Source organism: Gopherus evgoodei, chromosome 4 (assembly GCF_007399415.2).
Source record: "Gopherus evgoodei ecotype Sinaloan lineage chromosome 4, rGopEvg1_v1.p, whole genome shotgun sequence".
In the NCBI taxonomy this organism is placed as follows: Eukaryota; Metazoa; Chordata; order Testudines; family Testudinidae; genus Gopherus; species Gopherus evgoodei.
The window spans coordinates 83,433,052-84,472,648 of NC_044325.1; the positions used below are offsets into that span (position 1 = coordinate 83,433,052).

Genomic DNA, 1,039,597 nt, shown 5'->3' on the forward strand with positions numbered 1-1,039,597 from the left:
CAGCGGCAGGGGGCCCCTGCTACCGAATTGCCGCCGAAGACCCAGCACTTCGGCAGCAGGTCCCTGAGCAAAAGGATCCCCTGCTGCCGAATTGCTGCCAAAGATCCGGAGCGGAAGAAGCTTCAGGGGCCCAGGCCCTGCAAGAGTTTTTCGAGGCTCCCGGAGCGAGTGAAGGACCCCGATCCAGGGGCCCCAAAAAACTCTCGTGGGGGCCCCTGTGGGGCCTGGGTCCTAGGGCAAATTGCCCCACTTGCCCCCCTCTCTGGGTGGCCCTGACTATGGTATAGCTATGGGATAGCTACCCACAGCGCAACGCTCCTGAAGTCAATGCTAGCTTCGGTACTATGATGCACACTGCCAAATTAATGTGCTTACTGTGGACGCATGCACTCCACTTTATACAATCTGTTGCCAAAAATTGAATTCTGTAAAATCAGAGTAATTTCATAGTGTAGACATACCCTCAGCCAGTATTGTAAAAGCAGTAGGGTTTCTTAGATGTCTGGAACACGGCATAGAGAGTTCTTGGTTAGCACAGAGAAAAGGACGTTATAGCATGGTCCATTCTAGATACCCAGAGCCTCAGCCTTGGCTTCTGCTCTGCCCCTTTGTCCTCTTTTTCAAATTCCTGAGCTAGTCCCACCTAGCCCCTCCTCAGTCCTTTGTTGTCCAGCCGGTCAAACACGGCTGGCTTCCAGGAAAGATGGGCCATCCAGAATTGTTAGTTGTTAGGTAGTAAATGTCATGCTGATTGGATTTGCCATTGTCTTCATGGATCCTCCACTGACCTGGGCCACAAACCCCAGACAGCTAGACTCCACACCAACCCTGGTAAGATATGTACTAGGAACTATTTTCTGTACATTCTATGGCCTGTGTTATATAGGAAGTCAGATTAAATGATCACAATAGTCCCTTCTGGCCTGGGAATCTACAAATCCCTTCATTCCTTTTTACACAAATTAGGCCTAATTCCCAACATATCAGTTTTGGTCCATTAATTTCTGGTTCCATTCTCCTGTTATTCAGTAGTCAAGATCTCAACACAGTCCTTGGGATGGCATCTGTAGACCTTTTAGTTTGAACTAATCCAGTCTCTCTCTCTATTGTAATTTAGAGTGCAGGTATCTGCATAACATGTGGACGTGAATGGGATTTCTCATATGCCAAAAGTTGCACACATGCTTGGGCACCATGTTGAATTCAGATATAACTGCAGCTCTTTCAAGAGAGGGCAAACTGTGATAGTCAGTAAAATGTATTTTCCAGTTTAGAGCACAGAGACAGTGCATGTATGTCTTTGCATACTGACTCTGTATATTACCTTTGGGGAACTTTTTAGTGTTGTGCCAACAAAGGGAGGGATTCCTCCCCAGGGTGATTGTGGGGTTCAGGGTACTATGTGGAATGTCAGATGGAATTATTGCAATATTCTTTTCTGTGCACATTGAAGCTTTGGGACATGCATTCCTTATCACTTTCTTTCATGAGGAATACCTTCCCAGGTATCAGATCTACTGGTTTTTCAACAATTTCTAAGACATGGCTACTCTACTGACTACTGAATACTGACTATCAGTGAAATATGAGGTTCACTGCAAGATTCTGCAGATGTTATATAAGGCCATAGATAGATGGGCCCAGATTTGTTTGCAGGACATATAGCCCTTCAATCTCTTATGGCCTTTTCTTTATTCCTCACATGAAAATTTGATAGGTTAATCACACTATGTTCACCTGATATGACACCTCAAAACTTCTCCTTTCTGTAGTTCTTCTTGGAAGAGCTTATAAAGATTTACATCTAACCCCAACACCTGCTTGTCAAGTCAAACTTTTTAAAAATTCCCTGTTGCAAAGCATTTTGACATTGCTTGCTAGGAAGATTCTGTGGAGAGAGAAATGAAGAGAGGAAATAACCTGGTGATACACATTAGCAGCCATGAAATACAGCGTGAATTGACAGTGAATTGACTGCAGATTCTGGTGGCTCACTGTGAATTACAATAAAGTAGTTGCAGTATTATTATTGGGAAACAGTGGTAACTACATCATGGCTGTCCCACAGCATGGCAAATAACTTGTGCCTCACTATTTCTCAGATTATAATTGATCTAGGGTTTTTTTTTAGTTATTATTTTAAGGAAGGGAGGAAGTCAGCCTGCTAGGTGTGGACTTCAGTGGGAGTCGAGGTCACTCAGCATTTTAAAGAAGGCTCTCAGAGCCTTCATAGAGATTTTGAAGGGTTTTTGTATATCAAAGACTCCTCTGGATTTTTTTAGGTGATTTCCAAAATCAGATCAGTCAAGTAATAAGGGCCACACTGAGGCCCTTTAAGATATAAAGATATTCCTATTTTGATTTTATCCCTTCTTTTATGTGCCACTTGAAGCAGGAAAAGGGTCTTTCTTTTTGTTTATATAGGACCTGATCCTAATCAGGGTCTCTGGGTTCTACTTCAATATAAATACTCAGTATAATATTATGCTGAAAGGGGCTAATGGCCACCAGCAGGTGACTCTTGGATGCAAAGACCATCACAGATCTCATTAAAGCCAATGAGTGTGCCAAGTACAACTCTTTCAGGCTCTACAGGAACAATGAAGCCTCTTTATTTAGTAAAAACAGCTGGAGTTGATGGAGCAAGCAATTGCCCTCGGCATGATAGGTTAGAGCTAAGCCATGTGGACTAAGGAGTTTCCCTGGTTGCAAACACAGGGGCTAGGAGCCTGGGTGTAGGCTGTGTATGTTGGAGTCAGTGAAAGCCAGAAGAAACAGTTGTGAGTGTGACCCTGAGAAAAAGCTAAGGGACATGGATTATTTGGGCACAGAGCTCACTGAAGTAGCTGATTTGGGGATTTCTGAGCAAAGAACTATCTGTTGATGTTGGTTTCAACTGGCAGAGAAAAATGACTTTTTGTACCTTTTCAAAACAAATATGGTTACATTGTGAATATACCTGTCACTTCACCAATTTCTAATCCTAATAGAAACAATCCAGCAAGGCCTCAAATTTTGGTTAACTGCTTGGGCCAGAGGGGCAATAATCATAACAATAATAAGCATAAGCATAATGTAAGAAATTTGCTACCATGTTGTAAAAATAAGTTGAATTTCTCTAGTCAACTCTTCTTCTAAGGAATGGCCAGGAGCATTCTAAGCCATCTCTTTGCACTTCAGTATCTGCAGCAAAGTGTTCTTTTAAACAAAATGACTTTTATACTATTGCATTAGGCTCAGAAATGAAAGTGCAATATATTAAACTCAGATTTTAGAATGCACTGGGAATTCATAGATTCAGGCCTTTTATTGTCGTTAAACAGAGGCAATTTGTACAATTGCTCTGCTGAGCAGAGCTCCTGTGCTAGACAAGCACCTATATTTCAATATTAGATTTGGCATATGAAATATATCTGAGGGATTTCTTCCATTTTCCCTCTTGTCTTGTACACTATTGTTGTTGTTGTTTTTATTATTAGTTTGTTTCCATTAGAGAGTAGCACAGTAAATCTACAGACCTTACAAACCCTACAGTCCTTGAAGAGAACAACCAGGGGCCAAATACACAGCCTTGTGTTATGGAAACAACCGCGAGTCTGAAACAGCTGAGTCTCCAGGAGGAATTCTGGGATTGCAGCTGGTGGGAGGTATGGCTAAAACTAAAAGCTACCTTTCTTTCTCCCCCAGTCTTGATCTAGCCAGAAACCAAAATACTCACGGGTATAACAAAAAGCAGACTTAGGAATGCAGTTAGCTGCTGCTGCAACAGCTGAAGATCTGGTATATACCATTCACTCTGCCTTTCCCCAAAATACACTCCTACCCATGCCCAGTGCACTCTTACCCAGTGATCTGAGGGGAGGAACAGTCTGTGGTGTAAAGTTGACTACTTGTGGCTTTGTGCAACACCAGTGCTCGCTGGTGGGATTCTCTGCTGCCCCTTTCTGCCTGAATAGAGAGAATTTCTCCTGGGGAATGCGTGCAGCAGCTGTGCAGCCCATTAAATTGATCCAGTGTGTGTTGTGCAGCCCAGATGCAGAAGGGAACGAGGCATGGTCCCACCCTCGTTTTCTTCACTCCTCTGATAAGCTAGTGCCACTGCTGGGGCTAACATGGAGCAGCATCAGTGGTCCCCAGACACATTGTCCAGGAAAAAATAGAGGAGGAAGATTCCTGGGCCCTGAACTCTCAACCCTTTTCACACTGTGGAGGGCCAGCTACAATTTGGCCTGGTAAATTTAAAGAGGTTTGATAAACTGTTTGATCAGAGTGTCTTAATTCAGTTTTGCACTACCTAAATGCAAAGGGGTAAATCCACAGATGGTATGAACTGGCATAGCTCCATTGATTTCAAATGGATCTACCTCCAAGTGTTTATATTTTTCTATTCCACTACTGAGTTCTAAATATACTGTATACGGAGCACAATCTCTTGGATTAAGAAGATGTGATGAACCACAAATCACCATGGCCAACAGATGGGATTTAGACCTGAGCTTTTTTAACGTTTTAAGGATGTTTGGATCTGGGTTTTGGTTCAGGACCATCTCTAACTAAAATTTTTCTTGATTTTTTTAATCAAGTTTTTACCACTATTAAATGTTTCTCAGAAAGATGTACAGAACAAAGAACTAATTCTAATCTCACTCAGGTCAGTTTTTCACTAATGTAACTTTGTAGATACCAGTGGAGTTTCTCCTAATTTCCATCGTTACAACTGAGATCTGAATCTTGCTCCAACTCTGTGTGGACAGATACTGTACACAGCATGAGTTGCACTTGGAATAATCTAGAAGGAAAGTGTCACAGTATCTTAACACATATCCCTTATAAAAGATGTAAAATCACTGCAGTTCATACACAAGGTAATTCAGTCTGTTATCAAATTGCAGGTGTTACTCCTGCATGAAAGTTAGCGTTGCCGACATTTTTCCTAGTCAAGACAGCAGCAGATCTAACAGCTACCTACTCAATCACCTATTCAAATATAGTAAAGAGTTTTGAAGCTTCTCAAAAGCAAACCTTTTTTAAAATGCCTTTGGGAAATCTATGTCTTTTCTAAGTCATTGGGAAAAAAATGAACTAATAGGACATTTTGGAATCTGAGTTACGAATGCAGTCTCATGGGATTTTTTAAACATTCAGAGACTAGATAGAGAGAAGCACATTAAAGAATGATGAAATAAAGAATGATACTCACCTTTGTCTAACTGTCAGATCATACATTATCCAAAACTTGGGAGTGATGAACCTGTGAAGCACAGGAAGCAGTCAGAGAAATATGAGCTTCAAGGATCCATCTGAACATAAAGCTACATAAAGAACAGAGCAATGAAATAAAGAAGGCTACACACATTAACCTAGCAGAGTAATGGAGAAGAATTCACCCTCAAGGTAAAGGCCTTATCTACATTACAAACAAAACCATCCCAGGGAGTCATTTTGAAATGTAGTTGTCTCCTGAAACAGTTAAAACACTCATCCATTTTGCAGCCAGGATGGATCCTTCACGGTGTTAAAGCTTGGACTAGCTTGCAGTGGCAGAGCTAGATTTCCACGCTAATAGGTGCTTCCCAGCCTTCCTGTTGTTCAAGATGCTAAGGAAGGCTTAATTCAGTCCAGGGAGGTTCAGTGTACACTATCAAATGAACTGTGGATTAGCCATGTCAAGACCAGGTGCATTTTAATCAGATCCCCTAACTAGTTTGTATTTGAAATGAGCAAGGAGGAAGAATTTCATTTTGGATAACATTTCATGAAATGCTAAAAAATTCCTTCTGGGTTTTTTAACTCTCGTCCAAATTTCAGCTGCCTGAATTTCGGATATAGTCAATCTCAAGTTATTTAGCTGTCACCAAATGCAAGTTTTACAACTTGATAAGCAATTTTAATTCCTCTGCATCTTAACCCTGAACTTTGGGTAAGGAGGTTCACCTCCCCAGTTCCGTCACACTGCATCTGTATGAAGTCCTCAAGTCTTTGGGCTTGGGATGGTTTTGTTTGTAATGTAGATAAGGCCTTTACCTTGAGGGTGAATTCTTCTCCATTACTCTGGAGAGAAATGAGTACAAACAACCCTAACATTTCTTTCTGTTTTTTTCATTGATTTAAAAACTGTAGGACTAGTGCTTTTCAACATTTTCATAAATGATCTGGAAAAGGGGATAAACAGTGAGGTGACAAATTTGCAGATGAAACAGAATTACTTAAGATAATTGAGTCTGAAGCTGATTGCAAAGAGTTACAAAGGGATCTTACAAAACTGGGTGGCCGGGGCAACAAAATGGTAGATGAAATTCAATGTTGATAAGTGCAAAGTAATGCACATTGAAAAACATAATCCCCCCTACACATACAAAATGATGGAGTCTAAATTAGCTGTTACCGCTCAAAAAAGAGATCTACAAGTCATGATGTACAGTTCTCTGAAAACATCTGCTCAATGTGCAGTGGCAGTCAAAAAAGCAAACCATGTTAGGAACCATTAAGAAAGGGATAGATAATAAGACAGAAAATATCATAATGTCATTATATAAATCTATTGTGTGCCAACATCTTCAATACTGTGTGCAGTTCTGGTTGCCCCAGCTCAAAAAAGATATATTAGAATTGGAAAAAGTAGAGAAAGGCAACTCAAATGATTAGGTATATGGAACAACTTCCATATGAGGAGAGATTAAAATGACTGGGACTGTTCAACTTAAAAAAGAGATGACTAAGGCAGGATATGACAGAGATGTATAAAATCATGAATGATGTGGAGAAAATTAATAAGGAAGTGTTATTACCCCCTTCACTTAACACAAGAACCAGGGGTCACAAAACAAAATTAATAGGCAGCAAGTTCTAAACAAGTACTTCTTCACACAATGCAGTCAACTTGTGGAACTCATTGCCAGGGGATGATGTGAAGACCAAAAGTATGAAAGGGTTAAAAAAAGAATTAGATACGTTTCTGGAGGATAGGTACATCAATGGTTATTAGCCAAGATGGTCAGGAACAAAACTCCATGTTCCTGATGTTCCTAAACCTTGACTATCAGAAGCTGGGACTGGATGATAGGATGGATCACTCAATAATTGCTCTCTTCTGTTCATTCCCTCTAAAGCATCTGGCAACAGCTGCTGTCAGAAGACCTCCTTTGGCCATTCTTATGTTCGTATTAATTACTCTAAAAATAGTCCTGCAAAAGAACAATTTAAGAGGTACAAAGGAGAGGTGTGTTGACTTTGAGTAGACTTCTGTTTTGATCTTTTATTTAAAAAAAAAGTCTCTGTATAATAAATGTTACAGGAAGCTTTGCTATGAGATTCTTCAATATAATGTGGAATAAAATAAGCTTCACCTAGATAAAATCATTATAAGTTGTCATTACAGTCATGAAAATAGAAAGAGCAAGGGAAAGAAATACAAAAGGTTAACCAGGGGTCTGGGGGACAAAAGACTCAGTAATCTTAATACAGAGGCCAAAGACTGAATAAGTCTTAAGACAATTACAAATGATCTTTCAGATCAAGGACGAGGAGCAGCCAGGGATGGACTGCAATTGCATTATGTTCTGTTCTAGCCTGTCCCATAATGGAGACTCTCAGTTAGTATATAAGTTTTCATCACCACCCATTTAAATTTTAGATATCTGTGCTTTTTTAGCAGTATATTTAACAGTGTTTCTAAAAAAATGCCCAGGTTTATGGTAAATCATGTGTGTATTCTTTCCTACAGTTTTTAAATCAATTTGGTTAATTTAGCGTGGTGCTGATTAGATAACCACCTAATGCCCAAAATCCTCTATTTCTCCTTAGAAGCTTATTACCAAAAGCTTCAGATCATCATTTAAACTTTTGGCTGCTTGTTATAGCCCACATCTCTGAATCTTTTGAGGTTACTTCTTTCAACCTCAGTTGAATTTAAAATTGGGCTTCCAAAGGTTAAAGCCTACCCCAGTAACCACTGGACCAGCCAACAATATGTCGAGATCCAATTTTCGATAATCAAAGCTGGAAAGTTTTATGGGAAGACTTCAAAGGCACCGATGGGAGTTAAGTGCCCAGCATCCAGTGAAATACTTGATTAGACATAATTAGACTTTCAACCAAAGCTGATCATTTGTGCCTTTGAACCTCCCCCACTTAATATCTGATTTTAACTACCAATTTTGTTTGTTATTTGTAAGTTTGACCATCCCCACTTAAGTGCCATAGCAAGTGCTCTGAGTTACACTTACAGATGAAATATATGGGGGGTAATTCATCCTTGTGAGTGCAGGGAAGGGCAATTTGTACTCTTTGCACAGAAGGGAGCCGCAACACCTAAGCAGGATTCTACATAGTGTATAATACCCACCCTCACCTTCTACCAGCAGGGGGTAACTTTATATTCTGACTAAGGGTCCCTGACCCTCCAACAACAGAGGCTGCAGGAGAAATCTGCTGTATCAGCACATCTCTCATGTGCACTTACCAGCCTGCTCTGTGGGTTGTGCCAGTCAGATCCACTCTCCTCAACAGACTAGGGCTTACAGGTAACTTGGACCACTCTACCCCTGCTCCAAGTGGACTTCTTACCATCAGAAGCTTACAGTCTTCATCCTCCTAGCAGTAAACTAGTCCATCATTGTCTTGATGTTCTCTGGAGACATTCTAAGTGACTGGCTATGCGTTTTTGCTGTTTCTAATGTTATATGATCATCAAACAGAAGCACTGGCATCTGAAATGCACAGTAAATAATATATGATTCAGACAAGAATTACCTATGTTCACACTGCTATTTATAAAATACACTGACAATAAGATGAAGTAGTCAGCTTCCTATATGCTTCCACTGTCAGTGCATGTATAACCAAACCCAATAAGTACATACACTTGCAGCATTAAATAAATTTCCTTTTTTGTTCTATTACGCTATGCCCTAGAGTTCCAAAGCTGGGATGTATGAGTTTAGATACAAGTCAATTGGTAGCTGCCAGATAAATTGTGTCTAAATAAATAAAAGTTCTAGATAAAATTAAACAGCCTGTGGCAAGACACTTGTGGAAATAAACCCACTGATACTTTGTATATGATATATGAAAATTGTATTTGTCAGACCCAAAAGAATGAACACATATTGTGCATGTGAGCACAAAAAAGGCAACTCGTTTAGGACAAAATGATGTCGTTCAATAAAAAGATTTATTGTATGACTAAAATTAAAATTAAATTCCTGTTAAAATATTTATGTAGATGTGGCTGAAACGTTCTGCTTAAAGATAAATCAGAGAGGCCTTTGGCATTTCACAGGGATGTAATTCCACTATTCTTCTGCTGCAAATTTAGTGCTTACAAGATGTTAATGGCAGTTCAGTTTTCAGGACAGTCTCCAAAGACTATTTTTGTTCAGCAGGTGGTGAGGATTTGCATCCATATTTCAAATATACTTCTATCTCATTACTGGCTTCTTATTTCTTTGTGATTTATATCTCTATAAAATTCTGGCTTGCTCAATGGGGAATGGGATTTCAAAAAGGCAAATTCTGCATAATGTGGACATTTATCATTTTCCTTTTTTTTTCTTTAGACTTCACTTCTTGAGAGAGAGTGGGAGAATGACTTGCTACATTTAACCAAAAAAAAAAAAGGAAGGAAGAAAGAAAAAGAAAATAGACTTTTCTATCTAAAATTCAACCACTTTAAAAAAGCTTTAAAAATTGGGGTACTGTATACAGAAATGGTACTCCACAGTGAGTGGCAATATTATTTTGCTGTTACCTCTGTTAAACTGAACTGTAATATTTAAATAATATATGTACATTGGAAAGTGAATGCACTTGGATAACTGTTCATTTGTAAGAGTTGTAATCAGTATAAATTCAGTAAGTGCTTTTTGTAATAGGGCTGAACATAATGAATCGATTTGGTATTCATGCAGATGTCACAAGTAATTTCAGAGCTGTTACACTGTAATTTTGTAGCACTTAATAGAGATTATGGTGGTGGTAATTTTGTCACTGTAGATAAGGGGCTCTTAGTGTTTCCTTCATAAATTTTCAGCTCCTGCTTTTTATGATTTAGGCCAAAGTTGAAATCCTCTGCCCTAATAAAACCAGGGCATAATTGACCAAACCCAGAAGCAGAGATGGGCCAAGCAGCAAAATTCAGAGCAGATTTTTAAAACCACAAAGTTTGGGAAGAGAGTTCAGATCTGGAGCTTTGGTTCAACCCATTATACAATCAGATATTCAGAATCACATTATGATTTTGGAAACTTTGTATGCATTTCCTTGCAACTCACTACACAAAGTTTGGGGTGTTCAGATCTAGAGGTGAAAAGGTCCAGCTATTATATTTGAATTTGAATGTCAAATCCTTCCAACATCCCACTCTGGAAAAAAAAAATTCTCTCCCATCATACCTCTCTCTATTCCTTTACAGAAAGTAATGTTAGGGTTGTTTGTACTCATTTCTCTCCAGGAGGTAGATCATTTGGAGATGACAGGAAAAAGAAAGCAATTCTTCTTATACATGAAACAAATGAATGACTTTCTTTCAAGTACTTAGAGAGCAAAAAGAAAATAAATTCAAACTTGAGTATTTTCAGCATCTGACCTTTAAAAATAGCCAGGTTTGTGGAAAGGGATGCCTCTGCATTTCCCTCACCTCTGAATTTCCCTGGCCCTTAACATTACTTTCAGTGCATGTGGATTTCTTGTTTAGACTATGGAACTCTTCAGTACAGGGTTTGTGTTCTTCACACACTACCTATTGTTTGTGTCCCATGCAATTAAAGTGCTATAGACAAAATAATAATCAGTAAAAAGAGAATTTAGTGCTGTGGCAGCCCAAAGACAGGAATCCTTCATCCACAGAAAAACAGAAGAGATGCAAGGTTCACCACACCACCATTCTTTACACTTTGAGGTACAGTTCAGAGAATAATTTATTCTCCACATCTTTCTGCCCTCTCTGCTAGGCAGGAAAGTAAAATGCCAAGTGGTTCCAAATGTGATGGTCTTTTTGTGTTAGAGAGACTAGGAATGATTGTAGCCTACTAATGCATTTCATAACAAAGCAAACAGCAAAAAGAAGATAACTTTTGATCTGGCACAGATTAAGCTGAATGACCTAGAAATGAAAGTTTCCATACCCTGTTACCACTCACTGGAGTCAAATATGCTTTGGGGATTCATATATTTATATACATAAAGAACTAGAGATGTGTGGCAGAGCTGCTAATTTTGACACATAACAGTTTACAGTTTGAATATGATGCTCCACAAGGGTCAGGATTTCAGTTCTAGTTTGACAGCATCACATTCTTGTAATACAGTCTCACAAAATTCTGGCTACCTCCAAGTCACAAACCAATTATATCATCCTTTAGGGTTTAGATGTGACCCAGAACCAAACCTATTTGACAGATTTGGATCCCCTTAAACCTTGCAACCCTCAAATATAAAGGGATTTAGATTCAAGGTTGAAGTTTGGAACATCTCTCTAATAATATTGTAATTAAATGGCTACTGTGTATATGTCACCATTGCCCTGCCCTGCCCTGTGTGAAATTAAGCTGGTCAAATGTGACTCGAATGGCCTATGCTATTAACAGCTAATGGAAATTCACTTTCACATCAAGGGGTAAGAAAGAGCTATTATTTTTGAGGCAATGGAATTTGGACTGTCAGCCCTTTCCTTGTCGCAGTTGTGGAATTCCAAGTGACCATAGTGGGCACCATAGTGACAAGTCAATCATGAAGTACTTAGCTATATGTCTGCCACAGTTAGAGATGGATAACTGAATAAATTAGTAAATAAAATTATTGTCATGTTTTTACTGAAAATATTTGTCAATGGAAATTTTCCAGACAGTTGTAGAGTAGGTCAGATACCCTTCTAAAAATCACAAAAATATGTATGGCATCCGTTTCACATTTTGGGTTAAAAATCCTTACCGACAAAAAATTCAACAAGTTATAGATACAAGGGTAGCTTTCTGATGTATTTGGTTTGTGCATGCTTAGAGAACAGATAGCCTGGGGATGGTTTAGGATATGAGAACATAAATAGAACAAATTAGAAGAGAAGTAGATTATTTATATAATTGTCCTTTTAAAAGAAGTTGTATAGCTAGTGCAGTCATTTGCAATGTGTAATAACCCACAAAGAATATATGTTAAGCATTATATTTCCATGTAGTTATATTTTCCTTATAATGATACAACAGAATCAAGTCACTTGTCTAATTATTTTTTTGTTTCCCTTTAAAATATTATTTTGCCATCAGCTAATTTTCCATATTTAATTATACCAAAAATTTCTACGAACTTCCTTTACAAATGAGCCTGTCTTACTGCCATCCAGCAAAAGAGTCAGAAGGCGAGGATATGAGCCACTAAAATGAGAAGAAATGCTTTAATTTATTACTCACCAATCTCTGGGGCTTCTAAGCCACTCAGGCTTAACTTCTTTCCCATATTAATTATCTAACAATTTACTGTTCCACACTGGTAATGAAAACGACTTACATTTATATACCACCTTATTTCCAGAAGGAACTCAAACAGTGCGGGTGCTAGGCATAAGCAGACTAAGCAATTGCAGCTCAAGGTGACCCCTTATTCACTCTTTATTATTATCAAGGCTACAAATTGGGTCCTGGAGGTCACAGATTCCATGATTTTATGTGACCTACATGACTTCAACCCCGTAAGGCAGGGCTCAGGCTGTTGGTGTTGTAGGCGGCGTCCAAAAATATTCCTGCTTAGGGCTCTAATGGGCTAGCACTGCCTCTGATCTCAAAGCACTCTACATACTTGAGGCTTGAGCCAAAGCCTATTGAAGTCAATGGGAGTCTTACGATCAGACCCTTACAGATCATATTTTGTTCAGAAGAACAAACTCTCAGTATATTTGAGGAGAGAAATTGGCCATATGTATGGAACAACCCATCTATCACTGGCAAGCAGTCTCTGATGTGAAAGGCAACAGCACTTACACAGTGCACAGTGACACTACGCAACAGTTCAGGATCAGAAATGAAGATACCTGAAATGATCATTACAAGGACAAACAGAAGAGGCACTGTTCAGTAGAAGGTAAAATGATCTTTCCTTCAGTCATCAAACCTGCTTCCTGCACCCCGCCAAACCCCAAAGATTAATTTTCTGAAGAAAAATCTCAAAGCACTTAGAATCAAAATCTGATTTCAGTTACACAGGCGCATTTCTTTTGCCTTCTGCAAAACTACTTTGGATTTACACCAACATAGTGGAGATTTACACCAGATTTTGGCTCTTAAAGTTCTCAATTTTATGACAAGCTTGCACAACCTTGACTTTAATAAAATAGCCTTATATTATGCACTGTATTATGAACTCACCACTACAGAATATTTAATGAGACATATAGCTTAGGATCATCTTATTCAGGCTGCTACATATGGTGAGTCCCAGAAGACCAGATAAACTGCCTGTGGATTTACACCAACATAGTGGAGATTTACACCAGATTTTGGCTCTTAAAGTTCTCAATTTTATGACAAGCTTGCACAACCTTGACTTTAATAAAATAGCCTTATATTATGCACTGTATTATGAACTCACCACTACAGAATATTTAATGAGACATATAGCTTAGGATCATCTTATTCAGGCTGCTACATATGGTGAGTCCCAGAAGACCAGATAAACTGCCTGTGCAGTAGGCTGATCTTCTGAGGAAAAGATTGGCAGAACTCACAGGGACAAAAGCCCAACATCACCAGTGCACATAGATTGGTCGTAAAGAAACAGGGGGAGAGAATACATGCAAATAACTCTTCCCATGCCACCAGCCACCCTGCTTCTAATTCTCTGTTGCCTTCTCTCCATTCTGCTGGGGTCACTCAGTTTTTTAGTTGTTTTATGCAGCTGAGGTCTTACTTTATTCTCTGTTATTGATTAGCATATATTTTGGTAAGAATGTTTATTTAGAACATGTCAGTAAGGAAGCCAAAGAATTATGTATGGGAGACCAAATTGCTTCTGTATTTTATTTGCTCAGGGAACATGGAAAACCCTTTGTGGGAGCTAATAAAAACAAAGAGAAAATGCATTCGAGTTTGCAAAAACATTGGTCTGCATCTATCAAAAATTCCACTCACTAAACAATGCAATTCCCTGCCCTTCATGAATCAAATAAGTAAAAATTAGAAAACAATATACTGTTTATAAATTGTGTAGTCATGCTACTTCAAAATTTAGTAAGAACTCTTCCTGATTTCTAAGGTTTTGTCATATATGGAATAAAAATGCATAGGTATTTCCCCCCAGTAAATGTATTTCCTTCGGTGGAACTCCTACTGTGCAAAATATCTGCTGCTGTCTTCTCTGTATAAGGTCCTTCTGTTTTTAACACTGTCAGAGGGTTATGTCTGGAGCTGTAGTGAGCCACAAGATCAAGATTTAAAAAAAACAATAGTCTGCCTGCTTTTCGAAAGTGCTGAGCACCCAACAGCTGTTCAGAACATGCTGTTGATATATTGGATGTTCTACGCCATGACAAATTGGGCAGATACCTAAAATGTACACTCAGGAGCCTAACATTAGGCGGCTAGCATCAGAGGGGTAGCCGTGTTAGTCTGGATCTGCAAAAGCAGCAAAGAATCCTGTGGCACCTTATAGACTAACAGATGTTTTGGAGCATGAGCTTTCGTGGGTGAATACCCACTTCGTCAGATGCAAGTAGATGCATTAGGTGGCTGTTTTTCAAAATCTTTGTTCCAAAATGTTCAACAATATTTATAAGGAATATAAGAGTAAAGAGAATTTTTAAAGGGATTTTGTACTATAAGGCACTGTAAACCTCAAAAAGTCTTTTTGGTTTTGTTCTATACCATGCTGTGTGCCAGTGGGCAGAACCATCAACCAGAGAAGATGAATAACACTCTCACCAGCAGTAGAGTTACAATCCTTTTCCTCGGGTCCTTCTTTTATTGATTCCTAAACAAAGGATTCCAGATGAAAACAAACCGTTTAGAACAGTGGATCTCAGTTGCCACACACCTTTCCAGCTTGTTAGGTAGCTGGAAGGGGAAGAGCACTTGCCCTTTTCCCCCTAGGAAGCCATCACCAGTGCTCCATCCTTTCTATCTTTCTATTCCCATCCCCAATCACTTACATGACAGGAAGGGTTGGGAGTTATTTTCTCACCCACTGGGGCTTTGGAGCACCTTTCTACCATTTATCACATGTCTTGTACTCTCCTGTGAGACATCACAGTTATTTTCCATGAGAAGTATATTTACTGATATACTAGTAATGTTATCCCTTTAAGATTGAGTCTGAACTGCTATGTAGCCCTGTCTTTCCTTGGTGGGTAAAAGATCTATATGAATGCCTGAGAGGTGGAGCTGACTAAACCTGATGCTGGGAAGCAAATGCTGGAGGCTGCTTGGGGTATTCTTGAGTCTCAGACAACTACTTCTTAGTTCTCTCTACGGACTCACCATCTAAGTGCTGCCTTGTGGGAATTTGATGCTTGTATAGTGTGAGAAAAGTTGGTCTCTGCTGGAACTTGCTGTAAAGACCCTTCTTCTACAAATGGCAGGAGACTGGGTAGCTGGATACACTGAAGAATTGACACTCAACCCAGACAGCATCTTTTAGTCCAAACTGAAGAGTTTAGATTTGGATCTGACTCTGGATCCTAACGTCTAAAGGGAGGGGTTAGGTCAGGTGTTCTAGTATGTGTCCATCTCCAACATGTATTGCTCATACACTAGCATATATAACCTGCAGGGATCTAGCACTGGTTATTAACTGGATAGCTAGGTCAATGGAGATATAGAGGTGCCTTTCATCTTTAGAGGGCAGTTCTGAGTCCAGCCCACATTGGTAGTGACTAAAATATGACACCATTTGATGGCTCTTCAATGTTCTATGGATTATCTTAGTCCAGTCCCATCTTGCTAAAGGAGAGGTGTCCATGTCACAAAATCCACCTCTGCCAACACTAATCTAGTTTGCGATCTCTGCAGAGAAACCAGGGACTAAATGAGTCAGAAAAGTTGATGACCATCTTTCTCTTAGAGGCGGTCCCTCCAAAAAAGGGGGCAAGGCACATTTGCAGGCCCACGTATGGGGAACTGGCACTGGCCATGTTGTTCCTGGTCTAGAAATTCAGTCTGCATAGCTCTCTGTCCAGTACTGTAACTGGTCAGAAAATTCCAGTGAAAATGAAATTTTGACTGAAACCTGTTCAGAATCGAACTTTTGTGAAAATTACCGTGACTATATTTTTCTGTCTTCTGACCAACTCTGCCCAGACAATGTTGACAGTGGGACCACTGGAGAGTCAGCCACGTTTGCATTTACATTAATGGAGTTCATGCTATTAAATCCCTGTTCATCATCTAGACAGTTTAGCTTAACATATTGTGAATACCCTTCGGTGCATGTAAAATATAATGTAATTTATTTGTAAACAATAGGAAAGCAAGACAGTGTCATATTTTTTATTTCTTTTATCCATTGTTTTCTAGCTATTTTGCCTTTAGTGCATTCATCAGCACAACCTGTGTTAACAGGGGGCTGACAAAATCTATGTCAAGCAAAATTCAGAATATATTTTCCGTCCCTCCCTCATGTGGTGCCATCTTCTCCCCACAAGACCCACTGCCAGACAAAAGATCTGGGAGCCTGCAAGAAGGTTCACCAGCCAGAAAAGGTTGGGGAAAAAAAAAAAAGGAAGTTCCAAGGACAAGTCACAAAACTCTCTTTGTCATGATGCTTACAAAAAACTTGAGAACAGTTAGGCTGTGGGTGCACTAGAGCACTGTCTCTTACTGTTTATACTCACCTGTTTGTCTGTAACCATCAGTTGCCTACTTAGATTGTAAGCTTTTTGGGGCAGGGACTGTCTTTTTATTCTGTAAAACAACTAGGAGTCCTTGTGGCACCTTAGAGAATAAAATATTTATTTGGGCATAAGTTTCATGGGCTAGAACCCACTTCATCAGATGCATGGAGTGGAAAATACAGTAGCAGGTATATATATACATAGTACATGAAAAGATGGGAGTTGCCTCACCAAGTGGGGGGTCAGTCTAATGAAACAATTCAATTAACAGTAGAATACCAAGGGAGGAAAAATCACTTTCATAGTGGTAATGAGGGTGGCCCATTTCAAACAGTTGACAAGAAGGTGTGAGTAACTGTAGGGTGAAATTAGTAAGGTAAAATCAGTTCATTTATTCTTTTGCATAGAGACTGTCTGATTGGCCAATGTACATGGCAGAGGGGCATTACTGGCACATGAGGCATATATCACATTGGTAGATGTGCAGGTGAATGAGCCTACTATAAGACAGGCCCAAAATAGAAAGTAACAGAACATCTTTAGCCATCACCTACAGCCCCAACTAAAACCTCTCCAGTGCATCGTCAAGGATCTACAGCCTATCTTGAAGGACGATCCCTCACTCTCACAGACCTTGGGAGACAGGCCAGTCCTCGCTTATAGACAGCTCCCCAATCTGAAGCAAATACTCACCAGCAACTACACACCACACAACAAAAACACTAACCCAGGAACCAAACCCTCCAATAAATCCTGGTGCTAACTCCGTCTGCATATCTATTCAAGGGACACCATTGTAGGATCTAACCACATCAGCCACACCATCAGGGTCTCGTTTACCTGCACATCTACCAATATGATATATGACATCATGTTCCAGCAATGCCCCTCTGCCATGTACATTGGCCAAACCAGACAGTCTCTACGCAAAAGAATAAATGGACATAAATCTGACATCAGTAATTATAACTTTCAAAAACCAGTAGGAGAACACTTCAACCTCCCTGATGACTCAATAACAGACCTAAAAGTGGCAATTCTTCAACAAAAAAACTTCAAAAACAGACTCCAATGCGAAACTGCAGAACTGGAATTAATTTACAAACTGGACACCATCAAATTAAAGACTGGGAGTGGATGGGCCATTACAAAAACTGATTTTACCATACTAATTTCCTCTTTCTGTTACTCACACCTTCTTGTCAACTGTTTGAAATGGGCCACCCATTGGTATTCCTTCCTTGGTATTCTACTATGAATTGAATTGTCTCATTAGACTGACCCCCATCTTGGTAAGGCAACTCCCATCTTTTCATGTTCTATCTATATATATACCAGCTACTGTATTTTCCACTCTATGTATCTGATGAAGTGGGTTTTAGCCCACAAAAGCTTATGCCCAAATAAGTTTGTTAGTCTCTAAGGTGCCACAAGGACTCCTCATTGTTTTTGCTGATAGATTAACACGGTTACCACTCTGAAAACTTTTTATTCTCTGTTTGCATAGCACTTAACGCAATGGGATCCTGGTATGTTACTTGGGTTCCTAAGCACTATGGTAAATACAAATAATAAATATTAATAACAATTTCAAGTGCTTTTCCAATGGAATTATTGTCTGACCAAACAAAAGGACAGAACAAAGCAACTCAGAATATTCTCAACTGCCACTTAGGATCTTGTCCCAGCCCCCATCTCTCTCATACTTAGCTCAGGATATTCTTTACATAATTCCCAAATATGGTCATCGTCTTCCCTAGTCATGTGACTTCAAGACTCTCAGTCCCTCCTAGGAAACTACATTTCTCAGAGTGCCTGTTCTTAAAGGGCCCAAGGTCTGTAATAGGCATTCTGAAACCTGTCCATCACCCCAAGGCCCAGTGGAAAAAAACCTAAAAGCTTCTACAGTTCTATGACCCTTTTGAGGACTAGGACCCCTACATTTCTTAAAATATATTAGTTCTGTGTTTTTCCATCTCTGATTAGAACTGAGCAAAAAAGAAAATGTTAAAGTGCCACAGCAAACATTTCATCAGAAACATTCCACTACACCAGAACTCTTACATCAGGACAAAGCCTACTTGCCTTACTTATGCAGGAAATCCCAGTGAAGTCAGTACATCCCCAGATTCAGCACTGCACTTGAGCATATATTTGAGTCCATTTCTATTGAGTAAAGCACTTAAGTACATGCCTAACTTTGTCACTGATTTAACATCAGGGTCTTAAAGTTAAACAAGTACTTAAGGGCTTTGCTGAATCAGGCTCTAAAAGGATTGAAGCTCTGAACGGAATGAATAGTGCCATTGAACCCAGTGGAACCACTCTGAGTTAAGTCAGACAGGATGTTGCCTGTACATATAAGTATGTCTTTGAACCAGATTAATTTAGGAAATGGATAAACAAACATCCACTCTATTTAAGTAGCAAAACACATGGAAACCTGGTCATGTAAGGAACAATGAACTGTACACATTTATTTAAAAGCTTTGAAAGCAAATATTTATCTAATATTGTTTTCAAAGTTATCAAACAGTATTTTCTATCACATTGTTCACATTTACCACAGAGTAATAGTTCTTCTTCATATTTATTTATTATTTTCTGATTTCAAAAAACACAAAGTGAATAATTTAAGGGTAGAGTCCTTGACAGGCGAGTAGATGATTACAAGTCTACAAGGTAACAAAGGCAGACGAAAGGTTTGGAAGGAAACTACCATTTGCTGTACTACCTTCCAGCTCCCCTACTTGCTTCTCTTCAATTAAAAAGGCCCAGATGCTGAACTGCAGAACATATTGTGTCAAGCACAGTACCTAGCTCCCTTGTGGATGATGTTGAAAGTTGCCCTGGCAGCTTTGGAATTCATTCTTCAGACATTTCACACCCATGGGAAGGCCATAAAGCCTGCAACATGCTGCCACTACCTTCTGGACATATTTTGTCTCAATACATAGGAAATTGTTGTCTGGAAAATGTGGTTGCTCTTAACGATTTATACAGATGGTCATTGTATAGCAAACAGGAAAGGCAGGAAGCTTCAGAAAAGCCTCTTACTGCAGTCTTGTAGTTGCAACACTACAAATAAAGTTTTCTCAGAATGTTTATTATTATTTTACTACTATCTAATTGGCAACAATGTGCTCTAGAGACAAAATAAAGACAATCCCTGTCCCAAGAAGTTTATAATAAGAGCATAAGAGCGGCCATACTGGATCAGACCAAAGGTTCATCTAGCCCAATATCCTGTCTTCTGACAGTGGCCAGTGCCAGGTACCCCAGAGGGAATGAACAGAGCAGGTAGCCATCAAATGATTCATCCCTGTCGCCCATTCCAAGCTTCTGGCATACAGAGGCTAGGGACACCATCCCTGCCCATCCTGTCTAAGAGCCATTGAATTCTGTACAGAAACAAAGAAAACTTCAGCACATTATGAAACCAAAAGAAAAGAATAATTAAATTTTGTTGTTTAGCTTCTTGCATGCACCACAGAACTGAGGAGCAAGGAATGTAACTGCAGAAGATGTGTTGGCCTGGTGAATCAGTATATGGACTGCATATGCCATACATATGGGGAGGTGTGGGAGAGGGGTGAGGTACCCAGGGTTAGATCAGTGAAGTGGATGGTAACATAATTTAAGACAAGATTAAAGGTAGAGACTAGAGTGAACTCAGGTAGGACTATTAGTGTCTCATATATTGAGGCATCTAGAATTCTTTGACAAATATGTTCTTTTAGGTTGAGAAGTGACTAATAGAATCTTAACCAGGAAAGAGAGTGTTTCTACAAATTGGTACAATCAGTTGATTTATTTTTCTATTAAAGAAGAGTTATCCAATAGATTTTCATCTGTTAACTGCTAATGATAAGTAGTATGTTACTTATGGCAGATGAGATCCCAGTGAGAGAGAGAAAATTCATTCTCCTCATACATGTTTTCCACACAGGTACAGGCACATTAGAATCTGATCCAATCCTCCTTAACACGGCCAGATGCCTTGGAGATGTCAAGGGAGGAACTGAGTGAAATTCCATGGGGAAACTCAAATATGTCTTCTTCTAAATAAACAAACAAACCAAAAGAAAATTTCCAAACATAGGACTGTCACACAAACCATTAAAAGCAAGAAGCACAGCTAAGGAGCAAATATTCTGTACTGCAAGACAGAGATTATGATCTCAGTTACAGTAGCACAGATCTGGAATAACTCCATGAACATTCCATTGGAGTCAATCAGAATTTACACCAGCACATGTAAAATTGAGATCTGGCTCTGTTTGTCAGCTTCTACCCGCTAATACTGGAATCTGCCTTAGCTGTTTGACTTTCATTTTGTTTCTGAATATGGCAAAATGCCTCCATTTATGGAACATATCCCTCATAATTCTCCCTTGTTTTGCTTTTATTTGTTCAGATCACTATCTCAATATTCTTTTAATGATTTTTTTTTTGTGTTGTAATAAAAAAGAGCTTGAAAAAATTGTGTCAGGCTAAGGAAAAGTAAATCTAGTATTTTTTTTCTGTGTGTTCTTTCCTATTCCACCTCAAAAAATTCTTCAAAACTGAGGTATTGGACACAGAATGGAAGATTTCAGAGCAATAGCAAACATTTTGTGAAACATATGTGCCACCTAAAGCTTCATGGTTGTTCTTCTGGGCCTCATAGCCACTTGCAACCCCATGGTACTATAGCAATCAGCATGAAACCTAAATCTATCTGCTCCAAACATACAGGTCTTCAGCAGCTAAAAAAGAATCCCAGTTAATCACTAGCAGTCTAGGGGCAATGGCATACAGGTGAACAGTTCTCATTCCATCCAGCAGATGGCTATGGTTCACATACATAGTGCATCACATTCTATTGGATTCTTGTCTGTCCACATCTTTTGTAGCAGTGTTTTACATATATATTCTTTCATTTCTTCTGTGAGGCAACACTAAATTCACAGCCTCCTGATGAACTCACATTTTTTTGATATGCATACTCACAAGCTCTCTGTTGGAACAGGCCTTGAATTTCCCCAGCTAATCCAAATCATTTTAATAATTACATCTTGTCCAACTTTTCATTTTTAATTTATATTTTAGCCTCAACTCCATGTCACTCAAGTGATTCCTTCAAAGAGAAAATGACTTTGCTGGCAAGAGACTACTTTCTCCCCCTTCCTCAAGCTATAAGGCTCTTTAAGTATTTCCATAATCTGATATTCTGCAGCTAATGTTCATTTACATATCTGCAGAGATCTTGGTATGGAATTTAATAGAGCTTGCATTTAACAGAGTCATACATTTCCTTCAATCAAGGTGGAAGGGAAATTGATTGTGGGATAAGGTACATTGCTGAGCTGCAGGACTATGCCAAATGCATGTAGAAAGCAAATGGTTCCCTAACGGTGATGTATTCCCCCTCCTGTGAAATCTGATACTGTGCTCAAAGATCCCACGGAGCCTCGGAAGGTTAGAGGTTACCTGTAAAGGAAAGAGGTTTGTCATATAGCTATTTTATGATTTAAAGAAAAGCACAAAGGCTGAATCTTTTTCTAAGCATGGTGGGCCAAATACTTCCCTGATGTAACACCACTGTTATGTTTATTGTCAGCAGAGGATTTTTCATCTGCTGTCCACGGTGATAATCATAGGCAGTAAAAATTGGCTCTACTAATAAAGATGTTATAAGGGGAATGTATGCAACTTATTAGAAAACCATATTAAGAAGCAGCAAATATTATACTAATATATCTTCTTCTTGACCCCACAGTCTATTACCGTGTATGCAAAGAGATGATTATTTCCATGAGTTTTTCCTACAGGCTTTCATGACATCATGCCATTGATTTTAACATTAAATATGATTAGTTTGCTTTTTGCTTCTTTCCTATGGCTTACTGCCAAAAAGATCAATAGTGTTTTAATTTAGTATTTAAACTGAGGTAAATCAAGTCTCCGCTCCACACACACCTCAGAATCTCAGATTAGTACTAACTGCTTACTATGGGACTAAACAGGCCTTTCTTCTTCATATGAAATTATTCCAGCTTCTGAAATAAATGACTGTTGTAAACAAAATAAACTATATTATTTCTCCTACCCTGAAGTCAGGCCACCTCCAGCTGTGATTGGTTAAGATTTCTTAGGCCACTGTATTACCTGTTCATCTAGCTTGGTTAAGTCCCTCTGAAGTTCTTCACTGTCTTCTCTAGACTTGACTAATCTAAACTTTGTGCCATCTGTGAATTTTGCTACTTCACTGCTTACCCCCAGTTTCCAGATCATTGATAAATATATTAACCACAGGACCTCCTATAGAACCATGACACACCCAGCTGCTAACCATGATGAAAACTGACCCAGCAATGCAAAATGGGTTGTGCATGTTTGTGTATTTCACAGAGTGAGAATTTCTGTGGGTGTGTTATATGCATACCCATCACATTTGAAGAAATAATACTCTCTATTTCCTGTTTCTTAGCCAGTTTTGGATCCATGACAATACTTTGCTTCTCACCCCAAGACTAGGAGGGATCCTGTGGAAAAAGTAATAGGCCATCACATACTTAAAGACTGTATCATAATGCACAAAAAGGGCTGAAATAAAGTTGCTCACACAACCTTCCTTCTGGTATTTCCTAACTTTTTAGATCTTGACTTTGCAAACTTAATGCTTTTTTAACATAGTTTTTATGTTTTTTATAAAATTAAGTTTTTACTATTAATTCCAATAACTTCACCTCTAATATTCCCTGAAGCATGAGGACAGAAAACTCTTATATTTCAGCACAGATAATGTAATTTTTGGTACTGTTCTTATTCATATACATGATGATGTTTTCTTTTTAAAAAATGCATAGCAATTTTGCTTCAATAATATCCTGCTGTAATAAGTTCCAAAGGTTATTCTTGACCATTAGTCTAGAATAGCAGTGTTGATATAATCATAACCATGTTTATACATAAAAATGATTTTATTTTGTTTGTTTTGTAATTTAGCTATTTAGCATCCTTTACTCCTAAATCTATTCTGAATATTTGTAAAATGATTGTGTGTGTATATGCATGCTAATGTGTCCAGTAACCCTCAGATGACTCTCACTCGTTACCAGCCGGGCAGCCTTCCTTGAGAGTATTTTCTGGCTGCCATTTGTGTACTAACAGAATGACATTCAGTGGCTACTTTGGTTATTCACAAACATTCACTCTGTGTGATGAAAAACAAAGCCTTATCCTCTCCTCCCTGATAAATCTCATAAGTGGATAGAGTTGCTCTCTACATGTGCAATTTCTTTAAATCCAGAGACCAAATGAGATTACAGATTTTGGAACTAAGACTGGGAAAAGCAGCATTCAGACAAAAAATCTTCACTGATGGATTTTTATCATTAATTACTACTTGAAACAAAAATGAGCAAACCCCTCATTAGCTAGGGCTCTCATTTTGAGGTGATAGTTGAATTTGATACCTGAATCAACCTACCCAACCAATGTGATATATTCCTAATTTTGAAACTGGGATAATACAGCCTTCAGGAAGGATATTGAGATCTTTGATAATATATCTTTTTTCTTTGGCTTTTCTGTACAACTTAAGGTAACTGTAGGACAAACCAAGACAGGGAAATGATATTTGATGTGCGTGTACAAGTGCATGTAAGGAGGTTGGATGAGAGCTGGTTGGCTGAGTTTTCAATCCTATAAATTCTGTCCTAGATTTTGTCCTCCCTAATTAGTTGGTTTGTACTACTTAAGGGCCACAAGGTAGCTAGAACCTGTCAGTATCTGGTGGGACGGTGACGGATGTTAGATGATATACTGCGTGCCTACATCAACTATCCCCTTTTTTTAACTTGGCCCCATGTAGGGGATGTTGTGGGGGCAGCAGCAGAGTGCAGCTATGTTCTGCCATTCCTAGCTGACACATGTGGTCCCTTGGGACTGGTGCAAACTGGCCCTCAGGATCATGAAGATGTAATGGTGGCCCCCAAAATCCTACTCCCCTGTACTGACTGCATCTCAGCAAAGGTGAGAATCTGGCCATGTGTTGTTAGTGTTAGATGCAGTTGATTTTAACCAAGGCGAAAGGGATCACAAAAGAGAAAAATCTATCTGTGTGCATATACTACGCATACACACCACGAATAAAGAAGTAATATCCATGTATGGTAATTTTCAGAGCTGTGTAATACATTGCCTTTCTTGTGGATCTTTGACCACTTCTCCTGCCGTTTCAGATCCGACAGGACTATTTCCAATATTCTAGACTTTCAAGGACCTTCCAAGAACTCCCACCCTCCCTTCTTAAGATAAATATTTACTTTCCTCCTTCCCCCACATCTGGAATTTTCTCCTCTTCCCTCATGCTCCATTCAACCCCATTCCCCACCCATCTCCAAAAAAAATCATGGGTCTGAGAATAAGGACAGCCACTATTCAGTCCCTCACTACTGAGAGTTTTAAAGTCAGTATCTAGTAACATATTTGGACTAGAAATTGGGTGCCATAAAGCATCGTAAAGGATGGTTCCTAGCTTTACAGTGCAACACACAGCAGGAAGAACCTGAGATACCAAACCATATACAAAGTATTGTGGGTAAGATATTGTGGGGAAAGGTCTCTTTTTGAAGACTATACAGTGGGAATAAATGGTTTCAAAGCATCTTGCGGTACGGACAAAGGGACATAACATGTAAACTTAAGATCAATTAAACTCTAAAATATTTACATAAAAGGACTTTTCTGTAAAATATGTAGCTTAGTGAAGGCATAAGAAACATGACTGTGGTTCTAACATTCTAGCTGTGTGTAGGGCCAGATTTTCACTTTACGTGCCCCTAGGCACATCATTTTCAGCACCCCCATCTACAGCTGACCTTTGTCTTGCACAGTTTTAGAGAGAGGAGGCAACCCTAGGCACGTACTGTGTGTCACCATGGCAAGTCACTTAGGGTGAGCTTCACAAATGTATTTAGGCAACTTACTCACTGATTATAATGGGAGTTAGGTGCCTAAATATCTTCATGAATTCCACCCTTACAAAAACCCTGTACCTCAGTTTCTCCATTTCTAAAATGAGGAAGATGCTGCTTCCTTTCCCTTTGTGTGTTTTGTTTAGATTTTATGCTATTTGGGGCAGGACATAACTCTTAGCATGTGTTAGTATAGTGCCTAGAACAATGAGGACTTAATCTCTACCAAAGCCCATAGAAGCTACCATAATACAATTAAATAACGACAATAATGAGGTGTGATATAATGTCTTTATCAACACTTGTTTGGGCTCACCTGCATACCTCATTTGTGGCTTTGCTATTTGTAAATAATTCAGCTTATTCCAAACCCATCAATCTGATAACAACCATAATAGTGTGTCACCCCAATCTCATATGGATAAAACCTTTATACTGCAATACATGGGTATAGGTTATCATAACCTAGTCCCAGATTTGGACCTTAGCGTCCAAAATATGGGGGTTAGCATGAAAACCTCCAAGCTTAGTTACCAGCTTGGACCCGGTAAAGCTGCCACCACCCAAAAAATTAGAGTGTTTTTGGGGCACTCTGGTCCCCCCAAACCTTCCCTGGGGACCCCAAGACCCAAATCCCTTGAGTCTCACAACAAAGGGAAATAAACCTTTTCCCTTCCCCCCTCGAGGTGTTCCTGGAGAGATACACAGACACAAGCTCCGTGAATCTAAACAGAGGGACTCCACCCTCCCCGTTCCCAGTCCTGGAGAACAAAATTACCAAGAGCTAATCTCTCTTCCCCCCTCACCCAGAGGGAATGCAAAGTCAGGCTAGTAAATCTAACACGCACAGATTTCCCCCTGACTTCTTCCTCCCACCAATTCCCTGGTGAGTACAGACTCAATTCCCTGAAGTCCCCACTAAAGAAAACTCCAACAGGTCTTAAAAAGAAAGCTTTATATAAAAAGAAAGAAAAATACATAAAAATGGTCTCTCTGTAGCAAGGTCACACATACAAGGTCATTTGCTTAAAAGAAATATGAATAAACAGCCTTATTCAAAAAGAATACAATTCAAAGCACTCCAGCAACTATAGACATGTAAATACAAAAAAAAACCCATATAAATCCTATCTGATCTTTTGTACTTACAACTGGGAAACAGAAAATTAGAAAGCAGGAAACAGAAATCACTTCTCATAGCCGAGAGAGCATACAGGCAGAAGACCCAAGAACAAAAGACTCACACACAAACTTCCCTCCACCCAGAGTTGAAAAAATCCTGTTTCCTGATTGGTCCTCTGGTCAGGTGCTTCAGATACTTCTTTCCAGGTGAAAGAGATGTTAACCCTTAGCTATCTGTTTATGACACATCCCCCAAATTGCAGACAGTGGGGAAGCTCACTGGCGGCGATTTCCTTCTAGAACTTTAAAATAAACAGATTAATACAACACATGCACCTTTACATGTACCACTAAGTATATAACTAACAGACTTGTACAATTTAAGAACACTTTTTAACTACTGGATTCTGGGAAACTGTCACGGGAGAGTGCATCAGCTACTTTGTTAGAAGCTCCTGAGATGTGCTGAATTTCAAAATCAAAATCCTGGAGAGCTAAACTGCAACGAAGAAGTTTATTGTTGTTCCCCTTGGCAGTATGAAGCCACTTTAGTGCAGCATGGTCAGTTTGTAGCTGGAACCGCCGTCCCCAAACATATGGGCGTAGCTTTTGCAGGGTGTACACAATGGCGTAGCATTCCTTTTCGCTGACTGACCAGTGAGTTTCCCTCTCAGACAGTTTCTTGCTGAGAAACACGACAGGATGGAAGTTGTGATCTGTTGCTTCCTGCATGAGCACCGCTCCTATACCACACTCAGATGCATCCGTGGTTACTAGGAATGGCTTGTCAAAGTCCGGGGCCCTGAGTACAGGGTCAGACATGAGCGTTGCCTTAAGTTGGGTAAAGGCCTTTTGACAGTCGTCAGTCCACTTAAACTGCATTTGGCTGGGTCTTTTTGGTCAGGTCGGTCAGCGGGGCAGCAATTTGGCTGTAGTGTGGAACAAATCGCCTGTAGTATCCGGCCAAGCCTAAGAAGGATTGGACCTGTTTCTTTGACCTTGGGACAGGCCACTTTTGGATAGCATCAACCTTGGACTGTAGGGGGTTTATGGTTCCTCGACCCACCTGGTGCCCCAGGTAAGTCACTCTGTTTTGGCCTATTTGACACTTTTTGGCCTTAACAGTTAGTCCGGCCTGCCTGATGCACTCAAAGACCTTTTCCAGGTGTAGTAGGTGTTCGGGCAGGAGTCTGAAAAAATGGCCACATCATCGAGGTAGGCAACTGCATATTCTCCCAGTCCTGCTAGTAGACCATCTACCAGCCTCTGGAAGGTGGCGGGTGCATTTCGAAGGCTGAAAGGAAAGACATTAAATTCATACACCCCCGCATGGGTGACGAATGCTGACCTCTCCTTGGCAGGTTCATCTAGCGGTACATGCCAGTACCCCTTGGTTAAGTCTATTGTAGAGATGAACTGGGCCCATCCCAACTTCTCCAATAGCTCATCGGTGCGTGGCATTGGATAGTTGTCCGGACGAGTTACCGCATTTAGCTTATGGTAGTCCACGCAAAAGCGTATTTCCCCATCTGGTTTGGGTACCAGAACCACTAGAGATGCCCATGCACTGGTAGATGAGCGGATTATACCCATCTGTAGCATGTTTTGGATCTCCCGTTCTATAGCAGCTTGGGCATGAGGAGACACCCGGTAGGGTGGGGTTTTAATGGGGTGAGCATTACCTGTGTCAATGGAGTGGTATGCCTGTTCAGTCCGTCCTGGGGTGGCTGAGAACAATGGGGCGAAGCTAGTGCACAGCTCCTTGATTTGTCGCCACTGCAGACGTTCCAGGGTGGTTGAGAGGTTCACCTCTTCCACACCACTGTCTTTTTTCCCTTCGTAGTAGATACCGTCAGGCCACTCCACATTATTTCCCTGGACTGTAAACTGACAAACCTGTAATTCTCTGGAATAGAAAGGCTTGAGAGAATTAACATGGTACACTCTGGGCTTTAGTGAGGAATTGGGAAATGCTATGAGGTAGTTTACAGTTCCCAGGTGCTCTTGGACCATGAATGGCCCTTCCCATGAATCTTTCATCTTATGGGCCTGTTGCACCTTCAAGACCATAACCTGGTCTCCTACCTTAAAGGACCGTTCTCTGGTATGTTTGTCATACCAGGCCTTTTGCTCTTCCTGAGCATCCTTTAGGTTCTTTTTAGCAAGGGCTAAGGAGTGTTGGAGGGTGCTTTGTAGGTTGCTTACAAAGTCCAGAATGTTAGTTCCTGGAGAAGGCGTAAACCCCTCCCATTGCTGCTTTACCAACTGTAATGGCCCCTTAACCTTGTGACCATACACAAGTTTAAACGGTGAAAACCCTAAACTGGGATGTGGTACAGCCCTGTAGGCAAACAGCAACTGCTGCAACACTAGGTCCCAATTATTGGAGTGTTCGTTGACAAATTTACGTATCATGGCCCCCAAAGTTCCATTAAACCTTTTCACCAGGCCATTGGTTTGATGGTGGTACGGGGTGGCAACCAAGTGGTTCACCCCATGAGTTTCCCACAGTTTTTCCATGGTCCCTGCCAGGAAATTAGATCCTGAATCTGTAAGGATGTCGGAGGGCCAACCTACCCTGGCAAAAATGTCGGATAGGGCCAGGCACACAGTGTTAGCCTTGGTGTTGCCTAGAGCTACTGCTTCCGGCCATCGGGTAGCAAAGTCCACTAAAGTCAGTACGTACTGCTTTTCTCTGGGCGTCTTTTTTGGGAAAGGACCCAGAATATCCACAGCTACTCGCTGAAATGGGACCTCAATTATGGGGAGTGGCTGGAGAGGGGCTTTAACCTGGTCTTGGGGTTTTCCCACTCTTTGGCATACCTCACAAGACCGGACATACTTGGCAACGTCCTTGCCCATCCCCTCCCAGTGGAAGGACTTCCCCAACTGGTCCTTGGTTCTGTTTACCCCAGCATGGCCACTGGGATGATCATGGGCTAAGCTTAAGAGCTTCCCCCGGTACTTAGTTGGAACCACCAACTGTTTTTGCGGCTGCCATTCTTCCCGGTGTCCACCAGAAAGAATCTCCTTGTATAAAAGTCCTTGGTCTATAACAAAACTGGGATCGATTAGAAGAGCTGAGAGGCGGTGGGGTGCTTCGTGCTGCCGCCCAAGCTTTCTGAAGGCTGTCATCTGCTTCCTGCTCAGTCTGGAACTGTTCCCTTGAGGCTGGGGTCACCAGTACTTCCTCAGACTGTGGACTTGGGCTTGGTCCCTCTGGAAGCGATGTAGGTGATGGGGTTGTTTCCGTTGCTGGTGAACCGCTCTCCGCTGGTGCACCTGAGGGTATTTCAGGCTCAGGCTGAGCCTTTTGGGTATGGCTGTCTGTTGCTTCTGCCAGTTCTGGCTCTCTGGCGCCCTCTGGCTTTGAGTTTGAAGATGTGGTTGCAATTGCTGGTGCTGGTTGCTATTCCAGTTCCGGGCCTGGGACTGGAGGTGCTGTGGCTGTTTTAGTGGTAGGCATGGAATCCGGGTCCACTACCTCTGTCTGGGTCTCTGGTAACAGAGACGGGGCGTCTGTGGACGGCTCAGGAACAGGAATGGGTCTGGAAGCTTGCCTGGTTTGGCTACGTGTAACCATTCCCACTCGCTTGGCCCGCTTCACCTGGTTGGCCAAGTCTTCCCCCAGTAGCATGGGGATAGGATAATTGTCATAGACTGCAAAAGTCCACATTTCTGACCAGCCTTTGTACTGGACAGGCAGTTCAGCTGTAGGTAAGTCTACAGGTTGTGACATGAAGGGGTAAATTGTCACTTTGGCCTTTGGGTTGATGAATTTGGGGTTTACGAAGGATTGGTGGATAGCTGACACTTGTGCCCCCGTGTCTCTCCACGCAGTAACCTTCTTTCCGCCCACTCTCAAATTTTCCCTTCGCTCCAAGGGTATTTGAGAGGCCTCAGGGCCTGGGGATCTTTGGTGTGATGGTGGTGTAATGAACTGCACTCGGATGGCGTTCTTTGGACAGTTGGCCTTGATATGTCCCAGTTCATTACACTTAAAGCATTTTCCATCTGATGGGTCACTGGGACGAGGTGACGTACTGGAGACTGGTGAGGTGGAAGAATAGGGCGTCTGTGGCTTTACTTGGATGGTATGTGGGGTCTTTGGCTGTCCTCGGTTGTAGGGTTTATGGTCGGTGTGCCCCCTGGGGTATTCGTTCCCCTTGATGGTAGCTTTCTTGCTTTCTGCCACTTCCATCCATCTGGCTCCAATCTCCCCCGCCTCAGCGAGATTTTTGGGTTTTCCATCTTGTATGTAACGTGTTATGGCCTCAGGAACACCATCCAAGAACTGCTCCATTTGTATGAGGAGGTGCAGTTCTTCCAAGGATTTAACATTGTGTCCTGATATCCAGGCCTCATAATTTTTCCCAACGTAGTAGGCGTGTTTGGGAAATGACACATCTGGTTTCCATTTTGGGGTTCTGAAACATCGACGGGCATGATCCGGGGTTATCCCCATTCTGTATCTGGCCTTGGTTTGAAAAAGTTTATAGTCGTTCATGTTCTCCTTAGGCATTTCAGCTTCCACCTCTGCTAAAGGTCCACTGAGCTGTGGCCTCAATTCTACCATGTACTGGTCTTCAGAGATGCGGTACCCAAGACAGGCTCTTTCAAAATTTTCCAAGAAGGCCTCGGTGCCATCACCTGCCTTGTATGTGGGAAATTTCCTGTGCTGTGGAACCATAATTGGTGAAGGGTTGTTAGGATTGGCTGGTGCATGCAGCCCAGCTTGCGCTAAGTCCAGTTCATGTTTTCTCTGTTTTTCCTTCTCTTCACTTTCTTTTTGTTGTTTTTCCATTTCTCGGCGGTGGGCGATGTCTTCTTCTTCTTGTTTCCTTCTGTGGGCCACCTCTTCTTCTTCTTGTTTCCTTCTGTGGGCCACCTCTTCTTCTTCTAGTTTTCTTTTGTGGGCTGCCAGTTTGATGATTTCTTCCTTTTCTTTCAGCTCCACCTCTTTTTGTCTTTTTTCCAGTTCCTGTTTGTTTTTTTCCATCTCTCGCCTGTGCTCGGCGTCTTTGATTTGTCCTTCGGCCTCCATTTTTGCCTTAGAAGTCATGGTTCCTGTTTTCTTGTGTTGGGGTGCCTTCCAGTGTTTATCTTCTGAACTGCAGGTTCTGTTGCCTCCTGGGGTCTGCCTAGCAACAGTGCCTTTTTCCCTGTCTTCCTCTAGCTAATTTTTTCAATGTAAAGTAAACCAGAAAAACCACTTTATTTGCACGTATATAGTGCTGGTATTTGCCTCCTAATGGGAGTGCTATTGTGTGACAAAAGACCCGTAATAGTCTCTTAATGGTTGCTTGCTTAATATGCAAGCCACAACTGCCAGAGAGAGCAGAGAAAAAAATTCTCTCTGGTTCCTTTTAAAACCAAACCGTTCCTCTCTGCTTAAAAGCCTCTAGCAGAGAAAAGAAAAATATAATATTCCTACTGGCTTCTGGATTCTATCTTTCCCACAAACGCTGCCACTCATATCATAACCTAGTCCCAGATTTGGACCTTAGCGTCCAAAATATGGGGGTTAGCATGAAAACCTCCAAGCTTAGTTACCAGCTTGGACCCGGTAAAGCTGCCACCACCCAAAAAATTAGAGTGTTTTGGGGCACTCTGGTCCCCCCAAACCTTCCCTGGGGACCCCAAGATCCAAATCCCTTGAGTCTCACAACAAAGGGAAATAAACCTTTTCCCTTCCCCCCTCGAGGTGTTCCTGGAGAGATACACAGACACAAGCTCCGTGAATCTAAACAGAGGGACTCCACCCTCCCCGTTCCCAGTCCTGGAGAACAAAATTACCAAGAGCTAATCTCTCTTCCCCCCTCACCCAGAGGGAATGCAAAGTCAGGCTAGTAAATCTAACACACACAGATTTCCCCCTGACTTCTTCCTCCCACCAATTCCCTGGTGAGTACAGACTCAATTCCCTGGAGTTCCCCACTAAAGAAAACTCCAACAGGTCTTAAAAAGAAAGCTTTATATAAAAAGAAAGAAAAATACATAAAAATGGTCTCTCTGTAGTAAGGTGACACATACAGGGTCATTTGCTTAAAAGAAATATGAATAAACAGCCTTATTCAAAAAGAATACAATTCAAAGCACTCCAGCAACTATAGACATGTAAATACAAAAAAAAAACATATAAATCCTATCTGATCTTTTGTACTTACAACTGGGAAACAGAAGATTAGAAAGCAGGAAACAGAAATCACTTCTCATAGCCGAGAGAGCATACAGGCAGAAGACCCAAGAACAAAAGACTCACACACAAACTTCCCTCCACCCAGAGTTGAAAAAATCCTGTTTCCTGATTGGTCCTCTGGTCAGGTGCTTCAGATGCTTCTTTCCAGGTGAAAGAGACATTAACCCTTAGCTATCTGTTTATGACAAGGGTTCCTAGAAAGAGCAAAAATACCTTCGTTTTTCATTCATTTTTTTTCAAGAGTTTAGAGACTGAACTCCATAGTGGATGAAATCCTTCCTGGGAATGGGATGGTAAAAGGACTGGCAGCTGGCGTTTTACAGACTTAAAGGATTCAGAGTCTGAGTAAGCAGCATTAGAAAGAGCGATATGAAAAATGAGAGCTACTAGAATGGGCTGCTTCTCTTTGAAAATATTATGAATGGATAGAATTGCTCTCTCCTTGTGCAATTTCTTTAAATCCAGAGAGCAAATCAGATTAACAATGTTATAGTTCTTTCTGGAGAAAGCGGCATTTTGGCCATAAAATCCTGTGTGATTAATTTTGTTCCCTAAATATTGCTGTATAGCAACATTCAGCAGTTATCTTTTAGAGGTGCCTCGCTTGAAGAGTAAAGACCTCAGCAGATGCAAAATTAAAGGGGCTAGATTTATACAGCCCACCTAGAACCATTCAATTCTGCTTATAGCGATTTCTATGATAAAATAAAATGAAATAATAATCAACGATGGGGAGAACACATTAACTTCCAGGAATTAATCCACTAAATTGCTGGGAAAGCAAAGGAATACCTAAGATAGTCCTTTCAGTTCATCCCATTGAAGAGAATGAGACCTCATGCTGTGCTATCAGCGCAGTAAGTTGGAGAGCCAAATGAGTCTTTGAAATATAAGAAATGGACAACTTTCATCCACACACAGAACTTTGCTAAAGTACCATTACTTGGTGCTTTGCTGATTAATTGCAGCTAAAGTGATAAAAAGGACGTGTACGTGTTGTAGTCTGTTTACAAACTGGACAGACAACTATTTTATGCAAAAACACCCCTACACATCCATTTATTTGTTTCATCTACTTGTGCATCTTGCCTTTACCCAAGACTGCAAACTCTTTCTGGCAATGGATGTCTTCTACTATATATCTAAACAGCACCTATCACAATAGGGCTGTCCTCTCTTTGGGGTCTCTAAGCACTATGGTAAATCTTGACAATAATGTGAATATCCACACTTAATTACTTTGTGATTCCTTATTCTTCCTTCAGTTCATACATAAAGGTTTGAAAGTAGATTTTTATTGAATGGGGACAACTAAAATAAGAATAAACCTGAACCTACACCTAACCTCAGACTGAAACTTTCTTGGGTTCCTGAATGTTCTTTTTGTACTGACTGTGCTTGGAGTGGAAACAGGCTGAAATATCACAAGGGAAGATCTCAACATAGAATTTATGACCCTGTTATGGACTGGGCTATGGGTGGCCTTGCCTAATGAACAGGGTGGCAAGTTGTCCTAATGATTGGAACTGGAGTGATTGGGCCTAGTGGCCAGAACCCAAATCTGGAGTTGAATTACCAAGTCCAGGACACAAGCTAGAGTAGGGGACCAGGAACCAGCAGTCAAGGATCAGAGCTGGGATCAAAAGCCAAATATAATATCTAGGGAGTGAGCCGGGGCCAGGAGTAGGAGGTCAGAAACAGAGTATCTGCAAGGGCAGGAGCAAGAATCAAGAACCGATAGCAAGGATAAGGAGACCAGGAGTGGTAACAACAAGCTGGAGGAAGTAGCAAGGGCCAGAGTGAAGAGATTGTTGAGAACAGGAGCAAGAAACAGGAAATGGATCAGAAACGCACCTCTGGGCCTGGAATACTGTTGAGCAGCCAGGGACCTAGTGCTGCTGCAGGGTCTAAGATTGTACCTTCTGGACTCTTCAGTCAGTTCGGACCAGACTCATTAGCTGAATCAGGAGAAGGCAATGAGCTGAGTCTGGTTCAGCTGTGGGTCTTTGACAGGCCCAAACAGAAGTGGAAAGTCTCTCACATATCTCACGTGAGCCTTTTTACTGGAGATTTTCATCTCAGTTTTGCAGATTGCAGAGATTCAGATGCTTTGGAGAATAATCAGAGACATATTTAAACTTCTGGATGATATCATGAATATAAGCCACAAGCCTTTGAGGATCATTTGTCAGCAGATCTGGACAAAAAAAATTAATTGAAACATCTTTTAATGAAAAATGGTGGCTTTTTTTACTGATTTTTTTCCTTCAAATTTTAGTTTTGGAGCAAATTTTTCAGTTTCTTGATCAAAACAAGTGTTTTGGTTCAGTGGAAAAAATATGAGGGGAAAAACAAAACCTAATTTTCTTATTTAAGAAAGTTTAATCAGCCTAAATCTTTTGCAATATTTTAACAAAAGAAACATATTATATTTTGATTTTTAGCACAATTCTGACCAGTTTTACTTGCTGCAGTTAGCAGCAACCCAATCTCTTCCTTTATCACAAAATTTGTTTCTAAGGTGAAGTTTCACAATAGACACTAAGGTAGCAACAGCTACTAAATCACTGCAGATGTTCAGCGATGATCTATAGAAACTATTTAGCTGTGTGAGAATTGTCTGCTCATTTTTATACATGCGTACACACAAAAGAAATCCTTCTCCTCTTACTATGAGTTTCTGTTTCAAGCACAAGTCATTATGGACTTCTTCTTACTCACATTAGTGATCCTATTGATGTGAATAAAGGCTACAGGATTAAGGCCTGTATGAGAGAGAATAAAGTTTCCAATTGCCCACTTTGTGAGCAGATTCAACCCAACAGGTACTGGCCATCAAGAATGAGAGTAAGTCCCTGCTGTATACAGTGGTGCTATGTGATGTCCTCCTCTATGTTGTCCACAATCCTATTTCCCATTGTATTTGTATTTCAAGTGGTATGGTTCTTCATTTACTTTCATTTATCTTAAAAATTGACAATGATCTTTCTGGATTTACTAAGACATAAACTCCCTAGGTGACATGATGATGTGCCATGAGCATTTGATAATGATAGCTTGTTTTATTATTGCACATGTACAGATGAAATAGAAAAAGGAACTAGAAATGCACTAACCTGTCCTCAGCTGCCAAGCTTTCAACTACATTCATTGGACACTGAAACTTACTACACTGCTGGTGAACTGGTCATCTACTTTTTCTTAGTCAAAGAGAGATGCTATGAATAGCAAAAACATGCAGGGGGTTTTCCTTAGGGAAAATACGTATTATTAGTGAAGTGTTACTGGTGATAAGAATCTACCATAGCAGCTGTGCAGAGCACTTAATCTAAGACAGTGTGGCTACTGCTTAAAGCAGGGGACTAGCACTTGGAACTCCTGTGTTTATTCCTTGATCTGCCACTGACTCACCATTAGACCTTGAGCAAGTAACTTACACATTCTTCACCTCAGTTTCCCCATCTATAAAATAGGGGCAATACTGCTGACTGGCCTAGCCATGGGGGGTTGTAAGCTTACTTAATTATAATTTGTAAAGCACCTGGGATGCTTGCTAATAGAAGGCGACAAGTTTATAATTATTGTTTGTTTGTGTAAGCATATGAACTGTAAACAAATGTAAGATTCTGGGCTAAAAGAATGAGTGAAGGTCTCTGTTTACTCACAGAGTCAATATAAGCTTCAGACCTGACTTGGATGGACTCCCTGCAGTCATGAGATGATAGTTAATTTTATATGTACACTGAATCCATGGCATCTTCACTCTTTTATTCTTATTGTGAATCTGGCATATAGGGGGTAATGAATGAGTAATAGCCTCCCCAGGTCTTCTTTTTATCCAGTCTCCTTTAAGATGTTAGGACCAGTTGCACACAGTGTGGATAATTTGTTGGTTTTGACTTCCCTTAACTTATTCGGTATCTCTGCCTCACTAGCTCTGAAGTCATCCGTGGTAGTGGATACCACACACAGTTTCAGCTGGCACATCTTTTAGTGTTCTTGCCTGTAAAGTATTCATTTAATGCTTCAGCTCTTTTCACATCCTCAGTAACTTCATTTCCCATTCATTCCTGTACTGTTGCCACTTCCTCTCTGGCCACTGTCTCATTTCAAAAGAGCCACGAGAACCTAGTCAATCTTTTCAGTATTTCAGTCCATCACTCAAAGACTTTTTCAGCTTTGCCAACCTCCTCCTGCATTCTTGTTATTGTAATTACTCCTTTAGTACAAGACATTCTGAAAACAAAAGCCATACATTTCAGAATACGTACTCTGCAATTGAAAGCATTCTCCAGAATGACCCATTGTAATACTTTGTGTGAGTATGTATGTATGTATGTATATGTATGTATGTATTGAATATAAGATTACAATACAGGACATGAATTTAGGATTCCTGAATTCTGTCACTACATTGTGTCAAGTTGGACATATCTCTATCCCTTAGTTTACCAATAAACTGAATAATGTAGGTATACAAATGTTTAGTATTTCACAAGGATATTGTGATGTCTAAATAATGTTAGCAAAATACTTTGAAATCCTTAAATAAAAGGTGAAATATATTGTGCACCTGAAAATATGATTATTTCTAATATGATCTCTACATTTAAAATGTTCTGTACACCACAAATTCATTCCTGAGCCTCCATACAACCCCCTTGTGTTGCCATAACGCTAGTATAAACACCCTCCCTGGTGTGGAAGGGAATGTAAAGCTGATAAGGCTGCCCCTACACCAAGATTTCTCAAACAGAGGTCGCCACTTGTGTGGAGAAAGCCCCTGGCAGGCCATGCCAGTGTGTTTACCTGCCCCGTATGCAGGTCCGGCCGATCGCAGCTCCCACTGGCTGTGGATTGCTGGAAGCGGAGGCCAGTAAGTCCATCGGCCCGCGCCGCTTCCAGCAGCTCCCATTGGCCAGTAGCAGAGATCTGCAGCTAGTGGGAGCTGCGATCGGCCAGACCTGCGGACGGAGCAGGTAAGCACACTGGCCCGGCCTGCCAGGGACTTTCCCTATACAAGCAGCGACCCCTGTATGAGAAACCCTGCCCTATACCAACCCCTTCCCAAAGGGGCCCTGTTGAAGGTGTGGTATTGCTTAGAGCAGTTCTGCAGCAGCCCTGAACTAGCCCCCAAGATCAGGGACCTGCAACGGGTTCCTTTAGGGTTCTCCCACTTTTGCCACTCAACAGCAACTGGGTACAGTAGGTGAGTGAGTCCCTGTGGCTGGAGCTGAAAATGAACTTCTTTCCGCTTTAAACACAGGCGTTTTCTGCACAACCCAAGGACAAATAAAAACAAAGGCGCATACAAAAAAGAGACAAAATATTGTTCAGAATGAATGTGCCAAAGAAATGTGCAAAGCAAAAGTTCTGTGGCAACAGGATAAGAGATTAATATCTGTGACAGCAGTATAATTAGCACCCAAGCAACACTGGAGATAAATTAGTAACAGCAATTCCCCTGGGGGAATCTGGTTTTGTCATTACCACAGACTTGGTATAGACATGTAAGTCTTATGACATTGCAGTAGTTACCATTAAAAACACTGTACACAGTTGTTGGTCTTACTACTGCCATTCATGGCCCGCTCAGTACTCAAGACAAGACTCCTAGTGTTTGAGCTTTCACTTTGCCCCAGAGCTATTGCACTTGCTGCTGCTTCCCATGGCACTGCCAGCCACACCCAATGATGTTTGTGGTGAATAGATCCCATGGGTTGTATTTGGTGCTTGGATTCTCCTAGCCCAGTCTACCATTCATGAGGATTCTCCTGACATCCAGTGCCCCTGAGCTAAGTGTGTGTTCTCCTCACTTACCTTTGTGGGTTCTCCTCACATGCTTTTTTACTTGTTTCTGTTCTCTGAGGTGAAACGTTATATCTGACAAATGAATGATGCATGGGTGAGCTTGTAAGTGTATGTGCTTGTATTTGTATTTGATCAGTGGGTACATGTGTATGCGTGGGTAAAACACACAAATTTCCATTTTTGTCCCTCACCATGGCACTGTAAACAGCCCATCTTGTTCTTGACTTGTTTCCCCCATCTCCATCCTGGCCCCTGTCCCTGTCTCCCCCACCCATAAGAATAGCAGCTATTAGCTATGAAGTTTTGGTGCATGGGCAGTGATCTCTGAAGAGGGGAGCCATTCTCTATCTCTCATCTCACGGGATGGAGAAAGAGGACATCTCCCCCACGCCTGGCAATCCCCAACTGTTCAAATGATCCCAGAGTTCACTAGGCAGCTGATGTGAATAAAAACAGGTATCAGGCTGCTCTAATGTGTGCCAGCGACTGACCTAGAGCATGGACAGCCCGAGATCAGAGAAGCACAAAGTGCAGTGTTGGACCACTTTTTCAGCTGTATTAAGTGCCCCTTTGCTCCTTTTTTCATTCACAGTTGCCTTTTCACCAACAAAAGACAAACACCTCCACATCCTTCCTTTCTTTCTTCTCCAGGAAGCAAGGATACACTGTTTCTCTCTCTCTAGAAAACACCAGAATTTTTTTGTGGTGAATCCAAGAAGGCAGAGCTTTCATTGCTTAAAAATATCAAGTTATAACACTAGACTAATACATTAGAGATAGAAAAGATCTATTAGATCAGGTGCTCTTGTCCACCATCCCAGCGAACCCCCCCCCCCCCGCCCCCCAGGATTCTCCAGTGCTTGGTTCTGACAAGTTTTCAGTGATTTGTGGGTTTAGTTTTCCTGTTCTTTAATGGAAGGAATTTTTTAGAGGGCTTGTGAAATCTTTTTTTGTTCTAAGTATTGTATTTCTCTTGGGATGTCACCTAGCTAGTTATTTTAATTTTTGTCTCAGTAACCTGTTGCGCTGTAACACACATTTGTATTATTCTTTTTGTAAGAAAAACTGCTTCCGACAGTCTGTTCTGAATTCATTTGTCTTTCTGTTTCCATTTAGGGCGCTTTGTTCCACTATCCAATAGCGAGGCACAGTATGAGTAACCACAAAGGGCCTTGAGATTGCAATCTTTGGAGTGTAATGAGAGTGGGAGAAATTGATACCATTAGTCCTTTCTCATCTCTTATCCCAAGAATGGATTAATGCATGGGGGTCATTTTGTATTCCCCTTGCAATCTTTGTCATTAAATGAAACATTAGAATGTAAAAGCCTTTATACCTTGGGTGAAATATAGCAATGGGCTGTACTTCTCTGGCCTTTCGGTGTTTGATAGTTTAATTGATTGGCAATACCAACTCCATCCCTGCAGCTTCAGGGGTTTAAAAGAGGGAGACAAGAAGGATGGTCCAGCATTTAGGGTGCTTAGGCCCACATGTTTGAAGATATTTAGGCATTGTTCTGTTAAGCATTGCAATGCCTGACTGCCTTACAAGGCCAGTGCAAGGATGTTTCGCGCCCTAGGCGAAACTTCCACCTTGCGCCCTCTCTTGTCCCTGAGCCCCTGCCCTGAGGCGCCCTCCCTGCAGCAGCTCCGCATCCCCCACGATCAGCCATGAGGCACCCCAGCCTGCGCCCCAGCTCACCCCTGCTCCACGCACGAGCACCCTAAGCATGCCGTGGCTGCTTCCCTTCTCCTGCCTCCCAGGCTTGCGATGCCTAAGCTGATTGGCGCTGCAAGCCTGGGAGGTGGAAGAAGTGAAGCAGCCACGGTGTGCTTGGGGAGGAGGCAGGACAGGGGTGAGCTGGGGCGGGGAGTTCCCCTGTGTACCGCCCCCACCCTTACTTGCTGCAGGCAGCCCTCCCCTGCCAAAGAAATGGCACCCCCCAAATCCTAGTGCCCTAGGCGACCACCTAGGTCGCCTAAATGGTTGCACCGGCCCTGCTGTCTTAGTATCTTAAGGGCCACATTTTTAGGCCCCTTACTCCCATTGAAATCATGGTCAGTTAGGCACCTAAATGCCTTTAAAAATTTGGCATAAGTCTCATTGCCAAAATTGACTAAAGAATTTAGGAGCCTAATTCTGATTGAAAGTCAGCAGGACTTATCTAGCTCTATTGGCCATCGTGTCTGAACATCTCATAATTTTTAATGTACCAATTGTTGTGGAAAATCGACCACACAGTTGATTTTAGATCAGACAGCCCAAGGCTCTTTTATTTCATACAAGCATATATGCAGGGAGAGACAGCATAGACCCCACGCAAGGGGCTGGCTGCTCTACATATTACAAATTTTACCAAGCTTATAAAGGTTAAAACCTCAAAACGTAGCACTCTGGTTATACATGTTATTTGCCTTATTTGGAATATAATGTTGATGATGAGCAAGCTGACCAATTAATTCTCCATCTATGGCTTTTCCTGTTATTGTCTTTGCCAGTCAAGTCTGCGGTTTGACCGTTCTAGCACCTTTTCTGTAGTCCTGACAGCAGGCTCAGCTGTTGTAACTTAACAGATATTCTGGTTCCCCTTTATCCAATTCTAGTTCCTCTTTTTGGGGCCCTGACCACATTTTCTGCCTCAGCATGCCCTTTGTACAGAAAAACAAGTTTAGCAAAAGTTAAAACTCTTGCTCTTAGCTAAAGGCTTTTGGGCCTACTCTTACTCTACTCTCAGCAAAAAGCCTGGGGCCTTGGGTATGGTAGGGTCAAGGGGGGGGTTCCCTATCAACTCCCTCCTTTTGCCGCCCTCCTAAGGCCGCAAACTCCTAAATTTGAATATTCATTAGTGTCCCTGCCTGCAGGTATATGGGATCTTGGGGAGCAATTACCACACAGGTGGGGTGCAAAATAAACTTTATTAAGAAAATGCAAAAACAGGGAAAATTTAATAGTGAGGGGTATGGGGTTTGTTAAGGTAGGCAATTGGGGAGGGAGTTCTTTTAGTATAGTATAGGGGGTTTCAATAGTGGGGTACAATACAGTGGGGTACAATACAGTTGGTAACCAACTAACACTGAAGTATAAATGTAACAGGTAGCTAACAATTTCTAGGTAAAGGGTGTGTCACAGCAGCATATAACCAACTAACAGTTATGGGTAAAATGTGTTAAATAACCAACAACTCTAGGTAAAAATGTGTCACAGTGGTGTAAATATAAAATGTGAGGTGTGTGAGAGAGAAAAAGGGTAACCAATGGGGTTTTATGCTAGACTTCAGTAATACAATTGAGGTTTGGCAGCAGTAGGAGCGGGGTGAACACGTGGGGGAAGGGATTAAAAGAGAGAGAGAGAGAGAGAAAGGCAGTGGTAGAGGAATGAGGTTAGGGGATGGGGGAAGAGGAGCACGTGGTGGAGCAGAAACCAAAGATAGAGGCGCTACAGAGGGAGATTTAAACTCAGGGAGACACAGAGAGCAGACAGGCTGCAAGTTTAAACAGCAGAGAGACTGCAATGAGTGACTGGGGAGCTCGGGGGGGGGGGAGATTGGGGCAATGGGAAGACAAATTCAAATAGTAAAAACCTTATCTATCCCCTAACTTAATCAAACTTATATAAAATGACAAGCAGCTACAGAATACAACCAGGCAATGATTTTCTAAACTTATCTTAACCAACAATTAGGCAACACAACAAATATCACAGAAACTTACAAGCTCTACAATCTTAACAAACTATGACTTATTACATTAAAAAAAAAACAAGACCTATGGTGCACCTTTTGCTATGGGGAGGTTACAGAGGGCAGAGTGGTATGTATCCAGGACCCAGCTCCCAAGGAAGCCAAGGGATGGTGGCTACAGCGGTGGATACAGCTGAAAGCAGAGAGCCCCAAGGCAAAGCCCACAGGAGCAGAGCTTAGCAGTGGCAAAGAGCCCTGTAGTTTAAGAGAGGTTTTAAGACACAGACCAAGGTTTAGCTTGAGTCTGTGTGCTGGGGAAACAGAGCCAGCAGCTAAAATAATAAAATAAAAGTATAGAAAGTTTTACAGAGGGATTCTTACCAGTCCCCAAGGCAGCAGCAAAGGCAGAAGCAGCAGCAACATCAGAAGAGGCAAGGAGGGTTCGGTACAGTCTCAATAATTAGGAGATCTCTCAGGTAGCCATTCGTTCTTCGTGGGGGGGGTTTCAAAAACGGGGGTACGCTCAAAAATAAAACGAGAGCGGAGAAAGGACCCCCCAGAACCCCTGGCTGATCAGACCAGGCAGCAATGCAGGAACCTTTCTGAGGTGTGTTTCAAAAATGTCTGGTTTTAAAGGCAAACTTGGGCAGTTTCCCACCAGTAATCCTGATAGGCTCCCTCTGTCACAGGGGAGGGGGCACAGGGGAAAAACTGAAGGTAAGCCCAGAGACATGCCTGGACATAGTCCTGTGCAATAGGTGACTCAAGAGCACATGAGACTATGACTCATGCCCAGGATCTTAAAACCACAATAGGCCTTGCAGCTCTGGACATTGCCTACCCTACACCAAGCCCAGGTTCAACGAGGTGATAACAGGACTAACCCTTTGAAAAGGGCAGTGGTCCCACTTAGCATGCAGCACAAGTGGCCATCCCTTTGAGAAGGGCAATGGCTCTTGTTAAACAACTTAAGGGGCCCTCCCTTTGAGAAGGGCAGTGGCCCTGGTAAACAACTTAACAGCCAGGGAAGGGCGGCCACAGGAGAACAGAAAACAAAATGGAGTCTGGAGAAACAAAATGGAATAGGGGAATAGCTGTAACGGACAATTAGGTCTTGCATTTCTGAGTAGGGGTCTTCCTCCTCACTATGGGGAAACTCCAGGGAGGAATACAGTGGTTGGTCTGGGATATGGCCCATTTGTGGAGGGCCCGATTCTATTATAGGGACTAAAGCTATGGGTTGCGGTGGGGCAGGCGGGGTTGGTTTCGTGTAGGGGCAGCGCTGGCAACATGCTCGGCAGCAGCAATAACAGAAACAGAAATTTATTAGCAGTCCCCCTCCCAATAATACCCAGAGGTACCATGGATTCTGTGAGGGATGGAGGACTTTGGTGATCTGACATAGGACATCCTTTTCTACACAGAGAGAAGTGGCGATATGGGCAGTTTGGAAGGCATTCCGCTCGGTTTGATATATGTTTTCAAGGAGATGGAGTTGTTTTTGCAACAGAGAGATTTTCTGGACTTCTGGTAAGAGGGATAACAGAGAGTGAAAACGATAGGGTACTACAGAGGTCCAGTTAAAGGGAATTTGGAATTCCAGTGTAGCTCTGTATGATTTTTCTGAAGGCCAATATATAGCATGAGAACCGGAAGCTGTGATTAACTTAAAGGCTACATCTGATAGGACGGATGTGTTGAGATAGATACAGCTACTATTGACCTGCAGGAGGGTCTGGGAGCCAAGGGTTGTAATGTGTCCGTTGCCTTCCCAACACACATGCTGATGGACCGTGATGACTTCCTCAGGCTTGAGTTTTCCAATGCATTGAAGCAGGGGAGGTTCTAAAGGCCAGTAAGTCCATAGGTTTCCCACTCCTATTCAGAGGTCAGGTGTTATTTCTGGGGTGCCAATCAAGAAATGATTGGCCATCGGGTGGTCTTACTTCCCATATATCTTGGTGGATGACCCAGTCCCACATACAACCTCCCCAAGGATCTGGGAGGATTCGGTATGTGGGGGTTCACACTCCTTTCAATGGCCCATAGGCCTGGAAGGAGCACTGTGAGCACCAGCATTTCCATCCTTCAAGTGTGCCTTTAGGGCCACAAATCAGATGGTACACCTGAAGCATCCATAAGGGCGGTGGGCAAAGCCTGGTGTCCAAGATTACTCCGAATGGCCATTAGCTGGTCATGCAGAAAATCCTGTACTGAGAACAAGCCAGATCTCACCGCAATGCCTTCTCTGCTTCAGTGATGCTTAAAAGCATGTTTTCAGTAAATCACGGGCTAGAGAACTAAGAGTGGAACATGCTGTACTAACCCAAGGGCAACCCCTTAGGAGCAATAGGGCAGGTAGCAGTGCTCTAGAAGTGGGATAAAGGCAGGGAGACTTCACAGTTCCCAGGGCAGCATTTAATTAAATTTACCCTGCCTGGGATTAAGTATGGTCCATTTGATCCCCCTAGATTTGTCATACGGGAGAGAGAACACTATAACGGGGTACAGGCTATATTGTTGATTACTGGAATAGCCTTCAAGCAGAAAATATTCTCATGGCCAGATAAATCCTGTGGATATATACTTGGTTGTTTACTAGTGAGGCTACTGATTGGCTAAGATTTAGAAAAATATTACTTTCCCATCCCCACCCCAAGTCCATTTTTTTTCAGGTAGTTTTGGCTAGCCTCCGCAAGCTATTCTTCGAGATTTCGTAGTCTTAATTCACTTAGCTGTCCAGCAATGAAGCCGCAAGGGAGAGGTTACTAGCACAATTACCTTGCTTGCTTTGAGGCTTTATTATGTCCTCAAGTGGAGAGGTTGTTTTTTTTTAGAAAGGCACAGTGGGTTTGTCAGTAGACAAAGGAGAAGTTACCAGTTCTTTTACCTTGTCCTTCACGCCTGTTGTCCAGAAGGAGTAACAACACCAGAAGGAAAGATAGACCGATCATCAGTCGGAGAGCCATTACCATGAGAAACATGGGCAGATAGTCAATTTTGGCACTTCACAGCGGTGTTGGTAATTAACAATATTTGATGAGGGTCTTTCAGCATGGGGCCAGGACAGTTTCTCGCTGGTGGACCTTCGTGTAGACCCAGTCTTCTGGTTTCAGCGAACGGCCGAGCTACTATATATAAAAAGACCTAACAGATTTCATTAGTGCCTGGCAACAATTAAGCATTGTGTCATTTATTAAATGAATGTTCATCTGAGTCAACACCAGCAGGGCACTGTCGATAGTTGCACTGGATGCCCTGGTAGAAATTTTATGAAGGCTGAGTGCAGTTTTTTAATTGGAAGTGGCCTTCTAAGGGCATTTGGCCATACTGGATCTGTGAAGCTGCACATGACTTAGTTATAATTTGTCCAGTAAAATAGGTTCACATTCACTGTTGTTACTCACAAGTATGCCAAAGTTTTAAAACAGTTTTGGCATTTGCCTTTTACAAGGAAATACATTACTAAAACTAACGCATATTTATAAGAGCAGCATTTTGGCATGTTTATAAAGTTAATCTGAATATTTACAAAGGGTCCCCATAGAGTGGGGTGAGCTGCCGGTCTAGTCTGGACTGGCTTCCCACTGTTGTGTGCCAGACAAATAGGGCCAGAATTACAATATTGTTGAGCCATGATCGAAAACTTTGGGGCATACCAATGCCATACCACTGATGCAATCATCCCTCCTTTGCTCACACGGGCCAAACCATGGGCCACACGAGCAAGGTAGGGGAGCAAAGCCAGGGGCGCAACCAGACGACCATCTGGAGTGCACCACAAGATATCCTTAGGGTGTGGAGAACACCCATTCCATCTCCAACTGTCCTTCTCCTCCTCAGACACTGACTCTTGCAAAAGCGCCACGTCACGAGGGGGCGCAGCTGGAGAAAGAGCTTGCAGCATACAGAGACAAAATTTCAGAGGAAGCTAGAGACCCAGAAAGGGCTGCTTGCCTGGTAGCAGTGTCTGCTAGGACATTTCCGCGCATAATATCATCACAAGGCTTTTGATAGGCAGAACATTTAACAACAACAATTGCAGACCAAAGCTAAAGGGCAAATAAAAGGGTATTAACATAAGGGTCATGACCAATGGGTGCTCCTCCAGAGGTAAGAAATCATCTATATTTTCAGAGCTGCCCATAATCATGCACCAAGGGATGGGGTCTGTGACCTTGTCTAAGGTCAAGTCTTGCAATTACAACATTTAAACATTTGAATAAAATTAATTTGCTTAAAATATTTTTTCTTTACAAATATCCTTGCTGATTGCAGGCAAAACTGAGGAATTACTTAAATTACTCCCCATATTTTCCTGTATTTGTTTTATAGGCAGATTAAGTTTTAATGGTTTCTATCTTCTATCTTTGAACACATGTTGATTTAAAATGGAAGACACAATTTAATTTGGCTTCCCTTTGGCAACCTGACCGTTGATTACACAGAGCCACCTTAAGGGGTACTCGCTACAGTTTCTATCTGCTATTTGTTACTAGAACAGATTCAAAATCTTTTAGCATTCTCCTGGCCTTGACTGCCCTGTTGCAGCCACAGTTTTGGATTGTTTTTTTTTGTTTAGTTTTGTGTTCTGTTTTTACAACGCAAAACAACACCAATTATGAAATAAAAGAGCCTTGGGCTGTCTGATCTAAAATCAATGGTGTGGTCGATTTTCCACAACACTATCCTCACAATGCCATGGTTAGGTAGAGAAGTAGCATTATCCCTATTTACAGATGGGGAACTAAGCACAGACAGGCAAAGGCCCAGATGTTTAAAGGTATTTAGACTCAGTGTTGCAATGTCTAAATACTTTTATGAATCTGGGCCTTATGATTCTAAACCTCAGTTCCTGATCTGTAAACGGGGATCAGAGCATTTCCCTGCCTCCTGAGGGTGTTGTGAGCATACATAAATTAAAGATTATGAGGTGCTCAGATACTATGTAAATGGGGCAATATACATATCTAAACTAGATATCTAGATAGACAGGAGGGGGCAGTGAATGGCCAACCTATCATAAATGGTTGGAGAAGTCAATGTTCACAGCAGGGCCATGAAAATTCCCTGGGACATTAAAATGACATTCCAATCTCATAACAAGGCTTAATGAAAACAGAAAATGGCACAATGTTAATCCCGCCTTGAGACAATGAAAATAATGGGAACAGGAACTGGTTGAGATTTAACCCATTCTTGTTATGCTCTTAAAACTGTAATCTCATAATCCTCTTTAGAAGATGGACCTCATGAGGCTGGAAATAGTAATTTGTGATGACATTGTCTAAACCACTTAAGAATGTATGTACCTCAGTAGAATGCCACATGTCACTATCTTTTTCCAGGCTGCAAAGACTTTGGGATTATTTTTGTTTTCTCTGTTTTTTGTGCTCTCAGCCTTTTCATCCCCAGATCTAATCTGCTGCCTGTTTTCCAAATGTCTTTTTGTTCCAAAATGCTATCACATCAACAAGGACATTCTGAGTGCTGTTCTGTCTCCCCAAACACCAAGGATCTGATGTAATGTCCATAGAAGTCTATGGCAATCTTTCCATTGACTTTGCTGGCAATAGGATTGGGTCCAAATCATTACTACACTACCCCAGTAAAGTGACTGTGACAATATTAGTATTACTGACCTTCTTATTCATGAAGGTAGTGATGGAGTGCAATAGTTAGGGAAATATGAGAATCCAAAAAAAAAGAATAGAATTATTGTGAACCTTTGAGAACTTTTTTGAAGGCTCTGGGGTAGAAGATATAGCCAAAACTACTCTGAAAATGAGGTGCACAATTTATGCACAACTGATCCCTTCTCCAATATGTGTTCAAGCAGTGGGTGTCATGATCCCTGACCTGAAGAGTTTACAGTCTAACTAGGGTTGGGCATATCCATACTGGAGATTATGGAGGTACTTTAAAAAGGTCTCTTGGAACAGGAAGGTGCCTAGTTGAGTGGAATCCTTCATGGAGGTTTCATTGTATTACTTTCCTTAGCCCAGCTTTTTAAGGCTTGCACATCTTGCTTTCCCATCTGACTCAGCCCTGTTTGTAGTGCTCCTTTCACCCTTTGGTGCTTCCCTAGGCTAAGCACCTGCACAGAAGGAAGCTGATGTAATTAGCTACAAACTATTCTTCCATGGTATTTGCACAAATCTGGCACTTGTTTTTTCCCCACGAAGCCCTTAGTTAAATTATCATCAGACAAAAACTTCTGTCAAGTATAATTTATGGGTAAGGGAATAAAGGGCAAAGAAATAGCTTTGAAATAATAATAAAAAAGAATAAGAATAGTATTTTTTAAAAGTAACAATGCAGCTTCCAGCACAGAAGACCAGCTGTTAGTTGAAAATACAATTAGAAGGATTTTTCAATAGCTCTGAACAAACAAAAATAACACCTCGTGATGAAGATATTCAAGGAGAATCCAGCTTTATATCAGATGTCCAATATATTCAAGCTTATTAATGTGGATTGAAAACATGATCTGCTTAATTTTGGATTGTAGCATTGTTTGGACATGAGAAACAGGTCACTCTGAGATACTGTCTCTTTGTTATCGATGTATGTTGGAACTGGAGGGCTCCAGTCAATTTATGACAGGGACATGCACAGCCCACATGAAGGTCCACATTTTAATCCCAAACTTGGATTGCTCTTCTTGAACAATTAAGGCCTGCATTCCTGTGGAAATAGTGTACTTTTAGCTGGGGCAGAGAATGGAATTCTGACCTTATGTCCATCACCACACAGCAAAACAGTGCCACATAACCTCACGCTAGGATGTAAGCTGTCAAAAAAACTTCCAACCTTTAGGTTTAACCAAAATTCAAGATATAGTACCAGAGAAGGTGTATGAATCTCTACTGCTCTCTGTTGGAAGGAATTTGAGAGCTGCTTAAACCACAATTTGAGGTTGATAAAGTAGATTCTCCTTTAGCTGCTAAGTCTTAGAAACCTGCACTTGTGCAGAAGGAATATATCCCTATTGACGACTGTGAAATTCTGGATAGTCGCAGATTATTTTTTTTAATAACTCTGCCCATAGGGCCTGTTCCAAAGCCCATTGGTGGCAATAGAGAGATGCCTGTTGTCTTCAATGGACTTTAGATCAAGCTCATATTGCACATGACTATAGTACCAATCTCAAAATCCATGCTTCTGGTGAGCATATAAATTAGAAGGAATGACGTCATTCAAAATGGAGAAAGGTCAGACTGCATGTCCATAGGGAATTTTTCTGGCACTACTATCTAATATTAAGAGACAAAGTGACTAATTAATAAGACTGATGGATGATATTCTTACATAAAAGCTATTCACTCCCTACTACCTTTGTATCAGGAAAATTAAATGTAGATTATGAGAAGTACAGTTGTGATCTTCACATCTGGAACTTAATGGCATTCCTGTAAGCATGATGTTCCATTGGAATGTCATTCCCTAATGATGAGGTTCCTGGACAGCACTGGAGGTGTGTTTTGCCACATTTATAGGTGTGTTAGACATCATTAAGTGATTATTGTTGTTTTCATATTGCAGTAAAGGTGGAAAAACTGGCAGGGATAAAACAAAGACTGAACTTTTATGGGGTTCAATATTCAGTTATCTCTGTTTTCCATTACCTTACATTGTGTCTCATCATTACATTATATTGTTATTATTATTTATTATTTATTTTCTTTAGTTGGAATGTTAAGAGAAATGCCAAAGTACTCAAAGAAAATTTATCCTGTGAGAGTCAAATTTTGGTCCCACTGAAGTCAATGGAACCAGGATTTGACCCACCATTGCATTCTGACAAACTTCGGGGTGAAATAATTTTATCTAAATTGAATCCCATGACACCTTCACTCCGGCATGTCACTGAACTGCAATGGCTAGAAAATAATCCTGGCAATGATTTTTCACAAATTATTTACTAAATTATTTCTTTGTGAATATGTTGACTTAGACTGGAATTATGTTGCCAGATTCTCTGCTACTTGGGCCCATCTGATGTCACTAACTTCATAAAGGAAAGTAGTTTTTCGGGGAGAATGGAGATATATAAAGAGAAAAGAAAGCTTGCACTATGCAGATTACTTACTGGAATATTGTACAAGGAAAAACTAACACCTAACCATTTATAAATAAGGATTCTGCTAAATCTAGGTTATACTGGGGGGGGGCAAGTTGGCCTGTTTTAACTATCCCTAAAACATATATTCTCTGAAGGTGCCTAATATAGTTTATAAATAAACAATAGTTGCACTGTGTGCCAAATCTTTCAGGATTTAATGATCATCTGCTCACATCCGCTCCATATATCTCCATTGCCAAATGGAAGGAGTTTTAGTTTGGGGCAAAGGAAACCCATGAAGCCCTTCAGTTCACAGTAACATTAAAAAAATACTTAAAAAGAAATAGACTTATGGGAACATAGAAGTATGTCTGTCTTAAAACAATACAGTTGTAGCACAATATATTAGCTAATATCTGTAAAGCAGATATTAAAGCAAAACTAAGGCAATAAGCAAAGTGTATGTAGCTATACCACTTTGACAATTATGATGGAGGTCATGCAGATTCCCTCCCCAGCCCTCAATTTGCACCCATGTGCCCAAAAGACTAGCAGCACTTCTAGAAGGCAGTTGTTCACAGGGTACCCCACCAGGGAGTTCCAGCAAGACAGAGTGAGAAACTTTAAAAGTTGGCCAAGGCTCCATTGAAATCCCTCCAGCTGAATCTGCCTCGAAAAGGCACTGAATCAGTGTCTCTTCTAGCTAGGTTTTCCCTGCCCACTTTTACTGATGCACCATTTTTCAACCAGAACCTGGGATGTACTGACTTCACAAACCTGATGCTTTAGGGCAATGGCCTGCAGGGATTAGGAAGCCAGTTGTATTATGGGTTTGGTTTAGTGTTTGCCTTCCTCTGAACTGTAAGGTATTGGCAGCTGCTGGACTTGCTGAACTAGTGGTTGGTTATGGTATGGAAAATATTATATTGCTATATGTAGCAGAGAAATACAAACACCAAGTACTTCAAAGTGGAATTTAAAAAGCAGTTCTTGCCGAAACCACCTAGCAGTCTAAAAATGATAGCAGCATAATACAGCGTGTGACTCTGCAATTAAAGGCTCTCATAGCTCATGGTCCAATTACACCAAATCAGAAAATCTTTATGCAAACATTACATTACAAGAGAAATACTTAACAGAGAAAAAATGAAAAAGAATTATTCAGTGAAAATATTGCACCAAACGAGCAATTATTCCACTGAGACATTGCACAAAGCCATCAATTATTATTTCATAAGACATTATGCAGAATGTGAACCCTTCTTCAGAAATGCATCCCATGCTTTCAGTAAGAAAGTATGTCATTTACTGAGTAATAATGATACCCCAGGAAGGCTGGTCTTTGACTTGAACACTGGAAATAATTGTACAGATTAAGCAATAGCAAACACCCCCAAAATTCAGATTTGGAGGGTCTGTTACCAGCTCAGACAGGAGAAGGGTCAAATTAAAGTAGTATTATGGGAGTTGACTGGAAAAACACCTACCACACATTTGGGTATTATAGGCATTGTAAATAATAATGATTTACTATAATAGAATAGGTGGTGGAGTGAGGGCAGCAGCATAACAAAGGTAGGAGGGATGGGGATTTGGTTCTATTTTTTTTTTTAGTAGGTATGGAACTAGATACATGTGAATGACATTTGCCTGGGTCACATGAATGACAGCCTAACTCCAAGAACGTATTGTCTGGAATGCTTTCATGAGACTTGGAAACTTTCCCTGCATTCATTTTGGCACATGCTTTCCCAGATAGCAGCAGCTGAATGCAATAAGTTCCAACCGACATTTGGAAACTTTTGGCTAGGTGAATGGTGCTGAATATTTAGGACCTGATCCAAAGATCAGTGAAGTCAATGTGAGCCTCTCCAGTCAATGGGAGGCCTTAAGTTTTCCTGGCGTTAACAGTTCCTGTCAACCTCTGTGCACCCATGACTTTAAAAAAAAGGGATAAGTAGCAAGTGATCTGTACCAGCAAAACATTCCCTGAGTTACTTCTGCTATTCCTTTACATCTTCTGTGGAAAGGAATGAAACTCCACCTTTGAAAATTGTAATGAAATACTTTTACATTCCTCTAACAATTTATTTGAAATACCCTTTCCAAGAATCAATCCTCTCTCCCTGATTCTCCTCTCAGTTTACACTGTACAAATCAGAACTAAATCCACTGAAGTCAAGGGTGCCAAAAGAGTGAGAAGAGACTCAGGCTCTTTAACTTGCCCTTGTAAACATCCTACTAGTTAGTTTCCCTTAATATCAGATCATATTGTAACTAGGCACCGTGTTTCAAAATCTCTAAGCCAAACTGAACACGTGGACACAGTCACTAATCATCACTCTGCCAAAGAAAGGCATCCTGCAATTGTGTCAAAATTACCGGACCATAAGCTTAATTAGCCATCCCAGCAAAGTGATGTTGAAAGTCATATTGAACAGTTTGAAGCCACAAGTGGAGAATTTCATTGCTGAAGAACAGGCTGGCTTTCATGCTGGAAGAAGTACCACAGAACAGATTTTCAACCTTTGTGTTCTATGTGAGAAGTATTTACAACACTAGCAGAACATTTACCACATCTTTGTTGACTTCAAGAAGGCGTTTGACAGAGTATGGCATGAAGCTCTCTGGGCAACCATGAAGAAGTATGATGTTGGATGTAAGCTTATTCTTACCATTAAACAACTGTATGCCAAGGCCAGCAGTACAGTTCTCATCAATGGCACAATAGGATCATGGTTTTGCACCACTGCTGGAGTTGAGCAAGGCTGCCTTCTTTTGCCCACACTGTTCAACATCTACTTGGAGCACATAATGACTGATGCCCTGCAAGATCACAATCAGCATTGGGGGGTGAACAATCTCAAATCTTTGGTTTGTGATGACATTGACAGCGAAGATGAACTTGCCAACCTTGTGAAACAATTGGATGAAAACTTTGCAAAATATGGCATGGAAATCAGTACAGAGAAAAACAAGCTGATGACAAACCAACGTATCACTGTCAGTGGACAAGAGCTGAAGACAATGAAACAGTTCAAGTATTTGGGGGCAATCATCACTGACGAAGGATCAAAGGCAGAAATTCTGGCAAGAACTCCACAAACACCAGCAGCAGTGACAAAGCTAAAGCCAATTTGGAGGAATAAGAACATCTCTCTGGAATCCAAACTGAAACTGCTGCATGCATTGGTCATTTCCATTTTTGCGTGTGTGTGCAAGACATGGACCCTTATGGCAGAACCTGAATGGAAAACACAAGTAGTAGAGATGAGATACTTCTGTAAAATCCTGGACATCTTCCACTTCAAGCATGTCACTAATGAAGAGGTCTGCAACATCAATACCCAATACGCTGGGTCATATGAAAGTGTCCTGACGACCGTGAAGAAACGAAGCTGAAGTGGTACGGCCATGTAAATAAAATCTGGCCTATCAAGATCATTCTCCAAGGGACATTACAGAGGAAGAGAAGAAGAGGTAGGCAGAAGAAAAGATGGATTGACAACATAAAAGAGTGAACAGAAATGGACTTCGTGGAGACTCAAGCACTGACACTATCATCAGGGGTGGAGAAAATTGGTTGATTGCTCATTAATGATGGTGCCCCAATGACCAATGCGGTTATGGGAGTGGTGATGATGATGAGGAATTTGAATTGGCTCTTTGGAGATTACACTTGTTTGAAATCAGGTGCCAAAGGTGCAAGGGTAATATTCCAGATCTCCAAAAATGAACTTCTAGCCTAAAAAAGCAGTTTAAACTTCAAAGCTGTATGAATCATATTTCTACATATGGGTAAAAAATATTAGATATCCTACTTCCTTGTAATTACAAATAATGTTTATTTTTAAAAAGGCACTTCTAGACCAGCCGCAATAAAATGATAAGATGGTTTATTCTGTTAATGAACCACCATACTCCTACAGCCTTTATTCTTAACATATTCAACATATCCCTATACAACTAATTGGACCTTGGAAGTAATAGAATAATTGCTATTTTTAAATTTTGTTTTCTAGTAAAGGGGATGTAGTTCTATGTTCCACCTCACAAAGTTGTCATGAGAAGACATCCATAGATGGTGTGGGGACCTTCAGATACTATTGTGATGGAGACCATTAAATGTCTATGTAGACTTCAGAGCCCCAGTGTTCTAGGTAAAGGACAAGAGGGACTCTAAACTGGGATGAAATGGTTCATTAAAAAGAACTGGTGAAAAAGAACTGGTGAAATGTTTACTCAGAAAGTTGATTTGACTGTGAGTTTTTGACTTGCTGTATTACAAAGACTGAGGAACAACCACAACATTTAGATCTGGGAGCTCTGACATTTGGGGGAGTTTGAATCTGGGATTGTGTTGGGTCCCATCTTTACTTTCGAGTTAGAAAATGGTGAAAGGGTACAATTTAACACAGACAAAAGAAAATTAGTATAAAATACATTATAAGATTTTGCAACAAATTCTCCATACAAACCAAACTGCTCACTTAAGCTATATTTCAGGTAAAGGTGTTCTTTTTGTTTGTTTGTTTTTATTATGCTCTATGGAAATTATCCTATTCATTTTTCCTGTGGACATTACAGTTATATTTTTGCTCCAGTCTTGGGTTCAAAATGTGACAAACACTAACATGCTTCTCTGATAGCAGAGCAGATAAATCAAATGTAAGAATAAGCTGAATCAAAAGACTGACTGGCTGCTAGTTAATCACAAGAAATAGTACATCAATAGCCAGTCTGCAGAATTAAAATGGCGCAGCAAGTGTAGCAGTGAAAAGAGAGTTCTGAAAAGGATATTGTGAGAAGCTATACGAGATACTTCAGGGTATCTGAGACTTTACCTAAAGTAAGGCAATCATCTTCACAGTCAGGGAAGAACTTCTGATTTTGCAAGCCAAGATTAAAAAAGCTCCGACAAGGATAGATACCCAGCAGTGTTCCAGCTAAGCTCATAAAAGAGGCTCAAGATTGCACAGCCACATGAGCTCTGACTCTCTGGCTTAGAGCAGACAGTGAGTGCAGAGTGTGAAAATGAACATACTTCACTCTACCTTGCAGGGTGAAATGAGTTGAAACGTATTTTATGCACCTGCTGGGGCTGTGTCTGCACAGTGATACAAAAAATGCATTGGCAGTGCCTAGGCATCTCATGTTTTGAGATCATTCCTTCTAGAGCCGCGGTTTGGAGTTAGACAACTACAAAAAGCAGTACAGAGGTTTATTAGGAAGGCAAAAGACCATTGTGCTCTGAAGGATCTACTAGATCCATTCCTCTTTAAAACATATACCAATGAAGCCAAAGTTTTTCAGTTTTAACATAGCAATCAAATATGATCCCTATTGAAGGAGAGAAAAAAATAATTTCAATAAATACTAACCCTGAAAGTCCAATAGTCTAAAAGATTGAGTACATGTGAGAGTAGGATCTGATTTTCCACTGTCAGGCTTGTTGCTCTGTCATTTAAATGTGTGCAAAGTGAGTGTAAAACACAACCAATATTTAGCCTCTTATATTCACTTTGCTTAGCTGTAAATAACTTAAGAGGATCATTTTCAAAGGCACAAATGGCAATTAGATGTTGAACTCACATTGACTTACAGTGGAAGTGGAAGCTGGAGTTCGGGGCCTCACTGCCATTTGTGCCCTTGGAAATATTCCCAAAGGAGCAAGGCAGTTAACAATAAGTCTCACATTGTCAAAACAGAGGAGAGATGAATACCCACTTGTGACAAAGAGCCATGCAGTTAGCCAGTGTTCAGAAAGAAAGCATTTAAACTTTTCATGTTCCAGTTGTCTGTGATATTTCTAGAGTATCCATCACCAGATTCTAATACAGAAGTTTAGACTAATCTGGATGTCCATAGAGGTTTCTCTCCTTCTTTTCTTTTGCAGTAGGAAGACTTTGTTTGATTTCTTAATTATTATTTATTTGTGTGCATTTAACAAGTCCTATATTTGCATATGATGAGAAGGCTAGGGCCTAAAGATGGGTTTTACAGCAGGCAGAAAAGTGTTAATTTAATCAGTTCTCCACAGGTACTTGTTCAACACAGAATATGATGTGTGTTTCAGTAGTGTTGACTGAATCCTTTAGCATGTTTTCATCTCATCGTTCTTATGCTAGCAATAATGTGGGACTAAATTGAGTACTTTTCTACAGTAAGGAAAACAGCAGGAGTTGTGGAATTAGGGATATCCAGTCAAACTTGCACTACTGGTGAAGGGGGAAGGGAGGAGAAATAATCAGCTGTTTAACAGCTCTATGAAACTCTAAATGACAGTCTAGGACAGGAAGTAAATAACAGGCCAGGACATTAGAGCTAACACTTCTATATTTTTAATAGAATATCAGAGTTGGATGGGACCTCAGGAGGTCATTTAGTCCACCCCCCTGCTCAAAGCAGGACCAATCCTCTGATAGTTTTTTGCCCCAAATCCCTAAATGTCCCCCTGAAGGACTGAACTCACAACCCTGGGTTTAGCAGGCCAATACTGAAACCACTGAGCTATCCCTTGTGAAAACTGCCATCTGATTGTTAATGAGTGTAAGTGGTCTGAGCCTTTTTTACGTCTCATCCCAAAGATTGCCCCTGTCACAGCATAGTGCCTAGTATCACAATGCTTGGGCATTGATTTATAGCAATTTAGAGGGAAGAGAGCCACAAATTGAGGGTAATTCACCTTCCAAAAACACCCTCAATTTTCCTTTCATGTCTCCATGCTATTATTGGCCATGCCCAATTGTGAGATCTGAGCGTGATGTGGTTTCCCTTTGCACAAAGTTAAACCATTTGATTAAATGTAAGTTAATTTTTCCCAGTCTCCTCCCTTCAGGCTCTTGGGTTTACCGTGGAATTTAATCCAAGACCATCATAATTGCCAGTACCTTAGCAACAGTCATTACCTTCTCCTCTGTACACATGGTTGGGGGTGACCTGAGGGCCACATGATGGCACAGTTGTGTGCTTGGTTCTGAATCCACCTGTGAATCAGTCTATCTTTGGGCCTACTTATATTTTGTCTGTCAGTTTACAGTTTAATATGATGTCAAAATTGTCATCTCTATAAAAACATGTTTAACAGCCACATATCAATCAGTAGCAAATAAGGATGACATATTTACTAGTTATGACTTTTATTACAGCAAATAATATCCCAGAGGTCATTCAGCACTACAGGAGTGATGGTTTCACAGAACTCCAGCTCTGCCTCTTCAGAAAATGAGGCTGTAAAATGGAAAATTGATTAAAAATGTAAGATATACTGCTCTGGTTATATTTCTATTGAAAGTAATATAAAATACTGCAGCACATCTGTTTGTAACTGTTTCTGGTGTTATTTTTCATTCTTTGTTTCACTAGAATTATTTTTTGTTTTTTATTTTTGAAGGGGAAGACTCAAGGTTGTGTCAGCGTACAGAACATGATTTGTGATTATATTCTACCCTGCAAAGTCAAGGTGGAGTGGAAGACACAGTGCCTTCTCCTCCCCTCTCCTTCGTCAGCCTGATAGCAAATGATACCCCTGCCGCACTGAACATCAAATGCTTAAATTGCTCTTCTTCAAACAATAGCACAGCACAGTCATGGTCACTCACCCATTTGCTCACAGCTACATCAGAGATGCACCCAAGCTCCTGCAGTCACCTGTGAGCTAATATTCAATGCTCAAAGTGCCAGGCTCAATCACCTTTATTCCCAGCAAGAGTTGAGTACCAACACTTCTGAATTTAAGGAAAATAATCTGAAAGTTTTGCTTGAATAAGGAATGTAGCGTGCCAGGATTCTCAGAATGAAGTAGGAGATTAAAGGTTATAAAATATGAACGAGAAAAAGAGACAACAATTAATTTCTCCTCTGGTGCGCACACTCCTGTGCCATACCCCCAGATAGCTTGCTTTGTGGCTCAGAATTGTACTGCAGCATTGAAGTTTGCTTATTCCACCGACATTCTGCGCTCTGAAGTTTCTTTCAAACCTAAGCTGCTGCTCCCTTCATAAATTACTCCCTGTGATGGGTGAGGCCTTGCTGGTTGAGCTGGGGTGCCCCCATCAGTCCAGTATGGGGGTGGCCTGCTCTGCCTCTTGGTAGTGGGCTACCCCATTAAGCAGGTTAAGTACCAAGTGTGGCCCGGACCCCGGACGGGGTCACCTAAAGGGATAGTACATGGATTCTGAGCAGCAAAACAATCAAACAGTCAGGGGAATTGACCATGATTTGAGGACTTCAGTAACTCACACAGAGGTTAGGGGTTTGTTACAGGAGTGGGTGAGTGAGAGTCTGTGACTTGCATTGTGCAGGAGGTCAGACTAGGTGAACATAATGGTCCCTTCTGACCTTAAAGTTTATGGGTCTATGAGAATTAGCTCCCTGGTCAGGGTGAAACAGCAAGCAGACTGCAACCCTGGGGTGGGACAAGGCAAGCAAACAGTCTCTAGGTCTCATGCGTCTCAGGACTGGGGCATAGTTTAGGCAGCTTCCTCAATGGGTGGTGGCTCAGCTTCCATGGCGGCGTCTGTGGTTGGTGGGTCATCTGGCAAGTAGTCCAGGTTCTTGGGCTTTACCGCTCGCTGCATGTACCTCTGCAAGAGCCAGAAGTGTGCTCCCTTCCTCCTTTGTCCCTCTCCTCCCACCCCCTGGTGGCCTGGGTTGCCTCCTTTGATCTGAGCTCTCCACTTGGAACACGTGCAGCAGGGAAGAGAGGGTATGGCTTCCTGGGCCCACAATGATTGGTCTGCCCCTGACGGCCCAGTGTGGGGCTGTACACTCCGTCTCACACCCCTTCAATATGAGATCTATCGTGCAAAGTGCTGAACACCCACAACTCCTGTTGAGCTCCAAGGAAATCAAAGGGGTGCACAGCTCCTCTCAAGAGACATTCAGCATCTCCCAGCAGCCCCATTGTTACAATCAGGGCTGGCTTTATTAACTGTGGGGCCCGATTTGAATACCTGGTGGCAATCCGGGGCTTCGTCGGCACTTCAGCAGCAGGGGGTCCACTCTGGGTCTTCTGCCACACCAAAGGACCCCACCACCACCAAAATGATGCTGGAGACCCCCGGAGCAGACCCCCCACTGCCAAATTGCACGGACCCCCCGCCCCCACCAAAATGCCACCAAAGCCCTGGACCATCACCAGGTAAGTAAAAAAATAAAATTAAAAAGGTGCCTAAGGCATGGGCCCTGGCATAGGGCCCTTTTAGGCACAGGGCCTGATTCCACGGGAATCAGGTGAATCAACCTAAAGCCGACCCTGGTTACCACAAAACTTTGCAGTGCCATTGTAATCTTCATCCAATTAGACCAATACATTTACTTATGGGAACTTGCCTATAGCACTTACAGGAAGCCCTACCTAGACATCTAAAACAGTTTTGTGACTTTCCAACATTAAACTGATATTGCTTTACATTAGAATAAAGCCAAATTTTATAATGTTCCTGGCACAGACTACTCTGCACACAAACTATGCCAGATTTCATCCTGGATTTGGATTCCCCAATCTCTTTCCCATTTGCTTTTTATCAGCAAGGTTGGTCTTATTAGATTGAGGCCATAATGTTAGTCTAAAGAACTGTTACCACCTACCCTAAGTGATGTTTCTTTGGCCAAGGAGTCTATTGTAGCTGTGGTCATTATTTATAACTAATTCTCTAGTGCAATGTTCTTTATAAAGAATTCGAGAGAGAGGTCACTGACCCAAAGGCCTTAACATATAAGTCCCATGGAAGTTTCATGCTGTTAGTTATCCATTCCTGGAAATAACTTTGGCCCAACCATCAGCTGTCCACAGTCTGCGAAAACCCATGTTGTGAAGTCAATGGAGCTACATCGATTTACCAGCTGAGGATTGGCCCCATAACTAAATTTACTATCAGACCTTCTCAAACTAAAGGTATTATAACAATGGAGTTTTTGATCAAAATCATCCTCTCCCACAAGCTGCAGAACTGTTGGCACCTTTCACATAGTTATCTGAAATAATATTGACCCCTCATCCTTTTTCTTTGGCTTTCCATATTCTGAAGGTGCTTATTTTGGTGAGTTTGAATTCATTTGAAAGCTTTATCAGAGATTTCTGATAGATCTGCTGCACTTCCCCATGTTTCAAGGTGGACAGATATATAACGTAACATTCTCCTCTGGGTTTTTTCCCCCCTCTATTTTCATGGGAGGGAGGTTTTTTTCCCCTGAATTTCTAAACTAAAGTCTAGCAGCACAGTAATTCATGCTCAGTAACAGAACCTTGTAAACATGTAGTAAAATTAACTATCATGTGTTAGAGAGGAGCAATTTCATAATAATAGGCTGCATCCACAGTAGTGGTTTCTTTGACGTCACTTTGTGGGTCTCTTATTGGTAATAGATAGGAAATTCCCCAGTCTCTTCAATGGCACGCTGTAGTAGAGCACTGCACGGATGAAAATTTGTATCCACATCCAATCCATGATCCAAAAACATAGTCCACAGATATCCGCATCTGCCGATATAAAATGGTTAGCCACAGATTTCCAGGGCTCTACATATAAAATTTGGATCCGGATCCATATACGATCCACAAACATGGTCCAATATAAAGCAGATAGCCACAGATTTCCAGAGTCTACACTGTAATCTTCTTCACATTCTGTCCCAAATTGCCTTTTTTTCTTCTGTGTATTGATCTTAGCATGTTGTATTACACTTCAAAAGTTGAGTACAAAATATCCTTATATATAGTTCATTAAAGCATTTTGGAGGGGATCATTCAGAATGAAAGTACTAAATATTAGATACTGCATTACTATTATAACCTTGGGCAAAGAATTGGGCTTCCAGCATTTCAGAAGATTGCTATTACTTAGTAACTTTCACCCTACAGTGTTCATTTACCTTATACTCAATATTATGATCATACAGTTCCTTTTATGTGCATTGAAGAAAATCTACTCATCAAAAAGGGAGAAGAAAAGAAACATTATTTTAAGAGCAAAAATGTTGTGAATCATGTGTCAGAAGACTATTTTGCTATCACTTTTGTTGATAAACACTGTAAACAACCAGTATATATAGTCAGACTCCATAAAAGCTTAAGAATACCCAGGGGGGAAATAGTACCATAAAGCTATGAGGAACTGTAATTTACAAGAGAATTTCTATGGTATCTAGAACAACTTCTACAGTGAAATCTTTGAAAAGGGAAAAGGGTGCTATAAATTGTGACATTTTCGGGATCATCCAGACAGGTAAGAGGTTCTGTTACTTCTGTAATCTTCAGTGCCTTAATACTATGCTGCTAAGGCTCACAGCCCTGACACCAGTAGCCAGCCCACAAGCATAAAGGTCTCCCCCTGATTCCACCAGTCTAGTTAGTCCTTGCAGGGTGACTCCAACAACCCTTCCAGTCCTGAGTCTCCCCAAATCCGTCTACTCGAGTTCTTATTACACACTCTGGGCATGTCTACACTTACCTCCAGAGTGATCGATCCTGCGGGGGTCAATTTATAGCATCTAGTGAAGACACAATAAATTCACCACTGAGCACTTTCCCATCAACTCCAGTACTCTACCGGAGTGAGAAGCGTAGGCGGAGTCAACAGGGGAGCGTCAGCAGTCAACCTGCAGTAGACACTGCAGTAAGTAGATCTAAGTCGACTTCAGCTACATTATTCATGTAGCTGAAGTTGCGTAACTTAGATTGATTCCCCACCACCACTAGTGTAGACCAGGCCTCAGAATTTCCCCTCTGATTCATCATCCACAAAGGCGTGAAATGTGCCCCTCAGTTATCAGTTCACCTGATTATCAGTTTCTTTGACAGGATAACAAGCCTTGTGCATGGGAGAAAGTGGTAGATGTGATATATCGTGACTTTAGTAAGGCTGTTTGTTTATGAGAAGGTCACATGACCTTCTCATAAACAAACAAGAGAAATGCAACCTAGATGGTTGCAGACCAGGGCTTTATAAAGCTGCGCACAAGCGACCAGGGAGCTTAGCGAACAGGAGCTGCTAACAGGGAGTTTTGCAAGGGAGTTCTCCAGGTGAAGGAGGAGCACATACAGCATCTGTGGGGAAAGTGACTGTCTGCAGTGTTTGGGTTTGTGTGTGTGTTTGGGGGTTACTTGCTGTGTGCTGCGCTTGTGTTTGTCAGTCTGTTTGGTTGGTTTGTTTGAAGGACCATGTGCTGTAGCTGGCAGTTGGAGGTGGAGCTACTAGGAAGGTTTGAAAGATAGAAGCCTCTGGTAATTGGCTGAACCTTAACCAGTGGGCGGGGCATTCACTCAGGCCAGGGCTTTATAAAGCTGCGCACAAGTGACCAGGGAGCTTAGCGAACAGGAGCTGCTAGCAGGGAGTTTTGCAAGGGAGTTTGGAAGGGGGGGGGGGTCCCTTGTCAGTCTCATCTGTGACCCATTGGTCCCCTGAACCCATAACCTGAGCCACATCGAAAACCTTTCTGTTTACAGCAGAGAGGAGCGGATAGGGAGCTGTAGACAGGAATTTGAGAGCGTTTGACAGAGGGAGGCGTACAATGATGAGGAGGACCCGCAACACCTGTGCCAGCACTGCTTCTGTCTCCTCCACCTGCGCCTGTAGCCAGACAGAGCACCAAAGCATGGATGCTTTTACCCAGATTCTGGTGTGGGCTTGCAAAGACTGTAATTTGCAATTTCCACTTACTGATATCCAGGCTGGGGGTGGCATCCAATGTGAAAGGTGCCTACTGGTGGAATCTCTATGGCAGCAGGTGGGAGAGCTACAGGAGGAGGTGGCCAGGCTGAGGAACATCTATGTCCATGAGCAATTCCTGGACAGTATCCATGTGGAGACAGCTGACGTAGCTGTCCCAGTTGACAGGACTACTGACACTCCAGTGAAGGAGGAGGCTCAGGGTGGACACAGCCAGCTGGTTACTTCTAGCAGCAGGCAGTGCTCCACCGCTGCTGCGAACCCTCCTGTTGTGGTAAAGGATAACCATTATGCTCTTCTTGATACAGGAGAGAAGAAATCACCCCCAACAGTTAAGGGGGTGAAGCCTCGTACCCCTAAGGCTGGGAGGTCTGCTGCCACCACTGATAAGAAACGTAGGGTAGTGGTGGTTGGAGACTCTCTGCTGAGGGGGACGGAGACACCCATCTGTCGCCCTGACCGTTCATCCCGGGAGGTATGCTGACTGCCAGGGGCCCGTATCCGAGATGTTACAGAGGCTTTGTCGAGGATTATCCGGCCTTCTGACTACTATCCCATGCTACTCATCCATGTGGACACAAATGATACTGCGAGGTGTGACGCTGAGCAGATCAAGAGTGACTACAGGGCTCTGGGAGTACGGGTTAAGGAGTTTGGAGCGCAGGTGGTATTCTCTTCGATTCTTCCTGTTGAAGGTAGGGGTCCGGGCAGAAACAGATGCATCGTGGAGGTGAATGCCTGGCTGCGAAGATGGTGTCGCCAGGAGGGCTTTGGCTTCCTCGACCACGGGATGCTATTTGAGGAAGGACTGCTAGGAACAGATGGCGTTCACCTTTCGAAGCGGGGAAAGGCCTTATTTGCGCACAGACTGGCTAACCTAGTAAGGAGGGCTTTAAACTAGGTTCGACGGGGACAGGTGAGCAAAGCCCACAGGTAAGTGGGGAACAAGACCTGGGAGATGGGTTGGAAACAGGAGGGAGCACGGGCTATAATGGCAGAGAGGAAGGAGGGTCAGGGCAAAGCTGGGAGGCAAGATCAAACCAGTATCTTAGATGCCTTTATACAAATGCAAGAAGTATGGGTAATAAGCAGGAAGAACTGGAAGTGCTAAGAAATAAATACAACTATGACATTATTGGCATTACTGAAACTTGGTGGGATAATACACACGACTGGAATGTTGGTGTGGATGAGTATAGTTTGCTCAGGAAGGATAGACAGGGGAAAAAGGGAGGAGGTGTTGCCTTATATATTAAAAATGTACACACTTGGACTGAGGTGGAGATGGACATAGGAGACGGAAGGGTGGAGAGTCTTTGGGTTAGGCTAAAAGGGGTAAAAAACACAGGTGATGTCGTGCTGGGAGTCTACTACAGGCCACCTAATCAGGTGGAAGAGGTGGATGAGGCTTTTTTCAAACAATTAACAAAATCATCCAAAGCCCAAGATTTGGTGGTGATGGGGGACTTCAACTATCCAGATATATGTTGGGAAAATAACACCGCGGGGCACAGACTATCCAATAAGTTCCTGGACTGCATTGCAGACAACTTTTTATTTCAGAAAGTTGAAAAAGCTACGAGGGGGGAAGCTGTTCTAGACTTGATTTTAACCAATAGGGAGGAACTTGTTGAGAATTTAGAAGTAGAAGGAAGCTTGGGTGAAAGTGATCATGAAATCATAGAATTTGCAATTCTAAGGAAAGGTAGAAGGGAGTACAGCAGAATAGAGACAATGGATTTCAGGAAGGCGGATTTTGGTAAGCTCAGAGAGCTGATAGGCAAGGTCCCATGGGAATTAAGACTGAGGGGAAAAACAACTGAGGAAAGTTGGCAGTTTTTCAAAGGGACGCTATTAAGGGCCCAAAAGCAAGTTATTCCGATGGTTAGGAAAGATAGAAAATGTGGCAAAAGACCACCTGGCTTACCCTTGAGATCTTGCATGACCTACAAAATAAAAAGGCGGCATATAAAAAATGGAAACTAGGTCAGATCACGAAGGATGAATATAGGCAAATAACTCAGGAATGCAGAGGCAAGATTAGAAAAGCAAAGGCACAAAATGAACTCAAACTAGCTATGGGAATAAAGGGAAACAAGAAGACTTTTTATCAATACATTAGAAGCAAGAGGAAGACTAAGGACAGGATAGGCCCACTGCTCAATGAGGAGGGGGTAACAGTAACGGGAGACTTGGAAATGGCAGAGATGCTTAATGACTCCTTTGTTTTGGTCTTCACTGAGAAGTCTGAAGGAATGTCTAGTATAGTGAATGCTTACGGGAAGAGGGTAGGTTTAGAAGAGAAAATAAGGAAAGAGCAAGTAAAAAATCACTTAGAAAAGTTAGGTCTGATGAAATGCATCCTAGAATACTCAAGGAGTTAATGGAAGAGGTATCTGAGCCTCTAGCTATTATCTTTGGGAAATCATGGGAGACGGGAGAGATTCCAGAAGACTGGAAGGGGGCAAATATAGTGCCCATCTATAAAAAGGGAAATAAAAACAACCCAGGAAACTACAGACCAGTTAGTTTAACTTCTGTGCCAGGGAAGATAATGGAGCAGGTAATCAAAGAAATCATCTGCAAACACTTGGAAGGTGGTAAGGTGATAGGGAATAGCCAGCATGGATTTGTAAAGAACAAATCATGTCAAACTAATCTGATAGCGTTCTTTGATAGGATAACGAGCCTGGTGGATAAGGGAGAAGCGGTGGATGTGATATACCTAGACTTTAGTAAGGCATTTGATACAGTTTCGCATGATATTCTTATAGATAAGCTAGGAAAGTACAATTTAGATGGGGCTACTATAAGGTGGTTGCATAACTGGCTGGATAACCGTACTCAGAGAGTAGTTGTTAATGGCTCCCAATCCTGCTGGAAAGGTATAACAAGTGGGGTTCCGCAGGGGTCTGTTTTGGGACCGGTTCTGTTCAATATCTTCATCAACGATTTAGATGTTGGCATAGAAAGTACGCTTATTAAGTTTGCGGATGATACCAAACTGGGAGGGATTGCAACTGCTCTGGAGGACAGGGTCAAAATTCAAAATGATCTGGACAAATTGGAGAAATGGTCTGAGGTAAACAGGATGAAGTTCAATAAAGATAAATGCAAAGTGCTCCACTTAGGAAGGAACAATCAGTTTCACACATACAGAATGGGAAGAGACTGTCTAGGAAGGAGTATGGCAGAAAGAAATCTAGGGGTCATAGTGGACCACAAGCTTAATATGAGTCAACAGTGTGATACTGTTGCAAAAAAAGCAAACATGATTCTGGGATGCATTAACAGGTGTGTTGTAAACAAGACACGAGAAGTCATTCTTCCGCTCTACTCTGCACTGGTTAGGCCTCAACTGGAGTATTGTGTCCAGTTCTGGGCACCACATTTCAAGAAAGATGTGGAGAAATTGGAGAGGGTCCAGAGAAGAGCAACAAGAATGATTAAAGGTCTTGAGAACATGACCTATGAAGGAAGGCTGAAGGAATTGGGTTTGTTTAGTTTGGAAAAGAGAAGACTGAGAGGAGACATGATAGCAGTTTTCAGGTATCTAAAAGGGTGTCATCAGGAGGAGGGAGAAAACTTGTTCACCTTAGCCTCCAATGATAGAACAAGAAGCAATGGGCTTAAACTGCAGCAAGGGAGATTTAGGTTGGACATTAGGAAAAAGTTCCTAACTGTCAGGGTAGTTAAACACTGGAATCGATTGCCTAGGGAAGTTGTGGAATCTCCATCGCTGGAGATATTTAAGAGTAGGTTAGATAAATGTCTATCAGGGATGATCTAGACAGTATTTGGTCCTGCCATGAGGGCAGGGGACTGGACTCGATGACCTCTCGAGGTCCCTTCCAGTCCTAGAGTCTGAGTCTATGAGTCTATGGAGCTACTATAAGGTGGGTGCTTAACTGGTTGGAAAACAGTTCCCAGAGAATAATCATCTGTGGTTCCCAGTCAAGCTAGAAGGGTGTATTAAGTGGGGTCCCACAGGGATCAGTTGTGGGTCTGGTTCTCTTCAACATCTTCATCAGTGATATAGATAATGGCATAGAGAATACATTTATAAAGTTTGCAGATGATACCAAGCCGGGAGGGGTTGCTAGTGCTTTGCAGGATAGGATTAAAATTCCTATCTGGACAAATTAGAGAAATGATCTGAAGTTAATAGAATGAAATTTCATAAGGACAAATGCAAAGTACTCCATTTAGGAAGGAACAATCAGTTGCACACATACAAATTGGGAAATAACTACCTTGGGAGTAGTACTGTAGAAAGGGATCTGGGGGTCATAGTGGACCACAAACTAAATATGAGTCAACAGTGTAACACTGTTGCAAAAAAAAAGTAAGCAAGACACAAGAAGTAGTTCTTCCACTCTACTCTGTGCTGATTAGGCCTGGAGTATTGTGTCCAGTTCTGGGTCCCAAATTTCAGGAAAGATGTAGACAAATTGGAGAAAGTCCAGAGAACAGCAGCAAAAATAATTAAAGATTTAGAAAACATGATCTATGAGGGAAGTTTCAAAAAACTGGGTTTGTTTAGTCTGGAGAATAGAAAACTGAGGAAGGAACATAATTTTCAAATACGTAAAAAGTTGTTACAAGGAGGAGACTAAAAATTGTTCTGTTAACCTCTCAGGGTAGGACAAGAATCAACAGGCTTAAATTGCAGCAAGGGTCATTTAAGTCGGACATTAGGAAAAACTTCCTAACTGTCAGGGTGGTTAAGCACTGGAATAAATTGCCTAGGGAGGTTATGGAATCTCAGTCATTGGAGATTTTTAAGATCAGGTTAGACAAACATCTGTCAGGGAGGGTCTAGATAATACTTAGCCCTGCCATGAGTGCAGAAGACTGGACAAGATAACCTCTGAAAGTCTCTGCCAGTCTTATGAGTCTACGATTCTATTATTCTATTTTACAGCCCACACAATAGCATAACATTTGTCTATTTCAGAGTAGTTCTGTTCAGTGAGAGACATTTTTGCTAAAATTCAATGTGTGTTTATTGTTATAATTCCTGGTCTACATTCATACAGGTTTGAGACCTGTATTGGATGTATCAGTGCACAATTAAAACATCTTAAAATCTGGACGGGCCAAAATGGGTGTCTTTGATAAAATTTGTTCCACTGTAACAAAACCCTTTAGACTGGCATCTAACCAAACCACTTTTTCTGGTTTTGTTTTCTGATATAGGCTTGTTATATAAGTGACTGTCATTGAAACTTCCCAGAAATTTTCAATAATATTTAGCCAGACCTATAAAAGATTGACCTCTATTTAGTTTTGGGGATGGCCAATTCACAGTAGCTTCCACTTTCAGGGAATCTAGGTGGACTTTGCCTTGGCCTACCCTATGGCCCAGGTAAAGAATCTTTACTGTCCACACCATACACTTTGACACATTGACTGTGAGGCCTGCCTCCCTGAGGCTTTTCAATAGCTTCCTCACATGTGTTTAGTGTTCCTCCCAGATGTTGCTAAATATAGTAATGTCATTTATATACCTGAAACCAAAGTCCTGGAACTCTGTGAAATACCTGAGTAACCAGCTCTCAGGCTGTCTTGTGTGGCGTAAGAGCATGAGTACCTACCATAGGGCAGACTGTTAGGAAGTGGGGCACAACCCCCAAATTGGTTATCAGTTCTGTACTTCATCAACCAATTACCAAATATAAATGCCCCATGCACTGCAACAGCCTCAACATGGAGTCACAGGCAGTCCCCTTGGGTAAGTCTACCTTTGTAAAAGATGATCCCTTATATCAAGGCTCAGATCAATAGTTATGTTATTTCTATTCCAAAAGGATGAGTCACCTATCCCTAGTCAATTGCTCTTTATCTCTTATTCTAAAGATAAAGCAAGGTTAAAGCAGGTGAACATGCACACATAAATACATTTCAATAAAGTTTCATAAGCAAATAGAAACTTCTGTAATAAGCAAGCTCTATATGCCCTTTAGGGCTAACCCAGGCAAAGCACTCTTGCTTATGCCAAGAAAACATTGCCCCTCGGAGTTCAAGCAGCATAGAGATCCCATTCCTCCTTGTTAGAGGGTTTTATCTCCTTCTCCACTTCTCCTCTGAGCTGCAAGTGCAGCTGATGGGAGGAATTCACTTGCATCACTCATCTTCATGAGGAGGAAGGTAAACCTCTAATGTTTCACAGTCTGGTGTTCATGGGCCTTCTTTGTTGGGCAGGACATAGCACCTTCTGTTGGAGACCAGCATTTCACACGCGTTAATGTCTCCCTTCTTCTGGTGATTTACACAGAGGCTTACAATACAAATGGTTAAATATGACTTCACAATATGGGATACAGAAGTTATCAGTGAGATTAATGCATGCATCAATTCATAAGCATTCAATAGAGTCTAAACACATGCATATAATCCTAATGCCTATTTTAACAATAATAACACACAGGTGAGCTAGACTGATTCAAGCCATGCATTTGTCAGTGTTTAGCTGAGACATGGGGACCTTGGCATGAGCTGGAACTTGGTCTTCCAGCATCACATCAGCCTCTTAAATGTGACTCTTGCATTAATTAATCTGAAGGGCAGTACCTTAATATTAAAAAGTCCAAAATTACTAATAATTAGTAATAAATTAATAAAGTAATAAAAGTAGTAATAAATGCAGACTTTCCCTGTGACTCAGTTTCCAAGGGAATTTAGTTAAATCTAAAGTTGTTAAATATTTAGGTCCATCCACGTGAGTCATAGGGTAAGCCTCTGGGACCGTAACAGCATTAAGTTGTCCATAAACCACACACAAACTTACTGTCTGGTCTTTCTTTGGGACTAGACCAACTAGGGGAGCCCAGGGGTCTTCTAACACTGCTATGATTCCATGTCTAACATGCTTCTCCATAATATGTTCCCTCGTTGCCCTATAGTCCTGTAAGCATTACTAGTTACAGAGTGTGTCTAGCTGCTGTTAATGTGTTTTTTCAGGTGAGTCACACTAGGTTTGTTAGAAAATACCTCTTCTGGCTTTGAAACACAGCCATGACTTTTCTCCTTTCTATTGGGGTTAGCCTTCATTTAAATTAATGATTTCTAAAGGGATCTTTTCCTTACTCTAACACATTAAGTCTAGAAGAGACAAAACTTTGTGGTCCTCATCTGCATAGTACATCATGTTTTCTACAGTTGCCCTGGTATAGTAAGCTTTAATATATACATTTGGGATAAACCCAGACCATCCTCTGGTTTCTGTACATGGTAAGAGACTTCATTTAGTCTCTTTATCACCTCACAGGGACCCTCCTGTGAAAGCATAGCTTGTGAAGATAGTATTGCTTTGGTTCCATTGTTGCTCAGTTTGCCTTTTAAAAGTTATTTGATCTAATTTCCTTTATGCATTTAGATTAGGGTTTCCGCCTTTGACATGCAAGCCCCTGGCAACCTCAGTCCTCAACCACAGAGCAACTTCACAACCCTCCTCCTTCAACAGCCACTTATAGTATCGAGAGAGAACACATATATAGATAAGACTGATAAAATTCCAGCATCTCCCAACTCGTATGCAAACCCTATCTCACACACGCTTGTGGTACCCCTTGCATGTTGGTGGGCAGACAGTTGCTGTATTTTCAACAGTTTTGATCTGTTATTGCTTAAACTGCAGAAGTGGGAGCACTGCTACATCTTTAGCTGGACACAGAAACTTTTAACATTAGATATCCCAGTGCATTGTGATGATAAGGCAAATCTCTAGACCCACATAAAAAAAACCTGGTAGATTATTTTTCTGGCAACTGGCAAATGGGGTATGTAACACATATTGACCATTAGGTTATGCACTCATGCACAAATCAGCTCATTTCACACTACTCAAGTTTTGAGTGTTTCTCTGAGCTGGAAATTTGAACTTCCAACCATGACTATTTATAACAGTAACTCTACCAGAGTGAAAACTGGAGAATTCAGCATACAGTGAGGGAATTTTAGATGGGGACTGTTTTTTCCTCTCAGCTTTCAGACTGTATGTTCACCATTATTTTTTTCCATTTTATTTTTTAATTCTTTCTATGTCTGCCTTGGAAACACCTCCAGCCGCGGAACACCAGACTCGGTTGAACTCTTCTCCCTTTTAGCTAGAACCGTCTTTTCTTTGTTATCTAATTATTTTCCCTCTCTCTTTTTCCCAGGTACCATTTTCCACCTCTAACCCTCCATAAGTTTAATTTACCTTGATGCATTATTTTAGAGCAGTTTTTCACAAACTGGGGGTCCTGGCCCAAAAGGGTGTCATGAGACTATTGTGTGTGGGGGGAGGTGTCACAGTATTGCCACCCTTATTTCTATGCTGCCTTCAGAGCTGAATGGCCGGAGCATGGTGGCTGAGGCCAGGCACCCATGTCTGAAGGCAGCACCTCCGCTAGCAGCAGTGCAGAAGGAAGAGTGGCCTGGTATGGGGGCACATCACTTTTGGAGTGGGTGTCACAACCTGAAATAGTTTCAAAGGGGGGCCCAGAAAAAAAAAGTTCAAGAACCCCCATTTTAGAGCCTATGGATTCTTATGCCCCCAAGTTGTCCCTCGTCTAATTTTTTCCTCCTTTTTGGCATTGTCTTTCTAGGCTGTTAATGTTCTGTGTCAGTCTGTCCTGTTAACTTTGATCTCCACTTAATATCTCTTACCTCAGATGAAGGAGACAGAAAATCAAGCAAAGAATAAAAATATCTTACATTCTTATTCTCCAACTCATTGTCAAAAAAATAGTGCTAATGAAAGGTGTTGGATTTATAGCATTTTTCTTTATCCTCAGAACCAGTACAGCACTGGTAGTGGTAGTCAAGCTTCCATACTCTGTCCTATCAATATGTTTGAACCTAGGCATCCACTTTCCATTCCTCCACAGTCCTTGGCCTCTCTGCTAAAATTGCCAAGTAGTGCAAAGAGTTGTCATGGCTATAGCCATGGGGGATGGGGGAAGGAAGGCATGGTCTAGAGTGCACTAGGAAACACATTAAATTGTCAGCTCACAGGCCACTGAACTGTTATAAAATTGGTCCAACCTATGACCTAAAGGTTGAAGGCTGCATTTGCCATTACTAATCTCCAGACCACATGAATTTTCCACAGCAAATCTGCAGCTTTAAGTGATTCAGACACAATGGTTAGAACAAATTTCCAGTCACCTGGCACACTAGGGAACTTCTAGTATGTGCCAGCAGTGTCTGTACATGGTCCAGTTAGTGCGCACATCTTGGTTCATTGTAGAATTCATGCCCTACTAATGTGCATTGAGGAGATTGTGTGGATAAGTCCTTAGAATGTATGGTGCTTACCAATTTATCACAAATCTAAACCTATCCTGGTGAAAAATGTTGCTAAAAGTTCTGTGTATATGTCTAACAAAATTGGTCCCATTTTCAACTGGGAAAAAATGGGTTTCACATAGAAAATCCATGTTTTTGATGCCAAACAACAGTAATTTATTGAAAATTAAAAGTTAGTTGAAATCTAGGAGGTGGGAGGCAAAAATCAGAGCAGAAAAACTGCAAAAAGTTTTATATGATATTCCACATGTAAGCAGTGTCATTTTCATACCTCTTTTTCTGAGTTGTCCTCTCTAACTTTCTCCTAAAAGATGTTGGAAAACAAATACCTTATCGATGGATAAAGAGCTGCAAAGATGATCTGCAGACATGAACAAAGGTAACTTCTTAGTAGTCACTCAGTGCTCTCTTTGTAGCAGATTAATTTATTTCATGGTCAGAAGAGGGACCATAACCATCATTTGATCTTCTAGCTTCCTACATAGTACGGACCATAGAACTTCACTCCATAATTCAGTGGGATACTTGCAGATACTCCTGCTCAACAGGAGAAGGCTGGCAGAATCTGGTCCTCTCCAGTTAGACTAATCAAAGTTCATATTTGATCCTGCAGTACAGCTTTGCCTTTAAGAATAGAATGGTAGGTTAATCATTTTTATCCAGTACAACTCCATATAAGATATTTTTAATTAGCACACTTTCCCTTGGCTTTGTTTCTGCTTGAAACTTCTCAACATGTTCTTGACAGCACAATTGGTCTTTATTAATGTCTGACAGCTCAGAGCTGCAGTGAGCTGTTTGCCAGATGTTTGAACTCTGGTGAACTGCTGTTAGCTTGTCAGGCTGGCAATGAGGAGCCAGCAAATACTGCGCTACTCAGCATCTTCCCTCCTGAGCTGCCAGAGAATTTCAAACTGCTTCAAATGCTAGAGCCAAGGGATCTGCTGAGAAAGAATAAGGTATGTTCCTAATGAGATCAGTGAGCCATGACTTTACTTGGAAAGAAACCTCATTTTTTATTTTGTGCCCTGTGTGTATGAGAAAGAGAACAGAGGGTTTGGCATCAGAGGAACCAAGAGAGGAATAGGCAATAGAGACAGAGAGTGAAAGACAGAGAGAAAGAGGCCTCAACAGAGCAACTCTTTCATGGATTTTCTTTCTTCCTTTAGGCACTGATAAGCAGAGGAGGGAATGGGGTGGGTTTGGACTTCTGTAAAACATCTATAGGTGGGAAGATTTGATTTTGAAGATCAGAAGAGGGAGAGATTATGAGTGAAGCACACACATGAAAAACTTGTCTACTGACAGTGCTTGGGTTGGTGGAGGGTAGGGCTTGGGAGCCTTGGGGTTCCTTCCAGTTTAGGTCTTTTGTTGCTAAGAGCTCATACTTCAGGGCTTCAGCTATCACCTGCAGGGGTCAGAAGGGTATTCCCAACCCCCAATGTACTCTGGTTGGGTTCTTGTTGGTTGTTTGTTGTTGTTTTGTCTCCTTACTCTGAAACATCAGCAATGATCATGGCTGAAGATGGGATACTGGACAGAGCATTCTCTCTCTCTCTCTCGCTGCTTAGTGGCTGGTTCTTACTCAGGGTTTAACTGATTACCATATGTGGGGTCAGGAAGGGATTTCCCCCCAGGTCAGATTGACGGTGACCTTGGGAGCTTTCATCTTCGTCTGCAACATGGGTTGCAGGTCAATTGCTGGGATTATCTGGATATATCTCAATCAATTCCTGCCATTGAGGGGGCTTCAGGTATTGCTGCACTTTGGTCCCATCTATTATCTGCCTGTAGCACACAATTACTGTAACCTCCAGTGGGCTATAAAACTTTGGTCCAATTTCAGTTGTTGGGTTTTAATGTGCACGTGCTGAGTACTGTTGGTGGCCTGACATACAGGAGATCAAACTAGATGAGCTGGTGGTTCCTTCTGGCCATAAACTCTATGACAGAGAAATGGAATATTTCTTGGAAAGCTACTTTGAGTTGTCTTTGTTTTGAGATTTCTTCCTCAAATAGCTGGAAAAAGTTACTTGATTCATTAAAACATGGAGGGGCAACTTAACCATGGATCTCTAAAAAGATCATCAGTTATTTGAGTAAACCAGACATGCTAACGCTAAACTCACTGATCTCCATCCTTCTATGTTGTTTGGTATTAGTGTAATACATTGGTCTATGGCATGATACTGATTGCATTGACCCAATTCCTACTGTAGTCAGACTTCTTGAGCATATGTTCCTTTAGAGGCTGGTCTTAATGATTATATGTCTTACTACCATCCCACAGCTAAAAAAGCTCTCCTTTGGTACAGGTTTCAGTTTTGGTGTTGAAGTTCCTGTATAAATCATTGAAGATGAGCATGATATGAGGCGGTTGTTCTTTATATATAGCAAAGAGTTCTATGGTTTTGGTGCAACTGGGCCCCATTTTGCTTTAATCCAGTGCAGAAAGCAGAAAGCCATATTGCTTAATCCATGATTTTATAACAAGGGAGGATCTAGCTTTTTTGCTGCCCCAAGCACGGCAGGCAGGCTGCCTTCGGTGGCGTGCCTGCAGGAGCCTCCAGTCCCGTGGCTTCAGCGTACCCGCTGTCATATTGCTGCCAAATCCCTGGGACCGGCGGACTTCCCGCAGACAAGCTGCCGAAGGATGCCTGACTGCCGCCCTCGCAGGGACCGGCAGGGAGCCTCCCGTGGCTTGCCGCCCCAGGCACATGCTTGGAGCCCTGGAGCCACCGCTGTTTATGAAGCCTTGTCAGCTTTAAAAGGATTAAAGTTGTGACTCCTCAGAGTTACTACCATATGCTGAGTGTCTCACACTATATTGTTTGAACTGCACTGAAGGATACTCGAACAACATTATGGTTGTAGTCCCCTGGGATGCTCGTGGAAACAAAATGTGTATTTCCTGAGGCTACAGCAGTAAACACAAATTTAAAAAGTGTTCAGCATTGGTATAAACCCAAAGTAAGTAAAATAGGCTAATTATTTTACTGGGGATTTGTTTTTATTATGACTTCACTGAAGAATTCAGGCAGAAGAAGGATGACAGGTTGCAAAGTAATAAGCACTCTCTTGTCACAAATACCCAAAATAAAAGAAAATGATTGGCAAAGAGTGAGGGGTTTTGTTGTTGGCTGTGGTGGAGGGGTGTGTGTGTGTGTGTTTATGTATCTGTATCTCTGCTCTCCTTTCATGTTTATTCCAGTATGAGAGCCCCTATGTTTTGGATGCAAAGGCCCGTTTTTCTAGGCACATATCCTTTGTAACAAAGAGAGGAAAGACAGGGTGTAGGGGAAATTTTTAAATGTGATATTTTTCATTTCAAGATTTGTTTCTCTGTTGGACTTGCAGCAATGTTATGTATTATACATATCTAAGAAAATGGGAGCTACAGGAAGATTAGGGGGAATACAGCAATAATATGTACCGTTTTCAGACAGGAAGGAAGAGTGCTTTGTCTATCTGATAGCACAAGTAGAAGGAGATATTTTATTGGAATGTTCTTATCTAGATTGGATTTTACCCTGGCTGCCAGTGTTAATCCCCCCACTAGGCTGAACATTGCAATTGGCCTTGGTTGTACACCTCACTCTATTCTGTGCTGTGATCCCTGGTGGCATGGGGTGAAGGTGCAAAGTTGCTTCAAGGAGCTCCTCCCTGTTCTGAACTGTTCCAGTAACCAGTGCAGCCCCCAACCCACCTAAAATAGAGCACCCAGGAGCTTCTCTACATTGCCACATTACACCACCTACACCCAAGATGCCAATGGGCTGCTCTGCAGTGCAATGAAGAATCCCCATAGCCCCAAAGATTTCTCCACTGGGGCTTACAAGGGAACCTTTGTAGCGCATCCTACAGTTGTTTTACATGATGGCTGATCTGGGGGAGTGCTTCCACAGCATGCCACTACCACAGAAGCATATTGGAGAATCCCACACATAAATGTGAAGGAAATTTTGAAGCAGGTTTTAAGGTGCTTTGCAAGATGTGCTATGTTACTATGAGTTCACCTAGTCCAAACTCCATTGATTTTCATAATTATCTGACTGAGATCAGGAGAAATTGTAAATGGGACTAAGATTTCACCCAGCATCATTTCATCCAGGTCATGCTTGGGCCTAATAACTTTAGTTAATGGGGTAGCTAATTATATATAATCATATAATTATATAATCAATATATGGTTAATATATTAGGTTTGAGTTGTGGGTTAAAATGGTAAGGTAGAAATATGTATTACTGATCAATGTGTATTAGATATATAAGTAAGATAAGCTGTAATGCAAGGCCTGCAGTTTTTAGATTTATAAGATATGTAGCCTGGCCATAGAAAGCCTCTGGCCTGACATAGGCTGGGATGACTAACTGAGAGAGAACCCTGTATGGGTAAAGTGTGAGATTATATGTATCAGAGGGGTAGCCGTGTTAGTCTGGATCTTTAAAAGCAGCAAAGAGTCCTGTAGCACCTTATAGACTAACAGACGTTTTGGAGCATGAGCTTTCGTGGGTGAATACCCACTTCGTCAGATGCATGTAGTGGAAATTTCCAGGGGCAGGTATATATATGTAGGCAAGCTAGAGATAATGAGGTAGTTCAGTCAGGGAGGATGAGGCCCTGTTCTAGCAGTTGAGGTGTGAAAACCAGGGGAGGAGAAACTGGTTCTGTAATTGGCAAGCCATTCACAGTCTTTGTTTAATCCTGAGCTGATGGTATCAAATTTGCAGATGAACTGAAGCTCAGCAGTTTCTCTTTGAAGTCTGGTCCTGAAGTTTATAGCAAAAGATGTGTTAAGTGCTAATGTTCTAGAAACTGTGCAGCAAAAGATTGGAAAGTATGTCACAATGTATTAGTTAATATCGCAAAATGACTTTTAGTTACATCTTGGGGAATTTTAGCTTGACCACAGGTTGCCATGGAAACTATTTGAAGTAAAGGTTAATGAGCAAAAAGGGAACTAATGAAGTAACCTATGAAAAATCGGGCATTCCTAAATTAGTGGTGTGTGGAAGTATGGAAAAGGAAAAAGGGGCTGGAACCCTTATTCATATGTATGAGCCTTAGTAGGTATATATGTACCTCAGGATAAAACTTATTACCCGGCCTCTCTTCTTGGGCGAATGCATACCAGGATGACAACTCCAAATAATTGGAAGATAGCGATTGACACTATGGGGTCCTCCAGCAGCAGTTGGAAGATGGGAGTGAGGCCAGTCATAGGGCTAAACACTTTGCACTATCTCTCTACTATTACACTTTGGTGTTTGTGGGATTGTTTATCTGCTTAGAGGATTTGTTAATAAAGGCACTTGTGATAAATTGAAATTATTTCTCATGTGCTTCTAGGGTCTCTTATTCTAATGATACAGTGCTCATAATATTCCTGATGCTGTAGCCCTCAGGAGACCAAACCTTTATTGACCATTGCAGGCTAAGATATTAATCAATAATCAGTACCTCAACCAATCAAATAAGGCTACATTGTGTACAAAAACATATTTTCATAAGTACTCTCTGAGCTGAGATATTGTTTCCTTACTTACAGTTTACACGCACTCCTGAAGCATCAGCAATTCTTTGTTATAGTTTGCATTGCTCTGGGTCATTTCATTCACTTCCAGCTCTTCACGGACACTGTGTTTAAAAAAATATGCTCTTGAAGATGCTTTTTGACTTTCCTAAATTGAAGTGGTCATACAAGTAATCAAAATCTTCTTTAAAATCCTGTTTTCTTAGACTTTTAATTAGCCAGAGCCTGATTACCAACTATACATATCAGAGATGTGATGTATCAGAGTGAATAAATCACATCACAGTGTTTTCTTTTGTGTGTGCCTTGATTTTTATTCTATATCCTTAGGTGCTTAGCTTCAGTTGTAATGCATGGGGACCTTGTCAGCTGTGTTTTAATTGAAGATCCCTCCTACAGACAGCCACATCAAACCAGATGAAACTGTGTGTGGTAAATGAAGTAATTACGTTCTTGTTTAGTTGAGTCTTGTGTTTTGATAGAGTTTAAAGGAGTTCTAAGGCAATAAGATCTTCTCAAAGACTTCATCTGATCTAGAAGAAAAAATAATTAGCTTATATTATGTCTTTAATAGCCTCTATGCTTTGCAAAAGTCTGGCCATCAAGCTTGTTCTATTGTTGTTTGCATCAGAATTGTGTTGTATGCCAACCATATCAAGAATGGGTTCTTGCATGCTCTTCGGCACTTTTATATGCCAAGATTACTGGGAGCTCTCAGATTTCTTGTCTAGATTGGGAATTCTGATTTCTGAGAAATTAAAAGCATTTTGTTCTGAACAATAATAATCTACAGTAACTCCTCACTTAACGTTGTAGTTATGTTCCTGAAAATGTGACTTGAAGTGAAACAGCGTTAAGCGAATCCAATTTCCCCATAAGAATGAATGTAAATGGGGAGGTTAGGTTCCAGGGAAATTTTTTTTTGCCATACAGTACTGTACTATCGTTGGGAGGTGCCCCCACCTTACCCTACACAGGCACAGCCCACTGGCACTGGAGACAATGAGGCAGGCAAGTAGACTGAAGGTGCTGTAGGCTAGGACAAGCACATTGTGCACAGCAACGGCACCTTCCTCTACTCTGCAAGGTTCAAACTTTGGCCCGCCCAAGCCATCTCTTTCCCCAAGCCCCTACCCTTAACCCGCCTCTTCTTCCCCCTCCACCTCCCGCTTTACTCCGCACGCTGCATCCTCCCTCCTCCCTGCTCCCTCCTCTGCCTCCTGGCCACGGCAATCAGCCGGCTTGGAGTGTAGGGGGGGCAGGAGGAAGGGGTGAGGAGCGAGGACTCAGCGCACAGGCTCCCCTCTCAATCCCCTGCCTCCTGCTCATGGCAATCAGCTGGTTTGCAGCGTTCAGGAGGCAGGGGAGGGAGGGGCAGTCCTCGCTCCTCCCCCCTCCCTCTTGAACATCACAAGCCATCTGATTGCCTCTGGCAGGAGGCAAGGGGGGCGGGGGAAGGCGCTGATCCGATGGGTCTGTTGGTGGGCAGGAGGTACTGTGCGGGGGGTGTAGCGGAGCTGATGGGGGGCTTCCAACTGTGGACAAAGCTGGCAGCCAAATGACGTTATAGCGAACCATTGCACAGCTTTAAATGGAGCAAGTTCTGTAACTGAGCAGGAATGTAAGATCAAAACAACTTTAAGTGAGAGGATGTTAAGTGAGGAGTTACTGTACCATGATGCCATCAAAATTTGACAAAATTTATGAAGTTGGTGTGTTGCAACCTTCTTATATTGTTTATAATTATAACACTTGCACCATGTGGTTGCCTCCTCCCCTCATCTGTCTGTCTATCATATCTTCTGTGGTCTCTCATCTTAAAGTTTAGATTGTCAACTCTTTGAGGCAATGACTGTCTCTTTATCTAGTGCCCAGCTCCCACAATAAAAATAAATAAATAATAAATAAATACATAAATAACAGCCTACTCCAACCCTAGCTTTATCTCACACTCCTCGCATGCACATCAGCTTTAATGTTAGCCTGGACTTCTTGCCAACTCTACTGGTCACTCTCAGGTACAAAGGGAAGAGCATATCTGGCAGAATGAGAAGTTTTGTGAGTTAGTTTACCAGCAGAGCAGAGGATTTGCAGTTGTTCTAATTGAAAGGAGTATCTATGTTTGTTTTTTTCTCCTTCCCTACCTTCCCGTTAGTTTCCGTTAAGTTCTATTGTGCTCTTCCCAATGCAGTTATTATAATCTCAAGATATGCAATTTACATAATTGAGGCAGTCCAGCTAATTTTAGGAAAATTACCACTTTTTGTGGAAAAAATAACTTATATAATAATTACGGTGAAGATATTCTGCTTTGTGTCAGGCACAGTGAAATTAGTGGGTTTAAAAATTAAGAACAAGAGCCTCAAAGCTCTAAGTGGCATTTTTAAAATGAGACTGAATACTGTTAAGAAACAGCTTTGCATGTTAATCACAGTAGTTGGGAACATTTCATGTTAAGATATACGATTTTCAACATTGTTAAAAGAAATATTGAAAGAAGGAAATTGATTTTTTAACAGTAAAATTTACCTGTCATGTAGTAAGATAAAGTACCACTGTATATGTCCATTAAAGAAGATGATTATATGAAAAGTCGCATACCAAGGAGAAAGAAATGTTAAGTCCACGCTGACTTCATCCAGGATTTATACAATCTATTTCAATTCATGAAACCAAGGTTATAAGTGGTTTTCTTCTTATTAATATTCCATTCAAATATATATAGTATCCATGTCTCACAGAACAAAAGAAAATTATAGTACAGATTGGAAAATGTATCACTGAAAAAGAAAAGTTTTTGGAAACTTATGTCCAAAAAATTAAAAAAAAAAACCTAGAGATTGTGCAAGTCATAATGGACCATGCTGCATACTGGGAACAGGAAAGCACAGATAAAAGCTGTAGAGTATCAGAGGGGTAGCCGTATTAGTCTGGATCTGTAAAAGCAGCAAAGAGTCCTGTGGAACCTTATAGACTAACAGATGTATTGGAGCATGAGCTTTCCTGGTTGAATACCCACTTCATTGGATGCATCCGACGAAATGGGCATTCACCCAAGAAAGCTCATGCTCCAATACATCTGTTAGCCTATAAAGTGCCACAGGACTCTCTGCTGCTATAGAGTAGATACTAGAGTTGTGAGAACCAGTATGGGTAAAATAAAAACAGACCTGTGATGTATTTGGATCTTGGAGCTGTGCTGTGCCAAGCAATGCAGGGTCTGGGCTTTGAACAATGCTCAATTCTCAGGTGCTGTTTTCTCTTAGACTTAATATTTGTTATGTCTGTTACAGTAGCCTAGGGCTTAAATTCAGCCAGAGTTGTCCGGAGCAGAAATCTGATAAATACTTTCAAAACCACAGGACTGAAGCCCTGAGCCCCAGTGTGCCCCATGGGACTAAAGCCCTGAGACCCTACACCCTTGAAGCCTGGAGTCCCAAATGGGGGACAGGCGTAGGGGGGTCCAGGAAATACGCTATAAGAATTTAAGCCCTGCAGTAGCCGCATTGTGCTCGCCACGGTACAAACACATAGTAAGTTACAGTCCCTACCTGAAGCAGTTTACAATCTAAATAGATAAGACAGACAAAGGTGGGTAGGGGAAACAAGTAAAGTGATGTGCCCAAGGTAAAGCCAGGAATAGAACTCATGTTTTCTCAGTCCCAATCCAGGTTCCTACCCATACACTGTATCTCAGTACACTCTCTTTGTTGTAATAACACAGGTTGGACTGACTTTTTCCTCTTATTAAATTATGCTGCACACCAAATGTTAGCAAGGGACATAAAATTCAGAACTTTCTGAGCACACACCCAAAAGCACCCACCCAAACAGCTCAAGCTAATGGTGAATCTTAATTAACATCAGCTGTTAACATTATAAGGCCTACTGTACACAATGTAATGGTTCTGTTTATGTCCAGTAAAGGACAGTCACACAGCCAGTTCATTACAATGTGTTTTTTTTAACATCCCAGTTGTTGCTCTCATACAGACATGGCATAATTTCTGTGTATATATATATTAATTGTACTAATGAGAAGGGAAAGCCAGTTTCAAGTTCATTAGGATCATCTGTTCTTCCCCCTCTGTGGTTATCCAGAAAGCTTCACTGTTTTCTTCTTCAGAAAGAACACATACTATTCATAAGTTCATAGACTTTAGGACTGGAAAGGACCTCGAGAGGTCATTGAGTCCAGGCCCCTGCCCTCATTGCAGGACCAAATACTGTCTAGACCATCCCTGATAGACATTTATCTAACCTACTCTTAAATAGGTCCAGAGATGGAGATTCTACAACCTCCCTAGGCAATTTATTCCAGTGTTTAACCATCCTGACAGTTAGAAACTTTTTCCTAATGTCCAACCTAAACCTCCCTTGGTGCAGTTTAAGCCCATTGCTTCTTGTCCTATCCTTAGAGGCTCAGATGAACAAGTTTTCTCCCAGCTCCCTATGACACCCTTTTAGATACCTGAATACTGCTTTCATGTCCCCTCTCAGTCTTCTCTTTTCCAAACTAAACAAACCCAATTCTTTCAGCCTTCCTTCATAGGTCATGTTTTAGACCTTTAATCACTCTCAATGCTCTTCTCTGGAGCCTCTCCAATTTCTCCACATCTTTCTTGAAATGCAGTGCCCAGAACTGGACACAATACTCCAGCTGAGGCCTGAGCAGTGCAGAGTAGAGCAGAAGAATGACTTCTCATGTCTTGCTCACAACACACCTGTTAATGCATCCCAGAATCATGTTTGCTTTTTTTGCAACAGCATCACACTGTTGACTCATGTTTAGCTTGTGGTCCTGTATAATCCCTAGATCCCTTTCTGCCATACTCCTTCTTAGACAATCTCTTCCCATTCTGTATGTGTGAAACTGATTGTTCCTTCCTAAGTGGAGCACTTGTCCCCATTATCACTACACAACAAATTTCACATGCACTTGGCCTTTCCTGTTAGTAAAAGCTTGTGTTTTATGTATAGCCACCTATTTAGTCCTGGATTCCCATCGTGTGAGCAGCAGGCTGTCAAAGTATTGCCCATTTTCCAGTGAGAGAAATATATTTTTATTTCAGCATATTAAGATAAACAGAAAACCTTTTCCAGATTCTAGGCATTCCTGGCAGATAACTAAAAATACAACCCCTCTAGGACAAAACCCACAGCCAAGAATCAACTTTTTTCTACAAAAAGGAAGTCCACATGCCAAAATTTCCTTTCCTGAGCTCCAACAAAATCCTAATTCAAGCCCCATCTGAACCATCCAAACCTCAGGGCTTCCTAAGCACCTTCCGAAATAGATATACTTTGCAGCATATCTTTAACTGTTAAACTTTTGGCTATTTCCAACCAAGCCGGGGAGTGAATTCTAAGTCAAGCAACTCTTTTCAAAAATGCCCTGCTAGCAGTCGCCTCTCTTATATATCAAGAGAGCTTCACATTGATTGCCCCTGCTGATCACATGTAGGCAGGTTCAAGCCATTTAGAATTCTAAGGGTCAGAGTTAATTCTTTAAACTCCTTCCAGAAACTAACTGGCAGCTGATGCAGATTCTGGCAAGACACACTGTCTAACAAGCAGACTGCTGCCTTCTGCACAAGCTTCTTTTTCTACACTACAAGTTTAGATCGAATTTAGCAGCGTTGGGTCAATTTACCCCTGCACCCATCCACACGACCAAGCCTGTTTTGTGGACTTAAAGGGCTCTTAAAATCTATTTCTGTACTCCTCCCTAGTGAGGGGTTTAGAGATAAAATCAACCTCCCTGGGTCGAATTTGGGGTAGTCTGGATGCAATTTGACAGAATTGGCCTCCGGGAGCTATCCCAGAGTGCTCCATTGTGACCACTCTGGACAGCATTCTCAACTCAGATGCACTGGCCCGGTAGATAGGAAAAACCCTGGGAATTTTTGAATTTCATTTCCTGTTTGGCCAATGTGGCGAGCTGACCATGCAGTCCTACTGCACTGTCTGCTTCACCAGTGGAGAACTGCAATTACCATAAAGCTCCACTCACTCCATTCCACCAAGCTGTCAAAGTCCAGCAGCGGCAACAGCTTGCTCAGCCAGACAGTGAGTTGGGTGCCGCTCAGCCCCAGCACACTGCAATTGAGGAGCACACGGCCAGCCCAGGCCAGCACCACTCCCCCGACTCAGCCCTGCTCCTGCCCGTGTCATGTGGTCTCGGTCCTCTTTCCGCAACTCTCCCTGACGCACACCTTTTAGCCTCGCTCCCAGCCTCCTATCTCCCGCCAGCGCTCATCACTGCTCCACACCATGTCTGAGCAGCCCCTGGCTCGCCGGCCTCCCACAGTTACTCACACCAAGCCTCTTGCAGCAGCCCCCTTCCTGAGTGGCAGTGTTTTGTTGTGTTGAGGGGATTAGCTCTTTATTCCCTGCTCCCACTTTCCATTTTCATTCACATGTCCCCCCCCCGCCAGTGCTATCTCAGCCCTCCCCAACTTTTCCATCACAAATGTTTTCCCCACCTCCCTCCATACCACAACATGGCCACTTTTTAAATCTCATTCACAATCATCCTCTAGTGGAAGATTGCCTGTATCCCCCCTCTCCGAAACACACTTTCCACTTCATTCCCCTCCACTTCCAATACTGCATCCCTCACTCTTCAGCCCTTTCCTCAAAAATGTCTTTCTCCACATTGCAACACTCAGCTTCTCATTCTCACTGCATACCCCTCCACTGGACTGCTCTACTTATCGCCACATTTCCCTTCTTATCCCATTTCTCAATGCCTCCCTTTTGGTGTGAAAATGCCAACCTGATTATAAATCTTTTGCCTGATACAAGGCTGAGACTCCTTAACACATTTTCATAGCATGTGAATTGTTTGGAAATAGTGGGGTGGGTTGGCACGTGAAGAACGCAGTTTTTCCTGGATTTTCTACTGCTGATTTAAGCTTTCTGCATGGGTTTTTGGAGCCCTTAAGTCACTGAGTTGGTGGTTATCTACTGCATCTATTTACTTTAGCAGTGCAGCTTTTGGCTCAGGCAGCTCAGCTGGTAAATTTCATGTTCAAAACGCCTGACTTGACAGATACTCATATATTTGGTTGCTCTGCATTAGCAGTATAGTTATATATTCAGTACAAACACAATACAGACACAAAAGGTATCGGTTCATAAAGGTTTATTTTGTAATGACAGGAGTAACTTATCTTTAAAGGTGGAAAAACAGAAGTTACCTAAAGAAGACTGGACTAAAAAACAACTGAAGTTGTGACTCTTAGTTACCAACAGTGTTTTAACGGTCAGATAAAATATTAAGAAGTTCTGACAATAGAGTTGGTATTCTGTGAGATTTAATTCTTACTGTTTTAGCTTTTGGTATGTATCTATTTAAAAATATCATACCTCACAATGTCGAAGTGAAATATCAACTGTTTGAAACCCAAAACTCTAGACACACAACTGCATTGCTTTTCCTTGGAGCCTCTAAAAACAGCTGATACAAATGAATTGGGATTTTTAAGCAGCACCCAGGACAAAACAGCAGTGGCGACAGTGAGGTGAGCTGAGCTGAGTGGGCTCCATGCTTGCTGGTATGGCGTCTGCATGGAAGAAAGGTGCAAAACTATTGTCTGCCATTGCTTTCATGGAAGGAGAGGCAACTGATGACATGTACCCAAAACCACCCGCAACAATGTTTTTGCACCATCAGGCACTGGGAGCTCAACCCAGAATTCCAGTGGGCAGCAGAGACTGCAGGAACTGTGCGATAGCTAACCACAGTGCAACGCTCCAAAAGTCAATGCTAGCCATGGTACCGTGGACGCACTCCGCCGACTTAATGCGCTTAGTGAGGACACACACAATTGACTGTATAAAATCGCTTCCTAAAAATTGACATCTATAAATTCAACCTAATTTCTTAGTGTAGACATACCCTTAGTTGATTTTAAGGGGTAATACCATGTAGACTGCATTGCAATAGTGTGATCTTGAAGATGCTTATAGATAATGGTAGCAAGGTCCAGGCCAGAGAGAGACTACTGTTACATGCAGTGTACAAATTCTTTCCTGCAGACAAATCAGGAAGTAGTTACAGACTTCATGCATTATTTTATTAGTTATGCAATGCTACTGTTTCCATTGAAAAACCCACCTCTATTCACCTCTGAAAGCCAGCATGCTGAATAGTTTCGCTGTAAAATTTACTAGACAAAACAGTCATACAATTAATCCTCATTCAAATACATCATGAGACCGAAAACTCAAACCAAACCAAATTTCAAACAATTTTTTTCCAAGTCAACATTTTACAGTCTATACTTCTCTTTCTTTGGTTTTGTAATTAATAAATGTTAAATGTTATATTTTTTCTTGTGTAAACGCGAGGGAGTCTTCTGAATGGTGACTGTTCATGCTGAAAAGTATCATATTCTGTGGGTGACCATACTAAAGTCAATGGGACCACTGATGAAATAAGGTTATATCAGATAGGACTAAATGCATCAGAATCTGGTTTAAATGTAGCAGTACAATGCCTTTAATTCAACTGATTAATCTGATCTTTTATCTAATTTGATCCAATCATTCAAATGACAAATAACAAAATATCTACCTTTAAAGCAGTTGTTACTGTGTAATTTTGTTCACTGGCTAGAGAAAGTTGCTATATTTTAATAAGTTAAGAAGGGTCACCTATGTGGATGAAACAGGAGAAAAAGCTTTTGTGATTACCGTTGTGTTATTTAGATATTAGTAGTGACAAATTCCTAGACCTTATAAGATCTTGACCTTATAAGTAGTGGTGTGTAGTGTGCAAGCTGCAATATGCTCTTCAGTTAATCACATGAAGGTGATCACCCACTTATTTCAGCCAAAGTGACAGGAATGGATTAGATCCAAATAAGAGGAAGGCTGCTATGTATCTAAATGTTTCAATACTTACCAAATGGCTCACTTGAAGACAACATTCTAAAATGAAATTAGAATATAGAGGAGGATGTGAGAAAGGAAAAAATAGAAGAGGACTGCGACATCAAGGCAGGTTTAGCTCCTTTTCATTTATTATTGTTATTAGTTATAGTATATTATATGTGAAATTTACCCCATGCAGCAATGGTGTAAACTTATGGAATTACACCAGAGATGAATTTGGTCCTATATGCCATATATGGATAGGCAGTGAGCATACGTAGTTAGAGAAAATCCTAGAGAATACACTGAAGAGTCTTTGGCAGATACTACTTCCCATAACTAACTTGCTAAGACAAACACAGAGTAATTTGGTAGAAAAGCACCAATCAACATTTAGTATTCTAGTGTAAAATGTTGCAGAAAAGTTCACTATTGAAGAATAACAAATAGTGTTCTCAGCGCAGGGACTTTGGAAGAACTGAGTCAGGTAGCGGAATGAGATTGGATGAGGCTATAGAACTCCTTATAAGACTATAACATACAAGTGTTGGTATAGTTGTGTTGGTCCCAGGATATTAGAGAGACAAGGTGGGTGAGGTATTATCTTTTATTGGACCAACTTCTGTTAGTGAGAGAGACAAGCTTTCAATACACAGAGCTCTTCTTCATGTCTGGGAAAGGTACCCAGAGTGTCAAAGCTAAATACAAGATAGAAAAGATTCTTTAGCATAAGTAGTTATCACATATTTTAAGAGCTTGTCTATACCACACAGCTTTTAGCGACAAGGCTGTGTCAGCTTTGTCGCTAAAAGTCAGCATGTGTAAATTCTCTTTGTCGGTACTTTGTCGGCACTTTTGCAGACAAAATACTTCCAGCCTCACAAGTGGCATTAGCTTTGTTGGCAGGACAGCACTCCTGTCGACAAAGCTGCATTCACACTGCCACTTGTGTTGGCAAAACTTTTGTCTTTCCTGGGAGAGCTTTTTTAAGTACCTGTGAAAAAAAAGTTTTGTTGACAACTTCGCAGTCTAGATATACTCTAAGGGACCATTCAAGGTGAAGTGGCCCATTAACAACTCTGTAGTCGCAGGACAAAAAGGGGAATGGAGGCTGTGGGCTACAGAGTGTTGTAATAAACCATAAATCCAGTGTCTATATTAAGCCTATGACCACAACTTCAGCAACCACCACCCATCCATTAAACTCTCTCTAGAATACTCCCACACCAGCTTCAAATTCCTGGACACCACAATCAGCTTCAGCAATGGAACCCAACAGACAGCTATATAAGAGAAACCCATGGATCACCATACTTACCTTCACAGATGCAGTAACCACTGTAAACACATCAAGAAAACTGTTATCTACAGCCAGGAACTCAGATACCAGAGAATATGCTCCAAGGAGAAAGTCCAGGATACATACCTTAGTGCACTTAAAACTGCCTTCACAAACAAGGACACTCCATCAGATAAGTAGATTGCTTCTTGGAATGTGTCACCCAAATAATAGAAGAGAACATGATTCAGTACAGAAAACCCCCCACCTCCAATTGCACATGTCTTGTGGTCACCTACCACAGCACACTGGAACCCATACCAGCTATTATTAAGCAATTGCAGCCTATACTGGATGTGGACCACACTGTGAAAGAAATCTTTCCTGTACCACCTCTTCTGGTCTTCAAACAACCTCCCACCACCACTACCTGTCTAAGCTCATCATAAGAAGCAAGGTCCTCACAGACCAGGACTCACCAACTCAAAGTGGCACCAAACCCTGCCAGAACAACAGGTGCAATACCTGAAGACATATCTCCACTGCTACAATGATCAGTACTCCCCACAACATACCTTTCAAGATCTGTGGTCCTATACATGCCTATCACAACATGCTGCGTATCTCATCCAGTGCACTAAATGTCCCGATAACAACTATGTGGGTGAAACCAGATAATCACTACACTCTTGAATTAACTCACACAGAAAAATAATAGAAGACTATGGCTGAAAACTTTCCACAAAATGATCGCTGTATTTTGGATCTCTCAGTCCTCGTCATCAAAGGAAACCTACACAAAACCTTCAAAAGACAAGCTGGGAGCTTAAATGTATAGCTTTGCTAGATACTAAAAATCATGGTATTATTACAATAATCTGTAACCCACTAACCCCCATTTTTCATCCTATGACTGCAGAGTGTTAACAAGCCACTTCACCTTGAATGATCCCTTAACATATGTGGCAATTACTTATGCTAAACTATTTATCTGTGACTCTCTTTGAGTATCCTTCCCAGAGCTGAAGAAAAGCTCTGTGTAGCAGCTCACAAGTTGGTTCAGTAAAAGATATTACCTCACCCATCTTGCCTCTATAACATACCAAAGTAATCATCTCCAATCCTAACTGAATGATTGACAACTGCAGATAAAGCAGCAGTTAAAGTCAAGCCTTCTTGGTTATTGCTTCAGATTAGCCATCAAGAGGAAATAGCAGATCTTTTTCTGGCATTTACCTGTCTTACAACCGTGCCTACTTTGCCCATAAACCCTACTGAGCATTAGCTTTGTAATTCAGACTAATATTTACTTTAATCTTCTTTTCAAATGAGTTTTCCCACTTCTCCATACTTCACTCTCAAATGCAATCCGCTGATTATGTTTTGGATAAATCTACTGAACTCTTGTTCCTCATAGCAGGGAAGTATTTATTTTATGTACAGGTATTCTTTTTCTTGGTAATTCAATTAGCGAAATGCGAAAGCAGTATACATTATACATCAGTTTCCACCATTTGGAATTAGTGACAGATTATCGAGCCCTGTTTTGTAAAAATTCATTTCATGCAAGATGTTGCACACAGTGTCCTCCTACAAACTTCTATTATCGGTCTTAATGTATTTGATTTAAGTGAGTACAACCTTGTAACATATGGTTTAAGGCCTTTTTACATAACCTCCTTCTTGCTGATGCATTTTGAAAATAGCTTCAGGGGGACAATCTGGATAAGCTATGGCTAAGTGCTGCAGTTTGATACAAATCCTCGTGTTTACCCCGTAAGCACTGAACAGTTTGATTTCCTATCTAGTGTTGATTAGTGTTACAAATGGAATACAGTGATAACTCTATATTGCAGAGAATAACTTTTAGCCTAAAAGGGCTAGTTACCCAATTCTAGTCTTAGGGCTTTTTACATCAGAGATGTCTGCACCAACATAACTACTCTAAGGTACCTACACCAGTGCAAGTCCCCAAGGCAGAAGGGCTGCAATGGTGCAAAGAAGGGCTTCCCCTGATGCAATTTGCCACTTACAGTGGCAGCCTAGCTTAATTTGGGAAGAGGGGGGCAGAGGCAATTCTTCTATTACTAAGACATAGAGCAAGCTGCCAACTAATAAGAAAAAGCATGTCATTAAGTTTAGATATAGATTTAAATTTCAAAATTGGGTTCACTAAACTTGATGTGGTTTTGTGGATCCTGAGTATTGTAGCCCCAACTTTTTGGAGTAATTAGTTCTGTGGACATTTTTTTTAGTGGATCCTATCTTGTATGGAACCAAAACAAAACCAACTCCCACTGATTTGTAAAACCTCTGAAGGTTAGACATCCCTACTTTAACATTAACCCCTTTGCCAAGTAATGATGTATTTTGTGGCCTTGCAGATGAATTCTCTGTTTGGAGCAGAAATTGAGCATCAAGTATTTTCTTAGTTCCGTTTGTTTATTTTCAAACTATGCACTAGTCCTGTTTCCTTGATCAGTGGTGATAACAAATGGCACACAGGAAACTTGTTATTGCACAGGCCACAGGTTAGGTACCTCTGCTCTGTCCCAAGTAAACAACTGCCTTGTGTTGAAGGGTATGTCTATACAGCAAAGAGAAACCCATGGCTGACCTGTGCCAGCTACCTCGGGCTCAGGCTGTGGAGCTGTTTTATTGCTGTGTAGACTTTAGAGCCTTGGCGGGAGCCTGGGCTCTGGGATCCTCCCACCCCCAGGATCCTAGAGCTCAGGCTCCAGCCCAAGCCCAGAAGTCTACACGGCAATGAAACAGCCCCGCAGCCCAAGGCCTGCGAGTCCAAGTCAGCTGGCACAGGCCAGCCACAGGTTTTTCTCTGGGTTTGGCTACACTTGCAGCTGTACAGCGCTGGGAATTAAAGCTGTCTTCATACAGCTGTGTAGGGAAAGTGCTGCAGTGTGGCCACACTGACAGCTACCAGCACTGCAGTGTGGCCACATTTGCAGCATTTGCAGTGGTGTTGGAAGTGGTGCATTATGGGCAGCTATCCCAGCGTTCAAGTGGCTGCAACATGCTTTTCAAAAGAGGGGGATGGGGTGGAGTGTGACAGGGAGCGTGGGGGAAAGAGAGAGAGTGGATTTTTGGAGCCGACAATGTGTCAGCTCCCTGCCTTGCAAATTCCGACCACTTTCCCCACCCCTCTCTCATTCACTCTTAAATGCAAATAGCCTTCAGACCAGATAAGCAGCTGCTCTGACGGACTCCCCCCCACCGTCACCCGTCATGCTGTTTCTCTCCTCAAGCAAACACTAGCTGTGGACATTCCCTGCCTGCCTCTGCTCGAGCAAACAGTAGCTGTGTTTGTTTTTTAGATAAGCTGCGCCCCGAGTTCACAACAAAACAAAGAGAGGCATCATAACAAAACAAAGAGAGTTCTTTAGTTAAAAGCATTATGGGAAAATTCCGGAGGTCAGTTACAGCGTAATAAGATTAATTGCTGTTTACACTGGCACTCCAGCACTGCAGCACCAGCACTGTTCTCTTTATTTCTCTCGTCCATGTGGAGTACTACCAGCGCTGTAGCCAGGGAGATACAGCGCTGTATGTGCCTTGCCAGTGTGGACGGGGAGTAAGTTGCAGCGCTGTAAAGCTGCTACCAGAGCTGCAACTCTCCAGTGTACCCAAGGCCTTTGATGTGTAGATATACCCTTAGTATCTCTCTAGAATGGCATTTTTCATATGCATCCACTGTTGCCACATGCAGTCATCAGGGTCTTTTCTTGTGTCCACAGCCTCCTGGGCGGTGACTGGGACTGGAGGGAGGAGGAGGTGGCAAAGCAGTGGATCCTCCCCCAGGGCCACCAGCAGGGGTTGGGTCTTGTCCCACTTTGGAGCCACAAACACTGGAGGAACAGACAGCCAGTGAGTTCCGCACCTTCCCAGGGACAGTGAGGCAGGCTCTGGTCCTGTGGCTTCAGGCTCCAGCCATGGACCTTGGCCGCACAGCAGCAGGCACTAGCCCTCAGCTCACCACCACCACCACCACCACCTTACATTGCCCCTGGCCCCCGCTGCCTCCCTACTTACCTCCCCATCTAAGGCTTAATTTGTCCCCTGGTGTGTTAGGGTTGAGTAAATCTGCTGTGGAAATTGGTATATGTATGTTTGTTAATATCGCTTTTCACATCCTCCCAGATAGCTAGTAAGTCTGCTGTGAAAAGCGATATTAATAAACATACAAATATTACTTTTCACAGTAGCAGACTTGCTAGCTAGCAGGTCTTTAAAAAAATAAAGCAAAAAGCAAAAGAAACAACAACAAAAGACAAGAATGTGCAAAGCGCCTTGTGTTCCTATTCTGTGTAGGTCCAGTAAAGAATAGAGACAACTGTACATTACTTCTATTACTGAGTCTGCAAAAAATAAAAAACTCATCATAAAGAAATTACAACTATTTGGACATAGATATGTGCTTATTTATTTATTTTGCCTGAAGTTAATTAGATATTTTAGTAAAAATTATCAGAGCAGCCACCAACAAAAGTTGGTGACCACACTCTGAGGCTACCCAAAAATTTGTTATGAGAACCGCTGCTCTAGGGTCTCAAACCAATCTGAAAGATTTCAGAGTGCCAACTCTGTCCACATATCTTTTCAAGGGACACATCATAGGACCTAATCACATCAGACACACTATCAGATGCTCGTTCACCTGCACATCTACCAATGTGATATATGCCATCATGTGCCAGCAATGTCCCTCTGCCATGTACATTGGCCAAACCAGACAGTCTGTATGCAAAAGAATAAATAGACACAAATCAGACGTCAAGAATTATAATATTTAAAAACCAGTCGGAGAACACTTTAATCTCCCTGGTCACTCAATACAGACCTAAAAGTTGCAATACTCCACCAAAAAACTTCAAGAACAAACTCCAATGAGAAACTGCTGAATTGGAATTAATTTGCAAACTGGACACCATTAAATTAGGCTTGAATAAAGACTGGGAGTGGACGGGTCATTACACAAAGTAAAAACTATTTCCCCATGTTAATTTTTCCCCTATTGTTACTCACACCTTCTTTTCAACTGTTTGAATGGGCCATCCTGATTATTACTACAAAAGTTTTTTTTCTTCTGCTGATAATAGCCCACCTTAGTTGATTAGTCTCGTTAGAGTTGGTATGGCAACACCCATTTTTTCATGTTCTCTGTGTATATATACTTTCCTACTGAATTTTCCACTGCATGTATCTGATGAAGTGGGTTTTAGCCCATGAAAGCTTATGCCCAAATAAACTTGTTAGTCTCTAAGGTGCCACAAGTACTCCTAGTTCTTTTTTCAATCTGAAAGACTAACTCTTATCTTTCTGCCCCAGTCCCTGAGCTTTTCACCTTAGGGCTTGTGTTCACATGCAGCACTACAGCTACAACCACTGCAGCGCTTTAGCGAAGATGCTCCTATGCCTTGTCTTACTCATATCCTGGCACTGACATGGCTACAACAACACTGCAAACATAAATGCTAATTGTCATTTTCACGGCATGGGGTATTCAGGACATTATGAGACACCTGGTTTTTTAACTTAAAAGTTCCTGAGGTAAGGAAAATGGATTTACCTCTCCTTCAAGGAAGCCAACAGGGCTTTTGAATATTACAGCATTCGGAGACAGTTCACCCACAGCAGCAGCCAAATGTGAAGTGTTAAAAGGTTGCACTGGGGCCAATACAGAAGCAATTTGGTATACAGATTATTTACAGGGGCACTACAGTTCTTCATGTGTTTGATACATCGCTTTGGGATGCTAGGGTGAAAATTACACATCTTTTAAGTATTTTAAACTGACTTCTCTTGCATTCTAATTTTTAGTAGAATTCATTGCTGAAATACTAGGTATGATTGAAATTTCTTTATCTTGTGTGTGGGGGAGGGCGAGTTTCTTAGGATTTCAAATCTTTGTGACACCAATATCCTGTTATTACTGGAATCTAAATATTCATGTGATCAAATACAGTTAGTGTAATTATTAACAATCTGTGATCTTTATCATTGAGACTGCAGGTTTTGGAAGACATTTGGTTTTGATGTGAAATGCCACAAGCTGAACAAATGCTCCAGAGCAGAAAAATAAAGTAAGCTTTCTTCCTTTCTCATTGCTTGTCCCACTCTGCTCTGCTGGCAATGCTCACTTTTAAAAGAGTAATTAAGAGAGGTGTGGTTCATTATTTTTCACATATAACTATTACAAATATGAGTTTTGGTGTCAGATATATTCGAAATCAGGATTCATTTAAAAATAGGGGATAAAAGAATGTCTTTTAGTGGTCAATGCAGGGGACGGAGTCAGGTATCCTAGGTCTGGTCTACACCTAAAAGTTAAATGAACCTAGTTGTGTCAGTCAGGGATGTGAGAAAAATTCACACCTCTGAGACACATAGTTAAGCTGACTGAAACCCCCATGTAGACACCAGTTACACTGCTCTGTGGATGGAAGAATTCTTCCATTTATCTAGCTCCTAGCTCTTAAGAGGGTGGATTTAATTCAGCAATGGAAAAACTCTTTCCATCACTGTAGTCAGTGCCTACACTAGAGTACTATTGTGGGATAGCTGGCAGGCACATTGAGGCTGTGCTGCTGCAGAATGTGTAGTGTACATACCCCTAGTTTCTATTCTAGGCTTTGTCTTCACTGCTAAAAAACAGGTGTGTTTTTACCACCGGACAATTAGCAAGTGTTAGTTATCCCTCTGTAAAATCCCAGTGGAGACAAGGCCCTGTAGTTTTCCTGTGAGATAAACTAGGCAAGTCCGCCATCGGCAGTGTTACAATGCTGATCTGCCTACCTACTTGTGGTAACTACAGGATCCTGGTCTCCATTAGGATTTTACAGCAGGATAGTTAGTGCATGTCAGCTATTTCACTGTGAAAAAAACAAAACGCCTTTTAGGCTAGTGAAGATATAGCCCAAGCCTCTTAATTATCTGTGCCTCAATTTTCTTATATGTAAAATGAGAGTAAAAATACATATCTGCATCACAAGGGGCTGGTGAGTTAACGACTGCAAAATGGTTGGAGATTTCAAACTGATAGGTCTGTAGAAATGTAAATTAGCATTATTATTTACATAGCTCTAATACAAACATGCGTCTTTATGTCAAACACATCTGAAATCCCAGATAGGGAGGGAATCATAAATAGGAGACCCCAGGCCATTTGCCACATTCAGACTAAATGTAAAGTGCAATATTCCATACAGAAAACACCATATCTTGCATGATCCTGTTCTGCAAGCAAAAAAAGGCAATGCTACCATGATTTACAGTTTTCCTTTGACAGTTTCACAGAACAGGCCACTTCACCTTGAACGGTCCCTTAGAATGTGTGCTAACTACTTATGCTAAACTTATCTGTTTGACCTTGTATTTAGCTGTGACATTCTTCCTTTCCCAGATCTGAAGAAAAGCTCCATATAGCTCAAAAGCCTGCCTCTTTCACCAACAAAAGTTGGTAAATAAAAGATTCTACTTCACTCATCTTGTCTCTGTAGGTTTCACGAAAGGGCAGTTTTGAAGATGGATGAGATTTTAACTTGCCACCTACACTTTAAAACCCTCCTAAACTGTTCAAGCCCTCTTGTGCTTTGTCTTCACTGCAGAAAAGATGTGTTTTTAATATTGAGATAACTGTCTCAATATACAATCCTAGTGGAGGCAAGGCAGACATAGCTTTTACCTCAGAGTGGAACTATAACCCCCACCTGTGGTTATCTTGACTTGCTATATCAAGGTAAAAACCAGAGTGCTTGCCTCTGCTGGGATTTTACATTGATCTAGCTATTCTGGTATAAAAATGTACCTTTTTTTTTTACTTCACTTTTGATGGTTGATGTTATTATATGCCATGATGAGCAATACTTCACATCTCTCATGGATATTCCACAGGGATATCTTCATACTAGTATGCCTACTAAGGACAGCTATCAAAAGTAATGGTACTTCCTGAAGACACGAGAAGGTTTGCATTTTTCTAAACAATCTCTTATGGCTGTGACATAAACGTGAGCATATCACATTGCCATGTTAATTAACACAACACAAAATATTTTTTCTAGATTCTCCACTTCTATTTTTAAAAGAAAAAATTAATTAGAGGCAGAAATACATAGCTCAGAATCGAAGCTTTTTCAATTGAATAATGAAATACAGAAGAGAAGCAAATTGCCATTTTGATGTCTTAAATATAAAAAGTAGAGCAAAATAAAATATACAAATGATTTTGGTTCAAAATCCACCGTAGGCTATAGTGACAGAAGGTTATCATCTGATGGCTCTTCAGTGACCTACATGCGGCCTGGTAGTATTCAGTCCAGTTCCTTGGCCCTATATCACACTATCCACCACTATTATAATTAGCATTAATTGCTTGGTAGTATCATCATAAAGGCCAGGGAGATGGAAATGGAGATGGAGATTGAATTATCCTATTGTATCAGCCCTAAAAAGTGTCTTTCCAAGCACTCTGGTGCTTTACCTAAGTTATGATACTGTTACCTAAGCTTATGATTTCAGTTTTCAGGGTTGCCAGTCTAGTATCTTTCACCAACACAAAGTGTACTTTAAAGGGGGGAAAGAAAATTTTGGGGAAAAAATGTAAACATGGAGATTAACCAAAAATTCCATATTTGTCTTTACACTCCTGAACTCCAGAGAAATACTTTTAAAGTAACTAGTAAGACAGATGTTAGTTTCACTTCATCCAGAGCAAGAAGATAACCTTTCCTGCACCTGGAAGGGAGATCTAGACTAGAGCCCTTTGGAAAGAGAAGCCTAAAGAAATGGAAAAAGCCACAGAACTGGAGCTAACCATAGAGACTGCATAAGAAAGGAACCCAGCCCTGAAGGCACAGTTCCCTGAGAAGCTAGAGGTAAATGCTGCTCACAAAGTATAGGGGATTTGAGCCTTCATGAGACTACAGCAATGTAGCTTGTTGTCACAAGTTAATACCATACTGTGACGCTCATTGCAAACCAACTTTTAGTGCTACTGGGTCTGATTCTGATTCCATACCAATGCAAATTGGGAATAACTCGTTATAGTCAGTGGAGTTACTCCAAGATAAAACTAGCATGAGACCAGAATCAAGTCTATTAAATTGTAAAAAGGTTACACTACACTATCACTACAATTTTATGGATGAATATTTTACCATAGATTCAAGTAGGGCTAGTTTATTTGTTGCATGTAGAAATCATAATAGATACATTTAAAGCTTACAAAACCTGGGGATTATTGCAATAATTATTTTAATTCTCATTAGACTCCAGGAAATTTCAGATCAGGTGTTCTTATTACCCCTTTCTGGGGTAACAGGAAAGTGTAATTAACTATTGAAATTCTTATATTTAAATGTATGCGAAAGCTCAGAGCTAGTGTGTCAAACCCACTATGCATCTGCACATGTTGTGACCCTCTTTGCAGACAGTGTGTGTTTTATTATGTTATAGTCATGGAATCGATAACATAAAATGTGTCTCAGTATAATCCTACAGTGATTAGTGACCTTCTAGTGACTTATGAGAATTATGTTCTTTGTCATTAAGATCAGCTGGAATGCACTTGCTGTTGGTGCCTTGATGTTTCTGTGGGACCTATAGCAGCAGTGGGCTCTCCTTGCATGCCTTTGAGATCCAGTCTCCTTGGTGGATTGCAATATTCTGAGTCTGGAGGAGTTTCAGGGCACAACATAAGGATCATTTATTTTTATTCAACAGTCAGCTCATTGTAGAGCTGAGCTGAGAAGGCAGTGTTAAAATTTGGATCTAGATTAGATTTTGTGGTTGTCGATCAGGGCTGGGGCTCAGAACTGGATCCGACAGTGTCAAATCTCAATAGCTGTTGTTATGATATTTTAGTCCCAAATGGTGGAAATCGTACAAGATCACTGATCTCCCTAGCTTTCTACCAACTTGGGCAGAAACAGCTGTTCTCATAAAATGTTGGTTATATCTGAAACAGTACTGGAAAACTGACTCTCTTCTGGGTAGGAGCCAGCCAAAACCCAGAGGGCATGGATTTAGCTAGAGGGAGCTGAATCTAAAACCCTATGAAACCGAATGGATTTGAATGTACAGTGGGTTTTTTTTTTGTTGTTGGTGGTGGTGGTGCAAATTTCTCCTTGATGGTTTTCTTTGTCTTTTTCTGAGTCACATTCTACCTACTCCCTCGATCCTGGCCTGGCCAAATGCCAAAATTGCTCTAAGTTATGCTGACCTCATTCAGCCGCTATCAGCTGATGATGTGGAAGATTCAGCAAGAGTTCTAAATGATCTTTTTAGGGCCCATTTCTGGTTGTTTGCCTTGCCTAAAGACCCGGGAAGTGGGGTTTGAATCTTTATTATTTTGTTGATTGAGGTTTTGACTGTTCTTTTACAGTGTCTAGCACAATAGGCTCCTGGACTGTGGTATGCTATACTTCAAACAGGAATTAAGTCAGGGAAATCCTAAGGCCAAACTAGATCAGGGGTTCTCAACCGGGAATACATGGCCCCATATTGTAATTATGCAAAGTGTGGGCCATTAATGGTGGTTTGGAATCTTGATGGCTCCATCAACTACAATTGGTTGTAAAAGGCTCTGTTTACTTGCAAGCCACCCTGTGAGTCAGGCCAGGAAGAATGAAGGCTTGGGGTCTCACAGGACATGTGACATGGTACTGGATTCCATCTTAAAGCTGGTGCTTTTCCATTTAGAAGGAGGAGTGAGGACTCAGAGAGACAAAAGATCCCACCTTGTGCCAAAGCTATATAAGGGATTGGAACAGAACAAAGGAGGTTCCAGTCATGAGAAATCCCCTAGTTACCACCTGAGCTGGAGCTAACGAGAACTGTATCAGGGGAAAGTATTGGGCCCAGACTAGGAAGGAGTCCAGTCTGTGAAAGTCCAAGTCTTATTGGAACATCTCTGAGGGTGAGATTTTATCTGAAATCAGTTTCTTAATGTATTAGGCTTAGACTTTTGCTTTGTTTTGTTTTTGTTTTATTTTGCGTGGTTACTTACTTTGTTCTGTCTGTTATTACTTGGAACCCCTTAAATCCTACTTTTTATACTTTATATTTTTGCTATTAATTAACTCAGAGTAAGTAATTAATACCTGGGGGAGGAAACAGCTGTGCATATCTCTATCAGTGTTATAAAGGGCAGACAATTTTTGAGTTTACCTTGTATAAACTTTATACAGAGTAAAACAGATTTATTTGGGGTTTGGGTGTCTGGGTGCTAGAGACAGGAGCACTTGCTAAGCCATTTTCAGTTAAGTCTGCAGCTTTGGGGGATGTGGTTCAGACTTGGGTCTGTATTTGCAGCAGGCTAGCATGTCTGGCAGGGTTCTGAATTTCAAGCTGGCCAGGAAAATGGGCTCAGAGATAGTCTTAGCACATCAGGTGAAAGTCCCAAGGGGGTCTCTGTGACCCAACCCATCACAGGAGGGTGTTGCCTCCTCCCCCAAACTGCAACGCAAGAGCAGGGCAATCCCAACGGCAGCTCCACACGTCCCCTCTCCATTTCCTCTCCCTTCTCCCTGGCCAGGTCGGAGGTAGGAAGTCAGAGCTGGGCAGTGCAGAGCAGCTGCTGCTCTGGCTGGTGCCATGGAGCAGGCAGTCACAGTGTTCTGTCATCTCCTGCTGCTGCTGGTGCCCAGGGTTGAAGTTGCCCCTCAGCTCCCAGCCCCCTTTGCTCTTGCAGAGCCAGCCGGTAAGAGCCACCCGGGTTGGGCGACCTAGCTCCATGGCTGGCAGAGTCCTCTGGGAACAGGGACCACAGGGGAGCCCTCCCAGCACACAGCTTCTAGTACCCTTCTCCCTGCACCCTAAGATACTCCCCTGTCTGCACACAGCCTGAGCGCACCCCTTCCCCTCCTCCCCCGCTAGGCCTTGGAGTTTTTATAGCATATGCAAGGGGGGAGGCATTCAGAAAGAAAATGGTTGAGAATCCCTGAACTAGATGATCACAATTGTCTTTCTGACTTTATAATCTATGAATCCATGAATGACTGGGGTTCCCAGGTGCTATTGCAATACAGATAATAAATATTGTGCTGGAGGGTGTTGGTGGCTATCAGTAAGTAAGTATTTGATCTATGCTGATGGGCAATCACCTTCCACTCAGGCTAAAAGGAAAAAACAATTAAGCTCCTTTGTGGAGTAAGACAGTTGAAACAATAGAAGACATTGCCAAAGCCACAGGGCCAATTGGGAAGGCATGAGCAAGAACTAACAGAATAAGAAGGGTTTCCTTGGGACTGATTGAAACCTCAGGAGCTTGGGCATTGATTGGTAGAGCTGTGTGTGTCAAAAGCTGAAAACATCTAGACTGAAAGCCAACTGACAGTGAAAGAAACAGTCTGAGGGTATGTCCAGACTACCTGCCATATTTGTGGGTAGCGATCAATTTTTAGGGGATCAATATATCGCGTGTCATCTAGATGCTATATGTCAATCCTCGAGCGTGCTCCCGTCGACACCGGAACTCCACCGGAGTGAGCGGTGGTAGTGGAGTCGACACAGGGAGTTGCAGACGTCGATCCCGCTCCGTGAGGACCTGAGGTAAATCGATTTAAGGGTATGGCTACATTTGGAATTTCAAAGCGCTGCCCCGGCAGCGCTGCGGGAGCGCTGCCGCGGCAGCGCTTTGAAGTGTGAGTGTAGTCAGAGTGGCAGCGCTGGGAGAGAGCTCTCCCAGCGCTGCATGTAAACCACATCCCTTACGGGTGTAGCGTGCAGCGCTGGGAGCCGCGCTCCCAGCGCTGCTGCCCTGATTACACTGATGCTTTACAGCGCTGTATCTTGCAGCACTCAGGGGGGTGTTTTTTCACACCCCAGTTGCAGCGCTGTAAAGTGTGAGTGTAGCCAAGGCCTAAGATACTTTAACTTCAGCTACGCTATTCACATAGCTGAAATTGCGTATCTTAGATCGATAACCCCCCCCTCCCCAGTGTAGACCAGCCCTGAGTGTATCCATGGAGGAAAGGCAAGAAAAAGAGATTTTTTTAATGGCACAGAACTGGCTGGGAAGTAGGTTTGAACTTCTGAACAAGGAACCTGGCTGCTGATTTTGTTCCTGCTGTGTTCAGGGAAACAGGATATTATGTACATTCTCTGTAAATGTACAGGATTGCACCAAAGAAATACCTTCCCCTGAATATTGGCTAGCTACTCAAGTAGCCAAGCAGCATCACTACAAATGTTACTAATAAAAACGTGGTTTTCTATCTTGGGTAACATTTGACTTCCAAAAGTTTCCTGATGGCAGTTATGCTAGTGGCAGTTTTAGTTTTCATGCCATGCCCTGTCAATGTAAGGAGAGGGTGGCATACGTTACTTATGGTTTTATTCTATTTTAGTTGCTATATTGATGGGAGATGTACAAAAGTAAATAAATGCAAAATAATAAAAGAAGTGGGCCAAATTCTAAGCTCACTAAGTGTCTCTGAATCAGGAGTAATGCCAGTTAATTTAATAGATTTGCTTGCATAAAAGCAGTGTAAGTAAGGCCTTGTCTACACACATATACTGGTACTCTGTACTGGTATTATAGCTAGAGTGTACAACCACTCTAGTGTGAAGCCAGTTCTAACAGTATAAACCTGCTTGTACTGGTATGACTCATTCTCATATGCTTTATATAGTACTGGAGTTTATAGTGATGTAACTACATTAGGGGATGTATCAGTATAACTATTACACCTCTGAACAAAATAGTTATATGGGTACCAGGCATGAAAGAAGAACCATCTCTCTAATGTTTGTTGTTCTACCAATGAAACAAAAGTAATGTTAATCACATTACCCTAAGGTCTTGAACACAATTAGCAAGCATGCCGAAGTGAACAAGAATTCACTTTAGTGCCCCGGGAAGCCTTATTGCACTTAGTAAGTGATCATTTTCATAATAATATAATTGCCAGAATGGGAAATTACAGATAATTGCTGTTGTTGTGACCTTGCTCCTTCAGTAATGAAATTAATGTAATTGTTACTATTTCGATTCTTACTAATTCAGGGGCTGCTGCAAAGTTTTTTTCAGGGGAGCATAGAAGTATATTTTAATTATGTTTCTCCTTTTCCCAGCTGGATTAACAAATGGAATGAATCTTTCACACTTCTGACACAGGTTAATTTTGCTTCCTGTTCTTCACTGACTTACTGCCGCCTACTTAAAAGTATGGCGTCTATCTACTGGTCTTTGTGAGTGTCATGGCAACTAGAATTATTGAATCCATTTAGAACACCATGGAATTACAGAAATTAGAAATGGGGAAAATGCCTTTGATGTATTTCTGAGTGCTTTGTCTAATCCATTTCAAAATGACTCATAGAATGGGACTTCTGTTTCCTGAGGATACTATTTCATGCTCTAACAGATCTCACCATTACGAGCAGGGCCGGTGCAAGGAAGTTTCGCGCCCTAGGCGAAACTTCCATCTTGTGCCCCCCCAGCCCTGCAGCAGCTCCTCGCCCTGAAGTGTGCCCGCCGCCCCCGCTGCAGCTCCCCTCCTCCTGGCCCGAGGAGCCCTGCAGTACCTCCCCACCCCAGCTCACCTCTGCTCCGCGTCCTCCCCGAGCACGCTGTCCTGCTCTAATTCTCCTCCCAGGCTTGCTGCGCCAAACAGCTGATTGGCGCCACAAGCCTGGGAGGCGGGAGAAGTGAAGTACCAACTGCGCAGTGGAACCCCTGGGCTGCCGGTGGCATGCTGACCCAGGCATGGGTGGCAAGTTTGTAGAAATTTTGGTGGTGCCCAGAACCTGCCCCCCAAACTCTGCCCCCACTTGCCTAAGGCTCTGGGAGGGGTTTGGGGGGAGAGCTCTGGGGTACCGGCCCTGAGCTGGGGATTAAGGTGCAGGAGGGGTGCAGGCTTTGGGATGGAGTTTGGGTGCTGGGTGCAGGCTCCAGGCTGGGGCAGGAGGTGGGTGTGCAGGAGGGGGTGAGGGGTGCAGGCTTTGGGATGGAGTTTGGGTGCAGGCTGGGGGTGGGGGTGTAGGAAAGGGTGAGGGGTGCAGGCTCTGGGAGGGAGTTTGGGGGTGGGAAGGAGTGTGTGGGAAAGGGGAGGTGGTGCACGCTCTGGGAGGGAGTGCATGCTCTGGGAGGGAGTTTGGGGATAGGAGGGAGCGCAGGGGGATGAGGGTTGGGGCTGAGGGTGGGGGGTTCATGCTGCAGGGGGGGCTCAGGGTTGGGGAAGAGCATTAGGGTGCAGGAGGATGAGGGTTGGAGCTGAGGATGAGGGGTTCATGATGCGGGGGGGGCTGAGAGCTGGGGAAGAGGATTAGGGTGCAGGGGGATGAGGATTGGGGTTGAGGATGAGGGATTCATGATGTGGGGGGGCTCAGGGATGAGGCACAGGATTAGGGTGTGGGGGGGCTGAGGGGTTTGGGGTGTTGGAGAGACTCAGGGCGAGGACAGAAGCACAGGGTAAGGGCAGCCTGCTCTGCCAGTAGGAGATGGGGGGCACTAGGACCCTGGGACAGCAGACAGCAGTTCTGCTGGAAGCCGCTCTGCTCCAGCAACAGAAGCAGGCAGGGGAGAGGTGCTGCGCTGCTTTCTGTGAGGCAGGGACGCGGCGGGGGTGTGGGGGGAGACCCGCGGGGGTCGGGGCCGGGCCCGATCCAGGCAGGGCGGGGGAGAGACCGAGCTCCAAATAGTGCTGGAGCAGGGCCCCCAGCCCTGAATATTGCTGGTGCTCGAGCACCGCAAACATATAGAACCTGCCCCCTATAAACCCTGGGCTGCTGGCTGCCGCGGCGGCGCCCTGACCCAGGGGACACCCTGGGCTGCCAGCTACTGCCGGCCGGCAGCTCAGCAGCAGCGGGGCCGCTCAACACTGAAAAAAAATTTGGGGGCGCTTTTTGGCTCCCCCAAATCTTGGCACCCTAGGCAAACGCCTAGTCTGCCTAAATGGTTGCACCGGCCCTGATTACGAGTGTTTTCCTGATATTCAGCCTGTTTTAAATTTCCCTTCACTTATTTAATCCCTTCAATCATCCTAAACAATTCCTCTCTCTCCTTGATCTTTAACTTTTTCAAATATATGAAGACACCATAAGAATCAAATTTTGATCTCCATTAGACTGCTGTAAATCTGGAGTAACTAAAGTGAGTAACTCAAATAAGCTCAGACATTTATTTCAAGTTCTTTTTTATTTATTTTCCCCCAATTAATGTATTTATATTGCAGTTTCCCAAAAGGACTGGAATCCTAAAATAACACATTATTTTAACACTGATGATAAACCTATAAAATAAGTATGAACAAATCAATAAAAATGTGATTAAATAGCCAAAAAATCACACCAATTTGGTTTAATTGCTGGAAAATCCACTTTGCACTTCTTTAGATAAATATTATTATGCCCTTTTCAAGATGAGTAAATTGATATAATGAAAGGTTAATGATATATTCATGGTCACATATCAAAACTATGGCAGAACTAGATATTAAGATCCAGGAGTCCTGACAACTATCATGCTCAAACCAAAAGATCACACTCAGACCTGGACTCAAATGATCTGTTTCATCTTTAGTTTAAATCCTTTCTTTCTTATCTGGTGTTTCTGTTTGTTGTATGTTCTGTCTTTTTAGGTTAAGTTCTCTTTCTTCTTCCTGACATCCTCATCCACATCACTGTCATACCAATCAACAAGTAAGAGCCATGCTCTGAGCTGCTGGAACACTGATTCTTACAGATAGATACCAAAGCCTTAGCTCCCAAGTTTATGTGATTCTATCACTTCAGGAGAAAAACAATCCTGATCTAATTCCAACTCATTCATTCTTTGTCATTCCAGCTTCCTCCCCTTCCATGCCATTTTTTGGAATCGTGCCATAGAGGAACAAGTTTCTGGCATGGTGGTTCTATTTTTTAGCAAAATCCCATTATCGTCTGTACCCACTCAGATCAACCCAAACGCAGTTAGGCACAGACAGGACTGATTTAACAGTGTGGAGAAGTTAATGGAAGGAGCTAATGGCAAAAAGGCTGTGGGACAAAAAACAAAACAAAACAAAATCCACCTTGTAATGGAATTTAAAGGCCAAAATGTATCCTTAGAAATCTGTTGATGGCTGCCAAGGAATTCACCAGGAATTTCAGCTGAGAGAAAGATCATAGCCCCTTTTCCACCCACTTAGCACTGTTCTGGCAACAAAAAGCAGGCAGAAAACCCAGCTTAACCAGCTATCTGCTGCTCCCACCTTCCTGAAGGTATTCCCAGGAGCAAAGAGCCCGCATCATGGGGCATTCCAGCATTGATGGCATAATGAAGAAAAAGGAGGCATGGCCCAGGAACTACTACATTCAGCCAATCCTCTTCTACTATAGTATTCATTTGGGGCCATTGTAACCTAGAGCTGCCCCTAGTCCAGCAAAGCAACCTCAATATTGGGAAACCTTCTTTATGCCATTTCACTGTCCCCAGTTAGGAGCATCTTTTGTGTCAGATTTCCAGGCTCAGGGATTTGAGGCAAATTGTGAATAAGCATCTTTCTGTCTGTTTAGGTTATTATACCATATCCATCATGATAGTATATGATCTTGGTGTGGGATATGTACATGTGTTGCATGTGAGTGTATGTGTATATGATCATGGTCTGAGTGTATGATGCAAACCACAAACTGAACCAAACCTTGTAACCTCCTGTCATCTGCTCATTGCAGGGAATTGTCTGCTATTTTTCAGCTACTAGTAGAACTTGTTTGATAAACAGATGGAAAGCTCTGAAAATACACATAGTCCTGCTCGACTGTGCTTCACCTTCTGCACCAGCAACCTGGTCCCTTCACTGTCTTCCTCTTGGCTGACATATCAAGTCAAACTTCTCATCCTCACTTTCAAGGTTCTGTGCATCCCCTCTCTTGTCTACACTTCTCTTCTCCTCTTCTTAGCCACTATTTCATTCTCTTCCTCTCACCCAAGGCTTTTGTTCATTCATCCACTACTTCATTCTTCACTCCTTTGTCCAGCTCACCACTTAGGGCCTGAACTCACTGTGTTCCCTAGTGCACCAAGCCAGCCACCACTTTCTCTACATTCACATTCCAGTAAGTGAGATCAGTTGGTATTATAGCACTATACTGTATTTCTTAACAACAATAAATAGAGAGCCATAACTGGGTTTTCCTCTGTGTTTTATACAGCACCAAGTACACAGCTATATAGTAATGGGCCAATTACCCAGGGCTTACTCTGTTTTTAATCACCTGGAACTCCTTCTGAAATTCTGCTTCCATTTACACTTCTGTAAATCTGGAAACTTTACTAAAGTCAATAGTTATTCTGGATTTAGTCCAGTGTAAATGGAAGCAGAATTGAGCCCAATGAATTCAAGGCAAGTTTTGCATGAGTTTGGATTTGGCCCCATAAAATTAACATAGGAGATGAGGAATGAACTGGACCTCAGACTGAATAAGCAGCACAGAAGCTTTCCCTATCCCAATATAACTCAGAGATATAACTGAATTTTTCAAACATGCACAGCAGCAGCTAATGCTCCTATTTTGTGTGGGTTTATGATACCCTATTGAATAAGAGAGCAAATTTACTGATCAGAATTGATTTGGTGCTACTTTGTCACAGAAGAAAAATCTCAAATTTAATTCCCTTCTGAAAACAGCCACAGAAATAACTGCTGATTTTCAACCCATCCTTCACCTAATTGGTCAAAATGAACCAGGTGAATATTTTGGCTGCTACTTCTCTGAGTTATGTTCTAATTCCAGATGTACTTTTTATTTAGACATACAACATGCCTGAGATTAGAATGCATTAAAGTGTTGTGTGAGCCCAAACACTAGTGGTGGGGAGGAGGGTAAATATGGGCAGGTCCCAAAGCACTATTTTGTATTTGTGGTAAGGAATTTATACATATTTTGTGAGCATTGGCTGTCTGGAAACAAATGTAATATCGTCATTCTGAATTCATCTTAAAAGAGACTTCACCAGGGGCTAGGATACACTCGCAATGCCGCGGCAGTGCTTTAACGTGGCTTGTGTGGTTGCGGCACTCTAAAAAAACCCACCTATACGAGAGGCATGGCTCCCAGCTCTGGAGCACTGTGTACAGTGGCACTTTACAGTGCTGAAACTTGCTGTGCTCAGGGGGGTGTTTTTTCACCCCTTTCAAGTGGGATTTGTCTGGTAAACAGCTCCTGTCACACAGAATGTTCTTCCATAGTGAAAGCAGATTAAGGCCATGGCTACACTGGCACTTTACAGCGCTGCAACTTTCGCGCTCAGGGGGGTGAAAAAACACCCCCCTGAGCGCTGCAAGATACAGCGCTGTAAAGCGCCAGTGTAATCAGTGCTGCAGCGCTGGGAGCGCGGCTCCCAGTGCTGCAAGCTACACCCGTAAGGGATGTGGTTTACGTGCAGCGCTGGGAGAGCTTTCTCCCAGCACTGGCGCTCTCCCAGCCCCGGCAGCGCTTTGAAATTTCAAGTGTAGCCATACCCTATGTCAAGTATTACACTGTCAATTCTATGAGTTCTGAACACATCATTTGCTTGAGGTAGTTTTCTTTAGATCAGCAAAACAATACTAAACAATGGCTTAGAATGGATTGTGTAGCAAAGAGGAGGATTTAAGGTGGGCATATTTATGTTCTAAGACAACCAATAAGAGCTAGAAAGAGACTTGCAATTAATTCATACTGGAAAAGTTAGCCAAACAGCATACTTTCTAAAGAACCCTCAGATTATTCAGATACAATGTCTGGCTAAGATTTTGACTTCACAAGTGACTGTGTCTCAGGACTCGTGGGTTCTGGTCCTAGCACTGCTACTGACTTGCTATGTGACCTTGGGCAAGTCACTTAGACACATATTTTTAAATGTTTGCCCAGAAGTGAATGCACATTTTTGCACTCTATAAAATAACCTTTGGTATTTTGTCATCTTCTGTAACAATACCTAATAAATTCTGTCATGTTCCAGCCTCCAGGAAATTACCACCCATAAAGCCCTAAAAAGTAGAGGCGAAAGGCCATATCCTGTGCTCATAGTTTCATACGTGGATTGTTTGCCTCCAAGACTAATATTCAAGTCCAGATCCTGGAAGATATTTAGGCACCTAACTCCAATTGATTTCAGGGCCTGGGCTTCAGTGCCTATAGTTATTATTATTTATACTACAGTAACATCTAGAGGCCCCAGTCTCTTTGGGAGAGGTGCTGTACAGACATATGATAAAAGATAGTGCCCCAAAGAGCAAACAGTATAAGTTAAGATGAGAAATAACACACAGATACAACAAAGCAGTGAGAAGGGGGAATTGCCAGGTAAGAACAAGATACTTGTGATTTTGTGTGATAAGTGATAGTCACATAATATCAGCTGCCTAACTAGTGTCAAATTTGGAATGGTAACAAATGCCAACTGGCTACCCTAATGTTTGCTGTACAAATGGCGCCTCTATAAATGAGTGAGCATCTGTTCTCCCTCTATCTGAGTATAGCTGCAAAGTAAAGGAAAATTATATGAATGCACTGACAAAGTGAGAAGGTCAAAAGATTCAGTTTGATTAAGCACCCAACTGTTTGGATGCTTTAGCTCATTACACAGACCCTATGGCTCTGTAAAATTTTGATCTGAAGTCTAACTAAAATGCCTTTTCATATGGGATTTTGTCAGTTCATTCCTGGTTGCAGTCAGGATACTCAGAAATGCCCTGGGGAAAGTGAATTGAATTTTTCTGAGGTTCTAAAAATGTTCTCCTTGAGATCACAGCAAAGTTTCAGTTTCTTATCAATTGAAAACCAAAACCCCAATCCCCAATCACAGAGCGAATAAAGCCTAAAGAGATCAGAAAAAACGAAAAAAGAGCGACAGAGAAAAAACAAAAAGAGAGCGAAAGATTTAATTTGAATTCATTCAGTAATTCTTCATCTATATGCTTGGCTTCCACTTATGACAATGCAAAGATGTGCAGAAATATTGCTTAAGCATTGTACGTGTCATTTATACTAGTCAGAACAAAAGTTCACTTGAATACTAAAATATTTTCCTTTTCAAAAACAAAATACTAATAAAATTCTCCCACAAGCACATGAAAGTAAACATTTTTAATTTAATAAAAAGCAACAAAATTGGTTAAAAAGAACTCCAAAAATGAAAATGATAAAACAGAAGTTTTGCCTGCCACTAACCCTCACTTTCAGTTTGATTTAAATGACACCAATCTGCATTTTAATCCTTGTGCAAAAGTCTGCAGGCAGAATTAATAATTATGATCAAAAACCATGAAAGTCCATGCTAATGAAAAGATAAAGACCTTATTCCCACCACCTACCATGAGAAGCTAATCTTCCTCCATGTCCTAATCTACTGACATACAGGGTTTGATCTGAAATAAGCTTTTAATAATGAATAATCTGGCCATGAATATGATTCTGCCGAGCAGAAAATGGAGGATTAAAGAAGGAGCTCTAGAAGAATTAATTCTCACCTTTCTTCCAATTTTAAAGGGTTTTATTTCCCTTTAAATACTTTTTTGATTGTTGCTGCCACCTTAAGGATGCAAACTGTGGTGGCTATTCTGCTGATGCACTGAAAGTGTCTGATTTAAAAGTCGCTACTTTTCATTTATCAGGGGAAGGGAACAAAAACAGCAAACTGACACTTACTCAAGTGCACAGTCTCTTTAATTGAGGGATGTCTGGAGAGCCAAGTATATATATTTTAACACACAGTCAATGAGTTTGAATTAGGCACTTCTGAGAACAAGCTGCCTACCCATTATATATTAGAAAATCAATCTTGGTGTATATGTGTGTGTATTTTAAAAAGCCAGGTGAGATAAGACAAATCGCAACTCATATTTATTTCCTTATACATTGCAATGTAAAAGAAGATGTTTGTTTAGCAGATGTTTCATCATTGCCACAGACTTCCTGATTTCTTGCCGTGTAAGGCAGGCTGAATACACAACTGAGGACAATGAGTTTCAAAAAATGACAAGATTTTGGATGCCTCAGTTTTTGAATGGGAATCTTGAGACACCAGAATGGTGCCTGGTTTTCAGAAAATGTTGAGCACCCATACTTTAAAATCCAGGCCCCTTTAAGGTGCCTCAAACTGAGCACTCAAAAACTGAGGGAGCTGAAATGACTATTCACTTTTGAGACACCTGGTGAAAATTCTGCTCTCTGATTGGCATAGCAGATCTCAATTTCAACTATGTACTCTATGCTCAGAAATGCCATTTGCCAGGGACCATATTGTCCTGTAGCTAGAACAAAGGGCTGGACATTAGCTGTTCATGGGTTCCATTCTTGACTCTGCCCCTGCTGTGTGATCTCATCTCCCTGTGCCTCAAGTTTATCCATGTGTGAAATGGATACAATAATATTTACCAAACTCACAGGGATGTTTTGAACCCTAATTATAAAGCACTTTGAGATCCTCCAGTAACAAAGGGCTAAGAAATTGAAGAAAAAATATTAAACCAGAGAACACACTGCACTTTGCAGACGAAAAATAGGCAGTGCAGAGAGCAGAATTCTACCTATTTCTATGGCCGTCATAGTCCATGAATATGATTTTTAAAAATAAAATACCAAAGCAGAAAATCAAGGAAATATTTAGCTATATTACATTTGGCAAATATAGTAGAAGCCCTAATTTATCTGCAATCCAACCACAAAGGTTACAGCATCTCTCTACTCACAGTATATTCGCCCTTTGAGGTAATGTCATTAAAACCATTGGTTCCTTTCAAAGACTTTTTGACAAACTAAATTCCTAGAACACATGGCTCCATTAGATGTTTCAACAGTATTTGTTCCTCTCCAATATGGTAATTATTTAAGATATGATTTTTCCAATCATCAGCTGGCATGAGGGTCCTCAGCTTGTCTTGGTTTTTTATAAGCACTCTGTTCCCAATGTATATAAAAGAATAATACATAAGCTTTTGGATAATCTTGTGCTCCCAGGAGTTTGATTCCAAACATTTCAAGAAGGTTCATTTTAAAACCATCCAAACTCCCAGGAGTTTTATTCTAAAGATCCATTCAAACTGCCAGGAGTTTGATTCCAAAGATTTCAAGAATATTCATTTTAAAACCATCCAAACAATTCCATTGTTCATCAATGGAACTAAGAGAGAGGATTGCACCACCCCACCAAGCAAACATAGAACTAGGTCCTCAGGTGTGCAGAATTTACATCAGTGCATCTTGGATGGGGAAGAAGTAGCGCTGTCTCACCTTTCCATTTCTATAATCCTGGGTTGCCAAAATCACCTCAGAGAAGTCTAAGCTTTATGCTTTCCACCGCTACCCCAACACACCTTTTATGCCTGAGGGCAAGGCATAGGAGACAGAAACCCTATGCCAATTGAGGATTCAACCACACAGGGGTATGGCTACATTAAGGGCAATCGGGACCCTAGACACACCACAGCATAGAGCCCCACCCCTCATGGCCTCATCCCTGCAATGTGGCCCCATCCCCTACTTGGAGTGGCAGGGGCCCTTCTCCCTTAAAGCAAGAGCAGCAGCCATCCACACATCACTGCCACTACCGCCATTACTTAGATCAGCAACCAAGGTATGTGCACTAGAGTAAGACCTGGTCTACCCTTAAAATGTAGGTCAACATAGCCACATCACTCAGGGTGCGAAAATCCTACATCCATACTACAGGGATAGTAGTTGTCATAGCATAGTCCTCGTAGTGTAAAAATTACCTCAGTGAGCTGAGCCTTTTGCACTCTGCTTCTCCTGCAACACAGAATCCCTTGATAGGGTGGTGTTGAGCAGGCCGTGGGGTGGGGAGCGGGGGATCTCTCTGGGAAGTTAACACCTCATCAGATGCTTGGGGCATGTCACACATTCAGAACTATAGTCTCAGGCTCCCTGCTGACCCAGGCAGACATCTCCACATTGGTTTACACTCAGTTATGTTTTCAAGTTTTTCATCGCAATTATGAGAACTAAAGACATACTTTACAAAAAGAAAAGAGCAGCTGAAATTCTGATGTAATCATGTGATTCCAGGAGCTGGGGTCTAGGACCATCTCTATAATGCCTCTGTCTAAGGGCTTGGCTACACTTGCAAGTTAGAGTGCATTAAATCAGCCCTGTGCAACCTAACTCCTGAGGTGTCTACACAGGCAAGGGACCTAGACCACCAGAACTCTGCAGCTGGAGTGCTCCTGGTAATTCACCTCCACGAGAAGCACAGAGCTTGCTAAGCCCCGGCTGAAACGCCCAGGTGTCAGTGTGAACGACGTGTTGCATTACTGTGCTGTGATTGGCCTCCGGAAACATCCCATAATCCCCTGAAGTCAAGTGGCCACTCTTCTCATTGTTTTGAACTCAACTGCAGACATGCGGACATCCCCCCCTTTCAAAGCTCCATTTCTGACAGCCAGCATGCTCATTTGCTCCAGGACAAAGCAAACCATTAGTATGGAATGCTGCTGTTGTGAGTGCGTATGAGAGAGAGAGGCGGGAGGGGAGGAGGGTCTGCTGCTGTCTGAACTTACAAGACAGCATGTTGACACACTCTCTGCCCCCCAAAACACACTGTCTTTCTCCCCCACATACACACAACACACTCCCTGTCACACTCCACTCTGCTCCCATTTGAAAAGCACACTGCAGCCACTTGCACACTGGCATAGCTACCACAATGCACTTCTCTTTGGGGCTTTGCAAGAGCTGCTAATGTGGCCACAACAGTGTGCTTGCAGCTGTCAGAGTAAACACATGGCAGCTTTTTCCCTGCTGCCATCTGCGAAGGCTGGTCTAACTCCCAGCGCTCTACATCTGCAAGTGTAGCCAAGCCCTTAATTTGGCCCTTCCCATAGGGAAATCTCTCTTTTGGTTTTTGTTTTTTTGTTTGAAGCAGCTTTAAAAACGGACAGAACTGAATTTCTGACCCAAATATTTCAATTCTGCTTTCTTAATAATTATTTTATTTACAGAGCACATTTCACCCAGGCATACCAAAGTTGTTTACAAGCAGAATTAATTGAAATCTGCAACAATCTATGAAGTTAGATATTGTTAGATCTGTTTCACAGACGTGTAAAATGAAGCCAGGAGGGCAAGTGACTGCTCAAGGTCACAGAGTCAGTGATAGAGCTGGGAATGGAACCCAGGAGTCCTGTTTCCAATCCCCTGCTCTGTCCACCAACCACACCTGAGGACAATTTAACCTACATATCTGCAAATATTTTTCAAATATTAGCTAACAATGAGTGGTGATAGCCCACCCACTAATAAGATATTTCATATTGCCAAGCAACTGGAGGGCAGGCACATCACAAGAATTAAGAATGAAAGGGGCTCGGAAATGGAGTTAGCTTTCTTTCAAATGGTGGATCAGAAGGGAAATGATTCATCTGGGAGGTGAATTTCAAACAGGTGGATGAGGCAGAAGGAAAGCACCACCAGACACCGAACAGGCGAGCGGCGTCAGACAGCCGGGGAGTTAGGACACATAAGGGCAACACCAGTCAATCACGCAGCTGCACAGGGCACTGGGGAGAGCAGCATCAATCACTAAGGCTACGTCTTCACTACCCGCCGTATCGATGAGTAGCAATCGATTTTGCAGGGATTGATATATCGCGTCTCATCTAGACGCGATATATCGATCCCCGAACGAGCTCCTATTGATTCCAGAACTCCACCAACCCGAACGGCGTTAGCGGAGTCAACATGGGGAGCCGTGGACATCGATCCCGCGCCATGAGGACGGTAGGTAATTCGATCTTAGATACTTCAACTTCAGCTACGTTATTCATGTAGCTGAAGATGCGTATCTTAGATCGATTTTCCCCCGTAGTGTAGACCAGCCTTGAGAGAGGCAAATGATTATGAGGCAAGTGGCAAGTGAGTCAGCAGGAGAGCAAGGAAACAGAAGGGCAGAGCCACGTGCTGCTCCTTTCGATGTTAAATGCACCTGCTGGGATTCTGCAGACTTTTTTAAACCATTCAGCAATTAAACTAGTCAACGCCTCATGACACTTGCTTTTGCCCTTCTATGAATGTTAAAAATTTTGGGAGGAAAAATATAGACGCTTGATGGACAATGTTTCTTTTCATTCTATTTGAGCTGGTGCATTTTGCTAGCAATGAAAAAGCATCATAACAATATTAATGCCACACTGACACTATGGCACGTCCATTCTCTGCTGACTGAGTTGTGGGCATCTCTGCTATGAGCACTGGCCTTCAATATTCTCAACATAGACCACCAAACTAGGTCACACGCTATGACCAAAACCCGCATTCGTGCTCCACCATAATAGAACCAACTTCCATGACAACAGCCCCATACATTCTGCTGAAGTTTTAACCCTGTTTCCTCTCTCCTCCACTCCGACAACCTCTCCCATACAGGCACCACTATGGCTCGTAACTAAAAACACCCATTCATGTGAAATCAGGTGATAACCCTTTCTGAGTGATTATTTTTGTGGATATGTCTTTTGATGTTCTTTCCAGGCAGCTGACTCCACTCCCAGCTTCTCAGCTCCTGCAGTGTTCTCCAGGTGGTCCAGTTCAGAGCCTTCTTCCACCAGGTGTGCCTGGGAAGGAGGGAGCTCATAGCTAGCTAGATCAACTCAACCCCACAACTTCCTGTGCGCTGCCTGCTGTGGTGATCTACAGGAAACCAAGTTCACCCAAATATGCTTCTGATCCCCACACCCAGCCTTGGCACAAAAAAGGTCTCCCTCTCTGGTTCCCCAGCCTCCCAATGGCCTGGCTCTATGTAATTGCTGGGAGCATGCACTGTACACCAATTAGCTCCTCCTTGGGGAGAAAGCTATAGATAGGGCCCTACCAAATTCCCGGCCATGAAAAACGTGTCATGGACCGTGCAATAATATATGGAGATATATCTATCTCATAGAACTGGAAGGGACCCTGAAAGGTCACTAGCAGGACCAATCTGGTATCACCCGTGCAGTCAGGTCTGGTGTGTGTTTTACCCTATACTATACAGATTTCACAGGGGAGATCAGCGTTCCTCAGACTGGGGGTCCTGACCCAAAAGGGATTGCGGAGGGGTCACAAGGCTATTTTGGGGGGGGGTCTTCGCTGTGTGGTCACTCTTCCTTCTGTGCTGCCTTAAGAGCTGTGTGGCCAGAGAATGGCGGCTGTTGGCCAGGTGCCCAGATCTGAAGGCAGCCATACCATGCCACCCTTATTTCTGCACTGCTGACTTCCGAACGGGGCAGCCAAAGAGTGGTGGCTGCTGGACAAGGACCCAGCTCTGCAGGCAGCAGCACAGAAGTAAGGGTGGCAATACCATACCATGCCATCCTTACTTTTGCGCTGGTGGTGGTACTGCCTTCAGAGATGGGCTCCCAGCCAGTAGCCACCTCTCTTCATCCACTCAGACAGCCTAATGACTAATTATTATTAATATTATTAATTAATTAGATAAATAAAATTAAATAAGTATTAAATTAATATTATCAGTAGACCTTAAATCAGGCTACACTAGCAGAAAAAATTCTGAGCTTGGGGAAAATACCAAAGCTTGTGGCTGAAGAATGGTAGATTCCCCAGGATCCTAGTAGAGATAAATGGGGAGCTGTTGCTTCAGGCTCTCTGCAGACTCAGACAGGTTATCGCCATAGTGGTTACACTCAATTCACATTTTCATGGATGTCGCTGCAACCATAAGGGCTAAAAACTTTTTTTTTTTTAAGGAAAGCTGAGATTCTGAAGCTCCAATCTGCAGCAAGGGATGAATTCTGTGACCACAGCACTACATGGGGCCCTAGTCATAGCACCTCATTACTACAAGCAACGGTCTGCTGTGACAGTGACTTGGCATTGAAAGGGTCTGTGTCACATTACCTATCTCCTAAGAATGCCATCTACAACCCACTATTCTGACGATGCACTATACAGACTTTCAGGAACATTTACTGTTACAAAGATCCCACTGCCTGTGATTAGTACTTCCTTTCTTCAGCTTATTTTTTCAGACTTATTTGTGCCAGACAGTAATCTATTGAAAACAGCAGGGACCGGCTACAGTTATCACGACAGCAAGAAGCTGTAATGTTCCTACGCTGTTGCATCATTAGCATCCCCAAAGGTCAGAAAATGTAAAGGTTAGACAGGCTTTATTAGGTTTATGAGATCTAGAGATCATATGTGTGGAAAAAATGCCAATAAATGGGCTTTAAGTGCAACCTACACACACGGTGGAGAATTTAAGGATTTGAATTGTCAACAAACATTAAGCACAAGTTGACAATAGATCTTCTAGAAATTTTTAATCTCTCAAAATAAAATAACTCTCATTCCATATTATACATTTGTAATACTTGAGTACAATATGAAACACCATTTCCCTTCAAATGTTGCCTGTTTGGCCTTACTAGATCACAGAGAAGAGATTTCTTTTTCTATTTTCCCTACTTGGTTTTGTCATCTCTGATAAAAATATATCTTGATCACTGCTTTTGTCCTCCAAATGAGTGAATCTCATTGACCTTCCCTATCTCTTGCAGATCCTTGCCAGAAAGATATGAATGGTTATAGAGGCACTTTTGTTAGAGGAAGAAAAATTTCAAAGAGCTAGATCCACAGCTCATATAAAATGTATAGCTCCACTGACATCAATAATGTGCTGATTTTCACCAGCTGAAGATCTGGTTGAAGGCACAGAAGTTGACTGTCCTGTCCACTTCAAATGCATTTATCCTCAAAAGTATCTGCAGCTTAAACTGTTCAACTAAAATAGCTGAGTGAGAATCAGAAAACTGCAGGTGGAAAACAGCTAGAACTGAGTGAGTAGAACAAAGAAAGCATTCCCATATATATTTGTAAATAAAAATTATCAAACCACTTCACTAGTACCTGCAGTCCTTCAATGGTGTCAAACAGGAATGTGTTTTGGCACCAACACGCTTTGATGTATTCTTCTCTCTCCTGCTTTGTCATACTTTCTCATTTAGCGCCAAGAGAGAAGATTTCTGTACAAGATCATATGGAAAACTCTTCAATATTGCACGTCTAAGAGCTAAAAGCAAAATCAAACACCTGCTGATAAAATAACTTCTTTTCACTGATGACGCAGTGCAGAGGAGCTCCAGCAGCTTTGCAATAGTTTTGCGCTAGCTTGTGAGAAATTTGAACTAATCATGAATCCAAAGAAAACAATGATTATGGCGCAAATATAAGAATGGTCATACTAGGTCAGACCCCCAGTCCATCTAGCCCAATATCTTGACTTCAGATAAAAGCTAGTGTCAGATGTTTTAGAGGGAATGAACAGAACAGGGCAATGTATCAAGTAATCTGTTCCCTGTTGTCCAGTCCCAGCTTCTGGCAGTCAGAGGTCTATGGACACCCAGAGCATTGAGTGGTGTCCCTGACCATCTTGGCTAATAGCCACTGATGAACCTATCCTCCATACATTTATCTAATTCTTTTTTTAACTAGTTAACCTGTTTCAGAGTTGCTAACTATTGTGACTTTAGCATGAATGTCACAATATTAAGTGTTTTTCTTAAAAGCCTCAGCTCCTGAAATGAACTGATTACATGAAATGTCAGCTTTTGTTTTTTAAAAAAAGTACATTTTCAGCCCTGATGATTGCAGAGAAAATAATGACCCTTTAAAGCTCAAAACAACAATGCAAATAAAAAGAACTCCAAACTTTTTTGTTTGTTTGTTTAAATCTCATGATTTTTAAGTGCTTGGCAACACAAGCTTAGGTTAACCAGTAAGGAAACAGAAACAATACCAAGAAGATGAGTAATCACATAGAGTGAATAGCAAATACTCACAATGACCACTATTAAATTTAACTCAAGGAAACAACTAAATTCATTAAACAAACAGTTAACTGGAAATAGTCCACCCAGCTCTAGAAAAGACCTGGTGGCTCATCAAGTATATCTTCATCCCTCCTTGGCCTATACCGTTCTTTGTTCAGTCTAATTTAAACACCCTTGATATGGCAAAAGAGCCAAGCTTTGAGAACCAGATTCTGATCTCACTTGCACCAATATAAATCCAGAGTAATTTCAGTGAAGGAAATGAAGTTACACCCATGTAAAACTTGTATGAATAAGGTCAAATTCTGAACATCTGTCTGCTCTGCCCTTACAGAGTCATTTTGCTCTTTGGCAAAATCAAGCACAGTGTTATAGTATGATGAGTGGAAATAGAGAAAGAGGATCATGTTTCAGGTGGCCCTAAATTGTGAGGTACTGGGATTTAGGAACACAGGCTTGAGGCTGGCTGTGAAATGACAAATAGCAGATTCTCAGCCTGTAACACTGACCTCTCTGCATGGTTAATAAAGCTTCTGCTTCTTATAAATCTAGCTTATTGCTGCATCACCGAATGCTAATGAAAGTGTTAAAGCAATTGTGTCCTGAGACTAGAAAGAAGTTTTGCCCCTGGATTTTATCTTCCTAATATCACTAGTTGAAAGTAGGGGGTGGTGTGGGAAGTAAGTAACTGAGATGATTTTGTGATTCAAGGATTACTATTGATACCACTAGCTTAGAGGTATTGTGCATTTTAGGCTAACAGCTGACTTTACCTAGCAATTAGTTTTAAACTCTTATCATTTCATTATAGCTCAAAAGACACTGCAAATGAACAACATTGTTACTCCATTTTCTACTTTAATCAGATTAGTCCCCTGAGTTTCTGGGCATTTTTTCCCCCAATAACTAAATTATTTATCTTTTGTATTTGGATGCATAGATTCCTATCCCACTTTTTATGTTAGAAAATTAATGTGCTTTTGCAATATCATTCTGTTAGTGATGCATGAGCTGTTATACAACAAACACAGCTTCCTGTTGTCCTAAATAAATATTGCTACTTAAAGTAGTCATGTTAAGTTTTGAGATAATTGGATAAATATCACCTGCAAATGTTCCCTCCAAATATGAAATCAATTAAATTGGGTAAAATTAAATAGCTAACACTGTGTGCATGTAAAGTCAATAAATAAAGATGCCATTCCTGCTGTGTTCAAGTTTGCTTATCTTTTTGATCATTAACATGGCAATTCAAGCCAACTAAGATGCAGCACAATGCTTGCAGTGGTTGTCTATTGAGAACATTAAACACTAGATTTTCAAAAGAGCTCAACATTCAACAGCTCCCATTCAAGCCTCTTAATCACATCTCCGGAACTGTTATTTACAACCTCCTGAGGTCCCTTCCAACCCTGATAGTCTATGATTCTATGAAATATGGCTGTAGTGCACCTAACACAAAGGGGCCCAGACTTATTTGGCCCGCAGGCACTGCAGCAATATTAATCTAATAATAAATGATGAGGCCAGGTTTTCAGAAGTATTCAGCAGCACCCACCAGCTCCCATTATTCTGAATGTTTTCTTCTCAAACATGCTGTTTTTCAGTTTGACTCTGGGCTTGGTAATCAGCAGCTGAGTGGTGAATCATGGCCTTGGCTACACTCACACTTTACAGCGCTGCAACTGGGGTGTGAAAAAACACCCCCCTGAGCGCTGCAAGATACAGCGCTGTAAAGCGTCAGTGTAATCAGGGCAGCAGCGCTGGGAGCACGGCTCCCAGCGCTGCACACTACACCCGTAAGGGATGTGGTTTACATGCAGCGCTGGGAGAGCTCTCTCCCAGCACTGCCGCTCTGACTACACTCACACTTCAAAGCGCTGCCGGGGCAGCGCTTTGAAATTCCAAATGTAGCCATACCCATAGAGAGCACATGACAGAGATCTAGAGGGTTTTCACTACCACAAAGACAAGGGAGGACTCATCTGACCTTCCTCACCTCCGTACTCAAAACCCTTTAAAGTAAGATTCTGCTAGGAAAAGCAGCATTGCCCGGGTGCCACTGCACAGTCCTTTCCATATTTATTGTGCCTCAATTATTTCTATATCAAATCTGATGTTTTCATCTAAAAAGAAGGTTGGTCACTACCTCTGCCCCAAACTTAACTCTGAATCTGAAAATCAAGGTCTAAGTTCTTCCTATCTTAGCTTACAGTTCTGTTAATAGGTTTCAGAGTAGCAGCCGTGTTAGTCTGTATCCGCAAAAAGAACAGGAGTACTTGTGGCACCTGAGAGACTAACAAATTTATTTCAGCATGAGCTTACGTGAGCTAAGCTCACTTCTTCCGATGCACAGAATGGAACACACAGACAGGAGATATTTATACATACAGAGAACATGAAAAGGTGGAAGTATGCATACCAACAGGAAGAGTCTAATCAATTGAGACTGTGATGATGCACAAACCACAATAGACTCCAGTTAATGTTGTTGTTAACAAGTGTAAAAGAGAGAAAAACTGACTTTAGGCCTGATTCAGCAAAGTATTTAAGCATGTGCATAAATTTAAGTACAGCAATTATTCCAGTGACTGTAATGAAACTGCTCACACAGTTAAAATTAGGAACATGGGAGACCTATCCTGCAAAATGCTGTGCACCCGCTGAAGTCAGTGGGAGCCAGCTGCTTGGTGCTTCTCAGGATCAGGCCCACTTTTAATAAGTGCCTTGCTGAACTGGGGTTATAACCAGTAAAATAAACAGATATGACTCTAAATGCATATTGAAAGCAAATCTCTTTAATAAGAAGTTGCCATTTTTATAGTCACTTTTCAGAGTAGAACTATAATTTTAAAACAGCCAGTTCCCAGTTGGTATCTGCCTGGCCAGTGTCCAAAGGGTTAATATCTATGCAGAGAAAACTGGCTGTAGCCATGTGTAAAATACTATTTTCCCTTGAAGATTTCTGTTCAGTGCCATTTGAAGTTTTAGACTCTGAAGAGCTACAGATACATAATGTTTTCTATAAACGAGTTCAGATAATTTGTTTGAAATAACTTATGGCAATGGTTTAATGGAGGTAACAGCATGAAAACATATCACAGTTTGCATCATACTGTATTTGTATTATCTATCTTTTTACTTTTAGAACAAAAGGTCATGGCAATGTTTAACATACTGTATCTTAGTAAAAAAAGCATATGTTACTCTTAATTAGTTGTTGTCATTGCTGCTGTTAATAACATATCCTCCCACTTGCTTGCAAAATAAGTTTTTAAAATTCATACAGCAACTTGGTAATGTGTTTTAAAGAAAAACTGGCTCCAAAGTAGCTTTGTTTTTTATAGCCAACAGGAAGAGTATGAGCACTAATGAAGAGCAGTTTCAAAAAACACCTGCGCTTCCAATGGCTATTCCATTTGGACCTCAGAAAGTCTCCTCCAGCTCACTGATACCTCCGGAAAATTAGACAGATATATGAACCACAATTAAAGTTTATAGATGTAAAGTGCATGTATCCTACATGACAGACAATCAAAACTATTCATCGTCTATTCTGCACACATGTCCCATGCAGGCCACATATGTGCTTTTTCATAAGTATGTTTGTATTCACATTATTATCCCTAAACAGAAGCCATAAACCCTATATCAGTTAAAGCACATGATTTTTATTAGCTTTAGAATGGACCAAGGTACAGAACCCATAGAAGACAACATGAAAAAAAGGGCAGTTCTTTAAGATATGGAGAAGGCAGCAAGCTTCTGTAGCCATCTCCTAATCCTCTGTTACAAAAGGCACCACAAAAACAGATAGTTAGCAATTCCTCTGGGAAAGGGCCAAAGCTGAGCTGTTAGAGGAGTATGGAAAATCCTGTTATATAGGTTTCACAGGGCTGCAGGCTTCAATTCTTAATATATCCCAAGTTCCAGTTTTCACTTCCATAGCAAGATGTTTCAGTGTCTTTACTGATTAGAAATTTCTACCTTTTTCAAGAAGCACAGGGAGGTCTGGTCTCACATGATCATAACCAAACAAAATCACTCTCATAGCATATTTCAGGGCATCCTGAGCTGCAGTGGTTCTGCAAAAACCATGAGACTAGACCTGAAAACAATACCAGATAAGCAGTAGGAAGCTCAGATGTTCTCAATAATTTCTCTTTAAAAAAAAAGAAGTTAATGTCCTCATTAGACTATAGCCTCTTCCAGCTGTACAAAACATAAGACACTAGTAATCCCTCAAATTCTAGTAGGGTTGCATGTGTACGGAAGAGAGTGGGGAGAGTTTTTAAACACTCTTTTTACCATAAATCCTCTTTGATCAGATATGTTGGTCTTCTTTAAACATTCTCCATTGTGTCTATTTTTTTCTGGTATCAGAGAGGCTGGAACTGAACAGACATGACCAGATTCCCTGGCTCATTCAGCTCCCAAGTGGCATGAAGGGACAGGAATCTGCAGTCATCTCCTCTGCTAGGATAAAGAAGTTCCCAGTGGGCATAAAGCCAGCAGAACTACCCCCTACCCCACCATCTAGGCAGCTCCAGCATATAGAACGGGCATTCTGCACTCTGGTTATCCCCAGCTGACAGAAAGTCTTTTCAGGGCTGTTGTCAGCTGATGGAGCTTAGAACAGCTCCTAGCCTCCCTTGTGACCCTTTCTCTGTTGGATGCAGCAAGAAATTTAAGGCAATATTCTAAATGTGATCACACTACATTAGCCATATGGAAAGCAGCTGTGACCCCCACCTCTCTGGCATGTGTCCATTTTTGCTCAGGCACTAACTTTGTCTGCTGTAATCACATTGATTTTTTTCCCCATATTCTATATATATGCAAGCTTGGGTATAACTTTTTTTAAAATCTGGTTATTGAGGCTTATTGATAAAAATTATAGTAAGTCATGCTGATGTATCTCTAAAAGTATCCTCATTGATTTAATAATTTCCTAATCAGCTGCAATAAAACTTGGAGGACAGTGATCTAAGCTTTCCTAATGCTTATCTGAGCTAAATGACTATTCGCCAGCTGATCCCATGAGACTGGAAGGCAGCTGTCATGTAGTGATCCCTGGGGCTGGGCCACATTGAAGCAGGAATTTTTAGTGATTCAGTCAATATCAGTAAAGCTGGTTCCATTCTATGTGAGACATGCAAAGTAGGGGCTGGTCTTGAGGTTTGCTAATTGCACTCATTGAAGTCAGTGGGACTTGAGGGTATTCAACCAGAAGTTTTCACCATCTTGCTTCTAAGGGATGGATGACCACATTTGGATAAAATAAGAGCCAACTTTAATCTTAACCGTGAGAGAAACTTTTATGGGATTCATATTAGTATGGCTAACTTCTTTTCCTGTTATACATCATTTCTGTGTGAAACCTGCACCTCTGTATTCCAGCCACTATTGGGAAGTGATCATTTATACAATCCATCAAATTATTGTTATTATTTGTATTACAGAAATACCTTGAAATCAAGACCATATTGTGCTAAGTGCTGTACAAATACACTAAGCAATTGTCCCTGCCCCAAAAAGCTGACAATCTAAATAGACAGAAGACACATTATTATTCCCATTTCACAGGTGGAAAATCAAGGCACAGAGAGAAAAAATTACATGTTGTAGGCTACTCAAAAATCTGTGGCAGAGTCAGAAACTTAATCAAGGTTTCTTCAGTCCCAAACCAGTGCTTAGCCACAACACCATCTTTTATTAGTTACTCTTCTAAAATTACTTTACAGAGATCAGATGACTCAGGGAAAAAAAATGACAAGACAGTTAGCAATGTCTTTTCTTTAAGGGATAAGTACCACAAATGTGGCTGGTAAAAAGTGACCAAATGCACTCCTGTATTCACACCCTACAAACTACTGTAATAATCTTTGTACAAAATATGCCTTGTGAGGTATAATAATAACTGACTGGTCAATAACATCACAGTGAAATGTATGTAGCAAGCTTATGTGTAAAGTTATGAAATGCCCCCTTCCCTGTGAGATGCTAAAGGCATATGTTCAAACTCATGTAGTCACAATTAGGTAGAAATGGTCAAGCAGGCCTGTCTTAAACTAAGGGACATATGTTTACCCCAGTTTGCACGTAAGCTATAAACAGAGTCCTCAGACAGAGAAATGGGGAAGAAAAAAGACAAAGAAAATCTGCATTTCAGCACACACAGATGAAAACAAACAGCATGAAGTCTCCTTCCTCCATATCTCTTTGCTCTCAGCTGGAAAGAACTTTAACTAAGGGATCAGGCTCAGGACAATGCTTTTCAAAGGGTGACTGAACTATTAATTTGGGGTGTTTTTTGCTTCTCACTTTATTTCTCCCTGTCCATCTCTTTCTTTTCACATAAGAAGACAAAAGAAAGAGCTGTTAAACGTTGGGAGCAGATCTGGCCTGAAACGTGGCCAGCAGTGCTACTGAAAACCTGTGGTAAAAATTTCTCCCTGAACCAAGTCTAGTTTGTCAAGTTTAATACTAGGAAGCATTTTACCTTTATTTCTCTTGTAAACATTTCTGACTTTAATGCCTTATACTTGTACTCACCTAAAAGCCACCTCTTTGTATGTAAATAAACTTGTTTTATTCTTTAATCAAAACTAATCCAGTTTGGTGAACTGTTTGGGTAACTCCATTTAAGGTGACAAATTATTGTATCTTGATCCACCTTAGAGCTGTAATGAACCTAATATGTCTGGACTGTCCATGAGAGGGCTGGACAGTGCAGAACACACATTATGGAAGTGAAATCTGGGACTGGGAATGTGTTGGGGTCATCCTGCATGCAAGAATCCTGCATCATCTGTAACAATTTGTACTGTTGAGGTGCTGAAAGCCATTGAACCAAACTGTAAATCCAGTATATGATGGAAACCATTTGAAAGCAGCGGGTCATAGACCTAGTTCCAGCACCTATGCCGACTGTGGCTGGCATGTTTCTGACAGGCTGCTGGGGTTGGAGCTGCTGGACTAGGGCTGTGGCTATACACAGACACAAAGGGCCTGACCTGTCTGCTGTTTAGCTGTTTGTGAGGAGCCCAGGCTGGGACCCACAGCAGCAAAACATGGTGAGGTACCCCAGCTTGCAGGGCTGGCTGTGAAGCCCCTCAGTGGTCTGCATTGCACCCTGGAATGTCATAGCTACATTGAGAAGATGACTCAGCAGAAAAAAATAATGACACAGTTAGGAATGACTTTTCCTTAAGGGATAATATGTAAAACAAATACAGCTGGTACCAAAAAACGTCAACAACAAATTCATGAGAAATTTCTTCCCTTTTCAATGAAATTTCAAAGGTTCTGAAATGTTTCAATCTGCTTTAATAACAAAAATGCAAAATAAGTTAACATAAGCAAAAAAGGAAACAGGAAATGCCCCATCTTCGAGTTCAAGCCCTGGCTTCAAGTCCTATAACTTCTGGAGTACAGCTCATATTTCCTATGTGTTCTCTCCAGGCTCCCTCCCCTGCAGCAATTTACAGCCTCTCCTGAGTATCTATGCAAGCGGAGGGAGAAGCTCAGCCAGGGTTCACCACAGACAGCCTATCCTAGATACTCATGAGATACACATTCAATTGGAGTGTATTTGTGGCACCTTGTTCTCATTCATATCTGTTCCCTGTGTGACTTTCTAATCATATATGCTGTAGTGAGCTAACAAAATCAAGTTTTACTCCACTGCTGTAAGCTCTTCAGAGTCAACATCATTGCAGAAGAGCAAGTTGGATTTTCTTGTGTCTCAGGAATCACTACAGATGAAGTTTTGGTTCTAGACCCTGTTATGGTGGGTGATGGCTGGTGATGATGAAGAAAGAACACAGCTTGATTGGAAGCCTCCACCTGAATGAGCCAGCAGTGTTGACATTTCAGAAATGTTAATTTTGACCTGACGAGTTACCTAAAACACCACTATATTGTCTGGGAGAAGGGAGTTAACAGGATATTTTTTCTACCTTAAGCTGCCTTTCACAAACAGTGTGTCTGTTTATTTCATAATGAGATTTGTAAGCAGAATTCGTAGTGGTATACTCTTTGCACAATGTGAGGATGTCAACACTAGTTGCATCAATATGAATTATTGCATACAAAGAGCTCAATGGTGAACATTTAATAAGGGAATTTGTGACCTTCTGCACTGTTTCAAGCTCAGCCCAGTTTAGTCATGACTAAAGAAGAGTACCACCCTGATCTCCGCGTGGCTGTGTATCTGAAATATATGTTTGATGTGAACTATCTAGTGATAGTTTAAGTTTAGTTCCTAGCGGAAAGGTCAGCCAAACTACTATCAAAACTGGCACTGACTGGCATCTGGTTTATGCAGCGTTGTTGTAGCCATGTTGGACCCAGGATATTAGACACAAGGTGGGTGAGATAATATCTTTTATTAGACCTACTTCTGTTGGCAAGGTAGGCAAGCTTTGGCACCTGGTTTGACAGTCTTAGGAGAAAGGCCATGTGAATGGGCAAAGTCTGGACTAACTTCTCACTTCTAGAAATGTTCCCTGCAAGACCTTGCTGAGGCATTGAGTCACATTAACAAGGTAGAAGGGAAGCTTGTACTCTTCCATCCAGTGCTGTACCAGATCTATGGAAAAATAGAGGACTTCAGTCAACAGGGCCCCTTTCATTTCCAGGCTATATGGCTATGCTAACAATAGCAACCAATCACTCCATGCAACAATTTTCTGAATGTTCTGTGGAGTTCTTCTGCCATGCTCTATCCTGGTCTTTAGTGTAGAAATCATCCAAGAATATGATGGAAATACATATTTGTTGCATTTATATGATCTCTTTGGTATTTGCTGGGTAAAATAGTTTGTATCTGACTTCTGTAAATTGTTGCTATTATACTGCATATATTATGTCACTCTTTGGCTACAGAAGGTTCAGTAGCATTACAAGTTGCTGAAGAAAATATTTTATTTTCTTCTGCAATTATCAATACACACAATAAAACTTGTGATGGTAAAGGATGCTGAAAAAACAAAAACATATTTCCCCTTTCCACTGTGCTCAGGCACACACCATTAATTAAATGATTTCCCCACTGGAGATGCACAGTGCTGTAGTATAGATTGCACACACAGTACAGCAACAACACCTTGGCTCTTTCCATGCATGCAGAGAACGACCATGTTTATTTTACCCACACTGCTACAATCCAACAACACTGCTTTCATATCAGCCAGAGCTGTTAGAGTCCCAGATGGGAGGGCTGTAACTTTCAGCCTGCTCAGGCTCAAGAGTGATTAAAAACCCAGCCTGAAAAACACAAGTACAATAATAGTGCAGGAAGCTGAAAATGATACTAGGATTCATTATTTTAGCATAAGTAATGTTCTTTTACCTCAATGTCATGAGTCTTCATTCCAGAGGCAAATAACCACACAGTGAAAGACTCTGCTTACTTGCAGTCATGACTGATTTCAATGTACATGCACCCAAAACATTGGAGGGGTGCATTTTTGCAACTCTACATAAATAAAATAATGAAATCTTAGTCATAAGGAGACCTCAGTAGAGTGAGTCATCTAATAAATCTTCATAGAGAACTGGGGTCTGGGGATTTTTGTGATAGTTCTCGAAGAAGTGACATTAGCACTGAGGGTATATTAGACAACTTAGAACAGTGGGTCTGGAACAGTTATTAAATGTCACCCGCTTCTGGAAAAAGATTATTTTTAAGAGGAAGAGTGCAGAGAAGGAAGGATCAGGTGAAATCACCAAAAATATAAACCAGAAAGAAACATGAATCAGCTAATGGCTATTGTAATTTCCAATGAAGCAATACCCTTGGTCACTTTCCAGAGACGGCATATTTCTAGTGGTTAGCGCCAAATACTGTCAGTTAGGAGTTCTGGGTTCTATTTCTATCTCTACCAGTATCTCATTATTTGGCCTCAGACAAGTCACCCAACTGCTCTTTGCTGCAGTTTCCCCAACTGTAACATGGGAATAATAATACTTACTGCACTTACCTCTTAGGGATACTGTGAGACTTAGGCCTTGTCAACACTGGCAAGTTTCTGCACAGTAAAGCAGCTTTCTGAGGTGTAACTCCTGAAGTGTACGCACTGCCAAGCCACTTAGTGCGCAGAAACTGTGCAGTTTGGAGGTGTCCCACAATGCCTGTTCTTGCCTTGACGGTCATCGGTTTGAACTCTGCTGCCTTTCCTTCAGGTGACCACCTGTGAGCCCCACCCTTAAATTCCTTGGGAATTTTGAAAGTTCTCTTCCTGTTTGCTTGGTGACGCGTGCAGTGGTCTCAGCACATCTTTCCAGGTGACTATGCCTGATCCACGCACCAGGTGATTCCCTGCTTGGAGCAATTCCGAGCTGCTGGACCTCATCAGCATTTGAGGAGAGGAGGCTGGTGGCTTTGATTTTGGGAATTGCTGAAGCAAATTAATGTGGGCAGGAGAGCTGCACAAAGCAGGCTTGTGTCTGTATGATGCGCATACCACCACATCCTAGTCTGAGCAGCGGAACAGGGTGTTAATTGATTCCCTCACTTCACAGGCATCTGCCTCAGAGATCTCCAGGAAACTCTCATGGATATACTGGGCAATCCACTGCTGCAGGTTCTTTGACAGAGCTGCTTTGTTTCTTATCTATTAAGGGCAACTTTCCTGCTCCACTCTGTCGTCATGGGGAAAACCATTGCTGCACATAGGTGAGCCACATAAGGACCAAGGCAGAAGTCACAGTTTTGGAGAAGACCCTCCTTTGATTCCCCTGCTCACCCTCAGCAGTGAGATATCTTCCATAATGAACACAGCCAGTGGAAAATGTGGGGATAGTAATGATTATAAGCCCCCCCACCCCACAGACACAGTGCTGTCTCTCCCCAAGAGCCACATGCCCAGTGTACAGTACAGATCTGGAACACTGATTTTCCCTGCCCCTGCAGTTACTCACCATTTTGAGGGTGTTGTGGCTCATATATGCCTGGGGTCAACCAGTTAATGACAGGTATGTGAATAGCGGCTGTGTTTTAAATCACTGAAGCAGTAGTCTGTCTGTTGCAAACAATACTGCCTCTGTAAAATGTTGCATTTTGCCTTCACACATATGACCTTGGGAGCCCAGCCTCCCTCTTTGTTATCGCTAGCCGAATTGCTGCACAGAATTAGAAAGTGACCACGAAGAACTAAAGAGGACTTTCTGTGTGATGTTATGATGCACTCCGCAGCCGAAAAATAGGAATTGAAGGAGTGGCAGGACAGCAAGAAGAGGGACCATAAGAACCCAGCGCATCAGAACAAAGCCATGGAGCAGCTCTTAAAAATTGTGGACCACCAAGAGCTACTAGCACTATAAATTATGGACATACTCCATGCGCTACTAGCACTACAAACCAAGCAGCTCCGCGCTTGCCCTTCCCTGCAGCTGTGATCACAAAACTCTTTCCAATATGCTCCCCCAGACACTGCCAACACACTCTTATCAACCTCCTGGCTCCAGCCTGTACTCGCTGCATTCCACTGCTGCCCCATCACAGTCCAGCCCTACGCACTCCCAGTACGCACTGCACTCAACACCTGTCTCTCTGCAGTTTAGCCCTGCTGAAGTACAATACCTGCTGTACTGTTCTCCAAAGGACAAGGTTGCACATGATACCTGGACACACACAAATCTTTAACAATCCCAAGACCCCACGTCCTCCTGGGACCTCCCTTCCCCCAACCCCTACAGTGCTGATGTGTTTTTTGTTTGTCTGTCTTCTCTGGTTGTTGTTTTTTAACAGAAGAATTGTTTTGGTTTGAAAGCAATCTTTATTCCATTAATTGAAAGCAAACAGAGCCCCACTAAGCAGCAGGAAATTTTCTTAAACCTTCATATTGCATCGTCTGCACCAATCACAATCACTTCCTAGCATTACAAACACTGCACTCCCAAGCGTAGCAATAAATATTAGTAGCTTTCAGCTTCAAATTGCTGCCTCAAGGCATCCCTGATCCTTATGGCCCCGTGCTGTGCCCCTCTAATAGCCCTGGTCTCTGGCTGTTTAAATTCAGCCTCCAAGCATTGAGTCACAGTGGTCCAGCCCTGAGTGAAGCTTTCACCCTTCCCTTCACAAATTTTATGAAGCGTACAGCACGTGGCTATAAGCATAGAAATATTGTAATCAGCCAGGGCCAGCCTCCCATATAGGCAGTGACAGCGAGTCTTTAAATGGCCAAAAGCACACTCAGTCATTCTGCATTTGCTCAGCCTGTTGGTGAACTGCTCCCAGCTGCTGTCAAGGTGTTCTATATATGGCTTCCTAAGCCACAGCATTAAGGGGTAGGCAGAGTCTCCCAGGTGTGACAAAGTTCCTCCTCTACCTTGGTGGGTCCTGCACTTATTGGCAGATTTGCTCACCTCAGTGATCTTCCCTACAGTTTGGATCAACTCCTCCTGTGTCTGATCAGGAGTTGGGAGGCTTGGGGGGAACCCGGGCCCACCCTCTACTCCGGGTTCCAGCCCAGGGCCCTGTGGATTGCAGCTGTCTATAGTGTTTCTTGTAACAGCTGCATGACAGCTACAACTCCCTGGGCTACTTCCCCATGGCCTCCTCCAAACACCTCTTTATCCTCAGCATAGGACCTTTCTCCTGGTGTCTGATAATGCTTGTACTCCGTAGTCCTCCAGCAGCACACCCGCTAACTCTCAGCTCCTTGTGCCTCTTCCTCCCAGCTCCTCATATGCACTTTCTCTCCTCTAGCTCTTCCCTCTCTGACTGGAGTGAGCTCCTTTTTAAACCCAGGTGCCCTGATTAGCCTGCCTTGATTGGCTGCAGATGTTCTAATCAGCCTGTCTGCCTTAATTGGTTCTAGCAGGTTCCTGATTACTCCAGTGCAGCCCCTGCTCTAGTCACTCAGGGAACAGAAAACTACTCAGCCAGTGACTAATATATTTGCCCTCTACCAGACTCCTGTACCACACTGGCCTGGGTCTGTCACACAGGATCACAATGGACATTTCAACTTCCCCTACAAGTGATCTTCTGGTCTGGGAAGAAAATCTCTGCTTGCAGCTTCCTGAATAGGCCAGTTTTCTGAAAGATGCATGCATCACGCACCTTTCCAGCCCAGCTTGAGTTAGTGTCAATGAAACATCCTGGGTGATCCACAAGCACCTGGAGAACCATAGAGAAATACCCCTTCTGATTAATGTACTTAGTGGCTAGGTGGTCTGATACCAGACTTGGAATATACGTGCCATCTATTGCCCCTCCAGAGTTAGGGAAGCCCATTTGTGCAAAGCCATCCACAATGTCATGCGTGTTGCCCAGACTCATGGTCTTTCGGAGTAGGATGCGATTACTGGGCCTGAATATTTCCGTCAACACAACTCCAACAGTTGACTTTCCCACTCCTAACTGGTTAGCAACCGATCAGTAGCAGTCTGGAGTAGCCAGCTTCCATGGTGCAATCACCACGTGCTTCTCCAATGACAGGGCAGCTCTCATTCTCGTGTCCTTGCGCCACAGGGCTGGGGCAAGCTCATCACACAGTCTAATGAATCCGAAAGTTCTGCAGCCACTGCTCGTCATCCCAGACATGCATCACAATGTGATCCAACCACTCAGTGCTTGTTTCCTGAGCCCGAAAGCAGCGTTCCACGTTGGTAGGCACCTCCGTGAAAGCCACAAGTAATCTCATATCATAGCTACTACACATGGTGAGATCAATGTTAACTCCTCTTGCCTTTGTAGTTTAAGGAATAACTCCACTGCCACTCTCGATGTGTGAGTGAGAGCGAGCAACATATTGGTCAGCAGTGCAGGATCCACTCCTGCAGATTGAAAAGGCAGGGCGCGCAGTACACAAACAGTTGAAAGATGGCACCAAATGCGGATGGAAGCCCAGAGATTACTGGGATGCGAAGCAATGCACCACAGGGCATTGAAACAGGACCCAGAATGCCCCGCAACCCCCTCCACCTTCCCACAACTCTTAGCAGCAGAAGAGGAAGAGATGCTCTGTAGGATAGCTGCCCAGAGTGCACTGCTCTGAATACTGCTGCAAGCACCACAAGTGTGAACATGCTATTGCACAGGCAGATGACAGTGTGAACACACAACAGTAGTTTCCCTTCAGCACTCCCTGAGCAGCACTGTAACTGCCAGCGCTGTAACTCTGCCAGTGTAGTCATACCCTTATTTAATATTTGAGATTATTAGATAGAAGGTGTTAGAAAAGAGGGAAGGATTGTTTGTTCACGCCAATTCAGGATGAGAAACCAGATCTAGATAAAATAACAACCTTCATGAGCCTTCACCCAAAACATCTGAGGTTGGAAAAAGAACTCTTTTTTTTAACCCATTTATGTTTTCTTTCACTTCTCCCAGCCATTACTGCAGAGTCTCAGATAGAAGTGGAGGTGGCAAAACCAATCCAAACAAAATAAACACTAGAAATCTGATAAGAGAGAATCTTGTTCTCACAAGATTTGCAACTCAGTATCGCAGATACAAGGGAATCAGATCAGTTTTAGGACTTGTCCTCACTGCAGAGTTAGCTCAAGTGTTGCCCCTCACTTGAATCCTGTCCATACACAAAAGCCCTTTACTCAAGTGTGATAGTGTTTTTAACTCGAGTTTTCCGGCCCACCAGGCTAAAGCATGAGTTAACACAACTTGTCAGTTGCTAACACAAACACTCTAAACAGCCCAAGTGTTATTTCACAGTGTGGCTGCTCTCACTCAAACTAGGTTAATAAAAAGGTACTTAACTTGAGCTAGCTTTTCAGTGAAGACAAAGCCTCAGCAAAGTTTTTTCCAAATTGTGATTGCTGAATCTGGATCTTGGGAGGTTCACCTAATGCTGGCCTCAGTGATCTTTAGGATCAAATCTTGATTTAATTTATATTATTATACTGGTGTAAATCAAGAGTGTAAGTGAGATCAGAATTAGTCCCTTGATTTTAGGTAATTAAAGATAGATCCAACCTGGAATATAAGATTTAATCTCTGGAATATAAGATTTGAACTTTGGAGCTGTATCCAGACTTCTGAACCCAGGCCCATCTCTATAGCAAGTATATCAAGCAAAGGCAGGTTAAGGTTTCCCAGGGCCATGGGCCAGAACAAGTGGGAGAGCCCTCCTCACCCTTCCACCTCCAATCCTGTCCCCGTCCGCCCCTTCCACCAGTGGCCCTTCCCACAGCCCTACCCCTTTCTGCCCCTGGGACCGTGCCTCTGTTCCACCAAGGGTCCTCCACCCCACAACCAGTTTGCCCCTTTCTTCCCACCCTCCCCTCACTGCGGCTCCAAGACCAGAGAAGCTCTGTCCCCATGCCATGGCCCCGGACCCATGGAGTGAGAGCTCTTCCAGTCCCAGGGCCACAGCGGGGGTGGGTGCTGAGGCTTCCCCCACTACTCCACGCTTCTGCAGGGGACCAGGAACAGAGCTCTGGGGCTTCTCACACTCCACCTACCCAGAGCTTATGCCAGAGAGTGGGGTCGGGTATGGGGGCTTCCCTTGCCAGCCTGTGGCTTCTCCTGGGGATGCGGAAGAGGCACTGGGAGCTTCCTGTACTGGGGATGGGGTTGGGAGCATCTGGGAGGGCTTCCCCCACCTGGGGAGCTTCTGCCAGGAAGGCTTCCCCATCCCATGGCTTCTGCCAGGGTTGGAGGACCGCTGTGGGGATTTCCCCTGTCCCGTGGCTTCTTCTGGGGTCAGGGACCATTGGAGAGCTTCCCCCATCCTGCAGCTTCTGCTGGGGATGCGGTCAGGTGGCAGAATTGAGGGACCCCCCAGTTGGCAGAAACCCATGGGCCCATTGGCTAATCCGCCACTAGTGTTAAGATGCCTTAAGGTAACTTTCAAAGGCACTACAAATTTAAGGAGACTAATTCTACCTGATTTAAACCTCAGGCAATTATGTTAATGGAATTACTGAGGCTATGGCTACACTAGAGAGCTTACAGTGGCGCAGCTGAGTCGCCACTCTAAACCAACAGGAGAGAGCTCTCACATCAGCTTAATTGCTCCATTCCCCGTGAGTGGTCAAAGCTGTCAGCAGGCAAAGCTCTCCCGCCAACTTACTGCTGTCCACACTGGCACTTAAATAGGTATAAGTTATGTCACTCAGGGGGTGGCTAATTCAACTTAATCGGTAGTGTAGCCATAGCCTTAGGGTGTAAATCAGAGTATGATTGTACCAAGGCATCTTGACATGACCTTAATCATTCAGACTCAGGACTGAGCTGCAAAAATCATCTGAGCTAACTAACCAGCAGGAGGACTACTTCCCAAGGTTGAATTCATTTAGAAAGCAGTATAAGAATTCATCTTTGATGAAAACCATAATAATGAATCTTATTCTATTGTTCTAATGTTTTGAATCTTTACACAGAGAGCCCACCCTGTGGAGATATATATATATATATTTGTAAAGAATTTTAACTGTTTTTAGCTAATCTTTATCTTAAAAAAGAGTCCCTGCCTCTGTTCTGCTGAGAGTATTATATTTGATGAATGCTTTAGTAACTGCAAAGTGGAAAGTGGTCTCTTTTTTTTGTCATTTTATTATTGTAATCTGTTGCATTGTTAGAATCTAATACTTGAGAACAAAGTGTTGTAACTCTTTATATTTAAAGGGACACCACTGGGTTGTTGGTGTTTTTTCTTTTTAAAATTCATTTAGAGCTGGTGAAAGGTGTTAGACTGACAACCTCAAAGACTAGCACTGCAAGCTTCACCCACCCTGCCTCACAAATGTGCCTCAATCTTCACTTGTAAGAACCACCTGAAGAGCTGAGAGGAGAATGCAGAAGCAGATACTCAGCTGGTGTAAGCTGGCAAGCTCCACTGTCTTCTGTCTCCATTCCCATTGAAATAAAGGGGCTGCTGTCAAATATGGATCAGGCAAGTTTGTTTGCACATTCCTTTCTTGGGTTCACAAAACAATGTGGAGACTCTCATGCAATTTAAATCTGTTTTGAGTTTTGTCCAAGTATGATTCTATTGGGGAAAAAAAGAAAATTCATATCTTTCAAATTAAAGAGAACCATGCGCTAAGGGTAAAAGAACTTCTTAAAAACTATGTTGGTCCAAACATGTGGGGGGAGAGAGATGCAGTTGAGTTTAAGTACAACTTTTGAACCCATAACATTCCAATGAATTCAAAATGAGGCAAATGAGTTCAGACATTCCTAATTTCTAGACTGTTGTTATGTCTCCACCTTAGCCAAGCAACACGTAATCAGACCTTTACCTCGATATAACGCTAACCTAGGGAGCCAAAAAATCTTACCGCATTATAGGTGAAACCGTGTTAGATCGAACTTGCTTTGATCCACCAGAGTGCACAGCTCTGCACCCCTGAAGCACTGCTTTACCACTTTATATCCACATTCGTGTTATATCACATCGTGTTATATCGAGGTAGAGGTGTATCTCTTTTAAACTCTTCCAATCTTTCCTAATAAATTGATCCCCATATCCTCCTAACATTTTTTATTCTCCTGTCTGAATACCCTCTCATCTGTCCATAGCTGCCTGACTCCAATATGCCCAGAAATGAATGCAGCATTCCAGGTACAGTTGCACATCAGCTGTAGAGAGAATTCTTACATCCCTGCTCCATGACATGGTGCCTCTAGTTATGCAGACTAGAAGTGCTCATATCGCTCTAATTAGCTATTAAACAGTCCACTTCAGTTCTTTTTCTAGTTTTCTTGCTGTGTTCCTGCTGTTTCTTCTTCTCTCAGATTTCACAGAAAATGCTCTGTAATTCACTTATACTTAAAATACGGTATACAGACCTTTAAACAGATAGATATCATGCACTCAAATCCTATCCATGTGGCTCTGTTAGGTAATAAAGCAAGTCCTCACTCACCTCTCCAACACCCAAGCTCGTGCGGAGTTGGAATTTGGGCACACAATTCTGTCAGAGACCAGACACCAATGCGTTGATCAACGGGCTCACACTACCCCAAAAGCTTTAGAATAAGTGTGGCGCCTTTATTAGGGGTGAGCATCAATATTTATACACAGAAGTAAACAAAGTGATTAATAAAAGATAATGGTCATACATAATCAATCAAGATTTTACAGGAAGAGCAAGTTTAACAAGTAAATGCATAGAGATAAAGGCTAATGGCTACTTGAGGAAGGGGGTGTCATGAGTAGTTTGCAGGTCAGTGCTTTGTTCAAAAAAAGGTTCAGAAAGGATTATGCAGAGACGGCCAGTCTGGGTGTTTTTTGGCTCCAAAGTTCACCAAAAGTTTAGACCCAACATTCCTCCATTTGTAGCTTTGAGATAACTATTAATCAAAAAGCTACACCCTATTTCAAGATCTCAAGGGCCGCTTGGCAATTTCAGCCTGGGCCAATTCGAAGAGAGTAAGGCTTTTAGCTGAAGTGGGAAAAGAATAAACTGACTTACATGAGTTTATGAGGGAGGGGACACACTGAATACAGCAACACAGTATTATAAGGACTACCATGGCCCCAACAACACCCACCAAGAGGTTTTTAACCCACCCAAATCCGGGCAGCCAATTCCATAAGGCTCCCCACCAATCATAAGGTGGCTGGCCAGAGGAGTAGTTTTTAGCCATTTCCCTTAGGTGTTTGGTACGTTGAAAAGTGTCAGAGTAGGTGTCATTTACAAAAACACAGCATTCTTCATTTATGAGGGCACAAGTTCCTCCCTGGGCTGCTAACATCATATCTAAAGCCATTCTGTTTTGCAAAGCCAACTGGCGCAGCTGGGACATTTCCCCGGCCTGATTCTCAAATAGGGTTGCAGTTTCATTGGTCAAAGATTCTAATAGTCCCTGTAGACGGATGATGGCACCCTTCAAGCTAGTGTGACCAGCCCACCGCTGCCAGGACAAACCATCACGGAGATTAATATCTCTGTCAGTTTCACGGATGTTACGAACGTGGGGAAAATGAGGGGGAGTGAGGGAGATCCGAGAAGGCGGTGCTAGCCATGCCAAATAACATGACCCTGCCCAATCAGGGGAGAGAAAATAATAAGCCTTGGGCCCGCACACCCAGTATGTTCCATATAATGCGTTTTGGGTATTCCATTTCTCAAAGTAGGAGGTAACCCACCACCCGTTGTACCACTGTTCCCCTGGTAACGCAGAGGGGTCGTTGTGTGAACTGCAGAGGCACAATTTGGTAGTGTTGTCCTCAAAGGGCAGTGTAGTACTGCTTGAGCAGTTGTAGAAGGCAATTGTGTATCCTTTAACAATTAGTTGGACACCCTCGAGATCTGAGCAGGGCTTTTTAAAAACTGACTCTGAAAACCTGCCCCTCCATGAAAAAGTTGAAAAGGTTGGATTGGGGTGAGGGATCCACATATGGGATAAGTGGGATGCGCAAGGCTTGAAGCCAAGATTTTTACTAAAGGCGGTGCCATTAAAATATATGTTGCATTTACTTGTTCCCACAAAAGTTGACCCTTTTTCTTTAACAAAACACAGTGATCCTGTTTGATTGGTTACCCTGAGATATTTGTTAATTGGCACTTCTGTTTTGTCCCATGTAAGATTGGGTTGGACTGGATCTTTTATTCTAGTCGGTGGCATCCAAGTCATATTAGCAGTGGTTAGGGGAATGGGTGTGAAGGGGAGTCCCTGTGCTGCATTTACTGGAAATTGAGTACATACCCAGCAATCACTTCTATTTCCTAAAATACGAGTTTTAACCTCGTGGGAATATCTAATAAAAGCATTATCTTCATAAGCAGAAAATAAACTGAAAAAGCATAAAAAACATACAGTTGTCAGAATAAAGGGTCCTCTCATTTTTTCGAGTTAATTTAAGTCTAATGTCTGAGAGAGGTAAGCTGGTCCACTGGTCGAAGGCAGTGTCCTCAGTGGTGACAAGAGCTGCTGGTCCGTCACTGTGGTCCACTACGGCTGGCTTGACGTGGGAGTGGTGGATCCAAGATTTGCGTCCTTCCAGGAACACTGCAGTCTGGGTTGTCAAAAGAACCTGGTGGGGTCCAGTAAACCTTGGCTGGAGGGTGTCGTCACGAACGAACTTTTTGGCCCCGACGAAGTCCCCTGGTTGGAACGGGTGGATTTGTTCCTCCAGCGGCACGGTCTGGGAAAACTGCGAGGCTTTCCAAAGGGTACGGAGGCGAGCCTGTAAGGGAGAGAAACTGACACGCAGTCATATGATCCCCTCCCAATAGTGAAACATCAGCACGTGGTAGCGCCCCGCCTTTGAAAGGGGGGTGTCCATAGAGCAGTTCAAAGGGGGATAATCCCAATGCGCGGGTTGGGCGAGTACGAAGGTGAAACAGGACCAAGGGAAGTACCTGAGGCCACTTTAATCCTGTTTCCTGACAGTATTTAGCCAATGTAAACTTAAGTTCCCTATTCATACGCTCAACTTTCCCGCTAGACTGGGGGTGGTAGGGTGTATGAAAGGAGTGTGAAATGCCCAGTCCTTGTTCTAAATGGCCAAGGACATGACCAGTAAAGTGAGGTCCGCGATCTGAGTCGAGCACAAGAGGGATGCCAAAACGGGGTACAATATCTCTAAGGAGAATCTTCGCCACTGTGGCAGCAGTACAATTAGCAGTAGGAAAAGCTTCGACCCAGGAAGTCAGAGGGCAAACCAAAACAAGGAGGTGCTTTTTCCCAAAAGCCTTTGGCATATCTGCAAAATCAATTTGAAGATGTTGAAATGGAGCAGCAGGCGGAGGTCTTCCACCCTTAATTTTGTTAAGAGGTGGAGCAGGTCCATTACGCTGACATGTGCTGCATGCTTTCACTATTGATAGGCAATAGGGTTGAATGCCTGGAGCATACCAAAAGCGAGCGATAGTGTCCACGAGGGCGTGCGTGCCGTAGTGACCCCCTTTATCATGGTGCCAGCGAACTGCCACGGGGTATGTGGAGCGAGGGAGGCAGGCTCGGCCATCTGGCATAAGCCAGGTCCCTTTGACCAGAGTGGCCCCGAGGCTTTCCCATGATTTTAGTTCAGCAGCGGGTACTGGTACGGGGTGCGGTGGAGTAAAGGAGGAGGTTGCAATAGCCAATGTGGGCATGGCTAAAGGTAAGGTGGCAGCCTTCTTGGCGGAGGCGTCAGCCAGGGCATTCCCACGGGTAACGGGGCTGCTATCTTTAGTATGGGCCCGGCAGTGAACTACAGCCAGGACAGAGGGTTTTTGGAGGGCGTCCAAAAGCTTGTGGATGAGGGGGAGGTGCTGAATGGGTTTACCAGCAGCTGTCTGGAAACCTCGAAACTTCCAGAGGTGGATATGACAATGCACAACTCCAAAAGCATATTTGCTATCAGTAAAAATGGTAACGGTCTTACCAGCGGCCAACTGGCAAGCTCGGGCCAGGGCATAGAGTTCAGCGGCTTGGGCTCCCCAGTTGCCTGGCAGTGAGGCGGCCTCTTGAATGTCCCATTCAGAGGTGACAGCATAACCAGTGAAACGCTTGCCATCAACATAGAAGGAGCTTCCGTCCGAGAAGAGGATGCAATCGGGGTTGTCCAGTGGCACGTCAAACAGGTTGTCTCTTATCTGTAAGATGCTGTAAACTACTTCCACACAGTCGTGCTGGTCCTGGGGGACTGGCAGGTCAGGAAGCAAGGTAGCTGGATTAAGGGGTCCACACCTTTCAAAAATTAGGTTAGTGTCTTCTAAGAGTTCGGCCTCTAGCTGTTGCTGACGATGGGCCGAAAAGACTTGGGTTGTGCCCCTACGCAGAAGGGCTGACAAGGCATGAGAGGTCCAAACCGTGGTAAAATGACCCAGGGTTAGGCTCTTTGCCTTTGTGATCAGCAGGGCAGCTGCTGCCAGAGTCCGGGTGCAGGATGGGGTTCCCTGAGCGACAGGGTCGATTTGCTGAGAGTAAAAAGCAAGCGGGAAATGGTGGGCCCGCTCAGCTGGGTAAGGACACCACTAGCAATTCCGCCCCTCTCGTGGACAAAAAGGTGAAAGGGTTTGCTGTAATTGGGGGGGCGGAGAGACATGGAGGAGGCCACACTGTCCTTGAGTAACTGAAAGGCTTGAATAGTGTCCGGGGACCACTGCAAAGGGTCAGGAGCAAGGTTAGCAGTGAGTCGGTGGAGCGGTTTGCTTAACTCCCCGCAGGACGGCAACCAGGGGCGACAGAAGCCAATTAATCCTAAGAAACCTCTAAGTTGTTTCTTGGTGTTCGGTAGAGGGCAGTTTTGAATAGTCTTTATGCGGGCTGGGTCCATCTGTCTTCCTTCTGGGGTTAACAGGAAGCCCAGATATCGGACCTTCTGTGAGACCCACTGAATCTTTTTAGGGTCTACCTTGTGGCCTCTGGTGTGTAGGTATAATAAAAGTGCCTTACCATCGATGCGGAGGGCAGCTTCTTCGCGATTACCTAATAGGATGTCATCTACGTATAGGACCAATGTGGATCCCTGCGGACTGGTGAAACCTTCCAAGTCGTGGCGGAGGCACTGGCTGAAAATCGTGGGGCTGTCTCTGTAGCCTTGAGGAAGTCGTTGCCAGACATAACTTTGTCCCTCCCAGGTGAAACCAAAGAGATACTGAGAGTCTGGGTGCACAGGAATGCTGAAAAAAGCTGATTTTAAGTCAATAACAGTGAACCACTCAGCATCCCAGGGGATTTGGCTGATGATAGTAGCTGGGTCAGGAACTACTGCATGAAGAGGGACCACATACTGATTAACAACTCGTAGATCCTGTACAAAGCGCCAACGAACAGGGTCTCCGTCCTTTTTAGGAGGCTTTTTGACAGGCAGTATAGGGGTGTTACAGGGAGTGCGCTGAGGGCGGACTAGCTTTTGTGCAATGAATCCCTCAATAATGGGGCGGATGCCCTCCCGGGCTTCCAGAGACAGGGGGTATTGAGGGACTGACGGGGGGGTTAAGGAAGGCTTTACCTGAATCCTTACGGGCTCTGCCGAAAGGAGCAGGCCAACATCAGTGTCAGAAATTCCCCAGAGGGTTGAAGGCAAGTCAGTGAGGTCAGGGGAGAGAGAGGGGGGTGTTTCCCAATTACCCTGAGTAGGGGCCGAATCTCCTAACACAGTCATCAATAATCCTACCCCTTCAGGAGTGCAGGTTAAAGTAGCCTCAAGCTTACAGAGTAAATCCCGGCCCATCAAAGGGATCGGACAAGCTGGGGAAAAAAGAAAACGGTGAGAAAAACATTTATCAGCATAAATAACATTCAAAGGCAAAGTGAGTCCCAGAGACTGTGGGTTGCCCTCCACCCCAGTCGCAGTTTTAACCTCAGAGGATAGCCAGGGAGAGGGGGCATGATTTAAAAGAGAGAAAGTAGCCCCAGTATCAATGAGGAAAGAGACAGGCAGTCCCTGGACTGAAAGGGTTAAACGAGGCTCTTTGCTGGGAGGGGAGAAAGTGAGAAAGGAGCCGGCTAAAGACATTAAGGAAATAAGACCATCACATTGTTTGCCTTCGCCCCTGGGGTACCGTCATTGAGGAGGCTGAGTTTGCTGCGGCTGCTGCTGTTTCCCGTAGTTGATCCAGGCCTGGGGGATGGGCTGAGCTGGTGGTGCAGGGGTGTATTCCTCACTTGTATAAGCATCTGCGGATGCAACCAGACCCTCTGGGCGTCCCCAGGGGCATTCACGTTTAAAGTGACCAGGCTGTCCGCACTGAAAACAATTTCCTGATGGCTGGGGTCACCAGGACCCTCTTCCCCGGGCACCCTGGAATCCCCTGCCACGGCCACGGCCTTTGCCTCGAACACCACCGTGAAAAGCTAAAGCCATCAGCTTATATTCTTCCTTTTTCTCTTTCTTTTTACTACTTTCCCTTTCTTTCTCCCAGGCAAAATCAGCTACTTCCAACACTGAAGTGACTGACTCACCTCCCCAACCAGGGCGAAACTTTAAGAAGTAATCCCTTACAGGGGGCACCGACTGATTCACAAAAAATGAAATAAGAGTAAGGTGGTCTGCTTCTCTCTCAGGATCCATCTGAGTGAACATTCGGGCCCCCTCCAATAGCCTCAACCAGAACTTTCTGGGCGGCTCATCAGATTCCTGCCGAATCTGCATGAACTTAGCCTGATTAGGCGAGCGGCGAGCCATTTCCTTGAGTCTCTCTAACAATCGCTCTCTATCTGTTCGCAGCTGAGTCAGCCTTAGCTGAGTCCAGTCTAGGGGATTCCAGCCAGCGGCCAGATCCCGCCTATCCATCCAAGTAAGATTAGCTGCATTGCTGTCTCCCCATGTCCTTTCTGCCATCCACAATCTACTACGTTCTTCTCCGGTCAAAACTCTACTTAACAACTGATCCACATCCGTATAAGTAGGATTATAACTTAAAAACAATCTTTCTAGAAGTTCTATGATCTTTCGGGGATTTTCCCCAAAAGACCCTGACAACTGTCCCCACTCTTTCAAATCCCATTCTAGCCATCCTTTATATTCCACAATACTAGCATGTTGCAATCGTCCATCATTGCCCATATAAGGTTGATCGTGCACCTGTAAAGGCATCTCTCTAACTATACTTTTATTATTCGCAAGAGATTTGACGGAGACATCCTCTGGGCTATCCTCAGGGGGGGGGCATGCACCCTGCTGTACCTGCTTGGACCTAAGCCTAGTAACTACTCCTCCCGAGGTTTGCCCCTCCAATTCCTCCTCATCCTTCTGCACAAATTCCAATCTGGGATCCTGCAGATTCCCCTCTGCTACAAGGAGAGAGTCCCCCTGCGGAGGAATAGGGGCAGGTGCAGAGGGGACCAGCTGACGAGTCAAAACACGCCGTGGTCTACACCCTTCATCGAAATAACCTGGAGGGGGTTCACTCTCGGGAGAGTACCTGACTGCCATAATTTTTAAAGATTTCCACAGCTCTGCTGCTGTGTCCCAACAAAACCAGTAACATAACTGTCCCCGATGGTCTTTTTCGATCTGGCTCTTTACTCCTCTTAAGGCAGCCTGCTCGAAAGAGCCATACGAAGGCCACCTCATCTCCGAGTCGGCCAATACCGCGGTATACCCAGTCCAATTCCTTACACATAGTGTGTACAACTTCTTCCTAGACATTCCTGTCTGTACTGGGAGTTTCCCTTCGTTCCATAACTTATTTACAATCCCCAACGGACTCTCAAGAGGCACGCTAGTCCCTTGACCCATGGTGTCTGACAGGAGCCCTCCAACTGTCATGAGTAGTTTGCAGGTCAGTGCTTTGTTCAAAAAAAGGTTCAGAAAGGATTATGCAGAGACGGCCAGTCTGGGTGTTTTTTGGCTCCAAAGTTCACCAAAAGTTTAGACCCAACAGCTCAACAAAACTCTTTTATCACAAATATAACCTTAAACATTTATTTAAGGTTACATTTTCAACTAAACCCAAGCATAACTGTCTGAGGCATCATTTAATGTTATCCAAGGGTACATAATTAGAAACAAGCTTCCTAAGGTCACATGGCAATTCTTTAACTGATTCTGCTCCCATTAAAGTCAATGAAACGTTTAGCATTTTTTTCAATGGGAACAGGATCAGGCCTTTACATACAAGATTGTGCATGTACTTTGACACATTTGTCCCTCTGAGCAAACCTGCAGAGACTTTAATTTTGCCCCCTCAGAAAAATAAAGCTATAGTATATTGTAAATCTCAGAGGAAGCATCCCACAGGTTCTATTTCAACAATCCTCTTTAACAAAAGTTGGCAGTGAACATTAACTTTTTCTAATGGCTTAATTAAGGAGAAAGATTAGCAGAGCCTGTGGAATATGGTCATTTTCTCTGCCTTTTAGAAAGAGCAATAAAAGCTAGTGAAATCATGTATTTACTTAGTGCGTATAGGTGTTTAGAATCACACTACACAGAGCCCGGTGTTTGGAAGGTGGAGTGGTTGTGATAAAAGACTTTCCATGGAATGTCATTCAGTGATAAATATAACCAAATTCTCTAAGAATCTTTCCTTTCCTCCTTCAGAGATAACTGTTTGCCACAACCATTCAAATCAAGGAATTACACTCTAAACCAGCAAAGTGCTTGGCACTTAACTATCTTTAAAGACATGATTAGTGCCAATGACTTCAATGGGATTATTCATGCATAAAATTAAGCAAGTGCTTAAGTGCTTTGCTGGATCAGGGCGTTAAAGGGAGTGTGCTCCAATGCTCATTGTTTAATCCTCTCATGTTCAGTAAGATTATTTCAGCGCTCAGCATGCTCAGTTTCTTTCACCTCCCTGTAGGTAGCAGGTATGACGGCATTGTGTGCTTTCTGTGTAGCAGGATACTTGGATAGGGGGTCGTTTCTCATTTTCTTACGCTGTTTATTAAGAATAAAAATTTTGGAAGTGGCTAAGTCTCATTGATTTTCCGTGAGATTTAGGCTCTTTGGTATCTAACTCACTTTTGAAAATGGGACTTAGGCCTGGTCTACACTACGTGTTTATACCAATTTTAGCAGCGTTAAACCGATTTAACGCAGCACCCGTCCGCACTACGATGCCCTTTAAATCGATATAAAGGGCTCTTTAAATCGGTTTCTGTACTCCTCCTCAATGAGAGGAGTAGCACTAAAATTGGTATTATTATATTGGATTAAGGCTAGTGTGGCAGCAAATCGATGGTATTGGCCTCCGGGTCATATCCCACAGTGCACCACTGACTGCTCTGGACAGCTATCTGAACTCGGATGCACTGGCCAGACAGACAGGAAAAGCCTCGCGAACTTTTGAATTTCATTTCCTGTTTGGCCAGCGTGGAGCTCTGATCAGCACAGGTGACCACGCAGAGCTCATCAGCACAGGTAACAATGCAGTCTCCTGAGAGTAGAAAAAGAACTCCAGCATGGACCACATGGGAGGTACTGGATCTGATCGCTATATGGGGAGAGGTTCAGTGCTAACAGAACTCCGTTCAAAAAGACGAAATGAAAAAACTTTTGAAAAAATTTCCAAGACCATGAAGGAGAGAGGCCACACCACGGACTCAGTGCAGTGCAGAGTGAAAGTGAAGGAGCTCAGACAAGCCTACCAGAAAACCAAAGAGGCAAATGGAAGGTCTGGGGCAGGGCCAAAAACATGCCGCTTCTATGCTGAGCTGCATGCAATTTTAAGGGACTGCGCCACCACTACCCCTCCCCCCCCGTCCTTGGATTCCGTGGTGGAGGTTGTAATCTCAGCCATGCCTGAGGATTATGTGGACGGGGAAGGTGAGGAGGAGGAAGAGCAGGATGAGCTTGAAGAGAGCACACAGCACTCTGTTACCCCAACAGCCAGGAGCTTTTTCTGTTCTAGACGGAATTACCGTCCCAGCCCTCCCAAGCCACTAGCCCAGACAGTGAAGCCATGGAAGCGACCTCTGGTGAGTGTACCTTTGTAAATATAAAACATGGTTTAAAAGCAATTTTTTCTTAATGATTGATTTGCCCTGAGGGCTTGGGATGCATTCGCAGGCAGTAAAGTTACTGGAAAAGTTAGTTAACATGTCTGGGGATGGAGCGGAAATCCTCCAGGGACATCTCCATGAAGCGCTCCTGGAGGTACTCCAAAAGCCTTTGCAGAAGGTTTCTGGGCAAGGCAGCCTTGTTCTGTGCACCACGGTAGGACACTTTACCACGCCATGCATGTAGCAAGTAATTGGGTATCATTGCATGACAAAGCTTAGCTGCATATGGTCCCGGTGATTGCAGGCATTCAAGAAACATCCGTTCTTTATCTCGCTCTGTTATCCTCAGCAGAGTGATATCATTCATGTCAACCTGGTTGAAACTCAGGAATTTAATTAAGGGGACAGAGATGGCCTTTTTCCTACAGAGGTGTTTGCCTGTTGCTTACAAGAAATCCCTCCTTGCATGTAGCCAAGCAGGAGGAGGGGAGGAAGGATAGCGCTGAGCTTTCTCACGTTTGGCTAGCAGGAATCTTCCCAGCTACCAGCCACGCGGTGGGGGGAAAGGGGGGTGATTAGCAGTGATCTTCCATGATACCAGCCATGCGGTGGGGGGAGGGGGTAAAGCGATCATCCTAGAGAATTGGAGGGGGGGTGGGTGTGGCTTCTGTGAATGGAAGTGAAGGCTGCTGAAGCCGAAAGACAATGGCTTACCATGGCTGCATGCAAGCTGAATTCTGATGCCCGGACCTGCATCTGTGAGATCTGTAACACCAGAGCCCAGGCACTCAAAGTTAAGATGCAAAATGCGACCTTGTAGTGAAATCACATGTGCTGTGTAAGGTGAATAGTGTTGTTCACTGTGAAAGAGTATAACCATTGTTCTGTAAAATGTATCTTTTTAAATACTTATCTCCTTTTTTTCCCTCCCTCATGCAGCTGCACATTTTTCAAGCCTCCCTACTCCATCCCGAAGGCTAGCTCAGATAAGGCTGAGGAAGAAGAGGACGCGAGACGAAATGTTCTCTGAAATCATGGAAGTAACCCACAATGAAAGAGCTCATCTGAATCAGTGAAAGGACGTGGTATCAAATTACAGGAGAGATGCCAGTGAACATGAGGACAGGAGGGACCAACGTGAGGAGAGGAGAGACGCTTGAGATGAGAGGTGGCGGCAGGAAGATCAGAAGTGTAGGCAGGAAGATCAGCAGTGGAGGAATGAAACGCTGGGGCTGCTGCGTGATCAAACTGACATCCTCTGACGTCTGGTGGAGCTTCAGGAAGAGCAGCGAGGTCACAGAGTGCTGCTGCAGCCCCTGTGTCACCACCCTCACCCTCAGTACTCACCATGTTCCATATCTTCCTCACCCAGACGTGTAAGAACGCGTGGGGGAAGGCTTTGTGCACCCACCCACTCCACCCCCGTGGACAGCCCAACCAAAAGGCTGTCATTACATCGAAATGATTTTAGTGGCCTTTTCCTTCCCTCCTATCCTCCTCCCAAACTGCACCCGGGCTACCTTGCCAGTTCTCTCCCTCTTTTTATAATGAGCTTTTTAATAAAGAATACATGATTTTTAAACGATAGTGACTTTATTTCCTTAAGCAAGCTGTAATCGAAGGGGGAGGGTGGGTTGCTTACAGGGAATGAGTCAATCAAGAGGGTGGGGTTCATCAAGGGGAAACAAACACAGCAGTCACACTGTACCCTGACCCGTGATGAAACTCATTTTCAAAGCTTCTCTGATGCGCATCGCTTCCAAGTGTTCTCTTCTAATCGCCCTGGTATCTGGCTGCGCGTAATCAGTGGTCAGGTGATTTGCCTCAGCCTCCCACCCCGCCATAAAGGTCTCCCCCTTACTCTCACACAGATTGCAGAGCACACAGCAAGCAGCAATAACAAAGGGGACATTGGTTTGGCTGAGGTCTGAGCGAGTCAGTAATGTGCACCAGCGAGCCTTTAAACTGCCAAATGCACATTCTACCACCATTCTGCACTTGCTCAGCCTGTAGTTGAACAGCTCCTGACCACTGTCCAGGCTGCCTGTGTATAGCTTCATGAGCCATGGCATCAAGGGGTAGACTGGGTCCCCCAGGATAACTACAGGCATTTCAACATCCCCAACAGTTATTTTCTGGTCTGGGAAGTAAATTCCTTGCTGCAGCATTTTAAATAGAGCAGTGCTTCTGAAGATGCGAGCGTCATGAACCCTTTCTGGCCATCCCACGTGAATGTTGGTGAAACGTCCCTTGTGATCCACCATTCCTTGCAGCACCATTGAAAAGTACCCCTTGCGGTTTATGTACTGGGTGCCCTGGTGCGCCGGTGCCAAGATAGGGATATGGGTTCCATCTATCGCCTCCCCACAGTTAGGGAATCCCATTGCAGCAAACCCATCCACTATGGCCTACACATTTCCTAGAGTCACAACCTTTTGTAGCAGCAGCTTAGTGATTGCTTTGGCTACTTGCATCACAGCAGCACTCACAGTAGATTTTCCCATTCCAAATTGATTCCCGACTGACCGGTAGCTGTCTGGCTTTGCAAGCTTCCACAGGGCTATTGCCACTCGCTTCTCCACTGTGAGGGCTGCTCTCATCTTGGTATTATGGCGTTTCAGGGCAGGGGAAAGCAAGTCACAAAGTTCCATGAAAGTGCTCTTATGCATGTGAAAGTTTCGCAGCCACTGCGAATCGTCCCACACCTGCAAAACTATGCAGTCCCACCAGTCTGTGCTTGTTTCTCAGGCCCAAAATCGGTGTTCAGTGGGTAGAACCTGCCCCATTACCAGCATGATCTCCAAAGCACAGGGGCTCGCAGTTAAGGAGAATTCAGTTTCCATGTCCTCATCACTCTCGTCACCGCGCTGCCATAGCCGCCTCCTCCTCCTCACCTGGCTTTGCAGTTCATGGTTCAACATAGACTGCATGAGAATGAGTGAGGTGTTTACAACGTTCACGATCGCGGTTTTGATCTGAGTGGGGTCCATACTTGCAGTGCTATGGTGTCTTCACAGTTCATCCAGGAAAAAAGGCGCGAAACGGTTGTCTGCTGCTTTCAGGAAGGGAGGGGTGAGGCTGTACCCAGAACCACCCACGACAATGATTTTTGTCCATCAGGCACTGGGCTCTCAAACCAGAATTCCAAGGGGCGGGGGAGATTGTGGGAACTATGGGATAGCTATGGGATAGCTACCCACAGTGCAACGCTCCAGAAATCGACGCTAGCCTCGGACCATGGACGCACACCGCTGAATTAATGTACCTAGTGTGGCCGCGCAATCAACTTTATACGATCTGTTTTATAAAACCGGTTTATGTTAAATCATATTTATCCCGTAGTGTAGAGTACCCTTAGGTGCCTATATTATTTAGGTACTTCACATGTTTTACCCTGAAACTATGGGACATAAATGTGATCATGGGAAAAGATTAGCTGCATATTGAAGTTTAGTGAAATTTGCAAAGTAGGTAAGCCTAAACCAGGAAATCTGATTTCTTGCTAATTGGTCTATGGGCCAAATCTTGCAGTCTTTATTTAGGTATGTGATTGGAAGCTATGCCTCAGTAAGAAATGAGCAGGTGGTATTTTCTAGCTGAATGTGTATGTGTTATATAATAAGATACACCATTTCGCCTCTTCTTTCCAACATCTTTCAAACCAGTATGCAGAAGACACTATATTGGGTTTTTTTTTCCAAAAAGCACAGGAATAATCACTTTATGCCACACTAATTTATAATCCCTGATTCAAGATTTCTACAGAGGAACTAATTCTTTAACCTGACAAAGAAAATAAGTAAATAAGGCTGATATTTAATGAATGCTTGGCAGGTGGCTGGTAAAAGATGGTATATTAAAAAATAGCTATTTATTGATTTCCAGTTAAATGAAACAAAACAAGATGCTTTCTCATTCTAGCACATTCATAGGACCTTTTGCTGTCCAAAATACAAAATGTTTTTACAAAATAAATCATAAATCTTGCGCAGACTGAGCTTTCCAGCTTCCATAAAAAATACTTAAGCTGATTCTTTCTGCATAAATTATTGTTAAATAAAGAAAGGAAAGGACTCCTCAAACCTTGGTAGTTTTTTCTTGTAAAATAAATTCTGCACTTCAAATGTAAAAGGCTGTGCCAGATTCCCTAGCATCTATAGTGTCTTTAATACTTCATGTAAGTTTTTCAGTGCTTTCTCTAACTCTCACTTTCCCTATCAGGCTGTCTGTGATGATGACTGCGTAATCTTCTGTTTTGAAGCTGGCACCCACAATCAAGGCATTTACTGAACACCCAAGTCTTTGCAGAAATGAACTAAAATTGCAAGGCAACGTAAATGCCAAGTATGATGGGAGCAGTGAGCCTTTCCTTAGGTAGGAGATCTCACAGCTAGGCAAGGCAGTATCCTTTTAAATGTCCCTTGTCAATGAATGTGTCTGTGATGCTGATAAACCAGGTGCCAACTCTTACCAAGTCTTTAGGCCTCAGCCAAGCACTGGCAAATTCATTGCAGAAAACCAGTCCAGCTCATCTTTGTGTTGGTATGGGTAAGATGAGTATTAGACTTATAACAAGGTGTTTAGCTTTTAAAATTTGAAATGTTTCTAAGACGTGCATGCATTAATCTCATTTATAATATCTTTATCACATGCTATAAAGTAAAGTTTAAGTTTTTGCTATATGACAGTAAAATATGTTTGCCCTGAAACTGTCAGTCTGTCAGAAGGGATCATCTCCTGCTCATTAAGAAGGATATCAAAACTAAATGGACCATTGTGGGACATCACAATACAAAGAATTTGTTAATTGTCCCTTCATACTCATGAAGAGGCTATGTGCAAAAAGTCTCAACCCATCAGCTTGACTTCTGGAAGAAGGAAATAAAGATAGAGAACAAGAAAATTTTTCATCTCTTTTATTGTTTAGACTCTCACGGGCTGGAGCTATGAAACAGAAGCAGAGAGCCCTAGAGTCAACCTAGGTTAGCCCTAAAAGATATTCAGTGCTGACAGGTTGCTGCAACTCTGTTCCCTTTTGGAACCCCAGACTTCAGCTCATTTGTGTATATATGTTTGCCTGTTTTAACCTGTAAATAACTCTCTCATTTCTTTTCTTAATTAATAAATCCTTAGTTGATTTACTCTAGAAATGGCTACAAGCGCAATCTTTGGAATGAGATTTTAGGTAGAAATTGATCTGGGGTAACAAACTGATCTGGTCTCTTGGGACTGGAAGCAACCTGAATCTTTTGTGATCTTTAGTGTCTAGCAGCAACTATCACTAAATCCAGCTTGCACGAGTAGCAAGATAGACTGGAGTGCCCTAGGGGATTGTTGGTGACTCCGTAAGACTGTTCTAGTGCTTCAAGAGTTCACACTTGTTATTGGGTTGGTGAAATCTAATTATAGAACATACCACGAGTTTGGGGTATCTGCCCTGAGATTGGCTTTTAAAGTCATGAACCATTCCAGACAGCGTCATAGAATCACAGAATATCAGGGTTGGAAGGGACCTCAGGAGGTCATCTAGTCCAACCCCCTGCTCAAAGCAGGACCAATCCCCAGACAGATTTTTGCCCCAGATTCCTAACTAACAACCCTGGGTTTAGCAAACCACTGAGCTATCCTTCCCCCATTTGTTATACTGAGACTTTCATAATCTGGCATAAATCAGACACTCCTGAAACCCACTGAAGAAGCTAGTGAGCTGCTCATAGCCAAAAAGTTACAAAGTCAAATAATGAGTGTAATGAGCTAAAATTATAGATGCATGCTCTTCTTCATGCATTGTATGATATCACTGCACCAAGTTCAGTATTTGCTTGGGTCCAACAATACTTACTCAAATACACCAGAATCTCACTTGTCCACAAACCCTTCAATTTGAATTAATAATCAGCACAGGTAACACAACAGTTCCACTAGCTCCCACATTCACACTCTTGAGCTCAGGTCCAGAAGCATATGTTGGAGATTGAGAACTGCTGCTACACTACACTGCTCAAGTATTGGGGTTTTTTTTCATTAATTTTCAAAGAAAGTGCCCAGTACAGTTCCCTGTCAGCCACAGAAACATATTTTTATTTTAAATACAACAAAATTGGTCTTCCAGTGTTTAACATAAAATAGCAAAGAGTCCTGTGGCACCTTATAGACTAACAGACATTTTGGAGCATGAGCTTTCGTGGGTGAATACCCACTTCGTCGGATGCATGTACTGGAAATTTCCAGGGGCAGGTATATATATGCGAGCAAGAAGCAGGGTAGAAATAATGAGGTTAGTTCAATCAGGAAGGATGAGGACCTCTTTTAGCAGCTGAGGTGTGAAAATCAAGGGAGGAGAAACTGGTTTTGTAGATGGCAAGCCAGTCACAGTCTTTGTTTAATCCTGAGCTGATGGTGTCAAATTTGCAGATGAACTGAAGCTCAGCAATTTCTCTTTGAAGTCTGGTCCTGAAGTTTTTTTGCTGCAGGATGGCCACCTTAAGATCTGCTGTGGTGTGGCCAGGGAGGTTGAAGTGTTCTCCTACAGGTTTTTGTATATTGCCATTCCTAATATCTGATTTGTATCCATTTATCCTTTTCTGTAGAGACTGTCCAGTTTGGTCGATGTACATAGCAGAGGGGCATTGCTGGCATATGATGGCGTATATTACATTGGTGGACGTGCAGGTGAATGAACTGGTGATGGTGTGGCTGATCTGGTTAGGTCCTGGGATGGTGTCGCTGGTTTAGATATGTGGGCAGAGTTGACATAGAGGTTTGTTGCATGAGCTAGAGTTACTATGGTGTGGTGTGCAGTTACTGGTGAGAATATGCTTCAGGTTGGCAGGTTGTCTGTGGGCGAGGACTGGCCTGCCACCCAAGGCCTGTGAAAGTGTGGGATCATTGTCTAGGATGGGTTGCAGATCCCTGATGATGCATTGGAGGAGTTTTAGCTGGGGACTGTATGTGGTGCTACTTTTACAGATCCAGACTAACACGGCTACCCCTCTGATATTAACTAAAAATAGACTACTTTCTTCCTCCCAGAAACAAATCCCTATGCCCATTGTCCCCTACCACCAAACTTCCGGGGTCAAAGTTAATTATGGCTCTATATTCGGCTTGCTTTGTGTCATCCCTTAAGAAAGCACAGTTTTGCACTCTCTTCCCTTGTCTTGTATGGAGATGATTCATACCATAAGTCCACCCGCTCCCTGCCTCTGTTTTGGTGCCTTTTACCACAGGAGGTGATAGCAGGAAGCTGAACTTTTACACAGCAGAGCTCTTTGTGTCTCCTGCTTTGCACATCCATGCAAAAGTTAGCCACAGTCTGGCTCTGTAAATCAAATTACCTTGGTTTTCTTGTGCTTGCAGGAGAAGCAAATTCTAGACGAAAGGACCCTCTGCTGATTATAATCTGCCTCCAGGCACACAGCTCTGCGGACTGTCGTTTCAAGCATAACATCTTGTCACAATAGCCTTGGTGCTGCACAGAAAGAGAGGTGTCCACTGATCAAGAAGTCAGACATCCCAGTTCTGTCACCTGTACCTACAATGAATTGTGGGTAGAAAACTGGAGACTTGATTAAGATTACAAAATCAGGTCCATAATTTTTCAATGGCAGCATTTTTATTGATATGTATTAGATAGTATTTCTGGGCTTTGCAGAAGAAGTGGCTGTGACCAAAAGCACCCCTGTATTCACATCCTAGAGTATTGTAATAATCTTTGTACAGAACATGCCTTGTAAGGTATCATTTGAAAACTAACAACTCATAGATCAATAATATCATGTCAAAATGTATGTAACAACTTTATATGTAAAGTTATGAATGCCCCTTGGATGATGTTATTTTTTCAAAACCAGACAGCCCTGCCTATTAAAAAGTTATTAAGTGGACTATCCTAAACAAAGGAATGTGTGTTTACCTCAGTTTGCATATAAGTAATAAACAAGACCATCAAGAGTAGGAGGAGGAAATGGCAGGAAACAGTCCAATTTCCATTACAGCAAACACAAGTTGGGGGGGGAAAGAAGAACATGAAGCCTACTTCACCACCAGACTCCATGTAGCCTTCCTCACTGCTAGAATAAACTTTACTTTGAAGGATAACCTTCAGCAGAATCCATTTCAAAGGTTCATTGGAGTATAAAAGAAAGGGGCAGAAAACCCCCAAATATGTCTTTCACCAAAGAAGACAAAGGCAGCAGTAACTTTTGGCCTCTGGCAAACATCCTGTCCAAGAAGAGAGTCACTCTCCATCTTGCTGGAAGACTGTGGGTAAGAAAGGCCATCTTGAATTAAGCCTTTTGAACTGAAACTTGCTAGATTACATTTCAGACTTTTATATTTTGTTTTACTATTAATCTAAACTAACAGCACTGTGTTTGTACTAAAGTGAATGTTGGCTCCACTTAATGTAGCAAACTGGTGTGTTTTGTCTCCTTAAATGAACCACAGTATAGAGCAATTTTCAAAGGAAGATGACTACCAAGGACATTGCTGTCTATCTCCACATGAAATTTAAATAAAATTGAAATGTGTCTCTCAAGCAGTGCATCTACATATCTACAAACCATGTTATTCTTCCAACTATGCTAATTATCTGAGTGTCCACATACTGAAAGGCAGCAGAGCTACTGACACTGTTGAGGGAGTGGATGTCTTACAGGCAGGACCGGCGCTAGGGTTTCTCACGCCCTAGGCGCACGGCCATTTTGCTGCCCCCCGCGCTGATCCCGCGGCTCCAGTGGATCTGCCACAGTCATTCCTGCGGAGGGTCCGTTGGTCCCTGGCTCCAATGGAGCTGCCGCAGTCATGCCTGCAGGAGGTCCACCAGAGCTGCGCGAGCAGCCGACTGTCCGCAGGCACGACTGCAGCAGCTCCACTGGAGCTGTGGATCAACGGACCTTCCGCAGGCATGCCTGCGGCAGGTCAACCAGAACCGCCTGCTGCCCCCCCTGGCAAAATGCCACCCCCTTCGAATAATTCTGGTGCCCTAGGCGATTGCCTAGGCTGCCTAAATGGTAGTGCTGGCCCTGCTTACAGGATTAGTAAAGGGATAACACAGCCTATTAATTCTAGGCCTTTTTGACATTTAATCTAGGGCAAACTAATCGTGGCTGAAAACTATCTCCATCTAAGAATTGTTAAGGATGAGCTGTGGTCTCCCCTCTATACTGTGTCTGATGGCCAAGTGTCCACTGTCACAACTGGCAAAAAGGCCAAAGCTGTAACTGAGCCATGGAAACGGAAGTGATGTTTCCAGATCCGCAGTAGGACATGTATGGATGTTTTCACTTCCTGAATCCCCAATCTGGGTCTCAAATAGGTGTAATCGCAGCACTCTGTGCCAGTTTAACGGGAAATGGACAGAAAATGCTAGGATACATCACAGTATTGAAGAGAATAATCACATTTTATATGTACTCTCCATTAGCATGAAACTTCTCTAATGTCACACTGTCCCATTGCTCTGGAAGCTGCATGGACTCAGGGCACTGGTAATGGTATAAGGAGTCATAAATCTCCAGATCAGATAATTTTGGTTGTGGTGGTCATGGTGGTCAGAAACATTCAGAACTCTTATCTTCCTCCACCACTTTTCACCACACTTCTAGTTTCCAGCTAAACATGAAAGTGCTGAAGCAGTGAGAAACAGAATTGTTCCCATGGCATTTGGGGCTTGAGTGACAGCAGAAAGTAAATATAATCTCACAAGAAAGCCCAGTCCTTCATGAGTTTTCCTGTGCCATATAGCTGGCAGAAATTCAATAGTTCCAATAAGAATAGTCATTGCTATTTACATAGCATGGTGGGTTTTCAAAATGCTGCACAGCAGGTAAAGGGCACAAGTACAATCACAGATTCCCTGTCTGGAAGAGTTTACAGTCTGAAAACAATACAGTGCTGAAAGTCTTCATAGACCACTGAGATCCTCAGAAGACACTGGAAAAAGAAGAGGCAGGATGCTTGGAAGCTGTACCAAAACTAAGATTATGTCTAAAATGTAGTCTTAGCCCATGCTTCTAAAAGTTTTTCCCCTATACCCTGTACCATCCACACACCCTCAAGTATATAATTATTTGCTCTTGAACCCATGCATGCCTGCACAGCTGGGGTATTGATTAAAGCCTGAGTGTTAGCTCAGGTTGGAATCTACCTACTTTCTAGTGAAGATGCAGGCAAGATCACATGAAGGTTGATAGTCCTCCAGTGCCCTTCCCACAATTCCCCCAAAGGGACAGACAGGTTATCCCACACTTGGTACAATTGACTGGTAAAGAGAGCATCTCAGAACAAAGAACACACACACACACACACACACACACACACACACACACACACACACACACGTGAGTGCAGAAACAATGAAGGCACAGTGACACAAGTAGGACTTTGGGAACACTCATATTTAGGCTAGGCTAACCCCCAAGTGCCCAGATCTTGATTAAATGTGCTGTGCAGACATACCTAGGACATCATAAGTAAGAGATGCCAGAAGTGAGAGGAGGTGTTTGGGTGAAACTGTTATGCCAAAGTTCCTCCTTTCCTCCTTCAGCAAAGCAGGTCTGACTTGGAGAGGAGTGTACAGTGTGTATGTCAGAGGCCAACAGACTTGTGACTCACAGAGGTACTGTGTCTGCCTCAGACACACTGCCTCTGTCTAGGACCAGTTGCAGCTGAGTCAACCCCTCTTTATCCCACAGTGCAGGCACTGGCTTATAGCCACTATCCTTCCCTTTATTTTTAGCTGCATTTGCTCAAGGGTGTGTCACCTGTGTATGTATCTCATGGGAATATGAAAAAATCTTGCAGATGGACCAAGTGTACCATATTTTGTTCACTTTTTGGTTCATTCAGTCCTCTCATGCTCTAATGCTGTATCACATGTGATGTTAGTCCAGCTAGCTAGGTGCTAGGACTAAGCTCCAGTTTTTCTTTAAAAAATAAATAATATTGAGTTTTCATGTGAATGTACTGTGCAAAAAAATGGATGCAGCCTCCATTACTTTCCAGTTATCAGCCAGAAGGGGGCAGCCATGTATTGAAACAGGTGGGACTCCTTCCTCTGCTCTTCACGGCTTCCTACAGTCATGTGGACCCAGGAGACAGAATTTCAACCTCTGCTTTTCTGATGATTTGCAGATGGTGGGTTTCCTTTATCAGCACAATACAGTACCCTTTGTGTGACAGCTAGATAATCAGAACTAAAAGAGTCTGCATGCAAAAAGAAGGTGGGGAGAAGGCCATTGGTCTGTCTGGGGAAAATGCTGAAAACACAAATATGTAAGAAGGGCTCTGCTAAAAAAGTATGATAATGAACAGAGATGAATGCCTGGGTCTCACAAACGATGTAAGATTTCCCATCATAGCAAATGACTTTCAGAGTTGTTCAGCTACTAATGAAACCTTGTGGGAATGCATGAAGGTGACCCGCGATGGAAGAAAATATAAAACAAGATGTGTATAAACAACCATCCCCAAATCAGATCAAGTTTTCTATCTGACTGAAGTAAATGTTAACTCGCTAAACAGCACTCTATCAAGCATGGCTTGCATCCTGCTGCCTCGGGTTTAGCCAAGCAAACCATCAATACTACTGAGCTATCATTTTCCTAAAATGGATGGGGGACTGAATTACTCAAGGCAGTAGCGTAGCTGGTGGGATTCAGCAGAAGCAACTGCTTCCTTTCAGGCCGGCAGGCGCGGAAGCGGCGCTTGCCAGCCGCACAGCCAGAGGAGCTGCGGGGTGGCAGCAGCAGCCTGGCGAGGAAGCAGCGCCTGCCAGCTGCGCTGCCCGCTGCACAGCCGGAGGAACCGCAGAGCGGCAGGCCAGCTCAGAAGCAGCGTCTGCTGGCCCGCACTGCCTGCCACACGGCCGGAGGAGCCGCGGGGCGGCAGGCTGGTGCGAAAGCGCAGGAGGGAAGGTGAGCGAGGGGATCCAGTCTGGGGGAGTGGCCGGGGGGGGGAGCCAAGGGGCCATGGCCAGAGGGGGCCAAGGGGGGGGTGCCTTTTTTATGTTTTGTGCTCCCCCTAAGCTACGCCACTGACTCAAGGGCAAAGGGACACAGAACCTTTTGCCTCTAAATTGCTATTTCTAATCTAGCCCAATTCAGTAGAGTCTGAAAGCTAATCCCACCCACTTTCTGCTTAATGGCCAGTGTGAAATGGGTTTGGTGTTCTTGCTTCATTTCCTACTGAACAAGTATCCATGTTACAGAGCCATCATCACAGCTAGCAGCATCCTCACTTGGTCGGTCAGTCTATCTCTCTATGTAGTTTCTTGTTTTTGCCACCCATCTCCATAGTATTTGGCATCCTTTCTCTTGGGTGATATTCAAAAATATCTTTTTCTTACTTAACTCCCATAGGTATAGTCCCTTCAGTCAAGTGCCAGGCACACTGAGGGTCAAGGTGAGGAATGAAACTTGTAGTGTTGCTGCCCATGGTATGGATGAAGAAGACTTTAGTCTCCAGATCTGCCAATACAGCACCTTTAATCGTCATCAAATTATTAACTGCCCATACACGCTCACACACTCATTTGGCAGAATACTCTGGATAATATAATAAGAACTAAATTAGTAATGGAGAGGAAAGGAATTATCTTTGCTATGCTGCAAAAGGACAAATCCAATGCCTAATCTGACGCAAACTTAATTACTTTTTGTTAAACAAAAGGTAAGGACAAGCAGAAAAGTTGCTGTTTTGGGCACTTACTGCCTTCCTCAGAACCAAGCAATTACATTTGCTTCTGATACATTTTGACCACATATCTCATTTTCATGTGGACCAGAGATGACTCTTCGATTTCTGATGAGAAACTAAGCACCTCATGCTTAAAATAGCTCTCTGTGCCCGCCTGCTCTCCTAGCTTTTGCTTTTTCATGTTTGTTTCTGACTGTCTCTCTCGCTGTCTCCTGATTTTAGTTCACAGATCCTCATCCAGGACAATGCTTGTTAAATTCACCAGTTTCATGAGCTATCTGTCCTCTTAGCTGCTTTTGGCCAATTCAGCTTCACTAATACCCACTCTCATGTATATATAGCACCTAGCAGCCTGGAGACTCTTAAAAGTACTTTATGGGTAAAATTCTGGCTAATGCACACAGGTACATTGGACTGAGGGGAAGATCATGCTGCCAACCTCCCTCTACCTCACATGTGCACCTGCACAGGAACCCTGCCTTTGCCCTACCTAAACTATCTCTGTTCAGTCACTGTAGCTCCCCCTCCACTGTATTCCCAGGTTCCCTTCCAATAAAAGCCAAAGTTTGACTTTATAGATGCAAGAATGCTTGTATTGTCCACTTCTTGTGGTGTGAAAGGCAGCAACCAATCAGATAACAAACTATGCAACAGAACAGGGATACCATCTCAAACCCCTGCTTGTTATATGAAAAATGTTGTGAGATCTTTAAGACCCATATTTGAAAGAGTATCCCTTTTGTACATAGGAAAAAATTGCCAGTGCATCCGTATGCACATTCACATAGAGATTTGGCCATGGAAACTGGCCTCAGCAGTATCTAAATTCCCTGGAACTACCTGTCTGAATCCCAGCAGGCTCAACTTATCCCTTCACCCTTCTGCAATGGATGAGCTGAGATCCATACAGTCACTTTCAAAAGAGCCCTTACAAACTGAGATGCTTTCTGAGTCTGAAACCCATGGAGTTACAACAGGGCTGGATTTGGCCCATGGTCTTATGAGCACAACATGCACGTGCAGTGACATTACTGAGTCAAACAGAGCCTGACCAATCTGCTCATAGGGACTGTTACAAATCTGAACAAGAAATGTTAGAAATAAGGTTTCTGGTAACCTGTATAGCTGTCCTATAAACTATTTACAGAGTGGTGTCTTTCTATAGATCCCCGAATTTGTATAAATGGTGCCACAGCCTATTTTTACCTTTGATATGTACAGCCACACTGGCATTTGTGTAGAGATCTGGAAGGCTGCTGTCAAATCAGTGAATTAATAAGAAGAGCAGCTCTATCCTACGCTGTCAGCATTTATGGATGGTCTCCCTGACAGCCATCTGTCAGTTTTTGATATTGATACCAGAAAATGAGCCTTGGAATTACATAATAGTTGTAGCTCTTTAGAAGTGATCCATTGCATGTACAGTATGCCAGGGAGGGGAGGAAAAGCTGGGGTGAAGTGCTCTGCCAGTGAGAGCTCTACAGCTGGACTGGAAAGTGCAAAGCAGCTTAAATAATATCTGCAAGTAGTTTGAAAACATGGGAGACAGGGGAGATATATTCACTGTAGAGAGAAGAGCAATATTTGTAGAAGGGAAGAATAAGGCCCTCTTAGCGATCTCTGGTGGTATTTTTATGAGTCAGATTCCCTACCCATGGCAAAGTAGATTTGTAACAGGGGACTGGGACTTAGCTGCACGTGTACCATACTTAGCTCAGCTCTCCTGGTGGAGCGAATAAGTGAGAAAGGGTCAGGTGACTAAAAGCAGGTCTGCAAGGGAAGAAATAAGAGTAGTCTGTAGCCCAATAAGTGGTTGCTGAACAGAAAGGAGCGTAGTCCAGACAGATCAAACGATGAGTGCAGGGATGAGCCTAAGGAGTCAGCACTCTATAAAGAGTGGAAGGCAGCCAGGGGGCTGGGAGAATAGGAAGATGTCCTAGGAAGAAGAGGGCAGATGGAGGCTTTGGGGACATACAGTCCAGTTGTTTAGGGTTCCTGGGGCTGGGAACTATACCAGAGGGTGGAGGTAGATTTCCCCCAATCTGCCTGTGTCCCCTTGAGTTGCTCCACTTGTGTTTGTCAGCTGGGTTGGGGAGACATCCTGCAGTATGGCTGCTGAAACTGTGGGGAAATGCACATGATCTGTACTGAGAGCAGCAGCAGCAGCCTGAGATATGTTTCTCCTTTTGATGTGCAAGGTGCTCTCCAGGCAGAGAAGAAGCCACAGCCCCTGCCCAAGGAATTCTGGCTGCTTGTGCGCTGTGCTGGGATTAAGAATAGCACCCCTTCTAGCCAGCCAGTGGAGCTGTCTCACCAACAGCCTATTGCTCTGATACCCACTGTTGTCAAGTTTGCATTGGTCCCCTGAGTACTGCAAGTAAAAGTCATGGGCTAAATTCTGCTTTCAGAGTAACTCCACTGAAGTCAATACTATTACTCCTCCCTCACACTAGTGAAAATGAAAGCAGAATTTGATCCCTCCCTCTCTAGCTAAGGAAAATAAGAGGAATGGAAAGGCTCTTCCAGTGTGACAAGCAGCTTTAGTCTGAAATGGGCTGGTTTTCTGCCCATCAAGCAAGAGACTGGTAGTGTAGTTATAGTGCTGCAATGTTGCTCAACAGTGACCCCTTCAGATTAAGATGCAATGCTGTTAGGTAACAAAGTCCCCTCCAGTTTTCCTCAGTCAGAAAAACGGTGGTTATGATTTAGGGCCTTTAAGATGGCAGAGTGAAAAAAACATTGTAGAAGACTCCTCAGAGGTGAACTAGTGATGTAGGGGAAATACAGCTCTTTAAACCAACATTTCTTAAAAGTACAGTATGATGTACACAACAAAAATGACCTAAAGAAATATATGCCAGACACTCAGCTGGATATTAGTCCAGCTATGCTCATTCATACCAGTTGAGGATCTGGCCCTCATGAATACATGCCACCTTCTAAGTCTTCATTAAAAACCAGACCAGAATTGAACCACGAACATGAATTAACACCTATAGAACACCACCGGCTATCTTTGGTAATCTCACAATGACTTTTGAAAGCCTCACTGACTTAAATAATTCTATTACTACATATTACATATTATATTTAACCTGCCGAACCCTTATTTCATTTTGGTTTTCCCAGACTGACAAAATAGTGTGCTGTTAAATTTATATAAATGTTAAGCCCTGTGTATTTTTTTATGTAAGGAGAAAAAAATAATAGATGCTATACAATGGAAACAATTATTATAACAAAGCTTCAGCACTGTTACAGTATCTTTGTTGTTAAAGATGGAATAAAAGATTTGAAGAGAATACTCCTTGTGTTCATTAAATTATCATAGTGGGTACTTAATTTTCTTTTTAATTTCCCTTTCTGGTAGCTGCTGAGTTTTTACATTAAGAGCAGACATAATCAGAATCTGTTGAAGAGACTTGGAATAAAACAATTGCTGACATAGCAGCAGAAAACAAAAAACTTCAGTAAATCATATTACTTCTGCAACATATACTAATAACACTTGTAACTCTAAGTAAAATCAAATACTGTACCTAGCAATTGCCCTGCAAATAGGTCATGAGGAATCTTGGATGCCCTTTTGTAGACAGTACATGAATGCATGATTAAACCATCCGCAGATGAGATCTAGCACTCAGGATCATTTCCATTAACAAAAATATTGGGATTCTGTTCTGATTTATACGAGTGTACATCCATTTACCCCAGTGGATTTATAGCTGAGTCTAAGTGAGATTAGAACCAAGCCCTTAAATTCTACCACTAAGATTATAGGAGAAACTCTGTTGTCACTAGTATAAAGGTGTTTATCTTTTTGGGAGCCAACAACCAGAGAGTGGCATAGTCACAAACACTTCATCAGGTGGACCCTCCTGTGTGAGGACAGTGTTGCTCATCATTCACAGTCTTCCATTATATTACGGTACAATCTTCTTCTAGTATTGATATTGTACACAGAAATAGCCAATACCATGCAATTTCCATTCAGAGGATGGCTATGTACAGCTCACATGTGAGTTCATTTTGTGCTCATCATTGATTAAAACAAAGCATAACTTTCACTATCCACCATCAAGTATATGTGTGGGCAGCATGCCCGGAAACACAGACAGAGAATAAACTAAAAAATAACATTAGTGCAACATTAGGGTTGAAATCAAGCTCTCTAAAGTCAAGAAAGCTCATAAATTAGACTGGAAGTTCAATCATAACTCTAGTCTCTTCTTTAAAATATGGTCTCTTTATATTGTTAATTCAATATGACCCACAACAGAGTTTCTTATATCAGCACCAGAGACTGTATGAAAGCTTTCTTTAAGCACTGAAATAAATAAAAGTGGTAGGCTACAGCACAGTGTATACTGTCTTCAGACTTGACATGAAGTCCGGAAGAGAACGACTAAATAAACCAAGGTTTGAAGAAAATTGTATGTAGATGAAAACTAGATCCTTGCCCCCAGGACCATACATCCCCCGTCCTTGGCTCTTGTGTGGACTATACAACCTGGAAGGGTGAAGGTAGTCTCCTCCTGTACTCCCTTGCATACTTTGCATAAGCATCAAAGAAGATCAATCCCTCCCTGCTCTCTCAGTGTGCCCCTGAAGGTGCACACCAGCCCAGTGAGGCAGGAAAGAGTGCAGAAAGGATGAGAGCTATGGCCCTGACTCTTGCTCCCCACTGGCCCACAGACAGTGCTGCATACCTGAACATACGCCATGCACATAAGAGAGCTCAGGGAGTCAGTGGGCCTGCCTGAATCACAAAGCACCCTGACCTCCTCAAGGTCAAGTCCAGTGCAGAGCTGTGCCTTACAAACTCAAGCAGTGCCCAGCATGCATTGCCTGAAACAGAGATCAAGGAGCTTTCTCCTCTTCTCCATATATTCTCTGAGAGCTAATCAACAAAAGATAGGTAAACCCAGCCTCCACATTTCCAAGCCATTAAATCACTCTAAAATATTTCATTAAATTGGATTTGCATCTAAGTGCCATTGTTCCATATTGCACTGTGAAACACCTGATCATTTTTGGTAACCGGATTACAATAGATGCTTTGTGTTGCATCTCAGGGCTACATGTCCATTAAGAAAATCATGAAGGCCAGAATGCTTAACCACAATGCTCACTAATCCCTCTGAGTCTGACTGTGTGCAAGATGCCGTTGATTAAGGTGTAATTTTGTCACAGAAAACAATTTAGTGTTCTTTACTTTCCCTGCTTTCCAAACCTCCTAGAAGCAGAGTGACAGTGTTATGTCAATAAATCATCAATCACTTGTATGTGCTAATGAAAAAGAAACAATTATTGATAGGGAGAAAGCACAGTTAATCAGTAATAAGATTGGTTTGACAGGTCAGTCAAGGTTTGATTGACCAGCCCAGTTGTCTAAATATAAATAGTTTCTATTTATAATTTTTAATTTGAGAATATGCTTTACAGATATGCTAACAGAAAGAAAAACTCGCATTGCAGAGGATTAATTTAGATTTGTACAGTACTCTGACTACCATGGATGAAAAGTGATACCCAAATGTAGGAGAACCATACCGTTTGGGCTAACAGCAGGACTTCTAATCAGGATCTTCGGCATGAAAGCATGAGCCACTACTGCCTGGGCTAAAGCCTATATTTTTAAAGGTACTTAAGCATTACTGCACACAGTGTTGCTATACCTAGCTGATTTAGGAGTCTAAATCTCATTTTCAAAAGGGATTTAGGCATTTAGGAGTCTAAATTCCATCCCTACCACAAACCTTGCCCCTTTGTGTTCCAGGAGTCAGATACATTTCTTCAGTCTGGTCGTCACTAATACAAACTCTTAGCGCACCATACAACCAAAAAACCCACTCATGTAATTTTCCGTCCCGGGAGTGGAAGGAATGATTAAGAAAAAAAGAAGAAAGACACCACCCATGACTGATTCTAGTCATGTCACTTGCTGCGTTATTGAAAGGTGTCCAGCTACTATAACTATGGTCATCATGCATAAAAAACTGAATGGAGTAAAATAAAACTTAGCCATCTGATGGAGAAGATCCACTAATTTCTTAAGTGGAACAGCCACTAGTAGGGGATGAAGACTCACGTGCTGCTAAAGGAGGGTTATATACACTTCCGATGCCTGGGAATGATGCACTCATTCTGAGTGTCTACAGTCTTTGGGAGTTCAAGTTCCACGTTGGGTACCATGTATATAAGCAATCTGTCTTCGGCTGACAGCAGAGTTTGAACCCCAGACCTTCAATGCTAAAGATCAAGGGAGAAGACTAACAGCCAGATTTTTAAAGATATTTAGGTCCCTAGTCGGACTTTCAAAAGCATCTGGGTGCCTAACATCCATTGAACTCAATGAGTTTTAGGTGCCTAGGTGCTTTTGAAAACCCATGAGGCACCTAAATGCCTTTAAAAATCTGGCTTTAAGTCCCTTAGGAGTCAGATATAGCAGACTTATTACCCTCTTTTCGGACTACTCGCTCAAGGGGTACATTGTGTTTTGCTTAATAGGGATAAACTCAAATACACGATTAAATGATTAGCTGAATTGAGTCCTATGCGACTGATGACTGCTTTTAGTTCAAAACCCCCTGGACTAGCAAACAGCGTATCAAGTAAAGATTTCCTCAGTACCAGTTATTGGTGGGAAATATAATACATCAAACCACAGCAGAGATGCAATCATACAGTGAGCGATTTTGAAAACTTTAATGAACCATTTGAAATAAACTCATTGGAAGGTAATTTGACAACACCACTTTTACATTTAAATATACTGTTTTAGCATGCAAATGCAGCACATTAATTCCATGTCAGGATGGAAAATGAAGTGAAACTGAAGGGATTCTGATACATGAAAGTCTTCTCAGTAATTTCTCATCACTCCACGGTGCTCTTAAGCAGCGTAATGAAAGAATGAATTGATTTAAACAACATTTTGTTGGAGCAATGGGGTTTGAGAAATTAAATTAACTTGATGGTTTGTTGTAAGAGCCAAGCCTAGAATTGCATTATATTACTCCTGGATATTTTTTCCTCTCTAGTTTTTTTTTTTTTCTTTTGGGTTGATATTTTACTTTTGTTTATTTCCATAACATCAGTTAAAGGCTTCAGCTCTTGTCTTTCTGCATTCATCACTTCATTAAAATGAATAAAAAACTGCTTATTCAGATCCATGTCATATGGGTCCTGGAGAAGTGGGGGATCAGCAAGAAATTTCTATGACAATTTATTTAATAAAAATAATGGAACATTCCTTTTCTATTTTGCACTCTTGGTAAAATCCTTGTTTTCATTCCTCTTTTATTTAAGAAGCAAGGCTCAAGAAACAGAGGAATGTGGAGTTGACAAATGGGAGCAAAGAAATACTTATTACTTAGGGCTGGTCCAGACTAGAGGGGGGAATCGATCTTAGATACGCAACTTCAGCTACGTGAATAACGTAGCTGAAGTCGAATATCTAAGATTGGATTACTCACCCGTCCAGACGGCGTGGGATCAATGTTCGTGGCTCTCCGTGTTGATTCCGGAACTCCGTTGGGGTTGATGGAGTTCCGGAATCGATATAAGCGCGCTCGGGGATCGATATATCGTGTCTAGATTAGACGCGATATATCGATCCCCGAGCAATCGATTTTAACCCGCCGATACGGCGGGTAGTCTGGACATACCCACAGCTTTATCAAAGAAAATCTGATACAATTTTTTCTAATGAAGCAAAACACTGCATCTTTCAATAGATCCACTATAATATTCTGAGTTACCAATGTAAATACTGCAGTATTTTATAAGAGTATGTACTGTGCATTATAGGTAAGTATAGACATGATTTCAGTTTAATCTTCAATGGATTTTAGACTGAGACTCTGATGCTCAGCACCTCTGCAAATCAGGCCATAACTCTATTTCTGTTGGTTTTGTTCCATTGCTGGTACTTAGCTAATGCATCCTGTGATATTATACCCTGAATCATGTAATATCTTTTAGACTCCTATGTGAAACTTACATTGATATAAATGAGAGTTATATAGATGGAGCAAGGAATTTTTAATTCCTTTCCCTCCAGTCTTTATAACTTCAAAAATATATCTTTCCATTTGGGAGTGAGAAAGGGAAGACCAGCTCTCAGCCTGGGAAGAATTTACATTTGGTCAAACTGGAGAGAAATCAATCCATTTGAGGAGCTGGGTGTGTGTTTAAAAAGAGTAAAAGTAAACATTTATTCTTAGATGATAAGATTTCTTTCTTATTGCAAAAAGAAATTAAACAAAATAGTGGACTTTAACCAAAAAAAAGCCAGATTTGTGGCCTTAAATCTGGACTTGGTGACTTTTGAAAGAGAAAAAAATAATACTTGAGATATTAAAGTAGCTGATTCAATATGGTTTTGAACTTATTGAATTTACTGGAAAACCACTAAAAAGTCCAAGTTTCTTGCTGTGTTATAGATATAGGAACACAGAGTCTTTGTGATACTAGATCAGACCACTGGTTTATTTAATTATGTTAATACACTAATTTTTTAATCCCTACCCCCATCGCTGCAACTTGTTACCAATAAAAGTACACTATCAGGTCCCTGACTGAAAGCCAGTTGCATTCAGTGTAAATTCCTACTGACTTCAGTGGACTTTGGATCAATCCCAATGTGATGGGAAAGGATATTGGTTGGCCCCAAGTCATGGAAAGTCAGCCTTTTTCAGTATGCCAGTCTTCATCCATTCACAATCTGGTATCTGCTTCCTACTTGAATGAGTTTCTCTATTTGGTTAATCAGCTGCCAGCTGTTTCTAGTACAGTTACATTACATTAGCCAGAGCCCAAAAGAAAGGTGAAGCAGTTTGCCCCAGGCCCCGTAGCTGGACTCTTTGTGAGAGAGATGGCATTAGGATCCTGGAATGCCTATTTTATCTCCCAATCCTGTACTCAGACCACTTGAACATGCCTCTCTCAGCACATCATATCTCTCTGTGCTTCTTCCTGCTTTTATCAGCTTGCCCTTTATATGACTGGCATGCAGTATGTGTGCCTGGTCCTTACATATACGGTATGAAAATAAGATGAAATTCGGGGCACTTCTCAAGCACAAGCCAGGACTTTTTCATTTTGCTGGTGAGGAAATGATAAATTGCATCCTAATGTACCAATGTTCTTTTTGGGGCATGTAAAGGGAAGATTAAGCACTGGGAGGATTTGTGGGTAACAACTTCTCCCCCACCCTCTTTTCTCCTCCCATGTTCTGTATACTACCGGAGCTGGATGGAATCCATTTCAAAGCACTCCTCCATACTGATCAACTTTAGGCAACAATACCAGACAACCCAGTTCTTTTGTTGTTTTTGTAGGTCACCACATACCTTTTCTGGACTCTCTCCTGTTTCCATCTAAGAGGACAAGGGAATTGTCATTCTGCAGTACATGCTCAGTTTCTTCTCAGTCATACAAGCCTGCTCTCTCAAGCAACGATCTCAGGATTAGGTCTATATGAAAGTCTGAGAGGCTTATAACAAAGAACCAGATGTGGAAGCCTTGTAAATTACAAATGCCCCCTTCATAGCCAGCTGTGTCATATTAAAAATAAAAACTTTTATTTACATGCCCTTCTGGTAGTGTCGTATGGTTTTATCTTCTAGCCAGTCGTCTCTGCAACTCCCATTCATATATAATATAACATGATATATTATACATTATATTTGCATAAGTTATTTACAAAGGCACTTTCAATTCATGGTCAGTATTTGCTTTTTTCCTGGAAGTTCTGTCCTTAGTTTTTTAGTAGAATTTCATTGAAACACCAGAAAAGCCATTTCATATGTTAAGTCCACGCAAAGAATCAGTGTATTAGAACCCCAGACACTGCAGTTTTCACACTCCACAGATGATTATGAGTGTGTAAGTTAGAGTTACAATTTTGCAGCCATTGTCTGGTAACAGATGTGCATTTATGACACCTACAGGCTTCAGCGGGAGTTGAATTTATGTGGCCAAAGGCAGAATATTGCCCATGATTTGTAAGTATCATAATCAATAAACTCAATGGACCAAATTCTTTCATGGTTCAACTTCATTGACTTCAACACAGGTACACCAAAACTAAATTTGTCCCAGTGAAAGCATGTAATTTAGTTTAAGTATTTTGACACCTGCACCATAAACCAAACCAAACCAAAACAAAACAAAACAAGCAGGTTTTTCATACTGTCTCACATGACCTTCTCATTAACAAACTAGTGAAATACAACCTAGATGGAGATACTGTAAGGAGGGTGCATAACTGCTTGGAAAATTGTTTCCAAAGAGTAATTATTAGTGGTAAACTGGAAGGACATATCAAATGTGGTCCCACAGAAATCAGTTCAGAGTTCAGTTCTGTTCAATATCTTCATCAGTGATTTAGATAATGGCATAGAGAGTAAATTTACAAAATTTGCCAATGACACCAAGCTGGGAGGGATTGCAAATGCTTTGGAGGATAGGATTACAATTCAAAATGATCTGGACAAACTGAAGAAATGGTCTGAAGTAAATAGGATGAAATTCCATAAGGCCAAATACAAAGTGCTCCACTTTGGAGGAACAATCAGTTGCACACATACAAAATGGGAAACGACTCACCTAGGAAGGAGTGCTGCAGAAAGGGATCTGGGGGTCATAGTGGATCACAAGCTAAATATGAGTCAAAAGTGTAACACTGTTGCAAACAAAAGCAAAGATCATTCTGGGATGTATTAGCAGCAGTGTTGTAAGCAAGACACAAGAAGAAATTCTTCTACTCTGCTCCATACTGATTAGGCAGCAATTGGAGTACTGTATTGTGTCCAGTTCTGGGTGCCACATTTCAGGAAAGATGTGGACAAATTGGAGAAAGTCCAGAGAAGAGTAACCAAAATGATTAAAGGTCAGAAGTTGAGCCTGAGCAGGGGAGTAGCATGCTGCCACAGCCAGGCACTCTCCCAGGAAGCTGTTGCACTGCACCAGGCAGTGTACCAACATGACTGGAAGAGGCTCTGGCCCCACCCCAGCTGTTCTGGCTCTGGCCCCACCCCCTCTGCTCCCCACCCTGGGCGGCTACTGGGGGTGGCACTCGACTGTTCATGCCCTCCCTCTGACGAGTCACCTCTGGCAGACAGTAACATATTAGAGCCATATGTTAATCTATCCTACCTGTAAAGATTTTCTTTTGCACTGTAAGAACTAAAATTATAGCGATCTGAACTGCTATCCCTTCAGATAGTCTTGAAGGGACAGAAGGAGCTTGGAGAAAAAAATCCTGTACCAAAGGTTTGCTGCAGGTGCATACTACTTGGTATACTGAGTTTCTCCAGAGCACATTCGTAAGGGCAGGAGTTGAAACTTTTCTGTTGCTGTTATAGTTTGTGTTTGATATGGAGTTTGTATTTTGGGTGTTGAGAGGTGGGATACTGGGTGTTATTTTATTTTTCCAGGTAAATGTATTCAGGTAGCTGGATATGGTTAGTTAATCTTTAAGGTGTCCAGAGAAATCTGGCCACTTGCCTATTAAAAATAAAAATGCATTATTTTAATTATACACGTATAATTATTAAGTTACATTCTACAATTGGGTTTCCCATAAAAATGCAAAGAAGCATTTACACCTTATTTTTAATTAATTATTTTTTACTTTAAAAATAATTGTTTCCCCTGGTGACCATCTATCAGAATGTATTTATTTTACATGAGACTAACTGCTGAAATCAAGATTTTGCAATAATTGAAGGGACAGATCCTCTGCTTGTGTAAATTGCTGCAGGTCCATTGGCTTCAATGAAGCTACAGCAATTCATTTCAGCTGAGGACCTGGCTTACAGTTTTTAAATAGTTTCATTCTTTGGGCTGTATCATGCTGTTAGGTTTATTTATACAGGATTCCCCACATTGATTTAAATTGTTGGGATGTTCTGGACTTTTATTTTTGCACATAACACATCTGCTTCAGTGAGTGTTCTGCTTCTGCTAGGGTACAACACTCTTGTGAAGTAGATGCTTGGAGCAGTCAGCCTGGGACTGGACAGAAAAAAGTCTGATTGTGTGAAATTTATCCCATGGAGAGGGTCAACACAAGATTACTGCACCAGTTAAGTCCTACTTAGACCCTTAGGACAAAAATGGGATTTAAGTGGTGCATTGGATCCTGAACTAACCCTATCCAAAGAGCTGAATTTCACCCACTGTGAATCTTATCAAAATAACTCCATGCTATGTTATCTATAGATAAACACACATACCTACACATATAAAGATACACAATTTCTGCTGGGATTATGAGGGCCAAATCCAGACCTTGAACTTAATTCAGAAGATTTTGTTCAGTTAACATTGACACCGGTGAGAATTTTGCTAAATATGAACTTCATGATTGGACCGTAGAGGAATAAAGCTAGCTATACTGTATTGCTATGGCAGAAATCACTTTCTTATGACAATGTTTTAATTTTAAAGAGCTCTACCAGGTTCTCACCTGTAGTTGTCGAGGGGATTAAATTAAACCTTCAAGTATTAGGGAATGCAAGCTATTAAAAATAAATAGAAACACCTGGATTTTCCATACTGGAACAGACCACCGAACCATTCAGTTTCTTTTCGCATCTCCAGAAAAGGCCCGTTCCAAATGCTTTAAAGAAAACACACAACAGAGCCCATATACTGACAAAGCTGTGCCATTTCCTGCCACAGGAATCTTGAATGACTGTAGATAACACTACAAGAAAATTAAAATTTCACTTTGGAAAGTATGGTAGTTTACATTTTGTACTTCAAGAACTTTTCAGCCTACTTTTGAAGTCAGATGTGATGCAAAATTTGGGGACTGCCAAGTTTATTTGGATTTGAGAGGGATCATATATCACATATCAGACTGACAACACCTCAACAATAACAATTCCATTTTGTCTTGATTTTAATTCAAGAAGTGGATCTGGTAGTTTGATACAGAACAGTCACATATTATTTAAAGAAAAAAAGGAGTATTTATCCACTTTACTATTACTAAACAGACCAATCCATTCATAGACTTCAGTGGGCATAGGATAAGGTCCTTAAACTTTGAATAAAACAATATTCTTTTCAGTCAGTCAAAAAAAAAACAAAAACAACCACTGTGTGTTTGCAATGCTAGGATGCTTTTTTTAATCTGATGACAGATTTATGCTTTCAGCTGCCTCTGGTTCAACCAGACTTGCCTGAGCCTGTAATAAATCTTGTGAGAGGCCAAATCGGCCGAAACTATCAAGTCCTATACTGGAAAATTTAAACTCATTTAAAACATTACCTCCTCTTCATTTAATTTTTGATTGCTAAGGGTTTATAACTGATTTTACAGCCCTGTTGTGATTAATTTTAATGCAGTTCTTTCTTTGTTCTTTGATCAACTTTTCTCATTTTCAGTTCTGATTTAATTGTAGTTCTCTAAAATGATCTGTTGCCTTCTTTTTTGCATATTCATTTCGAAACGGTAAAATATTCTCAAGATACTGCCGTGTTGGCTTAAGTTTATTGGAAGGTGCCCCTGCAAACTGTTACTGAAAGTGCCTCTGAGCCCTTTTAATATCACCCAATCTGATCACGTGAACCCTTTATTCTAGATAAATCTCCAGCACCTTGCGTATGTGAGACTTCCTAGTAAGCCCTGATATTGTCACTGAACTGATTCATATGTTTCAACCTACCAGGACCCAAATTTGAGACACAATTCTCTGACCAAACCCCAGCACAATGAGAGGTGCAAAGGAAATTAGCAATGGAAGGTAAAGTTAATGTGGCTTTATTAGTGACAATAATATTTCCTATGATCTCAGCTCCATTTCTAAAGTGAAGACAGAGATAAGACAAGAGAGAACACCATAAAATCTGGTTTTAAAATGCAGTGTTTCCTTTACAGTGAGGGGACAGGTGACAGTGCCACAATAACTATATTTTCTAACAGTTCATAGACAAATGTCCCACTCTAGGAGCTTGTAGAAAAAAACTGAGACTTAGAGAACACCCCAATTGCTCTCAGAAATAGAGTACGTCATCTTACAGAATGCAGCTTACTACCATTAACCAAGCTATTCTGGGTAGCAAATAGGGGAGTAAAGCCAAGTCTGTGACCCACTCCCTGCAAATTTGCTTATAAAGGGGTATTACCAGCTTTGCCTGTTACTTTGAGGTACACACATTTATTACGGTTTCTCTTCTGGGGTGGGGGGTCCTGTACATCTATCCAGGGCCGCCCAGAGGATTCAGGGGGCCTGTGGTCTTCGGTGGTCCCAGGTGGTGGTGATAGCTGAGGGTCCAGAGTGCTGGAGTCAGGCAAAGCCCCCAGCATGATCAGTCAGGAGAAGATGAAGTCCCAATGGAACTGATGCAGATTCTGGATTCAGGCATCAGAACTTTAGCATATGTAAGGTTTTTTGTAGTGAAACAACAATGGTTCAAGGGAGAACACTAGATTTGTTTATGTGTAAACAAGGGAGCATACCAAAGTTGTTTTTTCAGGCTAGACCATGGGAGCTGATCATCCCTGGTTTTGGGCGGTGTTCCTTGGAAGGAGCTCACAATGCAATTAGGGAGCTTCACTATTTTGGATACCAATAACGGAGTTATTACTAGAATTGGTCTAACTACTGAGCTGGGCGTGTACAGGTGTGGGTTCATTAACATCTGGAGCAGAGATCCCCTTTCATGCACTGCTTCCTTGCTTTTCTGGTCCCAGAGTTCTGTGGAGTTCTTGCCTTGGAATCTCTGTTCTCCATTCTATATGCTAACGGAGATGCCTCCTTGTCCCATCTTCCTTATCCCAGGACTTAGGTCTGTCTCTCCCTGTCTTTTCATTGCTTTTTGTAAGTCTTCCTTCTGATCAGTTTTGGTTCAAGCAGAGGTGGGGGAAGGGAAAGAGAGAAGGTATTTTGTGAGTCAGACACATTGGGTACTGCACCCTGGTTCCCCAAGAACACAAAGCTGACAGGTAACAGGGGAGTATAAGAGAATCAGCCACTGTCTGCTCTCACCATCATGGCTAGAACCACAATACTTTGCTCAGGGGAGTAAATCGGGGAGACGAGAGGAGGACTTCTCCACTTTGTTCTCCCGTGCAGCCAAATAAAGGCTAAGAACGATATATTCTAATGTGTTTATTGAAATACAGATAACTAAGGTCAAAAGGTTTGAGATCCCATTGATCTCCTGATAGAATTGTTTTGAGAGGATACTGATAACAATAGGGTTTATTATTACTTATTTTATTATACTGCTAACAAAATGGATGAATAGCAAGCATCCACATACATATGTGAAAGGCATGCTCTTAATAACATAAAGATGACAAGCTGATGGTACATTTTTGCAGTAAAGCAATGATTATTGTGATGATGTCAATAAGAGGATTTCACAAATATAATTCCTCCTTTTAAAGATACTATTTGTGTTTCACGTTTTTCCTCTCAGCTTTTCCTTTGGAGGCTTAAAGCTGATTTATTTCTAATCCCAAGTGCTTTTTTACAGTAAACAGCTTCATTAAGAATATTTTCCTTTTTCTCTATGAAAGTTACAAAGTGAAAATGATTTCACTATAGAAATGAATGTCATGGCAAATGGATTAAGAAAACAGTCTTTTAAAAAATGGAGGAACTTAGTTTAGTTGTTGTTTTTTTAACCCCCATAATCATTACTAAAATGAATGTTATTAATTTTCCCATGGTACAAAAAGTGTTCCTTTGTGTGGATAGAATGATATTTAGTGGCACCTAGATATCACAGGGATGGACACACTAGGAGATCCAGTCTTGTCTAATCCTTATTCACTCCAGTTTTCCTCTTGCACATGAATGTGTGAAGTCAGTTAGGATCAGGGCCTTAGTGATAGATGGACAGATTCCAGAGAGGTGGTAAAGAAGATTAGGCCAGTGGTCCTCAAGCTTTGTCCATACTGGGCTCCCCTTGTCTATTGCAAGATCCTTTCTAGAGCTGCCCCCTATCTAACTGGAGAGACTCTCCTCCCATTCGCCAGTACGGGAACAGCACCATGGTTGTGACCTCTTGACACCTGTTTCGACTCACTTGGGGGTCTTTATAGTAAAGCAGCTTCCTTCCAGACTAAAAAGAGTTTGTTTTGTCATTAAATGATTTTCCTCTGTTGTTTTAGTAACAGCAAACATCAATCACATTGCAGGAGTACAACAGTTTTTAAGAAAATTTTTCTCTTTTATATTTGATTTAACAGTAATCGTGCTTTCCTAGTGAACAATGAACAGCCTTTTCTATTCTCTGTGTAATGGGCATGGATTTCATATGGGGAAAACTACTGAGTGGATTTAAAGAGGAAATAAGTTTAATATTTATACATACATACAAGAAGAAAATTTCATGTGAAATTGCTATCAATATACACCAGTACATCAGAATGAGGGTTTATTTTCCTTCTCCCTGTCAGGTACCCACTTATGAAAATATTGACCTAACTGTATAGTGTTTTAATTTAGGCATCTAAATCAAAATTTAAACACCTAAGTAAGTAACCTGGTTTTTAAAGTCACTTCAGTGAGAGTTGTGAATGCTCAACACCTCTGAAAATCAGTTCACTTATTTAGGTGTTTAAATATTAATGTAGGTGCCTAACTTTGGCCAGAATTTTGGGGATTTTCATCATCCTCTGAAAATCAAGACACAAGTTTGAAAATGTTGTTCTAGGTGCCTTATGGGACTGTTCAAACTATATCATCGTAGTCGAACTTCGAAGGACATTCAGACTTTCCCTTTGGTAAAATCCTGAATTTAGAAACTTGGATTTGACAGTTTATCAGAAAAGAATGGCAGAATTAATTCCAGAATATGTGGTCAGTTTAACCCTTCTTTGACCACCTTCTTTGTTATAATTCATGCATTGTAGCATCGTCTTCAGTTAAGTATACTATGTGAGCTATCTCACTGCAGGGACTCTAGACTGCATTTTGTGCAATCCTATGACCTTCAAGACAAGACAGATATTTTGTCTTTAGTCTTTCATCCCATATAGGATTAACTTCACTGGAACAAAATTACAAACTTTACATTTGATTTTTCTTTTGAAAAGCCACATAAATAAGTTTTTATTTTATAACCTCTGGAGAAACACTCCTAGATAATCAATTTGAATCCAGCCCATGATTGATTGACTAATTACCTGTATGGTTACCATCTGACCCTTTTCGGTATAGAGTAATGTTAACGTGATCATCACTTATTTGTACCATGGTGTCTCGGAAGTGGGCCTCCTGTGTAGATTGGTCCAGGCTGACGTTGATGGTAGGGTGGAAGCTGTTGAAATCATGGTGGAATTCTTCCAGAGTCTCTTTCCTATGGGTCCAGATGATGAAGATGTCATCAATGTAATGTAGGTAGAGAAGGGGCATGAGTGGATGAAAGCTGAGGAAGCGTTGTTCCAGGTCAGCCATAAAAATGTTGGCATATTGTAGGGCCATCCGGGTGCTCATAGCAGTGCTACTGGTCTGGAGGTATATATTGTCATCAAATTTGAAATGATTTTGCATGAGGATAAAGTCACAGAGCTCAGCAAACAGTTGTGCTGTGGCATCATCAGGGATACTGTTCCTGACAGCTTGTATTACATCTATGTGTGGGATGTTTGCATAGAGAGCCTCCACATCCATGGTGGCTAGGATGATGTTCTCTGGAAGATCATCAATGCATTGTAGTTTCCTCAGGAAATCAGTGGTGTCAAGGAGATAGCTGGGAGTGCTGATGGTGTAGGGTCTGAGTAAAGAGTCCGCATATCTGACAGTCCTTCAGTGAGAGTGCCAATTCCAGAGATGATGGGGTGTCCAAGATTTCCAGGTTTATGGATCTTGGGTAGTAGATAGAATAACCCCAGGGTATGTTGATTTGTTCCTGTGTTAGTGTAGAAAGTGTCCTGAGTAGATGGTGCAGTTTCTTAATATATTCTTCAGTGGGATCTGAGGAAAGTGGCCTGTAGAATTTGGTATTAGAGAGTTGTCTGGCAGCCTCCTTTTGGTAGTCAGACCTGTTCATGATGACAACAGCACCTCCTTTATCAGCCTCTTTGATTATAATGTCAGGGTTGTGCAGAGACACTCTGATGAATGTATTGCTCTGATGCACCAGGCTCTCTATTAGCTTCCCATTGAATTCCAGTTTCACTTTCGGGTGGTCCTAGATCTTTTCTATGAAACCTTCAATGAACCACAGATTGGTTCCTTAGAGGGCCATCTCTTTTTATGCAACTCACTAAGAATGCTTTTCTCCCTTGCTGAGCAGTAGCAGTTTTGGGGGCTTTTGGAATGGGTCATTTTCCTGTTGGGAAGGAAATTGGTGGCACAGAGAGTCAGGATATTTCCCATGGTCTGTTTTTGTTCAGAACATGTCCACCAGTCCTTTTGTCTTTGAAGAGAGATGGTAAATAAAAAAACAAACTGTACACTGGCAATTATAGAAACCCCATTTAAGACAGCCCCATGGCCAGGAAGGAGCTCCTTATCAGGAACTCTCAACACACTGCCAACCTCTTTCCCGCACTCAGTTGCGCGCCAACCCTTCCTATGGTTTGCCAGTTCTCAGCATTCTGACCTGGAAAATGCCTCAGTCTAAAACCACATGGATTTTGAACTGTTTGGAGCCCATTGTCTCAATGCTGTGCATGAGCTAATTCAGGTTCACCTTCTCAGCAAAGGAACTCTTCACACAAATTCAGCTACAACCAACATCCACTTGAAATGGCTTTTCTGTGTGTTTCCATTTGACAAAATAGAGGACTTAACCCACACAATACACTTTATGCCCATCTGGATGAAATTGCTGTCACTGGCCCTTCTGGGATCCATTGAGGAAAGCACTCTCTGGTTAACCTTTTTCATGGAGAGTTTAATAACAAATATTCATATATCAGAATTTCAGAGCATGAAACTGCCTTTGCCAAACAATGCATTTACAACAGATGGAAACCAAGGGAAACCTTTTGGGAGCTTGAGGAGGAGCATTTTTGGCAAAGGATCCTCCGCTGGGAAATACCATCATACTGGTGATCAGAACAAGCCCACGCTTCTCCTTTTTTAATTATAAAATCAATGTTATTCCCAACAAAGCGGGCTACATAAACACATGGAGCAGGCAAGATTTTCCCTTCTCCCAAATTCCTACTCCATATATGTCCCATAAGAAGTATTACTATGCATGCAAAGAGTGAAGAAATTGATCTGTTCATGACAAAATAATTCTTGCCATTGTTGCATTTGGCTCTTAGTTACCACGGTGCTGGATGCTTTACAAATGCCTCGGTAGTATAGATTGAAAGCTGCTGCCCTGCCAGTAGCTTCTTCCATTGCACTAGTTTATTGCAGAGGTCTCTGATCAGTGCACGGTTGTTTGCAGAGAACTGTACTGACATATATTTAATTATATCTGCTCTTCACAAGACCCACAAATTTGCATTTATTGGCTTTTTGTACCACAACTTTATGTAACTGAAGTGAATTTGTTTACATAGCTCATTGTCTTTTTTGTAAGATAAAGCCAATCAGCAAGCTGCTATTAACCCAATTCATTAACCAGAAGTGTTTTCCAAGCAAAGCAAAATTACAGCAATTGTTCATCATTAATTTTGTTAATAGATGTTTGTTCATTTGCATTACCTTGTAAACAAGGCATGCTGTATTATACAGTAGGCATACAGCTAAACTTCAGATGTTGTTTAATGTCCTCAATATTATTATGTATATTCACAACATTTCCAGGAACCCATGACTAATAACCTTGAGGCAGGATTCTTTGTGAATTTTGAAGAACCAAGAAGCTGAGATTTGGAACCAATCTTCAATATTACAAATCTTCACCTACATCAGCACCAGAGCAATGTAAAGTGAATTATTGAGGCAGCTAGCTTAGCAAGATTCAAAAAAAGGATTAGACATGTCTGAATGCCATGAGAAAAGCATCTGCAGTTACACTAGGTAGGATAAAATTACAAGGTCTATCAGTCCTCATGCTTCAAGGCATACGCCAATCACCAGCTTGAGTCAGGAAGAAATTTTTCTCCTTAGCAATTATTTTCCTTCATGTTGCAGTTATATGCATTATGAGAGGAGTTCAATTTTCAGTGAATCAGTCATTAACTACTGTTAGAGACAGGAACTAAAAGAGACAATTGATCTGTTCTGGTATGGAAATTCCTAAGCTAATAATATTATTAATAATACCTAGCTCTGACATAGGCTTCTTCATCATAGAACCAGAAGCACTTTATAAAGGGGATAAATATAATTATCCACATTTTACAGATGAACCTGAGGCATAGCAAGGTGAAGTGACTTCACAAAGTCACCCAGCAGACCAGAGCCAAGACCAAAACTCAGGTTTCCTGAGTCTGAGTCCTGTGCTCTATCAACCCGACTGGGGCCTGTTTTGATCTGTTTGGCTTTCTTTTCTCCACAGAATTTCCTGACAATAAATTCACCATGAATATGTTCAGCTAAGAACATGCGGGTAATTCAGCTTGTCAAGAATCTTCCACTAAATCATGTGAAGTCCTACTGCTTCATGTGTGGTGTTCAGTGCTCACAGAGAGCCAAGAAGGCTCACAGAGGTCTGTTGCATTCAGTGGCTGAGTTCTAACTGATCTGCATTGTGTAACATGAGCCTTTGCATAGCATAACAACTAGTTCCAACTAGCTTTTGCCAGGGCCTCTTAAAGGTACAGTTCCCCACATCTTTCTTTCTCAGCCAAGCAATAACCACTGACAATCAACATTATCATAACACAGAATATCAAATATTTATAACCAACCTACTAACTAAAGTAAATGATAATGTTCAGTTAGTCTCTGAGGTGCCCTGCACTGTCACAAAGACTTGTGAGTGTCTCCTGAAACATCAACACTATTGTTGTCATGCGGTGGGAGGAGGGCAGTAAATTCATTAGTTCCAGTTATGCCATGTCCTAGGATTCAGCTATCTCAACCTGCTGTGATCGTTGCCTGTGTGATACCTTCTAGGGCAACATGGCCAACTCAATGTCCCTGATCTACCTCCCTTCTGGGTTTGGAGACGGCATCACCTATTCCTGTATAGCATGTGTCTGTCAGCAGTGACAACCTCATACAACCACAGGATAGCCTCTTGTGACACCACTGCTGTTTGTGACCTTTGGTACCCATCATAGGTATACACTCTATAGAGTCATTCTCATGCTTATGGTCTCTCTCTCTCCCTCTTTTGGGTGAGAGAGAGAGAGAGAGAGAGAGCACAAGCATGAGAATGACTCTATAGGAGTGTATACCTCTGATGGGTACCAAGCATCACAAACAGCAGTGGTAATTCGAGCACTAGCCTGGGATATGGAAGACCCATTAGCCAACCCCCAGTTCCAATAACTATTTAATTATTTATCCAGAATGCAATAGCTCCAAACAGCAGAGACTGAGGCAATACCATATCAGAATTTCCCAGAGCCCAGAGTTTAGCACACTCTCCTGCTTGGTGGCAGATCCCTGTTCAAACCCCTTTTCCCACTCAGGCGGATGTGGGGCAGGAAGAACTTGAACTGGGAGGTCTCCTATAATCCAGGTGAGTATCCTAACTACTTGCCTAAAAGTTGTGAGGGCATGCCTCCTTCCCCCTCTCCCCCACACTTTTTTTCAAAAACTGCATAGACACCTAACTCCAAAGAGAATACCCAGTGATGGATCACTGACAGAGATATCTCTGTGAGTGGGGTGGGATTTAGCAAACACCACTCTTGTGGGCATCTCCTGCTGGCTAGCTTGGGAGAGTCCCTGTCTAGCAAGCTGTTTTTTGTTGATCTCTTACCCCATTCATTGTATAGTACCTTAGAGGTGCCTAACTTAGGTTTTGTGACTTCCAGTGATTGTCTACACCCCTACAAGTTAGGCTTTGTGATGCTTACTATCACAACTAATGCCGTAGTCCTTAGGCATTAGCTTACACCATCCTTCTAAAGCACCACAGCTGAAACAAGGGGCCTGCTTCTGCTCTAAGCTACCCCAGTGTAAATTTAGAATAACTTGACTAGAAATCAGGGGTGCTGGAACAATTTGTACAGTGGGGGTGCCGAGAGCCATTGAACTGAACAGTAAACCCTGTATAGAATGAAAACCACTGCAAGCCTGGGGGTGAGGCAGCATCCCCAGCACCTAGTTCCAGCACCTATGCTGTACATCCATGTGTAAGTGAGATCAGAATCAGGCAAAAAGTTGAATTTTTACCAAAACCTTGTATGAAAGGAGGTAAAACAACTGCCCCAAATTGTTATTTAGGGGTAATATCTGGCCTGATGCTCTCTCACATCTGGCCTGACGTGTCTGTTATGCTGCAATGTAGGTGACCTTTTATTTTTTTGAACATGTGTATGTTCTCATTTTGTCTGTCCTTGATACTGTTCTAACTGGCTGATATGTCCTTGTGATTCCTAAATCACTGCAGTGACATTTTGTCATAAGATTAAATATATTTCTTCTCAGCTGTCAAAAGGAAAAAAACTGACAGTATTACATTTTATTGGAACACAGATGTCAAATCAAATCAATTGTTTTGCCCAATGGTCACTAAATCTGTCTTTATGCATAAAAAAAAAAGTCCAAGCTAAATGAAATTGAATTAAATCATATGAATATTAAAGTTATGTAAGAGCTGATGAGAATAGACATTTGATATTATGGGATTTGTAAATCAATTTATGAACTGTGTGACATGTAGTATTGGAATGAACACAGGATAACCATTTTATGAAAAAATAAAATCATATAACTGACTGAAAATCTATCTTGGCATGCATGATGGACTATTGAAAGCGGAATAAATGAGGCTACTGAAGACCTTGCTGAGCAAAGTTAATGAATTTCTAATTTTACTATTAGTACCATCTTTTTAATGACAAAAAAGATCATTTATTCCTGCTTTCACAATATGGCTATTTATACAGAGCCTCTTAGGAGTTACTGAATCTCTCTGAAAACCAATAATCTAATAAAGATTTTTTTCATATATTTCAATATTTATTAAATTCGCTATCCCCTTTACTTTATGCTAGCCTGGTCCTAATGTCTTTGTGTTATCACCTTGTCTCTTGTCAGATAAAAATGGATTATACTGTGAGTTGATGCACCCTTTTGCAAAGAGCAATCTTGGAAATCCTGATCCGTAATACAGCAGCAGAATGGTTACAGTGTGTGTACATAAGAACAACACAGAGGATAAAATAGCTATCAAATTTAAAACCCTGGCAGAGAACATTCTCTGCAGTTTCATATTCCAGCGGTGTCAGGGGAAATGCTATTTACTACTCCTGACTATAGTTTTCTTTTCTTTTAGGTTTTTGGCAGTGTCAACATCTGTCAAAAGAACTGAAGATAACATAAATACTCGACAGACTATGATGAAACCCTGTTACATAAAACTATTATAAATAATGCATTTTCCCTTAAATCTTTTAATTTGATTAAGGAGATAAAACAGGCACATCATGCAAATGTTATTCAATAACTAGTTTATATCTGCCAGGAACTAGGAAAATCAAAGGGCTCCACTTTAAAGTATTTTTGCATCGTTAATGAGCATTTTTAACTTGCAGATTACAAGCTATTATATAAGCTTTGGCTGCTGTGCTAAGACATCAGATTAGAAATTCCTTTGCTAATTCAAAATGCACTTGTCAATACACAAGCTACAGTAGGACATGTGCACAGTTACTTCATTGTTCTCACTGACAATGCCCATTTCCTGTCAAACATCAATGTAAAGTACAATCATAAAATAAAACTCCAGTGGTTGAATTCATTCATGCAACTATTAACTACAGTTAGTGGTCACTGCCAGGCAACTGCTATAATGTTTTGCATTTCTATAAGCACCTTTCAACTGAAGATGTCACAGTGGTTTTTACAAACATGAATTAATTCAACCTCACAGCACAATCTCTCTCTGGTACTGTCAATATTAGTGGAGTCATTTTTTAGTAGGATAAAGTGAAGCACAGAGCAGCTAGGTGATTTGCATAAAGTCAACCCAATGATATAATTTGGGACCTGGAATAGAACCCCAGGATCCTGACTCACATCCTCTCTTCTAGTCAAGGCACTTTTCCAGATAAGAAGCTAAATGCTGATTTTTAGATCCCGTTTTATTTTGAGAAAAGAAATGTTGAATACAGGCACTCTCCTCTCCCTCTTTGAAAGTGTTTCATGGGTTCTTTAACTTCCACCTGATCAGATACCAAAGGCAGGCAGCAGTGACCTCAGTTTAATGTCTTATCTACTGATCTGAAGCCCTGAGATTGTGTGCATAACTTTTATGGTAATATTTTGTATTTCTCAGGTGTGTGTGACAAATTTCTGAATCAGATTTAATTTGCACACAAATCCAGTCTTGCCCAGGCAATCCAAAATTGTTAAAAACCTGACACACCCCAACTTCCAAAAAAAAATGGATACAGCATGTTCTCTGGCTGAATGCTCTGATTGCTGTGCGTTTGCGTAGATCCATTGTTTAAAATCAACCAACTTGGCTCACTGGATGTACAAAATGCATTTTAAATTTCTGCCCTCTTAGAAATTCCAGTTGACTGTTTTTGTTGGTTTCTACAGAACGAGGAGTCCCAGGAGCCAATTATAGCTAGGTGACCACATGCCACGATTTTATAGGGACAGTCCTGATTTTTGGTTCTTTTTCTTATATAGGCTCCTATTACCCCCAACCCCCATCCCGATTTTTCACATTTGCTGTCTGGTCACCCTAATTATAGCTAAGGTCTGTAGGGTAGAAATTCTAGAAGGAATGTTATGTATTATCTATTCTGCGTCTGCCAGGAGAAAGCAAAAAGAAATCAAACATCGAAAAGTCGGTGGATGCACCAGTGAATAGGTTAATAGAGAATACCATTGATAGAGCTGAAACTTTCTCCCAAGCACCAAGAATCCTGTTGAGAACCATGGAGGAGAGTACAGCTCAAAGAGAGCTATCAACATGGATCCTCCAAAAGGAAGATCCTATCAAGTTCATCACAAAAGAATGAAGTCATGCTGGAGTTCCCAGTGGCACTGTTGTACTCTTTCACTGTCTGACCTCCTCACCTTTGTTCTAGCACTGCTCACTTTGGGAATACCACAGATCAGCCATCTGCTCACTTGTAAACCTTTGCTTCCTGGTAAGTTGCATAAGCCCAAGGTATGGCCACAAGAGAGGTACCTTCTTATTTTATACTAAAAGATGGCTTGATCTAGCTAGCGTGAAGCTGTTACTGAGGTTTTTGGGGGCAGATTTCATGCCACAATCTGCTCCTTTTACAATGCTTAGGCAGCACAAAGTGAGGGAAAACCTTCCTGCAAATCCCTGTAGAGGATATTCCTGCCATAGAGGGATCCCTAGCAGGGGTAGAGCCAGTGGAGTTGGTTCCGACTCTTCCCACAGGACTTGGTTCAAGGGTGTGTTGGCAATGGGGAGGGACATGCTGAGGACAAGAAAGGATGAGGAGTAGGGACTAGTTGGCATATGCTGCACTCCAACTACCCCCAGCTGGCATACAATCCCTGTGAGACCATAACCTGGAAGATACTCTAACTTGTGAGGAAGTTGGGCAGAGAATCAGGGAGCCTTAGCCGTTTCTCTGCCATCTCCTCTCTCTGCCCTCCACAGCGCAAACTGAACATAGCACAGAACCTGTCTCATTAATAAGTATGGCACCATCTAAATTTAAATATCAACTTCCAACCCATTTCTCTCCATTTGAGAGACACCTTATTTAATATTTGTAAAATTACAAGGTAATCAGAGAACAAGATCCATCACTGCCCCGTTTACATTCTGAATTTGTTTAATAAAATAAAATTTGGGGCTTCTTGATCTTGAGATAGAATCATAGAATATCAGGGTTGGAAGGGACCTCAGAAGGTCATCTAGTCCAACCCCATGCTCAAAGCAGGACCAATTCCCAACTAAATCATCCCAGCCAGGGCTTTGTCAAGCCTGACCTTAAAAACCTCTAAGGAAGGAGATTCTACCACCTCCCTAGGTAACCCATACCAGTGCTTCACCATCCTCCTAGTGAAAAAGTTTTTCCTAATATCCAACCTAAACCTCTCCCACTGCAACTTGAGACCATTACAGATAGATTCTGTATAACCCAGTAAGGAGGAGAAAACTCTTCCTGTTCTATGGTGCTATTGGGTGTGTGTGCAGGTGTGTGGGGGTGTACATTCCTGTCGCATCATCCTGTAATACGATGTTTATAGCAACATGATTCCGAGCAAAATGAATAAAAGATAATTCAGTGCATATGTCACTTCTGTGTATGGAAAAGACTTGATTTGATATTTATTTGAAGAAGGCTCCTGGTGATTGTCTATTGTCATAGCATTAGATGAAAGGAGAGAGAGCGAGTGACTCTTTGAATGTGACTGCAGTGACAAGGAGAGCCTGCAGTCATGTCTTGTTAATTTACTGTGGAGGAGAATGTCACATTTACATTTCAAATTATTCCATTGCACTGCTCACTACTTGCTAGAATTATCTTGAGTTTTAAGCCATCAAGATTCAGGTTTCATTGTTTACCCACTACAGTAATCGTCCTCTTCTCCCCACCTCTCCCCCTCTCCCCCACACACATCAGAAAAGGAAAAGAAGCCATTCCTGAAAAATCTAACTCTAAAGAGAGTGATCATTGTCACTCAGGAAGTACAGGATGATTTTCTAAAAAAGGGTAAAATGTCATTTTTATTCTTTCTTTTCACCCCATCCTACTTGCAGTCAGGTGCCAGGAGTAAATTTTCATCATGATGGGCAGGGACTTAGCTGTGTGAATCTTATTACTGTTGTTAATGAGAATACATTAGCACAGCCAGATGAATGTATGCACCCTTTAATGTGTATCTGAATGCTCTCGGGCCCAGATCTTCAAAGATATTTAGACACCTAACTCTCATTGAAATCAATAGGAGTTAAGTGCCTAGATACTTCTGGGTATCTGGGCCACAATCTTCGTCTATATCCTGGGCCTGATTCTGATTTCATAGTGATTTTACACTGATGTAATATCAGTGATGTCAGTGGAGTTATCCCTGACTTTCACTGGCGTGGGATCAGACTTATACCCTCTTCCCATCTTCCACAGATGCAACATGTGCCAAATCCTTCAACTATCAGCCGCAATTGTCATGTTCATGCCCTAATGCCTTTTATTTAAAAGGGCACTGCCAAGGAACTAGGGCCCAACTGTTAAAACAATGAATGAGATATCTGCAGAATGTACTGTGAAAAGAAATGTTTTCATGGCTTGTTATATAATGCTGTAAAACAAGGGATTTGTTTTCTTTTATTAAAAAAACACTCTTCCAGTAAATGAAACTCAGATATGTTAATAAATAAAATAAATGTTTAGTGTGTGAAAAGGAGAATGTGACAGAAACTATAAAGTGAAACTGACCACTTTAGTGTCATTGTCCAAGCTGAATGAATTGCAAAAAGCAAATGAATGACACAGATGCAAGTGAAAAGGAAATCAGATTTGTAAAGTGCTTATAGTTATAATTTATGGCATTAGTAGTAAATAGCACAGGGAAAGATTTATTTGAACAGCTGATTTTTATGTTGACAATGTTCCTTTTAAATGCTTCTAGATCTAATGCATTGTACTCTTACTCTGAGGTTGAGAAATACAAATTGGCCTACTCTGCACCTGTTAGAGCCAATAAAAGCTTTACTATTGATTTCAGAAGACATAGAGTTAGGCCAATGCTGAGTGCTTTTGAAAACTCTGTTTATAGGCTTTCAATGGCAGTGGTTAATATAGATTGTAACAGGAGTGGGAGCTTACGTGACATCAGCCAAGGTAAGAGGGGGTGCTCTGACTGAGAATTGTGCTCCAAAGCCTGGCAGCTTTCCCCTATGCTTTCCCTTACTATAACACCTTATCAAAGGCCTCACATCACTCCTGAAAGTGCAGGAGGTAGCCTTATACCCATTCTGCAGATGAGTAAGACAAAGAGAAAGAAAGGTTATAAGAATCACAGAATGAGTCAGTGGCTGAGTCAGAATGAGATCCTGTGAGTTTAGACTCCCTACCCCCTTTTTTTAACTATTAGCTGTTATTGTTATTTACTATCTGAGCTGATAGAAATTTTCCAAATTTTGATTTTTCAGTGAAGAAAAAAAGAATGATTTTTCTTTTTTTGTGAATAATGTTTGTCATTTTTGATCAGCTCTATGTAATATTTATTTGCACTGTATTAGTGCTTATAAGTCCCAATCAAGTACTGTGCTATGTGCTGTACAAACATGTAACAAAAAGACAGTCTCTGCCCCAAGGAGCTTACAATCAAAGTATAAGACAAGAGAGAACAAGTAAGTATGACAAACAGATGGGTGAGGAGCACCAGATAACAGTAAGACCATTACGGTTAGTGTAATAAGCAGCCACTGTAGCATAATAGTTCTTAACCACCACACTGCTGCACATAGGCAATGTTAAAAAGTAGGTGGGAATGCAAGTACAAGTGAGACTAGATCCCAAGGTGCCCTAACTTTAGGCAAAAGCACTTAATTCAGGTAGATAGGAATAATACTTATCTTCAAAGTGCTAGTTAACTAATTAATTAGTCAATCACAAGATAACCCTCTAGCTGATACTTACAGAACTTTGCAAGGACCACAGAGGGTTGGTTTTCACTCAAATGAACTGTTATGAACGATTTCTGGAATTCATTATGGACAAGAAGGGTTTTCTTCCCTTGCCAAGAGTGCTTTCAGTTCCAACCCTTCTTTTGCAGGCACATTTGTCAAGGTATTTTTCCCACTTTGAACTTTAGAGTACAAATGTGGGGACCTGCATGTATCCTTCTAAGCTTAATTACTAGCTTAGATCTGATAGCACTGCCACCAACCAGAAATTCCAGTGTCTGGTACACTCCCTGTCTCCCAAAACCTTCCATGGGGAGCCCAAGACCCAAACTCCTTGGGTCTTAAAACAAGGAGAAATAAACCATTTCCCCTCCTTCCCTCTCCCAGACTTTCCCCTCCCTGGGTTACCCTGAGAGGCTACACTGATTCAAACTCCTTGATCTTAAAACAGAGAGGAATTAACCTTCCCCCCCACCTCCTTTCCCCCCACCAATCCCCTGGTGAGTTCAGACCCAATCCCCTTGGGTCTTAGACAAGGGGAAAAAAATCAATCAGGTTCTTAAAAAAGAAAGCTTTTAATTTAAGAAAGAAAAAGTAAAAAATTATCTCTGTAAAATTAGGATGGAAAATGTTTACAGGGTATTCAGCTCATATAGACTAGAGGGACTCCCTCCCTCCAGCCTGAAATTCAAAGTTACAGCAAACAGAGGTAAAACTCCTTCCAGCAAAATACACACTTGCAAGTTAAGAAAACAAACATAAGACTAATCCGCCTTTTCTAGCTAGTACTTACTATTTTGAACATGAGAGACTGTTTCAGAAAGATTGGAGAACCCTGGGTTGCACGTCTGGTCCCTCTTAGCCCCAAGAGTGAACAACAAAACAAAACAAACAGCACAAACAAAGACTTCTCTCCATCAAGATTTGAAAGAATCTTGTCCCCCAATTGGTCCTCTGGTCAGGTGTTAGCCAGCTTCTTAACCCTTTACAGGTAAAAGAGACATTAACTCTTAACTATCTGTTTATGACAACATTGTAAAAGGATATGCCATACACAGGGCCGTCCTTAGGCATAGGCAACATAGGCAGCTGCATAGGGCACCTGAAAATTTGGGGCACCACTGGGTCTTAGTGTCCACCCTCTTGTTTTCCTATCCCTGTTCTGACCCTTCCTGCAGGCTCCCACAGATGGCTGCTCTAGCCTGGTGAGTCTTCCTTGGGAGGGAATCTAGTAGTTAAAAGTGAAAAAACCTCCAGCCTGCCAGACCTATTAGCACAGCATTGAAACTGTTAAAGAGACATTCAAGGGGTAATAAAGCCATTTAACAGGCATTTGCTAACCCCAAGGTATATACTGACAGGTTTCAGAATGGTAGTCCTGTTAGTCTGTATCAGCAAAAACAAGGACGAGTCCTTGTGTCACCTCAAAGAGTAACAAATTATTTGGGCATAAGCTTTTGTGGACTAGAACCCATTTCATCAGATGTCCACGAAAGCTTATGCCCAAATAAATTTTTATACTGTCAGTTTCTGACTTTACTGACAAAAACAGTTGTGCATTAATGTAATATTTACACAGAACATGTCAGTCTACAGGACCTTAGTTTAAAATTTGTTTTAAAAATATTTCATTAGTGAGCTGGTGAAGATTATAAAATCGCATTTCTAAAAAATGCTTGCATAGAGTTTTAGATGCACAATCATCTTTAGCCTTAAATGTGTGGATCTTCACACATAGTTTTTTAAATAAATCCTTCAAAAAACCTCCCTTATCTAAAATACACATTTTAATTTCTATAGTTAAAAAAAAAGTGCTTCCAAGTCTTCCTGTCCTTTCTGTCCATCCCTTCTCCACCTCTCCCCCCACTCCCCACTGAAGAGAGCCCTTAAAGGGACAACAGTCCTTCCCTTCCAGATAGCTGGACAAAGAGTTCCCTTTCTTTACTTCTGACTATCCGACAAACTAGTTTTAAAAGAACCCTCCAGCAAAATCAGTACCTTAGTAAGACAAAATCCTTGTTATACCTAAAATCTTTGGAAACATATTTTTTTAAAGTTGGTGAAATTTCATAACCATGTCTCTTGTTATGGAGATCACACAAAGTAAATTACTGTTCCCCTTTTCTAAAAGCAATGAACATTGTTATGAACACACTAAACCTCTCTGATTAATTTAAAAGAATGTCTTTGTTTCAGTGAGTTAAATATGTAGTAATCTGGAATGCTGGCTTAAGATTTGAGTACATTTAAAATATAAATTCAACTTAGAAATACTGATGAAGAAAATGTAAAACAGAGAAGAGCTGCATCATGTATTCCATTATATGTAACGTTGTATTCAGCAGGACAGCTGACTCACCCTTACTATGAAGTTTTTGCAAATAAATCTCTGACAAACTTCAGGGCATATCAAAAAACCTGTGACTGATATTTTTTATTCCCAAATTTTAGTGCTTTTAATTAGGTACTTTCTTCATGTCCATTCTGCATGAGGGAGAGTGCATGGAAGTCTCTGCGGGGAACTGTGACTCTCCACCACCATGAGGCAGGCTGGACATCTCATTATCCTTTGCTGTCAAGTCCCTCCTCCCGCCCCCCACCAGGCTGTGAGCTTGGGCTGCCATCCGGCATAGGGGCACCAGTTTAAGAATACTGTGTAGGGCCCCATAAATCCTAAGGACTGCCCTGGCCATACAACGATGAAATGAAAAGTTCACTTTCCAATTGTGTTGCCCACATCCCTCGCCCATTACACAAAGGAACTCCTGGAGTATTCTCTGACACTGAGAACATCTGTTTTTTACATCCAACCTTCAGAAACCAACACTAAAACAGCAGTTGAGACCACTTAATTACCTTCTGCATTGGAGGGTCTCTTGCAAAGAGTAAAAATAGTGCATATATAATGGCTCAATTCTTACTTACCTTACTCACCTGAACATTTTCCATTGACTTCAATGAGACCACTCGTGTGAATAAGTTGGGCCCAGTCAACCAGAATACATGCCAGGAAAAGACAGACATATCGCAATATATTGCACTGTATATTTCAAGTATTTATTCTTCTCATTTAGAACAGAGAAAACAAAAATGACTAGTATATGTGTTTTCCTTGTTGTTGTAGTCATATTGGTCCCCAGATATAAGAGAGCCAAGATGGGTGAGGTAAAATCTTTTATTGGACTCAAGTCTGTTGGTTCTATTTATATGAAATGGACAGCCCAGTAGGTGGCCATGCCTTTGCAACTATGAGAGTATATATGTCAGATTAATAGGGTAGTCCAGCAATCTTCCGGTGTTCACAGATGCTAGCTCCCAAATTCCACTGTGCATCATAGGAAATGAGAAATGTTCTTTTCAAGACACTTAATTGTTTCTGCAAGCATGTTTGCCACAGAGGAGAAATTCATTAAAAAAGTACAATTTCTCTCCCCTTCCCCACCCCGTCCCCTGTTCTAGTTGACTGCTTATGAGATAAATAATCAGGAGACATTTATTGCTTAAGGGACCAATTTGCCAGAGATAGAACAGTTGATTGTATTATTCTAAAGAAATGATACATAGTAGCTCAAAATAATTCCAACTTGTTGCCCTCAACTCACTTAATGCATTAGACTAGCACGAATCTGACAGTCCATTTTTCATTGACACTTTTTTCATTTACTTCAGAAGAGGGGATTTTTTTAATTATTATTATTAAATAGGTTGATAGTTTTGTTTTCTTATACATCTTTTTTAAAATTAAATTCATTTCATTTACTCCTTTTTGTCTTATTAAATTTCAGCATCACATGAGTCATACTGAGCATTTCATTTTCCGAGGCTAGCCTATGCATAACACAGCAGCTTCTGTGTTATAGTAAAAGATGATAAGCTGCAGGTTTTTTTGGAGCTTGTCAGATTTAATCATACCTATTGATGTACTTATATGGAACCATGATTGCATGATTTGAATACCTCACAGGTTTTTATAGATTTGTTCTCCTAACACCCCGTGAGGTAGGGAAATATTATCTCCATCTTATATCTGAGGAAACAAAGGCATAGAGAGATGTAAGTGATTTATCCAAGGTCACAAAGGAAGTCTGGGGAAGGATCCCTGGAGTCACAGACTAGTGCCGTAACAAGGACATCCTTCCCCCACTTCATACCTTGCCAAATTCATTCATATCAGTGTAAAACCAAAGTAACTCTATTTACTTCAGGGAAGTTACTCAGATTCACATTAATGTAATTGAAAGCAAAATTACAGCCTTACTGAATCTGAGCTCTATGTGATCAGATTTATGAAACAACAAAGTCACAAGAGCACTAAGACATTAGACATTGGAGTGGGGGAGGCTGATATGTGAAGCGTGTTGACTCATTGTTTCCTTTAAGACTCTGTCCTATGTAGCAAGACTTGGATATCACAGAAAGTATCAACTGATAATATTATTATCTAGTATTAACACTATATTGTAAATTGTTGGACTAGATCTATTTTGACATTATAACGGCTTTAGCATGGAAAGGCAAATGCATGCAGAGTCAGGCAATGAAAATTAATTATGATCATGATGATGAACCTTATCCTCAAATACATTTCATATGGAGTTTGTCTTTTTGTTGTTGCTGTTGATTTGTTTTTTCCAAAACAGCATCTGCCCAAAGCAGTTTTTGGAAAAAAGTGAAATTTAAAATAACAGAAATCTGATCTGAAACTTTCATGGATTATAAGCACAGCCAGTTCCCAGAGGAAGCAGTTAATTCTAATAACCCTACACAGCTCATTTTGGATGATAGTTCAGTACTGACTTATTACATATATCTAAATGGTATTGTATTGCTTTCATGTTGTTAAGGCATTTGAACTCTTTTGTACCCTTAAACGTTATCCTTTGAAAAGAAAAAAATAAATAAACTTGTACTGATATGCCCCCTAGGTGCTTAAGGCCTCATCCTGTGAGGTGCGGAGCATTGTCAACCTCCTTGACTTTGCTAGGAGATAGCTCAGCACCTTCCAGATGACATTCAGCACCTTATAGAATCAGGGCTTTATTCCCTTGAAACATAATGTGTTTTCTCACATTATTACCAGTGATAGAAGCACTCACTGACTCCTGTCCAGCCCTGCCAACTCAGAAAAGATCCACCAATAACTTGAACACAAAATATCACTGACATTGTATGTGTGATACTAGGGTGTTGGAATGGAAGGATGAGACTTTCCATCCTTTTCTTATGGGGGCCCCTGCACCCAAAATCTCAGCCATCCTAAAGCACTTGTTAAAGTGCTGGATGAGAGAGAAAGCCCAAACAGCTTGACTGCTTTATGATCATTTGCAATCCCATGAAACTTTTTACAAGGGCTAAAGGTGTTAAGCCCAGGGACCTGAGCAAGCTCCATTGCTGCCAAAACTGAAGGGCAGGTCATTGAATTTCAAATGAGTTTCCAACAGTAAGAAAATTTTCTAGAAAAATCTCCTACCATTTCTAACACCAGTTCACCCCAAGGGTGTTAGCAATGCTGGCAGTCCTAATAAGGATGGGCCACCTGCTGTTGTCACCATTTTATGCTTCATGTAAACTAGACTTGTTTGGAGCAGAGTTAAATGATGTGGTGCTTAGATGATCAGTTCATTTCCATTGCTCTAAGCATGTCTAGGGGGCCTAGAGTAGTTAAGCCACCGGCTACCATCAGAGGCCTAAGCACAGTGTTGATTAAACAAAGTAAGGGCAGGTTTCTAGGGTATAATGGTAAAAATGCCTGAGTCCTGTCTACACTAGTGCTCCTATCATTGACTCCCTTTGCTAGACCAGTGGAACTGCTCAGGTGGTAGCACTGTTGTAGGAAATTTCCCCAAAATAACCACTGTATGCAAGGTCAGAAAGAATAATTGGAGTGGGAGAAAGCAGGATACAGAGACAGACAGCAGCTGCTACTGGCACACGGATGTATTTTCATTGAAATCCTGAGGGTGAATTGCTTATGTGACTGTTGATTGTTGCTTTTGCTATCTTTACACAAGGTGAATAAGTGACATAAATATTGTTTGTGAACTAGACTAGGAGGAATATCTTGAATCTCAGCATCATTTATTGCTTTTCCATGGACAAATCAACCCACTTCAGAAGTATCAGGGCCAGACCCTCATTTGGGGTAAATGCTCATAGCTCCATTGACTTCAGTGGAGCTATGACAATTTACACAAGCTGAGGATCTGCCTCCCTCCCCGGTTCCTCACCCCACCCCACCCCACGCTCTACTCTGACTGCTCAGGAAACGGGAAAGCATTAAGTTTTTTAACTCCTGCAAAATCTGTTGAGATGAAAGCTGCACAATATACATTGAAGATATTTAATTATATAAGTTTATAATATGAAGACTGTTCTGCTGGAAAATCTATTTATTTATCAACAGAGAAGAGAGAGATCATTTCTGTCCGCTTGTATGTGCATTTCAAACTCTGAGTGCCAGATCCTCATTTGATGTACATCAGAATAGCTCGAGTACCCTGAAAGTGGGAGTTGCTATGGCTGCCTTCAAATGAAGGCAGCAGCTTGGCAGTGGTGGGGGGAATGCACAGTTAAACATTTTGCTGTAATCCAGTATCAGCGCCACTCAGAATCTTTTAATAACCTTGTCAACTTGGACAAGCCAGTTTGCCCTACAGCAAGATTGCCTTCCCAGCCTTATTGCTCTCCCTGTTGTTCTTGCCGGGCTCAAGAGACTAAGAAGCAAAGTTGCTTATATTTTTTAATCTCACTGAAGCCAAGTGGGAATGTTTATTTTCTCACTTGCTTCAGCCATGTTCTCTGATGTGATTATATAGTTATTCGGTTTGTGAAGCAGACACTTCTCCAATTGCTGACAAGGGATACAGCACAGCTATTGCTTTCCTTCTTAGGCTTTTCACCATTCCTATTAGGTGCTCTCTCTCTCTCTCTCTCTCTCTCTCTCTGTGTGTATATGGGGTGAAAGGGAGCCGGTACAGGCCAGTACAGAGTACCAGTAAGAACCCGCACCAACCCATATCCAACCCACATTAAAGCACTGAGGCAGCAGTGCTTTAATGTCCCTTCCCCGTTTGCCTCCCCTGTCGATGGCCCTTCTGGTAGGGTCCCTATCGGCAGGGCCACCGACAGGGTGAAGGGGCAGCAACCTTAAAGTGCTGCTGCGGCAGCTCTTTAAGGATCCTCAGTGTACTGCTGCAGCAAAGGACCCTGCAGCGCTTTAATGTCCCTTTCCCTTAGTCCCCCCCCGCCCCACTGCAGATGCCAGTGGGTTGTGGGGGCAAAGGGAACAGTTGCCCTGGGGCCAGCGATTTAAAAGGGCCTGGGTCTCTATACTCTGCTGCCGCTAGCACAGCAGTGGCATCCAGAGCCCCAGGCCCTTTAAATCAACACAGGAACCCTGGGTGGGTGCAGGTCAATCAGCCTGGAAGGCCTGGTTGGGGGATGCTGATCCTCCAGCCTTGCCCCTTCCGCCTGAGGCACCATCCCTTCTGGGAACCAGAACCCCCCACTGACCCCATACCGGTAAGTGTCCTGACTTACTTTGACCCCTGGGGAATTTATATAGATTCCTGGCTTCATATATATATTGGTTTGAAGAAATTATTTAAAAGTGATTAAGTTCTAGGCCACTGTTCATCATTCATTGATTTTTTCCATTAGTAAAAAAAAAAAAAAAAAAGAGACGTGAACACTTATCCACTGCATAAATGAATTCATTTAGGGCTGACTAGTAGGATGATCTGTACTACACAGCCCCAGGGATAATACATGGCCTCTGGTGCCTCCATCTTCTGAGTCACCCAGGCTTTTCTGAACAAAGTTATTTAGGGCATCTCATTAATTAATGTCTGGATTTCAGATAGCTTATTGTAGGAACAATGTTTTATTAAAAATTCTTAATGCACAGAGTGAAGAGGTCTAATTAAGTGGCATATATGGGGATTTATAGGTTCACTGAGATGGATGCAAGTTTCATTACTACTCCACAGTTCACCAGGTACATAAGAATATAAGAATGCTACTGAGTCAGACCATCTAGCCCAGCATCATGTCTTCCAACAGTGGCCAACACCAGGTGCTACAAAGAGAATGAACAGAACAGGGCAATTGTCAAGTGACTCCTGTCATCCAATCCCAGCTTCTAGCAGTCAGAGGCTATGGGACAGCCAGAGCATGGGGTTGCATCCCTGATCATGTTGGCTAATAGCCATGAATGGACCTATTCTCTATGAATTTATCTAATTCTTTTTTTAACCCAAATATACTTTTGGCCTTTACACCATCCCATGGCAATGAGTTTGATAGGTTGACTATGCATTGTGTGAAGAAATACTTTCTTTTGTTTATTTAAATCTGCTGCCTATTAATTTCATCAGGAGACCACTGGTTAGTGTGTTACGTGAAGGGATACATAACACTTCCTTATTTGCTTTCTCCACACCATTCATGATTTTATAGACCTCTATCATATTCCCGCTTAGTCATCTCTTTTCCAAACTGCATACAGTATTCAAGGTGTGGATGTACCATGGATTTATATGGCAGCATTATGATATTTACTATCTTATTATCTATCCCTTTGCTAATGGTTCCTAACATTGTTAGCTTTTTTGACCGCCTCTGACATTGAGCAGATTGTTTCAGAGAACTATCCACAATGATTCAAAGATCTCTCTCTTAAGTGGTAACAGCTAATTTCGACCCCATCATTTTGTACGTATAGTTGGGATTACGTTTTCAAATATGCAGTATTGTGCATTTATTGACATTGAATTTCATCTGCCATTTTGTCGCCTAGTCACCCAGTTTTGTGAGACCCCTTCGTAACTCTTTGCAGTCAGTTTTGGAATAGTGGGCTGAGGAAGCAGCACATCTTTTGCCCTAGAGGGAGCAAGTGCCTTGCATCTTTGAATAGCTATCCATCTCGCTGCTTAAAGATCAAAATGGATAGGCTCCAGAGGTCCTCTCCAGAACTTCTGTCTTAGTAAAGTAGCACTCACGACACAGGATATTCAGAAAGGACATGGAGAATCCTTACGGAGATTAAGATTGGGAGACAGGTTGCAAATCTTAACAAGAAAATAATGTGCTGATAGATAATGGCAACATACATACCTTGTGGATTCTGTATTTCAGTGGAGCAATTTGCGATGTTCAAATTATTGATAATAACATAATTAATGGTATTGTTCTAATCCCTTCAGTAAAGCCATTGACCAAACACTTTACTGGGTTTTGTCCATGTAAATCATACCGTACCACTATGTATGATTTGTCCAATATTATAGAGCACTAAGAAAATCCATAATTATCTACAGAGCTATCATCAATTCAATTTAGCTTTTCAAAATCAGCTTCAGCTATTGGAGTAATTATTGACCCACAGTTGTCAAGTCTGTGGGCTACCAACTTGAGTGAACAGATCTTTTTTACAAACAGAAACCATTCATTTTTTAGGGATTGTCGGCTTAGTCCTTTCAAATGATTAATAATCCAGTTGTTATCTTCAGCATTTTAACACATCTGCAATAGCACAGGTTTAGCAAATATTTCCTTCTCTATCTCCCATGTTTAAACACAAGACAGAGAGAAAGAATTGAGGAAAGCTGACACACTGATAAAATTATACTGTGCTCTGAAGCCTAGTCCTCTGGGATATTATGTTATTTCATGAAAGAGGTGAAAAAATGGAAGATTTCCATCTTCATAACATTGCCAACTTATCCCAGAGAGTGTGAGACCTCATAAACAAATATTGCAACTACACAGGGAATTTCAGGTTTGGTTTGGCAGGTTACAAGTTCTTGTCCAATTAGAGTCGGACTGTATATTTTCCCCTTATTCTCTATTTTATACTACATTTTTAAAAGAGACAGTGGACCAAAATCACCCGTGGAATAATTCTACTTGAAGTTTGGCCCAAGCATCTTTCAGGCAATGAAGAAAATCACATGGCTATTAGCAGGCACTACTAACAAAAACACAGAGAGAAAACAAAACTTTGTAGTATATTTTAGAATATAAGCAGGTATGCTGTCTAGTGCCTACAAGAGAAGAAGACTGAGAGTTAGAACTCCTTATTCTATTCCAGGGTGTGCCACTGGCTCACTTAGTGACCATGAGCAAGTCATTTAACTTGTGTTTCCATTTCCCCACCTGTTAAATGTGTATAATGCACTCTGCTTGTTTTTCTCTACCTTTTGTTTCATGTCATGATTGTAAGCTTTTCAGGGCCGGGACTTTTTATGACTTTTTATGACACATGTGTGCAGTGCCCTGATCTCCAAACTGGGACTTCTCAGAGCTATTGCAATACAAAGAAATAGTTGTTATGAATGTAATAATTTGTTATCGTTATCTGAGTAACCAACAAAGCTGCACCCAGGAAGTGGATAAGTTTGGGATAAGTATATTGGGCCAGAGTTTCTTATGACATCTGATCCTCTTGTGCCATACGTCTGGTGTAAAGTGGCCAAACTCTAGCCACAAATCACTGGCAGAGAATTTCCCTTGTCGAAGGGGAACTCCTTGCTTATTTATCTGTGCTGGATTTGGGCTCTGCAACTCTATACACCTGCTTACAGAGTAGAGATCATATTGTGGGTGAAAGATTAGGGGAAGGAGGTGAGGCACTGCTATGCTATATCTATCCTCTATTGGCATAGGGTCTGACATATAAGTGAATTAACTTCGAGCTACTCTGCAGCAACTCCAAGCATTGTGGGAGCCTACACCTGAGAATCACAAAGATTTAACCAGCTCACCTATGTGCGTAGGCTTGAGCAGCATGGGAACTCCATCAGCAAAATGAATATAATTATATAATAATACTTAGACTTTATTAATTAATGCTGCAAAAAGGTTCTGAAATTCTTGAATGAAAGGCAGTGAATAATTGAAAAATATTATTACTAATCATACTAGTCAAATGAAATATTGTTATTATAAAAGCAAAATAAATTCTCATTGCTCTCTCATGAATAAGTGTAAAGAAGAATGTAAAGTGGTGCTCTATCTTGATCCAATGCTTGACAGGAGCATCATTCCTGTGAATAAGGGGGATTGCTATTCATTAATGGCCCAAATAATCTTATTTTGTGTAGGCACAAAGATTCCAAGATCCCAATGTGGATCTGAGTATGGCCTTAGGATGCTCTGACAGACAAAATGAGTGAGTAATGTCCTTTATTGGACCAACTTTCACCAGTGGAATTGCTTCCAATAAAAGATATGACCTCACCCACTGTCTTTCTTTAGTATCTTGGGACCAACATGGCTACAAAAACACTACAAACAATTTAGGATGCTCTGTCATTCCATTGTATTGACAAAGTTGATTGACAGAGTTCCTGGCAGTGAATTTAAGCATTTTCATGCATGATAATCTCAGTTTGGATTCTTTTTCAAAGCCAGGCATGTAATATACTCAATTAGCATTATACTGTAGCATTTCCATTTTGATGGGTATTAGAGACGAAGGTACTTCTAGGTATCCAGCATCCATCAGCTGTAATTACCCAGATTTTTTTGCTAGCACTACAGCCAAGTGTAATATTATACAATCATGCATTTCTGCATAAACACAGTAAGGAGAGAAAAGTTTATAAAATAGACTCTGTAATAACAACAACATCATGTTTAAATTATAGTGACATGAATTACTTTGTAATACTTTAGAACCCTAAAGCCAACAAGAGCTGAAAGGTCTATTATAGTTAATGAGGCTGGTAGATGTGTTATTATTACAGGAACAAATGAATAGATGTATGAATCACCAAAACAGAGTGCAATCTTAATAATTTTTTCTAATCTAAACCAAGCCATTAACTCTGTACTGAACATTTGTCTAAATGAAACATGAAGTGCTACTTTAGGTGTTAAATTATAGTGTTTAAGGACAAAAGTTGGACACAACAGCTATTGAAGGAAAGAATAAATAGATGGAATCCTCTGAGTGCAGTCTCAGACAGCTGCCACTCCTTGCAAAGATGCCAATAAAAGTGTTAATGATGACTTTCCTTCTGACTTCATTCTCACATGTGTCAGTTAAAAACCAACATCATTTCCACGATTCTTTGTTAGTTTGGTGGGAGAAATGCAGAAAACAAAGACCACTTCATGGCTGAAATGCATTTGACCCTACAGTTTTCACCTTACAATGCTCTGAAACCAGCTGTGCTGCACCCAGCACATCACCAAAGAAAATGTTCAATTTTGCCTTCACCTAGTAGAGATAATTTCATCCAGCCAGGGGCGGTTATCCCTCTTGTTCTCAAGGGAGTGTCATTCACCACCTAAAGCATGATTCTTCTCTTCCTCCCGTGATGGGCCCAGCCTACCCTGGAAAAGCAATCATGTTTGACACCTAAGCCAACAACACTTCCCGCTGCTCCTTTTGATCACTGGTGAACCAGACTATGCTAAGCAAATGATGCAATAACAAAGAAGTGATCAGCCCTATTGAATGAGAGGTCGTGCATGATTTTTTCAAAGAGCTATTTAATTATTTCATATTTCTTTTCTCTTTTGTAATATTAAGCCAAAAATGAAAACATTATATTATTCTCTTCTGCTTCCTTGTCCTCTTTAATTTGATGCTTGTGAAAGGTCTTGGAGACAAAGCACAGACAGCAGCAACATGAGCTTTCCTCATATTGGCCTGCTGTTGTGCACCAACCTTGCTATTTACAGTGGCAAGAGGATAGTTCAGTATTTATTATCCATTTTGTCTGCTGTTTGTCTTCTGAGATTGCCAGCAAGGGGGTGTGATGCTGTGCATAGGAAACATGACCATTTATATCATTAATATTACCCCAGTTATACTTTGTACAAGATTTGTTGCAACTGTATTTCATGTAAGGTGTCAATGGAAAAGTTACAATCTATCAAATATTATTATTCAGGTTAAATCCATGTATCATCTCTGTGACTAAAGTAATGAATATTGGTCATGGACTTGTATCCTATGTCTGTGGTATTCCTGGGTAACACGCACCAGATACGATTTACATCAAGGCTAGAGCAGCTGTGTGTTGATGGCCCATTAAGGATACTTCACTCTAACAGTGGACCATAGAAGAAACTCATCCCGCCCATTAAGACTCCTTGTAGATGCCTCAGCAGGGATATGGGCAAAGGCTACCCCCTGTGAGTCATCAAGCTATATAAGGACTTGTAATGTTCAAATGACCCTGGAAGCCATCTTGAGCTAGCAACTTTCCACAAATAGGTCTGTGAGCATGGTTTGAGACAATAAATGTCCAGGCACTTGGCAGAGGATATTAAAAAAAAACCACCCTGAGATATCTCCATTGTGCCTCTTTCCTGCTCTAATTCTCTGCACTATAGATTTACAACTAAAAGGAGCATTCTGAACAACGGACTGAGGACTTTCCAATCTTTTGAAAGTTACCAGAGAGACTTTATAAGCCAGCAATCTATTCCATTACTGCTACAAACCTGGTATAAGAACTTTGCAATTATTTGTATGTATATGATCTATTAACCATTATTTATTCTGTTCTTCTTTACTTCTATTATTCAACCTTTAGTTTTTAGTTACTAAATTATTGGTATCAGCATGATTATTGGGTAAGATCTGAGTTACATATTGATCTAAGTGGCTTATCTCTTGGGATTAGAAAGACCCTATATTTGGCCTATAATTGGTTTTCATTAATCACTCATCATAAAGTCTAGTGTTTGGGTGCTGAGATAAGGGCTGGAATGCCTAAGGAACCTGCATTTTTGGCTTCTTGTTACCCAATGTGGTGAGACGGAAGTTTACTGTTGTTACTCGCTTGGTATAACCTAATGAGAGAATAACCAGCAGCTTGGGGGTGAGTCTGCCCTAATTTTTAGCAGTCTGTCCTGAATTTGGCATTCTTGGCTGTGACCCACTGAGGCACAGTGACAGGGTGTCAATTAGTCCCAGATGGATTTGTGGTCTTTGAGATAAGGACCCTTCTCTGGAACTGGACTGAAGCCGCCAAATCCTTCCCTTTTATTTTCTAAACAAATGTTCATAGAATAACTTCCACCTTCCTATAGACTGGATCCAGCACAACAAGCAATGAGAGCATGCCTCTCCCCTGCTCTTTGTAAAATCAAGAAAAATAGGGCAGCAGATGGCACGTATTCACATATGCCTGGGAAGTTATATGCATCCTAACCTCCAACTTTAAAAAATGATATTGAAAAAACAGAGAAAATACAAAGAAGGGCACCAAGAGGTTACTATAGAAAGATTATAGGCTAAAAGCTAGGAGAGTAAGAGAAAGAGGAAACAAAATTAATTTGTGCTGTTAAAAAGGAAGACTCAGGGGGAACATGACCAAGGTCTATAAATATTTCCAAGAAGATAATATAAATTAAGGAAGGAGATTTCTAATGTTATCACAAGATGGTAGGATAAGGAGCAGTAGCCTAAAACTGAGAGAAAGGCAATAAATAAATAAATAACCATAAAAAGGGATAGGCAGACTTCATGAGTTTGCAAGCCATTCCAATGATACCTTGGGTTAATAGGGCTCATAAAACTAGTTTGAATTTATGAATATTTCCTCCTCTTCTCTGTAATTTAAGCCAATGCCTTTGCCAAAGGAGATCTAGCTTAACAATCGTTTCTCTAACTAAATGGAAGCCTCAGAGTTGATGCTCCAAGATTGCAGACTGAAGATTCCAAGTTGTCTAAGAGTAGAAAAATCCCCCAAGGCCTGACACAACGGGTCCCCAATAGCAGGACAAACCACTATAGTTAGGACAGCCTAAGTGATGGTGCTCCAAGACTGATCTTCTCCTGTTTCTCCTATGGATTTGGTAAGGTAGACAGGAAAGTAGCTCGCCTACTGCACTGCTTTTTGTCTAGTAGAACACAGTTCTGCTCAAAACATGCCAGACTGGAGCTGTTAGAGTTCCAGTAAACCAGTGGTTCCCAAATCATGTTCGGCAGACCACTGGTTGTAAGTGGAAAGCTGGCTGGTAACATGATGCTGAATCCTTTTCCTTACTTACAGATATTTCATCAGAACATTTTTCCCCATTTCTCAATCAGCTCAAATAGACATAAACCATATAAGAAGGGAAGAGAGAAACACAGCTTTTTTGAAGATGCTACACAGCATCTATTCCCAACTCCTTTAGAAGGGAGATTCTAGTCCTGGAATCTTTCTCTCCAAACTGTTTACAATGATCTTGTGACAATTTTGCACTTGCTATCCTGAAGCAGTCATCACTTCCTCCCAGGCTGACCAGTGAAACTGCCTATTAAGCATGCAGCATCAGTGTCATGACATTTAATTTTATAGCAGTACTTTTCTAGTCATTAAATAAGTCAATCAGAGCAGATCTAACTCTGTATTGAAATGAAAAGACTCCCACTGACTTCACTGGAAGTTTTAGTCAGTAAGCGGCCTTGATGCAGAGTCCAAGGGCTTTTATCTGCAGTCCTTAATGGGATCTAATGATAATTTCATATAAAGAATAGGGAAAAGTTGAAGGGATTGGGATTTCAATGCTTTGTGAAAGGAGTTAAATATGAGAGAGAAACACAAACACATTACAACTACAATGAAGTCAATTTTCAAGATATTGTATGGAATGACTTTTCAATTAGATCATTGATTTAAAGAGAACCTAAAAACTTTTCTTCCTGAAGAAAACTGTGTTTGGTGTGGTGCTTTTTGACACATTAAGATCTCTCAGGGAACTACTGGCTTTGGATATTTTCATTTATTCTTTAATATAGTAGCCAGAGAAGTTCTGGCTCCCCATATGTTGCTACCACTGGTGCAGGAAAATTGGAATTAAGTTCTGTAGTGTCTATTTTAGTCTAGTCTATATAACTTCTTATACTTAATATTGCCATTGTACCCAAGGAGTGGAATGATAGCCGTTTGCTTATTTATTCCTTAGCCTCACTGCTGAGATTTCCCTATTGTAATGATTTTCTCCTGTCCACTAGAAACTGACCAGATAGTAATAAATTTTGGCTCTTGCGGCCTTGTTTGATTGGAGCCAATGGACTGCAGTTTGAACTAGTTTTGACCAACTATCTCTGTAGCTTAGTCCCAATCCTTTGAGCCACCAAGTCCTCCCCTGAATACAGCATGATGAGTGGAACTGGAGAAAAGATCAGACTTAAGGATGGACTTACACTGGTGAAGAACCAGAGGCTCAGAAATGCAAGCCAAGGGCTGGCTGATATTGGGTAAACAACAGTACCTCAACATGTAGCATGTTTAATGAAGCTCTTTTTTTTATAACTCTGCTTCCTTGAATTATTATTTAGTACTGATTAAATAGAGAAGAGTCTCTTCCTTCAAGTCTTCTCTGTCAGCTATGTCTCACTTTCATATCACCCAGACATAGACTTTCTGCTGTGCTCAGTTAGACAGGGTCCTGCTACCACTGTAGTCCTTTGAAGGCAACATATCAGAACTTACTTTTTAGATTCACCATAGTTCTAAAAAAAAGTTAAATTCTCAAAAAATTGTACGTGACTATAACGCTCCCTCACTCACCCCAGAGGAGGGAGGTCCCTGGAGGGCTGCGATAGTCTGTCTCCAGGCCTGTCTCTGTTTATCTGAGTACTGGGCTTGCCAGGGCTCAGATGGCTAGCAAACAAAAAGTCCTACAGGTAGGCTGGGGCCTGGGCTTGCAGGGCTCAGGCAGTCAGCACCCAACACAGTCTTAAGGGGGCTGGCTATAGTGTGGGCAGGGCTCAGGCAGCTAGCAAAGAACAGTCTTACAGGTAGGCTGGGGCCATTTCTCTTCAGGATGAAAGCCCTTTGCAAAGGAACGAGGGTCAGCCACCCACGGGGATGGCCAGGGGGATGCTGACCCTCCCTACTCCACCGCGTCCTATCCCAGGGCCCTGGCAGGGGCACAGTCAGCTGCCCCAGGGTCAGCAGGGATCCAGCCGCAACATGCCAACACTGGGGGTCTGGGCTTTGCAGCCAGCCCTACAGCAGCTGCCCCTGTGTCACTTCCTGCTTCCCCTAGCATGGGTATCTCCTGCGTCCAGGCGTTGTCCTGCTCCTCCAGGTAAACTGCAGTGGGCACTCCAGGCCAGTTGTCATCTGCATCTGGGGTCTGGACCAGGCTAGGCGGGGAATCTGCCTCGAGCTGCTCCAGACCCAGCGGGATGTCCTTCCCCTCTGCAGGCTTCCTCCTGATTAGGCTGCGGGTCTGGTCTTTTATACTTCTGGCCCTGCCCTTTGCCTTCCAGCGAGGAGGGCAGGGAGGCTTAGGCCCCACCCTCCCAGGGCGGGTAATGCTCACTCACTCACCCTGGAGGAGGGAGGCCCATCCACCTCACTACAGTGACTTAGGAGGTCACATCCCATATTAAAAGTGACTTGGGCTTGTAAATGCCTAAGTCCCATTGACCTTCAGTAAGACTGTAGCTCTTGAATGTCTAACTCACTTTAGAAAAATGGAATTAAGCTTCTCTCTAAGGCTTTGTTTACACTGGCAGAGGTACAGCGCTGGCAGTTACAGTGCCCCTCAGAGAGCGCTGAAGGGAAACCGCTGTTGTGTGTTCACACTGTCAGCTGCCTGGGTAATAGCAAGTTCACACTTGCAGCATTTGCAGCAGTATTCGAAGCGGTGACTCTGGGCAGCTGTCCCACAGAGCATCTCTTCCTCTTCTGCCACTAAGAGTTATAGGAAGGCAGAGGGAGTTGCGGGGCATCCTGGATCCTGTTCCAATGTCCTGTGATGCATTGCTTCACATCCCAGCAATCCCTGTGCTTCCGTCTGCATTTGGTGCCATCTTTCAATGGTTTGTGTATTGCGCACTCTGCTCTGCCTCTTCATTCTGCAGGAATGGATCCCAATATGCTGCTCACTCTCACTAACACATCATGAGTGGCAGTGAAGTTATTCCTTAAACTACAAAGACAAAAGCAGTTTGACACTGATCTCGCCACACCACTTCTGGGCTCAGGAAACAAGCACTGAGTGATTGGATCACATAGTGATGCATGTCTGGGATGACGAGCAGCGGCTGCAGAACTTTTGGATGAAGAAAGCCACATTCATGGAGTGTGTGATGAGCTCACCCCAGCCCTGCAGCGCAAGAACACAAGAATGAGAGCTGCCCTGTCGTTGGAGAAGCGCATGGTGATTGCACTGTGGAAGCTGGCTACTCCAGACTGCTATCGATCGGACACTAACCAATTCAGAGTGAGAAAGTCAACAGTTGGACTCATGTTGATGGAAGTGTGCAGGACCATTAATCACATCCTGCTCCGAAATATCTTGACTCTGGGCAATGTGCGTGACATTGTGGATGTCTTTGCACAAATGCCAGAGGGGCGATAGATGGCATGCATATTCCAAATCTGGCACTAGACCACCTAGCCACCAAGTACATTAATTGTAACGGGTATTTATCAGTGGTTCTCCAAGCACTTATGGATCACTGTGTGCATTTCATGGACATTAACTCAGGCTGGTCCAGAAAGGTGCATGATGCACACATCTTTCAAAATACTGGCCTGTTCAGGAAGCTGCAGGCAGAGATTGTCTTCCCAGACCATAAGTTCACTGTAGGGGAAGTCGAAATGCCCATTGTGATTCTGGGAGACTGTGCCTACCCCTTAATGTCGTGGCTTATGAAGCCATACATGGGGCACCTTGACAGCAGCTGGGAGCAGTTCAACAACAAGCTGAGCAAGTGCAGTATGCCTGTGGAGTGTGATTTTGGCTGTTTAAAGGCCCACTGGCGCTGACTATATGGGAGGCTGGACCTGGCCGATGACAATATTCCTATGCTTATAGCCACTGCTGTACGCTCCATGATATTTGTGAAGGGAAGGGTGAAAGCTTTACTCAGGGCTGGACACTGAGGCTTAGCACCTGGAGGCTGAATTTGAACAGCCAGAAACCAAGGCTATTAGAGGGGTGCAGCGTGAGACCATAAGGATCAGGGATGCCTTGAGGGAGCAATTTGAAGCTGAAAGCCACTAATATTTGTTGCTATGCTCAGGAGTACAGTGCTTGTAATGCTAGGAGGTGATTGTGATTGGTGCAGACAATGCATTATGAAAGTTAAAGAAAATTGCCTGTTGCCCTGCAGGGCTCTGTTTTCTTTTGTTTAATGGAATAAAGATTGCTTTCAAACTGAACAAAATTCTTTTATTAAAAAACAACAACCAGAGGAGAGAAGGTCTTCTCCAAGACTGCGACTTCTGCCCTGGCCCTTGTACGGCTACCTGTGTGCAGCTATAGAGTCATCCTCCCCCTTCCCCACCCAAGATGGCAGAGTGGTGCAGGAAAGTTATCCTTAATGGGTAAGAAACAAAGCAGTGCCAAAGAACCTGCAGCAGCAAATGGCCCAGTGTCTGTATGAGTTTCCTGGAGATCTCTGAGGCAGATTCCTGTGAAGTGAGGGAGTCAATCAACACCCTGTTCCGCCGCTCAGACTAGGCATGTGGTGGTACGGACATCATACAGACACAAGCCTGTTTTCTGCAACCCTCCTGGCCCCAACAACTCACTTCAGTGATTCCGAAAATCAAAGCCACTTACCAGGGGCCTTCTCTCCTGTTTGCCCTTCACCAAGTTCCGACAACTGTGACTGGCTAGCCTCCTCCAGGGTAGAAAAGAACTCCTGGCTGCATGAAGCTATGACCTCTGAGTCATCCTCTGCCTTTGAGTCTCCCTCCCCCTCCACATCCTCGTCCAAGATTTCCTCCTCCTGGCTCAGTCCACTCTCGACTGGCATGCAAGCCACCGAAGTATCTACAGTAGCCTTCGCAATGGAAGTGGGGTCGCCATGAAGTATCACATCCAGCTCTTTGTAGAACTGGCAGCTTGTGGGCACAGCACCGAAGCAGCAGTTTGCCTCCAACACCTTGTGGTAGGTGTTCTGCAGCTCCTTCACTTTGACCCTGCACTGCATTGTGTCTCGGTCATGGCCCATTTCTGTCATGCATTGTGAAATCTGTCCGTAGGTATCATAATTCCTATGGCTGGAGTGCAGTTGAGACTGGACAACTTCCTCTCCCCAAATGCTGACGAGGTTCAGCATCTCGGAATTGCTCCAAGGAGGGGATCGCCTGGTGCATGGAGCAGGAATGGTCACCTGGAAAGATGCACTGAGAGCACTGCACGCGTCACCAAGCAAACAGGAAGGGGACTTTAAAAATTCCCAAGGAATTAAAGGGGTGGGGAGGACTATTGGTCACCTGAGGGCTGGGCAGTAGAGTTTAAATCAATGACCAGAGAGGTGAGAATAGTCATTGTGGGACTGTAAGCGACCACGGTGTCTACACTGGCACCAGGGCGCTGTATCCCCGGTGAAGAAAGCTGTACACCTCTCGTCGGGGTGTTTTTTCTTTACAGCGCTGCAACTGTGCAGTTTCTGCGCACTAAGTGGCTTGGCAGCATGTACCCCTCGGGAGTTACAACACAAGAAGCTGCTTTACTACACAGAAACTTGCCAGTATAGACATGGCCTGATGTACTCCAGAACTACAGGCTCAAAACTTTCAGCACAAAAGATTCAAAAAGGCTCAAACTGAAAAGCCATCATACAGTCTAAAGACATTTTAGCAACATCCAAAGAGAACTGTCTGTACCAGTTGCCTGGAGCACAATTGCATGCATCTCAGAATGTATGTTTTCATTGTTAATTGGTATTTTTATTCAATAGGTGTTCATCTTATAATAACAACAAAATGTTACAGCTATTTGAGAAGTGAAAGAAAAACCCCTCTGTATACACAGCAAGCCTGTGGTGCAGCACTTTCTGTACTAAGGAGGATTTCAAGTTGTCCATTGTGATTTTTCTATTTTTATAATCACTCTTGCTGTCAGAATAGCTAAATTGTCCCAGCTCAGGGACACATGTTTCTCCTCACAATAAAATGAGACATAAATATTACAAAGAGCAAAGAAGAAACTATTACAGAAGAAAGAGTTTATTCTTTTTTCTCCCCCCACCCCCCCATGCATTGGAAGCTTGGCCCCTGGAATTTTGTTGCTTTCTATCTATGATATGTCTTCACTGTTCTTTGGGGAATGAAAATACTCACAGTCTCTATTTTTTTAAATTAAATCTTTTAAAGAGTATCTTACATCCCCCTCACATACACAATAATAATAACATCTTCATCAGTAAGCATGTTGAGGGAGGAAAGGTTGCCAAAGGCAGAAGTTTAAAAATAGCAATATTATTGAGAGACATTTTTAAGTAGCATTCCTTGATCCCAAGTTACCATTTTTGCTTTCTGTCTATTTCACACCACTTACCTAAATAAACAAGTTGATGTTTTATTGCTAGGAAGCATGGCTCCTGTGAAAAAATGGATATTATTAATAGCATCAACTTATTGCATAACAAATGTATTAAAGATATGATTAAATAATAATACTTTAACTTAATGAAATACCTGTCATTCTGAAGATCCCAAAGCTCTGTATAAACCTATCTATCTGCTATATAGGGAACACATTATGGTGTGCTATGGTATGAAGGGTTTATTGGTATTTGTCTGAGATGGCTGTAATCCAAATGAGTTGCAATAAAACCATCATCCACCATCCATGACATGGGAGGGTCCCAGAGCTCAGGCTTCAGCGTGAGCCCAAATGTCTACACCACAATTAAACAGCCCTGAAGGCCTAGCCCCACGAGCCCCACAAGCCCAGCTGACATGGGCCAGCTGTGGATTTTTAATTGCCAGTGCAGATATACCCTTTGGGTCCAACTTCAGAGGGCTCAGCAGGAGTCATAAATTCCAAGGCCAGAAGGGATCATTGTGATCATCTGATCTACCTCCTGTATAGCACAGGCGACAGAACTTCTCCAAAATAATTCCTAGAGTATAGTTTTTAAGGGAGGAAAAATCCAATCTTGATTTAAATTGGATCCTTCTAAAATCTTTTTAAAATAACCAAATAGCATTCTAAGCATAGCAGTGCCATGACTTTAAATCTGTTATTTCAGGCTCTTCCAGGACTAGAAGCAAGGGCCAGAGAAGCTGGGAGTCTCCTCGTTCAAACTGAATAATGCTCCCTCTTCTAGCCATGCAGGGCTATGAGATAATGGGCTTCAGATTTTGCCATTTTTACATACAGGAAACACAGCAATGTCCCTTGGACGTATCTTGACCACCTCAGGGTAATATTGAGGGAAAATATCCCTTTGACTGAAGAAAAAGGGAACATTACTCCAGCCAATTGATTTCAAAAGAAATGTTGAGTGTTTGGAGTTGCTCAAGGGATTAGAATTGTTGCTTTATTCCCAGGATGGTGGGCTAGTGCACAGAGCATAAATGAGGCATAATAATGTACTCGAGCAAGGTAAACATACATAAAAGGAGCTATCACTTCACCCACCACTGAATTACAACCACATGATCCGAGGTGGATTTGCTAAATATTTAACACTGACAACAGTTTAGACAGAGCAAGAAGTGAAGAATGCTATATCCAACTGAAACTAGAGAGGGAGAATTTAGGCCCCCGTTCCGCAAAGCACTTAGCCTGTGCCTAATTTTAAGCACAGGCTAAGTCCCATTGACTTCAAGTAAAACTAAGCACATATTTTCATACTTTGCTGAATCAGGGATTTGCTTAGATAGAAAGTAATTGCCAAGTTAGATTTTGTTCAGGCCTTGGGGTTAACATCCCTATTCTTAGAAAAATGTCATGTGATCTGTAATGACTATTAGCACTCAGGGATTCCTTGTGACATTTGCTTGGAAATACAGTAGGGTATCTTCAGCAACAGCACACATCTGCTTCTATGATGTTTGAGCACTTAAATTCTCAAAGAGTATCTGCTACAGATTCACCTATACCACTTCCTGTAACAATTAAATGTTCAGAGGTGGGGACTCCCTTCCAATTACTGGCCCAACTGAACCCTTCTTAGACTCAGCATTATGCAACAGCTTTAGAACTGTCTGTTTACAATGAGATATTTAATATTCTGTCAGGGCTGTTTTGTGCATGTAATGCCCAGACAGTGCATGGTTTTCCTTCATTTCACGGATAATAATGTACTCTTCAGGCAGGGAATTTCTATGGTAGTTGATTACTGAGCACTTCAGATGAGTAGTAAAGGTTATCAGACTTCATTCATTTCCTGTATAGTACCACCCAAGGCGTGCAATAACCATTCAGAAACAGACTACTGCCGAGCCTTATTGCTTAATTAAGTATTCTTTGAGTGTTAAATATTAAACAGCTTGTAATATTGAAGAGTTTTATTCATGTTCTAATGCCCACCATGGATAAAAACACAGAAAGATAGCAATATACCAGCGCACAGGACAATGATCAGCCACTATCCAAAAAGCCATGTGGTGACTTGGAATTTCTCAAGTAAGAGACTTTGTAAAAGGGTGGCTTCTGCGAAAGAGTGATATCCAGGAGATGCCTGATTTCCAAACTCTGGGGGCATAAATTAAATATTGTGAGTTAATTAAGAAAAACACTTTTAGAAGTCCAATCAAAAGGCCTGTACAGCTATTAAAAACCTATACATTCCTTGATCAGTATTTAAAGCCCATTTCCATAGGCATATTTACACATAGCTTCCCACTGAAAGCTCCCAGTTGTGGCATTCTATAGCTGTAAGCTGTATTTATGTGCAGTTCTACTAATCCCTGGTCCCAGAGCTGCCTGCAGTCTGTAGAAACACTTTGTCTCTGTAGACAAGTCCTTGTAAATCTCTTCTTGTAGAAGGATTTAGTTCACTGATTGTCAGCCATGAGATACTTCATAAAACAACTCACAGAGGAATATAGCCTTCTGCTTTTGCCTTTTACTGGCTAGGTTGTTACACTAGATAACCTTTTAATGACTGTATTCCATTTTAACTTGACTCCAGAGAGAGAATAAAAAAAAAGGAAAGCTCCTTCCTTATTGCTATTCATTTTTCATATTGCATCTAGAGCAGTAGATTAGTAAAGATTGATTAGGGTGATTTTTTACTCTGAAATGCCAGTATCCTATATCATGGAAAGTGACATGGTACTCCCAGAAGGGTTTTGGGGGACTTGGAAATTGTCAGGCACATCGCTCTAGTAGTTAGCATTCTCTGTTTCTCCAAACACCTTCACTCCTGGGAAAAGAATGTGTGTCAGGAAAATTAAATTTCCAATGCCAAGACAGTAATTTAGCATTTTATTTAAAATAAATTAGAGATAGGCCTTGTAACATTAGCTATCAAAAGCATGCAGAGCAGCAGCATCAGCCAGGTTTCCCTTATATGGTGGGTGTCAATAAGGTGTGGCTCTCATCAGAACATCTTTGTACAGACAAACCTTCCCACAAGCTGTACCACCCATTGCTGAGCCCCTATTAAATCAATGACAGATCAACCCAGTCACCTTTGAGCTACACCTGCCTCAATTGCTCAGGATCCATCCTATTTTCCAGTTTCATTACTAAAACCATACACAGAAAACCCCTACCCTCATTTGGGATCAATCATCTCCTCCACCAGTTTGTGTGTGAGACCTTGAAGAGTACATCATCCATACTAGATTCCAAAATTAGGCATGGCAAAATCTGGTACCTAATAGACTTGGAAGGATACGGCCCAGAAAAGCATACTTGGGAGCTTTTAGAAAACGTTCACACCTCTGCTCTGCAGAAGGTGTTCCACAAAAGTACCCTGAGAAACTTGGTCTGGCACTGCCCCAAAGACACCCCAAGGGAAGGGAATACTTTCATGACACCACAGGTCTCAAATCTGAGTCCACAGGGTTCCCCGTTGTCTAATGCTTCCCTGCTCTCACCCAGTGACTCACTACCAAACAGCTGGGTGGAGAAGCCATAAAACCTGAAGCTACATCAGGGACGCTCCCTTTGGTCCTTGCGTGGAGGAACACAAGGGCCTATTTAAACCCAAAGAGAGGCACAGGAAGTTGTCCACACAACTGGGCACTGTCTGACTGCTGCTTGTACCCCTTCCCTGGCTGGCACTAGAGACTCTGACTTGCCTGTTTCCTGGTATCTTGACTTTGGCCTGAATCCTGGCGACCCAAATAGTGGCTGACCACAGCCAATTTAGTTTGACTGGCTCCTGTCTGATTTCAGTATCCGGACCTTAACTTGACTTCATAGAATCATAGGACTAATAGGGAGGTCATCTAATCCATACCACTGCACTCATGGCAGGACTAAGTATTATCTAGAACCCACTGACAGGTGTTTGTCTAACCTGCTCTTTAAAATCTCCAAAGATGGAGATTCCACAACCTCCCTAGGCAATTTATTCCAGGGCTTATCCACTTTGACAATTAGGAAGTTTTTCCTAATGTCCAACCTAAATCTCCCTTGCTGCAATTTAAGCCCATTGCTTCTTTTCCTATCCTCAGAGGTTAAGAACGATTTTTCTCCATCCTTTTTGTAAGGACCTTTTATGTACTTGAAAACTGTTACCATGTCCCCCTCTCAGTCTTTTCTTTTCCAGACTAAACAAACCCAGTTTTTTCAATCTTCCCTCATAGGCCATGTTTGCTAGACTTTTAATCATTAATGAGTGTGGTGGTCCAATAGCACCAAATCCCATCTGAATTAGTCTGACTGGCTCCTGCCTGATTCCCAGCAGCCTGAACATGACTTTTGAACTAGGTTGCTAACCACTCAAGCTGGCCACTTACATCCCAGCCCATACACTTGAGACCTGCTACACACCCTCACTGCAAACCATGGAGATGTACCCTTGGAAAACTCAAACACATTTCTGTGTCAATGGCTGTCCCTTGCGGTTAGCCATAAGAGCCAGAAGCTTAATATTCTTTTAAATAAAAGCTTCAAGTCTTCAGTAACTGGGGGAACTGGGTGGAGGGGTGTCATAAACAGATAGCTAAGGGTTAATGTCTCTTTCACCTGAAGCACCTGACCAGAGGACCAATCAGGAAACCGGATTTTTTTCAACTCTGGGTGGAGGGAAGTTTGTGTTTGAGTCCTTTGTCTGTCTGCCTGCTTTCTCTGAGCTTTGGAGAAGTAGTTTCTGCTTTCTAATCTTCTGTTTCTAAGTGTAAGGACAAAGAGATCAGATAGTAAGTTATATGGTTTCTTTTCTTTGGTATTTGCATAAAGATAAGTGCTGGAGTGCTTTGATTTGTATTATTTTTGAATAAGGCTGTTTATTCATATTTCTTTTAAGCAATTAACCCTGTATTTGTCACCTTAATACAGAGAGACCATTTGTATGTATTTTTCTTTCTTTTTTATATAAAGCTTTCTTTTTAAAACCTGTTGAAGTTTTTTTTTTTACTGGGAAATTTCAGGGAAATTGAGTCTGTACTCACCAGGGAACTGGTGGGAGGAAGAAATCAGGGGGAGATCTGTGTGTGTTGGATTTGCTAGCCTGATTTTGCATTCCCTCTGGGTGAAGAGGAAAATGCTTTTGTTTCCAGGACTGGGAACGGAGAGGGGGAGTCACTCTGTTTGGATTCACAGAGCTTGTGTCTGTGTATCTCTCCAGGAGCACCTGGAGGGGGGAAAGGAAAAAGGATTATTTCCCTTTGTTGTGAGACTCAAGGGATTTGGGTCTTGGGGTCCCCAGGGAAGGTTTTTCAGGGGGACCAGAGTGCCCCAAAACACTCTAATTTTTTGGGTGGTGGCAGCAAGTACCAGGTCCAAGCTGGTAACTAAGCTTGGAGGTTTTCATGCTAACCCCCATAATTTGGACGCTAAGGTCCAAATCTGGGACTAAAGTTATGACATGGTGTGCAGTGGTGAGATAGAATCCAGAAGCCAGTAGGAATATTATATTTTTCTTTTCTCTGCTAGGGACTTTTTAGCAGAGAGGGTTTGGTTTTCAGAGAAACCAGAGGGAATTTTTTTTTCTGCTCTCTCTGGCAGTTTGTGGCTTGCATCTTAAGCAAGAAACCATTAAGATGTTATTAAGAGTCTTTTGTCACACAATAGCACTCCCACTGAGAGTCATTACCAGCACTATATACATGCAAATAAAGTGGTTTTTCAGGTTTACTTAACATTGAAGATTAGCTAAAGGCTCTGTTGCTAGGCGGACTCCAGGAGGCAACAGAGCCTGCAGTTCAGAATATAACCACCGGAGGGCACCCCAACACAAGAAAACCGGAACCATGACTTCTAAGGAAAAAATTGAGGCCAAAGAACAAGTCAGAGAAGCTGAACACAGGCGACAACTGGAAATAAAACAAACAGAGATGGAAATAAGAGAGAGAGAAAGAGAGGCAGCCTACCAAAGAGAACAAGCAGCCAAAGAGGCGGACCACCACCGAGACATGGAAAAACAACAAAAAGAAATGGAAAAACAACAAAAAGAAAATGAAGAGAAGGAAAAACAGAGAAAACATGAACTGGACTTGGCAAAAGCTGGGCTGCATGTGCCAGCCAACCCTAACAACCCGGCGCCAATTATTGCTCCACTGAACAGGAAATTTCCAACCTACAAGGCAGGGGATGACACCGAGGCCTTCTTGGAAAATTTTGAAAGAGCCTGTCTTGGGTACAGCATCCCCGAAGACCAGTACATGGTAGAATTAAGGTCACAGCTCAGTGGACCTTTAGCAGAGGTGGCAGCTGAAATGCCTAAGCAGCAAATGAATGACTATAAACTTTTTCAAACCAAGGCCAGATACAGAATGGGGATAACCCCAGATCATGCCCGTCGGCGCTTCAGAACCCAAAAGTGGAAACCAGATGTGTCATTTCCCAAACACGCCTACTACGTTGCAAAAAACTATGAGGCCTGGATAACAGGACACAACGTTCAAACCTTGGAAGAACTGCACCTCCTCATACAAATGGAGCAGTTCTTGGATGGTGTTTCTGAAGACATCACACGGTACATACAAGATGGAAAACCCAAAGATCTCGCTGAGGCGGGGGAGATTGGAGCCAAATGGATGGAAGTGGCAGAAAGCAAGAAAGCTACTGTCAAGGGGAACGAATACCCCAGGGGGCACACCGACCATAAACCCTACAACCGAGGACAGCCAAAGACCCCATATACAACCCAAGTAAAGCCACAGACACCCTACTCTTCCACCTCACCAGTCTCCAGTAACGCACCTCGGCCCAGTGACCCATCAGATGGAAGATGCTTTAAGTGTAATGAACTGGGACATATCAAGGCCAACTGTCCAAAGAACACCATGCGAGAGCAATTCATTACACCACCATCACACCAAAGATCCCCAGGCCCGGATGCCTCTCAAATACCCTTGGAGCGAAGGGAAAATTTGAGAGTGCCGGAAAGAAGGTTACTGCGTGGAGAGACACGGGGGCACAAGTGTCAGCTATCCACCAATCCTTCGTTGACCCCAAATTCATCAACCCAAAGGCCAAAGTTACAATTTACCCCTTCATGTCACAAGCTGTAGACTTGCCTACAGCTGAACTGCCTGTCCAGTACAAAGGCTGGTCAGGAATGTGGACTTTTGCAGTATATGACAATTATCCTATCCCCATGCTACTGGGGGAAGACTTGGCCAACCAGGTGAGGCGGGCCAAGAGAGTGGGAATGGTTACACGTAGCCAAACCAGGCAAGCTTCCAGACCCATTCCTGTTCCTGAACCGTCCACAGACGCCCCGTCTGGGTTACCAGAGACCCACACAGAGGTAGTGGACCCGGATTCCATGCCAACCACTGAAACAGCCACAACACCTCCAGTCCCAGGCCCAGAACTGGAACAGCAACCAGCACCAGCAAGTGCAACCACATCTTCAAACTCAAAGCCAGAGGGCGCCAGCGAGCCAAAACTGGCAGAAGCAACAGACAGCCATACCCAAAAGGCTCAGCCAGAGCCTGAAATAACCTCAGGTGCACCAGCGGAGAGCGGTTCACCAGCACCGGAAACAACCCCATCACCTACATTGCTTCCAGAGGGACCAAGCCCAAGTCCACAGTCTGAGGAAGAACTGGTGACCCCAGCCTCAAGGGAACAGTTCCAGACTGAGCAGGAAGCAGATGACAGCCTTCAGAAAGCTTTGGCGGCGGCACGGAGCACCCCACCGCCTCTCAGCTCTTCTAATCGATCCCGGTTTGTTATAGACCAAGGACTTTTATACAAGGAAATTCTTTCTGGTGGACACCGGGAAGAATGGCAGCCGCAAAAACAGTTGGTGGTTCCAACTAAGTACCGGGGGAAGCTCTTAAGCTTAGCCCATGATCATCCCAGTGGCCATGCTGGGGTGAACAGAACCAAAGACAGGTTGGGGAAGTCCTTCCACTGGGAGGGGATGGGCAAGGATGTTGCCAAGTATGTCCGGTCTTGTGAGGTGTGCCAAAGAGTGGGAAAGCCTCAAGACCAGGTCAAGGCCCCTCTCCAGCCACTCCCCATAATTGAGGTCCCATTTCAGCGAGTAGCTGTGGATATTCTGGGCCCTTTCCCAAAAAAGATGCCCAAAGGAAAGCAGTACGTACTGACTTTAGTGGACTTTGCTACCCGATGGCCGGAAGCAGTAGCTCTAGGCATCCCCAGGGCTAACACTGTCTGCCTGGCCCTAACAGACATCTTTGCCAGGGTAGGTTGGCCCTCTGACATCCTTACAGATTCAGGGTCTAATTTCCTGGCAGGGACCATGGAAAAACTGTGGGAAACTCATGGGGTGAATCACTTGGTTGCCACCCCGTACCACCATCAAACCAATGGCCTGGTGGAAAGGTTCAACGGAACTTTGGGGGCCATGATACAAAAATTCATCAACGAATTCTCCAATAATTGGGACCTAGTGTTGCAGCAGTTGCTGTTTGCCTACAGGGCTGTACCACATCCCAGTTTAGGGTTTTCACCGTTTAAACTTGTGTATGGTCACAAGGTTAAGGGGCCATTACAGTTGGTAAAGCAGCAATGGGAGGGGTTTACGCCTTCTCCAGGAACTAACATTCTGGACTTTGTAAGCAACCTACAAAGCACCCTCCAACACTCCTTAGCCCTTGCTAAAAAGAACCTAAAGGATGCTCAGGAAGAGCAAAAGGCCTGGTATGACAAACATACCAGAGAACGGTCCTTTAAGGTAGGAGACCAGGTTATGGTCTTGAAGGTGCAACAGGCCCATAAGATGAAAGATTCATGGGAAGGGCCATTCATGGTCCAAGAGCACCTGGGAACTGTAAACTACCTCATAGCATTTCCCAATTCCTCACTAAAGCCCAGAGTTAATTCTCTCAAGCCTTTCTATTCCAGAGAATTACAGGTTTGTCAGTTTACAGTCCAGGGAGATGATGCTGAGTGGCCTGACGGTGTCTACTACGACGGGAAAAAAGACGATGGCGTGGAAGAGGTGAACCTCTCAACCACCCTGGAACGTCTGCAGCGGCGACAAATCAAGGAGCTGTGCACTAGCTTCGCCCCATTGTTCTCAGCCACCCCAGGACGGACTGAACGGGCATACCACTCCATTGACACAGGTAATGTTCATCCAATTAGAACCCCACCCTACCGGGTGTCTCCTCATGCCCAAGCCGCTATAGAATGGGAGATCCAGAACATGCTACAGATGGGTATAATCCGCCCATCCACCAGTGCATGAGCATCTCCAGTGGTTCTGGTACCCAAACCAGATGGGGAAATACGCTTTTGCTTGGACTACCATAAGCTAAATGCTGTAACTCGTCCGGACAACTATCCAATGCCACGTACCGATGAGCTATTGGAGAAGTTGGGACGTGCCCAGTTCATCTCTACAATAGACTTAACCAAGGGGTACTGGCAAGTACCGCTAGATAAACCTGCCAAGGAGAGGTCAGCATTCGTCACCCATGCGGGGGTGTATGAATTCAATGTCCTTCCTTTCGGCCTTCGAAATGCACCCGCCACCTTCCAGAGGCTGGTAGATGGTCTACTAGCTGGAATGGGAGAATTTGCAGTTGCCTACCTCGATGATGTGGCCATTTTTTCAGACTCCTGGCCCGAACACCTACTACACCTGGAAAAGGTCTTTGAGCGCATCAGGCAGGCCGGACTAACTGTTAAGGCCAAAAAGTGTCAAATAGGCCAAAACAGAGTGACTTACCTGGGGCACCAGGTGGGTCGAGGAACCATAAACCCCCTACAGGCCAAGGTGGATGCTATCCAAAAGTGGCCTGTCCCAAGGTCAAAGAAACAGGTCCAATCCTTCTTAGGCTTGGCCGGATACTACAGGCGATTTGTACCACACTACAGCCAAATCGCTGCCCCATTGACCGACCTGACCAAAAAGACCCAGCCAAATGCAGTTAAGTGGACTGATGAGTGTCAAAAAGCCTTTACCCAACTTAAGGCAACGCTCATGTCTGACCCTGTACTCAGGGCCCCGGATTTTGACAAACCATTCCTAGTAACCACGGATGCATCTGAGCGTGGTATAGGAGCAGTGCTCATGCAGGAAGCAACAGATCACAACTTCCATCCTGTCGTGTTTCTCAGCAAGAAACTGTCTGAGAGGGAAAGTCACTGGTCAGTCAGTGAAAAGGAATGCTATGCCATTGTGTACGCCCTGGAAAAGCTACGCCCATATGTTTGGGGACGGCGGTTCCAACTACAAACTGACCATGCTGCACTAAAGTGGCTTCATACTGCCAAGGGGAACAACAAGAAACTTCTTCGTTGGAGTTTAGCTCTCCAAGATTTTGATTTTTAAATTCAACACATCACAGGAGCTTCTAACAAAGTTGCTGATGCTCTCTCCCATGAGAGTTTCCCAGAATTCATTAGTTAAAAAGTGTTCTTAAAATGTAGAAGTCTGTTAGTTATATACTTAGTAGTATATGTAAAGGTGCTTGTGTTGTAGTAATCTGTTTATTTTAAAGTTCTAGAAGAAAATCGCCACCAGTGAGCTTCCCCACTGTCTGCAATTTGGGGGGCATGTCATAAACAGATAGCTAAGGGTTAATGTCTCTTTCACCTGAAGCACCTGACCAGAGGACCAATCAGGAAACTGGATTTTTTTCAACTCTGGGTGGAGGGAAGTTTGTGTTTGAGTCTTTTGTCTGTCTGCCTGCTTTCTCTGAGCTTTGGAGAAGTAGTTTCTGCTTTCTAATCTTCTGTTTCTAAGTGTAAGGACAAAGAGATCAGATAGTAAGTTATATGGTTTCTTTTCTTTGGTATTTGCATGAATATAAGTGCTGGAGTGCTTTGATTTGTATTCTTTTTGAATAAGGCTGTTTATTCATATTTCTTCTAAGCAATTGACCCTATATTTTGTCACCTTAATACAGAGAGACCATTTGTATGTATTTTCTTTCTTTTTATATAAAGCTTTCTTTTTGAGACCTGTTGGAGTTTTCTTTTCTGGGAAATTTCAGGGAAATTGAGTCTGTACTCACCAGGGAATTAGTGGGAGGAAGAAATCAGGGGGAGATCTGTGTGTGTTGGATTTGCTAGCCTGATTTTTCATTCCCTCTGGGTGAAGAGGAAAGTGCTTTTGTTTCCAGGACTGGGAACGGAGAGGGGGAGTCACTCTGTTTGGATTCACAGAGCTTGTGTCTGTGTATCTCTCCAGGAGCACCTGGAGGGGGGAAAGGAAAAAGGATTATTTCCCTTTGTTGTGAGACTCAAGGGATTTGGGTCTTGGGGTCCCCAGGGAAGGTTTTTCAGGGGGACCAGAGTGCCCCAAAACACTCTAATTTTTTGGGTGGTGGCAGCAAGTACCAGGTCCAAGCTGGTAACTAAGCTTGGAGGTTTTCATGCTAACCCCCATAATTTGGACGCTAAGGTCCAAATCTGGGACTAAAGTTATGACAAGGGGTCATCAAGAGGCTGCAGAAGCATATTGAGGTCCACAGGTGGCTGACAGGCCATGCGTTTAATAGAGTTAGACCAGGGGTCTCAAACTCAATTTACCTTAGGGCCAGTGCAAGTCCTCAGATCCTCCCAGCGGGCCAATAATGTCACTGAAGATGGTGTTCACACCACCTCCCAGCCCGTTTCTCACTCTTTTCCCTCACTCCCTTGGCCTCATGCCACCCCGGCTGACTCTGCCTGGCAACTAATGACGCTGCCTGCATGGCTGACTGCCTAGTAACTAGTGATGGTACCTCTGTCCCTCTCCCCAATCAATGGGAGCTGTGGGGGGTGGCGCCTGCAGCAGACAGCTGGCAGCGTGACTGCATGTGTCTCTCCTCCACCACAGCTCCACCAGCAACAGCAGGGATATGGAACTGCTTGCAAGGAACTGAGCTGCCCAAGGTGAATGACTCGTTGCCAAGTGCAACCCCTGGGAGGGTTCCAGGAGCAGTAGGATGGAGCAACGTTCTCCTGCCCGCTCCCATCCCGCCCCCTGCCCCGCAAACTCAGCTGGCAGCCATGAGGACCGGATGAAAAAATGTTTTAAAAAGTTTCTGCGAGCAGCAGTGAGTCGGTTCTTGGGCTGCAGATGGCCCACGGGCCGGGATTTTGAGACCCCTGAGTTAGACCTCATTCAGTGTCTGCTTTTGCATGTGTCTGGTGTCTTTTTGTATAGCAACTGCAAATGGGACTTGTAAAGAGTGATTTTTGTCCTACTCAACAACTGAAAATGGCATTATTAATGCAAAGATTCCATTATTATATTTTGTATAATGCTTCAGCTTTATTTGACTATTGATAATACATTCTGATGAGGGCAGAACTAACAACAGTGGAGTTAAAAGGATGCTGGGCTCAGCCAAATCATCTCAATTTATACTAGCCAGCAAATGTTTTGTACTTTATAAGTCACTAAAAAGGTGCATGAAAAAATGTTTATCTCTATAAATTTACCACTCATGGTTGGAAATAGGCTTTATAGTTGCTATGTGTATCTAATATTGTTGAGAGACAAGGTGAGTGAGGTAATATCTTTTATTGGATCAATTTCTGTTGGTGGAAGGGAGAAAATTCTAGCTAACACAGAGCTCTTCTTCAGGTCTGGAGAAGGTAAATACAAGTTGGAACAGGTTGCTAAGCATAAATAGTTAATACATGTGGTAGAAGACACCTTAAGATTAAATTGGCACTTAATACCTCTGCAGACATAGGTCAATGGAGAGTTAGTAGCAGCAGGGTTTGTTACAAATTGTTGTAGTGATTTATAAAACCACTCTAAGGGCAAGTCTATGCTACAAAATTAAGTTGACCTATGTTACATGGACATACAGCCACAGCAGTAATTAAATGGCTTTTGCATGTCCACACTACATTCCTTGTGTCAGTAGTGTGCATCCTCACCAGGGGCACTTGCACCAATTTAACTGTCAGTGTGGCATATTGTGGGATGGCTTCTGAAAGGCAGAAACAGTCAACGTAAGCAATGAAGTGTCTACACTGACACAGCATCGACCTAAGTGCTACACCTCTCACAGAGGTGGAGTTATTATGTTGGTATAGGGGGTCAGTTACATCAGTGAGAGCTACATTGTAGTGTAGACACTTACAGAATTAGGTCAACATAAGCAGCCTTATGTCAACCTAATTCTGTAGTATAGACCAGGCCTGAGCCCATGTTTTTTGGTGTCTAGCAGAGTTATGAATTTAAGTTCCCACACATGTCTTTTGCTTTGCATATTGTAATATATATGTATATATAATATTGACTATTCCTTATAATATTGTTATTTGTTTCCTCCTCAGAACATTAGCTAGGAGCACAGCAATTGTTCTCCATCAGAAAGAGAGCTGAGTAGACAGAATTAAAAAAGGATCTGTGACAATTTTTGTGTATAACATCCACTTAAGGATAGTTGAAGAAAGAGGTCATGAATATCACTAGAGCATTCAGGTAAGCAAGTTTTTGTATGCAAGAATGTTTGTGGATATTAATATCACAAGTACTAGTGTGTATAAAATATTCATCAGAGTATTTGCATTAGAAATGCTCTCTCAGCCACTTTGAATTCGTTTTATTATTCACACAATGGTTTTACTGAACAACTACAGATATTCAAGAGTAATTTGTGAGTAAAAAGAAAGGACTCCAGTTTATAAAGCTTATGTCATCCAATCAGGGAACAAAACAAATACCATGTGACTTAGATGACTGACCTGCTGGTGCAAATAACTAGGAGATGCTCATAGTGATGAAACAACTATCCTTTCACAAGAAACCAAAGAATACATTTGTTTTGTTGATTGATCTCTTGTTGTTTCCTGTCTCCATATAAAGATACTGATCAAACAACTGGGCAAAATTACAGGCTTGGATTGGTATATATGTGATTATCACAACTTTGATCAAATAAATAGAGTAAGTCTCTGGCTTTTTGTATTAGGTGTCTCGGGCAGGAGTGATAAAATCTTATATAATACAAAATCCTTATAATAACAAAAAAATATGTTTCTGCCTCGTAACGGCAGATTGTCAAGCAGAAGTTGTAATTGAACCAAGATGATTTACATATAGATTAATCCATATTAGACCACATGAATCATTCAGCTCAGTTAAGAGAATGATCACCATCCAATTACTTTGCTCGCTTAATCCAAGTGAGTTTATAACTTTAATTGTGGTGTATGTTCCATAAATATCCATCATGAGTAAATCAGGTTTGAAATAATTAGGTAGAAACTATGGTTACTGGATCTTGTGTTTTGATTTTGTTGCAGATGGGCGCACATAGCAAAGTCTAGATCTGCGGTTTAAATTCTCACCAAAGGTCATTGATGGAGAAAGTGATACTTGAATCTGGGATTTTGCCTGAGACCTGTAGTAGAGGTCTAACACACAGGAGTGATGGGGAAAGGCTGGACTTTGGTTGCTGGCTCCAGTTATAGAATATGGATCAAGGTGGCAAAGGTGAATACCCCAGGGCTGGCTGCAGGCACCAGCTTATCAAGCAGGTGCTTGGGGCGGCAACTCCGGAGCGGGGCGGCACTTTCAGGTATTCAGTGGAGGGTCTCTCACTCCCGCTCCGAGCAAAGGACCTCCCACTGAATTGCTGCAGATCATGAACACGATCGCGGATTTTGTTTTTGTTTTTTTTGTTTTGGGGGTTTTTTTTGGCTGCTTGGGGTGGCAAAACCCCTGGAGCTGGCCCTGCCCTTGTCACATAACTATAATCAGTCTCCACCAACTCCAGTGGCTACTGTTACAAGGCCTGTCTCTAATTTATACTAAAGAAACTGCTAAAATAGACCCGTAGATGATATAGGTGAACTAGGTTTATCTGCTTTGGTTCAATAGGCTGGTCATCCACCAATGGACCTGGACAGGGTCGTTGAGGGGACCCCTTTTTTTCCTCTCTCCATTTTCACAATCAGTCCCAGTTTGGACAGCAAGGTTAACAAAAGCATTTTGGCCTGCAGGATTCTCTGTCTGGGCTAACTTACCCTTAGCTTCCTCCCGCAGACCCCACTGGAACTGGTATCACTGCACTGCCTGACTCCATTCAGTGTCCATGACAAGCCAGTGGAAGTGCACTGCATAAGACGCAATGATGCCTGACCCTGCTGAAGCTTCTTTAAAGTGTTTTCTGCCAAGTGGGCACAATGAGGGTTATCATAAACTGATAGTATTTCCTGAAGAAAAGTGTCCCAGTTTGTCAATACTTGGCTATGGCCCTCCAGCAAGGGGAAAGGCTCAATCCAAAGCTTCCCCAGACAGTAAACTAGCTATCAGCCATACTTTGTCCTGTTCTAGAGGCATAGGTCTGGTGACAGTGTAAGAACTCGAGGTGGCACTGATTCATAAAATCCTGGAACCACTGACAATAAAAATCAAATTGTTCCAGCAGGAGTTTCGAGGTACTCTGCTCAGGGGCAGGTATCATGGGGCGGGTATCATGCCCACAGCGTTGTATTCTCATTGCAGAGTTGGCTTATCTGCTTTTGCAACAGTCTTAGCAGTCAATTGTAAACTCAAGCCTGTAGTGCTTGATTGTCTGCCTGAAGACAGACGAGCCCGGTTCTTCTTGAAGCTGAGGTTGACCATTTGACTCCATTCTCATTCTTTTGCTGGGCCTACTTCTTGTGGTTGCAATCCAAACAAATTGTCAGGATCAGGATGGAGGCAGCTGTGTCTAGTGGTCAGCGACCTAGTTCAGCAGAGTCATGTTCAGATTGCCAGTAAACTGGCAGGAGCCAGTCAAACTAATCCAGATAGGGATGGGTACTGGTTGGGTTACCAGAAGTCAGGTCAAGGTCAGGATGTTTGGAATCAGGCATGTCAAAGTCTGTATCGTCTGGTGAGGGACCTAAGCAGCAGCCAGGTAGTCCCTGTTCCTCTCTTTGGGTTTAAACACGAAGCCCTGACCAATCAGAAGCCCTAGTGTTCCTCCAATCCAGGCCCAAGGGAAGCCTTCCTGGTGTAGCTTCAGGTTTCATGGTCTCTCCACCCCCAGTTGCTTGATAGTGAGCTGCTGGGTGAGAGCACAATGACATTCGTTAACTTGGAACCCTCAGGTTCAAGACCCACAGAGTCATGACACTGAGTTTCAGTAGTCCTCCACACCCATTCCCACAATGCTCTAAACCCTTTCCTTCCTGATCTTCACACAGGCTAAGGTGGCTGGAATGAGGAAAGCACTACAGTTGTGTTTTACTGACTTTCAAAAAGCATTTGACAGAATCTACCACTACAAATTGCTCAACATATTAAGATCCATAGGGATTGATGGATATGAACTCTGAGTAATAAAACAATTATATTGGAATCAGCAGGTGATTATAATGGGAGTTGAAAATGAAAATCTAATAGAGATCAAGAGAGGAGTGAGACAAGGTTGTATAATGTCACCAACTTCATTCAACATTTATAGCAAGTGTCTGATTAAATTAATCAAAGAAAGAGAAGAAGATATTAAGATGAATGAAAAAAGGGTGAATAACATTTGCTATGCAGATGATAGTGCTGCTGGCTGATTCAGAATAAAGTCTAAAAAAGTTAGTGGAGATTATATATAAATGTGGCAAAGAATATGGTCTAGTGCTGAATGTGGAATAGACAAAAACTATGGTGGTATACGATAATGCTGGGAAAACATGCTAGATTCCAATGAATGATACAGCCATACAGCAAGTGAGAAATTATTGCTGCTTAGGAAGCATCATTACAGAAGATGGAAGATCAGATACTGAAGTCAGCACCAGAATAGCAAGAGAAAAAGAGACATTCTGAAAGAATAAACATCTGATTATAAAGAACATAAATCTGAAGACTTAATTCCAACCCTGAAAAACTTACATTTGGTCTGTGTTATATTATGGCTGTGATTCAAATAATCAATAAAAAAAGAAACTACAGTCCTTCAAATTATGGTGTTATAGGAGACTTCTGAAAATATCATAGATAGACTGCATAACCAGTCAAGAAGTATTGGGGATTGCTGAAACTCAGCAAATGCTAGTCAGAGATCTTACGAAAAGATCTTTTGATTTGCAGGACACATCTTAAGAGGCTTAACAGAATGCATGTTTATAGATACTGGAAGGGAAAGTTGATAGCTGAAGACCACAGGGCAAAAAAAGAAGATCTGGATGGACAACATGGTATCCTGTATGGATCAAAACAACTATTCATCCACAATGAAATTAGCAGACTATCAAACAGAATGGGCTAGCATGGTTGCAACCCTCAAGTAATAATAATAAGAAAGGTGCCTGTCCCCCTATATGAACCCCTAATGCATGCAAGAATGGTGGAAGCTCCCTAAAAATGGGGGAGCCACCAGCACCTGAACCATGGACGCACCCCCCATGCCATCCCTTTGCCCTGAGTCCCCCACCTCATGCTGCCCCTTCCCCCGAGATCCTACCCCCCACGTGCTCCTCTCCGCCTCCTCCCTCTCATTGCTTGCCCTTACAGCCAGTAAAAGTGATGGCGCCATGGCCCCTGTCCCCCGCCTCCTGTTCCAGCACCCCTGTATGCAGGTAGTATCATGCTGCACAGATCACATCAGAATAGCTTTCCACTGTGTTCTTTACAAATCACTACAGGTGACAATGGATCCAGCTCCAAAAGCAGCCACTTGGCCTGCAGAGGATACCCAAGTACTAATCACAGTCTGAGTGGAGTGAAGCACCCTCCATGATTCTGGCAAGAGTTGCAGAAACTTTAACCTGTAAAGGCAAATTTCATGGAGTCTGGGGTAGACTGGCATTCACAGGATTGCACAACACTTGTGTTTCCTATACAGGAAGGCCAAGGACTCAGACAGTTCCAGTGGGGCTTATTGTAGAAGATGTTGTCAAGGCCCCCAGTATTGATCCTAAAGTGGCTCATGATTCCGTCCTCAATCCAGCCAGCCTCATTATCTGACAAGACAGTGATGAGGGCCAGACTGAGGAGGCAGCAGGGACTGTGGAGGTCCCCCCCAAAAAACCTGGAGGGTGAGGAGGAGCTTATTCTGCATCTTTACCCAGTGCTTTACCTGAAGCCACTCCACTGTGACACCCCATACCCACACCAAACTCCTCCAACTTTCTTAGCCACTGCTCTGCTCCACCCCAAAATGGCCATCACCTGAGACAGAGGCTACATCTATATGGCAAAACAAACAAAAAACATGGCAGTAAGTTTCAGAGCCTGGGTCAACAGACTCAGGTTCATGTTACAGCTTGAAAAATAACAGTGTAGACATTCTGGCTCAGGCTGGAGCTGGTGCTCTGTAACTCATCATCTCCCTGGATTTCAGACCCCAGCCAGAATGTCTACACATCTACTTTTAGCACCATTGAGAAAGCCCAAATCAATAGATCCAGGCTCTGAGAATCCCTGTTGTGGGAGTTTTTTGGTTGGTTGGTTGCAGGGGATGATGGGTTCGGTGTAGACATAACCTGAGTTACAAAGCAATTATTTTATTTTATTTTTGGGAAACCACAGTTACAAAGTCTGTGCGTTGGATTCTTATGCATTTTTTTTAAAGTTTGCAAAGTAAAAATCAGTCTACCGCCATGTCTGTCTATTTCTCTGTCCCCTGTCAGGCAGTGATGGTCCTAAGGCCACACAACCTAGGGGGTGGGGGCAGAGAGTGGCTAAAAAGGCCATTCTTGTGAAAGCAGGAACACTTGTCAAGAGAATTTACAGTTTTCTCAGGAAAGGGTTGATACAAGGTTGATTTCTCCCTGTCCCTGTGAAGTTTGCAAAGTTAAAGTGTCTGTCACTGCTCTTTTCCCTCTCCCCACATAAGCCGGGCTGAGTAGGGGACATAAGTGTCTGGTCCAATGGTCATAGTAAAACCAATGTAGTTTCCTTTTCCCGTTGTCTGAGGTGGAGGCTTGCGGTGCTGAGATGAGTCCCTTCTGTCTGCACTCTCCCCACAAAGAGCCATGCTGCTTAAGCCAGGTTACACAGTGCGGGATAAGGGCCCAGTCAGGTAACCAAAGAAAAAGCAATTTAGTTTCCCTTTCTGGTTGTCTGAGGCAAAGACTTGTGCTGCTGACCTGGATTTTCAGGAAAATTAATAAAGATGTATTCTATGTCTCTCATTCCCTGTCCATTTCACCATTGTCATGTAGGCATAGGGGCATTATTTGTTTGCTGCAGCTGAGATGGAGGCGCAGTTTGTGGTTCAGAGCTACCTTTGCATGAAATCTTCATATTCTAGGTCAGAATGTAGTTGATTTCCATTCAGATTCTCTCCCCCTTCTGTAAGCATCTCTCAGCAACTTTCTCTTGCAGCAGAAACTCCAGCTCATTCTTGAGGTTCACCAGCAGTGCAAATCTGAGTTGACCAAAACATTCCATTCAGCAATTTATAGAGTGACCCATTAGCAGAAACATGTCTCTGGCATAGCCTGATGGAACCCTTCCACAGGATTGAAAAGCCACTTCTCTGTTCCATTGTGATACTTTGAATATTGCTATGTTATCCCAATGTTGGTCAGCCATAAAAGAAGAAATTGTAAACTGGCAACATAGATCCTGCAAGGACTTTTTCCACCTCCCCTCAATCTCTTGAGACAGTATGAACATTGTAAATTGTTAGAATCATACCTGAATGTTTCTCACCATTATGTCAAGTATCAGAGGGTAGCCATGTTAGTCTGGATCTGTAAAAGCAGCAAAGAATCCTTTGGCACCTTATAGACTAACAGACGTTTTGGAGCATGAGCTTTCGTGGGTGAATACCCACTTCGTCGGATGCATGTAGTGGAAATTTCCAGGGGCAGCTATATATATGCAAGCAAGCTAGAGATAACGAGGTCAGTTCAATCAGGGAGGATGAGGCCCTGTTCTAGCAGTTGAGGTGTGAAAACCAAGAGAGGAGAAACTGGTTCTGTAATTGGCAAGCCATTCACAGTCTTTGTTCAATCCTGAGCTGATGGTGATGGTGCAAATGGGTCCTTCACTTTTCCAAGCAGAAACTACTGTGTGAACTGGGTTAAGTGAAGCTCTTCATACAGCGGTACATGTAGTAAGGAAGAGGAGAAATTAAAAAAAAAGGTCATGTACAAATTGATGAAACAGTCACCATCATCAGACCTACCCCATTTGTTTTTTACAATGAATCACAAGAGAGGGATTGGCTTACTTTCAGGCATCAACAGTGAGAAGAACAAAGATATTGAACAGTGAGTGCATAACAACACAGTCACCATCCTCAACAGCAGAAACCCAGACCCAAGCTCTTAACCCAGTGTAAGTGCCCTGTAATAATTGGGTTTGTAAATGTTTGCAAAGTAACTTGCAGGAGTGGATAACAAACTTCAGCAACAGCACATAAAGTGGAAACAAAACCCTTAAAAAGCTATGTAATCCCATAAGAATATAGGTATGTTCACTGATGTAAAGCAGCTTCACAGAAAGATGAGAAGGTGTCCTTTGCCACAAGTACAAGGCAGATGTCATCCTCTGCCTCCCTGCTGTGCCAGGATGTGTGCACATATGGTGTCCTTAATTTCCCTTTCCCTCTGAGACCCAGAACCAATATGCATGTGTATGGGATCTGGCTGCCTGTACAGAGTTTGCATATTGAATGTGTTCTCAGCCCACTTGGGATGAAAATACACTCCCTTACGCTCTCAGATACTGTGTAGCACAGCAGCCAATGATCATACGAACCACGCTGGCATCCAGATGGATCTGTAAGCAGTGCCAATGAGCCTTGAGCCTATCAAGTGTACATTTCACAACCATTCTGCAGTTACTTAGCTTGAAATTGAATTCCTTTTTTCCTGGGCCATTTACATCAGGGTATGGTTTCATGACCCAAGGCAAGGAGCTGGTATGCAGGATCCCTCAAAATAACATTTGGCATAGATACACCATACAGACCAATCTCCATTCTGGGGAATAAAGTCCCTTCTTCCTGCATCAAGTAAAATCCTGATCTTCACAGTACTTGGGCATCATGAGCCTTTCTAGCATTCCCCACATTAGTATTCATGAGTCTGCCTCCATGTCCACTACACCTTGCAGAATGATGGAATAGTAACCATTTTTTTTACACTCACTAGCTTCCTGTGGTGGACAAACTATTGTGATATGAGTGTTTTTGATGGTCTGGCACAGTTTGGCAATTGCCTCCTCGGAAAACCAGCTATAATTTCTGGAATGTTTCTTATGGAAACCACTGTGGGTAAACCACAGTGTTAATTGCCTCACAAACCTGCACAACCATGACCCCAACAGTGACATTTCCAACTGCAAAGCTGTTTGCAAAGGCCGCATAGCTGGTCTGGGGTAACCAGCTTTCATAGACAATAGCAACCTATTTCTGAACTGACTGAGTGTTCCAGTGTCGGAGAGTTGGTTAAAACTCCTTACACAGCTCCTCACATGACTCCATGAAGGTCTGTGTCCTCATGCAGATGTTCTGCAGGCACTACTGGTCATCCTAGGTTTGTAAGACTATGTGATTCCACCACACCGTGAAGCAACAGTGAACCAAAAAGGATAGCATGGCAATAGCAGCAACAAATATATTGGTCATCCGTGACATAGCTGAATTTTCATTGACCCTCAAGACCTGACATCTATGAGTTAGAAATTGCTGCTGAAAAGGCATCTGGCATCTCCCAGAGCACATCCTACACTGCATAAAGATTTTTCCCACAATGAGGGAATAAGGGCAGAACATTGTCAACCAGTTGATCCATAAGTTCGATCTAGTTTTTCAGGGAAACAAGTGAGGGGCTACATGATCCAGAAGTGCCATTGACACATGTGTGAAGGCAGGGAAAGGTACTAAAAACACATGACAAAGCAGTTCCTAGAGTATCTTGCTGTAACAAAAAGGACCCTGGGATACAGCCTATGAAATGATAGCGGTAACCTCACATACTGGAGTGGCAATGTGGATTCAGGTTCACAGCATTATATCTGTGTCCAGCACAGCATATGTGAATTCTCAGGTATGGGTATGGGGAGCATGCACAACCATGGACATGATCCAGTACTCAGGTATGCACTCCAGTGTAGACATATCCTAAGAAAGCAATATCTCTCACAGGTCAATATTCAGTACCCAATGGCTTATTCTAGGTGCAATGGCCTTGCAGCTTACCATCCAAGAGAGAATAAGGACGGACTTGGGGTTAATGTTCTAAACTGTGTCTCAGGAAAAATGGGATCAACTCCTGACTCTGCCCTAGATTCCCTAGGTTACTTGATTTCTCTGTGCCTTACTCCCCCCTCTGTAAAATGGGATAATAAGACTTCCTTTCTCACACTCTGGCTTTTCTATTTACACTGTAAACTCTGTGGGGGCAAGAACTGCATTTTACTATGTGTTTACACGATGCACAGCACAATGAGGCCTTGATCTCATCTTGGCTGGAGCCTTTCCAAGTTATAATAATAATAATCATCCTGTAGTACCTGCTTTCTTTAATTTATATAAACTTATTGGATTGCGAATAGCAAAGCAGCACATTTAACAGCCTCACTGGTGTTTCAGCGCAGCTCTCTCCTATCCCTCATTCAAACCTCTACAGGATAGAACACTACCTGTGATGTCTTACTACCATCAAGTTTCAGTGCATCACTTTGCACTGCCCAAGATATATACCACTGGTCTGATCACTCTGACTACAACATTATATTCGTGCTGCAGTACACCTGTTCCAGAAGGTATCCACAGAGTCCATATTACTGGAGTTCAAAAGGAAAAAAATATGATATTTTCTTAGATGCCAAAGGTATCTCAGTACCCTTACTACTATTAGATACTTAACCCCAGAGGTTTTTATTCATGAGTTTGAGGATGAATTGATCACTCAACTTGGAGGAGTGAGAATTTTCCACAAAGACTCATTGACAGGGATCTTGGAGATTTTTCATCTCTCCCTTCAGCAATGAGCACAGAATAGCCATTTGGTTCAGATGGGTGTTAAGATACAATTCCTGTGATTAGAGGGGAAGGCACTGTGAGACGAGACCTCCAGTCATCTCAACTCTATGTCCCCACAGAGGTCACATTTTGAATCACCTTTGCTCATTCGCCTTATTGCTAACAGCAGGCAATAAAATAATTTGATTGAACATTTTTTAATGCAAGAAGTATAGAATAGATTCTTAAATGTCCCAACTCTTAGCAATAGGGCTAAGGCTTCAGAGTTTCCCAGTGCCTCATTACATACTCCCTTTTCCTTCTCTTAATAGGAAAGATGGAGACAGGTTTATTGACAAGTCAGAGTTCATGGGTTCAGTACTGGTGTTGGCTACAGTCAAACTAGCGGGTCTATGATGCCAATTTATACAAGTCTTAAGCAATGATAAAATGTTACTTGTGCCAAGAAATGTCCTATATTAAATTTGATTAGTTGCAAAGGTGCTCTGTGGATTAATTACTGGAATTTCTTGTGCAGAATCTGGCACATATCCAATGTCTGACTAGAATAGCCAAAAAGTCAATCTCATCAAATAGCTTAACATCTCAGAGCAATGCAATTTCTCCCCTCCCCCTTCTCAGTTACTTTCTGAAAGTTGTCAGCCTCATAAAATCATTCTTTGTATGTTACAGATGGCTGATCTTTGCTCTTGCCAAGCCAGTACATGAAGTCTAGAGGGGAAAGGAAGAAGTCGCTTTTATGTGTTTCAACTTCTGCTTTTTGCCCCTCTGTGAAATAAACCCCATGTGTTAATTAACAATTGTGGAATTAAATGTTTTGGTTCCAGTCCTGCAATCCATATTCAGGGAATATTCTCATGGAAGTCAGTGAGGTTAGTGCATGATGGAGGGCTACTCATATGACACTGTTAGCAAAACTAGGCCCTTTATATTTCTGCCTCTACACAGACTTTTCTCCTCTCCCTGTAAAACAGTCCATGCAAAAATAAACAGATCTTTCATGAAGCTTGCTACATGCCTATGTGATGCTGACATACTTGTATTACGTTGCCATCCATTCTTATTTTTCCCCTAACCAGCACATTTCTGTTTTTAAGCCCATGAAATGAGCTCTTGAATGAGTCTGCTGCAGTGCAGTTAATATTGCTCTTTTCTGACATTTAATTTAATGCTGCCAACTCCTTCCCATTTCCTCATATTCCCCACTCTCTCTCTTTGACATTGGTCTTTTATAGCTTTTGAAAAACACACCATCAAGTGGATAGTATTGTGGGATTTGCTCCTTGAAGTTTTTCCCTAAAGACTGGAAATTGAATTCTCCATTTTATGGCAACCGGAAGGTTTGGTGGAACTTCCAAATATTTCCTACCCTCAATTTTTTCCCCCTTAAAATCTCAGTACCATGTTTGGCTTGTCATTAGTCTCACCGAGAAATCAAGCCACAATATATTCAAAAGGCCTTACATTAAAGAATGAGACACAGTACATAAATAATGTAGGCTGTATGCAGCAGCTATAAAGACTGGCGACACTACTGTAAACTACATGCTATAACAGAAATGTCATAAAATGCAACAGAAGCAAAGAAAATTCTTCCATGCTTAGCATCTGATTAAACTGACTGATAACAAGAAAGACAAATACCAAAAATATAATAAAGCTATAATTTTGTTATACGGTGTGTCGAGAGAGCTGTGACACCTGCAAGTAATGCCAAAAGGCCTACATTTCCCAAAGTGACTAGACATTTTGGGTATTTCTGTTATTTGGTACCTATTTTGAGACATCTGAAAGAAATGTTTTCAAAGTGTTGCGCATCAACCCTCTGAAAGCCAGACTTTTTTAAGGGAATGAAAAAGGGAAGGCACCCAAAGTCAGTAGTCACTCTGGAAAATTTAGGCCAACATTTTCAAAAAGGCCCAATCATTTGGGATGCTTCATTTTTTGGAAACTCATTTAACACCTTGAGCCTGCTTTTCAGAAGTACTGAGCTCCTACAGCTTTTCAACAGCTGCTGTGGTGCTCAGCACTTCTGTCATAAACAGATAAGTAAGAGTTAATAGAACAGGAGTACTTCATGTCTCTTTTGCCTGTAAAGGGTTAACAAGTTCAGTGAGCCTGGCTGTCACCTGACCAGAGGACCAATCAGGGGACAGGATACTTTCAAACCTTGAGGGAGGGAAGTTTGTGTGTGTGCTGTTAGTTTTTGGTTGTTGTTCTCTCTGGGTTCTGAGAGCGACCAGACGTGCAACCAGGTTTCTCTCCAATCTCTCTGATACAGGCTCTTATATGTCCAGAATAGTAAGTACTAGTAGATAAGGCGAGTTAGGCTTATGTTTGTTTTCTTTATTTGCAAATGTGTATTTGGCTGGAAGGAGTTCAAATTTGTATTTTGCTGAAAGGATTTTAATTTGTACTTGTATACTTAGGCTGGGAGGGTATTCCCAGTGTCTATAGCTGAAAGACCCTGTAACATATTCCACCTTAAATTTACAAAGATAATTTTTACTGTTTTTTCTTTCTTTAATTAAAAGCTTTTCTTGTTTAAGAACCTGATTATTACCTTTTTAAGGACAGAATTGGATTTTTGTGTTTTAAGAGGTTTGTGCACATGTTGTTTAACTAGCTGCTGGCAACAGCTGATTTCCCCTTCTTTTTTTCTTTCTCAGCTGTTCCCTGAACGTGGGGGGTGAAAGGGCTTGAGGTTACCCCACAGGAAGGAATTTTCAAGTGTGCCTTCCTGGGCTCTCAAAGAGGTTCTGAACTAGGGTGGTGGCAGCATCTACCAATCCAAGATCAGAGAAAAACTGTAACCTTGGGAGTTTAATACAAGCCTGGAGTGGCCAGTATTAATTTTTAGAATCCTTGTAGCACCCCACCTTCTGCACTCCAAGTGCCAGAATGGGGAATTAGCCTAGACATGGTGGCAGAGCAGTGGGATCATTTTGAACCAGAGACACAGACCTCAGGATTTTAAAAGAACTGCAGTGTTGCCAACTCAAAGAATTACAAAATCATGAGTCAGGCCCCCCCAAAATCATGAAAGTGACATTAAAATCATGATTTGTTAAATAAATAAATTTTACTTCATTTAGGTTTTGGAGCTTCTCCAGGGTTAATGTTTTCAAGCTTTTCTTTGGGTTAGAGCATCATTTTTTTTAATAGAAAATGAAAGCTGATTTCTCATGTAATCACATGACTCCAGGAGTTGGCCTTTAAAAAACTTCTTTAATCATCACAAGATTTGTGATAAAATCATGCGTTGGCAATATTGGCAACTGATTGATCAGCTGTACTACTACAAACCAGAGCACAGTACCTCCCATCTAGGAGGATGCCAGGAGTCAGCATTGTGTATTCTAAGCAGCATATAGGGACATCTCGCAGGTGCTGTTAGCATGCACACTGAGGGGCAGTAGTAGCATCAGCAGTACTTATGGTTTGATCTGAAAGTGAATGGGAACTAAGGGCACTCAGTACTCTTACCCAACAGGATTGAGCCTATAATAAGCAGAGTCCTACCTGGAAGATTCCAGGATCAGAACTCTACACTCAACAACATGGATAAACTGAAATTAAATTATGCTTTAATAGTTTAAATGATATAGTCTAAGGGTTTTGCAAAAGCAGCCCAGGTATTTTTCATAGTCATCGACGCATGCACAATGTACCCAGCCATTTAATGGCCTCATCATCAGCCAGGCAGATAGCCGGTAGCCTGCTATTAGAATAAGTTAGTAGGCACTCAACAATGATATGCAACATTGTCTGAAGCTGACCACAGCTGCATTGCAGATCATTAGAAAAACACCATTTAAAGAGATTGGGCACACAGATGGTTGGGTCAGTGAGGAGAGAGTGATTAACAACTGAGGGCAATAGATCAGCATTCACGTCATGCTCCCCATCAGTACCCAGGCCGGGGAAGCTAATGATCCAACTAGAGAACCAAATTCGGTGACAAATCCTGGTCATGTGTCATCTGACTGCAACCCCCATGTACCACCACTCTTTGACTTTTTTCATTGTGTTTTTTTTTACTACATATATATATATATATTAATGAAACGTTAAAAAGTTGTCCAGATATAGATTTCCTGTACATGAGACAGTATCGCAGCTTCAAACCAAACTTACTTTTGTATTTTGTTTTTGTCTTCTCCAGGACTAAAGGTGCACAGCTCAATGTATACTGAAAGTCAATGCTGAGACTGTTTACTTTGGATGTGCTACTGTTCTACTACAATTTTGTCTTTGACCTCAGGTCTTGCAAAATCTCAGGAGTCTGTTCATCCCTTTGATCTGTGTCTTCAGCTCCAATTAGTCAAAAATAAATGAAATACGCATTCTGAAGGGACAATAGGCTTCTTATTTTGGAAGACTCTTGTCACACAAGCTCCCAGGTCACATGGTGTATATTATGACCCTTTGATGTCACAAGCTATGCAATTTTGTCAAATAAAGCATAACAATAATCTTAATTAACTTTATGAAGCCACAGGTAGCATTCATCTTTCAGCTTCATGGAAACAAACAGAAAAATAGAACAACCCTCTCTTATTAGCAAGCTGAGGAATAATTAAAAACTTGAGATTAAGAGGAAGGAGTAGGATGAACTAACACTGTCTCTTTAAGATTATCTGTGTGAGGAAGAAAAAGGCCTCAGTGTCAGTGGAAAGGTATGAAATACCACACTTTGTGTTTGCAGATGAAATGTTCCTGCTTGTAGACAGTAAATTTGATCTCTAAGAGCTTACAGAGGAGCTCCGCTCCAAAGTAAAACTGATGAAAGTGAACTTGTCATGGTAAAGATCAGGCTCAATAAACTGTATTGCTATTATTTGGGAAACAAATAGGCTAAGAAAGCATTATATGTCTCATCCCCAAATTGCTCCAACAATGTACTACAGTGCTGTACAGGGGTATCTTTCAGAGACTAGTTCGCAAGTCAAGTGCTTATTATGTAGCTATTCACAGTGCATAAACAACACCCTGATCTTTTCAGAGAAGTCTGCATTAAAGAGGCAATTCTAACTTCCAGTACAAATAACCCAAGCTCCCATTGATATGACCAGGACTGCATAGATTCTGTATCAAAGTCTGTTTTGCAGGCTGAATTGTTCTTAATTATTTTTTTAAACTTCAGACAGACTGGCCCCAACGCTGATCTCATTTACATTGGTCTAAATCAGCAGTTATGTCCATTTAAATGAGAATCAGGTCCAACTTCTTTCAACACCAGGCATTCAAATCTCCAATTCTTCTCTGTCAAAATTTGGTATAAAAAAAGTCAGCAGTAAAGCTAAGAAGAAAATGAGAGAAGTCCTCTTCTGGGTTCTTTACATCACTGTGTTGACCAACTTTTACTCCAAAAATCAAGCCAGAGCATTGGTTCTGTACCAGTTCAGGGTGCATCTACACTTGAGCTTGGAGGTGTGATTCCCAGTTTGCAATGCATGTACCCACACTAACTCTGCTCGAGCCAGCACCTACAAATACACTGCTACCTCAGTATAAAGCAGCCCAATATAACACAAATTTGGATATAATGCGGTAAAGCAGCGCTCCAGGGGTGAGGGGGTTGCGCACGTCCGTGCATCAAAGCAAGTTCAATATAACACAGTTTCACCTATAATGCGGTAAGATTTTTTGGCTCCCAAGGACAGTGTTATATCGAGGTAGAGGCGTACCAGTGTGTCTGCAGTGGTACAGGTGACCATTTGGGCTAGCTTCCCCAAGCACAGTCTGCCCAACCCTCTGGGTACATACTCAAGTGGCTAACCTGGAGACAAACTGATATTTATAAGCACTAGCTTGAGCAGAGCTGCGTGAGCTGGGAATCACGCCTCCCTGCTCAAATGTAGATGCACCCTCAGAGGGAAGAGTGGCACCTATACCTCACCAATGCCATTTCCTTAAGGTTACTGGAGAGCTCCCATCCAATCATTGACAAGGTGTGACCCCACTTAGTTTGTGGTTATTTGCTTATCATTAACTAGCTAATGTTTGTAGAGCAGTTGAGGACACAAAGCTCTATTTCATTACTATGCTTCTTTGTTGTTATGAGGATCTGTCAAGATCACCGCTTCATGACAAAGTTAGAGGTCCCCAAGTCCAGCTGAGCTGTGTTCCATGCAACACTTGAAGAAGGAAGAAAAAGTGAGTTGACATCACCTTTCTACCACTACCACACCATCCTCTTCTAAAGCTGACATGAGGCCAATCTGAACTCTGCTCTAACTGAGTTCATTGAAAATGTTCTGTCACATTTCCAACAGAAAATGGCTCATTTGTCATAATGGAAATTTTTGTGGGAAATGTCCATTTTCAAACAAAAGTTTTCAGATTTTTCTCAACAAAAAACCCCATCAAAAACTGAAAAAAAAATGGCAGAAAATTATAAAATATGGGCGTAGGGTTGATTTTTTCAACCAAGCCACCCAAAAAAAAATCTAAGAAAAATGTATTTTCTTTGAAAGTTTTTCATGGGGAAAAAAAATTTCAACAAGCTCTGGGCAGCAAATTGGGCTGCAATAGTTTCACTTGCTGGGAATGCCCCTTTTCACCCTCTCCTAATATGCCTCCTATGTCAGGTCGGAAGCGATAGTGTAGCGTTGAATTAAGCCATCTCTGTCAGAGGGATCTCCAGCTACTTCACTAGGTGTTTGACTGGCAGGGTTTCCCTCACATGCTCAGGGTCAATTGATCACCTTATGTGGGGTCAGGAAAGAATTTTCCATCAGGTCAGATTGGCAGTGACCTTGGGTTTTTTTTCCCCCTTCCTCTGTAGCTTGTGAGTGCCGACCTGTTACCAGGATTAACTGTGTATATCTCATTCAATCAGTTCCCTGCAATTGCAGAGGCTTCAGTCGCTGGTGCACCTCGGTCTCTGCTATTAGCAGACTTTGGCATATAATAGTCAAGTCTCCTGTGGGATGGTCTCATTTCTGTTGCTGGGTTTAGAGTGCAGGTGTTTCGTGGTATTGGTGGCCTGTGATATACAGGAGTCAGACTAAATGATCTAGTGGTCCCTTTTGGCTTCTTTGCATTGCCTGAGCAGTGCAAAGTAGCCAGATGGAGGATCATGGATCTGGCCCTAGATGTTAACAAGACAGTTCACAGAGCTGTTTCATAAACATGTGATTTGTTTATGCAGTATTGCAGAGCTCCTAGGAACTGAAGTTGCTCCTGTAAACACTGTATAAAAATTTGTTTTATCTGCTTAATAATGTATCTAGTTTTAACCTTTCCTTTGCAACAAATAAATTAAACAGAGTAAATCTGCCTTGGGCTATGAGCCTGTTATTAATATGGATCTGCTTACTGTATGCTATAATACTATTGCATTCCCTAACACGCTCAGTTCCATTTGCATTATGGAGAGTGAGTTCATCAAATTGGAAATAAAAATGCATGGCCTCCCGAAATGAATGTCCTGGATGAATGAATTCTGCTGATGCCACACACAGCCCCAATGTGTTACTTGTATGCTCTTGTTTTTCGCAAGGGTGAATAGTAGAAACAGTCCCATGTTCAGCAGCTTGTTTTGCATATAACTTACACACAGTAATAATCCAATTCCAAATTTATCTTTTTAAAGAATCCTTAAGCAGAAACCCAGTGTGTTATCTTTGCATTGCTCTCCTTCTCTTAAGATAGCATAAAGGGTTCTGTTTGTAACATACCATCATTGGTTTGCTACAAAATATGGCAGATCTCAGCCAACTTCTTTAAACATGATTGTCTATGCTTCACAAGCTATGCTTTCAATATACAGAATATTTTAAACTATTTCAACAGCTCTGTTCCAAGCTGTGATTATCCAGGAAACTAAAAATGAAGCACATTTACTGTCTTATGTTCACTGCATCTCATTTTTTCAGATTCACTGCTTCACTGCCTGTTAGGTTCTTATGTGTCTGCACGTGCCCTTGAGAGCCTATGAATGAATCCAAAACATTAACTCAGCAGGGTATATTGATGTGAAGGCTACAGAATATTAATGCCCTTGTAGGTGTAGCCATGTGAAAATTTCAAGCTGACCTAACCAACTCTTTTGAAATCTCCAAATAGTAGGCTATGAGGAGGATGAAAAAAAGACCAAGCATCTCTTTGGCTGATGCCTGGAAAGCGCACCTTCCCAATTAATGGCTCAGCTTGTTCCCTTTGCTCTTCTATCCTATCTCTGGCTGTTGTTTTCTTTTCTGTTTGCTCTTCCTAACAGCCCTTTTTAATTCAATTCCATTTTTTTCAGAATAATAGTATCAAGCAAGTAAACTGAGGCACATATAATATTTATCAAAAAAAGAGATATCTCTCACATTCTCCATACCTACCTCAAAAGGGATTCTTCTCTTATAAAGAACAGCCATGTTACTAGAGCCTGAGGTACCTTCTGATAACAATTGTGATGGAGTTTGTAACTGTACAGTTATATTACAAACATGGCTGGAAATGATTTCATGTCTTAGGGCCAAATATATCCCTGGAGTCACTTCACTGACTCCAGTCTCTACTGCTCTCAGTGCTCAGTCAGCTCATTACCATGTTTTAAAGGGTGTTTCCTTGGAGCTGAGAGCAATATGAAGCAGGGGAGGGAGGAGAGGAAGCAACTACTAGTCTCTATCCAGCCTCTTTCATCAATATCACCACTCAGCAGCACCACCACCTTGCTGCACCAGTATGACCCCCTCCACAAGCACCTTCTGACCTTTCCCAGCACCTGCTGTCATCCATTCACCATGCCCTCCCTCAGACTCTTCAGCACCTCCCCACCTAAGTACCAGTATACCCATGACCAGTACACTCCCAGTGTAACCCCCTCTGATGAAAGTGGATTCCATTTCAGCTGTCCAGACCATCCAAATATCTTATGTACCCATGTCATCCAAAACATCTGAGCTTCTGTTTTTGAAAGTGTGATCCTTCATTCTAGGCCATTAGAGATGGACAGAGTGGGGTAATAACTTGAATCATGGTTGACAGATCCTCCTATATTTTTACCCAAATTGTCTAGATTATAAAACAGTCCCAAAAGTACTGACAGAAAACTAGTATGGTTTCTAAACACCAGTATATTTGGTAATAGTCTGTTAGATCTACTGTATAATTTGGAAAATAAACCATTTCCAAACAATAAAATCCTGAGCTTCTATCCAACTTTAAGTAATAAATAAGACTGTATGTTGTCTATAGTTATTTTTCCAATCCCAAATGGTAAACTCCGACTTCATATTCATTTCCCATATGAAATGACACTTACCATGGATTATAAGTGGGTACTTAACATGCAGCTTTCAGTGTAGAACTCTACCACTTGAGCTAAAGGAATAAATCTATTAACTGGTAGCAATATTAAAATGTTATCCTCTATATATTGACCAGCCAATAGGGGAGGCCATAATCATACACACTTAACCATTATATTATAAATACAATTGAGGGCTTCCTTTCTGAGAATTCGGGCAAGATTACAAGGGCTGTGTATGGATATTCACAGGTCACCCGGTAATGTCGAACAAAAGTTCATATTAGAGATGGATCAATGAACCAGTAATCAGATCTGGATCCAGAGAGATCCATCGTAAATTTAGTCTAGGGTTGAGCCAGACATATCAGAAAGAGAAGGCAAAGAGAGAGACGAGAGAGAAAGAGAGAAAGTAAGAAATGTCTGGTCTAACTTGTAGGCTGTGTAAATACATAGCTTTAGTGATTCCCATCTCTGTTCATGATTTATACATCCACCCAGTGTACCAATTAGACCATCACACCACAGGTATGAAATGAGAAATGTTGAAAGTCATTGAATATAGTTATTTAGTGAGGGTGTTTCTGTAACTTTGATATACTGAGAAAAAACGACAGTGTTTAATGGCCATCACATAAAGACTTCTTTTGCACTCTAACATTAAAGTATACTAGACTGTAGTATACTGTAAAACACATAAGAATACCAGCTGGCCTGATACCTGCTTGGAACAAGGTTTGCTTTCTTTCTTTTTATTATTATATTTAACTGTCTCTCTTTTTTAAAAAAAAATTAAATATATTTGAGAGGCAAATATAATGAAGTGAAGATATAAACAAAACAGTGAAATCTATTTCACCCTTTCAACTGTGCCTGATCCTGTAATTGCTCTGCATGTGGAATTCTCATTGAAATCAACAGAGCCCTCCTCCATGCAGTCTTCTTTAGCCTACTTTCTATTTGCCCTTTCCGCAAGGTGGAGGACTGAGCTAGTGGCAGATCTGGGCTCACCTGTACCAGTGCCCTCCTGCACAGGGAACCATACAAGGGTACCATACAAGAGTTGTGTACCTATGTACCCCCATCTGCCCTTTTGTATAGTAGAACCACATTAGTTCCATCACCAGGAGAGACTCTGAGCTAAGGATTTTTCTCAGGTGTCCCAGGTTTTCATTCTGAAAGTGGAAGAGCTTGGGGAATGGGAAAGGGCTCCCATCTTCCTTTCTACTTCCCTACTCACCTCCATTATCTCCCACTAACACAGCCTCCCTTATCTCCAACTACAGTTTTTCTCTTTGAAACTAAGATCTACCTGCAGCAGAAGGAAGGATGTTAGAAGTGGAAGAGGGGAGCAGGCCACCTGCAGTGCCTTCATTTATTCTGAGTGCCATCCACCAGGGGTACGTCAGCTTTTGCCTTTTTTTGTTTGCTTGTTTTGTTTTGTTTTGTTTGTTTTTGCTGTTTGACTATATTGAGCAAGGGCCAGACAACAATGGACCTTTGGACCAACAGTGTTTGCCTGGGAGGTCTCTAGGGGGATGTGGATGCAAATTCCCCCTTCCAAAAGCAAAAGTCCAGTCTTTTGAAGCTATGCCCTGAGAAGGGGACCATTGTCTACTGATTATCTGTTCCCAGAATCTGAAGATCAAAGGCCTAAGCTGTATAAAGGAAAGATTAACCAAATGGATGTGCTTGTTCTGAGCAAAGGCTGTTATGAACTTGTAACCACAGAAAATAACCCTTTATGGGGTTGAAGGACTGCTCCTACCAGAGCCCCTGCTGGAGCTGAGGGTGCAATCTCTGGCAAGCTTATTAGCATGTGTGCAGATTCTTTAGTTATTTTTTATATATTTTCTCAATAATGCTTTCATTTTAAGAATAAATGTGCTTGCTTAGAAAGAACTATGTGGTAACTGATAATGGTCGCTAATTAGACTGTTTATAGCCTTAGGAGACAGAGCAAAGAGCATATGCTGGCCTGTTTAGTCAGTCTAGTTGGGAATAACACAGTGTAGGCAGGGAAATCTGCAGCCTGGAAAATCCCCATTCACGAGGGAGAAAGATGTGGGTCTCTGCCCAAGAGAGGTGGTGGCTGAGAAGACGGGAACCTGGAATGGGTGTCCTTGCTGGACTACATAGAGGGAATACAGGTACAATTGCCCTTAACTGTGACAAATATTAGAGAGAGAAAAAAATAAATGGGATAATAATAGGAAAAGTCTTACATAAAAATTCCCTTTTATGCAGATGATGATTTATAATCTATTTGAAACCTTCAAAACCAATTCCAGAACTATTCAGAACATTAAAGGAATATGACCTGATTTCTGGCTATAAGATAAATGACAAGAAAACAGCAGCTATGATGCTAAACAATAAGTAAACAGATAATACTGGTATTATGGATATTTTTAAATGGAACCAAAGAGGACTGCATAGGAAGCACAAATAAAGCTAGCTCTCATTGATTCATTTAAAGAACATTACAGTAAATTATTCCAAGGAATAAAGGATTATTTAAATAGATGGGATAGTCTGCCCTTATCTTTACTAGATCTAATAGAAATAATCAAAAGGCCTAGAAATATTGGGTTTCTTCCAATATTTTCTACTAACAATACCTCAGAGACAGACTTAATTGAGAAGCACATGTAAAGATTCATATGAACCAGAAATTATGAGATAGTATCTGGGTCAAATGTATGATTATGCTATTGCATATCTCACTTCAAGTTTATGGCAGACTCGGTCAAAGATGATGAGATCAAAATGGTTACCAGATTGGAAAAGATGAGACCTAATTAATAACATTGAAAGAGGTAGGTACTGGTCGACTAAATCAGAAACAAACACAAAATCTCAGGAAACAATTTGTGGGTTTCCATTGTGCAGACAATGTAAGAAAACACTGGTGCTTTTGATCACCTTTTATAATATCCCATATGATTGATACTTAATTTCACAAGAGATGTAAGGGAAAAATGGCCACAGAATGATTAGAATATACAAGACTCAGACCCTGCTACCCTTACCTAGGGACTGGTCCTTAGCCTATTGACATCAATGAAAAGACTGTCATCGATTTCATAGACTCATAGACTCTAGGACTGGAAGGGACCTCGAGAGGTCATTGAGTCCAGTCCCCTACCCTCATGGCAGGACCAAATACTGTCTAGACCATCCCTAATAGACATTTATCTAACCTACTCTTAAATATCTCCAGAGATGGAGATTCCACAACTTCCCTAGGCAATCTATTTCAGTGTTTAACTACCCTGACAGTTAGGAACTTTTTCCTAATGTCCAACCTAAATCTCCCTTGCTGCAGTTTAAGCCCATTGCTTCTTGTTCTGTCATTGGAGGCTAAGGTGAACAAGTTTTCTCCCTCCTCCTGATGACACCCTTTTAGATACCTGAAAACAGCTATCATGTCCCCTCTCAGTCTTCTCTTTTCCAAACTAAACAAACCCAATTCCTTCAGCCTTCCTTCATAGGTCATGTTCTCAAGACCTTTAATCATTCATGTTGCTCTTCTCTGGACCCTCTCCAATTTCTCCACATCTTTCTTGAAATGCAGTGCCCAGAACTGGACACAATACTCCAGTTGAGGCCTAACCAGCGCAGAGTAAAGGGGAAGAATGACTTCTCGTGTCTTGTTTACAACACACCTGTTAATGCATCCCAGAATCACGTTTGCTTTTTTTGCAACAGTATCACACTGTTGACTCATATTAAGCTTCAATGGACTTTGGATCAGATTCAATTTGTAGTACTTTACTCAGTGAGTAGATATATTGTACCAGATTCTCATTTACACTACGGGCCCTTTACACCAGTCTGGTAGTGTAAAGGGGTTTTATTGCAGGACTCAATTATGTTGCATGGGGAATACTAAGGGGGTTTAGTGTAAATGGCAATCTCTCCCAGTAAAACCAGTGGTTAACGGTGACAGAATCCAGCCCTAGGAAATGTTTTGACAAAACATAGAATGGCAAGAGAAATATGTTCCTAAAGCAGGACTTTTCCATCTTCTTACGATGAAGATATTAGGCCTGTTTCTCCCCACCCAAAAGTGTAAATGAGGAGTAATTCCACTGAAGCCAATGAACGTTTTCTGGGGTAAAATCAGAACCATACCCATTATTTACAAAATTGTAAGACCTGGAGACAGTTTGAATCAGATTTATCCTTAGTAGAGAGCTATGTGCAGAAATTAGAAGATAATAAGGTCTCTAGTGAAATATAAATTAAAAATAGGTACATTGTTTTCACATTTCTCTGCAGAATTATAAGGCCATATTGATATTGTGCAGCTAGGTTGGGGGAAGGAAATGAACCAACAAATCTCTCCGGAGTATTGGAAGAATATAATGCATAGCACTATGATCCCTCGTGAGGTGAATACCAGTAGAAAAATTTCATTAGATATTATTGCACATCAGTCTTACAAAAGAAAATAGACGTGAAATTCATAGCAAAACACTGGAAGGAACCTGATGGTGTGGGCAAGCCAATCCACATATTTCATAGCTACAGGCCAGAATGTGGATCTCACTGGATGCATAAGAGGTAGTCAGACTTTGGGTCCAGGTGTGCAGAGGTAACTGGGCTCTACGTACCCACTTTTCTCTGAGCAGGCAAGTGGGCAGTATGCAGAACCTGGGCTTTGCCCCTCCAACACACTAGCCAGTGCAACAGAGCCAGTACATGATGGGATAGTAATATACTGATGGTCCATTCCAGTAGCATTTTACTATCCCCTTGGAGCAAGGAGACAGCAGGGGAGGCACAGTTCTTTCCATATATTGCTTCTAAAGTAGAACACACCACCCTCTAATCATGGCTGGAAGCAAAGGGACAATCTTGCCCATTGGCTTCAAATAACTAATACCTACTATAGAAATGTGGTAGGCAAGAATAAAAGAATTAAACAAAATGGCTTCATTCTCTTCTTAATACTATTGGAGAAAAGAATGGCCCAAGACAGAAGAGTTGATTAAAAAATAAACCAATCACATTTTTTTTTTTGCTTGGCAAATACTAAATAATAATTAACAACTTTTCTAAAAAAAGGCATGCTTACTATAACCCATATATATTCAACTCTACAGTATGCCCTTACATCTACAACCACACATTGGCTACTTATTTAGAAAATAGCTTTTATTGTCAACAGTTCTGTTTTATCTTCCATACAAATTTGTTAACTAAAATAGACAGTATTTGGTTTCTTCAGTATCAATTTAAGAAATCACACGTATCAAAGTTTAAAACTGTGTTTTCAAGAAACATATGGGCAATTACTGTGTGCAATGTTTACTTAGTGATGTTTATATTTGAGTTAACAATACCTTAATATTACTATGGCAAAATTGGTAGTAGTCTTTCTACATAAAGGATCTTAGAAAAAAATATTATAAAAAAATGCAAGATATATGTAAATGGAGCAGGATGAGATTTTTCCTTAAATGGAAATCTGCAAATAAAATTGTAAACAGAGACAAAATGTCATGTGCGGAAAAGTTATGATGTCTGAGGAACATGAACCCATAGTTTCCAGTCTAACCCACTTAGAAGGAGAAGTGTTAGTCTAGCAAGAGTGTATGGGTTGTTTTTCCATGTCTCAAGTGGTAATTGCGTCTAGGTGATTTATTTTAGATTATGGTAACCAGCAAAACAAGAAAACATAAAAAGTCTTCATAACAAAGCACAGTGTATGTCTCTTTGTAACATGCCGCACCTATTCTACCTCACAAAATGGCAGCTGGTTCTGTACACAGCAGGATCCCGTAAATGTAAAGGAGCCATTGGCAGAAAACAGGATCATTACAGTTATTTAGCTAAATACATCAATGTGAGAATCTTGGGATGGTTTCTCTCCCGCATTATTTCCCCATGTGGGGTGGCACTTAGGCCAGGGATCCTCAGGAAATTGCTTTCCCTCTGACAACATGGCTAGCTCATGTGCCATGCTACATTAGGCTATCTTCACAGACAGTTAATACTGAAATGTGGAAGTTAATACATTTCTGGCCAATATTGTCATCCAGGGCAATTTACTATGAGCTTTAGAAAACCATGCCAGTTAGAGTGCTGCTCCCCAGCTTCTCCTCCCCTTTGAGGAGGAGAGCATCAGCCACAGTCATTGTTCCCATATAATCAGACATCCTCCAGTCCACCTTGAATGTCTTTTCTATACTGTCATAAGGAAAGGGGAGCACTGGGTCTATAGTTATGGTAAGACACTGAAGTGTAGTCTGGTCTCTCCTGTAGCACAATCCATCTGGAATACCTGAAATCAAAAAGTATTGGAGAAAATTAGGCTAACTGGCCTCACACCATAGAAAAAATATGTGGGATATTGAGTCGGGACTTTTTCCCTTGATGGTAGCATTCTCAGGTAGCTGTAGTCTTGAATAAGCCTAAGCATAACTATCTCCCTGTTACCAGAAAAGGTTACAATCACAGTGTGCTATTCCATGCCAAGTATAGGCACAAAATAACCCACACAAACCATCTTTCTGATATCAACAAAATAGTTCAGGAATTTTTGCATGGCAAATTCCACTAACGTAGAGAAAAGTGTCATGCAAATAACCTCAATGTGTAACCCACACACCTCCTGGATGTGGTGCTCTGTCTCATCTAGTGGCCCTGAGACCACTTACAGAGAGATTAATGAGTTTGCTCTAGAGCTTTACCTAAAAGGCATATGGCTTTTAGTTCATGTAGTAGAGGCTCATGCATTTAGCTCCAGAGGTCCAAGGTTCGATTCTGCCCACTGCCAACTGGGATCTGTCAGTGTTACACATGTGTTAAAGAGTAACCCAGACACCTGAAGACCTTGGAATTGGCTTCAATACTGACCTCAGTTGTGCAATCTACACCTGTCTGCAGGAGAAGATGAGCAGAACTTTCAGTATGAAGTAATTTACTAGAGATGTTCAGATCTGGAGACATTCAGCTGTGGCCCAGCCTTTTAACCTTTCCTGCATTGTAGAATGGAAGCTGGTGGCATGAGACATGGGTATTTGCTTGAAAATGTTGCGCAACAATGCATCAGTACCTGGAGATGTGATGTCATGTTGCCATGGCACAACCATTTAAAAGACCTAGCTCCAAACTTCCAGCATTAGAGTTGAGTTTGTCAGAGTCAGATGCAATTGGCTTATCCCAGACCATATGTCCTCTCCTGCTCGTTATACACGTCTGCATACTTGAGGTCACAGATGAGCTTCATACACATCCCCATGTTAGGTTATATATTCTACATAAAATATTCTGTCCCATAATGCTTTTTTGTCCCCCAATTGCTTTCATTTCCAGTTTTCATTAAGGTTGCTTTCCAGATAGTTGGTTAAGTTAATATATTTGCTCTTGGCTCATGCATTAATCTCTGCAAACTCTATGACATTTTTGCATACTGTACACCGATTCGCAAATTATTATTTAATTCACAATATGTTACGTATCACTCTGTAAGTCTAGCCATTCTAAATATAGGTAAAGCAAGACTTCAGCTACTAGCAACTTAAAATAAAGCCAGCTGAAGGCAGCTTTATTCACAAATAAAGAAGCAATGCAGGGTTGTTTTTTTTTAATTTTCAATCTAATGAGCATTAGAGAAAAAAATTTAAAGTTCAGCAAGTAGTTTTGAATTTTAATATACACATTTACTAACACAATTCTTGGATGTGGTCTAGAATTCTAATCATGGGAAAATGTCAGTGCACTGTGAAGTAAGGAGTCATTTAATCTCCTCTGTCTTATCCCTTTCTCTATTCAATTTTCTTTTATTAACAAGAGAACATCGTCAGGTTTCTTCAGACCCTGTCGTATTATTATTTGTTTCTCATCTCTAAAATGCAGCTCTGTAGTTAAAAAAAACAACAACTGGCTGGAGTTCACCAAAGTCCATCGTTCCAAAGTCCATTACTGGGTAGAATGGATTGAAGCAGGAGGAGGAGCTCTCACCACCACACCATGAAAGAGGAGTGCATGCTCTCCCTATGGATACGTCCACACTGCAGCTTGGAGGCTGCTTCCCAGAGTGGTAGATGGACATATACTATCTCTGCTTGAGCTCGCGTGCTAAAAATAGCAGCATAGCTGGGGTAGCGTGGGTGTGTCCTCAGGCTCGCCCAACCAGGTTTATGCTCAGGCAGCTAGCCCAACTTGCTGTCTACACTACCCATGGCTATACTGCTATTTTCAGCATAGTAGCTCAAACAGAGCTAGCACATGTCTATCTACCCACACTGAGAAACACGCTCACAACTGCAATGTAGATATGCCCTATGCCAGTGGAGGGCAACCTGTGGCCTGTGGGCCGCCCATAACCTGTCAGTGTAATCCACTGGCGGGCTGCTAGACAGTGTTTACATTGACCGTCCGCAGGCACGGCCACCCGCAGCTCCAGTGGCCGCAGTTTGCTGTTCCCAGCCAATGGGAACTGCGGGAAGCAGCAGGCAGCACATCCCTGGGAGCTGTGGGCCACTGGGAGCTGCGGGCAACCATGCCTGTGATGGTCAATGTAAACACTGTCTCATGGCCTGCTGGCAGATTACCCTGATGGGCAGCAAGTTGCCCACCACTGCCCCATACTCTAAGCAGAGAAGGAGATGTGCTGCCCCCACCCAAATCACACTTACTTGACTTCTACTCTGTATATATTCCGAAAACCTTACAACTCCTTCTCTTCTGTAGTGTGAATTTCATTGAATAACATTGAGTTCCTCTAAAAAAACATTTAAAAGACTTCGCAGGATTAATTTTAAGCTCTTTTGTTACTGAGCAATTAGAAAATCTACCCATTTCTACAGTGGCTGGGAAAAGTATACTGCATAGTAGTTGAAGAGTAGCAGGAGAAGATTTCTAGTTAGGACACTAGGGAAAACCTCTAGTCTTACAAAAACTGCCACAGGATCTTAAATATCCAAGCAGAGCAGAGTACTATTTTAAGGACTCACCCCCCTCCCCCCAAATACAACCTAGAGTAAACTGCACTTTATCTGCGTTAGAAGGTTTTGAAGTGTGATTCTAGGGATTTTAGGTGTCTCAGAGAAGATGTTTAAATGACTAAGCCATTAACATTTAACAGCTTATCTACTGCACTTATACTGTTGTCTGGGTGCTTGCTGATGCTGATATTTTCCACCATGCTGGATTCCCATGAATACAGCTTGTGCAAAATTCTGCAGCTGTTAAGCTCCCTTGCATTTGAATGGTTCTGAGCTATATTAACACTGGTGTAGATAGTGACTGACTAACCATATTTGTATCTTGAATTTTACTATTAATTAATGATAGTGACTCAGAGCACTGGTTAGAGCAAAGGCACAGCATGCAGCACCTACCTGTACAATTTCAGGCTCAAGTTGGCAATGTTGCACAGTCCTGACCTATGGCAACTACTCCTGGGCTTTTTCTGTACAAAGACTGGCAGCCACGCAGCAATGCAGGCATCTGCGAGATGAATTTATGAGGAAGATACATTTCCAGAGTGGAATGGACTGTTATCAGTAAGCTTACGTCCTGAGCAGCAAAAGGCTGGGGCAAATGACTTTTAAGAGTTATTCTGTGCTTCCTGAATACAACAGTCTTATTGCTTATTTTGACAACACTTCGCTATCCAGCCAGTTTCTGGATTTCATCGATGACTTGATCATTCTGTGTTTACTTACATTCTCCATACTGTTTAGTGATATTAGACCCCTCTGTTTCCCTGTTCAACAACTCAGGGTGCCATTTTTTGTCACTGATTGCCTTTATTCATGGTATTAGAGGCCTATTTCTTCCTTTTCCTACCTGAAATCTGGATAAAATCCAGGCTTTATTTTATTACAGGGCTTTTCCCATGTGAATTCTTTGATTTTTTAGAAGCTAATTACGCTAGTTAATCATAAAGCATCTGAGACTTCATGTGATATAAGTTGGGGGGCAATAAATAAATGTGAACTCTTGCTGCTGTAGGCTAGAAAGAAATGCTCCTTATGTAATGACGAGTTAGAAACTGAAAAGGACAGTATTTCTAGGCCAAAATTTACTAGCAACATTAGTGCCTTTATCCCTGAAATCCAGGCAGCAGAAAAACTGAAAACAGTGTAGTGATGTTTTGTTAATTTTTTTTCAAACATCCTCATTCACCCCAAGGGATAACATTTAAATGAAACAAAAGTTGGGCAAGAAGGGTTTTTTTTTTTCCCATTGGGGATAGTTTTTTCTTTCCATTTCTCTCCTACAAATGTCTAGAACAGCAAAAAATCCTTGGTAGCAATAACACCATGCACCCATCATAGAAAGGAAAATAACAGGCATTCCATCATGGGACCGGCATATCCCAGAATGTTCTCTGTTAAGTTGCCACATGACACATGAAAGGAGCAGGACAGGGTCGTAACCTGTAACCTGTGGTGTATTTCTGTTGCACTTGCTCTGTCAAACAAGACATTCAGTCATTTGGTCAAAAATCTCCATTTCATTTGGACAAATAGTTTAACCTTCAGGTACTTGGCCAAAAGGATGAAAGGAAACATTGGTGTTTTACCTAGTGTTGAAATCTGTCCATAGAATTATACAACCTAAGATATATGAGGGAAAGGCAGAAAGTATAGTTCTTATGATATGACAGCCCTGATCCCAGCACTGGACTCTGGTGTCATTGCAATGTAGCATATGCCCAGTCTTACCTTTAGGTACACATGTGCACCAGTGTTAGAGCATGGTCATCTTCACATGCCTCTTCTCCATATTATACCTGCTGGAAAGGCCAGGTTAACATGCAGTGCAGGTGGCAGAGCTTGCTGCAGTAGAGCCTTCCTTAGGGAGGTGGTGAATTTACTCCTAACATTGCTTCAAATGGGGCCATGACACCTGATTCAAGCAAAGGATCCCTTGTTTCTCCAGTTATACCCTATACCTCCCACTTGCTGCTTCTGAAACCACCTAATGACAGGAGATGGCTTTTCCCATCCTGGGAGGGTGAGGAGATGGGCTAACCAAAAGTGACTAAGACACAGTGTCCTGAAGGCAGGACACTGATCAACCAATGAGAATTGTTCTAGTGCTGCAATGCATCTATTATCACTTATTAACCTGTTCATCATTATGTTCTTTGTTCCCCTGCCCCAATATAGGACTCAGGAAATACCATGAGGTTCCCCTCACTGTATTTCCATCTGATCATTGCATCAGGAAGGGAAGCTTTCCCCCTGCAGAATGGGGGGAAGGGGAAATCTAACCATCCCAAAGGTGCAGGTCTATGGGAGGCCAGGGCTGTCCACACATCCCACTCCAGCCTTCTTCTGCTCCCTCTGAGCGTGATTCCCATGGACCCATGCTGACAGGGCTTCCAATGCAGATAGCTGCCTCCAGAACCCTCTTAGTGCAGGATGGAGGTGCACAAACATTAATACAGTCTCAACTGGTATTAACTTCAAAGTGGATGGCCTAGTGGTTCAAGGGCATTGAGGATAGGGGGATCAGAAGGATAATCCATATGGCACAGCCATATCTCCACCAGCTCTTTCCCTCCTGATCCCATCCCTTCCTAGTCTGGATCTACTTCCTGTATGGGAGCAAAGGGGATTATGTTGGTGCAGAGGTGGATGACTCTATTTCTTTGCCCCTCAACTGGGAATTTACTAGGTTTTCATTCCCTCTACCTGCTGAGAAGGAATTTGGCCCTATGCTTCAAAAACCATTTGTGGACTCCCTGGAAAATCAAGTTCTCAAACCGAAGCAATGCATCCCTGCACAGGCTTAGATAGTCTCTGCTTCCATAAAAACAAGATGATAGATCTGGAAGACTCTAGTAAGCTTCACGCTCTTTTCTGTGTATTAGTCTCAAAAAGAAAAATCACACAAAGCAAAGACATTTTTTTCAAACAACACCCAAGTGAAATAGTACCACTGTGGGAAGGGAGGTTACCTCAGATGTGAAATAATGGCCAGGACCAGACTCAATAATCTCAGTAATTTTCTGTCCCTCGGGCAATGCTTTTACAGAAGCTGCCCTCAAAGCTATCTGTAACTACTGTATTTCTCTACAGTATATATCACATCCTGAAGTATTTCCAGCTGCATAGTGGAAATAAATCTGCATGCTAAGGAATCCTTGCAAGGGATTCTAGGGACTTGTTGCCTAACATTACTCACACCATCCTTTAAGCAAGATGGGCAGAGACCACTGCAAAGGATCATCATGCCATTAATATAAAGCCCTGAGGGCGCAATCTGTTTTCTTAATCAATATCAAAGCTACTTTTCTTAGTGCTTGTTTGAGACTAGAGAACTACTATATTTTATCAGTGTGTATTGGTGGGGAGAGAGAGAGCTCAAAGCCTTTTTTTAAAAAGGAGGAGAAGAGAAGTGGAAGTGGTAAGGAAGGAATCTTAATGTCCCTTTTAAAAATAAAAATATTAGGCCTCACATCTTCTCTGTAGATCACAGGTAGTAATTTTTACAAAAGGGAAATTATTATTTTCTTAATAATGGGGATAAATGTGTTCTACTTCATTTTCAATTCAAGCTTACTTTATTTTTAAAAAGAAGAAGAAGAAGAAGAAGCATGTAAGTCAAATTGTTTGGAAATACAGAAGTTGTATATTTCCTTGCCTCATGCCTGTCCAGACTAGGATCAATAAGACATAATGAAAATCCTACTCATTTGTAATCCTCACAAGACCAAAAGAACAGTCTGAGAGGCAATAGATGTTGAAAATTGCACAGTATAGTGCAATTGAAAGGTAGTATTTAAGAAAATATAACCCAGATGGGAACTTGGAAGAGGTTGAATACAGGAAATAAAAGAAATATTACCTTTGAAATGTACCTTCTCAGCTCCTTCAAAAAAACAAACACTTCTTACAGTCCCTTAATCAAAGAACAAGATATCTGTTGGGATTAGTAGCTGGGTACAAAGATAATAACCAGTATCAATCAACCCTGGTAAATAGTGCCATCTAAAGGCTATTTGTTGGCCTATGTGAAATGAATGTGATGGTCTCTGTCCAATTTCTAGTCATACCTCTCAAGTAGAGTTCATTTCAAGGAATGTTACTCATTTTAGTCCCAAAGTTACCACCATTCCACACAAATTTGGCTTCTCACTTCTCTTGTTCAAAGTTATTGATGTCAGAAATAAAGAATCCTAAAACTCAGGTTACAAAGATTGGTATTTACACCCAAAGGAATGATATTTTAAGTTTCCTGCATGAAGAATATTTTTTGGCGTTGGCAAGTTCAGAGATATATTTCTAGTTTTCTTTCTCAGAACTGAGACCAGTGACTATAGATACTGAACTCCTGATTAGCAGTCAAAGTGGCCTTTCCATCTAAAATTTGAGGGAGTGAAAAATGAGGAACATATCCCTATTACTGCTAATGCTTTGCTTGTTCTGTAGCTAAAGAGATAATTTAAGAGTTGTAGGGTTACCAGTCTTCACCTTAAACAGGGCATAGGCAACGTACCTTTTACATTATTTTTATAAACCAATTGGTCCAAAGTCATCCCTGGTATAAGTCATCCCTGAATTCAGGATTTGAATTCACTTCTATAGAGGTGAAGGGCTATCGCAATAACCCGATGGTGACAGGTGGTAGCTCTCCCCTAGAGCCTAACAGCCTTAAAAAATGCCCCCTTAAAATGTTTAGTGGTGGTGGAAGATATCAGTTTATATGACATCTAAGCAGGGCATGGAGCTACAGTAAAAGCAATGTCCTCCTCTTTGCGAGAGGGGAGGGGCCACAAAGACATAGAGGTCAGCTAATATGGGAGACAACCAAACAAGGGACAGGCACAGGTGTAAAGTCAGAGGTACAATAACAGAGCAGGACATCATGAAGAGTGCTAGATTGACAGTCCTGGAGGCTGGAATCCTCTATACAGCACTGGCGATGGCAGTGTTAGCTTCTCCCATGCTGAGCAAGGTGGGGGGTGGCTCTGAGCCCCCAGAAGGGGGGCATGGCCTCAGAAGGAAGGGGCCGGGCTGCGGCCAGACTCCCCCAGCCAGTCCTTCAGTGCTGCCTGGTCTGCACCGCCCAGGGCTCCAGTGGCGACTTAAAAGGTCCAGGGCTCCAGTGCTGCCAGGAGCCCTGGGCCCTTTTAAATCCCTGGGCCCTGGGGCAGCTGCCCCTTTCCCCTCCATCCTCCCCTCCCCGTCAACAGGCCTGCTGGTATGGTGCTTAAAGTGCTGCCATGGCAGCGCTTTAATGTCAGCTGTGTACTGGCCCGTACCGGGGGCGACTTTCTTATCAGTAGGCTGTACCAGCCCATATTGGCTTACTTTCACCTCTGGCGTCAGCTTTGGATTTGAAGGAACTTTCTGCAGGGCTGAGACCGTAGTGAAGATCCTTGGCCCATCGACTTTTTGGCTGCTATGCTGAGTTTGTCAACAAGGAAGGTCAATTATAATACTACGGGTGGTAGGTTTAGTGATGTGGACACTTGTGTGCTGGCAATTGGACCAGCAAACTCCCTCTTGAAGATTTTCCTGTTGAGTTCTGTGAAACAGTTTACAGTGGCACCATTTTTTCAAACATGTTTTTGGGTATTCAAGTTAAGGGGGAAGTTTATATTTAGAATAGAGAGCTTTCTGACAGAGAGAGAAAGAAAAAAAGTTCATGGTAAGCACATCAGAGCAGTAAATCTTTCTTCTGAGAGGTAAAAGAATGCTGCCTTGTAACATTGGTGCGATGTGTCTGCTGGTTTCTTTGTGTGCTTGGTGGGTGGTTTGTTTTATTACATTAAATGTTCCTCTCAGGCAGATACTGTTGGTTTGATGGAATAAAATTAATTAGTCAGAACTTTTCTGCAAAACGGGGTATATTATTGCTCTGGAATTCAAGCTGTATCTGTGTTTATTATGCATTTGAATTATACAAGTGTTATAAAAAGACAAAAATGTATTTTTCCCATACCATACTCTATATTTTATTAGAAAACATAGTCAGTGCTACCAAGCACAAGTATAATGTTCCCTGGTTAAAGCACTACTGTACTGCATCTCCCTATTTATTGCTTAGTAAATTAATATTGGTTGGGTAACTACTGTGAACTACTATATAGTCAGAAATGATGCAACATTGCCACCATGTGTTCTCAAATGAGAATTTTTTTTGACATGACTTATTTTCCTGTTTTCCATCGTATGTAGTTTAAAAAAACTAAGTGCTTCCAAAGGATGTGTTTTTTCCATTACAATGTTATTATTTTGAACTCGGAAGCAGGAAATCAGTGCACAGAAATATCAAAGTAGTGTCCTAGAACTGCAAAATGATGCCAATCAAAAGATCCCAATATTAAATTTGTAATCAAGTTTTCCACACTCAAACTCACATTTTTGCTGTCATTCATTTAATCTTTCTTCCTCCACAGACAATAGCTTCCTAGTTAGTAGCCATTGTACTACCCTCTCCTAATCAACCTTCCCTGAAAGCCTGTCCATCATCCTTTAACCTGTTATGGAAGTTCAACAACACCAGAATCACACTTCATATTCTCTTTCTGGTTTCCTCTATTCTCAGGGCACAATTTGAGTTATTAATTAATGATCCCTGATCTGGGTGGGAAACTCATAAATCAAAATATACTACATCCTAAATTCCCAAAACAAACAAACAAATAAAAGGACACTGCCTTGAAGCGGCTCTGTGTTTTTTACCACCCCAAGTTCGGCAGTAAGGCGACCTTTGGCAGTATCCCTGCAGCAGTGTTTCTGCGGGTGATCTGCCGGTCCTACGTCTTCGGTGTACCCACTGCCAAATTGCCACTGAGGCTGTGGGACTGGCGGACCTCCCGCAGGCATGCCGCTGAATGCTGCCTGACTGCCGCCCTCACAGCGACCAGCAGGCCACCCCCCATGGTTTGCCGCCCTAGACACGCCTGGCGCTGCCCTCACACTGCCTAAAACTCTGACCCAAATTCATCCCTAGTGTAACTCTATTGAAATTACATTTGAGTTACATCAGGAATGAATTTGGCCCAGTGTGACTGTGTTAAGGACCAAAGGTTAGGCCTTTGCAGTCGTAGTTCTTTAGCTCTAGAGTTCATTCCTGCCAAAGATTCACCCTGAGAGCATGCTGCAAGAAACCGTTCTCTCTTCAGGATTTTTCCCTAGCTATGAATATTAGCTTCCCTTTCAACTCTCACTCTGGTTTGCTCATCTCTAAGAAAGCAGAAATGGTTGAGAATAGTGGGCTACAGTCAGAGTATTGTTCCCTAACTGTGAAGCTAGATTATATAAAGGTGTCTGCTCTGGGATATTAGACATGCTAAGATAATGAGTTCTCCTAGCTTTGACTTCTGCAGACAATTTCATAAAACAGAGAAATGTTCTCATGGGGAATCTGCCTCTCCAAACCTTTAATCCCGCTAGTTGGTTCTCAGAATATTTAATCCCACAGTACAGCAGGAAAGCCTCCACAACTGACTTTGAGATTGTGCAGATGATTATCGCACCAATTCTTAAGAACCAGAAAGTGAAACTGACCAGTCTGGTTTCACTGCCCTAACTGAACAAAATGTGAAAACAAACAGTGGGGACAAGTAAAGGAGATTCTTTACATTTTTTTTGTTTTAATAATCTGCTGTGATATTAATAACACAGGACATATTTTTGTAAATACAGCATTTTACTCTTGGCATTGTCTCTACGTATAAGTCACATTTTGAACATAAGGAATTGACAATATGTAAATCTTTCAAATTATTAACACCTTGGGTCAGGGACCATACTTTCTGCTGTGTTTGGAAAGTACCTACAATATTGTATATGCTACCAGAAACTAATAAAATAATAATAGTATTAATCATATTATTAAAAATAATTGTGCAATTTTGGGGGAATTTTTTTTCTTATGTAGTGACAGGACAAATTTAGAAACCAATTTGACTTCTCACTTGAACCATGTTCAGCCACTGATCAGTAGAAATAAGAATTTAGATCCAAACCTGAACGTTTCCAAAACTCTGGTGTGTCTGAATCTGAGGCTCTGGTTCAGCACATGCAGTGATACAAGCCAACTGTGAAGTTCAAATCAAAACTTCTCTAAAATTCAGAGGTGCTCTGAACCAGGGAGATTTGTTTCAATCTCATTTCAACTATGTAGGCAATTTGTTTACTACTTCTACCTTTCTGAATATAACAGTAATAATTTTTGTTTTAACATGCATGGTAATGAACAGCTAGTTGTGCCAACTCAGCAAAAAGTGAGACTGACTGAGTGAGCAATATTTATTTTCTACAGGAGACAAGTATCGGTGGAGGCTAATTTAATCGTTCCATGATACAATTTAGAACCACTATAGCATGTAGCAATTAATTAACAGGCTTCCCTTCCCATCAAAGGTATAATCAAGGCAATTTGCTTCCAAACATAATCAAGAAACTATGTAAGGTGAGCTTAGCCACCATAGGAGGCATTTTTTCATGTGGAAAGTTAATTGAATTTCTAACATTTTTTCCTGTGGCATTCAAATAAAGCTTTATAAAAGTTGTGGTGCTTTTATGTGTAATCAGTCCTCTTGAGCTCTTAGAGGTTATTTCAAATTAGACCATCAAGCTACTTTTTTCTTCCCATCTTGTGACAGATTGCATCAACCATCATAAAAAATGTGACTCAGAGGTCACTGAAATCTCGAGTGCATACAACAATTAATATTTAAAACAGAGAAACCTTAACACAAGGTAGCAGTCAGCACCCTCTTTTACTGAATTCTTCAGCAAACATTTTTCAGAGTGCTAATAAGATGGTGATGGTTTGAAAGACCCACAACTTTTTGTTTCTCCTGTGCTTGTGGGTTATGTAAATTCCATGTAGAAACAAAAGGTTGGGAAAGGTGATCTGCAAAGCAAAATTGAAAACTGAGTAAAAGCAGACGCATATGCTGAATGAGCTGTCTAAAGTATTTGGGATATGCCTCTTACAATAGCAATGGTGGACACCTTCTAATCATACTTTTCTTTGTAGAGGGTTGTAGACATGCAGACTCACCCCTGTGGTGCCTCCTGCTGGTTATTCTCGGGAATTAGCTCATTTTCCAGCCAGGAGTGCCCTCTGCAGGCCGGTGATCCACCAGTCCTCTTGGCCCCGTGTCTCTCCCGGGACCCCGGTGCTCTTTTAACTGGGGTGCTGCCCCCTGGCCTTACCCCACCAATCTGGATTTCCCCTCCCTGTGGAACCCCCAACCCACTCTCCCCACTTTGCCTCCATTTTGGCTACTGCCCAGTCTCCATCTAACCCCTGTTCACTGGGGCAGACTGCAGTATCAGCCACTCGTCACTGGCAAGGGTGGGTTTGGACCTGCTGCCTAACTTTGCTTAATTTCATCCATTACTTCTGTTCAAACCACCTGAAATTATTTAGGCTATGTGGCCATTTGATCTGATCCTTGTTGGACTACACCAAACATCTACTTATGAAAAAGTAATGGCCTGGTAGATATCTATCTTGCTGCTGTGGCTTAGGAGAAGGGATCATATGGAATGGGTTGCAAAGCACAATACTGACTGAGTTGCAAATATGATTTGCAGAAGTTTGATGTCCAGTTTTTGATCCTTTCAAACAGTGGTCCCCAACCTTTTTGTGGCCAGTAGCACATTCATGTTTTCAGAAGAGAGTGCCGGGTGCCAACAATTTTTCAAGGTTTATTTTGTATTTGTACACCATATTTAATATTCTTCCCACTCTGGGTTGAAATAATAGGTACGTTGTCTCTTATTTGAACCACTCATTTTGGAGCAAAATGTTAAAAAAATAATAAATTGCAAAGCACAAGAAAACAGCAGTATCAGTACAGGAAGAATACCCACATACAGGGCCAGCTCCAGGCACCAGTGGAGCAAGCAGGTGCCTGTGTCAGCATATGCTACAGGGCAGCATTTGGTCCATTCTGCAGAGGCAGAGCATTTTTTGGGGGGTGGTTGGCGGCAGTTCTGGGCAGTGCAGCGAGAAGCCTGAGAGAAGCTGCGCAGCCTACAACCCTGGAGTACTCTGTCCCCAGCAGGTGGGGGGCCCTGGCATCTCTCTCCTGCTGGGCACTAGGCGGGCCCTGCGCCTGCCAGGAACAGAGAACACTGGCGCCTGCAGCCCCAGAGTGCTCTGTGCCCGGCAGGAGTGGGTCCACGGCTTCTTTTCTTGAAGCCGGAGAGAAGCTGCGGCCCCGTGCCTGCCGAGGACAGAGAGCATTGGTGCCCGCAGCCCTGGAGTTCTCTGTCCCTGGCAGGTGCGGGGCTGCAGCTTCCTTCCCCTGCTGAGCAACAGGTGGGCGCACATAAATGCCCCGGCAGGCGCCATGGCACCCGTGGGCGCCCGTTGGGGACCATTGCTTTAAAATATCCGTATCAGAGTCCTGGGCGTCAATACAGCTGCATGAGTAATGAAAAACAGGTGACTGAATATCTTGTCAAGCAATTCAGTTTGCAGCTATTCATGAGGTCCTTCATTATGAGCCCCATTCTACAAGGCACTTTCATTAAAGACAATGGAAGGTGAGGGTATTCAACATCTTGTAGGATTAAGCCTTGTTTGTGAATACTAATATCATTGTACGTATTCATGGTGGTAACAGCAAAATTTCCACAAATTTGCACCAGAGATGCATTATTCACTATTCACATCTCATTTCCATTATTGTCTGCTCGTTATCTACTATCCCTCGTTCACATTCTCCTGATTAAAGAGTTTCAGTCTTCCAATGACTCAGAGAGCAAAAAATATGCCATGTGACAAATCACATGCCACAAACAGTAGAAGTAAATCTTTCTGCATCCAGTCCTTATACAAGCACAAGCCAGGAAATTATTCGTCCAGTCTATCTGATGAAAGCTTATGAGTGACAGACATCTGCAGAATTCAGGAACTGTTTGCAAGTGTTACATAAACAAAACAAAAAGGCCTTAAATTGGGCAAATTTTTGATTCAGTGAATATTATTCAGCTAGTGCTAGCTATCAGTGTTTTAACAGCTTGGATTTTGAACTAGACTAGTTAACAGAACTTTTGGTGGGCTGCGAAACTAAGTCTAAGCATCTAACTTAAACAAAGAACAATCCTGCATTACATTTTCATTCAATAAGCAGTCTGACCATAATTTGTGCTTTCCTGAGTCTTTGTTTTTGAAAGCTTTGTAAATAAGCTTATGCATAAAAATACTAACATAGAATCGATGATGCCAAGGAAAGACACTAGCCTTCCATCATCTTTTACTGTAAAAATGTATCCAGCAGGAAAATAGCTCATTGGACAAATGTATTGTCTTGTCATGTTTAGGGAAGCTAGTTGTAAATCTGACACAAACCAAAAAAATGCATCTCAGCTTCCATCTTTTAAAGAGTGAATGTGCAATTTGCAGTGAATCTAAATGGCAGCGTCAACACTTCTAAGTAATGGGTGGAATTTGTCCTCTAGCTGATTTATTCTGAGAAACAGGAGTAATATGATGGATGACACTTGCATCTTTCTGAAAGTTATGCATATTAGATATTCTAAGGTTTTATTCATAGGAACAGAATAGCAGATGTGTTCTACAATACCTATGAATCTTGAGGTTTATTTACTGCTAGGGCCTGTTTGCACGACAAAAACAACCAGGTCTGAAGGCCCGGTTACAACATAGTTCAAAAATGTTGTGCTGACGGGCTCTAACTCTGTTGTAATCATCGCATGCAACCAAGAAAAAGCCTTGGATTTTAGCATAGTTATGAAACACAATTAAGTTCTGCCTACAAATTTTAACCTTATTGTACTGGGGTCAAAGGACAACTGTGTTGTAATCATCTTCATGACAAAATCATAAACTTCCTATAGGTTTTTGAACCATTCTATAAAATTAACTAGAGAATTATATCTATGCTATAGAATTTTTATAGGCTGATTCAACTTACAGAAAAGATAATTTTCCATGTAATTTCTCTGTTTTTACAATAATTTCTATAGACCACTATTACATTTCTAGAGAACCCAATTGTTTTCATTATTATGAAATTCCATTGGACTTTTTCACACAGGCAGGTCCCCTTACTCTGTTATTTTTGTACTACAGATGGACCCTTAGAAACAGCATTAAGAAACATTTGGATACAGGTCCAAGTTTGAACTTCCCCAAGTTTGGGGTGTTCAGACCTGGGAGTGTGATTTGGCCCTTGATATAGTGAATGGGGTTAACCTCTGCAGCTCAGCTTGAAATCAGACTCGGGGTTTGGTTTACATCTATCCTTACATGCTATTTTGAAACATGAGTATGTGAATAGTTGCTCTGAAGAAGATACCCAATATGTTGTATAAGATCGCAATTGATTGCTCTGGGGAATTTTCATTGCCACTGTCTTTGTCAGAGATTCTGTAAATAAGACAACCATTTTGCTTTCTCAGAATTTATTACAATTGATTTCCATTTAGCTGTGAGTCCATGTGATCTCATATAAATTAGCTTGACTATAAAAATGACAGTACATCTTAACCCTTGCTTCTTGAAAATATTTCATAAACAAGTGGTAAAGCTAAAATATCTCCACTGTACTTCCTTAGTATCTGACAGTATCATAAACATGTGATAAGGCTGTACAATAGTCCTGCCAACACAGAACAAGATGTCTCCTCAAGCAGCTTTACCAAACTCATAATCATTTGAGGAGTTTAGAACTTAATTAAAGCCCTTTAAGAGAAAATGCCCTTTTTGTTTTCAGAAAGGACAGGCAGACATTTAACACCTGGTAGAATTTCAGATGCCAGGGATTGGCCAAAGCAACTAACCAATCCGTGAAAAGGATACATTCCCCTCAAGAGAACCCTCAAGGTACATGTGGCACCTCACGCCCACCTGTGCTAACTGCCAGTTCACCACAAGAAAGTTCATAGTGGTGGGAATGCCCTTACTTATCACAAGTGCTTATTGCTGTGGTGCAGGGAACTCATCTCGTGAGGCTGTCAAGAATCATTATCAAGGGTTTCCTCATCTTTCATGTGTCACTTGAACTATCGTGAGCTGAATTTTTGCGGTTTGTGAAGCCAACATTTTCAAGCCCTCTCAGCAGCAGTCAGCCTCAGTAAATGAACTATGTGCTGATGAGGTCTGCTGGGATCAGAGCAAATGAATCTTTGCCCAACCCTTTTCAGTTGCCACTCTGCATCCACTACTACAGCTTCAGGGCTCCAGTAGCAACCACAGCTGCTCCACCACAATTCTTTATGCAGGGAGTTTTGACCAGCAGATGTGCATACCTGCATGCAACTGAACTAGGGCTTAGGACCCTTCATGGAGCAGCCTGAAAGAGGCTGCAGGCCCCTGGTGAAGTGAAACTGAACAGGTTCTACTCTCTGCTTGGCCTTTCCTGCCCTCACTTGGACTGAAGAATCTGGGCCAAAGTGAAAATCAGGCTATCACTGAGTGCTACTGAAAATGAGTGGTAAAAACCATAGTGGGCATAGTTCATCCTGCTAGCCAAGTGGATATTTTGACATCCAAGCTGTTGGTTAGTCAAACTGTGCAACATATGGGGTTGTTGGATTTGTGCCATACATGGAATTTAGTTCCATGTTGATTTCTATACCACAAAGGTTTGGCTCTGAGCCCAATATCTGAACCTCTTCAACAACCTGTCACTATTTCTGAGAAATGTGGGGACTTCTAAAAACAATTCCAGAGTGTACATAAGGCCCAGTTTTGCCCTAGGTTTTCCCAATCCTCATATAGATAGGTTAGATTAAAAGACTTTAAAAGAAATGTGTGTGTGTCTGTCTATCTGTTTTAGCACCACTTGCCAGCAAGTTATCCTCTTAAAAAATTATTAATCCTTATTATAATTAACACTAACTTGTATTGGGAAAATAACTGCTCTAAACATGATTTGAAAATGTATTAGATTTTTTTTGTTAAATATAACAAATTTGGTGTTCTGAAGTGTCTGTAGGTAGAGAAGGAGTGCAAGAGGACTTTGTGTTGAAACTAACAAATGAACAATTTAAGCTCTGTTTTCTACATTCTCCCTCTAAAGTTTCTGCATTCTGATGAATCCTCCAAGATCCGTGAGATTTCCAGTTCAAAATCCTGGTCATTTTGGGAGGGGGGAAAACCCCACATTGAAGGAACAATCCAGAGAAAAACTCAAGGGGGAACCTTGAACTGTTTCTTGTCCCTTGTGTGGATTTTTGCCATGTACAGTAGAACTGATTCTGGAGGAGAGGAAAATTAATTTAGTACAATTGGCTGCAAATAAAAAGTTAGAGAGAGAGAGAGAGAAAGAGAGAGAGAGTGTGTGTGTGTGTGTTAGGTCATTCTCTCCCCCTCTTTCCCTTCTCTTTCCTCTCCCCTCCCCCTCCCCCAGCCAAATGCTAATTACTGGGTGGGGAGGAAAGAATCTACCAGTCAGGCCCCAAAGTCTTATTATGCAGACAATTAAACAATACCAGATATCTATCTATTTATATCTATCTAGGTATCAATATCAACTGAATAAAGACTTGATGAATAATTACAGGATAAGAAATATGATTTCCCAGCAGCAGATAAGCAATGAAACGGTACATTAACAACTCAATTACATCTAAGCAGGTTAATCAAATGAGCTGATCAGCAAGTCTAACTTACTGTACCTGCTCTCCATTATGATATTTATCTCTATAAGCAGAGGGAGAATGGATAACTCATCAGAGGCCTAAGTGAAGTATCCCACCTCTCTGCACAAGATGAATGGTGCACCAGAGTTTAACAATTGTTCAGCATTAACCAGTGAGGTGTATTTCTTTATCCCAAACTGAACTATGTAATGATCTGTCTGAATGACAGTGTATAGAACACAATATGGACCCTGAGAAGTAGGTAAGAGAAGTGCATCCATCTGAAAGAAAGGAAAGGGAGTGGCTAACTTCATCCCTAGGGTCGGGGACACAACTGTTACTGGAGTCAATAGTAGATGTGCTTACATTTACCAGGGCTAGATTTGGCCTACTGATACATTATGCAAGTTTGGCCAAGTTTTGTCACTGACCTCAGTGAAAGTAGAATTGACCCTTCGCTGTGCCTGAGTTTGCCCTTCTGAAAAATAGGGCAACAAATGCAGTGAAACACGGCTTAAACAAATCATCCCATGGACCTGCAAAACCCTGTTTCTGAACAGTGTTGGCTCTTCAGCTTGGGGTTGAACAAAGTCTGGAAACTATGGGGATGTTTCATAGTGGTCTCTTAAACAGAGGGTTGCCTACTAGAGGTAGTCCAGCTTCACTGAACTTACGTAACAGGGATGCAGTGAGCCATAGTTAATGTTTTTACGGGAGGCCTGGATGTCTTAATACACTGGATCTCAACCTTTTCTATAACAATGCCCTTCCAGGTCCCCCTTCTCATCCAGCTGAAATCTAGCTATGCACCCCTCCCCCTCATTTTATACACAGGGCTCTAGCAAAACACCTGGCAAAACAAAATGAATTAAGGACAGTGTTTTCAGTCCATTTTTACCACAGCTTTAGCATAGTTTTACAGACAATTTTAAAAAATGTTCTCATGTTCTCCCACCAGGTTGGTTCTATACTGTTTACCTTCTCTGCCTAGACTATCTTAGGGTTTTATATGACTGCCTATCTGCTTAGTATCTGGGCACTCTCTTCTTCCTTTCCCCTGTTTATTAACCTTACCTCAAATGATGTTGTCTAATCAATCAAAACAAAAAATATCCTGCTGTCAGTGGTGCCTATTTATAATTTGCCATATAATTGAAACAAATCATTTCCTTTGGAATGAGGATGCCCCTTTTTCACTCATGGAAACTGTTGGCTTTGGAGCAGCCATCCAGCCTTATGGATTTCATTCAAAGTATTTAAACTGCATGTTGTTCAATTCCAAAGCTATCTAACCAGGCATTCGTACCACACTCATCACTGTAATCTTCTATGGCAAAGGTAATGGTGTTATGCCAATGATGAATTGTTGGTCCATAAACTAAAATTAATGGAATTACACCAGTATGTATCTGACCCATTATGGACCAGGTGTTGGTACTTTTATTCATGCAATAGCCCCAGTGGCTCATGAAAAGTAAGAAGGACTGAGTCTTACATATCTCACGACTCTCTGTGTAAGAGTAAGCATCTTCCCCAGGGACTTTGGCCACATGGTCTCCTTTCCTCACATGCTATGCAGTATAATGTATGCACTTTTCACTCTCCACCCCAAGGTTGCTGCATTTCAGTGGTGCTGAATGTATGTCACGTGGTGAAAAACCTTGGGACCATTTCCTATATAAATGTATGAAATGTGTGTCTTTTCAGTTGAAATTTTGCTTGTCAAGTTAGGTAATGGGTTAAATCACTGCTATTCTGCTTCTCCTGACCAAAAAAAAGAAAAGACGTTACTGTGATTTTCAGGAATTATACACACTTAATTCAAACCCACATAAGGAAAAAACATTGAAAAAATAGGAATATTACTGGTCTGAAGAACTGAAATCACACAGAAGGTATCAAAATCCTTCCTGGGTTTGATCATTGGTCCACAGCTCTGTATCTTTTCACCTTATAATCCCGGAAAAAGAGACTAAAAGCTGAATGCTCAGTTGCCACAAGCTAATGTTTACACTCCTGAGGGAGCCAGGCAAAAACAGCCCTGAGACAACTCTGGGCTGGTTGGGAGTTGAAGTCAGCACAAAACGTAGTCTAATTTACACCGGTTTATACTGACCCCTAAGGAGTCATTATTCTAGCACTGCGCACATTGTATGCCACTCACAGATTTTTTCTTCAACACAGGAATTCCTAACTGCCTTTTTATGAACCATTCCTGTTGCTTCATGCTGCCAGAGAACAACAAAGCAACTGGAACTGGGGCTGAGAACCAGGGCTTAAGTCTTTCAAAACCCACTGATATATGTAGGAATTGTATGCATATAGTAATCAATCCAGACCCCAGCATCCAGTATGAGTACCTAGGCAAGTTGCTCTAGGGATATGTAAAGGGGGCAGAGAGAGAGGCGGTGGAGCTGCTATGTTTAGATTGTAAGCTCTTTGGAACAGGGACCACCTTTTGGTTCTGTGTTTGAAGAGCAGCTAGCACAATGGGGTCCTGATCTATGATTAGAGCTCCTAGGCACTACAGTAATACAAATAATATATACTACTACTACGCAGAGGCTACTTCAGCCCAGTGCTGCGCAGGGTTTATCAGGGGTTCTAAAACTGGGAGTCAGGACCCCTCAGGAGGTCGCAAGGTTATTACATGGGGGGTCATGAGCTGTCAGCCTCCACCCCAAACCCCACTTTGCCTCCAGCATTTATAATGGTGTTAAATATATGAAAAAGTGTTTTATGTATAAGAGGGGGTTGAACACAGAGGCTTGCTATGTGAAAGGGGTCACCAATACAAAATTTTGAGAGACACTGGAGTATATGAACATCCCACAGGTTCTATGACAGGCCCACGCTGGCTTCATTGCAAAAGAGCCCTCTACGATTGTAGAAGAGGGAGTTGGATTTTCCCCTTACAAATATTTTTCCAGCTGAATAACAGAGAATGTTCAGCAAGGTCCATCAGCTTCAGTCTTCAGACTTAAGGCCGATCCTTACTTTTTTATGTTCAGATAAGTTTATAATGGCCTTCATCTCAGACTCAGAGAACTTGGGGGTCAATGGCACACTGTCATAGTCAAATTCTTCATCAAGGGAGAACAGCTGAACTTCATCCCCACATAGCTGCAACAGGGAAAAATACAGCAATATAAATAAAACAGCAGCAAGTAATGATAAAGAAGCTCAAAACATAAACTCCTGATTAATATTTAATTAAACTACTTTTTAGACTCCAGCACTCTCAGCTGATTAAGCTGTTTTTAAGTAAAAGAATAAATTCAGTTATTCAATTTGACCTAATTTAAGCCATTTAATGTGCCCCATTTGTACCATACTGTATCGGAATGAATATCATTAACTAATTTTTGCTCAAGGCAAGGAATCAAAAAACCTCCCTTGCACACATCTATTACATTTCCACCACTTGTAGCAGCAGGGTTGTGAGGATACGGAAAAAATAGGTAGAGCTACATTAAGTTGCAAGGATAGGTCCCACAACTTTAAGATTTTGGCTAGTTTTAAGTGCTGTTTACTCAACTGATACTACATTTTGTAGCAACGGGAATGTCTATAAGGAGCAAAGAAGCATAATCAATTTTCAGTTATTCAATCACTGCAAGGTCTGTTTCCTTTAACCAAAGAAGTTGCTTGCAGAGGTGTGTGTGCAATGGATTATTTGGTCGATAGGAGGTACAGTATTGCAGATTAGTCAGTATTGGGTCAGCTGACACATGCTGCATTGAATATTTTTAATTATAAATGTGTTTGGAAAAGATTTCAGTTGGCACAATTTATAAATAAGATAAATAAGTAAATCATAATATTTTAAAGGCTGCATATTAATAAGGGCAAGCAGAGGGACCATAGCATAAAATGTTTTCAATAAGACACTAGATAATCCTAGAAATTACAGATGGGGACATCTTGTTAGCACACCTTTTACATCCTCCCTGCTATCCACCAGTACAGGATTGTTCCCTGCGCTTTGCTCAATTTAGCATAATACGTCTATGGGTAGGTCTACATTGCACTGTAAACCCGGGCGCGTGGCACCTAGGTTTGTTTGTGGACTTGTTGTTTCCAACCCCATGCCTGAGCATCCACACTGCTTTGTAAACCTGGGTTTATAGTTGCTGGACCTGGGTCTCACAGTTGGGCTAACATGTTCCACACTGTACTACACAGACCTTCTGACTCAAGACTGTGGTTCAAGCTGCATCCACACTGCTAAGGGCTTCGACCCAAGTCACAAGGAGACTCGGCTCTGATCCATCCAACAGGCAGGGCCCTAGTTCTCAGGACCTGAGTGCTTGCTGACCCAGATCAGACTGATTTGTGTGTGGACAGAAGTGGGGCTTGGACTCTAACCTGAGTCAGAACCGCGCCTCAGTGAACAGTGTAGACAACCCTATGGGGCTTCAATAATCATAGACAATTCATTATTAGTAAGATGTTTTTTTCTTGAGCATCAAGAAATCTATGCTACAAAGTGCTGAACACTCCTGCCCCACTCAAGCAAAGCATTTAAGCATTTAGGTGCTGTACTGGATCAGATCATTTTGCAAGATTGAGCCCCAAATGCTTTGCATGTGATGGAACACTTCAGAATTCACAAGTCAAAAATATCAAGAGTGTGGCACAAATCAGCATTTACACCAGCTTGAGTGCAAAACAGAAAAAAGATGTGTGCCTCAATCCCCTGAGCACCTTTGAAAATCTCAGTCTAGACTTGTTTTGCTCTGTTTTCTGTTTTCCACTTGAGTTTGTGTAACATGCAGCTTTCTGCCAGGTGCTCAACATCTTACTATATGCACACTGGGGTTGAGGTTTTTTCATCAACTGGTAACACCTTGGATTGTTCAAGGGAGGTGTGACAAGGGGCAATTGGGTAAAATTAATGGGAAAATGTGAGTGGAATATCAGGAACAATTTCCTGAGCATGAGCTTTATTACACTGCCAATCAGTCTCCCATGGGGACTGCCCCATCTCTTGAGTCAGTTTAAATAAGACCAGACAAAGCACAAGAGAACAATTTTGTACTGGCGAGAGGGTTGACCAGATGACCTCACAGTCATAGATCTTTCCTATTTCTAATTCCTGTGATGCTATTATTAACTTTTGTCACTCGCACTTTCATGACAGAAAATCTGGTATCAACAATGGCCTTGGCAGAAGCAGTAAAATGTAACGTGAAGCAGGCACACATAGTTTTCTACTATAATCCACCTATTTTTCCTCAAATAAGTTCATTAAATTGTAGTCTATAGAAGAAAATGTCTGGCCTTTACCTTAGATCTCTTACATTACAGAATCCTGGTGCGGAAAGTGTTAGCCCTACCTCTACCCCCGGTCCCCTGCCTCCATATTCCCTTGAAGTTCACAGGACCACCTAAATTGACAACCTTTTGCATCAGTTTTCTACCTTTTGGAATGAAAATTGATTTTGATTATCATGGTATTTAAAGATCTTACATCAATGGCTTTGCAGGATGAGCAGCTTTTCAGGCTGCTGAAGTGAAAGCAGGCATGGAAGCTGATGTGAGAAAACTGCTACAAATTCTATGTCATAGCATGAAATCCAATCTTAGCTCTTTTTTGTTTCTTGCATACAGATGAAAGCTGTAAAATCCTCAAGGTCTTATTAGGAATTGCCATCAAGTGGAAATTACTGTTCAGAATACTCCTGCTTCCTATTCATTCTAGTTGGCAACAAAGTTTTGAAACACAGTAACAGGTCTACTGGACTACTAGTTTCAGTGCAAACTTGTAATTTACCTGAAATCAACAGAGTCCAGCAGAATTCAATAAAGACCTATTGAAGGGTTCTAATGGAGCTAACTGGAATTTCCAATTAGGACTGTACAATGTAACAGGCTTGTACATCAAGGGAAAGTGACATTTAAATCATAGCATAAAGACAAAGTAGTGCGTCATCCTGTTGCGTCAAAACGTCACTGGGTCATAGTTCAACAATATTTACGAGTCTCTGAAATTTATTTTGAGACTCACAAACATCCATCAGTGAGCTAGGATTAAAAACATAGGATCACTTTGGGGATAATCCTGGAAAATGAGACTTCCTCAAAAGAAGAGGAAATCACTCTAGCCCATATTTAAAATTCACACTTGTGTTCATTAGCTACTCAATTTAGGAGTCACATTATCCCATGGGATTTCTGCTGAGATTATGCAAGAGGTCACACTGCCACAATGAATCTCACATAATAAATCATAGCCAGTAGAGTTAGATATAGAAAAGATCTGTAAAATCACCAGATCCACCTCCTGCAAGAGTAGGTTTTGATCATACAGTAGATATTAAACTGATCATACTCTACACTTGATTTTAGTCACAAGGCTAAGAAGCACTCATGATCATTTTAATGAGGTTTTTTTGATGGTGCAGAGCTAATAATGCAGTACTGAGTGTACCCTCATTATGTTGAAGCATGACTCTTGTTTTGTTTTGTTTTAGTGGCAGGAGGAGGGGATGGCTTACAATCAAAAATATTTACACTCCAGTTTGCAAAATCTGCTGGAAAAAAACCCAAAGGAAATGCACAACATTAAATATGTGGGAGTAGAATCTTCCAGGTCTCAATGAGTCTGACTAGCATTAACTTAGCTTTAAGTCTCTTTGGAAGAATTAGAATGCTTTCCCTTCACTTTTTGGATGCACTTTCGGAAGTTCAATTTCTATATTTCTGTTCTATGCAAATGACTTAAATTTCATCACCCTTCTTGTGCTGAACAGACTTACAATTAGGAAATAAGAGTCTGATCCTGCACGTGAGTCGTCCCACTGACTTCAGTAAGGAATGGATCAGATTCCGGATCTGCAGAAGGTCAGTAACTGTGGCTCCATTGCCAGGATTAGTGTTGCTGCCAAAAACCTTGTTTTCTGCAAAAGCTAAAACTACTGACTCTAGAACTGAACAGACAGCACGGATGGTATTTATGTGTCTTGATTTGTTTAATATCCTTTCATCAGCTGTACCTGTCTAACTCCTGAAAGTCTTTCTATTGATTTAAGTGTGCTTTGGGTCAAATCTTAGGTGCAGAATGTTTTTTTATAAACAATATTCAAATAAAGCTCAATTCAATAAAGAGTCAATATCCACATACAGGTTCTCTTGACCCACCAAAACTAAAGTCCTACTCCCTCAACTCACTCAGTACCCATTCCACTAATTCTCCCAGGAGAAGCCTGTTAAAATACGATGCCATGGATGATGCCCTTAAGATCTAACAGTGATCTAACTTAATTGTCTAAGTGTTCACTTGAAAGAAAAATCCAAAAACAAACCCTATAAAGTATTATTTAATCTCAAAATGTTTTTCCATTTGCTCTAGCTGTAATAGTGTCTGATACCATGATTACAGGTAATTAAATTAAGAAAACTTCAGATTGCCATAAACCTTTGTAGCAGTTCTACAAAATCAAATCTGTCACCTCTGCACCAAAGCTATTACGGTATTGAGAATACACATTCAGCACTATGACCTTGTCTTGATTTGCATTTAACTAAACCACTTCATGAACATGCAGATGTGTAATGGAAAAGGGTTTGTAAAAAAGAAAAATGTACATGTAATTCCAAATGAAATTGGATATAAGCGTAGACCACACCAGACTTCACTCTGTTATCTCCTCATTGCAAGTTTCAAAAAGTCTAGTTCAGTTGTATGTCTATTTGTGTGCTTCATCTCATCTTCATCAGCGTTGAAAGCAGTGGGTTTGGTTGTTTTTTATCTTCTCCCAAGTATTAGTTCATTTCAGCCTCGTATAAAGGAAATCAGTCCAAAGGCCTTTAGATTGCAAACTGAAATTCTGATTTATTTAAAAAGGAAAAAATTCTGCTACGGACCACTGAATCCCTCTCAGCTGAACAAAAACAAGAGTCAATCAAGTTATTATCTTGTTATTTTTGCCTAAGGAGCTGAGAGAAATATGTGTATGTCTTATTTAACATCTAATTGAAATCTTTTCTGGAAGATCTCTGGGAATAGAATTTATGCTCTATCAGAGAACTGCCAGTTTTCTTAAGATAGCCCACATGATTTACTCAAATGGAGACACCGCTGAAGGAAGAATCATTTTCATTCACAGCTACCACAAGTCCAAATTAAAGAGGAAAGAATGTAATGTTCAGATTAATAACTGGAGCATTGTGCTGGAGGCCACTTTGCAAAGTAATGTTGTAAATAAAACACCCTAAAATTGAGAGTTTCAAAAGTCTATTAATAGTTGGCAATTCAGTGTCTTTTTATTTAATCTCTGTGCAGATACATTGAACTAAAAGCCTTGATTCTGTCCTTCCTAACCTCTATTTCTTCATAACTCGGGGCAATCTACAGTTCTCTTGTTTAAATTATGTAAAGGGTTTTCCCCACAGATAAACACTGCTGAATATATTGCACGTTCAAGGGAAAACTGATCAGCTCAATACCCAGGTGGAAAAGATAGAAAAAATGTGTGTAGGCAGAGTACACATGAACGTAATGATGAGCTAAGATACTTGGAGAAAGAAAGGATTGTCTGGATGTAAAGGCACTGAGGTGGGAATCAGAAAACCTAGCTTCAATTCACACCTTTCCCATAGATTTCCTGTGTGACACTGGACAAGTCACTTAACCTATAGGTACGTCTACACTGGAAAAAAAACCTCAAACCTGTGGCAACGATTCTCAGAGCCCAGCTTAACGGATCCGGGCTCATGCAGCTCACACTAAGGGGCTAAACATAGCAGTGTAGATATTCCCACTCTGGAACCCTGGCTCTGAAACCCAGAGAGAAGGGTGGATCTCAGAAGCCAAGCTCCAATTCGAGAGGGAACATCTGCAATGCTATTTTTAGCACTGTAGCAAGAGCCACGCGACCTTGAGTCAGGTGACCTCGGCTATCAGACTTGCTGCCGCAGGGGGGGTTTGCAGCATAGACACAGGGCATTTTCTTTCTCTCACCCTTTGTCTGTCTTGTCTTGAGACTAGAGGTTCTTTGAGGCAAGCTCTTGCTTTTACTATGGGTATGTACAGCACTTAACACGATGGGACCCTGATCTTGGTACAATACTATGGGTAAAATTGTGAACCTATTGAAATCAGTGGGAGTTTTGCTCCTGACTTCAGTGAGGACAGGATTTTATCTTGCAGGTGCTACCATAATACAAATAATAATAACAATTAATAATGACACAGTGATTGGCACTATATAAATACTTTAACTGGAGAGATAGGTGATGAGGGAAGAAAGGATATATGTATCATGGAATGGAAAGTTTATGTTCATCTAGAGAACACTGGGGGGAAGAGAGCAAGAAAGGAGGGAACTGGGGAAGCAGAAATGAATACACGGGGTGGAGAAAAAGGATGGCGGAGTTGAAGGAAAGACATGAGTTAGGTGTCGAGAAAGGGATGGCTGTCTGGGCTAGGGATATGAGTATTCTAGGGTAATGGACTCAAATCCTGCAGTAACACTGTCACAAGCTGCAGTTTGTGACAGCATTCATACAGCACATGGTACTTTTACTATAAGGAGAAGCACACATGCCTAAAACCACTAGAGAAAGTAGAAGCTAAGTTGCTAGCCAAAATGAACAAGATACTGAATCGCTCATCCTTGTTCTCATTGCATCCGAGAGAGGGATAATTTTCAGGAAGATGAGCATCTCTTTAACAATTAGGCACACTTGCATGTAATTTCCCCTCAGTAAACACATTAACTATGGCCATTTGATGAAAACTACACGTTCTCCCAAATCCCTCACACAGTATGTCAGGGACATGAACTCTCCTTCAGCATCCTGTAGCATACTAGTGGTTTGGAGTATTTTTAGGGGGTGGGGCATAGAAAAGCCGAATCCCAGTAACACAGCATAGATGGCCATTATTTTATTGCCCTCCTCCAACAGCTGTTTTGATTGGCTGGGACATGTTTGGGTTGAAAGAAGGGATGGAGATGATTTTGTGCTCTTTTGAGCCTCTGGAAATAATCTTCTCCCATGTCCCATGGCAGGTTCCCTGCCCTGAAGAGCTTAGGACTTGTTTATCAAGGTATTGAGCACTCACATCACCCATTGACTTCAATTGGAATTGTGGGAGCTCAGCAACTCTGAAAATTAGCCCCTAACTATATTGTCTAAGTGGATGGCCATAAACACTTGTATAATTTAAGGTAGGAACTAGCTTCATTTTGTATCTGGAAAACCATTGAGCATGTTGGCACACCTTCACACCCTTCCATTGTCCCCTATAACACTCCGTTTATTTTATGGATAGTAAAACCTCAGAGTTAGAACACATCAGGAATGAAGGTTGTTTGTAACTCTGAAATGTTCGTAACTCTGAATAAAATGTTATAGTTCTTTCAAAGTTTACAACTGAACATTGCCTTAATACAGCTTTGAAATTTTACTATGCAGAAGAAAAATGTTGCTTTTTCTTTTTTTAAAATAGTTTACTTTTAACACGGCACTGTACTGTATTTGTTTGGGGGGGGCGGCAGCGGTCTCTGCTGCTGCCTGATTGTGTACTTCTGGTTCCGAATGAGGTGTGTCAGTTCATAACTCTGGTGTTCATAACTCCAAGGTTCTACTGTATGATCAAACTGCTCCTCTCATAGAAATAAATGCTGCAGTGAATGGGATTTTCATCCACTTCTCACAAGTTGTAGCTTCCAGTATCATGAGCACTCATTTGTTAACACGTGAGATTTTTGCAACCCCCTTCTTCTTTATGTCCCCATACATTAATCTCCTGGGATATGCGTTTCAATATGTCATAGTATTTTTGTGTAAAAAAAGTATATTTCTAAATGTATAAAGATGGAGGTTAACTACCATGTTATATGTCATTCAGAGGTTTTTGTTTTAATCACAGAACCATATGCGTTAGAACTGGAAAAGACCTATTAGAGCATCTAGTCCATCTCCCTGCAGAATTGTTAATGGTGTATTTTCTAGTATTGATTGCAAAGAATCAAATACATTTGAGCTCAGCAGGCAAAACTGCATATGCAATGCAGGAGCAACAATCCTGCATTAGTCAAACATCTTTATCATCTTGATTTAAGCCTCATAGGATATCAATAACCAAATGAAACTAGCAAAGCTGCCTGATTTTAGCCAGAAGCAATCTTAACATTTCAGCGTCTATTATAATGATTAACCAAAAAAAACCCCAAAACAAAACAAAACAAAAACACACCACCACCAAACCACCTCTGCAACAGAAAAATTCCTTATTCTAAAGTTAATGTTCACACTGGCTGATTTGTCAGGAGGTTTAAAGACTTAAAATAAGCCTGCAAGCATTCTAGACCTACATTTCTGATTTGAGTGGGGCTGAAATTCTGAGAGAAAGGGGCAATTTAAATTAAAACATATACTGATTGCTGTCATGCCATGGTCCAGTTCTCTGCACTTCACCTGGTAGACAGTGCTAATACTGACTTGCATCTAAGTGACAATAATTTCCAAAAGATAAACTCTGTGATCAAGGTATGTTCTAGGGATTCTTTTTTGTTTTGTTTTTTTCTATTTTGTTTTATTTTTATTTTAATGTGGCATTAAAGGAATTGTTCGCTAGCTGCAATTTGGGACATGGATTTCTGCACTCACCCTAGCAAGAATTTGTATAGTGTAACACAGTCAAAGCCAACAGGAAATTACATGTTCCCTCATTTTATGTAACTTAATGTTTTGTTAAAAGGTCAGGAGCTACAAAGGTTTGCTTGAATAGCATGTAAGCTTTGCCAATTGTAAAAAAATGTATTGGCTAAAATTACAGGTAAGCAAAAAAGTGATGTATTTCACCAGCTCATTTATTATACAACAGCAGAGTGCATCACAAATCAGGAGCTGTTCCATCAAAGAGCATAATTACTTTAACTTGTTAATTTTTTTTTAATATATTTAAAAATAAATTGCTAACTCAGTTCAAGGATCACAAAGCTCCCTCTACATCCCTCTGTTCCTGCATAGAAACAGCATTAAAATCCACTCAGGAAAAAGAAAACTATGTTTAAATAAATCTGACCTCATACCTCTTGTGTTCTGCTGATTGATGGTTGTGTAATTGACAAGGTTCCAAACTCCAGATTAGTAGGCTGATCAAAGGAAGGTGTATAGCAAGTTGCTGTCTGCTCCACCTCTCCTGGAAGCACTAATGACCCTGCTGAATACAAAATACTTGACTCAATCCTTCCACTCAATGTATAATTTAGCAAAATCATACTCTAAAATCTCGCAGAGCTCAGAAACTTGGTAGCACTTGTATTATACTTTTCTCGTTGTACAAAATATAATACAGGTACTTATCTTTAGAGCAGATGCAGTCCTGAACCAAAAGCCAGATCAAAAAAATGCCTGTACTTTGGGGAAGTCAAATTGGATTTGAACTTGATGACTGGCCCCAATTTCTCAAATAAGCTAAATAAAAACCACAGATCATGGAGACCCCCAAACTCTTGGGAAGTTTAGGTCTGGATGTCCCTCTATTCAAAAGAGGAGGCAAGAGCCAGTGCAGAGGTCAGTGGACTGGGAGACAGGAAACATGGGGTCTATCCCCAACTCTGACCTGCTGGGTAACCTTTGGCAAATCACTTCACTTCAGTTTCTTCATCTGTAAACTAGATAGGACGGAGCCTGTCCCTGGAGACAGAGACTTCTTGGGGTGACTTGTGGGTGTGGTGGGGCACTTGGGAAGTTCACAAGAGAACAATGATCCAGCCACATCTCTTCATTTTCCAGTTTTGCTGACAGGAGATGAATTTATATAGTCCCATTGCTCTATTTAGGTTATGGATGTCCCAGGGAGGCCTAGCTTCATCTAGCTTCTCCTCTGAAGATTGTTTATTGCATCAAAGTCAGCAAAATTATACATAGTGGCTTTGTAAAAGGGACTCTTCTTTATTAAAGAGCTGAAGCTCATCCCCCCTAGGATCTCAAATTAGGTTCAAATCATGAGCCAGAAGATGAAAGTTGAGGAATTAAAGTTTTCACCTTTCAGCCTAACTTCTTTGTATTTTGCTCCATAAATCTTTGTATCTTAGGGGTTTGTATTGGCTCTCATTTCCATAATATTTGAACATCCTCCAGGTCAATTAGATAGGCAAAGTCTTTTGAAAGGTAGAAAGAACCTGGGTAAGGTTGCTAATAGGTGTGTGCTAAGCCTTGACATGTTCAACCACTCATAGACTTTAAGGCCACGAAACTATCATGATGATCTAGTCTGACCTCCGGCACATTGCCACAGAACCACACCCACTCACTCCTGTCATAGACCGCAACCTCTGGCTGAGTTACTGAAGTCCTCAAATCATGATTCAAAGATTTTAAGTTACAGAGACTCCACCATTTACACTAGTTTAAACCTTCAAGTGACCCATGCCTCATGCTGCAAAGGAAGCTCCTTCCATTATTCATCAATTACAAGGCCAGAAGGGATCACTGTGATCATCTAGTCTACCCTCCCACATCACACAGGCCATGGAACTTCCCAGAACATATAGTTCAGGAAAAGAGCCAACCTTAACTTTAAAATGGTGAGTGATGGAGAATGTACTATGACCCTTAGTAAATGGTTTCAGTGGTTAATTACTGTCACTATTAAAAAAGTATGCCTTATTCCCATTTGAATTTACCTAACTTCAACTTTGAGCTATTGGATCAAGTTTTACCTTTGTCTGCTACATTGAAGACCGATTATTAAATGTTTGTTCCCATGTAGGTGTACTAGATATGGCAATTTTCTGTGGGATCTTTGGGAGATCTTACTATATTAAGTATATGTATCATTTTGGGCCAGGGATTGTATATAATTCCATGAAGGAGGGTGACCACAGTCTTCCAGGAATTAAGAACAGCGGGGAGGAGAGTGGGCTGGTTAGACCAATTTATTCATGTTGTAACACCTGCAGAGAGGTACTACCATCTGGAGTGGCAGACAAAGAAAGGACTTTTGGATAAATAGCCGGAGTTTACTGTATCTCAGGGTCTTCTTCCTGATCCAGCAAACAGACAGAACCTTCTCCCCAGGGGGCAGGGAGCAAGTTTTAGGGAAGGGTTGAAAGGACTGACACCTGCCACAGCCCTTACTAGAATTGGGGATGATCTCTGGTAAACTTATTAGCATGCATGTAGGTATTTTTGTGGTTTGTATTATTTTCTCTGCAATGCTTTTATATTAAGAATAACTGTGTTTGCTTGTGTGCTCTCTGAAGACAAAGCAAAGTGCAGCGCTGGTCAGTCTAGGCAGTCTGGCTTGCTGGAGAATTCACAACGAAGGCAGGGAACCAAGCAGCCTAGAAAAACTCTGGTCAGGAGGGAGACAGACATGGTCTCCACCCAAGAGACATGATACCTGTGAGCTGGAAACCTAAAAGTTGGTGCCCTTGCTGGATTATGGAGGGGAGATACAGTTGAATTTGTCCTGAACTGTGACAATAGGTACTTATAGACAGTAATCAAGTCAACCTTTGACCTTTTCCTTGTTAAATAGACTAAGCTCCTTGAGTCTATCACTGTAAATCTTGTTTTCTAATTCTTTAATCATTCTCATGATCCTTCTCTGAAATCTCGCCAATTTAGCAACATCCTTGAATTGTGGACACCGCAACTGGACATAGTATTCAGTAGCAAATACCGTGGTACTAGTAACCGTTAATGCCAAATACAGTGGTAAAATAACCTCTCTATTCCTACTTGAGCTTCCCCTGTTTATGCATCCAAGGATCACATTAGCCCTTTTGGCCACAGCATCACACTGGGAGCTTGTGTTCAGCTGATTGAGGGGCCTGATGGCTAAATCTTTTTCAGAGTCACTGCTTCCCAAGATGCAATCCCCCCACCCCATTCTGTAAGAATGGCCTATATTCTTTGTTCCTAGATGTATACACTTACATTTAGCTATATTTTTGTGTAGGACCAAGAACCATTCCCTGCCGGACCTCACTAGAACACACCCATTCATTTATGACTCATAGGGATCAAAATTATTCCTTTGCTACAGAAGGAAGAAGTGGGCCAACATCTAAATATAGTGGAATCTCTCCCAACTTGTTTCAAATTCACTTGCTCAATGTACTTATTGCAGGAGGTTTGCCTGAGCATTCCCTCCTGATGTAAATCGTTGATCATTTCTGTATAAAGAACAAATATGTCACTGTTTATTCCCAATAGACCAATTTGTGGAGGGGAGGGGTACCCCCATAATGAAACCATCTGGCAAAATCTCCAAAAGACAACACTTAAAAATTAGGACAACAGAAGGAAATGTATTTTTGCTTTTAGCAAGAAGTGCTTTGTCATACTCAGGATGTCAGTCCTAATTTTTTAAAGCTTGTTAGCAATGCAAACAATGTTTCAGATTTCTTTCAATCCATAAGAATGTGGTAATCAACCTTTGTTTGCCAGCAGACATATCAGAAATGAGCATTTTCTCTGTACCCTGGCTGTGTGACAGCAAATGAGAGCCTAATCAGTAAATGCTGCTTTCCTTGGTAAAGTTTCATCAAGAAACTCCTTTGGAGATTAAAATTAGGGAGTCTTGACAGCCTTCCTTCTCAGTGGGAGGTTCCACAGGAACTGTACAGTTCTGTAAGATCTAGCCAGTACCTTACAGCTGGCTTAGCCCAATGCTATAGCACTAGTGGAAGATGATGATCCTAATTAAGCTGCTAATTACATTGTCACTGGTGGTGATTAATTAGCAACAGGATTGCCTTGGACGCTGCCGATGACATCATATAGATAGAGATAATTGAGAAGGAACTGATATCAGAAAAGCAAGATGGATTTGGAATGCACCTTTCTTAATACTATGGAGAATCACCTTCCTGGATGAGGTGGTTGCGAAATCCTGGGATTCTAGTAACATACAACACAGCATAGCAGGGCAGATTCAGAAACTGAGCAATTCTCTTATCTTTAGTCTTTGGTGTTATGATGGATCAGCAGCAAGTGGTTGCTAAATCAGTGAACACTGTTAAATAAGCCAATTTCTTAGGTAGTTATGTAGCACTGACATATTAATTAAACTTAAAAAAAAACTAATGCTAATGTTATGGATCTGGTTTGAACTCACAAGTGTGAAGAAATTCCAAGTCTTGACTGTATATCTTCATTACAACCCACCATGTCTAACTATAGTGGGCCCAAGTAGGTTACCACTTTCAGAACTCATCTGACAAAAAAAATTTGCTAGGGGGTGTCAGGAGGTTTGGTAAATAAATAGAAAGCTTAAAAGCTCATTTTTCCTATCTCCTCTGATTCTCAAGCGTCAGGTTGTCAGCCCTAAAGAGCTACCTCATGTGAAACAGTCTTGAAGTGGTGCTAAAACTAGCAGAGGCTGGGAACAACAAGCTATTCATGGATTTTTTTCCAAGTTTTAAAAAAACCTCACAGTACTTACTCTGAATCGGGTTCCCCACGCTGTTTTATTGCATGTAAATATAGGTTCAAAATGTAAACAAGAAAGCATGGATTATGCAAAATAATGGGTAATGATCCTTTTCACCCACAGAAAAACATATTAAAGTGGTTGTTAACTGATAATAGCTGGCCTGATTTTTAGAGGTACTGAGCACCCACTGCCCTCATTCGTCTTCATCTGGAGTTGTGGGTATTCAGCACCTCTGAATATCAGATCCATAGTGTCCTGTGGTCCTAAACCAGCTTAGTGCTAGGTTGTAATACCTTTACACATGTGGAATAGTTTGTTACTCTTCAATTACATTGATTCCAATGGGACTATTTGCAGAGGAAGGTACTACTCAATATGAATGTATCAAAATTAGACCATTTGGCCCCACTCGTAAAATGCTTACATCCATCCCTATTCAGCAAATTCCTTACTTAAGCACATACTTAGGTGATTTGCTGATTAGGGATGGTGCTCTGAACTGGGGCCTCAGAAAATTACTCCCTTCTGCATTTACCCTGCAGTTTCAACAGGATACTGTATTATTCTTTGCTGCTGGCCCTAAGGCCCAATACTGCAAACCCTTACTCACACAAGCAGCCCCATTGACAGGCCTCTCGTACTGGTATCATTGTATTTAAGGTCTGATCCTGCTCTCACTTAAGTCAATGATAAAACGCCCAGTTACTTAAATGGGGTAAGATCAGGCTCTAGATGAGTCAGACACTAGGTTCCCTATCCCAGTACAGTACGTGGAACATTCCCCCAGTAAATCAAAATGGTTCCTCAGAACCATTATAATTTGCACTGCCAAGAATTATTTGAAGCAGTGGCAGCTCATGCCTCATGACCTGAGAATGGCTCTTAGCAATGAAAAAATAATATTTCCATATATGTGCCCTGAATCACTTATTACAAGGAAATGTTTGTCCTAGTCACTAATTTTCCATAGAGATTTTAAAAGACAGTGAGTCCTGGGGAGTGGGACATCACAACGTGCAATAAAATTTCTTTAAATCCAAATATTATCTATTATAGCTCTTTTATTATTTCTTGGGATTATTTAAATATGTCTCTGTGTGTAGGCACCATTTTACTTTAGTTCTCTTGCACATCACCTTTAAAAGAGGTTTTGGAAGTGACAGTGACTGTCTTTTACAGAATGCTAAGTCCCAATGAGCTCATACGTGGAGGGCATTTTTACCATGAAGTCATGAACCCCTAAAAATCAGAAGGTTATATATTGAAAGCTTAAGCTTAACTTGGAGATGGTAGGTCTATGAAAAGGCCCTAAAACTGGAAGTCAGGAGGGTTCTGTTTGAAACTCTGCTAGTGACTTTGGACAAATCTCTCAAGCCCCTCTTTGTGCTTCCATTTCCCCATCAGTGAAATGGGGGAAATGAGTAAGCATTTGAGATCTACATATAAAAAGTGCAAAATAAGTGCTAAGTGGTATTATTTCTGATGCTCTTCCCCTCACCCAGCACTCAGAATCATTTTGAATTTATATTTACTTGTGTCCTTAACACATTTTGAGATTTTTATAGATGTTATGCATATAGGATTTTTTTATTTTATTTTACATTTCACTTCGAGAAGACCCAGTAATTGAGTCATTCTTGGAGCAGTGCAGAAAATGATTTGTCAACACTCTTGAAAAAGGTTAGATGTAAAATTAATCATACTGCCACAGTGTGGAAACCAAGTATTTCTCCATGTCCCATGAGAATTTATGATCCTTTGTATAGTTGCCTTAAGCTACTTACAGTCAGAGATTAAATTTAATGAGAAAGAGAGAGATTAAATGGTGTGCACCATGCACGTGCTGTCTGTATACTGTGGGTTAAAGCTCTGGTTTGGGGAATCAGATTTGCAAGGCTAACTAGTTATTATGCCAAATTCCCACAATTCAAAGACTAGTTCCAGCTTTTAGTTGCAAGACTGCTGTCTAACTAAAATAACTACAATTTATTTGTATATTGGCGATCTGATTTATAGAGACCATAGTATTTCTATGAATTCTTTTGTTCATAAGCAGCAGCTACAACCAGCCCTGAAAGGACAGGTTAGTTGGACACAGAATTTTAAAAAGGAAAGAAAAGAGTGTGATTTCCTCCAAGACACACCTGAAAAAAGCATTAGTTCACCTGGGACATTTTAACATCTGCGATCAATTATGCTTGTGTTCATTAATGTTTAAGATTTACACTTTTTACAGGTGTGTACTCTACAGTATAGAGGACAGTACCTTCATTCTCATTAGGCTTATTAGGATGGTTTTAACATACAAGATACAAACCAGTCAGTGAAGTCTAGTACTCAGAGCACTGGACCAGGAGCCCAGAAGTCCTGAATTCTATCTCAGCTTTACAACTGTCTCTACTGTTGCCACAGGCAATATACAGCTAACTTCTGTGCCTCAGTTTCCCCATCTGTAACTCTGGATGCTATTTGCCTTATTCACAGGAGATTATGAGGAATTAGTTCACATCTGTGCAGCGCTTTCAAGGCTATACTACACTGTATAAACCCTGAGTGTTGTTATGTACACTGAAGATTGCTGAGAGTTGATACGGATTACTCCTGCATTAAGGGGCAATGAAGGTTTTCTCATGGGAAAAGCCGAGGAGAGCAGCTATTGCAAACTAAATCAAGTGTCACATAAAAGGATAGTAGTTAGCTCAGTCTTAATCTGCAGTAGTGAAGGTAGACCATTACGATTATTTTATAATCACCCATAAAAACAGCAATTGCTAGATTAACTCAATATGGTTTGCATTCCTACCATAAATCTGTATTTAGGCAGGGAAAGCAGATGAGAATTTTTGGAGTTTTCAACCTTTTTAAATGCAATCTGTTTAACTTGGTGTTTTTAAATGTATGTGATTAATGCTCACAAAAATGACTGATAGTGCATCATATAGCTAGGCAAGAGTGGGAAGCTTCAGTGTAAGCTATTATACACCTTTGCCAGCGCTCTTCACTACTGACCATCATCTGTGCTATTCTAGGGCCGGACCTGCCATGAGTGAGAACTGCCAATGAGGCTGTCAGGTGATTAAAATAATTAATCATGATTAATCGTGCGATTAATCATGCTGTTAAGCAATAATGGAGTACCATTTATTTAAATATTTTTGGATGTTTTCTACATTTTCAAATGTACTGATTTCAATTACAACACAGAATACAAAGTGTTCAGTGCTCACTTTATATTTTATTTTTTATTACAAATATTTGACGGTAAAAAACAAAAGAAATAGAATTTTTCAATTCACCTAATACAAGTACTGTAGTGCAATCTCTTTACCATGAAAGTTGAACTTACAAAAGTAGAATTATGTACAAAATAAAACTGCATTCAAAAATAAAATAATGTAAAACTTTAGAGCCTACAAGTCCACCTATTCCTACTTCAGCCAATCACTCAGACAAAGTTTGGTTAAAATTTGCAGGAGACAAAGCTGCCCGCTTCTTGTTTACAATATCACCTGAAAGTGAGAAGAGGCATTCAGATGGCACTATTGTAGCCAGAGTTGCATGGTATTTACATGCCAGATGCACTAAAGATTCATATGTCCCCTCATGCTTTAACCACCATTCCAGAGGACACGTGTCCATGCTGATGATGGGTTTTCTTGATAACGATCCAAAGTAGAGCAGACCGACATATGGTCATTTTCATCACCTGAGTCAGATGCCCCCAGCAGAAGGCTGATTTTCTTTTTGGTGGTTTGAGTTCTGTAGTTTCCACATCTGACAGTTGCTATTTTAAGACTTTTGAAAGCATACTTCACATCTCGTCCCTCTCAGATTTTGGACGGCACTTCAGATTCTTAAACCTTGAGTCGAGTGCTGTAGCTATTTTTAGAAATCTCACACTGGTACCTTCTTTGCGTTTTGTCAAATCCGCAGTGGAAGTGTTTTTAAAATGAACATGTGCTGGGTCATCATCCGAGACTCCTATAACATGAAATATATGGCAGAATGCAGGTAAAACAGAACAGGAGACATACAATCCTCCCCTAAGGAGTTCAGTCACAAATTTAATTAACACATTAACACATTATTTTTTTAACAAGCATCATCAGCATGGAAGCATGTCCTCTGGAATGGTGGATGAAACATGGAAGAGGCATACGAATGTTTAGTATATCTAGCATGTAAATACCTTGCAACGACGACAAAAGTTCCATGCGAAAGCCTGTTCTCACTTTCAGATGACATATAAATAAGACGCAGGCAGCAGTAACTCCCATAAATGTAAATAAAAACGTTTGTCTTAGCGATTGGCAGAACAAGAAGTAGGACTGAGTGGATTTGTAGACTCTAAAATTTTACATTGTTTTATTTTTGAATGCAGTTATGTAACAAAAAAACTCTATATTTGTAAATTACACTTTCGCGATAAAGAGATTGCACTATAGTACTTGCATGAGATTAATTGAAAAATACAATTTTTTTATCATATTTACAGTGCAAATATTTGTAATAAAAAATAATAATATAAAGTTAACACTGTACACTTTGTATTCTGTGTTGTAATAGAAATCAATATATTTGAAAATGTAAAAAAAATCCCAAAATATTTAATAAATTTCAATTAGTATTCTAATGTTTACAAGTGCGATTAATTTTTTTTTTGAGTTAACTGTGTGAGTTAACTGCGATTAATCGACAGCCCTACTGCCAATTATTTCAGACCTATCACCTTGTCACCTGTTCTGAAATAGGAACAGGTGTTCACTATGGATTAGATTAAGATCACTTAATTCATTTCACTAGTGTTATAAACCAGATCTGAATTCAGGTTTCCAGTCAAAAAGCAGCCTAGAGAGTAAACTCACTGCACCTATGGAACCTTTAATCCTTTAACAGATATACTTAGAATTTGAGAGGTGTACTCAGACCTGAGTCCCGGAAATCTATAAAAAGAAAAATGATGGAACTAAGGATCATCACACTGAATAGAAACCTTTGCTGTCCGGGCCTAATATAGGAGAGCAATCTCATAGCCTGTGTTCTGAAATGCCAGGGGTGAAGAACAAAACATTAACTCTCTATTTTCTTTCTTCTGCGAATTAAAGCCAGACTTTGACTATTTTCCTGCAGGCTCTCTGGCTTCAATGGAAGCTCTGTACCCACAGGGACGTGAAGGGTAGTCAAGCAGTCAGAGCACTCACTGTGGACTCAGAGCCCTCCATTCAAGTCCATACTTTGCCACAGATTCTTTGCGTGATCTTAGGCAAGACACTTAAGGTATCCCTACGCTGGAATAAAAGAGCCGTTGGACAGACACAGCTGGCTTGGGGTCATTTGACTCAGGCTCACAGGACTCAGGCTGCAGGGCTAAACAATTTTTGATGTTCAGGCTTGGGATGGAGCCTGGGCTTTGCGACCCTCCTCCCTCTTGTGGCCCCAGAACTCAGGTTCCAGCCCAAACCTTAATGTCTATACACAGCAATTTTACAGCCACACGAGTCTGAGTCAGCTGGCCTGGGCCAGCCACAAGTGTTTAATTGCTGTGTGGTCAATCTGTGCCTCAGTTTCCCATCTGCACTTTCCTATTTCACAGGTGTGTTGTGAGGATAAATCTCTTAAAGACTGTGCAAGGTGCTCTGAAGCACAGTGGTAATGGTGGGTGGTAGGCGACACAAAAGTATCTAGAATATACTCTGGCAGAATTTCACCTGTAGGATTTTTTTTGAGGGGAGGAGGTTAAAATTATTATAAGTGCATGAAATATCTGCAATGAAATATTTGCAATTTTGTGGGACATGTCTCTACAAATTCAAAATGGGTCCAACTTTGTGAAATGTTAACACTATGATGAAATATTTATAGTGAACATGGGTCCACATTTGAGTGAAATTGTTTTTCCACAGTAAAAACAGACAGAACTTCAGGATTCTGCATCTCTTGGTAGCCTTGTTGAAAAATTTTGCAAGAATAAGAATGATTAAAATAAAAATGTGGACAAAAATTCAGGAACAGTTATCAAAAAATACCATTCACCAGGAGCCAGAATAATAAATCTTAGGCTGTTACTTGTACTGAACTGCTCACAACCTTGGATAAAGAAATTATTTCAATATTCTCTTCCAGAGTGAAGGCATGAGTTATTTTTTCCTAACCACAGCCTGATTCAGAATCTAAAGAGGAAGGAAAATGCATACATTTTGAGTTAGAGACAGAGAGCAAGCACAAGAGTGAAAGAAAAGAAACATACCACTATATGTCCCTTGACCGAATTCATCATCTGTGTCAAAATCTTCCAACTCCAAGTAATTGTCCACCTGTAAAAAGACCCAAAACCAAAAGATTGAACAAATAAAATTAAATCTATTCTTTCCATTGTTCTCACTACAACTTGGAGCAAAGCAAAAATTATGACTGTTAACATCAGTTTCTCGGTTCCCTTTGTAGCTTTTACAGGAGTTTGAAAGTTTATTAAAATTATTATTATTATTATTATTATTATTATTATTATTAGAAAGAAAGAAATGTTTGGTATACTTCCTGTATTTTTAAAAGTAGTTAAAGAAACATTGACAAACAGTTTTGTATCAACTTTAGGTTTTGGGGAGGAGAAAAATAGATTTCATAAATTCTACTATGCCTAATTTGAATAGCAATGTTTTCATAACTTACAATAATGTAAAAACATTTTTCTTTGTAAATGGAATAAGAGACAAATGTTACTCTGCAGTCTTGGGAATCCACTGCCTGAGACCCAGAAAGTGAAACTGACTCTAAACAAAAGAGAAACTGACCATTATAGTTTCATTTTTCAAGTGGTTTAAGTGAAAAAAGCAAAGAAACAACTTACTTGAATTTTTTTCAGACTTAAATCAGGAGGGTTTTTGTTATTTTTTTTAGCCTTAACAATGGTAGTTTAAAAATGTCTTAGGCGTATTTAAAGTGTTTTGTAAGAATATTGCTTTATCATTAAAATTCTCCACGGGTGCATAGTGGGAGAGGGCACAAAGATTCTCCCCACAAGCGTTGCCTACATAAGGCTTGACAAAATTTCACTCACTAAGTTCACCCTCTGTGCTGATGGGTGTAGAGGGCCAGAAAAAGTCCTCTGTCCCAATGAGACCTTCTTAACAATTCAAAATAGAATTCCCTCCTAAGTGCCTATAAATGATAAAATGAGTTCATTGATTAAATACATAACATATACAAGAGAAATGACAAGAAACTTTTCCTCCTTGGGCTTGGAACTTGCTTTTCTTAGAGTAAAGATGTAGAAAACTATGCTAATAAACAACGTGCCTATCTGCAACTCTGAACATATGAACAGTCTAGTCTCTACACACACATTACAAAAAAATCTCAAAGTGACTCAACCTCATGCTAAAAAACTGAGACCTTCCCCACCCATTCCACTCAACCAAGCCCTTTTAGAAAAAGCCTGGAAAAATGGATTGCCCTGGCAACATGGGATGAATGTCAATGAATCTGAGCTCAGTAGGAGCAAAGTGGGGAGTAACTTTCACAGTCGAAACCATACATTGGGAATGCCTTTCCCCCAACTCGCAGACAAACATATTCAGGGATTGTCAGGTAGAGCATCTCAACTGACCTCAGGTCTTAGGTTAAAAGAAGGGAGGAGACGCAATCCCGAATGGGATTTGTAGGTCAAAATGAGCATCTTGAACTACAACTGGAAGTGAACTGGTAACCAGAGTAAACACCGGAGCACAGCTGTACTATTCTCCTTTGAAGTAGCATTGCTGAGTTGGAGAGTTGCCACATATTGCACTGAGTTTACAGCACAGAACCACAGAGAAATTAGAGATGCAAAAGGTTAAATTATCTCATCCAGTTCAAGACCGATCCCTCCAACCAGCCCCTTGCAATTTAAGCCCTTACAAAGAGGACACTTTTACATCATATTAAAGGTACAAACTTATTAACAGAAAAAAACTGGTCAGATGGTGCTGCTAGAGTTCTTCCTTCCCTCAGAATGATCGTGGAAGCAAACATTGTATTTCCAGACACTTTTCCCATCCCAAGTAAAATAATTTGTAAATCAGTGCATGAGACAGAGATTAGATGTGTTCTGCTTATAATTCCTACCCTGAAGAGCACTGAAGCAAATCTTACCTTCACTCTTCTTGCCAGACTGAGGTCACCTTGGTTAGAGCAGCCAATTTTCCAGCTTTCACCCATCATTATCTGCAGACATATTTACGTGCATTAAAATGAAGCAAGAATACAGATCACATTCAAAGGTCCCACTGATTTACATTTGCAAAAGGGCTGCATGTTTGGGTCCTTTAAAATGTATGTGGAATAAAAAAAAAAAAGAGTGAATGAAATGGTTTCTGAACAGAGGTTAGGGAATAGCATCATAAATATATCCAAACTAGGTCCAATGGAGAAACACAATGAGCAATCAAAATAAGCACAACACCAGTGTTTAGAACAGAAGCAATATTTTCAATGGCAGTTGTTCTCTCTGTTCTTTTCCCAAAGGCAGGTGTAAAGGTTACAGCAGCCATTTCATTGCATTATGAATGCTTTTTGCTATTACTGGAGCAATGTTCCCAGTGCATCCAGTTATTACTGGATTTGTTTTTTAAACTACTACTATGATAAAAATGTGCAATCGTGCCTGAAACTTTTGTTCTATAGCAACAACGATAAATATTAGGCTATTCTATTAACTAAGAAATAGCGGAGGTCTCATCATGCTTTACAAGGCACAAAGCCAGTTCCCAAGTGGCTAAGACAAGAGACCGAAAGGCAGTTTAGGCAAAGATGGAACCATATTCTTGATGAGAGAAACAGCACAAAGTTTCTGTTATCAGTAGTATTATACAAGGGTCTGAAAGGCTGTGATTCTTTTAAAACTCCTATCTGAGTTTCATTCACACAGGACTATGATCCCTGCAGAAGCCTGACCATCCCTGTATATTACAGCTGCTCTACAGGTAGAGCAAATGGCTGGCGTGTTCCCCTCAAGTGCCTCATGTTCCCTGCCTCCCACACCTTATATAGGATTCTACAGAATCTGCTTCAGATCAGATATTGCCTTCAGTCACTACCACTCAGCCAGTGCATCTCCTCTACTTCACCCTCTAAGGGCATTTAGAGCCAGAAGAGAGCCTCTTCCTCTCCATGCATGAATATTTTTGCCTGTCTTCTCTTTAATTTAATGTTTGCCTCTGTGGACTGATGCCAGTCTCGTTACCTGGTCTTCATCCACAGTCTGTGATGAGAGAGACACTGATGGCTCTTTGTTTCTTACAGGAGAGACATTCTGTTTATTTCTGTTTGACAACTCAAGCATTGAAAATGTATTTTCTATGGAATTCATTTCAGATACTCGGCTTTTCATTTTCACCTCTTCTGCAGGGAGAAATCATAGTGCATTAGAAAACATAATACACCCTCCAAGAAAAAAGAAAGATGCATAACAAATGCACATTGTATCTTGTTGGAACAAGCGTTATTACTATAACTGCTTCTTTTGTCTATTCAATGTCATTTTCCATTCATACTCGGAGCTTAAGATACATGCATTTTGTGGCATGTATTGCATGGTCTTTTTCATAAAATTGAATAAACATTTTGTATATGTAAAACACAGTAAGTTCCTTTTGCCCTTGTTCTTCAAGTACTCACTGCTATCATGCAGTCTCATATGTTGTACAGAAAACTAGATAAAAATAACACAATGAATGAAAAACAGAAAGACAAAAGCCCAGTTCCTAATGAAGGTTGCTACTCTGTTCTTCATTTAAACACTTTGGGGTACTTATTCACAGGTTGGCCACCATGTATATGCTGTGCAAAATGGCATGCACTTGTGCACGTGCCCTCACTTGACAAGTAAACACCAGTGCAGATAGAACCAGAATCTTCTGTGATACCAGTGAAATCTGGAGTAACTGCATTTAACAGAGTTATGTCAGATTTACATCAATATAACTCCGACCAGAATGTGACTCCTGCTCCTCAACACCAGAACACAGTCCAGCAACTATATGTCTACTTTCAATAATCTAACACATTTACATGCACAACTGTGGAAGCTGTATTCACAAAATTCCACTGGCCATTTCTCATGCTGCTCCCTGCACCCAGAAAGCTATCTCCCACACAATATACTAAGTCTGTGGTTCTCAAACTAGGGCTCCATTGGCCTGGAGCAGCAAACCGCAGCCAGTGGGAGCCGCGATCAGCCAAACCTGAGGACGCGGCAGGTAAACAAACCGATCCAGCCCGCCAGAGGCTTTCCCTGAACAAACAGCGATCCTAGTTTGAGAACCACTGTACTAAGTAACTTCCCTCTCCTCCTTCATATTCCTATACTGTGGGAGCATCTTCTTGCCATACAAGATAGGAGTAATTCTCGTACCTCCTACCTCCTATCTCCTCCTCTAGCATGAAGGCCAGGTCAAGCTTCTACCCTAATGTATGTGTCTGGAAGAATCCCATGGTGGCTAGAGAAGAAATATGGCACTGAGATTTCTTCGTCAGTGTCATTGCTACTGTGGGTGTTTGAAGTCTCCCAGGACAACAGGATTGGGGAACTTAAGCACTTTTATGGACAATGTTTCTGCTAGCTCTGCTTGTCTAGGTCCTAGGACATACAGACAAGAGATTCTGGGGTGGGCTTGTAGCCTACTGTAACCCACACTGCAGCAGCTGGCAGGAAGGAGGCAGGAGGCAAATGCTATAACTGGATAATTGGGGTACAATGTGGAGGGGCCCCAGTGACATATCTCAGGGACTGAGATCTGGCCACAGCAATCTACAAGCCCTCTCATAAAAGAACAGACTAGAAGAGACACCATAGGTATTATGTGAACCCCATGGGACAAGGTTAGCATTCTACTCTGTATTGGACACCCATCTAAAGGCTAAATTGGGAATTACTATATTCATTCCTGTCTGTATGCAACTAAGCTGTTGTACTAGTTTATCTGCATCCTTTCCTTCTTGGTAGCCCTAGTAAGGAATCCTCTCATTTGAGACATGCATGAGTGCTTATTGGGATCCCTCCAAGATAGCTTACAGGGCAGAGTGCAGATCACCCTCTGCACTGTCATGTTCCTGTTTTGGTTTTCCAAAGCATTCCTGAAAACCCACTGGATGGGGGCAATTACACTAGGAAACACTTGCTGTTTGTCAGACAACTGTCAGTAGGATGCCAGTATTGGTCTTGTTCCTGAGTGCAAAGATTAAGTGGATGCATTCAAACAAGGTTAGTTCTCTTGGAGGACTTCTCTGGCACTGAAGGTTAGATTAGAATAGTACGGCTACTCTGACGTCTAGGATGAATTTTCAAAAGTACTCAGTACTGGCCTCACTCTGAACCCACTGAAGTTTTACCCCAATGGGGAAGATTTTCAAAGACACAAATAACTTTCATTAGTAGATGGGTGACACCTAACAGCCCTTTGTGTCTTTGAAAATCTCCCCAACTTCAATAGAAGCAGAGTTAGGACAACTGTGAGTGCTTCTGAAAATACCAGTATCTGTGGTGCACCTGCTGAGATAGGACTTAGATAGAAGTGCCACCTAACCAGATTTCAGCAATGTAAGCTCAATCTAGGCATTCCTGACCGATCAGGACATGTTTAATAACTGGCTTATTGATTACTGACCGAGCATTGAACAATAGGAGGGTTTTCTCCCTGCAGCACTATAAAAAATATTTTGTTGGATGCCAAGAGGAAAATAGTAAAGTGTGACTTTGCCTTTTTCTATAAAAAAAAATTACATTGTGAATTATTAAATGGCTTTAGAACAACAGGCACAAATGAATGTCTTACTTCATGCCAAGAGCAAACCTATGCTCATAATGCATAATAAATGCACAAGTCTATCTGCCTTATTTTTAATTTGAAAATTACATTTTCTAATAACAAGACACAATCTGCAATGCATTTCTAAGGCATGATTACATGTCTCATGCATTTAAAGTCACTCATGCATTATAACACCGCTCAATGTACAATGTGGATGGAGCATTTTCCAAGAATTTAATGACAGTCTCAGGATTAGTATACTCAGAAATCAACTTTCCCAGTTAATTATTAATCCCCAGGGTCACCTCTGTGCTCCAGTCATTATTGTATACAAATCATGACAATACTATGGCCACAGCCCTGCAGTCCTCACTCACATAAGTAAAGGCTGCAGTAGTAGGCCTATATTACTAGGAATTAATGAAGTAAGATGCACTTTACAGGTCAGAGTAAAATAACAGAAAGGTTTCTCTCTCCGCTAATATATGGCTCAAGATTCTCTGAGCCTTTCCTATCTCCTAGATATCCCACTTGAACACTGGACTTTGCACTGCTTTTTTACAACTCCACAAGCTTCTTTTTTAAAAGAAGACAAATGAAAATGACACAAGGGCATTCACCACTTATTCCCCTCACCACCATCCCTTTTTTCAAGCCAACGAAACAACTTTGTATCTCACTAGAAGCAGTACCAGCTCCAGGGTTTTTGCTGCCCCAAGCAGCAAAAAGAAAAAACAAAAAAAGCCGTGATCGCGATCTGCAGTTCTACCGCTGCTGCTTCAGTCTTTGGTAGCAATTCAGTGGCAGGTCCTTCACCCCAAGGGGGAGTGAGGGACCCGCCGCCGAACTGCCGCCAAAGACCTGGACGTGCTGCCCTTCACAGTTGGCCACCTCAAGCAACTGCTTGCTCGGCTGGTGCCTGGAGCTAGCCCTGACTAGAAGACCTCTCCTAAATACCCTACAGATGAGATGGTTGGTTTCTGTCTGAAGGTGTCATAAACAGATAGCTAAGGGTTAATGTTCTTTTACCTGGAAAGGAGTAACCTGAAACACCTGACCAGAGGACCAATCAGGAAACAAGACTTTTTCAAATCTGGGGGTAGGGAAGTTTGTGTGTGAGTCCTTTGTTCTTGGTCTTCTGCCTGTACTCTCTCGGCTATGAGAGGATTTTTCTGCCTCCTGCTTTTCTAATCTTCTGTTTCCCAGTTGTAAGTACAAAAGATAAGATAGTGATTTATAGGGTTTTTATTTTGTATTTACATGTGTGTACTTGCTGGAGTGTTTTGAAGTGTGTTCTTTTTGAATAAGGCTGTTTATTCATATTTCTTTTAAGCAATTGACCCTGTATTTGTCACCTTAATACAGAGAGACCATTTTTATGTATTTTTTCTTTCTTTTTATATAAAGCTTTCTTTTTAAGACCTGTTGGAGTTTTTCTTTAGTGGGGGACTCCAGGGAATTCAGTCTGTAGCTCACCAGGGAATTGGCGGGAGGAAGAAGTCAGGGGGAAAAGAAAATCTCTGTGTGTTAGATTTACTAGCCTGACTTTGCATTCCCTCTGGAAGAAGGGGGGGTTGGGGAGAGATTGGCTCTCGGTACTTGTGTTTCCAGGACTGGAAATAGGGAAGGTGGAATCCCTCTGTTTAGATTCACGGAGCTTACTTCTGTGTATCTCTCCAGGAACCCAGGGAGGGAACACCTGGAAGGAGGAGGGGGAAGGGAAATGGTTTATTCCCCTTTGTTGTGAGACTCAAGGAATTTGGGTCTTGGGGTCCCCAGGGAAGGTTTTTCAGGGGGACCAGAGTGCCCCAAAACACTCTAATTTTTTGGGTGGTGGCGGCTTTACCAGGTCCAAGCTGGTAACTAAGCTTGGAGGTTTTCATGCTAACACCCATATTTTGGACGCTAAGGTCCAAATCTGGGAATATGTTATGACAGAAGGCATCCTTCTTTTCCCCCAAAATAACAGAAACCATAAACTGAGTCATTGGAAAAGCTTGAATTTTTTTTTAAAAGATCAAAAGTTAAGCAGCCTGCTTTAAGGACTGAAAGAGAAAAGGTCGTTTTCAGAGCTATCAAGTCACAAAAGGATGTTTGTGAGCCCCAGAACAGAGTTTGGCCTGAAGCTCTGATTACTTTGTTAGCCAGATGCTTCCCATGTCTATGCATTTGGCAACATAAATTTGATACATAAATGTCTGTCTCATCTCATTTTCGTTTCTATTTTTCATTAGAACTTTGTGCCACTCTTTCATCCCACCCCTAATATTTCTTGCTTTGCAATAAGTGTCAGACATATGTTTTACAAAATCTAACCGTGTTTCATGGAACAACAAGGCTCCACCACCTGAAAGAGAGCTTTCTTTTGGCATTTTTTAAGTCACAATTTTAATACACATGAAACAAAAGTTTTTCCAAAGGTTTTTTTAATGTTTCATTACTCTGCAGGAATGGTATCTCAATTTATTTTGATACCAGGCAAACTTCCAGCTGATCGCCTTTACGAGGCCACCAGGCAACTGGTATCTTGTTTCAGAAATGCAACAAATGTAACACTGGAAAAGTAGGGGTTCAATCCAATTCTCAGTGAAGTCAATGAAGAAGAATCTCACTGACTTCAATGGAAGAAGAATCAAGCCCATACTATGTAAAGCTGACATTCTGTGATCCTCCTGGTACAAATCTGTATCATCGTACAAAACTGCACAGTGGCCTAGTGCATAGAGCACTGTGCTGTAACTCAGGAGACCTGGATTCTATTCCTGGCTCTGTCACTGGCCTCTTAGATGACCCTGGGCAAGTCACTTCATCATTCTGTGCCTCTGTTTCCCCATCTGTAAAATGGGGATAATAATACTGACCTCTGTTTGTAAAGCACTTTAAGATGTGCTGATTAAAAGCACTATATGAGTAATAAAAGGTATTATTACTATACTGTAGAGCAGGGATTGGCAACCTTTGGCATGCGGCCCAACAGGGAAATCCACTGGTGGGCCAGGATGGTTTGTTTACCTGCAGCATCCGCAGGTTCAGCCGATCGCAGCATCCACTTGCCGCGGTTGCCGTTCCAGGCCAATGTGGGCTGCAGGAAGCAGCAGTCAGCACATCCCTTGGCCCGCACCATTTCCTGCAGCCGCCATTGGACTGGAAAGGTGAACCACGGGCAGTGGGAACTGCGATTTCCCTCACAGGCCGCGTGCCAAAGGTTGCTAATCCCTGCTGTAGAGCATAGCCATTCAGAACTTCATGGCAGCAATGAAGATAGAACCCATTCTTCAGCTCCAAAACCTCAGCTAATGAAATGTCTTCATTAGCTTTATAGGGCCTATGATACATAGAAGAGCAGTTCCAATTCAACACAGCCACAAAACACAAACACAAGCTCATTATACTGTGTTGATTATATATTTTCTGGGGGCACAGTTATTTCCTTGATTTCAAAAGGAAAAGCTATTCAGATCAAATGGACAAATAAGCAATCAAGTGTCATTTCAACAGACACAGGCCTTTCATATCCACAGGTAGTATTCCCAACCCCCAAAAACCAACCAATAGAACTCTCCCTATCCCCAAGCCAAAGGTGAGGCACTTGGGTCAGACTTGAAGTACTGTCAGAAACGTTTTTGTTGCCAAGACCCTTCCAGGGCTGTTGGGTTATATAATACTAAGCATTTCATTTGATGAAATGTTCACAGAAGCAATGAGATTCACGACTGGAAAGGAAGCAAAAGTTACAGGGAAGAAAAAAATCCAAGCAACCCAGGGCAGTTGAAAATGCATGCTGCAGCGGAATACAAGCTATGCTATCATGTCTGTAATGAGGCTACATCATATAAATTGGAGATTGATTTAAACATTACAGTGGTAGCCTGGGGCACAGTCCCTCTGGGCTAGTGAGATTTACTCTTGATTTGTACATTCTAGCTAAAGCAATCCATAGCTTCCTTACCAAGTGGATCTTAGTAACTGGCCTCCCCTGAAGCGGTTGCAGTAGAGATTATAAATAAATAATTTAAAAACACTCCATCATAAACTGGTCTAAACCTAAAGAAACTACAATCTGTAGACAAATGTTTTGGCTAAATTCCTTTCTCAGTGGTCTGAAAGCTAACCATTTGCTTGTCCTTTCTTGTGAAGGACACGGAGGAAGAAGGAGGGACCACATTCCAGCCAGTGGGAGGATCAGTCTGCCTTCCCCCTAGCTAAGCAATAATTGACTCATTATTCACAGACATATTTCTCTACCTGCCAAGACCCAAATATGCCACACTGGCCTTTATAACGTGTCACAAAGGCCTAAAATAAAGAACACAAACACAATAAAAAGTAGCAGAGCAGGACGCCTAAAATAACACAGGGATTCATTTATTTGCCTTGCAGAAAGTCTTCCAAAGGGTTTTACTTTTTATAATTTCCACTGCCAATATCTTAAAGCAATGAAGAAACAAACAGGTATGGGTGAGTGAGAAAGCAAAATATGAACCTTTAAGGAAGTCTTGATAAAGTCTACGGGGGGAAGGTATGATGAGGTTCCCTACAATAGCATATGGCCCATCTACAACTGCTACTAGCAAATATCTCCAACAGCCGGAGACAGGACACTAGTTGAGGAGGGCTCTGAGCTACTACAGAGAATTCTTTCCCAGGTGTCTGGCTGTTGGGTCTTGCCCACATATGGCTGTATTTGGGGTTGGGGCGGAATTTCCCCCAGGTCAGATTGGCAGAGACCCTAGGGGATTTTGTCTTTCTCTGCAGAGTGGGGCACGGGTCACTTTCCAGTCTAACACAGAGTAAAAGGTGGAGTCTCTATAATAATCAAGATTTGGGGACTTGAGTAACTCAGCCAGATGTTATGGGTCTAATACAGGCATGTGGGTGGGTGAGGTTCTGTGACCTGCAATGGTCAGGAGTCTGACTAGATTATCATGATGATCCCTTCTGGCCTTATGGTCTATGAGTCTGTGAGGTACATACATTATAATAAGGTGTCTCTGAGAAGTAGGTGCCAGGCTTTATAAACACATAGAGAACTGTATCTAACTTGATGTGTTCTCTCTGTCCATCTATCCAACCTTTATATTGTTTAAAATAGTTCTTGTCATCCCATTTGGACTGGCTTCTCTTAGAGATGCCCACTGGTCACCCATCTATTTCAAAAAACAGTGAAATCAGTTATCACAAAGTCAGAGAAGAGTGGTATCAGGATTATCTGATAATTTCCCGACAGTAAAATCTATTCAATGAAACAGTAGCCAAAGAAGAATGACAAAAGCCCTATAGCTTGAAATATTTTAAAACAAGGCTAGAGCCAACAAGCAATATAATACTGCAGGGAATCTTTCCTGGGATCTTTCCCGACTATTCCCCTCTGTATCATATTATATCTCCTCCTTCCATAACGAAGACATTTATGGGGCTGATTCTTCTCTTGCTGATACCTGTTTTAAGACAGTGTACCTCTGCTCACTTCAATGGAGTTATTCCCAGTTTATATTGGTGTAAGTCAGAGGAGAATCAGGCCCTTCTAGATCTCTCCCTCATACTCCTTTGGTCTTACCCAGACCAGGCCTAGGTAAACTGCAAAGATTGCTTAGCTATAAATTTTCATTAAAAGTTCTACTACAACCAACAAGGGTCTGATTCTCCTTTCACTTATGCCAGTTTTATTCTGGTGTAACTCCACTGTCTCAGACCCTTAGCTGGTGTAAATCAGTGCTCCATGAATCTGGCCAATTGATTGCATTGGAATTACTTCTGATTACACTGTTGTGAATAAAGAATCAAATCCTAAGTATTAGATTTTGACTGTTATGTCCAAGAGCTTTATGTTTAGTCCTTTCCTTTTGAGGTTCTTTGTCTTGTTTGTTTATCATCCTGCAATAACAAACTGATTGCAGCTGGCAGGTACAAATCAACAATTCAACTACTACTGACATATCTACCTTATTTTGGTGTACCACACTACTTCCCTGTAACAAATGCAGCTCTAAATTTGCAGAAGCCTAACTATTCTCTTACTGTATCAATGTTTCTCCTTTTTCCTTACGTAACCTAAATATAATATTTAAAAAATAATTCCTTGTCTATGCTTTGCTTTACATGTTATCAATGTTTGGACTTTGAAGAGGAAACATTTCCTGTCTGTGCCACTTTTTTGCCCATCTGACCATTTTTAAAAAAAATATATTTTTCTTCCACGGTTCAGCAGTGATGTTGCTAAAAACTTTCCATATTAGAATATGCACCCACTCAGTTGAATCACAAGGCACATGTTCACCTGACCATTTCAGCTTCCTAAATGGGTAAGATCCTACCTTTTCCAACACAGAAACAGACGTCTGTGCCACAACAATGGCCAAAAATAATTCTGTAAAGGTCCAAAACATCCAAGACAAAAATATAATGTCAGAACCTCAGCTGATGTATATTGGTGTAGCTCCTCTATTAATGGAGTTACATCAATTTACATCAGCTGAGGATCTGGCCCAGACAGGGTAAAAACAGTAGATCATATACGTAACTCTGGCTAAAAAAAATCAAGTGAATGGTGAGTAACTATGTGAAAAAAAACAGGAGCAACTTCTTAGAGGTATATATTGTACAATTTGCATTTGACTTGAGAGTTTATATGCACATGTGGTTGGGATACAGACTCTCTCCAGAAATTGGTTGGGAAAAACTCGCCTGCTCCGTCTGTCTACAGGGTGATCTTGCTGTTGCTTGACCTGACCACAGGTGTGCCAGATGTGCGGAAATAATTAATTCCTTCCAAAAAAACAGACAATAAGAGGGGCATTCTTTAGGGAAAACTGGACACCAGTCTGTCAGGGAGCATCAAGAAGAAGGCTCTCAGAAGAAGATGAAGGACACCTAGGGGTAATTACCACTTTTTCTCTTGAACTTGACTGATAGAGCCACAGTTTAGACCTTTACTTTCACCTTGACTGAGAGAAGCCTGGTGTATTTGTGTTTGGTTTTTAAAGGCATTCATTACATTAACTTTTCTGTTTTATAACAAAGCCTACCACAAGCTTTTAAGCTCTACTCAGGAAGTTAGAATCCTTTCTTGCTTCCCCACCACAATTCCTAGCTGCTAAATATGTACATACACTGGGAACTGCCAAGGAGAGAGAGACAGTAGAACGGTCGAGTGATACACTAACAATATTCAAAGAAGGACCGAGACAGACTTGAAAAGTTGTATGTAGATTTCATAAAGGTGGAATTCAATAAACTGGTTTATATCTCAGCTGGTTTCATTAAGCATTGCATGTACTGTCAAAATTGGATGCAATTTAAATGGTCCAATCCCCTGACACTAATAGTTTCGTACAATTTCTTTCTCCCATACCAATTACTATCATAGAACATATGAGACAAACAGGGAACAGGATAAAAAGAAGAAACAGACAAGATTTTTAAAAGTGATTAGTGATTTGGAGTTCATCAATTTTGAGGTGCCTAATTTGAGACACTGATATATTTTGGGAAACCCTCGCCAGTGTGTCTAGTGTCTACTGCATAAGACTGGGATGTAGACCTCTTGGATTATGCTCCTGGCTTTCCCACAGATCCACTATATGACTTTGGGAAATTCTGTTTACCTTGTGCCTTTATTTGCCCATGTGTAAAAGGGAATATAGTATTTCCCTACCTCACCTGGGTGCTGTGAGGCTTAGCTAACTGATATGTACAAAGCATTTTGGTATCATTGGTGGAAGAGTGCTCTGGCAAACCAAACTATTGTTACATACTGTGTATTACGGTTTCATAAATAAGCATACTACACAATCATGCAATGTATAAAACAGTAGAAAGAGATTTATAGCAAAATATCCAAACCAGAAATGACTTAATCTGCTTTAAATCTTTCTTTCTGGAAACAGAAAAAAACCAATTATGCAACCAAACTAGTGATGTTTTATCTTTTACAATTTAAAATAAAATAATAACTTTTTTTTAAAATTGTTTGATTATAATACGTAAAAATCCCACACAACAGCAAGAAACAATTGCTGACATGCACTTTTGAGAGGCAGTGTCATTCAATGGCTATTAGCAGCTGCCACACTAAATTTGCCCTGACCCACTTTGCAAACTTCGGCTGATAACTTCCCTGCTCTTGGCCTCAGTTTCCCGGTCTGTAAAATGGAGATAATGCTATTTACCTCCCTTGATAAATATTTTGAGATCTATGGATGAAAATCATTCAGAGGGCAGATAAGCTATTATTATTGCAATACAAATCTGTTACAGTCCATTGTATCCACATAGCTGTTTTTTAACTTCAAGGTTCTGTATGATATTTGCTTTTACACCATGATAAAAGAGATTACATAGAGATGGGCAGTGAATTTACGATCAATAGAAAATTGCAAACCTTTTTTTCTCCCCACCAATTATTTTCCAATGATCTGGCAAAACACATCAATAAAAAGCTCTGAATTGAGGCTGTTTCCCTATTTCATGCCCTGCTTAAGTTCCCTGGGGATGACAGATTAATTTAATTAGTTTTATTGAACTGCCTAGTTGCTTTTATTGGCAAATCCACTCATACGAGGCCTACTACAAATTTCTCTTGGGTTTAATGCCATCCTATTGGCCCATTTTTTAAATTAAAGTAAATTTATTGCCGTCCCTTGTGTTATTTTCAGCCGTGCTTCATGCTGTGAAACTCACATGTGTAAAGGGCCTTCATAGCCACTTATGCTGAAATTTAAACTTGTTGTTTTTTTTAAACGTGGTTAACGAAAAAAAGGAAGCAGACAGATATTGCTAAATGGAGTGTGAACTAACTACACCACTCAAAATTCACTGGGGAATTAAATTAACCTGATCACAACAGCACAGAAAATGCCTCTTAAATGCCACCTGGAAGCACAAAAGTGGCCAGTCAGTTTCCAACTTCCTCTGCTAGCCAGCCTGCTGCTGGGTGCAAAATATCAAAACAACAGCGTTGAAGGTCAAGGTGGGTGCGGTAATATGTATTATTGGACCAACTTCTGTTGATGAGAAGAGAGACAAACCTCACTCACCTTGTCTCTCTAATACCTTGGGACCAATCCGGCTACAACAGCACTGCATACAAAAAGGACTTCGTTTTCTTAATGTGTCTGATCAAAAAGCCAAACTAAATCCCTATATTTGAGATGTGAACTATAGAACATATAATAACTATAATGGACTGAACTTAAATTAGAGTGACCAGATGTCCCGATTTTATAGGGACAGTCCTTATTATTTGGGGCTTTTTTTTATTTGGGCTCCTATTACACCCCACCCTCTGTCCCATTTTTTCACACTTGCTATCTGGCCACATTAACTTAAACACAGTACCCAAACACTCTCAAACTCAAATTCAGATCAGAATTTAACTACTGATAGCCTCTGTCTATATAACAGGCTAATGCAGGTGCTGGATCAAAACATCTCCAGATTTTCAGAAGGGCGATTTAAAATCCAGATGCAAATTTTGCAGCTTGGTCCATTTCTAATTTTTCTCTGTGTTTCTGTGGAAGAGAGGAAGAAGATACTTTATGCTCTAGTGAACTTCCCATTCCACTCTGAAGTTAGAAAAACAAGCAGATGCTGTCTTATTATTTTGTACCAGCTGATTTCAAAACATGTTTTTAAAGCTGGAAAAGGCAGTTAAAATATATGATTTTTTGCTCAAATCAAAGAGATGTGGGGCATAAATCAGCTCTACTGAATGGTCAGTATTGAAAATATCACTCATCTGCCAACCTAAATAAAGCCGTGTCATCAGTTCTATTGTAAACCCACTTTTCCCAGGCTTCTAACTCAGGCCTTGATCCTGCAACTGGATCTCTGTATCCATGCAGAGCTCCACTGACATCGAGGGGATTTCGCCAAGTCACGAAAGTCCATCCAAATGGGTCCAATTGCACAATCAGACTATTCTTGTTAATATTTGCTCTGCACTGAAACTTCCCAGAGCCTGGAACTAAATGTTATTTATTTATTTCTATTTCATCATTTTTATATGAAAAACGTAAAGGTGCAAACAAACCAAAAAGAAATGCATATACTAGCATGAGCACAACAGGTTACAATGAAACTGGGAAAAATATAAATGAATATGTTGAAAGAAATATGATCTATAAAAGAATGCTGCTTTCCACTGCCTTTATGGATTTACCCAAATCTCATTATATAAGCAGGCAGTTGTATTCTGCCCATGCTGAAGCTTCTGAGAGCCCTTCAAGGAGATGCAGGAGTTTATTTCTACCAGAAAAAAACTGTACCACTAAACTATATTGCCTGTCTGAAGGTCCATCAATACCCTAAACACTACATGCCCCTTGTTAATGCTATCCTAAGGATGAAGGAAATACCTGGGACAGTATTCACAGGAAAACCACAGGATTTACTGGAGCTGCAATTTAGCCTTCAAGTGTCTACCCACTATAGGGTCAATAAAACTGATTACAATCTCTGCCAACTATGCCTGGAGTGCTGCCGTGTACTGTCAGTTTTTTAAAAGATGATATATTAAAAAAATCTGGGTCATCTTTTGTAGGAGTGCTGACCTTTAAAATGCTGTGTTCACTCTTTTCTAAATGACATTTAACCATCTGCCATAGTTATCAGATCTGGTAGAAGTGAGGTATAAATACTTCGTTTCTTGAACCCTCATACTGCCACTGGTAGTATGTATGCAGTAATAGTGACTCAAGCTAGCTCCGCTTAGGAATCCCAAAATCAAAAAATTTTAATTTCTTGTACTAAACACCCGGCTTTTTTCCCCACCCAAGTTACCATGGCTCTATGGGCTACTTATAACAGACACAGTTACTATTAGATAAATCACACAAAACTGGGGAAACAGGCCGACAAACCTAGCCTTCTACTCCAAAACCATACACCTGGACCACTTGAGCTAAAGGAGAATTTCCTTAACTAGGAGTAGTAATAGATCCTCTACCTTTCCTGTTGAGCAGCCGATAGAGAGAAACATCACATATTCATATATAGACAGTATTATAAAAATTAGTTTTGTTTTATTGGGATCATAGCCTTTATCATAGCCATAGAAAATAGAAAGTACCAAGATCCATTAATACTCAGCTTTCTACAATTCCAAGACACAGGTTTTGGAATACAAAACCAAGAGATGAGCCCTACATGCACATAATGGGAAACTCCTGGGTGACGTACTTGTACTGCCAAAAGGCCCCTTCCTCTGGATCTCCTGTTGTATTTTGTCTTGCCTGTCTGTTTAGATCATGAGTTCCCTGGGACAGAGACCATCTATTCTTCTGTGTTTTGTTGGAGCTATTGATGCTTAGCAAATAAGGATAAAATAATGTATTAATAACAGGCAGACAGGGCCTTACAGGATGCTTGAGTGATAAAAAAATAACCTCTAGGGAAAATTTCCTCTGACCCCAAATCAGGAAGGCAGTTTGACCCCATGCACATGAACAAGAATCACCATGCGTAAGAATCTAAACACACAGACACCTGAGATACAAATGGGATCCAAGTAACTCCGTGATTTTTTCTCCTAATTTCCCAGCAGTTTGATCACCAAAGAGCCATTAGATGAGGATCACTTGCAAGAAAAATTGTTTTTAAAAAGATGCTCATAGTCCACATGTTAAAAATGTGTGTATACCTAAATATCTCAATTTTCACACACAAGGGCATATGCACACTGGATACTTGAGGATGCAAATAGGTACTTAGAGGTCTAAAAATGTATATGTGAAATTACTGAGACTGCAGACACAAACTAGGCATTTTCACATGTATATACCTGGTTTGTAAAAGTATAATTATGTTTACAGTGCATGCAAATTTAATCATGCAAATAAATGGGCAAAACATCAGCAGTCTTTTATTTTTACGTCTGGCCATACAAGGGACTTGAACTGGTGCTTACCTAGAAGTGAAAAGCTATGAGCTTCATTATCAGATATACCCTGAGCTACCCCAGTTGCCCTTTTAAATTATTTTCATTAAAATCCAAATGGCTCTTCTTCATGATATTTGAGTACCAAAGAAATAAAATAGGAGTCCAATAGTTTAAAATGCATTTTGCACTGTTCCAGGGTATATTCCAGGGTAGGAATTAATGGTAAATTCTCAGAATGAAGAGGGGTAACTAGTGGTGTTCCCCAAGGGTCAGTCCTAGGACCAATCCTATTCAATTTATTCATAAATGATCTGGAGAAAGGGGTAAACAGTGAGGTGGCAAAGTTTGCAGATGATACTAAACTGCTCAAGATAGTTAAGACCAAAGCAGATTGTGAAGAACTTCAAAAAGATCTCACAAAACTAAGTGATTGGGCAACAAAATGGCAAATGAAATTTAATGTGGATAAATGTAAAGTAATGCACATTGGAAAAAATAACCCCAACTATACATGCAATATGATGGGGGCTAATTTAGCTACAACGAGTCAGGAAAAAGATCTTGGAGTCATCATGGATGGTTCTCTGAAGATGTCCACGCAGTGCGCAGAAGCGGTCAAAAAAGCAAACAGGATGTTAGGAATCATTAAAAAGGGGACTGAGAATAAGACTGAGAATGTATTATTGCCCTTATATAAATCCATGGTACGCCCACATCTCGAATACTGTGTACAGATGTGGTCTCCTCACCTCAAAAAAGATATTCTAGCACTAGAAAAGGTTCAGAAAAGGGCAACTAAAATGATTAGGGGTTTGGAGAGGGTCCCATATGAGGAAAGATTAAAGAGGCTAGGCCTCTTCAGCTTAGAAAAGAGGAGACTAAGGGAGGATATGATAGAGGTATATAAAATCATGAGTGATGTAGAGAAAGTGGATAAGGAAAAGTTATTTACTTATTCCCATAATACAAGAACTAAGGGTCACCAAATGAAATTAATAGGTACAGGTTTAAAACAAATAAAAGAAAGTTCTTCTTCACACAGCGCACAGTCAACTTGTGGAACTCCTTACCTGACGAGGTTGTGAAGGCCAGGACTATAACAATATTTAAAAGGGAACTGGATAAATTCATGGTGGCTAAGTCCATGAATGGCTATTAGCCAGGAAGGGTAAAGAATGGTGTCTCTAGCCTCTGTTCATCAGATGATGGAGATGGATGGCAGGAGAGAGATCACTTGATCATTGCCTGTTAGGTTCACTCCCTCTGGGGCACCTGGCATTGGCCACTGTCGGTAGACAGATACTGGGCTAGATGGACCTTTGGTCTGACCCGGTACGGCGGTTTTTATGTTCTTATGTTCTTATGTTCCAGCTCTTAAGGCTTTGTGCTTTAAGTGGAATTTTTGCAGGTCATTAGTTTATAATGTGAACCGATGTATTTGGGTATTCTGAAAGGGGGAAAAAAAGCAACCCAAGTTATTTTGTTTAGAAATGCAGTTTCCTGGCCTGGTACAATCATTTATTTCAGCTAGAACTTCAGATACGTTTTATACACACATTTAGAGCCAGATGCTGTGTTGAGAACCAAGGTGAATGAAGTACATGCTGTGGCTTTCTGCAAGCTGCATAGCGAGATGCACTCTGTGTCTTGGATCTGAGTTCTCCTCAGTGTAGCAGCTGTACATAAAGAAGCCTGTTGCAGATCAGACCCTAGTATTAACCCTCTTATCTGATCCCCTCAGTGTCTCACCTTCTCTCTGGTTTTCTGGGAGAGGGAAGACTGGCATGGGAGCACTGCTGAGATCGTTTCCACTCCCCCGACTGCTTTTTCTACTCTAGTGCCTGTGCATGACAAGGCTCTAGTGCCTGAGAGACAAGAACAGAGCAGGGTTCTGAGTGCCAATCAATGGAGCATGCCGCATGGTGTAATTGGAAAATACTCTGCTTCTGGAATAAGATGAAGATATCACTCTTAATAGAAAGCTGTGTCCAAAAGCGATGTAATTGTGGAATATTAAATTGACATACTCATTTTGTAAGGCTGATTTAAAGAACTCAGGGGTGCAGTTTTTACCAGTGATGAGCCTGAGCTGTAGACTTTGAAACCAGATCTGAACTTTGCTAGAGTTTGTGGATGTTTGGATCTCGGAGACTGTTTCAGCTCCACCTGTTATGCTTAATTCATTCAGAAAGCATGGCTGTCGGAAAGAAATATTTTAGTCTTCCATTCACTACAGGGTCTTCCTTCACTTTAAATCCTTTCTTATCAATTGTCAATCTAAGTAATCCATATGACCAGCTCAGTGCATAGCAGAGATTGCAGAACATGTGTAATCAGCGCTTATAATGCCAATCAGGGTGCCTGAATAACACAACCATGAGTAAGGAAATTTTTAGTAAATTTCACATCAGAGAAGCAGGGGGAAAAAAACAGTAAGCCCCAGAAAGGTCACCAAATAATACAGTTTTTTCTACATCGTACACAGGAATAAAGTGGACGTGCTGAAAGATGAAACCTGGACGGTAAGGGGTTGGAGAGAGAGCTCACCACACATTCACAGCTTGTACCACAGCGCTGGGCCTTGTGACTTGTCTTACTGGGTCACAGCGCCACTCATGTTTGGCCCCACCCTCACCCCTCCATATATGGAGATGGAGTGGCAGACAGGCTGAACCTGAGTCCCTGCGCACCAGTTCGCAATGACATTTGGTTTGGGGGCCTAATCAAATGTGGGTTTAGCAGCCATTTTCAAGATTTCACAAACTTTACAGCAGCCATGGAAAGCATGAATCTGAATAATCTCCATGTTAAAATAACAGCCCTAACCATGAGCCACAAGGCATCTTTTATTATTGTGTATCTTCCTTGGGCTCTTTATCTTTCTTGCATTCAAATTTTTGGTTCCCTCCTTATTAGCAATAAACTCAAGACAGGTATTGAATCACCCCATAAAATCTAACTAATGTGGTCAAAACTGATCAAAATAAAGGAACAAAGTTTTGCTATTTTTATTAACATTGTTCCCCGGAGGGTCTTGATCAAATCAATCAGAAAGTCAAATCAACTGGCAACTGAATTCAGTGAAAAACATTTTCAAACATGGGGAAAGCAAATCCATATTCAGGCACCCACGTAACAATTATCTGATTTCAGAAGTGCTGAACACCCACAGCTTCCACTGACATCACCCAGGATTGGAAATTCTAGCCTGCACTCTTCCAAGCAGCCTACAATCTTCCACCTTCCTACACTCACTGAACTGCATGCCCTACAAAGATTCAGAACTTCTTATACAATACACATCTAGCATTATGTCAAGACCAACAGCCTATAAACCAGGTGAAGTAAAGTTGTGGATAGCAGTGTGGTTGTGAATTCCATTCGTACTGTATCTTAAAAACACAATAAACCTGGCCAACCTATTATTATTCCACTAGTACCTGGAGACCCCAATTAACACTGAGACGTTATTGTGGTAGGCACTGTACATACAAAGAGAGAGAGAGACAGAGTCCCTGTCCCCAAAATATTATAATTTAAATAGACATGGCAAACAAAAGGTGGCAGGGGAAATTAAGGCACAGAGAGTTAAAGTGACTTGCCCAAGGTCACACAGTAGGTCAATGGCAAAACCAGGAAAGAACCCAGGCGTTCTGACTCCCAGTAGAGCGCCCTGTCCAGTAGACAACACTGCCTCTCTTTATGATTACACTCTTTCTTTCTCAATGTAATTTGCTATGGGAAACTCTTGAAGCTGACATACCTTTCCAAAGATAAGTGAACGTGCGGAGAAATTCTTCATATGTCTGCTCCTGGCTATTAATAAACTGATCGAGGATACTGTTGTTTGACGGTTGCTTTTCCATCATCCACGACCATGGCAGTCAAACAGGCATACCTATGCTAAGAGGATTCCTGTATAATGAAAAAAGGGAGAACCATATACAATAACAAAGCCTTATTTATTCTTCAGGCAGAAAATAAATCAGAGTCTTTTAACTTCAGAGGGAGTTTCTCTAGCTAGCATAGTGTAGGTTAGCACTGGAATTCAGAGAATCAGCTATTTCTCTCCTTCTGTAGGCCGTGATTCCTTCATTGGGGTTCTTGGAAGGCACAGGGGAAGCGATTTGTAGGATTAGTGCCATAGTTATTTCCGGTGCATTTAGGTGACAAAATAAGTGGTTTATTTGAATGCTGGGAGAAAGAAGGTGTCTATCCATAGAACAGGTACTGTGTAGGCAGCGCAATAGTGCTTGTGTCTCCCAGAACGTCCTACCAACATGCTTCCACCCTGTTCAGGAGGGACCATGTCTAAGTAATTCAGTAACACTGCCTGTCCAACCCCTGCTTTCTTTGCTGAGAGGGTGCCACTTAGCACTTGTTGTGGTGTTGGATTTTATGATAGGGACACCTGTACATAGGGAACTTGGACTGAATCCACCAGCTCATTTCACAGGTGCATCTTGTACTATATTCTTAAAGCCACTAAACACAAGCTTTGGAAGAATGTGATATTACATTATTATTTATTTGTATTGAGGTAGAACACAAAGGCCCCAGTTAGCACAAGGGACATAGTGTGGAAGGCAAAGAACAAATGCCAAGAACTACGGGACCTCCACTGACAATTCTCTGCCTGTCTCCAGGAATTTAACACTCTGGCTAGACAGCTGCCGCATCCAACTGATCTTAACTCTTTCAATAGGGCATAACGAAAGTGATGGCCCCTGAGACAGTTGCATTTCAACTACATCGTTAATGTTGTTGTACAGTGCTTCAAAGTACTATGTATTATTATTATGGAAATTCAGTACATACAGGACCAGATTACCTAAAGGAGAGAATCCAGGCTAGCGTGCACACATGCATAATTTCTACACATTACTGCAGTCTCACACTCAAGTGGCCATGTGGGAGCCTAGCTGTGCATGTGTAACTACCCAGTTTGTATACACAATTTTTATAGATGTGTATGCATATTAAGCGTGCAATTACACACAAATGTTTTCACATTGCCCAGGGCTTCTTGCCTTTTGGAAATACAGTCTTTAATTTACAGGAGCACTAAGAAATAATTTTAGAGGTGAAAACTTGCTCCACTGAAGTCAATGGCAATATTACCGTTGATTTCAATGGAGCTACGTTTATTTATCCTTTTATTTTGGATGTGCAGTTAAAGCAGAATGAATCCGGAACATCCAAACCACAGCATCAAAATAAACCATGAATTCTAACTCTGTCATGATGTTGACTGTCACAGGAGGTGATTGTTCTGAAGTTTAAAATAAACCAAAACACATAGAGTCCAAAACACAGAACTTTAAGTTTCACTAAAAACAAGCTAATATTAACCACTCTAGGCACTGACCGAGCTGAAAATCATTTACCAGACTAACAATGTGGTTTATGCAAATTCTAGTGGTTTTTAAGAGGAAGCAATGCTTTGTTTTATATTTTCATCACTGTTCAGTTATTAGTGTCACTACTCCAAGTAAATTTCACTGTGCAAAAGGCTAAGACTTGTAAGAATTTATGAAAGAACCTCATTTGTTAATCTAAGATCTAAATACTAATGACAATGCTTTGCCCTTCTGCAGCACGTGCTAGCTAAGGATTTCTAAGAACTTTACAACATGAATTAATTCAACTCACAACCCTCCTGGGTGATAAGTGCCAAGAAATATTATCCCCCTTTTACAAACGGTGAAACTGAGGCACAGAGAGTTAAAGTGATTTGCCAGTGAGCTAGCGGTAAAGTTGGGAATACAGCCAAGATCTCCTAATGATCGTTTACTCTATTATGTGCTAGTACAGAGATCGGCAACCTTTGGCATGCAGCCCGTCAGGAAAATCCGCTGGCGGGCTGGGATGGTTTGTTTACCTGCAGTGTCTGCAGGTTCAGCCAATCGCAGCTCCCACTGGCCGCGGTTCGCTGTTCCAGGCCAATGGGGGCTGTGGGAAGCAGTGCGGGCTGAGGGATGGAACGGCAAACCGCGGCCAGTGGGAGCTGCGATCGGCAGAACCTGCAGACACTGCAGGTAAACAAACCATCCTGGCCCGCCAGCGGATTTCCCTGATGAGCTGCATGCCAGAGATTGTTGATCCCTGTGCTAATAACTTAGACCAGTGGTTCCCAACTTTTGGGGGGGGAAACTGTAACTCTTTACCAAACTAAGACTCCAGCTGTGCTCATCGGTGACTTCCCCATCCAGCAGGCTCTGCAACCACCCTTCCTTAATGCTCAGCTTGAGGCTCTTCATGCTGGCTCTTAGACCAAGGCCCCTGCCCATCTCTCACTCACTTGTGTACTTGCTAACTTGTAGCAGAACTTGAGAGGTTCTAAATGCTGGAACTGGAGCAGGCTAAGCTCAGTTGTAGGTGCGAACATCCCCTGCTGAATAACAGGCAGGGCAGCAATGGCACACCAGGATTCGACACAAAAAGCTGGGCCTTGGTTTTATAATTAAGGTTGGAGAGAAGATGCAATGTTGACCTCCAGGTGAGGATGTCCAGTCAAATACCAGGGGTAAAGTCTGGAACCCTAATCTCTTCAAGAGCCAGTCCTGGATACTGGCATTTATACATACACTATAGGGAGAAAACCCACTGATTCTACTGCTGCTTCTTAAAGACATGAGAGAAAATTTCCCAGTGGTTTTCCAGGCTTGGCAAATGGTCACTTTTTCAAGTTTTGAAAAGTCTCTGCAAAAGAATGGACCAGATTCTGTGGAGTCAGTGGAGTTACTCCAGTTGCTTCAGTAAATGACACCAGTGTCTGGCCTAAGCTATGCTGAAGAGTGCAATATAGTTCATCTTGGTTAAGGAAATAAAATAAGTACTGTAACCTGTATAATTCATAGGGTGAATTTCCTTTTATATTTTTTGAAAACCACAAAAGCGCATTACAGGACAAAATAATTAGTTATACGTTTGATAAATCCTGAGATGGGAGATAAAAAACTCACCTCCATTTCATTTATTGTCACCCACATGTATATTTTACCCCTGCTGATGTGTATTAGGGTTTTGCTATTTTATTTTAAAAAACAAGAGCAAGAAATCCAACAATGAAAACTAAAGATAGGCCCAAAATGTAGTGTTTCAATCTGAATACAAACTTTCCCCAAATTTCCAGGGGTCTATTTCAGGCCTAATAACATTAGGAGATGGTGACTAGGAAGAATCAGGTGGCTTCTTTATAGAAGCATAAGGTTCTATCAATCATAAAAACTCCAGTTTTTCACACCATGAAATATGCAGATAGCTTTGTATGCGGATTCTACACCCAAATGGTCTATTCATTCTAATTCTAGTCACTCTGGAGAAGTTTTGGGTTCTATGTTGCATAGGTCTGGATGATAAGGGTTGAGACTTGGTGGATTATTAGCATTCTTGAAATTGACAAGTTGTACATGGCAGGAAATGTGTTAGGAAAACTGTCCCAACACTATCTACCTACGTTCTTATACTGACACATTTTTACTCCATTGTGGCTTCCTGCTGCATCACTTTTACACCAGTCCCGTGTCTCTCTTAAATAAAGACCAGCAGTTGTTTCAGACTGTCAGCCCTGTGCAGAAGTTTTGTGGTGCAAACAAGGGAAACCAGGCTGACCAGCAAACTCTCATTTTCGATTTGAACTAACTCATATCTGAATCCTGCTCTCCAAAAGCAAAACATTCATGCAATTCACAATATACAAGAGGCACCCTAGCTGAACTCATATCAACAAAGCAACTGAGTTTCTCTTAGCTTAGCATTCTGGATCTCCTAATGCTTGAGAATCCTTCAGGATTTCTACGTTTGATGTGGCCATATTTCTCAGAATGCGACTTTTTAAGGATTCGTTACACTGTGCTACCTCCTCCCAAATCTAGAGGAAAAGAGACAATATAGAACCAGAAAGTTGGCAGGGACTGAAGTCAATTTTTTGTCTTGCAGAGGAGAGAATCACACTGAAGGAAGACTAGGGGCATACAGAGCCTTTCAAAGGAGGATGGCTTAGTAGCAAGGTGCTCAATGACAGTCCTGAAAGACCTGGCTTTGAGTCTTGATCAATCTCACAGCGAAAGGCCACCTCCAGTTTACTCAGCTGTAAAACAGATACCTGATCTATTGAGCTAAGGCAGTCAAAGTCAAAGTTGGACGTGATGCTGGCTACATCATTCCCTTGTGTACTATTAGCTATGACTTGGAGGTGCCTGATCTGCATCAGCCTTGGCTTGGGGAAACTTTGACAGCTAGGTCACCAGTTCAAATCTAGCTCAGATTGATATCAGCCAAAAGACACTGTCACATGACTGCTGTTTTGCTGCCTATGTAAAATATGTTGGTGAATTAGTCCACTTCCTAGTGGATCTGATGTCTGCTGTTTCTAACAGTCTCAATAATGAGAACAAGGCTTGAATAGACCGTGATGACTGATATTATCCTTTTTCCCCCAGAGGAGGTCCCTCCAATACATCAAAGGAGTTATGAAGTTTCTCCTTGGGGAAGAAGATGTCAAAGACTCCTGAATCATTTCCACTTGTTAGAAGCACTGGAGGGAAAGTACAACTGGGTTCAAAAAATAATTAGGTAAGTTCATGGAGAATAGGTCCCTCAATGGCTATTAACTAAGATGATCAGGCATGCAACCCCATGCTCTGGTTTCCCTAAACTTCCAATTGCCAGAGGCTGTGACCAGATGACAGGGGATGGATCAGTTAATAATTGCCCTGTGCTGTTCATTCCCTCTGAAATATCTATACTGGCTACTGTCTGAAGACAGGATACTGAGCTAGCTGGGCCATTGGCCCAGTATGGTTGTTTTTACATTCTTATGAATAGTAACAGAATAAGAGTTTCTGAAAATGATGTGTTTAAGCAGAAACCAAATTTTTTTCTTTCAGAAAAATTTGCATTCCTCTCCTGCTCATCCATCCAAGTTACAGTAATGAGGTTACTTCAGGCTATCATTCATTAAGGCTTGCTGATCATTAGCAGATTGTGCAGAATCAATTTTATTTCCCAAAATGTAGTCTTCCTCTCAGCTGTTTAAACCAAACCAGAGATGTCTGCAGTGTATCCCAGAGGCAAGTTGGCTGAGTATTAGCATGATTTCAATTACACAGTTATTAATTCCATTAAACAATGAAAAATGTAGTAGCTATGAAACATGGACTTCTTGCTTTATACAGCATTTTTGAGCACTTCATTATTATTTTTTTAAAGTCATTATATTTTTTAAACCAGTGAAAGCAAAATGAACTTACAAACTTATAAACTGAGAAAGCAGCAGTGCCTAACCGCACATAGAAAAATCCTACATAATTCTACTGTTCAGAAATAAATATTCCACTACTGCATTATGTGGTATAGTCTTTTTAATTATCATACAAAGGGGAAAGTCACATTCCAATGCTGGGAATTTGGATCTGTCAACAATCATCCTCAATAAAAACAGATAATTCATTAGTATATTTATTCATAGAGCCATATTTAGATGCATGTAGAGATACAGGAAGACAGAGTCACTGTCCTGAAGAGTTTATAATCTAAATCTGAATGTCTCAGGCTCCACAACTGTATTAGTTTAACGTTAGATGCTCTGTTTTCATTGTATAATGCCTGATTCATTCCCCTATACAGTCACTCCACTACCTATATTGGACTCAAATCATTGTTTTCCAAATCTCCTTGAGATACCCAGATTATAAAACCAAAATCTGTTCTCTTCCAGCCTAGATGACAGTGATAGACCACATACATTTCTGTAGCACCTTTCATCAGTAAAACGTACTAACTCTGCTCTTGCACCAGCAAAACCTCCATGCAAAGAACTTCCTTTGGGCTGAATTGTGGCCTGGCTAGGGTGGCAGCATAGGGGCTAAAGGAGAGCCAGGCATGCAGCAGTGTAGGTGGGGAAGCAAGCCAGGAAAGTCTGTTACCTCCATTCCTCATGCAGTTGGGCGGGGCAGGGTGGGAAATAGATAAAGCCTTGGCTACATAGTTATACTGGCAAATTGGGAAGCATACACTATAGCAGGTATAGACCCAATACTCCCTCCCCAGAGCAGCAGGCTGACCAGAAGGGAGATTGTACCTCCCTGAGTAACACTGTCCCTCCCAGGCTCCTCCAGTGGCAGTTCAACAATATGCTGTCCCTTACACAGGGCAGACTGTAATGTCACAATTTACCCCTTTGACATCAATACCATAGAAATCCCATAGATTATTAGATAGAGAGATAAATGGGTATAGATATTGTAATGACCTCATTAATGAGGCTAATGTACTACTATCCTCTATTGCATAGAATTAGGACAGCTGAACTGTGTCTCATAGACCCTATACTGCTAACACCTACAGACATTTCTCACTTAACCTTAGTAGTAGGGATCTATGCTTCTGAAACAAGAGGGTCTGAATTCTGTCCTGTCCCCACTGTCACACTGGTGATCAGCATGAAGGTCACCATGAAGTCTTAGGTGGCTATGGATTTGCTACAATATTATTATTAATGCAATAAACAATGAGTTAGCATCAGGTCTCTGTAGGGCAGAAGTAAATGTGAGTCTAAATTAAGCAAGTGTGCTTCGTAACATGTTGCAATTGACAGATGGGTCATAAGTACCCTACATTTCACAGTCCTATCCCCTGCCTACTGGACAGCTCAAAAACCTCAGTGACAAACTCCTCAGAAAGCTGTGGTCCATCCACCTTGGCCAGAATGGCAGTCCCTGTAATATGTTTACTCACAGTATATCATTCAGCCTCTAGATGGTCCTGTGTGCTGTATAGTTCCAAACAGGGTGTAGTCCCTCGTAAACAATAGAGACAAAGGTGGAACTCAAGCTGAATGGAAGCTTGTTTTGTCTGTAGTTGTAGCTTTTTTCGTCCTGTTGACGAAGAGCTTAAATTGATTCCATATATCAGAAAAGTCACTCTAACATGGTACCTCAAGAGAACAGAGAATAAAAGAGATATAAGAGGGGTGATGCTTGGGGATCCCTAATTTTCTGCAGACAGGAGCACCAACTTTTTAAAAACTACATTCCTCTATAGCAGTTTGTCATGTTGGTTGGATTACAGCACTGCACTTGTACAGAAAAACTCCCTCTCCCCCTTGTGTTACAGTCCTGCCCTACCTACCTCCTCCCCTAACCCCCAGCCACCTGCAGCTAGACAGCAGCTCCTGGAATGAACTTTAAAGAAGACCCTAAGCCTCTAGTTATGAGCAGGTGCAGATCAACTGAACTAGATGAACGAACTCAAAGCATGGATGTTTCAGTTATGAAGGAGAAAAACTTTCAAATGATTCTTGGATGCTTCTTGTTTTAATTCAAACTGTTTTCAAGAGCTAGGGGCCTGATCCCACTGAAGTCACTGGAAGTTTCCCACTGATTTTAGTGGGAGAAGGAGCAGGCCTTTAGAAGCACATGTGTGCACCACCGATTTACTTGACTGGGATTTGCTTGTGCTTTTATAATACTTGGCCCTAAATCTCATCTTTGCAGATGCCCTGCTATCTAAGAACTTTAACTGCAAGCAACCATATTGTTCTCATTTGATTGTGGAAATATTACCTTAGTTTAGTGCCTAATTAGTTGTTGTTCATTGCAAATGGCTCTGACAGCGCTGCCTACTTAAAAGATTATTTAGGAAAAGAAAATTGGACTGGCTACAAGGGTAAATTTCTTTTTCTAAAACCAGCAGCCACAGTCCCATGAGGTATGACCTTTTCAGATCTCAGAGACTAAATGCTGGTGGGTTTCATCAGTTCTTGTATGGGAGGCCTCCAAAGAAACCTCATTTGCTTCAAAAGGTGATGTTGGGAATGCAGTTGGCCACTTTTAACATTAGGTACATCTACACAGTGAGCAATGGTAGAGCAGTGAATTTAGAGCCCGGGTCAACAGACATGGGCTCATGGGGCTCACACTACAGAGCAAAAAATAGCTATGCAGACATTGTCTTGGCCTGGAGCTTGGCCAACCCCCCTCCCTTGGCTTCAGAACCTGAGCCCAAATGTCTACACTGCTAATTTTAGTGCTATAGCACAGGCGTCGCGAGCCCAAGTCTGTCTCTGAGACTCGCTGCTGCAGGCAGTATAGACATAACCCATGTCAGTGCTGAATGCCCAGCAGGGCTGTCCCTAGTAGGGGTGAGGGGCCTGAGGCGGAAGTGACAAATCCGTTACTTCCAGGATCGACCCATCACTTCCAGGACCGACCCTACCCAGCGCCAATCAATCACACCAGCGGCCCGTGGGGCCCCCCAAAGGGCGGGGCCCAGAGCACTTGCCCCAATTCACCATACCCGAGGGATGGCTCTGATGCCCAGTAAGGTATAGTGTTAAAGGGAACCGTTCTGAGGTCATTAAGGACCCCATGGTACTTTTCACCAGAACCAGTGTCAGCTCTACAGCCCTCTTGCAATTGAATAAGACATCTCCATAGCAAATTGCAGTGCATGGTTAGCCAACTGATGAGGTCCACCTGAGAGGCGACTGCATGTTTTCTGAAATTTGTAAAGCAATTTGGGATCATTTGGAATGAAGGATCCTGTATTAAATGTAAGAGATATATTTCAAATGAATTCCCATAGAAGAAATAAACCAATTGAAACAATATGCCCAGGACAGCAAGTGACTAGTTAAAGGCCTGCTACCTAAATTCATTTTATTAAAACATTATTTTTAAAGGAATGAGTCTGCTAAATGGATATAGTTTTTGTATAGTGCGATGCCTTTAACTGCCAAACAAATTCAGGAGGAGAATCCAACATTTTCATGTTAGGAATTTGAGTGTTCTGAGCACACATAATTGTGTACAGGATTCTTCTGATTTCCCTTGTGAACAGGTGACTCCAAAACCACCTACTGCAGGATTTCATGCCCCTTCCTTTGAAGGAGCTGATCACTGTTGGAGAAAGGTAACTGGACTAAAAAGACCATTGTTCTCATCCAGTAGGGCATTACTTGTGATTAGCATTTTGTTGCAGGCAAAGTTTAACCTCCCTTTCCTCTGAGCCAAATTAGTTATGTCAGAAAGACAAGCGTTTTCTAAGGACAAGACACACTAAGTGACACAGGGAGAGTAAAATGAAACTAAAATACAAGGTGAGGCACTAGAAAAAAATTTGTCAATTTTCTTTAGAAATCTGTGCGGCACTTCTGCAGTGAGACCAACTTTTCCTCTGATCATACAAACTAAAGAGAGTCAGGCTGTGTCAATACTTGGATGGGAAACTGAAAAATATCATCTAGGTGCTACTGGAAATAGAAATGAACCTGATCTGAACAGCCCAGAATTATTTGGGGAAGTTAATTCTGGATCTGAACATTGTGGTTCAAGTCCATCTTTATTAATGTGACAGTCTCCAAGTGTCAGCACTGAAGCAATGTACCAACACGGGTGTTAGAGGACGTTGTGCTGCTGGAGACTCCATATTTCAGATGAGACATAAAGCCACCCTTATGTCTGCATTACACTCATTAAAGATCTCCTGGCACTTTTCACCCTGATGTCCTGGCCAAATTCCATTTCAAGCTCTTTCCATTGAGGGCTTGGCTACACTTGCAGATATAGAGCACTGTGAGTTAAACCAGCCCTCGGAGACCGCATCAGGGAAAGCGCTGCAGTGTGTTCACACTGTCAGCTGCAAGCCACTGGCATGGCCACATTTGCAGCACTTGCAGTGGCATTGGGAGTGGTGCATTATGGGCAGCTATCCCACAGAGCACCTCTTTCCATTCTGGCGCTGTGGCTTCTGCGAAGGGGACAGGGAGGTGTGGGTCATTCTGGGTCCTGTCCCATTGTCCCATGATGCATCGCTTCGCATCCCAACAATCCCTGTGCTTCCGTCCACATTTGGCACCATCTTTCAACGTTTTTTGTACTGTGCACTCTGTCTTCCCTTTCGGTCTGAGGGAATGGATCCCGAACTGCTGAAGAATATGCTAATGGGTTTCGCCAGCACGTCACAAATTGCAGTCAAGTTACAGCTTAAGCTACAAACTGACAGTGAGGACTCCAACAATGACGTCGACTTGCATAACATATACAACACGAGATTGCTTGTGGCATTCACGGACATGCTCATGACAGTGGAATACCGCTTTTGGGCTTGGGAAACAAGCACTGAGTGGTGGGATCACATCGTTATGCAAGTCTGGGATGATGAGCAGTGGCTGCAGAACTTTTGATGAGAAAAGCCACTTTTCTCATGCGACTGTGTACTGAGCTCACCCCCAGCCTACAGCGCAAGGACACAAGATTGAGAGCTGCCCTGCCAGTGGAGATGCAGGTGGCTATTGCAATCTGGAAGCTGGCAACTCCAGACAGCTACCGATCGGTCGCTAACCAGTTTGGAGTGGGAAAATCGACCATTGGAATCACGCTGATGCAAGTTTACAGGGCCATTAACTGCATCCTGCTCAGAAGAACCGTGACTTTGGGTAACGTGTATGACATTGTGGCTGGCTTTGCACAAATGGGTTTCCCTAACTGCGGGGAGGCGATAGATGGGACACATATTCCAATTCTGACAACAGCCCACCTAGCCTCTGAGTACATAAATCGGAAGGGGTATTTCTCTATGGTTCTCTGGACACTTGTGGATCACCGTAGGCGTTTCATTGACATTAACACAGGTTGGTCACAGAACACAGAACACAGGCCTGTTCAGGAAACTGCAAGCAGGGACATTCTTCCCAGACCAGAAGATCACCATAGGGGAAGTCGAAATGCCCATTGGGATCCTTGGAGACCCTGCTTACCCTTTAATGTTCTGGCGCATGAAACCCTACACAGGGAGCCTTGACTTTACAACACAGTAGTATCCAAAAGCCACAGCAAAAATCGGACCCCACTGGGTCGGTCACTGTACAAATATCAAATAAAAAAATAGCATCTACCCCCAATGAATTTGCAATCTAAATGACAGATGTCTACTGTCACTCTGAGCTGGCTAGGCATGAACAGGTTAAACTTTTAAAGGTGCAAGATGGATTTCTTTTTGCACCATCTGAAGAAAAAAAAACGGTCACAGACAGTTAGCCACATTAGAGGAGTACTAAGGAGCACATCTGCAAGCTAAGCATACATATCTTCTGCCTGCCTGCTTGTCCATGCCACAGCCCCTCTTTGTGCAGTCACAGAAGATTCCACAAGTGCTGACTTTGGAATCCCTGTTACAAACAAAGGTTTCAGGAGGAAGCAAAAACCCTCCATCAGCCAGGTAGGTCTAATATGTTTATTGTTTTACCCAAACAAACCCTGGATGCCAAAGTTAGAGAAAGCTTTGAGAAATGTTATCTACATGTTTCAGTAGTTGGTTGATTTAGACTGAGCTGTCTTGGAGGGGTCCAGATGGGAATCTGATCCTAAAGAATTTAGAAGCCACATTTGCTTCTCAGTTTACAAGTCTTGGGTATGTGCTGTGGGGAGTTAGCTCCAGCTCCTTCAGAAGCCCCTGGGTTAATCTTTTTGAAGAAAATGCTGCAATGGCAGAATCATCCGAGAGGAAAATAAATGTAATCTTGCAAAGTAGCTTTTAATCCCTGCACAAAGCACAAGTGTTCCTGCCAAGATACCAGTGATTGCAGACTGATGGGAGAATTCGAGAAACAGCAGAGGGAGCATTTACCAATTAAGACTCAATGTTACCCTGGGATCTGATCTCTTAGAGTGTCAGCAGTCTAACATTCTAATAAAAGCTATTCAAATAGCAAATAAAGTGCTTTGTGAATCTGTTTGTGACCAGAAGCTTAGTTGGTTCACTAGATTAATGGGGTCATATCATTCATTACTTGCAATTTACTATCCAGACACCTACCAGGTATTTGTGAAAACAGCTGAGGGTACTAAACATTTTATGAATTTTAGCCAAATGATATTTGAAATTTCATATTAAATAGCAATGTTTGTTATTCATTATCCTCCTGTTTAAATTGCTTCAGTCATCCAATTGGAGAGCAGAAACATTATCATGTGACTTAGATGACCAATCAAACAGCATATAGTCAAAGAGGACACAGTTAAGGGAAAAAAACAGTTATCTGAAAACTATATATCCCAAGCTTTTCAATGGCTATTTCTGAAAAAACAAAGACATTTTTGCTGGACATCTTGGTAACACAGGCTCTCCCCTAGGTTCTAACACAATCCCCACAATACAATTTTAAAGGTGCAGATCTGTATCCAGTAGGCACGACGGGATACAGATCCTCTAGGACTTCATAACACCCACATGGTGACATTAAATCTGACATGAATTTGGCCGATACATTTAAATAATTTCTACAGTATTTTTATAGTGAATTCTCAAATTTCTCAATGTTCAACTGGATTTTCACTGAGAAATATTACAGTACATCAGGTCTTGTGTCTGTATGGAGAAGAGAGTAATTTTTGGACTGCCTGGTCTTAAATGTTTCCTCACTCGCAGACTCCATATTATTGAACAGGGTGTGTGGATTACAATTCACTGCCCAACCATTGTATTTATTCTGCCACAAGTATCTTTCTGATGCCTGGATGGGTCAGTATCATGTTTATGCCAAGCTCAGTCCATATTCTAAACAATATGACTAGGGGGAAGAAGGAAAAACATATAAAACTGGATTTTCCTACCAGCATATTAGTCTTTAAATGTTTGTAACCCAGACCAGGCATTCTCAACCTTTTCCTTTCTGGGCCCCCTCTTTGAGCCCCCTCCCTCAACATGCTATAAGAACTCCATGGCCACAACAACTATTTTTCTGCATATAAAAACCAGTACCAGCATTAGGGGATAGCAAGCAGGGCAGTTGCCCAGGACCCTGCAAAGCTAAGCTGCTCAGGCTTTGGCTTAAGCCCCAGGTGGCAGGGTGAGGGTTAAGGGCTTCAGCCCCACGTGGCTGGACATTGGCTTTCTGCCCTGGGCCCTAGTAAGTCTAACACTGGCTCTGGTTGGCAGACCTCCTGAAACCTGCCTGTGCCCCCCACCCCGGGGTGCCCCAGACGCTGGTTGAGAACTGCTGACCCAGACTACATGGAGGTTCCCTGTTCTCTGCCCCCTTCCCTCACAGCCTGTGCACTGGGCAAAATAGGGCAAGGAAAATAAACCAGTCTCTGTGGCATCCAGAGTATACTAGGAGCTACTAGGAGAGAAATGGAGGGGAGATACCCGCTCCCCCTGGCCAGGAGTGCAGCCTGCAGTGCGATATCTTCACGTACGCTACCCTGGGGAAACTAAGGCAGCAAAGTGACTTGCCCCCAGTCACAGAATAGGTCAGTGTCAGAGCCAGACGCAGAGCCCAGGGCAGACAGAACCTCCCTGCCTCCGGGACGCTGCGATCTGGCGGCCCAGCGGCCACCCCTGCCCCTGACATGATGTTGACAAACACATGGAGGGATCCTCCCCCATTTACCCACCCCCAGGCCCTGGCGCGTCTCCCGCGCCCAGATCGGTCTGCAGCCTCCCCCGTCTCCCATCTCACGGCTTTCACCAGACCTGTGCTCGCACCTAACGAGCCTGCAGCTTAACCCTTCACCCCAGCGCAGACAATTCCCCTACCTGAAACCCCCTCTGCGGAGGTCACGGCAAATCGGCAACGTACTCTGACTCAGGCAGCTGCTGGGAAATGTAGTTCTCTCCGCTGGGAAGTTCCCTATTGGGAGATTTACGCTAACGAGAGAAAAAACTCCAGTTCCCAGAAGGGGAGTGATACCAAGTGTCTCTTTAAAAGCAATCCCGGGTGGCAGGCAGTGTAGGTGCAGAATGGTTCTGATATGGGTGTACAGGGGTTGGGGATGTGAACAGGTAGGGGAAAACGTCCCTCTTTATTAACATTTAAATACCAGCAATAATTAAATACAACAAAATCTGACCTCAGCAACCAACCAAGCAACAGGCTGAGATTAGTTACTTAGTGTAGATGCTGTCCATTTAAAGTTCAAACTAAACTCAGAGAAGGCCTGGTTCTCCCACCTTTACTCACAAAAGTCGTATTTGCTCAACTGAGTAGTGCCAAGCAATGGAGTATATGTTACTCAACATATGCAAAAGTTATGGAGTCCAATCCAGAGTTACTATCCAAACACCAAATTCAACCTATGAATACATTTTAAGGAAATATTTTATTTATGCTCAGCCTTGTCAAATTATAGAATAACTTGAACCTACATCTCGAAGAAGCTGATGTAGTGAACCATAATACGGTAGTTAGCACTAGGTACAAAAAAAACAGGACACCTGGGATGATCCTGAGCCCATAAAACTGGACAGTTGGCAGTGTGTACTGAGCACCCTTTCAGATTTCCCAGGGCTGCTATGTTAAAGAAAGGGTGATCCTGGGAAAACCTGGACAGGTGGCAACCCTTGATAGAGTCCAGCAAATAAATTCATAACAAATGTATTTTGCAGGAGATTCAGGGGGAGAGGGGAGATTTCTGTAGATTGTGATTTACTCAGCTAATTTGTTTTTTAAAATGCACCAAATAATTTCTGTGACTAATTCTTGGTCTATAGCTCACCGATAAGTAGTGTTGATATTCAAAATGCAAACTTTTAATTGAACACATAGGTCACATGGTATGTTTCTGTTCTCTGACTGGGCACAACTCTGAGAATCAGATTTCTGGTTCAGATCGTCATGATTAGTAATTCAGAATTTGCCTTTCTTGAACATTCGGCATTATTCACCCTTTCAGTGAACATTCTCCCCCCATTCCCTCCGTTACACTTTTTACCTAGTAAGTTCACAGAAAAAGGGTCACAAATGCAGTCAAATATTCAAAGGGGTATTTTTTTTACAATATTCACCCAGTTCTGGCATAATTCCTTATTTAGACCTTAATAGCTCTTATATTGTGCTTTTCATTTGTAGATCTCAAAGCATTTTACAAGGCTGAATAAATATCATTATTCCATTTTATAGGTGAGGAAACTGAGGTACAGAATTGATATGGCTTGTCCAAGGTCACACAGTCAGTCAGTTGCCTAGCTGATCACCTTGACATTGTTTAAAGCGTGCCTGATATGGTTTTCTGTATCTTTTTTTTTACAGATACTGACAGTACCATGACGCAATCACCAGACATAATGTCCCTGCAGATGATATCAGCTATTAATAATTCATCCTTGATTCAGCCAGGCTTTTCTCTGCTGAATTTTGATGGGCAGGTTTTCTTTTTTGGACAGAAAGGCTGGCCAAAGAGATCTTGCCCCACTGGAGTTTTTCTCCTTGACTTAAAAAAAAATGAGCTCAAATTGAAGCCTGCATTTTTCTCTAAGGATTCCTGCTATCTTCCCCCTCTCCGTTACCCTGCTATCTGTGCTCTCAGGGGCAGAATAGAGCCTGAGAAATGCCAGTATGTCATCCATGGTGGGAAAACACCAAACAATGAACTATCTGATAAGATTTATGTTATGGCTATAGTATGCAAGTCTAGCAAAAAAGTCACCTTTAAATGCACTGAGAAAGAGTTAGTTGGGGATGTTCCTGAAGCAAGATATGGCCATACCATTAATGTAGTTCATAGCCGAGGTAAAAGCATGAGTGTTATATTTGGGGGAAGGTCATATATCCCTCTTGGACAAAGAACCACAGAAAAATGGAATAGTGTAGTAGACTGTATGCCCCATGTGTTTTTGGTTGATTTTGAGTTTGGGTGCTGTACCTCATACATCCTTCCAGAGCTTCAGGATGGAGTTTCTTTCCACGTCTCCATTGCCAGAAATGATACCATCTACATCCTAGGGGGTCATTCTCTTGAAAATAACATCAGACCCCCCAACCTATACAGGCTAAAAATTGACCTGCCACTAGGCAGCCCAGCTGTGAGCTGCACCATCTTGCCTGGGGGGATCTCTGTCTCCAGTGCTCTTGTGACTCAGACTGGTGATAAAGAGTTTGTCATGGTTGGAGGCTACCAGTGTGACAACCAGAAGAGGATGTTTTGTAATACAATCACTTTAGAAGATAACAACATAGAGATTGGGGAAAGGGAGACCCCAGATTGGACACCAGATATTAAACACTGCAAGATATGGTTTGGTAGTGATATGGGTAACGGGGCCATATTGCTTGGTATACCAGGGGACAACAGGCAACTAATTTCAGATGCAAACTATTTTTACATTTTGAGATGTAGAGGAACAAGAGAAGATGAGGAGGAGATGGCACAGACTTGCAGTCAGACATCTACAGAAGACCCAGGGGACTCCACACCATTTGAAGATTCAGAGGAGTTCTGTTTTAGTGCTGAAGCCAATAGTTTTGACGATGATGATATTGACACCTATAATGAAGATGATGAAGAAGATGAATCAGAAACAGGCTACTGGATCACCTGCTCTGCCAACTGTGACATTGACATCAACACTTGGGTCCCTTTCTATTCGACTGAACTGAACAAGCCAGCTATGATCTACTGTTCCAATGGAAATGGCCACTGGGTCCATGCTCAGTGTATGGACCTATCTGAGCGCATGCTCATACATCTTTCAGAGGCAAATGTCAAGTACTTCTGCAATGAGCATGTTGATCTTGCTAGAGGGCTGCAAACACCAAAGAAGGTTCTGCCTGTGAAAAAACAACCTATGAAACCACTGCGCAGAAAAACATCCATGAAGATAGCAACTCCAGTGAAAAAATCTTTTCTTCGGAGGTTATTTGAGTAGATTTGAGCTAATGATTAAGGTTCTGCTAGAATTAAATGAAGAAATCACAAACCAAGGATAGTTAATGATGGTTGCAACCGAATTTAATATTAGAGCTCCTAGTGGTGTTTTATTTTATTAATTTTAATTATTAGATTATTTCAGTTTAATGTAGCTCACAAATCAATGTTTATTATGTGTATTGTAGTAGCTGTCAGTGGTCCCAATCAAGATTAGTGCCCCATTGTGCTGGGAACTATACAAACACATAGAATCATATTTAGATCGCATTTCTCAAATAGAATAGTACAATTACTTCATAAATATCCCCCATTGACTTTACAGAAACTGTTTGAAGAGTGAGGCACTACCCTGTGTGAATAATGATGTAGACTCTGGTCCATAGGAAGCACAGTGGTACCCATTTTGCTTTTGCAAATCAATCTATTCAATCAGTAGAACTAGAAATATCAGATCTAATTCATGATTGCATTGCTCCAGGTTTATGCTGCTCTAATGAATTAAAATCAGATGACTTAAGTTGATGTTAAATTGGAGTAAAGCCGTGTTCAGGCCCATTGTATCAAAAATATGAAGACAGTTTTCAAATGGAATCTCTAATTTGGGAAGCCTCTATTTTGGGGTGACTAATTTTGGACCTAATTTTGATTTTGAGAGGTGCTGGGCAGCCACAGATCAGCACCAGCTGGAGTTGTGGAAGCTCAGCTCATCAAAAAATCAGGCTACTTATTTAGGTGCCGAAATACTTGTTTTGTTTTCATTTTTCAAGGTGGGTCTCACGGACAGGCCTCCTCATGTAAGAACAATCACTTTGTTCAGCCTGCCATTTGTGTTTGTATTTTAAAAAGTATAATGAACTAATAAAGTTTGTAATAAAAATGGTCTTTACGTTTGTTTCCACCTATTACGTGGGTAGCTAAGTACTGTGAATCTCAGGTTGGAAATAGCTCTGTCTTCATTTGCAAACAATGACTATAATTGGTATAGGTTATATGTCTGAGATGCCTATGTGAAGTCTGATAAAGAGCCTGATTCTGCAGCTGCTCCATGCCCAGAATTCCCATTGACTTCAAAAGGAGTTCCTCACATTGAACAGGACTTATATCATTTCCCTTGGGTCCGCTGCTACCCTGCTATTTCTTTACCCGGCCCCCCACCCCAGGGTGACTCTGCAGTCTGTGAAAATATTGAAATGTAGATGGTAGCTCATAGTGGTTCATTTTGCCAATGGGCCATTGTGACGGGTGGAAACTAATACCGTTGTGTGCTCAAAGCAGAATGGGCAGATTGAATTCAGATTGCAAAAGTCACTGTCAGGGTTGACTGGCCCAATTTTATTAACTTTTTGTTGTGTCTTGGATTTCCTGTTTGTAAAGTCCCAGTAAGTCTTTAATTTATTTTATTTTATTTTTGTTAGAATTACTGTTCCAATTCACTTTAAAAAAATATCAATATAATCAGATCAACACTTGTGAGACTATGATACTAGAGCAGCGTGTTCATAGTCCAACTCACATGTCTGGCCCTTGGATAAAAAAGAAAAACAACATGAGCAGACCAGTACTCCTGAGCACCCTGTGCAGCTCTGGCCACCCTTACAAATCAGTATATGTAGTCAAACATTCCTGAGCAACCCTATCGTCACCAAGGAATGCTCACAGCACCACACTCATGTCCAATCCTACAATAACATTCAGTATGCACATATATAAGCAATAGAGGAAAACAAAGATCTACAATAAACAAATGTCTGTTTCCAGCTTCTAAGTGTGTTGAGGGCTGCAGTGCAGAAAGGGTCGTAACTCAGAAGTGAGTCAAACTGATTCTCTGCTCACACTAATTTTACACTAGTGTAAGTCCATTGGCTTCAATGATGTTACTCCTTTTTCATGCCATCATAAATGAGAGCAGAATCAAGCTCAATATGTTCTTCCAAATAACATGAAAAATATCCCTTAAAATTGGTAGAAATTTGGCTGCCAAAATCCATATTCTGTGGGGCAGATTCTACTCTGCTAAGGCCACACTGTTCTGGAGACATAAAGGGCCAGAAACAATTTCCAGGGACTAACTCTAGCACAGAGGTGGCATAGGTGACTTGTGCCACACTGCCACCATCACATCCTGCAGCATGCGATCAATCAGAGGAATGATTAATGGTAGGAGGTGTCATGTCCAAAGTTCTCTATGCTCAGGCTATTCTGAACTACATAGCAGCCCATTGATAGACATGAAGAGGCTTCAATATTTTAGCATAGCCCCTGAGGTTGCTGGAATTTGCACTGGGGTCTACATCAGCTTCCAGAGCACTATATAATATGGAAGACTAGAATCTACTAGGTGCAAAAAATGGCTTACAGCCACCTTTTGTCTAGTCACTACTCTGTGCCCCTCCACTCCTGGGATGTGCCTTCTGAGAAAAATAGCACAGAAGCTGGCCTTATCTCTTGTCCAGCCAGGGTCCCAGTCCATTGTACTAATACAGTGTATATTTGTGCTGCCTTTTTAAAATATGCATTTATTTCATATAGAGAAGAAAATTTCTAAGTGAAACCATGAGTCCAGCTTTGATGTGAGAGGCCGCTTAACAGGTATCAAATCACAAATCAGAAAATACAGTTACTGCAGGAAAAGGAAGGCATTAGCAGTATAAAATATAATATCCCAGATGGACTGAAATAAGAGATCAGTGGTCATTAGTCATTATTGTGAAGATGCTTAACATAGCATTCAAGATTAGAGAATATACTGTATATACTTGGTCATAAGCCAAATATTTTTGGTAAAAAAAAGTGACGCATCAAAGAGCGGGGGTCGGCTTATAAATGGGTCTACACCAAAATTTGATGATTTTAAACTCTATGGAATCATTGAATTGAATATCTAATATATTGTTGTTTTGTTTACCTGGAGTATCTGCAGGCATGGAGACTTTCAGCTCCCATTGGCTGGGAACGGCGAACCGCAGCCACAGAGAGCTGAGGGGCTCCATGCCTGCAGATGCTCCAAGTAAACAAAATGTCCTGACCCACCGCGGCTTACCCTGATGGACCGGGAGCCAACATTTTCCAACCCCTAAAATATAAGTTTGGCTTATGAAAGGGTCAACAGTTTTTGCTATTTTTACCTATCCATTTTGGGGGGTCAGCTTATAAACAAACAGTCTAATGAACAAGTATATACGGTAGTTGATTTTGTGGTGTCTCCAATGCCACTGGAAACCAGATGTGTGTTGTGGAAAAGTGCTGATTGGTTCCAAAAGATGTATAATCAATAGAAAATATTCTTTCTTCACAGAGGGTTGGTTAAGAAGATAAAATATAGCAGATATTAATGTTTAGGTAAGTAAACCTCTTTCACATCTGCATCTATTTGACTTTTGTGTTTTGTAACAAGTATGGGCAATATCTTGATTTCCAATCTCCTTTTAGGGACATGATTTTGCTATTGGCTTTCAAAAGACTCATTCGTGGATTTTAATGATTAAGAAAGGGACCTGGAGTCTGACATGTCTTCTATCTATAGAACAGGTACAGCATAAATAGTAGTAGTGCAGGCTTCCAAGGCACATCTCTCTGCCTTAAATCTTCTGTAAAGAATTCATGTTACAGACAAAACAATCAGGCGTAGTTTAAAAAAAAATGACTAGTGATTAAGGGGGGAGGGGATAGTTCAGTGGTTTGAGCATTGGCTTGCTAAACCCAGCATTTGTGAGCTCAATCCTTGAGGGGACCACCTAGGGATCTGGGTAAAAAATTGGTCCTGCTAGTGAAGGCAAGGTCCCTTCCAGTTCTAGGAGATTGGTATATCTCCAGTTATTTATTTACCTCCACTACTGGGTATCTAACTTGAGACATATAAGAAAGATGTGGACAAATTGGAGAGGGGCCAGAGGGGAGCAACAAAAATGATAAAAGGTTTAGAAAACTTGATCTATGGGGAAAGATTAAAAACACTGGGCATGTTTAGTCTCAAGAAAAGAAGACTGAGGGGAGACCTGATAACAGTCTTCAAATATGTTAAGGGCTGTTATAAAGAGGATGATGATCAATTGTTCTCTGTGTCCACTGAAGGTAGGACAAGAAGTAATGGGCTTAATCTGCAGCAAAGGAGATTTAGGTTAGATTTTAGGAAAAACTTTCCAACTATAATGATATTTAAACTCTGGAATAGGCTTCTAAGGGAGGTTGCGGAATCCCTGTCATTAGAGGCTTTTAAGAACAGGTTGGACAAACACCTCTCAAGGATGGTTTGGGTTTACTTGGTCCTGCCTCAGCACGGGGGGGGCTGGACTAGATTGCCTCTCAAAGTTCCTTCCAGCCCTACATTTCTATGATTCTATTACTTTTTAAAAGGAACTGACTTCTGAGAAATTGCTAAGCACCAGCCCTCTGAAAATCAGGCCCCATTGCCATTAAGGTATCTCAGTTTGGGCCTCAAAAATTGAGGCTCCCAAACTCATGAATCACTTTTTGATAAATATAGGCCCCAATTAGTTCATAAACCTCCATCTCTGACACACACATATATCTGTTGGGTGGGGTGGGGAAGCAGACACACAGAACTCCATACCATGTGAGCCAATAAACTTCTTTACCTCATAGCAGTAGTAGGTACCTTAGCCTCTTTGTGGTGTTCTCATAAACACAAAGCTAGCATGCTATACTGTCACAATGATTCCCTTTTGGGATGAAAAGGTAGTTCAAACTCCAAGCATCTTCATATCTTGGTCTCACTCCTGAGACTGCCGAGGGAGGCAATTACTGCTTTCTGAATGTTGTAGTTTTAAGATGTTGATATTTGTATGATGTAAACAAAACTAAGAACAATTTGGCCTGATTTCAATGGTAATAAGCACCAGAGTTGTTGGGAGGTGCTGGTGCTCAAAACCTTTGCAAATCAGGTCAAATTTAATCAGGCCACCAAATATCAAGTGGTGGATTTGAACCAGTGCCCTTGAGATGAAAGGGACGCTACCTCCATTCAAGTGCTCTTTATCCTCCAGTTCTCTTATGATTCTGATGCTATATGTAGAAAGTGAAACCCAGCCAAGGAATTAAGCTAATCCAAAATCTCAGGAGACTCACTGGGCTATGTTTTTTAACATGGTCTCAATTTTTCTACCCACCATTTTGTGTCAAATGTCAATTGAAAGTATAACATTGGAGGTGCAAAGTACAGCATTTAGATGTCTAATTACCTGATTGTACAAGACAAGCAGATAGCGAAAAGACTAAACATTGTCATTTGTGCTCACAAAACTGTCAGATGTTTCACATACATTTTTGAGCTATCACTGTGAGGGGCACAAAGAGAGAGAGAGAGAAAGAGAGACAGAGATTGTGTATCTTGGGTGGAGTGGAGGCAAAGAAAGGAGACAAGAACTAAGAGGTAGGTGAGTTATTTTTGCAGTCGACTGTAAAGCCAAGGATGGCAAGCTAGAATTTGATGCAAAGGATGTGAGGAAGCCAGTGGAGAGACTTGAAGAAGGGCTAGAAGTGGTCAGAGCAAGGTAGATGAATTTAAACAGAGACCAGATGTCATTTCTAAATGAAGCAGTAGGAGATTCCAAGAAAAGAAAAAGAGTTTTTAACTATGCTATAGTGCATGTAATGTCCTATGGAGTGAAGGGCTGGAGTGGGCTTTTGGGGAATCTTCATATGTGTTTGTGTAACGGCTACCACAGCGGGGCCCCAGATCCTGCTTGGGGCCTTTGACTTTACTACAATGTAAATGTTGACAAATACTCATAATTTGAATGAATGGTACTGAATAAATGCAAAATGATTATCATTAAATTGCACAGCTAAAAAACTGTCCAAGACAAACAAATACAAAGTCTATTTATAAGAACTTTATTTAAAACCAATTTTAAAAATAAAGAAACTGGGAAACAATAAGTAACAATAAAAACCTTAGACAAATGCTGTGTTACAATGCACTGATAACATCTTATTCAAATTAGAAATTATGGTGTTGCAAATATCTAGGGTCTGGTTCTAAACTCCTTTATTCCAGCATAAATCAGGCCTGATTCCATTAAAATCAACGGAGATATCCTTATGAAAAAAAATGGTATGAGACCAGAATCAGGACCCTAGCTTGCTACACAATATTTCACAGCACAATAATTGAATATGCCTTTAATAAGTTCTTACAGAAACTTTAAACAAAGAAAGATAGAGTATGATTATATAAAAACATCAAGAATTCAATACAATTTTCACAACAAGAAAACCATTGCCCACAAAGTAATCATCTGAGGTATTTATACTAATTATTAGAGTAGGAAAAAATGTGATTTTTGAAAGCATAAAATGAATACAAGTGTCTCCACTTATTTGAAGCCACTTCAAAATCAAACAGCTTAATGATAGATCATATCTCAAATATGGAAGGAAAACACAGTGCACCTTTTAGCAATCAAGAATCACTTGAATTCAGATGCATGCCGGTGCATCTGTAGTATTGTTTTTCTAGTCTCTGTGTACAAAAGCTTCACTTGCAGCAGGTGTTTAGCATTTGAATTGTTTGGTTTAATGAGTTCAAAACTTTCAAGCAGATTTAAATAATATGACAACAACGGAAAAAAGAGATGAAACTAAATTCAAGTTTGTTAAAAAAAATAAAAATAACAATTGCCTTTCTGATGAATGCCAGCCAAACTGTACATAGTTGCTAGTACTTGTAATATGTTTTGCTGGCTTAATAGTGTAACTTCCACACTGTTATTTCACAAAAGAATATGTTTAAATTCTATTGCACTCCTAAGTTCCAGTCCATGTACTGTTCAGTGTACTGAACTTCCCCAGAGTATGTGCCTAGTCTTGTAAATCCTTAAGTGCATGAGTAATTCTTACTTAGTCCTGTTGAAGTCAGTGAGTCAAAACTCACTTGCTTTTACATAAGCAGTTTGTTGAAGTCATTTTTTGATTTGAGAATTTCAGTAAAAGTACTTAGATAATTTGCGCAAAAGGAGCAGATTTTAACTTGGATGGAACTACATGTGTGAAAAGGACTACTTGTCGGTGAAATTCACTCCTGTCCAGAGGGCTAGCATACACTACTTAAATCCCATTTGAACCCTACTTTAAAGACTAGTCTTAAATGTTGCATTTGCCTTATGCTGACCCTCAGCACAGGGATGAATTTCACCATGAATGAGAGTTGCTAGATTGGGTGCTGTGGTATTGAAATGGATTCAAGTATAAAAAACATGGTACATTACAATCACAGCACATAAACATGCAAAAAAAAAAACGGATACAACATATTTTCATGAGGAAATATTTCCAAACCAACCCAAAAATATTGTTTGAGTTGGTTTCTGAATTTATTAGAAAAGTTAGCTACATTATGTAAAACTGACATTTACACATTATTGAAAATATCTGTTATAGTCTATAAAGAGTTAAAAAAATTGATCTGGGAAGAAAAAGAATTAAAATGATCAAAATCAGCACTATGCTATAAATGGAAAATTATGCTGAAAAATATATAAAAGGCGCTATTTTTGCAGTGCTTCTGAAAAATGATTTGAAAGCATGTAAGTTCCAAAAAACCTTTTATTAAATATTGGCAATCCTGATGTAATGCTTAAAGTTTGGAAATGATATAAAGTGTGAAATCTAAATTATAAAACTCTTTTATGAGAAGTAGATATTGCATCCAATAAAATCAAAATAATCAGTCAGAATAACACTAAAATATATTTAGGAATTACTAGCACTTAATTCTCCCTATAAATTGTCTATAAATGGTAAATACCAAATTCTAAAAGATACAGTATATAATCACAACTAAAAACTACTACAGAAGATAAAAACAATTAGCTCTTTACAGTTTAATTGCCAATGAGCCAAATGCAATATCAAAACAGAAAATAAAAGCAGAATTGAATTGCTTTAAAAAAAAACACATGTGCAGTAGTTATTTGTGCATTTAATCCTGTGTCACGTATAATTCTCCAAATATCAAAATACCTCAGCTAATCATTGTGGAATTTTCAAAATTGCATAAGTGTTTAGAGCATAACTCCCAGTCATTTAGGTACTTTTGAATTATATTTCCTGAAAAAAAATTTGTATTAATTTTGTAATTTAAATTTGAACCCCAACCAGCAAGGCACTTAAGCATGGGCTTAACTTTAAGCATCTGAGTAGTCATACTGAATGTAATGGGACAATTCACATGCTTAAAATTAAACATGTGCTTAAGTGCTTTGCTGCATCAGGGTCATAAAACTATGCTACTAATTCAATTAGTATGTTCAGGAATAATTTGGTTGCCAAATTTCACAACATTTTTTAATAAATATTCAACGAATATGTTAAAATCATTTACCCATGGTCGGTATTAAAGACTGGATGTTTATCACCTGTAAGAGTCAAGTTTGCAGTGCTAAATTATGTATTTCTATTATGTATATAAGGCATCTATCAATATCATTGTACAAGAAAATTGCTACCATTTTAATGATGCCCCTAGTACAATGTCAACTGTTCTTATGAGCTTTCTAAATATTGAAGTAATAATGCTTAGCATTTAAATAGCTATTTCATTTTCAAAGCAGTTCACCATTATTGACTAAATAATTCTCACAACATACCTGTGAGATAGGTAAAAACTATTTCCATTTTATAGGCATGGAAACTGAGGCAGAGAAATTAAATGACATGCTCCAGACAGCAATGTCAATATTAGAGCCAGGACTGGAACTCAATAAAAGGTTCCCTTAGTCTGTGAAATATACCCTATAGAAGAGCATAGTAGCAATATACAGAACTGAGGAATCTCTACAGGCCAGATCCTTGGCTGCTGTATATGTGTTGCTTCATTAAGGTCAATAGGGGAAATTCTGCATCTGGAAGTCAATATGAATTGTGACATTGTCTTCACTGGATTTCACCCAATGGAGCTAAGATCATATACACCATTTGGGATCTAATCTTGGAAGTACAGATTGCCTATTGAACAAAATTCCTTGTAGGTGCCAGCTGTTAGCAAGGTTTGTAGCAAAGCTTGAAAGTATACAATGTACAAAGACAAAAAATATTTCATTTTAAGGTCTGATTTCAAAGCTTATGCACAAGCTTGCATTATAGAACTATTTGACTAGGTTATAATTATTATTTTAAAATGCTGACTAATTTTTCTCTGTGCTTGTACAGTACCTAGCACAATGAGCCCCAAGCCTGATTGGTCTCTAGGCACTACCACAATATAAATGTTAAATAAAATAATAATATTTTAACTGTTGGTGAGGTCAACCTTTGAACCAATGTGTTATACAATGTGTTGTACAAAAAATACTGACTCTGTACTTCAGAATGGTTGTCTAAATGTCTCCATGTTTTAAGAAATGAGAGACCATCAATTTAAAAAAAGAAAAACTATTCTTAAATAGTAAATAAAATGCAATGATGCAAACAGAAAAAAAAACATCCTCACTTTCTTTGCAACTGTCATAAATCTTCTGAATCCTCTTCATTTCACACACATCACATGGTATAAAAACTTAAGGTCACTTTGGCTATTTATTAAACAATAATCTGAGACCAAAGTAAATTGACCACCTTTCTTTCCACTTTTACCTCACAAAATGGCTGGAAAATGACACCAACCAGTTACTCTGTATTACCATTTCCTGGAAACTACCATCCAGATGTTTGCCAAACTCCTCTGAGCAGGGACAGATTCCCTTTAACACTCAGTGTAAAAGTGATATTTGTGGGCCTTACTGCACCCCATCTAGGAAGACTTAATTGCAAACCCAATTCAAATGATCATTATGTTTAGAATTCCATAGAATCAGTCATTTCTAAAGTGTCTTCCAATGCCAGAGAGTCTTCTAAACTCTGCCCTGGATCGATTGTGAAGCCCTGGCTTTTCAATGTATTATGGGCATTCATGAACTTCTGCAGGTACTTAGAGGTATACAGCCAGTGGTGCTTCAAGACATCCTCCATTTCATAGCATTTTGACTGCCTGGCATTCATTTTTCGGAAACGCCTAAATAATTTGTTCCCAGACTCATTCCCTTCACTTGCCCAGGCGCCAATGGAGCCATCTCTTTCAATGATTTCAGGAACGTGAGCAAGAGTTTTGTGAAAGTAATTCGTAATCTTGCCCTCATATCTGTACTTGAACTTTGTGGACAGGAGCTCAGCAAAACGTTGTGAGTTGAAGCTATACTGACACAGCAATTCTGGGCACTCTTTGGCTGGGCATGAAGACCTCCACACAGGTTTCATCTTAAGGTAAAGATCCATCAGTTCTCTTAGGGCTTCGTGCCTTTCCTCACACTTAATTAATTCACATACTGCTTCCACTGTCTCTTTGGTCATAAGCTTTCTAGCAAAGTTTCCATTCATCCTCATTATGGGCTTCAGGTTCATCTTCTTCCTAAGGTGCTTGTCAAGAGTCGACTGCCACCTTTTCCTCTCTTCTTTAGATATGTCAGGGTTCTTGTACACCTCACCTATCTCAAACTGGAATATCTTGTAGAACTCTGCCGCATTGCCAATGTCACAATGCAGTGCATCTATGGAAGGAACAGTCTCAATGAAAGGTTTGGCAGAAACACCCTTCACTCTGTCACGTAACTCATCAACAGATTCATTATATGGGTTGGACCTCCATACCTCATACCGCTCCAGGTTTTCAGCATGACTTCTTGTTATGGAGTGGAGGACCAAGTTCTGAGAGGCTTCCAGGCGAGTTGCATCACAAAGAGTGCAGATGTAAGTAGAGCCTGAGGCTTCAAGACCTTCCACTTCACGGACAAGTTTCTCATCATAACCTGTACCCCTAAAGATGAATTTGAATGTTCTGAGGATACCTCCCATTTCAAGAAGCAAAATGCTGCTTTTCATAGTCTCTCTTTCTGCTATGAGAGGGCTCAGGATGGCTGTCAGAGTCTCATGGTCTGATTCATCGGCCAGCATAAGGCACAAGGGCTTGCAACACAGCTCTGAATTGGGCTTGACTTCTTCAAAGATCCTTATATTTTCATTACCATGAGCTATACTGATGTTCATGAGGGTGAAAGAAAATCGAACTGCCTTCTCAGGGACAGCTGGTCCACTTCCATGCTTCTCACTGACATCTCCCATCCCATCACAAGACTCCTTCACCACCACAGTGAAGGGGCCATTCAAATAGTCATCCAGGTCTTGTGCTTTCATGCCTTCCAAAATGTCTTCCTCCAGGTCCATTAAGGCAGAAACCAAGGCTGCATCATATCGAAACCTCTTGGCAATTGTGTCTACTGGATAGTCATCAACTGAGTGTGGCAGCCCTGACAGCCCATCTATAATTCCCACTTCTGTATTAGTGGACACATTTTTCAAAGGGGGTTTCCACTCAAATGGATGATAACCTGGCAAGAGTGCCTTCTCAGCAGTGCGGAGAGCATGCAATGGCTGGAATATCTGCCTCCCAGTTATAGCTTTTACAGTTCTGTACATTTTATGGTACTGGCTACAGCTGAGAAAGGTGTTGACTCGGATTGCCAGGCAAACAGCTGGGTGAAGCCCTGATCCCTTCCCTTGCATTATAGCTTCCAACTCATCTGCTTGTCTGTGTTCATTTCTTGCTCTCAGAGCCAGCAGGAACAAAGTTAGGCACACAGCCTTTATATCACCTCCTTCTTCTTTCTCAGCAAAAGCTTTGACTTGAAGCTTGAGTTCTCTCAGACGATGCTTTTGTGCTCTCCTGGTCAATGAGAGTAAGTGTTGCCTCGGTCGGCCACCTTTATTTACGTGTGTGTAAATCTCTTTCCTTTTCACTTCTTTGTGACTGGACAGATGATGGCAGTATTTGCCCAGCAAAACCTCCTCATCACATTCTTTCACTGGGCATCGCACAGCCAGGGAATTGAGGATGTTCAGAAAGGATTTCACTGGACTCACCAGGTCAGTAGGGAAGCAAGGGTATCGGCAGGAGGGACAATAGCTGCCCATAACTTTGAGGCACTTAAGGATGCAGGTTCTGCAGAATAAGTGGCTACATGTTGTTTCCACTGGGTCTGCCAGAATATGCTCACAGACCTGGCAAGAGATGGACTTAACGAAATCTGCAGGGTAGTCAACTGCAAGAAGTTTGGTGCTAAGATGTATCTTCTTGCAGTTGGCAATCTTTTTCATAAGATTTTTGTTGTTCACCTGTACTTGTTTTTTTACACTTTTAGTTTTTCTGGCACATTCTGCAATAATCTTTAGCCTTTTGCCCAGCTGTAAATTGGATGGCTGGTTCTTTCTCTTAACCCCACGACGAGCAGTATAACAAACAGTGCAGTTTGGGGAGTGGGACTTCCAATCCATGGTGCTGTTCCTCGGGAAATACACTTCACATGGGGCGTTGCTGAACTTTCTGTGGATGATGCTCCAGCAGTTGTGACAAAACCTAGTGGGGTGGATTGTGTCGATATCTCCTCGCACGTCAATCTTAAAAACTTTGGCAATAAGATCTGGCCAAGATGTTGCTCTTTTCTCTTTCTTTCTCAGAAGTCCCTGAGTTTCACTGTCCACTGGTCCATGCACAGGATGACTTCTTTTGTAGCGATCAGTTTTAAATGAAACTCCACAGATGCGGCAGAGCTGCTGCAAGTTTGCTTGATGAGCTGCATTCTCTTGTATTTTCAGGTTGTCAGCATCTTTTTCGAGAGCCTGCTTATTGTGATTTAAGTCTGTATCTGCCAGAAGTGGCTTTTCTGCCACTGGAACTGCCGCATCCATCTGCACTATAGTGCCTTTGTCCAAAGAGGCCACCTTCTCTGCTTTCTCTTTATTTGCCACTTGGTTGTCTCCAGAAGGTGCCTTTTCAAATGATCTCACTTTAAAAAGCTTGAACTTCCATTCAGAAAATTTAGTATATGGGTGCTGGATTTCTTCCGGCATGGTGTGCAGGCCCATGCTTGGTGATGTCAGCACATCCATTCTGGTGGGAACTGGATCACCTGAGGGGGAGAAAGAGAGCACTGTAGGTAAGTGAAATACTCCAAAATGAACAATAGTGCAAATGTATGAAGCATGTGGATTTTAAGACGCATAAGTCTACAGGCATTAATGACTGGTAGATGCTTTGACAATAAGTTTTACCCAAAGTTTGAAATACCATTGTAGGTATAAATTATGTCACGCCAATAAGATATCTGGACAATCACAAACAGTAAGATTCACCCTTGTGCAGAGGGTCAACAAAAGATCTATGCACCACTTCACATCCATTTAAACCCTCAAATCAGGGTTTAAGTGAGGCTTATGTGCTACCTAGGCTTTGTGCTGCCACTCTACTCAGGACTCAGAAGTAAATTTCACCCATATTGCAAAATAAGCAAATGTTTCCATGAAAGAAATTCCATGATTGAATTAAACAGACACAGGCTACAGCATAGTACCATCTTAAATTGGGAGTAATAATAGTGTAATGAAATGGCTAATGTATGTGCCATTGCCCTCTATTGGACAGAATTGGAACAGATCTAGTGTGTGTCATAGGCTCTATACTGCTAACAACTAAAGGGGAGTTTCCTTTAGTTCAAGAGGTAGGAGCCTAGACTTTTGGATGAAAAAGATTTGATTCTCTTGCCACATTTACTTTAAAGATCTGAGTGGCCCTGGTGTGTGACAATTGTTAATCCTTAGAGAGCCACATATTTGGTACTACTAAAGATGCTGGGAGAGATGTTAAAGTATGGATGGGACTGTGTGCAAATGCAATAGATTTTCACCAGTTTTCAAGTACCTCTGGTTACAAGTAAAATCAATTTGGTGACCTCAGTGTAAACTGAGGATATTTACCCACACTGCAAAGTTGCCGTACAACACTACACAATTGGTAACCTTTGCCCAGGCTGGAGATGGAATCAGGAGAGAAGAGTACTGAGAAGTAAGTACGCTGGCAGGCCTGTGTAAAGGATGCTTGCATATGAAGAGCAGCTGCACTGTGCTTTCTGCACTCCCCTGACCCCAAACACTCCTTTGCCTGTATGTTGCCTATTGAGATTATAAACTCTTTTGAGTAGGGGTCTATCTACTTATATGTCAGCAAAGCACCTTACACATTTTGGGTGTAATAAGAATACACAGTAATACTGATTAATATGCATACTCTGATTTTATCCAGAAGGGGATGGGACTAAACTATTGAGTGTGCATGAAAGGTACTAGATTGAGATCCCTGAAAATGGCAGTCCATCTGTTTATCTACAGGACAGAAGCAGCATAGGTAGGGGCACTGTACACTTCCCCACACAGCCCTACCTATGTGCCTCAGCCCTGATCCTGATGTGGACAAGTGGCCATAAAAACTGCACTGAGACCACTAACTCACTTCACACACCGTAGGACAGTGAACAACTAACAGATAGCAGCATCCAATCCTCCAACCTTAACTGCTCACACCTATATCCATGTTCACACAGGTAGTCCTACTGAAGTCAGTGGAACTACTTCAGTGAGTAAGGACTATGATATCTGCTGACTTATGATCACTGCTTATATGAAATTGAGTTAAACTGGAGGCTGAAAAGTGGAAATATACTACTCTCATACATGTTTTTAAGTCATCAACACCACTAGCACCACTTCACCTTTTAGGCTCTGATCCTGAAGTGGGATCATTAGTGTGTGGTTACTTCAAAGGCATTCCATGCTAGCCAATCCCAGTGCAGAATCGTGACCTCATTTAGGGACCCAGTTCAGAAGGCACTTAACCACATACTGACTTAAATGCAATGGAACAGACCCTCAGCTGACGTCAATGGAGCCACGACAATTTACTGCCCCAAAGGGACAACTCACATGCTTAAAGACAGGCATGTGCTTGAATACCTTGCTGAGCTGCAACCTTATTTGGAAGAGTTACATGGTTTGGACAATTGAAAATGTCTGGTCAAATTTTAGATTCTGTAAAAACGATCTATTATCAAATACACCACTGATGTTGTTGCTGTGGAAACATGACATTTTATACAAATAAATATTCCTCTGAGGCGTTTACAATTCAAACATTGCAACTTTGTGCTAGTGGATGAGAGACTGAAAATGAAATTGGCTAGTAATGAAAATGAAATTGAAAATGAAATTGATTAGCAACAGAAACAAAGTAAAATGCATTTTAAGAATATATTATTTTAACGTATCAGTATTTGTTTCAAATAAAGGCTCTATCTTCACTTAGCTATAATGCTGTCTAAAACTCTAGACCACCGTATCTATTCTGAGGATGCCTGCGTTGCTTTCAGTGTCTGAAATTTTGATTTGTCTTTCCTGCATTATGTTTCTGAGATTATCTCTTTTAAAAAAATATAACCTTTCAATAGAGCAATATTTCAATACAATCTTCCAAAGTCCAGCTGGAAAGGATTACTGGCTCTGATTAAGTTCCAAATCCAGAGTGACATGTCAACCAGCTCAGCTCTTGCTTTAAGATTTTAACTTCAAAATCCTTCAAGTGGACCTTGGCAAAAAAATTAAGGGTTTGTTTTCTTTCCAGCTTCTCTTAATTCCATCTCCCTGAGAACAAGTTGCTTGCATTGCTATATCCATCTGCCTGCACTGCTATGGCCCGCTACCTACAATGCTGAATATGAGCACCTGCACTGCCATCCCCCGCTGTCCCTTTGGGCTATAGCCTGCTGTCCTGCTTGTTTGTACCCTGCTTTCTATAAAACCGTAACCTACTATCCGGTGCAGATGTATGGCGGCTGTATCCATTGTCTTGCTTGACTGGACCCTGCTGCGGACCCTGCTGACCTAGTTGTCAAAATCTCTTACCAGCAGAGCAGTGTCCTGCTTGCCCCACAAAAGTCCTATTTACCTATTGAGCTATACTCTGCTGCCTGCAGGGGGACTGAATGATTTGTTGTCCTTCACTGTTTTACCCTGTTCTCCTACAGTCCTTTGAGCTGCTCTATTGCCTTGCTAGAATTCAAATGAGAGGAGAAGAAGTGAGATCAGCAGGACAAAAATAAATATTACAAAATATCTTTTCCTTAGGTGATTGTCAGTCCAGAGATAATACCTGCCTGTCTCACATTAGAGTACTTCGCAGTGCACTAAATATCATAGAGTTACTCGTGTGGTACCTCCAAAGGTTTTACTTGGGAATACTGAACTACCTCGTTTGATAAGGTCAAATGCAGAAGTTGGGAGTTTTGCCTGAGTAAGGATTTAGGATTTGGCCAGCTAAACTGTGAATTATTTGGTATCTGAACTGTGCTATAAAATTATAGTTGTAGCCATGCTGATCCCAGGATATGAGAGAGACAAGGTGGGTGAGGTAACAGCTTTTATTGGACTAATTTTTGTTGGTGGGAGAGACAAGCTTTTGGGTGACACTGAGCTCTTATTCAGGAGCTCTATGTGGCTGGAAAGCTTTTCTCTCTCTCACCAGCAGAAGTTGGTCCAATAAAAGCTATTACCTCACCCACCTTGTCTGTGTTATAAAAGACCGACATAATCATGTAGTGAATTTGTAACCACATAGTACTTTCCTGTTTAATTATCCTGCTACTGCATAGTATTTATTCATCAGTTAAATGGTCAATATTTATTCTGCAAGTAACATATAAAGCTGTTGCTTTCCTATAGTCTTTTCCAAAATATTTGTCAGAGGAATATCTGAGCACTTTATACACATTAGTCAGTTTATCTTTTCAGCATACCTGTGACATAGGGAAGTATTATTATTCCCATTTTACTGATTACACACACACTCAAAATGATCCTGGATCTTGTGATTTTGCAGCCAAAGCAGAAACCTGTTTGCAGGGACTTTCATTGAGATTCCCAGTGTCTCTAACTGCATCATCAGCACCTCTACAGCTTTGGAGAGCAGCCAACAAGCTATGCCCCCTAAGGTTTCCTCAGGGGTATCATCTGCTTGGGGGCCACGAGGGGCAGTTGCCTCCCCTGACCTTAGTTTGCCCCTAAAAAACTTGTCAGGGGTCTATATGCTCCATTATGTTTTCCACTTTTTGCCCCCCCCCAGACTTTGCAGGATATAATATAATCACACCTAATGTTCTGTATGCTGATACAACTTTGGCCTTCCCACCATCATATTTTTTCTGAAATGACACCCCTGAGTTTGCTCACTAGTTATTGTGATGAACCAGCCAGCAATAGGTGTGTTCCAAATCCAGTGCAAAGTAGCTAATACCTTCTTTCCTTGTCCCACCCTTGTATGGTGTGTCATCTTAGTACCACACCGGATTCCAAGCCCATGGCCTTGCTGTCAAACTGCAGCTCAAATATAGCAGATGGCTCTTACCCCCTGCTGAGAAAAAGTTCAAAAATTCATTTGTTTCCTTTCAGCAAATATGTCTTAAAGAGATGAGAGACAAAGAAGCCCTATTAGGTCACCTGATCATCCATTCTGCCAGTCCAGGATTGTTCCCTACAGTCTATTCATCAAATACTTTATCTAGTCTAATTCTCCAGCTCCTAAGCAATGGAGCTTCCACCTGTTCCCTTGGAAGACTACTCCATAGACCTGAGTGCTGGGAACATTTTGCTGACATTCACTAGAAATTTGCTTTTGCTGTGTTGTTCTAATTGGGCTGTGCTGAATAATCTTCCATCATGAACCCCACGCCCCAACCATTAAATACACTCGTAATTTAACTGGGTCTGACAGCTGTGTTTAATGTTACCTCTTTTTAGCTTGGAAAGAAAAAGAAAATTCCTTTTCTGGTCACCTCAGAATATCTCAGGTCCTTCTAAAACAGAGTCAGATTGTCATGCTCATACTCACACTGAGTAATATCTTACTCTTTGAGTAGCCTCACTGAAATGAGGGGGACTGTTTGTGGAGTGAGGTGCTACTTGTTGGGAGAAAGTGTTTATAAAATCAGATTAATGACATGTACATTAATACAGGGAAATAGTTAAATCAAGTCTTGTATGTCTCACAAGCAGCTAGGTTATTGCAGTTAAGACTGTTAGCCTACCTTTCTCTCACTTCCAGTTTGTAGAGTCGTTTGTACGTCTGCTCAGTTGGTTCCAAACGTCAAGATCTCTCTCGATCTCTGTCTCTCCCCCTCTCCCCTCTGATTTTTAAAGCTCACTGCAGTGCTGTTTGTCTCACCCTATCCCAGTCCCTCCCATCTCCCAGTACCGCTCTGATGCTAACCACAAGGCTATCATCAACCACAACACAACACAGAAGTCTCTACTCCAGCTGGCACCTGGTAACTTATGAGGCTTAACTATGAAGTTAATAAAAACAAGGTCCTCCTTTGAGAGACCCCTGGCCTCTAAGATGAGTTTTAATTCCATGCAGAGCCATTCCAGGAGAGTGCCTGCACCTTTACGTGACTAAACTTTTGTATTTGCTTTTTTATGTCTATAGCTCCAGACCTAATTTCTGCACTTGGTTACACATTGAGGAGAAGAATGTGGGACCCAGTCATGCCACCCTTTTCCACAGGATTAATCCCTTTTAAGGACCCTGACATTTAAGCCTTTATTATCAATCCAGACATAACCACGCTTCCATTTTTGTTTCTGGAATTTTGTGCTGACAATATGAATCATATTGTTGCCCTTTCTTCTGACACCACTGTAATGTCCCATTCTAACAATAGTGTTACCCCTCTGATTAATGCAGATGGCCAGGGTCTTGAAGGTCAGCTACCCACTGGAAGATAAATCAGTGATGTAGATTCTAGGTATATTCTCTGTGTAACTTGTTTCACTTGTTCACATGGTCTGAATTCAACAAGCTGAATTTTAATAAAGGCAGGTGCAAAGTACTTCAATTGGGAAGGAAAAATCAAATGCACAGCTGCAAAATGGGGAATAATTGATGAGGTGATAGTACTGCTGAAAAGGATCTGGGGGTTATAGTGGACCATAAACTGAAATGTGAGTCAGCAATGTAAGCCAGCTGCAAAAATGGCTAACATGATTCTGGGGTATATTAGCTGAAGTGTTGTATGTAAGACATGGGAGGTAGTTGTCTCACTCTACTCAACATTGGTGAGGCCCCAGCTGAGGTATTGTGTCCAGTTCTGGGTACCACAAATTTAGGAAGGATGTGGACAAATCGGAAAGAATCCAGAGGGGAACAAGAAAATGATAAAAGGTTTAGAACAGAGGTTCTCAAACTATGGGTTGGGTCCTCAAAGTGGGTCACAGTCCAATTCTAATGGGGTCACCAGGGCTGGCTTAGACTTGCTAGGGTCAGGGGCTGAGCCCCACTGTCTGGGGCCGAAGCCTGAGGGTGTCAACCTTGGGCAGTAAGGCTCAGATTGCAGGCCCCCCTGCCTGGGGCTGAAGCCATTGGGCTTCAGCATTCCCCTTGCCCCAGGGCAGTTGGGCTTTGGCTTTGACCCCCACTTACCTGGGGTGGCGGGGCTTGGGCAGGCTCAGGCTTTGGTACCCGCTCCTGGGATCGTGTAGCAATTTTTGTTGTCAGAAGGGGGTCGCGGTGCAATGATGTTAGAGAACACCTGGTTTAAAAAATCTGATCTATGAGGAAAGGTTGAAAAAACTGGGCATGTTAAGTCTTAAGAAAAGAGGACTGAGGCAGGGGCCTGATAGTCTTCCAGTATGTTAAGGGCTGTTATAAAGAGGTTGGGGATCGATTGTTCTCCATGTCTCCTGAAGGTAGGACAAGAAGTGAGGGGCTTAATCTGCAACAAGGGAGATTTAGGTTATATATTAGGAAAAAAACTTTCTAACTAGAAGGGTAGTTAAACTTTGGAATAGGCTTCCAAGGAAGGTTATGGAGTCCACATAGTTGGAAGCTTTTAAAAACAAGTTGAACAAACACCTATTAGGGCATGGCTACATTTGCAGATGCCGGGAGTTAAACCAGCCCTCAGAGACCGCAGCAAGGAAAACGCTGCCATGTGTTCACACTGTCAGCTGCAAGCTCAGTGGTGTGGCCACATTAGCTCTTGCAATGCCACAGAGAGAAGTGCAGTGTGGTAGCTATCCCAGTGTGCAAGTGGCTGCAGCGTGCTTTTCAAATGGGGGAGAGGGGGAGTGTGACAGGGAGTGTGTTGTGTGTATGTACAGGGAGAGACAGTGTGTTTTGGGGGAAAGAGTGTGTCAGCATGCTGCCTTGTAAGTTCAGACAGCTGCAGGGGGAAGGGGGAAACCCCGACATCAGCCCCCACCCCTGCCTCTCTCTCTCTCTCTCTCTCTCTCTCTCTGTCTCACATACACACGGGCACACACATGCACAAATGCCTGCCTCTGCAGCAGGGGCATTCCACAGTAATGGCTTGCTTTGTCCCGGAGCAGATAAGCATGTCGGCTGTCAGAAACGGAGCTTTGAAAGGGGATATCTGCTTGCCTGCAGCTGAGTTCAAAACAATGACCAGAGTGGCCACTTGACTTCAAGGGATTATGGGACATTTCTGGAGGCCAATCACAGCACAGTAATGCAACATGTGGTCCACACTGACATCCTGGAGTTTCAGCAAGGGCGCAGCAAGCTCTGTGCTTCTTGTGGAGGTGGATTACCAGGGGCCTGCCAGCTGCAGAGTCCAGGCATTCTAAGTGCCTTGTCAGTGTGGACATCTCAGGAGTTAGGGCACTAGGGGCTGATTTAATGCACTCTAACTTGCAAGTGTAGCCAAGGCCTTAGGAATGGTTTAGGTTTACTTGTTCCTGCCACAGCACAGGGGGCTGGATTGGATGACTTCTCAAGATCCCTTCCAGCCCTACTATATGATTCTCTGATATACACCAGGTCTGGAACAGAGGTGGTCACAAAAAGCATGCAGACAATCCCCGTTTTTAGGAATCTCATCCCCCAAACCATAACCAGTTCCCAGGAAGAATCTTTGCCTCAAGAATTGACTCTGATCAAAGAGCAAAGAGGAGATCAAACTCCCCTATTGCTCACACAGCAAGCTCTTCAAGGACCAGTCCCCTACACAGAAACTTGCATAACAAAATCTAACCACCCAGTTAGTCTTCCCAGTACCGAACTTTTGCTCACGTGCTAAAAACAGGATGCTAACAGACTAAGACTATATCTACACTTGGAGCTGGTGTTTGATTCCCACCTTATGCAGACATACCCATGCTAGCTCTGCTCAATCTAGCATGCTAAAAATTGTACTGTAGCTGTTAAAGCATGGGCAGTGGCAAGCGACAACACAAGCTAGCCATCCTGAGCGCAACATCCCCCAACCACCACCACCACACACACACTCACCACTGGCCATGCTACTTCTGCTACATTGCTATTTTTAGTGTGCTACCTTGAGCAGATCTAGTGCATGTATATCTGCGCAAGCTGAGAATGACACCCCCAGCTCCAAGCGTAGACATAGCTTCAGTGTAACACACTACCTTGTGATTCCTGCCATAACTACATAAACACCTACATCCCTGACTGCACATGCAAATTGCTCTTCTTTCATAGAGTGCTCTCACTGTGTTTCCAGCTTGTCTTCCTTCTCCCACTCCCTGCACATATCCTTATTCAACAGGAATATGGGACAGTTTGAGGGTTAGTAAGGAAACATGGGCTATCATGCTTTCATTATGCTGAAGACGAACAGCCCCATGTCTCCATATCTACGATTCCCAGTTAATGCAATCAAGTGCTTTATATGGTGTCTGGGGCAGGGATGAGGACTAGCTGGCTGAGGCTGAATCAAGATAAGATTGCAGTAATGCTGACAGACTGAGGAAAGAAATCAGAAGATGTGGCAAAAGTTATATCTACTCCCAAAATCCCATATTTTGTTCACATATGCCTTGATTAAATGATATATCCAAACAAGGGATTCAGACATCTTGCTTAGGCACACACTTTCGGGAATTGGGCCCTTAAAAAAGTATTCTAGATCAAATAGTGAGAAAGTGTCACAACTGCCATTAGGTCCCAAGAGTCTAACACCCCCACCTCCTTCTCTAGCTATAAATACCTAGCTTTTCTATAGCACTTGTCATCCAGAGATCTAAAAGCATTTTATAAATGAGAGTAAATATCACCGTTTTCACTTTACAGATGGGAAAAATGAGGCACTTAGAGGTAAAGTGACTTGCCCAGATCACAGAGCAGACAGAGCCAGGGAGACAGCTATGTTTCCTGATTCACAGTCAGGTGCCCTTTCCTCTGGATCACTTTGCCTCTCTCTGATTAGACTGTGCTTGCTAAGATGTTATTTATCTTAATCTTCTCATACAAGACACAGTAGCACCTTTCTTGCTACTGGGGAAAGAGGTGGGAGGGTTCCCTATTTCCCAACTCCAGTGCCCTTAAGAAAAGAGTACTTGCTTCAAAAGTGATGAGGCCTATAGAAGTGCAGCTACTCCTGAGTCAGTGGTTCAGCTTGCATCATGTACCATAATGGATTCTAACCGTGCCCCAGTAAATGCATTTAATGAGCCGCTGCAGAGCAAATTGTTCACAGTGATCCAAACTAAATGCAGAGCCAGAGCCTGACAACCTGACTCAAATTTGGACTCGGGCAAAATTCTCACTGAAATGAGTGGAAGTTTGGGGGAGCAAGGACATCACTGAGATTTCTGCTTGAGTAACAAATTAGCAGGGATTTCAGGATTGGGTCCATAGTGAAAAAGAAAACACAGATCTTATTCCCAGACTAAGATAGTCCCTGCCAAGTGTCAGCAGGAAAGGGGAAATCTCACAACTGAACTGTTAATTTCTGTAAATGTTGGAGCCTTAACTAGAGTGCCTCTGGTGGGCCCTGCTGCCTCTCCAATCCCTCTTCTGCTGGGACTTCCTTGTAACCCAGCTGAGTGGAACTATTCGCCCACTAGCTCTTGGAGAAAACATTTCAAAAGCCTTCCAAGTGAGGCTGCAATAGCAAATATAAGTCAGAATCTCTCTTCACTGACACAGGCTATGCTTTCCTTCCCTACATGAAGCAGAACAGATGCAGTTCACTAACAACGGAGATTGTTGGAGGGGCTGTTTGGTAAGTTAGCAAATCTTTAGCAAAGATTAGCAAATCCGACTCTGAGGTGTTTACTCAGAACATCACCTAGATGGCTGGATGCCTGCTCTGTCTCCCTGCAGGGATTTTAGCACAGACTATCAGGTACTCTAGGAAATAGCTCAATTATCGCAGTAACCATTTGAGTTCTTATGCATGAAGTTTAATTCTTTGCTTCTCAAGAAGTCAGCTTGTAAATGTTTTAATTCATCCTGAATTGCAGTAGCCTAAGCATCGGCTGTGGTTAATTCCCAGCCAAAGCCTAATTGCTTCAGTAGTGTGTGCAGTATTAAGCCAAATGGGTATTTGCTTTCCCCATGCCGCTGGCACCACCAAGTGGTGAACAGTGTTTCAGCGTCACTTTATGTCACAAGGTGGACATCTGGCAGCAATAGGTATGTCTACAATTGAGCAGGAGATGAAATTTCCTCTCGAGGAGACATGTCTGCCCTCTGATCAAGCTAGCATGCTAAAAATAGAGTGTACCTGCTGGGGAAGATCGCCTTCCCTAGTACATACCTATCCAAGGCGCTAAGCACATTTTTAAGATGGCTAACCCATCCTGCCAGGACTATATTCTATTTTTAGTGGGCAAGCTCAATCAAAGCTAGCAGGGCTATGTTCCTTGAAATGCAATTTACACCTCCACCTCCAAGTGTAGACACAACCTATAGGGATGTCTATAAATTATCTAATGCAGAGGGGATGGGTAGATCCTTAATTTTGCCAGTTTTGTTTTGGTGTTACAACGGTTGGGTCACAACAAAAATCACCAAAAGGATGTTATGTAATTTATGGACAGCCCCTATGGGCCATAGTGCCTCATAAATCATTAGACATTGGAGGTTGCACTGAATATGGTCATTTAAACTAAATTTGAAATAAAGTGTCAGAATAAACTCTGACTGGGATTTCAGAATCCTGGATATTCCCATTCCTAGGATGAGAACCTGCACTAGTATTATTTTGTGGGTTACAGGAACAGCAAGAGTACTTTGCAAATATGTAGCATTTTTCATCCGAAGCTTTCAAAGTGCTTTACAAAGGTATCATTATTCTCATTTTACAGATAGGGAGACTAAGGCACAAAAAGCTAAATGACTTACTCAAGGTCACACTGAGGCACGTTGGGTCTTTTTCTCTTTACACAACAAGTATAATATGAAAGAACCCCATGGCCACGTTGATGTCCAAATCACAGTGTTTATTAAAACTATATTACTCACAAGACCTAGCCATTTTCAGGAGTAAGGCCCTGCAGCTGCACCTGCTCAGTACTCCTGACACCCTGCCTGATTGGCAGAAGGTAGCAGGCCAGTTCTTAAGCTTAGCAGCAGCAGTAGCTTGCAGGGTGCTCAACATATATGTCCACAGACTCTCTTCCTTCCTGTGCTGATCTCTCATCAAGCCCCTGCTTTGCTCCTCCACAGCTCTAGCTCAAATCTTGCGGGCCTTCACCCAGCCTTGTTCCTGTCTCAGAACCAACCCTGATCCTGCCTTCTCTGACTCCTGGTAATCTTTTCTGATGCTTGGTGCTTATTCCTAACTCCAATTCTGTCTTGATAGCTATTAGCCAGGCTGGGCAGGGATGGTGTCCCTAGCCTCTATTTGCCAGAAGCTGGGAATGGGCGACAGGGGATGGATCACTTGATGATTGCCTGTTCTGTTCATTTCCTCTGGAGCACCTGGGATTGGCCACTGTTGGAAGACAGGATACTGGGCTAGTTGGACCTTTGGTCTGATCGAGTATGGCTGGTCTTATGTTGTTATATTGACCCTCAGTGCTGGCATTTGGACTCTGACCACAAGGTCTGACCACCTACAAGCTGGTCTCCTGACAGCTACCTATATGTATTGCTGCTCTTGCAGGGTTCTGGTGCCTTCTGAAATATAGTAGACAGAAAGGGTCATTAGAGGACTCACAAACTATTTAAAGAGACCCAACAGAAAGACAGCCCAATTCTCCTGCTCCAACTACTGACCAATGGTGCCTCCCAAAGAGAATTATTTTGTGTGTCAATGGCTTTTTTTTTTTGACACAGGGTGTTCTCTCACTCATCTTTGTGTCTGGGAAGGAATGTGGTGTGTTTCTCCTCCCTTCCTTCCTGGCTGGCTGAGATAGATGCTGGCAGATCCAGTATGTTTGCTCAGTGCTCCCTGTAGCGCCTTGTGTGCATCAGATATCAGGGAAGAGTATTCCAGTAATCCGCATTCTGTTTGGTCTGCCTGAAATATGACTCCAGTATGGGTTCCTAGAAGAACATCTTCAATGTCCTGACAAGTCTCACCAGCTCTGGAACCACAAGCTGAAAATTAATGAGGTAAGGCCATTGCTTTGCATTCCTCCACTCTTGGAATGGAAATGACTATCCCATTAACAGAGAGATAAACCACTTGTTAATCTCCCCTGCATAACAGCTTTGTACAGGGGCAGCTCCCATTGCAATATAGACATGTCTTAGGGACTTTTGGTGATTCTGGGCAACAGAAGCTATGTTTGGGAACTAGAGAGCCAGGGAGAACCACAAATTCTGTCTATATCCAAAAGCTTCAATAAAGAATTTGTTCATTATAGCTGAGTCCTGTCATTACTCTATCATAACATAACCACTGAGAGATTTGTATCTGGGCTTGGATTCTTGAATCCCTCAGAATGTGTGCATTTTCAAATCTGGACTGTTGTGTTGGTTCAGAGCCATCTCTGCTTGGAATCAGACAAGGTGAATTAGCTTACACCATAAACATCCATAGGGCAAATGTCACGTGTCCCTTCCAAACTGTACTGTGGCCTTGTCCCTATTGCATATTGTGATCTCAAGCCTCACAAAGAGCTCCCTTTGACATCAGTACACATGCTTATTTGAGCCACATGTGAATCCTGTTTTGTTTTTTTTAATTTAATGCAGATCTGGTAGAAAATTTTCAGAGTATTTTTCACTGAAAAATTGCCTTGTTCTCTTAAAAAACTCAACCCCACATTTTCCAAAAGAATGTTGATTATTTTTAAAACAAACATATGCTTTTCAAAACATTCCTCCAACATTTTTAATTGAGATGTTTATCAAAAACATGATTGAAGTAGTAATCAAAATGCTGCATATACTGAAACACAGGTTTGGTATTTTAAAAAATCAATAACCATTTCAATAACTTTCATAATATTTCCACTAAAAATCTCAATAAAAAGTCACTAACATTTTTGAAAAAATAGTTCTGTATTGAGCACTGCAAACTAAAATCAACTTTGACATTTTAAAAATGTTCATGATGTAGACTTCTTAAAATTTCAAGCAGCTCCAAAGTTTGGATTTTCCAAAGTTTGAGCCAGAAACAGAAAGAAGCATTGGCTACTCATAGCTCTAGGTCCAGAAGCTGGGCATAGAAGCTGCCCTATGTATTTTTAAATTCCTCTGACCCCTAACAGTGGAAGGATTGAGAGAAAATCAATCTGACTGAATTACATAATTGTAAAAGTATCTATGAATTGGTTGCAGATTTTTGAAATTCAAAATTTCAATGCAAGATGTAAGTGAAATTTTCAAATTTTAACAAAAAACACAAAGTTTTGGATGGAAATTTGTATTAAAACTACATTTTAATACCAATTTTGATCACCTTTACTCTGTGGACCCAACTCCCTTCCTCAAGGGCCAGATTCCTTGTTAAGGCAAAGCTGCTAATTCAGGGGCTACCAGAAATCTATAGCAGCTCATCAGTTATTTTTGCAAATCTTGTCCTGTTTGAAAGAGAAGGTTAAGAATTTTCAGTCCTCATTTTTACCAACTACCCCTAAGGGGGCAGACACATGCAGAGACCTTATGTGTCCCTTGGGTGCATGTGCTAATGACAAAGTCTAAATCTTGACCATCCCGTGAAACTGAAAGGCTGATAACTCTTTGGATGTGAAGTTCCTATTTAATAAATACTGATGGCTACTCTTTGGCATTTGATCAAAGAGAGAGAAAGTGGAGAGCTCCCATCCCTATTAATTCCATTCTGGTTCCCTAAATGCCCCTGCTGTTTCAACGGGACACTCCTATTCTTCTGTACTTCTTGTCCTCTGCTGTGTTCCATTGCAGAGCTGGCTACCTTTCAGTGGTGGGTTAAATGTTTTGGCATCCTTTGGGCAAAAAAATCACAGCAGAAATAAAAAATATTATTTTTCTTTTTTTCCGTTCAATGGGATCCTCAGCACCCCTAAAAACTCTTCCTTCAGCCCTTACCCTCACAATAGCTTTCCCTTGGACAGAGCCAAACACCGCTCTCTTTATTCCATCCATGAGTTGATTAGAGGAAGTCACTGTATTCTCAGTCCTGGTCCTTGTAGATGCAGGATTCCTCTTTTCTGCCATCTGGATCAGCCTGCATGCCTCTCTTCTCAAATTGCTCTTTCCCTGTGTTGTGATTTATTGTTTAGCATGTGCCAGTGCTATTTATCTAAATGCTGTGGGGTACAGTTTGAAAGGATATATATAAAATATACATATGATATGAATTCCAAAGCAAAGGAGGAGGTTAATGAAAAATAACAGCTTCTAAAAAGAACATCTGAGCATGGAAAAGTGAATATACTGCTCTGTTTTTGAAAACATAAAAGACAATATAGGGTTTCCTAAGTAGAGCTCATTTTCATTCCCCCAGCCTGAAGTAACAAGGCAATTTTATAAGTCTACCACAGGATGGCACTGTTGACATACAAAAGAGGTGCAGATGTAGTTCTCCTAATAACATTTTCATTCAATCTATCAGCAACCCTTAAACAATGGGCGGCTCCAGGCCCCAGCCCGCCAAGCGCGTGCTTGGAGGGGCAAGCCGCGGGGGGCGCTCTTCCGGCCGCGGGCATGCCTGTGGAGGGTCTGCTGGTTCCGCGGCTCGGAGGTCCATCGGAGCCATGGGACCGGCTACCGGCAGAGCGACCCCCGCGGTATGATGCCGTGCTTGAGGCAGCGAAATGTCTAGAGCTGCCCCTGCCCTTAAACAAGGTTAGATGGTACTGTGGCAGACCAGCCTGTCCCTTGTCTATGGTATTTTTCTCCCCATTGCTAGTACCAGTGGAGCTGAGCCAGTGGTAGTGCAAAATACAGAAATCACAGTGACAAAAAAATTCCCAGTTGTCCACCCAAAAAGCTGCAGTTGCAAAAGCACTTTCAAGGACAAGTGCTTACAAGTTTTCAAGATAATTGCTAGGTCAACATTTTGATCTGTGGTGCAGTAGAGTTGTGGGTACCTAATACGCAGTGCGGTTAATCGCAAGGGTATGTTAGCTATGTGGCTGGATGAGTATAGAAGCACTGGCCACTTTAACCCACAGCATTACATGGTGTATTTCGTACAAGGTCTCAAAACAGTTTACACCATTACTATAAAAAGGAGGACCACTTTTCCATTCACCATCAGCGTGCACAATAATGGTCATTATGCACAAAAAGGCCCCCATCCTATGAACAATTATTTGGAAACCAGTGAGACTACGTACAGGGCCGGCTTTAGGAAGTGCAGGGCCCAATTCGAACATTTTCGGCGGGGCCCTAGCAGGGATGACTTTAAAAAAAAAAAGTGGAAAAAAAAGCCTTTCATTTCTTTCATGTATTATTTACTTTCCATAACTATATAAATAATAAAAGTATATATTATGTACATTGCATCATATATGCTGTTGATTGGTTATTAATGACTGCTGTTTGACATGTGTGGGTCCCAGCTGCTCCCTGCCCCCCTCATTGAAGCAGGTGAGCAGGGTTACTGCCCTGGGAACTACAGGGCACAAGTGGACATGGGGATGGCTGGAGGCAGGGCAGGAGCTGATTAGAGGTAGGGTCCGGTTGCAGGCAGGGCAAGGGGTGTGGGGCTGGTTGGAGATAGGGGGTGTGTGGGGCGGGCTGGCTTCAGGCAGGGCCGAGGGGGGATGCAGCAGGGGTTGGCAGGGCTGGAGACAGAGGAGTGTGAGACTGTCTGGCTTCAGGCAGGGGGGTCCAGCAGGAGTTGTGTGGCAGGGGTTGACTGGAGACACGGCAGGGGGTTTGACAGGGACTGGCTGTGGGCACGGGGTGCAGAGCTGGCTGCAGGCAGGTGGAGCGGGGCTGTTGTGGGCAGGGCAGGGGGTGCAGCAGAGGCAGCTATCCCAGGGCTTTGGGGGCTATTTAAAGGGCCCGGGGCTCCCCAGCTTCTACCTCGCTCTGGACCTTTTAAATAGCCGTGGGAGCCCTGGGGAATGCATGGGGGTGGCAGGGCTCTGGCGGCTATTTAAAGGACCGGGATGGCAGAGGCAGGCAGCTGGAGCCCTGACCCTTTAAATAGCCCCCGGAGCCCCTCACTACGCCAGGGCTCTGGAGGCTATTTAAAGGCCCGGAGCTCTGGCTGGGAGAGCAAGGCCACGGGGCTTGCAGCGCTCTGGCTGGAGCTCCAGCCAGGAGAGCGGGGCTTGCCGTGCTCCGGCCGGGGCTCCAGCCGGGAGAGTGGGGTCTCAGGGCTTGCTGCGCTCCGGCCGGAGCGCCAGCCGGGAGAGCGGGGCTTGCCGTGCTCCGGCCGGGGCTCCAGCCGGGAGAGCGGGGCCTCAGGGCTTGCCGCGCTCCAGCTGGAGCTCCAGCCGGGAGAGCAGGGCTTGCCGCACTTCAGCCAGGGCTCCAGCCGGGAGAGCAGGGCCTCAGGGCTTGCCGTGCTCCGGCCAGAGCTCCGGCCGGGACTCCAGCCAGGGCCGCGGGGCTTGCCGCTCTCCGGCCCGGGCTCCAACCAGGAGAGCGGGGCCTCGGGGCTTGACGCGCTCCGGCCTGCGCTTCGCTCAAGGGAGCGGGACCACGGAAGACCCCTGAGCAGATCGCAGCCAGGGACCCGGGGTAAGTTTAAAAAAAAAAAGTGTCTAAGGCGCGGGGCCCGATTCCTGGGAATCGGGCGAATCGGCCTAAAGCCGGCCCTGACTATGTACCTACTTAAAATAAAGCATATATGTGTTTGCAGGAATGGGGGCAAAAATAATCATTTGCTTGTACAAGTGCCTATTTTGCAACCTGCAGTTGTGTTACTCCATGTAGAAGTGTAAGTATGGTGTTTCATGTGTATTTTTGTATGAACAAATGGGCCTTTTAAAAAGACTTTTTTTGAACTAATTAATTAAGCCTTCTGTGAGTGGAAAAGTTTTCTTATCTTCATTTTATAGATAGAGAAAAGAAGGCACAGAGTGGGAAAGGCCCAGATGCCCAAAGGGACTTAAGTGTTATTCAACTCAGGGTTGAAACACCTACCCCCAGGTGCCCTTCCAGCTACGGGAATTCTCAGCCCCAAGCTAGGCACCCAGGTTCACCACAACGCATGGAGAGAGTTAGGCACCTAAGAAAGAGATTCGCAAAAGCTGAGCGGGAAGCTACCTACATTAGCTACTAGGAAATGCCAAAGAAAGGGGCAGGGAGCAGAGAGGGGACTTAGACACGTAAGTAGCTGACTGGGTGCACCTGGCTGCAGGAGCGGCGCCAGGGTTTTTGGCGTCCTAGGCGAGGGTCCTTCTGCGCTCCCAGTCGGCAGCGGCAATTCTGCGGCGGGAGGGTCCTTCCGCGCTCCTGGTTCTCGTCGGCAATTCTGCGGCGGGGGGGGGTCCTTCCGCACTCCCAGTCTCCAAAGCACTTCAGCGGCGAGTCCCAGAGCAAGTGAAGGACCCGCCACTGAATTGCCACCGAAGACCCGGAGCGCGGAAGGACCCCCCGCCACAAATTGCCGCCGAGAGCAACAAAATGCCACCCTCCCAAATCCTGGCACCCTAAGCGACCTCCTAGGTCACCTAAATGGAAGCGCCAACCCTGCCTGGTTGATGACCTGGCTCCTTCTGCTCAGAGTCTCCAACTTCAAAACCTATGCTTGTGTGAGGCACCTAAGCCTCATCAGCTGTTTAGGTAGCCCGTGCAATCCCCATTTGCTTTTTATTTGCCTGTTTTAGTATTATGGGAGGGGGACCCAAAAATATGCTGCTTAGGGCCCCCAATGGGCTAGCACCGGCTCTAAGTCCTGACTTGCCCTCGGCTGACCCCAATGCTGGAGCTCTGCGGGGGGTGGGCTGCAAGGAGAGGCTCAGCCAGAGCAGGGATCCACGCAGTGATTTCCCTACATCCCCCCTGAATTTCCCCAACACCTCCCCTAGTTCTGTGAGCTAGTTACATACCAATTCAGTGGCTGTTTGGAAATCTGAATTTAATACACACTTTAAAAGCTTATACAGTGTATGATAAAATGTGTATCTGAAAAAGTATAATAGATTTGAAAAGTATGAACATAGACTAGCTTCCTTGCTTCCTTATACAGCTGTTTTTTATGATGCCAGTGCATTCATTTCGGTGATGTTGGCCAACCTAATAATTTCAAATGATGATTTGTAAGCAAAGTCTAAATGAGCTCTCCCTGACAGTTAGTGATGAGCTGGGGCTGCAGGGAAAGGCTTCAGGGCCAGATTATATTTACATTCACACCTAATCTACCTAGGTATCCAGCAAACAGAGCTATGTTGTCCAAGTGATAGATTTTGGCTGGGGTTGGGTAACAAACCACTTGAATATGGGGGATGAAATGTTTTTATTGTATGAGTAAAGGGCAGTAAAACTGTAGCCTGTGATGATTTGAAGACATCAAGAGAGAGGGTGGGGACCTGTCCCTCTCCACTGTTTAAAGACAGAGCTGATTAGGCTCCATAGATAGTCTTTTGTTCTGTTAAGTGACCACTGCAGCTGAAATCACTGACAGTCAGGTCTAAGTGATTAGTCTTGTTGTGGGGACAGTGTTCCTGTGGGGACAGTGTTTTTGTGTAAGAGACAACCCAGACTGCACTAGCAGCGAGCGAGGTTCCTGCACTGAGAGCTCAGCTGAAATCACTGAGAGCTGGTGGAACCTCAAGAGACCAACTCGCAGAGGTCACAGTGGCAGGTGGCAGCCAAAGGTGACTGTGCAGGGCCATTGGCAACAGAGTGATGGAGTGAACGGTGGCACAATGAACAGATGTGGCCAGAGCGAACAGTGAGCAGCTGGAGGAACAAGCAAAGTGCCTTCTTGTCCCCCACCTGGAAGGTGTACTCACGTGAAAGCACCTTTGAACTCTGAGTCTCCACTGACCAAGGACAACACCGGTGAGTGGAGTGCAGTGGAGGGAAAAGTGAGGGGCATGTTAAATAAACATTTGTTTGTTGGACTATATTTTAGTCACTTTGCTCCAGAATGCTAGATTTGTGACTGGGAATGGAAACTTATATAAATATGTTTCCTAGTAGGCCAAGATTTTTAAAATGCATTATTTGCCAAGGTTGTCATCTCACATTGTTGCTATCTTGGGAGTTTCTTTACTAAACATTTTTATTATTATAATTAATTTTTACATAAGAATGGTCATACTGGGTCAGACCAATGGTCCATATAGCCCAGTACCCTGTTTTACAACAGTGGTCAAGGCCAGGTGCTTCAGAGAGAATGAACAGAACAGGTAATCTTCAAGTGACCATTGCCTGTTGCCCATTCCCAGCTTCTGGCAAACAGACTAGGGACACTCAGAGCATGGTATTGCATCCTTCCCCATCCTGGCTTATTAGCCACAGATCGACCTGTTCTCCAGGAATTTATCTAATTCTTTTTTTAATCCTGTTATAGTTTTGGTCTTCACAGCATCCCTGGCAAAGAGTTCCCTGGGTTGACTTTATATTGTGTGAAGAAGTACTTCCTTTTGTTTTTTTTAAAACCTGCTGCCTATTAATTTCATTGGGTGAGTGCTAGTTCTTGTGTTATGTGAAGGATTAAATAAAATTTCCTTATTCACTTTCTTCGCAACAGGCAAGATCTTGTAGACCTCTATCATATCCCCATTAGTCATCTCTTTTCTAAGCTGAAAATTCCCAGTCATTTTAATCTCTCCTCCTGTTTCATACCCCTGATCATTTCAGTTGCCCATCTCTGTACCTTTTCCAATTCCAATATATACTTTTTTAGGATGGGTGACCAGATCTGAACACAGTGTTCAAGGTGTGGGCGTACCATGGATTTATATAGAGGCAATGTGATATTTTCTGTCTTATTATCTATCCCTTTCTTAATGATTCCCAACATTGTTTGCTTTTGTGACTGCTGCTGCACATTGAGTGGATGTTTTCAGAGAACTATCCACAATGACTCAAAGATCTCTTTCATGAGTGTTAACAGCTAATTCAGATGCCATCATTTTGTATGTATAGTTCAGATTGCTTTCTCATGTGCATTACTTTGCATTTATCAACATTGAATTTAATCTGCCATTTTGTTGCCCTGTCACCCAGTTCTGTGAGATCCCTTTGTAGCTCTTCACAGTCTGCCTGGGACTTAATTATCTTGAATAGTTTTGTATCATCTGCAAATTTTGCCACCTCACTGTTTACCCATTTTTTCCAGATGAATATGTTGAACAGTACTGGTCCCAGTACTGATCCCTCAAGGATACCACTATTCATCTCTCTCCATTCTGAAAACTGATAATTTATTCCTACCCTTTGTTTCCCATCTTTTAACCAGTTACTGATTCACGAGAGGACTGCCCTCTTATCCCATGATGGCTTACTCTTCAAAAGTCAATTTAATTTAAATACATTTTTTTAATTTTTTTTTTTTTTTAGAAATCTAGATCTGTTATGTTTTGGTGTAACTTGCATTTTCCTTATGTTAAATTCCCATGATCCTAACAAAACATTTACTTTATTCATATCTCTTTTATATATCTCATTGATCCTGACACCCCCCCGCCCCCCCATTTCAATTCCTGGGGAAACCACTGGATCCGTGCAGGGGGCCGCTAAGGGCGGAGTCAGACACCAGCCTCCTGCGCAGAGAGGCTCCGGCTGGTAACTCTGCGGGGGTGGGAGCACAAACGCTGCGCCCCGCCCTGTGCTGCGCAGGGCCGACACCCATCCTGGGCGGTGCCACAGCCCATCCTGGGCGGTGCGGGTTAAGTCACCGCGGGAGCGTCCCTGCCGGGCGGACCGGCTGCAGGGGGCGCTGTGCCGCGCTGGCCGCCTGCCTTCCTTCCTCTGGGCCGCGGCGCCGGCCCGCCCGCCCTTCTCCGGAGCCGGAAGTAGTGACCTGGCTGGGGCCAGAGAGCCAAGGCGGCGGCGGCGGCAGTTCGGCCGGCGGTGAGTGTCCGGGCGGGGATCGCTGGGCCCCACCGGCCCCTCCCCTCTCGCCGCAGCCCAGACGCGGGTCGGGGCAGCTGGGTTCTGTTCCCAGCTCCCTGCCCGAGCTCCGGGGCATGGGGCGATCTCTCGGCCTGGGAGAGGGGCCCGCGGCGTCCCCCTGCCGCCCGGGGGCACCCACCGGGAGCGGGACACCAGGGCTGGCGGAAAGGCGGGGCGAGCTCGGAGGCGCTTCGGGCTGAGCAGGGCCCAGGCAGTTGGGTTTCAGAGCGGCCGCGGGTTGGGGGTGAAAAGGCAAAATCCTGGACGTTGAGAATCGCCAGAGGGGTCAGAGACGAGCAGCGAGAACGAGCGCAGAAGGAGAGAACCTGCCTCAGGGTGACAGGCGAGCTCCTGGGGGCTACTCGGCTTAACAAGGAGAAGGCTAAGGGGTGACTTGGTCACAGTCTGTAGGTATCTGTATAGGGAGCAAATGTTTGATAAGGGGCTTCAGTCTGGCAGAGAAGGGTAAAACCCATCCCAGTGGTTCCTGGAAGTTGACACTAGCCTTATTTCCTGTCTGAATTTGTCATATCTTTGACAGGGGAGTTAACCTCTGGAACAAATTACCAAGGGTGGGTGGGGATTCTCCATCACTTAAACTAAAATTAGATGTTTTTAAAGCTATGCTCTTATCATAAACAGATAGCTAAGTGTTAATGTCTCTTTCACCTGGAAAGGAGTAACTTGAAACACCTGACCAGAGGACCAATCAGGAAACAAGACTTTTTCAAATCTGGGTGGAGGGAAGTTTTGGGTGTGAGTTCTTTGTCTTGGGTCTGACCCTCTCGGCTATGAGAGTGATTTTTTCTATCTTCTGTTTCCAAGACTGGAAATAGGGAAGGTGGAGTCCCTCTGTTTAGATTCACGGAGCTTGCTTCTGTGTATCTCTCCAGGAACCCAGGGAGGGAAAACCTGGAAGGGAGAAAGGGGGGGGAAGGGTTTATTCCCCTTTGTTGTAAGACTCAAGGAATTTGGGTCTTGGGGTCCCCAGGGAAGGTTGTAGGGGGGACCAGAGTGCCCCAAAACACTCTAATTTTTTGGGTGGTGGCAGCTTTACCAGGTCTAAGCTGGTAACTAAGCTTGGAGGTTTTCATGGTAACACCCATATTTTGGACGCTAAGGTCCAAATCTGGGAATCTGTTATGACCCTCCCTATTTCCAGTCCTGGAAAACAGAAGTACCGAGAGAGAGCCAAGCTCCCCTCCCACCCCCCTCCTTCATCCAGAGAGAATGCAAAAGTCAGGCTTAGTAAATCTAACACAAAGAGATTTTTCCCCCTGACTTCTTCCTCCCACCAATTCCCTGGTGAGTTGCAGACTTAATTCCCTGGAATTCCCACTAAAGAAAGCTTTATAAGAAGAATGGTCTCTCTGTATTAAAGGTGACACATACAGGGTCAATTGCTTAAAAGAAATATGAATAAACAGCCTTATTCAAAAAAACACAATTCAAAACACTCCAGCAACTACACACATGTAAATACAAAAGAAAACAATATAAACCTTATCGCCTTACTATATTTGTACTTACAACTTGGAAACAGAAGATAGAAAAAATCACTCTCATAGCTGAGAGGGTCAGACCCAAGACAAAGAACTCACACCCAAAACTTCCCTCCACCCAGATTTAAAAAAGTCTTGTTTCCTGATTGGTCCTCTGGTCAGGTGTTTCAGGTTACTCCTTTCCAGGTGAAAGAGACATTAACCCTTAGCTATCTGTTTGTGACAGCTCTGGGAATTATTTGGGGGAAGTTCTATGTCCTGTGTTACACAGAAGGTCAGACTAGAGCAGTGGTGGGCAACCTGTAGCCTGTGAGGGTAATTTGCTGGCGGCCGTGAGACACTTTTGTCTACATGGACCGTCCACAGGCATGGCAGCCCCCAGTGGCCATTGTTTGCCGTTTCATGGGAGCTGTGGGAAGCAGCAGCCAGCCCGTGCCACTTCCTGCTGCTCCCATTGGCTGGGAACAGCGAACCACAGCCACTGGGGGCTGCGGGTGGGCTGCCGCACCTGTGGGCGGTCAGTGTAAACAAACTGTCTTGCGGCCCGCCAGCGAATTACCCTGACGGCCACATTCAGCCCGTGGGCCACAGGTTGCCTGTCACTGGACTAGAGGATTCCATTGGTCCTTTTCAGGCCTTGGAATCTCTAAAGCAGCATGATTTTTTTTCTTAAATGGAAACTATGATTCAGTCTGGGCTGTGTTGGTAGATATTGTGAGCCAGATTCTTCTCTCACTCTTTATAGCAAGAACCAGTTCCATTGAGATTAGGTTTGTATTGGTTTATATGAGGGAATATTTGGCCACTGATTAATTGATCCTACGTCATGATATCCAGATGGACTTCTTTTTGTGTGATCTAGTGGCTTGCATCCTGAGTTCTACCCAAACTCTGTCAGAGCCCTTGTACAGTCTTGGACAAATCACTTCATTTCCATCTCTCTCTCCATTTTCCTGTCTGTAAAATGGGGATAATATCTACTTTAAGTGCTTTCGGAATTAGTTAATTGATTTCTAAGTTATTTAAAAATGAGATCTGAGAGAGCATACAATTTGCTTGCAAGGATGATAGGTGCTCTCTGGTACAGACAGGCAGTATGTGATATTCATAACAAATAATTTAAGTACTTCCCTTGCCAAGTATAATAACTTGAACAGTTTTTATTTGGAGTAAATTTTTGGGGTAGATACTGTGTGTTTTCTCACTTGATCCTGATCCCTGTTGCTTTCTATTAGTTTTCTAATGCCAATGCTGGCTTTAAAAAATGATCATCCTATATTTGTTTGTTCAGTTCTTTGGGCCTAAAAACTGGTGGTAGATTCTCTTTTGAACTTTTTCTGACTTTTCATCTGTTAAACTATGGCCTCGTTAATGGAGTTTCGGTATTTTTCTGACATTCATAGGATGAAACACAAATAATGGTATTCAAAAAGAGAGACTGACTTAGTTGTATACATGTGGGTGTGTTAGATGTGAAGATTATTCTTGGTGGTGTGGGGAGAGGAAGAGAAACCAAGCCTAGTATAACTTGCCTTACCTGGTATCCCTCACCATCTGTGCAATTACAGTGGTTTCATTTAATACATTTTGCCTCAAACAAGGTAACCTCATGCCTCTTTAGATCTGAGGCAAGAGAGTTGCAAAACTGATCAGATTGTCAGACCAGTTTGGATTGCATCCATTGTTTAAGATGACGGGAAACCTTCCTCCTATTAAGTGATAGTCTGTAATCATAGAGAATTCGTGTGGTCATAATATTAAAAATGATTAAGAATGGAACCACCTTGTCAGAGACAAAGTATGCCTCTGACAAATGTGTAGCACTGCACAGCCAACAGCTATTCACGAGCAATGTGGATTCTGTTTTGTCTCATATCAACAGAATAGTTAAGTTCTGAATGCCATCTTCAGTGATGGAAAAGATTAAAAATAATATAGTTTGAGAATCAGCGCTTGTCATTAAAGAGTCACCTTTTGATTTAAAAGTTCTAAACATGGAACCCTTTTAAGTCATTTTTCTGCTTATAATTTCATTGATGCTATAGCATCTTGTTTCCATACACTTCTATAAGCTACAGGCGATGAGAAGAGTGCTAGCAAACTGAGTTTTTTCTACAGATCCCGTGAAGAAATTTAATATCAAGAGCCATAGTTATCTAGTCCATGACTTTATTATATTCATGTTATTTCACTTTTGCTGTAGCATGAAAGGACCACAAAATTAGTCTCAGTACCATGCAGAGAACTTATTCACATACTAAGTACACTTGATTAAAAAAATAGAACTGTTTTGGTGATGGCCAGCAAATGGATCTCTTGCCCACACTACATACACACTGGTCTGCTGCTCATTCCATGTTCCTCTCCAGTTTTTCCTTACAGTTAAGCTTTTTTTGGAGTTTCACCAGGTACTAGTGAATGAGAAGGGAAACACCATGTAGGTCTCAGGTTTTAATATTGTAAACTAATGTGCTGTGCTGTTTGTTTTTTAAATCATACTGCAAATAGTTTTGCTACTAAAAATCCATTCCATGGAAAATCTTTGGAGATGAAGTGTACATGTTTTCAGTTCAGTGAATTTAATTAATCAAGCACCTCCAGAAAAATAACTTTTTATTTGTATCACAATAGTGCCCAGAAGCCAAGTTAATTTCAGAGCTCAATTGTGTTAGTGGCTCTACAAACACATAATGCAACACAAATGATTTCTTGCTTTCACCTGCCAAAGGGGAAATAAAAGTAAATATAAGAGTAAAAAGAGGAGAGATATTTCAGTTGTTTAATAGTATGGTTGTGTAGGACCATCTTATCCAAAAGTTTCACAGCATTTCTACAAACACTAACTAATCTTCATGACCATCTCATGAGGTTAGAAGACACCTTAAAATAAGGCACTGAGGCTTGACATGGGTCACTCTGCAGATCAGTGGCAGAGCCAAAAATAGAACTTAGGAGTCCTGTTTGGCCCTGATTTTGAAAGTAGGTGTATTTTGAACTTTAAGTACATGGCTGCTCCCATTGAAGTCTATAGGACTAGTTATATAAATAAACCTAATCATGCACAAAGTGTTTTCAGGATCAGAAGAGTGTCTGCTGCTTAAAGCAGACAATCTTAGGGACTTGTATCATCCCCTTTACCACCATATCTGAGCACCTCCTAATCCAGGGATCGGCAACGTTTGGTCCTGGTGGGCCCGGCCGGTTTGTTTACTTGCCGTGTCTGTGGGTTCGGCCGATCACAGCTCGTTGGCGGCGATTCACCGCTGCAGGCCAATTGGGGCTGCGGGAATCGGCGCAGGACGAGGGATGTGCTGGCCGCGGCTTCCTGCAGCCCCTATTGGCCTGCAGTGGCGAACCAGAGCCAGTGGGAGCTGCGTTTGGCCGAACCTGCGGATGCGACAGGTAAACAAACCGGCCCAGCCCTCCAGGGGGCTTACTCTGGGGGGCCATGTGCCCAACGTTGCCAATCCCTGTCCTAATCTTTAATATAAATCTTCACGGCACCTCTGAGTATGGGGGAACTGTGGCATAGAGAGAAATGCAAATCTGTAGAAGATCAGGAAATTAAACCTGGTTTTCTTCATCCCAAGCTGGCATCCTAATCAGTGAACCATCTTTTATGTGTCATAAATGATACTTTCTCTGTATTCATTTAGATCAATACAATCTCTCTAAAGTATTATTTTGAGAAACTGAATATAGCTGAGAAATATTTCAATCAAATTAAAAAATAGTGTCAACAGATGTACTGGCTCTTTAAATTATTTAATAATCTTTTTTAAATGACTCATTCGCTGTTTATTTGCCATCTAATGTTCAAGGACAGTCCCACCTGGGGCCATTTAAAACAAACTCAATAGAAATGAGATCCTTTTCTTAGTGTTCTACCTTGGACTGAGAATGCATTTTTGTTTATCATAATTTGCCTCCTGTTCAAGAAATCTTATTAAAGTAAGAAAGGCCAAAAAAAAAAAAAAAGCTGTTTTGATTAACCAGGACATGCACCCTCTAGGGAGAGACTACATGCATAACTGAGTAGCTCCCATCTAATCTCCTAAGTAACACTAAGTATGCAATTACTTAATCATAGAATATTGCCAACATTCTCTCCAAGCAAAGAGAAACTAGCTAAAAAGCTTCAGAAATTCCCAGGGACCTAAAGAAAGAGTAATTATATCCAGCACCAATGACTGGAACTGAAATGAAGTCTTACAGACTTCAGTTATTGCTGTGGGTTTTTTTGTTTGTTTTTCTGCTTTGAACAAGAACATTTTCTCCCTTTTATAGTCTTAGGTTGACAGTTAAATAATATTTAATCACAGTTGTTATTGGCCAAGCGATTAGGGAGTTTTAACTGTGACTAGTAAAGAACTTCTATGCCTCAAGGAAAAATTTGGAATGAAAATCAACTATTACTAAAGGCATTAGCAAGAAAACAGAATTTCTGTTTTTTGCATTTGCTCTGTTTGAATGTGTTACATTTTGCTTCTCTAGAACCTTCCAGTGTAAGGATCTCAGTGCTCATTACAGATATTACTGTAAACTTGCAACACTCTTTGCATTGTTATCCCCAAATGAGATGAAAGTGAGTGAGTCACAGAGACTAAAGACTTGATCCTGAACTCTTATCTGGTTATAGTGTGCATTAAAGTAGTGAGTAGTCCCATTGACTAATATGCCTTGTAGTAGTGTTTATGGGATTGGGCACCTTAGTTAGAGCTCAAAGTCACATGGCAAATTTGTGGCAGAGATTGGAATTAGAATGGCAATCTCTTGACTTCCAAACCTGCATCTGCATGAAGATCATCTCCTTCCTTGCACTGAAGTAATTGCCTCTGCTGGCAACATTGTATAGACTGGAGGGCTGAAACAACAGGGTTAGATTTTTGTTTAGTAACTTCAGGTAAGGAATATGGTATTGGAAGAATATTGTTCCATAACTATTCCGGTCTGTTTTCATTTTATTGATTTTCCTTATATCATGATTAGTCAATATATATTTTTCTTTTTGTCAGCCCTGTACATGAGGCAGAAAAATAATAGTAAAAATTTATAGAAAATTCCCAGTGTCTAGTATACATGACTTCAGATTGTTATAACAACGTGGAGTCCTTGTGGCACCTTAGAGACTAACAGATGTATTTTGGCATAGGCTTTCATGGGCTAGAACCCACTTCATCAGATGCATGGAGTGGAAAATACAGTGGCTGGTATATATACGTAGTACGTGAAAAGATGGGAGTTGCCTTACAAATGGGGGAAGGGGTGTGTCACTCGAACGAGACAATTTAATTAACAGTGGAATACCAAGGGAGGAAAAATCACTTTTATAGTGGTAATGAGGACAGCCCATTTCAAACAGTTGACAAGAAGGTGTGAGTAACAGTAGGGGAAAATTAGTGTGGGGAAATTTAGTTTTTGTAATGACCCATCCACTCCCAGTCTTTATTCAGGCCTAATTTGATGGTATCCAGTTTCCAAATTAATTCCAGTTTTGCAGTTTCACATTGGAGTCTGTTTCTGAAGGTTTTTTTGTTGAAGAATTGCCGCTCTTAAGTCTGTTATTGAGTGATCAGGGAGACTGAAGTGTTTTCCTATTGGTTTTTGAATGTTCTAATTCCTGATGTAAGATTTGTGTCCGGTTTGGCCAATGTACATGGCAGAGGGGCATTGCTGGCACATGATGGCATATATCACATTGGTAGATGTGCAGGTGAACGAGCCCCTGATGGTGTGGCTGATGTGGTTAGGTCCTATGATGGTGTCCCTTGAATAGATATGCAGACAGAGTTGGCACCGGGGTTTGTTGCAGGGTTTGGTTCCTGGGTTAGTGTTTTTGTTGTGGTGTGTAATTGCTGGTGAGTATTTGCTTCAGTTTGGGGGGCTGTCTGTAAGCGAGGACTGGCCTGTCTCCCAAGATCTGTGAGAGTGAGGGATTGTCCTTCAGTATAAGCTGTAGATCCTTGACGATGCACTGAAGAGATTTTAGTTGGGGGCTATAGGTGTTGGCTAGTGGCGTTCGGTTACTTTCTATGTTGGACCTGTCTTGTAGTAAGTGACTTCTGGGTACCCTTCTGGCTCTGTCAATCTGTTTCTTCACTTCAGCAGATGGGTATTGTAGTTTTAAGAACGCTTGATAAATCCTGTAGGTGTTTGTCTCTGCCTGAGGTATTGGAGCAAATGCAGAAGAAAGAGCTTTGCTGTAGTAGACAATGGATCGTGTGATGTGGCCTGGATGAAAGCCGGAGGCATGTAGGGTAAGTATAGCGGTCAGTAGGTTTCCGATATAGGGTGGTGTTTGTGATCATTGCCTCCTTCCCATGGGTACAGATAATGAAGATGTCTTCAGTGTAGCACAAGTAGAGTAGGGGCATTGGGGGATGAGAGCTGAGGAAGCGTTGTTCTAAGTCAACCGTAAAAATGTTGGCATACTGTGGGGCCATGCGGGTATCCATAGCAGTCGCAGGCACAGATTGTTATAGTGACTAATACATCTCTTATATTGATTCTAGAAAACCTAGCAAAGAACATACCAAATATGTAGAATATAAGTTCTACACAATGTGTGGAGAGAGAGCAATAGAATTTACCTACTTACATCTTTTTTCTCTCTCGCTAGTCACTCTAAGTCTATCCATTTACTGTGTGATTCTGCCTTTCTTGTACATCCAAAATGCTTGCTGACTTCAACAGGAGTCTTGAGTGCAAATGAGATTTAGGACTGGTTGTGTGACTTGTAGATTGGGCATTTAAATTATTTTACCTAAACGTGGAATTGTTGTTGTTTTACTTAAAACATCTTTGCTGTGTTACAAAAATTAAGTTTGAATGTAGACTCTTGTCTTGCAAGTATAGTCTAAAGAAATGGCTATTGGTATTTTGAGCCTTTTGTCCGGCGGAGGCTAAATCATGTGATGTGTTCATGTCTGAGCCAGCTCTTCTGGTCTGACTGAGATAACCCATTTAGTCTCATTGCTTCATAGTTCAGGAGTGCAAGTAGCTTCACAGCATCAAGTTACCTGCCGGTTAAAAGTTCAGTTGCAGTTTGATCTTAAAGCACAAGAGGCAATACTGAGGGGCCTCTGGAGTCCTAAAATGTAGCCTGGGCCTGCTCTCTGTACCTAGCGATGTGACTGACAGAGACATGTTCAGCATTACCTTCTCCATTTTTATCAGAGTAGCTTTCCCTGTTGGTAGCAGTCTGAGTAAATTCGATGTAAATTGTGACAACCAGCACCAGCCATCAGTAGCTATCAGGAAAAGCCATGCCTGACTACCCAACTCAGAAAGCATTTCTTCAGCTCCTTCCCCCTTAGAGGCGAAGTCTTCAGGCTCCTATCAAATAGTCATCTGTAGGACAAATCTGAGTGCATCTTACAGCAACTCCTCACTTAGGGCTTGGCCACACTCGAAACTCCAAAGCACTGCCATGGGAGCCCTCCCATGGCAGCCCTTCGAAGTGCAAGCATGGTCGCAGCGCCAGTGCTGGGAGAGCTCTCCCAGCGCTGCAGGTACTCCACCTCCCCGTGGGGATTAGCTTGCAGCGCTGGGAGCCACGCTCCCAGTGCTGGGCCATTGTTTACACTGGCACTTTGCAGCGCTGTAACTTCCTGCGCTCAGGGGTGTGTGTTTTTCACATCCCTGAGCGAAAAGTTGCAGCGCTGTAAAGCGCCGGTGTAGCCAAGGTCTTAATGTCATCCTGGTTAATGTTGTTTCTTTGTTAGATCGCTGATCAATTAGAGAACGTGCTTGTTTGAAGTTTCACAATGCTCCCTTATAACATTGTTTGGCAGCTACCTGCTTTGTCCACTGCTTGCAGAAAGAGCAGCCCATTGGAGCTAGCTGGCTGGGACTTGGAACCAGGGTAGACCGGCAGCCCCCCATCAGCTCCCCTAAGTTTCCTGTGCAGCAGCTGCCCAGCAGGCTATCCCTGGGCAGTTCAGCTGTCCCTTCCCGCTCTGCCATGCGCTGTTCCTGCCCTCTGCCTGGGAGCTGCTCCCGGGAGCCTCCTGCTTTCTGTGCAGGGAATGGGAGGGGAAGAGGAGTGCTGATGTCAGGGTGTCCCCTTCCCACCCCCCCGCTCCTGTACCCCATCTCCACAGATCATGGTGGGAACAGGACAGGGCTCAGGATGGAGCGAGCTTGCTGGCAGCAGCTGCTGTCTCAACTTGCTGATCTACTTAAAAAGGCAGTGTACTTAGAGTGGGGTTAGCATACTTAAAGGAGCAATGCGCGTCTCTGTCTCTCTCACATGGGGTGTTTGTGTGTCTGTCTCACACACATGCACACCTCCCCCCCACCCCCTCCAGCACTTTGGAAAGTTGAAGGAGTGGTGCGCTCCAGTGGGATAGCGTGGGTTTATCATCACATTCAGTTTCCACAGGGAATGTTTGCAACCACTTTTGTCTATCAAAAAAAAATTCCCTGTAACCTAACCCCCCCTTTACATTAATTCTTATGGGGAAATTGGATTAACTTAAGGTAGCATTTTTCAGGAACATAACTACAATGTTAAGCGAGGAGTTACTGTATTTTACAGGCTAAAAACTCTACACAGACAGTAAACTACACAGTTCATTAAAAAGAGAAGCATTAGTGAATTTAATTCTCAGTTTGTTCCCTTTTTGTTTTTTGTGAAATAGTTACTGTGTGGATTTGTAGACATACATATGCGCTCAAATTTAGTTTCAGATGTTCAATTAATTGAATAAAATATAATCTGAACTACTTAGTTTGGTATTGCCTTTAGCTACCAAGGATAAATGGCCGACATTTAGGCCACAGTGTGTGTATAAAGCATTCCACATAACTTGTCCAGGCTTCTGAATTGCAGACAAATTCTGGTGCCTCTGGTCTATGGAAATATTTATTGAGTAGGTAAACTTGAAGAGAACAGTTCTTCAATTCTATGCTGTTGTCACAGGGGAGGTGGTACCACCCCCTTTCACAGTTATTCTGATGACAATAGCTGTGTGGTGCTGGGCTAAAGAAATATCATGGCTGACAAAGCATCATTTTTCCAGACTAATCTGAATATATGAGTGCTAATATGTGACCAGAGAAGTATTGTTCAGGAGGGAAGAGGATAAAAATTTGAGCTGAATATCAGGGAAGGATTCCTGGGACTTCTAGCCTGGAGAATAAATTCCAAGTGAAGTGGTGAAGAAAGGGTTAAATTTGACATGGTGTTGGGAATAACCTGCATTTTCAAATCTGTCCTCTTCACCTGAACTACAAGCAATTTAAAATTTCCCTTGCAGGGAAATTCCCCAGAAAGAATCATGCTAGTGCACATGCACTGCTTCCATAACTAAGTCACTGTTGGTTCATTTCATTGTCCTCCCCAGCTCAACCAAGGGAGAAGAGTCTGATCCTGCAATGAAATAGATTAGGTTTATGTCGGTCTCCCTCTGGTATGCTACTCCAGTACTGCTATTGTGCAGGACTACAGGTGCAGTATTGGAGGATGAGGAAACATGCAAACACAAAGAATTAAAGTTCTCAATTTTTTTTAAAATGCGCATGAAGAAATTGTTTAAAATTAGGGTTAAGTAATTGTTAGATTTTCAGTTGTTCGTCTACACCTACACTGTAAACTTCAAGATTTAGAAACATTCTCTCCCTTTTTTGTAAGAACATGTGGGGAGGGACTTCACTTTAAGACAAAATAAAACTAAGGCCTCGTCTACACTGGCACTTTACAGAGCTGCAACTTTCTCACTCAGGGGTGTGAAAAAACACCCCCCCTGAGGGCTGCGAGTTTCAGCGCTGTAAAGTGGCAGTGTAGACAGTGAACCAGTGCTGGGAGCTACTCCCCTCATAGTTTTAACATTGCTAGTGAAGACATGCCCTGAGTCACTAGGTGTTGGAAGGAACCACCATAACTCACTTAAAATTGGCTTGATTAATTTGTTTAAAGTATTGTCTCTCTGTGCCTGAAGTTTCCCCATAAAACAGAGATAAAACAGATGGCCACCTTTTATAAACCTCTTCAAGGTGTGCAGATGGAAAGCTCCATATAAGAAAGGAGTATTAGTTTATAATTAGGGATTTTTCTGTGCAATAATTGGATGCTGATTGGTTTCACTGACTCATCCATTAAGATGACTCTGATGTTTTTCCCCATAGATTGAATTGTTCATAGCTACTCTGGTTACAGGAAAGTAATTCAAATTGGAGAGGAGTAAGTGTAATGCTTCAAACTCCTGTAGAAACTGTAAAGTGCTGTAAATGATGCATTGTTAGGATTATACTGGATAAAATCCTACTGTCTGGAGTACTACTTTAGTAGGATTTTCCAGCAGGATAAAATGATGATTACAAGGAAGAGATGTATCTTTAACAGATGCTGCTCTATAAACTAGATGGAATGCTCATACTTGTGATGAAAGCACAAGGCCTACTCTATTTCTTTTCTTCCTTTCAGCTTGACTTCTTGAATACCTCTGTCACGGTTACAGGATTAGCTGCATCCCTGTCTGTTTCCTCATCTCTTCTGAGACCTGGTCTACACTACGCGTTTAAACCGAATTTAGCAGTGTTAAACCGATTTAACCCTGCACCCGTCCATATAACGAGGCCCTTTATATCGATATAAAGGGCTCTTTAAACCGGTTTCTGTACTCCTCCCCAACGAGAGGAGTAGCGCTGAAATCGGTATTGCCATGTTGGATTAGGGTTAGTGTGGCTGCAAATCGACGGTATTGGCCTCCGGGCGGTATCCCACAGGGCACCATTGTGACCGCTCTGGAAAGCAATCTGAACTCGGATGCACTGGCCAGGTAGACAGGAAAAGCCCCACGAACTTTTGAATTTCATTTCCTGTTTGCCCAGCATGGAGCGCTGATCAGCACAGGTGGCGATGCAGTCCCAAATCCAAAAAGAGCTCCAGCATGGATTGTACGGGAGATACTGGATCTGATCGCTGTGTGGGGAGACAAATCTGTTCTATCAGAGCTCTGTTACAGAAGACGAAATGCTAAAGCATTTGAAAAAAATCATCAGGCTATGTTAGACAGAGTCTACAGCATAGTCCTGTGTGACAAGCATAATGGAAGGCCAAAGAATCAAATGGATGCTCATGGAGGGAGGGAGTACTGAGAACTCCAGCTATCCCACAGTCCCCGCAGTCTCCGAAAAGCATTTGCATTCTTGGCTGAGCTCCCAATGCCTGAAGGGTCAAAAACATTTTCCTGGGTGTTTCAGGGTATATGTCGTCAATTTACACCCTTCCCCCCCCCTCGAAAGAAAAGGGGGAAAACCATTTATCGCCTTTTTTCAATGTCACTGTATGTCTGCTGCATGCTGCTGGTAGACGGGGTGCTGCAGCACTGAACACCAGCATCCCCTTCCCGGTGGATAGCAGTTATATTGTACCGTGTGCCGCCGCCATCATCATCATCAGCCTGTGAGTGCTCCTGGCTGGCCTCGGGGCGCCTGGGTAAAAATGGGAATGACTCCTGGTCATTCCCAGCAGATGGTACAGAACGGCTGGTAACCATCCTCATCATAGCAATTGGAGGCTGAGCTCTATCAGCCCCCGCCTTTCATGTCTAAAGAAAAGTTCTAGCAGTACAGAATCTATCATAGCAACTGGAGGCTGCCTCCCCCTCATTTTATCTCACTAAAAAGTCAGTTTTTCTTATTCCTGCATTCTTTATTACTTCATCACACAAATGGGGGGACACTGCCACAGTAGCCAGGAGAGTTGGGGGAGGAGGGAAACAACGGGTGGGGTTGTTGCAGGGGTACCCCCTAGAATGGTATGCAGCTCATCATTTCTGCAGGATCTTTGGGGCTCTGACACGGAGCAGCTGTGCTCTCTGGTTCTCTAATACACTTGCCCCATATTCTAGGCAGGACTGACTCTATTTTTAGACAAAACATAAAGAAGGAAATGACTTGGGTAGTCATTCCCATTTTTGTCCATGCCCCCCCGGCCAACCTCAGCGAGGCCAGCCAGGAGCACCCATGACAGCAGCAGACAGTACAGAACGACTGATAACCGTCATCTCATCGCCAATTTACAATGGCATGGCAGATGATACAATAGGGATGGTAACCGTCTGCTACCTTGCAAAGGCAAATGAATGCTGCTGTGTAGCACTGAATTACTGCGTCTGTCAGCAGCACCCAGTACACATACGGTGACAGTGACAAAAGGCAAAACGGGCTCCATGGTTGCCTTGCTATGGCGTCTGCCAGGGCAATCCAGGGAAAAAGGGCGCGAAATGATTGTCTGCCGTTGCTTTCACAGAGAAAGGAATGAGTGACGACATTTACCCAGAATCACTCGCAACTCTGTTTTTGCACTGGGATCTCAACCCAGAATTCCAATGGGTGGGGGAGACTGCGGGAACTATGGGATAGCTACCCACAGTGCAGCGCTCCAGAAATCAACGCTAACCTCGGTACATGGACGCACACTGCTGAATTAATGTGCTTAGTATGGCCTCATGCACTAGACTTTATACAATCTGTTTTACAAAACCGGTTTATGTAAAATCGGAATAATCCCGTAGTGTAGACATACCCTGAGTGCACTCCCTTAGGTCTCATGCCTTTCCTTTTCCTGGGGTGGAATCCTGTTGTTCTCTCAAATTAGGCACCAATCTACAGTACAAGTTCTTACCCTGAAGGTTTGATTGGGTTTGGGCAGCTGTGGTTTTTCCCTTCAGGAGCTGTGACCAGTGAATTAATAACCCCAAACAGCCGCCTTAAAACAAAAGTATTTTTTATTTAACCATAGGAACAAAGTATTTCAGAGAAAAGGATCTTAAAATAACAAAAGGTTTACATGCATATCTAGCTTACCTAGAGTCTAAACACCCTTCTGAGAGGATGCCAGGAGTCTAATTCCTGAAGGCCCCACACAGCAAACTGATTTCTCAGTCTGTATGGCAGAGGTGGGCAGTCTATGGCCCGCGGGACCATCCTGCCTGGCCCTTAAGCTCCTGGCCAGGGAGGTTAGCCCCTAGCCCCTCCCCCCGCTGGTCTCCCTCCCCCACAGCCTCAGCTCACCATGCTGCCAGTGCTCTGGGTGGTGGGGCTGCAAGCTTCTGCCGGGCAGTGCGTCAGCATGGCTGGCTCCGGCCGGGTGGCACGGCTGCCAGCCTTGCTGCTTTGAGCAGCATGGTAAGGGGTGGAGAGCAGTGGTGGTGGATGGGTCAAGCGTTCTGAGGGGGGCAGTCAGGATGGGAAGTGGGAGGGTCGGATAGGGGGCGGGGACCAGGCTGTTTGAGGAGGCACAGCCTTTCCTACCCGGCCCTCCATACAGTTTTGGAACCCCGATGTGGCCCTCAGGCCAAAAAGTTTGCGCACCCCTGCTATATGGCCTCACTAGAGAGTTTACAGCCACTGTAAACTCTAGTGACAGGTGAGTGTCCCAGTGATGGTGGCTTTCCCACAGACATAGCACTATCCATACCAGTGCTTAAATCAGCATAAATTATGTCACTCGGGGGGAGGGGCAGCAATTCACACCACTGAGTGACATAACTTATGTCAACTTAAGCTGTCATGTAGCCGTAAGATCATTCTCAAAAACCTGTGTCCCCGTGAGTGTGATTCTTTAAGCTCTCTTGAGTCTTATTTTTCTCCCTTCCCCCTTCACAGGTACTGATTTGTACCTGGAAAAACCTGTCTGACCAGTCCACCAGGGGGTCTCACTGAAGGATCAAGGTGAATGACTCCTACATTGTGCTTCAAGTGTATACTGAGAAGCCTATGTATGGATCCGCCCTTCCCCTTCCTTAGTGCATTTCCTGACAATTCCACAGCAGTATTCACTCGTATATGCATACAGTAAATATCACAATAACCAGGTCAATTTAACATGTTTATAAATTATTACAGAAAACTCCAGATCCATCACATTGTTGATCTGATCTGTATCTTAAGTGGTTTGGTACTATTCCCTTTTAGACACATTACTTATTATTCAGAATCTGCCTATCAGCACCTCAGCATGCCTGTACAGAATATAAAAGCACACGAGATGGTCTCAGACTTGAGAACTACACATCCCATCCTGCCAGCTTGGCCTTGCCTAGCTTTTGAGGCAACCGACTGAATGGCTAGATTAGACTTTGCCTTTGACTTCAGCAAACTCAAACTGTCAGTGATGGAGAATTCCAGAGATGAGAGCCTACTGAGAACCCGCAGTCCTAGTTCTATGAATCCAGTGGCTCTTAACTTGAGCATCCCAGGAGATCTCAGTTGCCAGGTTGAACTGTGTGCCTGTAGGGTTGCGGTTTTCTAGTAGCCTGAACCGAAATCATAGAATAGTTTATAAATTAAACTAGCACCTTGAATTAAACCTGTAAACAACTTACTGTACTATAATATTCCAAGTAGTCTATCCTAACTGACATATCTCAGAACTAAATGATATGAAGTTACTAAAATTCCACTACTCAGACTACACCAAAAAAAGTGGATATTCCTTTTCAGTCCTTCTGACAACTGAAAATAGAATGCCTAGAAATTAGCACGTGGGAACAGAAAGCCCAATGACATTTTTCTATACCATTCCCTACACCAGTGGTTGACTGTTCGATAAAGTATATCCCACAGTATATCCCATGAGGCCATTTCCAGTCTAGTTCTAAGTGACCCAAACATGAGAACTTAATGACTATTCCAGAATCTAATAGATTTGACTATTAGAAACTGTTTTGTTTTGTGATTTGGCCAAAATTGTACTACTTATCCCATTATTATAGGTGGTGTTGGTAACGCCACCAATGCCTATATTTTAGCTCGCCTAACGCTTTCCATTAGTAGACTCTATTTTTGGTAGCATTTCTGTAGTGTTTTGTGTTCAAAGCACAGCTTCAATCTGCTTCAGTTGCATCTGGGAGCCCGCTCCTCTTCTGCAAATCTGACCCCCCCAAGTTTGGCCACTTTGAAAATGAGGAACACACAATCAGTGGCCACCTGTTAACATTTTGGTTTAAGAGGCAGGGATGTCATCCAGTTATTCAGGATGGCATTCAACTTCCTTAACCATAAAACCATTCTGTCTCTTCCTGCAATCCCATGCTTCATTCATCGTTAACCTTCTAGCTTCTGTAGTAAGTGAGACTGGGGTCATACAGGCAACAGCCTCACTCTGTACAGCAGCTCTGATTAACCTCCAGAGCACATCCATCTTTTGTGCTGACTGAGGTAGGGGTCCAGTAAAATAAATACATAAAAAAGTAGAAAGAACAGGAGTACTTGTGGCACCTTAAAGACTAACAAATTTATTTCAGCTCACGAAAGCTCATGCTGAAATAAATGTGTTAGTCTCTAAGGTGCCACAAGTACTCCAGTTCTTTTTGCGGATACAGACTAGCACGGCTGCTACTCTGAAACCTGTCATAAAAACGTTGGTAACTGAAGCTGAATTAAAATTACACAAGCAACATTAATGTTGACATTCCTTAACATTTGAGCGCTTGACTTTTCAACCTTAACATTCTCTTCTTTTTTCATGTAATATCTAGCTATGCTCCTTTGTGCCATGCTTCTGTGGACTTCATGTTTTTTGGAGAAGTGATAATACAAAAACTAGGGGGGACCCAACCATCGTCATTACACATACAAGAAGAAAACCAATCTTTGTGAAATAATAAATGACAAAATTGGTGCAAAGAGACTTTTTCAGGCTTGTAAAAGTATTGTTAAAAAGAACAGGAGGGCTTTAAAGAAATAGACTTAAGCGATGATTATCAGAGAAGAGTTGGCAATGTCCCTAAAGCTTTGAATGCTAGGAACTTTATCAGCTTTATTGCTATATGAATTCAACATGTTTGAGAGCAGCATTTGAAAAACTAACTTTGCTAACAATATTCTCCTTCTGCAGTTAAATAGGATTCATTTCCTGTTTTGATGCTGTCTTTCCAGCTATATTGGAGGAGGTACAGAAGAGCAGAGAAGCATTTGAGAATACTATTAGCCTGTATCTAGCCTTTCCAGATCGTACTGCAGAAATTTGACCCTTATCTCATGTTTTGTAGATTCTGAGTAAATTGAAAATCTTGTTGCTGATATAAAAATCTTATCAGTGTTGCAATATTGTTTGACTTGCATTTGCAGCTGAGCATCTACTTTTTCTTGTACTATTTTGTTCACTGATGTACATCCAGAATACTCATATCAAATAATTTGAAACCTAAACCAAGAATCCTACTTTCCTGAAAATGTCAAAGATGACTTACAGTGGCACAGAATGTGAAGCTGAGATTGCTTCATATAATAAAATGGTTTTGTACAGCATTTTTCATACAAACTATCTCAGAACACTTTATGGGGGTAAATAATATTAGAGAGAGACCCTACTAATAGGGAGAAAAGATGTTTTCTTTTGAGATTGATATAACATGGCAAATCAAAGATGGAGCAGACTGCAAGAGTGGTTAAAAAAAAGTTTTAAGGCTGCTTCTCCCCTACAGGCGGTAAGATTGTGAGGTGAGATAAAAGGGAAGTTTGGGCCAAAAAAAGTAGTCCATGAGCTGAAACGATGCGGCTGAAGGTTTTACATATCGGGACCCAGTGACCCCCTTTTTATGTCCAAGATGAGGGCTGAGTGCGGGAGAGAAAATGGTCCTGGAAATGCGGCTTTTAGAATACTTGATTTAACATAACTTTGTTCTTTCAGATCGTCTCCTCGGGACTCAGCTAGTTACTATGAGCTTGATACAGAGTGACAACAGCTATAGAGCCAGAGATCTGGAGACTGGCTGCTGTGCAGCCATGGCCAGTGCGTGCAGTGCTGGATCTAAAGAAGACAGCATAGGTGTCTCAGTCAGCAGTGGGACTGGAAACCTTCCAAACTCCTTCACCGAGGAGACTCAAGGATATGATGTGGAGTTTGATCCCCCCCTGGAAAGTAAATATGAATGTCCAATCTGTTTGATGGCTCTCCGGGAAGCAGTGCAGACCCCATGCGGACACCGGTTTTGCAAAGGCTGCATTGTCAAATCAATAAGGTAAAGGAGTGCTCATAGGAATTGAATTTAGGAAGAATGTTGACTTGAGTGTAGCAGCTCTGTGGCAACATAAGTAAGTGCAACTTGTGAGGACAAATTATATATGTCTTATTGTTGCTATATTTTCAATGTGTTATGACTGAGCATGTCTTTAAAGATGCTGTATTATGGGTGGCACAGTTAACAATGCCTGTAGTTAATGTTGCCCCATTATAAGACCCTATTTTTAATTGCTTATATCTTTGCCAGACTTTACCTGTTCAGGCTGAAATTTTCCATATTTGGTGTCTGCCTCAGAATTAAGTTTTCTGAAACTTTCAGTAAAAACAATTCAGCTGTTTCTCAGAACTAGTTTGTTTGGAGTTTTGGGGGGGGGAAGAGGGAAACAGATGTTTAGGCCATGAGTGTCAGAATTTGTTGAGAAGCTCTAGAGCCTCCTTGCCTTGGAGCAAGCACTTGAAATTTGGCACAGAGGTCACCCTGGAGTCAGGGGTGCATCTTTTGCCATCTCGGTGAACATTTGCCCATCTTTGACCAAGTTATGAGCCTCTGAAAATCTGTTTGTACAAGCTCAATAAAAACTTTTTTGGCAAGTAAATTATCTGATTTCGTCTGCATTAGGCATGCTGTGAGGCTGAGTAGGATTTTCGGTTCCTTCCTATAGCCAGGGACCACTGTAACACCAGATACAGGAATTGAGCAGGAAGATTACTTTGCTTTCAGTGCCCAATCCCTCCCACTCCACAGTGGTACCCAGGCAGTGAGGAGAAGGTTGCTGCCTGCCTGGAATGCAGAGGGATAAGTGGGGGAAGTGGTGAGAAAACAAGCTGGGACAAAGCCATTGGGGGACTTAGATGACGAGCTAGGGGGTGGAAAGAACTAGAACAAAAGCAGGCTGGGGCTTGCGGGGCAGGGAGTAGGGCAGAAGAGTCTATCTCTGTTAGAATACACTTGCCTCAGAACCTGAAATAGAACCCAGAATTCCTGGGTCTCAATATTCCTCTGTCAACAAGTAACTGTGGAACTGTCATCTTCCGGGGTATAGTCCAGACCAGTGAGACATTGTCACTGCCTACCCTGCAACCTTGGGTGCCTCACAATGCTTTGCTGGGCTGCTCAGAAACAGCCTGCCAGCATGCAGGTCACACTGCGTGTCTGTGTATAGGTACAGCTCTGACTGCAGCAGCCTGTCAGCAACACACCAGCCACACTCTGGCTTCCAGAAGCCTTGGTTACTACTTGCTGGGTCAGCCCAACACACTCCCAGTCCAAAATTTCCCCCCAAAACCCGTGTTCTGCACTGTACAGCCCTCTCCTGGGCAGTTCAGATATTAGAGGTTCATTGCCCTTGTGATGGGTCAATGGTCAACAGTTTGATAACTCCAGTTAAAGTAGCAAACAGCTCAGTTGTAACACAACATTGAATTAGTTTAGATTGTAGCTAAATGAACTTCTTTTATTTTTAAAGAGATGTTTTAGGTGAGTACAAATATGAGGTATAAAAGTCAGAAATGATTCCAAGAGAAATAAAGATAAAATGCTTTCTGGTAGCTAAAACTTAACAAGCTAGACTTGGTTCAAGGTAAAATCTTCAGTGTATGTTCCCAACAACATTGCTCAGGTCAGGATCTCCCCCAAAGTCCAGGGGCTGGTTCCTTTGTCATCTTAGGTAAAAGAGAGAGATAGGAAGAGATGTCTTGGGGTGTTTTTGACCTTCGGTTTTGTAGTCCAGCCACCTTTTTTAATCGGATTTTTCTGAGGATTACCCATCAAAGCAAAGTTTATTCAAACTGTAAAGAAGGCGACATGGAAGCTGATGGTGAGGGTGGCAGCATGCTCTTTCTTCTCCCCTGTGTATGCTTGTTTCCTGCCATTTCACCCTCTAGCTGGCTCAAGGGCCCTGTTTACTACTTGAATGTATATTTACCTGAATTTACATATCTTTGTTTAGGATGACCTGTTTAACGACTTTTGCATGAGTTTGAAGATGTGTTAACACCATCACACAGGAGGAACTCGTAACTTTACATACAATGTTGCTGCATACATTTCACAAGCATTTAAAATTTCATATTGAGCCGCAAGTTATTAGTTTTCAAAGATACCTTACAAGGCGTATTTTGTACCACGATTATTACAGTAGTATGTAGGGTGTGAACACAGGGGTGCTTTTGGTCACAGGAACCCATTAGTAAAATGTGCCTATCCTACAGAGAGGATGACAAACTACTACTGCGCTCTGCCGCTGAGCAAAGTGAGTGAGTAGCTGAGATCTGTGCTGTGGATCAGCAGGGTTAGTACCTTTTAGGTGACCTATGTAAAAAATCAATGGGTTTCTACCTGATAGAACTTGGGGTGGGGGGGGGTTAGTTTGCTTTTTAAAAAACCTGGGAAATAACATCCATAAAAACTACATCAAAATGTTAAGGCTGCAAAGTCAAGCACTCAGAAGTTAGTAAATGCCAGAATTAAAATTGCTTATGCCACCTTAATTTGTCACCCTTGTATGTGCCCATTATAGAATATCAGGGTTGGAAGGGACCTCAGGAGGTCATCTAGTCCAACCCCCTGCTCAAAGCAGGACCAATCCCCAACTAAATCATCCCAGCCAATGCTTTGTCAACCCTGACCTTAGAAACCTCTAAGGAAAGAGATTCCACCACCTCCCTAGGTAACACATTCCAGTTCTTCACCCCTTAATTATGATACAGTCTTTAACTACATGATCACATACTGTCTTTCCTGCAGGTTTCCTGCCCCATTCTGTGCATGGGATGGACAATGCTCGTGGTATTAATCATTTGTGTTGTGATATGAGGCTGTTGTCTGGCCTCACTCCTTATAGAAGTTGGAAGGTGTGTAGTGAATGAGATGTGGTATTACAGGGAGAGAAAAGATGGTCTCGTGGCTTAGGCAGTTGAATGCTGCCCTAGAGACTTGGATTCTATCCCTATCTCTGCCGGAGTTCCTATGTGACGCTGGGCAAGTTACTGACTGTTCCTCATTTTCTGGATACCTGACTTGAGACCCTGGGATCTGATTTGCAAGAATGTTGAATGCTCACAGCTGCAGCTGAAGTCAGTGGGAGCTGTTTTAGAATGTGTGAAGTGCCAAGTACTCTGAAAAAATCAGGTCCTAGTTACTTTTCAAACTTGACACCCAAAATTAGTGGATACTTTTGACTTGTTATGAAGATAGATGCATTAATGCAGGCGTTCACAACATGCGGCCCGCAGAGGCTCACTGTGCGGCCCGCGGCGGGGATTCAAATGGCACTGAGCTGCCCGCAGCTTGGGGAGCCCAGAGCCCTTTAAATCCCAGCCGTGGCCGGGATTCAAAAGGCTCTGAGCTGCCCGCAGCGCCAGGGAGCCCTGAGCCCTTTAAATCTCAGCCGCAGCCAGGAATCTGAGGGCTCTGGGCTGCCCACAGAGATTCCCGGTCACAGTTGAGATTTAAAGGGCTCAGGGCTCCCCGTGGCTGCAGGCAGCGGTTCCAGCGGATGGGCTGGGGCTGGGATTTAAAGGGCTCGAGCTTCCCTCAGCGGCAGGAGCTCTGGGCCCTTTAAATCCCTGCCCCAGTCCCGCAAAGCTCCAGGTTCCCCCAGTCGCCGGAGCCCCGGGCCTTTTAATTTGCCCCTGGCAGCTCCCAGCCACCTCTTCAGCTGGGAGTCCCTGGTTGATTTAAAATCAAGTATCGCCTCCCCACCCCCAACCTTCCTTTTTGGCCCACAGCTGTTTTGGTGGGGCGGCGCTGGGGAAGGAGAGTTTGTTTCTGAAGGGCTGGGCGGTGCTGGGGCGGGGTGTTTCTATGGGCCGGGAGGTCCTTCAGGGAGGTGTTTCCACGGGGCCGGGGGGTTTCAGCCCTCAGCTGTTTTCTTTGGAGTAATTTGGCCCTCGCCGCTTTACGAGTTGTGCAGACCTGCGTTAATGTTTGTAAAGCATTCGTACTATAGTGATGATAGCCACAGAAAAGCCATGAAGAATTTAATTCTGTATTCATAACAGAACTTGAATGGTGAGCAGTAAACAAGTATAAAATGAAATATTAAATAGCTGCTAATTAAATGAGCACAGTCAGTCCTGTGCACTGAATAAGACAGGGACTTATAGATGTGCAGGAGCGGGGAGTATATGACCATGTAATTAAAGACTGTTTTATAAAGCAGAGTTGCATAGGTAACCTTAATTCTAACACTTGCTTTTTTTTCATAGATCCCAAGGCCAGAAGGGACCATTGTGATTATCTAGTCTGACTTCCTGCATAATACAGGCCATAGAACTTTCCCCAAAATAATTTCTAGAGCATAGCTTTTAGAAAAACATCCAGTCTTGATTTTAGAAATGCCAGTGATGGATGGAAAATCCACCGTACCTTTGGTTAATTACCTTCACTGTCAATAATGGACACCTTACTTCTTTTGCTTTTGGGTGCATGACTTTGCAATCTTAATTTTCTTAATATAGTTCTTGTGTGCAATTTATATATAGTATACTTTTCTCACTAGAACTGAGTTTGTTATCCAATATATACCTGGATAACTTACAAGTCTTTGATACCAGGCTTTTAAGTATTTTTATATGAAGTTAGGCCAGGCCACTGGGAATCAGGACTCCAGGATTTATTTCTGCCTGACTTCTTGTGTGCAGTAGCCCCAGCATATATCCTCTGCTTAAACTAATCTTAGGATTTTATGACTAAGTTTGCACCAGGAATCAAAACACTTAAAGGGGATGTAGTATCTTTTGATCTTGCAAGCAGATCACTTAGATACTTAGGTGAATATGGAGCTATAGAAATGCCTTAGTCTCCCAACCACTTCAAGGAAAAACAGCTTCACTGATTAAAAAGGCAGATTTTTTTAATTAAAATTTTCTGTCAGAGTTCTGTCATGGATATACAAGAGCTCTGCTATGTCCCAGCTTTTAAACAGGACCCTTGGAGGAACCACTCTTTGTCAGACCCTCAAGAGGTCCCACTCTTCCTTGAGGGTAGGCCACATGGACTCAGAACCTATAAGACTGAACATCTGGGCTCCAGCGCTGCTGTTTCGCACTGTGAGCTCTGCTCAGTGAATCCAACAGAGATAGACTTCTCGTCAGAATTTTACACTCTTAAGGGACCAATGCACCTCAGCAAGTATTTGCAGTGACATCTGGCAGCCTTCAATACAGAGTCGGATTTATTAGTCAGCTGGAACACAGCATGAGAAAGTCCTTAGGTTAGCACCATAAATAAAGGTTAAATCATAGGCCATTGTGAGCAAGTCAGCTTTCCATGTGGCCAAGCTACTATGGAATCTGCTTCTGGCTCTGGGTAGCTCTGTCTCATGGTCATTCCCAGGTGAGAGCTGCTGAACCCATCCTAAAAGCCAACTCTTACGCAGAGCTTGTTGGCCCATGTTGAGTTTACATGCTCTGCCTGCCAGAGATTTCCCATAAGTGCCAGTTGCTTAGTCCTTGAGGCTTCCATTGTGTTTCCATTCTCCACTGATATAAGTTGGTTTCAGCCAGTCCTTTAATAACCCATTCATTCCACCCCATGCTTAGGTGACCCAACACCGCATGTGTTTAACCCTTTTGTACGCCCAGATAGCGAGGCATACTGAAACTGAGGCGTGCATAGGAATCATAAAAATATTACAGAAAATTCTCACTTGGTGAGAGCTTCCTCATGTTCACTTTACTTTAGGATCCTTGCATACCTAAAACTGTGTTGTTTTTCCAATCCTTCTGCTCTTGAGATACTTTTATAGTCTGCCATTTAATGACTGCACCCCAGATTCTGTTTCTTAATAGGTGCTTGCCATCATATTGCTTAATGTGGAACATGGAGAAATAAGGTGTTCAAAAGAAAACACATTTACTTGCAGGTGGAGAAACTTCCATTCTAAACCTCAGTGCATGGGAATTGGTTTCTCTTCCTTATTACTACAGTGCAGTTGCTCAGTCTAAAGTGACATCTATTTGACCTGTAAGAGGGTACTAATAACAGAAGGCTTTTATTTCACAGAAAAGGAACTTTCTCCTTTCATTTCAGCACTGACTATTTTGGTGAATACCAAACAGAGGTGCTACATCTTTTAGATCTGGGAAACTGCGTATCATCCCCATGATATTTTGAGTGGTGTTAGTAATTCCCTCTCTGGTTCATTGCTATTGAAGTTCGTCTCTGCAGTGTGGTTTGAGTGAGAACTAGTGATAGTGAAAATAGGGGATTTGCAGTGCAAGTGTCAAACATTTGGAGGACAGGGCTGAATTCCATGCTTAATTGTGGCCCATCAGTCAGGTTATTAATTCAGGGTGCATACTTTTCACAGCACACTACTGATATCAACAGGAGGCTTCCACAGAGATCAAGGGGAGAACTGACTTTTATATAGTAACTGTTTAGTTATTTGTTCAGTATGTGATTGTCACAGTCAGAGGGAAAATCTGTTCCCCTTTAAACCATCTCTACTTCTGTCTTTTCTTGTCCTTCTCCATCTCTATTTTCCCCTTTTCCATGCCTCCGAGTTAATTTTGATACTGAAGTGCCATCACTGGGCTTTAGAATTAATACTCTAATCCAGTTAGTAAGAGGCAGAGTCGTTCAGACCTCAGTGCATTGTTTCAAGCTTTCTGCAGACTTGGGAAGATGTTACTGCATTGGTTACATTTAGTTCACATTTGAAAAATTATCTTTGCATCCAGGGTTAGAAATTTTTAAAAATAAACTTTAGATTACATCATGTAGGCTACAAATACATCATGTGGATTGGATCTCAGTAAATTACATTTCTTCTCAGAAAGTGTTGGATTTTTTGTAAGTAAAGCATTAGAAAATATTTTTAGGTACTATTAAGGGATGGATTATTTGACCTACAGTAGCAAAGAAAATGACTTCAGTAGCAAAGGAAATGAAAAGGTGACTGTTAGTGTGTTTCCACACTAGAGGTATTGGCTTTTATTTTTACTTCTAAAATTTGCTAACCAAAAAACAATCTGTAAGCACCAATATAATACTTAAAAAATAAAATGTGACTCCAGTTTTCTGTCCCCTATAATCTCATTGGGCCAAAACTTATGTAGCACTTGAGGAGTTTTCTGACATTTGAGATATGATACATCTGATGGACCAACAGAAATGAGTGGCTTGAGTTCTAAAGTCAAATGCCCCTTACTGGAAAAACACTGTGCCTCCACTTTCCCTCCCATTTCAGTTTGGGGGGCCATAAGCAGAAGCACTTCAGCTGATTATATGTGCTGTGATACTATAGGAAAAGAGAGGCTATCTCTGAAACAGCCACTACAGCTGGTTGTAAACTTGCAGAAAAATCAGCAAGTAACTTGACTAATTTCCAACAATCTGTAGAGCTGCACAGTAGGAAAAAAGATATCTGCAAATAATGCATTCAACAGCTGAAAGGAAAAACTAGTCAAATGACTTGCAAATCGGAGCTAGAGGTCATGCCATATAGTTTTTATTTATAGGGCAAAACAACAAAGGGGATTCAGCAAACCAAGGCTGCCAAGCCTATAGCTGTTCCAGTGCAGCATCATTGCTCACGTTGTCTAAGAGCCCATCCACAAAACATCTAGAACATAGGATTTAAATGTTCTTGCACATCATTAATATGGGACTGTACTTCAAGGACTTGCCTACCTTGGTCAGTGCATCCATCCATATTATCCAATCTGAAGCTATAGTAGCAATAGTCATAAAACCCCTTTAGAAAATAATCTAAAACTCCTCAAGGAATCTGAATGTGCAATGCACACTATGCTTGTGCTTTTTACTAGTAACATTTAAAACACTGAAGAGTTTTTTAAAAATGTTTTTAACTCAGTAACTTCACTGAAAATCCTAACGTTTTAATTACTACTGTAGGTGAGGGGCTTGCCTGCCTGTGGTGTTAGGCGAACTGTTGCCAAGGAAGTCTTTGACCTAACCAGAATGTGACTGGGGCTTAAAAAAATCTAAAACAGGCTACTCTGTTAAATATCAGGCTGAGGATGAAGTAAATCTTACCTTTTTCTCTCTTTCAGGTTTCTCCAATTAACTTTTGCCATTGAGTGTCTTACTGAGCTATCTCTAGTAGCAGTGGCTACTTATAGCCTGACTAGGCTAGTTCACTTTCTATCTTTTTTTTTTAAGCTTCCTGCCTCTTTCCCAATCTGAATATTCATTGATAGGCATATGTAAAATATAATCACAATAAAGCAGTCATGTACAGAGGCACCATTACATTTCTCAGTTAAGCTGCTCAGACATGCAAAGGTTTGTTGAGCAGTTTTTAGAGGCTGGATGGTGCTTTGGCTTTGAATTCAGATCACAGTGTACTTACTAGTAGATTCTTGGCCATGTCACAAGAACTACTCATCGTGGCACAACTTACCCTGATTTTCAGTCATTGTTCAGGAAAGCATAGACACTGATGCTGTGGGTGCTCCGGGGCTGGAGCACCCATAGAAAAATAATAGCGGGTGCTGAGCACCCGCTGGCAGCTCCTCCCTGCCCCCCCAGCACCTCCCACCCACTGGTGGGCCCCAGCTTCTCTGCCACTATCCCATCATCTCCCGCCTGCCAGCAGGCCCCCAGCTCCTCCCCCTCCCTTCCAGTGCCTCCCACCCACTGCGAGCAGCTGTTCAGCAGTGTGCAGGAGGCATTGAGGGGGAGGCAAAGGCAGGGTGGAGGCTTGGGGGAAGGATTGAGCACCCCCAGAGAACTCAAAAAGTCGGTGCCGCTGCAGGAAAGCCCCCAATCTTGAATAACAAGCAGTGCAAATTGGTACTGGGGTGCATATATTGACCTGTGTATGGGAACTGTGTATAGCATCTTTCCACACTAAGCCCGGCTCTAACCAGTCTTAATGTCACATTTGCAAACACTTAAGTGCATCAAATTCCCAAATACATTACTTAAAATATTTGTTGTAAATAATTGGCATTTATATACTACTCTGCAGTCATTGATTAGCTAATCCTTATCCCATCTCTGTAAAGGGGCGGATGTGTGTTATCCCCGTTTTAGAGCTGAGGCAATTCCCATTTCCTTGGCCATGAAAAATTGCTGATTTTTATTTAATGTGGTCCAGTTGCTAACTATAAACTTAATTATAAGCAGGAAGTTTGTAATGCGTTACACCACATTGTACCTGTAACAACCAGCCTCCGGTTGTAGGTGTAAGTAGAATGAATGTTTGTGTATTGTGACACTGAGATCAGTGTTTGGACTGGGGAGCTATGAGATCTGAAACTGCAGACCGCTGCTTTGTTTTTTCCGTTTGTTTAGGAGAGTGAGATTCTTGTGGCAAACCATCTCCTGAAAGCAAAACCATAAAAAGGAAGGTCATGGCCTCTTTCTAAAGTCTAAACTTACCTCCCTTTTCTGTAGCAGTAATCTAACGGAGTAGGTGCTGGCCAATGATTTTCTTATCAAGTGAACAACACTATTTATCTACCTCTCCCCACTTCCGAATCCAATTATCTTTGAACCTCAAAGGCCCTCTGACTCACAATGCACTCAGAGTAATGTTTAATCCATGTTTTTTCACGCTAGCAGTATTGTCCATTAGTACCACAATTCAGAATTCTTCTGTTTAACTATATTACTTAACTTTGTACATTCCCATATGCATGTGTTGGTTCACAGCTGAAGGCAGGTACCAGGTAATCTCCACTGTTCCAGACAAAAATTGAGGAGTTGGGGACAGTATGGGTGAATTGCTATTTGAATTGCATTACATAGCAGCTCTTTTTTTAAATGTGACCTGTGCATATATGAGTGTAAAACGAGGAAAATGATACATTAAACTTTTAAGGGGCACCACTTGAAATCTAGTCAATTTCTTTTCTTAAAGTGGCTTGAGATACACCTGCCCCAAATCCCTTGTCATTTTTATGTCTTGAGTGTTACTTTAAGACATCTTACCTGTGGCTTTTCTCATTCCTGTTGCTGTGTGAAAGACACAAAATAAAGGAGTCTAACTGATTATACAGAGGTAATGGGGAAACTGACTAGACAAAAGTGCTGTCAAATATGAAGTAAACAAACTGGAAAAAATAGAAATACTTGCTTCTCAACTTCTAATTATGGTAATCGTAGGTGTTACTTGTAACAATGGTATGTTTTCACATTTTAAAAAAAAGTGAGAGGAGAAGGGACAAAAGGTGCAGAACTCTTTAAATGTCTGATTCCAAATCCTTTTTGTGCGTGGAACAAACACCCATTGATTTCAATAGGAATTGTTCATGAAATGGCTGCAGAAATGAGAACCTAAATTATTAGCCTTTGTGCATCCTCCTTGCAGGTTTATTCCCAGAATGCTTACCAGTGCAATCATCCAGCTGGGTCTGAGCAAACTTAATACTATTCTAACCCAAGGGAATGCTACTACAAATGGAATTCTTTTGAAACCTACGTACAGGTAGTATTCTGGTAACATTAGTTATCAGGATATTTTATGGTATAATTCTTGCTAGTTGCTGTGTAATTGCCATTATTTCCAACGCCTGCCTTAACGTTTTATTATGACAATATGAAATTTTGATTAGTGTAAGAGAAGACTTTAAAGTAAGGGTAGGGAAAAGTCTGAAATGTGCTAGATTTTTTTTTCTTATGCATACATATCACCTCATCCTCTTCTTTTTATGGTAGAGATGCAGGTCACAAATGTCCAGTAGATAATGAAATTCTACTCGAAAACCAACTCTTCCCTGACAACTTTGCCAAACGGGAAATCCTCTCACTGAAGGTGAGATGTCCTAACAAGGGCTGTCTTCTGAAGATGGAGCTGAGACATCTAGAGGTAAGAATCATTTGAAAAAAATGGAAAATAGGTTCCCATTTTGAAATTTAAAAAAAAATCTCTAAAATGACTCTGTGTAGATGGTCTTCATCTTATTGGTGGTTGTGGTTTCAAATCCGCTGTTTGTTTGATCAAGGGTGGTTCTGTTTCTCTAATTGAAAGAAATAAGTGGCTGATCTTAGTTACCTTACTGCAAGCCATATGTCACAGCTTGCATACAGGAAAAGATAGTGCCTATAATGTTAATAATAGTGGTATTAGTTTCATCATATTAGTCTCCCTTTGGCCTATCTTTGTCACCAACCATATGCTTTCTATAGCCAGTGTCCAAAATGCCAGTTAATACCTGCTCAAAGCAATCTGAATAAAATATAAACAATTTTTAAATATTCCTGGAAATTGTCCAATTAAACAATGTGTTAAACTGTAAAAAGTAGCCATATGATGACTCTTCAGTATTAATGTTTGTGCAGAGCTTTGAATTTATAGTCCTGTTCAATCCTTGGCTCTGCTGTGGAGCTCTTACATATGGACTGCAATAAAAGTCATTGAGGTTCTGGGTTTAAGGGCTAATGTGGGCAAATCCTTTTGCAGGATTGGGGTCTGAAAGAATATTAAAGGTGCCAGTTGTATTCCTCTTGGAGCCATTTTGCTCCATCTTGGATATGTATGAGTAGCTGGTACCTGGAGCACTTTTGGGGGTTTCTAATACCACATCGTCTTGTTGCTCCTTATGCAGGAGCATCAGTTGAATTGTGATTTCTGCTCTGTGGAATGCCTACAATGCCAGAGTTCCTTCCCGAAGAACCAGCTGCAAAACCACATGACACTGGAATGCCCACGGCGGCAGGTCTGCTGTCCAAACTGTGCTACATCTATGGCTTATGAAGATAAAGAGGCACGTGTTGAAACATATTGGAGTGGATGAAAAATACTGTAACATTTGTCCTCGATTGTTAATGCAGTATCAATAGAGGGTGTTCATCAGGATAGTAAATTGATCCAGAAACAGCTTTGCGTCCTGCTTTGCTGGACATTAGGAGGATGTGACCTCCGGATTGTCCTCTCTTGGGCAGGTGAAGACTAGCGCCCCCCTCCCCCCTTTTGTGTGTGTGTGTGTGGTGTCACGGTGGGGTCATACTTGGTTAAACCTTTTTTGGAGACCCAATGGTGCATGGGGAGGTAAAAGAGTTTGAATAAGAGGGCACCTTTAATTTTGACCTCACAAAGAGAGCTGGCAGCATTAGCATCCCACAATGACCTTAAAAAGAAAAGGGGGAGAGGCCAGAATAACAGGATAGGACAAAAATACTGGTGTTTGGTGGGCTTTTTTGCTCTGCACACAAACATATTACCTGCTGGAAAGATTGTACTCCAATGCCTAAATCTCTGCTTAGAACAAGAGAGTTGGAGCAAAACTTCTGGATTGTGTTCTTAGCTATGATTCTGACTCCTGGGTGACATTGAGCATCTGGCTTCCATGTTTTGAGCTTTCGTTTCCTTATCTCTTTATAGAAATAATCTGTCTCGGGGTATATTAGGTTTATCTGAAAAGCACTTCAAAATCTGCCATTGAAAATTCCCACATTAATGCACATCATGTTTGTGACCCTTTGACCCTTTTTTGTCAAATGTTAAGACTTCTTAATATATTCATATCAATTACACAAGAAAATTATTTAAAATGTTTACATCCTTAATACAGTTAATTAAACCCAAACTTCACAAATGTCAAATGAATCAGAATTTTGTAGAATCAGAAATAGGACTTATCACTATGAATTTCTGATAAGACAAGAATAAAATTCCAGAAAGTGAAAAGACTCATTCAGGAATCTGAAAGGGGGTACTTTCCTATTTCCTAATTAAATCCAGAAAGATACAAAGCTTGAGACTTAAAAAATAAATGATCAAGAATTTTACATAGACATCTAGAACACAGGGTAATCAATGCTCCCTTCTCTTTTAATGATCATTTAATTGTTACTAATACTTCTCGTTTTCTCTCTCACCTTTTCAAAAAATGAAGCTTCATGACCAGAACTGTCCACTTGCAAATGTGTTTTGTGAATATTGCAATACAATGCTGATCAGAGAACAGGTAAGATCCTATCTTTTTGCCATATATCTGTCTGTCAGGTTGGAGTGCATCCTAAATAATATTTAACCTATCTAGCTGCAAACAATTTAAGATTTTATGGTAACCCATGTAAGTATCTGATTCCTCACATGTCAAACTTCCTCTAAATCCGGGGTTCTCAACCTTTTTCGTTGACTTCCCTCCAGCATGCTATAAAAACTCCACGGCCCACTGGTGCCACAACAGCTGTTTTTCCCCGTATAAAAGCCATGGCTGGCATTAATGGGTAGAAAGCAGGTCAATTGCCTGGGGCCCCACACCACTAGGGGCACCGCGAAGCTAAGTGGCTCAGGCTTCAGCCCTGGATACTGGAGCTCAGGGTCCTGGGCCACAATCCTAGGCACCGGAGCTTCAGCTTTCTTCCCTGAGCCCTAGTGAATCTTAATGCCAGCCATGCTTGGCAGACCTCCTGAAACCTGATCGCCCCCTATCCTCTGGGATCCCTGATCGAGAACCACTGCTCTAAATGGTGTTCCAGTCTGCAGTTGCAGTTCAGGTGAACTTTAAACACATAGTTTGCTGTCAACAATCCATGTTATGCAGAAATCTGGACTGGAACCATGGAGTACATGGCAAAGTGCCTGGCTATTGTGGTGATCGTACATGGAGTCAAACAGGACTTCAGGCAACTGCTTCTACTTATGGCTGATCCTGGAAGGCTAATTTGTTCAGGGTTCTAATCACTTCTAAAGTCAACTGTACACACATTGTGTAAGAATGTGCACTGAGATGACTGTCATTGGAGACGCCCTGTCACCCTCTAGGTCAACATAACTAATCCCTTTCCTGGAGTCTGAAATTTACAGAGAATAACAGTTATCAAGGAATATTACGCTGGGGTGACTTGCAGTGATGTTGCTGCATTACTTTGCAATAATTTACTAAATGCCTTTAACACTTAGTGTTTACTGAAGTGCAAATTAGTGGTGTGTGGTTGGTCATTATTCCATTAAAATGTTGAAATCTGTTGTATTTAAGGATAGCCACGTATTTCAGCTGGATCCTGAGAGTTGGAACGTTGCTGTGCTCTTAACATACACAGTCACCAATTCTTTCGTCGTGTTCTGTGATTGAATGGCATAATTTCTTTTCTGAAACAAGAAGACTTTGATCTGAAGAAGACAATGTAAACTATTAATCATAAAAAAAAATTAACCTTTAACTCTCATTTTGGTTTTAGATGCCTAATCATTATGATAATGACTGCCCTACTGCCCCAGTACCATGTACATACAGTGCCTTTGGATGTCCTGAAAAGGTAAATCTTTCTTTTATGCACATCAATGCAAAGAGTTCCTCAGTACCTCTCATCCAGTCTGTGTCACAAATTTTCCTGGCTTGATTTTTACAGTTTGACTTTCAAAAGCTGTCTATTGACCTGACTCAGCTTCTGTTGAAGGCAATGAGAGCTTGATTAGATAAGTGCCCGGATGCTTTAGCAAAGTCTGCCCTAAATCTAATAATTTTCTGGGGTGGTTTTAATTTGGTGTTCTAACCTGTGTTGATTTCAGAGTATATTTTAAGCTTAAATACCAATTGTCTTCTGTAACTTTGTCTTATGAAAGTTTTTAAATGCCAGGTATGTAACTCTTGTAGTTTAGGGAAAGCAAGTGGCGAATACTTCAAATCCGCATGATCCTCAAACTTATGATTTTTGGTGAAACAGTGCTAATTGTGGGGAAAGTTCCAAGTTTTCCAATTACAGTACTTCCTTTTAACGGTGCATTTCTCTCATCTTCAACTGAGTGCTCTCCTTGCCTTTCCTGAATACACTGTCATATTCAGGGCTCTGGTGCCACTACTGCAGTGCAATGTAGGGAATACATTGCTGATTGCTAACAGGATAGTCGCAGTATTAAATTTATGCAAAGTAGTGGAAGAATTCTATTACCTTTTACATCATGATTTTAACAGATCATTTTGACTTAAACGCTATTTTTCTCTACAGGCACATGGACTGGTTATTTTTCTGACCTGTCTGATCTTAAGGCTGGTTCAAAACAAAATTCTCTCAGTTGGACTTGACTTGACTTTGTCACATCATTTGTTTTGTCTTAGTTCTTGTTCCAGCTGATCTGTGTTAGCTAAAGCCATTTCTATTATGCACTGCAGTTTATCTTTGAAGCCCAGTATTTTGTGGCTTAGTTGCAGGAAATGTTTTTGCTGCTCAAGAGTTTATGATGTCATGTCTCTTTAAATTCTAGATGCAGAGGAATGATTTGGCCCGTCATATGCAAGAGTACACTCAGGTTCACATGAGAATGATGGCTCAGACTCTCCGGAGTATTAGTGTTACTACCACAACTCCCATGTCCTACCTCAGTGGCCTATCCTTTGAGCCGTCTGTCTTCTCACATGTCCCACCTGCCACATATGATTGCAACCCAGAAGTTGAGAACTTCAAGGAAACCATTCAGCAGTTGGAAGGTCGCCTGGTAAGACAAGATCACCAGATCAGAGAGCTTATTGCTAAAATGGAGACTCAGAGCGCTCATGTAGGAGACCTCAAACGTAATATCCAAAATCTAGAGGAAAAAATTGCCGAAATGGAGGCACAACAATGTAACGGCATTTACATCTGGAAAATTGAGAACTTCAGTGCACATCTGAGAGCCCAAGAGGAAGAGAGACCTGTTGTGATCCACAGCCCTGGCTTCTACACTGGGAAACCAGGCTACAAACTGTGTTTGCGCCTGCATATCCAGTTACCAAATTCTCAGCGGTGTGCTAACTTTATATCCCTCTTTGTCCATACTATGCAAGGAGAATATGACAGTCATCTGCCTTGGCCATTTCAGGGCACCATACGACTTTCTATTTTGGATCAATCAGAGGGACTTGCAAGGCAGAATCACGAAGAAGTAATGGAAGCCAAACCTGAGCTTCTAGCCTTCCAGAGACCTACAATCCACCGCAACCCAAAAGGTTTTGGTTATGTGACATTCATGCACCTGCAAGCTTTGAAGCAAAGAACCTATGTAAAAGATGATACTCTTCTGGTGCGCTGTGAGGTTGTAACGCGTTTAGACTTGAACAGTGTACGGAAAGAGGGCTTTCAACCTCGCAGTACTGATGGGGCTGTATAGTCTGTTGCGCCCTAACTAAGGGAACCCCATACTGCTGTTCTTCCACAACAGATTGGAAGGACAAGAGCATGAACGAAGGGATTTTCCAGAGGGGAAAAGCTTCACGATAAGAGCAGTTATCTGGGTTGAACAATGCCATTCTGCTTGCTAATGCAGCTAATTTAACAGAATAGAATTTGCTGCCTTTGGTAATACAAGCTTTTTCCTCTGTGGGTCATGTATTAAATATTTCTTCTTCTCTGTTAATGTATTAAGCTAAGTGAGGGAAGTATTGCTGTGTTATCAAAGGTGAAATTCTTCAGTAAGAATTTATTCCTACACTGGGGGAATTTGGGTCAAATTCCACTTCTAGTGAGTAAGTGAAGCATTGAAGCTGAATGCCCCAGATGTCCTAAATATGGAAGTATTGAAAAGCTACTGAAAGGGGCAGAAAGCAGGGGATGGGGAAGCAGCTGGGAGGAGTGGAGGTCATGTGGGGGTGGTAGAGGATAAAGCAGGAGGATTACTTGGGCCTCAGGCTAGCAGTGCCTAGCATAAGGGGACTAAGGGCCAGGGGACAGGCAGGCTGAGAGGGGTACAACTAGTTCATGCTGGTCCAGGTCACATCTCCCTGGGGAGTTAACACAGCAGGACTAGGAATCCCAGGGAAGTTTCTCCTGTATGCACCTGGGAAATGGCACCTCCAGCTTCTGGCTCCAATTTCAGCTAGTGCTCTGAGATCATCCCCCTCCATGCTCTTCCTTGAGGGCTAAATAGCAGCTGCCCCCACTGACTACTTTGTCTGCCCCTCTGTCCTGTGGGATCCTTTCTGTGCTTGTGCACCTGCCTAAGTGTTCCTGTCCTGATTGACCTCTTGTGCTCCTACCCCATAGACCTTCCCCCCGTTTGTCCTGCTCTCTGCCCATCTGCTCTTCAGTCTCAGCTGGTTTGTCCTTTTGTCTGTCAATCTCCCTCTCACCTATCTCAGCCAGAGGCACGAAGCACGAGGGCCAAAACTCTGCTGCTGCTGGTGAGGGCTCCCGACCAGACACAGCAGCCTCTTGTCCCTGGGAGCATCTGAGCTGCCGTGCACCCACTGCCACCATCTTAGAATCATAGAATATCAGGGTTGGAAGGGACCTCAGGAGGTCATCTAGTCCAACCCCCTGCTCAAAGCAAGACCAAAACAGGTCACTGCTGAGCATCTGCTTTAACTAAAATAGATATGAAGCCGCCAGGAGGCTGTTGGTGGTGCCAGTGCTGGGACAGGCACCAAGTGGAAGCAGTGTGCAAAGTTGTGACCAGCTGCTGCCAGCAGCAGAAACACTGAGAGAAGCAGCAGCATGGCAGGGAGCAGGGGCTGAGCTGGGCAGGGTAGGTGAGTAGAGTGGCCCCCACTATGGGTCGGTGTCATGGGGCTGCTCAAAGGGAGACAGTTCAGAGTGACGGTTTCCCCTGCTATCTAGAGAGGTGGATTGACTTCATTGCCGCAGCTGCTGCTTAATAGTACCAGAATGGTGTTCTGGCGTGACTACATCACTGCCCGGGAGGATGCAACGCACGTACTGTAGCGGAAGTGAACTAGCTGAACTATGAAAGATGGTCTCTTGCTACAGATTCAGGAGATATTCACCTTGGAATACAGACCAGTCTAAATGGACTTAAATCCAAATGGCAAGAATAGAGGAAGGAAACAAAAGTACAGACTGTTTAAGTGCCTTTATAGCTTAGCCAGGGAATGCACAGCAAGGGAAACTCCAACACTTTGAATTTACCATGTTCATTTTGGAATATGAAGTAAGATTAGGTCTCAGTCCACGGTCCCTAGACATCTGTCGGTCTCTCTCTATCTTCCTCCTCCCAGGGAATTATGTTCAGAAACATTCAAACAGGAACCCGCATGATGGTGTTGAATCAATCTTGGACTTCTGAAAAGCTTTCTACAAAATCCATGCAATACAGCCCCAGAAAAGGCTAAACAAACGTTTCTGCTGAATGTGCTGAGATCACTGAGGAAATGCTGATAGAAACTATGGCTTTTAGACCTCCCTGTAACTTATTTATTCTTTTCCCCCCGCTCCCATAATGTGTATGTTCACCTTGTTTGCAATTGTGTAAAAACATGGCTGACACTCTTCCACTATAACTAAGGTGGTGCTGGATGGGTTAAAGTTCTGCATTGGTAGGGATGCTTTTTGTGGTGGTAGGTCATATTGGTGTGAGAATTGTTCGACAGAGAGGAAGAGGATATATACTAGGTGGCTCAGGGATCATGGAAACTTTTACCTCTTGGTCACACCTGACATGCCAAACTTACCAGAGATCTAAAAGCATTCCTATCAAATGGCACTCAAGTGGCCTGTGTGAAATGTGGTGGAGGGTCTGTCTCTAGTTCTCAGCAAACAATTGTCCACATAGTGCCAAAAGTAGTGATGGCTTGTTGAACTAGAGAGCTTCAGGGCATAGTAGGTTATCCACCCTCACCACCTAGAAAAGAACAGGATGGTAGCCCGCTATTAGGGCAGTATTGGTGAACTTGCATTGCTATGTGTTCTTATAATAAACAAGCACATTCTAGTTTCTGTAGTGGCATCTTTCACAAACACTACATTTACTTAAAAAAAACCCAGAACACCTAGGAGATTCCTATGCCTATTTCTTGGCTTTCTAGACTGATTGTCTGCATCCCATGTTAATGTAGTCTTGTTCATTTGAAGCTGGTTAGTCCAAACTCTCTGCTGCTAATAGGAAAATAATGGATTTTAATGTATAGAATTTTTTCAACTCTACACTATGTTCAGATTTGTATATAGACACAGAGATTACTTTTTTAAAACACAAAAAAAAACCTTATTTGTCCTGTGGTAGGCGTACAGACAATCTGATACAGAAAATACGGAACCAGGCCGTGCATAAATGTATGAATATCTCCCAGTCAGCATGGAATATTTTTCTGATTTGAGGAAGCTGGCAAGTGGGGTTTGCCTCACGTCTATTGTGTAAATATTACTACAGGGCAGCCCAATAAGGACCAACCACAGGGAAGGAGGAGAGTTAACGCACAAAGGTCCAGTCTGTTACAAACTTCATTGTCAGAGCACCATGTTTATAACAGGTGGTTTTATGTGTGTGCGCTTTGGGTTGTTTGTTTTTTTTTCCCCTCCCACCTGCATGGGATCAGAAATGTACTATGCCCTGGAAGACCACTGTTTTCATGGCATCCCAGCCTACTAAAATATGTAATGTGAATGGAGTGTGGGAGGGAATGTTATTTTCCAGGCTGAGTGGCTATACTCTGCACATATAGACCACCTTCTCCAGGGAAAATACTGACAAACGTGAGGACAGACTTGTTGAATTGAGTGTCTGCATGTATGGGTTTGCTGCTTAAGGGACAAAATTTGTTCTTGCCCAAGATGTTACCAAACAGTTTAGCTGGAACCATATTTAGACAAAGTTGAAGCATTCTTAATGCTAGGCTTTGATTGTGCTTAACAGTGCCTATGTGATATACACGTGTAAGACATTTGTGTTGCATCATCATGTACACATATACCAATTCTCCGCTTCCTTTTCAGACAGCCATTCTTTTCTAAGGACAGACTTGCTTCTCATATTCCTCCTCTCTTTATTGCGTAGGAAATAAAATCAGATTCTCTTTCTGGGGACAGAGGAAGAAAGGAGGAGTAACTTCTAACTTATTCAAGTACTTCTTATTTCCTCTGGCTCCCTCTTCTTATAAATTGTATAGTGCATCATTTAAAAAAACCTGTCCCCTATGAACGGGTCTTTGAAGTGCCAACTTAACACCTCTAGGAGTTCCATTTTAATTACCCTTTCAAAATAGTTAAGATGTGTTTTTACAAAAGACCGTCAATTCCCAGGCACAACTATCTGCTTTTTAAAAATCTCAGTGTAGTCTACTTTTGACTTGAAATGAAATTCAACATGTTGGCAGCTCTGTAGTATATGTAAGATTTAATTATTTCAGTTGGATAATGTAAAATAGCACAGCCAAGTAGGAAATAGAAAAGTTGGTACATGGTACACTGGCAGAAAAAAATATGTAACATTAACTGTTTTAGCTGCTGCTGATATTGTATCTATTGCGTACTTATTAAAGGTTGCACTATGGAATTCTAACCCAATGCCAAGCTGATTTAACCACAAGGCTTACATGGGAGACTTTCTGAGCTGATATGTTAAATATCAGCCAAATATATTCTCTCTTACTAACCGTATGTACTTATCTATGCACACCTCTCAACTACTTAATTTGAAAAAAAAATTATCTTTGCTACAGTGCAGTTCCAGAATTGTCTGTCACATCACACATGGGAATGTAATTTCAGCTGGTGGAAAGAAATTTGTAGAACTTAAATGCTGGATTGAGTTTCCATCCAGATCTGTACAATCTCAGTTGTTAAAGTTATTTTATTTCATCTCTTTTTGAGCTGGCATTGTTTGAGAGTTCAACTTCCATGATAAAATACAGCTTTGTAGTGTATTTGCTTCACCTTTTCCACTAGAGGTCTGTTTTCTTCTCTTTTAAGAAATCATTATGCTATGACGGTTGAAGAATGATCTTGAAAAATACTTAAAAGGAGAATGGATTTTGGATCACAACTGCCACAGATTTAAGAAAATTTCTGAAATAAAGCAATCTAAAACAAATGTGGAGTTACAATGATTAGCCTAGTTTTCAATTGTTAACTTTTTAAGGGAAATGCTGAATTTAGGCTTTGTGTATAGTTCTTTCTCTGTAACTCTTGGTGCTTTTGCAGTGTGTGTGTGTGGTGTGTGTGTGTAGAGATATAGATATACACACACACACAATCTTATGTTTAGAAGCTGGATTACTTTCCCCTTCTATTTTTTAAATCAAATTTCTGTTACGTGTGTCCAACAATCTTAGAATAATAGAATTGTAGGCCTGAAAGGAACCTCAGAAGATCTTTTAGTCCAGTCCCCAGTTTTTCCCCTTAGACTTGCTTCCTATGGGATCTTACCTACCAACTCCCTGAGTTTGCTAAAACCTGCCTTCTTAAAATCCATTATCTTTATTGTGCTGTTTTTCGTCCTACCATTCTTTAGAATCATGAACTCTACCATTGTGTGATCACTTTCACCCAAGCTGCCTTCCACTTTCAGATTTTCAACCAGTTCCTCCATATTTGTCTAAATCAAGTCTAGAACAGCATCTCCCCTAGTAGTTTTCTCTACCTTCTGAAATAAAAAAATCTCTAATACATTCCAAGAACATGTTGGATAATCTGTGCCTTGTTGTGTTATATTCCCAACAGATGTTTGGGTGGTGATGGGGGACTTCCCTACCAAGTCCTGTGTTTTGCATGATTTTGTTTAATTTAAAAAAAAAAGTCTTATCTACCTCTTCTTCCTGAGTAGGTGGTCTGTAGTAAATCCTTGCCATGACATCTCCTTTGCTTTTTATCCCTTTTATCCTTACCAGAGACTTTCAACAAATCTGTCTCCTATTTCCAAGTGTATACATTTAATTAATATATACACAAAGCAACATCTCCCGTTTTTTCCCTGCCTGTCCTTCCTGAGCAACCTGTACCCTTCTATACCAATATACTAGTCATATATTATCCCACCAAGTCTATGAGGCCAACTATGTCATAGCGTTTTCAATAACTAGCATTTCTAGTTCTTCTTGCTATACTTCCTACATTAGTGTACAGACATCTAAGATACTTATTTGATTGCCCCCTCCTTTTTCCCATGTTCTCTTTTGTGTCTCCCTTATTCCTGCTATGTATTCTTTATGTATGGGTGTACTTGCAAGGTTGCTGCTCTCAGAATTCTCTGGGTGTCATATTGCATATGAGACTCCTTTTTAGCTCAGTGTCCCCCTGCAGGGCAGGGGGAGTAATTCTTTAAAAATTATCAGCACATTATTATACACAGACAATTATATTTGTGAGATGGAAAAACTCATTCTGTGGGCTGGCTATGTAGCAAGTGGTCCTGCCTATTGAATTATTTAAATCTGGTAGTAAACAAAATGGATGGCCTTTGTTTGCCTTACTAGAAGACATTCTTTTTCTCATCAAATGTGCACTAATGCTTTGGTGCAAACAAGTACTCTCATCAGTGTTGTTGAAGAAACGCTCTGATCTGCATTTGAACACAATGCACACTCTGCTGGTTTCACTGAAGTATCTCTCAATAGATTAATATATTTTGTAACTAAAGCACAAGCTTATTTCATTCAAACAACTTTTTAGAAATAAACTTTTCCAGTACTAATTGTGTATTTTTCTCATGCCTTGGACATCCTTTGTCTGATGTGGGTTGAGCTATGCAAAAAGTTATGGTCAGCCCTACTTTAGGCAATGAACCTTTTAACCTATAGGCAAAACATTTTGGGCTGAAATGAAAGTGAGCCTGCTTTAGGTTTCGTGATAAGCTTAATGATAAGCACTTCAACTGCAGAGGCCCAGCTCTGAGAGATCATGGAGGTTGGTTCATTGACTCCAAACTTCCCAGTGGACCTTGGTTGCTTTATGCTTTGCTCAGACCAGTGCTCCTAATCTCTGCGTGAATGCTAAATTTCCTCGGCTTTGTTTCAAGATGGGTGGGGGAAGAGTATTGTGCTTCCAACATTTTTAAATACTAAAACCATTCTAAAGTTTCTGTCCTCTTTGGAAGAATGTGTCTGTCTTTAAGAGTCATAGAAACTGTTAGCAAGCAACATGATCCTGATTACTATGAATGTAGTAGTATTTAATGTGATCTCTATGTAATTGTAAATGTCATACACCTAAAAAGCCAGTCATCGTCAAACTAATAAAAGGGAGAGGTCAAATTTGCTTATTACAGAAATGGGTTTCCAGACACCTTCATCTGTTGCATTATTTCCTTTGCCAATATTTCAAAGTGTGTAATCATGTACCTTTGGATAGATGGAAGAAAAATATGATCACTTTTTGCAGTAAAATATGACATACGCACTTGTGTCTAACCATTTTTCAGGTAAAGAGACAGGCAGTTACAAGGTATCTCGCTTAACTGTGCGTATTCCCCAGTCTGAGTGCAAATGTGGGTGCATAAACATTATTGTGTATATTAAGAGCTCTGCCCTCAGTCTTTGCCCCACAGGTGCTTTCTAAAGCTAAAACCTTGAATTATGTCATCCCAAGCTCAGTTTCCTATTCTTGCTAATCCAATAAAACATGCAGCTGTCTGAGCTGTAGGGGGCAGTATATGGTGATTTCAGCTCAGCTGTTGAAGAGGCTGGAGCTGTTGCCTACTTGCTTTCTGTCAAAATAAGGTCTTCAACTGATGCCTCAGAGCTAGCTGCTTTTTGGTGTGGCTTTACCTAGTTACTAAGTTACCACATTCCAAGGAGTTTGATGCTGTGCGGGCTTCAGCTCTTGTTCTGTGACCCACTTTGTCATGTAACTGTCAAATGAGTTGGATGAAAGGAACTATATAATTGCTATAGTGATTATTTAGCCTGTTGTTGAACCTGTGAACAGTGTACAGAAGGAAGTGAGGGATAGCTCAGTGGTTTGAGCATTGGCCTGCTAAACCCAGAGTTTGGGAGTTCAATCCTTGAGGGGACTAGTTAGGGATCTGGGGCAAAAATCTGTCTGGGGATTGGTCTTGCTTTGAGCAAGGGGTTGGACTAGATGACCTCCTCAGGTCCCTTCCAATCCTTATATTCTATGATACTTGTCTGTCTTGCACAGTATCAGTTCTCCTGCAGAACTTCTAGTCATCATAACACTCACACCAGAGACCCTACAGGTTCTACCTTAGATTGTTGTTGCTTTTATAGGCTCACAGTTTGTAGGCTTTGCAGAAGAAGTGCATTGGAAGGATGAATAGTAATAAGCCTGTGTGGGAGGATAGGAGTTTCCACCACATCTGAATGAACATCTTCAGCAAAGTGCCACCTAACATAATACTGCACCATCCAATTCAATCCTTTATGCACTTATGTACACCTACTGCTTTGACCTCTGTTCCTGTATGTTTTTAAGTTAATCTTGTGAGTTTCTCATCTGAGTATTAGCCAGTTTCATCCTGCTTAAATTGAGACCTGGCTAGGTTATAGCCTGTGGTGATATGGATGTAGGATCTACTTAAACATTCTTTGGTAGTTTTCCATGATAGTCCATTCTCCCTTGAAAGCTTGGAGCAGTAATATGCATAAATACTCTTGTAATTCATCAGTTACAGGGTGTTCACAGCTGCAGACAATCCATTAAATTCCTCCGCTTCCTGCTAACTCAAAAATGAGTAAAGCCCTGCTATGAGAATACACTAGCTCTGAAAAATGTGGCTCTCCAGTGCCTACCACTGCTGCTGTTCTGCCTTCCCCAGCGTAGTGAAACTGCCTTCCATTTTAATTTCTTTGTTACCCATCTGTTGCAGTGGTTTCAACCTCTGGTCTGTGGACTTAGTCTAAGGGGTCTGCAAAAAACTTATGACTAAAAACTGACTGATCATCAGTCAACTATATGAACAGACAATAGATTCCCAAAGGGGTCCACACCTCCATTTGAAATTTTTTAGGGGTCAGCAAATGAAAAAATGGTTAAGACCCAATGATCTATTGCTTTCTCAATAGATGAAAAGAAAGAGACAAGAATCTTAACTTCATTGGCTGCTGCTCGGAGATGCCATTAGCTGAAGCACTGGAGTTGTCTGAAGACTCAGAAAGTTCTGACACTGCAGCAGGACTGTGTTTGGTAGCTTTTCTTTCTACCATGAGAACTAGATGCTCTTTGTGGATGCTAGCAAAGTATGGAGAAAGAAGGAGTTATGTGTTTTTTGTTTTTTTTATAAATGTTCTTTTGCCCACAGATTATCTGCTAACTGCCTGGCTGCCAGCGTTCAGTCAATAGCGAAGGGGAAAGCAAATAGAAAACCAAACAATGGCAAAGATAAGGCACCTGGCATGAACAGCTACAAAGGAGTTAAGGTAGCAAAGGCTGGGCCATTGATTGGGAACAAACAACCTGCTTGGCTCATAGTTTACTCTTCCAAAACTTGACAGTGTAGGATTAAATGGAATTATAAACCTTTAAAGATTGCAAGAAGACAGAGCATGCTGTGAGGAGGACAGTCTGTTTCTGCCAGCCAGTGATGGGTTTACGTGAGCTATGACGAGAGAAGTTAATCTTAGTAAAGAAATGTGTATAGGACTCTGTGTTAACCCATTTTCCTAAATGCTGTGTTTCCTTGAGCAGTTAAATACTACTAAGTTTTGATGATGCTGTTTTTGAGTCACTTTAATCAGCTGCTGTTACAGGTGCCCAACAGAGTCAGGCCTGTTGGAATAACATGGTTGTGTAAACAAGGGGCTGCAGCCCAGAGACCAGTCTGAATGGTTGGGGTAGGTGGTTCCACCCAGAGTGAGGCACACGATGATGCACTCAAGTGACCACAAGAGCTCTATGGCACAGCTCACCTGGTAACCATGACACACATTCTCCAGAAATGTATGCTTTCAGCTACTAGAGTGCCTCAGATAAATCCCATTCCTCAATCTCAAGTAGAAGAGTAGATTCTTTCAAACCCTGGGATAGTATGTGCGGGCTCAACACTTTTATTTTTGGCTGTTTTCTTTCCTGCTTGCTAGTGTTTGTTTCCCACACAACAGGTTTGTTTCTATTACATCCTTCTACAAAAGAGAAATAGTTCAGGCTGGCAGCTGCTCTTTAATTCTCCTTAAAACAAGATCAGCACTCCTAGGATTTATGACATCACATTGAAAATGTGGATGTTACATATGGGTTTCTTATGGTTTTAGTTTCTTAATGTAATTTGTAACCTTAAGCAATCAATATGATTCACTCAGCAAAAGTATCCAATCTGAACTAGCTTTGAATTCTGTTATTCAAAGCTCTGGTTTTCTGTTTCTCCTTCAATTTTCTAGAAAAGAAAGTGAATTAAGTGTCGCTTTTTAAATGTCGAAGAGTCCTGTGGCACCTTATAGACTAACAGACAGGATAAGGTAACAGATAAGGTACCATGGGACTCTTTGTTCCTTTTTGCAGATCCAGACTAACACGGCTACCCCTCTGATAGTAGACATTTAAAGTTACAGACCCAGACCTCCGCACATTTTCCTGTGTTCCATTAACCTACTGCTTCTAACCTTTGAATTCTATGCATTGTCCCTAAACCCATTGACCCTGCTTTTGGATCCCCTTAAGGAATAAAAACCCTATGTCTAATAATACTTATGCTCCACATTCTATCCAAGGATCTCAGTGCTTTGCATAGGAGGGTAACATCCAGGGCTGGCTCTAGCAATTTCGCCGCCCCAAGAACGGCGGCACGCCGCAGGGGGCGCTCTGCCTCTCACCGGTCCCACTGCTCTGGTGGACCTCCCACAGGCGTCCCTGCGGATGCTCCGCCGGAGCCACAGGACCAGCGGACCCTCCGCAGGCATGCCTGTGGGAGGTCCACCGGAGCCCCCTGCCGCCCTCTCGGCAACCGGCAAAGCGCCCCCAGCAGCATGCCGCCCCAAGAATGTGTTTGGCACGCTGTGGCCTGGAACCGGCCCTGGTTACATCATTGTATGTAGTTTACTGACTGCAAAATGGAGACATAAAGAGGAGACGTGACTTGCCCAAGATCACAAACCAAGCCAACGGCTGAAGCAGAGCTAGCATGCGTCTCTGTGCCTGTATCAGGAAACATCCTCCCCGTTGCTGTGTTCACTCTCTCTGTATATACTCACTCCCCTTCTACAGGAAAAGGTAGGGCAGGCTCAACCCACTCTTCTTGCTGTTTATGGACAGACCTTAGTGGTGTCTCTGCTGCCCCATAGCTCTCCTTTATTAGTATTAATATGTTAACTACTAAAGTAACTAACATTTTATTTAGCCTGTTGGCAACATAAATAATATTTCAAAAATCTGAAGATTCTTGTACTGACGCATCAACTGCCTGGCTGAGGCAAAATTTCCTGTCTTTGTGTCCTGCCCTCACTATGTGGTGGCAGTGCCCCTGAATGATGGGCATTCTAAATGCCTTTTTTGCCTTGGAGATGGCCACATTTCCGATGAGTGCTCCAGCTGTAGATCTTTCGCCACATGGACCCAGAAAGCCCATGATACTAACCTGAGTGATCAATGAAGGGCACTTCTGACTCAGAGAATCCTGAGTTGAAAGATTGTTCATCTTCTCATAAACAGCATTTAGTCAGTGCTCCAGTAAGCCGGGATGCTACCCCTAGTACCCACATCTCTGCAGCTACCAAAAGGCCTCAGACGTCATCTAGAGGTAGAGAACAATCAGTACAACATCCATGAGTCAGTCAGTCTCCTTTTGCTGATTGTGGCAGAAGGGAACACCGTTCTAAGACACAAACATGGCACTGATCATCTTTTCTGCTATCATCAAAGAGAAAGCTGAAGAGTTCTGATTTCGTCTTGGTGCCTTCTTCGAAGCCTGACCCACACCGCAAATCAGCTATACCACCTGATACACACTCTATGGTTGGGTGACCAGATAGCAACTGTGGAGAAAAAACGTGATGGGGTGGGAGGTAATAGGCACCGATATAAGAAAAAGTCCCAAAAAATGAAACTGTCCCTTTAAAAATGGAACATCTGGTCACCCTACTCTGTGGTACCATGCCAATTGAGGTTGGTTGCCAACCTTTCTATATCAGCACCAGCTACATTGGTACTGTCATCACTAGATAGAGCTTGCACCTTTAGCCATACCTCAATGACTGACTGATTTGGATGCCGTATGAATGGTTCTCCACCTCTTCTCACAAGGACTCAAGATCTATCAAGCGACATCCACTCACACTCCAACAAAAGCATTCATAGAAGCAATTTTCTGTTTGAGCTTACTGAGAACTTATTTCCAGGGGGACTGACTTTCCATCATGATGCACCCCATTTGAAATCTATGCCATCATCGGGATACCTCAGCAAAGGGGAATATCAGATTGTTGAGACACGGGCATTTTCATCAGGCCTGATGCCAGACATGGCCTTCAGGTCTTCAAGCATGGTTAAAATCAGTTTATCAACCTGGCAGGAACAGCACAAATATGCAGGGTTTAGCTCCCCTAACACGTTTTATCCTTGCTACTCTGGTGGAAGGTCTCACAAAAAGTCTGCCAAGGTGTCCCATTTGCCTTGCCATCCACACTCTGCTTCCAAACAGGACTAGTGAGCACACCTAGACCATCTTCACACTCAAGGCTGGTGGTTCATAACAGATTCTTATCTGCAGATAAATCTGTTAGAACTCAGAGCCATGTTCAGCATGCAGAGCTTTCCTGCCCCTCCTCAAAGAGATCACCATTCAAGTCCTGACATACAATACTACAGTGATGCACTGCCTCAACAAACAAGGTGTAGTAAGCTCATCCCTTTCTGTCAGGATTGATGCGTATAAAACCAGGACAATCTCATAGTCCTACGCTAACAAGATCTTCCGAACAACCTGGCAGTCCAACTCAGCTGGTAATGCTTCATTTAGTCATGAATGGACCCTCAAAGACTCTGTTCTCAGTCAAATCTTCCTCAGATGGGGTCTTTGCCCCACAGACCTCTCTCCCACCAATCTGAACATGAAGTGCCTGTCATTTTGCTCCTGAAGAGGCATGAGCCCTTGTCAAAGCCATTCCAAATCCAGTGGAAAAGAGAACTGATGTATCCCTGGAGTCCTCACAAAAGTAAGACTGGACAAACTGTGCTACGATGGATAGCACCAGCATGGCATTCAGAACTGAAACCAATATCAGCTCGGCCTCCCATGTCTCTTCCAGCTGTCCCAGATGTTGTTTTACAGAATCAGGGCTTTATCCTATAATCAGACTCTTTATCTTTACATCTGACAACATAGGTGCTAGCCGATTAAGTACTCTAGGTCGGAGCTGCTTCACTGAGGTACAAGACATTCTGATTCCAAAGAAGACTAATGTATAGAACTCAATGGAAATGATTTTCTCCCGGGGCTGTTCAGGGTGACCGTCAACTCTGAGACATCATTCTGGAGTATTATCAGAGGGGTAGCTGTGGACTATTGTATTTGAAACATTCAAGATTCTTAATCAACTTGATTAGGGTTCATTGAGCTGCAATATCTGCCTGTCACCCTCCAATTCAAGGTCAAACTATATTCTCACATCATAGCTACATTCCTGAAAGATCTAATTCAGGGATTTCCTTCAGTGAGGGATTTTTCCCTTCCTAAGGATCTGCAGTTTGACCTTCAGGTCCTAATGGATCCCTTTTTGAGTCTTGAGCATCATGCTCCTTCATCTCCATCAAGACAGCATATTTGGTGGCTGCTACCTCTGCATTAAGGGTGAGAGATCCGGGCATTAATGGCAGGACCTCACAAAGACAAGGTGATCCTCAGTCCTCACCCTAAGTTCTTACCCAGAGTGGTCTCAGACTTTCATTTGAATCAATGTGTGAGTTTTCTAGGGTTTTTCCTCAAACCGCATTTGACTCTTGGAGAAGCAAGACTTCAAATACTCAATGTCTTGAGGGCACTCTCCTGCTACCTCCATAGAACAAAGCCCTTGTACAAGTCACTCACATTCTTTGTAGTATTTAGCAACAAAGCAATCTTGACGCAGAGATGCTCAACACATATAAGAGTGCATTAAGATCTCCTGTGAACTAAATAAATTAGCTCCACACTCATATGTTAAGCACACTCTACTATGGTCCACATAACCTCTCTGGCATACTTGAAGAATGTCCCTGTATCAGAAATTTGCAGGGCAGCCACTTAGAGTATACTTCTATTCAGTACCATGTGCTAATTGCAGCTACTAGATCTGCTGTCTTGTTTGATAGGACAGTCCTGCAGTCTTTATTTCAGTAGAACTCATAACAGTTACCTCCTTAGGGAGACAATTGCTAGCCAGACACCTAGAATGGGAGCCTTGTGTACAATTACTCTAAAAACAACAGTTATCTACCTTACAGCAACTGGTTCTTCAAGACATGTTGTCAATTTAGATCCTAGAAGCTACTCTCCTTCTCTGCCACTACTGCAAAGTCCCTTAACTCTGGGATTCTGTACTGGAAAAGGAACTGAGAGGCAGCTGGGCCCACTCTATCTCTTATAAGCTTGAGGGAGTGAGGGGCATGCAAGGACATGAAGGTCACAGTTGTGGACACTGCTGGCCCAAACAATCCAATCTTGCATGCGTGGGGCACATGTGTTGGCCACTTGGATTTAACTCTAGATGCACATCTCTAACGACCACAGTTGTTATAGGGTAAGTAACCATTCTTCCTGCAAGATAAATTCTGCACCTAGTTACACCTTTTGTAACCCCTTGTTTTCAGTTGGTTTATGAATGCCTGTGCCTGTGGTTGCAAGAGTGAACTATAATTTTTGAGCACCTCAGTTGTTGAGTATCCTTATTTAGATATTTAGTTCCGATATTTAGCAAGTGCTGAGCATTCAACTTTCCCTGCAGCTAAAGTGAACCACGTGTGCAGAGCTCCATTTCGGCTGTGCGAGTGTCACTAAGGCAGAAGTGGGCCCTCCAATTTGAGCTATGTTACTTTTATTGATGTTGCTTTAACATGAATGGAATCGTAAGACTACTCCCACTGTTGAGGCAGTGAATTGGGAAGGGCTGCGCTTTTGTGTGTGTGTGTGTCTTACAGAGGTCAGGGAGTGGACAGAGGAATGGATTTAGATTGGGGGGATGTCAATTTCGACAGATGGAGTGTTATTTTTCTAGAGAAAATGGTTGTTTTGTTCCCTTAGCTCCTGTCTCAGTGGTGGTGTATTTGTAATCTATGTGAGAGACAGAGAGAATTCTCTATAATACTTTTATGAATCCGATGTGTGCCTCAGTTTCTCCTATATTTCTCATGGGAACTTCAGTGGGGGGAGAAAGGACTGTTTGCTCTCGGAGCAGACTCAGGCTATGTCTATGCCAGAGAGCTTACAGCTGTACCGCTGCAGCTGCGTTGCTGTAAGATCTCGTGTAGCCATGCTATGCTGCTGGAGAGAGCTCTCCTGTCAACATAATTAAATGACCTCCATCAAGTGGTAGTAGCTATGTCAGCAATAGAAGGTCTCCTGCTGCCATAGCGCCATGCACACTACCACTTCTTTGAGCATAATTTGTTGCTTGGGGGATGGAACATTCACACCCTTGAGGGACATAAGTGGTAATGTAGACATAGCCTAAAAGACAGAGGAATAAATGTCACCTAGCTGTCTGAGCCTAAACTAGTCATTAAAATAGGACTGGCTCAGACTGACCCCCTATCAGTGGAGAATCTGAGAAGACATTGGTAAATCGTCAGCAAGACATTGACACTAGCACCCAATGGCCCAGAGGGAGATGGATTTCTCCACCTCTCAGCAGGGAAGCTGTTTTACAAAGATGCCAGCTCCAGAACAAACCACTAGAGAGGTGTGAGGTAGGGGACAAGAGTTGGCTGCTGGAAGCTGGGGTGTCACCCGAAAAGTGACTAAGGAGGTCAGATTGAGAGACAGAGCTTGACCATGGGGGTTCTCCGAAGTGTGTCTGGGCTAACCAGAATGGACAACGCTTTAACCTTCAGTTCTCAGTGCTAACCTAAGGACTTTGTATGTTGTGTTCCAGGTGACTAATAAACCCTACTGTTTTGACAATGCTTGTTGAGTCTTACTGCAAATGCTGTGTTAGGTGCATTAATCCCTGAACCATGTTCAAGTCTCTACAAACTGAGGTAGCTCACAGGGTGAAGCAGGGGTCCTATGTAAGGAGGCGATGAAGCCATATGGACTACACAGGAAGAGTGAGAGCCCTTGGGGTCTGGCCTACAGATTCCTCCTGAAGACTTTTCCAAAGGTGATGGCGTAATACCAATCCTGTGGATATGTGAGAGTGTACAACAGGCAGTCTGCCATTTGGTGACATACAGTAGGGGATAATCTTCCTTCAGCAGAGGAGCAATTAGATAACCTGAGAGCTCTTCAACCGCTGTCATTTTTTAATACCAGAATACTAAGGATGAGCCATTAAACCATTTTAATTAGGGTTAAAACTACAGGCTCCAAGTAAAGCAGCAGGAACAGCTGTTGGATCTGTACTCACTGTGCATTGCAGTCACCCAGTGAGGCAAGGTTATAGTAAAAAAACTGAAGGCTTATTCTGCGCAGGAAACATCTGCCTGCAGGGGGCAGCATCACTCCAGCCCTCAAATGACGTCTACTTAGGCTGTCGCACACAAACCCCTTCACGTTCTACAGAGGTTTGAACAGCTTTTACTTCAGCAGCTTGAATTTTCATTCTGTTATCTGCAGTTCGTTAATGCAAATACATGTTCACAGTAAGCCATGAAATGCATCTGCCAAAGGGCAATAGTATCGGTTTGTTTAATCATACAGGTGCTGGATTTAGTTCTAAGCAGGGGGCCCTCTGGGTGGTGGTAGGAATCTTGTCAGTTCATACAAACTTAAGCTTTCATTTTACAAAAGTAATAATGCTGTAATGCTTATGGGTATGGAAGAGAACTGCTGTGGGTTACAATTTTAAAAGCAACAAGTACCGTTGTCATCCCACTGTCTAGACAGGTTACTGCTTTTCAGCCTCTACCACTTACTGGAGGACGGAGACTAAGCCCATTGAGCTACAGTGGGAATTAACTCTGAAATCTACTGACTAGAGCTACACCAGGAAACCCTCTGATTGTTAAAGCCAAATCCTATAGCTCTTCTACAAGAGTTGGGGAAGAGACACATCACTCCACCTTCCATCAGAAAGCATTCAAGCTACTATTTTAGCTGGGTTTTTCTTTCCCTTTAATGTAGGGATTGTGGGCTGAGACCAGTTCAACAGCTGTAACTGAGCTCTAATTAACCCTCTTCCTCCTCCTCTATCATTATTGGATGAAAGAGCATACAGCTGCTCAGCTGACTCAGTATGTGTATCACCCCCCACATAGGCAGATTGCCCAGGCCAACTTGAAATTTTTATGGAAGGCCAGTAACTCTCCGTATCATGATAGTAATTTTCAAATCTCCTAATATTACTCAGCTTTGCAATGCTGGGATTGGCTTAGGCCTCAGAGTACCAGCCAAGCACCATAGTACAACCAAAGCTGCCACTGCTTTGGGGCTAAGTGAGGTCAAGTTGGACAGGCTAAGTGAGTTAATCAGGACCCTCCTGAGGGAAGGAGTTACAAGCAGGGCAGCATGCCCTCAAAACACCATCCCATTTATTATAGCGTATATAAGTGATATAGGTGGAAGGGGAGGAAGCCACACACTGCAGTGGTACCAACAAAGGGTAGATGCTGACCCTTTATGGGGGAAGAGGGGACACAACTCAGGCTCATGAACCCACTAAAGATAGGTGCCATGGATATGTGATGGCTGAGGAGTCTACACCCAACTGAACCCTCCCTTTAACAGGGGGATGCAGCCAGCTCTAGGGTGGAAGCTAGCAGTTGCTTTACAAAGGGCATTTAGAACATAAAATAATATAGGGCACCAGTTTTCAAACTGCGACTGTCAGATTGCTGGTGGGCCTCCCCCTCAGCTCCATGTGCCAAACCCTAGTAATTATTTTCTCAGCTAGTTATTGGCTATCATCAATCCAAGGTTATGACTGCAGAGGAGGAGGGCAGGTGCTCTGTGAAATGCATTTGGAGGGACAGTGGGAGGTTCCAGTTCCATGCAACCATCACGCTTTCAAAGCATGGCCCACATAACAGTTCGACAGACCCTGCCTTCTCCAAATGAAGGCAAAGAATCTGATTATCCATACTGGGCTGAGGACAGCCCAGGAGGCCCAGCAGGGTGAGCTCTTCAAAAGCATTCAGCATTGCCTTCATTTTGCTCCTCTTGAATTAACAGTCAAAATTCCATTGACTTCATGGGCTACAGGCACGCTGCCCTCTAGAAAAGTCCCAGAATATAGTGGTGGCTGGTTGCTTGCAAGTGGCAGTGTGTCTCTGCGGGTGCCTTTGAGTTAAATTACAATGGAAGTGTCAGACTTGGGCAGCTAACAACACCTCCAGGTCCTTCCTGACACATTTTGTATTAGAAAAGGGCTTGTTTTCCACTCTCTTATCACGAGTTTCCTCAACTCTGCTGACAGGTTGTTTTTCACAGGAAGTAGCAATTACCAAAATGGCTCAAGCTTCAAACAAACATACACTGACCGAGTCAACAACACTGGGCAGCAGCAACAGCTGGAGCTCAACTCCAAAATACGGAGGCTGCACTTCCTCATACTGCTCTGAGACAGCTGCAATGAGGATGTAAAGCTAAAAATTTACTAGTGAGCCCCGGACAGTTGCATCTAAGCAGCAGGAGGGGAGCAATGTAGATGCTTATCACCACCAGGGAGACACACCCATCCTCCCTCACTTCCTAGGCTCCAGCCTGCACAGCCAGCTGGCCCTCCTTATGAAGGCTACCCAAAGGGGCTTTGCAACTGTGACAGCGAAGGGCTGCTGACAAGGCCCATGGAGCCCTCCCAAAGGAGTGCAGGAAGAGCTGGCATTTGCGAGGCAGAAACTATGTAACTATACCAGGTGATGAAAGAATCTATGGGGAAAAAAAGTGCATTTCTTTGCTCCTGGCTACTACATCAAGCCCAGGCACAGCTGCTGAAAGGATCATTGTTGCCCTACTTCCTTCTCCAAATCACCTTCCCCACCATTTACAGTCCTCACCCTCCAATCCAACTCCACTTTGGCCTTCAGCCGAATTGTTGTGTCAGCTGATATCCCCTTCACTCCAAGCACACTACCAGCCCAAAGCCCACCTCCCATCCCTCCCTGCATGGACCCACTAGATGTTCCCAAAGTGGAGAGAGGGAGGGTGACTGACAAACGCTAACCCTAGCCCCAGAGATGTTATCCTCCCCTTGAAGGAATGTACAGATGGCAACTGGATGAAAAAGGCTTCAGCTCCTGTGAGTCAGGCTAGCACTCTTTTCAACAGCACTATGGTGATTTACACCAGCTGATCTTCTTTGGCTCTTCCAATGCATCTTGCATCAGAGGGGCTGAGTGTCTTGTACAGCACCAGCCCATAAACAATGAGCACTTTAGGCATTCTTCCTACCAGAAAGGCCAATTTGTGTTTGTTGCAGGTCAGCTTTAGGTGGTCCAGAGCAGGGCCATTATAACAGCCCACTGCACTAGGGTAATTTGTTCTAAACCCAGAGGGTGAACGCCTCATTCCACTGAGGTCAATGGCTGCAATAGAGTCAGGACTACACCCGACGGGTTGAAAAGATAACTCAGGCTGGCAGGCAGTGGCGCTGGAAGTACAAGTTCCCTTAGGGCTGCAGTAGAACTGCATGGTTCAAAACCAATTCCGTATAAAAATTTAAGAGCAAAAGTAGACACACATGGCTAGTGTAAAACAATGTGTAGTGAGTAAGAAGGATGTCAATGCACAATCAAAGCAATCCATAAAATGAGAGTTTTCAGACTACAGCAGTGGATTTAACTTTTTTCCATTGCAGGCCCCTAAAAAATTTCAAATGGAGGTGCAGACCCCTTTGGAAATCTTAGCCATAGTATGTGGACCAAAACCACTGTTCTGCAGCTTCAACATAGAGTTGCCGGCTTCAACAATTTTACTCCTCAGGGAACCCCAGCAATAAGGTTGGGGAGGGTGGGAACCTAAAGAAAAAGTACTACACAAAGTTCCTTCCAAACCCAGCTGCAATTCGTGTGCTGTCAGGGTCAACCAAGCTTTAATAGCAACAGGATTTACTGCCTGTGTTTGGACTGAGAATTAAAATATAAAAGCATGTGGCTGCCCATCCCAGTAGTGGACTGGAGGAGATTAAACTTGCTAGGGATAAAACCATACCATTTGACCCATGAGGGCGGTAGAAAAATGAGAAGTTTTACTAAAATTTAGGTTTCAATCTGGACCCTTAAGTAAATCTGCATCACAGACTACAGCAAAACTATAGATACATGGAGGTGATAAACACTTGTCCATGTGGTCTTGAATCTGGTAAGAGTAAGACAGAGCAACTGAGGTGAGAAGTGGGTTACTCTCTCTGTTAATTCAATAAGGAGGTACTGTACAACCTTGGGGGATAGGAGGGGAATCATTTCATCACTCGTTGGCAGCTTATAGAGGTTTGCATCAAATGGCAGGATACAGGGGAGTTGAACCCCTCCCAGCTCCCTTCCCTATTGTCCATAGCAATGCAAGAAGGCACGTAGATAGGAGGTCTAGGACCTGCCTTGGACCAATATCAAAGCAGCCCTGTCTGGCTGTTTGAATCAAGATAGATCACTGCATGCTAGAAACCTTCCACAGGTCATATTTTCTATTGAGCAGCAGGGATCACTGTTGTCATTGGCTCCTTTTATTCCTAGAGCTCCTAGCCTGTTGCCATCCACTGGGCAAATATGATGCAACCATGCCCTAGCACTCAGCAGTGTCCTGACATTCAATGCAACCCCTTCCTCTTGCCTATCATGAAAGTCACAGCAGGAAGGCTACTCACCTTCTACAACACTAGTTTGCATTGTCTGCTCACAGGAGACCTAGCCTCTTTGTGCTTCCAAAAGCTTGTGCACCTTACACGTTCATTTGGTGGCCCAGTAAGCATCACCTTTCCCACCTCATTTCTAAACACCCTCGCTCCTTCCTTGAGCCTCGCACGTTGTTTACAAAATGTAACCACCAGCTTTACCTTCCCCTCCCCTGCCAAAATCAAACGTGGGACATGCCCAAATCAGACTGTCTTGGTACAAATTTTTGCAAAGTAGCAAACCCACACAAATGTTAAAATGTCAAACAAGTGGATAGAGCTAGATAAAAAAGAAATTCAAGTTAAAACCAGGCACGAAGTCCCATACTCCTCCGAGACTCCCCTCCCCAGAGAGGGAAATGGATGATGATCCCAGAGTACGTCAGGAAATGAACAGCCATTTCTCATTGTTTAGTCATAAAAAGAAGCTCAAACACGCTATTGAAAAACATTCCTGATATTTACTAAATGGGGGGAAGAGGTTGAACTGAAATGCTATGGAGAGATTATCTTCCCCGCACCACATCCCGTCACTGGTATCCAATAGAGCCATAAAAGTACCACAAGTGGCCAGAGAAGAATTATCTTGGTGCAGGGGCGGTGTAGGGTCAACATAATGAGCCCAATCCTGCACCCCACCTTCAAAGCCTTAATGTAGGGGGCGTGCCAAGTAACGGCCAGGAGGGGAAGTCTTTGTAACACACGCCATTGGCTATATCTGGGCTCTGACACAGTCCTTAGGCAACCTGGGTAAGCTGTCGTAAATTAGAACAGCCACCAAGCCACCATTTACACTGGGTGGCACAGCACAGGCCCACAATCCAGTAGAGCAGAAGTGGCTTAAAGCTACTTTTGCCCCTCCTCCTGCTGGGCTGCACATTCTGTGCTGCTCCTCCTTGGGAGGCTTGAACATAAGGGCAGACCAGGGTTTTAAAGTCCAAACAGCTGGTTGCATTCCCAGATCAGTGTACTTCTGCTAAAGCCAACAGCAAAACTCCAGTCAGCTTGGCCAGGGGCAGGAGCAGGCCCTTGTCAAATGCATTTGTAGACCGACACTTACCAACCACAGGAGCTGCAAAGAGCTCCAGAGCTCAGGGCTCCTCCCTGGTATTTCTGATGCTAACGCTAACAGAAGTTTCGGAAGACTCTCTACTCCTGACATTGCTTGGGCGATGAGGCCCAATCCTGAGAGATGCCCAGCAACCTCCACCTTCATTGAAGTCAATGGGAATGGAGCTGTGCTCACTGCCTTGCAAAAGCCAACCTTACACAAAGTCATTACCTATAGTATGAGAATTCAGGTTCTGGCAGGTAGAGAAAACCTTTTCACTTACGGATTTATTTGTCATCCACATGTGCATGTTGATGACCATGGGGACATCAATGGGGATGCACATCAGGGCTGAACATGGGCAGGCAACACTCAGAGATGATGGGGAGGTGTCTCCTTTTTAAATGGAGTCTGAAATTCAAAGCAGCTTATAGTTACACTTACAATTCTGTTTAGCAAGACATCAGCAAATATTTAGGGGGATTTGTGGAGCAGGTTGACTCCATTCTTACAGGAGCAACCTCTAGAGTACCTACCGGTCCCTCTGTAGCAGACAGAGTGGAATTCACTGTATGCCACTGTCAGACAGACACTAACATTGCTTAAGAACTGGACAAGTTGTAGCTTTCCAAATAAAACAAAAAAAACCCCCAAACCTAGTTGCAAACAGAATTAGAGTTCCTGTCTCTACACCCAGATGGTTATCTTTGATTTCATAAATTCTGTAAGAGCTAGAAGTTCAGGCATCAATTGAAAAGCTGATTTCCCCCATGTTAGCTCCAGGGTTGGACCCATGCATGCCTGAGCTCAAAAAGCCACTTTCAAGTCACCTTTCGAATGCAGGAGCACACCTCAGTTACCGTATTGCCCCTTTTCTCTTGGAAGCCACCTGTTTAGGTTTTTCCTAATGGTGGAATTCTAACAATCTTAACATTTTTGACAGCATGCCTGATGCCAAAGTCCAAATAGGGCATGTGGGACCAAATCCTGCCCCAAATTTATTCCCCATAAGACTCCACTGACCTCAAATTGGGGTGCACACTGGGCCTGAACATGGACAGGCAATACTCTCAGAGGAAAAACCATTCAGAGCTTTTTAGCTCACTTTGATTTGGGCTTCTCGCTAAATCAGGTGAAGTCTCTCCCCTGTATGCAGTGGGAGCAAAGAAGAAAGGAAATCCCTCCTCCACCCTCAGAAACCATAAAGCATCTGGGGCAGAGTTCTCCACAAGACTCACAAAGTTTAATCCCTGAGTACAATACATTTAAAATAAAAACCCAACCTCAGGCATCACCATCCTAGCAACAGAGGCCAAGGACCAAGTGAGCTTTTAGCACAGTCTCTCCAACTGCTGCTGGGAGTTGGAGGAGGGCTCCATTTAATGAGACCAAGGAGTTCAGCATAAGATTGAAAAATGTTCAGATTAATTTCTTTCACTTAAAATAAAAGGGAGGCTACAGCAGTGGAACTTGGATGTTGAACAGCTCAAGAAGAAACTCTACAGAACACAGAGACAGTGGCATTTCACACTGAAACTCTTGCAGTCCTGAATGCTCTCCTGGGAGCAGCCTGGTACCTCCACCGACAATGATCCTAGAAAGTCAGAGACAAAAATCTAAGGTGCCTTTCCCAAGAGACATGAGAACATAGACCGTTCCTGCAACATGAGCAAATACATCCCCAAGGCTCATGTTCTCCACCGTTCCCAGCAGGAACATCCTTTGGTTCAGTGCACATGGTTCTCTCTCCTGGAGGGGACATCCCTTCTAGCTGACTGAGGTGCAGTTCAGTTCCGTAGGTTCCTGCCTGCCCGTTGCTACCAGTCCCTCTGGCCCATCAGCGATACTGGGCTCACTGGAGCATTGCCTGTGGCTGAAGCTGGGCTGCAGGAGGAGGCATTTGTCACTGTTGTCTGGCTCTTCTATCACGATCCCAGTGTGCATCATGGAGGCCATGGCCAGGAGCTGGATATCCGAGTGAGCATTGGCAACAGTGTGGCGACGGATGCTGCCACATTTCTCCAAGTAAGCCTCGCCCTCCTGCTCCGTCAGTGGCGTCAGGGCCGTCTCGCTGGGCTGCCGAGCTGTCACGCTATGGGAAGAGTAGCTCAGCAGGTTTGCCTTGGGACGAGATCTGGAATACCGTCTCTCTGGAAAATAAAAATGAAGCAGGAGAGATCAGCAGGGCATAGATAAATCCAATAGCATCCTGCTGAACTGAAGAGCTTGCCTTAGGGTATTCTGAAAGTGCATGCAGCAGAGGCAATGCCACCTGCTGGGAAAGTGGGACAAAAACTGACAGGAAGTTTGCAACTCAAGACACTTCTTCAGTGTCTGAATCTGACTCTCCTCTTACTTATGACAGTGGGAATCAGGTGAAGCTGCACTGAAGCCAGTGAGTTAACTTGGGATAAATACGAGTGGTAAACAGGCTCTCTAGGGGAGACTGTCAAGACACAAATGGCACCTGGGGGCCCAACGTCCACTGAAAGTCAATGGGAGTTGGGTGCCTAACTCCCCTCCTCAACTGTCTCCAAAGAAAGCCCCAGAGAGGATTTGGGGAGCCATTCTTTTGGCCTAACAAATGTATTGCAAGAAAATGCTTTGCCATCAGCTAAAGTCAATATGAAACATACTACACTAGTGCAGTCCACTCTTTGGGGCAGGGCACAGGTTGTTTTGTCACAGCTGTACACACCTGTGGTGCCAGCACTATCCTTGTGCACTATACAGATTACATGTGCAACGAGCATGTCACTCGCTGCTGCAATGTGGCCACTTCTGGGGTGGGACACAAAGTGTCATAGAATTTGAGGCCAGAAGGGACCACTAGATCATCTAGTCTGACCTCCTGTGTTTCCCAGGCCACCACCAACACCCACACATTAAACCCAACAACTGAAATGAGGCCAACATTAGGGTGAACATATTTCCCAAAGGGAAAATAGGACCCCATGAGGGGCTGGCCCGAGCTAGTCACCCGAGTGCCCCAACCCCACCTGAGCCTCCTCCCACCCCCATGTGGGGCTGGCCAGAGCCACTTACCCAAGCCAAGCCCCTCTCCCCTCGCAGGGGGCAGGCAAAACTTGGGTGAGCAGCGATGCACATACTGGATAGGGTTAGCATACTTCCCAAAGGCTGGGGCTGGTGTCGCTGCTCACCTGAGCCCTGCCTGCACTCCACCAGGCATTGCCACATGTCCCCCCCCCTCCATGTTTCTCCGCTCCTAAGTTCCCCCTAAACTGCACGGCCGTGCAGCTGCCTATGAAGTGCCACACAGGCACTCAGGGCTGCGCAGAAGGAGAGATGCCTTCCCAGAAGCCCTGGACCTACCATGGTGCCCCTCCCCTGGCCCCAACCAAGCCCAGCGTGGAACCTGCCATGGCTGGTGGACTCGTGCCCCTTCCCAGGCCCCGACCCAGCCTGGCCCAGAGCTGCTGCAGCCGAGGGACAGGAACCCCTCCCCCGGCCCCGACCTAATGCAGCCTGGACCTGCCGCAGCGGGGAGAGGCGCCTCCCCCTCCCCACAGCCCAGGTGCTGCAGGGAGAGAGAGCTGGGGGAGGAGTCCTCTCTCCCTATCGTTGCCCAGCTGCTCATCCCCAGCTCCACTCCAGAGCCTGCACCCCCAGCCAGAGCCCTCACCCCTTTGCACCCCAACCCTCTGCCCCAGCCCTGAGCCGCTCATCCCTGACCCCACCCCAGAGCCTGCACCCTAGTTGGAGCTCTCATCCCCCTGCATCCCAACCTTCTGCCCCAGCCCTGAGCCCCGTTCCACACTCCGAACCCAACAGCCTCACCCCGCCACATGAATTTTGTTAGGAGCACCAGGCATAGTGGAGCTGCCGCCGATCATGATCACAGCTTTTTCTTTTTTTTTCCCCCTCTAGCCACTTGGGGAGGCAAAAACCCTGGAGCCAGCCCTGTATCCAAGGAAACTAGACTGTTATGCACCACAGGCAAAGAATAGGAGGAACTGAGGTGGAGCAGTGCCCAAGGCCCCCACAATTGCAGGTAAATGGTTAAATGAGAGATACCCAGATAATCCTAGCAAGTGACCCACACACTGCAGTGGAAGATGGACTGCTCCTCCCCCAAGGTCACTCCCAATCTGACTTGGGGGGAAATTCCTCCCTGACCCCACATATGGTGATCAGTAAAACCCTAAGCATGTGAGCAAGAACCAGCGAGCCAAGCAACTGAGACAGAGACTGTTTGGTGCCACCTCAGAGTCCTGGCCCACTCTGCCTAGTGTCCCATCTCCAGCCAAGGCCAACAGTTTAGGACAGGAAGTGAAGCACTCAGCGTTCAGTTAGAACTGCTGGGGGAAATTTAGTATGCAGAATGGAATGACCAGAACAGCCAGGATTTGAGGCCTACCACCTTCTCTGCAAAACATTCAAGAAGGCTGAAAAGAGTTCCTTAATTTTAAACTCAACATCTAAGATGTGACCTCCTGCACCACAGTGCATCCGACCAGCGTTCTGAGGCACTGATTCAATACAGACTTTGGTATTTTTAGGAAGAGATGGAGTTTTAACTCCTGTGTCCCGGCTAATTGCCATTCAGGTAATTCCAATCTTCATAACTAAATTCCCCCAGCAGTTCTAACTGAACACAGCATTCTTTCTCATCTCCTGCTCTAAACCAGGGGTCTCAAACATGTGGCCCATGGGCTGCATGCAGCCCTCAAAGTTATTTTCTGCGGCCCGTGAGCTCCTCGCGCCCCCCGCCACTCCCCGCCATCCTCCAGCATTTACCTAGAGTGGCTCCGGCTCGGCACACACCGGGGCAGGGCAGGCTCCCTGCCTGCCTGCCCTGCCCCAGCACTGCTCCGGGAAGCGGAAAGAATGTGGGGAAGAGAGGCGCAGCAGCTCTCACTGGCCGTGGTTCCCCATTCCCAGCCAATGGGAGATGCTGGGCCCCTCCTGCACCCCAACCCACTGTCCTGAGCCCCTTGCTGCACCCCGACCCCCTGCTGTATCCTGCACCCTGACACCCTGCCCTGAGCCGCCTGCCACAACCTGCACCCGACCCCCTACCCTGAACCCCCTGCTGCACCCCGCACTCCTCCTGCACTCCAGTCCCCTTCCCTGAGCCGCCTGCCGCGCCCTGCCCCCCCGCCACACCCCACACCTATCCTGCACCCCAACCCACTGCCACACCCCTCATCCCTCCTGCACCTCACACCCCAACTCTCTGCCCTGAGCCCCTGCCACACCCCACACCCCTCCTGCACCCCCTAGGGCAGGGAGGGGTCGGAGTTGGGGTGGGGATTTCAGGGAAGGGGTTGGAATGGGGGCAGGGAAGGGGTGGGAAGAGGCGGGGCAGGGGCGAGGCCTCATAGAAGGGGTGGAGTGGGGGCGGGACCGAGGGCGGCAGGGGGAGGTGTCAGTAATGCGGCCCTCAGACCAATGTACTAGTCCTCATGTGGAACCTCATGGTCATTTGAGTTTGAGACCCCCTGCTCTAAACCATTGTGCAGAGTTGCTATGCATTGTTAAATAGATGGTGTGCGCTACCACAGAAATGGCTGTTTTCCAATAGCAGATAAAGTGGATCCTGCATCTCTCCTACCTATGATCTAAGACAGTGTCAAGGAACAATTAATTCTTAGGCAGCACTTTTGAGATCCTATAAAATGCGTCCAGCCAAAAAGTGAAAAGCATGAGACACAGAATAACAAACTGCAAAGCACTAGTCGTTGAAGGTTACGAAACATTTTTGGAAGCTTGCATCAGTAAGAAAGGCATGAAACAAACTCTATATTGTGACAGGGAGGGATGAGAGACCAGCCAAAACTCCACCACTGGCAGCAGCCAGGCTATGACACAACTTCACCCTGATGCTGCCAGTAATGCACTCATTCAAAAAGGTTATTTCAGGCTTAAGAGAATGGTGGAATCAGTTTTAGGCATGTTACAGGCACAGTAAATGCATTATTTCCGACCCAACTCCAACTAGCCCCTCTGCGAGCTGGACTGGGTATATGGGAGAGTTATTGGGGGTGTCCACATTAGCCCTTTTCTCCTAAAATGTCTCACCATTGCCCACATGTGCACCTTCAATGATAGTAACAATGGGCAACACTATTGTAGACTGGCCAACAGCATTTCAACCACTGGGTCACAGGCACCAACTCCATGGGTGCTCCAGTTATGGAGCAAAAAAAATAGTGGGTACTCAGCACCCTCTAGCCACAGTTGTTCAGTGGCAATTGCCAATCAGATGTTCAGGCAGCTGCTGCCAATCAGTTGTTTGGTGGCTGCGAGCAGAGCTTGGGGGAGGGTGGAGAGCAGGGAGCAGTGGGTGGACTGGGCCTTGGGGGAAGGCTTGGAGCGGGGCAGAAAGAAGCAGGCTGAGGGCGAGGCCTTGGAGGAGGGAAGAAGCGGAGCAAGGGTGAAGCCTCAGGGGGAGGTGGAGCGAGGGAAGGGGGGCAGGACCTCAGGGGAGGAGGCGGAGCAGGGGTGGATACCCTCAGGGAAAAAGAAAACTCAGTGACTATGCCCTGGGTCATCTAAGCATGCTAGTGTGCTGCTGGCTGTGAGTGGCTGGTTTACCCTAGTGCTCCCAAAGGGAGGAGTGGTCACTGAGCGACATTTTAATTTGTAGGAAAATTAGTCTAGCATAGACAAGACCTAAATTACACAGTGGCAGTTGCTGTCTCTCCATCCTTCCTGGTGAAACATAGGACTGGAAGGGACCTCCCTGTTCATAGAGTCCAGTCCCCTGCTATCGCAGGTAACCACGTCATATCAGCCTGTTCATAAATGAATCAAGTCCCATCATAAAACTAGTTAGGTTGTTTGCCCCCAATACCCCTACCGAGAGACTGTTCCAGGACTTCACTCCTCCGATGGTTAGAAACCTAATTTCCAGCCTAAGTTTGCGCATAGCCATTCATTCTTGTGCCAACATTGTCCTTAACCTTAAATAGATTTTCTCCCTCTCTGGTGTTTACCCCTAGTGTATTTATAGAGAGCAATCATATGATAGCTTCTGCTTTTCTGACTGAAGTAAACAAACCTAAAGGTTGACACAGTGAGAGACAGAAGCCAGGGCAACAGTTACTTAGCTCAGTAACTTCAATCCCACTAGACTTTAACCCTCTCAGGCTTGACAAACCCCAAGGGCCAGGAGGCAAAGTGGCTCAATTGCTTTGGGGGGGGGGTTCATCTCAATCCCCAGGGTTTACTGCATTAGTACGCAGTCTCCAGGAGATCAAACTGAACTAAACTATGGAAAATGCTGCCCACTTCCCTGATTGTTTTGTTGCAGGTTCTGCCTCAGAAGATGGAATTTTGGTTCTTTTCTGTTTCTAAACACTCCATTTTTAAAAACGGTTATATCCTTCATCATAGCAGGGCAGATCTGAGGACTACCCAAACCCAAGACTGTCCACCTGGCAAATTCACAGCCAGAACAAACAGGGAACTCAACACACGGAGAAAAATCACAAGCAAATAGGCCTCTTGCATTCACTTCAAAAATTACTTCTCTAGGAATAAAGCTCCATTGGGTTTTGAGTGCGTGTAAATGTTCGTTCTGTTGAAAGAGGCAAGTCTGACAACCCTGCGGATTAAAGTCCTTCCAGAGCAAGTACAGCAGTGCAAGCCTCCCCACAAACCATGCTCCCACTATGCCTGAGACCAACTTCAGGTCTCAAAAGAGAGCGCATTTGCTTTTCACTCCTTGGCCTCTCTGTTGGCAATTTCTGTGATGTGGACAGACAGCCAGTCCCCACCCACATCCGCTCTCACATGCTAAATAGAGTCAAGCCTGGTCAGAATTTGGATTGGGAGATTTTAAATAAAGAGTTGCAACAAGTGGTGATAGTGATTCAATGGGTGGTGCTCTTAGCCCTAAATCAGTGCCCAGCCATAGCTATAGGGTGCTTTGCTGCTGTCCTTTGTGTGAGGATTAAAGCTGAGGTGCTAGTCAGCCTTCCCAAGACATCTTTTGCAAGAACATAGGTAGCCAAATTTTAGTAACTTATTGCCAGTGTCTGAACTCCTTCTCCTGTGTTTTCAGCTGGAGAAGTTAAATCCTAACTCTCTTTGCTGAAAATTGTTCTGTACAGCTGCTGATGCAGACAGACTGCTGCATTCCATCCCACAGATTGCTGCATTTCACCGATTTCTTCCTGCAGTCTAAAATGCTTTGGGATGAAAAGTGCTGCTCAAGTTGGCATTATGAGCCAGTTGCAGTGCAATAGTACATAATGGGAAGCATATGACAACAGACTTGATAACCAAGCATAGTGGACTTTAATAGAAAGGGACAGCTTCAAAAATTACAGGGATAAGATATCCTATGCTGCTGGAATTTGCTAGGACTGAGGCTATTTAAACTGTAGGTCAGAGGTCAGCAACCTTTCAGAAGTGGTGTGCCGAGTCTTCCTTTATTCACTCTAATTTAGGGTTTCCCGTGCCGGTAATACATTTTAAAGTTTTTAGAAGATCTCTATAACTATTGTTGTATGTAAAGTAAATAATGTTTTAAAAATCTTTAAGAAGCTTCATTTAAAATTAATTTAAAATGCAGAGCCCCCCGGACTGGTGGCCAGGACCCAGGCAGTGTGAGTGCCACTGAAAATCAGCTCGCGTGCTGCCTTCGGCATGTGTGCCATAGGTTGCCTACTCCTGCTGTAGGTTATTTATTGCAGTTAGCTGGGGTAAGGAGAAAGCTGAATGACAGCATTCTACTGGGCGAGCATATGACCCCACTTTTCTAAATTAGATTTTGCAGTGGCTTCACATGTCTCTCATTTGTTTAGAACTCTGGATTCCATACCTTCAATTATCCTTTCCAGCTGCCAGCTTGGAATGAAAGCAACAAAGGCAACTAGAAAACCTCTGTGAAGCTGGCAAGTAAGGCCTGAGGAGATCTCTCCAACCCAAATGCAACAGAGCAGATAGCTACACCAACTGGAGCCAGATGAAGGGGCAAGAGCCCATTCAGAAGAAATATAGAGGCAATGAAGATCTTAGCTGAGTTTAAGAGAGGAAAGATGGTCCAGTAGTTAGGGCCCTAGCCTAGGACTTGGAAGACCCAGGTTCAGTTCCATGTGATCTTGGGCCAGTCAGTTAGACCCAGATCTGCAAAGGTATTTAGGCTCCTAACTTTCACTGAAAGATGATCATTGATTTCAATGGATGTGAAGAGCCTAAAGTCTCTCAGGACAGATCCTGAAAGGTTACTTTGGCATTACAACCCCTAATGGCTATCTGGCCTGCTGCTTTGTGGAATCCTCAGCAGGCACTTAGCCCAACTCTTCCCCCTGTATTTAGTGCACCTAAGTCCTGCTAGAGAAAGGGCTCCTCAGAAGCCAGCAAACTGAATAGGGAGCCACAAACTCATACAGCAGGGAAATCCTGGGGAGAAGGCAGAGTTTAGACAACTAAGTGTTTGTCCTGATGTGCCAGGTCAAAAAAGAGGGGCCTCTCTCTGTGCAGGATCCTCAGCTGTGAACTGTCTCCTGGGAGGAGGCACCCAAGGCAGCTTAGAACCTGAGCAACTGAAACCCTCTCTCTCCTGCTCATGCTTGATACCTCTTGTGACACTCACAGCGCACCCCCTGTATTCATGATTAGTATATCATTGTGATATTGCATATAAAGTATGCCTTGTAAAGTATCATGGGAAACGTTTTGATCTGCTAAAACTCACTGTTCCAGCTAAATATGTATATCATCAGTGCATATGAACTTATGAGACTGTTTTGTATGGTTGTCACTAAAATATGCAGTGGGTTTGGGAAGCACCCAGATTCTAGCTCCTCAAAGACAATAACCAGGGGCATAACCAACACCCGGGCAGATGTCAAACAACTATCAACAGCCATTGTCCAGCAAGGGAGCTACAATGCAAATGACACACTTGCACAAGGCACACTAGGGGAATTGCTTAACCTTGCCTGGTGAATCAGCAATACCTACCAGACATGCCTGGACTTATGCTCTCCAAGCACATGGACTAAGGCCACGTCCAGACTAGGGTATTAAAATCGATTTTAGATACGCAACTTCAGCTACGTGAATAACGTAGCTGAAGTCGAATTTCTAAAATCGAGGTACTCACCCATCCAGACGGCGCGGCATCGATGTCCGCGGCTCTCCAGGTCGATTCCGGAACTCCGTTCGGGTTGATGGAGTTCCGGAATCGATGTAAGCACGCTCGGGGATCGATACATCGCGTCCAGACTAGACGCGATATATCGATCCCCGAGCAATCGATTTTAACCCGCCGATGCCGCGGGTTAGTCTGGACGTGGGCTAAGGGTATAAAACAGAACAGCGTGGCCCCAGGCTTTGCCTTTCCTCCTCCCGACATCCATGCTGCAAGCAACAAGGACACTCAGAAGACTGAAGCCTCCAACAGAGGAGACTGGCCCAGGTTTCAAGGGTGAAACCTAGGTATTATGAACGGTAACATCCAGTGGAGTGAGAAAACTGCTTGATCTAAATACTGCTTAGTGTCTTACAGGTTTAAAATTTAGATTGTGCGCATATTTTGTTTTCATATTTTGTTTTCTTTGGTAACTAATTCTGACTTTTTGCCTCTCACTTATAATCACTTTAAATCTACATTTTGTAGCCAATAAACTTGTTTTACTATTTATCTTTACCAGTGAGTTTGCCTGAAGTGTGTGGTAAATCTGCTCAGGTTTACAAAGGCTGGTGTATATCTACTTTCCATTGATGAAGTGGTGAACTAATTAATAAACTTGCATTGCTCATCGTGAGCAGTGCACAATGGTCCTGAGGTACAAGGCTGGGAGCTAGGGGGATTTGGCTGGCGCCTTTCTCTGTGTGATTAATGAGCAGCTCTGGAAGCATTCATGCAATCTAGCTGGACGGGGGGCTCCACATGCAGTTGTGCTGAGCGATAACAGTGCCTGGAGGGGCTTGCTGCTTGTCACTAGCAAAGCATTGTGAGAGACAGCCCAGAGTGGAGACTTAAAAGGGGGCACAGTGACCCCACAATCCCAGGCTGCACCCTGGAGCTCCCGGCACACTTCTCTTACATTTACCTTAGGTCTCCCTGTGCCCTTAGCTGTCTTTTCTGACAGTATCATGCTTCAGCCCATCTACCAGGAATCAGGTCTGTGCTCAGATCAGGCCTCTCTGGTGAGACAGGTATTCTCCTGCCTAGTTTGAGAATCCTGCTTTGGGGCACCCGGGGCTCTGAGCAGCTTGTTAGCTGTGGCGTGGAACTGGGAGTGCCAAGTGACAGAAATGTAGGCACCTACAGGGTCAGGCAGCAGGGTTAAGGTGGAAGTTTTGAAAATGTCAATGGCACCTAAAGGAGGATCTAGGCCTCAGTTCCCTGTCTGTGAAATGAGGGATAACAGCTCTTCTCTACGACACAGGGGTGTTGTGAGATAAATAAATATATTAAAGATTGTGGTGGGCTTAGATACTAATGTAATGGGGAACACATATATACTCCAGAAGGGATCACACCATAACACGTAGTGGAAAGGAACTGACTCTGCACTACTATGAAAGAAGCTAGAATAGTTCTTTGCCCCGTCTATACCTGGAAATGGGTAGCCTCAAATTACAGCTATCAGAAGAAGAGAGATCAATGGATTCACCTGGGCAGATGATGTGTGGCGAGGTGCTAAAAATAGACAGAGGTAGGGAGTTAGTGGCCCTCAGTTGAACCAAGGCTCATCTCCTCTTGGCCAGACTGAGCAATTAGCATGGCTGGCACCAGAATTTGTTAAACCTGATTAGACCAAGAGTCTAACAAGTCTAATGTTGCCACCAACGGTGGCAAACGTGCTTCAGCCCATTTTGCTTTGTTCTCTCCTAAGCCTTGCGCATTGCTCACTATGCAGCATGCCATCGCATCAAATCCATAACAACCAGCCAATCCCAGTTGCAATGTACCTAGACAGTTGTGTATGGCTGTCATGCTGAGGTGTAGCAGAGAAGAAAATTCCTTCCTGACCCCTCGAAGAGAGTACCAGAAGGTGCTCTGGAGTGCGAAGCAGAGTTCTGACACATGCAACACCAGAGACCTCACTCTGTTCCTTTCTGATCTTCAAAACTTTCCTGCAGGGCAGGACTCTGGAGAAAAAGGTGTTCTGGTTTTCCATTTCCAAAACTCGGTCACCCTAGCTTAGAGTCAAGGGTTGAAAGTCAGGATGAGTTTGGGCTCAATCCCAGTGCAGCTAACTCACCGTGCAGAAGGTGAAGGGAGCGCTGGCTGTGGGTATGGTCAGCATTACTCATGGGTTTATACGCGACGATTCAAACCAGAAATAAGGCCTTATCTCACATCCTTCCAGAAGCCACACAAGATTCTGCTCTGAGGAAATTCTCATGAATAGCTGAGCTGGGATTTTAGTTCACATTTGATTTGTTAAGAGTGAAATAGGAACTTGAATGAGAGGTTTTTGGAGGGAATCTGTGGATACATACCCAGATGAGCACTGACATTCCGGCCAAACAACCTCTACATGTTGGGTCAATCACGCAGTTCCACCTGGGGGAGGGCTTGTCTTCTTCCCCATTTATAATGCAAACACTTGTTTTCTGGGGCAGCTGTGGTTAAGTTATATGGGACAAACAGGAAGGGGGTAAGGCAAGAGCAGCGAAAGAGAACTTGAAAGAATAGGGGAGGCTAATCTCTAACACAGTGTCACGTTGCCAAGATCCAACCTCATTCACAGTGACAGGCTGCTTGTATGACAGGACAGAAGTAAAATGAGTTCTCAAGGGCTGAATCCAGCCTCCCTATGCTCAGGCTCTCAGATCCTGCCTTCCCTGCCAGTGCCACATTTTATCTTTGTAAATTGCTGCTTTTGGTGCTACTCCTACTAATATCCCCAGTTTCCATCATCCCCTTTCATTTTGGTTCCAGCTGCATTCTCTGCCCACTTTAAAATCAAGTTTAATGTGAATTGAAGGTAGGCAGATTGACAACCCTGGAGGCTGAAGTTTTTTCTTTACCTACAACAGGGGCCTGGCCAGTGCAAACTTCCTTATCTCAAAAAATCAAACCAAACCAACCCAACCCAAGTTTTATTCTCTAATCCTGACCTGAAGGATCCAGCTCTAGGGAGGAGAGGTTAATTCAGGCTCAACAGCCCTTTTATTCAGTCCTCAGCTTCTGTTGAGAATGCAAATATACCCAGAGTCCAACTAATCATTCTGCAGAGGCTACTACAGTGCTATGCAATCACATGGACTCCTCTGGATTTCACAGCTGTTATGCTGCACATTGAGATCCCAGTTTGCTACCTCTTGGCTCTTTCAGAACCAGAGAGAGAGGAGCCTGCAGACTAGGGAGAAGGTTTTGCAAAATGTGTGTGTGCTTTTGAAATGCCAAGATTATCTGGGGAAGAGTTCTGCTTTGCTGTCAAGACTGCGTAATGCAAACACAAGTTTTCCCTCCTTCTTTTTCCCTGCCAGTTTAGAAAAGGAAGGGGCTGGAGCAAAAGACCATCTGGGGAAAAACACACACACAAATGAACAGCAACTAAATCAAAGTAAACCCAATGATTTTAAGTGCACAAACTTTACAAGGCCAGATTAGATTTAACTAGTTTTTATGACACTAGCTCCTTCTTTATTTGGCAGGAAACAAGATGGCTAGAAACTTTCACAGGGGTCAGGTGGCTACACTTCAAACTATTCCAGCAGGATGCAAATCCCCTTAAGTGACCAGACACATAGACCCATCGGGTCAACACTCAGTTGCCCTGTGTGGGATAAGGGTTAATCATCTAGGACAAGCAGTCTGTACAGTGATCGGGTTTGCATGTGGAAGTGCAGGTGGCCTAACCACTTCTAGCTTCATGAATGGATGTAACAATGATGGCAACTTAGCACTGCTACAGCATATATTGAATATTTGCTAATTTGTCCAACATCCCCATTTTACTGAGCAAGGGAGGAACAAAAGGCCCACAGAAATCACTCACCTGAAGGTCACACAGTGAGTCTTTGATAGAGCCAGGATGGAGGCCAAGTCCCAGTCAGGTGCCATAGCCACAAGGCTATCTTTTCTCCCCTGCTCTACAGACTGAGGGGGAGGGGCTATGTGTCTCCAGCTATCATACTGAGATTCCTGTGACAGATATGGAAATTTCCTGCAATATCCTTAAATGGCCTTACTCTATTAAATGTATGTATTATCATAGGCCAGGGTTGTGTGTAACTTCTCATACATATATAACAGATGTGACAGATATAAGACCTGGGAGTTCAAAGCACTACACTGAAAATGTGTCAGACAAGTATGGACTTTTGGAACAATAAATGTTAAGTAGATTTCCTGGGGAAGTCCTACAGAGAAGTTAATGCAAATTCCCCAACTCCACTTATGCAAATACCCAGCCTTTTGAAGCTATGCCATGAGGAAAGGGTCATTGTCTCCGGATTACTTATTACAGAAGGCCAGGATCAAAGGCCCAAGCTGCATAAAGAAATGGCTGATGTGCCCAGCCTTTGTTCTGGTTCTGGATCTAAGAGGTATATGAACTTGTAACCATAGGGAAAACCCAGCTGTGAGTTTGAACCTACCCAACCCTGAGGTTGGAGTTAGGGATGACCTCTGGTTAGCTAGCATGCATGTAGGAATTCTTATTGTTTTTATAGGTTTTCTTTGTAGTGCTTTCACCTTAAGAATAAATGTGCTTGCCTAGAGGAGCTGTGTGGTAACATAACTGAGGGCAACACACCAATCTTAGCCCTCAGGCAGAAGCAAAGTACAGACGCTGGGATTTTCAGACAATATGGTTTACTGCGGATATCACAGTGTAATATAAGGAGCAGAGTTGCGCAGCCCTAAAATTCCAAGAGAGTCAGACACAGGTCTCCAACCAAAAGAGATGATGGCCAGGAGCTGGAAGCCTAAATTGGGTGCTGTTGAGGAACCAGAGAGTGGGAATATAGGTGTAGTTACCCTGAAACTGTGACCCCTTTCTAAAATGAGGCCAATTGTCTATGAAATGCTACAAACTGAATGGGGGACGCTTTTTTATACCATCCCTTTGGTCGCAGAGTCAGATTGTGATCTTTCATTCCAGGTAATTCTGCCTTCTCCCGAAAGCCATTCCAAAGCTGGACTTCTGGAGCATGGTAACCCATTGGAGAGATTCCTTTTGTAGAGGAACGTCTCCTGGAGTCACAGCATACCCTCACTCAGAGTGTAGTGTTCCAGACAGCCACCTAGGTAGTCTAGACCTAAACCACCCCTTTTTATTCACAATCTTTGGAGTAGCTTTTCTTGCCCAGAAACCCCAGGCGGTGAACACCAAAAGACAGTAGAAAATCTCTGTAAGAGAAACTTAACCATTGAGAACCAATACCTGGAAACTCATTGCCTTAGCAATCTGGCAGATGTATCAGCTACTCCAGAAACTGAGGGGGAGAGGAGAACACCGGCAACTGGAAGTGGTGGAATGAGGTGATCAGATAGAAGAGGGAGGAGGTGAGTATTGAAGGAGGAGGGATCAGATCTCGTGCTGGCTGAGGGGGTGAGCAATGTAAAAGCCAAGATGCTGGAAATAAGCAGAGTGCAGTGACAGCTTTTAATCATTCCACCCACAGGGGCAACCTGAGAGTGGGGAGTGTTGTGGGGTTTCATTACAGCTCATTGTGGCATGAGAAAAGATTAAAGCCTTTCACATGTGCATAAATTACATCCAGGGCTGTATTGATTGGAATTGGGGACATTTTAACCTTTGATTCTCTCTCTCTCACGGAGCTGTGCATCTGTCAGTTCCCATCTCTTTGTCTGGCACAGCTGCCCATTTCCTTACATTAACCTGTGGAGGTGCCTTAATAAGAGAACTTAGAACAGCTTCAGTGTGGCATGTCTTACCGAGTGCACAGGTGCCGCCAGGGAAGCTGTGATCCTCACACAAGCCCAGGTATGGAGAGACCACCTGTTTGACCAGCTCTTCCAGCAGTATGTAGCCCTTGCTGGGACCTGTAGGTTCATGGACACCCTGCAATTCAAGCATCAAAGCAAATGTGTCATCACACAACTACACAGCTTCCAGTCACATATTCTGGGAGCCAGAATGCCTGGGGTCTACTTCCAGTTCTAAAGGAGTAGAAGCGTAGGGATATTTATGGCAGAATTATACCACTGAAGTTATACCAGTATAACTCCACATGTAAACATCTTATTCTGGAACAAGAATTTTATGACACTTTATGACACTTAGCAACATAATCTAAACCAGAAAAAGGCACTCTTCATGTGTGGACACATTTATTCTGCAAGAAGAATGCCTTTTCTGGTTTAGCTTATGTTGCAAAGCATCATAAAGACCCTAGTCTTCCAGAATAAGAGTATCAGTATAACTGTACTAATATAATTATACTGGTAAAGTTCTGCCAGTAAATTTCCCTATAAAGATAAGTCCCTACATTGACTTGGGCAAATCACTGCCCCTCCTTGAACAGGAACTGTGAGTCACCACCCCTCTTATCTCCTTCTTTTACCTGTAAAGCTAACCTGTCTAACCCAGGTGTTTGATGCTAGAAACTCATTATAGGTTTCTATAGTTTTCTTGCAAAGACTAGCTAAGAATTTCTCCTTTTAGTGATAAATTCCTCACTCTGGCAATTGCCCCTCAACACTCTCAACCTTCTTTTCCTAAAATCTTTAAAAGAGAAATTCAACCTTCACTCGGATAGCTCCTGTTAGCACCACTTGGGTTACAATAATTATGGCTGGAAAACTAAAAGTTCTTAGGTAAACACAAGCTTAGCCACTTTCCGCACTGATTGTGCTTCAGAAACTTTAATTGCTCTTGGTTTCTCTCTCTCTTTTCCTTTTAAAGGAAAAAAAAAACAACCATGGAAACTGTATGGAAGTAAAACCCAGAGGAGCCTACATAAAGGTCTGGAATCTGGATATTTTCCATGGTTTCCACATCAGGCTGTATATGATGACACAACTGGTACACTTGGATGTGCAGATCATATGTGGAAGATTCTGTTCCTGTTCCCTTGAGGTTTGGATGGGTAGACTGGTTCCCTTAGAACATTTGTGTTGCTTGAGAGGGGTCCTTGGAAGATCTATAGCGCATTGCCTGCTGCCAAGAGTACTCCTTCCATCAATGCTCTTCCCCTCACAGGCAAAGCTGGACCCCAGCTCAACCCCCTCCCTAGCTGAGAAAGCCTGTATTAGAAGTGACTGGCCAGTGCTCATCAGATTCCATTGTTTCTTGTGAGTGAGAGAGAGCACTTCCCTGTCAGTGTAAAGCTGTTGAACTAGAAGAACTTGTATATGGGGGTCACAACTATGAGAACTGTAATCAGAATTGAAAGGCATTTGGAGATGCTCTAAGATCTGTGTGTAAGTGAAGCAAGAGCACTGGGACTTCTCAGTCACCAAGGGAAAAGCCCCAAGACCCCAGAGTTTGGTTCATTTCCTTCCCACTGGGACAGCTTGAACCTCTTCCCCCCGTCTGCTCAGGAACCTCAAGCCACAATGGTTAATGTTCAGTTTAGTTCATTTTCATGTCCAGCTTCCCCACATGAACACACACAACTCTTTCCCCAGCCTCATCATGCCAACTGGTTTTCCTCTTTCCAGGGGCAATATGAATTGGTAGCTGTAAGATGTGTATGCATGGATGAGAGACAGACAGAAGGAGAAAAAAGAAAGGAAATTCCCTACCTGTAGAACCAGCAGCATCTGGACAATGGAAGCTGGGAGCTTTGTTTGGACTAGAGGAAGAATCTCGTCCAACTTCACCTTTAATAAGACCAAGTCTCTGAAGCCGAGCAGGGCAATCTGGCGGATAGTCAATTCCTGACCCTGAAAAAATACAGTTTGGAAATGTGTGTGTGCATAATGCGCGCACACATACACGTGTGCACACACACACACACACCCAAAGCCTGTCTTGCAAATTATTGTTGTGTGTGCTGTTATGGTAGAGCACCCATCAGCTGCTCAGCCTCATGATTCCTTGTACTGTTGAGCAGTCTATCTAGAGAGCACCTTTCCTGACCCATTTCTAATCTATGAGTGACAAACCCCTGAAGCCCATGACCGGTGACAGTCATGCAAAAAATAAGCCATGATCTCAGCAGAAAATGACCCTTATTCACAAAACCCAAACCACTATTTTGGTTGTTATTAGGATTAGCAGTCTGAAACCCAGGACTGGTACAGCCACTGTTGTGTTGCTGGTCAGACTTCAGGCATATTGGCTATGCTGGGAGGGGATGAATTTGTATAGCATGCACCTGAACTATGACTGCTTATAGTCTGTGTCAGACCCCATGCTGAACACCAACATTTAGCGTTGGAAATTGCAAATGAAAATACAATTTAATTAATTATTAGGTTTACTATTCACTTTGGGCCAGAGCCAAACCCTGTCCCATTCTTTCCACTGAAGGCAAAGGAAGCAACAGCTTTGGCTTTCCAATGTGACTAGGTTAAAAGAGAGTTTTGTTTTCATTTTCAACATTAATGATAGGACACCTATACAGGTTTAACAGATGAAGATGTTGAAATATTTCACAGCATATTTAAACACAATTGAGCTCAGTCCAACATTCCAGCATCACAGTAACCCAGTGCCATGCCTAATACGCACAACACAGTCTACTATACCATTAAACCAGTGGTTCCCAAACTGGAGTTCGTGAACCCCTGGGGGTTTGCAAAGCGTTACAGGGGGTTCTCAGGAAAAAATTCCCTAATTGCGGACAGAGCTGTCCCTAGGGACCCTGGGCAGCATGGAGCCAGCAGCACAGAGCCCTGGACTTCCAAGAGCTAAGCAGATCAAAGCAAGCATATCTATCACACTGAGGAGATTAAAACTTCAAGACTCCTTATAAGCAATGGAAAGGGAGGTGGATATGTTTTGGTGTTTTTAAAATTAAATAGGCAGCTAGTGTTGTTTTTAAAATGATTATGAAGAACAAGTTTAAGCTATGTTTTAATATGCATTGTTTGCCTGGACTGCTCAAGACCTGAACACTTGTGTAGGAGGAACTCTGAGTTGGCTTCTTAAATATCTTCATGCTGTTTCACATCTGATACTCCTTGATGAAACATAGGAGCCTTGTCTTATAACAGGCTTATTCAAAGTGATGCAAGATATGAAAGTGAGATCTTGGAAGAGTGTTAGCATTTTCATAATGTAATAAAAATACTGTAATGATAAATTTTATATTTCCAAGATCACTGCTTTTATAATTTATACTCAGATAAACAAGAAAATCCCTGGAAATATTCATTTTTAGGAGGGGGTTCGCGAGACTTAACATTTTAGTGAAAGAGGTTCACAGGTTGTTAAAGTTTGGGAACCACTGCATTAAACCAACTGCAGCTAAGATTTCACTGCTCAAACTTTCTTCCCATCCCTCCCCAATGCTTTCCAGTGTGGAGTCTCTCCCCTTCTTTCTTGAGGGAATTAAACTCTGCCCCATATTCTGCTTCGGGATCCATAACACACACACACACACACACACACGCACACACACGCACACACACACACACACAGTGAAGCAAATCTCTGATTGGAGGGAATTAACGCCAGTTAACCATAAATTTAAAATAGGGTTAATGTTGCAATTAACAGCTACATCAATATGCAAATAACTTAAGACCTATAGCCAAGACTGGCCTGGCCATTACATGAGTGTTCTGGTCTTCTAAGACATCACAATGCTTGTCTGAGAATGCCAGGTATAAAAAGGAGCTGCACAAAGCTGAGAAATGTATCTCAGCAATAACATGACACACTTTTTCCATTTATTCCTATTGTCCAATTTAATCCAACTAATTTACTATCTCAGTTAAAAGCGACATCCTATAGAAAACAGAAAGATTTGATCCCATTTTTCTTCCCAAGCCCAGCAGAGCAGTCACTCAGTAATTCAGTGAGAGCGGTGTGACTTGTATAAACAGTTTGCATGTAGCTGGCAATTTAGGGGACTGGATGTCTTAGGATCATACCTAGGTCAAAGGTTCAAACCTAGCTGAAGCTGTTAGTAACCAGAAGTCACTTTCATATGATGGAGGTTCAGTAGCTTATCGTTGAAGGGCTCGGTTACATTCCAAGTGGACACTTGTCCCCATCCAAAAGCTATTACTATACCCTTAATTGCATTTGCAGTAAAAAAGTCACAGACTGAATGGATCTGAAGACTGACAGGACCCTCTCACCCTAAGATATGATTCCTCCAGAACAGTGCCACATGTATGGATCAATACAGTTCCTTTCTGCAGGGAGAGGAGGCTGTTCTTGTTATTAAGGCACTGGACTTCAGAGTCCAGTGATCTGGATTCAGTCCCCAGATCCACTACTCCCCTGTGTGATTGTGGCAAGTCACTTAGACACTCTGCGCCTCAGTTCTTCATCTGTAAAATGAGAATAGTGCTTCCCTAACTCAAAAGGGAGTGGCAAGGATATGTTTATGCGGTTCTCCAATACTACTGGGATGTATGCCTTAGGAAGATGTAAAAATAAACAAAATACAAAGGATCTCGATTTCCTTCATATTATTTACTTTAAAATTCACAAGTTCTACAGCAACTTTTGTTCAGTTTCTCATTATTGAGACACCATATAGCAGCGAAGAGATTTTCCCTGGAGCCATTAGTGGAAATGGTGTCACCACTGAGCAACACGGTATCACTTTTTCTGTAGCCAGGAGAGCTGTTAAAATACAAGGAGAGCAGAAGCAACTCCCAATGAAATGGAAAGAAAGATTCTTCTCCTCAAGGAATTTAGTACATTAAAAACCAGGTTTCGGCATCTCACTCTGCTAGATTAGGTCCCTCCATGTTTCCAGAGTATGTGCGCACATGAACATTTGCGCACACACACGCAGCACAAAAAGAGTAAAAAGACTTCTCAGTTGCACAATTTCACCTGTATCCCACCCCCACACATACCTTCTAGCATCTGCAGCAAGTACAGACAGGAGAGAGTAAAAACAAATATATTGGACAGTTAGCAATCATCTTTAGATAAGTTCTCTTGGCCACTTTTAGGAAATGGCAACTTTAATCATTACGAAAGGGCAACCTTCAAATTTCAACTGCTGACTTTCAAGTGATAAAAGGAAAAATCAAATGTATCTAGAGTCTGGTTCTCCAGGAGCAGAGACAGGCCAAAAGGGAAGGCCTAACATTTCTAAGAATTTCATTCTACATAGATGATGTGTTTTTGGTGCCTTTTCAGACCCCTCCCTCGTGACTGGTGAGAACCTATAAACATGCTCATTTGTCAATAGCTCCTCAACAATTAGGATTGCTGGTGCTGGAAATCCTGACCAAAACTATTATTATTTGTATTATCGTAGCACCCAGGAGCCCTAAGTCATGAGCCAGGACCCCACAGCGCTACGCACTGTACAAAGAGAACAAAAAGACAGTCCCTGCCCCCAAAAAGTTTACAGTCTAAGCAAATTAAAGAAGTAAAATATAGGTTTAAAATCAAAACTCCTTCAGGAATGTGACACTCGGCTGCTTAGCCTTGTAAACAGGACATAGAGAGAAACCAGAGTGATGTCACTTTGCAGGTACTGCACATATATGGCCACTCATCACAAAAGCATCCGAGACCCAAGGGAGACATTTTCAAAGGCACAAATGACAGCTAGGTGCCTAACTTCAGATTCAAGTCAATGGGAGTTAGAAATCTTTCATCTGCGCCTTGACAAATTTCTCCCTTGGATTAGATTCAGGATTTACCCCAGTGTCAACCAGACATTGGAATAGCTGTGCCAGCACTATCCTCTAATGCAGACAGGGCAAAGCCACAACTTGCAGTGATGGAGCTATAGCTACCGAAGTGACTAAAGAACTAATGACAATAACTGGGACAAATCCTCAGTCTAGACAAAGCCCAAGTACAATCCGATTGTATCAGTGCTTAAGCACTGTTTAAACTCCGCCACAGACAGGCTCCTAACAGCCAGAGAGGACAGGATCAAACAGGATTCAAAACATTGCACTCTACCTTAGTTTATTACACTAGTTCCATTTACATAGTCCACTAGGACAAACTTCACTAGGAGCCCATGGTTTAAAGTTTTTAAAACCTGTTTAGCCAGCAGAGATGGAGCCTTAATTGCTTTAGGGAGAGAAGGGAAGCACCAAGGGACCATTAAGCAGGTACTGTAGTTGCATTCCCTCCCCATCTCCCAGACTATATTTTTATCAGGTTTACCTGGACAGGGTAGAATATCGCCTGGAGTGTGGGAAGGGTCTCTGTGAAGAAGTGATCCCAGGTTTCAGACAGGATATCAATGCGATCCTCACCTAAAAGCACAGGAATTTGGAGGGAGAAAAACCCTTTAGCAATTAGGACACTACAGTCAGGTTCAAATGTCCCAGTGCTCTTTACCTTGCTAGGTGAGCATCACAAACCCGCCTCATTTAGGACCTCCTACCCCAAAGCTGACAAGTCTTGGCAGCTTTAGCTGAGTTTTATTCTGTATTTGTTCACAGCAAAGAAGTGGGGGGCATAAATCTATGATCAGAAACTGATGAGTCCCTCCCAGCTCTAAGAACACAGTTCCACGTAAAATGTAAAACAGCCCAATTAAAGTAAAAGGGTGATGCTGCTCCTTAGGCAACAGGGTCTATCTCCACTGGCCAAGTATGTTGCAATTACAAAGCACCTAATAAACATTAAGATGATATTCCAGTATGGTCTCACTGACCAGCCCAGGAAGAGCCCAGAGGAGTCAGGGAGCCAGTGCTGTACAGATACCTCTTTAACCAGCTACATTAACTCTGAGAATCTCCCTGCCCCAAACATAGATCTAGAAGTCACAGAACAAACCCACCCGCGGTAACAAGCTACAAAGCTAGAATGAGGAGAGTGCCTCTTCTACTAGACAGAAGTTTTAAATTTGGCAACTCACAAGGTTCAGCTGCTCCCATTGTATCCAGCCAGCCAGCCACAAAAGCCCCAACTGTCCAAAGTTTAGATATTTAAAATAAATGCAGTCTGAAAGTCATGCAACCCGTAACTCACATGGCAAGCACGTAATCTTCATCGCAAGGTGATGCAGAAACGATCATGCAATGGGTACACACACGCAGCACAAAAAGAGTCATTTAGTCATTTGGTCATTTAGATGGAATATTTTCAATTAACTCACAAATAAACTAAATTCACAAAGCTTCTTGTGTTTCTAAAAAGTTAGGCTGAGATTTCCAAGCTACCTAGTGGATTTGAACATCCAGTTTCTCCTCCCCTAGGCCAGTGGTTCTCAACCAGGGGTTTGGGTCCCACTGGGGTGCTGTGAGCAGGGGTTTCAGGAGGTCTGCCAAGTAGGGCTGGCATTACACCTGCTGGGGCCTAGGGCAGAAAGCGAAAGCCCGACCACCTGGGGCTGAAGCCCGAGGCTTCAAGTCCTGCCACCTGAGGCTGAAGCCAAAGCCTGAGCAACTTAGCTTAGCAGGGCCCTCTGTGGCATGGGGCACTGGCAAATTGCCCTGCTTGCTACCCCCTAATGCTGGCCCCAAAACAATTGTTGTGGCACAGGTGGGCCATGGAGTTTTTATAGCATGCTGGGGGAGGAGGAGGGGGGATGCACTCAAAAAGAAACAGATTAAGAAACTCTGCCCTAGGCAGCTCTGAAATCTCAGTCTTAAACTTGAGTGTAGCAGTTGTATCAGTTCCTCACAGAGGGACTTATATTTAATTGCATCTCACAAGAACATTATTCACCTGTACTGAAACGTTTTCCAAATGCAGGAAAATTCCAAAGACTTTGTGTTTTCATGTTTACTACTGATTGTTTCCCCTAGCATGACTGTAGCACACCTTACTTGTGGTACAAACCATCAGAAAGAGAATGTGCAACCATAGGGCCTGATTCTATAAGCTTTACCTCCCAGGAGCAAAGGCCCCATTGACTTCAACGGGTTACAGGATCAGGTCCTATGTCTGCTTTTTAATCCCAACTGCAAGAATTCACCAAAAAAATCATCCTTCCAACCATCCATGGAGCCATGCTTTATTCACACTGTCTGTAATGACAGGGAAGAGAGAAGTAGGACCCTGCTAAACACTGAGGATAGGATGGAGATTAAAGATAATCTAGGTATGGCCCAACCTAACTGAATACTTTGCTTCAGTTTTCAGTAAGGGTAACGAGGAGTGTGGGGGCAGTGTCAGGGTGGCTAATGCGAACAAGCATATGAAAGTAGAAATTACCACATCCGAGGTAGAAGCCATTTTCAAACAGCTTAATAGGACCAAATCGGGGGACCCAGATAATCTCCATCCAAGAATATAAAAGGAACTGCACATGAAACTGCAAACCCAATAGCAAGAGTTTTCAATGAATCTGTAAACATGGGGGTAGCATCCCATGCTTGGAGGATTGCAAACATAGTATCTTTATTTAAGAAAGGGAAAAAAGGTGATCTGGAAAACTATGGGCCCGTTATTTTTACCTCAATTCTATGCAAGGTCTTAGAACAAATTTTGAAAGAGTAGATGAGGACATAGAGGTAAACAGTAATTGGGATGAAATATTAAATGTTTTTGCAAAAAGTAGATCATGCCACACCACTCTGATCTCCTTCTTTGAGAAGATAACAGATTTTCTAGATAAAGGAAATGCAGCAAAGATTTCAGTACAGTTTCACATGGGAAATTATTAAACTGAAGAAAATGGGGATTAAAATGAGAATCAAAAAAGTGGGAAAAAACTGGTTTAAGGGACACTACAAGGTCATGATGAAAGGTGATCTATCAGGCTGGATGGAGGTTACTAGTAGAGTTACTCAATGATCAGTCTTGGGACCAATCTTATTTAACATTTACATTAAATGACTTTGGCACAAAAAGTAGAAATGTGCTAATAAAATCTGTGGATGACACAAAGTTGAGAGGTATTGCCAGTACAGAGGAGGACCAGACTATCATATAAGAAGATTTGGACCACCTTGAAAACTGAACTAATAGGAAAGGGATTAAATTTAATACTGTAATAGTGAATTTAGGGACTATCTCAAGAATTTTTGCTATAAGCCAAGGATGTATCAGTTGAAAGCAAAAGAGGAGGAGAAAGACCTGGGGGTATGAGCCACCAATGTGATGCAACCAGGAAAAAAAACCTGCGTTAGGGAAGGTATTTCCAGTAGAGATAGAGAAGTGTTATTGCCATTATACAAGGTAGTAGTGAGACCCCATCTGAAATATTGTGTGCAGCTCTGGTCTCCTGTGTTTAAGAAAGATTCATTCAAACTGGAACAGGTTCAGAGAAGGGCTACTAGGGTGATCAGGGGAATGGAGAACTTGCTTAATGAGAGGAGACTTAAGAAGCTAGGCTTATTTAGCCTAATAAAAAGGAGGCCGATGGAAGATATGATTTCTCTTTATAAATACATCAGAGGGAAACACCAGGGAGGGAGGGGAATTACTTAAGTTAAGGGCCAATGCTGGCACAAGAACAAAGGTATATAAACTGGCCATCAATAAGTTTTAGCTTGAAACAAGATGTAGGCCATGTCTACATTAGCAAACTTACAGAGGCACCGCTGTAGCGATGCAGCTGCACTGCTGTAAGATCACTCATGTAGCCGCTCTATGCCAACGGGAGAGAGCTCTCCCATTGACACAGCGCTGTGCACATGCGCTCTTATGGTGGCAAAACTTTTGTCACCCAGGGCAACATGAGTTTTGCCTACATAAGTGGCAGTATAGACATGACCACTTATGTAACTATCAGAAGAGTGAAGTTTTGGATCAGCTTTCCAAGAGAAGTAGTGGGGGCAAAAACCTATTTTTTTTCAAGTTTGATAAAAGGGATAGTATGAATTGCCTACAATGGCATGCGGGCCACCTTTGACTGCTATTAGCAAATATCTGCAATGGCCGGAGATGGGATACTAGATGGGGAGGGCTCTGAGTTACTACAGAGAATTCTGTCCCAGGTGTGTCTCTGGTGGGTCTTGCCCACATGCTCAGGGTCTAATAGCCATATCTGGGGATGAGAAAGAATTTCATCCCAGGTCAGATTGGCAGACACCGGAGGTAGGAGGGAGGGGATGTTTGCCTCTTGTCAGCATGGGGCACAGGTCATTTGCAGGTTTGAACTAGAGTAAACAGTGGATTCTCTGTAACTTGAAGTATTTAAATTAAGATTTGAGGACTTCAGTAACTCAGCCAAAAGTTTTGGGCCTCATACAGGATGGGTGGGTGAGGTTCTGTGGCCTGCAATGTGCAGGAGGTCAGACTAGATGATCATGATGGCCCTTTCTGGCCTTAATGTCTCTGAGTGTGTGGATAGGTTTTAGGATCCCCCTCCTACCTGTTTTGGGGCTGAGCTGTTGCAGTGTGCGGGAATGGAAATAAAAGGAAAGATAATCTTTAGGATGGGGAAGTGGTGTATTTGTGCAAGAGATCATAAATCCTACAGAAATCTGAAGTGGTTCATTAAGAAAAGAAGTTCTGATTAAGACAAACAGGCACTTAAAACGTTGCTGCTCTCTGCAGCATGGGCATTACTTTGACCCACTGCTGGGAAGAGAGCTCCCTTTCTGGAAGTCAAAGCTAACTGGGAAGTGGGTACAAGTGGCTCTTGTTGCAGTGACCACAAGCTAGATTCTCTGGAACAAAGTGATTAATTTTTGAAAGAATGGGGAAGAAAAAAAAAAATCAATGCTTGGAAATTCCATGAATCATCTGGCTCCTAAATGCATCACAGTGATCTTAGCTCCTGTAAGCACCGTGTTTACAATGCCACTTCAGACAAATGAAAGGGCAGCAGGAAGGCCCTTGTCTGTCTTGCTGGAACATCTTTCCCAAGCAATCAGCAGCCACGTGCTGGCACCTTTGTTTCATTTTAACATGATGATGGATGACTCACAAACCCGCTGCCAACGGGAGCTGTATGTTTTAATCTGCATCACAAATTGGGACAGTTTTACAAGGGTTTTTTTGTCTGTTTGTTTTAGAGTTTTTTAACTGGCCAGTGTTTGTTCTTTAGAAAGCTGAGGGGCTGAGAACAGCAAGACAGAGATCCCTGTTTAGGATACTGAGTGCAGCACACCCTTGGGGCTAGTCTACGCTAGCAGAGCTACAGCAGTGCAGCTGCACTAATGCAGCTGTAGCTCATCTGGTAGAGACGCCCTATGCTAATGGGAGAGAGTTCTCCCCTTGACCGTGAGTAGCAATGCCGTTGGGAGAAGCTCTCCCGCCAACATAGTGTTGTCCACACTAGGTTGGTGTAACTTACATCATTCAGGAGGTGGCTTATTCACATCCCTGAGCGACGTGAGTTATACCGACACAAGTGGCCGTGTCTACAAGCCCTTAGATATAGTGTGCAGATTCCATTCCTCCCATATTCTCCTTTCCAGGATTGCACCAAACAAGTGGGCAGTAAGTCAAACGGAAGGTGGCCTCTGTAAGGAGGAGGTTAGCAAACCCTGCGCCTCCTGCACACTGGGATTACTGACCTGCTCACTGGCAACACGTGGGTTGAGATTTCAGCTTAAAAGAAAGCAGTGCTAAGGAATCTAGCAGTGCAAGAGTATGTGTCTTTACTGGCATTTAATGACCCAGAAAAAGCGGGTCAATGGGGAAGTTGGCTTGCTGATGATCAGAGGCTACAAAACTGGGTCAGCAATGGCAATCTAGTTTTCAAGAGCCAGAGCTGCACAAGTCAATTAGGCAAACCTAATAAAAGTGACTTATCACCAAAGATCAACCATAACAGCCACTGTCCCACTGTTCTCCCCCCACTAGACCTTCAGATGCAACTGGAGCATGACACTGTGGGGCCAGCAGTTTGAATGGCCACTAGCTCTTCACGTATGGAGAGTTTGACTCCTAATGGGGTTTCATCTCCATCCTGGTGAAACACATACTCATTCTAGTACATTTGTTCAGGGTTTTCAACAGAACAAAGCTATGATATTAGTGATATTGTGGTATGGTCACAAGACTCATGAGTTCTGGCCTTTCTGCACACTTTCAAACCATCTTAAGAAATAAGGCAAAAGCCTGTAGGGGCTTAACACTGTTTAAAAGCAGGGAAATAGGATTCACATCAAGGATCGGCACCATTTGGAAACTGGGTTTAAATTACACTGCAGAACCATGTGCGAGTCCTCCTGGTGAAGAGAGGGGCTGATGGAAAAGCCTCAGTCATGCTTCTGACTCAACAAGATCCAACATCCCTCAAGTAACATACAGGCTACAGTACAATGTAGTTCCCAGAGGGGTAGCATGGATATGTTAAACTAGTTCAGCTGTATGCTAGCTTGAACTGGGCTTAGTCAGTGCATATGATCTCAGTTTCATAGAAGGGGCCTTAGAATTTCCAGTTGTGTGAATCATTTGGAGATGATGGGGTTATAACAGATGAATCTCAGCTGTCCAATCATCAAAGACTGACTCACAAGGGCCCTCCAGGACCCCATTCCAAAACAGTCTCTCTATACTTGCCTTCGCATAGCTTAACCTTCTCCTCTATAAACAGCAAGCCCTTCGCAAGCAGCTGGTTCTGCCAAGAGAGAAGAGAGAGACATGCATTTGCTTTTCCCAAGACTTAAAATAAATTTTGAAGACAGAGTTTTATTGCTGTTATTTGTTTGACATGCAGGTATCTAAAGTTCAGTCAGTGCACTCTCAGCCCTAACACTGGACTTGGCATGTTAAGAATCTCACACATGGTATTAACCCCTACCTAACCTACAGCTATTTTTGCAGCATAACAGGTGCAGCAAATATATGGAGCATTTCACAAAACAATAGGACTTCCAGGTGAACTGGAAGATGAGCTTGTTTTAAGCCACAAGACTGGGAGTCAGGAGAATCAGGTAAGTCTCTTCCTGGGACTGCCACAGCCTTCCCATGTGCCCTTGGGAAAAGCCATTTAGGGCAGATTTACCCAAGTATTTAGGCACCTAAAAACGCAGCTAGGCACCTGAATTTACAAAGGTGCCTAATCATCTTAGGCACTTCTTAAATTCCAGTAAGCACCTAGCTGCCTCTTTAGGTGCCTAAATGCCTTTGTAAATCCAGCCTTAGACTGTCTGTGGCTCAGCTTCCACATCTGTAAAAAGGGTTAACACTTACCGATCTGCTAGCACTGTTGTGGGAAGAAAATCAATTATTGAGAAATGATTTCAGATCCTTCGATGGAAGAGCTAGAGACGAGTAATGCACATATTCTCATCTCAGAAAGGTTGGGCCCTACCACAGGCATTACATCAATAGAGAATGTGCCTCCTGCTCATGGGAAATGCTGTACCATCAGAGCAAAATGGATATTCAGGAGGGTCTCTCTCTCTCTCCCACGGTACAAAGTGTGGTATCTACCAGTTGTTGTTTCTTTTCATTGCCATAATATCCCCAAGAATTGGCTACTCTGAACAGCTAATTGTGTGAGAGTCACAACCTTCATCCCCTATTCTACTTTAACCAATGGGGAAGCAGTGCCAGTCTGAATGCCCAATGTACACTGTCTGCACAATATTCTGTAACACAGAAGCATCCATTAGACCAGCAGGAGTCACAGGCCTCCATAGCACATAGCCATCCCTACACGCTGCTACTTTAGATGCCTGAAAAACTGTTGCATCCAGGATGTTGGCAGACCTGTTGCCAGCTCATGCCAAGGTCCCAAGGCCTCAACTTAACACTGACCAATACATAGCTGGAAGCCAGTCTGACTCACCTATGTGTTAGTATTGTTAAAACAGGTATTAGATTTACAAAACTGTGTTTAACATTTAGACTTCATGAAATGCATATAGGTTACTGTATGTATTCATCTCACTTATAATATCTGTATCCCATGTTGCAGAGAGTAATATTTAAGTGTTTGCACTGTAACTGTAAATAAATAGTCAGAACAGAAGCATTACGAAGTGTGAAATACTAGTTTGCCACAGGAGGTGTTATCTCCTGCCCACAAAGGAAGGCCCATAGACACTAGGCAAACCATTGCGGATCATCAGAGGACAGAAGACTTTGTTGATTGTCCCCACACACATACACCCAGGAAAAGGAAAAGTGCATGAGCACTCATCCCATCAGCTTGCACTCTGCTGCTTGGACTCTGAGGAACAAGGATTACTAAAACACAAGCAAAGGATTGCCAGTGCTTGGCCTGAGTAGCTCTAAAGGACATACAGAGCTTGCTCATTATAGAAGCTTCTACCATCTTCGAAATCCAAGACTAAGGGTACATCTACACTACCTGCTGGATTGGCGGGTAGCAATCGATCTATCGGGGATCAATTTATTGCATGTAGTATAGATGCGATAAATCAATTCCCGATCGCTCTCCTGTCGACTACTGAACTCCAGCTCAGAGAGAGGCAGAAGCAAAGTCGACGGGGGAGCAGCAGTCGTTGATCCCGCACCACAAGGCCGCAAAGTAAGTGATTCTAAGTCAATCTAAGATATGTCAACTTCAGCTCCGCTATTCTCGTAGCTGAAGTTGCACATCTTAGATTGATCCCCCCAGTGTAGACCAGGCCTAACTCGCGCGCGCGCATGTTTGTGTGTGTATATGTTTATCTTCTTTAACCTTGTAAATAACTATTTTATTTTTCTTAGCTAACAAATATTTAGTTAGTTTATTATAGGATTGGCTACCAGTGTTGTCTTTGGTATAAAATCTAAAGTGCAATTGACCTGGGGTAAGTGACAGGTCCTTTGGGACTGGGAGCAACCTGAATATTAGTGTGATTGTTGATGTAAGAGACCATCTGTCCGCATGCATGCACTAGACTTAAGACTTTATCCATGTAGCTGTGTGTGTGTGAAAGAGTTAAATCTGACCCCTCAATGTTGCCAAGGTCAACAAGACCCCAAAGTTCTCTGCTAGGCAAATCAGTCAGTCATTCTCCTTCTGCCCTGGAATCTTATGCAATTAAAGCTTAGCACTTACATGTTACGTTGATAGGTGCCCTAGAAATATCTGAGATTAAAAAGCAACCTTCTTCCCTTGGCATCTTTAATTTAGTCTGAAATCTTGGCAAAGAGCCTTTAAGAAAAAGAACAGCTCCAGTAACTTGATTTGGGGCCATCCCATATGCAACTCACCCTCTAGAAAGTTCCCCAAATACATAGAAAGGGCCAAAATCTGCTTTCAAGTCAACAATGTTGCATGGAAGGCAAGTCAAGACAGAACTTGTTTCAAGGAATATACATATGATGGAGCCAGAGATGGTTAAGACATTTGGACTGGACAGCATGTATGGAAGCTGCAATGTGGATAGAGTGCTGGCTATTGCTGGCTTTCTAAAACCACGTTATCTGACCCTGTTCAAAGCAGGTCTAATTATTCCAGTACTTTTCTAAAGTTGCCAACAATGGGGAAATTAGTGGCATAGAAAGGGCCAAGGATGTCATCAGAGATTAGAAATTCAAGCTGTCAAACTGGAAGCCATTCTCACAATGCCAAGAGCAGCTATTCTGCAATCATAATAGACTTGCCAGCACATTGCTTTTTCCTGTTGGCATCCACAAGCTTTTAACTAAGGTTAACGAGAATCATTTGTGCCTCATTTGCAAGCAGATTAAGGAATTCAACTGCATAGGCCCTTAGGCCTCCATTCCCCACATACTAGCCGCTGCATGCAGGCAATTTCACATCCCTGGAACAAACAAGCAGAGCTACCCAGATCAGTGTGGATGCAATGGTGCTAGGGGACTAGATAACAGCACTTTAGTCCACAGAAACAATTTATGGTTTGGGCATACATCATAGATGGCACTGTGTTTCTGCATCATGCTACAGCCATGCAAAAGTCAAAGGCTTTTGCATGATTTAGAAATGCAATTACAATATGCTTTTTAGTAGGGTCCCATAACACAGTGCTTTGAATGCCAGCAGCAGATGTCACTCCATCCATGCTACAGCTTCAAAGGTGCTAGGATTAGTCAAGCATTTTCCACTAAAACTTTTTTCCAGTGGATAATTTGGGGTTTGTGAGAACAGCTCTACACTTAAACCACTTCAGTGAAGACGTTATTACGTTAACAGGAAATCCTCTCCCATTGGCATAGTTAATTCACCTCCGCGAGAGACAGCAGCTATGTCGAGAGAGAAGCACACCAGTCAAAACAGCAGTGTCTGTACTGGGGGCTAGGTCAGTACAAGTGTGTTGCTCAGGGATGTGGATTTTTCAGTCCCCTGAGTGATGTAGTTATACTAATGTATGTTTGTACTGTAGACCTGGCCTGACTAAACTAAGGTTTTTGCAAACAGGGTCTGTTTTCTGTGAAAAAGTTCAACTTTCTGATTTGGGTTTTTGACAAAATGTCAAACATTTCTGCAGAAAATTCCACCCCCTATTTTCCAACCTGCTCGATAGTGGAGACGAACCTTGTGCCCACAAAGCTTCAGGCTTCCTACACTGCAAATACTGGTGGAACTTTAATTGTCTCAAGTGAAGACAGGTCCTTTGAGAGACACATTCACTTTTCTGGGTACATCACTACAGATTTTGGGTGCCGTTGTAGCCATGGTGGGCCCAGGATCTGAGAGAGACAAGGTGGGTGAGGTAATAGCTTTTATTGTACCAACTTCTGTTGGTGAGAGAGAGAGAGAGAGACAAGATTTCGAGTCACACAGAGCAAGGGGCACTGGAACAGGGGGGCCACAGGGCCATGGACACATCACTTTTTACTGACCACAAGGGTGAGCAATGGGAGCAGGGGAAAGGGGAGCGAGCAGGGGCGGGGTTTTGGGGGGAAGTGATGGTATGAGGATGGGGCCGCAGAGGAAGGGGTGGCGCAGAGGCAAGGCTTCGGGGCAGCAAGAGGGGGGCAGGGCCACAGTTTGGACACTAGTGCCCCCACACTCCCCTGCTTTTAGGGAGCTTCCATCGCTCCTGCACAGAGCTCTTCTATGGTTCTGAGAGTATCACAGCTAAATACAAGATTGAACAGATAGTTAAGCATAAGTAGTTAGCACATATTCCAAGGGACAACTCAAGGTGAAGTGACACAGAAGTTGGTCCAATAAAAGATATTACCTCACCCACCTCATCGCTCTACAGATTTTGGATTCATTTATCAGTACAGGTTTTTCTGTTGATTAATCCAGGAGCTGCTTTGCTTTACTGACAAAAGACACCAAGATTGGAAACAGATTGAATTTAAGCTTCTTCCTCCCAAGACCAAGCACTCAGCCAGATACATTTGCATTTTAAAAAATCCAACAGTGTAGTTTGCTGAGGAATGAATACACTCTAAGGGTACATCTACACTACAGTATTATTCCGATTTTACATAAACCGGTTTTGTAAAACAGATTGTATAAAGTCAAATGCACGTGGCCGCATGAAGCACAATAATTCGGTGGTGTGCGTCCATGTACCGAGGCTAGCATCAATTTCCGTAGCGTTGCACTGTGGGTAGCTATTCCGTAGCTATCCCATAGCTCCCACAGTCGCCCCCGCCCATTGGAATTCTGGGTTGAGATCCCAATGCATGATGGTGCAAAAACAGTGTCACGGGTGATTCTGGGTAAATGTCGTCACTCATACCTTCCTCCGTGAAAGCAACGGCAGACAATCATTTCATGCCCTTTTTCCCTGGATTGCCCTGGCAGACGCCATAGCATGGCAACTATGGAGCCCGTTTTGCCTTTTGTCACTGTCACCATATGTGTACTGGATGCCGCTGACAGAGGCGGTACTGCAGCGCTACACAGCAGCATTCATTTGCCTTTGCAAGGTAGCAAAGACAGTTACCAGTCGTTCTGTACTGTCTGCTGTGCCATTGTAAATTGGCGATGAGATGACGGTTATCAGTCGTTCTGTACCGTCTGCTGCTGTCATGGGTGCCCCTGGCTGATCTTCACTGAGGTCGGCCGGGGGTACAAAGACAAAAATGGGAGTGACCCCCCGGGTCATTTCCTCCTTTATGTTATATCTAAAAATAGAGTTAGTCCTGCCTAGAATATGGGGCAAGTGTACTAGAGAACCAGTGTATCAGAGAACCAGAGAGCACAGCCATTCCATGTCAGATCCCGCAGAAATGATGAGCTGCGTGCCATTCTAGGGGTGTCCCTGCAACAACCCCACCTGTTGCTTCCCTCCTCCCCCAAGCTTTCTGGGATACCATTGCAGGGTCCCCCCATTTGTGTGATGAAGTAATAAAGAATGCAGGAATAAGAAACACTGACTTCTTAGTGAGATAAAATGAGGGGGAGGCAGCCTCCAGCTGCTGTGATAGTCCAGGCAGGACATTAAACGGTGGAGGGGAGATGAGCACAGCATGCAGTAGACATACGGTGACATTGAAAAGTCAAGAAACGATTTTTTTCCCTTTTCTTTTACGGGTGGGGAAAAGGGGAGTAAATTGATGAGATATACCCTGAACCACCCCGGACAATGTGTTTGACCCTACAGGCATTGGGAGCTCAGTCAAGAATGCAAATGCTTTTCGGAGACTGCGGGGACTGTGGGATAGCTGGAGTCCTCAGTCCCCCCTCCCTTCCTCCATGAGTGTCCATTTGATTCTTTGGCTTTCCGTTACGCTTGTCATACAGCACTGTGCTGTGGACTCTGTATCATAGCCTGGAGATTTTTTTCAAAAGCTTTGGCATTTCGTCTTCTGTAACGGAGCTCTGATAGAACAGATTTATCTCCCCATACAGCGATCAGATCCAGTATCTCCTGTACGATCCATGCTGGAGCTCTTTTTGGATTTGGGACTGCATCGCCACCCGTGCTGATCAGAGCTCCACGCTGGGCAAACAGGAAATGCAATTCAAAAGTTCGCAGGTTGCTTTTCCTTCTACCTGGCCAGTGCATCTGAGTTCAGACTGCTTTCCAAAGCGGTCACAGTGGTGCACTGTGGGATACCACCCGGAGGCCAATACCATCGATTTGTGGCCACACTAACCCTAATCCGATATGGTAATACCGATTTCAGTGCTACTCCTCTCGTGGGGGAGGAGTACAGAAACCGTTTTAAAGAGCCCTTTATATTGATATAAAGGGCCTCGTTGTATGGACGGGTGCAGCGTTAAATCGGTTTAACGCTGCTAAAATCGGTATAAACGCGTAGTGTAGACCAGGCCTAACAAACACAGAATGAAGCAAAGGTTTGCACCAGGCCTTATCTAGATTACAGGTCTCATTACTGCTTTATCCCTGGTTGCTATAGGCAACAAAGAGGGATATAGCCTAGGGAAAAACAATCTGACACAGTTACAAGCAGGAACAGATACAGCCTCATACACCAAGCAAGCTTGGTGTCTATATGAAAGGGAACTATGCTGCCCGCCCACCTTCTTCCCACTTGCTGTTACAGAAGAATTGTATGCTTGGGTAAGAGATTATTCCCCTTGTGAATCAACTTTCTCCTGGATCCCATAGTGAAATTTTAACCTTACAGTCAGGGCATCACAAGTTGCTGTAGGTCTAGTGATGGGTGCCACAAACATTGTATTACTACTTCACTGTAGGAAAAAGAGATGGACTGAGAAGGAACACAACCCTGGATTAACCCCCAAAGAGTTGGCAAACATGGCCCAAGTAAGTTTGGGAAGGTGTGTGTTTGATAGCAGATACAAACAAATGGATTTATGAAGTCTGATAGGATGAGAACTCCCATGTTTTTATAATGCATATAAAATCACAGGAACTCTGGTACAGGTCTATGGCTGGAAGCAGCATCTGAGAGGGCCAAGAATCCCAGCCAAGTCAACTCAGATCTTTCTCCTCAAGAAAGATGAGCACAATACATTTTCCAGTGAGTGAGTCAGAGTGAGAGAGAGAGAGCGCATGCACATGCTGGGGGCAGGTGTGTGGCAGGGAGGCTCTTTGGATAAAGCCTCAAACACTGAGTCTTGTCTTCTCTGTATGAACATTGTTGGACTAGAAAGTTCCCAAAGGGAGTCACATGCCCATCAGTAAAATGCAGTCACTTGGTGGGTGACAACTTCTTTGTCCGAGTGACAAAGCACGGAAGTTTTTTTCTCCTGTAGGGGAATGAAGCAAACCTCTCCAATTGTATCTGGAGGGTGAATTTTAAGTAGGCAGAATGCAAGTACCTGAGCTGGAAATTGGCCAGGATACTACAGTTAACAATCCAAATCTTATGAAAAGCATCAGGGGAATATTTAGCCATCACAAGCAGTTTCACATCTTGTCTTGAAGATGCATATGCCTGTGGCCACGTTCCTGAAGTTCAAAAGGGGGTGGACGAATTCTCCAACTAACCAAAGCAGCAAAGAATCCTGTGGCACCTTATAGACTAACAGACGTTTTGGAGCATGAGCTTTCGTGGGTGAACACGTGCATCTGATGAAGTGGGTATTCACCCACGAAAGCTCATGCTCCAAAACGTTTGTTAGTCTATAAGGTGCCACAGGATTCTTTGCTGCTTTTACAGATCCAGACTAACACGGCTACCCCTCTGATACTCAACTAACCAAAGAAAGCAATTAACATTCTTCAACATGCCTCTCCTTCTTTACAAAAGAAAATACACACACACACATACACACACACAATCAGAAACGACTTCAGGATTCTTTTCCCTTCAAATTTCAGCACTAGAGATGTCCTATATTTCTAAAAAATATACTCACCAAGGACAAACAACTGTTGAAAATGAAAGTCTCATTTCCATAGCAATTTCAAAAAATTTAGCCTGTTTCACTGAATTTTTTTTTACATCATATTTCATAATTCCTTTAGCTCAATACAAGCTCCATCTCTGATCAATTTGCACAGGTCCTGCTTTGAACATGTAGCTCTGGCATCAAATTTTGCAAGGAAACGGACATCTGAGGGACAAGCGTCACCTAAAATTGTGTTCCCAGAATTTTTCAGAAAGCCATTTGCCAGTTCTGTACAGCTCCAGATTGTAGATGCACATCTTCCCAGTTGTAGGAGTTGCTTTAAAACCACAATTGGGCCTTAGCTGTAGAGTTCAGCCCTGAAACTCTCCAAAATTTAGCTAGATGGATGGATATGGGAGCTTATTTTGGCCCAATAGACAGAATAAGCCACAACATTCAGGAGCAGAAGAGAGACCTGTGACATACCAGGGCACAATCCAGACTATTAGGGGCTCTGTCACCCCTGCCCTGCAACCTTGGGTGCCTTATAATGCCTTGCAGTAGAAGCTCCCACCTGGGCTGCTCACAAACAACCTTCCAGCATGTAAGCCACACCACACTGTCTGTGTGTAACTGCACTCTGGCAGCTGCATCCTAGCTCTCACCAGCCTGGGTTATACTGCAGGGTGACCCCCTAATCCCAGATCTTCCCCCAGAAATGTATATCCTGTACTGCCCAGCCCTCTCCTGAACAGTATAAACATATTAACTCTGTTATTCCTTTAAGGAAATAATATGCCATCTTATTATTATAAACAGTGTGCCCAGACCTCCAGCTTCAACACACTGTATTAGATAAAAAGTAAAACAAGTTTATTAACTACAAAGAGAGAGATTTTAAGTGAGTTCAAGTAATGAGGCATAAAAGTCAGAAATAGGTGGAAGAAAAATAAAAGGTAAAATGCTTACTAGTAACTACGTAAGAAACTATCTTAGCTGCAAAGCAAATTCTCACCACTTGCTTCCAGCAAGGTTACTGACCAAACTCCTTAGCGGACCAAAGTCCAATAGCTGTTTCCTTTGGTCTTCTCAGATGCACAAACTGATTTGGGCAGGGAGAGGAAGCGGGGTGCATTGGAGTTTTTGTCACTTCTTTTTACTGTTTCAGTCCCTCTCTTGAAAAACATTTCCAGCTGAGACCCAGGAGACAAAGATTCTATGTGGAAGGATGTTCCCTGCAGATTTTTTCACCCGTTTGAACTTCCTTTGTTTTCCCTTCCTGCATGATGACTCTGTTTACTGCTTAAATGCAAATTAAGGCAAGCACACGTTTCTTCCTTTGTTTAGGACAGATCTGACTTCTGCTTGGGCAGGGCAGTGGGGTTTGGAACATATGTTAACACAACCATACAAGAAAATATTGTAACTTCACATACAATGTTGCCACACACATTTTACCAGAACAATACTGACCAGCAAATTAGGAGTTTTCAGATGATACCTTACACGGCATACCTTGTACAAAGATTATTACAGCAGTGTGTAGGATGTGAATACAGGTATGTATTCTGTCACACCTTTCACCTTTGTATGTCACAATGCCTCAAAAATACAAAAGCAGTTTAGATCTAGGGAGCTTGGGCAAGCCTTTCACTACTTTTAATGCAAAGAAATCAGAGGAAGGCTTTACGGGCAGACAAAGCAAGAAAGTGACTGAGGCCATGTCTGCACAACAGGCAGAGCTACAGCACCAGAACGATGCCACTGCAGTGCCCTAGTGTGGACATTTCCTACAGTGGGTTGTTCCATCGCTGTAGGAACTCCACTTTGCCAAGTGACAGTAGCTAAGTCAACATTTGATTCGAAACATTTTTCGGTCAGCATAGCTGCACCTACATCAGGGATTAGATTGGCAAAGATTGGCATATAGGCATTGGCATAGATAGGGTGCTCAGAGGTGTGAACCAGGCCTAAGTATGAGTAAAGAGGACAGTGTGTGTGCCAGGCAGAGTTGCAGCCTTTCACAAAGAGGGTGTTACTGAAAGAATCCAGCCCACAGTGTTTCAGTGTTACAGCAGCTACAGGGAAAACGGACAACACTCCTGCCCACATACGGTTACAATTCAGAGTAAAGTGATTAAGCAGGGCCCACAGTTTCATGTAAATTTTAGTGGAAACAACTAAAATTCAGAGTCCCTGCTGGTGAATCAGTCAGTTCCGCAAAGGAGTTTTGGGCTAGCCCTGCAAGGTGATGAACACCTTCCACAGTCACCTGCACCATGCAGGACTGGGCCCTCTAGTAGGATCATATCCTACACACAGCCCATTAGAGTTGCTTTGCCTATTAAGAACCTCCAAGTTCAGAGGACTGGACTAATCCTAAGGAGTCTCTGGTGGAGCTGTCCCCCTAAGAGCCTAGCAGGGGAAAGTGCGAGGTGCAGGGGAAATTTTATTAGTCCTCTGGCTCGGCTCCTCAAGGCTTCAGCCTTATGCAGTTTTAACCCAACAGGTTGGGCATAGGATAGAGGGGCCCTAGCCATCAGCAGGAGAAAAAGCAGATTTGCGCTACAGAATATTTGGGCTAAAATCATTATCTTCTTCTTTCAAGAACTGGGTAGGATAGAGGAGGAGATGTGATTTTTGTTTTTTTTTTCTTTTTAAGCACAGCTCTAGCACAAATTTGTCTATTTTCTTTGAAAATCTGGACACCCTAGTGGGGATTTAGCTATCCCATATATGGGTTATTTGCAAAACTCTGTATATGCCTCAGCAAACTGGACCTAAACTCTGGATCAACGTCTCTGGATTCTGCAACCCTCTGGTGCCACAGGCTTGAAAATTCAGCAGCAGCTTCATTTCAATTTTAAGAAATTGAGGTTTTGATTAAATTAAATATGAGAATACAATCAGTACAGAACCCTAATTACTGATTTTGATGTCAAAGTAAATATATTTTATGTTGTCTCTATGCTTTCAGTACAGCACAGTTTTGTGTGTTAGATGTTGCAGGAAGCTGGAGGTTTTGGCAGCTGGGCAAGGAACAGCCTGGGTTTCCAAACCTTAGAAGGAGTCAGTTTGGGGTAAGCACATTCGCTGGGTATTTTGGCTGAAGCGGTCAGCAGTTAAATACTTAACATTTACATTTTCCACCACTGGATTTGAGAGTTAGCAACCCACTGGGATATGAGAAGAAGCAATTCACCCCAGCCAAAGCTATCATTTCAGGCTGCCTGCACACTCAGGTACATCATGTATCAATATGTCAATCTGCAATAGGTTTACATTTTTAAGGTTTTCTTCACATCCATGAGGGATAGCAAGATTATAACTGAAAATGTGGATTCAGAAACATTCAGCACAGGGTAGATCCCACAGAAAATCAGGAGTGGCGGAATATCCTGGGCGCTGGTTATTTGGTCTTTAAAAGCTCAAAGATCACTTTCAGCAACATGGCCTATATCTCCTCTAAAGTTACTAAGGCAGCAGATTAGTAACACAAACGTCCTTCCGAATCAAACATTTGAATTTCCACTGAGATCTTTATATGAGTGGGTGCATTAGTCTGTTATACTACGGTTTGGTTTAACTACAAGACAGTCTTGATAACACTGGGGCCATGGGGATTTTGAAGATAAAATCTCCCTAGACTTCATTAGGACAATCTAAGAAATATGAAGATACCTACTAGCTCATTCCATTCTTGAAGATTCCATGCAGTGTAAGAACTGGAAATTTCCATGAGTGTTGGTGAAAATTACTTCTGAGCAACCAATTCAAGTGACTCACAAAGTTAGCTTTTTCTTAGCATTGAACTATGTTCCATGGAAAACCTTCAGTGGTTGAAACAATTCTTTAAAAATAATGTAAGAGCCAGCACTCAAACTATGGAAAATATGATTTGACAATTATCTTAGCACTTACTAATAGTGTAGTGTACTCTGCAATGTAACAGGAAAAAAATGTTGAAGGCACTTTATAATGTTCAAACTTTGGAAGATTCAGGTAATTGTCCTGCTTGCCACTAGAGTATTGCGCACATCATCTTGAGGGGAAAACGGATCTATCCTTGGGACAGAGGAGAGCAGGTTGTACATTTTAAACTCATAGATGTTAAGGCCAGAAGGACCATCATGATTATCTAGTCTGACCTCCTGCACATCACAGGCCATAGAATCTCACACCCATTCCTGTAACAGGCCAATAACGTCAGTTACTGAGGTCCTCAAATCTTAATTTAAATGCTTCAAGTTACAGAGAATCCACCATTTACTCAAGTTTAAACCAGTAAGTGACACATGCAAAGGAAGATGGAAAACAAAAATAGAGAACTTTAGAGAACCTAATGAGAAAAGAGTTCTTCTCTGATAAAGAAATCCCAACAAGATAGTTTGATTAGTAACACATAGACTGCCCCATTCCACTACATTGCTACTTCTTGAACAGAGATCCATGGAAAGGGATGTCAACTTTTTATAGTCAATTATGTGCACTGTAAGTTTCTAATTTCACAAACACGCCAGGGGAAGATAAATTGCTTCCTTCTTTAGTCTAGATCTCATATTGCTTGTCCTCTTATGGAATATGCCTGCACTGAATCTTTTTTGCATCAGTGTGAGCCAGACTGGGGCAAGTCACATTTTTAACACTTCACTATACTAGAGGTAAAACTCTGGCCCTGTTGACTTCAATGAAAAAACATTCATCGTGTTTGGACTGGTGCCGCTGCATGAATGTAGTTATACCAGTGCAACCCCCACCCTCGTCCCAACAACCTAAAATTAACTCAAGTGTAGACTAGCTCTTGCACTGTCAGCTCTTTGGGGCATGGACCATCATGTCTTCTGTATTTGTATAGTGCTGAGCATATATGGATCCTAATCCTGATTATGGTCTTAGGGGCCAATAATATAATAATATCATTACTCTGCTGTTCTATCAAAGCGATATATTTTACAATTCTATCTGAGTTCCAGTGTTACTGATTGACAACCTTGGTGAAAGAATCCCCATGTTATCCACAAAACAAGGCAAGGTTCCACTTACTAATATGACTTGGCCCTGAACTGGAGGCCCAGTCAATAAGGATCAGAGGGGATTTTAGTCTATATGGCCTATTCTATCATTGCTTGTACTGTGGAGAGGTTGAGTAAGCATCAGGTAATGTCACAGGTATCCATTTGGCCTAGACAGCGTTTGAACCTAAGTCCTCCAGGACTTTTCTGATTGGCTTGCATAGTGTAAGCACATCTTATTCAAAGTTAAAAAACAAAATTTGCCTCTTTCAGTATAGTCCAGAACATAGAACATTCAGAGCCAATTAGTGCTTATATACTAGCACTTTATATTGTTCCTTCTAGCATGCATTGCTTCACACTTGTCCACACTGTGATAAAAAAATGGCAGCACTGAGTCTCAGAGTCCGGTTTAGCTGATTCAGGGGGCTCAGGCTGTGGGCCTAAAAAATTGCAGCGTACAGGTTTGGGTGGGACCACAGGTTCTCATAGCGTGGACTCCAGCCCAAACCCAAACACCAACCATTCAATTTTATAGCCCTCCGAGCCCAAGTCAGCTCACTTGGGCCAGCCATGGCCATGACACAGGTCTTTTATCACAGTGTAGATGTACCCCCAAGTGTATGTTTTCTCTTGTGTTGAAGTTTTTATATCAGGCCTGTCTGTAATATCCGACCACCTGTGTAGGCCCTTCTGGAGTCCTTCACAAATCTAAACAAATATAATGGTTTGCAATGTTTAACAAAAAACAAAAAACCCCAAAGCCAGTTACGGTAATAGTGGATTTCCACTCAGACCAAACTCTTTGTAATATGGACTCACTGCATTACTGTCTCACTGCTGCTAGACTCTTGGCTCACATTCTAGGAAATGTCCTCCCATTAGGTGAAGCAAAAGTCTTCTCCTTCCAGTAAAGAGGGTTGTGAAGATAGGGTCTGAAGAGATGAAACACAGCTGCCCGCAACATGGGAGTTTATTTTTCACTCAACAGCACTTATTTTTTTTTTTTTTTAAGTCATGCAATCTAATACTGAAAGGAAACAACACCAGTCAGTTATTTTTTTTTACTACTGACACAGTGCACAAGCTACTTCAGCCACCTCAGGAAGTGGTGCAATTTTTTCTTCTCTTTTACTGGTAGAGAATAAAACCAACACTGAAATCCCTGTTGTTCTCAGCAGTCCTGCTCTTTTTTAAATAGCGCCACTGAATGATTGCAGTACTGAAACCATCAGCATGGCCCTGCACTCATCTTAAACACACTTTCATGTGGTTACGTCTGACCACAGATAATAACATTATTAGTTAAAGGCTGTTACATTTGTGCACATTTGTGACTAATTACTGTACCTCTTCTCCAGGCTTTAGATTTTTCCTCCACCACAAACTGGAATTACATTTCTGGGATCCCATGATAGTGATCAGACTAAATTCCTGCTGATAGGGTAGGGTAGAGTTCGTTCCCCCGCCTTTAGAGAGAGAAACTTTCATCCACTATTTCTAAATATTTGGGAGAGGGGTTAAGTTACACTCTGAGAAACTGTGCATCTGTGTTGGAAACATAGGAATTCCCGTACCATATTAGTTTATCCAGTCTATGCTTGGCACTTATCTCAAAGGGTTCTCAAAGCACTTTATAAAAGGTGAGCATCAGCTTAATTTACAGAGGGGAAGTGATTTACTCAAGGCAGTACATCAACTTATTGACAGAACTGGGAGCAGATCACCTTTTTTCCTGAACCCAGCTCCACTCCTGCCCCCTAGTCCTGTGCTCTAACCACTAGAGACTGCTGCCAACCCAAGGCAAAAAGAACCATCAGTGCACTCAGTTCTCTATTGGAGAGATCAGGAGAGGCATTTCCTTCCTGATCCCAGCAGGTGATCACATCACACACTGAAGCATGAGAGCTGGTCATCTTTATTTTACTATGTACAACAACAAATACTATTGAACATAAGACTATGCAGCCCTTAGTAAAAAAAAAAAATCCAGATACTGTATTTGATTCCATGAACCTGTGTGGCAGAGAACACTGAATGCAGGCTACCTACTTGTAAGAAGCGATTCTATTTATTTTTCAAGAGCAAACTAAACCAAATTAAAAACTGAGCAAAGTTTAGTTATCCGTTAAGGAACACGTCTTACCTGGAAATAATCTGTGATGAAGGATCCAAGTTCACTTTTCAGCAAACGTCTGAAAAGAAATGGAACATGAGTTATAAACTGGTTGCAGGTCATTTATCACAGGCAGGGGTGTCATTCGCTATGGGGCAAAGGAGGCAGTTGCCTCCTCGACATGGATACACCCCTTCAACCCCCAGACTTTACATAGGTCTATGGCACACCATTATGTCTTCCAGTTTTTGTCCTTCCCCACTTTCCCCGGATCTTGCAGGGTATAATATAATCACATATAATGTTCTATACTCTGACACAAATTTTCCTCACGCTGAATTTTTCTGAAATAACTCCTTCGCTCATACACAAATTTACTCTGCCATCACCTCCATAGTCATACCAAAGACATCCTGATATGTGTAAGTGGAACACCATGAAGAAAGGAGAGAGTCATTCTGGTCAAAGGTAGATTCCCTTCATGTCTCTGCATGTAATAACTTTCTATAATGCCAATGGAGGTTATGTACAGACTAGGGAGAAATTCATCCTCTTCCCTAAAGTCCGGTATAGAAAGGCCTTACAACTAGAGGTGACTGAAAAACATGGTTCCCTACTGCACGAAAGTTTTTTTTTTTTAAACAATAAACCCTTTTAATTGTAGTCAACATTTTACCTTTTTTGTTTTAAACCATGAAACAAAATTTCTTTGCAAAAATTTGTTTCATTTCAAATTTAGGGGATTTCCCCCACTCACAGTCTTCATTTGGAGAATGGAGGGTACAGGGGAAGTAAAGTGAGAGAAAGTTGTTACCCTCCCTTTAAACAAAAAAAAATCCACAATATTTCCGGGGGGGGGGAGGGAGCATGAGGAAAGTTATTAAATTGAGAGAATGTTGTTGGGTTTTTTTTAAATGCTAATTTTTTGACTAAATAGATTTTCAAACCAAACATGGGGGAGGGGTTGCAGCATGCCCAAAAGATTAGTACTGTAATGCCTATTTTACAGATGGGGATACTGAGGCACCGAGAGGTGACTGTGCACAAGGTAAGAACATAAGAATGGTCATATTGGGTCAGTCCGATGGCCTGTCTTCTGACAGTGGCCAATGCCAGATGCTTCTGAGGGAATGAACAGAACAGGATAATTAAAGAGTGATCCATCCCATGTCATCCAGTCATAGCGTCTGGCAGTCAGAGGTTTAGAGACACCCACAGCACGGGTTGTGTCCCTGACCATCTTGGCTAACAGCCACTGAGGAACCTATCCTCCATAAGCTTATCCTTTTATTGAACTCAGTTATATTTATGGCCTTTACAGCGTCCCCTGGCAATGGGTTCCATAGGCTGACTGTGCATTGTGTGAAGAAGTACTTCCTTACGCTAGTTTTAAACCTGCTGCCTCTTAATTTCACTGGATGACCTCTGGTTTGTGTGTTATGGGAAGGGTAAATAATACTTCCTTATTCACTTTCTCCACACCTTTCATGGGAAGTCATATAGAAAGTCTCTAATGGAACTAATATTAGAGTTAGGGAGATGTTTGACTCCCAGGTTCATGTTCAAAGCACTAGACAATATTACCACTATTTTTGCAGTCTTCAGAAAAAGTCAATTTTCAAGATAAAATATTTCTTACATAAAATTATCTTTTGGTGCTTCAACCCTCTGAGGATGTATAAAGGTCTTTATATAGGAACATATGTATTATGTGTACATGTTTCCCCTTAGATCTCTGCATATATGTACACACATGAGGGTCTTTTGGATGATAACAAAGGTCTGTAGAGTTTTCAGCATATGTACCTATCTCCCACTAATGCAAAGGAATGTGGGGGATGGGGAGAAATATGCTATATGGGCTCAATGACAGGGAGAAAACACCACCCTAATGCTGCATCAAGAGCGACTGGAACAGGACTATATTTTGTCAACCTGTTTAATTTGGCAATTTCGGGCATTTTGCAGGAGTGATTGCATTGCACACTAAAATTAAACATCCCTGTTTACCAGCAGAATCTTTCCTTAAAGGGTGGACAGAGCTGGAATAAGAGACTCAGACTCACTGTTAAGTTCTTTCTCTAGGGGATGGCAACTATAAGAAGGTTAGTCTTTTGGGGCCCGATTTTCAGAAGTGCTCCCACTGGCTTCAGCCAGATCACTGATGTGAAAAAACAGGATATTTAGTCAGTGGATGCTGAATGAATCTGAAGACTCAGAGAGTGAAGCACTGGTGACAATTCCTCTCCCTGGCAACTGAAGGCTCTAGGCAGGGGGTCTCAAATTGTGGTACATGTACCACTGGTGGTACGTGAGGCTGATGTTCCAGCCATTCACCTCACAACATTTTAAGAAGGTGAGACATGAACCAATACATTTTGGCACCTGCTGCAGTGGGGAATCGTAATTGTCTCACACTAACACGTGAGCTATACTTAGATGGACCTAGCTACATACCTCAGCAGTGTTAACAATTCACACCCTGAGCACCATAATTAAACTGATCTAACCCCCAGAGTAGATGAGGCTCAAGAATTCTTCTGGTGACCTAACTACCACCTCTTGGAGAAGTAGATTATTTACAGCAATAGAAAACCCCCTTCCATCTATACTATGGCACTATAGCTGCACACCTGCGGCACTGTAGCTCCATTGTTACAGGGCCTGTAGTGTAGACATGGCCTAACTATGGCCAGCTCATTTCCTGCTTCCTGAAATTCCACCTCTCTACAGCATTCTGTCACCTTGGATGTGTCTATGGTATGGAGGATATATTGGCCTAGCTATGCCAGCATAGCATCGCAGCACAGATGCAGCCTATACCAACAGAAGGGTTTTTTCCATTGGTGCAGGAACACTGCCTTCCCGAACAAAAATACTTACATCACAGGAAGCATCAACATAGCTGCCTCTGCACTGGGACTAAGGCTGGCATAACTATGTAGGTCAGGGGTCTGGTTTTTACTATGTTGACCTAAGTATAGACCAAGCTTTCCCCTTGCTGAGCTCCTTACTTCAGTACAGGAAAACAAAAGAGGAGCTATTGAAGCAATCTCAAATGTCAGGGAGATGGGAAGCTCTGTGGCAGCGATCCAGAGCAGAATGTTACCACTCTCTTGTTCCCTATTCTCATCTTTGCTACTCCATTTAGCGCCCTCTCATTCCTCCCCCATATCACGTAAATAAGCTCCGTGGAGCATCGGTGGGATGCCGTTAGTGGTTTTGTTTTTTCTTTTAAAAAACATCTTGCATTGGGCGATGTCAGTGGGTAACATGAACGAAGTAATACAAACCAGGAAAACACACTGACTCAATCTCATGGCACGCAAGAACTAGCCTTTCACCAGGTTTGTTTCTTTGCCAGGTCTCAGGCTAGTGTGCACATCTATTGACAGTTTGCCAGAAAAAAGATTTAGAATCACAGGTGCTGAGTGCAGATCTCTGTGTGTGCAAATCCATATCCTTTGCTCCGTAGGTTGAAATTAATACACTATCCAATGAATTCGGAGGCTATTTTTTTAAGAACGGACACTCTTGAGATGTTACCAACACTGGGAACACTTAGAACATTAAATAAAAGTAAGTGTGTTTATTTCATGATTGTGCTCCCAAGCTCTAGAAGTGTCTCTCTAGAGGAACACACTGTGCATTTAAAGGTGATGGGACTATTTCTAAATTTCACCAAAAAAAATCCTGTTCTTTAACAAGCGCTTTACAGTCTGTATTAATTTCAGCAAGATAAACCAAATGTACCACAGACTACACTATTTTGAAATCATTAAGACATTTATTTCTAAACTATTTCTTCATGTAGATCAAATGCAGCTCCCCTTACGGGGCACTAAATCTGGGGATTTCTGAGTCCTGTGGCAGCACCTACAGAGGTAATTAAAGGCACGGAAGGTACGGTTTTGTTACTCAGAGGATCTTAAAAGTGGCTGCATGAAATTTTATGAAGCTTTGACCTTTGGGCTGAGATAAAGTGGGAAGAGTTTCGTGCCCTTTAGGTTTTATTTTGAAAGAAGGGAAAGGGTTGGTTAGGCTGCTGAAAATAAGGGTTTCAGTTAGAACAGCCATCTGAACTTAGTGTACAACAGAACTGCAATAATGCCACATGGTTAATCTTTTACATAAAAGGTGTCAACTTCCCCTTCTGTGACAACATTCAAATTGAGTACATGTGTATGTAATGAGACAGCTGATGGTAGGAAAAACACCACGTAATAGTAATATCTGCAGGTGTCCGCCCCAGAAAAGTATTTTAACTAGTACTGAAATCAGTTTAAAGTTCTCAGGTAGACCAGACTGAAAAATTTTCAATACAGCTTCAGTCAGTGTAGCCTAGCTACACTGGGGAAGTTTTACTAACAATGTGAACCCATTTTCAAACCAGTTTAGCAAAACTGATATTAAAAACAGTTGGGAGTTGTAGTATAGGCCTGGATTCAAGCAGCCAGGGCCTTTTTCACTGAACTGGTTTTGAAGCTGCATTCAGCAGGTTTTGAGATAAGAAAATTTCTCAATGTAGAAAAGACCAGAAAGTGAAGGGGTGAATAGACTCTACCGCAGAATCAAAGTAGAACCAAAATTCAGTCTCAGTGTCTCAACAATATTGAAAATAGCTCGGTCTGGTCTCCATAAGAAAGTAAACCATTTTGCAGACATGGTGCTGAAGTCCGTTTTCAGCCAAGATTCGAGTCGCCTAATGTAGAGTGGGTTTTTAAGTCACCCTTGACTGTGAGGTCTTAGCTGAATCAACCCTGACAACCATAAGCATTCAAACATTGCCTAAAAATCTTGGGCTATTAAAAATAACTAATGTTAGGCAAATAAAAAGAATCTTCTAGCTTTGAACCATTAGGGTTCACGTTTTCAAGCTTTTCTTCACCACCATGAGGGCTAGTAGCTTATTTATTTATTTATTTATTACAAGAAAGCAGAGAGTCTTCCATAATCACATGACTCTGGGAGCTGGACCTTTAGGAAAAACACCAATATCATGTGGCTAATGAAAAAATTGTAAGAGTTGGCAAGACTGCTTTAGTATCTAACAAAGAAGATAAAATCCCAAAGAAGGGAAAAAAATCCCTTCTACCCAAATCAACGTGCATCCATGCAGGTCAGAACAGCAGATTCTAAACCTTAGATACATATCTCCCACCCCTCAATGGCAAAAGAAGAGGAAGTTGAACACAGCCTTTCCCCTTCCTCCACAAAACTCCACCGCACCTCACCACCTGGTTGACACCAAAAGGGCTCTCAGCACACAACTTGGCAACATACCTGATGTTTTCGTTGAGGGTGTAAAGTTCATTGTTTTGCAAGCCTCCCCCTTTGAACACATTTATCACTGCTGTTTGAACACTGCCAAAGAGAAATAAGACAGTATAACATCCATAAATAACACACGTCAGGATGATTTAACGCACCAATCAATGTGAGCTAGCTGCCAACAGCTGAGTGGACATAATGGGGTGGAGAGTTTAACTGCACTTATATACTTCCACTTTTTCTCTCCTGGAAATCACTGCTCTTGTTTGTCTGTGTTCTTCAGGGGAGACAAATGTATCTACGGTGATTAAGGGGAAAACCATTACACAACATGCATAAAAGTTCTGGGCTGTGGCACATCCACATACTATATGTCTTACAATCATGGCTGTACCAGTGCTTCTGGATTCCTGCAGCACCTAACCCAAAGCATCCAGCGTTGTTCCTGGGTTAGATGACTAACTAAACCAGTGCATGTGAAATATTTGTGGGTTCTTGTCCACATTGGAGCAAGTTCTGTAGACAGCACCAGTGTGTACAGTGGTTTGTTTGTTAGTGGAGATGAACACAGTCTCTCAACACCATTAAAGAAAGGACAGTTGAAGATTGTTAGAACCAACCTGTATCAACAATGAGTCAGTTTCCCAATGCAGACAAAATCTGAGGAGCACCCAAAATTCATTCATCCTCACTAGCAGATTGATTAAGCTGAAAAAAAGTCTGCAATACCTTCAATCAGTTGCCTGAGGTCAAAATCTAGAGATTTTTACAAACAGAGCTACTTCAGGCCTGGTACTGGCAGGGCCTCACCTGTTCCACGCAGAGTTGGAGCTAAGCTGCAAAGCCTGTCGTGCTGCTTGAAAACGTGGCAAGTCACTGAGCACTGGGGAGCTCATGAAGCGAGGCCTGGGCCTTCGAAATGAACCCATTTTCTGGAATGGAACAGCAAAGGGTGGGGATAGGGTGGAACCCCCAGTCATAGATTCAGCTGGACTGAAAGGTGTAAAGGGGGCCGGAAGTCTTCCCCTCTTGAAGGTCAAACTAAGGAGGGTATCAAGGTTGTGAGTTCTCTGGCAAACACTGGGCTTCCTTCCTTCAAATCCAAGGGTTCAGCCTGTAACAAAAGCAAAGAGTTGATTCGTAATTGCTGGGCCTAAACAAACATGCACAGTATGAAATGCCTTAAGATAGGTGTTTTCCAAGATAGCATTCAGGAAACAAAATACTTCTGAAGACTGGTGAAGAGAAGGAAGGGTGTAGGGCACATGAAAGGAGCATGGAAACCTACATACCCCCTAATCCACCCCTCCCACAAGTGTACACTTAGTACAAGTGGCAGGTAGCTCTTTGAAAGCAGCCCTCCCTTCCCATCCTGCCCCTGCAGCAGTACCTAATGGCAGCCAGCCATGAGAACAAGTCATGTGAATTAGGTAGCAACTCAATGGCCCAAGCATCTCTTCTCTCCTCCTATTTAATTTAGCTCTGCTGTGAGAGCATAAGTACCTAAATACTTCTGTGAGAGCCACTTCAATCTGGAGCCACTAGCGCCATGCCCATCCCAGGCAGCATGGAGGGGAAGACACAGAGAACAGAAGAAACAAACAAACATACAGGGAGAAAGAAGATGAAGAGACAATGTCATCTGTAACGTTTCTGGGGCGTGAGGACATGGTGGGGAGGAAGTGAAGGCTACCCAAACACCCTTTGCAAGGAACAAAATAAGGGGACTGGAAAAGTGATTTGAGAGTCAGTGATGTAACAAAAGGAGGCCTGGAGGTTTTACTCCACACAGTCAGGTGCAACTGATAGACCAAGTTTAAAATGCAGAAATACTTCCCTCCCAACTGTCATCTTCCAAGAGATGATTAAGTAGCCCTAGGTAAACTGAAGAAGGGTCAGAAGTTAGGTGGAATTTGGATAAACTCTCAAAAATTCGTACACTGAGCCAAAACTTTTGAAGCCTCTCAACTCCACCTCCTACTCATCTCCTCCTGTAGTATTTGGAGAGATGGTACTTTAGAAGTTTCCCCCCTGAACTGCTTGAAAACAACAGCTATGCTTAGCTAAGCTGCACAGATGGAAGGCAGGAACCTCTCTTTTCCACTATGCCTCCAACAGGCTAGCAAAAGACAATATAGTCAGCCAGTGAAAATCCAGTTTAGAAACATTGCACCACCACAACAAATTCCCGTTGACTGGTCGTTCCCTGAAGACATGAACCCATTTCTAGCAGCTTTCAAATTAACCTTTTCATGGGTGACAGGCACATTTTTTCCCTACCAAACTAGTCCTGTTTTAGGATGACTTCACCTCCCCACCCCCACCCTTCATATCCATCTGCCAGGTTATGACCTACTGATTTAAGACATGTTTGTCCTCAGGACCTTGTCTCAGACTTCAAGGAAGCCCCAGAATCTATGACAGCTAAAGAGCCTGACTGATTTAGGCATGGTTGCTGTGACCCTCTTCACCACTGCATTTTTTCCACAGAGATGCTATTCATTACTAGGGTATCAGAACACTGTGTTATGACTACAGAATGGTGAATCATCTTAAAGAAAATAACAAGACGTGAACCTCATTCTTGTTAAGCACCAAGAATGTTCTCAGTGCTATACCAGACACTAATAAATAGTCATCACCCCAAAGAACTTCAAGTCTATACATCTCTGTCCAAAGTTTCATCCAGATCCTTTGCACACGTTCAGTACAGTTTGGATAAGAGCTCTGTGGCACATGCAGCAGTGATGTTCCAATTCATTTTTTTTCTTGGCACTGCAGCTTTAAATGACGCAGAACCCAGTTAATCTGCTGCAAGATGAGGCTAAATTCTACACAGATGCTCAATGGGGTGGTAGACTGGAGATTCTACATCCACTATATTTCAATTAAAAATATGGAGGTTTTATAAGTTAAGTATGAAAATAAATAATATGACCAGGACAGTATCACAGCTCTGTCATATTAAATTTCATGTGTTCTACACTGTCCTGACATTTAAGTGTGCTACAGATTTTGGTATTGAAAATGTCCAGCCACATTGTAGAAGTTGCCAAGGGAGAAGCTGAAAGTTTGGGTAGCTGGGTACAGGGAAGTCAGCTCTTTTGGAAACAAAGATTTAACATTTAGAACAAGGGTTTGGAATAAGTAAGTTAGCTGGATGTTTCTGCCTAAAAGATTAGCAGCAAGATAGTTAAGTGTTGACATATATCATCTTTAGGTTTCAGAGTTAAAACAGCCTGTTGAAATGAATAAGGGTAAGTTCACACCTCTCAGAGTTATTAATTCAGGATATACATCCAGGATGTGTGTATGCATTTTTCAGTGCTGATGCAGTGCAGTATAAACATTATTTTACACCAGGTACAGGCACTGACACACTATGTCACAAGGCAGTGTACATAACCATAGTTAAGACACGTGCGCCAGTCCTTAAAAAATGCATACAGGTTTTCCTAACTATGATGACTACACTGAATTAGGTTCATATTCTTAATTGCAGTTAAGAGGGCTAAAACTTTTCTTAAAATGAAAGCTTAGATTCTGGAGCATAAATTTGTAGGAGGAAATGGGTTCTGCAGCAAATTCCACTACTACAGCTGCAGAATCTTTCAGGGCCCTCCAACAGAGTTCTTGAACAGCTCTTACAAAAGAATGTGCTCACTCTTGCTCATTGCAATTTACGTGTTGTTTTCCTTAAGCTTTTGTAAGTCACGCAGACAGATAGTTCATGTTCTGGTCTGTGTATAAAAGATGAATATTCCCCTATGCCGAATCATACTTTCATGCAAATCTTCAATTCCTGTGCAACAATCCTAACTACAGGTCATCAGCAAGAACTGAACCTGAGACCTACAGCACCAAGGGCCTGATCCAAAATCCACTGAAGTCATTGGGAGTCTTTCCATTGCTTCAGGACCCAAAGACAAAAGCCTCTTCCATTTAAGTTAAAGCAGCAAGTTGTTAACTAGTAAGAATAGTAGGCTATTATCCTTTATGTGCACCAGTCAATAGAGGGCATCAAAACACAATTAGCCAGTGTGTTGCCTGTCTCCAAATGGAAGTGTCAAAAACTGTGGGAACCCATTTTCTCCATCCTACAGTCTACTCTTGTTATTTTCAGACCACCAAAAAGCAAGAGAAAAGAGAATGCTCACGAGACAACATTCTGTTGATAGAACAAGCTTAAATTTTGCAGACCTGGGATAGCTCAGTGGTTTGAGCACTGGCCAGCTAAATCCAGGATTGTAAATTCAATCCTTGAGTGGGGATTGGTCCTGCTGTTAGCAGGGGGTTGGACTAGATGACCTCCTGAGGTCCCTTCCAACCCCGATATTCTATGATCATTTTACATTTTGCTAAGCATCCAAAACAGATCCTGAATCTCTCATCACTACTCTGCAGTATCTGCCAAACAGATGCAGTTCCTAGACTTGATGGAAACCAAATTTTCTTTCCTTCTACAATAATGAGACCCGCATCCCATCGCTGGACAAAAGGTCCCCAAAACAAGGCTTCCTTATAAACTCTGTCTCTTCTGTGCAGGCAAATCTTGTTAGTTGGCTGTGTCTATTTGGTGTGTGCTGTAATGTGTAATTTACAGCTTGTGCTGAGACTATCTTTGTGGTTAGAGAGGCATTAATATAGTTATAGTTTTGTAAGAAGTCTTCATGATATTCCAGCTATTTTGGCTACCAGGAATGCCACAGTGCATAACAAAATGCTAGTATGACAAGTTTATAACTCTTTTTCCTCTGTTTGGTATGAAAACGCTAAAGAACCAATTAGATTAAAAAAAGATTTCAGCAAAAGGTATCCCCTGCTCCTACTGCTCTTCACTGAGTCCTGTCCAAGATTTTTCCTCTCCATGTCTCTGAAATGTTTCATGAGATTATAATAATAACGCCACCCAGCCTATTATAGCACTTTTCATCCGTAGATCTCAAAGTGTTTTACAAAAGGAGAGAAGTATCATTTTCCCATTTTACAGATGGGAAACTGAGGCCTAGAGAAGTAAAGCGACTTGCCCACAGTCATCCAGCAAGCCAATGGCAGACCTGGAAATAGAGCCCAAGCCTCCCAAGTCCCAGTCTAGTACTCTAGCAGCTAGGCAACGCTGCCTTTTATTAGTGCTCATGAAAGGTGTCAAGCTCTGGAGACACAAGTTCAGGAACTGTAGGCCAAATATAGCACTGGGCAGCTGCATTGCAACCTATCCCAGTACAAGCACATGGTTCAGTGCTGTGAAACACCTCTAGATGCAAGAGAGTAGCGCCCTCTTCATGGTAATTTAGTCATTGTCTTCTTTGTCAACACAATCCTCCACCCAATCTACTTAATTATGTTGGATGTTTTTCAGATATGAAGCTTGTCAAAGTTCAAGGGGATGTTTTATTGTTGTCTTCTCCCCATCCCAATCCCACAGGCCCACACCCAAACTGATTCACTCATCCCTAATTATAAGCTTAATATCTGTCTGCCAAAAAGCCTTTGAAGCCCAAACAAAGCAGATCTGTAGTTGATACATATGCAAGATAAAGACCACAAAACTCTGTGGGCTAAGTGCACAAACAATGCATGATTGGGCACCAGCTTTCTAAACTGGAGAATATGCGTAACCTGACAATGAAGCAATGTTATCCATCTGCAATATGTTACACTTCAGAGAACACTTTCATTACAGATTCCAAACAGGGCAGGAGGAAACACATGTACAGACACACGTCTGTTGGAAGCTGATATTTCCAAAAATTAGGTAAGAAATAGCCTCACCACCAGTCAAATTAAGGGACCAATGCTAGTTTATAATTTTTTGTCTCCGGATAGTTATGAAAACCACCAAAGAATTCATTATAAAAAGAAGATTTTAGCCAAAGGTGTCCCTGCAATAGGCAAAATACATCTGGCTGCCTGGAAGAAAAGAAAGATCAGCAAAAAGACTTGCTCCTTATTGAAACTTTAGGAATACCAAAGAAGGGGTGACAAAGGGAGAAAGTTGGCAGCGTTTCTTCAAGAATATGCATCTTCTAGATGATGCAATGTTGATTAAAAAAAACACAAATATTTAAATAACAAGAGAACAGACTGTTTGTGTCTTCGATTATTTTTATTTTTCCCTGGTATTTTTCCTGCAGATCCAGGGCAGCAGGGTCCAATATGCACTGGAATCAAGTTCCTTTGGAAAGGCAGCATGGATGTTGGATGGCTGCCAGTGGAGGCAGGCACTGCAGTAGCACAAGGGACAGAAAGGCTTGCAATAGGATAACTGGCACCGCTTGTATTTGTCAAGACCAAAAGTAAATCCACACCAAGCTGCCACAAGCCAAAAAGCAACTTTAAACCAGATGCAGAAGGAAAAACCAAATGAGCATTCTTCACCCAACAAAACCTTAATAGCCCTCAAATCTAGCCACAGAGAAGGAGTGGTGGAGGGGGGCTACAGTTAGACTCAAGCGGTAGCACCAAAGCAACATAGATATTATTGTAAGGCAAACTTAAAATGGAATTTAAAATTCATGCAACTGGAAAAAACAACATATACCAGAAACTTTTAGGACTCTTGCATAAAAATCTAGGAAAAATAATAATTTCAAAAGGAATTTCCCACTGTGCCAGCTTTACAATTCCATGAATGGCTTCCTGCAGTAAAAACACAGCTCCACTCCACTCAGCCAACCTAAATAGATACAAAACGGTGTAGAAAGAACCAGGCAGGAATTTTGTTGGCTGCTTCTTTTTCAAGCCCGGTAAATATTTAACAAAACACATGATCAATAAAATGATGTGTGTTCAGCTGATACAATCCAGTCATGATTCTTTCTGAATCACATTTCTTTACATTATTTACTTTAAGGCCACACTGACAAAGGCAGATATTCCACAAAATTCTCTCTCAGGCCATGTCTACATCTAAAATTTTGCAGCGCTGGTTGTTACAGCTGTATTAGTACAGCTGTATAGGGCCAGCGCTGCAGAGTGGCCACACTTACAGCAACCAGCGCTGCAAGTGGTGTTAGATGTGGCCACACTGCAGCGCTGTTGGGCGGCTTCAAGGGGGGTTCGGGGAACGCGAGAGCAAACCGGGAAAGGAGACCAGCTTCGCCGCGGTTTGCTCTCGCGTTCCCCGAACCACCCTGCAAACCGCAGGGAAGGAGACCTGCTTGCTCGGGGGTTCGGGGAACGAGAGAGCAAACCGGGAAAGGAGACCAGCTTCGCCGCGGTTTGCTCTCGCGTTCCCCGAACCACCCTGCAAACCGCAGGGAAGGAGACCTGCTTGCTCGGCGGTTCGGGGAACGAGAGAGCAAACCGGGAAAGGAGACCAGCTTCGCCGCGGTTTGCTCTCGCGTTCCCCGAACCACCCTGCAAACCGCAGGGAAGGAGACCTGCTTGCTCGGGGAACGCGAGAGCAAACCGCGGCGAAGCTGGTCTCCTTTCCCGGTTTGCTCTCACGTTCCCCGAACCACCCTGCAAACCGCAGGGAACGAGACCTGCTTGCTCGGGGTTCCGGGAACGCGAGAGCAAGCCGGGGAAGGAGACCAGCTTGATTACCAGAGGCTTCCTCCTTCCACGGAGGTCAAGAAAAGCGCTGGTAAGTGTCTACATTGGATTACCAGCGCTGGATCACCAGCGCTGGATCCTCTACACCCGAGACAAAACGGGAGTACGGCCAGCGCTGCAAACAGGGAGTTGCAGCGATGGTGATGCCCTGCAGATGTGTACACCTTCAAAGTTGCAGCGCTGTAACTCCCTCACCAGCGCTGCAACTTTCTGATGTAGACAAGCCCTCAGTGCCCTTCAGTTCATCAAAACAATGTGAGCATGCGCATGAACGTAAGGGCTTGTCTACACTTACAGCGCTGCCCCAGTGCAGCTGCGTTGCTTAGGTTAGCTGCCATCAGCATCGGTACTTCACCTTCCTGAGAGGTGGCAGCTGTGTCGACAGAAGAAGGCTTCTCACCAGCACAGCATTGTCCACATGGGGAGTTAGACTGGAATAACTGCGTGATTTTCCATGCCTCTGAGCAAAGTAGTTATACTGACATTAGTCAGTAGTGTCGACCAGGACTCAGTTGTGGTGTTTTTAAAGTGAGTGCAGAGAGTGCCTGCTACCCTTAAGGCTGCAATCCAATTTCCATTTGTTTTTCCAGTTGCTCAGTTTCCTCAAGGAAACGTCATGTGAGTTTGATTTTTGGAGGGGTAGAGTGAGAGAAAGGTGAATGAATTTAAACCAAGTCAATTAAGGTTTTAATCCTCATGCCCACCCCTCCCCCCAAAAAAATCACATAATTAAGAAAATCCCACTCTAAAACAACAAGTCCTGATCAGAAATTATTTTAGCTAATTCAAGGATAGGTGAAAGGAGAAACTTCAAAACTAGCTTGTTTTGTAGCTCCCATAGGGCCTGATCAAAGTCAATGGGAGTCTTCCCACTGACTTCCATGGGATTTGAATTAGGCCTATTGAGCCAAGGTATTTAGGTGCCTAAAGACAGAGATTTTCAAGAGCACATAAGTGCCTATGGGAGTTAGGCACCTAGTGGGGTTTTCAAAGGCACCTATGTACCTCTTCCTTTCTTTCAACACCTATATACCTTTTTTAATCTGGTCCATAGCAACTTCAGGACCTGATCCAAAGCCCATTGAAAGTAATCTAACTATTGACTTCAAAAGGCTTTGGATCAGCCTCTTAGAAAGCAAGGCAAGGATCTAATCCTGCAAACCTTTATTCATGTAAGCAGTCCTATTGCCTTCAATAGGACTTCTTCTGGGAATAAGGATTACTCATTATTTATTTACTCTAGTGCTCAGTATAGACTAGGTATTTCCAAACACTGAACAAACACAGCCCATGCTCCTAAGAGCTCACAGTCCAAGGATGAGAGTAGGGTTTGCAGGGCCACACTACAAGTTTGAATAGACCCCTCTGATAAGATTGTCACATTCTCAGCATTAAGAGACAACAGCTTCTCATAGACTTTAGGGTCAGAAGGGACCAATGTGATCATCTAGTCTGACCTCCTGCACAAAGCGGGCCTCAGAACCCTACCCAACCACTTCTATAACAAACCCCTAACCAAGCTTCTGCATGCTATTAGGTCTTGTCAACACTGCCAAGCTTCTGTGTAGTAAAGCAGCTTTCTGTGTTGTAACTCCCGAGGTGTACACACTGCCAAGCCACTTAGTGCACAGAAACTGCGCAGTTGCAGTGCTGTAAAAAAACCCACCCTGACAAGAGGCATACAGCTTTCTGTGACAGGGCTATCTTCCCTTGATTCCCTGCTCACCTCTAGCAGCAAGATATCTTCCATAATGAACACAGCCTGTGGAAAATGTGGGGACAATAATGATTATAAGCCCCCATTTACAGTGCTGGCTCTCTCCAAGAGCCACGTGCCCAGTGTACAGTATGGTCCTGGAACTCAGATTTCTCCTGCCCCTGCAGTTACCATTTTGGGGGGCTTGTGGCTCATGTGTGCTTGCCTGGCGTCAGCCAGTTAGTGACAGGTGTGTGAATAGTAGCTGTGTTTTGAATCAGTGGTCTGTGTGTTACAAACAATACTGCTTCTGTAAAATGTGGCATTTTGACTTCACAGATACGATCTTGGGAGCCCAGCCTCCCTCTTTGTTATCACCGGCTGAATGGCTGCGCAGACTTAGAAAGCGACCACGAAGAACTAAAGAGGACTTTCTGCGTGATGTCATGATGCACTCCGCAGTCAAAAAACAAGAATTGAAGCCCCCTCAGACACCGCCAGCACACTCTTACCAACCTCCTGGCTCCAGTCCGTACTTGCTGCATTCCACTGCTGCCCCGTCACAGTCCAGCCCTGAGGACTCCCAGTACCCACTGCACTCAACACCCATTCCTCTGCAGTTTAGCCCTGCTGAAGTACAGTACCCGCTGTACTGTACTCCAAAGGACAAGGTTGCACATGATACCTGGACATACACAAATCTTTAACCATCCTGGGACCCCACCTCCTCCTGGGACCCTCCCTTCCCCCATTCCCCACAGTGCTGATGTGTTTGTTTGTTTGTCTCTCTCCTCTGGTTGTTGTTTTTTAATAAAAGAATTGTTTTGGTTAGAAAGCAATCTTTATTCCATTAACTGAAAGCAAACAGCCCTGCAAGGCTACAGGCAATTTTCTTAAACCTTCACAGTGCATCATCTGCACCAATCACCTCTTAGCATTACAAAACATTGCACTCCTGAGCATAGCAACAAATATTAGTGGCTTTCAGCTTCAAATTGCTGCCTCAAGGCATCCCTGATCCTTATGGCGCCGCACTGCACCCCTCTAATAGGTCCAGTCCTGAGTGAAGCTTTTATCCTTCCCTTCAGAAACATCATGGAGCGTACAGCACACGGATATAACCATAGGAATATTGTAATCGGCCAGGTCCAGCTTCCCATAGAGGCAGCGCCAGTAGGCCTTTAAATGGCCAAAAGCACACACAGTCTTTCTGCACTTGTTCAGCCTGCTGTTGAACTGCTCCTTGATGCTGTCAAGGTGCCCAGTGTATGACTTCATAAGCCACGGCATTTAGGGGTAGGCGAGGACTCCCAGGACCATAATGGGCATTTCGACTTTCCCTATGGTGATCTTCTGGTCTGGGAAGAGAATCCCTGCTTGCAGCTTCCTGAACAGGCCACTGTTCCAAAAGATGCGTGTGTCATGCACCTTTCCGGACCAGCCAACGTTAATGTCCATGAAATGTCCACGGTGATCCATAAGCGCCTGGAGAACCATCAAGAAATATCCCTTCAGAATAATGTACTCGGTGGCTAGGTGGTCTGGTGCCAGAATTGGAATGTATGTGCCATCTATCGCCCCCCCCCACAGTTAGGGAAGCCCATTTGTGCAAAGCCATCCACAATGTCACACATGTTGCCCAGAATCACAGTCTTTCAAAGCAGGATGTGATTAATAGCCCTGCACACTTCTGTCAACACGAGTCCAACAGTCGACTTTCCCACTCTGAACTGGTTAGCAACCAATCGGTATCAGTCTGGAGTAGCCAGCTTCAATATTGCAATCGCCATGCGCTTCTCCAATGATAAGGCAGCTCTCATTTTCATGTCCTTGCACCACAGGGCTGGGGCGAGCTCATCACACACTCCCACGAATGCGGCTTTCCTCATCCAAAAGTTCTGCAGCCATTGCTTGCCATCCCAGATGTGCATCATGATGTGATCCCACCCCTCAGTGCTTGTTTCCCAAGTGCTAAAGTGGCATTCCACTGTGCTCAGCACCTCCATGAATGCCACAAGCAATCTCATGTTACAGCTACTACACGTGGCAAGATCAATGTCAAACTCCTCTTGCCTTTGTAGTTTAAGCAATAACTGCACTGCCACTCGGGAGGTATTAGTGAGAGCGAGCAGCATATTGGTCAACAGTACAGGATCCATTCCTGCAGACTGAAGAGGTAGAGCATGCAATACACAAACCATTGAAAGATGGTGCTACATGCAGACAGAAGCACAGGGACTGCTGGGATGCGAAGCAATGCATCACAGGGCATTGGAACAGGACTCCGGATGTGCCATGACCTCCTCCGTCTTCCCACAACTCTTAGCGGCAGAAGAGGAAGAGATGCTCTGTGGGATAGCTGCCCAGAATGCATTGCTCTGAATACCGCTGCAAGTGTGAACACGCTACTGCGCAGGCAGCTGACAATGTGAACACACAACAGCGGTTTCCCTTCAGCACTCTCTGAGTGGCGATGTAACTGCCAGAGATGTAAGTCTGTCAGTGTAGGCATACTCTTAATCACCAATTTTGCTGGTAAAACCAGTAAAGCGTGTAAATTCTGTGAGCAGAAAGTCTAGTTCAAGGAATTAATGAATTTCGTTAAAGATATTAGACTGTAAGTAAAGTACTATGTTAGGGTTCATCCTGTTTCTATTCCACAAAATCAGAACAGGATTAAACACGAGGGGGAAGAAAACATTCCTCATGGCCAGCTGCCACCTTACCGGCACTATTTGTCAGTGTTCCCATACCACTGCAAAGTCATATGTCAATGGCTCAAGTTTGCAGTGCTGGTTGCAAGCCAATTTGCAAAGCAGAAAACTTCAACGGGATGAGTATTAACATCACGTCCCCCATGGAGGTACTGGAGCTAATGCCACCACTCCACTGCACCCCCACTAACCCAAGTTGCAAGTAGATATTTTACTAGTGTAGACCCTGAATGAAACAACATAATGAAAACAGGCAACTGCTATTATAACAAATCATTATTTTTAGAAAGAGATTCACTGTTTTCAGTTTGTCAAAATCAGCTTTTTAAGTACGGGCTTTGATTCCAAACCTAAGCTAACAAACATTTTACTGACATCTCCTCCTCCAGGTTAGTTCTGATTTCTCCTAGAAAGTTATTTATCAACAATAAAAGCCCAAAAAACCTAACACAAGCAAATTGGAAGGTGAGGACTGAAGCTTCTAGTCATCATTTGCTTAAAACAAACATACTCCCAAAATATCTGTATGCTGAAAAACAAAATTACTGGGGGAGGGGAGAGAGAACTGGATAGTATGTAAGAATTGGTTTAGGTGCTCATGAAGTTAGTGTCATGCCAGTGGTACAGCAGTAGTAAAACAATTATATAAGAAAATATCCAAGTTCAAGACCTACAAAATGACAATATCAGATCCCTTTTTAATGCATGTTGTTGTAGGTCCCTTACCTTTGGTCAAGAACATGTACATACGCATCTCCTTTCCAAAGTGCCAGAGCAACAACTGCTGCATGCAATTTCACAGCTGCAAGTAGGAGGGGTGATATGATTCTCTGCCTCCAGCTCCTCCCCTCTGCTGTCCCCAACAAGAAGGCTGAACTTACCGCTTCACCATTCCTCAGATCCAAAAATCTGAGAAGTCTCAGGCTCCAGGCTAGACTAAAACACTACGTGCCACACTGGGCCGGCTGGACTTCAGAGCAAAAGACAGAGAAGAATGCAGGAATAGCCAGCCAAGAAACACAAAGCACATGCTTCATGACCCAGACAAAAACACATATACTATAATTAAATACCAAAAATTAATGATTAAAGAATGTGAAAGGCGGCCATGCTTAGCTGGACTAAAGCCCGGAAGCTCAACTAACTTAAGGCTGATGACATCTCCAAATTACAACACAGAGGAAAACATGAACCTCTGCTTATATCTCCCACCATCTCACCCCGATCTAAGAGCAGTGATGCAACTGCGGATGGGAGTAGTAACAAGTTCAAAACACAGTCTTGGTAAGTACTTGAATCCCTCACATGAGCCCTTCCAACATATGGTGCTTTGCAGCCCCTCTTTCATTTTGGTAAATAATCTCGCATGAAAGATCACAAGGGATCCAGACAGCTTTGTGATGTGTTCATCCTTAGCACTCCACAGGATCCCAAAGTGCTTTACAAAGGAGGGCAAGAATCATTATATCATTTTACAAATGAGGGAATGCAATTACAGAGCCCTAGAGTGACTCCCTCAGATGAGTGAGCAGCAGAGGAAGCAAGAGAGCCCAGGTTTCCCAACCTGCTGGATGCAACCATCTCTTCAGTGTTTGCCGGGAAACTTCCACGGTGATAGATTCCATTATAGCCTCTAAACAGATTCAGTGAAAGTTCTCTCAAACCTGGGCCCATGTATGGTTTGACAGCAAAACCATGTAAAGTTTACAAATAAACTAGTGGTTTCAAGTGACTTTTGCTTTGAGCTGTTGAGGCTGAATCAGACCTGAAACTCCAAGCAAGACACTTGGTGGGGGTGGTAGGAACAGTCTGAGAACCAAAGCATAAGAAAACCTTTGCATGCAGCCCACCATGGTTTGAAAAGACCCATTCTATTTCTGACACCACAGAACCTCTTTGGAACCTATGGTGTGAAATAGGTGTATGTCGCACATGTACTACGAGCACTAAAATTCCTTATGAAAATTCTAAGAAAATAAAAGAGTGAACCTCTTTATGACCAGTTAGTTTAGTTTTGAGCCAAAGAGATCAGATCATGCTCCAGAACATATAGAAAAAGAATGCTGTTGTAATTAAGGCTTTGGATTAGTAATCAAGAGACCTCGGTTCTATTCCTGTCTCTACCACAGATTTCCTGTCTGATCTTTGGCAAGTTACTTAACTCCTGTGCTTCAGTTTCTCCATTTGAAAAATGGGGGAAATATTGCCTATGTTTTATGGGTGTCAAGAAGCTTAAAATGTTGTAGAACACTTTAAAATGCTTGGGTGGAAAGTGCTAGAGAAGAACTCATTCATATAGTCACATAGCAGATTTGCCTGAAATTAAAACCACTTTTGAATTACAGATTTTTAGAGAAGTGAATTGATTTAACCTAGATTAAGAAGAGTAGGTTAGATAAATGTCAATCAGGGATGGTCTAGACAGTATTTGGTCCTGCCATGAGGGCAGGGGACTGGACCTGATGACCTCTTGAGGGCCCTTCTAGTCCTAGAATCTATGAATCTAAGACAAACTAGATTTCCTGCTAAGCAACAACCACAGAACAAGACTGATTACAGCCTGAGGCAAAAAAATACAACCAAATTTTAGAACTGAAATAATACAGATCCAGTACCAGGCCTCAAGAAAACGACACACCATTTGCCAGGGACAAGTAAGAACCTTTTCCTGATTGGGGGAAGGGGAGAACGGAGAAACACAGAGTGCTAAACTATCATTTTTTGCAGAATTTAAAGATTTCATTTAAAAAGAACATTTTGGCTCAGTGGTTCTCAAACTTTTGTACTGGTGACCCCTTTCACATAGCAAGCCTCTGAGTGCGACCCTCCCTTATACATTAAAACACTTTTTAAAATATATTTAACACCATTATAAATGCTGGAGGCAAAGTAAGGTTTGGGAGTGGAGGCCGACAGCATGTGATCCCCTGAGGGGTCCCAACCCCCAGCTGCAGAACCCCTCAGGGGATCACATGCTGTCGGCCTTCTGGCTAATGTAACCTTTTCAACATGACCCAATCCAATGCTGTCTGAGTGTGCAGACAGAGAGCTTTAGTGCCTCCACTGCTCATAGCTTTGCCAAGCAGCATCCAAACATCTGATGTTCTCCCATCATAGTGTAGCTAGTCAAGGTAACCCCCTGGTGGTGTTGATCATGATTAACTACAGCAAGTTAATCTCATGCTTTTTGAGGGCCTGATTCATGATTCTTGAATGCTTTGGGTTAGCAATACTACTAACCATAGAAGTAAGGCCTTCTATACAGTAGGTTTATTTTCTTAAAATTTACCACTGGTGGGACTGCTGGTGTAGATTTAAAACACTGACAAAAGCTGTGCCATGGGCCCTCTCTAGAGCTTGTACAGTAAAGGATAATTGCCTACTGCTAAGGGGTTTAACTTTACATCATACATGCTAAGGAGTTAACTTTAACTCAAATGGTAGAGGTCCATGCTGAAGGTTTTCACTTCAAACCTTACTGAAAACCCATAGAGGGAACTGTTTTATACCTAGTCTCCACTAGAATTTTACCGTGAGATAGCTAACTCCAGCTATTCTCCTACAAAATCACATTTTTGGGGGCAGTGAAGACATAGGGCTTGTTGACACTTCAGATGTGGCATGGCTGCAGCACTGCAGTTGTGGCACTGTAGCACATCAGTGAAGATACTGATGGGAGGGGTTCTCCTGTCGGCGTAGGAATTCTCCTCCCTGAGGGTGTGTCTACGCAACGAAATTACTCTGATTTTACAGAAGTCGATTTTTGGGAACAGATTGTATAAAGTCAAGGCCACGCAACCACACTAAGCACATTCATTTGGCGGTGTACGTCCATAGAACCGTGGCAAGTGTCGACTTTTGGAGCAGTGCACTGTGGTAGCTATCCCACAGTCCCCACTGCCCATTGGAATTCTGGGTTGAGCTCCCAATGCCTAATGGGGCCAAAAATTTGTTGCGGGTGGTTATGGGTAAATATTGTCAGTCAACTCCCCTCGTCCATGAAAGCAACGGCAGACAATCATTCCATACCCTTTTCCCTGAATTGCCTAAGCAAATGCCATAGCACGGCAACCATGGAGCCCATTCAGCCTTTTTTCACTGTCACCGTATGTCTACTGGATGCTGCTGACAGATGCAGTACTGCAGTGCTACACAGCAACAGCAGCATCCCCTTGCCTTTGCAAAGACAGTTACCAGTCATACTGTACTGTCTGCTGCTGTCATGAGTGCTCCTGGCCGGCCTTCGTGAGGTCGGTCGGGGGCACCTAAACAAAAATGGGAATGACTCCCCAGGTCATTTTCTTCTTTAAGTTTTGTCTAATGGAGATTCAGTCCTGCCTAGAATATCAGGCCAACCTCCTAAACAACCACAGATGCAAGCGGCTGCTCCAGGTCAGAGCCCCAGACATCCCGCAGAAATGATGAGCTGCATGCCATTCTAGGGGGTGCCAGTACAACAACCCCTCCCAGGCTACCCTGGCAGTTATCCCCCCTTTTGTGTGATGAAGTAATAAAGAATGCATGAATTTGAAACAACAGTGACTTTATTGCCTCTGCAAGAGGAGATCAAAGGGAGGAGCGGAGTGCGGTTGGCTTACAGGGAAGTAGAGTGAACCACCATTCTGCACTTGTTCAGCCTATAGTTGGACTGCTCCTTACTACTGTCGAGGCTTCAAGAGCCATGGGAGCAAGGGGTAGGCACAACCGTGCAGTGCTGCCAACTAGGAGAGCAGCCTGAGGCAGCAGCCTCCAGCTCGCATGATATTCCAGGCAGGACTGAATCTCCATTACACAGAACTTAAAGAGAGAATGACCTGAAGTCATTCCCTTTTTTTTCCAGGTGCCCCCAACCAACCTTACCCACAGGACAACAATGACGGATACCTTGTCCACACGGCAAGGCAAGGGGATGCTGCTGTGCAGCGCTGCAGTACTGCGTCTGCCAGCGGCATCCTGTAGACATACGGTGATAGTGAAAAAAGGCAAGAAACGATTTTTTCCTGTTGCTCTCACAGGGGGGTGAGGGGGGCGGCTGACGACAATGTTTTTGCCACATCAGCTCAACCCAGAATTCAAATGGTTGGCAGAGACTGCAGGAACTGTGGGATAGCTACAATCGTCAGTTGCCCCTTCCTCCGTGAGAACAACAGCAGACAATCGTTTCACACCTTTTTTCCCCACACAGACACCATAACACGGCAAGCATGGAGCCCATTCAGCTCACCACAGCAGTTATGAGCATTGTAAACATTTCACGCAGTATCGTGCAGTTTATGCAGAACCAGACGCTGAAAAACCAGGTGAGGAGGTGACGGCAGCGTGGAGACGAGAGTGATGAGGACACGTACACAGACTTCTCTCAAAGCGCAGGCCCCAGCAACGTGGACATCATGGTGTTAATGGGGTAAGTTCATGCCATGGAACGCGGATTCTGGGCCCAGGAAACAAGCACAGACTGGTGGGACCGCATAGTGTTGCACGTCTGGGATGATTCCAGAGCCACATCCATAAGGGCACCTTCATGGAACTTTGTGACTTGCTTTCCCCTGCCCTGAAGCACAAGAATACCAAGATGAGAGCAGCCCTCACAGTTCACAAGCAAGTGGCGATAGCCCTCTGGAAGCTTGCAACACCAGATAGCTACAGGTCAGTTGGGAATCAATTTGGAGTGGGCAGATCTACTGTGGGGTTTGCTGTTATGCAAGGAGCCAACGCAATCACTGAGCTGCTGCTATCAAAGGCAGTGACTCTGGGAAATGTGCAGGTCATAGTAGATGGTTTTGCTGCAATGGGATTCCCTAACTGTGGTAGGGCGACAGATAGAACGCATATCCTTATCTTGGGACCGGACCACCAAGGCAGCCAGTACATAAACCCCAAGGGGTACTTTTCAATGGGTATACGCTTTCACGGTGAGCAACACTATTCACATGATAATAGCACATGTGATTTCAGTACAAACTAACCCCCCCCATCCTTTTCTCTGGGATGACCACTTTAACCCTCCCCCAACCACACCGCATGGCTGGTATCAGGAAAGATCCCCGATAGTCAAAGGCGAACAGCTCAGGGCCAATGCCTCCCTCCCCCCCCCCCCAACGGTTGGCTAACTGCGGGGAAGATTTCTTTTCAGCCACAGGCAAACAGCCAAGTAGGAACGGCCACCTATGAATGTCCCCTTAATTAAATTCCTGTATTTCAACCAGGTTACCATGAACGATATCACTCTCCTGAGGATAACACAGAGAGATAAAGAACGGATGTTGCTTGAATGCCAGCAAACACCGGGACCATACATTGCCAGGCTTTGTCATGCAACGATACCAGATTACTTGCTACTAGCATGGCGTCGTCAAGTGTCCTACCATGGAGGACGAAATAAGGCTGCTCTCCCCAGAAACCTTCTGGAAAGGCTTTTGGAGTACCTCCAGGAGAGCTTCATCCCCAGACACGTTAACATCCACTCCATCCCCAGACACATTAACAGACTTTTCCAGAAGCTGTACTGGCCACGAATGCATCCTAAGTCCTCAGGGAAAATTAATCATTAAAAAACACTTGCTTTTAAACCATGTTTTATATTTACAAAGGTACACTCATCAGAGGTCCCTTCTCTGGCTTCATGGTCTGGGATACTGCCTTGGGAAGGTATTTCAGTCATGCTGAGAAAAAGATCCTGGCTGCTGGGGAGAACTGTGTGGTCTCCTCAACCTCCCACTCCTCCTCCTCCTCCTCCTCATCTTCCCTGTCTGCAAAATCCTCAGGCACAGCAACAGAGTACCCCATCATCGGAGTCCCCGGACAAGGGTGGGGTAGTGGTGGCGGCCCCTCCAGAATTGCCTGCAGCTCAGCGTAGAAGCGGCATGTCTGCGGCTCTGTCTTGGAGCGTCCATTTGATTCTTTGGTTTTCTGATATGCTTGTCTCAGCTCCTTAAGTTTCACGCGGCACTGTGTTGAGTCCCTGTTGTGGCCTCTGTCCACCATGGCCCTGGAGATTTTTTCAAATGTTTTGGCATTCCATCTTTTGGAACGGAGTTCTGATAGCACAGATTCATCTCCCCATACAGCGATCAGATCCAATATCTCCAGTACAGTCCATGCTGGAGCTCTTTTTCGATTCTCAAGACTACACGGTCACCTGTGCTGATCAGCTCTCCATGCTGGGCAAACAGGAAATGAAATTCAAAAGCGTCTACCTGGCCGGTGCATTCGAGTTCATATTGCTGTCCAGAGTGGTCACAATGGCGCACTGTGAGATAGCTCCGGAGGCCAATACCGTTGAATTGCATCCACATTAACCCTAATTCCAGTGTCGATTTCAGCACTACTCCCCTCGTTGGGGAGGAGTACAGAAATTGATTTTAAGAGCCCTTTATGTTGACAAAAACAGCTTCGTTGTGTGGATGGGTGCAGGGTTAATTCGATTTAATGCTGCTAAATTTGACCTAAACTCGTACTGTAGACCAGGCCTGAGAGGTGGTATCTAGATCAACGGAAGAATTCTGCCATCAGTCTCATGCTGTCTATACAGGGGGTAAGTCAGCATAGCTATCTCTCTCCAGGATGTGGATTTTTCATGCACCATGAGTAAGCAACAACACTTTCTAGCGTAGACAGGGCCTAAGTTTTTTGCATGATTTGGCCCTTGGCTAACTAGAGGAAAAACTAGCACATTTATATATTCAAACTCAAAAACCAACATGAACTTTCAACTGCTGTATCCTGTTTTCAGTCTCTCTCCAATGATACTAGTAACATCTGCAGCAAAATACATTTATATACTTCCTGGAGTTAATTCAGACAAAGTGTACTGTCCTAGTCACACATAATAGTTCATGAAGATTAGAAGAGCTTTGCTCTGCATATGGGAGAAATCTGGCAAAATGATTTACAAAAAAAAAAAAAAAAAAAATGTAGCTAACCAACTGCTCAAATTCAATTTAAAAAAATCCCACATCACAAGTGAAAGCAAGCAAGCGATGTCAGTTTAAATTTAATCACATATTTTATTGCTTATGAGATGCTAATTAGAGAGATGCAAGATCTCTTTAGACATGACTTAGTCCAATTCAAATAACCATAAATCTTTTAGGGTCCATTCATACAGTAAGAAGAAGTGATCTAGCAAAATTAAACCTTTTCTGCACTGGACACTTCCTTAGCATTTCCCACCTTTGCAGTTCCACCAGTAGTAACAACATTGGGAGAACTTGAACAGACCAGCCACCAGTGTTTTCACCATCCATTGTCTTATCACTGGGTTAGAAAACGCGCCCATTAAGAACACCAGGGGCTGTAAAAGGTCTGTTTACATAACAACCCTCCCTATGGCTTTTCAATAGGGTTTGTTTGATGTGAAGACTTTCAACACAGACATCTACTATCTGAACTAAAGATGACCTCTCAGCTTGCACTAGTAGTAGGCTGTTATCCTCCATTATACAAACACTAGAACAGGATCACAGCACATGTCTTCTCAGTGTGTAAAATCTACATTTGTAGCCTCACCAGTGGTAAATGTTAAGACAATAAATCTAGTGTAGACAACAAAGCCATACTTTTATGGTTAACAGTACTGCCAACTCTAAATGTTCAAAAATCATGAGTCAAGCCTCTCAAAACCACGTGACTGACTTAAAAACCAAAAAGTTTTTAAAAAATAATAGATTTTGAGTTCTTTTCCTTGCCGTCTGGTTTCTGAGCCTTAGAGACAGACTTGGTTCTTGTTTTCAAATTGTTTTTCCTTACAAATATAGGAGCTAGAATTTTTTTTTTTTTTAATGGAAGCGAAGGTTTCCGGGGAGCTGGAACTTTGAGAAAAACAGCAAATATTGTGAGTGATGGCAACACAGCTTTTTATTGCTAGGCCCTTCAATTTTGAAAATGAACCTTGTGAGTCTTTGAACTCATCTGAACTGACATTGTATAATCCATGAATTGGTTGCACAAAACTGTTTAGAGGAGCCTTTATCTTGAAGGGAGAGTGCAATTATGATATCCATGCTAGCTGTCAACTATACTGTAAATATCCACATTCCAGTTTTATTTGTTTTTACAGAATGAAAGAAGACTTTCTAATGGGCTTTGTTGCCTGTTGATGTATCAAGAGTTCTTTTAAGAATTCCACCACAGTATCCCCAAGTTAAACCATTTTGAAATGAAAGTTTTCATCATTGGTAGGCAGAAGAATAGGAATACAGGGATTGCCATACTAGATCAAATCCATCTAGCCAAGTGTCCTGTCTCTGACAGTGGCCAGAACCAGACACTTCAAACAAAAGTGCCAGAAACTCCCACACTGTACAATTATGGAATAATCTGCCTGTGGGGAAGTTTCTTCCTAACTCCATCAATTAGTGATTGGCTTGTAACCTGAGCATACTGTAAATGCATTATTGCCTAGCTATATGCGCATCTAATCCCTTTTTCAATCCTAGTGAGATTTTAGTCACAATACCATCCTGTGGCAGTGAGTGACATGTGTTAATTATGGGTTGTGTAACAAAAAAGTATTACATCTGAAGTCCCCTTTCTCTTGAATTATGAGAAAGTAAATGGGAGAACCTGATTTACCTTCTTCATATAAAATGTAGTACCATAGACACATTCACTCAGAGAAGAAATTATGAATACCTTTCCAAGAGACAAGCTACAGCTCAGTCAGAAGGTATGGGTTTGATGCAGGAATTATTGGGTGAGGTTCTATGGCTTGCATTATGCAAGAGGTCAGACTAGATAATAATGGTCTTAGAATTTATGAATGGTGTTAATCAAGCAAACTGAGCCCAAACACTATGAATAAAAGTGCTTTTAGATATTCTTCCTTACTAGATTAAAAGAAATAAAGATCTAATGAAATCTCTATTTCCATCTTAAAATCTACTGCCATATTTCATATCCTCAAATGTACATACCACATGATCTATAATGGAAAAGCTGGTGTGTGGCCGCACATACCACTGGACTCTAATGGAAATGAATTTAAAATTGTGGAACTGTGTGACCTGTTGCCCTATGCTGCGACAGCTAATGGAGCTCGCATAATAGGGTCCTGTGCTCACAAAGCAGAAGATCATAGTTCTATCTCTACTGTTACTGAGGTTCCAAGCAGTCATGGGGAGCAACATAGCAACAACCATGAAATTGTAGGTGACCATGGATTTGTTAAATATTTATCACCGGGATCCTTACAGTTATTGTCTAAGATATACTTTGCTCCAGACATCCAGGATAACATTGTGGTGAGGGTAATAAAACAGAAAAAATACATAACCCAAAACATTTGACATTCTACATAGTTCCCTTCTAATAAAAAGGATCAGTAAAACTATATTAACATCTGTAAAACATGTTTCACCACACAAGCATTTTAATAGTCTCATACAAATGTGTCTATAAAAGCTTCACCTGGAATCCTCATTTACAGTAGTCAGGACAGGAAATGGGTAAGATTTCCCTGGCCCTAGCACACTAATTTTAATAAGGCCAAGCTATTCCTTCTGATTTTAAATGACAGATGCAATATGTAAAGACAGCACACGGCTCATCCAAAAGAGGTAGGACGAAAGTAAAGTCTGGGGTGAAAGAAAAGATGAGCAAGAGATTCAGCCCCTAAAACCTGCAGCCAACACTACCCCCAAAAGTGGGCTTTAATACACAAAATCAAGACACTAGAAAAACTAAATGGTTTGGGGAAGAGAGAAATAAATTAATGAGGTTTGCAAAATTGAGCCCATGTCACTTTTCAGGTGACATCTAAGGTTTAAGGAAGATTTAACCACCTTGTCCTGGGGAAATTACAGCAAAGGTAAATGCATTCTGCTTAACTAAATTCCCCCTGCCAAAACACTTGGATACAAGTATTTCTTCCTGTCAGTCCCAAACTATTTAAAAGGCCTGTTGTTCTTGTGCACTCCTTTAAATGATCGTGTGCGATCCACCCCAGAGATGGTTGCACTGACATGTTGTGGAACAAATTCTGCTCACACAGAAGTCAGTAACACTGTCTGTATTATGAGAAGTTTCCCACTACTGACGACAGGTGCGGTTGAATTGGTGCTGAAATGGTTTAACTGCAACTGCAGACCAGGACAGATTATGTTCAGCACTGTACATATTTAGCTGCACCTATTGCTCACACGCATTGTCAGTCACAGGTCATTTTTGTACATAGACAAGGCTAATGAAGCTACATGGGTAAATAGAGCAGAATTTGACTAAAGCTATTAGAATGTCTGGGGACTTTTAAGGAAAAATCTTGAATAAATATTAGAACAATGAAGACATGAAACTAACCAACAAGTAGTTTATGCCACTGTGGCCTATGATACAGTTTCTCTATGCCTTCTATGATAGGAAAAGAAAGATTGTAGATCGATTTCTGTGCTGAATTTATGTAACCTAGCTGAAGTCATAACTGTCTATATACTCTAAACATACATGCACACACTGTAAATAGATATTATGTGTTGAACCACAGACACTGGTGAGTTCAGCACAACTGAAACCTTTCATACCACAAAATTACAGTGTTGTCTACAAATATGCTCCAAACTTGTTGCTGACAAACAAAAATACACAAAATCGAGGGACAGAGCTCATGTGACTAGAAGGCCAGCAAAAAGATAGTTATAAACTGCACCAGCCCCCAGACCTGCACATGCACATTCGCATTTCTGCCCAGCCTAGGCAAGTGACAAAAGTTGTAAGTGCTGGGACATTTCGGAGAACAGGGGAAAGAAGGGTGTTGGATTCTTTCTAATGATAGGAACTCTGGTGAAAACATTAACATTTGTGTGCCAGTATATGTATGCCTGCATCTGTAATTTTCACTCCATGCATCTGAAGAAGTGGGTTTTTTACCCACAAAAGCTTATCCCCAAATAAATCTGTTAGTCTTTAAGGTGCCACTGGACTCCTCATTTTTTTATTAACATTTTGTCTATTAAAAACAGGTACAAAAATCTCCCAGTGCACAGAGACCCTGAGCAGTTATTAGGGAACAAGAAACTTTCCATTTTCATTCACAAAACAGCCAGGCAAATGAACTTTACACAGCTACTGAGAAAAGATGATGCAGGGGTTAAGGAGGGATGGATCTCTCTGCTCTGCTCTGCTCTGCCTTTTAGGACAGGCTCACTGCCAATTATATGGCTTCAGTTTCTTTGCAACAGGCTACGTTCTAATTACATTCATTTAGCAAACCGAAAAAGCCAGAGAAAATTCTCTTTTTCCCACCCCCAGTTTCAAAATTATTGTGTCTCCTGAGGGGAAGGGATAGAATGAGGCATTTTGTTTTCGGGATGACTCAGGGCTGTCTACACTGGCAACGCTCTTCAAAGATATCAAAAGCCCAGAGAGTCTATTTTTATTTATTTATGTTAATGGAGAACTTGCTGAGACTTGTTTTGTTTTGACTCAAGCAGGCTCTCGCTGTCAGTGCATCCCATGCCTCAATAATCGTTAACAATTGGACAAAAACAACCACCGAGCTGAAAGTCTCAGCCTAAAACATAAAGCACACGATTCTTATAGAAGATCAGACACAGCCCAAACTTTTTTTTTTTGCAAACTCTTTCTCATGATAAACATCTTGTTAACACAACAGAGGCCGTTTTAGTGAGATTATCTCCTGTTCAAACAAGACAAATGCTGACACTCTGATCCGAAATCTACATGATTGCAATTTGCTGCTGCAGCTCCTCAGAGGTCTCCCCTCCCCTCTTTGCATTACGCTACAATACGGTGCATCCCCCACCACCTTAGGTTGCCAATGTAAAGACAAAAAAGAAAGTGTATTTTACACTCACCCCCTTTTTATGTTAAATTAGGGCTGCATCGCGGCTTTTGGAGAAGGAAATAAGAGATGAAACAACCCACCGCTGCTAGAAATGTTTCAGCTCTCTCCTGAGACTTTTCACATCCCGGAGTGAAGGAGTTTCTACTTTATCCGCCGCGATCTGACCAACACCACTTAGAATTTTACACTTGCTGGCTCCGGTCCAGTTTTTATTTTTACAAAGTGCCTTTTGCTGGCTCCTCCCAGGAGAGACAAATCGGGGAGCGGGGAAAGTCCAGGGAGACCCCTAAAGGAAGTGTGCTGCTGATCTCTCGCGGCTTTGGAGCCTTCCTTGAACTGTTAGTCAGTTTCCACCTCCCGGGGGGCAGAAGAAAAGTCCGCTCAGCTTCCATTCAACAATTTCAGGAAGTTTAAGTTCTTTAGCCTTTAAAGAAAAAGAAGAGAGAAAAGGATGCAACAGTTTCACATGCCTCCTACTCCTCCTGGAGCACCTCTGCCTCCGGCACAGCTAATCTAGACCTTCAAGTGTAACAAAGCCGATCAGAGGAAACTTTAAGAGGGAAAGGAGGAGACCAAAGATTTGAATGAGGGGCACCGTGCACTGGATGTGTGAGTCTGCACAGTTAAAGCTCACCCTAAACAGTGCCTGCCTGGACTGCCAAGGAGCTGCTCACTGGCTTTCTGTTGCTAAATACAAACATTTTCGAAATGCTGCATTTAACTGGCAGCAATGTGCTGAAATTGCATCCAGCCTCCGGTCGGTGGGAGTTTAGATAAGCACAGCAAGCCACGAGGGGGAAACTGAAAGGCAAAATATTATGGCTTTGTGACTTTAAGAGGGGGGCAGGAGGCGGTTCCTTAATATGATCAGATCTTGGATGCTTTCAACAGAACAACGAATTTCACTTCAAAAGAGAGCTTCTCTCCCAGCTTTCCACGGAGTCAGCACTGAGAGAGTGGCAGGGTCTGAGCCCAAATGCGTTGCACACCCAGGGGAAAGGCTGGCAGGAATTTGCCTTGGACACTAATTACGGAGTGACAGATGAAGTAACTGAGGCGCATCTAGGACATTACGCAGCTGGACAGCCTTAGAAATGGCCAGCCAGGGCGCGATAGGTGGGTTGGGTCGTTTTCCAACTTTCTCTACGGTTTTCCGGTGGCGGCAGGTTTCCTTGCAGTTTGTTCTGTTCAGCGGTAGTAATCGTCAGTCGGCGTTGGGCAGGACTCCGCTAAAATGCTATTCAGAGTCCTGCAGCGCCTCCGAAAAGCTACAGCCCGCCGGCCCTGCAAACATGCCTGAGTCGCTTTTCCGCACAGAAACAGTCGCACTGACTTCTGTGGAGCTACCCAGGTGATTCAAGTTACTCGGCTGCTGACGTGTTTACAGGATCAAGCCCAAAGTTTGTAAAAAAAACAAAAAAACCACACCCACACGTCTTGCTAACACGTTAGGAGAGTTCTGCTTCTGTTAAGTAACCTGTACCTGACCTGCTCGCTTGTGACCAAGACACAGGGCTGGAAGTTGGGGCTACTCCCTTTCAGTGCCTTCTGGTCACATTTATGCAGCTGACTTGAACGCTGATCCTACAATGGGCTAAGTTAGCACAAACGTCCATGCCACATGCATCCTTGGAGCAAGTAACTTGAGGCCATTGACTTCAATGGCTTCAGGAATGGGCTTCTACTAGCTCTGTGCCTCGGTTTACCTATAACAAAGTATTATTAATGCTTCTCTTACAGGAGTGTTATGAGTCTAACTTAATGCCCATCAAGATATTTAAGTAAGTGGTGCTAAATGTGTGTAACATATTAATGTCACCCACATTTCTGTACCTTAGAGACAAATGAGTGCTAAAATCCTGTAGCTGTATTTTCCCCTCTAAGGAACCTCACTGTTATTATATAGGCCAGCGATTCTCAAACTTTAGCAACCTGAGGACCCCCATTTTGACTAAAAACGTGTGGACCCTCAAGTTCTCTCCTGAGCCCCAGGCCCCACCCTGACTCCCTCCCTTCCCCCCAAAGCCCCACCCCACCTCTTCCCAAGCCCACTCTACCCATCTCCCTCCCTCGAGCATGCCGGTTCCCCATGCCTGCCTCTCTCTCTCTCCCCCCCCCTTTCCCTCCCAGGGCCTCCTGCATGCTGGGCAGGCGGAGGAGTTGATCAGTGTGGCCCATGGACTCCCTGGAGTACCCTAAGGGACCCCAGTTTGAGAAACGCTGCTATAGGCTATATAAACAGGATGTATTACTATTGAATAAGTGCCTACAAGCTCCAATCAGGCTGAACAAAGGACATGTTCCCCTGTGTTCCTGCCCCGAAGAAAACATGTGACATACAAAGATATATAGTTGTTACATATCTGTATACTTAATAATTATTCCAAGTAAATAAAGTGTCACTTATTCCTCATCTGCTCTTCAACCCAGCCATAATTAATGAATTTCCTGTCAGTTGTCATGGCAGAAGGGGGACTTGAAAGAAGAGACTGTAGTGCATTTCAATGGGGTGCTAACGCCAAGATCCACTTCTCAGGGGAGTTCCTGCCAACCCCATCCCAGCAGGGACAGTGTGTGTGGCAGGAGGAGAAAAGTGAGGTGAGCCCACCACAGCCACCAAAGCAGATACACTGTGTTAAGGACTGAAGAGACCCTCTGCTGCCAGCTCTGCCTCTTTGGAGGAGAGGGGGTCGAAGAGAGTCCCTGCTGCCACTTCTGGGGAGGAAAAGGGCCCCATTACTGCTGTCCGTGCCTCTCCAGAAAAGATGAGAGGGCACCCTGTGACTTCCATTCCAAGTTGGGGGTGGGGCCACAAGGGATCCCTTTGTCATGGTGTGCCTGGGACCCCCAATTGCCTTAATTCAGTCCCCGGGGCCTGCCTTTGTTAGTGGAGTGAAGGCAATGAGATTGCAATGTGATATGAGACAAGAAGGGAGGGTTAAAGATGTGAAGGACCTTGAAGGGAAGGACAAGAAATGTAAACTTAATAGGGTGTCAGGGAAAGCCAGTGGAAGGATTCAAAAAGCGAGGTGCTGTGGAATGATTAACGGGCAAGGAATATGATTTTAGCAGCTTCATTTTGCCTTTGAGCTTCAGTCATGAAAAAGTACAGGAAGATTGTTCCTGATGAAAACTCCTTACACCACTCAGAAAAGCAATCATCTGAAAACAACAATACTTAGCACCTAATCAAACAGCACAGTGCAAACAGACTGTGGGACAGAGGAGTTTACTCCCTGTAGGGTCTGTTTAAAGCATCATTAAAAGAATTAAAGAACACGCAAATCAACATCACCAAAGATGTTATCACAGCTAATTTACATATTGAACAGCTATGTATGAAATTGCTGCAGCTATACCTTGGGGTTTTTTACCACACGTCCTCCCCACAGCAAGATTGCTATAGTACTGCAGCCCTCACCCACTCAGATGTCCTGCTCTCACACATGCTGTTCTAAAGAGGGTAAACCCACAAGAGGTGTCACTAAAAAACATGACCTTTTATTGGTTTGGCTTATAACATATTTGATATTTTCAGTTGGGTGAAAGAGTGAATGCATGTGGATGCAGCACACTGCGTAACTTTATCATGGATATTTGATCCTACCTGTCTTCTGTATCACACGCTTCCCAGAAGTTAGACCCCACTGTACCTCTGCCTACAGAGCTAATAGCTCGAGCAATGAATAAGGAGTCAGGAATTCTGAATATTGTTCCTGGCTCAGACAGTGATTTGCTGTGTGACCTTGTGCAAATCATATCACCACTTTATGCCTCAATTACTCACCTCTTAGATCTATGTAACAATACTTAGTGCTGCTTAAAGGTGCCTTCTGGCAAAAGGGAGCAGTGGTGTTCAAGTCCTGAGCAACATCTAAAAGGGTTGACTGTGTTTGTGCATGCAGAGCATTATCCTGTTAGCTTGGCAAGTCAAAACTCTGGTACAAAGTGTGATTCAAGAAACAAAATGTGATTCCACAGGGAAAAGTGTGGCTATAGTACATCTGGTGAGAGATCCTCTGAATCACAGATAATCAGGGGGAGGGAACATTCTGAGAAGTGGTAATGCTGAATAAGACCTAAAGTAGCTGGAGAGTGGACAGGGCATTAGACATGCTTCTAATGTGAGATGACAGAAAAAAGACCGATGCAATTTTGAGCTGCGTAAGTCACAGAGCCAGAGATAATGGTGCCTTTTTGTATAGCCCTGACGCAAACAGATCTGAAATACTGCATTCAATCCGAGGGACCCCATTATCAGAAAGAATAGAGTTGCTCATAGAACAGCAACAAAAAGTATCAAGGTTTTGGAAACTCTACCCTATGAGTAAAGACCTAAGTTCTAAATACTGTATGCCTAGGTGTGCTAGGAGGACAAGATAAGAGTCTACAACTATCTGAGGTGTAAAACACCAAGGAGAAAGGAGGACTATTTAGGGAGGCAAGAGGAGGTATAATTAGGAGTAATGGTATAAGGGACTGAAATTAAGCAAAATAAAATTTAGGATGAGTACCATTCAAAGTGTTTTGGCTATGAAATCTGTTACACTGTAGAATAGTCACTCTGGAAGCCCTATTTCTTGGGACAATTAAAATGAAACCGAGCATAGCACTAGAGTATCTGTGTCTAGGCACAGTTCTGGATTGGCTGATGCTGTGTGGGCTAACCAATCTTACACTGAGGGATTTTCCATCTCTAACCCCTACGGTTCTAAGTCTTTCTCCTCTTTAGGACACCATTTGGCATGTCTGAATCAAACCTGTAAGAGAGAAAGCAAATAGACTAGCCCTCCAGGAGGGAAAAATCTAAAGAGAGAAATGGACTAAAGAAGTGTTTGCGTACAATATTCTACAGTCACATCAGAAATCATAGTTAAAAAACACCCAATGCAACACACTGTCCTCATGCAGACTTTTGCTGGAAATGATACTGTAAAGCTCCTAAGAACATGGACAAATATTCACAGCCACAAATTGTTCATTCTTTCCACTCAGCATGCATATAAGATGATAAATTTGCATGTTAGGATCTGTAAATCTGTGATTATTCATGGCATATATAAGCAAATAAAAAAATGTGTTTACTCTAAGCCAGTGGTTCCCAAACTTTAACAGCCTGTGAACCCCTTTCACTAACACGTCAAGTCTCACGAACTCCCTTTTAAAAATGAATATTTCCAGGGATTTTCTCCTGTACCTGAGTATAAATTATAAAAGCAGTGATCTTGGAAATATAAAATGTGTTTTTATGACATGCTTATTACACACTATTTATTATTAATTATTTATCATTACAGTATTTTTATTACATTATGAAAATGGCAACACTCTTCCAAGATCTCACTCAAAAGAGTTCCTCCTATACAAGCATTCAGGTCTTGAGCAGTCCAGGCAAACAGCGCACGTTACAAAAAAGCTTAAACTTGTCCTTCATAATAATTTTCAAAACAATACAAGTTGCCTATTTAATTTTAAAAACAGCAAAAAATATTCACCTCCCTTTCCATTTCTTATAAGGAGTCTTGAAGTTTAAATCTCCTCAGTGTGATAGATATGCTTGCTTTGATCTGCTTAGCTCTCGGAAGTCTGGGGGGGCTCCAGGCTGCTGGCCCCGTGCTGCCTGCGGTCCCTAGGGACAGCTCTGTCCAACATTAGAGAATTTTTTCCCAAGAACCACCTGTAACATTTCATGAACCCTCAGGGGTTCATGAACCCCAGTTTGGGAATCATTGCTCTAAGCTTATAGAAACTTTTTAATTTTAAGGATAACTGAAATGTACTAATATCAAGAAATTGAACTGTGCATCAGCATTGAGTGAACCAGTATTAAATAGTGTTACAGTAGATGACAGCCGTAGAATGTTAACCCGAGTCCTTTAGTTAAAAAGATCGTTTTTGTTGCCTTTGCTCTTGCGAACTGAAGCACAGTGTCAGACAGACCCAAAGACTAGCCAATGGCATTTTCAAGTAATAAAATAGTGAGTATCACTTACCAGCTTCACTGTCAGATTTGTACCACTGTCTATGAGGATCTTGCATCTGATGCTGAAAACAGGAAGCATATCTTTTGCAGTACTCCGAAGAGGATACTGAATCTAAAGAAGAAGATGATGCATCTGACACAACCGGTTAAAGGAATGGCAGCCACAAGGCATGAAGAGAGCTCTTGGATTCAGTGCAAGGATCCCCCTGTTTCTTCTCTTCATGTTTGTGCTGTTGTCACAGTATCACAGTTGGGCTCTCACTTCATTTCAGTTCGTCCTTATATCTCACTGATTGATTGGTGTTGCACCATCACTTAAATACCCACGAGGGCACGGCTGACAATATTCTAGGAGGTTGGAGGAAAAAGTAGTTCTCAGAAAGTCTGGAAGTTTCCATGAGATTCTACAAAGGCCCAGAATATTCCTGGAGATTAGTGAAAAATGGATCCACATACAGAATACCTGAAACATTTTACTTCAAATATTCTATGTTCTCCTTTGTCGCTAACAATAAAAAGAGCATCCCAAGCCTAGCGCCCCCCAAGCCCAGCACGCCAGGCAGTCACCTGGGTCACCTGTCCCTAAATCCAACCCTGGACAGGAGCTGCTCCATGTAGACATGCTTCTTTCAAGGCTGGGTTGCCATAGCTCCACTCCACCCCAGAACAAGAACACAGAGACTTGCACCTTGTTCTAAGTGTGACTGCGCCTAACAGGTCTTCCGTTCTCACTCTATGAGTGGCCCATCAAATAAACACACTCTCTCTTACCCCCATTGTCTCATAAAGCTGGCAGGTAGCATCCATACTCTTCCTAGTGCCTCTCCATCAGTGGCTGATAATTGTTTACAGTGGCTCATACGGCACTTTTAGCCAGGCCAGGCGCTAACACGATGATGTAAAGCAGAGATTCTCAAAATGGGGGGTGGGTGTGGAATGTATTCTGGCAAGGCCTGAGAAGCTTTAGGGGGAAAAACAAACAAAACAACCCCTTACTATGCACATTGTACCCATAACAATGAATAACTAGCAAAGCTGATTCATCCGGACATATCAGGTCCTCAGATGGCGCTGTGCATTTGACTCTACATGGCACTGTGCATTTTGACAGATTTCTGTTAAGCTTGCATAGCATTATACAAAGTCGTGGTCCTCTGTACGTTAATCCATTTGCTACGACACACTGTGCACATTTAATTTGGAAGCACTGACCACAACTGCAGTTTTGCTTTTGCTCTTATTACAATGGATCGTTGGCTCAGTCTGAATCAATGCCTTACCGTTTTTAATATTTAGTGAGAGTTGCAGGTTGATTTGTCATTAACTGGTATATGAACTTGTATGGCAGGGAGGCATAAACGACAGACACAAAGAAGAGGGGTGCGATCAATAAGTTTGAGAACCACTGAAAAAGTGCCGTCCCACCCTCTTTTCTTGTATCTTGCATATTTGGAAATGGTACTATGGAGTTCTTGGCCTTTTGCACTTTATTTATTTCTTTTAAAAAAAAATTTCTTAATTTATCTTTTTAATTAATTCAGGTCTGGTTAAAGGAGGCTCAAGAAAAGGCTCAGTTAGCAGCTGTGCAGTCTTCCCCACTCTGTGCCTGCCACTGTGCCTCAACCTGACATAGAGGGATCACCTCTAAGAGCAAGAGGGTTGTTTAGGATGCAGCCAAGGCGATGCTGCTCCACAGAGACTGCCAAGTGCATACTGTAGTGAGGTGTTTTTTTGTGATGTAGACACCCATCAACTAGCACCTGTACTGAGGTCTGTTAACTCATTTCATGGATCAACTCTCAGATGGCAACAACTTTTGGTCACTACGTTTTGTCCGTTCCTTTTAAAACTATATGAACAAATCAAGTGGTTTTGGTACTTCCACAAGTATGAGACATGTCTCCAGAGGAGTGGAACAAGTGACTCACTGGGAGCTGGATGACTCTGATTAGTGAATGAATGTCAAATCACCCTGGGTGTTATACAGAGTTCTTTATAACAGCCCCATCATTTAGGAACAGCTCTTAAGATACCTTTGCTCACTCCATGCCTCAATGTGATTCATTTGCATTTCCCTTCACAGGTCTGCACAGGCCTTTCTGACCATGCAACAGCTGCTATGCTTTTGTTCCTGAAATGCAAGCATATTGAAAATGGTTATTTTGTCATTGGGGGTAGATCGTCACATCTAGAACCCAAGGCTTCTTCATTAAAAAGTCTAACAGAAACCAGTGGTCTTTGTTTAATGCTATTTTCAGGGCCTGTTGAGGCTGGCAAGGTGGTGAGGATGCAATGCACAGGCATGGTCGCTTTCTGAGCTGAGCAGCATGAAAACTTCGGTTTAGTCAGAGACAATAACAAATAGTGTGTCATACTGTAAATGTTCATAGTGCCTCTGATGGATTTATGTTCAGCGAGGAATGGGAGACAGCCATGAGCCTATCTGGTCTTCACACCACCAGCAGGATGACTAGCAGACACTTATTTCCCACTCTAAGCAAGTTTCCCATTTTGTTATCTCATTGCACAAGCAGCACAGCTGGCATCCCACCTTGACAAATTAGCCTCGCCTCACAGAAATGATTAGATGTTCTTTACCAGGAGGAAGCACAATAAAATGTAACCAGCTATCTGAAATTACCAGCCCCACACTGGGATAAAACATCCACTAGGTACATCAGAAGCACAACTCCTGCTCCTTAGCTTAGGCCCTGTCTAAATTATGGTTGCTAACACCAGTTCAATTACAACTGATTTAGCAGCATAGAAATTCCTGCAGACTAGCTGGCAGGTGCCATTACTCCTTTCTGTCTAGTCACTTACATGCTATATGCACATGCAGAACTTAGCACTGTGACTCAGGCGCTCACATCTGTAAATCAGGTCCAAAGGAGCTTTGTGATTGCTACAGACATCCACAGTCACTGTACTTTTTGAAACTAAAAAGGAATCATAGTTGTACTTTCCCTAGTCTGCTCTTCAGTGGTTTTCAGAACTCTCAACTCTTCCTCACCAGGGAGTGACTAGGATGAGGCCTGGTCCACACTACGCAGTTAAATCGATTTTAACAGCGTTAAATTGATTTAACGCTGTACCCGTCCACACTACAATGCACTTTAAATTGATTTAAAGGGCTCTTAAAATCGATTTCTGTACTCCTCCCCAACGAGAGGAGTAACGCTAAAATTGATATTGGCATATCAATTTAGGGTTAGTGTGGCCGCAAATCAAAGTTATTGGCCTCCGGGCGGTATCCCACAGTGCACCAGTGGCCACTCTGGACAGGTAACTGAACTCTAATGCACTGGCCAGGTATACAGGAAAAGCCCGCGAACTTTTGAATTGCATTTCCTGTTTGGCCAGCATGGAGCTCTCATCAGCACAGGTGACCATGCAGAGCTCATCAGCACAGGTAACAATGCAGTCTCCTGAGAATAGAAAAAGAGCACCTGCATGGATCGCACGAGAGGTACTGGATCTTATTGCTGTATGGGGAGAGGATTCAGTGCTAACAGAACTCCGTTCCAAAAGACGAAATGAAAAAACTTTTGAAAAAATTTCCAATACCATGAGGGAGAGAGGCCACACCAGGGACTCAGTGCAGTGCAGAGTGAAAGTGAAGGAGCTCAGACAAGCCTACCAGAAAACCAAAGCAGCAAACGGCAGATCCGGATCAGGGCCAAAAACATGCCGCTTCTACGCTGAGCTGCATGCAATTTTAGGGGGCTGCGCCACCACTACCCCTCCCTTGTCCGTGGATTCCAAGGTGGGGTTATAATCTCAACCATGGATGAGGATTCAGTGGAGGGGGAAGATGAGGAGGAGGAAAAGCTTGCAGAGACCACACAGCACTCCATTCTCCCCAACAACCAGGAGCTTTTTGTGACCCAGACGGAATTACCGTCCCTGCCCTCCCAAGCCACTAGCCCAGACAGTGAAGCCATGGAAGCGACCTCTGGTGGGTGTACCTTTGTAAATATAAAACATGGTTTAAAAGCAAGCGTTTTTTAATGATTGATTTGCCATGAGTGTTTGGCATGCATTAGCAGGCATTAAAGTTACTGGAACAGTTTGTTAACATGTTTGGGGATGGAGCGGAAATCCTCCAGGGACATCTCCATGAAGCGCTGTCATAAACAGATAGCTAAGGGTTAATGTCTCTTTCACCTGAAACACCTGACCAGAGAACCAATCAGGAAACCGGATTTTTTCAACTTTGGGTGGAGGGAAGTTGGTGTAAAGGGTCTTTTGTTTCGGTCTGCCTGCTGTCTCTGAGCTTTGGAGAAGTAGTTCTGTTTTCTAATCTTTTGTTTCTAAGTGTAAGGACCAAGAGATCAGATAGTAAGTTATATGGTTTCTTTTCTTTGGTATTTGCATGAATATAAGTGCTGGAGTGCTTTGATTTGTATTCTTGTTGAATAAGGCTATTTATTCAATATTCTTTTAAGAAATTGACCCTGTGTTGTATCATCTTAATACAGAGAGAACATTTGTATGTATTTTTCTTTCTTTTTTATATAAAGCTTTCTTTTAAGACCTGTTGGAGTTTTCTTTACTTCAGGGAAATTAAGTCTGTACTCACCAGGGAATTGGTGGGAGGAAGAAATCAAGGGGAAATCTGTGTGTTGGATTGCTAGCCTGATTTTGCATTTCCTCTGGGTGAAGAGGAAAGTGCTTTTGTTCCAGGATTGGAAACGGAGAGGGCAAGTCCCTCGGTTTGGATTCACAGAGCTTGTGTCTGTGTATCTCTCCAGGAGCACCTGGAGGGGGGAAGGGAAAAAGGATTATTTCCCTTTGTTGTGAGACTCAAGGGATTTGGGTCTTGGGGTCCCCAGGGAAGGTTTTTCAGGGGGACCAGAGTGCCCCAAAACACTCTAATTTTTTGGGTGGTGGCAGCAAGTACCAGGTCCAAGCTGGTAACTAAGCTTGGAGGTTTTCATGCTAACCCCCATATTTTGGACGCTAAGGTCCAAATCTGGGACTAAGGTTATAACAAGCGCTCCTAGAGGTACTCCAAAAGCCTTTGCAGAAGGTTTCTGGGCAAGGCAGCCTTGTTCCGTCCACCATGGTAGGACTCTTTACCACGCCATGCATGTAGCAAGTAATCTGGTATCATTGCATGACAAAGCCTAGCTGAGTATGGTCGTGGTGATTGCAGGCATTCAAGAAACATCCATTCTTTATCTCGCTCTGTTATCCTCAGCAGAGTGATATCGTTCATGGTAACCTGGTTGAAATTAAGGAATTTTATTAAGGGGACAGAGCTGGTCATTCCTACTGGGCTGCTTGCCTGTTGCTTAAAAGAAATCCTTCCTTGCAGGTAGCCAAGCTGGGGGAGGGGAGGGAGGTTAATGGCGCTGAGCTTTTTAGCTTTTGGCCAGTAGGAATCTTCCCAGCTACCAGCCACGCAGTGGGGGGGGGAAGGGGAGGTGATTAGCAGTGATCTGCCATTATACCAGCCATGCGGTGGGGGGAGGGGTAAAGCAATTCCAGTGTTAGGGTTAGGCGTCTGCTGCTCCTTGTAAAAGCAGCAGCACAGGGAGAAGCTGTATGCCTTACCATGACCGCATGCAAGCTGAATTGTGATACCCGGACCTGCGTCTGTGTTGATCTGTTACACCACAGCCGCAGGCACTCAATACTAAAAGAATCCAAATGTGACCTTGTAGTGAAATCACATGTGCTATGTAAGGTGAATAGTGTTGTTCACTGTGAAAGAGTATAACCATTGTTCTGTGAAATGTATCTTTTATAATCCTTCTATCATTATTTTCCCCCACTCATGCAGCTGCAAATTTTTCAAGCCTCCCTACTCCATCCCAAAGGCTAGCTCAGATAAGGCAGAGGAAGAAGAGGACAAGAGATGAAATGTTCACAGAAATCATGGCAGTAACCCGCAATGAAACAGCTCATCTGGGGGAGTGGAAGGACGTGATAGCAAAGTACAGGAAAGATGCCAGTGAACGTGAGGACAGGAGGGACCTATGTGAGGATAGGAGGGACGAACGTGAGGATAGGAGAGACGCTTGAGATGAGAGGTGGCGGCAGGAAGATCAGCGGTGGCGGGATGCAAAGCTGGAGCTACTGCGTGATCAAACTGACATCCTCCGACGTCTGGTGGATCTTCAGGAAGAGCAGCAGGGTCACAGAGTGCCGCTCCAGCCCATGTTTAACCACCCTCAGTACTCACCATGTTCCATATCTTCCACACCCAGACGTGTAAGAACGCGTGGGGGAAGGCTTTCTGCACCCGCCCACTCCACCCCCGTGGACAGTCCAACCAAAAGGCTGTCATTACATTGAAATATCCTTAATGGCCTTTTTCTTCCCTCCTATCCTCCTCCCAAACCACACCCGGGATATCTTGTTAATTCTCTGCCTCTTTTTATAATTACATGCTTCTTAAACGATAGTAACTTTATTTCCATAAGCAAGCTGTAATCGAAGGGGGAGTGTGGGTTGCTTACAGGAGGAGTCAATAAAGGGGGAGAGGTTCATGAAGGGGAAACAAACACAACAGTCACACCGTACCCTGGCCCGTGATGAAACTCGTTTTCAAGGCTTCTCTGATGCGCACAGCTTCCTGGTGAGCTCTCCTAATCGCCCTGGTGTCTGGCTGCGCGTAATCAGCGGCCAGGTGATTTGCCTCAGCCTCCCACCCCGCCATAAAGGTCTCCCCCCTTACTTTCACAGAGATTGTGGAGCACACAGCAAGCAGCAATAACAAAGGGGACATTGGTTTGGCTGAGGTCTGAGCAAGTGAGTAACGTTCTCCAGCGGGCTTTTAAACAGCCAAATGCACATTCTACCACCATTCTGCACTTGCTCAGCCTGTAGTTGAACAGCTCCTGACCACTGTCCAGGCTGCCTGTGTATGGCTTCATGAGCCATGGCATCAAGAGGTAGGCTGGGTCCCCCAGGACAACTACAGGCATTTCAACATCCCCAACTGTTATTTTCTGGTCCGGGAAGTAAGTACCTTGCTGCAGCCGTTTAAACAGAGCAGTGCTTCTGAAGTCGCGAGCGTCATGAACCCTTCCTGGCCATCCCACGTGGATGTTGGTGAAACGTCCCTTGTGATCCACCAGTGCTTGCAGCACCATTGAAAAGTACCCCTTGCGGTTTATGTACTGGGTGCCCTGGTACTCCGGTGCCAAGATAGGGATATGGGTTCCATCTATCTCCCCCCCACACAGTTAGGGAATCCCATTGCAGCAAAGCCATCCACTATGACCTGCACGTTTCCCAGAGTCACAACCTTTCGTAGCAGCAGCTTAATGATTGCTTTGGCTACTTGCAACACAGCAGCCCCCACAGTAGATTTTCCCATTCCAAATTGATTCCCGACTGACCGGTAGCTGTCTGGCATTGCAAGCTTCCACAGGGCTATTGCCACTCGCTTCTCCACTGTGAGGGCTGCTCTCATCCTGGTATTATGGCATTTCAGGGCAGGGGAAAGCAAGCAGCCTCCTTCTCTCCTCCTCCTCTCCTGCGTTTGCAGTTCAGGGTTCACCATAGACAGCACGAGAATGCGTGAGGTGTTTACAACATCCACAATCGCGCTACTGAGCTGACCAGGGTCCATGCTTGCTGTGCTATGGCATATGCTCAGTTCACCCAGTAAAAAAGGCGTGAAATGGCTGTCTGCTGCTTTCAGGAAGGGAGGGGTGAGGCTGTACCCAGAACCACCCGCGACAATGCTTTTTGCCCCATCAGGCACTGGGGTAGTAACCCAGAATTCCAAGGGTCAGGGAAGACTGCGGGAACTATGGGATAGCTACCCACAGTGCAACGCTCCGGAAATCGATGGTAGCCTAGGACCATGGACGCACACCGCCGAATTAATGTGCCTAGTGTGGATGCATAAAATCGACTTTATAATATCTGTTTTATAAAAACCGGTTTAAGTTAATTCGAAATTATGCTGTAGTGTAGATGTACCCTGAGACAGAGGAAAACCTCAGCTGGTTAAGGCTTGTCTAAATGGGGAAACTGACCAGCAGAACTATAGCATTAATATTATACCACTATAGCTACGCCAGTACAATTCCCCCACATGCACACGTTAGTTTTTTTCAGTATAACTCATGTCACATTGGAAACAGTTTAAGATGTACCAAAAAAGTAACTTTTATTCCAGAATAGAATGTCCACATAGGGAATTATAGTCGTACCGCTACAGTGGTATAATTACACCGGTACAGTTCTGCTGTGCAATTTCCCCATGTAGAGAAACCTTTTTCTGCAGAAGGGTTGAGAAAATAATCCACAGCATCCTGAAGGAATGGATCCTAGGAGCTTGAAGCCAAAGACATTCAGTATAATACACAACATGTTGCAAATTAAAGACCATATAATGATACCTAAGCACAAAGGGGACAAAGTTAAGGTAAGGTGAGAGTTCATTCTCAGCTAAGAGTTTCCTGATGACTGTTGTATTAGCATAGGGTATTTTTGGTTGGATTTTGTGTTTGTTTCATGGAATTTCTTTGGTTTAGAGCAAAATGGAGAAGGAGGGAGGGAAATAATACTCAAAGAAACCACAAGATTAAAGTAGGTTGGGGAAGGAGGAGCTATAGTGTGTGTGTGTGTGTGTGTGTGTGTGTGTGTGTGTGTGTGTGTGTGTGTGTGTGTGTGTACACACATGGGGATTGGGAGGGCATGAAGCATTCTAACGTACATATGTGTGAGACACCCTTGCACCATATCCCCTTTATTTAAAAATCCTTACAAGCGACTGAAAGTCCAGCACTTCCATCTCAGCCACTATGCTTATTATTATTAAATATGTATTGTATGAGAGTGGTCGCAGCGGAACTGAGATCACAGTGCAAACATAGAAAAGAGAAAACCCTTGCCCTGAAGGGCTTTCAGTCTAAAGATGCAACCAGACCAAGGGTAGAAGAAGAGGCTAAAATATACAAAAGAGGAATATGGTGAGGAATTAGCACAGCTTTAGTTAGCTACATGTATTGGATTTTTTATAAAGGGAAAGAGATAGAGATGATGGATTGTAGGAAAAAGGGAAAGAAGAACAGGCAGCACTGTCACTTCTCTACCTGTTATCAGTAGGCTGGGTTCTGTAGGCAACATGGCAAAATAGACTCTTAAGGGGGGATTAATTGCTATTTAATTGTATGTGCTTTCTGAGCTGTGTATGTACAAGGGCTGGCCACATCAGCACTATCTACTTACTGTGCAGGCCAGGTGAAATATTTTCAGACATCTACCTCTGTTATTTCTCCACTCTTGTTTTTTAAAACTTTGCAAAGTGCAGATACCTTACTGAGGGAAACTGCCATTCACAGGCTGGCATTGCAAAGCTCAGCCAATTTGGAGTTATCTGCACGGTGTCTAAAAGAGAGTCAGATATTTTTTTCTTTTCCTTTTGTAAATGGGCGAGAAGGGGAAAGGGCCTGATCTCAAGCAAGTATAAATCGGTGAAACTCCATTTAGATCACTGAGCACAGAAGCCAGCGGAGCTACACTGATTTATACCAGCTCAGGATCTGGTCCACCATGTCTCTCCCCTGTACCCCATACTCACACTTGTATCTCAAAAACAATCAAAAGGATCATCCTCAAACTTTTCTTTCACACAAAAGCACAAATCGTAGAGGCAAGCATGGCAAATTCCAACCCCAAAGGAGAATCTTTGAGAAAGGCAGGAGCAAGTGAAAATGGGACTTTGAACAAAAACAAACAAAATTTCAAGTTAACCACAGCTTTTTCTACTGGTGAAAGTGCCTATATATAGTTGTTCAGACCAGGAATGAAATTCTAGAATATACATATTATTGTATGTTCTTGCCTGAGCCTGGCAACAAGCAGGAAGAGGGCAGAGGGAACTCAGATTATCAGATGATCCTAGGAAGAGGAGGAAGGTCATAGCTACTGCTGCATTTATTACTACTACAATGAGCTGCCATTGTTTACTGTATACAGGAGGACTGGCATGCAAAGAGATGCTCAGCCTGTATAAATAAACAGAAAAGGCCAGGGTCCAAGTCTGAATGAACAATAGCCCCAGGGAGAATGCAAGCCACCTCTTTGACTGGACTTCCCTCCAGGAAACCCAAGTCGTAATAAAGTCCTCGTGTATCCTGTTCCCTAATCTAGGGAATTGACTCAGTTCCAGCTTATCATACAGATCATATTTCCAGAAGTAGCTGAATACAGGCCGTATACATTGAAGAAAGCCCTAGCAAATGTTCAGGAGAGAACTATCCAACACTAGCAAGGAGCAGAGCTGGCCTTAGTAGTTTTGGGAGGACCTGTGAAACAATTTTTCTCCACCTCCATTCCCCTCAAATATAACTGACTCCTTTCTTTTATCCTCTGATTGCCCCCAAAGTCCAACCTGAAGAATTTGCTCCTCTGGCTCCTGTGGCAGGAGAAGCAGAACAGGGGCTGCTTGTATTGGAGTCTATTCCTATTAGCCAAGATTTGGGAAGTGTTTTGCAAGGGACTGTTGTCCAAATAGGTGGAATTCTACTGCCTCATCAGCAGGAGGGTTGTATAGATATTTTGGTAAATTTAGGATTTATAATGCTTTCCATTACCTTTAATAACCTCTCTGTGAGGGAGGGATTACAGTCATCGTTGTATTGGTGGGCAAACAAAGGCAGAAAGGTTAAGGTCTTTGTTTTACAAGATGTCCTCTGATTTTTAGTGCCCTTAGATTTTGGATGCCCAGTTTGAGATGCTTGGGTCTGATTGTCAGAATGCTTGCAGTTCCTGCTGACTGCAAACTAGATTTCTGGGTGTGCAATGGTTCTGAAAATGAGGCACATGTTGGACACTCAAAAACTGAAGTACCCACTTTTTAAAAATGTAGCTTTAAGTGAGTTGACCAAGAGGGCTGGGAGAGTCAATGTCCAAGGCAGGGTCAGAACTACGGTGGTCAACACTCCCAGAGGCTACTGAAGCCAAACCGGGAGATTTTAGGCACTAGAAGTCCAGTGGCGCAGCAGGGCTAAGGCAGTCTCCTTGCCTGCCCTGGCTCCATGCCGCTCCCAGAAGCAGCCAGGATGTCCCTATGGCCTGGGTGGGGCTAGGGGTTCTCCACAAGCTGCCCCTACCCTGAGCACCGACTCCGCAGCTTCCATTGGCCAGGAACTGTGGCCAATGGGAACTCCAAGGGGTGTGCCTGTGGGCAGCAGCAGAGTTCAAAGACCCCCTGGCCTTCCCGCCTAGGAACTGCTGCCAGAGAGATGTACCAGTTGCTTTAGGAAGCCGCCCTAGGTAAGTACTGCCCGGCCGGAGCCTGCACCCCTCACCCCAACACACTGCCCCAGTCCAGAGCCTGCATCCCACACCCAAACTCCCTCTTAGAACCCGCACACCACACCCCTTCCTGTCAGGGCTGGATTAACTTTCCTGTGGGCCCGGAGCTATTGGATTTTGTGGGACCCATGGAGTTTTGGAGTGGGGGAGTGGGTTCAGGGCTGGGGCAGGGAATTGGGATGTGGGAGGGGTTGCAGCTCCACCTGGGGGGGTGGGCTCTGGGGTGGGGCCAGGGATAGGACAGGGGGTTGGGGTACAGCAGGAGGCTCAGGGTGTGGGCTCTGGGATGGAGTTTGGGTGCAGGAGGGGGCTCCGGGATGGGGTAGGGCATTGGGGTGCAGGAGAGGGTGCAGAGGTGCAGGCTCTGTCCGGGAGGAACAGAGCTAAGGCAGGATCCCTCCCTGGCCTGGCTTTGTGCTGCACTGCTCCATGAGGAGGCTGGCATATCTGGCCCCTAGGCAGAGGGGCCAGGCTGCTCTGTGCGGTGCACACTGCCTGTGCCCACAGGTCCTGCCCCCACAGCTCCCACTGGCTGCAGTATCCGGCCAATGGGAGCTGTGGAGATGGTCCTGGGAGCAGGGGCAGTGCGCCGAGGTTCCCTGAACACCCTTCGCCTAGGGGTCGCAGGGGCATATTATCAAGCTGACGCTCATGGCTCCAGCCCCAGGGGAGGTGCCGAGGCTTGGGGACTGGTGTCTGGCCTGCGGCGTGGAGACTTGCCGTGGGCTGGATGAAAAGAAGAAATGGGCTGCATCCAGCCTGTGGGGTCCCCCTTAGCCCAACACCCTGAGCTGCAGCCCCTAAAGCCCCTGCATTAATCTAGCCCTGCCTCCTGCACCCTAACCCCGTGCCCCCAGCCTGGTGAAAGCGAGTGAGGGTCTGGAAGAACGAGCAACGGAAGGAGGGAGGATGGAGTGAGTAGGGGGTAAGGCCTCAGAGAAGGGGCAGGGCAAGGGTGTCTGGGTTTGTGCAATTAGACAGTTGGCAACTCTACCAGAACATAAGAATCCCTTGTTCTCAGTCCCATGTCTAGTCCACTAGCACATGCTGCAGCCTTGGAAAACAGGATGGATGGAAGTTCTGTATGCCTTCATATCTTGTCCATATGCTGCTGTAAAAGAAACACATATAAACATATTTATATCGGAAACTGTTTAGTTCACCGTGTTTATTATTATATGGGGACATGCATATTTGAAATCTGTCTCTTTCAAGAAATAAGATGTACGTACAGTCTTACGGCAGAAAGAAGTGGCTATATTCTCACCTCCCTTAGTAGAAGTTGGAAATACACTATCCTTATTTTTACATTTCCTGTTCCAGGAAGGAAAGACTTTTTTTTAATTATAGACTTTGCCTTCCAAAGTTGAATGAAACCAGAATTTCTGCTGATTCCTAAAGAATTATCTGAACTTCTACTTCAGGGGAAAAAAGTGTCCTTGCATCACTTGGAAAAAATGCAGCATATTTCTCTATGATTCACTAACACACCATTTTCTCCATACACTGTTAATGTAACCTGTTAATATAAACAAAGACCTTCCATTGACCAGCATGTCAAATGCTTATTTGTTCCTGTTGAAGTGCCAAACGGGGAAAATATTAAAGACGAAGTCCAAGTTTTCAAAGGTATTTAGGCTCCTAACTTTCATTTAAATCAAAGGAGGTAGGCACCTACAGGACCGGCTCCAGGGGTTTTGCCGCCCCAAGCAGCCAAAAAAAAAAAAAAAAAAAAAGCCACGATCACGATCTGCAGCAATTCAGCGGGAGGTCCTTCGCTCGGAGCAGGAGCGAGGGACCCTCCCCCGAATTGCCACCGAATACTTGAAAGTGCCGCCCCGCTCCAGATTGGCCACCCCAAGCACCTGCTTGATAAGCTGGTGCCTGGAGCCGGCCCCGGGCACCTAAATACCTTTGAAAATCTGGGTCAATCTCAGCAGTGTCTTCCTCATTGTAGCCATTATTTCTCTCTAGGGGACTTTCTCCCCCTCCTTCAAATTATTTTAAGTAGGGGTTTTGAAATCATCTGTTTCTCAATGAAATGTTACAAGCAGGGTCTTAACTGCTTAAAGGTCCTATGACACCTTTGGTACAAATAGGGATATAAGTGCTGACATAATTTCAATTTAGATTGATATGGTCTAAATTCTTCTTAGACAAGGGATTCTTCTTTGCTTCTTATCCTGAACTAGTATATAGTAACTCTGTGTGCTGTTAATCACCTGAAATGTTCCACTTTAGAAGTGGCTACATTTCAGTGATGGGTGGAGTGTTTGTTCTATAAGTATATGTTATTAAATGTTTGGGGATCCCACATGATAAAAGGTATTTTAGTAATAGGTTTTCCGCACTGATATCACTTTAAATCGGCCATGTGTTTAGAGCAGTAATGTGTCACACATCTAGGGTGCTGTATTATGATGATTTAAATAAAAATCACAACTTGCCTTTGAGGTAAAGTATTATCCCGATTTTATAGAGGGGGAAACTGAGGCAACAAAGATACTTGCCTGCTTTTCAGAGTTTGATAGGAGCTGGATGTACTCAACCACTCTTAAAAATCAGGCAATAAGTGATTTGTTCAAGATAAAACTGTGGCAATACAAGTATTAGAATTCTGGAGCTTCTTACAGTCAGTCCCAGGCTCAACCCACTGCTAGATGATACTACTTCCCTATATATTAGAACCACAAACAGGGCTGGCTCTAGGTTTTTTGCCACCCCAAGCAAAAAAATTTTTGGCTGCCCTCCACCCCAGCCCTGGGCTCTCACACCCCCCCACCAGTCCCCTCCCCCACCTGCACTCCCTGCCACCCCAACCCTGGGCTCTCCCTCTCCCCTCCACCCACACCCACTGCTGTCCCAGCCCTGGGCTCCCCTGCACCAGTGCTGACTCCACCCACTCCCCCCTCGCCTCCGGCGCTGGCAGGGTCAGGGTAAGCAGCGGGGCCCCTGGGCTGCACCTCAGCCCAGGGTCCCTCCAGCCAGGGCTCCTGCCTCCAGGACCAGCTGGGACCCAGGAGGGCAGAGCTGGGGGCTGAGGTGCTGGGACAGGGTAGCCCCAGAGGGAGCGGATCCCCAGAGAGCGGGACATGAGCCCCACATGGCAGCACCCCACCCTCCATGGTCCCGCTGCTGCTGCTGCTTCTGACCGCCCTGCCACAGTCCCTGGGCGGCTTGGGCCGCTTTGCCCAGTCCCAGCTGCAGCGCTGAGGGGCGGCTGCCCTGTGGCACCCGCAGGAGTCTCCGTGTGCCCCACGGGGTAGCCCCCAGCCCAAGTGTCCCCCACTCGGAGCCTGCCCGGCCCAGCCACAAGGTGCAGGCACTGCTCCCCCGCGGTGCAAACTGCAGCAGCCCCAGGGCGTCCCCTGCGCATGGCACGCTGCTGCTGCCAGGGCCCACTCTAGGCTTTTGCTGCCCGAAGCAAAAAAACAAAAAACAAAAACCACAACAGAATGCTGCCCCTGAAAATATGCCGCCCCAAGCACATGCTTGGTTTGCTGGTGCCTAGAGCCAGCCCTGACCACAAAGCCATCAAGTGTAGATAGATTGCATGATGAACACATGTATATCTGGGATCCCAACAACCTCGGTCTGCAGTCGACTCAGACTTAGGGTTTCTGTCGTTAGGCATTTCTCCTGCAGGACAAAGTACTTGCACCTAAATGCCTATCTGATGTGGGCTGTGTCCAAAGATACTGAAATAAATTCTGCCCACTGTAGTCAGTGACAGAGAACTGATGTAACACAACAAATCTAGGTTCTTATTCATTTGAGGGTGAATGTTATGTTGTTGGGACTTGGGAAATACAATAAAGCCCACGCTGCAACACTGTGATGTTTGTATCATAGCATTACATCACCTCATACTAACTCAACATCACCACATGAATATGCCGGCTGGGATGCTTCTTCGCAGCACTGCATCAAGAGGCACAGGATAAATCTGAGACTCCTGTAGGACAGACTCAAGATAATAAGGATTATCCTGGATGCTTTGGAATGAAGATGGGGGGATGGCTCTACCCAACCTAGGAAATTCTAGCACAGTTGCAATACCCATTTCAGAGGCAGATGATTTTAATCAGGGGAATGGGAGATGTGTGGGGGAGTATGGAGGGTAAACAACACCTGTAATTTTGGGGGTGTGGAGACAAATTCTGGGTCTAACAATGCCATTTGTAAGGCTGTGCCACTCCTCAGTACCCCTTCAGTTCAAACCCTGGTACCATAATTCCTATGGTAGGCATGATTCCTATTGCTGAATGAGGATTTGTTCCTGCAGTCAATGTACAATATTCCCATTGTGAGATCTAGGGATGACAGCAACTTGTTTGACTGATGTACCAGTCAGCCAGAGAAAAAAACAACTAACACACCAGTACTTAGGTGCTCTCCTTGGCATGGCAAAGGATCAGACTGATAGATCAAGATATGGATGCATTCCCGAGGCACCTCCCTTACATGCTGAATCTCCCAGAAGACACTTTTTTGTAATGTGTTTGTTTCTGCAGGGTAAGTCTGACTGTAAACAATGGTGCCTGCAGATGTATGGACAGTGTGCACAGTGCGTATTATTGGCAGGGGCACCAATTGGGGGGCAGGGCCACCCAGATGGGGGCAAAAGAGGCAGTTTGGCCTGGGTCCCCTGTTTGAGAGGGCCCCAAACCAAGTGATATTGCGACCCAATTCACCAGCTCACAACGCCACTCACTGAAATTTGGCCTAGTGGCCCCTCTCTCATGAGACTCCAAGCACCAGGGTGCAATTCCCGGAGCAGGGAGCAAGGCCCAGCCCCTCAGGACAAGAGCCAAACTGCCACCGCAGGGTGAGTGTGATGCAGTTGTGTGTACCATGAGGAAAATTTCAGAGAATGCCCCTGACTGCTAATGCCCACAAGCCATAAGTTATTCTGAGGGCAACCTGGCAGGTGATCATTTGAACTCATCCAACCCCACTGTGATTAATGACATAGTTAATTTAATCTAAGAACTCTGGGTATTTAATAATTTAAGGGTGAGTGTTATACCTTTGAAAATGGGATACTGATGGTACTGAACAGAGCCACAAACCCTGCTGCTGACAGTGGTCCCTGTTATGTCAGTCCTGGGCTCCAGGCTCCTCTACCACTGTATTTCACTCCTCACCTGCAGGAGCATCCACTATTAGAGTTCTGACCACCCCCAACCCCGCCCATTATTCCACATCCCATTCCTGAGCCTCAATATGTGCACCTATTACAGTTTAGGGCTCCACACAACTCAGAAAATGCACCTCGGTCTTGACTTGTAGCGTCCTTGGCTATCCCCATTCTATTCCTCACCTGAGTCAAGATTTCTAGTTGTGCTGCTCAAGATGGGGGAGTAGTAAAATGGACAACTGAGGTTACCAAGCACTAGCCTGTAATGAAATACTTAGTTCCCAGCCTAAGCCAGGTTTGAACCTGTTTACTGAAAGCATGGTCTTGAGTTTAAAGCAGAGGCCTCAGAGACAGAAGACCTCAGTATTATTCCCAATCTGCCACTAATTTGCTGTGTGACTTTGGGAAAGTCACATAATTTCAAACTGTGCCTCAGTTTCCCCATCTTCCTAATAATGCCCATCCCATAGGAGTGTTCCGAGGGCTAATGCACATTCTAAAGCCCTTATCTTGTCATGCTGGACTCTGACCTTTCCAAAGCAGAGAGCATTGAGTGCCTGACACATCAGGACACCTACCCTGCTATTTTTGCTGTTTATGGGACATTCCATTCCAGTACTTCCTGCAGAAAAGCATTCACTATAAAAAAACCCTAATCTAATGTGCCTGCTTAATGTACTGCTAATGCATGCAAAGCTTTTGCCAAAGAAATCTAATATTAGGGCCACAATGTATTCAGAATAAACTCATTACATTTACATCTAAATCACTGTTTAGGGAATGAGGACCATAATGGATAATGAATTCATGCACGGTGGTTATGGGTACCTCTTCTGGAGAAAACAGTGTGATATTAATTTTTTGTTAAATATGCTTCATTTTACTACGTAATGTACTATGCAGGTTGGGGATGAAGAGTCCATTCATGCATCTTGTGTGTCCTCTTGAAAACTTCCTTTAAAAGAGAGAGAGAGAGAATTATTTCATCTAGTATCATATTTCATACTTGTTCTGTTGGTCGAAGGCCAGCAGAGACTTAGATAGATTCAATCTGTTTGGTGCTTAATGTTTCAAACAAACATGGACTGAAGTCTTAATAGAGTTAATTAGTTGTCAATGTTCTGAGGTGAAGAGAAATGTGCAAATAAAAATCTCTTTACTCTTTCACACTGGACTGAACAGGCTCTTGATCCAGGGCTGGTGCCAGCTGTAGAAACTCCATGCTGTAACTGTTTAGAATACACTGTGATCTATGCAAGAGCAAAGTCCAGCTGAGACCAGCTAGGTTCATGTTGATTCAGGTCATGTCTACCCTATGGGCACAGCTGTCTTCCTCTATCATTGGAATGTTTTTTTTTTCCCCGTTAATGTAAGTAATCCATATTCCTGAGTCATGATAACTAGGTCAATGAAAGAATTCCTCCATCAATCTAGCGATATCTACACTGTGGGGGTAGGTTGGCTTAACTACTTTTGTCTGAGATGTGAATTTTTCACACTCTAAGTGACATAGCTAGGTCAATCTAAATTTTAAGTGTAAACCAGGCCTCAGCTAAAGGAAAAGATTTCACTTTAGCTCCCCTGTCTCCTGCTTAGTTATATATTATATACATAGTGGGCCTGGCCATGGGAGGTGCAGTACCAATTCCCAAGATGCCCCAGGAAAATCTGAGTAGAGGAATTACCATAGTGGATCAAACTAGTGGCCCATGCAGTCCAGCACTCTGTCTCGGACAGCATCCAGTACCAAATACTTTAGAGGAAGGTGTAAGAAACTACAGAAGGTAATTACAGAATAACCTGCTCACAAGAAAAGTTTCTAATCCTCATTGTTTAGGGGTTGGTCTATGGCCAAATGAGTTTCATCATGTATGACCAATGAAGTTCAAAGAGAAAACATGAGATAAATAATGAAAAGTTAATTCGATTTTAAAGGACTCTCCAACAATCTGTAAGACTGTTAGTAATGCAAGGAAGGAATTTATTTTTAAGATACTTTGTTTTTATCTTGAATTTTCCTTTACAATGGCATGCTAATTTAAGCCAGTAGTTGTGATGGGTTAAAGCTCAGTGGAAGGACGTGATAGAGCACAGATCCCTTTTATTCGAGGTTCTGAGCCTTTCAAAGTCCTGTTCTCCTTCTGATTTAAGGAGTTGTTGTGGACACTTTCCAAATGCATAGGGTGTGCCTGGCTTTTCATATCTATTCACATCTTTTTGTGTGTATTTCAATTAAACCAAAACAACTGGGGAAAGAAATAGCTTTTGTTTAATTTCTGCTATGATTAAATGCCTGACCCAGCATCACAGAAGTTAATGGAATCCATCATTACTGATTGTAGTTGATATTTTCAGAAAAATCTCTAGTTTTTGCATTAACTGGAATAAAACACAAGCCATGGGTATATCCCAAAGACCAGATTCTTCTCAATTTCAGCATTTTCCATTTCAAATAGGCAAGGAAATAACTTATTTAGGTGTTAACATTTGTCTTATCTTTCCAAAATTGTTTCTATGAACATGGACTATCTGTTAAAAGAAATTTCCAAAGATGTAGAGGAGTGGTGTCTCCTCCTTCTGTCCTTATTGGGGAGAACAGAAATAGCCAAAATGAATATCTGCCCACCCAAGAATAACTTGTATCATTAGCCTATTGCCTTTCAAAGTCTCTCCCTTGCTCTTTGTTCAAACAGGTTTATCATTCAATTTATAGGGGATTAAAAAAACCCAGCCTCTCTTGTCACACAAGACCCTTAAAAAATCCTGGCAACTGGAGGTATGGGGTCACCAGATACGTAACTATAATATCTGGCATTCCAAATGCATCCTATTGTAAGGTGGTTCCCCTCCAGTAGCTCTGTATATACACCAGCCTGTTTTTGAGATTGAAAAAAAAACTTAGCTACACCATTTGGTTCCCTCCTTTCTTTTATATACCTTAAGGGGTTACCCAAATCCTTAAGGGAAAATCCAATCCAATCTTTGTATCTACCTGGGGCTCCCTGCAACGTTAAGCTTGTTACAGCATCCAATCTTACTAATTTTCATCTCATTCCACTGTGGGGTAACCTGTGCATCATGGTCAAGGCTAATTCCATGCTTAAAACAATTTGGATAGGAAAAGGGTTAACAAAAATTAAAGCTATATTATAAGATGGTAGACTGGTCTCTTTCGGTTACATGTGTAAGAAATATCAGCTACCGCTGTCTCACAGTTCCTTCTTTCAGAGGCTATGCTCAAGGATTCGTGCAAGAATGACAACTGCTCTGTTTCTACTTTCTCTCCTCTAAAAGAACATGTTCAGAAATATGAAATCAAAAGTCAGTTTGTAGGAATTATGCACAGGTGGCTTAATGCTTTGCATTATCCTCTCAACCTCTGTCTCAAAGAAAAATGGGGAAGAGAACTTAGCCTTATTATTACAACAGAAACCTGGGAGGATACCTGGCTTAATATGAAAGAGACTTGTTCTTCCAGATACTACTGGACTCCCCAACCTTTGTTTGAGGCTAGATTGATGACACAGTGGTGGAGATGCAAACAGCCACATGCCAACCTTCCACACATCCTCTATACCTCTCTAGAAATGCATGTGTTCAGGAACACCATATTCAGTGCTCTCTCAAAAGTGTTGCTATCTTTCTTTCTCCAAACTTTTACCGGTTCTGGATGAGCTGGTATTACCAGTTAACATTGAGAAATGGATTGCAATAACTATTTTAGTACCCAGAAGAGGTTATTTTGAGAAAATGGAACTCTGCCGTTCCTCTCTCATAAACAGACTGGCACAGTGAGCTCTTTACTGCTGCATTCATGGAAAAAATGACTCTGTCTAATAGAAATGCTTGGGGGGAAAATGAGGGTGTTTGCTCACACACGAAACTAGTGCATAGTTTTGCAGTTTAGTATATAAGTATATATAGTATATAAGTTCAGTATAAGTCTCTGATACTCATAGGTTACATTCTCACTTATTTATCTATTTAGTCACTTAAATAATCGATGCCCTGCATGACCTCTTTGGGTTCAGGATTTTTTGTTTGGTTATGTTTTGTTTTTGTTTTTCCAGGTTTTACAAATAATGAGCATTGAATTTTGTAATGTATATGGTGTTTTCATTTTGTGCATGTATTTACATATGTTTTGTTTTATGTGTTTATATTTTATATAAAGTCAATAAAAATAAAAGTTTTTAAAAAAGAAATTAATGGAAGCTTTACCATTTACTTTTTGTATTACTATAGAGTCCAGCAACCCCAGTCACAGACCAGAACTTCATTGTGTTAATCACTATACAAACCCAGAGCAAAATGACAGTCGTTGCCCCAAAGAAGTGTAAGATTAAGCCTTAAGTAATAATAATTGTAAATCATTAAAAAATAGCAGCAGCAACAACAAGGGATTGGATGACGCAAGGAGTTGATTGTTAATGGGATATGGATCATTTCACCTCAGCATTCAGATTACCTGTTTAAATCTAGGTTAGGTCAGTGGCAACGGAGAGATTTTATGTTGGCTGTTTGGGGACCAATGCAAAGTGAGCAGGTGGTACTCTGTGTTCTGATCTCCAGTCACAAAACCATTGCAATGTCAGATGTTAACTTACTACCTTGGGGGCACTCTGAGAGGTTTCAGAGTAGCAGCCGTGTTAGTCTGTATCCGCAAAAAGAACAGGAATACTTGTGGCACCTTAGAGACTAACAAATTTATTTCAGCATGAGCTTTCATGAGCTACAGCTCACTTCTTTGGATAGGATAAAATGAACTCAGGCCATGTCTACATCTAAAATTTTGCAGCGCTGGTTGTTACAGCTGTATTAGTACAGCTGTATAGGGCCAGCGCTGCAGAGTGGCCACACTTACAGCAACCAGCGCTGCAAGTGGTGTTAGATGTGGCCACACTGCAGCGCTGTTGGGCGGCTTCAAGGGGGGTTCCGGGACGAGAGAGCAAACCGGGAAAGGAAACCAGCTTCGCCGCGGTTTGCTCTCTCGGTCCCGGAGCCAGCCAGCAAACCGCAGGGAAGGAGACCTGCTTGCTCGGGGTTCCGGGACCGAGAGAGCAAACCGGGAACGCCGCGGTTTGCTCTCTCGGTCCCGGAGCCAGCCAGCAAACCGCAGGGAAGGAGACCTGCTTGCTCGGGGTTCCGGGACCGAGAGAGCAAACCGGGAACGCCGCGGTTTGCTCTCGCGTTTCCGGAGCCACCCAGCAAACCGCAGGGAAGGAGACCTGCTTGCTCGGGGTTCCGGGACCGAGAGAGCAAACCGCGGCGAAGCTGGTTTCCTTTCCCGGTTTGCTCTCTCGGTCCCGGAACCCCGAGCAAGCAGGTCTCCTTCCCTGCGGTTTGCTGGCTGGCTCCGGGAACGCGAGAGCAAACCGCGGCGAAGCTGGTCTCCTTTCCCGGTTTGCTCTCTCGGTCCCGGAACCCCGAGCAAGCAGGTCTCCTTCCCTGCGGTTTGCTGGCTGGCTCCGGGACCGAGAGAGCAAACCGGGAAAGGAAACCAGCTTGATTACCAGAGGCTTCCTCCTTCCACGGAGGTCAAGAAAAGCGCTGGTAACTGTCTACATTGGATTACCAGCGCTGGATCACCAGCGCTGGATCCTCTACACCCGAGACAAAACGGGAGTACGGCCAGCGCTGCAAACAGGGAGTTGCAGCGCTGGTGGTGCCCTGCAGATGTGTACACCTTCAAAGTTGCAGCGCTGTAACTCCCTCACCAGCGCTGCAACTTTCTGATGTAGACAAGCCCTCAGACACTGAATTACCTTCCTCTAGTGGTCCCTCGAGGTTAGGATTGCAGCACATTTGTTTAAGTGAGGGGGAAGCTTGCACTGCTATTGCTCTTGATAGCACCTTTCACCAGAGCTACATTTATTACAAAAACAAACAAAATTAGATGAAATGATTGAAAACTGGCCCAGCACCACCCCAATTCAATATGTGCTCTGCATTGCCGGATGAATTTACCAGCTATAGATTTAATTTTTTTATTAAAATTAATGTTTAAAATTAAATACACACAAGTTAAGAGGGAAGGTATTGTACATCTGGGGTCCAGCTTGAGTTATGAGGGATTACAGGTATCAGTTACAAGCATCATGAGATGCATACATATCACATACCCAGCATAGACCCAGATTGGGGTGCAGGGTTTTTTAAAGTGTCAGTGGATAAGTGGTCTTGGGTACACCACCCATGGAATGTATAAAGAGTCCAAGTCAGTATCAGTGTCGTGAATAAGTACCTGGGTGGGGTGCATCCCTGGGTTCATCAGGGAAGGAAGTGGGTTATTTCCCTGGTCGGTGGTATTGATTACTCAACATGGTATTGACTATGTCCTGTGATGTGTTCCGTATAGATGTCTCTGAACCACCATGAGCTGTCTCATGAGCTGGGCATAGCATCAGCCGACTCCACATGGTCTCGGAGCCCAGGGCTCCCACGATCAGGGCATGTACCTCGATATCGTAGCCCTGGGCTCTCAGGGTGTCGGCCAGTGGGGTGTACTTCAATGCCTTCTGTGCTCAGGCCTCATAGAAGGCCAGTGACCAGTTTCGAATGGCACCGTGCTTTAGGGAACCATCATGCAGTTCATTCTCTGGCTCTTGTTTATCTGCATGGATCATTTCCCATTACTTAGGAAGAACCAGCATATAAATAGACTTTTGTTGTGAGGCCCAGTGACACCTGGTGGTTAAAGAAAGAGGTGCAGAGGATAATAAATAATGGGAGTCAGTGGGTTGGGAGAGATGAAAGGCAACCAGAATCAGCAGACTAATAATGAGTTTTCAAAATGCCTATAGGCACATCTATTCAGTGGTTGGAGGTGAATGCAAAAGGCTGTGGCATGGCAAGCCTTTGTAAAGAAAACTGAACATTTAATTGCTGGATGTAGTAGTGCAATGTCTCTAAAACCAGTTTATTGTCATAGAATTCACTATACTCCTCACAGTTTCTTGCTGTTTCACTCAATTCTTACACTGAAGGTTGTAATCCATGGCTCTGGGGAGATTAGAATGTCCCTTTGGCTCCATCTACACAGGAAAACTGACCGCTTGCCAACAATGGGTTCCAGAATGGGCTTTCCTCAACTGGCCTTGATGACAAATTAACTTAGGGTATGTCTACATCTACAATTTTGCAGCGCTGGTTGTTACAGCTGTATTAGTACAGCTGTATAGGGCCAGCGCTGCAGAGTGGTCACACTTACAGCAACCAGCGCTGCAAGTGGTGTTAGATGTGGCCACACTGCAGCGCTGTTGGGCGGCTTCAAGGGGGGTTAGGGGAACGCGAGAGCAAACCGCGGGGAAGCAGGTCTCCTTCCCCGCGGTTTGCTCCAGTGTTCCCCGAACACCACCCCCCCAGCAGGTCTCCTTCCCCGTGGTTTGTTCTCGCGTTCCCCGAACCCCCGTGCAAGCAGGTCTCCTTCCCAGTGGTTTGCTCCGGTGTTTTTTGAACCCCCGTGCAAGCAGATCTCCTTCCCCGCGGTGTGCTGTCGCGTTCCCCGAACCCCCGTGCAAGCAGGTCTCCTTCCCAGCGGTTTGCTCCAGTGTTCCCCGAACCCCCCTGCAAGCAGGTCTCCTTCCCAGCGGTGTGCTGTCGCGTTCCCCGAACCCCCGTGCAAGCAGGTCTCCTTCCCAGCGGTTTGCTCCAGTGTTTTTTGAACCCCTGTACAAGCAGATCTCCTTCCCCGCGGTGTGCTGTCGCGTTCCCCGAACCCCCCTGCAAACCGCGGGGAAGGAGATCTGCTTGCACAGGGGTTAGGGGAACGCGAGAGCAAACCGCGGGGAAGGAGACCTGCTTCCCCGCGGTTTGCTCTCGCGTTCCCCGAACCCCCCTGCAAACCGCGGGGAAGGAGACCTGCTTGATTACCAGAGAGGCTTCCTCTGGTATGCTGGGATACCTGTTTATTCCACGGAGGTCAAGAAAAATGCTGGTGAGTGTTTACACCTGATGACCAGCGCTGGATCACCAGCGCTGGATCCTCTACACCCGAGTTTCAACGGGTGTACGGCCAGCGCTGCAAACAGGGAGTTGCAGCGCTGGTGATGCCCTGCAGATGTGTACACCTCCTAAGTTGCAGCGCTATAACTCCCTCACCAGCGCTGCAACTTTGTGGTGTAGACAAGGCCTTAGTATAGATTGGAAAAGGAACCATTTCCCATACCATACTGCTTTGAATACCAATCACAGAGGACCTATGGCTGGCAGTCATTGTTAACATAAGAACTCAGTCATTTCCAAGTACAAATAACCTACATTACTGTATGTCAGGATCTGACTAAGGCCATGGCTACACTGGCACTTTACAGCGCTGCAACTTTCGTGCTCAGGGGTGTGAAAAAACACCCCCCTGAGCGCTGCAAGATACAGCGCTGTAAAGCCTCAGTGTAATCATTGCTGCAGCGCTAGGAGCACGGCTCCCAGCGCTGCAAGCTACACCCGTAAGGGATGTGGTTTACCTGCAGCGCTGGGAGAGCTCTCTCCCAGCGCTGGCGCTCCGACTACACTCACACTTCAAAGCGCTGAGGCGGCAGCGCTTTGAAATTTCAAGTGTAGCCATACCCTTAGTGATTACAGTGGTCTTTGCTGGCCTTAAAATCTCCAAATATAGTAACATCATCTGAGAGACAGACCAATGCTGAGTTTTTTCAACATCTCTGAGCCATGGAACTTTCTAACTTAGGCCATGTCTACACTACAGTGGCACAGTTATGACACTGCAGCTGTGTCACTGTGGCACCATAGTGTAGATGACCTACTTTGACAGAAGGGGATTTTCTGTCAATGTAGTTAGTCCAGCTGATAGATGGGTTGGCAGAAGAATTCTTCTGTTGACCTAGCTGCACCTACACCAGAGGTTAGGTCGACCTAACTATAGTGCTCAGACTGTGAAATTTTTCACAGCCCTGAACTATGCAGCTAGAGGGATCTAATTTTTAAGTATAAACCAGGCCTTACAGTCTGGCAGCAATCTTAATTGATCAGAATAGGGAACTGGGAGCCAGAACTTGAGTTTGCCGCTCATTCACTGTGTAACTTGACCTTGTTTACTAAGGCCTGGTGTACACTACAGGGTTATGTCGAGGTAAGCTGCCTTGCATCAACTGAGCTGTGGAAGTGTTTTCACTTAAATTTGGCTCCTGCTGACGTAAGTGCATCTCTACGCTGATTGAGTAACACCACCTCCCCTCGCGGCATAGAGTCATGGTCAATGTAGTTAGGCCTATGCAGTGTCAGTGTAGACACTGCATTGCTTATGTCAACGGTTATTGGCTTTCAGGAGCTAGCCCACAATGCTCCACACTAACAGTATAATTGATACTAGTGCTCCTGGTGAGGACACACAATGCCAACACAAGGAGCCAAGTGTACACACACACACACAAGTGATTTAACAACTGTGAGGACTGTATGCTGACATAAATTAGGTCAACATAATTTTGTAGTGTAGACATGGCCTTAGTTATGCTGCTTGTTTACTTTATGCTTTTCTCTCCACTAGGAAAATAAAGAGAGATTAAGTCTGTTCCATTTCTGTCTCTAGTCTCTTGTCCCTTCTGCCTCTCCAGCACTAGCTCTGCTGCAATGTCTGAATTGCAAACACTATAGGGAAAAATGTTGAAATGCAAACAAAACCTGCTTTAAAATTCACATTTCAAAAAATGGAAACCTTTTTATTGATCTGAGATTTGCTAAACCTAATGTTCTCACAGGAGTGTTGTGAGCCTCAATTAATGTTTGTTAAGGTAGGATGAGATCATGGATAAAGGTTATAACACCTGGGGATTAGTCTCAGGCAGTAGCCTGACGCGTTCTACTGAAATATAGTAGCCTGTCTTCTCTGTGACACCTTACAGTTTAGTCAGATTCATCATCCGATGGGGAGTGGTCTGGCCCATCAATCAAATTTTAAGGGGTCATTCGAGAGGGTTCAACGTATTGGGGGAAGGGACATTGCATTATTCAAGCCATTAACTTTTAGTGTCCTCTTCATGCTGACATTAAGATGATCACTTCCAATTGTAATAGAAATAAATGTCTTCAGTGTTATATAGAACACGGACATGTATTGGCATCTGGGAGCACTGCTGGTAACTTACAGGTCACATTCATCGGTGACGGTATGATAAATGAAGGGCGGGGAGGTAGCACCCTTTTATGGACACCTAGCCAGTAAGTTAGCTGTAAAGTCCCTCTTGGTGGCTGTTCTCTGCTTGCTTTACAGAAGTCCCCCAAGTGAAGGAAAGGGAATGGGCAATGGAAAGGCTAGAACTTTTTAAAGTGGGAAAAAACTTCCCCTTTGCAGCTGTTGTTGTTGTATGGGAACCAGGTGAACAGGGAGCAGTTATGCTATGAGAAGCTTTAAGCCAGGTATGATCATAAATCATCAGCTCATACCTAGAACTATTTATTTGGAGCTCCCAAATGTGTAAGTAGATCAGGACTGTTTGGAAAGATATGATTAGGTTTATTTCTGTTTATTTCTTATGGCTAGTGACCTCCTCTGTGCTAACCCCAGATGCTTTTGTTTGCTTATAACCTTTAAGTTGAACCCCCAAGAAAGCTATTTTGAGTGCTTAATTTTTGGAATTGCTCTTTTAAAAGCCAGTAAAAAACTAAGTTCCAGATGTATTTTCTTTCTTTTTGTTTTTAATAAAATTTACCTTTTTTAAGAACAGGATTTGATTTTTGGTGTCCTAAGAGGTTTGTGCATGTTGTTTTTAAGTAGCTGGTGGCAACAGCTAATTTCCTTTGTTTTCTTTCTCAGCTCTTCCCTGGAGGGGAGGTGAATGGGCTTCAGGGTACTCTACAGGAAGGAATTCCCAAGTGCGCCTTCCTGGGTTCCAAAAAAGGAATTTTGCATTTGGGTGGTGGCAGCGTTTAGCAAGCCAAAGTCAGAGAAAAGCTGTAACCTTGGGAGTTTAATATAAGCCTGGAATGGCAACTATTAATTTTTAAAATCCTTGTGGGCCCCCACCTACTGCACTCAAAGTGCCAGAGTGGGGAAATCAGTCTTGACAGATGGTGTCCTCAGAGACATTAACTCTCCCATCACGAGAGCCTCAAATGTCAACAAGTGAAACTCAAAAGGCACCAGGGGCTTCAGCTGAGAGGCCAGAGAAAGAGGGAAAACAGCCATTTTAAAGATGACAGAAGATTTTGTAAGGATGAAGGGGACAAATCAGGGTCTGAAACCACAATCCGGGCCTTTCTCTGTGTACTCAAAAAGAAGAGTAGAAAGGTTGTTAGGATCAGATATATTTAATGATTAGAGCTGGGACCCAACTCTAAATCAAAGCTCGTCTAGTCAACACAGAGCCCGATTCTCCATTGCCCTGCACCTTATTTTGTCATTTACACCAGAGCAAAGTAGGAACAAAATTCTACCATTCAGACTCAGTAGCATTTTTCACCCATTCTGCACTGCGTAAACAACCACACAAGGTACAGGGCAATGGAGAATCAGGTCCATGATGTTTAAATGCCAGTGACATGTCTACACTAGCATTCCCACCATTGCAATAATCGGTGGAGCTGCACCAATAACAACAACTGTGGGAAATTTTTTTTTTGAGAGGGTGAAGTCTCATGTAGACAAGTCCTCAAGGCAAGAATTATCTGTCAGCAATAGTAATCAATAGGGAAGCTTTCCTGAATCATTCAACACCAATCAATGAGTCTGCATTACAATAACCAGAATTCTGTGTCAAGATGCTAAATGCAAAAGCCTTGTTTTCATGCCCACAAGGATCTTAAAATCAATACACATTCAAAGGCAACTGTCAAGTAGTCTTATTTGTATTGCTTTTCAATATTTTTACATTCTTTACAGTTTATTTCATTATAAACAGCAATAATACCTAGCACTTGTATTGGGCTTTCCAGCTGTAGATACTACAGGGAGTGCTGCACAAAGGTGAATAAGCAGAAGCAGTATTTTCCTCCTATTACATACTAGGAATCTGAAGCAGAGTTTGTGCCTTACATCACACAGTCAGTCTATGGTCAGGCTGCGAACAGAACCCAACTCAGGTGACTCGCAGTTTGATGCTCTATCTATTGCACCAACAGAAAAGCCCAATCCTGGAACTCCTGAATCGAAGAACGATCAGGTTTTTTATTATAACCTCCTCAGGGCCAGAACCATCTCTTCATTTGTACAGCCCCAAACACGCTGTGACACACTCTCATCTTACGAACATCAGCATACCTCCATTGACAAACTGTGTCAGTTTATACCAGCTGAGGATCTGGCCCAGTGATTACCAGTGATTAACAAACAATCATTTTTTGCAAACTCACCTTACACGCTGACTGGTTTTCTTACTTGCATATTAGGAGATAATAGCAAAACCCATTATTGTTATCTTTTCTGGTGAATTTTATCTTCAGTTAAAGTGTGTAGGCTGTAAGCTCCTTGTGGTAGGAGCTGTCTTTTTGTTCTGTGTTTGTACAGCACCTAGCACCATGGGGCTCTGGTTCATGATTGGGAATCCTTGGCACAAGAGCAATACAAATAAAGAAGAATATCATTTGATATTTAGGTAACTCACCTGTGCTGCGTTTTCAACAGAACTGTCAACTTAAAAAAATCACTATCATTTTAAAAGCATTGGAGAAAGGTATGTGTTTGAATGCAAGATAAATTACACACTAGAGCCCCAATCCTGCAATGATCTCTGCCGGGTGGATCATTGGGTCCACTTGGAGACCCACTAATATCTGCCATCATTGCAGAATTGGGGGCTGGGGTGCATCTTTATATTGCATACTGGCCTATGTTTAATATGCTTGAGTGCGACTAAGAAGCAGGCAGAGAGCACTCAGACTTGTGACCTAGAGACTGATTAGGATCCTATAAATCAGGGTTTCTCAAACAGGGGTCACCGCTTGTGTAGAGAAAGCCCCTGGTGGGCTGTGCCGGTGTGTTTACCTGCCTCGTCCGCAGGTCCAGTCGATTGCAGCTCCCGTTGTCCGCGAATGATGCGAATCGCTGCTCCCACTGGCCGCGGATAGCTGCTCCAGGCCAATGGCAGATGCTGCTTCAAGCAGCTCCCATTGGGCCGGAGCAGCAATCCGCGGCCAGTGGGAGCCACGATCAGCCAGACCTGCGGATGGGGCAGGTAAACACATCGGTCCGGCCTGTCAGGGGCTTCCCCTACGCAAGCGGTGACCCCTGTTTGAGAAACCCAGCTATAAGTGGGTATTCACCCACAAAAGCTCATGCTCCAATACGTCTGTTAGTCTATAAGGTGCCACAGGATTCTTTGCTGCTTTTACAAATCCAGATTAACATGGCTACCCTTCTGATACCTGCTATAAATGTTCTTGTTGAGATTGCTATTTTGGTTTCCCAAAACTTATAATTATTATCTGTAATAAACTTTTAAATAAACCAGCTACATTTGCTACTCAAGTCAAATTCTTTCAGAATCCTAGAAAAGACTCACATTGACTAATCAATTTTGACATTCTGTTTCTTCCTTTAGCAATTTTCCTCTCAGTCCATTTTGCAAGCAATGTTTTGCTTCTGTTCTTTGAATGGAAAATCTGCTGCTATAAACTTATATTTGCTTCCCGATATGTACATTGGTCATCACTGGTGAGATCAGTGAGAACATACACAGTTCTAGCAGTAGCTTTTGTTAGTCAGGTGCCAGGACCCTGACTTCTGTCTTTACTCTCTGTCTAGGGAATAGCTGAGGTACTTTTTGATAATATTTAAAGTTGAATGGAGATGCTCCTCTACATGTTAACAGTCTTAAAGCTGCTCACATCTTGGTCTCATGCTACTTATGTGTGCTGCCTTCCAGGGCTGCTAAGACTATGTCCATAGCCGCAGAGGGCTGTTGTAGTCTCTGGAGAGGCTGGATGACTGCTCATGTGGCCACTTATGTGAAACAAACAGAGAAATCAGGTTTTGTTAAAAGCTAACTTTTAATGAGAGCCTACCGAGTCAGGACCAGGACACAGAGAAGCTGAAATTCATCCTCCCTTTACTAGATCTGTTGTCTCTGGCCTATGCACAGTCTACCAAAAGCTCTTCCCCAAGGCAGGCACACCCTTACACACACTAGACCGTGTTTTCAAAATGGGTTTGTAAGACAGGCTGCCCAGTGTCAAAAGATAAGTGGGACTAGAGAAAGATGGCTAGGTTTCAAGAAGGATCCATTTTGGCATGACACCTGAACTCAGCAGTATAAGCTGGCCACCAACAAACATGTCTTTTCTACAATTTTGCCTGCCTGTGTCACACCATTTATTGCAAACAAAATGTTCACCCTTTAAAAGAAGGAAGCAATATGAAAGCAGCATAAACTAAGATGTCTCTTTCTCTTTAAGACAAAACCCAGTTCTTCGGGGGGTCATTTTTCCAAAGCAACAGGGAAATTAAACACACAAGCAGGATGTAGCTCAATAGCATAGGCCTGCCTTGCAGCAAAAAGTATATAAAGAAGAGACCACTGCTTCCAAACACAGGCCCCCAGAGTACACAGGAGCTTAACTCCTTCCCTGGAGTCTCCCAACCAAACCCTTAATGTCTTATGAGTTTCTCTTGCTGAGGTCCAGCTGTCAGCTGCACCTTCTAAACCAAGCCACAGCTATGGGCTTCTCTCCAGAACCTGACAAAGGTTAAAGGTGGCTGCCCTGAAATTTTTTAAAACTAGATTTGGTCCTTTGTGTTTTGCTTCTTTATGATGAATAAACGCGATGCGAAAGGTTGGTTTGTTTAGATTTTTCGTTTCTTGAAGGGATGGTTTGGTTTTGGTTTGTTGGGTTTTTTACAACATGCTTTCAGGCCTCGTTCTTCCATTATGAAGAAGCAAAAAGGGGCACAAATCCCATTTTTTTTCCTTTGCAAGAGGCAGTCTTCCCTACCTGTTGAGCTGTTCTCCCTCCGCCCCAATGGAAAGGCTTAATTCCTTCATGGTCCAGCTGAGAGCAGGATACATAAACCCTGAGAGCAAGGTGGATGTTAGCTGGCACATGCCCTTACCCATATTGCACTAATAACTACAGGATATTTTGACTTCACTGGGGTCCATATGAGCACAAATATTATGCTCACATATTAAATGTGGCCCAGCCTGATAAGATATTAGGCCAGGGGTAGGCAACCTATGGCACATGTGCCGAAGGCGGCACCCGAGCTCATTTTCAGTGGCACTCACACTGCCCTGGTCCTGGCCACCAGTCCAGGGGGCTTTGCATTTTAATTTAATTTTAAATGAAGCTTCTGAAACATTTTAAAAACATTTACTTTACATACAACAATAGTTGAGTTATATATTAAAGACTTACACAAAGAGACCTTCTAAAAACGTTAAAATATATGACTGGCACACGAAACCTTAAATTAGAGTGAATACATGAAGACTCGGCACAGCACTTCTGAAAGGTTGCAGACTTGTGTATTAGGCAGTATCTAACTGTACCTGCTGTGATAGTTAAGTGAAAGGTCTAATGAAGAACAACCTTCCAGTTCTCACCAGAAAACTCCACCATGAAAGTTAATAGTTGCTACCCCATGCCTCTGCTTACACTTATCTAGGCCCAGACCAATAAACTTATCAGTGGACCTCTATGCCCACATGAAACCCCACTGATGTCAATAAGGAGCTCAAACAGAACTCATTACAGCACAGGGGATTCACCATGTAGGGGACACAAGGAAATGCAATACAGAAGTTCCACACTCTCTGAGGAGGTCTTGAATTCAGGAAGCACCAGTTTACAGAATCTATCTAAAGCTTATTACCATAATATCAGAGAGTCTAGCAATCATTCATTGATTTAGCCTCACAATTCCCGCTGGCAGGTAGAGAAGTGCTATCATCCACATTGCACAGATGGGGAACTGAGGCGCCGAGAAGCTACAGGACTTGCCCAAGATCCCAGAGGAAGTCAGTGGAAGAGAGGGAATCCCTGCTCCCAAAGGCTCCAAAGTCCCAGGCTAACATCCCAACCACTGGATCATCCTTCTGCAAAATGATGAGACACAATGGTTTAAACATGTTTCTGCTCCAACTGTTACATGGGAAAATCTGGTTCTGGCCTCTTGTTCCTTGGGGCTTCCAAGAAAGAGAGGGGAAAAACAAATAAAAAAAGACCACTCACCCCAAATACAGCATATTTTCTGAGCACCATTATCAGCTTTTGATCATTTCTGAGCTATCCGCTAATTCCATTTTTATATTAACTCAGACATGTCATTGTTTCCCCATCATTAGAAGGTTCCTACAGTGAGTAAATGATGACAGTTGGAGGTGTGTGCATAGTAGCAGTTGGAGCGTGAATGCAATACAATTCAGCTGTGTTTACTGGCAGGTGATATCTTTGTTCCGAATATGTGACTCACAAGTAAATGTTCTCTCTTGCCACAGACTCCTTGATGCCCATGATAGTCATCTAAACCCCTCTTTTCCATCTCTCCACCTCTCCTTCTGTTGTCCAACTAGCAGGAAGCTTTGTGTAATTCACTCCTTAGACAAGTGGGTCAGGGCTTTGGGGTGTGGGCTCAGGACAGAACTCACCTCAGGAGGCTCCCCACAGGCGGCGTCATGTCCCTCTGCTCCTAGGCAGAGGCACATCCAGGCAGCTCTGCATGCTGCCTCCGCCGCAGGTGCCGTCCTCACAGCCAATGGGAGCAGCGAAGCTGGCACTCGAAGTGGGGCAAGGACGGCACACATAGCTCCCTGTGGCCGTCCCTCCACCTAGGAGCCGAGGGACATGTTGCCACTTCCGGGGAGCCGGGCAGATCCAGATAGGGAACCTGCCAGCCCTGTGCCAACTGGACTTTTAATGGCCCGGTCAGTGTTCCCGTCAAAAAACAGATACCTGGCAACCCCAGGGCCAGACTTTTTCCCAGAATAGCTCAAGGATATCACCTGGGGGAAGGAAAGCTGATGCGGCAGTTCCGCTAATCTGATTACAGGTTGTGTTCCCTTGTTGATCAGGGTAGATCTATGGATTGGGCTGTGTAATGGGACTACTTGGCTGAACAATAAGGTCATGTCTGTCTCCCATTCCATCCTACACAACAGCATGTCAGTATTCCAGATAGGGGCCTCCATTGGGATGAATCTGTAAGGCAGCTTTACATATTATACTACCTATACTGGGTTAACTTAATGGTAACAGCAGCACAAACATATTGTGCCTCTCTAAGCTGCTCAATCATACTCATTAATTTCAAGAGGCCACAGTTGGTAAACTCATACCCTGAAATAGCTCCCCCCAGAGTCTCATTTCCGATTGCTCATGAAAAATGATAGAAAATAAACTCCTCTCCCTTCAGATTCTTCTGCCCTTGAAGGGTTCCCAGCATGTGAAAGTGAAATCAGTTCTTCTGCGAGCAGAAGCCCTTTCCCCTCGCCAAGCAGTTTCCATCATGCTGCAAATAACAGTTGCACATTTACACTTTCAATTTATTCTTTCATTTGCAGAGGAGCAGTGCAAAATAAAATTGAGGTGCCAGTGGTGTGGCAGAGATATGGGGATGGGGAAAGTCCTGGGATTGTGCAAAATGCAAGATACTTGATGTGCGGTGAATTACACAGGACAAAAGGAGACTGTTTCTCTCACTGAAAGAGGATTTGTTTAAATTTCCCTTCTCAGGAGAAAATATAACAGTATCCTAGAATAAAGGCCCATACCGTTGCAGTAATACAATGGTAAACCCTTTGCCTTCAGCAGCTGAAGATAATGGGCACTCAGCACCTCCCAGGATCAAACCCTTAGATCATCTTTCTCCAGGCTATGCATCCACTATAGAGAAGATACTTGGAGCTTTGGGAGGGAGTGTAGGTGAGTGATTAGATCAGAGGACTGGAAATCAGGACTATTAGGTCTTAGGGTATGTCTACATTGCAGAGTATACCCAGATGGTGGCTGATATGCACACAGAGCCGACTCGCCTCCAAGCAGTTCCACTGCAGAGTTTCACACAACTCAGACTCATGTACCTGTGATTTTACAGGCTCAGCACTAGGATTTTTGAGGGACATATTCCAGGGGCCTTAGCGCCTCACTAAATTGAGCCACTTTAGGAATTAGTTCATGGCATATTGTGGGAAAACTTCTGAGTCCTTCCCGAGCCCCTGTGCACAAGTGTTCTTAGCCCCCAGTGCATCAGCCCATTCCCAACAGGGCCACTAGCTCACTATGTGACCAGAAGCAAATCATCTTTCCTGCCCCTATATTTATTAATATTACTATTATTTATTATTACATGTATTACCATAGTGCCTAGGAGCCCTAGTCATGGACCCGAACCCCATTGTGCGAGGTGCTGTATGAACACAGAACAAAAAGACAGTGCTTACAATCTAAGTAGGATTACTTAGCTGTAAATTGGTTACAGTAATAAAAACAACACAAAGGGCCAGTGCACCTCACATATCTCCCAGGGGTGCTACAGTGCTTACAGAAAGTTAATATTTATATACCGCTTTGAGATTCTTGAATGAAGGACACAGAGCAAGTACAAACTCCTATACAGAGCTTTAGCTCAGGGACCTTTGCAATCACATACAGTAGTGTAGTTTTAGAGAAAGGTACAGGATCTGCCAAGGAAACAAGCAGAAAACAGTCTCTGTGCAAAATGGACAATGAGAATCAGTTAAGTTCCTCTGACTTTTGGTTATTTAGAATTCTTCTGTTTTAAGTTTTTAGTGCTCTAATATTTGGGTGTGACACTCAGCAGGGGAATGTTTATTTACTTAAACAACTGCTTTTGTTGGAGGTTTTGCCTTTTGTTTTTAAATTTGTGGAAATATTTTTGTTGGTGTTGGGCTTTACAATGGCTTGTTTCTACAACTGTCAAACCTTGAGCCAAATTTAAATTGACAGTGCCCCTTTACAAAGCTAGGCCTCAGTTCTGCAAATACATGAGTAATTTTACTCATGTGAGCAGTCCCAGTGACTTCTCTAGGACTGATTAATGTAAGTAAAGTTACACGTATGCCTAAGTGTTTGAAGTATCAGTGCTTCAGCAAGATATTTTTTAAAAAACCATGCCAGGAACTATTTGTTTAATCTATTACATTTTTAAATGGCTTCATATGAAAATAATCACCAGGCTGCACCTAGAACTACAACTTCCAGAATGCAAGGCAACAGAAGCGCTAATCATATGACTTAAACTGAGCGTTTGCGATTGCTAGTGTCTGCAGTCATATGATAGAGTCACATGAAAGAGTAAAGATGGCTGCAGTGACAGAAGAGCAGTTTGCAGCTCTGCAGATCTTATTGAAGGTAAAAAAAAAAAAAAAGAGACACAAATGTACTAAGTTAGCATGATGTTTGCTTTTTAAAATCCCTATACTGTTAAACAGCTGCTGAATTCTGCCCAAGACCTGGCTGCATTTCACTTATCCCTGGACAGAGTTTGTAAAGCAGTTTGGGAAGAAATATGCTAGCTAAATGTGACTAATAAAAAGAAACAATGAAAAGTGTTTGAGCTCATTCAGCTGCTGCCGTAAATGGTGTTTCTCTTCCTGGGCTCGACAGTGGTGCACTTTGGAAGATGAACTGCATGTAGTCATGTATGCAAATTTTGGAGACAAGGGAGATGAGGTTTTAAATTGGTGATGCATTCAAAAAATGCTGTCTCCCCATGGTGGATCAATTCCGTGGACATAAATGAGCTCTACAAGCCCTATTGCCTCATAATGACAGAACCAGAAGAATGTAAAATGAAAGCTTCTGTATTAATAAATGACTACCCCTTCCCATCCTTTCAAGCAGTATTTTTTTTGTGGTTGGTGTGGTTAAGTAGCATTGTAACAGAATCTGTAGGACTGATTTAATTTGTTGCTCTTTTAAGGATTTAAAAAAAGGGGGGGGTGGAGAGAGATTTGAGATTTGAAAACACACACAAATAATTCAGCAATACAGTATGATCTGAACACAGGATTGGGACCCTGGTGCTCCTAAATTCCAATTCTGCTCTTGCCACCAGCTCCCTGTGTGGCCTCAGGCAAGTCACTTCACCTCTTTGTTTCAGTTTCTCTGTCTACACGATTAATATAATGCTAACCTGTTGCACAGGGGAGTTTTGAAGACCAAGTAGTTATTAGTTCAGTGCTTTGCAGTTGTAAAACACTGTAGAAGTACTTACATTTCTCTGCATATAAACAATGGTTTCTGAATCCCGCACTCATTATTTTCCAGGCTTCCTCAAAAGATGTAGTTAGACAACTGTGCCAAGACTGCTTTTCTAGCTCAACAAGAGGCTCAAGCAAATTGATTGACAGCACCCGTTCCAATCTGTCTGTGACATCAGAGGAAGCAGCTCAAGTAAGAGTACAATTGTAACACCAACAGACCCTGGTCGTCAGCAGGTGGGATTGAACTGGGGATCTCTGGAGCTTAAAGCATGAGCCTTTACTGTATGAGCTAAAAGCCAACTGACTGTTAGCTAATGCTGTAGAGCAGACTCATTTTATTTCTCTAAGTGGTCTCAGTGCCACTAGATAGGACAAAACACCACACCCAGAAGGTGTGTGAGTTACACAACAACACTTCATCAAGCATAGTACAGACTTATTGACAGGGTCTGCATGTAAGAGGTGCTTTTCCCTCTGACTTCTCTCTTCACAAGCAGCCAAACACTGGTGAGAAGCAGATTTTGAAACTAAAAGTAGGTAGTTAATAATCTGCTTTCACTGTGATGGCTAATGAGGCAGTACAAAGTCCTCAATGCTACAGTCGGGCTGGCTCAGATCTCCATTGGGGCTCTGTGTTGGCCTGTGAGGACAGAACGTCTTCACAGATACTAGAGCACAAAATGGGAAATTCTGCTTAACAAGTACACTCAAAATGGATGCAAATTCTATATACAGCAGGGCTCATGAATCAGCCAATGTTAGCAAAGCCCCTTAAAGGTCTAAAGTGCTTAAATATAATTAAGCAATTGTAGCAGTGTAAGAACAAACATTAAATGCCTCTAAAAGCCACTCCAATTTATTTCATGCAGTAAGTCAAGAAAGCACTGGGTACAATCCAAACAGGTTTTTTTTCCTACTCCATTTACCTAGCCAAGGTTTTTAATAAATTGTGTTTCATTCTGTGAGTTGAGTGAAAATATGGCTTTAAAACTTGCTCTGTTCAAACTGAATTGCTGCCTATGGGTAAAACCCCAGTCCTACATTGGGATCAGCTGGCACAGACACTTGTGTCCTATAGAATACCATGCAAGATTGGGGCCTAAATCATGCTAACCGGCTTAAGTTTTTTCAAGATCTAGGGTTAAAATATTCAAAAGTGCTAAAGTGAGTTAGAAGTTCAAGTCTCATTGATATTCAATTTTCCCAAGGCTGCACAAGCAGTATAAAATATAGGTAGGACTATTCTATAGGAAGCAACCCTTCATCAGCAGAGGGATGGATGAGGTCACCCAATAAGTATATTCTATTTCCAGTTTCTGAAACTTCATATGTATAGTTCATCCTTAAATGTAATTTCTTCTGTAAAGTAGTAATATGAGCAATTAGGACCTGACTTTCAGAAGGGCTGAATGCTTCCAGCTTAGATTGAAGTCAGAGGCCTCCTCAGAGGCGCAGCAGCACTGAAGATCGGGCCCTGGCTGTTTTTGAAAACCCTGGGGCAGTAGTTATAATTGTAGTACTTAGTAAAGGGCTTAATACTTAGTTGGATAACATGACCTAGAATCCTTAAGAGGAAGCTCGAGTTGTCTATGTTTGGAGAGTGCGGGTTGGAGTACAGTGGATTGTAAGCAGCACGTATCAATGTCATTGTCATTCCCTACATAAAGTGAAATTCTATGATGGTGATTTTGCAGTTGGCGCCATGCAGGCCTGCCAGCGTGCACCTGATTGCTGGAGCTGGGCCTATGCGTGTACACTGGCCTGCACCCCATCTGGTTATTGAAGTCATTAAGTCATTCCCTGTGCAGCATGTAGCATGCCCTTCATTACTTCAGCTTCTTTTCCATTATCTGTTCCTTTCCTGCAGCTGATCTGCTCTTTGCACAACCTCACCAGGCACATTGTGTATCGGGGCTTGTCATCTGCGGAAGAAATTCTCTCGCTTTTCCCAGAGAACTTCCACCAGAGTCTAAAAAACCTCTTGACCAAGATAATTTTGGAAAATGTGTAAGTGCTTGTCATTTGATTTTCAGTTGGATGTAAAGCAAGAGGGTGTTAGACGTTCCAAGTCTTCACATGACTGGCAGTCTGGAACACCTCAGCATTGTAAGGGTTAGTGATGTGAGCCTTTACCATAGTCATTGAGCACCAGGGAACCGGGGAGGGATGTAATGTAATAGGGTACTTTCTGCAATAGAATGGTAGATTTGTGAGGGAAAATATGGTGGGCTTACAACTTTGGCCAGGCTTTTAGGCCTAAACTTTGGATAAGCTAGTTTCTAGGCTGTGTTGTAATGCACTGGCTTCTGTGGATCTAGTGCTAGGGCATCTATCTTCCCCCAGTTCATTGTATGGTCCCCTAGGGAGTCTGGGCACCTAACTCAGGCTTTGTGGATTGCAGTGTTGTTCCTATGATTTTCTTGGCACCTACAAGGTATTGCAACACCTAAGTCCCTTTTTGATCTGGGCCTAAGTGACTAGCCCAAGGAAGCATGTGGTAGAGCCGGGAATTGAACCTGTCACTAGTGCCTTCACCAATGGCCTGTCCTTACCACCTATCAGACTGTCTCACAGTCAAGGGAGAAAATGTAAAGATTAAAGCTATGCTGTGGAGCCTGAAGATAAATATACAGGTCATCAGTAAATTGCACCGAGTTTCTGATGGCAAAGCAATTTTGTCTTGAATACCACGGGCCAACCTTCCCCTTTGTTCTAGTTTCTTCACCCCACCAACTCTTCCAGTTGCCACAATGAAGTTGCCACCTGCTATGGGTAATCTCATATCTCCACCCACTTTTTCTGACTGGTCCTTCAGAAAGGAGCCACCCTGCTCACTATCCCTGCTCTGCACTGCTGTTGTAATCTCTTTTAAAGCCCTGATCATATTTTTTTTCTCTCTCTTCCTTTTCGCAGCTCCGTGTGGAGGAGTGAAGCACAATCAAGTCAGAGTAAGTAGCAGGTTGCATTTTAAGGATATTAATATTTCCAGGAGGATTAGCAAGACCTTGAAATGTAAAACTGAAGTATACTAAAATGGTGTTTGCCAAACTTCTTTGAAAACTGAGCCCCCCTTCAGAAAGCGAAAGCAATGTTGCCCCCACTCTGCAACCTTCCCATGGATTGTCAAGGGCTTACGTATTGTGGCGTATATATCTTCAGTGCCATCCCAAACTGTCCTTGCTCTCCGACCCACCTACCCCCACATGTTATAGAAAACATAGCATTCATCTTTATAATACAGTGCCTCTGCTTTCTCACAGGCTTTGGTGTTTAGTGAACAGTTAACAATGCTGACATTTAAAGCATCATCACTGGCATCTGAATTAGTCCACTTTTAAGTGCCTGGACAGTTCAGCCCTCAGAGGCTCTCTGCAAACTCAAGCAGATTTCTCTGCATCGATTACACTTGCTACACTGTTTTTTTAAAGCTTTTCTTTGAAACCCTAATAACTAAAGAGTTTTCTTTCAAAAGAAAGCTGACACTCTAGAGAACAACTTGAGGCCAGTATGGGCCCTCCTTGCCCCTCCCAATGGGGTAGGGGCCGGGGACAGCACACCGAACACTCTGGGAAAACACTGCAGTAAGAGAATCATTAGGGAAGGGATTTTCAAACATCTTGATAAAATACAAATTGTGGGGAGAGGTTGTTCCACAGTTGTATCACATGACTAGCAATTACAGCAATTGCTTACACTAAATATTGTCCTAACCATACTTCTCCACACACATTTTCACATTGCAATGTGATCTAGGAAATGAGGTGAGCCAGTGCCATGTGCCCAACCAGCTCTCCATGGCCTATCAGCAATGGCTCTGCTGACTGCTGGTGGCCCTCGGACCATGTTCAGGAACCTCTGCTTTAGGGCTTCTGGTCCTTATTTTAACCCAGTACTAACGGCTGAACATGGTGGAATATCCTGTTGGAAAGAGAGATTATTTTCTGGGAAATGTTGGATTATGCTATTGCTATTTATAAGGCATCTGCTGCACATTGCAGAGGGGCAGATACGATGATTGAAACAACAAACATTATGAATGGTCAATTTACATGCCCATAAAGATTAGGACAGTTTCCTGGACCTCCAAAGCTGCAGCAATGACTCCCTTGCCAATTAAAAGACAAGACCAACAGATGCATCTTACATTGTGTTGTGAATGCTTCCAAATACTGGACTATAACTGGGGCTACATCTTCACTACCCGCCGTATCGGCGGGTAGCAATCGATTGCTTGGGGATCGATATATCGCGTCTCATCTAGACGCGATATATTGATCCCCGAACGCGCTTATATTGATTCTGGAACTCCACCAACCTGAATGGAGTTGTGGAGTTGACATAGGGAGCCGCGGACATCGTTCCCGTGCCGTGAGGACAGTGAGTAATTCGATCTTAGATACTTCGACTTCATCTACGTTATTCACGTAGCTGAAGTTGCGTATCTGAGATCGATTTTCCCCTGTAGTGTAGACCAGCCCTGGGAGTGGCTTCCAAAGGCAAGTGCTTGCCAACCAAGGCCGCACTGCCCCCTGGGGACAGATGACAAGAGCAGGCTCTAAACTGGGCTGAATAAGTGCTTGAACTTGGCTCGCCCATTGCAGGTGAGTCCCCTGACCAATTGGCTATTTTGGGGTCTCTCTCTGCTTTTCCTTGAAAGATCTTGGTTTCCTCCACGTGGTGAATGGGAAATGATGTTTTTTTTTTAATTTATATTTTTGTGGAATGGGAAAACAGTTTCCCGCCCAGCTGTGCTTTGGAATGTAGCTTTTAGTTATTTTCCAAGGCTTTTCACATGTCGGTAGCTTTTCCAGTTTGGACACAAGTTGAGTCATGTGATCATCCTGCTGCCTTGGCAGACTTGCTGTATTATTGATGCTTTAAAGCTTGCACAGCCTCTGACCTCTTAGCAACCTTAAAAGACACAGCTAGGCTGTGGGCACTCCCTCAGATGAGACAATGTAACCCTTTGCTCTCCTAGGTGGAGTACAGATATACAAATAATTTAACTGTCAGCCAAGTTCAAAGAGCCTCATTCTCTTGAAGGGTTTATAGTGTTTCGGGCCTCTTAAACACCTACATCAGTATTGCATTGAATTGCTGTTGAATTCATTCGATTTAGTCCAATAGAAATAAGGTCAGGCTGAGATCCATTAGTCATCCATCAAGTAGAAGTGTCTTAGTGCTTTTAATGAATTGACCAGGCACACGGAGGTGGGTGTCTCCCTGTACATACACTGGAGTTCCTTTGCTAGCAGGCATGGGAGTGGAAATTATGTACTTTACATTGCTTAGTTTTCAGATCATTCCTACATGAGTTATCTTTGGCTGCAGCATGGCGTGAGACACTAGGGCTCAAGTCAGGGCACACTCAAATGCTGGTTGTATGCTGCAGACAGCAAGCTAGTTCAGTAAGGAAAGAGGGATGCTGGGATGCCTTTGGAGAAGGGAGTTAGTGAACCTTATTGCTCCCTTCCCCCAATTGTTTTACACTCTTTCTAGGGTTGTTTTGCATAATACCACCCTTGCGTGTGGTGCTGGGATAACCTTGTGTGCTGTTTCATTGCCATGGGAGGGGGTGTCCAGCTGCCTGCAGCTTATGTGTAGTGCAGAGCAGAGGGCTGATTGGGAACCAGAAGGTGCCAAGTGCCTCTGTTGAAATTATAAGCCTTTGGTTTGTTTCAGTGCAGTTTGCTGGCATGGAAATGTGGATCTGGAACAGTTCACTGGCTCCCATAGCAAAGGCTGGGAGTACTGCATGTGGACAACCCCAAGTCATTAATTTAACTAACATGTAACTTTCAATCCTGCAGTCTCCCTGCCTCGGCTGGTTGATATGGACTGGAGAGTGGACATCAAGACGTCCTCGGACAGCATCGGCAGAATGGCAGTCCCCACCTGCCTGCTACAGTTGAAGGTAATGCTGATGGAGTCTAAGCTTCCCTGGATTATGGTGTCTAGGTGACTGACTCTCTTGCACCTGAACTCTCTGTGGCAGCACAGAGGAGTTCAGTGACAAGCTACTTGTGCTGCCAGATGGGCACAAACAGAAATAATGCAAGAGAGCAGTATACTTGGAGCCCCCGTGTATGAGGTCTAGAGGGGAAACTGTGACAGACTCTTTGCAGTATGCGAGAGGGCTCTGCTGTTACGAGGAGCCAGCTTGCTGGGCCCTACGACAAGTTGAGTTCTCTGACAGCACTAATCTAGCAAATCATAAGGTGCCATCTGGCCCTTCCTCCAAGACAGTTATTCACTCTTCAGCCCACCCCCTCTTTAGTAGATTATTCTGGGGGTAGTGTTTGGCTCGCAGTAGACTTTGAAGAGACCTCACTCACTGATATGTTGATCAGCTGAGATGGGGTGGAAATAGCCAGCTACCCTAGACATACAAGTTTAAATCCCAGGAGGGTCTATTCAGCCTTTCATTCTTCACGAGCCATTAAAGTGAGTTGGGATGGGCGGTCTCTTCTGGACGAGATATTAGGCTGGGAGAGAAAAATCTGGTAGCTGTGTACTCTGTATGGACTCTAAAGAGCCCATTGAGATTTCTAGTAAGAGTAGCAGATAGACACTTCTCATACGAGATGGGGTTTTGCCCTAGTATCCTTAGTCAGAACTTCCCCTTTACTTATTGTTGTGCCAGATGGTTGCTTGCCTTCTCCAACAGAGGAATCTACATTTCACTGGTGATGTACACAGTTTGGGGAGCACACTGTGGTTCTTCAGGAGGGAAGATTGTGATGCACGTCAGCAATTTTTAGTCCATCTCCAATCAATTCTGATTTTGAATGGAGGCTTTGAGAGGGAGGGCGTTTGTGTATGTGGATGTTCATGTGAGTTCAAACCACATTTCTACTTCAGATTCAGGAAGATGCTGCCTTGCGTGGGGATAACCCTGTGATCTCTGCAGTGACTGTGGAGCTGAATAAAGAAACCCTAGACACTATGTTAGATGGTCTGGGAAGGATCCGAGACCAACTCTCTGCAGTAGCAAACAAATGAATGCCTGGGATGTGAATGTCACCTGCCATTTGTACCTGGAAAGGAACTCTCCTGTATTACAAAAAGAGCTCTGATATCTTACAGACTGGAATCTCTCTCTTTTTCTACCAAACAATATTTAAACACGGTTTGATTTTTTTCTTGTTGGGGTGGGGGAGGTAATAACACGGCTTTCCAAAAGCAGACGCTTCAATGTGCACTTGCTCTGGTGCCAAAAGCATTTTACTAATGTTGTTGAACAAAAACTGGTCTCCCATTCAGAGAAGGATTTAAAGGCTCAGAGCCTGGCTTAATCGCAAGGGTTGTAATGGGAAATAGCAGTAGCCAGTGGAGCGAACACAGTTTCCCTGCCCTGAGATTAGGGACGAAAAGATTGAAGATAGCTGATAGGCTGGCTTCCAGCATTACCAGACAACAAGAGTGCTTCTCTCCTGAAGGTGTGTGTACTGAGGTGCATGCTGTATGTGTGTCTCTCTCTCCCTCTCAATGAGGCACAGCTAGGCTACAGATCGTTTTATAGGATAATGTTTTGAAATAGGGCAATTATGCTGCGGTGCATTCCCTTCTGATTGCCTCCATATTACTGTTTGTAAAATGACTAGTCTGAGCACCTCACTGTAAGTAACTGGGGTGGAACATCTTTAGTAGCAAGTAATTTCCTCCTTCTGGCTGCAAAGAAAATGGGGGTGGGGTTTGCTCTCTCATGTTGGGTTTAATAGACTTAGGCCATGTCTACATCTAAAATTTTGCAGCGCTGGTTGTTACAGCTGTATTAGTACAGCTGTATAGGGCCAGCGCTGCAGAGTGGCCACACTTACAGCAACCAGCGCTGCAAGTGGTGTTAGATGTGGCCACACTGCAGCGCTGTTGGGCGGCTTCAAGGGGGGTTCCGGGACGAGAGAGCAAACCGGGAAAGGAAACCAGCTTCGCCGCGGTTTGCTCTCTCGGTCCCGGAGCCACCCAGCAAACCGCAGGGAAGGAGACCTGCTTGCTCGGGGTTCCGGGACCGAGAGAGCAAACCGGGAACGCCGCGGTTTGCTCTCTCGGTCCCGGAGCCACCCAGCAAACCGCAGGGAAGGAGACCTGCTTGCTCGGGGTTCCGGGACCGAGAGAGCAAACCGCGGCGAAGCTGGTTTCCTTTCCCGGTTTGCTCTCTCGGTCCCGGAACCCCGAGCAAGCAGGTCTCCTTCCCTGCGGTTTGGTGGGTGGCTCCGGGACCGAGAGAGCAAAACCGCGGCGTTCCCGGTTTGCTCTCTCGGTCCCGGAACCCCGAGCAAGCAGGTCTCCTTCCCTGCGGTTTGCTGGGTGGCTCCGGGAACGCGAGAGCAAACCGCGGCGAAGCTGGTCTCCTTTCCCGGTTTGCTCTCTCGGTCCCGGAACCCCGAGCAAGCAGGTCTCCTTCCCTGCGGTTTGCTGGGTGGCTCCGGGACCGAGAGAGCAAACCGGGAAAGGAAACCAGCTTGATTACCAGAGGCTTCCTCCTTCCACGGAGGTCAAGAAAAGCGCTGGTAACTGTCTACATTGGATTACCAGCGCTGGATCACCAGCGCTGGATCCTCTACACCCGAGACAAAACGGGAGTACGGCCAGCGCTGCAAACAGGGAGTTGCAGCGCTGGTGGTGCCCTGCAGATGTGTACACCTTCAAAGTTGCAGCGCTGTAACTCCCTCACCAGCGCTGCAACTTTCCGATGTAGACAAGCCCTTAGACTTTGTCTTCCCTGCAGAACGAAAAAAGATGTGAAGAGAGATTTAGATGGTAAAGAATCAGTAGCAACTGTGTACCACAGCTGGTACCTATACCCCCAAAAGGCCAAGTTACATCTTCATGTAAAATAAATCTTTTTAATAAAAGAAAAAATAAATCCCGTACTTGATTGACTTCAGGTTTATTCTGAATACATTCGCTTCTCTCCAGACACGTTCCCTCTGTCTCGCTGTGACACCTCTCTGTACTGGTTGGATGGTGGGTTCAGGATTGTTCCCCTCTTTGGCTCTTACTCAGACAGAGCTGATCTCTAGCTGTCTCTTTCTTCCTTTTGGAGTGAAGTTCCAGATCAAATGAGTTTCATCTTTCCTGCCCTCTCTCATCTCATGGATGTAATTAGAGATGGGCCTGAGGCAAAATCTCATTCAAACTCCCTCACACTGTTTTGTGGGGAAAGAGAACAGTTGAGACCCAAGATCTAGATCCACGCTTCATGTAAGCTCCTCATTCTGTAATGTCCCCAATAGAAACCCTGGATCTGAACACCACTGAACTCTGTAGCTCAGGCCCATCTTTAGTTGATGACAGTTTGCACTTCCTTAGCACGTAGAAAAGGGTCTCAGTCCTTACAAGCACTAATTAATTCAGGGAAATAATATACAGGTGGCTTCACTAAGGCACAGAATAGTAAAGTGGCTTGCGTGAGGTCTTAATGAATCCTTGGCAGCGCGGACACTAGAACCCACATGTCCTGGCACAGAAGCCTCTTTTCCAACCCCTCGATCACACTGCCTTTCGTGGTGTAAGCTCCCTCAGAATAGATTTTTGGGTTCCTGATGAGGACACTTCAATATGTTATTTCACGTTACTGAATTATTGTGGGGCCTTTATTATAAGAGGGAGACTCACTGATTTTTCAGTCCTCTCATTTGAGGACAATAGCTCCTTCAGAAGAGAACTCATTCAAATGAAAGCACCCTCACTTCCAAGAGAGCCAGATTGTGCTCTGCATGGTGGCTGGTTCTGAACACTATGCCAACAACGGACTGTTCAGTCTCCAGCTCATCTACAAGTGCCGCTGCCTTCAACCGCAGCATCTTTGCTGGCATTAGAAACTTTAATTACATGGTATAGTAATTACACTAACCTCTGCACATTTTTCTTCTTTGTGGGCAGCTTTTGCATAGGGGGTTAGCTGATTTATTTTTATATAGAAGGTTAATACTAGCGCCACTTGGGCCTTGCTTATTGAATAGCTGTCACATCTAGATGTAACTTGATTAAGGTTATATAATTTAAGCTTTTATAGCTTTTCTGCTTTCCAATAAGCACTTCAGAGATGTCACCATGCTAACAAACTCTGTACCAGTATAGGCAATACTATACGTCTCCTTACTGCTGTGTCCTAAAATGTTCTACAGCGTTATCTACTAGCACTAATATGGTGATGGTAGCACTGATTCAGGTATTGCCAATCACTTTACAAATACTAAGAATTAAGCTTCACAAACGCATCTCAGAGGCAGGCGCATTGGGAATTATTGTCCCAGTTATACATACGAGTAAATTGAGCACAGTTGCCAACTTTCACATGCTAAAAAGCACCCCGACTTTCACCATAAGCCAAAAATCATGCTAATCCCATTTCAAAACAAGCCCATTCCTAAGAACCCCAACACTCTATGTCACTAGATCCCCCAGCGTGCAGTCTGGGACTGTGGTGGGTCTGCTGTGCATTCATGGCTCTCCCCTCCGTCCACCTCCCCCCCCCCCTCCCCGTGCCCCAGCTTGCCAGGAGCTGATCAAAAAAAGAAGCAACAAGCTATAACAAGCAACAAGTTACAAGCCAATCACGCAACAAGCCAAAAACTAACCAGCAAGCAACTCACAAGCCAATTAAGCCCAATTTCTGCATTTTTTTCATGTCTGAAATTGAGCCATAAGGAATGTTGCTCAGGGCCACACAAGGAGTCACTGAGAGAGCTGGTAATGAAGCCCAGCACGTCTGAGGGCCCACGCACTACGCATTAGACCATACTTCCTCCCCAACAGCAAAGACAAATTCAAAACGAGAGACAAGGACCTGAGATTTTGCCAATATGATTTGAAAGCCAGTGGATGGTGCTGAGTACTCGGCCCTTGAACATCAGGGCACTTATTTAAGTGCTGACTTGGGAGCCTAACTGTCTGCATCCATTTTTTAAAATCATGGCCTGAATATCAATAAATAATACACTAGTAAAACTTGTTAGTCCATTAATAAATAAGCTCTGTGCGGGCTGAGTAACTGTGGATTTCCTGATTTGCCATGTGTTCTAAAGAGGTGCACCAGTGCACTTGATAGTTACTACCTCCAGTCATTGCCACTTTAAATGTAGAGGAAGCCTGCTTTGTTCTGTGGTTACAGGAGCATCATCTCCTCGTAACTCTTCATTTCTTGGGCTGACAAAGTACACATATATCCACTGACATTTCTGAAGCTGCTGCTGAAATACATTAATGATGCACTGGCGCATAATAAGAATATTGAGTTTTACACCCATTGATATATTGTGCCCATGAGATAGATAGCTAAGGATGCTAACCCGAATTTGATGGATATACGCGCAGACAAGGTCTGCCGCTTGCCCAAGTTTACAGAGCATAGCAGTGCCAGAGCATACAGCACACTTTAATGCCTGATTTTTGTCCTCAGACCACACGTCTCTCATGAATATGCTAACAGGAGCAGGGTCAGATTAATACATAGGCAAAAGAGGCATGTGCCTACAGTCCAAATTTGGGGTGAGGGGGCAACCTGAATGGTGCTGCAACCCCCGGGCACCAGCGATACCACACACTCAAATTTGGCCCAGCTGCCATGATGGAGGTGCTGCCAGGTCAAATTTAAGTGAACAATGGGGCAGTCAGCACCTAAATTCCCTTGCAGGTGCTCAGGGCTGCAGCGGGGAGAGATACCTACCCCCCAGCCCTGGAGCTGCCATGGCAGGGAGAGACAACTTTCCCCTCCAGCCCAGGTGTTACTGTAGGGAGAGAGAACCTGGGGGGAGTCCTCTCTCCCCACTGTAGCCCTGGGGCACCCTGCATCCCAAACCCCCTGGCCCCACCCCAGCACCTGCACTCCCCCAGCCAGAGCCTTCAACCCCGCCCCACACACACACCCCAGCCCTAAGTTCCCTCCCACATGCCAACCCCTCGGCCCCACCCCACCCCATATGAATTTTGTTATATGCACTAATATGGAGGTGATGTGTGACATCACCTCCTCTCCATATTGGTGCACATAACAAAATTCATTCTGTACATGTATGGGAAAAATTAGAGGGAACACTGGTCAGCACTGCTCCTCCTCGCTGCTGCTGTGGGGCTGGCTCCTGCACCAGGGTGTCCCCTTCCAGCAGACCACGTCCCCTTTGCTCTGCACACCGGACTTGCTCAGTGACAGACAGCCTCAAGAACTGTCACATGCACAGAGAGCTGCAGTGAGTGCCCATATGGGGCAGCCAGCTGGGAGGGGAGTGGCTAGAAGCCCTGGGAAGGGCAGACACAAGCAGGTCAAGAAGGCCGTGTCTGTGCATCAGGAGCACAGTCACTGATCCCGGTAGGAGAGGATTAACTAAGCAACATCTATGCAGCAGGAGCCAGACATGCGTGGGTTAATAGAGCACTAGCACAGCTGTGCCGGCAAGGACAGGGTTAATATACCTGCAGCCACACTGCTTGGGAGCCGCTAGCTTAGCTGGCCAGTAGAGGGACCCAGAAGTGCCAACAGCCCAGTGATGGGTTAAACCAGCCCTGAACAGGAGTGAGGGAATGAATGGTAGGAATGAATGAATAAGGGTTTGTGCCAACTGTCCAGGTAGCTTGTTTGCAGTGACCTGAGTAAGAGCTCTGTGTAGCTTGAAAATGTGTCTCTTTAATCAACAGAAGTTGGTCCACTAAAAGAGATTACCTCACTCCCCTTGTCTCTCAGGGAGCTTGCATGTTTCTCCCAGAAGATGGCGAACTTGGCCTTCTAAATTTGATCCACCATCCTAGTATATCTGTAGAAAGGCACAGTCTGGGGCTGGTGCTATGAGAGGCTGGGATGAATCAGGTGCATGCCACAGTCTAAACAGAGACACTTACTTTGGCAGAAGAAGAGGGGTGAAGAGGAGATTATTCACTGGTTCCCAAAAGGCCTGTCATGTATGGACCGAGGCACTTGAGCAGATTCCAGGGGAGGCTGGCAGAACTGGAGGGAGCCGATGCCTGTCAGTAGACCACTTTGCCAGTCATTTGCCTTTTTAAGGGAAAAGGATTCATGCCTAGTGTGATTCCTTCCTTCTGTGTTTGATGCAGATTCTGCCAGGGACGCTTTGGCAGCCCAAGAGAAAGTAACAGTGTTATACACTGAGAATTTGAAATCTTTTAAAATTAGTGAGTTTCAAACAATGCGAATTCCTGATACAGCCCCTTTAAATAACAGCATGAATAGACATTTACAAAAGGTCTGTACAATAATATTCTAAAGGTTTTTCTGCTCTTCTGCAATATTACAAAGATCTTTTAAGCCAACTCAAGAGAAACATGCTTGAGCGCACCTCTCCTCCCACTCCACTTCCTCTCTGGGCACATTTCCACCTGCTTGCTGCCTTTTCAGCTTCAGTGTTGCTGCTGCTATTGGTGCAGGGCCTGGAACAGAGAGTGCATGAGATCCTCCCTAGAGCAGTGCAGGAAGGAAGTCATCTTGCTAGCACGGGGGACAGGAAGCACAACTGCGCATCAGCATAACAGTGGAACAGACATGACACAAAGTGCTGCCACACGCAAAGTAAACAAACTGAATAGCATTCAATACATTTCCACCCTATCCTGATCTCTTCCAGTTACTGTCTCTGAGGTATTATTTGTAGCAGAAGTATCGCTTTTTCAGACAGAGATGCAATTTTTCAAGTTGACAGCATCCCTTTATGCAGATGAGATGGCGAAGTTTCAGTGCCAACGAGCGGTAGACTTATAATAGCATCCATTAGTGCTGTTAGCAAGAGTCTGCCAGGGCTTCTGTTTGTAATTTAGTGGGTAATAACTCAGCAATGCAAAATAAGATGCAGGATGAAACTTTGCATATAAGATCTGGGCCTCAGAGTGAGCTTTTTTAAAAGAGACAATAAATCCCAATGGTCCTTTGAGACTTTGGGCCATGTCATAAGTTATTGGTACAGACATGGAAACCTAAGGGATAAGGAGGGAGGTACATTGCTGCCTGCCACCTGCACCGACAGCAAACTGACCTAGTCTGAAATACCCACCTCATCCTAATGAATTATCCTCACTCATTGCTCCAGAAAAGAGTGACTGCAGTTCCTTGCTAATAAACTTAGATTCCTTCATTTGCTCTAAACTTAACCCTATGCACATCAGTAAGGCATGCTAAGCAAGCAGCTAGATGTCAGTCCTGCAATGTGCTCCACGTGGGAACAGCGTTCTGCCTGCACGGAGCTGATGACAGGGTCAAGGTCCCAGGAAGTTAGTGCTTTTCTCTCAGGAATATTCCTGCATCGTTTTGGATGCCCTTCTTCATCTCCTAGGGAGATAGCTCTTAATTATTTTGGCCCCAGCAGCAATAATGGCAGCTGTTACTTTGTGGTCTGCTAATCCAGGCAGGTGGTGGTGCAGGGAGAATCATGAAAGTCTGACCTAGATATTACCAGGAGGAAAGTGTGTTTTATTAAAACAGGGATGTGGTAACAGATAAATAATTAGAGGGTCACACTGAAATCTAAGAAAGCCACAAATGTTAATCTCAGTAATGTATTTTAAATCAGCCCATAGCTCCTCATTTTTACTTTTACTGTGAGAGAGGAGTGTGGAGAATGTACATCCTGTTTCTCAGGATATTTTCCTTTTCCAGGGAACAGATGGTAAACATCAAACACCAGTAACACTCCCATATAAGACAGCACCATTGTGAACATTCCTATTTACAGTTTCTACCCATTGCTTTCCCGTCACCTCATTTTTCAATTTGGTGTTATTTGCCAGGTGAAAAATTCTGGCTGATAGTAACAAAATAAGGCAGGCACCCACAAAACTGCACTGGTCCGGGTACGGTACTATAGCTCCTAATAAAGCACAGACCCTTTCAGGAGAATGGAAGCTGCACATGTTTCTGCCTTTTTTCCTTGCCCCCCCTCCTCAGACAAATATTGAACTAACAATAAAAAAGCTTTACTCCTTAAAATAAAAACCTAAGCAAAAGCTGTGGCTGATCTAAGATGCACCATTCTAATCACACTGCTCCTCTACTGTGTTTCTGCATTCTCTCTCTGCACTGTAAGTTCTCTGGGGCAAAGACCCTGTCTTTCTATCTGTCTGCAAAATGCCAAAGCACCTTGTTGATGCTATACTCAAAATAACATTGTCCGTTGCCTCTTGTTTGTAACATGAAGTAGGGATAGCTTAGTTATTGCAGGATGAGGTTTCAGCTAACTGGAAAATTTACATCTGCAGGTTTCCCATTATAGCAGTGCCCACTCAGTCCTTTATCCATCCTTAGATTAACATTAAGTGAATGTGCATGTGTGATGACACCTTGTAAAGAAAGCCTGATTCTCAAAGGTGTTGAGAAACCACAACTTTCATGGACTTTGGCTGGAACGTCAGATGCTCACCACTTCTCAAAAATCAGCCTCAAAGTACTATCTGCTTCACAGATCTCAAGGCACTTTCTGTAAGAACAGCAATATGCCGTGTCATTTTTAGCTAATATTTCTCCTTTCCCCACTGCTATCTATCATACTGTACCCTGACTGCCATCCAGAGGTTGTGAAGATTTCCTGTCTGTTGCTTTGATGGGTTTAAGAATGATCCCTTTATGTCAAGAAATTTATATTAAGGTAACAATCATACCTATATCACCTTCTCTCTGTATAAGCAATCACCGGAGCTATGAAGTTTGCCATTGATTGAAAATGAACTGGACTTTCAGGTAATGAATTCAATTCATTGATAGTTCTCAGCAGAGGGGAAAAGTTTTGGAAGCAATCACTTCAAGTTAAATATCCTGGTCACAGATGGTGGCTATTCTTAACATAAAACTGAACACACATGCAGCTATCTCTATCAATAGGAATTCTGGGGAGGCAGCATCATCTAGTGATTAGTTATGGGGCAGTGAGTCAAGAGTCCTGAGTTTTATCCTCAACTTTGCCATCCAGTCACTTAACCTCTCTGTGCTCCGTTTTCCTTTCTGTACAATGGGTGTAATACCGAGACTTACCTACCTCATAGGGGAGCAGGGACAATTAAGTGATTTATGTTAGTCAGTCCTCTTGAAGTCTTTAGGCAAAGGTGCTGATAAGAGTACAAGGTATTGTTATTTAGCTGAGAAAAAGCATTAGCACTATAGGATCCTGTTACATATGTTAGTACTCTCCCATTTACTTATCTGGCAACCTGAAATAATTTTTGCCAGCTACCAAGAAAATGGCTTTTTGCAGAATGTATCAATGTTTGCTGTGCTGTAGGGCCAGATTTTTATTTTATTTTAGTTTAGTTTCACTGGGAGTTAGGCATTTAAATTCCTTTAAAAATCTGGCCCTTACAGCACAGCACTAGACAGCTTTCAAAACATAACAAGTCTTGACCCAGACTAAATCTGAACTTATTATAATCCTCTTCAAAGGAAATGTTTGTTCTGTTGGTACGTGAAGCTTAGAGCATGGCCTCCTTCTCCCTGGCCCACTTTAAAAGCTTGCCTTTATGGCTCACTCGTACAAAAGCCAAGCCCTTTACAAGAAAATGTGTTTGTTGTGAACACAGGCCACGATGAAAAAGCAGCTCATGTCTTTAACATCTCTTAAGAGCCCCCTGCTGTCCTGTCTCAGTCTGAAATATGCCAGGTGAAACCCTGCTTGCTTTCATCAGAGGAAGGTCCCAGGACTTGGCTCCCCACTGAGAGGGCCCAGTGCTTTTAAAACTTGCCTCTCAGTTTGTAGATCTGACCAGTGGGGAGCTGAATTCAAAGAGTGTAGAGGAGATTTCAGGTACATCAGTGTCCCTTATTCCTATGCATCTCTCTATCCAAGAAAACTATGCATGTCTGTGCAAGTCTGTGCACGGCTGGAAGGAATTTTTGACACCTCTGAATGAATCGACCCTAGAGATGAATGTGAACCCTACTGATGTGAAGTTTTGTTTTCACAGCTGGGTCCCTGTTCACTGGGTTGTTTTATTTTCTGCGAGGCTGTCAAGCCTCTACATGTTTACTGTAGGACTGTATGCAATATGGGCAGTGTGACCTCTTTATATCTTTAAAGGGGATATTGTTCAATTAAGGGTCTTCTCCTGTGCTGTTTGAGCATGGGGCTTCAGCAGAGTTTGCAGACATGAGCATTGTCTATGCCCATGTATGGAGTGATGCTTAGCTCAGGCCTGTATGGATAGCTCAGTGGTTTGAACATTAGCCTACTAAACCCAGGGTTGTGAGCTCCCTCCTTGAGGGGGCCAGTTGGGGTAAAAATCTGTCTGGGGACTGGTTCTGCTTTGAGCAGAGGGTTGGACTAGATGACTTCCTGATGTCCCTTCTGACCCTGATATTCTATGACCCTATAAAAAGGGGATGAAGCAGAAATGTGGGGGTGGAGAAGAAACCCGATTTGGTTATGAACAGACAAGTCTCAGGGATGAAAAAGACCTAATAAGAAATTGCTGCCTATTAGCTGGGCTGCACTGGGGAAGTCACCATAGCTGTTCAGTACCTTAGCTCCTGTCTCCACTCCTACATGCACCCTGTTATAACACAGCAGTGTAGCTTTGTTCCTGTTGTAATGTGTAAATGATATTGCTGTAAGATGGGGCTGGCCCATGGAGAGGATAAGGGATCTACTACTGTCACCTAAGGGAGACCTAATTTAACTCAGCACAGGCTGATTTTTCACAGGCTCTTTCATGACCATAAAATGGCACCTCCAATAGCACTAATAATTATATATCATCATAACACTTAGCTCTTATATGGCACGTTCCAGCAGGAGATCTCCAAGTGCTCTACAAAGCAGATGGTTCTTTTTACAGTTCTCAACATTACAGGCAGTGGCTGAATAAGCTTGTCTACTTTTAAAAACCCAAAACATCTTCCACAGCTTGATTGTTTGTTTGTTTAGGGGGGGAGCTGGTCTCAGAAGCTCTGTTTCAGCCTTGTTAGCACATTTTATGCCTGTTTGAAGAAAGCTTTGAAGGGCAAGCCTGCCACTGGAGCCCAGTGCTGGAGCTCTTTGATGTTAATCCCAGCTTTGTGTGTCTACATGACATTACTGCAGAAACTGTGGTATTCCATTCACCTGGCAGGAGCCGTTACTAGGGAATGACAGAATCAATAATGCTCTGGTTACTGCAGCTTTTCTTCCTATTCGTCACTAGGAGCATTAGAAGAAGAGCAAGGGAGAGGAGCTCTTGTTATGCTCTTCGCTATAAAGGAATGAGATTTAAAATATCAGCCAGCAGGCCTCAGTGACAGCAGATGGCAGACCTTGGGGCTGGGGACTGCATAAACTAGAGTTTGTGGGCCTGTTTTAGCAAGAGTTAACTGATTGCAAAGTAACCTGCAATAACTAACCATGCTGTAAAAGCTAGTCTAGACACTCCGCAAATGATTATTCCAGGGCAAAATGTCTGTAGTTTACCAGTGGGACCAGCGTGAATTAAAACAGGACCACAAATTCTAGTTCAGTCAAATCCTGGGAGGGTAGACTTCCCTCCACTGAGTTCTGCAATGGCTGGTGACTCCGCTCATATTGCCTAGCATGGATTAGAGAGTGGTTAGGTAAAGATCAGTTCAGGGATGAGGTAAAGATCAGTTCAAGGACAGACTGCTTTAAATTGCCAATAGTCAGTCAACATTTGAAATTTGGTAAGAACACAGGAAGTGAACAGTAAGTACTCCAAATAAGAAAAAAACTGCCACGCAAGGGCCAGCTAATAGCTGGCAACTAAATTGTGCTTATCCTGATGGAATCGGGAGCAATGAGCTTTAATCCTGTTACATTATCAATGCTGTAAATTTCCTGGACTAAATGTTCCCAGTAGATCAAATGTCCTTGAAAACTGATTGTTCCTTTAATTCCCAACACTCCTACTTAAAAGCATAGTCCTAACCATTACAAAACCAATGGCCACAGCATCTGTCATCCACTTCTGGAACGTCTCTTCTACTTGATATGCTCATCATAAGCAACCAAATTGGCTACAAAAGTGCTTCTAGATAGTGTTACTCTGTTGAGCTGGATTGATTCCCTATGACTGCTTATCCTGGTACTCAGGCAGACAAATAACTGAAGACAAAGATGGGGAAGTACTTCATAATTTTTCAGAAGAATGTAAGATCAATGAGCTGGCCTCCTGTGGTGCGTAAGGAGTAGAGAGCTAACCTTGCTCTCCTAGTTTAATTTGTTTCAACAGAAAAATCTTGATATGCCTCAGTCTGATCCCAACATGTGGCTTTATTTTTGAATGAAGTTTAAAAGGGTGGTTTCATTTTTTTGTTTTAGGTTCAAGTAATTCTCACTTTTCAGTCCTAACTATCTGCCAGATATTACTGATTATTTGTACTGCAGTAGCATCTAGCAGCCCCAGTCCTGGACCAGCATTAGGTAATTCTAAGGCCCCATAGTATCTGAACACCAAGATGACAAAGGACTAGAGAAGAAAATATGGTGACAGATCATTAATTTTATATAATAATAAAATAATAATAATAAACAAAACCACTTGAAATTCTGTCTGGAGTAATGAGCAGTGACCCTCAAATGTTCCGGAGAAGAATCCTGATTCTTGAAATTTCACAAGAACTGGATCCTTGTTAGATACGTAGTACCGCCAGGTTCAGGCCAGGTTGGAAATCCTGTGACAATAAGAGCTGCATTAAGGCCCAGCCTGTGCCCCCTCCAGACCTCCCACTCTACTCATCTATATTACATTAGCATGAGCTCTGTTTAAGCGCATTTTTATAGAAAGGGGTTCACTAGGCCCACACAAGCCCCCAGATCTGAGCACACATCACACTTTGTGGGTGAGCCAAACCCAATCCAGAACTTATTTTTGCAGTCGGCCTCTATTCCTGTAACTGGCTGAACAAAAACCTGGATCTGAACTTTTAAATGTTCAAAATCTAGATCTAGAGTCTAATTTTGCAGCGTGAGCCCTCAAACCTCTCTAATTCTAACACAGTCCCCCTGGCCAGCAAAAAGACAGGTTCTTAGATTCACCCACTCCACTCTCATGCCAACACTCCCTCTTGCAGGGTCCCCTCCTCTGAAGAGTTGGAGTTTTCTGCTAGGTCACAAATTTTGCTTTAGTCTCTTGGACAAGCAGCAGCCTAGAACTGTACCTGATTCAGCTCTGAGCAGGGTTCATAATCCCAGAGAGCAGCTCGCCATGGCTCTAGTCTTTGGCCACCATGTCCGCAATGCTATTAGAAGTAGCCAAGGCAAATAGAATGTGATGGCTCCAGCATTTAGCGCAACTGGCAGCAATTACTGGGGAGCACCAAAAAAAAAAAAAAAAAAGGCCAAACGATATTAAAAATAACAAAGCTTCTGATTTCAACATGGAGGGATCTTTTCCATAATACTCATGAGCAGCATGAGACCTAAAATCAGTTCTGACAAAATCTCATTGACTTGACCACCTTCCTTATCTGTTGCCTAGCCAAAACACCATGCAGTTCCCGTTGCTTAGGAAACATAGTGGGGAGGTTGGGGGAGAGAGAAGTTCTAATATATGGAGAGAAAAGAGCAGTAGCATTTCATATAACTTCTGCTGACAGTGACAGCATCAGACCTGAAGGGGATTTGGAGGCTAGATGTAATTTCTCCACAGAATGATTAGCCGTTTATATAGATATATATGTAGAACTAATGTATTTGGAGATTTTTTTCTTTACTTCTTTAAAGTCAGTCTGAGTGCTGGATACACAGCCACGCAGTCTGCAGTCCTGTCTGAGTAGAACACATGTAACACATGCAGCGACAATGCAAGTGTAAGAAACCCAGACTATACAGACACCATGGTCATCAGGAGGTTTTGGTGCCTAGAACTTAGAGCACTGTATGCACAATCCCCCAACACCTGCACTAAAGGAGCAACTTCTAAGGGGGCATTGGATGTAAATGCTCATAGTACAAGGAGCAAGAAGCCATGCTGAGGATCCTGGGTTGAATCCTTGCTGATGACAAGTCTATATATGGTCAGGAATTCAATACAAAACAGCACCCACATGAGACCTCAAAGGCCCAGAATGAGCATATAAGACACCAGGTGAATGTGTGTTTTCATGTCTCCCTCTAGTGACTGACGATAAGAACCTGCTACTCTTTTGTTCAGCAGGCAGCCATGGGCTTGTGGTTTGGCGCTGAAGGCCCTGAGCTTGATCCACTGCCAATGACAGCGGTGTCTTTAAGGAAGCAGGCACATGGTGTCACACAAGCTTCCCACACACACCACCTGCAATGATCCTCAACCCCCTGAGCTGGCAGGGCCACCACTTCTTTTGGGTCTGAGGGCAGCTCAGCAGACATGGCTCATTCAATGCTTGACCTCTTTCCTGAAGCTTGTTACATTTGATCGCTACACATAACAAAGCTGGATTCAAATCAGCAACCTAGACAATCTCGGCCCAGAATCCCCTGAGCCACCCACTGTCTCCTAATGAGCTGAGATTCTGACACAGAGACCCCAGCTACAGCCTAAGTCTTTTATATGTGGTGTAGTTGGACAATCCAACTAATTCCTAGATTTGGAGCTAGGTATTTGCATGTGCCTTGGCCACAGAGGCATCAGTTGCTATTAAAATACAGTCTGGAGTTCAAATTTTCTGTTCAAGGGGAGTAAGTATACTCAAGAGGGGATGATTGTGGAGCTAGACAGAACTGGGGGTCCAAACACAATATAGCCTTTTAGTTAAAAAAAAATGAACAATTTTTCCTCTGCTCCCAATTTCACTATTTTAACTTGTTGATATGTACCCATTTGGGAAAGAAGGAGTTAAATAAGAAAGCGAGCCTTTGTTATCCTCTCCTGAAAATGATGAAAATGTTGAATGACCCCTTTGGTCTAACACATTCATTCAAACCAGAGGCTGCTTCCACATTAGCAGCATTAAATTCAAAGCAGATGGGAAAATTGTGCTTCTTCCTCTGATCCAGCTTTCAAAGTCTTTTGGTTTCAGAATCTTTCACCTGCCCTTCGGCTTTCCTTGCCTGTCACATTCCACAGCAAGATTGATAGGGCTCCGGACAAGGGGATGCCAGGACTTTCTGCAAATTCAGATACCTTCTCTCCCACCAGATTGCCCCATATCTGCCTATGTTAACCACAGATTCTCCCTCTGCCTTTGATGTAGAGACACTTTGATATTTTCCGCCCTCTCCATCATTTTCATACAATACTTCACAAAAGGTCAATGGCTAAATCTTACCATGTCTGCACAGCCTTCCTTTTATGCAGATACTTGTGTATATGTCAGAGACCAGGCGAGAAAATGCCCAGTGCTGGTGGTAAATTCATCTGGGGAGACTCTGCCCAGTTTCTCCTGGACTGCAAAGTTGAAGGCATCAACTTCAGTAAAGTTTAGGGAGAACTCAGAATCATTTCCAAACACTTAGGAGGTCTGTTCAACCACAAAAGAAATGCTCAAAGGGAATACTGGAAGCTGCCATTGGTTAGGTCAATCACACTAGACTTGACAGCAGAAGTAGTGCAAGGGCAACAATCCTGCATTAGCTCAGAGAGGAAGGACTGACCGTGTGTTCTTTCCATCTATAGTCTATGAAACAGAATGGTTTAAATGCCTTTATTTAGGGGTGCTGTGTCCACTCTGATACTACAGCTAAAAGCACCACTTAAAAGAGTTGATATTTAGGGCATTGTTTCCACTTTTTTTTCCCTAGTGTCTCCAAAGCCATATTGGGGTCTATCTGGCCAAGTTCCATCACTGTATTATCTGAGCACCACACAATCAGTAATGGATATATCTTGAAATCACCCCCGTGAGGTAGGGAAGTATTATCTCCAGTTTAAAGAGTAGGAGATTAAGGAACAGCAATTAAGTGATTTTGCCCAGGGTCACACAGGCATTCTGTGGCAGGGCTAGGAACTGAATATTGCTCAAATCCCAGTCTAGCGCCCTAACCACAATACCATCCTTCTTTTCCTCAAGGCTCAATCCATCTTCCCCTCTCTCTGTCCTCCTTTAAAAAAGGCATTTAAAAATGCTGTGTCATTCTTTTCACTCCTTTCTCCAGCTGTTGTCTCAATTACTGTCACTAATAGGGCCAGATTCATTCCAGCACCTGCACAGGGACAGAGAAACTTCAGAGACCCCAGTGCCATCTTTGATGCAGACTAAGGTTGCCTCTCAGTAGTTCTTATGGGGCTTTGCACTGATACAGAAAAGCCAGGGGTCAGGTCTGCCTGCCCACATCCCCTTCCATTCTCTTCCTCGTCTAACCCGCCCACACTCCATTTCCAGCCCAGCCTTTCCCAATGCCCATGTACTGTTGCAGAGGCAGGGCATGGGCCCCCTGAGCTGGGGATATGCCCCAGAGACCAGCCTTACATTTACCCTACGATTCTTTCATGCAGCCAATAAAAGCCAGTTTCTATCTCATTTCACACACACGGAGAAATCTCTTCTTTAGGGTTTACTCCTGAAAAGCAGCTATTTCCATGGCCTAGGGAGCCCTGTGGCCTCTTTCTATTCTGATAAGCCCCACAGACAAACAACTCTCCTGTCCCCTGGCCTCGGTGACACCCTGAGCCCTGAACAAAGCAGGCCATGTGCTGAAAGAAGTGCAATTGGTGATGCACATCAGCTAGCTCCCGTCATTGCGAAGGTCGATGCCATCAGTTAAACCAGAAACATTGTAATTTAAAAAACAGAACTATCACCCCAGAAGAGCAAACCCACAGATTCCCTTGGATTATTGATTGCAGATCCAAACATGCCCTTCACTCAATTCCTTTTATCCCTGATAGTCACCCCTCAATCTTCTCCTCTCCCCTCAGGGCTTTTGTCTCTTCCTTAATGCTCTGGTCCCAGTCACATAGCCCTCCTCAGGCCGGTTCTCCCTCTCAATCCTTACCTTCTCTCCACACCTCCTGTCTCCAGTGCCCTGCTCTGCACAACAAGCCAGGCTTCTCCTCCATTCTGCAATCCTGCAGGATGCCTACGCTCCTTCCGAGAGCAATAAAGAAGAAAGCCAAGCAGGCTGGACCAGCACTAGTCCTTTGCAGTTGGCTTGTTTAGCCTGTTCCCTTTTCTATGGCCCTGGAGGACCACAGAAGCCCTTCAGAGCTATAGGGACATGCCTGAGCTAAGTAAGTTTAAACACCATTATGCCAAATACACCCAGGCACCCAGAGAGGCATGGAAGCCAGGGCAATGAAAAGAGTTCCAAATGAGGATCAGCATGAGGTTCTGGTCATTACCAGAATTGGTGACCAAATAGTCCGTCCAGTGTGTCAAACCCCACAGCCTTTCCCACATGTATATGATTATCTCCAGTGTAATCACCCAGGACAGGTCTCAGCAGCCAGTTGTTTCCAAAAGGCAAAAAAACATACTATGTAACAAATTCATGGTCACTTAGAATTTCACAGCTTTCACTATGTTGCACACCACTGCCATGTAGAACATCTTGGCAATAGTGGGCATAGAACGTTGATCCTCTAGCTCTAAAAACCCAGGCCTTGATCACAGAGCTAAAGAACTCTCCCTTTGCTTTTAGCAACATAGAACCCATGAAATACAAATTAGATTCCATACAGTAGACAGTAATAGTGCAATTAATTATATATTTTTGAGTAGGACCTTATACATGCCTGGGGCTTGAAGACACAGCTTTTGGCCTCAGAGCTATTGCAAGTGGTGTGTTTATTCAGCATTTGTACATACCTACTAATGTGAAGTAATTTACAGCTATTTTTCACTATGAGCCTCTGCCATCATATTCAGAGTTGGCCAATATTGATAATGGGGGGAATTTTCAAAAGCACCTAAGGGATTTAAAAGCACAAGTTCCCAACTTGTGATTCTAAATCTCTTAGGTGCTTTTGAAGGTCTCCCTTGGTAAGCCTTCCTCTTTATAGCACGTGTGTGTGACTTAGGGTTTAGAAGAGTGGCCCAGAAGTCAGGACTTATGGATTCTCTTCCTGACCTGTACTGTGATCTTGGCCAAGTCATTTATCCTAAGATGCCCCTACTGTGAAATAGAAAAAATAATTCTTTAGCCAGCTCACAAAACAAGTCATGAGGCTTAGTTAATTGTAAAGTGCTACATGATTCTCCACACAGAGGTTCCTGCAAGAAGTAAGTTATTGTAGTTTCAGTTCTCCCCTCCCCAAAGAGATTGCAGTTTGAGCATATACTTGAACAGGAATAACTGACCAGCAGGCATGGGAGGCAAGATTGTAGAAATTTTGGTGGTGCCCAGAACCCGCCCCCTCAAACTCTGCCTCCACCTGCCTAAGGCTCTGGGCGGGGTCTCAGGGGGGAGGTCTGGGGTGCAGGTCCTGGGCTGGGGATTAGGGTACATGAGGGGTGCAGGCTTTGGGAAGGAGTTTGGGTGCTGGGAGCAGGCTCCAGGCTGGGGCAGGGGGTGGGTGTGCAGGAGGAGGTGAGGGCTGCAGGCTTTGGGATGGAGTTTGGGTGCAGGCTCTGGGCTGGTGGTGGGGGTGTAGGAAGGGGTGAGGGGTGCAGGCTCTGGGAGGAAGTTTGGGTGCTGGGTGCAGGCTCCGGGCTGGGGCAGGAGGTGGGTGTGCAGGAGGGGTGAGGGGTGCAGGCTTTGGGAAAGAGTTTGGGTGCAGACTCGGCTGGTGGTGGGAGTGTAGGAAGGGGGAGGTGGTGCACGCTGGGGCAGAGGATCAGGCTGCAGGGGAATGAGGGTTGGGGCTGAGGATGAGGGGTTCATGATACGGGGGGGCTCAGAGCTGGGGCAGAGGCTCAGGGTGCAGGGGAATGAGGGTTGGGGCTGAGGATGAGGAGTTCATGCTGCGGGGGGGGCTCAGGATTAGGGTGCAGAGGGATGAGGACTCTGGCTGGGGAAGAGGATCAGGCTGCAGGGGGATGAGGGCTCTGGCTGGGAATGAGGGGTTTGGGGAGTTGGACAGGCTCAGAGCTAGGGCAGAAGAGCAGGGTAAGGGCAGCCTGCCTTGCCATTAGCAAATGGCAGGCACTAGGACTCTGGAGCAGCAGACAGCAGTTCTGCCGGGAGCCGTTCTCTGGCAGCACGAGCAGGCAGGGATGCGGCGGAGGGGGGACGCAGGGGGAGGGGTGGAAGGTGGAGGCCGGGACCCGCTCCACGCAGGGACGCGGCAGGGTGGGGCACTGGGGGGAGACCTGCGGGGGCCGGGACCCGATCCAGACAGGGCTGGGGGAGATACCCAGCTCCAAATATTGCTGGAGCAGGGCCCCCAGCTCTGAATATTCTTGGAGCCTGGACACCTCGAGCCCATATAACCTGCCGCGTATGCCAGCAGGAGTACTGGTGAAAAAAATCTGGGGGTTCTAGTGGATCACAAATGGAATGAGAGTCAACAATGGGACACAAATGAGAAAAAGATTAATATCATACAGTCTGGGGTGTATTAACAGGAGAGTCAGCTGTAAGACCTGGGAGGTAATTGTCCTGCTTTACTCAGCACTAGTGAGGACTCAGCTGGAGTACCGTGTCCAGTTCTGGGCACCACACTTTAAGACTGGTGCAGGCAAATTGGAGACTATCCAGAGGACGGCAATACAAATGAGCAAAGGTTTTGAAAACCTGACCTATGAGGAAAGGTTAAAAAAAACTGGGCACATTTACTCTTTAGAAAAGAAGACTGAGGGGGTTTAATAACAGACTTCCAATATATAGATTCATAGACTCATAGACTCTAGGACTGGAAGGTACCTCGAGAGGTCATCGAGTCCAGTCCCCGCCCTCATGGCAGGACCAAATACTGTCTAGACCATCCCTAATAGACATTTATCTAACCTACTCTTAAATATCTCCAGAGATGGAGATTCCACAACTTCCCTAGGCAATCTATTCCAGTGTTTAACTACCCTGACAGTTAGGAACTTTTTCCTAATGTCCAACCTAAATCTCCCTTGCTGCAGTTTAAGCCCATTGCTTCTTGTTCTATCATTGGAGGCTAAGGTGAACAAGTTTTCTCCCTCCTCCTGATGACCTTTTAGATACCTGAAAACTGCTATCATGTCCCCTCTCAATCTTCTCTTTTCCAAACTAAACAAACCCAATTGTTTCAGCCTTCCTTCATAGGTCATGTTCTCAAGACCTTTAATCATTCTTGTTGCTCTTCTCTGGACCCTCTCCAATATTGAGGACTGTTATCAAGAGGATGATGATCAGTTGCTCACCTTGTCCACTGAAGGTAGGAGAAGTAGTAATGGGGTTATAATCTGCAGGAAGGGCAATTTAGGGAGCTATTAGGAAAAACTTCCTAACTATAAGGGTGGCTATAAGCTATGGAAAAAGCTTCCAAAGGAGGTTGTGGAAATCCCATCACTGGTAGTTTTAAAGAACTGGTTAGACAAACACCTGTCAAGAAAGGTCTAGTTAATTGGTCCTGCCTCAATGCAGGGCTGGATTAGATGACCTTTTTGAGGTCCCTTTCAGTCCTATATGTCTATGAGTCTATGCTTATGCAGAGAGATTGAGAAGGCTGCTGAATCCTGCAATGCATATTTATAATTCAGTAAACTTAGTTAGAGGCACAAAGTGACACAACAGATTCTCTGTGAGCTTTGGCAGCTCCCACAGTTGTATCCGCCCAAAAATGAGCTGCACCAAGTTGAGCCTCCAGAGCACCCACTACTTCTATTGATTTCCGCTGTGAGGAATGTTCCCGGCAATCATAACAATCATAATGACTAGAGAGAGGGATGTAGCAAGGGTTCAAGGCTCAGAAGCTGACCACATGGGGAGAGGAGGTGGCAGAGGATTCAGACAGCCACAGCCACAGGCTCCAAAACATTCTATAGCTGGAGTGTACACTCGCAGAAAACAACCTACTCTTACCCCTCCCCCCCCCAACCCCCGCAGCTTCACTCATGCAGATCACAGGCAGGCAGAGCAGAAATGAGGAAGGATTTTGTTCATCATAAAAATGTGTGTTTGGGGAGAGTTGTGCAACAAAGGAGGGGGAAGAAGTGCTCAGCTTTCACAGCCATGGGGCTCAGACCTCAAGTCAGAAAAGCAAAGTTATATTAAACAGAAATAGCAGAGCAGTAGCAAGAGAGATCCAAACCAAAATCCCAGATCTGACCCCCCACCCCCAGCTTTGGAGATATTAGGATCAATATAAATGTCTTAGCTCAGGTCCATCTCTAGAAAAGGATTATCTCACTTTTCACCAAAACGCTCCAAGCAGGGATTGTAGGGTAGAGTTGTAGATCGAAGGGTGCTCATGAAAAGCGTTTCTAGAATGCCTATAGGTTCTCTGCTATGGGTGCCAGGTGATTCACTGAAAGTGGGTGCCTGCCCTGCAACTGTACCCCCACACACACACTAGAGCAGTGGTTTTCAAACTTTTTTTCTGGCAATCCAGTTGAAGAAAATTGTTGATACCCACAACACAATGGAACTGGGGATGAGGGGACTGGGGTGTGGGAGGGACTCAGAGCTATGGCAGAGGATTGAAGTACAGGGATGAGGGCTGCGGGGTGGGGCCAGAAATGAGGGATTCAGGGTGCTGGAGGGGGCTCTGAGTTGGGGCTAGATGTTGGGGGGCAGGAGGAGGGTCAGGGCTCTGGGCTGGAGGTGCAGGCTCTGGAGTGGGGCTGAGGATGAGGGGCTTGGGGTGCAGGAAGAGGCTCCAGGTTTTGGGGGGGGCTCAGGGCAGGGTAAAGTATTGGGGCATAGGGTTGGGGCACATGCTTACGTCCAGCGGCTCCCAGTCAGCAGTACACCCGGGATGCAGAGGCAGGCTTCCCACCTGTTCCAGCACCACAGACCATGCTGAGCCCTGGAAGCGGCCAGCAGCAAGTTCAGCTCCTAGGCGGATGTGCAAGCAGTTCCACGTGGCTCTCATCCATAGGCACCGCCTCCCCACCAGCTCCCATTGGCCGGGTTCCAGCCAATGGGAGTGCGGAGCCAGTGCTCAGGGTGGGGACAGTGCATGGAGCTCCATGGCCCCCCTGCCTAGGAGCTGAACCTGCTGCTGGCCACTTCTGGGACACAGCGTGGTGTCAGAACAGGTAGGGACTACTAGTTTTTTACTGGCCAGCTGCCAGGGTCCCTGAGTGTTGAGCAAGGCGACACAGTGCCTTGCATTACATGACCCATACTGGGTCATGACCCGCAGTTTGAAAACCACTGCACTAGAGTATGTTCAGCACACACTGGGTGACTTGAGCAGTATGTAGCATCTGAAAGTGTTAACAGCAGTACCTAACAGCTGGCATACCTCCTAGAATTGGGAGTAAGCTGACTTGAGGTGATTTCATTTTTTTAAATGCAACAGCAGCACCCCCATTTCTCCAATTGCAGAACCCTTTGCTCCTTTCCAGAACCTCTTTATTAGGCAAAAAGAACAATGATTAATCCATTGTTATTTTGTATTTCTGTCAGCTTGTATCACAGAAACAGCAGGTTGTTTTCAATGCAGTTTTCAGATAATTTCACTTTCCCATGAACAAGCTATTCTGTCCGGAGATTCAAAATTGCAGGGGACTAAGGCCATGTCTACACTACCACTTATGTCAGCAAAACTGATGTCGCTCAGGGGTGTGAACAAATACCCTCCCAAGTAACGAGTTTCACCGGCATAAGTGCTCATGTGCACAGTGCTTTGTCGTCAGGAGAGCTTCTCTCACTGACATAGCTACCGCCGCTGGAGTAGGTGGTTTTATTGTGTCGATGGGAGAGCTCCCTCCTTTTGCCATAGCACAGCTACACGACAGCTCAGCGGCATCACTACAGCCCTGCCACTGCAAGTTTGCTAGTGTAGACGTGGCTTAAATGTCAGTTCAATTAAAACATTTTACACTGAAATTAAACACAAACATTTCTGTCTATTTTTAGAGACAAGTCATTGAGCCTCATCCTCCCAGGGGACAGGATTGCTTTAAAAAAACCCAATAATATCTTCATTATTTCCTTTTGTTGTAATCAAACCACTATGCTTGGCTAGAAGTGTCATGCTAGATATTTTTGTAAGAGCATTCAACAGATAAAAATTAAAAGCTTCGGAACTAATATATCCAATTAGAAGATGAAAAAGTGCCATTATTTGCCTCTTGTCAGAAACTGTGGGTCTAACTCCCGCCCCCAGTGCAGTTCTCTGGGTCCCCTCCTTTTTCCTTCCTTCTTTAATTTGAAAACATTAGTTTACTTATAGCCCAAAAGGAGTGAAAGCTTCATGCATTTTAAAGAGCTGTTAAATAACTTGGCTATGCTTGGTGGGTTTATTTATTTATTTTGATTTTCTGCATTGGAAACTAGCTTTCAGGGAAAAAATTAGACATTATTTCTCCCCCACTCCCACTCATCCAACTTAACTCCTCCCCCCACTTCTCCATGGTGTCCAGATGGTGATGAGCTCAGCAGTGGAGAGGGCTCTAGGCTGGCAGTTCACAGGCCAGCTGTGCATTTGATTAAGGAGAGGGCTCTGGCAGACACAGCTTATCAGGCGAGTGCACAAAGGCAAGGAGTAAGCAGACATGAAAAGCATGCATTTTTCACCCAGAGCACTGCCATCACTTGGAAGGCAAAGAGTCATTTTTCATGTCTCCACCAAGGAGTGCCAGATTTGTGGGACATGACAACAAATCAGTGATCTTGGAAGGGATCAGAGAGTCATTTCTCAACAAGCCAGAGGAAGGACCATTAATCAGCTCTGGACCCATGCATGGCACAGGATGGGAAATAAACCCATCTTGAAAAAGCAAGAGGAGAGCGAAAGAAGCAGAACTCTGTGCACTCATGTTGATATGTAAGGTATCTGTCATGATAGCTGCAGCATAAGAACCTATATCAGATGGGTTAGAAGCCCACTAAATAGCACAGAGCAGTAATAGCACACACTGATTTGCTAATTAATTTGGTTTTTAAATGTGTGGCAACTAAAACATAGATTTTACTAAATTCTAGGCTTAAGACATAGGCCTCTGCCTCGGGACTTGGTTCCTGGAGTCATGTGATGATGTCAGAATATAAACTTTCACAAGTTGCAAACTTTCTTTTTGTTGTTGCAAAGAAAGCCTTGGAAATTAGAACTCAGCATAACTAATTCACTGATGTCTGCCTGAGTATCAGCCAGCCTCAAACAACAACTGCTCCATTCATCTTAAAGGGTTGTTGACTGTGAAACTGGCTATACTGAGGAAGGAGAGGGGAAGGGAAGAGTGCATTCACTAATCCTAGACCAGTTCAAAACTCTGTTTGGGAAGGAAACTGGATGCCACCCCCACCTCATCAAGCCTTTGCTGGGATTTTCTGGTTAAAGAGGTGGTGGTGTGTGCTTTTTCCTAAGTGGATTTGAGTCCCAGGGTATGATTAAGAGCTCTGAAAAGGAGCCATTCTGGGGCTGTTACTCAGGGTCAAATACCATCCCCAGTCAATCTATGCAGCCTACAATAGCATGGGCCATGTGTTCAAGCCCCCATTCTAGGAAACAGTACACTGCTGGAAGCAGTCACAGGTAGATCCACCAATAACTGATTTTTCAGTTTAGTGGCCTCGACACCCACCCCCCACTTTTTTTTTGTTTTGGTGAAAAGTCTCATTTCAGCCAAGTTTCATTTTCAACAGTTTTTTAAACCTTTTTCTTAAAAAACAAACAGATAATAAAAAAAACCCCACCGCACAACAAAGGTCATTTCTGAAAGCAAAATGCTTTGTTTCAAACATGTCCAAATGAAACTTTTTGATTTCTTTGGGATTTTTTTTTCCACCCAAAACAATGAAACAAATTTAGATGAATTCATTAAATATTTTGATTGACCCAAAGCTGCATTTTTTGGCATTAAAAAAAAGTTTCACCCAAAAAATTTTGCTCAGTGGAAGTTTTATGGCTTCCCTCTCTTCCTTTCATTGGGTCTTTTGCCCACTAAAAATCCTTAGAAAACATTTCAGTAGCTTGTCATTTTTACCTTAGTACCCTAGATCTCAAACAGTGAATTCAACCTCTTGATCTCTGTAACATAGGTACTCTATTGGACACAGTGGCGATAGGGGCCTAGAATTTAACACTTTGACCTCATTCACTCTTAAGAATGACCTGAAGGTATGTCCACACTCTGAAAAAAACACATAGCACAGGAGTGGCTGACCCAGGTCAGCTGACTCAGGTCACAGGGCTATAAAATTGCAGTGAAGATGTTTGGGATTGTCCCCACAAGTCCAGGTCAGTGGACCATGGGTCTTTTATTGCAATGCTGACATACTTAGAGAGCTGTAGCTATGGCAACCCCTGCTGTAGTCTCAGCTAAGTCAACAGAATTCTTCCATGGCCCTAGCCTCCTGGGGAGGTAGATTACCTACAGCAACAGAAACAAAACTTTAATTGCTGTAGGAAACATCTACACTGTGGCACCACAGCACCACCGCTGTTCACTGGAGTGCCTGTAACCTTAGGATGCCAAGAACTATATTCCTTATGAGAATTCTATAGCAAGGGACTGAGGACCCAAATATCTTTTCCCTCATTCATTTCCCCTCTCATTAACAAAAGGAAAACTCTCCCACTTGCATTTCATCTGAAAGTTGTCACTTCTCTCTGCATATTGCCCTCTTTCACCATGCTGGAGCCTTGGTTCAGCATCCACCCCAGTGAAACAATGTGACTTAATGAAATCCCAACATAATTTCCTGCGGCATGCTGGACTTTATTTGGAGGTCTCCTATCCAAATGAATAGTATTCATCTTAGTTTAGTCTATGTCTTCACTGTAAAAGAGGGGTGTGTCTACATGGGAGATAGATTTTTACGGAGAAAGCTTAGTGGAGACAAGGCATTAGTAGTTTTAATCTTGATGTCAAGGTGAACCTACGGTGGGAAGAGATCTCATAGCATTGACTTTGACTAGCTACAGTGAAGTAAAAGCTACCAGTGTCTTTTCTCCGCTAGGATTTTATGGTGAGAGATATATCTCATTGTTAAATCACACTTATTTTTTTGCAGTAAAGGCATACACCCTATTATACTAATCCTATCACACACTAATGTTGTCGTCTAAAGAATGTATTCTGCTACATGATGTAGATTACACCTAGTCCATTTTGGAAAATGAGCTCTTCTCTGCTTACTTTATTAAATTAATATAAAAATGCCATTGGCCTGATGGCAGGCTATTCTTAATAATGATTAATTGTTGTGACTTAAGCTTGATTAATGAACTGAGGGGTTAACATGAGCACTTCAGTGACTGAGACTGTCAGAGGACATTAGGGGAAACACCCGTCATCTCACCAAATTCTTGCGTCTACTTACTTTTTAAACAGAACATATTTTGGACACTATTAAAATAATTGGTCTCATTAATTTTTAATGTTTCTTCTTCTGCAGGCCATGAAGTTTCCTTCCTCCGGTCATCTTCATCTTGGGAAATTAGTTCCTAAATTCTTATTAATTCTTCACTTGTGATCTTTAATGGCCTCAGATCTTACAAAGTATTTCATTCAGCTGGAGATTGCCGGACCTGAGTGTGCAGGTTTCCTCTCTCTCCCTTTTCTTCTTCTCCAGAGTGGAGATAAGAATGCACATATTCTAAAAGCAGAGGTAAGATGAAAGGAAGCCTGCTTCAGATCAGAGGCTGCTGCCATTCCATCTAATTAACTTCACCTGAATTTTCAAAGGAAGAAGAAAAAACATCCAAAAATAATTTCAATCCAATCTATTCCCTACCTTTTAGTCATCTTGTTCCTGATACTCATTTATCTGGTAGGCAGGGATGTTTTAATCACGCCATGCTTTAAAGAGCTGACAGCATGAAAGTAGTCATCTTGCCCTTTTCCCCTGGAGTTCCCTGACATTTTGGGCTACTTACTATGATCACGGTCAAAGTTACATTTTCTCCTCCCTTTCTTTAGTGGTGTAAGCAACAATTCTTGTCTTTAAAAATCTGATAGTTGTTCCTGCAGCCCCAGTAACCCAACTCTGCCTCTTTATGCACTTCCATTGCAGCCCCGGCCATATATCATCACTTAAAAGTTTACCACTTTCCAAATATTAAAGTCCTTACTATACACACTTGTATACACTTTGAAATTTACCAGAATAGCTATTCCAGAATAACTCCCCCTCTGGACACTCATTTCAGAATAAGCAGCAAAGAGTCCTGTGGCACCTTATAGACTAACAGATGTTTTGGAGCAAGAGTTTTCGTGGGTGAATGCATCTGACTAAGTGGGTATTAACCCACGAAAGCTCATGCTCCAAAACATCTGTTAGTCTATAAGGTGCCACAGGACTCTTTGCTGCTTTTACAGATCCAGACTAACACAGCTACCCCTCTGATTTCAGAATAAGAATCCCCACATGGGCAGTTATTCCAGAATAGCTAATAAGGTAAATTTCCAAAGTATAGATAAGATACAACAGACAAACAGGCAGAAGTTAGGCGAAGGGAAACAATAGGCGAATCTGCCTCAGCCTTGCTATTGTTCTGCCAGTGCCTTAATCTCTACCATCTTTACAGAAAAAACAAGAATTTGAAATAGAATCACCTATAGATCCAGACTTTTCTCTTCATTTGTTCGTGACTGGCAAGCATCATAAATAATCCACCTCCCCAAACACTAGTGGACATTTGTTATGAATGGGTATATGAGTGGGGCAGTGCTATCCAGTGAATGAGGAACCAGCCTGGGAATCTGAGTTCTGTTCCCAGATCTGACAGTGGGTTGCTGTGTGACCTTGGGCACAGTTCTCTCTGTGATTCAGTTTCCCCATTTGCAAAATAAGGCAAAGGATAACTATACCTTTTGTGGAAAAATTGGAATGTGGTCCTAGAAGAGTCACAAGAATGATTTGTGGCCTGAAAAATAAGCCGTGTACTGACAGGCCAAGGGAGCTCAGTATATTCAGTTTATTAAAGAGAAGGCTGTGAAGTAATACAACCACAATCTTTAATTACTTACAAAGTGGGAGGAGGTTGGATACTAGAGGATGCTCTAACCTAGCCAACAAAGGCATAACATCCAGTGGCTGGAAATTCCAGGCAAAGTTCAAACTGGAAACACAATGCACATTTTTAAAAGCAAGTAATCCACTGCTGAAACAGATTACAGAGAGATGTGGTAAATTCTCCACCCACTGGAAGTTTTAAAATGAAGATTTCATGTCTTTCTAAAAGATTCATTTGTCATTCCCACAAATTGTTGGGTTTGATGCAAGAATCACTAGCTGATCTCTGTAGCCTGTCTGACATAGGAGGTTGGACTAGATGAGCATAATAGGCCCTTCTAGCTCTACAGTCTATGAATAAGGATATTTAATTCAAAGTTTGTTCCTAAAAGCAACCTCTTCCTAATGAAATGTGCTTCACTTATTGTTTTGTCCTGGTTAAAACTTACAATCAAATATACCAGCATGGTGTTAACTACCTGGAGTTTCAGAACCCCTGTAATAATACTGCAATGTTAGCCTGTCTGATTAGCACAGAAAACTTGGGAAAGCAACGGTAATCCTAAAGCACAGGCCTGGGCTGGAAGGTAACACATAGGAAGTGGGGGAAAATGGGGGAAGGAAAATTAGGGCTGGGAGGCTCTCAATGTTGCAGAGTATAGTTAAGTGCAGGAACAAGCAGAACTTGGGGTAATGGGGAAAGTCAAACTGTAGAACACGTACAAGCTCGGGAACAGAGCATAGTTGGGAAGGTGGGAGTCGGCACAGCAAAGAATTAATTATCAGTCCTTTGCATTAGCTTTTCTGTCCTTTAAGATTTCTTTTTGTGAACTTCCTTCATTTTCTTTTCCTTTGTGCATCTTTTTCTTATTGTGGAGGCTGGAGCTTCCTAAAGTTTCACCAGAACACAAATGTGATGCAAAAAACCTGATGCTACATCATGCACAGCTCCAGGTTGGGTAAAACAAACTGTTTTGTCTTTTGCTAAATATTTGTATGGAGAAAAGTTGAATAAAAGAAACTGACATATGAAAGAAATTTTTAGGAGCATAAACAATCACCAAGCAAAACAATGAACTAACACTTTTTCCAGCAAGACTTAAGATCAGTTAGGTAAATATGGTTGAGCAGATTGGCAATTTTCCACATACAAATTCAGGTATGAATGTAATTAACGTACCATTGTATGATATATATCCTGTGACATTGCACTCCATATGTTTTATGGAAATATGCTAACGAGTGTGACTATAATATAACTGGAATATGCTTCATACAAAAAGTCTCTTGTAAGGTATCATTACAAAGCTTATAATCTACTGAGTTTGTTCATCCTGTTTCTATGTATGTATCCTTCATATTTCTAGATTTAGATACAAGAAGTATTACTCTGAAGTCCTATTGTAACTATGCAAAGTGTGGGCAATTAATGATGGCTTGGAATCTTCATGGCTCCCATGGACCAGGACAATTGGTTGTAAATGGCTCTGTTTACTTGTAAGCCTTCCTGTATACTGGGTGCCAGCCAGTGAAGTCTCAAAGGACATGTGAACATGTCACATGATACTGGAATCCATCTTAAACTTGGTGCTTTTCCATTTAAAAGGAAGGGTGGAAACCCAGAGAGAGAGAAAGGATTCCTGCCTCGTGCCAAAGATATAAAAGAGGCTGGAACCGAACAAAGGAGGCTGACAGTCATGAGAAATCCCCAAGTTACCACCTGAGCTGGAACTAACAAGGTCTATACCGGGGAGAAAAGGATTGGGCCCAGACTAGGAAAGAGTCTAGTCTGTGAAAGAAGCTTATTGAAACATCTCTGAGGGTGAGACTTACCTGTATTCAGTTTCTTAATGTATTAGGCTTAGATTTGAGTGTTTTATTTTGCTTAGTAACTTACTTTGTCCTGTCTGTTATTACTTGAAACTACTTAAATCCTACTTTTTATACTTAATAAAATCACTTTTGTTTATTAAATAACCCAGAGTAAGTGATTAATACCTGGAGGAGCAAACAGCTGTGCATATCTCTCTCAGTGTTATAGAGGGCGGACAATTCATGAGTTTACCCTGTATAAGCTTTATACAGAGTAAAACGGATTTATTTGGTGTGTGGTTTCCATTGGGAGCTGGGTGTCTGGGTGCTGGAAAGAGATGACCTGCGGAGAAGTTTTTGGTTAAAGCCTGCAGCTTTGGGGGCATGGTTCAGACCTGTATTGCAGCTGACTAGCGTGTCTGACTCTACAAGGCAGGCTTCTGGAGTCCCAAGCCATCAGGGAAAATGGGCTCAGAGGTAATTTCAGCATGTCAGGTGACAGTCCCAAAGGAGTCTCTGTGACTGAAACCATCACATATCCTATCTCGATATTTAACATAGAACACCTTAGAAAGAGAATGTTTGAGTTGACTCCATTATTTCCAAAGCATGGCATTATCCAAATCCATTTGGGATAATTCACTGGTTACACTAATTCCTCCACCCTGCTTATAATGGTGGGCACGTTAGTAAACACAGAGAAGTACAATGCTTGTCTCTGCAGTATAATTGTATAAATAAAACCTGCAATAGAACAGCCAAAATATTGACAGCATTTACGTAGCTTGTGAATGCATGAAACATTGCCAGTGCTGCAGAATTCACTCCTGGTTATAACAGGTAGAATTGCAAAAGCTAGAAAGAGAAGGCTAATTAAAGATGGGATAAATTGCTCCCAAATAGGCCACTATATGAGAGAGGCAGACCCAATATCCAGTTTATCTGCCTTCTTTAATTGCTTTCCCATTGTGAATTGGATCTCTGTTGTCTCAGTTGGCAGCTACAGTTCTGTATCTATATTGTGAACTAAAACAAGGAGCAGCAGCACACAGGCACAGCTGCAAAAGGAACACAGTTCTCTCCGGAATATATTAGACAAACACACATGTTAATACACTGCATATCAAGAGTTCAGCAACAGCAGCAGTACATAATTAATCTGCAGAGTGTGAAAAGTCTCTGTACCATTCGTATACCTCCATGCGTCGTTAGTCCAAAACCATTGAAGAATTGTATCATTCAAGCTACTTTAGAATTTTTCTTCCATGTCTATAGAAGCAGGGAATATTTGAGATGCTTTGTTAGATAAACAGCATTTTTCTAGGCTCTCTATGTCACAAACAAACTGGTAGAAAAATCTACGGTGTCAAATAAAGCTGCATCTTTCTTCATCACTAACTGCAATGTGTTTGTTCGTGTCAAGGAAACATAAGGTTTCAATTAAATGGAACAGACAATTCATTCACTGGATAAAGAATGATGTGGCATCTCAAAAGCGAGCCATTTTGGGTGGAAAGGGACTATAACACATGCTGTTATTACACTGAGTAACAGGTTGCTGTAACTTCATTTTTAGAGATAGTCACACACAGGAAGGATTTATAGGCTGCAGTATCAAGCAAAGGGATATGGAGCTCTATGCCTCAAGGTCACTGCTTGGAATCCACCTTAGGTTACTTGCTAGTAAAAGGAGTTACCCCTACAATGGTTCTTGGGTCAAATGTGAGACGTGTTGGTTGTCTCAGACCTATTTTCAGAAACTAGATGTCCACATTCTAGACCACCACCAATACAGGTAGCCCTCAAGGACTCCTTTTCGTCCATCTCAGCAAAAGTGCTGAAGAGTGAATGGGTCGCAGAAATTGCATTATTTATCCTTTCCTTCCCAATGGTGGTCCTATTGTAATAATTGGGTCTACACATTTACCCTAATTGTAAGTTCAACTGTAAAAAGTACGAGTATATTAAATGTCAGCGTAACCTATAGCAACAAATGTTGATGGGCTAAGGTATGAAAGGGAGAGACAGTGAATTAATCCAAACAAAAAGACCTACTGATATAATTCAAGAACTGTGTTAAGATCATGCCTGGGAAATAAGCATGGAACCAGAAAACAGCGAACCAATACTGGTGTGTCAGAAATTAGGCCTAACTGGTGGACAAAATAATGATGGGATGGCTATTCCATCTGCCATTCCACTTGTGGGTTCTTAAAAGACACTTTGGGGAACAAAATTGGCTACTGGAGTGAGCAGCCACCCCAACCATCTCCTAGGACCCTGGGCCTTTCTTCTCCTGATTCTGAGAGATGTCTTGACCAGGCTGGGCCAGAGAAAGGGACCCAGATGAGACCACCACTTCTCCAGCTGAATCCCAAACACAACCTGCAATTAAACAGCTCTAGCCCATCTCAGCCGATCTCTTTCTCTCCCTCCCCCCCGGCCCCCAAGGACGGTTATTACCATCTTTGATACCATCTAAGAGATTGTTAAACACAGGAGTTTTTTCTTCTAAACACTCTCCAGCTAGAGGGAAAAAGGGATGTTGCTAAAATGAAAAGCTTTATGCTTTCTCCTTCTTGTCTTTATCTTTAATAAAAGGCTAAAAGGATTTTTAACACTGTTTGCGCCATGGTACTTAACAGGCTGAGGTCTCTGTATACCATACCCCAAACCTTGTTTAACACTGTTTAATGTTGGACGGGGACTGGGTTACATTAACAACTTTGGTCCATTTATTCCAGCTAAACAGTCCTCCAGGTCTGGTGTAAGGGGCATTGGTGAGGATGGGTGGAGCAGCTTTCACTGAGCTGTCCAGGCTGAGCTGTGTGGATAAAACAGGGATTTTCACTCAGGGCCGGCTTTAGGCCTATTCCCCCAAATCAGGCCTCGTGCCCTAAAGAAGAGTGCCTAGTTAGGTGCCTTTATAATTTTTACTCACCCAGTGGCGCTCCAGGTCCTTCACTTGCTGCGGGTCTTTGGCGGCATTTCAGCAGCGGGTCCTTCAGTGCCACGGAAGACCCAGAGCACCGCCAGGTGAGTCATCCCTGCCTGGGGCCCCATTGAAACTATTCCAAGCCGGCCCTGTTTTCACTCTCTAAGGATGCCAATCCAGCACTTTCCCCAGATACTGAATGCCATAAAAACAACCCCAAACCACACACACCCTGGATTTTGTTTTGAAGAGGATGCTTAATAAGGAGCTGTGAATTTTCCTACCAAGATGCCTTTACTTCAATTACATTTAATCAATAAATCACCTTTCTGGACTGTAGTGCATCATATCTAGGAGGATCTCTCTCTTCTCTGACTGACCGATAATCTAAGCTGAATGATCAGGAAGCTGCATACCATCAATATGGAGAGGGACACCACCTGCAGAGATTGTTGCTGAACAACATTTTTATTCTTGCTGCTTCAAATTTATTTAAATATCTCAATTTTTATGCCTGAAAATGTAAACACTGGTTCTCCACTTGTAAGGTAACTCCCTTCCCTTCACTTGCCAGTATATCTGTGATTGTATCTGTAATTTTCACTCCATGCATCTGATGAAGTGGGTTTTTTACCCATGAAAGCTTATGCCCAAATAAATCTGTTAGTCTTTAAGGTACCACCGGACTCCTTGTTGTTTTTGTGGATACAGACTAACACGGCTACCCCTCTGATACCAGTCTTTTGCTATGTGTTTCTATAGCCACCCAGCACAATGAGGCATTAATCTTGATTGAGGTCTCTGGGGTGTTACTACAATAGAAACAACAATAAATAATGACAAAACTATGACTTGCTTCAGACGCCAGGTTGTAAAATGAAGCATAGATCAAAAAGACAATGTAGAAAGAAAAAAATAAGAAAGACAATGTTCGTTTATATAGATATATATATTAAAAAAAACTATATTACCTTTTTTTTTTTTTTTTACAAAAAAGTTTAGAAAGGTCAACATTTAACAACAAACATGTTTAACAGAGTTAACAATGTTTAACAATAGCAACAAGAGAACATGAAATGAGACTGAAAAAGTAGGCCACATCTGACAGAATACAAGCAAGGAAGACACAGACTTCATACTATGGGGGACAAACTGGTCAGAGTTTTTACACAGCTGACAAGTGAAACTAACTTTATTAAAGAATATAGAATACATTTTTAAATTTCCAGTTTATAGTAACAAACTAGGCATGTTTCAATCAGCAACTTTTTTGGTAGGTTCTCATGTGAAATCTTGATTACAGAAGTAAAAGCAAGATCAAAACCAGGGGGAATGGAAACTAAGGCCACAACCCTGCAATTGGATGTATGATCCTCACACCTCTGCGAAGCTACACTGAAAGTCACGTATCTGATTGCATGATCTGGGCCCAGCATTATATTCAGAAATCATTTACAATGGTAAAATATGCAGCAAGATTCTGTTTCACAAAGAAAATTTCAAAAAGGATAGTCCTCCTAATTTACTCAAGGGTAGTACATGCAATACAGCTTCTGTCTGGCATTAGTTAAAAATTAGCATTTGCCATATGCTTACCACTTTAAAACTACAGCATTAGTTCCTCCTTTATTTATATTTAAATATTCATTAATAATTGCATTCAGAATAAAACATGTCCCTCTATTTTTTCATCAGTAATAATTTTTCCTTATCTGCTGAAGCCATTTGTCTTTTCTAAGATGTCTAAAAGTAAAGAGCCCAAGATGATCATGCTGCAGTATTAATTCAAATGGGAATCCTCTCCTCCTCTCCCCCCAACTTCTAAATCCATCACAAGGGCCCCATGTGCTGTATCTAAGTACAATGTTGTAAATAAAACTGATCTGACTGAAAAGGAGACAAAGAACTAAGCCAGTTATTTTGAATCTTGATGGAATCAGTGCTGCTGTGTGTGTTTCAGCATAGATAAGAATGGAGAAAGTTACTCCTAGACACCCTTTTAAAACACTACTCTAGTTTTCCATTAGCACAACAACAGAGGTTAATTGTAATTTGTTTTATATCTTACTTCAGGTTATTATAAACATATCCAATCCCAGGCTAAATTTCAAGATGCTGTATCTGCAGCACCCAGTGACTTCAGTGGGGCTTGGTGATGCTCAGAACTTCTGGACTACATGCCCTTCAAGCCCAAACTCTGCTTCCATTGGGCCCATTCTGATCCTCTACTCCTCAAGTGGTTCCACTGAAATAAATGACATTATTCTAATACTCTAATTGCTCTGAGTAGACCCACTGAGACTAGTACCACAGTACCAGTGGATCTACTCAATGCAAGTAAGATGATCAGATTTGGGCCCCCCAGTCTTCAGTCATGCAAATTAGGCCTTAAAGAGGAGTTCATTTGTTCTGGTGCAACATGTAACCAAAAGCTCCTTGAGTATGGACACCAAGGTTTAGAGTCAAGAATGGCCACAAAGTAGATTAAGTAAAGTCCAGTTTTATTGGGCACGTAGAGAAAAATTTATTTCACATGGTGCTGCATAACTGTTTTCAACTTCAGCTTTACATGCTGAACTGATCAAGAAGCTTCAGATTTCAATTTCATCAATGCCACACAGTTGCTACCACCCCTTCTAAAAAGATCACTGAATTATGCACTGTAGTATCGCTTCTGGAAGGTGTCACATTACAAATAATTCCCATGAAATACTATAGCATTTTCTAAATAAGGGGTGGTTAGCAAACTCATTCTTAGCACTATGAAAATGTGAAATGGCAAAACTTCTTATTTCACTTTTTAGTGTTATTTCCTAGCATGAGGTGCTGAGGTTTCAGGATGCCTCAAAGTTCATTAGTTCCCATACTGTAGAATGTAACACTACATTTCCACAAATAAAGAACCACCAAGATGGAGAAGAGATGTATTCCTAGCCCTGTATCCTTCAAGAATTTGATAAAATAACCAAAAGTGCAACAATGCACAAACTGCTACCACACAGGTTAATCTAATGTGTCTTGTTACCAAAAAATTCCAACACTGAACTGGAAAGGCACAACTGCCTTTTACAACCCAATTTCAATGCCCAATCCCCACTTTTAAAACATTTTTTTCCTATACAGAGATAAATACACCCTTAGCTGGAAGGGAAGCAAACACACACCCCTAGAATGCATTTACAAAAAAAAAGTCCCCATGGATCAACTTCAATTTAAATTTACATCAATATATACACCCTGAAAGAATGACAGTGACTGATACAATGGGACGAAGAAGCAGATGACATGACGTCCACTTGGTACGTGTGCCCTGGCAATGGGAGACAGTGCTTCCAGGGCATGGCTGTTTGCACATGCTTCTGATGTCTGGGAGTACCTATTCACACATGGTGAAATTCAGCCCGTGCAGAAGGCCTGCACAAGGGGTATGTACCATGTAAGTCTCCCTTAAGCCCTATGGCTGAATTTCACCCAGTACCTTAGGGGACTTTTTAAAAAATTACAGTTGTGGTGGAAAAATTATGAACCTTTGAATAATAATTTTTCGAAATTCAATTCAAATGCCAGTGATATAAATGGGGATAGGAAACACACATTGATTCAGGTGCTCTATCATGTAGCACTTTAGTACAAGGCTGTTCAAAGAAAAGGCAGCAGAGTCTCATGGTTACAGAACAGGTCTGGGAGACAGGAACTGAATTTAATCTCTAGTTTTGCGAACTCAGTTTTGTGCCTCCATTTACTTATTTGTAAAATAAGGACTGCATATTAGCTACATGCCAAAGATAATATTTAGCTCCCTAGTGGGCTACAAGGATAGCACAGTTAGCTGCCCACACAGCCTTGTGCAGGAGGGCATCACTACATTGCATGAGCTTCTACCAAAGGTGAATCTGGCCCTATGTTTGTGTGCTGTACACGTAGTTAATATTTAAGCAGCATCCCTCAGCTTTACAGGTCTGGATGGTGTGACCCATAGAGCCCCTCAATGCCAAATGACAAAGGGTTCACAGTTCTGTAACAGCAACTCCTATTAGGCCTGACAAATTCACTACATTTAACACAATGCTGTCATCGCATTTATCTGTAAGGAAGGTCATGGGAGATATCAAATGAAAGCTTATATCCTACTGGTCATAGTGCAATGTATGTATGGGTGATATTTAAAAAGCTGCATGCACTCAAAACATGTTTAAACTCTGTAACCAGGCAGGATTGATAAACAAGTCTTCCCTAGACAAAGGAATGTTGTTTTACCTTGTCTGCCTAGGTCTTCTATACAAATTAAACAGGATCAGCCAAATACAACAGGCATTACACCTTTGCATCTCAGGTAAACAGGAGGAACCAGTTAACAGGAGGGTGAGAAAGCAGCACGGCATCAGCACCCTGGAGTTCAAACCATGGTCTGAACCCCAGAGGGTTTATCCTGACTCTGGAAATGAAGACATTGAACTTTGGGGAATATAAGGAGAAGCAAAAGGACATTGTGTTACCCATTCCATTCAGCAACACCCTTTGTGAAGGAGATGTGATTTATGAAAAATCTGGATCCTGATTTGACTGAAAAATCAGGAAGCTCTGCAGAAAGCCTTTGAAGATGAGAAACCATTTTAGACAAAGGAGTCTAGACTGCTAAAGTTATGTTATACTTTTGTTTTACTGGTAACCAATTCTGTTTCCACTATCTTTACTCTGTATCAATTAAATCTCTGGTCTTTATTAATAAACGTATCCTTTGTCATATTATAAATTCACCACAATGCCATACATTAAATAAAATGTGACTCCTCAGCTAAATCAAAGAGGCTGGTTTGTACATTGTCTCTTTGGAGATAATGAACTTGGTAATTTCTGAGAGTGCCCAATGATGGGGGCTGGATACTAGAGAGGAACACTCTTCAATGGGGTGCACCTAATGTTAACCCGTGAGGTGAAGTAAAGGCTGGCAGAGCTTCTGAGGAGATTGTTTGGGGTTGCTAACAGATTGGAGTGACACCCAGTTTAGCACCAGCAAGTCTCTCTCACACACAGACAGCGGGTAACAAAGTAACCAACAGCTCTGAGTGCCCCAAAAAAGATGGGCTGCGCAGGGACCATATGGAAATGCTACTGATAATTAACTTGAGGGACAAGCAGAGATATCAGTGATACTTTCTACTGCACCGTCTCACTTTTAAATCCACGTACATCTGTAGAATTCACTAAAATTTTTGGCTCCAAGATACTACAGTGATAAGCACAGAACTGATGCCTATGATATATATACGTAAATGTAATGCTGACAAATGCTCATTCATACGCATGTTGGGACCATAAACTAAATGAGTTTGCCCAAGATCAGTATGGAGTTGTGCTCTGAAAAACCTTAAGTTGTTTCACCCCTATTATTCCTATTTTATGCCTATATGCACTGGCATAAATCTTGAGTAAGGCAATAGTGTATCAAGCTCTATATGAAGAAACAGATACAACTATATTTCAGGGCTAATTTCTGTCTGGGTATCAGAAAAGGCACTGTCATCTCTACTGTATATAAAAATAAACCATAGGAATACAGCGGCATTTAAAGTAGCAGCAATAGGGACAGTTTAGCTTTCTTCCTTCTACACTGACTCCCTGTACCTACAACACTGCTTTTCACAGTGGCATTTAAACACTATTTCACTTATGGGCCAAACATTTCAGATGGAAATATTCCAAGAATGGGAACATAAAATGGAAGAGAGAAATACTGGGCTGAATTAATGCCTTGTGTAATTCCACTGTGCTTTTGTTAGTACGCAGAAACTTTTCAACCAGGGAAACTGAACAATAGCAAACTTTGTAGAAAATGGTTTTCCACATGTCACCAATATTTTTAGTATGAAATTTAAGTATTGTTTCCAAAGATACCAGAAAGATATCCATGCCAGTGAAATACAATACATCTATATGCACACACACCCATTTTATGTTATGTAAAAAGCCATATGTGTATGCATGGATATATTTTTTACAGGCAGTGCTGGCAGTATACCAATTATTATGGTTGCCTGATACTTTTCATTATAATACCCTGTCTCCAGTTTGCTTACAGCTTTTCCAAACTTTAGACATTCGGGCTGAAATTTTCCATGCCAGATATCTGCCAGTGACTGATTTTAGTTTTTAATGTTTCAGCCAAAATGGTCCAGCACTTTCAGAGCACAAAATTAGGGAAAATATATTGTTTTGCCATGTTAAAATAATTCGTACAACCATTTGGCTGAGAAGTTTTAGTGCCCTCATGTGTTGGAGCAGGCATCTGAAATTTGTCAGAAAGTGGCCTTCATGTAAGGGATGTGCCTTTTGCTTTTCCTATGGAAAAAACCATCCAAATGTGTAAAACCTCACTTGTCATAGCTTAAAAGTTAAAACTTCCAAACATTTTGTTCACACTGAGCATGCTCCAGCCCAGGGATTGAGGGGTGTGGGAGAAGCAGGAGCTGGCTGCTGCAGGCGGGGACATGGGGAGTAGAGAGGGGAAGGCGGGGGCAGGGACTGGGAATTGGAACTGAGAGCAGGGAGCCAGTTTCTTCTACACTATCAGTGAACCCCCTCCTGGAGCTCAGGCAGTGTGGAGGAGGGAGCCACCTGACTCAAATGCAGAGGACAAAAGCCAAACTGTATCAGGGAGGGAGACAGATGGGCTGGGCAAGGAGACAGGGAGCCGAAGCAAAGGGGCGGGGAAAACAGATCTGATGAGGACCTGAGGTGTGGGGGGAGAAATGGGATTGGCAGGGCAAAGAGACAGACAAGGAACCGGGAGAGGGGAAAGTCTGGAACAAAGAGCCATGTACTGGGTGAGGAAAGGCTAAGATGGAGGAGGATCCTTGGCAGAGTGAAGAGAAACTGGATGAGCAGCCAGGAATGGGGGGGGCTGGAAGTGTAAAGAAGTTTGTGCAGTGGATCTAAAGGTTCCAGTCCTGCTGATGACCTATACTGGACGTTAATATGATGCTACATATTGGAATTTGTTTCTTCAGTTTGCTTTAAAAAAAAAAAACTATGAAATTGCACACAAAAAATTACATTAAAAACATTAAGCTTGCTAATCAAGTACACTTCTACCTCGATATAACGTGACCTGATATAACATGAATTCGGATATAACGCAGTAAAGCAGCGCTCCGGGGGGGGGGGGGGGTTGTGCACTCTGGTGGATCAAAGCAAGTTCAATATAATGCAGTTTCACCTATAATGCGGTAAGATTTGTTGGCTCCCAAGGTGTACACAAGTTAGGGCATGCCAGAATTAAGGTTGTGTGCACAACTTTAGTTTGGAGTCTTTGGGCATATGCATTATGGTACAGTCTTAAACTACATGATCACACACTATTTTTTCTACAGGACCCCTGCCTCATTCAGTGCACGGGATGCACTTGCTCTGGGGATAAATCAGGGTTGTGTAGTAAAAGCGACTGGTCTGTAGGACTCCTGCCTCATTTACTGCAGAAGCTGGAAGGTGTGTAGTGGATGAAGCAGGTGACTGCAGACGAGAAAGGATGGTCTTATGGTTACGGCAGTTGAAAGTTGCCCTGGAAAACTGAAATTCTATCCCCCTTTGAAACCAAGTTCCTATGTGACACTGGGCACTTAAAGCAAACTTTTCAGAGATGGCCACTTCCTGTGTGTTCCTATATTTCTGGATGCCTGACTTGAGACCCTGGGGTCTGACCCGCAGGAGTGCTGAGCACTCACAGCTGCAACTGAAGACAATGAGAGGTATGTTTGAACATATAAAGTGCTATAGAATGTTAAGTGCTCTAAAAATCAGGTCCAAGGTGTCTCAAATTGGACATCCAAAATTAGTGGACACTCTCTGTGTCTCATTTCCCATCTGAAAAATGGACATGCCACCACTTCATCTCGGAGTTGTTGTGAAAATAACTTCATTAATGTTTGTGAAGCTTCTTAGATGCTATAATGATAAGTGCCACAGAAAAACCACAAGGAAATTAATAATTCTGCCTTCACAGTAGGGTTTGAATAGTGTGCAATAAATAAAGCCTAGAACCACAAATTGAACAATGAGGCTAAAACAAAATATTGAATAGCTGCTTACTAATGGAGCACAATCCACTCTATGCACACCAAGAGTCAGGAATCCTGTGGGAAAAAAGTTAGTGTGTGATCACGTAATTAAAGATTGTATCTTAATGCCAACAAAAAGGGAGCAACCTGAATTCTGTCATTTCCTATATTTTGAGTGCTTGACTTGGTAACCTTGATTTTTTTTAAACAGTATTTTTGTGTGGAATACCTACAGATATTACACATGCACATATATACATACCTATACAGTAAAGTACACCCTGAAATACATTAAATCACAAAGTCTTAAGTATTCAACAGATCTGAACTTGAATCCCAGACTTAACCCTGGGCAGTTCAGATGTGAACCTGGATCTTCAGCTCATGGCTCTGGTCTTTGCCTATGATGAGCCCAAACACCAAAACAGTGGACCTGTAAAACTTGGGGAAGTTGGGATTTGGATTCAAATCAAATCCCATTCTGAACATCACAGCTCAGGCCCATCTCTGACGGTAACAAGCCACAGCAGACTAACCCATATACCCTTTTCAATTCCCCGGTCACATTTCTCTTTCAGTAACAGGACTGATCAGAGAGTCATTTTGCTCAGGTGTTCTCTCACAAAGCATTCTGCGATGGTCCATACTGTTACTGACACTTCTTGTTCGACTGCTGCCTGTGCTCAAGGGGCTTCCTGCCATTGGAGTGTCTGTGCTCACCAAGCTTCCTGTCCGAGATCGGTAAGGAGGGAGATCTGTCTGACTGGGGGATTCAGAATCTGAGCAGTAAGGGGGTGGAGGAAGATCAAACCATGGGGGTCTGCTGCAAATACAAGAGAGTAACAAGGTTACTGAAGACAATGGCATGGGGGAAGTATAACGAGCTCAGAATTTTGTTCTAACAGGTTATGCGTTTCCATCCCAACATAAGGGGGAGAAAAAAAAAGCTAAAACAACAAGAGTTCTATAGCAACATCTGAGGATATCAAAGTGCTTTGCAAACATGTGGAAATTCATCCCTGTGCAGAGGGGCCAGCCCAAGGCTTATGTACCACCAACAGCAGGGATGTTAAACTTGTGTTCTGGTCAAGTTCAATGGGGTAGTTACAGTCTGCCTCCCTAAATTTTCTCTATTGTTTCACTTTTCACAGGATAATCACTTCCTGCCCTAAACTGTTATATACTGTGCACTGTTAAACAGCTGCCATGGTTCACCCCAAAGATGGCTTTGCATGCCTTTGCTGAGTTGAAGTTCCTGTATAACAATTACAGTTTAAAAGAGTAATATGGGATAGTTCAGGACAAAGGGAGATGTATACATTTTAGATTAGGGTTGCTGGTAGTTATCAGCCCAGGCTAATGGCGATTAAAATCTGGACAACTGTTCAGATAGTTGGGCTGAGTCCATTTCCAGTAGAAAGGTGACACCACTACAAGTTACCATCACAACAGCAAACACTGCTGCCAGTTTCAGCAAAGAGACATGAAGAAGCATGAACACTGAATTACTCTGTCATCCCTAGATCCGAAAGGCATTGTTGAGGAACACTGGAAAGGCAGCGTGGGAACACCTGCACTGCCATATCTGTTCTATTCATAAACAGATGACTTCAAGCTCTAAAGCAGCGGTGGGCAAACTATGAGCCATGGGCCACATCCCGCCCGCAGGACCCTCCAGCCTAGGCCTGGGAGGCTCGCCCCTGGCTAGGCTCCCCCACTGTTCTCCCTCCCCCGCAGCCTCAGCTTGCCCCGCTGACGGCACAATGCTCTGTGTGGCAGGGCTTCGAGCTCCTGGGCTGACGCAGTGTTCTGTGCTGCACGGTGGCGACGGCGTGGTTGGCTCCAGCTGGGCCAGCCACCGGCGCTCCAGGCAGTGTGGTAAGGGGGCAGGGAGCACGGGGGGTGGTGGTGGAGGGGTAGGGGGGGTTGGATAGAGGGCAGGGGAGTTTGAGGTGGTGGTCAGGGGTGTGGATATGGGTCACGGTGGTCAGAAGGCAGGGAACAAGGGTTGAATGGGGGGCAGGGGTCCTGCGGGGCAGTCAGGAAGGAAAGGAGGGGTTGGAATGGGTTGTGGGGGGCAGTCAGGGGTAGTGGTTGCAGGGGACAGGGAGAAGGGGTGGTTGGATGAGGCAGGGGTCCCATTGGGGCTGTCAGGAATGAGAGGAGGGGTTGGATGGGGGTGGCAGGGTCCAGTCAGGGGCGGGGGTTCCGGGGGCAGTCAGGGAACAGGGAGAGGGGCTGGGGGGTGGATGAGGCAGGGGTCTCAGGAGGGCAGTCAGGAAAAAGGGGGGGTTGGATGGGGTAGGAGTCTGGGGGGGGAGGGAGATGGGGGTGGGGGCCGGGCCACGCTTCCCTCCCCTAACCCATCCTCCATACAATTTCCAAAACCCAATGCGGCCCGCCCCTGCTCTAGAGCTTTCAGCTGGACATCATTTACAGGCACTGAATTCATTTACAAATTTACAAACAGAGGTGAAAAATCTGGGGCTGTGTATATGAATCTCTACAAATAAAGTCAATGGTGTTACTATGGAAAAAATAGGCTTGTTAGAAAGGAACAGCATACTCAAATTCACGTGTTTTTTTGGGGGGGGGTTCACAGATATATATTGTGATGTTGCATGCCATATGCTTTATAAAAATATGCTTATGAACGTGAATATGATGTAACTGGAATGTGCTTTATGCAAAAGGTCTCTTGTAGGGAGTCACTACAAAGCTTATAATCTATTGAGTGTGTTCATCCTATTGGTCTGCATATTATTTCTATGTCTGAAGTTAGGAGAATAAGACAAAAACTTGTATTACTAATGTAAACATATTAAGTGGAAGATATTAAGGGTGCTTCAGAATCAATTAATTGTAAATGGCTCTGTTTACTTGCAAACCTTCTTGTGTGCCTGTGGGCCAGACCAGGAAGATTGGAGACTGGGGTCTTACAATGACATGTGACTGTCACCTGATAATGAAATCAATCTTAAATCTGCTACTTTTCCTTTTAGAAGGAGGGGTGGGGACCTAGAGACACAAAAGATTCCCACCTTGTGCCAAGGCTATAAAAAGGAGTGGGGCAGGACAGAGATTCATGAGAAAGCCCCTATTAACCACCTAAGATGTCTGCTGGAACCAACAAGGTCTGTACCAGCGGAAAGGATTGGGCCCAGAGTAGGAAGGAGTCTAGTCTGTGAAGGAAGTTTATTGGAATATCTCCGAGGGTGAGATATTATCTGTAACCAGTTTCTTAATGTATTAGGATTTGACTTGCATGTTTTTGCTTTATTTTACTTGGTGAATTTTTTTATTCTATTTTATTTTATTATTTTTATTCTGTCTGTTATTTATTACTTGAAACTACTTAAATCCTACTTTTATGCTTAATAAAATCATTTTTGTTTATTAATTAACCCAGAGTAAGTGATTAATACTTGGAGAGCAAACAGCTTTGCATATCTCTGTATTAGTGTTATAGAGGACGGACAAATTATGAGTTTACCCTGTATAGGCTTTATAAAGAGTAAAATGGATTTATTTAGGGTTGGGATCTCACTGGGAGCTGGGTCTCTGGGTGCTGGAGTCAGGTTACCTACAGAGCTGTTTTCACTTAAAGCCTGAAGCTTTGGGGGTGTAGCCTGGACCCTGGGTCTGTGTTGGAGCAGGATAGTGTGTCTGGCTCAACAAGGCAGGGTTCTGGAAGTCTCAAGCTGGCAGGGAAAACGGGCTCAGAGGTAATTACAGCATATCAGGTTACAGTCCCAAGGGGATCTCTGTGACCGAACCCATCACATATATATATTTTGTTTTTTGAATTTCTAAAGAAGTGCCATTGGAGGAGCCTTCGGAAACAGACTAGTGCCATGTGTCTGGGTTATTACATTTAATGCCTCTAGCACTGAAGACCTTGTGAGATACAATTTTTTAGATTTCATTTTGGCTAAGACGACAATTGACCTTTGGACAAATCCTGCAGCCCTTAATCAAGGGAGACTCCTTGATTTCACTGGGAGTGCTACAGGAGCTGTCCCTGTGTATTTAAACTCTGAGCATCTGATATTTACTATGAAGCAACCTCATCCTTTGCTCCCAGATTGGCACGAAGTAACATTGCTGAAGTGACAGTTTTCTTCCATATTTCAGTCATTCCTATAGACCCCCAAAGAGCCAGGGGGTACTGATTACTTGTATCAAGAGCAGGAATGACCTCAAAAGAGAAGTGTACTCAGGTGATGTCCCTTGAATCCTTAAATTTCTTTCATGCCATTGGGTGCAGAGAGACTTCTGGACCATTAATTCTGCAGGTTAAGGTGAAACTGGGAGGGGGAACCTTTTCCCTGTATACACAGAAGAGGCTGGCTGAATTTGTTCCTATGTAAGTGAACAATCAAAAGTTACAGGTAGGCTTGGCAGAATTTGATTTTAAAATAATTTTGATGGATAATATCAATGTTTATTTTTAAGGCTTTTTTTTTAAATTTCTATTTAAATTTTCACAGATGCAGGAAATTATGGGGGGAGGGGTGTCAGACAACAGAGGGGTCAGACAATTATTTAATGACAGCAGACAATGAGATTCAAAGAGTTGAAGCTTTACAACCATTAAAAAACAAATGGTCGACATCACGGGTGAAAATATACAAAGCAAATATACTTAAATTAAACTCTAATAAGTTCTCTAGCAGCATATTTTTACTTTGCCTATCTGTATATTTCGATAATTTTTGTCAGTGTGGGTGTGGTGAAAACAGTATTTACCAATATAATTTAATCCTTCCAAACCTAGTTATAGGGCATTATAGGATAGTACAATTATAGTATTAGAACACAGGGAATATTTGTACCCTATCAAATAAAACAATGAGCATAAATGCTATGATGAGAACACATAGGAAGCATGATGACCCACGGAGTCCAGGAATTGCAATTTTTAGCATAACTTTGGGGAGAGTTCATTCCCATACATACCTCTGGTCTAACACAGCCTCTGAATACGATGGTGGAGAATCCAGATCCAGTGGCCTGTGGCAGGTCTGGTTGGACATGTACTGAATTCCATTGTTGACATTGTAGGTGACACTGCAATGGTGTGGATGATCAAGGACCACCAGCCGGGACAGGAGGACAGGGTGCTGCAGCCGATGCACAGGCAGGCTCATGAGGTTGTTGCGTTTTCGTTGGTGGTGCAAAACCAAGGCGAGGAACGCCACCACCAGCACAAAGATAACTGAGCTGCCGATTATAGCATAGGTGATGCTGGGATAATAGAGCAGTTGGTTCTCTGAGGTCACATAATCTTGGCCACTGCCAGTTTCTACAAGACACAGGAAAGAAGAGGGAAAGCTTGAAATTTTTCTCAGCGAAGAATTTGGTGCTTGTCATCAGCTGCATTTTTTGCTAATGTACCATTTGATATGCTGCCTGACTGGCTTCTAAATGAATTTTCTTCCTTCCTCAGAACTGTGGAAAACTAGGTTATTGAAAACATGCATGCACAAAACAGATATTGGCTGACAGAATCACTCAGACCCCTCGGATGCACAGATGCGCTCATGCACTAGAAAGAGATAGCAAACCAACCGGAAAGAGGAAATACACTATACATTGGAGACTGTTTTGGAATCATTCACTTTATTACAGTGCACATGCTTTTGTTATCAGTTCCACATCTGCACCTAACCAATACAGCAGATTTTTCAGGGCTAAGGTGAGGACTGTATGCAGACATGTAGGTAAAGTACTTTGAAAGTGTATTCAACAAACCGTGTGAACTGAATCAGACAGATTAGAGATGGAAAAGCCCTATTATTAATGTTAAAAAAAATCAACAACCTTCCATAGCACTGCAAGTTTACGTGGTGCTTTACAAATAGTAACAAGATTCTGTGTCCCTGATCAAGCTGGCAAGAGCAATTGGGACAAAGGGCCACTTCTGCCAAAGAAGTCGGGACAGCTATGACCGGGTTTAAAAAAGGAACTGTCCCAGCCAAAATGGGCCATATGGTCACCCTAAACACTATTGTTATTTGTATCATAGTAGTGCCTAGAGCAGGGGTCGGCAACCTTTCAGAAGTGGTGTGCTGAATCTTCATTTATTCACTCTAATTTAAGGTTTCACGTGCCAATAATACATCTTAACGTTTTTAGAAGGTCTCTTTCTATAAGTCTATAATATAAAACTAAACTATTATTGTATGTAAAGTAAATAAGGCTTTTAAAATGTTTAAGAAGCTTCATTTAAAATTAAATTAAAATGCAGAGCCCCTTGGACTGGTGGCCAGGATCCAGGCAGTGAGAGTGCCACTGACAATCATCTTGTGTGCCGCCTTTGGCACCCATGCAATAGGTTGCCTACCCCTGGCCTAGAGGCACCAGTCTTGCTTGGGGCCCCATTGTTCTGGGCACTATAGAAATGTATCCTAAGAGACCATCCCTGTTCTGAAGAGTTTACAATAGAAATAAACACAGTTGGGAAGGAAACAGAGGCTCAAAGAGGTGAAGTGACTTGTCCAAGGGCAGCAGCAGAAGCAGGAATGGAAACAAGTGTCCTAACAACATGAACACGCTGCCTTTCAGTAATATTTTTTTTGAAGAGTTAAGACTGTCATCTTTTAGAAGACATCTCTCTTTATACAGCAATAATTAACTGCCACTGAAGTACAAGACAAAAGCATCCCTCTACTTGAAGCAAAAATAAAAGCCTAAGGTAAAGCGGAAATGCAGAAAAGCCATCCATCCAACCCCCACATTCCTGGTTATAGAGCATCAGGATAGCAAATGTTGACAGACAATTCTTGTTCCATTTATCTGCCTACACTAGCAAAACTGCAGGCCAGCTAGTGTTCCAAACGTTGCCAGTTACAATTTCGCTACCAGTGAAACAAACCAAACCAAGGACATATACACAATTTCACAAAGATTTGAAGCGCTTTATGACATCTCAGGGAAGCTCTCCTTGGATCTAAGCCTCAGGATATTTGGCCTATTTCTTTTAGTGTTTCAAATTTCATGTTGGTAATTCACTTTGATGATAAATGCAACACACACACTTGGACAGCAACGTTTAAAATAATTTCCCATTACTCAGGGAATGGAATTTAAAATGTCCCATTCTTTACTTTCAAATATCTCAGGGTTAAATAATGGATTCTTTTTTTTTTCCTCTTTCAAAAAAAGAGAATGCTTGAGACGAGGGAACATAATTTCCTGTCATTATCTGAATCTGAAGAAAAGACGGTTACTCACCTTTGTAACTGTTGTTCTTCGAGATGTGTTGCTCATATCCATTCCAGTTAGGTGTACGCGCCGCGCGTGCACATTCGTCGGAAAACTTTTACCCTAGCAACTCAGTGGGCCGGCAGGTCGCCCCCTAGAGTGGCGCCACCATGGCGCTCCATATATACTCCTGCCGGCCCACCCGCTCCTCAGTTCCTTCTTGCCGGCTACTCCGACAGTGGGGAAGGAGGGCGGGTGCGGAATGGATATGAGCAACACATCTCGAAGAACAACAGTTACAAAGGTGAGTAACCGTCTTTTCTTCTTCGAGTGATTGCTCATATCCATTCCAGTTAGGTGAATCCCAAGCCTTACAAAGGCGGTGGGGTCGGAGTGAAAAGTGGCAGAATAAAACTGCTGAGCCAGAGGCTACAGCCTCTCTTGACTGCTGAACCAGGGCATACTGCGAAGCAAAGGTATGGACCGAGGACCAATGGAGCTTCGCGACAGATCTCGTGGGTAGAAACACGAGCCAGCAAGGCGGCAGATGAAGCCTGAGCCCTGGTAGAATGCACGGTGATGTGGCTTGGGGAAATATGAGCCAAATCATAACAAGTGGGGATGTCCGCCATCACCCCAGATGAGATCCTCTGAGAGGAAAACAAGCAAGCCCTCTCTTTGGCCCGCTACCGGGGCAGAGCTGGGGCACCTTAGGAAATGATTCTGTCAGCACAATATAATGCGAGCACTCCACAGATGTTCAAGGAGTGCAACGGTTATGCCCATTGCGTTGAGCTGTGGGTAACATGAAAGGCCAAAACACCTTAGGGAGGAAAGCCGGGTGCGGTCATAACTGCACCTTGTCTTTGCGGAACCTTCGTAAGAGCTCTGATCTCAGAGACTCGTCTGGCCAAGACTAGGTTGAGGTCCCAGGGCGGGGCTGGGCGGCGCACCCGAGGGTGCAAGCGCTCCAAGCCCTTGAGGGACCTCGAACCCATAGAGCGTGGGACACTGAACGTCCATTTTAGCCTGCTGGAAGGTAGGGATGGCTGCTGAGAGTATCCTCAGCGATGATACCGCCAGATCCTGCCGCTGAAGGCCAGAGGCAGGCCAAATAGAGGGATCGAGACCTCAGCAGGAGCAAGATCGAGCGTACTGCAGCTGTAAAGGAAACGCTTCCACCTGGCCCGGTACGTTGACCAGGTGGAAGGCTGCCTGTCACCCCGACTCAGGTACGCAGGAGCCACCGTGAGGTGAAGGGGCTGCAGGTCCGAGTGACGAAGCCTGTCATTGCCCTGAGTGATGGGGTCTGGGCTGACAGGCCGAGCAACGTGGTATGCCAGTGCTGCCTGGACCACTCTGGAGTGATCATGATGATGCGCACTCTGCCCCTGCGGAGTTTAAGCAGGACCTAACGAACCAGTGGGAACAGTGGGAAGGCATAATGCAGTTGGCCTTTCCACGGCATCAGGAATGCGTCCAAGATCGATTCCGAGGAGAGACCTTGGAAGGAGCAGAACACCTGGCATTTCCTGCTCTCGCGGTGAGCGAATAGGTCTGTGTGAGGAACCATCTCCACTTCCGGAAAGCGGGACGCCTCACATGGGGCAGAGTGATCACTCGTAAGACATGAAAGACCTGCTGAGTCAAAGAGTTAAGACGTTCCGAACGCCTGGGAGAAAGGACGTCGCCAGCTCCATCGAGTGGGCCATGCAAAAGACCCGGAAATGGATGGCCTCCTGACAAAAAAGGGGGGAGGACTATGTCCCCCCTGAATGCTTATGAAGCACCTGGCCATTGTGTTGGCTGTAAACACCGAGATACAACGGCCTCGCAGCTGCCGCTGGAACCCCTGGCATGCCAGGCGGACTACTCTCATTTTTGGGGCATTAATGAGGAATGCCAGCTCCCTAGAAGACCGAAGGCCTTAAGCTCGGAGGTGACCATGAGCACTCGAGCAGAGAGATGATGCGTCCGCCGTCAGGGGCAGTGAGGGCTGGGGCGGATAAAACCGCATCCCTGTCCACACCAAGGAGGGAGTTAGTCACCACTCTAGGGAGCCTAAGGCGTTCGAGGGAACGGTGACTACCATGACCATTGGCTCCCTGTCCAAGCGGTACGCCGAGGTGGGCCGGACTTGGAGAGGACGGAGGCGGAGCTTGGCGTGTTTGGTTACAAACTTGCGGGCAACCATAGACCCAGGAGACTGAGACAAGAACGAGCTGAGGTCGTTGGGAAAGCCTTCAGACCTCAGATGATTGTTGCCATCGCCTAAAACCGCAGTTGTGATAAGCAGGCTCCGGCTAGGTAGGAGACCAAGATAGCCCCTAGGAAGCCCAACCTCTGCGTGGGAACCAGAGTGGATTGCTCTATAGTAATCATCAGGCCTTGACCTGTGAATAAGACCGTGACGATGCCCACGGGCTGAGTGGTTTGTGTCTCAGAGTCTCCTCGGATAAGCGAATCGTCCCAATACGGAAAAACGCATATCCGACATCAGCGACGGTAGGCGGCGACTATGGCCGTAAACCGGGAATATTCACTGCTGGCTATAAAGCGGAGGCATCTCCCGTGCGGAGGGAAGATGGCATTGCGAAAGTACGCGTCCTTCCTATCCAGGGCGGCATAGTAGCCCCCAGGAGGCAAGGATGGAATAATGGTTCCCAGGGATACCCTGCAGAACTTCAACCTTATCCCAAACCGGTTGAGTCCATGCAGAACCAGGGAGGTCTGAGACCTGTGTTCGAGTGGGGGACTAGGGCATAACGGGAGTAAAACCCCTAGCCCCTTTCGTCCGCTGAAGGGGGACAGGGCTGGAGCAATTTAAAGGTGGTACCTATGCTCCATCGTGCGCAGGACCCAGCGATCTAAAAGTAACTGGGGCCATGCCAGGAGAAAGCGGGATCGGGATCCCGTCCTGCGACTGGTACGCCGCCCTCCGGCGAACCTTGGAAGGTCCGTCTTTGGTCCCAGTGGTAATTGCGAGGGACCTTGACTTTGGCTTTTTAGGGGGCCTGACGTTTGTCTGCGACCACCTTGGCCTTGCCGTTTTCCAGAGTTCTGTCTCTGGCTAGGCACAGAGTATGGCGGCTGGGGCCATAAAGGCCTACGTTTGGTCGCTGGCGTATACATGCTAAGACGCATTAGGACCCTATTGTCCAGCAGGCTTCGCAGTCTGGGGCTGTCTCTGCCGCGAAGATGCCTTTACCAACAAGGGTAAATTCTTTCCCCCGTCCCCCAAGACGGCAGCGAACTCCAGGTGGGAGGTTTGAGGGAGAAACTCCTTCACCCAGGTGCTATAATTATCACAGCTAAGCAAGGCTTGTTGCTTTGCTACCCAGAGCTGCAGGGCCCCTGCAGAGTACACCTTGCATTCGCCAAGGCTCTTTCTGCGCCGGGGCTGGCGCCCGCTGGCCATCATATCAGGATCGTGGTCCTGAGCATAAAATCTGCGCATATGGGATGACACGGATGCGCGTCCGGACGGCCATGGAGGTACTAAAAGAAGGCACGGGCCGAGTCTCTGACTCACTCGGACCTTGCCCAACTCGGCACCGGGGACCGGCATCGGGAGGCGTATCGATACCTGGAACGAGATCCAGACCCGCAACCAGAACGGTGTCGGGAGGTCGACCGAGATCTCGAGGCTCGGAGAAGAGCTACAGGAGTCAAGGTACCTGCCCCGGTGCCAGATGTCGGAACGGTGCCGATAGCGGGTCGGCGAACGGGATACCGACCGGTGCAGCGAGTGTGACCAGTACCGAGGAAAACAGCACCGGGACTGCCAGTGGTGTCCGGCGTGCCGACAGGACTTGGAGTGTCTGCGGGACCGTGATCATGAACGGTGCCGCTTTGCTATACTGACAGGGGACAGTCCCTTGAAGAGACTGTATTACCCGTACCGGCGGTGCCCGGGTCAGGCAGCACTGACTCTGTCATGGCACTGAGAGCCCTCGCCGTTGGTAACATCTCCGGCGTGCAGGGAACAGCAGGCTCAACCACAGTGCGTACTGGGGAGCTGTCAGGCACCGGATTCGACGGCCCTCGTGGGGCCGGGATCCACGGTACCGAGGTCGTCAGAGCTTCGGTAGGTGTCGGTGCCGGGCGAACCGAGTTAGATAAGCTGTCTGGCTGCGGTGCCGTCAGCACTGAAGCAGCGGGAGTAATACGCTCAACCACGGCGCGTGCTGGGGAGCCGTCGGGCACCGGATTCGATAGCCCTTGTGGTACTGGAATCGACGGTGCCGATGTTGTCGGTGCCTCAGAGGCTTCGGTTGGCATGGAAGCAGCCGGAGCAGGAGCTCAACCACGGCGCGTGCCGGGGAGCCGTCAGGCACCGGATTCTACGGCCCTTACGGGACCGGGATCGACGGTGCCGACGTCATCGGTGCCGCAGCAGGTGTCGGTGCCGGGCGCTCCGATTTAGACTAGCCCTCTGGCTGCGGTGCCGTTGGCACGGAAGCAGCCGGAGCCTTAGCTCGACCACGGCGCGTGCCGGGGAGCCGCCAGGCACCGGATCCTACGGCCCTTGCGGGACCGGGGATCGACGGTGCCGACGTCATCGGTGCCGCAGCAGGTGTCGGTGCCGGGCGATCCGACATAGACGAGCCCTCTGGCTGCGGTGCCGCTGGCACGGAAGCAGCAGGAGCAATACGCTCAACCACGGCGCGTGCCGGGGAGCCGTCAGGCACCGGATTCTACAGCCCTTGTGGGACCGGGATCGACGGTGACGACGTCATCGGTGCCGTAACAGGTGTCGGCGCCGGGCGATCCGACTTAGACGAGCTCTCTGGCTGCGGTGCCGCTGGCACGGAAGCAGCAGGAGCAATACGCTCAACCACGGCGCTTGCGGGGGAGCCGTCAGGCACCGGATTCTACGGCCCTTGTGGGACCGGGATCGACGGTGACGACGTCATCGGTGCCGTAGCAGGTGTCGGCGCCGGGCGATCCGACTTAGACGAGCTCTCTGGCTGCGGTGCCGCTGGCACGGAAGCAGCAGGAGCAATACGCTCAACCACGGCGCGTGCCGGGGAGCCGTCAGGCACCGGATTCTACGGCCCTTGTGGGACCGGGATCGACGGTGACGACGTCATCGGTGCCGTAGCAGGTGTCGGCGCCGGGCGATCCGACTTAGACGAGCTCTCTGGCTGCGGTGCCGCTGGCACGGAAACAGCAGGAGCAGTAGCTCAACCACGGCGCGCGCCGGGGAGCCGTCAGGCACTGGATTCTACGGCCCTCGTGGGACCGGGATCGACGGTGCCGACGTCGTCGGTGCCGGGCGAGCCATCTTAGACGAGCTGTCTAGCTGTGGTGCAGCTGGCACAGAAGCAGCAGGAGCAGTAAGCTCTACCACGGCGCGAGCCGGGGAGCTGCCAGGCACCGGATTCCATGGTCCTGGGGGACTGGAATCGACGGAGCCGAAGTCATCGGTGCCTCTACAGGTGACGGTGCCGGATACGCAACTTAGGCGAGCTCTCTGGCTGCGATGCAGGTGGCACGGAAGTAGCGGGAGCAGGGGGCTCAACCGCGGCACGTGCCGGGGAGCCGCCAGGCACCAGCAGGAATCGTAGACTCTCTCGACCTCGGAAGAAGGGAGCGGTGCCGAGTCGACATCGGTGCCGGCGATCGGTCGGTGCCGAAAGGCCTTGGCGGTACCGGCGGGGTCCGGTGCCGAGGAGGCGCTTCTGCCCGCCGCTTGAACATCGCTCCGCGCCCAAGGTGGAGGGGTAAGTGAAAGTCCCGCACCTTTGTGTTCTCGGCTTAAAAGCCTTGCAAATGGGGCACTTATCTGTCAAGTGTGATTCCCTGAGGCACTTCAAACAGGAGTCATGTAGATCTCTCTTCGGCCGCGGCTTCTGGCAAGCCGGGCCCCTCTTAAAACCCGGTGAGCCATGCATGGCTCCGGCACTGGGCTCATGGAAGGGGCTACTTCCTGAACCCCGCTAACTAAACTAACCATGTTAGCAAAGAAAACACGTATAACTATACAAATATATATATATAAAAGTGTTATAACTGCATAATTATATACGAGAAAACGAGTAGCTAGGGAAGTGGAGGTCAGCTAAGCCGCGCTCCACTGTTCCAACGACCGACACGGGCGGTAAGAAGGAACTGAGGAGCGGGTGGGCCGGCAGGAGTATATATGGAGCGCCATGGTGGCGCCACTCTAGGGGGCGACCTGCCGGCCCACTGAGTTGCTAGGGTAAAAGTTTTCCGACGAATGTGCACGCGCGGCGCGTACACCTAACTGGAATGGATATGAGCAATCACTCGAAGAAGAACTATTCTTCTTAAAGCAAATAAATCTAGTTCATTGACAAAATCATTACTACCACAAACCAAAAAAGTCCTCTGTGGGCCAACAACAATCCAAGTACTACCATGGTATCATTCCAAGTTTCCATGATATCCATTGTCAGATTTCAGTGAATATCTTTACCAATGCTGCCAAAGTTATGGCCCTTCTACACTCTATGCCTCTCCACACAAATGTGCTGGACTGGAGGCTTTAAAAACCTCAAAATTACAAACCAATGTTAGTTCTTGGTTTACTTCAGCAAAATGAATTTGAGATTATACATGTGAAGAATCTCAAAGCAAGTCAAGCAAGAAAGCAAAGCAGAAAGGAGGAGCAAAGGAATTTACCTGCATTAGTACATGTATTTACAGCTCATCACATACTGATGCTTTTTCTGTAATCCGCTTCAGAATTCACCCACTGAATGGCTGAATTCATGTCACATTACATAAGGATGGGCCAGAATGGGAAGAACAATCATAATCAGTTAACATGCCTCAACTCTAACTTGGTCTTCCTCTGTCAGCCAACATTGTTATTCGTCAATGAAAAAGTCCTTCTGAGTTTCTTTAGTTTTGAGGCGAATAAAGATAATTACAACAATCTGGTTTTTGTGTTTATTTCTAGATCATGGATAATCCAGATGAGTTTTATGTCCCAAAATATTTATATTTTATTTGCAACAGATTTAAGGAAACTCTAATCCCAGAATGAAGACCAAATACTATTATCTTGTGGGGTCTATGCTTAAGGAAGCTACATACATGATGACATTCCAGTGTTTTTGTTACTGCTTACCACTCAAATTTCATTCAGCTCAATTAGCCATTTGTGGAAATTGGGTGAGAAGAGGACATCAGTGAGAACTGAGACTAATTAGTTACTAGGGGGTTGCTTTGAAGCAGGGTAGTCCAATATCTTTAATAAAAGGAGAAAAATGGGTGCAGTGCATTATATGTCAACTTCTCTGCAAACAGAGGCACCCTAAATGGATACATAAACTTTAAACTAACATGAACAATCAGTTGCACATGACTGTCTAGGAAGGAGTACTGCAGAAAGGGATCTGGGGGATCAAGTGGGATCACAAGCTAAATATGAGTGAACAGTGTAACTCTGTTGCAAAAAAGCAAACATCATTCTGGGATTTATTAGCAGGAATGTTGTAAGCAAGACACGGTATGTAATTCTTCAGCTCTACTCTGTGCTGATTAGGCCTCAACTGGAGTATTGTGTCCAATTCTGGACACTCTATTTCAGGAAAGATGTGGACAAACTGGAGGAGTGCAGAGAAGAGTAACAAAAATAAAGATCTTGAAAACATGGCATATGAGGACAGATTGAAAAAACTGGGTTTGTTTAGTCTAGAGAAGAGAAGACGGGGGGAGGGAAGACGGACAATAAAGAGGAGGTATGCTAATAGTTTTTAACACGGCTGTCAAGCAATTAAAAATTAATTGCAATTAATCACGCTGTTAAACAACAGAATACCATTCATTTTAAATATTTTTAGATGTTTTCTACATTTTCAAATATATTCATTTCAATTACAACACAGAATACCAAGTGTACACTGCTCACTTTATATTTATTTTTTATTACAAATATTTGCACTGTAAAAAACAAATGTATTTTTCAATTCACCTCATACAAGTACTGTACTGCAATCTCTATCATGAAAGTTGAACCTACAAATGCAGAATTATGTACAAAATAAACTGCATTCAAAAATAAAACAATGCAAAAAACTTTAGAGCCTACAAGTCCACTCAGTTCAACTTCTTGGTCAGCCAATCACTCAGACAAACAAGGCTGGTTACAATTTGAAGGAGATGATGCTGTCTGCTTCTTGTTTACAGTGTCATTTGAAAGTGAGAACAGGTGTTCCCATGGCACTCTTGTAGCTGGCATTGCAAGATATTTATGTGCCAGATGCACTGAAGAATCATATGTCCCTTCATGCTTCAATCACCATTCCAGAGGACATGCTTCCATGCTAATGATGGGTTCTGCCTGATAACGATCCACAGCAGTGTGGACTGATGCACGTTCATTTCATCACCTGAGTCAGATGCCACCAGCAGAAGGCTAATTTTCTTTTTTGCTGGTTTAGGTTCTGCAGTTTCCACATCAGAATATTGCTCTTTTAAGACTTCTGAAAGCATGCTCCATACCTCATCCCTTTCAGATTTTGGACGGCACTTCAGATTATTAAACCTTGGGTCAAGTGCTGTAGCTATTTTTAGAAATCTCACATTTTGTCAAACCTGCTGTGAAAGTGTTCTTAAAATGAACAACATGTGCTGGGTCATCATCCAAGACTGCTATAACATGAAATACATGCAGAATGCAGGTAAAACAGAGCAGGAGACATACAATTCTCCTGCCAAGGAGTACAGTCACAAATTCAAATGATGCATTATTTTTTTAAATGAGCATCGTCAGCATGGAAGCATGTCCTCTGGAATGGTGGCCGAATCATGGAAGGAGCATACAAATGTTCAGCATATCTGGCATGTAAATACCTTGCAACACCGGCTATAAAAGTGCCACACGAATGCCTGTTCTCACTTTCAGGTGACATTGTAAATAAGAAGCAGGCAGCAGTATTGCCTGTTGATGTAAACAAACTTGTTTGTCTTAGTGTTTGCAGAAGAAGAAGTAGGACTGAGTGGACTTGTAGGCTCTAAAGTTTTACGCTGTTTTGTTTTTGAGTGCAGTTATGTAACCAAGAAAAATCTGCATTTGTAAGTTACATTTTAACGATAAAGAGATTGCACTTCATTACATGCATGAGGTGAATCGAAAAATACTATTTTTTAAACCATTTTTACAGTGCAAATATTTGTAATAAAAACTACTATAAAATGCACACTGCACACTTTGTATTCTATGTTGTAATTGAAATCAATATTGAAAAACATCCACAAATACTTAATACATTTCCATTGGTATTCTATTGTTGTAAGTGCGATTAATCATGATTAATTTTCCTGTGTTCCCATCCAGTTCATTGTACTTCTGTGAAAGCTGCTACAACCACAGTAATCTAAGAGCTATCCATACCAGATCTGGTTTATTTAGTCAGGAACTCTGTCTTGAGCACAGGCCAATGCCTGATGCTTCAGAGAAAGGCATCCCTCCCTGCCTCTCCTCCAAAAAATCTTGCGGAAAACTTCAGAAATTTTCTCCCTTTGCAGGAACAGGCACACACTACTTACTGCCTACACCACTTGTGGGGATCAGGGTTCAGTTTGAAAAGCAACAGCTACTGTTAAGAGGCCCTACTCTTCTATTCTGTGGACAATCGGGGGTCCCAAGATGGTAAAGAGTCAATAGTTTAAAACTTTTTTCTGTTAGCTTGAGAAGACCTAACACAATGGAAACTTACTGGTGTTCCTTCTCCATTTCAGTGCTATTTAAACAGAATAATCTTAAATCTAATCTTCCTGATGTATGGCTGTAGTGTGAGAATTTGATAAATCCAGTATGCAAAAGATGAGGGAGTCCTATCATCTGATCCTGCCATGTCAGGACTGTTTGGTTTGCACTCTTTGAAACGGCAAAGCTTCCAGTTCAAACAAAGACTAGAAACAATAAGCCCCCCTAAAGGTCAATTTTCAGAACAATTCGCCAGAGACGAAGATTATACTTCTTAAAAAAAAAAAAAAAAAAAGACCTTTCCATAGCTGTGCCATGGAACATATTATAGCATGGTTTCTTCCTACTAAGATGGATCATATAATATGTTCAGGAAATTTCTGATGAGGTTTTACTACTTCTTTTGTCAAAAAAGATTTGCAGAAGAAAAATGCTATTGCTAGATGGCTATAGAAAAGTAATCGGAGATAGATATATTAGCCCCAGGTTAAACAAATTCCTTGTACAAGGATAAGTAAATGGGGTCAATTAAGACACCTGGGGCCAATTAAGAGCTTTCCAGAAGGCAAGGCAGATGCTAGGTTGATTGGGACACCTGAAGCCAATCAGGGGCTGGCTGAAACTAGTTAAAAGCCTCCCAATTAGTCAGGTGGGTGCACATGTCAGGAGCTGTGAGAAGTTGCACTGTTGGAGAGACTGAGCTGTACACACCATATCGGACACAAGGAAGGAGGCCCTGAAGTAAGGGTGAAGTGGAGCTTGAGGAAGTGGGGGCTGCTGTGGGGAAGTAGCCCAGGGAATTGTATGTGTCCCGTTCCAAAAAGGTCAGCTACCATAGCTGATACTATCAGGGTCTCTGGGCTGGAGCCTGGAGTAGAGGGCGGGCCCAGGCTCCCCCCCGTTTGCTCCCCTGATTAATCACTGAGAGTGGGAGACAACAGAGACTGTGCAAGGGAGGATAGCTTCTCCTCACCTCCCTCGTTGGCTTATGATGAAAATGGCTCAGTAAACTGTGATCCTTGTCTCTAGGGAGAGAAGGGTTAAGAGGAGGGTAACAGTGAGCCGCTGAGGCTAGCGAAATCTGCCAGGAAATGCAGGACCCACAGAGACAAGGACAGAGTTTTGTCACAACTGGTGTTAGCAGTGGGATTTCATCCACCATGTGGCGGAAGAAAGAGGTTTTAAAAAAAAAAAGTGCACTGGGGTTTTGGATTTTGTGTTTTGTTTTGTTTGTTTGCTTTATACCACAAAGGAGGAGGTGGTAAGAGCTCTGGTACAAGCCACAGCAGCCCAGAAGGAGGCCACCCAGGTTCAGTCAATGGCGCAATAGGAGTCTATGCAGTTATAGCAGGAAATTAATCAATTATTGATAAGCCAGATGATCCAAGATCATGCCCTCTTGCGAGAGGTAGTGGACCACCTGAAGATCCTCACCACTCAGGCCCAGGGGTCCAATGGGACACGAACCCTGAGGGCCATTGGTTGTCTGCCAAAGATGATGTCAGGAGATGATGTAGAGCAGGGGTCAGCAACCTATGGCACACGAGCCAATTTTTAATGGCACGCGGCTGCCTGCCGGGACTCCGCGTGCCATTAAAAATCCTGCCGATGTGGCAAGCCGCGGGGTCCGTGATCCGGAGCGCCGGCCGAGCACAGCAAGCCGCCGGCCTCTCCCCTGCCTTACCCCAGAGCCCTGCCGCTGTGCGCGCAGCGTTCTGGGGGCTGGGGCTGCGCGCTCCCCCGGGGCAGCGTTTGGCTCCGTGGAGAGGTAAAGACACTCCTCGCTCATCCAGAGCCCTGCTGCTGCGTGCACATCACTCCACGGCAGCGGGAGAGCTCCAGATGAGCGGAGACCCTCATGGTAAGGAGGCCGGGAGGCTGGGTAAGGGATGGGTGCAGTCAAGGGACAGGGAGCAGGGTGGGTTGGATGGGGGGAGTGGGATCTCGGGGGTGGTGGTAGGGGCGGGGGTCTCTGGAGGGGGCAGTCAGGGAGCGGGTTGGGGGGTTGGATGGGGCATGGGAGTCCCGGGGTCTGTTTGGGGGGTGGATAGGGGTCAGGGCAGTCAGGGAGCAAGGAGGGTCCTGGGGGAGCAGTTAGGGTGGGGGGGGGTCTCTGCAGGGGGTGGTCAGGAGACAAGGAGCTGTGGGGGTTGGATGAGTCGGGAGTTCTGGGGGGGCTGTCAGGAGGTAGGGGTGTGGAGAGGGGTTGGGGCAGGCAGGGAGAGGGGTGGGAGTTGTATGGGTCCAGAGTTTGGGGGTCCTGTCAGGGGGCGGGGAGCGGTTAGATAGGCATGGGAGTCCAGGGGGTCTGTCTGGGTGCAGGGGTGTGGATAAGGGTCAGGGTACAGGTAGGGGGTACGGTCCTAGGGGGGCATTCAGGGGACAAGGGGCAGGGAGGCTTAGATAGGGGATGGGGTCCCAGGAGGGAGTAGTCGGGACAAGGAGCGGTGGGGGGTTGGGGGTTCGGGGGGGGCAGTAACCCAGCCCTCTTCCCTAAGCCCTGCCCCCACCACACCCAGTCCTCTGCCCTGAGTCCTGCACCCCCAGGCCCCTGCCCTGAGCTCTGTACCACCCAGCCCTCTGTTGACTCCTTCACCTGCCCCCATGACCCCAGCCCTGACTCTGGCATCCCCACACACACCCATCCCCCCTACCTTGACACCTGCATCCCCTCACATGCCCCCAGCCCTCTGCCTTGACTCTTGCACCCTCCACATCCCCAACCCCCCCACATCCCATGCACCCCGCACATCCCCACCCCAACCCTGAGCACCAAATGAGAGAGACATTCCCACCTGCATCCCTCACACCAAATGGGAGCTGCCCAGGAAAGTGCCCCCACACTCAAACCTCCTGCCCCAACCCTGAGCCCCATCCCTCATTCTAGCTCCTGGCCAGGCCCTTCACCCCCCGCCCTGTGCTCAGTGCACTCCCACCCTCAGCTCAGTGCAGAGACAGGAAGAGAATGGGCCAGAACCAGGGAGAAGGTAGGTACCCACTGTTTGTGGGCAGGGCCAGGACCCCAGACCAGCAGCAGGTTGAGCGGGTCCAGCAGCCGGGATCCTGGCTGGCAGGAGCCGGAGGATGGAACCCCTGAGCGGCTGTGCCCATAGCCAGTCTGAGGTCCCTGCTGCCAGCCCCGCACAGCCCACTGCCAGTCTGGGGTTCTGGCTGCCAGACTCTTCCCAGCTGGTGTCCCGGCCGCAGGCCTCACTCAGCCCACTGCCGGCCTAGGTGAACAGAACCCCAGACCAGCAGTAGGCTGAGCAGGCCGGTGGCGTAAGATCAACATTTCAATTTAATTTTAAATGAAGCTTCTTAAACATTTTGAAAACCTTGTTTATTTTACAATACAACACTAGTTTGTTATGTTATATATAGACTTGTAGAGAGAGCTAAAACACATTAAAATGTATTCTGTGAAACTTTAAATTAGAGTGAATAAATGAAGACTCGGCACACCGCTTCTGAAAGGCTGCCGACCCCTGATGTAGAGGCATATCTCCTTTAATTTGAAAGGACTGCTCAGCATGAGGTGTGGCCCCAGGAACAGTGGGCCAGAATTCTCGCTCCTTTTTTTGTGTGGAGAGGCCCAGAAGGCCTACTTTGACTTGCCAGTCATGGACATCCCTGACTATACCCGGCTGAAGGCAGAGATCCTAGCACAATCAGGGGTGATGGCAGCGGTAAGGGCCCAGAGGTTCCATGAGTGGAAATACCAGGAGAACAAACCCTTGCGGTTCCAGCTATTCGACCTCAAACACTTCGTGCAGAAGTGGTTACAGCCTGAGGTGTGCAGCCCGGAGGAGATTTTGGAGACCCTGGTCATGGACTATTACATGCGGGGACTGCCACCAGATCTCCATAAATGGGTAGGCTAGAAAGATCCGTCCACGTACAAGATGATCACACTGGTAGAAAGACGGATGACAGCCAGGGAACAGATGACGACCCCAACCCTGGAAGATTGGGCAGCCAAACCCCTGGGGAGTCCTAGGTGGAGGTAGGGGGTGAAAACCAGCAGTGACCTCAGAAGGAAGTGATTGGTCTGAGTGGGGGAAACCCTGGGACTAAACCCCTAACCTCGGGATAGGGGAGTTATTAGAAGCAATTATAAATGTTATGCATGTGGGGAGTGGGGACACACAGCAGCGCAGTGTCCCAGCACCGAGGAGCCTATGCAATGTAATTTAGGGGACTGGGAGGTCCCATGCTCCCTTCTCCACCTCGTGGGCATCGCATTAGCCCCACATAACTACACCAGGCCAGTGAGGATAAATGGAGCACAGACTACAGCGCCTGTGGACTCTGGGAGTGCTATCACACTCATATCGGATAAGGTCAGTGATGAGCTCCCAAAATCCTAAGAACTGGTTCCTACCGGGTCCTTGGCTGCAGTTAGGCGGCGGAGCGGGGGCGTGTGTCTTCACTCACTCCAGGTTTTCGGTGGCAGGTCCTATACCCGAGTGAAGATCCCCACCACCGCCGAAGACCTGGTAGGGAACCGTGCGGTCAGTAGAGTACAAGCCTCACATGCCTGTTTCACCCCTCACACCCATCTGCCCCCAACTGCCCCCCTCAGAACCCATAAGTTTCTCCTCCTCCTCTCCCCCACCAAGGTAGCAGCAGCAGCCCGGGGCTCCAGGGGCTATTTAAAGGGCCGGGGCTCCCCTGCTTCTATTGCCACGGCCCTTTAAATAGCTGTCAGAGCCCTGAGGAAGCGGCGGCAGAGGCAGCTGGACCTCTGGCCTTTTAAATAGCCCCCGGAGCCCCCCACCACCCCTGGGCTCTGGGGGCTATTTAAAGGGCCCGTGGCTCCCCTGCTTCTACTGCCCTGGCCCTTTAAATAGCTGCCATAGCCCTGGGGAAGCAGCGGGGCTCTGGTGGCTATTTAAAGGACTGGGGCGGCAGAGGCAGCTGGAGCCACGGCCCTTTAAATAGCTCCCGGAGCCCTCCGCTATCCTAGGGCTCTGGGGGCTATTTAAAGGGCCCGCAGCTCCCATTGCTTCTACCGCCCCAGTCCTTTAAATAGCCGCCAGAGCCCTGGAGTAGTAGTGGGGCTCTGGCACCTATTTAAAGAGCCAGGGTGGTAGAAGCAGTGGGAGCCTCGGACTTTTTAAATAGCCCCCAGAGCCCTGCAGCCCTACTTCAGGGCTCCAGCAGTGGGTCTCTGGTGGCAATTTAAACAGCCTGGGGTTCCCAGGTCCTTTAAATTGCCCCCTGGGGAAGCCGGGCCACCCCTTAAGCAACCAGTTCTACTCTGGCTTCTAAATTTAACAACCGGTTCTTGCGAACCAGTGTGAATCGGCTCCAGCTCACCACTGGGTAAGCTGGTAAAAAGTAGTCAGCTGCTACAAGCCAAATGCATAGCAGTGACGTGCATGCATGGGGCCATGAACCATTCCCCCACCATCCTGGTGGAGATAGAGGTTCAGGGGAACCCCACTGAGATGACTGTGGGCATAGTTCCTCAGTTCCCATATCCTGTAGTCATTGGGAGAGACTACCCAGGGTTTGATAATTTACTTCCCCCGGAGAGGCTGGAGGAAGGTGAGGACCCTGAGGACAGCGACTCGTCACCAGGGGAATGTCAAACCCTGATGTTCGCTGAGATTTCTTAGGATCTGTTCTCAACCCCTTTGAAAGACCCAGAAGACAAAAGAAGAGAGGAAGGACATGAAGGCCTTGGGAACCCGGATCCTGACCCAGGGCCAGAAGACCGCCCTAGTAGGCAGACGAGACAAGCAACCAACAGAGAAACTTCTATCACAGAAGGTGAGCCGGAGGCTGGCCCCAGCCATAACAGTGGTGAGCTGTTGGAAGAAGCAGAATCCTGCCCCTGGGATCTTGGGCAGGTTAGTCCTGGGAGAGAGTGAGTTTCGGGCAGGACCAGGCAGAGGACCTCAGATATGATAATGCTAGGAAAGAGGTGGCAGAGATCGATGGGATACCCGTAGATGGGAAGGTCCGGGGTCCTAGACCTTACTTTATAGTGAAGAAAGATCTCTTGTACCACGTGGTGCAAATGCAGGAGCAAGAGATACAACAACTTCTGGTGCCAGGAAAACATCAAAAAGCCATACTGAGTCTTGCCCACAGTCACCTGTTTAGAGGACACCTAGAGGTAGAGAAAATCCAGGCATGGATCCTGCGGAGGTTCTTCTGGCCAGGAGAACACGAAGATGTCAGGCGATACTGCACTTCTTGTCCAGAGTGTCAGTTACATAGCTCTCACCCGCACTTGCGGGCTCCTTTGATACTACTTCTGATAATAGAGGTTCCTTTCGAACGGATAGCCATGGATCTGGTAGGGCCACTACAGAAGACAGCTCGGGGCCACCAACATGTGCTTGTTGTACTGGATTATGCAACCCGGTACCCAAAAGTTGTTCCCCTATGCAACACGGCTTCCAAGACAATAGCTAAGGAGCTAGTATAGACCTTTGCCCAGGTTGGGCTACCCAAGGAGATACTGACTGATCAAGGGACATCTTTCGTGTCCAAGTTGATGAAAGATCTCTGTTTGCTGCTCCATGTACAAGCCTTACGGATCTCTGTACATCACCACCAAACAGATGGCCTGGTGGAAAGGTTCAATAGGACCCTTAAGGCCATGATCAGGAAAATGGTAAGCTGGGATGGGGAAGATTGGGATACCCTATTGCCTTACCTCATGTAGAATCCCAGCTACAAGATGGAATTTTGGAGTCACATGGGCAAGTCTGTTATCACACAACTTCCGTATCTAGAATAGTGGGATGGGCCAGCAGCTTCTGCTTTGTGAATTTTTTAGGAGCATACACACAGAGCACAAGGTGATAGAATCACAGAATATCAGGGTTGGAAGGGACCTCAGGAGGTCATCTAGTCCAACCCCCTGCTCAAGGCAGGACTAATCCCCAGACAGGATATTTACCTCAGTTCCCTAAATGCCCCCCTCAAGGACTGAACTCACAACCTGGGTTTAGCAGGCTAATGCTCAAACCACTGAGCTATCCCTCCCCAGAGGGCCGGAAATAAGGACCCTGGCAGCATCTTGGCTGGATGCACGATAGTGGTTTAGAAAAATAAATGACTCTTTAGTTCTGCTCTAATAACTTTCAGTAAATGTTTACACACTGCAGAAGTTGCTGAACTAAGTTTCTTGGTAATGCAGGCATCTTTTCCAGTGGAAAAGAACAGATATGTACTACCCAGGTAGGTTTACAAAGCAATCTCTGCTCTGCTGTTTCTTGTATTTGACAGAAAAAGAGAGAGGGCAAACTGATTTAACTCAGATTCATATTTTTTTGTTAACAAGATCGATGTATTCTGATAGCATGACGTATAAACAGTTAATCAATGCCACTAATGACTATTAAACTTTATTACCCGGGAATTGCTAAATGCAGAAACTAGAAGCTTCTGAATGTAAGAAACTTCGTAAACAATTTAGGAAAAGGCTGATCAGGAAAATGTTAAGAGTTGCGCTCAGAGGACTATTTTATTGTCTGGGAACAAATTCGCTCTCTCAAAGTTTTCAAAAAGATCTGAGAGTAATGGCATTAAGCCTGTCAGACACTGGGACGAAGGGCTGCTATTCTATCTTTCACAAGCCTCTGCTCGAGCTTGGCTTTTTTCACACTTCATCAGGGAGAAAGCTTTTGAAACATGAAATCTGAGCCGACATCTGTAGCCTTAATGAACACAAGTCACGGTCCATCTTCAACAAAGACACGACTGTAGCAACACATTTAAATTCCAAACCATTCAAGAGTGGGGATGTAGCCTTGGAAGGTTACAGAAGACGAAATTCAAACATAGACATGCAGACTGTTGGCACATTATTTATTATTTGTATGGCATTAGTGCCTACATGCTTCATTTAAGGATTAAGAGCCCAACTTCCCAAATTTCTCAACTTTGTATGGTTTCATGTTCTATTAAAACAAATCACACATGGATTGGACCATCAAATAGCTCGTTACTCTAGTGTGGCCTATTTCAATTTCTGTATTCAGGTTTTTGTTTTTAAAGTACAAAACAGGTCTGGTCAGTGTAGTATCATAATATCACTGTATTGTTTTTCTTTAAGAAGATCTAATTCAGGTCAGAAGGTGCCCTAAGATTTTAACTGGAGGTCTGTGTAGTATGCTTTCTCCTCACTTATATTTCCAGCAAAGTGGATGTCGGAACAGGGATTCGTGCCCTCACGTGCTTAAAAAGAGGAGGGGATCATAAGAAAGAGAATAGAAACTCTTTACCCAGTCCAGTATTCTGTGCTAGCATTTTACCTATGTAAGATTTAAAACCCTCTTGCCCTGACTGGGCAATACCATACAAGAAGAGAGCTTGTGACAGTTTCTGCAGCTGCTGGGTAGTACTGAATGAGCAGATATTGACTCATCAGACTGAAGTTCAAGAGTCTCACCTCTCACATGCCCTCCTTCTTCTCTTAGACAAGGTTGGATAATTGTTCAATGCCCTCTTTGCATCCCAATTTAAATGTTTAAAGAAAAAAGGACAGAGCAGCAAACAAGTAGAGAATTAAAAAATACTTAGCTGCAACCATGGCAACCAATGTTCTAAATTTAACTTGAGGGTGATGTAAAAGCTTGCAAAGCCAGAATCTGCTATCAGGCATGGAAATAAGGGCCCAGGTTTTGCAACTGGATGAAGGCCAAAGAGGAAATTAAAGTGTCACTGAAAAACAAGGACGACTGTCCTGCCGTGAATATGAGCAGCACTTCCTGGACAACTGATATTCCAATGGCTGGTTATCTGATTAATACTGGCACAATGGAAACGCTGCACAAAACAAAGAGGAAGAATGTTCTCCATATAATGCTCTCCTCTGGTAACATAGAGGAGTTTATTTTCTTCTATTCCTGTCTCTTTCTTTTCTCTTCAGAAAATGCTGTGCATGTTGAAATCATCAAGGAAGCTGCCTTGGACATGGATTCTTTTACATTCTTTACACTAAAAAGTCTTATCTGCACTAGAGAAATGTAAGTGCATCATCTTCTCTTTTGAAAAAGTTAATGAAAGTAATAGAATTCAGAGGTACATAAGAGCTTGGAAGTTCTATTTTGCTCCCTGCTCTTTGCCAGGGAAAGATGCTGTGCAAGAGTTTTGGTCCCTGTGACACTGCATGAAATATGGGAGACGCTTATGATAGTTGATACCAATATTATAAAACTGCAAGCAATCTGACCAGACATGCCATGTAAAGTATCTGTGAAAATGTTATGATTTGCCAAGTATGATCTTGTTTTTGTATTTCTATCACCTTTGTACTGTGAGTTATAGATATGCATGATATATCTGAATTTCCAAACTTGTGCTGTATTTCTGGGTGATACCCCCAGACAATTGGCATCAGCACTGCCTAATCTGTTCTATGGCCCATCAAGGGTCATCAGCTACACAACTGACCCATTGAGAGAAGGTAGGAGCTACACCATATGAGTCCGCAAGGCATGTAGGGGCATGCCTATGGACAGTGAACTCTTAAGGCTTTTCCATGCCATGTGCTGTGAAGGTCCTTTTGGGATACAGGAAGTACAAGCCACACGGCAAAAGGGATAGGAAGGGCAGCTGCATCTTTGTCTTCATTCCTGCTTACCTCTGGAATAACTTTTCTACAAATGAAGCTATGAACAAAGGACTGAATGACCCATCCAAGCTGCAGATGTGTTCCAGAGAGACTTTCAAGCCAGCAAACTCACCAATACTGCTAAGAACTTGATATATCGACTCTGAACTCTCTGTATATATCAGAGTGCTCTCTCATTTAACTGTTCTCTTCTTATTCTTTCTTTATAATAAACCTTTAATGTTAAACACTAAAGGATTGGCTGGCGGCATGGTATTTGGGGTCAGATCCAACCTAATATTGACCTGGCAATGTGGCTGGCCCTTTGGGGTCAGAAGAACATTTTGTATAGTGAGCAGAATTTTAAATAACTTCTTACTGTACTGGACCTATGTGCTGACTGGGAGCCAGACAACTGAAATGCAGTAAAGGGTGTGTGTGTGGGGGGGGGGGGAGAGGGGGGATCTGTGATTTCTTTTTTAGCTTTGATAACCAGTGTGGGAGATCAGGAGCATAGTTTGTGGCTGTTTGAAAAAACCCATTCCAATAAAAAAGGTAAAGTACTCAAGCTTGAGGGAAGATGAAAAATTGTGCACTCTTCATCCATCCACCTGTTTTCATCAAATAAGTGCAAGTCTCAAAAGCACAGACGCTTGATTTATTCTGGATGGTCTAAATCTATGAGCCTATATAAACGTATACAGTTTAGATGGAACCAGCTATTGTAGAGGAATAGCAGAGTTTACTATAAATCACACATATACTTGTTTCACTTTGGGTTGGGAGTGGGTGAGTATACATACATGGCATTAGCTAGAAATTGCAAATTAAGTACTTCCCAGATGTTGTGTTAACAGTATGGACAGTTGGTACATAAGAGGGATAATAAGGCTTGAAGAGAGTTACAATGGAAGGGTTTACTGAGCCTGCAGAGTCAACTGTACGTGGTTAGAAATACTGCTAGATTATGTGTGATTTAGATACACCGTGGAGTGTATTTTTAATCAGCTTCTAAATGTAGTCTAATCATTCAAGGACTGTATGTTAAGAAACAGTCCCTATGAAAAACTGCTAGCACAAAGTCTATCTTCTGTGACTGGTATATTACTTTTATGAACCCTATTTCTGTCTAGAAATGTGAAGAGGAATAGATCCTGTCAGATAAGCAGCCTGCATGGTTTCCCTCTCTAAAGATACTGCTCTGATGATTTAGAAACCCTTAGTACACCAGAATCATGAGTAAAAATCAAAATAGGAACTGGAGAGAGACAAGGCCTAAGAGGTCATCTAGTCCATCCCCCTAAGTGGTTCAGTCAGTCATATTTAATCTCAGTCTTTCACTGGTTAAGATTCAGAGGGACATAGTTACAGTCTCTGCAATGCTGATTTCTGCAGGCAGAAAGCTTTCCTGGGTCAGGGATTTAGTGGTGCAAATCAATGACAAATACCATTCCAACAAGGGCCCTGGGTCCTCTGGTGTACAGCTAGGGTGACTAGATGTCATGATTTTATAGGGACAGTCCTGATTTTTGGGTCTTTTTCTTATATAGGCTCCTATTACCCCCCACCTCTGTCCCGATTTTTCACACTTGCTGTCTGGTCACCCTATGTACAGTCCACGAATTGTGCAAGGCTGGGCAGGGAGGGCGGCAGACCAGGACAACCAGATGGAGTTGGGCTGATTCCTGAGCCCAGATGGAGTTTAAATGCAGTTCTGTGTGGAAAAGTAACTATAAATGGCATCATGAAGTTCCATATTCATTAAATTGCTCTGATTTCATATCAGATGTGCTCAGTTTGCAAGTAAAATTATAGGCTTTTTTCCTGGCTGATAGCTCTGCAAGCTCAGTATGGGACAATCATCACCAGTAACAAAAGTTCTGGCAATCCAACTGGTGCCCTCAGCGATGCTTATGTGGTGATGCCTGCGCAAAGTGCACCCCCTGCACTCACCACAGGGGCAAAGCAAGCTCAGCATGTTTAAAACCAGACTTTACATTACTGTCATCACTGAGAAATAAACATCCTTCTCCTTTGACTATATGTGGTCATTCCATAATCATGGCTACTGCAATGAAGACTAATTTATGTATTTTAATGTACCACTAGGCAAGGTATGTTATCCCCACATGAGTTAATCTTAATAAACTAGTTGGCATCATATGAGAGAGTTTATTCTATTTGGGTGTTAAATTATGCATGAGTAAATATCACAGTTTTTTTTTAATCTCACATAAATTTATATTTTAAAAGAAGAAGTAATACATAAAAAGCATTAACAATGCTAAATCTGTCCTTATGGCAGCTTTAAGATATCCATGTGTTTGATCATGAGAAAAGGGTGCTCTGCACAGCCTTTAAAACATTAACATGTCCTTGCGTTAATATAACAGAGCAATATAAAAGAACAAAGCACAGTTTCCAGAACAAAGTGTCTCAGATATTGGTGCATACAAATGGGCTATCTCACAGCCCAAAGAAGGCCTGAAACTAAGAAGACGACAATTTTTAATGCTGAATGGCAGAAGCATCCCACTTGATAACTAGAAAACATGACTGATGTGGAAAATGTTTTAAAGTTTGTGATTCTCTGGCAAAGACACACTGGTTTTCACTTGCAATTTTTCCTCCTTGCTGTGTTTCCTATGATTCATTTTTACACCTGAAGGAGTCCAAAAGTTTTAGCTATATGACTATTATTTCCACAATGACCAGCAGTAGAAGCCCCTCAATCTATGCTATCTTGTCAGAGCCTACTTATTAAGTTTGGCCAGTGTTGAGACATCTCCCGGTGAAGATGAGTCAGTATGTGACACACTTCCCTCTGAACTGATTTTCCAATATGGCTGCAGGGAGTACTGAAGTGTCCTCTGTGAGAGGAGATGTGAAACACGGGGTCACAGGTCAGGGCAACTGCACTTGTAATCCCCTTCTGTGGTCCAACAAAAGCACCCACTGTTAGGCTTCTGGCTCTGTCACCATCACTGCTCTGGGGTGGTAAGACAGCTCTCTGCCACCTGACCAGGGTATTTCAAAGCTGCACAGTTCCTTGTTGATACTGTCAATTCCCTAACATGGCAAACTGCCTCAGCAAGAGGCTTCCTCAGAGGCTACAAGCAGCATAATCACTCACAATTATAAGGTACCACCCAGCTCTTTCTAGGCAAGCACATTTATTCTTAGGATTAAAGCATTACAGAGAAAACATATGAAAATAATAAAATAAAAGACGGTTACTCACCTTTGTAACTGTTGTTCTTCGAGATGTGTTGCTCACATCCATTCCAGTTAGGTGTGCGCGCCGCGCGTGCACGTTCGTCGGAAACTTTTTACCCTAGCAACTCCAGTGGGCCGGCAGGTCGCCCCCTGGAGTGGCGCCGCCATGGCGCCCAATATATATCCCTGCCGGCCCGCCCGCTCCTCAGTTCCTTCTTGCCGGCTACTCCGACAGTGGGGAAGGAGTTCGGGTGTGGAATGGATGTGAGCAACACATCTCGAAGAACAACAGTTACAAAGGTGAGTAACCGTCTTTTCTTCTTCGAGTGATTGCTCACATCCATTCCAGTTAGGTGACTCCCAAGCCATACCTAGGCGGTGGGGTCGGAGTGAGAAGTCGCGGCACGGAGCACTGCAGTTCCGAAGGCCGCATCCTCCCTCGACTGCTGGACCAGGGCGTAGTGGGAAGCAAAGGTGTGGACCGATGACCAGGTCGCTGCCCGACAGATTTCCTGGATGGGCACACGGGCGAGGAAAGCCAGCGACGACGCCTGCGCCCTGGTAGAATGCGCAGTCACACGGCCCGTAGGGACATGGGCCAAGTCATAACAGGTCCTGATACAGTACGTAACCCAAGAGGATACCCTCTGGGAGGAGATAGGAAGCCCTTTCATACGATCTGCTACCGCCACGAAAAGCTGGGGGGATTTTCGGAAGGGTTTAGTCCTCTCTATGTAGAACGCGAGAGCCCTACGGACATCCAGCGAGTGGAGCTGCTGCTCCCTGCCTGAGGAGTGAGGTTTTGGGAAAAAAACCGGAAGGAAAATCTCTTGGTTGACGTGGAAAGCCGAGACCACCTTGGGCAGAAAAGCAGGGTGTGGTCTCAGCTGCACCTTGTCTTTGTGGAAGACCGTATATGGGGGGTCTACCACAAGAGCTCGGAGTTCCGACACCCGTCTAGCTGAGGTGATAGCCACTAGAAAGGCAGTCTTCCAAGAGAGGTAGAGCAGGGAGCAAGTAGCTAACGGCTCAAAGGGGGGCCCCATGAGCCGGGACAACACCAGGTTAAGATCCCAGGTTGGAGCAGGGGGACGGACGTTAGGGAATAAACGTTCCAGCCCTTTAAGGAATCTCGACACCGTCGGGTGAGAAAAAACGGAGCGACCGTCCGCACCCGGGTGAAAGGTGGAGATAGCTGCTAGGTGGACTCGCAACGATGATAAGGCCAGACCTTGCCCTTTGAGGGACCAAACATAGTCTAAGATTTCGGTTACCGAAACTTCCATAGGGCGGAGATTTCTCTCTACGCACCAAGAGGAGAAGCGTTTCCATTTCGCTGAATATGTGGCTCTTGTGGACGGTTTCCTGCTGCTCAAGAGCACCTCTCTCACAGGCGTGGAGCAGCGCAGCTCGGAACCAGTCAGCCACGCAGGAGCCACGCCGCCAGGTGCAGCGACTGCAGGTCTGGGTGACAGAGGGTCCCGTGGTCCTGGGTAATCAGGTCCGGATGAAGGGGCAGGGGAACTGGGCCGGCTACGGCCAAGTCCAGCAGCATCGTGTACCAGTGTTGCCTGGGCCATGCTGGGGCCACCATGATCACGAGAGCCCTGTCTCTGCGCACCTTCAGGAGGACCTTGTGGACCAGAGGGAACGGGGGAAACGCATAGTACAGGTGGGTCGACCACTGGATGAGGAAGGCATCCGCTATCGACCCCGGCTCCCTGCCCTGAAAGGAGCAGAACGCTTGGCACTTCCTGTTCCCCTTGGACGCGAAGAGGTCCACCCGGGGATAACCCCACCTCCGGAAAATGGAGAGAGCGACGTCCGGGCGAAGGGACCACTCGTGTGACAGGAAGGATCTGCTCAATCGATCCGCCAGCGTGTTCCATACTCCAGGGAGGAAAGAAGCTCTGAGGTGAATGGAGTGGGCTACGCAAAAGTCCCAGAGTCGTATCGCCTCGAGGCACAGGGAGGAGGACCTGGTGCCGCCCTGCTTGTTGATATAGTACATGGTCGTCGTGTTGTCCGTGAACACGGCGACACAACGACCCTGAAGCTGATGACAGAACGCTTGACAAGCAAGGCGGACCGCTCTCAACTCCCGCATGTTGATGTGTAGCCCCACCTCCTCCTGGGACCACAGGCCCTGTGTCCGCAGAGTCCCTAGGTGGGCCCCCCAGCCTAGATCTGAGGCATCCGTTGTCAGGGATACCGAGGGCTGAGAGGGGTGGAAGGGAAGACCCGCACATAATACGGACTGGTCTAGCCACCAGCCGAGAGAATCTAAGACCTTCTGGGGGATTGTGACTAACATGTCTAACGGTTGCCTTGCCGGCCTGTAATGACTGATAAGCCACAGCTGGAGAGGCCTCATGCGGAGCCGAGCGTAGTCGGTTACAAAGGTGCAAGCCGCCATGTGGCCTAGCAGGGTTAGACATGTCCTCACTGACGTCAATGGGGCTGACCGCAAACGTTGAACGATCGCCACCATGGTCTGGAACCGTTGCAGAGGCAGCGAGGCCCTGCCCACAGTGGCGTCCAGGACGGCCCCGATAAATTCCACCTTCTGAGTGGGCCTCAGGGTGGACTTGTCTGCGTTTATCAAGAGGCCCAGACTTGCAAACATGCCGGTGATCACGCGGACATGGCTGTTGACTTGTTGTTCCGACGTGCCCCGAATCAACCAGTCGTCCAGATAAGGGAACACGTGGACACGGTTGCGCCGAAGATGCGCCACGACAACTGCCATGCACTTTGTAAACACCCTCGGGGCCGTGGACAGGCCAAATGGGAGAACTGCAAATTGATAATGAAGAGCCCCCACAACGAAGCGGAGAAAGCATCTGTGGCGCGGCCAAATGGCAATGTGGAAATACGCCGCCCTCGACATGCAGGACGCGTACCAGTCTCCCGGATCCAGGGATGGAATAATGGTCCCCAGGGATACCATGCGGAACTTCAACTTTACGAGGTATTTGTTGAGCTCTCGCAGGTCGAGGATAGGCCTGAGGCCCCCCTTGGCCTTGGGGATCAGAAAGTAGCGGGAATAAAACCCCTTGCCTTTCTCGTTTTCCGGAACCGCCTCTATAGCTCCTTTGCTGAGGAGCATCTGCACCTCCTGCCGAAGGAATTGCTCGTGAGAGGGGTCCCTGAAGAGGGACGAGGAAGGAGGGTGGGAAGGAGGAAGTGAAACAAACTGCAGGCGGTATCCCGTCTGCACCATGCTTAAGACCCAGCGGTCCGATGTTATTTGGGACCACGCCGGGAGGAAAAACGAAAGGCGGTTGGAAAACGGGGGGGAAGGATCCATAGGGGAAACTGTTACTGCGCCCTCGGGCGCACCTTCAAAATGAAGGCTTAGGTCCGGGCGGGGGTTTTGAGGAGCCTTGGTTCTGCCCCCCTTGGTTCCCCGACTGCCTGCGCCTTCCGTTCCTGCCGCGGCGCCTGTAAAGGTCCTGCCGCTGGCGGAACTGGGAAAACGGCCTGCGTTGTTGTTGTTGTTGCTGCGACCTAAAGGGTCTACGCTGCGTCACGGGGGTGTGCATCCCGAGGGACCGCATAATGACCCGGTTGTCTTTCAGACTCTTGAGTCTGGGGTCTGTCTTGTCAGAAAACAGGCCCTGGCCTTCGAAAGGAAGGTCCTGTATAGTATGTTGGAGCTCCGGCGGAAGGCCGGAAACCTGCAGCCAGGAGATGCGACGCATCGTAACTCCTGACGAGGGTACGGGCAGCCGAGTCCGCAGCGTCCAAGGAGGCTTGTAAGGCCGTGCGTGCGACCTTCTTGCCTTCGTCCAAGATGGCCGTAAACTCTTGGCGAGCATCCTGTGGCAGCAGCTCCTTAAATTTGTCCACTGCCACCCAGGAATTACAGGCATATCTGCTCAGCAGGGCCTGCTGGTTGGAGACCCTGAGCTGCAGCGCCCCAGCCGAATACACCTTACGGCCAAGGAGGTCCATCCGCCTGGCTTCTCTGGATTTGGGGGCTGGAGCCTCCTGGCCGTGACGCTCCCTATCGTTCACTGATTGCACCACCAGTGAACCCGGAGTCGGGTGTACATGGAGATATTCGTATCCCCTAGAAGGGGCCATGTACTTCCTCTCGACGCCTTTCGCTGTCGGAGGGATGGAGGCCGGGGACTGCCAGATGGTGTTGGTGTTGGCCTGGATGGTCCGTATGAAGGGCAGGGCGACCCTGGTGGGAGCATCAGAAGAGAGGATGGTTACAATTGGATCCTCTATCTCCGAGACCTCCTCTGCCTGCAGACTCAGATTTTGAGCCAATCGCCTGAGGAGGTCTTGGTGCGCCCTGAGATCCAGCGGGGGGGGGACTGTTGGAGGAGGTACCCGCCACCGCCTCATCCGGGGAGGAGGATGAGGAGACCCCAGGCACGAGAGTGTCTAACTGAGGGTCTTCCTCAGCCCTCGCCTCTGCCTCAGGAGCCACAGCGGAGTCTTGCTGCTTGGACCCTTCCTCCCCTTCCGGGGAGGGAGGGGGGCGAGACAACGAGGCTTTAGGAGCCCTACGCTCCGCAGTCGCCGGCCTAGCAGGGAGCTGCTGGGGTCCCTGGGCCTGATGGTATGCCCAGGGTGTCCAGAATCCCCACTGTTGAGGGCCTTGGTCCTGCAGCGGCGGATCACCGAACAGCGCCGTCTGCCGGTCGGTGCCCAGCGCATACCCGCTGTCCGTCTGGGAGGATACGGACGGCTGTCTAGAGGGCCATGGAGGGGCCGACCCTGGATGGTAAGGGTCTGCGCGGGCCGGCACGGAGGATCGTCTCGGTGCCGGGGACCGGTGCCGGGAGTCATAACGGTGCCGGGATCGGGATCGGGACCGAGTTCTGTTGCGGTGCCGGGATCCTGATCGGTACCGGGCGCCGCTTCGGTGCCGGGACCTGCCACCGGCTCGGTGCCGGGAGGTCGACCGGTGCGGCGAGTAGCGTCGGGACCTGCTCCTAGAATCGCGGTGCCGGTCTCGGTGACTGGAACCTGACCGCGATCGTCTCGATGTCGAACGGTGCCGCGAGTGCGACCGGTACCGCTGAGGGGAGCGGTGCCGGGACTGCGAGCGGTGGCGGGATCTGGAGCGCCCAAGACGTCGGGACCTGGATCGTGAACGAGATCTTCTGGGCGGTGCCGACATCATGGGCTTGCCTCTGGACACAACCCGCACCGGAGGTACCGGGGGTGGCAGCCGAGTGGGCTCAGTCAGGGCTATGAGGTCCCGAGCCGAGGCGAAGGTCTCCGGTGTGGATGGGACCAGTATCTCAACCCCAGATCTCATGGGGGAGCTCGGCGGTACCGGACTCGACGGACCCGCTGGGCCCGGAGTCGACGGTGCCGGCGGCGCCGCGGCCGATGTCGAGGCCGGGCGCTCTAGCCGGGTCTGCCTGGCCGGAGTATTGGACTTCGACGGCCTTGGTTCTGACTCCGGTGCCGGAGAGGGCCGGTGCCGGGGAGTCTTCTCAGTACCGGTGCGATCCGGTGCCGGTGCCGAGATCACGGCCTGCGAAGCCGTCGGGTCAAGTGCCGCCTCCATGAGGAGAGTCCGGAGCCTTTGATCCCTCTCCTTCTTTGTCCTTGGCTTAAAAGCCTTACAGATGCGGCACTTGTCAGATCTGTGCGATTCCCCGAGGCACTTCAGGCACGCTTCGTGGGGATCGCTGGTAGGCATGGGCTTCTTGCAGGCCGCACACTGCTTGAAGCCCGGCGAAACAGGCATGAGCCTGGCGCCGGGTGCCGGGAAGGGCTAAGCCCCCGGCGAAGAACTACTTAACAACTATTTAACTTAACTATCTACTTAACCAACTAATTAACAACTATAATGGACTAGAGATGAACGATAGATAAACGATAGAGAACTAGGAGAGCTAGGGACGTGGAGGACAGCTATGCCGCGCTCCACAGTTCCAACGACCGACACGGCGGTAAGAAGGAACTGAGGAGCGGGCGGGCCGGCAGGGATATATATTGGGCGCCATGGCGGCGCCACTCCAGGGGGCGACCTGCCGGCCCACTGGAGTTGCTAGGGTAAAAAGTTTCCGACGAACGTGCACGCACGGCGCGCACACCTAACTGGAATGGATGTGAGCAATCACTCGAAGAAGAACCTACATGATACTAGTGATCAACCCAACTCCAAAAAGGGGTCTGGCAAATGAACAGTTCTTCAGACCTCACCAAGGGGTTTTTCTGTGGATACAAGTTCATAACCACTTTGCCTCAGAACAAAAACTGCCAGGAATCTGAGAGTCACTTCTTATACAGCTTGGATCTTTGACCTGTCCTCACATAACAGTTGATCACCAGACGAAAGGTCCCTTATTCAGGGTGAAGCTTCAGAAGGCTGAGCTTTTGCGTAACTGGAAGGTTTACCTTTGCATACACTCTGCCCCCCTATAGATTTCCTGGAAAACACACAACTTTAAAAGTTCATATTGTTATTGTGGGATTGGATGTAAAGTCTTTAGGGAGGAGACTGAACTTGGGAGTGTTATGAGCTTCAAAGAAATAGCTGAAACACAAACATTTGTGTTTTAATACAATGAACTCCTAAGATACTTACACTTAATTCAACAAGGTTTAACTTCTTTCAATAAAGTGTGTCTGGGATATGCCAGAAATTGCCATATCTGTCACACAGAGGTCCCTAGCATTTATGATTTTTTAAAAGAATCCTTAGAAATTTTTACAAGTGTTAAGTGTGCTTAACTATACACCCTGTTCAAATTCTTCATTAGGTTGCTATGCATTCTGCCTCCTTAAAACTTCCCCTGGAGTTCATTCAAACACATTATTTTTTACTAGATGCTGTAACACAAATTAATACCTGATCAGGTATTTTCTGACAAAACAGCATCATTGGAAAATGCCAATTTGGCTAACCCAAAGCATCTCATGGAAACATCTTGGGTTTGATGAACTTTAGTTTAATCATAGATGGTGTCCTGATGGAACCAGGCCTTGCTTCCAGGTAGGCTGCTGGGCATTCCATGATTGTCAGGGTCTGTGACTCTGTGCACCCCGCCACACACACTTCCTTCAGCCTGGGGACACCAGGGCTTCTATGGTCCACTGCAGCTTCACCATGCTCCTGAGGAGGCAGTTGTAAGCCAGTTGGCCTAGGAGTCTGGAAGCCCAGCCCATATGGCAGGGCTGCCAGGGACCCTATGCTGTCCTGGCACCACAGATCCTGGGAGCCCAGGCAGCTGCTGCCTGAAACATTCTGGTTAGTTTCACTGCCGCTACAGTAACCAGTAGTTCAAGGTTATCATCTGCCCCCTAGACAGAAAATGGAAGAGCATAATACTTTGCACTGACACAGCACCTTCCTTCAAAGGATATCCAAACGCTTTGCAAAGATGAATGGCCACAAACCTCCTGTGAAGCTGGTGAACATTATTTTCATTTTACAGATAGAAAAAGCAAGGGAGACAGCCAATTAAGTGAATTGCCTAAAGTCACATACAAAATTTGTGGCAGAGTCAGAAAAAGAATCCAGGTGTCCTGAGAGCCAGCGCTGGTATTTAAGCCAGGAAGCCTTCTTTCCCCATATGCGGTGTCTTCACTAGTACAAATACATTCATTTTTTGCAATGAAACTGTTTTAACACAAAATAGCGGTCTCGTAAAATCCTAGTGAAGACAACAGTATTGCCAATCCCAGACAGCTGAAAAATAGTAAACTGGGTTCTGAAAAGCCATGAGATTTTAAACCAGTCATGAGTTTTGTTAAAAAAATAAAATATTTTGGATTCGTTTTATTTGCCTTATAGTTTGAGTTTTTAGGATATGCTAGGGTCTCATTTTTATGCTTTCCTCTGCAATCATGAAGGCTATAAATCTTGACTAGTTACATCAAGGTTAAAGCTACCTCTTTCCTTGTCTTGAGTAGGATTTTTATAATGAAATATTTATATTTCTTTGCAAAGACATTCTTTATTAGTGAAGAGACCACAGACTAATCAACTGGTTGCAATTTCATTGCCAAGATCTGAAATATGCTGGGTAAATAAAATCATTTTGTGCACCTGAAATAAGTGAATCTAGTTCAATTCACTTGCTAGCCATTTGGCTATTCCAGGAAAAATTCTTATCCCAGCTTTTTGCTACAATAGCCATGTTCAGCTGCAGTAATTGAACATGCAGCGATGAGGAGAAAAAACTTGACTGTGTAGGGTTTGAGGGGGGAGGACTATGGGGAGGGGGAGAAGGTTGTTTTTTCAGTGGCTCTGGAGAAGAATAGTTCATAATCAGTCATGACTGGGAGCGTCTACTGAGGTTACACCTTTACATAGTTCTTACTACAGCTACAGCACGCATTACTGTATGCATGATGAGTATCTCTCCTAAACAGAAGTCTCCAAAGTATCTGATGTGAGCAAAAAATACTATTTCGTTTTGTTGTAATTGTTAGCTACAATTAAACAAAAATATTTCAGGCAGGATTCACGTGGCCAACACCTTTCACTAGACTCTTTCGGTTTCTTTTCTCATAACAGCAGCAATAGTTTAACTGAATTCTTGTTCAAGGGGCCTCCAAGTTGTTTTACTGCAGAAGCATAAATTATAGTTGGGTTGTACACTGCACCTCAACTCCTTTGTCCTCAACAGCACTATACATATCATGAGTTCACAGCAATTCAACAATCATCTTGAGTAATCTTGGGGTTCAGTTCATAATGTGAATATGGCTTGAATATATGCTTGGGTATGTGCTTTCCATAGTCAGAGTGGGATTTGGGTTTTTAAACCTCAAGACCTTCTCTCCAGGGAATGCAAGGCCCACCACGATGCTGAGCAGGCTCATGGAGTGAGAAGGCTATATTTACTGTAACAGAGACAGGGGCAGCTATCAGATGTGTGATGTGACAGAGTAGCATGAATGATTTCCCTGGAAGAAGCAAGCTAACAGCCAGGAACAGGCATTGTTTGAGCAGTTCATGTGCTTTCTTTCTGTATCCCGCAATGGAGGATTGGAAAGCTGCTACCAGAAAAGGAAACTGGAAAAAAAAACAACCGCCCCCCCCCCCCAAAACCCTTGTACTAAATCCTCCAATTGTGTCCCCATTGAGCACCAGCCATTGCTATTAAGTATCACTGACTTTAAACAGGTGCTCGAGGGATCTGATTAAGTGGCACAGATTGTATATATACATGCATGTATCTACAGGAATGGCAACGATAATCCATGATACCCACCAATCTTGGTCTGGAGCACTCTGCTATGGCAACACATGGATGGGTCACAGTAATCTGTATGACACACTGCTTTTACCTGCCCTCCCACAATGTAAATGCCCAACACTGCATGGAGCAGCAGACCTGTCACCTATTAACTGAATGTCAGAGGACAAGCTCTGATATTACTATATAAATGCAAATACTTCATGGATTACCTGCTAGTTGTGAAATAGAATGCCATTAATTTATCACTAGTATATGTGTATAATTAATATTGATAGAATATTAGAGAAAGTTGTCACTTTTATCATTTTGCTAAATGCCAGAAACATGTCAATCTACAGATCTTTGCACTACTAGAAAAATGAAACCGAATGCAGGCCAGATTCAGACAACTTTTGGGTTCCTTTTTTCATGGATTAAAACTAGATAAAGTTTACTATTATTTGCATTATCGTAGCACTTTGGAGCCCCAGTCTTGTTCCAAGACCCTATTGACGGTATAACTTTACTTTTGGTGAAAGGTGTGAGGTAAAGTCCCAGCTGAAGTGCACTGGAGACTGAATTCCTACATATCCACATGCTAATACTAGCCACCTTAGTCTCGTTCTGAATGGGGGAAAGGATAGTTCTGTCTTCATGACCCATTCAGTCCTCAGTCTTCCTGCTGAAACTACCAACAAGGTTGACAACATGGACTACTGTCCATTGGTGGCCTCAATCCAGTTCCCAAATTCATTTATTACGTCCCACTGAAAAAGCTCAAACTTTCAGTCATCACCAACCTGGGCTGGATTTGAACCCCTTCAAGATGTGAAAAGGCCTATTAACGAATAGCAGTCCTGAGCTATTAGTCCAGGGGTGTCATACATTTGACCGATGGGTTACATACAGCCACCACAATGCATTTGGGTGGCCCATTTCACGGGGGGGGGGAGAGGAGTATGAAGTTCAGAATATATATTCTAGCCCACAGACTGTAGTTAGGCACAGAATTTGCCTTTCTCCTCCAAATAATTTTGACACACCCACACTAGTCCCCACCACCAGTGACAAAAGACCTCTATATCTAACGATGACCTTTGTATTCAGGTCTTGTTTGGATTTGATGTCACTTGTTGCATGATGTTGCTCTAATGCCAATTTCAGTCAAAAGTTCATATCCCATTGGCAAATCCATAAATTCTAAACAAGCAAATCAGTGGTGCATAAAGGAATAAAGAGATCATCTCCTTCAGTACAGTGCAAAGAAAATTTAGATTTCTTTGGTAGATGGCATTTGCTAGCATTTCAGACAGTAAATCAAGATACTACAATATCTGGGAGTCTATCCAGAATCTTCATTCCCCTTTGACATGCATATTAGAAAAAGATTTGGTCTCACTTCAGCAAGTTTTCACATAAATAAAGTAAGTAAAATATTGCTTTAATTACAGAATGGAGGAAACTGTTGCACTTGGCACAAGATTTATCAGGCATGAATAATGACAAGTAGAAGTGGACATGCCGGATTTGCTCTTCCTAAAGATGGAAAGCTTGTTATTTATTGTAGAGAAATCATGGAAACGTTTATTTCCCTTTTGACCACTGCTGATTGCCTGAACTAGTCATATCAAATTGTATATTATTCTACTTGTGCACAATGCAAAAAAAGAACAGAGTACTTCAAAAACAATATTCAGAGGCAGGAATCATAACCGTTAATCACTATGTCAAGATAATTACCATATATGAGGACAAATGAAGAGATTTTGGTAGTCTACTTATGCTTTTTATTCTGCAGTGAGAGACTGCAGACAAATAATAATTAGTACAGCTAAGCATAGTTTAAAAAGCATTGCATTAGCTAATATGTCAGAAGAAAATGATCTTATACTGAAATTCTTGAACCATGTGTAGCAGCAGTAAAAAAAGGTTAATAGGATGCTGGCTTATAAAGTGTGCACAGTGTTACACAAGTCTAAACATACATCTCTACCCTGTTATAACGCCACCCGATATAAAATTAATTCGGATATAATGCGGTAAAGCAACACTCCAGGGAAGTGGGGCTGCGCGCTCCGGCGGATCAAATCAAGTTTGATATAACGTGGTTTCACCTGTAACGTGGTAAGATTTTTTGGCTCCCGAGGACAGCGTTATATCAAGGTAGAAGTGTATCGTGCTATTGTTTTATAAAGCCCTGGTGAGACCACAGCTGAAGTAGTGTCCAGTTTGTGTCAGCTTATTTGAAGACAGACAGAATTAGGTTGGAGAGAGCACAGCACAGAGAAACAAAGTCAATGAATGGGAAAAAAGGGGCTTAAATATCAAGAGAGCAACAAAAATGGGATTCATTTAGCCTTGAGAAAAGACGATTAATAGGTGACATGACTGGAGCATTTTAAATAGCTACAGGTTATTATAAAATTAACCGTGATGATTTATTTTAAGGTTGTTGGACAGAGCAGAACTAAAGGGCACAGGTTTAAGTTTAGGAGGGAATATATGTAAGAAGAATGTATGGATGTATTTGACAAAGAAAAGGGTGACTAGGTGAAATCAAGTTGTATTATTGTATTTAAACAAAAATTGGATGACTACAGAATTTAAGACATTAAAAGGATATTGATTTCTATGCTTGACAATAGCTGGCCCTTTGTGGGGTTCACAAGGGAATGTTTTTGGCTATCCATGGATGTGTGTAAGACAGACAGATCAGTAACAAACAACTTTTTAGGAAAAGATTAAAATACATTTAAATAAAAGTTTTATGCTATTTCAAACATGTTTAAATAGAAACACACATGACATATATACTTCCAGTCCTACATAATATGTGCATAACTGTATTAGAAGAAAAGGACTATAAAATAGCTAAGAATTTAGAGGAACTAACAAATGACTTTAATAACCCTGCAAGGTAGGCAAATATTATCCCGATCTGAAACAGATAGGTAAAGTGACTTGCCCAAGACCAAAGCAGTGTCAGATCACATTAGAACTCAAGAGCTCCTGGCTCCCAGTCCTGTGGTCAGACTAGCAGACCATGCCCTTTTCTACACACATAGATAGGGGATACTGCAACATCCGTCATGTACAAAACAAAAAAACATTTTCTGATGCAATTTGTTAATTATCCTCTACTGTCTAAGCACTAAAACCCCCAGAACATTTCATGGTATTATTCATATGTTGTGTAAAATCCATGTATCCAAGTGGCAGCAGGAGTCTGGAAATGTGGCTTACAGCATAAAAGCATTTGCCTTTCACCCAAATGTCTGCCCATCAGTTTAAAAATTGACTGGACATGCACATCAGGAAAGGAGAATCAGAATCACATGGGTTTCTGGACTAAGTAGCACACAGGAAACATTTGGAATTGCAGCATTTTTGTGACTCTGTTCTCTCTCCCTTTCCAATTTAGCTCATTTTAATCATTTAGACAAACTCCTGCACGTTTTGTACTGATAAGGTTTCCAACAAAGAGTTATGGAGACTCAGGGCCTGATTCTGACCTCACACCACTGACTACTACAGAGTTATTCTTGACTTACATCGGTAAGATCAGGACTGTTCCCAAATCTTGTTCTCACTTACACAACACCACTTTGAACCTATTCTTCTCTTTAAAACATTTTAAATATCCCAGCAATAAAAGGTGCCATTTGCTTTGATCAAGTCTTGCACGAAGGTTTCAAGAGCTGGTAAACTAAATCAAAATAGTTACCCAGGGCTCAGATAGATAACCCTGGAGATGTTTGCTAAGAAAAATGGATCATAAAATGCCACTTTCATACTTTGGTGTACAACTTCTTTTCAGGGAGTTCTATAATAGTTTTTATGGGATTAAAACAAAGAGTCACCTCCATAGCTAAGATAGCTAAAAGTTTAATTAAATACACTTGCTTGCTGTGCCTTACTTTCCAAAGAGTCTCATGCATATTCATCACAGTAATTACAGCAGCAAAAAATACCCCTCCCTTAACTAATTATGCCACATTCTTCGTCTTCTACATGCCTGGAATTTTTACATAATTACTACTGAAATTAATTGCAGGTTAGTTAATTTTGCATTTTGTCTTTCAAGCTTAATTGAAAAGTATTTTTTTCAAACCAAGTCATTGTAAGCATAGTGCTTTATCTCAGACTGTGCTGTACACCAAAATGCTCTCTTAATAGCTTATGGTACATACAGCATTGTAAATTTCATCATTTAAAATAGATTTTTACAGTAAATATAGTATTTATGAGAACAAGTACAGTATGTGTTAGTCCCATTTGTTTGTTTCAGGATCTCTCTCTGCTGCTGTCCACCATCTAACAATACATTCAGAAATATGACGTCACCCTCCTAAGCTCAAACACCTCTAGTGGTGCCTCACTTAATTCTGGATCTAGTTGAAAGCCGCCCTTTAAAGAAAAAAAAGTGTCCCAGCTTTTTCCACAGACCTGTGCCTATGCCTTCTGAAGTGACTAATGCTTTTGGCTCCTCAGCATTTTTTTTTTTTTTAAAGGTCCTGATTTTTCAGAAAGCACTGAGCACTCACATTTTGAAAATCAGGTTCCTTGTAAAGAGTTTCAAGTTGGGCACCCCACATTTGGGTCACCCTAAATCACTCTTCTTTTGAAAATGTTGGCTCTGGTTTCCCTACGGCCCTTGCTTGTTTCTTTCATCCTCTCTCTTCCTGCAGTCCTCTGACTGACTGACTACACGCCTTCCAACTTCTGTAACAAAATGAGGAAGCAGTTCTACAGATAGCCTGCTTCACCACACAACCCTGACTCATCCCTGAAGCACCATCCATGTTGTGTACCAAATGAAATGGGTCCTGGAGTGAAAAAGTGTGTGATCATGTGATTAAAGACTGTAACATAATCACCAAAATAATTCCTAGAGCATAATTTATAGATCCAGCACAAGGAGCAGAGGCAGCACAGGAGATCACGAATAAAATTATGAATGGTATGGAGAAAATGAATAAGGAAGTGTTATTTACCCCTATACAAAACATTAGAACCAGGGGTCACCTGATGAAATTAATAGGCAGGTGGTTAAAAAACAAACAAACAAAAGGAATTATTTCACACAACATGTAGTCAACCTGTGGAACTCGTAGCCAGGGGATGTTATGAAGGCCAAAACTATAACTGAGTTCAAAAAAAGAACTAGATAAATTCATGGAGGATTAGCCCATCAATGACTATTAGCCAACATAGTCAGAGATGCAACCCCTAAGCCTCTAACTGTCAGAAGTTGGGTTTGGATGACAGGAGATGTATCACACAATTACCCTATTCTGTTTCTCTCTCTGAAGCATCTGGCCACTGTTAGAAGACAGGATACTGGGCTAAATGGGCCATTGAGCTGACTCAGTATGGTCGTTCTTATGAGACACAGGTTCCCTGCTCTCAGTTTCCTGGCCTTGCACCACAGCAACCAGGAGGAGCAACTACATAAAAATTACTGTTCAGTCTTTGTGATTCCCAGTTAGAGCATGTCCAGTCCCACAGAATCTTCAAAACATTTAGCTACCAAACTCTAGAAAGTCTCTATTGTAGGTCCCACTGAAATGTCCCAAAGGTTTATAACTTGGCCAAAGGGAGGTGTTTTTTCAAGGCAACAGCAAAAGGCACAACCCTAATACCAGAGCAACCCTTCTGACCAATTTCATGTCCCTGCCCCAAAGCACAGAAAGCACAGAGATTTGCATCTAAATGGTTGAAAGAATTCTCTTTTTAAACCTGGGCAAAACATATTTTCCCCTAACCTCATTCTGAGAAACGAGGGACCTGCTTTTGATGAAACTTTCAAATAAAAAGTCAGTCTCAGGCAGACACCTGACACAGCCAATTTCAGTCCCAAAGGTCAAAGTCTGGCAAAGTTTTAAGCAGCTTTGGCTTTCGTGAAGTTGTAAGCAAATGGGAAGTGTTGGGAAAAGTTAACTGTAGGTGGTGTTACCAGCTCTGCCTATGCTACTGTGTGTGATTTTATATTGAGTTTTGAGATGTGGTTCGTATGATTGATGCTATACAACACAAGTTCATACTATATTGTAAAACATCTAGCTCTCCTGCTGTGTGGAAGCTGACATAAGAATGCAGAAACCCTGGGGAGACAATAGGGAAATCAGAAGCAACTATAATTTTATTATTTTTAGCTTGATTTGAACTTTTCATTTGCAATTCTGAATTCTTTGGATAAGCAAAGCTGTCAGGCAACAGGCCAAGAAAATAAAAAAAGTAAAAATCATGAATATCAGATTAGAATCAGAATATCAGATCTAAACATTTCTAAGGGAATTTTGTTTCTGCTGGTGGCAGAACTATGTGTTAAAGAGAAAGACAAAATCTAAAGTATTGTAGCACCCACTGGTAGGTGTATTTATGGCAACCTGCCCCCTTTACATTCCTCAAGATCCATGAATCTATAATTGTGTGAAAGTCCCATTAAATCGTTCTCCCTGTGTAAAAACTCATGAGATGGTTTTGAGTAAATTCCATCACAATGTTTCCTTATTAATATTTCACACTATGGATGGGTCAGTGTTGGCTGTATCTCTGCAGCTGACAGGACGTAGAGGGAGGAAAGGAACTTTGAAGACAATTTTCAAGTGATTTTATTTTTTGTACCAGTCTGGAGAGAGGTCCTTTTCAGGAAAAAAGTCAAAGGCTCACATGAAAGCTACAATGCCAGGCCTGCATCCAAGACAAATGCCTGCGTGCCTTTCACATGTCTTGTCTAGAAATGAAATTTATCTCCAAGAAGATACAAGCCCAGGAACGTGGTCTCCATGAGACTACCTGGTTCCCAGAATCTGAACAGCAGGGCCAGGTGAGAGGGTGGGTGCATTTCAACATGACTTCTGCTTCAATACTGCTGTCACCAGCAACACCGCCTCTCACCATGTAACAGTTATCAATGCTGTCTCAACAAGATTAGAGGCAAGAACTGCAGTGGAAAGCCTAAGATCTGTACAGAGGTGTCATAAACAGATAGCTAAGGGCTAATGTCTCTTTCACCTGAAACACCTGACCAGCGAACCAATCAGGAAACTGGATTTTTTTCAACTTTGGGTGGAGGGAATTGTGTGTCTGAGTCTTTTGTCTGGCTGCCTGCTTCCTCTGAGCTTTGGAGAAGTAATTCTATTTTCTAGTCTTCTGTTTCTAAGTGTAAGGACAAAGAGATCAGATAGTAAGTTCTATGGTTTCTTTTCTTTGGTATTTGCATGAATATAAGTGCTGGAGTGCTTTGATTTGTATTCTTTTTGAATAAGGCGGTTTATTCAATATTCTTTTAAGCAATTGACCCTGTGTTGTATCATCTTAATACAGAGAGAACATTTGTATTTTTTCTTTCTTTTTTATATAAAGCTTTCTTTTAAGACCTGTTGGAGTTTTTCTTTACTTCAGGGAAATTGAGTCTGTACTCACCAGGGAATTGGTGGGAGGAAGAAATCAGGGGAGGTCTGTGTGTGTTGAATTGGCTAGCCTGATTTTTGCATTCCCTCTGGGGAATAGGAAAGTCCTTTTTGTTCCCAGGACGGGGGAACGGAGAGGGGGAATCACTCTGTGTAGTTTCACAGAGCTTGTGTCTGTGTATCTCTCCAGGAGCACCTGGAGGGGGAAGGGAAACAGGATTATTTCCCTTTGTTGTGAGACTCAAGGGATTTGGGTCTTGGGGTCCCCAGGGAAGGTGTTTCAGGGGGACCAGAGTGCCCCAAAACACTCTAATTTTTTGGGTGGTGGCAGCAAGTACCAGGTCCAAGCTGGTAACTAAGCTTGGAGGCTTTCATGCTAACCCCCATATTTTGGACGCTAAGGTCCAAATCTGGGAATAAGGTTATAACAAGAGGTCATAAATGAGAGAAAGGGCGGACAACCAGAAAAATAAGAAAGGCTAAGTAACACAGTCAGAAGAGGTTTGTGAGCTCAGAGAGAGGGAAGGAGGTTAAAGTGGTGAAGTAAAGCTTTCCCCCACCAATCCCTGAAAGAGAGAGAAATTAATTCTCTACATCAGTGTCTTCCGAACCACATAATAGTTATTCATAGTTCATCTCTGTGACCTTGGATAGCGGTTTCCAGCATACAATTTATGCTCCCACAAAGAGGCCCAGTTCATATCCAGCATATCTCCAACAACCCAAGCAGGAAGAGGCTCTTCCACAAGTCCGTGCCACATGGACACATGTGAACTGGTTCAATAAAGGGTATTATATCTAAACCTATGCCCTTAACAGCAACATAAGTTTTTAGTCCAAATAAAATAATTTCTCACAAAAGGCAAGTCAATCCATCTTTGTCATAAAGTCTCATCTTAAAGCTTCTGAGCACCATTTTCTTGATTTTATCAGTCTAAAATGTTTTCTTCTGCCAAAGATGTATTATAGCTGCTTTGCAAGCAGGGTGACCAGATGCCCCGATTTTATAGGGACAGTCCCGATTTTTGGGTCTTTTTCTTATATAGGCTCCTATTATCCCCCAGCCCTGTCCTGATTTTTCACACTTGCTATCTGGTCATCCTACTTGCAAGAGTTTAAAGTCAGCCAGGATATTTTTGACAGGAAAGGTAGTGGTGGTTGTAGGGCTGGCAAGTAAAATATTCATTTTTCCATCATCTCCATGGAGTGATAATGTAGCTGAACTGGTAGATCTTTCATGATGATTGTGCAAGTCTGCACTATACAGAACTGGTGGGACACAGAGAATAAAAGCGGCAATAAAGAAGACCATTACCTTCTCTGAAGTCTTACTTTAAAAATGAAGTTCTTCTGAACAGCCTAGCATCTGTTTATTGATATCATGAGAAAACCACCACCATTCAGTGGGGATGAGCTCAGGTTATTAAAAGTCACTTTTCCTTGGCTTAACCACTATGCTCCAGAGAACAAAAGAACCAAGGAAGGTGCAGCAAGGACAAATATCCAAGGTAACACACCCTTCTGTCATAAAATTACCACTAAGACTCAAGCTACCAGTCATTTGATGAGAAGGGGAAGCTATCACTACTATCTTTTCTTTTGATTAAACAGGTGAAGGATGGAGGACCCAAAAGACAAAGGGTTTAAGGAAAATGTAAGAAATGCCTTCAGATAAGAGAGAGCTCTGAAAAGCTTCGTGGCAATATAGCCATCATGATAGGGAATCGTAACATGATTGTCTCCAGACTTTTGACACAAAATTTTGGACCTAACCTATGACATTTTGTGACTGAATGATGCTAAAGCCCTGGACACAGCAATGTTACATTAGGGTTAGGGTATATAAAATTAAGGCAATAAAAATTAAGTGCAGATGGGATTCGCCTGTAAGACAGAATTGTGTTTTCACCATGTAAGGAAACATGTCATAGCCAGGTTGCCTAAAATGATTATTACAATGAAGATGGACTCTTAATGGCCAAAGGGAATTGCTCATTTTAATGCTCCCGAGAACAAAGCAAATAGTATATTCCCAGGGATCGATCAGGGAGTCATTAAAAAGATAATAAAAAGAACACTCATTGAAGCCAAGAGGCCAAGGGGTGTCAAAAAGGCACTGAGTACAACTGTGGGTAAGAAGGTATGATTAGCGATCCCTTACCAGTAACACAAATGAATGGGTGGTATTTGTTGTATATCAGTAGTCTGAGGGCTACTGAGCCTATGAGCTGTGCGTATTATTAACTAGGAGGTACTCAATAGATTAGGCTAGGTATAGTGTCTGAAAGACACGATTTCAGTCTCCTGGGTAATTTGCAATCCATCGAGTAAAATCCTTACTTGTTTTTTGTACTGTCCAATTTAAAAAGGGAAAGAAATGTTGAAAATTCAAAAGTATGCTTTTTATTATAACAACCTGCATTGAAATAGTGCCTCTATAATCCCAAAGTGCTTTACAAACTAATCTAAGACCATGTAAATTAAATATCTATTACATGCCATCTATCAGTGTTCTTTTAGTGGCTGACAATACTAGCACGTGCATATTACATATATGGAATACATGGTTTGTGTGAAGTGCTCTGAACTCCTCTGATTAAATACAAAGTAGTCTGTTTTCTATGGCAAGGATCAAAACACTTGAAACACCCTTTAGGAAGCCATATATATCAGTAAAATTCTACTGCATGTTTTCTAATAATTTGTGTGTGTAGACCCAGAAACATTTTGTGGGGAGGTGTTGATTGTGCCACTCACTTTCACTATTCCAAACACCATTCTTCTGCCTTAATTAAATATCAGATTGGTTAAGCAGGTCTGCAGATTTAATTAGTGCTGCAATTTAAATGAATTTGCTTCCCCTTGGAACTAAGGAAGGTTACTGAGTTGACCCCAATCTCACCTAAAATCTCATTTGGCAAGATGCTGAATGCAGGAGCTTAACCTCTATTGATGCAGTTGAACAACACATTCTCTGTGGCATGATGCTATGTCCTCCTGCATGTTTGAATAAGGAACAGGACAATTACAGGATAACGTTTATCTAAGAAAAGGAAATGCTACATTAAAGAATATCCATTTACCTATTAACACAGGAAACAGGGAGAATATGTACTCTGTTTGGCTCTGAAATAGTTATTTCAATCTATCTCAGTAAAAATGTGCCATGATTTTCAGAGATGTTGAGCATCTTCAAGTCCATTTGGCACCTTCCATTTTTGACCTGCTCTTCTGACAAGAACCATCTCTTTCAGCTATTGATTCCAGATCCTCAGCACAGGAGCCAAGAGACAGAAGCACATTCAATGAGGTAGTCAGGGCTATGGCACGGAGGAGAGAGTATAAAACCAACTAGAAGAGAGAGAGCGCGCCATATGGACTGATTGATTTTTGAAATGTAAATAAATATTGTATCAAGAGCAAACCACAACTAAAAGTCTCCAGTACAGAAACCTTCTCCTCACAGTCAACACAAGATATTCCTGTGAATCTTTAGAACTACACTGGGGTCTTACGCTCTGTAGGTTTGTATCTAAACAGAGTATAATACATAATAGCTTTTACAGTCTACAGTCTCTAGTTTCTCCTGAAGGGAGTTTGCCAATAAATTGGGTTTCACAGACTAAGAAGATCACCATGTCTTTGAAAGCGACTTCGAAAACTAGAGCAAAGGAAGAGCTCACTGAGTCGCAACAGACTGCACCTAGCAGGAGAACTGAAATCAGTTTCAGAATACGATGACAGGTAGAGAAATTGATGATGATTTAACATGCTACCCACCCTGTCTTCAATCACCACATCTTTCTCGGACTCCAACAGAAAGTTCGTAACACAGCACTTCCATAACACTTATGATTCTACCTTGTTCTTCACTAACTGTTTTACAGCACCTCTTTTTTGGCTTTACTTGCAGTGGATCCCTAGACCCGTGGTTTTCAACCTGGGGTCTATGGACCATGTCTAAGGGGTCCGCGAAAGGTTGTCTTTACCATAGAACAATGGTTCGTGGACCTCTGGGGGTCTGTAGACCATGTCTAAGATTTCCAAAGGGATCAACACCTCCATTCAAAATTTTTAGAGGTCCACAAATGAAAAAAAGATTGAAAACCATTGCCGTACACACAGCATGGGTCTTCACTGGACCCATGGCCCTGAACTAGTCAAATCCCCACCCCAATTCCTACCACAGAGTCCTTACTTTTACTCTCAGGTCACCATTTTAGAATTCCAATCCCCAGTTCTTTCCTCCCCTCCCCCTCAAGATAGCTGTCCTCACCACATCTTTCCCCTCCATGGGTGACCATCTCAGGTTCATATCTATACTTATCTGGCCAGCAGGCAGGGATAGCTGAGCAGTAAGACAGTCACTCTCACCACTGGAGTCTGGGTTCACCCCACTGTGTCTCAATATTACCAGCTGGGAGAGTGGGAATAGCTGGAAGTCCCTTGCTCAAGGATGCACATTGGTTGAACATGGGTCAACTGAACAACAGCACAAGCCAAGGTTCCATTTTTAGGATATTTACTTCGCACCTCCATGCCATTAACCTTTCAAAACTAACAAGGTCTGCATTTCTGTCATATGATCACTTTCAGTGTTAGTTGCTATTCACATGTTCTTAAATAATGGCACACATTAGCTTTGAACACTCCTTTAGATTTTTCATTAAGATAGTTTCTTGGCTGAAATCCTGAGTCTAACTCTGTCTTCACTGTTTGTTTCTCTGCTAACTGGAATTAATATAAGGTATTTAATTTCATGAATTATGCATTCTGATAAAAGGAGCATTTACATTGCACTGCAGTTTAAAGCGTGGGCTGAGTCAAGATAAACACAATTACATAGCCCAGGGCCAATACTTCCAGAATTACTTTTAAACAAAGGGGAAAGGATTTTCAGTGCAACATCCAACAGACAAAAACGTCATGAAATTTGTTAAGTATACTACTCTGCCAATGCATGCAGAGAAATGCTGCAGTCAAAAATCTGTAAGCATTCACTATAGGCTTAGTACTTGGGCTAGTAGGAGTAAGGTAGATGTTGGAAACCCTGTACACAAACTCCCCCTTTCCAGTTGGGACATGTTTCTGTTTCATTCCTCCACCGTAGACTGTTCAGGTTTAGTTAACAGTGAAAACGGTTACTGATATCAATATTAACAAAGATCCGTTGGAAGCTGGTAAGGACAGCTGGCACCTTATCTAGGTCCTAGCCTACAACGGAATGCAGGTTCCTGAAGCACTCTCTCCAGGTCCCTAAAAATTCCTCTCTCAGTGACTTACTGCAAACCAACTAGCACTGGAAACTTCCTCCTCCTCTCTGGTTCTCATGGCATCAATCTGTTTCCTCCTACTGAATTCCAAGCTTCTCCTGCTATACAAATAAAGCCCTTAAGCCTTCAAATGTCTGCTTTAAAAGACCTGTCCATCAAGGGAATTCTTGTCCGAAAGGACTTTCCCTTCCAGCTTCATAGGTGGGATTCTGAAGCTCAAGGACTTCGTTTTTCCCCTGAAAGCCAAGGTTTGTCCTAAAGGAAGCCTCTTGTTTTAGATAATATGGAACTGAATGCACCACAGCAGGAAGAATCGTTGCAGCCCTATTGCACTCAGATAATATCAGTGCACATGCCTGCAGGGTAAAAGAACCCACTTCAGATCCACGCTTTCATAACTTAGTTCCTTTTTAATTATAGCTTTAATTCTTTACAGCCAACTTTGCTGGTAAAACCTAATCCCATTATTTACCTCCCTCTCCCTCCGCCCCATTTAAAAAAACAGCACACACATTTGTGATGCACCCAGTGATATACCCATATTTACTGCTCTCCCTCTGAGCTATATTATGCATATTAAATTTGGAAAGCATTAAGGCTAAAGCAGTCTTAAGTTTATGATCCTATTGGTTTTAAAAAGCAAATGTTAATGAAATATGTGCTACTTACAGAGAAGTGCAAGCCCAGTGGGAGGCATTTTAATTAATACAGTGTGTTCAAAGAAAAACAAATGTAATTCTCCCTCGTCTGTCAACCAGCTGTACTGCAACCTGAACGCAGGGAGTGAAGAGAACACTGATAAAGCAAGTCTGTGAGAAAAGCCAGACAGAACTGGGACTTGTGAAAGGAAAGCTGGGAACCTAAGCCAATTCCATCAATATTGGGTTGATTTTTTTAAAGTAACATTCACTTTTTCTATTCTATAAGTTTTTACCATGCTCTCTGGCTTCAGGCTTAACTTTCATAATTGAGGTTAGGCACTTGATTCTTTAAACACTCTTCCCTGAGGAGTACTCTGATTTTGTCCTACAGCATTCTGGTTATACAGGCTTGTGAGCTCAGACTTGAAAGTAGAATGGCAGCAGGCATGGGGAACCAGAGTTCATACTGGCAGGGCTGGCATTAGGAAGTTTTTTTCCCCCACAGGCAAGCTCGCTAATATCCACCTTGCCAGTCAGCACTCTCCCATACAAAAGTCACTAAAAGCTTGAGTCTAACCTCACTTATACCACTTTAACTCCACTGACATCAAACTCCTAATTTAAACCAGAATAATTGATATCAAAATCAGGCCTTGAATATTTTGCTCACCCAAATATTGCTTCACCTAGGTCAGCCACTCACCTTGAAGTATTTGCCCCTTTAAAGGCTACAATGCTCTTTCATGCAATATAGATTAAAACTCTCACACGTGTGTTCTCCTTTTCAGAATGAGCCACATTAAGATTTGTCAAACAAAATCCCCTCCCCGCCTCACCTGAATTGATCATTATTTGGAAGTGGTTTAACAGACTAATACTGGAGTCTAGCTCCAGGCATTTGGTGGAGCTTATATTGAAGAGCAGACATGTTTAATTTTCTGACCAATGCCAATGAAATTTTAATACATTGTGCTGCTGAAATAAAATATTTTCCATAAGAATCTGATCCTGACCTTCCAAGCATACACTTCAGAATGTTATTTTCAATTCACCAGAACTACAGAATAGCTTGGGCCCAATGGACATGGCTGCCAAGGGCTGACTGAGCTTTGTCAAAGCCTATCTTGCCAGTTGAAGAGAAGCTGAGTCCTCTCTTCCAGATCCGATCAGGACATCCAAGAGCTGTTAGTTGAAAAGTATTTAAGCTGAGGCATAAACTCATCTTGCTGCAGATTTTCTCTAGATACCAGGGCAGTCTACAAGACATTATTCTTTTATTAAAAAACTTCCCATGTATACAAATGTTCTACACAGCCTTGCTTTGCCTACATCAAGACACCATTCAGTTATGTCCCATTTTAGCCTGGGACCATCACAGTTCAGTCTTTGTTCCTGAGGTGTTTTCAGGTGTGTTGTAGGCAGAGTGAGGACCCCTCATATTATCATTGCCCCTCTTTTATATCTTTCCCCTACTTGCTGGGAAGCTTTTTTGCTGTGACCTGGGTCAAACAGTTCCCATTGTATAGAGCGATCCTGAGAGGTTTCTATTGCACACAGCTCCTGGAATAATCCTTGTGCATTTCTTCAATAAGCCACTAACATTGTTTGGCCTCATCCAATATTCCCACCTTCAGATACAAAAATGACCCATGCATACAAATTGGATAAACACCTTCAGTAAATCATAACCTTTCCAATGATACCTTACATAAGTCATCTTGCATAAAGTACATCTCAGTTCTGTCATATCCATATCATAAGCATATTTCCATTAAGAATATGGCATGAAATGTCACAGGCACAACTTGACTTTGTGTCCATTTCCCAGTCAGACTTGGTACCACAGTTTTTCCCTCTGACAATGGGTCCCCCTTGTACATTAGAATCCATTTCTCTCTTAAAGTGTTCGTACCCTCTGAAGAAAGTCAGAAAGACTCCTGGAAAGCAAGTCATCACAAATTAGCTTTCTATATCACTGGTTTTCCAACTGTTTTTCATTGGCAGACCCCTAAAAATATTCAAATGGAGGTGCAGACCCCTTTGGAAATCTTATGCAGAGTCTGCGGACGCAGACCACAGGTTGAAAACCACTATTCTAGACACTAGACTAAAATGCTTTAATTTACTCACATTTGCATGATCATTTGCCTTGAGTTCATTATAAACATGCTCCAATAGGTTTGGAAGTCTGTATTCCCAAGACTGCAGTGGTGGAGCTAGGTGAGACAGTTCACTAGCCTTTCATCTTGCAACAACTGACTGCAAATGAACATGGTTTTCATTATTGAAAAAAAACTAGAATTTTAAACAGAAGTGCAATCCTAAGAGCTTAGAATGTGTATCTAGACTGACCACTGAAAAATACAGGACTGTGGCAAATGACATGGCAATAAAGAAGCTAAGCAAAAAATGCTGTTGTGGTCCCACATTAAACCTTTGGGCGATTACTACATTGTTTCAATTTTTGTCGCACTCATTAATTGTAGGGCTCAGTATTGACGCTCATCTGGTAAATCACCAGTCATTTGGAAGTGTACCTGCCATGCGGAAGTGCAATAAACGAACAGCTGGTTTATTGTTCCTTGACGAATACAAACTAACAGTTGTTTCAATCTTTTTTTTTCCCCCTCCATTTGGCCTTTTCTACTTAGAAAACAATGCATTTTAAGGTATTATGCTTCCCCTGCTGCCCTCTAAAACTTCCTGACCCCCTTTTGATTGGATTTTCAGTTTGACCAATGCTTGCTCTGCTGATTAAAAGCAGTAGAGATGGGGTTGCCATCACATTTATTTGAGCAGGATTTATCAATAACATTTAGAATGATCCGTAATGAAGTTTGTGAACTAAGAAAAACAGTTCTCATGTTACCCAAGTAACTGAACAGAAGTAGTTTAATGGCCAGCACTGAATGCAGAACTTTGACACTTTATGTTAATAAGCAGTATTGCTTAGATGATTCATGTTTTATATATAAAATTATTTCATTTTAAGCTAAAGCTTGGAAACTGCACTCAGATCTTCAGAGGAAATTGGTGACTCTCAGCTGTTGCTTAGAATGATGCTTTGAAAATTGAATAGTTATTTGAGGTGTCAGACAAAGTATCATTTTTGAATGCCTAGGTATATCAAACTGCAAGGAGGACCAGTCGAACCAACTAACCATTGTGAACAGTTTTAGTTCAAGTTTAACACAAACAAAAGGAAGTATTTCTTCATACAACGCACAGTCAACCTGTAGAACTCTTTGCCAGAGGATGTTGTGAAGGCCAAAACTATAACAGGGTTCAAAAAAAGAACTAGATAAATTCATGGAGGATAGAACCATCAATGGCTATTAACCAGGATGGACAGGAATGAAATCCGTAGCCTCTGCTTTGCCAGAAGCTGGGAATGGATCACTTGATGATTATCTGTTCTGTTCATTCCCTCTGGGGCACCTGGCATTGGCCACTGTTGGTAGACAGGATACTGGGCTAAATGGACCTTTGATCTGACCCAGTATGGCCGCTCTTATGTTCTTAACAGTTCAGTTAAGAAAGTATCTTGCTAGCATGTAGGAGTCTCTATTTAAGATAAACACAAATTAAACAGATTGAATCTATAAGAAGAGCTCATGTCCACTTCACCCATCTCTACAAGTCTTTCAGATGAGATGGAATATCAACACCCTGAATACTGATTAACGTTCCTACATTTTGTAAAATTAAGCCAATTGACTCAAATGTATGAACAAATTCAACAAAAAGTAATTATTATTGATGGAATGAAGATTGACAGAAGTTACTTCTTATAGATTCTTATTAGATGTTGGCATAGAAAGTATGCTTATTAAGTTTGCAGACGATACCAAACCGGGAGGGATTACAATTGCTTTGGAGGACAGGGTCAAAATTCAAAATGATCTGGACAAATTGGAGAAATGGTCTGAGGTAAACCAGATGAAGTTCAATAAAGACAAATGCAAAGTGCTCCACTTACGAAGGAACAATCAGTTTCACACATTCAGAATGGGAAGAGACTGTATAGGAAGGAGTATGGCAGAAAGAGATCTAGGGGTCCTAGTGGACCACAAGCTAAATATGAGTCAACAGTGTGATACTGTTGCAAAAAAAAGCAAACATGATTCTGGGATGCATTAACAGGTGTGTTGTAAACAAGACACGAGAAGTCATTCTTCCGCTCTACTCTGCGCTGGTTAGGCCTCAGCTGGAGTATTGTGTCCAGTTCTGGGCACTGCATTTCAAGAAAGATGTGGAGAAATTGGAGAGGGTCCAGAGAAGAGCAACAAGAATGATTAAAGGTCTTGAGAACATGACCTATGAAGGAGGGCTGAAGGAATTGGGTTTATTTAGTTTGGAAAAGAGAAGACTGACAGGGGACATGATACCAGTTCTCAGGTATATAAAAGGGTGTCGTAGGGAGCTGGGAGAAAACTTGTTCATCTGAGCCTCTAAGGATAGGACAAGAAGCAATGGGCTTAAACTGCACCAAGGGAGGTTTAGGTTGGACATTAGGAAAAACTTCCTAACTGTCAGGGTAGTTAAACACTGGAATAAATTGCCTAGGGAGGTTGTGGAATCTCCATCTCTGGAGATATTTAAGAGTAGGTTAGATAAATGGCTATCAGGGATGGTCTAGACAGTATTTGGTCCTGCCATGAGGGCAGGGGACTGGACTCTATGACCTCTCGAGGTCCCTTTCAGTCCTAGAGTCTATGAATCTATGTACATCTCCACCTCAGTCCAAGTGTGTACATTTTTAATATATAAGGCAACACCTCCTCCTTCCATCTTCTCTTAGGACAACTGAAGTCTTCTGCAAGCAACCAGATAATGATGCTTCTTGTTGGTTACATAATCTACTTTGTTCTTTTTTAAAAAAATGTTTTACCCATTGAAAATCTTGGTGCCTCTGCTCTGAACTCTCCACTGCTACTTAAAATCTGTTAGGTGCCATATAAATGCAAGTCCTTTTTTAAACGGCAATGATATGCAAACCAAGAATATCTTGGATAAAAATGGCATTAGATTAAAAAAAAAACCAAAAAACCTTGTTTGCTTCCTCGTAGCCTTTAACTAACCCAATTATCTTAAGCAGGAGACTTTCTTCTCTTGTTGGGCCACTGTATTTGATTAATTAAGATGCTCTATTAAAGAAAAATTCCTGAATTTCCAATATGAATCAGATTAATAAGAAACTATGTCAGAAGGGGTGGTTTAGGGATTAAGTATGAAACATCTAGATTCACTGCAACCATGAGCTTAAATCAGGACACCGTCAACTCAGCACTTCAACCTCAAATGCTGAGAAATTCAGCATTATGCAGCTTACTTTGGATGAGAAAATTAAAATCCAAGGTTCAGTCTCCTCTTCCTGGACATTATAGATTCAATGGCATAATTTATATTAATAGGGTTTGTCCCAATATCCTTAGTCAAAGTTCTTCCTCCCACATGGGTGGGAGCGTCAAATTCCTCTCTGGGTGCTGGTTTCCTATACCAACTGTGGCGAGAAAGCTCGTGTTGTGTATACAAAGTTTGTAAAGCATTTGGGCATTCTCCTGCGAATGAAAGGTGCCAAACAAATGTAAGATGTTATTCATGATTTTGCACCTAACTGTGCTTAGAAAGTGGAGTGCTTCCTCTTTAGGAAGTCAGGAGACAGATAGTCCCATTCCAGTCTCTGATTATTAAATTTATTTTCCATGTGTGTATAAAACCAAAAGTAACACCGAAGATGGGAGATTCAGTTGACTAAACTTCCTTTCATCCATATTCATGCACAGCATGGAAGCAAACCAGCAAGTGGATTATTCTGGTATTAATAAGCAGCAACACACTCACCCGTACTCATGTCAGTTGACAAGGTGTAAATATGAAAAAGGACTGGGAAGTGTATCTTTTCATATTTTGCTGGAAAGGACTGAAAACAATGTACAGACATATTATATTTAAAGATCAAAACATGGGGTTTTATTTTGCAAGAATCCTGAAACACTGGTCTATAATTTTTGAGAAGTCATCTGCTTCAGAGATAAAATGTGATATTTATTATGTATTTTGATATGCTGAATTCAAATATGACAATTAAAACAACTGATTGGCTACTGTTTCTAAGATATTGACGTTTTTACATTTTATGTCTATGTACATTGTGTAGATAGTAGAGTTTTAATCATAAATTGTAAACCTAGGTCTTTTCATGTGTTTATGGTTGCTTTACATGATAATATTCACCTGTCCTGTTTATGTAACACTTAAAAATCAGCAAAAGGGTTATATAAATAAAATTTATTATGAAACAAAAGGCAAAAAAACTATTATGTACATAGTTTAGTCCTATTCAGTGTCTGCTCGGCGCTTCTTGGCTTGTCTCTTGTGTTCATTAAATGGAGCATCTCTTGTCACTGTCCAGCAATAGTCTGCAAGCATTGATGGGCTCCATTTGCCCTGATAGCCTGCCAGGAGATTCCACTGCTGTAGTCTGGAGCCCAACAGCTCTGCCTTACTCTTGGGTAGTTCCAAATCCCTGACAAGGTCATTCAGTTCACCTTGTGTTATGAGCTGTGGTTCAGAGGAGGAGGATGGGAGAAAATGTGGGTCCTGTGACATTGATGGTTCAGGACCAGAAGTTTCATCCTCTTCCTCTTCCTCGTCTGACTCAAGTGAGAATGATTCTGGTGCATCAGGAACCGGCAGTTGTTATAACCTTAGTCCCAGATTTGGACCTTAGCGTCCAAAATATGGGGGTTAGCATGAAAACCTCCAAGCTTAGTTACCAGCTTGGACCTGGTACTTGCTGTCAACACCCAAAAATTTAGAGTGTTTTGGGGCACTCTGGTCCCACTGAAAAACCTTCCCTGGGGACCCCAAGACCCAAATCCCTTGAGTCTCACAACAAAGGGAAATAATCCTTTTTCCCTCCCCCCCTCCAGGTGCTCCTGGAGAGATACACAGACACAAGCTCTGTGAATCCAAACAGAGTGACTCCCCCTCTCCGTTCCCGGTCCTGGAACAAAAAGGACTTTCCTATTCCCCCAGAGGGAATGCAAAATCAGGCTAGCCAATTCAACACACACACCGATCTCCCCCCTGATTTCTTCCTCTCACCAATTCCCTGGTGAGTACAGACTCAATTTCCCTGAAGTAAAGAAAAACTCCAACAGGTCTTAAAAGAAAGCTTTATATAAAAAAGAAAGAAAAAATACAAATGGTCTCTCTATATTAAGGTGATACAATACAGGGCTAATTTTTTAAAAGAATATTGAATAAACAGCCTTATTCAAAAAGAATACAAATCAAAGCACTCCAGCACTTATATTCATGCAAATACCAAAGAAAGAAACCATATGACTTACTATCTGATCTCTTTGTCCTTACACTTAGAAACAGAAGATTAGAAAACAGAACTACTTCTCCAAAGCTCAGAGAAAGCAGGCAGCCAGAAAACAAAGACCCCAGACACACAATTCCCTCCACCCAAATTTGAAAAAATCCGGTTTCCTGATTGGTCCTCTGGTCAGGTGCTCCGGTCAGGTGCTCCAGGTGAAAGAGACATTAACCCTTAGCTATCTGTTTATGACAGCAGTCCTTCTCTGTGGGGTACTGGGCGTATAGCTGATGGAATGTTTGGATAATACACAGTCCACTTTTTCTTCTTTGACACACCTTTCCCAACTGGAGGCACCATGCAGAAGTAACAATTGCTGGTATGATCTGTTGGCTCTCTCCAAATCATTGGCACTGCAAAAGGCATAGATTTCCTTTTCCTGTTCAACCACTGGCGAACATTTGTTACACAAGTGTTGCAGCATATGTGTGGGGCCCACCTCTTGTCCTGATCTCCAATTTTGCAGCCAAAAGAAAGGTGATAGGCTTTCTTAACCATAGTGGTTATACTGTGTTTTTGTGATGCAAAAGTCACTTCACCAACATAGCAGAAGGTATCTGCACTGTTCACACAAGTACGAGGCATCTCTGCTCACTTTGGCTAAACAGAAATGTGTACCTTTGCAAAATCAAACACTTGACAAATAAGAGAGCACGACACTGTATGATTTCTAGAGCTGATATAGGGCAATTTGTTCAGCAGAGTGATGTAAGCTTCATGATGATTGCATCATCCATGACTTCTAGGAATAACATGATGCAATTCATATCATGTATGACGCAATACCAGCTTCAGATTGCATCATTCATTGTTTTGCCTAAAAAGCTAGTACTGTCCAAACCCAGTCATAGATTTATTCATAGATCCAGTCAAAGATGTATTTTAGTCATTTCTGGTTTAAATTGAGATCCTTTCCCTTTATAACTCACTTATCCTCTGCCACTCCCAAATCAAGGGTCATATATACTAACCCAATAGCATATCTTGAAAACTAGAGCCAATCAACAATTTTAAGCATCATTTTTGTTCTCAGTGACCCAGAATTAGTAAAGTTGGACTACATTTATTTCAGAAGCATTTTGGCTGTAGAGCAGTGTAATCAGATTTTACAATCATTCCAAATTTGTTAGTTTTTAGGATTTTCGGTTGATACAGTTGTGTTTATTTCCAACAGTGTGTTCTATAAAACCAGTATTCTGAAGGGTCTAAAATTACATTACAAGCGCATTCTCATGGATGAGATTTAGCAATTATATTTATATTTAGATGAATGCCTTTCTCTCCAATGGGTGTCAATCCAAAACAATAACATTTCTCATGCATATTACATTAACACTCTTGCACTCTTCTCTGAGTCTACTAGTCTCACGTTAGTCTACTTTGTCTCACATTTTATGCTGCATGTGTAGGGACTGTCTTTTTATTTGTGCCCTGTTCAGCACAAAGTATATTGCTGGTGCTTCTGTAAATAATAAGGCAGCTTTCATTCCTAAGGATCCCAATGTGCTTCCCAAGTAATATGCAGGCAGCATTCATTGTCATGCATCCATCTCTGAGGTGAAGAGTCATGACCACAAAAACAACTGGAACATAGCTAAAACTCACATTTTGTGCCAAGGACACTGGAGCAATTGAACAGCATCATCGATAGTGTCTGTGTGGAGTGGACCACTTGTTCTTATCTAAAAGACCTCTGTTTCAGAGGATCTTGCATATAGGAGTACTTGATAAGCTCTCAATTCAAAGACACCCTTCTACCCCCAAAAGACTCCATGATAAGGAAATGACCCACCTTAGGAGAATGAAGGGCTGTATTAACCCCAAATCATTCCATCTAGACACTTTTATGGTCCTCATGAGTGTAAATATCTGAGCACCCCACAATTACTACAGGATTTTATGCTCAACACCCCTGTGAGGTAGGGGAGTATTATCCTGGTTTTATACATAGGAAACAGAGGCACACAGTAAATTAAGTTTGAGTCTACACTATTGAGTTAGGTTGATGTAAGGCAGCTTATGTCGATCTAATTATGTGAGAGTCTACGCTACAGCCTTGCTCCTGCTGATGTAAGTGCCCCACTACACTGACATAACTCCACTTCCAAGAGAACTCCCCACAGCTTAACTTAAGTTAGTAGTGTAGACATGCCCAGAGTGACTTATCCAAAGTCACAAGGGAAAGCTGAACTGACGACTGAACCCAGGACGCCTCATTCCACCCTATCCACTGGACCATACTTTCTACACATGGTTCCATTGAGTCTAGATACTGTACCCTGAAGCTGCTTCTTAAGGCAAACTAAGCCCCTTGCTCCGGAGATATACTATATCCAGAGACCAGAATGAGTGTTTATCTTTTTAAACATAAACTTTGCATTTTCTGAGCACTTTAATTCAATTCTGAAAGGGCGACAGACATCTTCTGGTGCTGGATAAATTCAAATTGGCTGGCTTTTCAGGCATTAAAAAAAGGCAACAGCCCACACTGTGAGCTAAGTGACATTTAAAGGCACCAAATTTTGAGGGTCAAACAGACAACAAAATAGGGCATATACATATCCTCTTCTCTCTGAAAAATCCAATTACTATTCACAGTTAGCGGACAGACAGACGGAAAGGGAAGGGAAGTGAAGGCAAGCTTCCTGATCATAACAAAAGAGAACCAAAAACACTAGCTCATGTTTTGATACTAAAGACAAAAAGGCATTAACCAATGCATTTTAAATGCCCTGAAGGGTTAGATAAATATGATCCCAGCATAAAACTCACTCTGAAGTCTTACCAGAAGACAGCAAGACACTTATGAGTACATTGTTCTAGCACCAGAGTATGTGTTTTCAGATTGAACTATTTTGTTTTAACAGAGTGTACGTCACAGAAATTTCTGGCAAGGTTCTCAGACCTGGTTCCATCTCCTCAGTGCCACCTGAGAGGCACATGGAGGATGTAATCTGTCTGTAGCTGGCCAGTTGAGAATTTCCCCAATGAAGGAGTAAAGCCAGGTGAGTCAGCTCTGATGTCAACTTCCCCCTGCCGGGGCGATGGTATGTCAGGGACAAAACAGAACCTCATACCCCTTCACCAATTCTCAGATGGTGTACGGGTCCTCAGGGATTGCAGGCCTTGTCTACACTAGAAAGGGCTTGCTGGTATAACTATACAGACAAAATCTCCTAGTGGAGACGCAGCTTATACCAACAAAAGAGTCCTTTGATCAGTATAGGTAATACCAGTACCCAAATAAGCTATACCGACAAAAGGACTTTTCCCCCCTTCAGTATAAGTGCATCTACACTAGATGGTTTTGCCAGTAAAAAACGTTGTTAAAAAAATCACCATGCTCCGAAGTGACAATACCATACCAGCATAAGTTCTGGATATAGACCAGGCCATAAATTATAACAGCTCTGTCATAAATTAGAACAGCTTCTAGGCTGCTACAACTTATATCACAGATGAACCAGGGCAGCCTGAGAATTTGGGAACTAAAAACAGCTCCAACTGCCTTCCTGCTCCACCACTGCACACCCTTCAGTTCAGGAGGGATTTTGGCCCTTAGCTGGAAATGATTTTTCACATGGATTTAGTATATTATATCAGAATCAGGGGCGGCTCCAGGCCCCAGCACGCCAAGTGCATGCTTGAGGCAGCAAGCTGCGGGGGCCGCTCTGCCGGCGCTGCGAGGGCGGCAGGCAGGCTGCCCTCGGCGGCTTGCCTGCGGAGGGTCCGCTGGACCCACGGCTTCGTTAAGCGTTACAAAGGGATCTCACAAAACTGGGTGACCGGGCAACAAAATGGCAGATGAAATTCAGTGTTGATAAATGCAAAATTATGCACATTGGAAAACATAATCCTAACTATACATATACAATGATGGGGTCTAAATTAGCTGTTACCACTCAAGAAAGATCTTGGAGTCATTGTGGATAGTTGTCTGAAAACATCCACTCAATGTGCAGCGGCAGTCAAAAAAGCTAAAAGAATGTTGATAATCATTAAGAAAGGGATAGATAAGACGACAGAAAATATCATAATGCCACTATATAAATTTATGGTACACTCACATATTGAATACTGCGTGCAGATCTGGTTGCTCATCTCAAAAAGAGGTAGACTAGAATTAGAAAAAGTACAGAAAAGGGCGACAAAAATTATTAGAGGTATGGACCTGCTTCAATATGAGGAGAGACTAAAAAGACTGACTGGGACTTTTCATCTTCGAAAAGAGACAATTAAGGGGGGACATGACTAGTGTGGAGAAAGTAAATAAGGAAGTGTTATTTACTCCTCATAACACAAGAAATAGGGGTCACCAAATGAAATTAATAGGTGGCAAGTTTAAAACAAACAAAAGGAAGTATTTCTTCACACAATGCACAGTCAACCTGTGGAACTCCTGGCCAGAGGATGTTGTGAAGGCCAAGACACTAACAGGGTTCAAAAAATAACTAGATAAGTTAATGGAGGATAGGTCCATCAATGGCTTTTAGACTGGATGGGCAGGGATGGGTGTCTCTAGTCTCTGTTTGCCAGAAGCTGGGAATGGGCAACAGGGGATGGATCACTTGATGACTACCTATTCTGTTCATTCCCTCTGAAGCACGTGATATTGGCCACTGTCAGAAGACAGGATACTGGGCTAGATGGACCATTGGTCTGAACCAGTCTGGCTGTTCTTTGTTCTGAATCAGGTCAACAATATTAACTCCCCTTCTTCTACCCAAGAGACTCATTTCAACTGACTAGATAAATCGGGGTGGAAAATCAGATCTTACTGGACAAAAATGTAGAGCTCTCTCAGTCTCCCTCACTTCACAAGAACGACATACCAGCATGGATGAGACAAAAGTAAAGGAACATGTAAAGAGTGCAGGAAAATCCATTTCTCTTCTGCGCTGAACAACCACTGATTCACTGTTTTGCATTCTGGGCACTGTAGTTTTGATTTCTTCGGGGAGAGTCTCAACAATTCGACTACACCTTCCATACTTCCTCTTATACGAGATCTTTTACCTAGCAAATTAACTAAATGAGAGAGACCACCACATTTTGAGTTACAGGAACTCCCCACTTAACATCCTTGTTATGTTCTTGAAAAAAGCAACTTTAAGCGAAACTATGTTAAGTGAATCCAATTTCCCCATAAGAAATGTGTGCGCGCGCGGGGGGGGGGGGTGTTTGGTTCCAGGGAAACTTCGTCATCAGACAAGAGACATTATAAACATATACAGTATAATTTTTAAATAACTTTAAACAATTTAATACTGTACTCACCAATGAGGATTGTGAAGCTTGGTTGAGGCAGGGGTATAGTGGGGTCAGGGCGCGAGGGCTTGCCCCACTCCGCACACCAGGCATTCCAGCCAGGGATTGGTGTCAGGGCGCAGGGGCCTGTCCCGCTCTGCCAGGCGCTCTTGCCAGGGAGTGTGGTTCAGCCGCAGGAGTTTGCCCACTTCCTGGCTGGAATGTTGGGTGGGCGGAGCAGGGCAAGACCCCGCACCCTGACCCTGCTCCCTTGCTGGAACGCCCGGTGGTCAGAGTGGGCTAAGTCTTGGCGCCCCAACGCGCTCCCTGATGGGAGCACTGGGCACATGGAGCGGGGGGAGCAATGTTATAAGGGTACTTTAAACGAGTATGTTCTCTAATAGGTCAGCAACCTAATAACAAAACAACATTAACTGGGATGACGTTAAGTGAGGAGTTACTATACGTCACAAAGTATACAGTAGGTTCCCATCAACAGAAAGGTCATATCACACTGAAAAGTCTTATCCCATCTGTATGGACAGAGGAATTGTGCATATTAACCCCTCCCCTCACCCAGCACATCAAAAGGAGAAACAAACCCCCTACTATGCAACCCAGGGATTGGCAACCTTTGGCAAGTGGCCAGCCAGGGAAAGCCCCTGGTGGGTCGGGCTGGTTTGTTTACCTGCCGTGTCCACAGGTTCGGCCAACGGCGGTTCCCCAACTGCGGCCAGTGGGAGCTGCGATTGGTTGAACCTGCGGACATGGCAGGTAAACAAGCCGGCCCAGCCCACTGGGGGCTTCACCTGGCAGGCCGCAGGCCAAAGGTTGCCAATCTCTGATGTAACCCATCAGTTTCTCATTGAACAATGTCTCTACAGAGACTAGCCATAGCACAATTCCTACTCCATTTGGTATCAAAATACAACAAGCTAATGCTCCCATTAGAAGATGACCCTGAAGGTTATCTATGGCTCATTTTAAACAGTTTTTACACAAATGCATGCAACTTTCAGTGTGGAAGCTGGCTTTGTATTTTTTTCTAACTTCAGTGAAGTCTGCTTTCCCATTCACCAGAAGCTCTATCTAGACCAGGGGCCGGCAACCTTTCAGCAGTGCTGTGCCGAGTCTTCATTTATTCACTCGAATTTAAGGTTTCGCGTGCCAGTAATAATTTTAACCTTTTTAGAAGGTCTCTTTCTATAAGTCTATACTATATAACTAAACTATTGTTGTATGTAAAGTAAATAAGGTTTTTAAAATGTTTAAGAAGCTTCATTTAAAATTAAATTAAAATGCAGAACCCAGGCAGTGTGAATGCCTCTGAAAATCGGCATGCATGCCACAGATTGCGTACCCCCGATCTAGAGAATGCATTTCTTCTCTGCATCCTGATCCATGCATAGAAGATATAAAATGCTCTGTTAAAAAAAGAGATTATATGATCTTTTGCTGAATATATAACCATGTGCAGGGTCTGGATCCATATCAGAGTGCAAATGTAGAAAAACATCCAAAAATATTTAATACATTTCAAATGATATTCTATTTAACAGTGAGACTAAAACTGCGATTAAATTTTTTTAATTATGCTTAATTTTTTCTTGAGTTAATCGTGTGAGTTAACTGCAATTAACTGACAGCCCGAGAATCAAGTTAACATTGCTTAGACACTTGAAGGTAGCATTTTGATGTTGACCGGTGTACTGGCTTGCTTTTCTGCTCTTCATAGATTACAAAGCCAGAAGAGACCACTGTGATCAACTAGTCTGACCTCCTACATATCCCAGGCCTTAGAACTTCCCCAAAATAATTCTTGTTTGAAGTAGAGTGTATCGTAAAAAATAAAATAAAATCCAATCTTGATTTAAAAATTGCGAGGGAGATGATCCGTGGTGGATTGTTCTAGTGGTAAGTTATCCTCACTGTTAAAAATATACACTTTATTTCTAGTCTGAATTTGTTACATCTCAACTTCTAGCCACTGGATCTCGTTATATCTTTGTCTGCTAGACTGAAGACCCCATTATTAAATATGTACCCTCTAATTACTTACAGACTGATCAAGTCATCCGTTAACCTTCTCTTTGTTATGCTAAATACAGTGAGCTCCTTGAGTCGACCACTATATAAGGAATGTTTTCCAATCTTTTAATCAATCATTTTTGTGGCCCTTCTCAGAACCCTCTCCAACTTATCAACATTTATCAACTGTAGATACCAGAACTGGACACTGTATGCGAGCAATGATCATACCAGTGCCAAATGTAGAAGTAAAATAACCTCTCTACTCCTATTCGAGATTCCCCTGTTTATGCATCCAAAGATGGTATTAGCATCACACTGGGAGCTCATTTGCAGCTGACTATTCATGATTCCCAAATCTTTTTCAGAGTCATTGCTTCCCAGGATACCACAACCCTCATCCTCTAAGTATAGCCTACATACTTTATATTTGGCCCTACATACATTTCATTTGCTTGCGCCCAATGTCTCAAGCGATGTAGGTTGCTCTGTATTAATAACCTAGATCACTTCATTATTTACCACTCCCCCAATCTGTGTCTCATCAATAAACTTTATCAGGGATGATTTTAAGGTTCCCTCCCCTCGGCCTTTGATACTGTTAAGTAGCGTAAGGCCATGAACTGATGGACCTCAGTTGAGGCCCTCACTAGACCTCACTAGAAACACATCTGCTCAGAGATGGTTTCCCCATAGGAGATGAGGACTCAGGGTAGCAACACGATCTTTTTTCCCCCACCACCATAAATTGTGATCTCTGTCTATCAAAATACTTACATGCTCCTCCACCCATCATTTTAAATACTTGGGAGATGGGCTGATACCAAATGAAGAAATAAACTCCACCCTCCTCTCGCCCCAACTTCCAGGGCCCTCCCCCAATAGGAGAAAAGCTTGATTAGTTTATAGGTGTGTACTGGCTTCTACTTGTGTGTTTCACTGCCCCCTCTCTCTGTTCTTAGCTACTTTAAGGACTATTGCTAGAGTCCTACCAAATTCATAACTGTGAAAAACACATCACGGATCGTGAAATCTGATCTCCCTCATGAAATCTGCTATCACCTGTGAAATCCGGGTAGTGCCAGGGGAGGGGCAGGGCTGGGGGCTCTTGTCATGCGATGGTCTCCAGATGCTAGTACCGGACAGCCTGGGGAGGGACAGGACTTTCTCTCCCCCTGCAGCAGCAGCTTCCATGGCCAGGTCAGACCCACTTCCAGGAACTTCCCCTGGCTGCAGGTAGTTCCATGGCTGCTGGGTGGCAGCCCAGCTCTGAAGGCACTGCCACCACCAGCAGCAGCACAGAAGTAAGGGTGGCAATACCACAACCCTCCTACAATAGAATTGCAACCCCCCTCTTGCCCCCTTTTGGGTTGAGACACCCCCAGTTACAACACCATGAAAATTCAGATGTAAATATCTGAAACCGTGCAATTTATGATTTTTAAAATCCTATGACCATGAAATTGACCAAAATGAACCATGAACCTGGTAGGACCACAACTACTGCATCTTACACACAGCTACAGCTCCAGGAGGACTGTGTGAGACCAGGGAGCCAACAAGCCTGGTGTATCCTCTCTGACAGCAGCCACTGCCAAGCCCTTCAGAAGAAGATGCAAAATTAACCTCACAATGAACCATTTTCACCATGGCCTACCATGGTGGGAGACTATCGATTTAAAGTATTTATATGGCCCCCTTTAATTAAGTACTTCACAAATATTTAACGTATTAAACCTCACAACACCCCTGTGAGGTAGGAAATTATAATTTGCATTCTACATAAAGACTAAGGAACAGAAAGATTAAGTGACATGCCCATGGTTACACAGGATATCCATGGCAGAGTAGGGAACTGATTCAGGTCTCCCGAGTCCTATGGTAGTGCCCTTGCCACTGACTCATCCTTCCTATGATCTTTGACTTTCAATTTCCTCCTGACTCCAGGTGGTGGTGATCTTATGCCATAAAGCACGAGGACAGAGAGCCCCTGTACATATAACTTGAGCTGCAAGTTTCAAAAGATAAGAATCTGCTGCTATACTAAGTTACTTGCTTCCAGCAGGAATCTTCTTTTCTGAACACTAAAACACTTCAACAATGTGGCACAGAGTATTCAGCAGGCAAGCCATATGAAGCACTCTGTCAAAGCACACTAGATGCCAAACACCTCCTCTGGCTACCTTCTGTGAAAGTCATATTCATGAGGCCTGGCTCTGTGCAAGCCTGAGAATAGCACTCATTCGCCACACAATATCAGTAAAACAAAGCAGCTGAAGAACTTATCGCTGATACTCTGCTCTGGAATCTATGTCAACAGCAATAGAGAATGATGGCACAAGCAGTTGGGATCCTCGCTTTCTTTAAAGTAGGATGATTACAATGTACGCTTGTCAAATTTTGCGGTATTCATGGCCTAGAAAATTAGGGACAAATAGGTGAAGTGATATGTTACATCTTGTGCCTTCTGTGACTTGAGGCCTCTCAAGTCTAGGTGACTAGTTCTCTACCAAGCAAAGTCAGTAGTGACAAAAAAATTACCATCCAACTGATGTTTGCTGGCCTAAGTGAAATTGGTTGGTGGTTTCAATGCACTTACTAGAGGAGAAATCACAAATGCAATTCTTGCTGGTGTTTCAAGCAGAGTAGATCAAAGCATGCTAGGGAGGTTTTTTTCCGAGACAGTGCACGATAATCTTGTAGATTTACACTCCAGCTTCCCACGCGTTAACTGTTCTTCTAACCAAGTCCTCAGAGACTGATCACCTCTCTTACATTTGATACACATTCAGGACAGCATGGAGGAAACCTGCATTGCTCCCACCTATAAATTAGCTATGGGCAGAGGACTTTGTTTTTTAGGGCTGGAAAAAGCAACATCTTTCAAAAGCACAAAATGCCTTAAAAAAACATCAGTGCTTTAGATGACAGCATCCTTGCCTTTTTAAAAAAAAGGATGGCAAGCAAAAACAAAAAAACCCATCTAGTCTGTATGGGTACCTAATCCCAAAAGGCACAAACAAAGAATTGATGGTCCCCAAAGGATTCAGATACTACAAGCTGAATGTCATCTGATATGATGCTGAAATCAGTCTATGAAAATAAAACATTTGACAGTATGTTCAGTGTTCATGGATAATTTGTAGCTATTGTTATGAACAGCAGGTTTCCTTGACATGCGCGATCCATTCAGGAGAGCACATCAGCCTCCCTCTAAATCCTGATAAATAAAAACCCAATAAGATATAGAAACATCTTCCCTTGGAAACAGCAGGCATTTAATACACAAACAGCTGACTCAACAGCTACAGATCAATATCCAACAACATACCAGGGGAACCAATATTAATGATCCAGAACACTACTGAGGTACTGATGGCTCAGGGGGATTTGAAATGGAAGTAGGCATGATGGATGGCCATAAACAGATAACATCATTTTCAAAGATTATCAGTGGCACCTTTCACAAGCACTAAATTTATGTAAGAGCTTTAGCAAACAGCTAAGTGAAATACACATTTAATTATACAATATTTTGTTTAAGACACCTCAGCATGCAACAGTCTGCTGCATCATTCTGGAGATAGAGCCTACAGATCTCCCCATCTTTAAGTGTAATAATGGTAGAAGAAGAGACAGTGTCACACAGTGAAGCGGTGGTGGTCTGTCACATAACGTTGACAGTCAATCAACAGTACTATGCCAGAGTTCTTCATGATTACAGAGCTGGACTACCCTCTCTTTGCTCTGACACCCTGAAAATGCAGTCTACAGACCTCTTCCATAAGACCACTGGTATCAATCCACCTTACACTCATGTGTGCATTATTCTAATGTTAAAAAGGCATGGTACAATATTAGTATTTTACCTATGTCAGGAGTCCCCACAATGTATTAGACGGCTAGATCCAATCACAGAGCTCAAGACTGCTCCTTTAATAGCACTATAGCTGCGCAAAGCTGGGGAAATATTTTGTATCAAATTATTCAGTTTTGGTTTAAGTTATTTCACACATACCTCAAATTTCAGTCCTCTGCAAGACAGACTAAATGTCTACTTTCACAGCAAAACATGCAAAATTTTGATATTCAAATATGAAAATTTCCAATTGTGAGCTTCATCCTGTGAAAGGTTTCATTCAAATTTCAAAGGCACCTTGTGTTTGTAATAGCTCTGGGTTTTGCTTGAAAATGGGATGATTTTCAGTAGAAAACAGGCACATTCCAATTTGTGGCAGGTGGCGAGAAAGGCCTATTTGCAACTTTGTGGTGAAATGTGAGAAATATTTTGAGTAGTTACAACAGTCAGTGCAATCATTTCATTGGAGAGGACAGGGCATGAAGCACTGACTGCCAAGATCCATAAAACAGACTGAATTGCAGAAGTCAATGGATAACATATGACCAAAATGAGGGAAAAGAATCCACTTATAGATGAAGTCAGGGTGGAGATCCTCTCACAATATCCATTTCTCCAGAGATCAGCATAATGGCGACCCAATGATCAACTAGTCACAGGAAAGGAAACAATCATCACTGTGAATTTAATATTAATGTACATCACTTCACATAAAGTTCATCTCATGATGCTGCTTTGGGAAGATTGCTGAGGTTCATGTGACAGGTCAGTGCTGAAGCAGCAGCTCATTGGATAGGCAAATCTAGCATGACTCATTTGGGTGAATTTGGGGGGCTGGAAGGGAGAGGATTTGCAATATCCCTGAGGATAGCAGTGTAATGTTTAAATCAAACCCTGCCAATAAAAGAAGAGGTTGCAGAGATTACACTGAGCTGAAAACAACCATTAAGTTACTGCATTTTGTTCAAAGCTTAAAGCTACCCTCTTCACACTCTGTATAAAGGCTTAATGGATAGAGACACTGGTAAAGCACTGACAGATTTCAATATTAAAACAATTATATAGTCATTTCTAGTTATATATAGTGAGTTTGTTGAATAGGTTGAAGCAGCCCGAAAACACAATGCTAAGAGGCACTATTCTCCTGGTGCATGTGTTACTTGCCTCCACTTTAATTTGAGCTGCATGCGCATGCACACACGCAGAGTAAAGACTCGTTAATATGGGCGCTCTGTATGAAAAGTTTTCAACCTTTTTCATACAGAGCACCCATCCCCTCTAGCCAGAACCCTCCTCCTAGAAGGACCTCCTGACACCTATTTGTAAGCTCCCTTGTTGAGAACCCAGACCCTAAACAAGGCTAAAGATTAGGGCTGTTGATTAATAGCAGTTACCTCAAAAAAATTAAATCACAATTAATCGCATTTTTAATTGCACTGTTAAACAATGGAATACCAACTGAAATGTATTAAATATTTTTGGATTTTTTCGACATTTTCTTTTTTATTACAAATATTTGCACTTGAAAAATGATAAACAAAAGAAATAGTATTTTTCAATTTACCTCATACAACACCATAATGCAATCTTTAAAGTGCAACTTACAAATGTAGATTTTTTTTTGTGACTTAACTCCATAAATTCTGCCATATATTTCATGTTATAGCAACCAGTCTCCGATGATGACCCAGCACATGTTGTTTTAAGAATGCTTTCACTGCATATTTGACAAAACGCAACGAAGGTACCAATCTGAGATTTCTAAAAACAGCTACAGCACTCAACCCAAGGTTTAAGAATCTGAAGTGCCTTCCAAAATCTGAGAGGGATGAGGTGTGGAACATGCTTTCAGAAGTCTTAAAAGTCTTCCAATGGGGAAACTACAGAACCCGAACCACCGAAAAAAGAAAATCCAACCTTCTGCTGGCATCTGACTCAGATGATAAAAGTGAACATGAGTTGGTCTGCACTGCTTTGGATTGTTATCGAGCAGAACCCCTCATTAGCATGCACACATGTTCTCTGGAATGGTGGCTGAAACATGAAGGGACGTATGAATCTTTAATACATCTGGCACATAAATATCTTGCGACGCTGGCTACAACAGTGCCACGTGAAAACCCATTCTCACTTTCAGGTGACACTGTAAACAAGAAAAACGGGCAGCATTATTTCCTGCAAATATAAGCAAACTTTATCTGAGTGACTGAGTGAACTAGAAGTAGGACTGAGTGGGCGTGTAGGCTCAAAAGTTTTACATTGTTTTATTTTTGAATGCAGTTATTTTTTGTACATAATTCTACATTTTTAAGTTCAACTTTCATGAAACTGAGATTGTATTAGAGTACTCGTATGAGGTGAATTGAAAAATACTATTTCTTTTGTTTTTTTATAGCACAAATATTTGTAATAAAAATAAATATAAAGTGAGCACTGCACACTTTGTGTTTGTTTTGTAATTGAAATCAATATATTTGAAAATGTAGAAAACATCTAAAAATATTTAAATAAATGGTATTCTATTATTGTTTAACAGTGCAATTAATCGCTGGACAGCCCTGCTAAAGATCCTTTTAAAAGAGAAATGTGTCTTTAAGTCAGATCTTGGATCAGGTGTCCATTCAAAGTACCACTGAAATTTAAGTTCCTGTTGCTATCAAAAGTCAGAAGGGATTCGTTTTCAGAAGAGGACTGGACAAGCCCGCATACACAGCCTACAAGACCATCTTATGGGCCTCCCTCCATAAAGTCATCAGACCTATCAGGTCAAAAGAAAAATTCTGATCCTGCATTTTGACATCATGGAACAGATATTGTAATCCCCCAATAAACTGTACTGATCTCCAGATTCAAATCTTGATGCACTTCTATACCTTGTCCACACCACCCTATTTACAACCAGGACCCACAAACAACACTGTCCTGCTACAGTGTCAGTTACGCCTGCATATCTCTGGCAGTAACTGAGAATTCACTCTATTCACTGAGCGCTCTGAAGACCACAGATTTGGCTTGATCTATGTGTTGTCATAGAAACCACAGTGTGAATTCCTATCCACTAAATGTGTGTCGATTATCTATCCGTTCTCTATTCCTCCCCACGTCCAGCAGCCCTCTCTACTTCCTCCCGCACTTTACGTATTTATTTTTAAAGTCTGATTAGATCCATTCTAATAAAGTACATTTTCCGAAAAGATTACTTAGGGTACTTTAACAAGACTTGTCATATTGCTTATCCAATAGGGCATCTGCCTGAAGTCAGCGTCACAGTGATTTCCCTTCACCCATCAAAGGATGTGTATACACACACGCACAAATTCTTCTCTTTTGTTATCACAATGTACTACAGGCATTTACAACTGACAAGCATGAACTTCATTCTTTGCAGGTGAAGAATATCACAGCATTCCCAAATATCGCTTTAGAGGCTCACACAAATCCCACACCTATCTAAACATGAAGTGCAAACAAGGTATGTATATCTTGGGAGATGACAAAGCAATTTTAAAAGTATTGCCAGAACCAGAGCTTCTGAACATATTTATTGCTATTTTCAAGAATTAAATAATTTATTTAAAGAAGGATATCTTATCACCACAGCATCTTTTCTTCATGAGAGCCCCAGAAAGCCAGCAATTATGCAAGAGTAAATCATCATGTTTTAGTGGAATGCAAACAATACAATGCAGGACCCTTCATCTCAAGTAGCAGATGCCACTGTCAGATCTTCAGGTTCTGTTTGTTTTATACTCACAAGACTAAGACTTTGCAGATTAATTATAAATAAAAGCAACACGGCGGTTTGTTTCAACGGCATCCTTTTATTTTATTCCAGATTTTGAATGTGCACTGCTTTAGCTAGACTCTTATTCTCATGCCAACTGCTCAGGTGTTTAAGTTTTTTAAAAAAGCCATTTACAGAACCATGTGAGATAAACCATTGCAAGCCAGGAATGAAATTTTAAACCAAGGTCTTGACCATTTGTTAAAGTTGTTATGGCAGCACTTTTTGCTAGAGTGGGGCCGATAGCCACAGTGCCCTGGCCCAATTCCAGTTTGGGTAACGACACTGTGCTGACATATTCCTCCTGTAGTTTAAATTCAGTAATGCATGCTTCACTTCCTGTCCTAAGCAGCTGCATCTAAACAGATGTTTCACCCCAGAAATGGCTGCTTTTCAATTATTCCTCTATAAAAGTTCTACAATCAGTAAAGTGCATGTAATAAAAGGTTGTACAGAAATGTATGTGTATAAATGGAATATTGTCTAACCAGTAATGATACTCATCTACCCTGTAAGTGTTTTATTGATCCACAGATCTATCATGACGCCCATGCAGATGACAGATTAACTGTATTACTGAGAACTAAAATGTCACTTTACATCTTCAGAAAGTTTTTAAACATTAACTGATTAACTCTCCTAATCACAGCCACCATAGTTTCTTTAAAACAATCACAAAGGGGTTAAATGACTTGCCCGAAGCCACATTGGAAGTTATTCTCAAAACCTGGAATCCTTGACCCCCAATCCTATGCCCTACTGAGTATGCTGCTATAATTCCCTCAGACTTAACTCTTCCAGAAAGCTATCCAGAAAGAACACAAGAATTACTATGGAAAGGATTGTTTGCTGAAATCAACATCATTTTTACACCTGAGCACTTGGGCTTCTTAGCTAGCCTTCAGGACCTTCTATGAACAGGCTGTTCTGACCCAGATACTCTTGTTTGAACTATGGAACTTGAGAAAAGCAACTGGAGATAAAACACATCTTGGGTGACTACGCATTTAAGAGAGATGGGAGCAAAACTGAGCGAAGTACTGGATTTTAAAACGTGTTTAGTTACAATACACTAAAAGTGAGCCAAGTGCAATACCCGCAGTGGCATGTTGCGCTACCGTGAGCTAGACACTGATGGCTGGAGAAAGAACCACGTATGCCCACTGGCTATGCCTGTTCTTCTCACGTCATCTGCTGGTCAATTGACAATGTGTGCTCTAGCCACAGAGAACAGCAAAAGGGAGTGGGGGGAGGGACCCTAATGTTAAAAAAGCAACAGAGTCCTGTGGCACCTTATAGACTAACAGGTACTGGAGCATGAGCTTTTGTGGGTGAATACCCACTTCGTCAGACTCGTGTGATGGAAATTTCCAGAGGCAGGTATAAATATACAGGCAAGAATCAGTCTAGAGATAACGAGGTTAGTTCAGTCAGGGAGGATGAGGCCCTTTTCTAGCAGTTGAGGTGTGAACACCTAGAAAGGAGAAACTGCTTTTGTAGTTAGCTAGCCATTCACAGTTTTTGTTTAATCCTGAGCTGACGGTGTCAAATTTGCAAATGAACAGAAGTTCAGCAGTTTCTCTTTGCAGTCTGGTCCTGAAGTTTTTTTTGCTGCAGGATGGCCACCTTTAAATCTGCTATTGTGTGTCCAGGGAGGTTGAAGTGTTCTCCTACAGCAGGGGTTGGCAACCTTTTGGAAGTATTGTGCCGAGTCTTCATTTATACACTCTAATTTAAGGTTTCGCGTGCCAGTATTACATTTTAATGTTTTTAGAAAGTCTCTTTCTATAAGTCTATAGTATATAACTAAACTATTGTTGTATATAAAGTAAATAAGGTTTTTAAAATGTTTAAGAAGCTTCATTTAAAAATTAAATTAAAATGCAGATCTACTCGGACCGGTGGACAGGCCCTGGGCAGTGTGAGTGCCATTGAAAAATCAGCTCATGTGCCACCTTCGGCACACGTGCCATAGGTTGCCTACCCCTGTCCTACAGGTTTTTGTATATTGCCATTTCTAATATCTGACTTATGTCCATTTATCCTTTTATGTAGGGATAGTCCAGTTTGGCTGATGTACAAGGCAGAGGGGCATTGCTGGCACATGATGGCGTATATTACATTGGTGGATATGCAAGTGAATGAACCAGTAATGATGTGGCTGATCTGGTTAGGTCCTGTGATGGTGCCACTGGTATAAATATGTGGGCAGAATTGGCATCAAGATTTGTTGCATGGATTGGTTTCTGAATTAGAGCTACTACGGTTACTATGGTTAGAGTTACTCCTAGATACCATGGTACAAATAAGTGACGGTCACGTTACCACTACCCTATACTGAATACCCACCGGCCGCTATGCCTACCTTCATGCCTCCAGCTTCCATCACGGACACACCACACGATCCATTGTCTACAGCCAAGCGCTGAGGTATAACCACATTTGCTCCAATACCTCAGACAGAGGGCAACACCAACAAGATCTTCACCAAGCATTCTCAAAACTACGATACCCGCACGAGGAAATAAGGAAACAAATCAACAGAACCAGATGCGTACTCCGAAGCCTCCTGCTGCAAGACAAGCCCAAGAAAGAAACCAACAGAATTCTACTGGCCATCACCTACAGTCCTCAGCTAAAACCTCTCCAACGCATCATCAGTGATCTACAACCCATCCTGGACAACAATCCCTTGCTTTCACAGGCCTTGGGAGGCAGGCCAGTCCTCGCCCACAGACAACGCACCAACTTTAAGCATATTCTAACCAGCAACCACACACCGCACCATAGTAACTAACTCAGGAATGCTTTTTACAGATCCAGACTAACACGGCTATCCCTCTGATACTTGACACCTAATTTTCAAGGAACCGCACTGTCCCTCAGTTCAAACAAACTTGGGAACTGTGGGAAAGCTCTCCACTGTAAACTGATTCATTTAGTACAATTTCTATACGTGGTTCAAAGATAAGAGGCCCATCTTTGAAAGGTATGAATGTGTAGCTGCTCGACCAAGGAAGTGTGATGGGGAATGCCTCCTTTAGGTCTAAAGGAAAGTATGTCCAAGAAGCAACTAAAAACCAAATGAGACATAGTTTTTACAACATGGCTTACTGTTGCGCTTCTCTTTAACACAGAGTAATAGACCCTGCATGTCTCAATGGTTGATCTTGAACCCAGCTGAGCTGCGTGCCGGGACGTTTAATCCCCCAAAACTACACTTTGTTATTAAATGTATTGGAAGCTGCTGTCTACTCTAATTACAATATTTAGATGTATACTTCAATGTGCCATTATCTTTTGAGTTGGGCAGTCTTGTCACCCATAATTTAGGGAGTCAGTGTCATATAGTCCATGAGATATAGGCCCTTTGGAATTACTTGGGAAAAGGGGGCATCAAACAAGTAGTAAGAAGGGATTGGGACAAGTAGCTAGCCCTCTACTAAAAACAGGAGAAAGCTGTGCTCTCTCATCTGCCCCTCATCCCCAGAGCAGCTCCCTCGTTGGTTTACATATACTTTGAGGGTTGCATCGAAGGATATATGCCAAAGGCACCTGAACTAAAACAGCAGCTCTTCCCCTCACTCCCAACACCATCACCAAAAAACATGCAAAACTGCTGCAGTGAAGGGTGACCCCAAAATGTCACTTTCTAGAGCTTTCAAAGCTTGCAAAAGCGTATCTGTGCAAAACACAGACAGATGTCCTTTACACACACCCATCAGAACAATTCAAGACGTGAATCAATGTGAGGAACCAAAACTGTTTTCTCTAATTAAAGACAGAAAGGGGAGTACTGAGTGGCTTCAAATTTACCAATCCAGGCAATAACCTCAGCTCGCTGCACTCTTCGGTAGCTAATATATTCTCTCAGTTCACTGGAGGCCTCCATCATTCAGCAAATGAAGGCCACCTAATAAGAGCCTGCTACTTCAAGGCACTCTTGTTGAGGGGCAAATGAAAGGTTTTCACTGAATAGGTTAGTTAGAGGGAGGAACTTCTGGTCTACTTAAAAACTACCAGTGAATGAATGGGAGACTGAGCGGATGAATGAGCGAGTGAATAAATGAATACACTTTGACACTGAAAATCAGTGGATGTGAGTTTTTATGAGAGTAATATATGCAGAAAAAAGGGAAACCCCAATGGATTTAGAACATTTTGGCCAAACAAAATATTTTCTTTAAAAATATGCTCAGCACCTCCTGCTGTCTCTTTATACTTAATGTTAATAAACTTAGGCTCACCATTTCAATATGCTTATTCTAGTAATAATGATAATTTTAAAAAATTATTGGTAGTCTCTTCTTAAAGTGTTAGCATATCCACATGAAGAAAAAGAATGCAGGGAACTGAAGCAAGGACAGAAGAAAAAGGAAATATCACCACTCCTGGGGGTAGGGAGGAACATGACCTGGACCGGGATCACATTCCCAGCACCAAGACAGAGCTCCACCAGGAACTACTCCTACCTGAGGCAAGTGTAGCCCTCTGTGGCTTCCTACAGATTTACAATGGTAGGGATATACATAAATCAACTTGAAAAACCCACCATCACTCACAAATCCTCACTGTGTTCCCTTGGTCCCTACCACAGGAATCGCCCATGCTCTTCTGCGAGTTTCTCTGCACCCCCAGCAGTTTCTTCTTACTGAGCAGATAATAATATAATATATGGAGATATACCTGTCTCACAGAACTGGAAGGGATCCTGAAAGGTCATTGAGTCCAGCCCCCTGCCTTCACGAGCAGAACCAAGTACTGATTTTGCCCCAGATCCCTAAGTGGCCCCCTCAAAGATCGAACTCACAATCCTGGGTTTAGCAGGCCAATGCTCAAACCACTGAGCTATCCCTCCTCTAAGGTAAGGAGAATAAAACAACTGCTTTTACAGTTTATCTTCCCAGGCACACTTGTTATCATCTCAACCTCACAAAGCGACACTGCAGTCTAAAATGATATCCAGGAGGTTTTCCTGCCTCCTACAAACAAGGCTTATGGGAATACTGCACAAAAACTGGAGCAGGTGGGAAACCGAGTGCAAGCCCAAAAGACAATGTGTAGGTGATATGGAAGCCAAGTAACATCTGGCATTTTCATGGCTTTGAATACGCATTTTCCTGCCAAGCATGGCTTTTTTTTTTTTTTTTTTGGGGGGGGGGGTGAACACTTAAAAAAAATGGCATCTTTTATAAGTAAATCAAGATACTCAATAGAACATACTTACTTACTTTTTGTTTTTTTTTTGGACTCTCAGCTTGAAATTGTTGTCCTGAATGTGAGGGTTCTGCAAATGGAAACTGGGAGGGAGCCGCATAAACGTCAGCTTCAAAGGACACACTTGAAGCTGCACTTTACTTTCCTATACAGACAGGCTCACAAAATTGATGTTAGCTAAATCTGTGCTTGAAACAGGACTGAGTCAAGTCAGTAAGTAAACAGATTTTAATCACATTAGAAGCAGTGATAAAACATGATTTAAAGCCATGACAAATGCACCAAAGGTGTCTTTGGGGAAAAAAAAAAAAAAAGTCCCTCTTCTCCCCCTCCACAATTTGTTCCCTGAACATCTGCAAACCAAGACACAGGTTTAACTTCCTGAAATCTTTCAGGCAGGTTTGAAAGTGTTTAGGGAAATAAATGCCTTGAGCTGCTTTCCCAGCCTGCACTGGTAGCACAAGCCTCCCGTACACAGTGTCCAGCCACAAGATGGAGTTCTTCCAATTCCAACAAGGAAAGGCCACGTACAGTCTAAAGCAGAGGTGGGCAAACTACGGCCCATGGGCCACATCCAGACCCTCCTGCCTGGCCCCTGAGCTCCTGCCCCAGGAGGCTCGCCCCCAGACTCTCCCCCACTGTTCCCTTTCCCCCACCACCTCAGCTCGCTCCGCCGCCAGCGCAATGCTCTGAGCAGCAGGGCTGTGAGCTCCTGGGGCAGAGCAGCTGCAAAGCCCAGCCTGACTCAGCAGGACGGCACAGCTGCCTGTCTGGGTGCCCTGGGCGGCACCGCTGTGCTCCAGGCAGCACGGTAAGGGGGAGAGGGTGTTGGATAGAGGGCAGGGGAGTTCAGGGCGCTGGTCAGAGAGCTGGGGTCGGGGCGGTCAGAGGGCAGGGAACAGGGGGGTTAAATGGGGACAGAAAGGAGAGGGAGGATTGGATAGGGCAGCAGGGGACAGTCAGGGGCAGGGGTTCCGGGTGCAAAACACAATTTTTTTGGGGGGGTGGGGTTAATGATGCAGAATAAGGATGGAGTTTTTATTTTATGTAGGGTACAAATTAAATGGACATGGTAGATACACAGCATGGTTACAGAAATAGAGAAAGCACACTGGAGAGTGGTGCAATATAATGTGGGCAAAGATTAATGCAGAGATTAAAGAGCACAAGTGATCAGATAAACCCACTCTCATTCAGGCTGGCGGAGGTGGGTGGGCTCAGACTTAGGGGATTCTGTTCCGCATATAGAACAGAAGGGAAATGTATGTAAAGACTTGTTCTAACATTCTTGAAGTAAATGGCCAGTACTACAGAGCTCTAAGAAGCAGACTCCAGGAGGAAAGGAAATATTTAAAACAGTCCAAAGCTGTATTAACTTGAGGAAAATGAGATGTCAGAATACAGAAATTTAACAACAACAACAACAACATCATCATCATCTTAGAAGGCAGAATAATCTCCCAAGAGATTTAGTGGAATTCCCATTACCTGAGGCACTGAAATTTAGCCTGGGCAAAGCACTAGAGAACAGTATCCTATGGGGAATGATGCTGAATTGGCAAGAAATGGATTAGAAATTTCACAAGTCCGTCCTTGTCCTAATTTTTATGATTCTGTATAGCCTCAGGAATTAACACACAAAACATTGAGTGACTGCTACTTAAACAAGCCTCCCTCAAAACAGGACATCAAAGCTTTAGTTATGCAATTAAAATCTTTACACATCTTTTATTTGCATTTTATAACATTTAGAAACCTTGCATCCAGTTTGCATTGATTCTTCAATCTGCAGCCCTGAATTTTCTGTCTTGTTTTTACTTTTTTAAAAACACAGGCACTGCTGAAAATCCTACCCTAAATGATTTAGAAACATAAGTCACAAAATCATAGAAGTCCCACTGATGTTTAATAGATTCTTTAAAAGTCCCACCGGTAGTAACTTTTTTTGGTTTTCATTCGCACCCCAAGATCCACGCACAGAAGGGACACACTATGCAGCTCTCCCACACTCTTGTACAGAAGGGAGGTTCAGCTGTTTGTGGCACATTTCCCACCCCTCTAGACAATGCCGGTTTTAGGAAGTGTGGGGCCAAATCCAAGCAGTTTCGATGGGGCCCCAGCAGGGATGACTTAAAAAAAAACACAACCAAATAAAAAAAACCACACACGTAAAAAAAAACCACGTGGGGCTTGTACTCATTGGGTGGTGCTCCGAGTCTTCGGCGGCACTTCGGCAGTGAGTCCTTCATTCGCTCCAGGTCTTCAGCGGTACTGAAAGACCTGCTGCCGAAGTGCCGCTGAAGACCCAGAGCAAGTGAAGGATCCACTGCTGAAGTGCTGCTGAAGACCCGAAGCCACCAGGTGAGCAAAAATTAAGAACGCAGCTCTAGCTAGGGAAGGGATTCTCACTGGGCACGGGGCCCTCTTAGGCGCAGGGCCCAATTTGGGGGAATTGGTGGAATAGACCTAAAGTCGGCCCCCTGCCTCTAGATGCTTCTTTGTATAGTCTGGGTGGAGGTGATGAAAGCTTGGAATGACAGAGGACAAATGACAAAGCTGGAGGGAGAGAATGCACACAGTCTTCCCTCCAGTCCCTTGGCAATTCCCTGGGAGAAGACATCTTGGGGGTGTAGTTCCAGAAGCATCTGGAGACCGTAGCAGCTCTCTCTCCAGTGGAGCTGTGCAGCTAGGGAACTGGAAAGGGGGGAAATCACCAGGGGCTAGGGCTGCTACTGAGACACAGCCCCACCAGTTTAGGGGCAACTTTTACTCAGATTTTCTCCCCCTGAGAACCATCCCAGGGATCCTTCTGCAGAAGGGGATGATCTAGGCCAAAGACTGAAAGTTCAGTCTGCTGTATTAAACTGAACTGCTTCGACAAGTGCTACCTGCTGTTTGCAAAGGAAGAGGTGGAGCTAAATCCCAGATTATATTCCAGAACTAGATCACTATGTCAGTACCTGTTCAAACTTCCACTGCCAGCAGATGTTTTAATGCAGTAACTCCTTTCAAGGCCCGCTTCTCCACTATCTTTGTTTGGTTATAGTGCCATACAGGAAGACACTGCTGCCAAAACACATCCCTAACGTCAAAAGCATCAGGAAGCTATTCCCACCAAGTTAATCACATATACAGAATCACCAGCAATGCTGGAATCACCCATGACACATATAGTAAATCAAGACAGTAAAACATACAGAGCACAGATCATGCAGTAAAGTATGCAGAGAGGAAACTCCTGCTTTGACAGGCTTAGCCCACCTAGGTCAGAGACAGATTCTTAGGCTCACCTGATTGGGATTTGAAAGCAGCAGCTTTAAGTTCTTGGGATCTGAGTCTCTGCTGAGAGGAGATAAAGGATGCACACACAGCCCAATTCCAGCCAGTGGCTATGAGTTCAGATAATTGGGCATGACTTCTAGTATCCAGCCACCAGCTAGCATTCAGACAAGAGTAGAAAGACCATGGCCGCTAACAGGAAGTTGTATGAGGTGATTTGAGTGTTCTCCAAATTTGTTATTTGGGGGAAAATAAATAGATTCTGCCACATGCATTTTTTTTTAACCCAGACCACTTACCCCTTAGTGATACTACTTGAAGTATAAGAATTATGATGTATGAGTAGAAAAGCCCTAGTTTAGCAGCATACAGGTGAACAAACTCTGGAAGTGGCTGCTTTGTGCACTGTGCGTATAGAGGGCTTGTTTTAATATTTCCAGAAAAGAGAAAAAATAGGTGACGAGAGCATAATATAGGAACTAGGAAAGAAAATGAAATAAGATAAACAGTCAATGAAGGTATGAGAAAGAGACACGCCACAGCTTATTATAAGAAAGAAGTAGAGTGAAACTAAGAATGACAAAGTAACAAAAGCTAGTGAGGCAAGCCTTTGACTCTGTTTTTCTTCTGTTAATTTTTCATATATGCAGAAGCCAAAAACTTTATAAATTAATCATGCTGTTTCTCCTACACGCTGGGAAGGAAAAAAGGCAGAGATTATTGTTTCTATTTTTCATTACTTGGGAGGTGCATGCTCAGATACTTCAGTGAAAATGGGAGAACCTAAACAGATAGATAGGCTTGTCAGTTGATTTATTTAGATATGCAGTTTTTGTGATATTTTGCTGACTCAACAGTTGTTCAAATACTAATCCGTGACTATGTAATGAACATGCTCAAGGGGAATTTATCAAACAATATATTCAAAGTCTCCTGGGACCGTTTTCCTTCATTATTTACCCCCTAACAATACCACCTTCTTCCCAAAATATATAGTAAACTTTCTGTGAAGGAGGAACACATTGATAGGGTACTGGTAGAAAGGTAAAAAATAGGGCAAAAGTCTTTCTTGGTTTTCTCTGGGAAATTAATTATTATAAATGCACAGGATTTTCTATGTAGCTTGGTTTCCTTTGTTAGACAAAATTACCCCTCACAACAGCTTGCAAAGGTATCATGCTGCGTTCCTGCTCCATCGCAGATGCTAGTGATAACACTTCAGTGTTTTCTCAAGCACCTCTACCCAAATAATTCCCTTATTTAAAGGATCTTGAATTATATCCAGTTTGGCTGGGAAACTTCTCTCTGGATATTTTCATGTAATTGCCAAACACAACTAAAGATCAGTCTCACAGTGTTGCTGTCTAATCATCTCCTGTCTAGAATCCATAAGCTGACACCAGGAGTAAGGAAGAATTGAAAGAGGGGAAGTTTCCAACACTGTCTTGTGCAGGTGTTACATCAAGGCAATTGTTTCTTTTGATGAGTTCTATGCAATGGGCAAGAAACTAGACATAGGCCTTGAAGACACTGCTGTTATCCACCACAAAGCAGAGCGTCTCCTAATTGGCACAGGTCAAAGAACACGATATTGTGACCCCTCTGCTGTGTGGTAGCAGTAAAATGGGCTGTCTGGGTTACAAGTAGGATGACCCTTTCAAAATAAAGAGAATGTTTGGCTTGAACCCTCACTTACAACCTTAATTCACATAGACATTCTAACCATTTGAACGTAAAGCTCATATCTTTTACTGTGTTCCTTTCCTCACTCATCAGGCACATACAAGAGATATTGGAAATAGAGCTGTATTTGGAAAAAGACAAATATCAAGTACTAAAATGAAATTAAGAAAAAACAAAAAACCCATATGCAAGGAATAGCAGAACCCAGATTCTGTTACTCATTGGCTGGCCTGCTGGAACCTCAAAATTCTTGCTTCAAGCAAAACTCTACCTACTGCTCCCAAATCCAATCTAGTTCTGCAGTGGTCAGATTGGTGCAGGGTCTCCCTATCAGCTTGCACAGTCTGCTATAAACTGCTCTGGCCCACTGAGGTTAGCTCTGATCCTTCAGTCCAATCCACCAAGTCTGCTCCAGACTGAATCAGTTCCAATGGGATGTCGGAATCAACTTCCAATGGAGTTGGAGACTCTAGACTGGAATCTTTCACTGGCCTTCAGTGTCTGTTCTTGCTGTTCTCCATCTTGGGCTCAACTACCCAATCAGAGGGTAGTTAGGCTAAAGTGTCTAACTTTCTCCACAATATTCCCTTTCATTAAGTCATACACTCTTCTACTCTTTCATATATTTAGTTGCATGACCAGTTTAATAAACCTTCTTATGCATAACAGACAGAAATTCCCAATAATGCCACTTCATGAGAATATCCTGGAGTGAGTGAAAAATAAACAAATTCAACTTGCCTGCAGGTGAGTCTCTGCAGTTCTCTTTCTTCCCCTACAGGGGGCCCTGTATCTTTTTCCTGCAGCACCCCTAGTTCTGGGGCTTCTAGCATCACTGGTGCCCCATACTTTACACTGGTTCCCCATTCTATTCCAGGTACAGTCCTCTATCTCTGAAACCTTTAAGCTTCAGCCAAGGCCTTTATTTCAGAAATAGTCCTGCCCTCTATGACAACTACAGTTAACGGGGACATGAATGTTGGCAGCCTTAAGTGGTTAAATTCTCATGGGCTTGGAGAGGGTTCTCTAGAGAAAATGGTCAGCTCTGGACCTCTCCATCATAACAGGTCAGGATGAGCTTCAGTGTGACAAACTGCAAGACCAGTCCAACAGGTTTTCCCACAAGCTGTGTTTCAGGAAGGCCTGGCACTGGTCTCTTGGACAACCTCTAAAAAGAGGCTGATGTTAACTAGTTACTCAGCATCTACAAGGGTCAAGGAAACGATCTACAAATAAAGTTGAACTATCTGGTATAAACAAGTTTGATTCTCTATAGGTTCAGCAGAACTCAGTGCATTCCTAACATCTGCCAAAGGCACCATCTCAAATCCCTTAGCGCAGGGTTTTTCAAACCTGGGATGCTGCTTGTGCAGGGAAAGCCCCAGCTGGGCTGGGCCGGTTTGTTTACCTGCCGTGTCCGCGATGCCAGCCGATTGAGGCTCCCACTGGTCGCTGTTCACTGCTCCAGGCCAATGGGGGCTGCTGGAAGCGGCGATCAATACATCCCTCAGCCCGTGCCACTTGAAGCAGCTCCCCCTTGGCCTGGAGCAGGGAACCGCAGTCAGTGCGAGCCGCAATTGGCTGGACCCCTGTGGATGGGGCAGGTAAACAAACCGGCCCGGCCCAGCGGCGTCCCAAGTTTGGGAAATGCTCCCTTGGTGTCTTTCTGCCTTTTTCAGAAGCTTGTTTTGTGTTCATTGAGATATAGTGCTGATGGCACTGCCATAAGCTAGGGATAACATGAGCAGCAACTGTTCAAACTTCTCCTCCAGAACTCATTTCTAAACTACACTCTCCTCTTCTAATCCAGACCTAGGCCCCACACAGATCTGTAGGTGCATGTCAATGCAACATGCAAAATTTATCTTCAGATATGATTGTAAAGCAATTTGAAATCCTCCCAACACCCTAGAAGGGTGTAATTTAATATGAGTGACAGAAACAGGTGTAGAACCCAGGAGGTCCTATATACCCTAGACTTTTTTATGCTCAATGCACTACACTATATTGCTATCATGTGCCAATTCTTGGCCCATTTTGAGCAAAGACACTCCAAACGGACAGCAGGGACACTGCATAATGTGGATTTCCACACACACTGCCTCGCATCCATGCAGCCCTTCCCCAAGCAGGAAAATACAATATATACATTGTGACCTCAGTCTTGTTTGATCACAGATCTCGAGACAAAAAGCACTGCTTCTTTAAACCACCTACACTCCTCCCTCTCTTTGCTCTCCAGGTTTTACTGTTTAGAGACTCCAAATAAATGGAAAATTAATTATTTAGTTTCCAATTCCCATTTCATGTTGATGTTTATTTAATTGCAAGCCATATAATTGCTTTATGTTTTTAACATCCCTCATAAATATGTATTTTGTTTTTTTTAATACAATCCTTCATACCAAATTAGCATAGGTAACGTGACACGGGAGTATGAGTTGCCTCTGCAAGCCAGGGAACACCCTACACAGATCCGAGGACTCAGTGCTCCTTATCCATTATGTTCAGTAGCCACTGGGAAAGCCTGGTGTGCTGCTCGTGTGTGTGGGTGTGGGTCTGGGTGGGTGGAGGGGAGTCCAAAATGAATTGCAGGAGCAGCCCAAATTAAATGGAAGAGGCAAAGAAGAGAGTTAAGATTTGATAAGCCCCATCTTTGACAGATTTATAGCTTTGCAGTAAATACTTGAATGAGGATGAATCCTGGCAGAATCTAAGTCTGGGATCGAACTTTTTTTTGTTGTTGTTAATAAGAATTTGTTTGGTTATTGAGTTACATCTGCTAGTTTTAGATGAGGCTGTATGAAATACCTTTCCCTGGCACCTCAATTAGTAACTGGCTCTGGTTTTAGAACCACAGTTACTTATGCTCCTCAGAACAGAAAACATTGGTATAGCAACTTAAGAACTTAACTTTACCTGTATCTAAAAAGACTAATCCTAAAATCCTATTTGCTTCTGCTGAAGAAAGCTAAACATTACCGTTAACCTGGCTCGGAGGAGAATTCAGAAGGTGCAGGGGGGAGTGAAGAGGTAATTCACCATTTAAAGACTAGTCAACATACATTTTACATACTGGAATAACTATCTTGGGTTAGGAGAGTGAGGTTTTGTTTGTGTTTAACCGAGATAGTTACACGAGTACATCCTGCCACTTACCGCGAGTAGTTACATCTATACTTCCTGCATGTAGTTATATCAGTATAGCTCATTTCCCCCATTCCCTTATGGGAATAAACTCTACTGATACAAGGAAACTTTAGCAGTAGAACTGCATCCATATCAGGGAGCCATAGCACTTTAACTCTACCAATACAGTTAAAGCAGCACAACTCCACAACTCCAAGGGCCTGTCTACACAGAAACTGCATCGGCTTTAATTTAAATCAGTTTAGTTAAACTGGTGCGAGCTGTGGACCATGTATCTGCTTAAAATTGGTTCTATCAACTCAGCATGTGTCTGTATCAAATCACAACTTTAAATGAACCAGGACAATACTGAGTTTAAACCAGGCCTAAACTCCTTCCCCAGCTTCCCCTTTTTTGGATCCCCATCAGTTGACTAAATTTGACAGGATTCTTGAGAGCTTTACCGCTGCCCACTGGTTTCTGACAGTCAGTAGAAAAATCAAGTGCATAAAATTTCACTCTGCTGCTGTGTGATGAAAATATGAGCAGCAGAGAAAGCAATGAAGCTCTCTGTCTGGACTCAGCAAGATACCAAACTGGCTCACTTTTGAAGCATTATTGTAGTAATCATAAGAGAAGTACATTCTTTTTTTGAATGGAGTCTTGGAAATGATGGCTGAGCTGCCCTCATGGACACATCCCTCTTGCCAACAGCAAGTGGATTTTTGAAGCACTGATGACGAAGACTTGCGGAACAGCAATCACAATTTATATATACACAAACACTGTGCTCTCATAATTCTACAGGGATCATCTGGATCAAGATGCTCTGTTCTGCCTTCCTGCAATCAGCTCTGTTCTATAGCTAATCAAAATTAACCTTATTTGTGCCTTCAATAGCTGGACTCATTCCAATGATAATATAAAGGCTAAGTCATGTGCTTACTGCTCTCCAACAGGAGTCATTTTTGCAATCAAATTATAACGACCTCCAAGAAAAGTTACTGCAGTTTAATGAGCCAGGACTCTGATACATTTCAAATACCTTCACACTGTTGCAGATCCTGAAAGGGCACCTCATAGGAATCATTTTATCCATGACAATGCAACAGAGAACTTAATAAATCATGAGGATGATGGGAAAGAAGTCTTTTATTTTAAACCATAGGAAGACAAGCCTTTGACAACTGACCACTTGGTTCTGGAAACTGGAATTACATGTAATCACATCTTCATCAAACTGTAAATTATGTGTAAGTGTCACTAACGAGATGAAGTTAAAATATCTAGAAAGAATTGTCTGAATTTATATTTAACTTCTGCCTGAAAAGAAATATACCATTTACAGTCTGAATCCCCAGCTCCCATGATTACCCATTAATCTAAAGGAGAAGTATCAATATCTAACTGGGCACAGGGTTACTATCCCCTGTCCTTAAGCCAGTTACAAAAATAGTACCATCATTTCAGCCCTGGCTGCAAAATTGATCACTGCACCTGAAAAAAAGGTCCATAATACACTAATGCAAATCATTTTCAACACTGAATAGATTAAAAGCCATTGACAATATTTCATTTTCGGTACATTTAGTGCTGAGAAAAGGCCTAAACTAACAGCCCAAGGAATTAAATCTGTCTACAGAACAAGTCCAGCAGGGATAGCAAAACCCAACTCCCGTGGAGGTATGGGGGAGAGAAGTGTTCTCTCTCTCTCTCTAATTTTTATTTTTTGTGTTCATATAGATGAGCACACACACCACAAAGACCCCTTTTTTATTTTTGTAAAATATATATTATATATATATATATACATACACACACTAACCATTACTAAGTACTATAATACACTAACTACAAAAGCTAAGGCGGCACAGTTGAGGCAAAAAACTCAACTCAGACAACTAGCTAAGTCTCCGTCTGAAGCCAAGGCAGCTGAGAAGGAACTGAGGACAATTAGTCAGTGCTAGATAGCAAGGGTGGCCAAACTGTGACCCTTTACAGTTAAAGTTAGGCTCTTAGGGCCCACTCCTTCCCCCACCAGACGGGGGAGGGAGGGAGAAGGAGGTTTCAGGCTTTTGCCCAGTGGTGAGATGGTGAGGTTAGAGGCTTCTGCCCCACAGCAGGTGCCTGCCAGAGCTTGGTGCGTCTGTCCCACAGGAGGCACCTGCTGGCGTTTCAGCCCTGAGCCCCAGCAGGCACCTCCTCCAGGGCAGAAGCCCCTAGTCCCACCAGCCCACCGCAGGATTGAAGCCCCGAGTCCCAGCAGGCGCCTCCTGTGAGGCTGAAACCCTGAGCCCCAGCAGGCATTCCTGGCTCTCGAGCTTCTGAAGATTATCAAGATTATTTTATGTGGCTTGGAGGGTTGCTGTATGGCAATGGCATATAGCACGAGGAGGAGCAACACGCATGCACAGACTGAACGGACACTGCCATGAAAAATCACAAGCGCACCCAGAGCGGAACACCCACAGGGACACTACTGTAAGAATTGATTTTACACCAAATGAGCCATCATTGAATGAAAACTGCTTTCATTTACCACTCACCAGAAGTGGATCTGAACAGGTGAGCTAGGTGAAAAAGCTGTATATCCCATAAGCTCCTTCGTTTTCAGTTTAAACAGATTTTTACCAAAAAAATTCCCAGGTTTTACAAAAAGTATTATTCTTTTTTTTTCAATTTTCACTCTACTTTTGTACCATTCAAATATATATATAAAAAACTTGTTTATTAGGAAAATGCAATGCATCAGATATATGTATTATAATTAAGGCTATGATTTTGTATGGGATATTTTTATTTATGATTTATGATTATTGTATGGGATATCACTGCAAGCAGTGATCTGTCCCTGACTTTTATTAAAAACATCCCTGACAAAATGGGGACGGAGGAGGATCCAGCACCCTGTCCACCCCTCACCCCACCCCTCCCTAGTGGCTGGAAGCTGCAGGGACCCCATTGCCAAGTGGCCGGGAGAGGTCCCCCACACCCTGAAAGGCTGGAGCTGCAGGATTGGAAGCTGCGGGGTAGGTGGGGAGAGCCTGTCAAGCAGCGGAATCTGGGGAGCTGTAGGGGGTCCATCAGCCATTGAGTAGCTCTGGGGTCCCTCTGCTGCCGGCAGCAGCGGCGGCTGGGAGCTGTGGTGGGAGTCAACTGCTCACAGCAGCAGGAGAGCCGTAGGGAGGCCCCCACCAGCAGCAGCGGCTGGAGAGCTGCGGGAGGCCCTCCGATGTTCCCTTCACCTAAGGGCACTGAGCAGCTCCAGGGTCCCTCTGCCACTGGTGGAGGCTGGGCTGCTGCAGGATCCCCAATGTCACAGAGGTGGCTGGAAGTCACAGATTCCGTGACATAATCTTTGCCTTAATTATGATAATACATTAGCCTGTGTATATATGCAAAGCTGCCTGCTGAAGTATGGCTATGTATTAGTTAAGAAGAGACACACAACAAACAAATAGGCACGCATGCTCTGAAGATTGTGCCTATCTGAATGTACTGATGAATCTCACACCCACCTGTGACAGGTTGGGTCACAAAAACTCCCTCAAGACTGTCACTAGATGTGGTAGGATACCCTCGGCCAGAAAAGGCTTCCTTCCACTCCTGTCTTGCTGAGCTAGACATACCAGTTGGCTTCAGCACAGAACATGAGATTGGGCCATGCCTCGCTGCAGTTCACAGAAACTAAGATTCACTTGGCCCAGGGGCTTCTCAATTAACAGGGACTTTCCCAGCTTCCAGTAGTCAGTCCTTCTGGGAGCCTAAATCCTGAATAAATCTGTTTTACTCTGTATAAGAAGGGGGGGAGGTCAGAGAAGAAAAAAAAAAGCCTCTCGGACTCCCGGCCGAACTGCCTTAAAAAAACAACAACAACAACAACAACAACAACAACAAGCAGTGCCACTCTGGCGGCGCTTCTCCTGCCGTGCACCCCGTAGGATCCTCTTGCACACCCCACTTTGGAGACCACTGCTCTATAACACTGATAGAGAGAGAGATGCACAGCTGTTTGCTCCCCCAGGTAATAGTCACTATCTCTGGGTTCAATAATAAGCAAAAGTGATTTTATTAAGTATAAAAAGTAGGATTTAAGTGGTTCCAAGTAATAACAGACAGAACAAAGTAAGTTACCAAGCAAAATGAAACAAAACAAGCAAGTCTAAGCCTAATAGACTAAGAAACTACATACAGATAAATCTCACCCTTAGAGATGTTCCAATAAGCTTCTTTCACAGACTGGACTCCTTCCTAGTCTGGGTCCAGCAATCACTCACACCCCCGTAGTTACAGTCCTTTGTTCCAGTTTCTTTCAGGAATCTCTTGGGGGTGGAGAGGCCATCTCTTAAACCAGCTGAAGACAAAATGGAGGGGTTTCCAGGGCCTTTTATATTCTCTCTCTTGTGGGCAGAAACCCCTTTGTTCTCCTGTGCAAAATCACAGCAACAAGATGGAGTTTGTAGCCAGCTGGGCAAGTTACATGTTCATGAACGATTCAGCTTTTTGCAGGCCCACGCCATTGTTTATATGTTAGTTTGAATGTTCCCAGGTAAGCTCAGATGTGTCTCCCAAAGTCCACTGTTAGTTAAGTGTTTCTTGACTGTGCACTTACTGAGAATAGTTCTTTCTCAAGAGTTGACCAAATGCCTCACTGATGCTACTTAGAATCAAACACATTGATATATAAGTACATAGCCAATATTCATAACTTCAAATACAAAAATGATACACATATGCAGACAGCACAATCATAAGCAGCAAACTACAACCTTTCCATAGGCACCCCACTTGACCCACTCTGTACAAAACCTCGTGCAACCATAGGACCCTGGTTGCAACAATGATCTATATGGTCACCACTCATGTCAAAAACGTCACCTACCACATATACATTTCAAGCTGTTAGCAAAGAAAGGTTTAATAGCCATTTGACTACTGATATGTTCCAGACAAAAGGCATTATACCAGGCACAGGCTAACATTCTATCAGAATGTTAAGTATCAGAGGGGTAGCCGTGTTAGTCTGGATCTGTAAAAGCAGCAAAGAATCCTGTGGCACCTTATAGATTAACAGACATTTTGGAGCATGAGCTTTCGTGGGTGAATACCCACTTCATCGGATGCATGTAGTGGAAATTTCCAGGGGCAGGTATATATATGCAAGCAAGAAGCAAGCTAGAGATAACGAGGTTAGTTCAGTCAAGGAGGATGAGGCCCTGTTCTAGCAGTTGAGGTGTGAAAACCAAGGGAGGAGAAACTGGTTTTGTAGTTGGCAAGCCATTCACAGTCTGTGTTTAATCCTGAGCTGATGGTGTCAAATTTGCAGATGAACTGAAGCTCAGCAGTTTCTCTTTGAAGTCTGGTCCTGAAGTTTTTTTGCTGCAGGATGGCCACCTTAAGATCTGCTATTGTTCGTCCAGGGAGGTTGAAGTGCTGTCCTACAGGTTTTTGTATATTGCCATTCCTAATATCTGATTTGTGTCCATTTATCCTTTTCCGTAGAGACTGTCCAGTTTGGCCAATGTACATAGCAGAGGGGCATTGCTGGCATATGATGGCGTATACTACATTGGTGGACGTGCAGGTGAATGAACTGGTGATGATGTGGCTGATCTGGTTAGGTCCTGTAATGGTGTCGCTGGTGTAGATATGTGGGCAGAGTTGGCATCGAGGTTTGTTGCATGGTTTGGTTCCTGAGCTAGAGTTACTATGGTGTAGTGTGCAGTTACTGCTAGAACAGGGCCTCATCCTCCCTGACTGACCTAACCTCGTTATCTCTAGCTTGCATATATATACCTGCCCCTGGAAATTTCCACTACATGCATCCGACGAAGTGGGTATTCACCCACAAAAGCACATGCTCCAAAATGTCTGTTAATCTATAAAGTGCCACAGGATTATCAGAATGTGAAAGGTCACAGCAGACACTGGGTCTGTTAAATGACAAAGAAAAAAGGATTTTTCAGTGATTGCATGCTTATTCTTATGGTAGCAAAAGAATCTCACACCTTTGTAAGGTGAGGGAACTGCAAGACATAGCCGCACAAAGAGACACTGATGTGATTCCAAACCCATATCCCTCCATGTAAGGAGGCTCTCTGATTAAAATCAGAGCCTCTCTCAGGCCAACACTCATAAGTTACCCCTCTTCTGATGGAGCAAGACTGGATAATTGATAATAAAGAACCTGCGGCTATCTGATGTCCAAACCAAGTGGCTAAAGAATCAGTTTTAGAAACCATGAATTAGGGGTGCAGCCACGGGAACCTGCACTGTGCCAAAATAATAAATTCACAGATAAACTCATCACAGGAATCATCTGAAATGCCTTCTAGTGCTGCCTAGTACAGCATTCCTGATCTTTTTAGCTCCTGTGCAAACGATTTTGCTTTTTACCTCCATAAGAATCCCCTGAAATAAGTCATTTTGTGGGGAGCAAGAAGGGAGAAAGTAGAGGAAGATAGTGAAATTACCCGGAAAATTCTTCACAGCCGACGTAACTTTGAGAAAGCTATTTTCCTGCACCAGCTGTTATAAGCAAGGGTTTTGAAGCTACTAAACATGCACGAGTGCAGCCTTTATTTAATTAAGCATTCAGTAACGTTTTATTTGTATCTGTTCTTAAGTTTCTGATTTTTATTTAGTCTGCCTTTGACTATTAAGTTCCAGATGTAGGTTGCATTTAGACTAAGCCAACGAACAGTAATTGCACGTTAAGTTTCAGTTTACAACCTATGTAAATAATGAGTCAAAGACAGACTCAATAAAAGGAAACTTACACAGCCAGAAGCAGCCAGATTCAGGCTGCAAGGCTTTGGGAAGACTAAGCGATACGACAGAATTGGGAATTTAAGAAGGTTTTCCATTTGCCACGTGTAGAGGATCAGTTACAGGCTTAACATGGGGCGGGATGTGCTGGGAGCTATTTGCCTTTAATAAATTAAATATTAGGGTATCTCATTGCAAATCAGGGTATGTCTGCTGCATTTGGCAGACAGCTTTGGCATCCACTCTGAGTTTGAGCCTGATCCTGCAAAGTCTCACAGCTGGACCTAGAGCTTACTACTGTGAGCCACTCAAGTTAGCGGGAATATTTATGGTATCAAGTGTCTCAGGAAACAAAGGGGAAATCCCCACAGGTTCCCCAAATATTTCCCCTTCAATTTTTACACTGTCACAAGCACAGAGATCAATCCTTTCTTGGAATCCTGCAAAATCCCCCCACTGCCTGGGATGACTTATTCCCTGGCTCCAAGACATTTCTGAAGAGCAAGTTAACCTTTGGGATGCACCCACATTTCCCTAAGAGATGGCAAACAAGGCCCCACAATCCGTGTGGCACCTAGTTCTTCAGTAGTCATTCTAGATTTCCTTGCATTACTGAGCCTGAACTCAGTCTATTTCACACAGCTCCAAAATGTTCAGTTTTCAGTGTGCTGCAGATGTTTGTATCGACAGTGCACAACCACAGAGTGCGAAGATTTCACTAGGGATTTTGGCAGCTGGGTCAGATTTCAATTTTTGGCACTCGTTAGGCTTTTGGCAGTGGGAGGCAGATACATCTCACCCTCTTTAGTAAAGAAAGAGTCAGTTGATATGCTTCCAAATATTTATTTGACAAAATGAAGTCTTTAAGATCCCAAATGAAATGCTCTGGAAATATACAAACTTAAGAATGTACCTATCTGTATGTGGCCATGATAGGACTATGTGGCCAACTAAATTTCGAGCATAAATGTGTGATTCTGTTAGGTCCCATCTTTGACAGGTGTGTCATCTATTGGATAGAACAAGGATCCTTGATTATTATTGCAGCTTTGCTGCTAACCTAATACAAATTTGGGTAAGTCACTGGAGCCCTTTTACCTTAGTCTTAAACAGCTAGAAAACTTGTTTACGAACAGAAGTGCTTTCACTGCAAACTAGACGTTGAATCTGAGCAGAACTTTGCTGGATAAGTAGCAACTCATATCACCGACAAATGTATGACGTAAGTAGAAAGACCTGAATATATGGTAGTAGGCTCCCTGAACCAACAATTAATGAGGCTTTCAGACCACCCAGCCCACAATTGAGCAATAATGCTATCATTAAACTAATAACAGCATGGCAAGAGTTGTGGGGATATTACCAGCACTCTATACTGCTAAAGCATCATTCAGAGTTAGTTCAGGCTTGCAGGAAGAGATAAGAGCAGCGTAAAAGCAAAAATGAGTTTGTGCTAGCCAAAGGGGTTAAATCACAGGTTCTCAAACTGGGGGTCGGGACCTCTCAGGGGGTCGTGAGGTTATTACATGGGGTTCGTGAGCTGTCAGTCTCCACCCCAAACCCCACTTTGCCTCCAGCATTTATAATGGTGTTAAATATGTAAAAAAGTGTTTTTAATTTACACGAGGGGGTCGTACACAGAGGCTTGCAATGTGAAAGGGGTCAACAGTACAGAAGTTTGAGAACCACTGGGTTAAATGGAATAAGAAAGGCTTTTAAACATATCAAGGGAAAAGGGAGGCCCATTGATTCAGAAAGGGCCAAGATACCAGAAAGAAAAACATACAAACATTTGAGCAGCTACAAAGAAAGGAAGAACGTGCGAAAATAATTTTTGATGAAGGGAATAATTGCATAATTTGATCTTGCAGATCTAGAGCCTGACTAGCCCGCCTGCTCTGTGGGAAGAGTCTTTGTTTAAACAGAAAATCCCCTGCAAGGCAGGTAGAACGTTAAGGCTCCAGGAGTGTCCACAGAACAGATGTTATAAATGGTGGTGACCATTTATTAGTTTGATATATGGTGTAGATGTTACAGTAATAGGAGAAAATTAAGAAAAGGAAACTTTAGGCGTAATATCCAAGAAAATTTCCTGACAGTGACATATTTTTGGCAGTGGGATAGAAGTGGGAGTCCCAGGGCTTAGAACTGTTAAAACTGTTAAAACTAGACTGAAACAAAACTAACAGAATAATATCCTATAAAGAACAATTCTGCATTAGCTGTCGATTGGATGTTCATTCTAATTCCATCTACGATTCAGACATGTCGGGACTAATACTTCACTCCAGAACCTCTAGTAACCTTGTCATGGTATGAACCCCCACTCTGAACCTTAGCGTCCATGAATTCCTCTAAGCTTAATTACCAGCTTGGATCTGACAGGCTGCCACCACCCAAAAATACAGTGTTTTGGGACACTTTCTGGCCCCCAAACCCTTCCCAGGGGACCCCAAGACCCAAACTCCTTGGGTCTCACAACAAAGGGAAACAAACCATTCCCCCCTCCTTTCTTCCTCCCAATATTCCCCTCCCTGAGTACACTAGGAGACCACGGTGATTCAACTCCTTGAATCTTAAAGCAGAGAGGAATGTCACCTTCCCCCCTCACCAAGAGGCAATACAGATTCAAGCTCCGTGAATCTAAAACACAGAGGAAATTCACCTTTCCTCCCCTACTCCTCTCCTCCTCCCAGACTCTCCTGGAGAGAGAGAGACAGTGACTAACACAGAGAGAAATCAGGTTTTTCCTCCTCCCTTCTCTCCTTTCTCCCACCAATTCCCTGGTGAGTACAGACCTCCTCCCGTTGGGTCTTACACAAGATAACCAAAAAATCAATCAGGTTCTTAAAAGAAAAAGCTTTTAATAAAAGAAAGAAAAAGTAAAAATTGTCTCTGTAAGATCAAGATGAAAAATGTTACAGGGTCTTTCAACTTATAGACACCAGGGAGAGTCCTCCCCCCAGCACAAATACAAGTTGCAACAGAGATACAATTCTTCCAGCAAAATACACATTTGCAAATAAAGAAAACAATCAAAAAGACTAAACCGCCTTCCTAACTGGTACTTACTAAATAGGACAGAAGAGGCTGTTTCAGAATTCTGGAGATATCTGCTTACATGTCTGGTCCCTCTCAGAACCCAGAGAGAATAACAAAAAAAACCCAGAAAGCACAAACAAAGGCTTCCCTCCACCGAGATTTGAAGGTATCTGATTGGTCCTCTGGTCAGGTGTTAGCCAGGTTTATTGGACTTGTTAACCCTTTACTATCTGTTTAGGACAAACTTGGTCACAGATTCACCCAGCCTATTACAGTACTGAAATGTACAGAGAAGCCACAGAGAGAAGCATTAATAGATGGAGATTAAAGGAACAGCTCTAAAGATTACCATGGCAGCTACAAGATCTGCAAAAAAATTACTGTCATGAATGAGTACAAAATCATTTGACTTGCTTTTAAACCAAAATGTTTTAGATATTTTAAATTGCTGCTTCATCCGTGATTTGAAAGCCTTATAAATGTGCAGCATTTGTTTACAGAGGGGAAAAAACACTTGTCTACAGAAAGACAAATTAACCATTGTCCTATTTCTACAATGGAATCTAGGAGTTTCTCTCTCCCTCCCATTCCCCTCACACACATCCACCCACCATCCAGGTGGGAATTAAAACTTGGTAACTCCAAACCTTTAGGTTCACTTCAAACTGCATACAAAGACCTAACAAAGTTGCTACTTACCACGATGGTTCATTTTGAAATCCTACCAGTACTAAAGTAATAAGATCTTCACTAAAGGGTTGGTTACATTTCACTGACAGTGACCGTCCCCCAATGAAAGTGCCTTTACCCCATCATGGAGAAGAGTATTTGACAGTCCAAAGGACACACTGTTGGATCCCTTCAGCAATGACTGGACTTTGAAGTTCAGGGGAGGAGTTAAGTTAAGGAAAGTGTCAGGATACCCAAAGAGCAGGCAGAAAGGAAGGTAACATGATCATTCATACTTCTACAGCACATTGTAGCAGAACACCTCAAAGCAGTTTACAAACAGCCATTACGTCTCACAACATCCTTATGAAGTATCGGCTGCCCTCCCCTCCTGACTATCACAAATTGTGGTCTTGAGCAATTCACTCAAATTCTTTGTGCCTCAGTTTCCCAATCTATTAAATGGGATAATATAGGGGTGAGTAAACTTTTTGGCCAGAGGGCCACATCTGGGTATGGAAATTGTATGGCCGGTCATAAAATTGGATTGGGGTGCGGGATGGAGTGAGGGCTCTGGCAAGGGGTGCAGGCTCGGTGGTGGGGCTGGGGACGAGGGGTTGGGGTGCAGAAGGATGCTCTGGGCTGGGACCGAGGGGCTCAGAGGGCTGGGCCAGGGGGTTGGGGTGCAGGAGGGGGGTAGAAGTGCAGGCTCCATGCAGCGCTTACCTCAAGCAGCTCCCAGAAGCAGCGACATGTCCTTCCTCCAGCTCCTACGCAGAGGTGTGGCCAGGCGGCTTTGCGTGCTGCCCCATCGGAAGGTGCCATCCCTGCAGCTCCCACTGGCCATAGTTCCTGGCCAATGGGAGCTGCAGAGGTGGTGCTTGGGGGAGAGGCAGCATGCAGAGTCCCCTGGCTGTCCCTATGCATAGGAGTCAGAGGAGTGCAGGGGACCCTGCTCTCCAGCTGGAGCACCGGAACGGGGCAAGCCCCAGATCCTGCTTCCCGGTGGGAGCTCGAGGACTGGATTAAAACGTCTGGAGGGCTGGATGCAGCCCTTGGGCAGTAGTCTGCCCAGCCCTGGGATAAACCTACCTGAAGGGGTGGGACCTAGTGTTGTTATGAAGCTTAATTATGTCTAAATCTCAATGACATTCTCAGATAGGAAGCAGTACACAGGGACAATCTCATGCACAGTACTACAGACATCACCTTCAGTGTGTAATATAAAGTACAATACATTCAATATTATGACAAGGCTACTGGGAGAAAATTTCTACAGTATACTCTGTAGCACAATTCCACAACACACATCATGCTAATTAGATCTCCTGTACAATGAAAGAGGACTGCCTTAGAAATGAAAGATGGTTATTCCTCTTATAAGGACTACCAGGGGAAATATGACTCTGATACATGAGTCAAAATAACTCATGAGAATTGCTCACCAGGAGACATATGTGGAGAAAACCTGAGCATGTTGGACACTCCTGGTTAAGTCTAAATCTTCTATGCATGAATACTACAGCCTGGGCAAACTTAATTTACAAACCCAGCACTTCAAAAAAATAGTCTGAATTCTTGTCTATCATCTATTCGTTTAAAGGAAGTATATATGGCTGCACAAAGGTATACTGAGGTATATAAAAGAGGCATACCATGATGAGCAACAAATATATATGTATAGGGTGAATGTGCAAAGGACCAGCAGGAGTCTCCATGTACTACTTAAGTCTCCCTTAAATCCTTTTTAAAAACAAAAAAAACAAAAAAGTTTAAGTGGGACTTACTTAAGTGATGCATAAGCTTTATGCTGGCCCCTTGCAGAATGAGGAATTTCACCCCTGGGGCTTGTCCTCACTATTATTTTTTTTTATGTATGTATGTATGTATGTATGTATGTATGCATGCATGCATACATGCATACACACACACACACACACACACACACACAAGTTAACTGTTTGTCATTTAAATCAAGGTACTTCCCGCTTCGTAAAGGCTAGTGTGGACACTCCACGCACCACTGATCTTGGCTATAGATACCTGTTCTTTACTTTCAGAGCAACTGTGCAGAGTTTTCCCAAATCAGCTTTTATAAATGTTCTAAGTACTTTAGATTAAATTCATATAAATGAATTATTTTATCTAGTCTAATTTAAAGTCTAGTGTAAACATAACAGCGTATTTGGAGACAGTGACTCTTCATTTATGTTCCCGTAGACTATTTGGCCCATTTCACACTTTATACCTCCACATCTGTGACAGGCAGGTAAGCAAGCATTGTCATTTATAGATGTGGAAATAGGGCTACGCTGATTTGTCCAATGAAGTCTGTCAGAGTCAAGATTTGAATTCAGGTATTCCCTACTTCCAGTTCTGTGCTCTAATTCCATCGCTCTTTGGAACTGTGAAAGCACCTAATTGTTCTGTAGGACATTACACTATTCCAATTGCTATTCTGGTTACAGAGAAATCACAGTGTACAGTGAGAGTATGGTTTCTCTCTATGGGGATTCAGTTGTGCACAGAATAAGAAAGAATGACTTCGTTTAACCCTCCCCTTAATCTGACTTTCCCAGAGGAGCAAAGAAATACAAAGTAACATCCTCATGAAATATGGCTCTTTTCTTCTCCCGGGTCCAACCCATCACTTCCAAAAGCAGATTGTCATGACAACACACACAATCTGGAGACAATCCAGCCAATAAATCTGCAGAGGAAGCAGCCATCCCAAGTGTGGAAAGAATGCAGCTGCTTTAAATCTCCAACGGCACAATAACCCCCACACAAATTAACCTTATTAGTCTGCTGTAGCCATCTGGAGAAGAGCGCTGGTAAATATTTTCAAAGCCGCAGGAGCCCCAATGCCCTCCCTGCCCTGCAAGGCAGAAGCCCCAAGACCCCCACCCCTCAAATGAAGCCCCAAATGAGGGGACGGGGGACTCATGGAAATAATCTCTGAGAATTTAAGCCTTGTCTATAGTGAAAAATAACGCACGCCTTGGCACTAACAGCAGCATTATCACAGAAGCAGCACCCAAGCGACTATGCCTCAAGTCTTTTCTCCTCCCGTCTTCAAGAGGAGCATTAGATCACAATGTTTCATTAGTCCAGCAGGAAGATTCTAAACCGGCCTCTCCAGGCTTCTCTCTGATCAAAGGTGCGTTTGCAGGTTGCCCACTCACTGAACCCTCTCTGTGCCAAGAGTATCAACATGACCCTTTTTATGCTCAAGTCTTGAATAAAAGGAAAGAGTTTTTCGTAGGTAAAGAAGGAAAGGGAGATGGGAAGAAACATGCTTTAAAAAAAATTTGGTGATATTGTTAAAATAGTGCTTTTTCCTTACGTTGGCTTCTGATAAGGAAAGTGACAGTGGCACTTTTCTTCTCGCATTTCTCAAGGGTATTTTTATGTTTGGGATTTTTTTCCTTTAGAGTATCAGCTCATCAGTACTGCCAGCCACTATTAAAAAAAAATTGTTCTCATTTCAGTTTTACTGACTCCCTGTCTTCTTGCATGCCACTCACCTCTGTTGTAGGAATAGCCTCCTAAGTCTCTGTGGACCAAGCACACTTCCTTCTCCTGCAAATCATTCCATCTTTTACAAAACGTTCCTTCCCCTGATCTCTCCAGCAGTAATACCCCCACATCTTCTCACACGAGATAGCACTTCAGATGTTTTGTATTTGTCCGATTAAGTCATTCCCATCTTGGTTCCCACTCCCCCTACCCACATTTTATAAGACGCCATATACACATTTATAGGAGGAAAATGCAAAACTGCAAAGTGTTAGAGACTGCGTTATAATAAGTCTTTTTTTATTATAAACATAGAAGGCCCTGGAGAAGTGCAAAATATTAGAGGAAGTCACAGATTGGACAAATTAATTAGGTCTCAACAACCCTGCAAGGTAGGAAAAATTATCATGCCTATGTTACAAATGGGAAGGAGGCACACAGCTCCATCCTAGGTCATTCTGAGTGAGTCTGTGTGCTGGGAACAGAATGTAGAACTACCAGTTCCAAGTCCCCTGCTTTGGACACTAACATGCCCATATGATCACAGTTTATTTAGCCTATAATGCTAAAACAAGTGGCGAACTACTGAACAAATAATAAAAAAAACCCACACTCCCAGAACACACAGTCTCATTACCTTCCTATAATATTTTATCTGAGTCATGAACAGCAGGAGCAGCAGACCAGAGTTATATTTGCATAATTTGTTTTCCGTTCTAACCTTCCCTCTCTCCATTTTCAGCTAGCTATAATTTTTGAAGCTTTCACTTTTTTTAGCCTGAAATTTTTCAGGCTTCCTCTCCAGCTGAAGGTGATTTGTTTTTCCCTTGAAAGTCTGAGCAAAACAAAGGTTCAGCCTTCTTAAGAGTGAGGAAAAAAAACATGTCCTACTATGAAAAGTGTCTTGCAGAATGGAATGTGATTGTGCAATGAGAGTCTATAGTGTTATGTATAGACAGGTTTACCCATCTATGAAATGGGAAGAATGCTGGGAGTTGGGAGGTTCTCTTAATTCTCTCTTTTGGCCCAATCCAGCTCCCACTGTAGGAAGACTCCTCCTGACTTCAATATGAACTGGATTAGCCCTTGTAAGCTATTTGAGCTCCTCGGATGAAAAATGCTATTGCAAGCTTTTGAAAGCTCAGATAATGAACTACACACAAACTGGAGAGTTGCAATAAACACTGCTGTAAGATTATTTGCACGGGGAAGATAGAACTGTTATTCACAACACTGGCTAAGACAGGAGTCATATTTTCTTCTAAATCTGGTCCTCAGTAGTTAGGCTTTGCTTAACCCTTCAGAGTGCAATCAAAAAACCCTGTACCTACCTTGAGGGCTTTCACAGCTTTCTTCATCACTGTTGTCCTGACAGTTATTTTGACTGTCGCATACAAAGCTTTTATCGATGCAAAGGCCGTTCTTACAGTGGAATCGGGCAGTAGAGCACAGCAAAGGATTTGCTGCTGTGAAAACAAAAGTGTGATCTTTCATTAGAAACTAGCTCTTGCCCAGACAGAGAACTACTCCCTAAGGGCTCCTACAAAGACAGGTCACAACTCAACATTTGGTCTGTTTGCTGAGCCTGTGGGAGTAACATGACAGTCAAGTAAATTGAGTACTTCTAAATGATGGGAGATGGAAGTTTCAATTCATGTAATATTCATTAGAATTATGAGCGAGCTAGTCCACCCACAGCTATCATAGGCCTTCTCTTCAAACTGTGTCACTCACTCTTAGATGTTTAAACATTGCTCCTATTTTAGACAGGGATGTTAGCCTATTATTACGGTTGCCCAACACTTCCCATTATAAGCAAACAGGCGCATCTAAAACTTTGCCCAACTTTAACCATTTGAGAAGATGTTTCTTATGCCTCAGGCTGTATTTTTATTTTGGAAATTTTTAGCCACAGTGATTCAGCCATTTCTGAAAACGAGACTAGAGTGAAATATTTTGCCCACATTAAAAAAATTCAGGCGAAACTTTTCTTATAAAAGCTTGAGAACCTCAGGCTTTGCAGCAGGGACTTGAAACTTAGCAGGGGGGTGACCTTTGTATCAAAGATGTGCCTTTTGCCATCACTGTGAAAATATAGCCAACTTATAAAGCCTTTGAAATACTGGAATTAGTCAGTGTTTCACAGCTTAATTCCCCAAAGATTCCATCAAGAATGGGTATGCTCTAGACTGGGGGTAAGTAGGACTTTCCATGCAATTATAGTTCCCAGCCGCTCTGGGACATGCCAGGTGTTGGTCTAACCCTGGAACTGAGAGCAGAGAGCATGTCTCATAATGCATACGTATGAAGGGATCGAATTAGGGTTGCACAGATGGACAATCTTAATTCTGACATTTCCTAGCTTTTCAAGGTTTGACTTTGCAACCTTAATAATGTTCTTTTAAGTTTTTGTATATGTAATATTTATATTGTGATAGTGCTTAGGAGAACCAGTCATAGGCAAAGACCCCAGTGTGCTGTACGAACACCCAACAAAAAGGCTGTATATAGTCAAAGATTTTATAATTTAAGTAGATTCACAGAAGCAGAAAAATTTCATCATCCACTTTCCCCTTCTAACCTAGCATTGTTAGTTACAGCACATTTACTGTTCTGTCCAGTCTCATTTGAAAAGTTTCAGGCTGTAAGATTTCCACCACTTCCCATGGGAGACTATTCCACAGTCTAATACATCTCACTGTCAAGATAAATACCAAGGAAATCTGCCAAAGTTTCCATTTTCTTAATTTCATCTTTTTACTCCTAGCTATACCCTGAGTATCGCACTAAATAATCTCTCTCTCTGAAGGGTGTTTGCACCCTTCATAGACAGCATATGTAACCATACCTTCCTCCTTACTCATTGCTTAGCCAAGCTAGACATTATTTAACAATTTTACTATCTCCTCACATGTCAATCCCCACAGCCTCTTAAGCATTTTTGTCGCTCTTTTCTGAACTCCCTCCAGGTTCTAGAAACAAGGTGATTCAAACTGAATGCAATATTCAAAATTAAACTTTAAAAAGAAGTTGACAGTGCCCTTTTATAAGCCTTGTTTGCTTCCAAGCATGGAACTGCCACAATTACCAAGGAGATTACAGTTCTCAAAGACTAACAGGCTGCCTACCTTCCTTCCCCCACCCCACCACCCTTTAAAACTAACCAAGAGAGCCTCCCAAACAGTACATCTTCTCAATCTCTGAAATGAAACACAGTTTAAAGACTTATGTTCATACAATCCCTCGTATATAAGATAAACACCACACACATCTGAGGAAATATTATATATATATATATATATATATATATATATATATATATATATATATATATATATATATATATACACACACACACACACACACACACACAATCCTGTAACCCTACAACATTCATTTATAATGAAAATGCCAACTCTGCATTGCCTTTAAGCTAAATGCATGACATGGATTTCATAGTGGACACCAGGGCCTACAGCACCATTGCTCCTAGAGAAATTGAGCAGAAGGTAGAGGCGTAGTTTAAGCATATTGAAGGTATTATCTTTAAAGACATCTGGGGAAGGGTAGAAGATCAAAGGAGCACTATGATCGTTGTAAGGCACATTCAGATATATATTGCGCGCACACAGGAAATGATGTAATTCATAACCAATTACATATGTGTTGAGCGGATGTATTTTAAAAACCTGCGATCTGTAACTTTTAATTCCACCACCTCAAAGGATTTATTATTCAAGGCACCTTGGGTCCAAAGCTCCTTCTAGTCCCGTCTGTTCAAAAATAATCCAAAGACCGCAAATCATTTCTCTTGACTTTAATCCTCTTTCTCTAACTTCATTCTCTCTCTAGGGTTGCCATTTCCCCACTACATTCTCTCAGGGCCCAAAACAGTCACTACAGGCCATCAACAAATGGCAACTTCAAGAAAGGTCAGAGATGTTGGTGCTACCGTAGAGATACCTCAGTGTGGGGGGGAGCACAGAGATGAAAAGGGAATGCCTCCCCATGCAGTGGACAGTGATCTGTTACTGTAAAAATTGCTCCTTTTGTTATGTGAGAAAGATGCAGTCTGTTGTCCTCCTCCTGACCTTTAAATGTCATTAAGAAAAAAAAAATCCAGCCTGCTCTGTTAAGAGCAAGCGCTTGCTGAAAGCTGTCATCTGCAGACCCAGAGCTCATCAGCGTATTTACCAATTCCAGTTAATGGCAGCAGAGCTGCCTGGTCGAACATAACCTTTCCTTTCTGCTATGCTATATCCTTGCTGCAGTTACTGATACAAACGGGTCTAATTCAGCACATGCAAAGGTTTTAGCACAAGTCAAAAAGTATTAAAACTATCTTTCTGCTGTGACTTCCCTGAAAACAACTGACGGGGAGAAAGGCTCAGGTTATTTTTCTGCCACTTTCACAGGAAGCTTGCCCAATTTGGAAAAAATTAACCCATGTGTATAGAACCCATATTTCAAGCTTTTAAGTCACACTTAAGTGACATATAGGCTTTATGCTGGTTCTCCATACAAGGGTGGATTTCACTCTAATAAAATAACTACCATATATACTTGTTCATAAGCCAAATATTTTGGGGGAAAAAAATGACACATTAAAGAGTGGGGGTTGGCTTATAAATAGGTCTACACCAAAAATTTGATTATTTTAAACTCTATAGAATCATTGAATTGAATATCTAATACATTGTTGTTTCGTTTACCTAGAGCGTCTGTAGACCTGGAGCCCCTTGGCTCCCTGTGGTCGCGGTTCGCTGTTCCCAGCCAATGGGGGCTGCGGGAAGTGGCGCCCCACTTCCCGCAGCTCCCATTGGCTGGGAATGGCAAACTGCAGCTAATGAGAGCTGAGGGTTTCTGTGCCTGTGAACGCTCCAGATAAACAAAACATCCCAACCTGTCAGCGGCTTACCCCGATGGGCTGGGAACCAAAGTTTTCTAACCCCTGAAATATAGGGTCGGCTTATAAAAGGGTCATTCAGTTTATGCTATTTTTACTTATCCATCTTGGGGGGGGGGGGTCAGATTATAAATGAATGGGCTAATGAATGAGTATATATGGTATATTGTTTTTCTAACAGCTAGCTTCCAGGATCTGAATGTCCAGCCAGGCTCTTTGTCTTTCCGTCCCCACCAGTAATAAAGAGTCAGCCATCAGAACTTAGCTGACAATTCTGTTGATGATGCACGAGGTAGACGACCTCTCCCGCAGCCATACTGGCTCTGCAGGGCTGTGAAGTCAGCAGGTGTGTAAATCCAAGGACCAGCAGAAGAGACAAAAGATGACAAAGAGAGGAATGAGAAAAGGTAAGCAATGCCCAGATCACGGAAGTCACCCTGTGAGAGAGATACAGGGAGCAATTTCTTACTATGATCCACTCTTTTTTATTTAGTGAAACTCTCTTGTCTGTAAAGAAAGTTAAAGCTCGATAAACATTAATGCGGAGCCCTACTCCACCATCCGCTGCCTGATTATAACAGAACTGTCAAGTTTAGCAAGGGCACCAGGAATAAAATGGGTGAGCACACCCTTGGCAAACAGTAGCAGGCAGACATGAGTTGGTTTATAAAAAAAGACAGTGCAGTAATGAGTGTTTGGAGGATGTCAAGAGTGGCTGGTTATGTTTCAGTGTTTAATGTGGATCAACCACAAACAATAATGCTTTACTAACTTAAGAATATAAAGACATTCTAGGCAGGGCCTTTGACCCAGACCCCAATCCCTGCCGCTGAGCCCCACCACCTTCACCTGGACCCCCCTGCAGAGTCCCATTACCATTGCATCCAAAATCCCCAACCAGCCCCTGTGCATCCAGATCCCCCCCACAGCCAGATCCCCCACTGGGCCGCATGTACCCAGCTTGCCCCACACACAACCGTGTCAACCTACACCTGGATCCCCCATGAAACCATGCCACATTTGGATCCTGCCTTGCTCAGCCTGCCTACCCACACAGAGGGACGGGACCCTGGAGTGTTTCTGGGGCAGGCCCAGCCCTTGCGCTGTGTCAGGGTTGGGTGCAGCCTCACCACTGAGTCTAAGTCCCAGGGAGGGAGCCCCATAGTGATCTTCCACCTTTGTGCAGCCAGTAGCCTGTGCTCCCCAATGCCATGCTGGAGCCTCCACATTAATTTAACAAATAAAATTTGCAGAATTTTAAAATACTGTATGCAGAATTTTAAAATTTTTGGTGCAAAATGCTCTGAAGAGTAGAATTTACACTTTCTGATGAGGTAGGTTTCTGACAGTTATTAACACTATAAATCTCCTGTTGCTACCAAGAGGCCCTGCAGTCATAAAGCAAACACCTCACAAGATGATTTAGGTAGTAAACAGGGAGTGTGCATTTAAATCAGGGTTAAAGAACTGAAATGTTTCCCTCTTGTCCTTGTTTGTTTCAACAAATCAATACTGACGTTTCTCCATGAGCAGGTAGACTTGGCACTTACTACAGTTTTCTTCATCACTGCCATCTGGACAGTCCTCAAAGCCGTTGCACCGGAAGCGGCCAATGATACAGTGGATCCCGCTAGCACAGGGGAAGAACGTGGAGCCACATTTTGATTTGGCTTTTGCTGCAAGACAAGAAACACAAAGAAAGCCAGAATTAGGGAAACAATTAAAACATCTTCATATCAGAAGGATCTAAACACAGGGCTAACCAGACACTTCCCATTACAAGACCCTGCTTTCAGTTCTTATAATTTTGTCAAGATTAAATCATTTAAAGGACAAAATTTTCCATGCAGGGTGTCTGCCTCACGCTGATTTTTTTGTTGTTTTATTTTGAGGGTTGGTTTTTTGTTGTTGTTGTTTTCAACCAAAACAGTTCAGCTGTTTCTGAGAACAAGGCTAAGGAAAAATACGTTCTTCTGCCCATGTTAAAAAATTCTAGCAACTTCTCTTAGAAAAGCTCTAGAACAGGGACATGAAATTTGGTAGGGGATGGAGGACCTTTGGATACGTTTCTTTGCTGTCCTTGTGAAAATCTGATCAAATGTGGACAAGTTATAAGGCTTTGGAAAAAAAAATTATCGAGCATTTCAAACTGTGGAGACCTATTAGAGTTCTGCAGCTAAAAATCCTAAAGATTCTCTCTGCATGGAGCCGACTCTAGCCTGGACTCTCTGGCAAATGGAACTCTGGACTGCTGAGGATCATGCTGGGTCCACAGACCTGAAAGGAGAGCAGTGAGCCTGTCTCTCAGGTGCCCAGGATGAATTGCCTACTGGGCTCAGGGAACGTGGAGGAGGGAGATGCCCGATTCAGCTGCAGAAGAGACAAGAGCCAGAGGGTTGTGAGGAAGGAAGACTGGGACTGGAGGCTGGCAGGAGGAGGGAGGGGAGGGAAATTGGTAGTCAGGGTGTGGGAGGAGACCGGGACTGGCTGGGCAAGGAGTGGGACAAGGAACTGGGATGTGAGAAGGACAGCAATACTGGACAAGGAGCCTGGGGAGAGAGCTTAGGACTGAAATTCTGTGGGGATGGGGACAAAGAAACAAGGGAAGAGGGTGCTAGAGCCCAGGGTTGGGGAGAGAACAATCAGATGAGAAGCAGGAAGTGGGGAACAAAGGCTAGCTAGGCAAAGAGACTGGGGGCAGAAGTGGGAGATTGGGATAGGCAGTCCAGTGGGGTAAGACTAGGGACAGGGTTAGAAGGGATGGAGCGAAAGGGGCCATGCTTAGCAGGGGTGGACTGTTAGAGCATGATCCCCCTCCACAGCCTGGAATATAATCCAAAATTTCCAAGTCTCATCATCCCTCTGCTATTAGAAAATATCTATGAAACCCACTGGCAAAGTATGTGTCCACACAGAGAATCTGTGATAGTCCCACTACAGTTCTGCTCTACGCAGCAGTAGTAGGCTGTCATTTTCTATCAGTAACTTCATTTGCGCAGTGGCAGAGGTCTGTATGCTGCATAATATGGCCACTCATATCATGATGGCAAGAGCAAAAAACATAACTCTGAGCCATGGGCTCAAAAAGCCTCAGCTTCTACCGTCTGAGCTCAAGACAAGTCCCATTTGACTGTTAGCATGACAGCGTTTATGGCACAGTTGAGCAGCTTTGATTCTACTGTATTCTAGTCAGGTCCAAACATCTCATATTTCTATCTTGCCCTGCCTTTCCAAAGATTTCAAAGAGCTGTACAGATTATAGATACACTCGGAAACGGAAATACTTCCAAGGAAGAAGATTGCAATCAATGGGTATGAATACAATCAATGTACAATCAAAAAGCCAGGGGAAGAAATCTCTTTCCATGGTCAATGGGACGGACACCTGTTAGGGCACAGACCACTTCTAAGCTAAGTTTCCCACCTGTGGTTAACACCACCAAAGAACAAACCATTCCCCCAAAACTTTCTCCGAGAGGTCCTGCAAGAAGATTTAACATGTTTGCTCAAATTCCTTTATCCCTTCCCTTCTAATTTTTCACATTGGCATTCGGCAAGCATTTCCCTTGAAGCTGTATTAGTGGATTCTGGCCTCTTTGAAAGGTTTCTTATAAGTCACAGCCAGTTCATTCACTCACTAGCATATACCTGTATGCAATCAGACCTGCTCAAGTGTGTGTAATTATAATAGAACACATATCGTCCTCTAGTCACTAGCTTCTGAGAGAGAAGACTTCAATTGTATAGCTAATGTAGATTCTCCTTTGGCCCAGATGGTAATGGCCTGTTTTCTTGGAGTAGAATGTCCCTCGTTCTAACCCTACCATCATGTGTTGACAGCTATGCATTTGCAGCACATGGATTTTATGAGGACTCCCTGAACTGGCAATCAGAGTGCGATGGTGATAGGCAATGCCTTTATGCCCAGAATGAATCTGTGCCTCACACACTGGCAAAATTTAACTGGAGGATGGTGAGGAAGTGTTAGGAGAAGACAGCAAAGGAGGCACAAAGAGTGCAACAGTGGCAGAGGAAAAAGGAAAGGAAGTAACTCAGAAAGGTGAGGGAGCAAAGAAGCCAGGACTTTGGCATCAATTCGGAGGAGATTCTCTCTTGCAGAGATAAAGTCGACATAGCTGCAATGAAATCTTCCCTGATGTCTCTCAGCAGATATTATTACATAAACTGTTTTAAGAGCAGTCACAGCAACTTTTACTTGATTTAGTATCCTTCAAAACCAAGCCATGCTGTCCCTGTCCCGCACATTCTCTTTACAGTATTAGTAGTTCTCAATTAGGATTATGAAGTATAAGTTAAGATGTATCACTTCAGATATTCACCAACTACCATTTTTTCCTGAACAGAATCCAAGGTCCATTCAGAAACAATAGGCCATTGCTTTGAAGAAAATAGGCAATAAATTATCCTGGAGTTACTGCCATGCTTAAACACACTAACTTTGGTAGCAGAAAAATCTCAATTGAAACATATTTTATGTCCTCAGAACTCTTTCCATATTGCATTAGAGCTACATATCTTAATAGCCTTATGCTCTGAGACAAGTCCATACTTCACTGAGCATTTTACGCTTCAGCTGCAGAATGTGAGGACCACTGAAGTACCCCCATGGCAAGCACAATCTGTTCACATCCACCAGGTAGCTGCTGCGTATTATGGATTTGACTCTGCATTCACACTAGATAGCTAGCTGGCTTCAGTGGCAGTGAGAACGTATTGTCATCACTTCCTCACTACAGGCGGGGTTCACAGCGCTGCCTATTAGGGCTGCCCAGCACTCCCCATTGCAAAAATCTTGTTTTTGGTTGCGTATAACTTTGCCAAATTTTAACAGTTCAGGCTGCTATTCTATATGCAGAGTTGTCTGCCTGAATAATTTTTTTGGAATAATTTCAGCCAAAATGGTTCACCCATTTTCAAGAACCAGGCTAGGGAAAAATAAGTTTTGCCCATGTTAAAAGCTATGGAGACCATTAATTTGAATAGCTCTAGAGCAGTGGTTCTTCGCCTTGTGGTCCCAGTCGGCACACAGTGCAGCCCATGTGACATCCTCAAGGCCGTATGCGTAGCACACATATCATTTGGATGAGGCCCATGTAACGCATGGAGAGCTGCATATGCAGCCAACAATGGTAAATAGGTTCAGAACCACTTCTCTAGCACCTCCATACTTTAGACCAGGGATGTGCCTACTACCATCGCTGGGGAAAATCTACCCACATGTGGTCAAGTTATAAGCCTTTTTAAAACTGCAGTTTGTACATGGTCAGAAACAACTTCTATCTTAGCAGTCAAAATTGCCCAAGAATCCATCCTCACTGAGCATGCTCCAGCCTTGGGGGGAGGGATAGCTCAGTGGTTTGAGCACTGGCCTGCTAAACCCAGGGTTGTGAATTCAATCCTTGAAGGGGCCATTTAGAGATTTAGTTGGGGATTGGTCCTGCTTTGAGCAGGGGGTTGGACTAGATGACCTCTTGAGATCCCTTCCAACCCTCATATTCTATGATTCTCTCTCAGCTCCCAATGCTCACTAGGCTGCACGTGCACCAACACCACTGAGCACCGGCAACCTTAATTCTGGCATTTCCTAACTTTTCAGTGCCTGATTTAGCAACCTTAATAACAACGTTCTGTGACCACAGTATATTGCACACAAAATAGCTAAATCAGATCCCACTGCAGTCAGGAGATGAGGAAAGCAACATGCTCTAGACTCCTTGGACTTAAAAGTTTTGCTGTTTAAGGTGCTTCATGCTGCTATTGGGGGGGGGGGGTGTCTAAGTTTTAAAAAGGCCTTTCCCAGATTTCTAGAATCTCAAATAGCCAAGATCTAATGAGCAGGTGGGATTCAGAGAGATTTTCACTCTCAGGTTGCAGGTTTAAACCTAGCCCATGCTGGTGGTGAGAGGAAACTGCTATAATCTAATGATTAAATATGGCATTACGGAGTTTGCTGGCTTCAGTCCACTTGTTAGTGAACAAGAGTCCACATCACATAAATCACTACTTCAGCCATCATTTTCAGTGGCGAGGGCTAAGAGTAGATGGCCCCTAGAGACTGAAATATCCTCATATCTTAGAATTGGTTCTTTAAAGTCAGGACACAAATACACTGGTAGGTCAACATGGGGAAACTTCAATTGCTCTTGCCTATGCTGCACCTGCTGTCTGGATAAATGGGGACTTCAGTCTACAGCCCCTACTTACTAGCACCAAATCCAGAAGACAATAAAAATCTGGCTGATGAGTTACAAGACGTTACATAGGACATACAGAGATCCTTACTTATTTTTAGTTTTCCCCTCTTGACACAGATCACCCAAAGCAGGGGGATTTAAATTTGCACTCCAGGAGAAACAGCATGACTGCTTTTACATAATTACATCAAGTACAATGCAAAGCAATGAGCTGGAATTCAACCAACCAATATTTGTCTGGCACATGTATGTGCCTTTGTTTGAAATTGGAGGGATTTCCCCTTGTCCAGACCCTCTTTGATATTGTGTCATGGCAGATATGACCCAAGAGCAGTAAATTACATTAATTTACACACACATCAGCTGAAATAGAATATGCACACAGAGAAAAATGAGAACTGCCAGAGCTGCAGCACCATGGACACTAGGAAGAACAGAACAAGTGCATCCTTTCACCACTGAAACATGCATTTCAGATCCCCTTTTGGCCATCATTAACCACTGAGAGTAAATCCCCTGTTACCAAAAAGCACCACAGGTCTCAAAATCTATCAGTTACTTTTCTGTTGGTTTGGGAAGAGCACTTCACCACAGCGAAAGTTGGTCTCTAAAACAAAACCCCACGCTGATTCACTAATGAAGGGTGAAATTCACCCCGTGCAGACAGCTAGCACAAAGCCTATGCTCAAATTACATCCCAGTTGAGTCCTATTTTGGCAGCTTTATGCTGCCCTTCTGCACAGAGGTCAATTGCTGCCAAAAAGCAAAGTCACTTTATAGCTTTTATAGCTATTTCCATAGAATTGGGTTATATATTCCAACACAGAAATGACAGCTTGCAGGCATCACTCTGCAGCATTGATTAAAAGAACGTAATATTACTAGCTGTAGGGCACCAATAGAGAACCTCAGAAGATAATACATTCCCTTTTTAAAAAGTTTAATCTGTTTTATGATTTTTCAGCATAGAGAAGAACAATTCTCTACAGGGTGGAACCAAACAGAGACGTGGCACATACAACGTACAAGCATAATTATACATGGTTGGATTAACAAAATTATCAAGCCCCCCCAGCTCAGAGGATCCCAAAACATGATTGGAAATGGACAGCCTTGCAATGGATCCTCATTATTGGAGGCACCAATGCTTTTGTACTTCATAATTAAGTGTGTGTATTGTCGCAACTGAATATCCAAGAGATCAGATGTGATACCTAACTACCAGCAAGCAAGATGTAGAGAGAGAACTGACAAACAAGGGCTGGGTACAAAAGATCCAAGTAGCCTCGCAGAGGGAATCCAAATATTGGTCAACAGCACACTGCTGGAAAGTCATAAAAAAAGGGCTTTTGAGAACCCAGAGCCACTTGTTTGGTGGCCATTAGGCTAAAACAGTCCCAATCTGCAGGGCTTGTTTTAAAACCTATTTATTACAATTGGTGTTTTTTCTTGTTGTGCTGAGCACCGCCACTGATATCTTCTTAACCACCTCTCTGCCAGCTCACCTCTAAATTGCTGCTTCAAAATCCAAACCTCAAGAGAGAAAACTTGCTGACTGAGCTTAATTCCTGAACCATGTCACCAGCATTTTGCATCTATGATAGTATGTGACACAGAACAAGCAGATTTCCTATTTTTAATTAAGGAAATTATTTTAAAACACACTCTAATTCCATAATCATTTTCAGACGGGGGCCAGGGAAACATGGCTAACAACGTAGCCAAGTAAGCAGCAGACATTTTGAGGTTATTCGCAGCTGAAAGTGAATGACACGTATTTCAATATCAGCATCTTTCCACTCAAACTGTTGCTTCAGAACCTCCCCAGGAAGCAATCATGCAAAGTAGCGATATGCTGATTCACAAATCACAGGTCTCAGTCCTACAATAATGATGATGTATTTGACTAATCAAATCTTGGTACCTTCCATGCAACAGCAGCAACTCTCTAAACTGATTCTGTATCCTGTGCAGGTACTGCATCACTTCACCGCCATGGATATTTTCTTAACCACCTCTCTGCCAGTCCACCTCTAAATTGCTGCTTTAAAATCCAAACCAGTTCAGCTGTGACAGAAAGTTGCATCCCGCTAGTTAACTAGTGGACCCTATACAAGCGAGTTTGGTAGTTTCAGTCCATTGCTCAGTGGACAACCAACCACCACCACCGCCAGCAGTCACAGCACATTGTATGGGTATTGGAATGCATCATCCTCGGCCTTAAAGGGCCACTCTGGGAAATAAGGCTGTCAGCCTGGCACCATTCCTCAGCACTAAGTTCATACACAAAGTCATTTACACTGTATAGTCGTGCACAGTACAAATGTGATTATCCAAGCTTCAATTCGCTGTTGTCAAAAACAGGGCCATTTATCAGCATGTGAGCAACCTTTTGGTGACCAGCTTAGCGTCCTTCAGAAAGCTCCCTAGGTTATCTGCTTTTTTCCCCTCCCCCTTGATCCCTGTCTAAACCATTCAAACTAGGTAGACACACACACATCTTTAAGCAATTATAACTAGAGGAACACAATAGAAAATGTGTCTGAAATAGAAACCTCTTTTAGGCTGTGTATTTTTTCTAGGGACTCAGGAGTAATTAAGGGAATCAATAGTAAAGTTACACTGGTGGGAATAAATCAGCATCTGCCCCTAACCAGACACCCCACTCACCTACAGCACACAGATGTAAAAGGAAAATAATTTAAAAAAGGAGTAAAAAAAGAGAGACTCACAGCCCATTAATACTGCCACAATAGTTTCCTTTGAAAGAGGAAAGGGGAAGACAATTTTGTACTTGCGGTGCTGAAGGGATGGTAACTTCACTGAAGACAAAGGAGTCTCTCTGGATTTATACTGGTGTAATGGGATCTACATTCTGTTCAGAGCATGGTGCGTTAGTTAATACAGTTCACCACCCTGTTTTTGCCTATTGATTATCGCAGGAGAAAGGAGAACTCTTGGGACTTTGCTCCTAAATCAATCTGATCTTGGACAACTCTGCCTCAGTTTCAGGTCTCTAAAATGGCAATGTTAACTTACCTCATAAGGGCGTTGGGAAGGTTAAATAATTTGTGTTTATAAAGTGCCTTCAATTACTTTCCCGAAAGACTATATAAATTCAAGTTACTATAATACTATTTCTTACTGAAACACTCCTAGTTATAGCTGGAATTCAAATTAAATGAAACCCTCAGCACAGTCATCTCATTTTAAAACAGTCATAAATGCTTTGAGTGTTTGGTTGCTAGTGCGAATGAGGCTAAGAGTCCATTTTTGTTCAATACTCAGAGAGCTCAAGGACTGGGAATAAGAGACAAAAATCAACATCTGGCTAGAGCACCCTCCAAACTGATATGAATACTATTCCAATCATTGAATAATGCTCACTTTTGTTTAAGAATTCTGATGCTTGGCACTTGGAAACAGAACACTGCCTAAGAACTCAGTTAAAAGAGCCATACTAAAATTTTAGTCTCTAGAGGCTGTCCTAGCCAGATGACATCTACCAGAAGGCAGAATTTAACCTTTTGCTAAGAGTCATCGTGATTCTCCCTTTCCAGCTCAATTTCTCGTATAGTTCCACTGAACACTCAGGCTCCTATCTCAGCCACCTCAGCTAGGCAGCTGATGCTACCAAAGCCTTACAAAGGCTAGTTAACAGCTGCAATAAAAGATGCAAACTCAGGCTGGGCTAAAAGGGCCATTTTGAGGCTCTCTGATTTTAAGTGGAGCAACTCGAACAACAAGCATCTCCTAGGAATGAGATATAAGGCTAACAACATGAAATGGTGATAACATGTCTGGTCCTGTGCTAAAGGCACCGGGCTAGTAGATAGGGAGAGCTGAGTGCTACTTTTGGCTCTGGCACAGACTTATTCTGACATTTGGCCAGTCTCTTCACCTGCCGGAGGTCTCAGTTTGCTCATATGTAAAATGAGGATATTAACCTATCTCATAAGAGCACTGCAAGGGTAAATTCCTTAATGTCTGTAAAGTGCTTCGAGAGCATCAGACAGAAGGTACCATTCTAAAGAAATACTATCGTATCATTAAACACAGACTGATCTGCTGGAAGCATGGAACAGGAAGGAACAGAGACAGAATGTAATGGTCTGTCTCTATCAAATCTAGCTGATAGCTAGACAGAACCACATGACTCTCCCAGATAAAGGGGTTTAAACCTCAAAATTGATTCCAAAAGGAGGGAACGTCTGCTTTAAAAGTCATCTCTCCAACTGGGATCTAGCTAATGCCACTTCTCATGGGACAAGAGGAGAGGGTAATAAATCTGCCTGAGCTCCCAGCACTTTCTATATTTAAAGCATTCATCTTACATGACTCCCCTGCCCCAAATCATTAGATCCTTTTATGGTCTATTCTTTCAAATGACAAGCAACAGATTTTTCTTAGGAAAAATATAACATAGATCCAAGTCCCTGAGCATTATGGCCTGAAGAAAAGGATCCACTGAGCTAGGTCCCCAAAATACTACTTGCTCCAACACCACGTCTTCCCCAAGCATTTTGGTTTTCATTTTCCAGAAGCACTCCCTCTCACTCCTTTTTCAGAGTGCAGTGCAAACAAGGTCACTAGGCTCCACTAGCCTGCTCCTGCTCCTTTTGAAATCCATGGGGTTTTTGCCACAGACTTGAACAACAGCCCGTAGTTTCTCCTGTAGTCCGGGGATAGAGTATGCTTCTTTGTTCCCTCGCGGGTCTTCTCTGATACAAGCTCTTTTGTTTCATCACAGGCACTTGATGGAACTTCATGCTCAGATCCCTGATCAACTGCTTTTAAAGTTAATATATTGATTCGCTTTTAAAAGGTTACGTAGATTCCTGTTGAGCACAGGACAAGGAGGCAGAGCTGTACACAGACCCTGGACTGTAAAGTGTAGGGAGAAATCTGGCCTTCTTGACAGCCCGAACAGACTAGAGCCAAAAGATTTATTGGGCTTTTAAAAGGACTCCATTTCTAAACATTCTTACAGGTCTGAAGTCTGTGCTCTGAATGAAGTGCTATAAGCTAAACAGTGGAAGTATGACAGATTGATGACTTGCAGACAAGGGTTCAGCAGCACTTGTGTTCCCCTTTCCAATATACAGAAACAGCCTCAGGTTCCCTTCAATTTAAGAAATGCATGAACCACTCTCAAAAGGATCTGGGAACATGGGGGCACATCTGGAATGGTACTTGCCATTTCAAGCTTTTTGCCATAACGCTTCCTAGGTCCACAGGAATCCTAGAACAACAGACAGGCAAGAGGAAGCAGTGAGGGTGGAACTAGATGTCATCAATGTAATGAGCAGAAGTTGCTAATCTCTTCTATGTCCATCATCTTACACGTGCTATCATCACTTCAATGGTCTAAATCCTCTAGAGCAACTCGTCGCTTTCAGCTACACATTCCAGCTCTATGAAAAAAAGTCAACACAACTGAAAATCAAAAGCTGTCTTGTTTGGTCTTTAAAAAACCTAATATTTGGCTTCGCACACTCAGCCTGGGCCACTAAGACATCATCCATTATGACTGTACCTATATTAATTTTTGCTAGCATGGACCCTCAAGATTTGAGTGCTTAAACACACTAATCTATGCCCTAATTCTGGCACCTCTGCTTGACTGTCTCCTTCTACCTTTATGTGCAAATAAATAATTAAAACTTAAAAAAAAAATCAATAAAAGTTCACCTAGTTACAGGTTTTATTAGAAACTTGTGCCAGATTTGCAGATCTTAGGAAAGACCCAGGGTGGGTTGTAATTTAGGGTGGAAACTATGTTAAACTGCAGTTCTGTTTTCTAAAATAGATTCATTCCCAAATCAGAAAACACTAGTTTCAGTGGGATTGGTATGTTCCATACACTAAAAGCTAGTTATCTCCTCCTCCTTTCAATCCATCTATACTTGTGCCTAGTCCATGATACCCTTCTTCCGTGTTCATCTGCACGTCTTTTACCCGTCCTTTGTACCTACCACATTCTCCCTCAGTACATCTAGCGTTCTCCCACCCCTCAGATCATATCTATTCCAAGTAACCTGTCAGCATTCATCTGTAGTAGTAGGAATGCACTTGCTTTAAATCCTGCAGTCTAAGATTTCATTTCTAGGTTGTTCAGAAATATGTAACTAATCTGTTGTCTTGTCTTTTCAGACTGTAAGCTCCTTGGGGCAGTGGATATGTCCTCTTCAGTGCTCTCTTCAGTGTCAGCACTCAGCAATGAAACAAGTCCATGGCCACCTAAGACTCTACTGTTGTTGTTATGCTGCATGCGATGAACCCTAGAATGTCTGTGATAGCAAGGATAGACCAGAAAGCTGCCTCCTCCTTTCCCAAAAGCAAAGGCCCTATTACTTTTAAGTTAAGGGAGAATTTTCTTAAGCTGTTAGCAGTATAGGGTGAAATTTTCAAACGTGTCTAAATAGTTTAGAAGCTTACGCCTCATTTTTAAAAGTGATTTAGGCCAAGTCACTTTGGCACTCTTTCACCTGTATGTTTATAACAGGTGAGCAGTGCTGATTCCACCCAGTGGAGGGTAATCAGAGACACTACTCAATTCACGACCACCAAACAGTTCTATAACTCTCTGTGAAGGAAAAATGCACGTCTGTTCCTGAGACTAATGTTTATACAACATCCAGAGGAAGGCAGCTCCAGTCAGGACATTCCTTGCACCAAGTGGGCTGAAGTGAATCAGATCACCATATGCATTTGGAAGTAGGACTCCCAAGCGCTGGTACCCAGAGGAAAATCTAGGTATAGCTATAAAGTTAGATTGCACTGGTTTATTAACTAGAATGTGAGAGTCCTAACCTAACCTAAGCGAAAGCTGAGCTGGCAACCTGCCAAGAGTGCCATGGCTGCAGCTAGTTTGTGTCACAATGGAGCAGGCTGTAGATGCCCTCATCTGTAGACAAGGCAGTGCAGCCCAGATAATGGTTCCAAGTATGCAAGGCTCCAACTTAATCACAGCAGGCTGTGTGTATATTATAATTTACATATGTACATTACATAAAGAAGAGATTGATGTTAAGTAGCAAAAGCTAACTGATGTCCCAAGAAGCATAATTTTTGCCATTGATATATTAAACAGTGCAGAGTCAGTAATCTTTACAGATGGGTAGGATTAGTCTGATTGGAGTTCTTGGACTGCAGCTGTATTTTAGGGAGATCTCAGCTGGTTTAAACAATCCTTGGGGCTTACTGATGTTACCACTGAATTGGGCAAACATTTCTTATTAGTGAAATGCTGCATCTCATTCTTCCAGAGCACCGAGCTCTGCATGTCTATCCTAAAGCTTAGTATTTAAACGATAGCAGCCTGAGCTATTCCGTGCCCTTTGTTCCTGTACATAAAAGCCATTCATTAGCCTCTGACTCTGCGGAATGGCTAAATCCAAGCAAAATAACTTCAGCCATAATAATAATTGTATCATAGTAACACGCAGTCATTAAACAGCTTAGAGAGATTCCAGTATTTGCTTTCTCTACAAGGCCCATTTTATTTTTATTATTCACATGGCCAGTTGACAAACTGGATACTTATTCTCAGCAGACAAGAAAGCCATGGGTCTGACTGCTCTTACAACAAGTCTAGAGAAAGAAAAGGACAAGGGCTTGTGCTACCTATAACCAACCCCAAACTGTCTCTGGCACAGGTAGAAAGGGGAAGAAAAGATTTTGTAGCGAGGGTGAGAGTAGCTGTTTAGTCAGATTCTTGCCTTGGCATAATTTTATTCTGTGATTTATGTAATGGAGAGTGCAGAAAACAGACAGCATTCAACTCTGGCTGACTCCAGCTTGCTGTCCAACAGCATAGCGGACTTGTGGCCTGGTTCTCATCTCACGGAAGTCCACCTGCTTCAGCACAGTAACTCCAGATGTACACCTGCGTAGGGAGGGATCAAACACATGCCCAAAGGCCGCCCCGATCCATCCAGGTATCGGTGCAGAGACAGAGGCGAAGGCAGCTTGCCCATCCCGTTCTCGTGCTGTTGGGGAAATTCCCAGGGCCCCAGCCAACTCTTCTGCCCATCTATGGAGGGTTTTTTGCAGGGGGAATCCGTACTTGCTAGGGGGCCTTCCCCAATGGGGTATTCTCCAGGGGCCTGTGCAGCTGCTTTCCTCTCCGCAAATGAGACCAAAGTAGTATATAAATGCTGAGTGTGTGTATACAGATTATATGGAATTACTGAATTAACCTATAGAGAAATTATAGAAAAATGTATAAAACAACTAACATGGAATGTGAAAACCAGGGTGCTTTATTCCCCACATCAGTTTAAATGAATTCATACTTGAAGTGTGCTAATGATAAGAAAAGTGACTCTCAAAAGGCATCTTCATACTCACCTCTTACTCTGTTTCCTGAGTGTGTTTATGATAACATTGTTTATTACTTGCAGAGGCCCACTTAGCTAAGCATGTGCTGTCTGGGCTCTATTCTGCACTATCATCCATCTAACTTAGTTAATCAAGTTCCAGTTGCAGAACCTTTATTACTGGTAACAATGCATAAATCAACTTGACTTTAAGGCCCCAGGTTGAATTTGCAGTGATGGTAATTAAACATTTTTTACTTGCAAACAGAATCATCTGTGACCTGAAACCACTAAAACACAAACACATACACACACACACGGAACCCAAGGACATTTTTGCAGTCACTTTTCCTGACTAAAACCTCTAAGTCCTTCTACCCCTCACACACCGCTTGGATTAGCGTGACTTGTCACTGGGTGTCACTGTTGGTTCACAGAAAAAGAGCTCCACACAGACCTGGCAGAAAATAAACGGCTCTTTTGTAAGAGGAATGAAGGAGAAGCTGCAATTTGTGTATTTGGTACATCCCTAATTTCGGCTCCTGTCATGTCAGGCTGTTAACTCAGATGATGTGCCATGCTCCAAATCTATACCATCTGCTGCTCGTTAGTTGACAGAAAGGCAGCAACATGCCATCCCTCTAGTAGCTGTTGCTCATTAGCTGACAAAAGCCATTTTCAATGTTCACATTTTATTAGATTTTAGAAAGAACAAAATCAAACAAAAAGAACAAAGGGAAAAATGGACAGGAAATACAGATTCTAGAAGAAATTATGGTCTTGGGAAAAATGGCACTGCTACTGATAATTCTGGCTCCAGAGTGCTGGGCACTTGCAGATAATGTGTGGGTGCAACCACTTGAAGGACTGTACCCTGGTTCCACGGAAGTTAACTGCAAGGCTCCCATTGACATCAGTGGGACATGGATTCGGCCCTAAAATATTATCTCAATTGAAACAGAATCAACATCAGAGGTTTCCATTGTATCCATCTCAAAACAGTCTAGAATAAATGAACATCTTTCTAACCTGTTATTTTTCCTCCTTAGGTTCCATTTGTTTTCCTACAACTCCCAAGCCCTCCTATGTATACTTACGGATCTTATTTGTGCATGTGGTGAACAGTGTCGGACTGTCAGTCCGAGATACTAAAGCCCTCTGTTTATAATCAGAACATGTGCAGGGAGCACACAAGCAATGCACTCTGCTAACGTGGCCAGAGAGGACTTTGGGAGCCACAGAGGTAACAGCCCCAAGCTCCCCCAGCTCATCCTAGGTTTTGAGATTCTGTACTCAACAGAAGTAATCTCAGCTAACCATTATGAAGAGTATGTGGGTCTGAAAACAACCTGGAGGATGCTACCCTAGTTACTGGTTTTACATGTTTGTTATGGCTATTTCCCTTTGAAATCACTACCTTAATGCAAGTAAAGGAGTGGCCTAGTAGCCTTGCAGAAAAAACTGCAGGGAATTCTTCGGGGCAGGGGAGAGGGAGGGAGGAAAAGAGGAGGAATAGGAGGCAGACTGATCATGGGGGTGGGGGGAGAAGAAGAAGGAGGAGGAGGGAGACTGATCTTCAACTATAGTGCCATTGCAAACCCCTTTCCTGCCTTACAGCCTGCAGCTCAGCCAATGACTAATTAAAAGCTAGTGAGACATCTGGTCACAAGGAGCAGCAGCTTAGCAATAAGAGACAACATGATCTAGTAGTGCAGTGTTTCTCAATGACTGCTCTGTGGACAAGTGCCAGCCCCTGAGACCTCCCTGATATAGTTTAGAAAGGAAGCAAGCCGGTCTCTTGTATCAAAAAGGTTGAGAAACACAGATCTAGTGAAGTATGAGACCCAAGTTCTGACAAAGTCTCCCCCATAGGTGAATTGCTTCATATTTCTCTCTTCCCCCAGTTTATCCACCAGTTAAATGGAATAATACCCTTCTCCCTTATACAAGTGCTGAGACAACTGCTTACTGCATACGTGCTCAATATAATTACCAACATAACAGAAATGCCCATAGAATGATCACAGCTGAGGCCAGTGAGGACTGAAGGAAGAGAGCAAGAAACAATTAGACATGGCAAATGGGTGAGCTGCACAGGATGGGTTGAAGTGGAAGAATGAAAAGAAAGATGCTGCTTTTTAGAGGAGAGGGAACAAAAAAGGAAACCTTAGGCAGAAATGTGGAAAGTGATCTGATTAACCGAGTAGGTCACACATGGAAGGAGAGAGAAAAGGGACTAAAGAAATGGAAGGAGGGAGGAAGACATACATTTTAGCTGGCTGATTTAATTCAGCTCTCTTTCCCTTTTAATTTTTACTTCTCTGGCAGATGGCTAATCATTCAGTACATTAATGGGAACATGGATGGGGTTGAATATTACGAGCAATTGCATTATTATAAAATGGTTGGTTACTCTGGATTCTATAGTTAACTAGTGAAGAAAAAGAATAACGAGATGTTAGCATTTACCAGCATGTAAGCAAAACCATTTGGTGATCGGAGCCTAGTGTCCTCCAGAACTCTGACTTACTTGCCTTGATGAACTTGTCTTCACTGCAGAGATAAGCTCAGAAAACAAGTATTGTCCCAACCAACTCCCAACTTCTCTAGCCCGAGTTAAGCATGATTTAAGTTTGAGCTAGCTGGTCCATCTATTTAATGCTGCTAGTGTTGCTCTCCAGTGTGACCACTCTCCTTCAAGTTACATTAGCTTAAAAAAGGTATTAATTCAAGCCTTGAGAGCATGGGTGCTACTGCACTCCCTGGCTTGAAGTTGTTTCCGTTATATACAGGGTTTACAGTTTGGTTCAATGGCTCTCAGCACTGCTACTATAAAAATTGTTTCAGCACCCCTGCCTGACAGCATGAGTATATACATTTTGTGACAGACCCAGACCAGTGGGGTACAGGAGTCTGGTAGAGGGCAAATATACTGGTCACTGGCTGAGTAGTTTTCTGTTCCCTGAATGACCAGAGCAGGGACTGCACTAGAGTAATCAGGAATCTGCTAGAACCAATTAAGGCAGACAGGCTGATTAGAACACCTGCAGCCAATCAAGGCAGGCTAATCAGGGCACCTGGGTTTAAAAAGGAGCTCACTCCAGTCAGGGGGGAAGAGCAAGAGAAGTGCATGTGAGGAGCTGGGAGCAAGAGGCACAAGGAGCTGAGAGTGAGCGGGTGTGCTACTGGAGGACTATGGAGTACAAGCGTTATCAAACACCAGGAGGAAGGTCCTGTGGTGAGGATAAACAGATGTTTGGAGGAGGCCATGGGGAAGTAGCCCAGGGAGTTATAGCTGTCATGCAGCTGGTACAAGAGGCACTATAGACAGCTGCAAGCCACAGGGCCCTGAGCTGGAACACGGAGTAGAGGGTGGGCCCGGGTTCCCCCCAAACCTCCCAACTCCTGATCAGACACAGGAGGAGTTGATCCAGACTGTGGGGAAGATCACTGAGGAGAGCAAACCTGCCAATAAGCACAGGACCCACCAAGGTAGAGGAGGAACTTTGTCACAACTTAATGTTGGTGACTGTTCTTGAACCTCAGCACAAGCAGCTGGGCTCTGCTTCTCCAGCAACCGAGGAGACTGGTAATGGCCCAAAAACATTTTCCTCATATCACATGTATTTTTCTTTGGGAAATGATACCAAAGTTATCTTGTTGACCCTCTGCCCCAAAATCCTTAAAGTAGATCTGACCACAGCAAACAGTGATCACAGCAGACAGGAGTCAGTTACATTTTTATGCCCGTCCCCAACCAAAGTAAGGGGATTTTCAGGCCCACCTCACAATGCTGAGGCTAGCTCTTAGGAGGTTTTAACTCTGACCTGGAGGTACTGTCACCCTCTCTAGAAACATGAAGATAATTGAGGCTCCCAAGCCCATTCAATTCTAATCCTCTCTGTCAAGAAAAGAGACCAAATCAGTGACAGATATGTTGGTATCCCCTGGGAACTGGCCTTTCTTCCAACCTACTGAAATATTTTGAAAATATGATAACACACACACACACACACCCCATCCTGTGGAATTTTCTGCCACACATCATCATTAAGGCCAGGAGCTCAACAAGATCAGAACAGGAACACACACTTTTTTGGGTAACAAGGACCATCTACAGTTGTATTAAGATAGGATAAAAAAGGGAAAAAATCCTCATGCTCCAGAGAATAAGCCACTAACTGTTAGCGGTTGGGAAGAAACTTCCACTATGGCCAGTTATTCCATAATTGTCCTCTCTGGGGTTTCTTGCACCTTTCTTTGAAGCATTTGGTATTGGCCATTGCCAGAGAGAATAATTTACATGATGGAACTGTTCTGATATGGTCATTTTTATATTTGAGATTCATAATCTTATGAATTCTCACACTTTCTGACAGGATCACGGAGGGCCCCAAAGAACTCCCATCAGTTTGCCACTGGTCACAGGCTATGCCCACCATCTCCCCACCCTCCTCCTTTTGTAGAATCCTTTTAGGGTCCCATATTAGTACTGGCTAATAATCATGCACAACCATTCAAAGGCATTTCTTAATCAACTCCAAGCAACAGATGATGTACCACCGGCCCTCGGGGGGGGGGGCACCCAGTCTTTGTCAGATGTGAAAAGATGTAATGCCTCTAACCCAACAGAAATGATGTCAGACGTCTGCCCTCATTGCCTGGACTGAGGTAAATGACGTGTCTTGAGAGTAAATGATGGAGTGAGTTCCTCAGCAAAAACAAGGTGGCACCTTAAAGATTAAACAGATTTATTTGGGCATAAGCTTTCATGGGTAAAAAAAACCTCACTTCTTCAGATGTACTAACACAGCTACCTCCTGCTACTTGACGCTATGTAAGTTCCTTAGCAAGAATCTCTGCAGTTTGCACTGCACTAGGAGCCACCAGACTAAGGACTTGGCTGCACTTGCAAGTTAGAGCACATTAAAGCAGCCTGGGTGCCCTAACTTCTGAGATGTCCAAACTGGCAAGGCACAGAGCGCCAGAACTCTGCAGCTGGAGCGCTCCGGTAATCCACCTCCATGAAAAGCATAAAGCTTGCTGCACCCCAGCTGAAATGCGTAGGTGTCAGTGTGGATGAGGTGTTGCATTACGGCGCTGTGATTGGCCTCCGGAAACGTCCCATACTCCCCTGAAGTCAAGTGGCCACTCTTCTCGTTGTTTTGAACTTGGCTGCAGGCATACAGATATCCCCTTTCAAAAGCTCCATTTCTGACAGCCAGCATGCTTATCTGTCCCGGGACAAAGCAAATCATTAGTGTGGAATGCTGCTGTTGTGAGTGTGAGAGAGGGGAGAAAGGTCTGCTGCTGTCTGAACTTACAAAACAGCATGCTGACACACTCTCTGCCCCCCAAAACACACTGTCTTTCCCCCCACATACACAACACACTCCCTGTCACACTCCACCCTCCGCCTCATTTGAAAAGCATGTTGCAGCCACGTTGTCATAAACAGATAGTTAAGGGTTAATGTCTCTCTTACCTGTAAAGGGTTAACAAACAGGGATCCCACACACCTGACCAGAGGACCAATCAGAAGACAAGATACTTTCAAATCTCATGGGAGGGAAGCCTTTGTTTGTGGGGTTTGGGTTTGGCTTTGTTCTCTCTGGGTCCTGGATGGGACTAGAGGTGCAACCAGGTTTCTGCTAATCTCCCTGCTACAGTCTCTTATCTATTCAGGATTGTAAGTAGAAAAGGCGGTCATAGTCTTAATTTGCTTTTTTTTTTTTCATTTACATATGTGTACTTGCTGGAAGTAGCTAAAATTGTGTTTCTGCTGGAGAAAGTTTATTTCTATTGTTTATAAGTTGAAAGACCCTGTAACTGTTTACCCTCTAAAGTGCAGAGATAAACCTTTTACTTTTTTCTTTCTTTTTATTAAAAGTTTCGCTTTTAAGATCTGTGTGATTTTTTTCTCCTAGTTAAGGTTCAAGGGAATTGGTGGGGAGAAGGGAAGGATAAATTTTCTCTTTGTATTAGATTCACGCAGCTTGTATTGCCTCTGGATGAGGGGGAAGGTAACACTCCTCTCGGTGTGGTGATTCAAAGTTGAATCAGGCGATCCCCTAGTGCTCCCAGGGAGGGAAGGAGCTGGGAGGAAGAATGGGGGGGGGAACGGCTTATTTCCCTTCGTTGTGTGACTCAAGGAATCTGGGTCTTGGGGTCCCCTGGGAAGGTTTTGGGGGGACCAGAGGGTATCAGGCCCAAAAAATTCCTGATTGGTGGCAGCCTATCAGATCTAAGCTGGTAATTAAGCTTAGGGGAATTCATGATAGTACCCATATTTTGGACGCTAAGGTCCAGAATTGGGAATTATACTTGACACACGTGCACACTGGGATAGCTATCACAATGCACTGCTCTTTGCGGTGTTGCAAGAGCTGCTATTGTGGCCATGCCAGCGCATTTGCAGCTGACAGTATAAACACACAGGAGCATTTACCCTGCTGAGGTTTCCAAAGGCTGGTCTGGCTCCCAGCACTCCACAAGTGCAAGTGTACTCTTGCCCTAGGATGAGGGAAAACCTTGGTCCCTTAAAGCTCTTTGGATATATTACCTGACTGCTTGTGTGAAGATCTATTTATCTGAATACCTAAACCTATGGGTGTCTCCCTCCCCCTTCAGCTTATGTGACCTGCCAACAGCAGGACAGGGCGGCACATGAATCACTTGCTCTCCCAGTCTCTCTTCTTCATGCTAATTTTACACTTATGCAATAGATCAGGTGGAAGATAAAGGTGTGGGAAGAGGGAAGAATGGCCTAATTACCTCTTTGTTTGGGCCAGGTTAAAGGGACACAGCCAAAAATCCTGGCTAATTGTATCAAACAGGATGACCTTTGTCATAAACAGATAGTTAAGGATTAATAGAACAGGAGTACTTCATGTCTTTTTTGACTGTAAAGGGTTAACAAGTTCAGTGAGCCTGGCTGTCACCTGACCAGAGGACCAATCAGGGGACAGGATACTTTCAAATCTTGAAGGAGGGAAGTTTGTGTGTGTGCTGTTAGTTTTTGGTTGTTGTTCACTCTGGGGGCTCAGAGGGACCAGATGTGCAACCAGGTTTCTCTCCAATCTCTTTGATACAGTCTCTTATATGTCCAGAATAGTGAGTACTAGGTAGGTAAGGCGAGCTAGGCTTATGTTTGTTTTCTTTATTTGCAAATGTGTATTTGGCTGGAAGAAGTTCAAGTGTGTATTTTGCTGGAAGGATTTTAATTTGTCCTTGTATACTTAGGCTGGGAGGGTATTCCCAGTGTCTACAGCTGAAAGACCCTGTAACATATTCCATCTTAAATTTATAAAGATAATTTTTACTGTTTTTCCCTCTTTAATTAAAAGCTTTACTTGTTTAAGAATCTGATTTTTTTTTATTCTGGTGAGACCCCAGGGGACTAGGTCTGGATCCACCAGGGAATTGCAGGGGGGGAAGGGGAGAGGAAAGGTTAATTTCTCTCTGTGTTAGGATTACTTTCTCTCTCAGGGAGAGTCTGGGAGGGGGAGAGAGAAGGAGAGGGGAAGGTGAATTTTCCTCTCTGTTTTAAGATTCAAGGCGTTTGAATCACAGTGATCTTCCAGGGTAACCCAGGGAGGGGAAGCCTGGGAGAGACAATGGTGAGGGAAAGGGTTTACTTTCCTTGTGTTAAGATCTAGAGGGACTGGGTCTTGGGGGTCCCCGGGCAAGGTTTTGGAGGGACCAGAGTGTACCAGGCACTGGAATTCCTGGTTGGTGGCAGCGCTACAAGTACTAAGCTGATAATTGAGCTTAGAGGAATTCATGCTGGTACTCCATCTTTTGGATGCTAAGGTTCAGAGTGGGGAATTATACCATGACAACCTTATTTAAATGAAAAAAGATCCCAAGGAGAACAATTCTGCTGACATCCAAATGCACAGTGGCAGCACAGTGTCCAACCTAAATCTCCCTTGCTGCAATGGGCTTAAACTGCAGCAAGGGAGATTTAGGTTGGACATTAGGAAAAAGTTCCTAACTGTCAGGGTAGTTAAACACTGGAACAGATTGCCTAGGGAAGTTGTGGAATCTCCATCGTTGGAGATATTTAAGAGTAGGTTAGATAAATGTCTATCAGGGATGGTCTAGACAGTATTTGGTCCTGCCATGAGGGCAGGGGACTGGACTCTATGACCTCTCGAGGTCCCTTCCAGTCCTAGAGTCTATGAGTCTATGAGTCTATGAGCATAACTAAGATCAGTGTGTCTCATTCCAATCGGTCTGGAAAAAAATGATTTAAATTTTACTGTCTGTTACTGTGTTCATTATCGTCTGCCTCACACTGGATCCAGCCAATTCTTCATAACAAGAAAGCACTTGAATGAAGGTGGGACAAGGCACATTTGGCTATTACCAATTCATGAACAAATGAATGCTAACTCCAGCCCAATGCTCTTTCATTAGGAGTCTCTATATTTGCATCTGGGGGGAAATGACAGTTTTCAGGCAATAGACTGCAAAACCTCCTAGACTGGGTCCTATAAATACTTAGGTTTTTAAAATGCCTTCTTTCAACCAGCTTTAAGATACCAATTTTGGTCTGGCATCCAGTGGACTGGGAGTACATTTAGCTCTTGGAAGGTTGGTGTAAGAGGGAGTATCATGTCCTCCCAGTGACAACTCCTGCATTGCTAATTAATGAGCATGCTAAGCTCAGAAGGAAATCCAAGCCACTCTGGTCCTACAGTAGAGCCCAGAGGCTCCAACTGAAATCAGGGCCCCACTGTGGTAGGTGTTGTAGAGCCACGTGGGGTAGGAATCGTCTCACTAAGAGCTTAACACCTAAATCACTAAGAGAAAGTATTATCCTCATTTTACAGGATGAAGAACTGAGGCCCAGTCCCACACCTGAACCACCAAACGTGCTTAGACAGACAGACAGATGCTGCAACTCAGGTCTGATGTTTTAGAATCATAGAATATCAGGGTGGAAGAGATCTCAAGAGGTCATCTAGTTTAACCCCCTGCCCAAAGCAGGACCAATCCTCAACTAAATCATCACAGCCAGGGCTTTGGCAAGCCTCACCTTAAAAACCTCTAAGGAAGGAGCTTCCACCACCTCCCTAGGTAACCCATTCCAGTGCTTCACCACCTTCCTAGTGAAAAAGTTTTCCTAATATCCAACCTAAACCTCCCTCACTGCAACTTGAGACCATTACTCCTTGTTCTGTCATGTGGTACCACTGCGAACAGTCTAGATCCATCCTCTTGGAACCCCTTTTCAGGTAGCTGAAAGCAGCTATCAAATCCTGCCTCGTTCTTCTCTTCTGCAGATTAAACAATCCCAGTTCCCTTATCTAGTCCTCATAAGTCATGTGCTCCAGCCCCCTAATCATTTTTGTTGCCCTCCGCTGGACTCTCCAATTTTTCCACATTCTTCTTGTAGTTTGGGACCCAAAACTGGACGCAGATGAGGCCTCACCAATGTTGAATAGAGGGGAATGATTACATCCCTCAATCTGCTGGCAATGCCCCTACTTATACAGCCAAAAATTCCATTAGCCTTCTTGGCAACAAGGGCACACTGTTGATTCATATACAGCAGTCCTGCACAACTCTAAAGTGGCGAGGGCCACATTACCCCAAAGAAAACAGCTGAGGACCGAAACCCCCCGTCCCCGCAGAAACACCTCCCATCCACCCCCCCGTCCCCAGACCTCCCGGCCCGGCAGAAACAGCCCGCCCCAGCACCGCCCAGCCCTGCAGAAACAAACCCTCCTTCCCCAGTGCTGCCCCACCAAAACAGCTGTGGGCCAAAAAGGAATGTTGGGGATGGGGAGATGATACTTGATTTTAAATCAATCAGGCTCCCAGCTGAAGAGGTGGCTGGGAGACCTCAGGGTCAAATTAAAGGGCCCGGGGCTTCGGTGGCTGGGGGAACCCAGAGCTTTGCAGGGCTGGGGGCAGGGATTTAAAGGGCCCAGAGCTCCTGCTGCTGAGGGGAGCCTGAGCCCTTGAAATCCCAGCCCCAGCCCATCCGCTGGAGCCGCGGCCGGGATTCAAAGGTCTTTGGGCTGCCCGTGGTGGCGGGGAATGCCGGCCGCAGGCCGCACAGTGAGCCTTCGTGGGCCGTATGTTGTGCAGGCCTGATATACAGCTTCTCATCCACTGTAACCCCTAGGTCCTTCTCTGCAGAACTGCTGCCTAGCCATTCGGTCCCTAGTCTGTAGCAGTGCAAGGGATTCTTCCATCCTAAGTGCAGGACTCTGCACTTCTCCTTGTTGAATCAGATGTCTTTTGGCCCATCTTCTAATTTGTCGAGGTCCCTCTGTACCCTCTCCCTACCCTCCAGCATGTCTACCACTCCTCCCAGTTTAGTGTCATCTGCAAACTTGCTGATGGTGCAGTCCACGCCATCCTCTAGATCATTCCTGAAGATATTGAACAAAATTGGCCCCAGGACCGACCCTTGGGGCACTCCGCTTGATACCAGCTGCCAACTAGACATGGAACCATTGATCCAGATGACCTAGCCAGCTTTCTATCCACCTTACAGTCCATTCATCCAACCCATACTACTTTAACTTCCCAGCAAGAATACTGTGGGAGACCATATCAAAAGCTTTGCTAAAGTCAAGATATATCACACATCCACTGTTTCCCCTCATCCACAGAGCCAGTTATCTCGTCATAGAAGCCAATTAGGTTAGTCAGGCATGACTTGTCCTTGGTGAATCCATGCTGACTGTTCCTGATCACTTTCCTCTCCTCTAACTGCTTCAGAATAGATTCCTTGAGGACCTGCTCCATGATTTTTCCAGGGACTGAGGTGAGGCTGACTGGCCTGTAGTTCCCCAGATCCTCCTCTCCTTTTTTAAAGATGGGCACTATATTAGCCTTTTTCCAGTCATCCAGCACCCCCACCCCCGATCACCATGAATTTTCAGAGATAATAGCCAATGGCTCTGCAATCACATCTGCCAACTCCTTTAGCACTCTCAGATGCAGCGCATCCGGCCCCATGGACCTGTGCTTGTCCAGCTTTTCTAAATAGTCCTGAATCACTTTGTTTTTTTCCAGAGGGCTAGTCACCTCCTCCCCATACTGTGCAGCAATCTGGGAGCTGACCTTGTTCGTGAAGATAGATGCAAAAAAGGCATTGAGTACATTAGCTTTTTCCACATCCTCTGTCACTATGTTGCCTCCCTCACTCAGTAAGGGGCCCACACTTGACTTTCTTCTTGTGGCTAACATACCTGAAAAAAAACTCTTCTTGTTACTCTTAACATCTCTTCATAACTGCAACTCCAAGTGTGATTTGGCCTTCCTGATTTCACTCCTGCATGCCTGAGCAACATTTTTATACTCCTCTCTGGTCATTTGTCCAAACTTCCACTTCTTGTAAGCTTCTTTTTTGTGTTTAAGATCAGCAAGGATTTCACTGTTAAGCCAAGCTGGTCACCTGCCATATTTACTACTCTTTCTACACATCGGGATGGCTTTTTCCTGCAACCTCAATACAGATTCTTTAAAATACAGCCAGCTCTCCTGGACTCCTTTCGCCCTTAAGTTATTGTCCCAGGGGAACCTGCCCATCAGTTCCACGAGGGAGTCAAAATCTACTTTTCTGAAGTCCAGGGTCAGTATTCTGCTGCTCTCCTTTCTTCCTTGTGTCAGGATCCTGAACTCAACCATCTCATGGTCACTGCCTCCCAGACTCCCATCCACTTTTGCTTCCTCTACTAATTCTTCCCTGTTTGTGAGCAGCAGGTCAAGAAGAGCTCTGCCCCTAGTTGGTTCCTCCAACACTTGCATCAGGAAATTGTCCCCTACACTTTCAAAAAACTTCCTGGATTGTCTGGGCACCGCTGTATTGCTCTCCCAGCAGATATCAGGGTGACTGAAGTCTCCCATGAGAATCAGGGCCTGTGATCTAGTAAATTCTGTTAGTTGCTGGAAGAAAGCCTTGTCCACCTCATCCCCCTGGTCTGGTGGTCCGTAGCAGACTCCCACCACAACATCACCCTTGTTCTTCTAAACTGTAAAGACCGTAAGCCAGCAAGATGATTATGTAACATTTGAAGTTGCTTCAAGAGTTCAGTCTATCAAAGGGAGAAAAAATTAAGAATCACAGATGAGAGATGTGTTCAGCAAATATCTAAAATAGGGTGGGGAGTTGAATAGGTGGTGAGATAAAGGAACTATTCCAAATAGCAAGAGATGCAGAGGAGAAGGCTCTGATCAGGCTAGTGGCAGGATGAAAAGGTACTGTAAAGGTACATTATTTATCACTAACAAAAGGCAAACAACAAGTCAGGCAGATGCTTCATCACTGGAAGAATATAGACCACAACACATGCAAATAATGCTATCTAACTGAACCTCAAGGTACAAAACATGTAAGATAATCAGAGGCGTCACTCACGGCATTCCTTCTCGTCACTTTCATCGAAGCAGTCGGGCAGCCCATCACACTGCCAGGCCCCTGGGATACAGCGTCCGTTACTACACATGAAGTTTCCAGGAATGTTGCATTCATTTGTGAAGTTATTCCCAGGCAACAGCTGGCTCTCTGCAACAGAAGGGGGGTAAAAAACCAAACACCCAATATACAGGATCTGCTTTAACTTCACAAGGCATATCCCTGTGGTACACAAAGAACACATGGCGAGCCAATGATAATACTGTCCATCAATGACAGATTAAACACAATGAACAGGCTACCCCTTCACAATGCTTCGAAAGGGGTTCACTATATCTTCTCCTTTCTCCTTACTCCCACCCACTAGAGCAGAGTTAGCTTTAATCTCTCTCTTCCTTCCTAATATTTCCAGTCTCACAAGTTCATGAGAGACTACACACTGGACTCCAAATCCCCATACCTTTCTCTGATCAGTACTGTGTCTGTAGAACATATTCCTACCACCTCAAAGCTAGGTGGCATGTTAGTTAATGAATATTAACCTTTCAATTCAGTTTTAAATACAGTGCTGCTAGTCAAAATTAAAAAGTGAGCTTTCTAATCTAGTCCCTTGGCATACATCTGTTCACACGCTAGTAAGGCAGCTGGCACACTAAACCAGTCTGAGAGGGAGTTCAGCACTAGAATGGCAGGAATGCTGCAGATCAGGATAGAAGCATGTTGGAGAAGTTTAGTGCTACATTTAACACGAGACACTCTAACCAGTAATATCAGTCAAGCTCTTCTATTTTTATGCACTGAAGCTTACAAATGCAAACATCACCGAGAGAACTAAACTCCAATGAAGGAAGATGATATGGGGAGTATGCAAATATGTAATTAGGAAAGTGGTTAGTTTGCAGGTCAAAAATGAAGATTCAGGGATAGGGTTCCCCCTCCGACACCCCAGGGGAAAGGTAAGTTCTCTAAAGCTGCATTTCAGGTCTGAAATGGAACAAGAAGTGACAGTACAGGATGGGATATGGAGGATTCCCTTTTCCTCATCCCTGTTTCCTCCCTACCCTGCCCCTCCTTAAGCTCCTTGCCCAGCCAGGCCCTGACTCTGGATGAGAAGGTGAGGTAGGGATGGTGGACAAATCAGACTCTTCCCGAAATCTCTCGCATTTTTCCCTAATTTTATTCTTGCAAATGGCTGAGCTGTTTTTGTTGAAACTTTCCCCCTCAAAATTCAGCCTGCAGCAGACACTTGTTCAGCCTGAACCATTAAAGACTGGCAAAGTTATAAGCAACTGACAATCAGGTTTTATAATTAGGGCCTTACCAAATTCCCAGCCATGAAAAACATGTCAAGGGCTGTGAAATCTGGCCTTTTGCGTGCTTTTACCCTACATATGCAGATTTCACAGGGGAGACCAGCATTTCTCAAATTGGGTGCCCTAACCCAAAAGGGAGTTGCGGGGGGAGGAGGGGCGGGGGTTGCAAATTATTTTAGAGGTGTTGCGGTATTGCCAACCTTACTTCTGTGCGCCTTCAGACCTGGGCAGCAGCAGCAGTGCAGAAGTAAGGATGGCAATATCATACCATACCACCCTTACTTCTGCGCTGCTGCCTTTAGAGCTGGGCAGCTGGATACTGGCAGCTGCTGACCAAGGGCCCAGCTCATGCGCTGCTGCCTTCAAAGTAAGGGTGGTAATACCATACCATGCCATCCTTACTTCTGAGCTGCTGTCAGCAGCAGCACTCTGGCCACCCAGCTCTGATGGCAGCGCTGCTGTCAGCAGCAATGCAGAAGTAAGGGTAGCAGTACCGCACGCGCGCACACCCAGCTACAATAACCTTGTGACCCCCTCCCCACAACTCCTTTTTGGGTCAGGATCCCTACAATTACAGCACTGTGAAATTTCAGATTTAAATACCTGAAATCATGAAATTTATTATTTTTAAAATCCTATGATTGTGAAACTGACCAAAATGGACCATGAATTTGGTAGAGCCCTACTTATCATGGGACAAATTGGGCAGCTTTAACTACAGTCTCTGCTATTAACTCTGTCTCCAGTGCTGTGTAAAAAAAGCAGCCACCACTGAGACCAAAACAGACCCAATCAGACCACACTGCCAACAATTCCTTTTCTGTTTTTACCAATTTCATCCAAATCTTCTATTTCACTCCCTACTTCACTGCTTTCCTGTTCAAGTGAAACCGATTTAACTCTCCTCCCCTCCCAGTGCAGAAATGCTGCTATTTAGCACATGCTGGAAAGAGTCCCTGAGCTCAGTGCCTGCTCACTCTAGCCTCGTCTTAACCAAAAAAAGCATCCATTGCTGACAGTGGAATTGGATAAGCCAATTCAACTCTGGTTTAAATTGGTTTTAAACAAGAATCATAGAATATCAGGGTTGGAAGCGACCTCAGGAGGTCATCTAGTCCGCCCCCTGCTAACAGCAGGACCAATCCCCAGACAAATTTTTGCCCCAGATCCCTAAATGCCCCACTCAAGGATTGAACTCACAACCCTGGCTTTAGCAGGCCAATGCTCAAACCACTAAACTATCCCTCCGGCCTAATTAAAAATGGTTTGTCCTGGGCTATCCTGCAGGGACAGTTGTGTGGACCAGCAATTCAACTACAGCCATTGCTGGCAAGTATTGCCAGCAATAAACACATGACTAGGGCAGAGCCTTAGAGCACTGTCATGGGCCTGTCTACACTGCCACTTACAGCGCTGAAACTTTCTTTGCTCAGGGGTGCAAAAAAAATCCCCTTGAGCGATGCATGTTTCAACGCTGCAGAGTGCCAATGTAGACAATGCTACAGCGCTGGGAGCTATTCCCCTCACGGAGGTGGTATTATTAGTGCTGGGAGAGCTCTCTCTCAGCACCGGAGCCGCGACTACACAGTCACGTTAAGGTGCTGCCAGACATACCCATGGACACAACAAGTTTGGCATTCTTATGCTCAACCACCAAGTCAACTTTTATTGTTGCCTTAATCTAGTTCAAGTCATTTCTCTCATCACTGATCTGTATCTGCTTAGCAATAAAGCAGAAGGTGAAAACGATCTGTCAATATTACAGCAACCCTCTATTAACAAACAGCCACCACTGTGCTAATAATACAACACATATGCCTGCAAACGAAGAGAACCTATAACTATCATACCAACCAAGGTTTTCTTTAGCTAGGTAAAGAAATATGAAACAGGATAGCTGGAACTATTTTTCCCCTTGTGAAGGTACAGTTGATCTGTGTTCACCTTAGATTTATTATACAGCATCCAGCAGGATTTTCAAAATATACATTTTATAGAGAGGTCAGCACTGCATCAAAGTAACACTTTTTTGGTAGCCAGTTGCTATTTAATTATAACAATGACAGGTATTTCTAAAGAGATCCTGGGATGAAAAGAGCAAAATGTTTTATAGCTGTTAATCACTGTGAGGGGGTGTTATCCTCATTTCATAGAAAAGGAAATTAAGGCACAGAAACCTACCAGACATTAGGATTTTCTGATCTGCCATTCCCAAAAGGTGCAGATCCATGGATGACTGCCTCGGAGGAAGTTAAAGAAATGGTTAATCTGTTTTTCGCCACCATGTCATCTAACAGTTCTCAAATCACATACGGAGCTGCACTCATTTGAAATTAAAATCCTGGTGTAGACACAATCAGAGCAAATGACTTGTCACAGGAAGTCTGTGGAAGAGCTAGGAACAGAACCAAGGTCTCCCAACTCCCAGACTTTCGTCTTAACCACACATCCATCTTTCCTCTCTAAAGATCACAGAATTTCAGAGGAAGAAAGCTTGTCAGATGCATTTCCAACGTACATGATACAAAGACAGTGGTCTTACAGACTCTGAAGCCCCTTGAGGAGAGAGAGGGTCGAAAGCCCAACATCTGCTTCTAATTTTATTTATATTTTTCCTGAAAATAAACTGGCCATGTTCCTCAGACTCATGTCAAAGCTACCACATAACTAAAGGAAATCTCATTGAGAGAGAAACCTTTGAACATTCTTACAATCCCACTTTAATAAATCGACTATAATTGTCCTTTCCCAAATAGACTAAGACATTCTGAGAACAGTCATCAAATCCCATCTATTACCCAGTAAAATATTTATAGACTGTTCTATGGCACCCACTGAACTTACCCTCACAACCACCCTTTCAGGCAGAGATGTATTACACCAAAGGGGAAACGGAGATACCGAGGGATTATTTGCCTGAAGTCACACAAGCGGTTAAATGTTGCAGGGGTAAGACTAGAACAGAGATCTCCTTAATTCCAGTGCAATATCTAGACCACCAATCAACTGCTTCCTAAGATGGCCCTCATCAACTGCTAGAAAAGTCAGAGGTTACGAGCTGAAGCATTTAAATCATATACTGAATGTATCTAGATATTCATTATTCAGATTACTCCACTTCTACAGAATCCAATTGTGGACACAGAGCTGTCAAAACAATTCCACATGTGGAATAGTTTAAGTTACATTTCTCTTTTTGCTTACTGGCTTTAAAAATCCCCTTCACTCTCCTCTACTGAATCAACTTCAAAAAACCCCAAAGCCCATAAAGAGAGCCTCAATCCAATTGTTAGTTCTCAACCCTTGGGAAGGTGATGCTCTTGCCTTCCACCTCACCCAAGGCACGGCCTGCTGGATAATTCAGAGCAGGGTGCCACAGAAAGGACCAAATTAGATCTCCCAGTTTAATTCCCTGTAGGAATGAGCCAGGGTTTAAAATACAGTCCATACAGATGTCAGCTTTTGTGCAGCCTATTGGCAATGGCAGAAATCCCTTCAGTCTGGCAGAGTAAGCTTTCCAATAGCTGACATACTTAACCTGCAGCCTCTTTTGTTCTGAATCCAAACTAAACACAAGATGCATGGATATGTTCAGTTTAAAAAAAAAGAAAAGAAAAGAAAAGAAAAGAAAAAGTGGCCCATTTTCACTGCAACACACTGCTCACTTTAAAAAAAGCACACCATCTGGGCTGAATAAAAAGGACCTCATGTTTCTTTTTAAAAGGAGACTGGACGAGGGAAACCAGTCTGGTTTAAACAGCTACTTCCAAAAATGCTGGCATCTAAATACTGAATACTAGCTAAAAAAGCTTGAAGAACACAGCAGCAATTCCCACTCCCCACAAAAATAAGCCACCTCTGAGCACTCCACTTTCTATCACCACAGCCAGAAATGGGTATTTCTGACAGGGTACCTTTACACGTTAAAAACTATAGAACATATAGCACCACTGAAATGTAGCCACCCTGGGGTGAAAGGTACAGTGCAATAACTAGAGTTAGTGACATTTTGGGCCAAGGATATCAGGACAAACTGCTGCAAGAAGTTCAATAAGATCTTTAAACATCTACCTAGAGTAGGTCAGAGTTTCTAAGGTCTTTTCCAAAATATCTACACACAGAATATGGTGAAACTCAGGGTATATCTACATTGTACTCCTGGGGGATTTTGCACCACTGCACATGCACAGAATTCATGTCCCCTGCAGATTTCTTGGCTTCCCCGCAGAAAAATGACTTTCTGACGGGGAAGCAAAGGGAAGCTGCAAGAGCAATCACGTGCCACTCCCTAGTAGTGCAGGTACATCGTTTCAGGCACCCAGAGCAGCCAGTGGAGAAAGAGAAAACCACAAGGCTGAGGACACCCCAGACAGTGGCTCCTGCCTTAAGCCAGTATCAGCTGCTAGTCCCAGCTGGGCTGGAAGCAGGGAAGACAAGACTTCCTCTTTCCCTGCAAGGAGTGGCTGGGGCTATGTCAGACCCATCCCCAGAAACCTCCCCCAGCTGCAGGAAGCTCAGCATCCTCCCCTGCTTCCTGCTCCCATCACTCCTCAGCTGCAGGGAAGGGTTCTTTATACAGAAAGCTGATCTCCCATCTTCCCAACCCCCAAGCAACTGGACCTTCCATACTCAAACACCCCTGCCAAGCTTCATTCCATACACCCAGAACACCCCCTAGCACTCCATACCCGAACCCCACCCCACTGAACCTCAACCCCTGCATCTGGAGCCCCTGCCTCCAGACCCTCACCTCCGCACCTCAGACCACCACCCCACTCAGCTCCCTGTTCTCAAATCCCCATCCTGACAAGCCCCACCCCCCTGCACCACCTTGAGGCCCCACATCCAGACATCCACATCACTGATCCCCAACTGCACCCAGAAACTCCCCCCCAACCTCATTCCCCCAGCACATAGACTCCTATGCTTTGCTCCAATCACCTTCAACTGGAAGCCCCAGCAGAGTCCCATTGCCCCATACCTGGAACCCCCAAAACGAGTCTCTGTACATCTAGATCCCCCCACAATCTGCCTGCACCCAGATTGTCCCACACAGAATCCTCTCACCCCACATCTGGATCCCCCCACACTGAGCCTCTTCACACTTGAATTTGCCTGGTTAAGTCTGCCTACCCCACACCTAGTGCGTCTGGTGCAGAGGGGCAGGGCCCTACGACATTTCTGGGGCAGGTTCAGGCCTTGTGCTGTATCAGGGTCAGATGCAACCTCACCACTGAGGGCTTGTCTACATCAGAAAGTTGCAGCGCTGGTGAGGGAGTTACAGCGCTGCAACTTTGAAGGTGTACACATCTGCAGGGCACCACCAGCGCTGCAACTCCCTGTTTGCAGCGCTGGCCGTACTCCCGTTTTGTCTCGGGTGTAGAGGATCCAGCGCTGGTGATCCAGCGCTGGTAATCCAATGTAGACAGTTACCAGCGCTTTTCTTGACCTCCGTGGAAGGAGGAAGCCTCTGGTAATCAAGCTGGTTTCCTTTCCCGGTTTGCTCTCTCGGTCCCGGAGCCACCCAGCAAACCGCAGGGAAGGAGACCTGCTTGCTCGGGGTTCCGGGACTGAGAGAGCAAACCGGGAAAGGAGACCAGCTTCGCCGCGGTTTGCTCTCGCGTTCCCGGAGCCACCCAGCAAACCGCAGGGAAGGAGACCTGCTTGCTCGGGGTTCCGGGACCGAGAGAGCAAACCGGGAACGCCGCGGTTTGCTCTCTCGGTCCCGGAGCCACCCAGCAAACCGCAGGGAAGGAGACCTGCTTGTTCGGGGTTCCGGGACCGAGAGAGCAAACCGGGAAAGGAAACCAGCTTCGCCGCGGTTTGCTCTCTCGGTCCCGGAACCCCGAGCAAGCAGGTCTCCTTCCCTGCGGTTTGCTGGGTGGCTCCGGGACCGAGAGAGCAAACCGCGGCGTTCCCGGTTTGCTCTCTCGGTCCCGGAACCCCGAGCAAGCAGGTCTCCTTCCCTGTGGTTTGCTGGCTGGCTCCGGGACCGAGAGAGCAAACCGCGGCGTTCCCGGTTTGCTCTCTCGGTCCCGGAACCCCGAGCAAGCAGGTCTCCTTCCCTGCGGTTTGCTGGCTGGCTCCGGGACCGAGAGAGCAAACCGCGGCGTTCCCGGTTTGCTCTCTCGGTCCCGGAACCCCGAGCAAGCAGGTCTCCTTCCCTGCGGTTTGCTGGGTGGCTCCGGGACCGAGAGAGCAAACCGCGGCGAAGCTGGTTTCCTTTCCCGGTTTGCTCTCTCGTCCCGGAACCCCCCTTGAAGCCGCCCAACAGCGCTGCAGTGTGGCCACATCTAACACCACTTGCAGCGCTGGTTGCTGTAAGTGTGGCCACTCTGCAGCGCTGGCCCTATACAGCTGTACTAATACAGCTGTAACAACCAGCGCTGCAAAATTTTAGATGTAGACATGGCCTGAGTCTGTGTCCCAGGGACAGGGGTAGGGAGACTGCAGGGTGATCTCCCACCTTCGTGCAGCCAGTGGCCTGTGCTCCCCACTGCCATGCTTGAGCCTCTACTTTTATTTATTGACAAATAAAACTTGCAGAATTTTAAAATATTGTGCACAGAATTCTTAATTTTTTGGCGCAGAATGCCTCTCCTATAAGTCATGTGCTCCAGTCCCCTAATCATTTTTGTTGCCCTCTGCAGGACCCTCACCAATTTATCCACATCCTTTCTGTAGTGGGGGGCCCAAATCTAGATGCAGTACTCCAGATGTGGCCTCACCAGTGTCAAAATAGAGGGGATAATCACTTCCCTCGATCTGCTGGCAATGCTCCTACTAACGCAGCCCAATACACCATTAGCCTTCTTGGCAACAAGGGCACACTGTTGATTCATATACAGCTTCTCATCCATTGTAATCCCCAGGTCCTTTTCCGCAGAACTGCTGCTTAGCCAGTCAGTTCCCAGCCTGTAGCAGTGCATGGGATTCTTCCATCCTAAGTGCAGGACTCTGCACTTGTCCTTGTTGAACCTCATCAGATGTCTTTTGGCCCAATCCTCCAATTTGTGTTGGTCACTCTTGTCCCTATCTGTACCCTTCAGCATAGCTACCTCTCCCCCACACCTTAGTGTCATCTGCAAACTCGCTGAAGGTGCAATCCATCCCATCATCCAGATCATTGATGAAGATGATGAACAAAACCGGCCTCAGGACAGACCCCTGGGGTACTCCGCTCGATACCAGCTGCCAACTAGGCATCGATCCATTCATCACTACCCATTGAGCCCAACGATCTAGCCAGCTTTCTATCCACCTTATAGTCCATTCATCCAATCTATACTTTTTTAACTTGCAGGCAAGAATTACTGTGGAAGATGATATCAAAAGCTTTGCTAAAGTCAAGATATATCATTTCCACCGCTTTCCCATATCCACAGGGCCAGTTATCTCATCGTAGAAGGCAATCAGGTTGGTCAGGCATGACTTGCCCTTGGTGAATCAAGGTTGACTGTTCCTGATCATCTTCCTCTCCTCCAAGTGCTTCAAAATGGATTCACTGAGGACCTGCTCCTTGATTTTTCTGCGGACTGAGATGAGGCTGACTGGTCTGTAGTGCCCTGAATTCTCCTCCTTCCCTTTTTTAAAGATGGGCACTATGTTTGTCTTTTTCCAATCATCCGGGACCTCCGCCAATCACCAGAAGTTTTCAATGATAACGGCCAAAGGCTCTGCAATCACATCAGGCAACTCTCTCAGCACCCTCGGATGCATTAGATCCAGACCTATGGACTTGTGCACATCCAGCTTTTCTAACCTTAACCTGTTCTTTCACCACTGAGGGCTGCTCACCTCCTCCCCATACTGCGCTGCCCAGTGCAGCAGTCTGGGAGCTGATCTTGTCCGTGAAGACCAAGGCAAAAAAGCATTCAGCTTCTTCCGCATCATCTATCACTAGGTTGTCTCCCTCATTCAGTAAGGGTCCCACACTTTCCCTAATCACCTTCTTGTTGCTAAAATACAACAGTCAGTTTAATCATAGTGAATCAGATCTCTTCCTTCATGGAGGACTGCGTTAGAATCCTATAGCACCAGGCTCGGATACAATGCATTAAAGTGACAGGGGAAAAAACAGGAGGTGAAAACAGGCCCCGCCATGGCCAGCTCTGAGCAGACACTCAGCAGCTGCTACCTCCCCACCCAGCCAAGTCTGCAGGGAAGGTAATAGGCTGAGGATGTGCTAAGCTGAAAGAAGTGCTGGGATGGGCCCTCAGTGCCAGGACAATGCTCAGCCTAGAGAGCACAAGGGAGGCAGGGATACTGTACAGCAGCGAGGGACCCCAGCTGCCTGTGGAAAACACCTGCATCCATGTTGCAGCCTCCTTTCCCACTGCTGCCCTGTCTGGGCCAGGAGGCTCAAGGAATGCTGAGGCCTTTCCTCCCAGCTCACAGCACTGGAATGCCAGCAGGGCTCCCCCACTGGGTGGGATGCAGGTGCCCCAACCCGATACCTCAAGTGCTGGCAGCCCTGCACTGCTGTCTCAAATATGATTGGAGGGGAGAAAGTGGAGGTAGCTGGGTCTGTGCTCACAACTGGCCTACGGGAAGGGTCCTGGGCCTTCTGTGCCCTCACTCCGTTTCATTGCTCACACTCCCATCAGAGGTATTGAAAACTATTCTGGCTCTCAATGGTGTGTTCTGGTTCCATTCAAGCACTGATATAAATGCATTGTAACTCATCAGACTTGACTCAGGACAACATCATGCAGGCACTTAACAGTCAATGGCCTCTACACCAGTGGTTCTCAGCCTATTTACTATTGTGGGCTGCGTATGCAGCTCTCCGTGTGTTACGTGGGAAGCATACACACAACATATATACTACCTGTATGGCCCTGAGGATGTCACATGGGCCGCAGCTGTGTGCTGACTGGGCCACAAGCAGTCCGCAGGTTGAAAATCACTGCTCTACACTGTCCACATGAGAGCAAGAGAACTAACCAATTAGGTCCTGTTACCTCTCTTGCTTTCCTCCTCTGAACCCTGAAACATCTGACTTACTAACACTCAGTACATCGAAATGGGGAGGCAGTGCTCACAGGAGAATACTGAACATAAGGGCTGGGAGTTCTGCTCCTGGCTCTACCACCGATTCTCTGTGTACAAGTCACTTAACATCTCTGCATCAGTTTACCCACCTGTAAAATGGAGATAGTACACCTATTGTTCAGGGTCCTGAATTACTCTAAATTTGTAAAGCACACTGAAATCCCTTGTTAATAGAAGTAAATAAAGTAATAATACAAACAAAAACTCATTTTCCTTTCCATTTCTTCTTAAATAATTACATTTGATGCCACCCAATGAGTTTGTCTACAGCTGTTTGTTTGTCAACCTGTTTCCTAAATCCCTGTAGAGCCCAGACTCCAGCTGGATTTGCTTCTGTCTGCATTACCGCCAAAGAGGCATTGGCAGAACAAAAGACAAGCATCCCAAAGTACTTCCAAACTGGCTCCAAGAAGTGACGGATGAGACAGGCTAGCTCTCTCTGGATCCATCAACAGCACATAAACCATCTGTCACAAGCAAAGAAAAGGACACTCACTAGCGATTATCTGAAGACTCCTAATCTCTCAGCAATTTTAATCTCTTTCTCCCACCCACCACCACTTAAATTGCCTGATGATTACATTTCCGATGCATCCAACATTAGAAGTTGTGGGGGGTACTCGTGAAGACAGATGGACAGGTATATTATAATGTCAACCCATAAGAATAATTCTGGCTCTTTCTCAGGCTCAGGTTGGCCACCTCTGCACTAAGCCATCACTCTCGACACTATTTAAATCTATTTTAAAGACTTCTCTCTGCTGGGTTGCCTGAAACTCACTGACTTTTTTTTTTTTAATCTGTTTGTTGTTCCCTGTGTGCTGTTGCCTTTCCCCTATCCTCCACCTACTTGGATGTCCGTCCTGGGAGCTCCTCAGTGCAGGGGGCTGTTCCTTCTTGCATGTCTGGAAAGCACCCAACATGTCATCAGCGCTACTATAAACAAATAATAAGATGTGGACTCTATATTCTTTACTTTCTATTCTAAGCATCATCATATAGCATTGTTATATTAAACAGCTGACATGCTTCACCCCAGAGATGGCAGCATTTCAAAGCTGAGCACAAAGATGTGTGTGTACACTGTATACATCACTTAAGGGTCTAAAAATAAACATGCTACTAAAATGTTAGTTAATGAATAGATTTGCTTCTCCTTTCTGAGGAGTGACTAGGACAGGGAATTTTTTTGTACAAGGATGGAACAGAGGACCACTGGGCTTATTTTAAATCCCACAATACTGCATGGCTGTGCTTCTCAGCTGGGGATTTCTGCTGAAATCCCCAGGCTTGAGTTTAGCTGTCTCCACTACAGCTGTTACTTCTGCTTGGATACAGACAAAACACACATGGCCAAAGCTCATGAGGTCTGCTTAGCAGTGGGGAAAAAGAGGGACACTGACTGTTTGTAAATAGCACACGAAGTAGCAATAGGTGACACCAAACCAATACAAACTTTTTAAACAGAATGGGAAAAGCGTGGAGAGAGGAAATGGCTTCTTATTTAAATTACCAAACTGGCTCCTGACATGGTTGTCAGGACTGTAGGAAGGAATGTTATCAGCAGTGACAAACAGGAGAGAAATCAATGGAAAGGAAAGGTCAGACATTGCCCATTTAACTTTTAAATTACCTAATCAGGTCTCTTCCTTCTAAGACAGCAAGGATAAATATGCCAAAATTTTAGCACACCTGTCATTCAAGGGTCTCAAAGCACTTCGATGCCTGTAAGGAATTTGTCACCATAAACCCACTAGCATAGAGGTGCCAGTCTCATATTCAATATTTTTAAAGTGTGGCACAGAGACTTTAAGGGACTTAACAAGGACATATACAAATCTGTAGCACAGCAAAGAACAGAATTTAGGAGTCCTGAATCCCAGTCCTGTGCTTTAGCCACAAGATTATCCTTCCTGTTTTAAGAAGATGTAATTTCTGTTTGTCCTGTCGATACAACTGAGAGAATCTCCTGTTTCAGCTGCAAAAAGCCAAAACAGAGTGTGTGCAAACTTCACTTAGGAATTTAGACTTAATAAGCCTTGAAGATGAAGAAATTAAATCTATTCAAAGACATGCCACCAATCAATACTGCTTAAATCTGGCACTAGACAGATGAACAAAAAGAGCCATAATCCTGATAGTTGAGGACACATAGTAACTCCAATCACACCGCAATGGTAGTCAACTGTGCTCAGCACCTCATAGGATATGGGCATGTGATCTGCTCTTGAGAAGTCTGCTTATCCTGTGTGATGGAGAGAGACCCTGTTGACTTTGCACATTACAGTAGCGAGGCATCATTGTGTAAATACTGTGAAAACGTGGCAAAAGGGTCTTCTGCATTGCTCAAGTGAACATTAGAAAGATGGACTCCCTCCATTTCTTTTCCTTTGAGCATCAGGGGTGTATGCTGTCACTATCACGCTATTTATCTGCGTTACTGTAGTAATTAAGATTCCATGACTGAGATCCACATCCACAGTGCTGGGCACTGTACATACACATAGGAGACAGCCGTGGCCCAAAAGATCTTACAGCTAGAGGTGCAAGACAGGGAAGGGTTGGGGCAAACTGAGGCACGGGAATAAAAATTTGCCCAAGGTCACAGAGCAGGTCAAGGACAGGTCACCCGAGTCCCAGTCCAGTGCCCTGTTCAATAGGCTCAGCTGCCTCTTAGAGTATGTCTAAACTAAAATGGGCTTGGACTAATCGCAGTGCAGATGTTTGGGCTCAGGGTGCAGCCCAAGCCACAGAACCCTTTTACCTCGCAGCATCATAGAGCCTGGGTTCCAGCCTGAGCACAAATGTCTACACTGCAATTAAACAGCCCCTTATAGCCCATGCCCCGCAGCCCAAATCAGTCAGCATGGACCAGCCACAGGATTTTAATTGCCATCTCAAAGGTGACACACTCATCACTAAAAACTGTGATTAGATGGCAAGCAACCAGAAGATTACTGGGTCTTTCAGAGATATGCATAATTAAGATCTTAACCTCTAAAAACTATATATAATGCATTTTGGCTGTCATAAAAAGAACTTTGGGTAAAGGAGTTAAGCCCTTATTCTCCCTGAAGAATAAAGCTCATGATCCCTTGGAGTCATTTGAGACTTAAGAAATGTGCAGCTCTGTTACACTAAGAGTCTCCACTAATGGGAGACAGTGGGGCTTACAGCAAGATTATCCCGTGAAGCAGGAATGACAGTAGGGCATGGCTTCTACCCATTGAGCATAACGGGAATTTGAATAACTAGGTGATATCTGCAGTGAATTTCCCCCATAAAAGTCTCTCATAATGGAAGGCCACCTGCTGATTGCATGCTAAGGTTCCACAACACCCACCCACCCCTACTGCAAGCTCAGCATTCCAGGTTATTATTTTCAAACCTCTCCAGGTTCTTCAGTGATTTTAAGCAAGCTGGCTTTTCTATTCTGAAGTTATTTCTTCTTCATATTTTCAGATGTTCTTAACCAGTAACTGTAGGCACTGTAGAAAAAGTAGCACAATCAAGAATAAAAATCCAAAATATAAGGACATGCCCCAACCATACCAGGCTACAAATCTTTAAATTGTACCCAGATTCAGGTTCATAAGTCTGTGTCCATCTTTAAGCATGTAAGTATTCCCATCAACTCATGCTTAAAGTTAGGCACACACAAGTTCCTTGCTGAAACAAGACCTCAAACTGTTAGCAATTTGAGGCAGGAATAATTTTTCCTATGCAGTTATACAGACCTTAGCACAATGGGATCCTGATTGCCAATAATAAAACAAGGAGATTTTTCTCAAACTCCTCTACTAGCTTCAGGTGCAGTGGAATTATCAGGGGAAAAAGGCCGTTTTTTCAGACAGTCAGAGCCCAAGCCACATTGGCATAAAAGACCCACAGCACAGCTGCAGCTGGCCCAGGTCAGCTGACTGAGACTCACGGGGCTTTAAAATTGCTGTCTAGATGTTTTGAGTTCGGCTGGGGCCTGAACTCTGAGACCCCATGAAGGGCGAGGTCCCCAGATCCCAAATGTCTACACAGCCCTAGCCTTGCGAGCAAGAATCCGCTGACCTGGACCGGCAAGATGTGTTTATTTGCTGTGTAGATGTCTCCTAAAGGTCTAAAGGCTTTCATGACCACAAATGGTCTGGACAGTTTTATATCTCCAAAAGATGGCACCTCCAGCAGCACACTGCCGTTCAAAAATCACATATAAGTACCAGTTCAGAAGGAAGGGCAATACCTATTGCCTCCCCAATACCACCTCAAATACTGGAACACTACCCAAGCTCTGATACTTTTTAATTCTTCACTGCTTACAAGTCAACACCTCAAAATGGTAGGGCTCTGCCTTACAGACTGATCTTTTGGAAGTTCAGCTGCAGCATGTGTGAACGTATGTCCTACTCAGTTGAAGAGCAAATTTACCCTTTTCTGAAACCGCTCCAACTTTCTCAGCACTGTTCGTTAGTGCCAAGAGCTTGGTTTACACCCTTATAGAATATCAAAGTGCTAAGTACTAAGAGAATAATTGTCCCACATAATTTTGTTTTGATGGCATTCATGTTACCAGTGTCTGAAATATATCCCTTTCAAAAAACTTATTTGGCTAGAAATGTATGTTTTAGTTTAGTTTCTTAAATCTGAATTTGATGACAGGGTGTGAAAGCGATGTTGGCAATATGCTACAGTACACAGCAATACAAAACAGCACAGCACGAGCAGCTTAACAGCAGGGCAGCCTGAACTGACAAAATTTAACAACTCTCTCTGTATATTCAAACACGCTAAACTCAGTAGAATTTGGTTTTGTATTTATACCCTCTACAAATAAGGAATCTCAAAACACTTAAGGAAAGAGGCAAGATACCAACAGAGCACTAAATCAAATACTTTAACATTTTACACACAGTGCCTTTCATCTCAAAGAATCAAAGTGCTTCACAAAACCATATACACTATACAATCTTCATTCACCAAAATCCAGGCAACTTTGAGATGAAGGGTGCTAAGAGGAGTGGGAGGGACAACAGAATAGAGGGTTGGCTCAAGGATACTTGCATAGAGCAGACAAGACCATAGTTTAAGTCTCTGCAGACTCACCCTCACATCATAAACCACATGGTACCTGCTTATCTATCTCTGAAGAGTCATAGAAATGTAGGACTGGAAGGGATCTCAGTGGTTTGAGCATTAGCCTGCTAAACCCAGGGTTGTGAGTTCAATCCTTGAGGGGGGCCGCTTAGGGATCTGGGGCAAAAATCAGTATTTGGTCCTCCTAGTGAAGGTAGGAGGCTGGACTCAATGACCTTTCAAGGTCCCTTCAGTTCTAGGAGATGGGTATATCTCCAATTATATTTATATTTATTTATTTAGTCAAGTCCCCTGCACTACGCAGGATTAAGTATTATCAAGGCCATCCCTGACAGGTGTTTGTCTAACCTGTTCTTAAAAACCTTCAATGATGGAGATTCCAACATCTCCCTAGGTAATTTGGTCCAGTGATTAACCACGCTGACAGTTTGGAAGTTTTTTCTAACGTCCAACCTAAACCTCCCTTGCTGCAATTCAAGCTCGTTGCTTCTTGGGCTATTTAAGGAGAACAATCTGTCCCCCTCCTCTTTATAACAATGTACTAGAAGACTGCTACCCTGTTCCCTTCAGTCTTCTCTTCTCCAGACTAAACAAATGTTTTCAATCTTCATTGTAGTTCATGTTTTCTAGACCTTTACTCGCTTTTGTTGCTCTTATGGAACTTTCTCCAGTTTGTCCACATCTTTCTTGAAGTTTGGTGCCCAGAACTGGACACAGTACTCCAACTGAGGCCTCACCAGTGCTGAGCAGAATGGAAGAATTACTTCTCGTGTTTTGCTTACAACACTCCTTCTGATACATCCCAGAATGATGTTCGTGTTTTTTTGTTTGTTTTTTTGCAACTATACTACATTGTTGACTCTCCTTTAGTCTGTGACCATTCTAATCCCCAAATATTTTTCTGTAGGACTCCTTTCTAGGCAGTCATTTCCTATTTAGTATTTGCACAGCTGATTATTCCTTCCTAAGTGTAGTGCTTTGCCATTTGTCCTACTAAATTTCATCCTATTTTAGATCATTTCTCCAGTTTGTCAAGATCATTTTGAGTTCTAATCCAGTCCTTCAAACTGCCTGCAACCCCTCCCAGCTTGGTATCATCTGCAATCTTTGTAATTGGACTCTCTATGCCACTATTCAAAACATTTATGAAGATATTGAATAGAACTGGAACCAGGAAAGACCCCTGAGGAACTCCATTAGATATGTCCCTCCAGCTTGACTGTGAACCATGAATCACTACTCTCCTAGTATGGATTTCCAACTATTATATTCCAACTAGACTATATTTTTCTAGTTTTCTTAAAAGAAGGTCATGCGAGATAGTATCAAAAGCTTTTCTAAAGTTGAACTATATTATATCTGCTGCATGACCCCATCCATGTGTTGCACTGTTAAAGAGATGAGGTTGGTTTGACATGATTTGGTCTTGACAAATCCATGACGACTTACCACTTTACCATCATCTAGGTCAGGGGTCAGCAACCTTTGACACATGGCTCGCCAGGGTAAGCACCCTGGCAGGCCGGGCCACTTTGATTATTTGCTCCATTATCTTTCCAGGTACCAAAATTAAGCTGAGTGGTCTATAATTCCCCTGGTTGTCCTTATTCCCCAGACTGGTATTATATTTTCCCTTTTTCAGTCCTCTGTGATCTCTCCCATCCTCCATGAGCTCTCTCAGATAACCACTAATGGCTCAGAAATCTCTTCAACCAGTTCACTGAGTATTCTAAGATGTATTTCATCAGTCCCTGCTGACTTAAAGACATCTAACTTGTGTAAGTACTTTTTAACAATTTCTTCCCCTATTTTAGCCTCAGATCCTACCAAAGGATGTTAACAATAAACACACATTTAACACTTCTGCCATTGCTTCATTTTCTGTTATTGTCTTTTCATCCTCATTAAGTAACAGACCTATCCTGTCCTTGGTCTTCCTTTTGCTTCACATAACTCACAGATCTTGTTTGAAAAACAGTCAAATATATCTATTTCACAAACTGCTGACTCAACATTATGCAGCATAGAATCTGAAAACACAGCATTAGATCTTGCATACAGAAACATTTTAAACCTGTTGTCTAAATAGGCACCTGTAGTCTTGTTTGTTGAGTATCTTTTGTAAAACATGAATATTTAAGAATCATTTTGGGTGTGAATATATACACAAACACCATGTCTGAAACTCAAACTTTTTCTCCCAGCAAAACCTAGCCCTCTAAGATTTCCCTTGTCAACAGGATACTTCTGACCAACATCACTCAATATAAATTTCAGGCTTGAATAAACATGCTGCAGAATTGGAAGGGAGAAACCCTGCATGAACACTGGTCTTAAAAAAAAAACAACAAAAAAACAACAACACATGCTTTAATACATCATCCAGTAAAGGATAGGGGAAAGAAAAATACATCAAGAATTGCACAAGGAATTGCATACCTGGAGTTTATCTACTTTATAAATACTAAATGTACTTTAGGGATACTATGAGCTTAATTAGCGTATACATGAAATCATAAATGTCAGTTTGTTATTAAACAGCCTCCTGCCAATCCCTTGCAGTCCTGAGAGTCCAACGCCACAACAGTAGTGAGTAAATTCCTGACAACCAGGAAGCAAAGATGACATGTTAGGTTTCAATGTTGAAGATGAGTGAAAAGCAAGCTAACTGCAAGACTGGTAAATGGCAATTCTGTTTGAATCATCTACATCAGGGGTCGGCAACCTTTCAGAAGTGCTGTGACGAATTTTAATTTATTCACGCTAATTTAAGGTTTCGCGTGCCAGTAGTACATTAACGTTTTTAGAAGGTCTCTTTCTGTAAGTCTTTAATATATAACTCAACTATTGTTGTATGTAAAGTAAATGTTTTTAAAATGTTTAAGAAGCTTCATTTAAAATTAAATTAAAATTCAGAGCCCCCCAGACCAGTTGCCAGGACCCAGGCAGTGCAAGTGCTACTGAAATTCAGCTTGCATGCTGCCTTTGGCACCTGCGCCATAGGTTGCCTACCCCTGATCTACATGCTTTTGGTAACACAGAAAGAGACTGAGTGTTAAATTGTTTTCATTGTGGTGTCCCTTTTAAAAATGTATAAAGCAAATTACATTTTTACAGTAAGCTTTGTTTCTTCTTCGAGTGATTGCTCATATCCATTCCAGTTAGGTGTGCGCGCCGCGCGTGCACATTCGTCGGAAAACTTTTACCCTAGCAACTCAGTGGGCCGGCAGGTCGCCCCCTAGAGTGGCGCCATCATGGCGCTTGATATATACCCCTGCCGGCCCACCCGCTCCTCAGTTCCTTCTTACCGCCCGTGTCGGTCGTTGGAACAGTGGAGCACGGCTTAGCTGACCTCCACTTCCCTAGCTACTCGTAGTTCTCGTATATAGTTATGCAGTTATAATCCTTTTATATATATATTTGTATAGTTATACGTTTTACTTTGCTAACATAGTTAGTTTAGTAATTGTTAGCGGGGTTCAGGAAGTAGCCCCTTCCATGAACCTGGTGCCGGAGCCCATGCACGGCTCACCGGGTTTTAAAATGGGCTCGGCCTGCCAGAAGCCGATGCCGAAGGGAGATCCACACGACTCCTGTTTGAAGTGCCTCAGGGAATCACACTTGACAGCTAAGTGCCCCATTTGCAAGGCTTTTAAGCCGAGAACAAAAAGGAGCGGGACTTTCACTTACCCCTCCACCTTGGGCGCCGAGCGATGATCAAGCAGCTGGCAGAAGCGCCTCCTCGGCACCGGACCCCGCCGGTACTGCCACGGCCTTTCGGCACCGGCCGTCGCCGGCACCGAAGTCGACTCGGCACCGCTCCCTTCCTCCGAGGTCGAGAAAGCCTACGATTCCTGCTGGTGCCTGACGGCTCCCCGGCACGCGCCGTGGTTGAGCCCCCTGCTCCTGCTGCTTCCGTGCCACCTGCATCGCAGCCAGAGAGCTCGTCTAAGTCGGATCGCCCAGCACCGGCAGAGGCACAGACGACATCGGCACCGTCAATTCCAGTCCCCCAAGGCCATTGAATCCGGTGCCTGACAGCTCCCCGGCATGCGCCGTGGTAGAGCTTACTGCTCCTGCTGCTTCCATGCCAACTGCACCGCAGCCAGAGAGCTCGTCTAAGTCGGATCGCCCGGCACCGACACCTGCTGAGGCACCGACGACGTCGGCACCGTCGATCCCGGTCCCACAAGGGCTGTAGAATCCGGTGCCTGACGGCTCCCCGGCACGCGCCGTGGTTGAGCTACTACTCCCGCTGCTTCCGTGCCAGCGGCACCGCAGCCAGAGAGCTCGTCTAAGTCGGATCGCCCGGCACCGACACCTGCTGCGGCACCGACGACGTCGGCACCGTCGATCCCGGTCCCACGAGGGCCGTAGAATCCAGTGCCTGACGGCTCCCCGGCACGCGCCGTGGTTGAGCTACTGCTCCTGCTGCTTCCATGCCAGCGGCACCGCAGCCAGAGAGCTCGTCTAAGTCGGATCGCCCGGCACCGACACCTGCTGCGGCACCGACGACGTCGGCACCGTCGATCCCGGTCCCACAAGGGCCGTAGAATCCGGTGCCGGACGGCTCCCCGGCACGCGCCGTGGTTGAGCTACTGCTCCAGCTGCTTCCGTGCCAACGGCACCGCAGCCAGAGAGCTCGTCTAAGTCGGATTGCCCAGCACCGACACCTCGGAGGCACCGACAACGTCGGCACCGTCGATTCCAGTCCCACAAGGGCCGTTGAATCTGGTGCCTGACGGCTCCCCGGCACGCGCCGTGGTTGAGCTTATTGCTCCTGCTGCTTCCGTGCCGACGGCACCGCAGCCAGACAGCTCATCTAACTCAGATCGCCCGGCACCGACACCTACCGAAGCTCTGACGACCTCGGTACCGTCGATCCCGGTCCCACGAGGGCCGTCGAATCCGGTGCCTGACAGCTCCCCAGTATGCACTGTGGTTGAGCCTGCTGTTCCCTCCACGCCGGAGACATTACCAGCGGCGAGGGATCTCATTGCCATGACAGAGTCAATGCTGCCTGACCCCGGCACCGCCGGTGCGGGTAATACAGTCTCTTCATGTGACCATCCTCTGTCAGCACAGCAGAGCGGCACCGTTCATGATCACAGTCCCGCAGATGCTCCAGGTCCTGTTGGCACGCCCGACACCACTTACAGTCCCGGTGCTGTTTTCCTCATCGGTACTGGTCACACTCGCTGCACCAGTCGGTATCCCGTTCGCCGACCCGTTATCGGCACCGTTCCGACTCCCGGCACCGCGACAGGTACCTTGACTCCTGTAGCCTCTCCCCGAGCCTCGAGATCTCGGTCGACCTCCCGGCACCGTTCTGGTTGCGGGTCTGGATCTCGTTCCAGGTACCGGTATGCCTCCCGGTGCCGGTCCCCGGTGCCGAGTTGGGCAAGGTCCGACAGAGTCAGAGACTCTGCCTGTGCCTTCTTTTAGTACCTCCATGGTCATCCGGACACGCATCTGTGTCATCCCACATGCGCAGATCTTATGCTCAGGACCACGATTCTGATATGATGGCCAGCGGGCGCCAGCCCCGAAACCGAAAGAGGCTTGGCGAATGAACCTGCTTGGCCGCCAGGTGTACTCTGCAGAGGCCCTGCAGCTCTGGGTAGCAAAGCAACAAGCCTTGCTTAGCTGTGATAATTGTAGCACCTGGGTGAAGGTAGTTTAGTTTATGGAGTTTCTCCCTCAAAACTCCCGCCAAGAGTTCGCTGCCGTCTTGGAGGACGGGGGAAAAAAAAAAGGACCCAGAGCGTCCCTCCAGGCCTCGTTGGACGCAGCAGACTCTGCAGCCAGGACTCTGGCTTTTGGTGTCACCATGAGGTGCATCTCATGGCTTCAGGTTTCAAACCTCCGGCCAGAGCTGCAGTATGCCATTCAGGATTTACCCTTTGTTGGTACAGGCCTCTTCGCGGCAAAGACAGCCCCAGGCTGCGAAGCCTGATGGACAATAGGGTCCTAATGCGCTCTCTCAGCATGCATATGCCAGCGACCAAACGCAGGCCTTTTCTGTCCCCAGCCGCTATACTCTGTGCCTAGCCAGAGACAGGACTTTGGCAAACGGCGAGGCCAAGGTGGTCACAGACGAACGTCAGGACCCCTAAAGAGCCAAGGTCAAGGTCCCTCGCAATTACCACTGGGACCAAAGACGAACCTTCCAAGGTGCGCCTGAGGGCGGTGTACCAGTCACAGGCTGGGATCCCAGTCCCACTTTCTCCTGGCGTGGCCCCAGTTAATTTCAGATCGCTGGGTCCTGCGCACAGTGGAGCATAGATACCACCTCTAATTTGTTCCAGCTCTGTCCCCCTTCAGCGGACGAAAGGGGCAAGGGGTTTTACTCCCGTTATGCCCTAGTCCCCCACTCGAACGCAGGTCTCAGACCTTCCTAGTCCTGCACGGACTCAACCGGTTTAGGATAAGGTTGAAGTTCCGCACGGTATCCCTGGGAACCATTATTCCATCCTTGCCTCCTGGGGGCTACTATGCCGCCCTGGATATGAAGGACGCGTACTTTCGCAACGCCATCTTCCCTCCACACAGGAGATACCTCCGCTTTCTAGCCAACTGTCAGTACTTCTGGTTTACGGCCATAGTCGCCGCCTACCTTCGCTGATGTCGGATATGCGTTTTTCCGTATCTGGACGATTCGCTTATCCGAGGAGACTCTGAGACACAAACCACTCAGCGCGTGGGCATCGTCACGGTCTTATTCACGGGTCAAGGCCTGATGATTACTATAGAGCAATCCACTCTGGTTCCCACGCAGAGGTTGGACTTCCTAGGGGCTATCCTGGTCTCCTACCTAGCCAGAGCCTGCTTATCACAACTGCGGTTTTAGGCGATGGCAACAATCATCTGAGGTCTGCAGGCTTTCCCAACGACCTCGGCTCGTACTTGTCTCAGTCTCCTGGGTCCATGGTTGCCCGCAAGTTTGTAACCAAACACGCCAAGCTCCGCCTCCGTCCTCTCCAAGTCCGGCTCACCTCGGCATACTACCCGGACAGGGAGCCGATGGTCATGGTAGTCACCGTTCCCTCGAGCACCTTAGGCTCCCTAGAGTGGTGGCTAACTCCCTCCCTGGTGTGGGCAGGGATGCAGTTTCATCCGCCCCAGCCCTCACTGCCCCTGACGACGGACGCGTCATCTCTCTGCTCGAGTGCTCATGGTCACCTCCGAGCTTAAGGCCTTTGGTCTTCTCAGGAGCTGGCATTCCACATCAATGCCCCAAAAATGAGAGTAGTCCGCCTGGCGTGCCAGGGGTTCCAGCAGCAGCTGCGAGGCCGTTGTATCTCGGTGTTTACAGCCAACACAACGGCCATGTGCTTCATGAATATCCAGGGAGGGACATGGTCCTCCCCCCCTTTTGTCAGGAGGCCATCCATTTCCGGGACTTTTGCATGGCCCACTCAATGGAGCTGGTGACGTCCTTTCTCCCAGGCGTTCGGAACGTCTTGGCGCTTTGACTCAGCAGGTCTTTCCTGTCTTACGAGTGATCACTCTGCCCCATGTGAGGCGTTCTGCTTTCCAGAAGTGGAGATATTTCCTCACATAGACCTGTTCGCTCACCGCAAGAGCAGAAAATGCCAGATGTTCTGCTCCTTCCAAGGTCTCTCCTCGGGATCGATCTTGGACGCATTCCTGGTGCCGGGGAAAGGCCAACTCCATTATGCCTTCCCACTGTTCCCACTGGTTCATTAGGTCCTGCTCAAACTCCGCAGGGGCAGAGCGCGCATCATCATGATCACTCCAGAGTGGTCCAGGCAGCACTGATATACCACGTTGCTCGGCCTGTCAATAACAGACCCAATTACCCTGCCACCCCACCCAGACCTCATCACTCAGGGCAACGACACGCTTCGTCACTCGGACCTGCAGCCTCTTCGCCTCACGGTGTGGCTGCTGCGTAACTGAGCCGGGGTGACAGGAATCCTTCCACCTGGTCAACGTACCGGGCCAGGTGGAAGCGTTTCTTCTACAACTGCAATACGCTCGATCTTGCTCCTGCTGAGGTCTCGATCCCCTCTATTTGGCCTGCCTCTGGCCTTCAGCGGCAGGACCTGGCGGTATCATCGCTGAGGATACACTCAGCAGCCATCTCTACCTTCCAGCCAGGCTAAGGTGGACGTTCCGTGTTCTCACGCTCTATGGGTTCGAGGTCCCTCAAGGGCTTGGAGCGCTTGCACCCTCGGGTGCGCCGCCCAGCCCCAACCTGGGACCTCAACCTAGTTTTAACCAGACTTATGTCTCCCCCAGTCGAGCCGTTCACGACTGGCCCTCTGCTATACCTGTCTTGGACGACATCTTTCCTCGTAGCTGTTACATTGGCCAGACGGGTCTCCGAGCTCAGAGCTCTTACTGTGGTTCCGCCGTACACTAGGTTTCACAAAGACAAGGTGCAGTTATGACCGCACCCGGCTTTCCTCTCTAAGGTGGTTTTGGCCTTTCATGTTACCCACAGCTCAACGCAATGGGCACAACCATTGCACTCCTTGAACATCTGTGGAGTGCTCGCATTTATATTGCGCTGACAGAACCATTTCGTAAGGTGCCCCAGCTCTGTCACGGTAGCGGGCCAAAGGGAGGGCTTGCTTGTTTTCCTCTCAGAGGATCTCATCTTGGGTGATGGCGGACGTCCGCACTTGTTATGATTTGGCTCATATTTCCCCAAGCCACATCACCGTGCATTCTACCAGGGCTCAGGCTTCATCTGCCGCCTTGCTGGCTCGTGTTCCTTCCCACAAGATCTGTCGCGCAGCTCCATTGGTCCTCGGTCCATACCTTTGCTTCGCAGTATGCCCTGGTTCAACAGTCAAGAGATGCTGTAGCCTCTGGCTCAGCAGTTTTCATTCTGCCACATTTCACTCCGACCCCACCGCCTACGTAAGGCTTGGGATTCACCTAACTGGAATGGATATGAGCAATCACTCGAAGAAGAAAAGACGGTTACTCACCTTTGTAACTGTTGTTCTTCGAGATGTGTTGCTCATATCCATTCCACACCCGCCCTCCTTCCCCACTGTCGGAGTAGCCAGCAAGAAGGAACTGAGGAGCGGGTGGGCCGGCAGGGGTATATATCAAGCGCCATGATGGCGCCACTCTAGGGGGCGACCTGCCGGCCCACTGAGTTGCTAGGGTAAAAGTTTTCCGACGAATGTGCACGCACGGCGCGCACACCTAACTGGAATGAATATGAGCAACACATCTCGAAGAACAACAGTTACAAAGGTGAGTAACCCTCTTTTCCTTAACTGCAAGATTGAGCCATTACTTCAAACAATTATAAAAAAGATGATGTGTGTTGCTCCTTTTGGGGCTTGATCCTGCAAGGTCCTGGACACCTTGCAGGAGCAGGTCCTTTGAACTGCTGCTGCTGACCAGATATTCTTGCTTTAAAGTTTGTATTCATTTCTATGGTCCAATCTATACTACAGATCTATATAACAACATCGCTCAGGGGTGTGAAAAACCCACAGGCAATGTAGTTATACCCCGTGTAGACTGTGCTCTGTTGGCAGAAGAGTTTCTTCCACCAGCAAAGCTACCGCCTTTCAGGGAGATGGATAAACTATGCCAACAGCAGAGCTCTCTCTCCCGTTGGCATAGAATGTCTGCATTAAACTGCTACAGTGATGCAGCTGCGCCGATCCAGCATTTTAAGTGTAGACATGCCCTAAGTAGTACCAAGGTTTCATTGACAGCGATTAGTCACACAAACCCTAGGACATCCTCAGCTGCATCTGGTTTTATTAGGGGACAGGGCTCAGGGACAGAAAGGAGGGAGCTTGCTGGAAGCTGTTGCTTCCAGGCGAACTGGCTGGTCTGGTTAAAAGGGCAATGTACTTGAAGTGGGGTCAGCGTAGTTAAAGGGGCAATGCACATCTCTCTTTCTCTCACTCATGCATGCACCTACCAGCACTTTGGAAAGTCAGCACCAGCCATGCATCTGCTGTCAGGAGGCAGAAGTGGTGTGCTCCAGCTGGATAGCATGGGTTCATCATTATGTTTAGTTTTTGCAGGGAAGTGTTTAGTTTTTGCATCTATTGTGTTTCCTCCCTCCTGCCTCAGTCCATCCTGCCTTGTAGAGTGTGAGGCTACATTAACAACAGCCTATTAACACTTGAGGGCTCAGCTGTGTGCTAGTTCATCATTTAGCAGCAAGGCATTCCCTGGGAAATATTCTACCCTCTTATTCCATCACCTCAACCAAGCTTCACAATCATTCATGCATTTAAACTGTTTGTTTAAAATTGTTTAAAACTTATGCTGGACATATATTGGATTCGCTTATCATCGTTTCACATAAAGTCTCATTTTGCAGGAACATAACTACAACATTAAGTGAGGAGTTACTGCACTACATAAGTTCATGGAGAACACATGGCTAATGCCAAGATGGGGAGGGAGGTGTCCCTAGCCTCTGTTTGCCAGAAATTGGGAATGGGTGGCAGGAAATGGATCACTGGTGATTACCTGTCCTATTCATTCCCTCTGGGGCATGTAGCATTGGCCGCTGTCAGGAGGATACTGGGCTAGATGGACCTTTGGTCTGACTTGGCTCGGCCGTTCTTATGAGATTGGAGGAGAGGAACTCCTGACAGCATGTTCAAGGAGCTTAGAAATAAAAGGGAGAAGGGCAGTAGTTGAGGCAAGTGGGGCAAAGGGTGGAGTGTTTTTAGTATGGGAGAAACTTACTAAAGCACGTTTGTATTGTGAAGAGAAAAAGCCTGAGGCGAGTGAATGATTAACGACAAGAGTAAGGTAGGGGATAAGAGCTGGAGTGAGGGAGATCAGGAGTTAGGATGGATATGGTCATCGGGGCAAGTGAAAGGGGTAAGAGGAGGAGAGTAGCCAGAAACTTCAGTGTCTGTGACGAGAGAACTGGCATTGGCTGATGGCCTCCATTTTTATTATTCTAAAAGTGCCATACTTCAGAATAAAAAAAAAAAAAACAATAAAAAAATCAGGATGGAGAGAGCAAAAGGAAGTTTCAAAACAAGATGAGTGGAATTTAGGACTGAGATTCTGAGAAGGGCCACTGGATTCTATCATAATATAAATTAGTAATACTGAGAAAAAAGGAAAGTATATATTTGCATGCATCACACCACGCCCATGAGTGTTCTTGATCAATATGACCAGGGCCTTTAAATCAGAAGTGCAAATGTTGCCATGCTGAGGACAGCACTAACATCTCACCAAGTGCCCCACCAAGTTTACACAGGAACTATGAGTATGAGAGCAAAAATCGAGGCACAAATCTCCAACATTTGTTTGTTCTGGATAAGCAAATTGTGCTTATGAAGTCTGTGGCAGATGGATCACAATTTGCTTATCGACCAAATTCATCAGCAGTGAAAATGTGCACTCAGTTATGTCCATCTTCCTTTGTAATTACAAGGAAATAATTATGACAGGTTTTACAGAATTTTTTTTTTAAATGAACGAAAATCAAGGTGTTCAAAAGCCATATTCAAGATCAATAGCAGGCTTGAGCTCCAGCCCGTTAATCATTCATTCTATCCAAAACCTGTCTATATCCAAGACATGGCGAACCATGTAGAGAGGCCAAAACTTACATTTTAGAATGCCATGGACTACACTTGACGCTCACAAAGGCACTTTGGAGACCTTTGGTCACAAATATGTCCAGCCCAACTGTGACAGCACAGGGCAGAAGCCTTTTAGAGCTGCACGACTACTGAAAGCAACAGTAAAGTCTCTTCAGATCAGAGATTTCTGGAAGTTCACTCCACTCACATTCCAAGTTCTTGAAGTTCTGGTTAAGTATCCCCACCCCACCCCACCCCAACGCACAGACGCCAACTTTTCTCAGCACCAGTGGGTGCTCACCCCTGGCCCCACCCCCATTCCAACCCCTTCCCTGAAGTCCCTGCCCCCACTGGACTCCTCCAAATTCCCACCTTGGACCTGCCTCTTCCCAGAGCACACCATGACTCCCCTCTCCCTCCCAGCACTTGCCGCCCAAGCGCTGAGAGCTAGGGGGAGACGCGGGGACATGGTGTGCTAAGGGGAGGAGGCAGAGAGGAGGTGAGCTGGGGTGGGGGGGCATGGCGGGGAGCTGCCAGTGGGTGCAAAGCACCCACCAATTTTTCCCCATGGGTGCTTCAGCCCCAGAGCACCCTAGGAGTCGGCACCTATGCCCCAAGGCAATTCCTAGAGCAAATTAAATAGGAAAAAAATAGCTAAATAGTTATTTATTCAAAAGCTGGGAAATCCCTGTAATCACTGCCAGAGAGCTAGAAAATAATCACTCTAAGTGAAAAAATAAGTTTATAACCACCTTTCCTAAAACATGATTTTTTTTCTCCTCAACTGGAGTTCTCTGACGTGCTTTATACAGTAATTTGAAAAAATACATACAGAAGATAAAGTAACTCAGCATCTGTTGCCTGGATTAGATTTCACCTGATTTCTGTATGCAAATCAGTAACAGAAAAATGAATGGTATTTGCATTTTGTCAATGGGAAACACACTTATGAACATACACAGCTGGGATTATATTGAAATCAAAGGCTCATTCTTTTCTCAGGAGTTTAATTTCACCTTATCTACTCCACTTATTCATTCTAACAGAAGTCCTATTTGAAATCAAATTATATAGCTCCATTACAATGGAATGTAGTTTCAGTGTACATATGAAAATTAATATGGGGTTGTCATCAAAGTTTTCTTTGGTGGGGGAGGGACGAGGAGCCCACTCTTTTTGCATAGCATAGGTGACCAATTCTTCCCAACAAATATGACTACAGCAAGTCAGGTATGATGTATATTAAAACAGCTTCAAAGCTGACAGGAAAGTAATGCAGTACATTGGGATATAAAAATATGGATCTTGGACTGTGGCATTTTCAACAAAAGCAATATAACAGAGCGAGGAATAATGGAGCAAAGTGGTGCAGCGGATGGTTTAGAATGCAAAGAAGTGCAAATTTTTTAATGTTCTCAAATAGATGCTGGAATTATCTCCCCATGGGAGCAACGGAAACAGTGGGTATAGCTACACAGCAATGTACGCCTCAGCTGGAGCCATGAAAGGATTCTAGAAATCTAGGAATGAAGGACCACCATGTGATCAAGGGTTGCAGAACTCCCCTCAGAGTCAACATTCTGTTAAAATATATCGAATAAACTAGAAATTCTACTAGATATGGATTTTATTTCCACTGGGCTATGTGTCAGTGATATTTTTATATAACATTTGTATTTACAGTAGCACTCAAAGGCCCCAATGTTGCACAAGTTTGTAATTTCCCATAATTTCAGGGTGCGAATGAACTAAATACTTATTATTTGTGTTGCAGCAGCACCTAGAATCAGAATGACTGGGGCTTCTAAGTAAGTTTACAATCTAGGAAACTTGATAAACATACCAATGAAACATCAGTTTTAGGATCCAGCCACAAAGAGTAAATTCTAATTAGTCTCTCCCATAAATACCAACCAGTAGATATAACTGCAAAGCAGGTAGCATTAGCTCCATCCACTCTACCAGTTCAGGGACGCAATGTCTAAAAATTACAGAGTATAAATTTAGCAGAATGGATCTCACCCACCACATGTTCCTTTACTGACAGGGAACGCATTAATTTAATCAAGAAAGAAAAATCATACTGCTATAGGAGTTTGTTTATTCTGTGCTCTGTAAAAAGGAGTAGAAGATGAAGACAAAAAGCTGATTTTTAATAATTGCTCTCCCAATCTCAACCTGACAAAGTATTGCTAGCACCAGTGCCAGTTCAGCTACAACCAGGAATCCCCCAAAAGGTGACAGAGTAAAAAATAAATAGCAAGTTTGTCTAAACAACCTTTACATGCAGCAGAATCTGTGAAAGGACTGACTCCAACTACGGTTCTCCACTATTCCAAACACACACACATTTCCTCATGCTAGAGGGTATACAGACAACAGGGAAAATTTACAGTGCACAGTAGGCATTATGCCATATGCCAGATTTCTTAAAAATAAATGTAGTGTTGGACTGAAAGCCATTGCCAGCAAAATGCACCACCAACACACCAGGTACAGCATGGGCAGCAGCACAGAAAGCGTCCCCAACACCACCAACTGTACAAGTGGGCAGCATCCCTATCACGGCGGGGAGGAGTTCGGTTTCTGAAGGTCATTCCATCCTTGGCCTCTCTATCGAGACTGCCTACTAGTGGTGAACCTGATGGTTGCTTGTGAGACATAAAAAGCAGATGGCATGAATCCTCAGCTGTCACAAAATAACCATTTGGGTTGGGATTTTCAAAGGGGCCTAAGCAAGTTGTACATTTGGCTGGCTAACTCTGTTAAGCTCCTTTGACAATCCAAGCCTTAGCCGCAGCCAAGCTGAGTCCACTTTGGCCCAGTAAGAAAGAACTTGTGTCCCCCAAGGCTAACCCTGTGCACTATCTGCAGCCCCACAATAGTTGTTGCTACTACCAAGAATATTTTCCCTTTAACATACAACATATAGTAGAGATAAACTGAGTGTTGCATGCCTGCCTTAAATGTAATGCAGAAAGAAAACTGGGTAACGTAGGGCTTGGCTACACTGGAGAGTTGCAGCGCTGGTGGTGGGTTTACAGTGCTGCAACTTACTCACCGTCCACACTTGCAAGGCACATACAGCGCTGCATCTCCCTGGCTGCTGCGCTGGCTGTACTCCTGCTCTGCCTGGGTATAACGATTGCAACACTGGTGATGCAGCGCTGCTCCACCAGTGTGGCCACCAAAAGCGCTGTAATTGGCCTCCAGAGGTATTCGGAGGTATCCCAGAACGCCTGTTCAGTCATTCCCAACAGCACTGCAAATGCTGCACATGTGGCCACACTGCAGCGCTTTCCTTACACAGCTGTACGAAGACAGCTGTAACTCCCAGCGCTGTACAGTTGCAAGTGTAGCCATACCCGTAGTCTCCTTTCACAAACGCCATCTCATGAATGAAAAGGACAGAGAGCAAGCTAATAACGTCCCTCTCACAGGCACAAGAAATATAATCATTCTTCCTGGGTGAGATCCTTCTCTTGGAAGTCTCTGAAACCAAAATTAATCTTGCTTTCTAAAAGAGGGAGAAAGACAAGTAACATACTGGACCTCCTGTTGAACTGCCACATGCAAGCAATAACCCCCAGGGCAGTTTCACAGCTTCTGATCTGTGCACTGGCAAAAATGAGAAATATATATGCTTTTTTCTTAGACAGCTGCAGATTTCACAGGCAGGTGAAGTGATCCTCTGTATGTAATTTGTAAAAGTGCTTTGGGATGAAAAGGCCCCCACTATAAATTTAAAAGATTATTTTAGTTGACATTTTAATAAGTCATTTTAAAAATTTACAAAGATCATGCAATTCAAAAGGGAGACAAACCAATTAAAAAGTGAATGGCAAAGCTAAAGATAAGGCATATATATCGGAGTGCTGAACGCGAGGAAAGATTTTAAGGCCAGACAGGACCATTGTAATCATCTAGCTCAGTGGTCTCCAACCTTTTTGTGCCCAAGATCACTTTTTGAATTTAAGGGCAACCCAGGATCTACCCCACCCCTTCCCCAAAGCCCTACCCTGCTCACTCCATCCTTCCTCCCCTACCCCAATCACTCACTCTCCCCTACCCTCACTTACTTTCACTGGGCTGCGGTCGAGAGGTCTGCAGTGCGCAAGAGGACTCTGGGCTTAGCCTGGGCAGGAGGGGGTCGGGCTGCAAGCTCTGGGAAGGAGTTTGGGTGCAGGAGGGGGCTCCGGGCTGGGGCAGAGCATTGGGGTGTAAGAGGGGGTACAGGGTGACAGCTCTAGGGTGCAGGAGGGGGCTCAGGGCTGGGGTGTGGCCTCCCACCAGAAAGCACTTACCTCTGGCAGCTCCCAGCTAGTGGTGCAGCATGGCTGCTGCTAAGGCAGGATCCTTGCCAGTGGTGTAGCCAGGTTTTAAGTGTAGGGGGAGCAAACATAAAAAAGGCACCCTCCCTTGGCTCCTCCTTTGGCCATGCCCCCCTTGGCTCTTCCTCTGGCCATGCCCCTGACTCCTCCCATTTCCCCCCCAGATTAATCCCGGGGCCAGCTCAGGACTCCTGCGGGCTTCCCGGGGGCACGGATACCCCCCTCGTCCCCGGGAGAATCTCTCCTGCCCAGAGCACTCTGCAGATGTCCCCCGCCGGGCTGTGCCGCCCGGCCCCACCTGCGGGGTCCCAGCCCCCCCACCACAGGCTCCAGCGCCATGCCAGGGCCCCCCGTCCAGACAGCACAGCCTGCGGTCCTGCCCTGTGGGCCTGGCCCCGGGGAGCCCCTTGCCCAGACCTCCCAATGCAAGACACCAGACCCCCGCCGCTCACCTTCTGTCCTGAGCCCAGTGCTCTTCACGCAGGGCTCGCCAGCCAGGTGGCCTTAAAGACGCAGGGGCCCTTTCACCTCCCCTCCCCACATTAGCAAGGGGCGGGGAGCGCTTGGTCGCCAAGCCCTGAGCCGCCACTGCAGAAGATGGCTGCGGCGATGCTGGGGCTGCGCTGAGCTTGCGGCTCGATGGCCGAGGAGCCGGCCCCCTCACTCCTGCAGCCGCACCTGCCGCCCCCTCATGGCTCCTCTGGCCATGCTGCCGCCAGCACCGGCCCGGCAGGCACCACTTTTTGAAAATGTGCTGAGGGGAAGCGGCTGCTTCCCCTGAACCCCACTAGCTATGCTACTGCTCCTTGCCTACCCCAGCCGCACACCGCTCCCAGAAGGAGCCAATGCACCCCTGCGGCCCCCTAGCAGGGGAGGGAGGAGGGCACAAGCTCTGCACGCTGCCCCTCTCTGTAAGCACCATCCCCACAGCTCCCATTGGCCAGAGCTCCCTGTTCCGGGCCAATGGGAGCTGCGGGGACAGTGCTTGCAGAGAGGGACAGCATGCAGAGGGAGACCCCAGCCCCCAGGGCCACATTGGCCACTTCCGAGAGCAGCATGGGATAGGGGCAGGCAGGGAGCCTGCCTTAGCAACAACACTGCTGCATCACCAGAGACCGCGATCAACTAGGAGATCCTCCAGAATCAACCAGTCAATCACAATCGACCGGTTGGTGACCACTGATCAAGCCTGATCTCCTGTATAACACAGGCCACAGAACTTTCACCAAATTATTCAGAGCATAGCTTTTAGAAAAACATCCAATCTTGATGTAAAAAATTGCCCATGAGAATCCATCGCAGCCATTGGTAAATTATTCCAGTGGTTAACAGAAGTTAGTTAGAAACAACTTTCTCTAATTTGCCCTTCCCTTCCCACCCATGAACAATGGTTAGAAAAGCATTTCAGGATTGAAGGCAGTCTTATAAATGCAAAGTATCTGTCCACAAAGAAGACAGACAAAGTCTCCCTGCACTTAGATAACACAAGCCAATGAATCTGGGGAAGAAGGCAATATTTCACTGTGAATCTGGATACAAGTTCTTAATTAAAACATATTTTTCTTTGGGCAATTTTTAAAAGAAGTTTCCTTTTTGTAAAAGCTAATGCACTGGCAACTCCACAGGATGGCTCTATAATTGTGATACCAACAGGAAACAATACGTAACACTGCCTAAGACCAGATTCATGAACATGAGAAAGAAAGGTGATTCTGTTCGATAACCCATTATTTTACATTATCTGATGTGGCAGATTGTTCTATTTTTTATTTATTTATTTATTTTTAAAGGGGAGACCTCATAAGCTCATCCTAGACTAATTAATTCAACATCGGATTCACCTCCGGATACCTAAGAGGATACGGTCTCTGTCCCTCGCTCCTTGTTTATCCCACTCCACTCCCAAATGTAAGTTCCTTGAATTCAAGAAATAGGACACTGAGCTTTGCTAAAACAACACTAGAAACTGAGTCCATGTTCTCTCCTTTGAATCTGAAAAGAGAGCTTGTCTGTGTTATGAAAGGCCCCATATGAAATGACACTCCTATAATTCCAGCTTTTAACAAGCCAATGTAAAAAGATAGCCAATGGTCCAAAGCTTCTTCCTCAATCAATGCTGCATTAATAATTTAGCTATTAGTGGCCATGTAACTGGAGAATTTTCATGAGATCTGAACTCTGCTGTTGTCCATTATGTTGAAGGCATCTCCTTTGCCTGCCTTTGCTTCCTTTCTAAACAGGGTTTCTGTTTTATTGAAAAACTCAGACCTATTTAAAAAAAAAAGAAGAATGATAAATGTGTGAAGCCTATAGAATAAATACAATTCGTATAACTTAAATTTATAACACTCATAAAATCCACAGAATGTGATAAACTATTATAGGTTTTTCCTGTCATCTTAGCTTCTTATGCAATTAAATTCCCTGCATTTAAATGCAATATAGTCTATAACATACAGTGGAGGGAGATTTATGCAGTCATTGCTTTGCTGTGAATAGCCTACCAGGACATTCCTGATTCAAGAAGTTAATAATTACAAATTGTTAACCATTTGTGCTGACTTTCCTGCTATGAACCATCCAACAAACTACAGGGGAAAATGTAGGTATGGTAGATAGAATCACTCCAGGACAATGGGACTAACAAATAACCCAGTTCCTGTGAGAAATGCTATGAGTATTTAATGGCCAGGATTACAGTTCTAACTGTACTTCATATGAAAGGGAAATGTCCCATGCTGGAGTACAAGGTAATTACCAACCTGAACAGGAAAGTTGCACCTACTAAATTATTGACAGCTTTTCCACAAGCACCCAGCGTTCTCAGACAGAGGATTCCTAAAGGACAGTGTTTCTTATTTTATAAACTGACTAGATCACAATTAACTATATCACAGCTGGAGGGGCAAATGGCTTCACGCACAAATTGTTGGTTGTTTTTTTTAATATATATTATTATTAAGCACTGAAGTAGCCAAATACAACCTGAATCCCCAGAGGTGGGGGTGGGCAGGGTTGAAGTGTGTCTGTGGTATGACACTATCCCATGCCTAGATCTACTGATCAATTAAGTTAAGTGTTTCAAGATAGTTTCTTCCTTCCCATTTGCAAAGTCACAACCCTGATCACAAATCCAAGATATTAATTGATGCAGATTGAGGGCAGCTTTCACCTCACTAGTTGCATATCCTGTGATTAGACAAGCAGAAGTCCATTCCTGCCAATACTCCACAGCCATATCTCCTGCCTCCCTCACGTGCACTGTAACCTCCCACCGAAGTGTTTCCTTTGTATCTGCCCAGCTCTTGCACTCATGCTGCCATTACACATAGAACCATCTCCCCTCTTTATGTGCCTCATTCAGCCACTCTCTCATTCCAATTGCCACTGAAAACGCTGCTTGTCTGATCTGATACAAAATCCTTGTGCATCTAGTATGGGGTGGCCAAACTTATTGACCCCCTGAGCCACATATGACAATCTTCAGACATTCAAAAGCTGGGGTGCATCTGCTGGGCTGAAGCCCCAAGCCCCAGCAGGTGCACCGAGCCCTCCCTCAGTCCCTAGCCTCACCTCCCTGCCACAGGGTGGGAACCCTGAGTTCCTCCCCTAGTCTGGTAGGTGGCGAATCAGGGGGCTGGGGGGCTTCACCAGCTGCACTTTAACTGTAAAAGAGCCACATGCAGCCCATGTGCCGCAGTTTGGACACCTCTGATCTAGTAACTTAGAGAAAAAGGAATAAGAACTTGTAAAATCATCCAGCTTCTCTCTCATACTCTCAGCGATACACTATACCCCCTCATACTGCATCTCTCTCCTTTTGATTACCTTTGCCCTCCTCATACCCTTCAGGTGAATCAGTCATTTGCCATCAACTGTAAGACTAGGACAAAGATCTGTCTTACCTACCTCAAAGTACCATGAATGCCTATGGTACTGCATAAATAAAAAAACTAAACAGTAGAACTGGCTGAATAATTGTTTTTTTCTGCTCTGCCAGCAAACTGGAAAATCAGAACAAGTCAGAAGAGTCCAGTTTGTTTCACAAAAGGACTGTGCGTGTGCACGTGCTGCCTTATCCCTTGGTGCCCAGTGGTTAGGGTACTTATGGCCCGTGGGAGACCCAGGTTTGAATCTCAACTCTGGAGCAAGGACTTGAATTCAGATCTCCACCGTGCCAGGTGAGCGCCCTAACCAGGCTACTGGCTATTCTGAGGTGGGTAACTCTCACTCTCTTGTTGAGGCTGTTCCATTTTGTATAAATATTTGAACATTCCTTGTGCCAGAGAGAGAGAAAAAAAGTATGACAGTACAGTCTTGTGAATAAGGGACTCACCTGGGAGCTAGGAGATATGGATACAAATCTTCTCTGTCTGAATTAGAGACACACTTTAAGGCTGGCCCTGGAAAATGTTTTCTCAGCTGAAAGAGGTCAAATAATGTTAGGAAATATTTTAGCAAGGCTAGTGTCCCACTACCAGAATAAATAAAGAAATTGTTGATTAAACCTTAAAAGTGAAGAAGTAAATGGGATAAACAAGATGGGCATTCTGAACACTCTACACAACCAAAGAGTGCAAATTTAGGTTCCTGCAGTGACATTTGCTTTCAGGGCCAGACAAAGCAAGCTGCTAATACATTCACACTGACAGCAGAGCTAGGTAACACTGCCAACTTCTCTTGAAGCACAAGACACATTGTGGTTTTCAGAGACACCTTGCCAACAAGAAATCTATGCTAACAGCTATGTTCTGTGATCAAACACTTTTACTTATGGCAAACAATTTTGCATTGCAAGATAAAAATCAAGATCATACCATATCTAAATAAATATAACAGAACAGAACGAGGTCCTGAAAAGAGAGCAATATAAAAGCAAATTATTGGGGATGAGTGGAAATGGAAATCAAGTGATTCTTTTAAAATTTTGGGCCTGACACTCTATTCTGCTACACCAGCTTTACATCAGTTTGACTCCTTTAAAGCTAATGGAATTGGTCTGGTGGAACGGAGCACAGGATCAGTTTATACAAATGAGCCTTTTGAAGCTCTATGCCTTTACACTCAGCAGGTCTTAAAAGAAGCAGTTAATTGCTATTTTTCTTTTCAATTTGCCCTTCTTTCAAAAAACAACAAAGTTTTCAGTCATCAACTGGAAAAGTAGATAATTTAGGAATGTCACCAGCATGGGCATGTCATTCTAAGAGACAGTGACTTCAACAGTGGTCAGGATTAGTTTTGCCATTGACTTCAGTGGGTCCAAAATATCACTCACCATTTTGCAAAGTACAGAAATAGCCTCCCTTGGGTCTGGCTGTTTTTTTTTTGCATGACTCAGAAGCCGTTTAGGCAGAGCAAAAGAAGTTTCTGCTAGACAGCGATAGGCTCCCTGGAACCAATTTAGCTCCATTTGGTCCCATTTCATAGCAATGGAGCTTCAAAGACTTCAGAAACGATCCACGGGTTTTTTTCCACACAAGTGAGACAAAAGAATCAGGCCCGTTTGTCAAGCGACCATTCTAAATGGATTTCTTTTCCTTTTAACATTTGTTTGTTCACTTGTGGACTTTACAAATCCAGTTTTAAAGTTCAAGAAGCTTCAGTTACAGAACTTTTTAAAACACAATTCTCAGAAATCGGTGGTCTGTTTCTCTTCTCATAACAGTGTAAAGCAGGAGTAAATCCACTGAGGTCACCAGTGTGAAATCAGTGTAAATGAAAGGAGCATACAGACCAAGGACCTCACTAAAAATTATTCAATTATACATTAGAGTGTTGATTAAAAATTACTTAACAATTGAATCCAGCTTGAAACTACACTGGTAAGGGATAAAAAATTCTCCTCTCATGCTTTCTTGGCAGTGCATCAGATTCAGTTAATTGCACACAGTCTGCAAGTATGTGCGTATACTTAAATCTAGTGCAATATTTGAGAAATACTCACATTGCTGGAGAATGTGCATACATATTAAATAGTCTTTATTTTACAAAACCAAAGCTATGCCTCAGCCTTTTAAAAAAAAAAAAAGAATGATTAAAAGACAATATGGCAAATATTAAAGTCCTCTGTGGTACTCATTTACATTTGGACTGGGCAAAGCACTGGACTATACACTCTAGTGAATAATGCATTAGCCTTGGGAAGAGAGATAAACCAATAGGTATTTTCCAACTCTAATTTATAAGACTATTGGAGACCGCTGTGTCATTTTGCAATGCTTCCTTGTTTTATTTTTATTCAGGATGAAGATTCCTTATGCTAACAAAAAGCAGCTGCCATGTATGTTCTTAGGTATCTATTCTGAAAACCTCTTTGTCATGTCTAGACTGTAGCCAAGATAGAACTATTCACTCTCCCATCTGGAAGTGTGCATCATCGGGAAACTGGAGCCACTTTGATAAAGAAGCACTGAAAGGAGAAGCCATATAATCCCAACTCCTAATGCCCAATGCCTTGATTTAACACCCAAATAATTTTATACATATTCACATTTTTTGTTGTTTTTTAAATGACTGTGGTTAACAAATGCACTTCACACTATACAGCATGCCTGCCTGTAACTTTTGAAAACCACTCCGAAGTGGGAGCATACAAAATCAAAAACAGCCCATTCAACCAAGCCTATAAAAACAAAGAATGAACAAGACAGACGTTATAGAGACAGAACTTTACACAATGGGGAATAGGAGAAGGAGACAATCCAGAAGAAACTTCTCCGTCTGAACAGATGAGCCAAACAAATAGAGAAATGACAAACTAATTTATGTCTTAAGATTGCTATATATGGACATGAGTCTTTCAACTGACACTTGTTTGAAATTTAGCCTTCTAATCTTTCTCTCAGTCTGATGATGTGCTATTGATATGAAAATTGCTCCACATCTCCAAAGGGAACCCTCTCTCCGAGGCTGTCTTTTACCTTATTCTTTTTATAAATATCTTCACTGTTACTGTAGCACTTGCGCAAAGTTGTAGAGGAGAAAGGGGCTAAAAGGCACTAGAACAAGTACTATATGTCAAGGCTGTTTTCCATAGTAGTAGATTGAAACGGGCTAAGGACACAAGCTATATTTTAAGTTTCCACTGTCTGTCTTACAAATCTAACAATCAAACTACTACAGTAACTAAATGATAATGCATAATTAATATAATGGTGTTTTTCAGCTTCATAAACACTAATAAATGCTTACCACTGCTGATAGGTACGTAAGTAATAATTTTACAGAAGGGGTAAACTGAGGCAGACATTAAGTGACTTGCCCACTCTCCCCCAGAGGTAGGATTAGAACCCAGTCATACTTGTGCACAATCACAACTCACCTTAATTTGTCTCTCAGTTTCACCATTTGTAAAATACTTGGTGCTCTTAAGTACAAATTTGAATAAATATGATCACTACATTGTATTAGTGTTAGACCTGAAAAAGAAAACTACATTACCAACAGTAGGGAAAGCAGAAACTGAGGACTGGTCTACACTTGTGGGGGGAGAGGGAAGGCGGGGAGAAATCAATCTAAGATACAAAACTTCAGCTATGCAAATAGCATAGCTGAAGTTGAAGAATCTTAGTTCGACTTACCTGGCCATCCTCACGGCAGCAAGTCGACTGGTGCGGCTCACCCGTCAACGCAATTACTCCGCCTGCCGAGGTGGAGTACAGGCATCGATTTGGGGACGCGATAAATCGATCTCCAATAGATCGATTACTACCCGCCGATCCAGCGGGTAGTGTAAACATGACCTGAGCCAAAGATAAAGCCAAGAGCTGCCTTTCTCTAAAGCCTTGGAAAACTTACACCCCAACATATTGCCAGTGGCCAAATTACTCCATATATAGCAAGAAGGCCCAAATCCCACTCTTCTAAGATGCTTTAAATCTGCTGTAATGTGAACAACATGCCTGTGAGTTACAAATCTTTCTTGTGCTAGTAAAAAATGAAGTTAACTAATAGCTCAGTGGAAAGCCAAGTAATTCAATACTGCTTGTCAAATACTCCAGCTAGCAATACACATACTGTATTGTCAGTAATTCATACCATGCAGGCACATATCACTAATGCATAATTCATGAGGACAATTATAGGGATGGGGAGAAACACCACACACCATCTGCTGATATCTACCCAAACCCATGTTTGAGCCTTCCACCGCCACGTAATTATTTATTTTACCAGGCAATGAAAGAGATAAAAGAGCAGCACAAACATTTACTTTACATCATGTCAGCCAACTTTTTTTCCCCCCTTCCTCATCAATTTAAGAACGAGTTTAGGAAATAAACTAGATTGACAGCCCTGGACATTTCCTATACTTCACGTATTTTCCTAAAATGTCCTAATTACAGCTCCCATCAGCATCAGTAAAAGAACTCAACAGACAAGTTCCAGCATTTTAATGATGCGTCCACATGTCAGAACAAGGTTAGACAATATGGCAGCTAAAATGCAGGTCGGCTGACCTATACTAGTCTTCCCACCAATGGGGGTGTACCGATGGGAATTTTAGGAGAAATAAGACTAACCTAGGCACCCCCATCATGTTCTAACTTTGATGGTAGGATCTCTTTCAAATAAGGATGGTGGTCTTCTGGACTTAGACTCAAAGAGATCTGGACTCTGGTCTCAATTCTACCACAGCCTATGTACACTTGAGCACATCACTTCATTGGGCCTCAGCATTCCCCCCCGCTTTGTACAATATGGGTAACACTTCCCTATCTCATAGCAATACCACAAGCATAAACTCATTCATGTCTGTGAGATGTTTAGATGTTACAAAACTACCTAGATATACATATATGGTAACCATCTGTACTGTTTATTTAAAGAGGCACCATATCACAAGGTTCAAAATATAGTACAAAATAAAACCCACCAGACTAGATGATCATTTGCTTGCTTACTGCTTGAAAGTGTACCTATAGTGATCAGAGAGTTCGGAAATAGTTCCATCTTGGACACAGGCAGCTGGATATTATGTATGCAAATAATATTAAATTTTAATGGCTTGGTTCTCTCTCAGTAGATTTCCTAACCAAACAGATTTAATACAGCAGTTCAGTGAAACAGGATCTCTGAAATACAATAGGCAAACAGTTCATTTCAACCAAAGTAAACACAGGACATTTATAAAATCCATCGTAACCCAGGTCTTTTCTTCATTATATACCTTGGACAAGAGTTAGTTGTTTCTTTTGATGTTCTGGGGGGGGTTAAATGACCAGTGATTTTGGATGCTTCAGTTTCTGGTGCCCAACTCATAACATCTTAAAAAGGGACAAGCAGGGAATGGAGCTTACAACTTTCTGAAAATCAGGCCCCTGGAAGTTAAGCACCCAAAAAAGTTACTACTCAGATTACAAAAATAAAGAACAATTTGGCCTGTATTTAACACTTTCAATTTTGGATGATACAGAAGGCTCCACCTGTGTGGAATTTTTGCTTCCAACCTCAAGATGTTTTACAAACATTATCATCCTATGAGGCAAGTACATTTCTATTATCCCCATTTCACAGATGGCAAAAAACTGAGGCAAAAGTTCAATGATTTCCCCAAAGTCACACAGTGAGTCAGCAGCAGAGCAAGAATTAAAAATCAGGAGGTCTGACTCTGACCCACAATGCATATTTCTTTAGTCAATGAAAATAAACTTCAGTATTTTAAAATGTGAAACATCATAAAGAACCTCATTTCAAAACTAAAATTGCAACCAAGTATTCAAATGAAAGTAAAACTGCTTATAACTAAATCAAAAACTTGCATTCATGATCAGTAAATATTTGTTGTTAAAACTTTTAAATGAGCCAAAAATCAATTAACCGCATCAATAAACATTTCAGCAGCTAATCTCTTTAAAATAAGTCAACCACTAGGATTTGAACATTGTAGCACTCAGGAAGTTACACGGATTCCTTTTGGAAAGGGAAAGGGAAAGTGTGTCTACACAAGGTGTGCTGCTTAACACTGATTTTTGGTGAGCAAGCAAGCAATACATACACTAGAGATAAAAATGAAGCTAGATTTTGCTCCATATAACTCACAATGGTCACTGACTGCATAGTTTCCCATGAGAACACACTGAGGAGCTGCAGCCAAGAAAACAATTAATAAATCATATGGGCAAGCAACTCTCCATTCAAGCTCAGCTAGGACTTGAGTGTCCTGTCAGAGTGATCAAAACTGCTTCTTAAGTTTTTAGATTTAGTTTGACTCAGCTAATAAAGTAATAAGATCCAACGAGGCGGACATTTCTCTATATATAATGCTTGGAAATTGGAAAGTAAGTGGCCCGAGGTTAACATGACAGATGTTAACCAAAGAACTGTCCAGAGCTTCCATTAAAGAATTCATCGTAAAAATCTAAAAACTCCCTTGGCAGATTTTCAATGGTCCCATTAGAAATTTTAAGGAGATCCATTCTGGTTACACAGTGTATTCTAGTTTGTGTAGAAGTCATTAACAAGTAGCCTTTAACTCAGATCACATGAACAGGAGTAGAGATGGAGAAAGGAAAAGAAAGAGAAAGAGATACACAGTCTTATTGGAAAAAGCAGCAAAAAGTCCTGTGGCACCCTATAGACTAACATACGTATTGGAGCATGAGCTTTCGTGGGTGAATACCCACTTTGTCGGATGCATATTTAACATATTTGAAGTATGTTAAAAAGCCTCCTTGTCAAATAAAAACCAAAGTGACTGATTTTTCATACATCAGTGCATGGCCAGTGTTTTCAATGTTTCCACTTATGTTGGGTGTCCCATATAAGGTACCAAGAGACTAAGCACTTCCAGATACTGTTACTTCAATGGGAGTGTCAAGTGTTCAGGAACTCTCGTAGATCAGTCCTTCAAGTTGGACACCAAACTTAGTGGACACTTGAAGATTGTGGCCAAGTCTCTATCATATTCAGTATGGGGATACAATCTCTTAAAAGGGAAACTAAAAAAGTAAAAGTTCCCTTTTCCACTCCACCACCAAGATTTTATGGAACAGTAGGACCAAAGCAAAAAATGGTCAACATGTGCCAACCGGGGAGGAGCAACAATCTAGATAGGAAAAAGGCATATCTTAAAATTGTTTATTTTTAATTACTCTGGACTATGTTAGAAAGTGAAGGTTATCAATGAGAAGGTAGAAAATGAAAGTGTGGTGCTCCCTCTTTAGGGGGAAAAGCCCTGCTGCATCAGTGCCTCAAACTTGCTGAAGCAATGCAGAAACCCTAACATGCTCCAAGGGAGATTTCTGATGCAATGTTTGATCAGTGTCCACAAAGAGCATTCAGGATTGCCCTAGCAACAGGACAGTGCATGGATCTTTTTGGTCATCCTGCCAGCCCTTTAACACGGTTTTCTTTGGCACTTTGTTGGCACTGCCTTGAAAATGAAGTTCAGTCCAATCTTGAAGACCTGCCAAGTTGTTAACTGCGTAGATTTTAATTCCTTTCCCTCCCCCCAAACCCCACGTGCTTTTTTTGGGGGGGTGGGGGGGAGGGTGGATGGGAGGGGAAGGGAGGAGTTGGTTTGGTTCCTGAACTTTATATTCTCTGTTTATGTCTCTAGACTCAGACAGAAAACAGAAGGTTTCACCCTTCTATGGTAACAGCTCAGTTTGCTTTTTAGAGCTCAGTGACAATTACCCAAGGATTTATTTTCATGCTTGTCCTGCATCAACCATCCACTAAACTGATTCAATTACACTCCGCTTAAACAGAGGAAAATCTCTCCATTTAAAACAAAGACAACAGCTAGACAACATTGTTTTTAAAACAAAGACTACTTCAACTCTTTGCTGCAACTTCAACAACAGATTTTAATTATGAAAGAATGAAACTAGAATGGGCAAAACATCAGTTATATGGTGAAGTGACTGAGCCGCAACCATTTAAATCCTACAATACTTCGCAATATCAAGCATATTCTGTTCTGTGTAGGTTCTTATAGTTCCCTCATCACATTAATATCCATACACCTTCTAGGAGTGTTGTGACGGGTCTAACATTTTTTACTTATGGTTTGTTCTCTCCCTCATCCTCTTTCCAGAGCAGAACTGTGTGTGCAGTGTAGTGTTTTGTTTTGGTGGGTTTGAGGTTTGTTTTTTGTGGGGTTGGTTTGTTGTTTTTTTGTTCGTTTGTTTAACACCGAGTTTGAGTGGAGGGTAATCAAAACACTTTCTGTAGCTGCTTTTGCGAGTGATTTTTAACTGTGTCCAATGAGTTTAGTGACTTATTCTTTTTAAATTAATTGACAAAATAATGAGTGCTGCTGGACTCCAGGATTTCCATCAAGAATAATATGCATTTTGAAAGCCCTGTGTGGGCCTTGATCTCAGTATCTAAGTAGTCACTCCATGCACTGTGTTTTCGAACAATTGAAAAGACTCATTTTCCTAATGCCAAGACCTTGATAAACCAAATTTGTGTCTTGCCACTGCACAGATCATAGCAATTTATTTTACTTATTATCCCTCTAGATAAGCATAGCAATAAATTCCAGATGGCCCAGAATTCTGCAGCTAGATAGCCATTCCAAAACAGGAGGACATATAACACACCACTTCAAGGAACTGACTTTAGGTTCCCATTAGACAGCATGTTAGTTGTAATACTGCATGATTCCACCCAATCCACAATATTGCACAATTCTGAGTTGGGCTACCTGACCAATTTGTGCTCTTGAAATGAGACTTGTTAGCTTTTCCACTTGTCTTAACACTACAGGAGTACATTGCCCCTGATGTTTATTCTTCTTTCTGCAATAAGCTTCCTGTGGAGGTTAAAAATGCTGAGTCTAGTAACATATCTTGTTTTGAGGCGATAATCTGGTCTGTAGTATCTAACAAAGTTTATCTATTCTGCATAACTAACAATATTTTGCCTGCTCTAGCACCTTTCATTTTTCACTCACACACTCGCTCTCTCTCACACACACATACATACACACAGAGTGATAGGTAACTGTTTACCCCATTTCATATATGGTCACAGAGATTAAATGACTTGTTCAAGGACACACAGAGTCAGTAGAAGAGACGGGAGGAGAACAAGGTAGATAAAAATTGATTAAAAAATAAAAATAAATCAGTTTTTATTTAAATTAACTACAGGTTTACTTTTTAAAAAAACCATTAAAATTAAACTTGAAATAATAATACATTTAGGCCTTAACATAGGTTTTTATCCATTAAAACGTGTAAATTAATTACAAAAATAATATGAAGCAGGACACCTTTGCTGCCAAGTTTTAAAGAAAGTCAAACCACTGAACTGGTGGAACTCACTGGGCTAAGCACCAGGAACTAGTTTAAGTGGTAAATCAGCTTCTGACAGCAGTAGCCTCTTCTGCAGGTGCAGAGAGAATATTTTCCTTTTCAGTTTATTCAACTAGTTCATTTCAGTGACATTCAAAGTCAAGTAACCAACTGGGAGTTAAAAAAGCAGGAAAGCTTTTTCCCCTCTACCAATATATGAATAAAAATAATGTGAGAGTATGTGACCTACTAGTTTCAAAATCTTGAAGGTCATGGTGACCAGAAACAATCAGTTCAATTCACTAACAGTAACAGATAATACCTCCTTCGTTTAATAAATCAATTAGTTTTAAATTAAAAACACATTGTTAAAAAAAATCTTACAATAATTTTATTTAATAAAAAACATTAAAATGCTGTTTTTGTATATTTTTAATTGAAATTCTATCCAAGCAGAGCTTGACACAAAATAAGTAAAAAAATTGTTCAGTAAATAATGCATCATTATCCATTTTCCAACATAATAAAAATGTACAAATTAAGAATGTAAATAAATGTAAGTTAATATATCTCCAACGGCCAGTGATGGGACACTAGTTGAGGAGGGCTCTGAGTTACTACAGAGAACTCTTTCCCAGGTGTCTGGCTGCTGGGTCTTGCCCACATGCTCAGAGTCTAAATCATGGGTGGGAAAACCTTTTGGACCAAGAGTCACATCTGGGAATAGAAATTGTATGGTGGTCCATAAATGCTCACAAAATTGGGGTTGGGGTGCAGGAGGAGATGAGAGCTCTGGGGTGGGGCCAGAAATGAGGAGTTCACGGTGTGGGAGGGGGCTCCAGGCTGAGGTGGGAGTGGAGTGCAGGGGGGAAGGGAAGGGCTCCAGCTGGGGGTGTGGAGTTTGGTGTGTAGGAGGGTGCTCTGGGCTGGGACTGAGGGGTTCAGAGGGCAGGAGAGGGATATGGTGTGGCGGGTGGGGTAAGGGCTCCGGCTGGGGATGAGGAATTTGGGGCACAGGAGGATGCTCTGGGCTGGGATCAAGGGGTTCAGAAGATGGGAGAAGGATCAGGGTGGGGGCAGGGGGTTGGGGTGCGAGGAGAGGCTCAGGTGTGCAGGCTCCAAGCAGCACGTACCTCAATCAGCTCCCAGAAGCATCATGTCCCACCTATGGCTCCTATACAGAGGCGCAGCCAGGTGGCTCTGTGCACTGCCCTGTCTACAGGCACTGCTCCCACAGCCCCCATTGGCCATGGTTCCCGGCCAATAGGAGCTGCAGGGAAGGAGCTTTGGTGGGGGCAGCATGCAGAGTGGAACCTCCTGGCTGCCCCGACGAGTAGGAGCCGGAGAGAGGACATGCCGCTGGTTCTGGGAGCCACATGGAGCGACCCCAGACTCTGCTCCCAGCGGGAGCTTGAGGGCCGGATTAAAACGGCTGGCAGGCCAGATCCAGTCCCCGGGCCATAGTTTGCCCACCCCTGGTCTAAAATGATCACCGTATTTGGGGTCAAGAATAAAGTTTCCCCAGGTCAGATTGGCAGAGATCCTGGAGGGGTTTCACCCTCCCCTGCAACCTGGGGCAGGGTCACTTTCAGGTTTAAAGTAGTGTAAGTGATGGAGTCTCTATAACTTGAAGTCTTTAAACCATAATTTGAGGACTTCAGTGACTCAGCCAGAAGTTATAGGTCTATTATAGCAATGGTGGGCAAGGTTCTGTGGCCTGCAATGTGCAGAAGGTCAGACTAGATGATCATTATGGTCTCTTCTGACCTTAAAGTCTATGACAGCGAGGGGAAAACTATGTCCCGCGGGCCACATCCAGCCCGCAGGACCCTTCCCTCTGGCCCCCCGAGCTCCTGCCAGGGAGCAGGGTCAGGACAGGTTTGCGGAGGAGCCAGCCCAATTCCCCGGCCATGCGGTGAGCGGAGTGGAGGCTACCCTCGGACCCTCTCCTTCTGCTCCCCTTCCCTCCCTCCCTGCCTCCCTTGCAGTCACAGTTCCCCCAGGTCTGGCAGCGCTGTCAGGGGGAGTTCCGGGGGGGGAGGGGGCATGGAGTGGGCGAGGGGGGCAGTCAAGGGTCCTGGGCCTGGCTGCCAGGGACAAGGCAGAGCAAGCCAGGGCACCCTTCCACCTCCAGCATGCCTGGCCCCTCTACCCAGAAGCCAAGCCTAGACAGGGAGTGAGCTCTGCCCAACTGCCAGGAAGAGCAGCCAAATGAGCAGGGGAAACACACAAGGAAAGGACTGAGGGCTTGGCTACACTGGAGAGTTGCAGCGCTGGTGAGGGGGTTACAGCGCTGCAACTCAGGATGTGGCCACACTTGCAAAGCACAGCCAGCGCTGCAACTCCCTGGTTGCAGCGCTGGCTGTACACCTGGTCTGCCTCGGGTGTAGCGATTCCAGCACTGGTGATGCAGCGTTGGTCATCAGGTGTGGACACCAACAGCGCTTTTATTGGCCTCTGGGGTATCAGGAGGTATCCCAGCATACCTTTTCACCCACTCTGGTAATCGTTTCACACTCCACTGCCCTGGGCTCAGCTGATCCCCCCTTTAAATGCCCTGGGAATTTTAAAAATCCCCTTCCTGTTTGCTCAGCTAGGTGTGGAGTGCAATCAATCAATCAGCGACCATACCTCCATGCCCCAAACGAGCCCCAGCATGGAACAGTTCCAAGCTGCAGGACCTCATCAGTGTTTGGGGTGAGGAAGCTGTAAAATCACAGCTGCACTCCAGCCGGAGAAATTATGATACCTATGGGCAGATATCAAAGTCCTTGCTGCTAAGGGGCCATGAACGGGACGCGTTGCAGTGCAGGGTAAAAATAAAGGAGCTGCGCAGTGCCTATTGCAAAGCCCGTGAGGGAAATCGCCGCTCAGGAGCTGCCCCCACGACCTGCCGTTTTTACAAGGAGCTGGATGCCATACTTGGGTGTGACCCCACTGCCAATCCTAGGAGCACGATGGAGAGTTCAGAGCAGGGAGAAGTGGGGGAGGTTGTAGAGGACTGCGACAGTGAGGCTACTGGCATGGAGGGAGACACCTCAGAGTCCCAGGAGGCATGCAGCCAGGAGCTCTTCTCAAGCCAGGAGGCTAGCCAGTCGCAGCAGCTGGAAGTTGTTGGTGAAGAAGCAGCAGAGGAGCATGTTCCCGGTAAGCAGATTTTATGTTTTGTGAGAGGAGGGTGGGGGTTATGGCTGCCTGCATGGATGCCTAAATGAATAGCCCATTGATTTGCTCTATCATGTCTCTGTAATCGGCCTCAGTAATCTCTTGAAAACTTGCAGCCAGAGCGTGGGCAATGTGCTTGCGCAAGTTTTTAGGGAGAGCCACCGTGGTCCTTGTCCCGGTCAGGCTAACTCGTCCGAGCCACTGTGCCGCGAGGGGTCGGGGGACCATTGCTGCACACGGGCAAGCTGCATAGGGACCAGGGCGGAATCCACAGTGCTGTAGAAGACCTTCCTGCTCTTCCCAGGTAACACACAGCAGTGATATATCTGGCAGTAGGAAACCCTGTTGAGAATGTAGGGATACTGCTCAGTGCAGGGCACCAGGTTCGTGGTCCGCCCCCCCTTGCAGGTCAGCAGCTTCCTGTCCCCCCCCCTTGCAGGTCGGCAGCTCGCGGTCCGCCCCTCCCTTGCAGTTGGCAGCTTCCCTTCCTGCCCCCCGCCCCTTGCAGGTCGCCAGCTTCGCGGTCCCCCCTCCTTGCAGGTCGCCAGCTTCCTGTTCCCTCCTGTCCCCTGTGCAGGCCCCCAGCTCCCTCCTCTACCCAGTGAGCCATCAGGCAGTTCCCCTTCCCAGGTGAAGTCGGGGCAGAAACACTCACCCCATTGCTCGCCATGCCTTCGCTTCCCTGGCCTCTCTGTGCTATGTTAGGTATGTGGGAATGATGCTACAAAAAGTCTACAAACTCCTTCACTGTGTGATAATAAACAATGTAGCCTCTGTGTATTACATGTTTCTATCTATGTTTTTTTAAGTGACCTTGAATAATGCAGCCTGATCACCGCCTGCCCGTCGCTTGCAGAACTTGAGGAAAAATCCGCGAAAATCAAAAGAAGAATTGATCAAAGCAGTTATGAATCTGTACACCAGAGAAAGTAGGAAGATGCAGGAATGGAGAGAGAAAACGCATGAGTGGAGGCAAACAGAAAACAGGAGAAAGGAATTGGCTACCAGAAAAACCTCGAAGCAGTTGATAAGCCTCCTGGCTCGCCAAACTGACTCTTTCCAGTCTCTCGTAGCCATGCAGGCAGATCTGTACCGTGGTAACCCACACGCCTCCCAAAGCTCTCTTTCTTGTTCCCCAGTATTTGCACAAAACACCCTTCTCCAGCAGCCTGTTTCTTACTACCCCAGCTGCCCCCAACACCTGTACAATCACTTACCAGCCCTGATAACTACAATCCTTACCCTGTGCACTCCACCCCCATGACGCTGCAGCATATTAATCCTGAAGTGCAGCAGACATTGAACAGCAATCCAAACAGGACATATTCAAACCTCTGAATGTACAGTCCACCACCCTACCTCCTGCCCTTTTATGTACTGTATTTTGAATAAAGGATTTCATGACTTTTACAATAGTTTTTATTATTGCAGAAAGTGGTAAATACTGTACCCCAAGGGAAAAACGAGCACAGCAACGGCACCAAACATTACTGTTGGCTCTCAGCATCAAATTGCTCCTTTAAGGCATCCCTAATCCTTGAAGCCCTTTGCTGGGCCTCTCTAGTAGCCCTGCTCTCTGGCTGTGCAAATTCAGCCTCTAGGCGTCGAACCTCGGAGGTCCATTCCTCACTGAATCTTTCACCCTTCCCTTCACAAATATTATGGAGGGTACAGCATACGGATATAACAGTGGAGATGCTGCTTTCCCCCAAATCTAGCTTCCCATAAAGACAACGCCAGCGGGCTTTCAAACGGCCAAAAGCACACTCCACAGTCATTCTGCTCCGGCTCAGCCTGTAGTTGAACCGGTCCTTGCTCCTGTCAAGCTTCCCTGTATACGGTTTCATGAGCCATGGCATTAAGGGGTAAGCGGGGTCTCCAAGGATCACAGTGGGCATTTCGACGTCCCCTACTGTGATCTTGCAGTCTGCGAAAAGAGTCCCAGCCCTCAGCTTCCTGAACAGGGCACTGTTCCGAAAGATGCGTGCATCATGCACCTTTCCAGGCCATCCTGAGTAAATGTCAGTGAAATACCCCTTGCGATTAATGTCCTCTGATGCCAGGTGGGGTGGTACCAGAATAGGAATATGCATCCCATCTATTGCCCCTCCACAGTTAGGGAAACCCATTTGTGCAAAGCCATCCACAATGTCCTGCACTTTCCCCAGAATCACAGTTCTTATTAGCAGGGTGCGATTAATGGCTGTGCAAACTTGCATCAGCACTATTCCAACGGTGGACTTTCCCACTCCAAACTGGTTCACCACCGATCGGTAGCTGTCTGGAGTTGCCAGCTTCCAGATTGCAATAGCCACCCGCTTCTCCACTGGCAGGGCAGCTCTCAATCTTGTGTCCCTGCGCCGCAGGGTAGGGGCGAGCTCAGCACACAGTCCCATGAAAGTGGCTTTTCTCATCCGAAAGTTCTGCAGCCACTGCTCATCATCCCAGGCTTGCAGGACGATGTGATCCCACCACTCAGTGCTCGTTTCCCGAGCCCAAAGGCGCCGTTCCACAGTGCTGAGCACATCTGTTACTGCCACAAGCAATTTACTGTCTTGAGCGTCAGGCGAATCAATACCATCGTCTGACTACTCACTGTCACTTTGCAGCAGAAGGAATAGCTCCACTGCCATGCGTGCTGTGCTGGCAACATTCATCAGCAAGGTCCTCAGCAGCTCGGGCTCCATTTGTAACAGAAATCTCAGAAATCGCGCTGCAGACTCACAATGCAGCCAAACTGCTCGGAATGTGTAGCAAAGCACCACAGGGTGTCGGAACAGGAAGCAGAAAGACCCGCACCCTTCCGTCTCCTTCCCACAAGCCACAGCGCCAAAATGGGACGAGGTGCTCTGTGGGATAGCTGCCCAGAATGCACCACTCCCAACAGCGCTGCAAGTGCTGCAAATGTGGCCACACTGCAGCGCTGGTAGCTGTCAGTGTGGCCACACTGCAGTGCTGGCCCTACACAGCTGTATGAACACAGCTTTAACTACCAGCGCTGCAGAACTGTAAGTGTAGCCATGGCCTGAGCCCCTCTTTCCCTCACCTCACAGGTAACATGGGGTGGGGAGAGCAGGGAGGGTTGGATAGGGGACCTCTGGGGACTGGTTGGGGGTGGGGAACAGGGGGGATTGGATAGGGCACGGACGTTCCGGGGGGGGGGATGGTCAGGGGCAGAGAGCAGGATGCAGGAGTCCTGGGGGGCAGTTGGGGTGGGGAGCAGGGGGAGGTTGGATTGAGTGGGTGTTCCGGGGGGCTGGATAGGGGGTCAGGCCACGCCTCACTGTTTTAGGGAGGCATAGCCTTCCACAGCCTTCTCTACCCGGACCTCCATACAATTTCTGTATTCGATGTGGCCCTAGGGCCAAAAAGTTTGCCCACCCCGGTCTATGAGTAAGCTATATAATTGCTTAGATAAATGTATATAGATTAAATGTGTATATCCTCCTGGTTAGCAAAAGGAAACACCAAATTTAGTGTAAAGGCTACTAGTTGAAAATCAGTGTTTTAACAGTTACCAACTAATGAGAATCAACCTCTCTTTAGAAAAAAAACTTTAGTACAAATGCAAAATACAATTAAAATTCATTGAAGCCAAGGTTTTCTACTCACTGACTTAAATCATGAATTAATAGATTTAACTAAAGCAATTTAAATCAATTCAGAGAATCTAGGAGCCCTGACTTTCATCCCCCTTTGCTCTAACTAGACAATGCCCTCCTTGTTGATGACTACTAAAGAGACATTACCAAGGTCCATGGAGCCCAAAACATGACCTACAGAGTGAGCTTATAAATCAGAACAAGCAAGTACTGAGACACAAGAGGGAACAAGAAAAAAAGAAATTCAACAAAATAAAATAATCTGATAAGTTTCCATTCATATGCATCTGCTCTTGAATTTTATTGGCCAAACACACACAGGTCCTACACAAATTGAGAAATGGGGTGCATGCGGATCCCCTACAATTGAGGGGAGGGGGGAAGGGGGAAAACCAGAGCCCCTGGCATAGGGAGAAGGGACACGGGGGAATCCTGCAATGAGTAGGAAGGCCAGAGATGAATTTACAGTGGCCAAGGCACAAAATAATTGTTAGGAACCAGTTCTACCAGTAGGAATAGTATTTCTAGAGGAATTACTAACTTGAGGAGTGGTTTTGCATCCATAGGATTATTATTTGTACAACAGCACCTGGGGCCACAGCTGAGATCAAGGCTCCATTGTGTTAAGAGCTGTATAAACACATGGTAAAGAAAGAGTCCCTGACCCAGAAATTTTCTAATCTAACAGGTAGGACAGTCATCAGTTAGCAGAAGAAAGAGAGGGGAAGGAACCTGCCCAAGGTCACAGAGCAGATCATTTATGCAGCCAGAAAGAGAACCAGGCTCACTCAGTCCCAGTTCAGTGCTCTATCCATGGGACCACGCTGCTTCTCTCGATCTTCCATCTATGAGGATTCTGCAAGCAGTATGCACAACTCCACAACAAACACTGATAAAGCTCACAATCCCTCCATCTCCCCCTCTAAATTAGGAAAATCCTCCAATGCAGGAGCTGGCATGAAGGAAAGACCAATCAAACTCTATACAGGGACTAGAACTGGAACATTAAATGAACCTTAGCAGCCTGAGTTTACATACTTTAATCTTAAAATGGACCTACAGCGTACGCACCCCTGATTACTGCAGTACCATGCCACCTGCAACAGAGACTGAACCAAAATACTCTGGCAAACATTAAATGAAAACTGACTTTTCCCTCTCTGAACTGAGCTATTCCGCAACATGCTAACAAAGGCATCAAATTTGACCTGTTCCCAATTGGTGCAGTTCTCTTTCCATTTAGAATAATCTAGTTTCGTAAAACAAACATCAATCAGATTTCCAGAAACATTGTTTATGAAAACTGAAAATCCATATTTCAAGACAGATCCTCTCAGAGGACAATTTGCCTATGAAGCAGCTTCACAAGAGTAGACCTTCAAAGGGAGACCTAACAAAGCAAGCTCCCAGGTGGAAAAATACTAGTAAAAACTGAAAAAAACATTCCTTTTGCCTCTGCTGAAAAACAATACATTATACCATAATTGTATGTTTAATCCAAGATTACGAACAATTCACAAGTTTTAATAAATTAAGCTTTACGGCATGCCGTGTGGTGAGAGGAAGTATTGTATACATTTTATATCTGGGTAAACTGAGGCAGATGGCAATTATGGGACTTGCACAAGTACACACGCAGGACTTCTCCAACTCTGTCACTGACTTCATGTCAGATATATCATTTAAAAGGAAGCCCATCATTTAAAACTGACTTCACTTGACATATTTGATTGTTATCTTAGCATGTTCTGTCACAGCAGTTTTGCCAAAAAGGGATTAATTTTCCTTAGGACTCAAGAATTGTTTTTAAACTTAGAAGCCAGAAGTCTTTCTTCTCCTCTACCTTCAAATGACTGATGCTGAAATTGCTTTCTAGTCAAACTTCAGAAAATGTCACTTCAAACACATGCAATGAGCTGCTTGCTTACTATAGCCAGGACATCATCAGCTTCAATCTGTGCCAGGCACAACAACTGAATAATGACAACCTAAGGGATCACTCACCAGCTCACAAAACTGATTATTTGGCCTGCCATGGAGAAGGCACTAAAATTCAGAGTACTGTTCTAATTACCACAGACTGCAGTCCAGCAACAGAATTCTCAAGCATGCCAGGGTACTCCATTCCTGCATAAACAGACAACATAACCACACAAGGAACTTGTTAGAGTGAGACACTATCCTAGTGGGATTTGTTGGGTAAAAAATACATAAAATCTGTGTATAGGTGACAAATTAGGTTAATTTTGCATCAGGTCCTCCTAGACAGCAGCCGTAAATTGTCACAGAGTTGCAGATGCATCTCAATTGTACTGTTCTGAAAATGTAAGAAATGTAGGATATGCCACACCAGATCAGTCCATCAACTCCAATATCCCGCTGCCTCACAGTGGCCAATATCTGATGCTTCAGAAGACAGACTGCCTCTTCCCCATCAATACAGCTAGCCAATTTTGCAGTGCTAGCTATGAAGGCAAGCATTTCCTTCCTGGTTTTACTGGTGCTCAGTTTATGTCCAGAAGCATGACACTTTGCCCCATCAGACATAGGTACATATGTTACAGCAGTCTCATAAAATTATCCAGCTTTTTTTAATTTAGCCACCATACTTGACTTGATAGTCTCCCACTACACCAGACACAGATTGTGGTGAAGTTATTTTTTCATACCGCATATAATCAATGTTACCTACCAGCAATGTCATCTTGTGCTCTCTTTTTCTCATAGTACAGTGAAGATATACCTTATTCCTTGTCTTTCATAAGCAAAAGTGACCCTCTCACATTCATCAGAGGGGTAGTCGTGTTAGTCTGGATCTGTAAAAGCAGCAAAGAGTCCTGTGGCACCTTACAGACTAACAGACGTTTTGGAGCATGAGCTTTTGTGGGTGAATACCCACTTCGTCAGATGCATGTAGTGGAAATTTCCAGGGGCAGGTATATATATGCAGGCAAGCTAGAGATAATGAGGTAGTTCAATCAGGGAGGATGAGGCCCTGTTCTAGTAGTTGAGGTGTGAAAACCAAGGGAGGAGAAACTGGTTCTGTAATTGGCAAGCCATTCACAGTCTTTGTTTAATCCTGAGCTGATGGTGTCAAATTTGCAGATGAACTGAAGCTCAGCAGTTTCTCTTTGAAGTCTGGTCCTGAAGTTTTTTTGCTGCAGGATGGCCACCTTAAGGTCTTCTATAGTGTAGCCAGGGAGGTTGAAAGTGTTTTCCTACAGGTTTTTGTATATTGCCATTCCTAATATCTGATGTGTGTCCATTTATCCTTTTCCGTAGCGACTGTCCAGTTTGGCCGATGTACATAGCAGAGGGGCATTGCTGGCATATGATGACGTATATTACATTGGTGGACGAGCAGATGAATGAACCGGTGATGGTGTGGCTGATCTGGTTAGGTCCTGTGATGGTGTTGCTGGTGTAGATATGTGGGCAGAGTTGGCATCGAGGTTTGTTGCATGGATTGGTTCCTGAGCTAGAGTTACTATGGTGCAGTGTCACATTATATATAATCCTGTCACATTATACCTCTTCTTCCTACCAAGGTTCCTTGCTGCAAACTCCAGCCTCACAATCCTTTGCAGCTGGATGCAAGCCACTGTAGCACAATCATCCTGATTCCAATGACACAAAGTTCCAATGCCTCTGTGGCTGCTCATAGCTTTTCCAGTCAGCGGAAATTGACATGACTGTGGTTAAGTATCATTGCTGCTATTCAGAACCCCCTGAAGCTGCTGTGAAATTGTAATTGATGCTATTTTTGTCAATCTACTGCCGCTTAGAAAGTCTATTTGCAAGAGTGGAGTCAGAGACTGAAGCTATTCAGAGGCACCCACCCTCAACTGGGAAACACATCCTTTCTGGCTGCTAGGAGGCTCCTGTTAGGGACAAGAGGGTGGCGGAGAAGATAAGTTCATTTTCCCTTCCAGCAGCCCAAAAAGTAGAGGAATAACAATCTAGATAGACACAACCTAGGCTGTCTTCAAACTTCAGATTCCCAATAGCCAGGCCGTTAATATGAAAGGCATTGCCCTCAAGCAATGTTTAGGGACATCACCCTGACAGAAATTCCAATATCCACGGAAAGATTTTCTCTCCCACCACCAGAAGCTGGTTCAATAAAAGATATTACCTTACCTATCTTGTCTCTCTAATACCCTTCCAGGCAGTTGAAATAGGGCTTCTCAGCAGCATGCTGCCTTTCAACTACTTCCCATCCTTCATATCAGCTTTCGGCGAGCAGATTTATTTCTTCGGCAAATATTTCGAGCTCTGTTGCAGCACTTATTCCTTCTTTCCCACCAGCATGCTTGAGCAGGTGGCTTCTTGACTTGTACACAGTTACTGTCAGAATCTTTGTGAATTTTAAGTATGCTCCTTTGTTTATAAGCACAAAGCAAAGAAACAGAAATAGGGGGTAGAAGTACCCATAAATTTTAATAGGATGCCACCAAGGAATGCAAATATAATTTCAAGTCCATTCCAATGTTTTACAGAAGAGAGAAAACACATTTCAGAGACTACCATGTATGATTTTGTCCTTGTCAGCCAGGACAGTGAATAGGGATAACATTCACAAAAGTACTCCCACTCCTCTTCAAGTTATTATTCGAAAGCGACTTTCTATAATACTTAAGACTTCCGTATATCTTTTAATGTAACTACTCAAGACAAACAGATGATTCTAGATATTTGGTGGGGAAGGGGAACATGTGGCAATATGATAAAGATATAAGGGCTAGCTTACCGTATGCGCTATATGGGATTATCAGCCACAAAATTCCCCCTTACCAAAAAAAAAAAAAAAAAATCTCTGTGCAGTGCCTTGAAAGTCAGTATACATCAAAATCAACCTAAACAAATATTTTACATCTGTGTAATTGTGCACAAGTGTTCTAAGTTAATCTGCACTGTAAAGTTTAATACGCATTAATGTCACGTTTTACTTGCTAAGCAAGTCTCTGATTATGTTTTACAGAGTTCTCAAGTGCACAAATGTCTGCAATGCTAAAATCTGCGTGCACATGTTTTGAGTTTGTTCACTGGCAGTGCTCTGCTGATTCCAGCAGCATTAGCAATGGTGAAAGGGGAAAAAAAGAGTTAAAGACAGGGCCTGCTCAGTCAGTTGACTACATTTTTAGTAAACATGCATATCATATGTAAAGGTTGTTCAACAGGGAAGTCGTAAAATTGGAACTTGGCATCTAAGACTGGACACACAGGAATCTCAGTTGTGAATGGCATTCTAACTTTCCAGCTCTCTAAGGTTTTCACATTTCCAAGACCTGCATCACATCAACAGTACAGGCAGGCTTTAAAGGGCTTTTTATCATGAAAAACAAGAATTCTCACTTGTTTTTTCCCCAAGTTTACATTTAACCCTGAAAAATATGATCAAAGAGAACTCTACATTTACTTACATTAAGCACCAGTGATTCATGCAATCTCTGATCGTTTGCTCTTCTCAGCTGGAGAAGAAACACTGGATTAAAAAACCAATGATTTTACATCTAGACTTGCTTGAAGAGGCCTAAAACATCCAGACAGAACACACCACAGCAATAGACAGGCTCAAAATTCAGGTACGGCTAATATTTCATTTAGACTCCATCTACACAGAAAAGTTTTACTAGCTATACAGGTATAACCCCATGTGGACACTCATTTCAGTTTAGCCTATGCAACTTGGGAAGGAGTTTAAGCTAAATGGAAAAAGCCACTTTTCTACCAGTATAAGAGCGTCCACATAGGAGGTTATAGCTGTATAACCAGTAAAACTTTCCCATGTAGGTAAGATCTAAGAGTGTCTACACAGGGCGTTACACTAGTATGACTATACTGGTTTAAATTCACATCCTAGGCTATACTGAAAAAACAAAACACCCTAACCTTTCCTCTGTAGATAAGGCCTTACCTGACCAGAGGCAACATTTGGGCCAAGTACAGGACTTTAAAGATTAACATTTGTTTTGCTAATCTTCACTGACACAATCAAAGTTTACAGCCATTCTTGCGAGCTCTCTGGAACAAGAACTTAAATCAGCCATTCATAAATTTACTGGGATTTCTATGCCCCCAGAAGTTCCAAGTTTCCCTTACCTGCATCCCAAAAGATGGCAGTTATAGAAAAGCCACTTTAACCAATTATCAAAAACTAAAATTCAAGAGAAGACTAGGGGCTAGGGAAAAAATACATCCTCCCTGTGGGAAGACTGCAGGGGAGTCAACAGAGCAGAGGTTCTCAGACTTTTGTGCTGATGACCCCTTTCACACAGCAAGCCTCTGAGTATAACCTCCCCTTACACATTAAAAACTTTTAATATATTTAACACCATTATACATGCTAGAGACAAAGCAGGGTCTGAGGTGGAGGCTGACATCTCGCGACCCCCCATGTAATAACCTTGTGACCCCCTGAGGGGTCCCGACCTCCAGTTTGAGAACCCCTGATATAGAGAGAGGAAGAAACATTTACCAAAAAAACAAAAATCCAATATTCTGCTCTTCAAAAGAAAATCTGAACACATTACAGGTATTCCACAAAATATTTTTAGAAAGCTCTTTGAATGTTAACTACCATTTTATACCAACATAAGTCAGAGGCTCCGGTTAAATAACTGAAGGGAAACTGCTGCACAGCCACCATAGTGGATTTATGCAGACTACAGACAGAAATCTGAAGTACTAGCTCCCATAAGAAAGATCACTCTTATTTGCCCCTGTGCTCATGAAGAAAAGGTAGGCATGAGAGCAGATGAGAAGGGGGTGGGGGCAGAAAAACACACACAAAAAATGAGACTGATACTAATCTGTTAAAATGAAACAGGCCCTTATTCTGCAGCACAGACCCTCCATGGCCTCACACATGTTGACACACTGGCTATATTAGGAATATGACTACTTTTAGTACATGGAGATACGCATATTACTAGGAGTAATTAAATTAGACACATTTTGGCAACACTACCAGAGTATAATGGCACGTAACTGGATGAAGCCAATGTAATTTAAATGCACACACCCAAGTGTTGTCTGAAGGTTTCTAACAGATCAACTGCTGGGGCAATAATAATAATAAAGAAAAGCTAAGTCTGTGCAAAAACTACTCATGAGCCACAAAATGTTACAAGTCTCAGGAGTTCAAACAGCACAAAGTTGTATTGTTCCTTCCTCATTTTTAAGGCTTCTTCTTAAAGGGGAAGAGTCCTTTACACGGGCAAGCATTAGCTGCAGGGTAGGTATTGGTAGCTGCCCATTTAAGTGCAAACCACATCAATCTGTTTTATCAAAGAAGTGATGAAATTTGATAAATAACAGTTTCACTCTGATGACAGATGCTCTGAGAAAAATTAAGCATGATCTTCTGGATTTCACCCATTATGTGTCATCACTTCAGATGCCCCATCATCAAGAAGCAATTCAGTAACACACATGGCAACATGAAGCCAAGCCCCACTTACACTTCTACCAAAATACTCTGGAAAAGTGCCTGCTAAGATTATGTTGCAGAAATAATTTACACCTGCAGCAGAGCAGCAAAAAGCTTAATCCAACATCAAGTCATTCAGATACAGTCAGATGCTTGACCCATTCTCTGTGCATGTTTCACCTATTTCCCTAGCACAGCATTCTGGGCTACTCCCCAATAAGGTTTGCTGTTGGAACCTGTGATCTTTTAGTAAACATTAATTTAATACTTTAACCTATAACAGGCATGCTGAGTTATTACACTATTCACTGAACAGGTAGGCAATAGATTCCTACTTGAGTTTTTTGGAAGATGGAAACATGACATGCCAACTCAAAATGCCCCCTTCCTGCATTTGTCAAGTAATTTGTCTTACCATGATGGGCAGTGTAACTCAGAAGATCCAACTTAAATGCCCTGCTCTGTCACAGGACTTCTTACCTTAGTGCTTCTCAAAGCCAGTCCACCACTTGTTCAGGGAAAGCCCCTAGCAGTCCGGGCCAGTTTGTTTACCTGCCGCATTGGCAGACTCAGCCGATCACGGCTCCCACTGGCCGCAGTTCGCCGCTCCAGGCCAATGGAGCAGCCAGCACATCCCCCGGCCCGCGCCACTTCCTCCATTGGCCTGGAGCAGCAAACCGCGGCAAGTGGGAGCTGTGATCGGCCAAACCTGAGAACATGGCAGGTAAACAAACCAGCCTGGCCAGCCAGGGGCTTTCCCTGCACAAGCGGCAGCCTGACTTTGAGAAGCACTGTCCTATGTGACCTGCGGCGACTCATTTAGGGGGAAAGATATTTAAAAGCACCAAAGAATTTAGACACACAAGTCAATTGGATGTTGACCCACTGATTTGTGTGTTTAAATCCCTTTGACACTTTTGACTGTCTCCTAAATCTGTCTCAGATCCCCATCTGTGAAATGGGAACAATACAGTCGCCCCAGAAGGATATTGTGAGAATAAATACATTAAAAGTCTGTGATTCACTCTGATACTTTAAAGGTTGCTGCCACATGAGGAAGATGCACACCTCCACCAGGTATGACCTTCAGTAATTAATTTGTAGTGAAAGAAGTGCCATGGCTCAAGCAATTTTCTTACATTCATAACTGACGCAGCAAGCCCTGGCACAAATTAAGCAATGACTACCTTCCATCTTTATGATGCTATAGCTCAAGTACTGCCAATACTTCTAAACCTGGAAAAACAGTAACATCCTAAGAAATAGCTTCGGTATCATATTAGAATCAGCAATACATGCACTGAACCAAATTCCTTTCCATCTTGCTTGGTCTCATCATTTTGTAAAACATATCACGTGCAGGGTGCATTTGATTTAAATCAATTTGATTTAAATCACTAGTCAGGAAGACTCGATTTAAGCATGGTTTTCTACATAAAAGTACATTCTTGTTGGTTGTTATACCTTAATCCGTATTCTTCACAACTCAGAAATAGATGTAGGTTTCATTTTTAGAAGATACACAATATACATTTTTAAACAGTGATTTATTTTGAAAACTTTTCAGATTAGTTTTACAGCTATATCAGAAAATATATAACCAATCATTTGGTTATTATTTATGAAGTCACTGGGAGGTGAACTATCTCCAATTCAACAGGTTAATCATTAATATTTGGAGGATTTTCTTGCCATGCCGTATTAGGAAGAGAATATCACTAGACATTTAAATTGTTTTATTTAACTAAAACAACAACATTAAGTATTCTGGATTTTTTTTTCTTCAACAGCAAACATATAATATTTTAACAAAACAAGCATATGTCCCTCACTTCTCACATTTATCTCCAGACTTCTTCTCCTTGTCCAGATCTATTCCGCCCCTAACAATCTTCTGTTCATTAAACTTTTTGAAACTTTGTACTTTCAGAGAGAAGTACGGGATTGACTTTGTGTACACAAATTTGCAGAGTGACAATAGAGTTTAGGTCTGTTATTTCTCACCTCTATACATTATTTATTTATTTATAACCATTTTTGCTGTTAACAAGCATGTTATCTCTAGAGACACAAAGCCACAGTTTGATAACTGCAAAACAAAGCATCTCCAGCAGTATATTCTAGACTGAGCACTAAGTCCCATAGGGTAAATAGAAAGATTAACCTAAATAATCTACACAGAAGACCCTGTAACTCCATAAAATTGGGTCCCTAATCCATGAACTATTGGAACTCATTTACAAAACTTTTCTTAAACATGACATGAATAAATTGCCTCATACTATAGAATTAGAATTTACAATCCCTACTCCATGATGAGATCTCTCTGAGCTATAATGCATCTTAATTAAAATGATCTCGAGAGGTTTTTTTCCTCAAAAAGCATTTAAACAAAATGATCTGATTTAAATTTTAAAAAAAACTGACTTTTTGTTTTTTAAATTGCTGATTTTTATCCACCCTGATCATGAGGCTTGCCAGCCCTACCATACACTTTTAGGCTTTCAGACAGTAAGCTCTGTAGAACAGGGCCTTCAGTAGGCACTGCAAGGTACAGCATACAGTCATGACCCTCTATAAACGTGCCCATGCTGGTTGGTATCTTGTTGCATGAGAGCATGGCCCAGACAGCTCTGCAACAGTGCCCCACTAACAACATGCACACAGGAACAGCTTTTTTCCTAACCTTACTGAATCCAAGGGCCAAACTCCAGATGCAGAAGACAAATTCCTGACCCCTCTCCTCCCCTCCTTGCTCTCAACCCAAGGTCTAGGACTGCCGCTTCAAGCCACAAGTGACAGCTCGGGAAAACCACACCAGGGCAGCACAGGGACCAAAGTAGCTCAGCCACCGACCCCAACTCCTCAGGGGCAGAAGCAACCTAGTCTGCTGGCTCCATGCATCCAGAAGTGAGGAGAAAGTCCTAGCTAAGGCGGTGGTCCAATGCTCAGAGCGCAGCCTGCAACACGCCGCTCATGGGAGGAAACCCCCTGCCCATTGTGTACATACACCTTCCTCTCCTCTTGCTAGACCACACAAGGCGCAACAAGGAGGCGAATACACTGCAAACAGCCCTTCTTCCCCCGCCCCAGCCTGGTACATGGGAGTGGGGGCAGCCTCCACTGCACCTCCCCCGCCTGGTGCATGGGCGGGGGGGGCAGCCTCAACTGCACCTCCCCCGCCCCAGCCTGGTGCATGGGAGGGAACAGTCTCCACTGCTGCACACACACCCCAACCCGATACGCACTGGGAGGGGGCGGTACCCACGGCCCCCTCCCCCCAGAGCCCAGCCCGCGCGAGCCCGGGGAAGGAGCCAGTGCTGCCGCCCCGCTCACCCTCACTCACCCGCCGAGCCCAGCAGCAGCCACAGCAACCACATGGCCCCGCGCCGGCCGCTCCGCAAACTTTCCTTTCTGCCTGCTCGGTGCGCGAGCCAGTCTCCGCCCGAACCCGACCCAGACGCTGCGGGCCTGGGCGGGGCGGGAGGGGGAGAGGAGGGCGGAGCCGGGGGCGGGGTCCGCCGCGCAGCCACAGAGCGCCGCAACCCTGGCCGGGACCCTGGCTGCGGGCCTCCTCACGCGGCTCCTTGCCCGGTGCCCCTCTCTCCCTCTTCCCCTGCTGGCGCACCTGGGGCGGAGATTCCCGCCCAGGCATGCACCGGACCAGGGAGCAGAGGCTGTTGTTCCTCCTGCACCCCAGCCGGCCACGCAGTGAGGGGAGTTAGCATTGCACCCGGTTTCCTAGCCTGGTGCATGCATGGGTAGTTACCAGTTACCCGTGCATGCATGGGTAGTTACCAGTTACCCATGCTCCCCAACTTGCTGCACACACGAGGGGATCATTACACCCTCTCCTCCCCTGTCTGGTGCACACACTGGCAGAGAGAGGTAACAGTGCATCTTCTCCCTGCCCCAGGGACCAGGGAGCTGCCATTGCAACTCCTGTCTTCCCGGATTATTCAGAGCCTAGGGCCTACCTCAAACTCCCATCAAGCAAGGCCAGCTTTAGGTCCTCTGAATTGGACCCTGCGCACTGTGCACTAAAGAAGAGGCCTAACTTAGGCGCCTCTTTAATTTTTACTCACCCAGCGGTGCTCTGGGTCTTTGGCGGCGGGTCCTTCACTTGCTGTGGGTCTTCGGTGGCAGGTCCTTCAGTGCCGTGGAAGACCCAGAGCTTTGCCGGGTGAGTCATCCCTGCAGGGGCCCCATCAAAACTATTCAAATTTGGCCCCGCACTTCCTAAAGCCAGCTCTGTGATCAAGGAACTATTGTCCAGTTCTTTTCCTGTCACTCACCCAGCAAACACACTATCTCTGTGACCAGATATTACAGTGATGGGCGTTACAGAAATGCATGTAATAATAATAGCTGCAGACACAAAAACCATAGCAAGCAACTCTACTGCTGTACACAGTGCTCATTCTAAGCATGTGGTTCCTAGCTGTACTCACATTGTGTTCACACATTTCCCCTATCACATACAAACAAGTAATATGCTGCCACCCATGTTCACACTTAAAGAGAAAAGTGGCTTATACACAATTACAAGCTAAGCTGAAATGATGGTAATTGTGTGTGTGTGTTGCCAGTGATTTAGGGTGTTTTGTGTAAATCCCCAACTCCTGGAAACATTTTTGAGCTTGAGGTTAATAATACTGATTCTTCCAGTAACACATTGTAGTAATATCTAGGCATTGATAGTAATTAAGTCCTTGTTAACTTATTTTGGGCCAGATCCTATTGCCCAAGGAACAGCTGGAATGGATGCATGGCAAGAGGCAGCAAGTCCACACCCCTTGTGCCTCTGGTAGCACACCTGCATGAATGGGTCCTTGTACTGCAGCCTGGAAAGGGGGGCAGAACTAAAGTCAAATAGTCTCCCACAGTTCATGTTCTGTCTCTTTTTCACAGTTAGTTAAGGCATTGAACTGGCTGTCAGCGTCCTGACACCTCAAAGCTGTTAGCCACCCTAGAACTCTCCTCTGGGCTAAGCCAGCCCTTCCTTTGCCTTTCAGGTTAATGGTAGCTGTACCCTAAACCACTTTGAAGTGTTCCCTTGTAGTGTCCAGCCCCTTCTCCACTTAACACTCACAGTAATACCAGGTCTGCTGTACGCAAGGGAACCAGCCTATATGATTCAACTCAGGATCCTCTCCCAGTATTATACCACAGCACTGAGATATATTAATAGTGAAAACAACAATAAGTTTATCATCAAAGATTCTAGAGACAGTGAGTAAGAATAATGGAAACAAAATTGTTACACATAAAACATGGTATCTAGAGACTAACTTTAACTTAACAGGCTAAACTCCAAGATAAAGAAGTTTGTCTCACCCCAAATGTCCTTTGCAGTATTTCATCCAGCACAGGTTGAAATCTTGTTTTCATGAATGTAAATGCACTGCTGGATTACCTTCTAGGTGCAGGATAAGGGGATGTCTTCCTTGCCTTCTCCTTATATCCCCAAAAGTTCATTGTCTGAACCCAGAATCAGGATGATCCCCTGTGGTTTATTCTCTGGTGTGCTGCCTCCCTGTTAATTTCACATCCCCTGCCTTGACTTCCTATGTAAAGAGGGTTACCAGTGTGTTGGCTTACAACGCTTAATTACATGCTGACAGAGAGACAAGTGAATAAACATCTTTTCTCTCACAGAAAACCTGTTTGTCAACTCTGCCTTGATAAAGACTTTAGAACATATTTTCAGTATACATACATACCTCCTTATTTATTATCTGTACATATGCTTCACAACAATATTATTGACCAGTATGACCCTGGCTTTCTAATAAGAGTTTATACAACATGCTTTGGTGAACCAGAATGTACCTAACCAGGATCAGGATATTCTTGTAACCTCCTTGCCAGTTGGCACTGGGGGGTTCCTGGGTCACACTAACTTCTTAAAGAACCTTTCCTCTCCACCTGTCTTCCTGGCATCACTGGAAAATAACAGATTTTATCATTATAACCAGTCAAACAAAGATAGACTGTGGCACTTACAGTCCTTGTGAAGTACAGTCAGGGTCACCTAACCTGAGCTTTAGGAATCTGTAATGCCTTTCCATAATATATTTATAGCTGCAGTTTAAGGGCCTAATTGGATCCTACTGAAATCCTTGGCTTCAAAGGGAGCAGGAGCAGGCCTGTTTTAGGAAGGTAGATTGTCACTCTGGAACAAGTAGGAATTAAAAGACCAGCATTAGTTCACAACTCCATTTTGATCTCTATTGCTTTCCTGGAAAAACTGTTGCTCTTATTCATTAAGAAAATTGATACCTTTCAAGTCAGGAAGTATTCCTGCATGTGTAGTAGGTAGGTGAATAAATTTGCATGTGTGTTATAAACTTTAACTTTCAGAAAAGCTCACAGGGTACATTTAATAGTTGCAGAGAATGCTGAGTGCACAAGTTCTTCTGGCTAAGAAGTCAGTTTACAAGAGCCAAAAACTGCCAAATTATTTCTAAAAATGTCTTCAAATAATCAGCACAAAAATAGTGCTGGGTACAGGCTGAGTTCTTGTAATTGGTGTTTAATAGAGTCAGACTAGCTTGTGGGCTAGAGATTTATTGATGAGGATTTCACATTATTTGGAAAGATTACTGTGTTTTGTTATTTAAAATAAGAGTTCTATTTTAATAGCTAATCTTTAACATTTGTTACTGTGACGTTGTGCAGTCTATATGGTTTTATAAAAATTTAATAATAAGTAAATATAATGTAACCGAGATACGCTTCATGCAAAAGGCTTCTTGTAAAGGTATCATTACAAAGCTTATAATCTACTGAGTGTAATCATCCTATTTGTATAAATGTACCACTCTTATATCTGAAACTAGAAATATGAAATATAACTCTGAGGGCCTATTGTAATTATGTAAAGTGTGGACCATTAATGGTGGTTTGGAATCTTCATGACTTCCAAAAACTAGGACCATTGTCTGCAAATGGCTGTGTTTTACCTGTAATTCTTCCTGTATAGGCATGTGCTGGCAAGCGGGTAATGAAGTCTTGCAGTGACATGTGATCATGTCACCTGAACTGGAATCCATTTTTTACCTTGTGTCTTTCCATTGAGAAGGACGGGGTGGGAACTCAGAGAGGGACACAAGGATTCGTGCTTTATGCAAAAGATCTATAAAGGAATGGAAGAGAACAAAGGGAGGGAGGAGCCATCATGAAGAATCCACTAGCTACCACCTAAACTGAGACAAGAGATGTATCGGGGAAAGAATTGTGCCCAGGCCTGGAAGGTGTCCAGTCTGAGAAAAAACTTATTGAAACATCTCTGAGGGTGAGATTATCTGTATTCAGTTTGCTTAGACATAGATTTACATGTTTTATTTTATTTTGCTTGATGAGTTACTTTGTTCTGTCTGTTACTACTTGGAACCACTTAAATCCTACTTTCTGTATTTAATAAAATCACTTTTTACTTATTAGTTAACTCAGAGTATGTATTAATATCAGGGGAGTAAACAACTGTGCATATCTCTCTAACAGTGTTATAGAGGGTGAACAATTTATAAGTTTACCCTGCATAAGCTTTATACAGGGTAAAACGAATTTACTTGGGTTTAGACCCCATTGAGAGTTGGGCATCTGAGTACTAAAGACGAGCACACTTTTCAGGTAAACCTGCAGCTTTGGGGCAAGTAATTCAGACCCTGGGTCTGTGTTGGAGCAGACGGGAGTGTCTGGCTTAGCAAGACAGGGTCCTGGAGTCCTAAACTGGCAGAGAACACAGAAGCAGAGGTAGTCTTGGCACATCAGGTGGCAGCTGCCAGGGGGTTTCTGTGATCCAACCCATAACAGTTACCTCTTGAATGCATCTTTAACCCTTAATAGGAAATTCCCAAGGGGATGTCAACTCGACAACAAGTTAATTCCGACAGCTGATGACTGTTTCTCTGTACCAGAGATGAGGAGGGGTTTCCACCACTGGGAAGTTTGGCTGGGTTAGTGCTGCAGGAAGTGCGAGGTCTGTCCATCTGCCAGACCACTCCTATGCCACAACTTACATGCCCCTGCCCTGTGCTCCCCATGAGACCATTTTTCACCCTTCTGCTGGCTCCAAACGACTCTCCCAGGCCAGCAAAAGAAAGTAACAGTATATCTCAGCTGCTCGGGCCAGAGATGGAGAACAAGAAGCATGAAAGCCAGAGAAGTTTCATGCAGGGATATGGGGCCAGCAGTACAATGAGGTGGGCAGGAGCCTCTTTCAGCATTGACCAAGAAAAAGAGTTTCCATGGTCATTGGAGAGAGCGGGCTGGGAGTAGGAGAAAGGGAGGCAAGAGAGGTTCTAGGGCTGTGAATGAGTTTCTTCCTCTTCACCCTTCAGTACAATGCTCCTGTTCCTGCTCCTAATTAACTCAAGGGCAAAACTCCCATTGGGTTCTATAGGAGCAAGAACAAGTCCGATACAGTTAAAGGAGTGGATTTCCAGTGAAGCAGGAATCAACACATTTTCTAGAGATTCTTCACCCCACCCACCAGTTTATCAGCTGCAATTTATTCTGATCCACCTTGACATGGTATGAACTGATTACAAATAATGGAAAATGAGTGGTGTCTTCTGGTTAAGATGCAGGGCTGGTACTCAATTAATGCAATCTGTGTTCAATGTCCAACTCTGCTACAGACTTCCCGTGTGACCAGTTTCCTGATGAAACTGGTAGATAACACCACTCCCCTAGCTCACAAGGATGTTGTAAGGATAAGCCCGTAAATACTTCAGGGTGCTCAGTATGTACATGGATCCTCAATGTACAGTAGCAGCACTGGGTATCAGGAATAGGGGAACATAGTCAAAAATATAGTAAGAAACTATATACAGTATAAAGATAAATCCATATTCTCCACTCAGTTTCATGGGTGCTGCTCCCATTATCTTCACCGGCAATTAACTCATATAACAGAGCGGATTAGCCTATATTCTCAACTTTAGTAAACAGATTGGCTAGATGTATATGAGAAAGTTACATAGGCAGGTATTATAACTTTGTGCAATTTTAGTTAAAGGCTATAGAAAGAAATTTTCTCAGAATCAGACATGTAGGGAAAGCACATTGAGGTGCTACTGGCCATAGTTTTTAGTGTTCCTTTTACTATTCTAAACAGATACATGTGTTTTTTCCTGAGGGATTTTTCCCAAGTGCAGCTTCTGTGTCTGCCTGCAATGAAGTCATCATAATCCTCTAGTTCTAAACATCTCAGTGTGTTGACGTAAAATACCATTTAATACTATTAAGTGGGATTAAGTGATTATGATGTCTGTGTGGCTCATTTTGCAGCACTTTTATCTCTGGAAGGTTATGAATTAACATCCCACACCAGGGCTAGGTTTCGTACACAATACTAAAATGGGGTGGTGTATGATTAGATATTAAACCAAGGCCTCTTCTGTCTTTTCAAGTGGCTATCTTCATGGAAGTTAAAGAACTCATCATGGCATTTTTCAGGATAAACAAGGTGTTTCTCTCAGTGATCCCCTCTCTTGTAAAATAGGATATATTTCCTAAGGCTGTGTTCATAGTTAGAGCAGGGGAATGGGTGTTAGGATTTCTGGGTACTATGTGAAGCTCGCCACTGATTTTCTGTGCAGCTGTGGGCTATTTGTAAAATGGAGTTACCTCCCAGGGGTGTTGTGAGGCTTAATTCTCGAATGTTTGTAAAGTTCTTTGAGATCCACAGAAGAAAGGTACCATATAAGTGAAAGTTATTGTTATTAACTTCCACATTTTCCTACAAAATTATATTAAACCTTTCAGGACATTTTGAATATGAAAAGGCACTAATCTGTTACTGTAAGCATAAAGGGTTTGGTCTTGAAAGGTGCCAAATGCCCTCACCGGCCATTGGCAATGCTGTAGATCTTCATTAATGCTTGACTAAGGACTAATCACATGGCATGTTCTTCAAGAGAACTTGAAATCCATGGGTATTGAGGGCACTCAACACTTGGGAAGACCAAGCCCCAAATATAGTATTGATAACCTGTTTCTAACCACCAGACTTTGCATGACTCATTTAGTTTAATTTATCATAATCCAGAAGTTTAGACTGGTTTGATATGCAGGAAAAAAAATATATATATACTAATGTCTCCAAATACAATCTAAACCTTCTGGCTTCACTTGGGAGGCAGTATTCCGGAAAAAAACAAAATAATTCTGGTCATTTATATGAGCTCAGGCATCAGGCGTGCTGGCAGGATTGATGGAAATGAAAATTCAGGGTTATGTTAATTAAGGACAAAAACTTGTAATAATATACTGCAGTGCTTTATAAATGACTAGCTGCCACTTAGACAAGTCAGCAAGTTTGGCACTGTGCTTAGCAACAGCTTTGTGATGCATTCAAAATAGTAATAATCTTGTTTTTAATATATCATGGCAAAATGATAAATGTAGGTCCCAAAAACCATCTATAAAATAATAAATGCTAATGATTAAGATTAAGTTAAACATGAACATTAGCATATTGGCATGTATCCATTTACCCATTAGAATTCCTCATCATTATGGCTGTCTAAAGTTTTGATCTTAGTAGTTCTACCACAAGCTAGCAGCTCTTTCAACTACTCCAACTTTATTCAGCTTAGAAAGCAGAGTCAAATCTTCCCATCCACATTCCCACATGATGGTTGATCAAATGGACACACTTGGCATGTAAAGGGGAGCATATTGTAAGCATTTATAGGCCACCCATCCCTGCACTATCTTTATATGGCAAGGGTGGCCAACCTGAGCCTGAGAAGGAGCCAGAATTTACCAATGAACATTGCCAAAGAGCCACTGTAATATGTCAGCTGAGCAGTCCCCGCCCCCCCCGTTCCCAGTGTCTCCCCCTCCCTCCGGCCTGCCACAATCAGCTGTTTCGAAGTGCACAGGAGGCTCTGGTAGGGAGGGGGGAAGAGTAAGGGCATGGCAGGCTCAGGGGAAGGGGCAGGGGCCTGGGGGGAAGGGATGGAGTGGTGGCAGGACCTGGGGCACAGCAGGAGGTTGAGCAGTGAGCACCCCACAGCACATTGGAAAGTTAGCATCTGTAGCTCCTGCCTCGGAGTCAGCGCCTATGCACGCAGGGACCACTCCAGGCACCAGCGCAGCAAGCACGTGTCTGGGGCGGCAAGCTGGGGAGGAAGGCGGCGTGCTGGTCATTGTGAGTGTTTCTGTGGGAGGTCTGCCAGTACCTCTGCTTCAGCGGCAATTTGGTGGTGGGTACACCGAAGGCGCGGGACCGGCAGATCACCTCCAGAACTGCCGCCGAAGGCTCCCTGACTGCCGTGCTTGGGGCAGCAAAAAACATAGAGCCGCCCCTGTATGCAAGGAGCCACATAATAACCTGAAGAGAAAAGCCTCACCAGTCCCTTAAATGCCAGGTGTTCCAGAGCCCACAGTAACTGGGGTCACCCAGAGTAATGTCTTTTATTATGCTATAGAAGTAGCCAGACTTAGTCTCAGGCCTCTATCCAGCGGATATAACCTGCTACCTAATAGGTCTCTTTGTTTTTGACTTCCTGGAGTCTATCCCCCAGACAGTTACATTGTGTTCTTGATGAATGCAAGCAGTTAATATTATGGATAATATCTAGAGATGTTCCTTCTTTGTGCAAAAGTTCCCATAGAAGCATCCAGATGCAGAACTGTCCCATTAAGGACCCAACTTTCAAAAACTGGGATCCTACTCTAGGTATAACTAAGCTAGTCATGTTAAATCCTCCTCCTCTTCTGCCAGACTTTGGAGTCAATATTTTAGAAGCTGCACAGGAATTTTTGCTCTTTTGCTCAAAAATAACCAGCTAGAATCTCAGTATATTCTAGTGCTGTGTACAGAGCAGGCCCTTTCCTTCTAATTCTATTCCTCACAGAGCAGCTGTCTGCGAGTGGCCCCCCGCTATATAGCTCTCATTCAATGTGAAAGATGGTTTTACTGTAAGTTAGTGCTTGTGACTCAGAAATTAGAGATGTCCCTCCCCCCGACAATGCAGGATTGTCCCCTACAGCACAGTAAATCACTGGGTGCTTTGTCCACTTCACTTTTAATGACTTAAGCAAGGGGGTTCCCCCTATCCCTTGGGAGACTATTCCACACTCTAGTGGAACTCCCTGTCAGGAAACTGATCCTGATGGTCAGCCTCCATTTCCCTTTCCCTGTTTGCACTCCATCCCTGCTAGTTAGAACAACCTCCCTCATACACCTCTCTGTCTTTGGCATGTTAGTGTACCTGGCCCTGCACAGACAGGAGGGCACAATGAGCCATCCCGCTCCCTTCCTTGTGCCTTGCAATCCCAGCTATGCCACCCTCCCACAATGCAGCAGATCCAGGCCCATGCCAGGAAGCCGATGCTCCACTGTTAACATGCATAGCAGAGGCCACTCAGTTTAGGGCTCCACCAGCACCGCTGGAGGCATGGCAATTACCTCCAGTACAAAGCCACCAGGAGCAGATGCCGATACATAGACCAACAATGGGGGAAGTATCTTAAACCATCAGCCTTGCCCTCAGCATGTGCACCCCTTACATATTAAAAGGTAATTATAATAACTGAGTTATTCATGGTCTGCCCATATTAAACACATAGGGCCCAGTTCAGAGCTGCATCTCTCAGTAGCTTTAGCCTAGGAGGAAGGGCAAAGGCATCTTTACTTTTCCCCCCTTCACCTAGAACTATATTAACTTACAGCAACTTCCAACAGCCTTCTACTAGCCAGCCTGCTGACCCAGAATAGCTGGAGTGCCAAGTGCTCCATCCATCTCCCATACACACCCCTCACTCTCCCCCTCCCAACATGCCCCCTACCAGACATGTGCCAGCCCAACACCTCCCAGGGAACAGCCTCTCAGGACCCAGTTCTAGGGGAATTCCCAGCTGCAGGGTTTTAGCTGCTTTTGCTGTAAATGAGCCAGAACACAACCCAAAATCAGAGCTATAGGGCCAGATTCTCACCTCAGTCCCTCCAGTATAAACCCACCCTGAAGTCAATGGAGCTCTGCAGAGTGGCAGAGACTGCAATGGCAGATACAATTGCAGGATTAGGGCCTGCCCTTATTATTTAAACCTTGCCATTTTATATTTAGACTAGCCTGTTCCATATATTTGTCCTTCGTTTTAAATCTTGGTGGTTGTTCTTTTATATGATCCTTGTCTTTGGCTTGGAAAAAAATAGTTATCCTAATTTTTTTCTCTATTTAGCTCATTTTATTTTTTAAATTGTATTATAACAATCCTTCAGGCAGTTTCCCCAGTTCCCTCATTTTCCCCTTTCCTGTCCAAATGCCCCTCCCACCCCTAGGCATTCCCTACAAAGGACAGCTGGTGACCTCAGCTGCAAACACAACTTTACTACCAGGAACAGTCCCACTGACTTCAGAATGAGTACTCATGGTAGCAAAGCGAGGCACACGTGCATTTGAAGGATGAGGACCCTAGATTGCTCACCAGGAGAAGGGGCGCCCATCCCATGTGGTCAGTGTAGGGGGAAGCATTAGGGTTCTGCTCCCCCATAATTGTTCTCTGGGGGAAATATATGAAAGAAATAGTGGCTAAAATTTTCTAGCTATAATCTCTCTTTGGTTTTATATTTGTATAGTCCTCCCCTGAGTCAAGCTTTTTACACTGATCTTCCGAGTCTTTTTCTTTTCTGGAGGGACTAGTCAGAAAGCCAGAGTATTGGAGTGTTTTATTTTATTTCAAAAGTCTCTCTGGTTCTTTTATGTGAATTAAATTAATTATCTACCGCTACCAACATGTCAATATTTACTGCTAATTATTCCAGAATACTCATAATAGACAACTTGAAGACATGCAAGTTGATTATGTCATCTTCAGTTCCTGAGCTCACCACCTAGACAATTATCATATCAATAATTCTCATTAGCATAATGGGCAGTGTGTAAAGTACACAAGCTACTCCCGGAATTCAAAGTATAATGAAGACAAGTGATCAGAGAGGATCATTTGACAGAACAGTGGATAATCAATAAATGAATGACCAGATCAATAGCTATAAGATTACCTCCAAGTGTCCATTAGCAGAGGTTTTGACAAATAAATTATACGAGGCAAATCAATGTCTGGATAATGAAATAAACCGTGCAGTTTAGAAGCAGATAACATTAGGTTGCTTGTTACACATGCATATATAGGAGTTAAATCCTCAGCTAGTATAAATTGGAGCTACAGCAATTTAGGCCAGTTCAGGATCTGGCCCATGAGGATTTTATATTGTAGTCTCATTTCAAGGCTCTGTTTTAACACTTCTAAAATTAGTGCACTCTCCCTTAGCACCAGGTCATGAGAAATACACAATGAAAGCCTCTGTGTGTGCGCACGTGGGAGTATATGTATTTATATTGTTGAAACACTCAGTGCTACACCACACTGATGACTTTAGAGGAAGGATGGTACAGATGTAACATGAGATAGAAAAGCAGTTCACATTGAATACGAGGTAGGGAGAAATAGATTATCAAGGAATATTAATTGGGAAAAAAAAAACCCTCAGGAATTTTTAAAGCTTAGCTCAGACAGAGTCCCCTGACTCTCAGCCCCTGCATTAATTCTATTGGGATCCAACCTTTGGGCAAACCTCTTAATCAGGCAAACCTCCCACTGACTTCAGCAAGGGCTTTGCCCGAGTAAAGACTTCATGATCTGACCTCTGGTGAAGAAATGATCATATCGTAATTCCAAACCATCCTGAAATGCTGGGAAGGAGGATGGTTGAGGACCCCATATGGACAGCTGTGATCCCAATTGCAATAACAATTGTCCTTTTAAAAAAGAAAAAAGCTGATAATTTCTTCTTTTATAACCCTAACAAATTGAGGGTCTGATTATCTCTGTTGCTGAGTGTACAATATTACACTTCTAACAAGTCAATCAGGGATCTAGTATCAGAGGGGTAGCCGTGTTAGTCTGGATCTGTAAAAGCAGCAAAGAGTCCTGTTGCACCTTATAGACTAACAGATGTTTTGGAGCACGAGCTTTCGTGGGTGAATACCCACTTCGTCAGATGCATGTAGTGGAAATTTCCAGGGGCAGGTATATATATGCAGGCAAGCTAGAGATAATGAGGTAGTTCAATCAGGGAGGATGAGGCCCTGTTCTAGCAGTTGAGGTGTGAAAACCAAGGGAGGAGAATCTGGTTCTGCTTGGCTGCATATATCTCTAGCTTGCCTGCATATATATACCTGCCCCTGGAAATTTCCACTACATGCATCTGACGAAGTGGGTATTCACCCACGAAAGCTCGTGCTCCAAAACGTCTGTTAGTCTATAAGGTGCCACAGGACTCTTTGCTGCTTTTTCAGGGATCTAGGATTCTGACCAGGACATTGCATTTACATAAAACCTTTCATCCAGAAGGTACGCAAAATGTTTCATTTTACCTTATTGAGTATCTCAATCAGGGCTCAGTCCTGCTAGGTGCTGAGCATTCTGGCCCTGATCTTCTGAAACACCTGGTTAATTTAAAACATGTACTGTACCTAGTTCTACTGAAGTCTGTGAGACTACTTGTGTTCAAAGTAAGGCGTATGCTTAATCATTTTACCAGATCAGGGCCAGAGCTCTCAAATCCTTGCACAATTGAATCCTAACTGACTATGTGTGTACCAATCTATATTCTGATCCCTTTGCTTACCTCTGAAGCTCTTTAGGTGAAATGCAGCAACATAAAATAGAAGTTTAGGACAGCAAAGAAGAATCAATGCTACTGAAAGTGCAGGAGGATTAAGATAAACAGAAAACAATGATCCACACTGGAATTCGGCCAGGACTCCCCACTCTTGCAAAGAATGCCAAGGTCTATTTAATGACCACAAATACTAAGGACCACAGTCTTGCATCTTTATCTGTGACTGTGGGGGTGGAGAGGTGCAGAGAATAAAACTCCACATCCAGCAGCATAGTGACACAGCTAGTGCAGTGGAATCAATGATGATTTACCAGAAACTGCACTTTTTACTGAAACACCAGCAACACTTCTTGCAAACACTAGCTTTCCCTAGATGTCACCCATCTAAGCAGCAAGCTGGCCAGACCATGTTTAGCCTACAAGATCCCAGCATAAGCTTGTAAGATTATAGGCCAAATATACTGGGCCAATTTCATCCATAGTGTAGCCCCATCACAGAAAGTGGAGTTATACCAGGGATGAATTGGACCCATTAGGCTAGTCATTGGTAGAGATTACATGCACAGTGCATAGAATGGATTAAGGGGATATTTTAAAAATCCCTTTTATAGCCACTGTCTTTTGTTTTGGGTAAAGTGATTTAGGAGGAAAAAAAGAAGAAATATTAACAAGACAGGGATATTTTTACATGAGGAACAATAGCATTTTTAACTATCTCATAGAACTGGAAGGGACCTTGAAAGGTCATCAAGTCCAGTCCCCTGCCTTCACTAGGAGGACCAAGTACTGTCCCTGACATTCCCCCCAGATCCCTAAATGTCCCCCTCAAGGATAGAATTTGCAGCCCTGGGTTTAGCAAGCCAATACTCAAACCACTGAGCTAGATTATGACCCTGAGCCACAGCAAGAACCAATTAAAATCTTCCCCTCATATATGGGTTGACATAACTGGTAAATCCAGCACCAGCTTGGACTGCAAATGGGAAATGTCAGTGGTAAGATGGTCCAGATCTGAAAGACAGTGTCACTGACAGGCAGGATCCAATATCAGGTTTAATGATGCTCAGCCAGTAAGAAATGCTTATGACTTAATTAGATTACCCATTAGGGTGACCAGACAGCAAATGTGAAAAATCAGGACACGGGATGGGGTAATAGGAGCCTATATAAGAAAAAAAACCCAAAAATTAGGACCGTCCCTATAAAATTGGGACATCTGATCACCCTATTACCAATGCACTGTCACTGCAATCTCTCTCTCTCTGCCCGCACTCCTCCCGCCTTCATCCTTCTGCTCTTCCGGACAACACACAAGAGTGCAGCAGGCCCCTTGTCTATCTTCTATCAGTCTCCCATTAATGCAGTTAGTTTTGAAAGCTGTGTACACAACCAACAGACTCCATACAATGTACCATCAGCCACCCCTCCTCTCCTGAAATCTCACTAGGGAAGAAAGGAAGGGGAACTCACTCAGATGGGGAGACTGACATTTGGTTTGCATGCCATGAGCACAAAGGGCCTTTCAGTACACTAAGACGGCTGGGAAACTTGGCCTGTGCTGCTACTGAATTGCATTGCCACACCCTCAGACTAGAACACTAGTTTTAGAATCCAATAGCTCTGCTAGCATCTGAAATTCTAGCATCTCTCAGTGTGAGCTGCCACTTTTCCATCAGCAAAAGCCCTCCTTATGGTTCCCATGTCTGGCTATAAAGTCCGATTTAAATAAAAGATCTGGTCTGCACTACTATTCAGGACATCTACTGTTTGTTAATGTGTTTTGCTGTCTTGCTGATTTAATAATAGAGAAGCCCTGTTCACTCCTACAGTAGTTAACAGAGCACTTTTTAAAGCTGTACATGTACATCAGGGAATGTTTGGAACACAAGATTAAGATCATGTTACACAAGTCAATGGCAGGGCATCATGTAATTGAGTGTCTAGCTGATTTAAAGAGACAGTGTACAGCATTTACAGACATAGCGGAGGACATACAAGATCACTAAAAATAAAGCCATTGTTAGCATTTAGCTTTAAAATGCATTGTTGAAAGGAGTATAATGCTGCCAAAAGCTGCCAGACTAACAGGCAAGGGTGGGGGGCAATGCTCTCTCTTTCCCCCCATATTAACTACAGGCACAGCAATAGGAGATCAGGATTGTGTATGTTATAAGCACTGCATTCCTATAGTAGAATTGGGCTGAGGTGGTTGACTCAGCTTCATATCAGGTGTGATGCTTATGTTCACAGCCAAATCCACATAAGAAGTGATGACGCTAGAATCTCATGATTGTTGAGCCACACAGCTGAACTGGAGCCTGACCTTTTTTCTGGTTCCACCTGGTTCAGAATCTGTTACAGAACCAGCCCAGCAAGGGCAGATTTGATCTGAATACAAGTCACATGACAGGTTGCTCTACTCACTGCTGGATGGCACCAGCTTCTGGTAGTTCTGAGGATTAGCTCAGTCAAGCCAACTCCCCTCCCAGCAGTTCCTCTCTGGCTGTCAGGAACTACAGCTTGTCCTCTTCATGACTCAGCCCTCTGGCCAGGTCATTATTGAAGTTCCTCTTCTGGAGGGAATGTACCACAGTTCCTGCTCTCCAGCACTCTCAGGCAATCTTCAGCTTCACTGTCTCATACTGCCCCTCCTACACAGGGCTGGCTTTAGGCCGATTCCCCTGATTCGGGCCCTGTGCCCTTTTAATTTTTACTCACCTTGCTGTGCTCTGGGTTTTCGGCCGCATTTCGGTGGCAGGTCCTTCAGTGCCACTGAAGACTCAGAGCACCGCTAGGTGAGTCATCCCTGCCAGGGCCCTGTTGAAACTATTCGAATCGGGCCCCACACTTCCTAAAGCTGGCCCTGCTCCTACAGTGGCTGGCAGGGGAACCTGGGCCTACCCTCTATTCTGGTTTTTGGCTCATGGACCCTCTACACAGCAGTTAAAGTCCATTCCCTGTACCCTGCTGCCTTTCCCTGGGCTGAATCATAGAAGATTAGGGTTGGAAGAGACCTCAGGAGGTCATCTAGTCAAAGCCCCTGCCCAAAGCAGGACCAACAACAACTAAATCATCACAGACAGGGCTTTGTCAAGCCTGACCTTAAAAACCTCTGATCTTCCCCACTCCTCTGGATTTCCAGTCTCTTTACTCCCTCCTCCCAGGGAGTAACTTTGGACAACTTGTCTCTGCTACCCCTCAAACACTCCTCCCTTTTCCTAGGGAGTAATTGCAACCATCTCTCTGCTGCCCATTCTGTTTCCATTTTCCTTCTGTTTATAGAAGCCCTGCCTGTCTCTTGCAGATAAGCTTCTCTCTAATTAACTGCCTCCATCCTAAAGCTCCCTCTGCTTGCAGACTAATTAGCTGATTGGGCCCACCTTCTCCAACTCAGCTCTTGCAGGGCTAGTATGGGGAGCACACCTCATCACAACCCCCAAAGACAAAGTATTTTATTCTCAAGGATCTGATTTTGACTCATCTCTAACTAGCTTCACTGTATTACAGTAACATCACTGCTATGTGCTGTGCAAATACATGCTGTGGGAAGTTGATTTGTTTCTGCAGTTTTGTTACTGTATTATTTGATTTAGTCTAGGGGGAATTGATATGTCTGTTTTAATTATTTGGTATATTGTTAAGGGTGGTCAGAGCTTTGGATGGGCTCTCTTTTAGTACAGTTTGTAAAAATCCAAACATATAAAGAGTAAGACACAGTTACTGCTCCACTGAGCTTAACTTTAGTGCAAATTAGGTCCCTAGCTGGATCTTCTGAAGCTCTGGCAGTTAGAAGTAATGCAATGGTATGAAAATGAGAAATGTGCTTATTACAATTTGAGTGAAAATGCAGGCATGAGCGACCCAAGTTTTTTTCCCTCCAAATTTGACATTACAGGCCAAACTGCGGGTAGCACTGCCCCCAAAGCATGCTAGAATGCCTGCAGGCAGCAGCAGGAGTGTGGCTGCCCTTATTCTGGCCTCTCTGAAAGACAGGAGCTGCAGGGGGGCATTCCAGCCTAGTAACCTCTTTGTGTCTATATTCTATGCCCTGGCAATAACCACTACAAACCCTGCATGGATTAGTCCTTACTATAGAAGATGATTATACAAGAGGACCTATAGTACAAGGACTAGTCAATAGGCTGTCTGATAGCATATCCATTTGAGGGTCTAGTCAGATGCGTTGATTCCAAAACTTTACTGGATTCTTGGAAGCTGTTTAGTCTAAAATCCCATAGGGATCCTTTGTTGTGTTCAGCTTTGAGCACAGAAGCAAAGCCATTCTGTATTTTACCTCCTTTTCAAAATTTATTAATACTAGTGAGACTGAACGCTTGGCTACACTCACACTTTACAGCGCTGCAACTGGGGTGTGAAAAAACACCCCCCTGAGCGCTGCAAGATACAGCGCTGTAAAGCGTCAGTGTAATCAGGGCAGCAGCGCTGGGAGCACGGCTCCCAGCGCTGCACGCTACACCCGTAAGGGATGTGGTTTACATGCAGTGCTGGGAGAGCTCTCTCCCAGCGCTGCCGCTCTGACTACACTCACACTTCAAAGCGCTGCCGCGGCAGCGCTCCGAAATTCCAAATGTAGCCATACCCTGCATTAAACTCTTTGTGGTTTTTCCTGTTCGGGGGGAGGATCCAAGTCAAGTCAAGTCAAGTCAGCAGGGTCAGAATTCACAATACAGGTCCCCCAGGAGCTCTGTGTGTGTGTGTGTGTGTGTGGGTTACAGGGGAAGGGAGAATCAGCATGGTCTAAAAGAAAAAATGCCAGGGGTCCGTTATATCCAGGAAATCCTTCTGCGACAGGGGATGCTCTTATAAGATTGTCACACTTCATTACCAAATATTATTGCTGCAGCTTGTATGATAGGGAGTAAAAAAAAATCCCAACTGGAGAAGTTGTTCCATTCTGTTTTTGGTAACTGTTTTAGCAAACATTCCAAAACATCTGAGATGTACATTTAGCAGCCACTTCCATCGGGGTCTCATTGCAGAGTTATATCTGAGGAATGTCCTTAAGGGAAATATCAGAGGGATGCAAGTGAAGGCACCTGGAAAATAACAAAAAGGATATTAAAAATGGAGAACACGCCCTTGCCTTTAACACACATCTGGGAACAGGAATTTAAGCAGATATTGGCAAAGCCATCTCAAATCATGGGATTGGCTCAAAAATGTAAGTCATTGCTCCCATTAGAACATTTGAATGTTGGCATCAAGACTGCCATCATGAATTTCTAGTGTTATTTCAGGCCAGTCAGAACAGAAATCCCACTCCACTGAGTTTGCTACTTAATCTCACTTATGACATAAAGCTAGCCTCCATAAGTATTTTTTTTTGCCAGTCTTGCTAAACAGTCTTATTTAAAATTGGCCAAACATTTTACAACAAACACATAGTGGGTTATTAGCATACACACAGCATTATTTTTTTAAAAAGCTGCATAGATTAACACATACATTTTGTTAGTAAGGAACTGATAGGATAGGATAGGATGTGTATATATTATATATGGTCTATTGAGAGGCAGCATGGTCCTGCAGATAATGACTTGGAGTCAGGAGACCTGGGTTCTGTTTCTGGCATTGTCACTGACCTTCTGTGTGACCCTAGGCAAGTCCCTGCCCCTCTCTGTGCCTCAGTTTCCCCCTCTATGAATTCAGATTGTAAACTCTTTGTGTGGTTGTATAGTACTTAGCACAAGAAGGACTTGATCTTGATGGAGGCTTCTAGGTGATATTGTTACATAAATATGTTTGAATGTATTATACAGAATTTGCCCTTAAAAACAGGACAATTTTACCTTGAATAAAGGTTGCTGCATTCGCTTACCTCTTAAAAAAAACAAACATCTTTTTCCCACTGAATTTAATGCTGGCCAGTAGAGCAAGCCTATCTGATGACTGGGACTGGTGGGCAGTGTTTTCTGATATGAACTAGCTTGAGAGTATCAGCATGTTACACATAGACCAGTGAATACCCATCAGCTGAACTGGGCTAGATTTGAATTGATCTGGGCTGGATTTAAAATGCTGATCTGTAGGGAAAAGGCTCCAGTCACCAGTGATTTGCAGTACTGAACACTCTAGCACACATTAACCAGATTTAGCACAGTGCTTATACATTAAAAATGCCATAACTTACAGTAACTGTTTTGCTTGGAAGCTGTATTGTGGCCTACTGCCTGCCTCCAGAACTACAGGAGTCATGTAATAACATGTCCCAACAGAAATGAACTGCCCCTGTTCAGCATATCTGCTGGAATTCCACAGCTGTTGCAATTCAAGCTATAGCATGATGGGTGAATTCCTCCAAACAGAACATATCCAGCTACAACTTGGACACAGACTACTTATACCAGGTTGAAAAGAATTCCCTGAACTGGGCTGCCCACTTCAAGAAAAGATTAAACAGAGAAGATGCCTTTCTCATGGTAGTGATGTTGCCAGAATAGGAGCTCTGTTTTTTGGGTCCTGAACTCGTTTGTTCCGCTGGAACTGGCAGGTGCTCTAGGGCTAATTCATTCAGATCTTGGGAAGACCACAAGTTAGAAGACCTCTTCAGCTCATCCCAGAGCAGCATATACAGGCCCTGGCAGGAACAACATGCTGCTTGTACATGCAGGTTGGCTGAAAGAGAGAGCCAACTTCACCCAGGCCTTTCAAGGATAGCAGAGAAGGGGAGCTAATGCAGTGAAATGGGGCTGGAATCCCCACATCCAAAAAAAGGGAAGGAGAGGAGTATTGTTGCTTGGAAAGTGTACACAACAAAATAACACTCTCATTGTACCAAAAGATTGCACCTTCAGTGAGTGGCACAGCAGCCTTTAAAAGCAGTATCACAAATACAGAGACCTTGTATTTCATATTACATGACCCCCAGATAATATTTTAGCTGTGATATGCATAACTTCCAGACACAATTCGTCCGCTCAGAGGAGGCATGCAACAGCTGTAGTATTATAACAAAACATTTATCTAAGGCCTGGTCTACACTATGGGATTAGGTCGAATTCAGCCGTGTTACGTTGATTTTAAAATGAATGCGTCCACACAACCAACCCCATTCCGTCGACTTAAAGGGTTCTTAAAATCGACTTCTGTACTCCTCCCCCGACGAGAGGATTAGCGCTAAAATCGACCTTGCTGGGTCGAATTTAGGGTATTGCAGACACCAATCAATGGTACTGGCCTCCGGGAGCTATCCCAGAGTACTCCAATGTGACCGCTTTAGACAGCACTTTGAACTCCAATGCACTAGCCAGGTACACAGGAAAAGCTCTGGGAACTTTTGAATTTAATTTCCTGCTTGGTCAGCGTGGCGAACTCAGCAGCACAGGTGACCATGCAGTCCCCCTAGAATTATAGAGCGTACAATGTTTCTACACTCCCCCTTATCATCTCCATCCCTGCAGATTAGAAGGCGAAAAAAATGCACTCGCAATGACATGTTTTCCGAGCTCATGCAGTTCTCTCACACTGATAGGACACATCTTAATGTATGGAAGCATTCAGTGACAGAGGCCGGGAAAGAATTAAGTGAGCGCAAAGAACAGAGGCAGGATACGACGCTGAGGAAAGCCAGCAAGAGCACAGATCCCTGCTGCATAACCACCTACCCTCCTCCCCATGTTCCATAGCCTCCTCTCTCAGACACCCAAGAACATGGTGGGGGGGCAGGAGCCTCTGGGCACCTAGCCACTCCACTCCAGAAGATGGCCCAAGCAACAGAAGGCTGTCATTTAAACAGTTTGATTTTTAGTGTGGCTACAATAAGCAATGTGGCTGTGATCTTCCCTCCTCCCCCACCTCACCCGGGCTACCTTGTCCTTTATCTTTTTTTTTTAATTAATAAAGAAAGAATGCATGGTTTCAAAACAATAGTTACTTTATTTTGAAGCAGGGGAGGGTGGTTGGCTTACAGGGAATTAAAATCAACAAAGGGGGCAGGTTTGCATCAAGGAGAAACACACACAACTGTCACACCGTAGCCTGGCCAGTCATGAAACTGGTTTTCAAAGCCTCGCTGATGCGCAGCACGCCTTGCTGTGCTCTTCTAATTGCCCTGGTGTCTGGCTGCTCAAAATTGGATGCCAGGCGATTTGCCTCAACCTCTCACCCCACCATAAACGTCTCCCCCTTACTCTCACAGATATTATGGAGCACACAGCAAGCAGCAATAACAGTGGGAATGTTAGTTGCGCTGGAGTCTGACCTAGTCAGCAAACAGCACCAGCGAGCTTTTAAAGTGTGTGACGGTGAGCTGAGTGGGCTCCATGCTTGTGTCTGCATGAGTAACCCAGGAAAAAGGCACAAAACGATTGACAACTGTTGCTTTCATGGAGGGAGGGGCGACTGACGACATGTGCCCAAAACCACCTGTGACAATGTCTTTGCCCCATCAGGCATTGGGAGCTTAACCCAGAATTCCAGTGGGCAGAAGAGACTGCAGGAACTGTGGGATAGCTACCCACTGTACACCACTCCGTAAGTCGATGCTAGTAACGGTAGTGAGGATGCACTCCGCCGACTTAATGTGCTTAGTGGGGACATACACAATTGAGTGTATAAAATCGATTTCTAAAGATCGACTTCTATAAAATAGATTTAATTTGGTAGTGTAGACATACCCTAAGGCATCCAGTGGCAGAGTATCTGGATACTATGATTAAAGTGCATTTAGGATTAAGTACTGTGATACCTCCATACAACATAATTGTTCCTTGCACATCTTTGGTTACATGCTGCTTCGTTTACTAGCAGTTGAGTCATTTTCCCCTGGGTAGCCCTGAACATATCAGTGTTTGGACATGAATTCTCCTTCTAAATCATTAGTAGTTAATGGTTGTGTCATGTGGCATCTGAGAGGTCATTTACCCTAACTTGGCACCTCTGCTCTCAATATAATGAGGTATTAGTGATCTCCCAACAGGTATGATATACAAGTAAACACATGCAGAGCTTGGTTTAATTCCTAGGTTCTATTATGTAACTAAATTAAACTCATTTAATATAACTTGTTAATTTCTTAATTATAGCTTATATACCAGTTCCTTAACAGTCATCTCTTGTTAGTTGAAGATACAGTATTTTAATTCTGCATGTGTTTTGGTTTGATTCACAGCTGTTGTATTGTTATCTGAAAGGCCTCACCCTTGCACAGGAATTCTGGATTCTTGTATGTATAATGAAATGAACAAAGTTATACATGAGAAGACACAGTGACATTGATCATGATTGCCTTAGCCCAGCTTTCTGCAAAGGAATCAGTCAGTTTCAATGCCAGCCTGAGAATCTTACATTTGTTTTGACAATTCTGGGAGCACAATGTTTCCTTATCCCAGCACTTCACTAGCAAATTAAGTGCCTTCAGCAGAGAGAAGATATTAGCCTTGAGTTGATTGGATATCACATCCACTATAATCATTTTCCTTTCAACTTAATGCCCATTTCTTTGTATTTCCTTCCTTTTTCTCTAGTAGCTGTTCCCAGTAAACAACATAAGACTCATGAGGATAGAAGAAATGTTTTTGACTTCAGTAGGGGCATGTCAGCCTATTAACTTACCAACATACTGTATGTATGCATTTGAAGCTACTCAGAATCTCATATTAACAGCAGTGATAGGATAATGATCCATCCTGTCTTAAAATCAATCAAATCAATCAATCTGGGAATCTAAGGTAAAGGGGAATCTACTGTTGCCGTACCAAGTCTAGGACACGTCACTGATCAGTTATGATACCACCCACTTTGGGCAGTAGTGATCCACATAGGTTATTCATTACACCACTATTCTTCAACATTTTTTACAATGTTGTATTTTTGTTCAGTTGAAAACTTCAAAAATTCCACATGAAATCAGGTATTTAGAACAAGATTATTTATAGATAGGTTTGGCAGAATTAATTTTTTATGTTTATTTTGAAGCATTTTTTAAAGATCATCAGTTTAAAATTTCAGTTATAGGAAATCATGGAATTTGGGACAGACAATAATTATTTAATGACAACAGACACTGAGATTCAATAAGTTAATGCTTTATAATCATTTAAAACACAAATTGGCAACATCACATGTCAAAATATACAAAGTAAACATCCTTAAATCAAACTCCAATAATTTCCTATGCAGAATTTTTCTTACTTTATCTGTCTGTAAATTTAGATTATTATTGTGGGAACATGTTTTCAGTGGTTTGTGTACGTATGATAACACTGACATTTATTGATTAAAAAAAATCTAATCCTTCCAAGTCTATTTATAGATTAGGTTTGCTTCCTCTACCCATCACCACAGCCCAGTACTTTTGTTCCAACTACAAGTTTTTCACCTTCCTCTGGAAGGCTTCCCCCAATCTCCACTACACACTGGATCTCTCTTTGTGGGAAAGGAGGGGATAGAAAGTTCTTCCACACAGAACACCGTGAAAGAGGCTGCATTAAATGTCTGCAAAATTTGACATGAAATAGGATTGGAAAAAATGTAGCAAAGTATAGGTAAGGAGCTAGTGAGGAACAGTCCAATGTAAAAGAGTCCCATTTAATCTAACATATAAAGACAAGGAACTGAATATTTACAGAAGTGTCCAAGTGCTTGTATACAAATGTTAGAAGTCTAAATACTAAGATGGTGAACTAGATTGCCTGTCGTTAAATTAGACTATTGATATAATAGATATAATGGAAAATTGGTGGAATGAGGATAATCAATGGGACATGATACTACTAGAGTAAAAATATATATAGAAATGACAGAGTCGGGTGCTCTGGGGGAATGGTACTATATGTGAAAGAAAGCATAGAATCAACTATAGTAAAAATCTTAAACCAAACTGTGCCATAGAATCTCTATGAATGAGAATTCCATGCTAAAATAATAAGAGTATACTGGCAGGAATGTACCAACTACCTGCCCTGGATGATGATGGTGATTGTGAAAAGCTCATGAAGATTAGAGAGGCTACAAAGGTAGAAAATGCAATAATAAATGGGGACCTTAACTATCCTCATATTGACTGAGTTTTTGTCACTTCAGGAGAGGATGCAGAGATAAAATTTCTAGACACCCTTAATGACTGCCAAAGAAACCCACCACAGTAGCTTTTAACTTCAAAAAGGGAAACTACACAAAAACGAAAAAGCTAATTAAACAGAAGCTAAACAGAACAGTCACAAGGGTGAAATGCCTGCAAACTACATGGACACTATTTAAAATCACCATAAATGAGGCTCAAACTAAATGTACACTCCAAATAAAAAAAAAACAAAAATAATAATTTAAAAAAACAAACAAAAAAACAGGAAGATCACAAAAAATGCCACCATGGCTATACAGCAGAGTAAAAGGCAGTCAGAGGCAAAAAGACATTCTTTAATAACTGGAAGTCAAATCCTACTCAGTAAAACAGAAAGGAACACAAACTCAGGCAAGTCAAGTGTAAAAGTGTAATTGGGCCGGCCAAGAAAGAATCTGAAGAGCAACTAGGAAAAGATACAAAAACTAATAGCAAACTTGTGTTTAAGTACATCAGAAACAGAAAGCCTGCCAGACAGACAGTGGGGCCACTGGACAATCAACATGCTAAAGGAGCACTCCTGGAAGACAAGGCCATTGTGGAAAAGCTAAATGAATTCTTTGCACTGATGTCATAAACAGATGGTTAAGGGTTAATGTCTCTTTTACCTGTAAAGGGTTAAGAAGCTCAGTGAACCTGGCTGACACCTGGCCAGAGGACCAAAGTGGGGGACAAGATACTTTCAAATCTTGAGGGAGGAAAGTCTTTGTTTGTGCTGTTTGTTTTGTTCGTTGTTCGCTCTTGGGGCTAAGAGGGACCAGATGTGCAACCAGGTCTTTCTCCAATCTTTCTGAAACAATCTCTCATGCTCAAAATAGTAAGTACTAGCTAGAAAAGGCGGATTAGTCTTATGTTTGTTTTCTTAACTTGTGAATGTGTATTTTGCTGGAAGGATTTTTACCTCTGTTTGCTGTAACTTTGAATTTCAGGCTAGGGGGGAGGGAGTCCCTCTAGGCTATATGAATCTGAATAACCTGTAAACATTTTCCATCCTGATTTTACAGAGAAAATTTTTACTTTTTCTTTCGTTAATTAAAAGCTTTCTTTTTTAAGAACCTGATTGATTTTTTCCCTTGTTTAAGACCCAAGGGGATTGGGTCTGAACTCACCAGGGATTGGTGGGGGGAAAGGAGGTGGGGGAAGGTTAATTCCTCTCTGTTTTAAGATCCAAGGAGTTTGGATTAGTGTAGCCTCTCAGGGTAACCCAGTGAGGGGAAAGTCTGGGAGGGAGAAAGGAGGGGGGATGGTTTATTTCTCCTTGTTTTAAGACCCAAGGGGTTTGGGTCTTGGGTTCCCCAGAAAGGTTTTGGGGGAACAGAGAGTATGCCAAACACTATATTTTGGCTGGTGGCAGCGCTATCAGATCTAAGCTAGGAATTAAGCTTAGAAGGGTCCATGCAGGTCCCCACTTTTGGATGCTAAAGTTCAAACTGGGGGGAAAATACCTTGACAACTGATCTTCACTACAGAGGATGTGAGGGAAATTCCTACACCTGCCCATTCTTTTTAGGTGACAACTCTGAGGAATGGTCCCAGATTGAGGTGTCAATAGAGGAGATTTTAGAACAAATTGATAAATTAAACAGTAAGACGTCTCCAGGAGCAGTTGTATTCACCCAAGAGTTCTGAAGGAACTGAAATATGAAATTGCAGAACTACTAACTGTGGTATGTAACTATTACTTAAATCAGCCTCTGTTCCAGATGAGTGGAGGATAGCTAATGTAATGCCAATGTTTTAAAAAGACTCCAAAGGCAATCCTGGCAATATCAGGTTGCTAAACCTAATGTCCATACCAGGCAAATTTGTTGAAACTATAGAAAAAAAAATTATCAAACACATAGATAAACATGATATTTTAGGTCAACATGGCTCTTGTAAAGGTAAAGGGAAATCATGCCTCACCCATCTGTTAGGATTATTTGAGGGTATCACCAAGCATGTAGACGAAGGTGATCCAGAGGATATAGTGTATTTGGACTTTCAGAAAGCCTTTGACAAGGTCCCTCACCAAAGGCTCTAAAGCAAAATACACAGTCATAGAATAAGAATAAAGGTTCCTTGTTAAAAGACAGGAAACAAAGGGTAGGAATAAACGGTCAGTAAAAAACGAGGTAAATCATGGACTCCCCAATGATCTGTACTAGACCAGTGCTGTTCAACATAGTAAAAAATTATCTGGAGAAAGGGGTAAACAATGAGGTAGCGAAGTTTGCAAACAATACAAGTTAGTTAAGTCCAAAGCAGACTGCAAAGAGTTATAAAGGGATCTCATCAATCTGGGTGACTGGGCAAAAAAATGGCAGATGAAATTTAATGTTGATAAATGCAAAGTAATGCACATTGGAAAACATAATCCCAACTACACATACAAAATTCTGGGGTCTAAATTATCTGTTACTACTCAAGAAAGAGAACTTGGAGTCATTGTGGATCGTTCTCTGAAAAGATCCTCTAATGTCTAGTGGCAGTCACAAAAAGCCAACAGAATGTTAGGAACTATTAGTAAAAGGATAGCCAATAAGGCAGCAAATAGTATAATGCCACTATATAAATCCATTAATACTGCGCGCAGTTCTGCTTGCCTCACCTCAAAAAAGATACATTAGAAATGGAAAAATTACAGAGAAGGGCAACAAAAATGATTATGGCTATGGAACTGCTTCCATATGAGAGGAGATTTTAAAAACTGAGACTGTTCGGCTTGGAAAAGAGATGACTGTGGAGGTATATGATAGAGGTCTATAAAATCATGAAAGGTATGGAGAAAGTGAATAGGGAAATGTTATTTACCCCTTCACATAACACAAGCACCAGAGGTCACCTAATGAAATTAATAGGCAGCAGGTTTAAAACAAACAAAAGGAAGTATTTCTTCACACAATGCACAGTCAACCTGTGGAACTCATTTGTTGTGAAGGCCAAAAATAAAATTGGGTTAAAAAAATAATTAGATAAGTTAGTGGAGAACAGGTCCATCGATGGCTTTTTAGCCAAGATGGTTAGAGATGCCACCCTCTGCGCTGGGCATTCCTAACTCTCTGACTGCCAGAGGCTGGGAATGGACAATAAAGGATGGATCACTTAATAATTGCCCTGTTCTGTTCATTCCCTCTGAAAAATCTGTCATTTGTAAAGTGAACAGATAGTGAGTGTGAAAATTTGGGATGCTTTTTTTCAGGGGTGATGGGTATAGTTGCACATACAAAACAAAGCTGTTAATATCGGGATGGTCCCAATAATAATGTGATGTCTGGTCACCCTAGTCATTGGCCACTGTTAGAAGACAGGATATTGGACTAGATCAGGTGTGGGCAAACTTTTTGGGCCGAGGGCCATATCTGGATGGGAAAATTGTATGCAGGGCCGGAGCAGGGAGTTGGGGTGCGGGGTGTGGGCAAGGATGCGGTGTGCAGGAAGGCACTCAGGCAAGGGATTGGGGCAGAAGAGGGGTACGGGATGTATGAGGGGGCTCAGGGAATGGGATTGGGGTGTAGGAGGGGGCTCAGGACAGGGGTACAGGAGGGGTGCAGACAGCAGAAGGGTGCTCAGGGCATGGGGTTGGATGCAGGAGGGGTGCAGGGTGCAGCAGGGGGCTCAGGGCAGGGGGTTGGGGTGCTGGAGGAGTGTGGGGTGCACGAGAGGGCTCAAGGCAGGGAGTTGGGGTGCAGGAGGGGTGTGAAGAGCAGGCAGGGAGTTGGGGGGTGGGGTGCAGGAGGGGTTTGGATGCCAGCATGGTGCTGCTTACCTAAAGCTGCTCCAGGGTGGCAGTGGCGAACACCGGGGCCAGGGCAGGCTCCCTGCCGGCCTGCCTGCCTGCCCTGTCCCTGGCCCCACGCATGGGCGGCAAGTTTGTAGAAATTTTGGTGGTGCCCAGAACCTGCCCAAACTCCACCCCCCCAAAACTCCACCTCCCATCTGCCCAAGGATCTGGGAGGGAGTTTGGCTGGAGGAGGAAGTCGGGGGTGCAGGAGGGGTGCAGGGTACAGGTGCTGGGAGGGAGTTGGGGATGAGAGGTGTGTGGAGGAAGGGGTGCAGGCTCTGGGAGGGAGTTTAGGGGAGGGAGGGGGTGCAGGGGTGGGGCTGGGTTTGGGGTGGGGCTGGGGATGAGAGGTTTGGGGTGCAGGAGGGGGCTCAGGGCTATGGCAGAGGAATGGGGTGGGGCTGGGGATGAAGACTTCATGATACAGGCAGGGGCTCAGGGTTGGGGCAGATGGTTAGGTGCAGGGGGATGAGGGCTCTGGCTGCAGGACCAGTGCAACCATTTAGGCAACCTAGGCAGTCGCCTAGGGCACTGGGATTTGGGGTCGCCATTTTCTTCAGCAGTGACTGCACCGGCAGGATCTTTGGCTTCCCTGGTCGCCGCTGGCATTTAGGCAGAGGGACCTGGGGCAGGGGAGCACGGGGAGGGCCGCCTGCAGCAAGTAAGGGGGGGGGCGGCACGCAGGGGAACTCCTCGCCCCAGCTCACCCCTGCCCCGCCTCCTCCCCTAGCATGCTGTGGCTGCTTCACTTTTCCCGCCTCCCAGGCTTGTGGCGCCAATCAGCTTAGGCGCCGCAAGCCTGGGAGGTGGGAGAAGTGAAGCAGCGACGGCGTGTTTGGGGTGCTTGTGCACGGAGCAGGGGTGAGCTGGGGCGGGGGGTGCCTCAGAGTGGAGGGGGGAGCTGCCGCAGGGGCGCCTCAGGGCAGAGGGTGGAGGCGCAAGGTGGAAGTTTCGCCTAGGGCACGAAACATCCTTGCACCAGCTCTGGCTGGCTGGAGCTGGGGATGGTGGGTTTAGGGTTTGGGAAGGGCTCAGGGCGAGGGTAGGGGTGTAGGGGGTGAGGGCTGGGGCTGGGGCTGGGAATGAGGACTTTGGGGTGTGGGAGGGGCTCAGGGTGAGAGTAGGAGTGTGGGGAGTGAGGGCTCTGGCTGGGGCTGAGGGGTTTGGGGTATTGGAGAGGCTCGGCTGGGGCATAGGGTGAGGGCTCTTTCTGTGATGGGGATAAGGGGTTTGGGGTGTAGGAGGGGCTCAGGGCTAGAGCAGAGGGTTGGGGTGCAGGGGGATGATGGCTCTGGCTAGGACTGGGGATGAGGTGTTTGGGGTGCTGGAGGGGCTCAGGGCTAGGGTAGAGGGTTCAGGGTGCAGTGAGGGGGTGAAAGCCCTGACTGAGGGTGTGGGCTCTGGGGTGGGGCAGGGCTGGGGATGAGTTTGGGGTGTAGGCAGGCTGCTCCGGGACAAGGACCAGAGAGGAGGACTCCCCCCAGACCTTTCCCTGCCGGCAGCAGCAAGTTCTGGGGGAGAATCCCCTCTTTCCCGCCCCCCCAGCAGCACACTCATCCCCACCACTGTCACTGCATGTACTCCTAGGGCCCTTCTCAGGTCCAGGAATCTCCCTTGCCTCCCCCATGGTGGGTGCCGTGGGGTGCTGCGTGCACCTTCTCCCCTGACTGTAGCCTCACTGGGGGTGGGGAATAGGGTTGCCTCCTTGCCCAGCATGGGGCAGGAGTGGTGACTGAGGGTGGGGGCGAGGGCCGTGCTGGTAGAGGGCCCCGCCAGAAAAGGGAAGGGTCTGAGGTGGAAGGGCAGGCTAAGAGTCGGTTTGCTCTGGCAGTCAATATGGGGGGCACTAGGACCCTGCGGCAGCAGTTGCTGCAGAGAGGCTGCATGGAAGAGGCAGAGAGCTCTTCTCCCTCCAGGGCCCAGGGACATGCATGGGGCCAGCAAGGGGGGGGCCGGGGGACACTCGGGGGAGGCACGGGGGTGGCAGGTGGGGCCAGGGGGAGACCCGGCCCCAAACATTGGTGGAGCTGGGCACCAGGGCTCTGAATATTGCAGGTTTCCAAGCACCACGTGGTTATATAACTCACTGCCCATGGCCCCATGCCACTTCAGGAGGTGCTGCAGCCCCTGGAGGAGAGGAGGGGAAGGCTCTGTGCCCCCTGCCCTTGCCGTACCTCAAGGTATCTCCCCAGAAGCTCCCATTGACCGCAGGTCCCCGTTCCCAGCCAATGAAAGCTGCAGGGGGCAGTGCCTGGAGGCATAAGCAATGCATGAAGCCCTCTGCCCCCCCCGCACGGGGGCTGCAGGGAAGTGGTGCTGGCTGCTTCTGCAGAGCGGTGCAAGGCCCGTGGCGCCACGGGGGGGCAATCCTGCAGGCCGGATCCAAAGCCCAGATCCGGCTCGCAGGCCATAGTTTGCTCACCCTTGCGCTAGATGAACCATTGGTCTGACCTAGTATGGTCATTCTTACGCTAGCCTGAGCAACAGTAACTAGTGAGTGGGTTAGCAAAGAGTACCATGCAGAAGTGTAATTAAGGACAAACTCATCCTGCATTTGGAACGACATTAACAATTCTGTTGGCTAGCAGAACTACTGTTCTAAAGAGACTGTGTAATTTGCAGCTCTCTTTTATCTGGACAGAGGGTATGTTTTATTGGGAGGTAAGCCTGTTCTTTTTGATTGAGAAGAAAGACAAAACCTTGTACATTTCCCCTTCTAAATATTGAGAAAAGCTCTGGTTTAGGTGTGTGGCAAGGCAGGAGGGCAGTGTATATGAGAAAGAATTGGATGCCTGGCAAAAGCTAACAAAATTCCAGAATGAAGCACAGCCCTGCTATATGAAGATTGTTTTAATGCAGAGGTTGTGAAAGGAGACAAAAATGGTTTAATAAGAGACACATTCACTGAACTCCAGTGTTGGCAGAGAGGGGTTGTAAAGCCCCGTGAGGATTGTCTGGGGAGGGGAAACTGATAATGGGAAAGTTTGCAAAATCCAAACTTAATCTCTTGCACTGCAGAGAACTAATCCTCCCACTTTGACATTAATCTTTTCAGCAGAGATAAAAAAAATACCCTTCTTATCTTTCACTTTGCTCATTGAGCCAGAAAACGGGAGTAGGATTTGGTCTTTACTGGTTGGATAAATATGGAGCAGAAATTCCTGCAGTAAAGTGTTTTTCCAACCATCCCTTCCAAGATTGCAGTATGGACTTGCACCAACTGACACTGACCCTCTGCTGCTGTTTTCAGAGAATCAGCAACTTCATGGGTGTTCCTGGAACAGAGAATCATGGCTGTAGAAATAGGAAAGCAAGGCCACCAAGGAGGATTCCCATGGCAAATACAGCTTCAAGAGCCAAAGAGGTCATTTGAAAGGTCTGCCAGATTTGAATCCATCCTACATTTTGCATGAGTTCCTGGTACATGGTTACCCATCTGATGTTAAGTGGTCTCCCATGAGAAATTAGTTAATGGTTCCTAGTAGGTCAGGTATCAAATCACAAAATACCACTATTAAAGTAAGCACCCCCTTCCTAAAGAAGCACCTATGCTGCCAGATGTTGCCAGCTTGACAGTCCTGGAGACTGAAATCTTGTGTTGGTCATTAAAACAGATTCAGAGAGAAACAGTGCACGCCTTCCCCCGCAGGCCTGATCAAAAACCTATCGCAGTCAGTTAAAAAAACAACTCCTCCTGTCTTGTTTGGTGGGCTTTGGATCAGGCCCATAAGGGCGCTGCCTGTCGGTGTGAGCCTTGCTATTGCCATTGTCTGTGTTGTACCCATTGTGTGCAGTCTCCAAAGACCATCTGGCGCCTCTTAACAGCACCGCAGCCACTTAATAAACACATCCAGAGAAATAAGACAGTCTGCCAGGTTGATGTGGGACACACCATCACCTAGCCTGCTATCTCAGAGAGCACTTTATGTCTATCACTGGTGCCGAAACAAAGAACAGCTATCCACTGGAACAGCTCAACAAGGAGTTTCTTTTTGGAAAAGGTCTATTTCTCCACTTTGACCCACCCCCTTTTTTCTCTTTTTTAAGAAAATGACATATAAAAATGCACATGACTTTCTACATAAGACTTGGGGGGGGAGGGGTTAGATTATAGCCTGGCATTTATTTAGGTTGCAAAATAATGTTGTTATTTTATTATTTGCCTCTGTGGCTCTAATTGGCACGTTCAAATTATAACACACTGGAGGGCATAATGCAGAGGGTCACTAGTAATCCAAACCAAACCAACATTGCCAGTCCAAAGCTCAGCATCCCTGCAACAGACAGCCCTGTGTGTACGCAGCTGAGTATACATTCAAGCTGAGCTAAAAAGATTCCCCCCTCAAACAAACAGATCCCTGAAAATCTGAAGATTTCCAGCCAACTCCAGCACTCAAGAGCAACCTGGTCAAAACAAGCCAATGAGAAATATTAGGCTACACATTTGTCTTCCTAGGGAATTTGTGAAATCTCCTATTGCTTGGGATGGGTTAAAACTAGACTGGGCGACACATTACGTAGTTTCCTGTATGAAACAATCTTGCATCTGCAAGGAGATGGACTGGATGATTGGATATGTCTGTTCCATCTCTGCTATCTATGAATCAACCTATATGGCCAAAGTGTTAAACAACAACAAATCAATATATGCAACCCACCACTCACAAGCATCTCTGTAATAACCAACAATATGTAGGTGCCGTTCAGGAGAAAGCACTTGTGGGAAGGGTACAAACCCTAATTAACCACTCTGGAATTGAGAACAAGGCCAAGTTCCAGTTTGAGTGTTAAAAACCTTGACAACGGCTCCTTTGAAGTCAGATGATGTGTGTTATCTTCCTGGGACAAAATTCACCCCTGTCAAGAGCACCAGTACAAGGCCCACGCAACATCCAAGTTCCACTTGAGCCCTATTTTGAGGATGGTGCCCAACCTATGGCCCGCAGGCCATACACGGCCCACCAGAGCATTTCATAAGGCCTGCAGCCTGCTTCAACCCAACATGCTAACGGCCAATTCATTAGCATTTTGTCGTCATGTTTACATCATTTTAGTTTACACAAATATGTAAATAGACAATACTGTACATAGAAACAATCTAAATATATACAAAACAAGCTGAACTTAAAATATAAATCAATACAGGTGACTTGAAATCTTATTAAAATATGTAGAATCCGTTTGGCTCACATAAGGTTGAGCCAACGTGGCACTTCTGTGAAATAAGGTCGGGCATCACTGACTTAGGTGATGCACAAGCCTTCTCCACAGGGCTGATTTTCACTCACTCGTTGCTTTTTTGTAGGCGCAAATTCCAGAGTCTTGTGTGTTGCAGCTTCCCGACACAGGATGCAAAAGTGGGAGTGAGGCATGACATGCTGATGTTCTTATTTCCTTTGAGCAACAGATTCCTACAACTGACGCTGTTTGAATCTTCTCATTTAAACAATGTGAGCAAATGGGCCTATTCAGAGACTGTGCAACCAGGTGCATGCTGCCCTTCAGCAATATACAAGCTCCTAGAAACCATAATTAAATCCAGAAGAAAAGTAATGGCTCTTCCTACACAGCCCAAGTACAGGATTCCTGTGTTGAGGAGTTGAGCACTGAGTGGAAGGAACAACTTCTGCTGTGAATTCAGAAACAGGATAAATTCCTCTACTTGTTGAGCCATCTCCCAACAGGAAGTAAACTGTGGCTGTGAGCAGAGACAAGGAATTCCATAATGGCAGAAGGTTGGCCCCAAAGTGTTTGAGCATGAAATGGGTTTTCTTCTAGGGTATTTTGGAGAGAGTCAGATTTCTGCAAAAATGCAGATTTTTGGAGAGACTGAATTTTAAGCTGTATATTGTTTAAAATGTAACAGCACTGCTCTGCATTTCCATGCATCTTCCATATAGAGAGCTCAGTTAGGGCCTAAGTGAGGGTGCATAGGCTTTGTACTCACTCTCTGCACACAGGAGAATTCCACTGAGGGGATACAACTTGCCTCTCCACCACCAGGAACCTCAGTTTCCTGGCTGCTCTTTGGTAGTTTGGTGATTTGGCCCTCTGGCCACACTGGACGTCCTCCCTTTCCAGGGTAAGGAAAGTCTAAACATAAATCAAAACGAACCCTTGCAACCCTTGTGGGCCAAGCCTCTGCCTAGGGCCTGTGGAACTGGCAAGTCCTTCCCTCTTGCTTTCAGGGAGCTCATTCACCCATTATATTGGGGGTCAATCCACCCTTGGTCTTCAGCTTCCCTCTAAGTCTTTCCTCTCAGTCACAGGACTTTCCCACTGCTTCTAGGTGGCACTGTAGGAAGTCTGGATCCTCCTCTTACTCTAGTCTTTAACCTGGGACTGGATACTATGGAAAAGCTGTCCTTCCTCCACTACAAACTATCCTGCATCATCATTCCTGGGGCCACCTCCTACAGCTGTCTCTCTTTTTCCATGCCTTCATCGGCCACACCCACACAGGTTCCATTCCCAGCTCCCTCTCTGCAGGAAATCCCCCTGGTCTCAGCCCCAACTGGCTGACCCAGGGACAGAGCTGCCAAGAAACTACTGTTTTTCCCCAGGTCTTCTCCCAGGCCTCAGCCAGCTACTGTCCTCCCTAGCATTCTCTTGCTCTCTCTCCACTAAGGAACAGGACTTCCCTTTATCCTGTGTTTCCCATCCCAGCAAGCCTTGCTTCGGGCGCATAAGTTACATGATCCCTGAACTATAAGTCCCATGGTCTAATGGAGAACCAGAAACCAGTGAGGTATGCATTGGAACATCTTTAAAGGCCCAGATTACCCTGCAACATTCAACCTATGTGTGCAGAATACTGTGCATTTAAGGAGAGCAAAATATCAGGCCTGAGATCCATTGTGGGGAGCTGAATGGAGCCTTTGCCATTTATCTATAATCACTTCACCCTCCACTGAAATGCAGTCACCTTGGGGGTGGGAAGTGGCAGCTGTTTAACTGTGCACCAATATTATTGCAGTAGCTTAGAGAAGCAAATAACGAAAAACATATCTAACTTTAACTGCATCAGGAATGTGAGGACTGGAATGTTGCAAACCTCTCCTCCACCGCATCACATGTACTTCAGTCATGACATGCGAGTCCCTCCACTCATCCTGCAAAAAGTGGAGGCATATTGCACTACTTTCTAAATAGATCAGGACATCCTCCAAGCTGCCAGCCTGAGAACTCTGCCTATACTTGCCCCTCATGTAGATTTTCTCTGTACATCTGTTTGGTTCAGAGGCTTGTAAGTGAAATTTCATTTCATGTTTCTGAGAAAAATCAAGGCCTGGAGGAAGCAGGCCCAGCACTTACTGTTTTGAGGGCCCACTAAAAGCAAAACATCAAAGCCTCTTCAGGAGCTAAAAGAATGAGGAGTGCTTGTGGCACTTTAGAGACTAACAAATCAAGTTGACTGAGCCCCTGCTAAAAGAAATACTGAGTAGTTGGATTCTTTTTATTTACCTTCTTATCTATAAGGCTTTACAGTTCAGTTCACACGGGAAGGGGTGACACACACACATTCCTATACACCTCTCTCACACAGGAGGTTGATTGACTGACCCTCCCCTTCCTGCCCTGCACTTTTTGCCTTCCATGCCTGGCTGGGTCCCTGGGATGGACCCACCGCTCCTGGTACCATGTCTTCCTGAGGCAACAGGTGGAGGGCGGGGCACGCAGGGTCACATGCCCCTCCAGATTTCTGCCAGGCTCACACCAGAATGTGACCACCAGCAGCCTTCACTGTGTGGGAAGGAAGGGACTGGAGCGGCTTTCAGCCACAAGGGAGGAGGATGGGGAGGGAGAAGGGATGACTTGCTAGTGCCTTTGCAGAGCTCATCTCTTCTCCCCTCCTCCCCCGGGTGGCTGGAAGCAGCTTGTCCCTTCCTGCTCGCACAGTGTTGAAAGGCAGCTAACACCTCCAGGCTGCTGCTGGCAACTGACATAACCCAGCTGCCTCTGGCTACAGCATGTGCAGGAAGGGGTTAAGCCCTAAGGATGCATTGTGCACCAGAGCCCAGGGAACCTGACTCCAGAGGCTTCAGCAAACCCTAGCCAGAGAGGTGGCTCAGCAGGGGAGGGAGCCTAGGAGACAGAGAAGCCCTGTGCTCCCTGGAGCCAGGACCCAGGGTGGCAGGGGGTGTGTGTGGCAGTGAAGTGGGTACTAAGCGCCTGCCCTGGGAGCTGCTGTGGAGCCTGTAAGTTCAGGGTGTGAACAGGCTGGAAATCACTTTCCTCCACCACCATTCCAGAGCTTAGCTGAGGGGTGGAGAGGCATCCCGTGCCAGCTCTGTGCGGGGCTTTGGCTTGGGTCCTCCCGGTCAGAGGGTCTTGGGCTTTCCCGGGTTGCTGCCTCAGTCAGGGAAGGAAGGCACCAGCGAGCCAGGCTGTTGGTGAGCTGAGCTTTCCAACCAGGGGCTGGTTCTCCACACAGCGCTGGGAGTGGGATATGCCCTGCCAGGTGGGATACGGAAGAGCAGTGGCACTGGGAAGGGGGGAAGGGGCAAAGCAAGCAGAGGACAGTGAGAGGGGTAGCACATAAAGGGCTGACGGGTGGGCAGCAGAGGCAACACATAACTGGCTGCCACCTACCTGCACTCACCAGCAACCGCAGCTCGCAGCACACAGCCAGTGCTGGCCGAAAATGGGACGGGGGGAGGAGCAGGGCTTTGCTGGTCAAGAGCTGGCATGCAGAGGGGGGCTGCACTGATAGACCAGCAGGGGGAGTGGCCGGCCCCGCACACTGCATCTTCACCCCGCCACCAGCCTTGCACACACACACCATCATCAGCAACTGGACCCTCCCTCTTCACCACTAGTGGACAGGCAGGTGGCGAGCAGGGATCCAGCCAGCAGCTGGACCTGCCAGTTCGGGGGAGATAGAAAGTATGTGACAATTTGCCCATTTTTAAGAAAAAGTAGGGACACCCACAGGAGGACTTAAATATGAGACTGTCCCTTTAGAAACAGGACACCTGGTCACCCTAGTAATAACAAACTAAGCTTGAGAAGTATTTTTCCCACTTACACATTTTCTACCCACACTATGCGTTAGCATTGCACGCTTTACTCTCCTATACTAGTGGTTCTCAAATTTATTTGATCATACACCCCCTTCTGTGTCTGTAGTCATTTACACGACCAGGGCCGGGGCAACCATTTAGGCAGACTAGGCGGTTGCCTAGGGCGCCAAGATTTGGGGGCGCCAAAAAGCACCCCCAAATTTTTTTTAAGTGGTTGAGTGGCCGCTGCTCCTGGGATTGAGAGGGACTCGGAGCTGCAGGCAGCATCCGCAGCTGGCAGCCCAGGGTGTCCCCTGGGTCAGGGCGCCGCCGCGGCAGCCAGCAGCCCAGGGTTTATAGGGGGCAGGTTCTATATGTTTGCGGTGCTCGAGCACCAGCAATATTCAGGGCTGGGGGCCCTGCTCCAGCACTATTTGGAGCTTGGTCTCTCCCCCGGCCCTGCCTGGATCGGGCCCGGCCCCGACCCCCGCGGGTCTCCCCCCCACACCCCCGCCGCGTCCGTGCCTCACAGAAAGCAGCGCAGCACCTCTGCCTGCTTCTGCTGCTGGAGCAGAGCGGCTTCCAGCAGAATTGCTGTCTGCTGTCCCAGGGTCCTAGTGCCCCCCGTCTCCTACTGGCAGAGCAGGCTACCCTTACCCTGTGCTTCTGCCCTCGCCCTGAGTCTCTCCAACACCCCAAACCCCTCAGCCCCCCACACCCTAATCCTCTGCCTCAGCCCTGAGCTCCCGCACATGAATCCCTCATCCTCAACCCCAATCCTCATCCCCCTGCACCCTAATCCTCTTCCCCAGCCCTCAGCCCCCTCCCGCATCATGAATCCCTCATCCTCAGCCCCAACCCTCATCCTTCTGCACCCTAATGCTCTTCCCCAACCCTGAGCCCCCCCTGCAGCATGAAGCCCCCACCCTCAGCCCCAACCCTCAGCCCCCTGCGCTCCCTCCTATCCCCAAACTCCCTCCCAGAGCATGCACTCCCTCCCAGAGCGTGCACCACCTCCCCTTTCCCACACACTCCTTCCCACCCCCAAACTCTCTCCCAGAGCCTGCACCCCTCACCCTTTCCCACACCCACACCCCCAGCCTGCACTCAAACTCCATCCCAAAGCCTGCACCCCTCACCCCCTCCTGCACACCCACCTCCTGCCCCAGCCCGGAGCCTGCACCCAGCACCCAAACTCCACCCCAAAGCCTGCACCCCTCCTGCACTCTAATCCCCAGCCCAGGATCTGCACCCCAGACCTCCCCCCCTCAAGCCCGCTTCCAGAGCCTTAGGCAGGTGGGGGCAGAGTTCGCGGGTGGGTTCTGGGCACCACCAAAATTTCTACAAACTTGCCACCCATGCCTGGGTCAGCGTGCCACCGGCAGCCCAGGGGTTCCACTGCACAGTTGCTACTTCACTTCTCCCGCCTCCCAGGCTTGCGGCGCCAATCAGCTGTTTGGCACCGCAAGCCTGGGAGGAGAATTAGAGCAGGACAGCGTGCTCGGGGAGGACGCGGAGCAGAGGTGAGCTCGGGTGAGGAGGTACCGCAGGGCTCCTCGGGCCAGGGGGAGGGGAGCTGCCGCAGGGGCGGCGGGCACACTTCAGGGCGAGGAGCTGCTGTAGGGCTGGGGGGGGCGCAAGATGGAAGTTTCACCTAGGGCGTGAAACTTCCTTGCACCGGCCCTGTACACGATCCTCTCCCTGCTACCACCACACAAGTACATATACCACCACCCTCATTTCTGTGCAGCTGCTGACGGTGGCACTGCCTTCTGAGCAGGGTACCCAGCCAGCAGCCGCCACTCTCCTAACGCTTCTTATCTCCCTCCCAGAATACATTCCACACACCCACAAGCCGGCACACCCCCCAGTTTGAGAACCTCAGTCCTAAAGAAGCAGGAACATACTCTTTTGACAGTATCTCCTCTATAAACCAGGTGCTGTGTCCTGGAAGAAACAGATAAGAAGAGCTGCTTCTGCTGGCTGTTTCTGCCTTGGTCATCAGGAACAGTTAATTAACTTTATATAAATAGTCTCTTTCCTTTCCACTCTCTTGTACAGAGCAGAAGGCAGGCCTGCCACCTGTAATAAGGCAGATCACACAGACACACACCTCACTGATTGTGACAGTCTGATCAAGGACTAACAGCTCAGTTCAGTGATTGCTCAAAGCAGTGATGGACCTCTCCTGCAATACCAGGTGGTTCTATGGTAATCTCCCTTGCATCAGAGTCAGTGACAAATTCAAGATGTTTTTTGTATTATCAATATTTATATGTAGGGTAAATAAGCTGGTCTGTCAGTTGATTTCAGGAGTCATAAAATTACAACATCCTCCCTTCAAGGGAATGCCTTTCCTTTGTGGGAGGATATGTTGGTTAAATAAGAACATATCTATCTATGGCACTTATATGGCCCACATCACCATAGCATCTGGGCACATCACAACCTTTAATGTGGTTAGCCTCACAACATCCCTGTAAGATAAGGTACAAATGGAGAACCGATGCACAAGGAGATAAGTGATTTGCTCAGGGTCATACAGGAAGTATGTGGTAGATTTAGGAATTGAACCTTAATCACCAGAGTGCCAGGCTAGTATCTAACCACTGGACCAGCCTTCCTCTCCCTATGGGAAAGTCATAAGTAGGAAATATCTATCGGGGAAGATGTAGCAGGTTTTCCTTAATAGAAGAATCTACCCTAATACGAACCCCATCCTAAGACAGGCTGATCACCCATTGCTTTGGGAGCTGAGAGCACACTGCATTTTGTAACATTTTCCCATAGCATCATAATTGACAGACATTGCAAATTAACTCCATGAAGATAGGATTTTTACCCTTACTGTGCTGGTTACATTCCAACTGGAGAGTTACATTCCATGTACTCAGTATTCTTTCTTCAATTGCAATTACAGAAGCATTTTTTTCAGATTCTCTGCTAAGTTATTGTGTGGTGTTGCTGTGTGCTGTTGAAAAGCTGCTGCATTCCACTCTAGAGGTTGGATGCCTTTTGGTGATGGATGAAGTTATCTTTGAATATTCCTTACCTGCCTCACAGAGAGAGGCTTGGTCAAGGCTCAGTCTAGCAGACAAAGCTATAACACGATCCAATGGCTAGGTATTGAAGTTTGACAAATTCAGATTGGAAATAAATTGTAATTTTTTTCATAGTGACAATAATTAACCATTGGAACATCGCACCAAAGGTTGTGGTGGAGTCTCCATCACTGACAGTTTTAAAATCAAAACTGAATGTTTTTCTAAAAGATTTGCTCTAGGAATTATTTCAGGGAAATTCTATGGCCTGTGTCATAGAGGTCAGACTAGTTGATCATAGTGGTTCCGTTCTGTTCTTGGAATCTATGAATATTTATAAAATGCTATGAGATCATCATCTCTTCAGGGAAGGAATTTAAGTGCAAATATCAGGTAGATATAGAGAAAGCATTAACATGGACGGCTGACTGGAAAACTCCAGTATTCTAAGGTGCTATTACTGTCACATCTCTATTATATTTCTTTCCTATTTTTGTTCCTTCTCTGATCTAAGGCCTCCCCGACGCTAAGCAACTGTCATGGTCACATACTGCCATATACTTCCCATAGATGAAGCCCAGTTTTTGGGTGGAAACAGCCATTTTGGAATAGGATATGAAATCTGGAGTCTAAGGCAACTCAGCATTGGGCTAGATTATAAGATCTATCTAAATTGTACCTTTGTTCTTAGCCTCATCTCCTTGAACAGTCCACATTGAGGGGCCTTTTCCTCTAGTGGGACTCCCATCAGTGCTGCTTCCTGTTGAACAGCAAGGGTAATTGCTGAACAAAGTGAGACTCACACACAGCAGTCATGCCTGGCATTCAAATTCTGGCCTCCCAGCCATCCTCTTCTCATATCTGTTGTCTATGTACTCTGTGCCTCTCTCAAACCACCAGTAATGGGATTAATTGAGGCCACGTCTACACTATAAACTTACATCAGTATAACTATGTAGCTCAAGGGTATGAAAACCCTCTGAGCAATGTAGTTATACCAGCCTAACCCCCTGTGTAGATGGCACTATGTCGACGGGAGAGCTTTTCCCACTGACATAGCTACCATGTCTCGTTGAGATGGATTAACTACACTGATGGGAGAAGCTTTCCGAAGCGCTACAGTGGCTCAGCTGCAGCATTTTAAATATAAATGTCTCATAAGTGAGACAGGGAATGTTAGAACAGTTTGGGAGATGACGACCCTTTCTAATGGCAGTAAAATCTCAGCAACTGAATACTTGGCAGGCAAAGCCGGGTAGCTGCTCCATTCAGTGCGTACACAATAAAAATCCTCTACCTGCAGCCTCAGCTTCTTCATTCTTCTCTATATCTAAGCCAAAATGGGAACTTTGCAAATTCTTAAGCCCACAGATTTAGCTAACTCACTTTGGCCTAAGTGATATGTTATGGAAGATTAATCTAACAGCTGATCATCTTTCAAGAGCTGACAATGGTAAAAGCTTCCCGAGGGATCTTTCTGATCAGCCGACACCTCGCTCTTCTTAGTAACATGAGTCATCTCAAAGGCCCAGAGATCTAGTTATGTTCCCTGCCCCAGTAGGAGTGACTAGAAATTTACAACCTCACCATTCAGGAGAAGCAGAGGTGCTAAACTAAAATAAAGACCCAGGGCCAGATTGTGGTCTTGGTGACACTGGTGTAAAGATAGAGTGACTCTGACAATGTCAGTAGAATTACTGAAGCATCACTGAGATCAGCATCCAGCCCAAAGATGTCAGAGTGAAGATGATGGATGGGCTTCTTGGTTGGTTAAGTAGCTTGCACTGGAGCTCCCTCTGCGTGATTTGAGCTGGTGAGCTGCTTTATAAAGGCCCTGCAGAATTCAGCTTTGTCTTGGTTTAAAACTGAATTTGGGTCTTAATTTTCAGAAGGTGCTGAGCATCCACAACTCCATTTGCAATCAATGGGAGCTGTGAACATTGAACACCTCTGGAAATCAGGCCCTGAAGTCCTCTATTCACTCACAGAACACAGACAATAGCAATGCAGGCTTCCTCCATATGGCCTTGTGATACAGCATGGCCAGAGGGCAGCAGGTGAGGGTTAGAAGGGAGCCTTATTCCCTGTAAGGGGAAGAAAGTTTGCTGTAGTTTAATTAGAGCACCTGAAGCCAATTAGAGCACCTGAAGCCAGTCACATGATAAAAACCCCATCTTCAATCAGACAGTGTGGGAGTTGGAGCAGAGTGGAATTGATGCTGGAGCAGAGAACAGTTTGAAGGGAAGCAGAGGACAGTTTGGAGAAGTGCTGCGTGTAGTTTGCTACGTACTTTAGGGACGAAAGAAAAATGCAGAGCTGTTATTTACCAGGCTGCACGTGGCAATAGACTGTATAGGTAAGGGAAGCAAGGAGGGTCTGGGTCACGATGCAAACTGCAGGCACGCACACAACTAAAAATTAATTAATTAAAAGTTTTATTGGGGATAGTTACAAGGGGTAGGGGAGCAGCGTATGATTAGCTAATAGGGTTAATGGAACTTAAAACATACAATGGCTAAAGTATTTACTATTAAACAATATTTATAAACAAAGATGCAGTAAACAATATTTATAAACACGGATGCAGCATTTAGTAATAACCAATACTTACGAATACAAACCAACTCATAACAACCGGCAAACGTGGAAACTCTGCTTAAAACACGTGAGCTGAGAGAGGCTTTGAGGTGATCAGGCTCGGTTACGGGTGTGCACAAGGTACACAGGATTCGTTTTTCTTTCTCCTCTTCTGCCTGCACATGGCAGACCAGCCTAAAATACCCACTATGACATCATAGAAGTGTCATAGGGAATGGGGCCCAAAAACTGTGTGTGTTTGTTTCTGATTGGTACAAGCAAAGTTTACACCAAGTAAGGGAGCAGGTGCCTGAAAGTCTGGCTTCGCCCCCAAAAGGTGAGGAAATGCATATAGTTCAGAATGCCTTTAACACTGACTGACAAAGGAAGAGGCCAGGGCAATACCGGTATGGGCAAGTCTTTTAGGATGCAGACAGGAACTTATCTTAACACTGCGGTGAGCTAAGAAGTCCAAGACCCTAGGTAAAGGGGCACCTGGCTTGTACAGAGGGAGGGCAGGAAGCCCCCCACAAGGTGAAGGGCAGGAGAGGGAAGTAGCCCAGGGGAAGGAAGTGTCAGTTCAAGTGGTTCACCACTATCCTCAGGGCCCCTGGGCTGGGACCTGGAGTAGAGGGTGGGCTCAGGTCCCTCCCTCTCCACTCCCCTCCTCTAGGACACTAGTGGGGCAGTTAACATTCCACTGCAGGGGCAAGAAATGCTGCCCTGAACCCTCCCCAAAGAAGAGAAAGTGCGAGACCCATCAAAATAGTGCCGGCAATTTGCCACAGGCCTCATCCTTATTCTTGAGCAATCACAACTGGGGATGAGATAGGAGTTCAGCTTCCATGCCTTTTCAGCCAGGCTACTATTATCCTTGACCGCTACTGTCACTGCCAATTATGATGGGAACAAAAGCATTCTGATACTTGAACAATAGGCATCAGGCCTGAGAACTACCCATTCATTCCACATAACAAGCTGTCATCCAATAGTAATGACAGGTCACTACTGAGCTGGGTCATCTCTGAGCTAATGATCTAAAGGGGAAAGTTTTCAGCCTCTTCCTGAAGCCCCTAGGCAGCTAGTTCCTGGCTCTGTCTTTTACTTGTTACAGTGGGTAACGGAAAGGTTTTTTGTAATATGCACATCTTTCCCATTCTCTGCGCTTGAAGGTCCCAGTTATCACAGTAAAATATTTCTGAGCCTGGAACAGTGGCATTTCTCACATCAGCTATTTATGTACTTGGACTGTAAATGGCTCAAACCAGGCACGAGATATTTCATGGCAAGATTTTGTGAAATGGTGTGAAAACCAGCTACTCTGAGTCTGCCTTGTTTACTTATTGCTCCTTTTTCTTTAAGTGCTTGCCAGGTTGCCTTCACTGCAGCTATTTTCTTTTCTTGTTCATTATTTTTAAACTGTGGGTTTGAACCTTTGCACGGAGCTTCCTCCCCGAATGACAGTCAAGAAGGAATTGGCTCTGTCTCAGTCTCAACACGTGTGTGGGCAAAAAATGAAGGATCATCTCACTCCCTCTCACACCATAAAGCCTGAACTGCAGCGTTCCAGCACAGTATGCCACGGAGCAGCAATCAACAGGTGCTGACTTCATCCCCTTGCAGGACCTGTGGGAACAATAGATGCAAAGTGCTTGGGAATCTTTTGGACAAACTGTAGGGTTTTATCATCTGCTTGGCAGATTGCCTCTGACTCCCTGTCTGAGCAAAAACAGTATTGCTGTGAAAAAAAGAGGAAAGGCTAATAACTTCCATGGGAAGATAGGGATGTATACCTTCATGTCACTGTGGGAGGTACTCAGATACCATGGTGATGGCTGCCATATACAAACCTAGCTATCTGCAGCTGGTTCAGTAACAGCAGAAGAAAGCTCTATTTTAATCACAGAATGAAATGCCAGGGGTGCTGCTCTCCAGGAAAGCAATCTCGTTTGTATAGAACCCTAGGAATTCACTCACTCTCTAATCAAATCTTAGGCATCTGCCCAAAACACAGCTGTCACCGTTGTCACTGGCATTTTTTTTTGCTCCCTTTTGCCTGCCCAAACTTTGGAGGTTTTTAAAGGCATGTTGCCAAGTTGAAAATTGAATGTATTGCTAATAACTTATATTATTTACAGTGACAGAGCAAAGGGTGAGAACATCCCCTCCATGGGGGGATCCCACATCTGCACAGAAACACCACCACCATCGCACTGTACCCCCCTTCTCTAGCACCCTGCTGATCCCCCTCTGCTGGGGCTTTGTGTAGAAGTTCTGGTTGCAGGTCTGAGAGGAGGCTGGGCAGGGGACCAGACTCACTGTGGTACCATCTCTTCCCCAGCCTCAGCATTTACACATGGAGATCCATCTGAGAGTTAATGCAACCTAAAACTGGAGTCACTGCCTTTGGATCTCCTGAGCGGCTACCGCTCAGTAATTGCAGGGAGCTCAGCCAATGAAGACATGTTCCTATGGGACCCATTCTGCCAGGGAAGGAGGGAGAGGATGTCAGCAGGGGAGAGATGGATTGGAATTACAAGTCAGCCCCTATTAATTATTAGTAATACTGCAGTAGTGTCTAGGAGCACCAGTCCTGGACCAGGACCCCACTGTATTAGGCACTGTAAAAAAAAGAACAAAAAGTCAGTCCTTGCACTAGTGCTTAATTTGTAATGAAAGAGGTACTGGGGCTCAAGCATTTTTTTTTACATTCATAACTGATGCAGCAAGCCCAGAGGTGCTGGGGCTATAAACTGCCAAGCCTAGAGGTGCCAGAGCTCAGCTCTGGCAACCCTGGCACAAATTAAGCACTTTCCAGAACCAAAGATCTCCCTCAATGAGTCTGGGAGGAGATCCCTTCCCCATGCCTTAATATGTGAGTTAGGAAACCTTGCTTCTCCAAACCCTGATGAGTCCCTCCCCCCTCAAAAGGAGGTGATTTACAAGGAACTCCTCAATGTCAGCCTGCTTGCCTCACTAGTCCCCTCCAGTGGTTTTCTCCTTTAAGGGAGTGATCTGGCCCCAAACAGCCCCACTAAAACTACACTTAAAGCTACATTACTGAGAGTTAGCAGTGCAGGGGAGGAATGATTGTAGGACTTAAATGACCTACCGGAATGTTTCTATATAAATGAATAATAGTTACTCATAATGCCGTTCTATGTGCAAGAACAGCTGACCTCATGGTACAGCTTAAAGGTCATCCTTGACTTCTCTTGCTGTTGAAGGCACCTGACACCTTCCAAAATTGACCCTAAGAGTTTAACTTCCTGCCATTCTTTGTACAAGCTCTCCACAGATAAAATCCCCCTCAACTGAGGACTGAGCTCTAGGAAATTCATTATGTGACTAGGAACATTGTGGTCCTAGAAACTGACAGACAGCATTACTGTTGAAAGCTCTCAGTATCTCAAGAATAGGTTGGTCCAGTGCCCAGCTTGCCTGAAATGCTGCTCCTCTCAATAACACTTGATAAATGGTATGCATCTGCGTTCCTTATCAGTAGCACTTGACTAAGAGGACTGCTTGCCCCTGCTCGTCAAGGTAGCTCACAGATTTACTCTGGGCTCTAATGAAGACACAAGGCTGGTGACACAGGGTTGCCAGAGCCTTGTCAAATACTCTCTGCTATAGTCTCATTCTGGGGAGGAAGCAGAGCCAGTTGGGAAAGTGTTGACACCAGGGAATTTCCTTATCTCGTGACTTTCATGGATCTAGCTGGTACCAGGCATTAGGGTCAAGGCTTAATGTACAAGCATTGTACATCTCTTTCAGCAGAGAGAGCAGTTGCTGCAGAACAGCTTGTGAGCATTGGGTAGGAACATGCACATCTTCTATAATTTACTTGACAGCCCTGCTGTGCTGCTTTCCTTTCTCTGCCACAGTTTTCATTAAATAGATAATATAGATAGAAATAAGGTCAAGTCCTAGTTACTAACAGGAGAAACACTGATAAGTGTATTTCCCTAGAACATGTTTGGATGGACAGAGTCTAAATGGTATGAAGGAGCCAAGATTCAGTCCAAATCAGGTTTTGAAATGGATGGATAAACAGAGAGAGTGTGTGTGTGTGAGAGAGAGAGACAGAGACACACACACACACACACACACACACACACAGAGTGAGTCAGCCTTGCTCAAATAGTGTTGATTTTTTCAATGCTTCAGCATGGTGCTGCCTCTTTGCTGCTAGAGGTCCTGTTTTTTGGGTGAGATGTAAAACAAAGGGCCAGACTGCTTAAGAATTCCCACAGAACTTTTCACAAGAAGCCCTTTGCATGCTGGTTTCCAGGACACAGTCTCTGCTCTTACATTCTCCCTATAGTTTGTTGGAAAGGGTAATCTTCACTTCCTGTCCTGAACTGTCAAGCAACGTTCCTAAACTCTGTTAAAAGGTTGATGAGCAGCATGCACAGTAATTGCAACTGTACATGCAAATGTGGTAATTGCACAGGCAAATAACTAAATCAAGTCAGTTGCTTTTATAGCTGAGGTATTACTACCACATACTTTGTTTAAAAATCAGCTCTACAGTTTCTAAAGGAACCTAAGATGTACAGAGATTAAAAGCATTACATAAATACAAGATCATTATTACTGGCATAACTGCTTTATCTGATCCAGTTGTTATTAACCATCTGAAGAGTTGTGAGGTGCCTCTATGAATGCTGTCAAGTCATGAAGCATAAGCTGTGGTCAGACCAGTACACATGAACGTGCATTTGGTCATGAGAACTTATATTCAGATTCATTAGTGGTATTCATGTCAACTAAACAAGCAGGACAGCTTGGCTTGCATTTTTAACTCCCCAATAGATACTTAATGTCTCAGACTCCTAGACTTTAAGATCAGAAGGGAACATCATGATCATCTGGTCTGACCTCCTGCACATTGCAGGCCACAGAACCTCAGCCATCCACTCATGTAATAGACCCCTGTTGTTGTCAGTAGCTATCGGTGTGGTGCTCTGCTCTTGTACGATAACAGTTGGCTGCATGTGTGTTCCTTCTGTGTGCTGTCCTGGCTCTGCGCAGGTAGCTGACACAGCAAATCCCGAGAGAACTCCCAAAGACCACAGACTCTACTTAGGTACGAAGGAACCCGAGCCACGTTTGTTGTCAAATGAAGCACAGTAATAGTTTCCTATAGACTCTACAGGACATTCTACAAATATGTGCCCCCTGGCAATGGACTCCACTCAGTCAGTGGCTGGACTTTCCACTGCCCCCTAGGCTAGACAAAGATGCGCACTCCGGGACCTACTTTTATACAGTTACAGGACAGATTACTCATTCCTCGTGACGTATTAGGTACAGCCCCTTGGCTCGTTACGGTGCTGTCTCCCCTTCAATCATGTTGTTCCAGACAAACAGATCTATCTATCATGCGGTCCTGTCTTTAAGATGCACCTGCCTGTTCCTTGTTATGTCTATGAAGTATCCTGATGTCATCTTGGCACAAGTTCCTCTTCTTGCCACTTCTGTGAGTGAGGCCTGCCTTTGGCTCACAGCCCAGCTTTTGCTCAGCCATGCCTGGAAGTACTTTGGTTCAGGCTTCAGGCCCCAGACTAGGCCTCTGACACAAGAGTTTATGTTTCAGGGTCTCATCTTACTACACCTGTGACGGTGCAGGACTGACCCCATGCAGCGCCTCCTGCTGGTTGTCCAGGGAATTAGCGTCTTCAGCCTCCAGAGCACCCTCTGCAGGCCGGTGTCCCGCTGCTGCTCACCCTCATGTCCCTCGCAGGACCCAGTGCCCCTTGTCTTTGGGGTGATGCCCCTTGGCAATACCCCCGCAGTCTCAGGGTCTCCCCACCCAGGGGAACCCCCAACCCTCTATCCCCACCTTGCCTCAGTCATGGGCTACTGCCAGTCACCATCTAGCACCTGCTCACTGGGGCAGACAGCAGTGTAAAAGCCACTCATCATAGGCAAGGGGAGTTTGGACCTGCTGCCTCTGCCTATCCGTGGGCTGCCCCCTGCAACCCCAGTACTTAATTGGCCTTCTACTAGGCTGTGGGGGGGGGGAGTCCAGGCCAGAGCTCCCCAGCTCCCTTGGCCTTCCCTCAGCCCTGCTCCATCCCAGGTATCTTCTCTCAGCTCCCTGCAGCCAGGTCTCTCCCTCTTAAAGTTTCCCTCATACCTAATACGTCAGGAGGAATGAGTAATCTGTCCTGTAACTGTATAAAAGTAGGTCCCAGAGTGCGCATCTTTGTCTAGCCTAGGGGGCAGTGAAAAGTCCAGCCACTGACTGAGTGGAGTCCATTGCCAGGGGGCACATATTTGTAGAATGTCCTGCAGTAGAAGGCCAATTAAGTACTGGGGTTGCAGGGGGCAGTCCACGGGTAGGCAGAGGCAGCAGGTCCAAACTCCCCTTGCCTATGATGAGTGGCTTTTACACTGCAGTCTGCCCCAGTGAGCAGGTGCAGGGAGCAGAGGGAACTCAGGCCCGCTGGAGCTCACAGCCCCGCCCCCTTACCACTCGGCTCTGAGCAGGGCAGAGCTCAGGGGCCCTGCCGGAGACACGCTGCAGCTGGTCAAAGACGTGCTGAGGCTTCGGGTAAGGAGGGAGCTGGTACCCCTGACCTTTTATAAGGGCCAGGTGGGCCCTTATCAAGCCAGCTACAGCTGTGGCTGCTTTCCCAATCAGCCCAACTTTCAGAGCTGCAGCCCTCTCCAGGGCTGCTTCAAGCCCTTCAGGGCAGGAGCAGGTGACCACCCCGCTACAAATCATGGTTTAAAGACTTCAAGTTACAGAGAATTCACCATTTGCACTAGTTTAAACCTGCAAGTGACCCATGTCCCGTGCTGCAGAGAAAGATGAAACAGAGCCCCCACCCACAGAGTTTCTGCCAGTCTGACCCAGGGGAAACGTCTTTCTCGACCCCAAATACAGCAACCAGTTAGACCTTGAGCATGTGGGCAAGACTCACTAGCCAGACACTTAGTTCTCTCTTCCATGGACTATAGACTTTATGTTACCAACATGTCAGTCTTCCTTTACTTTCTCTCCTCTACATCAGATCACTGGACTATTTTCACTAGTATTCCCACTGGTCTTTCCTTAGTCTCCCTTTAGGTATACAGAATTTGCCATAACAGACTCCACTAATGGCCCATAGAGCATAAGAGACCTGCTACTGTAACCAGCTAGTAGAGGAATCCTTCTTTAACTCAGGCGATCGAGGCCTGAAAGTTAGGACCTCAAGGGATAATGTTCTAGTTTCAGCTTCCCATAAGTGATATACAGTAACTGTGTCTGATTGACTTGTTACAATATCTGGCAACTTCCCAGAAGAGTCCTAGCCCATTCTGTACAGAAGGGAGAATGTTCCTGCAGAGATCAGCTGATTGCCTGTTGCCCCACCCACACTACATGAAACATGTTTGTGACTCCCATTAAATTTTTTTCCTTAGCTCGGACAATGGAAAAGTATTGTGTTAAGAAACAGAGTTATAAACCTGGTAGATACCAAAGCCAAACTAGTAGACCAACAGCACTGGACTGATCAGTTTATCTTGCAGATTGCCAGTATGACCCCTCAGTCCTTGGCCTCTCTGCTACAATTAGTAGCATGGGAGCCAGTTAACAACAGCTGTAGTAATGGAATTTTTGTTATGTGGATCCCAGGTCATCAGAAGCTAGACTGAGACATCAGCTCACTTCACACTGGTTCCTGTGTGGTGGACCTTGGAGTACGTCTACACTATGGGATAAATTCGATTTAACATAAACTGGTTTTATAAAACAGATAGTATAAAGTCGATTGCGCGCGGCCACACTAGGTACATTAATTCAGCGGTGTGCGTTCATGGTCCGAAGCTAGCGTCGATTTCTGGAGCGTTGCACTGTGGGTAGCTATCCCGTAGCTATCCCATAGTTCCCGCAGTCTCCCGCGCCCCTTGGAATTCTGGTTTGAGTGCCCAGTGCCTGATGGGCAAAAATCATTGTCGCGGGTGGTTCTGGGTACAGCCTCACCCCTCCCTAAGTGAAAGCAGCAGACAACCATTTCGCGCTGTTTTTTCCTGGGTGAACTGTGCAGACGCCATAGCACTGCAAGCATGGACCCCGCTCAGATCAACATAGCGATCGTGAATGCTGTAAACACCTCACGCATTCTCATGCAGTCTATGCTGAACCATGAACTGCAAAGCCAGGCGAGGAGGCGGTGGCTACGGCAGCGCGGCGACGAGAGTGATGAGGACATGGAAACTGAATTCTCCTTAATCGCGGGCCCCTGTGCTTTGGAGATCCTGCTGGTAATGGGACAGGTTCTACCCACTGAATGCCAATTTTGGGCCCGAGAAACAAGCACAGATTGGTGGGACCGCATAGTTTTGCAGGTGTGGGACGATTCACAGTGGCTGCGAAACTTTCGCATGCGTAAAAGCACTTTCATGGAACTTTGTGAGTTGCTTTCCCCTGCCCTGAAACACCATAATACCAAGATGAGAGCAGCCCTCACAGTGGTGAAGCGAGTGGCAATAACCCTGTGGAAGCTTGCAATGCCAGACAGCTACCGGTCAGTCGAGAATCAATTTGGAGTGGGAAAATCTACTGTGGGGGCTGCTGTGATGCAAGTAGCCAAAGCAATCACTAAGCTGCTGCTACAAAAGGTTGTGACTCTAGGAAACGGGCAGGCCATAGTGGATGGCTTTGCTGCAATGGGATTCCCTAACTGTGGGGGGGAGGGCGCGATAGATGGAACCCATATCCCTATCTTGGCACTGGCGCACCAGGCCACCCAGTACGTAAAGCACAAGTGGTACTTTTCAATGGTGCTGCAAGCAATGGTGGATCACAAGGGACCTTTCACCAACATCCACGTGGGATGGCCAGGAAGGGTTCATGATGCTCGCGTCTTCAGAAGCACTGCTCTGTTTAAAATGCTGCAGCAAGGAATTTACTTCCCAGACCAGAAAATAACTGTTGGGGATGTTAAAATGCCTATAGTTATCCTGGAGGACCCAGCCTACCCTTTGATGCCATGGCTCATGAAGCCATACACAGGCAGCCTGGACAGTGGTCAGGAGCTGTTCAACTACAGGCTGAGCAAGTGCAGGATGGTGGTAGAATGTGCATGTGGCCGTTTAAAGGCGCGCTAGCGCACATTATTGACTCGCTCAGACCTCAGCCAAACCAATGTCCCCTTTGTTATTGCTGCTTGCTATGTGCTCCACAATCTCTGTGAGAGTAAGGGGGAGACCTTTATGGTGAGGTGGGAGGCTGAGGCAAATCACCTGGCCGCTGATTATGCGCAGCCAGACACCAGGGCGATTAGAAGAGAACACCGGGAAGCGGTGCACATCAGAGAAGCTTTGAAAACGAGTTTCATCACGGGCCAGGGTACAGTGTGACTGCTATGTTTGTTTCCCCTTGATGAACCCCACCCCCTTGATTGACTCATTCCCTAAGCAACCCACCCTCCCCCTTCGATTACAGCTTGCTTAAGAAAATAAAGTCACTATCGTTTAAAAATCATGTATTCTTTATTAAAAAGCTCATTATAAAAAGAGGGAGAGAACTGGCAAGGTAGCCCGGGTACGGTTTGGGATGAGGATAGGAGGGAAGGAAAAGGCCACTAAAATCATTTCCATATAATGACAGCCTTTTGGTTGGGCTGTCCACGGGGTGGAGTGGGTGGGTGCACAAAGCCTTCCCCCACGCGTTCTTACATGTCTGGGTGAGGAAGATATGGAACATGGTGAGTACTGAGGGTGGTGACACAGGGGCTGCAGCGGCACTCTGTGACCTTGCTGCTCTTCCTGAAGCTCCACCAGACGTTGGAAGATGTCAGTTTGATCACGCAGCAGCCCCAGCGTTTCATTCTGCCACTGCTGATCTTCCTGCCTACACCTCTGATCTTCCTGCTGCCACCTCTCATCTCGAGCGTCTCTCCTGTCCTCACTTTCACTGGCATCTTTCCTGTAATTTGATACCACGTCCTTCCACTCATTCAGATGAGCTCTTTCATTGCGGGTTACTTCCATGATTTCAGAGAACATTTTGTCTCGCGTCCTCTTCTTCCTCCGCCTTATCTGAGCTAGCCTTTGGGATGGAGTAGGGAGGCTTGAAAAATGTGCAGCGGCATGAGGGAGGGAAAAAAGGGAGAGAAGTATTTAAAAAGATACATTTTACAGAACAATGGTTATACTCTTTCACAGTGAACAACACTAGTCACCTTACACAGCACATGTGATTTCACCACAAGGTCGCATTTTGCATCTTAACTTTGAGTGCCTGCGTTCTGGTGTTACAGATCTCACAGACGCAGGTCCAGGCATCAGAATTCAGCTTGCATGCGGCCATGGTAAGCCATTGTCTTTCGGCTTCAGCAGCCTTCACTTCCATTCACAGAAGCCACCCCCACCCCCCTTCCAATTCTCTAGGATGATTGCTTTACCCCCTCCCACCACCGCATGGCTGGTATCGTGGAAGATCACTGCTAATCACCCCCCTTCCCCCCACCGTGTGGCTGGTAGCTGGGAAGATCCCTGCTAGCCAAACGCAAGAAAGCTCAGTGCTATCCTTCCTCCCCTCCCCCTGCTTGGCTACATGCAAGGAAGGATTTCTTGTAAGCAACAGGCAAACACCCCTGTAGGAAAAAGGCCATCTCTGTCCCCTTAATTAAATTCCTGAATTTCAACCAGGTTACCATGAACGATATCACTTTGCTGAGGATAACAGAGCAAGATAAAGAATGGATGTTTCTTGAATGCCTGCAATCACCGGGACCATATGCAGCTATGCTTTGTCATGCAATGATACCAGATTACTTGCTACATGCATGGCGTGGTAAAGTGTCCTACCACGGTGGACGGAACAAGGCTGCCTTGCCCAGAAACCTTCTGCAAAGGCTTTTGAAGTACCTCCAGGAGCGCTTCATGGAGATGTCCCTGGAGGATTTCCGCTTCATCTCCAGACATGTTAACAAACTTTTCCAGTAACTTTTCTGCCCGCGAATGCATCCCAAGCCTTCAGGGCAAATCAATCATTAAAAAAAGCTTGCTTTTAAACCATGTTTTATATTTACAAAAGTACACTCACCAAAGGTACACTCACCAGAGGTTGCTTCCATGGCTTCACTGTCTGGGCTAGTGGCTTGGGAGGGTTGGGATGGTAATTCCATCTGGGTCAGAAAAAGCTCCTGGCTGTTGGGGCTAACAGAGTGCTGTGTGCTCTCTTCAAGCTCGTCCTCCTCTTCGTCCTCCTCACCTTCCCTGTCTGCATAATCCTCAGGCATGGCTAAGATTACAACCCCCACCACGGAATCCAAGGACCGGGGGGGGGGGGGGGTAGTGGTGGCGCAGCCCCCTAAAATTGCATGCAGCTCAGCGTAGAAGCGGCATGTTTTCAGCTTTGCCCCAGACCTTCCGTTTGCCTCTCTGGTTTTCTGGTAGGCTTTTCTCAGCTCCTTCACTTTCACTCTGCACTGCACTGAGTCCCTGGTGTGGCCTCTCTCCTTCATGGTCTTGGAAATTTTTTCAAAAGTTTTTTCATTTCATCTTTTGGAACGGAGTTCTGTTAGCACTGAATCCTCTCCCCATATAGCGATCAGATCCAGTACCTCCCACGTGGTCCATGCTGGAGCTCTTTTTCTATTCTCGGGAGACTGCATTGTTACCTGTGCTGATGAGCTCTGTGTGGTCACCTGTGCTGATCAGAGCTCCACGCTGGCCAAACAGGAAATGAAATTCAAAAGTTCGCGAGGCTTTTCCTGTCTACCTGGCCAGTGCATCCGAGTTCAGATAGCTGTCCAGAGCAGTCAGTGGTGCACTGTGGGATATGGCCCAGAGGCCAATACCATCGATTTGCGGTCACACTAACCCTAATTCGATATAATAATACCGATTTTAGCACTACTCCTCTCGTTGAGGAGGAGTACAGAAACCGATTTAAAGAGCCCTTTATATCGATTTAAAGGGCATCATAGTGTAGATGGGTGCGGCGTTAAATTGGTTTAATGCTGCTAAAATCGGTATAAACACGTAGAGTAGATCAGGCCTTAGAGTAACAGCTTTCACTGACTCAGGACCTGGACTGGATCAGAACCATGATCTAGTGGCGTACGATGCTGTTTCTATTTTATGGTCCCATGAACTATCTACTCCCTTGTCTCTCATTCTTTTACCGTGGTTTATTATCTGCTGTGGGATGAAACGTCAGTTCGAGCTTATGAACATGACTTCTGGTGTCCTGGGAACCATCTCCTAGAGTAAATAATGAAAATATCTCAGCCTCCCTTGCCACAGTACTAACAGCTGTGCTCCTCAGCTAGAAATACTGGCAGGTATGGTGTTGGCATATCTGCAGAGCAGAAAAGTCATGCCTATAAAGTCCATCTCTCCCTGCAGAAGCACTGAGGACTATCCTGTGCAGTCTGACTTGCCTTTATTAAGTTCTCCCTGTTGCTTTGCACTGCACAGCTCATAAGATAGTTGACCATGCAAGACTGAGACTAGTAATAAATATGTCAGGTTGAGCAAATAGGACACAGAAATTAGAAAGAGAAGGGGAATTGTGTGGCACTAAGACCGCTGATGGGCCTTCGCTATGTTGTTTTTCATAGTGACAGCAAGAGCCTGTACACCGTACAGGTAGCACAATGGAGGATATATAGCATGTAAGATGGCTTGGCATCAAAACACTTCACAAAAGAGGTCAGCATCATTATCACATAGAAATCACAGAACTGAAATAGCAGTAAAGAGTCTTGTGGCACCTTATAGACTAACAGTCGTTTTGGAGCATGAGCTTTCATGGGTGAATATGGGTATTCACCCATGAAAGCTCATGCTCCAAAATGTCTGTTAGTCTATAAGGTGCATCAAGACTCTTTGCTGCCTTTACAGATCCAGACTAACACGGCTACCCCTCTGATACAGAACTGAAATAAGCATCTGCGTGCACATTGGGCTATTATGTTGAGGGTGAAGATATGTGAGTTTAACTCTGGAAGCCTGTGAATGGCTTAAAATGCTTTTGATGTCAATGGGAGTAGTGTGCATACACTACCTGTTTGGTCCAGGCCTTCATTTTGTAAAACCAGCAGTGTTACATACTCCTTTCACTTTTCACACCATCTCTCCTTTTCTGGGGCAGTGAACTCACCTGGAGAGGCTATTTGGAGACAGTCTGTTCATCTCCATGGTGAGGTGCTGTGTGTGTTTTCCCTGTCATGCTGCAGCTGTTACTGATGTCAGAAAAGATTAAATTTTGATGAGCTGCAGTAGCTTCATCCCCACTTTGGTGCCCTAGCACAAGGGCACAGAGCAGCACAGAAGCAGGAGTGGCAAGGGATGGCAGAGCAGAGCATGGGAAAAAAACAGTGGAAGAGGATTGTTATGTCTTAGAATGGGCTGGAGTTAAAATATATACAAAATGCAGCGTTTAGTATGCATTAGACCTGTTACTAGAGTTTGTAAAACACACAATAAACAAACAAACAAAGCACGTGACTAAACTGCAGTCACATTGTTGTTGTGATCTGTGCTCACTAGATCGACTGCTTACAGGCAGATATGGGAGAATGCAAAGGCCACATGCTGTAATAGCAGAGGCACATATATGGCTCAAGGACACAATATAATGGGAAGCAGAAATGGCTGTGGCTACCAGGCTATGGAATGAAAGGGAACACAGGGGAGAAGCTGCCATATGTGTGAGAGAGGGTGAGATGTGTGTGCAGTGGGGGAAGTTAAGCTACACAGAGGGGGAGAGAAAGAAGGCTTGTTCAGATACACAGAAAGACTTTGACTTGGGACATAAAATGTTGGAAAAAATATCTGTTTGAGTTCACAGAGTGACAACCAAGCTAATTTTATATGCCCTGTCCCTGTTCTCATCTGTTCACAGGGCTGCACTTTATCTGTAGCAGTGGAGTGGATCTAATACAATTACATAGTGATCCTGACAGAAATAACGCTAACCACCAAAGGGGAGCTGTAGCAGTTCTGAGCTTAATGAGGTTAGCAACTGTAGTGCAAGGTGAACTCAAACTTTTTTTTTTTTTAAAACCCCCAGGCAGCAAGATAAGGTCTGCTCCAGGTTTCCAATGCTGTCACAAAACATGAGGGCTAAAAAGGCTTGGGCATCAGTGCCTTCAATTGCATTTAACCACAATTAATTCCCAAACGCTAGAAACAGCAGGGGATGGAATTGTATTTACAACTAGCTTGGAAAAGAGAAAGGTAGACAAAGAGTGTGGTGAGAGAGAGGGTTATGGCCTGATTTTCAGAGGTATTGAGTACCTGCAGCTCCCACTAAAGCCAGGGGAATTTACAGGCACACACCCACATTAGCTGGGCTGCTGTGCACATGGGGAGGAAGCAGCAGAAATACACTTTTGCTTGACAAAATTTCTTCCCTCTCCTATTTACTGTGCGGCAGTTTCACGTCCACCCTCCTCCCTCCACACACATATACTACCTGTTTCTCCCTCAAGACCTTGCAGTTCCCAAACAGGGAGGGATGAGCAATGCTCACTCTGGATCCTGAAGGGGTTGCTGGTGGCTCATCTTGACCTCCTGTCCCTTGAAGGCTGAGTGTAGTGACTGTGCAGCAACAGCAAGTACAAAAATATTGCTTCCCAGTTCCCATTACTTTAGGTGGAGGAGGCAGAGTAAAATTCACCAGGGACACTCCAAGCCTCCAACCATGGGATCACTCTCTACTTCACCCTCATCCAGCAACCCCAACAGGGACGTACTTATGAACCACCCCCACTCTGAGTCAACAGGTGCCACAATGGCTTCTTGACTTGGGCCTATGCTTAGCAATACCATGCCCCTCCTATTTGGAGCTCTGAAGCTGTGAGACCCACTGTGTGATATTGTTGAAAACACTGAGACAAACATTCCTTTCAGATACACTGGTGAAGGTCCATTGGCCTTAACAGGGCTGTGCTGGGATTATCCAGGGGACAATTTGGCCCAATATTGTCAACCAGTTAAAAATGTTATTAGAAAAATACAGGAACACAAACCTTGGACTCTTAAAAGAGATGATGCCATTTGTAGCATTGCCAATGTTTGCAATTTTATTGTCAGTCTCCTGATATGCAATGTCTTTCTGTAAAGCTCCAGCTGCTGGAGGAATGTGATGAGGGGAGAATATCAGCTTTCATTTACAAAACAAGTTTCTAGCCACAACAGTTGTGGGGAAGCTTGAAATCATGACTCAAGCATGCCTTGAAGACTCAGGAAGGTTCATACTCTGGGGCTCATGACCTAGCACATGGCCACTGTGGGGTCTGGGTTCCCAACACTGCAGGGGAAGTGTTAAAAACACAAAAGATAGAAATAAGCAGAAAAAGACCCTTTTGGCAACTCCTGCTTATGTACTCCTATGCCTGAACCCCATTTCTTTTGCAAACCTTTAGTGGTAAGTTCTTCATTTGAACTCCTGTCTCAAGTATCACATTGTAATAGTATCACATTGTATTGTACAGTAATAGCTATTTTGAAAAAGGTCTAGTACAGGGGTAGGCAACCTATGGCATGCGTGCCAACGGCAGCACATGAGCTGATTCTCAGTGACATTCACACTGCCCAGGTCCTGGCCATCAGTCCGGGGGACTCTGCATTTTAATTTAATTTTAAATGAAGCTTCTTAAATATTTTAAAAACCTTATTTACTTTACATACAACAACAGTTGAGTTAGATATTATAAACATTGAAAGAGACCTTCTAAAAACGTTAAAATGTATTACTGGCACGCGAAACCTTAAATTAGAGTGAATAAATGAAGACTCAGCACAGCACTTCTGAAAGGTTGCCGACCCCTGCGCTAGTAATATTGGGTGCCTCCATTTTTGAGGGTTCAAACACCTTAAAAGGGACTTGCTTTTCAAAAGTGCTCAATGCCCGCAACTCTGACAAACTGGAGCTCTGGATGTTCAGTAGTTCTGGAAATCAGGCCCAAGGGGTCTCTAGTTGGGCACCAAGAGACCCAGATGAGTAGCCACTTTTGAAAATGTTGGCCTAAGCTCCTTGGAGCAGGAACTTCAGGCCTGGTTCCTCTCACACTCACACCAGTGCAAATCATGTGTAGCTACATTGCTGTCACTGATGTTACTTATACTGGTGTTAAAATTGTTGAGAGCGGAGGGTCTTCTTAGGTCTTCTTTCCAAAGACATCATGTCTACCTATAGCTAGGATGCTCCCAAGCTGAAAAATCTGATCTGAATCTTAACCATCCCACAATTCAGAGGTGTTTGGATTCAGCCCATTATAAAGATGGGGGAGGGAACCCAACTGTGCAAATCTGGATCCAGGTCCTGGTTCTGAATCCAGCCACCTTCTTGGGTTGTTTGGATCCCAGGTTTTGATTCTGGCACATATTGGGTAACTGCATGGTGCTCTGTATGCCTCAGTGTCAGTCACATCCAGTGATCTGAAATCTTTATTTAGTAACAAAACTTCTCTCTGAGACCTAAACGATTTGCTGGTGTTGGTGACTTGCTGCAAATATTTAGTCCTGATCGGTGTGTGTTTCGGAAGAAGCAGTCCACGGGAAGTACACAGATGCTGGAAAGCTGCTGCCCTGAAGTGGCTCTCTGAATGAAGATACCTTTTGGGTAACGTGAAGGCTTGACTTGTAGTGTACTTGATATACTTCAATGCTGACAAGTGTTTAAAAAAAGTCTTGATTTACTTTTTCTCCAGAAGAATGAGAGAGTGGTTACTGTTGGCATCCCTCTTATGAAAAGGGATGTAATTTTACAATGAGAACGGCTCTGATTAACAGGCAACTACTGTCCACAAAAGAGCTGAACATTTTTCTTGTAAGCTGTTTTGTCTGATAAATGCAGTAGTCAGACACCTGCTGGATTAGTTTAGAATCACAGCCGGAGCTGAAAAACTAGCACATTTAATTCTCTAGAAATTCTTTTCTCTGCACACAGAAATCAGCCTCTACAGTATAGGAGATTTGGTTTGGTCTCTACAGCCAGCCAACACCATCTTCCTAGAATGGCCACAGTAACACTATAGTTCTGGTCAGGCATAAGCCTCATATTTGTCATCTCTTATCCCTGCTCACTTCCCAACTCCTTTTCAAAGGAGGAGAGAAATTAATGAGGGCATGAAAAAAACTCATGCATTTCATTACCTCACTTTAATGGGCTGGACCCCTCATTAGATGCTGTGGATCACAGCCAGATGGACTGTGACCCTCATTATGTTTCCAAGTTACTCTGCAGCTTAATGAATGCTGGTTGGTGGCTTGCTGGTCACTCAACCCCACCCTGCCATTTAGATTCACACTTCATTAACTGCAGAATGTTTATTCCTCAGGGGTTCCTTCTTCTTCCTTGTATGACCCCAGCCTTCTACTCTTTTTTTTATTCTGGTGGCCCTGGGAAAATTGAAATGATAGTGACCTTCAATGGTGGCAAGGGCAGTAAATCACTATTGGGGATGGGATGCCCCTTGCTTTGATGACTAAAGACTGCAACTCTGGAAGGAAAAGGAGACAGACTATATCGGAGACAGCATTAACTGGCAGACAGGCACCCTCCTCCTGCCTCCACGGCTGCAGTGACCTTCCCTCATGCCACAGCACTTCCGAAGCTTTGGAGTGGGCTGAAGAATCCCTGTGCTTGTTGCCAGAAGAGTAGAACCTTGCCTAGAGACCCAAACAATGATGGCTTGCTTGCTTTCCTGTACAACCCAGCCTCAAAATTCATTGATTTGTTCCCTTGCTTTCAGCTCCCTAGAAAGCCTGCTCTAAGGGCAGGGATTGGGAAGGGCTTCACAGCTGAGTTCTTCAATACTCATCCAGCCAAAGAATAGTCAAGTCCAAAGCACTCTTGCATACCAGCAGGCAATCACTCCCTGTACCCCAAGACCAATCTGCTGGAGTTCAGCTCTTCTTGGCTCTTGTGGCAAGAGTTCTGTGGGTGCAGGGTGTCAGTTACATATTGTACCTTCTCCATGGAGCACCTTTTTCTTGGTCATACAAATGAGATGGATGTATATGGGCTTGTGGAAAGGATACATATGAAGGGAAGGATGGTCTTGTGAGGAGGGCAGTGGCTTGGCCCTCAGGAGGTCACTCCTCCATTCTGCCAGCATCTTCCAATATAGCCTTGGGCCAGTCACTTAATTGCTCTATGCCTCAGTTTCTGCACTTGTAAATGGAGACAGTAGTTCTTCCTTTGTCTCTCTTGCCTATTTAGAATGCAAGTACTTTGGAACAAGGGCTGTTACGCATATGTACAGCACCTAATACAACAGGGCCTTGATCTCAGATGGGGCCTGTTAGCACTGTGTAATATAAATAAATGCATTGTGTCCCATTCACACTATAATCAAACATTACCACCAGACCAACAACATACCCAGTCACCTCAACAAGTACAACCAGAACACAGCCTGTAACTTTGAGGGGATACCTTTAGAACACTGACATGCCTGTGTGCTTTATGGTTAAAATGGAGGCATGCCTGACTCTCTTCCATCTGGTGGCTGGCAGGAGCACTCCCCTCCAGGGCATAAACTATGCAGAAGGAGGCCCGATCACCCACTCATCTGATCCCGGCCTCACCACCCACATCTCACTTCAACGGCAAGTCACTTTAGAACTGTATTAAATTAAGGTTACCTCAAGGAGATGGCAACAAAAGCGGGGAGGCGGGCCCTGCTTTGCCACTCTCACAAACAAAGCCATGTCTCATTGTTCAGCATGCGTTCGACTCACTGAGCACGGAACTTCCATCCTCCTCCCTCGCTGCGTCAGGAGTTCAATGTGGGGCCACGACAGAGCACAGATGGTGCCAGCTGCCTAGACAAACAGCAGCTACCGTGAAGTGCACTTGCATATGTTGAATGCTAATGCTGGTCTTATAATGAGGGAAAAGGGAAACGGGTAGCTTTGTGTCCCAAGACACTGCTGCTGTCAGGAGCAGCAGACTGGCTTTGTGAGCTGTTCTGGGTATGTGTGAGCTCTAGTTTAAAGGTCAGTCACTCAAAATGGTAGCTGGCTTGTCAAACACATAGGACTGATATTGCGATAAATGAATAGACGGAGTTCCTTTAACTGTGTGATTAACCTAAGCACTAAGAATTTTTAGTGAATCCAGCACCCTATGCTGAAATTGTAACGGCTGTAAGAATTCTGAATTCTAATGTGTTTTCCACCATTGTTAGTCTGATTTTTGCATTTCACTGGAGTTGGAGAGTGAAACTATACTGGCCAGTGTCATATTCTGGTTGTCCTGGGGGCAAATACCATCGGCTAGTAGCACCAGGGGGATTCAGGTATTGCAGCGCTCTCTCTTTCAATCTCTCCTGTTGAAGCTGTTCCAATTTGTATAAATACTTAAATATTCACTGGGCCAGAGGTGAGGATGACTCTATAGCCTAGCGGTTAGGGCACACATCTAAAGGGGCAGTTAGGCACCTCTGACTCCCCTTGTGAATCTAGCCCCTATTGTAGCATAGCTATCCCACCTCTTTCTTGTTCCCCAGTTCAGCCTAGATTTACATAACTTCAGCAGGGGGACATTGGCCATTGCCCTTGAAAGAGTGTACTGCAGCTTAATAGGTTTCACTGCTACCAAGTTTCCTTTGATATTCACTCTCTGTTTTCCTTTGTTCACTTTCATCCTGTTTTTATTACTCATAACTCCTGTGACACAAGGATGGAGAACTACTTCAAGGGGGGAAAAAGCTGCATGCCAAACCCTGGTTGGGAATATCCCTCAATAGGGAGGAATTCCTTATTTATTTTCTTTTTCGTTGAATTTACTCCCAAGGACTTGCTTTCCCTGTTTCTCAAATACACTGTGGACGGTTTTTCTGTAATAAGCTGAGGTGGGCGGGGGGGAGGGAAAAAAAGCCCTTATTTATTTCCTTCCCTCTGGAAATATCTCAGCTGTTATTACCTAACAATGCGGTTTTGTAGCAGGGAAAGAATATTCTACATGGAAGAGCCTGGGCATCTATGCATGGTATTCTCTCTCTCTCTCTCTCTCTCTCTCTCTCTCACACACACACACACACACACAGTCCCCAGAAGTCTTACAAATCAAGAGGATACACACACACAGTCCCCAGAAGTCTTACAAATCAAGAGGAAGCAAAGACAAAAAGTGGCTCCTCTGTGGTGTCTTCATGAACTTTTATACACATGCCTATTTTTGCCTGCAGTTCTAATGTCTTACAAATGTGTAAGATTTAAAAACCATGCCCTGATTACGAGAGCCATATGACCCTGCTGTTCATTTTAAAGCTTCTTTTTGCTCAGCTGAGTGATTAGATTGAGCAACCATGGTCAGAGCTGGGCCTGAACCACCAACTTTGGACGTGAACTTCTCCAGAGTTTGAGGGTGTTAAGATCTAAGGTTTTCCACTCTGGAAAAAATGGACCAGCACTGAAGTTTACATTAAGAGCCAAAGAATGTGCAGAATGGGATGGCTGGGTTCAGGCCCTCCTTTAGTTCAATCTTAAAAGGTAAAGAGTCTTACTACTCATATTTGCTTCTTTCACACTCCTGGAGGCCTGGACATTACAGCAGGGAGAGACAACTTTAAGTGATAAGCTTTCACCATGCAATTCAATGTGATGATTATTAAATAGCAGGGTGGGATCTAGGGTGATCAGATAGCAAGTGTGAAAAATCGGGACGGGGGGGGTAATAGGAGCCCATATAAAAAAACCCCCAAATATCGGGACTGTCCCTATGAAATCGGGACATCTGGCCACCCTAGTGGGATCCATCCTCGTAAATCACTGTAACCTAATCTGGAGTCTAGCAGGCCAAATTCCTGCTTCTCTTTTAATTGTTTTTGTTACCATTTTATCCTGTCGCTGATGCTTGCTATTCAGGTGAGGTCAAATGAAGTATTTTCTGGTCTGAGTGCTCCCAGTACCCACTGGAATTGATGGAAGTTGAAATGCTGAGCACCTTGCAAGAGGCATTGAGCATCTAGCAGGATCAGACCCATGCTCAATTCAGTGGATTGGATACCAAATCTCCTTGGGCACGAAGGAATCCTGACCTCCAGCCCCTGGAGCTGTAATAAACTGTGCTGTAAACCTACGAGGCTGCCTCCCTATAAACAAGCTCACTGTCTTTACAGCTCCATTATCGTTTATGAAGATAGCAAGTCAAGGCTGTGCAACCTGCTAGGGGGGAAAAAAAAATCACTTGGTCTCAACTTTCCAAAAGCAGAACCAACTATTAAATATTGACTTAACCTGTCTTTTTGGATCAGTGGAAATAAATATTAAACACTCTCCTAGGCTTGCAGGAAAAGTGAGATACAGTGAATGAATTCCACTAGGAGAAGCACAGGCTGCAAATCCTGGATTTCACTTTGAATTACAGATGTGACATAGGCTGCCACTTCATTTTAAAAAGCACCAGGAATTTATAGACTTCCTTTGGACACAATTTGAATGTGCCTTGGAAGCCAGATATTAGAGAGGAAGCCAGGGCAGTGAGTCACTTTCCATCTCTCCTTTCTTCTACTGTTTATGCCATTACTGGGCCCTATTACGATTTAATCCTGCCTGCTGTGAGAGAGGTTATGTTGAATAAAAAGATTGTGAACAGAAATAAGTTGTATTCACTGACAGAAACTCCTACCTTAAAACTCATAAGGTGCCACAGTAAAAAGGAGCAGTTAAAAAAAAGAGTGAGCATGGAATGGAGAGCAAATCAAACAACTTATCTGCTAGATAAGTGGGGATCCAATTAATCATCAAAGGAAGTGTGATGAAGGGATACAGCTCCCTTACCTAGTTACTCATCAAGGTGGAAGATGAGAGGGAAGGGTTTACTTTCAGGGGCATTTAAACTCTGACTTGTGGGCTGAGTCCTGACATACTCACCACAGGCATAGGCATCAATCCATGTTCTGTGAGTTCATGAAAGTGGAGCTATTGGGGCAGGAGTGGGCCAGGTCTCACTATTCCCCTTGCCTTCCTTTCCTGTGGGACAGCTAGAGCTGCTGAGAGAAAGAGTTGTTTGTGGGAAGGGTTGTTTGTCAGGGGTTGGGGTTGTAGCTCTCTGTAACTGTGTGTCTGGGAACAGCAGTGCTAATTCACTTACCTGCTCTGACTGGGGGTCTCAAAGGAGAGGGCTTCTCTCTCTTGCTTCAGTAGCTTTGAAGCTCCTCTATTTCCTTCTTGATTGTAAGGGAAACACTTCCTGGGTCCATGCTGAGGTGTCCTCTTATGTAAGGGAGCATCCAGTAGGAGCTTGGAGTTTATTTTCTGGAAATGACTCCTAAACAGAAAGAGCCTTTGGAAGCAGAGAAGTTGATCAAGGGGCAGAGGGATCTGGAATATGCTGTCACTGTTTCTTTAAAGAAGCTTTGCTTGCTGGGACAGCTGTCTTAGCTGTTTAAAGCCTGAATTAGCAGCTCAAACTCGGTTGAGGGGCGTGGGGTCACACAGCAATACCAGAATTACACTAAAGTGCTTGTGAGATGTTCTGTTTTTCCTTTTCCAAGGATAAAACTCTTGCTTTCAGTCATCAGGGTTATTAGGCCTTATGCTGCACTTAATCTGGCCCTGCCGCAGGGAATGGAAGGGAACCATAAAATGATTGCAGCTGAAGCCCTTGACAGCTTTGGCTGTGTTGTCTTCAAGAGCAGATGCACCAACTTGTTGAAGGCCTTGCAAGGCAGATGTTGCACAGTGATGAATTTTTCATAGCCTAGTGGGCAGGGCACTTACTTGAAAGGTGGGAGTGCCTGGTTCAAATCCCTTCTCATCAGCCAGGGACAGGGAATTGAGCTGGGGTCTCCTACATACTGGCTGAGTACCTTAACCACTGGGCTAAAGGTTCTCAGGCTTGCCTATGCAGCTATTCTGTACGAATTAGGTGTGCACTCCTGATGTTATAGCATGAAATGGCTTTGCACCTGACTCCAGAACAGAGATTGCAGAGATAAGTGCCTCCCTCCCTGAGGGGGCTTAGGGCACATCCTTCTGGTTGGTATTTGCTCTTCAGTGGCTTTCTGCCTGCCACGCTGGCTTTTGTGGATCTCATTCTGAGGCATCTGTTTCTCCCCATGCGTTGTGTAGCCCTGATTTGGACTGTTGTGTCTTGCTGCATATTCTTCAAAGGCAGGGTTCTCAAACTTCATTGCACCATGACCCCCTTCTGACAACAAAAATTACTACACGACCCCATGGGGGGGGAGAGGGGGAGTCCAAAGCCTGGACCTGCCCAAGCCCCACTGCCCTGGAAGGGGAGGCCAAAGCCAAAGGGCTTCAGCCCCAAGTGTGGGGCCTGTAACCTGAGTCTTACCATCCAGGGCTAAAGCCCTCAGGCTATGCCTTTGGCCTCTGTCCTAGCAAGTTGAATGCCAGCTCTGGTGATCCCATTAAAATGGGGTTTCAACCCACTTTAGGGTCTCAACCACAGTTTGAGAACTGCTGTGTTAAAATAATGGCAGAATGGGGGCTGCGTGGTAACAGGGATACGCGGCTTGGTTCTCTGCTGTGCAGATTCTGTGATTATTTACACCTCTGTAAAGTGCATGTGAAATGCTACCACATCCAAATGGTACAGCTGCTCAGATGTAAGTGACTGCACAAGGTGCAAGGCAGTTGAAAATCAGGTCCATAGAGCCCCCTCCTTTTTAGGGCAATGCTTTAACTCCAGCTTAGATCAGTGGTGATGAAGGTATTTGCCATCTGACAGCATTCAGTCTCTTATATAATCCACTGCCTAGTATTTTATACCACTCTCATCACCATGGCATATGCAGCATGGACCTCTATCCACTTCCTAGGAGACTGGTGTCCACTGGCAATAGTTGGCGCCCTTGTTACAGCAGATCAATCCCCCTATAGTCCTGGCAGGTCAGTTGAGGGAGGACTGCATGAGGCATTCGCATTGCTGTTCCTCCTGATGTCCTATGGGTATACAGATGTCTTTGGTCAATTTGGCATCTTTCTCACCCCGTCAACTCACTTGCATCTCCTGCCATGCAAAAATATTTCACAACAGTTCAGTCCTCCCAGAATATCAGTATAGGACCTGCTGCAAGAGTGCAGACAGGCAGCAGCCAGAAATCACAGCACAAAGCGGAAGGAACCAAACAACTGTCTTTGGGGGATGTGGAGGAACTCTCTCTCTGATTTTGGCACAAAAGACATGGAGAGGAAGTATTTTATAATATCAATCCTATTATAATGCCTTCTTCACTATTGCTGGTAATACTGAATGAGCACCACTGCGTTCAAACGATTTCTTCAGTCCAATTCTAAGACTATCTGAGTCCTGGAGAGATGTCAAGTGATTGGTGCCCCCTTAGACTGATATAATTAAATCAGTCTCCCAGAAGCTGGCTGCTGTAATGGTTTCTAAGCCCACAGGAAACTCTGAATTTCTTTGCATCATTTTGTTTTGCCTAAAGATTTCATTATCTAGGCCTTTGTGAGAGAAGAGGGTGAATATTGTCAGCTGCATTTCCCACCACTCATCCAATCTTCGGATTCAGATGTCTTAAAGAGTTTTCATGTGGCCCTAGGGAAAGTGTCTGTTGCTAGTGTTGTCATAAACCAAATCAGCAGATGGGAATGTGAATAAAGAGGCTTGAGTGTTGCAGGACTAAAAATGTCCTGAGCTTTAAGGGGAAAGCCTTAGACTACTGGGCCAAATTCTGACCTAATTTACATTAGTGCAAATTCTATCGACTTCAGTGGGGTTACTCTGGCTTTACCTTGGCATGAATGAGATGAGAAACGAGCTTACTCTGCTGTATAAATGAGCTTATAAATCTGATTTATAACTTGCTCATTACTTTTCATCCCAGTAAAACAGATCTCTGCAGATGGAAATGGAACTACTATAGATACATATGACGATACTTAGACTGCAATAAACAAGGCATGCGAGGATAGCTGCCACAGGGGCAGTAGCATTTTTGTCATATTGAAAGCTTGCTAATGACTCAATTGACTTCAAGTACCATTTCATCCCTTTTTCTTTTCCCAGTAACTAAGACTGACTGCTTGATTGCTTCACTGTCACTATTTAGCTCTGCTGCCTTCCAAAAGTCTCAACCTAGTCTCTTCAGGCTGCAGATTCACTTTTTCTCTTTAGTTGGGCTGCTCTAGGCAACAAACATCCATCTGCAACTTTAAACCATTAAGAAATAATGCTCCCTGGAGAACAGAACTTGGATTCAAGACACAGAGCCCAGAAAGTGCAAAAAAAGCAATATTTCCAGTTTATTAAGAATTATGTACATTACAAAGCTCATCCTTAGCTAAAATGAAGTCTGCATGGTTTCCCTTGTGATGGTGCTGATGTTGATAATACCTCATGGGATTTGATTTGTCCTTTACATTAAAGTAATGTTTGCATCTCCTGAAAACAAAAATCAAACCAATGTGACACTGTCTGGTTTTCCAGTTCGGAAATACAGATCCTTCCCCCTTTTAACAAGCTTTGTAACTGAAATATAATATTACAAATGTTGTTGTTTTTAAAGAGGGTTGTTTTAAATATTTAAAGTCTAACAAGGTCTAAAGTCTAACAGCCCAACCTAAGACACAGAAGGGACGTAGAGCCAAATTTCCAAAGGTATTTAAGAGACAGATCTTGAAAGATATTTAGGTTCCTAATGCCTACTGAAACCAACAGAAGTAGCTCAGAGGGGATTCCACCCACCTTGAAGGGCTTGGGATTCCCCTGCAGCAAGTGAGGTAGGGATAGCTCAGTGGTTTGAGCATTGGCCCGCTAAACCCAGCGTTGTGAGTTCAATCCTGGAGAGAGGGATTTTGGGCAAAAATCTGTCTGGGGATTGGTCCCGCTTTGAGCAGCGTGTTGGACTAAATGACCTCCTGAGGTCCCTTCTAACTCTGATATCCTATTTATTATTCTAAGTGCCTAAAAATGCAGAGAGGTGCCTTTTGACCCTCTGTATGGATGTAATTCTCTTTTTTCCCCCAGTGAGCACTGTATATGTGAGTTGCATAGGGGCCAGATTTTTAAAGGCATTTAGGTATATAAAGGTGCACTTAGGTGCCTAGTGGGAATTTCAAAAGCACCTAGGTGCTTAACTCCTATTGAGGCACCTATCTGCCCTCACCAAGGGTCAAAGTCCTGAAGTCATCACCCACACATTTAGTCTTGCTTCAGGCAAATTCCCTTTGATAACGTTTGCCTGAAAGGACTCAGAAAAGCAAGGAAGGACTTCACAATTTGGGCCCAGTCCTGCAAATGGATCAAATAGTGTAAATCCCTGCTTGTGGGTGTAAATCAACTGGCATCAACAGGGGTCAGCATGGGAACCAAGGTCCACCTGTACAGAACTGACTGTAGGACAAGGACCATAGTTATGACTGTTTGCAGATTATTTTCTCAATAACTAAAGAAAGAACATTTTAATTATACTTTGTTGTCAAATATACATATGTTCCAGTCCAATTAACCTGGGACTGTATTAAAATAAGAGTCATTGGATATAGTTTAGGATTTTAAAACAATCATGTTATGAAAAAATTAGCTTCACTCTGTGGAGCCTGAGGCATGTATGATTTTTTGTCTAAAGAGTTGGAAGAAAGGAAAAGACTTAGATAGCAAAAATCAAACCAAACATTTACATAGTTATCCATCTGGAAAGCACTTGAACAGAACTTAGTTAATTCTCACCACACCCTTGTATCAGTAACCCCATTTTACAGATGGGGAAACTGAGGCTCTGACTGGTTACATGCCATGCCATGCCTAAGGCCAGAGTTGGAATTAGAACTCAAATTCCTGACTTCCAGGTGCATAATCAAAGCATACCTCCTCCTCAAAAGTAAATGAGTGGAAACTGATTTGTCTGATCAAAGATCTGGAAAGAGAAACAAAATAACCATGCCATTTTTCATTGAGAAACTGCAAATTGTATTAATTTTCAATAAGCTCCGAGGCAGTCATATGTAATAGATTTCCCCTGTGGCTTGTGATGAACATTTGGCAACTGAACAAGAGTAGTTATTAATCAGTGGTGGTTTCCACTTAAAGAACTTAAACACATGATTAGCTTCAATGGGACTTAAGCATGTACTTGAAGTTAAGCATAGGCTTAAGAGCTTTGCAGAATCAGGGCCTAAATAAAGATAGATTGTGGGATATGGATTATAGCAGAGAAGGCTCTACCCAGGGAATCCTCTCCTCTTTTAGCTAATCATCAGAGTGGCACAGCAAGACCCAAAGAGAGATCCTACTGTTTGTGATTTTGGCTGGTTCAGAAGCATGTTTTCTTCTCACTCCATTCCTGCAGTGTCACATTGCATCAGAATTCCTGGGGCTCCCAGTGCAAAAGGCCCTCAACTAATGAGCTAATCTCTCAACTACAAGTAATTTGTGACACTTGCAGTTAGGCCCAGATTGAGTGCCCCGGTTCTCATGTTCACCCAGAGGTAAGTAATGATGACACCACATTGAGCACTCTTTAGTTATGATGGAGCTTGATTTGTGGCTTTTATGGAGATTAATTGGCATTCCAATCATCCTCCTTCATGGGAGCCAAAGCTAAATGAGGAAGACAGATTTATCCAAAAGCTGTGCAGTATTTGCAGCATGGGAGTTGAAACCTCCATTATAATGCAATGGTTCTGTCCCTGGAACTGCAGCAAAGGGAATTTTACATAAGCAGCCTTATTGACAGGAGTGTCTTTTAGCTTTATGCATTTTAGCATAAATGGCAAAAGTAGGAGCCAAGTTTTCCTTGGTTGGAGAAAAATATATTTAAGGCTGCAATGATACAAGCCTAATGTCTGGACAGCCAAGAGTGCTTCATGCTAACATCAGCTGAGTTTCCAGTATGTCCATGAGTTTAATATTTTTAATCCTTTGGTCTAGATACTGTGTTTTTTTTCTAACACTGCATCAGACATTAACTACTACACATTCAGGGCAGGATACAGCAAGGTTCCTATTAATGTAAACAGCAGGGAAGAGAATCAAACAAGATGGATCTTGTTGGGTAGTGGTTAGAAAACTCGATGGAGTCAAGGGCTTTGGGTTTTATTCCCCGCTCTGTCACTGAGGGACCTTGGCCAAGTCACTTAGCTGTTTAAATGCTTCAGTTTCCTGCCTGTCAAATTAGGATAACAATCATTTATCTCACAGGGAGGCTGTGAGATTAATTCATGTCCATAAAGTACTTTGCTTTGTCCATCTTTGCAACCCAGTGGCAGAGGCATTTGTTTACAACACAGGGAGTTTGGGGAGCAAAGCAGTGGGAATTAAATGTTATTTCATCTATTTCCTCTCAATGTAGCTGTATCAATGCCCTGATAGCAACAGAAGAGAAATCCTGTAGGTATTACCCAGTTGGGTGCACCATCATTTTAATGAGCCATGCTAAAAACGAACTTTTTATTTTGTTTGGATAGCAACCAGTCATTCTTATTCAGCTCCTGATTCATGACAGAAGCTGTTACCTGCTCCCCTGATAAAGGCTTACTTGGTATTTCTGCGAGCACTGCAGCACATGTCAAATCAAAATACAATTCAATCCAATCTGAATAATACATCTGCACTTCCACAGTATGGCTTAAGAACAAAATGGAAACAATGTAATTCTTATGCTGAAGGACTAACATGGCACTGTGTAGCTTATGGAAAGCTGCTGGAGCAATCATGGGAAATATCACAGGATTTAAATTGATCAGATGCATAAAACAGAAATTGTGGGCCATTCTGTACAAGCCATTGCTCTGTATTTAATGCTCTCTCTGCTTCAAGTTTTTACCAGGTGTCCTAGACCCATGAGACTGCAAAAGAGATCAGAAACCTTTCCAAAATATATTGCAGTGCCTCTTTCTGTCTGGATTATTGAGTTTTGTATAACAGGTTTCTGGATGATAGTCTTCATTTTTATGCAAATTGTGATTTTTTTTTAATTTTAGGAAGTAAAAATTTGTTTCACTCAGTGATTAAAATATCTTTTCCCCTTGAATTCTATCTAAATGGTGTAGCCTGCAAAACCCTGTGCTGCTGAGGAGGAAAAAAAAACCTCCCTATGGGAGCTGTTTAAAAACAAAAATCCTGTGAATTTCTGAGATTTGTGACAATCCTGTTTACTGGATGGATTCTGTTGTTTAGAGATTCAGGGCCACAGTTGCTTCCCTTATGCACACGCCTGTTTCCATTGATGTTGCTATTTGTATACCTATGAGTAACCCATCTGTTTCCCAAAGCTTGATATTCAATTTCAAGCTAGTCTAGAAACTGACACCTTATACTGCACCTTAGGAAGTCATTAATTCCATCTATACCATTGAACTCACAGAGCCCAATTCGCAACTACTGTAAGCAGGATTACGCCACTGGCTTCAATGGAATTGGATTCGTTTACATCAGTAGTGAATTTGGCCCAGTTCTTCAATACTAATTAATGATCAAATGGGAAAAAGAAAGCAGAAGTTTTATTGGTTTGTTTGTATTTAAGTCAAAACTAAACAAACTGAGTGGCATAAACTAAATGTATGATAGTGCAAGAGGTACCTGGAGAATATATGGGCACATGTTTGAGAAGGCCAAGGTAACATGTGCATGCATATTATGACATCCCACATCCCTGACAGTAAATTCAATGGTTAGATGGGATGTGGGAGAGCCAGGTTCAATTTCCATCTTGGCCTGAGGGGTAGAAAAGATTTGAACAGGGACAACCACTTCTCGGGAGAGTGCTCTAACTACTGAGCTATGGGATATTCTAATGGGGAGGGCAGAGGCACCTGTTATCTCTTCTGTTGAAGCTGTTCCACGTTGGATAAGTTAAAAGTTCACTGGAGCAGGGGACTGGACTCTGGGTCTCCCATCTCCCTGTTGGATACCGTATCCACCAGATGACTGTCATTTTTCTCTCTCTGGCCTAATGATTAAGTATTTAGGCACCTAGGCCTCTTTGTAGATCTGGGCCAATGACCTGTAGTACATGGTGGCAGAATGGGTCTCTGAGCTGCACAGACCCCTATCTAACTTCTTACCCTACATCTCCTGAAGCCATTTCATTAAGCAGGGCTGGAATTCACTGGCATTACAGACAGGTGGAGCAAAGAGGGTAGTAGGGGTGGCAGGGAATGGCAATGTATCAAGTGCTCAGGGGCTGTGATTTGCTACAAGTGGGAAACCTGAAGATGAGCACTTTATGGGAGTTCCCTGTGGCAGCCCTCTGTCCTGGAAAATGAGAGCCAATGCCATGCTACAGGTGAAGAGACCGAGATAGAGAGATGAAGAGACTTGCAGGAAGCCCTGTGGGAAGGCAGTGTCAGAGCTGGCATCCATGACTCTCTAGCTTGTACTCAGACAGCCTCTCTCATGAGGCATAAACGTCATTCATGATACACATTCTCCCCCCTACAAGGCTCAGAAACCTTAGGACCGTGCCCAGTCATTATACAGTGTTTCATGCACCATTTTTCATAACACACTGAATTAAACAGTTAACATGCCACTCCAATCCTTCTTCCTGAAAGACCATTTCCACCTCCTATCATTTATTAATCTTAGCTGCACTGAATTATTAAACTGAAGTCCTCAATAACCCCCATCAGTAAAAACACCACTGTGGCTTTTAGATGCTCATTTCTACTTTCTACTGTACTGCATTCTTCATTTTAATTACTGGCTCCACATTTTCAAAGCCCAGTGTCATATCTTTGCAGGACATTTGTCCTCTTAAGAAAAGGCGGATCAGCACATATGTCACTAGGCGTGACAGTAAGTGTGTTCCCAAAGGATAGGTGTGGGGAAGGATCACATTTTTATCTAGGAGATCCAAAGATACAGCAAAGTAAAGGGAGGAAACAGTTGCTGCTGCTTGTGCTGCAGTTGCGTGACTTAAGACCCTCTTCCTGCATTCTCTTCATCACATGGAGTCTGTGTGGAGAGGATCCTTCTGTGAAGGAAAAGCATATTTCCTGGTAGTAAGGGAACAACAGGAAAATGGCAGGTGATCTACAGCTGGAAAATGTATGGCGCATGATGATGAACAGGTCTCCCTAGCTGGAATGTAAGAGCCTACATGAATTAAACACAATCAAACCCTGAACGTTTTCTTTTTGTCATTTAGACCAGTGGTTCTCAACCTTTCCAGATGATTGTACCCCTTTCGGGTGTCTGATTTGTCTTGCGTATCCTAAGTTTCACCTCACTTAAAAACTACTTGCTTGCAAAATCAGACATAAAAATACAAATATGTCACAGCACACTATTACTGAAAAATTGTTTACTTTCTCATTACTTTCTCATTTTTACCATGTAATTATAAAATAAATCAATTATAAACAAGTCATTGTCTGTATGACATTTTAGTTTGTACTGACTTCACTAGTGCTTTTTATGTAGCCTGTTGTAAAACGAGGCAAATATCTAGATGAGTTGACGTACCCCCTGGAGGACCTATGTGTAGCCCTGGTTGAGAAGTACTGATTTAGAGGCATTAGTATTGGTGAAAGGGGCTGAACTGACAGCCGTAGTCTGACGAACCGGGATAGACAGCATGTGTAATACACTGGCAGAGGGCATGACTGATGTCCAGGCCACTAGTAGGGGAAAAGCCTACTATTGCTACCAGCTAAGGGAGTTACTCCTGTGGCTCTAGTAAAGGTCTGACCCTGAAGATCCCAAGATTAAGCTCTGCTGATGACCCACCTGGGTAGGTCATTACAAAAGGTGAACGACAGTGCAAGCCAACTTCTCACCAATGGCATGTCGAAACAGGATTCTGGACAACCATGTCACAGAGGAGAAAATATCATGCATTCAATCCTTGGGCACTCTATAGAGATTGCCAACAAGAGGGGCAGTTTGTGCTAGTTACATGTTTGTGATGTGGGCACCTGTCCACAGGAGAACTCGACTGAAATTCTCCAACTCATTGCAAACAGACCAATGAACACTCATTAGCTGCTAACAAATTTTAGTATCTAGGACTTAGGCTACATTGCAAGTGAAGAACCTACAAAGTCTCTATATCCCATGACCACTTATCATACGTCACATTTAGAACACATTCTCCTATCTCCTCCTCCCTCAAAAATTATCAGCCCACACAATCATCAGCACTTTGAATCCACCTCAATCTGCTTGGAGCAAGAGTCACTCTTTCTGTCTAGTTTCTTTCTTACTTATGCTATTTCTATTTCCTTACTAGTAAAATTGCTGGGACTAACAATGACAAACACAGATACAGTAGAAAATGCAGTGAAGATTCTAGGGAACACATTTCTTATCAGCAAAGAATCCTGTGGCACCTTATAGACTAACAGACGTTTTGGAGCATGAGCTTTCGTGGGTGAATACCCACTTCGTCGGATGCATGTAGTGGAAATTTCCAGGGGCAGCTATATATATGCAAGCAAGCTAGAGATAACGAGGTTAGTTCAATCAGGGAGGATGAGGGCCTGTTCTAGCAGTTGAGGTGTGAAAACCAAGGGAGGAGAAACTGGTTTTGTAGTTGGCAAGCCATTCACAGTCTTTGTTTAATCCTGAGTTGATGGTGTCAAATTTGCAAATGAACTGAAGCTCAGCAGTCTCTCTTTGAAGTCTGGTCCTGAAGTTTTTTTGCTGCAGGATGGCCACCTTAAGATCTGCTGTCGTGTGGCCAGGGAGGTTGAAGTGTTCTCCTACAGGTTTTTGTATATTGCCATTCCTAATATCTGATTTGTGTCCATTTATCCTTTTCCGTAGAAACTGTCCAGTTTGGCCGATGTACATAGCAGAGGGGCATTGCTGGCATGTGATACGCCATCACATGCCAGCAATTCCCCTCTGCTATGTACATCGGCCAAACTGGACAGTTTCTACGGAAAAGGATAAATGGACACAAATCAGATATTAGGAATGGCAATATACAAAAACCTGTAGGAGAACACTTCAACCTCCCTGGCCACACGACAGCAGATCTTAAGGTGGCCATCCTGCAGCAAAAAAACTTCAGGACCAGACTTCAAAGAGAGACTGCTGAGCTTCAGTTCATTTGCAAATTTGACACCATCAGCTCAGGATTAAACAAAGACTGTGAATGGCTTGCCAACTACAAAACCAGTTTCTCCTCCCTTGGTTTTCACACCTCAACTGCTAGAACAGGGCCTCATCCTGCCTGATTGAACTGACCTCGTTATCTCTAGCTTGCTTGCTAGCATATATATACCTGCCCCTGGAAATTTCCATTACATGCATCTGAGGAAGTGGGTATTCACCCACGAAAGCTCATGCTCCAAAACATCTGTTAGTCTATAAGGTGCCATAGGATTCTTTGCTGCTTTTATAGATCCAGACTAACACGGATACCCCTCTTATACACTACTTATTGTGTACAGAAAATGTAAAGTATGACATAACTGCTCTTCTACCCCTCCTAACCTTTTGAATAAGAGGAGACAAATACCAGCTCAGCAGCATGCAACTGACACCTGACAGAGTTTAAAACTTCAACTCATAATGTATATGGCTACATCAGTGGTTCCACAAAAAATAGATTTCCGAGACCTTTAACTTGAAACAACTGACATAAAGGGTTTGTTAATCTAGTTTAAGTTAATCTAGTGCTAACTGGATATGCAAGAGGCACAGCTTTGGAGACTGAGTTTATCTATCCATCCATCCATCCACCCACTCACAAAGCAGGTACAGCACAGGAAGGGAAATTGCAAGCTTCCTCCAAACTGCCCCCTAAGGGCTAGTTTACACTAGGATTGCTACAACAGCACAGCACAGCACAGCACAGCGCTCTCCTGTCGGCATAAGTATTCCACGTCCCCGAGCAGCGGTAGTTATGTTGGTGGGAGAGCTTCTCCTGCTGACATAGCGCTGTCCACACCTTCACTGAGCTCAGTGTAACTTGCATCACTCCAGGGGGCAGCTTTTCCACACCCCTGAGCGACTTAAGTTATACCAGAGTAAGCGCTACTGTGTACAAGCCCTATTAATATGCCTCAGTCCTGACTGAGCCACCTCAAAGGATGAGAAGGAAGTTCAGTGTCTTGCTTATCCAATACTTGGCTTCTCTGTTACGATTGTAGACAAACCTACCAATGGAGATAATAAAAAAAACTAGGTGGACTCCTGCTCTCTAGGAGCTGGACTGCAGCTGAAACACTTTTTCTATTAGCCACCTACTAGTCACTGGATGATAAGCACTATTAGTCTTTACTGATCTGGGCTGAATTTGAACCAGGGACCGTGAAATAAATCCCATTATCAACCCCCTGAGCCATCCAGTTCCTTTATGGAGGGCACTAGGTAGTCTGACTAGTTTACTTTGCTCGTTCTCCTGTTTGACGTTAACATTTGAAGACAGGAACTGTGGCTCTCTATAGAGCCACATAATCCTATTTCCCCCTTCCCCTGACTGTCTATCATAGAAATCCTAGCCCATCGAGAGTCAAAAGAGCAAGACCCCCAAGCTTGGGACCTGATCACTGATCTTCCCCCCACAGGGGATGGGCAGAAAATTTGAGATTTTGTCCAGCTCAGACTTTGAGCACATTGTGGGCAGCAACACCATGAAAGACAGTAAATAGGTAATTTCCGGAAATTAAATGACTCCATTGCTCTCAACCTTTCTTACTGGTTTAAAGGAAGACACATCCAGTCCACACTAAGAAGCAAGTGCCTACAAGAGGCATAGATTTTAACACTAGATTTCCCTTTTAGTTCCTGGGATGATAATGTTTCTGGGGAGCCACTGTGCAGCCTTGAAATGGTGCAATAAGAAGCCAAATGTTACATACATACGAACAAGAGTGATATCTGCAATGACACCAGCTATGGTGAGGTACAAGGGCCATCAATCCTCACACTTCAGAGCACAAATTAGTGGTCAGGAAGAAATTGCCCTTCCCCACGACCCTTGGAATGTTACTGCAGAATGAGGTAAATTTCCTTTTTATTAGGAATAGGTGGCATCCATCATTAGTTTTGGTAACATTTATTTATACACTATGAGTAATTATGATTATTTTCCATTATTAATAGCCACTGTTGCACAAGGGGAGGAGAGGAGTTAAATAATTTTCTGAAGCATATGGAACTACCTGCTGTTGGAAGAGAGGACTAGGTGGATATTTGGTCTGATCCAATGGGTCATTTCTTTTCTTTCCTTTCCTTAGTTCACATACCATCACTCTTATAGTTCACAGCTTTCAACCTACACTGATGAGAACAGAGTTCCTCTGCAGCCCCCCAAAAGTGGTGCTCTGCTTTTCAGACAGGTTCCCGTTGAACAAAACATGAGGTTCCTTTTGCATCTGAGCAGGAGGAGTGTGTTGCAGAAGCCCAGACCCTACATGAGCACAAGGACTGTATTTTCATGTCACTTAAATTAATTGCCAGTGGTTTTGCCCCTGCACAGAAAGGAGCTTAGTGAGAAAGTCAAAACACATCTCAGCCAAAGGGGAGGGCGGGGAAACTAGCCCCATAAATTAAGGGAAGCAAGTGTATCCTAGGAACAAGAAAGAGCTCATGCAGACAGGGCAAACCATGCCATGCATAGAAAGCAAATCCCCAGTGTCGGTCCCCCTTCGTGCCATTCCAAGCAAATCTCTATGTGAAGTATTTGTGAGCAAGCTGGAAACAGTGAGGCCCCGGAAAAATAATTACGAAATAAAGTCTACTCTTTGGTGGCATCTGTCCCAAAGGGAACAGAGTGTCTTTTGTGAAAGACTCCCACTAGAAGCCTTGCAGAGTTTGAACTGTGTCCCTGGACCCCACTGGTATGAAACCCAAAGCAAGATCTTATTGTTCCCCTTTGCTTTTACTACTGAACGTGGGGCTGAAAATCCAAATAGATTAAAGCAAATCTGACTAATCAACCACGTCTGGGCTGCCTTTTTCCCAGCATATGAATCAAATTTTCTATGGTTTAAGAAAATCTATTAGCATTACCAAGAGATGGAATATAAAACAGGGTAAGATGACTGAACATGGTGAACAGATGATCCTCAGACTTTAACATTGGAACAATAACTCGTTTGCCATATTGGGCTCGAGACTTTTTTCACCCAGCACATACTGACTAAAATTGGGATTTTCAAAGGGTCAAACTGAAATTCAGTGGTATTTGAGTGCCTAGATAATACAGCCCCTTAGATGGAGATTTTCAAAAGACCTTAGAATTGACTTTAACTTCTTCTGGAGAAGGCAACATGGGCCAGTCACACTGCGTAATGTATCACTAGAAGGTGCTCAGATACATGGTGAGGGGTGCAATATAAAAACCAAAATAAACTAGCTTGTCCTTCTATTCAGAGCAGGTGGGCCTTATCCCCAGTCAGTCAGATCCCTGCCGTCACTTGGGTGTCGGAGGCCATCGGAGGAGCATGGTCCTTTCTACCTTTACCCGTGTTGTAAATTTAAGAGGTAGCAGTCGATGAGGAAATGAAAAATACCTGTAACGTCTCCACCGCAGCTAAACCCGTCTTGTCTCAGCAGGGCCCGTTAGCCGACGATGGGTCCTTGTCATCATATCGTCTGTTCCCTCGGGAAGGAGAGGCAGGAGGGAAAGGATTAGCTCTGTAATCAAACAAAACAGAGATAGGAAAAGAGCTGAGAGCCCACGTAAACAATACACCAATGAAGGACTCCCCCCATGAGAGGATGATTTGCAAAGCAGTCTTCCTCTGGACACAGGGCTGCACCTTGTAACCGTTGTACAAGCTATACAACTGCAAGCTTGCATCCACGGGGCTTGATTTTCCTCACACTTACCCCAGTGTCAAATCAGGAGTAACATCACTGAAATCAAAGAAGAAAGGTTGGGGTAACATCGGTGCAATATCAGACTCAAGGCTCATTGTCTTGCATACTCTCAGGAATACAGGTTAGCCAGTTGGTAGCACTATGCTACCAAATGCCACAGAATTGCCATTTTAAAAATCATGGGAGAAAATTACATATAGCATGGAATGACAAATCAGGGCTCAATTTCTGTTCCATTAAAAACAAAAAGGGAGAGGTGGTGCATCCCTATTTTGCTTGCAACAATGCAGCTGGGTTTCTTGAAATGCTTCACTGTGGTGCAAAGTCACATAGTCCTCATGGCCAGGTAGGTATTTTGATTTATATAGACCTGCACCCTCTTCTGTTAGAGAGTGGGTGGAATTTATCAGATACACTTTCAACCATTCTTCTTAAATACACACTTACCAAACCACCTCTCCCTGGTAAGTAACTGTTTCCCCCCCAACTCTCATCCCCTCGTCTCAGGGCAAGGATATTGAAAAACAACTCTCTTCAAAGCAGTTTCCTTCCATAAGACTCTTTAATAAAAATTCAGGGGATTGTAAATTGTTGAGCTAGAGGGCTAGGAAATTGAGAGAGATAAATATACAAAAATCTAAACGTGCTGCCGAGACAGCAATCTCTGAAGGAAAATGGTGCTGAGTAACATTATTTCCCCCAGTAGTTGCAAGTCACTCGGCAAACTTGAGTTAAGTTTTGATAGCCTCATTGGGAAGGCAATGAAATTCTCTAACAGTACTCCCTACCCCCAAAATCAGCTTAAATATTAGAAGGCCTCCAATTAAAGTCAGAGAGCTGGCAGCTGCCCTGCAGTGATTAATGGGTTCACACATCTCCTGATGCTCTGGCTCGGCTGTGCACAGTGCGATATTTGAGAATTTCACAACCTCACCACCTCCTTTGCTTTCACAGATGCTCAGCCTGGCTTTCCAGTCACTGCTCACTAATGCCAGTAAAATGAAAGCACAGTTTGTCTGTCTAGGGTCTCTGTGCAGTGATAACAATCTCTCTCACAGGTAAATGTCCTTAGGAATTGTACTTTGAGTGGTGCACCGTAAATGACTAGTACTCTTCTAAACTAATATAAAAAACAACACAGTAATGAAGAGATTAGACGGAGCTTCCTGCTGACACAAACAGGCAGGAAGAGCAGTGTCGGCACAATGGGGGTGAGGAAAATCTTATTTCACTATGAAATCGGCAACACACAATCCAGAAACTAGCATGCACACTCCAACCAAGGATTCTAGTTAAATCTATTCATCTCTGTGAACATCTGCACTAATCTGTCTTCCACATAAGATAACTGCTCATGCGGCAATGTGTTGAACTCTGCATCCAGCTGTGAGCAGCTTTCAAGACATGTACATCTCCCTGCTTACGAAACTCAGGGCTGGTCTATATTAGAAACTTACATCGGGATAGCTATGTCTCTCAGGCGTGTGAAAAATCCACACCCGAGAGACATAGCTACACTGACATAATCCCCAGTGTAGACAGTGTTAGGTTGCCAGAAGAATTTTTCCATTGACCTAGCTACCACCTCTTGAGAAGATGGATTACCTACACCAAAGGGAGAAGTCCTCTTGTTGGCATAGGTCGTGTCTACACTGAAGTGCTACAGTGGCACAGCTGTAATTTTTATCTGCAGACATGCCCTCAGGAAAAGGAAAATTGGAACTAGTAGAGGCATGGCAGGCAACAGCAGGGGACGTATCTTCAGCTAATCAGGGAGGACAGCACTCGCTTACACCCTTCCCCTTCCATTACAAGAGTACTGGCTGCAAGAGGAGGCAATTAGCCATCTTAAAACCAATTCCTAATGAATTCATGCTGATGAATTCATTTGTTTCTTTTAGTCCTTCTTTTTGTGCTACTGAAAGGTGCTAGACAGACAGCCCAGAAGACTGAAGATTTATTTATTCACAGAGCAGGCGGAAGCATAGGCAACAGCAGTGTAAACTTCCCCCACAATGGGCCTGGCCAGTGTGCCTCAACCCTGAGCAGCAGGGAATGTTGCTAGGGCATGAGTGGAGTGAATGTCAATGTCCATGGTCTACTCAGTCCTTGGTTTCTGCTGATATGGCCAGGTTACTTGTCCATTGGGACTTGGACTGAGACTGCAAAAAATCATTTCACACAGGTTCAGCAAAACAGCCATCAAATGAACACAACTTTCAGTCATTACCAACCCAGAGAGAAACTAAAATCCTTCAGAGCACACCCTAGAGCACTACACACTGAATCAGGGGGTCTGCAAAAAGCACTTCCCCAGGGAGACCAGTTCACCCATTCTGCCTCTGGAGTAGCCTTGCTATAAAATTGTCCTCAGCATACAGAAAAGCCCATCTGGTTGGCTCACGTGCCGAAGTTTTGAAAGAGCATTCCTCTTTGTGACGGGACAAAATAATGTCTTATTAGCTCAGCTTGATTTGCTGAAATCTGTGTTAATAATTAGACGTTGACTGCACGTGAATGTGTATCTGTAAAGGAAGAGAAGCCTGGAAGATAATGATAATATCTTTGCAATTTCATCAGAGGATCTCCACAGACATTAACAAAACCTCACAACAGCCCTATGAGAAAGGCAAGTAGGAGAAATGAAGCAATGTGAGATTAACAGATTTGCCAAAGGCCACAGAACAGGTCAGTGGCAGAGTTTGGAATGGAATCCAGCAAGCTAGATCCAATCCCTTCTTCTGGCCATTAGTCCACACTATCTCATTAAGCCAAAAACTAGCAATTGCTTAAAACCAAGAGACTTCTCAGACCACTCTAAGTGAGCATATGCTATAATGCACTAGAGTTTTGTATAAGCAACTGAATGTCATGCAGGATACACAGTGAATATAAAACTTCTACTGTGTAAGTGTGTATACACAGCTGTACGCAAATTGGTTTCTCTGTTTACGTGCAACAGGTCATTGCCTCCAACAAAGTGCTTACTGTACTCTATCATATTTATGTGCTGGACGTGTGTGTATATGTATATAGGATGGCAATTGCTTTTCCACACACCAGCAGTCTGTACTGCTGTAGAAGCAGATGTAGATAGTGCAGAATAAATCCCTGCTTAGAAAACTCACTTTCAGAGTCATACTGTATTTTAAGCATGTGCTACACGTGTGAGGCCCCTCCCTGATTCTGAGATGATGTTCTTGTTTATTTTTGTTTGTTTTAATGCTGAGCTTTATGTTGCTGATTGTATTTTTAGATAGTTGGTGTAGTTCTGCTAAGCAGCCTGGGTGGGCATGCAGGTGCTTTACACATAAAAATACTGCATGCATGACCTGCAAATAAACAGCACCAAGGTAACCCACTAAAGAGGGGTGACAGGCTGTCTTCAGTAAATACTTGAAGCTTATCCTGAGAAGTTATGCTAAGCAGTAGCAGAGTGGCTCTCTAAAGCAGTGGGAATCTCAGGAGTGTCCCCAGTGTATTCATCTTCCACACAGTCTATTTTGCAGCCTATCCATCATTTGAAGGAGATGGGGCGACAGGAGGGTGGGGGAGAACAATCTCCCAGTTTATGCAAGACATCAATAGAGTGATGGCCTCTACAGAGGCACAGCTGCAGACAACTGCTCAGATAAATGTAGAGGTGGTGGTTGAGGGGGAAACAGTCCGCAACCGAAGGATGGGACAGTTTCTGAAAAGAGCTGTATGGGCCATGGCAGGAGGAAAAGGGGCAAACTCAGCAATTAATGGCACTTTTCATAGAATCATAGATTATTAGGGTTGAAAGGGACCTTAGGAGGTCATCTAGCCCAACCCCCTGCTCAAAGCAGGACTAATCCCCAAATTGCCCCCTCAAGGGCTGAACTCACAAGTCTGGGTTTAGCAGGCTAATGCTCAAACCACTGAGCTATCAGGGTTTGCAGGTTGGAAGGAGGAGGGTCCTGGAGTGCATGATGCCGTCAGTTAAAGTTGGTTGAGGAAAATCCCCTCACTTTCTTGGTGTCCTGTGAAGTCTGAACTGATGGCCCAACTCCGAAAGGGAGGTGATAAAAGACAGCTCAGAACCAGTGATCTCATAAGGCTGGCCCCATTAAAGTGTCACATTCAAGCATGTGCCCAATAAATCTACCTGACCTGTTCTATCTGCCTCTGATTAGACCTGGCTAACATTTAGTTAATCTCTTCAATTCCATCAGATCTGTCCCTCTCCTGGGGTGGGTGTACTTGCAGCTGGAGAGAAGAGAACTAATCTCTTCTCCCTAGCTGCCAGGATGCTCAGTCCCCAGAGGAAGGGAATGCGCCTCATACCACACCACAGTGTTTGCTTCTAGTCAATCTGGAGACAAGCTTCAAACATAGATAATAGAAATAGGGGAGATCTACTTGCTGAAACTAATTCAACCCATTGCCTGTGTAGGATTGCTCCATAGTTTTTTTCTAGTTTTAGGAAGGAGCCAGATCTTCATCCCTATTCTAGGATGGTGTTTGGCACGATATGAAGCTGGAAGGGGAAGTCAGTAACTACAAGAGAGTAGTAGGAACCTTTGGAGAGCAGAGGACCTTCTCTTAGGGAGGGGGAAAACCAACCGGCTGGCCAGCCCTATAGAAAAACCAAGTTATCCCACTGAGGTTCAGTAGTCCCATGTTTCAGTTTGTGTTTTAAATAATCACGAACACTTGCAGTGCAATCCTGCTGGAGGCAGCAAAAACACAGATGTTTCAAAAGTAGATAGAGAATGTTTCATGCAATACATCCAAACTCCAGGGCTCTCAAAAACATTTTACCCGGAAGTGCATTTTAGGAGACGAGCCAAGAAAGATCAGGTTCCTCAGCTTGCAGAATTGTCTCCCCCTTTGCTAGAGAGAGTTTCACACTTTTGGCAAAATTAAAATTCTGGGATGAGGGAAGACGACATCATCAGGTATGATTTAGCAAGGATGCCACTTAATCTCTTCTGTACTCTTTGTTAATATAACAGTCACTAAATGTCAGTGAAAAAAAATTCCACATCACCAGTTTTTTCTCACTGGGAAGGCAAGTATTGTATTAAGTCTCAGGCATTATGTATTTTCTTTATGCAAATATATACAATATCCACACACATTTCCTGGAAGCCAATGGTCACCTAGAATGAAAGTGAAAAGCAGAAATGGAAATTTTCAGTGCTTTCCCCACCTATTTGTATTTATTACTGTATTTTTCTGGGCCCCAAACAGACATCAGGGCTCCACTGTGCTAGGCACTGCACAAACACATAACAAGAGAATGCCACTGCCCAGCAGAGCTTACAATCTAAATAGACAAAGAGAAGAAGTGTGGTGGGGATGGGAAAACGGAGGCAAAGTGAATTGCCTGAGGTCAGTGGCAGATCTGGCAACAGTACCCATGTCGTTTGACTTCCAGTCAACTGCTCTAGCCACTGGAACACACTGTGGCCTTGGCTACACTCATACTTTACAGCGCTGCAACTGGGGTGTGAAAAAACACCCCCCTGAGCGCTGCAAGATACAGCGCTGTAAAGCGTCAGTGTAATCAGGGCAGCAGCGCTGGGAGCGCGGCTCCCAGCGCTGCACGCTACACCCGTAAGGTATGTGGTTTACATGCAGCGCTGGGAGAGCTCTCTCCCAGCGCTGCCGCTCTGACTACACTCACACTTCAAAGCAGCGCTTTGAAATTCCAAATGTAGCCATACCCTGTCTCTCCTAATTCTTTGCCTTTTTTCTAGATATTTTGCAGTACAAGTGTTCATAAACCATCTCACCTGCTGGAGAGTTTTCCCTGTTGGAGGAAAATAAAAGAAAAAAAGACTCCCTGAGTGGCTGGCAGTATGGTGCCAGGTTTTGTTAAAATTCATTTGCCCCTAATAGGCAAAGAGTTATCCTATCTCCTGTCTGGGCTGTGCAAGTCTCCAATCAAACTCACTGTCATCTGGCCAAACCAGCATTTTATTTTATTTCATTTTTTTCCTTTCAATACAGAAAGATGCCAACTCAATATAAAAACACACGTATACACAACACTGAAGCAAGAGACTAAGATAAAATAGAAAAATTACACTCAAATCTCTTGGAGTATTAGTTATAACATCACTATTTATTATTAAGGTGCTGGGGGAGTAGAACACACATGTAGCTATTCTTCTCACCAGACTGTCTGCTAAATAAGACCTTGAAGCGTCAGATGAGAAAAGTCTGTTCTTGGCTTATAAATATATCTCATCTCTTTTCTCCCTGCTCTTCCCCTCCCTTTAAAGCATAGGACCAAACACAAACTCCTTTCACAGTTTTGATTCATTCCTGAGAATGCAGATTAGAAGCAGGAAGCAAGGGAGACCTTGTAATACTTTTCACTGCTTGAGATTTTCTCTTGGAGATCAAGAGAGCAGATATGCAAGATCCTCTGAGACAGATGGATGGCTGAGATCTATCTTCCTAAAAGCTGCAGTAACAGAACCCTGGCATGATGATCATCTCTGTGCAGGTGCCATTTCACCATCCCCCACAGTAAGACACATCCTCCACAACAACAGCGCAATGCATCGTTGGGCTGAGATCTCTCAGTGAATTCAGGGATCATGTAAAGAGCTGAGATCGACCACCTTCGGGAAGGAAGTCCTCGATTATGTCACTGAACAGGAACAGCAGTAGTGCAAGCTCCCCGCCAGCAGTGCCTGTGCTCTCCCATTAGCATGTCCTCAGTCTTATTTTAGAGGGAACCCCTCTACGGCCCACAGGAGAATTCAGTCTGCATTCTATCTTTTGCCTCTCTGCTAAGACTGACAGTGTGTGGGCTAGCTGTAATGCAGATGGGCTTCCTATTAAGAACGAAAGAAAAACCACAGACTCATTTCACATAGGTCTCCAGAAAGATGGTCAACACCGATCCGACATCTCCCTTTGATGAAGGGGGATACAGATTGCAAGGCAAACTCCTGATTTTGACTTGCCACTGCTTTTTGTAACCCAACCCTCTTATGCTTAACCATGACGCTTCCTTTAGTTGATAAAGTCCCATGCAGCTTGAATCCTGGAGAGATCTCCTTTTCCCCTTGCTTGATCTATACTAGATTTTTTTTTTTTTAAATATCCCAGTGCTGTACTGGTGGGAGCTCTAATGTAGACAAGGCCCTGAGAGTTGCCAACGTTGTTTAGACTCGCTTAGAGCAAGACTGGACATTTAAAAGTAGCAGCAGCTGGTTTACACTACTACTCTTACGGTTGACACCACCTATATAGCTACACTAGAGGGAAATTTTACGTCTAAATGGCCAGTGTAGACAGTATCTCTGCATGATAACACTATATTTGAGATGAGATGGGACCCTTGAGCTAACAGTTTAAAAATCTGTACATCTAGGGAACAGATATTCTCAGTAGGATCTAAACACTGGATTATGCTCTGTTCCTGGTCCAAAGCTGCCAAGATCTACTGACAATCTCCTCTCTTAGGCTACTGGGGAAAATAAATTGCTTTTGTTTGTTTTATAATTAAGGAGATTTTTATAAATTAATGAAGCAGCAAATGGTTTCACTGTTCTAAAAGCATGTTACCTATCTACAGACAACGCTATGTTTTTAAAGGAAGCAAGTTATTGTTAAAGATATTTCACAGCACCAAAACAGCTACATAAAAAGTAAATTATACATGAACTCTAACGGCTTTACATGGAAGATTTCAGCCTCATGAATGTCTTGGAATTCTCTGATGGAATTTACAGGCCTCCTTCCAATGGATGCTGTGCTCAGAATGTACCCAAGTGGCGTTTTAACATAACAAGGGACAGAAATGAGAGCTCTACTAGTGCAGTAAATGACAAGAGACAATCAGTTACTAATGGACGGACCAGATCATTCTGCTTCGAGAAGAGGAAAAAGATTACTAGGCTATGAAAAAAATCAAGCTACTTAAAAAGGAAAAACTAAAGCCATCCATATAGGAAACTATTTTTAGCCCTTCTGCTGTTTCTAATGCAACTTGGTGATAAAAGCTAGTGCACTGAATGTACACCTTTCAAAAGGAAAAAATGCTGTGAATTTTGTTTTTGTAAGAAGCAGTTAAGCAGGGTGGTGTTTATTTTTTAATGATCTGATAAGCTAGTTCTAATTTTTGCAGCTTCATTAGTATATTTCTGGCATTGCTGGGTTACCTAGTACCTTTAATAGTTCTTAATAACAAAGATGTAAATCTTTAAGCTTGTGTTACCCAAAACTATCGTCCTACTCTTTCCAATGTCAAAGGCCACAGACTGGTGGCTGAAGAGAAAAAGACTGCAAGAGCTATATGGACAATCATGCTCTCTTTCCTTGTTCTCCTCAGACACAATGATCCAAGCCTCATAAATTAATTTTGCCTTCACTGGTGTGATATTTCTTGTGTTGACATGTCAGTCATCTACCTATTAAGAACACAAAGAAAATAATGCAGTAGACTGGTTGTTAAGCAATCTTAGGCATGATAGCTCTGAGAACTAGGTCGGGGACATGGTAAGAATGCTGTTCTATTCTGCAGCATAGACAGGGCTCAGCTTTTAAACCTTCTATTTGAACTCTGACGTGACCATGGCATTTGTTAACATCCTGATAGCAATACAGAGCATTGCTGTTGTAATGGGGTCTTCTCACACTGTTAAAAATTGTAATGCAGACATTATGTTAGACTGAGCAACAAAATGGTCCGGGATGAAATTCCAGCTTTACTGAAGTCAGTGGGAGTTTTACCATTTATTTCAATAGAGCCAAGATTTCACCCCAACTGTTATGCCAGGGGAAAATATTTCTGGGGTTGAGAGTGGGACAGCACAGAATAAAGCAGTGGCTGAACAAGTCTGCTAAACACTGTCCAGTTATTGCCATTGACTGCTCTGGGCTTGCAGAGAAAAAAAAGCTTTTTTAAAATTTCATCTGTTTTCCTCACCGTACTCCCAGGTTTTCCTTTGTTTTTATCATTGAAAGAAACCGTATAGAGCAGGCTTTTCTGGTTAGAGGGATACTGGAATCCTTTTCCAGCCAATAGACATCAGGTACAATTTTCAAAAGCTTCCAAATACCAATTTAACAAATGGCTCCTTTCTCCTCTCCTACTTGTATATTTCAACACGCTCCCTTAGGGATCTGGGAATCACCACATCACAGTGTAGATTACAGCTCTTAAGGAAAATAATGTGCTGTCCACATCAAGTACACTCTTTCAATACTTACAACTCTCTTACAAGAAATGTTGGCATTTCACAACCAGGGACTATGTACTTGTCAGGCTACAACACAGTGGCATTTTTAGCTACCAATGTGTAAAGAAAAGCATCTGCAAAGTTTAAATTGTTAAATGTGCATTTTCCCCGCCTCCCAAGCGCCAAACTCAACACTGTCAAATAGATTTTTAAGGAAGCTTTCCCCAAACCAAATTGAATTCTAAACTGAGCTGAAGCATGACAAGCTTTACCTCAAACTGAAGATGGGGAGAAGTGTCCAACAGACTGAAAATAGGACTCAAGGATGGAAAGGCCGCAACCACCTACGCTTTCTTGTTCTTATCAAGGAAAACTGAACATTTAAGCTAGATTAATGAGCACTTTTTATGTTCACAATGCCACTTGCTGCACCCTCTCTCTACATATATCTCCAGTGCCGATGCCTGCCTCTCAGGACATCACTATACTGTAGATGTCAAACTAGTTTGAATTCAGCATTGCTCCCTGACAAAATTGACCTGCTAGAGGCAGCTGACAGGCAGTCATTTCATTGCCTCATGGAAGATGGCCCTATTCTGTGCCATTCATGTCCAATTTCTCACAAAAAGTAAAATGTGCTGCTCTAAATTCTGTGTTCAACATTTTGAAATGCTGTATCTGGGAGAACAAAGCCTGGACGAAGAAAAAATGCTGAAATCTCTACATATATCCAGCTATTTAAGGGAAGGATACAGGTAGGGTGACCAGACAGGAAGTGTCAAAAATTGGGACAGGGGTTGGGGGGTAATAGGAGCCTATATAAGAAAAAGCTCCAAATATCGGGATTGTCCCTATAAAATCAGGACATCTGGTTACCATAGATACAGGACTCAACCAATTAGCCAGATAGGGAATTTCTGTGGTTTTTGGGACCCTGGTGATTCCCAGCATATAAATGTGACAACTGTGTTTCTGAACCATGCTTCAGCTCACAGGTTTTCACAGTGGTAGAGGTTAGAGTGTAGGACCTTAGGCCCACAGTGTTAGCCAGAGCCAGGTTCAAACACCATTCTTCCCAGAAGGGGGCTAAAGTAGAAGGAATAATTCATAATGGATAATCAAGTCAAAAAATTCCTCATTTTCTGCTCTTAAAATCAAATGGGTTTTTCTTAAATTTGTTGTTTAATCCTGCTTGCCAAATAATTTGCGAAAATATTATCCTGCTCCTCAGGAAAGTTTCCATGCCATATAATAAGAAGGGAGGAGTAGACAGGGTGACTCCCATCTCCCAATTAACACGTGGGATTGTGAGCCTTTGGCTCACCTTCAGTTATCTCCTTCCCCCATAAAAATCTAATCTCTGGGTAGTTGTGAAACCTCATGATGTGAGCCACATCAAAAAGACAATATAGCATAGAAAGAGGGGTGAGGGAGTGAAGACGAGATTAGCAATTATTACACAAAGCTAGGTGAACTCCTCAAGGATTGCCATCCATCCTAAGCTAGAGGAGCACCTGCCTCTCCCCGCACGAATGCCAAATCTCCTCAGGACCTCCATCGGTTCCACTTATTCATCTACCCCTTGTCAGGTGTTCATTTGTTTACATGGCTTATCAAAAGATACTTCCAATATGAAGGTTGTAAGAAATCCAATAGTGTTATCATCTTGGGTTAGAATATACTTGCACATTCATTTCACTGGGGAAATAGGGCAAATGCCCTGCTTACTCTAAACTTCACCCCATCTCAGGATCCCAGGGTGCGGTATAAAATGTGGAACACATTACTCTCTCAGATATACCAGTAAAATGAACTCCTGACATACACTGGCATAACGGAGTACAATTAGTGCTCTCTCTCTCTCTATATATATATATTTATGACTGCTTCATCCACCCCTGATCCGAAGTTACCTCTGGAAAGAAATATAGCAGCTATTGAACTAGAAACTAAGGTAGATTCCCCCTCTTATCTTTAGGCCTTCTAACCTGTGGTTCCCAACCTTTTCACACTACTGAACCCCTTTCAGGAGGTTGATTTGTCTTGCAGATCCCAACTTTTACCTCACTTAAAAACTACTTGTTTACAAAATCAGACATAATACAAAAAAGTGGCATAGCACATTTCTTGCTTATTAAATCATTAAGTCTGTGTGAGACTGCATGTATGCCCATGACATAGGGGCTAGGATAAGTTAAAGAACAACCTCCAGCCCTCTTCCTACCTCCCAGCAAGTAACAGAGAAATTCACAGCGCACTGCAATCATCTTCTGCTAGCTAAGCCAATGCACAGGGCCAACGAGGCCCCCATTTCAAGGAATACCCAGGGCCGGTGCAAGGAAGTTTCGCGCCCTAGGTGAAACTTCCATCTTGCGTCCCCCCCCCACCCCTACAGCAGCTCCTCGCCCTGAAGTGTGCCCGCCGCCCCTGCGGCAGCTCCTCTCCCCCTGGCCCGAGGAGCCCTGCGGTACCTCCCCACCCAAGCTCACCTCTGCTCTGCGTCCTCCCCGAGCACGCTGTCCTGCTCTAATTCTCCTCCCAGGCTTGCGGTGCCGAACAGCTGATTGGCGCCGCAAGCCTGGGAGGCGGGAGAAGTGAAGTAGCAACTGCGCAGTGGAATCCCTGGGCTGCCGGTGGCACGCTGACCCAGGCATGGGTGGCAAGTTTGTAGAAATTTTGGTGGTGCCCAGAACCCGCCCGCGAACTCTGCCCCCACCTGCCTAAGGCTCTGGGAGCGGGCTTGAGGGGGGAGGGGTCTGGGGTGCAGATCCTGGGCTGGGGATTAGAGTGCAGGAGGGGTGCAGGCTTTGGGTGGAGTTTGGGTGCTGGGTGCAGGCTCTGGGCTGGGGCAGGAGGTGGGTGTGCAGGAGGGGGTGAGGGTTGCAGGCTTTGGGATGGAGTTTGGATGCAGGATGGGGGTGGGGTGTAGGAAAGGGTGAGGGGTGCAGGCTCTGGGAGGGAGTTTGGGGGTGGGAAGGAGTGTGTGGGAAAGGGGAGGTGGTGCACGCTCTGGGAGGGAGTGCATGCTCTGGGAGGGAGTTTGGGGATAGGATGGAGCGCAGGGGGCTGAGGGTTGGGGCTGAGGGTGGGGGGTTCATGCTGCAGGGGGGGCTCAGGGTTGGGGAAGAGCATTAGGGTGCAGGAGGATGAGGGTTGGGGCTGAGGATGAGGGGTTCATGATGCGGGGGGGCTGAGGGCTGGGGAAGAGGATTAGGGTGCAGGGGGATGAGGATTGGGATTGAGGATGAGGGATTCATGTGGGGGGGCTCAGGGCTGAGGCAGAGGATTAGGGTGTGGGGGGCTGAGGGGTTTGGGGTGTTGGAGAGACTCAGGGCGAGGGCAGAAGCACAGGGTAGGGGCAGCCTGCTCTGCCAGTAGGAGATGAGGGGCACTAGGACCCTGGGACAGCAGACAGCAGTTCTGCCGGGAGCCGCTCTACTCCGGCAGCAGAAGCAGGCAGAGGTGCTGCGCTGCTTTCTGTGAGGCAGGGACGCGGCGGGGGTGTGGGGGGGGGAGACCCGCGGGGGTCGGGGCCAGGGCCCGATCCAGGCAGGGCGGGGGAGAGACCAAGCTCCAAATATTGCTGGAGCAGGGCCCCCAGCCCTGAATATTGCTGGTGCTCGAGCACCGCAAACATATAGAACCTGCCCCCTATAAACCCTGGGCTGCGGGCTGCCGCGGCGGCGCCCTGACCCAGGGGACACCCTGGGCTGCCGGCTGCGGATGCTGCCGGCAGCTCCGAGTCCCTCTCGATCCCAGCAGCAGCGGCCGCTCAACCACTTAAAAAAAATTTGGGGGCGCTTTTTGGCGCCCCCAAATCTTGGCGCCCTAGGCCACCGCCTAGTCTGCCTAAATGGTTGCACAGGCCCTGGGAATACCTGCAGCATAGGCAGACCTTTGCTGGACCCAGCTCCCCCTACAGAAAGCCCTGGTCCAGGGGGCTTCTCAGGCAGGCCTCTGCTTTGGCAATTCTGCACCATGCAATGGACCATGGGGTCGTTGCTACAGTGCCACAAATTAGGACAGCTCTCACAGCTGCACTAGTCTGCGCTGTACCAGCCCCTTCACCCTTGAATAGAAGAGGTGTTAGCTGCTGCTTCTCTGATGAATCTGGTTATTATCTTGCATTTCTGCAAAAGCAAAGGTTTTTTTTGCAGGTCACAATGAGAAGCAAGCCACAAGGTCACTTCTGGCAACAAGCAGGGGTGACAAATTGAACTCACACTAGGGCAGGGGTTCTCAAACTGGGGGTCGGGACCCTCAGGGGGTCACGAGATTATTACATGGGGGTCACAAGCTGTCAGCCTTGACTCTAAACCCCACTTTGCCTTCAGCATTTAAAATGGTATTAAATATATAAAAACGTGTTTTTAATGTATAAGGAGGGGGTCGCACTCAGAGGCTTGCTGTGTGAAAGGGGTCACCAGTACAAAAGTTTGAGAACCACTGCACTAGAGAATCTCTTTCCAGTGTCAAGCAGCCATTGAAACACACTTAAGAAAGGTAGGCTGGGGAAAGGATCTAGACACAAATGAAAGGGAGCTAGCTTCCTCCACTCTTCACTAATGAGGGCAACAGTACTCTCAAGAGAGAAAAAAAGACCGGTCATTGAGCCATCTGGAGGGATTTCAGAACTTGAGTACTTTACATCTGAGACCATAAATAAAAATAGATTTTCCTTTTCTAGATAATACATTCAAATTACATGCACAGCTACAACTGCATGCAAAAACAGAATGATGAATCCGATTTAATAGCCAACTATTTACTTCACATTTTTAATAATGATTGGTCAAGGCTGAATGGTGGGTGCAAACATTAGGAGTTAGGTGACTAAATACCAGTGTGTGCCTGCAAATCCTGGAGGAAAAACAACTTTCTACCATCCCAGTGAACTGAAAATGCATAAATAAAATAGGGCCACAATTAATTGTGGACACATACTGATCCAGAGTGGGTTAACTCAGGCCCACTTTCTGTAACTCACGTGTCAATACATGGAATTTCTAGTGCAATTGTCAGCATGGAGTACGATAGCAGAAAGCCATTTAGCACTGCTAGTAGGATTCAGCTATACCACTCAAGAGAAATATCCACTCCAATAGAGACACAGAGAGAGAGCACCAGTCAAGTCTGTTGCTTAGTCTGAAAGATCTCTCACCTGAGTTGCTTAGAAACATAAGCCTGCTGTTATACTGGCTAAACCCTACTGTTTACTCAAGCAAAAAATTCCTATTGACTTCAATAGGATTTTCTTCCCAACTACATACTAAGTAAGGACTTCAGGATTTACTCTTCAGTTATTCTGCACTTAGATCTTAGCTCGAATTCCCCAAAGGCTTTTGTAATTAATAATGTTCTGCTATCTAAGGCCACGTCTACACTAGAGAGTTTACAATGGCACCAATGTATCGATGCAGCTGCGTTGCTGTAAGATCTCAGATGTAGATGCTCTATGCTGATGGGAGAGAGCTCTCTCATTGACATAATTAAGCCACCCCCAACGATCAGCAGGAGCTATGTTGGCAGCTACCCCAGTGCTTCTGTCAGTATATTGCTCAAGAGGGGGTTTCTTTCACACCCCGGAGCAATGTAAGTTATACTGACAAAAGTGCGAGTGTAGACATTGCCTAAGACTGAAATTTTTAAAACTGCCGAGGGGATTCGAACATTCATTTCCCAAAAAATAGCTAGCCTTTCTTAATATTCCTAGCTACTGAACTAGGCTCTGGATCGCTGGTACTTTTCATTGGAGATCACTTCCTTCCCACCTCTGTTCCAAAGCAGAGACACTGTAAAGATTCAAAACTTCACCTCTGCACAACAGGAAAAAAACTTTTGCTCTTGAAACCTGATGATAATCCCAGACCCAGTCTTGTGCAACAAGCACACTGACCAGCCAGAGATGTCCATTAAGCGAGGGTGTCAGTTAATAGAATATTTTAAATTAAAAAGGCAAGGGAGATTAGGTGGTGGAGGTGGAAAATATAGCTTTACATTAAAGAGAGACTAATAGATATAAAAATGAAACAATATGAGGACTTTATCATTATGCAAAGCTCAGATCACAACTCTAGCCACATCTCCGCATGTTTTGGAGAGGGGAAACACTTCTTTAAAAGTCATGTGACATCTTTATTAAGCTATTCATATTTTTATCATTTTTTTTCTAGTCTCTGAGGCTGTCTCTTTGAGTGATTTCACAGAGCTGCCAGATCTCACTCCAACTTGCTGATGCATCAATCAGACCTAGGCCTGTCTCTGGGAATGAAGCAGTACACCCCCAGTTCTCTGGCAATCAGATCTCTTTATGCTGGCTCAGCTGATTTGAACAAAGCCAGAGTGGCAAGGGAAGCAGAGAAAATTGCACAGTAGGTAGAACAGCACTGTGCTCTGAATGAGGGGTTTTGGTTCTTGTTTTCTGCACTCCCATAAAAGGCCTTACTGATTACGGCTGGCCACACCACATACCATAAACTGCTTCAATAGATCATTGGACAGCCCCTGGATCTAACAGCTTTGACTGTATGAAGATTGGGACAGCAGAGTGGGATGTAAGCAGTTCCTGACAGAATCAGTATCATTACTGTATATTTACTAACACTGGCTATCTCAGGCATTTCTAATCCCTGTAGCGTAGAAGTTCTCCAGCATTCCCACAGCGCAGACAACATTTTACTAGAGAAATTAAGTCAGGAACACATCCTCTGCGTTTTATGATCTCCTGGGCTGATTCTCATTGACAACTACCATTGCTGAAGATTCTACAGCGATTTCTTACATTAAAACACTCTAAATGTATTTAAATATTTTCCTAATGTATGTTTGTGACGTTATTGATATAAACTGGGACCATATAGAACATGGGTTGTAACCAAGGTCCTGTAGTGGCACCAGATCTTATGTAAAGGGGTCATATAAGGTGTCTAAGACCAGGTTACGGGTTATGATTATGCTGTCTGTAGGTCTCTATCATTATGTGGCTCTCGGCGAGCTAAGATCAAGCGTGAGTAGTCTTTTGGCTTTTCCAAGGCCGCGATCAAGTGTCTTGATGTTTTTGGTCTTCTAGCCTCAAGATGAAAACCTTATCTGTGCTTCTGGGACCTTGAAGTAAAAATATTATCGAAGTTACAAGTATTGACTGTATACTGTCTGTATTCCAAATTGGTGCTGTAGTTCTGGGTGACACCCCAGACAAGTTGGTGTTAGCTCTGCTTAGCCTGCTTGATGGCCCATTAAGGACCATCAGCTACACAACTGACCCATTGAGAGGAGGCAGATACGCCTTGTGACTCAGCAAAGTATGCAGGGACTTGCCCATGTGACTCCAAACTCCATTTTGCTGTAATTTTCCACAGTAAGAACAAAGAAGTGTTCTTACACCTGTAAGTGCCTATATAAGGCTCATCTCCATTTGGTCTTCAGTCCTGCTTCTTACCTCTGGAGGGACTTTGCTACAAACTGAAGCTCTACACAAAGGACTGATGACCCATCCCAGCTGGGGATGTTCTCCAGAGACTTGATTTGAACCTGCAGTTTACTCCATCAGTACTACAAGCCTGAACTAAGAACTTTGCCATTACTGTATGTAATTGATTCCATTTAACCAACTCTAGCTCTCATCTCTATCTTTTTCCTTTTATGAATAAACCTTTAGATGTTAGATTCTGAAGGATTGGCAACAGTGTGATTTGTGGATAAGATCTGATGCGCATATTGACCTGGGTCTGGGGCTTGATCCTTTGGGATCGAGAGAACCTTTTTCTTTTACTGGGGTGTTGGTTTTCATAACCATTCATCCCCAGGATGGGTGGCACTGGTAGTTGTTGGGTCTAAACTTTTGGTGAACTTTGGAGCAAAAAAAAACACCCAGACTGGCCGTCTCTGCATAATCCTTTCTGAACCTTTTTTTGAACAAAGCACTGACCTGCAAACTACTCATGACACCCCCTTCCTCAAGTAGCCATTAGCCTTTATCTCTATGCATTTACTTGTTAAACTTGCTTTTCCTGTAAAATCTTGATTGATTATGCATGACCATTATCTTTTATTAATCACTTTGTTTACTTCTGTGTATAAATATTGATGCTCACCCCTAATAAAGGGGCCACACTTATTCTAAAGCTTTTGGGGTAGTGTGAGCCCGTTGATCAACGCATTGCTGTCTGGTCTCTGACAGAATTGTGTGCCCAAATTCCAACTCCGCACGAACTTGGGTGTTGGAGAGGTGAGTGAGGACTTGCTTTATTACCTAACATAGTGACACTGGGAGACTGGAGTGTCTAAGGAAATTGCTTGTGTGACTTGTGGTTAGCCAGTGGGGTGAAACCGAAGTCCTTTTTGTCTGGCTGGTTTGGTTTGCCTTAGAGGTGGAAAAACCCCAGCCTTGGGCTGTGACTGCCCTGTTTGAGCAATTGGTCCTGAATTGGCACTCTCAGTTGGGTCCCGCTAGAACCGCATCGTCACAATGTTTAACTTCTTTTAACGCAGTTTAGCACCTGGAAGGAAGGAGGGACCAGCACCATGTAACCAGCCAGCTTTCCACAGGCCTGCAATGCACAGGTGAAGAACATCTTCCATAGTATCTAGGCATCACTGGCAATGCCAATAACAACCACTGCAGACTCATGTGCCCATGTTCCCTTTTACTGTGGGATGAGTGAAATACAGAGATTTCTATTCACGAGAACCTTCTTTCCCATTCCAATTTAATTTGGGTTTGCATCCCCCTTCTTGTGTGTTGCTTTGAGTTGAATCTTCAGACAGTTCCAAAAATTCAGGGCAAAACTCCTCTCAAAATGTTATAGTTGTCTGGTTTGCTGCTGAAATCAACTTAAAAAACACCAATAAACCAACAACTTTCACACTGCCACTATAAATTGGCACAGATTCCCCTGAAACTCAGCCGACACTGGTTTGATGGGCTGCCAATCACCTGTGAACCCATCACTGGACCTGGTCCGAATTTCAGAAGGGGCAGGAAATCAAAAGCCTCATGCTACAACTTGAATGGAGTTGGAGGCATGTGGCACTTTGCAGGATTAGGAGGCATATGAGGACATAACACCTTGCAGGATCATGCCCCGGAATCCATCCACTTTACAGAACAGATATTGGTTGGGGGTTTTGAGTTTCATGGAGGAAAAAAAAGACTAACCTTTTCCCCTCATTTCTAATAAACTAAAGATAAATGTGCCTGGAGATCATTGTCCTCAGGTTTAGCTACTGCAGGAGTTGTGTGGAAGTCAGCAGAGACTAATTTGGTCAAAAGCATTAAAGCAACACACACATACTAGCTACTGAATGCTTCCACTCATTTCTACAGCCATGAAACAGCAGGCATTAGTTGTTAGAAGTCTCCAGCTGAAAAACAACCAAGAACAATGGCTCTAAGAGGAGCCCTTTCCCTTCATTTAAGATTTAACCAACGCTCTGCCTACTGTTCACAATTCAGAGTTCTCTCTCATATGTTCACACAAGTCAGATTTTCTCTTGTGTATAAGAGGGTCCAAAGATGTCCCGTGAGTTCTACTTGCTTTAATGTAGTGTCATGGGCCTTTATTAGATGAAATGCTCTGGACTGTGCATTGCAAGGCACAAGAGTATTCTAAGGATAGCTGAGAGGACCCAATTCAGTATTTTCTACTCTTGGGTTTGGGGCCCAACCCTCTGCTCTCTAGCTTTCCTGGCCCCCTATCTCCCAAGCACCTCTGAAAATTGAACCAACTGCTTCTAGATTTAAATGTTCTGTTCCATCTGCTGATTTACTGCTTAGGATACTAGTTAGAGCCAAACAGTGGGATCAGGTGAAGTACATTTTGTTTGTATCCCATCTATATCTAACCTACTTATAATGTTGGGGACAATACCTTCTTAATGGATGCAACCCCAAGAAATACATTGCTCCAGAATGTAATACGAGCATATCATGCCTGGAAGTAATGCCCAATTGGTGAGGACTTGGGGAAGCTGCATCTAGGATTCCTGTTTTCAGGTCTACATATGGAGCTATACAATGAGAGAACAGAGGAGAGAGAGAAGGGGTAGATGGACTGGGCACAGGGCTGAGAGCCAGGAGCTTCCAAATTCTAATCCCAGCTATGACTGACTCAGTCTGTCACTCAGTCTCTCTGTGCTTTGGTTTCTTTCCTTTAAAATGGGGATTATACCAAACTCACAGCTGGAGGTATAGGTACTCCAGATGTCCAATCATGTGCAGAACATTTCCTGCCTGGTTTCTAGCGCTGTCCACTCCTACTGAAGTCACTGCAAGTGGAGTGCACTCGGTGCTTCCCAGCTGATGCTTAACACTCAGAAGATTGGGCTTAAAAGGTTCAAGAAATACGTAGAGCTACTACACACACAGCCAGCACTACAAGTTTTTGTTTTTTAATGGGACTCATCCAGTGCAGCTCAGCTCCCACATTAAGAATGTTACAAAGAACCCAAATGCCTCAGCTCAGCATTCTGAACCCTTTGTTCTTGGGCCTACATGAGCTCTAAGCTTCTCTGGTCCCCCGCTCTGCCCTCCTCTGTTTCCCTTTCCCCACACGCTACATTTCATGCCAGCATTTAGATGTCTGTACTTTCTGAACTCCAAACATCTGCCACCAAATTATCTCTCTCTCCCGGTTCATTGAGCAGAGATTCTGCATCACTGAACCAGAGAGTTTATCCACTGACAACAGGCTCGTCATCTCGGTGCCAGCCTCTCTCAACTAAAGCCTGCACATGAGGGGAAAGACACATAGCATTCAGCAAATGAGGCAGGAATGCTTCTTACGATAAATTAAGAGGATTTCCCTCTTCACGAGCCCTGAAAAACTCAAGACAGATCTTTGATATAGTAAGTGGCCCATTAAACTGAGCCAACTCCTAAATCACAGTACAACACCTATCCCGTGAACACGGATGTGCAAGTTGCATATGCAACAAATTGGATACGGTATATGCTGTCACAAGGACAAATCAAAATCAATCAATCAATCTAGAATGTCTGGTCACCCATTTTGAACCAGGTGGAAGCTTTCTGATTAAGCAGAGTGATACACAAACCTGACGTCCACATGCACTTAACCCTTGCTCTCTTGGTGGAGTAATGGGCATGCAAGTAATGCTTTTAAGTGTCCATTTACCAACATAAATTACAGCTAAACAATCCAAAGTGCTGGTGACATCCACATGAACGTAAAATAAATGAATTATGATCAGCGCTATTACAATGAACAGCAAATACATTCATAATGGCAGGACATTTAAAAAGCAATGTATTGCTGGATTTCATGTCAATAAAAGTGATAATGAGGAAACGGGGGTAACACATAAATTAAAGGGAGACTCAGGCATAATGGCAAACTGCCACTTCAAAGGCTCTAAGGAGATACAAGTGCACATGCTCTTACCACTCTCCTGTAAAATGACTGCTACTCTTCCCTAATATAGGTCTTTTTCCATCTCTAAATCTGAGCTGAGCTATTTGGTCTTCTACAGAGCTTCTTCTCTGGCTACTGCCTTATATTTACTACAGTACATTTACTAGTGCTTTAGTCCAGTGGTTCTTAAGCAGTGGAATGCATACCCCTGGGGATACTCAGGACTCTTCCAGGAGATACATGAACTCATCTAGATATTTGCCTAGTTTTACAACAGGCTAGATAAAAAGTACTAGCGAAGTCAGTACAAACTACAATTTCATTCAGTCAATGATTTGTTTATACTGCTCTACATATTATACTTACCTTTCAGTATATAGTATTTATATTGAATTGATTTATTTTATAATCATATGATTAAAAATAAGTAAGCAAGCATTTTTTTCAGTAATAGTGTGCTGTGACTTTTGTACGCAAGTAGTTTTTAAGTGAGGTGAAACTTAGGGATACACAAGGCAAATCAGATTCCTGAAAGGGGTACTATAGGCTGAAAAGGTTGAGTGCCACTGCTTTAGCCAACTTAGTTTTAGGTTCCTGAAGAGGAAGACCTTCCATCACTTCCCTTATGAAACTACTCCACAGTTTGTCAAAACTGATTGGTAGAAAAAAATCCTGATATTCAGCCTAAATTTACCTTCTTAATTTGTTCAACAGCCAGGAGAAAAATTGGGTCTTGTATGAACAATTTACATCTCAATTCCAGTGTTGCACTAGATTTGTAAACAAAAGGTCAAGACATTTAATTGGGGGCAGGGGAGGGACACCAGATGGAGGCCTTGGCTGAAATGTAGCTCAGCTAGCATGCAAACCTAACCCTATTCCTGAACTTCCCTCAATAGGCATCTCTTCAGTTGAGCACTGATGTACATCAGCAAGGCACAGAGGGTGTGAAACTTGCACTACTGCACCTTTGGCTTTCACTAGCACTAAAGTTACTTTAAAAACAAAATAAAAACCTGAAGGTGAGCAAACTGCTGTGGCTTACTCCCCCTGGAAGAAACGTGAGAGATGTATGGCTTTGAGAGTCTCTATGCTTATTTTACTCACCATTTGGGTGTCCCAGAGGCAGGACCCCACTAATTTAGTCTATTCACCAAGAAACGGCAAAATGAAAAACTCAAACATTCAGTTTGTTTCTGTAATGAAGAAAGAAATGAATTCTCCCCAAAATCACCATCCTTGGCTCTGTGTTAGCTGCCTACCCCCACACTCTCTCCCGTGTTGTGGGCAGAAACAAGTTTGTCAGCCATCCAGCCCACAGGCTGGAATGCAGACAAATATTTTAACTGCAATTTCTTCAGCAACATGCAATTTTGTCCAAATCATTCTGTCAGAAAATGTTTTGTTCAAGTTCATGCACCTCCCTCTCTCCCCTGAATAAAAGATACAAGAAAACACAAAGACACCCCCACTCCTTCATAACAAATGGCTACGCACGCTCAGCCCGAAGAGGGAAAACCAGCCCACTGACAGAACATTCCACCACTGGAGCAAATGGATGCAATGCCACTGGAATCAGTGTGGTTTCAATGCATACAATCACTAGCATTGATTTTAATCTATTGATTTTTTACCACAAGGAATATGCAGTCATCCTTTCTGTGACTCTCCCCAGGTCTGCAGGAGGACAAGACCCAAAATGAGGTTTAGGAGGCTTGCTGGACCTCATTTGTGTGGCTTTAGGTAGAAAACTTCTGGTTTGAACACTGACAAAATCTCACTAGTGTTATCTACTTACATTTTAAGATCTGGCTCCGCACAAAAAAAGAGCTAAAAAGACTTTTTTGTTTTTTAAATGAAAGCTTAGCTTATAATATTGGTAATTCTATTTGCAAATGTAACTAGAAACTTTGGTGCTAGGCACTAGGGGCAATTTTTCAAGAGCTTCTAGGGATTTGTCTATGCCCACATTTAGTTTGGGCAAGCTGGGGGTGTGAATCTACCCTGCATTAGCCTGCCGGGGACTAACGTTTCCATGTGGGGCCTACTGATGCAGACCAACAGTTAACATGCTTTCATCTAGTCTGCTCTGACATGGAGCTACATCAACATAAACTACGATACTGTTAATGTGCACCAATAGGGTCCACAGGAAGAGTTAGTCCATGGGAGGCTACTGAGAGGTAAAGTCATATCTCAGCTTGCCATAAACTAAATAGTTATGTATAAAAGCTCTAAGTGATTAAGACCCAGCTTTTTAAAGGCATTTAGGCACTGCTCCACTCACAGTTGCAACACTTAAATCCCTCAGAGCTGAAGTCACTTTTGAAAACGAACTTGGGCTCCTAAATCACTTAGGTGTGCCTGAAATTTTTACTTTAGATCTCAGCCAAGAGCCACTGCGTAAGATCCCTCTCTTTCCAAGGTTTGCTATTGCTCCAAAGAACTAACACGTATAAGAAGACATTTAACAGCTCGGCTTTTAGGGTCACAAGCACGTTCTGCCTGATTCACTTCAAAACACATTTTAGAAAAATTTCACTACTGATTTTGAAACCAATATATCTATGGATTTTAGAAAGGGAACCAAAAATCTTATAATGGAAACTCAGTTGTAACCTTCAGAGGGACCACTGTTGCTTAACATCCCCAACAACAAGGCTCAAGTCAGAACAACTCAACCTGTCTCACACTTTTAATACATCCTCCTGCCCAGCTCTCTGCCAGTATCCCAATGGTCAGGAGAATCTGAAACTAATTGACCTTCAGCTCAGCCTAGACACAGAGGGGTAACCTCAGTCTCACTGAGAAATGCCATAGGATCCCAACTCAACCTATATTGCAGAATTCTAGCTTTGGAACTCTCAACGTCTGTGCATCAGCTTTTGGAGGCCAAGACAGAATTCTAAGCAGCTGCTGCATCTCTGTGAGAGACATTGCTTTTGAAGGAAAAAAGAGAATTCTCGTTCCAAGCATCATCCCCGTTACTCAGGGAAAATAGAGTCAAGTATCAGAGGGTAGCCGTGTTAGTCTTTACAGATCCAGACTAACACGGCTACCCTCTGATACTTGACACCATGCAAGGCACTGCATTTAGCCATATGGAATGGAAATCCATCAACCTCATGAAGAAACTTGCACAAATACAGACAGATATCATCTTCCTTTCCAAATGCAAACGGATGGACATCATACCAAATGGACTAAAGGTAAAAAATCCACTGCTATCTACATACTACACAGACCACAGTGAGAGATTATGTCATACTCTATCAAAAAAACTGAGGAACCACCTTATCAGCATCCTATACAGCAAACAGGAAAACATCAAAAAAGAGCTCTCCAACCTGGAGACTCTCATTAATAACCAAACTTCTATACAAACGGACTTCACTAGAATAAGACAGGAGATCTACATTACTCACTTCACCTCTCTTCAAAGGAAAAAGGACTGTAAGCTGTCTAAACTCCTACCTGCCACATGGGGCCACAACAGTGGTACCCCTAACCCACCCAGCAATATCGTCAATCTATCCAACTACACACTCAGCCCAGAAGAAAAGTCTGTCCTATCTCGGGGACTCTCTTTCTGCCCTGCCACCCCCGCCAACATGATACAGTTCTGTGGCGATCTGGAAGCCTACTTTCGCCGTCTCCGACTCAAAGAATACTTCCAGGACAACACTGAACAGTGCACTGATACACGGGTGCCCTCCCACCAACAGCACAAGAAAAAGAACTCCACATGGACTCCTCCTGAGGGTCGAAATGACAGCCTGGACCTATACATTGAATGCTTCCGCCGGCGTGCACAGGCAGAAATCGTGGAACAACAACATCGCTTGCCTCACAACCTAAGCCGTGCAGAACGCAATGCCATCCACAGCCTCAGAAACCACCCTGACATTATCATCAAAGAGGCTGATAAAGGAGGTGCCGTTGTCATCATGAACAGGTCTGACTATCAAAAGGAGGCCGCCAGACAACTCTCCAATACCAAATTCTACAGGCCACTTCCCTCAGATCCCACTGAGGAATACACTAAGAAACTACAGCATCTACTCAGGACACTCCCTACACTAACACCAGAAGAAATCAACATACCCCTAGAGCCCCGACCAGGGTTATTCTATCTACTACCCAAGATCCACAAACCCGGAAATCCTGGACGCCCCATCATTTCGGGCATTGGCACTCTCACTGAAGGACTGTCTGGATATATGGACTCTCTACTCAGACCCTATGCCACCAGCACCCCCAGCTATCTCCGCGACACCACTGATTTCCTGAGGAAACTACAATGCATTGGTGACCTCCCAGAAAACACCATCCTAGCCACCATTGATGTAGAGGCTCTCTACACAAACATCCCACACACAGATGGAATACAAGCTGTCAGGAACACTATCCCTGATGATGCCACAGCACAACTGGCTGCTGAGCTCTGTGCCTTTATACTTACACACAACTATTTCAAATTTGATGACAATATATATCTCCAGATCAGTGGCACTGCTATGGGCACCTGCATGGCCCCACAATATGCCAATATCTTCATGGCCGACCTGGAACAACGCTTCCTCAGCTCTCGTCCACTCACACCCCTTCTCTATCTACGCTACATTGATGACATCTTCATCATCTGGACCCATGGGAAGGAGACTCTGGAAAAATTCCACCATGATTTCAACAGCTTCCACCCCACCATCAACCTCAGCCTGGACCAATCTACACGGGAGGTCCACTTTCTTGACACCACGGTGCAAATAAGTGATGGTCACATTAACACCACCTTATATTGAAAACCCACCGACCGCTATGCCTACCTTCATGCCTCCAGCTTCCATCCCGGGCACATCACACGATCCATTGTCTACAGCCAAGCACTGAGGTATAACCGCATCTGCTCTAACCCCTCAGACAGAGATCAACACCTACAAAATCTCCACCAAGCATTCTCAAAACTACAATACCCGCATGAGGAAATAAGGAAACAGATCAACAGAGCCAGACATGTACCCAGAAGCCTCCTACTGCAAGACAAACCCAAGAGAGAAACCAACAGGACTCCATTGGCCATCACATACAGCCCCCAGCTAAAACCCCTCCAACGCATCATCAAGGATCTACAACCCATCCTGGACAATGATCCCACACTTTCACAGGCCTTGGGTGGCAGGCCAATCCTTGCCCACAGACAACCTGCCAACCTGAAACATATTCTCACCAGTAACTGCACACCACACCATAATAACTCTAGCTCAGGAACCAATCCATGCAACAAACCTCGATGCCAACTCTGCCCACATATCTACACCAGCGACACCATCACAGGACCTAACCAGATCAGCCACACCATCACTGGTTCATTCACCTGCACATCCACCAATGTAATATACGCCATCATATGCCAGCAATGCCCCTCTGCTATGTACATCGGCCAAACTGGACAGTCTCTACGGAAAAGGATAAATGGACACAAATCAGACATTAGGAATGGCAATATACAAAAACCTGTAGGAGAGCACTTCAACCTCCCTGGCCACACTATAGCAGACCTTAAGGTGGCCATCCTGCAGCAAAAAAACTTCAGGACCAGACTTCAAAGAGAAACTGCTGAGCTTCAGTTCATCTGCAAATTTGACACCATCAGCTCAGGATTGAACAAAGACTGTGAATGGCTTGCCAATTACAGAACCAGTTTCTCCTCTCTTGGTTTTCACACCTCAACTGCTAGAACAGGGCCTCATCCTCCCTGATTGAACTGACCTCGTTATCTCTAGCTTGCTTGCTAGCACACATATATATACCTGCCCCTGGATATTTCCATTACATCCATCTGAGGAAGTAGGTATTCTCCCACGAAAGCTCATGCTCCAAAACGTCTGTTAGTCTATAAGGTGCCACAGGATTCTTTGCTGCTTTTACAGGGAAAATAGAGTGCATTAACAGCAGCTGAGAGAAACTGTTTCACAAGAGAACGGGAGCACAAAGTGCCTGTGCTGTACAACAAGCAAACGGAAGGGCTGGATATAGCAGTAAAGCCTTATATGCTTTTGGGTCGAGTAGGCATCCTGTAGGAGGCATCCTTCAGTCTCGAGAGACCATGGGTACGCAAGAGGTACCTGAGATGTAAAGAATTTACTTAACCGGTTTTATGGCAGCCGTAGCTGTGGCTGAAGAGACCCACTCAAGAGAGACAATCTCTGTCGCATTCCTGAGCAGGCTGTGCCAAACTCCTCAGGAAAATATATTCAAAAGCAGAGACCAATACACTCAAAAAAAATTAGGGCTGGGAGTTTTTCTATTCACTTCAATTGAACGCAAAGTTAAATTGGCAAAGAGTACTGTAAAAAAATCCCCCCCCCTCAAAATGAAGGTGCCTCCTATGGTCTTATGGCACATTCATCACCATGATATACAAGTACCTATGTACCCTACATTTCCCCTTACATCCATCTAATTTTAAAGAGAAAGCAAACAAATGGAACATTCTTGGCCAAGCTACAGCCATCCAAATGAAATAGCTGCCTCATTTTATATCCTTGTGTTACGTTATACCCATTTGTTATGACAGAGATCACCTTATATCATCACATATGAATAGACAGTAAAACTTCATTATTACTTTTGTTTAGCAATGACCACAAGTGACCAGCAACATACAAGACACAAAAAGACAGAGACAGCCACCTCTTAAAAAGAACCAAAACGGAGAGGGCAGGAGACACTGTGAAAGTTGCAGGAGGTCGTACCTCTAAGGAGGAGACAGTAGCTGAGGTTCTAGGGCCAATTCAATCCACGGCCTAACTGCAGGCGGGTGGGACTTAGTGCCAGCTCTAGTTGTGGACTTCTGTAAAGTATTCACCGTTCCCGTAGAAATTAGACACAGCTACCTCATATGCTACCACACAGCTATCATCTGGCAACAACTTTTTATCACTATCAGTCTAGTTGGATCTGAAAAGGCTGGACTGGAACAGCTGACTGAGAACAGCTGCTTAATTAAATCTTCAATCAAGAGCCTTTCTGGAAGAGATGCTTTAGTCAAACACAAGTTACTGGGCTCAGTACAGGAGTAACTGAAATCCTATGGCCTATATTACACAGGAGGGCAGACTAGATGATCCAGTGGCCCCTTCTGACCTTTAATCTATGTATTGCCCATTCTCAAACCCATGCAGTTCCATGTAAGAATTTTTTTCTTACTGCAATCCCATATGGCCACTACACACTTTTTACTTTAAGGCAACTTTGCCCTACAAACACAAGCAGAGTTAGCTGGTAATAATACTGAAATCATATGTTACAGCATAAAAAGTGCTCCACCATATATTAAAAAGCTGGAGTAATGTTTATATCATTCAAACTAAAGAGAGATGTTCAATTTTTTGTGTTTACTTCCTAAAGTCGAACTTTATCTCTGCAAACACAGAGTCCCACTTGGCTTATCTATTTGGAAAATGCTATTGTGTTGTTACCTATTATTTGGCACTGAGGAGAAAGCAGAGATTTTTTGAAAATTATACATATAAATAATGGGATGAGAGCAGAAACTGAGCAGGTATGAAATCTGGGATTTGGACTAGTGAGTACTGAAAAACGACCCTGGCTACGAATGTCCTTTTGAATTCACCCAGGATTTCCTAGCCATCATTCTCAGTTGTGTTAACAAAGAAACGACTCATGGGCACATCATCTCTGGAATTTACAAGCCTGAATCCTGGCAAAAAGAAACAAACAGTGAACATAATGCATTTGGGGACAAAAACAGATTCTCTATAATCTTCTCTTCTCAATAGTTTAAAGATCCCGTTTCCAGCTCTGCAGAAATATGATATTACATATAAAATATCACAGCTTTTCAAATTTGTTCAGTACAGAAAAACTCATATACCCAGAGCTGAATCTTACTCCCCTTGGGCCTTGAATAAGGGGATGTTTGGAGGACAGCGGATCTCTCAGGCAAGCAACCTCAATATTGATGCATTATTGATTTAAAGAGATACCTACAACTCTGTATCTATGATGCCTGTAGAATATAACACAAGCTTATGGTTTTGGTTATTTATTTTATTAAATGAAATGTCAGGCTACTTTAAAGAAATTCCAAGAGGTTTCTGCTTTCTGTCACCAGGGACAAGCCAAGTATTAGGGAAGATAACACCTCTGGCCACAAAACCATGTTTATTATACTCAAGTGTGCTAACACAAGCTCTAAAATGCAGCTTTCATAAACTTCTATTTTGTTTTATATTTCTATTTTCTTTTATGCTAGGTTTTGAAAATGGACACAAGCATTGTTTGTTGTCCTTTGTGTAGCATGTTTAATAGAAGTCTTTAGTTCTGGGGTAGGCAAACTTTTTGGCCCAAGGGCCACCTCTGGGAAATTGCATGAAGGGCCATGAATGTATGGCTGGGGCAGGGGGTTGGGGTACGGGAGGGAGTGCGAGGTGTGGGCAGGACGCGGTGTGCAGGAAGGAGCTCAGGTGCAAGAGGGGTGCGGGGTTACGAGGGGGCTCAGGGAGAAGGCTGGGGTGCAGGAGGGGTGCATGGCGCAGGACAGGGCTCAGGACAAGGGATTGGGGTGCAGGCTCGGCGCCGCTTACCTAGAGTGGCTCCGGGATGGCAGCAGCACACACTAGGGCCAGGGCAGGTTCCCTGCCTGCCCTGGCTCTGCGTCTCTCCCAGAAGCGGCCGGCACCATGTCCCTGTGGCCCCTGGGGAATTGGGGGCAAGAGGGCTCTGCGTGCTGCCCTCGCCGGTGGGTACCTCCTCCGAAGTTCCCATTGGCCATGGTTCCCCATTCCCAGCCAATGGGAGCTTTGGAGGGAGGTGTCTGCAGGCGAAGGCAGTGCACAGAGCCCTCTGTCCCCACCTCCCCCCAGGGGCCGCGGGGACTTGGTGCTGGCTGCTTCTGGGAGCAGTGCGGCGCCTGTGGCAGCATGGGACTGGCAATCTTGCGGGTCGGATCCAAAACTCTGACGAGCCGGATCCGGCCCACAGACTGTCGTTTGCCCACACCTGCATTAGTAAAAGAAAGAACCATTTTGGTCAAAAAGACACAAATGACATGATTGTCTTCTCAGAGAAGACACCAGTCTGGTACAGAGATACATTTCCAGAAAATAAACAATCTTAGTAAGATATTTATTTTTAGAAAGCATCCTGACTTCAAAAGAATATAAGAATGCTCTGTTTTAGAGCCAAGAGGAATGTACAGACGTGCTGTTAGAGTTATAAGACTAAGTCATAAAAGTGGACTGTCTTTCTCCCAACCTTCTTTCATAGAGAAAAAACTCCCCAGTTATAAAATTCCTAATGAAAGTAATTTCTTTTATAGGCACTCTAAACTTTCAAACATTAAGAAAAACATTGATGGTTGGAAAACATTTTACAGAAGATGTTAGTAACTTCCATTTTATGTTTCCTCTCAATGGTGCAAACCTTGGTTATTTAAATGTTTGAGATGACAAGCACCTTTTGAGATGTGTATTTTCAAATATTTTATCTCAATACAAAATTTCTAATGTAAAAACTTCCTTATATCAGTAAAATAAATACAGTAAAAGATTTGCTGTATGGCATGTTAAGGGAATGGGGGGTGCCAGTTAGTCAAAAATTCCAGTTAACTAAGAATTATACTTACCAATGGAGGAAGGAGTTTGGGGGCAGGAAGGGGCTCAGGGCTGGGGCACGGGATGCGGTGCAGGACATGGGCTCGGAGAGGGGGGCAGTTCTGATATGGGAGGAGGCTCACGGCTGAGGGTTGAGGTGCAGGAGGAGGTTCCAGATCTGGTCAGCCCTCACCTAGGGCATCTCCCTGCAAGCGGTGACATTTCCTTGCTGCTACTAGGTGGAGGTGCAGCTAGGCAGTTCTGTGCGCTGCTTCTGCCCGCACCTCCGCAGCTCCCACTGGCCACGGTTCCTGGCCAATGTGGCACTTCTTTTGAGGAACTGATTTCAATATATACTTCTTTGGTTTCATAGGACTTAGTTAATACACACTTTGGCCATTTATAAACTGTTTAGGTTATAAACTGAACAAGACTCACCTGCCCTTAAATCAAAATTCCTCTGCCCATCTACAGACTGTTTTGGTTACAACACATTAAGAAAGGGCTCACTACCAACTCTGGGGAATAACGTACTTTGTTCTTAACAACAAAAGAGTTCCCCCCACCAGTGGTGAGCCCACTCAGAGGCATAATCTGCACACAGAAAAACATATAGAAGAGACTGCAACTGAAGTAACCATTGTTTATTATTTGAGTTCTGCTCGTTCCACTTTGTATAAATAAATAAATAAATAAATAAATAAATACAGTACTTGCTTTGTCATTATGCCAGAGAGACTGACTCTATAGCCTGGGCAACAGGGCACCCAAGTTCTAGTCCCTGCTCCAGTGAATTTTTAATCATTTATAAAATCAAAATGAAAAATATGTAACTATATATAATATTTATAAAAATATATAGCTTCAACAGGAAGAACAGCAGCCTATAGCCCAGTGGTTACCTGGGAAAGGGGACCAAGTACAAAGACTTTTTCCCCCAATCAGGTGGAGGGAGGAAAGAACCCCAGCCTCTCACCTCCTGGGTGAGCATCTTAACCACTGAGCTGAAAGTTATAAGGAGGGCACTACCTTTCCTGTTTTGTGAAACTATCCCTTTAAAAATGCTTGGAAAAAAAATATTTTGGGTCAAACAAAATATTTTGTTCAACCAGTAACGGACTTTTTCAATTTGCCAAAAATTCCAAAAAATTCCTGATTTGGTTCAACCCAAACCAATTCTCCCTCCATTTTTCAGAACTGCCAGCTAACTGGAAAAAAAGAAATCAGTTATTCACCCAACTCTACTCACACATTGCATCTTTTCCCCTGCCCTATGTTTGTCTTACCATTTTGTGATCTAAATAGACAAGATTTAAAATAAAGACATTCAATGACCAGGTCTGGCATGTTAGAATAATTCCTAAGGGAGCTTTAGTGAGAGCAAGGCAAGTGAGAAGAACATGGCTTTGCAGTGTATTACATAGCTTCTATTCATATGTAATCCACAAATAATCAAAACCCATTAACACTAGGAACTAATTATTTCATAAGTGAACTGCATCCAAACATAGCTTGGAATGGCCCCTCATTATCACAGCTCCAAATGACCTTCCATCCTACATAAATCTAATGCACTGTATTTTCACTTCTATTACTGCAAATTATTCAAAGCACAAATATTATACCATGAAACTGAGACAATAAGCAATGTTCTTTATGCTAAAGCAGCTAATCCCACATAGATGGAAGTTGATGCCCCTTTTAAAGCTATTTAAGGGTTTTATACTGCCTGCTACCATGATGGTATTTGAGCACCTTTTATGTAAAAAATCAATAGCATTAGCAAAGTCCCTAGTGGATTTCACAAAGTTCCTGGCACAATCTTCCTTTCTGGAGTAAAAACTGCTTGAAGTTGTTTTCATTTTTTTTTAATTTTGTTTTTAGTTAGTTAGTGGAGGTTTTGGAGTAGAAGAGGTGTTTATGTTGTGAGTGTGTTTCTTGCAGCGGAAAGGCTTTTTCCAAAGAGGAAGGTTTTGCAATGTTTTCTAAAAATGGTCAGTCTCTGGATTTCCCTGATCTCCTCCAGAAGTCTGTACCATAGTTGGATCACACTGACTGAAAATGCTTTGATCCCAGTTCTCACACATTTTGTCCTGGGCTTTGCAATCTGCATTGTCCAAGTGGAGCACAACTTTCATGGTGGGTCAGAAATCAAAATGTGGTCTTTCAAGTAGGGGTGGAAAAAATATTTCTAACCGAAAATATTGTATCTACTGATGCTACGAGGCCTAAAGTAACTAGGAAGAGGGAAAAAATATATTCCCCACCCCCACCACTTCGTTTATGCACATGACATCATATAGCCAACTACTGGTAGAAGCGAGAGTTCAGGCCACCAGTAAGAACTGGGTGCATGGTGGACAGTGTCCAGGAAATGGGCTGAGAGTCAGTACTGGGGAGAGCGAGAGAAGCCGAATGCCAGAACCAGAGAGTCAACCACAGTGGTAAGCTAGGAGCAGAGCTGGGGATCAAAGCCAGAAATCTGAAGCAGAAGGGAAGCAGAGGCCTGGAACAGGGACTGAAACAAAGGCAAGCACAGCTGCAGGCTTGGTATGTTATGGGCAGCTCCTGATCTGCTGTTGGGGGCCACGCCTATAAGCGGGACTGCTCAACCAGCAGCCAACAAGGGTTGTGGCCAGGGCCACAATTGGGGTCTGTCAGTCAGGGTCATCTTTAGGCTGATTTGCCCGATTCCCTGGAAACGGGCCCCGCGCGGGCACCTTTTTAATTTTTACTCACCTGCGGTGCTTCAGGGGGTCTTCAGCGGCATTTCAGTGTCGAGTCCTTGAGTGCCACCTAAGACCCAGAGCGCTGCCGGGTGAGTACAAATTGGGCCCCGCACTTGCTAAGGCTGGCCCTGCTGTCAATTGCAAGGCAGTGAAACTGGACTCACTGGGTGAAGCAAAGTTTCTCGGAGCAGAACAGCCGCTGATCCTAGTTGATCTGCTCCCTGATGCAGCACTTTGCATATAGCAACTTTCACTGTTGGCTGATGGTCAATTGCTAGGATTGCCAGTTTCGGTTGGACATATTCCTGGAGGTTTCATCACATGACATAATCTTTAATTAAAAGTTTAATATTTAATTCCCGGAGACTCTGGTAGGGTTGGCAACCCTATCAATTGCACTTCCTGTTTGGTGTGTTATCAAGAAGACATCCCTTACACCATGGGTTCTCAAACTGGGGGTCGTGACCTCTTAGGGGTTCATGAGGCTATTACGTGGGAGGCCACAATCTGTCAGCCTCCACCTCCAAAACCCATTTCTCCTCCAACATTTATAATCAAGTTGCAAATTAAAAACACATTTTTTATATGGGGGGTGGGGAATGTCACACTCAGAAGCTTGCTGTGTGAAAGGGGTCACCAATGCAAAAGTTTGAGAACCACTGTCTTACACACTGGTCTAGATGGAAAAAGCTTCCATGCACTCTGTGCTCCAGGCCCTGCAAGATAAGTATCTACCAGTAACACAGTAGTAGAGCTGAAACCAAAACAGGTGGTAGACAGATGTGTACACAGAATGGAAGGAGAAAGCTAAGCACGTTCGGTTGTACTGTCCCCTGGCTCATCCCAAAACACCCTCACAAGCATCAGCAGGGAGCAATGAAAGATTCCTACACATTTATTTTTTTAAACAACTGTCTACATGTTACATAAAGGATGCTCCACTGGAAGGCTGAATTTTATAAATTAGTTAATTTAAAAATAATTTAAACTGCCAGAATCCCTTTGAATCTCACTGTGTTATTTTCCTATATACCTGCTATTGCATTTGGAACTCAGCAGGATGAACATGATGATAATACTTTGTTGCACTAGGCGCATGTAGAACTTAAAATGTTCTATAAACAACAGTCTTTGGGTAGGTAAATATCTACCTTTTATAGATGGGTAAAATGAGACCGATTCATAGATTCATAGACTCTAGGACTGGAAGGGACCTCAAGAGGTCATCGAGTCCAGTCCCCTGCCCTCATGGCAGGACCAAATACTGTCTAGACCATCCCTGATAGACATTTATCTAACCTACTCTTAAATATCTCCAGAGATGGAGATTCCACAACCTCCCTAGGCAATTTATTCGTGTTTAACTACCCTGACAGTTAGGAACCTTTTCCTAATGTCCAACCTAAATCTCCCTTGCTGCAGTTTAAGCCCATTGCTTCTTGTTCTATCATTAGAGGCTAAGGTGAACAAGTTTTCTCCCTCCTCCTGATGACACCCTTTTAGATACCTGAAAACTGCTATCATGTCCCCTCTCAGTCTTCTCTTTTCCAAACTAAATAAACCCAGTTCTTTCAGCCTTTCTTCATAGGTCATGTTCTCAATGTTAAAGGGATTTACTAATGGTCATATGGCACATAAGTGGCAGATTTAGGAAGACAATCCAGGAGACCTAGCTGCCAGTCCTCTACTCTAGCCACTACTCTACATCCCTTCCCAACTCCAGAACTTCCATGGTGAGGATGCACAGCATCTGTACATAGAAGGGTGGGCACTGGTTACTAGGAAAGAAGTGACTATCACATCTAAATGAAAGCTACTGCTTTATACCCTTGTAGATAGCAGAAGATAATTTCTTTCTTTAGAACAAAATGCTGAATATATCATCTTAACAGCCTGCTGCATTATGACCCCCACACTAATCTTATTAAAAGAGAAGTTACTGGGCTCTTTGTTGGCAAACAGCACATTAATGAGAGCTCCTTGAAATAATCCCATCGCTAATATGCAGGGAAAATTACATTTTCGAGCATAATTATTGTGTCAGCCAGACACCCCAACTCCAATACTAATTGCTTTTCTACAAATTCCAACAGCAGCTTGATATATGGCAAATTCTAGGATAGAAACAAGAGGAAGTTCATGTTATTAACAGAAAACCATGGTGATTTTAGGAGAACAGATCCTAAGTAGGGTAGCTACAAACATCCCAGCAGCCTGGCCAGAAGTAGGTCATTGCACTAGTGAATATCCTTCTACTGACCACACAACCTCCCCTCCCCTCACAACTGCTCTCCTCACAACCGCTTCCATCACAAACTATCTATTATGTAGTCCTTAGGGCACAGAAGGGGAGTGTCAAAGTTCACCTTAAGTAACATCCTAAAAGCCACTTCTCCCTGTGATTCTGTGAGATCTAAAGGGAGTCAGGCTTAGTCTCATCTCCAAGGAGAAACAGGAATTGTAGATAATGGCACTGATAATTCAGAAAGTGGGCTTCATGTCTTTCTGGGTGATGGGGGTGCTGTGTGGCTGCCTTTCAGATTAGATATTAAGCCAAAGCCCCGACAGCTTGCGGTCAGTAAATGCTGCCTTCTGAAGAACTTTCTAATGTTGCCAAAATGACTGGCTGCAGTATTCCACCCCAGAAATGGCTGCATTTCATAGCTCTCCATGCGTATATTTCATCCAATTGTAATTCTGCTCTCCATCACACAGCGTAAGCCTTGAGTAACTGCACTCAAGCCAAAGGCCTTAAGTTCTCTGTGCCCATATCTGTCTACCTACCACTTGTTTTAGTTTCAGCTCGTTGTATTACTGGTACATACTGGTGTACGTGTGAATGGAATTTGGTTAGCAGCCTATAAAGTACTTTGGAATCTGCTTTGTAAATGTAAGTAGTTCTCCCTTTCTGACGGTCTCCTTATTGCTTCCCTAATGGATCTGTTCCTCTAATCCCCCCCCAAGTCAAAGCTCCCCAGGAGCTGCTCTGCCCTGCTACGAATGGCAGTGTCTCCCCATTTCACAACACTTCCCAGCCTGCGACAACTTAAATGGCTACAGCAGGGCACACAACACTGACAGCATCTGTGCCCTGCCTTTTCATCTGTGCTGTTCTCCTATAATTACGGAGAACTTCCCCTCCTGCTACAATTATCCCCCCCCAGTTAATTATCAGCTCTGGAATTAAGCTGCCTTCCTCCCTCTGCCCCTGTTGCCATGACAACAACTGGCCTGCATCTGCCACTGGATGAACAGTGGCACTTTTGGAAAGAAACAAAGTCACAGTGGCAGCAGTTGTGATTTCTTCCTGTAAGTCGGATGTAAACATTGGGAGTCCCATCTAGGAAGGGACAAGAGGATCCTTTGGTGGGAATGCAGCTAGGGAGTGCCAGCCGTAGGCAGTCTGCTGCTCTAGGCAGCCCTGCTTGTGGGCTGCAAAGAACAGACACTGTCGCCCACACAGAACAGCTGAAGATTTGGCTGCCCCTTCTGCTGCAATAGGTGACTTCCTCTTCTGCGTGTATTATATGGAAAACTGAGTACAGTGCCTTTCATCCAAGGACCTCTGAGAAGGGTAAGCAGTGTACAAAAGTTTTAGCCCCTGACAGCACCTGAAATAATTGCTGGTGAGGTTTATATTGGGAAGAGTACAAGAAAGTATAACATTCAGTTTGCACACTGCTGTAAAACAGTAACAACTTTTGGTCACTACTGATTTGGTGTGCATGGGAGAAGTGGAAGATTCCATATGCCATTACGAGTCCTCAGAGATAGCAAATCTCTCAGATTTTTTTGTTAAATCACAAAAGAATCATCAAAATGTAGAGCTGGAAGGGACCTTGAGAAATCATCAAGCCCAGCTGTCTGTGCTGAGGCAGGACCAAGTAAACCTACACGATCCCTGACAGGTGTTTGTCCAACTTGTTTTTTAAAAACCTCCTATGACAGGGATTCTACAATGTCCACTGGAAGCTTATTCCAGAGCTTAGTTATCCTTATAGTTAGAACTTTTTTCCTAATATCTAACCTAAATCTTCCTTGCTGCACATTAAGCCCAACACTCTTCTCCTACCTTTAGTTGACTGGAGAACAACTGACCACAGTCCTCTGTATAAACAGTCTTTAACACATTTGAAAACTGTTATCAAAACCTCTTCTCCTTGCCCTCCCCCTCTCTTCTTTTCTCAAGACTAAATATGCCGGTGGTTTTTTAATCTTTCCTCAGAAGTCAGGTTTTCTATAGGGCAGGTCTTCATCGATCAATCGGGGATTGATTTATTGCATCTACTTTAGATGCAATAAAATCGATCCCCGATCACGCTCCCCATCGACTCCGGAACTCCATCTCGTGAGAGGCGGAAGTGGAGTCGACGGGGGAGTGACAGCGGTCAACTCACCGCCGTTCTCATGACCAAGTAAAGTCGACCTAAGATACGCCGACTTCAGCTACGCTATTCGAGTAGCTGAAGTTGCATATCTTAGGTCAACCCCCCTGCTAGTGTAGACCTGGGCTAAATCTTTTACCAGTTTTGTGGCTCTCCTCTGGACTATCTCCAATTTGTCCTAAAGTGAGGTGCCCAGAACTGGGCACAGTAGTCCAACTGAGGCCTCACCAGTGCCAAACAGAGTGGGACAATTATCTCTTGTATCTTACATATGACAGTCCTGCTAATAAACCCGAGAATGAAATTAGCCTTTTTCACAAGTGCATCACATTGTTGACTTATTCAATTTGTGATCCACTATACTCTCCAGATCCTTTACAGCAGTACTACCACCTAGTCAGTTATTCCCCATTTTGTATTTGTGCATTTGGTTTTTTCTTCTTAAGTGAAGCACTTTCCACTTGTCTTTATTGAATTGCATCTTGTTGATTTCAGACCATTTCTCCGATTTCTCAAGGTAGTTTTGAATTCTAATCCTATTCTCCAAAGTGCTTGCAACCCCTCCCAGCTTGGTGTCATCTGAAAAATTTATAAGCACACTCTCTGTTTCATTAGCCAAGTCATTAATGAAAAGATTGACTAATGCTGAGCCCAGGACTGAATCCTGTAGGACCCAACGAGATACAATCTCACAATTTGATAGTAAACCATTGGCCTCCTACTATTCTTCCAACCTTTCCTTTGTATTGGGATAGTTTGCAGTGCCTTTAATATTGTCTCCTTGAGAAATTGCCAGCTCTCCTGAACACCTCCTTCCCTTAGATTTTCTTCCCATGGGATCTTATCTACCCATTCTTTGAGTTTGTTCAAGTCTGGTTTTTTTGAAGTCTTTTAATATGTTTAAAAGTAGTTGAGATAGCGTTACTTTTTACTTTTTTTTAAATGGTGCCAGCCAATCCCCATTTAGACAGAGGGAACTTGCCAGATCTATAAAATCACCTTGGAATAATTCATTTACAAATATTTTATGCTTGCATATTACCTCACACCAAAAAAGTCATCTGATCAGAATGAATGAGGAAAATGTTCTATAAAAAAAAAGGAAGTGAACAGATGAATTATTTTGCATTGTACAGAAGGGGATAACAAGGAGCATAGGGATAAAGCTAAGGAATAGAAATTTAGATTCTAACAAGGAAAAACTTCTTGACAGCAAGATCTATACAGCAGAAAACTGAAAAAAATCTCCCAAGGGGAGTGAAATGTCAGAAGCCCCAACCCTGGAGACATTTTAAAGTGCAATAGAAAAAAAACCCAGAAAATATATTGCATAAAACAATCTTGAATCTAACAGGCACCTTGTCCTCTCTCCTCATAACAGAACTGCTATGGTTCTGTTATGCCAAAATGTGCTAACAGTTGATTGTTAAGGGTCATTGATAAATAATCACCCAAGTTGAAATCTCTCCGGAGAAAGAGTTAAAAATGCCATACAGCAGCACTGCATTCCGAGTTGTTGAGGATATAATGTGTTTTAGAGCACCCTTCTCTGTGACCTTTCACCTTTCTGGGCTTCCTTTGTACTGAAACGCAGCTACATGAAAGGAGAGTAGATGCCCAGACTCACCTTGTTGCAAGCCATGTGGTTTCTGAGCAACCTGGGAATAAGGAGATGCTAGGTACAAAGTGCAGGGGCTGAAGGAGAAAAGAGGCACAGAGTTTGTAAAACAGGTAGGGTGGAATCCAAGAAGGGTCTTAGGTGCTGCAATGCTGAGCACCAAAACACCTAACTCTTAGTCACCTAGAAAAATTACAGGAACACCACTGTAAGCCGCAACGCGGAGTTAGGACCTAGGCTTCACAGACAATGAATGGGAGAGATGGCACCGGAGATTATGCAATTCACAAAAGCCAGTACGCTAGACAGAGAGCGGCCTAAACGCACCTATCAGAGATACCGACCGCAGAGATGCGTGCACACCCCTCTCTTAGCTCTTGCAATCTATGAATGGGAACCCACCTCCTGGAGTCAGGTGGCTTATGCATTTAGGCCACTACTCATGGGAATGAGTTAAGCACTTGTTAAGTAATCCCACGAGATTATGCCATAACTCTGTGGTTAGAGAACTCTCCTAAAAGGTGAGAGACCCCTGTTCATATCCTCTCTCCCACTTTGGCAGAGAGTGAGAACTGAACCTTGATCTCCCACTGCCCAGGCAAGTGTTCTATCCACTGGGCTATACGGTGGGCAGTGAGGTCACCACTCCCTCCATTTCAAATGGGACCCGATTTGGCAGGCGGCCTGTGACCACACCTACCTGATCAAGACCTGCACACAAGACAGTTGGCTAAATGCTCATTTTCCCCCTGCTCATGAACCACACCGGGGCTTAGGTGGGAGACAGGCATTTGTAGGCCTAGAGTGTGACAGTAGTGCACATGCTCCAGAATCTAAAACTTAGGTCCTACTTTACAGCAGAATGTTAGGTGCCAAGTGTGTTTAGGCATTTACGCAGTCTGGAAGCACCCAAGCTGGAGTTTCATGGATTGCACTGGTGCTGTGCATGGGTTCTTGGGTACTTAATGCTGGAGTTTAGGTACATAAGTTGCTTCATGGATCCCACCCTTAGCCCTGCATGAGGCCCTGAAGACAGAGGCCCAAGAAAACTACTTCTTAAGACAGGGCACTGGTGCCTTATCTGAGGATTCTGCAAGAGAGCATTTTGCCTGGGTGAAGTCTATTGCCACTCGGTTCAAGGAAACAGGTCTTGTGCATGTTTTGTAAACATGAATGTTAATTAAGAAAATACCCAACTTTTCATCAACTACAAGGCCCAGAACTCTGCTACTGTTCAGCAATGGAGCAATAATTCTATAACACAAAAGCTAGGGATATGGAGGAGCCTACTGGTCTTTCTAGCTGACAAAACATCTTGCCCGTTTTCTCCCACTTCTGTGTTTGTTAAATAGATACTTCTGCAGATGCTGGTCAAGTTGTATTCAACTTGAGACACCCGGAAACCAAGAGAGCTTTCAGCTGCACTTGTTATTTAAGCAGAATAGCTATCCTACTGAATGTCCCTGGCCAGCTCATTAAGTTCTGTCATATTGTCTTGTTTATCATGCCACAGCTGAGAACATAATTCATAAAAAATAAAAATATTATATATATCCATCAGGTAACACATCTGTGACCATCCAGCCTCCAGGAAGCAGTAGTGTAAAAAAAGAAACTGAACTGTGAAGACAAGAACAAATACTCCATTTGCTGAGAGATTGCAGTAATACCCTATTTTTTGTGGCCCACAGGAAATTATGTTTACATATGCAGAAGATTAGTCCATGACCTTTTGCAAGCACTTGGAATAGGTCTACACTGCAATTAAAAACCTGCTTCAGGCCTCTGCCAGCTGACTTGGGCTCACAGGGCTCAGGCTATTTAATTGCAGTGTAGAGGTTTGGGCTCCAGGACCCCATAAGGTGGGAGGGTCCCAGAGCCCGAGCCTGAACCTCTACAGTGCAATTAATCAGCCCCTTAGCCCAAGCCCAAGTCAGCTGGCACAGGCCAGCCATGGGTATCTAACTGAAGTGTAGACATACCCCTGGACACAGTTTATGCCATCTCTTCACTGGCTTCTGAGCATCATCTGCCCCATCTGTCCTCTGGGATGACAGATAAGTCATCGTAGCTTTGAAAAAGGACAATCTTTCTTCTCCTCTACTATTCTGTCATTGTAGTAAGATCCGCTACCTGTCAGAGTCACCTCTCAGCCTCTCATTAATGTTACATTAATTGGGCTGAGTTGCATATGTGCTCCATGGGATGTATTACAAATCAATGCAATAATTTTAAAAGATACTTTCACAAGTCAAGTAAGACTAGAAGTAGCATGCTTTTCTCTGCTACCTAAGGAAATAATCAGTAACTTCCTTATTGTATTTTTAAAATCTGAATGGTATTAAAAATGGTCTTATATAAAGACAATGCAACTGTAACCCTGCTCTTATCGCGAGATGGTCCCAGATTCCCTGGGCTGCAGACCTGTGCGCTACACAACACTGGAAAGAGGGAGCAAAGTCCTCAGTAGATGTATTTACATTTTTTTAAAAGAAAGTCCATCAAGTAGCTGAACAGGAAAGAAATCTAAGGTATTTAAAAAACATCCCTTATTACATCGTAAAGAGTATCTGTATGCACCAAAAATGAATCAGATCACATTCACAGATGAATCAGATCACCACATTCAGTAAGTGAGAGAAATTAATAAGTCAAAGTAAGGTCTGCACTTCCAGCAATGCAGAGGATGAAGTCACTGACAATACCCCGGCAAGAATATCACAGTGTAAATGCTTGCATAGATTAGACTCAGAAAGGTTTTATCAGGATTTCTCAGTCTTGAGTTCACCAGATGGTTGGATCATAAAATAAATATGAAATTTTATTATGAACCATATGACATGAGCATGAGTAGAGAAGATTGAAATCTGCATGAACAATGTTTAAGACTGGGTACTAAAGTGAAACACTTCAAAAAAAAATTAGATCTACTTCAGCTCTAGGCACCTTGATGATTATTCAAAATGACACTCCATTTAATAGCCTCATAGCTAAACCCACACAGCAATGGGATCAGACAGCCAATAATTAAGCATGCATATACAGCCACACTGTGCCCTGTCCTACCCATATTAACAGCCTACCCCAAAAGCCTGAGCAAATAGATGCATGGTAGGTAAAGGTAAAGTGGATGGAGCAATGTCAGAAAACTGAAAACTCTATGATCCTGAAAGAACATCTTGGCATTGTCAGTCAGGGCAGTTTAAAGGCCCAGTTCTGTCCGTGGCAAAAATAAAGTTAACAATTGTCAGACTTCTGACTAAATTCCTCTCTTTGTGCATCACTAAAAAGGTCATATATTATCCATGAAGACGGGATAGGGTTTTAGTTTATAACTAGTATGCAGACTATCAGGAGGAGGAAATGCCAGCTCATCTATGGCTAGAACCTCAAAGCAGTTATTACAATTATATATTAAAAAATAGGCCAAATCTAAGGTCTGGTCTACACTATGTGTTTATACGAATTTAGCAGTGTTAAACCGAATTAACCCTGCACCCGTCCACACAACAAAGCCCTTTATTTCGATATAAAGGGCTCTTAATATCGATATATGTACTCCTCCCCAATGAGGGGAGTAGCGCTCAAATCGGTATTGCCATTTCGAATTAGGGTTAGCGTGGCCGCAATTCGACGGTGTTGGCCTCCGGGAACTATCCTACAGTGCACATTGTGACCGCTCTGGACAGCAATCTGGAGTCGGATGCACTGGCCAGGCATACAGGAAAAGCCCTGCGAACTTTTGTATTTCATTTCCTGTTTGGCCAGCGTGGAGAACTGATCAGCACAGGTGACCACACAGAGCTGATCAGCACAGATAACAATGCAGTCTCCTGAGAACAGAAAAAGAGCTCCAGCATGGATAGCACGGGAGGTACTGGATCTGATCGCTATATGGGGAGAGGATTCCATGCTAACAGAACTCCGTTCTAAAAGTGAAATGAAAAAACATTTGAAAAAATTTCCAAGGCCATGATGGAGAGAGGCCACAGCAGAGACTCAGTACAGTGCTATGTGAAAGTTAAGGAGCTCAGACAAGCCTACCAGAAAACCAAAGAAGCAAATGGAAGGTCTGGGGCAACGCCGCAAACATGCCACTTCTACGCTGAGCTGCATGCAATTCTAGGGGGGTCTGCCACCACTACCCCACCCCTGTCCGTGGATTTCGAGGTGGGGGTAAATCTTAGCTGTGCCTGAGGATTCTGTGGACGGGGAAGATGAGGAGGAGGAAGAGCTTGCAGAGAACACACAGCACTCCGTTCTTCTCAACAGCCAGGAGCTTTTTCTCCGCCTGACAGAATTACCCTCCCAGCCCTCCGAAGCCACTATCCCAGGCATTGATGTCATGGAAGGGACCTCTGGTGAGTGTACCTTTGTAAATATAAAACATGGTTTAAAAGCAAGCATTTTTAATGATTAATTTGCCCTGAGGACTTGGGATGCATTCGCGGCCAGTACAGTTACTAGAAAAGTCTGTTAATATGTCTGGGGATGGAGCGGAAATCTTCCAGGGACATGTCCATGAAGCTCTCCTGGAGGTACTCCAAAAGCCTTTGCAGAAGGTTTCTGGATACGGCAGCCTTATTCTGTCCTCCATGGTAGGACACTTGACCACGCCATGCACGTAGCAAGTAATCTGGTATCATTGCATGACAAAGCCTAGCTGCGTATGGTCCCAGTGTTTGCTGGCATTCAAGCAACATCCGTTCTTTATCTCGCTGTGTTATCCTCAGGAGAGTGATATCGTTCACAGTAACCTGGTTGAAATACGGGAATTTAATTAAAGGGGACAGAGATTGCCATTCCTACTGGGCTGTTTGCCTGTGGCTTAAAAGAAATCCTTCCCGGCAGTTAGCCAAGTGGGGGGGGGGGGTGATTGGTGCTGAGCTTTTTCACGTTTGGCTAGCAGGGATCTTCCCCGCTACCAGCCACGGGGTGGGGGGGAGGGTGGCTAGCAGCGATCTTCCATGATACCAGCCACGAGATGGGGGAAGGGGTAAAGCGATCAGCCCAGAGAATTGGATAGGGGGTATGGTTTTGGTGCTGCACATTAACAGGAAAGAAGCAGCACTCAACAGGCTTTGCTTGCTATTTGGGAAAGGAGGGCACTGGATATATGAAGGCTGCAGAAGCTGAAAGACAATGGCTTACCATGGCCGCATGCAAGCTGAATTCCGTTGCCCGGACCCGTGTCTGTGATCTCTAACACCAAAGCTGCAGGCACTCAATATTAAGATGCAAAATGCGACCTTGTACTGAAAAACACATGTGCTGTAAGGTGAATAGTGTTGTTCACCGTGAAAGAGTATAACCATTGTTCTGTAAAATGTATCTTTTTAAATACTTGTCTCCCTTTCTTCCCCTCCCTCCTGCAGCTGCAAATTTTTCAAGTCTCCCTCCTCCATCCCGAAGGCTATCTCAGATAAGGCAGCAGAAAAAAAAGACGTGAGACGAAATGTTCTCGGAAATCATGGAAGTGACCCACAATGAAAGAGCTCATCTGAATGAGAGGAAGGACGTGGTATCAAAGTACAGGAAAAATGCCAGTGAACGTGAAGAGCAGAGAGACGTTCGACATGAGAGGTGGCGGCAGGAAGATCAGAGGAGGCATGATGCAACGCTGGGACTGCTGCATGATCAAACGGACATGCTCTGGTGTCTGGTGGAGCTTCAGGAACGGCGGCAGGATCACAGAGTGCTGCTGCAGCCCCTATATAACCACCCTCCCCCCCTCACCATGTTCCTTAGCCTCCTCACCCACGAGACGAGTAAGAACGCATGGGGGGAGGTTCCGTGCACCTGCCCATTCCACCCCAGTGGACAGCCCAACCAAAAGGCTGTCATTTTGAAATTTTTGGGGGCGTTTTCCTTCCCTCCTATCCTCCTACCAAACCCCACCCGGGCTACCTTGTCAGTTCTCTCCCTCTTTTTTATAATTAATTAATAAAGAATACATGATTTTTAAACGAGAGTGATTTTATTTCCTTAGAAAGCAAGCGGTAATCGAAGGGGGAGGGTGGGTGGCTTACAGGGAATGAGTTAATCAAGGGGGGGTAGGTTTCATCAAGGAGAAACAAACACAACAGTCACACTGTACCCTGGCCTGTGATGAAACTGGTTTTCAAAGCTTCTCTGATGCACACCGCTTTGTGGTGTGCTCTTCTAATCGCCCTGATGTCTGGCTGCGCGTAATCAGCGGCCAGGTGATTTGCCTCAGCCTCCCACCCCGCCTTACTCTCACAGAGATTGTGGAGCACACAGCAAGCAGCAATAACAAAGGGGACATTGGTTTGGCTGAGGTCTGAGTGAGTCAGTAATGTGCGCCAGCGCGCCTTTAAAAGGCCAAATGCGCATTCTACCACCATTCTGCACTTGCTCAGCCTGTAGTTGAACAACTCCTGACTACTGTCCAGGCTGCCTGTGTATGGCTTCATGAGCCATGGCATCAAGGGGTAGGCTGGGTCACCCAGAATAACTACAGGCATTTCAACATCTCCAAGTGTTATTTTCAGGTCTGGGAAATAATTCCCTTGCTGCAGCTGTTTAAACAGAGTAGCGTTCCTGAAGATGCGAGCGTCATGAACCCTTCTCGGCCATTCCACATGGATGTTGGTGAAACGTCCCTTGTGATCCACCAGTGCTTGCAGCACCATGGAAAAGTAATCCTTGCGGTTTATGTACTGGGTGCCCTGGTGCTCCGGTGCCAAGATAGGGATATGGGTTCCATCTATCGCCCCACCACAGTTAGGGAATCCCATTGCAGCAAAGCCATCCACTATGACCTGCACATTTCCCAGAGTCACCACCTTTTGTAGCAGCAGCTTAATGACTGCTTTGGCTACTTGCATCACAGCAGCCTCCAAAGTAGATTTCCCACTCAAAATTGATTCCTGACTGACCAGTAGCTGTCTGGCATTGCAAGCGTCCAGAGGGCTATCGCCACTCACTTCTCAACTGTGACGGCTGTTCTCATCTTGGTATTCTGGCGTTTCAGGGCAGGGGAAAGCAAGTCAAAGTTACATGAAAGTGCTCTTACGCATGCGAAAGTTTCGCAGCCACTGGGAATCGTCCCACACCTGCAACACTATGCGGTCCCACCAGTCTGTGCTTGTTTCCCAGGCCCAAAATCGGCGTTCAATGGCTAGAACCTGCCCCATTACCAGCATGATCTCCAAAGCGCAGGGGCCCGTGGTTTGAGAGAATTCTGTGTCCATGTCCTCTTCACTCTCGTCGCCACGCTGCCGTAGCCGCCTCCTCCTCACCTGGTTTTGCAGGTCCTGGTTCAGCATAGACTGCACGAGATGTTTACAACGTCCATGACTATGGGATAGCTACCCACAGTGCAACACTCTGGAAATCAACACTAGCCTCAGTACATGGATGCACACTGCCGAATTAATGTGCTTAGTGTGGCCGCGTGCACTCAACTTTATACAATCTGTTTTAAAAAATGGTTTCTGTAAAATCGGAATAATCCCATAGTGCAGACATATCCTAAGAGTCCCCAGTCAAACTAACCAGCTGCTGGATGGCAGGAGAATATTGCATTCTGATTCTTCAGTAAAATGCTACCTGTCACAGGGTGACTGACCCTTTTAAAGAAGTAGGGGCTCAATCTCAGCGGTGCATGATCAGCTACTTCCCAGCTGAGACTGATCAAGTGATTATACAAGCCAACCAGTGTCTCAGTTGAGCAAGCAAGTTGTGGGGAGCAAATGGCTCTCTATGGCTGGCCCTGGAATCCCTATTGGGGGCTTCTGGGCTCCCACAGCCTGCCTTAGTATGGGCACTAGCTTTATTTAGTGTTACTTTGTGAGTCTTATGGTGGAGGAATAAAACTGTACCCTGAAGGAAAGCTCTGAAAAGATTGTGGGTGTGGCATTAGTCTTTACTGGGCTGGAGGAGAGAGGCCAGGGGCCTACCTTACCTTTAAATGAGGCTGAGAAAGCCAGCTCCCGGATTCCTGATGTCTTCTTATAATGGGACCAACAGATGTTAAGGCCAACAATATATAAAGAATTCATCATGGAACCTGCTCTTAAAGGAACTGTAGTGTGTGTGATGGTACCTCCCCATTAGACTGTATGGAAATATGTTTAGATGTGCTTTATGCTACATATGCCATGTAACACATCTCAAAGGTTATGATCTACTGAATCTATTAATTCTATTTGTATGCATGCATCATTTTTGTATTCAAAGTTATGAATACTGGCTGTGTACTGGCTTGATTTCTAAATAATCTTAGTACAGCATTTGGTCAGTTCCTGGAGAAAGGAATGTTGAAATTAAGTACCTAATCAAGTAACACTTAAAGGACAATGGATCTTGAAATGCTCCAATCCACATAAGAAGTCTACTTGAGGACATTCAAAGTATCATGCAAACAATGGATGCTACCTGTAAAAACTGTGAGTCATGCATGGACATGTGACTTGCCCAGGTGACTCCTAAGCTCCATCCTGGAGCTCTGTTTTGCATAGGAGTGAAGAGGGGGTCTCCACCCACAAGAGAAAGTCTATTTAAACCCCGGGAGACCCCTCCATTTTGTCTTCAGCTGGCTAAAGAAAAAGCCTCTCCACTCCCCCCAGGATACTTGAAAGAAACTGGAACAAAGGACAGTGTGCAAGGGGTGTGAGTGATTGCTGAACCCAGGCTAAAAGGAGATTAGTCTGTAAAAGGGAGCATTCTGGAACTGGTGAGGATCTTATCTGTATTCATTTTGACTAGACATAGATTTGCAAGTTTTATTTTGTTTTGCTTGGTGATTTACTTTGTTCTGCCTGTTACTACTTGGAACCACTTAAATCCTACTTTCTGTATTTAATAAAATCACTTTTTACTTATTAATTAACTTAGAGTATGTATTAATACCTGGGGGGAGATAAAACAGCTGTGCATCTCTCTCTATCAGTGTTATAGAGGGCAAACAATTTATGAGTTTACCCTGTGTAAGCTTTATACAGAGTAAAATGGATTTATTTGGGTTTAGACCCCATTGGGAGATGGGCATCTGAGTGCTAATCACAGGAATACTTCTGTGAGCTGTTTTCAGTGAAGTCTGCAGCTCTGGGGCAAGTAATTCAGACCCTGGGTCTTTGCTGGAGCAGACGGGTGTGTCTGGCTCAGCAAGACACGGTGCTGGGGCCCCAAGCTGGCAGAGAAAGCAGGAGCAGAGGTAGTCTTGGCACATCGGGTGGCAGCTCCCAAGGGGGTTTCTGTGATTCAACAAATCACAGAGTGGCCAACTCTGGTGCTGGCTTCAGAGACTTTGGAGGAATCTTATTCTAGGGCATACAGCCATTTGTCTTAATAAGTAATTACTGGAGTGCTCTCTGCATAGTGACCCCTTCAGATATACCAGTCTAAACATCCATAAAAAAGGGCACACAGTTACCACATCACCCACATCTCTTCCCTCCAATCCCCCAACCTGAGCCATCATGAATTATGTTCACAGCATTAAACAGATGCAATAAGTGATTACAGAGGCACCATTTAAGATATTCTGGTGTGGTCAGGGTTCTCTTGGAAGCATGCTGAAACTTACAAAATAAAAAGCACTGCAATTAGCAAGCTGTTATGCTCGGAAAATCAATTACTGCTTGGGTTTTGTTAGAGACAGAGCTCACATAAAGTAGCTCCACTTTTCATCCTACTGAGGGAAAGAGAGGACAGAGGGAAAAAAGATTCTGCTCACCCTACACTGCTGAAGCGTGACAGGTGAGTCACTTCACGTCAGTCCTACATGGGTATCTGAAGGTCTCTCAGAATGATAAATGGCTCCATTCTCACATGCTCTCTCCTTCCGTAGTATCACAGCCATATGCCTGGGCTTATGAGGAAGCCCACTGAAACTAAGGTAATGCAACAACCAAGCAATGAATTCATAACAGCAGAGAAATAAAATGGCTGCATTAGCATTCCTGTTCAGAGTGCAATGAACTGACTATGCACAGATCACTTTATGGAGCAATTCACAGCAGAAAAGAAAAAATAAATGCTTTCTAACAAGATACCTACTGTCCAAGTCACAAATATAGACATGGTCTTCTTTGCCAACCCACTCCCACAAAAATGTTAATCTTATTTAAATACTATGGGCCGGCTTTTCCTCTCAATTATACCCTCTCCGTTCCATTTAACTCACTGGAGTTGTACTGGGGCAATGCCGCTATGAAAAGACTCCGGCCCTATATTGCTAGCATGCAGAAGGCTCTCTGAAGAGAGAGAGGCTGTAATTTTAAAGTGTAACCAGGGCTAGTCCTGCATACGGAGCTCTGAACAGATGTAATGAGCGGGCATATTCTAGCAACTGTGAACCTTAAGGCTATTACTTAGTTTCCTAACACCTAGTGTCAGTTTTGTATTACAGTTATATTCCTAAAGCAAGGCTAGCTTATGTACGGGGCAGGAGAGGTTGTAAGGGTATTATATGGAGCCTGGAAGCCTTGGTAGTATCATCTGACATAAAAAGTTTAAGGCAAATAAAATACCATTTACTTTTTCATAATCATGCTAAAAGTGGGCGATTAGATTTTGTATTTAGACTGGAAATTTTTTATGACAAGGTTCACACAGTGCAATACTTCACCTCCAGATCAGGCAGAAGGAGGGTAAGAAACCCACCTGGACCGAAAGAACCAGGAAAGCAGGCAGAAGACGGAAAACTGCTGTTCACTTTATAAGTCTGCCCTCAGCAAAAACCCTCTTAAAAAATGACTAAGCACTGGTTAAACCTCCATCTCCATACACATCAATACACCCCCGCCCAAATGAGTTCTAATCAGAGAGAGATAGAATAAGGGCAGATGGAAAGACAATAGACAACTACTCCCTAGTGACAAAGCAGGGTATTAACTCAAAATTGTTCTGTGTAAGGTGAGCAGATTGTTCCTGTTTATAATTTACTCTTCTTCTGGGATCCTGTTAATATCTCTTTACTGTCACTAAGATAGCTTTAGTAAAGCTAGGGCTCCGATGGCTGTAGGGTTGGATGGGTGCCCAAAGTAACTCTCAAGCTCTTCCTTTATTCATCACATTGAAGGGTATTTGTAAATGACGCAGGAATAAGAACCTATGATCATAAAAGTGCATGAGAAAATTACTGTCCAATATTGCTACAGTGTAAATGAGCTATGTGCTGACTCCATACAGCATGCACACTACTATGGTAGGGTGCAAGCTTCATTTTGTGCATGTTTGCTTTACATCACTCTTCATTTTCATCAGGGATTTCAGTCACTGCTGTTTAGAATAATGATGGGTTATATTCTGAATCCTAGAATATGAGCAGCATAGAAAGCCTTGTAGCTCAGCTATTGCTAAGCACAACATCTGGAGTATCTGATACTAGTATTGCAGATGGAAGGTGAAGTGGCTAAAGAAAGCATGAATGTGATAAGATACTAAGCCATTTGTCACAAAACAGAGGCTTGGAGGTAAGTGGGAAGGGTGAAGTCACAAGGAGACAATCATTTAGGCCAGAGAAATGGCATTTTAAATTTCCACTGAAAACAGAGCATGAGCAAAATGCAAACCCCGTTCAGCAGGGAAGGCAACAGTAGAGAGGCAGAGAAAGGAAATTTTGGCAAGGACACCATGCAAATTCCTCCTCTTACAAAGAGGGCCATGAAATTTTTAAGAGTGGTAGCTGTATTAGGGCTTGTCTACATCACAAAGTTGCAGCGCTGGTGAGGGGGTTACAGCGCTGCAACTTAGGAGGTGTACACATCTGCAGGGCATCACCAGCACTGCAACTCCCTGTTTGCAGCGCTGGCCGTACTCCCGTTTTGTCTCGGGTGTAGAGGATCCAGCGCTGGTGATCCAGCGCTGGTAATCAAGTGTAGACACTTACCAGTGCTTTTCTTCACCTCCGTGGAATAAGCAGGTATCCCAGCATACCTGAGGATACCTCTCTGGTAATCAAGCAGGTCTCCTTCCCCGCGGTTTGCTCCGGTGTTCTCCGAATCCCCCCCCAAGCGGGTCTCCTTCCCCGCGGTTTGCAGGGGGGTTCGGGGAACGCGAGAGCAAACCGCGGGGAAGCAGGTCTCCTTCCGTGCGGTTTGCTCTCGCGTTCCCCGAACCCCCGTGCAAGCAGATCTCCTTCCCCGCGGTGTGCTCTCGCGTTCCCCGAACCCCCCGTGCAAGCAGGTCTCCTTCCCCGCGGTTTGCAGGGGGGTTCGGGGAACGCGAGAGCACACCGCGGGGAAGGAGACTTGCTTGCATGGGGGTTCGGGGAACGCGAGAGCAAACCGCGGGGAAGGAGATCTGCTTGCAGGGGGGTTCGGGGAACACTGGAGCAAACCGGGGAAGGAGACCTGCTTCCCCGCGGTTTGCTCTCGCGTTCCCCGAACCCCCTTTGAAGCCGCTCAACAGCGCTGCAGTGCGGCCACATCTAACACCACTTGCAGCGCTGGTTGCTGTAAGTGTGGCCACTCTGCAGCGCTAATACAGCTGTAACAACCAGCGCTGCAAAATTGTAGATGTAGACATACCCTTAGTATATATCAGCAAAAACAATGAGGAGTCCTTGTGGCACCTTAGAGACTAACAAATTTATTTGGGAATAAGCTTTTGTGGGCTAAAACCCACTTCATAGATGCAACTGATGAAGTGGGTTTTAGCCCATGAAAGCTTATGCCCTGTAACTGGGCGGACTCACCCCCGCAGCGCCTCCTGCTGGTTGTCATGGGAATTAGCTCAAATTCCAGCTCGGAGCACCCTCTGCAGGCCGGTGATCTGCCGTTCGGCTACTGGCCCTGTGTCCCTCCCTGGACCTCGGTGCCCCTTTTATGTGGGGTTCTGCCCCCTGGCAGTAACCCCTTCCTCTTTCTTAGGGGTTTCCCTTCCCTGGGAACCCCCCACCCTGTATCCCCACTTTGCTTCAGTATTGGCTACTGCCAGTCATTGTCTAGCCTCACGCCCTGGGGCAGACTGCAGTATCAGCCACTCATCATCAGCAAAGGGGTTTGGACCTGCTGCCTTGGCCTACCCCTGGGTTGCACCGCGCAACCCCAGTACCTCCTGGCCTAATTCTAGGCCGCAGCCTGGGGCTTTCCGGGCAGGAGCTCCCCAGCTCCTCTGCCTTTCCCCAGCCCTGCTTCACCCTAGGTACCTTATCTCAGCTTCCAGGCCATTCTCTCTCTGAACACAGAGAAAAACTGTCTGGGCTCCTGGCTTCTCTGCCCTTATATAAGGGCCTGTTGCTCAGTTTGGGGCATGGCCCCAGCTGCTGCCACTTCCCCAATCAGCCCAGCCTAGGCTGCTTTCTCCAGCCCCAGCCCTTATCCAGGGCTGGTTTTAACCCCTTCAGGGCAGGAGCAGAGATCCACTCTGCTACATGCCCAAATAAATTCGTCAGTCTCTAAGGTGCCACAAGGACTCTTCTTTTCTTTGATGAAATTTTTAGTATCCACAAAGAACATGGATAAAGTCTTTTTAAAAATCAAACACACATGTGAACTTGTACATGGGCTAGATTAAGGCAGTCTAGCCTCTAGCAATACTCTTATATGGAGGCCTTGACAGTCCTGTCACTCTTTAACTGGGGTGGTAGTGGAAAGGGCCACCCATACGTAAGCTGAGACCTCTCTCCACCAGCACAACTCTTTGGACCAGCTGAGGCCTCTCCTACTCCCTGGGCCAACACATAAGAATAGCCGTATTGGGTCATGCCAATGGTCCAACTAGCCCAGTATCCTGTCTTCTGACAGCAGCCAGTGCTGACACTCCAGAGGGAATGAACAGAACAGACAAATTATCAAGTGATCCATCTCCTGTCATCCAGTCCCAGTGTCCAGCAGTCTGAGGCTTAGGGACACCCAGGGCATGGATTTGCATCCCTGACCATCTTGACTAACAACCACTGATGGACCTATCCTTCATGAACTTAACTAATTCTTTTTTGAACCCAATTATTCTTGTGGCTCTGCTTCAGTGGTCTAGGTGGCCTTTGATGCTACTTCTCCCTCTGCTGGAGTAGACAGACTCATGGCCAGCTGCCTCAGTCCATGCACAAGGTCTCATTTACTCCATGGCACATTGGACCTAAAATCTGCTTCAGGTACCCTTGACTTTGCAGCAGCTTCAGATGTGTTGAAAGTATTGAGGTTTTTATAAACCAGACAATAATCAGCACAGTAACCCCTGTGTTATTCTGATATTAAAGTCAATTCTACACTTTTCCCACATTTTCAGTGCACCACCGTGCGGCCATAGTTTTTTTGGGTTATTAACACCATTGAGAGAGAATGTGAACACTGCATGGAATGGTCTAATAACAACAGGCACAAAATTACTTGCCCTGGGCTCCAGGCAATCCAAGCTGGTGCAAGAATTGGAATAGCAATTCATAGTGTTATTTTTAAACTATACTCCCCTCCCCCCCACCTTTAGAGATGCGTTGTTGCCTCTCCTGATCTCTCTCTTAAATTAAGCTGCATTCCAAAATTTTTATCAACACCTTTGTCAACAAGATGCAGTAGGCTTTCACTGACGGTGAAGGGAATGTCATAAATGAATGAATAAGAACAGCAACAGCTGGCACCGAAGTGTTAGTTACAACAGATCCAGTCAGACAGAAGCTCAACATAAACAAACTAATCAGTACCAATGAGGCCACCAGGGCATCTCCATGGAGGCAGCAACGCGTCATTGGGTTCTAACAACTTAACACTGTTTGTTACCTACTGGCGGCAATCTTGAAATGACACTAAACCATCTGCAGCCAGACCAAAAGTTCAACGCTAATAGAACATGAAGATCTGCTTTATCTCTATCATCCCATTATCTTAAATTGTTCATTCTTACCATACTCCCCCACTGAGCCCATCCACAGAGTCAACTGTTCATTTAGGTTCCTACATATGTAGAATGCTACAAGTCTTTTGAAGACTATTAGCATACATGTAATACTTTCCTGAGTGTCAATGAAGTGGCAGTCTGTAAATAACAATATCCTTAAAGGTTGTATTGGAATGCCAAGTGCCCCATACAGAATTAAACCAGACATCCTGTGTGCAGATCAAATTGGAGCTATAGGGGGCAAGAAGAGGAAGACTTAGAACAAGCCTTATCAGCCTGCACTAACTAGGGCTGTCTAAAATAACGTTAATCGAGAAAACAGGACTTTCCAATCGTTGCATCTGACATTGTTCAGATGTTTCCCCATTTCCTAGATTCTGCCCTGCAGGTGGATCTGCGCAAAAGAATGCTGTAATCAGAAAAACAAGAAGCACAACATACCAAAAATAGTTATAATGCAATCCAAAACAGGTTCTAAAAGAGAGACAATGTAATTGGAGTTCAGTAGCTCAGGCACCCAAGAGAAACCCACACAGAAGGCAAAAATTTGCAGGCTGATTAGAATTTTTGGACATTTATTTGGATAGTAAGAATATTCAGAATTGTGATAGTAAGAATTAAAGAAATAACCAAGTTTTGGAAAGGTTATAAAGCCTCACATTTTGGGACATAAGACCACTTCTAAATAATGGGGGGTAGGAAGACACTTTCCTTGTTAGGGCAATGAGTTGGTTATTCCATAATTGCTTTCTGGAAGGTTTCTTGTACCTTTCTCTGGCCACTGTTGAAGACATGATAATGGACCAACCCCTATATTCAACAATTCACTTCCCCTCTTCTTTCTAATTCTTGGATTTAACATTTCAGCATGCATGTATTTTTTCATTTTAAGAAGGTAAACGTATTTAATTTAGGACTGAATAAGAGTTACATAATGTAACAGTAACCACAGAGGTTAGCATCCACTGATTCTCATTGTACTTGTTCACCTCTGTAACATGAGATTAAAGGAGATTGGGCCCCTTCAGTTTACTTTGTCCCACAACAAAGTGAGAAGTTTGTCTACAACAATGGCCACAAGCTAAGAATAAACTCAAGTTTTCCTGCTCCAAAAGCACAAGCCCCTACTCAACCAGAGCTAAAAGGAGAATCCCTATGAAAAGTATAGTATTTGTGACATTCAGTCTAGCAGGTCTGATCCTTCTTGTAAAGGGTGGTGGTGCACACATTCATATGCTTTAAAACTGCTTTATAGGTAGATAGTTTTATATTGCAATGCATTGGGTAAGGCCAGGATGACAGCTTCTTTTACAGTCACTGAGCTTTCATAAATTTTTGCCCTGCCTGGATTGCTATAGAAATAGAATTATATTATATTAAAACAGGTTCCAAAACAAACACTAGGCCAAATCCAGGTATACCTGCAGCTAACGGGAGCTGCCGGTGTTAAGGATCCCTGAATATCAAGCCATGTATTTAGAGCGCTTAACTATGGTGTTAGCTGCCTGACTTTAGGAACCTAAGTTTGAATATTCTGACGGAAGAGTCTTGCCTAAGACTGTGGAGGGAGTCAGAGGCACAACTAGGACTAGACCGCTAGTGTTCCTGGATTTCAGTCCCATGATCAGGCCATTGGACTATGCTGCTTCTCACAATCTTTAGTCTAAAGACGTGTTGCTTTTCAAATTGAATTTCAGACATTACAGACGAGCAGAAAAATGAAGTACTCTTACCTGGGTTCCTCATCGTTGCTCTGCAGGAAAAACAAAAACAAAAGCTGTGTTGGGTACAGCACTTTGAAAACTGTTTTTTCAGATACACGCAAACATTTTAGTAAGCTTTTTTCTACAGTATTGCACAGGCACATTCAAGGCTGGCTGTCTTTAAAGGCAGGAAAGTGTTTATACTCAAACAGCTGAGGTCATCGTGATCACATTGAAAAGTCACAGGCTTGGCTTGACCAGCGATCAAGAGGGACAGGTCATTGTTTATTATAAGGCCTACGTAGTCCAATATCTCGCAGCAGTACACAATCACATCAACTTCCAATACAGCTGAAATATTTTCACATCCTTTAGGCCCCATTTTCCTCCCACTTGCACCAAAGGAGAATCAGGCTCAATGCAATCTCTTTGTGATAACACCTTCCTGTTACCTGCTACACAGACAGGTTGATTAGATATCCAGTATGTGTGGAAGCAGACAGTATGTAAATACACAAGGGCCTAATATTACCTAGCATCTGATAGTCTAGATTTATATATACATGGGGGAGTTTAAGTTGTAACTGCATATAAAGCAAAACATGCTAGGCTTGATTTGCAGTTCACATATACTGATAAATAAGAAATAGCTCCATTGAAGTCAATGAAAGTACACAGATGTAAAACTGGTGCGAGAAGGAATCAGTCAGTCTTCATTAAAGCTATTCATTCAATACAGAGCAGTACAACTATTTACATCAGATGTTAATACAGCACGAGCATTGCAATGATATCAGTCACAAATTCCATGCCAATTGCAGTATTTCCACAATAGGGATATATAAACAACACTCCCATTCCACCACCTTTCCCTAGGGAAAAGCAAAAGAAAAGAGCTATGTTAAGCAAGCTTTGATTTCTGATTGCTTGGACAGTCTGATAGGGAATAGTATATAAACCAAAGTAGTCATGCAATTTCATGATTTTCATAACTAGACAACTATATCTCTACAGCATACCTCAATACATCTTTAAATGCTTAAATCATTTGCCTTATAGAACAGCTGACACCTGATGGACAAAAACTTGACATTACCTAAGATAATTATAAAGAAGAAAATTATCTGTAAGCAAAGCTAAGGACATATGCACAAGTGGCGATTGTGTGGACTGTCCTCTGCCCCAAGTCCAGTTATTATTCTGCATCCCGTCAGAAATGTTTCCACATCAACCATCCACTGTAGCAAAGAATCATGCCCAAATTTGGTTGCTCACCCCAGTATCTTTCACCTGTGTATCAGAGGTCAGTAACCAACCGCCCATCTGCTGAAGCAGACTTTGGTTTGTTCTTGCTGCACCCAAGATTGACACGTAACAATCAGCCTTCCAACCACAGACAGAGAAAAGTTTAAGGGCCATGGTCAGGCTAAAAGCACAGTAAGGCTTTTAAAAAGCATGTTCTTTTTCCTAGCTTACTAACCTAACCTTAGATTAATAGAATTCCAAAACATTTGATTTAATTTTCTTATTACTTATTGATGCTATTTCTCTAGTTCCTTTCATTTCTCTCAGCTTGGACCTTCACTTCTGTTTATAGTTAGGTCAAATTCTGCTCTCCAGATTTACTTTAGTGTAAATGACATCACAATTGGGTTTCTAATCAGTTTCACTTTTAGGTTTTCAGGTACCAACACTAGGCTGCAAGTTCCACAGGGCCAGGCTTATTCATTTAGAGAGAACACCCCATTTCCTCCCCCACACCTACTTTTCACTGGAATGTTGAAAATTCTACAAAACCATATTTATTTACAAAAGAATAATGAGGAGTTGACTATTCACTTTGAATTCTACAACTAAGCACGGAGACTCCAGACACAAATTCATTCACAACCCTACCAGAAGTCATGCTGTTCTGCCAGTGAATCCAAACATCAGTTTCTGGCACACAGTGGGACAACTCAACCTCAGGTGTAACTGCACTGAAGTTAAAGGATTCTAAACACTGACTGATTTGCTCCATTGTTTCTAAAGTAGGGGACTAAATTCTGCCCTTGTTGAGGCTGTGCAAGCTGTTGACTCCACTAGGGTTGCACAGTTGTAACCAAGAACAGAATTTGGCTTTTTAGGCTTGATTCAATCACTGCCTTGCACATGATGTAGTCATATACAATTATACAAAGGAATGCAAAGTGAGTATAAGATTACCAAAGCAGATCAGTAGCACTCTTACATCTACTTCGCAATTGCTGTGCTTGGGGCAAAGGTGGCTTCAAACTTTCTTTGAGTTCCCTGTGTTCTGGGTTTGGCAGAGCTATGTCTGGCCCTCAGAAAAACTACATTAGCCTCAGGGTTACTCTAACCTTTCTAATGTACACTCTGTTTCCCCTGGCTCCCAGGAAGGAGAGTATAGCCAGAAAAGAACTTGCTCCAGCCATATTTCCCAGTTCAATTTCCCAGCTGGGTCTGCCTGGGAAGCGGTGGCCTGGCCCCACACTGCTTCCTGCAGTTCCCATTGGCCAGGAATGGCAAACCACAGCTGGGAGATGCGAGCGGCCGTACCTGCGGACACTCAGGTAAACAAAGCGTCACGGAGCCCACCAAGGGCTTACGCTGAACAAGCCGCGAACCAAGTTTGGGAATCCCTGCACTAGTGGTACCAACAACGAAAGATTGTTGATTCAACTCAACTATCAGAGTGTCTTCCGTTCCCTTTGCATTACAGGTGCAATTGCATCAAAAGATATTGAGCAGAATTAATTTGTTCCCAGAGCATCACAAAAAGTTCATGTTTTAGTTCTTGACCTGCTGGGATTCTTTCCAACCTGAGTTTCTTAAATTCATCCCTGCTGTAATGCCAGTGAAGTAGCTACAGTTTCACCAGGGCTGAATTTCAACCACCATCTATGAAGATGATTAAAAGAAATTTTATGTGAATTAAAACCATACATCTTTAAACTGCAAACCTGTATTTCCAAACCTGTGGGCCTTATAAAGGTGTTCAATATTAGATTACAAACTCTTTGGGGCAGGAACTCTCTCTTACTAAGTGTACAGTGCCTAGCACAAAGGGGTTCTGATCTTGGTTCAGGCCTTTGGTTGATACTGTAACAAAAGCAACATAATTCCACACTGATGTACACACCGACCTAGGAGTCCACATATGAAAAATGGGCTTCCCTTAGCAGGCATATATCAAGTTACCATATCATTATATGGTCTAGACAGTTACAGGAATTTCATTCACCCTGTAATGAATACTCCAAAAAGCTAGTGTTTTATGAAGCTTTTACAGTTCTGAAGACAGAGGAAACATAAATTGATAGGTAAAGAGATAGACAAGGAAGACGCAAATTGGTTTGGGTTAAAAACAACAGCAAACAAAAAACCCATTACAGGCTTTTAGTACTGAAGCTGTACACATTTGAAGTGTTTGAATATGCTTCCTCTTTCCCTGCCCCAACCATAATCCCCCCTGCCCTGCCTCCATTCCCATCTTTGTACTTCGGGATTCAAATGAGGACTAGAAGCAGAAATGCCAGTTACATGAGATTTTTTTAGTTCAGGTGTGCACACTCAAGGAGTTTGGCTATAGATGAATTTTGGGTGGCTGTTTATCCAATCCCAAACTCAGAACCCAGGTAGGGGAAGAAGAGTGCTGATCAAACACAGACCCTGTGAGATCTACATGGAGTTTAAATACCACTGTCCTAGGTGTTTCATTTTCCCAGGAGCGCACATGCACTGTTATATCTACAATAGCCCTGCTATGCAAAAAATGGGTATCCCGGGAGTGGTGAGGGTGAGGGCAGGCTGGCTGGCTATTATAACCCTGAAGCTCACTACTTGTTTGCCATGTTACAAGAATGTTAAAGGATTCTCTAGATGTTTTATGAAGCAATAGCACACTTCAAAAATTACAACTGCAGTACACTAGAAATCCTCTATTAAGTGGTTACAGGCATTTGGCTTTGTGCCCCTTTAACCACTTATGTGGGTATTCAATATGACCGCACAACTCATCCTGCACTATTACTGTACTTGCATCTTGGCTTATCACCTCAGACATCTGGTGGCATTTGTGGGCATCTTTAATGCTGACATATGCAACAGGGGAGACTTCTTTCCTGCATCCATCACAATGTTGTGTTGCCTCCTGCCATAATCATTTCATCTGCTCTTAGTTTTTACCTCAGGCTTGAGCAGGGCTAACTCATTGAAGGTGTTCAGCTGCCTTCTGATCTCTGCCATCTCAGTCATCAGCTTTGCCATGTGGATGTTGATTTCTGCCAGCACCTCTGTCACATGAGCAGTGGCCACCGCTTCCTGGAGGTCCACTAGGTGTAGAGCTTTCCGTTCCTCCTCACAGACCAGCTGCCGTACAGTGTCAAACTCCTGCTGAACACACAGTTTCATCTCACTCCGAGTCACCTGCAGATCACACACACAGGAGAGAAAGTTGCTTGTTAGAGTACAGCTTTATAGTGCAAGCGTCTGAGCTATCAGCCCTTCAGTGATTGTTTGGAAGCAGGCAAAGCACTGAACTGGTCCCTGCTCCCCAGGCATCTAAGAATCTCTTCTCCATTGCCGCACCTCTTTTTCCCCAAAACAAAAGTCTATTACAAAATATTTCCAGAAGAGGCCCACTCCTTTAAATTAGAAGTCATCATTCTCCTCCTTCAAGTGAATCTCTGATTGCCATCGGTACATGGAGTTTGCTCCCCACATAGAAAGGATGACAGCTAGGCTACTTTTGTTGCCACTCCAGCAGCTGCGTAACTCTCCCTCACATTTCTGTAGAACCTTCAATACCCCCTAACTCCCAGGTTGCTCCCAAGTCTACACTTCCAGCTTAGCAGCAGGAAATGCAGAGCTCTGGCTCTGTGTTTAAACAGGAGATTCTGCGCAGCGAAGAGTCCTACATTAATCCCTGTAGGCTAAATGATGGATGGATTCAGAGATGTGGTGAGCTAAAGCTAAACATACTTAATAAACCTGACAAGATCAATTACCGAATAAGAAGTGGGACATTTTCTCATTTATCAAAGATTAGGATAAAGCAGTTAAAATAATTTTACTTTATTGAAATTACTGTAACTTGAAAGGTCTGAAAATTGGCATAAAACAGACTTGAGATAAATAAAGGTTTGTTAGTGCAGCAAGGTGAAGGACCCAACAGTTAACAACAAAACTATCTGCCCACCTCAGTACACTTCACAGCACTTTGTCTGAGGGCTTATCTACACTACGGGCTGGATCGACAGGCAGCGATCGATCCAGTGGGGGTTGAGTTATGTCTAGTACAGATGCGATAAATCAACCGCCCATTGCTCTAGCGTTGACTCCGGTACTCCACCTCAACGAGAAGTGCAAGGGGAATTGACACACTACAGTGAAGACACCATGGTAGAGTAAATCTAAGTACGTCGACTTCAGCTACGTTATTAATGCAGCTGAAGTTGCATAACTTAGATCAATCACCCCCACCTCCTCATAGTGTAGACCAGCCCTTAGGCTTGGTCTGATCTACAGACTTACGCTGGTACAACTATGTTGATCAGGGGTATGGAAAGTCCATATCCCCGAGTGATGCAGTTACACTGACCTAATCCTGGGTGCTAGGTTGATGGGAGAGCTTTTCCCGCTGACATAGCTACTGCCTCTTGGGGAGAAGCCCTCCTGTCAGCGTAGGCAGTCTCTTCACTAAGGCTATGTCTACACTACCACTTATGTCAGCAAAACTTATGTCGCTTAGGGATATGAATATTCTACCTCCTTAAGCGACATAAGTTATGCTGGCATAAGCAGTGGTGTGCACAGCGCTGTGTTGGTGGAAAGCTTCTCCTGCCAACATTGCTACCGCCACTCATTGGGGGTAGATTAATGTCCACAGGAGAGCTCTACAAGAGAGGATCTTACAGCAACGCAGCTGCATCAGTATAGCTGTGCCAACGTAAGCTCTCTAGGGTAGACATAGTCTAAGCGCTACGGTGGTGCAGCTGTGTCACTGCAGCGTTGGATGTGCAGATAAGCCCTCAGGCCTGGTGTACACTACACGTTTAAACTGATTTTAGCAGAGTAAAACTGATTTAACGCTGCACCCGTCCACACTACGAGGCCCTTTATATCGATATAAAGGGCTCTTTAAATCAGTTTCTGTACTCCTCCTCAACGAAAGGAGTAGTGCTACAATCGGTATTACCATATTGGATTAGGGTAAGTGTGGCTGCAAATCGACGGTATTGGCCTCCGGGCGGTATCCCACAGTGCACCACTGTGACCGCTCTGGACAGCAATCTGAACTCGGATGCAGTGGCCAGGTAGACAGGAAAAGCCCCGCGAAATTTTGAATTACATTTCCTGTTTGCCCAGTGTGGAGCTCTGATCAGCATGGGTGGCGATGCAGTCCCAAATCCAAAAAGAGCTCCAGCCTGGACCGTACGGGAAATACTGGATCTGATCCCTGTATGGGGAGACAAATCTGTTCTATCAGAGCTCCGTTACAGAAGACGAAATGCCAAAGCGTTTGAAAAAAAAAATCTCCAGGCTACACAGTGCTGCATGACAAGCGTAACGGGAAGCCAAAGAATCAAATGGACGCTCATGGAGGGAGGGAGGGGAGGACTCCAGCTATCCCACAGTTCACAGCAGTCTCCAAAAACTATCTGCATTCTTGGCTGAGCTCCCAGTGCCTGTAGGTTCAAACACATTGTCCGGCGTGGTTCAGGGTATAGCTCGTCAATTTACTCCCTCCCCCCACCACGTGAAAGAAAAGGGAAAGAAATCGTTTCTTGACTTTTTTCAATGTCACCCTATGTCTACTGAATGCTGGTGGTAGACGCGATGCTGCAGGAGTGCAGAGCAGTATCCGCTCTTCTCCCCTTCCTGCTGGCAGACGGTACAATATGACTGGTATCCGTCGTCACCATCAGCCCGTGAGTGCTCCTGGCTGGCCTCAGGTGAGGCTGGCCGGGGGCGCCTGGGTAAAAATAGGAATGATTCTTGGTCATTCCCAGTAGATGGTACAGAACGGCTGGTAACCGTCCTCATCATAGCAACTGGTGGCTGAACTCCATCAGCCCCTTCCTTTTCCTGTGTAAAGAAAAGATTCTGTACTGCCTGGACTATCATAGCAGCGGGATACTGGGCTCCTCCCCTCCGCACCACTTAATGTCCTGTCTGGACTGTCATAGCAGCGGGAGGCTGCCTCCCCCTCATTTTATCTCACTAACAAGTCACTGTTTCTTATTCCTGCATTCTTTATAACTTCATGACACAAATGTGGGGGACACTGCCACGGTAGCCCAGGAAGGTTGGGGGAGGAGGGAAGCAACAGGTGGGGTTGTTGCAGGGGCTCCCCCCATGAATGGCATGTAGCTCATCATTTCTGCGGGATCTGACACGGAGCAGCTGTGCTCTCTGACATACTGGTTCTCTAGTACACTTGCCCCATATTCTAGGCAGGACTGACTATTTTTAGAAACCATAAAGGAGGGATTGACTCGGGGAGTCATTCCCAGTTTTGCCTTTGAGCCCCTGGCCAACCTCAGCCAGGGGCACCCATGATAGCAGCAGACAGTACAGAACGACAGATAACTGTCATCTTACTGCCAATTTACAATGGCAGCAAACGGTACAGAACGACTGATAACTGTCTCTGCTATCATGCAAAAGCAAACGAATTCTGCTGTGTAGCGCTGCAGTAACGCCTCTGTTAGCAGCATCCAGTACACATACGGTGACAGTAAAAAAAAAAAAAAAAGCTGAACAGGCTCCATGGCTGCCGTGCTATGGCGTCTGCCAGGGCAATCCAGAGAAAAAGGGAGCAAAATGATTGTCTGCCGTTGTTTTCCCGGAGGAAGGAATGACTGATGACATTTACCCAGAACCACCCGCGACAATGATTTTTGCCCCATCAGGCACTGGGATCTCAACCCAGAATTCCAAGGGGCGGAGGAGACTGTGGAAACTATGGGATAGCTACAGAATAGCTACCCACAGTGCAACGCTCCGGAAATCGATGCTAGCCTTGGACTATGGATGCACACCGCCAAATTAATGTGCTTAGTGTGGCCGCGTGCACTCGACTTTATACAATCTGTTTTACAAAACTGGTTTATGTAAAATCAGAATAATCCCGTAGTGTAGACGTACCCTTAGTTGTGCAAGTGGTACTGGATGAACACATCAGTATTGTTCACTGGACACTTCAAATAAGATGTAGAGGAGATACATTGCACATAGTTTTCCCTGTAGTTCCTCTAGGATATGGATATCAAAGAAGGGCCACACCAATTAAGCAAAGAAATTGGAACTAGATCATTCACTGCCACACTATCCTTCTGTTCATGAACTTCAAGTAATTTTCTCTCTCTACTATTTATATACGATTATCAGCCTGGCAAAAAAAATCCTGCAAATATACAATCCTGGCATTAGATTTACTTGTTTCAGAGTAGCAGCCATGTTAGTTTGTATCAGCAAAAAGAATAGGAGCACTTGTGGCACCTTAGAGACTAACAAATTTGAGCATAAGCTTTCGTGGGCTACAGCCCACTTCATTGGATGCATGCAATCGAAAATACAGTAGGAAGATATATATACATATACACACAGAGAACATGAAGCAATGGGTGTTACCATACACGCACTAACAAGAGTGATCAGTTAAGGTGAGCTATTACTAGCAGGAGAGAAAAAAACTCACCTTTTTGTAGTGGTAATGAAAATGGTCCATTTGCAGCAGTTGACAAGAAGTTGTGAGGAACAGTGATGGGGGGAGGGAAGGGAGGAATAAACATGGGGAAATAGTTTTACTTTGTGTAATGACCCATCCACTCCCAGTCTTTATTTGCAAATTAATTCCAATTCAGCAGTCTCTCGCTGGAGTCTGTTTTTGAAGTTTTTTGTTGTAATATTGCGACTTTTAGGTCTGTAATTGAGTGACCAGGGAGATTGAAGTGTTCTCTGACTGGTTTTTGAATGTTATAATTCCTGACGTCTGATTTGTGTCCATTTATTCTTTTACGTAGAGACTGCCCGGTTTGGCCAATGTACATGGAAGAGGGGCATTTGCTGGCACATGATGGCATATATCATATTGGTAGATGTGCAGGTGAACGAGCCTCTGATAGCGTGGCTGATGTGATTAGGTCCCAAGATGATGTCCCCTGAATAAATATGTGGACAGAGTTGGCAACGGGCTTTGTTGCAAGGATAGGTTCCTGGGTCAGTGTTTTTGTTATGTGGTCTGTGGGTGCTGGTGAGAATTTGCTTCAGGTTGGGGGGCTGTCTGTAAGCAAGGACTGGTCTGTCTCCCAAGTTCTGTGAGAATGATGAATCATCCTTCAGGATAGGTCGTAGATCCTTGATGATGCGCTTGTTAGAGTGTGTATGGTAACACCCATTGTGTTTCAATTTCTGTGTGTGTGTATATCTATCTATCTTCCTACTGTATTTTCCACTGCATCCACAAAGTGGGCTGTAACACATGAAAGCTTATGCTCAAATAAATTTGTTAGTTTCTAAGGTGCCACAAGTACTCCTATTAGATTTACTGTTCATCCTTTGCCATAATGATTATTGATGACTAGACTAATGATTTTACTTACTAATTTTTTATTTTTTTTAAAAAGTCATTTGATCACCCTGGAAGGGCACAATTTTGCAAGACTAGTATTTATACAGATAATTAGCTCTGAAGAAAGGTCCCTGACTGACAGCCCTGGAGGCGGAAGTCTTCTTTTTATCCACAGAACAGATATAGCCCAGACAGTGGCAGTCTACAGGTATGTCTTCACTACCATCGTTAAAGCACTCCCATGAGGGAAGTAGCTACCAGTGTTGAGAGCGTGGCTACTAATGCTGGTGCACGGTCTACACTGCCACTTTACAGTGCTGAAACTTACATTGCTCCGGGGAGTGTTTTTTCACACCCCTGAGCGAGAAAGTTTCAGTGCTGTAAAGTGCCAGTGTAGCCAAGCCTTAGCCTCTCCCTACATTGACTCAAAAGGCCCTAGCCATACCCATGAGCGAAAGGATACTTCAGAGCCTGATCTGACCACTATGTAAACTGGGAGTAACTCCACTTATGTCAATGAAGTTTTAACTGTGTGAGTGAGTTCAGAATCAGGCTCTTTGTCTGTAAAGGCCCTTAGCACATAACTGGCACCATGTAAATAAATAATAAACATTAAAAAAGACACATCGACAGCATGAGCTGCAAAACTGAGAACAACAGGAACACATTTGTTATGCTGACAACCCATTTTCACACTCCTCATGTAAAGGTTCTGTTAATCCTGACGAACATTCAGTTTCCTCTGAGCAGGGGCCGGCAACTTAATGCATAAATTCACACTTCCTAAATAGGACGGCTTGCAGGAGCCTTCAGAATATGGCATTTTTTTTCCATATGCTTTTTGCTTTTAAAAGAAAAATTTTCCGTATTCTTTTTTAATAAAATTGGAAAAAGACCAATAATGAAAAGCATCCATTTCAGCCTTTAGGTGCATGTATGAACACTAAGGTCGTCTACATCTATGACCAAATCAATGCCAAAAGGACTCCCTGTTCTCCACCCTCAAAGGGAAAACCCTCAAACACTTCTTCCACACACCAAAAAGCTTTTCCTGAGATGACAGTAATAAAATAATAAAGATAATACAGATGAGTTTGTTCTAGGAGGTTGGGACCTCACTGTACTAAGTATGATACAAACTCTTAGTAAGACTGACAATCCCTGTCCCCGAGATCTTACAATCTAAATAGACAAGACAAAGGAAGCATTCTCCTCATTTTATAAAGCGGGAACTGAGGCACAGAGCAATTAAAAGCTCATTTCCCATGTAGGCATCAGAACAGATGGATTTTAGAGAGCTCAGCATGTTGGGTGCTAAGTTGATCTGAAAGTCTAACCATAAATACATGAGAGCTTCTGGATGTTTAGCAGTTTTGAAGATCTGACTCCAGTTGTGGGTGCTGAGAACTTCAAAAATCTGGTCTTAAGTGACTTTACCCAAAGTCGCACTGAAGTCTTTCGCAGAGAAAGGAACTGAACTGAGATTTTTGGAACCTCAGTCCAATGCCTTAACCACAAGACTTAAGTCTTAGATTCAAGTGCAACAAGAGAAGCAGTGAGCTCCAGAGTGAATGGCCCTCCTCTGGGAACAGCCTACCACCAGACCTCAGACTTACAAACCAGAAGGCTGCGAGCTCAACTGTGCCAGCTGATCTTAAATGCCAAGTTGGACCCCAAAGAGGCAGCATCTGCACTGGCAAAACTGTACCCATAATTCAGCATCAAAATCGCAACACTGTTGTTCGCAACAGTGGATAGCCTAGAGTTTGACAATGCAGTAGCAACAGTATCTGCAGCATTTCTACACTCCAGCCCTCACCACTGTTCTCACCAGCAGCGAATTAGGCATCCAATTTTTCCTAGCACAGGCAAGCTGAGTGAGAGATGATCTCTAAGATCCAGGATTCAAACTACAAAAAGGTTTTCTTTGCCAACACCATGATTTACCCATGGAGACCAACTGAAAGCACAGACATGGTATAACATGCTCCATGTGAAACCCTAGTCATTAAGCAGGCAGCCACACTCGCACTAGCTGAAATCTGAGTTACCTTCTCAGGTTGCCCCACAAGAAGTGCATTGCAGTAATGCAATCAATCAGACTCCTTATTTGTCTCACACAGACTTGAATTCAATAAAGAAATTCATAGCCAAAGGGGGCATGGCCTTCCCTCAGAGGGGCATTCAGAAGCTCCTCAGAACAGAGATGGTCTTTATCTGTGCCTTGTGCATCAGCAAGAATATAGTCAAAATTTAACAAAAACTCTGATCTTACACTGGGGCCAAGCAGAACATGTAAGACAAGATCCCCCTGTTCAGATTGGACAGACCTAGCCTATGAGTTGTATTATGAAGTGTTCTGGAAAGGAAGACATCACTCCATAGCAGAGTCCCTCCAAGATTTTAGGAAACTGAGGTTCAAATGAAAGACAGTTTAAATGGGGACCTAAGACATGTGGGCAGTTTAGAAGTGTAAAAGAACAGATGAACGTTTCAATTACAGTATTACTTCAGGTTATGATGAAATGGGGGAGTGAAGAGAAGAGACAATATAACCACCTCAAATCCAATAGTTTTCTGAAAAATAATTAGACTAAATTTTTATAGAGCATCCTTCATCTCAAAGCACTTTCCAAACATAGATGAATCTAATGACTTGTCAAGGATTACTCTAATCCACTATCAAAAGGCAGTCACTTCTGGAGACAAACTCAACAGCTCCTGTTTTACCACTACATAACAAAGAGCACTGTGTGCAAGTGAAACTGAAGACGGAATTTAGTTAGGGAGAATTAAATTCTCACTGTTAGAATTTGGCCAGCACACCAAGGTTAATCCCCCTTGGTGATACAAGCAGGACTGTTAATGAACACAAACAAGCAGGACCTCAGCTTTTAATATCTTCTGAAAAAGATAGAAACACAGCACCCCGTAACACCACACTGTGATACTCATGCAGTGACAACTCCAAGGGAAGAGTTGCCCTCTGAATTCCCAACAGCATTACTTGCAGTACCACAGATTGGTTGCCGCCATCCCATCCAAGTACTGACCCAGTCTTACCCTGCTTAGTGTGCAATCTGACGGGATCACAGTAAATGGGGGGTTAGGTGCAGGGCAGCTGTAAAATCTGCATTGCCTCACAACCGCCTCCCCCCAAAAATCTACTTCCAATGTCTGACAGCAGCAGCACAGTCCTTGAGTGCAGGATGAGGACAACCTATAAAAACTGAAATTCCAGATAACATCTGGGCAGTATTTTAAAGATTTATTTACACCGAGAAACTTCCATACTCTGCCAGAGTCTGAAGGATCATGAGAAGCACCTTACGGCTATTCAGCTATGTATTATATACATGTTACACACAAAACAGTACTTTCAATAACATTATTAGAATTTCAGAGTCAAGCACTCAAAGTTAAGAAATGCCAGAGTTATAGTTGCATGTGCATCTAGACCTGGGTGAAGTTTTTTGGCTGAAACTTTTTTCTGATAAAAAAGCAGATCTGGTGAAACACATTTTGCAAAGCTGACACACTTTACTGCACACTATTCAAATCCTGCTCCAAAGACAGAATTGTTAATTTTCCGCCTGGGCAATACCCCTGTGAGATGAGGCAGTATTATCTCACAAGGGGAAACTGAGGCACAGAACATGTAGGTCAGGATAATCTACTAATTAGGGATGTCCAATCTGAGACAACTAGGACCTGTTTTTTTTTTCCCAGAGTACATTGCCTCATATAGCATTTTATATGTTCAAAGCACAGCTCCCACTGACTTCACTTGCAACTCTGAGTGCTCAAGACTCCTGCAAATTATACACCAGGGTCACAAGTCAGGCACCCACAAACGGAGGAATACACAATTAGTGGCCACTTGTGAAAAATCTGGTTCATGTGACCTGTCCAACATCACATAAGAACTCTGTGGCAGAGGCAGGGATTGTGACACTGGCAAACCAGGTGCCAGCTCATCTCAAGGTCCCCATGCCTCAGTTGAATACTGACAAATACATAGCTGAAATCAGTCTGGCTCATCTCTATATTAGCATAGTTAAAACAGGTCTTAGAATTCTAAGAATGTGTTTAGACTTTATTGAATGCTTGTGAGTTGCTTCAGGCATTAATCTCACTGATAAGATCTGTATCCCATATGGTAAAGTAATATTTGAGCATTGGCATTTTAAGCCTTTGTAACTGTGTAAATCACCTGAAAGGAGAGAGACATTAACTAGTGTGAAATGCTGGTCTCCAACAGAAAGTGTTACAATCTGCCTGACAAGGAAGGCCCCTGGACACCAGATGGATTGAAGTGGAACATTAAAGAGGACAAAATACTTTGTTGTTTTCTTTCTTCACTGGGGCAAAACCACCAAGTGAATTCTTGCAAGTGAATTCCTGCCATCAGCTGCGTTTGCAGCTCAAAGAAGAAAGGGGAAATAGAATAAAAACCTCTAACAAGGAGGAATTGCATCTCATTGCTATTTGGACTATGGGGGAAAAGGTTTCTAGGACAAAGTAAAGAATCACCAGCTGCTTAGCCTGGATTAGCCCTTTAAGACAACAGAGCATGCTCATTATAGAAGCTTCTTTCACCTTTTGAAAATTTAAGAGTATAACTCATTTGTGTATATATGTTTAACTGCTGTAACCTTGTAAATAACTTATTTCCTTTTCCTTAATAAATCTATATATAGTTTATTACAGGATTGGTGACAAGTGTTGTTTTGTGTGAGATCTACAGTGCAACTGACCTGGGGGAAGTGACTGGTTCTTTCAGACTGGAAATAACCTGAATACTGCTGTGATTCATGGTGTAAGTGACCATCTATCACAAAAGCAGACTTGCCTAGGTGACAAGATAGATTGGAGCAATCAAGAGGTCTATGACACCATGTTTAGGCTGTTATAGTGCTTGAGGTGTTCATAAGTGGTTGGTAAACTCTAAGTATAGAACTCAACTGCCAATCTGGGATTTGGTGCCCTTGTTCTGAACAGTCTGCCCGCAAGGTTGCTTGAAAGTAACAGAATCCAGTTCTCCAGGATAGCATTCAACTGCCTAAACCATGAGACTCTCCTTTTCATTCCTGCAATCCCCTGCCTCATTCACCATACACCTACCAGCTTCTGCAACAATCAAAGCAGGGGGCTCCTACAGACAACAGCCTCCTTTACTATACAACCCTCATCACTCCCCCAAAGCAGCTCCATCATGTGCACTGAATGAAGCTGAGCCTCTGGAAATATAGTTTGTGATCATATAATTAAAAACCATATCCTAATGCCTATATACAAGGGGGCTGAATTAAGGTTGCACTAAGCAAGCTTTATGCTCTTTTAACCTATTTGTGTGTGTGTAATTTCCTCATTAAAAAAAAAAAAAAAAAGCTAACTGAAAAAACAAATTCCATAATGTGGAATCATATTGAAAGCCATGTGGGTCAGACCTTAAAGTCTATGAGTCTATTAGAGGAGTTGGAACCCTTAGATCCACTGCTCAGATCACTCCCACATGAGCAAATGGAGTAAATTATAGCAATAGTAGATTGTCATCCTCTATAAGGACCAGTATTGATTAGAAAAGGATGAGGTTTCACAGATATATGCTGACTGCAGGAGGAACGGTGAGACTCGGGAATCTTGGGTTTCTTTCCAGGGTCAGGAGGGGTGTGCACTATGGTGTACACCAGGGGTAGGCAACCTATGACACGCGTGCCAAAGGCAGCACACAAGCTGATTTTCAGTGGCACTCACACTGCCTGGGTCCTGGACTCCGGTCAGGGGGACTCTGCATTTTAATTTAATTTTAAATGAATCTTCTTAGACATTTTAAAAACCTTATTTACTTTACATATAGTTTAGTTATATATTATAGACTTATAGGAAGAGACCTTCTAAAAAGGTTAAAATGTATTACTGGCACGCAAAACCTTAAATTAGAGTGAATAAATGAAGACTTGGCACAGTACTGCTGAAAGGTTGCCAACCCCTAGCGTACACAACTGCTCAGAGCATTCCCCCCACCCCGCCCAAACTTGAACCTCTTTGGCCACATCCTCTACAGCCTATTCCTGTCCCAGTCGTCACTTCTTCACTCGAGTCCTATTTTCCTTGCCTATCCTGTCCAAGTCTCTACTCCTAAGGCTTTTCATCCCAGTCAGTGTCTTCTAGCACAGCCAGTCCTAGTTTCCCCATCCCAGCTCCTTCTCTGATCCGTCTCTACCCTCCTCTCCCCACCCACCCTCCAGTCATTCTCTCCCCGGATTCCCAGCCCCTTCCATTGGCTCCCAATCACAGTTTTCCTTCCCGTTCTCCTTACAGAATCTCATTCTCCCTCCTCCTACCACATCCCCAGCTCCTTGTATGATCTATTGCAGGGGTTCTCAAACTGGGGGTCAGGACCCCTCAGGGGATCACGAGGTTATTACATGTGGGGGTCGCAAGCTGTCAACCTCCACCCCAAACCTCACTTACCTCTAGCATTTATAACGGTGTTAAATATATAAAAAAGTGTGTTTAATTTATTGTGTGTGGGGGGGGGGTTTGCACACAGAGGCTTGCTGTGTGAAAGGGGTCACCAGTAAAAAAAAAAAAAAAGTTTTAGACCCACTGATCTATTGGCCTAGCTAGTCCCAATTCTACCCCCACACTTCTGCTACATCACTCTACTTTTAGGTCCACTCTTCCGCCACTAGTTCCCAGTCCCAGGCTCCTTTCTCCCATTAGCATCTCAATATCTCCCCCTCACCAACTGGCTCCCAGTCTCCTCAACCACTTCCTTTGTTGGCTCACACCCACTACCTCTCCTGCCCCATCCTAGTCAGCCAGTCCCACTCCTCCAATCCCCGCCCCCCAGTTCCCGGTCTCTGTTTCTCAAGCATAACTCCCAGTCATTCCCTCCAATTCAGTCCCAGCAGTCTCCTTGTCCCAATCTACTCTTCCCCTCCTCCCTAGTCCAGTTCTTGTCCCCTCTGTACGCAAATCAAGCAGTTTCTTCCTCCACACTGTATGGCAGGGGCAACGCAAGTGGCATCATCAAGAGGCGTCGCCACTGAAACGCCGCAGAAATTCAGTGGCATTTCGGCAGATGCTCCACCACTGCCACGGTCCTTCGTCTGGCGGGCACCAGACGAAAAGGTTGGGGACCACTGCTGTATGGGCATGGGAGGAGGGCGTGGTTCACAGGACGACGAGGTGCAGGTCAGGAAAAAACAGTTCCCTGCTCTCAGGTCCTGTCCCTGGTCTTATTCCAAACTAGAGCAACAAGCAAAAGGCACATCCCTGACACAGAGGACATCACCCTGTCAAATTTCAAGTCTCTGTATCTAAGTACCAGCATGCTAGAGCTTCTCAAGGAAACGGTTACCACCATTTTGTTTTTCTAAAAAAACACTGCAAAACAACTTTCCCACCCCTTAACCTCATTCTCAAAAATGGCGGAACTGTTTTGGCTGAAGAGTTCCAAAAAAATCCAGCCTGAGATGAACACTTGGTATGGAAAATTTCACTGAGACTAGTTAAAGCTTGCTACAGTTATAACTGACTGAAAACAGGGTTTTATCATAGAAAGTCCCAGGCAACCTTTATAGTAGGCAGTGCTACCAGCCTCAGCTATAAAATTTAAAAATTAGAAGGAGGGGGATGGAATTAATCACACACACACACACACACACACACAAAACACAGTAGCTTTATAGGTATCATTCTGTGAGCCTCTGACAGTTAATCCCAGATCTGCTAGCAGGGCTGTTATCAGCAAGTAGCAAGACGTGATACATTTCCCCCTTTAATCGACATTGTTAGATAATGATGGAAACCTGTGTTGGAAGTACTCCTTGAAAACACTCACAGGGCATTCTCCAGCAAAAACTTGCAAGGGGTCAAGGGCAGAAAGCAGCACAAATAGAAAGCTGAAATGGCTCACTTGCTTCTGAAGCGTTCATCCTATTAGCCAGACTACCTGCCAGGTATAAAGGAAGCCATTCTGTGCCTCACCTTATGAGGAAAGGACTGAAATGAAAGTGGAGTTGAAACTACAGATCTAATAATAAAAATCAAGGCAAGAATACCACTTCAGATGCTCATTTGAATGGTCACTATTCTGAAAAGAAAAGAAAAAAAAAATCCGAAGTGAGAGAAGATGGCACTTGAGAATCTGCCCTGTCCCAGCCAGCACAGAGAGCAGGCACACTAGAGGTTTGAAGTTCATAAGCATGAAATGAAAATGTCTTCATTTGTTCTTGACAGATTTATCCTGCTGCTTTCAGAGCTCTGATTTGCCATAGAAATGATGGATTTTGTTGACATTTTGAGTTTAATTAGATGGCTGGATCTGCATGTCAAAAACACTTCCTGCACGGCATTCTTTCCAAAAATGAAACAAACAAAAACATGTGACTAACATAAGCGCCATGTCTCAAACAAATCTGCAACCCCCACATAATTTCTAAACCAGTTTCTCGCTCTATATTAGGGCAGAACCAAAGATGGGAACTGGCAGCCCAGGGCCCACCTAGGTTCCACTGCTCCCCCAGACTACATGGCAGGGGTTCCCACTGGACATCTGCTGGTCAGTTAGCTGGTCATCTGTTGGTACACTGGAGATGAGCATGAGAAAGGCAGCAAGGGAAGTAACTTTGCCTAGTGAACAGGTTTGTAATTTGACTGTAAATATAACGTTCCTTTTCTTGGTTTCTCCAATGTATCCACTACATTAAAGAGAAGTGGAGATAACCTGACAGATCCTCATCCACCCTGGACACACAATGGCTCAGCTGAACCACTCTAACTTTCAGCAGTTCCAGGTAGCCACACTAATCATCATGCTCTGTGCAAAACAAGTTCAGTCCCCACATAGCACTCCCATCACTGTATTACCAGTCAGTTGAGAGTATGTATGCTACAGTTCCCAGCACAGCTCTCTGAAGTAGGGGTTTGTCAGAGCAGCCATCCAGCCTTGGAGTTTTGAATTTTCAAAATATAAATTCTGTAAGTTGCCACTTCTTTGTATAAAACAGCAGGTATTTTATAAAATTAACATACATCAGCAGTGCATAAAAAATGTAGGAGGAGCTGACAGTGACTCCTATATTTAGTTTGCCTAGCACTTCCCAGAGTAAAAGATTCTTACAACTTGTTAGAGACACTCTGACACTTCCATATTTGCAGCAGGCCTTTGAAATGCAGCTACAGGAAAGCGCTCTGGCTAGAGAAGTGCCTTTTCTTTGTCCTTTGAAAGGACAGTGGGTTTTTCCAGATGTATTGACGGCTAATGATCTTCATTTCCCTTCTCTTGCTGGTGTTCCTCAGGAATATGGTGGCAGAGTGCTCAAGTAATAATTGAGCACACATTCTAATGAGCCATGCCCATCCTGTCACCAAAGCAGTAGTACACTGCACCAGTGAGAATGCCTGGGAGCTGCTGGAATGGGCAAGAGGGCAAAGAGAGCCGGACCCTCTGCCCCCATCCAACAAACCCAGCACATGGCTCCATACCCCTCCCTGGAGGTACCAGCTGGGGCAGGGAGAGAGCGAGCTGGGTCAAGATCACCACAAGTACTCCCCAGAGTAGACCCAGCAACCCATTTCCCACACCCAAGATAACTCCTCTCTCCTGCTGCCAGCTGAGGTACTGTGTCCTGTGAGTCCAACATTACTTGGCCAAAACAAATTATATTGAGACAGTGGGTAGGGGAGGGAGAAAAGAGGTGTTACAAACAGATGCCATCAAATTCAGTGTAACATGGTAACTTTAGAACATGGCCTCCCATCAAATTACAAAATTTCAGGGAATGCTCTAAGCATCAAGAACCCTGCTGATGTGGTGAAAATCAGAAAACCAGAAGGGAGAAATGGGGGACATACAGAACCCCTGGCATCTGGTCAGCAGAGTCAACAGCTTCTTCAACCAGCTCTGCAATTTTCTATATATCAAACCAGTTGTAAATATTGATACAATGAATGACTTATCAGACAGAAATAAAAGAAATAATGGGGGACGGGATGCACAGAGCCCCAGCATTGGAGTGGCAAACAGGAAGCTTGGGAGGTGGGGAGGAAATGCAATGAGCTCAGCCAACAGAAGTAATGAAGTGTGGAACCCTCTAATGTATGTACTGTAATATATTCTGTATTTAAACAAGAAATGCTCTAAGACAGCATACATTACACCTTATAAACACAGAAAACTCATACATAAAAGTTACAGAACCTGCAATATAATAATCAGGATTACAGAAAACCTTGAACAGAGCGGTTACAGGAGCAATCACAAGACTGCTGGGAGGACTAGTACAATAACCATGCTTTCTTTGTATGCCAGCATTGCAACAGGAGTGAGCCTGGGGAAACAGAGGTACAAAGCCTAAGGGTATGTCTATACTGCATGCTTTTTTTGACAGTGTAGAGAGTATGTACATGCACAGCCAGCCCCCCAGCACAGAACAGTACTGCAGATCATGTGACCTGGGCCATACATCTTAGATGAACAGGCCCACAGGGTATGGGTATGTATGTGAGTTTTGCAAGTACCTACGGTGGCCAGGTGTCCTGTTCTCAGCTGGAAAGTCTGGTCGAAAGGGGGACCTGACAGCATCCAGTCAGATCTACTGACTGGACACCTAAAGTCCAGTTATAGCAGGCGGGGGAGGCACCTAGTCATTACCCAGGCCAGCCCTCACTCACCTGGGGCCACCTCCTACCTGCATTGGGCAGCTGCAGCTCCCAGTTCCGGCTCTGCAGGCAAGTCCCTCCAGACCTACAGTTGGGGGGGGTGGGGGTGGAGAAGAGCAGCAAGCAACAGGGGTGGGGGAAAGAGGAGCAAACGGAGGATGGGAACTCAGGAGGAAGGGCCGGGGCAGGACCTCAGAGGGATGAGGAGGAGTGTCCAGATTTTATATATTACAAAATTGGCAACCCTATACATAAGCCCCTTCATTTTCAGTTTAAACCTATTTTTACTGGAAAATTCCCAGGTTTTATAAAAAATATTATTCCGTTTTTTCTGATTTTCACTCTATTTTTGTATCATTCAAATATTATATAAACTTGTTTAATTAGGGCAACAAAATACATTGCATGAGATACATGTATTATGATAAGAAATTAGTTTGTGTGTATATGCAAAGCTGCGTGTTGAAGTAAGGCTATATATTAGTCTAAAAGATACATACAATAAAGAAACAGGCTCACTCACAAGCTCTGAAGTGCATGCGCATCTGAACATACTGGTGAATCTCACACCCACCACATACACATTTCAAGCTGTTAGCAGTTAATGGTTTAAAGATTTGACACATGAAATAGGAAGAAAATGGAAACCTGGATCAGAATACAGTTCAGAACACAAGGAAGTATTCACAAGTTTTGAAAAAAGAAAAAACAGGAGAAGAGGATGAAGTGAATGTATGAACTGCAAATGGTGTGGCCCAATTATTAAATGTAAATATTTATAGGCTAATAGTTCTAAGTCTACAACAGTAAACTGTTAATTCAAATGAAAAAAGTTTTATTTGGGGATTGGAGATGATGTATTGTTTTCTCAGACTCAGAGGTGGCATTGTGTTTTGAGTTCTGTTTTAGTTCTGCAGCAAACCACATTAATGCTTCGAATTCTGTTCATCAATCTACCAAATACTTTTTTCTCCTATCTTTCCATCCACCAAAATAAACCCAGGTATTTACTCAGAAAAATTATTAAGAGGTTTTTGCACCGATTTTCACCTGTTTTTGTTGTGGTGGTAATAAACACTGATAAATTCCTGGAAAAAATTAAATAAAATAAAAACTGAAAACGAAGGGCCCTATCCACATAGTTCTCTAGTAGCTAGGGTTCCCAACTTTGGTTGAATGAGTTCATCATCACGACAATCTTTAATTAAAGATTAATCTTTAATTCCTGGAGACTCCAGGACAATCCTGGAGGGTTGGCAAACCTACTAGTAACCCAGACCATGCCTTCCCATCTACACTGCTTTTTAGCAGTGTAGTGTCCCTGCTGCCTCCCCACTGCCAGAGTCTTTCCTGCAGTGGGGAAAGGCTCCAGCAGTAGGGAAAGACTCTGGTGGCTCCCCCCGCTGAAGCCTTCCTCCGCTGCCTCCTCTCTGCCAGAACCTTTCACTGACATGTGTAGCTACACGCACACACACACACACACACACACCAGTGTGGACACAGCCTGCTTTTCACTATGGCACATACAGCCACCAAAGGTGTGTAGCATAGACGTAGCCTAAATGCTTTGCCCAAAGTCAAACCAAGTCTGCTGTAGGAACAGGGAGTTGAATTGATGTCTCCAGACACACAGGTCTTTATTCTTCACTGTCTTTCGCCTTGAATAGTCATTTACACCATTATTTCATCTGCTAGTTTAGGTGACAGTTCCTACTGGACAAACAGACATTAAGTTTCTAGACATCCCAAAAAAGCAAAACGTAATCAATCTACCCTCCAATTAAAACTGGAATCTCCACCCATGACTAGAAACCAATACAAGCAATTTCAGGAACAGTCCATCACAGACATCCTACTTCATCTGTTTACAGTGCAATTTAGTCCCATTAAAAATGATGGCTCTGACAATAGCTTAGCAGATCATTAGTACAATGTGCATTTGCCTTTTGATGGCTAGTCATCAGGCGTGTGAGGTCAGTTTGCTAGTGTAAATATATAGCAACTGCCCTGATTTAACAAAACCTAAGAGAGCTGATTACTAATGGACATTCAAACAACATTTTGTTGTTTCTAGAATATAACCATTTGTTTAGAATGTTATAAGGCAATAAGTTTCCATGAGGAAAGAATACAGCAACACATTATAAGCATCATGTTGCTTCAGTGGTTTTGTCCTCCCTTTCTCTCTGTGTGTAAAGGCTCTCTAAATAATACTTTAACCATCTTAGGAATACGTAGCACAAAGCACTACAGACATAGCCACAATCCACTCCGAGAATCATGGCTGTCTAATGTTATTGAATTTCTGCAATTCTCCTACCCACTCCTCTCAAAACCTAGAGAAACAATTCCGCTCTAGGAGTAATCACATAGGAAGTGGGTGGTTGAAAGTGACACGAAAGGTTTGTGGGGGCTCTTTGTTCAGGCAGGCACTATATTTAAAACTGATGTAGAACACATTTCATTCGGTTTACAGAGACAAAATGTGATTCAGTCCCCTCCCAAACGAGTCCACTTGTTTCAAAATGAAAGACAGTTAAAATGTCAGCCCCCTGTTTCCCTACCCAAGGCCTTTCTAGTTCTGGTGCAAGACTGCAAAATGTAACTTCTTGATTGGAAGCATCACACACACATACACACACACTCTCTTTCTCTCTCTCTCTCTCACACACACACACACACACACACACACAGCTAACACAAGTGGTACAGCACTAGTGGTAGTGCAATAGTGGGAAATTTTTAAGGAAAAAAAGTCTAGTATAGACCAAGCCAACGAGAGTTACAACACAACCTTAGCACAGCCCCTATTAGTTCACCTGGTAAAGGAGCAATTTACGTACTAAATGGCCAGGCTGGAGTCTCACTTGTGGCAACATGCAGGATGTACATACAGCAAGGGCATCTGAGGGGAGATTGCTACCTTATGGACTCTGATTATTACATTTTCCCTTCCTAGTAAAAATCAGGATTAAACATTCTTTGCAAGAGACATCTCAGTAAAATCACTGCAGCAGCTTGATGAGGGCTCAGAGAAAAACAGAGAAAGCCTCATTGTTAGCCTCTCTGCCAAAAGCTGGGCTTGTTATGTGTACTTCATAGTAGAAGCTGCCTCAGTCCCAACCATAGATGGTGGATATTGCTTGGCTGTCCATTGCTCTCCACTATTCCCTGAACTGGGAAAATTCATTCGGACTGTACACATTCCAAGGTTTGGGTTTTTTTCAGCATTGTGGATGAACTTACAATGGTGGAAGAATGCTTTCCAACAACAGACCTGGTAGCCAGGGACCTCACAGTTACATGCAAATCTGCCATTCACCCAGCAACTGCCACATCTCTAACTGCTGAATGTATGCTGACACAACTTCATTTCTCTACACGTTTCATTTCCCAGTTACAAGTGATCAATCCACACCCTATGCTTGGAGTCCAAAATTGCCCCAACAATAAATCATTTAGATTTATGTTGCAACTTCAATCAAATGAAGGGTCCAATTCTGTTTCCACAGAAGTCAGTAAATTGTGGGACTCCAAATTCAATGCCCTGCTCTGCCACAGACACGCTGAGGGACCTTCGGCAAGTTTCTTAGTTCTCTGTGCATCAGTTTCCCCATTCATATAATGGGACAGTAGTTCTTCTGTACCACAGAGAGGTGCAGTGAGAATAAATATATACATTACAGATTGTGAGGTGCTCAGAAAGTAAGATACTTATATAAGAGGACCACGCTCTGGAAACACACTATCCAATAGCAGCACGGGGGGGAAGGGGTTGATAGGCAAAAAGTGATTTATACCACCTGGAATTTAGTCAGGACACCAGGATTATCACCTCTGCTCTTACCAAATTAACCACCAGTGGTCAACACTTGTTTTATAAAACTCACTTGAGGGAAAACACCCACCAGTGCCACACTGGGGCACGAGTTCTGCTCTGACCAAGGAGGAAACACTCCACTCTGTGAATCATTAACCTTGATTCCTGGGAGGTCCCCCATTCAAAGAGTGAGCTGGCCTGACCCAGTTTAGCCTGCAGAATCTGACAGGGTCACATCAATGCCAATACCATCCAAAAAAAAAAAATCCAGCTTTTCCTTTTCATGGTAACAGGCTTGTCAATATTATGAGTGCCCTCTCCTCTGTGGGGATTTCAATTACAGATCAATGAAATTCGCATCACTCCATTGGGAAATTAGCAATTGTATGAACTAACCACAGGACCCTTCCCTATGATGCCATTATCCCCTACCCCTTTTTCCTTTTGCATTATATACATTTCCCTGGCATATAACAAGTGAGCCAGTGAATGACCAAGGAGATTAAATGAGATTCACTGTTAGATCGTTATCTACAAGCCAAATGTCCTTAATTCATAAGACTGTAGGGTTAAGCCTCTTTATTTACTGCAAGTAAGGCATCTCAGTCATAACTGAACAGACGGATGAACTAGGCAAAGGGAAAATAGACTCTGTCAAATGTAACACTCAGCTACTTTATCACTATTACCATAGTAAAGTTTTATAAGTAGGTAGCAAGGGTCTTAAATTAAAAGTCACATATCATCTGGCACTGGAAACATGAAATGTAGCTTCCTATAGGGAAAAAGACTCACAGCTCTGCTCAGCTTGTCAAAATGGCATTTGCCTCATAATCAGCTCTTCATTTGGTAGAGACCGTTACTGAAAACTACATGCTAAAACTTTAGATGAAGAGGCAATTTTGTAGTTGTATTGAACTGTTTAAAGCCCACATTTCTCTGACAGTAACAATAAAGCAGAAGACGTGACAAAGAACATTTCACGGCTTTAAAAAATGAAGTTGATATTTAAAAAAGGCCATTTAACCTTCTCCCCTTCCTGCTTCTCCTTCCCCACAAAACAAAAGGTACATCCTGCAACTATTTCCCTTTTACACAAATCAGGGACTGTTGCTGCCTTATTGTGTGGGCTCCAGAAAGGTTGTTAAATAGACTTATAAACTCCAGTTAACTGACTCTTGTGCACTGATCTTCTGTTTGTATAAATACACACAAACCCCCAGCCTGTTAGACTTATACCGGTGGTCACAGAAAACACAGCTACACTGAACTAGTTAACTGAAAATGAGGTTCTGTGCAACAAAGAAGCGTTCCTTTAATTCAGATGCTGCTATGCTAATTTGCTTGCGTTAGTTATAAAAATAATTACATACAGTTTAAAGCATTACAGCAAAAACAGATTAAGGAGACTGCTGATAACCATGTGGACCGTAAACTATAGTGCTGGAAATGGAAGGTTAATGTACAGAAATGCAGGGTAACTTAGAAAGTACAATATGCCAATTTTGAAGGGATCCATTTTCCTAGGAGCCTGATCCTGCCAGTTGCTGAACACCCTGGTCTCCCATTAACTTCAATGTGAGTTAGGGATTCTTAGCACTTCACAATTCTTAACCTCACTTTGTGTCTATATGTATGATTCTACTGGGATTTATGTTGAACTCTAGTCTGCAGACACTCAAGAGGCACAGTGGGAGCAGAGCAGTGAGTCAGAGTCTGTAAGAACAAGGTTGACCTTTTGATATACAAACCCCGAAGGAAGAGCAGGACCTCCAAGTTACCAGATAGGAAAGGGAGGGGGAAAAAAAGTTAGGTCTCCCTCTGGTCCAACTGCCGAGGGACGATGGGTACAGGAACACAGGCTGGCCAATGAGCTGCTGAGCATGTGTGGAGTCACGAAGCCATGAAGCTTTTGCTTGTATTTATGGCCAGCTTTTTAGAAGAACTTTACAGTTTTAGTCTGGGCCTTTTATTTGTTCTTTGTTTGGATTTTTTTTATTACACAATCATACAATGGCCTCATACAATGCTCTAGGCACTTCTGACAAACCCATTAATTACCCAAGATCAAATAAAAATACCAAAAATACACAAAGAGAAAAGTTAACCTCCCTACATTGCTGCTACCCAGCCAACATCCATCGCTTCACAGACGGGCAATAAAAGTAGGCCTGAAGGCTAACAAACAAATTCCAAATGCTCCACGCCAAATCCTTCTTCTCCAATGAAATTGCCTGCTGGATGCAAGAGTTGCAGATCTCTCCAGACAACTAGACAGACTTATGTGCAGTGCTGGGGAAGAACCAGCGGTTGTGATACATGTAAGTACCAATGATATATGGAAAGGTAGGAGATAAGTGCTATGGACCAAATTTAGGCTGCTATGTAGGAGATTAAAACCCAAGACCTCCATGGTAACATTCTCTGAAATGCTTCCAATTCCACATATAGGGCCAGTTAGACAGGCAGAACTGCAGAGGTTCAAAGCATGGATGAGACAATGGTGTAGGGAGGAGGGTTTTAGATTTATTAGGAACTGGGGAACCTTTTGGGAAAGGAGGAGCCTAGATAGGAAGGATGGGCTCCACCTAAACCACAAAATGGAACCAGAATGCTGGCATGTAAAATTTAAAAGGTTGTAGAGGAATTCTTAACCTAAGGGCTGAGGGAAAGCTCACAGGTGTGGAGTAGCACACAATTCAGACAGCTACATCCTATAGTGGAGAATCTATTATCAAGGATTTTCTATATCCTAGCAAAGAGGAGAGGATAGAAGTTGATAAAGTACAGAGCGGAACTGAAGAGAAACAGTAAAATGAAAAAAAGAGTCCCATTCAATGACGTCACTTGGAGGGCAGACAATTGAAAGTGCTGGTATACAAATGGTAAAAATCTAAATACTAAAATGGGTTAACTTGAGTGCCTGGTATTAAATGAGGATATTGATATAATAGGCATCACAGAAATTTTGTGGAACGATGATAATGGGATATGGTAATACAAGGGTACAAAATATATAGGAATGACAGAGTAGGTCGTGCTGGTGGGGGAATTACACTAATTATGTGAAAGAAAGCACAGAGAGCCAAATACCGTAAAACTCTTAAACGAATAAAACTATACACAGAATCTCTATGGACCTTTCTTAAGAAATTCCATACTTGAATAACAAGAGTATAGCAATAGGAATATACTACCGACAACTGGACTAGGACTGTGATGGTGAAAGTGAAATGCTCAGAGAAATTAGAGAGGCTTTAAACATAGAAAACTCAATAATAATGGGGGATTTCAACTACCCTCATATACACTGGGTACATGTCACCTCAGGGAAGGATGCAGATATAAAGTTTCTAGACACCATTAATGACTGCTTCTTGGAGCAGCAGGTCCTGGAACCCACAAGGGGTGAGACAATTCTTTATTTAGTACTAAGTGGAACATAGTATCTAATCCAAGAGTTGTATGTACCTGAACTGCTCAGTAATAGCACCCATAATATAATTAAAATTAACATCCTTGTGAAGGGGAAAATGCCAAAGAAGCCCACCCTAGTAACATTTAAGCTAAAAAAGAACTACCAAAAATGAGGAAACTCATTTTAATAGAAACTCATTTTAATAGAAATTAAAAGAAACAGTCAAAGGAGTGAAAGGTCTGCAAGCTGTATGGAAACTTTTTAAAAAAAACTAATATAGAGCCTCAAATTATATCTATCTACATCTATATATCTTATTATAAAGATAACTAGAAAAAATTGATGATGGCTAAACAACAAAGAAAGAGAGGCTGTTAGAAGCAAAAAAGCTTCCTTTAAAAATTGGAAGTCAAATCCTATGGAGGAAAATAGAAAAGAGCATAAACTCTGGCTAGTCAAATGTAAAAGTATTGTTAGGCAGGCCACAAAAGAATTTGAAGAGCAATTAGCAAAAAACTAGTAGCAAAAACAATTTTAAGTACGTCAAAGGCAGACAGCCTGTCAGTGGGGCCATGGATTCTCAAGGTGATAAAGGATCACTCATGGAAGACAAAGCCATAGTGGAGAAGCTAAATTCTTTGCATTGATTTTCACTGCAGAGGATGTTAGGGGATTCTCACACCTAAGCCAGTCTTTTTAGGTGACAAATCTGAAGAACTGTCCCAGATTAGGTGCCGATTGAGGTGGTTTTGGAACAAACAGATATTAAACTGTAATATACCACCAGGGATAGATGGTATTCATCCAAGAGTTCTGAGGCAACTCAAATATGCAATTGCATAACTATTAACTTAAATCGCCTCTGTACCAGATGTTTGGAGGACAGCTTATGTGATGTCAATTTTTATAAAAGGCTCCAGAGGCAACCCTGGCAATTAAAAGCCAGTAAAGCCTAACTTCAGTACCAAGCAAATTGGTTGAAACTATAGCAAAGACCAGAATTATCAGACAAATAGATGAACACAAATGTGCTTGGGAAGAGACAATCTGGCTTTTGTAAAGGGAAATCAATCATGTCTCACCAATTCTTTGAAGGGGTCAACAAACATGCGGACAAGGGTGATCCACTGGATATAGTGAAATTGGACTTCCATAAAATATTTGACAGGGTCTCTAAGGCTCTTAAGGGATAAGAAGGAAGGTCCTCTCATGTATCAATAACTGTTTAAAAGGCAGGAAACAAAGGGTAGAAATAAATGGTCAGTTTTCAGTCCCCCAGGAATCTATACTGGGACAAGTGCTGTTCGAAAGTCAAAAATGATCTGGAAAAAAGAATAAACAGTGAGATGGCATATGCTTGGACCTGGTACTTGCTGCCACCACCCAAAAAATTAGAGTGTTTTGCGGCACTCTGGTCCCCCTGAAAAACCTTCCCTGGGGACCCCAAGACCCAAATCCCTTGAGTCTCACAACAAAGGGAAATAATCCTTTTTCCCTTCCCCCCTCCAGGTGCTCCTGGAGAGATACACAGACACAAGCTCTGTGAAACTACACAGAGTGACTCCCCCTCTCTGTTCCCAATCCTGGAAACAAAAAGAACTTTCCTATTCCCCCAGAGGGAATGCAAAATCAGGCTAGCAAATCCAACACACACACAGATCTCCCCGATCTCTTCCTCCCACCAATTCCCTGGTGAGTACAGATTCAATTTCCCTGAAGTAAAGAAAAACTCCAACAGGTCTTAAAAGAAAGCTTTATATAAAAAAAAGAAAGAAAAATACATACAAATGTTCTCTCTGTATTAAGGTGACACAACACAGGGTCGATTGCTTAAAAGAACATTGAATAAACAGCCTTATTCAAAAAGAATACAAATCAAAGCACTCCAACAGGTCTTAAAAGAAAGCTTTATTGGCCATCGGGTAGCAAAGTCCACTAAAGTCATTACGTACTGCTTTCCTCTGGGCGTCTTTTTTGGGAAAGGGCCCAGAATATCCACAGCTACTCGCTGAAACGGGACCTCAATTATGGGGAGTGGCTGGAGAGGGGCCTTGACCTGGTCTTGAGGCTTACCCACTCTTTGGCATACCTCACAAGACCGGACATACTTGGCAACATCCTTGCCCATCCCCTCCCAGTGGAAGGACTTCCCCAACCGGTCCTTGGTTCTGTTCACCCCAGCATGGCCACTGGGATGATCATGGGCTAAGCTTAAGAGCTTCCCCCGGTACTTAGTTGGAACCACCAACTGTTTTTGCGGCTGCCATTCTTCCCGGTGTCCACCAGAAAGAATTTCCTTGTATAAAAGTCCTTGGTCTATAACAACCCGGGATCGATTAGAAGAGCTGAGAGGCGGTGGGGTGCTCCGTGCCGCCGCCCAAGCTTTCTGAAGGCTGCCATCCGCTTCCTGCTCAGCCTGGAACTGTTCCCTTGAGGCTGGGGTCACCAGTTCTTCCTCAGACTGTGGACTTGGGCTTGGTCCCTCTGGAAGCGATGTAGGTGATGGGGTTGTTTCCGTTGCTGGTGAACCGCTCTACGCTGGTGCACCTGAGGGTATTTCAGGCTCTGGCTGAGCCTTTTGGGTATGGCTGTCTGTTGCTTCTGCCAGTTTGGGCTCGCTGGCGCCCTCTGGCGTTGAGATTGAAGCTGGGGTTGCACTTGCTGGTGCTGGTTGCTGTTCCAGTTCCGGGCCTGGGACTGGAGATGCTGTGGCTGTTTCAGTGGTAGGCATGGAATCCGGGTCCACTACCTCTGTCTGGGTCTCTGGTAACACAGACGGGGCCTCTGTGGACGGCTCAGGAACAGGAATGGGTCTGGAAGCTTGCCTGGTTTGGCTACGGGTAACCATTCCCACTCTCTTGGCCCGCCTCACCTGGTTGGCCAAGTCTTCCCCCAGTAGCATGGGGATAGGATAATTGTCATAGACTGAAAAAGTCCACATTCCTGACCAGCCTTTGTACTGGACAGGCAGTTGAGCTGTAGGCAAGTCTACAGCTTCTGACATGAAGGGGTAAATTGTAACTTTGGCCTTTGGGTTGATGAATTTGGGGTCAACGAACGATTGGTGGATAGCTGACACTTGTGCCCCCGTGTCTCTCCACGCAGTAACCTTCTTTCCGCCCACTCTCAAATTTTCCCTTCGCTCCAAGGGTATTTGAGAGGCATCCGGGCCTGGGGATCTTTGGTGTGATGGTGGTGTAATGAATTGCACTCGCATGGTGTTTTTGGGACAGTTGGCCTTGATATGTCCCAGTTCATTACACTTAAAGCATCTTCCATCTGATGGGTCACTGGGCCGAGGTAAGTTACTGGAGACTGATGAGGTGGAAGGGTAGGGTGTCTGTGGCTTTACTTGGGTGGTATGTGGGGTCTTTGGCTGTCCTCGGTTGTAGGGTTTATGGTCTGTGTGCCCCCTGGGGTAATCGTTCCCCTTGACAGTAGCTTTCTTGCTTTCTGCCAGTTCCATCCATTTGGCTCCAATCTCCCCCGCCTCAGCGAGATCTTTGGGTTTTCCATCTTGTATGTACCGTGTGATGTCTTCAGGAACACCATCCAAGAACTGCTCCATTTGTATGAGGAGGTTCAGTTCTTCCAAGGTTTGAATGTTGTGTCCTGTTATCCAGGCCTCATAGTTTTTTGCAATGTAGTAGGCGTGTTTGGGAAATGACACCTCTGGTTTCCACTTTTGGGTTCTGAAGCGCCGACGGGCATGATCTGGGGTTATCCCCATCCTGTATCTGGCCTTGGTTTGGAAAAGTTTATAGTCATTCATTTGCTGCTTAGGCATTTCAGATGCCACCTCTGCTAAAGCTCCACTGAGTTGTGGCCTTAATTCTACCATGTACTGGTCTTCGGGGATGCTCTACCCAAGACAGGCTCTTTCAAAATTTTCCAAGAAGGCCTCGGTGTCATCACCTGCCTTGTAGGTGGGAAATTTCCTGTGCTGTGGAGCAATAATTGGCGCCGGGTTGTTAGGGTTGGCTGGCACATGCAGCCCAGCTTTTGCCAACTCCAGTTCATGTTTTCTCTGTTTTTCCTTCTCTTCATTCTCTTTTTGTTGTTTTTCCATTTCTTTTTGTTGTTTTTCCATTTCTCGGCGGTGGTCCGCCTCTTTGGCTGCCTGTTCTCTTTGGTAGGCTGCCTCTCTTTCTCTCTCTCTTATTTCCATCTCTGTTCGTTTTATTTCCAGTTGTCGCCTGTGTTCAGCTTCTCTGACTTGTTCTTTGGCCTCAATTTTTGCCTTGGTAGACATGGTTCCTGTTTTCTTGTGTTGGGGTGCCCTCCGGTGTTTCTCTTCTGAACTGCAGGCTCTCTGTTGCCTCCTGAAGTCTGCCTAGCAACAGTGCCTTTAGCTAATCTTCAATGTTACGTAAACCTGAAAAACCACTTTATTTGCATTTATATAGTGCTGGTAATGACTCTCAATGGGAGTGCTATTGTGTGACAAAAGACTCGTGATAGCACCTTAACGACTTCTTGCTTAACATGCAAGCCACAAACTGCCAGAGAGAGCAGAAAAAAAAAATTCTCTCTGGTTCCCTTTTAAAACCAAACTGTTTCTCTGTGCTAAAAAGCCCTTAGCAGAGAAAAGAAAAATATAATATTCCTACTGGCTTCTGGATTCTGTCTATATCCCACCCACTGCCACTCATGTCATAACCTTAGTCCCAGATTTGGACCTTAGCGTCCAAAATATGGGGGTTAGCATGAAAACCTCCAAGCTTAGTCACCAGCTTGGACCTGGTACTTGCTGCCACCACCCAAAAAATTAGAGTGTTTTGGGGCACTCTGGTCCCCCTGAAAAACCTTCCCTGGGGACCCCAAGACCCAAATCCCTTGAGTCTCACAACAAAGGGAAATAATCCTTTTTCCCTTCCCCCCTCCAGGTGCTCCTGGAGAGATACACAGACACAAGCTCTGTGAAACTACACAGAGTGACTCCCCCTCTCTGTTCCCAATCCTGGAAACAAAAAGAACTTTCCTATTCCCCCAGAGGGAATGCAAAATCAGGCTAGCAAATCCAACACACACACAGATCTCCCCGATCTCTTCCTCCCACCAATTCCCTGGTGAGTACAGATTCAATTTCCCTGAAGTAAAGAAAAACTCCAACAGGTCTTAAAAGAAAGCTTTCTATAAAAAAAAGAAAGAAAAAATACATACAAATGTTCTCTCTGTATTAAGGTGACACAATACAGGGCAATTGCTTAAAAGAATATTGAATAAACAGCCTTATTCAAAAAGAATACAAATTAAAGCACTCCAGCACTTATATTCATGCAAATACCAAAGAAAAGAAACCATATAACTTACTATTTGATCTCTTTGTCCTTACACTTAGAAACAGAAGATTAGAAAACAGAACTACTTCTCCAAAGCTCAGAGAAAGCAGGCAGGCAGAAAACAAAGACCTCAGACACAAAATTCCCTCCACCCAAAGTTGAAAAAATCCGGTTTCCTGATTGGTCCTCTGGTCAGGTGCTTCAGGGGAAAGAGACATTAACCCTTAGCTATCTGTTTATGACAGCATAGTTTGCAAATGATACAAAATTACTCAAGATAGTTAAGTTCAAAGAAGACTGTGAAGAGTTACAAAAGGATCTCACAAAACTGGGTGACTGGGCAACACAATGGCAGATGAAATTCAATGTTGATAAATGCAAACTAATGCATATTGGGAAACATAATCCCAACTACACATATAAAAAAATGGCATCTAAATTAGCAGTTACCATCAAGAAAGATCTTGGAGTCATTGTGGACAGTTCTCTGAAAACATCCACTCAATGTGTAGCAGCAGCAGTCAAAAAAGCTAACAATGTTAGTAACTATTAGGAAATGGATAGATAACACTGGTCTACAATTTTTGAGAAGTCGTCTGCTTCAGAGATAAAATGTGATATTTATTATGTATTTTGATGTGCTGAATTCAAATATGACAATTAAAACAACTGATTGGCTACTGTTTCTAAGATATTGACGTTTTTACATTTTATGTCTATGTATATTGTGTAGATAGTAGAGTTTTAATCATAAATTGTAAACCTAGGTCTTTTCATGTGTTTATGGTTGCTTTACATGATAATATTTCACCTGTCCTGCTTATGTAACACTTTAAAAATCAGCAAAAGGGTTATATAAATAAAATTTATTATGAAACAAAAGGCAAAAAACTATTATGTACATAGTTTAGTCCTATTCAGTGTCTACTTAGCTTGTCTCTTGTATTCATTAAATGGAACATCTCTTGTCACTGTCCAGCAATAGTCTGCAAGCATTGATGGGCTCCATTTGCCCTGATAGCCTGCCAGGAGATTCCACTGCTGTAGTCTGGAGCCCAACAGCTCTGCCTTACTCTTGGGTAGTTCCAAATCCCTGACAAGGTCATTCAGTTCACCTTGTGTTATGAGCTGTGGTTCAGAGGAGGAGGATGGGAGAAAATGTGGGTCCTGTGACATTGATGGTTCAGGACCAGAAGTTTCATCCTCTTCCTTGTCTGACTCAAGTGAGAATGATTCTGGTGCATCAGGAACCGGCAGTGCTTCTCTGTGGGGTACTGGGCATATAGCTGATGGAATGTTTGGATAATGCACAGTCCACTTTTTCTTCTTTGACACACCTTTCCCAATTGGAGGCACCATGCAGAAGTAACAATTGCTGGTATGATCTGTTGGCTCTCTCCAAATCATTGGCACTGCAAAAGGCACAGATTTCCTTTTCCTGTTCAACCACTGGAGAAAATTTGTTGCACAAGTGTTGCAGCATATGTGTGGGGCCCACCTCTTGTCCTGATCTCCTATTTTGCAGCCAAAATAAAAGTGAGAGGCTTTCTTAACGATAGTGGTTATACTGTGCTTTTGTGATGCAAAAGTCACCTCACCACAAACATAGCAGAAGGTATCTGCACTGTTCACACAAGTACGAGGCATCTCTGCTCACTTTGGCTAAACAGAAATGTGTCCCTTTGCAAAATCAAACACTTGACAAATAAGAGAGCACGACACTGTATGATTTCTAGAGCTGATATAGGGCAATTTGTTCAGCAGAGTGATGTAAGCTTCGTTATGATTGCATCATCCATGACTTCTAGGAATAACATGATGCAATTCACATCATGTATGACGCAATATCAGCTTCAGATTGCATCATTCATTGTTTTGCCTCAAAAGCAAGTACTGTCCAAACCCAGTCATAGATTTATTCATAGATCCAGTCAAAGATGTATTTTAGTCATTTCTGGTTTAAATTGAGATCCCTTCCCTTTATAACTCACTTATCCTCCACCATTCCCAATCAAGGGTCGTATATACTGACCCAACAGCATATCTTGAAAACTAGAGCCAATCAACAATTTTAAGCATCATTTTCGTTCTCAGTGACCCAGAAATAGTAAAGTTGGACTACATTTATTTCAGAAGCATTTTGGCTGTAGAGCAGTGTAATAAGACAGTAATGCCACTATATAAATCCACAGTACACTCATACCTTGAATACTGCGTGCAGTTCTGGTCGCTCAATCTCAACAAGGGTATTTTAGAAATGGAAAAGGTACAGAGAAGGGCAACATAATGATGAGGGGCATGGGACAGCTTCCACGTGAGGCGAGATTAAAAATATGGGGACTGTTCATCTTAGAAAGAGAGATGACGGGGGGAGGGGGAAGAGAATGCAGAGGGGCATGATAGAGATCTATAAAATCCACGAATGGTGTGGAGAAAGTGAGTAAGGAAGCGTTATTTACCTCTTCACATAACACAAGAGCCAAACAGAACAAAGTCACCCAATAAAATTAATAAGTTTAAAACAAACATAAGTACTAATTCACACAATGCAGAGTCAACTTTGTTGCCAGGAATGTTGTGAAGGCCAAAACTATAGCTGGGTTCAAAAAAGAATTAGATAAGTTCATGGAGCTATTAGACAATAGTTATTAGACAAGGTAGTCAGGGTGTTCCTAGGCCTCTGGTAGCCAGATGGTGGGACTGAATGACAGGGAGTTGATCACTTGATGGTTGCCCTGTTCTGTTCATTCCCTTTGAGGCATCTGGTGTTGGCTGCTGTAAGGAGGATGCGATACTGGGATAGATGGACCATTTGTTTGACCCAATATGGCCATTCTTATGTTCTAAGGTTTATCTCCTCAGAATAAGAGTCAACTGTAAAAGCCAATTGTAAAATATGAACTACATGGGGAGATGGAAGGGTGGGTTAAAAACGGAGGGCATTCTTAAGGAGCTAGTCAAATAAGAGATCCTTAGAACTTTAGGTAAGCATCCAAAATGGATCTCCAAACTTTTTTAGGTTCATCACTAGTCTAACCAGCCTCTCTCACCACTCCAGCCTCCTCTTCCTCCCGCCCCCAAGACATTGAACCAATGCACAAAATAAACGGGTATTTGCAAAAACCAATTTATAATCCCCAAATGAGAGCAGCCATACACAGAAATTCCTAGCATTATATATTGTACCTATTTCATCCATGCTCCTTAGGACCCTGAAGGACTCACTGGCCCTTCTAAACTTTTTAATTAAAGAAATAAAAGGCTATTTAAGAGATGGGAGGAGGTTGCTGGAATCCATCCAAGTCCTAGCTGGGAAGGGAAGAGCTGCTAGATTTATATTAGATGAAATCATAAATCTTCATTCACCTTTTGCAGAGTTCTAACGCTAAAAATAACTACAGTGCTTGCGGGACTTCACATTTGGATTAATCAAGTCTTGTAGTGCGAGGGAAAAAACGCTATAGGAACAAAGCGCTGGAGGATTTCAGGGCCAAAGCGTTCAGGCAACGATGCTGTATCCAGAGATCGAACTGCTGTTTGTTTCTGGTTCAAGCAGATGTTTCAGGAGAATTACAGCAGGGGAAAGGAAAAAAAAATCTCAGTAACAAAACAGTCTATTATAGAAGGAAAAATAGATGTTGGCCACAATGGAGGGGGGCAGTCAGCCACCCCAGCGACTGTACCAGAGCTCAGTTAATGTGACGTTTGGGTGTTAGTAGAGAATTTGTTACATTACAATCTATGTTTTGGTTTGGTATACTCACTGTGCATTTGATCACAACTTCCCTCCAGCTTATTTTGGAATTCCAGTACCAAACAACCCTTAGTGAGGAGCAAGCAGGATACAATTTTCACACACTATGCAAACCCTAGAAGTACTTAAAAATAAGTAAATACATGATTTAGAAACTGGAGGGAAATATGGAAACAATCAGGAAACTTCAAGAGAATACAAGAGAGAAGGAAGACCTATCCCATCATCTACAGTAGAACCTCAGAGTTACGAACACCTTGGGAATGGAGGTTGTTCGTCACTCTGAATGTTATGGTTCTTTCAGATGTTTACAGCGGAACATTGATACAGCTTTGAAATTTTACTATGCAGAACAAAAATGCTGCTCTTCCTTTATATTTTTAGTAGTTTATGTTTAACACAGTACTGGACTTTATTTCCCTACCCCCTTTTTTTGGTCTCTGCTTCTGCCTGATTGTGTACTTCTGGATCCAAATGAGGTATGTGATTGACTGGCAAGTTCAGAGCACTGGTGTTGGTAACTGACTAGTTCTACTATATACACTGTGGCACCTTTGTTATGCTACTATTTTGTGCCATTGAGTTTTCAATACATCAAGCAATGGGGTTTGCTGCAACTTCCCTTAGGAGACTCCTCCATTATCTAACAGATCTTGTCACTTGGAAGTTTTTCCTGATAGCTGGCGTAAAGGTATGTCTATACAACTGATGTTAAGGTGGTGCCGTGGCTATGCAGTCGCGGCTCCAGCACTGGGAGAGAGTTCTCCCAGCGCTGTAAAAGCTACCAGCACTTGTATAAACCATTTTAGTCTCAATTTTGCTGATGTATGCCTTATGCTTACTACAATGTTGAGAAGTAGAAGCCTTCTTTCCGCTCTCCTGCTGAAACGTTTGTCAATGATAATTCCTGTTTGTGGCTTCCCCTTCTGACAACCACTCCCAGGCCCTCAAATGAAGCTTTGCAGATGCCATTTCCATTGCAGTTTTTTGGTTAGCAAATGGGAGTCCATGTTAACAGGTGTCATACCAGTAAGTAGTTCTTAGTACTAACTCCCTGACTCTGCACTGGAATACGTACACTTGAGATGTTATACCTTCCCTTCTCTTTCTAGGAGGTCTGTTTTTCCAGGAAGATTGTCACCATTACATCTTCTGACAAGATTCCTTGTCACATGGAGCCTTAGCACATTCTCCAAAGGGCTCTTGGTTATTATCTCAACTTGGATGACGGAAGGAAGACTGTTGTCCTAGTTTCCCCAATAGATCATGTTTATCTGATGCCACCTTAGCAACAGTATAGCTCGTTGTGGACCTTTCGCAATTTATTTAGCTACACTGATTTTAGAGTCGGTGTGGGCCTCTAAGGAAGTGCTACTGCAAAGAAAATTAACAACGCACTAGTTTGTGGTTGAGGGAAATCAATTAATGATTCTATTTTATGACTTTGAACATACAATGGGAAAATATATGATATGTCACTAGGCATATTTAAAGTGTGCTTTCTGTGTTTTGATTGACATGCTTAATTAGATCTCAATGTAACATTCAGATAGTCATTAACAATATACTGCGTTGAGCTCAAGGAGAACGAAAGGCGAGAGAGAGAGAGCGTGCGCGCATTCAAACAAACAATCATTTCAGTGACTTACTTTAGGGTCTGCACACTTGAACTTTAACCTTTCCACCATCTCCAGCATGGCCACCTTCAGGTCAACAGGTTCTCTATTCTATAAGGAAGGGAGGACAGAGGTCACTAAACAGCACTCATTTTAACTCCACCAAGCACAACAAGGATTGTCACAGGACAATGGGAGGCGGCAATTTTTCAGCTAATTCTATCAGCCAAGTTGCAGTGAACCCATGAATACATTTGCCTCCTCTTCTGGGACTATTTTTGTTCAGGCAAAAAGCTGCCGCTAAGTGAGCTGAGAAAACTATTGGAATGAAAATTAAATGCAATTGCACAGGCTGACTCATTCATTGCTTTGTCTCATGGCTCAGCTGCACCCATGTTCACTGAATTAGGGCCCAATCCTACAAGATGCTCATTGCCCCTCAACTACTACTAAAGCCAATGGCTCATGATTTGCAGGAGGCACTCAGCACTTTACAAGATAAGGCTCTTATTGAGGATCTGCAAGAATGGGGTGGCCTGGTCCATGTAACATTTATAGTCTATAATGGGCACTGGCTGCCTGATTATTTAATCTTGCACTTTTTGTATATCCATTTATAAACAGGAGCAGAGAGAGAGATTAAAAAAGGAAAGAACTAATTAAGGAAGCAATCAAGAGTTCATACTTCAGGAGAGAGAAATGAAGTGATAGGCACTTATGGAATCCCTGGAATATTCATTTCCTTTGCTTCAACTGTTCTATGCAAAAAGTAAAGTTACACTTATCTGAGAGGATATTTGCACAGGATGATTCTGCTTATAGTGAATGTTTCTGGTGTCTTCCTTTACAAAAAAATAATTTACTTGGGACAGCTGCGTCAAAACAGGAATAATGTCATCTGTTTCTGTTGCTCATTGCTCACTGGAAACCTACCTAATAAAGATGTTTATACAGCGCCAGTCAGTTTCCAGGTATCGTATCCTATGTTCCTTGAGCAGTCAATTATGACATTCAGATTAGGATTTCAATGAGGCGGAAGAAGCAGGAACAGACAAAAATCAAAAGCAACAAAGATCTTATTTGTATACAGGTGCTCCAAGTAATCAACCAAATAAATGGTAAATTATTAAAATATAGTATATAAGGAGGAGTTTTTCAGAAGTTTTTCAATGAGGCATCAATAGCAAGTGTCCAGAAATAGTCTGACATGAGACAGAAGGCAGAGTGATTTAAACAATGCAAGCAGCATCCCAATGTTCCTTAACACACACTCAGGGACAGAAAACAAGAGCACTTTTTCCTCTCAAAATACATTAAATGTCAAAGCAAAAAGAGATGTGAGCATGTCCCATCTGATTTAAACTTCTGTGCTCTAGATCCTCCACAGAAGCTCCTATGATCCTAGTTCAGAGACTAGGATCTGCTTAGGGCATTACCCGAGTCTGTCATTTCACTTGCCACGTGGCTCTTCCACAGCATTAAAACATCATTCAAATTATTTTTGATAAATAAACTATCAGGGTATGACTTTTGAAAGTCAAACAAGGCTGGTTATTGTCACCTGCTGACAAGGTATTGATGCTATTACTTGGAACATGCTCTTTTGGAAAGGAGAGTTGAGTCTGAACACAACACACATTCTAAAACTAGGATGATCCAAGCCACTGCTAAAATGTTTGTTACCCATTAAAGATTCTCTCTCCACTGTGGATACAGGAGTACAGACAGCAATTTGAAGTTTGCAAAAATCTAACCAACCTTATCCTGCCACCCACCTGACTGAAGCAGATTGATTACATCCTTGGTACTGCAGGCCTGCCATTGCATAAATAAGGGTACAGAACAACCTCAATGCTCACTCATTTCAAAGAGTCCAGAGCACTCAGCATCCTGTGGGACTGCACTTCTGTGGCAGGTGAAGTTAGATATAGACATCTTGCTAGAAACTCAGTAAGAAGCAGGATGAACAACGAGAACTTGCTAGCTCATTTCAAGAAACAGTGCTCCAAGGAAATGAAAATTACACTCAGTATGCACCTGCCCAACCTGTAATAGAGATGGGAGCATCATGGTTAAATATGAACCAGGAGTGTATTCAGTTAATTTTTTCTGAGAATTTTGGGATACAAAAATTTAAAATAAGAAAACATGTGCCAGGGTGAGATTCTATGCTACCCAAGAGGGGATGGGGCCAGGGCTCAGATGGCTAAAAGCCTAAGTTATGGCAACATCCAAGGACTGTGCTCTGGCTCAGTGTTGCAACTGCCACTCAGTGAAAGTCACCATTTCGACCTGGAAAAGTCTCCAGGTGGAGCAAAAATTTCTCTAAACTCCAGAGAGCCTGTATTTTATCTGTGTGTGGCCATCTGGGTGATCATTTTCCATTGGCTGCTGTCATCACATGGTACAAAGCAGCCCCAACTCCACACCAATTTCCTAGATTTGATGCCTGAATCCACTGCTAGTAAAGTCACCGACTTCAGCGGGAGCAGTGCCTTCATCTTTTCCTAAACAGGAGAAGTCTTGTAACCAACAAGACTTCTAAAGTACATATGATTGCAATGTTTTGATACTTGGTAAAAGCTTTATATATTTGTTTCAGGGACACATCATAGTGAATTGTTTCTTGTTTCCTTGTTTCTTTTTCTTATTTTTGGGAAAAGGTGATTAACATATGAATTACTCAGTATGCCCTTGAATGATTCAGTATGGGTTTTACTCAACTTGTGGTGGAGTCAGTCGTAAATGTCACGCTTTTGAATGCTATTGTAGCATGCAATTTGAAATAAAAATCCACAAGTATAAAAGCTAAAAAGAAAAGGCTGCTTCTCTGACAGATGTGGTAAACATTAGGACAGCTAGAGATGCATTCATTGGAGTTTTAAAATAATTAAAACTGAATGTTAAATAAAGCAAATACAGGCATCAAGACAACAAATTGCCTTTCTTCCACATGCCTGTGGAGATTTATTGAAAAGGACAATTCTAAGGACTCAACTGCTTTCCTGCAAAGTTTCCCCTTTCAAATATATTGTAACAAGATTTAAGTGTTCTGGGTGAAGTACTGGAGGGTGGACAGAGCTCTGGGGAAGCATTACGGATACTGGAAGGTTGACAGACAGACAAGAGATTCTGTGTAGGAGACGGTAGGGGTGCTAAATAGGCAGTGCTTCTTCAATGACCAGCTGAACAATCAGCTGTACCATTTGTTTGCCATTTGGTCTGTTCCTATGTGGCCACAAGGGCTTGACCAGTTGAAAGTCCTATGTTGAAACAGACTTGATGCACCCATGTAATGGGGGGGGGTCTGTCTCTGGGCCGCCTCCACCCCTCAGTTGGTGGAACTGTATCCCAGATGTTACAAGCTACCCAGAGAATGGTGTTTGCTGGAACGCCTTGAGGCATTCTGGCAATATATCTGAAAAGCATAAGATGCCGGCTATGGACAAATGGCCCCAGTAGTCTGTAGACTGGAGCAACCATAAACATCTGCGTTACAAAGTCATTCTAGTTTACGCCTAATATACGATGTTGGCCTTTTGTGCAGAAAGCCTCCAGCTTTGTCCAATCTGAGCAACATAGTGTCCACGTTTCGCAACTGTACAGCGGAGGATTCAGGATCTATTCGAGTTGTATTTGGTTGTGCCGAGATGATGTTGATTCCACATTCATCGTAAATGACCCTTTGTAAAGGGCTGTGGGTGATCAACACCTGAGGGGGGATTGATATGTGCTGGGTGTCTGGGGGATACCAGGGTGGGTGCTGAGTGTCTATAGGAATGCAAGAGGCTACATGGCAAGTGCCTGCAAGAAGTGGGTGGAGGCAGGCAGCTCAGTGCTGAGAGTCTCTTACCTGCTGAGCCCAGCGAGACCATTTGCAGCTGGAGGCTCCATCCTTTACACTAATAGATCCTGAGTGACAACGGGGCAGACTACAGCTCCTGCTTACTGCTGCCTAGAGTTACACAAGGAGCGACTGCTGCCACTGCATTTCCCTTCATCATCATCCCCCTGCCAAAATCTGCCACCCCTGAAGCACGCATGGACAGGCGCCTCCAACTCCAAGCAAGGTCTGACCGGAACTGAAGCCCACTCCCTGAGCACAGGCAAAAGCAAAAGTCACCAGAGTATCCACAAATTTATTTAAAAGTCACTGTTCAGCGACCTGGTGCAGCAAAACTTGACAAATCTTTCTGAGACTAAAAAGCTGCTAGATTAGCAACAAATTTGCTAAATTGGCAACACTGCTCTGGGCTGCAACACTGCCCGAAACTGCTTGCTGCAACCCCCACTTTTAACATGCCCTCTCATCCCTGTTCCCAATGCCAAGGCTTGTGAAGGCTAACTCTCAAGGACTCCTTATGGCTGTCTCCACAGTACCTGCCCCAGCCTGTCCCTTCCAGATCTGGGGCTTTTAGAGCTGCTTACAACATTTCAGCCTTTTTACTCAGAACAAAGGAGCTAGAATGGTGGGGAGGAGGGAGAACAAGGATTCCACACCTTGTTTTTAAAGAGATGCTAAGGACCCACAGCTCCGGGTCAAGTCACTGGAAGCTATGGGTGTTCAGCACATCAGAAATAACTCCCTTAATGAAATGGGCATTCATTAATCCTGTTGCATTACTTGCCTTGTTCTAATCAGCAACTACTTGAGCGCCAAAATAAATTCCAATAACAATTTCAAAAAAACATAAGGTTCCCTCCAGGGGTCAACCCATATACTTCTCTTTCAAACCAAAAATCCATCAACAGAACCACTACTCCCTCACCTCCTCAAACACTGGCAATGCTTGGATTCAGATTCCAATTTAGCAGGTCAGGTCAATCTCTAATTTTCTAGGTTTCATCTTATTGACTTGGAACCCTTAGCCAAAGAATGACCTTGACAAACAAGAACAAGATTTCAGCCTATTATCCAGCCCCTTCACCTCTGTGTATGGGTGGGATGTGGATGGACTGCAGCTAGTGGAGTCTTTGTTACTGACACTTTCACTTCTTCTAAGGGAAGCACAATAACAATCTGAGGGTATGGCTACACCTGCAGCTGTACAGTGCTGGGAGTTAAACCTGTCTTCCTACAGCTGAGTAGGGAAAGCGCTGCAGTCTGTCCACACTGACAGCTGCCATTGCACTGTCGTGGCCACATATACAGCACTTGCAGCAGCAACGGTTTCTGTTCAGGAAGCTGCAGGTCTGGGACTTTTTTCCCCAGAGCGGAAAATCACAGTAGGGGAAGTCGAAATGCCCATTGTGATCCTTGGAGACCTGGCTTACCCATTAATGCCGTGGCTTATGAAACCCTACACAGGGAGCCCTGATAGCAGTAAGGAACGGTTCAACTACAGGATGAGCCAGTGCTGAATCACTGTGGAGTGTGCTTTTGGCAGTTGAAAGGGCCGCTGGCAATCTCTGTATGGGAAGCTGGACTTGGCTGAACACAGCATCCCCGCGGTTATATGCGCGTGCTGTACCCTCCATAATATTTGTGAAGGGAAGGGTGAAAGATTCAGTCAGGCGTGGACCTCCAAGGTTCAACACTTGGAGGCTGAATTTGCACAGCCAGAGAGCAGGGCTATTAGAGGGGCCCAGCACAGGGCTGCAAGGATTAGGGATGCCTTGAGGGAGGAATTTGAGGCTGAAAACCAGCAGTAATGTCTGGTGCCCTGCACAGTAGTGAAGTGCAGTGCTTATAATGTTAGTAGGAATCTGTGTTTGCTAAGCTGATTTGCAGTGCCTGTTTCTTTCCTGGGCTAAGGTATCTTTACTTTATGCAATAATACAGAATGTTTTCAAAGCCAAAGAACCCATTTATTGAAAAGAAAACACAACTTCTTGGGAATCAGAAAGGGCAAGGGGCTGGGGTGGGGAACGGTACAATCACAGATTTGCGTATGTCCTGTCTGTAGTGCTGTGCAATGAGAGCTGCACTTCAAGATGGTTATACTGCATGGTGATGGGGGTTGACTGAAGAGGGTAAGGGTAGTAGTTTTCAGGGCTGGTGGTGAAGATACAGGTATTGGAAGCAGCTGGTGGTGGTAAGAACCTGGATGTTGGGGAAAGTGGGTTGGAGGTGACATGCAGTGCATTCCAGTCATGGTCCCTTTCCATCATGGCCCTTGATATCTGCCTGAAGGTACTATAATTCCTACGGCTGGAACGCAGCTGGGACTGGACAGCTTCCTCCCCCCAAACACTGATGAGGTCCAGCAACTCGCCATTGCTCCATACTAGGGCTCACTTGGCACGTGGAGACATGGTCACCTGGAAAGATTCGCTGATAGCACTCCAGGTCTGGCTGAGGAAGGGGATTTTTTAAATTCCCAGGGTATAAAGGGGGGGTCTGACGGTTGGTCACGTGAGGCCAGGGCAGCAGAGTTTGAACTGATGACCGGAGTGGCTAGAACAGACATTGTGGGATACTCCAAATACAGCGCACTGGGCGGCCACATTGGTGCTGCAGCGACGGCGCGATAATTTTTATTCCTCTCAGGGAGGTGGAATACCAACAGTGCTGTAGCCGTGGAGATACAGCACTGTACGTGCCTTGCCAGTGTGGATGGGGAGTGAGGTACAGCGCTGTGGGCGGCTTTATTGCACTGTAACTCGCAAGTGTAGCCAAAGGCCTGAGACACTGAAGTGACACTACTGAAACAAGTATGGTTTGGGAGCATTCCCCCAAACTCTTCAAAAACAAAAACAAAAACAAAAAACAAACAAAAAAAAAAACATACTGTGCACATGAATTCAGTGCTTACAACAGGAGTTGTCTTGACAGCCCTGGAGACTGAAGTCCGAACTTTAGACAGAAAATGAGCAATGCAAGGAGAGCAGCCAAACAAGCTTCCCCTATGTGCTGCAACCCAGAGCAAAGGGACCAGCTCTCGGAGATGGAGAGGAGCCTGCTCTCAGTGGCCCTTCTGCTGAAACTGCCAACAACAGCGCTACGAGCACTAGCAATTTTTACGACGTAGACCATGAAACTGGACTGAGCCAACAAATTTATTTCGCACAGGCCACCCAATAGCCATCAGACAGTAGGAACTCTCAGCTAAACAGCAGCAGCAACTATTGGGGGCTGGATACAACACAGAGGCTTTTAATATCTTACTACCAATCCCCTCTGAATCATTGAGTCCACTCTTTATGGAACTGTGGGAGAAGGTTTCAGAAATGTGCAGCTGACAGGCAACAGCAGGGCAGACTAAAGGTATGGCTACACTACAGTAGGGAGCAAGCCTCTCAGCCTGGGTAGATGGATCTGAGCTGTCAGGGCTTGTGTTAGTATACTTGAAACAGCAGTGTGGGCATAGCGGCATGGGCTGGAGCTCTGGCTCTCCAGCCCACTCAACCCCCGAAGCTCTCAGCTGTGATGTAGATGTATCCAGAGGAGCTATCAGTCCTTTAGCTAGTCATTTTAGCTGTTAATGGAACAAATAAATCTGCAGTGAAGTGAACAAAGAGGAAGCAGAACGTCTGTGTATTTTTCCCCTTTCTATTTTGATACTTAGAAAATTAACACCGTGTCTTTAAAAACTCCCACACTTCCTAAGACAGAACAGCACTTCTCCTCGGATTGCAGAAAAACAACCATCAAGGCTGGAAGGGAGGGCTAAAATTAAATCTACCAGCTGTGTCTTGGTTTGCCAGGGCACACTGCACCAACAGGCTACTGAAATACACAAGAATTTCCCACTTCAGAGGCCTGGTCTACACTACGTGTTTAAACCGATTTTAGCAGCATTAAACTGATTTAATGGTGCACTCGTCCACTATGAGGCCCTTTATATCAATATAAAAGGCTCTTTAAATCGGTTTCTGTACTCCTCCCCAACGAGAGGAGTAGCACTAAAATTACCATATCGGATTAGGGTTAGTGTGGCCGCAAATCGACGGTATTGGCCACCGGGTGGTATCCCACAGTGCACCACTGTGACCGTTCTGGACAGCAATCTGAACTCGGATGCAGTGGCCAGGTAGACAGAAAAAGCCCCGCGAAATTTTGCATTTCATTTCCTGTTGAAGTGTGGAGCTCTGATCAGCATGGGTGGCGATGCAGTCCCAAATCCTAAAAGAGCTCCAGCATGGACCATACGGGAGATACTGGATCTGATCCCTGTATGGGGAGACAAATCTGTTCTACCAGAGCTCCGTTACAGAAGACGAAATGCCAAAGCGTTTGAAAAAACTCTCCAGGCTACACAGTGCTGCGTGACAAGCGTTAACGGAAAGCCAAAGAATCAAATGGACGCTCATGGAGGGAGGGAGGGGGTACTGAGGACTCCAGCTATCCCACAGTCCACAGCAGTCTCCAGAAACTATTTGCATTCTTGGCTGAGCTCTCAGTGCCTGTAGGTTCAAACACATTGTCCGGCATGGTTCAGGGTATAGCTCGTCAATTTACTCCCTCCCCCCACCACGTGAAAGAAAAGGGAAAGAAATCGTTTCTTGACTTTTTTCAATGTCACCCTATGTCTACTGAATGCTGGTGGTAGATGCGATACTGCAGCAGTGCAGAGCAGTATCCGCTCTTCTTCCTTCCCCGGTGGCAGACAGTACAATATGACTGGTATCCATCGTCACCATCAGCCCATGAGTGCTCCTGGCTGGCCTCAGGTAAGGCTGGCCGGGGGCGCCTGAGTAAAAATAGGAATGATTCTTGGTCATTCCCAGTAGATGGTATAGAACGGCTGGTAACCGCCCTCATCATAGCAACTGGGGGCTAAGCTCCTCTCCCTGCACCGCTTAACGTGTAAAGAAAAGATTCTGTACTGCCTGGACTATCACAGCAGCGGGATGCTGGGCTCCTCTCCCCCGCACCGCTTAATGTTCTGCCTGGACTGTCATAGCAGTGGGAGGCTGCCTCCCCCTCATTTTATCTCACTAACAAGTCACTGTTTCTTATTCCTGCATTCTTTATAATTTCATGACACAAATGGGGGGCACACTGCCACAGTAGCCCAGGAAGGTTAGGGAGAAGGGAAGCAACGGGTAGGGTTGTTGCAGGGGCAACCCCCGTGAATGGCATGCAGCTCGTCATTTCTGCGGGATCTGACATGGAGCAGCTGTGCTCTCTGGTACACTGGTTCTCTAGTACACTTGCCCCATATTCTAGGCAGGACTGACTCTTTTTAGATACCATAAAGGAAGGATTGACTCGGGGAGTCATTCCCATTTTTGCCTTTGCGCCCCCGGCCGACCTCAGCCAGGGGCACCCATGATAGCAGCAGACAGTACAGAACGACAGATAACTGTCATCTTATTGCCAATTTACAATGGCAGCAGATGGCACAGAACGACTGATAACCGTCTCATGCAAAGGCAAACAAATGCTGCTGTGTAGCGCTGCAGTAACGCCTGTCAGTGGCATCCAGTACACATATGGTGACAGTAAAAAAAAAAGCTGAATGGGTTCCATGGTTACTGTGCTATGGCGTCTGCCAGGGCACTCCAGGGAAAAAGGGCGCAAAATGATTGTCTGCCGTTGTCACTCATTCCTTCCTCCGGGAAAACAACATATACCCAGAACCACCCGCGACAATGATTTTTGCCCCATTAAGCACTGGGATCTCAACCCAGAATTCCAATAGGCTGGGGAGACCGCGGGAACTATGGGATAGTTACGGAATAGCTACCCACAGTGCAAAGCTTCAGAAATCGATGCTAGCCTCGGACCATGGACACACACCGCGAATTAATGTGCTTAGTGTGGCCGCATGCACTGGACTTTATACAATCTGTTTTACAAAACCGGTTTATGTAAAATCGGACTAATCCTGTAGCGTAGACGTACCCAGAGAGTAAGAGGTTTAATACATGTCAAAAGCCTCCCTAAACATCAGACTGGAGGAGCCAGATATTACAGGAGTGATAACACGATGACAAACAGTTGTGCCAAGAAAACCCAGCAATATTACATTTACTGAGAGCTACTTGCTTAAGTCAGATTTTATTCCATAGTTCCCATGTTTTGTTCCACCACTGGAGATGCTCTTTACAACTGATTGGTGGCTGGTTACCTTTCTCCATATCTTCACATGTCAATGCCCCAGCACCGTTGCTGCCATCTCTCCTCCCCTCATCTCTAACCCATGTATTTTTTCTTCCCACTCCCTCCTTTCTTGATTCTTGCCCAGCGTCATCTCCCCTTATGACTGCCCATCACATTCACCCATAAACAGAAATGTGGGAAAAGATGGAGAAAGAAGCAGTCCATTCATAACTCCCTGGGGCCAATCCACACACGCTCCTGTAGCTACCCCAAGTACTATAGAAGCAGAGAAAAGAAGCTTGGGCTGGCTGGTTGCTTCTTGAGCCTGCAAAGACAGATCCTGGGGTTTGTTTGCTAACTCACTTAGGCCATGTCTACATCTAAAATTTTGCAGCGCTGGTTGTTACAGCTGTATTAGTACAGCTGTATAGGGCCAGCGCTGCAGAGTGGCCACACTTACAGCAACCAGCGCTGCAAGTGGTGTTAGATGTGGCCACACTGCAGCGCTGTTGGGCGGCTTCAAGGGGGGTTCCGGGAACGCGAGAGCAAACCGGGAAAGGAGACCAGCTTCGCCGCGGTTTGCTCTCGCGTTCCCCGAACCACCCTGCAAACCGCAGGGAAGGAGACCTGCTTGCTCGGGGTTCCGGGAACGCGAGAGCAAACCGGGAAAGGAGACCAGCTTCGCCGCGGTTTGCTCTCGCGTTCCCGGAGCCACCCTGCAAACCGCAGGGAAGGAGACCTGCTTGCTCGGGGTTCCGGGAACGAGAGAGCAAACCGGGAAAGGAGACCAGCTTGATTACCAGAGGCTTCCTCCTTCCACGGAGGTCAAGAAAAGCGCTGGTAAGTGTCTACATTGGATTACCAGCGCTGGATCCTCTACACCCGAGACAAAACGGGAGTACGGCCAGCGCTGCAAACAGGGAGTTGCAGCGCTGGTGATGCCCTGCAGATGTGTACACCTTCAAAGTTGCAGCGCTGTAACTCCCTCACCAGCGCTGCAACTTTCTGATGTAGACAAGCCCTTAGTTTCACTATAGAACAGGGGCAGGCAAACTATGGCACGTGTGCTGAAGGTGGCATGTAAGCTGATTTTCAGTGGCACTCACACTGCCTGGGTCCTGGCTACTGGTCTGGGGGGCTATGCATTTTAATTTAAATGAAGTTTCTTAAACATTTTAAAAATCTTATTTTACTTTACATACAATAGTTTAGTTATATACTACAGACTTATAGAAAGAGATCTTCTAAAAACATTAAAATGTATTACTGGCACGCAAAACCTTAAATTAGAATGAATAAATGAATTCAGCACCGCACTTCTGAAAGCTTGCCGACCCCTGGTATAGAAAATGCCCTCATGCGACACAAATGCCTTCATCAGGGGAAGGGCAGGTCATATGTGATAACAATATGTGGAAAAACTTCCCAGAAACAATTGCTTTGCCAAGGATATTAAAGACACCATAAACCATCCCTAGGATCTCTAAGAAGGAACACACTGCATACAGCTTGCGTGCCAACAGAAGGCAAGTTTTACTGATAAAACTTTGCAGCATGGATCATCAGGCCTTAGAGTGCATTAACAACCATGCTTCCAATATGCAGCCTACTCATGGGTCCAAATGAAACCTTTACAACTGGACACTGCAAAAGTTGGGTCTGGTTTATACTTGGGTTGTAAGCAACAATACACAATAGAAAATTTGGTTATGTCTGTTTCCAGGGTGCACTGTAAAGACAAAAAGATAGAGGGCCTTACTCTCTTGAGGTTCTGATGGGATTCAAAAGCAACTTCACTGGCATCAGTGGAGTTACTCCAGTGTCAACTGGTGCAAGAGAAAAATCAAGCCCACAATACCCAAGAGTTTACAGACTATCGTTAGGGGAATCAGCCTCTGCACTGGAACAGAGGAGGTTGCTTGTGCCTCCCTTCTTCAGGAGTCCAGGGAGCTAGTTCAGCTTCCGCTGCAGAATACTGCAGTTCTGAGCATTAGCCTATTTTACATCTCCCAGTGCCCTAGTGCCAAAGGAGCTTGGGGCAATGGGGAACTGCTGGAGTGCAGTATTATCTCAGGCAATAAACACCCAATATGCGAGTGTGGCCTGTCTCTTGCACTGGTGAGGGGCAGACATGAGATTACACCATCCTAAAGAGGTACCTTGGGCCTGCTCTAAAGTCCCTTCTTTCTCCATCTCTTGTCAGCTGTCTGTTTTATGGGTGACCATGATGGGGAGTCATAAGAGGGGAGGACACATGGGGCACATGTGAATCAGGCCTAACATCACCACACACATCCTGGCAGGCATACTGGACCCTAAAACTGACACACTGTATAACAGCCCTGCAAAGAGAGCAACTGCCCCTCTTTGTGCCTCAGTTTCCCCAGGGCGTGCAATGGGGCTCCACTCACAACATCGGTGCAATGCTGCCACTTCACTGGAGCTCCTCCTCCGGCACCCCGCGAGTGGAGGAAGGGTCCAGGGCAGTGAGAAGCCGGGGGAAGGCAGGAGGAGCCTGTTGGAGAGGCTGGAGGGAGGGAGCGGTGCTTACCCTCATGGCCTGGTAGGCTTCATCCAGGGTGATGAGCTGGTGCTGCCGGTGGGTGCCGGTGACGGCGCACAGCACGCAGATGATCTTCTCATGCTCCTTGCAGTACAGGTTCAGCTCCTGCCCGTGCTCCTCGCACTTCTTCCGCTCCAGCTTGGGCGCCTCTTCCCCCGCCTCCTCGCGGCCCGAGGCAGGGCCCCGCAGGCGGTGGGCCGCGTACTTCTGGCCGTGCTCCTCGGCGTGGGGCTGGCAGAAGGAGAAGCCGCACTCCTCGCACACCCCCACCGCGCTCTGGGCTTCATCGGGCTCGCAGACATCGCACGTGCCGTCGGGGGGAAGCTCCTCGGCGCGCTCCCCCTTCGCAGAGGCCATGGCGAGCCTCTCCCAGGGGCAGCCTGGCTGGTGCTGCAGCCCCCTGCCCCTCCCGGTCGCTTCCCTGCCGCAGCTCTCAGCTGGGGGGCGGGGGAAGGGAATTGCTGCCTCTCTGCTGGGAAGCGGCTTCCCCCCCTTCCAGCACAAGCCTCCAGCTGTTCTCTGCCCTGCGAAACTTGAACGGCCCAGTTGCTGTGCTTCCTCGTCTCCAGCTACAATCCCGCTCCTTCTATTCCTGGCTGAGCTCCCGTCCTGATCCCCCTCCGCCTCCTATCTTCTGAGCAACTGGGATTTAACACGCCAAAATATCCTCCCCCCCTTAGTTTTGATGAGCAGGGTGCTGGGAATCCCAGTTGTTGCTCTAAACCAAGCAGCAGGGCCCGATACACCATAGCAGCTACTTTCACTTTTAAAGTTCAAGCCATCCTGGTTTTTACTTCCTGAGTCATTTAAAGTGGCAATGGCCTTTTCTTTTTTTCTCCCCTCACTTTAAAACTGCAGGAAGCATCAGATCTATCAGAACACGTTGATTTGAAGCAGAAATCCCTCACCTGCTGGGATTAATTTTAGGGTAGTTTTTTTTTTAAGTATCTCCCTCTTGGTATGATGAAAAATGCCTGTGTGTGTTTCAGTGAGACAAGGTGGGGGAGGTAATATCTTTTATTGGACCAGCTTCTGTTGGTGCGAGAAGGATAAAGCTTACACAGAGCTCTGCTTCAGGTGTGGGACCAACATGGTGGTAACAACACTCTGTTTCAGTGACTAATTTATAAATCTCACTCCATTGTGTGTTTCCTAGGGCAAGGTGTTCAGAGGCTAAATTCAGCATCAGTTAGGGTTGCCAACTTTCTGATCACACAAAACTGAACACCCTAGCCCTGCCCCTTCCCTGAGGCTGTGCCCCCCACTCACTACATTCCCCCTCCCTCCCTCCTTTTCACTAGGTGGGGTTGAGGGAGGGGGTTCAGGCTCTGGGGTGGGACTGAGGGGTTTGCAGTGTAGGAGGGGGCGGGGCAAAGCAATTTTGGGGGGCCATTCCATAAAAAAAGTTGCAATACTATAGAATACTATATTATCACTGGGGCCTCTGCAGGGCCTGGAGCAAATTGCCCCACTTGCCCCCTCGGCAGCCCTGGGAGGGGGCACCAGGCTGGGGGTGGGTCAGGAGGATTCAGGGTATAGGAGGGATGAGGGCTCCATCGGGGGGGTGTGCTCTGGGGTGGGGCTGGGGATGAGGGGTTCAGGGTGTGAGAGGAGGTTGGGATGCAGGAGGGGGTGAAGGCTCCATCTGGGGGTGTGTGCTCTGGGGTGGGGCTGCGGATGAGGGATTCAGGGTGTGAGAGGAGACTGGGGTGCAGGAGGGTGTGAAGGCTCCATCTGGGGGTGCAGACTCTGGCATGGCACCTGGGATGAGAGGTTTGGGCTTGAAAAGGGGGCTCAGGGATGGGGCAGGCGTTGGCGTACAGGCTTACCTCTGGCAACTCCTGGTCAGAGATGCAGCAGGGTGGCTAAGGCAGGCTTCCTGCCTGTCCTGACTCTGCACTGTGCCCTGGAAGCAGCCAGCAGGTTCAGTGCCTAGGCAGAGGTGCGGCAGGTGGCTCTGTGTGCTGCTCTCTCCCACAGGCACTGCCCCCACAGCTCCCATTGGCTGCGGTTCCTGGTCAATGGGAGTGTGGAGATAGTGCTCAGGATGGGGGCAGTTTGCAGAGCCCAGTGGGTCCTTCCCCACCTAGAAGGCAGACCTGCTGGCTGCTTCTGGGGTGCAGGACAGGTAGGGACTAGCCTGCCTTAGCCTCGCAGCACTGTTGACTGGACATTCAATGGCCTGGTCAGCAGTGATGACCAGAGCCGCCAGGGTCCCTTTTTGACTGGGTGTTCCAGTCAAAAACCAGATACCTGGTCACCCTAACATCCATGGGGAATAACTGCTGTGCAGCCAGTGGAGTTTTGCTTGCTTAAGCAAGAAAGAATCAGGCCCCTTGTTTGTAGGGCTACAAGAGGATTAGAAACCTATTAGCAATGCCAATAGGTGCATATGATTTACACCATTTTAGGAAGCCACTATTCTCACAGCAGGCCTGAGACCTTCCAACTCCCTTCTAGCTGCATGGTGCTACCAAATGTACTCTGTTCTGTGGTGCTGCCAGCACTGAGAGTCAGTAACAGAATTTGGAGCAGGACCTCCATCTAGGCAGGCCATTCGTCCGGCTTTAAGCCACAAAACTCTCTTTTTCTATGGTTGTGTCCCCTTTACAGTATGAAGACAAAATTGGATTCAGTTTTGTCTGATATCATGGATGGAGGATGCCATTTTGAAGAACTTGATGCTTCACCTCTGCTGGTGTGACCTCACACACATGCTGCATGCGAGGTCACTCCAGTGACAGCAGGGCAGTGTGTTTTTCAAAATAGTGTCTTCTGTGCAGCGTGGCTTTGTTCAGCTCCTTCCCTCCTCCAAATCCTGAGTTTGGCTTTAAAAAAAAATCACAATTTTAAAAAAAAGATTTATTTTTATTTTCCTCTGGTTTCTGAGACTGCAGGTTGCACTGTGGGGCACATTTTAAGTGTTTCTCGGCAACCTGAGGGCTTAAAAAACCCTACTTTTTTTTCTCTTATCACATGGATCAGGAAGCTAGGCTTTAAGAAAAGCTCCAGATATTGTGAGACTTGCAATAAAATTGTGAATATTGGTAACTTGCAATAAATTGTGAGGAATGGCAACACTAAGATTGTCCCAGTGTCCTCAACAGTTTTTGCAAATCCAATTTTTTTTTCTGCTTCAAATTATTGGAATATGTATCTGAATTTTGCAGCTAGTGCACCTTGGGCTAGATTCTAATCTCAGTTATGCTGGAGGAAATAGACTGAGTTACTTCCAATTTACCCTGATGTTACTGAGATCCGAATATAGCCTCATGTGTTCGGCACGCAGTAAGGTATTAATCAGAATCCATTAACACCGATCTGGGGTTGTCATGAGGGGAAGTGTTTTCTATACAGTGCAAACTAGGACCCTTTACTCTGCATCTGCACCTTCCCTTGGAACAATATTTTAGCAAACATTACAGAATCTGTGTCAGCCAAGTCCCATGTGGCAGTCACTTTCCTTTGCTAAATGGATGCTAGCTTTTCCCCCGTGTGTAGAACCTTTTAATGTGATCAGTGAGCTATTTCTTTATTTCCACATCTCTGTGACTTTGGGTATGCTGATCAGTAATGAAAACCTTTGTTTTTCCTGGAGAAGTAATGAAAGGAGTAAATTCAAGAAGGGGCAGGGGAGCTTTTAGCTAGTTAGTTTTATACACAGTCTAATGCAGATAATCCTGCACAAAATGTATACAATATTCATAGGCAGCTAGACTCTATGCCCAATTTCATTTTCACCAGGTGTGCCCATGAGATCACCTAATCTGATCTCCTGCTGTTACTATATTAGCCAACATCTTATCTTATTAGAGCTCATTGCAACGAAATGTGATGTCCCCTTGCTGAATAAATCCATTTCAGAAATATTGTGAATGAAAGAATCCCAGCTGTTGCTAATATTCCATGATCATGAAAGAATGTAAACAGCTGATTAGAAAAACTGTGATGTAACCTCTACACTGCCTATATTACCTGACCATAATCCACAAATGCTGTTTGATGAATTGTGTTAATTTTATTCACTTACCCTTATTACATGCACACAAAAAATTAATATGATGAGCAAAACCATTTTGAACCACAGAGACTTATTATGGATCAAACTGTTTCTGAATTGTCCTTTTTGTAAATTATTGCTGCATTTTGCCTTGTAAACAGAAACTTCTAACATGAAATATAATCATACATATTTATAAGCTTTTTATTATTTGTCCAGGATGATTTGCTACTCAGAAACAATCATCTGTTTATCTTTAATCATGTGGCCATGTTAGTCATGTCCTGTAATTTTTGTCACTGTAGGTTTTTGGAGAGTGAAGATGATGTTTTCTGTGGTGGCATACTTGACCAAGAAGCGCTCTAAAGAGAAGCCCGGATAAAGTGTTTACTAGTAGTTTCCTGTACTGCTCTTTTTCATGATATTGAAATAAAGCTAATGTAACATTGTTAGTTGTATCAAATTTTTCCTTGGAGACATTTGGTTTTATTAATGCTGTACTGAAGCATTGTACTCAATAAGATCCAGTCTGCCCTTTTTTAGGGCTAAAGGACTAGATTCACAAACGGATTTATACACCTAAATGCTACTTTAGACACCTAAGTCCAAAATTTAGATCTTCTAAACCCCTGCTCAGCTGCCATCTAATTCTGTAGATATCTAAGTTTCTGCTGGTACAGTCCCTTAGGCCTGTAAAAATCTACCACAGGGCATGTGCACAGCTGCCTCAGTCCCATTATCCAAATGCCTAAGCCTCAGCAGGATTCTCAAACTGGGCATTCCCGCACCTATCTGACCTCCAGGACCCAATCTGGTAGGCATTCTCAGAGGTCAGCTAATAGAACACAAGTGGTAGTGGCTCCCTATTAACCCTGGGAGACCCAAGTTCAACAGGGACATGAATTTGGGTCTGAGTCCTACATACCAGGTGAGTGTCCTAAGCACTAGAACATAGTCATTCTCACCCTTAATCTAGCACAATGAATGTTTAGTTATTTATACAGGGTGGAACAGCTTCACCTGGAGAAATTGAGAGAGACTCCCAGAATACTTCATAGCCCAGTGGTTAGGGTGCTCTCCTCAGATATGGTTAAAATCCCTGCTCTGAATCAGGCCGAGGGGCAATCTGAACCTTGGTCTTCCATACCCTGGATGAGTGCTCTAACCACTGGGCTTAAGGTTATAAATAAGAGCCACAGCACTGCCTCCTCATTTTTTTGAGAGAAAAGCCTTAGGATGCCTAATTCCAGGAGAGGATTCATGGCTGTGAATCCCAAATGGAGAGAGTTGCCTCCTTATGGCCCAGAGTTAGGTGTCTATGTGCTTTTCTGGAGGGAAGAGGGGGTTAGGCTACAATTTTCTCCTCATTATTTCCTATCATGTAGCTTAGGTGTATTCCTGCTCAGCATGCTGGCTTGTATGAATCCCATTCTCAGGCACCTAACTCGCCCTGTGCATTGTGTAGGGATCCTGAGCACCTAACTGGGAGCTGCTTTTTCCATTAGGCAGTAAAGCTCCTAAAGTCGGGCATTGCAATGCTGAGCTTAAGTATCCTCTGTGGATCTAGTAGTTCAACCTTTGCTTGCTGGCAGGAGAGCGAGCTGTTTCTTGAACATGATGGGGATTTTAAGTGGGCTTCCACAGTTTGCCTCAGTGTCTACAAGGGTGAATTTGGCCAAGATTTATTCTCACGGGGCCAGCTGTTGCCAAAGACAATCTCAAAGCACAACCATCTGGATCCAGAAGCAGATTTTGAACACCCCAGTCTTTGAGGTGTTTGGAACTGGGGTTTATGTACAGCCCATTATAAAGATTAGGCTAGCTATAATATTTGGATCCAGATCTAGGTTTCAAGAAAGGGACAGTACACAACAATTTCCATGGCTTTGGGCATTTCCTGGCCTATTTACTTCCCTAGAAAAGTAAGGTTTCAGAGTAGCAGCCATGTTAGTCTGTATCTGCAAAAAGAACAAGAGTACTTGTGGCACCTTAGGGATTAACACATTTATTTGGGAATAAGCTTTTGTGGGCTATAGCCCACTTCATCGGATGCATAGACTGGAACATACAGCAAGAAGAGATTTATACATACAGAGAACATGAAATGGTGGAAGTAGCCATACCAACTGTAAGAGCCCTATCAATTGAATTGAGCTATCATCAGCAGGAGGAAAAAACCTGTTGAGGTGATAATTGAGATGACCCTTAGAAGGTGTGAGGATACTTAACATGGGGAAATAGATTCAATTAGTGTAATGGCCCAACCATTCCCAGTCTCTGTTCAAACCTAAGTTAATTGTACCTAATTTGCATATTAATTCAAGTTCAGCAGTCTCTCTTTGGAGTCTGTTTTTTGAAGTTTTTTTGTTGTAAAATTGTCACCTTCAAGTCTGTCACTGAGTGGTTAGAGAGGTTGAAGTGTTCTCCCACTGGTTTTTTAATGTTATGATTCCTTGATGTCAGATTTGTGTCCATTTATTCTTTTGCGTAGAGACTGTCCGGTTTGGCCAATGTACATGGCAGAGAGGCATTGCAGGCACATGATGGTATATATCATGTTGGTAGATGTGCAGGTGAAAGAGCCCTCGATGGCATGGCTGATGTGATTAGGTCCTATGATGGTGTCACTTGAATAGATATGTGGACAGAGTTGGCATCGGGCTTTGTTGCAAGGATAGGTTCCTGGGTTAGTGTTTATGTTGTATGGTGTGTGGTTGCAGGTGAGTATTTGCTTCAGGTGGGGGGCTGTCTGTAAGCGAGGACTGGTCTGTCTCCCAAGATCTGTGAGAGTGAGGGATCATCTTTCAGGATAGGTTGTAGATCTTTGATGATGCGCTGGAGAGGTTTTAGTTGGGGGCTGAAGGTGACGGCTAGTGGCTTTCTATTATTTTCTTTGTTGGCCTTGTCCTGTAGTAGGTGACTTCTGGGTACTCTTCTGGCTTTGTCAATCTGTTTTTTCACTTCAGCAGGTGAGTATTATAGTTTTAAGAATGCTTGATAGAGATCTTGTAGGTGTTTGTCTCTGTCTGAGGGATTGGAGCAAATGTGGTTGTATCTTAGAGCTTGGCTGTAGACAATGGATTGTGTGATGTGTCCTGGGTGGAAGCTGGAGGCATGTAGGTAAGTATATCGGTCAGTAGGTTTCAGATATAGGGTGGTGTTTATGTGACCATCGCTTAGTAGCGCAGTTGTGTCTAGGAAATGGACCGCTTGTATGGATTGGTCTAGGCTGAGGTTGATGGTGGGATGGAAATTGTTAAAATCATGGTGGAATTCTTCGAGGGCTTCTTTTCCATGAGTGCAGATGATGAAGATGTCATCAATGTAGCACAAGTAGAGTAGGGGCGTTAGGGGACGAGATCTATGGAAGCGTTGTTCTAAGTCAGCCATAAAGATGTTGGCATACTGTGGGGCCATGCGGGTAACCATAGCAGTGCCTCTGACTTGAAGGTATATACGTGAAATAGTTGTGGGTGAGGACAAAGTATGAAAAGTAAGGCATTAGTCCAAAATCTTTAAGGCACCTCATCCTTTCTGCTTAATGCCACAGGAGGAAAGCCAGCTTAACTCACTATCCAAGAATTCTTGCTGCATAGTCCCTGGATGGGGCAGAATGCCTTACAGTCCCTATAGTAGGTGACATATTGGGGGCATGGATAGGGAAAGTATATGTGACCATGGTGCCTCTGCTCTTCAGAGATTTTAGAATAAAATGTAATGTTAATTTATATCTATAAGGTCCACTTTAGACCATTGTGGGCATGGGAAGTAATTGGAAGGTGACCCAGGTCCAACAGAGCCATCTTACTGAGAGGAAGCAAGTTTTTATTTGCAAAGAACCATCCCAGACAATTACTTTCCTGCTGACAGGCAGAACAGCCCCTTTATGTGTGCATTACCTCCAGTTTTAAGAGGAAATTAGCAAACATCACACAATTTATTGGAAAAAGTGCTGGAGGTGAAAAATTAAATATACAGTTACGTAGACTTCAGTTACAGAAAGAGAATTTTCCTCTTCCGTCTAGGGTAGCAGAAGCTAGAGATGAGTGCTATGTTCAATGAGCATTAATGATTTTTTCTTATTGTGTTACATTACTGTTTCTTAAGCTGGTGATGAAATACAATAGCTTTATTAAAGCCGCAATTCAGTTAGAAAGAAGAATGCAGTTTTCTGCTACCGTAGCCCTCGTGAGTAATCAGGGTCTGACAGCCCTATTGGAAAATAGTGTTCTGTAGTGTGAAACAAAGAAATCAATGGCTAACATCCCTTCTGCATATATCCCTAATGTCTCCTTCATCCCAAAAGTGGAAAGATCAATCTTCTTGAATAAGTAGCTTATTCAGGCACCATGCTCATTTAGTTTTGGGTTCCTTTGGAGCAGGTACAATAGTTCCACATGCTTAACTGAGCAAATTGTTGATCAAGTTCCTCTGATGTGCCCTACTTTTTTTTATATAGAGGGAGTGACATTCTGTACCTTGGGGGGAGCAGCCTATAAACCCTCCCCCCTTCCTCATTTTTATATAATCGTGATCTTACCTTACAAGGCATGCTTTATATGTATCAGGGAAAAGTTATCATCTGCTAAAAGTCATTTCTCTGTCCATATATATATATAATTATGCACATGAAGTTATGAGAATTGTGTTGTATGGTGGTTACTAAAACATGCTATAAGTTGGAGAATCAGCCAGATATTGGCTCCTCAGTGGCAACAGCAAGGAAAGTAACAAATATCCAGGTGGGGTGTCAGATAATCCATCAACAACCATTGTCCAGCAAGGGAGCTGCAATTCAATGACTCATCTGTGTGAGACCACACCAGGGGAATTGCTCAACCTTGCCTGGAGACTCAGCAATGCCCCCCGGACATGCCTGGACTTGTGCTCCCCAAATGCATGGGACAGAAGGTATAAAACAGAACATAGCAGGCCCATGCTTCGCCTTTCTCCTGCCCCCACCTATGCTGCAAGCAACAAAGACACCGAGAAGAAGACTGAAGACTCCAACAGAGAAGACTGCAATATCCAGTGGGGTGAGAAAAACTGCTTAGTCTAGTTGTTGCCTAGTCTACTAGGGTTGAGAGTTTAGACTGTGTGCTTATATTTTATTTCTTTTGGTAACTAACTCTGACTTTTTGCCTGTCATTTACTATCACTTAAAATCTATGTTTTGTAGTCAATAAATTTCCTTTACTGTTTATCTTTACCAGTGAGTTTGCCTGAAGTGTGTGGCAAATGTGCACAGGTTTGCAAAGGCTGGTGTGTATCCACTTTCCATTGATGAAGTGGTGAACCAATTAATAAATTTGCACTGCTCATCTTGTAATATAGCTGGGTGTGGTGCTCCACATGTGGTTGTGCTGAGTGATCACAGCACCTGGATGGGCTTGCTGCTTGTCACTAGCAATGCATTGTGGGAGAGAGTGCAGGGGGTAAGTGGTCCCACAGTCCCAGGTTGCACCCCGAGGATCCCGTCACAGAGGATACTGAGCTGAGAACTCACCCTCCCCCAAAATCCATCTAATTATCATATGAGCTGGATTGAAGCTTGTGTATCTAGCAGTAAGGAATGAGTGCAAGAAATTATAATGCAACCTACTGGGAAGAGATCATTTGAAAAGAAATGAACCAATTTTGGTCCAGGTCTATGGAGGCAACATTACACTCTTTAGACAAAATGAAAAGAAACAACTTTAGTGCAGCTCTATGGAGGCCACAGTCCAATGTAATTATGATGGGCAAATTGATGTTCTAATGCAAGTGTGCTACCGCTGAAATGAAAGGAGATGAAGCCACAAAAATACAAAAGATATTACAAAATAAGGTTTAAATTAACTTAGAGTGACTCTGTAAAGTACTTTTTAAAGTGTATGTGTACCAGAGATCTCCTGCCTGTTTCTCTCTAGAATTGAAAGTGTTCTTATGAGCTGTTTGGGTTATACTAAGTACCAAAAGCCACAACTGGCAGGTAATGTGGGCATGCCAAACTTGTGGCCATCAAAACATAGAATGTACACTGTGTGATGTAATATTTAATTCTCCCATAGAACTGTACAGACTTTAGTTACTCCTCACAACTCTCACATGCAGTACTTAAATAGAATTAGTCCCATTTACAGATGGAAAATCTGTGGCAGACATGCTAAATGGCTTGTCCAAGGCCACAGATCAAACCTGTGGGCACAGTTAGATTCGAATTCAGGAAGATCCTAGATCTCAGTCTGAGAGAGAGAGAGAGGCTTCCAAAGGAGCAGGATTGTGCCTCTAAAGAATGTACTCAGTTGGGAGTAACTGTATCTCTCCCTTACCCGTTTCAGACATCCAAGCCCTGATTCTGCAGTCCACCTAAACTGTGGACAGCATAGAGTCAATGCTCTTGAACTTGTTGGGGGCAAAGTTGGCACATGTTATTGTGACCCAAGAACCCCTTAATGCCAACTGTGAAAGGAGTTACAAGAATATCCTGATTCTGGTATGTACATTCTAGTCCACCAAAGAATGTCACGTGAGGTCTTAAATGAAAGCCAGGGTCACACAGGTCATTAATATCATTGTGAAATGTATGCACAAATACTATGTACAGAGTTATGTATATGTTGAAAATATAGTTTTAAGGTCTGTATCAAGGCAGAGGTGAAAATCTAGTCCTCCAGACAAGAGGTAAGAAATGTTTCTTTCTCTGTCAGGATGTAAATTAATCATTATAAGCTAACACAATGGATGCCCATTTACATACAAAGTCAGATGTTAACAATGACATGTTAAATCAATAGATATGCAGCACCCAGGAAAAACAAGGACAATGAACTTTGGGGGTATATGTAGGAGGCAAAGAAGACACCCCCTCCTCCTGCACCCAGGAAATAAATGGGTAGCACATTTACATTCATGAAAATCTTAGCCAATCTTGGTTGGAAATACTGCAGAATACTTGTATTGAGATAAACGTCTCTAGACAGGTTTTTCTGATAGTTAAGTTCAGTCTCTAGCATGTGTGTTATGATTTTGTTTTATATGTAATCATTCATTTCCAATATTCTTCCTCACAATCACTTGAATTATGAATCTTTGATTATGAATGTATTCTTATTTTTATTATAATTATATCTCAGTACTATGGTGTAAAGCAAAGTGCTGGTCCTGAGCTGAATCTAACAATCTGGTGCATATACTTTCTTTGTGGACAGCAGACATAGTATTTCTATGAGTAGCCAGTGACGGGCTGGATATCACAGGGGAATGCTTCAAAAGGACTCGAGGGCTGGAATGCACCTATTATTAGTCTGCAATGCAAAGTAAGAGCTGGCATAGCCCAGAGGAGAGTGCTTGAGTGGCTATGTTAGGAAGCCGACAGCCAACTAAGTGCAAGCAGAACTCCCTCATGCTATAAGCAGGAGGTAACAAGGTGTCTCACAGTCCTGGCTACCCTGAGAACTATTGGAGATACTTCATACCACTTTTGTGTTACCCTGATCCTGTGACTGGCAGGGACTGTGGCTTGTCCTGAGGGCTGCTCTTATGCCCAATTAGCAACAGCCCTAATGGGCCGTTTTTGACAGTCAGGTACTGTGGGGTGTGTGGATGCCCCTGCTACACACTCTTTACCTAACAGACAGTATCCTCTACACTAGGGTCAAGAGGAGAGATGACAGAGCTACTTTGATAGCTCTGCATCAACCAGTTCCCCCTACACAAAAGGAATCCTGATGAGGCATTCAGTCAGCGGTTGCTGGAGCAAAGCAAATCAGACAGAGCAGACCCCAGAATCAAAGCTCAGGCTGGTTGTATCCGTGCTGAATACCCTACTACTGTAGACCCACTACTAAGGATCTATTAAGAATGCAGCTGGCAAATGCCATAATGATAGGCGTTAGGGATATGCAATTAGTGAGCCCTACTGCTCAAAGGTGCTGATTAAAAGATCAGACTGAAAAAAACAAACAAACAAACCTGTGGCCCGGTGAGGAACTGCAGGACAGAACTTTTTCTCTCCTATTCAGCTATCTATACCAAACTTATATAGAAGCCATTTCACGAGCCCTCTTAATCGGGAGTCACAAAAGGACATTCTGGAACAGAACACTGGGGTGGAAGTGCACGCTCCACATATTTATGAGTGTATGACTCCTGACATGCCACCAATGCCTGCATACAGTGCTTAGCTGGGGTCATTGGGTACTAGGAGGGATCCCCTGACAAGCTTCTTAGAGTTATTATGGATACATGTTTATGGTACTTTTACAGAACATGACGATGTATTTTTGGAAGGGAGTGCAGAGGAAGCAATTGAACATTGATCCATAATGTACCCCAAAGTCTCACATGGATTCCACCTCAGGCTCAGTGTGGGAAAATGTCAGTTTTAAAATGAGTCAGAAAGAAGCAGTTGATTTTGGAACCTATTTAAAGCAAACAATCCCACTCAGTCATTGGGAAACACAAGAGTTCTGCTGTCAACCTTTATCAGTGAAGGAATAATATACGGAGGAAGAAAAATCAGATCCCAACAAAGGAATGTTGCTCAACACATTTAGAACCAGTCCAGCCAACTCTCCTTTTAGATAAAACGTGGGGTTTTTTTTATTTCAATACATTGCCTTCAAGCAGAGTGAACTTAAAATTGAAAAGCTGTTTCTCCTTGCCCCATCCCTATCCATGCCGTAATAATGTATAATGCTAGATGACCTGGTTGAAATCTACCTGTGCAAGAGGATCAATAAGCTCTGTGGGTTTTGCATCCATGGCAACACATATTTTACATACCATTTTATCCCGAACAAAGGAAAATTAAATACTTGATGTGAAAAGAGTTCAGGTTTCAAGTTAGAGAGCAAGAGAGAGAGAGAGAAAAAAAAATGATTTTGCCTTGAGGTGGAAACATGTCGTACAGAATTCTTAATGCAACTCACTTAAGAAAAGTGTTGATAGAGCTAAACTTGAGGCTCTGTGAGGAGCATCTGAATGCTGTTGGCTGCTTTAGCTGCCATTCTGAGCCATTTAGTCCTAACCGGAGAGCTATCCACAAAGAAAATAAATATTTTCAAAAAGCAACAGTGGGGAAAAAGAAGAAAAATATTTGAAAGCAGCCTAGGATCAAATCTCAGGAAAGCTTTGTGCTGGGCTAATAAGTTCCAAAACCTGATGCTACCCTGACTTATACTGGTATAAAGCAGAAGAACCAGTCTGTAAAACTGGGGGTGAGTTAGATCAGAATTAGATCCCTTATTCCTTCTTGAGTAGTGGAATAATTAACAGTAATAGGTGACGCTCGCAGTTAAATTGCATTTGTTATCAAATGAGCTATATAGAGGTCTCACCTGATTGTAATTACTTAATTTCATTATTTTTATGTGCTAATAAAGGTTTATTTTCTTTTAAAATAATCAATCTGATATAGTATTTTACCTTAATTAAATTAGGTAGTTAATAGCATCCAATGCATATTTAAAAAATTACAGGACTGATTCTCTGCTGCCTTGCCGCTTGTTTATTATTTGCACCAACAAGAAGTGAGTGCAAAGTGGGACTAACATGCTACCATTCTGATTCCGACTAGTTTTACACCAACATTGCACAGATGCAAATTACTACAAAAGGGGCAAGGCAGGGGAAAATCAGGTCTTACATTTGGATGTGTCTTGCCAAGTGGTTACATTTCACTGAATCTTGCCAGTACTTCCTTTTGTCATTGTTCAATATATAGACATATGTGTCTATGTGCAGGGGTGCCGGAACAATTTTTATAGTGGGGGTGCTGCTGATGGAAGTCCTGGAAACCACAACTACTTCAAGCCCCTGGACCCCTACTAGCAGCACCACTGTATATGTGGTGCTGAATTTGGCTAGACCCACTAACCAACTTCAAATTTCAATAGAAATTGTTTTTAATCTTCCAAGCCAAATGAGCATAATTCTCCAACATGAAATCATCGTCTATCTGATCATTTGTTTACCAACTTTAACATTCAGTAGATTTAGGGCTTGGCTACATTTGCAGATGTAGAACACTGGGAGTTAAACCAGCCTTTGGAAACCGCAGCAGGGAAAATGCTTTCGTGTGTTTACACTGTCAGCTGCAAGCCCACTGGCATGGCCACATTAGCAGCTCTTGCAACGCCACAAAGAGCAGTGCATTGTGGTAGCTATACCAGTGTGCAAGTGGCTACAACATGCTTTTCAAATGCAGGGGGTGTATGGAGTGTGACAGGGAGTGCGTTGTGTGTATGTGGGGGGAGAGACAGTGTGTTTTGTGGGGTAGAGAGTGTGTCAGCATGCTGTCTTGTAAGTTCAGACAGCAGCAGACCCCCGCCCCTCATCTCTCACAACAGCAGCACTCCACACTAATGGTTTGCTTTGTCCCAGAGCAGATAAGCATGCTGGATGTCAGAAACAGCTCTGAAAGGGGAAATCTGCATATCTGCTGCAGAGTTCAAAACAATAAGAAGAGTGGCCATTTGACTTCAGGGGATTATGGGACGTTTCCAGAGGCCAATCACACCACAGTAATGCAACACCTCATCCACACTGATGCCTAGGCATTTCAGGTGAGGCACAGCAAGCTTCATGCTTCTTATGGAGCTAGATTACCAGGAGCGCCCCAGTTGTAGAGTCCAGGCGCTCTATGTGCCTTGCCAGTGTGGACACTTCAGGAGTTAGGGCACCTGGGGTTTCTTTAATGCGCTCTAACTTGCAAGTGTAGCCAAGCAGTAAGTTACAACAGTGGGACATATTCAGAAGAGCTTTGTAAAGGGCTATGAATTGTTTGTTGATAAGTGAGGGAGGAGATAGACTGAGGGAGTCTAACGTTGGTGAAATTTACATGGAGGGGCCTGCAAGAAGGTATAAGTTACTCTAGCTTAAACATCCTTCACTTCACTTAGATATGTTGTTTTTGACCCTTCCAATGACTTCCTGTGTGTCTTTAGTTAACTCCAGTGTACCTTGATTTTCCTATCTGTAATATAAGGACAATAATATACTCCTTACAAGGGGCTTGATTTATGTTTGTAAACCACTTTAAGATCCATGCATGAAAGGTCCTATAGTAGTGCAAAGTCTTAATATTACATTGTTAATATCACTGCATTTATATTACTATTGATAAGATTTTAATGTGCTATATTATTAATAAGCATTTTTATTCTTTATTATATATTTATACTGTATCACAGGTCCCTGGCAGTTGTAGTTAGATGCTGCTCTCTTCTCCTTAAGTTTGCCTTTTTTCACAAATTTCTGCAAGATTTGTGAACCTATAAAATGTTAAAAGTCAAGACTGGGGAATGCTGTCACATCTAGTTGCATAAAGGAATCCATTTGACAAACCTATATTTATTGTGCTATTATTCAAACTGAAAAATGAAATGCTAACAAACTTTGTGAATAATCCATATCAGGCAGCATGATCATTTTTAAAGTCATTCTATGAGCGCACTCCCCCTACCTGAGAATAAATTCTCTTGATGACTGTGAGCATACTGATATTTGCTGTAAATGAAAGAAGCTTATGGGAACCATTAAAATGCCATCACATTGGAAAGTAACAATGAAGTAAATACCTATTTGCATATGTATAATAAAATAACTTATCTTCAATATATCAGTGGTGTCTGAGAGAATTTCTGGAGCAGCATGTCTCTATGTGGGCATGCCCTCTTATCCCAGGGCAGCAAATAGAAGGGTGCATGTAGTACAGGCTCATGTCCTAAAAAAGGTTTAAATTACAGCATGCATTTACATGTATTGAAAATGTTGGCATCTGAGAACCTGTAGCAAAGTGTAGATGAGCGTGAATGTTGTCTACATGCTGTGGGAGGCGTAGCGTGCTTGATCATTTGAGCAAGGGACTAGGAGTCCAAACTCTTGGTTTCTATTTCTAGATATGTTACCAGCTCATGCTGTGGCCTTGGGCAAGTCGCTTACCTGCTCTGTGCCTCCATTTCCCTATCACAAAAAGGACATAATACTTTTTACCTACATCAGAGGTATACCGAACGGCTTAGTTCATTAGAGAGTGTTACATCCCAGTAGTTGAAATAAGCAGAGTTACTTGAGATAACAGTCTCCTGATAAAATGTTTGGAAGCTGGGGACAGAGCATTTTCTGTTAAGAGACACTTACCTCTGGAGTTCATTTCCTCAACTGCACTGACAGATTCCAAGTTTTTTGGCCTTTATGGCATACTGTAAGGTCTCTCTCATTAGCCAGCCCTTTTCTGGTGAGGTGTGTTGGAGGTTTTGTAATGATTACTGTGCTCAGATTGTCAATGGCTAGATAATACTTAGTCCTGCTATGAGTGCAGGGAACTGGACTAGATGACCTCTTGAGGTCCCTTCCAATCCTGTGATTCTATGATCTCCATCTACCTATTCCCCAGTGGCAGCATGGCTCCAATAAGATCCAGGCTGCTGTTGCCCGAGGTCCTCATGCCAGTTCTCACTAGCAGCCATGGAGGCAACCAAGCGGGAGATCAAGAAGCTGCAAACTGCATGAACGCCGCCTTAGACTTCCGTGAAGTAATCTGGGATCTGAGCAGAGAATGGCATCATGGAGATGGATGATCTAATCCTTGCCCTTCCCAGCCTCACCTATAAAGTCTCAGAGAACCTCAGCATTATGGAATCCCAGTGGAAGGGCATCCAGAGTCCAAGGGTGGTGGTGGGGTGCCATGTAGACAGCAGAGGCCTCATTCTGCACAAATCTGGACATTATTATTAATAGAAGTAGTAGTAGCTGAAATAGTAAAAAGCTAAAAGAAAGGGCCTTGATGGAAAATAGCTTTTCCAAAAAGGACGAAGAGGGGAGACACCTTTGGCATGGGTCTACAACACTCTGATACAAATGCTACCACCCTGATGTATAAAACCCTTGTTAATTTCACTGTGTGGAGGAATGTGACACTGACAAGGAGAAAGGTGAAAGTTTTGGTGTAAATCAATAACTACCTTCATAAATTAAATACACAGAAAGCTTGGTTTTTGCCATCCAGTCTTGCTGGAAGATGTCAGCCTTATTTCCCACTTATTTTGGATAAAATCTGTGTGCAACTATCAGAATGCAGAAAAAGAATCCTATGCTGCTAGCAGCTTTAGTCAGTCAAACTTGCAGAGTAATAATATGTTTGTAGAAGACAGTACAACCACTTTAGGAGAAGTCCATCTCAAAATTCTACACCACCTACCATCCCTCTGATGCTATATTGCATGTGCGTTGGCAGAGTTATCATGGAGCCTGCTGTTTTCTTGACCATCAGTTTACTCCTGTTTGAACATGCTGTAGAGTCTTGCTGCCTGCTCAGTGGCATGAGGAGCCATTGTCACACTGAAGTAAGGGAAAAAGAGGTTTGGGTGTTGTTGATTCTGAGCAGCTTTCATCCAGAGCCAAAGAAAGACGTTCTAAGTAACATTTGTGCTTACAGCTGTTTTGATCCAAGTTCAGTTTTGACATTTTATGTCAACTGGTGACCTATAAGCAGCAATGTTACCCATTTGTCAACCAACTGTTAGAAATGTACTTCGATGTTTATACCATCTCTGGCCTGGGCCTCTTTTATATGATCAAGGACAGCATTATAAATGTCTTGCAGAACTTATTATCAAAAGCTCTGTTAGCAGAAACATGGTTCTATTCTGTTTCTATGTACAGTAGTTTCACAGAAGATAAGTGTCTGAGTGTGAGTCATTTCCCTACCTTCCCTCCAGTATGAAGGAGCTCAAGCTGAGAGCTTGAAAAATATAGATTTAAAAATATATCGATGGGTCCATTTAGATCAAAATAAAGGTTTTCTAAAGAGATCATTTTACAAAATAACATCCATAGAGATTTTTTTTTATTTCAACAGAAACAGTTTATTTTCAAGAGATAACATCCACAGCCCAGATTCTGCGACATCCTGCTAATGAAGAAGAGGACTGGAAAATTAAGCAGATTAGAAACTCACTATAAATATAGAGTGTGTCATTTATTTCCATTATATAAGCTGAATGAAGTACAAAAAGTGAACTAACTATATAGACAGTGTGCTGACCAGTAAATTACATTTTTTATTCTATCTCCAATTTTAATAATCTAAGTGTTATTAGCAACATAATGAAGGAAATTTGCTTTTTAAAAACAGGAGGTGTAACTAGCAACATCCCTTAAGTCTTTCATGTCTAACAGGAGTGTCATTCTTTTAAAAGTTTGAAACATAGCAGCAGCTCACTATAAATCACAAGCTGATGTGAAAGCTGTCAGTCATCAGTTGACATCCTTTGTTCAATAGCTGACAGACACTTGAAGAACCTCATGAACATCTATAATGGAAGCTCTCATCCATATCACACCTGTCAAGTCTTTCAGGTTTGCTGTTCATATACGTAAATATACAGCAAGGAACTATTCTCCTTTGTTACAGTCTGAGGTAATAATTTCCTACATTTATATAGCACCTCTCCTCCTGAGGATACCACATCAACTGAAATGACCCAGCTCCTCCTCGGTAAATTTGTTCTATCAATTATTTCTTAGTCCTTCCTATTTAAGAACTTTCTATCCTCCAAGAAGAACTTTTCTAAGGGAAGACTGAGGGTAAATATCAGAGGAAGAAATGTTCCTAACCATGAGGTCTGTTAGACTGTGGAATAGTCTCCCAGGAGAAACTGAGGAATCCCAATCATGTGAGTCACTTGGGATTACACTGAGCATAACCTTGGAGCATATACTGTAAGAAAAGAGTCCGGTGGCACCTTATAAACTAACAGATGTTTTGGAGCATAAGCTTTCATGGGTGACTACTACATGCATCTGACAAAGTGAGTATTCACCCATGAAAGCTTATGCTCCAAAACATCGGTTCGTCTATAAGGTGCCCCAGGACTCTTTGTCACTTTTTACAGATCCAGACTAGCACGGTTACCCCTCTGATACTTGTAGGAAAACAAATTCTGCATTCACCAGAGACTAAATGGAGGGATGAATTAAATGATTCAGTAGGACTCTTCCATTCCTGATTTCTGAGTCTCAGATTTCTTGTTTATTACTGTTCTTCTATGGAATTCATTAGGGGTCTATAGCACTGAGGCAGCATCCCACTAGTTGTTTGTACCAGGCTCCAAGTCATTTCCTGTGCCCCTCCACGCTGTGGTATATTTCCTGAAGGGTAATAACTGAATGCCAGCCAGTAACCTCTTTTATGAGCCTGGCAGTAATATAGCTAGGCCCCTGCATGACTTTCCCAGTGTAAATTCCCCTCCCTCCCCCGCTACTTTTGATCGATTTCTACAGAGGTAATTGTTTTTACAAGCCTTCAGATGATTGCCTTGCTTTTTGGTATAGTCTGAAATATCCCTTAATACAGCAGCTCATAAAATGTCCTACAGTCCTGATTCTTGTAACTCTCTGTTTAGTTGGGCTCCTGGAAGTCTGCTGGCTTGCAAGAGGAGGAAGGAGCAGGGAGTAGTGCTGTTAGTCTTCTTGTCACTGTTAAAAGCAAGCAGGATAAAACCATGTAATAAATAATGCTTGCCATTGATATGGTCAACAGCAGCTTTTAGCTCCAAATTGCAGCCAAATTCATGAGAACAGAATTTAGCCTACTTTTATATGACAAATTGCAAGTATAGTGGGGCCTGATTCTGATCTCACATGGCTGTAAATCAGGAATATCTTCATTGATGTGAATGGTTACTCTGCTGTACGACTGGTGTGAAAGGAGAATAAAACCATTTGTATCAATCCACATTCATCCATAATGTATGTCACATGATTTTGCATTGCAATAATACAAAAACCTTGGACACCCGTGCAAATTCTGTATAATTTTAACAAATCAAAGGAAACAATTAGTTTCTTTTATCAGAAAAAAACAAATGCTGTTTAAAACTTCTTGGAGTGTGAAGGTGACCCAGCCAAACTGAGGGAAATTGACTAACTACAGTCATTTAAACAAATACAGTGAATAGGTTCCTAGCTCAACTCCAAAAAAATCATACACAGAAGAAAAAATTCACACAGGCAGCTTTGAAACATCGTTTATTAACGCACTTTCCCCCTCAGCAGGAAACAAGGAGGAAGCTAGCAAGACAGGCACATTAAAAAATTATGACTCCTACAACTGAAATTTACAGATATGCAGAAATAAACCACACTTCTTTTGTGCTACATTTGAGATACCAGTGTAAAATGTATTCACTCCTTTCTCTATTATGTGCTACATTAATTCTATTAGTGTGTTAATACCACTTTAGCTAAGTGCCCGTCTGTCCTCACTTTCAGGGGATTTTGCAAGATCTCAGCAGTGGAATCAATAGGCTTTTTTGAGAGGGTGGCTTTTTGTTTTGTTTAAAATGGAGCACATTTTGAGATAAAATCACTCAGCCACTTTGGAATTAGAGGATGAGGGTGGGGGACAAAGGGATTAAAAAAGACTAGCAATAAAATGAATCATTTCAAATCTAACCTCTAGCTAATAAAACCTCTAGTTAATAAAATAAAATGTCAGCCTTCTGGTTGATCCCAGTTATGGTCTTCTGTGCTGCTGGAACTCAAAAGTCACTTTCAATTGAACATCAGGATGCCTTGGGTCCACATAGCAGCACAGGGGCTGGGTCCTTTTGCTGCAGCTGCAATGCAATCCCACATCTATTCCTGCTCCTTTTAAGTGCTGGAGCATATACACCCTTCTTGTCTGTCCTGCCCCACTGAAGTGCTGCACATTGCAGAAGAGCAGACTCCATTCTGCAGCAGAGCTTGATCAAAATACTCTCTGTTGTGACAATGAGATTATTTCATTGGATCTGGATGGAGAGGTTTGTCACTTTGGGGAAAGCTTCTAAAAATCTAAAGTGAAAATACATTATTCAATTGATAATAATGCTTTGTCTTTGTATAGCACCTTCTATTTGAGGGTCTCTAAGTGCTTTGGAAATGTTAATGAATTAATTCTCACAACATCTTAGTATGACAATCCTCATTTTACAGATGGGAAAACTGTGGCTGAGAGAAGTTAAGTGACATGCACAGGGTCAGCTACTACACTGACAGGCACAGTATAAAAACCTAACTAGAATAGGTCACATAGGAAGTCTGAAACAAAGCTGGGGTTTAAAATTCTGGATCTCCCCTGTCCTAAGACCCATGCTCTCAGCACTAGGCAATGTTCCCTGCTCACAGTGTAACAGGCAGAGTACTAAGCAGTAAGACGCATCTTCTAAAAAAAATCCTCTATCTTGCACCTAGTGGAGACAAGCAGCAGAGCATTCTTTTTGCCAAAATATAAAAGGGATTTAGCCCATTCCTAGACAGTTAAGTGGTAAAGAGAGCTGAAATTTGTAGCGTTCTAATAGCTTCTGATGACAATGGCCTATTTTGTGTGTGATAATTTAACAGCAGTTAAACACTAGCAGCTCTCGACGGAAGTTCTCTATCTGCAGCATGGGCAGCAGCAGTGCAAGCTTTCACACTGTGCTCTGCCAACCTGTCTCAATTCTGACATGAAGAGGCCAACTTCAGGAGAGAAAGCAGGTAGAGATGTGCCTGGTTGGCTGCATTTCATTTCACGTATTCACTGTGGCCCAAATGTTTTGCTCAACCACAACAAAAAATGAAAATGAGTCTATTTTCCCTCCAATGTAGATCTATTGGCTAAGTGAAAAATACAAATCAATGTTGATAGCAAAACATGCAAAAGGTTGAATTCCGGTGTTGCCCCATTTGAAAGTTTCCTGAAAAATGGGATTTCTGGGTTGTAAAATGCTCCAGAATGAAATGACCAAATATTTGTAACCCTTTACAGCCTGAGAGGGAGAGGTCAGGTTCAATCATCCATTCACTCCTTGCCCTCTGTGCTGAGAGTGCCACACATTTTCCAACTGGCAGCAGCAGTTTTTGTGATGGGGACACATCTCTACTGGAAACCAAACTGAGACCACTAATTCCTTTCAACAAGCTTTTGAGGCTTTGTCTACACTGGGATTTCAGCCACTGGGATAGCTGCACTGAGGCAAAACTCTAGCATAGACTAAGAAAACTGCTATATGCTACTGCTGTGCTTCAAATTGATACAATTTACCCCATCCTGAAATCAAGGTAAGCTGCACCAGTGCAAATTGTTTGCCTGTCTACAGTAGGGATTTCCACCAGTGCAGCTACATCAGTGGCTGGCCGTTGATGGCTGTAACCAGGACAAATCCCCAGCATAGACAAAACCTTAGTTGTTACAGCCCTGAGCTGCATTAAAACTAGTGACCCCAAAGGAAAAAGGTTTTACAGGTCATTACCAATCCTGTGTCATTCAGACCTCAGCAGGAGCTGCTTATTATAAAGTCTATGCTATTATTGCCAGAGCTTCGCAGTATTCAATCCAGAGTGCATGGCTCTAAAGAAGCAGTTAAATTTTATGCTGTGATTGCAAAGCAGGAATAACATACAAGATTGGATTAAGTCTTAATATGATCTCACATCCAAACTAGTGACCACCCAGCATGGCAGTGAGCAAATTCTAAATACTATTATAATAAAAAACCCTCAAAGGAAAGTAAACCACAAAACTATGCTAGTGGTATTAAGGGTTTGATGTAACCTACTGAAACAAAACATAACTCTATGTTTAGCACTGGGCCTAAGTTACTGGCATGATCTTCAAATCGGATGACCTGACCTTGAACAAAGGAGCTGTGCCCATTTCTGTCAGCTCCTGTGCCAGGGATATACTCTAGAGGTGGCAGGCACATTTGTCCACCTAATCTCAGTCTGGCTCTGTTCACTCAGTGGGCAGCCTATTAAATTCAATGAGATTCTGATGCTCACTGCACTACGAGGGCTCAGCAGTGACTCACTTTCCCTTACAAGTCTGGCTGTAATATCCTCACCCTAAACTCCATGAGTAACCCCACCTCTGCCTGAAAAGAATCTAGGACCGGATTCTCCACTCACACTGGTATAAATTGAGAGTAACTCCATTTATGTTGATGGAGTTAAACTGTGTATGACAGGAGATGCATGCTCTTAGATCCCAGTTAGAGGAGACTCTGGGGGAAGGAATTCTGAAGATAATCAGACAGGAGGGTTCAGAGATAAAGGATTAAAGGGGGTGTGTTTCACATTCTGAAATCTACAGCCATTTTCAAACTGTCTTTTCCTACCAGTTATATGTAACAATTGACAACTAAGGACCCAGTGCAGCAAACCAAATAAGCCCATAAGCATGCAGGTGGTTACATTGACTTCAATGGGACTGCTAAATGCTTAAAGTTAAGTACATGCTTAAGTGTTTTGCTGAACTAAGGCCTAAATCCCCAGGCCTTATTCTAAACTCATTGAGGCCACGTCCAGACTACCCGCCGTATCGGCGGGTTAAAATCGATTGCTCGGGGATTGATATATCGCGTCTAATCTAGACGCGATATATCGATCCCCGAGCGCGCTTATATCGATTCCGGAACTCCATCAACCCCAATGGAGTTCCGGAATTGACAGGGAGAGCTGCGAACATCGATCCTGCGTGGTGTGGACGGGTGAGTAATGCGATCTTAGATATTCGACTTCAGCTACGTGAAGTTGCGTATCTAAGATCGATTTCCCCCCCGTAGTGTGGACCAGCCCTTACACAAGTGTGATTCCTTTGACATCCAGTTAAATTGTTTCTAAGCTACAGCAGTATATGATCAGAATCAGAAACCCCAGTGGCATATAATTATTTAGCTGCACAAAGAAATTATTTCAAACTCCCTGGTTGTTAAGTCTTCTGGTCATTGTACACCAAAACCAGGAAGGGCCTGAGTCACCGCTCTCACTGGTGAAAATTAGGAATAACTCCATAGGGGAAAAAGGAGCTAAATTGGTGTAAATTAGAAGAGAACTGGGCACAACAAAAGTTTAAAAGTTGTTCACCTCTTTGTTCTGGTTAGAGACAGTCAGACATCAGCTAACATAGAAAGTTGAGAAGGAATGCAAAGAATGTAGCACACCAAGAATTTACAAGTGACTATTCTGCCTTAAAGAAACTGAACAGAAGAGTTAAACATAGCCTTAATCTTCCTTAAACTGACGCTAATTCAAAGCTTTTTCTAACACAGAGACAGATCAGCCAAATCAAATGCATTGAGGCTCTTAGTAGTTTCCTGAAGCACATAAAGCACACAGTAAAGTGTCATAATCCAATCAAGCTGGTTTTCTATATCCTCATTGAATAAGCTCATTTCTTCCAGTTGCCTGCAGATTTATCTCTAGCATCATTAGCCTATAACTATCCCCATCTTCTAACATGCAACCTATATATTACCAATCATCAAATAGAAAATCATTTTTCTTCTTGAAAGGTGTAATTATCTAGGGTCTGATTCTAAAGACATTGCAAAGAAGATATATTGCCCATTAGCAGTCAAAACTGCAATTGTGCTGATACTTACAGAAATACTTACTAAACAGAAATGAAACCTTAGATGTTTGTGGTACAGCAGTTCGCTATTCACTGTGGTTTAAAATTTATGACAGTGGTTTATTATTTAGATGTATTTTCATTAGGTGAACACAACTGAAACATTGCATCTGAGTGAGCCACAAAGTAATGCTGACAAAAAGCGCTAAGAAGAATTAAGAATTACACAGTTAAATTGTACATTGTCATGTAAATAGAAAAGGGACACCACATGGAATTTTGTGCATTGTATTGAGAGATAAATGCTGAGAGCTATAAATACAAGTTAAATAAAACGCCTTGTCAGTCAAAGCAATTGAGTGGAAGCTGCTGTTGGGGCAGCTGCATGATTTAAAAAATATACTTGGTAAAGAGCACTACACATTGTAACTGTTACCAAGTTTATTCCTGTGTTTGTAAAACTGTTTTCTTGCCTTATAAAAATTAAAAGAATAAACTGTCAAAGAAAACTGTTCAGCTGTGAGGGTTAGCCTGCATAAATTATTAACAGACATGAAAGACTTTCTCCCATTATAAATGTGCACGTATGCAGTACTCTCAGAATTCATGGGAAATTTAATGCACCAAATAACAGTGAAAACACCTACTTAGCTGGCTTCCATTCAACACACTGCAGCATTGAATCAACAAAGAGATGCCTGTCCAGATGTGGAAGAGGTTGTATTCCTGTTTGATCGCATCATAGTTTGCATCAGTGGTTTAAAGAGAAGGTTTAATTTCTCTTATTCCCTACCCTAACTTTGGCCTTTATTTTGTGTCTTGACTGTCTATTATTGTGTCAGTAATGCTGTTACAAGTTGTTTTTTTGGTAAAAACAAACAAAAAACACCAACTGACAGTTGTATAATTTTTTTTTAGTTTGTACACCCAATCCCAAGAAATTTATGACACTCAATGCAATAGAAATTTTCTAAATTATATGGTTTGTTTGGACAAGCTTTCCGGTGCTGTGATTGGAGTTACTCCCTAATTGTGAATATAAGATGAATAAAGTCAAAACAGAAAGGATAGAGAGCTAGTGTGAAGTACCACCTATTGATAACGGACTGACACCACACGGGATGCTTTTGTTATAGCAGTGCTTGAGCTTGCAGTAACAGGTTGGCACACTATCTGAACATATGATGAGGTTGTCTACATCATACTTGCGCTGACTTAAGCAAGTTAATGTCAAGAAACTGATTTAGTTATTTCAGAGGAAGAGTGGGGGTGAACACATTTCAGAATAAAAGTCACTAAAGTCTGTTTAACTAAGGCGGGTACCAGGAACTGTTATTCCAAAATAAGAATGTTCACATATCAACTTGCACTAAAATAAGCAAACTGGTTTTAGGAAAGGAAGAAAAAGGAAAGTTGGAAAGCCCGGTTCTTCTCTTTCTTAATCTAGTATAAATCAGGAGTAGTGCTAGTGAATCAGGCTGTATTTCTCTTTGGAAAAAAACTGAAGAGTAAATGTTCTTTTTAAATTCAAACTAAGTATTTGGAACAAGGAGGTAAAACATTAACACCCTTTTACTGAAATATCAGTTTCTTTTGTATGTTACAGAAGAACTTATGAACATATATAATGTACAGAAAAGGCAGACTTTGTAAAATAAAAGTCTTCTTATAAAAATAAAAAGTCAAAGTAAAGTGCATGAAACTGATTTTCCCCCAATTTAACTAATGTGTCCAAAGTCTTAGTACAATAACAATATTTAAAACCCTGGGATGATTTCTTTTCACCCATTAGTCAGTTATTTTAGCATTCAAACCAAATGATTAGAAATAACAGACACTTATAACCTGAATCAGGTTAACCAGATGCTTCCAACAACAAAGATGACGAACACTGGAATATCAACTCTCTGTATACTTTTCATTGACAAGATTAACAAACAGTTAATAGATAAATTCTGGATAGAGACACCAATAGGAAAAGAGCCTCCATGGATGGGACAGTGTTGCTAGTCAAGGGCTCCTGCTCTGTGCAATCAGTTCTTAGTCTAAGAATGTCAGTTTTTTTTAAATAAATGATCATAACAAAATACATAAGTTTACCTGCCTGCTTCCATTAGGAGAAAGGTAATTGATCCCAGTCCAGTTAAGGACAATAGTTTTTGTACGCTGTCTTGTAAGTGGGCAGTTGTACTGAGTGAGTTAAGGGAGATACTTAAGAGCCATGTTTTTTTTTTTAATTCTGGAAAGAGACTCAGTGTGGAACTAATACAAAGAGATCTGATAGTACTGATGGCAGTTTTCATCTTCAGAACGCTTTAGAAACATTAACTAATTACTCCTCACAAAAGCCCTGCCAGGCAGGGAGGTAAGTATTATCACCCTGACTTCACAGACGCAGTGAGCAGAAGCAGATGTTTTAGGGTCCCTTCCCAGAGCCCAACAACAGTAATTCATGGGGCAAAGAATATTCAAATTAAATTGAGGCATCTAAAGCCATGTAGAGGGCCCTACTTCAGTGACTCTCCTAGGTAGCTGAGTACATTCGACTCCCTGTGAGGTCAAAAAAGAGCAGAGGGGACTCCAGTGTCTCACAGGACTGGTCCTTTAAGCACTCAACTAAACGGACCATTAAAAAGACCTCTGCAGCCAGAGATGAGGAAGCTGGGCCCTTTATACCACCACCACCAGGAAGTCCCAGTCCTGTACTAAACCCACTAGCTTACTCCTCCTTCCCATGAGGAAACTGGCTCTTGAATGAATGATTTTAGTCTCCTATTTAGGAAGTCCCAGAACATGTTACAACTGCAAAAAGGTTAGTGGGGAAAACCCACTTTTCACTCTTGGGTTACATAAATACAGGACAGTAGAGACAAACTGATCACAGTGAAGTGGCCATGGCTTTGCAGTGCAAAATGTGCTTGTGGACAAAGTCTATCCTGCCCTGCAGCAGCTGCGCCTGCTGCTCGGACAGGAAGCCCAGCCGGCCGGAAAGGGGTTCGTGAGTCCGGTAGAGTCTCAGCAGCTCCGAGGCTGCGTTCTGCAGGCGGTGCAGGTCCCGCACCCGCTGGGCAGTGGCCTCCCGGAAGATGCACACGGAGCGGAGCAAGGGCTCGTTGTACTTGTCCCACATGGAGAGGAGCCTGTAGCCGTGCACCAGGCCCGCCTCGTTGTCTATGAAGACAAGGCCCCCGTTGGGTGCCCTGTGTAAGTTGCTGGTGGCCCGGTGCATCACCCTGGGGTCCCACTGCAGGCTGAAGAGGTTGCTGACCAGCCGGTCAAAGTTGGCCGTCAGATAGTCAAAGAGGATCAGGTCGGTCCACTGCACCAGCTCCACCAGCTGGGACTGGGTGAGGCCGCCCAGTTCCCCAGCGGCCAGAGGTTGCAATCTCCTGCCCGACCCCGCCTCGGATCTCCAGGGAGCGGGGGCCACCACGTCGGTCAAGTTGTCCACCCACTGGGTGAGGCTGACCACCGCCCCCTCGGCCCAGTGCGAGCCCCGCAGCTCGTCCCGCACCTGCCCCCACTGCCTGCCGCGGGCTTCCACCAGGGCCAAGGTCATGGGCGGCAGGCGCTGCTGGATGCCCAGCAGCTGGGCCAGCCGGTAGGACAGCGCCTCGCCCTGGATCTGCTCCGGGTTGATCCCGTAGCGGACGCAGGCGCGACTCCCGTCCGACAGCCGAGCCAGCCGGTTGGAGCTGCGGCCGCACCCGCCCCTCTCCAGTGAGGCGACGCGAGCAGCCCGGGCTGTCTCCAACCACGAGGCCGCCTGCTGGGAGTCGAAGCCCGGGGGCACCTGCTGCTCCAGCGCTCGGCTCCAGAAGATGCCCCCTTGCACTGGGGAGGCGGGGTCCGCGGGCGCCTCCAGGGCCAGCGGCTTCCTGGAACCAGGCTCCAAGTTCTGCCTCTCCCGGGGCTCCGGCTGCGAGCTCTGTGCGGGCTGCTCCAGCCCCTCCAGGGGCTCGCCCCTATCCCCGGCGGCCGGCAGCGTGAGCAGCGCTCGGAAAGTTTTCTGGGCGCCGCGGGACTCGCCCTGCCCCGGCGGGCTGCGGCCGGGAGCCGCAGCTCCGGGGCCGCCGCGCTCCCAGCCTCGCTGTTCCTGGGGCAGCCCCCGGCCGGCTGTGCCCGCAGGGAAGCGCCGCTCCTGCGCCTGCGGCCGCTGCAAGCCGGTCCAGAGCCCCAGCACCAGGAGCCAGAGCGCGGCCAGGGAGCCCAGCCCGGCCCGGCCCGGCAGCTTCATCCTCCCGCCGCCGCCGCTTCACTCCGCTGCTCCGGGACCTGGCGCCGGTGCAGCCCCGCCGCTCCCCGGCTCCTGGCGCGGCTCATTCATCGCCGCGCGGGGCGCCGGGACCCTCCAGCCCCGGGCTGAGACGCTGCTGCTGGGCGGGCGGAGGTGGTAGCCTCGGGGCCGGCTAGGGGGTGTCGGGATCTCAGGTCCCGGACCGGCAGCTTCGCCCGGTGTCTGCACCAAGAGCGACCCTCCAGCGATTGAAATTCACAGGCACCGACCGAGACCACGTGGGGAAGCGAGGGGGGCTGCGGGGGACCCTCCCCGGCGCCCAGCATGGTCCTCCGCTTAAAGCGGCGATGCCTGAGCTCGGTGGGCCCACGCTTGGGGTGGAGTTGCCCGCAGGGGGCACACCAGAGAAGGAGGGGATCCCGGCCAGCCACACAGAGCGCTGAGCAACCGCGGCCACTGGTAGCGGTAGCATCTGCCGCCGCGAAGGGAGGAGACCGGCACCTCTCTGCAGATCACCAACACCGTCCGCCCCACGCCCCTGCCCTCCTGGGGAAGCACCAAGGAATGGATGCTGCACCTTTGGGCATGGGAGAGAGAGGGGGTCAAGCTGCTAAACTCAGGTCTAAATTTCAGACACCCCAAAGGCTGGGGAGCGGGGCGGGGTAAGGCACCGGATCTGATTTAGTTTACGGGATAGATGGGGGCTGGGGGGACACTTTCAAAATGTGGGGCCAAGTTCAGATTTCAATCCAGCCACGTTCAGGGGCAGCTGGATGGATGCGGGATTTTGCTTCAGATCCCGTTCTTAGCACTTCATCCCTTAACGCACGTTGGTAGCAGTGTGGAGGGGTTTGATTAAATCACTATTTTATACCCGATGGATGTTACTGTATCCATTGTGCAGTTCTGGTCCCGCTCCTGCCTTCTAAACACAGCCCCTCAGTTCCCGCTCGTTATCGCCCTTTAATTATTAATGGCATTAATTGCTTAGATTACATTTAGCGCTAGGCGCTCGCCAAGCACAGGGCGGCACAGTTGCCTCTCCGCCGCCACACACGCTGAAGAACAAAGGCAGAAAAGGGATACCACGCGCAAGCAGAAATCATGGTAGGCGCATGGCAAATTCCGTCGGGTTCATGCAGATCCTTTGCTTTGTCTGATCCTGCAGATTAATCTGCTCAGGCAGAACCCCAGCCCTAATGAACTCATTGAGGCTCTGTCGGTACCAGAGGTTCACACCCCCACGCATCATCTTGTATGATCCTGTATTTCCCTCTCTGTGATATCTATCACTCATCTCTTCTCCCCTCAAAAACCCCCATTCTAAGTACCGGAGCCCACAGATCAATGCAGATATCACCTGTGGACCAGTGTTTTCTTTCCCTGCCAGTTTTATTCCTTGCCCGGATCTCTCTATGAACTGAGGGTGTGGCTTTTAGAAACTCAAATGTTTGCCCAGTGCCATTATTTGAAGAATATAAATGCTAAGGATGAAGAGGAATTATTGGGGAAAACCACCAAGACTAATGGGATGAAATTCAACTCAGCCAAAATTTTCTCTAGCAGGAAAATGTGCATGACAGTGAAGTTGTATTAGGTTGTGCATCACTTAAATCCATCTATTGCAGTTTAGTCAGTCAAGCTATTCCTATATAATTAAACCCATTTCTTAACCCAACACTTATAACACTGACATTTGTTCTCTTATAGGATTTCCTTTCCTTCTCAATCCTGTGCACACACTAGTTTGTTATTGGTGAGTTGCTTATGCCCAGTGGGCTGTATCCACAGCTTTTGTGGGGGTAAATTAGCTGAGGAGTGCAGGAATTCACGTGCTGGTTTGTTATCACTCATGAATACTGGGCTATGGGAATTTATTGGTTCTTCAAAAAAAAAAGAATAGTGGAACAATTTATGTAAAAATTACATAAAAGGACACAAAAAGTTATGGACTTTAACCTCACTCTTGCAATGAAATCACTGTGGCCAGATCATCTCTGGATACTGTCCCACTCGTGAAGTCATCCTTGTGCCCACATTGGGCTCATGGCTGGATCAGGGCCTTTATAAACAGGGCCTTTATAAACAGATCAAATAAAAATAAGGTATTTTTAAGTGCTGAGCTTCTGTACTGGTTTAACAGGAAGAGAAGATTTAACAGAATTTGATCTAATTTCACTGCTCAGCCTGTTCTGTATTATTATTTACACTACTTTTTGCATGATACAATTGCTTCTTCCTGCCAGCATCTGTAGAAAGAATCATTTCGGACCTGGAATAGATGTATTAAAATGCGTAAGTCTATTAAATGTCATGTTATTTACTTTGGCTAGTCAGTTCTTTCAGTATTTTAATTTAAACTAAAACAAAGTTTTACAAGTCTGTGGACTCCGATATTATTTTATTTGAACAAACTGTAATGAAGGTTTCCACCTTGTGGGGCAGAGTGGAATTTCCTGTAGCTGAAACAATTAAAGGTAGCCTACAAAGAATTTTTTTCTTTATATTGGAATTTTCCTGCTTCTAGTTTTATTTATGATACATGAAGATCGGGAAAGGGCATTTTTTTAAAAGTATTTTTTCTGTTTATGTTCTGATTTCTAAGCTTAGTTTTAGTCATTGGCATCAATGTGACAATCCAAAAACAAAATCAGAAGTCCCTTGCTGCTCAGCTCTTCCTGGACTCTTGGGATGTCACATTGTCACTAGTTCTTCAGTCACTATAGAGTTCTGATTAAACAAGACCTGGATTTTGAATGGAAAGACGAAGACAACTCCATGTTCTCCCCTGCTTTGGTGTTGGAAAAAACAACAAAACAAACAAACACCCCCCCCCAAAGAAACAAACAATTTACAGACTTCATTTATGCATCATAAACTAAGCAAAGCACAAGCTTATTTTGTTCCTTTTTGCATTTCATCTTTAAATTCAAACCTCACAACTCCTTAGGGAAACTCAAAGTGTTTACTTTGAAGGCCTAATACCAGTGCTTCATTTTACCAGATCTAGAGTGATCCTTAGTGAAGTCGATGTCCATGGACCATGTTTGTGGATTATGGAAGAATGCAGATCCAAATTTTATATCTAGAGCAGGGATGCTGGAACAATTTTTATAGTGGGGATGCTGAGAGTCAGTGAACCAAATTGTAAACCATGTATATGATGGAAACCACTTCAAGCCAGAGCATGCAGTGCAGCAAGCAGCACCTCCAGCACCCCTAGTTTCAGCACCTATGATCTAGAGCCTGCAAATCTGAAGATATCTGCTTTGTACCCACCGACAATGTTTGCGGATTGTAGATCAGATGTGGATACAAATTTTGTATTCACTCAGGGCTCTAGCTATAGTGTTTGCAGAAAGCAACATCTTCTGTTTATATAGTGTGGGTTCATCTTCAAAGGAGACAGTCAACTGGTTTTAGGACCCACATTTATATGGTAACAGTATGTAATATGAAGAGAAATGTTTTCATTCTATTTTTTGTTAATCTGGATTAAAACGATATTGGTTTTCTAACAACTAATCATCTCCCTGCAGTTTAGAGTATTCAGTATATGATGTTGTGTTAGCTCCCCCCAGAGGTCATACTCTGCAATGTCTACATCAAGCAAAAGACTGAAGCTGCTATATAGCACTTAAAATCCTCTTTCCCTTCCTTTCCCAGGGGTGCTGGAATATTGTGTATAGTGGAGGTTCTGAGAGCCATTGAATCAAGCTGTAAACCCTATATGTGATGGAAACCACTTCAAGCCAGAGGGTGCGGCAATACCCCCAGCATCCCTAGTTCCAGCACCTATGCTTCCCCCAGTGTAGAGAGACAGAAGGAGCAATTGTTGGCTAAACCCATGTCTCACCTGCTCCCTCCCCATGTTAGCGTATGGAGGAGGCTCTGTGCTGCACACTCCACAGTCACCTTCCTGGGTCAGCTACACAGGGGCCTTCTGCAGCTGTGGAAGAGGAGGCTGGATTTGCCTGTTAATCTTACTGTGCAGCAGTGTATCCATAGGGAAAGCAGATCTGACCAGACCTGTTGTATCTCACAGGGGTGTTGTGAAGGATAATTACTTAATTCTTGTTTTCAGGGTCCTTGGATGAAAGGCACTAAAGAAATACAGGGCACAGTGGAAGAAGCTGTCAATGTATATTAAGAATAGCACACAGTTCATGATATTGACCTGTTCTAACAGCAATATGTCACATCCAATTGTAGCCATTAGAAGTAAGAGTATTCATACAATGGCTTCATCATATGCCACGTGGACTCACTGAAATAATGAGACGGAGTTACTATCCAGGCTGCTGACAATAATGATTCCCATCTACTATAATACACGGTATAATCGCTCACCTTGCTAGTCATGAATTCAGGAATCAATCTTCTCCAACACTGAACCCTTATCACTGGCTGCTGCTTTGCACTAAAATTTGATCTTTGAATCCATATATACTGAACAGTGAACACCAGGTGTGTAATTTATGGCAGGTGATTGCTACAATGCGCAGTTCCTGATATGCACAGTGACATTACATTGACTAGCAGCCTCTTATTCAATGGTGGACTGAATATTTTTATTCCATTAATGACACAGAATAGCCTCTCTGTTTCCTGTAATGAGCTTTGAAAAAAAACCAGTGGAAAGAGATTCAGGGCTGTAAATTACATTTCATCCCCTACAGACACTAGATTTTTACTTGGATCCCTTTTAAATGAAAATCTGTGCTTCTGTGGGGATGAATTATGCTTGTAATGAATAATCAGTTGGTATCTCCTGTGTTGAGAAATCTCAGTGAGAAGGGACGTTTGCCATTGATAAGGATGTTTTATTTCCTGTTTTCAGAGTGAAATAAACGTGAAGGTATTCAAGACACTCATTCTATTTACAGCATATCTCTTGCAATTAGTTAAACGGACATAACTTGACTGAATCCCTTAAAGCAATAGCTGGGATATGGTACGACAGCACTGGAAAAATGCTTAGCTATTGTCCTACACCACCTGACAAAGACAATAATCTAGGGTTTTGGTGAGTTTGCCTGTTGGCCAATTTGCAGACACCACAAGCTGGAGTATTTAAAAACAAGACACTTGCTACCAGGTTGGCCAGCCACCAACCAAGGTGAATTTCTGCTTGATTTGCAAGATGTTTAATATTCTGAAACTGTGATCAGTGCAATGTAAAGGTCTTGTTATTACTTTGCAGACATTGCTATGAGCAGCATGAACATCAGTTAGAGTGTCTCTGGGCTGCTCTAACTTACATTGGGGAGTGGAGTTGGCTACTGGCCAGGCCCAAAATACCATGAGGTGCAAAGATACATTAATGCAACTTTTGCCCTCCCTCCCGTGCTTCCTGCATTGAATGCATTTCAGCTGGATGGGAGAATTTGGCTTAGAAAGTCTAGGGCATACATTCTGGGACTTCTGAACCCATGGTATGCAGCATTGTTATGAGGAGCTGGGGGTTTTGTGGAACACTGTGGCTTCATACTGACACTGGGGAGAAGTCATTGCAGAGGGAACTGGTTCAGCCCTTTGACATTAGCTGACAATAAGAACAGAATAGAGACTTCAGGATCTGGCACATGTGGCTTGGTTCAGTTGCTATTGAAGTCAAAGGCCAAACTCTAAATGACTTCAATGGGCTCAAGATTGTGCTCCTAGTGAGGAAGCAAATGGATGCTTTATTTTTCTTGTTCAGCTTGCGTATGCTCTTTTTAAAATTTCTCTTTCTGGACTTCAATAACAATCCTTGCTGAGCAATGAAGGCCAGCAAAGTGCAGGAACAGAATGTGGATTTATCACATGCAAGTCTTATGCCAGTCAACAGGTTCAAAGCGCTCATGGATTTAACAGAGGTCTCTTTTCTGCCACCTCTTTGTTTAGCAGGGAAGACTGTGATACTCTTCAGGATCAAGGAGTGACCTCCTCTGCTATGAGCATCTTTGAATTCTGACACTTCTGGAAAGACTCCCCACGTTATATAAGCCAAAGCTGATAATGGGTATCCAGCTGCAGCTTCCCTGCAGGGGATCAGGCCTCACTAGTGCTGCTGAAATGCTTAGTCCCCATATTGGATCAGGCAAGTTCCAGCCTGAAGTAGCATCTTGGCAGAAGATGGTATTTACTGTCACCTTGAGGCCTTAATCCAGCCCCCTTTAAAGCTCCAGAAGCCATAGGGATAGACCCATACATATAGGAGTGCAGTGTGTGCTGGTATCATTGCATCAGTTTCCCCTCTCCAATCAGCTTTGCCAGACTTACAGGCTATTGCGGTGCTTTTATGAAGAAGTTTTCTGAACTTTGCTAACTTTGAGATATCTTAGCCCTCTAGTTATGTCACACAGCAGGATTGTAAGATCACCCTGTTCTGGTGCTACTACTGTAGCTCAAGGATTTCTCCACCACCACCTTCCAGTGGCACAGTAGGAGAACGCAGGTCCTTTCTTTACTCTGGGTTCTGATCCAGGAATGCTGTTGTGAGTACTGATTGGACCACTTCATTCCAACTCTATTTCATTTCTCTAGATCACTTCCTGTCTAGGCCTATCTCTAGGAATTTTGCACAGCCCTGTCCTGGCCTCCCCAGATCCCTTAGAAGAAAAAGAACATCACATCAGGTCTCAGGCTTGGTCTACACTTAAAAATTATAGTGCTATAGTGACGTCAGTATAGATGGAAGAATGCTTCTGTCATCATAGCTACGGGCATTCAGGGAGGTCGTGTTCTGATACTGACAGAAAAAACCCTTCTATTGGTGTGGGCTATGTCTACACTTTGGGGTTATGCCAGCACAGCCGTGGTGAGCTAGCTGTGCCACTATAGTTTCTGTAGTGTAGACACAGAATAGTGTTAGTTCCTGGGTCTAGTAATAGTCAATATTCAATATTTTCATTAATGACTTGGATAATGAAATGGAGAGTATGCTTATAACATTTGCAGATGTCACTAAGCTGGGAGAGGTTGCAGGCATTTTGGAGGACAGGATTAGAATTCAAAACTACCTTGACAAATTGGAGAATTGGTCTGAAATCAGCCAGATGAAATTCAATGAAGACAAGTGCAAAGTACTTCTCTTAGGATGGAAAAATCAAATGCACAACTACAAAATGGGGAATAACTGGCTAAGTGGTGGTACTGCTGAAAAGGATCTGGGGGTTATCACAGATCACAAATTGAATATAAGTCAATAATGTGATGTAGTTGTGAAAAAGACTAATCTCATTCTGGAGTGTGTTAACAGGAGTGCCTTATGTAAGACATGGGAGATAATTCTCCTGCCGTACTTGGCACTGTAGAGGCCTCAGCCTGGGTCAGTACTGTGACTAATTCTGGGCACCACACTTTAGGAAACATGTGGGCAAAATGACGAGAGTCCAGAAGAGGGCAACAAAAACAAATAAAGGTTTAAAAAAACCTGACCTATGAGGAAAGGTTAAAAAAACTGGGCATGTTTAGTCTTGGGGGGACTTGATAACAGTCTTCCAATATGTGAAGGACTGTTAAAAAGAAGACTGTGATTAATTGTTCTCCATGCCCACTGAAGGTAGGACAAGAAGTAATGGGCTTAATCTGCTGCAAGGGGGAATTAGGTTAGATATTAGGAAAAACTTTCTAACCATAAGGATAGTTAAATTCTGGAATAGGCTGCAAGGCAGGTTGTGGAATCCCCATCACTGGGGGGTTTTAAGAATAGGTTGGACAAATACCTGTCAAGCCTGGCCTAGGGTTATTTGGTCCTGCCTCAGTGTAGGGGACTGGATTTGATTACTTCTTGAGGTCCCTTCCAGGTCTACATTTCTATGATTAATTTTTCTTTCACCTTCCGTGGCTTTCCTGCCAGGCTGTATACCGGCCTAGAAAGCCATTCCCTGACACTGTCTTTATCCAGAACTCCTCCCTGATAATGAACCTCTAGGTTTCTTCTGTCTATAGTCCGGGTTGATCACTTGTCCCACCTTTTTGGCCACCTAACCCCAACCAATGTCTGGATTCACTCTTGAAATGGCCACCTCACTCTGTTACTGAAACAGAGAAAGAATCAAGACTGGCTAGGTACCTAAACAAATAGACATGAATAGGCTGATCTTGATTCATTCACCTTTAAACATCTCAAGATTCATAGATTTTAATGTCATAAAGGACCATTATGATATTCCAATCTGATCTCATAGATAACACATCCGCTCACTCTTGTATCAGGCCTTATAACTTGTGACTGTAAAATATATCTTTGAGAAAGACATTTCCTATTGATTTAAAGACTGCAAGTGATGAAGAGTCTACTACATCCCTTGGGAAGGGCACCAATGGTTAATCATTCTCACTGTTAAAAATACATGCTTTATTTAGATGTTCTTGCTAGGCACTCAGTTACCACTGTGAGGGTCCCTGTGTAAGAACCTATTTAGGCTAGACTAGAAAAATGAGGCCAGACTGAAAATAGAATGTCCATTTTTCAAAACAAAAGAAAACAAAAAGTGCTGGCACAATTTTATCCTAACCTGCAAAAATATATCCAGGATAAATCTGAAACTTTTCAGCAAAAGCTAAAAAAAGTGCAGCTTCTGCATTGCTGGTAAAATTTTCTAATTAATCTTAAGGTAAAAACACCAGCTGTGCTAGTGAAAAGCCAGCTGTTTGGTTGTTTCTAACTGAAACAGAAAAGGACTGGCTTAAACAGCAATGCATAACTTTCAAACCCTTCGTATTGCTGCTCTGTTTTGTGGAACCTAAAGAGGCAATAAATTTCTGTGACACTTCTCAGTGTACCCACGACTGTGAGCCTCCCTACTAACCCCTGTTTTCAGCGTGAGGGAGACTTACTTGTTCTTAGCTGGATGTCAGCTTCTTAATACCACCAGCCTTGTAGTCACTCAGGCATTATCCTCTAGGCTATGCCTGCCCTTACTTGTCTTGCAGGTTAACAATAGCTGCATGCCAGTCCCCAAGTTCCTTTGAAGCTTTCCCCAGAAGTGTTCAGCCTTAGACACTGGCTACTCAGAGAAAATACTGGGTCTGCCATTCCCAAAGGAACAGCATATACACCAGATTGCAAGATTCCGCTCAGGACCAGCACTTTGCTTAACATGATAGCACTGAGATATATTTATAGTGGTAATAAAAATAAATTTATTATCAAAGAGTCAGGAGATAGTGAGTTAGGCTATTGGAAATAAATGGTTACATACAAAACAAAGTCATAACGCACTTTCTAGAGACTAAACTATCAGATTAATCACCCACCTAAAGAAACTTTACCTCACCCAAAGTTTTCTTCAGTGATTTCAACCAAGGTTGGCTGAGATCCTGTTTTCATGAATGCAAACACATTGCCTATTTACTTCCTAGGTGCAGGATGAGGCGATATCTTCTCTGCCCCCTACATATACCCACAGAGTTCATTGGCCATCCTCAGGCACAGGATAACCATCAGTGGCTTGTTTTTCCCTGTGTACTGCTTCCTTGTTGACTTCCCATCTCTTTGTTAACACCTGACTTTGTGTGTAAACAGGCAGCCTTGATGTTAGCTTACAATGCTTAATTTACATCGCGACAGAGAGACAGGCAAATAAACATCTTTTGTCTGATAGAAAACCTGTATTGTCACCTCTGCAGAAGACTCATACATTGATACAGACTCTAAGAACGTATTTTCAGTATAAGTAACCCCTTACATAGTATCTGTACATACATTTCACTGCAATATCTATGAGTGTGACCCTGGCTTTAATTTAAGACGTCACAAGACATTCTTTGGTAAACCAGAATGTACATACCAGAATCAAGATACCCTTGTCACCCCCTTGCCACCAGGCATTAAGGGAGTATTGGGTCACAGATTCTTTCCAGAGGCACAACATCTCCACCCAAAGAAAAGCTTGCAGGAATGAACAGGAAAGGCAGAGCGTAATGTATTGGTCCTTGCCCTTGTCTTTCCACCTATGATTTTTCTCCTCCCTATTGAAGATTCCCTGATTCTTCATGAGATTGGGGTGAAAGGGTAGGGGATGAAAGACAGTGCTGTGGTGGCATCTGACACCAGTCTTTTCTACCTATGAGTAGCAGATTCCCCCTGCATGAATCGTAAAGGAACTTCTGTTTCCCCACTTTAGAAATTAGAGATGACAAGACCTATTAGGTCACATCTCAGTCATTCCCCACCTCCCGCCGCAGTGCAGGATTGCTTCCTATGCTACATTCTCCAGTGCTTTATCTGTCCAATCTTAAATCATAGAATCATAGAATATCAGGGTTGGAAGGTACCTCAGGAGGTCATCTAGACCAACCCCCTGCTCAATGCAGGAACAATTCCCAACTAAATCATCACAGCCAGGGCTTTGGCAAGCCTGACCTTAAAAACCTCTAAGGAAGGAGATTCCACCACCTCCCTATGTAACCTATTCCAGTGCTTCGTCACCCTCCCAATGAAAAAGTTTTTCTTAATATCCAGCCTAAACCTCCCCCACTGCAACTTGAGACCATTACTCCTTGTTCTGTCATCTGTTACCACTGAAAACCAGAATGATTCCAGTGTTGGGGTTTCCACCCTCCTCATTTTAGTCTAGTAGAAACCAGTGACATTACTGACATGAACTGTGACCATATTGATCAGGGGTAGGCAACCTATGGCACGTGTGCCAAAGGCAGAACTCACACTGCCCGGGTCCTGGCCACCGGTCCAGGGGGCTCTGCATTTTAATTTAATCTTAAATGAAACTTCTTAAATATTTTAAAAACCTTATTTACTTTACATACAACAATAGTGGAGTTATATATTATAGACTTATAGAAAGAGACCTTCTAAAAACATTAAAATGTATTACTGGCACGCGAAATCTTAAATTAGAGTGAATAAATGAAGACTCGGCACAGCACTTCTGAAAGATTGCCGACCCCTGATATAGATTGTTGGTGCAACCAAGGTCCTGTAGTTGCACCAAATCTTGTACAAAGGAGGTCAAGTAAGGTGTGTACGGAAAGGTTGTAGTTTGCTGGTTATGAATATGCTGTCTGTCTATGTGTATTGTTTTTTTATTTGAAGTTATGACTATTGGCTATGTGCTTGTATCTCAATGAGTTTGTTTCTAAGTAGCATCAGCGAAGCACTTGATAAGCTTTTTGAGAAAGGACTATTCTGAGTAAGTGCCCGATTCAGAAACACTTAGCTGATAATGGGCTTTGGGAGACGCCAATCCACATCTGAACTGTCCTGGGAATGTTCAAACTAACATGTAAACAATGATGTCGGCCTGCAAAAAGCTGAATCGTTCATGGACATGTGACTTGCCCAGGTGGCTACAAACATCATCTTGTTGCTGTGATTTTGCGCAGAAGAAAAATGGGGTTTCTGCCTAGAAGAGAGAGAATATAAAAGGCCCTGGAAGCCCCTCATTTTTGTCTTCAGCTGGCTCAAGAGATGGCCTCTCCCCTCCAAAGAGATGCCTGAAAGAAACTGGAACAAAGGACTGTAACTATGGGGGTATGAGTGATTGCTGGTCCCAGGCCATAAAACACAAGGTTGGCCTGAAAAGGATTGGGCCCAGATGAGGAAGGTGTCTAGTCTGTGAAAGAAACTTATTGGAACATCTCTGAGGGTGAGATTTACCTGTATTCAGTTTCCTACTCTATTAGGCTTAGACTTGCATGTTTTGTTCTATTTTGCTTGGTGACTTACTTTGTTCTGTCTGTTATTACTTGGAACCACTTAAATCCTACTTTTTATACTTAATAAAACCACTTTTGCTTATTAATTAACCCAGAGTACATAATTAATACTTGGGGGAGCAAAAAGCTGTGAGTATCTCTCTATCAGCGTTATAGAGGGTGGACAATTTATGAGTTTATCCTGTATAAGCTTTATACAGAGTAAAACAAATTCATTTGGGGTTTAGGCTCCCAGAAAGACTGAGTACTGGGTGCTGGGAAAATGCCTGTTAACTGAAAAACCTCTGGACTAAGTGGATCTTAGTTTTTGTGAACTGCAGGGGGCATGGCCCAACCTCTTGGTCTGTGCTGTAGCTGACTGGAGTGTCTAGCTCAGCAAGACGGGAGTGGAGGGAAACCTTCTCTGGCAGGTGGGTTTGTTCTCAGTGGTATTCCAACACATATAGTGACAGTCTTGAGGGAGTTTCTGTGACCAAACCCGTCACAACACCAATGTTGAAAATGTTGCCAACTCTCTTGATTTCATCGTGATTAGGGCTCTACCAAATTCATGACCATGAAAAATGCTTCACGGACTGTGAAATCTGGTCTTTTGTGTGTTTTTACTATATACTATACAGATTTCTCAAGGGAGACCAGCGTTTCTCAAATTGGGGGTCCTGACCCAAAAGACAGTTGCAGGGGGGTTGCAAGGTTAATTTAGGGGGCCCACGGTATTGCCACCCTTACTTCTGTGCTGCCTTCAGAGCTGGGTGGCTGGAGAATGGTGGCTGGTGGCCGGAGGGCTGCAACTGCTAGCCGGCCACCCACCTCTGAAGGCAGCGCCCCGCCAGCAGCAGTGCAGAAGTAAGGGTGGCAGTACCTCAACCCCCCTATAATAACCTTGTGACCCTCCCCAAAACTTCTTTTTGGGTCAGGATCCCTACAGTTACAATACTGTGAAATTTCAGCTTTAAATAGCAGAAATAATGAAATTTACAATTTAAAAAATCCCATGACTGTGAAATTGACCAAAATGAACTGTGAATTTGGTAGGGCCCTAATCACGATTTTTGTGATATTTGACTTTTTTTTTTGGACGTACCAGCCATCAGAATCAGAAAATTGCTTGAAAAGCTCAGCTGCCATAAAGAAGAAGAGTGAGGTTTCTTGCCCTTCTGGGTACAGAGGAAAGCTTGAAAACATGCACCAATACCAAATAAAGGCAAATCAAAAGAACCTTGAATTTATTTATTTTTAAAAATGTCATTATTTTTAAGGGCTTGACTCATGATTTCTGATTGCTTGAGGTTGGCAACACTGGGAATGTTTCCTGCTGCTCACTCTACAGTTTACTTTGATCCTTCCTACATTTCTAAGCCTTAGTAACCAGGCCATTAATATTCAACAAATGCCCCATTGATTATTATTTTATTTACCTAGCATCCTTTTAATACATGTAAATAGTCAGATGCAAAAGGCAGTTATTGCATATGACTGAAATTCTTTATTAAAGCACTCATCAAAGGGTTAGCACTGTGCAGTGTGCACTGTATTGAAAATGCCACAGCATTTTTATTGTCAATAGGCATTTATTATAGCAGTTTTATTGGACCAAAATCTATTTAAAATCAAAATGAAATGTAGGTGTTTCCTCTGAGAACTGTAATGCATTTCAGTTACTGTTCAGTGTAATTGATCCAGAACAACTATTAGTCCCTTGGACTATGAAGCTTCTGCCTGGATGCTACACAATGCAGTATTAAGCAACCAGAGGTGGGTCTAGAAGCTAAAGTTCAGGACCTGGAGTCAGAGGATACAGGCGCTATTGTCAGGTGCACTGTGCTGCTCTTCTGAGATATTGCCTACTCAACATTTTGAGAGGAAAGAAGTGTGACTAGGGCCTCCTCATCCCCTTCCCCTAGCAATTCCTGGCTGCTTTGGGGTTTGTCATAAATATAAAGGGAAGGGTAACAACCTTCCTGTATACAGTACTATAAAATCCCTCCTGGCCAGAGGCACAAAATCCTTTTACCTATAAAGGGTTAAGAAGCTCAGGTAACCTAGCTGGCACCTGACCAGAAAGACCAATAAAGGGACAAGATACTTTCGAATCTGGTGGGGGGAGTGCCTTTGTTTGTCTGTCTGTCCTGTGTGCTTGCCGGAGACAGATCCAGAAAGCAAGCAATCCAATTCCATTAGAATTAGTAAGTACCAGCAAGGGAATGTGTTAGCTTCCTTTTATTTTGGCTTGTGATTTTCTCTGTGCTGAGGGGGAGGTTTATTCCTACTTTTCTTTTTGTAACTTTAAAGTTTTGCCCAGAGGGAAATCCTCTGTGTTTTGAATCTGATTTGCCTATGAGATTATCTTCCATTCTAATTTTACAGAGGTGCTTCTTCTACCCTTTTTCTTTCTAATAAAGTTCTGCTTTTTAAGAATCTGATTTTTTTTTTAGTGTCCTAAAAAACCCCAAGGTTGGTCTGTGCTCATCTTATTTATTCTCAAGCCTCCCCAGGAAAGGGGATGTAGGGCTTGGGGGGATACTAGGAGGAGTAGGAACTCCAAGTGGTCCTTTCCCTGAGTTTTGTCTAATCACTTGGTGGTGGCAGCGTTACCTAATCCAAGGTACAAGAGAGAATTTGTGCCTTGGGAAGTTTTTAACCTAAACTGGTAGAAATAAGCGTTGGGGGTCTTTCATGCGGGTCTCCACATCTGTATCCCAGAGTTCAGAGTGTGTTTGTGTGGGGGAACCCTGACAGGGTTGTTGGCAGTTGAGGATCAATTACAGTAGCCCTCGTACTGCACTAATTTATACCGGTGCCTTATCAGCTCCCAACCAGTCCCAGCACTGGGGAGCACAAAGGTTGCATAAAGCCATTTTAGCTCATTCACCCCATCCTGTTCCAAGTGCAGTTTGGTCAGGGTAGATAATCTGCGCCCTGGTTTCTATTGCTGCATCTTCTACAGATTTACCATGTGACCCTAGGCAAATCGCTACTTTGCTTGTGCCTCAGTTCCCCCATTTGTGAAGTGGGGATAATGATATGTGGGAGGATGGGAGGATGCATTCATTATTAATGTTTGTGAAGGGCTTTGAGAGTCCCAGCTGGAAAGTGCTATACCAGATTAATGGATTTTATTATTCATGATTAACCCTGAATTTGTCAGTGCCTGTGTCTTCCTTAGTGCTACCAAAATTCAGAACAAAACCTTTCTGAGAATGACTGCCCCTTCTTCAGTGCCCTCCCCATCCCCCACCACCTGAGCCCTCAGATCCAGATTAATCTTAAACTCCAGCCCTGCTCTGGAAAAAGATCTCTTTCCCTTTTTTGCTTTATTTAAGCTGCTACAGTCCATGGGTGGAGAGTCAGGGCGATATGGAGACTACACAAAGAGTTCCCTTTCCTTTGGGAAATTAACCAACATATTTGTTTTGATTTCATCTCAGTTCCTTTGCAAATGACTTTGTGCTGAGCCATTGAACTTTCTGTAAACAGTGTAGTGAGAGCCATAAAATAAATCATCCAAAGAAGAAAAAAACCCCAAACACACACATGAGTTACTGGAGCCAATTCTCCCTGCTCTTTGTTAACCATCACAGAAGTTGATTTTCCTCTGAGTCATATAGAGATAACATAAGGCAGTATAAACAAGCAGTGGAATCATGGAGCAACTCAGAAAATAGAGATGTTTATGTTTTGAGCTTTGATATGCATTAGAAGAGACATCACTGCAGTATTAAAAAAAAAGCCAGCATGTTATCATCACAGCAAGCATTGGACTTCTTCAGGCACAGAACAGTATTAGAGAATAAATGACTCAATATAGTCTGCCAGGCAAGAAATTATATGTAGCTGTCCAGATGGACTGGAAATGGTACGATGTTTTATCTTCTATCCTGGGCAAACCATGCAGTGGGAACTGTGCCAGATCAGTCTCCCATTTGAGAGCACTGGAACCCCACTTTCTTCCAAGTGCAAGAAAATTTTCTCTAGCAGAAAGACCTCCAGGTTGAGACCAGGATTTTGGAGTCACTGAAGTAGAGGCAGTCTTTGTAGATTCCATTCCAAGGGGACCAGACCCTTTTTATTCTGGGTCAGGACTAAGGGCGTTTCAAGAAATTATACATTGAACTTTGATAATTATTCTTTTATGCAAGTGTTTGTAGAATTGTCATGTGTTCTGTCTTTGTACAGCACCTCACACTGGGGTTCTGATCCATGACTAGGACTTTTAGACACTAGGGTAATTCAAATAATAATAAATAATAACATGGTATGATTTGACTTTATACTGCTTTCACATTAACAAATCCTCCCAGGACTTCTGTGTAATATGATTCTCTTTTACTGATGGGGATAACAGTGACTTGCTCAAGACCAGAGAGGGATTCAGTATTAGGGCTGGGATCCAAACTCGGGACTCCCTGGGCTGTCAGTCCTCTTCTCACAATGTACTTGTGCCTACAGTATACACAGACCTTTAGCCCACACTTCTCTCCTAGGCTCCCTTTCTGTTTAACCCTCACTATCGTCAGTTTTCATCTCTTTCTAACCAGCCCAGCAATGAAGATAAAGGAAACATGAAGATCCTAGTCCTTTCCTTTGTATATAAAAATGTGTTAAAGAGAAGGAGCTACCAGTATTGCTTCTTGGTGACCTTGATGCATGGGTGGTAGGTCAACATGTGGTGGGGGGAGGCTAGACTCTGGCCTCTCCCACTCTGCCCCCTGTTCCCCACCGGAGTCCAGAGCACCCCTCCACCTGTGGCAGCCGGCCCCTCTGTGCGTCCCCAGCCCCAGTATGCCGGGCGGGTGATGCGCCCACAGCCCCAGCCCCGGAGCATTAGGCAGGCATAGATGACAGTTTTGTAACTCAAAGAGTGTTGCAATCAGCTCAAGGGAATTCTATGTTAGACCTGCTCTTGACAGATAAAGAGGAACTGATCACAGAACTAAAAATTAATGATAACTTAGGTGCAAGTGATCATACCTTGATCACATTTATAATGTGCAAACAGATTAAAGTCCAGAGCAGTAATATATATATACTTGGTAATTTAAAAGGGTCAGATTCACAAAGCTGAAATCAATTATGAGCCAAATCAGCTGGGAGGAAGAATTTAATCAGAAAAATTGTTTAAGAACACTTTGCTAGATTCCCAAAATGCCACAGTCGAGGAAGAAGTCTATATTGGTTAAAAAAAACAACCTGATTGAGAGAGGGAATGAAGGAAGCTATAATAAATAAAAATAAAAATAAAAACACGTGGAAGAAAGGGGGAAGTTGATAGTAATAAATATAAACCAGTATTTAGGAACTGTAGAAAGCAAGCAACAGGTATAGAATAAGAAATCTAGGGCCAGCAGAGTTAAAAATAATACTAAATAATAATAATAATTGAGTTTTTAAAATTATATTACGAACAAAAAGAATCCTGACAATGGTATTGCTCCATTACTAGATGGAAATGGTAGAATTGTCAATAATAATCCCTCAAAAGCAAAAGTGTTCAATACATATTTCTGTTCTGTATTTGGGGGAAAAATAGTCTCGTCATTATGATAAAATTCTTTCCATTCCACTAGTATGTCAGGAGGTTGTTAAACAGCATCTACTAAAGTTAGACATTTTAAAATCAGCAGGTCCAGGTAACTTGCATCCAAGAGTTTTAAAAGAGCTGACTGGGGAGCTCACTGGACCTCATTACTTTTCAATAACACTTGGAACACTGGGGAAATTCTAGAAGACTGAAAGAAAGCTAATGTTGTGCCAATTTTTTAAAAGGACAAATGGGACAACCCAGGAAATTATAGGCCTGTTGGCCTAACATCAATACCGGGGCAAGATAAGGGAGCAGTTAATATAGCACTTGATTAATAAAGAATTAAAGGAGAATAATATAATTAATGCCAATGAATATGGGTTTATGGAAACAGATCCTGTTAAACTAGCTTGATATCTTTTTTTGGATGAGACTACAAGTTTTGTTGATAAAAGTAATAATGTTGATATAGCAACAAAGAGTCCTGTGACACCTTATAGACTAACAGACATATAGGAGCATGAGCTTTCGTGGGTGAATACCCACTTCGTCGGATGCATGCACCCATGAAAGCTCATGCTCCTATATATCTGTTAGTCTATAAGGTGCCACAGGACTCTTTGCTGCTTTTACAGATCCAGACTAACACGGCTACCCCTCTGAGGAATGTTGATATAATATACTTAAACTTCTCTAGACTTGGAACCACACAATATTTTGGTTAAATAATTAAAACGACATGAAATTAACATGGCACACACAGATTAATGGATTAAAAGATGACTAACTGATATGGGGAATCTTCTTTGAGAGGGTGTGTTTCTAGAGGGGTTCTACAGGGATCTGTTGTTGGTCCTAAAATATTAAACATTTTTATCAGAGACCTAGAGTCAGGAAATACAGCATGCCAAACTGGGATTGCATTATGGATTCTGGTTAGGAAATGAAATAATATTTAATGTGCAACACCCACCTTAATTGTTTTATTATAATAAAATGTCAAGGTTGAATCTAACCATTTCTGTTTAAGGTCAAATGCTTTGTGATATCCAGGAGTGTTTAAAATGCTGCCAATGAGCCATTAAGAGCCAGTAGTTAAATGTAAGTGGGGTTTTTTGCTCTGTGATTTATTGTTTTTTGGTAGGGCTTGGGGCAGGAATATCAGCCCTGAAAAAAACAGCTCATTTCTCTAAAGCCTTGTCTACGCTAACTTTCTTTCCCTTACATTTCCCACAATTGCTTCAAATGGAACCAGGAAAGCAAAAGACAGAACCAAAAACAAACAAACAATCATTATATCACCTAGATTCTAAAAGAAAAGCATCCATTGAAATCCAAGCAAACAGCAGTGCTGTAATGTACTGGTAGTGGGTGAGTGAGCTATGTAAGAGTGAGTGAGTGATGATGCCCTCTAGTGGCTGGCTTAATGCTGAGGTAAATGACCTACTACTCCCAACAGTTACACATATTTTGATTTAGTTCATGTATTAGATAACTGTATGTTTAGATATAAAAGATGAGGGTTCTGAACTCAGCTCCGTTGTGTGCAATTTTGTTTTAACTACATCTGCAGCACATGGGTTTGTTCCTGTCTGTGCGAGAAACAAAGCAATAAAAAGCAATCCTTGGGAGAAGAGCCCTGCAGATCTGGATATCAGCTAGACTCGAGACAGTGGCTGGCTTCTCTCTGTGTGAAAATTGAGTACAAAAGACAAGAGAAGCAAAGAGCCAGTAAAGACATTTCTTGGAGCTCCGCTCCTTTGACACTGTATATTCTTGGGTATAGCTGAATGCGATGATAAGAGCATAATCTGAGAGAGTGTGCCATGAGCTGGGTTGTACATATGCCAGCTTTAAAACAACAACAACTACAAATGAAATCAAACCTTTGCTTCAGGAAAGGTGGTTGCCTGTGGCATTTTCCTTCATATAGGGTTGGCAGGAGAGGAGTTTTATTATTAAAAATGCAGATGGCTCCAATGGCTGGAAAAAAGAGAGTTAAAATCAGCTTGGGGAAGTGCAAAGAGTTAGGAATTTGGGAGTGTGACAGAAATGACATGACTCCTAGAACAAATGGCAGGTGTACCATAAAGATTGTTATGTGTACTCAGGATAGGTCAAATGCTGCCTCGACTATGACTACAATATATTTACATGGAGTGTAAGTCAGGAACAAGTGTCACCTTACAAAAATAATGTCTTATAGCACATTTCTGCCAGGGATCTCAGACCTGCAGTTTAGGTACTATATTGGGGCCATATGTATGTCTCTAAAAAATCTCTACAAAGCTCTCTGTGTTGGTGATATTCAGTACTGACTGTTTGGCACGCTAGCAGCTGTGTCTGAAGTCTCTGTCCTTGAAAAGTCTTAGTTTGATTTTCAGGCTGGCAATTCTGGTTTCTTGACTGCATATTTCCCCTTTCCAAACCTATTTACATTCTTTTGGTTTTTACTGCAGGAAAAGGATCAGACACAGAATGTTTGCTGTGTGGCTCAGTCTTTATTAGCTCCAAGACATGTGTCTTGTTAGCCTATATAACAGACTCTATAGTATGACTGGCAAGGCCGAAAGTCAATTGGACATAATACCATAGACCAAGGGTAGACTACCTATGGCACTCGTGCCAAAGGCAGCACACGAGCTGATTCTCAGTGGCACTCACACTGCCTGGGTCCTGGCCACCAGTCCAGAGGGCTCTGCATTTTAATTTCATTTTAAATGAAGCTTCTTAAACATTTTAAAAACCTTATTTACTTTCCATACAACAATAGTTTAGTTATATATTATAGACTTATAGAAAGAGACCTTCTAAAAACGTTAAAATGTATGACTGGCACGCAAAACCTTAAATTAGAGTGTATAAATGAAGACTCGGCACACCCCTTCTGAAAGGGTGCCGACCCCTGCCATAGACCATACAGTTACAAAGGTCTCAATCAGGATGTCTGCTGCCCCCTATCTTCTACAGCCAGAAACAGTGGTATATACCAGAGATTTCACTATTCTTGGTTCCTCTACAAACATACACATAACTCATGTTCTTCTGCACCCTTGCCTTCCATTATGTTAAGTGATCAACTCCTATTTGATAGCATTCATACAGAACCCAGCGGATCTACAGCCCTTTTCCATTGCACTGGCCATTCACAGCCAGCATTTGAAAGCTCCTACATAGTTGGAGAATGCCCCATATGGAATAAGGATTAGTAATTTAATTTCCCTGATGAACAGTGTGGCACTTCAGTGTTCTCAGACTTCTTAATCATGAGTTAATCTACTCTTTCATTCCTACTATCACTGTCCCTCTCCTTTTCCTTGACATTCAGGAAAAGTTCAACAGGAGACTGTCACATAACATTTTTTATTAACTCTTTCTCCCTTGCTAGAGTTATTAATTCTTTTTATTTTAATAATCAAGACAATAAAATAATAGTATTTTACATTGGCTCAGCCAGAAAGATCCATCAGTGAAATGTTCTGCTTCTGGGGATGAATGCCAAATCCGTTTAATACTGTACAGAAATTCTACCCAAGAGTTTAAGACAGGAAGTAAAGAAGACATCCATTTGTAACCACAGGGAGAACCCAAATAGGCAGAATGTAGACAAAAATGTCAAATTTAGCTATAAAATCAGGGCTATTCCCCTAATCATGTGACATATGCTGGGAATGACTTTGGTTTTGTTTCATTTCAAAGTTCCTGGGGCTCATAAGTTTCTGGCTCTGACTTGTTGAGTTGCTTGAATAGTAAATGATCAAAACTCATTTGTAAATATTTGGATGAATCAAAGTGCCACTCTAATTTGCAGGCTGTGCAGATGTACCCTTAGTCTCTCTGTGCCTCAGTTGTCATCTGTACAATGGGGATAATAGCATCATGAGGGTTTCAACAACTGCTGGATTGTCTTCAAAAAGCTGGTGAATCCTGACAGTGGCATGGATATTAGCATGAATGATTATTCATTTGAAAATCCAACTGAAAAAATGAGAAGGATGGTTTTACTGCAATTAGGGTGCTAGTCAGGAACTTTAGAGACCAATTTTCAGTTCCCTATTCTGCCACAGACTTCCTGTGTGGTCTTGAGCAAGTCACTATGCGTATGGCTACAACAGTGAGTGGCGGCCCATGGCAGAGAGTCTCAGAGTCCTGGTTGACAGACTCAGGCTTACATTAGGATGCTAAAACTATGTAGATGTTCTGGTTCAGGCTGGAGCTTAGGTTCTGAAGCTAGGGAGAGGGTGGGCTTCAGCGCCCAGCCCAAACATCTACGTGGCTATTTTACCTCTGTAGTGAAAGCCCTGTGATTCCAAGTCTGTTGACCTGGGTTCTGAGACTTGACACTGCAGGCTGTGCAGATGTACCCTTAGTTTCTCTGTGCCTCAGTTGTCATCTGTACAATGGGGATAATAGCACTTCCCTATCTGATAGGGGGATTGTGAGGATAGATACATTAAAGATTGTGAGGGGCTCAGATATTACAGTATAGGTAGCCATATAAGTACCTAAGATTGACAGAAAATGTGTAGAAGAGAGAACATTCAGAGTTTAGTCATTCTTATGAAGCTCCAGTCACTCAGTCTGAGAGCAGAAACAATACTGTGTGTGTGATTTAGGAGACCAATCACACAAGACAAATAGTGAATAGTCAAAAAGAAAGTTTATGAATGATCAGTTGTCCGAAACTCATTCACCCAGTCCATTAAGTGAAGCCTTATGACTAAATGTATACACTCACACTGTTTAGAGAAATGAGTGATACATTGGCTGGGGGACTGGCTGTTTGGGGGAATCAGATATAGAGTTTCCCACCTCTATGTCACTAGTTGCAGTCTAGCCAGGTTGTTAACAAGGGAAAGTTGTTTCTGTTGGCTGATTGTTTAGTGGTTCAGATTAAAATGAGCAAAAAATCTCAATCCAGTTCCTACTGGACAATGGTCCATATTACTGACACTGTCTGCCATTCTCCTTGGCAGTCTCAGAGAGGTTGTAGATTAAAAGGACGGTGGTATCTGAACTTCCCTCTTATCTGTCAGGGGTGAAATATACTGGAAGTATGATATAGATACAGTGTATATATTGCTGTCACCTGTGCCATATCTATTCTGGGGATGAGCAGAGAACTTCAGTGTCTGGCATTAAATTCATTTAGCTTTATCATAATGTTGGGGATTTTTCAGACCTCTATGCTCTGCTATCTCCAGATCCATCTCTAAAGGGAAATCTGTGGAGCCTGGAGACTGATGGCTGGGAGTTGGGGTCAGGGTCACTGATGTCTCTCTCAGTTCTGAGGACATCTGTGAAAGGACACTCTGGGTATTTCACAAGACAGCTGTCCTGATGAGAGATGCATAAACCAACAGATGAGCAGAGCATGCACAGCACACTAAATGGGGCAATTTTAACAAAGAATTTTAGCGGCTTAAATGGGTCAGTCAGAAGCCCTGCAAAACAAAGTTTGTGAGAAGCCAATTTAATCATGCGATAAGAAAATAGCCAATATTTATTCCTAATTAGCTCTTATATAGTGTTTTCCATCCATAGATAACTATCATTACCTCTGTTTTCCAGATGGGGAACCTGAGGCTCAGAGCAGTGCAGTGTCTGCCAGTGCAGCATGAGTTTCTGGGACCAGTACTGTGGAGAGTGCTGTCATATTTTCCATAGAGATGTTTTCTAAGGGCTTGTCTGGTGCACAGCCCAGCATAAGCAGCAGTGCAGAGCTGTACCATGCCTCCCCTCCTACACTGGACCAGTCCAGTTTTCTAAAGGAGACCCCTCCCCTCTGCTTCCCTCCTTCCCACCCTCTCAGATGTTCTCCTGCATGGCTCTTATGCAGGTTATGGGAGTGGGATGTAGGGGGAGTGGCTCCTTTTGTCACCCCTGCTCCTACTCTGACTACCCACCTGCCTAATGACTAGGCACAACTGAGACTAAGAGCTTGATCCAGCTCCCCATTAAAATCACTTGGAGACTTACTGACTTCTCCCTGGCCTGCCAGTCCTTTGGATCAGCCCCGGGCTCAGACTAAGTCCTTGGATCTGAACTGCTCAGCTTTGGGATGAGTTGGTATCGGGATCCAGATTTTGCAGCATGGTCCATCTCTGATGGACCTTTCTCATGGGTGCAAGGTGAAGGCACAAAGCCTTTGTACATGGAAAGCTTTGGGCTGTGCTATTGTGGCAGAGAAATTACAGTTCCTGTTTTCCATCCTCTTCTTAACAAGAGACGCTGGCTCAGATTAGTGAGAAGAGAAGCACAGAGGCTTGTTTGGCTCTTCTCCAGGCCTCTCTTCTTCACCCTGTGCTCTCTCTCAGCTGTATTGCTATTCCTAGCCAGAGAGACCTAGATCCCAGCCACAGGTATTTACATAGCCTGGTATTTTTACAACCACAAAAAATTAGTTTGCTTTTGGCTGAAAGTGGGTGGAATCCCAGGTCTGGAACGTGTGCTGGTGGGGTAATGTCTGGAAAAAAATAAAAGAAGCCTACAACATGGAAACACAAGTGCTATGGAAACAAAGGACATAACAAACAAAGGCTTAAAGAGACAGGCTCAAAGCTCAGACTTTCGGAGCCTACAGGAGGGAAACATACATACAACAGAACTATTGAGGTTTTTTTTGTGCTGGGCCAAAGAGATGGAGTAGCTTTTCACTTAGCTATTAAAATGATATAAATCAGATGCATGAAGATAGATAGATAGATTGCATCTAGTGTGGTGGCTTTCATCTGAAGTCCATTAAAGTGACATGTGACATTTGGAAACTGAACTTCTTTTCTCACATTATCTCTTTTGACAAAAATGTCCACAGTTCACAAAGGATGTTGATAAATTGGAGGGGGTTAAGAGAAGAGCCATGTAAATGATGAAAGGATTCAGAAAGATGACTTTTAGTGATAGACTCAAAGAGCTTAATCTATTTATATTAACAAAGAGAGAAGTTTAAGGGATGACTTGATTACAGTCTAAAAGTGGGGGAAAATATTTAATGAAGGGCTTCCCAGTCTAGCAGAGAAAGGTATAACATGATCCAATGGCTGGAGTTTGAAGTTAGACAAATTCAGACTGGAAATAAGTTGTACATTTTTAACTGTGAGAGTAATTAACCATTGGAATAGTCTACCAAGGGTCATGGTGGAATCTCCATCACTGACAATTTTAAAATCAGTATTGGATGCTTCTCTAAAAGATCTGCTGTAGGAATTATTTTGGGGAAATTCTGTGGCCTGTGTTATACAGGAGGTCAGACCAGATGATCACAACGGTCCCTTCTGGCCTAGGAATCTATGCATGTATGAAGTTGTTCCAGTGGTTAATTACTCTCACGGACATTGCTCATGCTTCCTTCTTTCCATTCATGTCCTGTAGATACAACAGTAGGGAGCATTGTAATTTGTTAACCCACAGATAGGGCTGGTTGAGATGCTGCCAAACTCTGCTGCACAGTTCTCTGGAGTTGTGGCAGACAGAGGCGGCAGGTTTGGATAATTTTTGGTGGTGCCCAGAATGGATCCAAATCCCACCCCCCCGAGGCTTTGGGAGGGGGTTTGGGCTCGGGGAGGGAGTTTAAGTGCTGGGTGCAGGCTCAGGGCTGGGGCAGAGGGTTGGGGTGCAGGAGGGGCTCTGGGCTGGAGTTTGGGTGCGGGCAGTGGCATCTGGGGGCCCCTGGGCCCTTTTAAATCAGCCAGGGGGCAGCAGGAGGGGCTGGAGGCATGCAGGGGTGGCAGGTGGGGCAGGGGAAGAGACCCAGCCCTGAACATTGGTGGAGCTGGGCCCCCAGGCCCTGAATATTCATGAATTCTGGGCACCATGGGCCCATACAACTTGCCACCCCTGATGGCAGAGTCCCACACCCTCTCAAAGGCAGATCTCAATGCTAACATGAGCTTTTTCCAGTTACTTAAGTTCCATGGCGATTCTGGACGCATCCCTATTTATTTAGCAGTGGTATATCACAGGTTTCCTTCCACCCCAAGCCTCCCTGGCTTACAGGAGATCTCAATACATGTAATCTAACTTGCTTCGCATATGCAGTTCTGAACATAATTTCTTTTGGGTCTCTCAGTTTCCCTAGGGAGTCTGAACTGCTCCTTGTGAGCAAGGCAGAAGAGTTTGAGACAGATGTGTGTGGCAGTAGATGTGGGCAAACACTAAATCTTTGGCTTTATAGCTGAGAATAGGGCTCAGCTGAGGAAGGTTGGTCTTGTAGGCACTGAACTGGGACTCAGGAGATCTGGGTTCAATTTGTGCTATCACCATAGGCCTGCTGTGTGACCTTGAGTGAGTCACTTAATCTCTCTGCACCTCAGATCACCATCTATAAAATGGGAATATTAATACTTCCTTTCTCTCATCCTTTGTCCATCTAATTTAGATCATAAGATCTTTGGGGCAGGAACTCTTTCTTACAATGTGTGTATACAGCACTTATCACAATGGGACCTCAACTTCAGCTAAAGTCTGAAAGTGTGGCTTTCATACAAAAAATTATTTTAAAAAGTACGTTGACTAGATTTACAGGAGCTCCCAGATTTCCTACTGTATTGCATTCAGGTTCTTATACTATGCTGCTCACTGTTTCTGAGCTTCTTGAACTGCTACCTAGTGACCTCCGTATAGAAATGTGGAAGGTGCAGTGACCTTGCTCCTTTGAAAAAAAAGAAAAGAAAAGAAATAGGCTTCTAAGGTTGTTTCCCTGTCTTATTCAAACTCCTCTACAAGATTCTACTCTTTGAAACCCACCAGGATTAACATCTGGGTTATTTGTTAGCAACCCAAAAGGACTTTCTTAAATGCATACCACTATATGCCTCTTTCTTCTGCCTTCCTTAAGCCTTTGAGGGGCCATTCCTGGGGTTTTCTCATTTTATGGGGACATTTTTTCCAGTGCTGTTGCCCTCACTCTTTACCCAGGCTGCGAGGAATTAGAAAGCACAGCAAGCATGAGGTATGTGGATTGGAATGTCTGCTGCTCCAGGGACTTAATGGGCTACTGGAATACGCAGACTTTGCTTCAGGTTTCAGTGCACACACTGTAAATCTTCTTCACAAAATTATAAGAAAAAAAAGGCACACACAGCATTGACCAGAGCAGCTACAGGACAAGAAAAGCCACAGCAAATCTGCCTTCTCTCTTCAAGATGCTGTCTTCACCTCCAACTGCTCATGTTTCTGCGTGATAAAATTAGGGATGTCATTTGCCAAGGGCAAGGGGGGCAGTTCCCACCTCGACTTTTCATAGCTCCTCATCAGTCTTTGCTGTGGAAATACACATAAATAATAATAGTAATATTAAAGTAAAAATTGGAGAGTTTATTATTTCCATAAATTCACTTAAGTTTCCTCAGAATGGGGCCCAACACACTCCAAACCAGGGGATCCTTTCTGACCAACCCAATCTGAGTTTTAAGTATGTGACATTGGTTTTATGTGTGTCATAAACAGATAAGTAAGAGTTAATAGAACAGAAGTACTTCATATCTGTTTTGCCTGTAAAGGGTTAAGAAGATCAGTGAGCCTGGCTGTCACTTGACCAAAGGACCAATGGGACAGGATACTTTCAAATCTTGAGGGAGGGAAGTTTTTGTGTGTGCTGTTAGTTTTTGGTTGTTGTTCACTTTGGGGGCTCAGAAGGACCAGACGTGCAACCAGGTTTCTCTCCAATCTCCCTGATACGGACTCTTATGTGCTCAGAATAGTAAGTAATAGGTAGATAAGGTGAGTTAGGCTTATGTTTGTTTTCTTTATTTGCAAATGTGTATTTGGCTGGAAGGAGTTCAAATTTGTATTTTGCCGAAAGACTTTTAATTTGTACTTGTATACTTAGGCTGGGAGGGTATTCCCAGTGTCTATAGCTGAAAGACCCTGTAACATATTCCATCTTAAATTGACAAAGATAATTTTTACTGTTTTTTCTTTCTTTAATTAAAAGCTTTTCTTGTTTAAGAACCTGATTGTTTTTTTATTCTGGTGAGAGCCCAGGGGACTGGGTCTGGATCCACCAGGGAATTGGTGGGGAGAAAGGAGGGAAGGGGGAGAGAAAGGTTAATTTTCTCTCTGTGTTAGGATTACTTTCTCTCTCAGGGAGAGTCTGGGAGGGGGAGAGAGAAGGAGGGGGAAGGTGGATTTTCCTCTCTGTTTTGAGATTCAAGGAGTTTGAATCACAGTAATCTTCCAGGGTAACCCAGGGAGGGGAAGCCTGGGAGAGGCAACGGTGAGGGAAAGGGTTTACTTTTCTTGTGTTAAGATCCAGAGGGACTGGGTCTTGGGGGTCCCCAGGCAAGGTTTTGGGGGGGACCAGAGTATACCAGGCACTGGAATTCCTGGTTGGTGGCAGTGCTACAGGTTCTAAGATGGTCATTGAGCTTAGAGGAATTCATGCTGGTACCCCATCTTTTGGACGCTAAGGTTCAGAGTGGGGAATTATACCATGACAATGTGGTTTCATCTTTTTACTGGGAACATTTTGCACAGCTCTGGCCTGGACTAGTAGTAGGACTTATGTCTTCTGTATGACAACCACTAGTGGGCAATGATACATGTCCACAGCCAGTACATTAAATCTCACACTCCTATAATCCTGTCCAGTAAGGGCATATATGCCATCTCTATGTCACAGTGATGAAAAGCTTGATGCTGAAATACAGCCTGAACTAAACAATGGCTACATACTGACCCAGTGTCAATACAGACATCTATTGCCTTTGTTACATGGGGGGAATTTGCCACCTAATACAACACAGCTAAACTTTGCATAGAACTAGGAAATATTACGTTTGATAGGAGTCTTTGTCCTTCCACTGGATTTCTTTGTTTGAGGATCGAAAGGTTTCTTTTTTCTGATTGTGATGACTGCGTAGCTCTGTTTTATCTGACAATCAGTAGCCAGACAGACACCAGAACAGATGAAATTAGCAAAGACTCGTGGAATAGCTGTGACAGATACAGCAATTTCCTGCAACATCCTTGAAGAACCTTACTGAATTAAGTTTAAGTATCTTTGGGGTCCATGGTATTAAATGCAAAGACTATGTGTCATTGAAGGCCAAGATTGTATGCTACAGTGATGCTCCTCAGAGCTACCTAAGATTGTGAGACACCTCACCACTACTTGCCCTTAGCAGGAAGCAGTCTTGTCTGTGCCTGCTATAGCTCAGCTCCCTGAAACCACCAGCCTCTGGCCACACAAGCACTATGTACAGGTTTCCACAGACTTCATCCTCTTTGTGCAGGCTACTGATAGGCACACAGCCATTCCGCAAGCACATCCTGCAGTATCCAGCCATAATAACCCCTGGGCACTCACTGAAATTACCAGGTAACCTGTCCGCAAAGGAACAGTGTGCACACAAATGTGTTTGTTCAACTATGGCCTGGTCTACGCATTTAAACCGATTTTAGCAGCGTTAAACCGATTTAACGCTGCACCCGTCCACACTACGAGGCCCTTTATATCGATATAAAGGGCTCTTTACATCGGTTTCTGTACTCCTCCCCGACAAGAGGAGTAGCGCTAAAATCGGTACTACCATATCGGATTAGGGTTAGTGTGGCCGCAAACCGACGGTATTGGCTTCCGGGCAGTATCCCACAGTGCACCACTGTGACCGCTCTGGACAGCCATCTGAACTTGGATGCACTGGCCAGGTATACAGGAAAAGCCCCGCGAACTTTTGAATTTCATTTCCTGTTTGGCCAGCGTGGAGCTCTGATCAGCACAGGTGACCACACAGAGCTCATCAGCACAGGTAGCAATGCAGTCTCCTGAGAATTGAAAAAGAGCTCCAGCATGGACCGTATGGGAGGTACTGGATCTGATCGCTATATGGGGAAAGGATTCAGTGCTAACAGAACTCCGTTCAAAAAGATGAAATGAAAAAACATTTGAAAAAATTTCCAATACCATGAGGGAGAGAGGCCACACCAGGGACTCAGTGCAGTGCAGAGTGAAAGTTAAGGAGCTCAGACAAGCCTACCAGAAAACCAAACCAGCAAACGGAAGGTCCGGGTCAGGGCCGAAAACATGCCGCTTCTACGCTGAGCTGCATGCAATTTTAGGGGGCTGCGCCACCACTACCCCACCCCTGTCTGTGGATTCCGAGGTGGGGGTTGTAATCTCAACCATGGCTGAGGATTCTGCGTAGGGGGAAGATGAGGAGGAGGAGAAGGAAGAGGAGGACGACCTTGCAGAGAGCACACAGCACTCCGTTAGCCCCAACAACCAGGAGTTTTTTGTGACCCAGACGGAATTACCCTCCCAGCCCTCCCAAGCCACTAGCCCAGACAGTGAAGTCATGGAAGCGACCTCTGGTGAGTGTACCTTTGTAAATATAAAACATGGTTTAAAAGCAAGCATTTTATAATGATTGATTTGCCATGAGGGCTTGGGATGCATTCGCGGCCAGTAAAGTTACTGGAAAAGTTTGTTAACATGTCTGTGGATGGAGCGGAAATCCTCCAGGGACATCTCCATGAAATGCTCCTGGAGGTACTCCAAAAGCCTTTGCAGAAGGTTTCTGGGCAAGGCAGCCTTGTTCTGTCCACCATGGTAGGGCACTTTACCAAGCCCTGTAGCAAGTAATCGGGTATCATTGCATGACAAAGCATAGGTGCGTATGGTCCCGGTGATTGCTGGCATTCAAGAAACATCCGTTCTTTATCTCGCTCTGTTATCCTCAGCAGAGTGATATCATTCATGGTAACCTGGCTGAAATTAAGGAATTTAATTAAGGGGACAGAGATGGCCATTTTCCTACTGGGCTGTTGCTTAAAAGAAATCCTTCCTTGCACGTAGCCAAGCAGGGAGAAGGGGAGGGAGGATAGCGCTGAGCTTTTTTGCATTTGGCTAGCAGGAATCTTCCCAGCTACCAGCCACATGGTGGGGAGGGAAAGGGGGTTGATTAGCAGTGATCTTCCATGATACCAGCCATGCGGTGGGGGGAGGGGTAAAGCGATCATCCTAGAGAATTGGATGTTGGGGATTGGCTTCTGCTGCTGCATGTTAACAGGAAAGAAGCATCAAAGGGCACTGTGTACATGAAGGCTGGAGAAGCCGAAAGACAATGGCTTACCATGGCCGCATGCAAGCTGAATTCTGATGCCCGGACCTGCATCTGTGAGATCTGTAACACCAGAGCCACAGGCACTCAATATTAAGATGCAAAATGCGACCTTGTAGTGAAATCACATGTGCTATCTAAGGTGAATAGTGTTGTTCGCTGTGAAAGAGTATAACCATTGTTCTGTAAAATGTATCTTTTTAAATACTTCTCTCCCTTTTTTCCCTCCCTCATGCAGCTGCACATTCTTCAAGCCTCCCTACTCCATCCCGAAGGCTCTCTCAGATAAGGTGGAGGAAAAAGAAGATGAGAGACGAAATGTTCTCGGAAATCATGGCAGTAACCCGCAATGAAAGAGCTCATTTGAATGAGTGGAAGGACGTGGTAGCAAAGTACAGGAAAGATGCCAATGAACGTGAGGGCAGGACGGACCAACGTGAGGATAGGAGGGATGAACGTGAGGACAGGAGAGACACTCAAGATGAGAGGTGGCGGCAGGAAGATCAGAGGTGGCGGCAGGAAGATCAGCGGTGGCGGGATGCAAAGCTGGAGCTGCTGCGTAATCACACTGATATCCTCTGACGTCTGGTGGATCTTCAGGAAGAGCAGCGGGGTCACAGAGTGCCGCTGCAGCCCCTGTGTAACCACCCTCACCACGTTCCATATCTTCCTCACCCAGACGTGTAAGAACGCGTGGGGGAAGGCTTTGTGCACCCACCCACTCCACCCCCGTGGACAGTCCAACCAAAAGGCTGTAATTACATTGAAATGTGTTTAATGGCCTTTTCCTTCCCTCCTATCCTCCTCCCAAACTGCACCCGGGACACCTTGTCAGTTCTCTGCCTCTTTTTATAATTACTTTTTAATAATAAATACATGATTTTATAACGATAGTGACTTTATTTCCTTAAGCAAGCTGTAATCGAAGGGGGAGAGTGGGTTGCTTACAGGGAAGGAGTCAATAAAGAGCGGGGGGGTTCATGAAGGGGAAACAAACACAGCAGTCACACCGTACCCTGGCCCATGATGAAACTCGTTTTCAAAGCTTCTCTGATGCGCACCGCTTCATGGTGTGCTCTTCTAATTGCCCTGGTGTCTGGCTGCGCGTAACCAGCGGCCAGGTGATTTGCCTCAGCCTCCCACCCTGCCATAAAGGTCTCCCCCTTACTCTCACAGAGATTGTGGAGCACACAGCAAGCAGCAATAACAAAGGGGACATTGATTTGGCTGAGGTCTGAGCGTGTTAGTAATGTGTGCCAAAGCGTCTTTAAACGGCTAAATGCACATTCTACCACCATCCTGCACTTGCTCAGACTGTAGTTGAACAGCTCCTGACCACTGTCCAGGCTGCCTGTGTATGGCTTCATGAGCCATGGCATCAAGGGGTAGGCTGGGTCACCTAGGATAACTATAGGCATTTCAACACCCCCAACTGTTATTTTCTGGTCTGGGAAGTAATTCCCTTGCTGCAGCAGTTTAAACAGAGCAGTGCTTCTGAAGATGCGAGTGTGATGAACCCTTCCTGGCCATCCACGTGGATGTTGATGAAACTTCCCTTGTGATCCACCAGTGCTTGCAGCACCATTGAAAAGTACCCCTTGTGGTTTATGTACTGGGTGCCCTGGTGCTCCGGTGCCAAGATAGGGATATGGGTTCCATCTATCGCCCCCCCACAGTTAGGGAATCCCATTGCAGCAAAGCCATCCACTATGACCTGCACGTTTCCCAGAGTCACAACCTTTCGTAGCAGCAGCTTAATGATTGCTTTGGCTGCTTGCATCACAGCAGCCTCCACAGTAGATTTTCCCATCCCAAATTGATTCCCCGACTGACCGGTAACTATCTGACGTTGCAAGTTTGCAGAGGGCTATTGCCAGTCGCTTCTCCACTGTGAGGGCTGCTCTCATCTTGGTATTATGGCGTTTCAGGGCAGGGGAAAGCAAGTCACAAAGTTCCATGAAAGTGCCCTTACACATGCGAAAGTTTCGCAGCCACTGGGAATTGTCCCACCAGTCTGTGCTTGTTTCCTGGGCCCAAAATCGGCGTTCAATGGCGAGAACCTGCCTCGTTACCAGCAGGATCTCCAAAGCGCAGGGGCCCGCGGTTTGAGATAATTCTGTGTCCATGTCCTCATCACTCTCTTCACCGCGCTGCCATAGCCGCCGCCTCCTCCTCCTCGCCTGGCTTTGCAGGTCCTGGTTCAGCATAGACTGCATGAGAATGCGTGAGGTGTTTACAAAGTCCACGATTGTGGTATTGATCTGAGCAGGGTCCATGGTTGCCGTGCTATGGCGTTTGCACAGTTCACCCAGGAAAAAAGGCGTGAAATGGTTGTCTGCTGCTTTCACGAAGAGAGGGGTGAGGCTGTACCCAGAACCACCTGCGACAATGATTTTTGCCCCATCAGCCACTGTGCTCTCAACCCAGAATTCTAAGGGGCGGGGGGAGACTGCAGGAACTATGGGATAGCTACGGAATAGCTACCCACAGTGCAACGCTCCAGAAATCGATCCTAGCCTCAGACCATGGACACACACTGCTGAATTAATGTGCTTAGTGTGGCCGCGTGCACTCAACTTTATACAATCTGTTTTATAAAACCGGTTTATGTAAAATCGGAATAATCCCGTAGTGTAGATGTACCCTGAGGGTCAGCTCCAATATAACATCACAGCAGTGAGCTATATTAATAGTGCAAACAATAATGAGTTTATTCTTCTTAGTGTGTGGGCGACATGCCTCAGGTGGCATGTGACCAGGATTCACAACTGAATTTAGTCTGCAGGTCAGATCAATAACTTTCCCAGTCTAGGCCAGATACTGACAGGGAGTGCGACGTGAACAGTGATCCATGCCCCAAGAGAGAGTGAGTAAAGATAATGAAAACAGAATGGTTACATATGAAACAAAAAGACAAACCCCAAACCTGGATCTACACTTATCAATGGTTACCTTTCCTATACAGATCTCCCCGGGTTACGCAAGAACTGACTTATGCAAATTTGCACTTACGGAAAATGTTCCATAAGCCAGAAATAGGATTTTCGAGTTGTGGAAATTTTTGCATGATGTATGGGTATACATTTTCGACTTATGCAAAATTCGAATTATGCAATGCTTTCAAGAATGGAATGACTGCGTAAGTCAGGGGGTGTCTGTATAATAAAGTAGATTTCCCCCCACAGACTCAGTCCCTTGCAGAGCTAGCTGGTTTTTTATATTATGACTTCAAACATTCATGAATAACCCCTTTCCTCCAGGGGTTTTCCTCAGTGACTGGATAACAGGGTGCCTTACTTGATTCCCAGATTTCGTGGCCTAAAACCCACTTCATCAGATGCATGGAGTGAAAAAACAGTAGGCAGTATATACATTAAAGCACACAAAAAGATAGGAGTTGCCTTACCAAGTGTGTGTTGGGAGGTCAGTGCTAATGAGGCCAATTCAGTCAAGGTTGAAGTGGCCTATTCTCAACAGTTGACAAAAAGGTGTGAGTATCAACAGAGGGAAAATTACTTTTTGTTGTGACCCAGCCACTCCCAGTCTTTATTCAGGCCTAATTTAATGGTGTCCAGTTTGCAAATTAATTCCAGTTCTGCAATTTCTCGTTGAAGTCTGTTTTTGAAGTTATATATACTGCCTACTGTTTTTTTCACTCCATGTATCTGAAGAAGTGGGTTTTAGCCCACAAAAGCTTATGCACAAACAAATTTGTGAGTCTCTAAGGTGCCACAGGGACTCCTCTTTGTTTTTGCTGATACAGACTGACATAGCTACCACTCTGAAACCAGTTATAGTCCAGTAACTCTTTGAAGCGCACCTCCAGATAAGGCTCTTCTCCTCCGTTGCTAGTTTTTCATGTTGACTTCACATCTCTGTTGACTTTGTATGTAGATGAGCACCCATTGTGTCAGTTTACAATGCTTAATTTACATTTGGCAGGGAGATGAATAAACACCTCTGGTCTGGCAGGAAACCTGTTTTGTCAACTCTACCTTGTTATGATTTTTAAAAACATATTTTCAGTACATATACACAACTCCCTAAATCTCATCAGTACATACATCTCACAATGGTTATGAAGACCAGTAAAACATAAGCTTTTATTAGATATCTCAGTTGACCATATTTGGATAAATATTTTGAAAGTAATGTGTTGGGGGTAGTGAGTTTGTCAGGCCTGTCAGATGGTGCTGTTACAGAACAGTGAACCCTTTGCCAGTTTGCACTGTGTGTGCCTAGGGTCACTGTGATCTCTCTAGGAGAGTGATGTTATGTGAACCCTGGGATGTGTTATGAACTTCAGAAGAATGTATTGAACAATGGGCCAGACAAAAATTGACTTTTGAGACAAACAGCGTCAAGTGGTTTGCCTGGGGACTCTAGGGAGATGTGAATGCTGCAAATTTCCCACCTCCAGTTATCCAAAAACCCAACCCGCTGAAGCTATGCCCTGAGGAGGGAACCACTGACAACTGATTACCTGTTCCCAGAGTCTCAGGATCAAAGGTCCAAGCTGTATAGAGCAGTAGTTCTCAAAGTCGGGCTGCCGCTTGTTCAGTAAAGCCCCGGTGGGCCGGGCCAGTTTGTTTACCTACTGCATCTGCAGGTTCGACTGATCGTGGCTCCTGCTGGCCTCGGTTTGCCACTCTAGGCGAATGGGGATTGCGAGAAGGGCAGCCAGCATATCACTCAGCCCGCGCCGCTTCCCGGAGCCCCCATTGGCCTGGAGCGGCCAACCACGGCCAGTGGGACCCACGATCAGCAGAACCTGTGGATGCAGCAGGTAAACAAACCAGCCCGGCCTGCCAGGGACTTTCCCTGAACAAGTGTCGGACTGGCTTTGAGAACCACTGGCGTAGAGGAAAGATTAACCAACTCATGAGTGTGCTTTTTCTGAGCTGAGGCTGTTCTGAGCTTGGGACAACAGAAAAAAACCCTTTGTGGGGTTTGAAAGACTGACTCCTACCAGAGCCTTTGCTGGAGTTGTGGTGTGATCTCTTGTAATCTTATTAGCATGGGTTTTTTTTATTGTTTTTAATATGTTTTCTTTGTAATGCTGTTACAAGAACAAATGTACTTGCACAGAAAAAGCTGTATGGTACCTTATAACTCTGGGCAACTACACTATTCATAGCCTTTGAAGAGAAAGCAAGGTGCAGACACTGCCCTATTTAGACAGTCTGGTTTGCTGGGAATAGCACAGTGTTGGCAGGGAACTGTAAGCCTGGAAAAACTTCAGTCAGGATGGGGAGAGACATGGGTTTTCCTCACAGGATGGTGATGGCTGAGGAGCCAGGAGACTAGTGTGGGTGCCCTCAAGGAATTTTGGAGAGGGGAAATACAAGTGCAGTTGCCCTGAACTGGGACAACAGTGCCTGGACTAGGATTACTGTGGACTCTAGGCAGCAGTTGTGCCAGATAAGCCAATAGGGAATCTTCCTAAAGACAATCTGGTAGGAGTTGTGTTGAACTTGTCTTAGTTGGAAGCTGCTGTTTCACATTCTAGAGGTGATCTGAAAAGGGGAAAAATGGGTTTATGCTCTTTTCTTTTTATTGTGTACAAAGAAAGGCCTGAAAAGGTTTCATTTTATAGATCTTTTTTTAAAGTTTTTTTTCCCTGCATACTTTTTATATTAGAAATTTAGCTCTTATCTCCCCTGTTTTTCTTGGTAGACTCTATGGAAAATGTGTGAATGGATAGGATTATAATGAAAGTATAACTGGATTAATAGAGAAGGGAAGTATTTTTTTTCAGACAGTAAAACTCTTGTTTTTGCTAACTCCCATTTAATTAAAAAACCTTGTAAACATTTGGAAGAAAACATGAGCTTGTTAAAGATTCAATTAATCTCACTCATCAGGGCTGAGAACTACACCAGAGACATCCACAGAATCTTATACATTCCTGATACTTCAAAGTTTAAGCATCAAGCAGAGAAAATAGATTTGAGGGGATGAAAATGCCAGCATTTCAGGCCTCCTTTATGCATCAAAAAGAAACAAAGAAGGACACACATTTATTTTGCTTTTTCCTTTGCAAATCACTCTATGAACAGGCTGGGCCCAAGTCAGTTCTGGTGTAACTGAGACACTATTAGAGATATCCCAGGTCAAAAGTGGGGCCAGCTGTGTTTTCAAAATGTACTCTTAGCCTTAACTGTTCATTGCTGCATTTTTAATGATTGCAGTTTTTAATATATCAACATTGCTTAATGTAACAAAACAAAATAAACAAATTTTGCAAAGAGCAGAAATTTGTGGAAGTTGCTCAGGGACGGACTAAAAGGTCACACTGGAATTAAATCAACACCAAAACAACCCATTAAAACAACAATTTCCTATCAAATGCTTTGCATTTCAGTTAAAAAAAAAGATACAAAAGAAAATCTTTTACCGGATGTAACTCATTAAGAGGGCCAATGCAGGGTACCAAATGGCTTAAATGATGCCTACATAGAAGTGTGTGTGTGTGTGCGCATCTGCAGCATGATATAGTCTTTAATTACATGATCACACACTACTTTTCTACAGGACCCTTGCCTCACTAGGTGCGTATGATAGACCTTCTGCGGGTATGAGCTAGGGTTATGTAATGAAGGAAGCTGTTGTCTGTAGGCTCCTGGCTTCATTTTTTGAAGAAGATGGGAGGTGTGTAGCGAATTAAAGACAGGCTTTCAGGAGAGAAAGGATGGTCTCATGATTAAAGCAGTTGAATGCTGCCCTGGAGAAATGGGTTATATCCCTTTCTCTACCATAGAGTTCCTCTGTGAATCCAAGCAAGTCACTAAGCCAAATTTCACAGGTGTGACTAACTGTCTTCTTCAGTTTCTGGGTGCCTGACCTGAGACCCCAGGGTCTTGATTTGCAGAAGTGCTGACCAGTTACAGCTACAAGTAAAGTCAATGGGAGCTGTACTTTGAACATATAAAAGGATCAAAGTGCTATACAGTGTCAAAATACTCTTGGGGAAAAAAAAGTCCTGAGGAGTCTCAGTTTGGGTATCCAAAATTAGTGGACACTTTTGCCCTTAGTGTCCCTGTGCCTGAACTACCCATCTGTAAATGGAGACAATAACAATACTTCCTCATTTCATAAGGGTGTTGTAAAAATTAATTCACTAATATTTTTGAAGCACTCAGGTACTGTGGTGATGAGTGCCATAAAAAGCCCAAGAGGAAATTAATAATTCTGTCTTCTGGGAAAGGTTTGAATAGTGTGCAGTGGAAAAATAGCATGTGATCATTTAATTAAAGACAATATTGCTCTAACAGTTATAACTAACATGATGTTAATCAGGATTTTTGCCTTAGCATAGACAAAGAGAATTATGTTTAAAATGTATTGGGTTGGGTCAGATTCAGCCTTGGAATACATGCTTAGATGCTATGAGATGGACCCTATAGAAAATCTGAGGATAGCAATAAGCACCTGCTATTCCCATTGACGCCTTATATCAGGGGTAGGCAATAATTTTCACGGGGGGGGGCACTCCACGAATTTTGGTAAGTAGTCATGGGCTGCACATTTCTGCTACATTAATGGAGGGGGCATGGGGTCTGGGAGGGAGTTTGGGTGCAGGAGGGAGCTCCAGGCTGGTGTACAGTGTTGGGGTGCAGGAGAGGGTGAGGGGTGCGGGCTCTGAGTGGGAGTTTGGTGCAGGAGGGGGCTCTGGGCTGGGGCAGGGGATTGGGGTACAGGAGGGGATGCAGGGTCTGGGAGGGAGTTTGGGTGCAGGAGGGAGTTCTGACCTGGGGCAGGGGGATCAGGTGCGGGAGGGGGTGCAAGGTGCAGGCTCTGGCTGGGAGGTGCTTACCACAGGTGGCTCCAGGCCGGCGGCGCAGTGGGGCTCAGACAGGCTGTCTGCATGCCATGGCCCCATGCTGCTCCCAGAAGCGGCTGCGGCCGGCTGCTGCTGGCATGTCTCCAGTTTCTGGCCAATGGGAGCCATGAGCACCGTGCTGGGGACAGGGGCAGTGCACGGAGCCACCATCCTACTTGCCAGGAGCACGCAGAGACGCCCACTCCTGCCTTATACCAAGGTTTGTTCTTAAAAATATATGCCAATTACAATTCTTAAGACATCTGAATTTATGTAAACCTTACATTCAACAAACCTATTAAAAGCAAACCTTGCTCATGAAGGATCCCTATGGAATTCCCTATTGGACAGTGTGACAATTCTGGAAAGCTAAGGCACTTAAGCAATGCTTAAATCCATCTCTATTCAGGAAAGCATGTGCTTCAGTCCAATTGAAGTTAAGCACATGCATAAGTGCTTTTTAAATACTTATGCTTCAGGGATGGGAGTCTGGAGCAGAAATATTCATGAGAATGTTCTGTGGGGCTAGCTGTCTCATGGTATCAGTAGTTATTTAGTTCTTTTACCACAAGGAATGCCTACAAGATCTCACTGCAAGTAAGAAGGATAGAATAGAGACAGTTTATAAAAGCTAAAGGAAACCTGCTCATTGTGTACACCCCAATGACCCAGCCTCAAACCAGAAAACATTGAATACCTAAGTGTTAGTCAGTTGCATAAGGGTTAAAGAGAAAATATAGGAAAGGTGAGTGCTATACAAAGGTAAATCCAGTGTCTACAGACTAAACTTCCACAGTACATTCTTTTTCCTGAGGAGCTTCAGAGTAATAAAAGAAACAGTGTATTTTCTTGGTGGATGAAATTAGATACTGGTGGCCAGTGGCCCTAGGGAGTTCATATTTATATTATTGAGCATTTTACTCATACTGGAAAAATATTTCTTTTTCCTAAATGTTTGCTCTCTGTCAGGTTGCCAAAAGCTTTTCGGGAAGATGAGTCATTATCAAATGACAGTGAAATGGCTAATTTGTGTTTGTTGTGTGCATTATCTTTCAATAGAAAAATGCTGCCATTTTATAATGATCTTGAATTGGGATCCATGCACACAGTGCTTGGACATTTGCAAAAGGACTGCATGAATGTATCAGAAAAGAGTTGTGAGTCCAGCTTTGGTTGCAAGGACTTTGCAGTGACATTTGTGTCACAGCAGATATTGGGAGAGTTATTTGAATTGGTATCAGAAGTAGAAGAGGGAGTGCTGCAGGTCAAAATTTAAGTGCATTAGGAGAGCTGCAAGGGAGCCCAGGATTAGAAGAGCAGGCTATAAAAGGGGTCAGGATTGAGGTACACCAGTGAAGCTGAGCGTCACATTATTATTTATATTATGGTAACATGGGGTCCACTGTGCTAAGCACTGTACATTTAGAATAAAAGATGGTTCCGCCCTGAAGGGTTTACAGTCTGAATAAATGAGCCCAGTACTGGAATAGCAGGTGATAATATAGCTCAAGATGGAGGTACACTGGCAGAGCTGTGCATGTGTGAGAGTTTGCACTGTGTCCATAATTAGAATAGCAGGGCCTGTTGCTGGTCAGAACGGAAGTACATTCAGAGAGTTGTGAGGAGCCCTAGGTTTAGAATTGCAATGGCAATCACAGATCAAAACTGAAGTGAACATAGAATTAAAGCAGTGGGTAAAGGAGAGGGGGCTGATATAATTTATTTATACTTTCATAAGTCCTATGACAAAGTCCCTCAGAAGAGGCTATTAAGGAATCTGAGTAGTCATAGGGTAAAAGGCAAAGTGTTGTCATGGATCAAAAACTGGCTAAAACACAGAAAAGAAAGAACAGGACTAAATTACAATTTTCCTCACAGACAATGCCGTGGGCCCAGTAAGGTGCCTGAAGATTGCATACGAGGCCCAGTGAAGTTTAATATACCCTGATATAATGCTGTCCTTGGGAGCCAAAATTTTTTTACCGCGTTATAGGTGAAACTGCATTATATCGAACTTGCTTTAATCTGCCGGAGTGAGCAGCCCTGCCCCCCCCGATCACTGATTTACTGTGTTATATCGGGTTGCGTTGTGTGAGGGTAGAGGTGTATTTGTTAATGATCTGGAAAGAGGAGTGAGCTGTGAGGTAGCAAAATGTGCAGATGACACAACGTTATTTAGATTAGTTGAGTCCAGAGAGGACTGTGAGGAAGTTCAGAGAGGTGACTGGTCAGTACAAGGCAGATGAAGTTCAATGTCAACACTGGAGGAAAAAAATTAAACTACTACTTCTCTGAATTAACTATATCAACTCAGGAAAGGGACCTGGGTCTCACTGTGGACAACTCAATGAAGACTCTGCTCAGGGCGTAGCTACAGTCAAAAAGAGCAAAGATGATGTTAGGATGCAGAAGGAATGAGACAGAGAACAACATGGAAAATATTAAAATGCCTTTATATAAAACAATAGCTCACTTGGAATGCTATGTGCAGTACGAGTCATCCCATCTCAGACGGCTATTGCAGAACAAGAAGGGGTTCAAAAAAGGGCCATGAGAATGATTAAGGACATTAAAGCCCTCTCATATGAAATGTGATTGAAAAGATTAAAATTGTGTAAGAAAGGAGATGACTTAGAGAGGGCATAATACAAGTATATCAAATAATAAATGGTCTAGAAGGTAGATCGGGAGTTTCTGTTCTCTCTGCCTTGAACCATAAGAACAAGGGGGCATTATGGGATATTAAAGGTGCCAAATTCAAACCTGATACAAGCAAATATGTTTCCATACAGTGTGTTATCAGACTATGGAATTGATTGTCAGCTGAAGCCTCACCATTGCTGTCACTGAGGCCTAAAATTTAGCAAGTACCAAAAAAAGCAATTGGACATTTATATTTTATCCAGATAATAAGAATATCCATAATTATAATAGTTAATGGTAACAATTTTTGGAAGGGATATTAACCCTCATGCTTCAGGGCTTATGCCAATCTCTTAACTATTAGGTGTTACAAAGTTCCTCCTCTACCTTGGTGGGTCCTGCGCTTATTGGCAGATTTGCTCACTTCAGTGATCTTCCCCAACAGTCTGGATCAGCTCCTCCTGTGTCTGATCAGGAGTTGGGAGGTTTGGGGGGAACCCGGGCCCACCCTCTACTCCAGGTTCCAGCCCAGGGCCCTGTGGATTGCAGCTGTCTATAGTGCCTCTTGTAACAACTGCATGACAGCTACACCTCCCTGGGCTACTTCCCCATGGCCTCCTCCAAACACCTTCTTTATCCTCACCACAGGACCTTCCTCCTGGTGTCTGATAACGCTTGTACTCCTTAGTCCTCCAGCAGCACAATCTCTCAGCTCCTCGCGCCTTTTGCTCCCAGCTCCTCACACACACTTCCTCTCCTCTGGCTCCTTCTCACCTGACTGGAGTGAGCTCCTTTTTAAACCCAGGTGCCCCGATTAGCTTGCCTTGATTGGCTGCAGGTGATCTAATCAGCCTGTCTACCTTAATTGGTTCTAGCAGGTTCCTGATTACTCTAGTGCAGCCCCTGCTCTGGTCATTCAGGGAACAGAAAACTACTCATCCAATGACCAGTATATTTGCCCTCTACCAGACTCCTGTACCACACTGGTCTGGGTCTGTCACTTAGGGTATAGGTACACAGCAGCTAGGAGACTGCTTCACAGCGTGAGTAGACAGACACAGGCTAGTTCTACCTGAATTAAAAATAGCACTGTGGCTGAAATGGCATGGATGGTGGCCTCTGTCCCCTGCAGAATTCTTACCCTTTCCTCTGAAGTACCTCGTGCTGCACTGTAGGAGATGGGATACTGGACTAGATGGACCTGCAGTCAGATCCAGTCAACTGTTCTTATGTTCCTATGTGCATCATCAGAACTATGAGCCGTAGGTTCAGAAGAGTAAGGGGAATTACAAGTCAGGACTAAGGCTTATTGGCAGAACCTTGTGGGAATCCAGTGCTGGAATAGCAGGGGATACTGTCAGGACTGAGGTGCACTGGGAGATTTATCTAGGATTATCAGTCAACACTTTCATTAATACAAAAATATTTTGAAAGGAGAAAATCTGGAAGGGTTCTGAAAAATTGTTCTTCTAATGAGATTTCCATAGAGAAAGTTAAAGTGTTTTCTTGGTCGTCAATTTGGAAACCATCATCTTTCAGCCAGTTTTCTTATTCCTGCCCCCCCCTTTAAATACCAAGTACGATTAGATCATGTTATGAATTTATTGCCTGCCAAATTTCATATTTTCACACGTACTGAGCATGGTGACCTTATACAAGAATCTTAAACTGATAAACCTGTTTGCTTTATATCCGTCTAATGGGGAAAACTCCCCCCACCAATTTTTTGGAGGCTAATGCAGTAACTAGAGCCAATTCTTTCTGGTTGCTTTTTACAGCTGTTTTATCAAAGATTGGAAGGAGAGGTTTTAAAAGGGAGTGCTGTCTCAGTCTTAACCATGGATCGCATGAAGGAAGGTGATGCTATAGCACAACATACGAATATGCAGAACTCTGTGCCTTGGACATTAACATTCCCTCTGACCTGTTTACTCTGTGGCACATGCAGCTCAGTTTGGATGATGGTATTTTGCAGCAGATGGTAGTACATTTCATTTGGAGGCGTTGCAGCAGGTTAACAAATGAGGTGTAAATAGCAGAAGTTTATTGGCAAGCCCCAAATACTGAGGGTCAGATCCTCAGTTGGTGTAAATCAGCATAGCATTATTGGCACCAATAATCTTATGCTGTTTTAGACCAGCTGACAATGTGACCCTCTGTGTGCTTTACTCACACAAAAATTTCACCTAATTGTCAGTGCCAAATTAGATTAGTGCAACTGGGCTTTTGTGCCGTGGATGTGAGTGGTCAGATCTTAAATCTGTTTCATTGACTAGGATAGAACTTTTTTCTACCCATGCAAACCCACACAATTTGATAAGACAGCTGGTATTTGAAGATGGAAGAGCCAGGACTTGAATATTAGGGTCTGTGGCAGGTTAAGATTGAGGTGTAGTGGTAGAACTGCATGGGGAAACCAGGAATGGAAGAACAGGTGAAGTTGCCAATTAGGACTGACTAATAGCTGGGTCTTCCTATTAGAGAAGCTCCTCCCATAAGTGGACATTTATTTTCAGTAAGAGGGAAACTATCACTCTCTCATTGCCTGGGTTATTTGCTCAGAGATCCCAATATTGAGGCTACAGTGTGTGCCTATTATTTGCCATGATTTGTTTTACTGTTTGTGTGACTGTAGCAGGTAGTTACATCACAATTTAGTATGCATTATTCACATCAAGGTGCTAATATGTGTCTGGGCCTCTAAGTGTTACTGTAATAAATAAATACATAAATAAAATGATGGCACTAACTAGTTGTCTCAGAGGAAAGATATCTGTTTTATTCTGTTCAAAAAAACAAATTAGAAGAATTGAATGGGAAACCTATCTGGAGACTCCCATAACACAGGAATTACAATAATGGATCAAACCAGTCAATCCAATCCAGCATCCTGTGGGCCAGCATCACATGTTTCATATAAAGATACAAGAAAACCCGTATTAGGCCGTTATGGAAAAACTACCCCACCTGGGAAATTTGTTCCTAACCATTGACATTTAATGGATGGAATATTGTGAGAATTCTAGTGCATTAGCACAAAATACCTACCGTAACTACAAAATGTAATTTACATTATTATTTCTAGTATCATGGACCCAGATAATCAGCTGGTGCAAATTGGCATAGCCCCATTGTCATAACTTTAGTCCCAGATTTGGACCTTAGCGTCCAAAATATGGGGGTTAGCATGAAAACCTCCAAGCTTAGCTACCAGCTTGGACCTGGTACTTGCTGCCACCACCCAAAAAATTAGAGTGTTTTGGGGCACTCTGGTCCCCCTGAAAAACCTTCCCTGGGGACCCCAAGACCCAAATCCCTTGAGTCTCACAACAAAGGGAAATAATCCTTTTTCCCTTCCCCCCTCCAGGTGCTCCTGGAGAGATACACAGACACAAGCTCTGTGAATCCAAACAGAGTGACTCCCCCTCTCCGTTCCCAGTCCTGGAAACAAAAGCACTTTCCTCTTCACCCAGAGGGAATGCAAAATCAGGCTAGCAAATCCAACACACACAGATCTCCCCCTGATTTCTTCCTCCCACCAATTCCCTGGTGAGTACAGACTCAATTTCCCTGAAATTTCCCAGAAAAGAAAACTCCAACAGGTCTTAAAAGAAAGCTTTATATAAAAAGAAAGAAAATACACACAAATGGTCTCTCTGTATTAAGGTGACAAAATACAGGGTCAATTGCTTAGAGGAAATATTGAATAAACAGCCTTATTCAAAAAGAATACAAATCAAAGCACTCCAGCACTTATATTCATGCAAATACCGAACAAAAGAAACCATATAACTTACTATCTGATCTCTTTGTCCTTACACTTAGAAACAGAAGACTAGAAAGCAGAAACTACTTCTCCAAAGCTCAGAGAAAGCAGGCAGACAGAAAAAAAAACCTCAGACACAAACTTCCCTCCACCCAGAGTTGAAAAAAATTTGGTTTCCTGATTGGTCCTCTGGTCAGGTGCTTCAGGTGAAAGAGACATTAACCCTTAGCTATCTGTTTATGACACCCATAGACTTTGGTTGAGCCTATGTTGATTTACACCAGCTGCAAATCATAATTTTCATGGGCCTGATCCAAAGCCCTTTGAAGTCAATGATAGTCTTTCCACTGACTCCAATGCACTTTGGATCAGGCTGTATTGGATTAAAAAAGCGAACAAAAACTGAAATAGAAACATGTATCAGCAACTAACAAATTTTGGAGCTGTGATAAAGAAGACGTACAGGCACTATGAAGTTGTGTACAGCTACAAAAACCACTAGAGAAAATGACAACAAATAAGGAATGAACTGGTAGGAGAGACTGAAAACACTCCATTGGATCCAAGGATGGTTTCTTGGGGATTCTTCTTGAGAATGAATTTACTTGTCACAGACAGACTTTTTCTTGGGCAATGTTGTATGTCACAATGCAGTGGAAATCAGTGGTACATGAATAGATTTCAGAAGTTTTGCACCATGCCACCACTGAGGAACTGGTTTAAAGATGGATAAATAACTTGAAGCCACTGGGGAAAAAAAAATGGGAACCTTGGTGTGACAGGGCAGAGTGGCCCCGCACCGATACAGCAGGGGAAAACCTTCTCTCCTGGCAGAGGAAGCCACACCCCGGAAGCTCTGCTGGGCATGCTCCAACTCGAGATTGTCCGTTACAGCTATTCCCCTATTCCATTTTGTTTCCCCAGACTCCATTTTGTTTTCTGTTCTCCTGTGGCCGCCCTTCCCTGGCTGTTAAGTTGTTTACCAGGGCCACTGCCCTTCTCAAAGGGAGGGCCCCTTAAGTTGTTTAACAAGAGCCATTGCCCTTCTCAAAGGGATGGCCACTTGTGCTGCATGCTAAGTGGGACCACTGCCCTTTTCAAAGGGTTAGTCCTGTTATCACCTCGTTGAACCTGGGCTTGGTGTAGGGTAGGCAATGTCCAGAGCTGCAAGGCCTATTGTGGTTTTAAGATCCTGGGCATGAGTCATAGTCTCATGTGCTCTTGAGTCACCTATTGCACAGGACTATGTCCAGGCATGTCTCTGGGCTTACCTTCAGTTTTTCCCCTGTGCCCCCTCTCCTGTGACAGAGGGAGCCTATCAGGATTACTGGTGGGAAACTGCCCAAGTTTGCCTTTAAAACCAGACATTTTTGAAACACACCTCAGAAAGGTTCCTGCATTGCTGCCTGGTCTGATCAGCCAGGGGTTCTGGGGGGTCCTTTCTCCGCTCTCGTTTTATTTTGAGCATACCCCCGTTTTTGAAACCCCCCCCACGAAGAACTAATTGCTACCTGAGAGATCTCCTGATTATTGAGACTGTACCGAACCCTCCTTGCCTCTTCTGATGTTGCTGCTGCTTCTGCCTTTGCTGCTGCCTTGGGGACTGGTAAGAATCCCTCTGTAAAACTTTCTATACTTTTATTTTATTATTTTAGCTGCTGGCTCTGTTTCCCCAGCTCACAGACTCAAGCTAAACCTTGGTCTGTGTCTTAAAACCTCTCTTAAACTACAGGGCTCTTTGCCACTGCTAAGCTCTGCTCCTGTGGGCTTTGCCTTGGGGCTCTCTGCTTTCAGCTGTATCCACCGCTGTAGCCATCATCTCTTGGCTTCCTTGGGAGCTGGGTCCTGGATACATACCACTCTGCCCTCTGTAACCTCCCCATAGCATAAGGTGCACCATAGGTCTTGTTTTTTTTTTAATTTAATAAGTCATAGTTTGTTAAGATTGTAGAGCTTGTAAGTTTCTGTGATATTTGTTGTGTTGCCTAATTGTTGGTTAAGATAAGTTTAGAAAATCATTGCCTGGTTGTATTCTGTAGCTGATTGTCATTTTATATAAGTTTGATTAAGTTAGGGGATAGATAAGGTTTTTACTATTTGAATTTGTCTTCCCACTGCCCCACCCCCCCCCCCCCCGAGCTCCCCAGTCACTCATTGCAGTCTCTCTGCTGTTTAAACTTGCAGCCTGTCTGCTCTCTGTGTCTCCCTGAGTTTAAATCTCCCTCTGTAGCGCCTCTATTTTTGGTTTCTGCTCCACCACGTGCTCCTCTTCCCCCATCCCCTAACCTCATTCCTCTACCACTGCCTTTCTCTCTCTCTCTCTCTCTCTCTCTTAAAATCCCTTCCCCCACGTGTTCACCCCGCTCCTACTGCTGCCAAACCTCAATTGTATTACTGAAGTCTAGCATAAAACCCCATTGGTTACCCTTTTTCTCTCTCACACACCTCACAGTTTATATTTACACCACTGTGACACATTTTTACCTAGAGTTGTTGGTTATTTAACACATTTTACCCATAACTGTTAGTTGGTTATATGCTGCTGTGACACACCCTTTACCTAGAAATTGTTAGCTACCTGTTACATTTATACTTCAGTGTTAATTGGTTACCAACTGTATTGTACCCCACTGTATTGTACCCCACTATTGAAACCCCCTATACTATACTAAAAGAACTCCCTCCCCAATTGCCTACCTTAACAAACCCCATACCCCTCACTATTAAATTTTCCCTGTTTTTGCATTTTCTTAATAAAGTTTATTTTGCACCCCACCTGTGTGGTAATTGCTCCCCAAGATCCCATATACCTGCAGGCAGGGACAGAGATCAGATATAAAAACCTGCAGATCAGCTCAGTCTGGGCTGACCACTTGAGGAGAAGGATGCACACTGCCAGCTCCTGCAGATGGAGGGCCTGCAAGCCAGGATCCGGGAGGCATCCAAGCTAAGGCACTATGTGAGACCAGAGGACCCACTGCCGCAGAGGAACCAGTATTCACAGTAGGAAGTGACCCAGGGGAACTATAGAGATAAACGGTGTTAAAGCTGTATTGATGATCGGTGTGTTGCGGGCAGATCCCTGCCGAGTGAGTGGCAAGGAAAGCTTCCCGCTTCCAGGGGCCTGGGTTGGGGCTAGGTGGAGAGGGTGGGCCTGAGCCCCTCAGCCCCCCACCCCCAAACTGAGGGTTTATATGGACTCTGGCCACTAGGCTGCGCTACCTCACTTGAAAGGGGGGTTTATATGGCCACAAGGAAGGGAGAGTGGTGAGGAGCGGACTCCCCATCCTACCCCTGCCACAAGGGGATGCTGCGGTGACAGGCTTGCCACATTTGGCAAGATGGAATGATGGGAAATAGTCTATTTATTTTATTGTACTCCCTCCACTTGTAAAATTGAAGTCCAGCTGGACAAAACAGGGATCTCGGATACTCTTTGTATGCTCACTTCTGCACAGATATGTTGAAAATAATACAAATCAATAACCTCTCTGTCAAGTTGCACACCGCTGACTAGCTCGAGGAGCTGCACCTCACTGACAAAGTTTTTCACTTTGTTTCACATGGGTTTTCAAACCTTTAAAAGGAAATTGCAGTGATGACTTCTGATCCTTCAGACAGCTACATAAATATTTACTAAAAAAGAAGATATACCTATATCTGTTAACAGTGAATGTTCACAGCTGTCTTGTTTAGAAATTCCTGTCACTCTCCACAACAGCAAGGGATGCTGGTGCCATTTTACTGCTTTTTCCCAGCTGGAAGTCCAGTCTGCTGGAATATCTTTTTTTTTCTTTTCTCTGTATAGTGCCCTCCAATATGGGGGCCTTATCTCTGATGTCACTGGGTGCTACTGCAATAAATAACAATAACAATAATGATCATCGATATCATTTGAGACTGAAGGAATGTAATTCAGCCCATGAAAGCATGAAACAAGCAGGAAACTTTCAATTGGATCGCAAGATGAGTTCTGTTATTTGTCTGAATTTTAGTTCGGTGCTAAGGCCCTAAATTTTCAAAGACTTACTAACGTGCATACCTGTGATAACTCAGTGGGACCATTCACATGCTGAAAGATAAGCACACGCTTAAGTCTTTGCTGGATCAGAGCCTAAGATATCAGTGATATGTATAATATAACTACATAGATGGATAATTTAATTTATGAATTTGAACTTGAGCCCACAGAAACCAATAGAAAGACTCCCATTGACTTGGGTGAAATTTGAGTCATGACAGAGGGATGACAGGGCCAAATTTTATTGAGTGGTGTTGCAACCTGCTGTACTGGGTCACAACACTGCTCATGACAGTGGTGTGGCTTGGCCAAATCTGTTGCCCTAGGCAGCTGCCCAGAAATCTGTTGCCATATGCAGCTGCCTAGTTCGCCTTTGCCTGCTCAACTCTTGGTGCTGTCAGTGGTTGGTTGATTGTTTGATAGTTGGGGCTTGGATATTAGTTAGTCTTGTAATTGCCTATCACTTCTTCCACCTTCTTCTCTCACTGCAGGTTGCCATGGTGAAGATCATCATATACTGTATACAGAGGAAGAACACGGAAGGAATCACTAAATGTAAAATCAAATCAAGGCATGAAATAACACTGAAAGACACATATGGCTTGTTAGATTCCATTAAGCATTTACATTTGTCTGGCCCTGTTTTGCTGGTCATCTGCCCAGAAATATAATTGCAATCATAAACTTTAAACTGACTCTATTTTCCAAAGAAATATGTTAACAAATAAAAACACTATTATTATTGGTTTAAGTTCCATCAGGTTGAAGTCAATAATTAATGCCAATTTTATGGTCTCCAGTTCTTTCGGTTACTTTCATTCTGGCTCACAGGCTCTCCTGGATTGCAAAGAGGAATATTTCTGTTGCTGAGGATAAGGGTCCTGCTCAGAGATGGGAATAGACTGTCCAACTGAGTCCAGACAAAGCTCTGCAAACAGCTCTCGCCTTTAGCTGCCTCTGGAGGAACGCTGATAAAATTCTATTGCAGTTCATAAATGCTGGATATTACATTATGGGCACATAGAGTAGAACTTGAAGCTCAAAGGGAGAAGCATGGCCTTAGTTTAATACAGTGAGTAACTTATAAAACAGTCCTCTGATGTTACAGTAAAGTCTGGGATTTCTTTTAAAGGCTGTCTTTTAAAGGCACACAGTTTGTAACCTCTCCACTGAAAGGGTTCCCTCATGCAGCAATAAAATTTTGAGGGGTGGAATAAAACTTAAGTGTTAATCTTTCATTGAACTGTTGCTTCTGCTACTCCAAAAGCCTCAGGTTTGATTTTCATTTGAATGTAATTTCCACTCTGAGATATAAACCCACTCCAGCATCTTGACTATTCATTTTCTTTTACATTCTTCCTTGAATGGTTTCTTCAGTGTTGACCAGGGCAAGGTGAGTATGATCATGCTGTCATTGATGCCCATAACAAAACTTTATGGGCTTCAAGTTTTGGCTGCAAGTATTCAAATGCTTTCTTTAGCAGAAAACACTCCCAGTGATTTTAATGGGCATCTTGCCTGAGAGAAAACTGCTGAATCAGGACCAAACTCTGCTGAAAGAGAAAGGGCATTAGATCAGTGGTACTGGGGATGAGCAAATCTCAGACTGACGTGCTTGATTTAGGCAACTGTTCAAATCTTGATCATCTAAATTGCTTTGGATCGCAAGACTGGGGTGGAAGTCACAGAAGAACGGACACTCTTGTGGTATTTCAGCGCTCCAGGGCTGACACAGAACAAGTGATTGCAGAGGTACCTGGAACTGGGAACAAAGAAAAAGTTCACTAAACATTAACAAAAGGAAAAAGCTTTGTTCTTCTGGCTCAACCTGTGAAATGGGCTTAGTTTCAGGTTTGATCTGACTTGATTCAAATCAGTTCACACATACCCAGAAGTCAGTGTCTAGTGGTTAGACTATAGGACGAGGAATCTGGACTCCTGGGTTCTCTTCCTGGAGCTGCCACTCACTCACTGTCATATTTGGAAGGTGTTGCTTCAGTGCTCTGTTTCCCCAGCTGTAAAATAGTGATAATCCTTATCCACTTCGCAGATTGAGACACACAATGTTTAGAAAGCACTTTTAGAATTTTGGAAGGCAAGCACTATGGAAATGCAAATAGTATTTTAATTATCCCTTAATCATGAATTAGTCACTTATTAATTATTATTATTTGTAGTACCAAAGCACCTAGATGTCCTCATCATGGACCACTGTGCTAGGTGCTATATAAACAGAGAACAAAAGGATGGATTATTGATGGGTAGCTACTCTCCAATTTCTGTCATAACACATTGCCTGCAGTTTTCACACCACCATGCCTGCATGCTCTGTTTTACAAGTCAGTTGCAGACTGGCATGCAGTTTTCAAACCCGTACACTGTATGTGCAGCAGGACAGATATAAAGTTTGTAGCCAAGTGCTACAGTGAGATTCCTGAGCAGCACAGCACACAGGGCTCAGAGCTTTCAGCTATTTGCTTTCTGTCAGCAAGAGTTACATACAGCCTGAAATATTTGGCTGGAGTGATCTGCTAGTTCATCCCCTGCATCTCAATGGAGACATAAGAAGTGTATTCAAGAACACTATGTAAGCAGTTTAGAGCCATTGGGTCAAGGGTTCATCTTACATATGGCCCATGTCAATGGGCCATGCGCTGGGAGGTCTCTGGGGTCCATGACTGCAGTCAACTCTTTGGATGCTGCACCACCCACTCTCTGGGGATAGAGAAGGGCTGTTATGGTGGTGGATTCACATGAAGGGTCCCTCCTGAAGGTGCTAAGCGCTCTTGAGTAGTGTTGAGCATCCTCACCTCCCACTAAAGTCAGTGGGAGCAGATGGTTCTCAGCCCCTCAGAGGAGTACTTAGCACTTTGCAGGATGCAGATCCACTGGCCCTGCTCTACTCTGGCCCACCTCACCCAGAAAATAGTCCTCCATGCTAGGACACAAGGAGCCTGTGCAGAGTTGCTCTCCACATTCTATGCCCCTTAAAATGGAACCACCCCTGGTCTGCTGTGTTCAAGGACTGCCACGGCTCTTACTTGGGCCACAGGAATTGGCTCAAATACAGGAACACTAGTGGGCCCCTCTCAATTTCTTCCATTTGTTATTGGCCCTTGTCCAGTATCTAACTATACACTTCCCTGTATCCAGCATCCTTTAGTGTTCCCTTGCCCGGTAGCCTGAGCAGGTTTCTATTCAGACCTTTGTGGAACACCCCCTCAGGGAGTTGTAAGCTAACCTGCAGTTTCTCTCTTATCCAGACTGCCTGTGTTACATTCTTTCATCAAGTAACATATAAACTAGGGTTATAAAAGAAGTTATTCATGTTTCCACAGACACTAGAGCTGTTTTGTTTTGCAAGCCGATAAAAACCTCCAGCTTCTATTCTTTTCAAGATCCTTCAGATTTTTTGTGTGATCTTTGTCTTTTTATTACACAGAGAGTAGAATGACTAGTTTACTGACTGGAGTGGCAGAGCTGGCAGTCAGGAATCAAATCTGGTCAGTGACATGGTCCTTATAAGGCTCATGAACCTGGGCCTTTTTAGAGTTTTGCATCTAAAATATGTCAGATTTCTGATTTTCTGCTTCTCTATTGTGAGAGCAGGTGAAGCTTAGTGTTTTCAACCAGGCTGCTCTTGGAGATTTTGGGTTCAAAGTGAGACAAGAAGCAACAGGTGTTGGGAGTTCAAACTGAGGAGGATTGAAACTAAGAAAACAATATTTGCATGTGCTCTTGCAAAGTGAAATAAAAAACTGTGCTGCCAACTATCACAAGTCTACAGCTGCTCTTCTTCCTGCCAGGGGCTGAGGGCAGATGAGGAACCACCAGTAGGGGAGGATCTGTGACAGCAAGGAAAATAGTTGGGGGCGTGGGTCATGGAGGCATGTTGTTCATGCCACTAGCTACTGCTCTGAGATTCTTGAAGTTGCCCAACCTACCTGAAGACCTTATAG

General features: G+C 43.5%; 9 protein-coding genes across 42 annotated transcripts; 3 read left to right on the forward strand and 6 right to left on the reverse strand.

Annotated features, from left to right (window-relative positions):
* Positions 1-266,114: 266,114 nt before the first annotated feature.
* On the reverse strand, positions 266,115-321,306 carry C4H11orf74 (chromosome 4 C11orf74 homolog). Of its 8 annotated transcripts, none has more exons than XM_030560016.1 (8): positions 321,252-321,306; positions 314,451-314,590; positions 307,474-307,625; positions 289,267-289,424; positions 288,177-288,248; positions 286,294-286,360; positions 275,689-275,819; positions 266,115-266,767 (listed from the first exon to the last, which is right to left on the reverse strand). In XM_030560016.1, the coding sequence occupies exons 3-8, from the start codon at positions 307,577-307,579 to the stop codon at positions 266,612-266,614; spliced, it is 690 nt and encodes a 229-aa protein (XP_030415876.1). In that variant the 5' UTR covers positions 307,580-307,625; positions 314,451-314,590; positions 321,252-321,306; the 3' UTR covers positions 266,115-266,611. The 8 variants fall into 8 exon arrangements, with proteins under 8 accessions (XP_030415876.1, XP_030415880.1, XP_030415872.1 ...); XM_030560020.1 differs by having other exon boundaries at positions 275,689-275,816; positions 314,451-314,649; positions 321,252-321,304; XM_030560012.1 differs by having other exon boundaries at positions 314,451-314,649; positions 321,252-321,304.
* A 1,442-nt stretch (positions 321,307-322,748) lies between these two features.
* On the forward strand, positions 322,749-324,359 carry RAG2 (recombination activating 2). The gene has a single exon (XM_030562622.1). It carries the CDS (start codon positions 322,758-322,760, stop codon positions 324,357-324,359), a length of 1,602 nt encoding a protein of 533 aa, XP_030418482.1. The 5' UTR covers positions 322,749-322,757.
* A 9,794-nt stretch (positions 324,360-334,153) lies between these two features.
* RAG1 (recombination activating 1) lies at positions 334,154-337,297 on the reverse strand. Its single transcript, XM_030562602.1, has one exon. It carries the CDS (start codon positions 337,295-337,297, stop codon positions 334,154-334,156), a length of 3,144 nt encoding a protein of 1,047 aa, XP_030418462.1.
* Positions 337,298-358,375: 21,078 nt separating this feature from the next.
* Positions 358,376-397,962, forward strand: TRAF6 (TNF receptor associated factor 6). 4 transcript variants are annotated; one of them, XR_004000054.1, is made up of 8 exons: positions 358,376-358,412; positions 376,599-376,929; positions 387,565-387,715; positions 388,455-388,613; positions 389,745-389,816; positions 391,036-391,113; positions 392,060-396,626; positions 397,474-397,962. XR_004000054.1 is itself a non-coding variant. In XM_030560021.1 (7 exons), exons 2-7 carry the CDS (start codon positions 376,628-376,630, stop codon positions 392,939-392,941), a joined length of 1,644 nt encoding a protein of 547 aa, XP_030415881.1. In that variant the 5' UTR covers positions 358,376-358,412; positions 376,599-376,627; the 3' UTR covers positions 392,942-397,962. The 4 variants fall into 4 exon arrangements, 2 of the variants coding, with proteins under 2 accessions (XP_030415881.1, XP_030415882.1); XR_004000055.1 differs by having other exon boundaries at positions 392,060-396,035; positions 396,499-397,962; XM_030560021.1 differs by having other exon boundaries at positions 392,060-397,962.
* Positions 397,963-415,680: 17,718 nt separating this feature from the next.
* PRR5L (proline rich 5 like) lies at positions 415,681-490,443 on the reverse strand. 5 transcript variants are annotated; one of them, XM_030560024.1, is made up of 10 exons: positions 488,763-490,443; positions 488,139-488,552; positions 464,173-464,476; positions 463,375-463,455; positions 458,122-458,170; positions 442,875-442,932; positions 436,629-436,720; positions 432,110-432,250; positions 430,298-430,424; positions 415,681-416,609 (listed from the first exon to the last, which is right to left on the reverse strand). In XM_030560024.1, the coding sequence occupies exons 3-10, from the start codon at positions 464,340-464,342 to the stop codon at positions 416,227-416,229; spliced, it is 1,101 nt and encodes a 366-aa protein (XP_030415884.1). In that variant the 5' UTR covers positions 464,343-464,476; positions 488,139-488,552; positions 488,763-490,443; the 3' UTR covers positions 415,681-416,226. The 5 variants fall into 5 exon arrangements, with proteins under 5 accessions (XP_030415884.1, XP_030415885.1, XP_030415883.1 ...); XM_030560025.1 differs by having other exon boundaries at positions 488,209-490,443; XM_030560023.1 differs by having other exon boundaries at positions 488,139-490,443.
* Positions 490,444-506,314: 15,871 nt separating this feature from the next.
* On the reverse strand, positions 506,315-774,136 carry LDLRAD3 (low density lipoprotein receptor class A domain containing 3). Of its 4 annotated transcripts, XM_030560033.1 has the most exons (7): positions 715,370-715,423; positions 711,879-712,025; positions 686,511-686,636; positions 681,386-681,520; positions 583,229-583,574; positions 511,366-511,492; positions 506,315-506,508 (listed from the first exon to the last, which is right to left on the reverse strand). In XM_030560033.1, exons 1-6 carry the CDS (start codon positions 715,416-715,418, stop codon positions 511,402-511,404), a joined length of 894 nt encoding a protein of 297 aa, XP_030415893.1. In that variant the 5' UTR covers positions 715,419-715,423; the 3' UTR covers positions 506,315-506,508; positions 511,366-511,401. The 4 variants fall into 4 exon arrangements, with proteins under 4 accessions (XP_030415893.1, XP_030415892.1, XP_030415891.1 ...); XM_030560032.1 differs by lacking the exons at positions 506,315-506,508; positions 511,366-511,492; positions 715,370-715,423 and adding exons at positions 577,381-579,092; positions 774,012-774,136; XM_030560031.1 differs by lacking the exons at positions 506,315-506,508; positions 511,366-511,492 and adding an exon at positions 577,381-579,089.
* Positions 529,720-537,738, forward strand: COMMD9 (COMM domain containing 9). The gene is made up of 6 exons (XM_030560034.1): positions 529,720-529,797; positions 530,716-530,841; positions 532,519-532,658; positions 533,565-533,599; positions 536,462-536,565; positions 537,513-537,738. The coding sequence occupies exons 1-6, from the start codon at positions 529,720-529,722 to the stop codon at positions 537,651-537,653; spliced, it is 624 nt and encodes a 207-aa protein (XP_030415894.1). The 3' UTR covers positions 537,654-537,738.
* Positions 774,137-790,877: 16,741 nt separating the features above from the next.
* On the reverse strand, positions 790,878-958,996 carry TRIM44 (tripartite motif containing 44). Of its 17 annotated transcripts, none has more exons than XR_004000059.1 (9): positions 958,527-958,996; positions 946,021-946,098; positions 912,035-912,274; positions 907,877-907,896; positions 852,460-852,486; positions 852,141-852,264; positions 837,838-838,014; positions 837,618-837,733; positions 831,536-834,563 (listed from the first exon to the last, which is right to left on the reverse strand). XR_004000059.1 is itself a non-coding variant. In XM_030560040.1 (7 exons), exons 1-6 carry the CDS (start codon positions 958,893-958,895, stop codon positions 852,177-852,179), a joined length of 822 nt encoding a protein of 273 aa, XP_030415900.1. In that variant the 5' UTR covers positions 958,896-958,996; the 3' UTR covers positions 790,878-791,368; positions 852,141-852,176. The 17 variants fall into 17 exon arrangements, 12 of the variants coding, with proteins under 12 accessions (XP_030415900.1, XP_030415898.1, XP_030415897.1 ...); XR_004000058.1 differs by having other exon boundaries at positions 837,618-837,736; XR_004000057.1 differs by having other exon boundaries at positions 831,536-834,559; positions 837,618-838,014.
* A 25,455-nt stretch (positions 958,997-984,451) lies between these two features.
* Positions 984,452-987,411, reverse strand: FJX1 (four-jointed box kinase 1). The gene has a single exon (XM_030560048.1). It carries the CDS (start codon positions 987,132-987,134, stop codon positions 985,776-985,778), a length of 1,359 nt encoding a protein of 452 aa, XP_030415908.1. The 5' UTR covers positions 987,135-987,411; the 3' UTR covers positions 984,452-985,775.
* Between the last annotated feature and the right edge of the window lie 52,186 nt (positions 987,412-1,039,597).

Coding starts and splice junctions, on each gene's coding strand:
- TRIM44 (XM_030560040.1), bottom strand. CDS start 958,895: ATGGCCTCTGCGAAGGGGGAGCGCGCCGAGGAGCTTCCCCCCGACGGC. Junction 946,099..958,526: donor AAGCCTACCAGGCCATGAGG/GTAAGCACCGCT, acceptor CCTTCCTTATAG/AATAGAGAACCTGTTGACCT. Junction 907,897..912,034: donor TAGCCCTGCTCAAGCCTGAG/GTAAAAACTAAG, acceptor TTTTTCCTGCAG/AGCAACGATGAGGAACCCAG.
- TRAF6 (XM_030560021.1), top strand. CDS start 376,628: ATGAGCTTGATACAGAGTGACAACAGCTATAGAGCCAGAGATCTGGAG. Junction 388,614..389,744: donor TGGCTTATGAAGATAAAGAG/GCACGTGTTGAA, acceptor CAAAAAATGAAG/CTTCATGACCAGAACTGTCC. Junction 389,817..391,035: donor CAATGCTGATCAGAGAACAG/GTAAGATCCTAT, acceptor TTTTGGTTTTAG/ATGCCTAATCATTATGATAA.
- RAG2 (XM_030562622.1), top strand. CDS start 322,758: ATGACGCAATCACCAGACATAATGTCCCTGCAGATGATATCAGCTATT.
- RAG1 (XM_030562602.1), bottom strand. CDS start 337,297: ATGGATGTGCTGACATCACCAAGCATGGGCCTGCACACCATGCCGGAA.
- C4H11orf74 (XM_030560014.1), bottom strand. CDS start 307,579: ATGATGGAAAAGCAACCGTCAAACAACAGTATCCTCGATCAGTTTATT. Junction 289,425..307,473: donor GTTCACTTATCTTTGGAAAG/GTATGTCAGCTT, acceptor TTCTCCCTGCAG/AAGAGGTGAAAATGAAAAGC. Junction 286,361..288,176: donor GTCTGGCAAGAAGAGTGAAG/GTAAGATTTGCT, acceptor GTCTTTTTACAG/GTGGACAATTACTTGGAGTT.
- FJX1 (XM_030560048.1), bottom strand. CDS start 987,134: ATGAAGCTGCCGGGCCGGGCCGGGCTGGGCTCCCTGGCCGCGCTCTGG.
- LDLRAD3 (XM_030560030.1), bottom strand. CDS start 715,418: ATGGATCTGCACCTTTTGGGAATGGCAGATCAGAAAATCCTAATGTCT. Junction 712,026..715,369: donor TCAGAAAATCCTAATGTCTG/GTAGGTTTCTGT, acceptor CTTCTGTTGCAG/AGAGCCAGCTGTTGCCTGGG. Junction 579,093..583,228: donor GAGGCTGTGTTAGACCAGAG/GTATGTATGGGA, acceptor TTGTATTTGCAG/CAGACCCCCATGGTTTGATC.
- COMMD9 (XM_030560034.1), top strand. CDS start 529,720: ATGATAGAGTCACATGAAAGAGTAAAGATGGCTGCAGTGACAGAAGAG. Junction 533,600..536,461: donor TGAAGCACAATCAAGTCAGA/GTAAGTAGCAGG, acceptor TCAATCCTGCAG/TCTCCCTGCCTCGGCTGGTT. Junction 536,566..537,512: donor CCTGCCTGCTACAGTTGAAG/GTAATGCTGATG, acceptor TTTCTACTTCAG/ATTCAGGAAGATGCTGCCTT.
- PRR5L (XM_030560024.1), bottom strand. CDS start 464,342: ATGACTGGGGGTTCCACCCTATCCCCACCCTTTGCTGTTCCATTCCAG. Junction 430,425..432,109: donor AGATGCTGCTGGTTCTACAG/GTAGGGAATTTC, acceptor CTTGAATTGCAG/GGTGTCCATGAACCTACAGG. Junction 416,610..430,297: donor TGGCGGCACCTGTGCACTCG/GTAAGACATGCC, acceptor TTTATTTTCCAG/AGAGACGGTATTCCAGATCT.